The sequence below is a fragment of the Helicoverpa armigera genome, chromosome 25 (assembly GCF_030705265.1).
Source record: "Helicoverpa armigera isolate CAAS_96S chromosome 25, ASM3070526v1, whole genome shotgun sequence".
NCBI classification, from domain to species: Eukaryota; Metazoa; Arthropoda; class Insecta; order Lepidoptera; family Noctuidae; genus Helicoverpa; species Helicoverpa armigera.
Genome location: NC_087144.1, coordinates 8,585,989 through 9,527,143, shown reverse-complemented (window position 1 = coordinate 9,527,143; position 941,155 = coordinate 8,585,989). Strand labels below are relative to the sequence as shown.

Here is a 941,155-nt window from a genome sequence, read left to right as displayed (position 1 = left end):
AACCCTGGCCTGGCCTGGCCTGGCCTGGCCTGGCTGGCCTGGCCTGGCCTGGCCTGGCCTGGCCTGGCCTGGCCTGGCCTGGCCTGGCCTGGCCTGGCCTGGCCTGGCCTGGCCTGGCCTGGCCTGGCCTGGCCTGGCCTGGCTGGCCTGGCCTGGCCTGGCCTGGCCTGGCCTGGCCTGGCCTGGCCTGGCCTGGCCTGGCCTGGCCTGGCCTGGCCAGGCCTGGCCTGGCCTGGCCTGGCCTGGCCTGGCCTGGCCTGGCCTGGCCTGGCCTGGCCTGGCCTGGCCTGGCCTGGCCTGGCCTGGCCTGGCCTGGCCTGGCCTGGCCTGGCCTGGCTGGCCTGGCCTGGCCTGGCCTGGCCTGGCCTGGCCTGGCCTGGCCTGGCCTGGCCTGGCCTGGCCTGGCCTGGCCTGGCCTGGCCTGGCCTGGCCTGGCCTGGCCTGGCCTGACCCTGGCCTGGCCTGGCCTGGCCTGGCCTGGCCTGGCCTGGCCTGGCCTGGCCTGGCCTGGCCTGGCCTGGCCTGGCCTGGCCTGGCCTGGCCTGGCCTGGCCTGGCCTGGCCTGTGGCCTGGCCTGGCCTGGCCTGGCCTGGCCTGGCCTGGCCTGGCCTGACCTGGCCTGGCCTGGCCTGGCCTGGCCTGGCCTGGCCTGGCCTGGCCTGGCCTGGCCTGGCCTGGCCTGGCCTGGCCTGGCCTGGCCTGGCCTGGCCTGACCTGGCCTGGCCTGGCCTGGCCTGGCCTGGCCTGGCCTGGCCTGGCCTGGCCTGGCCTGGCCTGGCCTGGCCTGGCCTGGCCTGGCCTGACTGGCCTGGCCTGGCCTGGCCTGGCCTGGCCTGGCCTGGCCTGGCCTGGCCTGGCCTGGCCTGGCCTGACCAACCTGGCCTGGCCTGACCTGGCCTGGCCTGGCCTGGCCTGGCCTGGCCTGGCCTGGCCTGGCCTGGCCTGGCCTGGCCTGACCAACCTGGCCTGGCCTGGCCTGGCCTGGGCCTGGCCTGGCCTGGCCTGGCCTGGCCTGGCCTGGCCTGGCCTGGCCTGGCCTGGCCTACAGCCTGGCCTGGCCTGGCCTGGCCTGGCCTGGCCTGGCCTGGCCTGGCCTGGACCAACCTAACCTAACCTAACCTGGCCTAACCTAACCTGTAACCTAACCTAACCCTGGCCTGGCAACCTGGCCTAACCTGGCCTAACCTAACCTGGCCTAACCTGGCCTTCACCCCTAACCTAACCTAACCTAACCTAACCTAGCCTAACCAACCTAACCTAACCCTAACCTAACCTAACCTAACCTAACCTAACCTAACCTAACCTAACCTAACCTAACCTAACCTAACCTAACCTAACCTAACCTAACCTAACCTAACCTAACCTAACCTAACCTAACCTAACCTAACCTAACCAACCAACCTAACCTAACCTGCTAACCTAACCTAACCTAACCTAACCAACCTAACCCGAGTCTGCTGGCAGCCCACCGCGAGCGCCACGTTTTTCCACGCTCCGCGACTAAAATCCGAAAATAGGTTTTCGCGCAAACATATAAGTGCTATATATCAGCGTACGCGTCTCAGGTGAGAACACGACTGTTAAAACCGCCCGGTGGAGAAAGTGAGAGAAAGTTGTGCTCAAAAACGTGATTTTCGAAGTTTTTGTGAAACGCTGCACGAACGCGATCGACGACCCCCAACTTTTTTGGAGTCAAAATACTCGTCTCAGCGGGTTCTATCTCCTGGATTCTTTCCCGGATTTTTCCGGTGAAAATTTGCCGAGATAATCTCGGAAAACTCGTCAACACGTGCCACCTGCTTCAACTTCCAGCACACCTGGAAAGGTGTGCTATACACCAAAAGAAGCGCCTTGACAAGACGAGTCTCCTGACACCTCGACCAGGAAGATCGGACAACCCTGGATGGAGCTGCAGCCCTTCAAAGGTCGGCAAAATTGTGGTTTTCTTTGGTGACATTTTTCCAAAAAAGTAAATCGACAACCCTCCATTTTTTAAATTTGCCTAGATAAAACAACACCTTCACTTTATTATTCCACATTTTTAGATTTTTTCGCGAAGTAGTCTTTTCAAAATTTTCTTTTTAAAATACAGTGTAGAACCAAAACTTATCAATTGTTCAATTAACCCCCAAAATTATTAAAAATCTTATAATTTCTTGTACATTTATCATAGCCTGATAGTGACCTTATCGTTCACGATCGTCAAAACCCACCTTAATTTAAATTTAATATTAAAACAAGGACCTTTGCGGTCAGACTGGGAAAGTGTCACCAAGAAAACCCCTCAGAAGAGGGTGAAAACATCCCTGCGCGCAGACGAAACTTAGACAAATAGTTAGCTTAGGCCTTAGCAAATAAGTAAGTGTTTGAATCATAATTTTCCAAGCAAAATTCGGGTCGTGGTGCTTGTTAACGTGTTTGTAAACAAACGGTCTAAACCGCATAACAACGTTAAGAACGAGATCGCGATCCGAAAATCGACTTTGTTAATATCAAAAAATTTGCAATTTTGACACCGGGATACGATAGGACGTGGTTAAAAACCACCCCCTACGTTTTCAAACACTCAAAAATCCCCGGAACAGGGAATAAAATTAACAAAAACTTTTGTAAATAACAAAAAATTAACTTCGCCCTAGGGGTAGAAATTTAAAAACTAACTAGTTAATATTGAATGGGGCACCTTTATAGGTTATTTTAGTACCCTTGAACCGACCTCACCACACGCCAGCCTAATCCACACCCAAAAAACCCAAATTCTTATAACTAATCTAAGGGTAGTTATTAAGGGGTGAAAAATTTTGGGCGCATTCAAGGTGTACCATAAGCGTCTCGACGAGAGCTTTAAAACAAGCCCACCCACGTCAAAATCGGTCCAGGAGAAATCGAGCTATTTTTGTTTACACATTTTTAAATTTACCCGACATATCAGGTGGTGACTAAAAGGGAGGTTATGCTTTTTATAATAGCATATCTCATAAACCAGGGGAGATAGACGATTTTTGACTTCAAATCCGGCCTTTGTGGTGTCGAAGACACCACGGTTAAAGTTGGCTATAAAACGTCCATCCCCCCTTGTTTGGACCCCCTCCCCCGCACACCCTGAAATAACATCTTACAAAATCCGATATCTCGGAAACTAAGGAGATAGCTCGATTTCGACCTCAAATCCTGCCTTTGTGGTCGAAGACACCACGGCAAAGATCTATAAGAGGAACCCCATATATTTGGACCCCCGTAAATTTACTTATCATATTTTATTTTACTTTTGTTATTATCTTGTTGTTAAACCCTAGAACCGAGCTAAGACCTAAGAAAGTCCTAAAATTGTTGATAAAGTAGAAATCTACATTTATTAACATTACACTGACTTTATATTTTTACATATATACATATTGACTCTGACCCTCTATACAGGGTCAGACCAAACATATTGACAACGTTCCCCGTCTCACTCGCTAGGCCTACCGCACACATACACTATACATACACACAATCATAACAACAAATACACATTACACGCAACACTATGTACCGCACCCGACGACCTCCGGCGCCGCCACAAAACCAGCTACCCCAGCCCTCTGCAACTACCACTGCGTCAGTACCAGCACAGGATGCCGCCAGAACCTTCATCCGGAGACCAGACCGGAAGCGGAGATCACTGGATAATATGGCGGTATACCAGACGCAAACAGAGGATTACGCAACAAAAAGCACGAACACACTCCTTCAGGAAGTCATGAAAACCTTTGAGGACATTCCCTCAAAGGTGAAAGAATATCCTCAAATGAGGAAAGATATCAAGACCTTCCTGGAGGTACAGTCTGACAGGGGCCTCCGCGTCCTGTTTGAGCTGAGCAAGCGGGTAACAAGCCTGGAAACAGCGGCAACCAGGACGCGGGCGCCTAGTACAGCCGGACTGCAAGATAAAGACGTTCGCATCATTGAAAGGCTGGAGGATGTCGAGACTGAGCTGCAAACGCGGCTGAATAAGCTCGAAGAGAAGATGGTGCTGCTTCGACCAACAGACAGCTCTTCGAGACGACGGCGGATCCGACATCATCGACAAGATCGTCGATAAAATCGACGAGGCTAAGGCGGCCATCAACCAGACGACGCAAGGCGTCATGGTAGTGAGCCGCACTCAGATAACCCTCGACGAGAAGCTCGACGGTATTGCCGGTGATCGCGGCTGCCAAAGCAACGCTGTCTGAAGTCGCGAAGCAAACCATCCGAGCCTAGGTCGTACGCGAGCGTCGCAGCAGCAAACCCGGGTACCGGCCGGCACTTCGATGGCCGTCACTCTCGAAGGCAATCAGGAGACTGCCGACGAGGTGCTCGAGCGAGTGAAGAGGCGGTCGATGCCCGGGTACGGGCCTAAAATTAATAAGGTGAAAAAGCAAAAATCAAACCGTCATCTTAGGGTGCGACACAAGAAAGAATTAAACAAGGTGAAACAAAGAATTGAAAGTCAGGGTGAAGGTTTGATTGTATCTAATATGAAAAAAAAACCGCTCGTCATTCTAAAGGACGTCTTCCTGCCCAGCGACGACGAGGACATAATCAGGGCGCTTCATATCCAGAATGAAGAGATATTCAGAGATCTCTCTCAAGAAGACAGAAACAACGATTAAATTTAAAAACGGACAAGAAACCTAAAACCGCGCACGTCATTATCCAGGTTGGTCCCGTGGTATGGCGGAGGATGACGGAGGCTGGAGCCCTCTACCTGGACCTGCAAGGGTCAGAGTGGAGGACCAGTCTCCTCATCAATGCACGAAATGCTTGGCATTCGGGCACGGCCGGAAATTTTGCACGGAAGGTGCGGACAGGTGCAGTCGCGGCGGCCCGCATCTGCGCGAGAAACCGATTTTTATGGCAGGCAACGAACCGCGGTGCTGCAACTGCTCGCACTCTAGGCTGCAGAACACTGAGCACAATGCCTTCAGTGCTGATTGCCCCGTTCGCAAAAAATGGGACTACCTGGCTCGTGCAACAACAATGTACGTTTGACTCACCACACATCACCCACACAATTACACACATAAACACACAAACCACATACAATTACACAAACCGGGAGTACAAAAAACACTGGAACAAAATAGTGGTTAAAACAGAGACATGGAAACCGGACAAACAAAAAACAATTAAAACACGATATGAAAAATATATAGTGAATATATACACACATATCAAAACACACAGAAACACCTAACACATACCCCAACAAAGATAAAAAAGCTTCAAAAAATAATAACAGCTAAAGAAAAGTGAATAAATATATATAAAATGAGTTTATATATATATTATTAATACAAATAAACAGAGCAAGTAAACATATAAGTAAATACATATTATGTGAGCAAACTACAAAAGAATACAAGTCCATAACTTAGGGTTGCATCCAATTATAGCTACGTATGAAAAATTATAACTATTATATGAAATATTAGGTAACGAAACTTAAAAGAAATGCAAAATTAAAACTTTTTCTACGAAAAATTTAAAATTAAAATTGTAAGTAGAATAAGAAAGAAATAAGAATACCATCATATAACTAGAGTATACTAATGAATAAAAAATTAAGTACCCACCCACCTACTAAAACATAAAGCGCCCAAAACCACCTCCTTGTCACTGCGACAGGAAGCGCGCCCAGGAATACCTAATTTTTGTAACAGCAATGTAAAAGTTGTCATGTCATCACACGCTAGAAATTATATTTCAAATGTGTAAATAAGATAACAAGTAAAGTGTCAAATAGCTTAATGTAACCAAGTAGTACCTAGATTGTAAGAACGAAAATGTTAAATTAAGAAAAATAGAAAGTAAGTATCCAAACTATTGTTATGTTATCATAAGCTAAAAGTACAGTGTAAAACCATCTGTAAGCAATATAAAAATACAAAATAAGTTGCAAATGTCGTATAATTAAGATAACTAGTAATACTAAGAACATAAGGATGTGAAATGACAAACTGTTGTCAAGAGATAAAAATTAGAGCAAAAGTTTATGTAAGAAAAAATAGATGTTAAGATGCAATTGTAAAAAAGTTTCATAAAATACTGTTGAAAGTAAATAGAATAAGGATAAAAAATGTAAAATTAGAAAACTGTAAGAACATAATAATATAGTGTCAATATCTTTATTTGAAATAAAAGCCAGAACAAATATTAATCCCCGAAAAAATAAATAGTAGAGATTAGAATCCCACCCGGCAAGGAATAAAAGATGACAGAATGAGTAAAGTATGCGGCTTGAAAGTGCAGAGGAATATATGCGAGAACTGGTATGCATGAGACTCTAGAATAATAAGATCCTGCTGTTCTTATGAGCGGGAAAAGCAAAAAAAACCTAACCTAACAACCTAACCTTTTTTTTTTTCTCGAGAAATCCTCATGGACTTCCTCCGCCTGGGGAGAGGCGGAGGGTGTGCCGGACTCTTACCGGCTAAAACCCCCTGTGTCCTCCTTACACGTGGGCGCGGGGCCGCGGGAATCCAAATTCTTCCGCAGCCCCGCACTGGTGCTGTGCGCGGCCTCGCCTCAGGGGGGGTGAGGTGTTAAACTCCCCGTGCAACGCCTCAGAGGCGCGCGTCGACACCCGCGCGCGCCTCCGCCTCGGGTCCGTTGAATAGGGGCGGGGACTTCAAGTCCTTCGCCCTGGACCCGTTCATGGGGGCGGAAGGGTTGTCTGCCCTCCTCCGGCGCCCGGGCGCCTGCTGCGGGCGGGATCGGCAGTTGAAATCTCCCTCTCCCGTTCCGCAGCTTCCTTCTGCGACATCACGTCCTCGCAGAAGGACACCACTGCGTCCCACGACTCTGCGCTGCCGACCATCTTTCGTACCACGGCCGGCAGCGACAGATCGCCTCCTACTTCATTTGTGAGGACACGGCGCTGCTCCTCCCAAGCAACACACTGAACGAACGTGTGTTGCGCCGTGTCCTCCATGGACGCAGTGGTGGCACCGAGCGTCCGGCTCCTGCCTATGCGACACAGGTACTTGCCGAAGCAGCCGTGCCCCGACAGCACCTGCGTCACCCTGAACGACAGGGAGCCGTGCCTTCTCCCGAGCCAGTCGTCGAGCACTGGCCGGATCGCCTCGACGGTGGCGAGGCCGGTAGGGCAGAAGCCTCTGCCGCCATTCCGCCACCAAGACCTGACGGACTCTGCTCGGCGCTGCGCTATCTGCCGCTGCACCGGCCCTCGAGTCCCGTGCCCGCTCTTCCTCGCGCCACCGATACAGCGACGCGAGTACTTTAGCCTCTAGGTCCCAGGGCGGGGATCCGGCCAGGACGCAAGCCGCCTCGTGTGAAATCGTGCGATACCCGCGGACGACTCTGACGGCCATCGCCCTCTGCGGTCTGCGCAGAATGGCTAGAGTGCTGGCCGCCAGGTCCATCGCCCACACAGGGGCCCCATATGGGCCATGGACCGCACGATTCCCACGTACAACCGCCTACAGGCGGCGCTCGAGCCCATGTTGGAAGCAACGTTGACAGCGCGCCCGCTGCACCCATCAGCTTGGGCACCAGCCGCCGGAAGTGGGGCCGAATTCCCATCGGCTGTCGAGCACCAATCCCAGATACTTCATGGTGGACTCGACAGCTATCCGGCTCCACCGACCACGATGTGTGATCCCGACGGCGGCGCGCGTCGGGGCCATGAAACACCATGGCCTCCGACTTGTTGAGGCCACCTCAGGCCCAGGCGCCGGATGCGGTTCACCACCTGTGACACCGCAGCCGTGGCTATCAACGCTGCTTCCCTGCGAGCTCCCGGGCAGTGACAAGCGTGTCGTCCGCATAACACGTCAAGTCGGCGCCCGAGGGAGTTCGCCTCTCAGCACCCAATCGTAACCGATGTTCCACAGGAGCGGCCCCAGCACCGATCCCTGTGGAACACCGCGTCATGAGGTGCCGACCGGCACCGTCATGTCCCCGATATGTGACGCATCTACCTTCTAGGTAGGCCCCTACTGTGCGACAGGTAGGGAGGCACGCGGTGATATCTCAGTGCCTCCCGAACAGGCTCCAGGGCAGGGTGTTGAACGCGTTGGAGATGTCTAAAGACACCGCCAACACCACCCTGGGACACCGTCTCCTCCGCCAGGGCTCTCACGCGCATTATGGCGTCTACGGTGGAGCGCCCGCGACGAAAACCAAACTGGTTGTCGTCCAGGTCCGGCCTCTCTGCACAAGTGGCTGACGAGGCGATCTGCGATGACACGCTCAAAGAGTTTGCCCGCCTCGTCGAGCAGCACTATGGGCCGGTACGCGGACGGCGAGTCCGCGGGCGCCCTCTTCCTGAGCAGGACCAGCCTCCCTCCTTCCACACACTGGGAAACTGACCCTGCTCGAGACATGCCGTGAAGAGCCCTCAGCTGGGGCTCTAGCTCCTTCAGAGCCAGGACGAGAGCTCGGCCAGGAACTCCGTCGGGTCCGGGCGCCGTGTTCTTAGCCCGGAGCCGCGACACGGCCGCTCGTCTCTGCTTGCGTCACCTCGGGGACATCGGTGCTCTCCTCTTCGGGAGAGTCTGTGGCCGAGGTGAAGCCATCGTCGGGGAACGTGTCCCGCTCGCTCAGGGAAGAGCGCCAATACGACCGTAGCAGCTGGGGCTGCATGCTCTGCACCAGTGGAGGCGCCCATGCGCAGCTTGCCCCGTACCCAACGGTAGGGGCGGCCCCGGATCCCGATCCAGGGACCCCAGCAGCTCCTCCCTGGCACGCGACTTAGAATCGCCGATGGCCAGCCACAGAGTCTCCTTGGACGCGCTGTACACCTCATACAGCGCGTCCTCCTCGGCTGAAACCCGTCGACGTCGTCTCCGGTATCGTGTGTACTGGCGGCGAGCCGCAACGCACGCGATGCGCAACTGCGCAATCTCGGCGGTCCACCAGTACACCTGGCGCCTTGCGGACTGTTGGCGGACGCGGGGCATGGACGCGTCGCAGATCTGCGTCATCGCCCCGCGAAACCGCAGCGCCACCGCTTCGACGTCGACGGGGCCGTCCGTCGCCGACTCCCAAATCCAGGACTGGACTAAGGCAGCTTCCTCGAGCAGTTCCTTGTCGATGCACTTAAGCGCCCAGCGCGGGCCGTCGTTGATCGGGGCTGTTGGATGGCGGCCGCTCGCGGTCTGGGCAGAGACGTCGAACCGGATATGTGGTCCGACAGCGTCTCCACCTCCACGGCGACACGCCAGTCGCGGACTCGGCTGGCGACAGAGGGCTAGCGAACGAGACGTCCACTATCGACCCGCCCCGCTGCCGCACGCACGTGTATTCCGAGCCCCGATTCAGGACGACCAGACCGGTCGTCACCGCCCTCTTCCAGCACCTCGCCCGAGGTCAGTGACCGGAGATCCCCACGCCGATGACTTGGCGTTGAGATCTGAGCACCAGAACGGGGCGAGGGTGATGGCGGCAACCTGACGGCGCCCAACTCGACAAGGAAACCTTCGAAGTCGGCGAGACTCTTGTTGGGAGAAAACGCCCCCACAATGACGATGCCGCCCGAGACCGCAGCAACCCAGCCACGGCCCCGAGACGGGTCGGTCAGAGTCCCGCCAATAATGGCCACCAAACCGTCAGCGCACCCCAGCCAGTTGTCACGGGCGGGGATGAAGTACGGCTCGGCGACCACAGCCACGTCAATCGACCACTCTGCCATGCTCTGGAGGAGAGATCCTGAGCTCTGGCACAGTGGTTGATGTTGCCCTGGAGAAATGGAGGTGCCCTATTATTGACACTCCATTCCCTCGGCAACGGTCCTGGGCCGGGAGTCGGCCGCGGGCTACTGGCCTGCGGGGGTGGCGAGTTTCCGGCAGGCTTAGAGCTCCTCTTTTTCTTGGCCTTGCTGGCAGGCGCGCCACAGGCCCTCCGCCCACTTTGTGTCCCGCTGGCTTCCCACAGCCGAACACAAGCAGCAGTTTGGCGCCGCGGAACACTGGGCCGCCTTGTGGCGGGCTGACCGCAACGATAACAGAGGTCGCTGCGGTCAATCTCGGCGGTGCATTTTGCCCGGACGTGCCCCTCCCAGGCACCGGAAGCACCGCAAAGCCGGGGCTGCAGGAGTTTCACCCTCGCTGCAACCCAGCCAACCAGCAATCTGCCACTATCGGCGATCTTTTTCGCCGACGCTACAGAGCACCGAACCCAGACTACGCCGAGTCCGGTAGCGTCAACGCGTATGTCGCCGGCCCGCACCTTGTCCGGCGGACACTCTCCGCCACGAGCAACGGCCGCCGCCACCTCCTCAGAGGTCACGGAGTCGTCCAGGCCAGCAATCCGCACTTCTGCGGTTTCATTGGCCTGGAGACCCGGACGTCCTCTGGGTTGAGGACCTCCTTCATTTTGGCGGCCAGAGCGTCCGCCTTCTCGACGCTGTCGCTCGCAGCACCAGCCACCTCAAACAGCCGCGCACCCGTGGCAGCCTGCCTGTGACGGACTGGAGGCCAAGATCTGCCAATTTTATCTTGGCCTTGCCTCGGCAATCACCGACTGGTACGTAACGCCGCTCCGCAGCTCCGGGCTGGAGCGTTAGCGTAACAGCCTCAGAACGAGGCGCACGTATCGCCGGCGCATTGCGACCGCCGGTCTTTGGCAGTCCGTCGCGCAGGCTGCGCAACTGCGGCGCGCGCTGCTGCTGGTGCCGCGGCCTTTTGGCGGCTTTGCGGGCCTTCTACGACTTTCGCCCAGGTCTCACCCTTGGACCCGGCAGTCGTGGGCTGAACACTCGACGGGGTTCCCTCCACGGGCTTTTCAACACCCTCCGCGGGCTTCCCCTTTTGAGGCGCAGGTCTCGGCGGCTCCTCCGTCCTCCGTTTGTCCGCCGCTAATGGGCCGGAGGATTGGCTCCTGCGGAAGGCGCCGAGATGGCCTCGATGCGAGCGTTCATCATGCTCCCGCACTGGAGCATGCAGAGCCAATGCGCTCGACCTCATCGTCGGTGTGCGCGCTTGTCGGTCCCGGTGCGGGAGTGGGAGTCGCCATGGGCGGAGTGGCGACGGCGGCAGATTGTGGCTGCTGCTGCTCGCTCAGCGCAGCCACTTGCCGCCGGAGATCCTCCAGATCTCTTCGGAGGCGGCTGTTCTCCTCCTGCAACTTAGTGACCTCGTCTGAGGCCGTTCGGTTGAGGTCTCCAACCGCCTCCTTGATGTCGGCGGCTGCCTCCTTGAGGGCGCGGGTGAATGTGCCCTTCAGGTTGCCGGACTGCGTGGCAACCTTCAGGACGACATCCACGCCGCCCAACACTTGTTGGCTTAACGCCACCGCCGACATCTCCCCTGAAGCCGCCAAAGCGGCACGTCGCTCGCGGGCGCGTCGGGCCATCTGTCACCTCATCGACCGCGACCGCCCTCCGCTGCTCTCTTTGGCGGCGTTGAGCTCTGCTTTCGTGCTTCCTGAAACACAGCTCACGCCGCCAGGGTCCTCGCTCCTGACCCCAACATCACTCTCTTCGCTGGCCGCCGGGTAGCGGAGCGCAGAAACCGCCCGCAGAATCCCTCGGCGGCCGCAAGGGCCCCTCCTGTTGGTGCCGGTTTTCGGCCCCGCCGAGCTGTCGGCACTTTATAGGTCCTCCTCGCTGAGGATAGGCCTATCGACCCATCTCGGTCCGGACTTCATCGCGCGGACGCTTCCTCCAAAATCTGGAGGCAGTTCCGCGCGACTCCTCGGACAGGACCACACTGCACGGTCTGCAGCCCCCTGGCTCAAGACCGTGCCAAGATGCTTCCAGTAGCACTATCAGCAGCAGGGGCCTGGTCGCCTACCCTGCGCGTCCGTCGGTCGCCAATTTCACACTCACAGGCCCGGATACCTGTGAGCGCCGGTTCAGCCGGGTCACATGACATAGAATCGGTGCTTCCAGTAGCCACATCCGCTACAGGGGCCTGGTCGCCTACCCTGCGCGTCCTTCGGTAACCAATTTAACACTCGCAGGCCCGGATACCTGCGAGCGCCGGGCGTCAGCCGGATCGCAAGACAAGACACACTCTATATCTGACATTTCCATTTACGATATGGGTGGTACACCATCGCTTCCCCAAGCGATGCGGCCACTCTTTTGGGAGGGTATTTAGTCCCCGAGGCCAGCGGATGCCTCCGGTGCAGGATACACCGCCCGCTGCTCGGTATCTACAACTAGGACACTAACCTAAGACTAAACCTAATATATTTTTGTATTTTTGTTATTTTGTAATTTTCTCTTTGGTTTAACTTACGGCTAACTTAAAACTAACAACCTGCTTGGCACCGTGGCTCAGCACCTCGCCACGGATGCTAATACCGCAGGTTGAGGAGCAACCTGCGGCCTTCCACCTCGGTCACCACGACAGCACGCCGCGGAGACCCGTAGACCGCGGACTGTACAACGGCCCGCGATCTACCCTCGCTCTAGTCGTGCACTCTGCTGCTGGAGTGCAGATAAAGCCTCAGACTCCTCCGCTCCTGTCGAAATTAGCCACGGACAACAATCTCCTCTATCCCACCCCGCGAAGAGATTATTGTCCGTGCCCATCGGCCCGGTGACTGCTCTTCCTTAGGACGTGTCCACAGGGACCAGCAGTTGCCGAGCACGAGGAGGTTTTCTGACAGACCCAACCTAACCTTTTTTTTTTTTTTTTTTTCTTTTTTTTTTTCTCGGGGAAATCCTCATGGACTTCCTCCGCCTGAGGCGGAGGGGTGTGCCGGTCTTGGCTAAAACCCCCTGTGTCCTCCTTACACGTGGGCGCGGGGCCGCGGGAATCAAATTCTTCCGCAGCCCCGCACTGGTGCTGGCCCGCCTTGCGGGCCTCGCCTCAGGCACGGGGGTGAGGTGTTAAACTCCCCGTGCAACGCCTCAGAGGCGCGCGTCGACACCGCGCGCGCCTCCGCCTCGGGTCCGTTGAATAGGGGCGGGGACTTCCCCAGTCCTTCGCCCCTGGACCCGTTCATGGGGGCGGAAGAGGGCGTTGTCTGCCCTCCTCCGGCGCCCGGAGCGCCTGCTGCGGGCGGGATCGGCAGGAAATCTCCCTCTCCCGTTCCGCAGCTTCCTTCTGCGACATCACGTCCTCGCAGAAGGACACCACTGCGTCCCGACTCTGCGCTGCCGACCATCTTCCGTACCACGGCCGGCAGCGACAGATCGCCTCCTACCATTTGTGAGGACACGGCGCTGCTCCTCCCAAGCAACACACTGAACGAACGTGTGTTGCGCCGTGTCCGCCATGGACGCAGTGGTGGCACCGAGCGTCCGGCTCCTGCCATGCGACACGGGTACTTGCCGAAGCAGCCGTGCCCCGACAGCACCTGCGTCACCCTGAACGACAGGGCCGTGCCTTCTCCCGAGCCAGTCGTCGAGCACTGGCCGGATCGCCTCGACGGTGGCGAGGCCGGCGGTAGGGCGCAGAAGCCTCTGCCGCCATTCCGCCACCAAGACCTGACGGAGCTCTGCTCGGCGCTGCGCTATCTGCCGCTGCACCGGCCTCGAGTCCCGTGCCCTCTTCCTCGCGCCACCGATACAGCGACGACGCGAGTACTGGCCTCTAGGTCCCAGGGCGGGGATCCGGCCAGGACGCAAGCCGCCTCGTAGGAAATCGTGCGATACCCGCGGACGACTCTGACGGCCATCGCCCTCTGCGGTCTGCGCAGAATGGCTGAAGTGCTGGCCGCCAGGTCCATCGCCCACAGGCCCATATAGGGCCATGGACCGCACGATTCCCACGTACAACCGCCTACAGGCGGCGCTCGGAGCCCCATGTTGGAAGCAACGTTGACAGCGCGCCCGCTGCACATCAGCGGGCACCAGCCGCCGGAAGTGGGGGCCGAATTCCCATCGGCTGTCGAGCACCAATCCCAGATACTTCATGGTGGACTCGACAGCTATCCGGGCTCCACCGACCACGATGTGTGATCCCGACGGCGGCGCGCGTCGGGGGCCATGAAACACCATGGCCTCCGACTTGAACCTAACCTAACCTAACCTAACCGGCAAATTGGAGGCAGTTTCATGAGAAACTGTCTCAAATTATGCTTGAGAGAAATCTTACAACATTGGAAATAACATACATACAAAACACAGACCAAATAGAAACAATTATTATCAACAGGCAAACTAGGATATTTAACACCAAAAAAGCTTTAGCTTTGAAATAAACAAAATTAATAACACAAAATCATTAGATCAAACAATTCAAAAATATATCAACATAATAACTGAAACAAGTCAGGAAACCATTCCTAAAATTAAAAATAATAGCCTAGTTAACTTACCGTGGTGGTCAACCGAGCTCGTCGAGATGAAGAACGAGGTCAACACTAGGAGACGCCGCATACGTTGTGCTGCAAAGATCCGGAGACAAAAGGTCGTTGATGAGTACCTGCAAGCAAAAGAAAAATATGAACACGAAGCAATGAAAGCACAAGTGCAAAGTTGGAAGGGGTTCTGCGAGAAACAGGATAGGGAGGGGGTATGGGAGGGGATTTATAGGGTTATCGGTCGCACCGCAAAAAGATGTGAGGATGTGCCCCTGGTCAAGGACGGACTGCCATTGAGCCCAGAAAACTCAGCGCGGCTCCTGGCGGAGACCTTCGTGGACTCGGAAGAGGGCAAACCGAGGACCACCGCCGTACTCGTGAAGATGCCGATCGTTCGAACGTGTGGTCATGATGAGCACCATGACCCACCGTTCACGCTACTGGAACTGAAAACGGCGGTGGATAGCTTCAACCCAAAAAAGGCACCCGGGGCGGATGGTCTCACCGCCGATATCTGCGCTCAAGCCATCTTCCGCGATCCGGGATCTTCCTCGCCCTGGCCAATAAATGTCTGGAGCAGGGACACTTCCCGGAGCCTGGAAGGAGGCCACAGTGGTGATCCTCCGGAAGCCAGGGAAAGACACCTACACCGCCCTAAGTCTTACCGACCCATCGGCCTATTACCTGTCCTGGGCAAAATCCTGGAAAAGTTGATGGTAGCTCGTCTCAAATGGCACCTAATCCCGCGGCTTAGTACTCGCCAGTTTGGCTTCATGCCACAAAAAGCACCGAAGACTCCCTCTACACCATGATGCAACACATCAAAGAAAAATTAAACGACAAAAGCTGATCACTGTTGTCTCTCTTGATATAGAGAGGAGCCTTCGACAGCGCATGGTGGCCGGCCATCAGGACCAGACTGGCTGAGGAAAAGTGCCCGGTGAACATAAGAAGAATGATAGACAGCTACCTCAACGACAGGTGTGTTCGGGTCAGGTACGCCGGAGCGGGTGCCGCCGGGATACGAACAAGGGATGTGCAGGGGTTGTGGAGGCCCAATCCTTTGGAACCTGGTGCTGGATCCCCAGCTAAAGGTCTTGAACAGCGAGGCGACTACTGTCAGGCTTTCGCTGACGACGTCGTCCTCATTTTCAGCGGGGATACAGCACTCGAAAGACGTGCCAATGCCGCCCTCGAGTATGTTCGGAGGTGGGGCATCAGAAATAAGCTAAAGTTTGCGCCACACAAAACATGCGCCATGGTCGTAACCAGGAAGCTAAAGTACGATGTCCCCCTCCTGAGCATGGGCGGGGTCGCCATTGGCATGTCAGAGGGAATAAAGATACTGGGGCTCACTGTGGATCACAAGCTCACGTTCAACACGCACGTCGCAAATGTTTGTAAGAAGGCCATTAATATCTACAAACAGTTGGCCAGGGCGGCAAAAGTGAGCTGGGGTCCTGAGGTGATCCGCAGCATCTACGGCGGCGGTGGAACCGGTGATTCTGTACGCGGCTAGCGCCTGGGCGCCAGCAGCCAAGAGAAGTCGGTGTGCAGAAACTCCTTAATTCGGTCCAGCGAGGGTTCGCTCAGAAGCTGTGCGGAGCGTACCGCACCGTCTCACTACATTCGGCACTTGTGCTGGCGGGGTTGCTCCCGCTCGACCTCAGGATTCAGGAAGCAGCCGCGCTGTATGAAAAGAAAAAGGGAGTAACTTCGCTGGCCGGTCGTGAGGTGGAACGGGTGGTAGCGTTCGCAGACACGCCACACCCGGCGAAACATACGGCCATGGGGTTCGTGAGCTTGGTAGATCAGTCCCATGTGGAGTCCCACAACAGCCAGGACATACGGTTCTTTACAGACGGCAGCAAGATCGAGGGCAAGGTCGGAGCAGCACTCTCCCTTTGGGATAGAGAGGCCGAGATCAAGTCCTCGAAACTCAGTCTGCCGTCCTGCTGTACTGTCTACCAGGCAGAACTCCTGGCCATATGCGTAGCCACTAGGCAAATACTGCGGCGCCGGGAAGGCACTTTTGGCATATACAGTGACTCGAAGGCAGCCCTGCAAACGGTCACCAACCAGTGCCCTCCACGCCCTGGCAGTGGAAGCAAGGGCGAACCTCAGTGTGGCTTTATCCCAGGGCAAAGCTACATCCTTGTTCTGGATAAAGGCACACGCTGGACTGGAGGGAAATGAGCGCGCCGACCACCTGGCCAAGGAAGCGGCCTTAAAGAACAAAACCAGGCCAGATTACGACCTCTGCCCGGTTTCATTCGTCAAGCGGCAGATCCGATTGGAGTCGCTGGGCGAATGGAATCGGAGATACGGAAACGGAGCGACAGCGGGGGTCACAAAGATCTTTCTGCCCGACGCTGCGGACGCGTACAGGATCGTCAGAAAAATTCTACCACGTGGGGTAATAACACAAGTGCTGACGGGGCACGGCGGGTTCTCCGAATACTTGCACCGCTTTAAGTGTAAGGAGAACCCATCGTGCATCTGCGACCCCAGTGCGATCGAGTCTGTCCCCCACATTTTTTATTTATTATTATTATCAACTTACGACTATTATTACAGGAACTTATCCTAATGCAATAGCGTAGACAAATTATATCTAACCTTCTAAAACTAATCAAAATATAATCATACCATAAAACTAATCATAGTCACCTAGTACACATAACGTAGCCCTTGTGAATTCAGTCAGTGAGCAGGAAAAAAGATCAATTTGTCTAGCCACCGTGTTGAGCGTGCGCAGCGCCCGCGTGAGCGGCGCGAGTTGCAGCAGGTTGGTGCGCGCGCGCGGCACCGAGAATTGAGGTGGCCTCCGCCTCCTGCCTACGTATTCCTCAGGAACACACAATTGTATCTCCTCTAGAATTGCAGGGTTATGTATATGACCGCGAATAATTTTCAACAAGTAGGCAGATAGTGCTAATTCCCGTCTCACTTCCAGAATCCACATTGTAGCTGCAATACATACATGCGCGCGCCGCAACAGCGGGCGCCCCACTGAAGTCTCGCGCGCCAAGCTACCCATATTTATAACGTTTCGTTCGAGCGCTCTCATTGGCCAGCGCGGATCGCGATAGATTCGCGCCCTACACTACGAAATCATTGTGATAGCATTTAAATAGGCAGGCATTTTAGTAAAATATATTCATTCTTACCTCGACTGTGGAGTTTGATTAATCTTACACCTATCAGCGCTACAACATCATCCTAGAATGCCCTATCTTCGCACGGGAACGGTGGACACTGGAACAGGAATTAGATATAGAGCTGAGCCTGCAAAACATTAGCCACATAATGCACAAACGAAAAGCAAGAGAAAAATTCCTAGAGTATGCCGAAACAGTTGCAAATAAAATAATACGTAGGAATAAAGCCTGACCCATGCTTCCACCTTATTAGAAATAATATGGTCCGGTAAGCATGGGGTATACACAAAAGATCGTCAAATTATTACATATATATATAAACAAAAATATTTAACATTTATTTTATACAATTATACACAAATATTTATAATTTAAATTTTTACAACTATACACAAATATTTATAATTCAAATTTTACAATTATACACAAATATTAAATTTTTACAATTATACACAAACACCTATAATTTAATTTATACAACCATATACAAATATTTATAATTAAATATATACAAATAATAATACTGTACCATATACAACTATACACAAAAATGACAATGTATTACATACAAAACAGATCTTATTAGGTACAAATACTGAGATTATATGATATAGAAAACACATGAACTACTTTGTAAAATATAAAATATATACAACCATTTAAATATATACGAATATTTATTATATACAAATATATATTTAAAACGATCTAAGATTCCACGTATCATCAAAAAATTAATCAAGTTATAACAAAAGAAACAAGTCTAAACAGGTCTCTGACCACGTCAGGGGAACAAGGGACGGCAGGAGTGGGTTTTAGCCGGTAAGAGTCCGGCACTACCCCTCGGGGTGTCCATGAGGATTTCCCACTCCTGCCACAAAAAAAAAAAACCTAACCTAACCTAACAGGAAATGCCTGCAGTTCGGTTACATTAAAACAAAATGTACCGCAACACAGGCACCCTGCAAAAATATACGTTTTACCGAAAATCCACCCCCAGGGGCAACCACCTCCAGGGTGGTTGCGGAGTTCAAATCATTTTTACTTTTGAAGTTAAGGGTAAGATAAACCTTATTCCAAAATTTCATGCAAATCGGTTCACAGTAAAAAAAAATTTGGTAAAAAGGCTTTAATGGCAGCCCCCGACGGATATTCCTCGGTTATGTATTATGGTAAAATTATTATTATTACATCTAAGTATATCTTCGACAAACAAACTCGTTAGGAAAAGCTGTAAACATCGATATTCATTGTAGAGTAGTTAAGTATATCTATTACCGATTTCTCGAGATATCAACTCTTTTAAAAAGTATTTTTACGTCTATTCTAATACAATAACCATTATTTAAATGAAAAATCTGAATTTTTATTTTAAAATTGTTTAATTTACTCATTTTCCGAAAGAAAATGACTAACAAACAACAGAATTGTGAGGATTTTCTTTAAGTTTCATTGAGTTAAAAAACAGAGTCCTTTACAGCAATAATCACCATAAACTTTTTAAATTCAACATTTTTAACAAAACAGAAAGTTATCGAATTTTAATAATGGGTGTTTCTTCCTCTTGATCTGATGACTGCCTGCATACCTACTATCTGGCATGCTCTGGATGATGTTTTTTATCTCCACCTGAGAGATCTCTCAGGCAGCTACCAGCGCGGTTTTCAGTTCACTAAGAGTCCATGGTGAGTTATGACTTGCTTGGACCTGTCTTTTAAGCATGTTCCAGACATGTTCTACAGGATTCATGGCTGGGTTTCTTGCAGGCCAGTCCAATTTTTTAATACCGACCTCAAACAAGTAATCGGTTACGCAAAGAGCTGCGTGAGGTCGAGCATTGTTCTGCATTATACTAAATTATTCACTTCCTATGAATCCCTGACAGGGTAAAACATGATTTTGAAGGATCTCTTCAATATATCGCACTGTTGTCAAACGACTTTCGAAAACCAATAATTCAGTACGGGCTTCTCACGTTATGCCTCGCCAAACCAAGATGGACCCACCATGAAAACCGACTGTTTGCTTGGTAGTGGTGAGAAGAAACCACTCTCCGCGCTTTCTCCATTCATATTCACGGCCGTCTGGAGCTCTTAAGACGACTCTGCATTCATCGGTCCATAAAATTTTACTCCATTGGTCATGCGTCTAATTTGCATGTTCTCTTGCAAACCTAAGTCTGGCTATGCGATAGTGCGGGAGAAGTTCCAGGCCTCAAATTGGTCTTCGAGCACGCAGATCCCGTTCCTCCATCCTTCTTCTTATTGTGCGCTTACGGACGTTGACTTCTCTTGCTGTTTGCAATGGCTGGCGTATGTCTAACGCAGTGAGAAACCGATTTTACATTACATTATTGCAAGTACGATAAATCGGTCGTCGTGCGCCGACGAACACCTTACACGACTCCACTTTCTGGTCTTCTTGTGTAAAGGCCAGTCTGGTCATACATTTTCTATGCATATCTTTAACTTGTACGCAGTGCACTTAAAGGTTCAACCATCTTCCGCTGCTTCCGCCCTTGACGTCATAGCAACACTACTTGAGCAACTTGAACTGCAGTAAGGGTAATTTTCAGATCAAATTGTGAAAAAAAGAGAAATTAAAAACGATCATAATCATATTTTTTTTTGGAACGTGCTTAGTACTTCGGCAATTTCTATCTGAATTTAAATTTAACTGTCTGCTTTGTGTTCCAACAACGGAATCTGTTTCTAGTGTTACAAAAGTTAAACAGACACACATTTTTCTGTATTTTAATTAACAATTACGAAAGGACTGACCATATGTCATATGAAATTAGAATTTACAACAGCTATCTGGGCTGATATCTACTTGTATTTGTTTGGGCCAAATTCCGTGCTGCTGAGTGTATTTAGTTACATAATAATTGGGTTAAGTCGGGGGTTTTGAGTTATTTTATTATTTTTCAATAAGTTTTTACCGTCGTGGGTTTAAAAAAAAAAAAAAATTTGCTTAATTTTTTCCCCATACCTATGTGCTCCCCTTATGTACCTATTTACTTCCCTTTCGTATTCCCTTTATAATATAATGCAGCCTCTTTCAAGTCACGGGTGAACGCGACTTTCAGGCAGCCAGATTTGTTGGCAACCTTCAGGAGCAAGTCCACCCCGTCCAAGGTCAGTTGACTCGGTGCGCGTCGGGACATTAGCGAAACTTCGTCGGCTGCGACGACCTTCCGCTGCTCCCTCTTGGCGACGTTAAGCTTCGCCTCGGACTTACCAAGCCCAAACATAACGCCAACGACCAACTCAATGGTCAGCTGCAGTGTTCTTGAACGCACGGTACACCTCACATTCACACAATACATGCTCCTCAGCGAAACCACCCCTGTCTCTCAGAACGCTGTTCTACCAGAACTCAAAAGATGATGTTGGTTAGGTTTCAGGGTGAGATAATAGTCAAACAAGTTTAAGTATTATTTGTTTATACAACAATTTATTTACATAGGCAATGAAACTATACAACAAGACAGTTTAATGAAAGTTTTAATGTACAAAAACTCTCAAGTACCTACCTAGGTTGTTATAATGTTTTTCACCATTTATATAATTTCTGTAATAGATATGGGTACAACAACAAGTCTCTTAAGTTTAAAAAAGTTTTTAAAATCTTTCCTTCAATTCTTTGCAGTCAAAAGACAACAAGCTTATAGCGAGTGCTGCGACTGTTAGCGAGAAATTCTAAAATAGATACATAGCTACAATTAATATTGAATATGTTTCATTAACTCCAGAAGTTATTACAATTCATAGGTATTATACATCATTATAACTCCAAATAATAAGATCACACCTCTGTTAATCCAGGTAAAATATGAAAATAGTTATTTGTTATACTTACAAGAGTGCAAAGTTGCTTTTAAACCGCGGGCTCAATTTTGATGACCGAGTAAGCGAAACACTCGCTACGCTCGTGTTTCAATTTTAGGATCCTGAGCGATAGCGAGGGAATTAAAAGAGCACAAGGTGAAACATCCTTTGCACATGAGTGCAACACTTAACTTTTCATCCCACCTCATCGAGGAAATTTTTAAACTCAAAAAAAGAAAATAGCACGCCACGTCACACATGGCAAATTAAAAAGATGTACCTATTAAAATTTATTTATGCAAGAACTCAGTTTAAAAATGTAATCAGGTTTAAAATCGAGCTCAAAACAATAAAAAATAATAATTTCATCCCACTTCATCAAGGAAATTACTAAATGCAAAAAAAAACAAAATGGCGCGCACATATGAGTATCAAATTAAAAAGAAGTACTTACCGATTAAAGTTCATTTATTTGAAAACTCAATTTAAAAATGAAACGAGGTTAAAAATCTATGTAAAAACAATAGGTAATGAAAATTACTTAATTAATTGAATAATTATTTTAAGCAGTATTTTGTTTAATATGTATTTGTTTGAAAAGTCTTATCAAGATTGTCACAAATGGTACTCCAGTGTGATTTGAATTTAGAACATAGTGTGCAAAGTATTGCACACGATGACGATACTTTGCACACGATGTTCTAAATTTAAATCACTTTGCCGCTCTAGACTAGAGAATAAAAACGGCTTTTGCGCTCAGATATCAAAGGGTAAAACTACTCTTTCCGAGATGGTGGGATGAAAAACCATTTTATTTTGAATCCCTCTCTACCAATCAAAGCATTTACTACTACAAATATATACATGTACATATCAAATAATATAATTAAAGTTCGCTGTAGAAAAGTCAAAGAAATTATCATGGTAGGAGTAATAGTTCAGTGTTATTAAACAGTACAATAAATTATTGGCTTCCAAAGGTTTCACCATGTCCAGGAGAAACTACTCTGTGCACCCAGTAGAGTTCCATAAAATTTATTGTACATACCAACATGGTGTTAACAGAATTATGGAATAATGAAACCAAGCATTTTAGAAATATAAAAAAAACCACTAGTATTTTGTAATTCAGAATAAGTAAAATGTTCTGGTTAGAGAAAATTATTTTACTGGCACACATTAATATCACTTTGGACAACATAGAGCAAGTTTACCAACTGAAACCAATTCTGTAAGTCAAACATTTAAGTACACTTGCAACCCACGGAGTAGTTAAGATTGTCAAATAATAACGACATGACACACGAGTGGCAACAACAAGCAGTGCCGTTACCTCCTGCTCTGTGCACCCGGAGCTATTAGCCTAGCTGACAATAATCATTACTCAATAGCTAGTATGTCATAACAAAATATGAACTTCTAGTCACATTATGCTATTTCTTAAATTTACATGATCATTGATTATGGCTTTACATCAAAGAATTTAGAGAGAGTGTAGGCATCAAAAAAGTTAAGTCTACAAAACATAAAAATAACATTTTGTATATGAGTAGGTTAAACGTTATGCATTTACTGAGTTTTAACAGAGTATGAGTTGAGGCGTCACGTCAGGCAAATAGTCTGGTTATTAACACACTAAGCCACAATGAATGCCCCATTGTCTTGGAAGGCACTGAAGGAAGGCAGGTGCGGGTGCTACCTCCGATTGCCGCGCTGGTGGCCGCGGCCGCGCACGTACGTCTTGTGCGCGTGCTTGCCGGACAGGTCGGCGGGCGGCGCGAAGCGGTCCGGCTTGGCGGCGTGCGCCGGCGCGGCGGCCGGCGGCGCCTGCAGTGCCCGCAGCGGCGCGTGTGCCCCGTTCGAGCGGTCCCCCGCTGCGGCAGGGGCGCCAGCGGCGGCGGCCGGGGGAGCCGGCTGTGGTTCGCTCATGTTCACTTGCTCGTTGAACAGCATACAGAACTCTCCCACTTTCTGTATATCTCCCGACTTGCCCGAGTATAGAGTGAGTGCTGCGCGCCACAGAGACGCGTAGCCGCGCGTCAGACGCACGATGTCTCCGGGCTGCAGCAGCGCGCCGGGCTCGTCCCACACGGACAGGTTTACAGAAGCAGTGGCATCGGCAACGCGCAGCGTACGCACCTCACGCGCCTCTTTCGTCAGAGTCGGTGGACCCACTTCTAGCACTATAAACTCAGCATTTATATTTTTCATACCAGGTTTTAAGTCCTTTATTTGAACAAACTGTATGTTGCTCATTGCACTTATTGGTTTAAGCTAAATCCACAGCGAATATTGTTAATCACCCACGTCGGTGACGGCTGAGCGCTACTTATTTATACTCATTTGGTTCTTACCTGTAAAGAAATAGCTTAGTACTAGCATTAATTTGTAATATACTAATAACGACTCTATTATTTTGTATATTTACTTTGATTTACTTGCAAAACTGCATTGCATTATTTTTATCCCGTCATGTGTCAATTGGTGTGCTGTCTCCTGTCTTGTCTCCTTTACTCTTTGCTTGTCTCATAAAGTGACTGTGACAATGCTGTGACATACCGACTGTCAATCACCGACTAACTAGGGCAGCGTTTCCCATTTGGTGGGTCGCGACCCGGTACCGGGTCGCGAAAAAAAAATACCGGGTCGCAGCATTGCCTCCATATTTTAAATAAGTACCTCTAGTGAGTATCTAGCATCACACACACTCTTAATAACGACAACAATTAAGTATAAAAAGTTAAGTACCTTTTAAGTTGCCGAAATTAGTAAAATCTGCGCAGCTGTGTACGTTTTCTATTGCATTATTGTCCTAGCCCGTAATAAACTCGACCGTTGGCATGAAGCTAATCAAGCAATACAATTTTTAATGCCTTTTGTCACAACCTATAAATGTGAAGCAGGGTTTTCAACACGGGCGCCGCGGGCTTCGGGGGCGCCGAAGCAAATTTGTGTTTAATTCCGCGTTAAATTTGAGAAATTCTCGAACAAACACTACTTTTATGTCCCAAAACTCAAACATTTTCGCGCTCGCTACGCTCGCGGTTTCTTTACACTTAAATTTTTTATCACATACAGCTACTTTTAATGTCCCAATACTCAAAAAAATTCGCGCTCCCTTCGCTCGCGGCTTCTTCACTTCACAGTCACCTTTTATTATATATGTTTAGGACTTTTAGTGATCCAGAACTCAAAAATTTTCGGGCTTGCTTCACTTTACAGTTGTTTTTATTTTTCAACAATTTTTTAGTCTACCCAAAAGTCTGGCAAAAAGGTAGCGTCGTTTTTAAGTTCTTTTATTAATTAGAAAGTAACTTCTAGTTTCCATATGAACTTTCTTATTTACGGTACTACTTTAAGTCCCAAAATTTTAATACATAGGCGCCAGCACCAACAAAGAGTTATGTACATTTGGGCTACATTTTAAGTAATTTTGTTTTGAGTTCTAAAATACATATAACAAAAAATTTCGCGCTCGCTTCGCTGGCGCAATCAGAAGCTATGTCCCCGTGTTTTTGCATTCACCAACCAGCAATAACTTATGTACGATTGGGCTACACTTTAAAAATAAAATATTGTCGTATGGGTTTAAATTGTAGTTGGAGGGCGCCGTAGAAATCTCTCCTAGGGAGCTGGTAGAGTTAAAATCGTCACTGCTAATACCTATTTCAGTGGGTCCAAAATCTTAAGTGGGTCACGAAGGAGGAGTCATGAAATTTACCGGGTCACAGTAGAACAAAGTTTGGGAAACGCTGAACTAGGGCATGCAATTTTTTTTTATTATTTTTTTTTATTTATTCTTGGCCATAGATACAAGTCTTTCAGCCGGGCATGCAATTACCGGTAAAAATGTTACTATATTTTAGAAAAAAATAAAAAAACCGGTAGATATTAAGTGTAAGATATTATTTTTACCGGTATTTTAAATGGTATTTTATGTGGTATTGCATGCCCTAATACCGAGCGACGCGACATAGGTTAAGAAGTATACTCAAAGACTTGAGTATACTACATATTATACTTGTGTAGCGTCAGGGTGGTAGACCATTTTGCCGCCCTCGTGTTTACGTATATATAATTAAAAGGAGTTTTTTTTTAGCAAAGTTTCATATTAAAACGTACAGGTAATGTCTTATTGAGCGTAGAGTAAATTAATATTAAAGATTCTGAATACAGTGGTTTTTAGGGTTCCGTACCCAAAGGGTAAAACGGAACCCTATTGTTTTCGCTCCTCTGTCCGTCCGTCCGTCCGTCCGTCTGTCACCAGGCTGTATCTCATGAACCGTGATAGTTAGAGAGTTGAAATTTTCACAGATGATGTATTTCCGTTGCCGCTATAACAACAAATACTGAAAACTAGAATCAAATAAACATTTTATACAATAAACGTGATTTTTTGCTCGATTTCGATAAATACATATTTATGTACCTATAAAATATTAATTTGGATGGTACGGAACCCTTCGTGCGCGAGTCCGACTCGCACTTGGCAGGTTTTTTAAGTATTTAAATGGTTATTAGATTTTGATTAAAATTATTGCCAATTGCTATTGTCTCTTTTTTTGTAGATGTATAATAATCTCTTTCTTAGAGGTATTTATTTTTATAATCTATTTCTACAATGTACACACTATACATATATACAAACTTAAACTACTTATCTTTATACAAAACTAAAAATAAAATACTATATACAATATATATATAAACATAAAATATAAAAAAGAGCATCGATCAGGCGTCGAAGTATTCCTCCGCATCTCTTTCTTTAATTATGGGTAATTGAAATTACTCGCCTGGTAACATTGACTGACAGCAACTGTCAACTGAGTTTAATCAATCAATAGTATTGCAGTTGTTAACCTAAAACTTGTGTAAAACCAAAACAAACGGAAAACTTGTGGCTCAAACGGACAGAAAGTACATAACGTATTGTGAATTTACTCGTTCGTCTTGCTTCTGACGCTTCCTTACCACATTGGCCAGCTGCTGCGTGTACCCTGCCTGCAGGCCTGCTATTGTTACGATCCATATCTGATCTGTTGGTAAACACAAAGGCCGTTAAGATGTTTAACCAGCTGGGCGGAGGCCCTAGCAACCCCAACAAGGACCTGGAGGTGACGTCTCCGCCGGACGACACGGTGTCGGCGCTGGAGTTCTCGCCGCCCTCGCTGCCGCAGACGTTCCTTGTGTCCGGCAGTTGGGACTGTCGTGTGAGTCATCTCGTGATAAAACCACCATTCATGCTTTTGTAATATTTTAAATATAGGTTCTTATCGTTGTTATCACTAATCATAGTGCAGCTAGTAGACCCATACAGCGCAGCATTTAAAACTGGTTGAACCTGTTTATGTTAAATTTAAGTATTAGTACATAACTACTTATTCTCCTTCAGGGGAGGCAACACTGTTTGCTTACCAACAAAGTGATTTATGAATATTATTGTCAGGAATGTATTTGTGATGGCAAATTGATGGGTGACGTTGAGTCATTATGTATTGGTTGTTGCAGGTGCGCTGCTGGGAGGTGGAGGCCTCGGGCAAAACAGTGCCCAAGGCAGTGCAGACCATGGATGGCCCCATATTAGATGTAGCATGGCATGATGTCAGTACAGGCATTACTTGCATGTTATGTTAATGAAACTAGAACTAGTTCATGTGTTTGTTCTGTGCTTTATTTCAATGTTTTGATTTTCAGGATGGAAGTAAAATCTTCATGGCATCAACTGATAAGAGTGTCAAGTGCTGGGACCTGGCTTCTAATCAGTCAATGCAGGTAACTTATGCTAAATATGTAACAATTATTGGGGGACTGAAGATTACTGCTATGTTGAGAACAAATATTTGGAAGTGAGAGGTTAAGTAGGAAGGTGGGGAAAATAGAATAGAGTAGTTAGTGCCCTCGTCATATGTCATTGTATTATCTTATAACTTGCGCTAGATAGTCTTGTGAAGATTAAAAATGAATCTAATGCAATAGTTGAGTCGCAAGTCAAGTCAGTTTATTGAGCAGATCTGCATTCAGGTCATGCTAGCAAACACCACAATAATCAAATATGACCTAAACATTTTTTGGATTGGTGAGACCATTCTTGAGTTATAAAATTGCAAGTAAAAGTGGCAATATTTTTTAATATATAAATAGAAGATAGGTATAGATTTCATACGAACTAATAGAATTCTCGCAGAACTGGAAAGCAGTTATCAATTAAATTCTGAGTACAAGTACGGCAATGTGGCACGTAGCTAGTCGTGCACCTGCTGCTTCTTGCGCAGCCGGGAGCGCAATGTTACATGATGACAAAATGTTTAAGGATAACTATGTATAACTATGTACTACTGAAAGCTGGACGTTTGAAAGGACGGATGGGGTCTAAGTAGTTCACTCGGGATGCGAAACCGTGAGCGAAAACTAGTGTATGTATAAAAATGTATGTTTTTGCGTTTGTGCAGGTGGCTGCGCACGAAGCGCCCGTCAAGACGTGCCACTGGATCAAGGCGCCCAACTACACCTGCCTCATGACGGCCTCGTGGGACAAGACGCTCAAGGTATACGCTCCACTCTGTATCTTAGCTTGCAGAAGGAGCGACGACGTATGATATTCGCCTGCTAATAATATGATGATCAATCACACAAGTGTAAAGTGTTTGTTTAATTTCAGTTTTGGGACACCAGAAGCGCCGTGCCCATAATGAATATGAACTTGTCGGAACGCTGCTACTGCGCGGACGTGGTAAGTAGGCGGCGGCAGGAGGCGAGCCCGCCCCGCGCCGCCGCTACAGCTCGCTTGCCCGCAGGACTACCCCATGGCCGTGGTGGGCACGGCGGACCGCGGCATCTGCCTCTACACGCTGGAGGGCAAGCCGGGCGAGTTCAAGCGCGTCGAGTCGCCGCTCAAGCACCAGCACCGCTGCATCGCCATCTTCCGCGACAAGAAGACCAAGCAGCCGACGGGCTTCGCGCTGGGCAGCGTGGAGGGCCGCGTGGCCATCCAGTACGTGAACCCCACCAACCCCAAGGACAACTTCACGTTCAAGTGCCACCGGCCGCCCGCCAACACGTCGGGCTACCAGGACATCTACGCCGTGAACGACATCGCGTTCCACCCGGCGCACGGCACGCTGGCCACGGTGGGCTCGGACGGCTCCTTCTCCTTCTGGGACAAGGACGCGCGCACACGGCTCAAGTCCTCCGAGATGCTGGACCAGCCGCTCACCAAGTGCGCCTTCAACCACAACGGCCAGATCTTCGCCTACGCCGTCGGCTACGACTGGTCCAAGGTTACTCCTTCACCTCACTATCTCAGCTTTTCACACTACGCTTACTCTTGTCGAATCAACCGACTTCCGATAAAGGAGGAGGTTTTCAATTTCACCGATTAATCGGAGATTTTTGGATCAATTTTACGAAATTAGCTATGTTTGATAGGATATACTTCCCAAATGGTCACCAGGTCAGGATAAAAAAGGGTATGAAATATTACTGCCAAGTTTCATCACAATCTGTTAAGCCGTTTACGCAAGAAGAAGTAACAAACATACTCACATAGCAAGTTGCGTTTTTATAATATTGTTAGGTGTGATGTAAGTGAGATTGTCTGACCGTGGCATTCGGCAGGGGCACGAGCACTTCAACCCGGCCAAGAAGAACTACATCTACCTGCGCGCCTGCTACGAGGACCTCAAGCCGCGCTCCACGTGAGCACACCGCGCACACCGCTCACACCGCGCACTGCACCCCGCGCCCTTTATAAATTTAAATACACACATTTTCGTGTCTAACTGACACGAAAATATGTGACACAGAATTTATAAATATTATGTTAGTTTATGAAGATTTTATATTTATCTGGTTGTCTTTTATTACTTGATTTGTTTGCCTTTGTGTTGATTGTGAATAAAGAAATTTTAATCTATTTGTGACTTTGATTTTTATAAAGTATGCACTCTCCCTAAAAAAATAAGACGTGAATAACGAAAATTTCGAATATGTGAAAATGCATGGACACCCTACTCTCATACAGTTTCATACCACTGTGTTTTTGTAAATATCTCCTAAAATACGAATGCTGCAGTTAAATTCGCTATATTTATTCAAACTAGGTTACGTTACCCATCGACTAGTACTTTAATTAAGCTAAAACCTACTTTTAATAACGAGAAAAACGAAATTGTATTTTAGGCATATTGCCGTCCGCGCGGCCAACTAAAATCGACTCTAACATATTATTGAACCTGCTTTCTAGTATTTTTTTGTCTTTTTTCGCTGTAACAAATTAAAGACTAATTTTCTATACACATTAGCCTCTATTAATTTGGTGCCTACGGTGATATACTTACCTACTCATAACCTGAAAACTTAACATTGCATAACTTTTTGTATACCTATCTACGTTTTGACCTTTATTATTTTTGTAACAAATTTAACAAATTAAGACCTTTCTTTTGATGTATCATTCGTCTATCTGCATTGTATAGTTTCTGAGTAATCACGGGCGATGACTACGGCAAGTGGCGGTTCTAGCGGCCAACTGTTCTTTGTCATAGCGGCTTGGTTTTTTTTGTAACAAATTCAGGAAAAGAGGAGTGAAAAGTAACAAATTACTACTAATTCCTGGCAAAGTTTCATCAAAAATTATGAGGTGGCCGCGCGGTCGAAATGGACACGTTTATTAATCTTGCTGAAGCAAACAATCGGTCTTATTAAAATGGTTAGTATTCAAATAATTTCCCTGCGGTTTCACCCTATACCAATCAACATCATGATTTATTTTATATTTATCTGGGAAACTTTTAGAAGTAAAAGCTTTAGCGGCATTGTGCATTTTTTTTTATTTGGAAAACGATTAACCCTCAACAGGTCAATGACCGAGAGACCGAAAACGTTTCTAGAGAAGACGGCATGCGAACGTGGCTTCCGTGAGAGATACACAAGTTTCTAATCTATACCTACTTATATAATAAAAAGTAAACTTGTTTATTTGTACCCTAAAGCATGGACGTATATAGGCGTCACAATAACCGACTGACCTGGGGCCCGATTCTCCTAAGTTAATAATGTCAAAATCGAATAGAAATCGAATCGCAATATGATCGCAATTAGCAGTTTTAACCATATCGGGCATTCTGCTACTAATAAAAGACCAATCGTATTCGATTGACATTTGATTGGTGTGCGATTGGTCTGCTATTTTGGTGATTTTGGTCCATACGGTAGTTTGCTGTACCTACAATCATTTTGCAATCGTAAATCATTTGCAGACAAAATGATTCATTACTGAATGACGGAAAAGGATAAAAACGTTTATTTCAAAGAAAAAATAGCGGAATGCCACATACGCTTCAATCGTAATCGAGTCGGGATCGGATCTCAGTCGAATCGAGTCGAACGTCAATCGTATGTCGCTTAAGTAAAATTAGGAGAATCGGGGCCCTGCATCTTACCGTCAACAATAATCGGGAGTCATGCGATATCCGACGACTTCTTTAATTTAGAGAAAAATGTACAAACGTGCATATTATTTCTATTTTATCCCTCTTAGGTATGTACAAAGTGAGGAGATATTTTTTATTAGGGTTCCGTACCTAAAGGGTAAAACGGGACCCTATTGTTTTCGCTCCTCTGTCCGTCCGTCCGTCTGTCACCAGGCTGTATCTCATGAACCGTGATAGAGAGTTGAAATTTTTACAGATGATGTATTTCTGTTCCACTTTAATAACAAATAATGAAAACTAGAATAAAATAAATATATTGGGGGGCTCCCAGGGTGTGTATATATTGGAAGTGGCTGTGTTAAATCGAACCCGAGCTGTTTTAAACGACTTGCCGATACTGTTCCACGAAACAGACGCGACAATAGCCGACTATGTCTCCAGACCGCTAAGACTACTTTAATGCGCAAAAGTGTCTTCTGCATGGCTCCGATCATTTACAATTGATATTATAATAATATACCTAAGTCAAGGAAAGAATTGCCTACTAAAATATTTAAAAATAAGTTAAAGGAATATTTAATTACCAAAGCATACTATAATATAGGTGAATTCCTGTCTGACAAAGACATTAAATTAGTCGCTAATTACTCTAAGTACCTATTAATTGTATACTATTAAGCATTGTTTTAATTTATTTATATTATGTTAATTAATGACTTAATCCTCCTCCGACATAGCCTGCTTTACTAATGGCAGTTGTTTGTATGTAGTAACTATGTATGTAGAAATGATAACAAGGTTCACTAACAATATGAAATATATTAAACAAAAACACTAGCATAGGGCGCAACAGGTCAGTGCTCGTCGTGCGCGTGCGCGTGGTCGCCGCCGCCCAACATCTTGCTCACGCCCACCGTGATCACCGCCAGGGCGAGGCCTAGCGGCAGCCCACGGAAGAACGTCTTGTTGGCACGAGCCCAGCGAGTGCCAAATCCAGGGTGGTACCTCCAGGCTTCATTTCTGAAATATGTATAAGTACATTGTTTATAAAATCACTTCCAGAACATATGCATCCCTGAAATACGAGACAACATTGGTTTATATAACCAAATGAAAATATTATGAGGAATGAATTTTAACCAGAGCACAAAAAAAAACTGGTGGTCCAGAATAATTAACAGAACATATCTGCATCATCAGTAAAAAAAGTTTTTTCATTCTTTTGTCCGTCCTAAAATCAGCAAAATATGGATACCAACTATTCTTAGGCCTCTGCCTCGAATTTTGCGGGCAGCGGGGCGGCAGCGGCGGCGCCGAGTAGCGCTCACGTCAGTAAACCGGTTTCGCGTTCCCACCGTGCCTACTATGGCGACCGTACAATCGGTTACAAAATAAACATCTTTAGATATCAATAATTTTTCTTTTTTGTACTACACGACAAAATAAAAATATACGTATCTATAAAACTTATTTAACTATAAGTTGACAAAGTTTGCGCACTGGATAAAATTCATTCCTGTATGTCCAGTGGTGGACATTTGGAAGTTTAATAATGAAAACCTCAGTTTCTTCGCAATACAGGTTTAATAATCTGAATTCTTGACATTTTACAAAATGAAATTATAGATTTTCTGGCGACGCAACCGTGTACAATATAGAAGTGAGTAATATAAAAAGTTTGCGGGTGAACGTAAAACAAAAAAATAATTATTTGATAGTATCACATCAAAGTGTAACTTGTTGCTATTAAAAATCACTAGGCGTAGGTATGGCGCAGACATCTTCCCCCCCGTTGAAAGACTCCTTTCAACTACATCAGTCTTCATCCGGTAAAGATGTAGGCAAGGGACAGATCCGAGTGAGAGGTCTCCTGAAGCAACCTCTGGTAGTTTGCACATCTGCGACTCGCGTGACTCCGTCGGTCCCCGGGAACAGGCGGCTGACTCGTCCCATTCGCCAACTGAGTGGTGGGACATTATCCTCATGGAGAAGAACTAAGTCGCCGACCTTTAGGGATGCTGATTTAGTACGCCATTTTGAGCGCTGCTGTAGCTCTGCTACATATTCCCTTTGCCAGCGCTGCCAAAAATGTTGATGTATTTGTTCAAGCTTCATGTAGCGTTGAAGGTTGTTCTGGTTCTCGTGCTCGAGCGATGGACCAGGCAATGCATTTAAGGCACGCCCTATCAGAAAGTGACCGGGAGTTAGGAAATGGTAATCGTTAGGGGAAGGGGAGAGTGGGCATAAAGGTCTACTGTTGAGTACAGCTTCCACTTGTGTGAAAAGGGTACATATCTCCTCAAATGTTAAATGATTGTTTCCTATAACGCGTTTTAAGTGGTATTTCGCGGATTTAACGCCAGCCTCCCAGATGCCGCCGAAATGTGGAGCATACGTGGGAGAACACAAACTTCACACCTTCATTGGTAGCAAAATCGACTACAGGCTCATGATTGGTTTTAAGAAAATTGCCTATTTCCTTAGCAGCTGCAACAAAGTTGCGGCCGTTATCGCAAAATATCTCCGCTGGTTTGCCCGTCGCGATATAAATCTGCGTAATGTCATAATAAAAGCGTCTTTGGACAAATCACTGACGGCTTCCAGGTGCACACATTTATAGCGAAAACATACAAACAAACATAAATAGGTTTTAGTTAATCGTGCACCTCGATCCTTTCTATTTAGCGTGAGGAACGGACCAGCGAAGTCAACGCCAACAGTACGAAATGGAAAATCAGGTGTGATGCGCTGTGCAGGTAAGTTTCCCATCATGGGAGTTAATGTTTTACCTTGAATACGTCTACATCTGACACAGGCATGTACTGTGCGGCGGGCCAAGTGCCTACCGTTTATAGGCCACACAGTTTCTCTTACACAGGCCAGCAACAGTTGAGGCCCGGCATGCATGTTCCGTAAGTGTTCATGTTTGAAATATAATTTGGTGAGTGGATGAGAGGCGTGTAAAAGTATGGGATGTTTTTTAGTATAATTATAATTTGATAATTCTATTCTACCACCGACTCTCATCACCTTGTCATCATCCAAAAAGGGTGAAAGTGACAAGAGAGATGATTTGCTACTTAAATTTTTATTTTTTAACAAAATATTGTACTCTACAGCAAATGAAGTTTGCTGAGCAATTTTACATAGGCTAGTAAAGGATGATTCTAATTCAGTAACACTAAATTTACCAAATAATTTATCTTTAGGATTTTTATGTCTAATATTATGTATAAATCTATTTACATACGCAAATATGCGTCTTAATTTTAAAAACGATGAAAATTTATCTATTTTAGAATTTCTGTTACAGGTTCCTGGACAACAGCGGAAGTGGATTTCATCTCAGGTAAGTCTGTTTCATTTATTAATTTATTTAAATAGGGCCAATCAGATTCAGGCTGTATTAGAAATTTTGGACCTGACCACCACAAATTAAGATTGGTAATTTGATCTGGACTTACGCCTCTTGAGATCAGGTCAGCTGGATTCTGATCAGTCGGCACATAACGCCACGACGAACTATCGGTAAGTTCATTAATCTCGGCAACCCTATTTGCTACAAATGTTTTTAGCTTTGCAGAATTACCATTCAACCAGCTGAGGACAACGCTAGAATCGCACCAATAAATGATACGATCAACCTCACATCGTAGAGAACTGGTAACTGTCTTGCACAATTTTGCAGCCAACAGAGCAGCACAAAGCTCCAGACGCGGTATTGTCGTCGGCTTCAACGGCGCCACCTTAGACTTAGCACACAGTAAGTTAACCTTTACATCACCAGCTAAGTTGTGTGACCGCAGGTACACACATGCACCGTAAGCGACTTGGGAAGCATCACTAAAGGTATGTATTTCTATATAACTAGGAGCTTCGCATAGCGTTAATCGCGGGATCTGTAGATCTGATAAAAAACTTAAATTGTTAATAAACTTGTTCCAGGATTCCAAAATATCAGAGCTAACCGGTTCATCCCAGCCCTTTTTATTGAGCCATAAGGACTGAAGTAACATTTTAGGTATAATCACGCATGGACTGAGAATACCGAGAGGATCAAAATCTTGAATGATGTAGACAGTATAGATCGCTTGGTAACTACATCACCTTTGTTGGGAATTACAATTGATATTTGAAGAGTATCGGTTTTAGGATTCCAATTTAATCCTAAAGTATTAGTGGATCCGCTTAAACTAACCTTGTCATTTTGATCAATGACCGATGATGACAAAATACTTGGTAAATTCGACCTGAATTTACGTAGTTTAAACCCTGCAGATTTTAGAGTGTCCGACACCTTGCGCTGAATGTATAACAGCTCGGACTCACAGTTGGATCCAGTGACCAAATCATCGACATAATGATCGTGTTTAATAATATTACCTATAAATTGATCATCGCAATCCTCTGCCAATACTGACAAACACTTGGTGCTTAAATATGTAGCACTTGCGAGACCATAAGTGACGGTTTTTAGACGTAAAGTTTTGATAGGATTTGACTCATCACTTCTCCAAAGTATTAATTGTAAATTACGATCCTTTTCATCTAGTTCAACCATCCTAAAGAATTTTTCAATATCGGCTGTCAAAATGTATTTGTACTGACGAGCTCGAATCAAAATAGAAAAGATTGAGTCTTGAACATTGGGACCGACCATCTGTAGGTCGTTCAGAGAGAAACCTGAGGAAGTTCGTGCCGATCCATCAAAGACAACACGTGTCTTTGTCGTTTCACTGTTTTGTTTAAACACTGCATGATGGCAAAGATAATAGGATGGAACGGGATTTATAATCGGACATTCCTCTAAATGGCCTAGCTCTAAATATTCTTGAATGAAATTTGAATATTGTAACTTTAATTCTGGATTCTTACGGAAACGTTTTTCTAAATACAATAATCGTTTCTTGGCCATTGCGTAAGAATCTCCTAAACAATCTGGACTATCAATTAGAGGCAGCCTAACACAAAATCTGCCAGATTCTAAACGGTAAGTATTACGATAAAAGTGGTCTTCACAAGCCTGCTCAATTTTACTAAAATATTGCTTATCTGGAACTTGCTCCAGTTCCCAAAACTTTGTTAATTGAGAATTAATATCGGAATTATTGCATTCGTCACTATCACTGATTGAAACATGACACGGAATACTCTTTGGTAACGAACGATTCCTTAAACTTGGAAAAATAGGGCCGGCGACTAGCCAACCTAGCTTTGAGCTACGTAGCTTGGGCATGTTATGACCTAATGCTAGCTGATCACATCCTAATAGGTCCCAAAATAGGTCCGCACCTATCAAGATGTCTATTGCCGAAGGCTGATTAAAATTGGGATCAGCTAACTGTATGTCTCGTGGGATATTAAGTTGACTAATATCTATAGATTGTTTAGGAATAGCACCTGTTAACTGGTTCAACACATAAAATGATTGTACAACACTGTAGTCGTTGCTAAATGAATTTAATCGGGCAATGCAACTTTTATTTACATGTTCCGCTAAGTTGTTGCCTATACCAATAACGTTTATAGTATTTATAGTACATACCTGTAATGATAACTTGTTCATGAGTGACTGGCTAATAAATGAGGACTGACTTCCACAGTCTAATAAAGCACGCACTCGAAATTGCTTGTTTGTTTGAGGATTGATAACGTTTACCATGGCTGTTGACAAAAGAATATGATTTTCTACGAAATTATCACTAATCGAATTATTAACTGATATTTCACTTGAACCGCGATCTGTGTTAGTGCTATTGCTGCTGACTGTACTAGTATTACCTGTGCTAGCATTGTTAGAATTAGGTAAATGCAAGAGTGAGTTGTGTCTACGCTTGCACTCACGACAGGGACCCAACTTGCAATCACGTGCACGATGCCCAGTTCGTAAACAATTGGAGCATAAGTGCAACTTAAATGCTTCGTCTCGTCGTTCTTGAACACTCTTCGCTAGGAATGTAGGGCAGTCGTAAATCCAGTGGTCACCTTTACAGACAACGCACTGCTTAGTGACAGAGCCGGTGTTCTGAACTGTAGATGAAAACGACTTAGTGCTACGAGAATTATTATTATTATTTTGGCGTGATTGTGTAGCCTTGGGTGTGTCAGACTTGTTTTGGAACATAGTTGCTAACACATCAGCGCGATCAGTTAGGAACTTATTGAAGTCCTTTAGAGTGGGGAGATCGGACAAACTATTACGGTGTTCTTCCCACTTCATAGCAGTACGATTATCTAACTTAGGTATAAGAATTTTGATAATTATCATATCAAGCAGCTCATCTTGTTTAGCTAAGCTTGATAATGCTCGCAAGTTTTTTGTTACGTGGTCAACTAGAAACCTCAGTGATTTGTCTGATTCACGTTTGTGTTGTTGCTGTGTCGATTCAAAATATAACAATGAATTGAGGTGTTGATTTATAAGCTGGCGCTTGTTATCGTAACGATCGCACAAAGCTGCCATGCAGTTTCATAATTAGTTTCGCAAATCTCTAAATTAGAAATAATTCGCGCAGCTTCATTTTCGAGATACGATACCAAATAATGGAACTTATGAATAGGCTTGATACGCTCATTGTTATGAATAAGCGACAAATAGGTATCTCGGAACTCAAGCCAGCGGAAATAAGCGCCATCGAACTTTGCAATTTGTATTTGTGGTAATTTAAAATCAACATGATGACAATGAGTTGACTGATCGTGATGACATTGTGATGAATTGTGCGAATCAGAATAGTGAGAAGTAGTCTTATACTTGTCAAGTTGCTCTTCAGCAATTGCCAGATGTGAGGTGAAGATCTGCTCAATTCCATCACGTTCATCAATCTCAGAGTCCATATTATCGCAATTAATAACCTCAATCTGAGCCTGTAGTTCATCGAATTTGCTAGACATAGCTCGTATTTTATCAATATTAATTTCTAACTCTTTAATTTGGGTTTTTGATAATTTTAAAGAGCATACTACATCTAAATACTTTTTAAATTTCGTTAAACGACCTTTGACCGAGCTACGTTTAGCAAATAGCTCCTTCAATTGTTTTGCATTACTGTCTTTATCTTCGCTTAAAGACATTTTGTTTATTAATTAATAGTATGTAACAACAACAAACGACAAACTAGTACTTAAGAAAGTATTATAGGTGATTGAGTAATCTAAACAGTAACACACTAATGCAAAATGAAGGAATAAAGTTATATGTTCAACTCTTATCTGATACTCCCTCGGCGACACCTGGGGCCTGAACGCAGCCACGCGGCAGCAGCGCGGTAACAGCGCGGCAGCAGCGCGGCGGCGGCTCGGCGGCGCGTGGCGAAGCGCAGACGCTTCGTCACCCGAACGCGGCTAGCGGTAGTCAACGTCGGGCGGCGCCGAATTCCCTGGAATAGTCGGCCAAAATATTTGAAATAATGTGAACTAGAATAATGACACGCACTATTGGGAGGGTGGCTAAGTTTAGGCCTTCAGATTACCTAGCAGAATGAAAATATCGGGAATGTAATTACTAATAGGTGTTTAGATACTCAAGTATTATTTATTTATGAACTTATTTTCATGAAATTACTGTTATTTTAATGAATTTATGATTTTACAAATGATTACGTAGGTAGTTGACAATAAATTATGGATTTTAATTGTACTATTTTAGGAGATTTACTGATTGTTTACTTGAAATAAGCCTTAAAATTGCTAGATATTTTGTTAAACTAATGAAATACACAAGTGGAGTGTACCAAACAGCGACCCTTTCGATAGGAAAAATGGGTTCAGGTATTAGGGTAAATCGTAGGAATGGCACTTAACTGATAGGCGAGACGGCTGCTTCTGGCTGCACTGGTCCTCGCTGGTGGCTGTGGTACTGATAGGTACACGAGCTGCTCGCAGATGTTGACGAAATTCTCGGACTGACGTGGCAGGCTGACGGTGAACCTCGACGGAGTAGAAGCTAAGGCTGGGCGCGGCGAGTTCTTCTGACCGACCTGGCTGGCTTAGTTGTCTTCTATTATAGTGTTCTTGCGTCTGTAGTCCTCCACGATGAATCTTTGGTAGATTTCCTTTTAGTGAGAATTCCTTTGTCTTCGTAGTCGATCCGAATTTTTGCAAATCCGTCCTGTCACGGTCGCCATTTAATGTCCAGTGGTGGACATTTGGAAGTTTAATAATGAAAACCTCAGTTTCTTCGCAATACAGGTTTAATAATCTGAATTCTTGACATTTTACAAAATGAAATTATAGATTTTCTGGCGACGCAACCGTGTACAATATAGAAGTGAGTAATATAAAAAGTTTGCGGGTGAACGTAAAACAAAAAAATAATTATTTGATAGTATCACATCAAAGTGTAACTTGTTGCTATTAAAAATCACTAGGCGTAGGTATGGCGCAGACACTGTATATCAATATTATAAAGAGGAAAACTTGTTTATTTGGTTGTAATGAATAGGCTCAAAAACTACTGGACCATTTTTAAAAATTCTTTCACCTTTCGAAAGCTACATTATCCACAAGTAACATAGGCTATATTTTATCCCAGTACGGGCAGTAGTTACCACGGGACATGGATAAAACCGCAGGAAAACGGCTAGTTTTGTAATAAGTAGGTAAAGCCCAATATTCATGGTAAACTTTTGTTGAACAACAATTGACTAACGTTATTAATAGCAACAAGAAAGTTGTTTAAAACAAGTACTTAGTGCTTAACAAACATGCAGGCTGCCAGTAATATGTAACTAAAGCAACTTGGCAACATGTCTGTTTATAAATAAAAATTTTACCACAAATATGAAGCATCAGATGAATACATATAACCAAATACAAGTAACGAATCTATGAGCGGGTGTTAGTGTCATTTTTACCTGTGACTAAATGTTCACCATTTGTTTTGGAAAATTTCTTCTCTCTGTGGCATGGACAATATGTTTATGTTCCATTGTATAAAACATGATTAAAATGGAAACAGTTGTGCCACCTAGCGAGGTAAAACATTATAAAGCATCTTTCATTACAACAGAACCAGCTCATTTAGAAAAAACATAGCATGACATGTCTAAGGATTTGTTTAACCAGTGTAAAAAAACAGTAATTCTTTTGATTGTAGCGACTCATCATTGGTCTGAATGAAAAGTAAAATTGTTCTGTATCATCATGTATTGTTCTCACCTGATCCAAGGGTCACAGAGACCTTTCTTTGCAAGAGCTTTTTCAAGCTCTTCCAGCTGAGGGATGCCTTTGATGTTGAACTGTTTGTAGTTCGGCACAGTGTACGGAGGTCCGTGTCCGTGACCGTGTCCTCCCATCTTTAACAACAAATTACAACTTAAATAGCATTACATAATTGTCTAGCTAGCTTGTTGTGGCATAACCTTAACAATTTAATAATTAAGAAGCTTTTAGGCATTTCGCAAAAGAATTATTTGCTCAAAATTAATATGAGAAACTATTATTATTGAAGTTGTTTTCATTACAGTAAGCTGAGTACCTTTAAATCCTGTGAAATACTCTCTATTTATTCAATACGATATTTTATCGACAGCAGATCGACATGACACTAACAAAATGTCATTGTCATATGTGTGTCAAAGAACTTTTTTTTACTCGCCAGGACCTACGAAAACTCTAGGCAGCCAGTAATATAATAACGAAATAACAGTAATCAGTGACAGTAGTGCGACCACCAATGATGAGCGAGAAACAAATGATATGACAACAAGAAGCGAGTGAGTCGTTTCGATAGTTTTGTTACTAGGCTAAGCGAATGTGCAACTAAAGGCGAAGCGCGATTACTCAGTCAGAACCGTGACAAATGGGCGATCATCATTAAGCTTTTCAAAGTTTTTGTCGTTTAATGATGACAAAACTGGTAAAGCCTGCGGGCGAGTCGATAATCACGCAATGATGGATGACTGATGAACTGGCAACACTGGATCATATACTATTTTTTATCTGTTGTTGCGTTGGTTAACCCCTTTGGTTAACCCGGGTTGACCATTGGTTGACGGTTTTGTGTTTGTTTGTTATTATTATCTATAGTAGTCTGTGCGTGCGGTGAATGGAATTGCCTGCGGCATCGCGGCGCTGCTAAGTGTTATCGAATATTATTGTTTCTAATAAAAAATACATAATCACTAAACTTCACCGTGGATTAGACCGGTTTCATAGGACAAAAGTTATGATTTAAATCAAGGACTTCAGACGAAAAAGTGAAAAGTTTATGTAATTTCTATAATGCATTGATATGTAAATGCATATAGCGTCGAGAGTAAACAGATAGATCTCTTAATAGTTTCCCATAATCCAGTGGTAATAATTAGCTTGTAGGCGGTAGGTTTATAAGGTATGGTCGTGTTATCGATACTGCATATGCGCGCCTGAACACAAAGGATGGCGGCCGGGACCGGCTGGCCGGCGGCGCTGCTGCTGGCGCTGCTCGGCTCGGCGACCTCCGCCTCGAGCGCAGGTACGTGCTGCCACGGCCATCAACTGCAAGTCTAAAACTAGCCCTCGCCCCCGTTACGTACTGTAGACCAATTAAAAACTTCTTAGTCCATAGGTTTTATTTATTATATTTTGTTCCTAGCTGGACAACTATTTAAATGTGTTCTATGCAAAGAAAAGGATTAGGTTTTTACACTGAAATTGTCACTTAGTTTTCCAATCGACAAAAATAAACAAAGTTAAATGTTTTTATGATTTTTAATTAAAATATCCCGAATATCCCGGTACTGAGCGCGCTACGCGCTACCGTACCTACTGGCTTCGCTTTTATGAATAGTCTTCGTTAGTCTTGATTTGAAAGACAATAAATCCTAATCACTGAAATAATTTGGGATATCGCGGGCTTAACGATTCTGGCGGTTTTGATCCCGGACTCTACTGAAACGTGCATTAGTTATTCATTTTGGCAATCGTCGTGCTTACAAGTAGTTGAACCAATGCAACACTTAGATTTCATTTATGGGCTGCAGATTTACTCACCAGAAGACAGAATTTGTGTCAGTTTTATAAAGGCTCGAGCAGACCGGATGCGTATGCGTAACCACGCGCGTAGTCACGCGCGTAGTTACGGCGTAACCATGAGTTGTAATGTATGGAAATGTATGAGACAGGCCACACCGCTTGCGTAACGACGCGCGTGTCTACGTTACGCAAGCGGTGTGGCCTGTCTTATACATTTCCATACATTACAACTCATGGTTACGCCGTAACTACGCGCGTGACTACGCGCGTGGTTACGCATACGCATCCGGTCTGCTCGAGCCTTAAAGTTCGACCAGATTGCCAGTGTCGTGAAAATGTGACAACCAGAAGTTGTTGTATTCTATCCTAGCAGCAGTTGAGGAGGATAGCGTAAAGGGCCCCGCGTCCCAAGTACGGAGGTGTATGTGTTACGCCGCCGATTTCCAGACCCCTTAGCCAACATGGTCTTTAAACCCGCTATTAGGCGACAACGACCGATGTTCGGTTCGATTGCTGACGGAACATCGGGAGTAGACAGCGGTGGCAGGCTAGCATATAAGCGCCTGCGCCTACCTCACGCGCACCTCTCTAAGATTGTTATATTATTGTGGAGTGTGTTGGATCGTAGGATAGAAGAATTTTGGTAGATAATTTCGGTTACAGAATTTGTGCTGCCGTCTCTTAAGGGACGGTAGAACGATGAGCCACCCGAAACTCACCGCCCATAGACCCACGCCTACGGTAACCGGGACTACCGGGAGGCGTCCCTCGATACCCGGTGCCTGTGGTGTCTCACGTCCACTGGCTGGGATGAGAGGAACGAATTCTGTATCGCTCAGCCGCCTCCTTCTCTTAGCATGACTGATGCGCAGAAGTAACCGACGGCATCCCATTTCCTCTCGTTTCGGACCAAGGCTTGAACCACAAGCCGCAAGAGGTCACAGCCTATTGGCAGGCATGCGAATGGCGAATGATAAAAATTAATTAGTCCGTCTTTTAGATAACCCTAAATGCCCTAAAATAATGGACACGTATATTGTATTTCTATATGTCTCTCACAAACAAATTACAACGAAGATACAACACGATTGACCACGAGGACACGGCGGTGCTGTTCCCAGGCTCACCTCGACTGTGTGCTTCACGGAGACCTCTGGGCCGCCCGCGCATTGGTGACACAAACTATGTTTGGAAGGAGACTTCTCAGATCATGTCAAAGGACATAAACAAATGTATTAAGATATATCTATTTAATGTAGTTGACGCGAGGCGTGCGAGAGGCGACGTAACACAAAAAATTGGCGAACCGGTCTGGCCGGCGCGGCGCGGAGCCGCGTCCGTTGTAATTACCTGCCAACTCGCGCCGCTCCCTCTGCCTACAACAACATTTGTGTACCAGTCAGCCAATCGCTTCTTTCCTAGACTTCAGCTGCAAAACTGATGTTTGGAAGCTCGCATGGATAAAAGTTTGACGTACACTATTACGCTTTACTTCCAGCACACAGTCTAGTTTATTATGTGTATGTAAGGCAACTGGCAAAGGCAAGATAGTCGCGTTACCATTTCGCGATGTGTGTGATTTTTGAACCTTCCTAAGGATTCCGGATTCCTTCCTAAGGTTTTTGCAGATTGTTGTAACACTCTCATAACCCGACTCGACCGAAGACGGCGCAGGACCGACATTTACTTGCTCTCCGATGCACGGGTGCATCATTCACCAACTTCCAGGCTCCGGGCTGCTTTGTGAAAGTCTTCTAAAACTCACAAAGCGATTTCGGGAATCTAAGCTGAGACCTCGTGCTCAGCAGCCGCACTTGCGACAGCTAGACCAACGAGGCAGTTTGAGACAACGATATTTGTATGTATCCCTCAGACCACAGGACTATAGAAATTTTCGGATTTTCGGTAGGCGATTGTGGGGCCGAAGCCAACACGAAGCCCTTTTGAGACAATTTTAATTGTCATTGAACATCCTTGGCAGTCGTTAAGGGCAGTCAGAAGCCAGTAATTCTGACACCAGTCTAACCAAAGGCTATTGGATTGCCCGCGTAACTGGATTGAGGTCAGATAGGTAGTCGCTCCTTGTAAAACACTGGTACTCAGCCGCATCCGGTTGGACTGGAAGCCGACCCCAACAAAGTTGGGAAAAGGCTCGGGACATAATGACATTACTCGACTTTAAACCGCGGCTTCGCTCGCATTTTTTATTATTAAACTAGCTTCTGCCAGCGGTTTCACCCGCATCCCGTGGGAACTACTTCCCGTACCGGGATAAAAAGTAGCCTATACCTAGCCTTCCTCGATAAATGGGCTACCTAACACTGAAAGAAATTTTCAAATCTGACCAGTAGTTCCTGAGATTAGCGCGTTCAAACAAACAAACAAACAAACTCTTCAGCTTTATAATATTAGTATAGATAAAAGTAGGTATCCTATGTTCTTTCTATTACTACCAAGAATTTGTGTACAATGTTTCATACCGATCGGCAAACAAACGAACTTTCGCATTTATAATGTTAGTAGGATAGAAATGTTCCCAAGGACAATACACTCTACTCTCCCTGGAGCACTCGCTATACCCGCGAGGTCGCTCCCCGTCATCCGTCGTCTGCAAAAACACAACCCCTAAAAATCTTCCATCTTTTCTCCGGACTTTTGGAATTCTTTCATGGTTACCCTAGGCGCGACGAACCTCTCGTATCGTGTTGTATACCGCATCTTCTCTGGTTACACCGACTCAAGTATCTCATGTGTGACTCGCCAACCAATTGCATTTCATTAAATAGGTAACATTGGTTTGATTATTATTTATGTAGGCATTGTGGAAGAGTCTAGCCGTGGCCCATTCTTGCATGCGACTCGTACTTGGGCTGGCTCAAGCCGGGAAGCACCAGGTTCGCACAGAACAACTGAAGGGGCCTCTAACAATGCCGACTGCCAAAAGACGTAACAAAATTGGTTTCCCGACTGTCATTAAATGACAGGAACTTTAATTTTTTTTGATCGTCGTCTTTTAGTCACACGTCCTAAGTACATAGGAGTGAAATAAAAGTGAAGCATTAATTGAAGTGAACGTTCACTTGAGTAAAGCGGTCTAGAAGTCGGTGGCGAAATAAACGTATTTGCATCCAAGTACTAGACTCAGACTTCGAGGCCGATGCACCTGTTACAGCCTTTTTTTTATCGTCCCACTGCTGGGCACAGGCCTCCTCTCACACGGAGAAGAATAGTTTTTTTTTATGTGTTTTTTAGTGTTTTTACGTAACGTATGGAACATTACGCGTCGGCCTGACATCGCTCGTTATAAGAATGGGACCGTTGTCCAGAGCCTAGGTAAGATTCTTTATCCTTGGTGTTTTAATACGGATTCGCTCTTCTCACTCTATTGTGACTTTTCTGTTAATTGTGAGATACGGTGTTCTGATTAAGTGAGGATGTTATTGTCTGTGATGAGCAGTAAGCCGGTCAGTGCGGCACGATGCGGGCTGGGGCGCGCGTGCGCTCTCACGTGTCACTCTTCATTCACCGCACCAATGAGCGTCGCGAGTGCGCAGGGGCTCCCGCTCTACTCCCCTTGCAGACCACGTATTACTTATTATTTATGGTTTCTGCTGCCTCGTTGGTGTAGTGGTCGCAAGCGCGGCTGCTGTGCTCGAGGTCTCGGGTTCGATTCCCGGGTCGGGCCGAAATCGCTTTGTGGGTTTTCTTGAACTTTCACAAAGCAGCCCGTAGTCTGGAAGTTGGTGCTTGATTCACCCGTGCATCGGAGAGCACTTAAATGTCGGTCCTGCGCCTGATCTCTTTCCGGTCGTGTCGGATTGCCGTCCCATCGGGTTATGAGAGTGAAGGAATAGGGAGTGCACCTGTGTCTGCGCAAATGCTCGTGCACTATAATATGTCCTGCGCAGCTGGCTGATCTCCTTAAATGACAACAGCCGCCGTGGCCGAAATCGGCCGTAGACGCCATTATGGTTTCTAACCAATCCACCAAATGAAACCTAAGAACGCGATTTTAAAGTTATGATCAAAAGGACATAAGAGTAGCAACTGGCAGCAGATGAGCAGAGCGAGAGCGGCTCGTGCACCGCGCAGCCGGCGACCGCGGACCGATAACCTTTTCTTGTTTGTGACAGCAGGCGTTAACGCCGCTGTTCCATTATAATACTCATTTTATTTCACTATCAAATAGATAACACTTCATTTAAGTGCCTTACGGACCTATGTTTATCACCACAATTAATTGCAGAATGTGTAAATAGTCTCCACAATGATTCCAACAACAATTATATACAATTCTTTTACTCTTGATTATGTTCCATATGGTATTAACTAATGAAAACATTCAAGTTCGATAGAGCCTGACAATATTCCGGGTGTTATGGTTTTCGAAGAACTTTCTGCTCCTTTACGTGGCGTCTGTAAACTGACTTACCGTCTGCTGCAAGATTCACAGAATATCTTCACTACGCAGATGACTTCACTCTTCATTCCCAATCGAGTTGTTAAATGCCATGCATGTAAAGCCAGTTCTTAATAAATTACAGTTTTATTTATCCAAACGCGTAGTAATGAAAACTGTTCACTTGCCTTGCGACAGGGTAAACTCCTGTAGGGAGGAAAGATAGGGTGCCGAAATTCTTAATGAATATTTTATAGCTATATTGAAATAATAAATTGTAGTCAAGGATGAGTGTTTGAAAACGGTGAAATTTTTTGTTTTTTTTTTTGAAAAATAGCCTAAAATATGTTACCAATGAAGGCTTCCATCTCGAATTTCGCCAAACCCGGACAAACATTAAAAACCCGGACATTTGGCGTAAATCGCATTTTTTCCCCGAACGAGTACGATTTTGTTTAAAATAATACCTATTTTGTAATCCATTTACTATTAACATATACTTAATTCAATGAGGTACTTTCTTACATGAAAAGTGTCCGGGTTTTCCCCGGACGCTTCTAGAAAACCCGCCCGGACGTCCCTCGGACGGGGTCAAAACGAGGACAAATCCGGGGAAACCCGGACGGATGGCAGCCCTACTCGTGAAGAGTGTAAGAGTATAGCTTTCCAACATTGAAAAATATGTAACATTATATATTAAATCGGTCGAGTGGTTTTTGGGTTTATACATTTTAGACTTTTTCTTTATAATATAAGTATAGTTAATCGCAACATTATCGAAACATTAAAACCGGCCAAGTGCGAGTCGGACTCGTGCACGAAGGGTTCCGTAAATTACAGTTAAATCAACCTATCTCAAAAACTATAAGAGATACTTTGATCAAACCAAAAATCGTTGAAAGAGTTAATTAGCATGCATCACCTGTATTTTTTTTAGAATTTTATACCCCGTAGTTATAAAAATAGAGGGGGGGGGACATACTTTTTACGACTTTGAGAGCTGATATCTCAAAAACCGTTCACTTTAAGAAAAATGTTTTTTAGAAAACTTTATATCATTTTAAAAGACCTTTCCATTGATACCCCACACGGGTATGTACATCGAAAAAAAAAATTTCATCCCTCAGTTACATGTATGGGGGGCCCCACCCCCAATTCTTTTTTTTACTATTTAGTGTCATATTTTTGTAGCGGTTCATACAACACATATTCCCATCAAATTTCATCACTGTAGTACTTATAGTTTCCGAGTAAATCGGCTGTGACAGACGGACAGACGGACAGACGGACAGACGGACATGACGAAACTATAAGGGTTCCGTTTTTGCCATTTTGGCTACGGAACCCTAAAAACGGTATGTCCAGAGTGACATGCTGCGAGCGCGTGGGAGCATTTGATTAAGGAGGCAGTGTGTGCGCAGGGCCGGAGGCGGACGAGGAGAGCGGCTCGCCCGCGCCCTGCGCCGCGCCGCAGTTCGCGTGCGCCGACCAGCTGCGCTGCCTGCCGCCGGCGTGGCGCTGCGACGGCCGCGCGCACTGCGCCGACGCCTCCGACGAGCTCAACTGCACCAACCCCAACCGTAACCTTTCGGACGATCCTTCTTTTTGTTCATTTCATTCCATCATTCCTATGTACCTACATGAGTGCTGCCTCTTGCAGCTTCATGTCGCGGCGACGAGTTCCGCTGCGCCGTCAGCAACTTCTGCCTGGCGCCGAGCTGGCGCTGTGACGGCGAGCCGGACTGCGGCGCCCACGACGCCTCCGACGAGGACCCCTACATGTGTACGTGAGCGAGCAGTGGTGGCGCCCGCGCCCGCAGCTGCCTATTGACGGACATGTTCGCCGGTGCGCAGGTCAGAAGGACTTCAAGTGCCGCGGCAACAGCGCGCGCTGCGTCACGCCCGTGGAGGGGCAGTTCACGTGCGTGCCCGTCAGCCAGTTCTGCGACGGCGAGCGGCAGTGCCCCGACGCCAGCGACGAGTGGGACATCTGTGACAACTTCACGGCGGCGGACTGCGGCGCGCTGCGCTGCGAGCTGGGCTGCCGGCCCACGCACGCCGGCCTCGCCTGCTACTGCCAGCCGGGCTTCGAGCCAGACGCCGCTGGACGCTGTGTTGGTGAGCTAAATATTCAAAGTGGACTCACAACGCATCGGTGTGGGAGGAATAGGGCTAGCTCTTGTGCTCATTATAGGAAGAATGATTGTCTTTGATACTCCGAGCCGTGAGGTGATACAATATTGAACTCTAAATTGGCATAAAGCTAAATAAACTTGGTAATAATCCGGTATTTAAGTGGATTTGGCTTACTTAGTCTCGCGTGTTGCAGACACGGACGAGTGCGCGTGGGAGGACGCGTGCGCGCAGCGCTGCAGCAACACGCGCGGCTCGTACGAGTGCGCCTGCGCGGCCGGCTACCGCCTGCACGCCGACCGCCGCGACTGCCTGCCCATCAACGGTGAGTGTGCGCCCGTCGCCCCGCGCGCCCGCGGCCCGCTCTCACCTGCCTCCCACTGCGCAGAGCCCGAGGACGAGCCGCTGTCGCTGATCGTGGTGACGACGGAGGGCGTGCGGCGCGAGTGGCCGGACGGCGGCGCGCGCTCGCGCAACCACTCGCTGGCGGCGCTGAACGTGCGCGCGCTGGACTTCGTGCACGCCGAGCGCAGCGTGTGCTACGTGCACCACAACCTGAGCAAGTCGGGCATCGTGTGCGTGGACGCGGACGACTTCGCGCGGCGCCGCTCGCTGGGCGCGCCGCCGCTGTTCCCCGACGTGGCGGGCGCCAGCCACCTGGCGCGCGACTGGGTGGCGGGCAACTGGTACGTGGTGGACGGCGCGCGCGAGGCGCTGTACGTGTGCTCGCGCGCGCTGGCGCACTGCCGGCTGCTGCTGGACGCGGCGCTGGGCAAGGTGCACGGCTTCGCGCTGGACCCGGGCGCGGGGCTCATGTTCTGGACGGTGTGGGGCGCGGCGCCGCCGGCGGTGGAGCGCGCGGCGCTGACGGGCGCGGCGCGGGCGGCGGTGGCGCGGCTCAAGCTGGTGTACCCGTCGGCGCTGGCGCTGGACCCGGCGGCGCGGGCGCTGTACTGGGTGGACGCCTACCTGGACTGCGTGGAGCGCGCCGACTACAGCGGCGCCGCTCGACGCACGCTGCGCCGCGGCTACGCGGTGAGTGCCGGGGACTCTCCACTTGGGAAATACTCCTGTGCTCAGAAGCGTCAGGAGACAAAAAAAACTTTTGGAACGAAGTTCCTTATCGCGCGTTGCGAAAGAGGGCTACACGAAAAAAAATTAGAGGTTATAACGACACTTTGTTAAAGTTGTAGGGCGTGTACGGGTTTCTGTTTCTGTCTCTTACTCTCATAGAAAGCAAACCAGTTATTTGCGTTTTGTCTTTCTATTTCGTATGGAACAGAGTGTTGTCGCGTGCGACGATTATATTATTTTTGTGGAGTGTATACTGTGTGTGTGTGTACTGGAGGTAAATTTGTTTTTTGTACATAATAAAATTTAATTACGATTCCTTCGATGAATTCCTGAATCGAAAAGAACTGCGTTCCGTCCGAGTGTCCCTTGACACCTCTCAAGTTGTTTATTACTTTTCCTAAGCAGTTCAAGTGCTCCTTGGAATCGTCTTATGTTTTTGAACAAAAGGAAGTATCATTGTAAGTGAAGAATAAGTACACAATATTAGGAAGCCACATATTATGTGTTCGGCAGACGCAAGAACTGCAACACATTTCGGTGCTGGGCTCGACGCTGTTCCTGCCGGTGTGGCGCAACAGCTCGGTGGCGCTGGTGTCGCGGCTGGCGGGCGGCGGCGCGGCGCGGGCGCTGGCGCTGCCGGCGCGGCCCACGGGCGCGCTGGCCTTCCACGCGGCGCGCCAGCCGCCACACCCGCACCCCTGCGCGCGCGACAACGGCGGCTGCCAGCACCTGTGCCTCACCGCCTACGCGCGCGGCGCCCCGCTCGCGCACTGCGCCTGCCGCCACGGCCACCGCGCCGCCGGCCTGCCAGCGCGTGCGCCTGCCCGCCTACCTGCTGCTGGCGCGCGGCGCGCCGCCGCTCGTGCAGGCGCTGGCGCCCGAGCCGCGCGGCGAGGAGGCGGCCGCGCCCGTCACCGACGCCGCGCGCCCCACCGCCGCCGACGTCGACGTGCCCGCCGACTACCTCTACTACTGCGACGTGCACCGGTGAGCCCCGCCCCGCGCCCCGCACCCCGCCCTCCGCACCGCCGCTCACCGCGCTCTGTGTGCAGGTACGAGATCGTGCGCCAGAAGCTGGACGGCAGCGGGCGCGAGGTGTTCGCCGGCCGCGACGTCGACAACTGCGAGGGCTTGGCGGTGGACTGGATGGGTGAGCACAGCACTCCACACGCGTGGAGCGAGCGGCACGTGTGTGTGGATGAGACAGTAACGCGGCGGCTCGGCAGGACGCAACCTGTACTGGACGGACGAGGCGCTGGGCACGCTGAGCGTGGCGCGGCTGGACGCGCCGGCGCAGCGCCGCGTGCTGGTGCGCGACGACGACTACCAGCACTACCACCCGCGCGCCATCGCGCTGCACCCCGCCAACGGGTAACTATTATCACTTCATACGTATAGTCTTACTACAGACTACTCGAAAAAGGGCCATCGTTGACATCTGCCTCGCCTTTTCTTAACCATGTTGGGGTCAGCTTCCAGTCTAGCCGGATGCAGCTGATGTGCCATATGTAGCGACAGCCTATCTGACCTACTCGACCAAATTACCCGGGCCACCTACCCTTTGTACATAAAAGTATTCTAAAAGCAGTAGTCAACTAGGAACTCAGTGATCACTTACTAGAGAGATGAAAGGAGATGTTTCAAATCAGGCCCACGATATTAATAGTATCTACCGATTAAAAATGAAGTAGAAATCTAATCGATTATTATCGAAAAACAAGTGAACTTATTCGACTACCCTCTGAAATCGAGTGATCGTCGTCTAAAATGTGCCGACCGTAAGCCTATCGGCAATTATACCGCGCCCAGCTTTACACGTCAAAGTAAAATATTGTTATACAAAGTGAGGTGGCGGAGTTGATAACACCGCGTCATAAATGTGAGCAAGTGTTTCTTTTTGATTTGGCTAATATTTGCTCGAGTGTTGAAGCAGACAGTGTCGGTGTGGTGTGTGTGGCGTGGCTGAGCGCATGCGGTGTTGCAGCACGATGTACTGGTCGGTGTGGGCGGGGCGCGGCGCGGGCGGGCGCATCGAGGCGGCGCACATGGACGGCAGCGCGCGCCGCACGCTGGTGGCGGCCGCGCTGCACTGGCCCGCCGGCCTGGCGCTGTCGGAGCGCGGCGAGCTCTACTGGTGCGACACCTACCTCAACAAGATCGAGCGCCTGGCGCTGGCCTCGGGCGAGCGCTCGCTGGTGGCGGCCGACGCGCCCGACGCGCCGCTGCTCAAGCCGTACGGGCTGGCGCTGCACGAGGGCGCCGTGCTGTGGAGCGAGCACGGGTCGGGCGCGGTGCGGCGGCGCGGCGCGGACGGCGCGGTGGCGGAGCTGTACCGCGTGCCGCCGCCGCTGTACGGGCTGACGCTGGTGGCGGCGGCGGCGCGGCGCGGACACAACGCGTGCTCGCGCGACAACGGCGGCTGCGCGGAGCTGTGCCTGGCGCGGCCGGGCGGGCGCGATGCGCGTGCGGGAGAACCGCGCCGGGCGCCGCCGCGCGTGCGCGAGGAGCGGCCGCGGCGCCGCGCCCGCCGCCCTGCCCGCCCGGCACCCACGCCTGCTTGAACGGGTCGCCTATTTTTCTAACCTTTATTTTTTTTTCTTTTAACCTTTCGATATACTGAGTAAGATCGATTACTCGACTGTTTTTTTTTTATAAGACAAATACGTGTGGTGAGAGCATGTACTACTCTTTTTACAAGCTTTATTTAACTTGCAAAGTATGTATGAATGTATGTAACTATGTGTGTTCGGGTGGAATTTTAAATTTTAAGGCACTTACCCTCAACCGATTGAGCTGAAAATTTTGCATACATGTTTAGTTTGGATGACAATGTGACGTCATCCTAAATCCAATATGGCTAAATATACAAGATGGCGGACTAGTTATTATTAAGGTACCTATATAATATGGGTATTGCACATTGCACTTTACGAAATAAAAATCCAAGATGGCCGCCGCTACAAAATGGTGAACAACCTATTTTTTTCAATCCCATCCATATGGGTATCCAATGACAGGGCTTGACAAGTAGAATAAAGTGCACTTTACCAAATCAAAATCTACCCTATACTTACCAGGTGAAAACAAAAAAGTAAAAAAAAAATTGAGGTAAAAAAATCATTAAATCAAGCTTTAACTTAAATGCCCTAAAAAGAAAAAAATAAACTTTTACTGAACCAGAATAAGATATTTAAGTCGACCGAAATATATGGTTCTTTCAATATAATTGTGTCAAATATGTTTAGTTTATTTAGCAGAAACATATTTACAAAATATTTACATCAATTTAAAAAAGTTAAAATAAACTTATACATATATACAACTTTTTATTCATTTATTTATTCACATCTCAAAGTTACTATGCCTTTACAGACTTAATCTAATTCGACATAGTACCTACTTACAATTAATATTTCCTTAACTATAACTTAAATATATAACACAGTACAAAACAACTACTGATCCATACAAACTACACAGTAAGTGGCCCTTGTGAACTCACTCAGTGTACAGTTAAATAAGTCGATGTGCTCAGCCACCGTGTTGAGAATGCGCAGCGCAGTGAGCGGCGCGCGCTGCAGCAAGTTGGTGCACCACCAGCAGCCACCGCCCCACATACTCGTCCGGTACACAAAAACCGATCTCTGATAGAAGACCCGAGTTATAAATGACACCTCTCAGCACTTTCAGAAGATAAGTGGCTAATGCCACTTCACGCCTAACTTCCAATTTATAGTACCTACCCCACCATACCGAGGCAGAATAAGGTGGGGTACAATAACGGGTGTCCCGGATATATTCCATAAATTTTCAGATACATAAATCGTATATATTTATTTTGTATCCTCTCGAGCATTGTCTTGTACCTTATTTCGCTCGGACTCCAGACGGCCGCATTGTATTCCAGATGACTTTTCACAAGAGCCTCGTACAAAGCCCTTAATGTTAAGCCCTTAACTTAAAACTAATACAGTGCATCAAAAAATTGCCCCTCATCGCTGTCACTGGGTAATGTACCAAAAAGGCTGGCAGCATTGCCACGGGTTATTCCCGCTCGGTAACACCCGTGTGTTACCGTTTATAATGTAATATAAACGTATGTTTATTTATGTAATGTTTCATTCGTTCGCAGTGTCCATGAATGCTGGTCATGGATTAAGTTACTATGACATCTGACATTGTTCTTTGAAATGTCGTTATAAGTTGACAGTAAAGTTACAGTAAAAGTTTATTTTTTTCTTTTTAGCGCATTTAAATAAAAGCTACATGCTCCCTCTTCACCTTGTTAATAATTAAGGCTTCCCACGGCTAACATACATACAGACAAACTTAAAATTTCACAAACAATAGCAAATGTATACTCTTCAAGGTAGGCTCACCATTAACTTTACGATGAAAATATACAAATGAAACATCAGGGGCCCGATTCTCCTAATTTTACTTAAGCGCCCTTCGATTGACGTTCGACTCGATTCGACTGAGATCCAATCCCGACTCGATTACGATTGAAGCGTATGTGGCATTCCGCTATTTTTTCTTTGAAATAAACGTTTTTATCCTTGTCTGTCATTCAATAATGAATCATTTTGTCTGCAAATGATTTACGATTGCAAAATGATTGTACAGCAAACTACCGTATAGACCAAAATCATCAAAATAGCAGACCAATCGCACAACAATCAAATGTCAATCGAATACGATTGGTCTTTTATTAGTAGCAGAATGCCCGATATGGTTAAAACTGCTATTACGATCATATTGCGATTCGATTTCTATTCGATTTTGACATTATTAACTTAGGAGAATCGGGCCCCTGAACGTCACGTCACACAAGGGTGGTACTTCACACCATTCATTATTAACTCGCTTCCATGCTTCGTATCATTTTACAATGTTCAAGTCAAAAATAAAGTTAAGAAGTTCGATCGACATTAAAAACAATGAAAAAAGATATATGCAGTACAAACATAATGAAAACTATAATTTTAAAAAATTACACAAACAATAAATAGCTTTTTTAAATGTAATGTTGATTATAAATGTCATTACTTATTAATGTCAGCAAAAATCTTCGCTTGCCAAATAATGGCAACCTCTCCCCCCTCCCCCCCTTTTTTTAAACGACGTCAAAAATCATCAAATGAACCCTGCCGCTGTGGGTTAGCAGCGGCGAGAGTGTCAGACTCTTACTGACTAAAAACCGTCGTGTTCCGTCGCCTTTTATGTACCAGAGCCGCGGTATCTCTTTCGAACAATCTGCAGCCCCGGCAGGCCTTGGCCCTACTGGGCCCCGCTGTCCCGCTCCCCCTGATTGCTGTGTTTTGTTCCTGGATGGCTGGTCCCGCGGTGATGGATGCGAGGCTTGAGTGTCTGGTGTTTGTGTGTCAGTGTCCGAGTGTTGTTCTTCTACTGTCCGTACGAATACCGTGTCTCCTAGTACTTTGCTGAGCATGCTTGATGAATGTACGGCTGCCTGTTTTTATAGTTTGGCCATGTCTGCCCGTCCGTCCGTGCTTAATCTCAGTGACTGTTAGCACTAGAAAGCTGTTTGCTACCAATAGGTTTATAAATGACGACGACAAAATGCAAAAAATATTTTTAAAATGTATAGAGGTTTACATGATCACTTTTTTTTATAATAATAATATTTTCGGAAATAATCGCTCCGAAATTTTAAAACTTCCGAGATTTGCCCCCCCTCCCCCTCAACTTTTGAACCATAAGTTTAAAAAACTGTGTACTGGGATATCATATGTATGTATATTACCTATGTGTATGTTGGCCACTGTACAAACTGTGCAAAAAGTATTTTCATCCCACCATCTCGGAAAGAGTAGTTTTACCCTTTGATATCTGAGCGCAAAAGCCGTTTTTATCCTCTAGAGCGGCAAAGTGATTTAAATTTAGAACATCGTGTGCAATACTCCATTTATGACAATCTCGATAAGACTTCTCAAACAAATACATATTAAACAAATAAAATACTGCTTAATATAATTAAGTCATTTTTATTATTGTTTTTACATAGATTTTTAACCAATTTTCATTTTTAAACTGAGTTTACAAATAAATGAACTAGGTACTTCTTTTTAATTTGATACTCATTATGTGCGCGCCATTTTGTTTTTTTTGCATTTAGTAATTTCCTCGATGAGGTGGGATGAAAAGTTACGTGTTGCACTCGAGTGCAAAGATATTCCCTCGCTCAGGATTCTCATTATTGAGCCCGCGGTTAAAAAGCAACTTTGCACTCTTGTATAACAAATAACTATTAATAAAAAATGATGAGTTGAGAATTGAATTGATTGTAATTGGTTTGAGCGTGAGATGTGTGAGCGCGCAGTAACGCGGGTGTCGTGCGCAGGTCGACGCGCTGCCTCGAGCCGCAGTACGTGTGCGACGGCGACCGCGACTGCGCCGACGGCTCCGACGAGGACTCCGCGCCCGGCGGGCCCTGCGGTCAGTGCCTCGCCGCCCCGTGCCGCCCCGTGCCTCCGCCCCCCACCAGTGTACTGACGCGCCGCTCCGTCCGCAGCTAACGTGACGTGCGCGGCCGACCAGTTCATGCGCTGCGACACCAACCGCTGCATCCCCAACTCGTGGGTGTGCGACGGACAGAAGGACTGCAACGACGGCGCGGACGAGGCCGCGGCCGCGTGCTCGCGCGCCGCCTGCCGCCCGCAGCAGTTCCAGTGCGCCGCCAGCCGGCGCTGCATCCCGCTGTGGTGGCGCTGCGACGGCGCGCCCGACTGCGGCCGCGGCGACGCCAGCGACGAGCTCGCCTGCGCCGCGCGGCCCTGCAGCGCCGCCATGTTCCCCTGCGACAACGGCGCCTGCCTGCCCTGGGACTACCACTGCGACGGCCACGCCGACTGCGCCGACGCCAGCGACGAGCGCGCCTGCGCCGCCGCGCCGCCCGCGCCCGCGCCCGCGCCCGCGCCCGCCTGCGAGGAGCACGAGTTCCAGTGCAACAACTCGGAGTGCATCCGGCGCGAGTTCCGCTGCGACGCGCACGTGGACTGCCGCGACGGCTCGGACGAGGCGGGCTGCGCGGCGCCGGGGCCCGCCTGCGCCGCGCCCGCGCTGCGCTGCGACAACGCGACGCGCTGCGTGCCGCTGCACCAGCTGTGCGACGGCGCGCCCGACTGCGCCGACGGCGCCGACGAAGCCGACCGCTGCGGTATTTATACACGACCATTACTTCTCTAAACGCCTATCACTATATAGAACGAAGTCGCTTTTTCTGTCTCAATGTCCCTTTGTAGTCTTAAATCTTCAAACCGGCAGGCGAGCCCATGTGCGCGGTGTCGGCGTGCTCGCACGCGTGCCACGCGGCGCCGGGCGGGCCCGTGTGCGCGTGCCCGGCGGGGCTGGCGCTGGGCGCGGACGGCGCCACGTGCGAGGCGCGCGCCGCGTGCGAGGCGTGGGGCGCGTGCGCGCACGTGTGCGTGCCCACGCGCGCCGGACACAAGTGCGCCTGCGACGCCGGCTACCGCCTGGCCGACGACGGCCGCAACTGCAAGAGCACGGACGGCACCACGCCGCTGCTGGTGTTCAGCAACCGGCACGAGGTGCGCGGCGTGGAGCTGCCGGCGCTGACGGCGCGCGCGCTCATCTCCTCGCTGAAGAACACCATCGCGCTGGACTGGCGCCGCGACCCCGCCTCGGGCCTGCTGCAGCTGTACTGGACGGACGTGGTGGACGACAACATCTACCGCGGCACCATCGTGGGCGGCGCGCTCAGCGGCATCGAGCCCGTGGTGCGCCAGGGGCTGTCCACGGCCGAGGGGCTGGCGGTGGACTGGGTGGCCGGCAACCTGTACTGGGTGGAGAGCAGCCTGCACCAGATCGAGGTGGCGCGGCTGGACGGGCGCTACCGGCGCACGCTGCTGGCGGGCGACATGGACAGCCCGCGCGCCGTGGCGGCCGACCCGCGCCTGGGCTACCTGTTCTGGAGCGACTGGGAGCAGGCGGCGCCGCGCATCGAGCGCGCGTCGCTGGCGGGGCGGGCGCGGCGCGTGCTGCTGCGCGTGGACGCGCTGGCGGGCGGCGCGTGGCCCAACGGGCTGGCGCTGGACTACCGCGCGCGCCGCCTCTACTGGGTGGACGCGCGCTCCGACTCCATCCACACCAGCACGTACGACGGCGCCGACGCGCGGCAGGTGCTGCGCGGCCACGCGGCGCTGTCGCACCCCTTCGCCATCACGGTGTTCGAGGCGCACGTGTACTGGACGGACTGGCGCTCCAACAGCGTGGTGCGCGCCTCCAAGTGGGACGGCAGCGACGTCACCGTGGTGCAGCGCACGCTCACGCAGCCCTTCGACCTCAAGGTGCTGCACCCCAGCCGCCAGCCGCCCGCCGCGCGCAACCCCTGCGCCGGCGGCGGCGGCTGCTCGCACCTGTGCCTCATCCACTCGCCCGCCGAGCGCGACTGCGCCTGCCCGCACCTCATGCGCCTGGCCGCCGACAACGTCACCTGCGAGCGTACGTACCGCGCCCGAGTCGCCTCGCTCGCCTCCACCCCACACCCGCCTCACCGGACGCTCTGTGTGTGTGCAGCGCACGAGAAGGTGCTGCTGATCGCGCGCGCCGGCGAGATCCGCGGCGTGGACCTGGAGGCGCCGCAGGTGCACATGATCCCCACGGTGTCGGGCCCGCACGTGACGCAGCCCGCCGGCCTGCAGTTCGCGGCGGCGGCGCGCGAGCTGTACTGGGCCGACTCGGAGAGCAGCGAGCTGCGCGCGGCGCCGCTGGCGGGCGGGCCGGCGCGCGTGCTGGCCGACAGCGGCGTGGAGCAGCCGCGCGGCTTCGCGCTGGACTGGGCGGCCGGCGTGCTGTACTACACGTCGCGCGGCGCGCTGCTGGCGGCGCGGCTGGCGGGCACGCACACGGCGCAGCTGCGGCGCCTGCACAACGCGTCGGCGCTGGCCGTGGACCCGCGCCGCGGCCGCCTGTACTGGGCGGCGCGCGAGCCCGACGCCGAGCGCCTCACGGCCGCCACGGGCGCCGCCACCCGCCCCCGCGCGCTGCTGGACTCGCGCGCCGACCCGCGCCTCGCCGGCGTCACCAGTGCGTACTGCTCCCCACCCCCGCCCCGCCCCGCACCCCGCCCTCACGCCGCTCTGTTGCAGGCCTGTGCGTGGACGTGGACGCCGACCGGCTGTACTGGGTCAACAGCGGCTCCTCCACCATACAGTACATCGACGTCGCTACCGGTAAAGTCACCACGGTGAGTCACCATTCCCTTTATGTAGAAAATCGCCCCTGCTCGTGAAGAAGGAAATTTTTTTTTTCAATCCAATCCTAATGTGTGATACATTATTGAATAGGAATTTATAAATCATAGGGGCTTACGAGGCGACCCTATAAGCCGATTCCCGTCGGCTTCCCTTTCGAATTTCGAAGCATAGGTATAATTAATATAATCATTTAAACCACCCAATTTAAATATGTAGGTATAACAAAACGCCTACCACCGTAAAATTTTTTGTCTATAAATTATATAAAACATTTTGCTCCTAAACAAGCCGGTAAGCGTCTCGGCTTCATCCTCCATACAAAACTACGCTTGCGTGACGTCATCGGCACCGCGCGATATTCGCAAAATATGATTAGCTAGGATAGCATTGATCGCATTAGACTGTTTTCTGACAGATTATTTACTTTAGGAAGAAACTTGTTTTTCAAGTTTAAGTTTTGAGAATAAAAACGTGTTACTTATAAAACTCGGGCACGCCGCTCGGGTGAATTACCTACCAATATTGCGTCAATATTAAAATTACTAACGTCGTGACAGATTTATGAAACATAAAATGTATTCCTATAAGATAAATATCAATGGCTAACAGGCCGTTGTAAATTAAATAAAATGTATTGTTTCTAGTGCCAACTTTTCTCAGATTATGTAGGTAGTTTATGGAGTAAAGTTTTATAGATATAATCTGCCAAATTCCTCGAGAAAACATGTTCAAACTATCAGTCTCTCATTCAGTGCCCAAAAGGAATGGTCTGAAAAATTACCTCCATTACCTCTCCTCCCCCATCCCTGAGTACTCCCCCCCCCCAGTTTTTTTTGCTACGGCGTCCCTATTTCATTAAACCAGCCTTCGCCACTGTTGCATATTGATACCAAAGAGCTCTGTATTGCTATCGGTCACTGAGAATAGACGCGGACGGACGGACAAACATGGCGGAAATATAAGGGTTCCTTCCTGGTTTACTACAGAACAAAATTTATTTGAAATTGATTGGTTCAACAGTTATTTCAAAAAATTGCAAAATAATTTCTGATCTAAGTTTGTAGTTTAACCGTTATTGCGAGGAGCCACATTGACATATTTTATATCCTGATCCTAAACAGGTAAACTGGGAGTAAAGGTACACCATTGTACACAATGTGTATGATTTATTAATAAATAGGGTATAATTAGGGTAAATAGGGTATATAATTGAAGGGTGGGCGTTTTGGGGGCTGCCTTATGTAATTTTTTTTAACGTTCGAAAAGTGCTGTTTTGCAGCCAAGTTTGAATAAATGAGTTTTGATTTTGATTTTTGAAATAAACATTTTTTTTTCACTTTTTTTTATTGAAACCGGTTCACTGAATCTAAAATTACCACCGATAACCTAATATACATAACCCATCTTGTTTTTACAAATTAGTGACCTAATTTCTTGAGAGATGTCGTTGTACATTGAGATGAAAGTTGTTTGTAGTAGTTTTGTGTCGAGTCCAACACTACTTTCTAAATGTTCCCATTGTCATGTAGTGAAATAAGTAAAATGTATGATGGTAATGAGAATATAGCAACAAGCAGAGCATGCGAGTAGTAGTGAGCACGACAACATGTGCCGGCAGCTGGAGCTGGGGCGCGGCGCGCGGCCCACGGCGCTGGAGGTGTACGGCGACACGCTGGTGTGGGCCGACGCGGGCGAGGCGGCGCTGCGCGCGTGCGACAAGCTCGCCTGCGGGGCCGCGTCCGCGCGCGTGCTGCGCAACAACACGGAGGGCGTGGTGGCGCTGCGCGTGTACGACGCGGCGCTGCAGCGCGGCGCGCCGGGGCCCTGCGCGCGGCGCGCCCGGCCCTGCGCGCACCTGTGCCTGCCCGTCAGCGAGCACGACAGCGAGTGCCGCTGCGCCGCCGGCTACGACGCCCGCGACACGGCCTGCATCGGTGACCGCTCTCTCATACACACCATCTTACTTCATCCCTTCACAACAAATGTACATGTCGCTGTTACTGACATCAGTTTCTGCTTTAATCGTATCACATGAAGGCCAATCATTCATCTTCTATTCTATATCTATGAGAGGACATGAACACTCCAGATTTAACGTATTTTCGTGTAAATTTGCATCAGAAGCTGTATACCGAGTTTATGCTATATATTGCATCATTTGCTCATTGGACGAGAAGCACGGAGCATATTGTTATATTAAAAGAGTATGTACATAAAAATAATGTAAGGTTGTACATTATAGGAGTGAAGTATTGTTCTCAACTATCACGCTTGCGTACTAACCTTCTAAGGCTCAGGCATAGGCCGCTTATGCAGATTGCTTCTGTTTCTACTAAATATAAAAAAAATAGCTTTCTCTTGCGTGCAGCACATGCATTCAATAATATGCCTGAAGACTTGGATGTATGTAGATCTCTTTTACACAAAAGCTATCACGCAATAATATTTTTTTTATAGATTAACTCCTATCTATCACTGTCGATATTTATATCCATAATGCGTTGCCTAAAATTATATATTCTTTAATTTAGAAATAAATAAGTAACTATGTTCATATAGTACCTATTAGTACATAATAGACTTTCTACATAATATTTGTATCACTAAATAGTTAATGTTTACTCTTTTTCAAAATTGTTGTTATGTGTACGTTATTTATATGGCGGAAACTTGTTGTTAGCAAGTTAGAAATATAGTAAGTTATTAAAATGTACATTAGGCGTTGTCCTAATAGAACGCGAATGCGCGATGCGAGCGATGCGAGCGATGCGACCATCGCGTGTTCGCGCGACGTCAAAAACCTGTGTCCTAATAGAACGCGAATAAGCGATTACGCGAATCTTGCTCGCGCGATTTGACGACGGGAGCGAGCGCGACCGGGCAGTGGCACGGTTGATGTTTTCGCACGAATTTCAATTAGGACACCTATTCAAATTTAATATGTTTGATCGCGCGTTTCAAACATTTGAGTCGCGCGACCGCGTCGTGCGATTGTCAGTTAGGACACCTATTATAGAGTTCAATATGTTTGATCGCGCGTTCGTACGAGTAAAATTCTGTAAGCTTCCCTAAGAATAAATACATAATAAATTGTGTGTGTGTCTCAGCCGTGGACGAGGTGCTGGTGTACTCGCTGAGCTGGGAGCTGCGCGGCGCGGCGCTGCAGGAGCCGGAGCCGGAGCCGCGCGCGCTGCTGCCGCCCGTGCCGCAGCTGTCCGTCGCCTCCGCCATCGACTACGACGCGGGTGAGTGTGCTCACAGGAGCCGGAGCCGGAGCCGCGCGCGCTGCTGCCGCCCGTGCCGCAGCTGTCCGTCGCCTCCGCCATCGACTACGACGCGGGTGAGTGTGCTCACAGGAGCCGGAGCCGGAGCCGCGCGCTGCTGCCGCCCGTGCCGCAGCTGTCCGTCGCCTCCGCCATCGACTACGACGCGGGTGAGTGTGCTCACAGGAGCCGGAGCCGGAGCCGCGCGCTGCTGCCGCCCGTGCCGCAGCTGTCCGTCGCCTCCGCCATCGACTACGACGCGGGTGAGTGTGCTCACAGGAGCCGGAGCCGGAGCCGCGCGCTGCTGCCGCCCGTGCCGCAGCTGTCCGTCGCCTCCGCCATCGACTACGACGCGGGTGAGTGTGCTCACAGGAGCCGGAGCCGGAGCCGCGCGCGCTGCTGCCGCCCGTGCCGCAGCTGTCCGTCGCCTCCGCCATCGACTACGACGCGGGTGAGTGTGCTCACAGGAGCCGGAGCCGGAGCCGCGCTGCTGCCGCCCGTGCCGCAGCTGTCCGTCGCCTCCGCCATCGACTACGACGCGGGTGAGTGTGCTCACAGGAGCCGGAGCCGGAGCCGCGCGCGCTGCCGCCCGTGCCGCAGCTGTCCGTCGCCTCCGCCATCGACTACGACGCGGGTGAGTGTGCTCACAGGAGCCGGAGCCGGAGCCGCGCGCGCTGCTGCCGCCCGTGCCGCAGCTGTCCGTCGCCTCCGCCATCGACTACGACGCGGGTGAGTGTGCTCACAGGAGCCGGAGCCGGAGCCGCGCGCTGCTGCCGCCCGTGCCGCAGCTGTCCGTCGCCTCCGCCATCGACTACGACGCGGGTGAGTGTGCTCACAGGAGCCGGAGCCGGAGCCGCGCGCTGCTGCCGCCCGTGCCGCAGCTGTCCGTCGCCTCCGCCATCGACTACGACGCGGGTGAGTGTGCTCACAGGAGCCGGAGCCGGAGCCGCGCGCTGCTGCCGCCCGTGCCGCAGCTGTCCGTCGCCTCCGCCATCGACTACGACGCGGGTGAGTGTGCTCACAGGAGCCGGAGCCGGAGCCGCGCGCGCTGCTGCCGCCCGTGCCGCAGCTGTCCGTCGCCTCCGCCATCGACTACGACGCGGGTGAGTGTGCTCACAGCTGCTGCACGCGGCGCTACAGGCCGGCGCTACTACAGCCTGCGTGTGTACCACAGCGGGCGAGTGGCTGTTCTGGGTGGACTCGGAGGCGGGCGCGGTGTGGCGCGTGCGGCGCGACGGCTCGGGGCGCGCGCGGCTGGCGGCGGGCGGCGCGGGCGACGCGGCCGACTGGCCGGCGGCGCTGGCGGCCGACTGGCGCGCGCGCAACCTGTACTGGTCCGACCCGCGGCGCCGCCTGCTGCTGGTGGCGCGCTACGACGGCGCGCACCGCTACGTGCTGCTGGACACCGAGCCGCTGGCCGTCACGGCGCTGGCGCTGGACCCGGCCGCCGGCTGGCTGTTCCTGGGCGGCGGGGCGGCGTGCAGCGCGCGGCCGACGGCTCCCGCGCGCTGCTGCACGCGGGCGCGGCGGCGGCGCTGGCGGCGGCGCCGGGCGCGCGGGAGCTGTACTGGCTGGAGCCGCGCGGCGCCGAGCTGTGGCGCGCGCCCTACGCGGGCCCGGCGCAGCTGCTGGCGCGGCTGCCGGCGCAGCGCCACCACCCCGTGGCGCTGACGCTGCACCGAGACACGCTCTACTGGCTGGACACGTGAGCGCACACACATACTGTTTAAAATTTAAAAGAACTATGCTATATTTATCATTATTTTCGATATCGATTCCTTAATGTAAATAATACCTCCTACTACTACTACCGCTGGAAGAGATTTCTTTAGAAATAAGCAGTACCCTTGTACAATTTTATGTTACTTCTTCTTTCGTATGTGTTTACTGGTGTACATGAATGGTTAAATAAATAACTAATTCAACTAAACAGTAATGAGTTGTGGCATCGAGATTCCACTGTCCGCAGTAAGCACCGCTGCTTGCGGTACGATGATCGCACATGTGTTGTCAGTTGTTAGTTGGTACATATGTAGTGCTATCACTGCATTCAATAATTTGAACTATGCAGATAACATTTATTTATTTACACTACGGAAGACTTACAGCTTTATAAAAACCGGCCAAGTGCGAGTCGGACTCGTGCACGAAGGGTTCCGTACCATTACTTATAAAACAAACAAAAAGTCACGTTTGTTGTACCTATGGGTACCCCCAAAATATTTATTATATAGTTTTCAGTATTTGTTGTTATAGCGGCAACAATAATACATCATCCTCATGGAACCCTAAAAACTTAACAATAGAAAAAAATCATAGGCGACAGAAAGCCAATTACAAGTCCTCGCTTAACATGGAAATGGTTGTATGTGTAGATGTTTTGGTCAGAGAAGCATATAAGGTGAGGGAATGCCTTGGTGTAGGTGTAGCTAACAGTGTAACGTTGTGTCAGCGCGGCGCACCGCGGCAGCGTGCTGGCGGCGCCGCGCGACAACGTGACGCAGTACCGCGTGCTGCGCGACAACCTCGGCGACTCGCTCAAGGACCTCAAGGTGTGGTCCCGCGCGGCCCAGACGCCGCCGCCGGGCGCCGCCTGCGCCGACCAGTGCGCCGCGCTGTGCCTGTGGGACGGCGCGCGCCCGCGCTGCGTGTGTCCGCACGGCCGCCTGGCGCCCGACCAGCGCACCTGCACGCGTACGTACCGCCCCCACCCCGCCCCACCCGCACCCAGCCCGCCTCACCCCGCGCTCTGTGTGCAGCGTACGAGTCGTTCCTGATGTACTCGCGCGTCACCGAGATCGACACCATCCACCTGCTGGACGAGAAGGACCTGAACTCGCCCTACGAGCCCATCCAGGACAAGTGAGTGCCGCCCGGTGGGGGGAGGGGTGGGGGACCTGCAGTATGAGTGACGCTCACACGTGTGCAGGGAGCTGATGCGGAACGCGATCAGCCTGGCGTACTGGTACGCGGAGTCGCGGCTCTTCTACTCGGACATCCAGCGCGGCTCCATCAACACCGTGCTCTTCAACGGCTCCGCGCACCACGTGCTGCTCGAGCGTGAGTCACACACACACACACACACACCTCGCGCATTCACTTTCATACTATTATTGTATTAACAAATTAATGATACGCAATACAATCATACAATATTTACCGTGCAAACAATGGTTATCTAACGCAGTTTATTTCTCTGGGATGATGACAGGGATCTCTGCCTCAAAATAACAGATATGGTATTTTTTGTACTTTTTCCGATGCGTTGACCTTAGTTGCTAGTTGCAGCTACTACTCTGGCTGAATTTAATTTGAACGTTTTGATTAAACATATATAAATTATGAACAACATGCAGTCAAACCCAAAGTACAGCGATTTCACACGAACAATAGGGTTACTCTACTTTGAATAGACTAGATAGAAAACTGTACCCTTAAAAAATTGGGCATACTCTATAACGTAATACTTTTACAACGTAATGATCACGGCATCGTTGAATACAGTGTTGCCGTTATAGCACAGATTACTACATATAATAGTTACGTTATAGGTTATGTATGTTGTGTTTTCGTACGCATTTGAAATTTTTTTTCATATTTTTTAAACTTCGGTTTATATGTTAGGGGGGGGGAGAACATTTTTTTATGGTTTCGGTGCGATTATTTCCGAAAATATTAACATGATTAATTACTGTACCGTATTCATTTTTAATTACTTATCCAGCAATATATCACAAGTTAGGGTTGGAGTAAAAAAAAGCCTTCCCACTTTACGTGTGGGGGGGTACCCTAATAAAAGTTTTATTTCCACTTTTTATTTTACCGGTTTGGTGAAACTACAAGGGTTGATTTCGGAACTTTAAAAAGATTTTCCTCACGCATCCAGTTATGCGTACTGTGTTCAATTATGTTTTCTTTTTGAGTCCTAAATAGAAAAATAATAATAAAGTCCCACTCGCTTACTAGAGTCTGTATTTAATAAAAAGTTCTTATAAATCAAGAAAAAGGTCGCTTCAGTGGCTTAATGTCGCTGTACTCATTGTCTGTACCATTAAGGGTAGGTACAGTCAACTTCAGGTCAGTGGTAACAGTTTTATAGGAAAATCGTACTTATTACTATTGAGTTAAGGTGCATGACAGTTACCACTGATGTGCGGTCTACTGTACATATAAAAAAACAAAAATGCTCTTCATTATAACAGTATAGATAATAATATACGTGTATATCGGGTGTGCCGTACCTAATCACATTAAATCCTATCACATATACTTTATGATATTCTACGGCGAATTGTAAAAAAAATTTACCTAATCCATTCAGTGGTTTAGCCACAAGAGTGATTTTTTCGTTTTCATAATTTACAACATGTGTAAAGCAGAAATAAAGTTAGGAGTATCGAATATTTTGACCAGTTGATAGCTGTCTGTTTTCAAGGGTGAATTTTCGTTGTTTGTGGCTATGACTGACTGTTATATGGTGTTCTAATTTTCGCACATTTTTATTATATTTATTTATTTTTTTAATACACTATGGAAGACTTACAGCTAAACAAAAATTAATCAATAGAAGGAAGTCATAGTCGACAGAGAACCAATTAGAAGTCCTCGCTTGGAAATCATTTAATCGACATCATAATATTGTATTAACCAGTATATTAACGTAATTAAATGGTTAATAAAATGTGATTGGGTACGACACACTCTGTATAAGGTGTCTCGGTAAGATTGCACTATACATTTTGTATCTTTTTTTTTAAATAAATACATACAAGGATTTTATGTATTTATAAATAAGATATGTTCCGATTAAGTGTGAAATAAAATAACCGGCAAATGACCCCGATGGTTCCGATGACAAGCCATGACTATTTCTATAACTTTTCTTCTTTACGATAGAATAAAAATATCACAAGTCTACCATAAGATACTTGTTTTAATTTTAAAATGAAAAAGTGCACTTTTACTGAGGCACCTTACACAAGGAACTAACGAGCTACGGAAATGTTAAAATCGTAAAAGAGTAGCGGTGAGGGCTGAAGCGGTGCGTGTGCGCAGAGACGGGCGCCGTGGAGGGCATGGTGTTCGCGGCCGACCACGCCACGCTGTACTGGACCAGCACGGGCGCCGCCGTGCGAGCAGCCCACGTGCCCGCGCTGCTGGCGGGCGAGCCCGGCGCCGGCGCGCGCACCGTGCTGCGCCTGGCGCGAGGCTCGCGGCCGCGCGGCGTGGACTACGAGCCCTGCGAGCGCCGCCTCTACTGGACCAACTGGAACGAGTCGCAGCCCTCCATCCAGCGCGCGCGCGCCAGCGGCCGCCAGCTGCAGACGCTGGTGGCCACGCACATCCTCATGCCCAACGGCCTGGCGCTCGACCACGACGCCAAGAAGCTGTACTGGGCCGACGCGCGCCTCGACAAGATCGAGCGCATGGACTACGACGGCTCCCGGCGCCGCGTGGTCACGCGCGCGCACACCGACCACCCCTTCGACCTGGCCGTGGCCGGGCCCTGGCTCTACTGGACCGACTGGCTGGCGCACGGCGTGTTCCGCGCCGACAAGCTGGCGGGCGGCGCCACCCCGCTGCGCCGCGACGTGCCGCGCCCCATGGCCATCGTGGCCGTGGCGCCGCAGCACCAGACCTGTGAGTGTGTGTGTGCCACGCCCGCCCGGCCAGCCCGCGCGCACCCTCTGCAACTGTGTGTCCGCAGGCTCGGCCGACCCCTGCGCCACGCTCAACGGCGGCTGCGCGGAGCTGTGCTCGCTGGACGCGGCGGGCGCGGCGCTGTGCAGCTGCGGCGCGGGGCGCGTGCTGCAGGCGGACGGGCGCGCGTGCGGCGCGGCGGCGGCCGCCTGCCCCGCCGGCCAGTGGGCCTGCGCGGACGGCGCCTGCATCCCCGAGGAGCTGGTGTGCGACGGCGTGCCGCACTGCGGCGACAGCGCCAGCGACGAGGACCTCTACTACTGCAGTGAGTAGCGGCGCGCTACGAGCACGAGCCCCGCTCGCTCGCGGCGCCGGCTCACTCCGCGTGTTGCAGCGTCGCGCGCCTGCGGGCCCGGCACGCTGCGCTGCGGGCTGGGCGGGCGCTGCGTGGCGGCGGCGCGCGCCTGCGACGGCCGCGCTGACTGCGACGACGGCGCCGACGAGGCGGGCTGCGACTGCCCGCCCGAGAACTACCGCTGTGACGACGGCGCCTGCGTGCTGGTCGCCGCCCGCTGCGACGGTGTGCAGAACTGCGCCGACGGCTCCGACGAGCGCGACTGCCCCGCCTGCATGGGCAGCGAGTGCGCTGCGCCCACCGGTGCGTATGGCGAGCGGGCGGCGGTGGCGGCGGCAGAGCCCGCGTCTAACCGTGTGTCTGCACAGAGTCGAACGCGATAAGCAGCAGCACCGAGGCGAGCAGCGAGGCCAGCACGGCGGCGGCGGCGACGTGCGGCGGCGCGCAGTTCACGTGCGGCAGCGGCGAGTGCGTGCCGCTGGCGTGGCGCTGCGACGGGCGCGCGGACTGCGGCGACGCGTCGGACGAGCGCGGCCCGTGCCGGCACGGCAACGCGTCGTGCTCGGCGGAGCAGTTCGCGTGCGGCGCGTGGCCGGTGTGCGTGCCGCGGGGCGCGCGCTGCGACGGCGCGGCGGACTGCCCGCGCGGGGAGGACGAGGCGGGCTGCGAGTGCGCGGCGGCGCGGCGCGCTGCGCGGACTCGGGGCGCTGCGTGGCGGCGGCGCAGGTCTGCGACGGCGCGGCGGACTGCGCGGACGCGTCGGACGAGGCGGGCTGCGCGGGCGCGGCGCAGTGCGGCGCGGGCGCGCTGGGCTGCGCGGGGCGCTGCGTGCCGCGCGAGCTGCAGTGCGACGGCCGCGACCACTGCCAGGACGGCGGCGGCGGCGGCGCCGGCTCCGACGAGGATCCGCTGCTGTGCGGTCAGTACCATCACGCCCCATATTTCTGTCGTTATTTACAAATAGCCTATAAAAGCAGCCCATTGAGCCTCAAAATGAAAGGACAAAATATAATGAACAAATAATGGATATTATAGGCATACATTAATATTAACTGGTTGTATGCCGAAAACGCGGATCCACTCGAACGCAATTGATTGGCAAACAAGAGGTTAAACTTATTAAAGAAACACTATTTCAGAGCTTGGTATCACCACTTCCTTATGTTCACATTCTTGTAAGAATTCATAGCTTTGAAAACTTTCTTTATTAAATTGTACAATATTTTTCTTATACGTCTTTTTTGCAAATTGACATGACAGTATTTTAAGTAATAAATAAAAACTAGAGGTGGAATGAATAACATAAATTACATACTCTACATTCATATTATTTATATCTGTTAGAACAGATGTTACAGAATAGCTTAGAGCCCCCGCAGACCACAGACTTTTTATCGGCCGATAGTTTAGTCGGGTTGGCCTGCTAGTACGCACACTGAGCCAACTAAACAGTTTAGTCGGTGATGAGAGCGCAAACTATCCAACAATCTGCCGACTATTTGCTAGTTTCTAACCAACTGGTGAAAAGAGTGGTCGCACCGCACAATGAAAATTAATAAAACATTGCATAGAAATGTTATTATTGCTCTCATACACCGGAGAAGGAAAAATAAAAAGAGATCCCGAGAGTATTGGGTGCATCCTATCTTTAGTGATAGATTATTAAATGGAAAATTTTGCACTAAAAATTTCGGCTTTTATCGAATGAGCATAACTAGCGCATAACATAAAAAGTTACGGTCGAAGATTCCGAAATAAATGACTTAGGCAGTGGTCCCACCAACGACGAGAAAACGACTAACTATCGGCTATTTCCTCGCTCAAGAAACGTACAATAGATATACTTTCCAAGTGAACAAAAGAGATGCATATACAAATAGTTGATCGCTGACTGTGCACACTGCCGGCGATCACTCGCTTCACTAGTTTGTCGCTGAGCGACAAAAGCTATGAAAGATAGCACTTGCTCGGCGACACTCGCCAAGCGTTTAGAACTCACGCCGAGAGAGCAACCATTGGGCATTTCTCTACAGTGCGTATCTAGCGAGCGAGTGATGCGAGTAATCGCCCGCCTCACTCGCACACTCGCTTATAGCCGAGCTACACAAATATCGGAACTACGCACTCGCTCCCCGCGTCTCGCTAACTCGTTTCTAGTTCTAGCTCTACTCGTTACTCGTTAATCGTTGCCGGTGAGACAAGTGCCTGAGAATTGGGCGACGCCATTTTACGCGGTGTCCTGCGTGAGCGACGAACGCGACGCGACGTAATGCGACGCGATGCTATACGCGACAGATGTCCTACGTGATTTTGGTCATTACTTCTCAAATCATGGAGAAGTTGTGTTACAATTTTGCTTGAAAGTTCATATTTAAAGTACAGACAGCAACAATCTTCCAACTTGTTTGTACTAATAAACGATTTCTTTAATATTTATGTTTTTTTTTGTCCCACAACAATCAACGCTTCTGAATAGTTCGCGGTGTCGCGTCTGGTCGCCCTCAAAACAAGTACGCGTTACGTCGCGTCTCGCCGCAGACTGTCACATAGGCCGCATGTAGGAGATTCCTTTGAGTTGATCGCGTTCGTCGCGTTCGCAGCGTCGCGTTGTGGCGGACTAAAACCTTTATAGTCGGAACTTTTTGTGTGTGTGTTTTATTTTATATTTTATTAATTTTTCTCCGTCAAAATAGTCTGACAGATTACAATCCTTTTACAATCTTGCTGAAGCATTTTTATTAAACACAGTCCTATTCAGGCCTGCGTAGTATGCTTATGAGCATCTCGCTTAGATGCTACAAGGTTATTAATAAATGTTTAGCTCTATTTGCATTGTATAATGTTCTCAGGAGTAGATCGAAAACTATTGAAATTTATTTTAATTTCTTTTAAAAAGAGTGTCCATAGAGTTTCTTGCCAGTTCTTCTCCACGAGACCAACTCTTTGGAACCGTGCAACTACATAGTTTGACGTTTTTGAAAGAGCTTTTATAGGCCTATTTGAAATAAATAAAAAAATACTTAAAGTTTGATAGTGTGGCATATGCTGTGATATCTGATGTTGCAATGGTCGGCAGCGGGCTGGGCGCGGTCGGTGGGCGGCGCGTGGGGCGGCGCGGCGTGCGCGCGGGGCTCGTGGGCGTGCCGCGGCGGCGCCTGCGTGCCGCGCGCCGCGCTGTGCGACGGCGCCGACGACTGCGGCGACTACTCCGACGAGACGCACTGCAGTCAGTCACACACACATACATACATTATTATCATCAGTTTATACTGCACACGTTTCTACTTCAGTGTTGGGGTAACTGGGTAGCGACTAGCGAAGCCTCATAGTTTCGCCTTGTCTGTCCGTCTCTCCGTCCGTCCTCGCTTAATCTCAGTGACGGATAGCACTGCAGAGCTGAAATTTGTATATCAATGTGTATATCAATTACCCCCCTCCCCTCCCCCCTACATGTAAAGTGGGGAGTGTTTTTTTTTTTCAAATATTTTTTTTGATAATAACAATATTTTCGGAAATAATTGCTCCGAAAGGTGAAAAAACTACGTCCTCACCCCTCTCACTTTTGAAACATTGTTTTAAAGAGTGTGAAAAATGTCTCAAATGTAGATTATTGTAAATACTATCTGAGAAAATTATTTTTAACTCATAAATTGAGCAGATGTTGTAAATTTTAAGAATATCATTTCTGAACTCAGTTATTTAACCGTTTATGAAATATGTATTAAGTATATTTTAGCTTAAATTATAATCCCTAATTTACTTATCTTCTTTCGATTAAAATAAGACTGATTAAAATCGGTTCATGCAATCCAAAATTATTGCCCAAAACCCAAAATATACAAAGCAACTACGTTTTTAAATATAGTTACGTAATTTTCCGAGAGATGTCGCTGTAGTTTTCGTTTCCGTCCGTGAGCTGTTAAAACTTTTTTTAAATTGATTGGTTAAGTATTTGCTATGTTCAGGAAACTACGGAACTCTACACTGAGCGTGGTCTGACAGCTCATGGCCGGCTTTTTTTCATTCCAAGTGCCTGATATGGTATTTAAATATCTGTGGTAAAAGTACAAATGATGAGCGTGCCCCCGCAGACGTGGCGGAGTGCTTGTTCGAGAACGGTCAGTGCGCGCACAACTGCTCGGAGCTGGCGGTGGGGCGCGCGTGCTGGTGCCGCGCGGGCTGGCGCCTGGCGGGCGACGCGCGCGCCTGCGCCGACGTGGACGAGTGCGCCGAGGACGCACCCTGCGACCACGCGTGCGCCAACACGCGCGGCTCCTACCGCTGCTCCTGCGCGCCCGGCTACAGGCTGATGCCCGACCGCGCCACCTGCACGCCCGACACCGGTCAGTAGCATACACCCTCCACAACGGCGCACGCCCCAACAACACATGTCGGTCTGTAGGTTACAAAAACCTTAAACATTGCTCAGTAATATCATATCTTCTTCTTCTTTTATATAAAAATGAATTGATGTTCGTTAGTCTCACTAAAACTCGAGAATGGCTGGACCGAATTGGGTTATTTTGGTTTTAAAATGTTCGTAGAGGTCCAGGGAAGGTTTAAACGATACGAAGTTTGTTGGGTCAGCTAGTAATATTATGAAATACGCACGCGGCAACTGACCGCCACGAGAAAAATCACTATAACCAAATGAATAGAATTTGCTTACATATTACTAAATAAGATGACAAAGAATTTCTATCTAAACTAGATGGTTAAGAAGCCACAAACACTTTACTTTCCAAAAAACAGCAACTTTACAAAAGCAATTTAAAATATGTTGTAAACTGCAATAGATATGTATAAATTGTAAACCGTCGTGAATGGCAACAAAAAAATTGTAGGTACAAAACTGTTAACGTATATGTTATCTAATCTAATTTACTATATTTTTGTTTTTGAATAATTTTATAACACCTTATTTTATGTACAATGGTTATCATATAATTGAAGACACATTAAGTTACCCGAGAATTTAGATATTTTATAACCGCAGTCGATAAGATTACAGCGTATATCCAATGTTAACTAGGTTTTGTTCTCTTCGCCTCCGATCATTACTGTGTCTCTATATACCCGCAGTCGGAAAAAAAGTAAAGGGCCGTGAATAAATAATGATTTGTAATGTAATGCAGAGGAGCGCGCGAGCTTGATCTTCACGAACCGCTACTACATCCGGCGCGTGGAGCTGCGCGAGCCGCCGGCGCCGGGCGCGCTGCTGGTGCACGAGCTCAGCAACGCCGTGGCGCTGGACATGCACTGGGCGGCCGGCTGCCTGTACTGGAGCGACGTGACGCGCCTGGGCTCGGCGCTGCGGCGCGCGTGCGGGGCGCCGCCCGGCCCGCCGCAGCTGCTGCACGGCGCCACGCTGCAGAACCCCGACGGGCTGGCCGTGGACTGGGTGGGCGGCAACCTGTACTGGTGCGACAAGGGCACGGACACGCTGGAGGCGTCGCGCCTGGACGGGCGGCACCGGCGCGTGCTGCTGCGCGGCGGCCTGAGCGAGCCGCGCGCGCTGGCGCTGCTGCCGGCGCGCGGCCTGCTGTACTGGTCGGACTGGGGCGCCGCGCCGCACATCGGCCGCGCCGGCATGGACGGCTCGGCGCGCACCGTGCTCATCGGCGCCGGCCTCTACTGGCCCAACGCGCTCACGCTGTCGCCCGCCTCCAACGAGCTGTACTTCGCGGACGCGCGCGAGGACTACATCGCCGTGGCCGACCTGGACGGCAACAACGTGCGCGTGCTGTTCTCGCGAGGTGAGTGTCGCGCCGCGTGCCGCGTGCCCGCCCCGCGCGTGCACGCGGCGTGCTCACCCCCGCGCCTGTCGCAGAGAGCATGCCGTGGCTGCGGCTGCACCACGTGTTCGCGCTGGCGGTGTGGGACGGGCGCGTGTACTGGTCGGACTGGGAGACGCGCGGCGTGGAGAGCTGCCTGCGCCGGCCGCGCTCAGTCAGCGGCGGCAACAGCTCGGCGGCGGGCGGCGCCTACGACTGCCGCACGCTGGTGCACACCATCCACAAGCCCATGGACCTGCGCGTGCACCACTCCGCGCGGCAGCCGCCCGTGCCCGGTACTCACACTTCTCTTATAATACACTCACAAGTTTATTCTGGCCCGAAACATATCACTAGGGCTCAGATAGTATAAAAAAATCTCAAATATGTACACAAAATATGGACGCAAAAATCTTACATATGAAAAAAATATTCAGTGTAAAATAATAATACTTTCCATAATTAAACATATCTTCTGCACAGAATTTTTATAGTTTAAGTGTATCAATGAATGCAATGAAAAAAAGCGTGAAGCACGAAATACACACAGCGTCAATTCTATGTATTTTTTGGAATATATGGATGATCCTGACACTTTCTTGTAAAATATGGACTTAGCCTTGAAATATGGAAAATAAAACTTCACAGTTTAAATATGATAATCGATGTAGAAAACTCATTCTAGGCCGAAAATCGCGTCAATTAAAAATATCTATTTACATATTAATCCGGGCCCTACTTATCAATATGCCATATATAATTTTGTGTTAGCATTTTGTATTGCCTTCACCGTATACGAGTAAATGGACATGGAATGAATGCGTGCCGGTGCAGAGCTGTCGGCGCTGTGCGCGTCGCTGAACTGCTCGGGGCTGTGCCTGCTGACGCCGGACGCGGGCGCGGGGCCGGGTGCACGCTGTGCTTGCCCCGAGCACTGGGTGCTGGGCGCGGACGGCCGCTCGTGCTCGCCCAACTGCACCTCCGCGCACTTCGTGTGCGCCGCCGCGCTCAAGTGCATCCCCTTCTGGTGGCGCTGCGACACGCAGGACGACTGCGGCGACGCCAGCGACGAGCCCGCCTCCTGCCCGCCCTTCCGCTGCGAGCCCGGCCAGTTCCAGTGCGACAGCGGGCGCTGCGTGCACCCCTCGCACATCTGCGACGGCACGCCGCACTGCGCCGACGCCAGCGACGAGCGCGACTGCGAGCACTTCACGTGCCTGGCGTCGCAGTGGAAGTGCCGCGGCAACAGCACCGCGCGCGTGGCGGCGCGCTGCGTGCCCGGCGCCGCGCGCTGCGACGGCCGCCGCGACTGCCACGACGCCGACGACGAGGCCGACTGCCCGCCGCGCACCTGCCCGCCGCACCACGTGAGTACCGCGCCCCCCGCGCCCCGCGCCCCGCGCCTCGCCCTAACCTCCCCCTGCGTGTGTGTGCAGTTCACGTGCGCTAACGGCGCGTGCGTGCCGCTGGTGTGGGTGTGCGACGCGGACTCGGACTGCGGCGACGGCTCGGACGAGGGCGCCGCCTGCGCCTCGCGCACGTGCGGCGCGGGCGAGTTCCGCTGCGGCTCGGGGCGCTGCGTGCCGCGCGAGTGGCTGTGCGACGCCGAGCCCGACTGCCCCGCGCGCGAGGACGAGGCGGCGTGCGGGGCCGCGCGCGCGCCGCCGCCCTGCGACCCCACCTACTTCCGCTGCCCCGACGGCCGCTGCGTGCCCGGCCGCTGGCGCTGCGACGGCGACGACGACTGCGGCGACGGCGCCGACGAGCTGGCGTGCGCGCCGCGCGCCTGCTCCGAGTCCGAGTGGCGCTGCGGCTCCGGCGAGTGCATCCGCGCCGCGCTGCGCTGCTCCGGCGCGCCGGACTGCGCCGACGCCAGCGACGAGCGCGCCTGCGCCGCGGCCTGCGCGCCGGGCGCTCGCGCCTGCGCGCGCGCGGCCGTGCGTGCGCGCCGCCTGGTGGTGCGACGGCTCGCCCGACTGCCCGGACGGCAGCGACGAGGCGGCGTGGCGGCCGGCGGCGCGCGGCGGCTGGCGTGGCGGCGCGCGGCGGCGTGGCGCTGCGACGGGCGGCGCGACTGCGGCGGCGGCGCGGACGAGGCTCAGTGCGCGGGCGCGGCGTGCGCGCCGGGCATGTTCCGCTGCGGCGACGACACGTGCCTGCCCGTGAACCTGGTGTGCGACGGCGTGGCGGACTGCGCGGGCGACGAGAGCCCCGCGCTGTGCGAGCGCCGGCGCTGGCTGGGCGAGGAGTCGGCGTGCCTGCCCGGCGAGAGCCTGTGCGACGACGGCCGCTGCGTGGCCGGCAACGCGTCGTGCTCGCTGGGTGGGTGTGGCGGGGCGGGTGGGGCGCGGGTGGGGTGCGGGTGGGGCGGGCTCGGCACTGACACTTGCGTGTTGCAGAGGGCGCGTGCGGCTGGGCGGCGTGCTCGCAGCTGTGCCTGGGCAAGCACGGCGCGCACACGTGCAAGTGCGTGCCCGGGTACCGACAGCGCCAGCTCGCGGACGGCTCGCTCACCTGTGAAGCGCTGGGTGAGTGCACACATTTCTCACACTATGTTAATCTCTCTCTCTAATAGGTGTAGTTCTCGTCAAGTAGGTATAGGTCTAATGGCGACTCGGAACATTACGTGTCGTGTCGCAGCGCTGAAACCAATTTTAGGTTAACTACTAATGTATTGAAATATCTGATACGTAGTAACTATATTATGTTAATAAGTAATCTGTGCCGTTAGCACTAGAAAGCTGTTTGACACCTTACCCAACTAACCTAACCTAAATATTTGCTTGGGTACTGCCCCCAGTGGCGAAGGCTGGCTTAATGAAATAGGGAAGCCGCACCAAAAAAATCTAGAGGGGGAGTACTCAGGGACGGGGGGGGAGTGTGGAGGGTAATTTCTCAGTCCACCTTTTAGCACTGACTGAGAGACTGGTACTTAGTTTGAACATGTTTTCTCGAGGAATTCGTCAGATTATTAATATCTATAAAACTTTATTCCATAAACTACTAGAATCTGAGAAAAGTTGGCACTAGAAACAATACATTTTATTTAATTTACAACGGCCTGTTAGCCATTGATATTTATCGTATAGGAATACATTTTATGTTTCATAAATCCGTCACCCGAGCGGCGTGCCCGAGTTTTATAACACGTTTTTATTCTCAAAACCTTAACCTTGACAAGTTTCTTCATAAAGTAAATAATCTGTCAGAAAACAGTCTAATGCGATCAATGCTATCCTAGTTAAGTTTTAAAAGTAGGTACACTAAAAAGAAACCTGATGCAAACTGTCTACTTACCAAAATAACTCATTTTAACGGAGGTCTCTCAATTTTCACAACACCATACACACACGAACTATGTTATTTCCAAATGATTCACACACTAATAAATTCAATTAATACAACGAACAAATTATATTATCTAAAACAAAATAAAAACAATGAGAGTGAATTTGTCTGATTTGTTTGTTTACATATTTGAGAGCTCTAAGCGCTGTCACTCGCGCGTAGACAGATATAGCTACTCTACTCTTGTCGCGTTCTTTCTCGTTCACTCGCGAGTTTTGATTGGTGGAAGCCGCTCCGTGAGCCGGGTTACCGCTCGCCCTTATTTTGCGAACATCGCGCGGCGCGGCGTGGATGATGTCACGCAAGCGTAGTTTTGTATGGAGGAGGAAGCCGAGACGCTTACCGGCTTGTTTAGGAGCAAAATGTTTCAAGTAATTTATAAACAAAAAAAATGACGGTGGTAGGCGTATTATTATACCTACATATTTAAATTGTTTGGTTTAACACGTTCGCGTAAGCAACGTCTTACAACGTCGTATTGATATAAGTATGAAAAGGCCCAACGTCGTACGACGGCCTCTAGATTGTCATATTTATTTTGACGGACCATGTCAGACCTATGTGGTGGCGACAACGTTTATAGACGTCGGACGTGAAATAACGTTGCGCCACATAACACATATTATAAGACTACGTATAACGGCGGGACGTCTTAAGACTTGGTTTAATTTTGTGTGCGAAAAAGGTGCGCCACAGTACCAACATTTAAAAATGAGATTGCTCACGCGAACGTGTTAAATTTAAAAAAAAAATCAAAATTATTTATTCATCAAAAAAGAATTACAATAAAGTTTGGCAATGATCCTCAAACTAAGCTACAGCTTGTGTCTTGAGGGTCCGAGTTGCGACATTCAGGTATTGACGAATATTTGAATTTATTACGAATTTATACGAATATTGGAATTTAAATGATTATATTAATTATACCTATACCTATATTATTAATTATACCTATGCTTCTAACTTGAAATTCGGAAGGAAAGCCGACGGGAATTACCTTATAGGGACTCCTCGCCACTGCTGCCCCCTCCCCCCACATGTAAAGTGGGGCGTGTTATTTTTTTCATTCCCATGCTAATGTGTGGTATATCGTTAAATACCAAATTTTTGAACCATAAATTTGTCGGAGACTGTCATTAGTACGGACACTAAACGTCACGCAAGCGCGCCATCTGGTGGCGTGTCCGGTGAAACAACATTTTGGCGCGCTTGGCAGAGTTGTGGTGGTCAGCGTGGCGTCGACGGAGCTCAGTCTTCGTTGAGCCGTCGAGTTGCACACATCTCGAAAATGCCTTACGTCACTTCTAGTGTACCTAGTGTCATTGCCTAGTGTTGTAGTGCCGTTGTAGATCCATATTGTAAAGTGTGTAAAGTGTCTTTTGAAATTAAAGTGTAACGGTTCTTCTAACCTAACAGACAGACATGTGTTGCTGGGGAGTTTGTTCCGCCACTTCTTCTCCCCAGGCAAAACACATAGGAAGTGGCGAAGGGCGGGCGTTTTGGGGGCTGTCTTTTGTTCTGACTAATTTGAATAAACGTTTGAGTTTTGAGTTTCTTTGAGTTATCTCTTTGTACGATTACCCTAACTGATGTCGGACAATAGTGCCATTCTGATTTGTGTTCGCCCATCCGACAAATTTAAAAAAAAGAAACAAATTTAGAACACTAGACTTCTATCTTCAGATCTTCTATCTAGAAAAAATATTTATATTTCGGTTGATTGAACAGTTTTGGCAAATTAAAAATAATAATTTCTGCGCTAAGTTTTTGCGAAAGGTTTTTAAAATTAGTTTACGTATTTTATAATGCTTAAAGTATTTTGTTTACTGGAATGAAAAATGTAATCTCCTCACTTAAAGTAGGTATAAGTGGAATAAAAATCCCAAAGTGGTAAATAAACCTTATTGAACAATAAATATGTTACATTGGTTACGCAGGCGACAAGCCACTAGTGGTGGTCGCGTGGGGCGGCGAGCTGCACGTGTGGGAGCCGCGCAAGCAGGGCGACGCGCCGGCCGACCCTCCCCCCGCGCCCCCCGCGTCCGCCCCCGCCCCCGCCGCGCCCGAGGTGACGTGCGCGGCGGGCGCGGCGGTGGGCGACGCGTGGTGGCTGGTGTGGGGCGACGCGGCGGGCCGCCTGCGCCGCGCCGACGTCACGCGCTACGTGCGCCCCGCCGACCCCGGCGCGCCGCCTGCGCTGCCGCTCTCCGCGCACCTGGAAGCCACCGCCGACGTGCTCGTACGTACTGCTCGCACGTGCTGCCGCTGTTAGCATATTGTCGGTATATTGGAGTCGGTGTGAGCGCAGGCGACGTCGGAGGGCGAGATCCGCGGCGTGGCGCTGGACGCGGCGGCGCGGCGCGTGTACTGGAGCGCGACAGACGCGACGGGCGGGGCACTGCTGGTGGCGGCGCCGGACGGGCGTCGCGCCACGCTGCTGCGGCGCGCGGGGCTGGAGCCGGGCGCGCTGGTGCTGGCGGCGCGCACGCTGTACTGGGCGGAGCGCGGCGCGCGGCCCGGCGTGCACGCGCTGGGCGCGGCGGGCGGCGCGGCGCGCTGGCTGGTGCGGCGGCGCGTGCGGCGCGTGTCGGCGCTGGCGCTGGACGCGGCGGCGGCGCGGCTGTACTTCGTGGACGCGTACTACGACACGCTGGACAGCGTGCGGCTGGACGGCTCGCAGCGCGTCACGCTGCTCGCCTTCCAGCGCCCCGACTCGCCGCCGCCGCAGCCCACGCTCTATGTGGACGGAGGTAAGCTCTCACTGTACCATTCTATACAATGTATCCAACAACTATATGGTTCTGTTTCATATAAGTACTGTATTTTCGATAAAAAATATTTTTATAAAGAACAAATAAAATAGCATACTATTTGGCGAAAACATTTGGCAGCATGCACTTGTATTTTGTACCATTTCAAACAAAAAGAGAATTGATCAAACTGGTTGAGAAATGATCTCGACTACATACCTTGTACAAACAATAATGTGAAAGACGGACAGATGAATAGACGGATACCGAGGTTCTAGTAAATAGTGTTCAGCAGTGTAGTACTAAGGGTCGGTTCATATCTAACGGAATATGCGTCGCGTATTATCGGTCGCGTAACGCCAGAACTGACAAATATACGGTAAAACATTCAATCATTCACACATAACCGATGATGCGTTAGTGCGTCGATCATACATTTACGATACGCTCGACGCATTTTCCGTCAGATATGAACCGACCCTTATTGTTGTTACATTTGTATTAATAATAATTTTATTTTATTAATTTTAAGAAAACTTACAGCTACATACATCGTTTCGTTATAAGAAAATAATGTAGAAGAAGGCCAATTATAAGTTTCCACTCATAACAATCAAAATGGGCATACAAAACGACGAAAAGTTTCAGTGTACATACTAAATTACAAGATTCTGCATACAGCTAAAATACAAATACAAACAGAACAAAAACCCTGATGACAATGTGTGAAATGCACAAAGATATTTAAGGAGATGAATTACACACGAAGATTTTGTGTCGACTTATTTATTTTAACGGGCGGCGCCCTATTTATATGTGCACGCCTGCGACAACGAAAATCGGCTTTTGAAAATATCAAATTTTGAATTTGACATTTGTATTTTTCTTCATGACGATTGAAGGTTGCGAGTCGAAAAGGTTGTATGCGTTTCATGTCGCTACATCACTCCCCCCTAAGCGAAGCGAACGTTTGGTTTAACTGTGCGGCCGGAACGAGTGACGATTGTGTCACGCTGTGGTTTTGCCGCTGCTGCTGGTTGTGGCACTATGCTCGGGAAGCGTGATGGCGACGCTTGTTGCTTATTCTGCGTGCTTGAGGAAGTGGGAGTGATTTCCTCTTCGTTAAATAAGTATGCCGGTTTCAATCTGTCGATAGATACGACTGCTGTACGCAAAGGCATCTGGATGGTAAATTGTTTTTCTCCTCGATGTATGACTTCGCATGGACGGTCGGTGAATATTGTGAGGAGATTGCCCTCTATCAATCTTCGAAGATGTTGAACAGCGGTGTACATGGCTAATAATTCGCGATCGTAGGGTAAACTGGGTACGGTTGTGCCAGGGTACGGTAGTGACAGTCGCGATTGTAACGAAACTATGCGTAATAGGGGGGAGTGGTGTATGGGAGAAAGACGTGGCTTACAAGCCTAAACACGGTCCCCAGTATTGCGATAGCCGGCGCATGACGTTGACGTAAGCAGGAGCCCACATTGCTTTTCAACCATCAAGAGTAAGTATTTTTGATCGATTTCTTTTCCTAATTACTGTTATTTTTATACAGATAGATTATCTTGTTATTTTTTTCTTTAAAAGTTGAACATTAATATTTAATTACAAGTGATTTCTTTTTACGTAAAGTATTTGACAAAATCATAGCGATTTTTTGTTTTCAAAATGATGCGTTGGGTACGGTTGTGATAATTTTTTTGGGTACGGTTGTGACGAATATCTTAGATATAAAAAATCTCATATTATTATTTCTTGCTTTTAGATGTCCAGAATACGTTTGCGGAAGGCCGAATGAGTGCAGTGTGATATCAAAAAATATAAAGATGCCGATGAAGAAGTGAAACAAGGGATTTCGTAAGTGTAGCTCAAGCTACAAGCCTTTCTACAGCTACAAGTTTTAACAGAGAAAATGTTGTTTTGTTGATTGTTAAAACTATGTTTGTAAGCTTATTATGTTAAACATTTCTACAATAAAACATATTATATAGACCATTTTGATATATGTTTATGCATGTCACAATCGCCCTTGGTATGTGGCCGGTTGTGACACTTTCCCATTTTTTTTTAAATTGATCTTATGAGTAATACATTGTATTAAGAAACAATATATTAGTGTTTTTACCTACACAAATGTATAAATTGCGATACAAGTTCCTTTTCTGCGAGCTAGTTAGTCAAATATCAAAATTATTGGTGATCAAACGAAAATTGGCACAACTGTACCCAGTCTACCCTACACGCAGTATCTTCGTTGAGTTTCGCTCATGAATTTTGAGAAAAATGCCAGTGGTTTCCAACGTTGTCGACCTTTTGTTGAAGGACGGCGCCGATGCTAGTATTCGATGCGTCAGTGTATAAACTTAGCGGCGCGTTGGGAATCGGGTGCGTTAGCGTTGTTGCTTCGAGTGAGCTTTGTCGGCATTTCTCAAATGCTTGATCTGCCCCTCGTGACCATGTTGTTTCAAGCCAGTCTTGTTGCCAATATGTTGCCGCGAGGTTCTCGGTGAGTCGGAACTGGCTGCTACGGCGGTGCTGCGAATCCCAGTGAGTCGGGACCGGTGCTGCGAGAGTTGCACAGCGCCGCGATATTGGCTAGCGACTGCTTCGGCGAGGGAGATACTCGACCGGCCGAAGTGCAGTGAGCTGGAGCCAAGGTCGCTGGATGTGGCTGAGGGTGCTGACCAGGAATGTGCGTCCGCACATGCTGGTGGTCAGGGATACTCGTTGGAAGCTGGCTGGCTTGAGGTTTGTCTTGCTGTTGACGCGACGATGAGCGATAGTGAGAACGGGAGGGAGGGTGGCGGCGGTATGTCGCGCGCCGATGGCTTGTACGTGGTTATAACATTTTGTTGCGCACCGTCGACTGTCGTGGATGAGTTTGATGCCTGTAGCACACCTCCGCTGCGAAACCTAAAGGGCGAAACCGCCATAGTTTCGCTGTGAGTTGTGAGTTGTTGGCCGGCAAATTAAAAGCGAAATTCCCTGCTCTAACGTACAAAACTGACTATGACGTTGTCTCTTTCTAACATGATTTCGCTCATTTGCTTAGGCGCCGTCTACATCTCCGCCCGTTGTCCGCCATTTTGGAGCGGTTCCGCGTGTATCTCGGACGCGTCTGTAGCAATCGACAATTTTTATGAGCGAAATAGGAATCAACTGTTCTAGTTTTAGGTTTCGCTCTGTTTCGCTATTATAGTTTCGCGTAAGTGTAGTACTGTTGCACAGCGAAACTCACGCAGTTGTTTCGCAGTTGTTGTTTCGCAGCGGAGGTGTGCTACAGGCATGAAGCGACGGCGGCGATCGAAGCAGATTCACATTTTGTTTTCACATCACGTCGGGGTCACCAATTAAGGAGATGAATTACACACGAAGATTTTGTGTCGACTTATTTATTTTAACGGGCGGCGCCCTATTTATATGTGCACGCCTGCGACAACGAAAATCGGCTTTTGAAAATATCAAATTTTGAATTTGACATTTGTATTTTTCTTCATGACGATTGAAGGTTGCGAGTCGAAAAGGTTGTATGCGTTTCATGTCGCTACAATATAATTGTAAAAAGTTCCTATTTAAAGAAACAGCGACACAAACGTTTCTTTAAATGACGGATACTGGTTGTAAACAAATCCAGCTCTGTATTCCGACACGCTGCATTAAAAGTTCTGCAAGCTCGTAACATAAGAGTTCTGTTTTTATAGTGCAGTCATTGAAGCATTATTGCTACGATTTTTTTTTACTGTGAACCGATTTGCATGAAATTTTGGAATTAGGTTCATCTTACCCTTAAATTCAAAAGTGAATATGATTTGAACTCCGCCACCCCCACTGAGGGTCGTTGACACCCCTTCTTTGGGGTGAATATTTTTTTTGCAAAATAGCCTCGGATATCGATAGAAGACCTAATTTTAAGCAAAAGTTGTCTTTAAAGTTTAAAAAAAAATCCAATACTTTTCAAGTTATTGGCAATTGAAAATTCGCAATTTTTTCACGTTTTTCATCGGTTTTTTGCAAATATCTTCAAAAATATACGTTTTATCGAAAATTTATGAAGAACAAAATTGTAGCAGGTAAAACAACGAACAATTAGTTTTTTTATAAAAGGTCCTAAGTGCAATTTAAGATAGATATTAAAGATCAAAGCCGTTTTTTACTTTGTCTGAAATTTAATCGTTGTGGTCAATGCCATGTAGCGGCGAGCAGATGCATTTTATACATTCTAATACAAATGGGTTTTGTAGTGCTTGAAATAAGCTTTAAGATGAGCACTATTAAAAGTCTTTTGCACGTAAAATAAGTGAGCTGTATTGCAAATAAGGGGAGCATCTTATATTTTTTCTTTTAAATCAATGGGTTTCATAAGTGCCATTTCCACCAAATTTAAAATTAATCGTATTCCGCCTAGGATTAACTTTATTATGAAGAGTTTGATAGATAGTATCAGTTTGGCTGATTCAGAACAGATATTTTTCAAAAAAGTCACGATTAACGAAAAGAACAAAATTTCAAATTAAAGAAAAACCCACTTGTTTTTCATAATATCTCAAAAATTACGACAGATACGTATAAAAGTGTACGATAAAAAAATTATGTATTTTTCTGACAAACAATTTGGTTTGTTTGTTTTTTCTGTCGAACAAAAATTGACGGAGATATGATTGTTTAAAGAGCGCGTGGCAGCGCAATCACAGCCTCTCTGAAGCCCTTTAACCCTTCACCGTTTTAAAAAAAAGTTCTTCACTATATATTGCAATGATGGATGTTGTAGCTCTCTTAATTACTTTTACAGTGTTTTTTTATAAATTGTGATAGCATGAAAATTGAAGGAGTTACGGTCCAAAAACTTGTCATATTTTTTTCTACTTAGTAACTGAAAACTTCGGAGTGTCAATATTTGGAGCAATGAGAAAGTAGGCAGTATAATAAAGAGTCACAACTATTGTAATGTGTATACAATGTGTCCCGGGGATAAGTGACCGCCCGAAATTTTTTGAATATTTGTACAAAATTAAGGATAATTTCCTTTATATTTGGGACTTACCGCCTTTGGTTTTTTTTTAATGATTTTTTTAATTTTCTTAGTAAATACTGTGACGTGCTGCAGTTTTTTTAAGATATTTCCTAAGTTTTTACATCTTTTTAAATTCTTTTTTCTTTATTGACTAGCCGACATCATAGTTTATCAATTAAAATTATCAAACATAACAAAATGTAATAAAACATTTATTAGAAAAAAGAAAATAAAAATTCAAAGAAAATAACGCCTTTTTTTTCAGTTTTTTCAAAATAAGTCCAATAAATGCCCCCTTAATATCACTTTCTTTTAATTTATTAATAAACTACATGATATTTCCTACAATAGCTCAGAACAATGTTTGCTGCTATATCAAACAAATGCAAAAATACAGTCAGTTGAAATTTGAAAAAAAAGAGCAAAGCCTGTTATTAACAGGCCTGACAATAATTTTTTTAATGTTTTTTTTCAAAAATATTATAGAAATTATCCTTAATTTTGTACAAATATTCAAGAAATTTCGGGCGGTCACTTATCCCCGGGACACATTGTATATGTCACCGGAAAATAATAAAACGGGTAAATTGATCAACTTACTAAAATAATAGATGGCATAAACTATGTCGATTAAATTTCAGACAAAATAAAGAACAGCTTTGATCTTTAATATCTAGCTAAATATTGCACTTAGAACACTTTATAAAAAAACAAATTGTTCGTTGTTTTACCTGCTACAATTTTGTTCTTCATAAATTTTCGATAAAACGTATATTTTTGGAGATATTTGCAAAAAACCGATGAAAAACGTGAAAAAATTGCGAATTTTCAATTGCCAATAACTTGAAAAGTATTGGATTTTTTTTTAACTTTAGAGACAACTTTTGCTTAAAATTAGGTCTTCTATCGATATCTGTTCATTATCCTCATCCTCCGAGCCTTTTCCCAATCATGTTGGGGTCGGCTTCCAGTCTAACCGGATTCAGCTGAGTACCAGTGCTTTACAAGAAGCGACTGCCTATCTGACCTCCTCAACCCAGTTGCCCAGGCAACCCGATACCCCTTGGTTAGACTGGTGTCAGACTTACTGGCTTCTGACTACCCGTAACGACTGCCAAGGATGTTCAATGACAGCCGGGACCTACAGTTTAACGTGCCATCCGAAACACAGCCAATGGTGTCTAAGATATACTTAGAAAGTACATACAAACTTAGAAAAGTTGCATTGGTACTTGCCTGACCTGGGATCGAACCCGCGCCCTCATACTTGAGAGGTTGGTCCTTTACCCACTAGGCCACCACGACTTTTTATTTTGCAAATTAATTATTTATATATTAATTTAATCTGTTATTTTGCAAAAAAAATATTCACCCCAAAGAAGGGGTGTCAATCACCCCCAGGGGGGGTGGCGGAGTTCAAATCATATTCACTTTTGAAGTTAAGGGTAAGATGAACCTAATTCCAAAATTTCATGCAAATCGGTTCACAGTAAAAAAATTCGGAGGTTAGACCGTATTTTTCGCTTTAATGACTGCACTATTAGGTAGGCCTTTTTCTCAATCTGTACATTAAGGAGGATAATATATAAATAAAAGTGATTATTAAGTGATGCTCAGTACGCAGCAATTCGACCCCTTCCGGGTTGAGTATGGATATTGTATTAGAATAGAGAGGGATCGGTGAGCACAGGCGCTAACAACAGTGTCGTGACAGAGATGCGCGCCACGGGAGCTACGCGCGCGGTGGCGGAGGTGTCGGCGCGCGCGTGCGTGGCGCTCGGCGTGTGGGAGGACAGCCTGCTGTGCGCCTCGCCGCGCGCGCTGCTGCGCCTGCACAAGCGCGCGCCCCGCCCCGCGCGCCCCGCCCGCCCCGCGCCCCGTCTGCTCACCGCGCTGGCGCTGCTGCCCCGCGCGCCCGCGCCGCCCGACGCCTGCGCCGCCGCCTGCCGCGCCAGCGCGCTCTGCGTCAGCAGCCCCGAGCCGCGCGGCCTCGCCTGCCTGTGCCCCGACGGCCTGCTGCCCGCCGACCCCGCCGCGCCGCCCGTCAGTACTACAACTATTCATTTATGTCATCTACCATGCACGAGAACAATACTAACAAATATATGTTCCTGTTGCGATTGACTCCAATAGGATGCGCAGCTCCCGTGTGCTCACTGTTCAGTGCGCGCGTGCAGTCACAGCAATGGTTTGCGTGCACATGCGCAGTTCACGAGCAACCCGCACGCAGCTGACCGCGAGCTGCACATTCACCAAATGTGGACGCAGCTTTATTAATATCATCCATAGGAGGAGCGCGAGTGCGTCCCGGCGCACGGAGTGGGCGCGAACACGAGTGCGGCGGGTGGGGCGACTGGGGTGGCAGGCTCATGCACGCTGCAGTGCGGCGCGGGCGCGTGCGAGGAGCGCGCGGGGGCGGCGCGGTGCCGCTGTCCGCCGCAGTTCGCGGGCGAGCGCTGCCAGCACTACCGCTGCGCGCAGCACTGCCACCGCCGCGGCCGCTGCGAGCTGGCGGAGCCGACGCAGCCTGCCACCGCGGACGCACTGCCGCCACTTAAAGTATGTTTATTCATGTTACGCCATTCTCCAGTAAATGTTCGCGTGATTTTACTCGTCTACCGAGAGGGCTCATAACCGGCGTGCGTGCAGTGCGTGTGCCAGGCGGGCTACACCGGCGAGCGCTGCGAGCGGCCCGCGGCGCCGGGCGCGTGCGCGACGCTGGCGTGCCTGCACAACGCCACGTGCGCGCTGCGCGACGGCCGCGCCGCGTGCGAGTGTGCGCCGCACTACGCCGGCGAGCGCTGCGAGCGCTGCCTGCCCGGCGCCGACTGCGCCCCCGACGACATCTGCCGCTTCTTCTGCCTCAACCAGGTGAGTACAGCGCCGCCCCCCTGCCTCGGGGCGGCGGGCGCGCGGGCTGACGCTGCTGTGTGCGCAGGGCACGTGCAGCGTGTCGGCGGTGGGCGCGGTGTCGTGCGCGTGCCCGCCCGCCTGGAGCGGCGAGCGCTGCCAGCGCCCCGCCTGCGTGGACGCCGCCTGCGCCTCGCCCCCCGCGCCCCACCCGGCGCCCCACCCCGCGCCCCACCCCACGCCGACGCACAACCACACCGACGACCGTGAGTATCACTCTCTCGTCTCGTTATTCTTGCATGTGATTGCTTACTTGCATTCAAATCAAATCATTCATTATGTGATTAACAGGTGATATAATAGCTCTTTAATAAAAAGGTTGTTTATTTACCTCAAAATCTATGTATATATTCTAAAATAAACTAAATCTATATTTATTTATGTTTGTAAATTCAACTCTCGGGCCGTGAAGTCCGAGTGCTCACGCGCTCGCCAAGGAAACTTCTAAGCGCCTTGTTGACACTTCTTGTGACCCAATCACTGGCTATTATATCGCCCAACGTGTAAGGTACCTTTGGGGTACACTGCCGGGTGACAGCGATGACGATCAATTTTTCGACGCCCTTTATTAGTTTTAAGTTTTCCTTTTTTTATTTAAATAAAATATGTTTATGCTCATGAACGGCATACAAATGAAAAAAAAGAACACAACTAGTATTGCACAATAACTAGTATTGAATAATAAGGCACGGTGGAGTGATGACTTGCGCAAGACGGCTGGCAGGAGCTGGATGCGAGAAGCTGAAAATCGATCTCAGTGGCGTGCACTTGAAGAGGCCTATGTCCAGCAGTGGACTGTGATAGGCTGATGATGATGATGAAACAATAACAAACCAAAACAGATAAGGACTGAGCATATAATGCTTAATATTAAAAATTATTGCCCAGTTTCAGAAAGTAATAACAATTTCAAAACAAAAATCAGTAAATAATAACAATTTCCCATAAAATAGTACACAATTTATGTTCAAAAATGTTTATATTCTTAATGTCTTTTATATTTTTTGGAATTTTGTTATAAAAGTGGCCATGTTGAATACACTTTTCTCATACCATCCATCCTCCATCCTCCGAGCCTTTTGCCCAAACTACGTTGGGGTCGGCGTCCAGTCTAACCTAATTCAGCTGAGTACATACAAACTTAGAAAAGTTGCATTGGTACTTGCCTGACCTGGAATCGAACCCGCGCCCTCATACTCGAGAGGTTGGTTCTTTGCCCACTAGGCCACCACGACTAATACACTTTTTTATACAATGTGGTTTTAAATCTCCTGCGGTTTTAAATAATATATTCTACTTCTATTGCGAGATCCAAATTCTAATGTAAATAATAGAATAGAGCCGATTCTACATAGTATATAAATTGATGGAACTGTAAGGAAACTTTTTTGAAGTATTCTTTGCAAGTGTCAGTTTTTTTCAGAGCACACATGGCACGTATGCATTTCTTTTGGCATTTAATAAAATCCTGACCCAATTAATATCATTGCCCCAAAAGATTATTATTACATATCGGAATCTGGAAACTACATAACCATGGCATGCGACATGTAGTGAGGGGCTTACTTGTTTGGTGAGGAAGTAAAGGCTGTAAGATGATTCTCATATTTTTCTTTTTTCTTTGGGTACGGATCCCTAAAAACCGGCCAAGAGCGTGTTGGGCCACGTTCAGTGTAGGGTTCCGTAGTTTCCCGACTATAGCCCACACCTATCCCGTACCCATTAATAAGTCGTGGTGGCCTAGTGGGTAAAAGGACCAACCTCAAGTATGAGGGCACGGGTTCGATCCCAGGTCAGGCAAGTACCAATGCAACTTTTCTAAGTTTGTATGTACTTTCTAAGTATATCGTAGACACCATTGACTGTGTTTCGGATGGCACGTTAAACTGTAGGTCCCGGCTGTCAGTGAACATCCTTGGCAGTCGTTACGGGTAGTCAGAAGCCAGAAAGTCTGACACCAGTCTAACTAAGGGGTATCGGGTTGCCCGGGTTACTGGGTTGAGGAGGTCAGATAGGCAGTCGCTTCTTGTAAAGCACTGGTACTCAGCTGAATCCGGTTAGACTGGAAGCCGACCCCAACATGATTGGGAAAAGGCTCGGAGCATGATATCCCGTACCCATTAACTCGGAAACATCGTAACAGCTCGAAGTAGCGCAATGTACAGCGACATCTCTCGGGAAATTAGGTCACTAACTTGAAAAAACTAGAGGACACATTGTTTTCAACTTTCGGAGCGATCATTTACGTTCATTTACGAAAATATTAATAATTAAAAAAAAATGTTGTAAACAGCCAAGTATTCATTTTTAAATACCTATTTAACGATATGTCACGCGTTAGGGTTAGAATGAAGAATAATCACGCCCCACTTTACATGGCAAGGAGATAGGTACCCCAATAAATAACATTTTTATATTCGCCTATTCAAGACGTCTAATGATTTACTAGGTAGTGAACAATTTAATAGTTTCGAGTCCGTCGCTGCGCAGCGCTCGCTTACCTTGGTCGGAATCTAATCCATGGATTATACCTTGCTTAACAATGGGATATTTAATGCCTTGCTCAGAGATAGATAGCATCGAATGTTAGGAAAAATATATAGCGTTAATTCCGTAGCGTGCTAAATAGCATCTCCGCAGCTAAAGTATATCCCAGACTGGTGTGCGCGACACGCATGCGCAGTGCGGCGCGTGTGGGGAACTCCTCCCGGCGGCGGCGGCGTCCCCAGCAGCGTGTTCTGGAAGCCTCGTGCGAGTGCGAGCGCGGCCTCGGGGCTTCCCTGCGCGCGTGTGAGTGTCGCCGGTGACGTCACGCGCAGCCCGCGCTCTGCTGAGGCCGCTCCGTGAAGGTCAAGCGATCAGGAAAACGAGTTTCTTGGAAAATATTTATTATTACTTTCGTAATCGACGCCTCACTAACCGCATCCGACATACAAGTTTTACGCGGACTTGACAACTACTTGTTATAACGCTGCCACTACTTACTTTTGTAATACAAATCGACAAACCGGCTAGGCTTCTCGATGTCGTCACACTCGCTAAGTGCTCGTACCAACTATGTAGTTACGAGAACCGCGCCGCCACGAGGCGATAGCAGCCATGTCGTGTGTGCCCTGCAAAACTCTAAGATAAGATATTCCAGATTTTGGTTGCTCCATATCACAATAGAATCGATTTGGATGGGTACACGCTGAGAGTGGTGGAGTCAGCCGGCGCGCAGGTTGCAACACCTCGCGCTCAGCTAATGACATCATTAGTGAGGTCGCGTCGCGTCACACGCGCCCCGCCGTCACGCGCTGCTAGCTCAAACATTGCATCAGGCTAACTGGCTCGGAGCGCTCACACTTCACTTAACCTAATGATGTGTTACCAACAAATATGTGTGCGCTTCAACGGACTAAGTTCAGGGTGAAGCTATGTCAGTGTGCGAGTGGCGCGGTTAGTGGGCTCGCTCGCGAGTGCTGCACATGCAGTGCCGTGCTGAGCCGACACACATATAGTCGGCCGGACAGCCTTGGGCGCCAGTGAGCAGAGCGCGGCCGTCCGCGCCGGTACACTACACGCGAGCTGCGCGAGTGTCACGTGCGAGTGCGAGTGCGAGTGCAGCATGTCGCGCGCGCGCCGCAGGATGGCGCGGGAAGGTGAGCATACGCGGCATTCTCTTGCTGTGCGCGAAGTCTGTCGCGGACTGGCTTCTCTCGCGCAAACTGTACGTGTCTGTGTCTACTTCAGACTTGACTTTGATTTGAAACCACAGGCGGCACTATCATACAAAAAAATTGACGCTTGTGAAAAAGAAGTAATAGTAGCACGTATAAGAGAATATTGCACGACCGACGCCAGTGGGCGCAGTAGAAGCTGTGTGCAAGCGCTGCGCTGCACATGCTATAGCTTGTACTAGAAGGCGGGTGTTCTCGCCGGACGTCAGGCAGGGCGCGGTGCTGCTCTTGTGTGCAATGTCAAGTGGAAGTGCAGCCGCTGTCACCGGCCGGGGCGATGCAGGCCGCTTTTGCTTATGATTGTATTCGTTTGAGTGATTGTTTATAGTAAAATCCGCTGCGAATGAAGATGGGACCAAATCTAGTCATTCATTATTCAATAAGATAAGCGGCTCTATAGCTGTATTTGGCCAAAACAAATACTTCCTGTACGGTGAATGCCGAATTTCGACTATATTGTATTTGAGTGTCTCTCCGGAAACTTGTCTACGGAGGGGTTCATACATGTCATTGATTGATATCTACTAGGTACCACTATTTACTTCCTTATGTACAGACGCAATAAACAACAATTATTTAAGTTTGTACTAAATTAGGTTTAATCTAGACACACGGCAGTGTGTCCGCCAAGTTCGAGCAAAAAAAGCGACACACCGGCCGTGGGTTATATTACACGAACCATTTCGGGCCAAATTCGACCCCCCTATAACTCAAAATCTATTTTATTTACGCATATCAAATTTCTAGTATCTGTTGAGACCCCCTCACTTATCTAAAATACAAAATTTCATTAATATACCTATTGTAGGTCTTGAGATATTGACGTCAGAAAATCGCTATTTTTACCATACACTCACTGACTGACTCACTCACTCATCAAAAACCTAGACCACTTCCAACGGTCGTATTGACTTGAAATTTGGCATGGAGGTAGGTCTTTATGTCAAGGTAAAGGGAAAAATCTGAAAATGGCCAAGTGTGAGTCGGTTTCAAAATAATGAAGGTGTTTTATACCCGGTGTAAATTTATACCCCTAAGGAACTAAAACGAACTAAATTTATCTATTATATCTTCGAAAAGTCGTACCAATCTGAAATTCATTACAAAGGTTTGTATTTAGTCAAAGTAAAGTAAAAATCTGAAAACGGCCAGGTGTGAATCACTTTCGAAAATAACGAATTTGTAACTTTGATCCACGAACATAATTTATGATAACATGTAATGTCAGTCAGTTGGTAAATCTAGTTTATTTAGTTAATCTAGTTCATTTCTTTGTAAGAAGCATAGTGCATATTCAAAAATCTGAAAGATAGTATAAATGAGACATTTCTTTAACTAACTAAATCATAAGAAAAAAAAACAACCTTACAAAAATAATGAAATCCCACCAAAACAAAATGTGAAAGACTGCCAAGTTCGATAATACGGAATGCTTGGCCTATAAAGTGAGATCTGAATAAGTACCAAGTTCCATACACACACCTCAGTTAAAAATAGTTACTTTTTAATGATGTTACTTGGCAAGTTTTCACACACCTTGTTATAAAACTACTAAACGCAATGAATCAAGTATTTAATTTTCTATTAAAACTTGCCAAGTAACATCATTAAAAAGTAACTATTTTTAACTGAGGTGTGTGTATGGAACTTGGTACTTATTCAGATCTCACTTCTTTTATAGGCCAAGCATTCCCGTATTATCGAACTTGGCAGTCTTTCACATTTTTGTTTTGGGTGGGATACACCTCTTCTTCACGTCTTAATCTGCAATGTGTAAGCGAATTCTGAACATTTGTTTATTATCAGTTTGCCTTGCCGCCTTCGCTTCATATTAAGTAAAAGAATGACTGAGCGAGGGCTTGCACATGAACGAAATATTCCATATAACTTATTAAAAAAAAAACAACTTAACAACAGAAACTGTTCAACTGGTAAGTAGGTACTATACATATTATCAGGATTAGGTAAAATGCAAATTGTACAATTTAGGTACATAACTAATAATATTTGTGTGACTTCTTAACTATGAGTAGATATGTACTTTTAATGACATGACGTATTGGAAGGGTTGGCGATGTCATTGACCAGATTAATAATCATATTTTTTTACCTTGTATGTATTTGTTATTTACGGTGTTATCACCGTGTATAAAATCACTGCATGTACCCTCCCTATATGTACTACCTCTACATATAATGAATTTAATAATTAATGTGCATTTTCCGGCACGTCGGATGGATGTGCCTACAATCTTGTTAAGGGCTGGATTCGCCCCGGGCAGGGCAAGGGTGAAGGCGTTGGCCTCGCGGTCGAGCAGTCGTGGGTTCCGCCATGGATGGGCCATTGCCTTGCATTGCATATTCAGCGAGTAAGCGGAGGGGTTAGCAAGCCTACTAGTAATGAAGTACCCATCGTGTCCACTTTATAATATTGACTTTATTAAGAATGCCCTTGATTATGAAAAGTGGAGGAAACCGTAGTGAAGAAACTTGGCCTCTTAAATGAAATGTTTCCGAAAAGGCTAATACGCCTGTGCTGAATAATCCACATGCGTTCTTTGTCGGCGCTCAGTGCCCTGTGCCCAGTGCCCCGCGCAAACACTACGCGGCACACGACTCACCGGCCTAGGGTCTCGTTATCGCGGTTGTTGTACCAACAAGTAAAAGCAGATTCTAGGCTTAACCCAAAGTAAGGAAAATATTGAGGAAAATATCATCGAACATTCTGAGAACACCGGCCGCATTTCACTGTCTTATACTTGTACGGTGCAACCGCACATTCCGCACATCAGCATTTTACGCCACTTACATTTTAATTCATAATATATGTTCAGTTCGCGTTGAGCTACCAAGTTGGTCAAGCGTTCTCGTTACAGCCAACAAGGGCTGCGTCACTCATTTCATTCACTCATAGTCCATTAAGCTCATCGTTACCTTTAGTACGTTTCGGTTAATACAGTAGTGTTCAGTACTTAACAATCTTTTATTCCTTTCCACCATCATCTAAAGTATTGTAGGGTCCAGCAAGGGATCATACATATTTATGGTCCTTCGGTTGTGAACATTGCACGCTGCATAGTCCATATCGCGCGCGTGGACAGTGCAGCGGTTAGCTAACCAGTGACTCAAAACTTGTGTGAATTGTGTTGAGTGACTACAAAACTTTGGGACTAACAAGTGACCCAGGGTCATCAAGGACCCGCGAACTATAAGGAGTTCAGTGCAACAGACTCGAGACTAACAGGTGTCTCAAGAAGCGCTTCATCATCAAAATCTGAGGCTAACAGGTGTCTCAGCGGATCACCAAGGATTCGTAAGCAGTTATCAAAACAGTCAAGTAAGATCTTTCCATTTATTTCTTACTATAATTAAATCCTCGTCATGGAGGCCTTACATGCAAATCAGGACGAACTTTACACAGCCATCCTAAAGTTGGCTACAAATATCAAAAAAGACTCAGCGGATCGTAAGACTGCTGACTATTTCAAGCGACGTTTAGATACTTTAAATCAATATTGGTCGGATTACCAGTACCATCACGAACGTCTTCTCATGGAAGAAAGTAAGACTCATCCCTATTTCATTGGCCGTAAATACGAAAAAACAAAAGAGCTATATATCTCGACTAAGGAACTTATCAATCAACAATATCAAGTTTTGTTGATGAAGATGAAAGAAACTCAACAAGGAGATTCTACACAGGAAGAACAGGGTCCTGCATGGTCTGAGCAAGAAGATCCGGTGGGACAACAATCGCCGCCTGTCGAGACATGCTCCAGAGGTTCATCTAGCAAGCTTGATGAACTATTGAAGAAACAAGCAAGCAACTTCAGGGCGCTGCAGCGCACTGTGGCAGGGATAAATTTGGATTTTATGTCCGAAAAGTGGGAGTTGAAAGATGCCTTGCGTATTCTACAGTCTCGATGGTCTATTATAGATTCCTTACATTGGGAACTAGACAGCGAATTAGAGGGTACGAATCAAGAATATGAGGTGTCTTATACGAAGCAAGAAACTATTTACAATGAATTAAAAAATGCAATTAATAGAAAACTAGGGTCAGTAGTTCACAAAGAGAATTGGACGCCAAAATCGACATCCCGTTCTTCAGTGGCAATTATCAAAATTGGGTGTCTTTCAAGGACTTGTTTACTGAAGCTATCCACAGTAACATCTCCTTATCAAACGCCCACAAGATGCAGTTTCTTAAAAGCAAGGTGCGAGGAGAAGCTGAACGTTTGATACAGCATTTACAAATCAGTTCTGACAATTACAATGTCTGCTGGGAGATATTGAACAATAGGTACAACAACAAATGGTTGATTTTTACATCTCATCTAGATCTCGTACTGAATCTTCCAGTAGTTCAACAAGCAAATGTTTTTCAGATCAAGAAAATTCACGATACCACTCTAGAGTGTTTAAACTCAATAAGGAACCTAGGCGTTAACATAGACAGCTGGGATCCATTCATCGTGCGTATTTTATTGCTGAAATTGGATGCGGACACGCATGATCATTATTTGGAATCTCTGAAGAAACCCAGAGATCTACCAAAATTGACGGAGTTTCTAAGCTTCTTAGAGAGCAGATTCACCGCATTGGAATCTTCACGCAAGAAAAACGAAAATTCCAAACCATCAACAAGCAAGCAAAATAAAACATCGTCATCATTCTTCAAGAATAAATATTCAGCAAGTAAGACTTCGGTAAATAATATCGAATTAACATGTCCATTATGCAAAGAGTCACATGGAATATACTATTGTAATAAGTTTTAACTATGACGCCAAGTTCGAAGCGACAAGCTATAACACGATTACGTCTGTGCAAAATTGTCTTTATTCGCATGGGGATAAGGAATGTACGTCCGAAAACGGTGCCGCGAATGTAGCGGTAGACATAATACACTTTACATGAAGCGTTCAACAATAAGTCTTCATGTAACACAATTACTGAGAATAAAACACCAGTGGTCCTTGCAACGCAAAATCAAGAATCTCAAGAAAATCACGTTGCGCAACAAGGCAATAACATGATCGAAACATTATTAGCAACCGCAATGATCAAAGTTCAAGCAAGTGACGGATCATACCACAAAATGCGTGCGCTAATAGATCAAGGCTCTCAAGCCTCTCTTATCACAGCGAGAGCGACACAACAGCTAGCTTTATCAAGAAAGTATTGCAAGGCCGTCATCTGCGGGATAGGAGAAAAGGAGAGCAGTAGCAAGGGCGTTACGAACATAACATGTTGTTCGCATTTCAATGACTTTACATTTAAAACAGATGTAGTAATCATGGACACGCTGATTAATCAGTTACCAAGATGTACATTTACCAAGCCAACATGGGCACATCTAGCTGGCGTGCAACTAGCCGATCCAGAATACAATGTCAGCCGTCCTATCGACATCTTATTGGGAGCCGATGTGTATTCCCATATCATTTTAGAGGGCATTATCAGGGTGGATCTATCATTACCGGTCGCGCAACAGACACGACTGGGATGGATCTTATGCGGAAACTTAAACACTTTTCATTGTAGCGTAGTCCTGAATCAAGTGGACGAAGTACAAAGATTTTGGGAGATTGAAGACATCTCGGAATCATCCAATTTATCTGCAGAAGATCTACAATGCATTGAGTATTACAAGAAAACCACAAGAAGGCATGATAATGGCATGTATGAAGTAAGATTGCCTTTTCAAGAAAACTTTGAGGTACAGTTGGGATTGTCTAAAAATAAAGCAATGGCGCAATTTCAACAGTTGGAAAGGAAATTTCACAATAATGAAGAATTAGCAAAACAATATAAATTATTTATTCAAGAATATAAAACGTTAGGACATATGATACCGGCGTCCGGTAACATGCAACCGGATTATTATTTACCGCACCATTGTGTATTGCGAAACGATTCCACTACGACAGCACTTCGCGTAGTTTTCAACGCTTCATCAAAAACAACAACAGGAACTAGCTTAAATGACGTCATGTTAAAAGGCCCAAATCTACAGCAAGATCTCCAATCTTTACTATTAAGGTGGAGACAATATCGCGTTGCTTTTACGGCAGATATCGAAAAAATGTTCCGTTTTATTTGGCTAAATGAACAGGATCAAAAATTCCAAAAAATCATATGGAGGGATACTACTGACATGCGTCATCAGGTATACCAACTATGCACGGTTACATACGGCACCAAGGCCGCACCATTTTTAGCTATGATGACTTTAAAACAACTGGCTGAAGATGAGAGACAAAATTTCGACAGTGTTGCAATCAAGGCCTTGGAGCAGTCATTCTACATGGATGACGTCCTTCATGGGTCGCATTCTGTCGAGTTAGCAGTAAAACTAAAGCAAGATTTAATCACATTGCTAAAATCAGGGGGGTTTAATTTAAGAAAGTGGTCGTCCAACGTATCAGTCTTACAAGACGATGCAATCAGTGCGAATAGAGAGCAAGAAAATTTCGATTTTAAGGAAATGGAGACATCAAAACATTGGGATTACGTTGGAATTCAAAACAAGACTTATTTACATTTCAATCAAAAATGGAACCATCAAACAAAACACCAACTAAAAGATCCATGTTATCAGACATATCAAAGTTGTTTGACCCTCTTGGTTGGCTGTCACCGTTATCAACAAAGCTAAAACTACTATTTCAGCAAGTTTGGATGTCAAGTAGTCAATGGGATGACAAGTTACCCGATCAAATTAGCAAAGAATGGCTAAACATTAAAGATGACATGCACAAAATCAATCAATTCAAGTTGGAGCGTTGGCTGGGTACAGGAGAAAACAACACGCTAGAATTACATGGATTCTGCGATTCGTCTAATAAAGCCTACGCATGCGTTGTTTATTGCAAGACTGAAAACAACGGAGTAACAAAGATTTCTTTGGTGGCAGGAAAAGCAAGATTAGCTCCAGTAAACAAATCAATATCATTACCAAAATTAGAGTTGAGTGGTGCTTTATTATTGTCAAAATTGTTGGCTAAAATTAAACAATGCTTTATCAGTCATAATATCAAGATATATACTTGGACAGACTCAATGGTAGTCCTAGCCTGGTTACAAAAAGAGCCAGGACGTTGGAAGCCTTTTGTCGCCAACAGGGTGCGACAAATATCAAGCATAATACCGATAGATTGCTGGCGTTACGTCAAGTCAGCAGAAAATCCAGCGGACTGTGCAAGCCGCGGATTGAGTATCGATCAATTGAAAAATCATTCGCTGTGGTGGGAAGGACCGTCGTGGCTCCGAAAATACGACCCTGACCATGAAACTGAGCAAGCAGTGTTTACCACAGACGAAGAAGCACGAAAAGCCAAGAAACTTATTAATCACATATCGCAGCAAGAAAGCGATAATATTTTGGATGAATTATTAGTAAGATATAGTACACTCGCTAAACTAACAAGAGTTTTAGCATGGATATTAAGATTTATCAAGCAAGCGAGATACAAGAAAAATCGCATGCAAACTTATTTAACATTACATGAATTAAAAAATGCTAAGCATAAAATAATATTACATGTACAGCAGAGAGAATTTGCTCAGGAAGTACATTATTTAAAAGAAAATAAGCCGCTATCAGCAAAAAACAAGTTATTGCAATTAAATCCATTCCTTGACAACGAGGGACTTCTCAGAGTCAAAGGAAGACTAAGCAAGGCCAATATCAATCCAGACATGATGCATCCGATTATCATAGCTCACGAAGGACATTTAACAAACTTAATTATAGATCAAGCACATGAACTTACCTTCCATGGAGGAGCACGGGTGACATCAGCATTCATTCGCAAGAATTATTGGATCATAGGCGGTAATCGAGCCGTCAAAAAACGTATACGTACCTGCGTTACCTGTCGTAAACACAATCCAAGCAAGATGACACAGTTGATGGGTGATTTACCTACGCAGAGATGTAACATTGCAAAGCCTTTTGAACATACAGGCGTCGATTTTACCGGACACGTGCTCATAAAGGCCAACAAGGGCCGAGGAATTAAGACTACAAAGGGCTACGTAGTGGTATTTGTCTGTATGGCAACCAAGCTTGTTCATCTAGATTTAGTCTCGGACCTCACATCATCAGCATTCCTAGCTGCATTGCGACGAATGGCTGGAAGAAAAGGCTCGCCGAAACACTTGTATAGCGACAATGGTACAAACTTTGTTGGTGCTAACAAAATTTTACAGGAAGAATTGGAACAAATACAAAAAACATTTGATCAAGATTTCATCAAAGAAATTACTAGCCTGGAGATTGAATGGCATTTTAACGCACCCTCATGGCCCACAGCAGGAGGGCTGTGGGAGGCTGCAGTTAAAAGTTTAAAATATCATTTAAGAAGAGTCGTTGGAGAGCAAAGCTCACTTTTGAAGAGTTCAGCACAGTTCTGGCCCAGTTAGAAGCAGTACTTAACTCAAGGCCATTGTGTCCTCTTACTGAAGACCCCAACGATCTAGATTTCCTCTCCGTCAAGCTTTATCAATCTAAATCAAGATATGACTATATTAGAAACAGAAACTGATATGCGGACAAGATGGCATTTAACTCAAAAAATAGTACAAGATATTTGGAAACGTTGGCATGCAGAATATCTCACACAGCTGTCAGCAAGAAGCAAGTGGAGACATTCTCAACCAGACATTCAACTAAATGACATCGTCACAATTAACGATGCAAACTTACCTCCTGGGAAATGGGCAGTTGGTCGAGTCGTCCAGCTGCATCCCGGGGCCGATGGCCACATCAGGGTGGTCACATTGAAAACAAAGAATGGGCTGATCAAGAGGCCTATTATCAAACTGTCTATTCTCCCTGTGAACGATAGAATCAACAAACAAGAGTTGCGTTCCAAGGAAGTAAAGGATGGCAAGCCATATCAAATCAAAAGAGTAAACTACAGCTTTTTTTCGCTGGTAATGTTACTCTTGTCTTTCATGAGCATTTTGACCACAGCATACGGTTCATACAATGTAACACAATTAAAAGACAATCAAGGTTTTTATTTGGACAAAATTGCAAACATGCAACTAATCAGAGATGAATGGAAGATAGTCACATACTATGACATGAATTCACTTTGGCAAGGTACCGAAGCATGCAGTAAATACCTCGGCTACTTAGAACAGCTATGCAATAAGTTTAAAGAAACATCACATTGTGACGTAATTCAAGTTCAACTAAAGCATGAATTCTCAGAACTCGAGTACTATAACCACCTGCTGCTGAGTCAGCATACCGGCACGCGCCGCGCACGAGACCTGCGCCGCCGCAAGCGAGGCCTTATCAACGGTGTAGGGTATCTTGCAAACAATTTATTCGGTGTACTTGATGAGAGATTCGCAGAACAATATAAACAAGATATTCAATCCATACGTGACAATGAAGATCATTTAATCTCGCTGTTGAAACAACAAACAACGGTAATTGAAGCAGAATACAACATTTTGAAAAGAAACGGGCAAGCAATTAATAAGCAACACAAGATGCTTAATACATTATCAATCAAGCTAGATAGAATAGAAAACGTTTTATTGAACGAATCAGAGAGAAATCGAATCATGAACGATTTCAGTACGGGAGCAATCGCTACAAGCAATGTTCTCAGACAGCTAAAACAATCCAAACAAGTTTATTAGATACCGTAACAGATGTTTACCACGGAAGACTCAATATTCATTTATTGTCACCAGAACAACTGAAGAACACGCTGAATACAATATCGAGTCATCTTTCAAAAGATCTTACGTTACCGATCAATAACTTACAAATCAACTTTAAAACATTTATCATTTATTGACAGTCAAAGCAAGAATGACTGAAGAGTTTTAATCTTCGAATTGAAAGTACCTCTGGTGTCTAGAGATACATTTTCCATCATGAAAATTATCCCAATACCTCAATCTGTAGGTAATTCAAGGATGGCTACATTAACTCCGATTGCTGAACATGTTGCAATCAATTTAAAGAAGGACTCGTATTTACCAATGTCCATATCCGACGTTCAGGTATGTCTAAGTGACAATGTGGACAATTATCTATGTCATATAGAGAAGCCAATTTATCATCTCAAGAATAATGAAAAATTTTGTGAACTAGAACCAGACTCAAGCAAATGCAAGATCAGCATTACGACTTGTTCGAACCAATGGACAGCTCTTAGCAAAATAAACAATTACGCATTTTTCTGCTGTAGTCAGTGTGAAATAAGAGTTCTATGCGGCGATAATGTGTCGCCGGGGCAGATAATAAAAGCAGGCATATTGGGAGTCGAACACGACTGTCTAATTAAAACTGAAAGTTTTACCGTTTACTCACGCAATGAAGCTTTTAGCACTTTAAACATAAAACCATCGTTAAAGCTACCTGAGATAGAACCAATTAATCATATCATAAACGCAGGCATCTCGACACCACTGATACAAAACAATACACTACTCTCGAGTAACGAGGAGTTCGACGAAATCAAGAAACAACTCCGCATACTTAAAGCAAGTGAAAAGTTACCAAATCAACTTTCCTATCACGATATCCATCACTACACAGCATTTTATGTGATGATCGGAGTTGTGTTGGTGGTTGGAGCAGGCTTCATGGTACGGCGTCGGCTGCACAACAGGCGGACCGCTTCTCTCGAGGTGGCAAGGGCCGCATTGGCAAGTCTACAGGCAACGCAACACGTGACCCCGGCACGGGCAGAGGCTGGGGCCTCTCTGTCATCATCCACTGTGGAATATAGTGCTAGTGCGCGTAATCAGTGTGAAATTCCGTGTGTGTCAGATTACAGAGAAATTCCAAAGGTGCATAAGTTAGACAAGTGTACAGTGCCTATATCACGTAAAACGGAGTTCAAGTAGAGACTCTAAGCATTAAATAAGGACCAATTGGAATCACCTTGTTAATCATCAAGTATAAGGACCAATTGGCATCACCTTGTTACTCATCTTATCATGTTCATCTCATACTCATCTTCCCGCTCGGGAGCATGTACGGTGCAACCGCACATTCCGCACATCAGCATTTTACGCCACTTACATTTTAATTCATAATATATGTTCAGTTCGCGTTGAGCTACCAAGTTGGTCAAGCGTTCTCGTTACAGCCAACAAGGGCTGCGTCACTCATTTCATTCACTCATAGTCCATTAAGCTCATCGTTACCTTTAGTACGTTTCGGTTAATACAGTAGTGTTCAGTACTTAACAATCTTTTATTCCTTTCCACCATCATCTAAAGTATTGTAGGGTCCAGCAAGGGATCATACAATACTTGAGGAAGGTAAACTTTAAAAGATATCGTCAAGTTTCAAATGAAACATGAGCGGTTGTTGGCATGGTGGTAACCTTGTCCCGAGTCAAACAAGTATATGGATCGCATAAGGCGATTCTCGCTGCCCATGGACACCCACAGCATCAGGCACAGTGCGCGCCGCCTTCCCGAACAATGAGATTTTTCCAGCTGCAGAATTGGAATGGTGGTTAGTGAGGGAGGGGGTTAGGGCGACCCGTAACCGAGCTCACACAATGAAACGCAGCAATAGATACGAAAGACAATCAAGACAAAATAATGCAATATTGCTTTTGAGTTCCTTTTTTATTTTTGTTAAGGTTTAAACAAAATATATGAACAACTATAGATTTGTGAATATCGTGTACGTCGTAATAATAAAGCATGTGTTGTTGCAGCATGCGGCGCGGGCGCCTGCGCCAACGGCGGGCGCTGCGTGCGCAGTGCGGGCGCGTGGGGCGGCGCGGCGTGCGCGTGCGCGGGCGCGTGGGGCGGCGCGCGCTGCGGGCTGTACGTGGGGCACGACCACGCCTGCGCCGCGCGCGCCTGCGCCCCGCCCGCGCTCTGCGTGTGGGGGCCCGACCGTACGTAGCGCCTGTGAGTGTGCTCTGTGGCACCGCCCGCACCCCGCTCATTGCTCTGTGTTGCGCAGTGAGCCCCACCGAGCCCGGCGCCGTGTACTGCGCGTGCCTGGAGGGCGCCAGCTGCAGCACGCCGCACACGCCGGCGCCCCCGCTGGCGGGGCCCGCGGCCGCGGACAGCAGCGCGGGCGGCGCGTGGGCCGGCGCCGCGCTCGCCATGCTGTCGCTGCTGGCTGCCGTGCTCACGGCGCTCTACTTATTACACAGGAGGAGACGGTTTGTGCCATTATTTCAATCAATTGAACTCTCGTGCTCTAAGCAGCTAAAGCTTTCTACGTCAAATGTAGTGTAACTGATGAGCTGAATCAGACATTATTCTGTATTGTGTGTGCAGCGGCGCGTTCGTGCACGCGCGGCTGTCGGACAACGTGGAGATCAACAACCCCATGTACCTGGCGGGCGAGGACGAGCTGGAGCCGGCGCACGCGCACGCGGTGAGTGGCGGGGTAGGGCGGGGCGGGGTGGGACGGGGTGAGGGGGCACTGGGGGAGTGAGCGCGGCACTAACGAGCGGTGTGTTGCAGCAGAACGGCGGCAGCCACTTCGCGAACCCGGTGTACGACAGCATGTACGCGGCGCCGCAGCACGCCGAGGTACAGCCGCGAGCGCGAGCGCATGCGCAGTACCGCCCGCTGCACGCCTAGCGCCCGCACGCACACACACGTGCTGCCAGCAGCTCTCTACTCTAGCGTTATACAATATGTATTCTAATTAGCGTCCTCCCCGTAAGGATAATACAGGCTAGCTATTCACATGGCTCAATAAAATATCAAACTTTATCTATTCACCGTAGTAACAATAACCTTAAATTGAGTAAATTTTAACAAGTTACAACACTATTTTTGACGGTTTGACGGACGGCGGATTTTGTTCGACCGATATGGTCCGTTTTCAACCGTCGCCCGCGCTCCCCTGTTTTGCAATGTAAGTTAACCTTCCTTTCCAAAATATTTTTATTTATTTTAAACAGTTTTCTTTTTTAAAGTCTAGCCTGTATTTGTTGACACCAATGTACATAACAGTACCTTCATGGGGCGGACGGTAAATTTAATACATATTGTATATACAAACCGCATAATGGGAATGACTGCCACGATTCCTCACTTATAATTTGCAATATCGAAATTCACTAAATTACACTAGTTTACAGTACATTTGTTGCCGGGATTTTTTAAGCTGTTGTTCACTACTCATATTTAACCATATTTAAAACTATTAGTAGTTTTTTTTTATCAGCTCTAGTTTTTGAGATTCAGCTAAGTGCGGTTTAACGAGAAAAAACGTGTATTTACCTTAAAGAATATTTGTTTAAAAATTATATTAATTGTTAAGTTCCAAAAAACTTGGCTTTAAAGCTCTTCTCTTATGTGTAGACTTTGGGAAATGGCGTATCAGAGACCAGCAATAGTCAGACATCATATTTACATCCCAGAAACCCAGATAACGTTCTTCCATGACACGTTAATCTTGATGCATACGTTCTCCCTGCTCTTCGCTCATATCTCCTAAATTTTCCGGAAATCTGTCCAGATGACTGAAGAGGAAGTGAGGAAGTGCTCAAATTGCATCCCATATCTCTTAATTGTAAGAGCAGGTCTTCGACAAGTTCAACATAATTTTCATTATAATTTTTCAAAATTCAATATAATTTTTACTCTCTGAAAGTTCAGGTGAATGCTGCACTGGACGCTGAACACATGTACTACTCTGGTTTTGCCATTTAGCTCGATGTTTAGTGTTTAAGCTGTTTATGTTCACGCTACAAAAGTAAGAGTCGTCGAGATGATTTTTCGATTCTTTCCAAATAGTTGGTGTTTTAAGTTTAAAAGTACTTCTTTTACCACTTTTCCATAATCTTAAGTATTCAACGCACGATTTACAAACACAATCAGGAGCCCAAGATTTGTCATTTTTATCTAACAACATTCCAAAATATAAAAAATAAGTATTTTTAAGCGTCTCTGATGACATTTCTACACTTCTCAGACACATGTTCTCCACATAAGTAACAAACATGGTTTGGATTGTTCAAACAACGCCTCCTTGAACTACTCGTGTTGTAAAAACTTCACATATTTGTATAATTACAATAAAATACGTACTTTAGCGACTGAAAAAGGTTTAGAAAAGAGAAAGTCAATAACAAGTAAAGTCGAGCTACAAAAAAATTTTTGCGGGTAGAATTAATAAAAACTAAACATAAGTGAATGTTACCAGCCATTAAATCCACGGCAACAGGCAAAAAGTTTGATTTTGTAAACTAGTGTTATCATAACTTATTGCACACAAAAATGTACTCGAGAGACTGTTACTATAAATGATACTGAGTGCTGTTTGATTGAAATCATAACTGATCTAAAACATATAAAAATATCAAAAGTGATTTCATACGTAATTGGCAACCTTTCGAGACACACTGGCATGTCTGTGTGTCTAGGTCGTCAGTATAATACAGGTATAGGAGGAAGGTCACCGCTGCGGTTTGTACGTCCGCGTCGGTATCACTTATCAAAAAAAAACAAATGTCATCTTGAAAACGAAGTACGGAAAGTACATCGTTTCGTAATCACAGAGATGAAAAACATGTACTTTCCCGGAAACGGAGCGTCGCCGAGCGCAGCTCACCGGCGCTGACTCATGCAGAGGGAAGTTGTCCACTCTGCCGTGAGTGGCGTGTGTGTGTGTGCGGTGCGGGCGACGCGTCAGTGAGTGCGGCCTCTGTGCAGGAGCACGCCAACCTGCTGGGCGCGCGCGCCGCCGACGCCGCGCTGCTGTGAGCGCCGCCGAGCGCAGCCCGCGCCGCCGCGCCGGGGACTGCACGCGATAACGACGCTACACTCACATACTAAATGACATTGAGCAGTGCGAGCGAACCTGGCATTTGAACGAGACTCCATCAAGTAGCGAGCAGCGCGAAAGCGTCGCATTCAATTCTGGTTTTGACAAAAAGAAAAAAATAACTAATTAAGTGACCGGTGTCCGCTAGACGGACCACACCTTTTTTGCTGTCGTAGCAATTGGTGACTCGCCATGTGTACAATGACACTAATTAGAATCTCATTAAATAAATATAGTTTGTAAGTATAATTATGATAACGTGAGTGGCGCCGTGTGCACCCGGTGCACGACGACACGTCGCGTACTATGAGGATCAGTTACGTTGTAAATTGCTGATATGCTGTATCTACTCTTGCCTCTTGACAAGTACATCTATGTCAAACTTTCTACTGATAAACTTTTGCTGAACAATTCATTATAATATGTACCTACGTGTAAATAAGTTAGTAACTCGCTACAAAAATAAATAACTTGTGCCATATAGATGTTGTATCCACGAGACAAACAGCAGCACAGATCATAATATTACACCCCAACATAAAGGTTCATCTTAACAATGTATCTAGTACAAGCCTACTGTGTAGTGTTGAAACATTGTTGCTTCATGTTTTAGCATTATCATGTTTAGATTATTCATTTGAGTTGTTTGCTCCTGAAGTGTTAAAGCTCTAAAGTCCAAATGTGTATTATGTTTCAACTATTTGCTTGAATATAATCATCAAGTGACGCAACGAGGTCACTCGGCTGTACACGATCAAATTAATTGTCTAACGAACAATGTACCTACTCGACATTTTGAAGTGCATCATTGTATTTATTTACTGCGAATATACATATTTACTTACTTATAGTTAAGAGTACAAGTAACATGGCCAGTTTAGTTTGTAAGTGAAATAAATGAGCAGCAGTTTGGCGTTGAACTTGAGCAACTATTATATCATCGGCAGCTTCTTGACCTTGCGTTGTGCAACTAATGTGATGTTTCTGTATTTTTTTACTTTTATGATTATTTTAAGTTACAAATGACGGTCAGCCATCAGGCAGCTAATAAGCGGTTTGAATATACATTCATAAACAATAACGTTTGCTAAGTGAAGTTCAGTTTGACATAAGCTTAGGGACCTTGTGCCAAATTATGTGTACACCGCAGTGTGCGGCTATTATTGCTTTATATTGATTTGCTCAAATTAAATGCGCATTTTTGTGTGTTGGTTGCGCGATATTATTCAAACAAACGGAAAACATATCAAAAGAGATTATCTATCAAGTACAATTATAATGTTTAGTTTTAGTATAAACAATGTATTCGTTATTGTTCATCATCACAATACTACGATGTCTGCTATCTGTTTTGTAGAAGTAGATAATAGTTGTAATTTTATTAGTTTTAAGTAAATAACGTGAAAATAAATAATAATGTGACTCAATCTTGTTTTTTTATTCCTCTACCTACATAAATTGTAAAGTAGGTGCGAGCCTTCATCAGTATCCGTTCGCGCAATGTCGAGCACTACTCTGTCGCATGAAGCTCAACAGCTGGGCAGTAGCACTAGCGCCGTGAACAAAGGCGCCGAAACACTCGTCGGACCGCAAGTGGATATACGGGGAGTACATAGTTATACGTAGAGTAGATATCAACAGACATCTATTTGAGCAATTCCTCGCTCATACTCTAATCAGCCGTAATTTATTAATTTAATATTCGCTGATGAACATGGTCGGATTTGTAATTGAGTAAAAATGGGAACGTAATTTATTGTGTGCGCCATGGCATGGGCATCAGCATCAATTAAAACATGGAACATTACGGTGTGTAAGGGACAGGGATAATAATAGAAAATGAGTAGTATAATGAAATGAGCCGTATAATGAAATGAGTAAATTGTAAATAAATGATAATATAATAGTTTATTGTATTTGCTAGGCAGGCTTGTGTCGGTCAGTAGAACTCGTCGGAGTCGTGCAGGGGCGCGGCGCTGTTCCGCACCTGGTCCTGCGCGAGGTACATCTGCGCCACCTGCTGCGCCGACGTCGCCTGCTCCGGCGTCTTGTCGTCGCGCTCGCGCACGAACCTAACACACACCATACTCATTATATACCACGCATGTGACATTTTATATCTGAAAGGTTCAATTTTGTAACGAAGCGTATGTAAGGGGAAGTCAAATGTAGGCAGACCACTTCTTTGACCAAGTGTAATAAATGATGACGATGATGTTCTCCTAGCTGATTATCGGCTACGGCGGCTGTTTTCATGTAAGAAGATTAGCACAAGCATTTGCGCAGACACAAGTGCACTCACTATTCCTTGACTCTCATAGCCCGATGGGATGGCAATTCGACACGACCAGAGAGAGATCAGGCGCAGGACCGACATTGACGTGCTCTCCGGTGCAAGGGTGTATCAATCACCAACTACCAGGCTCCGGGCTGCTTTGTGAGTCTTCAAAAACCCTCAAGCGATTTCGGCCCGACTCGGGAATCGAACCTGAGACCTCGTGGTCAGCAGCCGCGCTTGCGACATCTAGACTAATGAGACAGTAAATGATTGAATAAGTGTCATGAGGAGGGCTGGCATGAGCCGGCTCGTACCTGGGGAAGCGCAGCGAGATGCCCTTGTCGGGCGCCACGAGCCCGCGCGCGGCGCGGTGCGCGGGCGACAGCGACAGGTCGGCGGCGCGCAGCTCCCACACCAGCGCCGCCGACACCCACACGTCCGGCACGTGCGCCTCGTCGTACCTGCGCAAAAAGCGAGCCGAGTGAAGTAGGTAGTTATAATTTAAGAATAAATGCCAATAAATATGAATGCGATTGTTATTAATGTGTCGACTTACAATTGTTAAATGCGATATAAGTAACTAGCTTCCGCCCGCAGCTTCGGCCGCGTAGAGTTCGGTTATATCGCGTTTCCAAGAGAAATCTTCAAAAGTCCGGGATAAAAACTATCTTATGTTCTTTCTCATACGCTCAATACCGTCATACGCTGTAAAACCGGAATTTTCTATGTGGGCCGAAAAGCAGTTGAATTAAAATGGAACTGGGCTGGGCACGTCAGCCGAATGCATCCTGACAGATGGGAAAATATCGTCACCCAGTGGCTACCACAGGATGACAATTGCAGGCGGGGTAGGCTCCGAAAGAGATGGCGGGATGAGCTGGATGCCTACAACCCTGATTAGTGGAAGAATTCAAAAGATCGAGAGGTGTGGAAGCAAAATGGGGAGGCCTTTGCCCAGCAGTGGGACAGTACAGGCTCAAGGCCAACTCTATCTCAGTACCAAATTTTATAAAATCAGTTCAGTGGTTTAGACGTGAAAGCGTAACACACAGACAGACAGAGTTATTTCCATCCCTCTCAGCTCGGATTTCTCTGTGTCCAACCAATTTAGTATCTTATTGCGTTGGAATAAAGTTTATTTTCGTAAATGTATAACTTGATAGTTATCGTCTTGTTTGGGTACTACATGTATGGGGTGACGTACCTGTAGTAGGGTCTGGGCGCGGGGATGACGTGCTGCTGCAGGCGGGCGGTGAGGCTGCGCAGCTGCTCGTCGCTGAAGCCGGTGCCGAGCTTGCACAGCGACTGGAACTCGTCGGCGGCGGCGTCGCGGCAGGCCAGCAGGAAGCCGCCGAAGTGCGCGGCTCGCTTGCCGCGGCCGTGGTACGCGCCGATCACCACGGCGTCCACCGTGTCGCCCACGCCGTCCAGGTAGTCCTTCTTGAGCTGCGGACACAGCGCGGGTGAGAGGCTGGCGGGGAGGGGCAGCGGGCCGGCGGGCGGCGCGGGACAGACCTTGAGCCAGTTGTGCGAGCGTCGCGCGATGTCGTAGCGCGAGTGCGGGCCGCGCAGCGCCTTCACCATGAGCCCCTCGCACGAGCCGCGCACCGCCTCCTCCATGAACTGCTGCACCTCCTCTATGCTGCTGCAGTCACGCGACGTCGCGAACTGCCACTGGCCTGCCGGACAAGCGCATAGTAGCGTTAGTCATCTGTACTCGTAATGTATATGTTGTGAGGAAAGCAGCGCTGCCGAGTACCTTCGACTTGGTTGAAGTGTTCCCTGAGCGCGTCGCGGCGCTGCTGCAGTGGCTGGTGCACGAGGGACTGGCCGTTGAGGAACAGCAGGTCGAACACGAACACGCACACCTGCACCTTGATGTCCGCCTCGCTGGCGTCCTTGCGCTTGCGCGTCGACAGCACCTGCACACACGAGCGTCAGTAACGTGCACGAGGCACGGCCGCGGCCGGGTGCTGAGCTCTCGTCACCTGGAAGGGCAGGATCTGCTTGGTGTCGGTGTCGAAGGCGACGGCCTCGCAGTCCAGCACGCAGCTCCACACTGACGGCTTCAGCAGCGCCGGCAGCCGCCGCAGGATGTCCGGGTACTTGCTGCAAAAACATTTGTAAATGTTAATACAATGTAGATCTTTTTTTTATTAAACGGTTTTATTTAGCTCACCCAGTTTGTTTTATTCATTCTTGGGTCAGATTTAGTCATTCAAATTTCACCCTCTTCCTGTCAACCGATTAATCTGAAATTTTGTATACACCTTTAATTCCGATGACAATACAATATAGTAATATCAATAACATTGTAAATCCAATATGGCCGCCGGCACAAAATGGCGGATAACGTAGATTTTATCAATCCCATCAATATGGGTATCAAATGAAGGGGCTCAACAAGCAGAATACAATATACTATAAAAAATTGAAATCCAAGATGGCGGCCGCTACAAAATGGCGGATAACGTAGGTTTTATCAATCCCATCAATATGGATATCAAATGAAAGTTCTCAACCAGTAGAATACAATGTACTATATAAAATTAAAATCCAAGATGGCAGCCTCTACAAAATGGCGGATAACTTAGGTTTTATAAATCCCATAAACATGGGTATCAAATGAAAGGTCTCAACAAGTAGAATACAATTTACTATGCAAAATTGAAATCTAAGATGGCGGGTAACGTAGGTTTTATCAATCCCATCAATATGGGTATCAAATGAAAGTTCTCAACCAGTAGAATACAATGTACTATATAAAATAAAAAATCGGTAAAAAAAACTTTTAAGTTAAACGGTTTTATCTTATGTGCACTGAAAACTAGAAAATAAAAAAAATCGGTAAAAAAAACTTTTAAGTTAAACGGTTTTATCTTATGTGCACTGAAAACTAGAAAATAAAAAAATAGTTACTTACCTGTCAACCTACGTAGGTGGTCCCGGTCATATTAGACTAAAATAAAAACGTGGGGCCCATTAACTATTGCTGTAGTACTTTCTTCTAGAGGTATAATAGGTGTGGATTGCATCGACTTACTATAATCGTAACTGGAGATTTTGACAATCAATAATCAGCCGTAGCTCATGATCTACCAAAGTATAAAGATATGCTTTGCCATAGGTAGGATTTCACAGGGGCCCCACGTTTTTATTTTAGTCTAATATGACCGGGACCACCTACGTAGGTTGACAGGTAAGTAACTATTTTTTTATTTTCTAGTTTTTTTATTATTAATTTATTACACAGTACAACATGTGGATATAAGAGTGTGACCTGGTGTTGTTCTCCTGGTTGCGGCTGAAGACGGCGGCGCGGGCGTAGTCGGGCAGCTCGGCGGCGCCGGGCACGTGGATCTGCGCTCGCTCGCCGTCGTACTTCCACTCGCACGTGAACTGCTCGCTCTCGAACCTGACACACGCACACGGCGATCATTTAGCGATTAGCTCACTATTACTTATACATCGACATATTAAATATGATATAGATTTGACGTAATAAGCTTTTTATTAAAACTACAAATGATAGTGATGACGACAATGCCTTGAATAAGTTGAGAGTGTAGCGGTGTAGTACCTGTCGAAGATGTGCGAGAGCTGCTTGGTGGGGTGCGCCAGCATGGGCTTGAGCGGCAGGCCGGGCGCCAGGCGGCAGTGCGCCGGCAGCGCCGCCAGCCCGTGCGCCAGCAGCGCCGGCACCAGCTGGCCCAGGTCGGGACACTCGCAGTATGTCGTCTTCAGCACCAGCGCCGCCTCGTCCACCCGTGCCTGTGCATGCACTCACATGAGTCTCTTGTAGTGTTACCAGCGGCAGATATTTTCACGAGAAAAGTAACATTGCCTTTTATATATTTTTTTAAATATTGTATTAAAGTATTAACCAAATAATCGACTGACAATGTAGAAAAGACCAACTAATTTTGTAATCAGTAGGTAAAGTCTTTCAATTCTGCAACTTTGTCATTGTTTTTCATAATCGTTATATGAAAAAAAGTTATATAGGTAATGTATTAGTAGTAATAATTATATTGAGTCGTGTAACATGGAGGAAACATGAGAGGCGATGTGCACTCACCTTGAACTGTTCGGCGGAGAGCCCGCGCGCGGCGTCGAGCTGCGTGACTCCGCCGGGACCGGGCGGAGTGCGCGTCGCCGCCGCCGCCAGCGCCTGCAGCACCGACTGCTCCGCCAGCCCGATGCGCAGCTTGCCCTCCAGCGACCTGCCACAACACTCATATTATATGTGGGATGGGTTCGTCATCAGGTGCTCGATATATCATTGAGGACACAACATAATAGTCAAAAAACTTTGATTAACACTTGTCATAAACCAAGTCACAAATCACAAGACAATCTACCGCGACTCAATGCGAACTGTCTGATTGTGCCGACGGCGTGCACCACTAACACTCGGCGTTGCGTCAGAGTGCTCGGAACTACCGACAATCTTACCTATTAGCGCCGTCTACTTAACACGACTGCAGCTAGGACGGACATGAAGACACACACTAGACTAGTAGCGTTTTCTACTGCATCAAAGCTTGACCACTGCAGCGCCGTCATACATGTGTGCTTCTGATGCTATTACTCCGTCACACAATATGAAGACTGAACAACTGTGTTTATACAATTGATATAGTTTATGTGGTACTTACCTTATGAGAAATTTAGCTTCAGAGTGTCTACAGGCGACGTACAGCGACTGGATCTTGTTGATTTTCTTGGAGACAGATGCGTGGCCTGCAGGCAAATGAGAACATCAATGTATACTGAGACAGTTTGTTTGTATATTTTTTTAATGTTATGTATGTATTAAGCTCTCAGGTCAAATATTGTTACTGAGACAACCTTTTTGAATAATTTAGCAAACACAGTAATATGATGAGGTGAGGTACCGGTCATGTGCGCGATCTCCTTGAGCGCGGCGAAGACCTTCCGCAGCGTGAGCGGCGGCGGCGGGAACATGGTGCGCTGCTGCAGCCGCGCCGCCTGCGCCGCCGCGCCCAGGTCGGCGCGCTGCCCGCGCAGCTGCGCCAGCGTGCGCCCCGTGCACTGCCCGATGGCCTTCATCAGGTACGTCTCCGCGATACCCAGCTCCAGGCTCTCGTAGGCGGGCGCCAGCCTGTTGAAGCACAGGTACACGCTGGGCAGCAGGTCCTCCGGCGTCAGCGCGATGACGGAGCGCAGGTAGTTGCTGAGGATGTCGACGATCTTGAGCCGCGCGGAGGTGGCCTCGATGAGCTCCAGCGTCCGCGCCAGTGCCAGGTAGGGCACGGCCTGCCCCGCCCGCCAGCACGCGTCCCGCACCGGGTGGTACTTGCTGGACGCGGGATTGTATTCCGTCTCTAACACAATACAGACCAGCGTTCACATCACATCTATTTGCTGACTATTAACACAAATTAACACAAATATATAAAGAAGCAGTGTGCAATAACAAGTGTTAACTCACCCGGCACTATGTCCTGTACGTCAGTGTTGACAGGTTCATCCTGCTGGTTAGTCTCGTCCTCACTCTTGACTTCTTTCTGCTCTTGCTTTATTTCTTTCTTTGGAGTGATTCTTTTGAACATATCTGTAGCTGCTTTCTTCTGAGAAGGGCTGTTAGTACTATTGTCTACAACTAGCGATTTCCTCTTTTTACTCTTGGGCGATGCATATGTCTTAGGTGATGTGGATTTTTCTATTTTAACTTGAATTTGTTTCTTTGGTGACGGAGTGGGTGACGCTGCAGGCTCCTCATCAGAAGAAGCAACTGCTGCTGCCTTAACGGACGCATCTGACTCACTGCCAGAGCTTTCAATGCGCTGACGTTTAACCTTCTTTTTCTAAGGGAATTCAAATATGTACTTAAAACATTATTCTACATAAAATATTTTAGTTTAGCAATAAGATCAAAAGTACCTTGTTTGAGCCTGGTGGTGGATTGATGTTTTCTTTCTTTGGAGAGGCGTCACTGTCACTGCTCTCTAACCTGGGCCTCTTTGATATCTACAACATGCACAATAAATAGTTTATTACCAACCATGTTGGGTATATGTGTAAACATCATTGCTACTCAATAAATAAGCAATGGCATGGGTGCCATGGAACTTACCTTAGCTTTTCCATTAGTGATTGGTACATCAACTTGGGCATCACCATTCGCCTCTTCCTGCTCATCAGTGGTCTCCACCTTCATAGCGGCTCTGGGCGGAGACACCTTGAAGAATGATGTAATGCTTCTCTGTGCCATGTCGGTGCTTGCAACAGCTGCACGTGCAATTCTCACAGGAACAGCTGGCATTAGTGCGGGTGCTCGTGTGACAACACGTGCCGGCTTCACTACTCTACTCACAACCAGTCTGAGTGCCCAGTTCATACGTCACCTACGCCACAACTGTAATTTTGATGCTATCAGCAGATTCACAATACTACACACTGCACCTATTATCTAAAAGTATCGAAATATATCAACACTGGCTCTTAAAACTAGTTCAACTATTGAAATACTTCACAATACGTGCAACATTGCAGGGAATTGTAAACCAAGCCATGTATTAGTGTATGCTATGTAATGTACGTGTCATCGACGTGAGCCCGTGCGTGACCCCAAAGAGTTGTTGAAGATTATAATACGCCAGTACACTATACGGCAACTCACTCACTAAGTCTGTTTATTTCAAACATAATATAAAAACTGGTTGCAAAAGTATTTCAAGAGTCGATAGAAGTGTCGGTCTTTAGTAGGAGACACCAATTATTTAACACTCTGAGAAAGGAATGTGATAAAGACGAAAAGAATTGGGATCTTCGTGGTTCCTACAGCGGCTGATGATTGTAGTTTATTTAATTTATATAAAATGGGATTTTATTAAATTACTTACAAAGGTCCCGAAATAAAAAAGGCGCGAAGAACAATAACTATTCTATCTAAACAAGATGTCATGTCATGTCATTGTCAAATAGAATAAACATTTATTCGTTTCGTTCTAAAACTATAAAAACCATTGAGAATGATAAAAACTCCGATGAGATCCGGTATTCCGGTTAGACTGGAAGCCGACCCCAACATAGTTGGGAAAAAGGCTCGGAGGATGATGATGATATGATAAAAACTCAACACTTCATCGTTAAATACATAAATACCAATGTGTGCCAATTTTGATGATTCAATTTAATAAGATGATGATAATACGTAAGTATATGCTGCCGTCTTGGTTCCATGGGCACCTCGTTGTACTACTAATCTCAGAAGCTACTGGCCCAATCCGAAAAATCCATTCTAAATTAGACAGCCTATTTATTATGCCATGTCGTTTCTTTTGCAAAGTAAATATCTTCAATAAGTAGTTACGCAGTGATTTTATCAACCCTTGGAATCTATTTTTTTTTTTTCAAATTAATATTTATATTTTAAATGACATAAAATGATAAATATCAATGTGGGTTTTATTAAAATAGAAATGTTGAAAGAAGTATTTCGGATACATGAAGTATTTATTTAGTTAATTTTGAACGCGACAAATAAAACATTCGAGTCGTGTATTCGAACTTTTTTTTTCATATCCTTTTTAGCCATTGTCAAAATAGCCATGCTTTTCGCCTAGACTCAGTAATAATTCTATTCGCAGTGTACGAAAACCATAAAAAAAGATACATGTGAATCCTTAATATTGTTTGTGCAAATGTTATAATAAAAAGCCTATGCTGGTAGTTTAAGAGTCTGGTTTGAGTAAAAATCTAGAACTTATTTTGCTAAGATGGCTCCCTCTAGTTGTTGAAGTGTCAACTATACGCGTGTCGTCCATGTTCCGAATGTGGTGTGACTTATTTTTGTTTTGTGTTAATTTTCAATATTATATTATAAATGTGAAATGCAACAGTATGTGTCATCCGATATAGTGGAACCTTGCTCCGGCTGAATGGATCCCGCCGTCGCGTGGTATCAGCCCGAGCAGGAAGGACCCGCGAAGCGCCTGTGGCTTCGTATCTGGGAAACCCAAAGTGATATAGACAAAATGAACTTGAAAAACTTAGAGAACGCTAACCCTAATGTGAATAAAGCGCAAGACTTTATACCAATAAATGATGTGAACGGTGAAAGTAGGAATAACAATTATTTTAACCCCGCGCGGAGGAAAATGAACGATAACCGCGCATCGACGTTTAACCTGAACAAAAACCACGATGCTCTCATAGGTGAATACGGGGGCTGTCCGTGGCGGATACCCAACTATAATTATAAGCCGGGCATTTTGGGGTGAGTGACAATTGCATTTAGTATTTTGGTGTTGGCGAGCGATGTCAACGTGTTTGACGTGTTGGTTATGAGGCAGTCGGCGCGGCGTGACACCGCGGAGCCGCCGCTGCTGCCCCGTGCCCGTGTCACCGGCTCACACCATCTCCTCACTATATTCTAAGCCTCACATTACAAATGGCTTATTTTGCCTTCAGTTTTTAAAAGCTTGGTATGAGTAACAATGATGGACTTGACATAGTATGCACTCTTATACATCAAGACATAGTAATAAGTAAATCATACCATTTATCACCATGGTCATAAATGAAAGTATCTTCCAAAGTCAGATAATGAACACCATGGTCTTACTAACAAAAAGTTAAACAGACATTTAATGCGTGTTTTAGAAAAAGGTGTATCAAGAGAGTTTGTTTAATACTGTGTGTGTATTCATCCGTATTTTTTCTTAAGTAAGACCAGTTTTGAGTTGATCATGTGTTTATTATTAAACAGCTGGTTTCCTTGCCTCAGTGGAGTTTTCAGCACTCAAAAATAAATTAAAAGCAGGCAATTCCACTATTTATTATTGAATTGAAAAACAGAAACTTCGTTTTGCCAGCATTGCAGGCTTTTTAATTCACCTAAACTCAATTAAAATACTTAATTCATGTTTATTTAAGTATTGGATGATTAACTGATGAGATCCTATCACCATAATAATATTACCCACAATTTAAGTTACTTATAACAATCATTAGTTTATTATATGTAGGTAAAATAACACTTGTTAAATATTACAATTATTGTAAGTAAGGAACTTTCATTGAAATTGTCAATTTAAATGCGTGAATAATTGACAGTGTGTACACTTAACATGGACATTTTGGAATTAATAATACTGGAATTTGTTATATTATAACTAGCGTGGTCACAAATATAACATAACATTACAGCTGTGAGCTACCCTCATGTTCTAAACATTCTCTGTGTGTAGTTGTGAAGCAGGAAGTGCTCTTATCATTGATGATTAATGTTTTTCTAGAACTAAGTGCCAATAAACCATGTCAACAGTATTATCAAAACAATAATTATGTCATGTCAGTCTTCATTATGTTATTAATTAATACATGATATCTCACTGCTTTCTGAAGGGTATGAAAGCAGGTCACCCGTGTACCAGTTATAATATTGAAGTGTTGTTCCTGCCCAACAACAGATTATGACGGTCTGTGCAAGCAATAAGGCTCACAATTACTCTTGACAACGTCTGCATAGGGTCATATTCGAAAATGTAATAGTGCTGCCTGGTCAGGTAGTACTGCAGTAACTTTGCTTACAACTACAACACTCATGCCCATTTTCACCAACAAATACCTAAATTAAGGGATCCCCTAAGAGCATTTATGGAACACTTAATAAGAATTTCGTTTTCACCAAAGTTTAGGTATCCCTTATCCATAGTTATTTATGTCAAATTTGGGAGAGCCCTTATTCTAAGTGGCACTTAGATTAAGAGATTGTTGGTGAAAATGGGCATTAGTGACTTAAGGGCTTATTACACTTGACTAAATTCAGTCGTCTAAATCATTCAGTCACTAAATTCAGTCAAATGTAATCAAATGTAATGGCATTTAGGAAGGTAGTTTTCATTTAATCATTTAGAAACCTAATTAGACAAACCTATTTAGACAACTGAATTTAGTCAAATGTAATAAGCCCTATATATAAAAAAGTTTACTATATCTAGAAGACTTGATATGTATGATGTGTGGGTAAATAGTTCACCTTTAATGACAGTAAGTAGGTACTTGCAATTTAATTTTCTTTGTACAAATGTGTTTGTTTCAACATGGATCTTAAAGCCTAGCTTAGGAATTGTTTTAAAGTCCCCTGATCATTAATTTGCCGCATACCGGAAGCCCAGAAAGCCTTTGCTTGTAATAACAGCATGAACATTAAAATTAAAACATACAAAAATCATTAAAACATATGTACAAGCAACATGAAATGGCTAAATAAAAAAGTTCAGAAACCGTGAACTCGGTGCGATAAGTTAGTTGAGCCACTCGGGATAGACAGTAGTAGTCAACAACAACAATACGAAGCGCGGTGGTGGCGAGCGTCGCACTGCACGGCGGCCGCGCGCCCGCGCCTCCTCGCCGCGTCCGCGCCCGCGCACCGGAAAGATAAGCAGCTGATACGCGCACCGTGTTATGATTTCGCTATAAGATTGCCATGCAATCACATGGATCGCTCTTTCCTTATACTTCCATGTAAATCCTCTCCTTTAATGGAATATCCAATTTTATTAATTTAGTTCTTAACTATTATCTTCATAGACCCAGAAAGACAATCTCGAATATTTAGGCTTGTATTAAAAAGATTCCTTTTGTATTAGTCTGTATTTTTTTTCTATTTCGAATGTCATCATCATCATGTGCTTCTGAACACATACGGACAGTACTGCATTTACGTGCATTCACTAGCAAGATATGTCGACGAACAACATACATTAGTAGCTTGTTGGAATGCCCAGAGACATGTGTGACAGCATAATTTACATTTTATTTGGCGAATTCCGTCATTTACATATCTATCTAGTTAGGTATACGGTATTCGTGAGGTACGACAGCACGTACTGGCAGTGATTACAGTGACGTATGTACGTCTGCAGCGAGTGGCGCACGTGCTGCAGCTCCGAGAGTGCACGATGTCGGAGCACAAACATTGAGCGCAGGCGCCTGCGTGTATCGGCGTCACGATCTGCCCTATTGTAGAGCGTTGTGCGCGCACTACAATACACACGAAAGCGTAACACGCGACACTATGTTGCCTTACAAAGATATATCGGCTGCCCATACAGAAATTGGCGCCACCCACATGTGACACTTACAAGTGCGTCATCGAGTTCCCTGACGTGAAAGTCGCAATGAAGACGTACTGCGATCCTGAGGACGCACGCAATCTATGTTTTGGGAAGCGAGATGATGTGTTTTGTAGTAAATCAGTGGGGGTGTCGACTGGCAACCGCGGTCATCGTACCAAGCTGACGTAGTGGCCGCACAGAGTACGTGTGCTATGTCCTGACCGGGTGCCAGCGCTCACCAGTAGGTACTATTACTAACATGGTTCGGAAGCAAGCATTACCTACCACTTTGTGAAATCAATAGGGTGCACCAGAGTATTCCCCAGTACACACAAATAATTAGTCCATTGTAGTTATTACTCAAATGCTTACAGAGATGTGATACTTCAAGTTATCAGTTCCTCAGTAATCTCGTACGATGCTCCAGCTATGTGCAATATCAGTCGGATACAATAACTTCTGAGGACTTGCCCGGATGGCTGTCATGCTGTGGTCTGCCTGCCCCTTGTTTCCCTTCCTACATTCACTACTTACAAGAATGTTTAATTTAATTTAAATTTCTTAAATTAATTGCGGTGGAGGTGCCGGGGTCCCTATATGCTGATATGATAGCACTTTTCGGGCTGAGCCTACCATACGAAACGAGCTCCAGCTCATGTAAAAAATAATGAATGTAGTCATTACGTTACGCGTACACATACGCCTCAGCGATTGTTTTAATGTGCCATATGGTGCATAATCACATTCTGAGATTAAAGGATCCATATCAGGATGGAAGTGCTGGTTCAAAGACAAGTGTTTGTTAATGATAGCACAAGCCTGTACTCAGCAGTTAAAGTCAAAGTCTAATCATTTATTTCATTTAGGCCTTTACAAGCAGTTATGAACGTCAAAAATTATAAATAGGTTCGATTCTAGTTGCCCATTCCAAAAGTGGCTGCCTATGGAGATGAACGGGCAAGAAACTCCATGGTTACTCTTTTTACACGCTTTTTATTAGCTTCACCTGTATGTTTGTATGTTTGTTTGTAACCGACTTCTTTGGGCGCGATTTTGACCCACTTTAAACGGCCAGATTTCGTTCAAACTTTGGAGATTTATTGAGGACCGATGACAATACACTAATTTGATAAAATTATTCCATTTTAACCGACTTCCCAAAAAGGAGGAGGTTACACATACACATCGATTACTCCGAGGTTTATAGACCGATTTACGTGATTCTTTTTTTGTTCGACTTGGAATAGCTGCCAGTTGGTCCCATATTCATCAGGTCAGGATCTGATGATGGAAACCCTGAGAAATCGAGGGCAACCTTCAAAACTTGTAGGCATACATAGGGTAAAAACTTGACACTTAGGTGTACGCCTAAAAGCACTATTCAACTGTGAAGATTTGGAGCTGACCTGATGATGGAGACCAGAGAGGGTCGAGGGAACTCGACAACTGAATATGTAAACTACCTTGTGTTTGGGCTTAAATTATTTGTATTGACAAGACATTTGCAACAGTGAAGGTTTGGAGCTGACCTGATGATGGAGACCAGAGAAAGTGGAGGGAACTCGACAACTGAATATGTAAACTACCTCGTGTTTGGGCTTAAATTATTTGTATTGACAAGACCTTTGCAACAGTGAAGGTTTGGAGCTGACCTGATGATGGAGACCAGAGAAAGTGGAGGGAACTCGACAACTGAATATGTAAACTACCTCGTGTTTGGGCTTAAATTATTCGTATTGAAAAGACCTATGCAACAGTGAAGGTTTGAAGCTGACCTGATGATAGAGACCAGAGAAAGTCAAGGGAACTCGACAACTGAATATGTAAAATACCTCGTTTGGACTTATATTCTTTGTATTGATGAGAACTTCCCACTTGTATGGATAGTGACAACTATTCGTATCACTGAAAAGCTTTAAATAAATAACCTTTTTACAAAAAAATTAAACCGAGTTCCCAAAACATTAAAAAGCAAAAAAAAAACTAATTTTAGGTGCATCGGCCTAGAAGTCGGTGGCAAAATTAACTTAGTAACATCCATTAGACACCGACTTCTAGGCTTTTCAATTTGCAAAATATGATCTTTGTTAATTTATATAATTTTCATCTATAGTCGATAAGGTAAGAACATTAATTAAAATTTTCTAGAATTTTTCTCTACAGTCGATAAGGCAGGACTCGATGTTAATTTTTATTTCCAATAATTATCTTTAGCCGTTTTCTCTAATATTGACAAATTTTTGTATACTAAAGAGAATTTTAATTCTACAAAACAAATAATAGTTTGAAAACAAACTAAAAAGTAGAAAATAAATAATAGTTTAAAAAAACTAAAAAACACGCTTTTTATAGAAAAACGAACTAAAAAATAGGAAATAAATTTTAATGAATTTAAATTAAGAAAACAGTGTTAAAAATTTCAATGAATATAAATTAATAAAAGTGTGAATACAAAAAAAAAATATTTAAAAAAAGCGTGGGGTGCTTTTTAAGATATTATCGAAATGAAAATCACTGTACTCATATCTGTCAATAAAATATTTATAACTATTGACACCATGCACCCCACGCTTTTTTTTAAATATTTTTTTTTGTATTCACACTATTATTAATTTATATTCATTGAAATTTTTAACACTGTTTTCTTAATTTAAATTCATTAAAATTTATTTCCTATTTTTTAGTTCGTTTTTCTATAAAAAGCGTGTTTTTTAGTTTTTTAAACTATTATTTATTAAACTTCGCATCAGATGTGCGAAGGCTACGGAAGCGTGGCGGTGCTGCTATTTGTCTGCGAAGGCCTGCGATAAACTTAAAACAAACGTTACGAGTTGTTTCCAACGATGAGTAATGTCCACGCGTAATGTTTGTTTACTCGACGAAAATAATACTCCGACGCGATCACATGGCCTCACTGTAAAATCTGACATTTCCAATCCTTGATTGGAAAGGTTTACAGCTGAGGAATCTCAACGATACCTACTAATTGTTTTAATTTATTCCTCGCTGTCCAGTTAAGTGCCATCAACACTGTACACATGTTATACCTACAACAGTGACGTCACTTGACTGTGTAATCTGAATGAACGCTGTTATTGAATGGTTTTCGTGACATCCAGGCTGTAATGAATGACAGTTAACCGTAGCATTCACAACTGGTACAGTGTTGTCCTCACTAAACATCATTAGCGCGTGTTTGTTTGTTTGGTCACCACTCTGGAACTACTCGACAACATGCTGCCAATATTTCGTGCCTATTAGACACAGAGAGGCATTGTCGTGGAAAATACCTGTGTTGTTCGTTAGCTCAGCCAAGTATCTCAATGCTGTGCGCCTCAGATACAGTCCAGTTCATTCACCTACATCATTTGTCGGCAATTATTTTATCTAGAGTAAACCATCGTAATAATAAATCGAGATGAAGACAAATAAATCAAGTAATTTTGTGACGAAACTCTTTAATGTCAAAAGCACGATTCACTAGAGGTTATTAACATTGCGAACGGATAGCAACAGACTTTCACATTTACAACATCAGCTTGTCATAAACATTGTTCCGTGCCAACATTTGTACAGTAAATACTTCAGGATATGTTCCTTCTCAAGCCGGGAGTACGGAGGAGAGTGAACTTTATAACGCAGCCCCATGAATATAATTCACCCGTCCTGCTAAGGCATTAAAAAGGCGATGCTTGGACTTTTATACAATTTCAATGTAATCAAATCCTTAATACATGTAGTAAAAACTACATGAAAATTATACAACTAAAATATAGACATTCTTATCTGCCATTGCTACATAAAATATACAATGTCCATGGAATATGTTAGCCGCAGTCATTCGTATAAGAATCTTTATTTGCAGAGACACGGTATTAGGTACAGGTGTTTTGGTTAAGTTACATAAAGTACTTGCATATGTATTTCACCGCTCTATCGGCATGCAAATTTTGAGTCCGTACGTGCCCTGTGCATCAATATGACTATCCAATCATCCTAAAGTTTTTATTTCGACTATTTTCGTATGAAAGTACCTAAAGCTGCCTTTTGTTACAAATATACGTTCATTCAATTATGAAGCTTTTGCTTTTTTTAAACTTTGGTGAACTGAGCGTAGAAGCTGTGGTAAACTTCTAGCATGGGCTCGGAAAATCGAAGAGGAAACGGGATCTTTTTATTATTATTGGATAAAGAATCTTATGCATGATACTCGTTTGAGCGACTCGGTCACTATCAAATATCTCGGTACCACTAGATATTATTACCGTGAGTCGGCGCTGTAAGTCTTTCAATAGAGCGATTAGTGTAGAAAGCTGTGTCCCGTTGCACTCGGAGTGTGGCAGCGTTGCAGCATGCAGGCGGGTACCGGCGCGGCAACTAATTGTGTTGTCCTGGATCGCTAACATTCACTCGACCATTCCAGTAGTTAGCTGAAAAACTAATGAGCGATAAGATCGGATTCTTTTTAACAACATGCACGGCGGTGTTCTGTTCATTAGACGTTGCTGGACGATGCGCAATGTGCTGCTTTCTTGACTTCTTGATGTACGTAGCCAAGTCTAGGGGATAACAATTGGCTGCCGTGTTGTTTAAATGTAAATATACATGTTTTTGGGCCTTAAACTGAATGCTTAAGGCACTATTATGATGAACTGTTTTTGTCTGTGGTATGCTGGCCTTGCTTGCGCATATTGCATTCGATTACGTTGGCTGGATACTCAATTAACCTTGTCTTATTGAGCGGCCCGAGTGACTGGAATGAGATTAAGTCGTATTGATTGTCAAAAACTTATAGAAAGAATGTGGTGCAAGCGAGTGCAGTGCGGTGAAAGGTTTGTGTGCTGAGGTCGGCTGGAGGCAGGCGGGTGTCCGACCCTGCGGTGCTCACGTGTCGCGTGTCACTGCGCGTTCTTGCCGTCTCACTAGCATGCTAATGTGCAGTCTGGCAGCTATGCCTCATGATGTTTATTAGCCAGATTGTATGGTCTCTCCAATATTAGCAATTATACTATAATGAGGGAGGCAGACTAATATGTCTGAATAAAAGTATTGCATCTACCGAGCATATTTTCCAACTATGTTGGGGTCGGCTGGGCCGGCTTTCAGTCTAACCGGTAGCAGCTGAGGACCAGTGTTTTTTCAAGGAGCACATGACTATTTGACTTCCTGCACCCAGTTACCCGGGCAAACCAAAAACCCTTGGTAAGACTGGTTGTCTGACTAATCGTAACTACTGCCAAGGATGTTCAATGACAGCCGGGACCTACAGTTTAACGTGCCATCCGAAACACAGCCAATGGTGTCTTAAGATATACTTAGAAAGTACATACAAACTTAGAAAAGTTGCATTGGTACTTGCCTGACCTGGGATCGAACCCGCGCCCTCGTACTTGAGGTTGGTCCTTTACCCACTAGGCCACCACGGCTTCTACACACACCACAAAACATATTTTTAAATTAGTCTCTTATGTTGTTTGTGTATTTTTAATGAATAGGATTTGCTAAACATCAGCGGTACTTGGCAGGTTGCACGAGGAGATCGAGCACTTCTACCTGTACATGTCTCCGACGGAGACGGAGCACCTGGTGCGCTCGACGGTGGTGAACCGCATCCGCGGCGCCATCCTCGCGCTGTGGCCGCAGGCGCGCGTCGAGGTGTTCGGCTCGTTCCGCACCGGCCTCTACCTGCCCACCAGCGACATCGACCTCGTTGTTATTGGTGAGTCTCTAACCTAACATGTCTGCCCCCTTTCTGTAGCTGTGCTCCGGCATTGTGGATGGGTGTGCGATGCTGACAGTAACGCGGTGTGTCCACATGGGTGCCAAGCGTGGCACCGCTGCGCTCGCTCGTCACTGTCGAGCGTTATGTAACCGCGCTCGGTGCATCTGATTCGACGCGCGTTCATAATAGATTGTTTGTTTACATGCGCCTTGTACACGCCGATGTGTTCGCATCTACAATGTGACCTAGTTATGAGGAAACATCTTCAACTGTGAATGCTCCTCAAGCCGGACTTAATAGACATAATTCGCACAGGTTAACCGCTGCAATGAATGACGGCTCCCCGAGGGACAATAAAGCATTAAACGCAATTCTGCTGAATGTTTTGATAGATTTAATTCTGGCTAAGGATGAGTCATGACATTAAATTGCTGGCTCAAGGTTGTAAATTGGGATTTGATAATAACGTCATTTTATGGACCTACAAAAATAGCCATGCCTTCGTTCCACATGACTGACATGACGGTTTTGTTGGTTTTGATTTAGAAACAAGGCAATAGTAATTTTTAACATTTGACTATGATCTAAATATAGGCATCAATATGTGTGTTAGTCAGTAGCATATCGCATAATATGCATGTTATCTAATCGCCGATATGTTGATATGTCAAAGCTGTTTATTGTGGTGTTTGTCCGCACTTCGCGTGTCGTTACGCGGCGCGGTGTTCAGGCGACCTGCAAACTGTGCTGACAAGATGTCATTACTACTCTATAAAGCAATTCTTAATTCAGTTGGTGTACTAAAAACAACGACTATCTGTAAACTTTGGAAAAAGTACAGTTATAAATGGAGTTGTAAAAAGTGTTTATCAATGAAAGACGTGATCTCATTCAAATTATAATGTATAATAGATATCGGCGTTCCCGCTTAGCAACAGCGGCCAATAAACTGGAGCCGCGAGTTCCGATCAATTCATAACGGTAGTTGCGGAACTGAGGCGGTCGCTACATAGCATCGCACTACTACTCGGACCTAGTAGACACCGCTTACATTGGGCAGCGGCTCAAAGAGCACTATCTGTACCTGCAGCCTTTGTATTTGACAGGCATGTAGGAAAACACAAATAGCACCAACAGGAATTTTACACAAGGAGTACCGCAGTACGTGTGATCATTTCCGTGGAAATCGTTGCTGCAGAGTGCTAATGACTACGGCAATGGCGCAGTACCGCGGCTTCATACGTTCCAGGTTATTGTCTGTTCGGCTTAGTGTGTCGTCCTGCATGAGGCAGTCCTGGTTGATCGTCGGGAGGGTTCCTCGTGGACGCATACATTAGGCCGGCTAGACGCGCCCGACTATCGTAAAGCCGGCTCAAGGCCGCGGCCGAGCGACGCCCTCCCTCCTCCCTCCTCGGGGGTTGTACGACTTTATGCTTAGGCTCGTGTTTGTCGAAAACATTATCTTATATCCTTACATTGATCCCCTCGCGCTAGCTCACTACGATATTCCACTTTTCTAAATTGTGTTATTTACTGGCTATGAGATTTTTCCCGGAAAATCGTGCCGCATTGCATTCTGATTGCAGTTTGAGCAATGCATGCAATCTGTCGGCGACGCGGTATCTGTCGTGAAGTAGTTCACTAGGTGTAGCGCTTATCTGTTACGTTCACCTGCCGTATCTGCTCATTAAGCAGAGCTTATCTTGCTAAGTAATGCCGCCACGTGTTTTTATTACGACTTGATAATAGGAACAGTTAATTAGTACATTGTATCATTTGTATCACAATTTGGAAGATAAGGAATTATAATGAGCCTAACCGCCAAGTGCAACGGTCGAGATGGTTTTTTGCGACAGTGCGCCCCATCGTATTCATTGAAAAGATCGTCAACGGCTTTCTGATACAACATCCGTGGTATTGTGGCTCCCCTACCCGCGAGCTGAGGTGCTGAGGGACAACGACGGCTGCACATTTAGAGCACAATCAAACGCGAACATCTGAAGAATTCGCACGATACAACTCACTGATCTACATTACCGAATAATTTCGCCAAGACGAGCTTAGCAAAGCGCAGGGGCACTGTGTGTGTACCCTTACGAAGCGCTTCGTCGTATTTTTACAATCTGACAAAACAATGACTATCTTGAGCCTACAATATTTTTAATATTACAATAGGTAGCGAGGATTACTACGGAAAGCCTGCAAACAGTATTCAAACTGATGACATCAGTGGTGATCATAACGTGGAATGTTCTAGAGTCGCGGTGCACATGTCCCAACAATAGAAGTAACGTCAAACATTAGTCACGCTGTCCTTGCCAAGGATCCGCCGTGTTTGGATAACTTACATTTTATTGTCTCTGTAATCCTACATAAGTATTGGTTCCTGCCTAGACGACCCTCGGACGTCCCACGGTTAATGCCATTCGCGCTGACAACTAAAATGTATTGTTTGGACTTCTCCAAATACGAGTAGGGGTGGACGCACTTATAATCTCGGTATTATACAGAAACACCCTTTCCTGACAAATTATCATCTATCACTGTTATTTCTTATTCTTTTACTGTCGTAGCCTCAGCATAATATCCAATTGCTTATTATTCTACCAAAAACAATGCTCGTAGGAGTCGTAGGCCTCTTTCAGATAACGTTTTTCGAACACTTACGGAAATACTTTCAATGTGTGACGTTATGAGCGATGCGTCATGGTTGTGACGGAATGTGTGAGAGGTGTGAGGCTGATTGGGTAAGTGCGAACAATCTGCGCTGGCGTGTTGTCTGCGAGCTGAGCGCGGTCGCCCGGTGCGCCGGCACTCGCACATTGCGTGCAAACAATTGTGCCCCTCACTGGTTTCCAGACGTCTAAACACTGCTATAAAACTTCACGACAATTTTGATGTGTTTAAGTTTGTGTTCTTTTATATGTATAGTATGTTAAAAAGTTAACAAACAAGCGGCCTTTTGTGAAGCAGTTATGAATTAATGTGATTAGTACGATTTGGCTTAATGCATTTGATGTCATTAATTCCACTTTTAATGACAAGCGCGTATCGCTAATTGCTCTGTATGTTTGGTGTGCAGACACGAGCTCCTGCCGTGCGCAGCTGACTGCGCCGACGATGCCTGTAGTAGATAATTGTAATAGCTTTATCTATAGCTCGTTAGGCCTATTCGAAGAAGGCGTATCAATGCGCTAGGCTTAGCTACTGATTAAACAAAGCGTGGTATTAATCATTGTAGCATCGATTTTATCAATGTCTGAGTCTAAACGTGAATTGTAACAACATAGCGACCAGTAATACATACTTTGTTAATTGTTTATAGGCGAATCGAAGTTGGAGTGTACAGAGCGGCAATACGCTGCTGACCTCCACACGCACGGGTCACACATCTTGACATTGATACTGGCCGCCTTATCAGTGCCGCTGAAACTTCCAGCGCCTTGCTTCTACTGAACTAAACGAATACATACATACACATGTCTTTTGTGTACATACACATACATGTGGAAACACCACATAGCACCTACTTGTGCCTGCACGGACGTTTCTGTGTAACTCTCTGTGTCCCAACTACCAAGACAGATGAACATAGACGAGGTTACTTCTTCTTACAAGTTAGTATAATGTGGAAGAATCGCGCAGTCGTCATAGAAATAGTTATCAGCGCGATAACACGTCACGATACTCTGCTAAGTGCGACTAGTGGGAGTCACTACGATCGCAGTAGCGACCTAATGCTGTTATGTAAGGGAAGCTGAAGTTTTCACTGCGTGTCCAATTGAAGCATAACTTTATGGCATACAATCAAGGCGTCATTGTTTGTTCGCGTTTCAGATCGGATCGAACTAATGAGCTGCCTGAAGCCATGAACATTTGCGTAGTAAGTAAGACCTACGCCTAATTTTTTGATCAGGCTTTACCTCTCAACTGATTTACGCGTTTATAATAAGGCTGGACGTAGGATCCCGGGTATCAGGGTAAGGGGGCAGCGTGACACTTGGATGTCAGCTGACTGATGGCCTAACCAATGGCACAGTTCGTTGAACTCCGCCCACGTGCGCCCGAACACGGATTGTGCTACACGTAAACGAAGTCGTCCTACCTAGTCAGGTACAATTAAAAATGTAACGAGATACTTGTTAGATAGATGTGCAATTGATAGAAAACAATATGAGTTAGACAGGCTAGACTGATCTGCTTGACGTAGTGTTAGCAGTGCGTAGATGAGAGGCGGCGGCTATTTATACGCGCCGGCCTCGGACCATTGCTCGGACGCATGCACCGCGCGCACTGTCTCAGTCAACTGGCCCCGATGCTATCGAGCTCGCATACCTCCGGTGCACTGGACTAAACGCCTCATTACACATACGCAATATTCGACAAATACAATTGACCTAATTTGGTTATCATTCCCTATTTAAATATTGTTGCTAAAAGGGGGCAATTAAGCGTCATCTGGTTTTGGTGAGGAAGTGACCATAGTCATGTGCTGAGTAAAATAAAGTTAGAAAACAAAAATAATCTATTAGATCATGTCTTACTGTATTTTTTGATCAAATGATAAAATTGAGGAAGCGATGTCCGTGTTGTCTGTGAGATTGAATGAATTGACGCCAGAGCCGCGAGGCAAGTCAGTATGTTTGGCAGCCGGACCACCAGTGCACCTTCCGAGCGAGCGGTGCAGTCACATGGCAGTCTTCCAACCACTGACAACAGTTTACCTAACACGAACCAGTTTAACGTCTTACTTATGCCCTTTGCTTATGGATGCTAGTACAACTATTATTGCGAGCTAATGCGATCATTTTCAGTTCTAAATTCTCAAAACTTCAGTCAGTCTTGGATGGGAAAGCTCTAAGGAGGCGTAGATATAGCTGGCCCGTCGCCGTCGGAGCCTCGCGACTTAGATATTACGCTTTCCCGCACCGAGTGCAAGAGTGAGTCACTCGCGTGCCCCTGTTGATGACATCCATTCATAACATTTGTGTCGACACGTCATTGTCATCATCACCTATGCGACCTATCGGAGACATCAGTTTCAAACCTGAACATAAATCATTCTTGTATACTGAGCTATGTTATACATACACTAGCAACAAATTGTAACTGAAATTATTCTTGGCATGCGATGAGCGAAATATGGATGCAGCCGACTGATGTGTTTAGTGATAGGCTCGAAGAGATTCAGTGATCTGTCGAGTTGTTTACATGATTATGTAAGGCGCACATCTGGACGATGGTCGGGCGGATTTCCTGATACGTCACGCGGAGGTACAGACGCGCGCGTGACGGGCTCGGGGCGCCGTCACGCGCTGCGCAATATATTGGAAGCTATTATCGCATCAGAGAGCCGCGGGTGTGACTCATCACGTTTTTGCGCGAACATCGTCCATCTGTTGTCTTGTTGCTTAGGAACCGTTACTGAAGTGTAGCGGTACTGCTTTTTGTCTGGCATTACGGGTTCCATACTCTTTTTGTTTTGATGTGCCCTATAAGCGTTGCACGATGTCGGATCGTGTCTGTACTCCGGTGAGTAGTGAGTGCTGATGCTTATGTTTGTTGGATATATTGTCCCAGGTCAGTGGGAGAAGCTGCCGCTGCGCACGCTGGAGCGCGAGCTGGTGGTGCAGGACATCGCGGAGAAGGAGACCATCAAGGTGCTGGAGAAGGCCACCGTGCCCATCGTCAAGATGACCGACAAGTACTCCGACGTCAAGGTAACCTCACCACTCACATACAACTAAATATACATTATTTCATAAGAGTCTATTTGTTTGTTTTCTTGATTGCGCTAATCTCAGGAACTAGTGGTCCCATTTGAAGAAATATTTCAGTGTAACAGTTCAGTGACTGTTTTATCCGGTGAATCGCAAAATCGTGTGAAACCGTTGGAAAAAGATATAAAAGTTTATGAGAAAATCTGATATATCGTATAAGAAAAGATGTACTTGTTCGCAGGTGGATATATCGTTCAACATGAGCAGCGGAGTGAAGAGCGCAGAGCTCATCAAGCAGTTTAAGGTGAGTGCTCACTGTCACCACTGTGTAGCTAGAGTATCTAAATTATAAGTATTAGGGAGTGACAGGTAGAAGACAGCTGTGTTTACAAAGTGAGAACACGGTGACCTTGACCTCACACGGGTGACACAACAACCAGTCATACATCACTTGTTGTTTTGCATCTACACAATACTTTGTTAACTGTCTCTGCTAATGAGAAACTTCGCTTTAAATAATAGCTACATGCAAAATTTATGACATAATTTTGGCTAAAACATGTTATGAAAATTGTATTATAGTTTGCAGAAAATATACTGTGGTTTAGTTACCTCACTGGGTAGGACATTCTATACTTACAATAAGTATGATATTATAGTAGGGGAGGCGAGAGTGCTAAATCGGGAGTGACTCGAGCGTCAATGAGACCTATTAGATTGCGAAGCTTAGATGATAAGAAGAAAAAAATGTCCTGACATACACACACTTTCATCGGTGGGTGGAGCAGCTATAAACTTTCAAAAATGTAAAAAAAAACAGTTATATGGACATACTCGAGCGCGTCAGATATTAATAGCATGCACGTCCTACGTCATTTTGACTGTTTCCATGGTGGGGGTGGTAGTAGGTAAGGGTTAAAAATGGGAAAAAAAATAATTTTATCGAGCGCGTCAGATTATCAAAAGGGGTGTTAAGTGAACCAAAACGAAGGCTCTTATGCAATAATCTGACGATTTAGACGTGACCTAAACTCGTGGCCATTACTTGAAATTGCAAAAAAAAATCGCCATTTTGAAATACTCGAGCGCGTCAGATTAAGATATATATGGTTCATTTATGTACCCTTAACGTAATCATCTTATAATCTGACGATTATCTGGAGGAATTCGCTTAATCTGACAATGGAAAGTTTTTTTGCAAACCTTTTAACAAATTGAAGACCTGAAAAAATTGCAAGTAAATAAACCAGTATATACCTATTCTTTGAAGTACAAAACTTTTATTTATAAGCAAATAAGTATGAAAAACATAAAGGACAATGGACACAAATATACGGAACCTCGTACACTCCACCAATAGCAATGTCATACATATCATTGTATAGGCCTTTTTATCTAGAACAACCTTTAATATGACAGCTTTGTTGACGTTTGCCCGTCCTGAGATATAGATCAAAAGTGTGTAAAAGTTAAAACTAAATAATCCATTGATATCTCAAGTTTTAAAGGAATATCTAAGTGCTACTACGAGTATGTCTTCTAAGTACTATCAACTTTTACACACTTTTTGATCTATATCTCAGAACGGACAAACATTTCAACAAAGCTGTTATAATAAAGGTTGTTCTCGATAAGAAGGCACATACAATGATATATATGACATTGCTATTAGCGGAGTGTATCAATCTGCTCATACATTACATACATTTCTATAATTTAATAAATTACATTTAATTATAATGACATGTGTCATAAACAATACAATAGAATCTATAATAACATGGCTTGACGGAAATAATCTACGCGTAAATCTTACAAAAACTAATTTTATTCAATTTAATACCCATAGATAAATCTAATATCTAAATAATCTGCCCAGCCTTTTTCCCAGCTATTTTCATACAAAAAAAAATACGTATTTTGACTTAATTTATTAGTTTAAAACCATCCAGTAGAGTTGCGCGTTGCCACTCTTGCAGAACAGATAGAAAGAGATAGAAACGGCATTTCTCGGTATCACGATAGGCAAACAATGCAACTGGAAGGCACACGTATTTAACAAAAGTATCCAATAAAATGAATCGTCTTCGTTAAAAACAATATATCTGCATACCATGACCAGTAACTTCCTGAGATTAGCGAGTTCAAACAAAAAATCTCTTCAGCTTTATAATATTAGTGTAGATTATTTAAGACCCAAAATGTACTAACACTTACTGCAAATGAATTGAATTGAAAAAAGAGAGAGAGGAATAGAAACTTGGGAGGAGAATACCGGCATCACGTAGCTGCACGCTTTAAACTTTATCGATTAATTTTCCTTACTTCGGCTTACGGGAATCGTCAGATTTTATATTTTTCGTGAACGTTGAATTACTCCCTTCAAAATAAAAAAAAAAATAGCCGCGCTCGAGAAAGTCAAGATGACGTTTTTTTTTTACAAGTTTGTAACCTTCCTACTTCTTATCGTCAATCGCAAATTGTCAGATTAGTGGAATATACACTTTTTAGCATATAACTAACTTACCCTATCTTAATCTGACGCGCTGGAGAATGTCAGATGATAATTTTTTTTTTACTAATCTGATCCTTTATTCTAGACGCGCGGCTGCATATACAGGGCTTATATTTGGTGGAGGTGTTAAATGGGGTAATAGGTACCTCCCTATATACTAATCTGCCGCGCTTGAGTAAATCCCGAAATCCCTTCTAGGCCTCCCCTACTATTAGAACGTGAATGATTACGTAGTACTTAGTCTGTGTTATTAACATTCCAGCCTACCGAATGTAATTATCGCAGTTAGCATGTCTGCCCCCGTTTAGCGAGCCGGCGTGAATCATACGCGAAGGTATCTCGATAGTAATCCGTAGCACATTCACTTACCTTATAAAAGCTTTATGATAACAATGAGCCTTCTCTGTGCATATTCTACAAACATGTAATGTAATGTGAATGCGATGGTGTGTTGTAGGAGAAGTACCCGGTGCTGACGCGGCTGGTGATGGTGCTGAAGCAATTCCTGCTGCAGCGCGACCTGAACGAGGTGTTCACGGGCGGCATCTCGTCGTACTCGCTGATCCTCATGTGCATCAGCTTCCTGCAGCTGCACCCGCGGCCCGAGCGCCTGCGCCAGCCGCACAACCTGGGCGTGCTGCTCATCGAGTTCTTCGAGCTGTACGGCCGCAAGTTCAACTACGTCAAGACCGCCATCCGCGTCAAGAACGGCGGCTCCTACGTGTCCAAGGACGAGATCCAGAAGGAGATGAACGACGGGCACCGGCCGTCGCTGCTGTGCATCGAGGACCCGCTGACGCCCGGCAACGACATCGGCCGCTCCAGCTACGGCGCCATCCAAGTCAAGCAGGCCTTCGACTACGGCTACATCATCCTGCAGCAGGCCATGGGCGCGGGCTCGGCGCTGCTGGCGCGGCACAGCGCGCTGGGCCGCATCGTGCGCGTGACGGACCACGTGCTGCAGTACCGGCGCTGGGTGCGCGACACCTTCCAGCCCTACTTCTTCCCGCAGCGCCGGCCCTGCTCGCGCGAGCCCTCGCCCGACGTGTCCGACTCCGACCCGGTCAGTACCCAGCCCTACTGCTTCCCGCAGCGCCGGCCCTGCTCGCGCGAGCCCTCGCCCGACGTGTCCGACTCCGACCCGGTCAGTACCCAGCCCTACTGCTTCCCGCAGCGCCGGCCTGCTCGCGCGAGCCCTCGCCCGACGTGTCCGACTCCGACCCGGTCAGTACCCAGCCCTACTGCTTCCCGCAGCGCCGGCCCTGCTCGCGCGAGCCCTCGCCCGACGTGTCCGACTCCGACCCGGTCAGTACCCAGCCCTACTGCTTCCCGCAGCGCCGGCTCTGCTCGCGCGAGCCCTCGCCCGACGTGTCCGACTCCGACCCGGTCAGTACCCAGCCCTACTGCTTCCCGCAGCGCCGGCCTGCTCGCGCGAGCCCTCGCCCGACGTGTCCGACTCCGACCCGGTCAGTACCCAGCCCTACTGCTTCCCGCAGCGCCGGCCTGCTCGCGCGAGCCCTCGCCCGACGTGTCCGACTCCGACCCGGTCAGTACCCAGCCCTACTGCTTCCCGCAGCGCCGGCCCTGCTCGCGCGAGCCGTCGCCCGACGTGTCCGACTCCGACCCGGTCAGTACCCAGCCATACAGGCAAACTGCCTTCCCTGGGCCTCGGCAAAATTGTCAGCTGTATATAGTTTTGATGACCAAAAAAATATGGTGGTATGGAGCCTGAAGATATGAGTACGAATCAATGGGCAGACAAGTAGGATAAAAATAATTTCTGCAAACGTGTACTAATGAAAGTATTATTTGTTATAGGAGTGGTCAGACAGCGGGTCGCGCGCGGCCGGCTCGCCGCCCATCGTGGGCGCCACCGCGCCCGTCATGCTGAGCGGCGCGGGGCCCGCGGGCGCGGCGCCGGGGCCCGGCGCGGGCCGCACGTCGCCGCCGCCGCTGTCGGCGCTGCAGTGCTCGTCGCCCACGCCGCGCCGCGTGTCGGCGCACCAGAGCCTCATCATCCACCACATCACCAGCAACTCCGACTTCAACAACATCCCGTCGGGCGCCTACTCGCGCGCCGGCCGGCCCGACGCCAAGCGCCAGGCGCGCGCCTTCAGCGCCAAGCAGCGGCGCTACGCCTCCCCGCCCGCCCCACCCCGCCGCGCCCCGCCCGAGCGCCGCAAGCGCCGCCCCGCCGCGCCGCAGCCGCACCCCATGCGATGATACCCGCGACACTACGCTGCCTAGTCGCCGCCACCACCCGGCGCCGCCCAGCCAGTGCCTCCCGCGGTGTCGCGGCGTGCAGCGAGTGATACTGTCGAGTGCTGTGTGTCGTCAGTGCGCGGGACTGCTGTAAACTGCGGGACGCGAGTGTCCGACTGTGTATAGCGTTACACTGAACTGTTGTACTATAGCATATTCATATAACTAAATACAGCCAGTAACACACTCTGCCTTACGAAACGCCTCGACATCACGTGTATGTCTTCAGCTATAAGTTTTATTGTCGATGGCGTTTCGTACGGCGCGAGTGTGTCCACATTCTGTCTTCCCTGAAGCATATTCTGTTCAGAAAACATTGTGAACCCGCGTGAGTGTGTGGGTGACGAGCTCTGATGTTCCGTGGAGACGCCTGGCTGCGGGGACGGCTCGGGACAAATAACAACATTCATTTACGTACGCTAGTCATGATGTTATTCGTAAATAGTCCCGACGCCCCAGCCAGGCGAGTGACGCGTGCTAAATGTACGGAAATATACATAATTCCCTATATCTTATGATGGAATCTTATGATAATTAATATATGACGTCGGCTTATACACAATAAGACGTGAAGCCCCGAGCCCCCGTATCGATGGTTTAGTTCGACTAGTTATAATGTTGCTAGTACCTAATTACATTGGAGAAACCGTATCAACGGGTCACTATAGTAAACGGATCATTGGTATAAGTCGCATATCTGTCATTTCGTTTGTTATAATATCATGAAAGTTTTACAATATATTAACTTAGAATCTATGCAATTTAACTTGCCATGTATCCAACTCGTGTACTAGCAATATTATACGCATTCGCTCGGTTTCAGTTTGTCGGTTATAGTTCGTTAAAGCGTAACGCGACAACTTCCAGCTAGTTATTCTTACATAGGACCCATGTCTATCCAGAAATTATTTCTGAAAATTGGAAATTTAGGATAATTTATGAAAAAAATGAATATAATCTGAAAAGTTGTAGTTATGTCTGACGGTGACGATGGTCAGGCTATTAAATATGAAAATTGTTGAAATCTTTTAGTTTAGCTTTGACAACGTCGGTTATACGTGTCGTGAGATAACCTGAGGAGCGGATACAGATGGCACATGCTATGCAGTAATACTTCTATTGAGACTCGATCACCAGTGTTGTAAACAAGGCGGCACTGCATAGTGTAACTAGTTCATATCATTCGGTGATGAACTCGACAGTTGCCTTATGAAGAACACCACGCTAGCTGTTAAGTTATCAGTCGTTTGTACATTTGTGATTACTTCTGCTCAACAATGCAATATACAAGAATTGGTTGCTTCTCAAATATGATCAATTCAAATATTATGAATTCACAAGGCGTATCAATATACATGTACATATTAGTACTCTTCTCAAATCAAACAAAAAGAAAAAGTAAACAAAAAAAAAAACTATTATTCCTTGCGATAAAATGAATGCTATAATTGGGGTGAATTTCTAAATTCTAGAATATATGACAGACCTCAGAAGTACATAGTTGCTAAATAGAGGGTTCGTCAGTAGCAACTAATTACGCTAGTGTTTACTGAAGCAAATATCAGCCAAACAATAACATCGATAACGTTGTTGTGTGTGAATTATAACAATTATGAAATTGCACAACTTGTTTGGACCTAAAGTGAACTTGTTGTGTGTTGTATAGCGTTTAACTAAATGAAATAACATTAATAATATTAAATGCTATCGACACTATTTGAGGCGCCGTGACAGATGTAGCTGACAGACTCGCGACTGTTTCATAGAGATGTAACTTTTATCGACAATAGTTTCGTAAAACATGGAACATTTAGAAGTTATCAGAGTAATCTGTGTATGTTATCGATAAGTAAAGTTAAATACAAGACGTACTCTGCTATAAGAAGCACGGAGTATGTTGTACAGGTTGAACAACTTGTGACTCTTGGCTGATTTGATATTTAAATTTATTTATTTAGCGGCAGCTCGTGATTTAATTTGTTAGTCGAACTTATAGAATCATGTGAACTTAATTATTACAGTGATCCTCGTATTACAAACCTTAGTCGATTTAATATAATTATAGGAATACAACAATTAAATGCAACAGCCTTTATACAATAACATGGTTGTTCAGAGGCAGCGCGTTTGGTTTCGTCGGCGCTTCCGACAGCGTGTTATTATAATCTGTGATGAACAGGGACTCGTAGCGGAATATAGCTCATGTAGTAAATGTACCGATAGTTAACTTTCTGTGATTCAACAATACTAGGGTTATGAATGATTCCGGCAAGCTTCGAGCTCACCAGCCACTGCCGGCTCCGAGAGTATTGCTCAGACGAGTAGCGGAGTATTGTTTGTATGGATACTGTTCGCGTTATACTATATACTAAGTTCCCTCACTAATTATTTAAGTCGTTACGTTAGTCGGATATTGAAAGAGTTGCGATTTGTCTAATTCAGTAAACAGGCTTTGATTGCTGCAATTACAGGCGATAGTAGCTTGCTGTGATTACAATCATTTCCACCTCTATTAGAAAATTTTATGTTGATTTATTTGTATGATGTTGGTGACCTAGCTAATTGTACAATAATATAAGTTCCTACAGGTGATTGCTATAGCTGATCGTTATCTTCTGTTCGTTGATCGAATCACTCGTCATTATTAAAACGTCTTGTTACTCATCACAGCTAGTTTAATGACAGGGCCACTTCTATCTTTTGATACACAATATCAGTGTCTTGGAGACTTGTGCAGGCTTCGGGAGTTTGTTATGTAGTGTAATGAGTACTTTACTTAGCAATAATTTGTTGATGTCAGCGTATTCAGTTGGTGCGGCCCTATTGTAACGCAGAAATGTACGCAGTGGGAACTTACCCCCATGGATTGGTTATTATTGTTAATCCTCTTATTGATGTTGATCAATTTCGACTCAAGTATGTCGCGAAAATTTTATAGAGTATAAATAACATAGTCTAAATAAGCCCGTATCAAGATGAAATGAATTGATAATAGCTATAAATAGACTAACCCATAAAACCTTGTTAGTGATAAATGCGAGTTGAAAAATGTAGGGCACCGCGCAGAATAGCGCAATGATTCAGCTAATACTATGTAATGGTTGTGCACATTGACGGTGTTCGGGAAATAAAATGGAAGGTAGACAAGCGGTGATTAACGACCCTCCCTCCGCGACGTCGCGTAACCATTACTTGCGAGTTGTGCAGCGATACAGCTGTGCTGATGTAGCTCGGGTTCAGCACCAATCTCAGCTAATAGTTTCATTGAGTTAGGGTATTTCGGATGCCTACTTTCAAACTTTGAAAAATAAAAATAAAGTAAAAAATGAAATAAACTCAAAAAACTAGTAAAAAGCCAAAGCATAACGTGTTTGTAGCGCCATGACGTAAGGTCTGTAACTAGGGCGCCGGGTGCCGCGCCCTGTAGTTAGAAGTCAATGTGCAGCTACTGCTGACTAGTGCAGTATGTGTGTGTCATACTGCGCTATTTGTGTACGCGAACACTTATCCAGTTAGCCTGTTCACTTCGACAGGACTACAGGCAGACAAGCGATATTAACAACTCTTACAAATGAACATCTTACTTATGACACTCACGGATCCATGTCGCAGTTTATACTACTTACCTCATAGAAACATTTGTTATGTACTTTTTAGTTGTCTTTATACTATCTTGTAGTTTGATTTTGTTGTATTATTTATTATGTCAAATATTTAGTCATTTTGCCATTTATTTATTTGTTGTATTTAAAAAGTTTAAAACTGAAATCTGTTTAGAGTATCTGAGTAGAGCAGTGCACCAGTAGTGTAGTGTGGCGTGCGCTGACTTCTGTAGCGACTTTGTTCTTATACGAGCTGTGTTGGGTCATCTCGCAAGTGTCGGCTGAGACAGCTTTGGGCCGGCGCGTCTCACTGCGTGTCCGTGTCAGCCGCCACCGAATAGTGTTGCAGTGCCTTGCAGGCCGGTGCACACCCGCCTGCCGAAAACAAATGTTTCTCCACTATTCTTGCCAGGGTGACGAGTGCAGAAACTGACTGTGTTGTCGGCCTCTTTGCCTGTTTTATAGGCAATCTCTAGTGAAGGGCCGCAGACGAGTACATAACTGCAGTACTCGAACTCTGATAATTTCTCAATATAATGTGTGCGTGGAGCTCAGTAGACGTGATCCTTGTGTTAGTTGGGCTCCACGAGCACTCCGTATATGACTCGTGTGTACGGGCTCTTCACTTGTTTCATTCTGATACATATGTATGTAATCTCTTATGCAATTAGTTTAAGAGTTTGGCCGCCATCTTGTAAACAAGTATGTACCTTAAAAATAATGCCAGTGTTTTGCAAAAAAAAAAACAAAATAAATAAATAAAAGTAAAAATTTAAAAAATGGTATTACATAACGAGTGCAACTAAAATAATGTACGAAATTAGATGTAAGGTAGTCGCAGCGGCGAGTCGCTCACATTAATTAGTCGTTTAAAGTGTAAGGCGATAGCGCCGCCCTCACTACGCGTGAGTACAAACATGCATTTATCCAGTAGGTTGTCGCGCAGTGCGGGCGACTCGCTGCTGCGCTGTAGATTAGCGTTTTTGTATATCTGTGTATGTAAGGTACCTAGCATAATGTTAGCATATGAACTTTGTACATAGCGCCCTCGGCCGATACACATGTACATACACACCTGTATATATCATGTAAATACACTCAAGATATATATTATATATTTAATATTAATATAAATTTGATTTAAAGAATGTTTTGAAAATAAATTGATTAAAAAAATACAAAAAAATAAATAAAGACATACAGTGAGTATGAAGTGGAAAAAGCGATATTGTGTTTCATTTCCATATTACCCTCGACTCGAATGCACGTCATTAAATATTGCAGTACAACAGGGAGCGGAACATTGAAAGTTGAAATACAATGAACTGTAAACGGTTCAGTGTTAACTTGTTTCAATATGCAGCGGTCAGACCGAGCAGCCGTGAACTTCAACACGTACCCTAGCCCATGTAATGCACTGATAGTGATTTGTTTGTTGTTTGTAGTCAAAATAATTGATTGATTATTATCACAAACAAGTGAGGGGTGATATTGAACCACCGGTATCGTGTACTTTCTCGACGTGCACCAATTTGCAAATATGCATCGCAATAGCAGACTACATCACGTCTTTATGAATTAAGTTTCTGAAATGTAGACACGAGTGAAGTTGGAAATATGTAGGGTTTATGGGAGGAAACTTAGCCTGCATTCGTCAAGGTTTGTTACGAGCTGGTAGAGTTGAGCTTAACTAAAAGTTGGTGTGCGTTCGCGCAGCGGAATGTTGTTGAATTTAAAGATTTTAATTATGCAGATAATTAGTGTAAGACGTCCTATAATTGTGTATGGTAAATAAAAATTTGTGTATGCCAGCCATTGTGGAGAAATTCACCAAAAACAGATTCCGCTGGGCGAACGTTGGCGAACGTTGTCCTGGCGGAACTTTTTTTAATCCGTAGACTTTAAAGAAAAGAGATGTGTCCAAAAATTAGTGTGTATTTGTGTATAATTATTTATGTATGAATGAAATCAGTGCATGCATAAACTTCGGAGAAATTCGAGTTTCCGCTACGCGAACGTTTGGTCATTAGCTAGTTTTCATTTAAAGCGCTTACATAGAGAGCTGTAGATTTTTACATACGTTGTTTTGAATTTGTTTAAAAAACAGATTTAGAAAAAGTCATAGGGTTTAAAAGATAAAAATATAAACGTAAAATACACTTATTAGGTCTTAGTTCTTAAAGTATGCGATAGATTTTCACGTTTAAACAAACCTTGTGTTTGCATGCATTCCTTGTTCCTTCCATTTCCCTCTCCTAGTTCCAAAAACTGCCACTCACCAAGCGAGACGTGGCGCCACCGTCAATGCAAAAAACTTTCGCGCGAGTGTCAAAAAACACGACGCCGGCCGCCATAACGCGCCGCAAAATAAATTCAAAAACTATGTATAAACTTCAATAAACTTCTTGAACTAATCAAAAACCCCTGCAGGGAGTTACTGGGCGCCCATCATACTATAAATAATATGTGTACAAGTGATCTGTGTACTGTGTGAGTGGATCAAGTTGCAGCAACCGGCGGAACTTTGTAAGTACCTACTGATTCCTATTTCCCATCGGTCCTGTGTGCAGCTTTCCATAAACCTCTCACAGAAAATCTCGTCCAGACTTACAACCTGGATAGATCTGTAAAAACCTATTGGTCTAGGGCTTACGGTCAACGAAGCGCCGTTCAAGTCACACCATTTTTAGTGTTCCTTCTGAGCCGCATAATATACCTAATTGTTGAGTGTGCTTGGTTTAAATCGTGTAACCTACGACTCAATTATTACGTTAAAGTACTTAGTTGTCCATTTTTAGTCATTGAATTCTAAACAATACAAAATGGATAGCAAAGAAACTAAACTCAAACTTCTCGTCACTCAACGTGAGTACGTAGGTACCTATTTCGTGAAATTCAAATTTTATTCGATTTATCTCGTCAAATAACATCCGATAAGTCCAAGTTAGGCCCTTTTAAGAGTAGGTATAGACGTATTGACGACTTGCGACATGAATACATAAATTTCACGAACAAAATAAACTCGTTAAAACTAGCTTTGAATCCTCAAGACAGTATAAACATGAAAACGGTTGATGCCTTTGACGACATGTACTACGCAGTCAACGAAGTCGCAGAAATCTACCTACAGTGTGATAAAAGTGAAGCCGTATTGCCGTTCCGCGACGCCATCTCATCGGAGGCAACCGGAATGCGGAAACCATTTGCGCAACCACGTTTACCTAAAATTGAACTTATTTTTGACGGAAATATAGAATATTGGCAAACATTCTATGACACATTTGCATCTCTCGTGCACAATAACGAAAACATTTCTAATATCGAAAAGTTTCATTATTTACTTTCTTGCCTCACGGGTTCCGCTTTGTCAATCGCCAAGGGCATTCCGGTCACATCAGACAATTATCAAATTGTTTTCGATGCGCTAATAGATCGGTATCAAAATAAGCGAATCTTAGCAGTAAATTATTTGGAAAAAATCTGTAGTCATCCTACATTAAAATCTAGTAATCTTAACGATCTACGTAAAATCACTAGTTTATTACAGGAATCCGTAAACGCTTTAAAATCCATTAAAATCGAAAACCTTGGGATATTTATTTTGTTTTATTTATCTTCTCGCAAATTAGACTCTGATACACGAAAACGATTTGAAAGTCAAAACAAAAGTCAGATACCTACTTTTATCGAATTATTAACATTCTTACAAAGTTACTTAAAAATATTAGAAGCTAGTGAGCCTTATAAACGTAATTCGAGCAATAGTTTGCCACCGGTGGCACGTAGAAATAACAATAATTATTGTTATAACCTAACCTAACCTTTTTTTTTTTCTCGGGGGGAAATCCTCATGGACTTCCTCCGCCTGGGGAGAGGCGGAGGGGTGTGCCGGACTCTTACCGGCTAAAACCCCCCTGTGTCCTCCTTACACGTGGGCGCGGGGCCGCGGGAATCCAAATTCTTCCGCAGCCCCGCACTGGTGCTGGCCCGCCTTGCGGGCCTCGCCTCGGGCACGGGGGGGTGAGGTGTTAAACTCCCCCGTGCAACGCCTCAGAGGCGCGCGTCGACACCCGCGCGCGCCTCCGCCTCGGGTCCGTTGAATAGGGGGCGGGGACTTCCCCAAGTCCTTCGCCCCTGGACCCGTTCATGGGGGGCGGAAGAGGGCGTTGTCTGCCCTCCTCCGGCGCCCGGAGCGCCTGCTGCGGGCGGGATCGGCAGTTGAAATCTCCCTCTCCCGTTCCGCAGCTTCCTTCTGCGACATCACGTCCTCGCAGAAGGACACCACTGCGTCCCACGACTCTGCGCTGCCGACCATCTTCCGTACCACGGCCGGCAGCGACAGATCGCCTCCTACTTCATTTGTGAGGACACGGCGCTGCTCCTCCCAAGCAACACACTGAACGAACGTGTGTTGCGCCGTGTCCTCCCCGCCATGGACGCAGTGGTGGCACCGAGCGTCCGGCTCCTGCCTATGCGACACAGGTACTTGCCGAAGCAGCCGTGCCCCGACAGCACCTGCGTCACCCTGAACGACAGGGAGCCGTGCCTTCTCCCGAGCCAGTCGTCGAGCACTGGCCGGATCGCCTCGACGGTGGCGAGGCCGGCGGTAGGGCGCAGAAGCCTCTGCCGCCATTCCGCCACCAAGACCTGACGGAGCTCTGCTCGGCGCTGCGCTATCTGCCGCTGCACCGGCCTCGAGTCCCGTGCCCGCTCTTCCTCGCGCCACCGATACAGCGACGCGAGTACTTTAGCCTCTAGGTCCCAGGGCGGGGATCCGGCCAGGACGCAAGCCGCCTCGTAGGAAATCGTGCGATACCCGCGGACGACTCTGACGGCCATCGCCCTCTGCGGTCTGCGCAGAATGGCTAGAGTGCTGGCCGCCAGGTCCATCGCCCACACAGGGCCCCATAGGGCCATGGACCGCACGATTCCCACGTACAACCGCCTACAGGCGGCGCTCGGCCCCATGTTAGGAAGCAACGTTGACAGCGCGCCCGCTGCACCCATCAGCTTGGGCACCAGCCGCCGGAAGTGGGGCCGAATTCCCATCGGCTGTCGAGCACCAATCCCAGATACTTCATGGTGGACTCGACAGCTATCCGGGCTCCACCGACCACGATGTGTGATCCCGACGGCGGCGCGCGTCGGGGGCCATGAAACACCATGGCCTCCGACTTGTTGAGGGCCACCTCCAGGCCCAGGCGCCGGATGCGGTTCACCACCTGTGACACCGCAGCCGTGGCTATCAACGCTGCTTCCCTGTGCGAGCTCCCCCGGGCAGTGACAAGCGTGTCGTCCGCATAACACGTCAAGTCGGCGCCCGACGGGAGTTCGCCTCTCAGCACCAATCGTAACCGATGTTCCACAGGAGCGGCCCCAGCACCGATCCCTGTGGAACACCGCACGTCATGAGGTGCCGACCGGCACCGTCATGTCCCCGATATGTGACGCATCTACCTTCTAGGTAGGCCCCTACTGTGCGACGGAGGTAGGGAGGCACGCGGTGATATCTCAGTGCCTCCCGAATACAGCTCCAGGGCAGGGTGTTGAACGCGTTGGAGATGTCTAAAGACACCGCCAACACCACCCCACCCTGGGACACCGTCTCCTCCGCCAGGGCTCTCACGCGCATTATGGCGTCTACGGTGGAGCGCCCGCGACGAAAACCAAACTGGTTGTCGTCCAGGTCCGGCCCCTCTCTGCACAAGTGGCCGACGAGGCGATCTGCGATGACACGCTCAAAGAGTTTGCCCGCCTCGTCGAGCAGCACTATGGGCCGGTACGCGGACGGCGAGTCCGCGGGGCGCCCCTCCTTCCTGAGCAGGACCAGCCTCCCCTCCTTCCACACACTGGGAAACTGACCCTGCTCGAGACATGCCGTGAAGAGCCCTCTCAGCTGGGGCTCTAGCAAACCTAACCTAACCTAACCTAACTTTGACTTCGTAAAATTATAATTTTACGAAGTCAAAGTTAGGATCTCGCATCCAGCTCCTGCCAGCCGTCTTGCGCAAGTCATCACTCCACCGTGCCTGAGGACGTCCTACACTACGTTTGCCGAGGCGCGGTCTCCACTCTAGAACTCGTTTACCCCAACGGTTATCGGTTCTTGGGCTGGATGCGAGAAGCCGAAAATCGATCTCAGTGGCGTGCACTTGGAGAGGCCTATGTCCAGCAGTGGACTGCGATAGGCTGATGATGGATGATGATGGAAAGTTAGGATCATTTCCCGCGCATTTTTACGATAACGCGGCATCGATGTCGTTCGATGAGTGCACAGGGCCGTACTCAGATGCAGGGCCGCACTCAGGCGCGAGTTCTAACTTTAATAATACATCGAATGTTAATCTTGAGTCAATTTTAAATCAATGTAATTTGAATACAGGGTCGCATTCTATTGACAACAATTTGATGCAAAATAATAATTTAAATAATCCTGATGTTCATGCATACTCAGTGTCTGATAAAAAATTTGGGTGTGTATGCTGTGGATATTTTCACCACACTATTTATAAGTGTCCGGTGTTTAATTCAAAAAATGTAAATGAACGTGAATCTTTAGCCAAATCAAAGCGCTTATGTTTCAATTGCTTAAAGCCCAATCATGCGGCTGATATGTGTCTGTCTAAAGCTTGCTGTACCAAATGCAAAGCGCGTCATCACACGCTACTTCATCGCGACCAGGGCCCCACGTCAGCGTGTCCTGTGACTTCTTGTGCTACTCCCGCGGTTCCAGCTTCTTCTGCTGACCCAGTAGTTACTCTCAACTCCATGCATACTAGTTGCAACATGCAGCAACATCGCTCATTAGTTTTATTAGGAACATGTGTGGTTAGGGCGTATGGTCCTTGTGGTGTTACACATCTTCGAGCACTTATTGATAGCGGTGTAGTATCAAGACTTACATCACATGCATCAAATTGAACCGTCTGACACAGATTTTAGATATTTGATTCCGCATCACTGCGTCATCAGACCTGACAGCACGTCAACGAGACTGCGTGTAGTTTTTGACGCCAGCGCGAAGACATCTAGCGGCATGTCTCTTAACGATATTGTCTACACAGGTCCAAAACTTCAAAACGATATCGTTGATATTATTACAAAATTTCGTTTACACAAAGTAGTCTTCACAGCCGACGTTTCCAAAATGTATAGAAATATCGAACTTCGTCCAGAGGACCGCAAGTATCAACATATCCTGTGGCGTAGCTCCACTTGTGATGAAGTCCGTGAATATGTGTCGGATAGGCGAAACATCAGGATGGCACTATCGTCCGACATCAGTTAGGGTAATCAAGCAAAGAGATAACTCAAAGAAACTCAAAACTCAAACATACTCAAAACTCAAACGTTTATTCAAATTAGTCAGAACAAAAGACAGCCCCCAAAACGCCCGCCCTTCGCCACTTCCTATGTGTTTTGGCTGTGGAGAAGAAGTGGCGGAACAAACTCCCCAGCAACACATGTCTGTCTGTTAGGTTAGAAGAACCATTACAATCAAACAAAAACCACAAGACACTTGGTTTAGGTACTACAACGCTAGGCAATAACACTAGGTACACTACACGTAACGATAGGCAGTTTCGAGATGTGTGCAACACGACGACTCAACGAAGACTGAGCTCCGCGGACGCCACGCCGACCACCACGACTCTGCCAAGCGCGCCAAAATGTTGTTTCACCGGAAACGCCACCAGAGGGCGCGCTTGCGTGACGTTTAGTGTCCGTACTAATGACAGTCTCCGACATATGAACTTAAAACTGTGACCTACGGCGTGAGCAGTTCACCATTTTTAGCCATCCGTACGCTACACCAGCTAGCAAACGATCACGGTGCATCATGGCCTGAAGCTGCTTCCATTCTGCGTCATGACACGTTCATGGATGACGTCACCGCTGGCGCTCCTTCAGTTGAAGCTGCCTTAAATCTGAAAGTCGGAATTATTAATTTGCTGAATTGTGGTAAATTCGAACTACGTAAATGGAGTAGTAACTCACCTGAGTTCCTTGCACAACTTCCTTCTGAACATTGTCAAGTTCCAAAATCATTTTGTGATGATCAAAACATACAGGGCCTTACTACAAAAGCTTTAAACCCTGTTTTACACTTGTCTAATAAAATTTTGGCTGCAAAATGAACCATATGTCAACGTCATAATTTGACATTTTTTTAGACAAGGCATAAACTGACGTTTAAAAGTTTTTGTGGTAAGAAGGACAAACTTTAAAAATATTAGGTCTGCAATGGGACCCGAATCTAGATCTTTTTACTTATTCTCAATCTGAATTTTATTTATTTTATTTTTTTTATTTATTCTTTTAATTCAGGCAACTAGGGCCCATAGAACATACAATACACAAATAACAATTAACATTAAAATAAAATTATAAACTAATACATACAATAATAAAAAACAATCGTCAAGTCTATTTGTTGACACGAATAGGCGGTGTCGTGTTGCACTGTGTGGTGTCGCGTAGCCTCCCGCGGAATCGCCGGAAAACGACACCTTTCGGCCAAAACTGTTCTTGGAACATGTCGAGATGCTGAGTCGGCACACGTACCACAAACGATTTGAAATTTGTATTGTGTCTCGGCTCCAACTTCTCGACTCTTAAGGTCCAGTTCGTCTTGACTCGTATATACTCCACGATCTCCTCGACCTTCGTGGAGTGATGTAAACGCGAAACATACAGCTGCGTCGTCGGTATTGCGGGGCGCAGCAGCATGTTCGGACCAGTCAACGCAGTTCCGCATTGATTTCGGCTAGATGGCTTCTTCTTCCTTCTCTCCACCTTGACGAAACCATCTGCATCAGCTTTCCCTTTACATAGTACAGATTGTACCGTGACTCGGGTTACTTCGGGCTGATTTTGTATCGCCACAGTAGCTTGGGGTGGCCGTTGGACGGGATCTTGCTTTACGGCATCCGAGTAAACACGTCCAAGCCTAGACGTGCTTACATTCATCGGCGTCCCGAAGGCAGGGGACGCGGGGAGGGCGGGGCACGGTGACGCATCACTAGTAGTGGCGGCGGCAGGCGACGAGTGCAATTTTGCTGACTCGGCGCGCTGCGGCGATGCGTTGACCTGTCCGTGGCGTGTGTTGTCGCTGTTGGCATGCGCGTGTGACCTACATACTGAGTTTCGCAATTCTGCTACCTCGCTACGTAGATCACAGATGGTGGATTGTGATGCCTCCAGCTTCAATTGCAGCTCGACCAGGCTAGACCTCATACTCGTGATGTCCTTTAACAGCCTGGTGACGTCGACGTGATCGAAAGTGACCGGGGGCAGCTTCCGCAAGTCCTTTGCCACGAACGTTGGCACGTCGTCCGGGTCGGTCTCCTTCAACAGCCTTATAGCGTCTTGGAGACTCCTCTCTCCCTTTTCATCTCGCCTGCGGGTCGGCATTCGGTCTGCCATTTGCAGCTACTCGTACAACAGCTTCTTTGCGCTGCGTATCTCCTCCTCGGTGAAGTTCGAGGTGCAAATCTGGGTCACACTGACCTCATCCATGACGTCCAGCTGGTACAGCAGGAACGCCAGGACCTCGTTCGCCACGAGTTCTTCCGAACGCATGGTATCGACTTAGCGGCGGCTGACGCCGCGCTCGGCACGAAATTAAAATAATTTCTGCGAACAGTGCAAACGCGTCCGATGTCAACGAATGAACGCGATACACTGTTACACGAATTCACACCAAAGTTTACAAAGCGTTCCATTCTTTCTAATGTTGCTCGCATTTATGACCCATTGGGTTGGTTAACTCCCATGGTGCTTAAAGCTAAATTGATTCTTCGAGCCTTGTGGAAACTTCAATTAAATTGGGACGATCCTGTGCCAGACAGTATTGCTCATCAATGGACTGAGTTTGTCTCTGAGCTCAGTTACCTCAAACAAGTACAAATTCCTCGTCATATTCTGCCCTCAGACGTAGTAGAATGCCAGCTCGTTGGTTTTTGTGATGGTTCATCCAAAGGTAACGGTTGTTGTATTTATTTAAGATCTGTCTATAGAGGTAAAATTTCAGTTAAATTATTAATCGCGAAGTCGAGAGTAGCTCCCATAAAACCAGTTACGTTTAATCGCCTCGAACTTCTTGGTGCAGTACTTCTTGCTCGGGTCTTGCAACATATGGCTGACTTGTTAAATCCACACCTGAAGCTCTCGCGTGTGATTGCTTTCACTGACAGTAGTACAGTTTTATCTTGGCTTAATACTGAACCTTATAAATTAAAAACCTTTGTTTTGCATCGTGTAGTTAAAATTACCGATCTCGTACACATTCGAAATTGGTATCACATATCGACCTCCGATAATCCAGCTGATCATAGCAGTCGTGGGTTGTCATATTCACAGCTGATCGCTTCTGATACCTGGTGGTCAGGTCCATCTTGGCTTTCTCTAGAGACGTCAGAATGGCCAGTTTCACAGGACGTATACGTGCCACCTGGAGGTGTGCCTGAGGTGAAGAGCTTGCCTGTGATAACTCATGCCGCGGACTTAGTGCCTATATGAGGATCCGATTAAAAAATTATTAAGTCATTATTCTTCATTTTCACGTGTCCAAAGAGCATTAGCTTGGTTGTTGCGATTTAGTAAAGTCTTAAGAAAACTTACTTTCAATTGTAAAACTTTGACTGTGGACGAATTAGAAAATTCATTATCCCTGCTTGTTCAACACGAGCAGAAGGAATACTTGCTAATGAGATAGAGTCAGTAAAATGTGAAAGGACTTGTTCACGTCCTATTCAAAAACTTAATCCCTTTCTCGATCACCGAGGACTCTTGCGTGTGGGGGGGCGTTTAGTAAATTCAAAACTTCCACTCTCTGCAATTGACCCTTTGTTGTTACCAAAAATTTCACGACTGTCTGCACTTATAGTTGACTGTTTTCATAAACTTCATCTTCATTGTGGACCTAGAATGTTGCAGTCTATCTATTATAAGTCGTAAATTTTGGATTTTGGGCATTCGCAATTAATACGATCGCGGCTTTCCAAGTGTGTAACGTGCTTCAGAGTAAATTCCACATCAGTTTCACCTATAATGGGAAATCTACCGGCACCCCGAGTACAACCTTCACGATGTTTTTCAAAGATAGGGATAGATTTCGCAGGACCCTTCATCGTGAAAGAGAGTAAAAGGCGTAAGGCGCCTGTTTACAAGGTGTACGTCTGTGTGATGGTATGTCTCGCAGTAAAAGCGATCCATCTTGAGCTAGTTACAGACTTGTCGACAAGTGCGTTTATCGCAGCTTTGGACAGATTCGTATCACGCCGTGGTCTTTGTCAACTTATTATCTCTGATTGTGGTACAAATTTTGTCGGGGCCAAGCGCTACTTAAGCGAGGTCCACCAGTTTCTTTCCACTCAGGAGTCAGAACTTAATACTGAGTGTACAAAGCGTAATATCGTGTGGCAACATAATCCACCAACTGCTAGCCACTTTGGCGGTATTTTTGAAAGTGGTGTTAAGTCGATGAAGTACCACCTTAAACGAGTTGTTGGCTTAAAAGTGCTAACGTTCGAAGAGATGTTGACTATGCTGAATAAAGTAAAAGCCGTCCTCAACTCTCGGCCGTTATGCGCTTTGTCTAGCGATCCCACTGAGGTAGATGTCTTGACACCGGGTCATTTCATCACTGGTGGTCCTTTAGTATCATTACCGGAGATCCCGCTTACGGATACGTATTTACCGTCTTAAGAGCGATGGCAATTGTTGCAGAAAATGACACAGAGTTTTTGGAAAATTTGGCAAAGAGATCTTCATACACTGCAGCAGAGATGCAAATGGTTCAAAGACCAAGTCAATGTGCAAGTGGGTGATATAGTTACAATTGTGGAACAAAATCTTCCCCCGTTGGAGTGGCGTTTCGGTCGTGTTGTCGAGCTTCATCTAGGCTCTGATGGTGTAGTGCGTGTCGTCACGCTACGTACGGCCAAAGGACTACTTCGACGGCCTGTAGTCAAGATTTGCCCTTTGCCTACTTCTAACTAAACTTTAACCTTTCCATTGTATTTTTTTTTTAACCATAATTATTGTTAATGTAGCTTAAAATCAACTTACTTTTAACTTAAAATTATAAACTTAGAATCGTAATCACGTAACTTACTAGGTAATTCAGCACGATTTGAACTCAAGCACACATAACACACATCTTTTAGTCTTTTCGACTCTTATTTTGTGAAATCCCTGGACTGATTTCAAGTGGGGGGGAATGTTTGAGCTTGCATGCATTCCTTGTTCCTTCCATTTCCCAAAAACTGCCACTCACCAAGCGAGACGTGGCGCCACCGTCAATGCAAAAAACTTTCGCGCGAGTGCCAAAAAACACGACGCCGGCCGCCATAACGCGCCGCAAAATAAATTCAAAAACTATGTATAAACTTCAATAAACTTCTTGAACTAATCAAAAACCCCTGCAGGGAGTTACTGGGCGCCCATCATACTATAAATAATATGTGTACAAGTGATCTGTGTACTGTGTGAGTGGATCAAGTTGCAGCAACCGGCGGAACTTTGTAAGTACCTACTGATTCCTATTTCCCATCGGTCCTGTGTGCAGCTTTCCATAAACCTCTCACAGAAAATCTCGTCCAGACTTACAACCTGGATAGATCTGTAAAAACCTATTGGTCTAGGGCTTACGGTCAACGAAGCGCCGTTCAAGTCACACCACCTTGTAAGTGTCTGCAACCTGTTGCCAAGTATCAATGATGTTCCGTTAGTAATTAAAAAGTTATAGGATAATTTACCATGAATAGATCACTGTTTACAAAGCAGTCGAATATCACGAATTCTAAAGGAATTGCATGGTAAAATGTATGCCAATAATTAGTTTAATCATTCAACTATTCACTTGCAAAATTTCATGTCATTAAATTCAGTAATTAAAGAAAGACAATTATAATACTGACGAAGCATCGAAAACCTACATAATCCGACCAAGTTCGGATAGCTATAAAAAAGCGGTTGTGCCATTATCTTAGAAACGTTCTTAACTTGGAAGGTTAGTATTTATTAATATATATTTAGGTAACATCCCAAAATTTACATTATAATACCGGTATTGAATTGGTACAGGTGATAACACAATTGTTGTTTCGATATGATTTATAGGTTTTCTACACCTACTTTTTTAATGTATTTGACTATGACAGAAAGAAGGTACTAATACGTAGGTACTTTACTTAAGTATGCGCTTGAGACTTGAGATATAATCTAGAAATATTATTAATTTAAGACAAATAATATTCATACGGCTAATTTCTATTGAAGATTTCACGGATCAGGATTCTAACTATAGACCCCTTAGGGAAATGAAATAATTACCACATGTAAGTGTGTACTACCTACTGTTAAGGTAAATATTTATCATATTGTAGCTTATTAGACTATTTAACCAATGGACTAGGCATGCACAAGCGTTCCACTTTGCAACTTTAGTGGATCAAACAATGTGTACGCGACTGTACCATAATAATAAATACTAACCTTCCAAGTTAAGAACAAGTTTCTAAGATAATGGCACGGCCGCTTTTTTATAGCTATCCGAACTTGGTCGGATTATGTAGGTTTTCGATGCTTCGTCAGTATTATAATTGTCTTTCTTTAATTACTGAATTTAATGACATGAAATTTTGCAAGTGAATAGTTGAATGATTAAACTAATTATTGGCATACATTTTACCATGCAATTCCTTTAGAATTCGTGATATTCGACTGCTTTGTAAACAGTGATCTATTCATGGTAAATTATCCTATAACTTTTTAATTACTAACGGAACATCATTGATACTTGGCAACAGGTTGCAGACACTTACAAGGTTTGTTTAAACGTGAAAATCTAGACTCCAAACTGCATACTTTAAGAACTAAGACCTAATAAGTGTATTTTACGTTTATATTTTTATCTTTTAAACCCTATGACTTTTTCTAAATCTGTTTTTTAAACAAATATAAACAAATTCAAAACAACGTATGTAAAAATCTACAGCTCTCTATGTAAGCGCTTTATATGAAAACTAGCTAATGACCAAACGTTCGCGTAGCGGAAACTTGAATTTCTCCGAAGTTTATGAATGCACTGATTTTATTCATACATAAATAATTATACACAAATACACACTAATTTTTGGACACATCTCTTTTCTTTAAAGTCTACGGATTAAAAAAAGTTCCGCCAGGACAACGTTCGCCAACGTTCGCCCAGCGGAATCTGTTTTTGGTGAATTTCTCCACAATGGCTGCATACACAAATTTTTATTTACCATACACAATTATAGGACGTCTTACACTAATAGGGTAGTGTCCAGGGTCGAAATAATGAAATAATATTTAGTCCGCTTTTTAGATAATCAAAAAATATTGGATACGTATTTTTTTCTTTTTTTAATTAAACATAAAATGACAAAGATAATACACTTCAAAAATTAGGAGTGGGGGCCTTTTACGTCACAGTGTCCTGAAAATTGTAGCAACTTGTGACGTCACACTCAACTTTAACACGCTATATCTTAACAAGTTCTGATCCAATTTAAAAAAGAAAAAATACGTATCGCTTAATTTTGGACAATCTACAAGACGGACTAATTATTATTTTTTAGGAAACTAGCCTATTATCTGCATAATTAAAATCTTTAAATTCAACAACATTCCGCTGCGCGAACGCACACTAAAAGTTGAGCGTGCAAACGAGCAGTTTAGTTGTCGGCGAGAGCGACTGTCGTGAGAGACATTTTGTAGACGAGCGGAGACACGGCGCGGTGCCTGCACTAATTAGGCGCTCTAGGCGCTCAGCTAATTGTTAACAGTTAATTTTAATGTTAAAGTAAAATAAATCAGTAATTTTATATTTATCACAAAGAAGAACAATGTTCATTTTGATGATTCAGGAGATTTTATGTAAACTATTCGTTTTGTTTCGTTCGGCGTATGGTGAAGGTGATCGCTCATTTCGAATCGAAAGCGCTGTAGATAGTTTAATTATACTTCACAGCTATTGTTGTGGTCAGTTGACATTTCCGACCAAGCGTTTAATTTACCTGTTTGTACATGCAGTGCACCACATGATGGCGTTGACAGCCAGTGGGTAGTAACAATGAGCTTCAGATTAATTGGAGCGCGTGTCGCTGACACGCTGTTAAAAGTTGTGCGGCACGCGCCTCACGCCGACACTGACACGTCGACACTGACACGCCGACAGTGACCGACAGTGACACGCCGACAGCTACCCGCTGACCACTTGGGAGGATGACGTCGGCATTGCAAAATGCGTTGAATTTTTGTTCAGTTTCGCTCTTTATGTTTGGTGGCTAAGAATTGTGCAATGCAATGCACATTTTGTGTCGTAGGCAGTGTGCATATTATACTTTTACCCAGGAATCAGAGGGGAAATATTGTAAAAAAAGACAGACTTAGGTAGTTTTTATTACAAATTGACTGCAATTAATAATAATTAACAATAATTCAGGAACCGAGAATAATTCAAAATGTAAAAAAATAACTACTTAAATAGTTCAACACAACCGTTAATTCTTCAGCATAAAATCAGCGCAATAATTCATGGGAGCTCCCAGCTCAGTTATATCCGATAATAGCGTACTATGAGAATGGCTGGAATAATAGTTATTTGTTATACAAGAGTGCAAAGTTGCTTTTTAACCGCTGTCTCAATTTTGATGACCGAGCAAGCGAAGGATTCTAAAATAAACACGAAACACGAGCGTAGCGAGTGTTTCAATAATTAGAATCCTGAGCGATAGCGAGGGAATCAAAAGAGCACAAGGTGAAAAATCTTTGCACTCGAGTGCAACACGTAACTTTTCATCCCACCTCATCGAGGAAATTACTAAATGCAAAAAAACTAAATGGCGCGCACATACGAGTATCAAATTAAAAAGAAGTTCCTATTAAAGTTCATTTATTTGAAAACTCAGTTTAAAAATGAAACGAGGTTGAAAATCTATGTAAAAACAAAAATAAAAATTACTTAATTAATTGAATAATTAATTTAAGCAGTATTCTATTTGTTTAATATGTATTTGTTTGAAAAGTCTTATCAAAATTGTCACAAATGGAGTATTGCACACGATATTCTAAATTCAAATCACTTTGACGCTCTAGAGGATAAAAACGGCTTTTGCGCTCAGATATCAAAATAAAACTACTCTTTCCGAGATGGTGGGATGAAAAATACTTTTCGGTAAAAAAGGCTAACAAATAGGAATCCGATTCAGAAACAATATTGTTCATTTGTCAATAACGCATATCGGTCGGAGCGCGCTACGCGGGCGAGGGACAATCGTCACGGACGCACGTCGTAGCCGCATCACTCGTAGCGCTCGTTTTGTCTACGCCGTAGCGCCGTAGCGCTGTAGCCGACTATTGTTTATTTTTTTGTAGTTCGAGCGCGCTTACCGTTTTTATTTCTTTTTCCCGTTATTATCGAATATTTTAATGAAAGGAGATTTGTATTATTGTAAAAGAATATAAAGTTATCTTTATATTGTAAACTTATTTATTTACACTTCAGGAACAATGTTTATTGTGTTAGTTGTACTTACATAATTACAATATTTTCTTTTTATGTCCTAAATCACATGACGATGTATGAAGCCTTATAAATAGTAATATATCCAAGAGAGTTTTGATAACAAGGCCAGTCGTAAGTGATCTCATAAATTGTCAACAAATACCTATCTCTCAGCGTCGTAGATACGTATTTCACGACAACCCTTTCCCTTTGTGAAGTCTAAACGATAACAAATCAAGTACCGTCGGCAGCACAACACATCTGGCTCGGATTTATTCCCACTTGACCGAGAAATATGTACCGACAGCACCGTCAGCCGAACGGATGCTGCGAGCGTCACCCGGGATAACCATCTCTGACAAGGCTACAGATAGCACAGACTCCATCCAGATAACAAGATCCAAACTACGGTTTAATGTATGACTTTAAATAATTTATGTTACGATATTAATAAGTAAATCAGCAGGTAGATGTTTCAGAGCTTACAGAGCTGCGCGTTTCTAATGTACAGCATTACCACTGTAGCGTGACTACTCAGGTAATTTATTAGCAATGCACTATAAATAACGAGCGCAGACGTTACAATGCATTACTCCATTATGCGTATTAATGGCAATAACATAAATTACGTAAGTAGTAAGTATTACAGGGTGAAGGTGCATCGACCCCGCGTCGGTGTCACCGCGAGTGATCCACTCGAGAGGCGCTCACTCCGCACTCATCATTCACTCACGGATGGAATGGAATATGCATTCACGTGAAATGTAACGTATCGCTCACAAAACGTCACTAATGACCCTCTCACGGCATTATAATGGATTGGATGTATTACTTACTTTCAAACAGCCTTTGCATTAAATAATGCTGTTGTTTTCAACTAATGAATTACCTAGAAATATGTTAATTAAGTAGATGATCGAGCTTGTGTTCATAATATTATATAACTCATTGCTCATAAATTATTATGGTCTCGCTGGACTATGTACATATGTAGCAAGGTGGGTCATTTAATCCACTTGCATGCAGTAAGGTGCTACTTGCACTGAGTAAGTAGTACTACACTAGCACATAATGATTACAGTAGACTCATATTGAAATCAATTTATAGAATTATGTTTGTCACCTGCTGAAGGTACAGCAGCTGTGAATAATTTCCGTTCCATGCAGATGTCATGTTATATAAACCGTGGAGTATATTCACATTTCCATCAATTTCCCGCCTGTCAGGGAGACGCCCCGGGCTGCCCCGAGCCGGCTCTGCACCGTGCCAGTCGGTGGTCGTAACAACGTCACGTCAAATCATCATTTGTATAAATCCTTTGTTTCTACTGAAAATGGTGTTGAAGGCCTTTGCGTTTCTGAATAATTCCACGATTAAAGATGTTATACCTTCATTAATGCTGAATGAAAAGAAGAATTTATAGAAGAGGGCGATATGCTGCGCTGGCTCCAAATAAGATTGTGACAAGGGCTGAGGAATGATGATGATTAAAACAGTTTGTTACAGTTTTACGCAGGGTCACCAACAAAACGATTCACCTACTTGCGTGAGAATCTTGATCCTATCAGGGCTACGGCCTTTAGATCTGTAACCCGAACCAGCAGTAGTAATAACAAACCGCGGGAAATAATCACTGAACTGATCTAACTGATGAGTCAAAAGAAAGCCTTTCGCAGTAACGCACACTGAAAGCGAACAGCGGGAAAAAAGTGAACGAGATACGAGCCATACTCAACGTGACCACACTACAGCACTTCATGTCTCCACAACCCGTGAACCTTATTCCTGAGCAATATGGCACAAAATCGATCGCAGTACGAGTCGAAGCTAGCGTCGAAATAAGCGGGTAGTTGAAGACGCATGCGCGAGACGGCGTAAACAGTGCCGTGTCATCAGTCGCACGGCAGCCGTCGGCGCGCACGGTCGATGCGCGCGCTTTTCACTAGTGAGAGCCGCGTCGCGAGTGTTATGGTGAATTGTTTCAATCAAATAAATTAAAACGTTCGTGTACAAATAAGGAAAGAACTTGGGAGTGATTTGTACGGTAAGTGTCGCTTGAATGTTGTATAATATCGCTGAAACGTCGGCGCTGCGTCGGTAGGCAGTGAGGTTGTGACCCGGTTTTCGAAATAAAAATAAATTTCCATATTTTTCTCGCGTCACCACGTGTGAAGGGAGTCGTCGAACCCTCTCCCAGCGTTGCGGTGCACCCGGCATCACCCGCCATGGTGGTGGCAGGTGATTTACGTAACAAAAGAACTGACACATCGATGGTGTCTGCGTACCAGCGACCCCATGCCTATACGTAGGGTACACACGTATATTCGCGACTCGGACAAAGGGTTTAATAACTGAAAAGCAATTTTCTTAATGTTACATTAAGATAATGACATGGTGTATTGGGAATAGTTATTAGTTGTATTAGCGATGGATGATGTTATGATCGTGTACGTTGTTATTGATACATAATGGAGCGCTTTGTGTCGGGGCCAGCTCACTAGTAAGAAGTAAATTAGTCTAGATAAAAGATGTAGGACACGGCAATACTCTGAGATAAGTTCATGGCAGATCTTCGTTTTTTTTTTTAAATATAATTTATATTAAATAGTTTAATATAAATATAAAATATTCTTATAACACTATTAAATGAAGATCAATTTCTCTTAATCGAAACAGGAATTTGTACTATACGACTGAAGGTACTCTTTCCCGAAATAAAGGAGACAGATCCACAGCGATGTGACTCATCATAGCTTTAATATGAACCTGTCACTTAATTCTATTCACAGTACATACACAATTATAGTATCTCTGAAACTATATATACGCATATATAATTCTTCATGACCCGTCAGAATCACTGTCACTCCTCATAGATCCCCTCGAAATAAATATAGAGAGTTGTTACCTAATTGCTACTAGCTCCATTAGTTGCTACTAATTGCTACCCTCGTGGTTTTGAAGATAATCAGCATCTAAAGGTGACAGCCATTCTGATTATCAGGATGATGTCACTTTTTCCAGTGTGAAGAAACTGCTCAAAAGTATTGTTTTTTTTATTAAGAGTTGCTACCTAATTGCTACCTTCTGATGCTCACTCGACAAGAAGGACACCGTCTACAATTTTTTCATCGTCAAAATTATAAAAATCATTAAAATTACAAAATTCAACCTATTGTCACTATTGCTGGCTTCATTTGCTATAGTGGTAAAGCAATATCGTTGTAAATAAAACCTTATGAAAGCATCTTGAAGAAATGCAGAGATTTGTATGTAAAGCACGTTGTGATGTCAACATTGTTTGAACCGACTGCGTTACCTGAACCACGGTACCTATTCCCATTCAGTTTTATGAAGCACATTGTCAGCTGAACTCCGTGCAAACAGATGCTGCTAACGTTCTGAATATAACTTGTATGTAGATAAAGTGCAATGATATGAAAACTAATTCTTGAGTTCATCCCGAGGCGATACCATCTGGTGACTGCGACAGACTCGAGTCAACTATATCTGTGACTGCACCGCAGTCTTCGTTTAGTTTTCCTAAATCTCACCCTTCTATTGACACAGAATAAACGTAAGAAGAGGTCTTTAATGAAGCTTAAATTTTCTACAGTTCAATTTCTTGCTGTTGCATATTTTATTACCACTGCGACTGAGAAAATTCTCATCAATGTTTAAAATACCACTTTCTAAGTAAGCGTTTCGCGATATCAAATAAACAGCACATTTTGCATTCTTATCATAAAAATGTTACAATGTTCTCCTTTCTTACTTCGTTTCTCATTCATCTAATCTGCCTAGCCTTTTCTTACCCACGTCTAATCGAACACAGCTGACTGCTGATTGCCACATGGAGCATCTGACTTCCAACATTCTCACAACAGTTAGAAAATAATCTTGAAGAAGAGTACGTGTGTAGGTAATAAGTCATCAAGCGAGCTCAGTTAGCAAGTAATATTAATTTAGTTGGCAGCGTTAATTGCTTGCTACATGTATGTTACACACAAAGCATCGCAGCTGTATTGTAGCAGTCAACACGAGTTTGTAACAGCGTGTCACTTGCAGCTAGACTTCACTGTGCGGTAACCACGAGTCGTGCACTGCTCGGAATTACAATTTAATTTACTTGAAGACGGATCATACATTGTATTCCTCAATAACAACATAATATGTTATATGGGGTATACTTGTGTAACAAAACTCGACTCAACACAAAAAGTATAAAAAGCTTAAAAACTTATGTTATTTTAACTGCAACGCGATTCGCAAATGAACACAAGGGCGGCGCGATATTATGATAAATCGATTTATTTACACTCGCTATCGCTTTCGCAAGTCGAGTTAAGCCTCGCTCAAGCCTCATTAGGCACACACAAGTTACGAACATCGCACTGACGACGTTATTACATTTCACAATAAGTTCGGCAAGTCGTTATAGCTGAACCTCGCGATACCACCGCGAATAACTTGCGCGTATCTTAAGTATAACTTACTTATAACTTGGATGATTTAATTAAATAAATGCGGTCGCTTGTCGTGGCTTACGAGCGCTGGCTCAGTGGGCTCGTGGCTCGAGGCTCAGCGGCTTAGGGTTACAACTATTTAGCAGCGATAGTGCAAGATGAATGTCGCTGCCCGACGACTTACGCGCAGGGTTGAACGGACCTAAAAATTTCATTTTATTTCTTATAATGTATACCAAATGTATGACTTGTGGTGCTGGAGAAAGTTGAATGCACCAGAGATGGCAGATCACCGATGCAAAAATCAAGTGGAGACTGCAGTCTGTGGTCCACTTGACGAGTGCTCACTAAGAGCTTCAACACGAGAGCAATGGCGACTAACAATGGCGAATTGACAGAGTGGTCGTCACTCGATCAAGAAGATTCAAAATATATCGTCATTGAATATAAACATATTGAACGTGAACTCCGATCACCTAAGCTCTTGCAAACAGAATGTATCCGATACACAAACGTGTTACAGTAATTACTTCGCAGAAGCTCTCTCTGTGCGACGATCTCACAAGTGATTGATGCGACGTTAGCGCTTCCTAATTGAAGTAACTGAATACATTACTGATCAATTAAATATTTGAAACGAATTTCGTTTCGTTTCGTTACGTGGGTAAATAAATAGGTACCATAGTCAGATTCTGTTATATTTACCTACGTGCTTACGTGACGTATTGCCTCAAAATTACAATTTGTTTCGGTTGTTTAAGTTATAAAAATAATCAATTTTGTCCCCGATTTATATTTCACTTCTAATGTAATGGTGTACAGTTTAAATATGGGTTCATTGTCAGTAGCATCCCTGCGTTTGTAATCCGTCCGCCGGGCGAGCTTCGGCGGCGGGCGAGCGGGCGACTTAAAACTATCATTAGTGCTAATTAGCCGCGTATCTGCCGCCAATTAACAGCAATACTTACTGTAATGCCCGCGGCTTAAACCTTGCATTTATTTGCACAAATCTGCATTATCTGAATTATCTTCAGTTTATATAAATTAGGTATACATAACATAACAGCTGAAAATCATCTTAAGTTTTACATAAATGATATATATAACAGCTAAATAAAATAAATCTGTAATGATTTTCATAAGAAGTTTTTACAAAATTCAGCATAACTGAACAGCATTAGGTACTTACCTAACACGTGTGTGCGCTGGCTAAGCAGTGCTTAGTTCTGCAACCGTTCCTACTAAAAACTGCAGTTATTGTGATGGCACGTATCATGAGAGCCAAACTTACGTATTACAGGTTTTTGAACTTAAACAGCGATTTGCACATATATTTTTAAACAATCGGGATTTAAACGCGATACTTATATGTATAAACACTTCAAGATAGTCACCAGTCATATTTTTCTACGATTCTTATTACAAGGAAAACTCGAAACATATTTTACGAGAAGGTACTACAATTCAGATAAACATTATGTTGGGTACAATACAATTTGTCAGATTTGTACTTCAATAACCTTTATTTGATATTCATGCTACCCTTACAGAATATATTTTATTCGCTCTCGTAAATCACTTCTCAGAATTCAAACCTAATTCTTTACATATGGTTGACTTCTCTAGTGCTGTCTGTCTTCACGCTATCGTAAAGCAATATAATGAGTACCCTTATGAAAGGAGCTCCGTTTTAACGTACGAAAACCATTTAAAAAGTCGAAATACATAGCTCTAATAAAATAACTGTGCTTTCGCGTCGGGGTAAATAAAGCTTTAGTTTTCAGCTACATATACCCCGACATGAAACTACAGTGCATCGTATTTTGTTGTTGTTTAATCCGATTTTGGGACACATTTCATGAAAATTTTAAAATATAAAATAAATTTTATTCGGCCACACTGCAGGGAGTATCTATCTAACACTTCATTGATCTCACGACTCCCCTGGGCATCTTAATCTTGCTGCAAATTACCGACTGAAGTTATAAAGACCGCCGTCCATACGAATTACCGTCTTTGCATTTTCAACCAAAGACAAGCAGAGTTGAAGCAACGACAATGTAATCAGAACTAATCTAAAGTTGCTTTGAACAGTTCAGAGTAACAAAGTTGATACAAACAGACAGAGTTGTCTGTATGTTTGTGATCAGGTGAGAGGCGTGTGCAGTGGTGCAGTGTTGCAGTTTGTCGATACAGGAGAGCGAGGCGTGGGTGCAGCCGGGTCAGTGACCCCGCGACTCCGGCGTCATCCGCGTCCCTGCACCGCAGGATGTAAACAACTTGCTGTTGTTTATGTCGTACATAACACAATGGTTGTAGTTGGTTTTTGTATGGCAATTGAGCGCAGTTTAGTGATCTTTCTTGGTGAATTAATTGGGTATTGGGAAATTTCTTTTAGTAGAATCAAGTTTATGTATTAACTTGATCAAGGATGATACTTTTAAATAAGTTTAAAATCGTCGATTTTTATTTTCATTCGTAAAACGATTGCTGGAAATGTTTTCTTTGATTTGCTCCAACCTTCACATTACGCATAGAAACCGCTCTAGTTCAATATCGACCGTGAGCGTGACAGCATGTGACCAGTGCAGCTGGCAGCAGCTGCAAGGTCAGTCGTCATTCTCAGGCGCGGAGGCCGCTCATTCAGCCAGGGCCATTCAAACCTGTGGCCTGCAAGGTATTCACGCTCACACTACGCTGCTGTATTGTACTCACGGCTTTTAGATTGCGGAGCCACTGGCACGACGTTTAATTATAATCTTAAATAGTGTGGGATATGTAGAGGTGCTAAACTAAAGCGTTCTCATGCATAAATAGGTGTGAGATGTTATCAGACAAGTCAACATATCTTTGAATTTTTAAACTTTCTGAATCTTGCAGATATCGGTAGAGAAACAAAGCGTAGAGATTAGATTATACTTTAAAAGAGCTTTTGAAAGACCCTCAGTTATGACAAATTGGTAATACACTTCTGCTTACATATTGAAATCGTGACTATAGTCTGAGACATAGGTATATCTACCATTCAGTCGCCACAATCAATCAAGTCCTCTATCATAAAAAGAAACTTATTCTTTTTATGACCAGTGGCACGTGGTCGCTCCACGAGGCGCGAGGTGCTAACAACATCTGCCGTCCATTGTGTGAGGAGACTCCGTCCACAATGGCCCATTCACTACACTTTGATTAAGCCTTCCACCAGGCCTCAATCTATTGAAGGTGCCAATATTATATACCTACATGTAGGTATGTATATGTATAGTAGTGCTAGTAGATATACATCAAAAGTAATTGGAGTCCAAACACAAGTAATTGCTGAACTTTTTAATTAACAAGATAACAGGGTGTTGGAATTTTTCGCGTTATTTGATGACGATTAACGAACTTTGTGTAGTGGAATATTATGTTACTGTAGGTCTGTATATCTACGTGTCAACACTGGTAGATTTTAATAAATATTTCAGTGACAGTTTCTAGTAAAGCAATTAACATTTTGAGGGCAACAAATGCTATATTATTTGCAAGCCATTATTATCGCGTTCACAGTGAGTGACACGCTGTCATCAATCAACTACAAAACGAGGTACTTAACTATATCGATATAAATTCAATTAATTGATTGAAGTTTGATATTAAAGCCCATATTTATCATTTATAATAGGTACCTCTCTATTTCCCATGAAAATAAACGATCAAGTCTTATATGCTAATAAAAGAAAATGACATTGTACATATGTAGATTGCCTTGTGTAGCTAAATGTGATACTACTAACTAGGATCTTACTAACTTAAACAATTAAATAAAGTAAAACTGAAGTGTGTAAGCTTTCTGTGGGCGGCGTGTGATCGCGGCGCGTGGCCGTGTCGTGGCGGTGGCGTGGGCGCACACAGCTCTCCATTTGTTTTACTTGTTACTTCGCCGCTGTGTGCTTTTCATTATCACAATCCTTGTTATAGCTGCCTACTGAAACTTAACACACAAAACCTTAATACAGTCGTTGACAGGTATTACAAAATCGCAAGCGTTTCATTGAAGCTGAACTTTGATTACTAAAGCGAATGAAAAATACAGGTGCTATTTATACAATTTCTATAGTAATTGTGTTACCAGAAAAGCTTTAACGCGTTATAAAATGTTATTACACGTACAAAAGAACACGTTATTAAAGTTTGGTTCTTGGAACGAGCCACGGGGAGTGTGGTCGCCACTTCACCGCGCACTGTATTCAAATAGCGTTTTAACAAGAATGGTTTAACGCGTGCACTGCCGGGCGAGCGAGGGTGTGAGGGGTGCAGGGGAGGGGGTGGTAGACAAAGAGCTCGTCATTCTCGGGGAAATAAAATGGAATTAGTAGAAGTCGGGCGGCGGGCGTGTGAGTACCTACGTGATGAGGTGTCAATGAAATTCTTGTATGTAATTACTTTACTAGTACATACACGGTTTGTTACACGAGAAATTACGTTTTTGTTAAACGAAATTAAATTGATGAAGTTTGGGCGTAGTAACTATTATATAATGTGGTTTGGGCTTCATTTTGAAATATTGTACATTTATCCGAATTTCAATTAAAAACCTTGCAAAAAATGTTGTCATAACTTGATTATTTTGTCACTAAATCAAATTGATTCCTGGATTGAATAAAACTACTGTTGCGTACACTCTAAATTCAAATACGTAGCCGAAAAATTCATCGTACATGAAAATTAAATAAAGCTTCACATTTCCTAGAACACACTATGAATGGGCATCAAAATATAAATTCCAGCTTCCCAGAAAGTAGAAAAACAAATTTATTTTTCGTTCGCCGCGCAAACGTACGGTGAAATGGTTCGTGGGGCTTTGAACTTTGAGCCTTCATTAAAAATATTAAATTGTTTTCGTATATATTTGGTCGTTCATCTCCGGTTATGTAACGACCTCAAATTGCCGAAACCAGTTGAAAAACAGGTTTAAAACTGGGTCAAGTTTTGTGCATCATCGTCAGGCCGAGTTTAACGATATCGAGTTCATGTTGACACATATATTAATTAATAGGGAGTACTTATCGAGAGCTCTTAATTGATATTTTATTTTCCAAGCTTTATTTTTAAAACATTTATATACTTAATATATATCTGTAATATCAATATAAACTGAAACGCCGTGACAGCACAATTAGGCGAAGTAACTTGATTGATGTTTGTTAGAAAGTTTTCTTTGATCTGTCAAATGTTTCGCAGAATTATTAGACGGTGACTTTAACAGCCATTTAATTTCAACACTGTTACACAGATATATACCTCGTTATATAATGCTCTAATATCTAAAAGGAGCTTTATCTGTTTGTAAGTAAGAAGCACAGATACTCGTAACATGGTACATCGGCAATAATATCGAGAGCTTGCAGTAACAAGTGAGCCGTTTCCGATGTAACGAGACCCCGCATATGTTTGAGTGCTTCTGAGAACCGCTCAGAACGAACTGATGCTCAAATACTATATACACACATACATAGGTATATAGGTAGGTAGGATTGCGAGCAAAAACCTCACGTCCATTATTGAGTTCTAGGAATATCAAATGTTTTTGGGAAGCTTGCATTTTATACACGAGAAGGGTTTTCATTTTAATAAAAACATCATCAGTCTACCTAAATTTATAATGCGTTAAGATACCGTTACTCCAATCATATAGTCACAATAATCATTCGCCATCTGGACATGATATACCTGTCTAATATAGAAGTTATATGTTAAAACCTAAATAATTCCTAATTATGTCTTAAATGACATCAATGGATCGCCGATAGCTTTCTATTCATAGCCTGTAAGCTACGCGAACGTGGCAGGTTATTTATTTATTGAAAATATTATCATTGCCCGGACGAGCTGTAGATGACGTTTCACCAATTACATTACCTTTCTGAAAATTACGCCTACAAAGAGGAAAATTGTTTTGGAAAAAAACCTTATTTAAAGCTCAGTTTTTATTCAAATTATTAAAATCTGATTTATGATTCAAATATAATCCAAAGTTGTTCAGCGAACAGTTGAACTCTCTCGTTTGAACTGAAAAAATGGTCAGATAGTCACAAAGTTAGCTGCAGTTTAAAACTTGAGCAGTTCTGCAGTTAAGTTAAAAAGTTAATTACTAACGGAACCACTGAACTTCAGAGAAACGATGTTACCTCAATGTTTAATCGTCGTTTTTAGCTTTTTGACCCCACATTATTTTAAAACTTTAAAAAAGTGCATATTACAGAAAGTAGATATGTATACTTCACTTAACGTCTTATTAAATAGAAAACCAGCTTTAAACAGTATCCTATTCCATTCCATTTAAACCCTAACTTTCCTGAACTTATTTCCTTTTCAAACGAATTTATTTAATCTACTCATCCTCGAGACTCTAAACTGTGAGGCAGGAATCAATACTGTTAGTTTATCTTACATCTCTGTGGACAGATCGCTGCTGCCAGGGATACACAAACAATTTGCCCATCTCTCGGGTCTCACAACTTGCTCAACACAACTAAGTTGGTGCTCGTATCAATAGATTGCTCCTGAATAGTGTATTAGTGAGCCTGTACCCTGTAGTGTGTCGCGTTTAGTTAGAGAGTTTACCGCAGCCTAAAAGTGTTGGATATGAAAGCATACGCGAATTTGTGTACGACCTTAGTGTACGGGAGAATTCACAAAATGTTAAGGGGAATGGAATAGTATTTTTTTAAGTTCTTCGCGCTATAACTTAGCTACAGATTTTTTAATAATCTCGTTTTAAATCTGGTTTCTTTACCTCAACAAAAACTTCGGAAGCCAAAAAGATAACAAAACACGATCAAAGTTCAAACAGCCAAGATATAAACATAAACATACAAAATTAATTTTCATTCGTAAATTAATAAAAACAAACTAATCTTCCTTACGTAGCAGTCGAATGGTGATGACCTTGAACAGTTATAGTGTATTGATTACCTACCGTGATCAAGGTCAAGGTCACTACGGGTTCAAGTACATAGTTGGCCGCCATGTTGGTTCGGTCACTTTGAGGTAAACGCTGGTATTCTTTGGTCAGCAAAAATGTAGAAATACCTTATCGGATAAAACACATGACATTTATTTTGGACGTATAAAAGAAACACAGGTATTTAAGCAAAGGTAAAATGTCTAGGTTTTATTTAAGCACTTCTATTAATCTGATAGTTTAGCATAAACGTATTTTTTTGTATTCTAATTCAATCATACAAAGGTTGAAAAGATTTGTACCGAACTCACACATACCTATTATGATTCATGATCCTCCGAACCTTTTTCCCAACTATGTTGGGGTCGGCTTCCAGTCTAACCGGATGTAGCTGTACTCACACATATCTAGACACACGGCAGTGTGTCCGCCAAGTTCGAGCAAAAAAAGCGACACACCGGCCGTGGGTTATATTACACGAACCATTTCAGGCCAAATTCGACCCCCCTGTAACTCAAAATCTATTTTATTTACGCATATCAAATTTCTAGTATCTGTTGAGACCCCCTCACTTATCTAAAATACAAAATTTCATTAATATACCTATTATAGGTCTTGATATATTGACGTCAGAAAATCGCTATTTTTACTATACACTCACTGATTGACTGACTGACTCACTCACTCATCAAAAACCTAGACCACTTCCAATGGTCGTATTGACTTGAAATTTGGCATGGAGGTAGGTCTTTATGTCAAGGTAAAGGGAAAAATCTGAAAATGGCCAAGTGTGAGTCGGTTTCAAAATAATGAAGGTGTAAAATACCCGGTGTAAATTTATACCCCTAAGGAACTAAAACGAACTAAATTTATCTATATTTATATAATATATCTTCGAATGGTACAAAGGTTTGTATTTCGTCAAAGTAAAGTAAAAATCTGAAAACGGCCAAGTGTGAATCACTTTCGAAAATAACGAATGTGTAACTTTGATCCACGAACATAATATATGATAACATGACATGTCAGTCAGTTGGTAAATCTAGTCCATTTAGTTAATCTAGTTCATTTCTTTGTAAGAAACATAGTGCATATTAAAAAATCTAAAAAATAGTATAAATGAGACATTTCTTTAACTAACTTCATCATAAGAAAAAAATAAAATAAACAACCTTACAAAAATAAATGAAATCCCACCCAAAACAAAAATGTGAAAGACTGCCAAGTTCGATAATATGGGAATGCTTCGCCTATAAAAGAAGTGAGATCTGAATAAGTACCAAGTTCCATACACATACCTCAGCTAAAAATAGTTACTTTTTAATGATGATTACTTGGCAAGTTTTAATAGAAAATTAAATACTTGATTCATTGCGTTTAGTAGGTTTATAACAAGGTGTATGAAAACTTGCCAAGTAACATCATTAAAAAGTAACTATTTTTAACTGAGGTATGTGTATGGAACTTGGTACTTATTCAGATCTCACTTCTTTTATAGGCGAAGCATTCCCATATTATCGAACTTGGCAGTCTTTCACATTTTTGTTTTGGGTGGGTTATGATTACAAGGATCAAAACATTTGATAGTTTAAACCCTTATCCGGTCACTATTGTTAGTTTTCGGGAAAAGTTAGATAAGTACAAAGAGATTTCCATTGTAAAAAATGATGGGACATTAAAAATCATGAGCAAGCGCAGTTTTTATATCGATCACGATCGGTAGCATCTTCTCGGAACACATTAATACAGCAAAAAAATAGTAATGTGATTTAAATTATTTCAACGGTAAAAAACTAGATGCTATGTTTATATCTGCTCTTCTTATATCTTATATCTACTATGTATAGAATACTTGCCGCGGTTTCACCCGCGTCCCGTGGAAACTACTGCCGTACTGGGATAAAATATAGCCTATGTTACTTGCAGATAATGTATCTTTCTAATGATGAAAGAATTTTTTAAATCGATCCAGTAGTTTTTGAGTTTATCCATTCCAAACAAAAAAAAGTTACGGATGACGATACGGTAAAGGGTGAAGATACACTCAATACACATTATTTGTAGGTAAATAGTTGTAGATAAGTAGGAACATGTTGAGCAGGAAGCGAATTACTTACCATTAGTGCGCGGAAATACGCGAGGAAATTGTGTTAGCGAGTGTACCTGAGCCTGAGTGTCGCGTACAGTCGGCAATATCCGGCGCAGCGCTGTCACCGACTGTACCAACCAGACGATACATCATTATTGATACTCTTTTCGTAACTTTGATCTTGGATTCTACAGTCGCTTTGTGACAGAAATCACTGATATTTCTGACTACTTGCTTAGCTTGTATTGTATGTACAGTGATTTTGAAAATCTGCATGTGGTCATCGACTTTTGATCCTGATTGTACCAGGCTCAAATAAAACGATGTTATAATAAAATGTTATCTGTCTACCAACTTTAAACTCTGGCTGTCTTAAATATCTTGTCGTTGAAAGTACAAACATGGATTACATACAAGCCAACTGTAAAGTCCTCTCAAGTAAGTAAAATAATATTCTTCTGTACTGTAACATTGCACTTTGTTTGTATTGAAAAGGCTTCGAAACTTGAACTAAATCAAAAATTCTTTGATTGTAGAGAAGATATATTATACCGGGATGATAAAGATAGCCTTTATCCCGGTAAGGGACTTAGTTTCCACGGGACGCGGATGAAACAGAAGGAAACACCTGGTATATAGATATTTTCGGTACAAATACAGTATGTTACGGGAGAGCGGGTTCAGGAAGCGATCGGCTTCCTACAAGTGAACACAAAGACTCTCACTTCCTCGCGCTCAAGGCGACGCGCCTTTGTTCGAGCTCAGCGCTTTTACCCAATTATTGTAGCCTTATTACATCTGACAATTACGAGGTATGACGTTGATGATGATTTTAAATTGGCATCATGTGGAAAAGATCAAAAAGTTTATAAAAGATTGCCAGCAGATGCGGAATTTAAAATACGTTATCGTCATGCTATAATTACAACCACGTTTTAAGTTTTCTTTGATTTTAATACATGTGCGTACTTTTTTAAGCTGAAGTTGCCATAAAGCAATTATTACCTATTGGGGGAGACTATCCTTTTTTCGACTTACATTATAAATAACATTATCATCATAACTTACATCATAAACTTAAAACTAGTAACCTTTAACCCCCCACAAAAGGAAATCTGCTCGAGCCGAGCGTGAGGCAGATTGTATCCGACACGTTCCTCATATGTGCGGGAATACGACAGCCATCGCTATTGATACGGCAAGGCTGGCTGCACACCCGCGACTTTCGGAGTTGAACTGACTCGTCGGTCTAGTAGTCGCAATGTTCATGGTTTTGGTTTTGATTCTTACCCCTCGTAAAAACATTGCCTAATGATGGTCACGATCCCCAATCTATGGGGACGACTTTGAAGAGAAAAACATTGCATCTTTCAAAATGTAAACGACAGGCCAGGATTTGCGTGCCAGGATTGAGTCATTCTTACATTCTACATATATCAGAGAGGTGGATTAAAGAAATCATTGACACCACATAATTTGTCCAGGTAAATTATTAGGAATGTATATTATATTTTATATTTTTATTTATGGGTATATACGCATATCTCACCTGATGGTAAGAGACGATGTGTTTGAAGATGAAGTACGCTTCTCTAGAGGTAATCTCTCTCTCAAAATCACATTTGACTGCTGTCTTCTATTATGAGCGGCTAATAGTCGCCGGTTTACTTATAAGTCAATGTCTCCGAGAAAGCCCGTAGCGCGAGGCGGGAGGTAAGCTCAGGTTATATTTATTGGACGCGACAGTGTAACCACGCCACGCTAGCTTTTGTCGAACTTATGTGTTCCACTCGCGAGGTTGTGTCTATGCAGCCTCGTATTGTCTTAGACGTTAGGTAAACTTATGAGATTTCTGATTCGATGACGATATACATATTCGTATAGGAACAAACTAAGTAAACGATAGTAGCGATATAATGCTTTACGGAAGTCTTTCTTATACCTAATGGTCTGTAATGCGATATAGTGAAACTGAATAGTGAATAGAGTCTGATCAAATTATTTTATAGACGATAGCGAAACAAACAACAGGAATTAAATCATCACTCATTACTGAAACTCACACTAGGATCAGAGGTCAATAGCCACCACGCTACCACTAGTGTAGGCACGTGTCTGCACTCGTGTCACCACATGTGACTGGTCCCTCAAGGACAATGTATGATATAAGTTATTACTCCGCGAACAGTTAACGTTATGATCATCCGCGACTTGAATACTGATGACCACGTTATGGTAATTTGTGCTAAGACCTATTATTGCGTGGCCGTTGGGTAGTAGGTTCTATTCCTCGAAGATTCAATTCCTCCTAGATGTAATTAAATTCTGATAACGAAAAATCTCAGAATCTTATAAAGAGTCTGATGATTAGTTTTCATTGTACTGTAATCATAATAATTACTTTTCATTGTGTCACTATACAATGAACACTTATTATTTTGATTAACTGAAGTAATTTAAATGCTTTTAACATTCGAAGTATGAAATAAATCGTCCTAATGTGAAATAAACCTAGTAATAAAAAACAAAAGTAAAATCCCATCCCCAACACAAAAAACCCGACCAAGCAGTTCTAGCGAGAAAATATAGTTTACACGACCATCAGTTGGCAACAAGCAGGTTTACTTACCCCATTATTGCCTAGGAGCTAATTACTAAGACTCGTCACAGACCACAAACTGGCACATGACCGCACTTTCCACGTACTCTTCACAATATAGGCCAACAGTTAATGAATTGAATGACAAATGACAATAGTTTACTGTGACAGTAACTACGGGTATTTTTCTATGAAGGAACTTCCTTGAGGAAAGTATAACATCAATTCTAAAATACTTTTAAACCTGTGCAGTGATATTTCTATGTATTTTTCATGATGATACGTGTATCAAAAACAATTCATCGTTATTTAACTGACATCTATTTTGCATTTTAATGGCAATTTATAATAATTTTGTAAAATTATTATCATATCACCATCATCGCCACGAATAGTATCTCATATTTTCGTGGTCGATGCAGCATGTTTTCTCCTTGCATACTCTTTAATCTGCCGCTATTTCACAAGTAACATTCTGTCGAACAAGATCGACTATACCTACTTAACGTGCAAAAGCAAAAAAAATACAAAACGCAGAATAAATCATGTCTCCGATTTCCCTCCACACATAATGTGTTGTATGCAAACATTTAGTTTGAGCTAATTGCTCGTATGGCGAGCAAACAATAAGTAATAGTCAAACATAGGCAGGCCTCGTTCGTGCTCATCACTACGCACGGGGAATACCTATCTATCATTAGTATTTTAAACTTCTATATAAAATGAGCAAAAAATATCATTGGAAAAAATGACAGAATTCCCACAACATGAATATTTATGATTTCCATTATTTCATAATCTGAGATTGTCACAGCTGCTGCCAAAATGTTTTAGAATATCTCAATATTATACTTATCTAACAGTGTTTCAAGATTGTTCAAATTATAATCGTCTACTGTCATTTAGTATCAGTTTAAGTAAGATTGTTATATTTTTTGGTGTTTAATGGCATAATTTCTCAGTTTTCACATAGCTAAGGCAGCTTCATATAAACATGTTTGAAATAGCAACGGTACGGTAAAGTCAGCCAATAGGTAAATATAACATGTTAAGTTATATCCAATCCAAGTTAATGTTGAGCACATAATATCTGATGGAGGAAAACGACTCAACTCGCGAGTAACTACGCGATAATCACATACTACATGTTTACTTAATGATTTATCTGTACAATGAGGAAAATTATTGTATCTATTTATAAGTACCTACCTACCTACTAATTTCCATTTTTGTATAAGATACATGATATTTTATATTCTTAAAAACATGAGAACTCTTGTAATCATATCTTTGAGTATAGGTATTTTTTTATATTATTTAGCTGTTACTACTTGTATGTAGTTTTGTCTAACTTAACCTACAGATCTTTTATGGTATCGTTTCAATAGTTTGAGATATTATCCTACACAAATTCCCTAACAATTATAAAATCTGTAAGAAAAATAAAGCTCACAATGATATCTTCATAAAAAGCTCTATAAAGCTGGCAGTACAAAGTGGGCAAAAATTAAAAAAAAAAAGCTCAAAATTTGTTGCCAAATAATCGATTTTTTTGCTTTTGCCGATTTCGAGAAATCGTCAACAATGCTAGCTTCACCATAAGCTGGCATGGATTATAAGATAAAAGTAAAGGTAAAATAAACAAAATCACTACAAATTTGTTGCTAATTTGTTGCTGTATAACCAAAATAAATTTGAGGTGCAAAAAATTTTTTTTTTCAAATAGAAAATTTTTATTTGCTTTGCGCGCTTGAATGTCAATTGTTTCATGAAAAAAATATGAAATAAATTTATTGCTCGTCACAGAACTGTTCCTTGTCACTTAGAGAACCAGCAACTAAATAGACACCCGACGATCGGGTGTCTTGAACTTCGGTGACTAACAAACCGGCCATGCTAGCTTCAATGTCGATTTTTCCGGTGAAAAACGTTGAAATGAATTTGTTGCTCTTCGCAGAACTGTTAGGCATCGATCGGAGAACCAGCAACTAAATAGACACCCGATGATCGGGTGTCTTGAACTTCGGTGACTAACAAACCGGCCATGCTAGCTTGAATGTCGATTTTTCCGGTGAAAAACGTTGAAATGAATTTGTTGCTCGTCACAGAGGTGATTAATGTCTCTCAGAGAACCAGCAACTAAATAGACACCCGACGATCGGGTGTCTTGAACTCGGTGACTAACAAACCGGCCATGCTGGCTTGAATGTCGATTTTCCGGTGAAAAACGTGGAAATAAATTTGTTGCTCTTCGCAGAACTGTTAGGCATCGATCGGAGAACCAGCAACTAAATAGACACCCGTTGATCGGGTGTCTTGAACTTCGGTGACTAACAAACCGGCCATGCTGGCTTGAATGTCGATTTTTCCGGTGAAAAACGTTGAAATGAATTTGTTGCTCGTCACAGAGGTGATTAATGTCACTTAGAGAACCAGCAACTAAATAAATAGGAGAGCTCAAAATAACACACAAGTCAAATTGTTGAGCTCTCATAAATTGACGAGCTCAAAAACATCGCAACAAACGGCAACATTCGAACGCTTAATGTATCTAGCGGGAAGTTACAGGAATGGCCTTTTAGGGTCATCCGATTTCTATAATTTTTTTTTTTTTTGCTTATTAGCGCTCAAGGATGGCTTAGAAAAATAGAATTCAAAAAACAAACATTAAAAATTAAAGCAGAAACAAACATTCAAGGAAACATAGCCTGTTTGATAATCATCAGCTTAAAGGAGACTTGGTGATTGGATGTTTATTTAGTTGCTGGTTCTCCGATCGATGCCTAACAGTTCTACGGAGAGCAACAAATTTATTTCCACGTTTTTCACCGGAAAAATCGACATTCAAGCCAGCATGGCCGGTTTGTTAGTCACCGAAGTTCAAGACACCCGATCGTCGGGTGTCTATTTAGTTGCTGGTTCTCCGATCGATGCCTAACAGTTCTGCGAAGAGCAACAAATTTATTTCCACGTTTTTCACCGGAAAAATCGACATTCAAGCCAGCATGGCCGGTTTGTTAGTCACCGAAGTTCAAGACACCCGATCGTCGGGTGTCTATTTAGTTGCTGGTTCTCTGAGAGACATTAATCACCTCTGTGACGAGCAACAAATTCATTTCAACGTTTTTCACCGGAAAAATCGACATTCAAGCTAGCATGGCCGGTTTGTTAGTCACCGAAGTTCAAGACACCCGATCATCGGGTGTCTATTTAGTTGCTGGTTCTCCGATCGATGCCTAACAGTTCTGCGAAGAGCAACAAATTCATTTCATATTTTTTTCATGAAACAATTGACATTCAAGCGCGCAAAGCAAATAAAAATTTTCTATTTGAAAAAAAAAAATTTTTGCACCTCAAATTTATTTTGGTTATACAGCAACAAATTAGCAACAAATTTGTAGTGATTTTGTTTATTTTACCTTTACTTTTATCTTATAATCCATGCCAGCTTATGGTGAAGCTAGCATTGTTGACGATTTCTCGAAATCGGCAAAAGCAAAAAAATCGATTATTTGGCAACTAATTAGCAACAAATTAGCAACAAATTTTGAGCTTTTTTTTTTAATTTTTGCCCACTTTGTACTGCCAGCTTTATAGAGCTTTCATAAAATCGAAAGAACAAGCCAAAGACGGGATGTCTTATTTTCAAATTGAAAAGCAAAACAAAGTTACTCAAATATGCACGAGTCAGCACAAAAAATAAGAATTCTCCGTTTTTTCTTAACATTTGAAATTATTCTGCGGGATTTTCATTTAAATGAAAATGTCTGGCGTGGAATACGGAGGTGATGTCAAGCTTTATTACGGAGAATGGCCCGAGGAAGTGTTGAGGTGGAAACAGGTACCTATAGTCTGTTTTTTAATTTCGTAGACTAAATTGACACTTGCAAAATGTCAAACTTATAAATAATGTTGCTAGCTCTTCTTGTGCAGTGTTGTACTTACGATACCGGTTTGTTGAATCGTAACTTTTTATATATGATAGACGAATTTCAAAGTTTTGTATTTAAAATTCACGTACGTACACACAGCTGCACGACGTGCTACAAACTGCCAGCGATATCTGACGACGCAACGCCATGCGTAATCATCAAATATAAGTACATTATTTGAAAATAACTTATTGTAAAAAAACGATACTTGATTTTATTAACGCTAAGTTTTGGTTGTGCCACATCACTATTTAAGAATTGCAATAAACTGACATCACTCGTAATGTCAGTTTAGTCTACGAGATTAAAAAACAGACTATAGGTACCTACATAGTGAGGGGGCGAGGAGTGAGCACTCTCCCTGGAAGGAGTATAATACATAATGCATCGCGACAGCTGACTGGTGCACTATCGGTGATGCACTTGCACTCACGACGCGAGACACGTTTTGCACACGTGGCAATTCAATGTGTTTGTGATTGTAGCTGAAAGCTCATAGGTACGGATAATTTCAGAAGCATTTATACTGAAATATAGTGAAAGTGTTTATTTGAACGCGCAGATCTCAGGAACTAGAGGACCGATTTGAAAAATTATTTCAGAATTATTTAGCTCGTTTGTAGCTCTAAAAAGCTGGCAGTACAAAGTGGGCAAAAATTAAAAAAAAAAGCTCAAAATTTGTTGCTAATTAGTTGCCAAATAATCGATTTTTTTGCTTTTTCTGCTGTATAACCAATTTAACCAAAATTTTTGTTGCTGTAAAACCAGCTGTTGTTATACAGCAACAAATTTGTAGTGATTTTGTTTATTTTACCTTTACTTTTATCTTATAATCCATGCCAGCTTATGGTGAAGCTAGCATTATTGACGATTTCTCGAAATCGGCAAAAGCAAAAAAATCGATTATTTGGCAACTAATTAGCAACAAATGTTGAGCTTTTTTTTTTAATTTTTGCCCACTTTGTACTGCCAGCTTTTTAGAGCTCTCGTTTGTCGAGGAGGACTATGTGCTACTTTTTATCTGTTTTGTTTTTTACGCCCATGTATCACGCGTTGTTTTGATTCGCTTGTAGTGTGTGCTTGAACTAAATGATATCTCCTGATATGTAAGCAAGTTACACGCGAAAAACTTGCAATAGGTATCCATTATAAACACCATTTTTTGAGAGTCACGAGTAAGGCGATAACCGACGACGGGGTTACTGCGTCACTTCCAAAATACAAACATTAAAAAATAAGATATATTCTAAATATTCACATTAAGATTTGACATCAGTCACCTTGAAATCAAGTACCTACTTAATGGTAATGGTAACTATTAATGTTAGTAATTCATTTTAATTTAGGATCAATTTATTGAACCTTTACCTTTACCTTTACCTTTACTAATGTTTAATTTGTATTTCTTCAAAATATTGAGTGATCTAAACAAAATGTATATTTACCTATACATTGTAGTTATATGTATTACATATGCTAAACTTTGTAAAGTTCTCGCTAAACTGCTGACTAGATTTTGAAGTAACTTGGCAGTGATATTGCGCATACATTAGATTAAAATATGGGGTTTTCATGTACCTGCGGGAAGTTCGTTCAGGAAGCTGGTAAAACCGATGGTTTAAGCTAGCTACGAATTAGTTATGTTTCCCAAGAAAATTAAGCTTAACCAAATCGCTTCCAATAAAACTTAGGTACTGATCATTCCTACGGTTTGTGATAAATGACAAAATAGGAATGCGTGAACGAACGTAGTATTGCACACTTATTATACAGTCCACTATTTTTACCTTTCATTACGTTATATAATATGTAGACCTATATTTATGAAGAAGAAAAATATTAATTAAAAAACCAAAATGCGTCATAAAATATTTAAAAGTTTTTAATTTAAAAACACATTGCAGTAGACATAATTGTAATTAATCTGAAAAATCCAGTAAAACAACAAACATAAGAGTCCAAACACGGATCCAAGTAAATCTTATGAAAGTACAATAAGCTACAAAAACGATTGACCTAAATATTTCACTTCTCGGCGGATTCGTACAATAATGTTAAAGCGATAACTGACTGAAGGCCAGCACGAACAGGATCTCAAATAATCTACAAAAAGGTTACATTTATATAGTTTTTATTTAACTGTTAGACCCAACGCACACTCGGTTCTGTCGGCTGATAGCTGTCCGACTGTTGGCTGACCGATTATTTTGAAAGAAAGAAAGAAACATTTATTTGCTTAAAACATAGTTGGCACCAGTTCATACAATGGTTAAAAGAAGGTACATAAGAAGGTAGGATTCTTAATTTAAGTATATAGTCAAATTATATGTATTAAGAAGTTTTTACAGTAATTAAACGATATTGATTAATGCTCAATCCTTCTCTGAATGAGAGGAGGCCTGAGAAATGAAACGATTAAAAGGCTTATGATGATGATGATTTCAATAAAAATTTACAGTCGGTCTGATTCCGGCCGGATAGGTACCCGATCGTTGTAATGAAGGCACTACCATTCATCTCCATACTGATGTAAGCCCAATCAAACTATCGGGCGACTAAAGGTTGCAGTGTGCGTGGGTATTAAACTAAATTGCTTTTCGTAATGATATTGCTTGTGTTAGACTAATATTATCCTGTGTTGTTCTGTATGTTATATTCTCTTTTCATACATTAAGGAACTATACTATATTTACCGAAGTATACTAAATCATTTTAGTTTTATACGGACAACACTACCTCTACTGTGAGGACAACACTAAAAAGAGATGTTGACAGTTAGAGCGCGCGCTGCCATGCGCTTCCTTCGTGGACTGATAAACTATGTTTTCTTACGATTGATATTAAATTGTGTTTTAAAAGTGAATACAAGAAGTTATTGTGATACGAATTGACGTTTTATTTCTGATTAAGGCTAGGAGATCATACCCTAGCTTATATCAGAAGCGGGAAGAACAGAAAACGCCTAATTACCAATGGGGCGCGAATGCTCCGAATACAATAAAATTAATGATCACGCCACACTATGCGAAACACTTAAACGAAGACGAGATGACCACAGCACTGATTGCTCAACCGCAATAATGTATCAAGGACTTATCTACTCAAGGAAAACAAAGCGACATGGTCAACAACTTGTGGAGCCTATAATGACGACGACCAGACAAGATTCTTGTGTGTAGATTACTGCTTGACACACACTACGCCTGATGGCGATTAGACACCTTCTCCGCCGCGATGCAACAGGTACCCGAGACATTGGACAATCAGGTATAAGCATTAATATTTTTTTTTCTCATTCCAATTAATCCATGGAATAGAAAACAATCATTTAATTGCCCAAACATGTGTATACATGCATACACACGCAGGTGCATGCATGTAGGATAATACAATTATTAAAGGTATGTGCTTAAAACATGTTTGCCACTTGTCATGGCATACAAATATAAAACCAGAAACATTTAGCTCTATATACTAAAACTATTTGAGCTGACATTTCAGAGCTTCGGTACTGAGTTTTCTCTAGGTTATAGATATTTTGTTGTACATAATGGGTGCCATTCAAAATATAATTTAGCACATAAGTGCAGTTTTACATGGATGTGAACAGAGTTTGCTATTGATCCATTTGATGCATACATTTTTAAGGTGAGTAAATGTACGACAATATATTTCATTAGACATCCATAAACCAGCTGGGAACATGACAGATACTCTGAGGTAAACATTTATATCCTGAGTAATTATGTATGGTGTTATTTTTGCTACACATTGAATACATAAAATATTCATGAGAAAAGAGTAAATAAAGCAAGTAAAGCTAATTGCATAGTTCATGGGGATGATGGCCAAACGATTTGGTGTTAATGCATTATTTACATACATTACTGAAATAGACAAAGGAAGTACCTATAAAAATAAGTAAATAGGATATAACAATAGGATATTCATGATATAAAGCCAATATTACAATAATTAAAATTGAAATAATCATAATCACTTACAAATAGAGGTAGAAAATTAAGTGGTTAATTGACAACCAACAAAAACCGTGCAACACAGCTCTTGACTATTCTATGTACATCCAAAGCGGTGATAACAGGTATTAATAATGGATAATCAAATACTTTAAAGTACTATAAACACTAAACTGGTGTTTATTAATAAAGTAACTATGAAACTAAATGCTTCAAGCCAGTATGTTTCAGACAGTAAGTATGTTTTACCAATATCTTGGTACTGCCAATAGCATACATCATTGTTAAGTAAAACTTCATTCCAAGCAAATATCATTGCTTGTTATTATTTTAAAGAGTATCTAAAGTGAAAATTATAAAAATGGTAATCTTTTTAAATGATCTTTTCCATATTATTAACTGTAAATTGCCTCACCTAGAAAAAGTTAAACTGCTTATTCTATCTGAATGTTGGATGATATTACAGCTAACAGGTACATTATAGGACTGTAACACATTAAGGATAGTTTAATCACAGTAAAGATGCAGCAATTGTAGTAAATATTATTTACTTAAAGGATTTTACAGACTGAAGCATAATAAATAAATATAAATCAGTAGTGTCAATTAATCAGAAGAAAATATAACTCAGTAGTGTCAGTAATCTGAGTAGCCAGATCAGATATGTTCTTTTTGAAAGATTTCATTTTAATTTGGAATCTACCACTTGATGCTGAGACCAGTTTTCTCAACCATTAAAAATAACCCGAAGTGCTTAAAGATATGTATACTAGAATCAAATAAATACAAAATAAAGAAATTTCGGCTTTGAAATCTGAATCGAAAGCAGTCTATATATTATTAACTTAATAAATGAATATGGCAATTGGGTCAATAAGAGATAGGTTTGAGTTGGAACAAAACAACATTAGTTATACATAAAATTGTCTGATACTACACAGGAGCTATACCATCAGAATACATTATACCATACTGAAAAAGAAGTATGTGAGACAGTTAAAGAATAAAAGACTAGGCAATTAATAAGTAATTTGTCCTAGCCCATTAAAAAGTTGAATGCATACCAGGGCACTCAGTAAAACATATAGATTATTATAAATAAACTGAACCTGAACTTTTATGGATGGTAACGATACAAGTTAACAGTTCCCTCTATACTCTCTTTATGACAGGAAATCTTGTAATTTCCTGGGAGGTAAGACATTTTATTCTGAGACTAAATTTCAGCACATATTGTATGTTAGACCTTCTCTCACAAAAAATTACATGTACAGTTTATGATGATTTTCTTGATTGATGTTGTGAGTCTATTCTGACCACTTATAAAATAGGAACCAAGATTGTGGAGGATCAGAGGAGTGAATTCAGTGGGGTGTCAACAACATCTTTAACAAGTCAGTAAGTACAACCACAAGTGTTTTACAGTCAACAACTAAGAAAGAGCATTGCTTAGTATTTATTAGTTTTGAACCATTAATTGAATAAACTGACTGATAAAGAACAATTTATATGGTGATTGGAACTTATATTTAAAGATGATGACATCTGGTTATGTTTATATTCATATATATTTATTTGCATTCCATAATGTTACAATAGATGTTGAAGAGGCTTAAAACTAAGTAGGTACCATTATAGGCCCTGTTAGGGCACAACTAAAGAAGGCGATACTTTAAGGCACCATAAATAAAGAACCATGAGTTAAACTAGGCTCAGGGGTACTTTGTTGTCACTTTGTTTGTATTAAAATTGTTTCTACGGCACCACCTTCAATTCTGCTTTCGTATCCCTCATCAAGGATATAGTTCCGAAGGAGCAGAAAGCTTTTCCACTCACGCTTTACAACTTGTAGAGTTATAATTTGATTAAATGGTATTAACTAAAAAGAAAAGCTTAAATTGAGAAGTGTAGTGATTTTAATGAATTGTTAATTAATAAAACAATACCAGACGAAGAAAATTGAATGAATAAATTAAAGATTTGTACAATTTTTACCTCGATTATCTGTTATTAATTCTTACGAGCCTCTGTATTGAGATGTGAAATGGATTGAAAGATTCATACTAATTCAGTTTGGTTGTATTGTTGAATTATTGAAATAAGACTACATAAATAAACTTTTGATGAGTTCATAGGTTGGAAGGTATGCACTATGTACTGTTTTAGCTGGTTCTATTGTTTGTTGCTGAAAACAAACGACTCGAGGAAGAAAATGGATATTATGTATTTATATATTTTAACCACTACAATAAGGGATTAACAGAAACAATTGTAATGTTGTAACAATTGTAACTTGTAGTGGTCTGATTGAGTTTGATTGTGTTGTTAAATAATAAAAATAGAAGACATGTATTGATTTAGTTCAACCATAGGCATTGCTCTAATACAAATAAGAGATGGACAGAGAAAAATGTAATTACTTGTACATTTCTCATTTTATTATGTTGTTAATTATTAAAAACTAGCGACTGGAATGCTAATAAAGAATTGAGTATTGAATAGACAAGATATATTGTACTAGTTGTGAGATAACGAATATAAATTAGAGAGGGGCAGAGAAACTGACTAAAGAATTTGTATTAGCTACTTTGATCATATTGATTATTAATGGATACTAAACGAGATAAAATATGTATACATATATATTGTAGTCAGAGATAGAAGATGTAATAAATTGAGAGATTTGTATATTGTCCAGTTTGAGGATATTGATAATTACGAGTCATTTATGATTCTGAATTTAATACACGGAAGGAATTGTGTAAGGACGGTTTTGTGTAAGGAGCCACTCGTGATAATATTATTAATCAATATTTATAGAGATCTTCATTGACACATACTTACTTAAAAAGCTGTGTATATTTCTCATAGCTCTCAATTCTTCGAAACTAAGTCCTTAAAAAATAAATTGTATATATTGTGCCAATAAAGTGTAATTGTGAAGTATATAAAATAAGACAGGATATTAAGCAATTGTATATTGTATTGAAGATCAATACAAGTGTAGTGACGCAGTTTATGAATCTAAGGCTGGATATTAAGAAAGTGTATATTGTATTGTTAATGTACAGTAGTCCAGGTACTGGATAGAAAGAAGTTGTTTACTGTAATGAGAATTATATAAGCAGAAGCAATGTGTAAATACTGATTTGCACTTTGAATTATGATAGTGATAAATTTTAATGTGTTAATAAGGAACATAAGTTCAGAGACTTTGTATAATAGAAGTTTTCTATTGAAATGAGAAATGATATAAGTATTTTGATGCCAATATGGTGATGTTGACTTGTACTGCTTGAATTTGAATGAGGTACACAAATCCAGAGACTGGATACATAGGATTCTTTATTTAATGATTGATGATATAAGTATGTTGTCGTCGATATGTTCATATTGACTTGTAATATTGAAATTTGAATGTAGGTATTGATAAAGTATGTGTAAGATAAGAACCGAGACTGGATATAAGGAATTGTTTATTTGATGGGGAACTATATAAATGAATTCATGTCAATATGTTGATTTTGACTTGTATTGCTTGAATTTGAATGTATTGGTAAGGTACCTACACAAGTCCGGAGACTGGATATAGAGAATTGTTTATTTAACGAGGAATGATAAAAGTATATGTTCATATTGACTTGTAATATTGAAATTTGAATGTATTGATAAAGTATGTGTAAGATAAGAACCGAGACTGGATATAAGGAATTGTTTATTTGATGGGGAACTATATAAATGAATTCATGTCAATATGTTGATTTTGACTTGTATTGCTTGAATTTGAATGTATTGGTAAGGTACCTACACAAGTCCGGAGACTGGATATAGAGAATTGTTTATTTAATGAGGAATGATAAAAGTATATTGATGTCAAAATGTTGATGTTGACTTGTAATCGTTGAATTTGAATGTATTTATAAAGAAATAAATCCAGAGACTGGATATAAAACATGTCGATTATTGAAATAGGAAATGACATAAGTATATAGATGCCAATATGTTGATGTTGACTTGAAATGGTTGAATTTGAATGTATTTATAAAGAATATAGATCCAGAGACTGGATATAAATAAAGTTGAATATTGAAATAGGATATGATATAAGTATATAGATGCCAATATGTTGATGTTTACTTGTAATGGTTGAATTTGAATGTATTTATAAAGAAATAAATCCAAAGACTGGATATAAAAGAAGTCGATTATTGAAATAGGAAATTATATAAGTATATAGATATCAATATGTTGATGTTGGCTTGAAATGGTTGAATTGGAATGTATTTATAAAGAATATAAATCCAGAGACTGGATATAAAACAAGTCGATTATTTAAATAGGAAAATATATAAGTATATAGATGCCAATATGTTGATGTTGACTTGTCATGGTTAAATTTGAATGTATTGATAAGGTACATAAGTCGAGAGACTTGATAGAAGAATCTTGATGTCAATTTGTTAACATGACTAGAAGGCGTAGATAGCTCCAAATAGGAGTGAATTCCTCGTTGCAGTCACAGTGATAGTAAGATTAACTTACTCTGTTAAACTTGAATATTTTGATAAAGTATACAAGTCCAAATACTAGACGTGAAATTGTTTACCGTAGTAAGAATTTGTACAAGTATATGGTTGCCAATTTGTTAAAATGGCAATGTACACAAGTCACAGTTTGGATTCAAAATGAAATGAAAATATTCGCAGAAATTGTTTATCGTAGTGAGAGTTTATGCAATTATATTGTTGACGATTTGTTAGCATGGCTGGAAGGCGTGGATGGCTCCAGTTGGAGTGAAGGCCACGATGCAGTCATAGTTAGAGTTGGCTGGAAGGCGTGGATGGCTCCAGTTGGAGTGAAGGCCACGATGCAGTCATAGTTAGAGATGGCTGGAAGGCGTGGATGGCTCCAGTTGGAGTGAAGGCCACGATGCAGTCATAGTTAGAGTTGGCTGGAAGGCGTGGATGGCTCCAGTTGGAGTGAAGGCCACGATGCAGTCATAGTTAGAGATGGCTGGAAGGCGTGGATGGCTCCAGTTGGAGTGAAGGCCACGATGCAGTCATAGTTAGAGATGGCTGGAAGGCGTGGATGGCTCCAGTTGGAGTGAAGGCCACGATGCAGTCATAGTTAGAGTTGGCTGGAAGGCGTGGATGGCTCCAGTTGGAGTGAAGGCCACGATGCAGTCATAGTTAGAGATGGCTGGAAGGCGTGGATGGCTCCAGTTGGAGTGAAGGCCACGATGCAGTCATAGTTAGAGTTGGCTGGAAGGCGTGGATGGCTCCAGTTGGAGTGAAGGCCACGATGCAGTCATAGTTAGAGTTGGCTGGAAGGCGTGGATGGCTCCAGTTGGAGTGAAGGCCACGATGCAGTCATAGTTAGAGTTGGCTGGAAGGCGTGGATGGCTCCAGTTGGAGTGAAGGCCACGATGCAGTCATAGTTAGAGATGGCTGGAAGGCGTGGATGGCTCCAGTTGGAGTGAAGGCCACGATGCAGTCATAGTTAGAGATGGCTGGAAGGCGTGGATGGCTCCAGTTGGAGTGAAGGCCACGATGCAGTCCTAGTTAAAGATACGACTCTGGAAGGTTGGCACGATCGTGAAGCCTTGTTGGTGGACATCCTCTTGGCTTTGCGGTGAGGGGTCAAATGCAGATGTCGTAAGTTGAGATTGGCTGGAAGGCGTGGATGGCTCCAGTTGGAGTGAAGGCCACGATGCAGTCCTAGTTAAAGATACGACTCTGGAAGGTTGGCACGATCGTGAAGCCTTGTTGGTGGACATCCTCTTGGCTTTGCGGTGAGGGGTCAAATGCAGATGTCGTGAGTTGAGATTGGCTGGAAGGCGTGGATGGCTCCAGTTGGAGTGAAGGCCACGATGCAGTCCTAGTTAAAGATACGACTCTGGAAGGTTGGCACGATCGTGAAGCCTTGTTGGTGGACATCCTCTTGGCTTTGCGGTGAGGGGTCAAATGCAGATGTCGTGAGTTGAGATTGGCTGGAAGGCGTGGATGGCTCCAGTTGGAGTGAAGGCCACGATGCAGTCCGTCCTAGTTAAAGATACGACTCTGGAAGGTTGGCACGATCGTGAAGCCTTGTTGGTGGACATCCTCTTGGCTTTGCGGTGAGGGGTCAAATGCAGATGTCGTGAGTTGAGATTGGCTGGAAGGCGTGGATGGCTCCAGTTGGAGTGAAGGCCACGATGCAGTCCGTCCTAGTTAAAGATACGACTCTGGAAGGTTGGCACGATCGTGAAGCCTTGTTGGTGGACATCCTCTTGGCTTTGCGGTGAGGGGTCAAATGCAGATGTCGTGAGTTGAGATTGGCTGGAAGGCGTGGATGGCTCCAGTTGGAGTGAAGGCCACGATGCAGTCCGTCCTAGTTAAAGATACGACTCTGGAAGGTTGGCACGATCGTGAAGCCTTGTTGGTGGACATCCTCTTGGCTTTGCGGTGAGGGGTCAAATGCAGATGTCGTGAGTTTAGATTGGCTGGAAGGCGTGGATGGCTCCAGTAAGAGTGAAGGCCTCGAGGCAGTCCTAGGAACGCAGCTCTGTAAAGGTGGCACAGTCATGAATTCTTGCTGGCGAATAACCTCTTGACTTTGACCTTTAACTTTGTACCAAAATATAAACCAATTTGTAAATGTGAACACCATGTAGCATTTTAATTGTCACTTTACTCTCATTTGTCTTTGCGATTCTACATGATCTTCGCATGCTTTTACTGTATGTATCAATACATACAAATTGTAATACTATATTATTTTTAAAAAGAGTAACCATGGAGTTTCTTGCCCGTTCTTCTCCATAGGAAGCTACTTTTGGAATGGGCAACTAGAATCAAACTTAGTTATAATTTTGACGTCCATAAGTGCTTGTAAAGGCCTAAATGAAATAAATTATTTGACTTTGACTTTGAGAAGTTTGAGGACAAACTTAGTGGTCAGAATGGCCGAATGTTAGACTAATATTATCCTGTGTTGTTCTGTATGTTATATTCTCTTTTCATACATTAAGGAACTATACTATATTTACCGAAGTATACTAAATCATTTTAGTTTTATACGGACAACACTACCTCTACTGTGAGGACAACACTAAAAAGAGATGTTGACAGTTAGAGCGCGCGCTGCCATGCGCTTCCTTCGTGGACTGATAAACTATGTTTTCTTACGATTGATATTAAATTGTGTTTTAAAAGTGAATACAAGAAGTTATTGTGATACGAATTGACGTTTTATTTCTGATTAAGGCTAGGAGATCATACCCTAGCTTATACTTGCGTATGTGTAATATAATAATGTGTGCCTACTGAATACGCATGTTGACGCAATTGTATCTGAGAGCAGAGTCTTGTTTACACTAGGTAGTAATTATATGTCTATCGAGTCTTATGTGTTACTATGTACATAGTAATTAACGCAGGTTATTGCAAAATAAATAAATAACAAATTATTACTTTACTTTGAGATTACATAGCTTGCTAGCTTTGTAAGTGATTATAATTCGTAATCCATCATTTTGGGATTTTCTGAAACTAAATAGGTACTCTATTTCTTAAGTTTTTAAAGAAAATAAAGTTAGTACTTTTCTTCTAATGTGTATAAAATAACCTATCTATGTTAGCGCATCTCATCTACGAGCTACAAATCATCGCTCAATTTGTCAAAGATGAGTAACGAGAGACAGGCACATTGTTTGATAACGAACAACTAATTAGCCTCTGAATTCCAAATGAAATAGCTCCATTTTAATTATTCTCTTAATTAAACTCATTGTTTATATCTTCATCAACTTGTAAAAACGTATATACTTATGTTATTTTACATTCAGAGCACGTTTTTGTTAAAAACCACTATAATTAATCGCCTTTCTTTATCACAGTCAAAAATTTAATGAGAGTTCACTTTGCACCACATTCTCGTTAAGCCTCATAGCAAGGCTTCACTCACTATATGGTCAACATACACCATTTCCCGAGCGTCACTATTTACACTCTCTTTGCACACTTGTTCCCAGCCCTGACTCCGTCCACGCAGACCTCTGCGCCCAGCGCCATGCGGTCATCCCAGTTACCCTTCGGCGCATCACCAGACTTCACTTTATCACCATCGACCGTCGAGTTCACCTTCTTATCCAGCTTATCACTCATCACCTTTTGCTTATCACTGTCGTTCACATTGGTCCTCTTGTTCACATCCACCTTCTCAGGAGTTTTGTCTTTTGTTTTACTGTTAGCTTCAGTGTCGGCTGCTGGGAAGGTCCAAGAGAGCAGGTTCGGGTCAGACACTGCGGCCGGGCTCCCTAGCGCAGGTGATTTTGTTGCTGATATCCCAAAGATTAGATCCAGCTGGTCCTTAGTGGGTATGTAGCCATTGCTGGGCACATTCCTGCAGCTAACGCCGACCAGCAATATTATAAATAACAGTAATACAGCCATCTTTCAAGGTTGTTGTTTTTTATGCGCAGTGTAGCGCGCGCGGTCACGGACACTCTCCGACTGATTGCTTCCAACGACGTACATTTTATATAAGCTTTGTTTTTTATAAGAACATCGTTTATCTTACGGCATATTGCATATTGACGCGAACATCGGTGCAAAAGATAACAGTTATGAGATACTTTTCCTTTTTATGATTAAAGTTGTGTTTGTAAACATTTTGGCAGTAATGCAACAGAAAATTACCCCCGTGCTAATCATTATCAAGTTGATTGCCCACTTTTTTTTAGCTGTAGGTATTTAATTTACGAAAGCATTCTTGGCCACAAGCATATTCAAATGTAGAATGAAATGTTTAGCAGCTGAGCTTACTACCAGTTGTGAATAGATTGCAAGAACTTCAGATACACGCTATTTGAAAAAGGTAGATCCAAACCTATAAAAAAATCTAACAAAATTATTGTTAGGAGCCATAATTTTAATTTTTGAGTAACTATTTGCCGCGGTTTCAATCGGTAATGGAAATGGCTTTGTTTACATTACGAGGTAACTGTAAACATGAGTGTGACCTGTCAGGGTGGCGTGTAAACTCAGGTCGGATGACGTGTAACCCGCCGAGCTATATGCACGCGATGTCACCACAGGGTGTAACCCTATAATGTAAGTACATAAATAGGTAACATTTCCCTATAGTACGCGCCAAATAAACTTGCAATAAAGGTCATTCAACCGCCCTGCCGTCAGGGGCGCATCACCTGTCCGCCATTTTGTAACAATGTCCTTCCGTCATTCCGAACTTGGAATGCGCTTGTCTGCCCATATTTGAACTAAAAACGACTGATCATAATTTTGACCAAAGGTTTGTAATCCTTTGCGACAAGGACGCCTCTTACCACGATACACTTGTATTGATCGTGTTAGCGACACTGCCCATACATTTATTTCGTATCGTTTTGAAATATTGGGATACATTAGTAGAAGGAGGTGAATAAACTTTATTGCACGCTTATTTGGCGCGTACTATAGTCAGACCACATTGGAACGAAAGAAAAACGTTGAAGCAGGAACCTTAGAAATATTATGTTATAACCAGTTTGTTATTTCTATTACGATGTACTTTGGTATGTGTACTGTAGCGTAGTTAGAAACTTTTTCATTTGTGAGGTTTTATTCATCATAATTGATACTGTCCGGACAATCATTTTAAATATATTCGATTTGTTCTGTAGATTAGAATTTCTATATTGAAGTATGTGACTTCACCTCTCGAGCCCAAACAATAAACGTCGTGATATCGAACCAGTTTTTCATTTTGAGCAAGATAATTGTCTCCCGGTCCTACAGTACCATACCTTAATGTCATCATTGAATTTCGAAAAAGACTTAAACGACTTCGAAGATATTTTTTTTAGTTAGGATTTCTTGTGTTTTGCATACGTTTAGGTTTTTCCCGGAAAATAGAAGATCATTATCGAGATACCGGTATTACCGTGATGACTTCTTTTCTGAATAAATAACCAGTAACATAAAGGTCGTGGCACATTTTTACCCGATGACGTAAAATTAAAAACGATAAATAAAATCGTGACGTCTGTTAGGGAAGGACACGTCGTGGCTCCAAATATTTCAAGTATGCGTGTGCGCAGTATCGCCGGCGCCTCCCGGCTGGTCTGCGGAACCAGTCAGATCAGGTTGTGATGAGGTAGCGGACCTGTTAGCCTGATGCTAAATATAGCTGGGGTTAGATGCGTATCATAATATATTGAACTCGGTGTGCCCTTATAATGCTTGCGTCAATAGCCCTTATGCCGTATAATATTAATTGCAAAAACAAATTGAACGTAGTCTTTTTTCTAGCGATAATTCATCTTTGATATAATATCTAAACATGAATTGGTTCTATCGTAAAATAATAAGCAAGTAACTCAACTTTCATAGTCATAAACATGATCCGCATTGTATGTATGTCAACAACATGAGACAGACAGCCAAGCAATTCGTACTTAAGTAGATGACCCGCGATATACCTCTACACTTGGGACGTGATCTTCAACAATATCTTATATGAATGACTTATTAACTCATGGAGCCTGTGGTTCCCGCGTATCATGCTGTGCCCATCTGCCATTACTGCGAGTGGCTTTCAACCTGTGGGTTCCCTCTTTGAGTGAGCAGCGTTTAAGTTGTCACGAAAACAATTATGTATTTCGATTGTCAAAGTCAAAGTGATTTTTTTATTTCATATAGGACTAGCCGTTTTCCCGCGGTTTCACCCGCGTCCCGTGGGAACTACTGCCCGCACTGGGATAAAATATGGTGAAAGAATATTTAAAATCAGTCCAGTAGTTTTTGAGTTTATCCATTACAACCAAACAAACAAACAACCAAAGTTTTCCTCTTTATAATATTAGTATAGATTACGAATGCTCTTTTATAATGTCAAACTACATATTTGCACGGTTCCAAAGAGTGAGTCTTACGGAGAAGAACCGGCAAGAATATCCACAGTCACTCTTTAAAAAAAGTTTTTTTACAATAGTATTCAAGAAGATGAATGAAGAGGCAAAGGTAGATCAAAACAGGAAAAGGTGGATTGCTTGCCAGAAAGGGACGTGAATAAGAACGGAGATATGTTAGTAGGTATAACGGCTGACGGAAACAATTGGAAGTCGTTTTCCTTCTCGGGAACAGGGCGGAAAGGTTACTAAATAAAATACATAAAAATCAAAGGGTTATTCCGAAGGGTTCATAAAAAAGGTTGAGAAACACTGACGCAGGCAATGGGCATAACCTACACGGTGTATACGTAGTGTGTGTTAATCATTACGTCTGTAGGAAAACACGACGAGATGTATATCACTTCTTAGGGATTCCTGAGCGAATTCAGTTGTTTTGTTCATTCACAACATGGTGCAACTTGAGTTGAGGCCCTTTGAGTTGTAGCTATCGTCAATAGGTTGAGTTCGTTGTTTGATTGTTTTTGGTATAAAAAAGGATAGGTATTGTGTTGGGAAAAATAGGTGAATCGTGGATGCTAATTAATTTTTTGGTAAACGTTACACGAAGGAAGAAAGGAGTCAGGAAATCTGCAGCTGGTCTTATTAAAACGTGTCGTGTTGCCCGTTGACGAGGTCAGATAAACAGTACTCTATGAAAAACACTGATACACCTAGTTAGTCAGTAAGCCGACTCCAACATAGTTGGGAAGAGGCAGATGATGAGGTTCTAAGAATACCTAAACACAGCTTACTAAATCTGAAAGTAAGAAAATAACTTGAAGTATATTCTTGTTTATACTTACGTTATGTTATTTATACATACAAACTTAGAAAAGTTGCATTGGTACTTGCCTGACCTGGATTCGAACCCGCGCCCTCATACTCGAGAGGTTGGTTCTTTGCCCACTAGGCCACCACGACTTTCTAAGTATATCTTAGACACCAATGGCTGATAAAAAGGTGAAGGAAAACATCTTGAGGAAACCTGGACTATATAGTCTGAAATCACCAACCCGCATTGAGCAAGCGTGGTGATTAATGCTCAATCCTTCTCCGTGTGAGAGGAGGCCCGTGCCCAGCAGTGGGACGATAAAAATAGGTTGTAACTATATATGTTATTTATATTTCTGTGGGTCGAAACGAAGCAATTACTGGGTTCCGGAACTTTATGTTTCGTCAATAATAACTTTTGCTAAAGGAAATAAAACCAATCGTGGCTGTTTCCAAGTGCAAAATTCATAACATAATATATTTGAGAGTAATCTTGAGGTAAATAATTTAAACTTAGGTATGTAATGCAGATAAGTGAAAAGAAACTTGTGAAAACAAACTTTTTTTACGATAAGCCTTATCACTGAGCTGTGGGATAACCATAGTGCATTTTTTATTTATGTAGATTTCATTGCTTTTATCATTCAGTTTATATAATTAATTTAGTGAAATAGTGATCTAAATATAGTTTCGAGCTTATGTTTCCTTTCTCTGTGGCCCTGAAATAAATGCTTCATTGACCGACAAGAAATATTAAATATGTTAAACACACAAAATATAAAAAAATAATAACCTGTTCGCAACTGTAACTTAATTAAGTCTAATAATTGTTGTTTCAGCTCCTATTTTATATTTGATACAAAATTGTTTAGTGAGCGTCCTTTTCCTCATAGTTTAAGTTAACAACAATACGAGGGTCACACTGAAAGTTTTTAGAACTGGCCACTTATAAACAATATAATAAAAAAATAATTCTAAAATTCGAAAATAGAACTCTTTACCAATATTACTGAGTATATATTTAATTCATTTGTCATTTGTTTTACGATTTGGCGGCAAATTGAAAATTGTCTGTGTCACGTCAACATGAATTTAACACGAGAAAATTTTCGTGCAATAATTTTTTATGACTTTCGATGTCATTTAAGTCAACAAGAAAGTTATGATAGACTACGATTGGCCTTTCACGATGAAGCCCCATCTCGTGCGACTGTTTACAACTGGTTTAATGAGTTTAAACGTGGTTGCACTAATCTCACTGATGATTTACCTGAGGGACGGCCTTCTACGGCGACGACTGAAGATAACATCTGTGTTGTGCGGCGTATGATAGAGACTGATAGAAGAGTGACCTATCAACAGATTCGGACAAGCTTAGGCATCGTTATGAGTCAAGTGCACAAAATCCTCCACGAACATTAAGCGGTCAGGAAGCTTTGCGCCTGGTGGATACCTCATAATTTGACTGAGGCTCAAAAACTCCATAGTGTGGATTGGTGCCGTAAAATGATTAAAAGATTTAACGGAGGTGACTCAAATGCTGTGTTCGACGTACTAACACTACAATAAAACATATAATAAAACGAATAACTGGCTAATGTAACCAGTTTCTGATTTTCTAAGAACTTTCAGTTTGACCCTCGTAAGCGTATAGTAAGTTCAACTCAGTCGTGCGCGCGGCCTTATGTGTGGGTAACCCTTGTACATATACAGTGACTTTGTGTGCGTGACAAGAGGTACAGTCGGGTACAATACAGTTATTTAGGGGTTATATGGGAGTGTGTGGTGTTTAAAGAAAAACAGTTATTACGTAATTTAATGTTTATTCATTTATAATGATTATGAATCGCTACCTGAAAAATCAAATGATGAATTTTCGGATTCGCTACTCTCCAAGATGAATTATAAATTCTGACTCCATGTCAAAATGTCTATAGTATTCTTCTTTTTTCTTTTGTACATGTCGACAAGTATTACCCCACATTCCTTGCATCAATTTGACTTAACGTTAATTTATGAGTTTCATTATTTCCGTCTTATTTTGGTCGACATTATGCGAAGCAAATTAAATTATTTTAATTCCCCACACATTTTGTTTACATTATTACCTATACTAGATTATACCTCTTTTTACATTCTTAGTCCACTTTTATTTATTGCCCGCGTACCCCCAGCCTGAAAATATGTAAGGAGTATTTAATTCATCTTAGATATTTCACCTTATTTATTTCTTAGATACTGTCAATGTCAATTTGAAAAGACGTATGAGAAAATAATGAAATCTATATTTAATAATAAAAAGCTTTGAGTCGTGAATAACTAGTATTTTCGTAAACGACTGTACCCATAACAAAAAGCGATAAGAACACGTCATGCTCGGACGACGTCACTGTCACACAAATGAAAGTAGTATATTTACAAGCCGACGCACACATAGGGCCGCGCGCAAATCTGAGTTGAACTATCTATACCCGCACATTACCGACTAAACAGTCGGGCGACAGTTGGTTGGCAATTTTTTTTTAAAGAAAATCTGAATTTCAATCAAAGTTTTTTTTTCAAAGAATATCTTAATTCCAATGAAAGCTATCAGTCGATCTCATACCGGCTAAATAATATATTTTTTTTATGATTTGTTTTCATCTTCATAATGATCCACGAGCCCAAACAAACTATCGGCCAACTAAAAGTAGCTAGTGTGCGGGAGCTCTAAACATTAAACTCGTATTTACCATGAGTATATAAATAGGTAGTTAATGGGTAAATAATTGGAATTCCATTATATTTTCATTAATGGGACAAAAGCCATTGTCATTTGATTTAAGTTTCGGAAATCCTAGAAACAGATTTATACGTGAGACTATTTTACCTTGTGTTAGCTCCAATTATTATGTGGTTATTTTTAGTTATAATTTAGTTCAGTAAATGTTAATAATAATTGATAATTTGAGTGATTTAGTCTAATTATAATTAAACTGGGTTTAGTTTATGCAGGATAAGTAATGTTGGTCGTTAGCTGTTCACATAATTACTGAATATCATTATTTATTTCATTTATAGTCTCAGATAATTTTGTTAACTCCATGTTAGAATGATACGTGTAGGTTACTGGAGTGGTGGGAATGGTCTATCAAAGTTTACCTTATAAAGAAGAAGAAAGAGGAGAAAAAATCTTATTAAGAGAAAAAAATCTTCAAAACTCGCATGTTTTTTACGTTAATAGTTCAAAGAAGCGGCGATTTAATATAAAAATATTTTCTTTTTTATTGGAAATTGTTTCCAAAAATATGCAGTAACAGTAAACTCTTTCCCTTATAAAGTCAGCACTAGAAGCTACTGCTAATAGCTAGCTATAACTAAATTAAGCTATTACCTAAGGTACTATTAATGCAATGGGCGGCACTTTGATGTATGTACCGGTTAACACGTGACGGCTGTCGGCGACATCAGTCATGCGGCCTGCATTGAACAAGGGTGGTTTTACACTTAACAAATAAAGTTCCAAGTTAGTTTTTTTTTACTTTCTTGAACTACACAGCATTAAACATAATCTTTAGAAGTGTCCATTGGTAACTCGGTTGAGGAGGTCAGATAGGCTGTAGGCAGTCGTTCCTTGTAAAGCACTGGTACCTAGCTGCATCCGGTTAGACTGGAAGCCGACCCTAATATTTCTGGGAAAAGGCTCGGGCCATGGCAGATGGATTACAAGTGTCCACGATATTATTATATTGCTTGCAGACATATTGATTTGAATGTCATTCACGTTTGATTTAATCGTTTGACAAAGTTATAAAGCTATCAAATGTATGTACATGTATTAAACCAAGATATATGTCGAATGTAATACCTCTTTAACCGCTTTGTGTTACGACGCAGTTACCACCAGTGTGGTGATTAATGTTTCAATTTATCATCTAGGTAGCAATACAAAGAATTGCCTTTTCACACATTCAGGGTCAGAAGATGGGAGACATTACAGTTTAAATAACAAATCTAAAGTCTGTTATTAGCTGAATAATAACACTTTTAGAAATGATAACGGGAAATATGGTCCCACATGCCCTTTATGACTTTGTTTTGGTAAATATTGGGGAAGACTCGGGATAATTGTGGTTTTTACAATCAGCACATAATGCGGTTTGTGGATGTTGATACTGTAATATTTAAGGACTTATTCGTTAATTAAGTAGTTAATTATCCTCGTAGTTGCACTTATCAGTTTAGTACTTTTGGTGCACCAGGAATATTCCACGAGATAACGCTGAAACTAACTTTTCAAGTTGTAACAAGGCCACTTTATCATTAACTATGTACTTGTTTGAAATGACATAATTATTTATTGTTTATTGTATTATGAAGATATCAAACTCAAAAAGTATGTAAAGTATAAACTCAAATAACATACAAATAGTAGATTATTAGCTGTTTCACATAAAGAAGACTTTTCTTTCTATCCTAACGGATTAAATAGCGTTTAACTTTTAAATGGCTTATGTTTAACTGATCACCAGACATAGTAACAAATAGCAGACAAAAATAGTAAATGATCACCAAAATGAAACTCGCATTTTAATGTAAAAACCAAAGTTTTTACACTTTGCTATCCTATTTAAGTGAAATTACTCCAAAATAAATCATGCGTAAGCCAAAACATAGTAAATGATCACCAAAATTAAACCACCATTTTAAAGTAAGATTATAACCAAAGTTTTTAAATTCTGCTATCCTATTTAAGCAAAATGAGTCCAAATAAATCATTGTTATCCCAAAAGTAGTAAATGATCACCAAAAGTAGTAAATGATCTTCAAAATTATACCAGCGTTTTAATATAAAATGATAATCAAAGTTTTTACATCTTGCTATCCTGTTTAAGTAAACTGACTCCAAAAAAATAAGTTCGGCCTTATACAATAAATGTAATAACATTATGGGGACCCTTTTCCTGCACTAGGGTGGAAAATTGTCTATTGCATGCCTCTAAACAGTGCGATAAGAGTGTGTTTTCGAGGGAGTGTATTGAGAAACACATTCTTCTTCTTCTTTCTCCTGCCCTGTTCCCAATTTTACTTGGGGTCGGCGCAATATGTCATTTTCTTCCATTTTCGCTTCTCACTCGTCATACTGACACTCACGCATGCATTGCAAGCCGGACACATAACTTAAGAGCGTGTACGTCAACCGCGCGCCATTTGGCCTAAAATGGTACTTTTCAAACCACTGTTTCTCAGTAACTACTTATCCTATAACTATGTTATTTTTCAATAACGCAAGGTAATTTCACTGTCTATATAGTTAATTGAACATAAATTTCAATTTGTGTAGTTTAAATACTTAAAACCCCTATAACGTAACAGATGTTTTATAAAATTCCCGTTCAGCGTCTATTTCGAAGCTTAAATTCATGTGAAAATAGTGGCAAATCTAATCATATTTATTTTTTTACTCATAGACGAAATCCCCATGCCTATAGTTAGTTGAAAACATTTTTTGATTTAGGTCTCTATCTTTCAGAAAAAAATATTTTAACAATGTGAAAAATTGTGAATTTCAAATGCTTTTTTTACCTATCTATCTTACTTAATTTAATATAACAATTATTTACTATAGTAATATAACTCTTTCTTTAAAACATAAACTTTATATTATAATTTAATCTCTTTTTTATTTTTTATAAATTATTTAAAACTACTATAAAACGCTGCACGCGAGTCAACTCAAACCAGACCGCCGCAAGGCTTCACAGAGAGGACGTGTCGCTCCGTCACATCGCGTAGGGTGAATAACCTCTGCCGTGGATACCGAGAATAGAGTACATTTCAAGCGCGACCAACAAATCTTGATACATTACTATTTTATTTAAAGCTCAATTTTGAAGCATATTTTTTTATCGATTGAGTTGAAATTTTGTTTGAATGTTCAGTTTTAATGACAATGTATGATTCTATATCCAATATGGCGGTATACCCAAGATGGAGAAAAAATGTTTTAATGCATTCCTACGATATGGGTATCAAATGAAAGGGCTTGCTATGAATAACTCGAAAAAAAATGTGTCGCGAGTCTAAATCCAATATGGCGGACTCCTTAGGCTAGAAATCACTTATTGCAGATGTCTGTTACCAATCGAGCTATAATTTTTTTTCATTTTGGATGTACCCAAATTTTGACTTTTGATCTCGAATAACTTTTGAAGCATATAGGATAGATAACTTAAAACTTTATTTGCAATGGTAAACCCAAGCTCTTCACCAATACTTGGCTTTCCGGCAATTGTTGTTATTTGACCACAATTTTTCGGTCTGGATGGACTGGACCATTCATATAAACAATCAATTTTTCAAATCGGTCCAGGCGTCTTTGAGAAATCGAGAACAATCACAAAACAATCTAATTGAAACCTCCTCCTTTCTTTTTTTGAAATCGGTTAAAATACAGAAACTCTTAACATTGTCATCAATCATCAGTCGACTATTTAGTACTGTTGAAAATTGTATGTAATATACAGAAAGTCCTCAAAACCAAGGTTTTCATAGGTGCCCGATTTTTTTGCAAAAGAGTGTAAGTATTAACGACTTATTTTCATGCTTTTATATTTTAGACATCCATAGACTTACACTATTTTCCCGCTATTAACTATTTACTAAATAATATATTTTTTGTTCTACCAATTTCACTCGAAAGGATCAAAATGGTTTGTGTGACTATACGTGAAGTATGATAGGCACGCACACAGCCGCGACGCTAGTCTGCGCGGTTTTTTGCGTTGAATTACCTAAAGTTGACATCGCGCGCCGAGCGTACACGCTCTTAATGTGGCATCATAATACTTTATTTGGTAATAAGCCTACATTTTATGGCAATCACAGTGACTTATTTAGGCAAAAATAATACATTAATTTGGTCGTCAAGAGTTGGTGATAATTTACTTGGTGGTCGAATACAATTTAAAGTGAAGTCGTGACTAAAATAGCTGGTACTATTACATTTTTAGACTTTATTTTTCTGGTGTTCAGTAGATATTTCTGGTTACAAAACTAAGGGTATCAAAGCATTTTATGGTGGTCATTATATTTGTTCCCCTTTTAAATTGTCGAGCGCGGTCACACGCCTAGACTCAGCACTCTTAACCAACGTTAGCAAATTGCTTTTAAATTGAAGCTCGGCCGAGCTAAGTGAATCCTTATATTGTACCTGCAGGTGCATTGTTACGTAACAGAGAGGAATGTAGCCTTTTTCCAGCGGTTACACTCGCATTCCGTGGGAACTACTGCCCGTACCGGGATAAAATGAAGTCTAAGTTACTCGGGAGGAGTGTAGCTTTCCAACAGTGAAATAATGTTTCTTGTCATTTTAGTAGTTTTTTAAGACTTTAGGGTACAAACAGACAACAAACGTTTTTTCTCTTTATTGTATTAGTATTGATTTACGCCATGCAGTTTTTAGAATATGGGCTACGTAAGTAGAAATCAATTACCTCAGCATAAAAGGAAAATTTGATTTCTATGGTATTTAAAACATGGTTAATTGGAATGCCCTTAAGTGAGATCATCAGGTCAATGCCCACTGATAGTAAATTAGCAGTTCACTTAAAAAAAGACAATTGCTAAACTGCAAAGGACCGAAAATGGTGCCTTGGGGAACTCAATAATTTAAAGGGATCGTGTATTACTTTAATTTTAAACTTATATATTTTTATCATAAAATAAACATTTTGCATGATATAGTTTGCTTAATAAACGTTTTTAGTTTAGTATCTAAAATCAAAGTTTTCATTTGGCCATGTGAATAAATCTAAATAATTTCTTTATCAAACTGTTTCCTTAGACTGAACAAATCCGGAGCTAAATACAAACCAAAACCCATAGGAATAGGAAAAGATGTGAACTTCTCAGGTTAAACCACTATTGTTAAATTCTACGAAAGGTAATCCAGGGTTAAACCTAAACCACATGTAATCGGTCAAACTATTTGTGGTATTATGTAAATGACATACACATGTGAACAAATAGAGTTATCCTGTAAGAGCAGCAGTATATATAGTCATGGGTTCAGCTGCGAGACACACAGTGTCGGCTGGCAGCGAGCGCGATCACTTCCCTCACCATCAGTTACTGCGACTACATATTCAGCTCACTGATAACCAGTCTCTTAACTATGGAGGTGATCACTCTTCTCGTCCTGATAGCCCTCGGAGCCGCCGGAGCCAGGAACATTCCCAGCACTGCTGATCAGATTGTGTTTATTGATGACGAACACACGGACGTTGTTCTTATTAATATACTATTCAGCAAAGACTTCTTCAAACAAATAAAAAAAGAAAAGACAGTTGTACAAGGTTCTGACAAAAGCACCTATGAGGATTCTGAAGACCAAACTGACGCAGTTGTGACTACTGGAAGTCGTGAAGACTTGGCTAACGAAAGTCGTGAAGTTGCTTTAGATGAAAATAGAATAGTGTTCAGGGATGACGAGGAAGACAAAGCACTCGTTCCAGTACCTACGGCAGTGGCCTCTGACACACCGACCAAAGTGGAAATAGGAACCAGGAACTCTATGAAAGGCGACTATTGTCTTCCAGGATATGTAAGAATGGGCAGTTTATGTGCTATCAAACTTTGAACAGGAAAGACTATATAGTAAGTTCAACTCAGTCGTGCGCGCGGCCCTATGTGTGGGTAACCCTTGTACATATACAGTGACTTTGTGTGCGTGACAAGAGGTACAGTCGGGTACAAATACAGTTATTTAGGGGTTGTATACGGCTGTTTAAAGTACAGTTATTACGTAATTTAGTTTATTTATTTATAATGATTCTGTATCGCTACTTGAAAAATCAAATGACGAATTTTCGGATTCGCTACTTTCACCAATGTTAATTATAAATTCTGACTCCATGTCACAATGTCTATAGTATTCTTCTTTTTCTTTTGTACATGTCGACAAGTATTACCCAACATCCCTTCACCAATTTGACTTAAACGTTCATTTATGAGTTTCATTATTTCCGTCTTATTTTGGTCGACATTATGCGAAGCAATATATTTTTTTTTAATTCGCCCCCCCCATTTTGTTTCCATTATTATACTAAATTATAGGTCTTTTTACATTCTTAGTCCACACATTTATTTATTGTCCGCGTACCCCGAGCTAGAAAATATGTAAGGAGTATTTAATTCATCTTAGATATTTCACTTCATTTATTTCTTAGATACTGTCAATGTCAATTTGAAAAGCCGTATGAGAAAATAATGATAAACTGTAAAATGTAATAATAAAAAGCTTTGAATGTTGTTTCATTTTTTTGAAACGCTACCTGACTCCTTAAAACATTTTCTCCGTGAAGAACTAGACATTTTCGTAAACGACTGTACCCATAACAAAAAGCGATGAGAACACGTCATGCTCGGACGACGTCACTGTCACACGAATGAAAGTTGTATATTTACAAGCCGACGCACACATAGGGCCGCGCGCAAATCTGAGTTGAACTATCTATAACTGGTTAGAATTCTAAGCAAATTGTGATCGTGTATATTACGAGTATATCAAATGAGATTGTCACTTCAGGTGTGTTGGTTAAGAAATCGTTATCCTTGTACGCTTATTAGGTTATATTGTCGTTACTTATGTATTTAGGTTCAATTGTTATCTAGTTTGTATTTTACTGTAGAATTATTAACTAGTTCATCTGACTCATAGTAGCCTGTTAGTTTATTATACAATTGTACACAAGTATGTAATATAAGTAAAAAAACAATCAAATTTTATTGTTTTCCCTTTAACAGTCCATTTTTAGTAATGTATTGTTACTTTGCGTATTTACAATATTATCAGCAATTTCCTCATAAAATCCCTGAGTTTGTGTATTAATAGCGGTAAACTAAATAAATGACATAATTATTTAAACACCTGTTTATAATATTAATGGTTATCCTTATAAACACAAAAGTTAGTTTTTACAAAACACTTTTATATTCCATTGTAAATGGATACAATTAAAAAAAGAAATTTTAATATAGAATATTGCAAACAAACAAACACAAATATGATATTATCAGATTTCTCTTAAGTACAGATTTAAGATGAAACCTAAAAGTTAGACTAGTGGTTTCATCTCCTCTATCTACTGAGAATCTACTGCTCTATACTTGCAGCTTTTTTTCTAAATAAGACACTCAATCATGATAATAGCCACGCTGCCAGGACACTCCAAAGTGTTTCATAAAACGACAAACGATAAAGCACATGGTAAAATTAAGGAAAATATGTACGAAAAAAATGGGTGACTAAGAGTGTGACATACTTAAAGGCAGGAGCGGATCCAGTCGAAATGGATGGTAGAGGCAGCAGATATGGCAAAAAATTCCGAATCTCTTGTTTTTGGGCCAACGATTTTTGAGTGAGATTTATCAAACATTTACAGCCTTACTTATAAAAATCAACAAATCATCTTCTAAGCATTGTTTTAAGTAATTACTACTTAAAGCCTTAAGTAGTGATTAAATTATTTTGACCTATAAACGTTGCTTAAGCATGTCTTAAGTAATGAACAGATAATGACATAAAAACATACTAATTTCTCAACACTACCGGAATGTTGGTAGCTTAAAAAAATATTTGTCATCAAAACGTTGTGTAATGGCAACAATGGCATCCGTAAAATATAAAATTAAAAAGTTGAGCTGTCAATAAACCGGAAATGAAAAATCAGCTGGTAAGAATCCAGCCATTTTGATAATTAGCGGGTTAAACAAGGGTGTGAGGCTACTTAATTTGACAGCTCATTTACGACATTGCTAAGAAAATGATTTATTTCAGCCACGTTTATAAGTAAGATTTTTTCTTAAACATCTCTTAAGTATAACTTATTATTTTATAAGTAAGGCTGTTAATTTTAATTTAATTTAAGCATTTATATAACAGTAAACACCTAAAAGAAGTAGAGGTAGCATAAAATAGTACAAAGGTGCTGCTTATTTCTAATGAAATCTCTTCCATCTCTTCCAAATGCATTAATTTGTATCAAGCAATATTTAAGTATTGAGGCTAAGAATACCACCACAACGACGAACTGCACAGATTTTGATATAGGTAAACTTTAGTGCATTTGGTGTGACTGGCTGATCTTGCGCCCCCGATTAGGTCGGTTTTACAGTAACGCTGACCATCGCATCGGCGTTGACAGCTACGCCTAAACATCATCTGCGCTGAGAGATACGTATCAAAACGAAGTCTTCGCGTCTAACAGTATGTTCGCGATAAACAAAAAACTACTGCACCCATTTTCAACCAGTTTTTACCACTCGATATCGTGATCATCGAGGAAGGTGTTAAAATATAATTTGTTAGATTTTGGAATTATTTCTGTGTAGGCACAATAACGATATACGGAGCTCACGCCTTAAAGTACATAAGTAAATTATACATAGGGGAGTACACTATTACTAAACTTAAATATAACATGAATTTTACTTTGGAATGTGCGGTACACCAATGTTTGAGATTTTGTTTGGAGCCTGAATGGAACGTTAAATAAACGAATATTTATTTTTCAGTCATTTTCCTTATTACTGTAATTAAGTAAACTCAACATTATGAAGGTTTTAATTGTATGTAATGACTTGTGGGTGGGGTTCATATTTTGTTAGTATTAATTTCTGTCCGCTTAGAAATGAATAAGGAGCGGAACTGAGGAAGACACCTACTGACTAAACCTGAACAGGTTTAGTCAGTAGGTGTCAGTAGGTGGTAGGTAGGTGTAGGTCAGTAGGCGGCTCCGCCGGCCAGCCTCAGCCGCGTCGGCAAGCGTTAAAACTACCTGCGCCTCAGCTCGCAGGCCGCCTCGCCCCTCCGCGCCTACGCGGTTTTGAATTGCACTCTAGGGGTAGGGCAGACAAGACTACGTGGAGTCGGTTTTGCAGCGATTCGTTTTCGTCACTAACTTCAATTTTTAATACAATGTTTTTTAATTGAACGAGCATTATTAATATTTAAATTAACATCTAGGTCGTGTTTTAATCAAAATGGCGAGCATGCAACTGCTCGCGAATAGATTGGAATCGTAAAGTTTTTCGCGCCTATTCCAATGAATACACGATTAGTATGCATGCGGACTAGCACTGTATATTATGGAACAAAGCAAGATACTTTGGCCACTACAAAATACACTCTTTTGCAAAAAAAGCGGGCACCTATGCGAAATCTTAGTTTTAACGACTTTACGTGTATTTCAAAGGGTTTTAATGATTGTAATATGTTTCTAGCATCAAAAGAGTTAGCCAAGCATGCGTGAGAGTGTATTCTAAATTTGAATTTTGTACAATTGCTAAGAAATTGGTTAAACCTTGTTTTGGACTAATTGCTGGCAGAAAGTTCGTCGGTGTTTTGAAAAGTTTTTGAATTGATTTTCAGGAAAATGATAATGCAGTTTTAATTAATGATTAATGTACTTTTTTGTTATATCAAAACATTTTTGAAAAACAATGCGAATTTGATAAAATTTTCACCTGCTCTAAATAGGCTATACTGATGATTGATAGCAATGTTAAATGTTTCGGTAGTTTTGTGTAAAGTGTTCTATTGTTTAGATATTGTATCCACATGGTTTAAAATATCCCTTTCTCGTAAATAAACACAATTTAGGGGGATATCAATACTTTGGGCTGCGACAAAACCAATTTAAAGTTAACAGTTCCGATCACAACTCGTCTCCTATCAGACTTTGACATTTTTAAAAGTCTTGAAATTCTACAAAATACAGAAAATAGCGCATAGACTGTGAGCACGAGGCCTTAAGGTCTCGTTATCACTGATTTTTAAACAACCTCGTCTCTTGGGAAACTCCGTAGACCTCTAAAGATCTATGAGTCTGAGCGTTCAAATGGCGTGTTTTCATCCCACGGACATTTTATTAAATAAACTTGCCTGTACCGAGATTTTCTGGCATCTACAGCACTTTCCTCCTTAAATCATAACAATAATTGGCTATCTGCTCATTTCTTAAGAAACGTACGTTTGGCCAATAATTTTGAATTCTCGACTCCCTTTCAGCTAAATTGTCGTTTAGTAACCCGATACCTATGGAGTTATCGAGAGCTTCAACGCGGCAATAATTTGACTTTTTAGATAGCTTTAACCTTCCTCATCTTTTTTCATGTGGTTAATTTTAACATTAATCACAAAATTTGGTATTTTTTTTAATGTCAAAGTCCGATAGGAGACGAGTTGTGATCGGCACTGCTTACTTCAAATTGGTTTTGTCGCAGCTCAAAGTACTGATACTCCTCTAGATAGTGTTTATTTATGAAAAAGCGATATTTTAAAACACGTGGGTACAATATCTAAACAAAAAAACGCTTTACACTAAAATACCGAAACTTTTAACATTGCCATCAATCATCAGTATAGCCCATTTAGAGCAGGTGAAAATTTTATCAAATACGCATAGTTTTTCAAAAATGTGTTTATCTAACAAAAAAGTACATTAATCATTAATTAAAACTGCATTATCATTTTCCTGAAAATCAATTCAAAAACTTTTCAAAACACCGACGAACTTTCTGCCAGCAATTAGTCCAAAACAAGGTTTAACCAATTTCTTAGCAATTGTACAAAATTCAAATTTAGAATACACTCTCACGCATGCTCGGCTAACTCTTTTGATGCTAAAAACATATCACAATCATTAAAACCCTTTGAAATACACGTAAAGTCCTTAAAACTAAGATTTCGCATAGGTGCCCGCTTTTTTTGCAAAAGAGTTTATATGCGAGTATTTGCGTACTGCTGCTGTATACATCGGAAGACTTTGTATAAAAAGTGAATTCCAATCTATTCGCGACTAGTTTCACACGCTTGCGTACTAGCCATGTATATACTGTAAATACGCAGCAGTTACAGTTAGTCAGAAAACCGGTGGACCTATGTAGGTCAGATAGGCAGTCGCTCCATGTAAAATCACGGTAATCGGCTGAATCCTAACGCATTTAACGTAGGGGAAAAGGCTAGGCAGATGATGATCTTAGACTCAGTAAACAAAATGAATATACCAGTATTTTTAATTTCATATTTATTTCATTTCAAACATTGTGTCATACATAAAATGTAGCTCCAGTAGGTAAATAACAATAGAACTTCTATTTTCAGTTAATAATTATGTTATTCTCTAATTGAAAACATTACGTGATCCTAACGCATACTGGAGCATAATTAAATAAATAATAATTTATAATATGTAAGGATATATGCCGAATTATTCTTATGCTTAACAATTATAAAGTTTCACTAGGTTACAACAAAAAATCAACAAAATTGAACTAAATACACAAATAACAATAATAAATAAAAACAAAACGAAATAAGCATAAGATGATAATGTTGGTCTTACAGAGACGTCTGATGGCTGAAGACTGTCGGCTGGTAATGGTTACGCCTTCGTTGGGGTTGTATCTATTATCATACACAAACTCCCCATTCTCGCCTTACCTGGAGGGCAATTTTTGACCTCAAACGACGTTCTATTTTCTAGTGTCAGTTTGTTTCGATTGCTTTCATTCACCGTCGTAGGTTCTGGAACGAGTACTACATCTTCTTCTTCATCTTTGAACACTATTCTGTTTTCATCCGAAGCGGCTTCACGGTTATCGTCATCGACGACTTCATTGATTCCTTGAGGCACAACTTCATCACTTCGATCTTCATTATCTTCATCAGAAATGTTTTCAAAAGCTTCTTCACCTTTTTCTTCCTTTTCTAAATGTTTCAACTGATCTCTGTTGAACAGTATTTTGCTGAGAACAGTTTCTGTTTGCTGGTCGTCAATAAACAGGATACTATCAGTGCGACTGGGAATGTTCCTGGCTCCGGCGGCTCCGAGGGCTATCAGGACGAGAAGAGTGATCACCTCCATAGTTAAGAGACTGGTTATCAGTGAGCTGAATATGTAGTCGCAGTAACTGATGGTGAGGGAAGTGATCGCGCTCGCTGCCAGCCGACACTGTGTGTCTCGCAGCTGCACACAACACTATATATACTGGTGCTTTACAGGATAGGTTGACCTAATTGACGTAATATTACACGTGCTATAAGCCTATTGCATAATTGTTTGTATTTATCCGCTGAAACATAGATTCCTGGAATTGCAATGGCAATGTTGGATTGCTGTGCGTGTCGGGTTGGTTTCTGTTAAGCTTATTTGAGTGTCTTTAAGTAAAATTTTTGATTAAAAAATATTCTCCACGTCCCATTTCATATTTTTCTTTTTAGCAATGGATCTATGCACTCATTCGTAGGTAAAACGCCTTTAAAGGAGATTAGTTCTTTCTTTTGATATTGCCGATTATATTCGCATCATTAGGAAAACCAAGTCAAATATTGAACCAGTGAGATTACTTACTAATTAATAGGTAACATCTATTTGTAGGTAAGACAGTAGGTCTTCATTTTATGAAGAGGATAAATAGTTTTTGTTTTGCAGGTTGGTACTCAAAGTTGACATATTATTGTATCGATTTCAAAGACTTTTACATTATTTTTATCCTCTGCCTAGCCTTTTTCTATACTGTGTTTACCTTGTTTCAAAGTTTGTACTTACTTTCTAAATATAGATATCTTGGGTACCAATGACTGTTTCGGAGGGACCGCAAACTGTATGTCCCGGCTGTAGTTTAACATATTTGGCAGTTGTTACAGTCATAAGTCAGACAGAACTGCGACACCGAAATGAGTAAAATTGGAAATTTTGGAAGGACAGCCGTAATCCAGCAATTTTCCTTTCAAAACACGTGGGAACTCGTTATGACATGACATGGTCACCTATGCATGGCTTTTTGCAGCTTATGATCGATTGTCCCGTACAGCTTAAGGAGAGTTTTTGGAGGATCTCGTGGCTAAGTAAGCCATTTTACAATCCTTCATTATTCCTCATCAGTGTTCGCCAAACATTCGTTGCTTGGGCTTTCGGTTGCGGGTTCGGGTAAAGGACTTGATTATACATTGCTACGTGGCACACAAGTAAATTTGGGGGGTAGATGTCTACACCCCAATTTACTTGTGAGTCACATTTATTTCTTCTTTTTATGTTCTCCATCAATGTGCTTTTTTCTCTTATGTACTCCCCCTTTAAAATCCTTTACGTATTACCCTCATGTATTTTATAATGCACAAACCCTACGTGCTGCCTAATATACTTTCTTATGGACTCCCTTATAAATACTCGTATATGCTATCCCTATAAAGTCCCATATGTACTACCCCTATGAACACTAGGTATATACTCCCTAAAATCCTTTTTTATGAAATCTTCTTACCTATATATTCTATTATGTAGTCCCGTTATATTTATCTTGTCTATGTAAGTACTTCCCCATTGCACTCTTAGGTTAAACGATGGACATAATGAGGGAGTGTGTTTAGTATTCGATCCTTGTCCCAAATATGTATAAAACCCATAGTTAATTAAGTTTTGCGGCGTAATTGTCCAGCAGATCAGCACGCTCTCGGAGTGAGTTTTAAACAGAAAAGTATGAAGGGAAAAGGGCGTATATCTGAAAAGTATTGACACATGCACATAATCTGCGACCATTGTTAAATCGCCGAGGCTTTAACATAATTTTTGTTTTCATGTATTCTTTATTTGTGTTTTTGTACTTATCATGTAAGCATACTATTGTAGGTATATGTCCTTCGTTCAAACAAACCCACAGTATATTTCCATATGTATATCCTCTTTTATGTATTTGTCCTATATATGTTATGGACCATGTGATTAATTCGGGCATTATAAATAATGCCCGAGCATTATGAATAATGTCTAGCTTTATCGGGCCAAGTGATTAATCACTATCTTAACTTCATTATTCATCACATTGCACGGGCATTATTATATTGCTACATGGTAATTGGGCAATTTGATAATAAAGCTATATTTTACGCGGTGGGAGGGCGGGGAGGGAAGTACGCATGCTTTAATAATTTGCAAAAACAAGCAAATAAAATGTTGGATGTATAAAGCGCTAAATATCCCATGGCTGCAATTTGTGACATGTATGGGTCCGAATTCCCGTTTTTACCGTCGGTGTTTTTTTCAAAATTTTTAATTTTGCTTAATTTTATAAATCAACTATATTCAAGAAACCAATTAACTGTCTGCAAGGAAAGATTTATGTCATCTGATGATGTTCCAGAGACAGAGATTTCGCTGAGCGAGTGAAATTTTTGTTTTAAATTTAATTATATTTTATGTTATATTTTTAATATCACTTTCCTTAACTTTTAAATGCAAAAACTAGTGGATTTTTAAGGCAGAAGTCCTTCATAATTAATCCAATTCATGAGGCTAACTATTTAAGTGGTTTAATATTTAGTTTATTTTAAGTAAAATGGCAATAACAATAAAAAAATTGAACTTAAATATGTTTGTATTACTTTGCCCAAAAGGTCACGGGCAATATGTATAGTGCCCGGTCAATTTGATTATTTGAATAATTATTATCAAATTGCACTCTCATATTGGGCATTTTTCATAATGACCGGGCATTATGTATACTGCCCAATTTATCACTTGGTCCATAACATATATACTGAAGCCTGAAGTCGGAAATTGTATAAAATATTGTTATGTCTATCTAAATTGTATCTTTCATTTTAAATTAATGTTGTTAGTGTATCTAAAATTTTTCATTTATTTACTGATTTGATGTTGTACTGGTCATGCTGGGAATAAAAATACTTTTACTGCTATTCATATATTTTATTATCTGTGTTTCTACGTTGCAATACAATAGTTGTGTTTTAATAATGTTTTGAATAGTTTTGGCAAACACCCGATGAAGCATGAGTTTTCTTCAAAACTGCTAAACTATGCACTTTTATCCACAATAAAGCACAAAGATCCAACTCTGACGGTTCCATTGATACAGTGAGAGCCATCGAACACTCGATCCTCTAACTTGGTAGTTATGTCCACTCTCTTGTCATCTCCAACTGCTGCCTTCGACGACTCATCTTCTCTGCTTCCTGCGTTACTTTTCACATGATCTTTATCATTTTCTTCAAACACAATGCGATCGTCGTTATTGAATCGCGATTCTAAAGTGTTCAGATCAGGATTTCTGCCAAAAGTGAATTTTGATTGTAGTTCGGTGAAGTCGTCGACCGCGCTTTCTGATTGTTTAGTTGTCAGCGTGACACCAGTTGTTGGGCTGGCATGACTGGGAGGGGGGCCGAAGATTCGCAGCAGCTCCTGTGTGTCAGGCAGCTGGATGACGCGTCCTGTGACAGCTGTGAGGAGTGCAAGCACGAACACGGCGGTGGTCTGCATGGTAGATGCTGCGGAGGCTTCGGACCTGGGAGCACGTAAGCGCGGCCACGCTCTCCTTTCACAATGATCCTCACTCAAATCTCTCTTGTTAATATACTGCGCTTTAGTTACCTTATTTTAGGTTAGTTTCCCTATGACGTTGCTAGATCATTTGTTAGGCTATGTTAACATAATGGGTTTACCTTCTGATTCAACCGCCTGCAATGTCAGATGAAATACGAGTACCTACATGTAATTATGTATGAATATTAAATAATATTTTATTAAATTACCAACCATGCGTAACAGGCTAGGATTGCGAAAATTGCTATCTCTCTTGGAAATTGTAATCCCACCCAAAACAAAAATGTGAAAGACTGCCAAGTTCGATAATATGGGAATGCTTCGCCTATAAAAGAAATGAGATCTGAATAAGTACCAAGTTCCATACACATACCTCAGTTAAAAATAGTTACATTTTAATGATGTCACTTGACAAGTTTTCACACTCCTTGTTATAAACCTACTAAAGGCAATGAATCAAGTATTTAATTTTCTATTAAAACTTGCCAAGTAACATCATTAAAAAGTGACTATTTTCAACTGAGGTATGTGTATGGAACTTGGTACTTATTCAGATCTCATTTCTTTTATAGGCGAAGCATTCCCATATTATCGAACTTGGCAGTCTTTCACATTTTTGTTTTGGGTGGGATTTCATTTATTTTTGTAAGGTTGTTTATTTTATTTTTTTCTTATGATGAAGTTAGTTAAAGAAATGTCTCATTTATACTATCTTTCAGATTTTTTTATATGCACTATGTTTCTTACAAAGAAATGAACTAGATTAACTAAATGGACTAGATTTACCAACTGACTGACATGACATGTTATCATATATTATGTTCGTGGATCAAAGTTACACATTTGTTATTTTCGAAAGTGATTCACACTTGGCCGTTTTCAGATTTTTACTTTACTTTGACTAAATACAATCCTTTGTAACGAATTTCAGATCGGTACGACCATTCGAAGATATATTATATAAATATAGATAAATTTAGTTCGTTTTAGTTCCTTAGGGGTATACATTTACACCGGGTATAAAACACCTTCATTATTTTGAAACCGACTCACACTTGGCCATTTTCAGATTTTTCCCTTTACCTTGACATAAAGACCTACCTCCATGCCAAATTTCAAGTCAATACGACCATTGGAAGTGGTCTAGGTTTTTGATGAGTGAGTGAGTCAGTCAGTCAGTCAGTCAGTGAGTGTATAGTAAAAATAGCGATTTTCTGACGTCAATATCTCAAGACCTACAATAGGTATATTAATGAAATTTTGTATTTTAGATAAGTGAGGGGGTCTCAACAGATACTAGAAATTTGATATGCGTAAATAAAATAGATTTTGAGTTACAGGGGGGTCGAATTTGGCCCGAAATGGTTCGTGTAATATAACCCACGGCCAGTGTGTCGCTTTTTTTGCTCGAACTTGGCGGACACACTGCCGTGTGTCTAGATTGTACAACTCATATGTAAATTACCCAGAGATTTTACGAAATATTTGTATAATGATGTCCCTTTGAAGTTATAGCATATAAGAATTATGATCCATCTGCCTAATTTTATTATGAATACTTCAGCTCGCGATCTGTTTGCACTAAGGGCGCTCGATTCAATTGGTATTGATGCAAATGCATACAGCCTTCGACCCCACGGTTTAGGGGTTTAGAGAGTTTAAGTATGGTGGTGGTTATTTTTACTTCAAGACATTATTATTCATCCTATTTTTGTTACTGCCAGAGAGCCAGCCGCTTAAAAACTTAACGGTTTGCGTTGATGATATGAGATACCAGAAATGGGAAATTCCATGGAAGATTTAAGGTTTGGTTTGGATATTATATTTTTGATACCTTTGCCCCATCTGTACCTATATGGGTTTTCAAGATAATTCAGTAATATTTATTTTTAAACATTATTTTTTTTTCGAAATCCCACAAGACTCGCTGTTGTTCGCTTACGATTAAAACTCAGATTGTACGAAATGACGGCATAATGGTGCACATGGGCTGCACGTGCAGTGCATGATTAATATCCTTGGCACTAGTTACGTGCCCTGGCTTTACACGGGTATATTTTCAAAAGCGATTTTCTCATTCATTTTTTAAACAACATAATTGTTTAATGTCGTGAATGATTGCTGAAATCAGCATAAAAAACGTTACATAGTTCTTAAGTTTTCCTAGAACATACAGACAGGATTTTCTTAGGATTTTGTTCTATGCAGATTATATCTAAGTTCGAACGAAACAATAGAAGATCTAGGGTTCCCCACATGTTCCGCGCACGTCATGTGTTACCCCTGAACTTGTGTTTTTAGGGAAAACTAGTCGTTTTGCAGCACGTGTACATCAACATAACAAAGATGAATGTGCTGCAATGACGCATTAAGTTTAGGCACCACACATTCCTGTGTTTCCTGGACACCTATATCCGCAGGAGGATAATAGGTTCGGCACGCGCCAATTTTCCCGGTTGTGTCATCAGTAAGTAGAGCAAGATGTCACTGTTAGGCAACGGGCTATTGCTTTCTTGTTCCATTACATCGAAGAAGTAATTTCGGCTCGATTTATCAATTGAATACCCCGAGCTCTAATAATGCTATCCAGACCAACTACCGACGGCTGCTCTTTCTGATCATGCGTGCGTAAATACAGGTGCACTCTCTTTTTTAATTTTTCCGGAGACTGTTTTAAAATGCTTATAATGACTGGTCTATAGATTATTGCTAACCGAAACTCTTGACTGCAAAAACTTTGATTATTAAAACTCGTACTTAATACTCAGCAGTCGTAAAGCATGCGATAGCCTCATGTAAGCACAGTAAATTCCGGATTTCGATACATAAAGGATTCGGATACATTTCTAGAGACATAAAGTCTGCTGCAACCAGTGTGTAGGTGATTCATCATTGAAAATTAAAGTGGAATCTATAGCGCAGAGGCACTACTAGTGGCTTCACTAAACTCAATACAGGTATCAACATACATTACAGCTCTCTTCTTATATCTTTGCCATTCTGAAGGCAGCCATTTGATGCCCTGCGCACGATAGCACACAGTACATAACAATAATGCTTATAGTTTGTTGTCTTTCCCCATACAATATTAGTGAACTTCAGTGGCAAAGTTATTGCCTGCCGGGGCTGCGGGATTGTTCGAAAGAGTTACCGCGGCCCTGGTACATAAAGGGCTAAAGGAGGAACATGGTGGGTTTTAGTCAGTAAGAGTCTGTCACAGTGGAAGCTGTCATTTGATGATTTTCCATTAAAAAAAGTGGTAAACTTATTTGATGAGTGGTACATGTGAGCAGTCCCGGTTAACGTGATGCTTATCAAATGAGTGCAATTTATCTGTAATAACAAACAAAGGTGTGTACACAGTAATGATCTTTGACTTTTTCAAAATGCAGATTATAATAATGACTAGTAAGTATTCTTCTGATAACCTCAGAATAATTATAAAACGCATAACAACTGTTGTTTTAATGACAGTTATAGCTCTTTTAAAATTTGTTTGAGAAATTAGATAGGATAAAAATTGAGTTAAAAAAATCTTTAAAAACAAGCTTTTATTTAAATGCGCTAAAAAGAAAAAAATAAACTTTTACTGTAACTTATAACGACATTTCATATTTAACATATTTGACACAATTTATATGTTTTAAAAGCTTGTCGCGATTTTACTAAGAAAGTAAATACGAGTACTTAAATCTCGCGACAAGCTTTTAAAACGTATAAATTGTGTCAAATATGTTAAATGAAAAAAGCTTGTTTTTAAAGATTTTTTTAACTCAATTTATTTTATACTTTTTAGTTTTCACCTGGTAAGTTCCTAAGTCTAAATTCTGTAGCGGCGGTCATCTTAGATTTTGATTTAGTAAAGTGTACTTTATTCTACTTGTTAAGCCCTGTCATTGGATACCCATATGGATGGGATTGAAAAAAATAGGTTATTCAGCATTTTGTAGCGGCGGCCATCTTGGATTTTTATTTCGTAAAGTGCAATGTGTTCTACTTGTCAATCCCTTTCATTTGATACCCATATTGTATAGGTACCTTAAAAATAACTAGTCCGCCATCTTGTATAGTTAGCCATGTTGGATTTAGGATGACGTCACATAGCTTAACATGCATTGTCATCCAAACTAAACATGTATGCAAAATTACAGCTCAATCGGTTGAGGGCAAGTGCCTTAAAATTGAGTTGTAAGATTTCACCCGAACACACATAGTTACATACATACATACATACATACATACATACATACATACATACATACATTGCAAGTTAAATAAAAATAAAAGCTTGTAAAAAGCTTGTAATAAAAATGACATAATTATCAGCTTTTTCATTGTCCCACTACTTTGCACAGGCCAATCACCACGTGCGCGGGAAGCGGAAGTTTCCTCAAGAGGTTTTCCTTCGTTCATGGTGTCCAAGATGTTTTTTAAAAGTTTGTAGTTTGACCAATACGTCACCACAACTGTTAAAAAATATTTCAGTTCAAATTCCTTAAAAAAAAAGAAATGATAATGTTGTTCTGAAAACAAGAAACAGAGAAAATAATTATCCAACTTATGCATTTGTTACGAAATTATGACAAGATAGAGTCAGATAATGAGTTATCCTTGTGGTCGTTAATTATGACGCGATCGCCATTTTTGGCAGTGCATATGTTTTGATGTTTCTTGTGACTCAGCGAAATAATAAAATTAAATTAATTTTGAGTCATAAACAACTATCATCGTCCATATACAATAAACAAAATTATAAAATAAATTACTATATGTTATCGAGAAACGGGTTTATGCTAATCAGAAATCATTTTATTGCGAATAACTTTTAGAAAGTGGTTCATAGACTATTTTATGTTATAAATTACTAAGTCTCATGTTATATGTAGACATCAGCAAGTTCTCATCAACTATGGAATTTCTTAGGAATTTCCTAATTTATAGAAAAACCCTGTAACAATTTTCTAGTGCCGAGAATAGAACTTGTGACCTCATATATGTAGTTCGCGACTTGCGAGCCATTTACGCTCTTTGTTATACATAAGTAATACTTAGTTTTAATGTAATAAAAATATTGACATACTAAATACCAAGAGGTGAAGAAATAAATCGATTGTAAAATAAGCTGATATGCTTCTGCCAGTAGTTTCACGCGCTTTCAGAGTTAATTCCTTCCGATACCCAGATGAAAAGCTGGCTCTAGTATTTCATGTACTAGTTATATTACCGATTCATTGGATATCGTTCGAATGCATCCGTATGATGAAGGGACAAACACACAAACTGTCTGTATCCTGTTTAACTTGCGTAATAAATAATTTTCTTTGTCTTAAAACTGTTTTATAATAACTCATTGGCAATTAATACATACATTAATGCACAATATTAATATGTGCATAATTCTCGCACGAGCTTAAGTTACAGTAATTACAATAGTGGTTCAATGTCGACTGTGACGTTAGTACTTTTACCGACTGCCGACAAGTAGTACCAGGAAAGTTGCTAGTGATCCATCATATGACACGTCACGGTGACTGCGAGCTGTAGATTAAAAAACTATCGCTCATATAATTTTAATTACATCATTATAGTTACGTCAGCTTTTATATTATCCTGTATTTTATATTGTTTAATTATATTATTTATGTCATTTATTTATCATCTAGGTAAGTTGACTTACCATCGCTATTTTATGTTAATTATTTTACATTTGCTTGGAAAATATTTACTTTTAGAAATTATGGTATGTTGTGGTAAATCATCATGTAAGTTCAATCTTGACATTACCTATATTCACAGAATTGTATGCAAGTCAATTTCAACAAGTTCTTGCGATGCGTCTTGCGATCTCATATATCTTACCAAAAATCATCCCTTTAATATGTCACTAACATACATTTTTCATGATGATTATCATAACGTCACTATTTAAAAAACGTTAAAACGTGCAGCTAATCGTTACGTCACTTACGTACATTCCTCGTTGCAGCGCTACGTGAGTGACGCAAAATGCACTCTCCGTATAAGGCAATATTTACTTTGAGGACAATCAACTGTTTCTGCGGAAAACAATTAATGTATTTTATTTACTTACATTGTTGTATAAATTACCTCTTTTAAAGAATATGCCGTCGTAATATTACTACAATGTTACTTCATGTCATATTCTTGATGTCTTCCCAATATTTTATCTATATTTGTTTGGGTTACCAGAGATTTAATTTCGATTTTATCTCTCTAGTATCCAAATGAATAGATATTGGTAACGACTGTTAAATGTCTGTCATGTTATTATAATATCCCGTCAGGTATAAAAGCCGTATAGAGGTACCAAATTCCAACGCAGTACTGGGAAAATATTTGTGACAAAATACAGTGCATATCTTCATAGTTCACAGAACCCTTTTACGATTGCAACCCGAGGATAAAGTTAGAGGAAAACCCATCAAAGAGATTTGAGTTGACTCATCGTGACATCCAAGAGACATCTCACTGACTCACTAGTTATTAGATGTGACAGGTCGGCGAAGCGTGATCATTGTCGACTATTTTGTGCAAGCCCTGCCAAAAGTTTTCAATCGAATGATTTTAGAAGCTCAGATGAAAAAATAGTACTTTTCTACATAATATTATAGGATTACGAATTCAGTCAAGTCAATCCTGACTGATGGAATCGATCATCACCTCCTAAATTCACTTGTTTATTGTTTTTCTTATCGATCCGTTTCAAATAAACAAATATGTAGGCCTTGTTTACCCAACTGGCCTAAAAAACAATTAACGATTACTGTGGAAAAAAACATAATTGCTAATCTTTATAAATAATTGTTTGATGAACTTTTAGTACAATATTGGTACTTGTTTTCAAACAAACTAGTAATACTTAGGGATGTGCCACATACGTTAGCAGCCATAGTAATATTTTTTAGATATCGATAAAAAGCGATGCAAATATATCTCGGTCACTGTTGTGGGCGTTTTGGGGGCTGTCTTTTGTTTTTTCTTGACGTTCGAAAAGTGCTGTTTTGCAGCCAAGTTTCATTAAATGAGTTATGATTTAGATTTTTAATTAACAATTACGAAGCATAATTAATACATTTTAGCATTGCTTGTTTTCCTGTTCCTTAAGTATAGTATCCTTAAGCAATTACATAATTTTCCTCAATGCATTTACCTACATATAATTAAATTGCAACAGGAAATGAGTTGGCTATACTTGGTTGATATTTTTATAACAACACAATCCTAATTAAACCTTATCTCGTAATTTATCGACGTTTCCCATCTCTACGTCACTAGGATCAACTACTAGATGTCGGAAATATTTGAGAAGAGCGTTAAGTAAACAGCGTCCTTCACAGTGAATAGCGAGACACCGGCGCGCACGCACGTCTTGTAACAACCGCGCGTGACGCACCGCGAACCGTGATTCGAATTACGAAACAGACAATAATCAAATTATCAGTGAGAATGTTGCCAGTGGTACTGTTATCGGTGTTCACAACAAGTTTAGCGTTCACGACGCATCGGTACGATGTTTACGAGAGCTATGGAGAATATCTCCCCATCGCTCCCCTCACGGACAGTATTTATTCGACCGGGAACAGCAATGGACGGCGACCTGTGCAAACTTACGTATTACCGAGGAAATCTGACGGTGTTGTGTCAAGTGATGTGTTGAACCAAGGACCTGTAATTAACGGCAATGAGTGGCGTTGGACCGACGTGCAGTACAGTTATCAGTTCCCAAACCAAAGGAATTACAGACCGCTCCCATTGAACAGAGTGGCCGTCACTCAACCAACGAAGAACTTCATATTTTTCCAAAATTCCGATCAAAATAGAAAATATGATACAGGTACTGTAAGTCGGCCAGTGTCGAAGAACGATGAAGCTGTCAATAAAATTAATGAAACTAATAAATCAAATAAAACAGAAGGGAATGGGCATGTTTCAGACATTAGCACACAATCGCATGACGTCAACCGTACATTTGTCATTAATGAACAAATTACCTGGAATTATGACCAGCACGGTTTTAACCAAGACAATGCTAATGTTACTACTAGAAGCATCGACTCTAACAGTAATTTCAACTATTTAACTCCAAAACAAGGTGCTGATAAGATTTATCTCCCAACGAAAACAAACAACACATCCGTTTATAATAACAAAACAAACCAAATTGATGTAAACACGAATTATAGCAGTGACAATAACAAGGTTAGGAGCGAACCCAATGCCACTGTGGATCGTTTTAATAATGAAACCAACGAGCCTAGATACGGAACCAAAACTACACAAGACAACGAAGTCACTCCTAAAATAGAAGTGAAACCAGAAAAGGCTGTGGATGACGACAGATGGGTTTGGGGGAATGCTGATGACAAGATTGTGGAGACCACGACCCTGGTTAACCTTGATGATAGAGCTGCTTTTACAGGTAACGCCTGTCCTCAAGGGAAGGTCAAGGTTGGAGACAGATGCGTCACCCGTGACTCGTGAAGACCTGTAATTGATATGTGACTTTAAGTTCAGTGATATGGCAAAGGGAGATAGATCAGTTCTGCTGACTCCTGTGGACAGATAGATTGAAGGTGTCTGAGTTGAAATGTTTTCGCAGTATTATGAAAGTGCTCGGAATAGCAATTGTGTGAGGTCATTGTGCCGAGACAGATTTTAGTGGAAATATAAGAGTTTAGATATTTACTAAATCAAATTCTCGGAAGTGTGTAGATAAAGAATGTTATAGTAGTGGTTCGTTGGATTCTTTAGATAAATTGTGATTGTATAGTTCCTAAATAATAAGAAGCTAAAATTAAACATTGGTTCTAGAATTCTTAGGTAACAAACGCTTAATATTTATAAGGCGACCCAAAATGAGTACAAAAACACAATAACTATTAAAACCCTGTATATTTTAAGCCGTGTTTACAATCATTTATACAAGTCCTCGTGTTTATAAGTTGTATCACCATAATTAACATATTAAACGATATAAAATATGTATTTGTGGTAGCGTTTGGGTTTTTGTATAATAAAAGTTGTTTTCGTCAATGTCATATGTTTGTGACTGATATTGACGTTGATCCACTAACGAAGTGCCGTGCTATGACATCATACAGGCTTTCAATGTGAAAGATCGTTGCCTAACTTTTAACTTCTAATTTAATTTTCTCTCTAATGCACTATGATAACTTTTAATATTCAAGATAATGTTCTATTAATGTAAAAAAATATATCTGTTATCAAAAGTGGTCAACATTAGCTTATTTGTGTCAAGTTATCAAGCTAAAACCAAAATTGTAAAGATTTCAGTTTGATAAGGCAGTTATTATTACCTAAACAAACAAGTTTATGCAAGGAAGAATACCTATGTATGTAAAATAGTATGCAATGTTGTATTGTACAAATAATAAATACTTTGACTTTAAATTCAACGTTTCCAAGATCTTTAATGAGAAATCAGTATAATTAGCTTCGTAGTTTATTATCATTGTAAAATCGAATCACATTCAGAATGTTTGTTTGTATTTATCGTAATTGGTTGTTTTAATTAAGTTGTATTAATGGGGATCCACAAATATGAATTTTCAATTGGAATATGACTGTTAATGGTTGTTAACATTGTTCAAGCTTTAAATATGATTTTAAGTACTTTTAAGTTTCGAATTGGAATAAAGAAAATAAAATTCCTAAATTAAGCACGTGTTATTTTTTGTGTTAAAACCCAATTTAAACATAAGATTATATATAGCTAATAGCAAAAATCCCCGCTGCGAGGTATTCATGAATTATATTAATTTATTGTTTTGTTGTGAGAACACAGTAAATGAATAATTTATATAACACTCGACAAGATGATTACATAGTAGATAATAATTACTTTAAATTATACAGAATGCTTGAACACGTGGACAATAACGTACATATAACATTATATTATTATACTAGTTGGTTCCTGCGTTGTTTTGAGTATACTTCCCGCACCTGGATAAAAACATCTGACCCTTCTTGCTCCCTTCTCCTTCTTGTCAAAAACCTCGGTCAGTGTGACAGTTTTTATAACATTACTAGATTCCAGATTAATAGCCGGATGAATATCATATCTATAGACTTCTTGGAGCATACAGAAATGGGTTATTCAACACTGAAAAAAATATCCATATTGGTCCAATAGTTCCTGAGATCAACCTGTTCAAACATATTTGTCAGTTTTATACAATACGTCTAGTACCGGTAAATAATGTGACGAACATAAAAACTTAGCTTTGCGGTATAGCAAGATTTAAAATTATACTTAATACTTAGTAGGATAAATGGCTAGGGTATCTACATACATACATTGTATCTAGGTCTTGCCGCATATTTTAATATTCTAATTATAAAGCTGAGATGCGACATAAAAACAATGCAGGTGCGATTACCTACTTATGATTCTGTTCGCACTTTGAACTCAACGTGACTGACTACATAAAATATATTCAATGGTCAGACCTACCAGTACTAGTAGTCTGTGAACTGTTAGTAAGTACTGAAATAAATTAACTACAATGCTACAGGGTCATGGTTGAGCTGAACTTAACAAGTGACCTGATGATGGGTCACCATCAAATGCTAGCGAGTGCATCCTAGATAACGGCTGTCATTTCCTTGGTACATGAAGGGCTTAAGAAGGAATATGATGGGTTTTAGTCAGTAAGATTCTGACACTCCCTCACGCTGCTAACCGACAAAGAGAAGGATCATTTGAAAAAAAGTCTGTCGTCATGGGTAGACGGAAACCATAAAGTTGACAACCAGTGTCACCAAGAGGTATCAGTTTACTAGGGATAGCTGCGTTGAGAAGGTCAAGCAGGCAGTTGCTCCATGTGGCACACTGGTACTCATCTTCCTCAGTTTAGGCTGGAAGCCGACCCCAACACAGTTGTTAATAGGCTAGGCAGATGCCATAATACATTGGTTTAACATAATGATTAATAAATTATCCAAGCATAATCTTCAAGTGTACAATACATAGTAAAAACTATAATAGTATGAACAATAACTTGTTGAGAAGTCATTATCATCACGGAGCCATTGAGTCAGCTTTTTGTTGCTAAGAACCGAGAGTCATGGAGGTTTTATATAACAATGTTAATTATAGATGACTTACAGAAATAACTACAGGAAGAGTTTTTACGCATCGTCCAAAATACGTTGCTAAGTACGCAGTCTATTGTTTATACTCGAGTATACATTATTTTATCGAGCATTGAGACAGCTACTGAATATTTTCCTAGTTTTAATTCAACATATCGTATGATATAAAATCATTAGCAGTCACATGAACTTAGAAGTCGGTAGTCAGGGAAGACAGAAAGTCTGACAACCAGTCTAACCCAGGGGCTATTGAGTTGTCCGGGTAAATGGAACGAGAAAGTAAGATAAAAACATGGTGATGTCAATACAAATGTACCTATGTATGTACCTCGGAAGTTAAACAAAAACAACAAAACTTACATTGAGGCATATTATTGCTACCCAAATGATAAGATAATATCAGAGTTAACTTAATTAAAAATACTTATTATTTGTATTTCTCGTCAACAGCGGAATCATTCATATCACCTTAAAGAAAAATGACGCGCGTGAGACGTGCCTTACACAACGTTGCAACGTTTGTGATTCAACTTAGAAAATATTATGAAACTTCGCGTTTATTCGTCAGTTTATATTAAGTTCTGATTCTCAGTAGGGGCAGGTACTTTTCGTGAATAATATTTGTTTACATGCATGACTTTTGCGTTTTCTGTGATGAAGTTATGCAAAATAGTGTGATTTTCCAAAAGTCTGTTAAGAGCTTTCATACTAGTATTAGCGAAAGTTTAAGTATTTGTTACCCTGTCACGTAAAAACTTGAAAATGACATGGTATATCGCATAATCATGCTATTTTTATCGGGGTTGCGGGAAGTAGTTAGTCCCAAAAGAAGTAAAAGTAACTAGCCTTAGGAAAAAAGCTGACGGAATACGTTACATATTTTTAACACATCCAAGAATTTTTAAATACAATTTTAGACGACTGGTTGTTCCTACACTTGAGGTTCAAAGTCCAAAGACGGGGAGTTCTGAAAACTTGCATTACCTCAGCTCAATGATTCAGGTTTCAGGATAACATTACGCAACTTTATTTTTATTTCCATTTAGGTTTCTCATATTTATTACAGTTAGTAGCTACCTAATTATTTTTATAGAAATAAGGATTACGCGTAGGCAGGTATATCGTAGTTAGTTAGTTACAGTACCCGCATGGTGCAAACTTTTAGTCGCCCGATAGTTTTTTTCAGCTCTTAAATCTGTATGAAGATAAATGGCTGTACGCACTTTGCAAAGATCGGGATTGAAATCAAGATTTTCTTTAGAGAAAAAATTGACAACTATTGGGTCAACTGTTGGCCGACTGTTCAGTCTGCCGTGTGTTGTATCGGTCCAGAAGTCGGTGGTGAGATAAACATAGCTGCATTTTCCAGACACAGAATTTTATACATATTGTTTTGTTTTTTAGTGTGTTTGCAGTAGTTTGATCATTTCAAATTATGGCCCATATTAGACGCAAAGTTGGTGTCCAAGATGCCCCCTTTCATTTTCCTCTCTTTTGAACGTGTATCAAAGACAGTCGACGCAATGTCTAGACAGACATTGGGTCAAAGTATCGATGTGGCATAAGAAACAAACGTAGCGACTCCGAAAAACCCAACGATAAGTCCGCTGGTGTGTTCCTAACATTCCTTACCTCAAGTACACATACCTGCAGTGATAAGAGCGAACTTACAACTTGCGCGAATCATCACTTGACATTTTCTGTATGACTTCATAATGTACGTCAACGTACCAAAAATGCAGGTACTCACGGACTATATAATATATGGTTTGTAGTAATTACTTCAGTTCGAATTCACTCGCTCTAACCATCAGTGAAAGGAATTAAGTCAAGTCCAAATACTTAAAAATATAATAAAATGGAAGTGAAAACTGCGTTGATCCTGATATTCGTGAGTGCTGTCGCCGCGAGGTATAGACCAACTCATGAACATATCGAGGACACAATGTCGAGGAACACAATAACTGCTGTTGAAGACAACACAACTGAAGCCGTGCCAGAAACATTAAAGTATGAAGATGTGAGAAAACATGAAGCTACGGTTGGACTTACTACTCCATCGGTGGAATTGTTGGCAACTGAAGAAAATGAGGAAGCCAAGGATACTGAAGATAACGTGAATTTAGAGCAGGCACCAATTGATATGATAACAGAGAAAACACTTAAAGAGCTGGAAGACAGACAGGGCCTCGACGCCTCAAGCTGTCTGGGCAAAATAAGAGTACCAATTGGTAGTGTCAACCCCTGCGTTCCACAGCAATAAACAAACGAGTGAGCATGTCATGTTAAGAAGTCTTCAAAATAGTGCCATTACAAATTGTTGGATTATTATGTAGTCGACATAATTGTAACTAGGCTGTAAAGTTCATGTAATACATATATATTAACTTTGCTGATATTTTCTTAATGGCCTTATTTGGCTATAAATTAAGTCAAAATATTAGTTTGCTCAGGATTACTCAATCATTTTTATGTTTATGTTTAATAGAGTTTTAAGTTCCACTTAGTTTTTTAGATTGTTAACTAATACATTAGTAGTTTAAGTTTATTTATGCCTAATGTTATCGTAAATAAATTATTTTGTATTAAAAAATCCAGTTTTTATTTCATTTTTCGCAGAAGGGTAACCCGATAAGGGTATTTTATTATGATGCAGTCTATGTAATATTCAAATGTGTGCCGTCAGCGGTCAAGTCCGAGCCTGGCTGCATGGTGGCCACGCCTGAGGGAAATCCGTTGTTTTTCTGCGAGCTGTTTAGTATTGCCTCCGAGTGCCGGTGTGGTCACCCTGGCTACTTCCTGACCATTGTCAAGCTGATTGTCATTCGCAAAGGCGCTTCACTAACGAATGCCGAATATTTCGATAATAGTAGGCAAGACAAAACAAAAAAAAATGTCTGGTGGTCTAGTAGTTAATTAGAACCTGTGAGGCAAGAATCAGGGGTTTGATTCCAGGATAACTCTGATTCTTCCTAAGTATATAGACACTATACATTTAATGACGATGATTGCTGGTATTAAGTGCAAAAGTATTTCTATAAAGTTACCTTAAAATGTAAAGCAACAGAAAACTATGTTATAACTGTTACCGTTTTAATTACCTACTAAATATGCTGTACTGGGCCCCGATTCTCCTAAGTTAATAATGTCAAAATCTAATAGAAATCGAATCGCAATATGATCGCAATAGCCGTTTTGACCATATCGGGCATTCTGCTAGTAATGAAAGACCAATCGTATTCGATTGACATTTGATTGGTGTGCGATTGGTCTATTTTGGTGATTTTGGTCTATACGGTAGTTTGCTGTACAATCATTTTGCAATCGTAAATCATTTGCAGACAAAATGATCCATTATTGTATGACAGAAAAGGATAAAAACGTTTATTTCAAAGAAAAAATTGCGGAATGCCACATACGCTTCAATCGTAAACGAGTCGGGATCGGATCTCAGTCGAATCGAGTCGAACGTGAATCGCATGACGCTTAAGTAAAATTAGGAGAATCGGGGCCCTGTAGACGACAGATAGACAGTCGCTCTATGTAAAAACTAATCCAGCCGCAGCCGCGACACTGGAAGCCGACTTCAACATAGTTGGGAAAAGCCTGGTCCATGTATCTCACCTTTTGGAATCATTAGAGCGCGCGTGAGGTTGACTCACCCTATGTTGATATTTTTTATAAACATTTGTGTTATTTTTCTAACGAATCAAATCGTACTTGTCTGTTTTACGTCAACTTTGTACGTAATTATATCAAATACATTATCAGCTTGTACCAGCGTGATTATTTACTATTTCCGTGGTAAATAAAAAAATAAGCATAGGGTTCGTGAATAATCTATGGTAAACAATTATTATGTTTTTCGAATAGTAAACAAATGATCTTCCCACGTCGTCAATATGGCGTCAAATTTTATCAAAAATAAATTCTTATTTACAGAGAACCGGTTATTTTAATTTAGTAGGTATATCTGGGTTTCTGTGTTATCGAACTTAGTGATTTAATTAGAGGTTTTTGCCACTGTGACGTGAGTCAGAAAGATTCCTATTGATAGAAAGCCGATTGTGTGGCTGTCAAATTCGCATACACGACGGAATTGTTACTGTCAAACCTACAGAACCATATGGTCTGAAAACCCCAGCGGGACCCAGCAGGGTAAACGCTTGCCGGGGCTGTGGGATTGTTTGAAAGAGTTACCGCGACCCTGGTACATAAAAGGCTTACGGAGGACCACGATGGATTTTTAGTCAGTAAAATTCTGACACTCCGTCACCGCTTCTAACCCACGGTGGGAGGGGTTATTTTATGAATTTTGCCATGGGAAAAAAAAGAACCATATGGTCTAATCTTGCCTGACCTGTATACCGTAAACGAATATCTGCATATTTTGGCATAGGTACTTACCTGCAGCAGTCTATTATAAATTTTTGACAATTTCTGAGTGAACACCAACAACCTTTTTCGCTTCTATTGTCTATCAGATAGCTGCTAATATATTCTCAGTGACATCAAAAATCAAGAGAAACCTTAAAACTCAAATACGTGACCTTTTGGCTTTCTTGTGATCGGTAAAACCACAGATTACGGAACACTACGTGAAACAGTCATGGTGCAGTTATGTAGTGAAGACGTAATTGCATTAAATAAACACGACCAACTTCTAAGGAAAACATTACTCATAATTACGCACATATTTACGAAAATATTGTAACAGTAACAGTAAACCTCGATGGCGCAATGGTCACCATGCCGGACTGCCGAACCTGAGGTCCCGGGTTCGATTCCCGGTTCGGTCGACATGTGTGTGATGAGCATGTTTGTTGGCCGTGGTCTGGGTGTTACAATATGTATTTATAAATATGTATATATGTAGCTATATGTAGTTTATCAGTTGTGTTAGCTCCCATAACACAAGTTAATTTATTTATTTATTTAAACATTTATTTCGAGCAACATGACTCATAGTGTTAGTAACAATTATACTTATAAACTATGTTAGTATTACACAAATACACAAATACACAATATTTATACATATGGACAAACAAAACGAAACAAACAGGACTCATAGTGTTAGTAACAATTATTATACTTATAAACTATGTTAGTACTACACAAAACAAACTTTTTCGAGACGTCACTGCTGCAAGGTGACAGGCCCCGCTGAAACTCTACAGCAGTGATTTACGTACACACAATCGAGCCTACTTGCGATCATCAACAGGATACTGTTGGCGCTGCCCCGCACCCTACGGACCAGGGAAGCACACCGTTTCCGCATCACTGTGTAGAAACACTGTACGTGAGCGTCAGCAAACATCCCCGATGCGCTGCAGTACTGGGGCAACCCCATCAATATCCTGAATGCATTATTATATTGCACTCGCAGGGCGCTGTATGATTTTTGAGTGTAATGAACCCACAGACTGCAGGTGTAAAAGGACGTGCAGTAAGCAGTAAATATAGTGCTCTTGACCTGTTTAGAGGCACGTCTGAATCTGCGGGCAATCATGTTTGCTCTCACACACAACGCCCTCCGCTCCCTATCAATGTCGTCATCATCTTTGAGGCCAGTGGTCAATACATGCCCTAGATATTTGACTTTGTTTACCCTAGCTAATTAATTAATAACTTACCATGGGGCTAACCGACCGTGTGTGAAAATGTGTCCAGACATTATTATTATTATTATAATACACCTCCCGTTTCTTCCGCGTCCAGAGGAATTTTTTTACCGCAAAAGGGCAAAATGCATAAGTACTTTCTAAGGTAATAGATTATATTATCAGTAAATGTGTATCAAAAAGTTCAGTGTTTTGGCTTAAAAACGCGATGGACAAATACAAACAGACGGAAAGAGCTACTTTCTTATTTATTACTAGCTGTTGCCCGCAACTTCGTCTGCGTGGGCAAGTTTCATACAAACTTTCATCCCCTATTTTATCCCCTTGGGGGTAGAATTGATCAAAATCCTTTCTTAGCGGATGCCTACGTCATAACATCTACCTGCATGCCAAATTTCAGCCCGATCCGTTCAGTGGTTTCAGCTGTGCGTTGATAGATCACTATGTCAGTCAGTCAGTCACCTTTGAGTTTTATATATTTAGATTAAATAAGCAAGACTTGGTCACAAAATATCTCTTCGCTAAATAAAAGTATTGATAGCAAAATAGATTCACCTGAATAGACCATTTTGCGAAGGCACCTTGATATAAGTAAAACGGTCTAATAAAGACCTTACCCAACCCTAAATTATTCCTTCACTTCCGCAAAGGAATATATACCTTACCTATTTATGTATAAGGTTGAATTCAGATTGGTAGTTGTGATGAATAATTTACATATTTTGGGTGAAGCAGTTTGTTCGTCAGCGGAGGCTTGTGTGTGACGTCACAGCGGTTTGCCTTTTTTGGGTTCCTTTATTATTTTGGAACTGGTTGATATTGAATGGAGCCTTGACGTTTTTGGTATTGCTTTTGGAAAGGGGAAATTCGAAAAGTTTTTGCTGACTCGATCATTGTGCAAATATATCTGAAAACATAGGTCACGGAGCCCGTTAACAAGATGGATCGTTATCGATTTTTCGAGTTTTCAAGACAAATGTATGACCAACATATTCTCAAAAGTTTATGTTTTAGAAAACAGTTTGTAACTTTCTAATAAAGCCCGTCACATACATGAAAGTTTCTCAGAAAACTCAATGCAGCATGTTATTACCTTTCAAGTACACACAACTAAGCTGTACTCTATTGCAAAACCAACATTCACCTTATCAACTGTCTATTGCAGAAATTCATTTATCGCTGATTCGCCAACAGTTGCAACTCGCAACTGTGAAGTTTATTAGGTGAATAGCCCTCGGCGCTCGAACACGCGAGTTGCAACCGTTTGCCAACACGCCGGGTACTGCTAAACTAATTTGCTAGTTAATTGCATGTAGCTCTCATGTGTTTCTACAAGTTTTCTATTCAGTTTTCACAGAGCTAATTAGAGGAAAATGTAATGAGATTTCTGCTTCATCAAGGCTGTGGTGAGCAGTAGTTTATTCGCTTAAATCATATTTTAAACTACTTATTTAACTTCTGACACAAATAATGCGATTTCCTTCTCGAAAATCTTCAAATTCGGTACAGAAACCTCTGAGATTCCCCCATACAACGTACTTAACAAAGTTTACCATTACCATCACCTTTACTCAGTAAATGCATATAAGGTGCTATATGATCCCATGGGAAAATTTATTAAAATATCAAATCATTAATTTATTTTTATTAGTGCATTTCATTGGTTTTTACACTTACTAAACCGTGGATATTAATATTACCGAGAAGTATTTAAACTGAAATATTTTAGAGCTTTGATTGCGGTCATATTGGTGTTGGTCATCAATTCCTGAAAACTGAAATCTTTTCCTGTGACTACTGCTATCATTATCAAAGGCTTATTAATTAATAACGTCAAATGCCTACAAATTATGTCGTCACCTTTCCTAAGAACGACCTTTCATCAAGTCTAGTTTCCTTATGTGATTGAGTAACCAAAACTCGGGACTGTCCCGGTCCCGATTGACAATTATAGACTGTGTATGATATAACCTTTCTCAACAAATGGGCTATTTAGACACTGAAATTATTTCAGATCAGATAAATAGTTCTTATCGCGTGATTCCCCCGTTGTACGGCACCATGATGTGAAATATTTCTTCTGGACTACTGGCTACAAACAAAAAGTAACAAAGTGCAACAGTCAACACAACTATTTATTGGGCTTTAAAATATCAGTGTAGGTATTATTTTTATCGATTGCAGCTGTCCTGAACGAGATCACGTACGATCCAAGCGGTCAGACAGTGATATCAGTTATTTACAGGAATATTAGCTAAACTAACCGCAAATGCGTTGTTACCTCATGCATTTATCGTAATCGGCTTTAAGTTAAATTATTGTATAATAGAGAGGTAATTTATAATGTTATTTTACAGATTTATGAGTTATAATTTTATTGTTTAATATTTAATGGTAAATAATAGTTACTAACGCTACCTTTACCTATGTTTTTGTCTCCATATCATTTTTAGTTGAACGCTATCTATTTCGTCAGGCCTTCATATTTGAGGATCATGATCAGCATTTTAGTCGCATTAAGAGTGGATGGTATGCCTGCACCGATTCCGGGGTATATATGGGTCACAAGCGCGAAGTTAGTTGCAAGTTTGGAAAGAACTTGACTTAAATGGTTTTGCAGCGAAGAACCCCTAGGAAGTTAAGGTTTTTGGTTGATGTCTGTCTTATAATGTAACTAAATTTTGATGTTATGTGCTGTTTTTCGGCCTATTTTCAACACTGTCTTCCAAGATGGTAATTTATCTGCTTTCTTTGGTAATAGTAGCTAATTAATCCGGTGTACTCGTTGTTGCAGATGTCGGGACGGGCGGCGTGACCACGGACGGGCTGCTGAGCGCCCTGGCCCGCCTGCGCCGCGCCCCGCCCCCGCTCCACCCCGCACCTCACTCGCCCCGCTCCGTAAGTTCAGTAGACCAGTACAGCATAACCACTTATGATTACAAGAAGTAACCACCCAGAGTATAGGTAACTATACGTACATAAAGGGAAATGTACCAAATCATAAGCTGACCTACAGTTATTATTTGTTCAAGTTCAGATATGTTCTTAAATGCTAATAAAGGAGCAATAGATGCTATTAAGGAGAAAAATAAATTTACTTTCGCTAAGTGCTTGTAGGTAAATCAGATCGCTCTTCATGCCTTACTGCTACTTACTATATTTCTTTGAGTGGATTAAAAAGACTGACTGGTCTTGATAACCGACTTATAAACAGAAGATGAAAAAAAAAAACGATACAAAAAGTATCTACCGCAGTAATCGGAAGAATCTGTGTTCAATAGTGTTTTAGATGTTTTGAAGAAACTACATAATAAAAAGGTCCCACAGCATTGACGAATTATGCAAACCTTACGGAAAGTTACTGAACTCATTGTATATGTAATATTTATATTATTCCGATGTCGGGAGAAATTTTCAACTTACCAAGGGTCGTTAACTTGTTAGGTTACCTTTATGTTAATACCTTTGAAACAACCGCAAAATACATAAATCGCGAAAGTGCATAATTATTATAATTGAACAGGTAAGCGTTTCCACCACCGAGTGTCATCGATGACGAGAGTGCATTCATTATGTAAATTGCAAGATCATGCCAAATATACAAAATTCCTGAAAACTGAAGTTTCAGGAAAAACGCCATCGCAAGAAGCAAACATTAATATGATTAAAATTATACTTTTACTTTAAAAACCGATTAGAATATTGTTAGACTTGAATTAAACATGTCGGTGTGCCTACCCTACCACTACTAAAACTAACTTTCATGTATTAAAAATGCATCAATTAAGCCGTTTCATTAATAGGGCTACGATGCCTTAGAGAATAGCAGTCAAACTTATTATACCTCTTTTTTTAGGAAGGAAACTTAAAACTGCGAAATCGCATTCATTACGGTTCTGCAGTGCCGTCTAGATGCACAAGTTTCGCGTCCTAAAAATACGGTTCAACAATCGTGGAGTTCATCAATATTTACTGAGACTAAACTTAGTCTCTCACAGTAAGACAGCCTTCTCGCATTCCTTCCAACTGACAAGTTTGCTACATTCCTCCTCCACACTACTGAATGCCGTTTCGCGAGTCCACAAATACCTCCCGTCACCTGGCTCCGCCTAAACTTGTCCAAACGAATTTTGTTTTTAACGAGTCGTATCGTCGTACCTCCCGGGTGTTGCCTATCTCGGATCCAAAAAGTTAGTCAAGTGGCCCTGAGATAAAGTTTTCGTTTTCATTCCGTACATCTAAGTGTAAAAGAAAGGAAATTAGTTTTTGAAGGTATTGTTGAGAAGTTGTGCGAGTTAACTCACTGAGATGAGATGGTGAACTCTTCGCAGAAAGTCGCTGTAGGAATTATTGTAAGACGACGATTTTCGGACTTATTGTGACTTGACGGATTTGCATTGACTTGTTTCATAATTATATAGCAAGATCTATTTGTTGGTTAGTTTCTATAGAGTTAATTTTATGGTCACTGGATTAAGAGAAATTCACTTTGTGTCTATACAACTATCTAACTATGGAACACGAACATAAAGATGTAAATATGCCTATTTATTTACCTAAATACTCATAACATAACACTCATTATGGATTCTTTTCACGAGACAATAAGAAAACAAATTGTTTCTGCCGTCGAATTTCTCTACTCAAGAAAATTTGAGTTAAAAGTTCGTGAATTATTATTCTAGGCCAGAAGAGTACGTTGTTCTAGTTTTAACCGAGACAAACAAAGTCTCGCGAAGCTGTGGCCACGAAGCTCACCACATTTGTAATGCAAACAGCGTCAACAATACAACAGAATCCCATTGTACTGAAACCGACGTATTAATCACTGGCTTATTAATTACTCTAATTAAACTGCAATTGAATTGGAATGTATTGTGAAAGCTATTGGATGGCCACACAGTGCGCATTCCGCTACAGATCTGATATTATCATTGTCACGAGTGATTGAACACTGCAGTATTGTTTGACAATAATTCCCCTCAGCGGTGGTGCGTGGCTAATACAATAGTGTGGTGCATTGAGTCGATGCGATCGGCCACGTGACAACCCGCTCAGGTAATTATGTCACAGACAATAGTTATGTCATATCTATAGATATGCATTCACTATTAATTAGATCTTGATTGTTATGTTAGTTTTGTTCACTCAAATGATTGGAACTTCACTAGGTAGTTTTATCTTTACAATGAGATCACACCAATTACGTAATTTAACAATTAAATTATTGCGTTAGTTGTGATAAGGCTTATTTACCTATAATTTGTCCGGTGTTATAATTAATATATATGCGTTTGTCACGTAGCCACGAGTCTCGTCAGTGCAATATGTCTGATGTTGATATTTTTCAGCTTATTGCCCCAAGGTGCAGTTTACATGTATTCCTGACAATATATGTATGTATCTACTTAAATTAGTAATCGCTTATGATTGTGTACTGATTCTTTTTATAATATTTCACATTTATTGTAATTTCTGATCAATCTCAATAAACCTAATCGCCTGATAATGGGAATCACCAACTTTCGATCTCGTGGGAAATCTTTCACGTTGACAAAATAATATTCCATTCATAACTACAATGAACAGCTTGAAATATCGAACATTAACCATATAATAGGGTAGTGCACCATGCATCGCCCGCGGCATATGCCCAGCATTATCGGGCGCTCGCTACACATTGACAATGTCTGACTAGCTCACACCAGATACGACAGATAAACAACGTTTATTGGAAATTCAGACTCAATTACTGTAGCTGATTTCCCTACTAGTAAATAGGATTGCAAACGTGAGTTTGTTTTGTTTTTAAAACTACTGAAATGACGGTGATGTTGATGGACATTGGAGATATTAATAGGCTACTTTTTGAAAATGCACAGGAGGTAGGTCCCTCAAGACACAAAAGTTGAGAATTATGGCATAGATAAGATACATGTAGCAATCAGTAAGAGTTGTTGTGGAGCTAGAAAGGTTTAGGCTATAAGTACCCAAAAAATTGTTGCCAATATATTTTAAAACAAAGCCTATTTTCTTGTTATTTATCCCCTGTCCAATAAGAAATAGTTCAGCCTAAATAATTCCGACTAAAGTCCTAAACGTGCAATGCGCAAAGCTTCCAGAAGGTCTGAAGGCCAAGCAAACAGTATAAACGGTGGAAGCTGACTAAACTGTTGGAGTCGTGTCGTGAATGCTAATCAGATGTTCGATGTCTATACAGGCTTGGAGTCCAGACTTTGTGCAGTTTTGTGAAACAGGGATAATACCTAAAGAATGATTTGTGTTTAAAGTGAGAAGTTATTTGAAAGTTACCTTGATTGTGAACCACAACTTTGTGTGTGGAAAAAAATGGAGTCACATAATATTCAGGCCCAGTTTCAATGACAACCTAAACGTCTATTCTTTGAAAACAACTGTTTACTTACTATGAATGTCCCCTATTTTAAAGAAAAGATTTGTTTTATGAAAACCGGAATTGTATGTTGTTAGTGAAATTTTTGTAATATTGTAAGTTATAGTGCTGTCGTCCAATGGCAATAGATACTTTTATGTAAGCTTTTTAAGGGGGAAATTCACATGCTGAGCATATAAACAGCCAAAAGCTACATCATCACAACCGCGATTATATTTCAATCCAAGTAACAATAACAACACACCAAAAATGAGCAAATTCGACCAAACCACATACATGCACATATTATTATTTGCTGGATGTTAAAAAGCAGTTTGGCATATGTCTGGCAGTGGCGAGCCAAAGTACTGGCGAGTCCCGCCAAGCGACTGGCGTGCCAAGTCTCGTGGTCCTCACTATACTTTAAAAACTCCTTATAGAACTTCATATTATGTAGAAATCGATGGGTAACAAATATTTTTTCAAAGAAACTTTTAGTTCTAATCAAAGATTTCAGTGTGTCTGATGTAGGCTATTTACCTGATCTTTGTAACGTGCTTACTACTAGGTACCACTTATCTTCATACTGGTTTATGAGCCCAAACAACTAGCAGTCGACTAAAATTTTGCAGTATGTGGTACTTAGAGTCTGACACTCCCTCACGCTGCACCCATAGCGGGAGCCTTGCGGGAATATTTCCCGCAGAAATACCCAGTTTATTGAATCATTTGTAAAAATAAAAACTCATTTTGTAATGCGTGAAATTAGGTAGAATTTATTTAACAGGTTTACCGGTTCATTAATAAAATAATTATACTCTTAATTATACTAGCTACGGTTACAATGGAAAGTACAAAAAGTATTTTTATCCTTATAGTTAAATAAAAGCGTGAACTTTATAAATTAGGCAAAATTATATATCAGTGTTGCTGTGGTCAGATAGTAACTATTTCATAGGTCGACAACATTGTTTGTTTATTTTTGTACTGTAACTACAAAATGGGGAATATTCTAATGTAAACAATCACCTTTTGGAATTTACGTTTACATAATAATGTATTGCCCCCATTATTATTAAATTAAATGGTTTATATTTTAGGTATAACTAAACCGCAGAGACAATACCAATGTTCGGGATGCAACATTAATCATTATTTATGGATGCATTTTCGAAGCCCATTTTTTTTATAACATAATGTGTGAACATATCTTCTTGTAAAGCACTGATACTCAGCTGAATCCGGTTAGACTGGAAGCCGACATAGTTGGGGAAAAGGGTCGGAGGATGATGGAATGTGTGAACATATCCCAGTAAATGTATATCGTTCCTCAAATAATCCAGGTTTCCTTAACAATTTCTTCCTCGTCATTAATGTGAAATGTTGATATATTAAGAAAGTATCAGAGTTATCTTAGAATCAAACCCCCCTGAGACTTGCTTTACAGCCGTTCGAATTTACCTACTAGGCCACCACGACCATTGTAACTTCTTGAGTTGTGCGGTCTTACGTACTAATATCGAAATATTCGACATAATTCGCCACTGAAGCACCTTCGCAAATGACTTTCAGCTCGACAATAGTCAGGAAGTAGCCAGGGTGACCACACCAGCGCTCGGAGGCAATACTAAACAGCTCGCAGAAAAACAACGGGTTTCCTTCACGTGTGGCCACCATGCAGTCACGCTCGCACTTGACCACTGAGGGTACATATCTGAATATTGTTGTTCACATAATAAATCTGCATCATAAAAAATATCCTAGTGGGTTCCCCTTCTTTGAAAACGGGTGATGTAAAAACGGACTTTTTTACTCTACAATAATTTATTATGTTTCAATTGACGGTAACATTAGGGATATTATGTAACAAACTTAAAGTACTTAGGTATTAGTTAACAAACAAAAAACAAACTAAGTAAAACGTAAAACTCTATACAAACATAAAGACATTAAATGTATTACATGAGCGTTATAGCCTAGTTGCAATATATGTATTTTTTGTAAGTAAATAATGGTAACCTATGTCCACTAAGTATATGATAAACCAACAATTTGTAATGGTACTATTTTGAAGACTTTGTAACATGAGACGCTTACTCGTTTGTTTATTGCTCTTTAATGCAGGGGTAGCCACTACTCGTCGGTACTCGTATTGTGCCATTTGGACAGCCTGAGGCGCCCATGCTGTCTCTGTGTTCCAGCTCCATATGTGTTTTCTCTGTTATCATATCAATTGGTGCCTGTTTCAAATACGCGTTATCTTCAGTATCCTTGGCTTCATTATTTTCTTCATTTGCAGACAATTCCACCGATGGAGTAGTAAGTCCAACCGTAGCTTGATGTTCACTCACATCTTCATAGTTTAGTGTTTCTTCATCAACATTGGTCTCTGTTGGCACGGCTTCAGTTGTGTTGTCTTCAGCAGCAGTTATTGTGTTCCTCGACACTGTGTCCTCGATATGTTCATGAGTTGGTCTATACCTCGCGGCGACAGCACTCACGAATATCAGGATCAACGCAGTTTTCACTTCCATTTTATTATATTTTTAAGTATTTGGACTTAATTCCTTTCACTGATGGTTAGGGCGAGTGAATTCGAACTGATTTAATTACTACAAACCATATATTATATAGTCCGTGAGTACCTGCATTTTTGGTACGTTGACGTACATTATGAAGTCATACAGAATATGTCAAGTGATGATTCGTCACACACAAGTTGTAGGTTCGCTCTTATCAATACAGGTAAGCAAGGTACAGCGGAGTTATCGTTGGGGTTTTCAGGCGACATTCGCTTCGTAGCTTCGTGTTCCGCGAGACAGATTTAAGACGAAGTGTGAATACGCTGTAAAGAGGCAATTGTTCAACAGAATTCTCTGAAAGCGATGTGTCGTTTATGATACGAAATAAACTTTTTTAAAAAAGAAACCGACTTCTTTGGAAAGCAAAAAAAAAAATGTTAGGTGCATCGGTCCAGAAGCCGGTACCTAGAGTTACTAGATGTGATAAGGATAGTAAGGATACCCTTTAACAGATTATTTTTTCACTTAATTAGGTACGTAGTACAATGTAAATAAATAATTTACAATGTGTATTGTAAAAAAATAATAGTTTAACAACCCAAAAGACATGCTTTCACAATGGAAAACTACCTTCAAAGAAATCAAATTACGATAGATTACATTGGAATTTTTTTAAGTACTCGACTTCACACTTTTCCTTGTACGCATATAAGCAAATCGTGTCTTCCATAAACTTTTTTAACCTCGTAAACTTTACCTGTAGCCTGACCTACCGCACCACACAACATGAGTCACAGTCTACAGTCTACAGTACTGTGTGACATTATCATACGTCTACTTATCTAGCAACCACGGCGGTATGCTTGCAACTCATTCATATGCATCGTGCTGGCTTTAGGCTGCATAGTGGTTTTTACTGCACTTCTCAACTATGTGGTAGACTGACTTAGGGTTTGGTAGTTATTTTGTTTATATAAGTTGGGAAGATATATTGTAGTAGAAGGTTGTTTGTATTTCACATGTTTTATATTTGTTGCTGGGAAGTTTGTTCTTCACCGCTTCTTTCCAGCCATAACACTAGGAAGTAGTGAAAGGGGAGCGTTTTGTGGGTGCTGTCCTTTTGTAATTCTTGACTTAAAAAGGTGCTAAAATTCCTAGTTTTAATAAACGTTTTTGACATGGCTCTAAACAGTGGCGGATTTACAAATTTGCCGCTAGTAGGCCATTCAATTTTTGCCGCCTCTAATGATTGTGAACTTAATGATATTTCTGTCAGTTACTAGATTATTTTTGCAACGCGCTATGTAACGAAGAGTTTAATGTTGACCTAACAAGTTTATCTGACAGCGACTTTATAGCGTAAAACCTCTGTAACTTTTAAACGGCTCAATTGATTTTCATGAAACTCGCCCGTAAAACAACTGTTATACCAAAAAAAAAACTAAATTGAAATCGGTTCATTCGTTCGGGTACTAGGATCAGAGGCGTACGCACCCCCCAAAAAAAAACGACACAATATAATCACGGACTAAAATTGTAATTGGAGTACTAAAAATCATGTAGAAATCATTCATGGTGCTTTTTGCTAGGTTTAACATAAAGAAACCGGAGTCATACCTCACCTCTGCAAAGTTATAAAGCGCTAACTAGTTTTATAAAAACCAGTGTCAAGTAAAAAAGCCGCGAGCGCAAAATTTATAAGTTTTAGAACAGTAAAGTACCAAAACGAGTTTATAAAACCGGCCCAAAGTGAAAAAGTCGCGAGCGTAGCGAGCGCGAAAATTTTTAGTTTTGGGGCACAAAAGTACCCAAACAAGTGCGAAAAAAAAAACCAGCGCGAAACTTGTGTTTTTTGGGACTCAGTGATATCTAAAGAAATTAGAAAAAAGTAACTGTCAAGTGAAAGGCGAAATTTTTGAGTCTTGGAACACAAACATATTCAAACAAGTTTGAAAAAAAAAAAACAATTTAAAGTGAAAAAGTTGCGAGCGCAGCGAGCGCGAAATTTTTTGAGTTTTGGGACACAAAAGCGAAATTATTTGAGACACAAAAGTCCTCCACCTCCTGAACAGCTTAGAAATCATTAGCGTAGAGCTTCAGTTATTTTTGCTACTTCGGTGCCTTAACTTTTTGTTAGATTGGACTCAAAGAGCGCAGAATAAACCAGAAATGATGAAGAAACCGCGAGCGAAGCGAGCGGATTTTTCAATTTATTTTTATTGAAACGCTATTGGAATATTTTAAAATTCATGATCACATAAACCTAAGCATATATTACAGTGCGTTTATTAATCGTTTATTTATATATGGATTGTGTACTCGTATAATTATAAAAAAAAACTGAAAAAAAAACTCAAAATTTGCCGCCCCTCTAAATCTGCCGCTCTAGGCACTGGCCTACTTGGCCTATTGGTAAATCCGCCACTGGCTCTAAATCTTTTGAAAACAATTATTTTGGATGTTTTTTATGCTTAATCATGTGAGTGCAAGAGATTCAATATAGGTAGGTAGATCATCTAACGTAGGTAATAGTTAATAATAATTATTCATCATCGTATCAGCCTATTTTGGACGGGGCAACCCAGCACGATTATCACTTTCCTGTTTTTATGCAAAAAAGTTTCCCCAAAAAAATACCTAAGTTTGGACACTAGGTATGATACTTAATAAAAATTAACCGACGATCATTCGGCAAATCTGTCATTTAGTAACATCCAATCAGCTACACAGCATTAACTCCAAATGCATACAAATGCTTCAGGAATGCACGAACGCAATGCAGTAGTCCTCACATATGGCGGTATATTCATCGTGAGAGTGTGAAAGCTATAACTGAACCGTTTTGTTGCATCGCTGTTGATAAACTTACTTTTACTCTCTAGTTACTGTTACAATGCGAACTATGTATGTTAGTTTTTGTACCGTACAAAATGTTGCATATTTTGCACAGCTGTTTTCACGATTTTACCTGCATCCTGGGCGAACTTTTTCTCGTACCCGGATAAAATATAGCCTATCTCACCCGTGAATGGTGTACCTGTTGGAAAAATAGTGAAATAACTGTTTAAATCAGAGCAGATAAGTTCAAAGAAACAAAATAAAACCTATTTTAAATCACAGGTGTTTATATCAAGATATATGTTAGTAAAAACCCAATGAGTAACAAACTATTGAGATTTTGATTAATGCAATGTAGAAAAAGTAATATACTTAATAAATAAACCACCTAAACCTAAACTTTTTGAATCCTATAACCTAACTAAAAGAAGTACAATTAATTGTTGGTTGGAAAATATCCTTTGAATCTATTGACGTCATGATTTCGTCAATGGAAAAAATGGGTTAAGATGAAAATATTCCATTTTTTTCGTATGGTAAATTCTTGGCTTACGATAAAAAGTGGAATATTAATTATCTAGATCTACCTTGCATAATTTGCCTACATGTGTGACTCAGATCCCAATTCGCATATTACTTTACGTGGTTATAATAATTATTTAATAACTGAATCACCTAGGGGACTTTTCCGTTCACATTTCACGGTAAAGATTATTAGTGATTCAGGAGAGGTAGAAAGACTGGTGTCATTTTTGCGGTACATTAAATTTGAACGCCATTTTCATATTTAAAAAACCACCTACTACTATATTGCCTACATTATATCTGTGGAGGCTTGTCATTAGCAACTTAATTAAAAATTTTGTTACCTATTCTGTTATTAGTCTAAACTCAAACTCAAAAACGTTTATAAAACAAAACTAGCCGAGGTGACAATACAACTTAAACCAGTAAGCACACAATAGTCACGCTGTTGGCGCCCAGCTGGGCCCGCCGTAACGTGCCTTTCATTGCCGGCTGTGCGTAGTCGCTTTGTTAATCTTAACATTAACTGCTGGTTTATCTGCACGGCTTGTGTTTAAACACCACCCAAAAAAGTACCTATTTTACTACCAAAAAAATTCTAAACGGTTAAAACCAAAATGGATAAATGGTCACCAAATAACGTTTCCAAAAATATTATTACATAAAACCATTTTTTCGTATTATTGACTACTAAAAAAATATATGGACGCCTTTAAAATACACTTTAGACCAAATATTATATACAAGCTGTTGATTTGCATTCGTGCCATATTCAAGGAGGTAATTATGCTACTGATTCTCGACCCAAATCAATAAAAAAATTGGTACGTATTTTTTTTTCTTTAATTTTTTTTCGGAATTCCGTAAATCTCATCTAGCCTTATTTACACTTGACGCGTATGTTACTGGCGTTAAAACCGTGCTGCACCCTTACACAAACGCAAACACAAAGCATACGCAACGATCACTCATAAATTTCATTCATAAAATTGGATGACTTCGGAAATACCACGACATTACAATGACAAAAAAAGCAGTGCATATTAGTTATTTCCCATCTACTGTAATTCCAATCGATTATTCACGTACTGTATGTCCTCCTCCTGAACTATGGCACAAATGCAAATCAACACCTTGTATTTTCACTACTTAGATGTTACCAATTATGTAATACCATGACTCCTAATTTGGTCATTTTTGTTAGACTAAAAAAGCTAACGATCGCTAGAATATTTCCCAAATCACAATTAATATACTGGGGTTCCCAAACGTACGTCGCTTATTTATTGTTATATGATTTTGTGTGTAACTCAGTACGTTTAAAATGTAAGCACGCAACATGCAGCAAGCATGGCTTCTGTCACGGCTCCGGCGCTGCGGAGCTCCGGCGGTCCCATGCGAGCTTATCGTCGCAGATGGTTTTCATGCTCACCACCGCAGCCTCAGCTCGCAGGTCGCCTCGCCCCTCCGCGCCTACGCGGTTTTGAATTGCACTCTAGGGTTAGGGCAGACAAGACTACGTGGAGTCGGTTTTGCAGCGATTCGTTTTCGGCACTAACTTTTTGTTTGTAATATTAATCTTTTAGTTGGATATAATTTGGTGACCATTAATCCATTTTGGGAACCAAAAATAATATTTGTGAGAGATTTGCGATATTTCTGATGTTATTTTATTTTTTTTGGATCATAATATTATATACTTTAGTGCCCTTTTAATAAAGTCAATTTATTTTTTTTGGAGTTGTTTATTTTATTTGGTGCTTAGAGTCTTAAAAATATTTTTGGTGACCGCCTAAATTATACCCTATCTGCACTAATTAATGTTATAAAGACAGTGTTTTGTAAAGTGCTAGCTTCAGTAGCCCCTTACCCCTTAAAATAGACAAAATGAAGAATGCCCTTTATTAGTAAGTCCGATTAAGTAGCATGCAGTTGACAAACGTAAAATATAGACCTTAATTATTTGCTCAAATCTTGTAAAAAATCGACCTTTCATATAAGAGGGCAACTGAAAGAGTAAAACTTACTTAATTTCATTGAAAAACAATGTAAATAACTGTAGAGTTAAAGTTTTAAACGAGAACACATAACATATATTTCTGAATCCCTAACCCAATGTCGGAAAGTTAACTTCCCGGCAATGATAAAGGGCAGTCGGAAATAGAAGTTTTGTTAGAAGGGACTGCAATTTATTTGATCATGAGCCGGACAATGGCTCGCCAGTTTGTTGTCTGACCTCATGGTTTATAGGGTTTAGGTCATGGGGTCGCACCCACCCGTGGTGATCGAACTTAGAAAATATCCCCAGCTACCAATAACAAAAATACATTAAATTGTGGAGCTTTGAATTGAAAAATTATCAAAAATTGCTTTTAGCTTTTTCTAATATCATCGAATTCTTTCAGTGTGAAAAAAAGGAAGAATTTTTTGCATCTGTTTATTAAAAGCGAAAATACTGCCAAAAGATTTGCTCTAATTCCAGCTATAGTTTTTGTTCGTTTGATCTCAACCTATTGGTAAGAAGGGGATCCCAAAAAAATGCCTAAATACATTCTAAATCAAAGAACACCTCTTAACACAATCCTTTACCCCTTTAGCTTCCGATCCCTTCACCTCTCAAAGTCAAGGAGTCTCATTCAAGGTCAACATTAAACCGAAGCGGTAGAACTCTTCAGCCGGCAGACCAGCCTCGGTGGTCACCGGCGCGGACATAACCGCATCACCCGCCCGGCCGAACCGGATCGCGCCGGATCGAGCCGGATCGCGCCGGTCACACGGTCCGGTGCGCCGCAAACAATTTTACCGCGTCTAGGGCTGCCATTTCGAATTTCGCCAAACCCGGACAAATATTAAAAAAACCCGGACATTTGGCGTAAATAACATTTTTTCCCCGGACGAGTCCGATTTTTATTGTTTAACAAAACAAGACCTAATTTTTAATATTACCATATTACTTAAATTCAATGAGGTCCTTCGTTACATGAAAAGTCAGGGCCTCTCTAGCTCATGTAGTACCTAGTATTGAAAGATTGTGACTTAATGTATTTCGAAGGTCATAATTAAGAAAGCTCATATGGAAACTAGGAGTTACCTTCTTGATAGGTTAGACAAAAAATTTTTGAAAAATACAAACAACTGTAAAGTGAAGTCGCCGCGAGCGCAGCGAGCGCGAAAATTTTTGAGTTTTGGGTCACTAAAGCACCTAAACTTGTATAATAAAAAAATCCGCAAAGTGAAGAAGCCGCAAGCGAAGCGAGTGCAAAGTGTTTTGAATATTGGGATATTAAAGTAGCTAAACGTAAAAACAGATGTGTTAAGAAAAGAAGCCGCGAGCGAAGCGAGCGCGAAAATTTTGGAGTTTTGGGACACTTCGACTTCTGCATTATTAGGCGCCCGGGTAATTCGCATACCCAGGCACCATAGGTTAAGATGGCCCTATGAAAAATGTCCGGGTTTTCCCCGGACACTTCTTGAAACCCCGCCCGGACGTCCCCCGGACGGCCTCCAAACGAGGACAAATCCGGGGAAACCCGGACGGATGGCAGCCCTAACCGCGTCCTATAGCGTGCTATCGACGCCATATGCTGACTTTGTGGATTTTTTAAACCTTTTTTTTGTGGTTTGCTGTTGTTTTTGCTGAAGTGGGTTTGAAAGGTTGTGTAGGTTCACCTTTACACAATTTCTTTGTGGGCTAAATTCACGTGTTTATTTATTTTCTTCGTTGAGAAAACAGGCACACAAAAGTTGATAATTTGGACTTCCAACGATAGTAATTTTGTAAATAAAAGGTATGAATTTGAATATATAAAATATTTACTTCCAACAAGATGTTTGAATGATTATTTTAATGCAATTAGGTATATCAATTAACCATGCTAGGTAGGTAATGATATTTAAAGTGCAATACAATAACTACAAAAATAACAGACAAGCAATGGTCGTACCTACATGGAAAATATATTGACGTCAATCTCAGAACTAGGAAAATATAATTTTTTGCATTGTTTTAAAATATCTATCATAGGATACACGGTACTTAAATAATTATATACACAGTTAAGTCAGTTGAGAACTATTTATAGCAGTAGCCCACATAACTTTTCCATAAAACGATTAAAAATATTCCATACAAAATATGGTGTAAAAACTAGTGTGATACTCGATCCGTAACGCTAAAGTAATTAAAGGCAACATTTTTTGCGCGTCCCGTGGCGCGGGTTCAAATTCAAACTATTCGCGTATTTTACGCCATGCGTGTAAAGTTACAGCTAATAGATACAAAACATCTTAATTGCCAGAGATAAATCTTTTATATTAGGTACGAGTGTACTCGTGGGTTTTTATAATACCTATACCTAGTTAAAACGTCATGACAACCGACCTCATGATAATTGAAAAAATGCTACGAACTTTCAATATTTCAAATAAAACAACCAACTCATTTTAGTGTTGTTTTGTGTTCTGGTAAACTAGAAACATGCAAAAAAAATATGTAAGCGGGTGTGTATGTACTATGTAGCTATGTCCAGCTTACACATAGCCCCGTCTGCGCTAAAAGTCCCAAAATGCCGTAATCTCATCAACGGCACGGAATATTTCCAATGCCGTCGGCACAGAAGGCTGCAGGCTTTTATGAATCGCTAACAAACCAGCTTCCCGCCGATTGAACTCGAAAAAATCCAATTTTTCGGGAAAACTCTTTGAGAGAGAAAATGCTTTCCCGAGTTCACCCAGCTTTGATTATATACATCACATGTTGTTTCTCTTGCAGTGCTTTGAAAGCGGAAAATCGGTATTACATACGAAAAGGAAAAATACATCGAAGTATAGAAGGAAAAAGATGCATTCAACTGTTTCACAAGAAATAGGTATTACTTTTCAAACTTTAAGCAAACGAAATTGAGATTCCACTGGAGTGCGACGCTGCGACTCACATAATTGTTTTCTTTATTTACAAAAAAATACAAAAATAAATTTATTAATTAATTATTACTCGTTCTAGCCACTGACAATCTGATCTCTTCAACTCAGGCAAAAACAATAACTTTTACCGGGGCAACAAGAAGCACCTTCTTAAGACTATGGTTGTCTAACTTCGTGGCTTCCCCATAACGACTGCCAAAAGTGTTCAAATGATACCGTCACCCACTGATCTATCGTGCCTTCCGAATCTTTACTTAACTATAAAATAAGTTAAACTACATGACATTATAAATCATTAGTGGTCCGTGCCCTCTACTCTAAGAGCCCTCGGCGCAGCTCGCCGCAGAAGCAGCAATAAGTAGCCCTCACAGGTGTCGAGAGCTCTCTTGCTGCAGCCGGGCAAATCATTTATTTACACGCATATATTTTACAGAACAACCTCATTTTATACTGTGAAGGGCTCTTGGCCGACACTACTCTAGATAGTCTAGTAGTACTTACTTGGTTATGGTAACTAATGATTTTGAAAAATAATTGCAATATTTTGTTTAAGGTAACAAACTTAAGAAAACTATACGGAAAAACATTTGTATTGACAAATATCCAAGTGCATGCTTAGTACTTCTTTTTATGTTTTGTTCGTATTCATATCTTTCTCCATTGGCATAAATTGAATACTAATACTTATTTATATCAAAGAATTGAAGAGCCTATCAATGTTCAATATCATTCGGATTGACATGAGTTCACCAATTTGTATCGAGGGGGCCGTCTCAAGTACATGAAGCGAAGCAAGAAATATTTTATTGAATACTAACTTTTTTCTAAAAATTTTGTCTACATTCGAGACCTTATATGTATACCGGCCTAACGTACGCATGTATTGATAGTATCGTAACCATACCATGCTTGACCTTGGGATTAATTAAGCAAGTTGTTAAAAAGAACAAAACAAAAAAAAACTATGATAGAAATCTATTCATAAATCGCCTATTATGTATGGGGCCTGTTCAAGGCTATGGTGTTGTGGTGTAAAAAAGTTTAGCTACTGAGAAATAAGTGATTTGTCTATAATTAAGCACCGACTTGAACAAGTTTGTAAAAGAAGACATTATGAAGTTACAGTTCATTCTAAAATTAACTATGGTAAACAAACTGTTACGCTCGGGAAACCTATACTTAAAGTAATCAAAATAATAATGAACGGGCTAATAAATGAAGTCTATTTGGCCAGAAAGCGCAAACCGCATTGATGTTTCAAAATCAAATTATACAAACAGTAATTGATTCCCTTCAGGAAGCTACCGACCAGTTGCTGGCACAAAATCTATTTGAAAATGGAATCTCCAAACGGCTTTGCCAACGGATTATTTAGCTGTAATTCCATTTCTGAATGTTACAATTTTATTACGCGGTATTTTGAATCGGGCCCACTCGGAAGCACTCGGGAACTCTCGGGAACGATCGTAAAATAAAGGTTTGTTTTCATATCAGAGGTTTAGGGAGAATAAATAAGTCAGGGACCTGTGTTGTGGTTTTAAACGTTTAATACGAGCTTAGGAGAGGTCGCAATATTAAATGTAATAAATAACCTTGTTTCTCTGACTTCAGCCTTATTAAGAAGGGTTGGACCTCTGAAATTCGACTGTAGATTTAAATTAGGGCCACGACAGAACTATAAACTATGTATGTACCTAAAATTAAAAGAAACATGACAGTAATTTATATGTTATCTACGCATAAATTACTGTCATAGTTCTTTAATTGTTTTATGTCAAAACCGAATGAAAATGCAGACTGCAGAAATGGCTTGCTCTCATCCTAAAATATTTGTCTGGAAATCGTTCCTAAAATACATAAAGTGGATTTATTCTAAGATCGGGTAAGTTCGGAAGTGTTCGGGAGAGATCGTAAGTTCGTTTTATTTGATGTCTGTTTAGTAAAGCCTGTTGCGGATATTTTAGTTCCGACTCTTCACAATATATCGGGCAATTTTTGTGAATAGCAACCATACTTGAATTACATATAGATTTGGGTTTCATTGTTACGTATACTTACTTAGCTAATGAATTTATATTATCCGAGGAAGTAGATAGAGTTAACTATTGGGTTGGTTTCCCTCTATTATTATCAGAAAATAAACGTGGAAGCACGGGGTCTCGGGTTTGATTCTCGGCTCGGGCGGAAACTTAGAGAAAACCGCTCGCTGTGGCTGAGAATCGGCCGGGACGCCATGATTAATTTCTTGAAAAAGAAGCACTTGTTTAAAAAAAAATTATAACAACGCTACAAAACATAATAATTCAGTTTCCCCTTCCTAATGAAAACTGCAGACACGTTCACCCTGGCCTAAGCTAACACAAGAGGTAAACATTTGCCCAACGTTGGTCGAAGCAAGTATTGTGTTTGTTAGTAAAAGTTACCTTTTGTCCGGCTGTCCGTCCGGCTCGGTTCCGGCTTAAATCAGTTTCTCTTAGAACTGTGTGTTTGTTTGCCTGTTTCGTGGACAAACACTGTATTTTGAAGCGGTTTTTGTGAGGTGTTAGAATTTAAATCATGGAAGGGTTTTTGTATAGAAAATAATTAAACTTGCTTTAGTATAGTGTTCTCTAAAATATATATTTGTTATTTTATGAGTGTTAAAAACTTTCTTATTTGCTATAACAGTGGACAAATACAGTTTTTTTAAACTACCTACCACAAAATAAAAATAAAACTTCGTTTCCATCAAGTCCTCTTATTTCCTCGCAAAAAGAAATCAAATCACAAAACCGAACACAAAACCTCAACAATGTACGTACCTACAACACAAGGAAAACTCACACACACACATACACACTTTATTTAACAGCTCTTACTTTACATACATTACTTATACTTGAAATATTCGTAGTACTGTCAAATGTGGTATGTAAATGTTTAGACCACATGACTTGTTCACTTCTATGGGCGCCTGGTACTTCGCGTGCTGACCGACGCGAAATAAACCGACTTACACAAAGATGGAACCAAAGATAGTGTGCTGTCGACTGTCTACGAAAGGGGAAATGGAATTCATAATTATTTAAATGTTTGTATTTCTGGTTGGATTGTTATGTGGGTATTATGATGGAAATGGGCTAAGTAAGGGTGGGCTGTCGGAAAAACTAAGTAATAATTAAATTATTAGTCCTCTTCAGGCATAGAGTGTTATATTTACATTTTCCACTACTTTACTAGTAATATGAAATTCCTATTTCTAGTACGCAAACCACAGATGGATAGGTTATTAAAATCCGTCGTAAGTGAAGATTGCCATCTAGGCAAGCATACTCTATGTCTACCACAATATCTCAATTTTATCACAGGCATGAAAATTCGACTGCTGAATGAACAGATAAATAAATAAAAGCTGAGTCATTGAAATAAGTTATGTCAACTAGACCCATCCAAAACAAAAATGTGAAAGACTGCCAAGTTCGATAATATGGGAATGCTTCGCCTATAAAAGAAGTGAGATCTTAATAAGTACCAAGTTCCATACACATACCTCAGTTTAAAATAGTTACTTTTTAATGATGCTACTTGGCAAGTTTTCACACACCTTGATATAAACCTACTAAACGCAATGAATCAAGTATTTAATTTTCTATTAAAACTTGCCAAGTAACATCATTAAAAAGTAACAATTTTTAACTGAGATATGTGTATGGAACTTGGTACTTATTAAGATCTCACTTCTTTTATAGGCAAAGCATTCCCATATTATCGAACTTGGCAGTCTTTCACATTTTTGTTTTGGGTGGGATTTCATTTATTTTTGTGAGGTTGTTTATTTTATTTTTTTCTTATGATATATTAGTTAAGGAAATGTCTCATTTATACTATCTTTCAGATTTTTGCATAAGCACTATGCTTCTTACAAAGAAATGAACTAGATTAACTAAATGGACTAGATTTACCAACTGACACGACATGTTATCATTATATTATCTTCGTGGATCAAAGTTACACATTCGTTATTTTCGAAAGTGACTCACACTTGACCGTTTTCAGATTTTTACTTTACTTTGACTAAATACAAACCTTTGTAACGAATTTCAGATCGGTACGATCATTCGAAGATATATTATATAAATTAGTTCGTTTTAGTTCCTTAGAGGTATAAATTTACACCGGGTATAAATTTACACCTTCATTATTTTGAAACCGACTCACACTTGGCCATTTTCAGATTTTTCCCTTTACCTTGACATAAAGACCTACCTCCATGCCAAATTTCAAGTCAATACGACCATTGGAAGTGGTCTAGGTTTTTGATGAGTGAGTCAGTCAGTCAGTGAGTGTATAGTAAAAATAGCGATTTTCTGACGTCAATATCTCAAGACCTACAATGGGTATATTAATGAAATTTTGTATTTTAGACAAGTGAGGGGGTCTCAACAGATACTAGAAATTTGATGTGCGTAAATAAAATAGGTTTTGAGTTATAGGGGGGTCGAATTTGGCCCGAAATGGTTCGTGTAATATAACCCACGGCCGGTGTGTCGCTTTTTTTGCTCGAACTTGGCGGACACACTGCCGTGTGTCTAGATTTACCTCATAAATAGTCAAAGATACAAGTCTTGTAATTGGCTGAAACAGCAGAAGTTAGCACTAACTAGGTAATTAGCTGTTTACTTACGAATCTACTAAATGTTATGATTGAGTTATGTCAGTTGCGTATCATCAGATAGTTATACTAATCTTTGGATACAAATATTCTGTATAGGTAAAATGTTTCGAAATATCGTTTAGATTTTACATTAATCATATAGTTAATGCATTTAGTTAATTATGTTTTTACATCATACTTTTAAATAAACTATGTATGTATATCACAATTGGTAGGTATATGTCAATCAGTAGACCCTTTACTATACTCGTAAATGATGTGAAAAATGACACCGTTTTAACCACAAACTCACTCAGCTTTCTCAATTCTTAAACAAAGTCTTTGTGAAGTAAATCGATATTTATATAAATAATAATAAATTATGTTATGTGATCGACAGCTCGTAAATGTCGTGTAAACACACAGACGAAGTGTTTTCCTTTATCTCGTTACGAGTAATTGAGAACGCACTAATGGCTGAGATGACGGATTCTAAAGGGTAACGATATAAAATGCTTTTTAGATAAATGTTTACCGTTCCCCGTGTAATCGTGTCACACTGTAATCTATTTCTCTTCGCTGTTTTGGAAAATCTTTGTTTATGTTTTTAGTCGTTACGGAGCTGAAAGGTATTTTGTTTTTGTGCTGATTTTGTTATTATAAACATAGGGAAATCCAGTCAGCTGCGGAAGTACATGAGCAAGGCAATAAAAATATATTGTCTTATGAAACCTCTTTAAAACCCCCTAACTAAACGGACCAGGGAATTGAAGCCCCGACCCCATGTACAGCAGTCGCGTTCTAACTGCTAGTTTCACATGGTAGACCTATTAATTTGGCAATAATGTTTATAAACGTGCTTTTCTTCATTCACAATTCAGTATAAATTATGTACTAGTGCAACCCTGTCTGAAAAGCAGATGCAATCTCCAGTTCCTAACTCTTGAACTCCGATGGGAGTTCACTTCGACTTAGCCGGAGATACATAGATTAGTTACTGAATAAAACTTACGCTAGCTTTGTTTAACAGTGCAGGTATATTGATCGCAAGCTATACCTTTGAACCCTTCTGATATAGTACCTGAATAAACATCAACATATTACCTAGGTATGTAGGTACCTGGTCTGTCCGACCATCCCCTGACATCCTGCGCAGAAAGTTCAAAACAATTCTAATTGTAAAGTTGTAACTACGAGAGAACTAATTAAAAATTGTTAGTTTAGTGCATTTAATTACCTGCGACTGGCGAGCACTTGTCGAAATCACCCGCTTAGTCGTTCGCGGAGTTAGCTGTGAACTTTCCTTTCATTTATAAGTTAACTACTGAAGTCCGTAGCTGTCCTTTCAGTATTTTAATACTGAGAATTGTGTTAAGTGCTGAACTATTTAGTTGTACAGCACCTCTGGTTTTACTGCCTTTCCAGTCAACTTGGCAAAAACATACGATTCTTTTCAATTTAAATTATCATGCTTGTTCAAAACGCATAATTTTACTTCATCTCTTTATGAACCACTTGAAGTCTTTAATTACAAATGCAAATCTATTTGAAATTAAAGAACACTAGTGTTAAAATATTCACAGAAATATTTGCATTCAGTAATAAAATCCTCTCTGAGTGGAGTATTTAGCATCGGGTGTCCAAAGACGAGAGGACGTATATTCAGGCAAAGCCGGGTCGGTGCATAATACATGTAGAGCCTCTACAATCCACAGCTTAATTAAAATCTGTACCGCACACGTCGGGACCACTTATCTCAACTACAACACTACATATTTATGGAGAATATTTCAACACTTGAAATGTTTTTAAACGTTCATGAGAAAATTGGTTTAAAAAGAGATGATAGTCAATTTACGTTATAAAAGTTTAAGGTGTAATTATCTTATGTATCTTAGTATGTATTTACCTATTTGTATGTACAGTCGTCAGGCAAAATATGTGCTTATTTCAAAACAATTGCGTTTTATTTATGTACGAACTGAAAATGTTATAAAAAGACATCCTTTCTATTTAAACAAAACTACATTTCCTATAGTTGCCTACAAACAATTTATTGAGCAAGTAAAAAAAAGGTTTTTTTTTTCAGGGATTATAGCTAGATCTTTTTAAACGAAGTAGTTTTATAAGGCGTTTGAGTTTCTGTAAATGTCACATTAAAATCCAACTACGTAATTTAAATAATTGCATCTGTGTAATCCCTGCAAAAGGCAAAACAGCATCCTATAAAAAAACATGGCCGCTGAAAACTGCGCAAAAAAGACACGTTTGAATAAATACAGTTGAAAATATTGGCTGCATGTTGATTCTTAATTACAAGTTTATGCCAGCTGCGTGCGATCCGTGCGTGCGACGCGTGTCGTGCGTGCAGCGTGCACGTATCTGTCGGATTCATTTCAATTTACAACTTGAAAACTTTCAATATGTACGCTGCATGATTGTTCATATTTTATTTCGCTTTATTGCTGGCAGTAGTGGATTTTGTAGGCTTTTTCGGTGATTCAGTTTTTATTTATGACCTTTGAAGTTTTATTGAGCTTCAGTTCTGTAAATGTCGATGGGTGAAGGTTAATCAGCGATTGGCGCAGTCGATACGTAGTGAGTTGTGGTCAGTTATGTAATGGTGCCGCGATTCCATAGGGTAACATCGATCTTTAAAAATCGCTATCAGAGCCAAAAGCAAGAAAATACTAGCCATGAGAGTCCATCTTTTTAGAAGAACAAAAATAACGCACCTTGGGTACCAAACCAGCACGATACCCAAATTAATTTAATCGCACTGTAATACACCTACAATTTAAATAAGAAAGTTCTGAAAACAAGGACAAGCCTCCATGAGTCCGGGCGACATTAGGCAGGAACGGGTCTTGTTTCGCGGGTCATTTAACTAAGCAATATTAAAAGCAACATTAATCTTCGCTGATATATTGACTGCCGGCCGGTGTGCCATTGTTGTCTAAAAATGTTCAGGAAAATCCTGGAAAATACCTTTAAAACTTGTTAAGGTTTGATATTGTATATTTACACAAACGACAGACTGATATAAACTTATCAATTAAGTACTTACCTATCTAATAATTCATTTTTTCATCACTTTCAAGTCCTCTGTTTCTTTTTCGTATTTTATTATGGGATTGTTAAATATTTTTCCACCCGTCGTAGCGGTGTTTAAGTCATTTATATTTCCCGTATTTCAATAATAATCAAGAAAGTATTCTAAACTTTTAATGGCGATCGTCCATTTTACCTACTTTTGGCGTAAAACTTGGCCATCCGACAACGGCTCGTTTAAATTGAGTTAATTCATTAAAAGTTACGCCACTTACGCATACAATTTGAATAAGATTGTTTTTTCAACATTTCAGGTAATTATTGAAATATATTCATTTATAAAAATGTGATAAGTGATAGACCAATAAATAAAAATGACTTTTTATATCTATCTGCAAACATATCATGATATAAAAAATTACACCTTGTGATAATATTACCACTTAAACTTGATAGAAAAAACACCTTATTTATTAAACAGAAGATCATTGTATTATATAATAACGCCACAAGTTACAACACAGACGAATTAAATATGCTATCTCCGTCAACTCAATTAGTTAACAAACAGTGCCGACTCAGTCACACACATTGCTCACACGTTCCAATCAGGCGCTACACGCTGTAGTTACGTGTATTTACGATACGAAAGCTGTTTAGCAAGTTACCATATTAAGATAGAAGCGTTTTGATGTATTTGGTGTTAACATACCTAGTTAGTTTTATTAAAATTTGGCATAAAATGTATTAATTTAACGAGTTTCTTTCACGTTAAGTCAGTAGTGGATGGGTCTTGATGAGTCTAGGCGTTATATAGGCAGCGTAATATAGCTTTTATTAAATTAACATATAGATTATTTATTGTCCATATTCGGGAAGTAGTTCCCTCGGGCGGTGAAAACTCATAAAAAATTACGAAAATTGCGATGAACTACTTAGATGTTTCCTCAACGTCCCTCGTAACGTATGGGGCCAAAATATAGCCTATGTCACTCAGAGGTGTTGTAGCTTCCCAAGGTGACAAAGTGATTTAAAAATTTTGGAGTCTTTAGGTTACTAACCGAAAACAGTTTCCTCTTTATTATATTAGTGAAGATCAACATTGATTCAGCTGTCAACATTACTGTGAGAAATTGATCAGGCGCTCCGAAGCTACCTAACCGTTTCGTTCAATACAAACCCCTCGTGATTGTTCATTTAGTTGAGCTCAACAGCTCACAGCTGTGACGTCACAGTTTGTGAGCTCATTTCAATATTAATGGAAGTAATTCATGTATTAGAAGCTTTTGATCTTTGCTCACTGGGCGGAAAGACATTGTAAACGTTTTGTCGCTCGGCAGCCCGAGATATTGTTGCCAGCTTCATTTTCAACGAAAAACTGAGCTAAATATAGTTTTAGTTATAATTGGGTAAGTTCTATATAGAGCCTGTATTTCTAAGCAATTTGAATATTATTAGAAAATATTTGTGGCATAAAGAATTTAATGTAAAGCGGTTCGAATGAAATACAGTAATTCGTCAACTTGTCAAATTATTTAGAAAAGTAACGTAAAGCCAGAATATGATTTTATAATGGAAAGGTACTTTATTCATTATGTTTTCAGTAATGGACGAATGATTTAAGGGCTAAATATTTTTATTGGAAGTCGAAAGAAGAATTATGCTTAAAAGGATGTTTTAGTGACGGTTCTTGATTTCGTTTTATGGACTTAAAAAATCTGAATAAATAATCTTAACATAGAGGAATCTTACCTACTTATTTGTTTTTGTGAAAGAACTATGGCTCACCGAAGTTGACCCCAAGTGACTTCACAATAGTCAAAATCTAGGAACACAACACTTCAGCTCTGGTCAAATACCTTCTTCGCTTTGAAGTCATTTGATGTCAATAGTGTATTGTTACTACAAGTCAACTTCAGATAGTATGCTTTTTCTCAAAATGTCTTTGATACCAGACGTACCTAAATATCTTACCTACATCCATCCATTTCACCTTACCATAACGCACAAAATATGAAATATAAAGGCATCCGTTCCCAAACTAATATCTGAAATGACCAAGCCACGTGCAACCTACAGCACAACAACCCCACACTTCCTGAAACTTACTATTTCACGAGCCACGAGCCACCTATCCACTTCAAATGTCAGACCATCTTAGAGAGCCCAAACACGTGTATAGCACTTAGTATTATGTATTAACAGCTCATCTTCGCTCTGAGAACTGCTGAGAACCACTTGTGGCATACAAAAGGTCACAGTCTTGCATTTCTTATGAGGCTGTTTACTTGTTTGCCTTTATGTAAAACTGTTTCTGGGGGAACTACTTCCTGTATTAGGATGCAATATACATATAGCATAAGTATGTTATTCAACAGTAAAGTAGCTAATAGCTTACTCTTCTTCTTCTTTCTGCCTACTTGTTTTGTCGAGGAGTTTGTTGCGCCACTTCTTCTTCCTAGCAATAACACACAGGAAGTGGTGAGGGGGGGTTTTTGTCTCATGTCATATTGACGTTTTTCTGCCTACTTTGAATAAATGCTTTGTGATTTTGATTTTCTTAACATACCTGTCTGCTAGAACACTCGGTAGGTACTCGTTAGACTTTTGGATAAAATATAATAGACACTCACAAAAAAAAAGAAAGAAACTGACTTCGCTAGTTATGTTCTTCGAGGTTTATTCCTATTCTCCCGCTGTGAGTGAGACCGCGCCTCTCTTCGGATTGAATTCGATACGCTGCGCGGCGTAATAGTATAAAATGCTTTTAACTACGTCTGGTGACGAGCGCGGCCATTAGAACCGTGGGTGGTGAGTGTAACGCGAGCCTTGTTTCAAGTGAAGAGACTTATTTCATTAAGTTAGTCCATTTTCTACCATTTTCTTTATTTCCAAGATTTCCAAGTTAAATATTACAAGTTAAATTTATAGACCTGTGGGTAATAGAAGCTTTGTTTAGATGTTTCGGTATAGTTACTCCGAATTGATTGGGAAAAGCTGGGGCATAGTAATAATAGGTTCAAGAGTTATGATTATTAAGTACTTCATAATCAACTTGTGGTTGTATAATGATTCACTAAAAATATGAGATAATTTCTCTTTTTTATAGTAGTTTTTATTATGCTGTATAATCACGGCATCAAAGTTTGTAAGCTAAAAAAGTTTCAGCATTTTTTAAAATAACTTTCTTTAAATATATGCACCTAACGAATCGCTCACTTGCAGTGTGACCTCGCCGACAGCGGATTGAATTCTCCGCGACATAATAACATAAAGTGGTTTCAGTTAGAAGCCGTTACACGCGTGCGGCCACAAGGTGCGCGGGGATTTACATTGCTTAGCATGCTAAACATTCAAGAAAACCGGCCAAGTGCGAGACGGCCTCGCGCACATAGGGTTTCGTACTATTATTTTTATTTAAAACGGACAAAAAAATCACGTTTGTTGTATAGCGACAACAGAAATACAGAATCTGTGACAGCTCTCTAACTGTCACGGTTCATGAGATACAGCCTGGTGACAGACGGACGGACGGACGGACAGAGGAGCGAAAACAATAGGGTCCAGTTTTACCCTTTGGGTACGGAACCCTAAAAAAGGAAGAAAAAAACATTTATTGACGACACAAGATTTTTTCAGTAAAATCTGAATTATTCTAGATTTTAGTTGTGCGGGATTTTATTAATTGTTTTTCACTGTGGGATATTACCTTTTATTAATTGATATTACTTGTAAAAAATATTAAAAACTTGTAAAATTTACTTTGAAATTCCAAACTTTGATTTATCATTTACCTAGAGGTCTCCAAAGATAGCATTAACTTGGTTTATTGACTTCCAACGGTGGGAAATAAGGCCTTCAACATTATAATATGAACAGAAGCTGAAGCTCCAATTGTTTTCACAGTAATATCTCTATTCCTAATTCAATTAACACAAGACAATGATGATTATTCCAGTTACATTAGTTACGTTTGACATTAATTTACTAGAAATTAAGGACAACCGATATTTAATTATTACGCAGGGAAAACAAAAAATTTTTTTTTTAATTATAAAGCATTTTCCAAGCAGCATATTTTGCCGCGCGTATACATACGCTCTTGACTTAGATGAAGCACATTCATTTACACTTAATCCTAAGTAGTTGTCACTGGTTTAGACAATTTTTCTTCAGTTTCCCGACAACGCTACGGTCAGAAACGATGCAAATAAGCCGAAAACTACCGATGCCCACATAGCAGACGCACACTAAAGATAAGCAACTTAAATAACTTAAATAACTTAAACAACTTTGATAACCAAGTCCATATTGTAAACTAGACATGCAATCAATTTGACGTGATCCCTCGTCAAACTCGATGACAGTTTGACAAGCAAGTACTTAATATCAATATTGAGGAACTTCACGGGCAGGTAATGGCCGCCTTATTCCTTACTCGGGTAAACTTAGTTCTAGTTACGTTAACTTGAGAACAAGCCCGTGTGGGAAACAAGGAGATATTTTAATTGCAAATTATAATCTGTTAGTTTGCTGTTGTTTAGGTGAAGTTAGGTTTCTTGTGTTATGAGTTGGCTGTTTTGTTTGCCGGTAATATGATGTATAAGATAATTATGTTAAAGAGGAATGGTGTGGGAGTCGATTATTTTTGCAGTTTGGAGCTGATTTTCTGCAGAAAACTTATTCTTTTTCGTTTCGATCCTCAGTTTATATAAATCCCTCTTCCGTGAACTTTAAGTTCCCCCTTCTTATAGTAGAGAACGATTTTCCTTCACCAAGCGTGCTCTATTAAGATTGCAGGCTTCGCTTGCTTCAAGAAATCCCCTAAAACCAGGCTCCGAGGCTTCGAATTTTTCCCCAAAAACCCCTACATACACTGTACAATTTTCTTAGTACTTAATTATTAACAGAAAAACCAGGCTCTAAGGCACCGAATACCCCCTACATCAAAAATTCTTCTACTAATTTCTTGCTACTTATCGAGACAAATTCCTACCAATTACCGTCATCATAGTGATCTACCCTCAAATCTGCACCACGTACAAAGTACCCTCAAACAGCCTGAAGTACCGAAGTGGCACTACGTGTGATCATACAATAATTCGCGCCACTACAGAGAGGTACTTAATTTACGAGGCGCCCTTAAGAGGCCCTTAGACCCCTCACGAGAAGACTACGGGGTCCGTAATAAGCGAGTGTGATGTTATAGTAAAATTAAGTGAATAACTTGTGTCTGGGATGTTGATTGATGCATTTCTTTGGAAATTAATTGGAATTAAGTTACTTTTTAGGGTTCCGTACCTCAAAAGGAAAAAACGGAACCCTTATAGGATCACTTTGTTGTCCGTCTGTCTGTCTGTCTGTCTGTCTGTCTGTCAAGACCCTTTATCTCGAGAACGCGTAGACGTATCTAGCTTAAATTCACATGGAATACTCAGGTCTATTGTCCCTTTAAGCTGTAAAAATATCAATCTTCTAAGCCAAGCCAATCAAACGATACAGCCGATTATGTCGATATTTTCAACAAATTTTCGACACTCGCAAAGGAATCAAAACCTACAGGATACTTCCCGTAAACTCAGAGTCTTGAAATTTGGCATGAAGCATTATCATATAATGCAAATATAGGAAAAATTCCGAAAATCTCATTTTTTTAGTTGTATAATATAAAAAAAAATATTTTAATAAAATGAAACTTACTACCTTATTTCTCACGAACGAATAAAGGTATCAAATTGAAATTTATACCAAATACCTAAGTCTATTGTCCCTTTAGGCAGTGAAAAAATCAAACTTCTAAGTTAACGCGATCAAAAGATACAGCAGTTATACCGACACCTTAGACGAATTTCCGTCACACGCTAGGGAATCAAAACCTACAAGGTACTTCCCGTGAACTCAGAATCTTGAAATTCGCCACGAAGCAACATTATAGAGTACAGATAAAGGAAAAATTGCGAAAATGATAAATTTGAAGTTACATAAAATATTAAAATATTATTTTTGCTTACATGATGTAAAATATTTTTTTAATAATTATAAACTTACTACCTACCCTTTTTCACATGAACGCGTAGAGATATTAAAGTTGAAATTCATATCAAACACTTCTTAAATATAATTGCCCCTAAACTGTGAAAAATTTTAAATCATTCAAAGGTCATTGGGCACCTTAGTATGGAAACCATACCCACGGCGGATACGAACGATATATAGCACAGTATAATGCTAAAGGCTCTGATTTACTATGGCATTAGTCGCATCAATGTGAACCATGGGAATCTAGAGAAAATCAGGTGTAAACATCAAATATTTTCCTCATTTCAATGGGGAATTTAAACGACCAAGTGTGACGGATTTGAGAAATCATTTCTTTGTAGTGAAAGAGTATACTCGCCGTTTATTTCCAATGTCATCAGGTCAGGATCTGATGATGGAAATCCTGAGAAATCGAGGGCAACTATCAGAAATTGTAGGCATGCATAGGATTAAAACTTGATTCTCAGATGTATGTCTTTTGATACTATCAAATAGTGAAGGTTTAGAGCTTACCTGATGATGGAGACGTGAGAAAGTCGAGAGAACTCCTCAACGGTATGTTTTAGTTACGTCGTGTTTGGGCTTATATTATTCGTATTGAAGAGAACTTTTCACAAAAGTTAAAAATAAAAACTTTTTACAAAAAAAAAAAAATAACTTCTAAAAACAACAACAAAACTATTTATATGCATCGGTTTAGATCTCGGTGGTTAAATAAATATAGATGCATCCTCTAGACACCGACTTCTAAACCGATGCACCTAACATCTTTTTAATTTCTTTCTTGCTTTTGTTTTCTTGTTGTTTTGTTTTTTATATGTTTGAAGGTGGATTTGTTTGTAAAATGCTACAAAATAAAATAAAGCCGACTTTATAAAACAAAGAAAGGGACAGAATTACACTTTTGTCAAGACTCTAGAAACGTAAAGCCAGCAGCACCGAATTCTACTCTCTAGCAGTCGTTGTTACAATTCAACAGTTACAACTCGTCAGGCAGTTTCGAAAAAAACCTGAAGCTGTTGCTCGTTAGGTGATTAATCCCTCAAAAATAAAAGATCCCATTAGTAGTGACTCGATGCGTGCCTACAATATTCAAGAGTTGCCCTCGATTTCTCAGGGTTTCCAGATCCTGAACGGTTGGCGCGAGACTCACTTTTTATCCATACAGGATTTGTACGGAACCCTCGGTGCGCGAGTCCGACTCGCACTTGGCCGGTTTATTGTTTTTGATTAATCTATCAATTTAATTTGGTTGTTAGCTCCAATTGTTTTTGTGGCTTTGATTAATTTTGATTGAATAATGTTAGTGTGTGATGAAAACATAATGGAAATAGTTCAATTAGAAAAGTTTATATCGGTTCGTGTTTGTGACCTACTTTTAAACTAGAAACAAAAACAGTGCTATCAAGTTTCAGGTGAACAATTATAAAGTTAGTTAAAATGGAAAATTAATGCATTCGTATTTTTTGTCGCCTATGATCCCCGTAGCTGTTTATTCATATTTCTTTCTATTCTCTTTTATTTCGAATTGTGTCATTCGCTTTTCCAAAAAATACCGTTTAATTCCTCTAATTGGTCCTAAGAGCCATCAAATTACCTCAATTTGATTTATTAATAAAATAACACAAAAATATCTTCCGCCTCGCCGCTCTAAAGTAAAAGGTATCTCACTTTTTAACCGTCAACGCTAATTAGATTACCCAACACTACAGAAAGAGGAAAATGTTTCGTTCCCGGGGCAAAAAGTAAAAGGGTCCATTTAGAAAGTATGAAGGCACTTAGAGCTGCAATTCCTCAATTAGAGGCCCTTTGAGACCTCTGAGTGCTGTGCAGTCCCGACTGATTTTATTTCACTACAAAGGAGCAATCTCACAGTTTTTTGAAGAGATAAAAGGGCTGGAAATTGTTACTATTTCATGGTCGTTTTCACCGACAACATAAATGTCCGTTTTTTCTTTATAGAAGCGTTTATTTTGAAAATTGAACGTAAAAGTTCGTTGTTAACAGTTTTTTTTTAAAGACGTTTATGTTAATGTAATAGTCAAATGTTTACTCTGTAAATTTTAATTTGCACATTTACACAGCTGTAGCCTATATGTTTATGTAGGTAAATAAGAAGTAATTTGCAAGATAGGCAATCCAAGTAAAAAAATGTAGTCTTTTGTACGTTGTTTGTCACATGTTACTGTATACATATGTTACATTGTATTCAGTCCACTGAATTGAATCTTCACATGTAAGTAATTTGTATTAATTTTGCACAACTTACTGAAACAGCCTTTTGGAACGAATTGCAATAACAAAAGCCACGCAGATACCTACACTGGGTTCTATTAGCCTGTGGGATCTACTTTCTCGGAAGCAGTCCGAATCCCGGATTTGTTTGTGTTTGCTATGTGGGTTTTACGCAGAACTGACGTTTCTTGAGAAACGGACGCTTTGAAGTAAAGAAAATACACAGCTCACTACTTCTAAGAAAACAGAAATGTTTGCTAAAATGAATAAGCAGAGTAATGGGTAGATATTAGCAAAATAAATTCTTAGAAATGTAATTTACTTAGGTAATTCGTGCTTGTTCAGTACTTGTAAAACTAAATATTTTGTACGCTTAATTTAGCCATGTAGCACACGAATAAAAACCTTAAAAATATTATGAACTGTTTTCCACCCCGCGCGGCTTCTAAATTCTTCTAGCACAGACATAAAAATCCATTCAGCAATAAAAATACATACATCCATCTATTCACACAAAACATCAGTAATACTACAAGTAGAAAGTAATCAAACTTATCAAACCTTTTTGCTTTTTTCAAAGTGTAAATAGCAGATGAACATTTGCCTCTATTCAGTCACATATTTATTCTCTATACGACACACGAGTAATTTAATATATCCACACACATACATACATTTACCTATATTATACTAGAATATATTTGTCAAGCGCTGACAGTTTGGTCGTGTCCTCTGTAATGTGTGTCCCATACAAAGTCCCATAGAATCCCTCCAATGCTCGAGGCTTTTAAATCTGTGCGTCATTTGTCATCACTAATCGCTTTCGGAGCAAAGGGCGCTGGCGGTTGTATGATTTCTTATCTGTTTATTTTATTTTTAGGCCGATTATGAGTATTTTTGGTGGCGGAATCAAAAACGAATTATTTTGAAATATCAAATTATTTTATTTGTTGACTAACTGGCTAATTAATTCAAATCTATACCACAATACTAACAAGACAAAGAAGAATGTTTTGTTTGTTTATTTGTAAAGGCTCCAAAACTACAAAACTGACTTGATTTAAAAGATCCACATTTTTATATAGGTACCTATGTTTTATAAATAATAAATGACTTTGATTTGAAGATTCCCTTCAATGATGGAAAGTCACACTATCCCCGAGTAACGGAGCCTATATTTATCCTGGTACAGGAAAAAGTTCGCCCGAAAAGCGGTTGAAACCGCTGAAAAATAGCTAGTGTGAAATATACACGAAGCTCCATGTTTAAAGTCGGGAAAAACACTTCGTAGTAACAAAACTTGCTACGCTGCTACGAAACTACTACGCCGCTACGAACGTGCTACGCGATCCTGTCAGCCCGCTTTAATCCAATTTACCACGTGTAGTCTTCCTAATTAGTGTATTATAATGAACAATATAATTATGTTACATATAATATAATTTGAAGCACTAGAAATACACAGAAATTGTAACCACAGCTAATTAATCAGCTTACGTGAGCGTTATAATTTGTAACCGCGGTTGTACGTGAGTGTGCGTGTGTGTGTGAGTGAGTATGTGTGTGTGAGATATGTTTCACGTGTAAATGAGTTACGTAGAAGTAATTTAGCTGAGAAATATTGCGGTAGTTTGTTACGCAAATTGCGCGTTTTAAAGCTTTATGACTTGTTAAATGTGGAATGAAATATTTTTGTTAAATTCTAGAAAATGTATAACATACAAACTTGCTTCAAGTCGGCTAATTTAATTGATTAACTTTTAACATAACCTTATATTAAATAAATAATATTTACGTATTTCTACTATAGTCATTTGTTTCAAAATAATTAATTATAATAAAACTGTCCGTGTATGAAGGTAAACGTTTCCTTACAGTTCAATGATTAATGGCGGCCAGTAATTACTGAAACCATAAATAAAATATGTCACGTCTCGCGCTCCACATTCCTGTGATACCGACTTAGAGCGTTAAACCAACCGGACACGACAGTCTGTTACTAAGGTCTATTTGAACCGTAACTTCAAGAGTTTGCTAGTCATAGCCCCGCACGCTGCAAAGTGCAAAGTCGGCCGACTGTTGGCGGTTGACCGGCAATAAAAAAAAACTGACTTCCAATCAAAGTTTTTAGTTGGTCTAATCCCGGTCTTAATATCGCCATACTGATTTACAAGCCCGATGGAATTAAGGCTGACTAAAAGTTTGCAATTTTTGTCAATTTGTCTCGATGCGTGAGTAGCTATCGCAATTTGTTGCGTTTTTCGCAAAGAGATAAGTGTTGGTGAGTCCAAATTGTTTCGTGCTCTAAGGACACCAAGCAAAAACTATGGCGTGTTTCTGTATATAAATCTATGTCGTTCTCTATATATAAATCATTGTATTATATTGAAGATATTGTGTAGGCTAGTCTGATAGGCCACACGTGGCTTAGTGACAGAGCAGAGAAGTTCAGGAATAGTTACCATGGTCAATGGTCGATATTTGTTGTGTTAATAAATACCATAATACAGATTTTGGCTTCTCTCTGTCTTTATTTTGAATCTCCAAAATCGTGATAATATTCTTTTTACAAGCCCAAACTTCCTATATACATAATTTTATCAACTCTATTTATCCTTAACAAGAGCATAAAGAGTATAGTACCTAGAACTACAAAACATAACGCACTTGTATATCTAGGCGGGGTGTCGGTATAATACGACCGTTTACGAGAGTCATGTGTTTACGACCGGAGTGCAGTTACGACGCCACATATCACTGTCGTCAACATACATATATAATATAGCGTATGATTACTTATGTATTACCTACTCTATATATTTTTTATATGTAGGTGATTTTATATGACGAGATTACAGGAGGTTTGATTCTCAGTAAGATTATCTGGAACAAAATACTTATCGCAATTAAACTTCGCAATTTATCACTATAACAATGCAATCATGTTTTGACAAACTCTTTCAATGTTGAGAAGCTATTCTATCTCCGCATGATATAGGCTGAATTTTATCAAGAAATGGAGGAGGACGCGGGTGAAACCGTGAGAAACAGCTAACACCTAATCAAAATTAAATTGGAATTTCAAACCTTATAGCCAGCCCGAGACTGTGATGTGCATACAAACATACTCTTTATCATTTTATGTGAAGATAGACGAACACTTCCTTAAGATATTCCCCGCGTTAAAGGTAATAAAATACTTTATTGTCGATGTGAGTAAACATTATGATAATGCACCGATATAAGGAGTTTCACAGCTTAAGGTTGAATCAATACCTCCACATTATTATAAACTAGCGACTGCTAGCAGTTTCAACCGCGTGGGGACAAGTTAGGGCTCTTACATAAAAAGCCCATAATGCTCGATAGATGGGCTAACTAACACTGAATTAATTTTCAAATTGGATAAGTTACTCCTGAGACTGCCCATAAATCTTCTTTTTTTTATATACGATAACAATCAATGTCGGCAATGGATCCCAAACTGATCTATGATTTACTTTTGTATCGTTTTATCGTGATATTTCGACGTTAACCCTTATCTCGGCTAATATCGTCACTCTAGTAACAGATGCTGAACCTTTTTGTACCCTATTTATGATAGGAGTTGCTAAAGGTCAGCTTTTTATGAGTTACCAAATAGTTTGCTTGAACGTAAATGTATGAATATTTTGTCCAACCACACTTAAATTATTGTTATAAACGCAGTAGTTTAAATGGATAGGGGGATTAATAATATGGTGGGATTAAATTATATTGATATAACCCCGATAAAATCAGTAAAAGCGGTTTCATTTCTACCTATTTCACCTAAGGTTTTGGTAGTCTTTGATTCAATAACTACTCAAGGTTTTGATGGGAGCAGTAGTATACTTTACACGTGGCAAAAGGACGTAGATCTCTCGGGACGTTGATGAAAGCTCGTGCAGAAGCTTGCACAAAGTATTAAAATTTACCAAATTAATTTACTTAATCCTTACCATATGCACGTGGCTTCGATGTGATTGTACAGTATACGAAGTTTATAAGAAGGGCATACCACGGGCATATCTACATCAAAAAACAAACTCTTTTCGTCTCAAAATCGTTGCGATTAATCCCTTCACCACAATAACGTCGAACAAGCCATAGAACAAAGCAGCCAGGAGTGAGTGCTCTCACAGCGGCCGGTGAGGCATGTGATTCAGCTCACCTCGGTATAATGCCCCACTCAGAACTAACCCTATTTGGGTCAATCGCTGTCACACTGACCCAACAAATCTGACGCTAAATAGATTTGTTACAGAAGGTCAACTAGGGACGATAGAGAGTAGTAACGAAAGTACAGGCAAAAAGTCTAATGTCCGATTACTACTAACAAAGTAAAAGTTAAAGTCAAAGCATTTATTCGCGGTTATGACGCATAGGACACAAAACAGACAAGCAAATAAACACGATTCGTTTATATTACTCTAGTAGCTGTTTGATGTAGGTATGTATTATGTGAACCGAATTTATATGATTTAAGGCCGATTTTTCAACAGCGTAATAACTTTTATCTGAACCATACGATTGACGTTTTGACAGCTATTGTATAGAAAATATGTCAAGCTGTCATATTTACCCCAGACAGAACTTAATGATTGAAAAATGGGCTTTTAAGTGATACAAGACTTACAATTCAGAACCAGAGTGTCATTCCTAAAAATCTTAGAAACTGAGGTCACATGACAACCGCTCTGTAATCTGGCTTAAAACCCACCCTAAAAATATAGATAGCCATGGAAAATATCCCTTCATTTATTACCAATTACATTTTATGAATCAGTTACCTGAGTGGGTGTTAAAACACTGAGTCGAGTAAATTGCAGCGAGTTTCATTAGCGCGGAGCCGGCAGCGCTGAGGGGGTTAATGACCGCGCGTAATGTTATTACTTCAGGTATGGCCTGCTAAGTTAAATGCAAGGAATTGCTTGTTTTTTAGGACTATTTTTTTACGAGATCAAGGTCAGTTTTTATGCGGTTTTTATTGATTCTTTTAGGAAGGTTATCTATTGATATAATCAGCCTGAAAGCTTGTTAGAACCCTTTTCGATTACTTCTGAATCCGATTCCATAATAAGCAGTTTACTTTTATACATTCGACCACTTCAATTAATTTGTGAACCTTTTGACCTTCCCTGCTCACTGTATCGTCCCATTGGCCGATAATCAGGTTATCTTTTAAGAGGGCTCGTTTGGTCAGGGCTGACCCTGCGGTCGGTCGAGTAACGTATAGATTGGGAGCGGCCGATAAGATCGCGACAGCCCTACCACTGTTGATGTTTGACTTAATAGGGGATTACAGATCGAATGACCAAGGGATTTTGGCAACCCGAAAATTTATTATCAGATTAAAATTTCAACGGAATGATCAAAATAAATGGCCCTAATTTTGGCAATCAACGGAGAGGGTTCGTTGAATTTATTCTGATGTTTACGCAGTTAAATAGACGGCTATTGGCCAATTATACTTGTTGAAGTCATTATCGTTAGCTGTATACAGAACTCGCTCATGTAATTTTCTAGACTTGTTGACAAAGCATAATTTCTTCTGTGATTTATGGCAACTTGACGAGTCAAATGATTATTTAACAACCATACAATTTCATAACATTTAAGCTTTCTTACAAGATTATTCTAGCACTCTAGCCAGTCAGTCAGGTTTCATTCGATGACATAAATCACCACTATCGGTTTGTCAATATCGGTTCTCCCAGAGGCATCATGCCAATACTTCGTCAATATGAAGTGCGGTGACTGATTCCTATCCCGCACAGTTAGGACAGTTAGGACTACACCCTGTGTACAGGGTGATCTAATATTGTGTGTACAGGATGATGTAATATTGTGTGGTTTGTTTCAGGCGGATGGGCGTCACCAAGCAACCAAAATCCAGTCGTCTCGACCCTCCCCTGAAATCGCCGCAGGTTTACAAATCATCATCATAATTCCCTTCTGGATATATCGGGTGTTTCGTACCTAATCAAATTCAATTCTATCACATATATTCTTTATGATATTTTATGGTAAATTGTAAAAAAAATACCGAATCCATCCAGTGATTTAGCCACAGGAGTAATTTTTCGTTTACATATTTACAACATAATTTTTTTTGTGTATTTTTATTTTTTATTTGTGTTTAACGAAATGTTTTAACCAGTAAATTGACGTATTTAATTTAATGTGATTAGGTATGACACACTCGATATATCTTAGAAAATAACGTTTTGGTAATAGTAGTCTAAATAATATTTAAGTATTTACTTAACCTCCATTAAGTTATTAAACTGCTCGTATAAAGTGTATATTAATATGCATTTCAGTTAAAAGCCGTTTGATTACAATTTCAGCACAAATGCGTTCTCAAATAGTTGTCAACACAAATATAATTATTTCAGTGGCTTCCATTACAGTCTATCGTAAAGCTTTGATCTGACATTCAGCCGTCTGATTCACATCCACTGCAATGAGTATGCAAGCCGATATCAGAACTCCATTTAGAATTTCCAATTACAAAATTTTGGAAATTGAATTTATCAAATTACTCGAACCCGTTGTGGTTTAAATAGCGATACACGAGAATTATTAGATTTGGGTAGTTAATTTTAGACTATAAATCAAAATTTATTGCTTTATTTAACAATAGATTGTGTAAAGTGGCAATTTATCAAATATTCATAATTATTGAACTAAAAATCATTAATTATTTGTTAGTCCCAAATGGGCGCCAAAAATATTATGGCGCCCAAATGGGACCAATATTCAATAGTCCCATTTGGGCGCCATTACCATGGAGTCAATACATAGAGGCACTTCACTCTTGGATCGTAATTTGTCTTAGACGTTTCGTTAGAAATCAGAGCATCTTGTGTATAAAAATACTTTCTGGCATAATGGTCATGAGTCATGTTACAACTCGGGATTGCCTGAACCGATTGGGCTAACTTTTAACTCTTTTAACTAAACATTTTTTGCCCGTTACGGGGTCTTTTGCTAGGTCATTTGGTTAATGAAAGTATTATTGTGTACCAGGTGCAGACGGCAGCATGACAGTAGCTCGCGGCGAGGGCTCCCCGGAGCGGCTGGGCGGCGCGCTCCGTCGCCTGCACTACAAGGCGACGAGGCGCGCGCACTCCGCCGCCGCCAGGCATCACAACTCCAACAGCACTCCTCCTAAGGTAGGTGCTGATTGTCCTAGTGCTGCGGAAATGTCTACATACTGAAATGTTCTAAAGAAATGTTTAATTATTAAGACGTTGCCTGCGGCTGTGATTTTTCAAAAAAAATCATTCTTGCTAAGCCAAACGCTATACGTACACCTTTTTATTCTTTATTTATTTTTTTGACGCCGGGTAAAAAATGCTATTACGCATGCCCTTCCTGTAGGGGGACGGGAGAGGGGTATGTAGGCCCCCCGGTACAAACGTTCCCGGCATACGCACTAAAAAGGCCCAGCGGCACTCCGACCTCGCCTGAGTGGAGTGGGTCTGGGAATCTATAGCGTCCAGTCCCCCACCGGTACGCTGTACGTACTCCTGGCCATAAAATTAGATATCATTATAACTGCATCATATGTGCAAAGATCCTGTACCCATTTTCCGTCCGTTTGAAAGCTACGATGTCACAGACACACAGACACAAATAGCGGTCTTTTACCTGATATGAAGAAGAACGTTTATCATTTGCACATACCTGGCAAAACTTTGTCTTGAACAAGCGCAGATAGTTTACAGTAACCCGTGAACACAATGGCGCTGGCTTCTGGAACTTTCCGATGTTTTTTGTGCTTTTGAAGAGTCTCACAGTCGATTGAGTTTATTGTGAATAATATTATCTGTAGATGTTTACTGGAGCGAACGTAACTAACGTTTCGTCAAAGCTATGAAACAGGTCAAAGGAAAAAACCGGACAAGTTCGAGCCTGATACGCGGAGAAAGGGTTCCGTACCTAGGAAACAGCCAAAACAGGTTTGTTGTATGGGTGTCCCTTAAAATATTATTTAGTCTAGTTTTCAGTATATTTATGCTGTTTTAACGGCTGTAAGGATACTTGTAGCAACTGTCTAACTACCACGGTTCATAAGATACATATACATATGTAGGTGGACAGAGAAGTCATAGTAACAGAAGTCTGTTTTTTCTCTTGTCTACGGAACCCTAAAATGTGAGTTAATAATGATCTAAGGAGACTCGAAACACAATATCGCTGTAATAAAACATTTTTAGGAGATCACAGATGATTTTGAGAAATAACTAATAAGTAGAATTTTCCCGTATTGAGCAAACAAATAAGATTGTTTGAACTTTCTCATTAAGATGCTAATTAAAATAGTTGTATTTTGTACAAAGAAAGTATTTTGCGAACACGAGGTTATTTGTTTAGTTTTTATTTTTCTTCTTACTTGCAAACTAATTTCAACTTGCTTGTAACTTAGTACGTAAATCTTTTAATTCTAAATGTGTATTTGGAAAACCTTATTTTGGCGTAAGAGCTTAACATTACTTACATGACCGATTTAAAATTGATTAGGTATTTTGATCAATAATATAATAATCAAATAATATAACGTAAAACTCCAAACTCTGTATATATGTACTGTACATGTCGTCTTTAACCAGACATTAGTAGTAGGCAGGAAAAGTACTTCTACCACAGATTACTTAATAGTTATTTCTTTTACTTCTAGTACCTTTTCTAATAATACCAAAGAAAATAATACTTAGGTATCATAAGAATCGAAATTGAGACCAAATTACGTTTTAGGAAAAATGATAATTTTATTTCAAAGCAAGAGTGGATTTGCACTCTTGTTTATAACTTTTGACACCATTTACCACGACATACACTATGACAATTCACTACCTCATGTTTTCCTGCTGTGAACCCCTATTGAATAACGTATCGACATCGCACTAGGGTTGAGCGTGCATGTAACAGAGTGGAGCTGACCTCTCGTGATCGATGCTCACCTCTCACTGTGAGCCGGTAACTCGATACCCACTCCACTGTCTGATGTTAAGAGAATTTGTTTTATTGTTAGTAAAGTTACCTAGTTGATAAATCTCACGTCCCGTGAGAAATACTTAACTAGGTTACGTTACGATAAAGCCTTTTTATCGTCCCACTGCTGGGCACAGGCCTCCTCACACATGAAAAAGGATTGAGCGTTAATTACTTTGTTTAAGTAGTTTAATTATAATTTCAAATATACTTAACCAAACCAGATAAAAATCTACATCTAGACACACGGCAGTGTGTCCGCCAAGTTCGTATATATCTGTTATATATCTGTTCGTATATACCTTCTTCAATAATTGGGCTATAAAAAAAATCAAATCGGAATAGTCGATCCTGAGATAAGCACGTCTAAGTAAACAAGCCACGATTTTTGATAGAAGTTGTACTTATATATCAGAAGTTGTAGTATATAGGGCTAGAAATTAAATTATTTACTACGGAGGGGTACAGAGAGACTGCTTTATGAAGTAAGGATGGATTATGAGGTACTTAATGTAGAGCTAATGGTTCTAACAGATGTTAGATGATACAGTTCACATAAAATAATATTATTATGATAAAGTTTTTATTTACCGCCTTGTTCTCTCGACTTAATTACTCATAAAAGTAGCTAGTTGGTATCAAGAAAAAGTCCTCTTATCGTGCAACAAACATACAACCACATATAATTTTTCCTTAAAGGAAAACTATCGGCATAAATATGAAATAAATAATTTTTCAACCTCTATTTCGTTCGTTTCGTTTCGTTCGAATATTTTTTTTTATTATTCCCATCGGTGAACACAAAAAGCTTAAATAAATATTGAACTTTTGAATAAAAATAAATACGTTTCGAGTGATTCGATTACCTCAGTCACACGTGTATGTTGTCGGGAACACACGCTGTATCTCACAGAGTATTCCCAGTGCCTGCACTCGAGTGTACACAGTCAGAGTACCCACACACTACAGACTTAATAAAGATAAGATAAAAGATAACAATTGAAGATGACAATTCTCTTTACCTAATGTAACACCAGTAGGGCTCAATATCGTTCTGGACGATAATAAATTAGATGTTATTAGTCAAACCGTCTTCCTGGGCATCACCATTGACTCTAAATTGCAATGGGGTGCCCACATCTCAGCACTGTCAAAGAGGCTGAGTTCCGCAGCTTATGCAGTCAGAAAAATAAGACAGATTACTGACGTTGCTACTGCTAGGCTCGTGTATTTCGCTTACTTCCATTGTATTATGTCCTATGGTATTTTACTGTGGGGGGCAGCGGCTGACGTAAACTCAATCTTCGTTCTCCAGAAAAGGGCAGTTCGTGCAATTTATGGCCTCGGCCCTCGCGAGTCATTAAGAGAATTATTTAAAGAAATTGATATACTTACACTACCTTCTCTTTATATACTAGAAAATATCATGTTCGTACGCAAAAACTTAAATCAATTTATTGTTAAAAGTGATATACATTCCATTAATACAAGAAACAAGCACAAGCTAGTAGTTCCGAGATTCAGATTAACGAAATCAAATAAATCGTTTTAGGAATTGTGTCCGTTTTTACAACAAGCTGCCTAAGTGTGTAACCGATCTCACGGATATAAAATTTAAGAACACTTTAAAATCCACCCTAATTAAAAAAGCTTATTATAAAATTCAAGATTTTGTTGACGATAAAGATATTATATGGCGATAACTCATCTCTCCATGTGTGGCTTCCCTGGCAATTAAACGACTTTTTCTTCTCCCTTTGCATTGTATAGATTTACAGATAAACTTTCTTGCATTGTATAATTCTGTGAGCATACTATTGTTATGTAATAGACTGTTTGTACTGTGACTATATTACTTTTTAAAAAGAGTGTCTATGGAGTTTCTTGCCGGCTCTTCTCCATGAGACCAACTTTTTGGAACCGTGCAACTAATGTGACGTTTCATAGGTGCCTGCAAAGGCCTATGTGAAATAAAAAGATTTTGATTTTTGATTTTGATTTTGATAAAAAGTTATTTATTCAAAGTTAGAAAATCAGCACTTTTTGAAGGTCAAATTTAGAAAAGACAGCCCCCAAAGCGCCCGCCTTTCACCACTTCCTAAGTGTTTTTACTGGGAAGAAGAAGTGGTGGAACAGACTTCCCAGCAACACAATTCTGTCTGTATGGTTTGAAGAACCGTTGATATACAAAATATCAAAAAGGCAAACAGTCTGCCGACAGTGGACCCGATGACTAGCAATTTTTAAAAAAGAAAATCCTGATTGCAAATCAAAGTTTTCAGTCGGTCTGATACCGACTAACCTTTTTTTTGTAATGTGCGTACTACCATTCATCATTATACTGATTTATGAGCATACACAAACTGTCGGCCGACTAAAAGTTTGCAGTATACGTGTACTGTAGGAGTACGAATCTGTTTGAAGTGCCGTCTGCCTATTTATTTCTTTCGCTCAACTTGGCAAAGCTTTGATCAGTCGTGAGTCAGACAGGACGTTTTATTAACGTTAACGTTCAACAGTTCTGGCGTTTACCTTGATTTTTTATATAAAAATCAATGTGAAAGATTTAACAGGGTCCATTTAAAAGTTCTATGGTAACTCTGAAATGAATAGTAAGAAATTTTGACAACTAGTCAATCATTACCAAGAGGCGTCTGGTTATCCGGGTAACCGGGTTGAGGAGGTTAGATAGGCAGTCACTCCATGTAAAACACTGATACTTAGCTGCATCTAGTTAGACTGGAAACAGGCCCCAAAAGAGTGGGATAGGCCAGTCAGATCATATTGATGATGAAGTAGAGCAGAGGTTTTCAAATCACATTTTTCCAAATACGTACGTATTTTTAACCTTTTAAGAGTGAATCGAAAACTCATAGTAGTATATTCGACCTAATTAATAACCCAGTTCCGAGTGAGCGATTATGATCGATGCTCCCATAAATACCGGTACCATTTCGTTCAATCGGTAACGCACGTGCGATCAACTGGGAATTCCCAGATGGGAATATAGTTACCATTGCGTAGGAAGTTAAAGGATAGTTATTATTAGATATTAAGTTACAACGATTAATTGGTGATAGGAAAGTTTTTGTACGACTAAATGTAATTAAGGCGCCTGACTACAAAATTGTAGCAAAGTTTTTCTCATGAGATAAATAATTTTAGGTGTAGTAACTAATAAACGAGCTTATGTTGCTCGACGAATAAGCCTGAAATATTTCTACATTAAAAAATTTGCTTAAATTGAGAACTTCATCCTTTTGTAAAGTCGGTTGAAGCTAGTATTTTCTATTCTAGTAGAGTTATAGTTAGTAGGGGTATAATTTAAATATCTCTTTTTGACAACGAAAAACCAAATCATATTTAATTCAACTTAGAAAACAGCAGCTTGTTCATAAAAGCAGCGAGTTTATCAAGTTTGTTAATTTAGCTAGTTCCAACGAAATTAATGTCGTGCAATGTACACAAAGTGCTCGCCGACGATGTAAATGCATACTAATATAACCTGTAATATTATATACGTAAACACCACTTCAGTGTTTTATTAAAATTCCCGTGAAAACACCCCTTTGACGTGTAAGTAAACAACTATGGAGGTAAATAAGTTTTTGACCTCAACGAATTACATCATCTGTCTAGCCTTTTCTAAACTATGTTGGGATCGACTTCCAGTCTCAACGAATGCAGCTGAGTGACCAGTTTTACAAGGAGCGATTGCCTATCTGAACTCCTCAACCCAGTTACCCGGGCAATCTAATACCTGTTGGTAAGACTGGTTGTCAGACGTACTGGCTTCTGACTACCCGTAACGACTGTCGAAGATGTTCTAATGACAGCCGGGACCTACAGTTTATCGTGCCTTCCGAAACACAGTTCCTCAACGAAGTAAAAACTGAATGTAATGTGAACGATTGAATGAATGAATGAATGAACGGAGCTATGAATGTGGCAAGTTTAAAGTATGGTAAACACGAGGTGCGCTTTCAGTTGGGGAAAACAGTTATTGTATGGGAACATTGTTATTCTGTGAATGTGCGGGGAATAAATATTTGAGAATCTTTTCCCTGTGTGGTTATGTATCGAAATAACATAAAATATATCTTGATATTATTTGAAGCGGGCTAATCTATATGTACCTATGTATTTGTGATATAAAGCTGAAGTTTTTTGTTTATTTGCTTGAATGTTCTAATCTATGGTACTACTGCAGCAAAAATATTTCAGTGTGATACTGTACAAGACATGTATTAAAGGAATGCTTAGGGCTACCTTTTATCCCGGTGCGGGAAGGAGTTGCCACCGACGAGTGGATTCTACTGAACATGTTTGCTATTTCGGTTTCAATCGCGTTCCGTTTGAAATTTCCAGAACACAGTATCTTCTATTTAGAACTATTTCAGTAAAACTGATACCTATGTAAACAAAATAACAAGAAATACAATTTCTAGAACCAACTCAAGGATTTTCGCAGTTTCGCTTCAGAGAAGCGTTATTATTCACATTTCTGTGAAAAACATTGCTTATTCTTTAATCAGGTTTATATAATGAGGGTGAGAGCAAGCAGCATCCTTCAGAACTAATTATCGTTACTTCACTAAGGTGGATTAAAACTTTTAAACAACTACTTATGAATTTTTATACAGAGAACAATATCATGAGCTTATTATCCTTTTTAGAGTACCCACACACTGCACACTAAATAGTCGGCTGATAGTCGGCCCAATGCTTGTGGTTCTCTGTCTGTCTGTCTCTCTCATAGAAAGCAACCCAGTTATTTTCGTTTAGTCTTTTCGACGGTTATTTTTGTTGAGTGTATACAAGTTTATTTATTATATTTATCATAAAATGTTATTATAACTTCAGTAAGTAATCGGAAGTAATTTTGTTCCATCCGGGTGTCCCTTGACACTTAATAAGGTTTTTTTAAAGAAGATTGCGAATTTAATAAGTTTTTAGTCGGTCTGATGTCGACCAAATATCTGACCATTGTTTTGAGCTAAAGCTACTAATCAAGCGCTCGATCAAACTATCGGTCGACTAAAAAGTTTGCAGTGAGCTACTGTTACTGAATATTCTGATCTTCTTTTGTTTATATTTTATCCAGTAGGATTTTGTTTAAATTCTGGTGTAAACAAACAAGTATAATAGGATTAATCAATTCGCCAGGAATTACGGAAAAAGGTATACGGCAGGATTAGCACGTTGATGCTTTGTGGAAATTAATAAAATATATACTGTGGGTAGGTAATCCAGTGTGTTCTAGGAATGATGTATGTTACTGTTTTTGTTTGAAGCCTGTATAAACCTAGATTAATAGGCATAGGAATATTGTTCCAGAATAAACAATACACTGAATTTAAATCGCATATTTAACAAACATAATTAACACCTTTGTAATAGAAATACCCAAAAGCATATTTTATTATATCGTCGTAAAACGAGAATACAAAAAATAAAAAATCCTTTGAACTGAAAACCTCCTCCTTTTTTGGGACGACGGTTAAAAAGTAGGTAGTTAATCACCTAATAAGTATTAGACTGGACTAAAGTCTATTTACTTTATGTTCTGGATACATATACCTTCAAATCTGCACCGATATGAGTACTATGAGTATTTAACCGTAATTCAACCGTCTGCCTACTGATTGATGTTCCGGTAATGACGCGGCTCACCTCTGATACGAGCGACAAACTATGATAGATTACGATAAACGACAGCCTAGGCGTCACACTAGGTATATGTAGGTATTGGGTACGGGTATACGTACGTTTTAGTGCGGGATGAAATGGTAAGGTTATATGTTTGTAGATACAGAAATAGGTATGCTAAAACCCTGAAGTTTTTAGTAGTGTAACACTTAAGTATGTGCAGGTCCATAGATAAACTCAAAATATTTGTTTACTTGTTAAGGTATTTACAGGTGTGACAAGACTATTGTGATTTACCGGACTGTTCCATAGTTCTTAGTGGATGGAAATTATCATCATCACTCCCTACTGCAATATAAAACTAACTGATACTAAGTATAGAGTAGGAATGGTACAGTAGAGTGTAGTTCATACTATATGTAGAGTATCGGAAAACTAAAAGTTGGTTTAAAAATGCATTCATTTTATTTTCTGCCAATACTTTGTAGTCATGATTCACAGAAACATAAAAAGTTCTCCGAACTTCTGACGCGAGTTAAAAGGCACACCTCTTTATGCAAATCTAGCATATAGAACCTTTTACCTACATACTCACAATGTTTCATACTTTTTTTTAAACAAAAGCTCATCGTTTATGGGCGTGACCAGCTACATGATATTGGTTTTACACATAACTAGTAAACATGACTTTAGTGCAGTTTAAAAATATTATCAACCAATCTAATAAACAAAAGCGCATCCTTTGTAGGCATTGCCAGCTATTTGATATTGGTTTTACAAATAACTGGTAGGTAAACATGACAAGTGGAGTTTATTTGCGACTGGTGCAGTCCCTCACTTGCTTCGAGGTAATTTAATATGCTTAATGCAGTACCTAATATGCTATGTGAGTCATATAAAGTCACATATTTCATGTTTTCATAGCTGGTTGTGTCATGTAGTTTATTTTGTTATTGGGTGAGCGAGCGCGGTGACTAACGCTTAAGCCTTCTCCATGTAAGAGGAGCCTTCTATGTACCTAGCAGTGGGACGGTAAAAAGGCTGATATAACTACAAGATTATTTATTATACTTCGGACCGTAAAAAGTATTTGACAAAAACTTTACACTCCGTCTAACATTATTCAGAGCGAAAAAAATATTCACACTCCTTCTAAGGCTAAACCCACCTTTTAACTTAACTCCTGATCCCAATGTTCCCAAAGTTAACACACTCCAAATAGAACAGTCTCTTCGGTACAGCTACAAATGGAACGTCCTGGAAGCTTCCAGTCGTCTTGGCATCAATAATGCAAGCCTCGTGGACATCATTAACATTTCACCAGGTGATGATGCAGCTTCCAGGAACGGATGAATTTGGTCAACTGATGAGGGAGATTAGGAGTATAGGGATTATTAATTATTGACGTGGGGTAGTTAGTGCTGTTATTGCATATTGTAGACGTGTGAATATTTTATTCATGTTGTACATATTAGGTATATGCTTGATTGTTTAAATAATAATGTAATAATACATAGGAGCATGCATTGTAGTGCATGTATTTTGCCATTCAATTTGATTATATTTACTTTGTTCTTGTATCTTACTACTCAGATTGAAAGTAACTTATGGCCCTCGATAAATGGAGTTTCTTATACTGAAATATTTTTGGAAATCGGACCCTGATTGATTCCTGAGATTAGCCCGTTCAAGTAAACATACATATACACAAACAAACTCGTTAGCTTTGTTATATAAGTAGGTATATACACGCACACCTAAACCATTAACACGTTAACCAAAACTAAATATAACTTTTCAAAGAAATACAAAAAGCATTACTCATCATTTTAGCCACGCAATTAAGCTGACTCACAAATAAAGTTTCGCGCAGCTGACGAAATAATCTTCACAAACAAAAGTAAATAACTTTCTTCTTCATTAACAACAACAATACAAAAATAAAACAAAAGAAAAAATCCAAAAATACAGTCCCCCAATTGGTCAGACCCCGCAGCGTTAATACAGTTCCCTTTTGTCCCCCGATTCCCCCATTTCCGGTGACGTCAGTAATGAGCGTGACGTCACATCCGAGCCTCGCCGCCATTTTCCGGCGGATCCGGGGTATTTAGTGCTCGTGTAGTGTTTTATTTATGAAGAGAGCTCTCCAACAGATTATACTACTTCAATGTCTTTGTCTAGTTATTAGACACTACGTTTTGTGGGCGACTGTAAATACCTACATACCTATATGTATACTGTTTGTTTATAAAGGCTCAGAAACTACCAAACCGATGTGAAAAATTCGTTCAGTGTTGGAAAGCTACACTCTTCTCGAGTAACATAGGTATAATTTATTCCGGTTTGGGAAGTGGTTCCCCCAAGACGCGGGCAAAACCGCGGAAAATAACAATTTTAGATATTTAATTTTTGAGGGTGACTGTATCTACACAGTTTGTTTTGTGGGTACAGTGTACATGCTGCAAAGTTTTGTGAATTTGTGTTGTGTTGTTATATTTTCTTGAAGAGTGCATTAGCAAGGATGATTGATGAGCATATATTGTGTATACTGAAAAATGGAGTGCTTAAGGCAAAATGTAGTGAAGGTGTATTGCTTGTATTGACACTAGAAATAACAAAAAATATAAATAATGAACTTACCCACTTAGGTATCCATTTCAGCGCGGTTTTACTCGTATCTTGAAAGAAAACTATGCATAAAAAACTTGCCTGAAGTAAGTCACTTAAACCGTTGAGACAACCTTCACATTCTCTCCTTACACAAACAACCCACAATTAAAATATCTTCCCAAATTATAACAACGCAACTATTCAGCCAATAGGTACCGTTGACAGCAGGGTACCGTCGGCAGATAAGGCAGGGCCCCAATTACGATTATGAGGGTACCCTCGTCAAGAGCCCTTGCGGCTGGCTCTGCCCAAATGTATTTGAATATGGAATACACTTGAAATTTCTCTTTTTTTTTCTTTTTGAAAGTCCCTGGCTGGAATTGACGGTGAAATTCGAAATATTATTTTATTGTAGCTGTTTTTTTTCACGGTTTCTTGATTATTGGGTGCGTAAAAACGTCATTATCTTCATGATTGTCCATAATTTTTATGAAACCAGGCCTGAATTTTGACAATATCAAGAGAACGAATTTGTAGAAATAGGTCTCCGAAACTTACTGTTATAAACTTCTATATACTTAAACAAGTACATTATATTTGTAAATACATATGTAGTTAGTTTTCAAGTAATACATTACTCTTATTGGCTTCAAAATGTTTCAAAGTCATTAATTTATTACTTCAGCTCAAATATACCTTTGTACAAAAGTTCTTCAAGTCCCATTAATGTAAATAAATTAAAACCACACATACATTAAACTCCTAACCTCATTAAGCGTGACATAATTGAATGAAATTTCAGTAATATATAGATGCATTACAGTGACGTAATCTCCCTCGGAGTTCATTGGAGCGTCTACCGCCCTTGTGAGGTCAGACCAGCAGCGATAAATATTTCTATGTGTAGCTAAAAAAAGGCATTAATTTGAACATTTTCATCTAGACATGTTGAAGTCAGTCAGTTGTTAATTTATAATTTGATTTGGACTTACAGGTTAGGTAGTAAGTACCTATTTTTAGGGTTCCGTAGCCAAAATGGCAAAAACGGAACCCTTATAGTTTCGTCATGTCCGTCTGTCCGTCTGTCCGTCTGTCACAGCCGATTTACTCGGAAACTATAAGTACTACAGTGATGAAATTTGATGGGAATATGTGTTGTATGAACCGCTACAAAAATATGACACTAAATAGTAAAAAAAAGAATTGGGGGTGGGGCCCCCCATACATGTAACTGAGGGATGAAATTTTTTTTTTCGATGTACATACCCGTGTGGGGTATCAATGGAAAGGTCTTTTAAAATGATATAAAGTTTTCTAAAAAACATTTTTCTTAAAGTGAACGGTTTTTGAGATATCAGCTCTCAAAGTCGTAAAAAGTATGTCCCCCCCCCCTCTATTTTTATAACTACGGGGTATAAAATTCTAAAAAAAATAGAGGTGATGCATGCTAATTAACTCTTTCAACGATTTTTGGTTTGATCAAAGTATCTCTTATAGTTTTTGAGATAGGTTGATTTAACTGTAATTTACGGAACCCTTCGTGCACGAGTCCGACTCGCACTTGGCCGGTTTTTTGTAAAGTTAAAGTCACATTGATAAGTTAAATAAAATATTAAATATTGGTGACTGTTTTAGATCGTTTCAATTATGTAGAAAACCTATTTTAGTCATGTGTTCATAGTAAAATATTAAGTCTGTGATGACTACAAACAAAGATTTTTATAACATTGTGTACCTTTAAAAAGGAAATATAGTCATAATATTGAAAAAATCTCTACGTACCTTTCCTGGCAGACGCAGGGTAATCGGTATTTCCTTTATACCCAAACCTCAACACAAAGAAATGACAAGAGCCGAGCATATCCACTGAATACGATTGTTACAGCCACAGATAAGCCACGGTTAACCCTGCTGCCGCTACTGGGTAACCCTTTGCCTACCAAACCACTGAGAAGTTGTACATGGAGTGCTAACGTACAGGAAGGTTGTGGTTCTTTTAAAGTCCAATTCATAATTGTCATCATCCTATTGAATCCGAGTTCACTGAAGGATAGATACTAAATTTATTGTATCTAAATCGAGATATTGCATTAACTAAAGGTATAAATAGTACACAATTTAATTAAATAGTAAGGTACCTATGTAAAGGTGCAATCATTTGATCATTGATTTGGTGCAAGGTGTATTTTGTACAATCATGCGGCAAGATTGTACAAAATACGGCCGGCGGCTTGGGCCGCCGGGCTGTGCCGCCGGCATCAGCGGCTTTGGTGTGTAGACACCTTAAAAATGTCATTAGATGCTTAATGTTAAGATATGTGGTGCAATAATGATCATAAGAAACTAAATTACATGTTCTTTAAACTTAACAAAAAATACTCACAGGGTTCACTCAAACCGCATGTTGTTCATACATTACTATTCTAAACGCGTCTACAAAATTACAGCTTATATATTGCTACACATTTTTCCCAGCTAACCTTACAATAAGGAAAACCCACTGCATGTGTGTGCGTACTCCATTCGCTATCTTAGCAGTTAACAGCCGCGGACCCTTCGGTAAGGTACCATTTTGATAAGAGAATATACGCCCACGTACGGGACGTGACGCACAGATTTTTTTAGGGTTTTTTAACCCTTTTATGTTTTTGAAGTTTTGCACGTTCGTCGTGGTATAATCACACTGGGTTAAGGAGTGTATTTTTGGTACTTATTAAAAATAATTTGAGGTAGGTATGTACATGAAATTGCGAGTCGTTAATTTTGTTTATGGACCTATGTTATTTATTAGACGTGAGTTGAGCCGTATATCAGCATTAATTGTAGAACTTGTGACCACCAACTTGACCATACTAAACATTGTTACTTGTTACAAACTCACCACTTATTTTTTTAAGTGTCTGGTAAGAAATTATTACTTTAATTAAATGTCATTTAATTTTAGACAATACTAATTACTTTCTCTTGAAACCAAAATACTCATATATCTTTAAATAGACTTGCTATTTCTAGTCTGCGCAATATTAAATTAATACTATAGCAACCTTTGATGTTTCCCAGTATTTAAAGTCAAAAGCCATTTAACGTCCTAACGTTGTCCTGACAATAGCAATTCTGTCAGGACAATAGATTGTCAGGCAGTGTACCTTGTACTGAACACATCCAGGTGTTCTTGTTGCTGATCACTCAAGTGTACCTGCGTTGCTAGGCAATGGAGGCTTAAGCCTTTGAGATACAGTATTAGTCTGTATTAGTCCATGCTTCGATGAATTCCTAGTACAGTTTCAGATGGTTATATTATTTCAATTGTTTTGAGTTTTAAAATGGCAAGAGAGCTTGAATATAAGCTAAAGAGTTTGTTTGATTGATCGCAGTAATCTCAAGAACTATTGCTCCGAATTAAACATTGATTTCTCTGTTAGATTAGCCTATTTATCAAGGACTATAGTGTATAGTCTACTTTTGTATAGGAGCGTGAGGTAGTTTCTATGAGACCGGGAACTTTGGTACACTGACCAGTGAAACATTTACATATTTTATGAATAAAACAGTTTAATCCCCAAGCCATTTCAACTCCACAACATCCCGAAAACTGACCTTTTGCATTTAACTGACCCGTCACCTCTATGACCTCACTGATCTATGTGTGAGGTCGCGATAGGTCGAAACTGTCGCCATTACTCGAAGTGGGTCAAGAGACGCGTCTGCGCTTCTGTGAACCTATGGCTCGCGTTGGTGAGGGACACTGGGTATCAATACTTTGAGGGTAGGAAGTTTGGTGCTTGTGTTGGGTAAATAGATGCATTTGTCACGTTTGGTAGGCTCTCTTATCTATCCAGTCTATTAGAGATGCGGGAGCAATAATAATGGAGTTTAAGGCCGATTTCGGTCATGGCGGCTGTTCTAATATACCGAAATTATAGTGCACAAGCATTTGTGCAGACACAAGTGCACTCACTATTCCGTCACTCTCAGCTTGATGGGATGGCAATCCGACACCACCGAAGAGAGCTCAGGCGCAGGACCGACATTAACGTGGCTTTTGATTTAGAATATATTGTCTTGTTTGGAAAAACGAACTCACTTCCACTTCCGAATTGAGAACCTCGTTTTTGAACTCGGTAGTGCATTAAAATATTCACCCCAGACTTACATACAAATAGACAGTTTTGTCGCCATAATCGGTGGTAGACGGTACATTTGCACAAACCGCGTCTAAGCGCTCGTTAAAAGGATTTGGAGCACAATCTTGGCACTCGTTCAACTTACATACTATATATGTATTTACACTCAGCGGCACGGAATCTGGCCCAAGCACATTTGGGCCTTATAACCATTATTTAAATGAAAAATCGGAATTTTTATTTTAAAATTGTTTAATTTACTAATTTTCCAAAAGAAAATGACTAACAAACAACAGAATTGTGAGGATTTTCATTAAGTTTCATTGAGTTACAAAACAGAGTCCTTTACCGCAATAATCACCATAAACTTTTAAATTCAACATTTTTAACAAAACAGAAAGTTATCGAATTTTAAGAATGGGTGTTTCTTCCTCTTGATCTGATGACTGCCTGCATACGATCTGGCATGCTCTGGATGATGTTTTTTATCTCCACCTGAGAGATCTCCTCACGGGCAGCTACCAGCGCGGTTTTCAGTTCACTGAGAGTTCGTGGTGGGTTACGACTTGCTCGGACCTGTTTTTTAAGCATGTTCCAGACATGTCCAACAGGATTCATGGCTGGGTTTCTTGCAGGCCAGTCCAATTTTTGAATACCGACCTCGAACAAGTAATCGATTATGCAAAGAGCTGTGTGAGGTCGAGCATTGTCCTGCATTAAACGAAATTCTTCACTTACTATGAATCCCTGACAGGGTAAAACATGATTTGAAGGATCTCTTCAATATACCGCACTGTTGTCAGACGACTTTCGACAACCAATAATTCAGTACGGGCTTCTGAACTTATGCCTCGCCAAACCAAGATGGACCCACCATGAAAACCGACTGTTTGCTTGGTAGTGGTGGGAAGAAACCATTCTCCGCGCTTTCTCCATTCACATTCACGGCCGTCTGGAGCTCTTAAGACGACTCTGCATTCATCGGTCCATAAAATTTTACTCCATTGGTCATGCGTCCAATTTTCATGTTCTCTTGCAAACCTAAGTCTGGCTATGCGATGGTGCGGGAGAAGTTCCGGGCCTCGAGTTGGTCTTCGGGCACGCAGATCCCGTTCCTTCATCCTTCTTCTTATTGTGTGCTTACGGACGTTGACTGCTCTTGCTGTTTGTAAAGGCTGGCGTATCTCTAACGCAGTGAGAAACCGATTTTTCATTATTGCACGTACGATAAATCAGTCGTAGAGCGCCGACGAACACCTTACCTCCCCACTTTCTGGTCTTCTTGTGTAAAGGCCAGTCTGGTCATACATTTTCTATGCATATCTTTAACTTGTACGCGGTGCACTTAAAGTTTCAACCATCTTCCGCTGCGTACGCCCTTGACGTCTTAGCAACACTACTTGAGCAACTTGAGCTGCAGTAAGGGTAATTTTCAGATCAAATTGTGAATAAAAGAGAAACAAAAAACGATCATAATCATTATTTTTTTTTGGAACGTGCTTAGTACTTCGGCAATTTCTATCTGAATTTAAACTTAACTTTCTGCTCTGTGTTCCAACAACGAAATCTGTTTCTAGTGTTATAAAAGTTAAACAGACACACATTTTTCTGTATTTTAATTAACAATTACGAAATTACTGACAATATGTCATATGAAATTAGAATTTACAACGGCTATCTGGTCTGATATCTACTTGTGTTTGTTTGGGCCAAATTCCGTGCCGCTGAGTGTATATACTACGCTATGTGTAAGCCAGGTACTAGATATGTTATCTTTTGGCTTAGAATACAGCTTTGCATAATGCGCTTATCTTTTAAACTTAGCTTAGACCTTTCTACAATGAAAATGATACCTTTTTGTTCAGAAGCTATTATACTTATCTACTTAGTACGGGTCACCTAAAAAAGGTCATTGAAAAACTAAACATGATGAAAGGTTTAGACCGACAGTTAGAAGGACAGAGAATAGTCCTTTGAAACTATATTTATCCTCCTGCTCTTATGCCAGATTTATTTGGGGTCCGCACAGCATGTTTTCTCCTTCTATACTCTTCTATCTGTCGTCATCTCATGAGTAACATTCATAAATCCGACCATCAGTTCTTCGATCATCCTCTACCACTATATCCGTCCAAGTTTATGCCCAAACCCTCTTCACAATATGACTCTCATTACTCCGCATCACATGCCCGTACCATGACAGTTGGTTTCCACGCAGCTTTTCTGTTACCGTCTTTGTTGTTTCAAACCTCCTCTTATATAGTCATGGTTTTTTTTTATTATAGTCCACTATTTGTATTTCTTTTTCACCAATACAAGAGCTATTAAAGATTGTCTACACAATCTGAAACTAACTTGAATCCTACTAAAATATCACACGAGACTGTGCTACTAAACGTATTCCATCTCGTTCCGAAACCAATATAAATGATGATGAGTTGGTTGAAGTCGGCTAAACGCCGCCAGAATGAGGTATTACCGCGGCGAAGCGGTTCCGAACTGCGGTAGAATTAATTATAGTGACGTCATACTAACTCAGCCTTTACAACCTTCTTAACCTTTTTTAGTGTGCTTCTTCTTATATAGAGAAGGAATGAGCGTTGATTACCACGCTTGTTTTGCACGAACTCGGATAAAAAGTAGTCTTTCTCGATAAATGGGCTATCTAACACTGAAATATTGTTTCTAATCGGACCAGCAATTCCTGAGATTATCGCGTTCAGCAAACATACAAACTCTTTAGCTACATAATATAGGTAAAACTTGGTGTCTAAGGTACACTTAAAAAGTACAAACGTGTTCTTAAAGTTACATAGGTACTTGATCCTGGAATCGAACCCATACTTACGAGGCTGGTTTTAACCACTGAGCCATACAGTTATACCTCCATGATATCATTACCTTTTAATAGATGTTTTAATCATATTTATGGCTATTTCATTGGGTGCTGCCTTTCACAGGGGATTCATTTATTGCTTTTTGATGTAATAAAGATTATTTTCAGTAAATGTCAGCGGGAAAGGATGATGGGTAAAATTGGCCGGTATATCCAATAAAAACCATTCGCATATCAAATGATAGCTTATACCCTAAGCTTCATTTTTTATTATGGGCAAAACATTGTAAACCACCGGAGAACGAAGATACAACACCTGATAGCATAGGACAGCCCGTGGACTTGAACCACTTCATTGAGTATGGGAGGGATGTTTAAGTGCATTATTATTGTCAATAATTATCAGAACGAGTCACAGAAGGTGTCTGTACCCATATTTTCCAATTTTATTGAAAAAAAAAGATTATTTAGCAGGTAGTATTTACAACGTATGGTGTACGTATTTCGCCGTTCTGGTGAGTCTAACCGGCAAAACCAATAAAAACCGTTTATATATCAAATGATAGCTTATACCCTCAGCTTCATTTTTTATTATGGGCAAAACACTGTAAGCCACCGGAGAACGAAGATATGACACTTGATAGCATAGGACAGCCTATGGGCTTGAAACACTACATATTTTGTATGGGACGGATGTTTAAGTGCATTATTATTGTCAATAATTGTCAGAACGAGTCACAGAAGGTGTCTGTGCTCATATTTTCCAATTTTATTGAAAAAAAAAAAAATATTTAGCAGGTAGTATTTACAACGTATGGTGTACGTATTTCGCCGTTCTGGAGAGTCTAACCGGCATAACCAATGAAAACCGTTTGTATATCAAATGATAGCTTATATCCTAAGCTTCATTTTTTATTACGGGCAAAATATTGTAAACCACCGGAGAACGAAGATATGACACTTGATAGCGTAGGACAGCTATGGATTTTAAACACTACATTTAGTTTGGGAGCAGTGCATTATATTATTGTCAATATCAGTCAGGAAGTGTCACAGAAGGTGCATGTGTCCATATAAAAAAAATAACAGTTAGTATTCACAAAGTCAGGTGTACGTATTCCGCCGTTCCTTCAATTCATTAACTTCAATTTTTGTTATGGGTGGAACATTTTTAACCACTGGGGAAAAAAGATATCAGTCTACGACTGCCTACGACTGCCTATGGAATTAAACCACTTTGGCACGTATGTTATATAAAGAAACCCTATCTTCTTATTATAAATAACGTAAGTAGCTTTTCCACCACTGAAAGATTTTTCAAATCAGTTCAGTTAAGCAAGTGTGCCCAATTGCACAGACATCATCTAATGGCCAGGATAATACATCTTGCTTTGAAATACAATCCTGTGGAATTGGAGGTGTGCTGGCATCAATTTATCATCACCAATGACTGTCAACTGTCCTGGCTAACAAGCCTGATGTGCCATATGATGAGAACTCTGTGAAAGCTGACAAACAACTTAAATAACTTTATTCTACTGAGTGAACCCCTCATGTATCCTTGCGGTCCTGACCACCCGTTTGGTTATCTACTATTTGTGTATCACTTAATAGTATAAAACAAAGTCGCTTTTTCAGTCATTATATTCCTATGTCCCTTTGAAAGCTTAACTCTTCCAAACTACGCAACGGATTTTGATACGGTTTTTTAATATCTGGGGGCACAACAGTGCCCCAGTCAAGTCTGAGCCAAGCGGGCACGGCCGTACCATCCTTTTCTCGAAGCGTTTCGCGGCTATTTCGCCCCATTTGTATCATCCATGTGGACAAAGCTAGGAGTTTAGGTTAGGTTAGGTATAATATATTATTATATTCAAAGATGGAGTGACTGAAGAGGAAGGTTTGTATGTGTAATAACATCAGTTAAATAGTGAGGAAATACCGTTTTCCCGCGCGAAGCTGGGGTGGGTCGCTACTTTTCTAATAATTCGACAACCCAGGGCCGACTATCCTGGTGCCGCAGAACGAGGAAATGCTATCTCCAATAATGGAAATAGTATACGGTGGTAGAAGTAAAAGTTTTAATGTTTTGTTTTGCTATTAAAACAATTATGCCTAGTTAAGACCGATTTTTATTGATAGTGTACCCTAGGCTTATTTCAATAAGTGATAAGTTGACGAAAATACATCATACAATGAATTTTTCTACTATAGATTTTATTTTAACTAAAAAAAATAGGTGCAAAAAGTATAACTCTTTTCTGCCCGACTGTACTTATTTCCGGTCGATTCTTGACATGAACTGTTTGATTTCAGTAACTGTAGGGTATAAGCAATAATATAATATACATTAGAACTTTATTGGTTATCAGGCCAGGGTTCATACAAAATTGCCCATCATCCTTTATTTTTACACGGAGTTTGATATCTTTTTTTGGTTCAGCTGTGTCAGAGGCCGTGGTGCCTTTGATTTTGTATCTAGCTGTTGAATAGAGAATAAAATTGTGTATTTTTGTTGGAAGGTGTTTTTGTATCTGATTTTGGTAATTTGGGAGACGAGGAAGAGATGTTTTACGAAGAATGAGATTTCTTTTTTATATTCGTAGTTTATTTTATTTTGGGCAACTTAATAAACTTATTAGTTATCTAATAATATTGCCAGGCAGTTATGCTACTTACCCAACTATTTTTTCCATTAAAATGACTTCTCTTCTCGAAAACCCAGTCAAATAAGCGTCACCAAAAATACTATAGCTACTGAAAGCTAAATAAAGCCTTAAGCCATTATCCAAACACTTATTACTTAACAAAGCGACCACGTGTATCAAGAATCCTTGCTAGAGGTCACGCGAGGTCATGCCTCGTTCACTATCTGGGTCACTTGCCTGTCTGCGTCTGGACTTCAGCTGTGCTCCGTTTAGATCAATACTGATGGTGTTACTCATTGGTTGGTGGTTATATTGAGCTGTAAGGGTTTAATGGGTTAAGTCACAAAAGTGTACTGGTAATGGGGTTATTTTGGAATTTATAAATATGTAATATGAGTGTTTCTTTTTGTTGTTACGGTCCATTATAATAAAGCAGATAGATAAGTTTGTTTGTTTGAACGTGTTAATCGAAGGAACTACTGATCTTCGAAAAAATATTAATAGGTGTGAGACTTGTCCATTTATCAAGAAAGGCTATAAGCTATTTTTTATCCAAGTGCACAAAGTAGTCCCCACGTATTACTGGTTAAACCATGTGCTGAAGTTAGTCTCCATTTTAGGTAGGATTGTCTTCTGTGGTATAAACTTACAGTGGGTCTTACCATATGATTGTTAATCAGCCCCATCTCCTTCAGCTCATCTTCAACCTAGGGAGACATATTATTTATTTATTTATTTAAATTATGTGACGTGCTTACGATTATGCTTTAAAGCTTGTCAACAACTTAATACATTTAATTCAATCGTTGGTGCCAAATTAAGACTGTATGGCGCTTCTGCATACATACAGTTCCCTTATGTATTAAATCGAGGATCTCAGACAAAAAGGTCGACCATTCTATTAAAGAAATACATATTGTATTTCTTCAGTATCTCAGGTCACTTATTTCTTATTCACTCTGATATTCATTCAGTAAAACGTAAACTCAATAGCATGACTCAGTAATCAGAATGAGCCCGACTTTGCTACTAGTTTCCTGAAAGCAATTCACGAAGGTTTTCACGCAAATAAATGCTTTGAACTTAAACTACATAATTTACCCACATTATATAACTCACTTTCATTTGACCGACCTCGATGGCGCAATGGTCACCATGCCGGACTCCCGAACCTGAGGTCCCGTTCGATGCCTGGTCCATCCGGCATTTGTGTGATGAGCACGCTTGTTGGCCGTGGTCTGGCTGTTATAATATGTATATATGTAGCTATATGTAGATTATCAGTTGTGTTAGCACCCATAACACAAGTTAATTTATAACTTACCACAGGGCTAACTGGCCGTGTGTGAAAAAGGTGTCTTGACATGGACATTAAGTATTAGATATGTCGATATTTACGCAAACTGCAGGAGCAAGTGTACATATTGCCTAACTGCCTACCGTATAATCTTTTCCTTCTCGTCTCAATCCATCCTAAGGTTGTCTGGAAGAGATCGCTCTTAGCGATAAGACCGCCCATTACGTCACCTACTTTAACTAGATTAAGATCTAAAATGTAAAATTGGTGTACCTAATAAAGAATATCTATCTACCTCTTTGAACGTCGAGGTACCTGTTTAGTATCTAATATCAGGTATGTTTAAAGGCAGTGGATTATCCAGCAGTGCTGGCAGCTGTCCAACGTCACCCAAACTGGTGGTGAGTCAGCGAGATCGTTGACCCGCATCGATCGCGCTAACTGGGTCACTCGGCTGAGCGTCGCTCTTCTATAGTGGCAGTGTAAAGTTGTTGCAGAAAGACTAGTTTATGATGTGCTTGAAAATTTTTGATCTTGTCTCGTATATCGAACATAACCACAGCTTCATTCACTCAGACTTATTTCACACTCAATAACCGTATTAGGTACAGATGATATAACTTAGGTTGTATAACTTAGCAAGTTAATCAGAGATATTTAGTTGTCCTACACAGTCCACATTGTTACCTGCCAAACTGATGTATCGTAAATATGGGATGCAATGAAGAAATTGAGTATAGATATGCCCATGTTAGGCTGAAAAGCCTGTGTTATTTTTTTATAATACAAAGCAGCCAAGTTTGGCATTTCTCTCCAGCATATTTGAGAAAATACTGACACTAGAGCTTTTGAATAATGTCGTTATCCTAAATAATGCGTTAAGGTCCATATTACGAGACTTAAGTAGCGATTTAAAAGTAAAACGAATAATTATCTTTATCAAATTGAAACCGTCAGACCTTCAGCCATAGTGTCAGATTCATAACGATATTTGAGTACAAGTCCTTTTATTTTTTGCTGACATCTGCCAGTCAGTTGTTTTACTACGTATTCCTGCACTGTGTACCATTTATATGTGATCGTCGGCGCTAGGATATTACTTGTTGATATTGTCGAGATACATCTTAATTAAAACTCTTAATTGGACGCTTGTTATGAAAACTGAAAATACTTTTCCATATTTATTTAGATGTCAATAGTGCAGTAAGTGTCAACTACAGTTACACTTCAAAGTTGTTGGAAAAAATATGAAAAAGTTTTTACACTGTTTCTCTCGTTTGGGCGTGGATTGCGTTTTATGCCATATTTTTTTGATTGAAAATGAAAATTTCACGTTATTTTATCATCCATAGGGATCTGTTTTTACCTTTTTAATTTATATTAGAACACGTTTAATGACTAGATTAAAACAAGTTAAATGTTGCTCATCATTAACAATCCATAGGTTCAAGTTCATGGTAAGTCAATATAATGGCAATGTGACTCCAGCACGTTGAAACATCATGATTTATATTTGATTACCATGGTTTATAGCACCATAACCCACCGGTCACGCACAGGTGTTCAATTTTATGACGACCCTGTGATTTTCCATAAAAAACCTCTGTTTATAAAACATACTAGCTGTTACCCGGGGTTTCACCCGCGTCCCGTGGGAACTACTACCCTACTACCGTACCTGGATAAAAAACAGTCTATGTTACTCGGGGATAGTCCAGCTTCCCAACAATGAAAGACTTCTTCAAATCAGTTCAGTAATTTTCGAATCATAAGGGGTTGTTTGTCCCCTAAACAAAAATATTTCCTTTTTACCATAATAAGCGTTCGGTTTCTGAATCTACGAAGTTCAAAAGAAAAATTGGTTTATGTGGGCGTTGTTATTATAAAACAAAAAAGTTCTCGTTTATCCTGCTTCGAAAGGGCTGTTTATCTCGAAACAATAGATCTTTTCAAACTCTGCTACATTGCCTTGTTTATTATGAAAAGGTTTCCAAAGATGTGGATAAATACTTAATTCTGCATAAAATGTAACGCCATTGTTTTTCAGAAGAATAAAAAAGAATGGCAGTTTTCAGGTGGTTTTCCCCATTTTCGCATAGGAACTGCTGTCCGTAAACGGATAAAATATGGCATTGTTAATAGGGATGACTCAATTTTTTGATCACCAGTGTGAGCTTATAAATTTTCCGCAAACGACTCGTTTAACCGGTGTTTGAATGTCAAGGTAACTATTTGCCATAGGTTAACCACATGCACTGATCCTATTTATTCATAGCTTATAATATTGATAAAAGTCAATATCATTTCTAAAAAACCGGTTCTTACAATTTAGCATCGGTTTAAGGGCGGAAAAAAAACAATTCGTGGCTGCATTTGCATAAAACTGCATTATAATCAAGGTTTATTTTTTCTGAGCTAGAAGTTAAGTAACAGTCTGATAATTTGCCGGTTCTAAAACTAAGTAGGGGTTAGCACGGTCTGTCTGTGGATGGGTGGTAAAATATGTAACAACGAATTTTTGTGTGTGTCGGAAAAAACGGGAATTTGTGGGTTCCAGTAGCTTTTTGAACATTTTCACGATTATATTCCGGTATACTGACTACCCGTAACGAATTTAAGATGTGCAAATGACACAGGATTCACAATTTCATACGTCTCCGTAAACAAGCTAATTAACAAGGTACAAATTAAGACGAAAATAGCTTGGGTTGTAAAATATAATGAATTCTATGTCAACAAAAAAGTGATAATGAGACGAATTGCATGCGATCAAACTGAATGCGTATTTTTTTGTTGTTGTTAAATGTCATAATTTAAATACTTGTTTTTGTGATAAGAATTATGAAATAAAAAACTTGTTCGTACATGCGTATCAGTTTATATAAATTAATGTAACATGACATTGAATATGAACTACATATATTTGTTGAAGTGTTTAGCGGGCACGTTGCAAATAATATTCAATAAATAGAAAAATATCTCAAGATTTGCAGTTAAAAGTCTTCAATAACAATCCAATTAAATAGATAGTAAATAAATTACCTAATACTAAATACAACTAAATAGTTTTGTACTGAGCAAAATCAACTAATCGTATGAAAATTTCAATAAATATTCATTAATCTTAGGGAATACGGTATTCTTAGTGTACTGACTGTACGTGAAGTCCAAGTGGCTCCACTGAGGGTCCTCCACCTTCACCAGTTCCAGAACATTCGGCAGCTGAGCCATGAGCCACTCCACGTCTCTCGTGTCCACTAACCCATCGTTCTTGCCGTAGATACACATCACCGGCACAGTGGTCGCACTCAGATTATACTGCGGAGGCTCCTCGCTACCGTACAGCACCAGGTTCTGCTCCCGGCCGTAGTCGAACTTCTCGAACCTTCCACTGTTCATGCTCTGTCCGTACCGCGCCATGTTGTGCACGGAGGTCCCCGCCGGGAAGTGCCCGAACAGGACTCTTATAGTCTTACTGGCAATGGAGCCAAAGTGCAAGGAGTTCACGTGGTCAAACTCGTAGATGACCTCCTCACACAATCTCTCAGCCTCGCTTGACAAATGGCAGAAGAACGCAGCAAACTCTTGACCGGGACCACCTTTAGAAAATGCTTCGTATAAACCGGCCCTTGATAACGTATCTTCCATTCTATAAAAAAACTGCGTCACAGTCCTAAATATCTTGGACTGCGTGTGCATCTGCCTGCTCGCAGGCGCTAAACTAATCACTAGATTCACTTTATCACAGTATCCCGGCTTCTCGGAGCACATCACCAGGAATGTGCCGGTTCCCTGGGAGAAGCCGATGTAGTTCAGCTTCTCGAAGCCCGTGTAATCCAGCACATAGTCGATCATCGCTGGCACGTCGTAGATGCCAATCTCTTCGATGTAGAACTTCCAGTAAGCGGGATCCTTGTCAGGGTCGAGGCGGACATGCTCCCGGGAGTAATAGTTCCCCCTGACGTTGCCCAGCCAGAGGTCGTAGCAGGCGTCGGAGATGAGGTAGGCCAGGCCAGCGTCGGGCCCCGAGTCTATCCAGGAGTCGGAGCTCTGCAGCAGGCCGTGCATCAGCAGCACCGGGGGAGATCTCTTCGCTCGGTGACAGTTCCTGGCCTTCACTATCCGGAACATGGTGAGGATGTATCCGTCGTCTGTGAGCACTTTGTGTTCCTCGGAGAGGTATCCATACTCGGCGGTGAGCTCGGTGAAGTTGAGCAGGGAGTCCTTGGGGTAGCCGAGCGAGGACTTGGTCTCCCGGCGCAAGTGGAGGCTGGGGGAGCGCGGCACGTGGCCGAGGGTCACGACTGCCAGGGATGACAACAGGAAACTAAATGAATGTGTCGAAGCCATGTCATTAGCTAAACGCAGCATCTCCGCTTGCATACAAAACTTATATAATTGTGTTAATTAAGCACACGCCTTTGCTTGTGCGTCTGTGTGTGCAGAATATGTTAAAAAAACAGGCCAAGTGTGAGTCGGAGTCATGCAGGAAGGTTCCGTACTATTATCTGTAAAACGGCTAAGAAACATGTTTCTTGTATAGTATGTTTTGTTATAGCGGCAATAACACCTAATTCATTTTATTTATGAGAATTTTAACTGTCTTAGTATCAGGGTTCATGTGATACAGTCTGGTGACAGACGTACTGACAGACAGACGGACAGCAAAGTCTTAGTAATTGCGTACCGTTTTTTTCCTTTGAGTATGGAACCCCAAAAAAGCGTATTTTTAAAAGTGTCAAAGAGCTAATGGCTTATCAATAGATTCACGGAAATCGTACGCGCCTCTAGCGTTATGTATAAATATATTTTGCCATTTATACATATTGACAAAATTCTTGTTAAAAAAAACTTTTTATTAATTTATTGACAATTGACAACAAAACATTTTTATACGATTCCATCATTTCTAAAATAAAGCACCTAAGTCTCGAAGTGGCGGTTATACATATATACTAAACATTGTCGCAGTAAGTATATTGCATGTACATTGTACATAGTTTCAGATACATCAGGACTTCCTTCATGAAATAATCTGAACAAATCAAACTGCATATTCTTGCTAACTCTAATCCTTTCATCTTTGTTTGTTTTTATTTTTATAAAATTAACAGTCCACATTAGGTTGCAGGTACCTTTGTGGCGTTGTCAGGGCACTGGATTGTGCGTTGTTTTTATTTTATTTATAAATAACCTGTTATATATGTAGGTACCCAAAATCTTGAAACTTTAATGAAATGTACGTATTATACCTACGTAGTATGCATTTTATTAGAATTTTATTTGAACAAAACGCAAGGAAGCATACAGAGTGCGTTATTAAAATATATCATTAATAATTTTACGACTTTTTCAATGCTAGACATAATATAAACATAGTGAGGGTGCCTCTTACGTGAGCCATTTGCGAACTCGATGCGATCCGAAGCGATAGATCGCACAACGTCAACTTGGCTACTTCAAAGAACATCGCGCAGTGCCGCATCGCATGTTTTAAAAAGAGTAACCATGGAGTTTATTGTCCGTTATTCTCCATAGGAAGCTACTTTTAGAATGGGCAACTAGAATCAAACTAATTTATAAATGTTGACGTACATAACTGCTTGTAAAGAACTAAATAAAATAAATGATTTGACTTTGCATTCGAATCGAGATCACTCACTTAGGACGCACTGTCTTAGATGAACCTGATGAGAACCAAGGATGCATTATCTTAGTGCTAACTACGCTGCATTCCCATGTCAGTCCATTCGTTCATCTGTGTATACATACGATTTTCTCAGAAGTCCTTTGAAAAATTGCAAGATAGGTACTTCATGCACTCCGGCTTCATATTAACTACTTTAAAATTAACCCATGACGCTAACAAATAACCTGACTTTCTATTTCTAAAATTATTAAAGGCAAAGATAGCCTCAATAACCCCTCAAACTTTACCTTTGTATAAAACCAGTCGGTTTTCAGCTGCAGCACGAAGAATGTTGCTTTCCAACGCTGAAAGAATTTTTCAATTCGATTAGTAGTTTCAGAGCCTTTAGTATACAAACAAACCAAAAAAAAAATCCTGTTTATTATATTAATAAAGATTCATTCTTACAATGACGAAATGTAGTAATCCGAAGAACTGACATTTATTTGTGCATTCGAAATAAATGATAAAGCAATGTAACATGCAATAAAAATGATAATTGATGTAGGCATTGTAATGAATGACGCATTCACTGTTGAGGATAACTGCAGGTTTAATGGAAATTGCAACTCAGATCAGCACATTAGAATAAAAGAAAAGAAACAAAGCAGCGTAAATAATCTCGGATCTTCGCATAATGGAAGGTTTTCTTTTTGAGGATAAAAAAGTGGTTTCGAAGAACTCGTTAATAAATATTGCGCCGAACCCTTTATAATATAATCAGTCGCATAATTCAAAAAGGATACACATTTCTGCACAAATTCATTTTATCATTTCTCGAGACATCCGGGTATAAATTTGACCGACTTCTTTAGGTACTCCATTTTTATTCCCTATTTTAATTTTTTATTGTTGGGTACTCTAAATTATAATATGACATTAATTAAGTATAATAATGCTCCGTTCCTTGCAGTAACGTACCAAGATCAATGCCATCTTGGCTAGATGGCATTGATCTTGGTACGCAGCTGAAAAAAAAAACGCTGAGGTATTATTCAGGTTCCATGAAACCTGAATAATATAGGTAAAGTGGGCTATACGTATAAAGGGTGTGCTTTGGCAAAAGTCACCACAAATAAGTTATCATGATCTAATTAAAATCATTAACCCACCTAGAGCAGTAACAGGAATAGGTAAATGAGGAAGTAAACTGTTACCATTAATTAATATATAAATAACCTTGAACTTAAATCTACGAAATTAATTTAAATAAAATATCAGTCAGTTGCGCGTAATAATTAGACGCATATGCTAATAATGAGGAAAGGAATACGTCTGTGTGTCTGTTTGTCAACATGTTTATAAACATTACTTTGTTTAATTTATTATTTAACCTTCACGAGGAAATCAACAAAATCGTTAAAGAAAATGAGAAAAGTAAAAAAAATATTGGGCATGAACGTGGATGGATATAGTGGAAGAGTACGACCGAAGAAACGATGGATGGATTGTGTGAAAGTCGATATGGTCAGAAAGAATGTTACATGTGAGATGACGGCAGCTAGAAGAGTATGGAAGGAGAAAACGTGCTGCGCCGACCTCAAATAAAATTGGGATAAGCGCAGGAGGATGATGATGATGATTAAAATTATGGAAAATTTTACTCATTTGTTATCGATTTTTTCTTTTTAAATTCCGAGCAATTTGATTAAGTCAATATTTGTATCAATAGAGTAAAAATAAGGTCAATGCTTGACCTGGTTCAACTCGTAGTTAATACGTTAATAATCTGACAAATTAATGAAAATGATGACCCACAAAATTCTCTTTATAAATGTTACAATAATAGGCAAAACATGGCATATCATATTATAGTTCTTTTGAATAAATAGAAAATTCAAATTAAGTTGAGTAAACACACTTGGTACCTAGTTATAAAAAATGTATGAAATAATAATCATAGACTTGGAAATACCGCGACAGTTTTTGAATCATGTTTTTATAGCGACTAATTCAAAATACAAACAAGACCAAATGAAGGAACAAGTATTCACGCAATAGAACTAGTTTTTGGTTCGAGATCAAAGATCTAATTTAATTACTATTTTATATTTAACAAGTTCCGTTTTTGGCTAACCAAAAAGGTACATTGACTTTGTTTTTGACTTTGAAATATATGACTTTTTTAAATGTGTGTAACAAACACACATACACACCTTAAGATTTTCGTATATATGTATAGCAATCTACGATCAAGATTAGTTAATTATCAAAGGTGGCTCAGTTCGTAACATGACTTTGAAACGATTCTACGCACACGTCGTCATCGCCTCTCTGACAGCCGTCACTCTTGGCTACGTCGTACAAACTCCAAACATAAGGAGAGAAGTTAATAAAACCTCAAGATACACTAAAGAATCTCTTCTTAACTTCACGGAGCTTACCGCCAAATATGGATACCTCTCCGAGGAACACAAAGTGCTCACAGACGACGGATACATCCTCACCATGTTCCGGATAGTGAAGGCCAGGAACTGCCACCGAGCGAAGAGATCTCCCCCGGTGCTGCTGATGCACGGCCTGCTGCAGAGCTCCGACTCCTGGATAGACTCGGGGCCCGACGCTGGCCTGGCCTACCTCATCTCCGACGCCTGCTACGACCTCTGGCTGGGCAACGTCAGGGGGAACTATTACTCCCGGGGGCATGTCCGCCTCGACCCTGACAAGGATCCCGCTTACTGGAAGTTTTACATCGAAGAGATGGGAGTGTACGATGTTCCAGCAACCATCGACTACGTTCTAAAGCACACCAGGTCTGAGAAACTGAATTACATAGGTTTCTCTCAGGGAGCTGGGACTTTCTTTGTGATGTGTTCTGAAAGACCGGGTTACTGTGAAAAGACTCAGCTCATGATTGGTCTAGCCCCAGCTGCCAGACAGTTTCACACTCAGTCCAAGATATACAGAACTTTGGTGCAGACCCTAGAAAAAATGGAGAATGCGTTATCTGCGAACGGTGTGATGGAAATATTTCCAAAGGGGGGACTTGTTCAGGAGTCGTCATCATTGTTCTGTCAGGTGTCGAAGCTGACGCAGATGATTTGTGAAGTGTTCCTCAATCTGATCGATCACGTGGAGGCCCCTCACATGGGGTCCATTACTGACAAGACTAAGAAGGTGCTCTTCGGACACTTTCCTGCAGGAACGTCCTTGCATAACATGGCTCGCTACGGGCAGAGCATGCACAGTGATAGATTCGAGAAGTTCAACTATGGGAAGAAACGAAATGTGAAGTTATATGGAAGTGAGAAGCCTCCGGAGTATAACCTTAGTGCCACAACTGTGCCTGTGATGGTGCTCTATGGGAACAATGATGGATATGTGGATACCAAAGACGTGAAGTGGCTGATGGCTCGGCTGCCAAATGTTCTGGAATTTGTGAAGGTGGCCGACCCTCAGTGGAATCATATGGATGTGACTTACAGTCAGTATACCAAGAAGTTAATATTTCCTAAGATTAGTGAATATTTACTAAAATATTCGCGTGCGTAGCAAACAGAAAACGTATTTTATGGGGTTTTAAACATTAAAGTATTAAAAACGTATTAAATTTGTATACGGGACAGTTACAATAAACGCTTTTTTGTAGTGCCAATAATCATAATTAGGTCAAATATATTTGACATACGTAAGTAGGTATTTATTTTTATGTACTTTTTAATTGTTTTAAACCTACATTATACTTTCTAGACAAATAAAGTCGGAATAAACTTTATATATACCGATCCGCCTACCGAACGTAGTTTATTATTAGTTAATAAATGTTTTTGTTTAACAATAAAGTAATATTAAGTTTGTGTTTAGTTACTTTGTTTTATTTACTAGTACAGCCTAGACTTCTAGAATTTCCAAATTGCTGTAAGTTTCAATAGAACGACCCAATTAGTTTCAGTAATCATATGTAAACCAATATTGAATCTACTTTTTGTTTCATAACACTATATTTTTTAAGATTTTACAAAATTATAATTATTGTACAAATGCTAAAATAACGTTGCTTTATCTAAAAACAATTTTGATAGATTTTTTCATGCCTTGGAGAAAGTATATATTTTTTTCAGTTTCAAGAGATCTTTAAGGGTGCGATATACCTGAATTTCACTGAGTCATAACCATGAGCACTAGCTAATAAAAATAAAATTAATAAGTTTTTGTATACATACGTAGTTAAAGTAGAATTAATAAATAACTTGCAATAAACTGGTTAACTGATGTCATCTGACACCTTGTTGCTACTGCGTGATAACTCATATTTTTCTCACCATGTTTCCTAAACTTTACATTATATGCATATGCATGTACCTATATTTTTATATGCAGATGCGTTTAAATAATTGTAAGAGAAACACGTGTATTAAACAAACATGTAATTCAACGTTAATTAGGAGCTGATACACGGGCGCAAGAGCAACAAAGAACCAATCTTGTATATGGGCGAAGTTCGATGGTTTTCGAGATATTGTAAACTATAGCTTCCACCAGCTGTTTCGCCCGCTTCCTGAGGATTTTTTTCTCGCATCCGAAGAAAAGAGCCTGTAGAATATTCTGATGTAATCTGTCTAAAGAAAATGTCATAATATAACAACAAGTTTGACTGGAAGCCGACCTCTTTAAGGGCCGATGATGATACTAGTAAACAAATTAAACCACAGTGTTTACTAGAAATTATTTAAGAGACCCTAGAGTTCAAGGCCACATTGGTTGATGACCATTACACTAAACATTAGAATAAATAAGCAAGTTTTTTTTTGGAATGAGCAGACCGTGTCGCGGAATAAATACCTGTTTCTAAGATTTTTGAAAAAAATAAAACCGCTTCGGTCCGGTCCAAACTCAAGGCCTTCCTAGGAATTTTGTCAAATAAATAACGTATCTAATACTTATTATTAATAGTTCGTATAAATAATGATTTACGTACTTTGTGATTTTATTATGAGATTTATGTCATTACCAAAATAATGCATGAATATTTATGGACTGAAAAATAACAAATCGTCAAAAACTTAAAATAGTGAAAAATAAAAATGTGTTTTCTTTTGTTGAACTGCGCCATTGTTTCGATAAGTTAGTGACCTCGACAGTGCATTCTGAAAAAACAACAATTTCTCACCTATCTGTATAATGTGAAACTGTCACCACTTGCTTCCGTGTATGTTATTTACTTACTTATTATATTTTAGGATTATTTGTATTTTTTGAAGAAAAAAGTATTAGACAAAGTGTCTGCAGATTTTCTTAGGACCATAACCTCTTAATAATTATTATTTATTTTAATTTAAAGTTTTAACATATGATAGATCTTTGCAGACTGATAAGAAATAGTAATGACGAATATTTAAATTAGATTTAATGTTAGTTAGATGCGGATATAAAATTGCTAAGTAAATACTTTAAAGCGATATAATATTTGTATTCTTCTATCTGTCCATTGAAAATGTCATGAATTTAAAATCTGTATAAAATAATGACAAAACAAAACGTAATAAATATTTTATTAACTGTAAATGAACCGAGTAAAGTCACAATATATCGGTAGGGTTGAAACTCGACTTTATTAGCGAACAGCGCCGTGACGTGTATTGTAGTTTATTTCACTAGTGTATATCGCGGCGATGTCTGAAACTATAATAGTGCACAACTATTTACAAGCCTTTTCCAAAATGACCGTCAAAATTAAAAGTGATGAGGAAGTTAGAATATCTGATTGTATAAATAGGCAATATGTATTTTTATGCATAATTCACGCATTAAAAAGCGAAGTGCACCGATTTCCATTTTTTTATGAAACCTGTCTTACCTGACTTTATGACGTAGTTTTTTAAAAATAATGCATATCAATAATTACTTGAGCGCGGCCACAAACAGACGCACTGTAGCGTGTTCACTGTATACATATACAGTATACGTTTATGTTTGCACGCGAAGTGCTCCGGTCAGTTGATAACATGGCTTCGAAACGATCCAACACGTTTAAGGTCCTGCTGGCGTCCCTCGCGGTGGCGGCGCTCGGGTACGTGCTGCGCTCCCCCAGCCTCTACCTGCGCCGGGAGACCAAGTCCTCGCTCGGCTACCCCAAGGACTCCCTGCTCAACTTCACCGAGCTCACCGCCGAGTATGGATACCTCTCCGAGGAACACAAAGTGCTCACAGACGACGGATACATCCTCACCATGTTCCGGATAGTGAAGGCCAGGAACTGTCACCGAGCGAAGAGATCTCCCCCGGTGCTGCTGATGCACGGCCTGCTGCAGAGCTCCGACTCCTGGATAGACTCGGGGCCCGACGCTGGCCTGGCCTACCTCATCTCCGACGCCTGCTACGACCTCTGGCTGGGCAACGTCAGGGGGAACTATTACTCCCGGGGGCACGTCCGCCTCGACCCTGACAAGGATCCCGCTTACTGGAAGTTCTACATCGAGGAGATTGGCATCTACGACGTGCCAGCGATGATCGACTATGTGCTGAACTACACAGGGTTCGAGAAGCTGAACTACATCGGCTTCTCCCAGGGAACCGGCACATTCCTGGTGATGTGCTCCGAGAAGCCGGGATACTGTGATAAAGTGAAACTAGTGATTAGTTTAGCGCCTGCGAGCAGGCAGATGCACACGCAGTCCAAGATATTCAGGACTATGACGCAGACGTTTTATAGAATGGAAGGCTTGTTATCCATGTCAGGTTTACAGGAAGTGTTCTCTAAAGGTGGCTTTAGTCAGGAGTTTGTGGCGTTCTTCTGCCAGCTGTCAGGCGTGACTGAGAGACTGTGTGAGAAGGTGATCGATGCGTTCGACCATGTGGACTCCACGCACCTGGGGTCCATTACAAACCAGACCACGAGAGTCCTGTTCGGGCACTTCCCGGCGGGGACGTCCGTGCACAACATGGCGCGTTACGGACAGAGCATGAACAGTGGAAGGTTCGAGAAGTTCGACTACGGCCGGGAGCAGAACCTGGTGCTGTACGGCAGCGAGGAGCCTCCGCAGTATAATCTGAGTGCGACCACTGTGCCGGTGATGTGTATCTACGGCAAGAACGATGGCTTAGTGGACACGAGAGACGTGGAGTGGCTCATGGCTCAGCTGCCGAATGTTCTCGAAATGGTGAAAGTGGAGGACCCTCAGTGGAACCACATGGACGTGACGTATAGTCAGTATACTGGTGATACCATATTTCCTAAGATAAACGAGTATTTATTAAAATATACTAGTTCGTAACAGTGGTCTTGTGTTTGATTGGAATTGTTCCCGAGTAATTAAATATCGATATGTTTGAGAAGGTGCCGTGACTGCAAGTATTTACCTAGTTTATATTTTACGTGTTGGCCTTGGTTCTAAATGAGATTTTGAATGATTGGAATGATCTATGCATTTCCATTAAGGCATTGTTATAAAATATTGTGGCTAAGGTCAATGGCCGATCTTGAGAGAAACGAGAAATGGCAAGGTCTAGAAGGTTATCGACCGTTTTTTCGCAGGTGAACTCAAATTAACTTATACTCTTATGTCAGAATTCAAAACATGTTTTTTAAAGACGATAATAGATAATATAAACAAAGTGTGATACTAAGAAGACTGTTTTGTTAGGTAATCTAAAAATGTAATAAATAATTTCTGTTTGATTAAATAATTTCTGGTTTTTGATTTTGATGGCAAAAAATTTAATATTCTAAGGTTCACATTACAGTGTGAAAGGTAGGAAAAGTCCAGACTATTTTGCTTTGTTTGAAATTCAAGAAATGTCGTGTTTATTTTGGACAAACAAAGATACTAGTTACTAGTTCACTTCCTACTTGATTATTCATTTGTTTAATGTCTAAGTCGAATCATTTGTGTTTGCGTAATGCTGTTTGTCAGGTAATTAGTTATCAAAATTATGATTAACATACATATTATTTGTTTAATGGCTACAGGACTTTGGCGTTAGATATAAATATTTGTCTGATTATTTATATTCATTGAGTAATCGAAGATGATAGGAGAGGTATTGGTCTTAAAGTTCAATTAATCTATTGCAACTTAAAACCTGTTAGGTATTATTTGGAAATGATGAGAAAGATTGATTAGGAAAAAAGTACAAAAATATAGATTGAAAAATAAATTAAATATTGACTAACGTATAAATATAAGTGAGTAACAAATCATTCTTGCAAAAACTATACAAAAAACAAAGGGACATAATTTTTTCGATCTGATTGATTTTTACTGAAACTTGTTGACAAGAAAAAAATACAAATTGACGTAACAACCATTGTTTTTCCAATGTCTAGTAACGCCATTGTCTAGTAACCAGTTATAATAATATAACTTACATAAGTACTGTCAATTCATTGATATTCTAATGTTTATGTAATAAATAATAATTCTAGTTGTCTGCCTCGCCTTGCTTAGACTTACTTAGAGGTGACGGTCAAGATCTTATGTTATAACTAGATAACTGATAAAGGGAATGTATTTGTAGGTCAAACAGTACTTAGCAGATGGATTTAATAATTGTTTAAAGCTTGCCGCGGTCAGTGCGCGGATGGGTGACCGACCATATTGTTATGACGAGCTCCTCTGTGTTACGGAAGACACGAAGGTTCCAGCTATCATTTGAACATCTTTGGTTGTCTATGATTTGGGAAAAGGCTAGGCAGATTCGAGACAATTTTTTATATGCTATTTTTACTTCTTACACCAAAAATATAATACGGAATACAATTTTCAATGACTTTTACCAAACTCGGACTACTAATTCCAGATTTCCTGGTTTCCCTTCATTTTTGCTTTATTTTTACAACAAAGGTAAGTATATATAAATATAAAAGGCTTTAAGTACTTGGAATAACCTTCGCAACTAGTTATATGTCGACTTGATACTTGGTAATTGTATCACTTAAGATCAGGAAGTTGTGTAGCTATTCTAGGCTCTGCTCGCGACTTTGTCTGTGCAAAACAATAAAATGGCTTGAAAAATTGATAAGTTTGCAGGAATTCCAAAATATATGGGGAAGGTAGCGTAATAACAAAGACATACTAATAATGTATTTTATCTTGTTCATATTTTATCTACTTAATTATGTGTCATAAAAAATTGTGTTTATAATTTTCCAGTTTCTTCGCAATATTTTCTATAACAACCTACACGTGGTTTACTAGTCACCTAATCAATTATAAACAGCAACAAGGTGAAATGAACTCTATGCATACACAAACAAAGTTCATTGTCGTCTGCCGTGAGTTCAAGGCTATATCGTGTTTTTACCGATTAGTGGTAATTGACACAGAGTAGGTATTTAAAGGCCAAGTTCAAGATTGTAATAATGACGTACATAGATGCGTAATGTAATCCTTACTTGATGTGATAATGGGAAAGTAATTTTGTCTGTCTGTCACGTCTTTGCGGCAAAACTATTGAACCGCTTATATTGTTTGGCACATTTATAGTATAAGCCTAAGAAAAGACATTGGGACGGGAACTGCTAGTATGTATATAAATGCATACACATGTATTATGTAGTTATGTGTACATTGTGTAGACGAGACATTGATACCTAGTCAACTTTTTTGACGAAATACATGAATTTTTCATTGGTCCTGAAAAATATCTGTAGTCGGTATACCTACCTAAAAAGAAATAAAATTGAAAGTGACTGATGACATAATGACAGTTATTTTTATTTATTTTAAAAACAACTTTTGTTGAAAAAACCGGTCCTATATCTTTTTGTTTCTTTTCGAAGGGTTCTTTGTTATTAATAAAACGAACAAATAAGTGCATTAAATATAAGACATCGTGTTTGAGGTCATTCCGCGCTAACTCGATGCGTTTTCCATCCTTCCCGCTGCACGCAATCATTTATAATCAATTTCCTTTAATTAGTAGTTAACTATTGTTGGTTTTATGACGCCGGTTCGGTTCCTGGTTGGGACATTATTTCCTATTGACTACTGTGAAATAGGATGCTCTTTAAATTATTTTTTAAGTAATCTACATTATATGAATGAAATTGTATTCGTTTAACATGACTTAAATAAATAGATAACACGTAAATAAACTGCACATTATTTAAAAGTTAAACTAAATCTATATTTACACAAAAAATAAACTTAAAACTAATAAAGGGCGTCGAAAAATTGGTCGTCATCGCTTTCGCCCGGCAGTTTAAATATAAGTTTATTTGAATGAAATAACTTACAAAAAAACCAAAAAATAAAAAATTATTTGGTATACATTTTTGAACAATATAATTATTAGGTCACCTATCCACTGACCGACCGCGGTAACCGCAGCTTAACCTTGAACTAGCGTCTTGTGCAGCTGTTTATCAATGAGCTGCATAAATGCATTAATGTCGAAATATGCAGTTAGGTTAGTAGTGATATCATCGCATGCAGTTCAATGCACTGTATTTACTAATCTGACATATAATCATGTGCATTTTTATCAATGTTTTCCTTATAAGTAATAAGTTGTCGAATAAATAATATAATCAATTCAAAATCATATAATAATAAACTGTCCGCTAAGCCCACACCTTGTGACATTTTTTGTAAGTGTTGTATTATAATCTCTACGTATTAATATCTACTCTGATATAATAAAGAGAAAATATTTTTGTTTGTTTGTTTTTTTTTGTATAATGGCTCCGAAACTATTATCAAGCACGCAAGCAAGCATTTTTCACTGTTAGGAAGCTAGATTATCCCCGAGTAACATAAGCTATGTATATTTTATCTATCAGCAATCAGTTCCTCCAGGACGCGGGTGAAACCGCGAGAAAAAACTAGTTGAAGATAAAACAGTGGCTAGTGGCTCACCCATTAAAATCCAGACTGTACTTTATTTAAGTTTAATTAATGAGATGTGTGAATCACGTAGTTCTTGCGGTGCTGTTTGTTCTACAAATTAATTACTTTATTCGGCAGTAAGACCGGTTTAATGTTCTCGTTAAAAGTTACTCATTAACTAGTTTAGTTGGATCTAATCTATGATCTTGGGGAAGCAGTTTCTTGGTACTCTAAAATTAAATTGATGTAAACATAACTATGGTTCACTGATTTTGCGTTTATTATCATTTAATGAAAAGTATTAATTCAATTTATAATTAATAGTATTTGTTTAGAAGATTAGAAAAATAAATTATTTGCGTCAGGGTTTTATCTTAGTAGGTAAGTGAACTCCGATACGGTAGATAATGGTGGGTTCAAGAGGTATAATATAAGTTTTTTTGTTAACCAGCGTTGCTAAGGTATAAAGGTTTTTGTACTCAAACGAGTTACGTTTTGAAGACAAAGACAAATACTTTTTTTACTTTAACTTTTAAAGATTTATATTTCACAACCCATACACATATTTATACGCAATCCGGAATAAATTGGGCTATCATAATGTTAAAGTGAAGGTATGATACTATTTTCTTTTTAATGCAGCCGAAACGTCGGATAAAGAAAAATGTTTGTACGTATTATTACGTTGATATATGATGTAGGATTTAATATATTTTACTTTATATTTTCACTTTGATAATATTTTGAAATATAAAACTGTCATTACTCGTGTTATGTCCTGCTCAGTTCACACGATTAACCAGAAGAATGGACATACCGACAATAATAACGATATTTTATTTTTTATAATAAACTCAGTTCAGTAACAAAAAGGTTTTTTTTTTTCAAAAAATCAAAGGATGACTGTGAAATAAATTAATTATGTTTATTAGAATAGTTTTTATTTAAAGTGTAAATATGATTGAATTAATAAACATACAAAAAGGTGACGTTAAAAAAAACTGCGTAGGTACCTATCCATATATGAACATAATGTCACATCAATCTATATGCACAGTAATCTATACTAATATTATAAAGCTGAAGAGTTTGTTTGTTTGACCGCGCTAATCTCAGGAACTACTGGTCCGATTTGAAAAATTCTTTCAGTGTTAGATAGCCCATTTATCGAGGAAGGCTATAGGCTACTTTTTATCCGGGTTCGTGCAGAGGTTTCCACGGGATGCGGGTGAAACCGCTGGCAGAAGCTAGTCTTCTATCTATATAAATAAAAATGAATTGTTGTTAGTTAGTCTGATTAAAACTCGAGAACGGCTGGGCCGATTGAGCTGATTTTGGTTTTAAAATGTTTGTAGTCCAGGGTAGGTCTAAAAAGTGAGCAAATAAGGAAAAAAATAAAAAAGTACGGTGTCGTGTGTTTGTTACTTACTAAATATGCCTCCAATAATTAGGCGGTAAGAAGTTCACCGGGTCAGCTAGTAAAATATAAAAACAAGTGAGGATAAATCTATAGCAATATGTAATTTAATATACGACAATAATCCTGCGTCATAGAGTATATAGAAACATATAGACAGATATATTCCGACACCCAGTCATGCTTGTAATTAAAATGGCTGCCCATTACGCGACAGCCAACATTTTTTATTATTTATTCAAATGCCAATACTCGGATCGGACGAGCAAAAAAATTATGTTTTTTAATCGCTCTGAAATGTTTGCAGGGAAACTTTTCAATGAAATACGTGTTTATTGAATTTCTATTTATATTGTGAAATTGAATCACTGGCTGGAATGTTACGCGCAGTTGTTTTTATTTTTATTTTTAGGTAACTGCCTATAATTCATTTTCTTCGGCATTCTTGGGACTACTTCGAATTTATTACTTAGACCTCCAACGTATGTATGTAAATACTGAGGAAGAATATACAAAAACCCGCTTAAAACGAGGCATTCAAAACGCACCTTGATACGGCGGATCTACTTTCGAAGTTAAAATATCTAACTATTCAATATCTGTATCACAAAACAGGTATAGCATTAATTCTATTGGCACAAAGGTGAAGGTCTTTAAGTATTACCTACAAGTTTAGTTTTTATTCATTATGAAAAACACGCAAGTACCGTGTGATTATATTACCCATGCACAAAAAAACAGGCATAAGTAAGCAATTAAATGGTAGCCGTGGCCTCTCATAAAAGTTTTTCTACAATAGGTGTGGTTGTGCAGATCATGATATACCTCTACAAATATGTATCTAGTTTGACCAAAATCAGTTTACAGTAATTTCACACAAGCGGTTTTTCCGACCGGCTTCTTTACGCGTAAGCGCATTTTGAGCGACAAAAAGCCTGTCGCATGATTTCACGAGTCTTCGTTTGAAACTGTGGTCGGCAATTGTTTGCTTCACCATCGCCCGTACAATGTGCTCGGAAAAACCGTGCGGAAAAACTTTCTAGTCTAAACAATTGCAAGCATTGTGTAAAAAATAAGTTACACTTTTGAAAATATAATCAAACTATATAAATCTGCCGGTGACTATTTCTATGCTGGATAATAATAGGAGATGCATATAATATGCTTTTATCTTTCCTCAAATACCTGCTCAAAACCGTCCAGGTAGCAATATTTTCCGCTTTATAATATTACTAAGACCCTTAGCTCAGCAACAGGTCGTTATTAACGACGGATATTGTCGCACATAAAATAATATATTTTTCATCGCTTCTGGTTTTATATAAAATGCATCTGCACCAGCTTATTGACAATATAATATTGCAGTAGCTGCCGGTATTAAATGATAGCGGTATTTTTCTCAACGGTATTTTGTTCAGAGCGGTATTTTAGCCCTGGGTAGAACAATGCGGGGTGGCACAGTGGTCGATATATATATTTTTATGGGCATATATGTCTGTGTATTGAAGCTCGTGACAATGGGCCTAGGCATTACGGAATGAAGAATGTTTTGTGTAGTTTGCTGGGAATTCAATATCTAGCCTGACCTGTTTCAGGATTTAATTCCTGAATTTTGATTCTATTGAGAATCGCCATTTTTGTGAATGCCTTCGATATCACTCAAATATTTGCTAGGTAATAAATAATTATTTTATTTATCATCGGTGATTTAAAACTTTACTTCAACCAATAGCTTCAATTCGTAAAATAAATGAAGTAATTACTTATAATATGATAATGTAAGCGTGGAATATAATAATTAAGTGAAACATATAAAAACATTTGCAAAAACTAAGTTGTTTAATTTCAGTTAATTCTATTTAACACAAAAAAACATAGCTGGCTATTCATATTTTAAACATATATAAATGTTATGCTAAATTAGTTTTTTCTTATGATTACTACGTACTAATAATATTTGTGTTTTTGTTTCAGGTACGTAAGAAACTGCTACTGCAGAGGGCAGGTATAACATGTACTAAGTATGCCAATATTATTCCTTGAGCTGCTAGCGTTTATTTAAACCACGCACACGTTTCAAGTAATTTAATGTAGGGTTAAATGCTACGATTTATTGCAGAGATCAAAAGAAATCTTTTAAAAAAATGTGTGAAATGCAGACTAAGTATACTTCATTTTAAATGCATCTATAAATCAATGATGAATAGACAATTCTGAAGCCTCTATTTTCTGTGGTCATCATTTCTCTAAAATCTGGTTACGTCTCCATTTTGCAAATTCTTGTCTCCTTAAGCATTTTCGCCTCAAAATATATTCCAAAATAACTTAATCAAAAATATAGATCTATGTAAAGTCACGTAAATCTAACTGGAGTGAATATTATTTGCTAACTCAAAAGAAAAGAAAACCTCTCTCTTTTTATCTGCGTATTGAGAAATATTAGACAATTCTATATTGAAGTTGGTAAAATAACAATAATCTTATAAGCATATACAAAATAAGATTTGGACTGAATATATGGCGAATGTCGTGAAACTCGAGAAATATTAACTCACGTTTCGATATGTTATTTTATTATATGCTTTGTGAGCGTTACTGTAGATATATAAAAGTATTTTTTTGTTGTTTATTAATAACAATGAATTGTTCATGTTTTTTTAAATAAGTATGGTAGGTGTTACCTAGCGCTATATTCTCGATAATGAATCTATGAATTCCCAAATTTTATATTACATTTTTACTTAAATCCTTCCAAATATTTAAAAGTAACAGAAAATAAGTAGAGAAAAAACTTGCGAAAAAATTCCTGAACTTTGATTAAAATTTAATACAAATCGTTTTTCTTTTTTGTTTCGATTACTTAATTTTCTATAAACTTATTTAACTTTAAATAAGATAACAATACCGAACTACAGACCAGTTACATTACATAATACACGTATTCATATAATATTGGTAGTTTAATATCACAAACACACATAGGCAGACATATGCAGGGGTGCCAAACCTTCGCGACAATATTGTAAACTGTAGCTTAAAGCTTAGGGTTCCGTAGCTATCAATATAATCTGTTGTCTGTACGTCAGGTGACAGGCTGTTGTTATTTCGGTCAACAAATCAGAATAGATAATATGCTGAGTAAGGATTTACTGATCGGGAACTGGTAAAGACTAACTTAGGGAGACTGTTTACTAGATAATATTTTAGTTTGGTAAAATAATATGGTGGTGTGGATAAAGGTCAGATTAGGTTGTGGGTTTGGGGTATGAGATGACCTTTTTATTGTGTTTTTGTACCTCTGTTGAGAGAACAGTACATGCAAACTTTATTATAATACTACTTTTTATATATTAGCATTAGAAAGGGATTCCTCTATTAATATTACTTTTGTAACGTAATCCTAAAAGCGACGTATTGCTAAACTTGTCACGTATTCGTATTGGCAAAGTTAAATCGTAAAAAAAACTTGAAGGTTGACCACCCCTGCACCAGACGTGTCACTGAAAGAGACAGAGCTACTGTATACTGTTCTCTCGCTCTCGGAAAATTGTATCAAGCAATCATCATCATCTGCCTAGCCTTTTCCCAACTATGTTGGGATCGGCTTCCAGTCTAACCGGATGCAGACGAGAACCAGTGTGCCACATGGAATGACTAAATTGTATGATAATAATAATAATGGCGCATTTTAACATGTATTTAATACATTGTCATCGACAGGTGCCATAGTTCCCGTAGTTTCCCCATTCCTAGTCCATTAGCATCCCATCACAATAGCCCAAGTAGTTTTTATCCATAGTTAGCAATAGTTTAGCACAGAACCGGGGATTGTCCTTGGGTACATTTCTATAGTGTATACAGGGATAATCGTCGGTTTTGTGTCACCATTTCATTAAAGTTGTCTCAAAAGGGCTTCAGCGTGTTGGCTTCGGCCCCACGTTCGCCTCCCAAAAATCCGGGACTCTATAGTCCCGAGGTCTGGAAGAGATAATGGCGCCTTAGCTAGTTATGGGACACAGTGGCTGGTCTCATATTAGGAGAACATAGATACATATTACACCGCACAAGCATTTACGCAAACACAGTTGCACTCTCTATTCCTTCACTCTCAAAGCCCGATGGGACGGCAATCCGACACGACCGGAAAGAGATCAGGCGCAGGACCGACATTTACGTGCTCTCCGACGCACGGGTGTATCACCAACTTCCAGGCTCCGGGCTGCTTTGTGAACGTTTCCGAAACCCACAAAGCGATTTCAGGACCCGGGAATCAAACCTGTGTTATGTGATAACTGGACTAATTGGACAGCAGAAATGTATGAAAGCAATGCTCTAATGAAATATTTGTGTATGAGAGTGAATAGTCAGCATTATTGGTTAATAGTTAATAGATTCCTTTGTGTTGCCGCGGGCCAGTTATTTGAAATTAAACGGGCTAGTTAAATGATTCGCTTGCATGCAATAACGCGAATTATGCTCATTGAAGTACATAACGTTTATGTATGATCATTTATTGCTCATTTTGCTGTGTTCGGTAAATTGGAGAGCAATTTGGTAATAACGTTCATTCAACAATCCTAATCTGTTTTCAGTGGATATTTGTTCATAAAGTCAACATAGATTTGTATTTGATGTACCTTCAGTAAGTAAATGAAGGGTCTGTTTATTTGCTAATTTGTTATAAATGTGTTTTTATTATTGGCGGAAGGAAATATTTTTAGAATAAGCTGCTGTTCGAGGTTTTTGGTTTTTGAGATTTTTGGGGTGAAAACACCTGGAAAACTACTTTCCAACTCTTATAAAAAAGTATACATAAACTATGTTATTATTGCTAAGTTTCATTAAAATCTTGCAATGTAGATTCTGCGTGAAAGAGTCTATCACCCACACATACAAACATTCACATTTATTGGTGTGATATGATTAGTATCGACAGCAAATTAAACTAACAATCGTGATAGAATCTAAAATGATACGTACAAAGACTATGACGTCATTATGACGCTTTCACTAGCGGAATTTCCGTCGGGTTTTTCACGACATATTATGGGCAGTAAGAATGCAGTGATAAAGATGACATTTAAAACCGAGCGACATATTTTTTCCCCTAGGTATGTTTCGCGCGTATAATATATGGTAGGCTTTGCTACTCTACAAAAATCCGTGAGTGTGAAACTGCTGTTATTCTTTCTAGCTTTTAATACCCGATAATTTATCAAATGAAACGCCTGAAACATGAGTAGTTTCACCGCCATTTCAGTTCTGTGCGAGTTTTACGATCGTAGGTAATGTCCTAATAGCTAGTCATAGACAAATCATAGGCATAGACTATGACCTAGTTCGAACTACTTTCGTTATTATTGACGCTTTTGTATGCCTATAATATGGTTAATTCTATCTATACACTAACTGTTTCCTATAGTTTTGCCTGCGTATTGTAGGAATTACTTAGAGCCTTTATGGATAAATGGGCTATTTAGTGGTTTTTTGCTTCATATCGGAGCAGCACTTTTTCCGATAAGCACATTCAACCAAACAAACAAACTCTTCAGCTTAATAGTATGTATTTATAAAATTACGTTTCGAAAGTACATAAAAGTCAAATCTAAACATGAATTGATTTTCATTGAATTGTGGCTAAATATATTTCCAATTGGCTTATGTTTAACTGATCACCAGATATAGTAACAAATAGCAGACAAAAATAGTAAATGATCACCAAAATGAAACTCGCATTTTAATGTAAAACTATCACCAAAGTTTTAACACTTTGCTATCCTATTTAAGTAAAATGAGTCCAAATAAATCATTGTTATCCCAAAAGTAGTAAATGATCACCAAAAGTAGTAAATGATCATCAAAATTATACTAGCGTTTTAATATAAAATGATAATCAAAGTTTTTACATCTTGCTATCCTGTTTAAGTAAACTGACTCCAAAAAAATAAGTTCGGCCTGATACAATAAATGTAATAAGATTATGGGGACCCTTTTCCTGCACTAGGGTGGAAAATTGTCTATTGCATGCCTCTAAACAGTGCGATAAGAGTGTGTTTTCGAGGGAGTGTATTGAGAAACACATTCTTCTTCTTCTTTCTCCTGCCCTGTTCTCAGTTTTACTTGGGGTCGGCGCAATATGTCATTTTCTTCCATTTTCCCCTGTCACTCGTCATACTGACACTCACGCATGCATTGCAAGCCGGACACATAACTTAATATGGCATCATAATACTTTATTTGGTAATAAGCCTACATTTTATGGCAATCACAGTGACTTATTTAGGCAAAAATAATACATTAATTTGGTCGTCAAGAGTTGGTGATCATTTACTAAATTTGGTGGTCGAATACAATTTAAAGTGAAGTCGTGACTAAAATAGCTGGTACTATTACATTTTTAGACTTTATTTTCCTGGTGTTCAGTAGATATTTCTGGTTACAAATCTTAGGGTATCAAAGCATTTTATGGTGGTCATTATATTTGTTCCCTTTCCAATTTAACAAAATATCATCCTTCACCTTATTACCTTCAAAATTATCAACACAAACAACCTGTAACTACCGGCCTTGACCGCCAAAATCACCAAAGAAAACATAATTCCGTAATGAGAACAGTAACGTTCGCATCAAGTCGTCGCCATCAAGTGAATGACCAATGATTGCGCGGCGCGTGACGTCACAAGACGTTGACCGACCAATCAGCGTTATTGTTCTCACGACAAACAGATACACACGTCATCGAGTGTGCTTGTGACGCACGGCGGTGTGAGGCAGAAGATGTAGCGGGTTTTGACAAACTAGAATGAATTGGTAATGAAAATGATACAATTACGGAAAAAAGAGTCTTGAGTTGGCACAGGTCTGTTTTTATTTAAATAGTACTACTCTTCTTGCATATAGAAAACATACGATTCACATTTCTAATGCAGGCCATCTTCCTACCTAAATATTATGAAACATTTAGTAACAACGTTGAGACTTTTATAGTTTACGGTACTAAACAATGATTTATCGGGAGGGCACAATAGTACACCCCTTTTATAAGAATACAATAAATGTGACAACATGAATTACTCGTCTATAGGGCTAAAACCTATGTAGGTATATGCTCCTAACAAATACCTACTCGCTACCGCTCATCCCATACACCACAAGCGGCGCCCCAAAACGCAAGGGTGAAAAGTGGCCACCGGTCAGCCACTCGGAGCGACCGCCGCGTCCCGGCCGCACCTCCACACTGAACCGATGTCACTAATCGCCGCCAACCGCGGCCGCACAAACATTTCAATTTAGAATTTTCTTTTTTTTTCGTTCCATGTTCGAAAAGTTCTTGCCAGTTTTGAAAGGTTCATTTATTTTTTCGTCGAAAGAGGTTTTATATTTTTATTTTGTATAAATAATTTTGTTCGTGAGTGGACCAAAAAGTTTTTGCTTTGTGTGATTTGTCGATAAACGACCTTGCAGTTATCGATTATAACCAATCAAAGTTGTATAAACATTTAAATTGTGTAATTAAAAGTTTGTAAACTCAAGACTTTATAAAGACTAAACAATTATTGAAGTAATCCATTACATTCGTAAGCACTTAAACCATAACAAACATAATTCAATCAGTGTTTCAAAAAGTGAGTTGACCGACCAATTAGGGAGCCCAATTTGAAAACAGAACTCAACTTCGGTAACGCTCGGTGGTCTTCGGGACGATTTTGATTGGATAAGAGTTGTTTTAGTGAAAGTTTTAATGAATTTGAGTGGTTTTACGTTAAGTGAGATGAAACAAGCTGTGTTATGAGTGCGTTGTGAAGTTTCTGTAACGATGGATGCAACATGGACGCTCAAATTGTGAGTAGTTTTAGTTGTATATCTGTCCTTATGTTCCATATAAACATCTACTTTTTAACCTCCATATCCTATCCTGATATCATATCCTGATATGAATGCAAAAAAAGAGTTGTTATAAGTTTGACCACTATGTTTGTGTGTTGGTTCTGTGACGGCGGGCGGTAGCACTTAATATTACTAATTTGAACAGTTTTATAGTAAGTTTTTGGATGTGACAAAAGTTCTAAAACTTTTTTGGAATTATTTATGTCATTATTGATATGAAATGCCAATAGTTGTATCTTTAGTATTACACCTATAACATGATGACAAAGAACTCAGTTCTGAGACAATAATACTTAATGTATTCTTGTTTCATGTAAGTATGTCTTTCTGTACAATGTACATAATAAAGAGTATATCTATCTATCTAACTATCTATGTGTATAGCACCTAATAGCTACAATTGAATATATGGTGACCCAAAACTGGATGGACATATTGACATATCGAACCGCTGGTAATAATGTCACCCTGACGTAAAAATACACCCTCGGGAAACATCCCCATTAGTAATTAACAACCAATAACGACTGTGAAATGGGCCATCCTTGAACTTTTCGTTCCATACCTATCTATCGTAAATACTAGACTTTTAACTAGGTATAATATGTAACTAGAGTACCTTTTCAAAACAAAAGATAAACAGCTGAGACCCAATTCCACCGACAATCTATATATGTATATAAAAATGAAACCCGCTTTCCGTTGTCACGACATAACATGAAAACGGCTTGACCGATTTGGCTGAAAATTAGAGGGGAGTTAACTTAGACCCGGGAGAAGGTTTTAGGATAGTTTTTGTCACCATCCAGCTACGGGACGCGGGTGAAATCGCGGGCGAAAGCTAGTGTCCAATAAATGGTTTTCTTTCTTTCTTTTTTATTGAAAAAAAAAACAATCGTTCATATTGTTGCTTAATGCTGGACCCAACACTCGTAGATGCTACTTAAACACAGCTCTATACCTTTCTATAAAAGGTCGATATCTTAAAATATTCGTGCAGTCATTTAACTACTATATAATAAACTGTCTCTCATGCTGAAAACTTAATCAACTAAAATGATAAAACTTTCCATTGTAACCTGCATCGATTTTCAATTATAACTTATTAATATCATTACCTAATTTTAATTATATCGGTCCTTGTCACAGACATTCCTTAATTAATTCGTCAATTTTAATAGACTTTGTCTAGCGTTATTAAACTATTTAATAACCATTAAACTAAAATTAATTTAAAGTTATAAACTAGTTTTAAAACTGTGACCAAAAAGGTTAGGTCCAAATCTAACTTTATGACAATAGCTGTAAGGTTCTAAATAGAAAAAAAAACAATCGTACAATAACCTTTCTTAATTGTATCAGTTTGATAAAAAAATATAATTTTCTATAGAGTATAGATGTATATGAAATAGCAAACGTAACCCTGAATCTATGAGTCCACTACCAGTTCATTGACAAGCCCGATCGATGTGGCCAGCTGTTAAATCACATACAGGTTTGAAGGCTAGCAACACTTATGGCCAGTTTCATGACCTCTGAAGGGCCGTATAAGAAACCCATATTTTTTTAACTCGTCTAGTTATGAACCTATTTGGCACTTATTGATATTTGCACGATGCACATAGCAGATCTCAAATGACATGGATGAAACTGCTGATGAGTATCTATAGAAAAACCCAACATTCTTTCTTATAAATCCTCTTGAAAAATAATGAAGATACAAATAATGCTTTGATCCTTATACTTCCGCGAAGCGGGTGCACATTTGTTATATTTTTACAAAATCTCAGTTTCCTCACAGTATTTTCCTCGACTTTTCTTCACTGGCGTTCAAGAGTACTTGACTAGCTAACGATAGTGACTCGAACGTAACAAAGAACATTATTGTATATTTTTCAGACCAGGAAACTAAATACATAAATACTTCAACATGCTCAGAAAGCAATGATTTCACATTCATTCGGACAAGAATGATAAAAATATTTTCTTCATTTATTTTTGTTACACGCGGTTCCAACTGCATCTCAAGGGAACTTCTTCCTACATCGGGATAAAAAGTAGCCTCAGTCATTTCTGAAGCTCTCTGGATGACCTGTCTACCACATTTAAAACGATTCAGTAGTATTAAAATCAAACCCGACAGACAGAAAGATAGAGTTACTTTCCCATTTATAACAGTAAAATAAGGATATTGACAAACGAAGCCACATGTGATACCTATGTGAGTATAACTGCATAACGGTGTCACTTAGAATCCATTAGGTCTGACTGGGCTAGGGCGCGCCCGCCCGTGCAGAGCCATCTCACTGGACACACTATTAATATACCCCGGCTCCCCTTGTGATGATGCTATTTGTAGGCGTTAGCTGCCAAATTACGAAATATGTGTAATTTTAAGCTAATAGGTAAAGATTTTGAGATTTCTAGCAGAGTTACTAGGACGTATCGAGTCTCAATTATACTTCATTTTGACGGTTGAGTAACACCCACAATTAGGTACATTAGGACAGACAAAATTTATAATACTGATACTCGCTGGATAAGACTAAGCCGAATCTAACAGCTAATGAAGAGACTAGGCAGAAGATTATACCCCAAAAACCAAGCTTACATTTCATTTAATAAACAGGGTACATGCTCTTCTATAAAACCCAGACCATAGTTGACAATGAAGTACAAACGACTGGGTGAGACCTCACACTAATAGGTCGGTTGGTACTGAATGGCATACAATCTAGGTCACTGGTCAGCAAAGGGCAAGACTCCATCGCCTGTCCATTCATATCGACAGGTTTATATGGTATATACTCGTATATACATACTGGCTTTTCCTTCAGTTTCACCCGCTTACCGGGGGCACCTGAACAAAATATAGCCATATGTTGCACGAGGATAGTCTAGCTTTCTAAAAGTGAAAGAATTGTTCGAATCAGTCCAGGTTTGGAGCCTTGATGATACAAACAAACAAAAATAAAAGTTTCTTCTGTATTATATAGGTAATTATAGATTATAAAGTCGTGTTTATTCGTGCACAATCAATATGAGGGATGTATGCCTCCTTATTAATTCACAAAAGACTACAAGAGGACTTTAATGAGAACCTGCCTATTTTTAGTACATACAGTGGCTTGGGGGGTAATTTCTTCTTCTTTGGAATTATATAATTGGAATTCGTGTGAATTAGCTTCGTCTACCCACTCTAAAAGTATCTTATTATATCTTCGAAGAATAAAATAATGATTCATATCTTAGAATGATTAATATACCAATTTGCTAAAATATTTATTTTTTAGATAGAACTTTTAAAATAATGGTTCGGGATAAATTACGTACAAATCTCTTTTCGAATTCAGTGTATCATAAATAAAAATATCAAAGTTATCTATGACATATCTAAATACCTAGATACATATAACCCCCGATATCACTGACTTACTAATCTATAACATATTAATACTTAGCCAGCGAGAAACGTATTTAGTAAATAATTGATGACTAGTTGTAATACTCCGAGCATTGTATCGCAGTTATGGTAATGGCGGACTCACCAGCTGTCTGTATCAATAATATCTAGAGAAATCTCTGGATATTGTTGTTTTATTTATCAAAGCCTTTGATACTACAAGTCTGTGTTACAGAACCTAAGTTAAGATTTCAATACTATTTAAATAAGAGAAGAGCGGGAGAAGTACATAAGAACTCACAACTGAATAAAGATTAGCCTGTGTCCTTTCGCAGAATCTAGATTGTTTACCAAATTCATTAAATTGGTTCCTAAAAGCACGATAGGCAGAATTACTCTCACATTTCCAATATAGACATACCTAATGTAATGACTTTTATAGATGTTGCAGACAAAATGTAACTGTTAAGAGAATCTGATTCTCTTACTCATTTTAACCTACATCAAAATAATATCTAATTATTCCTAGGGCCTAGTCTAGATTTGCTTCTAGAGGTAGTTGGTATTGCTTTTGGAACTTGTGACAAAAACTAACATGAATACGCAAGTTTGTGTTTCATTGTATGTAAAACTTTCAGGCTAACACAGTTGAAACAATTCCGATTCAGGGCGCTTTGAAACAAAGCACTTATTACTAAATACAAACTACAAGTTTCTAATGAAATATCGATTTGCAGAAAGTTCCGAGTTCGATTCCACCTCAGTCGATTGTGGCTTCAAATCGAATGAGTTCAGGATAAACGATTAACTATTGTTGGCTGAAATTTCGAGTTTCCTTCAAATTAGTTGTCTTACAAAATGGAAAGTTTTCGCGAGATATTTATTGGTTTGCGTTCGGTTGTTTTGTTTTCAAATAAGAGGGATTTCACACTAGTGGATTTGACGCTCGGTTTCCGCGTCGTATCGCTTGGTTCATAGTGTTCATACGCGTGGTGTCGCATATGTAAAACAAAGCGTTCATATATGCGACAAAATACGCTAGTGTGAAGGAGCTCTAACTTTTTATTACATACAAAAGCTTATATATTATAGTCCATATTTTATCCAGGTGTGAAAATTAGTTCCCTCGGGATGCCGGTAATATTTTAAGGAATATCTAGTTATACAATGCGGATATCTCTCCACTAAATGAATAAAAATAACAAATCTAGCACAAATGCCAATTAGATCGAAGTTCAAGAGACTCGATTAAACTTATTGTTGATATTGAATTTCAATAGAACCGCGTCACGTCTCACGCCTGGCAACACTGCCGATAGATTTAATTGATTCTCTTCAATTATAATCTAAGATAGTTTCAAAGGAATTGCTTTTTGTCTATTTACATTTGTTTTAGAAGAGTTTGAAATTGTCATAAGTAGATAAGGTTAATTTCTAGGGTACCACTTATAACCGTGATTTTTATCACAATATTTGGATTATTTTAACGGGAAACAGTAACAAACAAACTGACTTTTGAATGTTTAAGTGCATGTGTAAAATACATGTATACTGTACAATATATTTTGAAAATTAGAAAAAAACTATTTGAAAAACCACGAAAACAAAGCATATCAATATCTTCGTAAATCCAATCTTACTAAAAACTATTTATACTTAAATCTATTAACACCCACACAACACCACGTCAGTGCGAGTGCAAAAACATCGTATGTTCGCGCAATAAAGGGCAGCACAGACATCAGACTGATAAACTGCACGGCGAGAGCTCTTCACAGCACGTCAGTAGTTGTGTTCACGATTGCACCTCTGGGGTTGTTGGGGTAAAAGTCGGTTGCAATGCAACGGTCATGTAGTGTAGGTGTAATTTTTATATGGCCGTCAGTTTTAAGTGATTATAATGTGCTTAACACCTAATTAAAATTTTGATTTTACTCTAAATAAAGGGAAGTTTTAAGATAAGGTTTAAAAAAGCTATTGTTAAACTGTTGTTATTGAACCGATTTCTAGTGATTGAATCTGCAGATCTTTTAACAAGAAAAAGTTTTGAAAACCTTCCTTCAGAATAACTCTAGCTATTGCTAAATGCACACTAGAACAACGTGTACAATTTTTTACATTTAAAGCGAAAAGACAAACTTAGTAAATCGCAATGATCATAAAATTTGTAAAGGGTTTTAATTGCTTGACGAATACACTACTGTTACTTTTAATTACAATAAAAATGTAACTGCTTTTGGTATATTATAACAGCTGCATATTTCGGATGATATACCTGAAATTGAGATTATATTCCTCTACCCAAAAGCTATCTCAAGCTAAGTGTATAGTAACTTTTAAGTAGTGTTTCTATCGTTTATTTTTATTGTGTAAACAGTAAAGTTTTAGTAACGGTGCTCTCAAGTGATTGCTTAAGTAAGTACTATGTTGAGCAATAAAACGAGTTTAGAGGTTTTTATTAGAGTGGGTATATTTTACGGATTTATTGGGGACCCATTGTACATATATCGAATAACGAACTTTATGGTAGTCACTACAAAATTCAAAAGTAAATAAAACACTTACACATTATAAATTATGATAATTTGTACGGAGTGTTTTAGATTTTAGTAATTGACCTCGAAGTAGTCAAACGTCACTTAACTTTCAAGCCCTACTGAAAAGTATTACTGTCGCAGAAATAATATAACAGATACCTATTGAATGACATTTGAGCCGTGCTTAAAATTGAGAACTGTTTCACTCTTTGAAAATCTATTGACAGTAGAACAATATACAACAAAAGATTAATAACACAAATAATTTAATAAATTCTACATCACACGGTATTAAGTACTATTGAAACAATAGTAACACACATAGCAATGTAATACCATTTACAATATGTAGAAACAAAAGCGCACGTCACGCCGTCCATTAATAGAGCTTGCATCGTCACGTCAGTGACAATGCACTATAATGCATCTGCAGTGTGCATCTAAAGCTATTAATACTGTAATTATAGAGCTCAATGAAGGCATTTATGTAGAGAAAATAGTGGAGAAGTGTGCAGAAAAGTACTACCTTTACATGTTTTGCGAAGAATTATAGCCGTAAATAATATGTGCGATCGCCCAATGTTTTCCCTAAAAATAAACGGTACTTAGGTATTTTTCTATCTTTATTTAGAAACTTCCAATTATATCTTTCGGTGATCTTGTTTATCTGTCTCTTTGCTTATAAACATCACCTGTAGTTATTCTATAACTAATAATAATTTGGTTGCTCCGAAGAAAAACAAAGATATTTATACACCTGTTTATTTATACAACAAAATACACAAGACCTACATTATTAACGATTATTTACCAAACGAGATAATTGTCGCTTATTCAACAGTAAATAATAAATATTTGTTTATTCGCATTAATTGATATATTAATGAGAAACGATGGAAGTTAATGAAGCAACAAATAACAAAGACAGTTGAAGTAAATATCATTACTGGACGCTGTTTACATATTGTCGCGTTTTATTATGAACGCAGCTTAATTAGGGATACTTTATTTAACTGTAAATATTAATATTTTACGTTTATAACATGTAGTTTTTATGCTCCGCCTATCCGGAATAAAATTGGAATAAGGCAGGAGTGTGATGATGATGATGTAAGTAGGTAGTTTTTAGTTAATATGTGTCATACCTATTGTGCTAGAGAGGAGACCACGGACTAGCAAGCTCAGCGTAGGACGTCCACCATCAAGATGAACAGACGACCTTATAAAGGTCGCCGGAAGACGCTGGATGCAGGTCGCCTCCAACAGGTATCTTGTGAGATCTAAGGGGGAGGCCTATGTTCAGCAGTGGACGTCCTATGGCTGAGATGATGATGATGATGATGATGATGATACCCATTGTTGTGATCCATTGGCAATGTTTTAAAGTTTTATTTTAAACGTTTTGATTTAATTATCATCATACATCATGGTGACCCGGGTAGCTGAGTAGAAGAGGTCAGATATATAAACGGACGCTCCATGTGGCACACTGGTACTCAGCTGCATCCAGTTAAAAGTCCAAGCCTAACATAGTTGGGAAAAGGCTAGGCAGATGATGAAATCTACTTAGCAGAATAATAAATTAAATACATAGGTATTATTATTTACTCCGGCATTTATATCGCTGTACCTACAAAACTCCGATTTGGGAATCAATTTGAAATAACCGTATTTCTGTAATAAGCCAATTACAGTACATACATACGAGTATGTCTTAGTCCAGCATTTCTATAGAAAATCGAGTTCGCATTGAAATATGTTTATGTTAGCATGTTGTATAGAAAATTACGAGTTTCTCCTATATTCGTATGATGCGATCAAGAGTTTATTACGTGACCTTATTTCTGCGATTCAGTTGAATTTCAATTCAATTTTATAAGGTCAATACTTTCCGTAATATTGGAGATCTGTTCTGCCTTAATAAATAGGAATTAGCCTTTAGAAAATTATGGTCATTTATATAGAATGATTGAAACATGATTGATTCGGGGCCGGGTTATAGATTTCGTTAAATGAAAGTACGATAAGTTAATGTCAATCACCAAGCCACCTTGAGCAAGAGCTGTGATAAACACTTATTCTTTCACTGTATAATAATAAATTATATTGGGCCAAAAAGGCCGATAATGATGATAAAACTAGTTGAACAGTACTCGCTGGAGAAGTTACTGCAATCTCCGTTGAAACCCCGTGACTCTCAGATGATTAGAAAAGACAAACTTACCTGGGAAACAGAGAAGTGGACGGGAAAGAATCTGCCAACGACGGGGCACTCGATGCCGGCCGGCCAGCGGGAAACTTCCTCCACACTCGCTTCAGTAAAGCATTTCTTCTAGTCTGGGTGATACGGGCACTAGCGGAAAGCACTTCTAGCGAGGGTTTTTTATAGCTTTTCTTATCGCGCGACAGACCGAGAGCGACACGAATATTTTGACAGACAGAGAGACAAAAAAACAAAAGCGAAACCCGTCCTGGCAGGAAAAATACAAAGAAAGAAATGAGGAATGACCACGAAGTTTGTATACTAGTATTAGTCGTGGTTTCCCAGAAATGTAGAAGTGTCAATGTCATCTATTTAGTTTTTATGCAATAATGTTACTATGCGGCTGTCAAAGGCATTCTTTTCATTGAGTAGTAATACTCGTTGTACTGAAAGCGTAACAATGTCCGCTCAGTTTGTCACCATTACAGCGCACAATACCGCGTGACGCCGCGCTGATCATTGTACGATGCAGTGTTAAGGTGCATGTCCACTGTGGTGTAATATTCGTGTCTTTTGGGACTTTTGTATTCTCTTCAGATTGTGTCATTTTTGCATGAATGGGTTTGATTCTGAAATGAATGGGTTATAGTAATTTGTCTTTTTCTTTAAAGTAGTCACGCTGGGTGTCTTATCTTGGTAATTTTTACACTGGTCAAGAAAATATGGTAAAAACCGACCACTCGAGCCGCATACGACTAGCATATAAGTCGATACCGACTCTATATAACCAATGCAAAAATCTAGCTAATTAGATAAACATACCAGAAGTCCACAAAATTAACAGAAGACATACGTCACTCCTTGTACATTAAGTATACAATCCGCGCTCCTCTAAACTTCGACACATTGCAGTGTAATGAAGCCCCTACAGTATTAAGTGAACAATGATACATGTGTCACGGTACGGTGTTACGGTGCGTCACGGTACGGTGCGCCACTGTATACGTGTTCGCTTTGTGTAGTGACTGTTTGTTGTAATTGATGTACAGGAGTGGGAATTCCAGTTAAATTGTGTGTTCATGTTTAAGGAATGCTTGAGTTATTAGAAACAGTAACATAATTATTTTTCTATTTCATTTAGGGCTGATTTTTCAATCGCCAGATAACTTTTATCTGAGGAATATGTTTGACGTTTTGACAGCTTTTGTATGGAAAATATGTCAAACCGCCATATTTATTCCTCAGATAGAAGTTAACTGATGATTGAACAATCAGCCCTTAATAGTCAAAATATTTATTCACTCGTTAAGGTATTTAAAGATGTTGATAATCATGTTCAATTGTAGCCTAAAGGTCTTTTTATTGTGTTGCAAATACTATATTCTACCTAATTTGTTGGCGTACTACTTTTAAAACTAAAAATAATTATAATGTAGAAATTAAATTGTATTAAACAGAAATTACCATTTTACTACGCTTACGATTAGTCTCTTGAAACGCGGGTAAAACCTTAGTAACATCTAGTATTATTATAAACTGCATTCCTTACTACGCTTCATAGCGCTACGAATGTAATTTCGTAGCGTCATGTTGCTACGCCGTAGCCCGTAGTATGCAAGTGCGTTGCAATCAGCTTTGCAGTATTGTATTGAGCTTACATTCGAAGTGCTGAGATGCACTTTGTGAAATCCAGTATTGTAGGTGAATTCTGATTCATGGAAGTGCATAACTGAAGCTTTCAATGTAAATCCTGAGAAAGGTGTGCTGCTTGAGAAAGCTCGCATTCATATTTCAGAGAAACACCTGGATACATTCATGGGGCTTTCACAAAACTATTTAGCACAGTTATTTTTCAATTAAAAGGGAGTTCAGATTTTTTTTACTAGCCTCTGGGCAAAGGCTTCCTCCAACTTATTGTATTAGAAAAAAACTTTGAAGTTTTAGTCTACAAGCTTTGTATCCAGATCCGCAAAGTAGTTCCCACAGAACGCAAGGCAGGCCAGTAGCGGAACCTATTATTTTAATATAACCATCATCTTCACTCTGACGACACTATACTCTGAAAATTTGAAATTGTAATTAAAGCAGGCACCATAATTGAAGCTTCAACACTCAAGTTATTACCTTCGAAACGCCGTAAACTGTCTTAATTGAACACGAAATCTACTTCCGTTTCCGCGTACATTCGTATATTACTTTCTATGTATATAAAAGTAATTAAACTTGTTATATCTGTCGTCAAGTCGAAGATATTTGTCCGTCTATCTGTTTATAAGCGGAGTAGCACACTGCAAACTTTTAGTCGGCCGATAGTTTGTTTGGGCTCATAAATCAGTATGAAAATGAATGGAAGTATGCACATTACAAAGATCAGGTATTTAGCCTGTATCAGACTGACTGAAAACTTTGATTGGAATCAAGATTTTCATTGTTGAAAGGTTCTTTTAACCTACAGACATGTGTTGCTGGTTAGTTTGATGCGCCACTTCTTCCAGGCAAAAATACATGGGAAGTGGTGAAGAGTGGGCGTTTCTGGGGATGTCTTTTGTAAAGGCGAATGGCAGGCTTGTATGGGACTTTCGTACCGCTAATAAAATTTCGTGTTTTGGGATATTTTTTGTTTTAATTGATGGGTAATATGATAGACAAGCCCTTTGTAAATTCTTAGATTTTTAGAACTTGGGAAGTAAAAGTTATAACCAGTTTTGTTTTTTAAGGTTATGTACCACAGTATACCCATATAAGTTGTTTTAGCTAGGTACATAAACATTGTTATGTTATAATTGGTGGGTAATATGATAGGCAAGCCCTTTGTAAATTCTTAGATTTTTAGAACTTGGGAAGTAAAAGTTATAACCAGTTTTGTTTTTTAAGGTTATGTACTACAGTGTACCCATGTAAGTTGTTTTAGCTAGGTACATAAACATTGTTATGGTAATGATAAAATAAATGTTCTACCTAGCTTGTCTCTTAATCTTGGGTGTGTTTTAGGTAGGTACGTACAATTAGGTAAATAGATAGATAGATAAGGATCGTACCCACTCAGTAGAGTGCATTTAGGAGATACCTGTCCAGCAGCGGACTGCAACAGTTTGATAATGGTCAAGTTCTCGGGTTTCGAGTGTGGTATAATAAAACAACTTTGTTTTTGTAGGAATACACATCTATTTTATTGTTCTTATAATTATTTAATCTATTCTTAGTATTATTTCATCAACATAGAAACTCATGTGCAGAAATACCCAGACCCAGAACAACTACTTGCAGATCATTCAAATATTTGTTCCGTGCGGCAAACATGGTCAGCAGGTGTTATCTGGAAAATATTTAAGTGATTTTGAGTATGATTCAACATTGCTTTAAATAACTATTTTAACAGTGTTACACAAACCAAGTTAGGCAAGTAATCAATACATGTAAGAGATCACTTATATGTTTGTTAATGTACAAACACAACAATGATCGTTTACAGGACAAACTGTAAATATTTTTTACAACCACAACAACGTTTGTTATTTTTTCAAATAATGTTAAGATTAGTTTTAGGTACATTCATATTATTTTAGTATGAAATCGTGTAGTTTATATGGTGAGTCTACTTTTAACACGTAAAAGTTCTCACTTCGTAACTGGCACACTCGTACGCAAAATGTTATTTGAAAACTACTTACATCTCTAGGATATGTCCACAGCCGAATAGTATTGACGATATCTTCACTCTCATCGGATAAAGCGTGCCTTCGTATTCGCGACAAGCGAACGTTGCAATTGATGCATTGCAAACTCGTCATTTTAAAGCACGTACACACACAACGCAAGTAATAAAGCGTCCTTTCGCGAAAGTACTATCAACAGATAGAGTACGGAGGAGCAGTTCCTCGACTCAACGTAAAAATGACCAGATAATTTGCTTAAATTGCTCAGATGCAGTAACAAACCACAATCCAAAACAACAGCAAAGAACTGAACAGACACTGACAGACAGAGACTAGACTCTGAAAGATATCCGTTACCTGTCAATAAAATAATTGCCAATACAAAATAAAAACATTGATGGTGAAAATAATTTATATAATTAAATTGTCAATTATTAAGATAGTATGCAATAATTATTCATTTTAAGGTATAATATGTAATTGGTTAATTATATTTACTGTTATTTCTATGTTTAAATAATTATTTATCATTTCGAGCCTCGTGATATTTTACAAATGGCAACTTCTAAAAACAGAACTACGTTTAGTTGCGTTTAGTTTAAGATTATATTACGTTTAATTACTTGAATCTTTTAATTGATATAATTAATTAATCCGGAGTTCTAAAAATACTACACTAACATTAAAATAAATGACTTAGTTGCCTTAATAATTGGTACAAATTCTATAACTGAACAACGACAAAAATATGCGGTACGAAATCTGCCATTCTCCTTTTTGACGTTCAAAAAGTAGGTACTGTTTTGTATAATAAACGATTTTGAATTTTTGATTAAAAAAAAATGCCTTCCAATATGTCAACTGTCAGCCGACAGTTTAGTCAACAGTGTGCTACTCAAAGTAATTAATTGTTACATCCGTCGTCAAGTCGAAGATATTTGTCTGTTCGTCTGTTTATTAGCGTGATGGTGTCGTCGTTAACTGAGATATTGCGAAGTTTTGTGGTTGCTTATTTTATTAGTGGTATTTATTGTGTTTTAGGTAATAGGTGTTTAATGTTCGTTGTCTTTTGTGTTATTAAATAGTAATAGGTATTTAATGTTATAGCAACCTTTTGTGGTGTACATAAAATACATCATGTTTGTCATAAAATACATCACCAGCAACCTGTGTTCGTTTTACAATGTTTTTTGTGATAAGTAACTCTGAAACAATGGCTAGTGTAGTATTAACAGGCTGTTTCTTGCGGATTAAATATAACCTGTAACCCTTACGAATAACGCCGTAATTTTCTTTTAGTAATAGAAGTATTAAAAATGGTCACAAACTATAGATCTTTATAACATCAGTATCTATAAGTATATAGATAACTGCTTAAATAGCCTTTTTCAATGAGAATACACTCGTCATCTTCAGTGGGCCATATTTAGGAGAATAATATCAAGAGTTACTGGAAGAGCAAATCCTTCACAATTGAAGTATACTTGTAAACATTGAGTGTCTGTTTGTCTTTTGTAAACTGTGACACTTATTGCGTATTGTTCTGCTGACGAAATTATGGAAACCCAGGCAATATTATTAGGTATTAAGCTGTTCAATTCAGTTCCATCCTAGTTCCGAACGAATCACTTCGCATATCTGAATAAAAATGCTATAGCCTTCCTCAATAAAAGGGTTATTTATCACTAAGGATTTTATTTCAAATCAGACAAAAAAAAATTTCAACTCTTAAGCTTTATCACAAAACTATACAATATACATACATCATAAGTGCTATTTACTACATGAAGCTTGAAATAAGATTCGTTGATAGCAAGCAATGCTTTACTACATAGCGATAAAACTAAATTAATAAAATGCCAGTTCACTTAAAGACAGAAAAGTAAATTAAAATTCTTCTCCGTCTTCAAAACAGTCCAAGCTTATAACATTACGTACTGAAGTTTACATCTAGAATTAAAAGTATTTCAGAAGTAATATTATCCAGTGCACTCTGCTGCACGCTTTGACACTAGAAAAGCACTTTAACTGCACTCTGCATCCTGAATATTTCAGTCATTCGAGATTTCAGCTGAAAAGAGTGTAGAGTGTACATAAATATGTAATGTAACCTTTACTGTGTAATGGGGGAAAAAGTATTATTGTTATGTAAGATTTTGAATACTGATATTCTAGTATATTTCATAGTTATTCTAGTTTTCATTTCTGACTTGAAGTATCTTTGAGAAACGTGATAATGTATTCCAACGTTGTACATATTTAATGCATTTTCACAATAAAATTGAGGTCCATTTATCATAAACTACAACATCCTTTACAAAAAATTGCTCTTTAAGACATTCAAATAATTTACCCACCCCTAAAACTACTACAAATTCTCCAACCACACAAACCCTCTCAAACTTTCCTCCATTAACAAAGCCTATCATCTCCCTTTCCTTGACCTTGAATCTCTAGTCCACGGCAAAAAACGTGTCGTTTGACCCTAACCCTAAAACGCTATCACCGACGAACCATCATAAACAACTAGCTCAAGGACAAAGGTACGTAACGAGACCCCCTCGCGCCGTAAATCTATCGAGGGGGTTAACTAACAATTAATTACCCCGCTAGTCCCGTCTAGTTTTATTAATAGGGGGCGAAGTGATATGTGCCGAGAATTTGTGTCAATTTTAAGGTATTGTCGTGATATTGGTCCCAGGTTGCTTATTTTTGCTGGGTGGCTGGAGTGTTGATTTTGTTTCAAATTTTCTTAGATATAGTGAAGAGGTTTTAATTCTAACACTTTTTTTATATCTACGTGTAATAAAATTATAAAGCTGAAGAGTTTGATTGTGGTCTCAAAAATTGACGGATAGCCAATTTTATAGGGTGTTGATAGAAGTTTTCAAGGGACGTAGATGAAATCGCGGGTGGAAGCTAACGACTAAATAATTAGTAAAAAAAGGTAAAGGCGACTATTAATAATCCCTCCAAGGATCACATTCTGATCCAACTTATCAAAGAAATCAGCACGCTCATTTAAATAACACTTAAATTAATTTACTTCCGAAGTAAAAACTTGTATTTATCGCTTAACACAAGATACTTTCCCATAAATCTCCCCGGCACCCCATGGAGATTGTAAACCCTTGAGCAGGCGTGTCGGACGGGCTATAACTCAGCTTGCCTAATTGAAAGAAGTACGTCTGATAGGGGAATTCTAAAAGTAATTTATGTTTTGAATATAAGTAGGTTCAGTATATTGTTGTAAAAGTGATCAAGTTTAAGTTTACTTGAAAAATAGTTCGGGTGCGTTTTAAGTTAGTACATTAAAACAGCAATAAATTAATTCATTGCATTCTTCAAGCCTTTCTAAATATAATTAATTTCCTTTGCCTTTTTGAAAGTTGTAATTTATATACCTCTTATTTTCTTGTAGGTGATGGTTAATACATATAATTGATTCGATTGATGGTTAATTGATTATAAGGGGACCTCTTAAAGCTTGCATCACATTTGTGGCATAAATAAATACATATAAAATGCGATCAATGTGATAAAATGCGAGCGAAAATAATTTTGATAAAAATCTTTTCTGAATTAGTTCAACTGCATCAATCAAGATACCGTTTATACATTAAGATACCGTTTTTAATATATAAGACTTTACCTAAAACTCAACGTGATTTCGTTTCATTACACACAATAATCTGTAAAGCATTTTTAATTCGATACTGGCTGTACTGTAGAGTCTGTGTAATAAATGGAGGTTCAAGCTGAATGCTGCTGAAGCTAGTGACGTCGCTATGTGCTGAAGTATTAACTCGTGTAAGCTGAGGGAAATGAGTGCTCTCGTGTTACTGTAGTTTTATTGGGCTTAAGTGCATTCAAAAATGCTTAAAAATATGGATGAAAAATGGGCAATATTGTAAATATGGTTGACATGGGGGTCGTGGTGGCCTAGTGGGCAAAGAACCAACCTCTCGAGTATGAGGGCGCGGGTTCGATTCCAGGTCAGGCAAGTACCAAGGTCAGGTTGCCCGGGTAGCCGGGTCGAGGGGGTCAGATAGGGCAGTCGTCAGTTCTTGTAAAGCACTGGTACTCAGCTATATGCGGTTAGACTGGAAACCGACCCCATATAGTTTGGAAAAAGGCTCGGAGGATGATGATGATGATGGTTGACATGGCAATTTATGTAAGTCGCCTTGTTATACCACTTAAGTGAGCTTAACATAAAAAAACATACCAACATTCGAATTGAGGATCTTCTACTTTTAGGGAAAATCACTGAAATATGGCTGAATGGTGAAACTCTTCCATTTTATTAGGTTAAAAATCGTAACCTACTCTATGTCTGCAAAACATACGTACATTGGATTTACCGGTTAACGTCCACATCCTTTTTGTAACAAAAAAAATTTTCGTTATCCTTAAAAACTCAATCATTATCTTACCTCTAATTAATAAGCTCTAAACAACTATAATTCTCTCTCTAATCTCTTCAACCACGCCTATTATCCTTATAAGGTGCGGGTGCAATTAAGGCCACAATGGCCGTATTACCATACTACACGGTCTATTAAGATGTAAGGGACAGGCCGGTGTGTACTCAGTCTTATAATTAAGACACCTGGATTACTGCGGGTTAAACTGGGCAAGTGTGTGTCCATTGTTTTAAACATGTAATTCAAAGGATTGGTGAGAAAGTAAATGAACGGATATTTGCAAAAAAAGACATTTTAATATTTTCTCATTTATTTACAAAAGGTTTGAAATGCCTTTCCGGAATCTCATACTGTTTTCCATTGACTATCAAACTAACTAAATATCAAAATCAAACCGCGTAAAAGGCGGCTCCTGTGCACGGGGTCTCGAGATAAATCACATAGGAAGTGGTGCGTTTTGGGGGCTATCTTTTGTAACGACGTTCAAAAAGTGCTAATTTTCACTTACTTTGAGTAAATGACTTTTGATTTGAATTGAATTGCTTTATGGGTTTTTAAGTAACTTTAATGAAACAGTCTGGAGTTTGAAACTTAGTGGTGATACACCCATGCATTGGAGACCGCAATAAATGAAGGTTCTCGTATCGTCATCAACAGTGGGCATATACCCAAGTTCAAACTTACCGTAACTTAAGAATATCGATTAAGTTCACACTCGCAACTAATCACAATTCATTGTTTGTTTAATTGCTTCTCAGAAATACTTTAAACTAGAACTGATTCGCGGCTTTTCAACTCTCAGATTAATTTATTTCTGAAACTATTTAAATGAAGATTGCGTATTAATTAACGTGCTAATAGGTTTTCTTATAAGCACTTTCTTGAGTATAATTTCTGTCTAGATTTAGTTCTAATTTCAGGATTAAATGGATTTAGTTTAGATTGAACTAGCTTAGAGTAATCTATGTCTTAGTTTGAGTGTTAAGTAGTTTTTTGTTTTTTCGTAGTATTTTTAATGCAATAAGATATTTTTGAAAAAGCTTCTTATCGAGTGAGCCGCAGGTTTAATCCCTTACCGAGATTTAGTGTCAGAGTTTTCTTACATCGGTCAGATACTTAGCCTTTTGACAGAAAATCTTACCTACCAGACGCGAGTCGTGGAATTGTAGTAAACAAATAAGATTTTTTGATACCGTAAATGTTTAAATATCAATTGACATTGAAAACTTTTTTTATCAAAGTGAGGCTACATATCTTTAGTTAGTAAAAAATATCTAGTCACATGTATCGTACCATTTCTCTCATAAATAGTTGACAATAAAAGTCCACTACATAACTTAAATAATAGTCAGTCAATATACAATATTTTACGTCACATCAGCATGGATTCTCCATCACGTTGTCATCCCTTTTATGTCAATATATCTCAAGCGATATTCTTTTGTTTTCGACATACAACCAGCACTTTGATTTTGCATACTTTACTACCGTTCGGAGTTCGAATAGAATTTACTTATTTTTTTGGACAAACAAAATTCATCTTATTTGGGGTAAATAAAGATTTATACTACAAAAAACGTTTTGTTGGAAACCAAATTGCATCTGAAAGGCTAGGATAATATTTATGCTAGAGAAGTAATATATAGTTACAACAAAAAACATTTTAGAATAGAAGGAAAGGAATAATAGAGGTTTCAATTACGTAGTAAAGTTCTCACAAAAGCAATAAAGTTATCTAACATTTACCAATGTCCCATAAAATTCGGAAAGTAGCTTTCAATGCGGCTTTCCTAAAAACCTGAGCTATAAAACAAAGTGTATTTCATTTTATTTGAAAAGCATTAGTATTAACAAGCATTTGTATAGTTTAATGTAGAAATGCCACAATACAAGTAAAGAGGACAGTTTAAATTGTTTGTAATTTATATAAACAGTAGATAGTTTACTTAGTTTTTTACAGGTACAATGAATTACATGGGTACAGTTTATACTGATATAATGAAGGTAAAGACTACCTTCCTGTGTTTATTAGTCTGAACGCCTAATCTGAGATACAATTGGATTGAGTCGAAATGATCTTTCAGGGTTACTTGGTCCATTTATCAAAACTGGCTATTGGTTTTATCTGGAAGCGCATAGTAGTCGTAAAACCGCTGGCAGAATTCCTGTTCTTACTGTATTAGATCACCGAAATACTTCATTGCTTTTTAAATCAGAAATTCTAGAACTGAAAATTACAAAAACTCCACTTTTATGACTGAATGAATATCTATAAAATCTAGCTTTATCTGTTACCTACTGACCTATCTGTTTACTGTCACCTCTGAATCAAATACCACAGAGTAATTGACATTACCGCACCGCTCGTAAAACTTTTACTACTAAAACCGGACGAAACCGGATGAATCCGGACAAGTCTGGACGACTCCGGTCCGGATGAATGCTCGTGAATTTGATTCTTAGAAATTAAGACTTTATATAACCGTCAGTCGGTTTGTAATATTCGTAATGTAAAAGGTTTTTTTGATTGAATGGGAAGTTTGACCACGATTTACCTTAAACGAAGAAAGATACTTTTATAGACGATTTCTCAATACAATAAATAACACAATAATATTGCTTTTTGATTCTATTCCAAAGTCAAAGGCTTTTGTTATCATATAGACTTGTTACCATTGGACTTGTTACCATTTGAAGTTGACCTAGGTCACGGTCATGCGTCATAGAGAAATAATATTTATTTTCCAAAAATATCATTTGAATATATAATGATGTTGATAACACCAACGCTGTTTGTATGACTGACAGCTGTCTGTTTGCCGTTTCTTATTTGTAGAAGTTTGTTTTAGTAGGTTTGTTTCGAGATAAAAACAACTTTATATATTCTTCTGAAGATCATAGTGAAGTATACATACCTACATATACAGACACATAGAAATATAATAATTATAATACCTATATACATGATACCCAAGATGCCTATATAATTATGGCTAGCAACTACCGTCTTGAAGCAATAGGACATTGGACTATGTCATCATCATGCATCACCACCAACTTTCAGGCTCTGAGTTGCTTTATGAAAGTTATTTTATAAAATCCACAAATCCGCCTAGGAATCGAACTCTTAACACCGTGCACAGCACCCAGACCACTAAGTACGAAAACAAGACAGTTTTTTCTACAAAAATATTGACCATTAACCTTTACAAACAGAAAATATCTCTCACATGTATTTACGCCATTATCAGTGTTCAAAAATCCGGATTACGTAAAAGATTTGAAGTGAACTTGAAGAAATCTCGAACAGGACCGGTTCACCCGGGTATAATGTGATCCGGGACTCAAAGCAATAAGCTCGGGGATCAGGAATAATATACTGCTTATTGCGAGTGGACGGGAGTTTGTAAATATTGTATTTATTGTTGTGTTAGAGGTTATTGAATAAAGTACGTCTTTTATAGGTCTTTTCTTATTTACAAATCTTAAAGTTAAATAAGGGTCACTCTATTTTAGCTGCAACAGAAAGACTTTTAAGTTAAAATTTTGTAACGTCTAATATTTTCGACATGAAAGACAATTAAGTGAGTGGGTTTTTACCTACAAACTAAGCTTATTTTCCTTGCTAAATGTAATATAAGGTGAAATAATGAAACAAAAAAGTATGCTATAAAAAATAATTGTTTTACAATCAGGTTGCCAAAGTATTGTATAATATAAACGTTAGAGACATACAATGCAGTAAAACATATCCTTATAAAAACTCCGTAGGAAGATATCAAATCAATGATTCCAATTTTACATGAAAGATCAAAAATAAATCAAGTTGGTCTAACCCAGTCGCTACTCACATTTTAGGCCTAATAAAACGCTTTTTACGTGTCATATATTGAATCATATAATGTCGTTTAGCTGCTGTTACGTTACGAAATATAGAAGCACACACCTGCCGACATTTTTGTCGTAAAATCGCAAATGCTATCGGAAATACTGACGCTGCATTCTAGTGGGGTATCGACGTATTGTGATGGTAAACGACATTTGGACTAGGAGAATATTTTTAAAATGTGCTGCTCAAAGTAATAGATTCACATAGAATCGATTCTGCAGCTTATGTAAGTTATTTAATTTTATATCTATCTTTCAAAAAGATGACTAGGTAGTAGGTACTGCACACTTCATTAAATGCGGCTCAACATCCCATCTAAGAATTATGTAATTTAACTTCTTTGTATCAATTCAATTCCAACCATCGCGATCTAGAGCAAGTTGCATTTATTTATTTTCTATTCCTTTCCTTAAATACATTTTGATCAAATCATCTCAATGAGCAACCAATTCTACTAATGTTACCATTAATGAATAGTAACTAACTACTAGAAACTCATTACTATCATTTAATCATCACTCAATATCATGTCAAACTATCCCATCCAATTAATGCTTACCACTAATCACCCGATCTCTATCAGCTACGCCCATAGTGCTCAATCTCCCCGCGTCCGATGGGATCAACTGATTGATTCTACAGGAACAGGACATTAGTCTTACTGATAAGCTCTAAGACCTGTCCGTATAGACAGACTTGATGTAGGTAGCCTAGATAAGTGGGTAATTGAATATGCTCCTATAATTGAGTTGATTAGGTGGTGGAAGTTTTGAAATATTACAAGAAATAACTATTAATGAAGATTAGTGTGAAGTCTTTTAATATTAAAAACAAAGGAAGCAAACAAAAATAATATTTACTTTTCGTTGGTTGGTTTTAGTGTGCTTTAGAAAGAAGATCCTGGCCAATATTTATCGATTAATTCAACTAAATATTATAAAAATGGGAATAAATTAAACTCTGCACGACGTGAGGATCTGCCCCAAAATTTGATGATGTATTGGATATACCATTCGAAAACACTGATTTCTGTGTTTTAACATATTTTGTGCTAGAAAGCAGAAACTTTACACGACTTTTGTAGCAAAACCCACAAAGTTGCATTAAAAGCCACAAATCTAAGCACAAAGTAACTCAAGGTAACTCAATAAGTTACTGCAGCGTAACAAAGTGGACTAAGTAAGGCATGGTGCACAAACGCGGAGAGGTGTTAACGTTGAGTACTAAGCCTTGTAATCGCCGGTGAGGGCGGAATATTTTACTCAAATTAACTGTAAAACTGTAAAAGTTTTTTTGTGGTTGGGTGCAATTTGTAGGTTTTTAACAGTTCCTAAGCTTATATTATTTTGTAGCCAGAAAGTGTGGTAAGACTAAGCAAAGGGGTGTTTTTGAGTAACTGAGCTATAGATGTCAAATAATACTGGTAAAGAAAGAAAAATATATATATATATATATATTTGCGCAGACGCACACGTATACACACAAAAACAAGACAAGAAAAATAACTATAACAAGATAAACAGAAATAATACTAAAATAACTTAATACTAAACAACAGTTTTAATCTATCGTCCACAGTGTCGCTCTCTACTCTCACAGTGGTACTCAACTGTACCCTGAAAAAAGCTTAGCAGATGAGTTTCATTTGATATTGAATCTTATTTTAGAACTACGCTGTCGCTAACCTATCAATTTTGAATCCTTTTGAAAGCAATTTATTGAATCCTTCAAATACACCAAAAACAAAACAACTGTCGGGAATGGAAACCGACACTCGTGGCGTGATAGTCAATTAACTTTATTGCTCTCACACGCTTCAATATCGTTCTGTTACTGTAGTACCTACCCAATATATTAACTATAGATACTCCTCCTACTATAGTACTTTTATATGCACTTGTGAACTGTGACTAAATAGAGGTATCGATTGGTAAATAAAAGAGGCAGAAACTTGATCAAAGCTTACTAAAATTCACCTGTTTTCAGCCATCTACTTGTCATTACCATTTGCCTAGGCTGACCTCAACTGTGTTAGGAATCGGTTTCCAGTACTGCAGGATGCAGCTGAGTAATAGTGTTTTACAAGGAGCGACTGCCTATCTGACCTCCTGAACCCACTTAACTGGGCAACCCAATACCCCTTGGCACTGTATCAGACTGAAAAACTCGTGCTTAATAATAAACTAAACCATGTAGGACCTATTATTTTCTCCTTTAATTGGGGTTTTTTTATTACATAGAAAGTGAATCACAGTTTTAACTATGTTATTATAATATAGCGTTAAATTAGGAGCTATAATAAAATATATCGTCTTTGGTTCTCTGCAAAATATATATAATTTAATGAAATTAAATACTGTTATTATAACAATAGCGTAATTAAAATATTACCATCGTAAAAGCTATTCGTGTTAATTATTTTCATAGCTTCATAAAACCGAAATAAATAACTACGTTTGTATAATTGTGTACAATTACGACATTCACATGATAAACTAACATAAATACTGAAACTGAAAGTTTTATAGAACTTGTCAACATGGCATGCTATATGAGCCTAACCTTTGTTAACAGCCTGAAATATTTTAGACTTTTTGTTTGTTAAACTGAGTCTTGTAAACAAAAGAGGTCAAAATTGCAGTCACAGGTAACTTGACATAAATTAGAAATAAGTTAGAAAGTCTAACTAAAATGTCTAAAATGGTCTAACCTCAGATTAGTCTAATAATGTGGTTTTGAATGGCAGAGTAAGTATATAAAGATCTATTATGTATTGATTTCTAACACTTACTCGTATAGACATTTCAATAAAACTACTTTTACAGAATTTATCACGGTTATATTAATATTATTTAAGAATGGAATATTTTTTAGCCATGCACTGTACGTACGCTTCATTAATCAATCTTTTGTACTAACATTTCAATTAGTTCCATTACCAACACCACCAAAATAATAACATTACTCTCTAAGTAGAGTTATAAACAATTTAACTACAGTTCTAAACTTCGCCATAACACTTAACAAGGAGCAGTTAAAATCACTGCTCTCTAAACCATTGTTTCGCCGTAATATTTTAACGTTATCGCGAAAGTAAACTCATAAAATTACCGTCAGACCGTGGCTGCTTAAAATTTAATATTTCTATAGAATTCCGTGAATTTTCCTTTACTTAGAATGTAGGCTGGAAGTGTCAAAAGATTATGATAGCTTCATAAAGAAAAAGTGGTGAGGTTTACCGTTTTATTTTATAGCATGATCACACTTGAAAAGGTAGAATAGAAATTAGGAATTTATTTTAATTCAGTGCTGACTTTGTAACTTTACAAGTGTAAGAACTCCACTCCAAGGTCTAGGACTCCTCTCCAAGAAAACGTCAACACTTTCAACAGACTATCAATCTTTATTCTTTTCAACACCATCTCGCTTGCACGACCGCACGGTACGGTGCTCCGCTCAGAATCCCGCCATTTGCCAAGTGTTGCTAGCTGCTACACTCAACCGGAAAATGTCATTTTTTAAATTATTTCGTTTGGTGAATCAATTGAACAAATTATTATACTATTCAAAATTATAACATATGAAATTAGATATCTAAAATATATCCAAACCTTACACTCGTCCATCCTGACCTCGTGTATGTCCCCATACACGTACTAGGTGGGCTAACCTTACACTTGGCCAATAGCGATATTTTACAAAATTCATAAAAGGACAGCACCCCCAAAACGCCCCCCTTTCACCACTTCCTAGTGTTATGGCTGGGAAGAAGAAGTGGTGAAGAACAAACTTCCCAGCAACACAGCTGTCTATTACAATTTAATTATAATTGAATTACAACTTATACAATTCAACATCGTTTCAAATTATATTCACAAAAATTAAAACAAAAAAAACAACACTGTATCTGTGAAATAATCATTAACATTAATAAGCCTTACATACATTATATTGGCATAAATATATTGATTGAGACACCACAGCCAGAACACTAATGCTAACTCCTTCAACCATTCATTTCTGAAGGAATTACAACATAAACTCATCATGTGCCTCGAACCAATCAATTCTCGAGGACTTCCTATCCCTCAACCATTCATTTCTGAGGGTTTCAACTAGACGAACTCCTTCAACCATTCATTTCTGAAGGAGAAACTAGAATGCCTTTAACCATTCATTTCTAAAGGACTTACACCAAAAACTCATCTGCATGTGCTTCAAACCAGTCAATTCTCGACGACTCGTGACGAATTTCTCTCTCGAATCTTTAAACCAATCACTTCTTAGAGTCGAGGAGCGATATCTGTAACAATACTAAATTCATACAATGAACAAGTATCCGATAAAAATAATCAAATCAAAATAATCTGTAAATAAGAATCATAAGAAAATAACTAATTTAATCTAATACATCTGTTTCGCAATAAATATTTATTATATCTTTTAAAACGCTCATCTACATTTCATCACCACTACCATCATTACTCGATTTATACACTCAATCAATGCCATCATCGTTCACCCCCAGTGACTCCGCATGAATCAAAAGACGCATTCAATCCACAGCCACGGCAGCGTTGCGCACACACTAGGCGTACGCGTACGCTCAAGTACTAGGACAGGAACCAGTCTCTACCTGTTGTTGCCTAAGATCTTCGTAACTCTTAACGTAAAAGCTTTAAACTTTTACCGTCATTCTGCAAATTCATTTTAGTAACTTGACCAAATCCTTTACTATAAATTCCAGCCTGCTTTCCACTCTTATCATAATACTAATTCAATATCATGATCAACATCATTAGCCCCGGCTACTTCGTTTAATATGGGATTCATTTCACCATTCATTCACCTCCTCGGACCTATGGTCTTCTGCAAGCTATCATTATGACCCCACTGGATTTTCCCCATCTTACTATCCCATTCTCTTTCGTTACTGCCCACGTTTTGCGCCTTTAATACCTCCAATTTGGCGCGACCATATCGCTCCACTCGTCCGTCTGAGCGCGGATAAGCCACCGCGTTCAAACATTTTTCACGCCCTTATCCAGATAAAGCCTTTTAAACGCATGTGAAGTAAAACAACTACGGCGATTACTTATTAAACGGATGGGCGTCCTAAAAGTATCAAATATATCGTTTAAGACCTTGATAACATTCTGTGTATTAGTGTTCCTAACGGCTCTAATAAATACGATATTGTTAAAACATCAGCTACCACCAGTATGTGAGTATACCCCAATGTTGACTTCACAGCAGGCCCCAAGTGGTCTAAATGGAGTCCGTGAAACGGTGACTCTACTTTAAAAGAGTTACTGACTGTAACCGTTTTATCATTATTGCTATCATCCGAACATTTCGGTGGTTTGAGAATTTAAGCTCATTAAAATCCTTCTAAATAACTAGAAGTGGCTGCTCGGTAAACGTCTGCCCGATAAGAATTGGTGTGTCTAACAAATTATCGTTAACGACCTTGCAAGAAACAACCGCGTTTACCTCAACTCATGTTAAACCTAGATCCACGGAACCCAGCGATCCCACCATACTATTTCTACATCTAATCTACGATTCACTACGATTAACTTTCACGTTAACTATCTGTGGAAATTAATAACGAGAGCCCCTGTACCCATACCACAAGTTAAATCTTACTTTGGGTACCAGTGTTCAACGAAATTATTGTACATGTGAAAATTGTAATCACTGATGTGTGTTTTCTCTTGTGTGTATCTTTTTTGAGACAATAAACTATTTACAGCCTTACTTAATAATTTATGCTCCCACTAAACTTTCGTTTCTCGCGAGAATATAAAATGTGAACCCTTCATTTCTCACATTTATATGACCAAAACGAGTCATTCATTTATCGCAAGGTCATATCCAACTGAAAATTGATTGTCATGTGAACCCTTCACCTCTCACAGACACTCAATCTAAATAGCGAACCATTCATTTCTCGCATAATTCAAAAGATCATCATTACTCAATCAATTACATGTGTCATCTTAATCTAAAGACTTCATTCGAATTCAAAGATATATATAGATATCATGGATAACTAACAATACTTAACAACACATAAAAGGAAGTAAGTAAACATAAATATTAACCTTTTGACATTTCTAAGGAATAAAATCTTGGTACCCACTTGATATTAAACAATCAATGACAAAAATCAATTTATGGACAATTCCTTATCTCGCATCAATAAAAGAAAACAAAATATCGATAATCATTTTATAAAAATATTAATAGGTTATTCGTCATCATTTAATAATATTCATCAATTCATTTGTAATATTCTGGCTTATTTACATAAAAACGTATAAAATTTTGATCCACCCTGAACATTCAGTATTGTGACCGCATTTTATAGTACTTTAAGCCACAATTTTTGGGTCCTAATACTTTGAAACAGGCAATACTTAAACATACTACTGCGTTTTACTTTACTTTACTATTAAAGTCAAAAGGACTTTGAGGAACGTAGACGTTTTGTTGTACAAGAACGGAATTTATGTTCAGATATGTGTTTGAATTTTACTACAGCGTAACCAAATATTAGGATTGCTGTTTATTTCTAGAAACCGCCATTTCTTTCGGTTACTTTTAAAATGACATCAAATGGAAAAGAACCACAAATAATTATTTATAATTTTCTTTTTAATCGGCAAGTATGAAAATGTGACTTCCGTTTTGTGACCAAATCTATGGTCACATACGGGCTGAGCTCAAAGTCACAACATGACTGATCCTATAAAGTTAAGTTTACATGGAAACAGTGATGTTGTTTCAGAAATTCAGAATAATAGTTTTCTGTGGGGATCAATTTTAGTTTATTCATGTTTACAATCTTTATGTAAACGAGGTACAATATTTTTGTAATTATTTGTTCCATTATTGAAAAGATATAGTATTTCTTGATTATTATTCAATGTTGATCTGGAATATTACATAATTATAATAATCGCGTCCATGTAGATGAAGCTTTATCCTTTTCAGGCGTTCAGTGGTATGACTGTCCCTGTTTTCTATTTTAAACAAAAAAAAATATTTAAAATTCTTTATAAAACACTGTTTTGTTCTGTTTTCGCTCGATGGGCAGGAATTTAATTTTGATTCATAACTAGGGATCACTGCAGAAATATATTTTTACTATAGCTTAATATTTAAAAAAATTATATCCGATGTGCATTAAAAGTCACATAACTAAAAGTTTGATTTTTGTTATTAAACGTTCAAAGAATTGTCGTGTTTTGTGTTTTTTTTTTTTTTCTTTTGACAAGATTGTTTTCTTTAATTAGTAGTAAAAATATTAATAATACTTTGTGTATTTTTTTGTTAATATCATTCTCAATAGAGTCACATTCTGGAAGTGATCACACAGCATTATTTTTTTATTCTAGTTATATTTTTGGCGTTCTAACTTAATTTTCGTTAATTTCAATCTATACACTATTTAAAAATAAACCATAGTTGCCATAAATTAGTATTTTTTTTTAAACGAAGTTACACACATGTTGACACAAATAAAAAAAAAAACTCAGATCTATCCTGTTTACTGAAACAGTTGTCGGTTTTGTGACCTACTTTTCCATTTATCGCATCGGATAAAAGGCTTAGGACACTGAAGGTAAGGATGTCCTTCTTCTGCTTACAATTAAAATTCTTTATTGTTAATCAAGGACTGAAGTAACTGGTCAGGCATCTCGCAAAGCAAGTGCATTAGATTTCACAGTCCGATCACTGATTCTGTGGGTAATGCTAATGTAATCTACAGCTCCCGTGATATCGCACTGATTCAGCAAGTTTTTCATAATAATAAATCATAAATAGGTTCCTTCGTAGCATCTACTTCTACGTTTAACCACTTCACTCTCCACCAAGCAGACACAATAGTAAGACAATCGGTGTGTATCACATATGACTCATGGGACAGGGAAGTTATTAAGCATGTCCTCCAGGGTTTGACCACAATTTGTTCACAAAGAATGCACTAAGTAATTTCTCCTGACACTCCCGCCACGTAAATAGTTTAGAGTTTAAACTCTCATATCAAGTTTGGCCAATCCCTGCAGCTCCTGCATAGCAAAAGTATCGTCATTTGTCGTCCCTACCATCGGCCGAGGCGCACTCGTTCACCTTTCTAAGCCAAACATCCATGCGTTGATTTTTAGTAGTCGGATTAAAATCATTTAATATGTTTTTAAAATCGAAATGTTTCGATGGTGCGCCTTGAGCCATGGGTTGAGACGGCGACGCGACGGTACACGTTTAACGGAATTTAGTAGCATTAAAAGATCGTTAGTAGTAAAAACTGGACTACATAACCTTCGTGATGGTTGCTGTTCCTGGTTGACATCCTGGTGCCCATCGTGGCAGTGCGGCGCTGATCTTTGCTGGCTCGCGCTCCTCTCTTGCTCTCCCAGACGTCGACTGCGACTTCCGCTTCGACTGCCAGTGTGGTTGCTTCGCGGCGACTCTCTTTCCGGCATCTCCAGCCTGTGCTGAGTCCAGCTGCCGGTGGCATCCATGCTCTGGTCTGGCAACTCACATAAAAATAACTCACGTTAGATCTATTCACAATAGCAAAATAATAGGATACTTGGATGAATAGACAAAATCGTAAATATCTTGGAAACGGTATCTCTGATCGTAAAAATAACTGAAAAATCACACCCTTTTATATACCCAGTTGTGCCAAATTAGCTATCTATTGAGATATATATATTTTGTTTTTTGGGTGGTTTTATAAAAACGAGGATAAAAAATTATTTGAGGGTACTTCCGTAAAAACGTGGTTTAACCCAAAAAAAATCATCTTAGAGAACGGCATGGTATCTGTATTTTTAACCACCAAATAAATAATAACTTAGACACAAAAACATTGAAATTAAATTAATTCTATGCCAACCTATTGGCTTAAGGGCTAGGCTTTTGGCAACCGACCACACTATTCTCTGTGAGCGTTGTGCACACCTGTAACTGACTTATTTACACAGGACTAACAATTGTAAAGTTGTTGGTGTGCCTTGAAATAAATAAACCTTTTCACGTCAATTTGCCCACCAAATTGGTATAAAAATAATTATTCATTTAAAATATCCAACACGTCAATTCCAAATTCAAATGGCTAACGCATAATCTAAACAAAAATAGAAGACGTGTACTTACGCAGTATTTGCGCTGTATCCCACTTCTGAAATGTAAGAACTCCACTCCAAGGTCTAGGACTCCTCTCCAAGAAAACGTCAACACTTTCAACAGACTATCAATCTTTATTCTTTTCAACACCATCTCGCTTGCACGACCGCACGGTACGGTGCTCCGCTCAGAATCCCGCCATTTGCCAAGTGTTGCTAGCTGCTACACTCAACCGGAAAATGTCATTTTTTAAATTATTTCGTTTGGTGAATCAATTGAACAAATTATTATACTATTCAAAATTATAACATATGAAATTAGATATCTAAAATATATCCAAACCTTACACAAGGAAAATAAATTGATTTCAGTTCAGTTCAGTTTCAGTTTATGCGGTTTCGCCCTCAAAGTCAGGGACCCCTTCTTGCACCGGTTTAAAAATATAAATAAGCTATAACCATCGAACATCAAATCCATTTAACAGCTTTTGCATGAAATAATAGATAAAAGTTAATAACCTAACCTAACCTTTTTTTTTTTTTTTGGGAGGGGGAAATCCTCATGGACTTCCTCCGCCTGGGGAAAGGCGGAGGGGTATGCCGGACTCCTACCGGCTAAAACCCCCTTGTGTCCTCCTTGCACGTGTGCGCGGGGCCGCGGGAATCCAGATTCTTCCGCAGCCCCACACTAGTGCTGGCCCTCGCACGGGCCTCGTCTCTTGCACGGGGTAGTGAGGTGTTCGCCTACCCCGTGCATCATCTCAGGGGCACGCGCCGACACACGCGCGTGCCACCGCCTCGGGTCCACTGAGTAGGGGCGGGAACTTCCCCAAGTCCCTCGCCCTTGAACCCATTCATGGGGGGCGGAAGAGGGCGTTGTCCGCCCTTCTCCTGCGCCCGGTGCGCCTTCTGCGACCGGGGAAGGGAGTCAAAATCTCCCTCTCCCGTTCCGCAGATTCCTTCTGCGACATCACGTCCTCGCAAAAGGAAACCACCGCGTCCCACGACTCTGCACTGCCGACCATCCTCTGCACCACAGCCGGCAGCGACAGATCGTCTCCGATTTCGTTTGTGAGGACACGGCGCTGCTCCTCCCAAGCTACACACTCAGCGAGCGTGTGTTGCGCCGTGTCCTCCCCGCAATGGACGCAGTGGTGACACCGAGCGTCCGGCTCCCTGTCTAAGCGACACAGAAACTTGCCGAAGCACCCATGCCCCGACAGTACCTGCGTCACCCTGAATGACAGGGAGCCGTGCCCTCTCTCGAGCCAGTCGTCGAGTACTGGCCGGATCGCCTCGGCGGTAGCAAGGCCGGCGGTAGGGCGCATCAGCCTTTGCCGCCATTCCGCCACAAGGACTTGACGGAGCTCCTCTCGGCGCAGCTCGATCTCCCGCTGCACCGGCATCGAGCCCCGTACCCGCTCTTCCTCGCGCCATCGGTATAATGACGCGAGTACTTTCGCCTCTAGGTCCCAGGGCGGGGATCCGGCCAGGACACAAGCCGCCTCGTAGGAAATCGTGCGGTACCCTCGGATGACTCTGACGGCCATCGCCCTCTGCGGTTTGCGCAGGATGGCGAGCGTGCCGGCCGTCATGTCCATCGCCCACACGGGGGCCCCATATAGGGCCATGGACCGCACGATTCCCACGTACAACCGCCTACAGGCGGCGCTCGGCCCCCCCAAGTTGGGAAGCAACGATGATAGCGCGCCCGCAGCGCCCATCAGCTTGGGCGTCAGCCGCCGGAAGTGAGGCCCGAATTCCCATCGGCTGTCGAGCACCAAGCCCAGGTACTTCATGGTGGGGCCGACAGCGATCCGGGCCCCGATGACCACGATGTGTGATCCCGGCGGCGGCGCACGTCGGGGACCATGGAACACGATGGCCTCCGACTTGTTTAGGGCCACCTCCAGGCCCAGGCGCCGGATGCGGTTCACCACCTGTGATACCGCAGCTGTGGCTATCAACGTCGCTTCCCTGTGCGAGCTCCCCCGGGCAGTGACAAGCGTGTCGTCCGCATAACACGTCATGTCGGCGCCCGGTGTGAGCTCACCCCTTAGCACCCAGTCGTAGCCGATGTTCCACAGGAGGGGTCCCAAGACCGATCCCTGCGGAACACCGCACGACATAAGGTGCCGACCGGCACCGTCACGTCCCCGAAAACTGACGCATCTGCCCTCCGGGTAGGCCCCTACTATACGGCGGAGGTAGGGAGGAACTCGATGGTATTTGAGAGCCTCCCGAATGCAACTCCAGGGAAGGGTGTTAAATGCGTTGGAGATGTCTAAGGACACCGCCAGCACCACCCCACCCCGGGACACAGTCTCTCCGCCAGGGCCCTCACGCGCATGATGGCGTCTATGGTGGAGCGCCCCCGACGAAAACCGAATTGGTTGTCGTCCAGATCCGGCCCCTCTCTGCACAAGTGGCTGACGAGGCGATCGGCTATGATGCGCTCAAAGAGTTTTCCCGCCTCGTCGAGCAGCACTATGGGCCGATACGCGGACGGCGAGTCCGCGGGGCGCCCCTCCTTCCTGAGCAGCACCAGCCTCCCCTCCTTCCACACATTGGGAAACTGACCCTGCTCGAGACAAGCCGTGAAGAGCCCCCTCAGCTGGGGCTCCAGCTCCTTCAGGGCCAGGACGAGAGCTCGACCAGGAACTCCATCGGGTCCCGGCGCTGTGTTTTTAGCCCGAAGTCGCGACACGGCCGCTCTCGTCTCTGCTTGCGTCACCTCGGGGACATCGGTGTTCTCCTCTTCTGAAGAACCTGTGGCTGGGGGCGACGCCATCGCCGGGGGAACGTGTTCCGCTCTCTCAGGGAAGAGGGCCGATACCCCCGCCTCTAGCAACTGGGGTTGCATACTTTGTACCAGTGGAGGCGCCCAGGGCCGTAGCTTGCCACGTACCCATCGGTAGGGGCGCCCCCACGGGTCCCGGTCTAGAGACCCCAGCAGCTCCTTCCTGGCACGCGACTTAGAGTCGCCGATGGCCAGCCACAGAGTCTCCTTGGACGCACGGTACACCTCATACAGCGCGTCTTCTTCGACGGGATTCCTTCGACGTCGTCTCCGGTATCGTGTGTACTCGCGGCGAGCCGCAACGCACTCAACACGCAGCCGTGCGATTTCATCAGTCCACCAGTACACCTGGCGCCTTGCGGACTGTTGGCGGGCACGGGGCATGGAAGCGTCGCAGATCTGCGTCATCGCCCGCGAAACCGCAGCGCCACCGCGTCGACGTCGATGGGGCCGTCCGTCGTCGACTCCCAAATCCAGGACTGGACTAAGGCAGCTTCCTCGAGTAGTTCCCTGTCAATGCGCTTAAGCGCCCAGCGCGGGCCGTCCCTAATCGGGGTTGTTGGATGGCGGCCGTTTACGGTCTGGGCAGAGACGTCGAACCGGATATACCGATGGTCCGACAGCGTCTCCACCTCCACAGCGACATGCCAGTCGCGGACTCGGCTGGCGATAGAGGGGCTCGCAAACGAGACATCCACTATCGACCCGCCGCGCTGCCGCACGCACGTGTATTCTGAACCCCGATTCAGGACGACTAGACCAGTCGTCACCGCCCACTCTTCTAGAACCTCGCCCCGAGGGTCAGTGACCGGAGATCCCCACGCCGATGACTTGGCGTTGAAATCCCCGAGCACCAGTGCGGGACGCGGGTGATAGCGGCCTACGACGGCGCCCAACTCGACAAGGAAACCCTCAAAGTCGGCGAGACTCTTGTTGGGGGAGAAATACACCCCCACAATGACGATGCCACCCGAGACCGCAGCAACCCAGCCGCGGCCCCGAGACGGGTCGCTCAGAGTCTCACCAATAATGGCCACCAAACCGTCAGCGCATCCCAGCCAGTTATCTCGAGCGGGGATGAAGTAAGGCTCGGCGACCACAGCCACGTGAATCGACCACTCTGCCATGCTCTGGAGGAGAAGATCCTGAGCTTTGGCACAGTGGTTAATGTTGCCCTGGAGGAAATGGAATTGAGCCATTATTGACATTCCATTCCCTCGGCAACGGTCCTGGGCCGGGAGTCGGCCGCGGAGCAACTAGCCTGCGGGGGCGGCGAGGTTTCCCCGGCAGGTTTAGAGCTCTTCTTTTTCTTCTTGGCCTTGCTGGCAGGTGCGCCGCAGGCTCCTCCACCCAATTTGTGTCCCGCTGGCTTCCCTGCAGCCGAACACACGCTGCAGTTGAGCGGCGCGGAACATTGGGCCGCCTTGTGGCCGGGCTGACCGCAGCGATAGCAAAGGTCACTACGGTCAACTTCAGCAGTGCACTTTGCTCGGACGTGCCCCTTCTCCAGGCACCGGAAGCACCGCAAAGCCCGGGGCTGCAGGAGTTTAACTCTCGCTGATACCCAGCCCACCAGCAATCTGCCGTTATCGGCTATCTTCTTTGCCGACGCAACAGGACACCGAACCCATACTACGCCGAGTCCAGTGGCGTCGGCGCGTATATCGCCGGCACGTACCTTTTCTGGCAGACACTCACCGCTTCGGGCAACGGCCGCCACCACCTCTTCAGAGGTCACGGAGTCGTCCAGACCAGCAATTCGCACCTCTGCGGTTTTGACTGGCCTGGAGACCCGAACGTCCTCAGGGTTGAGGACCTCCCTCATCTTGGCGGCAAGAGCGTCCGCCTTTTCGGCACTGTCGCTTCCAGCACCAGCCACCTCAAATAGCCGTGCACCCGTGGCAGCTTGCCTGAGGGTAACGGACTGCAGGCCAAGATCTGATAATTTGATCTTGGCCTTGGCCTCGGCAATAACCGACTGGTACGTCACGCCCCGTTCCACAGCTCCGGGCTGTAACGTGAGCGTCACAGCTTCGGATCGCGGAGCACGTACAGCCGGCACTTTGCGACCATCTTTGGTAGACCGTCGTGCAGATTGGGCCCCCTTTGCAGTTACGCTGGTGGCGCGCGCTACTGCTGACGCCTTCTTAGCGGCTTTGCGAGCCTTTTTACGGCCAACCACTTTCGCCCAAGTCTCACCCTTAGACCCAGAGGTTCCTGACTCGTCATTCGGGGGGGCTCCCTCCGCGGGCTTTCCAGTGTCCTCCACGGGCTTCCCCACAGGTCTCGGCGGCCCTTCAGCCCTTCGAGAGTCGGCTGCTAGGGGTGGACGGAGGATTTCCGCAGGAAGACGCTGGGAAATTGCCTCCAGTCGAGCATTGACCATGCTCCCGCACTGGAGCATGCAGAGTCGGACAATACGTTCGACTTCCTCAACCCTTTGAGGGCTTGCCGGTCGCGCTGGGGGAGACGGTGCTACTGCGTCTGTGCTTTCGACGGACTTGTGTCGCTGGTGCTGCTCGCTCAGCAAGGCGACTTGCTGTCGCAGGTCTTCTAGGTCTCTTCGGAGACGGCCGTTCTCCTCCTGTAATTTCGTGACTTCGTCAGAGGCCGTCCTATTGAGAAGGAGGCCAATAGCCTCCTTGATGTCACCTGCGGCCTCTTTCAAGCCACGGGTGAAAGTACCTTTCAGGCTGCCAGATTTGGTAGCAACCTTCAGTACTAAGTCCACCCCGTCCAAGGCCAGTTGGCTCAGAACTAACGCCGATGGCTCACCCCCTTCTGCTGCCAGAGCAGCACGTCGCTCACGTGCGCGACTAGACATTAGCGACACTTCGTCGGCTGCGACGACCTTCCGCTGCTCCCTTTTGACGGCGTTAAGTTCCGCTTTGGTGCTCCCTAGTGAGGTGCAACTCTCGACCCCGGGGTCCTCACTAGAGACCCCCATTTCGTATTCTGTCCCGCTGGCCACTGAGTTCTTGGAGCGCAGGAACCTTCCATGCGCATTCCTCTGCGGCTGCGAACCAGTTGCCTTTCTCGAGGCCGCCGTTGCCGACGTCCTTTTGGGGGCTGGCAGGCCTTCCTCATCGGAGGACAAGCCTGCTGACCCAGCCTCCAGAGCAGGGTCGCGTGGGCGTTTCTCACGCGTCCTCCCGCCTCCACTTTTCTTTTTACCGCTGCCAGTAACATTATCGGCATCAGGGGCCTGGTCGCCTACCCCTGCGCGTCCATCGGTAACCAATTTAACACTCGCAGGCCCGGATACCTGCGAGCGCCGGGCGTCAGCCGGGTCGCATGACAAAACACATTCTATATCGGACATTTTCATATTACGATTTGGGTGATTACGCACATCACTTCCCCAAGGTGATGCGGCCGTTCTTTTCGGGAGGGTATTTGGTCCTCCCGAGGCCAACGGGTGCCCCTGGTGCAGGATATACCGCCCGCTGTTCGGTGAAACTAAAAGCTACTTAAATCTTTTTTTTTTTGTTTTTTTTTTTTTTTTCCCTATCTACTATACTATATAATCTACCTTATGTCTACCTTATACCTAACTTAACCTATGCACCCCCTCGGGCACGACTGCCCCCATAGACAGCAAGTTGAGGAGCAACTTGCTGTCTTACCACCTCGGACTACGTGGCGTAGCAACACGCCACGACGTCCCCTAGACCGCGGATTGTAAGACGCTCCGCGGCCTACACCTCCTCGCTCCCTATGTGCACTCTGCAGCTGCAGAGCGTCTATAGGGAGCCCTCGGGAGCGACTCCTCCGCTCCTGCCGAAATTAGCCACGGACAACAATCTCCTCTATCCCACCCCCCGCGAAGAGATTATTGTCCGTGCCCAGGGTGCACCGGCCCGGTGACTGCTCTTCCCCTAGGACAACCTAACCTAACCTAACCAAACTTTTCGACATAACGAAATTCAGATTAGGTATCAGTCCTTATTTACCGTTATATTTTGCGCACATTCCAACTCCAAACGATAGGCACGTAATAAGCTGAAACTGAAACCAAAATCGCATTAATAACTCCTGAAAATCTAATTAAAAAACTGGGATATAAGGCGGCTAACTCAAAACCTCTTAAGACGCGATACTCTTCAACTAAGTTGTATAATATTTTGTAACAAATTCTCCCCTGCACCGTCATACCCCCCCCCCCTAGGAGCCCCGCATCAAGAGTCGTCTCCACGAGGCTTACTGTTCGCCAACTCATTTATGTCAACGTTTTTACCTGACACTAATGTGTTTTTTTGTAAGTTGTAAGCGAAAGCGATTTGTTTTGTTTTGATTGTCTTATGTTGTCAGGCTACCTAGGCTTTCTATTTGATAATTTTCGGTCTTAATTAGAGCCTATGGAGAGTCTTATATTAACTGAAGCCCATGTAAAATATGTTTCTTTCTTATTGTTTCAGTGTCTCATATTTGGGTCAAACTTGAATTTCTGGTATTTGACACTACCAGAGTCTATCATGCTGACATCTTATTGACTTACAAGTCACAATGCACTTTTATTATGAATTTTATTAGTAGGTATTATATTATATACATTATATATCCAACTATGAGTTAAAAAAAACAGCAGCTAGCTTAAATAAAGAACACAAAGCATACAAATATGTAGTAAAATAATATATAGTGATAAAATCGCTATCGCTCGTGACTTACTCCTCCGTCTAAACTCGAGACAAGTAAATCGCAGGCAATTTGCCGCATGATCCTAAGTACGGAACAACAATCTTCCGCGAGACACCCATTACGAATACTTGACTTTAACATACTTCTACATACATTACCCACCAAATTAGATGCTTATTTGTTACTAACTTACTCTCATGGGGTGAAGACATACGATAATATGCACTCATCTGCCGAGTCCTTATCCCAACTATGTTGGGGTCTGCCTAAAGTCTAGCCGAATGCAGCTTAGTACCACCGGTACTCATAAATATGCATTGAGTAAGAAATCACAAGATGGTTAGACAACCTGGCAAAGGTTGCTGGATGCCAGCCGTTTACAACTGCTCCTTTTGGAAATCAGTGGGAAAGGCCTATGTTCCACAGTTGACGTCCTAAAGCTGAGAAGATTATGATGATCAATAAATTATTTTCTTAATACGATTGCTTCTCAAAGTAAGGCTAGTAAGTTTAACTATGATTAGTTTTTTAATTGTTCCCAAACCACAATATATAGTTGGACAAATAAATAGAAGGACGGACAGCGTATTTTTTCAAGGTCTTGTTTACAAACCTTTGAGTACAGAATCCTAGAATTCGCAGAAAGCTATCAATTGGTCCTACCCGATTTCGAACAAATAGGTTCTCATTGAGCTATATGGGTCCTATATCAATTCATATTTCAATCTGCAGAGTGCGCCCTATTCGCTTGGGTACACTCCCATCTATGTTTTTTCATCCTTTTCTTTCACTTTTTTTAAATCATCAGAATTTTTAATGATTTTTAGCACTTTGATTTATTGTAGATGTAGGATATAAAGAGTTTTGCAGTTAACTTTAACTTATAATGCAAAAGATAGGACGTTGGGTATATCTTTTTGAAAATATTTAGTCTCTAACCAAGATACTAAAAGTTACTTCGTACGTTTAGCTTCTAGTTCATGACAATAAAATTCCTGAAGAATCCTTATCTCCAGAGACAGGCAACTTCGCAGAAAATATAACGTTGCAATCTTTATTCCTTGTTATTCCGATGGGATGGGATCTGACACAGATCAGGCTCAGAAACAATAGCTTTCAAGTTAAAGAAAGTTAACGGAGATGCTTTGTTTACTGCCACGACTAGATATAAATTATGCACCTTATTTATTTGTACAAAAAGTAGTGTTAGTGACCCTATTTAGTACACAAGTACCACTGATCCAATTTAGCTGAAAGTATCTGGGGAGTTAGATTAAAACCAGGAAAAGGGCATTTATAGCCTAACTTTTTATCCACAGTATGAGATTCCCTCGGAACGCAGATGAAACCGCGATCGAAACTAGTAGGTTAGTCAACATAACAAAGAAACATTCACTTATGATAAAACTAGCCCCTAAAACTTAGAAACATTGTTTCTTATCCAACATAAAAGATCTGACCTAAGCAAACATATAAAAAAAATACGTAAAAATAAAACAAAATCTTATTTCTATGATCGTCAACAAGAACATTACTGTAAATCTCGAGAACCTAGAGAAACCCTTTTATATAATATTTTACGATATCGGCCGAGCCCACAGTAAATACTCACTGTGTAATCTTAGTAACAGGGATTTTCTTACTACCTACTCGGTGGATGGATCTCACACTACCACGGTATACGCAACGTGTAACGTGAAGTATGTCAGGGAAAACATAGTGAGAAAATCCCCTTAAACAAATAGGTTGTTAATGTAAAAAATACTGACTTCAAGTGACTTTGCCGCATTGAATTTGGCTTCGAAATGTATGAACAAAAGTTGACAAACAATAAACAAATTGACTTTACATAGACCGGTAAAAACGTGAGCTGTAGTGTTTTGTTCGAACATTTTGACTATAGTGATGTAACTAGTAGCCAAAGTTACAGCGGGGCGTAGTTATTTGACGAGAAGTGTATATGTAGTGGTGTGGTAGTGTGTGATCCGCCTCAACAGTAATGCGTATTAAATATATTGCTTTACCTTATTTTGATCGAAAGCCGTTTGTTTAGACATTACAGGCTTTCTCCTAAATTGCGGTGTATTTAGTGTGGGCGGCACTCGGCTTAGTGAGACGAGAGGTTTTTTCCGCAAACTGTATCAAGTAGAAGCTTGAACGTTCATAAAAATGAATGGAAATATTCCTGTGTTGATTCCATTAAACAATTCTTAATAGAAGGACTTTGCGGGAAAAACCTCCCCTAATTAAATTTGGCGGTAACCAAGCGAAGAATGTTCGTAGCTACGGCGTAGCCCGCGTAGCAAGTTCGTAGCTACGGCGTAGTTTGCGTAGTAACTGCGTAGCCCCCGTAGCAACTGCGTAGTAGAACATTAACAATCTAAATTATTCACCGTCACATCAGTATCGCGAACAATCAGAAGCCTTTCAGACCACTATAACAGCCCTTATTGGACCCTTCAACATAATAATGTATTCCCTTTCCCACAATAGTATTGTAGACCTCTTGTAAGTAATTGTATGTAAAGCGTAGGACCCACTCGCGGTAACAATGTGTGACTGATATTGACCCGCCGGCCACAGCTAAATATATAGGGATCGATAGCTGTTACTCTTACATAAGGTTGAACCGATACTTGATTTGATTTACACCTGATAAGGTAAGGTTAACTTTTTGAAGGTTTTATTAAAAACAAAAAAGGTTTTAGAAAGACACAGATCTATAAACTTGATTGTTTATGATAAAGTTAGTCCCTCTGGTTAATCACAGTTTCTTGGACGATTTGCTTATAAGAATTGTTACTATTTTAATTCAGTATAGGTAACTTTATTCATTTTAGCTTGACAGTATATTTGTAGAGTTTTTCTAAGTACTACGATAAGGAAAGTTTTTTGTAAAAAAGAAACCACCATTTTGTATATTAACTAACGATAAACGAATGTTATTTTAGATAGGTACTTAAAAGCCGAAAGTTGACAGTGCAAAAAAGTGCACACTATATACCATTAAAATAACTTGAAAAACACGTCACATATTTAAACAAATGACTATACATACCCATATATTTTCATAACAAGGCTTTCAAAGTTTCGCAACGTTTTTTGAAACCGCTGAGTAAGACAAAGATGTATTATCTCAAAAAAATAAATGTCAAACAACAAAACAATTTAGTCGGAATGTCTGTTATCTCTGAAATTACTCAGAGATAATGTTTATGGGGCTTTTTTGTTTTGCAATAAAAATGTCCAAATGTATTTGAGTACTTTTTATTAATTGCTGACATTTTGATGTATTTTTCAAGTGTTTTTTTTTAATGTATTTGCAATTTTGTGATTAGTCTTGACTTTTAGAGGCAACACAGTCGAAACAATATACTTAATTATTTTTTTTTTGGTTCTCTATGAGTAAATTGACTACTTCAATTAATAATAAGGAAATTGGATCCAAAATGATAAGTCAAAACACCGTGGTTATTTAAACTAAATATAATTACGTAAAGCTAATATTGCTTTTGTAAATTAGATGCTTGTGACGGGAGCTCGTGTAGGTTCTTATCGTTCTTTTTTTCTGAAACTTTTCCTTTTCTGTCTTACTTAAAATAAATCGTTATAAATGATTAAGAAAACATTTTTTGGTAAATACTCCTAATTAGTTATTAAATTGAAATTACTGTTATCAACTGTTATGTAATAACAGTAATACATGATTGTTATATCAGTGCTATAAGGTTTTCATAAAGTATCTTAAAAGCATGTTATTAACTGCACTTTTTAAATGACTTCTCTCTTAAATAGGATTTACACTTAACTGGTCAAATATATGTACAGTACAAATATTCATACACTTGATTGAATTCATATTTTAAGTAAGCCGATTTCTCGCCCCCAAAATACCTAAAGAAGCAGGTAAAACCGTATGAAAATACACGTCTTACAAAATTCATTCATCTGTAACACATAATAAAATAATTTCTCAAACATACCAATTGAACCGAACATCGTCGTTCAAGTGAACGAATGATACATGGAGTGAACGATGTGACGTTGCGTTCATTCGTGAGCAATTCGAATGAGTTGAGCTGTCATTTCGCGCCATTTGTTCAGCGTTGACAGTTTTATTGCGGTGTTACCTTGCGAAAAATATAGCTGTCATTATGTTTAGTTTATGGATTTGAGCTTGTCAATATTATGAATAGGGATGTCTTGTCACAGAATATTCTAACATTGTTTTAATGGTTTGTCTTATGTAATTGCGGTTAGAGATTAAATTTTCCATTCTGACGTCGGACAGAGAGGAATGGAAGAAAAAGACATGTTGCGCCGACCCCAAATGACTCGGGAACAGGGCAGGAAGATGATGATGATGATGATGATTAAATCTTTCATTCACACGTGAGTGTGTTTTTATGGTTATTTTCGATTTCTCAATAACTGTGTGAAATCCAATATTGTGTCTGACTGATTACAAACTTAAAACAAATGCGAATCTTGTAGATGTAACAGAAAAATCCATTCATAACAAGAATTTTGTTAATAAAACTAATAGAATTAATAGGAAAACACAGACCTAAATCTAAATAAATATCCAAATAACAAGACACGTGTACTTATTAAGTTGTAATCGTCACGGGGCTGCGCGGTGGAAGGGCAGTGTGAAGATGTCGCAAGTTCCCGCCCCCGGGGGTTAATGTTCAAATAGTTTGTATCGAGTTTGTCCCAATTGTCAACTGTTGGGTAGCACGTGGGTACTATCGGTTTTAGCGTGACAATGTTATGACGCAGTGATTGAATTAGTTTCTGTACTAAGAGATCCAGGTTTGGAGGACATATTTTTCTTACCCCTTTTATAGTTAACTTCAAAGCACGTTATGCTTAAAAATAATATTTAAAGTACACGATAAGACTCAAACGTATGAATTTTAACTAGAAAGGATTTGGAACGCTTTCTTGCACTGCAGTTACAAATTCCTATAGTTAATTCTCAAAACTCTGTATATTGTGCGATGCGCGCTCGAGAACGGTCGCGTTTTCGCTGCACAGTACGAATATTATATTCGCGTTTTGCGCGGCAATAGCCGCTGCCCGTCTTAGTCGCGATGAGTTCTAAACCGCTCATCGCCAACGAAGTGTTGGCATTCATTAATCATGCCATCGATTACATGGATGAGGTCAGCATCGTGCAGATCTGCAGATCAGCCTACAAAGAGGAGGAGGTTTGCAGTGCAAAGCTGCTGCTCTACAAGTCGCTCGGACAACTCGAGCAGATGCCATCCCGCCGAAGGGACGGTGGCGACAAAAGCCTGCAGGACATCATCTCCCTGCTGAAGAGGACGGATCCTGACGACGTGCCTGAATTCGTGGCGAAGGACTTGCATAAGCTGCCTCCCGTCACGTTCGATCACGTCGACGTCACCAGGCTGCTGAAAGACATAACGTGTCTGAAGGCAAGCCTGGAGGATATGAAGTCGAAGATGGAAGCTTCACAGGTTACCATCAATGACCTGCGTGGTGAAGTGGCGTTGTTGCGCAACGCTGTTTCCATAAGTGGGTCATTAGATATAATCAATGTGAATACACGTCGCGGGGCGCAAAATGCGTCGGTCATCAGTTTCGAGTCGGCGAATTCGAGTGCGTCACCGATCGCCGATGTCGCTGACGATGCACCCCGCCCCGCCGCCGCCGCCGCTGCTGTATCAACACCTGCGGCCGAGACATGCGTAGGAACATCGACCCCCAAACGCGCCTACGCGGCAGTAGCAGCCACCAACAAGCCCGCTGTGACGCAAACAAAGCGGGCCAAAGCAAAAGGGGGTAAACAAACCCGTGGCACATCACAGCCACAGACTGGTCCTAAGAAGGACATGTGCGACAAGGATGGCTTCATAAAGGTTGAAAGGAGAAAGAAGAGGCCACCTTGCAGGAATCAGTGCGGTACCGCACAAACTGGACCCAATATCCTGCTGCGTCCTGCAGTACCAACGACGCAGTTGTACGTGTCCCGTCTACATCACACCACGACGGTGGAGCAGATCGTGGAGTATGTCCGGTCCAAGACCAACTGGACCTTGAGGGTGGCAAAGTTGGAGTCGCGTCACAATACGAACTTCAATTCGTTCATGGTGCGAGTTCCAACTCATCACATCGAGACATTCCTCAAGGAAGAGTTTTGGCCGAAAGGTGTCGTTTATCGGAGGTTCCGAGGATGGCTACGCGACACCTCGCAGCGTAACACGACGCCGACACTTCGTGTGCATTAGTTTTAAGTTACTTATATAAATAATATGTATTAGTGTATGTTTTTAATGTTATAATATTTGTGTATTGTATTTTTCTATGGGCCTTAGATGCCTGATTCAAATAAATAAATAAAAAATAAAAAATAAAATTATGCTTTGATAACCACTTCTCAGAATTTTTGTAAAAAGATCTCGACTTACCAACTCAATTATTTTGAAAATAGGCTGTAAATCTCTAGAATTTTAAAATTTTATTCGTTATTACATGTCTGAATATATTATATTACCTAAATAGTTCTCAGAAGGTTGAAAGATTATATTATAATTGAGATACTTCAAACAAGCTCATATGAAAAGATAATAGAATTGAAATAGAGTGTCAGATGCAACAAATAAGTTTCTTCACGACTTGTTCAAAGTTACTTTATTATAGACTAGCCATTTTCCCGTGATTTCACTCGCGCATCATGGCATCAACTGTGATTACCGAAATAAAATATAGCCTATGTTGCACGAAAAAAGCGAAGCTATCCAACAGTGAAATCGTTTTACAAATCGGTTCAGTAGTTTCGGAGCCTAGGGCAAACAAACAAAGAAACATAATGGCCATAAAATATGTTTTTACTAGCTATATAGAAAAGCAAATGGGTGTACATGCAAAGTTTGAAAGTGTAAGTTGCGCTATGTAATTGGCCAGCTTAGTGAACGTACAGCCTTGAAGTCGCAGAACTTTAGCGAATACAGTTTAGCATTATTAACGGTCGTGTTCCGATTCATAACTAGGATTACCTATCCGTAGTACTTTCAGGACACATTGAAATAGGTCATTTAAAGGTTTTTAACACGCTTTTTTAAGCCGCTAAACGGATAAATGGACTTTACTTATACTGCTTTCTAATAAAAGTATTGAATGTATAAATGTCCCACTCATTAAAACACATTTGACTCTCAACGCCAGGTTTCCAACGATCTCATTTTTTCCTCCATTTAGTTTTATCTATCTGTGGCTCTAAGCCCCGTGTACTAATGTTAATTTACTCGAATGCCTTCAGACCTTTCACGTCACTTCAGTGGAAAATTACTTCAGCAAAATTGACGTGAAATCATTTTTGGTACTCTTCAACGAGCATTTTTTGCTGAGTTAGTCTTTATCCTCAAAGTTGAGGACTATCGGAGCGAAAAACGCGTCTCTGGTTTTAATTTATTAACTTAGAACTGTTGACTTTAAAAATTTAAGGACCCTTTAGCGGGATTTTTAGGGTTCCGTAGCCAAAATGGCAAAAACGGAACCCTTATAGTTTCGTCATGTCCGTCTGTCCGTCTGTCCGTCTGTCCGTCTGTCACAGCCGATTTACTCGGAAACTATAAGTACTACAGTGATGAAATTTGATGGGAATATGTGTTGTATGAACCGCTACAAAAATATGACACTAAATAGTAAAAAAAAGAATTGGGGGTGGGGCCCCCCATACATGTAACTGAGGGATGAAAATTTTTTTTTCGATGTACATACCCGTGTGGGGTATCAATGGAAAGGTCTTTTAAAATGATATAAAGTTTTCTAAAAAACATTTTTCTTAAAGTGAACGGTTTTTGAGATATCAGCTCTCAAAGTCGTAAAAAGTATGTCCCCCCCCCTCTATTTTTATAACTACGGGGTATAAAATTCTAAAAAAAATAGAGGTGATGCATGCTAATTAACTCTTTCAACGATTTTTGGTTTGATCAAAGTATCTCTTATAGTTTTTGAGATAGGTTGATTTAACTGTAATTTACGGAACCCTTCGTGCACGAGTCCGACTCGCACTTGGCCGGTTTTTTTATAAATTGCTTCGCTTAGGCCTGGTTAGGGGCATTTGTTATATAAAAATTGAGATTAATTATTGTCGTTGCCCTCTTGCTAAAGCCGAAAGGAAAAAGTTCACTTTGTTTTTCTTTTACCTTGGTTTTGGTAAACAAAAACAATTTTTCCTTTAAATCATTATTATTGTAACAATATTTTTCGAAATATAAGCCAATGTAACCTTTTGTTTTGTGTGGGGCATCATCAAATGACCGCTCCCACCTGGTGTAGTCAATGTTTTACTGACTAAAACCCACCATGTTCCTTCTGAATCTCTTAAAGTACCAAGGTAACTATTTCGAACAAATTAGCACGCCAAATATAGAGAACCTACTTCTCAAACCACTGTGATCGAGACTCTTTTCGAAGCCCAATAAAAATAGACAACAGTTATTATTGAACTGTGCATAAATGTCGTAGAGTTCATTTAGAACAAAACCGCGGCGTGATTTAGTTTTATTTAACTAATTTCTAACGATGCGATAAAACTGTGTCTTGCTGATAATGAATATGAATGCATTTTATACATACTTAAATTGTTCTTGTATTTATTTATCAACTCAAGTGTGCAATGACAGATTTCTCTTATTTTTTGAAGTCTGCAGGCATTTAAATGAAAATAAAAATCAAGCCTCACGTATGTAATTGTACCAATCAATTGGATTGAGATTTTTTTTCTTGTAAAATATTTCATTGAAGCCGAATTCCCCAAATCCCCACCGACCCCAAGCCATGTCAGTATGGAGTATGGCTGTCGAATACATAATATATATTTTAATTTATTTTCCAAGCCCTTGTTCGAAAACCCCAGACAAAGAGCTTTGAACCTTATCTCAATGACCTTGAGTACATTTTCGCATTTTCGAAATCAGCATTCCATTTTATATTGTTTTTGAAATTAATGTAAGCGTCACGTAAGAGCTTACATAAGTAGTTGATGACAGAATTTCAATGCACCTTCGCCCTACTGTCTAGATTTATTAAAATTCCAAAAGCACTTGAGCCTGAATAATTTCGCTTGTTTGCCAATCTGGTGAAATTTCAATACTTGAAATTATGGTAAGCCTAATTCATTTTTTGAATTTTGTCTCTGCATTTGTAAAGGTGCGTCTACACGGTGCATGTAGCTGGAGCAAGTTAACATGCGCAAGTGACAAGAGCACGTATTTTGCTTTGGTTCATGCGCGGGTCTCTGGACCCGCATGTGCCTCAACATGCGCAAGCTACTTGCACCGTGTAGATGCACCCTTAAGGTGTCTACACACCAAAGCCGCTGATGCCGGCGGCACAGCCCGGCGGCTCAAGCCGCCGGCCGTATTTTGTACAATCATGCCGCATGATTGTACAAAATACGGCCGGCGGGTTGGGCCGCCGGGCTGTGCCGCCGGCCTCAGCGGCTTTGGTGTGTAGACACCATTACAGTAATAAATAGGTTTGGATTTTGGATATAGCAAGTCTAGTAGTTTCAGAAAGCTAGAATTTCGGTCAATGGCTCTAAAGTTAGACTGGCGGCATAGCGTAGCATTTCAGTATTGATGAATTTCAAGTTATTTCTGAAGCGACTGACTGCAGTATGGAGCTCGAATGCTTTTATTAATAGTTGCTTTCAATTGAATTCGAAGTCTATAGCTGAATTGGAAATTCCATTTTGGTGTTACACTACTTTGTTACACTACTTATATCTATTTCATCCTGTAACTAAAACCATGAATTAAATTACAAAGCTGGTTAAGACTTACCTTTAGAGTAGTGAGAGGGCCACAGCAAACTTTTAGACGGCCGATAGTTTGTTTGGGCTCATAAATCAATGAGTGTGAATGGCGTTACGCACATTACAAAGATCAGGTGCTTAGCCGGTATCAGACCGACTGAAAACATTGATTGGAATCAACATCGGGTCAACTGTGGGCTGTTTTGTCTTCAGTGTGAAATTCCAAAGCTGATTAAGTCTTGCAACCTCTATTCCTTGCCATCTGCAAGCTCACAACTCAAGGCTTAAATCCTTAACTTTACTGTACTATAAAGATAGCAAGTCATAAAGTTCAGCTGCTTTCATTTGTTTTCCTGCATTTTATGCGCCAACTTACTTTAACAGTCTGCTTAGGTTAGAAAATATAGCTTTAACAAAAAGTTTAAAGCAGGTTACCAGGTTTTGAAGTATGAATAAGAAACGTGTACAACGTGTTTTTTTTTATAGTTTATTCATGCAAGTTTATACTTTAGTAAACTAACAAAGTTTGGAAGTATCAAAGTATCAAAAGCTCTGTGCAGTATTTTATTTACATGGTGTATAGGTATATAATAACAATTACATAATATGAAAACTTATTGATTGCACGATAGCAGAGGGGTGCGCCATATTTAATGGTAGCGTAATTATTTTTGACATATAGGTCAGCGAATAATAAACGTATATCTTTACTGTTGTCTACAATCATATGATTCACTATACGGGTGTACCTACTAACATTCATCAAAATAACTTTACGTTTCGATACATATATTCGTGTTCTAAGGTCCCCCTTTTCTTGCAGGTGGTCGTCATGGGCAGCAGCACCACGTCTGACAAGACGATCAACACGAGCACCGACTCGGCAGCCACCGCGCTCACCTCCGTCACCGGCACCGACGACTCCATGGACGCGGAGCCCGACGCGCCCGAGCTGTCCGAGCCCAGCCTCATCGACGACCCTAACGTGCCCACACACCCCCCAAGCACAGCCCCCCCTCACTACCACAGGAACCAGAACAGCAGCGACATCGACTCCCCGGCTTACACCAAACCCCAATCAGCTACTGACGTCATAGACTCCCCCAGACCCGGTCCAGCAAGGTTCGTCTTCGACGTACCAATACCAGACCCGAAAAGACAAGAGAAACCGAGAAACAAAACACAAACGCAAGTCAGTCAGACCAGTGTCGCGTCCACGTCGATCCAAATCCCCTATGACCCTAAGATGGATACTCCAAAAAGTCCAAAGGCGAACCAGGCGAAGTATGAGACTCATTTTAAGTTTGAACCTGATCCTGTGAAGAGAAGAGGGAGTGAGCCGAGGGTTAAGAATAAGCAGAAGGTTGGAGAGAAGGAGTATTATAAGGATGAGGTGGCGAAGTTGAGGAGGCAGTTGGAAGGTACGGAGGTGTTCACGACGTCGAGAAGACGATCCTCAGCGCACCAGCATTCTGTGCCTCCTCCGTCTTCTAGAAGACAGTCTACAGGTATTAAACTTTTTATACTAACGTTTTTTACACGTGTTTTGTATGAGTAAGATCATTATTCTTCATCGCCGTCAGTGTTGAGGCCACCTGTGGCAGGACAAGGCTTTATTTTTTCATTTTATTGTTCTCGTTGACAGCTTTTCTGTTACCTTAGTAATTTTGTCGCTTTGTGCGAAATAGGACTATTTCATTTTAGTCCGTTACATTAGTTGAAAAGACCTGGTTTTTGCTTTCTAGGTATATAAACTTGTATAATTTCCTACAAATACTATCAGTTGTTCTAAATAGCCATAGTGCCAGACACCATGTCGTGATCACAGCTCATAAAGGGCTCGATTACCACAGACGTTAAATTAGATACGCCACAAGTTTTATCGAGTTCCACATCTATTTCTTGTTCAGTATTTTATGCTGCATGTTTATTTCCAAGTTTAATGTTTACACAGAACTTTCAGAATTTATAACAACTAGTAATTTGTAAATGTAAGGTGGCCAATCTATTTGAATTTATGAATAAGCAAGCTAAGCTATAATGGTAATCTAAATAACACATCACAATTAATTCGTCTGTAATGTGGTGTATTACACTTAGGATTATCGTAAATCTTGTGAAATAATCCCATTGGTCGAAATCCAATGCATGCATAACTAAGCAGCTTATCAAATCTCCACAGCCTAAAAGTCATTAATATTTAGTTTGAATACAATTAGCACACATATACGAAAAAATAATCTATATCACATCACCCTTCAGCAGATCCAAAGTCCAAACACAGCTAAGTTCTTTCTTTAAAGGAAATAAAACCTTTCAGAAAAGAGTCTTTATGAAGTTCCTTGTTTTAGTAGGCTTATATCACTATTTTTTATAAAGTTTTTATTTAACCACCCTTTTCATCCCCCAGCAGCGCAAGTCCACGTAACAGCGAACCCCCTAGACTCGGCAGCCACCACGATCCCAGCAGGACGCACCACCATAGTGGTTCAGCAACCATCCCTGTCCCTGGACTACGGGGGCTGCGCCACCATCCTCGTGAGGGATGAGGAGCGGCGCAAGAGCAGGGTCTGCAGCGATCACATACAGCAGTTACTGGATGTCACCAGCCAGTTCACGTCGGAAGATCTTCATGAGTTTGATAAGAGGTGAGGTTTTATGGACTGTTAATGTAAGTTTTCTGCTGGATAAAATGAGTACCTACGGTAATCGGTTGCCAAAAATGTGTTAATGTCTGAAAATACTTTTTTTTTACTCTGTATCTAAGATGGCGACCTCAGCAATTAGGTCTATTAAAGAAGAAATAGAGCACGGTTCATTTTTATTACTCAACAAAACGTGTGATTTAAGTTAAATAGAGGAAATACATATTATAATAACAGCAGTAAAGTACATATATCATGCATGTAACAATCTTTGACGTAAATAAAGACACTTTTCCAACATTCTAGTCACAACACTATTTTTAACCATTATTTCTGAAACTACGCCGTCAATAAAAACTAAAGCTTATTCCATTAAATTAACAACTATACGTAGTTAAAATAGACACTCATCGTCATCATCGTTCATTCGAAATGTAATGTTTTGACCTTTTCAAGCGAGTGCGTGGGCGTGAATTGATGAAATACGTAACAGTTAGAAATATGGAAACAATGAGGAAATGTCCCCATATCCTCAGTTACGAAGGGGGCAGTATTTATAGTGGCGTCCAGTTTACAGGGCCGTATGTATAGTGCAGCTCTAATGGACGGTAATGGAAATAGGTACGTTTACAAATGGACGTATGTTTGATATGTACTATGAAAATATTATTTTGCAATTTAGGTACAACCAACTTTCTAAAGTACCCAACAAATCAAAATTTTCAGAATTGCTATACGCCGTGTTATCGATAGCTTACTCGAGTATTCATCTACTTCTTTTATTGCAGGACATTAAGTATTTTTTAATTTGTGTTGTTAAGAAATTATGTCCACTATTAGGCACTTTTAAAAATGTTCATTTGTTCAACTACCTACAGGAAAATCACAAACTAACAAAGGAGAGATTTTTATTCTTTAACTTTGTGGCTGGCAGATAAATTCTAAGAAAGAAAAATTCTTAAAGTTAGTTTTATGCGGTATTCCTAGAAGCTGTAAAACGCAGATAGTCTATTCCAAGATCGTCTGTGGTTATCGTAGCTTTTATTATTTCATTTCTTCGAACAAATTTTCTCCGTTTTACTTCGCAAAAATCCTACAATTGCTTAAGGCAGTATTTTAAATAACTGCGGAAATGCACAACAAATATTAATTAGTGGCCTTACTACAAAAACTTAAACATCCGTTGAACACTTGTCTAAAAAATGTGACTGCAAAACGGACCTTATTTCAACGTCATATTCTGATTTTTTTAGACAAGTGTTCAACAGACGTTTAAAAGTTTTTGCGGTACGACGGTAGTTGTTTATGATAATAGTATCGTTTACAACGCTTAACTAATTGCCTACAAAATGTTTCGACTAAACAAAGAAGTTTGCGTGTCACAAACCAATAACGTTCCATAGACAATCAAATACACACTAATTTACAAACTAAACGTCTGAAATCACCTTAAATCGACTTCAAGTAGCGACTTCAAAAGACTTCAACTTTGCTTCGTAAACCAGTCCTTTGTGACACTTTCAAAGATGAAAGATAAAAGGCGTTTCTTTTATCTTTTGTGAAGGTAATTCGCTTTGCGCCTGCCTCGGGCCGACGGCAACTTTTTAAATGTTGCCATCTTTTTGCAAATGCGTCCGGACTGGTATATTCAATTGTTGGTGAGTGGGAATCTTAATCGAGTGTAGCCATGAGTGGGGAGTTTTATTGGCTTTTTTGTTTGGAAATTGCTTTGAATAAGATTATTAGCATTGTGTGTTTGATTTTTGAGTTTTTGCGCTAGCTAGTCTACATGAAAATGAAATAACTAAATATAGATTGGCCAGACTACACGAAGAACACTTGTTTATGCAGAAATATTTTAACATCTCTGGAGGAATGAATAGATTGGTATAAACTTATAGTTGTAGATTTGAAAGTTTCGTATTGTAATATTTATGCAAACTGGCGTCGACAAATAGGAAATAATGTACAAGATAAACATATTATTATTATCGAGTTATTTTCAAGTAAAATAAGCCAGCTAATCTTCTCTTTAAAAAGCGTTGGAATCCCCTCATAAATATAAAATGAAAGGAACGTAAATATTCAGCACGTTTGAGATGCCATTAAATCTCAAATACCGGGCTAACTCGTCCCCGGGGGAGTCAATATACAGGTATACCTTACAGAAGTTACACGAGTGTATTCTGGCTCTCAGCTTTTATCTATTTTACACATCGTCCGAGTATTTATGATACATAGAGAGCATTATTTTTTCTTCAGGATGCCTAATCCTGATACATGGCACTTCAAAGTAGGTATGCTACTTTACGAATTACCAAAAATGTCGTGACAACCCAAGCCGAATAACTTTGTCGCTTTAAGCCTGGCTACTATAACTGCGCAAAATGTAAACGTTTACGCAAGGACTTAAATAGCCGACTTCAGAGCGAAAAACTTATTTGACAATAGCCACAGTATTCACGCATTTTGACTATCATGTAGTGACTTTACCAACTTCGAACGTCTGAACTACTGTTCAAAATCCAACATGGCCGCTTTCTATCTTCCCATTACATCACCAACCCTTGAAGCACAGCACCGAGTGGTATTACTGCATCTTCCCTGCACTACACACGCGTGCACGCACGGCTGAGCAAGAATACTGGACTCCCGTGCACCGTGCGTGTTATTAAACATATTACTGCCGAGAGCTTACTCTGCAGTTACGAGGGAATTGCCTATTGTTTCGGTCATTTCACCAACTTTCGGAGCTACTGATTACCTCATCAAAATCCAACATGGCTCACCTCTGTCTCTATTGCCTACATCATCAAGCATTGAAACACAGTACAAAGTGGTACTTCTACATCTTCTCTCCACTGCACACGTGTGCACGCACGGCTGAGCAAGAATACTGGTCTGCCGTGCACCGCGCGTGTTATTAAACATATTACTGCCGAGAGCTTACTCCGCAGTTACGAGGGAATTGCCTATTGTTTCCTTGTGAAAGAGGAATTGTTTAAGTGGATGTAAGTTGTGGGGATGATTATTAATTTCGTTAAATGCATTATTTTAGTAAGGAGTAGGACACCTTTCCTTTTATGTTTATTAGTATTGTCACCCGATAGTCCCATTGCACCGGATCTTGGTCAAAAACCTGTGAATAAATGAAGGTAGTGCGTACATTATTACGATCTGGTATCTGGCCGGTATTAGACTGACTAATATGTTTGAAATCACGACGATTACGAGTCATCAAACCATCTGGCTATTAAGATATCAATGAACAAACAAGCTTTAACTATCCAGCCTAGGATAGGCCCCATAAACCTATGAACAATTGCCAAAATATTACCAAGCAGTTTTGGTAGGTCTAGCTAAATAAACCAAGACTAAAAGCTAACCTATCACCTACCCCACACAAAAGCAAAAAAACACACAATTTTTCCACCAAGCTAAACTTAAAAAATAAACCTCAATAATCCTATAACCCCAACAGGCTTAAACATCCTTTGCGCAGCACTTATACAGCAAGATCCGGTATAAAGCCGAGGGCACACCGGCGCATCCTCTCGCGCCGGGGAAAGGAAATTGTATCCTGTGTATAACCTGCACTACGCCTTATATCTGTGGCTTGTTGAGGAGTTCCGTCATCTGTATTAGGAATACTTTCTTGAAGAGTGAGGTAGTGTATTTGTGGCTGCATTTTTCAAAATATATAGGGGAGTTTGTGCAAAAGAAGTGTGTATTTTTGACTTTAAAAGACAAAAGTGATTTTGGCAATAAAAGTCAGTAAAATATTTGTTCTTTTGTGACATTTGGTGATGAATTAAAAGTGTAGTGAATAATTACTTAATGAAACTAGTCTTAAAGACAGAACATATATATAGCGATGTGCAAAATTAAGCCGTACGTACACATAATTCAATTTCGAAAATCTGAACAAAAATCCCGCCCTACGTGGTTTAGTTTCCCTGAAACAGGGGAAGTTTACAACACAATCCTTTTCTCTAGCAACCCAGAACAACAACAATAGTTTGAGAGTAATATAAACCAGTTCAGACGGAAGTTTTGCAACAAAATGCCGGCGATCCGGTTCAGTTTTACCGTGGAAGATGATTCGACAGTCTACATGACTCCTATACATAAGAATTCGTAAGTATTTTATTGCGAAAGAGTGCAGCTTTCAGTAAATAGGTTTTTCAGACACAATATCAGCTCCACTAACTGAAAATTTTGATTTGTTCACAATCGAAATTTTCAAAACTGCTAACGACCGTGTCGATAACTTACCTATTCATATATTTTTTTATGTCAAGTTGTGTTTTAAGAAATTGAACCTGTAAGTTGTAAAATTTTCAAAAGTGCCTACACTTTTGAAAATTTTGCTTTGTGTCCACGATATTAAAAAGACTTCATTCGACAACTAAATCTACACCTGAAACTACGCAGTATGATTTCTTTGTGTAATTATATACCGCCATTGTCACCTACAATCATCATCATCATCATCTCAGCCATAGGACGTCCACTGCTGAACATAGGCCTCCCCCTTTGATCTCCACAGATACCTGATACACCTACAATGATTTTACTAAATCACAAAAACAAGCAAAGCCGGTGTCTAAAATATTATCTAACTTCCAATCAGAATACCGACTCAACAGCGAATCGAATCTAAAATCAATAGTTATTAAAAATCTAACGACAGGGCTCAAGTGTTGGTATCAGCTATTAATTTCTCATTATCGGTCCCCGTTCCGGTTCGTTCCGGATCTTTGCGGACCGGTCCGGCGCCGGACCACTCATTTCCGGAGTTTTTCGAGCGGTATATTGACCTCTTTTCCCCGATACTTAATTACCGGTTTAAAAATTGAAAATGTTGCAGAAACTTGATGGCCTGTTTGATAAGAGATAAGTTAATATTGTGCTTGGTTTCGTGTAATGGATAAGTAGTGGTGTAATTTCAAGATTTGGGATTGGATGTTTTGTTATTATACAATTTAGCATTGCATACTTCTCTATTTCCGTACTTCGGGTAGTATATTATGACTTGTCCTGGTCTTGAAGATTAAATTAAAGCCTAAGTTCAGTTACTACATAGACGAGGGTTTTACTTGCACTTTGAATCATTATAAACAGCTGTTTCAAAAAAACTCGCGATTATGCTATCGCTGAATTAAAGCCTTACAATATCTTACGATAAATATTACAGCGTGGTCCTTTCAAAAGAGAGAATTCAAAAATTGACTAGAATCCTCTATTTTACCTAAAATAAAATTCTTTACAAAGTTTAAAACCTTAACCCATAAACTAGTGCAGCCATAGATAAAATCCCCATAACTCATGGCGTGGTTAGTGACGGCTCGCGATACTACTGATAAGCGGGTACATACATACATACATACATATACCATACGTTTGTATCGCTCGGTTACCGTAACCTGATTGATGACCTGATGCGGAAACTAGATTAATAAATTGAACTATGTAAAATATATGTTTAAACTTTTTCTATATTCCCAAGAAGATTATGTACGGTTAACACATAAGTATTAAGTCATATTATATCATTCGTCGTCATCAAAGCCTAAAAATGTCCACTGCTGGAGATGGACAAAGGCCTTCCCAATACTGGGGATATTTGGGAAATTTGCCTATATTTACCGCATTGCCTATGCATCCTACTAATATTATAAACGCGAAAGTTTGTATGTATGGATGTATGGATGTATGGATGTTTGTTACTCTTTCACGCAAAAACTACTGAATGGATTTTAATGAAACTTTACAATAATATAGCTTATACATCAGAATAACACATAGGCTACAATTTGTAAACATATTGTTCGAAATACTAAACCTGCGCAGACGAAGTCGCGGGCACCAGCTAGTGTTAAATCATTATATAACATTCACCAACATGCTTTCCCAATGACTTCACAATATTGAAGTAAATTAATTTCAATTGGATTTCACAATTCCTTACATGCATTTTTCTTAGAACATTAAAAAAAAAAATTGAAACCACTACGGACTTCAAAACTCAGAACTTACAGACACTTTCAACTAAAACCAAGATTAGATACTCCAGCTAAACTTGCAAACTGTCTTGACAGAACTTCCTAGTACTGCACCCTCGATGGGCACCAAGCAACCGCGTAATAATTAAAACTTCCATTGTTCGGGGAAGTAATCCCCCGGTAATTACCGCGGTACCCCGGGTAATTACCGCGGCACAACTGCTTATTGGGAGCTTATTGGAAAGGGGGCTTTCTTGGGGAAAATTGGAATTGTTTCTTGTAACTTGTAAATGATGAAATGTTGGGTTTGTGGGTGGCAGCTATGTTGGGTTGTAAAGTTCATCGAATAATTATAGATTGGCTAGCGGGTCCACTCACGTCCCGAAGAAACTTAACACCGATAAACAAAAAGGCCGATGTCCTTTCTCAAGCTCTATCTATCTGTGTTTGTACCAAACTTCATCGAAAGTTCAATAGTTTTAAAGTGAAAGATCGATGGGGCTCACCAAGCCAAAGCCTTCCGCGGCTGCGGGATTGTTCGCGCGAGCTACCGCGGGCCTTCTACATAAAGGGCTTAAGCAGAAACATGGTGGATTTTAGTCAGTAAGAGTCTTACACCCCTTTTTTTTAACGACGGCAAAAATCATCAAATGACCCCTCCCGCTGTGGGTTAGCAGCGGTGAGGGAGTGTCAGACTCTTACTGACTAAAAACCGTCGTGTTCTGTCATAGGCTTTTTTATGTGCCAGGGCCGCGGTATCTCTTTCGAACAACCCGCAGCCCCGGTAGATCTTACACTCCCTCAAACTGCAATCACAGCGGGAGTGATCATTTGAAGACTTCCTACAAAAAAGAACGCTATAGCTAATTCTATAGCTAATTCCAGTATCAGTATCGGTATTTTTCCTTCCTTACGTCTCACTAACAAGGATGGGCTTGTGATTACACTCGTGCATTCGAGAGCGATGTCCAATTCATTGCGTCAACGTCGTGGGAGTATTGAGAATTTGAGATCGACAGGTTGATTATTCATTCAATATAATCAAATAGATACCTCTATTTATTCACTCTATGTACTCCCTTATCTGCTGTCTTATGTATTATCTTATGTACTCTCTTAACAACTCCCTTATGTACTATCTAATGTACTCCCTTATGTACTCACTTATGTACTCCCTTATGTACTCACTTATGTGCTCCCTTATGTACTCTTATGTACTCCCTTATGTACTCTCTTATGTACTCCCTTATGTACTTCTCTATCTACTACCTTATGTACGCCATTATCTACTCCCTTATGTGCTCCTTTATGTACTCCGTTATGTACTCACCCTGTGTACTTATTACTACTACTTATACTTATGACGGTACTCCCTCTATCCTCCGTAATCTATAATCCGCTGTTGGAAGCTAGTTTTATTTATTGTGGTTAATCGGGAAGCTAGAGATACAATGACGTAGATATTTAATAATTTTCCCTTCTCCCATAGATACGGCAGTCCTCACCACTCGCGGTCGCAGTCGGTAAAAGCTGGGCGCTCGCGCACCGGCGAGAGACAACTCCTGGGTCTACCGCAGCAGAGAGCCAGGGTGGCTTCCATGCCCAACACCGGTGTAGAGGAGGAGTACTACCGGCTCAGGCATTTTAGCATTACTGGTGAGTTCACTTTCTTCTTTAGTGGGTATAGCGCGAGAGACAGCTGCTGGGTCTACCGCAGCAGAGAGCCAGGGTGGCTTCCATGCCCAACACCGGCGTAGAGGAGGAGTACTACCGGCTTTTAGCATTACTGGTGAGTTCACTTTCTTCTTTAGTGGGTATAGCGCGAGAGACAGCTGCTGGGTCTACCGCAGCAGAGAGCCAGGGTGGCTTCCATGCCCAACACCGGCGTAGAGGAGGAGTACTACCGGCTCAGGCATTTTAGCATTACTGGTGAGTTCACTTTCTTCTTTAGTGGGTATAGCGCGAGAGGCAGCTGCTGGGTCTACCGCAGCAGAGAGCCAGGGTGGCTTCCATGCCCAACACCGGCGTAGAGGAGGAGTACTACCGGCTCAGGCATTTTAGCATTACTGGTGAGTTCACTTTCTTCTTTAGTGGGTATAGCGCGAGAGACAGCTGCTGGGTCTACCGCAGCAGAGAGCCAGGGTGGCTTCCATGCCCAACACCGGCGTAGAGGAGGAGTACTACCGGCTCAGGCATTTTAGTATCACTGGTGAGTTCACTTTCTTCTTTAGTAGATACAGGGAGGAAGGCAGCTGCTGGCTAAAAGTATTTTTAACCGTACCTACTCAAAGGGAAAACGGAACCCTTGCCGTGCATCTGTCCTTGCGTCCGGCTAGCCACACTATCCCCGGGTAACGTAACACATATTTCATACGGATACGTAAAGAAGTTCTCCTAAGATGCGCATGAAACTGCGGTAATTAGCTAGAGTTTAATACGCCTATGCTTCAGTACATAAAGGAACAACTTGTCAGAAACCCAAACACTTCTAAATCCATTCAATATCTCCCACGAAGTGTTCCAAAGACGCAAATAATTCTCTTTCCCACTGGTAAACCGAACCGTTACCTCAAAGTATACCTAGACTCAGTTCTAACATAATGCTAACATTTGTTTAGGTCTCTAAACTGGGAAATTCGCAGATTATACGAGGGTCACACTGAAAGTTCTTAGAACTGGCCACTTATAAACAATATAATAAAAAAATAATTCTAAAATTTGAAAATAGAACTCTTTACCAATATTACTGAGTATATATTTAATTCATTTGTCATTTATTTTACGATTTGGCGGCAAATTGAAAATTGTCTGTGTCACGTCAACATGAATTTAACACGAGAAAATCGTGCAATGATTTTTTATGACTTTAAATGTCATTTAAGTCAACAAGAAAGTTATGATAGACTACGATTGGCCTTTCACGATGAAGCCCCATCTCGTGCGACTGTTTACAACTGGTTTAATGAGTTTAAACGTGGTCGCACTAATCTCACAGATAATTTACCTGAGGGACGGCCTTCTACGGCGACGACTGAAGATAACATCTGTGTTGTGCGGCGTATGATAGAGACTGATAGAAGAGTGACCTATCAGCAGATTCGGACAAGCTTAGGCATCGTTATGAGTCAAGTGCACAAAATCCTCCACGAACATTAAGCGGTCAGGAAGCTTTGCGCCTGGTGGATACCTCATAATTTGACTGAGGCTCAAAAACTCCATAGTGTGGATTGGTGCCGTAAAATGATGAAAAGATTTAACGGAGGTGACTCAAATGCTGTGTTCGACGTACTAACACTACAATAAAACATATAATAAAACGAATAACTGGCTAATGTAACCAGTTTCTGATTTTCTAAGAACTTTCAGTTTGACCCTCGTACAAACATTTCAGTTTACGTCATCTTTAGAACGATGTGAAATACAAACAATCTATTTTTGAATAGGTATATTGATTGTGTTCAATTGTACATCTACTGCGGATTTCAATAACTGGCCCGGGTTTTGCGATTGGAGATTGAATGTGACATCATATAAATTATATCTTCAACCGCAATATAACAGACGACGTTACGGTTATTAAAATCGGCAACCAGCTTATTTGTGTGTATAACCAGAGTGCTTATAATAAGAGTGAGTTAAGACCATACAAACACTGTAAAGAGAGTAATAAGCATTCTTTCACAGCATTTTAGCATCAAATTCTTTTAAATAGACGCAGAGCATTCTTTCGCTATTTTCTCTAAAGAATTTTATAATATCATAGTTCTTGGAATGTAATTATTACACTCACTCATGTAACTAGACAATTAAAGCACATTTTTGCCAACATCATAAACGTAATTATTTTTTAAAACAACCTTTTACTTTCAAAATCGAACTTGAAAATTCACATCAAACAGTTGGTTTAGGAAAACTGAGAATATCTTGAACTTTGGCATAAAAAACACAGCAAAACATACACATATACCAATACAGCCTAACTTGACCTACCATAGCTTAGGAAAGTAAATCCCCCCATTGCCGGCCGTATCTGCGCCGTGACGGTAATGAGCACCATTCTACCCTCTTTTCAATTAATTCGACGTGGAATTAATCGCTCGTGCTCAGCTCCAACATCTAGTTAATGTGCTCGCTTTGTTTGTTAAGCAGAATCGATGGAAATTGACGAACAGACAGAGATATATAAGTTGTTGTTATTCGTGACCCTAGGGACCTACTTTCCGTACAAAAATAGAAAATAGCCTATGTTGTTTCTCGTGCTCTAGAAGTCTAGGTTGTAGAACTTGAAAATGGAGATAGGCTACTTTAATTGAAAGGTAGACTCTAGTTAGACTATTGCCGTGAATGCGCGTTTTATAGAAAGAGTCACTTTTGCATTTAAAAAGTTCGTAACAATGACTTGTTTATTTGGATGGAATCGAGTACACATAAAGGCTCGAGCAGAACGGATGCGTACGCGTAACCACGTCGTAGTCACGACGTGCACGTCTACGTTACGCAAGCGGTGTGGCCTGTCTCATACATTTCCATACATTACAACTCATGGTTACGCCGTAACTACGCGCGTGACTACGCTTACGTCTACGCATACGCATCCGGTCTGCTGGAGCCTTAAACAACTGGTCCTGTAGCGTTTCCCATGGTTACCACTACCACTGACAATCCTCTTTTTGAGAAAGACACCTCTACAAAAATACTGTAGTATCAAACGTATAAAATATCCAATAAACTGCCTCTTCATTATTTCGCTATAAATAATGTGCTTAGCCCAGAAAATCGCGTAAGTATCTATATGTAATCAAACCGCTTCGTTTCTCAAGAGCATGTAACGTGAGGAAAACCTCAGTAAATAGATGTCTGCGTGTAAAGTAATCACCTCTGATTGGAACGCGTTTACTGGCTTCAGAGGAAACCTGTGTACTCTGTGTACTTTCCTGTGTACCCTGTGTACTGTGTGTACTCTGGAGCGTATCGGCAAACTGATTGATGTTGTCACACACTTGAGGAAAATGGGAAAACATCCTTTTTGGAAAGATACGTTTAAATTACGGTGTATCAAGGTTAAGGGTGTTACGATCTAGAAAATTACTTCGTGTAAAGAAGGTGAATAAGTGGATGAGTCTCAATCATTAACTTCTTCAATTTCAAGTTTCTATAAGTTCTGTTGTTTACTTAAGTATTTATAATATTCTTTCATACCACTACACAATTGCAAACAGCGACGAGCCATGTAGCCCCTACATGCATTAAATAGACGTCATATACCTCTACCTAGATCAATTTTACTACTTTATACCAAATTAAATGGTGCACTATTTTTTATGGATACTGGCAGTTTACCTGAAGGTATTAATAACCTTCTTCTTCCTTCTTGTCTCCCTTAGGTAAAGGCGTAGTGAACCGCGGAGACTCGCTGCGCTCGCGTCGGTCGCGCTCCAACACGTCCGTCGCATCCAGCGCATCCAGCACCGAGGCTGTCACCAGGGCATCCGCTCCTTGTTCACTTGCTTCCTCGAGGTAAAGACTTGGGACCTGGTACATACATTATACCAAACAATCAGGATTTTAAACTTGTCAGTTGATCAAAAAATATTGAGTAAAATCTACTACACTTATGCTTTGTTGTGATTACCTTAATGTAGGTATATCATCAAAAGTCCTTAACCGAATGAAAAAAATCGCATGCCAAAAAAGCTGCTAATAGGAATACTGGCATCATTTTCAAGGAGCACACTCCTGGCACGTAAGGCAGCAGTACTTTAATTACTGTTTTAGAGTATCATATCGCATACAGAGCTTAGTGAGGGCCCCTAAGGGCCGAAGCCTGACGGAGCTACAAGATTGTTCAAAAGAATTATAGCGGCCTTGATACTCAAAAGCTGAGCAAGATACATTATTTGAAAATCTTCATATCCTCTTATTACCCAGGGACTCATCAGCCGGCCTGAGCTCGTACCGAGTACTGGTGCTGGGCGCGCCAGGAGTGGGGAAGTCCAGCCTGGTGGGACAGTTCATGACGTCGGAGTACCTGCACGCGTATGATACTAGCATCGGTGAGTTCGACTGGATCCTATAGTGTTTGCCTATATAGCATCAAGCTAGACGTTGAAGGCTGTATAAATATCTTCGTCTAAGTATGAACAGTTAGTAAATAAACGTTTATCTCTCTAGATAAGTAAAATGAAGCATGAACGTATAAGTTGTTTTATTTCACGAAAGCGGACGAGCTTTATTTGTGTTGTGGCTCCCCGCTTCTTCCGAGACCATGTGTATGTACACTTACACGTACAAGTATGGCTCACCCGCTTCCGTGACATAAAATATTTAAAAAAGAGCAAATTCTTTCAAAAATGCTTTTGTACTTGTATCGATTTTAAGCGAATTCAAAAAAGGAGAAGGTTCTCAATTCTGCTGTTTTAACAGTAAAATTAATTTCACGAATAGCAAATGACGGTCTCTTATTAACTTTGCTGTCTATTTGCAAGGTAAGTCTTAGCACAGACTCTCATCAAAATGTCCTAGATAAGATGAAGTTCCCTCGTGACGGACATTCAGAGCACGATATTACAGATGACGAGTCTGGCGAGCGCTCCGTGTGCGTGCTGCTGGCCGGCGAGGAGTCGGAGATCACCTTCCTCGACGCGCCGCCTGATCATATCATTGTGAGTCATGTACATTACTTGCTTGTGCCAGCGGGGCCAAAAGTTCTTGTGGTCTTCGTTGATAAATGGACTGTCTAACACTAATGTTTTTTTTTTTCTAATCGGAGGAGTAGTTCCTAAACAAGAAAAGAAACAAATAAACTCTTCAGAGTTTGCTTATATCAAGCAAAAATTCGTGTAAAAATGAGTTAGTTTGATAGGCTTGAATTTAAATAAAACTTTCTTTAACCAAAATGAGCATTTTAGGCGTTTGAAGTACAATCCTAAGTTACAGCCACCTTTTTATTTTACTGTACTTAATGTAGCCATGTACGATACAACTGCTGACTAGCTCATACATACAAAAACACTGAAAGTGCCTGAGGTTTATTAGCTTGGCGAAAATTCCTTAATAAATGCATACAATTGGTGAAACTCTATACTCTTGTCCAGTGGCTTCCTAAGCCAAACTTTCATCACACGCTACCATTTACAACACTAATCTTCCAGACGGAGGGCTGTGCTCACGGCTACTGCGTGGTCTACTCGACGGCCGACAGAGCATCATTCATGGAGGCCGAGAGAAGACTGCAGATCCTGTGGGCAGCTGGCCACACCTCGCGGAGAGCTGTCATACTCGTGGGGAACAAGGCTGACCTGGCCAGGTCGAGGGCTGTTCCTACTGATGGTAAGGACTTTATGCAGATTTAGATACCTATTGCTCCATTATGTCTCAGAGGAATGTTGCAATTTTTACAATATAAATAGGTATCCTGTTGTGATCTAGGGCTAGGGGTAGGGGTAGGGATCTAGGGCTATGAAGTATGAACATAAGTGCGGATTTGTTACGGAGTGCAAGTCCTAAATCCTTAGTATAACTATTTCATGTCCTCTGAACCAGTAAGCATGCCCAAGCATTGTATGCGTGGGCATTTTCGCTCGACAAGAAAAATACTCCCTTTGTGATTGTATATATACCCATATTAAGGCACCGAAGATTGGATATGCAGAAAACAATAACAAACACCCATCGATCAAAACAAACTTTCGCAATCATAATATTATTATTAGGATTAAATATTATATCAGCAGAAACGCTGATCTTCAAACAAACATCGAAAGTACTTGACAATATAATTAACAAATTCCTCGGAGCTGCTGAAACCATAACATTTTTGTGAAATGGCCAAAACAAACCCGTCATGAAAGCCAGATCCCCCAATTATGTTCGTTAGCGAGAATTTTACGTTTTTAATTAAATTCTCAAAGATATTTGCAGTACATACCATTCCAATTAGCAGGGACCACGGAGTAGGGAAAGATGAGTGGAGATGCCGCAATGCAGGTAGGTCGGGAACTTCCAAATAGGTCAAACGTATGGTGGGCATGACCTACACGATCAGATACAAAAGGATACACGTTCAGGTTCTTTGAGACATCTGTCAACGATTTTTGGTATTGCATATAAAATGGGCGGTCCCAATGAAGGCGTACAAGGAAGAAGACAGTGTCGTCCCTCGTACCCCGCTCACCCGCTTTTTGGCGCGCAACTTCCAGGCGATTTTCCGTTGGCACCTTCAAATTATTTTGTTCTCCGTGGCAACGTTGGACGCCCGCTGTTTACAACGCTACGACACATTTTGCCGACAATATTTTACCAGGCGCTCGTACTGTTATTGAAAGGTCGATATTTTTTCCACGTGTGCACAAATTAAAATTCATTTTCGTGATTGTAACTTTTTAATTGATTTTAACTCGTTGGTAGAAAAGTTAAAATTCTGATTTAATGTTATATGTACGACCGCCTGCGAAATAAACAAAGCAAAAGTAGTGGTTGAATTTTAATTGCTTTTATAATTTTTGATAGGCCTTCAAAGTAAATTCAGTTGTCAAATTGCGTTTAGGGGGCCCGTTTGATGGTAAGTGGCTTCCTAACACAAAAGTGATTGGATCGATAGGCCCATTTTATGAAGTTCTTTAATCAAACTGTCAATGACGGTAATCTTTGACATGAATCTTTATTTGATAGCTACACAAAATGCTCCTAATCTGGGTCAAATCAAATTACCTTGTGGCTTAAATTATGACTGATGAGTTATTTTTAATAGGGAATTAGAGTAGATTTTATATGGATATTTCCGTAATGACATTTCACGTGACTTACATTGCTTTGATTCTAAAATTCTCTCGTCAAAACGAATCTTTCTCGACTTTGTCAATCATGAGTTTGTGTTAATTAAGCAACTCATTATCACGGCTCAATAATATTTAAAGTTGAGCCTGTTTTCCTGTGACAAATAATCCGCCATTTTGTTCAGTGACGCACGCCGTGTAATTTCCCTTTGAGCCCACTCTATTAACCGGCCCACTGGATGAAACGTCAATTTAAATCTGATTAAAACTTCTAATTATTGGAAACTGTATCATTCCGTGTAGTAGCGGGAATTACGGGAATTAGTTTTGTATGATGATTTGATGTTTGTTGTGTTCTGACGTTGTGTTTTTATTGTATTAATCGACTTCCCACAAGCAGGAGGTTTTCAATTCAGATAATGTTCAAGTATGTCAATTATTTATTATACAGTCATTGATTTCTTGTTATCGTGGGGGTTACAAGATACATAATTCGCAGATATTTCAATTATTATCCCAGTTAAATTAGTCCATGATTCTCCAGGTCTTAAAATCGATTCCTCTCGTGTGTTCCAGAGGGCAAGAACCTAGCGACATCGTACGAGTGCAAGTTCATCGAGACGTCGGTGGGCATCAACCACAACGTGGACGAGCTGCTCGTCGGCCTGCTCACGCAGATCCGGCTCAAGCAGCAGCATGCCGAGAGAGTCAGGTAAGTTCAGCGAGACGTCGGTGGGCATCAACCACAACGTGGACGAGCTGCTCGTCGGCCTGCTCACGCAGATCCGGCTCAAGCAGCAGCATGCCGAGAGAGTCAGGTAAGTTCAGCGAGACGTCGGTGGGCATCAACCACAACGTGGACGAGCTGCTCGTCGGCCTGCTCACGCAGATCCGGCTCAAGCAGCAGCATGCCGAGAGAGTCAGGTAAGTTCAGCGAGACGTCGGTGGGCATCAACCACAACGTGGACGAGCTGCTCGTCGGCCTGCTCACGCAGATCCGGCTCAAGCAGCAGCATGCCGAGAGTCAGGTAAGTTCAGCGAGACGTCGGTGGGCATCAACCACAACGTGGACGAGCTGCTCGTCGGCCTGCTCACGCAGATCCGGCTCAAGCAGCAGCATGCCGAGAGAGTCAGGTAAGTTCAGCGAGACGTCGGTGGGCATCAACCACAACGTGGACGAGCTGCTCGTCGGCCTGCTCACGCAGATCCGGCTCAAGCAGCAGCATGCCGAGAGAGTCAGGTAAGTTCATCGAGACGTCGGTGGGCATCAACCACAACGTGGACGAGCTGCTCGTCGGCCTGCTCACGCAGATCCGGCTCAAGCAGCAGCATGCCGAGAGAGTCAGGTAAGTTCATCGAGACGTCGGTGGGCATCAACCACAACGTGGACGAGCTGCTCGTCGGCCTGCTCACGCAGATCCGGCTCAAGCAGCAGCATGCCGAGAGTCAGGTAAGTTCATCGAGACGTCGGTGGGCATCAACCACAACGTGGACGAGCTGCTCGTCGGCCTGCTCACGCAGATCCGGCTCAAGCAGCAGCATGCCGAGAGAGTCAGGTAAGAACCACACTTCTTACAAAATCTTGTTGAAGAAATAACTTGTAAGGCAGGCAGCTGCAGGTCGTACATGTCATCAGTACCACTAGGTATAACACACTCTTTCGTGGAAGAAGATTTTGCTAACGACTTTTATGTCTGCAGTGGCAGTATTCGACGGTTCGTTGTCATCTTCCGAGCCTTTTCCCAACCATAAACCTGTTTTGTCTTCGTGTTCCAGAAAGCGCAGCAACTCCCGCAAGAACCGTGCGCGCGCGCGCTCCCCGCTGGAGAGCGCGCCCGCGCCCGCCGCGCCGCCGCCCTCCGCCTCCGCCAACACCACGCCGCGCAAGCGCACGCGCCTCTCCGCCAGCGTCAAGGTACATACACACTATAGCAGCTAATTAGATCCTTGGGTGGACCTACTATACGAGCACTAGGACTGGGATACGCTCGTTGATGTCTTTCAAAAGTCAATATTCTGTGTCTATTTCAGTGCACTCTTGAGTGGTTTTTATTGCTGTTTTGGATATTATTATATATGTACATAACAAGCACATGGTCTCTAAGATTGCTAGCAATCGACAGTTCTTTTAGATCTAGTCAGTTAGGTCTACGTCAGGTAGGTAGTTCTACGTCCACTCAACAGTAGTCACGGCAGGTGAAAGAATTTTAAACAATTATGATATCTAATCGCCAGCAACGGCTTGCGAAGCTGTCATCAATAATCGGGATGGTTGACTAAAGTCGCGAGCGGCTGCAGATGTAAATCTTTCGTCATGCACGCTGATAAAAAATATACCCTGATAAAAAATATACCCTGAAAACTTGTAGCAAACCAATTTCAGCATTTCAAATTACGAAAATCCGTTTTGTTATCGGTCAATCGTTTTGTCGCAAGTTACCATCCTGGACATTTCATAACGATAAGTCGAGTATGCTAGTTAATTACGTTGAAAATAATTAAATTACATAGGATATTGAGCAAGCCCGCGCCGTCGAGCGGTAAGCATTCACTTCCTAATTATTAAATAAGGAAGTACATTACAATAGTTTACTTAACTTAGCCACTAATAAATTAAGTAACTTTTGCTGCAATAAAACAACGAAAACCAAAACATTATTAAACGTATTTTGTCCTTCCCTTCTTGTTACAAGAAGACACATTTTTTATTTAGAAGATGTCGATCAATAAACCACTGATTGATATTGATTTGAAAACTATTAGGCCCAAGTTCACCGACACTATATACGTCTGTTCTTCTGTAAGCATTTGTTTACATACTTTGGAAATTAAACAAGAAAAATTAAATTAGAAAATTAAGAACATAGTAAATAGTTGTTCATGGTAAACTTCCGTTTACGTTATAGGTGAACTTGGGCTTAAGTAATGCTTGATTAAACCTTAAAGGTTCATCGCTGATGCGTCTTAAAAATAAGAGGAATAGCCATTAGTGTCAGCAGTCGCCCAACAATTTTATCCTAACCTATGTTGTCTTCATCTCCAGGTGCGAGGCCTCCTAGGCCGCGTATGGGCTCGCGACTCCAAGTCGAAGTCCTGCGAGAACCTGCACGTTCTCTAGCACTCGGCCGCCGACCCTGTCGCCTGCTTCCCGTTCTTCGACTGTGCTGCCACCTACACGTGAAGTGGCTTCCAGTAGGCTGCGTGAGATTTGGGTGAATTGACTTCTGGTTTTTTGGTGAAAATAATTTTGGGTTTTGTTTGGGGCGGGGTTGCACTTGTACAGTGCAGCTCTTATCCGTGTATAATGAATGGAATTTTAAGATATTATTTCTGTTTGAAAACTTTTGATAGATCAGACAATATTGGTTACAATCTTTTGCATCAATAGTTTTGTTCAATAATTAACGTTATTTTATATTTAAATCTATCAAATTCCAGTTCACACTCAAATCTTACGCAGTCAAACTTCAGCAAATTACTATTTCTGTAAAACTATTACCCCATAGCACCTCCTGTAGCAGCGATCCCTTCACGAGTATATTCTGTGAGCCCCATAGAAATATTGTAGTTCGTCTTCTCGCCAATAGATGGCGTTGTATTAAGTTGTACAACGCCATCTGTTCGCGTTAGGCTAAACTAATATTTATAATAGAATAATAAAACCAGTATTTAAGTAGAAATATTTTATTGGTTTAATTATTCTACAATTATAATTATTAAAAATATCAGTCTCCTAATACTTTTTGAGCTTGTGGATATTCTAAAGTAACTGAAACTGTCTTGCTATGCTATCAGAAAAACGGGTAAAAATAGTAACAATTTCCGGGAAATTGACGGATCGGCGGTAAACGAATATTTAATGCAAATAAAAATGAATTTGTAAACAAAATTATTGTTGGTGGACTGAATTTAAATAAATGGTAGTCGAAATAAACGTTTAATATTATAGTGCACGGCGGGAGTTGTTGCTTATGACTACGAGATGGCGTTGTTTTAAAAAAAGAACATTTATAACAATTTACTAGTCGCCAATGGTCGAATAACATCTTAAGTGACTTCCCGTCACATTGTAGATTTTCTGTTCAATAAAAGAAATGGGAAAGAATTTTATAATATCGTATAGATATTTGTAAACGATGGTATTATTCAAGTAGTTTAGAAGAGGCTTATTGAGTATTAGCTAACGAATGATTAGAAATAAAATATATAATTGTGATCCCATTGTGTCTCCTAACGTAATGTTTGTACTCCACATAGATTTACGTCATTTTATAACTACATTATTACGTGTGATTTTGAAATTATAAAATTATTATATTACATAAGAAAATTGATAAAGTTTTTTTATGCAAAATGTATGTAGCGTATAAAATATTTAATGTGTTTTTCGTTTTTTTGTCTAGTTTTAAACGTTTAATTTATAATGTATGTTTTATGTGATATCGTACGTTTAGTCATTAAATATAAGGTTGAATATTCGCTGTACATTTATTCAAAGAATCAGACATAATAGTGATCGTAATTAAAATGTAAAAATAATATTAAAATCCGAAAATCATTATATAATCTTCCACTAAGTGTAACCCATTCCACTATGAAATATTTAACTTATTATGTAACAAGAAAACAGTAACTTATTATAAGTAGCCAAACTATTTATTATCTATTCGTAACCCATGTAAAATAATGTATTGTCCAATCATCGGAATATGTATTTAGTTCTTGCATTTATAACCGTAAAATGACGTAAGTGCAGTTACGACTTTATACTGCTTCATAAAATTTTAGTTTATAAGACAAGTATCGTAACTTTTTTACAATTATCGTAACTAACATTTTCAGACATCACTCTCATGATACATTTAATATCTGCATAAATATATCAACAAAATATTTGGGTCCACCGCTGCAAAATTTGGCGTAACGAATTAATTAAGGCTATTCGTGGGGAGTACGTAGCTAGGCATAGCAGTAGTGTGGCGTCGCTAGACAGCTGACAAACAGGGCTAGTTCGTATCGCTTAGCGTAGCTTATACATAGTGGGACGATGGATGCTGGTTATTTTGCTCCAGGGGTCGTGTGCTCGAGGAACGAAATTGTCTTTAGACGATGACATCTTTCTGTTGTGGTCAGGTTTTTTTAATAAAAATAATTTAAAAAAGGGATGAAAGCATATGTATTAAGAAGTACTAATGAAATATGAAGCGGTGAGAATATCAAACATATTTATACCTTTTCAGACGGAAGTAATGATTGTCATGGGGAATGGTTGTGGCTTGGAACGAATAAGCAATCTGACCACAGACAAAGAGATAGGTTCGGTGAGTAATTCATTTGTCAAAAATAATGTGAAAATAAAAACAAAATTAACATTCGAAAAGATTGCAAACACAGATAAAAAGAAAAACAGTGAAAGAACTAAAACTTACGAGTCCATCCAAAAAATAGATTGCCAAAAAATATTATGAAAATGTAAAAGCAAAATGTTCCTCAAAATTTTAGGATGGTAGTTGTCAAGTTTTTAGCAAACCCGCATAGAGTTTTTTTTAACCTTAGAACTTAGAGCATTCAAACTGGGGACGATATTAACTTAACTATAGCATTGAACATTGCCCTAAAGACTTTCGTACAAACAAGTAAGTTGGACGCACCCAAGCACAAATTCCGTTTTACTATAAAATGGGTTATTTGTAATAATTTTATGGTCAATATAAAATGTATCGTCACCAGTTTAAATACTATATTAAGCCTTAGAGTTAGCGATGTTACGTTAATGGAAATGATTTCAATTTGAGTGCCTGATGTTCGGAATAACATAATTATTTGATCCCTCCGAAAATACCTGTTTGCCTTATTTTATTAGTGTCGTATTAATTTCATAGGTGGCGCGTGCTAGGTATGTTTATACATAAAGTTATATATAATATTAGTATTAATTATTGAATTATTAGTGGTTAAAGTAACTTAGATGTATTTTAACTTCTCTACTCGATGTTAAATTGTAATTCAGTATTGTAATAATTAGTACTTTTGGTTTTGGTTTTTTGATCGGCTGAAAATTCACACTCGAAGAAAATACTTGAGTCTCAATTGGGTAACAAGTTAAAAAACCACATGATAATCAGTCGATTAAAAAAACAAAACAGAAAAATAAGACGTGGAAGTATGGCTTCTCATCGTTTAATTTAAGACATATTTATAACCCCAGGGTCCAAAAAAACACCAATCTCGCCTCACACTTGGACTATCCTGGCCCATCCTAGACCTCTAGACCATCAGCAGTAGAGTTTAGTCGTTTAGGAGATAGGTTACGATAATATGGACTATAAACTAACGTATCTACATTTTTGTAAACTTCATCCATGGTAATTAACTTATCAATATGCTAATCATAGATTTTTTACGATGACAGACCTATGTTTTGCGTTCTTATTTATGTATCGTTTATACGAATTACACGTCTCTGGCTGCTAGAATACTATTAATCAAATGAAAACCAAAATCTTGCAGTAAAATAGAGATCAGAACTTTGAAAAAGTTACCTATTAAATAATTCTTAACTTCGTTTTTTTTCATTACTTACGCCATTGCGAGTTACGTGGGATTAGAGTCGAGACTAAGGGGATAGTAGACACAACGTTGTATCCAGGGAAACGACAATAAGGTATTGCGAATTAAAAGAATCGTACCATTTGACGTTTCTATAAAAATATTGATAAAGCATTTATTAGAAGATAAGCTTCTGTTTAGCTTACGAATGGGAAGAAAATTAACTATTTATTTAAAAAATGACAGCTGCGATCAAGATACGACATTTTACAGAGCAAATCATTTTGAGCAACCACAACGTATAACGTCGTAAGTTGACTTACGACAGTTTACACTTTTTTCGAAGTGAAGAAGAACGTATGTAAATGCTGTTAATTTGATGTTGAAGCTAAAGGAATGTGGAGCTAATTCTACTGCTGTGTCCTTTCTGTTTCCCTCGCTTACTTTGCGACTTTGTTCACGCTCACTGGTGAGAGAGTTAGTTTGTGACTTTCTTCACTTGAGTGCGTCGGGGCGATGTGGAACATGGAATTTGATATAATTATTTTAATAGACTGAATTCACCCCAGTTACCTTTTATGCAATAAAGTTACTAGAAAACCTGAAAAAAATAAAGGGACAAAATATTTTTTTTGACTCTCCTTAAACAAAGTTTCTTCAAAGTTTAAGTTTATTCCTAGATAAAGAAAATGTTTGATTCTAGGAAAAATAATTATTTCTATTAAATGGAAAATGTGCTAATTTTGTGTAAGCTAAGCAATCAAGCCAAGTTTTAAAGTTTTATACTGGTTTTGTCAAGATTCCATGTTCCAACCGTTCGTCATAGACCTTATTGACCTTAAATAGGTTCACGCCTAATTAAATGAATCCCATCGGACCACGTTAAGCAATATATCTATATATTTGATAGGCCCATAGATATTCATAGATTTAGTAGGCGTAGCTTACTCTAGAGTTTTATATTTAAATAGTAAAATATATTATAGTCGATGTCTCCATGTGAATACGTCATTTTGTGTGTTTTCGTATTATTATGAATTTTATGTGTGTTATTATCTAACATACTAGGTGTCATGACATCTGATATTGTAAAAAATAATAAAAAAATATTCAAGTGAAAAAAAATCTAAAACGATTTTATCGAAACACCAAAACTTTTTTGTATGTAAATCAGTGACTTGCTATATTTTTACAATATCAGGTAATATTTAACTGTCAGTGTATTATTAAAGACATTTTAGATAACACCATTTATCCATACCTACAGCAATTTAAATCTTTTAATGGTAGTAGACAAACCGTCATTTTATAAGATATAAACTTTTTGGAAAAAATGTACACGTTGTAAGAGAAAATTTGAAAATTTTGTCTATTTGCAAATAAATGATTACGACAATGGCAACTTACCACAAGAGAAAATAATTTTAAACCATTAGCTATTAATTATGTCATACACAAATATGCATGATAATATTATAATAAATATAAACGCTGTAATTGCAACAGTAACCCACTTTCCCCTATTTACTTGCAAATAGACTAACAAAATGCTTAAAAAAACAGTGTACCGCGCATTCTAGAACATTATACTTTAAATAATATACATTATTAATAAATATAATAAATAAATAAAAACGCCAATCGACTGTCTCATCGGAATATCATTTTGAACTAATAAATAAAATAATATTATTCATTATAACATATCTGATATACACAATTTTCTGATGACATTTTACGCACAAAATAATTAATATCAATTTAACAGTTTAAAAACGCTCAAAAGAGAGCAGAAAAATATTTCTTTTTTATTATTTTTTAAGTATTATTGTGCCGTAATTTAATTGTTTATCCGTTGTTAAATGTAATTTCGAAATATATTCTGATGTTTTATTATATAAATAATTGTTGTTTTATTTGAAAACCAAATTCTCACCTACAATCTATGTATACTAATAAAATAAAGAGGAAGCAAGTTGTAATTTTCGAATTATTTTCTTATTATCATAACGCAGCATGCATCGCTCAAGACACAACATACAGACCTATTAATTTAAAATATAATAATAAAGACCCATATTTCGTCCGGATGACGAGGATTAACACGCTAGATAATTAGGAACAAAAAATAAAACAAGACGTTGTACTTCCAAAATTGTTGTTATCTATTTTATTACAAAAATATTAAAAACTAGCATAATCTTCTGTCTTCATATCTCTACGGATGGGATACTTTCTCTTAGGCAATAAATAATTAAACACTAACTTATTATTATTTACATTAGTAAACTTAATTTTAAATGATTTTCTTTTGTTTACTTTTACGGTGACTTGCACTATTTAACTATAACGATAACCGAACCATTTTCAGTAATCAAATCACCAATTTGACCAATGGGCGGCAAGTATACGGCTGGTTATTATTTGGTTATCGTTAGAGTCAAATGGTGTAATTCACCCTTAAACAACATGTTAGTCTCTGTCACAATTCATATTTCTGTATTTATGACTGTTTATTAGATAAGGCAAGGCGTAAGGCAATATGTTCAGTGCCTCGTTGATCTTCCACTGTTACCGAGGCGTCTCAGAAGGTCTCGTTGTCAAACCACTGCCACATGCGAGGCTTGGTGTAGTCCAGCTCGTATTCTTCACATTTCTGACCAGTTATTCTGGAACATAAAATCAAAGATTAGGTAAGGCTAAGGCTAAGTTTCATACTAACTCTGTACCCCCGTCTGCTTAAGAGGGTAAACATAAAAAGAGTTAAATAGCATGAAACTTTGCCCTTTTTATGCACAGTTACCTACCTGATTGGCATTAAGTCCTAGAGATGATTTTCCAAAAATTCAACTCACATTGAGACAAAGTGACGAAGTATACAAGCAAATTAGAAGCAATGAAGTATGTAGGAAAATAAGTAACTGAGATGATGATAACACAAATGACAAAGTAAATATGTGTGATAAATAATAAGAATAAATGACGTATATCACGATAAAGATGGTGCCAATTGTGATGATGACGATGACAAACAAAGTTGATCTTCTATAAAGACCACTGTTTCCCTCACCTAGTCTTCCTAACACACTTGACAATAGGATGCGTGTTCCTGAAGCACTGCGGCCCGAGGATGTTGAAGTACGTGACGCCGATCTGCGCCGACACCAGCGAGTTGGTGCGCCGGAGACACTCGCGGAACTTCGCGTCGCAACTGCAGTGCGATCTGGAATCGAGAGGTATGTGGTTAGGGAGATATAAATCATGAATACATGAAAATATTTGATAATAAATCAAGAAAGAGCTCGGGGCTAAGTCAGCCACGGGTCGATCGATCATAAGGTTAAGCAACTCTTAGCGTGGTCCGTGGATGAGAAGACATCTTATCAGGACGAGTTGCTCCATGTTTCGGAAGGCACGTTAAAAACGTGTGTCCCGGCTGTCATTAAAAATCTTTGATAGTGGTTACGGGTAGCCAGAACCAAAAAATCTGACAAGCAGGTTTACCAAGGAGTATCTGGTGACCGTACAAGCAACTGGGTTGAGATGGTCAGAATTAAAATCGCTCTATGTAAAACATGGTCGCTTAGCTGTATTTGGTAAGATTGGAATCCGAATAATACCAATATTCAGCAGTAATAGAACCGTCATAATATTAATTGGTGACAAACAGCCAGCGATTATCTCCGGTCACCGTTACAAAATAGTTAGCACTTTCAACTTAAAGGCTGATCGTAATCAGTTGCTAAACATTGCTTCAGGGTCATGATGATGCAGCTCAGGCCTAGACTGTATTATCTAGTGCGTCATTTGAAGATCATTGCCACTACGTTTTATTTAACGAATAGTTACATAAGATCTGTTAATATGTGATACAGATAGGCATCTGGTAAAAAAGAGACACATCTTTAAGTATTGATTCCATATGTTATTTTGATACAAATTCACCTTCGAAATATTCAGAAACGAACCTCAATACTTGATTCCCACATTAAAAAAAACCAAAATCCAAAAAAGACATAAGTTTACCTAACAAACAAAATTAACCAAAAAATTATAAACCGACAGACTAAAATTAGCCAATTTTATCAAAACTATTTCAACTGACGCAAACGCAACAATTGTAATTCAATTGGAAGCTAATTAAATCAGGAGATAGTTCCTAGATTGACCTAGCGCAAACCCCAATTATTTTATTCCAGTTTTCCTGTTAAAATATAGCGTCATCTACAAAAACCCAAATCCCCATAACAAGTTACTTAGACAGCCTGTACTAACAAGCACAAACTTTCTCCTCGCGCCGATCACTTGCGCAAGCGCTTATCTAATGATGCACATATTTACTGCCGTTTTACTTCTCTACGGTAATTACAAACACATAGATCTGTTACTATTTAGGGTACATGCTAATTGGAGTTCGGTTTTATGAAGTGCAATTTGTATATGTGGAGGGAAGTGTGGTTTGAGTGACAGTGGTATGTAACCCGCATATTTTTTTGTTTTTGGAATTAGAAGTGTATGTAAATAGATGTCTAACGAGGAAAAAGAATAGGATTGATGGAATTTATTTATCTAAGCTCATAGTACAAAAAGGAAGAATTTTAATCTTTTTAATCTTTGTAAGGCCAAGGGATCCGAAACTGTTAAACCGATTTAAACAAATATTTCAACATTGGGAAACAACACTATTTTATCTGTGGGGATCACATCTATATTTATCCTGGTAAGGGAAGAATTTTAATCTGAACGCGGCTGAAACCAAGGGCAACCTAAAGCACTAATCTATTCTAAGGTTCTCTTTTCTATTTGACAATAGTTTTGTTAAAACTAGTATTACACAATCAGATACCAAAGAAAAGCCACATTGCCCTACAAAAATGTACAAACCACAATAAAACAAACAGTTAAGTTCTTACGCTTACAGTTCAAAAGTCACAGTTATCAGGTAACGGCGACAATTAACCGCAGTCGGTTGAATAACTTCCGTCTGGTTACACAAGATTGCGCAACGGTTATGTACTTAATGATACAGTTAACAGCTTCCGAAGCATTGTGTGAGATAATAGTTAAATGCTTGTATACGCTGGGGTTAGATGAGATGTAACTCGGTTTTCTTTGTAGAGTTATGTCTGTATTTTACCCGACTTTGAGGGAAAGAGGGTTATTAACTCGATAGTCTTAGTTTTTGGGAACTTAACTGAAATCGTTCGACCAAAGTCAAAATGAAAAGTTTTTAGTGTATTGTAGGTAAATGTATCTCTTGTAAAAGGAATGTAAAGGTTTAAGGTGGTATGTCAGACACTTCATGCACTGTTCCTAAAAGTAAATCCTGAGGAAAAGAACCGACAACAAATCCATGGACACTCTTTTTTAAAGAATATTTTTACTGTGTATTTTATTTTGCAAATAACTAAATTCCCTGTATATTATCTGTCAGCCTTCTACATGCAAACACGTAAATAGCTGGATATAATCCACTACGGCTTGGACACTAGTAGTAAACGATAATTACATAAACGTCACTTGTTCCGTCAGATTAACCACCAACTACTTTGTGGGCTCTGATTCACCTATGCATGTGCTAAGACAACTTTCTGTACATTTGTTTTATATCACTAGCTGTTTTATTCTGTTTTAGTAGTATATGGAGACAACTTTTTTATCCACTTGAATGAAAATTACCTCTCCTGGGATTTGTCTCTCATCTACTTAAATTGGTCCAAGTGACCTTAACATGAAGGTAAGACAAACAAACATTTTGATGTATTTAACATAAGCAACGGAGGACTTATGTATTATAAGTATTTCATCCTAATTGTAATTGTACCAAAATACTTACAGTTGTAGATATTTTCCCAAATACAACATGAGCAATGATTAGGTAAATTAAGCAGTTTTAAATGACCTTACAAAATAGCAAATTTAAATCTTCAACAACATATTACACATCTCTATATCATCTTACAATTTATCATCATAAGTAACGACGACAACCAGTCGTAACAATCAGATAGCAACCATAGGCTCGGCAACCGGTTGCAGGCGACCAACTGCTGAGCAACCTGATAATCTTGGCGAATTTAGCAATCAAGATAGTTTTGGGGTCAAATTGGGTACGCAATATTGAGCTTACGGATATAACAATACCTATGTACTAGATTGACCTAATATTTAGTCTTATCTGCATGTACATATTGATCAACAGTTAATACTGAGTTACTGATGGAAATTCTCAAATAAATAAATTCCTATGTAGCTCTTTACTAACTACATTTGATCGGCTTTCATTATAACTGGGTTTAGCAGAATACCAGAGTTTCAACCTACTTCCCAAAAGGTTCTCAATTTGGATGTTTACATTATGTATTTTTCAAGGAGTGATTGCCTCCTCAGGCCAGCAACAAAGTTACATGGCAGTCCCAAATCTTCCTATAAATTCACTGACATGTGAAAAACTAACCTTACTGCGAAAACTAGCAACAATTCATTCACCTTGTATGTCTTACGGTATTGGCAATATTCGAGCTCCTTCGATCCAATCAATCGATCTATTCAATATAATCATCTTTGTCGACACCACTGTTGGGCAATTTCGCCCACTCGAGCAGAACATTGCGAACAAACTTAGACAACACTGGCTCATTGTAATTTCAACCTTACGTGTACCACATAAGGTGGTAGGCATCTGCATGAATAAATTGGTATATTTTTTTGTCGTAGGATGTGCGTATTAACAGTGTCCGCAGCACTTACAGGGTTAAGGAAGTTTCTAGTGTTATGATTTGTGTCGTAATTAGTTCGATAGGCCATTTCCCAGGGCAGAAATAAGTGCTATAATGAGCGACATGATGTAAAAGTTACGAGGGTGCTCCCGGGAAACTTGGTAGAGGTCACTGACCTTCCAAATGCCAAGAACAAAAAGAAAATGATTGTGGCTTATGAAATAGACAATGGCTAGAGAAGAGACCTATCAGTAAATCTGAGTGAAACAAGTTGCCTGTTTGATCAACTATATCTCGAAAGTATATTAAGATGACTTACATATAATTAACATGAGTAACCTAAAAGAGTAAAGTAAAAAATCAATCAATCACTCGACACAATAGCTTTTTTATCCACACAAAATAGGGTAGTTTCCATGGTCGAAATAATGAAATAATATTTAGTCCGCTTTTTAGATAATCAAAAAATATTGGATACGTATTTTTTCTTTTTTTAATTAAACATAAAATGACAAAGATAAATACACTTCAAAAATTAGGAGTGGGGGCCTTTTACGTCACAGTGTCCTGAAAATTGTAGCAACTTGTGACGTCACACTCAACTTTAACACGCTATATCTTAACAAGTTTAGATCCAATTTAAAAAAGAAAAAATACGTATCGCTTAATTTTGGACAATCTACAAGACGGACTAATTATTATTTTTTAGGAAACTAGCCTATTGTACAATGTTTACACTACACATAGAGGTGTGTTTATGTATAGGAAAATCATAAGAAAACTTCAGTTCATTCACCTACCACACCTTCTTAACAGGCACGCGAACATGCGCGCACGCAACTCTTCTACTACGGTACAACCTACACGCGGCTATGCGCACGCGTCGCGCCCTTGAACACCGCGCAAGAGCAAGCCGAGCGTGGACGCGAATATCGTGACCCACTAACCAATTGTAATGTAGGTAGTAAACACAACAGACACACCACAATTAAAGTATCACATAGCCAATAATCAAGATACACTTACAGAGTTTCAGTAAATTTTTTCAGCAAAATGGTGGGACGGACGCCATCATGTCGCTAAAGGATGTGCTGAAAATCAGCGCTGTGGCACCAATTTCATGTGGTTGAGGTCGCAGCATATGCTGAGCACGTTCTTTTTTTTGCGCACGCACCATAACACTTGTTTTATATGATAGGAATTTGTGAAATTGTATTAATTATTTTTTTTTTTTTCTTCTTAATGTTTATCGTTATCAATGTGATAGTGACTTTTACAGGTATGGTCCACAGATAATAAAAATCTATGAGATAGGATAGAGAGCGACGCTGTGGACCATAGATTAAAACTGTTATTTAGTATTAAGTTTTTTAATGTTATTTCTGTTTATCTTGTAATAATTTTCCTTGTCTTGTTTTTGTGTGTATACGTGTGCGTCTGTGCAAAAATAAATTATTTTTCTTTCTTTCTTTCTAGGTATAATTATAGTTTTTTGCTTTTATCATAATATGTGTGGTATAATTATTTAAGTTAGGTATACAAAAACACAACTTGTACTGTTATATTGAAGTTCAATTAACAAGTTTTCAATACAAAATTTTGAGTTTTCAGGCTCAGTATTTTAATTTGAGTTAGTTATAAAAATAAAATCAAGTCAAACTAAACATGCTGAAAATGACTTTTCGAACGTCAAATAGAGCCAAAGAAGCGCTCGACCTTGACCAGTTCCTATGAAACATTGCTGGTAAGAAGAATAAACTCCCCAGGCAGTACGCAGAATGTAGTAAATAACTCACACATTGAAATAATCCATTACATTGACATTGCTTATTTAGAAATTGCTTAAGACAACCAATGCTTTTGACAAATCGACAACATAAAAATTACCACCATTCTCGTGGCACGCCTTCATCGCGAATTATTTTTAATGGCATGCCTTACAAAGATATTTCGACCTTCTAACTGTCTATCAATAGGCAGAGTTTCGAAAACTATATAAGTAATTACTATTGAAAATGGTGTTAATTCCGTTAATATCTTATAGGCTCGGCCAATTGACAAGTTTGCCAAACATAAATAAATAATGTAATACTGCTAAGGTCAGATTTCCTAATGTGTATGTGTGTTTACTGCATATTGTCAATATTTCTACATCGATTCTACTTGTATCTGCGGAGTCATGCATATAAGCACGATCTTAGTTCTTTCAAGAAGTTGTATGCTCTTCACTTGAATTCTCAAGCAATGCTTTCGAAAACGTGAATAGTATAAGTACATACTCCATCAATATATTATTACCCGAATGATTTTTAGATTACATATTTACAATAAATATCAAAAACTATCCTAGTAAAACAGGATTTTTAGATTTAGTAAGGAAATTATTTTTCAATAGGTAACGATACAATCAAAATAAGATGGATTGATTGCCTGAAAAAGGACGTGCAGAAGAAGAAGGGAGTGTCATTAGTATGACGGCTGATACATAAGAATGGTAGTGGAAAATATATATAAAATATATATATAAAATATATATATATATATATTGGCGACAGGACAGGAAGAAGAAGAGAAGACTTCTAAGCCATTAAAAGCCACAAATTACAACTTTATTAACGAGCTTAAGTAAACATATCCGTTAATATCCGAAACACAAGCAGAATAATGGAAAACGGACGAAGAGAAAAAACATACTTTCCGCTTCTTGACAACTGGTGACCTATTCACAGAAACCACTGAACCGAACTATGAACTTTCTATCATTGTACATTATCATTGCTCTAAGAAAATAAAACAACAATAAGTCGTCTGGTTGCTATAGGAACTCAATCATTGTTCTTACTCGACTGCACCAGGGTGGTGCAACTGAAGTTTTTATTAATCTTTAAAGATTTAGCTGCTGTAATTGGCGGTCATAATGCCTATCGCTTGGGTAATTAATTTTTATCAGTTTCTTAGGAGAATTTCAGATTCTGGCCTCTATTTAAATTATAAACTCTGAGACTGAGATTTCTTGTAGACAGTGAACAATTTGGATGGCTATTAAATCCGTTTAATGGCTAGCCGTCAATATTTAATGTTATTTATCATTAGACGTTACCAGCCAGCAAGCTATTTTCCACTGCCTATTTTGTACATAACTTTTTGGACATCACACCTGGCCTCAATAACTGCTATATAATTTCAACAAGCTAAAATATTTAGCAAGTGACCCTGATCTGTCTACAAAATGATGATCATGAGTTTAAAAAGCCGAGTATTCCGAAATACCATGATAATTTGCCGCCAAATGATGATTACATGACCAATAGGATATTTGACACAATGGGACAATAAGAGGTGTTATGTAAATTATACAAATTACTTTATGGTACCTACTTAACATCATAATAAGATCATCATCGAGAAAACCTCAAAATTTCGTGATGTGTCAGTTAAAGGAGATTCAAGCTTCAATGTCTCTGATATTGATTGGTTTATACCTATACCAAGACCCATAGTTGATGGTATAGAGATGAAAAACACAATTCAGACAGAAGAAATAAGAGCAAAAGTTTCTTCTGGTCAATAATCTAGGACTTCTAATGCCATACAACTCTCGTTCCTGGTTATAAGAGCAACTATCTCACCTGGTAAACAGTCCAGTATTAGTAAGACCATACTTGGTCTCCCCAGCCTTGATATACAGCTTGCAGGCATCATGCTGCCGGCAGCAGGTGTCCGTGAAGAAGAACAGCCCCAGGTCGCTGGAGCGCGCCGTGGCTGAGCGACCGTCTCCGCACCATACCGTGCCTGAGGATGTGATGAACTGGTTAGGATTTAGAAGACTTTGGAAGTTAACCATAAGATTAAGAGGTTTTCGCTATCATTTTGATGTTTAATTTTTGTACCTACTTTATCTCATTTCAAAGATGTTGATCTGTACCAATCCATGAGTCTTAGGAAAGTATTAGGCTTATGTTTTATATTTAAACTAATACCTTCTGTAATATACATACAGGATGTAAATGACAAAATTAAAATAAAATAACAAATTAAGCACCTTTAGGTCATGAAATAACCCCATCCGTGTAAAAAATGCATTCCAAACGCACCTGGATAAATAGCCTGCACCCGATCCTTAAACGAGTCCACCAAGGAGTTAGCAACATTAGCGACGCTGGTGACTCCCGAAGCCAGGCTGGAGACGAACCCTCGGTCGTTGTCCAGGGACCCGATGTCCCTTGCTCCTGCCATGAGCTGGCTGAGCGGCTTGCTGATACCCGAGGATATGGTCTTCAGGATGCCACGGCCGAATTGACCTGGGAAGTTGATAATAATAGAAATTACATTAATTTATAATAAAATAAATAGCCCATTGTCCTTTATACTATGTTCATCATACCTAAGTTTAAACTACGTTTAAAATTCTTTTAGAAAGAACAGCGAAAGAATGGTCCACGTCTTTTAATATTACTTTGGGGGGAGGAAGCCAGGCGGTACGTTGTAAAATTTTCATCATCACCACAACCATTATCATCGTCATCACCATCATGATAATGTATATAATGTACATAATAATGTCGGGACACATTAAGAGTGCAAGATCAGGTATAGTCGCAACGGGCGACGCACAAAATTACGCTACCTAAAAGAGTGCTAAGATACAACATTCTGGAGCTTAACTATACATCAGATGCAAATTACCACTGTTAAATAATACTCATAAGTATGTACTTTCACCTCAAATGTCACCTGACCAATAAACACAAGCAAATTATGCGACAGTTCAATTTCTGTACAAATAAGTTCGAATGTACCATTGTACAGTAATACAATGTTCTCAGAGAGTTTCGAAACCTCGAGTACTGTGTGTAATCGGTAGTATATCTTGTTACTCTATCGGTAGCGCATAGTAACTATTTCTGTTGACGCTGAACAATGATTTCGAAAGAGATTATTGACTCTAGCAGGTGCACTATTATGATCAAAGTGCTTGATTTAATTTAAGTTTGCATTCTCCCTTTCTTATTGTTGAAACCCTTTTTTCAAAAATCTGGCCTAAAACGATCAAATCCTCAAAATATTCATTTTCTTGCCATGTTATCAATATTTTTGCGTCTTTCTACACATTACAGCCTAAAATAGTATATTGCAAAAGGCTTACAAAAACCACAGTGTTTTATTAAAATGCGCGTGCGTTGTTGCAACACTTTTTGAACAAAAATGTCGAAAATTTCGCACCGTTGCTTGAAAAGAACAAGTTGCTATAGTTTCGTCATGTTTTTGATGGAGTCAATCAAAAGAACGAGTTATTTGAATTTTATGGTTTTGAATGTATCAAGCTAGTTTCGACAACAGAATTAAGAACTGTTACTGTTACAGCCTTTTTATCGTACCACTGCTGGGCACGGGCCTCCTCTCACACGGAGAAGGATTAAGAACATCAGAGATAATACCGAAAACCGAAGAAAGATATTCAAAATTGTACCTGAAATCTAAACTATATGGTTTAACATGGTAGGGAGAGAATGAGCATTCGAAATGCTTTTTAAGCTTCTCAATTCTAGTTACGTTAAACCGTGATGCAACGTTTATATCTCTCTCAGTTATCACACAACTCTATGGAAACCATAAAATGTTGCATATGACACTCGTGTCACAAACTTACATTAATGTTTCACGGTGGCGTTAAGTTGAATGTGTCATTATCACACAGCCGTAAATAATTTCTACATTCAGTTACAAATATTATGATCTATGTTTCTTCATCACATCATTTAACTATAGATTTGCAAAAGAGACTTAAGCACAAGTACCATCCAATTTGATTTTGATTTACATAAACGCCATAGAAAAATCAATTTATCTTACCAATCCCACCATTTTCCTCTCGACTCCTAAGCCTCTCTGCTTCTAACATCTCACTCTGCCTCTGCATCCTTCTAAACAAGTCCACTATACCCTTAGGCACTACTCTCTCAGCCACACTCTCCACCACGCTCTCCACTACACTGCCAGCAAGCCCAAAGATCACTGACAACGCATCTGTCTTAGGAGCAGTCGTTGGTACCACGTCCTTAGCATCATAATAATCTTCTGGCACCTCCGCCTGATCCTCTGTATCTAACTCCGTGAATATTGGCACGTCTGAATCTTCTCCGTCTGCACCTAAATCTACTCTGCTTACATTCTCCTTCTCAGTAGTATTTGGTATAACTGTGGTAGTTTCAAAGTTTGCTTCTGTAGCGTTGGTTAAAGGCAATGAAGTGCTTCGGTCGTTGAAGAAAACATCAGTTGATGTACCGTAAGTTGTATATGTATCTGCCTCGGTGGTTCCTATGTTATTTTCAGTAACTGTAACATCTGTTGTTGTCTCATTTTCAGTATAATAAGTCGAAGTATCAACTTCTTGCGTAGAAGTCGGTAAAGTTACAGTTTGCTTGATTTCTATATGTGTTGGTTTTCTAGTTGTTGATAACGGTATCACTGTTAAGTCTGGTTCTGCCGTACTTTCTATAATACTTAGAAGAGTATTTTCAGTTGTACTAATCAGTTCTAAAGGTATAACACTATAATCTATTGTAGATGTTGGTTCTAATTTGGCTTCAGTTTTATTTCTATTGTTATTTACTTTCTTATCGAAATCCTTAACTATGGTGTATCTATTTGTTTCTTTGTTGAAATATTCGTTGGAGTTCCATGGGATCATGCCATACTTCTTGTTATATTTGACAGTGTAGTCTTCATCAAAATCGATGATGCTATTGTCAAAGTTATCGTCGCCATATTTGTCAGGTTTCTCTGTGGATTTGATGGACTTGGAGTGAGAGTATGCTGGGTAGCTCAGCAGAAGAACTGCACTGATGATGAAGTGCTTCATTTTCTGCCTCCCACGGTGGTACATTCTTGTTTAGCCATCTGGAACAAGGCATAATATTATTATATTTCTTGCTGTTATCAGCATTCGCTTTGTGATTTTCTGTAGTACATACTAATTAATACCTCGGATTATTCTTTACAAATCTTAAGCATACAATTAAATAAGCATTATTTTTATTTACTTTTGTCCGGTACTTTAGAAGTTATGAGCTTACAGACGTACAAATTATTTATTTTTTGCATAGTGAAGTGATTTTAATGTGTTATTTTAAACTTCACAATGTGAGGTACATTGTAAAGAGAGTGCATAACATAACGACGTCTATTGTGAAGCGTTACATAACGTTCACACCGGGGTGCGCACGCGCCGCCGTGTCTAATATTCACTTTGTCTCGAGTTTATTAAAATATCTTGTTTTATTTTTGTAAAAGTTATTTTACGAAATTAAAAAATAGGTCAAGAATATAATATAGAACAAGTTTGTTAACTTATCGAGTCAGGTCTACCATTGACCGTTAAAAACCTTAAATGGGGTTTTATTTTATTTAATATTTATTTTTATATGACAGGAAGTCATAACTACACTATGAATATGAATGCTCACATATCCGTATTATACCAGTAAGTAAAAACAAGAATATTTATTTTTGTTCCGCATGGCTCTGTCTCTCTGACGTAATGGTTTCTTCAGAAATTAAATTCTCCTTGTTTAATTTACCTACTTAATTTTATATCACTTCATATTAACTCAAAAAGCCTCATTAAAAATCTATATCATCACCTTCATTCCTCCCCCATTAATTTCCAAGAAAAGGCTTGTTTCCAATAAAACTTTTTATCCGGTCTGATACGGTGTCCATTCTGATTCATGAGCCCAAACGATTGGCCGACTATCTTAATTTCGTTGTCCTGGTCACCAAGCAATATTGCTAAACAGCCAAAATCTGACGTATAAGCCTGTATCTACGATTAGATTAATATTGTTTTATTGAAATATACGCTAATGAGTGTAATAATTAATGTAATATGTATTTATTACTTAACTTTACGCGTTTCAATTAATGCTAGTAGGTCAAGTTCTAAAATGTATATAATAACATCCTTTATTCGGCAATAATTATATTTAGCTTTATGTTTGTAAGTGTGATATTTCTTTATGTACCTATGGTACCCATAGGGAAAGCTAATTAAATTAATTTCATGGAATGCTGAGATTATGTGGTCACTCCAAAAAACAAGTATTTCGATTTTTTTTCGAGACACAGGTGCATTTACTATTCCTTCACTCTCATAGCCCTATAGGACGGCAATCCGACACGACCGGAAAGAGATCAGGCGCAGGACCGACATTTATCATTTATATTTTATGAATCAATCACCAACTTCCAGGCTCCGGGCTGCTTTGTGTAAGTTTCTAAAACCCACAAAGTGATTTTGGCCCGAACCATGAATCGAACCCAAGATTTCGTGCTCAGTAGCCGCGCTTACGACAGCTAGACCAACGAGGCTTGTACTTAAAAACCTTATATATATCAACAGAATATCCATGGGAAAATCTTAATATCCACTAGGTATACCTACCTACGTAACAAAACAATTTAATAGCAACCTCGTTAAAACTTACGATCATGGAATCTAGAACGACAGTTAATATAAATGGTCCCTACTATAATGACTTACAGCGGTATTTTATTACCATGTTAAATAATACGATATACACAAATATAAGGTTTTATAATACTGGGTATCAATGTAAGACACCCTTCACTTTACGTTCACAAGAAACACAAGAGCGACCAAAGATTATCCAACCGAGAGATGGGACCACAGAGGAAGGAAAGATAGCGGAGATGGCATAAGGAAGGTAGGCCAGATGCCTTCTTGTAGGTAACGATAACGTACAGCAGGCGTGATCAAAACAATTTGTTACTAGGACTAAAGAAGCTTTCATTGATAGTGATTTTATTTTGGAAAAACTAGACTTGTTCTAAGGAAGGCTTATGAGGTCGGAGCTACTAACGTGCTCGTCCCTCAAACAGTCGCATTTTGGCGCGATACTTTTTTAGGAGATATTGCGTTATGACATCTCCGCTAGTCATTTTGTTCTTTATGTATTTGATACCTATAAAGTACCTTCGATCCTACTTAACGAATGAAATTCTTTTGTTAATATTTTTGCCCAAGCCTTGAGTGAGTATAGGTCAGACGCGTGATAGTGCAGACCTCGGGTTCAGACGTGAACTAGTGTATTAGTATGAAATATTGGGACATTTGAGCACGTTTGTATGATTATGAAATTCGTGGGAACTTTTTGCTTAAACGTTTTTTTAGAACAAGTCTATTGTACATGTAATTTTTAACGTGCTGTTATTATGGAGTGTAAGTAGGTTCTCGTAGAACATGCAGTATAGATTTATGTCGGACCGAATTTTAATGAATTTTGATAATTATGTCCATCCAATACCAGATGCATGAACTTTCTTCCCAAAGCACTTGGAAACAGCATTAAGGTAAAGAAAAGTCTGATGGTTCAAAGATTTGTCGCATCTGCATGTAACGACGGATCTTTATCCCTCTAGATAACCTTAGAGTAAATTGTGAACGGATTTAAAGGCTAGCAAATAGTCCTATGTTAAAACCTATACCAAGTATCTAGATATACATATACAGGTACAATGTAGGTACTAGTCCTTTATAGGCACAAGGTATGAGATATCTTTTTTAGCCTTAAAGCCTTAACAGACTGGCCCCTTTTAACCCAGGTAACATACCCCAGCAAATGTTTAAACTTATTTTCCTAGAGCAGTGCGGAGATGAAGTGTTTTCTTGGAGTCATCAATTTAGAAATTATCCATTGATTTTTTTGTGGCTAGGTAGGTACTTCATTTTCAATGAACCAGTCAACTTCAGTCTCAAAGAGTGCGTAGGTACAGATGTTGGAACAATCTTTTGTACTCTGAAAACGCTTTAGAAGTGAATATAAAGAGCCCTCAGTACCAGATGTACTCCTATTTAGTACAAAACCAATTAAAATGAACCAGTCCCACGTTCCTAAGGAGATCGGTTGCGAAACATTAATTCTTTGCCGCTCACCGGCATGGAAGCCCGCTCCATATTGTAAAGCCGGTACAATTGTTGCTCATTATCAGTTTATTGAATATTTACATATTAATGTACATGGAATAAGGTTTTATTGGTATGTTTGTAAAGGGCAAAGCTATCATTGTTTTTATTTTACTTTTTGATTTGTATTATTATGTTGTAAACTGCTGGTGCACTCTATTTCTGAAATTTTACGATATTTCCAAATAAGTTTATAAAGGTTAAGTCTCAGATAAAGTTTTTAGTTGTTCCTATAGTCAACCAAAATAATGGCACGAAAGTCATGTAACATTATTTTGTCAAGTACGTTATAATACAATATCATTAGGAAAAGGATAGATTATACCTATTTTTATTACATATCAAAGCAAAATACTAGATAATTTTTAAAAAAACATTAGAGCATCTCCGACTACTCAGAGACGCTTGTTGTAAATTAATATTTACAATAAACAGTTTCGAATCCAATTTTACGGCAAACGTTCACTCTTTAAGATTCCGTAACATCAATTGTTATGCAACTGTTTTAGTCATCAATTTCATAAAGTTTAATAAAATTATATTCCGTTTAAGATAAAATATACACTTCTGCTATATTATTACTTACTCTATGATTCACAGTTCTATTGGAAACTTGAAGTCAAAAGTTTACTATCTCAAATAAGCCTCTACAGGCTTCGAGTATAGATTGCAAAATCCATACAAAGATCGGTCTATTATTAAAAATACGAATTGCAACATAAAGACAGATATTGAAATCCATGGTCAATCTTCAATGTTAAATAACAATCAACAAAAAAGAAGGTTTACATACATACAAACATAACATTTGCATATAATGGTGGATTTGAAAATTACATAAAAACGCCTTGAATTTGTTTACTGATTGTTCAGCTATTTGTAAAAGTAAATAAAAGTTTTTGAGATTTCTGTAAACGGTTTATTTCGTAACTGACTAGTTTTGGAGCTCTTGACCTGACTGTGTATGTATGTTATGTTTATACAAGAAAAAAATATAAGTGTAGTGTATTAATATTAGTTAATTATGTTTGTGTCATTAACACAAATTCATTAGCCTTAGTTCATCATCCTCCGAGTCTTTTTCCCAAACTACGTTGAGGTCGGCTTCCAGTCTAACCGGATGTAGCTGAGTACCAGTGCTTTACAAGGAGCGACTGCCCTATCTGACCCCCTCAACCCAGTGGCCACTAGGCCACCACGACATTAGGTCATTAGCCTTAGTTCATGGATATGTTAATGAAGTTATACTAACTAAAATGTCCATTACAAACCTGAAGAGTTTGTGTTTGTTTGAACGCTCAATTCCCAACGACGGAACTATTGGACCGATATATAACCTTCTTTCAGTGCTGGAAAGCCCAGTAACCAGGGAAAGCCATAGGCTGGTTTTTATCCAGTTCGTGGAGTACTTAGTCCCGAAGGAACATGGGTGAAACAACTTGTGGAAGCTACTATTTTAATATGAAGATGAAACTTAATAACACAAAGCTACATCAGCTTTAAAAAGCCTTCTAATAAAGAGTCATCATATCAACAAACTTTATGATTAATTGACCATTCTTATAACTAACCGGTACCCGAGGTTCACAAAGAGATTTCAACAGTGCGGCTAGCCCTGACCTTTATCGATACTCAAATATCGACCACATGGCTAAACCACAACACTATTGAGATATAATCGACCACAAAACTAGCTGAACAAACTGATTGTTTTCATTTAATTTGTATTTTTGTGGTCAAGTTTATTTTACGCAGATTTTAGGGGTCCTTACAAGAATAATTTAGTTAAGCAGTTGTCATGTTTTTACTTTATATTTTTGGTCCCGTACCCGGGTATAATTTTGGGCACACACTCAGATATAAAACTCCCGTCAATTTCTAAAGAATTTTAAAAATATTCGTGCATGTGGTTTTCTGTTCGCTGAAACTTAAAAAAATACGAGACGCAACAACTTTGACAAGAACTTTATAGGAGTTACTAGCTTTTGCCCGCAACTTCGTTCGCGTGGAATAGTGACTACCAGCAGATTTTTGATTTGACCAATAGATGGCGCTATATGTCCGGAATAATTTTATTTTTATTTTTTTGTAATAAAAACTATCCTATGTCCTTTCTCAAGTTTCAAACTATGTTTGTACCAAATTTCACACAAATCGATTCAGTAGTTTAGGCGTGAAGAAAAGACAGACAGACAGACAGACAGACAGACAGACAGAGTTACTTTCGCATTTATAATATTAGTTTGGATTGCAACTTTAAAGCACAAGCATAATCTTAGCTCTAATACTCGTGAGCTGGAAACATATTTAACGATAAATTAGAATATTTACCCGACACCATAATAACAACCTGACCATAGCTCTGACTAAGTAACTCTAAATAAGTATTTCTATGGTGAATAATTATTTGATCGGCCATGATCTCAATACTGGTGAACGTGAATATTATTTATTATTTGCTATAGTTAATCCAATGGTGGGCTGTTTTGATAATGATGATGATGATGATTATGCATACGTTTGAAGAGAAATATTTTGAATAATGAATGCATCCGTATTTATGTTATTCTGAAGTGTAGGTCATAGTTTATGTGTCAATGATTATAATTATGTGAGTGATTTTCCGAAACTATTTATTGCTATTTACCTAAGTCATTTATTTCTCGCTGTTTTCCCGCGGTCTACCCAGATAAAATATAGCCTATCATAATCGGGACTAGTCCTATCCAATAACATTGAAATAATTTTTCAAATCGATTCAGTAGTTTAGGGTACAAACAAACAGAAAAATGTCCCTCTTTATTATTATCTACTATAGAAAACTATTAAAAAATAGTCTACTAATTGTATGTATTATTAAGTGTAAGTCATAGAAAATCCATCCCGACCGTCTTACAAAATTCGACGAAGATGCAAATGGTCATCATACTCAAGGACCATCCAAGTGCCCATCAGATGCAATTGCTAACATTTCTCAATAACTGCAAAAACAAACAGTACTACAAATATTTAGAAACGGCTTTACTTTGCGCATGCGTGCGAAACTCGGATAAATGCAAATATTCGCAAGAAACGCTACAATGACAGAAATCGTTGAAAACTTGCGCCATCTAGAAATCTTTACAGTTCTATAGGAAATAATGGATATTGTTGTGGTGGTCAAGTACACTTTTATCACGATTTTAGTTTAAAATAAATCAAGTTTGTATCTTACACGCGTACTTTGTATAGGTTGTCGAGAGTGTTTATTTGGTTAACTTAAAAAGAAGCGTTCATATGGAATCCAACTTCGAATACTTTGAGTATAATCAGGTGGTCATCTTCTTCGCCTTTTCGTATAAACAGGTACCTATGTAATGTCATGCTAATAACACAACCGCGGGTAGATCAGGCGTAAATCCAACGGATCTACGGACGGGAGCAGAAGAAAATTTACTGATTTATAAGATACTTTACCGGAATCTGTACCTACATCATCTACAGTTAATATAACGGAGTTGTGCAATTGTTTGTTTGTACCCTTGAGGCTTTCAAACGAGTGTATCAATTTGAAAAATTCATCCCCTGTTGGTGAGTTACACCATCCCCGGGTGAGATAGATTATATTGTATTCGGGTACTGGTAGTAGGTATATTCCGCGGGACGCGAGTGAAACCGCGGGAAACAGCTTATAATAATCATAAGCAGATCTTGATTCATAAGTAATGATCTTGAGAAACAACTTTTCCAAGCTATTTAAGTCATCAGCCATGAATCTCGGAGCAATGACAATTGACCCACAAAGCGACAATATACTTCGCGTTATCTCGATCAAAATTACTGCAGATTTTATGATAACCCAGTGTAGTATGTTAATTTGAGTCAATTGTGTATGTGATACCTAATCTTATTGTCTATTCAGGTTCATAATATATTTCTTGTGAGATCTTTAGAGCTCTTGCACATTAGCGGATTTTTCGCTCGATTTTTCGCGCGGGACGATCAGTATACGAACCGCAGCAAACGATGACGTATGTCGTGTGTAGAAAAACTTGTATATGCGCCACAGAATCCGCTAGTATGTATGTACTATTAGAAGATGTCTTTACAAAAAGCGATAGTTCTTATGACTTAAGACCTTAAAGTTAGGTCAAAGAAGTTTGTGTTTCCGTAATCTTGTATGACATAATAATTATATCTGGTTTAAAATGAACTTGAAACATAATAGTCATCACAAATTACGAGGTTATGTACTATAATCAAGTATAGCTATGCAAGGTAAACACCGGCAAGTTTTGATTTAACTGCTCTGTGTAATTTAGAAGAATATTTAAACGGGATAAAGAAAGCTTTTTTTAAATTGGTCCAGCCCTGAAATAAATGCGTTCAGGCAAACAAACCAACGAGCAAACTCTTCAGCTTAGGTAATAGTAGTACCTATAGATGAAGTAAGATTTCGGATGGCGCGTTAAACTGGTAGGTCCCGGCGGTCATTGAACATCCTTGGCAGTCGTTATGGGTAGTCAGAAGCCAGTAAGTCTGACACCAGTCTAACCAAAGGGTATCGGGTTGCCCGGGGAACTGGGTTGAGGAGGTCAGATAGGCAGTCGCTTCTTGTAAAGCACTGGTACTCAGCTGAATCCGGTTAGTTCAGTCTACGAGTTCCGTATCCGGTTAGACTGAAAACCGACCTCAACATAGTTGGGAAAAAGGCTCGGAGGATGATGAAATTACTCTAACCAACTTCACAAATGCATGCAGTATCTACTTAACAAGCATTTTTGTATGTCATTTAGCAGCAACCAGCATGTATGATGTTAATCAAAGAGCCCTTCAACGGCACATGGCAACTGGCAAATATTTTGACTGCCCACTGATAATGTTGCAATGTTAAATACAAGACATTGCCTCACACACTTGTGTTGGTGTTAAGCACAAGTGTAGCCTCTTAGAATGTAAGAAATTATCGCCTATGGGACTTGAAATGTTAGCACACATTGTTGATAAATTGTCCTTTTGATTTTAGAGAGTTTTGGCGCAATAGGTTAGCCGGTGGAATGTTAAATCAATTTCTGCCTTCCTAATTTTTTTAAACAATGCTCAGTTGGCTTACCAGATGCAGCAGAGTATCGGTGTGATAAATGATCATCTGTCTAGCTTTTGTGCCACCGTGTAATAGAGTCGACTTCCAGTCTAATCAGATGCAGCTGAGTACCGTTGTTCTCCTCAACTCAGTTAGATAGCGGAGAAACAATCACAGACTTAAAACACATAAATAAATAATAATGAAATATGCCAAATTGCCGATCCATTACATATAACTTTAAATTGTACAGTTACATATAAATGCTATTTCATTATTTCCTAATAGTCACGCTTGTTAACACTAATTTCTGGGCTTTTAAAAGACACAAGCTTATCGAAGCCAAAGTTAATAATTTATTGATTTAATGATCGATGATGAATGTAGGGACGATAAAGTTCGTATTAGGTTCGCTTTTAAAATATTTGGTTAACAAGCCAAGTTGGTACCTATACTTTTCTATTGATAACGATAAAATAAACAATTAACATAGGTTAATGAAATTTTAGCGCAGTGCCTATCGTACCTATATTTTTTTAAATCAAGCTGCGACACTAACCGAAAGAAGTTTCACAAAAAGGTTTGTAATGACGAAACAATCATTTTTAAACAGATGTTTCTCAACACTTGTTAACCTTACATAAAACAAATCAAGACAAATCATAAAATACTTAATTTATACGAAAAGGAAAGCAGTTCAATGTCTGCCTGTCGAGATAACGAAATATCAGAGAAACGTAAAAACGTAAGGTCAACCCACCTGAGAACAATCGGCGAAAAACATTTAATAAAAACACGACACTTTTGAAAAAAACTCTCACGTAACATTCATTTTTAGAGTCAAAAATATAAATCACAAAAAACAAATCGATATTTTTTATTTAAAAAGTCACAATCGATTCACAGTGAACGAATAAATAAATCGATTCGAATTTTAAAAGTAAGTTTGTCTTGTCTGTGCGTACCCGCGCGCGGTTGGCGCCAAAACGTGGGGAAATGTCAGTTGCAGCGCGCGAAAGGTCGCATTATGGCGGGGGGCGAAATATTGTTCATGTAATTTGTACAACCGGATCATATTATTAGGCTACGTTATGCCTCGTGACGTAGAATTGCTTTTTATGTAAGAGACTGTTAGTAAATGGTGTAAATATTACACAATACTTTTGACGGAACCCCGATTTATTCGGATTTTAAAGTAGAACGGACAAGTCTTAATTATACAAAAAAAATCGTTGCATTTATTATTCTCTGCTTGCAAGATTAATATTAGCTTACAGTTTAAACCAAAGAGCTTATAATGTCATATTAATTACACGGATTATAAAAATTACACACAAATTTTGGAAGTTACACAAACAAAATTATACTGAAATCATTGACGATATTTACCAAATATTTATAGAATATTCGTGTCACTATTTTTACAATATCTAGAAATAATATAGGGAGAAAAATGTCATGACTTGACAGATTTTGACATAACACAAGCTAAATATGTTTTAACATTAGTTTGACGAAGGCTACTAACTGCATACAGCCTTTGTGTAGGAAGAACTACTCATTGATAGAACTCATTACGAACAGGTTCTTGAAAGATTGATTACTTAATAATGATTCGGTGACCTTTTCAATTAAATTGCAATCAGTCTAACCCTGCACTCTGCATTGCAATTTGTTTGAATGTGATATTAATAAGTGTCCGGTATAATAAGATAACAAACATTTGGAATTTGTGTATATTTTTTTTTTTTATTGTTGATAGATGATTTTTTGCGAATATTAATAACGTGGAATAATCTAAGTTATTACGTGTAGGAATCGAACTTGCTATACGCAGCACAAGAATCAATTGTTTCTATAACTTTATCAATAACGATCAACAATCTTTCCTTTTTACACAATTTACAACAAAATATTCTTTACATGGTATTCGTACAGACACAGACAGAAACTACCAACATTTTCATGGCTAGACACATTATAATAGACGGAAGCATAACCAAGCGCCGTATTTCCCAGCCATTTTACACAAAAAACCGGTCAAGTGCGAGTCAGCCTCACACACGAAGAGTTCTACACCATTATGTATAGAAAATGCAAATAATCACGCTTTTGTCTAGTTTTCAGTACTGTGTATCATAGTTATATCGACAATAGTACATAATCTGTGAAAATGACAACTGTCAAAGTTTATGAGATACAAGCGGCCAGACGGACAGCGGAGTCTTAGTAATAATCCCTTCTTCCCTTTATGGTAGCAGACGAAAAGCGAAGCCTGAGTAACAGGGTCCCGTTTTTCTCCTTGGGATACGGAACGCTAAAAAGGATTTACTTAAGCCTTAAAATACAGGTAGCATTGCGACACAATATAAACACAAAATGTGGATGTTAGCAATTAGATATATTATCTAGTGTGAAGGAAACGTGTGGCAATGCGCGGGCGCAAGTGCATCGCGTCGGCTAGTAGATGCGTTGCGAATTAACCAAGATATCTAACATTGTAGTAATGGTGGTCATTTTTTGTAAAATATAACCCTCCTTGTGGCGAAGTTAGGTAAAAAGCACTCTCATTGTTGATACAATTTTCTAAAGTAAATAATTATGTGCCCATATTTTTGTCCTTTCTATTTTAAACACTAGCTTCCGTTAACTGCTGTACTCGCATCCCGTAGGCTAATTTCCTATCTTACACTGAAATGTTTTTTTTTAATTGGTCCGGTAGTTTCTGAATTACTTATGCGCGATCAAACAACCCAACGTTTCAGCCTTATAATATTAAAGTATAATCATAATATAAGGAAACTGGCCTTCGTTAAAATCAGTGCACCATATGCAACCGCCATATTCTGAAGTTAAACTGGTGTATAAAAGTTGTCAGCACTGCAATGATTCAATTATGCATCAATATCGGGTCAAAAATAGACTGAACAAAGGTTTCTTTTGTATCCAACAAATTATTGTTTTTCTGTTACTTATGGCTATTTTTTGTGTGTGTCATGCGTTTCGTAAATAATGTATTGTTAATTTTTCTAGAGGTATGTACACAATAAATTCATCACAATAGATCACAGAGATCAATCACATAAGATTTTGCATTACCATCTTGAGATCGGTTTTGTTGCACATAGCTGAATACCAGAGCTTTATTTAAACGTGCCTTTATAACTTTTAAAACAAACGACAACCAACTAAATGGGCTTTCCAATTACCCAAAAGCAAGGATGTTTTACACAACAATAACTAATAATCGAAAAATCATCAATCACTAAGTTCATATATCTATGATGTAACCTAATTACAACCACAGGGCAGATCGCTTACAAAACCCAGTTCTCACACAATATGATGTTTAACCGGCGCACACGCAGTAACCGAATATTCGACACACAGCGATGCAGACCGCAAACCACAGCTGAGACAATTTGTGCAAAGGTCTAACCAACTGACAGTGAATTACAGAGAATTGGATATTGTAGCAAAAGACATTCATTTGAACATACTTACTTTTTAGAAATTAGTCACTGCAATTTAACTTTAATATTTTTAAAATAGCTACCTAAACATGAAAAATGGATTACACACTTAAGGTTCAGGCGAAAGCTCATCAAGCTACTACAAACTGTCTTTCTTCAAAAAAATTCCAACTTTGTCTCCAAAGTATAGGTTCAATGTTGACTGGGAAAATTTTGCAGATTGGAATAACTTGATATCCTGTTGTCCGTGCGTGCCATTCCTATATCCGTCAACGGCGTGCCATGTCTACACGTTGTGCATAGACCTTAATACATGGATGGACCTCTGCACCCTGCCACGTTTGCCTACGTGAGCCTATTGGGCAGAATGCAACTTACAAAATAACTGCTACATGTTTTGACGATGACGCACCGTCATGGGAAAAAGTTTTTTTACTAGAGTTGCAGGTGAGGTGGCCTAGTGTGATAAGTTGGATTTTTCAAATTATTTTAGGTAGTTGGGGAGTGTTAAATCAGCACATTTATAACTACATTCTTACAAGACTACATAAACTTTCCTATACCCAACTGACATTTATTTTGGAAAACACCTAAGATACAAACGTCTTGTTGGAAAAGTTACAACAGTTTAACTCTCTGAAAGATTAACCAACTTCAAATACCATTTTTTTACAGATTCTACTTTTCAATCTTGATCCATTTTGTCCTCAGTATTTACGAAATATCTTAAAATCCAGTATCAGTATCAGCGGATGTTTCAGTTGCCGAGATAAGGCGAAGACGGACAATTAGCCACAGCGAGACGGAAGGTCAGAGCGCCGCCAGACCGAAACAGTTGCGACATGAGCCGCGCAGGCGCATGCCAGACCATTCTTACGTACTTACTTATTTTGGTGATGATTTTTATTAAGAGCAGGAAAATAATTGGAGTTGTTTGAAGATATTGTAAGTTGCATCATTTAACTATGATAAAAACTAAACCAACCAAAAGGCGAGCATGAGCGACAATTTCGCGACTGCAAATTTCTAGTCGACCGATAGTTTGTTTAGGCTCATAAATCAATATGGAGATGAACGGAATCTTATTTTTATTTTTTTTCATTTGCCAACAAATTATTTTTTTAAAGTCTTGCTTTTGTTTTGTTATATAGTTTAGAGATTCTGTTAAACCGAAACAGTATGACGTACATTTTGAATAAAAAGAGATTAGTATTTTTGATCATATAACTTACTTTCTACATTTTCCTCTATTTAGACATTAGGGAAAGGGAAAAATATAACTATGTTTATGCATAATGGCTTGAATAGGAACAAAATACTACAAGGTATTAAATGAAAGTATTTCAAAACAATGTTAATAATTTATTCAACTAGAGTAAAGTAGTTTAATCGAGCGTATGTACAATTAAAAACAAATTGCTATTTATATGGCGTTAATACAAGTTATTATAACTTAAGCTTGAGCGTTTAGCTGCAGAACTTGAACCAATTATTTATCTATATTCTCACAAATATTAGACTTCTCTTAACTAAAAGAGAAAAAAATCTTCGCATAACTTAAACTTTAAAACACTGACTATGCAAAATCTATTCTGTCTTAATTTGAGTGTTAATTTGCATTAATTTTTCATTTCTATACACAAGTCTTCATGTAATCCAAGAATCATTTATCGTTGTTTCTACTAAAAAACTTCGTATTAAGAATAGCTTGGTTGTAAGAGATGGACTACTAATGCCATCTAGTAACAGTATGACAAAAACCCTACGTGCATGCATTGATCATAAAAGATACATAACACACAAATAAATACATATTGGTAACTTCATAACAAATCGAAATATAACGTAACGCTTTACAATCGAAATCGAAAATGACATCATGATTATTTTGAAAATATTCTAAACAAAACAACTATGAAATTATTGAGTCAGTACGGACTAGACGATTAGGCATAGTGTGGAGTCAACTGTGAATGATAATCATAGGACTTAAATATTGTTTAGAAAAGGCTGGGTTGCACCATTTAACTATAACGATAACCAAACGTCGTACAGGCAATCTAACATTTTATTTTTAGTTGTTGTTCATGGTTCAGTTATCGTGATAGTTAAATGGTAAACCCCAAAAGACTCGGTTTGGTTACAATATTTTCAGACTCAGTTTTATCCTGAATATCTTAACTCCCACAAATTCTGCAGCTAAACGACCCATTACTACATTAACTAGACGAAATACGACGGAAAATTATCACTGGCATACCGTTCCTCATTGATTCCATCTTTAGAATCAGACCCAAACACTTCGCCCTTCTCAGTTCCATAGTCAAGAGAATTCAGAAGATCCATTTGTTTTCTCAACATCACTTCTTCAGCATTTATTTTATTCTTCTTACTGTTTTTATCATTGTCATCAAGTCTCTCTTCCCTAGTGAGACTACTGACATCTCCTTTGTCAGTGACTGGTGTTACTATAATTTTTGCAGTCGTAGTTGCAGCAGTTGTAGTGTGACGTTCCTCCGATTCTTTAGTTTTAACATACCCTTTACCAAAATTTTCTTCAATCCATTCTAGTTTTGATTTCTTGTCAATACTTTCGCTGTCGAATGAATCTAAATCCAAATGTCTCATTTTATTTTTAGGTTTAGGTTTAGATTGCATGTAAGATTCCGTGGTTGTTGTTGACAGAAGTACTTCTGCAACCGGAGTAGTGCTTGATGGTATCACTTCATCATCCATATCTCCAACAAACACTTCAAATTTCTTCTCATTATTTTCCACTTCTACAAGCGGTTTATCAAGAATATTATTCTCTATATTGTTTTCTATAGCCAGAGTTTTCTCTGCATTAACATCATCGTGACTATCCAATTTATCACCTAATTCTGAATTAACAGCCAAAGGTGTGGTGGTTTCATACAGGTTATCTTGATCTGGCCCCATATTTCCCTCAACTCTATTATAGTAAACTGCGTCAGTGATATCTTCTATTTTGTCAGGCTCCGCTCTTCGATCATAATGATATTTATCTTCCCGATGATATGGATATTTTTCGTCATCTGCAACCATTTCAACTATATCTTTCTGTGCTTCTAATTTCCCTTCGGTATCTTCTAACTTGATTCTACCGCTATCTTCGCTGGAAGACTTTTCACTCTCTGAAGGACTATCTTCCTCGGTTAAAAAACTCTCTGTGGTATAAGATCTGAAAGGAGGAGCAGTAGTGGTATCCACGTAAGGTGTAGGTGTGTATTCTAAAACCTTTTTCTTAATCGGTTTAATATCTGGTGCATTTTTGATAGCTTCTATGAGTAAATCTATTCCGTCGTTAACTGGAAAGTAGATTAAACATTGTTGATTAAAATGCTTGATTGAAAATTGCTTACAGTATTTTTTTTATGAGTCTCAAAACTGCAGATTATTTTTACATACTACTAAAACCTACGCAAGTTAAACCATCTTGCAAAGTATAAAAAAGCCTGCGGAAAGACTAATAAGCGTAAGATAGAACATTGTAGATTATAAGTTTTATAATGTCATTTATTTATGTATTGTATTTTCTATGGGCCCTAGTTGCCTGAAATAAAGGAACAAATAAATAAACAAATAAATTGCTGTTACCTGGTGCAGCATCCAGTGGATGGTTTTGTTTGATCAAGTACTCCATCAACATCAACAGATACTCTATAGCATCGTCATCTCTGGCCGTGGCCCTCTTGGCTCGGTAACTAGAGCTCACGGTTTGAGCGAAACGCTTCAGCTTCCTGAGATTTTGAATGATATCCCTTGAGAAATTTTCTATCGCTACACTATTATTCACATCCTTAAATTCACTCACCTTCGGCTTTTCAGTAACTTTATTCTCAAAATTGTTCAATTGTTCGTACATCCGTTTCATGAAAGTGTTTTGAATTAAGTTGTATCTTATAAGAAGGTCTTTCAAATTTTCAAACGGATCATCTTTTGTTGTGTTTTTGATATCGTTTCCTGTGCTAGCAATAATGGGTATGTTCACATCTTGTTTAGTTAGTATCATAATGATTTCATTAAGCAGTGATGCGAACTTACTGACAGATTTTATAAATTCCTGTGTGTTTTTCTTTATGTAATCAATTTGAATCTGTTGAGCTGTAGTTAAATCTGTTTGATCATTTTTATTGTAACCACCCTTAAGAATATGATTTAGTTTTTGTATATCGTTTCGGAAATTTTCCTGTTTCACAGTTTTGCTGCCAGCATTTTTAGGTAACTGCACCAACTTCAACAAACCTTTGATAATTCTGACTGTTTTCAGAATGTTGGTAGATTCTATATCTATGTCTGCAAGTTTTCCGTTCAAGATCATTTTGTCTCTCCTGCTTACTATGCAGGGTCCAAAGTTTTCACACAGTGTCTCTATTAGCTGGTGCTTGCTCAACCGATTGGGTGTTTTGTTTCGTTTAAATATTTTATTGAAGATCCTCTTCAAATATCTTAATATGCTGAATTTTCTTCTTCTATGAAGTGTTTGTGTTACGGTGGTGGTGTTTGTATCCATGCTTTTTAGTATTTGCGTTAGTATGCCATGTAAGTCACCAATGTTTTTACTTCCAGCTTGTGTACTGCTGCTGTTATCATTGAAACAGGCGTCCATTTTACATTTTGGATGCCTCAGTAGTTTAACTACATTAAACTTCTTACCATTTATTTTACGTGCCACATTCTTCCCATGGATCCTTTCTTTGCCTTTAGACTGGTTGAAATTTGTATGTGTTACTAATTTTCCGAAGTTCTTATGCTTATCGGAACTGGAGTTGTTTTTCTTATCTTTGAATCGTTTTAAATGAGACCATTTTGAAAACTTCAAATCGTGCAATTTTGTTATGTTAACAACTGTTTTGTTTACTTCATAGTGTAGTACTGGTGGTATGGTGTAAATAATTTCAGTAATTTCTGTGGGGACTATAGTAGTCGGCTGACCATCAATGAGGTCAAATACAGTTTCAGTCATGTTCACCTGTGTGGTTCCTGTTTCGCCTGCTGGTGTATCCATACCGACCTTCGAGTCTTCACCACCAACAACATATCTATAATACTCGTTTCCTGGAAGGGTGCTGTGTCTCGCAGGGCGTGTGTAGTTGGCTTCCTCGGTGACTATTAAATTGGTGGCCATTGGTATTATAGACAGCGCTGTTGTAGTGTTATCCCCGGCTAACTGCTCATCGCTGACTGTTGTAAGATAGCCTGGAACTAAAGGAATTTTAATCATTTTTTTGTTCTTTGTTTAAAATTCGAATTGGCAAATAGGCAACAAATTGGGGAACAAAGAAGCAAAATATAAAATTATATATCTAACTACAATTACCTTTAGGTTTAGTTAAAGTTAAAATATGACTTTCTCTACTGACATCTCGTTTCTGTCTGGAATATTGTGTAACGGTGGGTTTTCTGGTTGGCTTTGCCTTAGGATTGTATATTGGCTTTTTCATAGGTTTCTTAGGCTTAGGCTTTTTCTGAGGTGGTTTCTTATTCGGTTTCTTAATCTGCCTCTTATTTACCGTTTTTGGTTTCTCTTTCCCTTTGGGTACAGGCTTCTTTGCATTATTCATATTTTTCGCCTTATCAACATTTTCTTTTGCTATCTTAGACATATCCTTTACTTCAGACTTGATCGACCTCTTAAGGTTCTCCATGACCCTTCTCATCAATTTTTGAGCGATTTCCATTTCTAAGTTGACTTTCGTGGATTTGATTTCGATTGGTTTGTGTGTTGCTATATTCCTTTTAATTATTTTTTCCTTTGTTTGTTCGCTTTTGCTTGGGGGTATTCTCTTGTATCTGATAGGAGTTCTCCTCTTACCTCCTGGCTCTGGCGTCATATCCATTCTGATTGGTACAGATTTCTTCACGATACGCTTTGGTGGTGCAGTTTTGCTGCCTTCACGTTTAATAGGTATTGTTCTGTTCTTAGCTTTACTCATAGTTTTATTATTTTTAACTGGATTTGATATTGTCTTTTTTGGTGGGTTGGTTGATAGAGCTTTCTTGTGTTTCACTGGCTTTTTTCCTACCAATTTCCTCATGGATCCCTTACGTTTGGACTTCTGTTTGTCTTTCTCTGGAATTAACAGTTTTGTTGTTACTGTTCTTCAATTAGTTAACAAAAGAAATCATGAGACAAAGCTTATGTAATCACTTTAAACAATCTAAGAAAAAATATATTTATCTCTTGTTTTGTTGGGTGTCCATCTAACTATATTTATATTACCTAAATTGTACAGAAAATGTCACTGGACACAAACAACTGTGGCAATAAGCTTACCGTCTGGACAGAAGCTGAGGAGGTGACAGTCCCACCGACCGTTAGAGTCACAGTCACACACTGTGCAGCCAATGCACCAATCCGCTGAACATAGAAAATGTATTAATAAGAAATAAGGTGTAGGTACTAATAGAAAATACGTTCAGAAAGTGTTCGTTCGGATGTAGGTGAAACGGCGGGAAAAATCAGTCAGTCAACATTTATGCGGGTTACGTAGTATCTTGCTCCTGTGCTACGCGCCGGGCTACGGCGTAGCAAGCATGCTACGAACGCGTAGCACTCCCGCTTTCATTATTTTATTTCGGAACTACTGCTTTTTATCTCGGTCACTGCAATATCCTTTTAATAAATGGATTTAAAATAAACTTTTGGAGATATATTAGTACTTACTCGGAGGGCAGTCATCACTGAAACTTGATTCAAATGGCTTGCACTCTGGCTCCACATTTTTGCCAAAGACTGCAAAGAAGACATTTTTTGTAGTTATGACAAAGTTACACAACTATTATATGAAAGGTTTAAGAAATACTGGATGATCTACGTACTGTCCCTGGAAGCGTCTCGAAAAAATATATCTGCAAATGATGGACTCCGACGAATTCTTGTGTCCCTGTTGAAATAGCAAACAGATAAGTAATGTGATCAGCTCTTTTCTTGAATCAAAATAATGTATTTTTTGCATCTTCGATTGGATTTACAAGTGACGCTGACAACGTCTTTAAACACATAAAGAATCATCACATGATCCAATATAAGTTTACGAATATCCTGTGTCTGCTAACAAGCTAAACTTTACTAAACTGTAGGTAATGACGAACCATTCCAAAGCATCATTATCATAAGAGCACTTATATCATCATCATCATCATATCATCATATACTATCACATACAATATCATATATATAGATAAATCTATACAAGTTAACGCCTGAAATAAATAAATGGATTTCCAAACAAACCTCTTCCCAACTCCATGATAGTGGAAGCTCTCCTTATCACACCGCCTATTCTCTCGCTTCCAGCAGACAGCGGAGTGGTCTTCCTGACAGAAGCAGAGGAAGCAGTCGCCAGGGTCCAGGGAGTTGTGGCTCTGCTGCCGCCTGAAGGTGTAGCCCACGCTGGGGCAGGAGTCTACTCGCTGGACCTCGTACTGCGAGTCCTTGCGGGGAGCATCTAAAGGGGGTTTATCTGGTTTGGATTATAAGGGTATTGGTGGACTGGTGACGTCAGATTTGTTGTCAATGGGGTTTGCAAGTTTTTTTAAGTTTTTCAAGACTATCTGGCTAAGTAATGAAGGAGGTTTATACCGCAAAAGGCGGCCCCTACACGTAACAGTAAAAATACTAACGTAAATATAAAAAGATGTACTAACAAAATATTACCAATACATAAATACTATACACCTATGTAGAGAAACATAAGCTTAATAAATAAATGGAGGTTGCAAGTTTATAGGGTTAAGTTTTCAATAAAGAAAATAAAATGCGAAATACAGTTTTTCTCTTGGTTGACTTGTGTTGACTGTAGCGTAACGATAAAGCAGAAAAATCTCCAGTGCTGAACAAAATATTCCCTGAAACGGGGGGTAGTTGCCATGCTCACCGCAGTAGTCATGATGATGATGATAATTTTATTTTAGCATTGCCGATAATTGTCAAATTAATTTTGTTTTAAAAACGCGGTAGCCGAAACATTGGAGTATGTCATAATATTAAAGTAACATTATCTGTTGGCACGCAAGCATCTCAAATAACGGCCGGCTCAAGCAAAATATTCAACAACCGAACCAAACATAAACACCCTGAATGGGTCACATTACTTCTTAAATATTTAGTACAACATTTAATGTATTATCAAGTTGAAAAAGTACATTATGAAAAATGAGACGAGACCGAACGAAATGTGCTATTTTAGCAATTACAAGAAACTACCATTTTTAACTCGGAAGTTGATCCTTAATTTATCAAAAAGATCTTATATCTAACATTGAAACTGTATCATTCTTTATGGGTAGTTAGCTGAGTTTTTACCAGGCATTCCACAAACAAATATTTTACAAAATACATAGACAGTAAACAATAATAAATAACAGCACTAAATGCCTTATTTTGGGTAGCTGAAGGATTTTGGTACAAGAAACTGAATCCTAACGATAGTTTACTCTTTGAATATCTCACGTTACACAATATTATTTGTCAGGTTACACCAGGAATGTTTACAACATCCTACAACTGGCAACAAGACTGTTATTGTTTGAGATGCTATAGTTAAAACAAACTGTTGACATAATTATGACAATAACTATTATGTTACTATGCCGTTGTAGGATGTAACTACTATAATAATTGATGCTACTATAGCTGAGTAACACAATCATTTATTTATCCAAAATAGGATGAAAAACAACAGTCAAATATTACATGAGACAGCCTACAAAAACGACTGCCCTACACCACTTCCTATGTGTTTTTGCTGGGAAGGAAGAGTACATAAATTGGTAAAAAATAATATGTCTGCAATAAAGGAAATCAACACAAAAACAAAAGCCAATCTCAGCGGAACTGATTTTGAAAAAAAAATGACGAAATTTTGCTGAATTTATCTTGTTATATAGTCGTGAAGATTTGATATATGTCTGTCAATTTTATATCTTATGAATTTTACACATATGATGAGAGATACTGACTTATGGTTTTAATTGTCAAAGATAGTCAAAACAATAATCAGTCATCATAATAAGTCTAAAATCTTCGCCCAATTGTAGAACTGCCTACTGGTACGAGTATTCATCTATGGACCAAAAAGACATGCAGAAGAAAAGCAAAGCAACGTAAAAATTAACAATCTCTTAGATAGCTGTTAAGCTATTTGTAAGCTTGTTGACAGTACTGTCCTAGGGTACTTCTCACGAAACGGGTCAAACGTCAAAAAAATGGATCGAGCAACTTCAGTAATAATGACTACACAAAACCCAGTTACTCTACTATCAACAACTTCTAGCGTTATCAAACACCTCTATTACAGAACTGGATGTTTTCACTCAAATAGAAAAACTTTGTAAACCTTCCAGTAAAAAAAAACAACAAGATGTTAGTACAACAGGTAAAAAACACAAAATAAAATACAAGCCACAGTTCACAAATCCTCTAATATTTGGGCAGCAGCAATGATCAAAACTTCTTACGTATCACAGTAAAGGTTTTAGAAAAAAACCGCAAAAAAGAATTCCAAATATTGGAAATCACGTGACAATGTATGGCATCTTTGATCAAGAAACAGATCTGATTTAAATAAAACACCGCAAACACTTATTCGTCTTTTTTCCGGTAAAATATTATGATCCCAAAACGGGATCCCTTAAAATATAGACCAAAAATGGATTTTCCAAAAATTAGGATTCCTAAATCTGGGTCTATAAAAGGGTTCAATTCTCACCTCTAGCACTGAGCAGGTGAAATAATACCAAATGCAGCAAAAGCGCCAGCAGCATGGTCGCCGCCGCAAGCCCGAATATGCGCAGGAGTCGATACCGCTACCACGTCCGCGCACGCCCTGTGTTTGTAAACAGCGGAGAGAATTTCACGTTTCTCACGCAGGGACGGATTTGGGGGACCGTTTGTGGATGCGTGAATGGTGATCATCACACTATCACACTTTGCATCAGACTTATAATATTATATTGTGTGGATGGATGAATATTTATTTATCTTCCAGGGAAAAATAAATTCTAATTTAATCTGAATATAGCTCATACATGGGGATAAGATGTAGGCTACTCTTAACAAGCGCAGGTGTAGACTCAGAAAATGACTGTGAACTGCCACTGATTTCAACAAGAACATAAATGGGTTTTAAGGTAATTAAGGGTGTAGTTTCTTTCCATACACATCGATACACCACATTTTATCTGGCTTTCAGCCCAATCGTACGAAGTCACAGATTCATCCCCAAGTCCGTCCCTTAATATGGAAACAATAGAGGCAGTAAACAGTGTGCAATGTTACGAAACTGTAGCAATCACTGTTGACGGCGATGTTGGCGTGGGCGTGTGCGCTGGCGCTGCTCTTGTCCGGTGAGTACGTCACTGTTTGTTGCGTCACTGCCTGATACGTCATTGTTGTCTGCAGATGTCAACAGTGTCTTGTATGTTCTGTCAATATGATAGACAATAGCTTTGGGATTAAGCTTTTGCAAGTGTGTCAATGATGGTTCTCCTTCTTGAAGAGGAAACATTGTAGGTTCTGCTCTGAATTCGCAATTTTATTTTGGTTTTTAGTGTGTTCTTTACTCTTGACTTTGTAGAATTTATCTTCTTTCTTGTACGTTATATACTCATGTGTAGTAAATAGTAGATACTGAAAATAGCTAGGCTAGAAACTACGTACTGCGAATCGTCGTGTATGATTGCTTATAAAGCTTACTGAATTCACCCGGTTTTAACAACATTTATTTCATTGAGATAATTCAGTAAGAATATATAAACAATATTACTGATGATATTTTCTTCATTAAAAGTATTTTAAAATTGAAACACCCCCTGTGTTTCCATTTTCAGAACTACAGAATCACACGTTCGCAGTGTGTGCAAGTAGCACTTATCAATGTTTTCCATACAATGCCGACTGTTTTTCTTTACTTTTTTCATTGCCTCGACTTTGTTACACTGCCGTGTGTGTTAAACGTTCTAAATTATCGACAAAAACTTCAAATTTTTTGTCGTTAGTGTAGCTGCATCTGGTTGGTCTCCCCAACCCAAAGTGGGTGGGAAGCGTGAAACAGATGATGACACGAAACTCTCAGTGAGAGTCAAAACTGCAAGTGACTATCATAATACTAATTACTTCTAGCACCAACATCATGCACCTCCAAATTTTACTTCTCGGCGGGAGCCTACCGAAGGGCTGAAGAGTGTCACCTGTGCTTCGAGAAGGACTGCATGACCCTCGACCAGGCGCGCTGTGACTACTACGCAGAGGCTGAGGAGGTACTCAAGGAGGATGATGAGGATCCTGGTGGAGAAGCAGACCCTGCCATGAGGAAAGAAGTCGACGATCTGATGTTTGATTTGGTTGCTAAAGGTTGGTTTGTATCTGTGAGAGCTTTGTTAATATAGAAGATAATAAGCTCTTCTTCAATAGCACCTTAATTTATTACTTTAGTTACTAAATACCGTTACCGTATGTCCAGAAGAAAATTTTGTTTGTTATGTAAGTCCTACAGCTAAGTGGTTTGAAAAATACTAATTCGCATCATTATTTGCATCTCTCATGTATCTACCTCATTATCTTGCCTTAACTTGTTGTTAAGTTATTAACATATATTTCAGTTTCAGGTGTATCTAACAACATGGACTGCATTCCTTACGTCTCCCGGTATACCAACTGTAACAAAGGTACGTTGAAGATTTGCTTTCACAACATCTTTATCATCATCAACATCATCTTCCTGCCTTTATTCCAATTTTATTAGTGTACAATTATGTTCATACTCGTCATCATCAACCTTTTTTTTAAAGTCCCACTGCTGAGCGCTATTATACACTGTTACTGGCGGCTTTTCATACTTATGTATTTTTAGTATTTCCTGCTGGTCATATACAGTAGTCATGTTCAATTGGGCATCTTATGTAATGAATAGCGGTTTCCCGAATTTTTAATGTCGTCCCATGGAAAATTCTTAAACCCGGTGTATAGTGTCCCTACAATCATATAATTTTTCAAATAGATTTCGTAGATTCCTTCAGAATGAAAACAAACAAACAAAAAATGTTTCCCCGTTATTGTATTAGCAAATAAGAAGGTAAATAAGGAAATATTTGTTTGTTTGTTTTGAATTCTAAAGGCTCTGAATAGGGAAATCTGTAATTGTAATGATCCATTCAATATCTGTTTCAGTTGTTTACATAATCGACTAGTCTATGAAATTCATAACAATGCCTTTCCTAGCTAATGTTTATCATAAAACAGTATACCTCATAAAAGTCTAAATATTATTGTCGCTTCTCAAAATATTCCTAAAACAACAGCCTCAACTAGACACTGTGTTTAACCAGCTGCGGTTTGAGGTATTTCCTGTGTTTGTTATCTTTTATAAGACTAGGCCCGAATCGTACACATTTGTGTTTCTTTTTGGTGAGAAAGGATGTTTGGCGCCTAAGTTTTCGCATACTCACCACGTTATTGATAAATTAATGGAATCCATAACAAACTGAATATACTTCAACAGTACAAATTGACAAAAGAACTTCGTGTTGACAATTGACAATGATCTTTATTTGTCATGATGATATGGATAACCTTTTAAAAAACATAGTTCACTAGTTACCAAAATAAAGACAGTAAAGTAGGTACTTCCCTTTCGGGAACCGATCGCCAGTTCCTATAACCATCATTCTGTTAACATTTCAAAAAGGAAATAATTAATAAATTAAACGAAAATGCCATGCTATCGACATACCGCTGATTTTTCCTTAAGTGTCGTCCAATTGCAGTATGCAAAGAAAATTATTTTTTTGTTTCTCAGACATACCTTATCACAGATTTTTTCCCTCAACGGTCTTCTAACATATGTACTGTTAAATCTGATTCTTGTTACTCTAGAAAACGTGTGCCTCGGCTGCAAGACCTGCTCCTGTGACCCTGAAGGCCTGTGGAACTGCAGCATCGTGCAGCCATGCCACGGCCAGGACCCGCCCCCGAACATCGACCACCGAGTCCTCATTATAGCCATGGAGGCTCTTATTGACAGCGATTCGGTTATACAAGGTACCTATTGTCTTTCAGTAGGTTCTTTCAAGTATAGTTTTAATACTGATTTTGTTGCTTGAAATAAGAGGTAGTTTTTGGCATGACTAATATAGAAATTATAGCACTCCTTCGAAACCTCAAAAAATATTGATTTTTATAATAGTTATCAAGTGTAACTACTTTGGCAAATGCGTGAGTAATATGGTTAAACAGATCAATAAATAGGTACTTCTATATTTTTGTGAGCTGAGCTTTACTCGATGGGTCTTACTTTAGGCTGTAATAATCTTGCCTGTCCGTTTTCACGACCAACATAATGCGGAAAAAAATATTTTTGTGTCCCTCTATTTATTTCAAAAGGTCAGTCTCACAAGGTGAAGCGTTCCGTCACTGACAGCCCAGAGGATACCACATCCAGCACCATCACATTAGAACAACTGTCCGAATGGTTCTATGGAGTCAAGCCGTTGAGCAAGTTGAAGATTAGTACCACGCCAGCAAGTGACTCCAAAGTGTCTGCCATGGATAATGATAAAGCCATACTTACAACTACTGAACGTGGTAAGTTGGTTCATGAATAGATTTTTGTAAAATGGAAGCCAAAAATGGAGGTTTTCTGTAGGAGGTATCCTATGGATGCTTATTAGATACCAGAACTTTAAGTGTGTGTGAAATTAATAGAATCCACAGTTGTACTTAACCAACATATCGAAAGAAAAGGAAGACGAAGGAAACTAAGAAAGTGACATTATATTTTTTAAATAAAAACTGTATTTTTTCAGTATCTACAACGAAAACTTCAGAGGCCACAACCAAGGTTACGAATACCAAAACCACCGGAGACACAGATTACGTAGCTTTCGACGAAGTACTCCGAAGCATTGCAGTAGATACTAAGGCTTATAACAGAAGGAAACCTTTAACTGATAAATTCAATAACCAATCCTTTGACGTAGATTATATGGTCATGGATGATGATAATATCACTGGTTTCGTTAATGATGATCTGTCTTATTTGGTCAACTTTATGCACGAAGATGCTGCTGAAATAAGTACTGAATCGACTACGAAAGTTGTGATTGATTTGTTGGAATCTGCTGGGAAAGTCAACAAGGGCAATGTTACTGAAGGTATGAATGTACTTTTAATTTTATAAAAAATGCTTAATCATTAAATGTTCCAATTTCATGTTTCAGATGTTATCGGTTTAAACAAGGATGTAAATTTAAATGTTTTTGAAAACACCAATGATATAATAGACTACAGCGCTGTGAATATCATGAAAAGAGATGTTTCAGGACAGGAGAACATTACGTCGACCTTTGTCGCACCAACCATTACAATGATTTTAAACACAACTAATACTAGTAAAGCAGATACCAATAAAACTGAGGAGAGAATGGATTTAAAGGAGGATATACTAATACCATTGAATAAAATTATCAAAGATAAAATTAACGAATTAGAAAACTTAAAGAGAATTAAAGATAATCTAGCAAAAATAATAATGAGTGACGATGATCTACCTGAAGACAATAAGAAAGAAAATAATATAAGTGAATCACATTTTTCTATTTATAATCTAGCTTTGGATACTCCTTTAAATACAGACCTAAGAAGATCCAATCCAAATCTGTATGAACAAGTAATGGCAAAGTTTAAAAAGGATATTTTCGAAGTGATACGGGACATAATATTAATTACAAAACACAGAAAATCTGATCTACCTGAGGACTTAAAATTTCTTATGCACGCAATGAAGCGATATGTTTACAAAAATAAATTACTTGAAAAACCAAAATCTGGGAAAAAGTCGAAGCGATTCAAAAACTTTAGGAGGCAAATGAAACAGTACGGCCGATGTGACTTCGTATCGTTCAAAGATTGTTTAGTACAAGTCATAGAAGCTATTGACAACAGTATGGCAAAGTCCAATGCCCTGAGTCCTCTGTCACCCGCTTCTAGGAGAATTATGAAACACGTGATACTATCGTACTACTTTGACGAGAATGCAATGCCAGGATTGAGAGTACATGATCCTCAATATAATATGACGAATGACTTATCAAGCATTGGCAGTCAGTGGCAGGGCATGACGAATAGTTTGCTGAGCAGCTCTCCGTTTGCAACCCTCTACAGAATGAAACTATTACATTACGTTTTATCTTCTGATATTGGCAAAATGAACGATGCTCTAGGCCTAATAGACTTTGCTCACAGCAGGAGAATGCTTCCGTCTCTAGATAATGTTAGTGATGACGTATTAGAAAAAATAAACAATGGGTTGACAGCGATTCATAACAAAGTACAAATAATAATTCGATATTACTCGAATGAACCAACGACTTTTAGACCTCGAGCAATGAACGAAACTGAAACCAACACTACAACAGAACCCACAGACAATCGTCAAAAGCCAAACCGTTCATTCATAAAGCATATTCGTACTTTATTGCAAACTTCTAAGAAAGATATAGCTGAACTCCTTCACAGAAAAGTTCCAAAATCAGAAATAGTAAAACAACTAGCTAAAAAGAAGCTGGACGAAATATCCGAGAAAAGATATAATGAGTATGAGGAAACAATGAGAAGATGGCAGAAGAATATAGAAATGGCAAGATTCAAACGATCAGGTTTGGATAGTTTCAAGACGCGAATAAAGAGTATCATACCTAATTATCTAAGACATAAGGTCAATCCGAAGATCTCAGAGAGTAAGAGAAATGCTACAGCAACTGCAGTTCGTAAGGCCGATGAAAGAAAAAAGAAGCGGGACGCTTCAAAACGTGGTAAGGCAATCTAGTATAATGTATAATGAAGCTCAAGTCATCTGATCTTCTAACTACCCTATGAGGCTCTCTAATAATATACCTTGTAACTTATTCGTTTTTGTGTCAGAGCGCCAATCAAGAAGGTCTACTTCACCGACGTCGTCTACAAAGAAGGTGACGCCAAAATCTAAAGCAGTGAATTCAAAATATACAGCAGTAACTTCAAAAGCAAACACCGCCGTCACGAAACCCATCCCTTCGGCTAAACATTGATAGGATAAGTCATCAATATCCCTGAATTCTGTGATTAAGTTTATCTAAAGTACAAATAAAGTAACAATTTTAAGCTAATGGTGGTTTTTATTTTAATTTATTGGCTTTTTATGATTGTTTGAATTTAAACAATTTAAATGTTTAGTTGGTTACTTCTGTATGAAAACATAGTTGATGCTACTTGATCCCTAACGACTCGGTAATTGGGTTTTGGCAGTCTTTTCCATGGGACTACAGTTAATAGTAGGGAGAATAAAATAAACAGATCATTTTGTTGCCAGCAATGTTGTGTTATTAATGTTTCTGAGGTTTCAATTCTTCATTCTTTGCAACATAATATGTCTACAGATTTCACGGATTTCTGTATCTTGTACTTCTGTACATAAATGAATATATACATTGTCTATATGCTTCTGCGTAGCGATGAAGACCTTTTAAATATTGCCTCTATTAAAAACTCGTTTGTCTTCTTCAAAGTCTATAGAGTGTCTAAATCAAAATAGATGCATTTTTGACACAAAAATGTATGTACATTAATTTTATTGTAATAATGCTAGTTTACAAGGATATTCTTGTAGTAGTATATTTAAAGGGAGACTCAGCTGAATTTGACTGTGTAGAATAAATAATTGATGAAGTCCATCATCAAACGCATTTGTAATAAAAATACCAGGATCATTTAATACAAAACATTTATTGAAAATTATAAAAGTATCGAAAAATATTATTTCCCCTACAACCCCATGTTCTTCATGTTCAGTAGCTGTTTGATCAGATGGTCTTGGTTCACCCAGTTGATGTGCTTCTCATTTCTTCTGCTTGGTTCCTCGACTGGAAGTAGGGCCTCCCTGCCAAGTATTGACATCCGACGCAGTGACATCACACCTAACTTCGGAGTTGTCGTTACTAAAATCGGTAAAAATATGATTGTAGAATTTCCATCGAAATAATCGAGAGAATAATAAAAGGTGCTCTGTAGGTAAGGTAACTTTCAAACCCTGGTTGTAAATTAGCTACTACCTATTTCTTCAAATTGTTTTAGTTATATTATATAATTTATTCGAAGCTCTCATATAAAATAAATATGCCAGTGACTTTACATAGGTATTAAAATAATAAATAGCCTTACCTATCAACTTATCGTTTGCAGAATCACCATTCGGAAATACTCCAAAATCATTTGGCTTTTGCGACACAAGCACTTTGAATAATTCATTTGCGAGGTCAAAATTGCCAGTATCAAGGTAGTGGATTATTTTCCGAGCAACGTTGTAGCTCATATCAGATCGTACATCATCGTTGAGTTGTTCCTTCGTCTTTAGGAACACCTGCAAACGATTCTTGATCAACTGACTCACTATCTGCACCCTACTGATTCTCATTTTATCGCTCTCTACCCTCTGAGGCACATCGTTTCTAATGTACTGTGTCTCCTTCGGCTTACTTTTAGATATTTCGTTCTCTGTATTCATTTTCGACTTTTTCACGTCTGCTTTTAATTTTTCATCGACTTTCTCGGTCAGTTTAGTACTAGTTACCAAATTTGACACAAATTCATCTAGTTCTGCGAACTTCTCAGCCGGCAATTTTGCTAATTCTTTTAAAGATAGGGTTATTTCGTTTATTACATTTATTGTAGCCTGCACCTCTTGGTCTAAAGCTTTAAGTAATATCAGTTTACTCGTAGGTGGTGTTTTGACCACCAACGCGTAATGTTTGTATGTAGAACTCCCATTTTCAATTTTTTCCATCATTTTCTTAATTTGATCGTATGTTTTAGGTACTTTTGCATTCATTGTTCTTCGATTCTTGGAGTTTGCTTTGTTATTTAGGGTTTTAACTAATCGATCCCATACAACTGCCGACTTTGGCCTCTCTTTCGTAACATCAACGAAATTTCTTCGCGTTTGAGCCAGCTTATACTCTTTTTTAACATCTTCAAATATGGTCGCTATACTTTTGGCTGGTTGAACATCTTTTTTGGTATCAATTTCATTTTTGCCAGCATTCAAAACGTTATAAATACATGGTAGGGCATCAGCCAGTTTGACATTGCCTTTTAAGCTTCCGCCTTTAGCAGTTTGTAATTCCATTAAATCTTCTATGATAGTCTTTAAGTGTGCTTTCAGTTTCTCTTTAGTTGAATTCAATTTATTTGTGTCAACTGGTTTATTAATTGATGCAGCTTTACCTTTTTTATACTTCGTAGTCGTTTCAACAGTTTCCTTCTCCGATTCAATACTTCGATGGTTTTTAGATCTCTCGGGTTCCAAAAGTTGTATCAAGTCGGAAAAGGATTTCATTTTGAAAAATTCTGATAAATTCAGTAAAATATTTCCTTCAATGGTTGGGATTGATTCGGTGATTTCGTTGGAATTAGTTTTCAATAAGCAATCTTTATTTCGATCGACTTGAGTTAAGTAATCTAAAATTATTTTATCTTTAGCTGTGACAGTCATATTAGTTAAGTCAATATTGTACATTTTCTGAAATTTCTTTTTAAGGATATTTTCATTATTCAGAAGAACGCTTTGACTTCTGATAAGGTTGACAATTTTTTTGTTATTTTTCTTAGGCAGAATTAGTTTCGTTATTTTTTCCAAGATACCTCCAAATACATTAAGAGAACTTTCTTCTTCTTTAGATAATAAATTGTCGACTTCCTTCTTTCTGGTCTTGGGCAACGTGCGATTATAATCAAAATTAAGTTTCGGTCCGTGTTTCAACTCACTTAAGTTACTTTGCACCCTTTCAAACTTTTTAATCAGATCCAAAACGTTGTTAATTTTAGCTATAGCTTTAATGGCAGCCTTTTTATGTTTAATTTTTGGCTCTTCTACGGGTTTGTCCTTATCCTTGTTGCAAGGTGCTTTTGTGGTCACTTGTGCTTTGTCTTCCTCACTGGTGTCGTTGTTATGTACAACGTCAGTAATAGTCTGACATATGGAAATATTTTGAGCATTCTTGTTTTTATCTACAGCAGTTGACAACTGTTCTAAAGCATTTTTGAGAAACGTTTCTTGTCTTATATTAAGTGGTTCTTTGAAAAGGTCCAGTAAATCAGCAATTTTCTCATGTTTCATAACATCAGTTTCTGTTGAAGTCGTAGATGCATCTTTTTCCATGTCCCATAATTTGTTTAATAAATTACCAGCAATAAATGCCATTGCAGTCAAAGTGTCATTTTCTGGAGTGAATGTGATGTTTGACGTGACGGGAGCATTAGCATCACCAATTATTTCACTGCCTTTTTTTAATTCATTGACTACAATCTTTGAAAGATTACTGTTCTTGGACATTTGAGTGTAATTACCGAGCACCGTTTTTAAGTTCTCGTGGCTTGAATCAAATTTAGTTTCCTGCTCTACGGTTTCTATTTTATTGTCATTGATTTGGTTGTAAGCTTTAGGATGATTGAAGTCAATCTGAAGTGCCTTGCTGCTGTTGTCTACAAAACCTGCTCTTCTGGTACCAGCAATTAGTGGCAAGGGGTCAATTTTTTTAGCAACTAATGTTCCAGTTAGATTCAAGTCCTTGAGAGCAACTGTAAAGAGAAGAAATATTTTATAAAATCCACCGAGTTTATTGAAAGTATTATTTAAATGATTCGAACATGCAATTTTAAAATTAAATCCATTTACGACATTACCTTCGTTTATTTCTTCAACAGCTCTATGATGTTCAATAGTATTGTTGTGACTAGAGTCAGCCATCTTGCTAAGCTTGTGGGTTGCCTTGTCAATTGATCTTTTACGATGTTTGTTGTTTGTAGCTACAGACCTGCGCGAGCGCGTCAGAGATGCCACGATTTCATCAAGTTTCTGACTGCGCTCTAAAGCTGTAATAAATTAAAGAACTGTTAATGGCTGAATACGTTTAACATACATCAAATGCCACTTACCTCGATGATTCGATTGTTTGAAGCCGAAATAAAACTAAATACAATTGTGCAATAGTGCTATATTAAAAGTACGTGCGAATCAGTGCTCATTGACGAGGTATTGCTACCAAATAACCTGGAAATAGAATATAGCAATCAAAAATTAAGAAAAGGAAGCAAGTACATAAAGTACTTAAAACAATACAATATAAGATTGTGCAAAATTCAAATCCTTAAAACTAGAGAAGAAGATAGTACAGCAAAAAATAATGTAAATAATCCTTACCTAATAGATCGTCTTGTTCCTGGAGCACATTGGGAGCTGGAACTCTCGGGTGCTGCGAGTTCTTTATATTCAACAAACGCTTCTTGTTCATTTCTGTAACAATTTGTATTTTATATTAATTAACAAGTACTTGCTGCTGAAAGTCCAACGCCTGGCATCTTCAAATATAGCTTTAAAATACAAATTAAAGTCAAACTCACCAGTCTCTAGCGTCTTGAGAGCGTTATCAAAGATCCCGTCGTCAGGTTCCTCGATGTCCTCATCATCCTCACCTCCATCTTCCCGGCAGTCCTTGACTTCCTCACAGGACCATTCACCCTCACCTGTGCAAGTGCATCTACTGCAGCCCGAGCAAACGTTATCTAGAATGTTAACAGAACTTCGTAATATTTCAACAATTATGTAGGATGTTTTGTATGCCATGTTTGAATTGCTATTCTATTTCATTTCGGTTTTGGTCTCTGATGAATTTCTGTTTCACGTTCATGATTCTTAGTACCTTTAGTTAGAGGATACTTTATATTCACAAAATAAAATATCTTTATCTTTAAATTCTCTCAATTTACGAACTGAAGTGAGGAGCTCAGATAGTCATTTCCTATTGGATTTGATGCTGACCCCCAAAATAGTTGGGAGAAGGCTGGGCAGGTCATTATTTCGAAACCATGACATTTTGGCACTTTTTAATTACTTAGAAGTTAGAACTTTAATGTAGACGAGAAATAACTAAAAAGTGAAATTCTTACCTTCATTACAGTCGGTGTACTCCGAAACGAAAGGGACACATTTCGCAGTTGGTATGTTACCAGAGTTTACTGAAAACATTATGATTAATTTATAGTTTATCTAAATCTAACGAATATTTTGGCCTACGGGATGTCTTACCTCTTGAAACACTGAGCGCTAAGTTTTGATCTTTTTAATATACATATTTCTTCATTTCTGAGACTAGATTTCAATCGACAGCTAAATTACGCTTATGTCGCTCATGTACAGTCAACTTCAGGTCAGTGGTAACAGTTTTATAGGAAAATCGTACTTATTACTATTGAGTTAAGGTGCATGACAGTTACCACTGATGTGCAGTCTACCGTACATATGTTTCACTAAATAAATCATTAAGAAAGAAGACTCAAGCGTTTATCTCAAACATAAAAAAATATTCAGTGTGTAAGTGTCTAGCCAAAACTTGGATACCTTTAATATTCAGTTACTGTTATTGACGGGAGCTGAACATTATCTACATTAATCTTAATCATAATCATAAATAAGCTAAGCTTATAATCTTAATAAATAAATTAAAAATGTGCTCTCGGTGCAGATGGAAATAAAATAGAATAAATGGTGCAAAAAGGTGGTCTCCTAGTTTTTGAAACTTCGACTTTACAAAATAGTGTAAGAATTAGTGATTAAGATGTCAGTGTGCTCGAACAAACAGGTGCAAAAATTAAGGCTATAGAAATCATTGAAATCCTAAAACTTGTAATAAAATATTTAATTAAAAAACACAGTATTATAAAAGTGGAAATGTACACTAACACAAACACATCAACACACAAACTTCACTGAATCACTTTTCTTAGTAATCGGTTTGTTTTGCGATATTTCAGGTACAGTCATTGTTATAACCGCCGATAAATAATCTTGATTCTCATTTCGGTTATAATTTTCTTTTCTCTTTCTTTTTTCATTTTGCATATGTTGGACTTGTTTACTAATTTTTGGGTCATTTATTAGTCCATTACATTCAATTTTATACTTTACAACATTCAAAGTATCGGATTCTTGTTTTGTCATATCTGTAGTTAATTTATTCAAGTTTTGTTCAACATTGATTTCAGCGTGATCTTCTTCGTTATTCATTATCCACATTTACAAAATTTAAATTAACACACATTTCCCACGCTTCACAGTTTCACAGTCGATCGTTCGGGAGCTTCATGTTAGTCGTTATTGACGATGAAGTCGACGTAGTCTCCTCTCATCGAGCCTCCGAGCAGGTTCTCCTTGGGTATCCTCCTCTTCAAAGTCCTCAGCTTGTTCCTCACTTCATTGTGTATCTGCCGTCGGTGGCCGTCAGGGTGGTTGCAGCACAACGTGTCGCCTCCTGCAAGCATCAGTATTCATTTCATTAATTTAAATTAAACAGTCAAATCGTTACATGTGAATGTTTGCCGACAACGTCATAAGGGCAAAAAAGAGGCAATTTATCAAAATTGGCTTGCAAAAGGCGACGCTCAGTTGTACAATGAATATGGCCAATGGAAAAATAGCCACACAACTTTTATTTTACTCTAATTCAACTGTTTTTACACATTTTTCATCGATACGCGGATAACAATTTGAATGAACATCAGAATATTTCAACACAACAATAAATAGACACGTCACAATTCACTATTCGCATCATACCTCAACACCGCAATACATTACACAAATGGTTACTGAAATCACGACATTAGAAAAACAACAAGAACCTAGAAACAATAAGAGCCAAAAACCCAAAGAAGGACCAAATCAACGCAGAAGCGTACCGGAGTTGATTAAATCAAAGATTCCATTGTCCATAGTCCTCCTCATCCTCCAGGACAGCTGTCTGAAGTAGGTGGGCCGGTCCTGCTGCAGCAGCGTGGTGTATCTGTCTCTGACGCGCTTGTCAGACCTGATCTCACGGAAGAAGTTGCAGAAGGCAACGTCCCTGTGGATACAGTCGACGCCTTCTCCACTGACGGAGCAGATGCAGTAGAAGCAAGTGAACTCGTTCTCGTAGTCGAGGAGTGACTCGATCTCGCTGGCGATGTCTATGTCGGTGTTGTTGGCGCTGATGCTGTTGCTGTAGTAGGAGTGGCCGCGGAAGCACTTCGCTTTGGCCTGGTACGGGATCTCGTCGTTGTGCCACAAATAATCTGTGATGGAGGTCATTTGTGTTATACGATTGTCTTGGTTTGGACAACTTGGTTTTACAAAGTGAACATTGTATATAACAAGTTCGCCTACCTATCTACCTAATTATATAATTTAAATATTATCTACCGTATGTAAATACATCAAATACTACTATGAAAACTGACGAGGTTTAAAATCCGCACAATAAAAATGCAGTACCTATATGAGTTTGATGGAATGTTCACGGTAGACTGTGTTCATTGATTAAAATCGAACACATAACATTTCCGTTTTATTGCCACCTGCACCATACCACAAACCTCGTCTGATCCTGTACGCTAGAGCCCTGGAGTGCGAGTACGGTATACCGGCATTGTATTCTTCCGTCAGGGCTTTGATCCTGATACATTCGTTAACACTGTCAGCTGATCTTTTGCTGCAGTACTCTTTCTTTCCACTATCGTTGCACACGCACATCTGGCAGGACTGATCTTTCGTAGGTGTTGTCATGTGCCACCTTCTAGCTGACTTGCGCATATCGAACTCCTCTGAGTTGCTATCCGGCTCGGTATTTAATGTCACACGTTTCTCTGTTATCTTGATTATGGTTCGCCCAGGAACACATACCATTTTCTGGCCTACATCCTCTTGTTTTGGCAGCGGGTGGTTAAAAAAGAAGTCTAAAAAGTTACTTCCGAGTTAGGCGATTCTCTACTTGGATTTAGATTTTTAGATGTAGATACTTAAACTCATATTTATTAATTTCAGACTCAATCAATTTTTGCACAATATTTAGCTCTCTTATTTACATTATTTTCACCTAAACACTTGAAATTATTTCATCGAATTTACAATCACCACAATTCTTCACTTCATCATCATCATTACCTTTGAACATAGACCTTTCTACAAGTGTTCTGTGATGATCACCATCATCATTGTGTATCATGATATGAGTGCTATCACCACTGAGTGTACGAGTGACTCACCAGCTAAGACGAGGTCGTTGACCACGAGTGTCATCGTGACCAGCAGGACTACGATCAGCTTGACTTCCATGATGCACATAGTGAAATAACTACAATCTATGGGGTTTTATATGACGTTCCACATCAATGAACGCTTTGATTCTTTGTTTCGGTGTACAGGGATGGATTTGAGTGACAATTTTATGATTGGAATTCGTGTCGTCTTTTTGTTTTAATGCGATGGAAAATATTGGCAAAAATGACCGATTTTTTTATATTTTTATTTGTAGTCTTATCAGAGCTTTTTCTATAATTGACTTTACAGAAACAACTATTATCGGTGAGCTGTTTACTTGCATGTCTATTAAAAGACAATGGGCGATTCCGGTCCAAATGTCCACCACGAACGAGATCTATATGGCTAGATAGCCCGTTAAATATAGAACATTTTTTGTTATGAAAGTAAAAAAAAATATAATGCCAGAAAAAAGTTATAGCAAAATCAAATAAAACATTTTATAGAGTTTTTCAATTATTTTTCTGGATGTTCGATTTTCATACTTTCTGTTACTTCTGACGAAATAGAATTGTTCATTGTTAGAGAGAAGATACCACCAGTTACATCGAACTTTCTTAGATCCAGGAACCGCTGAGTATACTCAAGCACTTCTGGCGCCTCAATTGGTTAGTGATTCGTACATCCATAGGCAAAAAAATGGGCTGTTTATAAGCAATTGTGTCTTACTCATCTTAGTTTTAGATAAAGTGCGGAAATGGAAGTGGAATAAAATAAAAAATAATAATGATAACATACAAAAACTACTGAAAATTAAGAATACATTTTTGGCTGTAACTTTTTTTTGGCATTGTTTTTTTTTTACTTTCTTAGTAAAAGTTACTCTAAATTAAATGGACTATTTAATTATGTAGGTCTCGTTCGTGGTGGACATTTGGACCAAACTTCATACATTCTTGCCCAATCTCCTTTTGTAAATTCTTTCATTCCTGTCTTATTTTTTAATTGTGTGTGTACAATTTTTTTTTAAATAAATAAAACATTAAAATATCTAGACAAATCAAGGTTTAAAATATGCAAATTTGTGTTATATTTTTATTTGATACATCTTTATGGACTGGTATAAAGTACTAAAGTCACTTCTGCACTTATAAAAGTATTAACTTAGTGTAATACTGTATCAAATAAAATGAGTACCTATTCTTATCAATGCACTTTCTACTCCGTCCCTGGTTTATATGAATGCATTAAAAAACGATGCATTGGAGTGCAATCAATTCTTATCGGCACACCTGCGTGTGATGACAAACGCATGCATCTGGCTCTGCAGACATTATCTGCTGAGCTTTGCAGAGCTGCACAGCTGTGGAATAGGAACGTAGAATAGAATAGAATAGAATATTATTTATTGTACACCAAACATGGACAAAGGCATAACAAACAAATATGTGTGAGTATAATAGGCGGTCTTAACAACCTTTGGATGGAGTCAATTTGTAAAGATAGATTTCGGGTAGTAGGCATGCTAAATATATATGTAGAAATTAATGTAAGCCAATAAACAATACATACACATATTAAAGGAAATGTACGTAAGAGAACGTAGCTAATCATATGCCTTTTTATCGTCCCACTGATGGGCACAGGCCTCCTCTCAGACAGTCAAGATTTCAAAAAATCAGGGAGATAAATGTAGTAAAGGCTTGGGAGAGGAACCTCGTGGCTCAAAAATCTTAGAACGTGGTTCAGTTTGAGCGCCAGATACCTATTCAGTGTTGCTGTGTCCAAAGTTGAAACTGTCTTAATGATAGCCAAGGAAATGGGTTTCTATCATTCTATAGAAATTGAGACTTTAATTACTTTTAATGTTAACGTTAAAACAGTTGGGAAAATATTATTGGGTAACTATGAGTACGGTAGACCGCACGTCAGTGGTAACTGTCATGCACCTTAACACAATAGTAATAAGTACGATTTTCCTATAAAACTGTTACCACTGACCTGAAGTTGACTGTACATGTATATTCAAAGGAAGGAGGCGCAATTAATCATCGTCTTTGGTTAGAAATAGTGATTAGTTACTAGCGTTTTCACTACTATTTTTCCAACAGTGAACAAACAAACAAAATATTTCCTCTGTATTATATTAGCATAGGAATATAGATAATTTCTTACCTATAAAAGAAAAACAAAATATTTACTAGAAACGTTTATTTTTAAATCTTACAATAAAACATACACGTAATGACTGTTTATCGACACACAACATTGAAACTACACATTCATCTCCCGAGCCATTTCCCAACTATGTTGTGGTTGGCTTCCAGTCTAACCGGATGCAGCTGAGTACCAGTGCTTTACAAGGAGCGACTGCCTATCTGACCTCCTCAACCCAGTTTTCCGAGCAACCTAATACCCCTTGGTTAAACTGGTGTCAGACTTACTGGCTTCTGATTACCCGTAATGACTGCCAAATAATGTTCAAATGACAGCCGTTCCCGCAATATATTCTAAGCTCGATGAATATATGTAGAATCAGTATTTTTCCATGACAAATTAAAAACATTGTCTATTTAGTCCTATTTATCAGTTAAATAGCCTTCGTCGTAATACACTACACCTATTTACAGTTTTTCAGGTACATGAAGTAAGTAATACTTAAGGGTGCTTACATAAAGAAACAGGTTTCCGGTACAGACAAACCTGTACGGGTAGGTACCGATCAGTGCAGGTATAATATTTCAATACAATCCTATTGACTCACTTATAAAGAAACAGGTTACCTGTTTACCTGTTTCTTTAGAATATTATACCTGCACTGATCGGTACCTACCCGTACAGGTTTGTCCGTACCGGCAACCTGTTTCTTTATGTAAGCACCCTAAGTCTATAAGGCCTCAAAATTCAATTATAAATTCATTATTCTTACTAAGTATTAACTTTGTCTGTTTGTCTGTCACGCTTTCACAGATATTCTCGAGACTAAATAAGGACATGTTTGCTCTCTAGTTACTATACTATTTACAAAAATAATCACTTATGCGTTTATTACACAGAAATATAAATTATTATTATTTACATCTTATATCAATTCTTATATTAGGTCAAATAAAAATACCCGTCAAAATTAAATGCGTTATCTTATAACTAGACAATTATAAATTAATTCTTTTTCAACATAATTACAATGGATATTCCGTCTATCCTTTTTGCTCATCTTATACATTATGGCGGCAATTGTTTAGCACATAAATAATATTATACGTGAATTCAGGTTATTTAATAATTGTAGTAAATTATTTACCCAGTTCCAACAAATAATTGGCAATTTGTGGTTCAAATGACTGAAAAATACTCGGAACCAAACTATACGTTTGCTCGGTAGTGTAAAACCCCTCATTAATTTTATTTAAGGCACTTCTTCAATCAAACATTAATAATTCAGCCTTTTTAACCCACATTCACATCATTGCATATACCACAACTTTGATGCAAGACCATTAGCCTCTATGCCATCACGACAAATTCAAAACCACTCACAAAATAGACTATCAACATTTTTCAAAAGACCATCTTCAATACAACACCACATCACTATAATCTCCCAAGTACGACTCAAAGAACCAACACTCACTAGTTCCGTTACCCCGGTCTACTAGTCTTTTCAGTCTACTCCACGATGAGACCATCTCATCTGGGCTCAAACTGTGGATAGACGCGAACTCCCAGTAGAGGCAGCTGGTCTTCAGCCAGGGTTTGTAGGGAGACAGTCTCCTGTCGTGCGTGAGGACCAGCCCCAACTGCTTGTGGGCCACTAGGTACGTGAAGTAGACGTCTTCTAGATTCACTATTGGTATGTTGTAGGCTTTTTTTAGGATCGCTTCTATGTAGTCTCCTGGAAAGAATGAATATTTGTTTATCAGTATGAATAAATTAGGTTCATATTTAATTAGGTAGGAATATATTTGGTGTCGTTCTTTGGACTCGGAAGATCTATTCAGTTTCAGGAAACTCTTCTTGTAGCTGTAGACCCCAAACATATTATAGACAATCTCTATAGCAGGAATGTGAACGGATATAGGTAATGGAAGGAGATGACCAACGAAACGATGGATGGATTATATGAAAGTTGAAATGGCTGGTAAGAATATTACCTGTTAGATGACAGCAGTTAGAACAGTAAAGTAATAAAATTGGGACAAGATAAATGATTAAAGAACATAAATAAGGAGTATTAACCACTGATGAGGTATCCAGTGCCGCTGAGATATTTGGAGACACGGTCGTCACTGAGCAGCCAGCGCGGGATGAACCACTTGCTGTACTCGCTCCTGTTCAACTGAGTGCCGTTTATACTGTAGCCTGCAATACAGAAGTAATAACATTGAGACGTATGTGATAGGTTTTTGTTGAAAGCTTTGAAAATAGTAGACTCTATATTAAATGTCTCGTAAAAATATTAGATTGTATCAGTTTGGGTCCGTTAAATCTCGATGTATCCAATTTTTCCATGAGTAGATTGTTTGTCTTTAGAAAACAACAACTTGTGTTTAGAAAACTTTCTCAACTGCGATCACATCTTCTGTCAAAAAATATGAATAAACATTACTGCGTTAGCTTGAGGCGTCAAATTTTAATGACTAACTTTATAAAATGCAAAGTTATTTAGCCTTTGCTGTAAATCTTTTGTTAGTACAGACACACATGATTAATATCTTACCAAGTAAACTAGCATCACCATTCTCCTTAATCACCTTCTTCAGCATCCATGGGTTGACGAGCACGTCATCATCAGTCTTGAACATGAACTGCGCCTGAGGACAGCGGCGGAGGGTCCACTTCATCATCAGAGCTGTCTTCAGCGTCAGATTCTGGTAGTGGTCGTGGAAATCGAAGACGAGCAAGTCTCCGAACTGTTTTGCTTCTATGTATGAGTCTACCTGGAATTAAAGTGCTTTAGTTAGAAATATAAGACATTTTAGGTTAGTATGCTTTGAGTATAGTATGTTAGGTTTTGAGCAGATTTTCACATAGAAACTCTTACTCTTTTTATATCATCCGGGATATGTTGGTTCAGAGACTAGGTATTCAGAAATTACCTTCGATGTAATAAAATAAATCAATATACGTAGAAATTATGTATTTCCACAATATTTAGACGGGCGAATCATCATTTTAATTTTTAGTCTGTTAAAAAAGAGCATATTTCTAACGGCTTTGTATGAATTTCAGATTATTCATAGCTTCTTTTTTCTTTTTAAATGTATGAAGCAGGTAACACCACTATTAAAAGAAGGCCCCTCACCAGCTGATCATCCACATCGTTTCCTATCAATCCCATAACGAAGTACGTAGGCTGGTGCTTGGCCCAGGTCTCCCGCACGGCCTGGCGGTTGGCGAGGTTGTGGGGCGAACTGGTGACCAGCACCACGACTGGAACCTCGTCCAGGCTCTCGCAGGGTGTCCATGATGGCTCTATCAGGGTTTGGCTGGAAAACCAAGAGTTTGTTGAGTTATTTCGATTATTCTAGATTTTGGGGGAAGGTTAAACTATCCTGCTAATGGGGGTATATAACCTTTGTCACCCGGGAATAGTGTAGCTTACATACAGTGAAAGATTTTTTAAAAATTGGTTATTTAGGAACCTTTAAAGTACAAATACACGAACAATTTTTGAATAAAACAATCCCTAACAGTATTTTAAAACTGCGATTAGCAATCGCGTAGTCCGTTTGGGGGATACGTGGTCATAGTAAGATAGGGGACACGTTATGTTAACTTACTCAGAATTTTTTTTTATTGATGATAAAATATACGGAATAGCTTATCTAGCGTAGCGTCATCAGTAGATTGTTATGTACGAGTATCAATGAATAATTTGTTGAGATTACCATTTCGACAGTAACGTGAATCACACTTACCCCGAATTGTTAATTTTTTCCTCAAAATATTCGATTAGATAAATTAACAGAGGATAACGAAAGTACAGGTTTATCTGCCTACACATTTTATCGGAACTATTTCCCGTACCCGAAAAAAATATAACCTGAGTATAGTGTAGCTACAAATCGGTTATTTAGTTTCGGAGCCTTTAGGGTACAAACAAACTTATCCTCCTATAGATAAATAGGTGTAGACTACAACTAATAGATTAGATATCGGTGTATTTTCTTTCCCATGACTATTCGTGTAATTCAATTACCTACTTATGAAAATTAAAATATCGACAACGATTACTAATACATGATTCATTTTAACTATCGAATTAAACAACCACTTGAATTTGACGTTAACAGATAATATTGGATGGGTAAGTACCTATTCTTAACATTTTTCAGTTTACATTATAGCTGTATTGTGTTTACATTATACCTAACTAATATAACTAGTGTGGATGAGGCAAGAGAGAGGAGGTCAGATAGGCAGTCGCTCCTTGTAAAACACTGGTACTCAGCTACATCCAGTTAGACTTTACGCCGACCCCAATATAGTTGGGAAAAGGCTCGGAAGATGACGATGTTCTTTGAACGAGCTAAGAATCTCAGATATTAGTAAACATTTAGCAATCTGTGCTAGTGGTCCGTATTGTCATCTCGAGTCGTCGGCAATGTTTATCCGATCGAATCAAATGTTTATTATTATGCGTGCAGTACTTCCTCTTCCCGAAACTAAGGTACTTACATCATCATCATCTGCCGACCCCTTTTCCCAACTATGTTGGGGTCGGTTTCCAGTCTAACTGGGTGCGGCTGAGTATCAGTATTGTACAAGAAGCGACTGCCTATCTGACCTCCTCAACCCAATTACACGGGCAACCCGATACCCCTTGGTAAAACTGATTGTCAGACTTAGTGGCTTCTGAGTACTCGTAACGACATCTAAAGATGTTCAATGACAGCCGGGACCTGCACAGTTTAACGTGCAATCCGAAACCTGCCTGACCTGACCTGGAATTAACTCCACACACTCGTACTTGAGAACTTGGTTCTTTACCCACTAGGCCACCTCACGATACATTACTAGTATGGTAGTAGGTACTAAGCCACCACGAAACTAAGCAGTACTTACATATTGGATAAATAATGATGTAAGCTCCGGTTTCTCCTGTAGTGGTCGAGGGCGTGTTCTAGAGGAGGTGGCACCATCAGGGTCTGACTGGTCTGCTCCGCAAACCACCATATTGTGGGCCAGAGCACCAGCAATGACACCAGCAGTGGCAGAAATAGGAAAGGGCTTTTGCGACGACCTGGAAATGACGGTAAATGTGTTAAAGGCATATTGCAAACTTTTAGTCGGCCGACAGTTTGTAGAAGAGAAATAAAGAGTTATTATTATAGTTTTTTCGGGCTCATAAATCGATAGGGAGATGAATGGTGGGCACATAACAAAGATCAGGTATGTAGCCGGTATAACATCGACTAAAAACTATGATTGAATTCACTATTTTTATGGGTGCAGTGTATAGGCTCTTTAACGAAAATCAAACCATAACTAGCTAGCTGTAAATTGAATTTAGTTAGTAACTGCCACACTCAGAGTCAGTTAATGGTTACTTAAGTGGTTCCTTAGTATAGATTTAAAAAAGCTCACTCTCAGAGACAATTAATGATCCGTTAGCATCCCTTAATGACAATTAAAGTTAAGTAAAGCAAAACCTTTACTTAACTTTCTAATGATTGATTTTGACATTTTTGTTTAAGGTTATAAAAGTAAATAAAATATTTTAAAAAGTCTCAGGAATAGGAATGTATTAACAATAAAGTAAAAATGAGTGATTTGCTTGACTTTATTGATTTTGTAGACTATACCAGAAGGTTTAGAGTAGTGGGGCCAAATAAGAAGCCCAGGAGGAGTAACATTAGAAGTCTATAGGAATATAAAAGGGTATTTTTTCTATCAATGTTCAAGCAGTCACTGGGACAAACTTGGAATTTTATGATCTAGTAGCCCGGTGGCCTGGCAGTACCCATGATAGTTTTATTTATAACAGCAGTGCAAGTAAACAAAGACTGAATACTGGTGTGTTAAAAGGGATAATTTAAGGGGACAGCGGGTATGCAGTTAGCGATGTGCTACTGACACCGTTTTTATCACCAAATTCAACTGCACAAGAAAACTACAACAGAAGCCAAATAAAATATAATGTGGAATACTGTGGAAAGATGCTTTGGCATTTGGAAACGAAGGTTTCCTTGTCTCCAACTTGGCATGGGCATTAAGATGGATACAGTTGTGGCTGTTATATGTGCTTGTGCGACACTGCATAATATTTCTTTACAGGTTGATGATTTGGTTCCAATGAACTGGGAATCTCTTCATATTGAGAATGATGATGTTGTCCTGATGAGTGAAAGGCGTGAAAGCACAACCAACAGCAATGGATTTTTGGTGCGACAATCTACAGTTGATAGGTTTTTCTCATAATATAGTTTTTAATAAATAAAAATCCATAAAATAAGACGAATACTTTTTTAATTGTTGAACAATTATGTAGTACAAAGTTTATTTGACTGCCTTGTTGGTCTAGTGGTCGCAAGCACGGCTGCTGTGCTAGAGGTCTCTCGAGGGTTTTCTTAAACTTTCACAAAGCAGCCCGTAGTCTGGAAGCTGGTGATTGATTCCTGATTGAACTCCTGTGTTATACTATCCCATGCTGCTTGTTTCTTGGCGACTGACTTGCCATCTGTTATTTTAGATTCCACGCTTGGTCTCTTTTTATCTAATTGTGCTAACAAAGCTTTTTCGTCCGCCGTGAAATTAGCCACACGTTTGCGTGGGGCTCTTGTTCCTGAAGACTCCTAAAATGAAACAAGCACAAGTTAAATTCTTCAAATACATATGTGCAGCTACTAATGTACATATAAACGAAACTTACCATGATAATATGTTAAGATAAAGCTATTTATTTCAGAGTTTATCACACTTTTCTTTCCTGACGGTTAACGGAACAAGAATTTTAAACGTAACCTTGACACTGACAGTACAATATTGACAGTGATACCAGAAAAAAGTTTCCATGTACTTTATATCATTTACATGAAAATAGGTGTTTGTACGTAAAAACGATCCCGAAATTAACAAATTCTTATTTCTATTGTTGATACACAAGGTTTTAATGTATTTAAATAACAGTTTTTGCTACTTAATAATTTCACATTTTAAGGTGCGGCTACACCTTTCGTTTATCGATAAGCATTATCAAAGACAATTTGACGATACTCTGCCCTACGGATACTTACAGCTGTCATTAACTAATGAACCCTTAAATTTCGTCTCTGGGATGTATCGTTCATTAACAGATTTAATGATAATTAGTTAAGGACTCGTTAGGACTAATTTAAGTATCCATTCTGAGTGTGGCAGTAAAACACTTAAATGTAATGTCTCTTTTATTTAACGATATAATGTTAAATTGTTTTCATTTATTATTGAGAATTCATATATTAGAAACGACATAGTTTACATTTTCACCCTAAGTTTTACAAATAAACCTTTTTTAGTGCTGTGACCAAAGAAGCTTATCGATGACTATCTGTTATCACTGGCCATGTTCGCGCCCTTTTGTTCTGTTTGTTTTTTTTCTGGCCAGTAAGGCGGTCTCTTTGCTTTCGAACGCATTATTTATGGATAACGCACATCTACTTATAATATCTAGAATAGCGAAAAGAATCGACCTCTAGAAACACCTCTCACGCACAGATGAAAACTTCGAACGTTCGAAAAAGTTATTCCTTTAGGTTCACCTATCATACACAACTATTAGCGGTGTTTTCATCCAAAAATCTGTGATTTCTGTAATTCTTCCAGTCTTCCAGATTTCCGCGTGTAAAAACGAAGTTTCATACGATTTCATATAGAGCATTCTAAAATTCGTTTTGTTTTTTGTATGTAAAGAATTCATAATAAATTCATTGTGCATTGACCGTTCAGTGTTCTTGTCATGAATAAACAAAGGTTAGTCGACATCAGCCGATAAAACAAAGATTAATCACCAACAAATATGTGCGATACAACGCGTTATTGTTTCATTATCATCTGCCTAGCCTTTTCTCAAGTGAAATGTCTGGCTGGTAGCTTTTTTAGATGTAGTTATTAAAGGTATTTCTTAAATACATAGTTTCCACGAAAAGCGGCAATACTATTCTGACATTACCGAAATAAAATTACGATAGTCCTACCTTCTGAATACCAGCTTGAATCACTTTCATGTTACCACATTATTACCTATGATTCCACAAAATATAAATGCAAAATATTGGTCTTCTTGTACGTGACTATTTTTCCTGTTTGTGATACACTCGAAAACAACTGAACGATTTTTTATCACGAATAGAGAAACCGATTTATGAGGAAAATATACAAGTAAGAACGTATAATTTGTGAACTTCCGTAGTCGACCGCTCATGCATTACCTTAACAATTACTAAATCTTCGTAAAGATAGAATACCAGACATATACCAAAACAGTGTATCACATTTGAAAATTCTTCAAAAATATATATGACATTTTGAGTAAACGACATTCAATTTTACTAAACGTAATCAATTAGATAGTATGAACGATAATACAACTCTTAAATAGATTAAACTTAACCGTATTACGTTACGACAGACGAGCGGGTAAATAGATACAAGATACACAAAGATATGATAAAATTATAATCTGCTATCTATTATACATACAAATAATAGTAATCAACCGCAATATATGTATATAGGTACCTACCTACCTAATTACCGAACAACAGCAGAAAACTTTTATATTTCAGGAAAAAATCTCTCAAGTCAGCTTAGGTAAATAAAATTGCGTTTTCATGCATAGGGGGCTGGTTTAATTTCTTAAATACTATGTTGGGTATCTAATTCGTACAATTCTGGTCTTTAAATATTCACCGCACCAAAAATAATACATAGGTAATATATACATAGGTACTTTTACGAGAAAACCTGACGCACTGAACTTTTATCTAAGTATATGAGAAACTTTTTATCACCAAACTGTTTAGGTTATCACCAAATGTTATATCCTTTCAAAGACAGGTAATTTTTAGGTCTACTCCTCAACCCTAACTGAAAATTTAAATTATTTTCACACCTGTCCTTGCAATGAGCTTTTTAGGAAAACTCCAAACTGGGACAGCAAAGTTTTAAGAGATAGTAGCACAATTTTATTTTATTTTTGTTTTTAAAATAAAAAACTTAAAAAGAACTTACCGATCAACTTAATAAGGACCAGAAACTTCCGCACAATAATCCTGGTAGCCAGGTGGAACATAATAAGTCAATGAAACGCGCGAATTTATAACTGCGCCTGTCATGGCCGCCGCCGACGCGCTCCAATACCAAACACGGAGTGTACGGGGCCGATAAAATGTCGCGAGGGACGCCCGATATCTAAATATTAGTTTTATTTATCTATAGATAAAGATTTTATGAGAAGGTTTTTTTCCCTAAAATTCATCTGAATGGTATTAGGTAGCATAATGATAGTGCGCGACTATGTTCAAGAAAATTCTTACGTAATGCTGAAAGAAGTGAAAGTACTTATCATTTTCACATTTTAATAAAGCAAGAACCGAAAGAATAAGGCACTAAATATGGTTATGTACCTTAACTAATGTTTATTCCGGTGTCACACAAATGAAACCGTAGGAAATTACTGAACGTAAATAAATGGGATTTTTAGGGATACAAAAATAAGTATTTGGAATGGAAAAATAAGTGTTTCACGACTTTTGTGTCACAGTACTTAACAGAAGTGAATTTTCCATCTTATTCAAATTTTCAAACATTTCATTTCAATTAAGAAAGTAATATATCTAACAACTAGCAACTAAGAAATAATACTGGGAAGTTTGTTGACAATGTTAATGAATTCATTTACTTATAGCAGCTTTCGCATTATATTTCAACACCCATCAAGTCATCATGTACAGTATTTTGATAAGGACATACCTACATTTGAAACATTGTAGGGTAACGTTATTTGCTACAGTGGAGACAATATTTACTTAACACACACTTAACTGAATGATTTTTTATTTGAACTGAAGTGCGAAGTGATGGGTTTATCGACGTTTATTAATAATGTGATTACATTTTATTAATTTCTCATCTAAAGTGAACTTGCAAATGTTTATACTTATTTGACGTAATAATTTATTACTTTTTATTTCTATTCCGATTATGAAGCTAGCATATTGAGCTGATGTTAAATAATCTAGAAAAGTTAGTGTACCAGAATTAATGCCTTTCTCTTTGAGTAAGTCAGCTACGAGTACCTACGGTCAATTAAAGCCCAGCCAGTTATGAGCCATTTATTTTTCTTAGTAGGTATTTGACATTATATTAACGTGTAAATATTCAGTCTTTACATACTGATCTTTATATGAATCATGTTCATGGTGTAGTAATTTGATAATTAACAGTATGACTACCATTAACAGATCAATATTTTTGTACCGGAAATCGATTACTTAATGTGTATTGTTTGAGAGCTATTATAACTGTGTATTTTTTAGTTGCATTAAGACTTAAAGCCGACCCCATCATAGAAAGGAAAAGACTCGGTAGTTGATTTAAAGGCTGTTTTTGTAACCGTCACCATATCACCGGGTTTTGATGGTATTTTTCCGCATTATAGATAGTATATTTTTTTGGTGGTTTTTTATGGTTTTTTGTCACCTTTATTTACTAATCTACATTTATCTACACTCTTCACTATCTCAACTTCTATTCACTATAACAAAATTAGCTTATTGTTGTTTATCTTTTAACTAAAACGAATAATCTAATGGTTAATAAATTAACATTATATATATTTACTTACTAGCTCACCCGACGAACTTTGTACCGCCTTTTCCTTATTTGCTCACCGTTTAGACCTACCCTGGATTACGACAAACATTTTAAAACCAAAATCAGCTCAATCGGCCCAGCCGTTCTCGAGTTTTAATCAGACTAACGAACAACAATTCATTTTTATTTATATAGATGTTTCATTTAGACCTTACAAGTTTCTTGTTTTTGTAAATTTTATCCGAGGTGACACTTACAGAGTTATGCTTTGTGATATTATTGAATCATGGCGGAAAAAAAATCCCAATAAAACAAAATAATTACAAGGACCTACTTGTAAATTGTAGATCTTGTTCCTTTAATCCTAAACCGCCAGTTTACACAGTACAGTATAGTACGGTAGACCGCACATCAGTGGTAACTGTCTTAACTCAATAGTAATAAGTACGATTTTCCTATAAAACTGTTACCACTGACCCGAAGTTGACTGTACTCTACAAATAAAATATGCTTCATCGAACGCCTACGAAAAGCGCCGTCTTAGCGCTCCTGTACTGTTTTGGGCGCGAACTGCAATGTTATGAAAACACTGTTAGCTGAATTACAACGTTTAGCAAAATGAGCCTAGATTGTGTAGATAACATTGCCCCTCATGTTTCTAGGCGGACTGTCTCACCTCAACACTTTGTTTGATATTTAGGTAAAATATTACTTAAACATTATACCTGAGTCGTTGTTATGTGGTAAAAGTTGAAAGGTTGTTTGTATTAAGTAGCTTGATAGTTCCAATTTCTGTTCATAATAATAACTTAGTATTTTTGAAAACAATGCTCATTTTGTTTTTAGTTTTTACTTCACATTATAAGTAAGTAGCTACTTCTCCGTGGGACTTATTTTTTGAAACCGTCGGACTTTTCACAACTGCCTATAAAAGCCTGTTTGAAGTGAATCTTTCTTTTTTCGTAATTTGACCTACAAAGGCCAATGTGGTTGGCAGAAGTTATGGAATCAATAAACATAAACTAACGTAAACTTGGAAGAGTTAGTATGTTCTCAAAGACAAATATCTACAAAATTCTAGATGTAGATCCCTATTCAAACCTATTTGTTACCATAAAGATGAGACACATGAAAAAGTTAATGCTAAAGTCAACTTGTTGACATCTTTTGTGACGTTCTTTTAACAGACAGAATCTCAGTAAATAAAATAATAAGTAACTGTAGGATTTTCTCTTCAATTCCTTCAAAAGGGTAAATCATTATGTTTAATATGTAAAAGATTGCATAAACATTAATCACCACGTGTTTGCAGGGCGGATAGACTACTTCAGACTACTTAACTATAGTAAGTTCAACTCAGTTGTGCGCGCGGCCTTATGTGTGGGTAACCCTTGTACATATACAGTAACTTTGTGTGCGTGACAAGAGGTACAGTCGGGTACAATACAGTTATTTAGGGGTTGTATACGAGGGTTTAAAGAAAAACAGTTATTACGTAATTTAATGTTTATTTATTTATAATGATTATGAAAAATCAAATGATGAATTTTCGGATTCGCTACTCTCCAAGGAGAATTATAAATTCTGACTCCAATGTCAAAATGTCTATAGTATTCTTCTTTTTTCTTTTCTACATGTCGACAAGTATTACGCCACATCCCTTCATCAATTTGACTTAAACGTTCATTTATGAATGAAACTCATTTTTTTTTGTTTTTTTGGTCGACATAATGTCGAAATAACAAAATAATGAAACTAAGCTAAGCAATATAACTTTTTAAAATTCCCCACACATTTTGTTTACATTATTATACTAGATTATACCTCTTTTTACATTCTTAGTCCACACTTTTATTTATTGTCCACGTACCCCGAGCTAGAAAATATGTACTTAAGGAGTATTCAATTCTTAGATACTGTCAATGTCAATTTGAAAAGACGTATGAAAAAATAATGAAAAACTATATTTAATAATAAAAAGCTTTGAATGTCGTTTTATTTTTTGAAACGCTTTATCTGACTCCTTAATAATTTCTCCGCGAATAACTAGTATTTTCGTAAACGACTGTACCCATAAGAAAAAGCGATAAGAACACGTCATGCTCGGACGACGTCACTGTCACACGAATGAAAGTTGTATATTTACAAGCCGACGCACACATAGGGCCGCGCGCAAATCTGAGTTGAACTATCTATACCCAGGTTTCCCCAGTGTTTTTCTGGTTTTTCTTTTTTATCAGTCAGTGATACCTAAGATACAATTAGAATGTTCCTAAACTAACGCGACATTGTTATAGGTAGGTTACTTGGCAATATTTTACAGTAAGTCCGACTTTATGTGATAGAGCCAGGTATTATTACATGCCAAGTCCTGCAATTACCAATGTAACGTTGTTAAATTATAATGTACTTAGTGTTTGTGGACACCACTGACTGAGTAAAGGTAAAAGAAAACATCTTGAGGAAACCAATTTTAATACACCTGCACATTTTTATATACAAAAACGAATTTGGCTATGAAAACAGCGGGAATGAAAAAACGTAATGGAGTTTTTTTATAATAATAAATGCATAATAGTACTAATGTTATAAACACGAAAACTGGACTTTAACGTCAATCCGCCTTGAGCAACTGATGTGATTAACGCTCATTCCTTGTCTGTGAAAAAAGACCTTTGCCTTTGCAGTGGGACAGTAAAAAGAGTGATTTATATGTTATAGCTATCAACACTAATATTGAATATCAGAAAAATAACTGCGTTTAAATCCTACGAATGAAACGTAGCTGTGTGCCGCGGAGATTGTCAGTATTACTGAAAACTGTACTGAGGATCATCTTACAGAAATGGCTGGCTTACCTCAAGTTTGTCGACGACTATTCAAAGAGTTTAGTGGTTTTACATTTATTTATTAAGTAGTTTTGGGTATTTAGTATACTTACTAGATTTGAATGTGAATTATAAATACAGTACAGTACAATGTAAAAACCGCATGAAAATCCGTTTAGTGGTTTTTATTTTTGGCGTTAATAGATAAACATTTGTATTGTTTTACATAAATATTTTTATCGTTTATTAAATACGATTTACATACCTATTTAAGTAATAACAAAGAACAAGATAAGTTGGTAGCTGCTTACTGCGGTTCTGCCCAAAAAAAGTATCCTATAAAATACTTTCTCGACCTAAACCTGTTTTTTTTTTATTTATTTACACTAGAAGATCATATCTCATCATCATCATCATCTCAGCCATAGGACGTCCACTGCTGAACATAGGCCTCCCCCTTAGATCTCCACAGATACCTGTTGGAGGCGAACTGCATCCAGCGTCTTCCGGCGACCTTTGTAAGTAAAGTCTGTCCACCTTGTTGGTGGACGTCCTACGCTGCGCTTGCTAGTCCGTGGTCTCCACTCCAGCACTTTTCGAAGATCATATCTATCTAATCGTATCTATAAGTATAGATGTGTGTTATTATGTATTACTGCAACAGGCAGTCACTCAGCAGCGGTTCCAGGTCCACGCCGCTACGTGCTGCTACTGCCAACCCTGCTGCTTCTACTGCTGGTGCTGTGGCCTCCACTGTGGTGGTATGTGGTGAGGAGCGGGTACGCACTCTTGCCGCCGCCAGAGCTGTCCCGACATTACGTGGTCAATAGGAGCCTGCAGGACTATCTGGATAAAATGTGAGAAGTGTTACTAAAAGATAGAGATAAAAAGTCATCTATTCAGAGTCTGAAAATCAACACTTTTTGAAGGTCGAATTTAAAGGTACAAAAGACAGCCCCCAAAAGGCATGCTCTTCGCCACTTCTTATGTGTTTTTGCTGGGACGAAGTGATGGAACAAACTCCCCAGCAACAATTCTGTCAAACTTCTGGAGCCCTTCATGCACGAGGGCTTTTTTTCTAACAGACCGCATTAAAATTAAATTGAAGGAAACAAAATGTAATTATAGAATTCAGAACTGTTTGAATACTCATTACCTATTTATAATAGGCAGGCATCCCAGTTGATGATATTGTAACAACGTACACATGCATAACGTATGCATGCATTGCTGTTAGTGCACCGTAAATAAATAAATAATCCAACTCTGTATTATTTTCTCCTAACCTTCATATCTCCAGTGGCATCCTGCTGGAACCCAAGGAGTCGCCATGTGGCCCAGGCAAGGATGCTCCCATCATCATCATGGTATCGACCACGGCGCCGAGAACCGGCCAGCGGACCGCTGTTCGGGAGACGTGGGGCTTGTACCAGCCCACCCTGTTCGTTATGGGGATTTACGGGGATAGGGACAAACAATTGGTGAGATTTTTGAGGAATATCCAACTTATTGAGTGATCGAAAGTGAGTTTGAGGCAGCATCATCATCTCAGTCGTAGGACGTCCATTGCTGAACAAAGGCCTCCCCCTTTGATCGGCCTAATTTAGCTTTACATTGCAACAAAAAAAGCTGACTATCTAATATAATACCAAGCCCTTTCTTGCGTCCGTATGTTCGCGATAAACTCAAAACTGCACAGATGTGGTTTCCGCCACTAGAGAGATTAATGAGAAAGGTTTTATTACCGGATACATTCAAGGCAGGCCGTTATTACCTTTTTTTACACAAAACTGACAGGCGGAGAACATCAGAGAAGCTGAAGAGTACCACGACCTGTTGGTCTTCGATTTCCGAGATCAAAAAGAGAACCAGACCCTGAAGACTGCGCTGATGATGAAGTATACCCTGCTGAGGTGCCCGATAGCGCACTTTATGTTGAAGACTCAGGACAATGCGATGGTGAACCCTTGGATGCTCAACAAGGTCATATGGCAACATCTTGATCGACCTCTCGTTGGTTAGCTTTTGATATTTTAATTACATACCTATGTAGTTTATGAAAGATAGAAAGGAAAATCTATTTCTTTACATAGGCGTGGCACAGCCCTACCTATCAAAATGAATGTCGTAAAATGTTCTGCGTCTATTAGCATTACAAAATTTGACTGACTTGTCGAGCCCTTGAATAGTAGGTAAGCCTCCATTTAGAAACAATTGTTCTTTAAGTATTTACATATCTGGACAAAAATTAAAACGATCATGAGATTTGTCTTATCCCGTTCTTTTTCAGGTTACGCTCTGAATGACACACATCTGCTTAGAGATGAGTACAGGAAGGGGTACAATGCGGGAAAGCGTTATGATGATGAAATGCCCATGTATCTTAGTGGCGCTGGATATCTTATTAAAGGTAAACTATTTAGCAACGAAAACATTGATCAAATTGTGACATTATACTCTGAAATGTGTAGGACTGATAATGTGAGGACCATTTACTTACGTAGTTACAAAGGGATGACCAGAGAGACGAAAGATAGAGTAGGTTGTGATAGTCGATAAGAGTGTGGAAGAGCAAAATGGACATTGAGATCTTTCATTTTTATGGTTATATTTTTTATCAACAAGTCAACTAATAGATTTTTGCAAATAAATGACCTTTGTCTTTGTCTAATATGTATCCATAATTTCAGGGGAATACATCGAGCACATCTTACGGGGAGCGTTACACGTGCCCATAGTGCACCTAGAAGACATCTACTTCACGTACCTAGTAGCCCACAAGCATTTGGGGCTGGTCCTCACTCACGACAGTAGACTGTCTCCCTTCAAACCTTGGTGGAAAGCCGGCTGCGTCTACTGGAACTTCGCGTCCCTCCATGGCCTGACTCCTGCAGAGATCTACCACGCCTGGTCTTGCATCGAAACGTTAATATCGAAGTACAAGACGATTGCCGGTGTGTGCCAATATTTTAATTATTGTTTTGGTTGGTTCATGGCTCTTGCTGTGTACTAAGCGTTGTTTTGTCCAATGTTTGCTCCAGATTTTTCTTTGAAGGGTTACTGAGATTGAGAATGAGGAGCTTGTATTTAAAATACGCTTGTCTTGGAGAGAGATTAAACAATGGCACTTGAAGAAAGATAATTCTGGTTTTGAGTATGTATTTGGCTGAGGATCTGCAAAGAGTAGGCCTTTGGACTTCTTCCGAATGCACGATGCAAATTTCGAATACATTATTAGGGATTTTCTGAGCTCTTTTCGCCATCATAATATTAACCTTTTCGGAGTCCAATACAGGAAAGATAAAGCGTCGGCTGAACAAATTATTCCACTTTATTATGGAGAACTGAGTCATTGTAAACTTGAAAAGCTTTTTCTTTTAAGTCATAGTTTTAGATTATGATTGTTGTTTTCCTAGGTATCATTTTAATGAATAGTGAAATACATTTTATAAAATATCAGGCGTTGTTTCATTATCAATACATATAGGTTACTTATTTACTTACTATACTACTGTACCGAATTGAAAATTATTTCACTGTTAGGAAGCTAGGCTAACCTCGATTAGAAATTTCCCTCGAGACGTGGGTGACGAGAAAAATGCGAGCATTAGATAAATTGATTGGGGTTGAAAAGGTCACACAGCAAAACAAGTTAATTAATAACACTATCCTAGGATAAATAAACAAACGCTAGATACCTCCTTGTTAATTTATTAGAGGCATAGTAGGTATATTGTCTATTCCTATTTATTTTCCAGCTTTCAGGAAGGTTCTATCCAACAAAGCTGGAAAAAAACAATATTAATTGTTCGTTAAGTTAAAGAATTTGGGTAGGTAAGTACTTAAGTTTGTCACATATGTTGTTACCTCTTTCAAGGAAATAGGTTGGGCACACGCACGAGCCATTTATTACCTACTAGTCTCCTGATAAGAAAATTGACAATGCAATAACAGTAGGTAGGTTAATTATACTTACCCCAAAATTAATCAATAAAACTATCATTTATTTAGCTTAGCTATTTATCTATTACTTAATTAAAAATAACTTCCAATGAGAAAAACCATAGCTAACTAGTTAGTTTAACAAAATGAACAATAAAACAAAGTAACTAACAATAATATAATCTTTGGTTTTACAAACGAAAACAGTGGCGCCATCTCTTATTCGCTAACGATAAACTAAAACATTTTAATAATACAGTATTGTCTACGTAATTTCAGCTATATTATAAGCATTTTTAACAGAAAACTAAGCAGTTATTCGTCGTCCGAAGGTTGTTTCACCCAGAAACCCCAGGGGGCGTATCCATCATTTTTTGTTGGCCCTCTGTAAACTTTTATTTGCACGCGCGCCGGGTCGTCTGTGGAACAAATAAAAGCGGTTAGTTCCGGCATTTTGTTTAATAACAAACACATTTCATATTCTAAAACGTAGATAACTATTATGACCTTTTTTATTTTTGTATATGGACTAAGGAACTGTAAAAAACTGAGCCTAAATAAACACGTTAGGCAAACGCCACCCATGTCGGATATCTTATCTGAATTGTGTATGTGAACAAAGGATGTGTTCTATTATTTTAGCTTGCTATACAAATATCGAAGACTTTTACCAATTTAAGGAATTGTAAAAGTTGAGAACAATACACTTTAACACGCACGAATTTAACGCCTACGGATTTTGTCATAGCATGCATTCACATCCGCGCCATTTTTTTTAATGACAGAAACTTGATAGGCGCTCAAAGTACCTTACACAATTTCTTTAAGTTTGTTGGAGTTAAGACTTGCTATTTCTGTTTTCATTAAATATATACTCATTATATCAATCCCTCTATCAACGAGGTGTATTACCTTTTCTGTCGTCGGCACCGTCGTGTCGATCCTCATCATCGTCTTCGAACTCCTGAGGTCTGGCAGCCGCGATCACCAACAGTGACAGGAGCACTATTGCCGTCCAAATGTTTCTCTAAAAGATGCATTATTTTTACTTAATTAATTAGATGATAGCACACACTGAGTGATTAGGTATGGAAATGATTTAACCTCGAAATGATATTAATTTATAGGCATAGAAAACACTTTAAAACACGTAACTCAAATCAAATATCATTTATTCAAACTTGGCTCTGCAAGACAGCACTTTTTCGCCCACCCTTCACCACTTCCTATGTGTTTTTGTTACTAAACCAATTTGAATGAAATTCAGCAAGTCTATGGGATATATTGTTTATTTACTTTTATATTGCCTGGAATCATGTTCTTGTTTACTTATATTTTAAACATCTCTGTATTACCTTTTTGGGGAAAAAAATATCATGTTATTTATAAGAATAGAAACAAAATTAAACACAATTTACTTAAAATAGATTTTATTACCTACTTATTTAATACCTTAATTAACACAAAAAATTTATTGAGTACATATACATAAATTAAAATTACTTAATTTACCTGAAGTGATAAAATTCAGCCAAATGACCGAGGTCAGATTTAATAAAACAGAAACAACAAGACATGTTACATTATATAAAAAAAAAACAATGTATCCTGAATTTACTTTAGTTTAACCTTTTAACACATAAAATGCCAGTTTCATACAATTTACATGAAATATCTTAAAACATTCGCTAAATAAAATACTTCCAATATGAATACATTAAAATGCATAAAATATTGAGTCCATTAGAAACTATTGCCTAACATAATTTATATAACTTTTAAATCTCCTCAGAGTTAAACTGCTAAAGTTGAAAAGTTGAAAAGAGTTGAAAAGAGTTTATTGATTGGAATTAGAAACGATAATTTATTAATGATTATGTTGCAAGTGGATTACTGAAATCACAATCATACATAACTTATTCCAGTACCCATAAATTAGTCACATTAGCTATCAAAGCGACATCTCTCACTACATTATGATGTTCAAGGCATGGAGAACAAAATGACTAGCGGAGATGCCATAACCAATACCTGCCTAAGACAGTAGCGCGCCAAAATGCGAGTGACCAGCGGACGAGAAAAGTTAAGTAAAGTAATGTAAAGTAAAGTAAATGTAAAGTAAATGTAAAGTAGTTATTAAATAAAATTACAATAAAAGAATATTAAAATAATTAAAGTCTATCATTTAACACAGTATTTCCTTCTCATTTACTGCTAGCTGAGGCTCTGTCAGACTCATTTCCACTGTCTGTGGACACTTGCTGTCCCGGGCTCTTGGCGGGAACTTCCTCTTCATCATCATCACTCAATGATGAGCAGTCAGACAGCTCTGCATCAATCCACAGTTTAGCCTTCTTAGGCTTGGCTTTCTCATTGTCAGACTTCCGTTTCAAAGCATTTGATGACCCAGCAGCCTGCCAACCAGCTTCCACAGCCGAATTCACTCGCTCAGGCAGATCCTGACGCTCTTTCTCATATGCAGGGTTCAAATTGACCTCAATCTTGGGTTCTGCCACCAATCTCTCAAGTTTCTTCTGTTTTCTCTCAGCTGCCTCCTTTTCCCTGTCTTCTTGGCCTTCCAACCACTTCCTAAGTCTTTTCTCTTCATTGATGTCACGTAGACGACGACCTGATAGGTCTCGGCAAGCTTCACGGTTGGTGGTTTTCTCTATTTGTGCTCCAATGGCACGTAACATAGATCCAAATCCGCCTTTCCCTCCAACAAGCTTAGAGGCCAATCTAACAACATTGTTGTCTGATGTAACATCGTAACTGTCAGACACGGGCCTCCCGTTCAGCGTCGCAGACAAATCTTCTATCGGAACACCATATTTTTGTGAAATATCACGCTTTAGCGATGACACATCTTTACATTCCAGCCCCGTTATAAAGTTATTTTTGAATATGACTAGACAAGGCATGTTTAATCGTTCACTGTACTGTTAAAAAGATGTAAAAGATTAAAATAATCTGCACTTTTAGCAAGAAAAACACCACAAATCGACAAAATTGCACACCACAAGCGATAACTGCGCGATATTTTTGACACTGACAGTGACAACCAAGATAACGAGAAAACACGCGACCATAGACAGCTTACGAATCCTGTTTTTATTTACGGATTATAACTTCGATCAATAATATTCAGAAAATCCTTTTTACAAAAAACATCCTATTACTCTTATTAAAGTAATTGTAATTATGTATTAGTCATTTTATTGATCGAATATTATAAAATTAAATAATATGAACATGTACTTACTTTAAATGCCATTTCAATCACTTAACGCTTTTTACAAATGTTTCTTCTCAAACTTGTAATCTAAACTAAGCGTAATTAACGAATTCAGCATCTTAAATAGACTACGCAGCCAAACTTAGCTGCACTTTTCCTTTTCTATTAAATAATCCCGTCACTGATTTTTCAATTTCACGCTCAAATGAACAAAGAAAGTGAAAGTGACCAATCTTATTATTTGGAGCATTTAACTTAGAAAGCCGGTCGTTTCAAATTAAATATTATAATGGTTTGGATAGTAAAGACTTACAAATATTGTATAGCACATACCATGTTTATTGCTTTTTAGGCATTGCCTATAAAATCAAACTAGCTTCTGCTGACTGCCCGATGTTAACTTTTTTGGAATTCATTCAGCAGTGTCGGCCTATTCAAGGTACAGAGTATGGATGAGTTACGGCATGGATTTATGCAAGTAATATATGTATGTTGATGTTGCAGCGACGCGACGGTTCAAATTTTTAACTTCATGAATATTTGCCTCTTCTTTAGGGTTCTAAGTCGTACTGGCATGCTGGTTGATACTCGGTCGGTCATAACATGGGCAACTCTAGGTTCCAATTGTTATTACCCAGTAGGTACTGGATATCCTTTAAACAAGGAAAGCTGCAGGCTACTTTTTACCCAGGCGAGCATAGTTAGTAGTTCCCGTATTTCTCAACGTTACTTTTAACCCTCGACTTATTGGGTGCCCCTCATTGAACAATTATATATTTCTTCAGTCTTAAATATAAAGCACAAAATATATATAAAAAAAGATTATTTAATCGTAGATGAATTGAATTTGAATAGACAATATCGAATAGACCATAGACGTTACAATAAACAGTCGATAACGGATTGTCGAATTGTAGATGGCGCTAATTACAACGTAGATTGCCGCCATTACATACCGCTGTCAAATGTGTGTGAAAATATCCAATAAAAATTGAGCTTTTTGAAATTAAACAGGAAGTTGTCTTCGGATAACAGAAATTTGGTGGAATTGGAGGCATCTGATTCTGATTTTATTCGCTCCAATTATTATGGCTCAAAATATTAATCCACATTACGCGTCGTCGTCGTCGTCAAATCCAGCGAAACAAAATGAAGATACGATAAAACTAAAAGATAATCATGCCGTCAGCAAACGGTAAGTGAAACGACATTGTTACTACTTTGTTATTTCTCGAATCCCCAAAACCCTATCTGAACCGTGTGTAGCTTGCTATTAGACAAATAACATTTATTCCCAGTACTCAGTAGGTGGTCAAAATTGCAGTAACACATTGGAGGCCTAACGGTTTTGCTCCGAGGTACAATACTGACGTTGACTTTGTAAAATTGTCTCCTGTGTTCAGTGACGTGTATCATCACTAAAAAACAATCTTTTGACTGCGTTTCGACCTCTACATTATCAAGCACATAGTTACAATATTGTTTCTTTGTTCATAACGTAGACAATAGATGCAACAAGCTATCTGGTTTACTTAACAGGCAATGCTTGGATAGTTTTTGGTTACCCACATACTTAATCCATGTTTTTCTTTGTTGGCAGGCTTCAAAAAGAATTAATGGAGTTGATGCGCTGTGCTGACAAAGGTATATCTGCATTCCCTGAGAGTGAGAATCTGTTCAAATGGATTGGTACCATTAATGGCCCCCAGGAGACAGTATATGCCGGCCACAAGTACAAACTGTCACTAGAGTTCCCCAACTCGTACCCCTATGCCCCGCCTATGGTGAAATTCATCACACCTTGTTTTCACCCTAACGTAGACACTTGCGGGCTAATATGTTTAGATATCTTGAAGGACAAGTGGACGGCACTGTATGACGTGCGCACAGTGCTGCTGTCCATCCAGAGCCTGCTAGCCGAGCCCAACACACACAGTCCTTTAAATCAACAAGCATCATATCTTTGGCCAAACCAACCCGCCTATAAGAAATATGTAGATGAATTTTACAATAAGCACAGAGACTCATAGTGGACTTGTGTTTTGTTTGTCATCATTAAAGAAAACATATTTTTGATTTTGCGTTGTATTTTGTGTTGTGAATTGAATGTTTGAATGCATGATTGTAATGAGAGTTGCGCTGACGAGTTCTGTTACTACTCCCTTTCTGAAGCTCATTCTACTTGTTTCTAGTTTTTATATTTCCATATTTGACTAATCTCGGCTATTTGTAGATAGTAAATTGTAGGTGTATATGACTGTGATAGATTACCTGAAAGCATAATATCAAAATTTATATTGTAAAACTATGTATAGTTCTTAAGGTATAATCTGATCTCTGCTTTAACTCGACTTGATGTGTCAAGTAGAATTTGCTTTGCTCTTTCCAATCTTTGTTTTTTAATAGAAACACTATATAAACTATTTTGGAAGTTATTTATAGCCTGATAAAATTCCCAAATTGATGTCTGTCCAGTTTCTGAACTCGTCAGCTCAGTCTCAGCCGATGAGTTGTGTCTGTAAAATGAGATCACTGACAATTATAATTCTTTAGTGCAATTGAGTATTTTGTTTACTTTTATACCTTGTATTACCCAACACACAAAAACAACTTCTTTCGTCATATTTACCTATTGTTATTACAATATGTAGGTACTTGAGCCAAAGAAATCAAAGGCGATTGTTTATGCCTATTTCTTTGTTTCAAGAAAAGTGACACATTCTATATCTTTGAGGATACCTACATATTTCTGGCGCGAAGAGTAGCCTAAACATTGCATTTCGGTGGCAAATTTGAGGCAGTATACCGTCCAGTACCATATTGGACACTGCAAGTCATAGTCGTTAAAATATCGTGTAACTAGGTCAAATGGGGTGTCCGAATGCGTTTCTACGAGCATCTGTACACAGGACATTCCGCCTACGCGTGATATTTCTGGAACATCCTAGCATACCTAGATGAAATGCAATAAACTAATATGAATTAAAGTCAATCATTTGACGCAGTACCCAGCTAAAAGGATTGGCATCTAAACTGCATTTCGGGTTCACAGCAATGGAAACAAGGCTATGATTGACCTATTTTAAAACTCTTATTAATTCTTACGAGCGTTTGTTAATGAGCTATAGCTGAAATATTCCTTCCGTAGCGTAGGCCAATAAAAGTAATCCATGTTTGCTCTCTCATTGCATTGATTACCAAAAGTAGGTCAGTAGTTGAAATCAATTTTGCCGCCATGTCTGACCTACGCCCGGCGCTACCGGCCTCCCTCCCACGCAATGACGTCAGTAGCTATCCTCGCACGGTTGTCCGGCGCAGCCCGTGTCCGCAGGATGACCCGGTCAACCTTGTTTTGTTATTTTAAATTTTCGATTTGGGAAAAACCGATTGGGCGGTATATTCCAGCCACTGTTTTAAAATATGTTGATACGCAATACCCGCACTTGGATAAAATTAAGGATATATTAAAGCCTTCGAATTACACATGTGTCCAAATTTTTATTCTTAATAAATGGACCATTTTAAGTTCGTTAACCCACCTTCGCCCATAGGATACGCACCTCCACTCCTTTCAATAAATGGAGGTTTCCTTTTAGTCGAAATAAAAGTGGTAGAATTTAATGAACTAGGTACCCTAAGGTACATATAGGTATCTTCTATTGGGATTCTCAATAAAACATTGAAATGCTTTAAATATTTGTTTATATTATCACTTTGATGTCATTTATAAGAAAACAATATTTACACAACTTCGTAAATAAATACATTAGGTACATACAAAAGTTTACATCTTAGGGGTAGGCATAACCGCATCATTTCATTAACTTTTGCATAATCTTCACAATCACATACACATTAACGAAACATAATTTCAATGTCCTTTCTCCTCACACAACACTTATTTGTTCAAACGATTTAAAAATAACTGAGAAACATTTTGGAATAAATTATTAAGTAATTTTATAATACACATTTTAACCAAAACAATAATAACATAAGTAATTCGAATTTACAATATATTGGAATTTGTCTGTTTACTTGGCAACATTGGCACACACACTATCACGCATTTAACAACATTTAACGATATTACTTGAGCAGAAAAAAATACATTTTTTTGCAAAAACTTAAATAGGTTTCAGTAGGTACATTTAATACACACATTAGGGGGAAAACTGGCTGCCTTAAAAACTCTTCTACTACCAGAATACCAACAGAGTTTTCTCTTCTATACACAAACAAAAGAAGAATTGGTATATTTTATTCTGTTTTATATATTTCCTGCTCAAGAACAATCTACCACTCACACACTGTTTAACTTTTAATTGCAATAAATACGCCTTACTTACAATAAATAAATATCTTACAATATAGACATAGAGACTAGAATATGTGCATTAGTTTATACAACAAAGAAATTTAAGTAAGTTATTCCATTGGGCCAGGAAAACACCCGTCCAAGTGACGGAAAGTGGTGCCACAGTTTATATACTTGCAGATATAGTTCTCGCCAAACGCAATGGCGACTTGAAACTAAATTCTGAGCTAGTTCGCGCATGTTGCCTATACCACTCGCACTTCGATTATCCGCTGGTATTTAAATGGTTTTTGCACAGATACCGGTCCTATGTTCCGAGCCGCCATTACGTTTGGCGGTTCACACATACTTTCAGGATAGAAGAACTTAAAAGTTATCGTTTATACATACTTTAAGAATAGAAGTACAGAGTAGGTACTTGGCGCCAGTCAAGACAATCCAAGATAACAACAGAAGATGGGTCACGTTATAAATGGCGACTCTAGTTTAATTTCTTGGTTTAAATAAATCCAGACCCAATCAGATAACTATCAATGAAAATGTTACCCTAGCTTAAACAATGTGGTCGCTGGCCGTATATACAGATATTCGAATCTTTAATCATTACAATTAATTTCTCAATGAAAATTCACTTACAGCTTCATCAAAAACTGGTTTGGTTTATTCTATAGTTACTGTAGTATTATGATATAGGCACAAAACAAACACTAGACGTTAGTACTACTCATTTTTTAAGACAAATTGGATTTAGTATTTAATTTTTGTCTTATTCTCAGAGATGCCAGTTTCATGGTATCTAAAATCTCTTCATCATGTCTTCTTCAATCTTATACTATCACAGAGGAAGCCCGGTGATATTGTTCAAAATATTTCTTATATGTATTACAGAACCATTGTATCAACTAATTAGGTACTGTCGAGTCTCGAGTTGTGTCAATTTCAACGACGTATTCATATCGTAAATAATTTTGTCACTGTAGTACGTCAACTATAAATAACAAGTCAACATTTCACTATCTCTATAATTTGGAATATTAAACTATAATCTTGGAAAGGTTAAACTACTCCTTAGTTCGGTCCAGCCGTTCGGCTATCGACTACGAAAAATAAGGCAATTTCTGCTTATTGAACTGCGACTAACTCTTAACTATGATTAGTAATATTACTAACACTATGATAGTAACCCCTAACATGAGGATACAGTGCATTTTCCTATTAGATCTCTGATATCTTTCAGCTTTTTGCAGCTGTTTGTAGCCTTCGTGGACTTGGACTTGCGTCTGCTCTATATTATAATCTATCCTGTCTAATATCGTGCCCTGTTCGTTCACCATATGAGCTAGATCTTTGAATATATCGTTCAAATCAACTATAGACCGGACTATTTTGTTGACTTCCTCTTCCCTTTCAGCTACGTCTCTAGTATTTTCCTCCTGCATCAGCAGTAATTGTTTCTGACTCATCGCTGGTCGTGCGAAGTCATCATCATCAAATTTCTGCGTGCCTGAAGTACTGGGTAAGGAGAATAGTAGATCAGTTTGGTTGTTGGACAAACCTGGCAGTAGATCACTGTCGTCTAGACTCAGCTCTTCAAAGTTGGGTAACTCGAAGTAAGCGTTGGAGCGTTCCTCTCGAGAAGTGAGGGATTTCAGGTAGTTCGACTGGGCTGTGCGGAAGGTGATGCTCAGATCTTGGAGTATCGTGACTAATGCTAGGACCACGTTCGTCGCTAGCTTTTGCTCGGTTTTGTTACCTGGAATGTTGAGTTTTTAAGTTAGATTATATTACTATACATAATTGGGAAGAATAACTGTTTTCGATATCACAGCCAGATAAACCTTTTCATAATAACTGTAAACTTGTACGTTTGGGCTCTATTTTATCCCAGTGTGAGAAGTAATTCCCTTGGACCAACAAGACAAGTTAAGAGTACAAGTTAAATAAAAGCTTGTAATAATGAGTAATAGGAGCTGCTGATACTTGAAGATATATTTGGTCTTTAAAAATAATCCAAATATGTACCTAACCATTTAGAAGAATAATAAAATTATCGTAGTGATTGTTTTATTTTTGAGTAAGTATGTAGAAAATCTAAAGACTCACTTTAACCCCAAAAAACTAAATTGATTTAAAAGTTTATTATTATTTTTTTATACATACAATAGATTTTATAGAAAGCAAACATACCGTGTCGTATCTGCGCTTTAATAGCAGTGAGATGCGTGTGCGCATGCGTGAAGTGTCGGCCGATCTCCGCAGTCAGCCGCTGTATGTGTTGCTGCTCGGTCGTGTCGTCCAGCGCCGGACGACGGATCTGCTTCTCGTGGCGGGACTGTAGCTCTGATAGCTTTGTTTTTAGCCTGGAAAGGGTGTTGAAATTAAGGTTTTTTTTGTTAAGGTTTTTGTTGCCTTAGACTGGTAATTTTATCTCAGTGAGGCACAGGCGATCATCAACTGTATATCAACCACCAACTCTCAGATTTTTTTTAAAACTCCTGCATGAAAGTTTCATAAAACTCATTAGAGATTACCAGAGACCCCGTACACAGCAGTCACGGTTTGCAACTAGTTGCCCAACATATGTATGTACTAACATTCTTGTATAGAAAATGCATAATATATTTATGGCATTGAAAATTTAAGGAATTTGGTATTAAATAAGATATAATATACTGTTCCTAAGTGCAGCGCTTTACACTTCATCCTTTCACTAATATTAGCAAATACTTCAGATTAAAGGTAGGCTACAATCGGCTACATGACAATACACTTGCTATATTGATTAATGATCTAGATAATTAACTATAGCTTTCAGCACTACAAACTTAGATAAACATCAGCAACAATGTTGTTGAGTCATGTGCAAAGTAATCTGATAATAAGCACCACTTCATGAAGGCATTTTTTTTTTCAGATATTTTAGTTTACTTCTACCAGAAGGTTTCTATACTTCGTAAAGATGGCATCAGACATAACTAACTTTCGCTCGCGGTTACACCCGCGTCCTGCTAGAACTACTTTATACACGCCATTATATCACATTCATAAAACTCTATCCAATTGTTTTAGCATGAAAGACTGACAAACATACGACATACATTCAAATCATAATTTTTAATACGCTTATATTAGTTTCAGTATGTATGTAAGAGAATCATGGAATCTTAATTTGACCCACTTCCCGGTCTTTGATTAAGATGAAATTTTGCACACGCTCTGTGTTTTGATGTGTTTTTTAGTTTTTTAAACTATTAATGTATGTTTTTTGAAGTATACATAGGTACAAACCTAGTAATAACATAATGTGCCTCCTCCAGCGCATCAGTCCAGGGCGGCGGCGCGTGCGAGTCGCTCCGCATCTCCAGCCCCGCCTCCATGTCGTGACTGCTGCTGCGCATGAGACGCACGCGCTCCGAGTCATTGTGCTGAAGAAAAGAAAATGATATTTAGTACATTATGTGTATTGTATTATATTTTATATTACTAGCCTAAAATGTCCCACTGCTGGGCAAAAGCCTCCCCCTTATCTTCTCCCCCTAGCTTCTTCATCCCTTCTTCTCGATCCCTTGATTGAGTCCATCAGTCCTGACGGTAGAAGTCCAGTACATTTATTTTATTTTAAACACAATTTGGATGTGTTATTCATTTTTGGATCATCATCTCCTGAGGGAGGGGTCTACTTCCAGCCTAACTGGACATACCTGAGTACCAATGTTGTGAGTTTTCTTTAGTTCAACCATTTTAAAGTGCTTAGCTATTATGTCAACAGAGCAGTGGTATACTGCATAGGTTTGTATATTATGTCTGAAGGCAATATTTATGTAGTCATCTTTATGTCACCTTTTCCTATGCTAATATCCGTTTAAATTTGTTCAACCATTTTATAGAAAAAGCAAAACAAACAAATTCACATTTGTTGAAGTACAAACAATACATTACCAACAAAATGTGTTACTGTATTACTGCCCATCAGAATAATTATGTTAAAGGGTAAACCCTCTAGGAAAACATACCATAAATCAATTCAAATTATTTGTAAAGGGCATTATAAAAACATGTCTATTATTTGTTTTGATATATTGGGTAAAGTTAAAACCAAACTACATGGAGGCGCAGAATATTGTGTGAATCACTATTTATTGAGGTGGCAGATATGCAGAGAAATAAGTGCTATGAAATAAGTGTACTTGTGTCTAAAATTTGTATGCATCATTCCGTTTAGATCAATAGGAGGTAGACTAGTATCAATCAAGTGGATTGATTTGTTTAAAGATTTGGGCAATTAAACTAAGACAGAATTAACAACATAAAACACAGTACATGGCTTATGAAGATTATACTGAATTACTGAAAGTAAATAGGAAAGTCGTGTAATATACGCTATATTCAAAATGAAAATACATAACAGATATACCTATTTGAACACTGTCACTGTGTTAATGCTCTGACCTACAATTAAGTAGCTTCAAGTTCAAATTATTTTTAAGCACCACAATTATCGATTTACATGCTTTCATTTGTTGCTTTCTGCTTTTTTTAGTATTCTAGAAAACACGTTAAACCTTGAATTGGGACGTCTTATCATATGTACGGTAAATGAGTAAACAGTATCACGCGCAAAACCGAAGTTTATTTCGAGTATTAATGTAGACTCTGTACAAATAATATTTACTGTATTGCTGTCTACTTAATTGCTTAACGCTCGTAATTGCATCATTTAATATTTAAATGTTGTGACTAAAATATTAATCAATAAACAACTCGCCTGGTCCGCGAATATGTGCCGGCTGTGTATCGCATTGTTGCGCATCAACACAAACACTTCAGTTAAACTCCTCGACACCATTTTAACAGTCGTTCTTTATTACTTTTTAATAAATAAATCGGGAAAAGTGTTTATTTTCTCCGATTTCGTGACACGACGATGGATAGCGGATGACATTTGTTAATTTTTGACTTTTGTCTTTCAGCGGTTTTTTGACAGTTTCAATTTATCATTCGGTCTTTTGTTTCGGATACGTTAACAAATAGAATGTGCGTTATCGGTACTGCATGAATTATTATTAAATATTGTATTTATTTTTTTCCATTTCAAATAAAATCTAAGAAACAAAAGCAAAATATTCTATTCCTTCTTGAATTTTGGAATTATCTAATTTTATTTCTTAATTTCGTTCAAAAATGTTAAGTGTCAAATTCGCAACAAGAGGTTATGTTTACAGTAGGCCGAATTCGAAATAAATTAATTTAAACAAAAGTCGGAGGCGTTTATTACGGTCGTACGAATAATATTCTAAATAATTACAACTCAATGTAACTGTTAAATCTATCGAGAAGTTCCATAATAGCTTACAAATGAGTATGCCATCCTTTGAACCGGGCCCGGAGCATTTCCAGCAGTTCCCGTCTAATAGGATAATAGTTATCCACCCAGGATCACTTTACGTGCGCATAGGGAGAGCGTCAGATCTCCTGCCAGTCAAGCAACTGCACTGCATAGCAAGAAAACGTCGTCCTGGTGGTAAAATATACCGAGACTCCTTCATTCCGCCGAGTGTGCCAAAAACAAAGGAATTAATCGAGGAATTGGAAGAATGCCGGCTTCAAATATCCCACACATTACAGTCGTGTGTGCAATCGAACGGAGCCCGCAGGTACGCCACGCCACCGCAACAAATTGCAGCGTTTAATCGACGATCTCTGCCAGAATGCGTGAATGACGGCGACCCGTGGCCTCAGGTCGACTGTGACATTGTTATCGGAGATCTAGTGTTGGATATAGACCCAGAACTGCCATATAACATACACTTTCCATACCGCAGAGGTGATTTCAACATCCACACAGAAGTTGGTGGCTCTATCTCATCTGTACTCAATGACCTATATACTATTTGGAGTTCTATCATAGAGTATAAGTTAGGAATACCTCTCATAGAGCTAGTGAAATACAGATGTGTACTCCTTATACCAGATTTGTACTCCAGGAGTCATTTGAAGTATTTAATGTCATTATTACTGAAAGACTTGGGATTTGGCCACTGTTTCTTTGTCCAAGAGAGTGTGGGGGCTACATTTGGAGCTGGCATTGGTTCAGCATGTGTGGTTGACATTGGAGACCAGAAAACTGCAATATCTTGTGTTGAAGATGGAATATCACATAAAACTACAAGATTAAGAATGGACTATGGGGCAGGAGATGTTTGCCAAGCTTTGTCATGGATGTTCCATAAGAGTGCATTTCCTTATAAAAACTGGAATGAAAACATACCCAGAGATGTGATTTTAATGAGGAACTTGTATGAGAATTTCTGCCATGTAAACTTAGATGTGTGCGGGCCACAGGAGAAGTCATTCCTAGTTGACCATCCAGGTGATGTAGTAAACAAATATACTCTGCAAGTTGGTGATGAATGCATCATATCACCTTTGTCAATGTTCTACACAGATTTACTTAAAATCACTGGTTCCAAATCAACTAAAATCCAGAACAGACAACCAAGTGACCCTGAAGATCCTTTTGATGCAGAGTTTCTTAGAGAAACTGGTAGGAAGAGGGAGACAGCAGACCCCACTGCTAATGAAAGCCAACAGTTTGAGGCAACAAATGAGAATCAACCGGCAACAAACCCTGATGAAGACATAGTTGTGGATACTTTAGAAGGTGGACCTGGTGATGTGGTAGCTCTAGCTCCTGGACAAGTCCTGGCGTTAGATGCTGCAATATTACAAAGCATAGACCGCTGTCCCAACGAGGAGTTGAAGAGGAAAATGTACAGCAACATTCTAATTGTTGGCGGAGGTGTGAAAGTTCATGGCTTGAACTTATGGCTACAGAATAGACTAGCTTTACAGATTCCCTATACTTATAAGACTGAACAGTTGGAGATAGTAACATCACCGAAAGATATTGATCCTGCAAGCACAGTTTGGAAAGGGGCTGCGGTCATGTCCTGCTTGGAGTCAGCTATAGAGTTATGGATTAACCAGAGTGAATGGAATAGATTTGGTTTAAGGATACTGAGGGAACGCGCGCCGTTCATTTGGTGATTGTAATAAATAGATTTATTGTCATTTATGCAGTTTTAAATTTTGTACGTTTCCCAATTGTCTTCATAATTGATTGCACATTCTTCAGTAGGGTTATTGGTATTAAAAGACAAAGAAATTAATATAAAATAATTTATTAAAAATATATTATGTACTGGGAGTAAAACTGTAAACATTTGGCGAGTATTGTTCGAGATTCACTGAAAAAATTTCATAAGTATTAAGTACAAAAATATCTACTTGGTACCAAAATAGTTATAAACTTGGCTACTTATTATTTTTAAATGAAAAGTTCATAAAATTCTTAAAACTAGACAGTCTTTGGAGCACCCATATGGATTTTCATTGAGCATCCACAAAGATATGCATAAAAACTATTCTTTCTAGATCCAAAATCCTAAAGGTAACTCTTACAATCAGAATACGATTTAATACCTTATTTATCACCATCTTTATATAATTTAAATTAACCTAGTATGCAGTAAAAAGTTGTAAAAGTACGTAATATTGCTTAATAATAAAATATATTGTTCTAAATCAAGCACTAGTTGATCAAAAATAATAATTGTTCATAGATCTCATTTTGAGCATGGAGTAGATAGCAAATGGAGTGTTAACGCAATTTGCGACGATATATTTTTATTATGCGTTGGTATTATTAGCGCGTTACTCGAGTAATTTGAAATACTCTTTATTTTACTAGCAACATGGAACAACAAGGTTCCTAAAAAATACATAAATACGTTTTCTGAGGAAAACAAACAGGAATCAGAGCCCTATTATTAGGCATGAACCAAATTGATATGTAACATTACTGACAACAATCTCAAGGCAACAATTATTACATTTATAACTTCCCCCAACATTAACTAACATCAGCTGGAGCCCTATCGTTAACAAAAGTCACACTTAACCCACGCTTACTGATCTTAGGATGGAAAAACCTGTAATAAATAACCATTACTACCAAACCTACCACATAAGGAACTACAGTAAACGCTAAAATTGGGAAGAAATAAAAAGATCGTCTCATTTCATTAGTTACATATGTGTACCAGATGGCGCCACATACGACATTTTGTATGAAACATATGCTGTAGTATATAGCATATCTGTATCGCGTTTTACCTTCTACGGGAAGGATGTATGTGAAGAGGTAGACGCCGCCGAGTGCGAAAGAGAACGCTATATCTGCGAGGCGGTTGTGCGAGCAGAAGGGAGAACGGTCGAAGATCTGTATGAGTGTGGCGGTGACGAGGATGTGGATGGCGCAGGCCAGGATCGTCCAGTGAGGATACAGGTAGGCTATCACTGAGATTGAGATTATACGGCTCACTGGAAAGAACAAATAGATATCATCAGACACTAATATACATGTTATCAGCTTAGATTTACTATACAATTGTGGGGTAAAGCTTGTTTTTAATACGGAAAAGTAAACCGCAAATCAGACGACATGCGACGACATGAAGGAACGAGATGAAGCTCGTTCCTATAAGCGATTTAATTTTAAGTCAAGGTTTCCCCAATGTCTTTTTCTTCACCATAAGTAAATGTCGGTCCTGCGCCTGATATATCTCTGGTCGTGTCGGATTGCCATCCCATCGGACTATGAGAGTGAAGGAATAATGAGTGCACCTGTGTCCAAGCAAATGCTCGTGCACTATAATATGTCCTGCGCAGTTGGCTAAACTCCTTACATGAGAACAGGCGCCGTAGCCGATAATCAGCTAGGAGGACATCATCATCACTTACATGTAACAAGGAAGTGCCAGACAGTCTGCAGAGCGGTGCCAGTCCAGCTCATGTTGTACTTGTCCTGCTGGTAGAAGCGGACGGCTCGCTGGTACGCGGCCAGGCACCAGCCCATGCCTATGATAGATGATGCGATCGATAGGAGCTGGTGGACTGTGGGTTCAAATATAGGCGATTAGAGCTTGGAACATATCTCGAAATAAATATATATACAGGTCTCAATAGATTATATTTAAAGGTTCTATTTAGTAATTTACTCATTAGCACGAATGCTATGCATAGGGTGTCGGGCCGCAATCGCTTTTCTCCATACCGCCATTTCTCAACTGAGAAAAGGCTAGTCATCATAAAAGCAAGTACTTCACCAGTGAACTGAGGGTTGGCTCTGAGCAGCAGGCTGGTCTGCAGCACCTGCTGCGGCGCGGCCTCGAGGAAGCACTCGAAGATACGCAGCAGAGCGGCGTCCGAGTCCTCCTTCAGCATCAGGGAGTAGTACACTCGCTGGTTCACTGTGTCGTGCTTGCGTTCTGCACGACGAGACTTTATTGCGTAGCTGAAATATATTCAAGTAATTGTTAAACACTAAGGGCCTTACTACAAAAACTTTAAACCCTGTTTTACACTTGTCTAATAAAATTTTGGCTGCAAAATGAACCATATGTCAACGTCATAATTTGTCATTTTTTTAGACAAGGCAAAAACTGACGTTTAAAAGTTTTTGTGGTAAGACGGATAAAGTATACCTGTAAACTATATAAAAATTAATTGATAATTGTAAAGAAAAACTAGACTAACTACACTTCCAGTCAATTATCTGACTAACTCCATTTACTATCAACTCTGTGTTCATTAAAAGTAATTTAATGAACACAGCTTAACAATGTCAGTGCTGATTCATAGCATCAAATTTTGAGATCTCTCCCAAGAAAGACCACCATTCACAATTGCTTATGTATTTTCTCAGTAAAAAGAAAGTATTCTTACATAAGTGCATCAGTGAACCGTAGTATGGGCGCCATTTGTAAAACTAAGATGAAGATCCGCAGCCACTTGCGCTTTGTGAACTCATTTGTTAAGGAATCCTGCTTCTTATCCAGGGAATACCTGAAATTATAAATATTTTACTTGCAGGACTGCTTCAGACATATGTTCCTAATAACTTTTAGGTGCGTAATAGTAGTAGGATTTTGTTTCATTTTTAGATAAAGAAACATGAATAAGTTGAGTTCATTAGATAGCCAGTTAAGCCAGTAGTGAGATCCATTTTCTTATCCAAATTGATGCATACAACTTAGTATTTAATGGATAAAATTAAATTATGATATCAGTTGAAAGTTCAACAAACGTCAAAAGGAAATAACAAAAATAAACAGAGAATGAGGATAACAGATGAGCCTTGCTTACTAAAAATAACTCTCAACATAATGTTTTCAACATTACTATCGTATTATTTCAGGATTACTTTTAATCCTAAGACAAAGGAATACCAAATTAAAACTCTTATCAAAGTTTTGAGAGATAAAATGGTAAACAAAGGTACTCACATTCGAATAGAGACTGCTGTATTAATGAATGCAGGCACCAGGATGAACGCCAGCGTCCACCCAAACTCCGTCATCTTCCTGGCTATAGAATACCTTACAGCAACGTTTATATCCAGCCCCAAGTCCACAAAATGACCAATAATTGCTACCATGTACATGAAGAGATCCAAGTTTGTTATGGTTATTTTGTCCGGCATTCGATCCGTTTCATCATACGAAGCCCCATTTTGGAGCAGTTCACGCACTGTTTTAGTCATTTTGAGAGATTCTTTGCTTAATTTTTCGATTAAAATTCACGAAAACATGATTCCACAACAAACAATAAACGCGCGTTTTTGTGACAGATCCTGGCTGTCATTTAGTATTTTTTTCTAGTAAGCAACAAAGGCAACCACAAATCGTGACATACAGCCAATCATGTCATTCGTAATGATTCGTATCGTTAGTTTCGAATAAATGTTTTTTGTAATTACGTATTTCCTTTCCTTATCATCTTGCTATATGGATACATGTTTGTAATTAAAACAAAAGTTACACGAGCAAAACGTGCTTTATTTCCTAGGGATCAACGTGAGCCACCCACTTATTCGAATTCCATTCAATGATTATTATAATCTATTCCTATTTGAACGTACAAATTAACTTAACTATCATTTTCCAACATGCTGTTACCCGCTGTCCTGTGGGAACAACGTTAAGTTTTTTAAACACTCACGCTCTCATAACTTACCTACTCACATTTGAATTACCTATACTATTAAATAGGATGAGGATCATAGGGATAGATACAAGTAGGTACAACTGCAGAAATATACATATTTCATTTGTATAAAGTTCTAACAACATCCTGGGACGATAGGTTTGCCGCGAATAAAGTCAAATGTAACGGTTCTTCTAGCGCACTGATTGGTTGTTTGGTTCTGTAACAAACAAGAAGATCAATATTTATATTATTTCTGGATATACGAAGATTTTACATTATGAATAGGTTTCGTTCCAATAATCCCACAGGCCCAGTACAGTGGGTAAAAACTTACAATCAACTGATACAAAAACTTACTTCTCCTTCAGCAGTCTAACAAGAGGGCTCCACTTCTCAGGGAAGACAGTTTCATTGCCCCTCCACTTGTCCCTCACGAGGTCTGCTATAGACGCGTTCACGACCCTCAGGTAGCCACACCTGTCCGTATACGCGTCCAGCATCAGCTGCTCGAAGAACTTCGGCACAAAGTTGTTGATGCACGTCTGAACGTTGTATAGTGAGGAGTTCATGTCTTGTGCGTGTTGGCGTGTCTTTATTTCCACTATTGTTACTAGGCTTTCTTGCATTGTTTCGTTGAAGCTGGAAAATCGCATAGGGGTGTTGGATTTTTTGCTCGTGGGGCTGCGAATACCTATGTATTCCCATTATTTAGGATATGAGGTAAAGGATCCACCTACAAATGAATGATCCAGTACCTCAAAAACCAGTTGTAGTATATCCTTCAATACCTATTGTCAGCTCTTAGTCGCGCGTGCCCTCTCACTTCACCGTCCACAGCTGACTGAGCCGTGTACGGCCGCACGCGCGCCAGAGATGACATAATGCTTCCTTCTCTTTCACTCACATACACTACATCCCTTCCTTATTATTATTTTTTTTTAAATCAATGAAAGATCAATCAATAAAATAATTACTAGTTTTATTATACTCCTAATTACTGATTTAAATCAACATCAATCTCCTCATTGTATCTTTAATTCTGGTCTTGTTAGTAATTAGTCTCATCGTCTCTCACATCCTCTTCAGAACTCTCTTCTACTGCAATTTCTGAATGCTGTCCTTCGGTTTCTTTATTCATCGATTTCCATTCCCCCTCTACTTTCTTTAGATGCAGTATGTTTCGTCTAAACTGTTGTCCAGTTTCATCATTCTGTACTTCTACGTCTCCACCGGTTTTAGATTTTACAGTATAAGTAGTAGTATCAAAATTTAGACTCAATTTGTTAGATTTATTGGTATTCTTAACATACACTTTATCTCCTATCTCTAATTCAACTTCACGTGCTCTTCGTTTCTTATCAGCATATTCTCTCCCTTTTTCTTTTTGTTCTTTGTCTTTATCCCTTACGTCAAAATCTTCAACATTTTGTTCAGCATAATCTATCATGGGGATCTTGTCCTTAAACTTCCTTTGAAAAAATAGCTCTGCCGGTGATTTTCCAGTCACACTATGTGGGGTGCTATTGTACATCGTCAAGTACTCTACCAGTGCTTCTCTCCAGCTTTTTCTTTCCACTTGACATATTTTGAGACGCTTGAGGATATCCCGGTTCTGTCGCTCCACTTCCCCGTTCTGTTGTGGCCAGTAAGGTATTGAATTGAACAGTTTTATATCATTTTCAAGACAGTAAGTCTTGAACTCTGCACTAATGAATTGCTTTCCGTTATCAGAAGAAATGGAAACGGGATGTCCTAGACGGCTAAAAATCTCTTTTAGTAAGCGGATCATTTCCTTGCTGCTTATGTCTCGACAAGTTTTAATTTCCTTGTACCTGGAGTAGTAATCAATTACCACCAATAGGTGATCGCCACTTGATAATGGACCTAAAAGATCTATAGCGATATCAACCCAGGATTGGGTAGGTAATTCTCTCCTTTTGAGTGGGTGCGGAGGGTTTGGTGCCGATACTAGTGTACACCCTTTACAGGATCGTACTAATCTTTCCACGTCCTTATCATACTTGGGCCACCACACTTTCGCTCTAAGTCTCAGCTTCATTGCGACTACTCCAGGATGGCCCTCGTGGGCAGCGTCCAAAACAAGTCGTCGTAATTGTTCTGGTATAACTATTTTAGTGCCTCTTAGCAATATGTCCCCAAAGAAACAATACTCGTTCTCAAACAGTTTGTAGCTCTTCACTGAATCATCCCATTTCCTGTTATATATGCCTTGTTTTACTTTTTGTATGTCAATGTCGGTTTTCGAATGTTCTTCAATATCTTTTAACGATACGGCTATTGGTCTAGCATGGTCAATTATATCCTGAACGTAATCTTTTTGCTTAGTTTCGTCATGCTTAAATGTACACAATCTGGACAAGGGGTCGGCTATGTTATTTTTTCCTGGACGGTATATAACATTATATTTATAGGATTGAAGTCTCAGTATCCAACGTTCTATCCGTGCACAGGGTTTGGACTTTGGACCAAATATGACCTCAAGAGGCTTATGGTCAGTGATTAAGTCAAACTCCTTGCCGTACAGAAACATATGAAAGTGCTCCACCGCCCACACCAGTGCTAAAGCCTCTTTTTCGGTTTGGCAATACCGACGTTCGCAATCACTAAGTGTTTTGTTTCCAAACGCAATAATGCGTGGACCACTTTCATTTGTCTGTACCAGAATTGCTCCAAGTCCGACCGGACTAGCATCTGCAAATACCATGGTTTTATCGTCTACATTGTAGTACCCTAAATTTGGTATGTCACTCAAAGCAGCCTTTAAAGCACAAAAGGCTGTTTGCTGACTTTTCCCCCAACAATCCCTAATATCAGCGTTTCTGGCTGACCCTTGGCGAAGCAATTGCTTTAATGGCTCTGTGAGGGTAGCCATATTTGGAATCCATTTTCCAATATAGTTAATAAGCCCTAAAAAGCTTTGCAGTTCCGAAATATTGTTCGGGGTTCTAAAATCTTTTATAGCCGATAAATATTTATCTAGTGGCCGAACTCCTTCATCAGACAATTCGTGTCCTAGAAATTGGACTTTCGTTGTTGCGTAGATACATTTATCTTCCCTTAACATTATGTCATTTGCCTTTAATGTTTCTATTACTTTTTGTAATCGTCTGTCATGTTCTTGCTTGTCCTTTCCATAAACTAAAATGTCGTCGATGAAATTAACGACCCCTTCACATTCTATTAACACTCTTTCGAGTGTTTTTTGAAACATCTCCGGCGCACAGGTTATTCCAAACATTAATCTTTTAAAACGATATAATCCCTTGCCAGAAATAAATGTGGTAATGTGTCGTGAGTCGGGCATAAGCTCCAATTGATGAAAAGCATCTTTTATATCCAATTTGCTAAACATTTTAGCGTTTTGGATCTTCGGTAGCAGCTGTTCCATCGTTGGTAATGGGTGATTTTCTCGCTTAATTGCCAAATTTGCGCGTCTCATGTCGATACAGAGACGGACATCGCCATCTGCTTTTAAAATCGGCACTACCGGGGATATCCACTCTGACGGTCCTTCTACCTTTTCTATAATATCTTTTTGTAGTAGCTCGTCTATTTTGGTATTGATCTTCTCTTCTAAGGGAATTGGTATACGTCGGTAAGGTTGTATGACTGGCTTTATGTCCTTATCTATTGGTATTTGTATTTGAACATTTTTGAATTTTGGAAAGGGTGTCATCTCAACCTGGTTTATGTCCAATCCTAATTTTAGCACACCTAATGCAATAGCAGTTATTTTGCCTAGTAAATTACGTGTCCCTTTTTCTATTACATAGAAGGTAGCGTTTTGTGATTTTGTTCCAACACGGATATCCGCAGTAAAGGACGTCAATAGTTTGAGAGGGACTTCACATCCATATGCTACGAATGTCTTTCCTGGATTCTTTATTTCTTTTCCTGTCTTTAAAACATTTTCTTTTATTTCTTTCCAAGTTTTATCTGTTATTAAGTTATGTTGACATCCTGAATCAATGAGCATCTCTACTCGAGTTCCGCCCACATGACAAGCGAGCGTATCATTATGCAGAACATTAAAAACGTAATCGATTTTATCTTCTATCGCATTCGCCTGTTTTATATCTTCGACTTTGTGATTTGACTTCTTTCTTTTCGCCTCTGCGCTTCTATCTGTTTTGTTCGCTTCTTCATGACTTCGTTTTTGGCCCGTTCCTCTGCATTGAGCCTGGAAATGTCCCACTTTCTTGCATTTGATACAAATTTTACCTTTAGCTGGACACTTCGCATCATACGCTAGGTGATTCCAGCTACCACATCGGAAACACTCCTTTTTATTGTTCTTCATAAATGGCTTGTCCTTCTCTCGTATCTCAATTTTGCTTACAGTGTCCTTTCCTTTCTGGCTAAAATCACCCAATTGTCGTTCCACTACTTCTAAAGTATTTGCCTCGGTTATCACTTCAGTTAATGTAATTTTTTCTCCTGCACGAAGTACTTTCTTCCTCAGTTCTTCCGATGAACACTTCTCAATTATCTGATCAATTAAATTGTCATCCACATCCGTAAATTGGCATTTTAGCGCTTGTTGCCTCAGACGAACCAAATACTTCTCAAATTTCTCGTTTTCTTCTTGTTTCATTTGTCTGAAAAGATGTCTTTCATATCGTTTATTTTGCTTGGGTGCGAAGTATTCATCCAACTTTTTTATTGCTACTTCAAATACATCTTTGTCTTGACCAGCTTCATTCGACGTGATGTAGCCACCGGGTATATTAAACAGTACTTCTTGAAGTTCTTGTCCTCCCCAATGTAACAAACTTGCGCGTTTTTTAGAACTAGTAGTAACATCTGCAGCTTCCAGGTAAATATATAAACCCCTCTTCCAGCGTTCCCATCTAGCTCCAACAGAACCTGCTTCGCCATCGCACTCGAATTTTTCTAATGTAAGACTTGACATTATTTAATCTGTGAACAAGGAAAGGAATAAAGAATGTCTCATCTTGGTTACCAAATGGGCATCATCCTTTGAACAACCTGACACATTCATTATTCATTCCTTACAACCTCTCTTTTCAACACCATGTAAACTGTTATTAATCTTCAGTAAACGGGCGTCACCCGTAAAAACAATACGTCAAGGGCACCACCCGCACAAATATCACGGTAAGGGCTTCACCCTTATAGCTTCTACATCAACATTCTCATATACCTCAATTACATCGCATTTGGTACTTACAGGCACACAGCCCGTATATAATTAGTTTACAAAGTCCTTACAGGCATCACCTGTTTGCGGACTACCAGGCATCATCTGGTAACATCACTCGTACATTTTGAAGTTTAAAGAAATCACGTTCAAAACCCGTGTACTTCATAAAATAATAAATAATTAGACATCCGTAGGGTAGGTGAAATAAGATCATACCTACATCTTTATACATTTCAACAGTACCTATGCACACATTTTAAACCTGGAATCGAACCAGGCCTCGTGGTGCAAAACAAAGATTTTATTATTATGTTCATAATATGATAATCACCCATCACTTCACTATAACACATAATTTACCAGTATACAAAGCAAAAAACAAATTTTACGTGAACGTGAGTGTGTATGTTTGTTCCTTCTTGTTTCCGAACCCGCTTTACAGATTTGCATGAAAGTCAGAACATAATCGTTCCAATTTTAACTCCAATATACCTACTTCACACGAAAAAACCCACGGGCAATAACTAACGGCCCGTAAAACTCTACGGTAAAACTTACGACTACCAAGTAAGTACAAACCTATGAAAATCGTCCCAATAGTTTAAAAATCAGTCAATATCTACTTACCTACGCGCCGAGGAACAAAAATCATGCATAACAACTTTGAGTAGGTGGATATAAAATAACAACTGTTGATCGGCGCAGCTGCGATTCACTTAGTTAGTAAACAACATCGAATAAACATCAAAAACACAAATACGTGATGTAGTCGTTCTGAATTAAGATTACTAAATACCTACAATAATAAAACAAATGTCTACGGATTTTACTTTTAAACATTACACACCCATTTCCACAACCTTTTGCTTTTAAACACAGCACATACTTTTTCTTTTTTTTTTTTGTTTTTAATTACTCACAAGAATTAATTTTCCTCGTCGCCAAAATGTAGTATATCCTTCAATACCTATTGTCAGCTCTTAGTCGCGCGTGCCCTCTCACTTCACCGTCCACAGCTGACTGAGCCGTGTACGGCCGCACGCGCGCCAGAGATGACATAATGCTTCCTTCTCTTTCACTCACATACACTACACCAGTGATCCTACATCACAGGTTTTTGAGGTACTGGGATTCGGGTGCAGATTACTAAAACAAGCGACATGGTGGTGGTGCTCTCATCCTTGTGGCTGATACATAAAGTAAGCAGGGGTATATGTACATATGTACATTTCTTATATAGAATGAGTAAAGTAGTGAAAGGACCATATGGCTCTGTCATGTCCCCTACATACCTTCTAATAGCTGCCCACTATTTAGGCGAGAAGGCCTATCTGTTATTTCGCTTAAGATTGCCAGACTTCTGACTTACAGAACCGCTTGATGCAGCAAGCAGTGCGCCGCAGCGACCTCGTCAGGCAGTTCCTTATGGCACTTGTTGACCGACTCGAAGTTCCTCACGTCCTGGAAGTTCTTGATGACGTCGTGGAACTGCGTGCGGATCTGCTCCAGCTTCTCCATCGGGTCCATCAGGCAGTGCTCCACTATTTCTATCATCTGAGGGTGAACATCCGTCTTGTAACGAGTTCTTTGCCTTGGAAAGCACGTTGGACAGAGCGTCACGGGTTGAAAAGAAGGGGATCAAAGTCAAAATCTCTATCAAAAATGCTAGCATCACCAAAACGCCCCTTTCATGTTCGGTATTGAAGAACCGAGGTAGATACTTGGGTTAAGGATCTCAGATTGGGAGTTGCTCCTAGCTCAGCATCATCTGCTTCCAGTTAGACTGAAAGCGGACCCAACTTATTTGGGTAAAGATAAAGACTACGCAAAAGAAGCCGAAAATCGATCTCAGTGGCGTGCACTTGGAGAGGCCTATGTCCAGCAGTGGACTGCGATAGGCTGATGATGATGATGATGAACGCAAAAGACTGCAAATCTTTAACTGAATACGTACCTCTTCCATACTAATAATATAATTAGTGAAATCGTGCAAGTATTTCACTTTGTAAAACTTGAGGACCGCACTCCTCAACTCCTTGGACATTTCATCATTCATGATATACACCAGATCTAGGAAAGTATCGATGGTTTTCAAGGACTTGCTCTTCAAACTGATGTAGTTGTTCCGACCCTGGTTGAAGAGATTCTTCGCCATGTTGTAAGCTTCCGAGACGAGGTAGTATTTCTTATCCATTTTTAAGAATGCATTGCTATTGGTACACTGGGTGGGAGAAAAATTGTTGGGTGGTAGAAAACAGCCAATTATTTTTATATTCCATTATTCGCAGGAGAATCGTCTTAAACTTGTCTTAACCTATGCTAATAATACCTAGACCATCAAAAATTATGAATCGTGCGTGGTTAGTCCTACTTAGACCTAATTAATCAAGTCAGTTGTTGATCATCAAATATTTTTAAGATTACCTATGTTATTCGCTTACTCACCTGGTAAAGGCGTATTAACGCAAATAATACCACTAGGGACATACACAGTTTACTCATAAATCGCATCATCGTTTAACTTTTGATTTTTTAAGAAAATGAAATATGTTACTATTTAGTAACATTAATTAATAAATGTGATTGTTTCTTCGTTGAAATAATGTTTTGTGCCAACTAAGTTCACTTACAGGAAAAAAATCAAGAAGTTTACTATGTAGTCATAAAAGTTCGTTACTAAGATGTGCTAAAAGGAAAATACTTCTATTTTCCTAATCCATAAAGGCTAATTTGGCAAAGTTTCTACTACAGGCATATAAAAACTTGATAAGGCAAAGGTAACTGTTTTTCTTAATTAATTTCTGATACGCATCAATGTTAGGTGGAATATAAAAAGTATTTAATGTCATAAGCAAATGGTGTATTGGATAAGCTTAGAATTCCTACTGAAAACAGAAAAAAAAGGAAATGTATATAGGCTGATAATGTTTTTGGCTAAATAGAACTTGAAATAAAACAAAATATGGACGTGGAATATAAAATTTATTTGTAATAAATTCGCTTAAATATAACGACATCAAGTTGTCTATTCTATAACATCGTGACTTTGTTGAGTTCACAACAAATAACCGAGAATTTTCTTAACATAATACAGTTTTATTTGATCAAGAATAAAAGATCTACATTTTAGATATATTCAAAGTGCATTTATAATGATACCCAGTCAAATAAATAAACTCACAGATGACGCTTTTGAATTACTCTACTATGGGTCTTACGAAGAATATATTTTTAACCTAAATCTTCGTTTATTGCGTTGCTATGTTGTCATCAATATGTTGTTATATTTCTGTATAATGTGCCTAATTTTAAGTGTGTGTATGCGTCTATTGTTGCGCAATAAAATTTATTTCTTTCTTTCTATCAGAACTTTTTAAATATTTATTTTGATCTAAGTAGATAAAGGTAATGATGAGATATAATCACAATAATATGTATCTATAAAGTTAACCTCTTTTCTTTAACGGACTTCCAAAAAAGGAGGAAGTCCTCAATTCGGATATTTGTATTTTTTGTGTAACCGCGTTAAAAGCATGATATTTCAATTATCATGTGAATTAAAGTCAATATAGGACAGAAGTGCCAACGAACTATATTAAAAATATCGATATGCAAGACTTAAACATTACAATAATATAGTTGAGGCATAATTTAGGTATACATGATAAGTTTATATAAACACATAACAAGCTACAGTGAATATGCACAACGCTTTTGAGCCGGGTCACATCTGAAACGAGAAGGAAATATAAATGGCGCAAATATAAATATTACAGACGTGTTTTCTGAACGCCTGCTAAAAATACTGCTTTTCTGATTTTATAAAGCTGAAAAGTTTTTCTATTTGTTTGAGTAAATAAAAAATTTAGGTGTTTGATAAGCTCATTTATCAAGGAAGACTATAGTATAGGATAATTTTTATCCGGATGCGCGAAGTAGTTCTTAAGAGAAGCGGGTGATTGCACCTGTCATAAACTGCAATTTTGCTCAATTTTTTGTTTTATTTTCGTCTATTCCAAAATTAAGTTAATTTTTCAGCCACATAGTCTGTCTAGGCACATTCACAAAAACACACAAATTATTCAGCATCACATAAACACACATTGAACTGACGAGTCTTGGAGCTGCTTAGTGAAGGGCTGATTAAAGAAATATCCTTACCGTTGATATATCTCTCTAGTCCTTGTGCAGGAACTTGTTGAAGGCTCCGTACGAGGTCTCCAGGTCGAACAGCAGCTGTCGCACCTGGCTCTCTGACAGCTCGTCCGATGCCGACATCTCTGATAGCTTGTCTACCCACTCTTGTACCTGTGGGAAAGATAAAGAATGATAAAAAAAACTCATTGAATGAACATCTGATACTAATTGTACCTGTAGGACAATGTGATGCACATGTATGATTATGTCAATTAAGAAAATCTCAATTTTTTTTATTAATGTTGTTTTGAACCTAGCCATTAAAAGAAGAGCTGGTCAAGTAGTCGTCTAGCGTGACTGCTGTAAATGGAGTCTGGAAGTTGGTGATTGATACACACACATTATGTCTGGTAATGCTTGTATGTACATTATAATATTATATCCTGCACAGTTGGCTAATCCCCTCACATGAGAACAGCCGCCGTAGATAATCGGCTGGGAGAACATTATGTCCCGAGCAACTGATTGATCTCCTTAGAGAGAACAGATGCTGGGGCCAACAAGCTGTCTAAACTCGGATTATCAAAGAGAAGCTGTTCGTACCTTGACCTTTCCTTCAAAGTCCTCAGGCAGCATGATGAGGCGGTCCATGGTGTCGCGGAGGTCTCGCAGCTCCGGCTGTATCATGTCCATCGCGCGGAACTCCAGGCGGAGCTTGTCCATCAGGGTTATGAAAAGCTGGTAGTGAAAAATATATGTTAAGACTGTGATAACAGATTGCAGTAAGAAATAAATACCATTTTCACCTTTGGGAAAAATTCACAGTCAAGGTTCAAGGCAAAGGTCAGTGATTTCGGATATGATAGTCTAGGTCTCCTCAAGATGTGTTCCATGACCTTTAATTGGTCTTTGGCATCGAAGACATACTTACAAACTTAGAAAAGTTGTATAGGTACTCATACTTGAGTGGTATTATCACTAAGTGTATGAAATGTGGTGAAGCTTCTATCACAATGTATGTACTTACTGAAACAATCTCAGCAATGTATTTGTTAGTGTTGCCCTTGTCATCCTTGATCAGGTTTGGTTTGTTCTCTCTTATCCTCTCCAGAGCTGCCGGGCAGTCCAGCTGGAAATACATACATAAAATCAATATTAGGAATAATCTTTGCAGTTAATGCAATCTCTGCAATGCTGCTAGTATTTGGATAGAATTCTCAATCGTTTTTATTGTACAGTGGTATCACTTGTACAACTTCCTAGTATTGAATTTAATCAACGATTTATTTATTTAGAAACTAGCTTAACCCCTTGTATGCCAGTGCGCAGATCTATGCGAGACACAATGTTTTCACAATTCTCTATTGTTCTCTAATTGGCAGCATTCAAGAGGTTAATGTTACTGCTTCTTTCTATTAATTAATACCTATAAAACCACAGTCTAGTGTATTACTGTGCATTAGTGTAGACTTCTAACCAAAACAATCTCTAAATATCTAAATTTCTTACAACTCACCCTATACTTAGCCACAAAAGCCTCAATGTTAGGAAACTCATCAGCCTGCACTTGCTTGAAGGCCACCTTATACTGTACGAGGAGTCGGCTGCACGCCGCAGTGTACTCCTGAGCGCGCACACAGTCCCTCATGTACGCCTTCTCCAGGTGCTGTAATGTGCTGACTACGGCATACAACTCTGCCATATTGTCGTGCCTACGGGCATGAATAAAAGTCTTATTTATTTATATTATATTGAAAGGGGGAACCTCCAAAACCACTAAACCTTTTGAATAATTACTATATGTTGTGCTATATTTTTTTTCATTATAGAAAGAAGTTCCAATGGGAGATGGATGAAACCATGGGAAAACAGCTGGTGTATGATAATTAGCCATTAGGATTAGAAAGGTCAATTTTATTAAATAAAGCTCCAAACACACTGCCCTTCACCATTTCCTATGTGTTTAGCTGGGAACTGCCACCAGATGAATCATTGTTTATTCTATGGAGTGTTTTGTAAGGCAATTTAATTTAGTAATACTCTAATCTAATTTCTGTTAAACAGGATATCCTGTACCTTTTGCAATTGATTAAAGTATATTCTACCATATGTACATGACGCATTGGGCATGAACATTGAAATATGAAGTTAAAGCTATGTAAATATTGAAAAAGATAAAGTTTTGTTTAACCAGAGGATAAAAAATAATGTTATCTCAGTCACAAGGAAAAAATAAGAGTTACAAGTTGATAATTTTTACAAATAATGACGCAGGAGTTACACTTACTTTTCACGTTCCCTAGCATTTCTGTAGAGCTTCACCTCCTCGTATAACTCTGGTCTTGTGTCTGAAAATTAGTAATTACATTAGAAAACTAAAAACAAAGACATTTTTGGTCAAATATGACGAAAACAATTACCTTGCATTTTGTAGCCTAAGCTCCCAAGAAAATAATAAGCCCAGTAATGTTTTTTTCAAAACCTGTATCCAATTATTCGTAATGTAAGATTAACTTTGCAATTTATTTATAAAATTAAACAACAAAACGATGACACATAGTCCACAATCTTATCAATTTTGACACTTTAAAATAGAGATTGTCAGTCTTATGAATAAAATATCCCTACGACCAAAGTATATTTTTTTGGATCTAGCAAAAAAATTGATTTGTTCAGAAGAATCTGTTTCGTGTTTGAAGTAGGTTAAAAATTAAAAACGCTTTATCTCAACAAAATGTAACAATTTCAACATAAGTGTTTGTGTGTTCTCTCTCAGAACACAATATTCGACGAATACCTACTACGATAACCAAAATAAATATTTTTACCTCTTATTTGTAAGTAATTTTGTTAACTGGCAATACTCACTGAACGAATGAACTAAAAAGAATGATATAAAAGAACGAATGGAATAAAACGTATTCGGATACACTTACAGGAACAACCAATACGAAATGTAAAGAGCCGTTACCAACTTGGTAGAAAAACCAGTTTTCCAAGCTTACTCATGTAAAAAAGAAATAACGACAGAATGACGTAATCCTCCAATATGGCGGATGACGCGCGCGCTCCCTGCCGCCCGCGCTCGTAGTTTCTTCACCAACTGCCACTCGCCTCGAATGATTTCACCTTGCGATGAATGAAAATTGTTGTAGACAGTCCGAGTGCGAATTATTCACATAATAAACTCATCACCGGACACAAAAGGTGTATTGTGATACAGTGCGTCTAAAGGTGGATTCGTGGTTGTGTTATTACCAGTTCTTCCTTTTGTGAGACCGTTGTGTTTACGTGCTGAAAAATCATCGAGTGCAAAATCTACAGGTCTCTGGAGTCGCCGGTGCAGTGTTTAATGGGATCTTGTTGATCAACAGGTAATTTTTATGCAATTCTCATTGAAAACTTGTTTACCGTAATACCGTTTTGCAGCGGCATACGAACATACGAAGGTAGCAACGGCTTGTTTTTGCGTTTCCGTTGCTTTGTCGATGTCGCTAAGTTGTATAAACTGTTTTAGATGGAGTAAAAGACGTGTTGGATAAGATAATGTAGTTTTCGTGAAGAGTTTGTGTAGTAAAAAAGTTGTTTTTCTTATTGGAATGCGTTCGCGGTGAGCGGGCGGGGTTCCTGGGCGCGGTGCCGGTTGTCCCACTTTTGGCCAGTAGGCTGGTACTGAGACGCGAACTGTTTACAACTTTGGCACGTTTCACATCGCTGCACTTTTATACACAGTTAAAAGCTGTTTTAGACTGCTAGGAAATGTTTTGGGAGGCTGCAGATGGTTTTAAGAGTACTTATTTTGTCATAAACACCAGTAAAATGCTCTAAAAAGTTTCTAACACTATATATATTCCACTAAAATACTAAGAGACAAGTGTTACAATCTAGTATACAAAAGATAATGAAACACAATACCTGGTAAATTTATTAATCTCTTAAAATCATTATCTACTTACTAGAATCTGATCTGTTCTGTGTAATTTGTAATAAGTTCATTAGCAGAATACTTGCTAATTAGACTAACTTATTATGTAGGATATAAAGTCATTAGCATCAATTGTAGTCATATTGATGAAATAAAAATCGAAAGAACATTTCTTTGACATGAACTGTATATTATGTCTTTCGGTGATTGAGTTAAAAACATCGTACACATTACATTACAATTAATCTAAACATATATGAAACATATTATAGTTATTGAAATATTAAGTTTACAAACCAATTTATTTTTATCATGGCTATTTATAAATATCCTTTCCCGTTATAGTACACAAATGTGTATGAAAAATATATTTTAAGGATAATGTTGGTATTGTTACTCATTTCATACCTAATTATATTTACAATTAAACGCAAATCAGGCTTATTGTGTGCTTATCAAAGCATTATGTTTGAGGCCCTCATTTATTTTACACAATAATTTTAAAATGTCATTAATTTGTGAGATTGGGTGGAAAATTAATAAGCTCAATGTGGTAGTTACTGGTAGATTGCATTTTAAACTATGTTATGGTATAATTATTTACTGCAATTGGGATCGTAAGTTTAATAAAACTAGCTGCTTCCAGAGTTTTCACCTACATCCCATTTCAGGGATAGCTTCTTAACAATGTAAGATCTTTTCAAATAAGATAATCCAAAACGACAAAACAGTCGTTTTGGATGACAAAATGTAATGACTTCTATTATTTTTAACTTAGAGCACTTAAAGTGCTCGCTTTCTGCAATTGAGAGGTCTTTTCAGAGTGTAATAACTTTTTTAACAGATTGAACTCTAGTTTGCAAAATAAATAAACGTGCATACAGCTGTGTTTATGGATGTATATACACAACTCCACACAAGTACAATGTTAGTATTGTTACATAGTAGACACAATGATGCTTAATCATTGCAGTACAGCCTTCTATGGTGATACAACCTTGAAAATTTAATATTTACATACATTTTACTTTGTAAGCTATTTTTTTCTATCAGAAATAAAGATACCCATGAAAAGTATCAAGAATGCTAAGTATTTCAGTTAAAATAAAAACAAATTACTTAAACAGAATAATGTCATAATTAAGAAAGTATTTATCAGTTTATTTAAAATGCTGACATCAAACATTCCATTATTCAACCTTATCAATAAGGGTTCACATAACCTTTGAAAAAAAAAACCTTATCAGCCTTCCCAGTCAATAACCTTTTAGTTACAATCACTGGCTTGTATAAAGAAGAAATATAATAGTTTAGAAATCAAGTTCAAGCCAACCTCGACCTTTTTGCGGTGACATCATGCTGATAAGACATGGCCGCGGTTTCCTCATGACATCATGTCAGGTTTTGTGATTGCCTAATATAAAAATGCTCCATTTGTAAATGCATGATGGCCGCAGCGAATCACAACTGCTCGTGCGCTTGTTTTTTTAGCTTTTATTACAATGTGTAACGTTGTATCTCGATGTCGTATATTTTTATTGCTTTGTTCTCTTTTGTTGGACTTTTTGCTCGATTGCGGCGGATGGTATGTAGAATATTACATGCTGTAAAATCAGTGTATTTCCTCGTGCAGACACATGTAATAATCAGATGTCTATGAAGAAAACTGTATAATATCCGCACTTAGATGTCTTCGTAAACGCATTTACGTAAAATCACTTATAGGTACGATAGAATACATTTGAATACTCCGTGGATGCCTACATAATAATTGCCAAAGCTATATTTTATACTGAACGCACTGCCTTATCTTTTACTGGCCAAAAAATATTTCGTGGTTATAATTATGTAGATAGCACCAAACCAGCAATTCTTTAAAATTCGTATCGAAACCAAGAGAACCGGTTCAACATCATTTACACTACATGTCATATACATAAATAGAAATAATGTCATGATATCAGTTTTATAACACAGATTATATGATTTGTGAGTAATGGTAGGTACGTTGGTCTGACCTCCGGGCTTCCGAGCATGTTAGTTCATCTGTTCCGGTAAGTCGTCAGCTATACAGGACCGTGATTTAATTTTGTAATTAGTCATAACGAGATTAGTATCATGAGTGTTTCATTTACCGTTTTAGGTATATGAGCGACAGGAAACAATTGACAACTACCGGTACAAAAGATGCCACCTAAAACCACGCGACATTTTTTTTCCACAGGCAGAAATACGCTCTTATGAAAGCTTTGAAGGGTTCAAAACTGTCAAAACACTCGGTCAATGTGTAAAAAAATTCGTCAGAATTGAAGTTTTTATAGAAAGTTCGTCATGTATTAATGTCGGTCGTCACGATTTTACACTTATATTGATCCTTTAGCACAAAAAGTGTAAATGACTCACACGTATCTTATTTACGTTATTATGTATCGTACTTTAATTTTAATATAACGTGAGGCCTCAAGACTCAAGAGTCTCCAACATGCAAGTCAGAACTCCATCTCTGCAATAAAGTTGGATTTAAAATTCGTAAAATGACAGCGCATCGTTCTCATAAAAACCACTTGACTTGGCTGAGAGAATGTCGTCATACCTCTTGTATTTACTGAGTTTTATACTAAGATAAAGTTTTTTGTATAAAAAGCAGTACCTAGAACGAAGTAATTGTTTGAATGATTGCGTGTAGGTCAGTTCAATGACATGACGAATTTTGTCCACTACAGTTTATTACGTTAGATTAATGCCACAACCCTGTCAATTAGTTGAAATAACGTCATGTCGTAGGTATGCTCTGTCAATTTTCCTATCCAAAACAAAGACTAATTAGAGCTACAACGTAGTTTCATTTCGCTTTTCCAAAGCTTATTGACTAGAAACTGAATGAAGTCAAGCGCGGTCATGTATGAATGAACCGATGGATTTAGTTAGCTGGATATAGCCAACACCTGCATCATTTACGAGTAACACTTTCACAATCGGAAATGCTTTAAGTGTTTCTGAAACAAGTTTGTGCAGATGCAGTCTTCCTGTGATCCTCTAGTATACTTAGAAAGTCTTACAAAATTGCAATGGAATTTTGTACATAGTATTTACTGAAAGCAGTTTTTAATTCGATCATTATGATTAAGGTGGCCTTACTTCATGCGCAGCTAAAGCATCAAATTACAACAATTAAAATTTTTCCTCCTAATTTCCTATTGATTCGCCATTGTTTCGCAACAATCCATCAGTGGCCACCATTAGCGCTTCTAAAACAAAACTTCCGTGACGGCCAGTGCTTAGAATACTATATTAATTAACAGCTTGTTTATATGAAGCCGCTTGAGCGTGAGCTGGGCTGTTTATTTTGTTAATGGCGGCTAATGCGGTATGCGTAGCGCGAAGATGGAAATAGTATGAATGACTGGTGATAGTTTAGACGGCTTTGTAAACTAATCTGTCTTGTAATTCACACAATCGTTAGCGATCCTCGCTACACACGATACGAAGAAGTGCCGACAGCTTTTGGAACTGGTTTTCTTATTCCAATTATTAGAAGGAAACTGGTCCTTTTGCACACTTTTTTACACTCTCGCGTTTTAAAGTATTCATCAATCGAATTCCACTATTGGCAGATCTTGAACAACTCGTGGATCTAAAATTTAGAATTCATTTAAAGAATACCCTTTTTAAGGACCCCTCTTAATTCCCGCTGTGCCTATAACCACAAAGCAAGTTAAAGGCGTGAACACACACTGGTCGGCAGTCGTTCCACGTTGTGATTATGCCAGGTACTTGCTTTAAGCATGTCATTTAGATGCGCTCGATGTGCTCGGCGGTCGCAAGTCCCGCTCGTCTCCACCGAGGACCTTAACTAGGCAATTATGGCAAGTTATAGGTGTCCGCCTATACCATTTTGGTTCTTGTGTGTAGTAAATAGCAATACGATTATTCATTCATTAGGTACTTGAATTTGCTGTTGGCAAAATTACCGGTTACATATTCTTTTCTTTCCATTGGGAATAATTGGCTGTCATGAGACCAAGAAACTTCGTTAATTAAATAGCGCAGAACATAAAATTCGCTGGCGTGTGAAATAATTGTCAAAAGTCCACTGATTCGCAAATGGTCAACAAAGAGATCCTCATCAATCTAATTCCTTGGAGTCCTTGACACGGACGCAGCTCAATTCCAATTAACTCCAATATTTCTTCGCGAATGCACAACAATTTGTCCTCAAATAATTCACGTAGTTCAAAAGCTTTGACATAATTACTTGCTACCCAATTGTACCAATTAACAGCCGAGCTCATACTTATTTTTGCTCCGATAAAATCTTAGCAGTTACTGAATTACGGTCTGCGATGATTGTGCTGGCGTCTATGTGGCGTTATTGTATGCCATTGTGAATACATAGTACTCAATGAGATTGTAGCTGGATAAACAAACAACAAACGTGTGGGATTTCCTCTCAAGATCCGCACTTTCCATCCTCTACAATGAAATAGTTTCCTTGACAACAACTATTGCTTAGATTCTTCTCCTTTCTTTCTAACCACATAGACCGCAGATGTGTTTATAGCGACAAGCTGTGACCGCAGCCTCTTAACCGGGATCATTGCACTAACGATACCTTCACAAATGCGGCTCACGTGTATGTCCTCAAAGAAAACTCTTGTTGTAAACATCTGATGTGCCTTTTGTGGTCACATTTGGCCCCCCGTAAGGCCTGTAACTGTATTTTATGGGACACGTCGAAGCAGGGTGCGTGTAACACCGCAGGACGTGTACCAACTGCATTATAGCCCAGTTTTGGGGTCAAATATCCTTAAATATGGTCATAAAAATCCGTTTAGTAGTGAGCCATTACAGTTTATTAATATCCGCCAACAGACGTTATGTCTAGCTTTGTGAAACAGCGGTATATCAGAATAGATTATTACGTTATCAGTTATTTTGTTGGCCTATATCTTGGGAATTAGGATTATTGTTGTTTCACAATAAACATAACATTGGCCCGTTTGGCGCCTTTTCAATGTATATTACTGTAAGCGTATCGTCAATGGAGAAAGCGATCAATCAAGAGGGAATTGTAAATATGCCAACGGAAACTGTGGCGTTTTCTGGATAATCGTCTAGAAACACGCCCAACTTGAATTTACGCTGTTTGACTTTCTGGGGCTGTTGTCTTATGAAATTTTTGAACGATCGTTATTTTGTTGTGAAAAAGGATGTATTTTAAACGATAATTGTAGAAACTTCCGCCTCCAGAGCCAGAAAAAACAAGACAGTTGATTACTGCTGTCAGTAAAAACTATTGCCCATTTGTGTGGCAAAAAGTCTGGTAACAATTATTCCGTCCGCGTTCTCATTCACAGACATATCACAACATTTTACTAATAGTCCTCGTATATCCGTCACGTGCATGTGTGCGTTATCTGACACTCACACAGACACGCAGCTATTTCACACTGTGACTCATTTGACATTGTTTACACTAAGATATCTTTATCGCCGCTCATTATGTTAGTCTTTGCTTGTTTTTATAAATATTAACTCTTTATACACAAGAAGCTTTAAATAGATCAAAATGTTTTCATTGTATCCATTTTTGGGATAAAACTATGCTGAAAATCAACACTAATCATCTGAATTTACTTAGGTGACGTTTTCATCATCATCATCATCTCAACCTCCCCCTTAGATCTCCGCAGATACCTGTTGGATGCGACCTGGATACCTGTTGGATCGTCTTCCGGCGATCTTTATGGGATCGTCTGTCCACCTTGTTGGTGGACGTCCTACGCTGCGCTTGCTAGTCCGTGGTCTCCGCTCGAGCACTTTTCGACCCCATCGGTCATCTGCTCTGCGAGCAATATGCCCAGCCCATTGCCACTTCAACTTGCTAATCCGGTGACGTTTTATATTTTAGAATTCTGTATGCGTGTGACCTTTCTTTTATTTACTTGACTGCTAGCCATATGAACTTCAGAGTCGCGGTCCTAAGGCAAAGTGCAGTTCATTTTTATTTTCTTTACACATTAAATTTTTGAAGACCAATGATAACGTCTAGAAATATAATTATGCTTTGCGTAACATGTCAAGGAAACTGACTCCACTCTCCTAGTCAATATTTTTTATATGAGCGAACTGACAGTTGTTTTCATCTAGTTACTGACTGTAGAGACTGTCATATTTCGTAACCTAGTGATGTGCGTTATCTCGAATGGTTTGATCTTATCGATGATTATAGCGACGTATACACAGGATGAGCCAGTTAACTAACCGAAGACGATGATTCTAAAAAGCTGTTTATTAGTTTACACAATAAGTAGGTTAAAATATTCAGTTAAGATGATGTTCGCGTCCGGTTTTGCGTTAATGTATGTAGTTTATTTCGATGATGTGTTCTAGTTCCTGAAAGTATACGATTTTGTTTACTTCAGTTTTCGTCACTCTTTGACATCTCTAGGCAATTACTGTCCAATATAAACAACTTTCAGACTTGCGTTTCCGAAATGTTATAACCGTCTTACGTAAAGAAATCAGTTAACCACTTAGGTTAACTGTTTTTTTCTTCCCGTACCTGAGTAAAATACATATAGACTATGTCCCACGGGGTGCATAGTAGCTTCCCAACAGTGAAAGAATTTTTCAAATCAGTTCATTAGCTTCGGAGTTTTCAGGCACAAATAAAAAAATTCCCTCTATAATGTTAGTTTCTACTAGGTCAAGAATTCACTATATCTATTTACTATGTTGCGTAGTATCAGATTACCCCATCAGCTGTGCGTTATCGCTGGCACAGTTTTTCTCATCTATTTGCTCTCAGATAACGTTACATGTGATTGTGCACACAGATTCAGCTTAATTGATGCTAAAGATAAAGCAAACGCTTTGTTATTGTTTGTGCTTGTAGATTTTATCGCATTTTCTTGGGAATTGATCCTTTGTAATTTCTTTAGCCTTTATCTAACCCCGAAGAAATGCATGACTATCATTCGAAACATGAGTCAGTCGGTCATATGACATAGTACTAGTTGTGAAAATGTGTCCTACATTATAAACAAACACAAATTCTCAAACGTTTGTTATGATAACATCGCGCGTCTGAAAATAGCGGATGTCAGACGCCCAATGCTTATTTTCACACAGCCATACATTCCGATGCATGTCAATATTATTTATTCTCATTTTCACATCGTTACTATTAATTTATGTTATAGTTTCTATTTTATGGCTTCACTGAATGTAAATAAAATAATTGGAGCATTATTTTAGCGTTTGCGCTTTTTATGACAACGGCATGTACGGAGTCCCTGACACGCCTATTAATATCATCCCACATGGAGTCGGCTCCTCACTGATTACACCATAAGATGACGCCATACGTCATCCGACTCATGGAGACACTAGTACGTTTTTAAGTGGCTCCAAATTAATTGTGTTCTCAGAATGCATTTGGACTCATTCCAGAAATGAATGTGAATCCTGTGACAGCAAAAACTGAAGAACTGTAAAATAAATTCAGTCTGCACAAACATAAAATTGTGGGAATCATAAATAAAGTGTCGTAAACCAGTTGATGAATATTTGCTTGACCCCAAAAAGGATGCGTCAGTTTTTGTTTTGCGCGAAATTGCGCATCTGCGCTCTCCTTTATTGAATTAACTGATGCAACATGATCCCGCCAGCTTTACTGAACTTAATTAAAGCGGCAAAATACCATAGGGATTATTTCATTTGTTTCTGTGCTACATTATTTAGAAAAGTAATACTTAAAGAACTTCCAATTATATGGAATGACTTCTTCAAAGCAGAACCCTTTAATAGACCACCGTTACTCATTGGCACAGTCACAAATTAAGCCCTCATAACAAATTCCTGATAGTTACCTATAAAGTGGCCACATGGCTGTCATAACGGACAGACGTTTCCTCCTCGCAGCCAGTTAACCCGTCAGATCCAGTTAATTGAATATGGTTGAGCCTGCAATGGCGTTGTAAATGGAACTTGATTAACTGTGTATTGACGACTTCGTAAGGGGTTGTTTGTGGAGCCTTTGCAAGTATAATGTGGCCTTAGACAGGTTTATTTATTACATGTCTGGATGTCTTATAGATGGTTGTGGTTTGAACTGGAATGAGATGCATGGCTGGATTCCACACATATGATTAAAAGTTGCAGAAATAGTTTGCTGCACCGATAAAATGGTCGCGAAAGTTGCACCGGCAGTTTTTAAAACTAAAGTTTCACCACAGGGTCTATTCTAAAATAAACCTATTCATACGCAACGCATTGTATTATTTCTGTTATTGTGCAACATTATAATGGAGTTTCACGTAAATATCCGCTCGCTTCACGAATCATATCACGAAGACAGTTGCGTGGTTGTAGCTGCTGTCAGATTTGTTAACTTGCACATCCTGAGCTGTCAGGGGAATTGAAACAAACTAAGGTGTTCCGTGCCCAAACTGTTGGACAATGAGACCAGTTATGTAGTTACTGGCGTTTAGTATATTTGCCTGTAGGGCTGTCCAAGGAAAACATTTCGACGTTCATTTTGAAGGTTTCTGTTTATGAGGTCACACGTTTAGTAGGTTTCTATGAAGTATCATATCATCAATTGATTGGTATTAATGCAAAGATTTATTGTTATTTGCGCATGATCGCTATACAGTGAGGCAAAACTTTCACCGAAAATTGAATTATTGTTTAAAATTGAGTTTGAACGCTATAATAAATGAGCATGTTTATAAATTTCTCCTTGTCTGTCGTAGCTTCAATCAACAATACAAGTTAAACACACGGATACAGGCACTTCAACTTTGACCTTCGCAGTACGCAAATGTGGTTCTTGATCATGACTGACATCCATCGCAGTCGAATCTATCATCCCTAACAATTACCTATTCGCCTACGTTTGACTCGGCTCGGTGCGTGGGCGCCGGTCTAGCCCGCCTAGATTACAGCTCGCGTTGCCAACTCATACTTGGTACCGTTGCCATAGAAACGGTTGTTTACAAGAATGAAGCGATTTTGTGTGAGAATCGTGTTTTGTTATTCATGCATCGCATCGTAAAAACATCTTCGTCAAAATTGTTGGCACGGTGTGTGCCGCAAATTGTGAAATTGTTATGAAAATGTCTCGCTTTATGTCTGTGAGAATCTATGTAAAATAAATAGTACACTGAAGTGATGTTTTTGATTTGTAATTAAATTGGATGTACTAATGAGTAATCGTGATTGACTATCACGAATGTATCGTTAATAATGAAAAATCCTTCCGTCCCACGCATTTCACAGCAATATGCATGTTTTTTCCTGTACCGTATATAAATATAGCAATAATTTATCGCTAATTTCCTTTAAATATACTATTATTTTTAATTTCCTGCTGAGTTTATGAGTTTTAATAAATCATTAGCACTATAAGGAATTTCTTTGATCCTAAAATTAAAGCTAAATTAGAATGCAACATTAATTAAATAACCAGTTCTCATTAATGTGGCAAATAACGAATTGATTTCTTTTGTGACTTTAGGGACCAAATAAAATAAATATTCAGTTTACAAACGATTTTTGGGCGCTGGTAAGGCAAAATCTAGTAAACGTTATGCATTCTTTTGGGTTCTTTTGAAGGTTATTTATTTCTACGTAAAAATATCTATAAGAAATGAATATGTGTCATTCAATACGTCAGCAAATCACGATAGTTGCCTACGTGATCCTAATTGAGTAACTCGACACCAAACAAAACTAACTTGTTTACCATGTAGGATAATGTTATCATTTTCTATATTTAAACCATTGCCACAGTGAGCATGCTCGAACGAAGCCTTTGCTTACGTCACCATCCTATAATGTGAAGTTCTCTGTCTGACCACTAAGAATATTCGCAAGAATAACAAAGGTCAATGACGCTAAAATACTTTCAAATGATTAATGAATCCTGTCATTTAAAATGAATTAAGATTCAACGAGGAAGTGCATCTTGAGCTAAAGAGAAAAGACATCCTGTCTTCAAGTGTAGACTTTGATGAAAGTATCGGTAGTAACGATGTGACTTTTGAAAGCGGTTACCTCATGCATGAGTCAGTCTCTCCCTGCAACTTGTATTGGCCATCATTAGGTACAATATAATGCAAGTGGCCTTACTTATTTATACATAGCTTGGAGAGTTTCATCATTATCTTACTGTCCTTATCCCAATTCTATTTGCAGTCGGCGCAGCATGTTTTCTTCTTCCATACTCTTCTAGATGCCGTCATTTTACAAGCAAAATTCTTTCTAGCCATGTAGACTTTCACAACTTGCAAAGCTTACCAGCATGATTTCTTTGCAGGATTTAAGAAAATAGAAAGCTGAAGTTTGCTTCTATTAAAATGCAATTTTTATTTGTAATAGTACGGCATAGTCATTTTATGCCGTCGTTAACGACCCCACGTTTCGAAGCGGTTACCTCATAGATGAGGTCATTCCTGCAACGTGCAGTGATCATCATTAGTTGGTGAATGTTGTACCTATTTATTTAAATATAAAACTCTGTGCTGGGAGTTTAATTTTCCTTATTTTGTGCTATAAAATTCATGTCCCTAGCATGCCTGTACTAAATTAAATTTTACAGTCTTCGCTAATAATTTATTTAACATGCAAAGGCCATGTAAGTAAAATGTTATTTACGAGTACCAGGAGCGCAGAGCATGCAGGGACGTATGCGGTCGGTTTTACGACGGCTAACAGTTTTCTGTCTGGCTGGTCACGACCGAGGCTCCACTGCACTTAGTGTATGTAGATAAAAGTGCTTAGTGTCGCCTTGACATTGTTTAGCGTATAGTAAATTACAAGCTGTCTGTCTGCGATAATATATAAAGCAGGTATCGATGTTTGTTTTATATTAACCTCTTTAGTTATTTATGGTCTGAGTATTGCAGTTTTATCGTGAATGTGAGGTCGTTGGTATACATTTTTGTTGGATTTGTGCTTTCTTTAAGCTCTGCAATTTCTCTTACTGAAATTAAGGCCCTCAATTTCCAAGAAGATGTAAGAAAGCTGTCTCTTACCTACGAGACATAATAGTCTTTACTAAATACTCTAGTTTCCAAGACGTTCCAGAGTACAGCTAATGCGATGGTAATGCTAATGACCTATCAACGTTATTAGAGTCGTGTACTTCCTACTCGGTCGGCTATATCGCCAAGTAAGGACTCTACCGGTTCTCGCCGGATGCGGGCGTGATACGCCGCCAGGTTCGACGAACCGATCCTACATGTTAATTATGTCATAATCATCCACTACACTATGTCGTGAAGTTCTTCTAGCCAGCAAGAAAACTGATAGAACTGTTTATCGCCTATACCTGGAATAACAAGTTCTTGCTCCAAGCAATCAAAGTTTATTAGATCCTCTTTCCTTTTCGCTATAATTTATTATAGTAGCCGAAAATACCTGAGCTTTAATGCACATCACGAATATTACATTTCAAGCTTGCAGATTTATCTGTCCAAATAATCTCGGACCGCATACCGAATTAAGATCCTTTTCAAACATCAAGATCAAAAACTATCTAAGATATTTCATCAAGCACTTTAATTAACAAACAGCTATCAGATATCGATGTAATCGATAAAACAATCTCGGTATAAATCGTAAATCAATTTTTTCATCGATTCTAGACTTTCTAATATCGGCAATTGAGCGTTCGCGTTAAAAGCTGGCACCGTTAGAGATCGGCTCGTTGATAGCTAGATAGCTTCGAGTTAGGGAGCTTTCTGACTTGCTAGTTAATCTGATGCGTTTATATAGCCTCAGGGCATTGCCGTACAAGGATGAGGTGAGAACATTGCAATTCTTCGTACGCATACCTTAAAACTTCATCTTGATATGAGATGATTTTGATTATTGAATTGTTTTCGGTGAAAAAGCTTGATAAGTTGAAAATATCACATAGGTATTTTCTTTAATTTCGCAAAAATATACAGCATTTTTCGCTAGCTTTCAGTCCAATATGTGCCTAATCCATGTAACTTCCTCGTCTACCTTTTATCCTCGTTTCTCGATATCCTGGTACTTGTACCTCTCTAGAGGTGGCCTCATCAGCGCAGTCGGGACGTGGTAAGCTCTGCAAAACCGGTCTTACCTCAATACACGCGTTTGTCTTCAAACGGACTTTCTGCAACTTTGAAATTGTGCTTATGTTAAGATTTATCAATGGATGACACTATTAGTGGTGGCATTATTTTAAACAATTAAGAATGTAGTGGCATTTCCATGTACCTACTTACTGATTATTTTGAATGGCCACACCTTGTAGTTTTCCCTTGAATAAGTTTTCGCAGTATTGCTGGCTTTTGATGATATCATGACTGTAATGCCAAGTCTCTGAATGACATCAGGTATAGAATATAGCGCTGATACTGCATAAAATGTATGAAATGTTTCCTTGTTAATAGGTCAATTACTTGAATGATAAATTACTTTTAATCAGTGATTGAAAGAATCATATTTCTGAACAACTTTTATCCAATGACTAGACAACACTTGATCTGACTTTTCGTCTTCTTCATTAGTTACTTAATTCATAATAAGCATGTCTACATCATTTTAATCATGTTTTTAATTAGTCTATCTGATTCAAATTATACATAGAATTCAAAAGGAAACGTCTTCAGAATTTGTAAAAAACAAGATAATTGTAATTCCACACATACTCCTTTTGAAGGCAAAGTATGCGTTTATCTGCCGCCATCAAATCTCTGCCAAACGATGGCCCGCAAATGTTTGTACGTATTAGTCCCCAGGCCGGCGAACAAATTTTTTTTTGATACATATACATTTAAGACTTTGTGAGTGCCTTCCTTACGATGAGTCCGACAAACTTTTCGAATGCGCAAATTTTGATGCCGCTGCGTTTTTTAATGCTTGACTCCTGAAATTGTCGTTATGACGACACTATGGCTCTTCGTACATACACGTTTCATTTTTTGAGATTCGTTTAATAAAGCTAACTAGAGAATGGTGGTCAACTTGTCCGATAAAGATCGTGCTGCGTTTAGAGTGTCCACCATCCTGAAAATGTCGGTATGACGTCACTACGACTCTTCGTACATACACGTTTCATTTTTTGAGTTTTGTTTAATAAAGTTAACTAGAAAATTGTGGTCAACTTGTCCGATAAAGATCATGCTGCGTTTGGAGTGTCCACCATCCGAAACATGTCGATATGACGTCACTGTGTCTCCCCATACATACATGTCAGACAAATACAACAATGATAGATAAGACTATTCTTATTGCAAATATCGACTTGTCCGACAAATGTAGTGAGTCAAATAGTCAGTTCGACAAGAAAATGAGAAAAAAATATTACAATTGGAAGAAGTTTATTCTTTTTGTCAATTTCTGACTTAAATATTCACGTGCATTATTTAAGTATATTATTTGGCATACTACTTACCAATTTTAATTACTATTTTAGAAAAAGTAGCCTGACTAAGACGTATTGTTGATAGTTTATATTATGTTAAGGAATAATATCCCACATCTATTAATGAACTATATATCAATCAAAAGGTCTTTTTAAGCGCAACATTTTGTCTCAACATACCACTTATCAATTCTTAGTATTTTAGAAGATATAGCCCAAATAAGGCGTATTATCGATAGGTTTTACTATGTTAGGGAATAATGTCCCACCTCTAGGTATGAACCATATGTCAATCGAAAGATCTTTTTAAGCGCTATATTCCGTCTTAACATACCACTTACCGATTCTTAGTATTTTGGAAGACATAACTGACCGAAGGCATATTATTGATACTTTACATTGTGTTAAGGAATAACATCTCACTTGAAGTTATGAGCCATATTTCAATCAAAAGATGTTTTTAAGCGAAAGGTTGTATTAGCATAACTCCGACAAATTGTTAGTACTTTAAAAGCTAGAGCTTTTCTAAGAATATATTACCGGTAGGTTCTGTCAAGCTAATCCATTACTTCTTTAGTAACAAATTATATATTATTTGAAAAACCTTTCCAAATGAAACATTTCGTGTTAACATACTTCCGACAAATTGTTAGTAGTTTAGAAGCTAGAGCTTATTTAAAATTATAATTATTGATAGATGTTTTCAATTAAATAAATCCCATCTCTAGTAATGAGTTAAACATCATTCAAAAGACGTTTTTAAATGCAACATTTCATATTAAAAAAACTTCGGCGGATTGTTAGTATTTCAGAAGCTAGAGCTTATATAAGATTATTTTATCGATAGGTGTTTTCAAGTTAATAAATCCCTCCTGTAGTAATGATACATATATCATTCGAAACGACTTTCTAAATGCAACATTTACTATTAACATACTTCACACCAATTGTCAGTACTTTATACCAAATCTTAAAATATATCTATATTTTCCGGACGGTGGACACTCCATATGCAGCATGATCTTTGTCGGACAAGCTTACCACAATTTTCTAGTTAACTTTATTAAACAAATCTCAAAAAATGAAACAGGTATGTACGAAGAGTCGTAGTGACGTCATACCGACATTTTCAGGATGGTGGACACTCCAAACGCAGCACGATCTTTATCGGACAAGTTGACCACCATTTTCTAGTTAACTTTATTAAACGAATCTCAAAAAATGAAACAGGTATGTACGAAGAGTCATAGTGACGTCATATCGACATTTTCAGGATGGTGGACACTCCAAACGCAGCACGATCTTTATCGGACAAGTTGACCACCATTCTCTAGTTAACTTTATTAAACGAATCTCAAAAGATGAAACGTGTATGTACGAAGAGCCATAGTGACATCATATCGACAATTTCAGGAGTCAAGCATTAAAAAACGCAGCGGCACCAAAATTTGCGCATTCGAAAAGTTTGTCGGACTCATCGTAAGGAAGGCACTCACAAAGTTTTAAATGTATATGTATCAAAAAAAAATTTGTTCGCCGGCCTGGGGACTATATGTGTATCCATAAAAAAACTAAACCGGTCTCAGCCCGTCTGTATATTTAATGCCGTGATGTCACCGTTTTGGTCACAGGCGTATAACCCGACAGATTTCAAACATTCTTTGTATGGGACTTCTAAATGTAACCGAAATTATGGCGCTAGTCAAGGTATTAACCGTCAATGCTCGAAATGTTGCAACAGAGGATCCTCCTAAATATTGTTGGACTTCTAGTAATTTTTTCGAAGATGTATGTGGAGGAGAAAAGAATAAAACAGTATACAGCTTCTAAGGTCACAAAACAAGTTTTCAATTTGGTCGTGTATTAGCATTTTGAATGGCAACTTTAAAAAGGAATTTCTTAGTTTTTGCGTGTGGACATGTGGACGGTATAAATGTGCATGTTTGTCCATTTGAGGCGGTTTAATATAACGTATAAGTTGACGGCACTTTAATTACTGGTTTATTCTAGACGCATTCTAGGACTCCGGTGACTGTGTGTTCGTATTTTATCACATAATCATTGTAGATTCAATCTAGATTATAAGAAAGATAGGTATGAAGTTTTGCAGTTTTGGTGTCTTCCGCATCGATGGTACACTGTGACATATTTTTTGCAGTTCGATGAACCCTTTTGGCCTAAAAATATCCACCCCTTTCCCTTTTCGCGGTAAACGGAAGTCTGATTTGCCAGGTCATCCATCGTTTCCAAATATTTTTGCCGAAACATATTTGTTCGTAGTTTTATAGAAGCTTTATACTTACGAATTGACATTATTTAAGTCAATTCGTTGAATGAAAGCAAGATGCAGTCGAGTCGATTATGTATGTTGTGATATTTATTCTTGAGTTAGATATTATAAAAACTAGTAATTAATTATAACTACAATCAAAACTACCAGTGTCACATAAAATCTAAATAACAATGATGGACGGTCGTCACTATCACCAGCAGTTACTCAGTTACAATCAATTCATCCCGGCAGACAATAAAATAAACGACTATCGTAGTTCATATTCCACGCACCGTGCGTCCGATAAGCCGAACATGAGCATGCTATTGTTGCGGCTACAATCGCTTTGAATATCTCTGCCTGTTTGTCATTGTGGGAGCTTTACACCGCTGTGATGCCTGACAACTTTGCTAGCTAAAAAAGACTCCAAATCAAAGTGGATTAAAGTTCAACAAACTATGGTCCATAAAGGGATTTTCGTGATCTATAAATGGTCTCATTGGACTCATAAAAGTCTACAAAGATGTAGAGAATGCCATTTACAGAGCAAAGAGATATCTAAAGACCAATAGCAGTAAAATCTCTGCCAATATTGCATTCTTGATCGTATGAAATGGGATCCGCACTTGTAAGCGTGGGTGTTGAACAATCATGGACTGTTGGAGCTGAGAATAGCACCGGTTATGTAGTTCCATAACTTAATACTGCTAATGAAACGTTTAGATGTTATTAAACTAAACGAGCCGACCTTCGTAACCGCACCGAAATAACAATAAAATGAGTAATTCCGACCGCATGTTAAATATAACTTGTGATGTAATGCCTATTTCTAATTACTGTAGTTAGTTAATGTATGTATTTGAAAAGCTTTAAGCTGACCAAGACTAGTATCATTTAAGTTAAGGGACAGACCTTGTTGAATTTATTTTTGTACACGTGGTCTTCCAAACACGTCTTCCATCAAAAATGGGTGTCTGTCCTACAAGTAAAACAATGAATGATCCTTGACGATGCCTATATCTTTCTGTGACGGTTTCTATTGAATAATTATTCAATGTACCAGTTCATACCGGTTTTTCTTTTGATATATCAAATGTTTTATCTGATTCGGATCTTTGGCAGATATATGCTACTGCAAAGTTATGCTAGAAATAGTCTTGATATCGCCTTCGATTAGTGGGTTTCCAACTTAGCTGAACCTTTAATAAATCTTAACGACTTATAAACCGACTGTAGGGTTAAAATTAATAAAATGTTTATGGCCGCGTGTAACCACATTACGAAATATCCTCACGCCATGTCCTCGCATCATAAGCATAGCGTCATTTCCTGTACACACGCGAATGTTGGCATTCCTGCATAATAAACTTACGTGCAGTTGGTAATACTGTCGATTAAGGATACATTAAATAGATTCGTGTTTATAATTTCTTTGCGTCACGTCAAAATGGAAAGGACTATAAAATTTACAGCTGTGTGATGCTAAAAATTATCTTTATGTATACAGTGATTTGTAAATATGTTATTTTGCTAGAGCTTTCGAACAGGTTTTCTAATAGAGGATCTAAGTGTTGTTTCTAGAATCTGGCAAATTCCATTAAAGAGTTTGTTATAGCTTTTTATCCTATATCTACCATGCAGTTTCTACTTATATGTGGGTCATTTAGAATGCAAATAGTTGATCGGTTACAAGGCGATTGATAGTAATGTTTGCTTAACGACAAAGTGACCCAATAATGTTGGGAGTGCCACTATCTTATCTCTGACTTTCGTTTGTACTGTTTTGGTAGTGAGGAATTTGTCGATATCCACTGATAACGTGAATTCTATATTTGTTGAGTCAATGATAAGTGAATGATTCTGGAATTGTGCTACTATTTGATCAGAGTAAATCAAACCTGGGTTTACTTGTATAATCCAGTAGGTGTTCGTATCTGAAACAGGTGTAATATCCTCCTGCTCTTATAAATTAAATTTGGATCTAGCGTAAACAGGTTAATGTAGTTAGGCAATATAAAATTTTTATCTCATCCTACAGATTCGTCGGTTTCTCTTGCAATCGAACTAATATTGACCCTTTTCATGAATCGATGACGAACATAAGTTGAGTAGATTGCAAGACTGCAACCGTGTCTCAAGTTTCAGGTCAACAGGACAAGTATCCGATTCAAAGTTTCGATTTCATGGTGAGTTAGGCACCATTCAATGTAAAGTGTTTGCCCTACAAACAATCCGCACCAGATGGCACGCATTCCTCAGTAATAGCCGCAGGGCAGATATAAATACAGTGACCAGTAGGGATATGACGTCAGATGATTATGAAACTCTTTTATTGGCGATTACGTACCGAAATACCGGGATATTAGGAGCGGCCTGCTGTTGCTACCGACTGAAAATGTTCTTTTAAATGTACCCATGAATGTTCGGGTCCAATGAAAATGGTCTGTAGTTTAGTGAGACCTAGTTGGGTCTTTCGATAAGCTTAATGCGTGATAGTATCCTTCTAGCCAGTTCATTAGTATCATTAGTTTTTTCTTAGGTTTGGTCTTAGGATCAGGCCACCGGACATCGTGAGCAAAACCAATTTTCCAAATTGCTACTAACTTGAAGCGGGTCATTTACTTATAAATGGACTGTATTGGATGTTATCCATTCAACCATAAACGACTAGTGCCTACTGTGAATTACTTAAGTATAATTAATCATGTTGATTTATAGCCCTCCTTACGAAGATGGATATAAAAAAGATTTTCTTCGGCGAGCGCAAAAATTAAACTTATAAAGCTTTTTCATTGTACACAGTCCTTTATCACCGGTTGCCAAGACCCAGTGTCTTTGCTATGTAAACGATTGTACTCCGACCCTCGTATTCTTAGCTCGCATACTAGGCCAATTATTTGGACACCCTTTCTCTAAGCATACAATTAGACAGCACGTCTGTCCGTACGGCTTGTGTTGTAACTTTCATGTTTTTTTGCACGATTCGTTCCGTCGTTTACGAAGAATTGAGGTGATAGTTGTTTTGGTGAAACGTCAAAGAAACATTTCGTAAGAAATGGCTTTTTAAATATCTAAGTACACAGCTTGTAAAAGTTCTTTAAATAGTAGTTTGTATTAGGCAAGGTAATTTTGTTCCTTTCAGATGTTTTGGTCTTTTGATCTTAAGTCTTGAAGACAGTTGGTCCTCTTAATGTTGATATTATTTATCAGCATGACGTAGTCACTTCAACAAGTAAAGCTAATCACGGAGAGGAAATGACATGATAATATAGAAATAGCCGCGAATAATTTGCGCTGAGAATGGCGGTAATTAACGACACCTGTCAGCCACGGGATATTTAATTGAAAACAAGGTACATAACCATAGCAGTATGATTATTTTAGATAGCTCTAATATTATATAAAATATTTTAGATAGCTGCCGTGTAGCGACGGCTTAAGAATACATATGTCGCTACCCCTTCTTCCAGTGGGTGTCGTAAAAGTCGACTAATGGAGTATAAAATGCACCAAACACCAGTGCAAGAGAAGGAAAACTCGGAAAAAACCCTCTATCAACCCGTCTGGCCAGCGTGATAGCAGTAGGCTAAATACCTCTATGAGCAGCACAAAAAGCCACGGCCCCTAGTTCCCGGCAGTCCCGCTATTCCCGGTCACGGTGGCGACCGTGGTTACGGTGGGACAGGGGGTGCGAAGAATCTCCGGGTTACGGGAGGCCACCAAACACAACTGACTCTTGCGACGTACAATGGCCGCACGCTACGGCTTGACTCGCATCTGGCGCAACTCGAGGTGGAACTTGGGAAGATTAGGTGGCACATATTAGGGTTATGTGAAGTTCGAAGAGAGGGGGAGGACACCATAACCCTCGAATCAGGTCACCTAATGTACTTCCGAGAGGGAGACCAACAATCCCAAGGTGGCGTTGGGTTTCTGGTTAATAAGTCCCTAGCTGATAACGTTGTGGAGGTGTCTAGTGTGTCGAACAGGGTAGCGTACCTTATCTTAAAGCTCACCGACAGGTATAGCCTCAAGGTAGTGCAAGTGTACGCACCGACCTCGACACATTCAGACGATGAAGTGGAGGATATGTTTGATGATATATCAAGGGCCCTCCACTTCACTACAAAGACCCATTACACCGTTGTCATGGGGGACTTTAACGCTAAAGTGGGAGTACAGATTTGCGGCGAATCGGCAGTAGGATCCCATGGATTTGGAAGCAGGAATCATAGGGGGCAAATGCTCGTCAACTTCCTCGAACGTGAGGGGCTCTTTTTGATGAACTCTTTTTTCAAAAAGCAGCCCCAAAGGAAGTGGACGTGGCAAAGCCCCGACACTATGACTAAAAATGAGATTGACTTCATCATGACGAACAAGAAGCACATATTCAGAGACGTCTCCGTGATCAATAGGTTTAATACCGGTAGCGATCACCGACTTGTCCGAGGCTCTCTGAATATTAACTTCAAGGCTGAACGTTTCCGTCTGATGAAGGCCAGGCTCCGACTAACACTGCTCCAAACCATGACAGGATCTGAAACGTTCCAGTCAAATTTGGAGAACCGATTTGCCGCCGTGGAAACCACAACAGACGTTAACCAGAACCACGAATATGTGGTTCGGATCCTCAGGGAGGAAGGTTCGAGATTCTGTAACATGCAGCGTAAGGGCAAGAAATCAAAGCTTTCGGAAGAGACATTAGGGCTTATGAAGAGACGACGTGAAAACCCGCCTGTCACTTCGTCAGCTAAGCGGGCTCTAAACCAAGAGATCAACAAGCACGTACGACGCGACCTCCGGTGCTCCAATACTCTTGACATTGAAAGAGCAATTGAGCTGAATCGGGGGTCAAAGGTGTTTGTACAATCTCTTGGAAGAAGCCACTTGACGAAGCTGACCACAACAAGTGGAGAAGTCGTTTCTTCGGTGCCGGCAGTCCTTTCGGAAGTGGAAAATTTCTATGGCCGGTTATACGCATCGCATGCATCTCGACCTGATCCCGGAAATGAGGATTCTAGAGCCACATTAACGCGCCATTTCACCGAAGACCTGCCAGAAGTCAGCAGTGGCGAAATCGAGATCGCTCTGAGACAGCTCAAAAATGGAAAAGCCCTGGCGAGGATGGCATTACAACAGAGCTATTAAAAGCAGGAGGAAAGCCCGTACTGGGGGAGCTCCAGAAGCTTTTTAATGCCGTCCTGTTTGAAGGGAGAACTCCAGAGGCGTGGAGTAGGAGTGTTGTCGTCCTGTTCTTCAAAAAGGGAGACAAAACCCAGCTGAAGAACTATCGACCCATTTCCCTCCTAAGCCACGTATATAAGCTGTTCTCAAGAGTGATCACGAACCGACTTGCGCGAAGACTCGACGAATTCCAACCACCGGAGCAGGCTGGGTTTCGGAGCGGATACGGCACCATAGACCACATCCACACAGTGCGGCAGATTATACAGAAGACCGAAGAGTATAATCAGCCCCTGTGTCTAGCATTTGTGGACTATGAGAAGGCCTTTGACTCGGTTGAAATCTGGTCTGTTCTGGAGTCCCTGCAGCGTTGTCAAGTAGATTGGCGATACATCCAAGTGATGAGATGTCTCTACGAAGCCGCTACAATGTCCGTCCAAGTACAAAATCAGCAAACAAGGCCCATACCGTTGCATCGAGGAGTGAGACAAGGGGATATTTCCCCGAAACTGTTCACTAATGCAATGGAGGATATGTTCAAGACGCTGAACTGGAAAGGACGTGGCATCAACATCAATGGCGAACACATCTCTCACTTGCGATTTGCTGACGATATCGTCATCATGGCAGAAACGCTGCAGGACCTACAACAAATGCTGAACGACCTGGCTGAATCTTCTCGCATCGGCCTACGGATGAACTTGGACAAAACCAAGGTCATGTTCAATGAACATGTTCTACCGGAACCGATTGCGATACACGGCGCCGTTCTCGAAGTTGTTCGGAAATATGTATACCTCGGGCAGACATTGCAGTTAGGTAGAAACAACTTTGAGGACGAGGTGAATGGGAGAATTCAGTTGGGTTGGGCTGCATTTGGGAAGCTACGTCGAGTCCTAACATCGTCGATCCCACAGTGCCTAAAGACGAAAGTCTTCAATCAGTGCGTCCTACCTGTCATGACTTACGGAGCCGAAACGTGGACACTGACGGTACGGCTGGTCCACAAGTTTAAAGTCGCTCAGCGGGCTATGGAAAGGGCTATGCTTGGCATTTCTCTGAGGGATCGCATCAGAAATGAGGTAATCCGTCAGAGAACCAAGGTCATCGACATAGCCCACCGAATCAGCAAGCTGAAGTGGCAGTGGGCTGGCCATATTAGCCGAAGAACCGATAACCGTTGGGGTAAACGAGTTCTAGAGTGGAGACCACGCCTCGGCAAGCGTAGTGTAGGACGTCCTCAGGCACGGTGGAGTGATGACTTGCGCAAGACGGCTGGCAGGAGCTGGATGCGAGTAGCCGAAAATCGATCTCAGTGGCGTGCACTTGGAGAGGCCTATGTCCAGCAGTGGACTGCGATAGGCTGATGATGAGATAGCTCTAATGCACGTTCTTTGTAATGAACTTAAACTAGTGACAGGATACTCTACAAGCAAAAAATCTGCCCTTGTTGTGCCTTCAATGATTCATCTACATGTTCCTGAAGTGCCAACATCTATTTAAAAGCTAACTCATGCAGTTAAACATGAATGGATTATCAGACCGTGACTATTGAGTGTTCAACCTGAGCCTCTAATTACTACATCAATGAATGATCTACGACGTCAACTGAATGAAAGATTTGCATCACCATGTCCAAAGAATGCAGTTGAAGTAAGAGTCCTTAAAATGAAGGTCAGAAATTCAGACAGTAATTAGCTATTTTGTTGCAAACTTTTGACCGACTTCCCAAAAAGTAGGGGTTTCTTAATTTGTCGGAATCTGTTATTTTATCACCCGTCAACTATTGAAAAAGTACTTTGAACGGCATCCAATATTTTATTCCCAATTCTTGGTTCAGTATTCCTAATATTTAACCGAGCATCCTAAATAATTGTTTACGGTCCAACAGTTTTAAAGTTTACAGCCTCGTAGTCGCGTCACCGCTGAAACGAAAACCGGTCAAGCGTGAGCCAAGCGCTAATGTTTACACTAGCACACAAGATATTCTTAGAAATACTATTTACTACAGTTGTAGTAAATACTTTATGTGAGTACATTATTATGAATGCTAGTGACACCCACACACGGAACTATTTGTCCAATGGCGGATGAAGTAATGGATAAATAATGCCTATTATTCTTCAAGTATACTTCATTTTAGAATTGGTGATTCATAGCTGATGGGGTTTCAATTGGCACTTTGACTTTTTTTTTACAAATTATTAAAGCTACTTTGCACAGTTAAGTAAACAGCGTTAACGAAATCGTTTCACAATTTTGTGCTAAAAAAATCCTCTCGGCTGTCGAAACGAAATAAAAATGCGTGTCGTTCTGGTGTGCGCGTGCGTTTTGGCAACAATGCCGATTATTCTAGCTTCGTTCGCGTGTTTAGATCGCAAGCCAAGCTGTCCAATTCTTCTTTGGAAACAAGAAGTAATAGATGCATTTTCTTTTCCTCGATAAATACCTCATACATCTAAATTATACTGATTTAACCGAAATAAACTTGCTCCACATTTAGAGCCATAAAATCTATTTCAATGAGCATCTGTGACCTCTAAACCGTATACGGTCCATAGGTCCATACGGGCCCGGTACCAAGTCGTCACAAAGGACCAATTGCCACACAATACTTAGATGACTTCACGTGCAGTCGTCACCGGCATCGTGCAGCGAAGGTCGCACCATTGTGATGGTAAATGTAGCTGATAGCGATGGAGGAAAATGTGGCAGTAATACAGTAGTTTGTTTGGTCCTTAGTCATAACAGTATAGTAGCTAAATAATGTTACAATGGAGATAAAGCATGACCTAACGTAATATGTGTAGATGCGGAGAATATGCATGTAAATGAAAAACGAACGTGCTTTTGAAGTCGGTTACCATTTTTATGTATTGCTCTCTCATCAATGTGGTAGACTCCTTTCTTTCAAGTGAGTATTACTGAAATATACGTGGATTTTGACTTCTCTAATTGAAGTTCTCATTCCGAAACCATACTTTATATTTAATTTAGCAATTCAAATATGTAAAGAATGTGCTTCCTATCCACAACCGAAGGAACTACATAGATAAGACCATTACCTATCTTATCAATACGTAGATGCATTGAAGATCTTGCATTATCATTGAAAGCTGTACTTAGTAACGTAGATAGTGTTCCAAGTATTTATGAAAGTGGAGAAAGGCTTGGTGTCCACTTTATCATTGGGATTAGGAGATACCATCTGATAGGTACCCAGCAAATCGAAATTACTGGCTCTTATCTGCATTTAATAATAGATGTTGCAGTTTGGAATTTGTACAGCAAATTAGACCATTTGTTGTGTTACGGTACTTTCCTAATGAGAAAAATAAATCTACTGACTGTACAGATAATGTATTGGTGATTGATCTTCTACTGTTTGCAATTATTACCTTTATAAATAACAATGAATGGTAATGTTTCTCTTATCTACTATGTATATTATTCTGCAGTGAGATTGTAAACGAGTAATACGCATTGTTTTTCCTTTAATGGACACAAGGACCAGTGTTACAGATTGTGGTCCTAACAAACAAGTATTGCAATCACTATTATGTCATTCGCGTATTATAATTTTGTTATCAGCGTTTCTTCTTGGAACACGCACTGCTTATCGCTGAACTTTGTTAGCTACACAGGTTGTTATCATTCACTCTGTTATCAACTATTGAGAATGACCTGTTTCAATAAAACAACTTCTAAAAATGAAGTCTAGGTTATATCATTTAAGCACAGTCCTTGTAAACGCTTGAACCCTAACCCTCAATCGCTTGGTCTATCGTGGAGATGAGTCATGGCTTCGATAGAGGAGTGTTGACCCCAATTAGAGTCTGCGTGATCGCGCTAACGATATTATCTGTCGTCTTGATTAATGTACCGATGCTACAGACGCTTCAGTCTGTTATACGATCCTGAATCAATGTGATAATGGATGGAGTGGCTGTATTTAATGCCATTATAGAGAGTGCACGGTCTATATTAAGTCTAGCATTCAATTTTTGTAGGCAACTGCAGAATGTTTCTCTCAAAATAACAAAAACATTTTATAACAGGCATTAGGAATGAGGAAACATCATACAACATCTGACATAACAAAGCGATCTGTTTACGATGTATCACAAAAATATGCGTCTAAAAGTCATCAACCTGGATTTACATCCGACAAGCATAACATTTCTACGCGTACTATAAACTTTTACCAACAAACATATGTCGATATTACTCAAGTAAATCTTTGTGCTGTTTGTTGACTGTCTGTGTTTACGCTATTTTAGAGAGAAATGTAAGTGAAAGCGCACGTGGTATCTTGTAAGCTTAGGAACGGACTTATAAGCTGTAGATTAGGGAAAATTGCGCGAATTTGTAGCGAATATGGCAAGCCTATTCTTTGACCTGAAATGTAAAAGAGAAGCAAAACACTCGACTTTCTGAATGGGTGACCTAATTTACAATCAGGTCAATTCGCCCCGGGGTGAAAATTCTCTAATCATCTTACGATTTGATTGCAATTGAAAAGTAATCCTATAGAAAGCTTTCTCCTGATTGCAGAAAAAGTGTTAGTTGATTGAACCTGTTTGCTCACCCCTCTCTAAGAATTAGTATCAACACCCCTTCATATGTTTGCCCGATACGGGTAGTATTCCACTGGGGTGCAGAAATTTTCCGAGAGCATTTCTTAGAGACTTGGAGTAAACAGTGCCGGTTTCATGAGCTTGTGTGTTTAGTAGATTGCTTTTATTGTTGATGAAGAACCTACCTATAATCTTGTTATTTATTACATAGGTAATCTTAATGTAAGTGCTTATGTCAAGTTTTTGATAGACATGTTGTATGTTGTCTTAGTTCAAGTAAGACTGATGTCGGTCCTTATTTGTAAAAGTAGGTGTGTTTTTATTCCATCCCAGTAGGGTCGAAAGGGTCAACTGAATGGGTTAGAATTATATTAAGGTCGATAGTAGCTCATAAATATAAATTACTTTTGAAAGTGGTAAGTCGATATATTTCGGACTAGCCTTGTGAGATGACACCTATTTCATACCATTTATTTTTGCGATTTTGTCTAAAACTACTACTAACGATCCTTAAGAAATGGTTAGACTTATGGGACAGTCGCCAACATGTACATAAAACGATTAATGGAATTCCTCCCCTCACCAGCTCCTAAGTCTAGACGTTCAATATAAAATCTGTTATGTCCAGAAAGTGGAATATACGTATGTTATTGCCCATAAGTCTATTTTATTTGACCTATCACGATAACATAAATCACGTATCCAGTCTGAGAACTCAATATTTTAACCCTGAAAATAGCATTGAATGCAATCAAGTTATTTTAAAATGAAGTCATAGGCACAGCTTTTACTTCTGTTTTATTATTGCACTTGTAATCGTGGTGGTTCTTTACGATGAGATCATTTTTCCAGATTAATTCATGACAATTTCTTCTTAATCAAATTGCCTAATTATGCAAATAAGATACCTATTTATCAATTATCTAACTATAGCGTGTTTATTACTCATTAGCAATCACGATCATCGAAGTAATGGTTTTATTTCATTTGTTCCAGGTAAAGTGATGCTGTAGTTACATCTAGGCCGGCTGGCTCACCAGGTGACCTCATCATGACGATATAGTAGAACCTATTACTGGTAACTTTATAGTGTGGTGACACATCTCATAAGTGATTTAGAAAAATTAGGCACATTACATAGTGCACTTCTTTAGAAACTTGAAAAGTCACAAAAGAAAACGATCCTCCACGATATACCACTTTGCTTGGATCTAAACATATTTCTCGATCAATATAGTCAGACACAGCAATAAAATAGTATCATATCAATTAATTGATCAGTAAATACAAGAAAATAATATAAATCCGATCCTAAACTGGCTATTAGCTCGCTATAAAAACGGAATTACGATAATTTTACGACATACTATTTATGACGTCATTTATAACTATAACAGGAACATAAAGCTAGATGACGTAAAACCACCGTAAACTAAGCCCCTTTCCAATAGGAAATGCTCCCGCCATGGAAATTGCATGCGACGGTCCCCGTTGTGGTGTAATTTATACACGGCAACATTCCTGAACTAATTTTAACCTTATACGGCTCGTGTAAGGTTCTATTTTGGGTGTTGGTGTACGTGCGTGACTTTCGCGGGTTTTTATTGGGTCTCTTGGACTTGGTGATATGTGGAAGGCTTATTTCTGGTTTGCTCTATAATTGTGGTGGTGAACGACAATTTTTTCATACCTTGACTAAATTTTTACCCTCGGGTAAATTATGCTATCAGTTTTTACTCAGCGCTCAGTTTAGGCAGAAAACATTTATTCTACAAAAAATATTTGGGAAGACAAACATCACGTCTGCCAAACAATCATCGAAATAATTTGCCCAAAGACTGATCAGTTGCAAGACGAAGTTGGATCGATCGTGCGTAACGTCGCCCCCCATTAAATAAACAATCACGACTTTTGTTAATGTTGTAGGGATGTCGACTGTCACACCACTTCCGATTTAACAAGCAGCTCTTAACAGAATCAGGCAAAACAATCTATTTGTTTTGCTGTCATGTAGATGTTAATTTTGAATCTGAAAAGATATTTTACGTAGTCAAAAGTAGTTCTACAATTAGCATAGAACTAACTACTTAAGTTGCTCTGTATAATATGGTGTATACTAAGTTGAATTTACCAGCCATCCACTCTGCATAACACTCAGACTAAGTGCAGGTCCTTTGATTCATAATCCTAAAAGCTCGGAAACTTGCTAATAGGATCACGCCAAATCTGGCAGAATTAAAGCAGAAATTCCTGTTTTTAACCACGTCTATCACAACCCTATAACAATCGGGAGTGTTTGGGAAAGGCTGTGTATTCTATAGTCCCCTCCCTCAGTTAGGGGAGAGTTGCGCCTTTCATTTTTACCATAATACTATGCGTTGTCACGCTAAGCGACGCAGTTTCAAATTAGGCTGTTTTGTCAGGAATTGCGTGTTTTGTCATCTTTGGGGGACTGTTTACGGCATGATAGTGTAGGGCTGATTCAACGATTGATAAATGTGGGCCGTTTGAGATGACAGACAACCATTTGGGGTGATGTTATGAAAAGTTTGATTTGCTTTGTAAGTTTATTTTATTAAGGAAGCAAATACATTAGCATTGCAACTGTTAAGGAATAGATATCACGACTCTTGCAACATTAGTTTTCTCACAGTGCGACATTTCTAACTTAACTCATAAAATAAAGGTAGAGATATATACCGACGAATTGAGAACCTCCTCCTTTTTGGGAAGACGGTTAAAAAGTATGACCTTTTTATACTTATCAGCCAAATGGAACATTCCTGCATCATCTTTCTAAGAGGGGATCCCGACAAAATAAACAACTAATTTGATTATATCAAGCTGCCCAAACAATTTCGAGGTACAACGCATATTTTGCCAACGAAATACGCAACCAGTCCCTCGAGTAAACTAAAATCGTCCTGTACCGTAATAAATTTACCAGGGAAACAGGAAACGTGAGAGGTAATTCTGCTCTTCAAGAAATTTAGGTGTTCCGGTAATGTGCGGAATGTCGCCTGAAATAGTGGATATAATGAGGACGACTGTGGGTGGAAATAAAAGTCTTTTGATCTTGTTTCCATTCACATTTCTTGCTGCTTACATACAATTTTCAATGCAGCCAATTTTGTGAAAGCGGATATTGTGTTATGAAATATGGTTAGAGTTCTCTTGTAAGCCTTAAGCTCCAATATATATTCCAAAACTATTGAGCTTCGCGTTTTCTTGTCTAAGTGTTGATATGTTTTTCTTTCTTAGTTTACTATTGGTTGTTATAACTTTAGGAAGGCCAGATTCGCGGTCTGCCACATATTTGTGCACCGATCGAATGCTAGCACTCTCTGGTGTTTACATTGCGCCTCCCTGTTTTGGTAATGGCGACCAAAGCCACCCCTTGTGGCGCCGTGCCTCGGAATTTTTATTTGCAATTCCCTCGGTGCCGTCGGCACACCACCCTCACATTTATATATTGACAAGATATCATAAAATATAATTTTGAACGGTTACAAAATGTTGCGATTAGGCGTCAGTTGTTCACAGTCTTCCTTTGTGGTTTTAGTATGCCCGAATCAAATCCCCCGGTATCATGGTGATACTACGTAAATGTATTCGTAACCCTGATCAGTAATAAATAATGCTGTTGGTAAATCTGTACAGCCCTTGATTGGATTCCTAATTGACTTTTCAAGCGGGGAAATACAATTATACAACCCTTAACTCGATCCGACTAACAAATGAACCCACAATGATGGTCCGAAAGTTCGAACCATTCGCTGCCAAATTAACGTCGAAACCTAACGGAACGAATTATCGTGAAAAAGTGAATCAGTATCAGTTTCAATTAGTGCTTCGACGGCGGTTCCGGGGCTCGTGACCCGGAGGCTGTCGACCGGACGTAACCTGCATCACGCCGCCGAATCCCGGACGCACGCACGATCGATATTGCGTTGACTAGGCAGGTACTCAAACTTAGCATGCACTGAGGTGAAGCTGGACCGACTTGCGTGGGAAAACTGTCTTTGTGTGTTAACGATATAGATAAATTACGTGTTTACGACTCAAATTATATGATTTGTGACTCGAATGGTGTAAAATATTAATATTCAGATTTTAGTGCTGAAATATGTTCTATATTCATGGTTGATGCAAACATTTGTGTTTGGGACGCTGTCTCAGTGACACGCTGCGAAATTCGCTCCCGTTTGTGAGACTGTTTAGTGGATTCAAAGTTTGGAATACAAGACTGTGCTCTAATTTTAAGGGTAACAATGTTATTGTTTTTGAAGTGCAGTTTTCAAGTTCTAATGTAAAATCAGCTGGTATTGGAAGAAAGTATCAGTGCATTGAAACCCGTCTGGCTAACGGGTAAGTTGAACAGCTTCTATTATATGCCACAAGGGGATAGGACGATCATCTCCACCGTGAGGACATTCTTTGTCGACGGTGACAAAGGCGATCCGTGGCGTTCAACTTTGAATGTGTCCAGGAGATTGGAAAAGTTTGTCGAGATTGCGGCTACCATTTGTTATCCTGCATCTTGGAAAGCTCTTATGAAACTGCTTAGATATTCTTTGATTTTTTAAGAGGATACTCTGCTTTCGATTTTATTAAGTTAACAAAAGTCCCAATTCGATTTGTAAAAGTTGGCAGTATTTGATGAATGCGTGTAAATTATACACAGTAACGTTTCGGTGAAAGTTAAAAGCTCGAATGCAATGGCATATGGTCATAATTAGTGTATGTTCAGGTGTGTTATGGTGTATGTTTATAGTGGCGAAGTTATATGAAATTATCATGCTGGTCATATTTTGGAAACATGATGAATCTTGTTGGAATATGTTGTTAAAATATTGTCAACTACATACTTCATCATCTTTTGAATAACTCATAAGTAATACCACATTCGCAAAATGCTCTATCTATTCAATCTAGCGGACCGATTTGAGTGCAAGCCAAAGACAGTTGAGTTATCTCTTCTACTACGTGATATGTAAAATATGTTTGAGTACAACAGGTATATGATAAAGTGCCACTGAACTTTCGTAATTGATTCACAAAGAGTTGGCGTGCTGCCAGCGCCCCTACTATGGTGCGGTTTAAAATTGCTTTTTACCTATTTTGTGCGTTATTACTTTGTTGTTGTAGTTCGCGTGTTTTGAGCGTGGTTTTACCTCGATGACTTTTCGAAACATCTACCGTAGTAAAATCTGACTTCATTTTAACACGGGAACTTTCAAGAAATGCAAAATGTTTCTTTAAGAAACCACTCGCATCTAGTTTTAATCTGAAGCGAGTTCTAGACACCGCGAGGAGAATTTTTCTTCAAAAAAGAAAGAAAACTACAGCTCGGCTAGAAACTGGGGCAACAGTAATCTTGTTATGCGAAAAGTTAATCCACTTTATTGGACACGGAATTAAAACGCGGGGTTTGTTTTAGTATGGGCTTAATTTACTGTTACGGCTAGAGTTCTGCTAATTGTTCCTCGTGCAATAGGATTTAACTGTAATTCATGCGGATGGTTATGATTTTGAGATGGCGTCAAATGCCTTAAATGGAGTCATTATCTTGGCTTAGTTACCAAATCTGCGAGTTGGAGGATCGATGTAATTCGAATTCTAGTAGATTAATTACATCATTAATAAAAAATTGTGATGTGTAATTTTACAATTGGATACGGGTCCTTGTATCGAGATTGATAGCCTACATTTAAAGTAGTAGTGGTAAACAAAGGCAGCCGTTTGACCATACATTTTATCGTGTTTGTGGCGTACAAATTCGTTACCCTACACAAAACTGCTACGCTCTGCTGCCTCAGTGAATACAATGTATTTTTCCCTAGGTGGATGATTTACTAATTACAGAGGGCTTTAAAGCCAAAAGCATCTTCCTTCCTGTTTGAGGTATTTAATTATTATTTTGTTATCAAAGTCTTTTGGTGCGAGTTCACATAGTAAGGTGTCCATTGACCGAGATTTGGCTTCGCGTTTGTCATCGTTTAGAGGGTATGCCACAGTATATGGAGCAAGAATCTTGTCGTTATATCCTCATATTTGTGTGCTACTACGTTTGGCTTTCAGACGGAGCCATTATTTTGTGAAGTAAATGTTCCGAAAGTTTTTATTGTAGGGTTTTCAATTCGATTATGTAAAACGAAATGCTATTGTCAAGTAAACAAAGCTGAAGAAATGTTGCAGTTTGAATCAGTTATCGGAAACGATGTAGGTCTGGGTACTCAACCGTGAAGCACGACCATTGTGAGACAAATACGCAATTCTGTAGTAGCTGTGCAACGCAATTTTACTACTAAGAGTACTCGCCTTTTTTAGATAATAAATATTGTTACGTTGAACACCATGGACTTTTTACCGGAGTTATTTGTACAAATCCACCTAGTTTGAACACTTGTGCCAACACAACTAATTTCTCTCTCCAAATATTGAGCACACGACTACAAGACTTCTCCGTGTTTGATCGATTGGACGTAGAGTACGTTTATGTGGTTGTGTGCGTGACTAATGAACATTTACAGAATGATTTGTTTGTGTGTGTGAATGGGTACGGGCGGAGCGATAACAATGCAATGCTGCGACTCCTGCATTGATTATTCAAGAGTATTATTTAATAAACGGAATGCAGAAAATAAGAATTTGCAATTAAAACGGGTATTTACTATTGCTGTATTACAAATTCATGAAACTACCTAGTGTAGAAGGCACCAAATAAAAGTCTAAGGACCACACAAAAGTGAATTACTGCAATCAAAGTCATGATTAAAGAGATACTGCCAATACCAAACGAACCACAGACTAAAACAAAAAAGCCTTCGACAGTGCTAGCAACATCGATGAAAGCTACGCATTTGACAGATGAACAATGATCGCGCGACGTGGAAGGGTCCCATTGTGAGCCATTGTGTGGTAATGTGGGGAAACCTGGCGCTTGAGCACCAATCACCGTGTATTATACGCCATTGATGAACGTACGTGATTTTACGTGGGACATTTTGTATGTTGATGTCGGAATTTTTGGTCATGATTTAGTGTCTGCGGGAATATGCAAAAATATGTATTTTCATATTGTTATACATCGCAATGTTAACGTTGCTTTCGTGCTTAGTAGCTGCAGTAGTGCACAAAATTTCCAAATTATAAATTCTTTGTACTACCTGACCCTTCCTACCTATGTTGTTGTTGTCACATAATATGTGTAACGTGCATCCCCCTAAAGATTAAAGGGGTCAGCATTGCTTTCATATCCAAACAAAGAAGTTATTTGTGTGTTAACCCTGTCTGGCTCTTTGTCTGACCACTAATCTTCCTTCTTTTGCTCCCCTTTTATTTTCAAAATTGTTTAGTATAGGGTGTCACTACACTCACCGAATACAAGATGCATTCAAATGTTTGTTCCATTCGGATTCCGTGAAATCAATATTATCAAAAGTTTTGTCAGCAATAACTTCAATAGGAACCTCAAAAATATTTCGGACGTATTCTCACAGGTCTTATTGAAGACCTTTATCATTTCGATGGTCGAATGCACTAAAATTAATTTTACATCCATATGGTTGATGTAACATTTAGCACCATTCAAAGTATACCGGTCTTAAACAAATGTTCGCGTATCTCCAGTTAGATGTGTGTCTAACCTTAAGCCGGAAACCGGTTCAGTAAGTTTTGGGACAAGCTCGTATATAACCCGGTGTCTGGGACTTGCAACTTTGATGCTCAATTCTATGGCGCTCTTTCTTTATGGCCTTAATTGTGAAGATATATTTATTGCGATGCTGTGTGTGTACAATTTTCTGCTGTCTTGAGCTTTTTGGGAATTCATGGGTTCTTATTTGTAGAGTTATTTGTATCGTGTTTTGTTCGTTTTGGCAATTAGGGACAGGGGTTTGTAATATAAGGAGAGCCTGTTTGGTTTACCCTTCGAATTACTTCAGTTGATAAAGATGTGACATCATAATTTTAGCAAATCCCTTATTTATTTATTCGACTAAATAAATTCTTCGCCACCACTAATGAAACACCACATTAGTATCACAATAGTTGCACTAACTAGCAGACAGACACTACATCCTCCGCCCCCACCCGCCCCCGCTCAATTCAAAACCAGCTCAGGTGCACAAGTACCAAAACACTTCTCGCGTAATAGCCACTTTCTGGCACTTAATAACACCATAGCTCATGGTTTCATAGTTTTTCTACCACACAACCCGTTCCTGCAACGTAATTGCTGTGCGAGCGGTCGTTGACCCCATGACGTCATGGATAACTGTGCAGGCCCTGGCGAGTACCTTGATAATAGTACATGGTACTACATAGTTTGTTTCTCGTTTGTTCATGGAATAGCTGAATTAAAATGGCAGTGTGATTGCAATTACGTGATTGAATCATGGTTAGTTATAGCGGCAGATAGCCATAGAATTCGAGATAACTCGCTACTGTTTTATACCCGAATAATTAATTACAGAATTGTATAAATATTCATTTGAAAGGCGTGCCACAAGTCTTATCACAATAAGCTTCAATTTGGCAAACTAACATAGTTTTGGGTAGATATCCCGCCCCTCGTTTTAGTGGGCTTTGTCCGAATCTTGACGAAGTTTTGGACCTTTTATCTGGCTTACACATTATATAGTAAATGAGGATCTTCATTGTAATTCAAGTGTCGTTTGTTTGTGTGAGCGTGTAATTAGGTTATTACGTAAAATAACCAAGGGAGTGGTTTGACATTTTCTTTGATATGATATTTAACTTTCCCTTTTATTGGTCCTTTAGGCGTTTCATACAAAACCTGTATTTTTTCTCGAGCGTGACTGAATAGCTTTTGTTCTTATTTTCAACTTCGTTAGCGCAGTCCAAATTCTGTTTATTTAGCCTGAGTGAAAGGAATTGGGTCAAGTTTTTGAACCTCCGCCGTCAATAGACCTTCAGCCCTACTTAATAAATAACCTGGGCTTGTTTTATGTTATGCTGAAGTTATTTAACTTCCATTGCAAAAAAGTAGGAAAACCTATGCTGTGAGGATTATCAGGGCCCAGGAACTAAGTTTAAAATATTAAGTTTGCTACAGGTTGAAATCGTGCAAGTTTTTGACCATTAACTGGCAAGTGCCAATGATGAGTGGAACATAAAATGTAACAGTTCACATTCCTCAATTCGCTTCACATTTCCAAACAGCCTCAATTTTATTCTAATTCCTCACATACTTCACTAACAACAAGTCTAATAAGTTTTTACTACACCAAGAACTAGGTCAAAACTCCATAACGATAAAACTAATTTACAATTCCCCATTAATTCATATTTCCAGTACGTTTAAAAAAACTCATTTGGTCCTTTCCTACTTGTAATAAACACGCGAGTGCATTGTTTAAGTATATAATTAGTTTACATTGTCATGCAAAAGAGTGTGCCCAGCGATTGCGCGCGAAAATTCTTTGTCACAAACCCGTCATGTGTATGTAGCTTTATGAAAAGAGGGATTTGGGAAAGTTGTTCGTTTATCATTGGGGGACGATTTGGCAGTGTGTGATTTATAGCGACTATATGGTTTTCTCTAATCGGAAGTATACGCCATTAGTGGAATGACTGAAGAAAAGCTATTACCAAGACAATAAGGCAGTTTTTACATACAAGCCGTATGTTGTCGTCTCCTGTTCTTGCCTTTTCATATCTGTTTGTAGACCTATTGCTATAATTTATTCAGTATTTATTTTCAGAATTGTAATTACACTGCTCATTGTAATTACGTTATTACTATTAATAGCATACTTATTCTTCGGACCTAGTGTGCAGCAGATGTCTTTAAATTGTCAACGAGCACGAAGTCTATGTAGTTAGGAGTCATTTCTGTGAACTCCCATATTCTCACGCTCATAACAAAATCATAAGCATGTATTGTCCTGAGAACTGTGATAGTGACATCATTATTGTATGTAAGACATGAAATAACACACACTACTCTATTATTATTAAACTTATTAAGACCTTGACCATGTCTGGCTTTAAAAGAGACAGTCAAAGTGTATATAGGAAGTATTTTATAATTCTCAAATGTTCGATGTTACTTTCGTTTCGTGCCATAAAATATTCATGAGTGAAGACTACAATGAAGGACAAACAGGTGACACCGAAAACGCTATAGACTGCAGATAGACTTCTACAGAGCCTAATTATAGTAAAACAGGCAATCTGTATGCTGTGGATTTAACATTCATTATTATAATGAATGGCTACATAGAAGTGTCAACAGAACCTCTCTTGAATGCAATAATTAAAACATCAAGATTTTCAATTGAGATTCTCAGTATTGATTATGCTCGTGCCAGGGTTCCTATTACTGGAATGCCTGCATGCGAGTGATACTCTAGCGAATATTCAATATTGTTGTGAACTGTCGCGGAAAGGTCAACCCGCCCCGTATTCATTTGATCCTGTTTTCAGCCACATGGGAGGCTTTGATACGAGACCATTCTGTTTATATTTGAGGCTTTTACACATTTAATTTCGGGAGTTTCGAAATAACCTTTCTAAACAGCTTCAAATATTTGCAACGGACTTTATTAAACTTTTCCAATCTTCCAGAAGATAGACAAAAGTAGGTCAGTATTTCGCGGAAGTCTTCCGGTGGCACCAATATTCTTTTACTGTTGATATTGTACATGGCGGCTGAGGCGTGCCTACAAATAGTGGTAAATTGTGCCGCAGAGGGTAAACGGGCGATCCCAAACGTGAATGTCACGATTTCGAACCGCGCCCTCGTGGTTAGCCCATAACCATGGTTGCTCCCGACCAAAATTGATGTATTTATACTGTGGTTTGTGTTTTGCTTATTTTTCTATCCTAATTTATGACACGAGGATAGCCGATATTCATATATGCTAAAATTCACATTGGAATCATGATATTATTATTGAGAAGAGACTGTGCATATCTTACTTTTTTGCGTTCATATCGAGACCGAATTGTCTCTCTCCTAAAAGATGTTTAGTAAAATGATGTTAGGTATGATGTTATATGGATGATGTTAGGTAAAATATATTTTTATCGTCTTGGAGTAATACCTGAGACGCAAGAATAATAAATTCTGCACAATATTAGTAGCTGCCAGCCCTGACAGTGGTTAATTAATAAATGTAGGTCGTATAAGTCATTTTAAGTGAATTATTTGGGTGGAGTGGCCAAGGACGACAGCAAACTCGACGCACTCGCGATATTAAACGAAACGTTAATTGTATTACAGCATTATGTCATGTTAGTCACGGAATATGCCCGTTTGCATTATTCTCGGAACTGTCACGGATAGCGCGAAAATAGTGTCAAATTACTTTAGAAGATCCAGATTTGCGAAAGGACAGAAAAATACTACATAATCTTGGGAACTATGTAACAAACAATGTTCCCCAAACCCTAACTTTTCTTCGAAGCCTCTGGAAGTAAGCCCAAAAGCTTTGCAAGGATATTATGGCACCGAGACGTAATAAACATACCCCCGACAGGCGCTCCGTGTGTTGGCAACCTATGCTACTGTTCACAAGAACCTACGCCTTATAAATAACAAGTTTAATATCCATAACGCAGTTAACCTTTCAAACTTTAAAAGTCACGTCACTTTCCAATTTCCATGAAAATTCAATTTACTCCTGTGTAAAGTTTACTGTCAAAACATGCCTACAAATAGTGTTTTTATCGTTTACAACTGTTAAGTAGTCATTCAGATGCAGTGGAGACTCGTTATGAACATTCGAAGACATGTGGATAGCTCTTGGACTTAATTTAAATAATGTGCAATGCGTTGACGATATTAAAATATTAGCAGATACCTAATATGTGATACAGGAAAATTGTTTCGTTATTGTAAGTAAAAACGTTGGTTTCAAATAAAGTTTCAAGCAAAATCAATCAACAGAAGTAATAAAGAACAAACAGTTATCTCAAAGAACAGTCTACGGTTGTTCAGTGCCGTTTAGCAACATTCCTAGCGCTATTCGTGATCAGTACACATTGCGTGCAGCCACATCGCTTCACGGTAATGGTGGTAACTCCCGAAACTTTTATGGCGCCTCAAACAAAACGAACCAATAAAGTTCTGTTTTAAATTCCAACTTTGTTTCCCAGGAATCAATGATCGTGAGTTTTACGTGTTCACGGAATTCTCTGGCGCAGGGTTTGAATATATTTTGGACTTTCGTGAGGGATCGACGTCCGGGTAGGAGGTGAATTATAAAAGTTTTGTTATTGTCATCGGTAATAAAAGTAAGCTATCCTTGAACCAAGATAAAAATCTCATCCTTGTGTAGACAAATAAGCATCAATAAATTATTACTTCCGAGCTTTGTCCTGGCTTATTGCCATAATAAGTTTCTTTTGAGGATCCTGATTGTTAGGTCATGGCTGGCGCCCCTCGACTATTATTAGGCCCTGATTGTCCTATTGTTGGCCAATCGTCCCCTCACTATTAGAGACCGTTTCAGGTTTGTGACCCCAGCTTCTTTAACTTATCTCAATCAATAGTTAAAGATTCATAAATTCTTTAACATTGTTGATTCCGATGAAGAAAACAACGCTGCAATGAGTCCTAAAGTACTTGAAACATAAACAAAACAGCTCGATAGTCGTCATATCTATCGTCAACCCCTCTATTTGCCGACAGCTCTCAACACGTCTGCCTAGCAGTGTCAGACGCGTGAATAATGTATGCGAGACCGTCTGCTGATGTCCATCGATCCGTGAACGTGCGAACTTACGGATTACACTACAGTTATTTTTGGATCTATGTCTATTATTCTTAATGCATTTTCTTTGGTAAAAGTGTTTTTTCCTCTTGCAGTCTGTTAGTTGAAAATTTTAATTACTTACTAAGCCCAATAATGTCTTGTTATCTTCGTCTTGTGATTTTCTATCGTCTTGTTAACCAGTGAAGTTCGATCTTGTAGCTGCTTTTACACAAATTCCCTTCATTCGTATTATTAAATTCCCCGTTCCTGATGTCTCCCTTTTAAGCTTATTGCTTGGATATTAAATAGCCCAGAACTGAACTAAAATATAAGCTCTTTTAATAGAAATAGAACTGAGATCGTGAGATATGCTAAATGCAGCCATGAAAAGCGAATGATATTGCTTCTAACTTGGCCTGGCTGGCGCCGACGTGTTTTTCTGTAAAGCCTTCGTTTGTGCATGTTTTCAATTTGTTCTTGTGCTTGGTTATTTCCTCTTTTAGCTCAGAGAGTTTTGCTACAGAGATTTTAGGAACCATCCCAAAATATGTCCATTAATTCAGAAGCAAAACATGAATCATTTTTCGCAAGAGTAAATTACTACTGCGTATTATTTTATATTAGAACACAATGTGTATGAATGAGCCATTATTTCAGAGTACAATGTAGAATCGTGAGATATTGTGATTACATTCTGTTAACGATCTGATACGTCATTAACCACCTGATTTAAAGCTTCAAGATTTCAAACATTTGTCGTAGCCATAAATTACTTAGAACCCTTTAGGGACCAGCATGATTTGTTTGTAAGCACATCTTTCTTGAACATTTCTGAAACTCTTGACTTCTGAACAAACGTTCAAAGCTGTCGTAAATCACGACCAGTCGTAACCGTGCGTAACCGTCGGTTATAATTTACGGCTTGGACTATACGGCCAGTAAGCTGTGTCTGCTGGAAAATCATCTCAAGTGGAAAGATTTTCAGGAGTTGATAGAGCAGATATACTAAAACTTCTAAGGATGATACAGAAAGTTTGGGGCTACTAAAATCTTAGTTAGATATGATGCGTTTTCTGAAAGATTTACAAATCATTCTCAAATCCCTAATTTACCAGTAATGTACAATTATTAGACAAGAGTAGCAGTATTTTGGGCTTTAAATTATTTTCAATCACTTTTTGCAACATTACATTTTATTACTCATCAATAAATCAATTGAATCACACAAAGAAAATGTTGATCGAATAATATTTTTATCTACTGTTACGAGTACGATACCATAGCGCACGTGGTGGGTGATTCAATGCTAGTTGTTATATAAACATATGTATTTATAGCCTATATAAATAATCAGGGAGCTGTAACTATGGCTATGTATAGAACTGTAGGGATCGATCCACCGAGAAACTTAATTGTAGGGCTCCTTTTTGCCCTTCGCGTGGAGTCAAGTTCAATTTATAAAGAGTTTATTGAAACTACTGAGTCATCATCCCTTTTGGATTTGTTTATATTTCCGTGTAAAGGATCACATGCAACAATATTAATTAATTTATTTCCAGACTGACAAGCTTATTTATGCGAACTTATACTTTGCCATGTAGCATCTACTATGTGCTAAATGATGTCCTCATGGTGTCAAACACTAAATCAAATAGTAATCTGAACCCTTTTTAGCTGAAGGTCCAAAAACAAAATGTTTAACATTCCTTCCAAGTTCCCGATGTCAATATAGTTGTAGACTCGAATAGGCGACGGCTGACTAAATTAACTAATAAAACAGCTAAGTGGATGACGCCATGCGGTCGTCCCGGCGCCTCTCACATCCACCCTGAGGCACGGATTACAACACTGATTTGTACGTGAATGAAGTACTGGTATTATTTTGCCTTTCGGAATACCATATTTTACAGATAAATGAAGCTTCTGACTAAGCTCTTTGTATAAATTATACCCTTGAGTACCTTCTTAGAAAATATGATGTTCTCTCTGTGTAACACTTCAAGCAAAACAGGCGTAATATTAATATTTATTATCTCCTGTTGATATCAAACGAACTTATGAATCGTTAAACATAAGATTCATCGTCACGTTGACTCCTTTACACAAATATTTAAACCAGGATCATGAAAACCAAAATAACGATGCAGCTTCATAATATTTTACGCAATAACTTGCCTGTCATAGCAAGTACAATGAATATTCGCGCGTTTTGCGAAGTAGGTCTACGCAGTGGCTCGTGAGGTCGTCGCACTCCGCGTCTGGTTTTGGTACTTGAGTAAGTACGTTGATGTTACTATTACTATAAAGGAAGTTGTAAGTAGTAATCTTGTGGTCTCGTACATTACGGTCAAGTTCGAATTAAGTGAAGATTAAGAGAAAAAAAATCGGTCGGATTATACTGATTATGATCTTTGAGCAAGAACTGTGGTGATTGCCTGAGTGTTCTCTGTAAGAAACTAAAAACTCCAAGACCTACAAATTATGGGGTCGAAATATTTTTACCAATATTAAATAAGGACTCTCCCTTACCAGATTCACTTAAAACTATCCCAAATTTTGCAAACTTCACCCAATTTAACTCAGCTCTCGTACCAACAACTTCATCTAACTACATTACCAGTGCGGTAATAGAGTCTACGGAGCGAGGCAACGAGTTACCCGCACTATTGTCACTTTAATTAGGTGAAGCGCCGTCTGGTCTAGCTAAATCTATCTAGGAAGGGTAAACGAGATCGCTGTTTAGTTTTCAATGAGATCTAGATTGCGAGCTGTGGCTTTTATTGTTCATTAGAGGGTTTTGTTTTCTGTTTAAGTCTTTGCTTGTTGATTACTGGGGTGAGCTCTGATCAGTTAGGGAGGTTGGTTGTATTGTTTGCTGTCTGGACTGGTCTTGTTGGTTTATATTACATCTTTGCTGTTGTTTTAGATGTTATAAAGGTCATACTATTCTTGGTTTTGATCCTGTCTAATGTTTGAGGTCAGAGGTGTCTTTAAAAGAAGATAAGTTTGGGTCATTTTAAAGATGAAAATGGTCTCTACACGCGAGTACTTATCACTTGTTGATTCTAACTTCTTGACCTGACCAATAAACATTCCCACCGCCAAACTCTTATGTCACAATGCCTTCAACTCTTCAACAGCAATTGACCTTAACATAGAATATATTATGTAAATGTTCAACTGCCTGACTCATTCCGTAGGGCCATTTAGAGTTCTATGCTGAATTAGCATCGCCATGATGTCACACCTTCGTTGGTCAGGGTCTGTCATTGATTTATTTAAAATGATGAGTTTATTGTGTGATTGTGGGATGAAGGTCAGTGTTAGAGGCTGCTATTTGTGGTGGTTTATTGTTAACTTTGAGGGTTATTTCAAGTGCATGCTCTGGAGTACCTACTATGTTAGAAGTATGGACTGTAGTTTTGCTTGGAGGCTTAAGAATTCGTATAAACACTACTTACGAGGAATCTTGGTCCTTCCAAGGTTAGTTAAATAGAAGTTTTGAGAAGTAATTCTGGCTCTTGTGCTAGGTACTTTTCCTAGCCAAGTAGTTTTCTTTAGCTCGGTAATGAAGGTTGACGAAGTTTATCGTTTATTGGCTTATGCAAACTAGTCATTAAATAAACATAGTGCTCCATTTACCCATGCAAATTGACTGTATTAGCAATTTAAAACGGTTTTTCTTATCACCCGTTCTATTCAAACTGAAGGGTTCATTGAAAATATAAGTTTAGGACTTATTGGACTAGCGTAGGTATGTCCTACTATACCTGCACGAGCTTATGTTGAACATTGAAAAACTTTCATACTTTATCGAAAACTGTCTGCAAAAACCACCATTGACATAAGTTAAATAAAAAATTATCACTAAACTTCTGCAAGCACAATCTTTTCAAAAAGTATTTTAAAAATAAAAACGAAACCACAGCTTTTTCATTCCCACATCAAATGATACATTCTGAACTGAAAGTTTCGAGCGGCAGAGTAACACTTAATTAGCGAACTTTACAGACTTGACAGTTTTCAGCCTGCAGGCTATATCGGGAACTTCCACACAGACTAACTTATTGGCGTAAATTGAATGTTTTTTTCGCGACAACCGAGAGTTAGCCAGACATTTTGTTCAAAAAAGGAACAAGTATATTTTATGTCTGCTAATGGTAGAGGAATTTCATTAAAAAGTAATTTTCCTCAATCATACCTTTCACTTGAAAACAATCAGTGACTGATTCACTTTCTAACTAAAATTGAAATACTACGAATAATGCAACACGTACGTTATTGTAAATACGATTCATCACTGTTTACTCAGTAAATCGAAGCTGTCTAATAACCTTATCTATAGCCAAACAACTCGGTAAGACTGCAAGTCGCATTATGATCTTAGGCTGGGAGCACAAAGTTTGATACGAAGACAGCCAAACCAAGTTGCGACTCAAATTCAAAGGTAACTCAGTGCAGTGGAAACTTGAGATGGTTAATATAATAACAGTTTCAAACTGTACTGAAACTTTAGAATCCATTACCTTTTGAATTCGCGGAATATAACGACGACATATCCCGAGTAATTTGACAAGTTTCGATAACTCCAGGCAGTAGATATGAGTTCCTGCAGAAGTCAGTGTGTTCCCAGTCTTACTGAGTCACATTTGGCGGTCTGCCAGCGTATGCCATATTCCGACAAAATGTCTATTAAGCGTGTATCCGAACATTAAACAAATTACAGGGTTCTGGCTGTTAAGCCGGCGAAGTTTCTGCGAATAAAGATGTTTAGACGTCAAACGCTCGCGTTTTATGTACGGCACCATGCTTAGAATGGCATGCCAGTAATGTGCCACTTCTGTTATTAGTAAGTCGTTCGGCTTCTACAAATAGAGGAAACTTTCCAAGCTTCCTTATTATTTTTACTTACTAAAACCCGTTGTATGGCAGATGTCACAGCATTGCCATCAGTCTTCAAAATGTTATTCTATGAAGCTCGAAATGGCTTCCCGTTGGATTTCCATTGTAAGACAGCGGCTACAAATTCAATTGTAAGAATTAGCGTCGCAGACGGTCAGTTATGCCAACAAGGGGCCCGTAAAACACGAGTTGTGAGCCATATCCGAATAATAAACTAGACAAGACATTAAGTCTGGCATCAGGGTTTCAGAGAAAATATGCTCTTGGAAAATACTACTCAGAGAGATCTATTAACATAATGTATCATTTATGTCCATTAGTTTCGTATTCACCCCATAGAGACGAAAAACGAAAACACATTTTCAAACATAAATTCACAAGATAAAGTTTGGCTGAGTGGGGAGTAATTTTTCAATCTTCAAAAATTGTCCCAAGTATTTTGTGAGTCCAATCAAGTTCTTACAGAGAAATAAATTGGAGCTCACGATTGTAAGTTGACAATAATTGTTCTCGACGCGACGGCTCGGCAATAAAGGACTGCAATCAAACTGCTTCTCAAGTAGATAATCGCTGTAGCCGGACGGACTCGCTTTAATTGTATAATAACACGCTATAATACCGAACAGAAACACTGTATTGGAAATTGCGTGTGGAGTATATGAAGTTACTACAAATAGAGATATACCTCTTATTTTGACTGTAGTTTTCTACACACTCTAACTTTGGCTCTAACAATTGCAGAATTCTGTGGGGAGTAAAAGTTTACGCATTGTATTTGTTCTTAAAGTGCTCATGTTCTTCGTTTGCGTATCTCTCATGGCATGAAACTGAACTACGGAGTAATATAAACTTCATTTGACTTAAACACGTGGGCTTATGTGTCTATTCAATAATTTATGGACCCTTTCAGCGTTAGCAGTTTCATAGGGCCATCAAAGGCTGTATTTAGCAGCAAATGGATAGCAGTAATTCATTTAAGTTAGCCGGCTCAGGGTTAGATAATTTGGTTATCGCTCGAGATTGGCACTGTGCTCGATTAATGGCGATAGTTTCGGCTCCATTAGAGCTTAATAATGCCTGAGAACCCTGGAGTAATTTTGGATATCATAAATGGAAGTCATGGCAATCAGAGTCCAAATTAAGTGTGTAGGTATTAAGCCTACACCTATGGTTCGAAGATTCCAACTTCTTTTGTAGGATATTCCCTAACTTACGTAACTTTAGTAAATGAATCTTGTCCTCGCAATTCTAAGCACTATGTAATGTTATGTGGGCTGGTACACAATGGGTTCCCACGCCGCCTGTCGATCCGCGCCATTGTCTCGCACACGTCTCGTGATTTACTGTACATTTGTTGCTGTAAATGCAGTAAAGATATTTCCAGTAGCTTTAGATATTACATGACCCATTGTTATAGGAAATTAATTACACTCCATAGATGTTTAAGTTGCGATGTCCGAAATATCGTCTGCCACAAGTCGATCTACAATATTTTCTTCTGCTTGACTTTACCCAACACTGTGATCGAATACCATGTATTCTTAACTAATATCGTTACGTAGTTGCTTGATCCAGATCGTAATTTTCACAGTGCCCAGGACTTCTTGTATTAAACTCGGAACTTACGACACCATAAGAGATGGTAGTATTCACGGCGTGGACCACACGCCAGATACAGTTTAATGCATTGCTATTAACTGTTTCATGGGTTTTCTAGTTAATAGCGGCTATTCGCCTGTTTATTAGCTTAGTTCCTTCACTGACTATAAACTCGACGAATATGTTTTGGTTCTTGAGATGGATTAACAAACGGAGCTTTGGATGTCTCAGAAGATAAGATTGTTATGGACTAGATTCGTAAAGAATTTTGCTTTTATATTTCGTAGTATTCAGTGATGATTTTATTGACAAAGTGAATCTTAGTTTTAATTGTGTGGGTATCGTCAGTGCCAATGGAGTGACCTCCTAGTTAATTGCCTGATTGAGTCACTGATATTTAATTATTGAAAAATGTTTCTGTTTGTGAGTTGTGTCGATTATTATTATTGTGTTGTTGTTTACTTCGTCTCCCGCAGTTCTAGCCATTTGGTGTCATCGATATAATACAAGATTTAGTAGGTTCTAGGACAAGTTTTTACGTGTATGAAGACATATATTGAGATCTGATGAAATGACTGCCATCTCATGTTGAATCTTTTTATTACACTCCTACCAAAACAGACTCATAAAATGTCCCTTATCTAACGTAACCATTTCTTCCTTCCAGGTTGTGAAGGTCGCGCGGCAAGATGCCGGAGGGAGTGGCCAAGGAGGCCAAGGACGATGGCAAGGCGAAGGCCAAGGAGTCGCCGAGGCGCCGCCCCGCGGGGAACATCGCCAGGGTCAAGGTCGAGCTGCTGGATGGCTCCACCATGGATTTGGAGGTTGATGTAAGTAATCAGTATTGATTTGGAAGTTGCTGAGAATAATTTAGATTGCAGATTTTGGACTGTTGATAGCCTTATGTTCATCTTCATATAGAACTACAATAGTAAATACATATTGCAAAAAAATTGGAAATGATTTATCTTGTAAAAAAATCTTCACAAGACTAGAAAAACCAAAGCGTCAAAACGTTTTCGAGATGCGATGCGTATGTCGTCGTGCGGAAGATGATAGTTTGGCTCCATACATTGCCTCTCTTTTCTTCGGCCGATCTTTACCATGCGTGGCAGATGTAACGCTCGGAAATGGTAACATTTTAATGACACACATTATAAGTAAGTACGTTTGTTAATATTCTTCCTTTTTTCCACCTTACAGAGAAAGATCAGAGGACAGGAGCTCCTGGCGAAAGTATGCGACAAGCTGAACTTAGTGGAGAAGGACTACTTCGGACTGCTGTACGAGGACAGAGGCGACCCTCGCGTCTGGGTCGACCTCGAGAAGCGGCTCTCTAAGATGCTTAAACGTGAGTTCATATGTATACTAACATTTTTGAATGCGAATGTTATTTATTTACTACGCTAAAGAGATGGAGCCCTGATAACTATAAGCCGTTTTGTCTATGAAATTGAAGTAGTCCAATTTGAAACTAAAGAAGAAAGTTCCTGTTAGTTTATGATTCGAACTGTGATATTTCGAATGCCAAATTATATGTACTGTGCACGTGGTCAGTTAATAATCCTGTTTGCTGTTGCTGGGGAGTTTGTTGCGCCACTTCTTCTTCCCAGCAAAAACACATAGGAAGTGGTGAAGGGTGGGCGTTTTGGGGGCTGTCTTATGTAATTTTTTTCTGACGTTCGAAAAGTGCTGTTTTGCAGCCAAGTTTGAATAAATAAGTTTTGATTTTGATTTAACCTGGGCCGGTTTTCTGTTCGGGATTTCCTCGATATGCATGATCTTCTTGGGCTTGCTGTCTGTTATGTATTTCCATCAGGTGTCATATACTAACCTCTAGGTCAGTGGTTCCCAAACTTATTTTGCCTAATGCCCACTTCGAGAATAAATATTTTTTTAGCGCCCCCATATTTTAGGGTTCCGTACCCAAGGGGTAAAACGGGACCCTATTGTTTTCGCTCCTCTGTCCGTCTGTCACCAGGCGGTATCTCATGAACCATGATAGTTAGAGAGTTGAAATTTTCACAGATGATGTATTCAGTGCCGGTTTTAACTCTACCAGCGCCCTGGGCAAGATTTTTATGGCGCCCTTCAACTGCAATTCAAACCCATACGAAAAACAGAGACATATGTAGTTACCGAATGCGCGAGCGAAGCGAGCGCGAATTTTTTTTTATGTAGCCCAATCGTACATAAGTTATTGCTGGTTGGTGAATGCAAAAACACGGGAACATAGCTTCTCATTGCGCGAGCGAAGCGAGCGTGAAATTTTTTGTTATATTTTAGAACTCAAAACAAAAATTACTTAAAATGTAGCACAAACGTACATAACTCTTTGTTGGTGTTGGCGCCTATGTATTAAAATTTTGGGACTTAAAATAGTACCGTAAATAAGAAAGTTTATATGGAAACTAAAAGTTACTTTCTTATTAATAAAAAGACTTAAAAACGACGCTACCTTTTTGCTAAGGTAGACTAAAAATTTTTTTAAAATAAAAAAACTATAAAGTGAAGCAAACCCGAAAATTGTTGAGTTTTAGATCACTAAAAGTCCTAAATATATAAAATAAAAGGCAACTGTGAAATGAAGAAGCCGCCAGCGAAAGAAGCGCGTATTTTTTTAGTAATGGGACATTAAAAGTAGCTATATGTGATAAAAAAAAACAAGTGTCAAGTAAAGAAATCGCGAGCGAAGCGAGCGCGAAAATTTTTGAGTTTTGGGACATAAAAGTAGTGTTTGTTCGAGAATCTTTTAATCTTTTAATTCATATTAGTTGATGTTCACAAGTTGTTGTAGAGAGTAAATAAAATACAAATGACCCCCCAGGCCTCTACACAACGCCCCCATTTTCTTTCTGGGTCTCTTACCGCCCCCCTTGAGACCTGCAGCGCCCACAAGGGGGCGTTATCGCCCACTTTGGGAAAGACTGCTCTAGGTCTTTATGTACGTAATATTTGTTTGCAGATGAGCCATGGTACGTGCGGTTCTCAGTGAAATTCTATCCACCGGAGCCCGCGCAGCTGCAAGAGGAACTCACGCGGTATCAGCTCGTCTTGGCCGTCAGGAAAGACTTGCTAGAAGGTAAGACTTCCTTTGTTGAAAACTGAATCTCTTTTGAATTTAAAAATTATTGAATCTTAGATCTCTAGCTAGCTCTGTTCTCTTATAACTATTATTCTTGTCGCCCTTTTAGGTTTGAGTGATTTTTCGTTTATACTCTGAAAATAATCGTATTTATCGCAAAGGCTCGGGAGATGATTAAAGTCAAAGTCAAATCATTTATTTCATTTAGGCCTTTACAAGCACTTATGAATTTCAAAAATATAACTAAGTTTGATTCTAGCTGCCCATTCCAAAGTAGCTTCCTATGGAGAAGAACGGGCAAGAAACTCCATGGTTACTCTTTTTAAAAATAATATGGTATTACAGTTTGTATGTATTGATACATACAGTAACATCATGCGAAGATCATGTAGAATCGCAAAGACAAATGAGGATAAAATGACAATTAAAATGCTACATGGTGTTCACATTTACAAATTATGTTGACGCATTACCCATCTATCAAGTGGTAGTAGGATCGTAAATGTATCAATATGGGTGTCGCTCAGGTCATTGTCTCCCGTGCTCGCACGCGCTGCTGGCGAGCTATTTGTAAAATGGGAGTAGGATCCTTCTGAATCCTAGTATATGTATACGTATGTGTGTTGTGCAGGTCGTCTCCCGTGCTCGACGGTGACGCACGCGCTGCTGGCGAGCTACCTGCTGCAGTCGGAGCTGGGCGACCACGAGCCGGCGCAGGGCCCGCAGCTGTGCCGCACGCTGCGCCTCGTGCCCGCCGCCGCCGCCACGCCCGACCTCGAGGAGAAGGTGCTCGAGCTGCACAAGACGCACAGGTATCTATAGAAAACCAAAGCTTTACACGTCATGAAAGATTCTGTTACAGTCTTTTTATCGTCCCACTGCTGGGCACAGGCCTCCTCTCACACAGAGAAGGATTAAGCATTAATCACCACACTCGCTCAATGCGGGTTGGTAATTTCAGACTAAATAGTCCAGGTTTCCTCGAGATGTTTTCCTTCACCTTTTTATCAGCCATTAGTCAATCTTCCACATGGAAGATTGTTTGAGTCCAAGGCCTTAGGTAACAGCGGTAGCGGGGATAGGGGAGGATCATGGAAGAGAAAGAACGAGTCTACAGCACCCCAGCGGTTTCCAGCAGCAAGGCCTGCCCTGGCAGCGGTACCGAAAGAGTTACTGCGGCCCTGGTGCATAAAAGACCTACGAAGGAACATGATGAGTTTTAGTCAGTAAAAGTCTGACACTCCCTCACCACTGCTAACCCACAGCAGAAGGGGTCATTTGATGATTTCCCATCAGAAAAAAGGTGTCTACGTCGAATCACAAAACACACTCGGCGACGTAAAACAACCTTATCAAAAGCATAGAGACTTATTTTGCTCAACAATAAGTTGGCTTTTACGCTAAAATGAATTCAAACGTACAGCCATACTTTACAAAAATCCAATGTTACCTGTTAATAATTTCCCCTTGTTTCCACAGAGGTCAAACCCCAGCGGAGGCGGAACTGAACTACTTGGAGAACGCGAAGAAGCTGGCCATGTATGGAGTAGACTTGCACCCCGCTAAGGACTCGGAGAATGTCGACATCACGCTCGGCGTTTGCTCTTCTGGACTTCTGGTTCATCGGGAGAAGTAAGTATATTTTGTATAGTTACTATTGCTCAAATTGTTAGACCCGGTTTCACTAGTAACCTATAAAGTGTCAGTTAGTTATCTGATAGTTAATGCTATCTGCCAGACAAAGGCTGCTTATAATTTTAGCCGGATATTTCTATTCGAGACCTGTGAAATCAAGTCATACTTTATCTGTCAGATAAGTTTCTGATAGGTTATCAGAGACTTTATCAGTAACCGGTGAAATGGCCATAAATTTTGTCTTTGTCGAGCTACATTCTATGATATTATACATCACTAACATTGTCAAAATATCTTTCAACCAGACTCCGCATCAACCGTTTCGCGTGGCCCAAAATCCTGAAGATCAGCTACAAACGGCACAACTTCTACGTGAAGCTGCGGCCGGGCGAGTTCGAGCAGTTCGAGTCCACCGTCGGCTTCAAGCTCGCCAACCATCGCGCTGCCAAGAAGCTGTGGAAGACTTGCGTTGAACACCATACGTTCTTCAGGTGAGGATATGAGAGTGTGAATAGATTTTTTAGGACAACTAGCTACTTCCATTTTAGTACAACACAATACAACACAAGTTCCAACACAATATGGAAGGTTATCCGATATTGTGTTGTGTGTGTTTTGTTTTAATTGTTTAGTTAGACCGATCAATTTACATTGGTCTTTTAAGATAAAAGATTAATTTATTGCATAACTGAGTACATATTGATGTTAATTAAATATAATAGATTAGCTCAACAGTCTATCCAAGTCAGACATGCAATTTTATTTTTATATTACGATTTCTGAGTTCGGTGTTATGGGAAAAAGGTTTATGTAACGTTGACAGAAGCGTGTGCGGAGCGTAAGGCAACTGAAGAGGTCAGGTGTGTGCCTATATTGTGACGTACCGTTCTGCTCCACGTGTGGATCATAGGATAGTATCAGACTCTGGTTGACTAAAACTCACCATGTTTCTTTTGGAGTCTTTCATGTACTACGGCCGCCGTGACTTTGTCGAACAACACCGCATTAGAGTTTGCTGACTTTCTCTAAGGAGCTTGTGATTTTTTATAGACGGATTAGGGGTGATGCCCAAGCGTGTGCTCTTTTCTAGTGTGTAACTTTATGTTTGCCCACAGACTGATGTCCCCGGAGCCGGCGACGAAGAGCAGCCTGTTCCCGCGCCTCGGCTCGCGCTTCCGCTACTCCGGCCGCACGCACTACGAGTCGCGCGCCGCGCCGCCCGCGCGCCCGCCGCCGCACTTCGCCAGGACGCTGTCCAACCGCAAGCTGTCGTCGCGTAGTATGGATGGTGAGTTACTAACTATTACATATAGAGTGAACGCTGTCCAGTCGCAAGCACGCCCTTGCGAGGCCATCCCACTTTCCAGTTGAAAGTGCTCATCGCGTAGCATAGACTTACACGACTCGAAAGCGCAACATAGACGCACAGTAACACTCATTCTCAGTTGTAAATAAGTGGTCTTCGCACAGCATGGTTCAGTACATACTACTAGATAGGTACACGAATCCTGCCTCCGTCGCATGCGAACTTCGAATAATTCTACCCCGAAAAGGGGCGGGAGTTGCTAAAAACTACCATTCCCATCTGTACCACTCACAGCGGGAATTCCCGTTGACAATTTTCAACCAAATCTTCTAACTAGCCAGAAAATACGCAACCAAATAATCTTTTTTTTTCCCAGAACTATTATCATTAGATCAACAACAACATTGACTCATTTCACACATTGACACATCATTCCTCTCTCCATCAAAATCATCATTATTTTAGTTCCACAATCTCATTCACCTGCCAATATGAACGTTGAATTTACGCGAAAATACACTACGTCATCATAACACAAAATCATCTTCTGAGAAAAATCATCCGTCTTATTTATTTATATTTGCTTGCGACACGCGAATATTACTGCTAAGTGGTTGATAATACTTACAATTATAGATGTTACTTCACGGACGAAATGTATGAAGTTTTCATACGAGACGCTGTGACCTGTTGTTTGGTCATCGGCAGATAAAATGATGCGTTTTATTGCGATCTTAGTGACGTCATCGCGTATGTCGGTCAATGCGAGAATAAAAGAAATTCAACATTGTTTCACTCACTTTTTGATTTTTTAATAAATCAAGCCTATTTTTACTAGTTAATTAAAGTTGGAGGAGATGTTAAAAGGACCAGTCCTTGTATCAAAAGACCAACTCAAAAAATGATCACTAATTTATCATCAGTCATAAACAGTCACAAGAACTATTTAACTACCATGTAATAAAATTCATATCATGCCATCACTATATTACCATTCACGGCCGAAACAATAACACGCCTAAACTCAAGCGTCAATGTGCTTATAGAGAAATGGCCGTATATCAGCACAAATGGAACCATTCATACATACATACATATGACCTTGACTGTGATGGCAAATAGTTGAGTCACATTGATTGTCACCTCGCCAAATAGATGCAGCGGATGGTCTATGTAGGATGTGACAAGTTTTTGACTAGGGTTCAATTTTTGTGGCTTTTTTATGTTTTTTTTTACTGTAAAATATTTCGTAATTTTTATCGAAACCAAGGCTAATACTAGTAATAAATCTAAAACAATAAAATCACTTGCCTTCTACTACACTACATCTGCCGCATCTTACGATATTTCACAATACCTTCCATTATACACAATATAATCTATTCTGGCGAACCTGATTCATACAGTATACGAATCTATTTTTATACGCCTATCTGATCAAAACGGAGCACGGTGAATCAACTGGCTGTTCCCTGGAAAACAGATATTTACTGGTATTCCAATTATTCTATTTAGTCTTTTGGTCTGGTTTTCACAAGATGCTAGAGAGATGTATACTAGCTGTTTTCTGCAGATTCACCCGAGACTTGTTGAAAATACTTCCCATATCTGTATAAATTAGGCTATGCCACCCAGTATAGTTTCCTAAAGAGTAAAAGAAAAGAATCTTTCTAATCGGGTCAGTACTTTTTATGAATAGGTAGTATTAGGGCTTTAATTTGGACTATATGAACGTTTGTTTTAGTAAACCTAGACTAAGTCTTAAAACTGTCCACCTGCTCCAAGGCAAGATATGAATAATACTTATGCCTTCTCGTGTGCATAGATTGCCTGTGTCTAACAGTAAGAATTTTAAAATTTAATTTAAAAGTACAGGGTGTGTCGTTCACAATCACATTAAATCCTATCGCATATACTTTATGATATTCTATGGCGAATTGTAAAAAAAATAACCTAATCCATTCAGTGGTTTAACCACAGGAGTCATTTTTCGTTTTTTTTTTTTTATAATTAACAACATCGTGTGTAAAGCAGAGATAAAGTTAGGAGTTTTCAGAGGCGAATTTCAGTTTTTTGTAATAACAGAGTTTTATATGGTGTTCTATTTTTTTTTATTTTAATTAGGGGTTTTTATCCACACGGATACGTCAACCCCATTGTACCTTATACTCTATTTCCTCAAAACAAATATTTCTATTCTTACTATGAGTCTAAGTATCTATAAACTATGATATAGGAAAGGAAATTATTGTCTTTTATTCTATTTACTTTGTTTGAAAAATTCATTTTTTTGTTTTTACATATTTTTCTTTTTTCTTTGTGTTAATCGATATATAGTAACGCATTTCATTTAATGTGACTATGAACGACACACCCGATATAAATCTGCCTTGTTAACACATTGCCTTTATAATAATTCTAGAAAATTATTCTAAAAATTAACAGATGCTTCATGTAAACCCGTCATACACAGAAACAGACATACATATTACATACTGCTAAACAGTTTGGTTATGAACTATAATGGTTTGAGTGATGGCTGCTGGAGCCCCGCCAGATATCAAACATATGCATAATTACATATAGCACTATAAGCTATCAACACCTTTTACCATAAACTTTACTGTTGGAGTCTTACCTCATCTGTAAAATTGTAGCTGTGGTTATACAGAAGTGTCATAAGATAAAATTGATTTAAAATATGTGCCATAGTGTTTCACTGAAATGGAACTTGTAAAGTAAATTTTTACAAATAAAAGACAAGTCGAATCTATTCCACTGAAAAACCATGATTAAAAGTGGATTTATTTCTTGATACTCTTAAATATAATTATGTCAATATTAATTTTAATTAGCTAAAAAGTTTGCATGTTTGCTTAAACTCAATTTAATGTCAGGAACTACTACACTGATTTGAACAACTCTTTCAGTGCTAGATAGCCTATTTACCAAGGGAGGCTAAAAGCTACTTTATATCCAGGTGTGCAAAGTAGTTCTCACGGGTCGGGGAGAAATTACAGGTGGTAGCAAGTTATAGTATAAAATGTCTTAAAATTCGCCCACAAAGTCGTCCAAATTTTTCCTTAATAGCTCTTTTTCGCATAAGCCCATTCACTGCAAGCTCATAGTATGTAGTAGTCGATATTAATACCCATCGCCGGCGCTGCCGCTTGCAAACAAACGCAGTACTCGCTCAGTAACACTCGAGACAACATGGTTTTCGGAGACTGCTTCACCAATACTTGCGCGTCCGGCAAGTATAGTAAGTAGCTCCGAGAAACATACAAATATCCGAATTTCCTTCTTCGAAAGTTCGGTTAAAAATGTGAAATTATACGTGATGTGGTAATTTTGGTGAAAAGTTGGTTTTTTACTTAGGAAGTGGTGTGGTGATTCGTAGTGTGTACCAAAAAGATCAAATTGTGATTTGAGTGTGTTTTTTTTTGGTCCTCTTAGTGTTCTAGTATGTGGTGTTGGTGGTTGAGGATTTGCAGTTAAATTAAATTAGTTTTCGTAATTGTGACAGTGATATTAAAATACTGATTGACTAGCTTGCATCTCGCGGTTTCACTGGCGCCATGTGGAAACCGAACCGAAGTAGCCTCGAGCCTGCTTCCATGAATGGGCTTTCTATTCCAACACTGAAAGAATTTTCAAATCAGATCAGTGTTTTTTGAGATTAGCGCATTCAAGCTAACGAACTCCTCAGTTTCGTAAAATTTGTGTAAATGAACCGATTTTAGATATTTTTCTCCAGATATACACATTAATTATTTATTATTTCAATTTGTATGTAAATTAAAAGAAAGTATATTTCTATTTGATCGCCAATTCGTAATTACTGTATTTATTCGACACGAAGCAACTTTTACTGTCGCATGATTTATTTCAGTCTCGAAGATAGTAATAAAAATTGAAATCTCTATTTTCCATTCACTTGTTATAAGAATGTTCAATCCAGTCAATTAGCCAATCAGTGATGAATGTTCGGTATTCATGTTTGTTATTTTCAGCTGAAAGTGTAGTTACCCAGCTCCTCTCAGGTGTTTAATGTAAACATTGAGATTTATTACTGGCAAGCTCTGTTTACCATTTACTTGCTAACTAGTTAACTGCAAAAAATTTGCATAAAAATATTTCCTTGATCAAAACAGTGTTTTTGAGGTCATTAGCATATAAGTTCTCGTGAAATTATCATTAATGACCTTTGTTATATACAGGGGTGTGTTTGTATTATGATAAAAAATACACGATTCGCCAAAACTTTTGTCTCACTAATCACTTTCACTGAAAGCTAGGTCATTAAAATACTAGCTGTTTTTCCGCGGCTGCACCCGCGTCCCGTGGGAACTACTGCTCGTACCGGGATAAGATATAGCCTTTGTTACTCGGGAAGAGTAAAGCTTTAAATATTTCAAATCAGTTCAGTAGTTTCGGTGCCTTTAGGGTACATATAAACAAAAAAAAAAGTTTCCTTTCTATTATATTAGTAGGAATCAAGCCAAATTATTAAAAACAATCACAAATAATGTGTCTAATTGATTATATTTCACAACCTTATGATCAATTCGCAAGTGCCAAACAAAGCAAGGCTACATAAGCTTCTTCGCTAAAACTCAGTCTGTCTGATAGTGAAGTCTGACCGACTGATAACGTCATGGTCTAGAATTAGGCGCGAGTTTCATACATGTAAATAGATCGCCTGATAATTATATGATCAGATGTTTGCGGAGCGGGTTTTTGAGTCTTTTGAAGTTTAAATTGTGTATAAAGAGCGGTTTTTTGATGGAACCGCTTGTCGGGTCGGGTGGCTTTTTAATGTAATAGAATGATTTCTTGATAATGCGTTCTGCGATCGAACAAGAAATACTGTTTTGCAGCTACGTTTATAAGCCATGTTAGTTAGTGTTAACAAAAATAGCTCAGCAATATTTTCGGATAGGCAGCAATTAATCACATACCTGAGTAGCATACCTTTTTATTGTAATAGTTGTTGATACACAATTCCTCTTAATACGCCGAAAAGAAACTAAAGAATGGTGAATCAAAATTGTACCAAATCATCGTAGATTTATTCCATTATTTATAGAAGCTTTGCCATCAATCATTGTACTCCATAAACCGCGTCGATCTAATGGTAAACATTGAGCTGCCGAAGTATTGCATCCTGAGGAAATGCAATCATGAAATAATAACAACTTGCTATGATGCAAGCTTTCAGTTTTATGTAAGAGTTATAACCTTGAGCTTTAGTAAATTAGGCAGGGATATATTCGGATGTATTTTTGTTTTCATTGGTTTAACCGTGCTGATATGCTATATTTATCACAACTTATTACCGGTTTCTCGCGGTTTTACCCGCGTTCCGTGAAATGCCTGAACCTGGATAAAATATAGCCTTAGACGGGGATAGTGTAGAAACCATCTTCTTTTATCTGTAGCTCAGATAGAATATCCGCATTTCCATATGGGCTCATTACAAATCCAGGTCAGCGTAGTCTACTTATTAAAGTCGTAAAACTACTAGCTCTACAGAAAGTGAATAACCGAAAATTTACGAGAGAGGTAGACGGGGGTTATGGGAGAGGCCTTTGCCCAGCAGTGGGACTAATAAACAGAATTAATTCATCTTTCCTACATTTCAACCAGTTTCTAACTGTACTTATTAATGTTTTCAGCTCTTGCAGCCGGCGACAAAGATGAGTCCATGCCACCAGACGCGGCGAAACGCCACACCATGCCGCCCCAACCAGCGCCGCGACCCACCATCAAAGACAAGGTATTTTATATAGCTAAATATGGTAACCATGGTGATAGATATAGTTCTATACTTGTATATTAAGTACTAAGCATGTTTGTAAGTCATTTTAGGGTTGCCAATACTGATTTAGAAAACTTAAAAAACCTGATTTAATTTTATCGAAATTATGTCAGTTTACTGATAAATATTTTTGGTAACTTTTGGTATAGTCATTCGTGGGATTTGAGTTTGAGTGTTTTATCAAAAAGTGTGTGTTTGGCAGCCCTAGAGATGCGTTCAGTCGGATGTTTAGTCTCAAAAGAATATTAACTTGTACATGTTTTTTACATTTTATATTATTAAGAAAAATATTTATAAAATGGGCTGCTTTTCTATTCCACAGTCCTGAACGCATCTCAAGATAACATTGAGTTAATTCAACATTTAAAATGTGTTAGAAAAATAATATATTTCGTAAATGTTGAATAACTGAATGTGCAACTTAACTAGTATTTATACAATGTGATTAACATACAGACAGCGTGTACCTGACGATTAGGTAATACAACAAATTGAGTGATGATCTCAGTCTCACTGCATCTCAGAATACTTTATCAGTTTTATTACTAAAACATAAATATAACTAAGCATCTCAAACAGGAAATGAATTCATATTAGAATATGATTATGTGATTCAAGATGCAAAACATTGAGATAAAAAGTCAATTAAAATTATCTTAAATTGCAATGCTGATCTAGATATAAATCAGTTTGAAAATTTTAGACGAACATAATATGAAGATGTCGGTTGTTTTTTTATTACAATAACAATGTACATAATTGATGACTACAACGATATTTAAAGATGTATTACTAACATATTCAGTCACAATGAGACATTAACTGACTTCTAACAATCTCAGGGTGACTTTACAAATCCTCAAATAGTTCTATCGTCACGTACTCGCTGTAAGTACATATATATAATGTGTAAAACTTAGTTCTAACCACTACTTGTGACATCTAGAGGGCATGGAGACATATCTTCATAACACTGAATATCTTCATAATGGCTATTTTCAATAACTCCCGTAGATTTTGAAATTAGAGACTCTTCTCATAATAGAGAAAGAATGAGTATTAATTACCATACGAATTCAAAATCTGAATCTATCGTATTTTTCTTCCGCCTTCAAATATTTATCTCTATTGCATACCAGCACCAAGGGGTATCGGGTTGCCCGGGTAACTGGGTTGAGGAGGTCAGATAGACAGTCGCTTCTTGTAAAGCACTGGTACTCAACTGAATCCGGTTAGACTGGAAGCCGACCCCAACATGATTGAGAAAAGGCTCGGAGGATGATGATTGCAAACCAGCACATCAAGCCACTATAATATATTATGTGAAATTACTGTAATAGATTTTAAACTTTATCTCCAAAGTATAAGGTTCAATGTTGATCTGTTCATAAATCTACGGATGTATAAGTTATTGAAAATAGCCAACACTAAATATATCTGTCGTACTAACAACAACATAATATTCACTGAACAACTATTGGTACTGGTTTCATACTTAGATGTTGTTTTGTCATTTCTTTACTAATGTCATGTTTCATTATGACTTGTGTTGCCAGATATAACAGTTTTTTCTTGGGTTAGGTCATTTATAGAACTGATATATTCAACGATTTATAAGTTATAGTTTTATTTTTTTTACCCACTGTTCAGAAAGTAAAAGTAGATTTGGAAACCTATTTTTTTTGGAGCCTAAATTGAATGCAGAAAGCATTCAGTGTACCGAGAATTGGAGTCCTTGAAAAGATTTTTGAGTAGTGTAGGCACAGGGTGGCCAATTAAAACCGTTGGATTTTTTGGTACATTAAAGTTTCTGAGATATACAAATGGCCGCTGATGGTGAAGTTTAGTTTTTTTTTTGTCCTACTTTGATAGGTTTCAATAGCAGTTTAACTAGAAGGTCACCCTTAGTATAGGCTATGAATGTAGCTACTTATATCTGGCAAGACATGTCGGTGAGTAACGTTCCGCCCTTCACGCGGCCGGACAGCTGCGGCGGCGCTCGGGCGGCACGGCCAGCGCCTCGTCCGCCTCCTCGCTCGAGGGCGAGTACCTCGCCGACAAACACGACAAGGTGTGAGCACTACACCCGCATACAACTCGCCCTTGGAACCACCTCACCCGTCATCCGTCACCCTGGAACCTTGTCACTCGGCATCCTGTAATCTTGTCACTCGTCATCCAGAAACTTTGTTATCAAGAATCCTGTTACCTTGCCACCTGTCAACCTGTAACCTTGTAACCTGTCACCCTGGAACTTTGTCACCCAGAATCCTGTAACCTTGTTACCCGCTATCCTTTAATCTTGTCACCCGCTATCCTGCAACGTTGTCACTCGTCACCAAGGAACCTTGTCACCCCGTCACCTGTCACCTTGCAACCTCGTCACCCAACACTTTTGTCACCCTTGTCACCCCGACAGTCTGTGAAATTATTATTCAATCCTTTTTGTCACCTTGTCATACACCTGGTCATTCCTCAATCCCGTCAGCAAAGCGGTCGCTACGTACAGCTTAAACTATTGGACCTTATGTCGTCAGCTTGTAGAAAGTGTTGCCAACTGGGAAAATGCTTGAATTTCCTCTCATACCTTCTTTTGTACAAGTTATAGTTGTTTGGCACAAGTTTTTGGTGACCCTTGAGCTCAGGTTGATGACATCGGTTTATGCCAAATTGCGCACCTTTATGTAGGCTTTTGAGCTAAATGCTGAGACAAGAATAATTTTCGCATTAGCTGGCTAAAAAGTTTAGTTTAAGCCTTAGTAAGTGCTATATTTTGTTCATGCCAAAGTATAAAGCTTTCTAAAATAAATAAATAAACGTAGTTGTACATTCAATGATAATCCCGGAAAACCCTTCTCCGGTCCGCTCCGCTTCATTTTCTTTGGTAACCAATCCGTTCTTCATCTCCCAATAAAACTTTCACTTCTTCAATCAGTCCTATCTATTTCTTAGTATATTTGTGTGATGCACCGTATTTATGTAGTTATTTTTCTATATTTAGTTGTAATAATATGTATTTATTGCACACTGCTTACTAATAACTTGTAACAGCTTTCTAATCTTACTTCTCTTATGTAGATGTCCAATGCCAAATTAAGCCATATTTTAACATCAAAATAATCAGACTAATACAGTGTCATTTTTGTATTGTGTTCGATAGAAACCGCCACCTGGTGCCGTCAAGGTGATGCCAACAGCACCTCCCGACAAGAAGGAAGAAAAGAAAGTGGCTGAACAGAGGAAACCTGCTGAAAACGGTATGTAGTAGCTTTATCAAGTCTCGCATGAATTTATTAAATGACATAAATGTGGACAGAATCACCACAGGCTCAATCACTCGATTTGTAATATTTTAATAAGATCTAGTCTTTACATAATATTTACTAATCTTCAACTAGTATACACAAATGAAAAATGTATTATCTCTTTATTTCAGGCACAGACACGACGAGCGACCCGGGTATCACGAACAACGTCGAGACGACGCCCAAGAAGTCCAAGGTGAGTTCACTCAAATTATACTGCAATAATATTCCAAATGTTCATACAAGCAAGAATGGTAGACTCAAAGCATTTTATATCAATTTTGTGACGTCAGAAACAGTAGAATTTAGTGTATCATACAATATGCTCAATGTAAATATGAATGTTAGTCAGCGCAATTAGACATGCATGGTGCATAAAGCAATATGTCCTATTTTATTGGCGGTCGTATAAGTCTACTTATACAACGAGCACTGTTATATTTTGTTAATTTTTATTTTTTGTTTCACCCCTCCCTTTCCTTAAAGACCGGCGGATTCGGACTGTTCGGTGGCCGAAAGGAAAAATCGCCAAAAGAGGAGAAATCACCGAAAGAGAAATCTCCAAAAGAAAAGTCTCCCAAAACGAAAGATAAGAAAGATAAAGATCCGAAAATCAAAGTGGCCGCGCTTGACACGTCGAATGACAGTTCCAACCTCGATAGTTCACTTGACAAGAGTCCCGCTAAGGGTGGAGACAAGCCTTCATTCACCAAACCTTACGAATACACCGACACAGAGAAGAGTCCAACACGCACCAAGCCCTTCATTCAAGGCGCCTTCAGTTACGAGAAGGAACCTATCTCCGAGGAGAAACAGCGGGCGTTAGATGACAGCCAGAGCCCCACTACTAGGAAGGCTGGACTCGCATTTAACTACGCTCCCGGAGAAGATAGAAAGGTGGCCGAGAGTGCAGAGAAACGCAAAACCCCAGAAGACCCAAGCAAGCTGAAAACGCCTGGACTTGATTACGTCCAGTCGGCAGCTTTGAAAGAGCAAGCCAAGAACCTTATCGACCCAACTCTTGCTTTACTAGACTCTGAAAGGTCACATCATGAAGTACCTACAGCTGTTCCGGTACTTGCAGCGAAGCCTGAGAACGAAATCCAAGTGGTCATCATCACAGGCCGCTACAACCCCAAGTCTAAGAAACTTGATGACGCGAATGGTACCATCCTGGTCACCAAGGGCACGTTGAACAAAGCCAACGGAAAGATACAGACTGATAAGGAACTTATCAACACAAAGTCTGGACAAGTCAGTTACACAGACCCCGCGACCGGCAAGCAGGAGGTTAAAAACGGACACGTTGATAAGTCTGGACATATTCTATTTACGTCCGGCGTTATTGATCCCAAGACCGGCAAGATTGACCCAACATTGGCCCAACAGTACTGCTTCGTTGAAAGATCACCAGACAAGATTGGAGCCAAGCCTGGCCGCGATGTTGACTTGGTCGTCATTACTGGCAAATATGATGGCAAGAATAAGAAGTTGGATGCTTCTCATGGACACGTCGATGTGTCCAGAGCAGTCGTTGGACCAGACGGCTACGTCGCATCAAATTACGGAGTCATCGACCCAAGAACCGGCAAAATTGAATATATTGAACCCAAAACAGGCAAAGAAGAACCCAAACAAGCCTACGTTGACCAGAAAACAGGCAACATTTTGGTCACCACTGGTGTTTTGGATCCCAAATCTGGAAAGGTCGACTCTTCATTGGGTCAGCAATTCAGCATAGTCGAAAAGGACGCGACTAAAGCTAACCGTGAAGTCAGATTAGTAGTCGTTACAAGCAAATATGACTTGAAGTCTAAGAAGTTAGATCCTAATTTCGCTCACGTTGACTCTGTCAAGGGAGTCCTCAGCGGCACTGATGGCAAGATTTACACTGAGTACGGTATCATTGACCCCAGGACTGGAGAAATCCAAGTCACTGACTCCAAAACAGGCAAACAAGAGACCAAACAAGCGACAGTCGATCCCAAGACTGGAAATATTCTATTACTTTCTGGAGTTATCGACCCAAGAACTGGAGAGCTAGATACTTCGCTTGGACAACAATACAGCATTGTTGACAAACCTATCGACACCTTTGGAAGCTGTTCGGGTAAAGAAGTCCAAGTTGTCGCGATTACAGGCAAGTTCGACTCTAAGAGCAAGAAGTTAGATAATCCCAATGGATTCATTGAAACGTCTCACGCTATCATTAGCGACAAAGATGGCAAAGTACATTCAAACTTCGGTGTACTAGATCCTAACAATGGAAAAGTTTACTTCACGGATCCTAAGACAGGCAAGCGTGATTCCAAACAAGCTATTGTCGACGCCAAAACTGGAAGTTTCATCCTTACATCTGGAGTCATTGACCCTAAGACTGGCAAATCTGACTCATCATTGGCTCAGCAATTGACTGTAGTCGACAAGGACGCACCTAAGGGTATTCCTGAAAGATACGTCAACTTAGTGGTTGTTACATCTAAGTATGATCCCAAGAATAAGAAGTTAGACATTACCAACGCACATGTCGACAGCTTCCCGGGCAAATACAGCAATGATGATAAAGTTATTACTGACTTCGGTGTTGTCGATCCAGAGACTGGTGACATCGTCTTTACTGACCCTGTAACAGGCAAGCAGGAAGTCAAGAAAGCTGCCATTGATCCTAAGACCGGCAATTTGTTACTCACTTCAGGTGTTGTTGATCCTCAAACAGGCAAAGTTGATCCAACTTTGGGCCAACAGATTACTGTCGTAGACAAGCCTAAAGATACCTTCCCTTCGGTAGCGGGCAAAGAAGTCCAGCTCGTTGTGATTACAAGCAAATATGATTCCAAATACAAGAAGTTGGATAGCCCTAATGGACACATTGAGACATCTCGAGGCATCGTGACTGCTGACGGTAAAGTCCACACCAACTTCGGCGTAATTGACCCCAAGACTGGTAAGATTGACCATGTCGATCCTAAAACCGGTAAACAAGAGATCAAACAAGCCGTCGCCGATCCTAAGACCGGGCACTTGATCATTTCTTCCGGAGTCGTAGACCCGAAGACAGGAAAACAAGACTCTTCGCTGGCGCAACAATTCGCTATTGTTGACAAAGATAGAGTAGCACCCGAGAGATGGGTCAACCTTGTGATCGTTACGTCAAAATACGATCTGAAGAACAAGAAACTGGATCTTAACAACGCTCATGTAGATAGCATCCCTGGCAAAGTCGGCGCTGATAACAAAGTACACACGAAGTTCGGTGTCGTCGACCCCAACACTGGTGACATCATAGTAACCGACCCAGTCACTGGCAAGCAAGAGGTTAAAAAAGCTTCTGTCGACCCCAAAACTGGCAATCTGCTTCTTACGTCATCAGTTGTTGACCCAGTTACAGGTCACGTTGATCCTACGCTAGGACAACAGATCAGTGTAGTAGATAAACCAAAAGACCAGTTCGCCGCAGTTCCTGGCAAGGAAGTACAGTTGGTTGTTATTACGAGCAAGTATGACCCTAAGACCAAGAAACTCGATAACCCCAACGGCCATGTCGAAACATCTCGTGGTGTCATTGCCCCTGATGGTAAAGTACATACTAACTTCGGAGTTATTGACCCCAAGACGGGTAAGATCGAACATGTTGATCCTAAGACAGGTAAACAAGAGATCAAGCAAGCTATTGCTGATCCTCAGTCGGGGCATTTGATACTGACAGCAGGAGTTGTCGACCCTAAAACAGGCAAAACTGACTCCAGCCTTGCGCAGCAGTACGCCATTGTTGACAAAGATGCGCCTAAAGAAAGATACGTCAACCTCGTCATTGTTACGTCTAAGTATGATCCTAAGAATAAGAAACTGGATCTTACTAACGCCCATGTTGATTCTATTCCCGGTAAAATTGGCGCCGACGGTAAAGTGCACACTGAGTTCGGAGAAGTTGACCCGACAACGGGAGATATCATTATCAAAGACGCAGTCACTGGTAAACGCGAAACTAAAGTCGCTACTATTGATCCTAAGACCGGTAACCTGTTACTCACATCGGGAGTCGTCGATCCTCAGACAGGCCAAGTTGATCCTAACCTAGGACAACAGATCAGCGTAGTAGATAGACCGAAAGACACCTTCACACCAGTTCCTGGTAGGGAAGTTCAACTGGTCATTATCACATCTAAGTACGACCTTAAGAATAAGAAGCTTGACAACCCGAACGGACACATTGAGACCTCAAGAGGTATTGTAGCAGCTGACGGCAGGGTTCACACCAACTACGGCATTATTGACCCGAAGACTGGAAAGATCGAACATGTAGATCCCAAGACCGGTAAGCATGAGACGAAGCAAGCGGTTGCCGATCCCGGCGTAGGTTTCAAATCCGGCAACCTCATCCTAACCTCAGGCGTTGTGGACCCCAAAACTGGCAAACCAGACTCATCGCTCGCTCAACAATTCACGATTGTTGAGAAGGAGACGAAGCCTGTTGAAAGAGAGATTCATCTCGTTATCATTACCACGAAATACGACCCGAGGACAAAGAGGATTGATCCCAGCCAAGGTCACGTGGACACCATCAGCGGTGTTCTCGGAGCTGATGGAAGGATTCGTACTGCGGTTGGTATCGTTGACCCTGCGACTGGAGAGATTGTCGTCACTGACCCTAAGACCGGCAGACAAGAAGTCAAGCGAGCTGAAGTACATCCTGAAACTGGTCACATGGTATTTACAAGTAACGTCGTAGACCCCAAGACTGGCAGAGTCGATCCTACGCTGGTTCAGCAATACAGCATTGTTAACAAACCAGTTGTGCCTTTTACGAAGCCAGCTTCCAAGGGCGAAGTACGCTTGGTCATCGTCACCAGTAAATACGATCCTTACACGAAGTCTGTCGATGCCGCCGCCGGTAACGTCGAGGCTGCTAAAGGCTACGTCAGCGCTGAAGATGGAAAGATTCACACAGACTTTGGTATCATTGACCCGAGGTCCGGACAAATCTTGTACAAAGACCCGATAACTGGTAAACAAGAATTGAAACAAGCCGACATCGATCCTAAAACAGGAAACTTGATCATTACAACTGCAGTGATTGACCCCAAGACTGGAAAGGTTGAACCTTCGTATGCTCAGCAGTTGAGCATTGTTGATAAGCAGAATGTGTTGAAGGCAGCGCCAATTACTCAGAGATCTAGCGTGTCTCCCGCTAAGCAAGTACCGTCGCCAGTGAAGACGCCGACGCCTACACCTGTTCAGACTCCTCTACAATCTCCCGTGCGTACCTCTTCACCTATTACAAGCTACGCACAAAAGTCTTCTCCTCTCACGCCAACAATGAAGGCGCCAGTCAAACCAACGACAGCACCTCCAGAACCACCTAAGAGGAAGATTGTCAAAATCATGGTTATCTTTACTAAACTTGACCCTAAGACCAAGAAGCCTGATCTTAACACCGCTGAAGTAGAACATCTTACTGGCATTCTTGATCCAAATGGCTTGATTGAAACTAAATACGGAGTCATTGATTCCAATACCGGTAACATTGTCATCACAGATTCAGCTGGTCAAAAGCAAAGCCGCGATGGTTACGTTCTGACTGAAACCGGACAAATCTTCATCAACTCTGGTGCCATTGATCCGAAAACAGGAAAGCTTGATCCCAACTTAGGCATGATTCTTAGTGTTGCTAAACAAGAGGACCCAGTGGTTGAGATCACCACAATTACAGGTCCTATTGACCCTAAGACAGGTAAAGTTGATATTGAAAAGGGTACAGTGGAACACACTAAAGGCAAGGTTGATGCGGAAACTGGTCATATCTCTACTAAATACGGTGTTATCGATCCATCGAATGGTGTTATATTCGTAACAGATACATCTGACACTAAGCCCGTTCACATCGATGAAAATAACGGCCTAATCACCATTAGGGGTGTCGTAGATCCCAAGACTGGCAAACCTGATCCTAACGTTGGACAAGTCATCGTCGTTGGTACACACATTGACCCAGTAGTCGAAGTCACAACATTCGTTGGTAAATTGGACACCAAGAAGGGACTTATCGAACCCAAGCATTCCCTCGTGGAAAGCAGCACTGGTCAAATCAACCCTGACAACAACAAAATCGACACCAAATACGGACAGATTGATCTTGTTAAGGGCACCGTTACGTACAATGATCCCAAGACAGGTAAATTCGAGAGCAGAGAGCTCAAAGTGGACCCTGTCACTGGTCAGTTCTTACTGAAGACGGGACAGATCAACCCCAAATCTGGTAAGCCAGACAAGGATGTAGCTAGAATGATCTGCTTGAGAATCATCAAGAATAAGGTAGACCCCGTTTCAGGCAAACAAATCGTATCCAACGACCCCAAGAACGTCAAAGTGGATCCTAAGACCAACCAGATTTGGATTGCTGGACCTAAAGACCCAGTATCTGGAGAAGTTATCTACACAGCTGGTCAAGTCGACCCCATCACCGGTTACATCATCACGATATACGGTCGTCTGGACCCCAAGACTGGCACCATCGTCAGGACACACGATGTTGATAAGTCACTCATCAAGGTTGATCCAGTCAACGGACAGATCTACACAGCAACCGGAGAAGTTGACGAGGACAACCACCCACTGTACTCCGCGTCACAAGTCGATCCCAGCACAGGAGAGATTTACACCAAACTCGGCAAGATCGATCCCCAGACAGGCAGGTTAATCATCATTAAGATCTTCATCATCACACAGAAAGACGACAAAGGACGAGTTAAGGAAGTTGATCCTAAAGAATGTACCATCGATGAAACTACCGGCAGAATCATCACAACAAAGACAGTGTACTTGTACCAGATCATTGATCCCATCACTGGAGAAACTATCGATGTCGACCCTGATGACCCGAGGTTGAAGGGCGCGCGAACAACTGTCACACAGACTATGACGTTATCCGGCAAGATCGACCCCGTCACCGGCAGGATAAAGACTGAATACGGAGACATTGACCCCGATACTGGTGACATTGACCCCAGCACAGCCGTCAGAGACCCCGTCACCGGACAACTGATCCTACACTACTCACAAATCGATCCCTCACACTTTGAAGACAAGAGCGGCAACTACACGATAGAGAAAGAAACACAGGATCTTCCCGCGAACATTGATATTCAGACAGTCAACACGCATAAGTTCTCCACTTTCGGCAAGGACGAGAGTCCGCTGAGAGGAGACGAGCCCAAAACATTCACAGAGTACACGACGAGCGAGCACATACGGCATCAGGGCTACGTGTCGTCATCCACCCCTCTTTCCTCCAAGATCCCGGTTTCACAGCGCTCTAAGAAGACGCCGACCCCTCCCGTCGTGGTGAAGACCACGACCAAACAGCTCCTGACGAAAAATGACGAGGGCGTCACCCACAATGTGGAACAGGAGGTGGAGAACCTCGGCACCGGCGAGGTCACCTTCTCCACGCATACCAACAAGGTGCGTTACATCTAATCATTTTAATTTCCAATAACCGGCACACGACGCCACCCCGATTTTAATTTTTCATGTCGTTTTTCTTTTTTTTTTTACTTAATTTGTACAGCGTGTGGCCTAATTTTTTTCTCATCGTTTTCTAAGCTTCACGGCTTACGTAGCATCAATGTTAGTTTTTCGTGTACATAGTAAATGCATGGTAGTGTAACGTAACTAGGCGGAAAGTTTGGAGCCTGCGGAGGGCGGCAAGAGTCCGTATGTGCGGGCCAGGGCTGTCACCACGCGGACCGCGACCACGCACCACGACCTGGACACACAGGCGAGGACACAGCAGTTGGAGGAGAAGACCGTCGCACACACGCTCACATCGTCAGCCACCAGGCACGAACAGCGAGTGCTGACCCATGAGCTCAAGACCATGGTCACCACTGGCGACCAGGTACGCACACATACATACCAACTAAAGCAAAATGGAAGCCATTCTCATTGTTTTAATTCAATCATTAGCATGTAGATGGAGTTTTATTTCATTATTAGTTTGACTTGATTTATTTTCTCTTTGGTTTGTTTTATTTTATTTTTTCAACTTAATTTTTCATTGATGTTTTTTTTATTTTGCTTGACTATGGCAGCTTTTGAACACGCGACAAAATGTTTAATGTTTTTTCCAATGCTTGATACGCGCGAAGCTTACTTCTTTGCAATGCAATGAATACTCACGGATGCACGAAAGCATGATAAGTATCGTCGCTTAACCACAAAGAAACTAGGTACCTATAATCGAAATAAATATAAAGAATTTTGAAATTGTGAAAAAGCTGTCATACAAATTTTAATTGCATGTTGAACTTGGTTCTAATTACATTGTTTTTTCTTTCTCCCCATCCCATATGAACATCGAACGGACTTGACCCGGTAATGCATCTAAACCGAACTATAAACCGGCATGACATTACTAAACATCACGTGGATACACCACAAACCTCCAACATTCATAACACCTTGGTTCTTCCATGTGTTAACTTCGCCAACATTTGGCACACTCATTGGTAACCAACATTGGTTGACACTTAACCCTGGCCCACTCACGAACTTGGTCACCAACATTGGGTCACGCAGCTGACTCGCCGCGGCTCGGAATCTTCCCTCAGCAGTGGAGACTCGGGCACTCCAATAGATTTCGATGAGGGCGCCGGCGAAGGACATTACTACGTCACGGTGAGTTTAACGAAATAAGCGATTTTATCGCTTATTATGTGAACGTCAGCGCTTTTTTTTGTTCAAATTGGACTTTAATGGAGAGGTCTATGACAGCGGGCTTCGAAGTCCGTTTTTATTTAGAAATTGAATTATTGGCAAATAAAAAGTGTTTAAATTGGATTATAACCGTCTTACCACAAAAACTTTTAAACGTCAGTTTATGCCTTGTCTAAAAAAATGTCAAATTATGACGTTGACATATGGTTCATTTTGCAGCCAAAATTTTATTAGACAAGTGTAAAACAGGGTTTAAAGTTTTTGTAGTAAGGCCCTAAGCGTTTTTTAAAATAAGGTGCGAAAATACATAGTTGGTTAAATGTTTTCCTCACAAAAAAATCAGCTTTACACAGTTTTCAAGGAGCGGGAGCACTTTAAAAGCACAAGTCTTTTACCAAATAAAACATTTCAGCACTACACACCACTGATTACGAATATTATAATGAAATACTTATGTATAACTAACCTAATTATGTATAATGTTTATATACTTTTCAGGGTAGAGTAGAACGGTAGTAACGTGTGTGTGTGTGATTTTCAACCTTTCAGAATTTCCTTAATAGAAAAAACCCACTGTAGATTTACGGTACTTAATAAAGAACTTGTTTTTGTCGTTAAAAAATGGGTAATAAAGTAATAATACTGTGTGGCATGACGTTTGAAACTTGCATTATAAAGCATGTTGCATTCCAAACTGTGATTGTCCTGCATTTTAGATACGATTGTAATAATATATGATTTTTTATCTGTAAACTAACAATTTTATTCTACAAACGAGGTACAGTATTGATTACATTTTTTTATCAATCTTTTTAAAGGTCACCTGAATCTTTTTCTCCTCAATACTGGAACGAGGATATTTTTGTCTGCTATTTTAGCCAAATATAAATTTAATACAAGCCACCAATGTTTCTGTACATATTGAATATTTTACATGCCCTTATGTATGTTATTTAACAAATTACCGCTATGTCCAGGAGCCGGGCTCTTACAAGACGACGACAACTACGACGGTGATGGGTAACGCGCCGTTCGGCAGCATGGTGCACGGCGCCACCACTAGGGTAAGTTACCTCTATTTTTTAATCACCTTTAGGGATATTGTATGACGAGATCCCACCAAAATTATGAAAAAGGTTAACACGGCGCCTTGAGTCCGCTCTGGCCAGAATTGGTTGTAATTTCTAATGGTTAACTCATGGGAACTTTATATTCTTTTATTCTACTCAGTGGTTTATATTCTGTGAGGAACTTACGAAGCACTGTGGTCTATTTTATGTGTAGACACAAATGGCCCACATAGACGATCTCACCACTGTTCTATCAAATTCGTCATAATGACGTTTTAGACTGGCTTACACACAGGACATTGCGTGTGTATATACATTTTTTAGACCCTTTTCTTACAGTATAGACCCGCCTACACAGGCAAGAGTGAAATACTACTAAGCCACAAGATTCTTATAGCTTCTTCATATTTCTCAACAGACAAGCACAGGCCCCGTAGTGACAGAGCCCGAGGAGACGACGGAGACGCAGGAGAGCGTGTCGGCGGACGGCGAGGTGGTCTCCTCGCAGACCATCAGCTCCAAGACGCGCACTGTCGAGACCATCACCGTATGTATTCACTTTATCTATGTATTTGTTTGTTACTTCTATATACCTATTTCTCCTGGGTTAGATAGGCAGTCGCTTCTTGTAAAACACTGGTACTCAGCTGAATCCGGTTAGACTGGAAGCGGACCCCAACATAGATGGGAAAAGTCTTAGAAGATGATATAACTATTTCTCCTTATCACCCTGTCCCGCTGTCTGCTTGTTTCTTTTGACTTTACTATGTCCTAAGTTCCCTTCCACTCGCCGACTCGACTTCGATATTTAACGTTTCCACCTCTTCTTTTTATGAAACTTTAAAAAAAAACGACACACACGAACGAACAGACGAAGGCAGAAACAGCTCTTATCCCTGTTTCTTCATTACTTCACGGCACTGTCAAAAATACAGCTATTGTTCTTAAGTAATTAAGTATTTTCTATTTATGGTTTTTAAAGACAAAATTGTAAACTAGTCTAAATGACGCTACGTTATTTGTATTTATGTCATATTTGTATTGCAGTACAAGACGGAGCGTAACGGCGTGATCGAGACGCGCGTGGAGCAGAAGATCACCATCCAGTCCGACGGAGACCCCATCGACCACGACCGGGCGCTGGCTGAGGCCATACAGGTACTGTACTATGCATACACAAAAATATATTACTGCCAGGTTTCATCAAAGTATATTCAGTAGCTTTTGCGTAGAAAAGTAACACACATACATCTACACAAACTTTTGCATTTATAAATACCCTATATTATCTCTCAATAGAAACAGGTTATGTACAGTGTCGAGCCTAGCAGCAAACTTAAGAGCGATTGAGAGATTCGATATCTCTCACTTTCATAGATCAATAGGACAACACTCCACTTGGCTGGAAATGGCAGCTATCGTAGTAAAATTCGTTTAGACGACCTATGTAAAAGAAATGGTCAATCAACGTCTTTCAATAAAGTTACTGATGATATGTGTTTTTTGCAATCTGCAGGAAGCAACAGCGATGAACCCAGACATGACAGTGGAAAAAATCGAGATCCAGCAACAAAGCACGCAACCCTAAGCTCCGAGCAACTGTTGCGCCACAGTTGCTCCACCAGGCGACGCCGTGTACAGCCCGTACAGCTAGATGTAAGCGATAAAAATGCGAATATTAATCACTAAGTTATTTCAAACGAACATTTATATTGATTAATTAATAAAAAGTTAATTATATTTAATATTTGATGTTGTCACGTCGTGCACTTTACGAGTTTGGGCGGGGGCTGTGTTCGAGTCGATAGGATTGTAGTCACGTACATTGATATGTATAATTATATCGATAATTAAGTAAGTGTTCATGTATCGATATGTCGATATATTCATAAGATTTTTATGATCACAATTCCTTGAAACTTCCAGAAAGAATATTATTAAATAACTCGTTTTTATATTCTGTGTCGATGGAACCGCCTTCGCCCCGAGAAAATGCAATTTTATATTGTAAAATATTATCATAAGTATTGCAGCATTTTTCTTTTTTATAATAAGCTTAGGATATAAGGCATCCATACAATCCGGACGGCATAGGGCTTCGTAGAAATATAAATGTTGCCATAGTAAAAAAATATAAAGGTGTTTTTGTATTACTATATGGAAAAAAATCATTTTATGCCTTGTGTTTGACAAATCTGGCTGGATAATGTTTTAAAATAAATGTATAAACCTTGCTCAAATCATTAACGTATTTAGCTTCGGGTGAACGACACTGCCAGTATACCAGCCACTGAATCGTGAAAATGTAATACACATTGTAGATTTTATAAAATGTTTCATCAAGCTAGGCTTAGCCCAAAATATCTACTTTTTAATAAAAAGCATTTTTAAACGTAAAATATTAATCGTCTAGGTCTAAATTACTAATATCCAGCCAGGTTGGAACACGAGCTAATTTTCTATAACGGAATAGCTTTAAAATATTGTCACACGAGTTAGACCACCGTTTTTAGGTATAAAAGAATACAAATTATTAATTTTTCTCCTCCCTTCTATTTAAATCGTCGGTATACAATGTAGTGCGGGACTAATTGGTTATCTATCGATACTTTTGTGATGCTTTCACGAAATATCGACAAATCTAAAAATTATTATGTAACGTTGTTGAAAAGATCTAAAAATCATTGTTGATTTATTGTTGAAAGAATCACAAGGTATATCGAGAACTACAAAAGTATATGTTAAAAAGATATATTATTGACGTGTTGCTATGGACTATATTATATCTGCACGCTCGCTATATTAGGTACAGAGCTGTTGCTTTATCGATAAAAAAAACTGTTTTTTTTTTTTCAATCTTATTTTCGATAAAAAACAATTATGGTATGATTCAGTCTTTTGGAAGCTTATACGGCTTAACAATCGTCTATAATCTACAAAATCGCTAGCTTACAGTCGAGTATATAACATTAAGTTAATAAAGTGCTTTATTGTTGTGTTGGCCGGCTGTGTACGTAGTGTCGCGAGCGATATTCACCACTAGGTGCTACTACTTAGGGTCTAGAGTTAGGTGCGTGTTAGTGGCAGCTTGGTGTCGCTGAGCGAGGGCCAGCGAACATTCGTTGCATTCGACAGTTCTGCTAACCAACGACATTCCATACTTCACAAACTTAAGTCTAGGAGTAAACGCTACATCATGACACAGAGTGTTTGTTTCTTTATTATTATTATTTGTCTTAAGGCTTCGTCTGATTGCGATCACTTTGCGAGCTCGTCTACAATAGTCGACCTATATGAATATATTGTTTAATATCGATTCAAACCCTTTCCATACGAAATAAGGCAATTCCAGTCTTATTATGTACAGTGTGTAGTTATTTTCATAGTTTGACGATGATCGCACAAAACTATTGTAAGTGAACGGCTGCGAGCTCGCAAAGTCCACGCAATCCTAATAAATAAGTTGGAATGATACTGATATTGTACAATTTATTATTATTATACTATAATATTAATATATTTCATACACGCTAGACGTAAACATTATTTTGTATTAGAGTTTAAGTTTTAAACGCTGGTTTAAAATCAGATTTTATGTATCAGCGGATAACGTTTTGGTATGTTTATTTGTTTCATCTAGCTGTGACATCTGTGGCAACCAAAATGGCGGCTTGTGACGTCATCGGTAGCTGAGTGTCCTAGTAGCAATATGTGTGGAACAAATGAATAGGACAGAACGTTATCTCTTTTTATAAATTTGACATTTTATTGTAATTTTGTTCTTGGATATGCTGTCAAATATGGATTAAATGAAATTATTACACAATTATTTGTAATCTTTGTCTATATCACCTAACTATGACATTTACGTTGATATTTGAGGTACAGTCAGTAATAGATGTCGATAAAAAAATTCGCCATCCAAGTGAGTTTGACATTTATCGACATTTATTTCGTGAGTGTACGCGATATTCTGTCTTGTGTTAATTTGCGACTCTACTTGTATTCCTTGTTTTGAGGCAGACAACTATTTCAATACCTTACATTTTTGTACGGAGTCTGAAACTCGGTTAAATAGTACTTTAACTAAGTGATGTTAATGTCGAAAAAAAAAACTTCGTCTGTCTAATAACAATGTGTACAAGTGGGGTGTTATTATATTTATTGTAGATGTTTATTTTTGTATCGAGTGGCCCTGCTCCGTAAGCGGTATCGAGGAGAGTTAGGTATTACAAATAAACAATGCTTTGTTTTATCAACGACTTTTATTTACATAACCTGTTTCACAAGTTATATAGGAGAGTCTGAAAAAATATTTCAAGTCACAATATACTTGGAATTCATTATCCATTAATAGAACACTTCCTAATGCTATTCCGATTATTAGTCAAGGAAATTAAATTCTAAGTTCCTTCAATGTCATAACTAGGAAGTAAGAAATTCCCCTTACTTTTTGTCTTGTTGGTTAAACTAGTATCTATAGTTATTTTTGATTCACATTTAGGGATAAAAAATGATATGAAAAAGATTAGTCTTTAATAACCTATCAGGAACTTATCTGTCAAAAAATGGTTTCACAGGTTTCGGATAGCAATATCTAGCAGAAATTGTAAACAGCTTTTATCTGAGAGCTAGCATTGACTATCAGATAACGAACTGACACTATCAGTAACAAGTGAAACCGGGCCCACACAATAGGCTAAAGTTCAGACCATGCCGTCATAGTTCCGGAAAACCCTGAGCTGTTGCATGTAGCCTAAATAATAGGTTTGTTCCTCACTTGCTTGAGAACTTGTCTAATCATCTCATTTAATAAAGAATGACGCCACTGTACAACAAAAATAGAATCATTATGAGTATCAATATGATATAATACATACTATGTATTTATTATACGAACCGGTTTGTCAAGTTCAATGGGAATTCTAATTTATAACCGGAGGCTATCTCGGAAAGGTATTAATTTACCTACTTATCGATGTAAAATATCGCTTATGATTCTCGCTAAACTGTCGTCATGGGGGTTTGTCAAGGGACGCGTTGAGGGCGAAAATACGTGGTACTCAGCTCAGATAACAGACTCCAGGAAGATGGGAAGAGAAGAAAGGTGGGCGTTTTATTTAGGGGCTTACTTTTGTACATTTTTGACGTTAAAAAGTGGTGTATTGGTTGAATAAATATTTTTTTATTTTGATGTTACACATAAATGTTGGGAGGAGCTTATTTTCTTTGATAGGGTATAATTAAACCATCTAATTAATTGATATGAAGTATATCAATGATGTCCTTTATCGTCCATGGTGATCTTCATAATTTACATGTTATCATGGAAATGTTAGCTATGAATTTGCACATGATCTGTTAATAACATCCATTTAAAATCATCATAGAATAATTAAAAACCGGAATTGTGACTATCTGTGAGCACAAAAATACCCAAAAAAGTATTAAATAATATGTGATTGGAAATTCTACGGTTCCTTATCTATAAATAATGGAGTTCCCCCAACTTTTAACTTACCAGTCATTATATTATGTTAGTGTCTCCGATGTTCGAGTGTATCCATCACCAACTTCTAGACTCCGGGATGCTTTGTGGAAGTTTCTTACAACCCACAAAGCGATTACAGCCTGACTCGAGAATCGAACCCGAGACCTCGTGCCGTTGGCAGTTGGTCTAGCAGTCGCTTAACACGAGACGCGACTCAATTCCCAGGTAATGTCGGAGATGCCTATGAATGCCCACGTCAGAGGCCTTCAGGCGAATTCGAGAAAATTCTGACACTAGGGCCTATCCTTGAGATTAATTAAAACCTTCAGCTCACTCGATAAGAAGAACGCCAACTACCAACAATGCACTACAGGAGCCAGGAAGTAGAGGTACACGCACATTGTTTCAATAAAATTCCCATGAACTACTTTTGGGTTCTAGTTTTAAACTAACAAATAAAGATAATAAATACATTTGCATTTTTCTACTGCCAACTTTAGGTAAAGTAACTTTACGTAGATAAAAACATCAATTAAGATTCTCTTAAATAATATACTGCTGAAATAAATATGTCGGTATGGAATCTACCACTCGAGTTTCGTCTATTTTGTTCTAGATAGATAATGTTGCTAATATACATAGGTAGTGAGTAACTATTCGTAGTCATCTGTGCCATGGTACCTAAGAAATTAGTAACGTGAAAATTGTAACGACTGAACCAACACGCTGTAAGGTAAGGAATTTTCACTATTTTTTTTTGTCTTTATATGTTTTTCTTGAATAGCATCTATAATGCAAATGTCAGTAAATAAATTCTTAAATTAAATATAATTTAGCGTTAAATGAAATAGTTGTATAACTTACTACAGCAATTAGACAAGGTTGGTAATTAGGATCTCAGCTAGTTTCGACTTTGCCGTTTTCAAAATTGTGTGTGTTACAAGTTAATATTTACCTAAATGTATTTACTTACTTCTGTGAGTTGAATATCAAGATTTACCGACCAGGATGTCCTACAAAAGATAGAGAACGTCCGTTACGGGTCAAATGAATTGGATACCAGTAATTGAGTTAAGAGGTCTTGATAGTTAATAAAAAACTGTTAGGTGCGTACAAAAAGCTCATGTATTATATTAATATATTACCGTGCGAATATTAGCTAGGTAGGTACAAGGTATCGAGTTGGGCAGTATATCGAGAGTAGTTCAGTGGGTTTGTGTCGTCGGAGTGGCCGCGGATCAGATCACACGAACCAATACGTCGTAAGGTAATAGTTTTCTATTGTTTACATAAATTACTAGAATTTTGATGGGATCAAGAGAGATCATTGTAAATTGATCATTAATTTTACTTACTTTTTTATTTCAAATCCACAGGCCCCACCTGTGGATTTGAAATAAAAAAGTAACTAACTACTATCTGATATTTTCCTTACATTCTTAAGCAACAACTTTTTCGTGTTAATTTTATTATCTATATCTAAATATTTTTTTTCTGCAATCAATACAAATAGGTACTAGCTGCAGTCTGCATGCACTATAGTTACCGGGTAAATGAATTATTTTGTACACAATCTCCGACTATTTATGCTATTTTTAATCAGAATGAACGGTGAACGTACGAAGTATGGCATCGCGAGATTATCTTTTAATAGCAAATCTCAAGGATTTAAAATTAACATACACACAATATTTGTACTCTCGAGGCCCTTTTATTCACGAACAAAAAATGTGTGCAAGAGACCACCACTTTGCTAAAATGTTTTCTATAACGAGTAGACCAGAAGAATGTCATCCAACGTATTTACTTCAGACTGCTTTATAGCTAATTATTTCTATGTAGGTATGTATTTAATAAGTAACAAATCTTATTTGGAAAAAAATATACGACGACTACCTACACATTCACATTTACAGAATAGCAAGACCTCTCCAAATCTGGCTCCACCATGTCACGGCTGGTGATCATATCACTGGTCTGCCTGTGTACAGTAGCTGGTCTTCATGGAGTATCTGCAGAAGCTGAAGCTGACTCCTTCAAGGACCGGATAAGCAAGGCCTTCGCGAAGGAGGTGTCAGCCATCACTGACCCTCTCGCCAAGACCATTGTGGGCGTCGGCTTCAGTCAATGTAAGTAGGAGAAGAATCGAGCTAGAAATCCAGAACCATATACCTACCCATTATCTATCTGTACCTATACCTACATAAAAGAAAGTCGTGTTACTTACACATTTTATAACTCAAGAATGACCGAAACCGAAAGCTGAAAATTACAGGGGAGATAGCTTAGACCCGGAAAAGGAAAAAGAAAGGGGTTTTTGTCTGCATCCGGGACGCGGGTGAAACCTGTAGAAGCTAGAAGGAGATAAATAAAAGTTCCAAACTTTTATCAAGTTATCAAAGATTTGAAATTACTACTATAAAATTTTCCTGCAGGCAAGTTCGTGAAGAAGTTATTCGGAGTGGACTACGATTCGATTAGTAAAAGTGAGCCCAACTTGAGTGAACTCAAACTTACCTTTATCACCAGGTAAGCGATTTATATTAATAGTTAAGTTGTGAGCATATTATTTGTTCCAGAGTGAGCTACGTTTTGTTGGCATAAAAGAAGACAAAAGTACTTTGTTTAGATTCGAATGATGATCAGAAATAATTTCAAGTTCTTCTGCTAACCTATAACTTTATCCTGAAGGGTTACACATTTTTTTAAAGCGTGTAACAATGTAACAGGTAGAAATGTTCTTAATAATGTTATTCCGGTGTCGTCAGAGAGTTCAACGTGACGTATCTCCTGGGTGCGGCTCACTCACTGGTGCGCGCGTATTGGCTGAACCCTCGGCTCCCGCTCAAGATCTACATGCACGGCTTCACCGATGACCCCTCCAAGGGTAGCTTCTCCAGTCTCAGCCAGGCTTTCCTCAAAAAAGGTATCAACTATCAGCCGACTAAATCTAGGTACTGCGCGCGCTCTACGAAGAGTACAATAATTGCAGAGAGATGGAAAGTTGAGCTAGCGCATTATGCCACGGTGCCAATGAATTTTTCACTGGCATCTATCTGGACATAATCCGATGATTAATGATTAACGTTCAATCCTCCTCCGTGCTAGAGGAGGCCTGTGCCCAACAGTGGGACGATAAAAAGGCTGTAAACTATTCTATTCTATGGTGGCGTCTTCCTCAGGTGACTTCAACATCTTCGCTTTGGATGCGAGCTTCCATATCCGCTCGCTGTACCTTCGCTCCAGCACCATGGTGCGCTTCATAGGCGAGGAGCTGGGCAAGCTACTGGCGGCCCTGGTCCAAGGTGAGTTTTATACACAACACTGATGTTCGCACATACAAGAAGAAGGTAGATGCTCACAAGAATGTAAGAAACTTATTTAGACGTAAACCACCCTCTCAAAACACTCGATCTGATAAAAAAACCGCATGAAAACGGTTAATTTTGAAGATTTAAGCGTAGAAAGGGACATGGGGAGATAGAGACAGAAAAAGCGACTTTGTTTTATACTATAATGCAGTGATGAGTGATTCCAAGAATTTTGTTATCTCGTTTAGATCTAACACACGGCATACCTATCACTGTGGTGGCGTGACTTGATATCACCAATTCGCGCCACAACAAATTCATCAAAAAACCTAATGTCAAAAATGTCAAAAATTTCAGCCGGACTCAACCCCTCCGACATCCACTTGATCGGGCACAGCCTCGGGAGCCACATCTCAGGGTTTGCAGGCAAGTCGTTCACTGCGCTGACCGGCCACCGCGTCGGCAGGATCACCGGGCTGGACCCCGCGGGGCCCTGCTTCTCTGACGTCATCGAGACCTTCAGGCTGAACGCTAATGATGCTGACTTCGTCGATGTCATTCATAGTGATGCTGGCGTGTTTGGTGTTTCGGAGAATGTTGGTGAGTTCGATACGAGTATTTTTTGTAACTTGTAACTATGTACCTAAGTAAGAAAATCTTGGAATCTTAATTTGACCCACTTCCCGGTCTTCGATTAGTCTGAAACCACCAAACCGTATTGAGCGGGCCCGGTGACTAGAGCTCAATCCTTTTCTGAATAAAAGGAGACCTTTGCCCAACAGTGGGACGATAAAATGTGGCCGATAAAAATATTTTAAACGAATTTTATAAAAGAAATGTTGTTTCCTGCAGGTCACGTGGATTTCTACCCAAACGGTGGTTCTCAGCAGCCGAACTGCTCTCCCACGGACTTCTCATGCAGCCATAGCAGAGCCTGGCTGATGTTCGCGGAGTCGGTGGTCAGACCTCGCGCCTTCGTCGGCGTCAAGTGCGACAGCTGGAACGCATTCAGGGAAGGGCTGTGTGATTATCAGGATTTCAGGTAAGAGATCGAAGCTTGAGAGAGATCCTCTGTAGAATTGAAAAAGATTTTTTCCGAAGATCTAGGGAAATATAAATTTCGTACCCATTTCGTTTTATAAGGTGATCATTTCCATGTAAGTATGAATACGTAACTTTAAAATTTTAGACGACTTATCTGTTTTTTTTGGACCCTGGACGATGTTTAGGATAAAGTTTATCTGAGGACCACCTATTCTATGTAAGAAGAGAATCTTAGCTATAATTATACACAGCACAATCTTAAAACGAAGACATAGTAATCAAGCCTGTGTATTCCTTTAATTACAGTGTGATGGGTTACGGGGCACGCACCGGCGCGAGGGGCGCCTACTACCTGCAGACGAGTGACGAGGAGCCCTACGGCCGCGGCGACGAAGGCATGCGGTTCATCAACAATGACGGACTCGTCAAGAACTTGGCCAATGCCATAGGAAAAGCTGCGGGATAGTTCATAGAGAACCAAGTGCGTAATGAACAAGAAGAGTTCCTGAAATTGTACAAAATGATGAACAAAGAAAGAAGAAAGCAGAAGAAGGAAGAAAGAATGACCATTTATTCATACAAATATCGTTTTTGTAAAGAGCCCCTTAAAATATTTAGTTAATTCTTCTTTCAAGTATTTGCTTTAAAGCGTATATAGAAAGACATCTTCCGTGAACGTACGTAGGTACGTACACCTACGTACGATCATTGTCAACCTTACCTGATCGTTACCTTACCGAAGAAACCAGTGCTAGGCATTTCATTTTTTTAAGTTATGTTCTTAATTAGTAGCTGTAAGTAACGTTTTTATTAAACTTTGTAATAAAAAGTTATATGTACTTTATTTACCTACTGCCTTCCACTCTTTTTCCTATCGTTTGTCCTATTTCAAACTGCGATTACCCTAATTTTAAATCCTATGAAATTAGAAACAAGAAGTGCTATTACATTAGAAACAAAATGAAACAGACATAACATTATACAATTCTTTTATTAATAACAACAATACTTTAAGAGATGACTGACTTAAATTAAGAGTTTCATTACAAACTGGCTAAGACTAGGCAGACTTGTTCATTCCTTGACATTTACAATTAAGCACCAGCCTTAAAAACAAGCTTCTTCCAACAGTACTCCGTTTATCCCGTGAGCACGTATTTAATATTTCTGACAATACCCGCGTTGTTCACATACTTCAGACCTTCTGATCCTCGTCCGTATGGGATCTCGTCTGCCGTCTGTAGGTAGTACTTCCCCCTGGAGTCTGGGGGACAGAAGTATCCCATTACCCTGGAAATGGATAAATAGCTTTAGTTAATGACAGCTCACCTAGTCTTCCTGCAAAGAAGAATACTTTTGACAATCGCATTCAGAAATTTTATTAGAGATTCACCCCGTATCACAATCTCGATTATAATTTATCTCCTTATGATTAAATACGAAAGTTTCCACCAAGTAAATGAAAGTCCTAAGGAAGCGACCAAAGTTTTGTAAACAGCCCCTTCTCTATCACTTCAATCCCCCCAAATCTTTCATTGAAGAATGTCGAAGATTCAGCTGACTCTCTGGTCACATTACCTAGTATCATTGTAGTCGCACTGTCCCTTCCTGAAGTCCTCATAGTCCGCACACTTGGCTGCGAGGAAGGCATCGCGATTCAGCACCGACTCGGCGTACAGGAGCCACGCGCGACTGTGGCTGCAAGTCTGGAACAGGCAGTTCGGCTGCTCCGAACCGCTGTTCGGGTAGAAGTCCACGTGACCTGGTGGCGGAATGAGCGGTTTTTAGCAATTTAAAGTCAGATCGTTTGATATAAGCTTGTCCATCATTTTCTTCTTCGTATTGAATATATGCCGAAAAGCCGGTAAAGCTTCCCTGAAGGTATATATGGCTAGAAAGAGTGACCAGTGAGATGACGGCAGATAGAAGAGGGAAACACGCTGCGCAAACTCGAAATAAAATTGGTTTATTAAGGGCAGGAGGATTTGATGATAGTAAAGCATCAGTCCTGTCAGGAATAAAGAAAGTTGTTGCTATATTTTTATAAGTAGTGTCTAAGTTTTAACTCTAAACTTTTCCTAGTGTTGCTGAAAACACTTTTACGCAAATCTGCACTCACCAATCTCTTCATCAAGTCCATACACTCCTGCATCAGTATGAATAACATCCACGAACTCCGCGTCTTCCTTGCTCAGTCTCAAGGCCACCTCGAGGTCTGCGAAGCAGGGTCCCGCGGGGTCCAGGCCTGATATCCTGCCGATGAGGGTCCCCGTCAGGTTGCGGAACGTCTTGCCCGTGAACCCTGAGATGTGGCTGCCCAGACTGTGACCGATCAAGTGGATGTTGGAGGGATCGACACCCGCTGGAGGATAAAATATGATTTGGATTTTAATCTTTGCGATGTGCCTTATATCTTAGCAATAACTTGGTCCAAAGAGTGGTTTGCAATTGTTTTTATGAAGGCGCTCAAAAGGCATTTGTGTAAAGGCTGACTTTAAAGCACACAACAAGTATACTCATAATTTAGAGTTTAGAGTAAGTAACTAATTAGATAAATATTTTAACAAGAATAACAAAAACAAACTTAATATTCAACTTAGCTTTTCTCTAGGACAGTAATATATGCATTCATTCATGTAAGTAGACATAATCAAATAAATGAGTACAAAACTGCTACTACAAGTAAACAGATGCTACAAACAATGGTGTATGTAACACAATAGCTGTTTATCCCACGTGCATCTGCGTGATGATAGCAATCATTTCGTTCCGATGTCTGTGTCACAATAATATAAATAACTAAGCACTTGTCTTCCGCATTATAGGTAATGTCTTAGATGCACCTGCTCCTTTGTTACTGAATACTTTAGATTCTGTAAAGATATCATGCGTCATTCATGACATCTGTTTAGATACATATCTAACTTCATGCACTAGCTAAAAGCAGTTTAAAGTTTGGCCATTTGACGCTTCACGCTAAACTTCCCGCAAAATAGTGGTATGGTCCTATTATTTTGTTACAATTATGAAGTCAATAGTGGTAAAGCAAAACATCTAGAGAAGATCTGTATGAAAAATTACGCAATTAGTCAAATGACTTACAACATACTTCGCCATTGGAAAGATATTTGATACGAAATGCATTTGTTCTTTGAAGCCCTATCCTTCATCCTGCTAGATTTAGAATAGTAAGAGGTTCCTGAACTCACCGTTGACAAGGGCTGCGAGCATTCCCCCGAGTTTCTCTCCGATGAAGCGCGTCATGGTGGTGGAGCGCAGGTACAGCCAGCGGATCAGCGAGCTCGCGTCCAGCGCCAGGATGTTGCAGTCTCCTGGACAATAGGAGTTTAATTGGTTAAACTAGATCTTTCCAACATATCAGATCAAGATTCAAGACTATGTGTCAGGGTTTATTTGGTTTGGTTGTTTCTCGATTCTCTTTTCGATCGATGGAGAAAACATCATCGCATACTTGGACGAAATCAGGAGACTTCGAAATTTCTATTAATTTTCCACCCTTACAACGGTTCTAGAGAGGACATAGACTATGTAGTGTTTTCTTCCACTCTCAGAATTACGTGTTTTAATGTTTTTTTACCTTGAGCAAGGAAGGCATTGCTGATGTTCTTGTAGCTGTCCTTGGTGGGGTCATCGGTGAAGCCGTGCAGGAAGATCCTGAAGGGGTTGTTAGGGTTGAAGCCCCGGGACAGCGGGATCAGCCGCGCTGCGTCACTCAGGTTATATGTTACGGATATCGACCTGGAAGACAAGAGTTATGGTCAAATTACTTACAGTTTCCGCTAAATAACTTAGTTAATCCAATTGACTTCGCATTTCTGAAGTAAACCATTTGACGCTACACCTATCCTCAGTAATAGTAGCCACCTTCGGCCAAGCCAATCTACTTGACCAGATCTGTACCGACAAATGCGCAAGAATCTAATTAAATGGCTGACTTCAGAAATACAAAGTTAATTTATGTCTAGGTTTTCGTCTCTAGACATTTAAATATGAGTTTCTGTAACTATTTTATATTACTAACTATAATTATTATTCCTCTCACCTGCTAATAAAGACGAGTGCCAGCTTGCTCATGTCGGGCTCCTGCGAGTACGAGTCGTAGTCCACTCCTGTTAACTTCTTCACGTTGCCACCTGATAAATTGTTAACAAGGTTCTAACGTCTGTCTATGTGTGAAAATTAGGCTGGATAGCATCTGGATTACTAGAGTTACTATTAGCATCTGGACTAAAACAATCCGTCACTATGGAGTGACTTAAGTAATCATTAAAAATTTCTGTGTGCGGGAGTATAAGTACTGAATGTGTGTATTGTTTCAAACTATATTTTCGTGAAAGATTTTTAGAAGTCTTTGAAATCAAGGCCCAATTGCAGCCGTCCACAATTATGTAATTCCTTTAATTTCCTCACATTGACTATTTCCAACGAAAGCGATGCCTTTCCCCACGGGGTCCATGACAGCCTGCACCTCATTGGTGGCTCCCTTCTGGATGTTCTTCAAGATGCCGAGCTGCGCAGACGCCGCTGACAGCCACAGTGCCGTCAGGAACGTTGTTAGACGAGACATGTTCGATGGCACCTGGAACAGAAGATAATATAGATTCTAGGTCTTTCTTTTGAGAGGAATTTCTAAGTCTGATTATGATGGAGGGCCGTTGCCGCCATCTTGCTTGCTAACCAGATTGTCATGTCACGCAAGTCATCCCCCGAGCCCTTTTCCCAACTATGTTGGGGTTGGCTTCCAGTCTAACCGGATGCAGCTGAGTACCAGTGTTTTACAAGACTACCGTGAGTACCAGTGTTTTCTGACCTCCTCAACCCAGTTACCCGCGCAACCCAATACCCCTGGGTTAGACTGGTGTCAGACTTACTGGCTGTCATATCACGCAAGTGCGCGCGCGTATGCGGCAACCTAATGAATTCTACTTAAAAATTCAATAGATTCGACGTTGTTTCTATTAATTAATTGAAACAACTTTGAAGTGGAATAGGTCAATATTGTTTTTCTAGCTTGATTGTATTGTCTTTTTATAAAACAAGATAACTAAAAATAGTCTGCAACATTTAGGTAAACTTGTTTTATTTGAGTGCATTTTATTTTATTATTATAAAAATTATTTGTGGAAATCCTGACAAAGTTACATCCTCAAAGGTTGTTTGATCGCGTCATGGTATGTATTTGTGGGTCCTGGATATTAGCGAATATCTTTGACAGTCGTTACGATAGTTAATTAGGAGAACCACATAGGATTACTTTATCGATGTTTTGAATTTATATTTTTTTAATCGGTGTCTCCTCTTTTATTTCTAAGAAAAACACATAATTATCACTCACAAAATCACTAATCTCGTCGAAAAATACATCATATCCATTTGTAGTTGTTTCCACCACACTCATTTTAATAGAATTTCGTAAAACAATTAACTTTTCTTCCTCTCGCGACGAAATACAAAAACAAATGTTGTTTATCAATTTCAAATTAACCCAAAATTGTTGCAAAACAATTAAAATTGCAGTTAATTGTGAAAACGTAAACATTAAGGTGAATTTATCGCTAATTTTGAACGTAATTGTTAACCATGAGTTATGTAACGTTTGCTTAAGTTAACAAGCTCTTAATATGTTATCCGATGACATATTAAGAGACACTCTTATTTCATTTAGGTACGTTTTATAACTGTTTTTAAGGCTGGACAACAAAACCTTATAAACCTTTTTTTTGTAATAGATTTGGTTTAAAAGATTTACTTCCCCTTACTTCCTTAGTTCCTCTTTTATTGTTGTTTTCCTAGATCATTTATCTACGCAAACAAATTTAAAAAATAATCCCAGAACAATTTACACGGGTTATAAAAATACAAAAACAAACATTGTCGTTATCATATATAAATCTCATCTCATTCATAATATAAATCTACTCAGTTAATTAATTATAATAAAAAATACTACAACTGCGGAAGTTTTTAAGTTCAGTTAAGTACGTTCTTAAAAGCGGAAATATCATATTTATAAACTACGCAGGTATTATAACTGTGTTACGAAGATTCAACAGTCATTGAAATACATTTTTTTTATTATTTTGACTTGAATTTCAAACTGAATTTAAAATTCATTATTCGCATATTGAAATAAGTACTTCAACCATCCATATCCTACTACTAACTATTTAGTAATGTGTGCTATTATTTCTGACTATCCAGATCCTAATCTTTTACCACAGATACCTACATACATAGGTATGTTTATTTAATAATAAAAGAGGTCCACAGACTGATTCATTTATTATGTCATCTAGATTTTTGTATTCTAGACATAAACGATGATGCTCATGTAAACCACATCAAAGCCAGTTTAGAATACTTATGAGAGATCTCTGAAACTGCTTAGGTTAAAGATTCCCGAATTTTATTTTTGCTAAAAGTTCACGTAAAACACACGCGAGTCATGGACATCGTGTCATATTGACGATTACACTTACACAGTAAAACTTTAGTTTAATAAAAAAATAGTATGTAAAACCACTTGATTGATTTTGGTGAAATGGGAAATGGCTAAATCTTTACTCATACAAAGAAGATTTTTTTGTTTGCTTGTACCCTAAAGGCTCCGAAACTACTGAAACGATTTGAAAAATTCGTCGGGAAACCGCGGGAAAATGGCTAGTTTTTTCTTATTTTTCAAACCGATAACAGCAGATATTTAATAATATTAGCGTGCTCAATCAAACAAACTCTTCAGCTTTTGTTATTAAATAAGAATAGAATTCGTGGAAGCCACCAGAAGATTACGTACTACGTATTGATAAAGTGCAAAAATGGTAACTGCTATTTGTTTTTACGTATTTTTAGGGTTCCGTACCCAAAGGGTAAAACGGGACCCTATTGTTTTCGCTCCTCTGTCCGTCCGTCCGTCCGTCGAACCGTGATAGTTTTGAAATTTTCACAGATGATGTATTTTTGTTGCCGCGGCTATAACAACAAAAATACTGAAAACTAGAATCAAATAAATATTTTCGGAGATTCCCATAGACAACAAATGTGATTTTTTGCTAATTTCTGCTCGATTTCTATAAATATATATATATAGAATATTAGTTTGGATGGTACGGAACCCTTCGTGCGCGAGTCCGACTCGCACTCGGTCGGTTTTTTATTTAATTAATACGACCTTCAGCGTTAGATAATATTGAAGTTCATCATTGTTTTCTTAATTCACTAGCTATTATCGAAACGAAATAAAATAATAACGTATTATTATGATAACAAGATACACAAAAATAAATAATTTGATATACATAATTGCATTATTTTTTGTGCATTATGTCAAAATACGACGCAATTTGACCCGGTGTACTTAAATAACACAGGTCAACACGAATTTTGAGTCTGCGTTTTGTACCTCTGATTTTGATTACTTATGCTTAACTAATTAAAGAAAAAATATTATTATCTAGTGAAGTCGTGGTGGCCTAGTGGGTAAAGAACCCTTCGAGTATGAGGGTGTGGGTTCGATTCCAGGGTCAGGCAAGTACCAATGCAACTTTTCTAAGTTTGTATGTACTTTCTAAGTATACTTAGACACCAATGGCTGATAAAAAGGTGAAGGAAAAACATCTTGAGGAAACCTGGACTATAAAGTCTGAAATCACCAACCCGCATTGAGCAAGCGTGGTGATTAATGCTCAATCCTTCTCCATGTGAGAGGAGGCCTGTGCCCAGCAGTGGGACGATAAAAAGGCTGTAACAAAGTTTGCTTTTGTAGTTACAAAAATGAAATTTATTTTTCTATGAAATAGCTCTATTTTTTTATTTCAATTATATGTAAAAGGAAAACCGTTTTGAATTCATATATTATTATTGACTTTAATTATACAAGACAGCATATAGAAACCCACAAATACAAAAAATAATACAAAAAAGACTTTTAAATTGAACAGACTTGGTTTTTCTTCTGTGTAAGTTGGAACTTTTTCGTATGACCTACCAAATGCAGTTACCCATCATATTTTCATTATATTGTCCTTGATAACGCTTTTCAAAGGTCACTACAGCTTGGTGGAAACGTTCCCTTTGCTCTTCTGAATATGCACCTAAGTTGGCCTTAAAGTTATCCAAATGAGCATGTAGCGTGTGGACTTTCAAAGACATTCTGCAACCCATAATTTTGAAGTTGTGAAGCATATCAGTAATAAGCTCGGGTTAAATTAAAATAAGCTTCATAGGCTTCACAAAGGCTCGTATTTGACGACAAACAAATTTTTTTGGCCCTCACTTTAATGAATTCGCCACAAATATAACAAAAAGAGTCCATGGAATTTTTGCAATTTTTGGAAGATTTTTTAGGCCTTACGACACAAAATACGTTATTCTTTTGCAAAGCGCACGCGCACACTTCCGGTGACAGTTTGTAACTCCCGTTTCACACCCACAGCCCCCCCTACCCGTCTCCTGTATCTTATATGTAACGGCTCCTGAAAAAAACTGCTAAAAAACTATAATATTCGTTTTACATTGTTTAAAGGTACAAAAGCAAACTTTATTTATTATAAATAGAGTTACTGCTTTTTTTTCGATGTATACAATCAGAAAATAATCACTAAATAACAGACTCAAAGAAAAATATTTTTTTTGTTGACTTGTGTAATCTAAGATTTTGTTTTTATTGTAAAACAAGTTAATATCATGGAGGACTAATAGAAAATTATTAAAATCGGTTTTAATTGAGTATAATGCAAGCAACTTTATTTGGTATAGAAATCTTACGACGTGCAAAAATGTTTTTTTCTCGAAAAGCAGCCTACGTGACCATACGGAATAATCGTGATGATATCAAATATTATGCACTTTTTTAAAAAGCAAACAGAGGACTTTATACATTATCTGCTAAATAGCTGTGCGTGCGAATTTCTCTACGTGTTTATTTACGAATGATAAATGATAATTTCTCCTGAGCTAGGTGAGACCTGTGTTACAGGAGCGGATTCGTACCAAAATATGCCAATTGCCATTGAAAAGAAAAATAATACAATTTTTTTTATTATTTTTGGTAGCCTTTTAAAAAGCTGGTTTAATTATAGTGACTGATATTTTAATTATATTATCCGATAACGGTTAATGCTCTCTTGTAGTAAAACAAATAAAAAATCTTCGTCCTATTCCGGCTGACACACACGAATTTTATTTATTTTTCCAATTTGCTATGAATCTAGATCTGGGATTTATTGACATAAAGAATTAGCCCGTTAGCTACAATATTGCAAAAAATTAAGGCAATAAGTTAGTATCAGATGCAAAAATTATTTCACTTCTAAAAATTACAATCTCATTATACGTTTGTAAACCCCGGGATATAATTTTTTATAGAATTTTCTTATTAAAGAAAATTACTTACCTTATTATTTTTTTTTATTCTTAATTATTTTTTAATTTTAAATAAAATTAATAAAAAATATTGTCTTGTAGGTACTTACGTTACGGAATAAGGTCTCGATATGGTCACCGGCGAGATCTGACCTCGACCGTGGCGCTCCTCACACTGCAGAGGACAGACCCGCCCTCGTTTATATGTCAAACGATAGGTAAACCATGCCACAACTTATTATTACATACTACGTAAATATTTCTCGGTTAATTGTCATTTACTATACTAGGAATACGCGTGAATCTGCTTTGCTTTTGCCTCTATGCTGTAAAAGTAATTACCTATAAAATATGATTAACTAATTAGACATAGGTAATTTTGAGAGGCCAAAATGACGATTACCTATTGTAATTAACAATTAAAAAAAATTCAATGTAACTAACTAAAAGCGCGGACCCAAAAGTCTATGGTAGGTACAGTTTAACAAAAAAAAACATTAAAAAGGCCGGGCAGATGATAAAATATTATGTATTCTTAAGTTTCTGTATTTTTGTTGTAATCTAAGCTGAAATTGTACGTATATAAGTAGGCTGCACATTTTTCTAATTCTTGTCGTAGACTAACCCATGTTGAAGACTAACCCATGTTCCCCGATTTTCTAGAAAACCTTAGGGCCGAGGTATTTCCTTAGCTCTCTGATTGCCCCGACTTCAGCATTTTATAATGATGACGAACCTTCGGACACGAAAATGCACTTGACATAGCTGAAAAATATTTATGTTTTTTCAGCAGGATATTATAGTAAAGTAGGTACTTACATAATATATTATTACTTTAAAGGCAAATTATTAATATTTAATGTTTTAATTATTCATTTATACTGCATTTTCCTCGTTTGCACTTGCTTTTATTGGGAAAGGTGCAATTTATTTCTCTGTATTTGGCTTTGCATATTAATTAATTTATTTTTTCTTTTTTTTCAAATAGGTGTATGTACAATTGTTTTTTGGCAAAAATTAGGTACCTAGGTACATTGTTTTAACGATAAACTGTAAAAAAATATAAAATTGAGAGAAGCAATAATACCTATCCTATTAGAATGGTCTTCAATGATTATAATAATTACAAATAACTGTTCACGTGTAAGGTAGTTAGGTAATTAGCATGAAGTATGCGAGTGAAGCCGCAGGCACAGCCTAGCGAGGTAGCATTGAACTTGACAAACCGGTTTAATTAAATCGTTCTGATTGCGCTGTTTACCTTTAACTGAGAGGTTAAATATAGTCTTGTTTTCTTATTTTTATAGGAAATTTTGATGGCCCTCGTATAAATTCATGGAACTGTTGAATTACATTGCCGAAAAGTGGTAAGATTGATAAACTTCTTCCGTGTGTAATGAAAACAGGATTAAGCAACGTGAATGTGTTTTTTTGGCAATTTATGTGTTACAACCAAGGATTAACTGGTTGGTTTCAAATGCTATTTCTGGCCACGTGTAACCAGTCGCCGTCGGAAATATGAGTAGTCCGCTAGTTCATAAATAAAACAAGAAGTTTATTTAATAAAATGTATTAAAAACAACAGTATATTAGAAATGATTAAATGCACGTAGGAGAGTAGGTCGGGTTTTAATGAGAAAAGGCTCTAAGAATTTGCTCAGAAGTCCCTCGTTTTTGACGTACTTCAGACCTTCTGACCTGCGGCCGTAAGGCACCTTGTCTGACGTCTGCAGGAAGTACTGCCCTCGGGACTCGGGGGAACTAAAGTACCCCATTATTCTGGAAAATTGACAAATAATAGTTTTATTTTTTAGCATTTCGAGTGTTACTATTCGTTAAATGTACCTAATTGTATTACTGCAGGAAGATTCCAATACCGCCACAATATTTCGCCACATATCCACGACGATATCCGCATATACGACCAAAAAAAATGCGCTCGCTTCGCTCGGTTTTTTCTTTATTTCTATCTAGCTCGTGTAAGCGGTTTCACCGGCATCCCGTGGGAACCTCGGCACGAACCCGGATAAAAAGTAACCTATAGCCTTCCTCGATAATCGGCTATCTAATACTGAAAGAATTTTTCAAATCGGACCAGTAGTTCCTGAGATTAGCGCGTTCAAACAAACAAACAAACTCTTGAGCTTTATAATATTAGTATAGATTTATTCTGCGCTTACTTTTTGAGTCCTCGATCTAACAAAAAAATTAAGCTCCGAAGTAGCAAAAACAAGTTAACACCGACAATTTTAAAAAAGGTGGTTTTTTATAAGCTGTTTAGGAGGTACTTTTGTGTCCCAAAATTAAAAAAAAAAATGTCGTGCTCGCTACACTCGCGGCTTTTTTACTTTGCAGTGTTTTTTACTCATTTCTTTAGGTATTTTTGTGTCCCAAAACTTGTTTGGGTATTTTTGTTCCAAAACTCAAAAATTTTGAGCTCGCTATGCTCACAGCTTCTTCCCTTCGTAGTAGTTTTTTACTCATTTCTTTAGGTATTTTTGTATAAGTTTGCCATGATCTGACTCCGGTTTTTTTTATATTAAACCTAGCAAAAAGCACCATCAATGATTCCGACACATTTTTAATTTCAATTTTCGATTTTTTGGCGGCGTAGCATCGGGTGCCACCCGATGCTGCGCAGCAAATGCGTGTGAATCACATTACCTGGTATCATTGTAGTCGCATTTTCCGTTCTTGAAGTCATCGTAGTCAGCACACTTGACAGCGAGGAAGGCGTCGCGATTCAGTACCGACTCGGCATACAGGATCCACGCGCGGTTGTGGCTGCAAGTCTGCAACAGGCAGTTCGGCTGGTCCGAACCACCGTTCGGGTAGAAGTCCACGTGACCTGGTGGAAGGGGTATTATCTGTCAAAACTTTTCTAAGATACAACTGATTGGGTGCTCCGTGCTACTCTCCTCACCGCTGTCCCTGTGGTAAAGCTGTCAGCAGCCTTGGACACCACGGCTTGTCACGCGACCTGTGTCGATACTCTTGCACCATCTCACCTTCCTAGCTCGGCGCGATGTGCTGGTTCCGCTGCTGCGGCTGCAGAGGACCCCAAACGGCGCAAATATAGTACCCTGGTGGGTAACAATACCTTTGAGCCATTTGGGGTTGAGACCCTCGGGCCGTGTGGTCCAAGAGCTCATCTGCTTTTTAAAGATCTGGCAAAGCGACTTGCTGACACTTCAAGTGACCCAAAGGCTGGTTTTTATTTTGGTCAAAAATTAAGCATTGCCATTCAACGTGGCAACTTGGGTACTCCCGGTGGGCAGCGATGAGGAGGTTTTTGATGCCATTTTATAATTGTTTTTAGTTGTATATTATGTTTAAATAAGTTTATTTTTACGTCATGTACATAGATACAACTTGTTGAAGATACAACTGCAACATTGTCTAGCCATAGATAGAAACTACAACTTACCAAACTGTCCATCCAGCCCTAACACTCCATCACCAGTATGTATGACATCGACAAACTTAGCGTCTTCCTTGTTCAGCCTGCAAGAAGCCTCCAAGTCTGCGAAGCAGAGTCCGGCGGGGTCCAGGCCTGATATCCTACCGATGAGTTTCCCCGTCAGGTTGCGGAACGTCTTGCCCGTGAACCCTGAGATGTGGCTGCCCAGGCTGTGCCCGATCAAGTGGATGTTGGATGGGTCGAGACCGGCTGTGAAGGAAAAACATAGTCAACATAGCACAGATTTGAAAATGCTACGATAGTGAAGAGTTTGTAAAACATGAACAAACTATAGCAAGAAGAATAGTATTCTTGAAATTAACTCTGTTATCTGATTTAGTTTAGAGATCTTGGTCTGACCGTTGACGAGTGCTGCCAGCATGGCCCCGAGCTTCTCTCCGATGAAGCGCGTCATGGTGGTGGAGCGCAGGTACAGCCAGCGGATCAGCGAGCTCGCGTCCAGCGCCAGGATGTTGCAGTCTCCTGGATAATAGCAGTTATAATGTCACAAAGTTGGAACAAAAATTATCCCTAACCTTCGAGCATTACTTTTAGGAGTGTTAGAAAAAGCTCCAGCCCTAATTACCTTGATCAAGGAAAGCTTTGCTGATTTCCTTATAGCTGTTTCCAGTAGGATCTTGGGTGAAGCCGTGCAGGAAGATCGTGAATGGATTCTTGGGGTTGTACCATTTAGTCAAGGGGATGCGATGCGCTGCGTCACTCAGGCTATACGTCTCGGAATTTGACCTGAAAGAGTAGGTAGTAGCAATGTAATGTTAGTCATGTTACATACATTTTCTGTATTCGTGAAACCAGACCCTCACCTGGTCGTGAAGACGAGAGTCAGCTTGCTCATGTCAGGCTCTATATTGTCGTAGTTCAGCAGATCCTTAGTCATGGCACCTGATAATAACAAAATGTTTAAGGTTTGCTATTAACAAAGGGTGGTGTAGGTTCGATTACAGAATTTTACAGGGTTTAAAAGTCATGGTGGCCTTGTGGGTAAAGAACCAACCTCTCGAGTATGAGGGTGTGGGTTCGATTCCAGGTCAGGCAAGTACCAATGCAACTTCTCTAAATTTGAATGTACTTTCTAAGTATAACTTAGACACCGATGGCTGATAGAAGGGCGAAGGAAAATATCATGAGGAAACCTGGACTATAAAGTCTGAAATCACCAACCCGCATTAAGCAAGCGTGGTGACTAACGCTCAATCCTTCTCCGTGTGAGAGGAGGCCGCAGCCCAGCAGTGGGACGATAGAAATACATACAGTAAGGGCAGCGAAGTGCCCGATGGCTATGTGAAAAAGTTAGAAACTCTATAGAAGCTAATACGAAACGAGATCCGTTGGTTGGTTGGTCGGTTGGTTCCTCCTGTCGGGGTGCGAGATTGTTTGCACGCGTTACCGCGGCGTTAGCACGTTAAGGGCTCCAGAGGATATGATGGGTTCTACTAGTCAGTAAAAGTCTTACACTCTCTCACGCTGCACCCACAGTGGAAGGGGTCATTTGATGATTTCCCCCAAAAAAATAGATGCACTTCACTTTCTACCAACTGTGTGCCCATTTTTTTTTTCTCCGACCTCGCCTGAGTGGAGGGGGTCAGGGAATCTATGGCATCCAGCCCCCCACCGGCGATTGCCCGCCTCACGGCAGGCCCCTCATACCTCCCCCCAGTGGGGAGGGGTCCCTATGATGGCCGGAGCACAAGGGGCGATCCTTTCGTTCCGCTGCCTCTGGGGTCAATGTGACCACGACGGCTGCAGTTCTTGGAGGAGGAGCGATCTTCCTCCTATTGTCCGCTAGAGCTGCAGGCTTGGCTACAGGGGGCTCAGGGGCCGACTTTTTCCCTTTCTGCTTCCTTTTTACCACCTTAATCCAAAGCAGTACGTCTTCCGTCACCGGTTCGGGAGGGAACGTCTGAGTAGTCGGGGCCGGTGACGTCTTCTTGCCCTTGGTGGTCTTTAGCACCGAGTCGCGGGCTCGGCAACACGCGCGTGCAGCGCAGACACCTCTTTCTGCAGGCGATCCACCTTCGCCGCGGCATCTGCCTTCGGAGACGCGGCAACTGCAGGCGAAGGTGGATCGCCTGCAGTTGCCGCGTCTTCTCGGAGGTGGTGCGCTGCGCCAGTTCCTTAACAATGCCGAGCAAGCTCGCTGCCCGGCATTTCAGGGCCTTCTGTAAAGTCCCCTTCAAGTTGGACGACTTGGAGGCCACCTCCAGGATCTCCATCTGATCCTTCAGGGCCATGCGCTCCATTTCCTCCACTGTGTGGTCCGCGTAGAGGACACTAGAGGCGCCGTGGCTGGCCTTGGCTCTGCTTCTTCGCGCCGGCTGTTCCTCCAAGTCGGCTTGTAAAACCGCCCGCTTAGCCGGCTTCTCAGCTGCGTCTGAAGAGCCTACGGAGCCCCGCTTGAGGAAGGCCCTCTTCCTGGTCTGGCGGGTTGCAACGCCGCTCGTGCCACTCATTTGTGACTCCGTGTCGGACAAATCGGTGGACACGACGTCACTATCTCGCATGAGACTAGCCGCGAATGGTGCGCGGCTGGTCATTAGCTACCCACAATATCGAAACGCAAGACTGTTGAAGATGTTTCGACGCACAGCGTTCGTTAGCCGCCGGCCTGCCACTCCGTTACGGTGGTCAGGCGCGGCGTTGCCCAGGGGTCACTACGTGGAAGTCAACGCTGTGGGGGGACCCCCCCAACTGTGTGCCCTGCCGTATCAACTAATATTTTAACATTCTTTGTACAATTAATACTTACATACGGGGGTCATCACAGCCTGCAACTCACTGGTCAGTTTTCTTCGGATTTTGTTAGAGATGTCCGGATGCGCGCACGCAGTAGACAGCCAAAGTGCACTAAGTAACCACACTACACGAGACATGTTGGACAGTTCCTGCAGATGGAGTTATAAAATCAAAATCGAAATTTGGCTGCAAAACAGCACTTTTCGAACGTCAGTTTATAAAAGACAGCCCCGAAAACGCCCACTCTTCACCACTTCCTTTGTGTTTTTGCTGGGAAGAAGAAGTGTCTCCCCAGCATCACATATATTTAGTTTGTAGGCAGAGGTCAGTTTTATATTCGCATCCTGCGACAACTATTCCGCGCACTCGGATAAAAATTAACCTACTCACTCGTACCTACTTGTTATTTCATGTGCAAACTACTAATTCCATGTTTCAATAAAGTCCGGTCTGCCGTTTGCACGTACATGGAGAAGTAACAAAGATACATAATTAGGCACATTACAAATTTAATTTTTATGTTACTGAGATACTCAAGATATAACAACTAGTTAAGTAAATTAAATTTAGGAGTTATCTGACATCTTGGTATTTGAAATACCTACTTATAAAACACAAAATCTCACTCTATGAACTTCAAGGCTCGATAACAGTCACTCGCGAGATCAGACTTCGACTGTGGCTCTCATGTCACTGTCGGGATGAAAACAGCCCTCGTTTAAATATAGCTAAAGCAAAGGGAAACCAGACACATATTATCCATGCTGCTGACTAAAACTTAAAGCATGTAGGTACCATCTTGGTATTTTCCCGTATACGGCAGAGATAATTAATACCTACATTTTACCTCATTTTACTATTACTTTCAACTTTTTTTTTTAACGACGTCAAAAATCATCAAATGACCCCTCCCGCTGTGGGTTAGCAGCGGTGAGGGAGTGTCAGACTCTTACTGACCAAAGACCGTCGTGTTCCGTCATAGGCCTTTTATGTACGAGGGCCGCGGCATCTCTCTCGAACAACCCGCAGCCCCGGCAACTATTACTTTCAACTGAATTTAGTAACTGTAACACTTTGAACTTGAAGAGCTCGTGGTTCGGTCAAACAGTGGTGGGCATTCGACTATCTTGTCATGACAAACTACTTCCGTGTTTAGGAAGGCACGATTAATTGGTCCATTCCAGCTGTCATTAGAACATCTTTGGCAGTCATTGCGGGTAGTCAGAAGCCAGTTAGTCTGACAACCTGTCTTACTAAGGCATTGGATTGCCGGAGTAACTGGGTTGAAGAGGTCAGAGAGACAGTCGGTTCAATGGTAACCAGCAGCATTCGTATGGACTGAAAGCCGACCCCAAAATATTTAGTTGGGAAAAGGCTAGGCAGATTGTAACGCCTTAAAGGCGTTTGGTTGTTTGCTGAATATTTAGGGGAATTACGGACCTAAAATGTTATGTTGGTTATTTTTTTTTTAACGACCTCAAAAATCATCAAATGACCCCTCCCGCTGTGGGTTAGCAGCGGTGAGGGAGTGTCAGACTCTTACTGACTAAAAACCGTCGTGTTTCGTCGTAGGCCTTTTTATGTGCTAGGGCCGCGGTATCTCTTTCGAAAAACCCGCAGCCCATCTTGAGGAAACCTGGACTACAGTCTGAAATCACCAACCCGCTTTGAGCAAGCGTGGTGATTAATTTAATGCTCAATCCTTCTCCATGTGAGAGAGGCCTGTGCCCAGCAGAGGGACGATAAAAGGCTGTAACAGTAACAGACGAGTAAAAACTTTGAATTAATTTAAAAATGAATAATTATTTTTTAGAAAATCGTGAATTCAAACAAAGTTGCTAGTCGGTCTGATATGGAACAAATGACTAATCGTTGTTACGTATGTAGGTACTTTCATTACCTTTATGCAGGTTTTTGAGCCTAAATGAACTATCTACCGACTAAAAGTTTGTAGTGTGCGCTCTCTAACGAAAATAATAAAATAAAATAAATTTATTTTAGGTAATTATAACCCTTATTGTTATCTACATATACACATTATTGACATTTAAATTGACACATATGCCTACAAATTATTGCAATTTATTATAACAGAAACAATAAAATTACCAATGCAAATAAAACTTAGAAACGTAGGCTAAGATAATTAAATAAAAAACAAATTAAATAAATTCACTAATAGGTAGGTATCCATTTGCTTTCCTTGTTAGTCACCAGATTGCAATAGTGGGCCTTTTAGTGCATAATACCTATGGTTATTTCAATGAATTGAAATAGGAACCAATCAGTGGTAATTAATGAATTTCGTATTAGTGTTAATTGTTCGTCATATGCATATTGATAAGCTAATTGTAGATAATTTCGCATATTTCGTTATAAATGGGAAAGTGATTAAGCTAAACAATCAATGAATGAGGAAAAGGTGATGAATTTGATTACTTGGTGCAGAATGTTTTTTTCAAATTTTTTCTAAATTCTATGTAGGTAAATATTTTGAAGAAAATACTGCTTCTGCGCTTGACAGAGACTGCCTCGTTGATCTAGCTGTCGATAGCGCGAGTGCTTTAGGTACACTAAGGGGTTCGATGCCCGGGACGGGCCAAAATCGCTTTGTGGTTTTCAGAATTTTTCACAAAGAAGCCCGGAGCCTGGGTGGGCACGTGGCGCCGGGGTGGGTCCTAGAACGACAGTAGCAGTCGTTGCAATTCCACGTCAGAGGCCCTCAGGAGGATTTGAGAAAACTCTGACACTAGGGCTTGATAGGTGATTAAATCTGCAGCTCACTCGATAAGAAGAAGTATGACAAAAATCACCAATGAGTCAGGGATTATTCGCCCCGTGGCTATATATACTCGACTTTAGAAGGCTCTAACTAAGGATAAACAATCTTGGTACGAATTGTATTTAAAAACTCTGTTTAAAAGTAAATATCCATTTACCTAAATACAACAATAACAAAGTTTTCAGCACATATTCTAAATTGTTTACCTCTAGGTAAGTGCTTACAACGTGCCTATTTAACATAACCTATAAAATACATTTATTTCGGACAACAATGATCCATATTGTGTTAGTATTACATATAGTTTATATCCTAATGTTAGTAATAACAAGAAAAATAAAAAGCATAAAAATCTATACTATCAGATATTTGATAAGTTGGGAGGAGGGTAGGACGATAAGTTGCTATATAAGCAGCCGAGTACCGTTCGTTCATCGTCCGGCGTGCGTGTAAGACGTATTTTGAGGTTATTTACCTATAGAAAGATTGTTATTTTGTTAAGAGTTAGTGCGTGATTCATATTTATTGTTGTAAATTGTGATTTATTTTAACAATTGGTTTAAGAAATTGTAATGTTAGTTTTTAGGTTATAAAGTTGTACTTTTTTTTATTAAATCCGCTTCTGATTGCTAAAATCAGAAGTGGGATAGTCTCCCTCCCACTATAAAGTTTTTTTTTGTTTCAGTTTAGATTCATTGGCGTTTTCCGGACCAAGCCAAGCCCTTAAGTGTAACTGTCCGACATAAAACATTTGGAGCATTTTTTTCTTATGTCGCACTGTGTAACATAAGACATTTAAGAGGTTAAGTACGACGCCAACTGAAGTTTTACTGTTCTATTTTAATTTTGTAATGGATTCCGTAACGAATTTATTTTAATTTTTTATTTGTTTTTGGTTTTCATGTGCTTGAGCTTAGTACGCTGATGCTGTTGGGACTCTCACGTGCTTCGGGTGGAATGAGTTTCTGCCTATGTATTGCTGTGATGTCCGCGAACAACATGCCTCGCTCCTACAATGCTCGAGATGCAGCGGCGGCCCTAGCCATTGCGAGGCTAGGTGCGGCAGGTCTATGCGAGGCCCTTTGTCCTACGTGAAGTTATTTTCTTGTTAATAAAAGGATTTACAAGCGGCGATACCTTCTAGGTTCGGCTAAGTTAAAAAAAATGTTGAGCTTTGTTTCACTAAAGCACCTAAACTTGTATAGTAAACAATAGTGCAAGGTGTGGTAGCGAGCGCGAAAAATTTTGATTTTCGGGACATAAAAGTATCTACTGTAATCATGTTTGAATGAACGGTAACGACAAGTGAACAGCCGCGAGCGTAGCGAGCGCGAAATTTTTGAGTTTTGGGACATAAAAGTACTGTAATCATGTTAGTAAGATCGGTACCGACAAGTGAACAGCCGCGAGCGTAGCGAGCGCGAAAATTTTTGAGTTTTGGGACATAAAAGTACTCTAATCATGTTAGAATGAACTGTACTGACAAGTGAACAGTCGCGAGCGTAGCGAGCGCGATTTTTTTTTTAATTGTTTGTTTAAGGACTCTCAAATTAAACTCGGAATTAAGCACAAATAAAAAGAATCCGTGACTGGATCGAGAGCCAGTTTTTGTTACTTTGGTGTTCCAACTTTTTGTTAAATTGAGAACTCAAAAAGTAAACGCAGAATGAATTAGAAATAAAGAAAAAATGCATATTTTTTTTGGACCAGATATATATTTTATAATTATAATTTTTTATATTAGTGTGAGTTGTAGCGCGAGGCCCCCCCAAGCGCGAGGCCCTGTGCGAAGGCACAGTTCGCACACCCCTAGGGCCGCCACTGTCGAGATGTTACGGGAAGTATCCTGTAACGTATTTATCTCTACGTAAATGGTGAGATCAATCCGGTTTGTAATCCGTCTTGGTGGTTTATGGATTAAAAACATACTGAAAGTGTATGAGAACTTGAGTTAGATTCTCAGGTGCCATTGATAATGACCAACAGGTCGTTTCTCTGCGCAAAACGCAGAGTTGTACACGAGAATATGTTACGGCAAGGCGGCTGTGTCGTAAGCAAGCGCTGCTGGTTGCGGCACGAGCGCTGCTGAGTCGGTGCTGCTGGTTGCGGCACGAGCGCTGCTGAGCCGGTGCTGCTGGTTGCGGCACGAGCGCTGCTGAGCCGGTGCTGCTGGTTGCGGCACGAGCGCTGCTGAGCCGGTGCTGCTGGTTGCGGCACGAGCGCTGCTGAGCCGGTGCTGCTGGTTGCGGCACGAGCGCTGCTGAGCCGGTGCTGCTGGTTGCGGCACGAGCGCTGCTGAGCCGGTGCTGCTGGTTGCGGCACGAGCGCTGCTGAGCCGGTGCTGCTGGTTGCGGCACGAGCGCTGCTGAGCCGGTGCTGCTGGTTGCGGCACGAGCGCTGCTGAGCCGGTGCTGCTGGTTGCGGCACGAGCTCTGCTGAGCCGGTGCTCTCCTCGAAGAATTGTTGCTCTGGGGCAATGTTGCCTTTTGGGCCTTTTGTCGGTGTGGTGTACCTAGTTGGTGCACCCACGGCCTCTTGACCCTGTGGGTCCTCTTGTCAGTGTGGTGTACCTAGTTAGTGCACCCACGGCCTCTTGACCCTGTGGGTCCTCTTGTCGGTGTGGTGTACCTAGTTGGTGCACCCACGGCCTCTTGACCCTGTGGGTCCTCTTGTCGGTGTGGTGTACCTATCGGGTGCACCCACGGCCTCTGGAAGCTGGTCGGCTTTGCAAACTGACCAGTCGCTATGGGACGTGCGCTCATAGTGTTCTTTGTTAAGCATGGTAGTCAGTTACTTTAGTAATTAAATTGTTTGAACGTTTTTGTTTACGTTGACTGGAGCTGTTTATTGAAACTTGACTAAGTTATACTAAACTTTGAAGTTCAAACCTTATAATTTATTAGTTACTTTCACATTGATCTGCATGAGGATGGCATGTGTTGGTGCACATATTTTTCACCCGCAGATAATGACGATGATGATGAAGATATTTCGATTGAAGACCAGCCAGCCCAGCCACGGCCGGTGCTTGCATCAGAACCAGTACCGGGGCCCTCGTCAAGACCCGACCATCCGGAGCTAGAATCTCCCCGAGGACTTCACACGCCCGACCTAATTTGAAGCCAGATTACCTGCCGAGGACGTCAGGATGTCAGGAGAGGCCGTATTAGATATTTGATAAGTTGGGAGGAGGGTAGGACGATAAGTTGCTATATAAGCAGCCGAGTACCGGTGCCTCCCCCATTCGTTCATCGTCCGGCGTGCGTGTAAGACGTATTTTGAGGTTATTTACCTATAGAAAGATTGTTATTTTGTTAAGAGTTAGTGCGTGAATTATATTTATTGTTGTAAATTGTGATTTATTTTAACAATTGGTTTAAGAAATTGTAATGTTAGTTTTTAGGTTATAAAGTTGTACTTTTTTTTATTAAATACGCTTCTGATTGCTAAAAATACTTATAACAAATCTGTAGAGAGGTCAATTCTGTACATTGAATATATTTCCAAAATAACTATCAGGGGGTGATTAGTGATCGATACCGATGCCAAAAATGCAATCAGTAAAATTTTTGTCTGCCTGTCTGTATGTTCGTTATAGAAACAAAAACTACTTGACGGATTTCAATAAAACTTGGTACAATGATTCTTCATACTCCTGGGCAGGTTATAGGATACTTTTCAACACGCTACTATCAATAGGAGTAGAGCAGTGAAAGTAGATTTTAGGAAAACGGGAGAATTTACTCCATTTTTTATGCTTCCGTCGCGTGTGCCGCCTTAATGGTTAAAGATACACAGAAACCATGTAGGACGGAAATGTTCTCCTTAAAATTATTTAAAAAATATACCATGACAGTATACAAGGTGTTGATTTGCATGTGTGGCATACATCAGGAGGAGGACATAAAATACGTAAATATTCGATTGGAATTACAGTAGACGGGAAATAGCTAATATACACTGCTTTTTTTGTCATTGTAATGTCGTAGTATTACAGAAGTAATCCTATTTTATGAATGAAATTTATGAATAATCGTTGCGTATGCTTTGTGTGAGGGCGCAGCACGGTTTTAAGGCCAGTAACACACGCGCCAGGCTAGATGACATTGACGGAATTCGGATTTTTTTTAACGTATTTTTGTTGATTTGGGTCGAGAATCATTAGCATAATTACGTCCTTGAATATGGCACGGATGCAAATCAACAGCTTGTATGTCTATCTTTTATGGTTGGCTCACAAATTACAAATTATTAATAGTTTACATTTTATTTCTATTTAGGTAAAAGTAGTAGTAGTTACGCATAGATTTAGATAATTGGATATGCTGGTGTTTATTATTTCTTCCTCTCTTTGCACAAAGTCCGAATCTAACGCTAACGAAGTCGCTGGCAGAAGTTAGTTCATAAATAAAACAAGACGTTTCTTTAATAAAATGTATTTAAAAAGGTATATTAGAAATTACTTAAATTAAGTGTATTACGTAAAACAATATTATACTAGCCGTTTTCCCGCAGTTTCACCCGCGTCCCGTGGTAGCTACTGCCCGTACCGGGATAAAATGTAGCCTATGTTACTCGTGGATAATGTAGCTTTCGAATGGTGAAAGAATTTTAAATACGGTCCAGTAGTTTTTGAGCCTATTCATTACAACCAAACAAACAAACAAACAAAGTTTTCCTCTTTATAATATTAGTATAGATTAGAAATTATTAAATGCACGTAGGAGAGTAGGACATGTTTTAATGAGATAAGGCTGTTATCCTTTTAATTTATTAACGATCTTTCTGAGAAGACCCTCGTTCCCGACGTACTTCAGACCCTCTGACTTGCGTCCGTAAGGCTCCTCGTCTGACGTCTGCAGGAAATACGTCCCGCGGGACTCGGGGGAAGTGAAGTACCCCATTATTCTGGAAAATTGACAAATAAAGCTTTATTTTTTAGCATTTAGAATATTACTATTCGTGAAATGTACTTAATTGTATTACTGCAGGAAGATCCCAATAACCGCCAAAATATTTCGCCACATATCTGCACCACATTTCTTTATTTCTAATTTATTCTGTGTTACTTTTTAAGTCCTCAATCTAACTAAAAATGTAAGCTCCGAAGTAGCAAAAACAAGTTAAAACCAACCATTTAAAAATCTGTTTAGGAGGTACTTTTGCGTCGCAAAACTTGTTTGGATATTTTTGTGTTCCAAAACTCAAAAATTTCACGCTCGCTATGCTCGCAGCTTCTTTCCTTCATAGTAGTTTTTTACTCATTTCTTTAGATATTTTTGTGTCCCAAAAATTTTTCTCGCGCTTTATAAGTTTGCCATGATCTGACTCCGGTTTTTTTATGTTAAACCTAGCAAAAAGCACCATCAATGATTCCGACACATTTTTTAATTTAATTTTCGATTTTTTGGCGGCGTAGCATCGGGTGCCACCCGATGCTGCGCAGCAAATGCGTGTGAATCACATTACCTGGTATCATTGTAGTCGCATTGTCCCTTCCTGAAGTCCTCATAGCTTGCACACTTGGCCGCGAGGAAGGCGCCGCGATTCAGTACCGACTCGGCGAACAGGAGCCACACGCGGTTGTGGCTGCAAGTCTGCAACAGGCAGTTCGGCTGGTCGGAACCGCTGTTCGGGTAGAAATCCACGTGACCTGATGGAAGGGGCAATTTGTCAAAACTTTTCTAAGATACAACTTGTTGAAGTTACAACTGCAACATTGTCTAGCCATAGATACCTAGCCTCACTTAAAATCACTGACTACAACTTACCAATCTGTCCTTCCAGCCCATACACTCCATCATCAGTATGTATGACATCGACGAACTTAGCGTCATCCTTGTTGAGCCTGCAAGAAGCCTCCACGTCTGCGAAGCAGGGACCCGCGGGGTCCAGGCCTGATATCCTGCCGATGAGGGTCCCCGTCAGGTTGCGGAACGTCTTGCCCGTGAACCCTGAGATGTGGCTGCCCAGGCTGTGCCCGATCAAGTGGATGTTGGATGGGTCGAGACCGGCTGTGAAGAAAAAATGTAGTCAACATAGCACAGATTTTAAAATGCTACGATCGTGAAGAGTTTGTAATACTGACCGTTGACGAGTGCTGCCAACATAGCGCCGAGCTTCTCTCCGATGAAGCGCGTCATGGTGGTGGAGCGCAGGTACAGCCAGCGGATCAGCGAGCTCGCGTCCAGCGCCAGGATGTTACAGTCTCCTGGACAATATCATTTAAAATGTCTCAAAATAGAAACAAAAGTTGTCCTTAATCTTCAGGACTTCATTACATTACAAAGTATTAGGAAAAGCTTCAGCCCCAATTACCTTGATCAAGGAAAGCCTTGCTGATTTCCTTGTAACTGTTTTCAGTAGGATCTTGGGTGAAGCCGTGCAGGAAGATCCTGAATGGATTCTTGGGGTTGTACCCTGGAGTCAAGGGGATGAGCCGCGCTGCGTCACTCAGGTTATACGTCACGGACATCGACCTGAAAGTAGTAGGTAGTAGCAATGTAGTATTTAATGTCTTAAGTGACCTGTCTTAGTAAGTCAAGGGAATTTAAAAAAACACTTAGATACAATTTCTGTACCTGGTGGTGAAGACGAGTGTCAGCTTGCTCATGTCGGGCTCTTTATCGAAAGAGTCGTAGCTTACTCCCACCAGCTTCTTAATCTTGGCACCTGAAGATACATGTCAAAATGTTTAGTGTTTAGAGTACCGTTACGTTCCGTACGTCATTATGTTTGGGGTCCTTATGTACATATATAGTATTGGCAGCGAAGTGCACGATGGTCTTGTAAAACAATTTGGAATTTCAATAGCCAATGCGGAATGAGATCCTCTTTCCTGTCGGGGCTGTAGGATTGTTTGCGCGAGTTACCGCGGCGTTGGTACGCTAAAGGCTCCAGAAGGTGAACATGATGGCTTCTAGTCAGTAAAAGTCTTACACTCTCTCACGCTGCACCCACAGTGGAGGGGGTCATCAAATTTGCCCCCAAAAAATAGATGCGCTTCACTTTCTACCAACTGAGTGCCCTGCCGTATCCCCTAATATTCTTTCTACAATAAATACTTACATTGACTGAATCCTATGTTAGCTAAGCCTTTGGCCACGGGGGTCATCACAGCCTGCGCCTCACTGGTCAGTTCTCTTTGGATCTTGTTTAAGATGTCCAGTTGCGCGCACGCAGTAGACAGCAAAAGTGCACTTAGTAACCACACTACACGAGACATGTTGGACAGTTCCTGCAGATGGAGTTATAAAATCAAAATCAAATTTATTCAAAATTGGCTTCAAAACAGCACTTTTCGAACGTGTTTGACGTTCAAAAGTAATTTACAAAAGACAGCCTCGAAAACGCCCATCCTTCACCACTTCCTATGTGTTTTAGCTGGGAAGAAGTGGCGCAAAAAACTCTCCACTTAACAGGCCCGCCGCTAGCTGTTTGTTCGCCCGCGTGCAAAACTGATTATGCCGCCCTACGACTACATACGTTTTGACAAAAAATATATAAGGGGGGAAGCGGATGCAGGGGGTCCGGACCCCCCCCCCGCGCATTCGTATCCATTATCCATCTTACTTGTCCAACACAAAAAAAAATATGTACATGCACCGCTCTGATTGCAGAAAACCCACCTACTTTTGGATAAATAACTATTGCAATACATAACATACATACATACATTACACATAACTTTTTATTTACTTGCTTAGGGCATGAATGCAGTGCAATCATTACCCAAGTGGCCCCTATGTATTGAAAGATTGTGATTAACTTAAAGTAACGCACTTAAATATCTATAACAATGTTTAAAGTCAGTAAAATATGTTATTTGGTGGGTTTCCCGTTGAAAATATATAAGGCACAGTTCAAATGTAAGGAAGCGCGAGCGGAGCGAGCGCGAAAATTTTTTAGTCTAAGGACACAAAACAAATAAAAACCACTGTAAATTACAAAGCAAAGTCAAAAAGTAAGATATGCACAGAAGTGAAGTGCAAAAGCCGCGAACGAAGCGAGCGCGATTTTTTCCTTAGAGTTTTCATGAAGTAAATATATTATCATAAAAAGCCATAACGGACGTGCGCGAAAAATGTTTTTTCGGAATTGAATGCCTCAACAATTAAATAAAGATAAAATGCGATATCTGACATGGAGCCGCGAGCGCAGAGAGCGCGAATTTTTTTGGGGATGCAAAGGGTGAAACAGTCAAAATTGATAGGTGACGACCAAAGCTAGGGCGGCTTTTTCTGAAATTTTATTGGTTGAATTTTGCCGCCCCCTAAATAGCATTTGCCCCACGCTACGCCACTGGTTGATCTTAAATCGTTTTTAAGAACTGAAACCGGCAGTGTAAGTAATATTCTTAGCGCTATTGCTGTGTTCGGAAATATTGAAATCAAATCATTAGTAAAAAGATATTGTAATTTTTAAATATTATCGCTAGATTTGCCGCCCCCTAGGACGTGCCGCCCGCGTGCTGTGCACGCGCTGCACGCCCGCTTACGGCGGGCCTGCCACTTAACGTCCCACTGCTGGGCACAGGCCTCCTCTCACACGGAGAAGGATTGAGCATTTATAAATAGCAACTAGTTAAATTAATTAAAATTCAGGAGTTATCTGGCATCTTGGTATTTGAAGTACTTATAAAAACGTAAAAAAAACTCACTCTATGAACTTCAAAGGTCGATAATATTCACTCGCGAGATCAGACTTCGACTGTGGCGCTCCTGTCACTGGCTGGATGAAATCAGCCCTCGTTTAAATATAGCTAAAGTAAAGGGAAACCAGACACATATTATCTATATTGCTGACTAAAACTTAAAGCTGGGACGTCCCGTTCCCGTCATTATTGCAAACCGGACCAGATAGGATCACCTTGGTATTTTCCCGCACACGGCAGAGATAATTAATACCTACATTTTACCTCATTTTACTGTTACTTTCAAATGAAATTAGTAACTGTAAAACGCCTTAAACTAGCTCTGATTCAATCAAAGTGCAGGCGACTAACTTGGGATGACAAACTTCTTCCGTGTTTAGGAAGGCACGATTAATTGGTCGATCCGCGCTGGACCAGGTAGACACCACGGGAGCCGGGTGTCGCGAGATGACTCTCGTCCACCGTAGGCTTCGGTCTGTGGGCGGTGCGTTCTGGTGGCTCATCGTTCCTCCGTCTGTATAGACAACGGACCCGTGTCGGCGGCACGCGTTGTTCCACGCGCTCCTCAAAGATATGTCAGCAACCCCAGCGGGGCCCAGCAGGGCCAAGGCCTGCCGGGGCTGCGGGATTGTTCGAAAGAGTTACCGCGGCCCTGGTACATAAAAGGCCTACGAACAAGATGGTTTTTAGCCAGTAAGAGTCTGACACTCCCTCACTGCTGCTAACCCACTGCGGGAGGGGGTCATTTGATGATTTTTGACGTCGTTAAAAAAAAGCTGTCATTTGAACATGTTTGGCAGTCATTGCGGGTCAGAAGTCTAATTACCAGTCTTGGTAAAGAGGTCAGATAGACAGTCGGTCCTTGTAAAACACTGGAAAGCAGCTGCATTTAGACTGGAACGAGGCAGAATGTAACGCCTTGAATAATTTTTTTGTTGAATATTCGGGGGACTTACGGACCTAAAAAGTTATATTATGTTGGTATTAGTTTTACTAAGAATCAAGTCGAAGGCAAAACCCGGATATTAAAATTCAAATCACGCCCTTGTAATGTCTTTCACGGAATGTATTTCACGGAACTCCTCACCGTGACGTATTTTCGTTATTATTATGACTCTATAGAGTAAGAGCATAGTTGTCTCATTACTTCATTGTCGGAGTGACAAAAAAAAGATTTTCTGGTACAGCTGTGAGTAAGTTATAATAAGAAACGGAAATATTGTGAGCTGTCCTGATTTACATAGTATTAACTTTGATATAGGGAAAGTACCTAATACCTACTTGTCACCTAGGTCCCTTTCACAAACCTTATGTATCTACTCCCTTGTGTACTCTCTTATGTTTCCCTTATGTACTCTCTTATATACTCCCTTATGTCCTCTCTTATCTACTACCTTATATACTCTCTAATCTACTCACCTTATGTACTCCCTTATATACACCTTTATGTACTCTCTTATTTATTCCCTTATATACACCCTTATGTACTACCTTGTATACTCCCGTACGTACTCCCTTATATACTCCCGTATGTACTCCCTTGTGTACTCCCATATGTTCTCCCTTAAGTATGTATTCCCTTATGCACTTCCTTATGTACTAAGCTACCATCATGAGACTATTAGCGTTAATCGACGAACACAGACGTGCTCATCAAGCAACTTAAAAATAGCGTAATTAACATTTTTTTTATTGTGACCTAGTTTTAGAGTCATAGCGTTTTTGTTGTGAAATTATACAGTATTTATTACAAATATGGACAAAAAGTGATCTACAATTATGGATAGAAGCCCCTCCCACCATGGCGGACTGCCACATTGCTCATCGTCACCAGCAGCAACACCCAGAAGTCACGCACAGGATGAAACAGTTGAGGTTTTTTCTACTCCTGAAATTCAATCCTGGATGTCTAGTATTGAGCAGTGCCTGAATGAGGTTTCGATCACGGTTTCGGAAGGCAAGATGAATTCCGAACAAAAACTAAGAGTCACTAGCCTTTGTCGCAAAGTCGGATACGGAGTCTCTCAAATGGCTGTGCAATATCAGTCATTGAAACATAAAGCCCTTCAGAACTACGCCACCCTGCAAACGTTAAAGGAAAATCAAGACCTCGCTAGTAGTTTGACTGAGATCAAGCAGGAACTACAAGATACTCTCATCAAACATAAGCCGGAAAGCACATCCTTCGCAGACATGGTGAAGGGTACAAAAAGCCTTATTATGCCTCATGCAATCAGCTCTGTCGCTATATATCCTAGTGACCATACTAAGACCAGTGAAGAGACCAAAAATTTAGTCCAAAAAATTGTATGCCCTGAGGAAATGAAGCTAAAGGTACGTGGACTTCGGAAAACAAGAAACGGAGGTGTTATCATAAGCACAGAGACTAAGGATGACATGCTAAAAGTGAAAGAGACTGTCGAGCGTTCCACATCTGCACTTACTGTTGATGAACCTCAGAAGCGGAAGCCTCGCATTATAATAATTGGGGTACCCACTGATATGGCAGAGAAAGAAGTTTTCAAAAGTATTTATGACCAAAATATCGTAGACAAACTTCCAACATTGACCAAGGATACCTTTTTGACCTCAATTAAACTAAGCCATAAGTCAGGAAAAAGGGATGCTGACAGCTGCAACTATATTGTTGAAGTACCAGCCAGCATCCGGAAAGTCCTAGTAAATCAGAACAGGCTCTACATAAACTGGACGTCGTGCCCGGTACATGATTTCACCCTTGTGACTCGGTGCTTCAAGTGTCAGCAGTATGGTCATGCATCCAAGACTTGCAAATCTGCTACCTCTACTTATGGCCACTGTGGAGGAGAGGGACACGCGACTCAAGAGTGCTCTTCAAAGGAAGAACCGCCGAAATGTGCAACCTGTAAGCGCTTTAAAAAACCCTACAATCACAAAACGGGAGATTCCGAATGCCCTGCTAGAAAAGCCGCTGAATATAGGTACATCAACTCCGTAGACTATAAAGGCGTCTGATAGCGTCAAACTCTAGATAATATTTAGCTGTAATCATTTTTACACATTATATAATTTCATATTTTACTTAGGGATAGTGGATTACTGATTATTTTTAGGCCCGCATATTTACACTCAAATATTGTATGTAATATTGTAGGTACGCAATATGGATATTTTAATTAGTATGTAAGCATTATAACAAACATGTGTAATAACACTGTATTTGTCACATTAACCTAGTTTTTAGTAACTAGCAGCAATTTATTGTTAATTAGCTATAAATATTATAATAAGCACTTTTACGCCCGAGACACAGGTTTTTACCTAGTTCGGGCAAATTATACATCAGCACTTTTTAGAATTAGCAAAATATTGTAAAATGATGTTCAAAGAGAAGTAATAAATTTATTTATTTATTTATTATTATTTATTATTATCATCAACCTTTTTATCGTGAACTGCGGCCTCCTTTTACATAGAGCAGGATTAAGCGTTAATCACCAAACGTCTAGGAGGACATCATCATCATCATCATCATATCATAAACACAGACAGGCTTCAAACCTGAATACCTGTGGTCTAGAAGATTATTTTTAATCACCGTGCATACAACGTTATTAGTAATTATCCATAATTAATGTTGCATACTACTTTAAAATTCCCACGTTCACGTGAGTTCGTCATCGGCGCCGTTGAAGCGTTAGACAATAATTTATGGGAGTCACTTGGGCACTCGTTGTGCATGTCAATCGCTGGGTTAATCATCTTGATGATTACATTTCTATAAAAATAGCAAAAAATGGTTACCTTCATGTATATTGCGCAGTGTGTTTAATATGTAGGGGACAAGAGTAGTACATATAACATGGGCTATAAGAGAGTGAAGGAATAGGGAGTGCACCTTGTGTCTGCGCAAATGCTCGTGCACTATAATATGTCCTGCGCAGCTGGCTGATCTCCTTAAGTGAGAACAGCCGCCGTGGCTGAAATCGGCCGTGGACGCCATTATACTCGACTTTAGAAGGCTCTAACTAAGGATAAACAATCTTGGTACGAATTTTATTAAAAACTCGGGTTAAAAGTAAAATCCCATTTATCTAAATACAAGAATAACAAAGTTTTCAGCACATATTCCAAATTGTTTACCTTTAGTTAACGTAAGTAAAACGTCCATTTCTAATAGTTATTTTTCCCTTTTGCATTGTTTAGATTTATTTATTTATTTAATACTTCTGCACATTTTGTACAAGGGCGGACTTAACGCCTTAGGCGTTTTTTACCAGTCTAAGTTTGGGTTACAGTTAGTGGGATTTACAGTTTAACTTTCTTGCATTGTATAATTCTGTGAGCTTACTATTGTTATGTAATAGACTGTTTGTACTGTGACTATATTACTTTTTAAAAAGAGTGTCTATGGAGTTTCTTGCCGGCTCTTCTCCATGAGACCAACTTTTTGGAACCGTGCAACTAATGTGACGTTTCATAGGTGCCTGCAAAGGCCTATGTGAAATAAAAAGATTTTGATTTTGATTTATTACACATATAGGTGAAATGTGTTAAAAGGGTAAATAAAAGGTTTAAGTAATAAAATTGTCTTTTCAAAGAAATATTTTATTCAAAATACTTGTAGATTATTATTATTCTAAACAGTACTAAAATAGTTATATTTCATCTTTAACTATAGCTAATAAACTATTTAAGTTTATTATACAGTTCATTGCTTTAAGTCAATAGTAGGAAATACTATCAGTACAGACGCCAGCAGGTCAACCTACCCGAAACTGTAAAATTTTACTACTCGAATATTAACCTTCTGCAATAGTGATAAGGTTGAAAATCTACTGAAGTTGATAGGTTAAGGTAGGTTGCTGTGCTGTCTATATTTTACAACAAACATACAGGGTATCTAAAAAGTATCATGAGAAAGTCAAATTATAGCTTTTGAAGCTTTTTTGTAATTTAATTAAATTGGTGTTGTAAATCAATAAAATACAAAATAAATGAGAAATTGATATCCATAGCGTATTTTGGTATGTATGGAAAAGACAAAAGAGATAGCGGGTTTCGGTAATTTTGTAATTTTCATCTCTCTAGAATAGCTCTTGAGACTTTCTACAAACAAAAAACTAGGATGGAAAACAATTCTAATTTTCTATCATAAGTGGGTCCTAAATTACTTCATTACGGAACAGGAAATCTTACAAAAATCTTATTCAGGTAAAGACATTAAAAGTAAAATGCATAAAGTTAAGATAATAGTGACAAACTCATAACTTATAACCATTACTTTACTATAATAATTATAATTATTTATCTACACTTTACGATGTAATAATGGCACTTTATGTAACTTTTCTAGTTGTATATTATATTTATTTAGACCTATTTGTTTTGGATATACAAGTTTTTTACAGCACATTACCAAAAAAAAGACATGTAAAAATATGAAGGCGTGCAGATACAAAAAAACGTAAACGAAGAAAAGAGGTACGAGCGAATCGAGCGCGAATTTTTTAGTCAGTGTTCACAATGAAGAAGTGTGTAGATGAAATAGTTAGCGCGAGCGAAGTGACTGCAAGTTTTTTAAAGGCATTTTTCGGATTAAAAAATATACACAGACAAAATACTGAAAATATACTGAGCTCGCTTGCACATATGCGCTCCTCCCCTTAAGCCGGTATACCGAGTGTTGTATGGAGCACTGTAAAAAATGCGCCGTGAACAAAATTATAAGATCTCTTAGGACAAATTACAACTATCACGATAACCAATACACAATAAGCCGCGATATATCCGCCCATTCATCAAATTAGCAACTTACAGCCAGTTTCTTCATCAAAAGTAAAAGTCAAAGTAATGTCTAAAGTAAAAGTAACTGTCAAATTCGTTTTTTCAAGGCTAAAGTGGCAGAAAAACTAATAGAAAAAGCGAATTTGACCGTTACTTTTACTTTAGACATTACTTTGATTTTTACTTTGGATTTTACTTTTGATGAAGAAACTGGCAGTTAGAATGCTTCGGTTACAGTTTCAATTTAAGCAGTAAACAACTGAACAAGATCTTATATTCTATTTATAGAGTAAGTAGTCAAGCAGCAGTAGGCGCGGCGGCAGCTCGGAGCTGCTGCAGCGTGCGGCGACACGACAGGCGCCGCGAGCCCAGCCGGGACAGACCGGGGATACGGTGCACCGGGACTGGACACTCGCGACTGGAAACAATTAACATAATATTAAATATTATGTATGTTAACTTATTTATTAGTAAATGCTCATTTTATGTGGTACATTAAATACTGTTTGAGTATCGAGCGGAAGTGAAAAGACACTGGCACAGAAATGATTAGCCAACTATAATTTTGTTTGTTGATCTATATTTAAAAAAATTTTGGCAGTTGTTACGGGTAATCAGAAGACCAGAAAGTCCGATGACCAGTCTTACCAAGAGGTATCGGGTTTGCCTGGGAAGCTTGGTTGAGGAGATCAGATAGGCAATCGCTCCACGTAACATAAAATTGATACTCAGCTGCATCCGATTAAACTGGAAGCCGACTCCAACATAGTTCTTAAAAGACTAGGCAGATGATAGTAAGAAAATAGCCTGAGATAGAATGTTGGGAACGATCAAATCAACAGCTCACTCGATAAGAATAAAAAGAAGAAGAACATATTTTGACAAAAGGTGATTTATAAAGTCATCATCCTCCGAGCCTTTTTCCCAATTATGTTGGGGTCGGCTTCCAGTCTAACCGGATTCACAAGGCTTTACAAGAAGCGACTGCCTATCTGACCTCCTCAACCCAGTTACCCGGGCAACCCGATACCCTTTGGTTAGACTGGTGTCAGACTTACTGGCTTCTGACTACCCGTAACGACTGCCAAGGATGTTCAATGACAGCCGGGACCTACAGTTTAACGTGCCATCCGAAACACAGCCAATGGTGTCTAAGTTATACTTAGAAAGTACATACAAACTTAGAAAAGTTGCATTGGTACTTGCCTGACCTGACCCCGCGCCCTCATACTTGAGAGGTTGGTCCTTTACCTACTAGGCCACCACGACGATTAAAAGACTAGGCAGATGATAGTAAGAAAACAGCCTGAGATAGAATGTTGGGAACGATCAAATCAACAGCTATAAAGAAAAAGAAAAAGAACATTATTTTGACAAAAGGTGATTTTAAAACTATCACCAGTATAATACTAACCGGAAGAACATATGATGCTCCACACTGCAGCGCCACAGCTTCTTGCAGGCGCTGGTGCAGTGGACTCGGAAGGTGAGGCAGGTCTCGAACTCCTCGAACTGACCGGCTCGCAGCCGCAGCGTGAACAGGCGCTTGTTGTAGCAGATCTTCGTTATCTTGGCCCAGGGGAAGCGGTTCATTGGTAGTCTGGAAGATGAAGATGGTGATATAAATGACAAAGAGTTATCAAAGTCAAAGTAAATTTTTTTTTAATTTCAAATAGGCCTTTACCGGCTCATATGAAACGTTACAGAGGTAGAAGAACATTAATTATGACCCCTTTATTACGGGTTTCTTTTTAAACTTTTCTTCTATAACTTTTGTCTTGATATGTAAGGTAGGTATGTACGCATTTTTAGCTCTTTGTTCTCAACTCACCCATCCCTATAAACAGCAATACCACTGTGACACACAGCTAACACGATGGGCACATCTTGGCAGTCAGTAGCAGCATGTAGCTCTGCTCCATATAGAGACAGGCGTTTGGCTGTCTCTAGGTAGTTGAGTTCGGCCTCTGCTGGCGTCTGGCCTCTGGAAATTAGAGGAGAATTTATTAAGATTGAGGGAAAATTAGGTGACTCAAGGTTTAGATGATAAACAGGCAATGTGTAAGAATTCGATATTATAATCCCACGGTCCTGAAAAGCTGTTAGACCCATTGCTCTTGATATGTATGGATCCGTCAACTACATCATCATAATTTCAGTTACTGTAGCCCTAGTACATGAAGGGCACCAGAATCAATAAAAGTTTGACAATCCTTCCCGCTGCCATTTGTAATCTGACGAACGATCTCTTATTTTGAGGTCCCAGCACAAAAAGATCGGTTACGATCGAAGTCTCGAAAATCAGGGATCCTTCGCCGAAAAGTGGCTATGAAATTGGGGTCGACGCGACACGTCTTCTTCTTCTATACTTTAACGTCATCTTCGAAGTAACCATTCATCCATAAACCTCGCTCAATCTGCCTACCTATGTTTCCTATACAGCTCATCGACATTAGCCTCCAACTCGTGCGTGATGGCACTGAGCGGCAGTGCTCGGTACTGCTGCAGCGCGCGGGAGATGTCCTGGCTCGGCTCGTGGTCGCCCAGCTCCGACTGCAGCACGTATGACGAGAGCAGCGCGTAGGTTATCGGGGAACAGGTTAAACGACCTGGAAGAAGGTATGTTGTTAGAACGACAAGATTTGAAGGTAGGTAACAATGGTTAAGAGGGGTCCCAAAACGCTCATGCTACGGCCATACTCGAAGATTCGTGTTTGCGTTATCGCGATAGTATGGCCAAAGCATCAAAGTTTTCTTTGCCGTACCTACTTTATTATGTTGCATTTTTTTTATAAAAAATGATGCAGAAGCTCAGGCGCAATAAATTGGATGCCTCTTATCTTATGAAGAATAGAAGTGTGATTTCAGATTTGAGTAACTATCGAGTACTACCTATTTGCCTAAGATTAAAGAAAACTAATAATACTGTCAAAATCTTTCGCACTTGGCAAATAGTTTAATTTTCTATAATTCTTTTTAATGATCATTGACCAACTAACCTTCCATGAGATCTCTCCTGATGGCGAGTGCCATCTGGTAGCGCGTGACGTCATCGGCCAGCTCGCTTGGCTCCGGCGGGTAGAACTTCACAGCTAGACGCACGTCCCACGGCTCGTCTGGAAATTGTAGCATTATGTTTTAGAAAACCAGAGGCATTGCTAACTTAAGTTATTATCTCGAATCTGAACTTTGTAACCTCTAAAAATCAGGTGGTTGAAATTTTTAAGCCGCTGTCTAAGAGAAAGTGCAGATTAAAGACAGGATATATTTTTAAGCTTTTTGCAACTAAACATTACAACGGTGGACTTAATGCCACAGGCATTCTTTCCAGTCAACCTTAGGGATATATTGGGATGGATATAATGAGAACCGTCTGGATAATAAGCAAGAAAGTATATTATTTACTATTTCAGTTGGTTTTCGCGCACGTATAACAATCCGATCACTCTGTCTTTAACCAAAAGATCTAGGGACTAGAACATCCATCCATCCAGCAAAACTACACATCAGACAATACTTACTTCTGAAAGTCTTGGACAGTCTCCTGTTCAGGTCAACCCACACCCTGGGATCTCCTCGCTGCGTATACAGCAATCCGAAGTAGTCCTTCTCCAACAGGTCAAGTGACTCACAGATCTGATCCAGCAGGTCTGCTCCTGTGGCTTTACGCTGGAACAATATTATCGAATTTAAGTAATTTATCGCGGTTATATTAATATTATTTAATCCCGACGTTTCGGATCCTTTACAGCATCTATGGTCTCGGGTAGACTGAGGCGTTGGTCGTCTTGATATTAAAAAATGTCTAATATTCGCGTAAGTGTCAATCAATAAAAAGTCTTTATTTCGTTGCTTATTCTTGCTTGCAGAGGAAAATAATGTACAGGCTTTGATAAAAGAAACCGTGTAACTGTGACATGCTTCCTATTTACATCATTGTATGCCATTGTACTTTATGTAAGAAGCTATAAATAAATAAATAAATAACATGACTACAATAGTTTGCTAAAACTGTTTCAAAACAAGACCCAGGATATACAAAGGCTGTCGCGAAAATATCAATAGATGCATTAACGACTGAGTGTATTAATAGCACTGCCGTTCTATTATTCGGCCTTACAATAAACCGCAATAATATTAGTTTGTATGGATTAGTGAAAGGATTGTGGAAATCCGAGCATTAATAGTATTACCTAAATACGTAGTTTTGTTAACATACGATCTTCACTACATACTACTACATATACTACATATATAGTTCATTGTACGCTTAAATGTTCAAAACTACGCAACCGATTTTCATGCGGTTTTTTTAATAGATAGAAGGAAGTTATTACAAAGATAGAAGAGGAAAGTTTATATGTATAGTAACATCCATTAAATTGTGAGGAAGTACTGATATCCTATCCTGTAATTATAGTAAAGCTGGGGCGGGTCGGCTTTAAATATCTTCCCAATATCATCCATTAACCTTGCAGAAGCACTATAAATAATGTGCCTATCAAAAACAGGTAAGTACAATACTTAATAACCGCATTAGCGAATACCTATCACAGTCAACACACGTCCTTCACATACATTAAGGGCCAACTAACTGTAGTTAACGCATGTCAGTTAGACTGTCTAACTGAATTATTTATAACTCCTTAACTCCTTGATAATACAATCACGTTGGTTATATTTCTTTTAATTGAACTGTACCTGCATGGAAAGCTTTCCTTAGAAGGACAGGACTCATTTAAGTTCTAGTTTCTTTAGTTAACATATAGAAATAACAGATTTCTTATGTTAATATAATAAACGGGAAATATTTTTTTCTTTATTCCCCTAAAGGCTCCGAAATTACTGATCCGATTTGAAAAAAAAAAAAACACTATTGGGATGGTAGACTATCCCCGATAAACATTCTGTCCGGGTACGAGAAGAAGTGGCCTCTGGAAGCGAGTGAAAGTGCGCGAAATAGCGAGTACCAAATAATTATAAATTGGATCCTTTGAAACAATGGAATCCATCTGACCAACATAGGGACTTTTAATTACATTTAAGTGGCCTCTATTATTTCATTAAAAACAGTTTAACTTCAATTTAAAATTAACCGAAAGCCACTTGTTAACTGGTGATCACATTGCCAATATGCCCTAATTGAATGATGGACATGATTTTGTTTGTAGAGTTACATGGTATCTGCAAATCAATTAGTGTGGGTAGGTTGGGTACCTACAGGTTGTTTTTCGTGTTTTAGAAAGCATATATGGCAGATTTTCAAGGTCAGAAGCTATAAATTAGTAGTCAAGTTTTTCTACATCCCCTTTGGCTATGCATTTACGTTTTCTGCATCAGGATGATCTGGAAATCTATCTTGGAATCCGCTGAACGTTCTGCGAATTCTTTCATTTGGACATTATCATTTGTCTACCCTTTTCTTTTATTTTCGAAATCTATTCCTAATGATGCAGAGGATAATTTACTGGTCCACTACGTTCAACAAATAAACATTGAAGCACATGAAATAGTTACGGGAACCGTTAAAGTCAGTTTTACGAGTTGGCGCGAAATGTTTGTTTGTATGTATTCTTGTCGTTAAACTATGCTTGTGAACTCTTCAAAGAATGAAAGCCTTGGATTCGTTTTGATTATAATGTTTTTGGAATCTGCTCATGCGTCACTCTGGGTATCTGTTATTACGAGAAAATGTGAAGAGTTCTCAAAAATATTCCTCCTACGTAACTGATTAATAAATGTAGCTCATTCATCTTTTAAAGTCAGCAGAAAGACGAGAAAATTTCTAGGAAGGAATACTCACTCCAGCACATTGTAGAATTAATCAAACCCAAGTCCGTTTGCCTGCCTGCTCACGATGCGACGGAGACTCTCGCGCATACTGCAGCACTGGAAGTGTACTCACATCAACATCAACAGTGACATGGTCAGCCAGCATGAGCTCGACGCGCACGCGGCGGCTGCCCGCGCTGCGCCCGCGTCGCTCCGTGCCGTCCTCCGACGCCAGGCGACGGAGACTCTCGCGCATACTGCAGCACTGGAAGTGTACTCACATCAACATCAACAGTGACATGGTCAGCCAGCATGAGCTCGACGCGCACGCGGCGGCTGCCCGCTGCGCCCGCGTCGCTCCGTGCCGTCCTCCGACGCCAGGCGACGGAGACTCTCGCATACTGCAGCACTGGAAGTGTACTCACATCAACATCAACAGTGACATGGTCAGCCAGCATGAGCTCGACGCGCACGCGGCGGCTGCCCGCGCTGCGCCCGCGTCGCTCCGTGCCGTCCTCCGACGCCAGGCGACGGAGACTCTCGCGCATACTGCAGCACTGGAAGTGTACTCACATCAACATCAACAGTGACATGGTCAGCCAGCATGAGCTCGACGCGCACGCGGCTGCTGCTGCGCCCGCCCGCTCGCTCGTGCCGTCCTCCGACGCCAGGCGACGGAGACTCTCGCGCATACTGCAGCACTGGAGTGTACTCACATCAACATCAACAGTGACATGGTCAGCCAGCATGAGCTCGACGCGCACGCGGCGGCTGCCCGCGCTGCGCCCGCGTCGCTCCGTGCCGTCCTCCGACGCCAGGCGACGGAGACTCTCGCGCATACTGCAGCACTGGAAGTGTACTCACATCAACATCAACAGTGACATGGTCAGCCAGCATGAGCTCGACGCGCGCGGCGGCTGCCCGCGCTGCGCCCGCGTCGCTCCGTGCCGTCCTCCGACGCCAGGCGACGGAGACTCTCGCGCATACTGCAGCACTGGAAGTGTACTCACATCAACATCAACAGTGACATGGTCAGCCAGCATGAGCTCGACGCGCACGCGGCGGCTGCCCGCGCTGCGCCCGCGTCGCTCCGTGCCGTCCTCCGACGCCAGGCGACGGAGACTCTCGCGCATACTGCAGCACTGGAAGTGTACTCACATCAACATCAACAGTGACATGGTCAGCCAGCATGAGCTCGACGCGCACGCGGCGGCTGCCCGCGCTGCGCCCGCGTCGCTCCGTGCCGTCCTCCGACGCCAGGCGACGGAGACTCTCGCGCATACTGCAGCACTGGAATGTTAAGTAAATAAAGTTAGGTACAGGTAGATAAAATGACAGGTAGACACCACGGGCGCCGGGTGTCGCGACATGACTCCCGGCCACTGTAGGCGTGGGACCCGTGTCGGCGGCGCGCGTTGTTCCACGCGCTCCACAAAGAGATGTCAGCAACCCCAGCGCGGCCCAGTAGGGCCAAAGCTTGCCGGGGTTGCGGGTTGTTCGTAAGAGATATGCGATTACACGGGAGCTGAACATGAATATTTAGGGATACCGAATGCTTAGTGCAGGTTACAGCTTTCAGCTTTCAAGAATATAGCGTTGCTTGTACTGTACCGACAAAAACTATCAAATGCACAAAAAAGGTCTTGGTATAAATACCTAGATATTAGCTTGTCAATTTGGCAGCCATCACACATAAAACTAACCATGAATTGTAGAAACCTACATTTGAGCTAAATTGTTCTAAGAAACCCTCATTATATCACCTGCATCAAGAAACAATAAGGCGAACGTAAAGAGTCACACACTCAGAAAGTTCCAAGAAACTTCATATTATGATACCCTGCGAAGTGAGGTAGCTTTGTAACCATGGGAACTGTTATCACTATAAGACATGAGTGATTGTTATCTTAAATTGAGTTTCAATCTTGGTGTTTAACTTTTCACTTCACAGAGTAACCATAAGTGGCTATCGCTGCAGTTTTCCAAAGGAATAAAATCAGCGCTGAGGCTTTTGTCCCGTACAGGGTCTCATATGTAGTAGGTAGCATTATGCTGAGCGAGGGCCGTTTCACGTGGATGTGACATATATCCAGTTTTGTACCTTCAATTCAATTCAATGTATTTATTTGTGAACATAGGGGTATACAGAAAGGTCTTAAAATTAAACATGTCAGAGCTCTATGTTTTACCTTCTTTTGGTGTCGTATCTCTTATTGCAATTCGTCTTTTTTGTGTCTAATGCGTGAATAAAGTGTTTTTCTTTCTTTTCTAAAATCAATCTTATTTCTATGTCTTGATTTGTCTTCCGTAATACCTAATGATGTCTACACACCAAAGCCGCTGATGCCGGCGGCACAGCCCGGCGGCCCAACCCGCCGGCCGTATTTTGTACAATCATGCCGCCGGCTTTCATAGAGTATTTGACAATTACTAGAACACCACATGCCGCGGCAGTCGTGCCGCCGGGCTGTGCCGCCGGGTCAGCGGCTTTGGTGTGTAGACCCCTTAACAGTTGCATTAAATAAACAAGTATTGTGTGTTCTTTCCTCTCCACATTCACTAACATCTCCAGTAGGTGATTTCCGGATCTTTTTGAGACGGATTCTAGGCCCAGTCAGCCTTATTTTAAATAAAGACACCTATCCGCCCATTGTGCATTGTTATAAATTATCAAATCATTTCTCCATTCAAGCACGACGCCCTATTATTTCTAATCCAAAACAGTCCTAACTTCCGTAAATTAGCTTCCATTTCACAACTTCCTAGTCTAACAAAGTATATTTTTTTTATTTCAAATAGTCCTATGAAAGTTCTTTCGAAACGTCAAACTAGTTACTGGCTCCAAAGAGTTGGTCTCATGGAGAAGAACCGGGAAGAAACTCGAGAGTACGGTTATATCGCGTTTCCAAGAGAACTCTTCAAAAGTCCGGGATAAAAACTATCCTATGTTCTTGCTCAAGGTCAACTCTATCTCTGTATCAAATTTTATTAAAATCAGTTCAGTGGTTTAGACGTGAAAGCATAACAGACAGACAGACAGACAAAGTTACTTTCGCATTTATAATATTAGTAGGGATAATGTCTGTGACCAACGGCCATCGCTCAAGCCCTTTTACTTCTAAGACCAGCATCCAATCTATTGGTTCCTCTGTCATGCTCGACTGGTGACGGAGAAAGCTCATCTGATGCCATTGGACCGAGACGACCTCTTGGAGTGCTGGCTGATGAAGCGGAACTGAAGACGAAATGATCTAGGTGCAGGCGTTTACTTTCTTTGAGATTATTTTTATACTGTGTCTACTTACTTATAAAGTAACTATTAAGTATTCTATGCTTATACATTTTACGAACTTGGGATGAATTTTAACAACTAGCTTCCACCAAAGTCCCGATGGAACGATATCCTACACACGAAAAAAAGCATATCCAGAAGTATGAATGAGGAACAAACATCCAAGCATACATAGGTACAAAGTTTGATGTTTATTATGTAATAATATTATGTAATGTGGTAATAGGATAAGATCTAGAACTACCTAACATTTTTCAACTTAAAACCGTTCCCAAATAGATAGACTGTTTGAAAGCGCGCCAATCATTGTAAACCCAACAATATTGTGTGAAACAACATTTGTAAACGCAAACACATTTACAATAAGCGTTATGTTTACAAAGCATATCAGTTTACCTGCCACCAGTGAAATAAGATGAATAGTTTACTAGTTCACCAACAGTTTGACGTGAATTTGGCAGAGAGCCGACATAAACTTTGGAACTAGGCAGGTACCTATAATGGAAACTAGATCATGCGCTATTCCGCCTATGTTAGATAATACGTAGATGGTTATAGTTATAAAATAGCTTTCAGATGCGGTCTTGCTCGCGTCCCATAGGATCGGGGTACTCGATAGCGTTTCTAGATAAATTGGATAACACAAGAAGAATTTTTCAAATAAAAGTATGGACTCCTGGGATTAGAGTGTTCAAGTATAATAAACAAACTCTTCAGCTTTTAAACAAGCTATAGTTTTCAAAAGAAAACACTGCTTACCTAAAAGTTATACTAGTCTGTAGTTTTACGTCAAGAAGTAAAAGTTCTCCAAATTCTATAGTCTTTTTATGGTAGATCGGGTGAACTTATTAAAAAAAAATTGTGGAGAGACTAAAGATCTAGTTTAAACCTTAGGATAGAAAATACTTATTATTTGGAAGCCTCAAGTCAAGTATTTTTGCAGGCTCTGCGATGCCACCGAGTGTATTATAACGTCGAAGAAACTATCATGTTGCCGTTGACAGATAAAATTCTTTAGAGAAAAGATACAACTATAGAAAGCTCGAATCTACCATATTATTATTTCCACGTTATTTCAATAACTACAACATTTACGGTACAGTTTATGCGAGCTATATTGATCTTCCATTATGATGAGCATAAAATCGGCGAGGCGTAAGAGTGGCCATCAGAACTATCAATATACTCGTACTTTGGTATGCAATGTGCGTAAAGATTTTTATTAGGCAATCTCTTACGTATACAGAACACTATTATTGTAGCTTTGATTTAGTGAGTACCTCCGTGATAGTGGAAATATAGGGGTATGAGTAATTCTTTGATCTTTTTATGACATGAACTGGCTGTTGAGTAAAAGCTGGATAAAGAATTAGATCTAGGTACGTTTCAACAATATTTCAAGGTGTGTATCAGGCATGTTTTGTAACATATAGGTAAATAGGACGTTAGTTCTAAGAAGAATAAAGGAACATAAAAAAAATATAGAAATACGAAGGATAATTAATAAATAATACGTAAGTAGGTATTAGTAAATTTCAAAATAAAAACCATCACAATTTTTTAAGCGCACAAAAAAACAAAAATTGGCTTTAAAGTTTACCATGAAATTCCACACATTTTCATCACTTTTTTCAATTTTACTCATTGCGTAGAATTCACACCACAAACACCAAAAAAATAAATAAAACACTACACGGTTCTGCTGAACTGAAACAATATCACTAAACATCATGTAAATGTAAGTATTCAAAAAACACAGACAATAGAAAAACAAAAGATCTTAATAACGTCATTTATTAGGCAAATGTTTTACACACGCACTAGGCAGAAAACACGCGACTGTTTCAAAATTACAAGTTGAGTATTTTGACGGCCACTGGGGTTGAATGCTGGCTTTATATTTGATTGATTTATTGGCCTATGTGGTTTGGATTGCCAAATCCAGGTGAAGAAATATCTATAAGTTGAACTGCCAAAAACAACATTTTATTTCTAGTTAGTTAGACATAAGGTAGGTAGGTATTACTATGCCTACATGAAGATTTTATACATATAAGATGCAATAGATGCATTGTTGGTGCACCTCAAATAACATATTTATGTGTTTATTTCTTGCATACCTATTGATTTCCCTAATCCTTTATACTTATTATTTGTTGATTGCATTTTTTAATCTATTCAATTAAACTTTCTAACTAATCTTTATTAGCAGTGCCAGTAGGTAATCAATCTTTATTTATAAGGAAAATATTTGCGCTGACAAATTATACAATTAGTGTACCTACATGACAAGAAAAAGAAACAGACTTATGAAAGTCCTGTAACAAATTATTGATTGCCAACAGCGTTTTTACCGCCTAGTGCGTAATCCAAAACAAAGATGTAATCGTTAAACACGGTGAGAAAAGCCAAAATTAACTTTAATAGTTAGTATATTAGCAGTAGCAATTTAACGAATAATCTTTATGTTTCAGTGATTTACTTCTCAACACTTTGCTCAGAGACTAATGTATGTTTTGACATTGAATTTAAACGGGCGTTTTTACGATGTTAAATAGTTTTTATTTCGCGGATTTTCAGTGGATTTAATGTTTTCTTTATATTTGTTACAATGTAGCTAGCTGGGAAATTACTAGACTGTGTTAAAAGATACTTAGAGAAAAGTTTTAAATACAAAAAAGCCTGAGAGTTGGCAGACATTTTCGGAAAGGTATTTAAGAAGACTTGTCCCGTACTAATACAAACACCCATAAAAATATATCCTAAATCTTCCTGGTGAGAAATCAAACACATTCATTTGAATATGTACCTATTCAAAAATGTCTACCAGCTCTCCAGCTAAAAAATGCTACCTAACTTGTCACATTAGGATGCCTATATAACCTTCTCTATTATGGTCGAGGGCCAATCTACAATCTTACATTTGCATATCTAGGTAGCTAGTTTTGATGGCACTTAATATTTACATTATGTTTACCATACATGAAAATCATTACATGTCCTTGTCTAAATGCATTCCTCCATACTAGAACACAATGCCTAATTAAAAGCTATTTTGTAAGGAAGGCTAATTTTATCGTTCGCGCTGCGGTCAGCGAAGTGAAATAGGTCACTGCAGTGTCGATAGCTGATGAAGGCTAGATCTAGCTACTTGTCTATTGGTAGGTAGGCAGTACTGCCGCTTTTCTGCTTAAATAGGCAACTTGAGTAAGTATTTTTGGGCCTAGATCTTCTAACGCCACTGAAAGAAAACCCTAAGACTAAAAATACCGGTTTATTCTGAAAATTCAATGTAAAAATGTACATGTAATAGTAAAGATTTATGGCGTAGATCCTGAAGACGAGGTAACGCATTGAAGACCAACTAGACTGGGAGCCAGACGGGACTTTATTGCAGAATGAACATAGTGGTGGTAACTTGAGTTCTCGATAGTATCTCAAAAGATAGCCCTAATCTCCTATTTTGGAAATCTGTAGGTCACATCTGTCAATTTAGAAATGTTCCTAAACGATAGGAGTTTTGGATGGCGTGGACCTGATGTTTAAGGTTTCCTAAATGCCCAGTTCCTTACCTTACCTGCCTCTATGGCTAATATTAGGTTATATGCAGCTCTCATCTTTATTTTTTCCTAAGAATAAGGAAATGTCGCAACAATCTGCCATCCTTAACAGCAAAACTTTATCACGATAAGATAAAGCTAACAGCTAAGATTTAACCAACATACCAGGAATTAAGGCCACAGCTCCTTAATCCTTAATTAGGAAAGCAATCTGACACAATTAGCGGACGCTGCGGTCGCGCGGGTCACTTGCATCATGATATGATAGGGCTGGCCTGTAACGGGCTGCGGGATTGTTCGAAATAGTTACCGCGGCGCTGGTACATAAAGGGCTTAAGAAGGAACATGATCGGTTTTAATCAGTAAGAGTCTGACATTCATCATTTGATGACTTCTCATAAAAAATGCACGCAACGGGGTATTTTAAATACCGTTATGAGCGCTTTCTTTATTCGTTGCTTTTGTTGAAAATGCATTCTTATTTTAATTTATGGTGGGTCTTGATGGAATTTAAATTGTGCGTTTTGTAAGTTTTTATTTGACAGTAAAAAAGTGATCATCTTAGGCGCATTCCTCTTCTGGAATCATTTTCAATTCGGTGATTTGATCAATGGGCATCCATTTTACGGATAGTTGCGTTGCATTGCTTTACCTAGTCACTAACTTATTTTTTTTATGATGTCAGTTAAGTTAATCTTAATTTTATTATAAAGTTAATTGACACTTAAAGAAAACTATGTTACGTGTAAGATTTTAATGAATATTATTCTGTATGTGACGTAACTTTTGCTTTTACCTCGGTAGTTTGACATTAGAAAACGAACATATTAAAAAATATACTTATATAATAAACATCATAAAGTGCGTACTTAAGTTCGTATATAAAGATATACGTTACGGTTTAGGGAGGCTGGAGATGACGACTTGTTATCGATAGTCACGTGCCTAAGAAAACGTGAAATCTCAGATTCGTGAATACTTTCTCTGTAATATCACGTTTTCCGACACTTTTGTTACAAAAAACGAAGGCAACTCTACTTTTAGGCGTCGCTCGTCCTAATTGGCAGCGATCGTGCGATGGCGCGATGCGTTTTTCATCTAAGACGTCGTCCTAATTGACAGCGATCGTACGATGACACGATGCGTTCTCGTCGTTCGATGAGTTCAAACATACAGATTTCATCAGAGTGTCCTATTTGAACCTCGCAAGTGAGATAGCGAGATCGTGAGATGAAAAACGCATCGCGCCATCGTGCGATCGCTCCCAATTAGGACGACGCCTTAAGGGTTAAAATGCTAGAGTTTATAGGTAGGTAGAGGTCAACATTCTTTAAACGGACCTTTGACCGCTATAGATTCATAAACCTATTCAGGTTTTTCTTAATAAATTTTGTTGTTTATGGTGATAACAGTAACAGTTAAAGCCTATTAAAAATATATTTTTTCAATCCCCAAAACGTTAAATTTAAATTTCATTATCATTCTAGATGAACCGCTCATCCTATTCCTTACTTTTCCATACAAAAGATGATTAGGTTTACCGTAATGAAAAAAAAAACAATAGTTGGGAACTTAGAAACTCCTTAGACCTTTATAGGCTAGGTACGCACTATACAGGTCCAACATGAAGGTCCTTCACAAGCTGGAACCTGGATACCTTCCTTTGCCACTAATCACGAAGGTTCGTGGCATCCCTATCGGGCGCGGTGACGTCACATGCTCATATCGCTTACTTAGCTCTATCTATCAGGAACTGCCGCGAGCGACCGCTTGGGATTTATGAACACTTCCCAAGATAAAATAATGAAGTAGAACCCCTAGTGTAGTAAACTTAACATCACTATACCTATTGACTGCTTCGATGATGTGATGTAGGTGGTCACGTTTGCAAGAGTAACTTAAGAGGCCAAATAGCTAGGTCAAAAAAATCGGACTTTTACTTCGTGAACATTATCCCGTTCGGATTTAATCATTCTTTTCTTAGATTTATTAAGTCAAATCTAAATGTGTGTTCCCTAATATAGGTAGGTACTAGACTTAATGAACCTTACGTACATAGGTAGGCGTTAATTAAGTTTAAAATTATCATCATATCATTTTCGTCATTCAAAAGTTGAAGTCCCAAGAAATCGATGTGACGCACAATTTGTTGGGATTCGTTCCAGGTATCGAGTTCCTTGGCCACGGGCCTATTAAACGCGAGCCACGAGGCTTTTAATTAACATGAGACCTGAAGTTATTGACCCTTTTGATATAAAATGACTGTTAAAAAAATCCTTGATTTTTATATAAAAATATTGAAGTCCTAAAAGTGTGTAGCAACTAACTTTTTACACTTTGTAAGAGACCTTTCCAAAGGCTGGCATCTATTTGTTTACACATATGTAGGTAATTAATTGATTCTCTGTAATTAATACGCAAGTATCAACTTCATTGGTATTCCACAAAGTCAAAAGAGTAATCAAGCACAAAATCAAAGGAAATTAAACTTAAATGCCTTGAAATTAAGTTTAAAATTGAGGTAGCGTTCATTTGCGGCCCGAACCACATTCCAAGAAAAGGCGGGTTCTTACTTTTTTTTTAAATATGCAGATTTTTTTCATATAGGCACAAGCTCATGCCCATACAGTCTATACGGCCGTGCTAAATAAATCAGGTTTTGCCTTTTTTGTTAGCTATTCCCGCGCCTGACTTTGGGCGACTCTTTTTGTTATTTTCCTGTCTGAATATTTTAAACGTGACCTACCATTTTTTTGTTCATTTAAAGTTTGAGATAATGATTCTGTAAAACGCAGAAGTTAATTGATGTAAATATCTGATGTCTAATTAATTAATTAATTCTAATAAGAATCTGACTGTGCTGAGAATTATTGGATTTCATAATTTTGCCTTGGTTTTTAGTGGTTATTTCATCAGACTCGGTGCATAATTTAATGCAACAGTAGCGTGCATCTTCATGCAAGTGTAATTAGCTGGGCCGTGCCAGAAAGTAAGCAAGTAAATAATACGGCTCGTGACACAGCGTTGTGGATCGGTCAACGCCTTTACAAACTAGTCACACAACTTTTTGAACACTTAATTTTACCTTAAATTAAAATCCACAGGCAAAAAAAATAATTCACTTCCACTACTTGGCACCACAAACTTCGATTATAACTCTTGATATGCAAACTTTTTTCGCAAATAAAAAAAGAAATGCACTTTTTTTAGAGCGTTCCACGTTCTATCATTTTCAGATTTTTATTGATATCGAAATTATTTTCATTGAATTTTTAAAATTAAAATATCGACGAAAAGTAAAGGCTTTATTTACACAATCGCGCAGACGTTAATATCGAGCGCTCGCTCCCGCTAGCCGGCGGCAAACTAGTTTCGTTTGCTTGGTTTCCCACCGCTGCACCGCATTTCTCTGGCGCCAGACAGAATACTACTCTTCCCTCTCTTTCAGAAGCTTTTTTACGTCATTAGTCTCGGAAGCTTATCATTATGATATGAATTCTTTGAAGGAATACCTGGGGCCCGATTCTCCTAATTTTACTTAAGCGCCCTTCGATTGACGTTCGACTCGATTCGACTGAGATCCAATCCCGACTCGATTACGATTGAAGCGTATGTGGCATTCCGCTATTTTTTCTTTGAAATAAACGTTTTTATCCTTTTCTGTCATTCAATTATGAATCATTTTGTCTGCAAATGATTTACGATTGCAAAATGATTGTACAGCAAACTACCGTATATACCAAAATCATCAAAATAGCAGACCAATCGCACACCAATCAAATGTCAATCGAATACGATTGGTCTTTTATTAGTAGCAGAATGTCCGATATGGTTAAAACTGCTATTACGATCATATTGCGATTCGATTTGTATTCGATTTTGACATTATTAACTTAGGAGAATCGGGGCCCTGTTTGTATGCCGATCGAGCGTGAAGAACAATTGAACGGAGTCAATAACTTTATGATAATGATGTTAACAATGTGTAGTTGTGTAAGGAGGTGAATAATAATAGGTTTACTTGTTATTTGTGAACGCTTTTACGTTATGCTAAACGTAGGGCAATGCCCTAATGCACTTGACATTGCATTTGGTGAACGTATTTTTACTCAATGAACATGATGCTCCTACGTAGGTACCCGGTATTTCTTTGCTAATTAATGAGTAGATTAAACCTTAAATATTTTTTAAAGCTAAGTGCATAGTTTAATTTACGTATTTTTGGAGGATTTGATGTTAATTTTACATTGAAGATAAATAACGGCACGATTAGCGACTGGTTGGGCGATCTTGGTGCTAGATTTCGGGTCGAGGCTTCAAGTTCGCTCCTTGCAAAAGTTAGATATGTTTCTGTCGGTAACAATTCTTTTGTTTTTAGGTAGGTACTTAATTTTTTTCAGAATTTCATGTGATTCCATGATATTAAGAGTACCTATGCCCCTAGTTTACTGTATTCTTATGTGATGCTACGGAGGTGCAGCACTGGTATTGTTCAGGCATAGTGCGAGCAATCTGATGACGGTAAATGCCACAAAAAAAAAACAAATTCTTCATTAAAGATCTCGCATTGTTTTTTTTTTTGGAATTTTATGACCTGGTAACTGAGACCTTTAAGTCAAGTCATTTTTTACACATAAACTTTATCACTTCACTTCACGACACTTAAATTGTTTTGATAGTATTTTTAATGTATTTGTATATGGGTTTATAACTGTTCTTGTCTTTTAATAACTGATCAAGTGGCGGCGGGCGGGATGAAGAATCAAACTTAATTTTCAGTTCACACAGTTCACTAGCCAACACTAGTCTGTCAAGTAGGAAGGTTTGGCAGTCAAAAATAAGATGCTCCATGGTTCCTTCTTGTGATTCACAATGGGGGCACGTATTACTCGTAATAATCCCAAGTCTAGCAAGGTGTGACGGTGCAGTATTATGGCCAAAGCGCAATCTATTTAACGTAGTGATAAAGTCTCGGCTAGCTTCTTTCAGTCTATTGTACCAGGGTCTAACAGGTAATCTTTCTTGAATACTTCCATACCACTTCCCTTTGATGTTTTGGTCTTTCTTCCACATTTCTAACCATAAATTATGTACATTTTCATTAATACATTGCAGGAAATCAGTCATCGGAATTTCCATTGCATTTCTAACATCAACAGCATTATTACCATCATATGCGATTTTATCAGCTATTTCATTGCCAGAGATGCCTCGGTGAGATGGTACCCACAGGAGCGCAATTTCGATATGCTTAAGGTAATACTGATAAATTATTTCTTTGATAAAATACAAAATATAATTAGACTTAAATGAAATTGAAAGGTTAGCTAAAGATTTTATCAAGCTTAGTGAATCAGAAACAATCAAAAAGTATTTACAATGATCAAGCTGACGAATATATAATAATGCCCTATAAACCGCATATGCCTCTGCAGTGAATATATTACAAGTATTGTGCAGAACAAAGCTTCGAGAGAATTTTGAATGTGAATCGTATATAGCAGCATGCACATAATCGTTCCCCTTACTGCCATCAGTATAAATAACATAATAATTCTTATTTTCTGCCAAAAACTGCAACATTTCAAAATTATTATTAATTGAATTTTGCATTACTTTAATAGGATGTGTAATACTCTGATAAGAGAAGGAGTAACATGGCCATGGGCACTGTTTTCTAACACCAGTAAAACTATTCTCTGTTTCCAGCAATATTTTGGATAATGTTGGGGAATTGCCACTCAAGAGAGAATTAGTATTTACAAAAGGTACAATTTTATTTTTTATTTTCTTGTTATTTGCAGCAATTAGCTTTAGACAGAATCTCCCTGCAAGTAGAATACGTCTCAAAATTAAGGGCATCAATTTAGTCTCTACTTCCATGGCCCTTATGGGAGTAGAGCACATTGCACCAGAAATTGTTCTCAAAGCTCTGTTCTGCAAGAGATCTAATTTATTTACATGAGTACTATTTATATACACTAGAGAACTATAATCGAAATGACTCCTAACTATACTTTTGTACAAAATTGACAATATTTTCGGGTCTGCCCCCCATGAAACACCTGCGAGACATTTCATTATATTTAAGCCTTTTAGAGCATTCTTTGATATGTATTTAATATGTTCCTCGAAAGTTAATTTTCTGTCGATTACTATGCCTAAAAATTTCTTTGAATTTACTGTGTTTATAATTTCTCCATTATAAATTACTTTTGAATTTGTATTTTCATTTCCAAATATCATGACACTGCTTTTGGAGGGTTAATTTTTAAATGCAATACATCATTATAGTAGTGGAATAGTTCAGACAGGGCTTTGTTGATATTGTCAATCGCAATTTCTACATTATAATTACTAGTGTACAGAACAATATCATCTGCAAACTGCAGAATTTCTACATTACTATTTACAAATTTACATATTTCACTTGTGTATATATTATATAGCAAAGGAGACAGTGTAGCACCCTGCATAGTACCTCTAGATGTAGATTTTGGACCATACAATGTATTATTGTGCCTTACATAGACTGTTCTATTTTTAAGTTAAATATCCATTTACACAGCTGACCAGGCACGCCCAACCTAGACATAACTTCTACAAGTATAGTCGGATCTAAACTGTCAAATGCACCTTGAACATCTAGAAATACACAAACAGTGTTTAACTTTCTATCTTTTGCATGTTTCAGGTCAAAGATTAAAGAAGTGAAGCTGTCAGCACAACTTCGTCCTCGACGAAATCCATATTGAACATGTGGAATGATGCTGTTAGATTCCATATACCAATCTAAACGATTTTTGATCATGTTTTCAAATATTTTCCCTAGACATGAGGAGAGTGATATTGGTCTATAAGAGCTGGCCAACTTTGCAGGTTTATCTGGTTTGAGTATTGGAATGACACATTGTGTTTTCCATGACTGTGGAATACGTTTACAATGCCAAAGGAGATTAAGAACATTAAGAAATATTTTTTGCGCAGATTCATCTAAATTTTTAATAATACAATATGGAAAATCATCTAAACCAGGTGTAGTGTCTCTCCGAGATATCAAACTCATGTTAAATTCTGACCATGTAAAAGGATGTAATAAAATTTTGAATTTAGATTGTCATTGTTTAATTCAAAAATACTGCCTAAATTATCAGAATCTTTTAAATTACTATTATCTGATAATTTATCTAGAAATGGAGAAACAAACTCATCACTGTATGATTTGTTGCCAGTTCTTATACCTTTAAACATTTTAAGATGATTCCAAATCTTACTTATAGGTGTAGTTCTATTAAAAGTGTTACATAAGTTATCCCAACCTATTCCTCTTTGTTCCGATATAGTTCTTTTCTTAAGCGCATCTTTTCTTTTGTAATCTAAATAATTCTCCATAGTAGACTCACTTCTATAAAGTTTTAATGCATTATAAGAGGCAATTACACTTTTTTCAAATGTCATTCCACCAAGGAGCTGGAGGCCTGCTTTTAAAATTATTTAATTTAGTGAGTTTAGGAATTGTCATCTCTTTTAAAGTATCTAATCGAGAACAAAAATCATTATAGGTTGAAATAGGATCATACAATTTTAGGGCTAAATCATTGAATATTGTTTTGGAAATAGTTTTATACTTTATCCAATCTGCTTTTTTATATATAAATCTATCAACTGGGGGATTAATTTGATATTTATCTATTTGTAGAGTAATCTCTGTTATTGTTGGATAGTGATAACTACCCATGGCATCATCATGCACAGACCACTCGCATATTGATGCGAGGTTAGCACTAACAAAGCTAACATCAATTGCAGATGGATTTCGTCTCGGGTTATTAACAGTTGTAAAACTACCATCATTCAAAATACATAAATCCAAGTCATCAATGATATTAAATAAATCCTGACCTCTGCTCTTAGTGGATAGACAACCAAATGCAATGTGATGCGCATTAAAATCACCGCTGATAAAGATGGGCTTTGGAAGATCATTAATTATATTACGCAGTCTGTTGATTCGTAGGTGTCCACTAGAAGGAGGACAGTATACACAAAGAATAGTTAAGCTACCATGCACAGTAGATAAGGACAAAGCAACAGTTTGTATGTCTTCATAAAATCTAGTGTTTAAAACTGTGTACTTTAAGTATGGCTTAATTAGTATTGCTACACCATTATGAGCGTTATTGGAATTTTGATTATAAATATTATATCCAGGTATTCTAAAATTATGATCTTTAAACCATGTTTCGTTAAGTAAGCAAATGTCAATATTTTGTTTTTCTAAGAATTGAATTAATAAGGGTTTCTTACTATTGGCACTCTGTATGTTATACTGAGCAATACGTAGCTTAGATATTGTGTGACTTGGATCCATTACTTTAGATTTTTAAGTAAAGTTTCTTTAATACTGTTTATGGTAGTAGGCGTATTATCTCCCTTATTACCTAGTTCCACCAATGTTTGCACCAGGGCCATGAGTACATCATTGCTGGCAACTATTTGTGCTTTGATGTCCACCTTAGGGACTTCCTTGGGTTTATTTACATTATGTACAGTATTATTTACAACAGGCTTATTTACAGAAGTATGTACAGACTTATTTACAGATGTATGTACAGACTTATTTACAGTTTTATTTACATTATTATCAACTAGTTTCATTTTTGGAGGTGAAAGAGGTGGAAATTGTGAAATATCAGTCATTTGTTGTTTTGTCATTGTTGCACTTGCGTAAGTAATTTTATTTTTCTTTTCTAAAATTTTGTTTAATTTAATTGGACACAATCTAGATATTGCCAGATGAGGCCCACTGCAATTGACACAGCAGATCTCTGTTGGTTTGTCACATACTTTATATAAATGCTCACCTCCACAAATGGAACATCTTTGTTTACCATTGCATATTCTAGCAGAATGGTTAAATTTGAAGCAACGGAAACATTGCTGCAATGGGGGGACATATTCAAATACTCGGTATGAAAATAAATCATATTGTACATTGTCTGGAAGAATATTTGATAGAAAAGTTATGCTAACTGTTTGTAGTGGTACTCGCTCTTGTCCAACTTTCTTTGTGAATCTTCTTACAGCTATTATTTCATAGATTGAAGACAGTTTTGTATATAATTCTTTGTTAGAGATGTTTGCTGGTACAAATCTGATTATACCTGTTTTTTCTATTTGCGCAGCCGGAATAAATGCTTTCAAATCATGTTTGTTAAGAAAAGCAGTATTATTAATAAAATTATTAGCAGTATTATATTGCTTGAATATTACCGCTATTTTATTCGCATTAATGCGCTGTATGGCCGTCACCCCTTTTATTTCGCTAGAAAATATGTGGTTAAGGTAGATAGGGCTCTTATTTCCTATTCTATCCTTATTGTTGGTGGCTTCAATGAACACTTTAAAGTCCACATAAGGTGCATTTTCTGGATATAGTCTTTTGTAATCTGGTTTGAAATATGGTGAGTAGTCAGTACGCTCACCGCCGCCGCCATCACCACAGCAGTCCATCGCAGTCCCTTCGCCTCCGGCCTCAGACCGGGGACGTTTATGTGAGGTGGGCGGGTTATCCCCGCCCCCCTCATTTCCCACCATTTTCACAGTTTTCCACACCTAGCACTTTTGTTTTAATTACTTTTACATAAAAAAAAACTAGCAAATGTTTAATAAAAACAAATTTTGAAAAAATCCTGAACCGCGCTTATTTAAAGTTCCCGCCAGAATCATCTCGCATTGTGAATATACAATATTTAATCTTTCCCGCGTTTCCCCGTTTTGTGAAAGAGATGGAAGATATTTCAGTTTCATTAAAAAGAAAGAGTCAGCATTTTTATGCTACTGTTAGATATGAATCCTCCTTGCTACCAACCTGGCCTGACCGGGCTGGTATAGAAGAAGAAATTATGAAGGACGGAAGCATGACGGACGTTGAAGATGTCACATCGTGATCTTATAATTAATTATCAATATTGTATTTGCTATTCAAAGTTGGCTTCTGCTAAATCCTTTGTAAGAAATAAACCTTACCAGGTTAAATGTTTATAGACGTGTGTTATTCATTTTCAAGTACCACTTCTGATCTGACCTCTAAGATCAGAAGTGGGATCGCCACGCGTTCTTTACCCTTTGCCATCTGAATCCAATAATTATTTATTTTGTTCATGAAATTTCACGTCAACTGTAAGTAAGTCTTATTTCTTACATTCGAGGGCATTCTCGTGAAAAACGACGAAACAGTTATAATCTCACGAATCGCGCCGCGACAATGTGAATGCTCCTCATGCGCTGGGTGTCATATCCTACAACATACTAGTACGCAGAAGCCCAGGATATGCGGATGAATTGGTCACGCAATTCAAGTCTTGGATAAAAATTGCGAGAAGAAAAGTGACAGCCACTGTAGCTTGTTTGTAAAACAAAAAGCGATCGGATCCTGGAAACACTGAAGACTCTCCACCAGCTGGAACTCTATCAGAGCGATATTACGAAGATTTTTTAAATAGCAGATTAGTGCTTTAGTGTTAACCCCTTGGATTTCTTTTCAAACATTTCGATTTCTTACACAGAATATCGAATATCGAAGGAAGTGGCCATGAACAGCCATGTTGAAGTCACAAGTTACACATTTATGACCATCATCTGTCCGATGTTTAGATTATGAATGGTGCGGATAGTGCATCTACCTCTAAAACTCAGGAATATATCTTGTTGTAGTAAGAGGTATAAATAAGCCTAGCGTTGAGAAAGAAGTGCTGTACATCATGACGCTACTTTTCATCACGTCGGCAGACAACTATATAAAAATGAAGCCTTATGTAGATTACCAACTCTTAAAACTATTTGAATGTTCAGTCTGATATATGATTTGTTACACTAAAAATAATTTTGAAGAGTAATTGCACAATGAAGATTTTGTGTTCAGTTAGCTGAGAGAATAGTATCGACGTGGAGTTCTTCATTCTTCGATAAATCATAGAGAAATAGTGGAAATTGACATACATTTTAAAATAACAAGTCTTGAGCGGTTGCTATGGTGACATGTCATGTTGTATTTACATGATTGCATTATAATTAATTGACTTATTATTCTGTTTCATGTGATAATTCGTTTTGTGGCGAGAATAATACTACATGCTGGGAACACGCATCCTGTTTTTCGAATAAAACAGCTCTTCAAGCTATCGCGAGGCCGCTCATATGCTTCGTGTGGAAGGAGACTACTAGCAGTAGGGCCGACCACGGTCCTAGCAAATATCCACCTCATTCTCTTCGTGTCCACGAGCACTGCCAGCCGATAGCTAGCATATAGTGTGACTCTTTGCGGTTATTATACGCGCAAAGGCTTAGCGCGACCAAACATGAGTCATGCATGATGTTTGTTTGCAGAGATATTACAAGAAGCATGGAGTGATAATGCCTGGTGAGATCAATCCAGTTCTTATGTATCTTATCTGTTATAAATAATTAAGAAATTCAGTCATACGCAACTATGGTAAATCCTCGTATTGGTTTGCAGTGCGCGACGACTCGGGTTCGATTCTCGAAATGCGCCTGAAATACTCGATTTTAATACAAAACCTACATATGTTTTGAAGTTTGCAAAAGTGTTTGCATAACAATGAAAACTGAAATAATGATGGCTAAATAGTAGAAGCAAAGAAATACATCTTCTACCTATCTGCTTTTGAAATGTTTTGGCTTATCACATTTAACTAAATGTTCTTACTTGCTTACAAGCTAGACTAGACAGAGCTCAATGAATTTGCTTCATATACTACCCCATTAATGACACTTTCTACTAAAAACAGAAATATCAGTTTGCTGCTACCATGGTATAACTACGTTGTTTTAGCCAATTGCTTACCAGTTTTGAGCAATAGCTTACCTATTAGATATGACGTACACTGACTTATAGCTCAGGCATGGAAGGCAGCGTTAATGTAAGATATGTTTAGTGGAAGGTATTAATTGAAATGAGTACTCCTAGTAATGGCAATGATTCTTAACAATCTGGAAGCCTGACTAACAATTAGGTACAGCTTAGTTTTCGCTTTCTTATTAAAATGATTATGTTCACTTATATTCCTTGCTAATAATGCATGAAAGTTCGTCAAGTAAATGTTTAAACACTCAGATGCCTGAATCTAGCCCAAAGCCTACTTCCTTAACCTTCTAACTACAGATATCGGAGATAAACTGAAACCAGAAAACAACGAGATTTACTACGTGAGAAGCACATAATTTGACGACGTATGTGCTGAAGTTTCACACTTCTTGCGCTTGCTTTATTGCTGCATGCTGTGCGGAGTGCCGCCGGTCAGCACATCGCGCGACATTGCTCGAATGATGAGAGCGAGTGGACAGTATGCCTGGTATATCATGCATTCAGGCGATCAGGTGATCTGTTTTATTTTTCATGTGGTTCTCAAGTTGAGTGCGCATTCGCCTCATTGATCTGGCAGACGCATAGCACGACTGCTGTGCAGTTTCGGGTTTGATCCCCGGGTCGGCGAATTTGTTTTTTTGTTAAAGATTAATTGGATATAATTTATTTAAGAACATCGATTTTTAAATTTATGGTCAGAAGTGACCGAACGAAAAGATGTTCCTTGGTATTATTTCTGTTACAGTGCACTTACACGAGGACGTGTAAAGCGCAGGATGGCCGCGTTGGCGCGGCCCACAGCGCGGCCCAATATTGCTGGCTAGTTCCTTGTTTGTGGTCATCATGGTGTCGTAAGATGGCAACGTCAATTGAATCACCATCGTGACCTTTGCCATTTATAAAAGATGATTAACACTGCATACGTGTCAATTTCAACCGTTGATGACTTATGTTTGCTTAAAAGTATTGTACTGTAAAAAAAAAAGAAGTAGCATGAGCTAAACGTAACCATAACGTAATGTCTGTTGTATTATGAGCTTTGTTGGCACGTGATTAGTAATGATGATATTTCGGAGATTGACTTTATCACTATTTTGATTTTGTGTGTCAAAGTTATAATTTAGTCATGGATTTATTTCTTTCAAAACTTAGATCCTTCAAATGAATGGTCAGCAGTGGCCGAGCGAAATGTATACTGTGCTTGAATGTTTGTTCACAGAATTGTACACGAAGACGTGTAATGAGCAGGAGAGAGGCACACGAGGCTGCGTTGCAGTGAGCAATGTTTTTGTGCCAATGCAGCTGCTGATAGCAGAGTACCAGTGCTGCTGATAGCAACGTACCAGTGCTGCTGATAACAACGTCCCAGTGCTGCTGGCTGTGCTGCGGCGTGCTAATGTTGCTGCCTGTATCGGAGCGTGCCAATGTTGCTGCCTGCGTTCATCATCAGCCTATAGCAGTCCACTGCTGGACATAGGCCTCTCCAAGTGCACCGCACTGAGATCGATTTGCGGCTGCTCGCATCCAGCTCCTGCCAGCCGCCTTGCGCAAGTCATCACTCCACCGTGCCTGAGGACGTCCTACACTACGTTTGCCGAGGCGTGGTCTCCATTCTAGAACGCGTTTACCCCAACGGTTATCGGTTCTTCGGCTAATATGGCCAGCCCACTGCCACTTCAGCTTGCTGATTCGGTGGGCTATGTCGATGACCTTGGTTCTCTGACGGATTACCTCATTTCTGATGCGATCCCTCAGAGTAATGCCGAGCATAGCCCTTTCCATAGCTCGCTGAGCGACTTTAAACTTGTGGACCAGCCGTACCGACAGTGTCCACGTTTCGGCTCCGTAAGTCATGACAGGTAGGACGCACTGATTGAAGACTTTTGTCTTTAGGCACTGTGGGATCGACGATGTTAGGACTCGACGTAGCTTCCCAAATGCAGCCCAACCCAACTGAATTCTCTTATTCACCTCGTCCTCAAAGTTGTTTCTACCTAACTGCAATGTCTGCCCGAGGTATACATATTCCCGAACAACTTCGAGAACTGCTGCCTGCGTTGCAGTGTGCCAATGTTGCTGGCTGTTTGTGTCTTGGTGCCTCTTACAAAAGTTTATTAGAACGCCACTACGTCCGCTGTGGCGATGGAAGTGGACACCTCCTCAGCTTTCTTTGATAGCTGCGAGACAATTTGACAAAGATAAGGACTTTGAAGACGTTCGAATGTACATGAGTCTATGTGTGCGTGCCGTGAAAGGATGTATGAATATTGATGTGAAAAAGTGTTAATCTAATTGAAGGATGCATGAATATTGATGTGAAAAAGTGTTAATCTAATTGGCCTACTTTCAATGACTGATTTTGACCTTGACTGTTATTTTAACTTAAAAATGGACTTTTCTTTGATTTTGACCTTGAAATACCCTACTATACCGTACGAGATTACGGCTCTTTGGTTTTCTATACTGGTGGTGCTAGTTGTCTAGACCACTTTGAGAACGTATGAATGTACGGGTCTCTCTTTATACCGTGGCGGTGTTACTTTGGAGGCCGCTGAGAGAACATACGACGGTATGGGTCTCTGTTCCACGTCTTCATAGTATGCTACCTATAGCTTAAACGCGTGCCTATGCTATGAGCGTGTGTAATGACAAGCAAACTGGGAGCCTCTGTCATCGAGAACATGCGACGGCATGGGTCTCTGTTTCTGAGTGGGACTATTGTTTAGACCACTGGGAGAACATACGACGGTATGTGTCTCTGTTTCACGTTGTCATAGTAAGCAACCTAGAGCTTAAATGCGTGCCTATGCTATGAATGCGTAAAATGACATGCAAACTGGGAGCCTCTGTCACCTGGCGGTGTATGGCGAGTGATGGAAGTCCGGATTCTGTCATTCACGATGCACTTTTTTTTTATTCGTGTTTAGTCTGAAGCTGGTTACTACCATAACACCTTTCAATATGCCTTTGCCTGTGGGCGCTTGAGTGCACACTTGCGCCAGTAGAAGTAAATATGGAAACCTTTTTTTTGTTACCCTTCCTTTTCTCAACATATTACATACTTCAGACTTATACACAAAAACGACTACTACGAGTAAATTACTTATACCTTGCTTAACATGTTTCAGATCATGAGCAACATGTCGGTGACTAGCTTATGGGGAGTTGACCTGATGCTGAAGAGGCGAATAATACTGCTGGCGAGGACGCCGCAGGGTCAGGAACGGCCGTGTTAGATATGAATCCTCCTTGCTACCAACCTGGCCTGACCGGGCTGGTATAGAAGAAGAAATTATGAAGGACGGAAGCATGACGGACGTTGAAGATGTCACATCGTGATCTTATTGTTAGCTGCCAGTAGTTACAAAGAGGGCAGCAGAGACGAGCGACCATAGACACCTCGCCATTCAGCCGTTCATCTATGCTTGGAGGATTCTTTTTTCGAACGTCGTTATGACAAGACATGTTATAGTTTGACAGAATGCGATTTTGCCGCGTTCTTGACTAATCTTAGTTGATTTTCATGTTAAAACCATTTCTTGTAATTTCCTCGTTAAACAAACCTGCTTCTGGTTTTTAAGATCAGAAGTGGGATAGTCTCACTCCCACTATAAAGTTTTTGATTTCAGTTTCAGATTCATTGGCACTTTTATTAAGTACGACGCGGTGTAAGGATATCCGCCATTACCGAAGTTTTTGCCGTTCTATTTTATTTTGTAATGGATTGCAGTGCGTTACATAGATTGGTAGATTCAAAATGCTATGCAGGCGGCTCGAGAATTGCTCGAGCTTAGTACGCTGATGCTGCTCTCGTGTGTTTTGGGTGGAATGAGTTTCTGCCTATGTATTGCTGTGGTATCCGTGAACAACATGCCTTGCTCCTACTATGCTCCAGATGTTATGGGAAGAATTCTGTAATGTACCTACCTGTATGTGAATGGTGAGATCAATCCGATTTATAGCCTTTATGTAATACATGTCTTGTAATCCATCTTGGTGGTTTATTGGTTAAAGACATACTGAATGTGTATGAGAACTTGAGTTAGATAACTAACAGGCTTACTATGTAAATGAGCTCAATAATATTTATTTCTAAACTTTCTGCTCATGAGAGTTTCAACAAGTACCTACACAGAAATATAAGTTTACTGCTTTTGTGGTATAAATGCACACTGATTTGATATTGACTTACTCAAATTGTTTTCATTGAAATGAAATAGTTAAAATTGTGCATCAGGCTCTAGATTTTGGTGCCATTTTACAATTTACAAATTGAAAGTCTGTTTTCAGACCTTAGTTTTTATTTTCTTTTACTGATTATGTAATTCGGCATTAATTTTTGATGTTAACTAATGTTCAAATCTGTAACATGACAATGCTTGAGAGTCTGTCAATTGAACATTTGGTTACCTTAGCCAGATGCTTGCTTGCTTGTCTTTTGACTACAGGTATTGAGGATAAGCCTAAGCTGTGTGAGGTGATGGTGCAAGCGCTCCAGGTGCTGTGTCGTTTGACATAGTAAGAGTGCTGTGACACTTCATGCTCCCCGGGTGCTGTGCTGCTGCACAAGCTTTGGATGCTGTACGTAGTGCTGACGGCCAGTATCTCATTTGGCATACCCCGGTAATGAAAGCCAGTGGATAGCAGACCTGGCATATCATGCTTTGAGGTCAGGTGATCTGTTCTATTGTTTTGATTACACATCTGAAGTAATTATGCTCTTAGCTGTATTAAGTGGAAAAATGTGTAATAATGTACCAACCATTGGTATTGTCACCTATGAGTATTCTGTGTAGCAAAAGCTGAAGTGAAGTTAACTACACGTAACTTATCAAACCGTAATGGTAGTTGTGTTTTCAGCGTTGCTGATACATGATTAGTAATAATGATATTTCTGAGACATAGTTTCAAAGTTATGCCTTGAATTTATTTCTTTGAGAGCGAAAAGCTTTCCAGATTTTAATGGTCAGAAGTGGCCGAACGAAATGTATGTCGCAAGTGCTTGTTCGCAGACTTATACACGAGAATGTGTAACGGCCGTGTCGTGGCCCAAGCGCTTCTGTGCTGGTGCTGCTGATTGCGGCACGAGCACTGCTCTGCCGGTGCTCCTGGTCGTGGCACGAGCGCTGCTGTGCTGGTGCTCCTGCTGGTTCTGTTGGCTTATGCCTTCCGAATAGTCTGAGCCTCTGGCTTATGGCTTCCGAATAGTCTGAGCCTCTGGCTTATGGCTTCCGTATAGTCTGAGCCCCTGGCTTATGGCTTCCGAATAGTCTGAGCCTCTGGCTTATGGCTTCCGTATAGTCTGAGCCTCTGGCTTATGGCTTCCGTATAGTCTGAGCCCCTGGCTTATGGCTTCCGTATAGTCTGAGCCCCTGGCTTATGGCTTCCGTATAGTCTGAACAACTGGCTTGACTATGACTTGCCTTGACCATGACTTCCGTATATTTTGAGCCCCTGGCTTGACTATGACTTGATTTGACTATGACTTCCGTATAGTTCGAGTATTTGTTCTTGATAACATATTTCTTGCGCTTGAGTGCACGCTTGCACCCACGGTTTAACTAATAAGTAAAAGTAATCGTATTTCTTCTTACAACTAATATGTTTCAGCTTTACACTCCAAACCAGGTTAATAATTTACATGATTTCTTTGTATGTTGTGTGTTTATATGTGTACAACTAATATGTTTCAGCCTTACACTCGACACACTTACACTGGGTGGTATACCAGTGTTCTGTTATTAATTTTGTATCTGTTAATTGATTTAAAGTTGATGTTATTTATTTGCGAGTCACTGATTGGTATACCAGTATTCTGTTATTCATTTTGTACTTGTTATTTGATTTCAAGTTGATGTTATTTATTTTTCTTTCTTTAAATGGATTAGTACATTGTTTGAGGTTTGTAAGTCCTCGAATAATTTTTATTCTGAAAGTGTCATGTGTTCAGAAAAACCGATGATGACCACGATAACCAATCGAGATTTAAATATGACGAAATTGAGCCAGATCCAACTCGCTTGTTGAATGTGCAGGTGTTCCGAGACTCAACCAGGCTCACCCAGATCCTGCCGAGGACGTCAGGGTATCAGGAGAGGCCGTGTTAGCTGCCAGTAGTTACAAAGAGGGCAGCAGAGACGAGCGACCATAGACACCTCGCCATTCAGCCGTTCATCTATGCTTGGAGGATTCTTTTTTCGAACGTCGTTATGACAAGACATGTTATAGTTTGACAGAATGCGATTTTGCCGCGTTCTTGACTAATCTTAGTTGATTTTCATGTTAAAACCATTTCTTGTAATTTCCTCGTTAAACAAACCTGCTTCTGGTTTTTAAGATTATAATTAATTATCAATATTGTATTTGCTATTCAAAGTTGGCTTCTGCTAAATCCTTTGTAAGAAATAAACCTTACCAGGTTAAATGTTTATAGACGTGTGTTATTCATTTTCAAGTACCACTTCTGATCTGACCTCTAAGACTACTATTCCTGAAAACTTTGTCACGGAACGCTTCAAAAGTCAAAACCGCATGAGTTTGACTTTGACGTTATAATAACCTCAAAACATCCATGTTTTCGTTTGCAAAGTGCAGTTGAGTGCATAATTTCAGCAAAAATGAGTGAAGAAACCGCAAATAATGATCCAAATAAGAAAAGGACCAGGAAAAAGCGCAAGAATTTTCTTGCAAACGCCAAGAAATATGCAAAGAAAGGTCAAATGGGTCGCGGGACGAAGATTCCTGAAGAATTGTATCAATACTTCGTTGGTATCCTAGATGCCATGAAACAGGGCATTCAGGATAAGGAAGAAAGACGTAAGTTCAACAGCAATAGTTATTATATACCAAGATTTCTTAAAAATAAGTATTACTTGCTTCTACCAGTATTTCGGTCAGTGGGTCGTCTTAGGGGCGGGTATTTCGTGTGAATTTCTTTCCGCACATGGTACAAAAGTACCTTACATGTTATTCTGGTATATGAGCATTGTAGCGCGGACCTTGTCAATTGCCCCTCCGCGCCCCTCTAGGGTAAGACGCGCGCCGGCTCGCTACCGAAATAATTAAAAGTGGAACAGCCGCGCAGCTTTTGCGGCGCGCGCGGAGAGCCGACAGTGCACGAGCAACCGCGAAGCACGACGCATGCGCTCCGGTTGTTGACGGACGCCCGCGTCGCTCGCGTGCCGGTGCTTAAGCTCCCTAATATATATTGTATTGTGTTTTTGTGTACGGATTATACTATTTTACCACCAAACGTTTTTTCAATAAAAACTCGGAACGAAGCCCAACTATAGCATCAAGAATATAAGCTATATTTGTTAATTAACTAACATTACGAATTTTACATTTCAGATGCATTAGTAAACAATGTACTAGAGCGCACAAAAGGTGAAGAACACAACGTAGTAGGCAACCAGCTCGGTTGTCGAGTCATAGAACTGTTGCTACCCTTCGCCTCAGCCGAAGACCTGGAACGGTTCATCGAAGTACTCTCTCCGGACTTACGTAAACTTTGTGCGGATAACTTCACCAGCCATGTGGTGGAAACATTGTTAAGGGTAGCCTGTGAGAGAGCTACAGAACATTTACAGACAGCAGAAGAAAATAATGAAGTGGAAGAGGTCCCTAAGAAAAAACCCAAATTAGAACCAAAAACAGAATCTAAATTTACAGAAGAACATATACAAAAATGCCACGAATTTACTATAAAAATATCAAAATATGCTCTGAACAATTTAGAAGATTTTGTATGGGATCAATACGCAAATCATATTTTACGTAGCGCACTGAAATGTTTAAGCGGTATCACTTTACTGCCTGGGGAGAAGCCTAAAGTTAATATATTCAAACAAACAGTTGATGACGGGAAGGGAATACCACCACATACAACGAAAATGACTTACAAGAACGTTCCCGATGAATTTAAGGAGATAGTCAAAGAGTTTGTGAACCGTTTGTCAGCATGGCCTCAGTTTAAAGACTTACCATATCAGAATATTACATCAGGCTTGCTCCAAGTTATGCTATACGCTATAAAGAATGTTGATAAGAATGCTACGAAGGACTTGTTACGGAAACTGTTGGATGAAAGCTTTGCACCTGAAGATTGGGTGGCAAATGGTGATGATGATAAGAAAGATGTTAAGGATGCGGAAGGTGATGACAATGCGGTGAAGGCTGCTAATCTACCGCCTGTGTTTGAGTCTGAATCTGCTGTGAGGTGAGTTTCAAATTATAACATTCAATCTTATTTTAGATGTAGGTCCTGTTAAAATACCTTGCTTTACCGTTAAACATTTCCATTATAATTCACTAATCTTGTTGTTACTTTTTATTGTTAAAAAAACCTTTTCTTTAACTACCTTTGAATCACTTTTTGCAGACTACTAGAAGCAGCTCTGTTCGTATCTAAGAAGAAAACGTACACTCAGATCTATGCTCGCTGCTTCATCAACCGGCTGGGACAGCTGGCTGCGATGCCCATGCTCAACTACACGGTGCAGCGGCTCATAGACAACTGTGACGTCAAGGAGGAGGTGAGGAGATCATCATCATCAGCTCCTGAGCCTTTTACCATCTATCTTGGGGTCAGCTTCCAATCTAACCAGATGCAGCTGAGTACCAGTGTTTTATAAAGAGCGACTGCCCTATCTGACCTCTACAACCTAGGCTACCCCCTTGGTAAGACTGGTGTCAGACTTACTGGCTTCTGACTACCCTTAATGTCTGCCAAGGATGTTTATTGACAGCTGGGACCTACAGTTGAACGTGATATCCGAAACACAGTCTGTCTAAGATATACTTGCCTGACCTGGAATCGAACCCATGTCATCATGTAGACTGGATATTTTAACTGCTTATGATTCGGAATGTATTTATTTATTTCCAAAGTTCACTTAACAATAACTTTCTTATTGATTTAATACTCGCAGTTCGAGCCGATGTTCGAGGAGCTATCAGACCGCCTCGCGGCGCTGCTGTCATGCGGCAACACGGGGGTGCTGGTCGCGCTCGCCAAGGCCTGTCTCCGACTCAAGGCCAAGCAGGCGCAGTTTATTAATGTGAGTTGTTTTTTAGTATGTCATTTATTTGTTCGACAAAAAGTGTTAAATTAAAAAATAGAGATTCAATAAAATTAGGTTTCAACCAAGTCCCGCAGCTGGAAACTACTGCCTATACACAGAGAAAATATAGCCTGTTACTTGGATATAGTGTTGTATTTCTGGAGCCTTTGTGGTACAAAGAAATATCCAAATAAGAGAAGAAATACAATCAAAGCATTGATTACACAGAGCCATAAATTATACTATATTAAATGACTAAATTAAATTACTGATAGCATCTATCTTATAATCCACAGAGTCTTGAAGTAGCCCTAAAGTGTAACTCTCCGGACAATCAGAAGTACTTCTCTGTACTATGCTTGCGGTTGCTGCCACTTGACCGAGTTGACCTGAACGCTTTGGATAAGGAGTACTTCATCAATGTGCACGGCTCTGTTATACTGCAGTGTATACTGGACTTTCAGGTAAATATCATACCTAAATTTTTGTCTAAAATTTCATATTTAAAGATCGAAAATATAATGCTTTATACCTACATCTTCTCTCGTCGTCGTGTTATCGTGTTTGTTTGCAGTGCTAAAACTGTTAAATTAATTTTCGTGTGGTTCTCATGAATAGATAGCAGAATTTTGAGGTGAACGGAATGTTTGAGTATTTACTTTTATAAAAATCAGAAAACATTGTTTCATTGATTATTTTTATGATTTGACTATTTATTTCTAGAACTGCTATTTGAATTGCTTTTGAAAAACTATCCTATGATTAACTCTCTTTGAATCTCGTTTTAAATAAGTAAACAGAAAACTAGAAGCTGACTACAAAGTGAATACAAGACTTGATAAATAGGAAATAAAAAGAACGTAATGAAACCAACTACCAAACCTATTTTTTTATTTATAACCTTAATTTTTACTCAACCATCTTTTCTTACCAATATTCACTACTTACACCTTTTATTTCCCCAGCGTCCAGCAAAAGCAGTAACCGGTCTCCTCGACCTGACGGCTGAGCAATTGATGGTGATATTCTGTGACGCGAAGGGCTGCCACGTGGCTGACGCGCTGTGCAAGGGACAGTGCGTCGGAGTCAAGGCACGGGACAAGCTTGTGTGGAGGCTTAAGGTGGGTACTCGGCATGTAACTGTGCTGGTGCGAAGTTGGCTGCAAGTAGCTTCATGATAGTGGAAACTAGGAATAAAATACTGATGATGATGATGTCTTCCTATTCGATTGCCACGGCGGCTGTTCTCATGTAGAGATTAGCCAACTGCGCAGAACATATAGTGCACAAGCATTTGCACTCATTATCCCTTCACTCTCGTAGCCCGTTTTAGCGTAAAACCTCAACAAACAGTTAATTTCGTATTCGTAATTCAGTAAGGATAAGTGCAGTATCTATTCTGATATCATTAGAGTTGCTAATCTATGTGTTTTTGGCAGGTAATGTCAAACACAAAACCTAACTTGTATCATTCCCACAATTTCAGGGATATTACCAAAAGTTAGCGCTATCCCAGTACGGTTCCCGCGCTTTTGAACAGATCTTCAACGTCGCTTCTGTAGAACAGAAGGTGAAGTTAATGAACGAGCTCGCGGACAAGAGCAGTCTTCTGAACAGTACCCCTTACGGTCGGATATTGGCTGCGAAACTTCAGCTCGATGTATTTAAACTGTCGCAGAAGAAGTGGGAAGATACGTGGAAGAAGAAGGATGCTGTTAATAAATGATTTGCATAGAAATCTGTGTTTTTACTGCATTTTTCCACCTCATTCGTAATATGGTGGTCTGGAATTTAAATAAAGTTTTGATGATAGTTGATCTAATGCCCGGTTTACACTTTGTTAAGTTAACACTGCAGGTGATTAGTGCAGGTGTTTAGTAATCAAGGTGTGAACGGAAGCGTAAAGTGATTAGTGTTAAGTGATACGTGCGATTAGTACTTATTGATTAGTGCGAGTGAATAGAATCAAGGTCTATTTTTGTTGTTAAGTGACTACCCCCTCTCAACTTTTCTACTACCCTCTCTCGCAATTTGCCTGTACTAATCAGTGTGTAAATACGTGTGTGTTAAGTGCGCAGTGTCAAGTTCAAAGCGAAAATGAAGTGGACGGAACAACATACTTTATAATTCGTACAAGAATACATAAAGTTTGAATGCCTATACCTACAATGTTAAGTGCGCAGAATTTAAAAACAAACAGTTGATAGATGCGGCCCTATTGAAACTGAGTGAAGCGATGGGAATTCCCGATTTCAAAATTGAGTTCATTTTCTATATCAGATACCACAACAGATACAATCTCCTTAATTATTTGTCTCAATACTAGGCGCTGTTCATCTACCATTTCTAGACACACTATGCACAACGCACAGTACCACTATGAGCTTCTTCCTAAACACTGTGTAAACGGAGATGGAAAAGATTACTTAACACTTGAGACTTATCGCGTAAAGTTAACGCTTAACACTTATCACTTCACACTTCGCAAAGTGTAAACCGGCCTTAAGCTGTGGTATAAGCTTGCATCACAATTTAAAGTTTTCACCGAGAGAGGGCGCTGTTTTAAACAATGGATAGACCCTTTTCTAAGGGCAGATATATGAAATTAGCCACATGTAGGTAATAAAACCACGCAAATAAATATAAAATTTATTACAAAACTATTTATTTAAAGATTCTATACTGGCAATCTCCATTACATCCCTTAGGCACAACTCCTGGCTCCAGCTTGCAGATCTTGTTCCCGCAGACGTACTCGCCCTTACGGAGCTTCATTTCAAGGGGGATAGGTGGCGCTGTAATAAAAAATAATCTTCATTAGTTTTGACGAAATGAGGATGGGCAGAAATGTAAGGCGATTTATATATTTACGTGTTTACATTGTCAGAACTTATATGTTTGTGAAATCTGCTCGGAACTTTATGTCCCCCGTGTTTCGAAAGCCATGTTAAACTAGTGAGTGCGTCCCGACAGTCGTTACGGGTAGTCAAAAGCTAGGCAGTCCGACAATCCCATTTACCACTTTTACAAACGGGTAGGTAAATTGTTGCCCGTATAACTTTGTGGAGGAGGTCACATAGGCAGTTGCTCCTTGTAGAACACTGATACTGTGGTTAGGACTGGAAGCCAACCGACCCCAACATTGTTTGAGAGGGCTATACAAAATGACGACTAAGAACTTGTATAACTTGCTTTTTCTTTCCAGCTATAACACTAGAAAGTAGTGAAAGGGTTTTTTGAGGGTGCTGTCATCATCCTCCGAGCCTTTTTCCCAACTATGCTGGGGTCGGCTTCCAGTCTAACCGGATGTAGCTGAGTAAAAGTGCTTGTGGGGGTGGTGTAATTTTTTTAATTTTGACGTCAAAGTGCTAATCTAATTAGCCTTATTTAATAAATGATTTTGACTTTATACCTGTGGCAGGTCTCCGTCCCTTAACGCCATCTTGTGGTCTCGGCCAGGGCGCGCGCTTCTCCCGCGCTCCGAAGGCGTCGATCCTGGGCCGGTTGATGAGGATCTGCCGTCTGTCGGAGCGCTGGCGGATGGCTGAGCTGATGCAGGCCAGGCATAGTAGTACGAGGATCAGCTGGGAATACAGAAATCATCATCATCTTCCGAGCCTTTGTTTACCCAACTATGCTGGGGTCGGCTTCCAGTCTCACCGGATGCAGCGCGTACCTACCATTGTTTTACAAGGAGCGACTGCCTATCTGACCTTCTCAGCCCAGTTACCCGGCCAACCCAATACCCCTTGCTAAGACTGGTGTCGGACTTACTGTTAAAAAAAATCATTTTTGGACACATTCATGTTGGCCATCATATGGGCACTATAAGTACCTTCAGGGAATAAAAATATGATTAAATAAGATTAAATTATGTGTGATAGTCAGTTAGATACCTACCTACTTATTACAGATAAATAATGTCGGGACACCTTTTCACGCACGGTCGGTTAGCCCCATGGTAAGTTATTAATTAACTTGTGTCATGGGTGCTAACACAACTGATAAACTACACATAGCTACATGTATATATGTTACAGCCAAAGTGATTAAATATATATTATACATAATGACTGGTCATTGTAAATAATACCCAAATTGAGTAGACAGTGTGATAGATTAATCACTTTATCTGGATCTAATTCATAATAGCTGGTCAAAGTTAGCCAAAGTAATAAATACGGTATAATCGTCTGACTACTTACTAATTCTTAGAAACGGCTCAAGTTATTATCGACTCTTTATATGATAAATCATCAAATAATTCCTCCCACTGTGGGAGAGCAGCGTGAGGGACTCAGAGAGCGTGAGCGTGAGCGTGCAGCGTGAGGTCAGACTGTTAGTGGCTTAAACCCACGCGTTGAACAACGCGCACCGCCGAGTCGGGTCCGTGTCCCCCAGGAGACGGAAGGCCGATAAGGCACCCGAACTCATCGCACAGGCTCACGTCTACGGTGGTTGGGAGTCGTCTCTCGACCACACAGAAGGAGACGATGGCATCCCAGTACCTCTTGCCCCGGACCTTGGCTTGAACCAAGGTCGGGTGCGAGAGGTCGCCGCTGCCTCGACGTAGACACGGCAGTGCCCTTCCCGGGCAGGGCACACTCCGGACCGTCGGTACAGTGGCCCGAGCCACACTTCAAGGAGGGGACTTTTCGCTACTATTATGGGGTGCACTGTGCTAACTAGCCTTTTTCGAATTATATTAAGGTCAGCTACCAGGCCTTTAGTTAGTTAATATGAAATAATAATCTTTACCTACTTGTTTTATTACATTATCTAAGTCTATGGAGATATTATATAAAATTACTAGTTAATGTGATTAATTCTGTGTCAATTATCACTTTATCCAAATTGAGTAGATATTATAAATAATAGCTAGATAATATGTATAATATGCGGACTTATTACTTTGGCTGTAACATATACATATTTATAAATACATGTTGTAACACCCAGACCACGGCCAACAAGCATGCTCATCACTCAAATGTCGACCGAACCGAGAATCGAACCCGGGACCTCAGGTTCGGCAGTCCGGCATGGTGACCATTGCGCCATCGAGGTCGTCAAAATAAAACTCATCATGCGATAAAAATCGATTTAGATATTACGTGAATGGTAAATCTTCCGGAGCATGTAAAACCTGATTCAGAATGAGGCTTACGACTCTTTAGTACTTACTCGAGTCTTTAGCAGTCAAAATAAATTATATCGTTAGTGTACTAAATAGCCTATAAGAATATTTTGATCAACACTCAACACTCAGACTTCCACTAAAAACTATTTGAAGCTTGACTTCTCAACTTCTGGGAATTGAATTCATGACTTCATAGTCAGAAGCAGAGCTTACGATCACTAGAAAAACTAAAAACTTTATTCTTTTTTTTAAACTCATTCATTGCACAGTTTGTAAGAAATGAATTTAAATAATAAATAAGTAAACCACATTGAAATGAACCAAACTTCCTTGAACGAAAACATTTCAAACCAGTTTCCGCGTAAACAAAGCGCGCACATTGTCACAACACAGCTTAAATAAAAACATTAAAATAAAACAAAGAAAGAGAGAAAACTTACTTAAAACTTATAAAAAACCAATTAATTTTAATAAATAACTTACCGTGATCTTCATGATTTTAAATTTATGGGTATTAAATAGTAAAACACGTGTCTTGTCACAGAAGTGAAGTTCTAGACTGGTAGACTGGTCATATCACTTTGTGTTTACTAAGTGTTGGTCATAGAGTAGGTAAATGCGGTAGTCTAATGACTAATGCGTTTAATGATCAATCAAGTTTGTTGTGGTCGGAAATGTTTAATGAGGGCAATGTCCTAATATGTGTAGCTTATCAACTGTTTTTACTTATTTTTGCGTGTAGGTGCACTACATGCACGTATCAAAATTTTAGATGCAGAAACCAGGTGCAATTTAAATTAAAATGGTTTTTAGATAATTTAAACAAATTAAAATTAAGATATGAGAAGTAGTGTTATCCTTATCATTAGGGCTAGTTTCTTTAATGTCAATAGGTATGCATAACCCAAAGTGCTTTCTTTCAATTCAAAATGTTTCTCGATATATTATTACAGTTTTTTTGTATTTAAAACTAGGTAGGTACATTCTAGTAAGTACTTTTACTCTCGCGAGGACTTTTACTCGCCGAGAGTAGCAATGTACATCCTAAGCACACTTAGTTTTACTAAGCGTTTTCAACTGACTTTACATTAAAAAAAATGATTTTATCTAGATAGCAAAACAAAAGACAAATGTTATAAAAGTTCACGACAAATAAGTAAAATAATATCCTGGCACCACTACATATATCTACTCTGTGGCCGGGCCGAGGGGAACACAGAGTTCTGACTCATATTAATTTGAAAATGAATCACAGTTTAGCCGCACATGTTCTGTCACGCCGTCTGAGCGTTTGTTCAATTGTACTTATTAGACCGAATGTAAACACATTACTAAGTACCTGTAATATCATGGGAATACCAGGCCCTGATCTGTAAAATATGCTGAATGAAAGCTGCAGTTTCTGCGGTTCTGGAACACAAAGAGATCATTCGGGGGTTTAGTTAAAGAATCTTTGCAACTCCCCATAGCATGTGTGAGTCGCAATCACTTAATCTATACTAATGTTGTAAAGAGGAAAACTTTATGGATAAACGCAAAAACTACTGGACCGAATTTAAAAATTCTTTCACCATTTAAAAGCTACATTACCTACGTACGGGTACCACCTAACATAGGTTATATTTTACCCAGGTATGGGCAGTAGTTCCCACGGGATGCGGGAGAATCCGCGGGAATGATACAATAAAGGAAAACATCTAGGACAGTAGTTATCATTTTTGGTATTGACAAAGAAAACTTTGGGCTTATTGCTAGAGTTATAGATGCATAAGATATCATTTAACCGCCTTTAGGCATGACGCATCTACCTACCTAGAAAGTTTCTACAAAATAATGATGTTGTTCAAGTTAATAACACGGAATTAAGCAGTTCTTTGTCCGGAAGTCAGGAAATCCTCCTTGCGAGGCGATGATGTCAGACAAGCCTAAATATACTGCCTGCTTTTGTCGATGACGAAAACATTAAATTCATATGTATGTACAATAATATAAAGTAAATTAAAAGCTGACAGCTACTCGTAATTATACCTAACTCATTTGTTTACTGAATTGCTGTAAAAAGATAGGTACCCTTAGGATTAGTCATTTTATTAATGGTACCTATGCTTGCACTTTTGAATTTTAAAATACATACCTACCTAAGTGTTTAAATCAGGATAAAAGATGCACGATGTAGCCTTTACTTACAGAATCCTAAATTTCTTCTAAGTAGTACCTAAGTAGGTAAGTAAGAGTTTTCCTAACTGCGATTTATTTGGTATTTACAATTCTAAAAGATTCTATGAAATTAAAATACTGCTTAGACCTATGTTTTCCAGAATAAAGTATGCCTACTGACAGTTAGCTAGTTTTCCTGTTTCCGTTGCGTGATAGGAAATAACCTTCCTTGGGGAAATTAGTGGGAAATCTCTTGTAGACTGTTTAATAATTATGTTAGTAGTCACTCTTGTGGTCGGGAATATTTCCTGGTTTAAAAACTTTAGTGACTTGCTACCATATATTTTTATATCAACTGAGTACCTATGTATTAAGCGATTTCCTCAAACCGGAACTGCAGTTCTTGAGCTTTTAGAACATTAGTATATAGGAAGATCAAATAATTTATAAAAAAAAAATATCAAAGACAATATTTTTGTCAACAAGAAGAGATTATTTGTGAGAATAAAACAAATTGCATAGTTAGCATTGATATACTTAATAGTTGGAAAAAAATAAGCCTTTACGAAGAAGTTTCTGATAGTTCCTTATTCAATCGCTCTCGGATTCACTACCAGAATTATAATCAAGCAAACAACCAATTTCCTCGACACATCCTCTCGTAAAACTTGCACGAGCCGGCACGAGCACGCCATACATAATGACAGGTGACAAGTTGAAGAGTTAACAGCGACGCGACTGACGGCTGATGATTAAACCCCGAGTGGACACTGGACCCTGCTGGACACTGTGACGAGTAGGGCCACCAGGAATATGAGAGTACTAAGGAAGGAACATATGATAGAAAATGTTCCGTTATATTTTAAAATAAAACAATTAATTCTCCTTTATCAAGACGCCTATCCTGTCTTTGTTGGAAAATGAGTGTACAATAAAAAAATATGCTTTTAAAAATATGTTTATAAGAAACTCATGAAGACATAAGCACAATCTCAATCAGATTCATATTAAAGCAAGCTTCCCAATCAATTTCCTCTTGTAAAACTTGCACGAGCCCGCCATACGTAATGACAGGTGACAAGTTGAAGAGTTCACAGCGACGCGGCTGACGGCTGATGATTAAACCCCGAGTGGACACTGGACCCGGCCCGCTGGACACTGTGACGAGTAGGGCTACCAGGAATATGAGAGTACTATGGAAGAAGAAAATAATTGGAAATATTCAATGATATTTTAAAAGAAAACAGTTAATTCTCTTTCATCAAGACGCCTTTCTTGTCTTTCTTGAGAAAAGAGTGTTTTAAAAAAATTTAGGTTTTTAAAAATATGGAACAAATGTACACACAAAGACAATTGACGACAGGAGTATGAGAGTACTATGGAAGAAACATATATTTAAAAAAAATTATTCATTGAAATAAATAAATGTTTATTCACTTTTGTATCAGATTTGTATCAGACATCTAAGGAGCATATAAAATACTAGCCATTATCCCACAGTTTTACCCGCCTCCTGTGGAAACTACTGCCCGTACCGGTACAAAATATGCCTAGCCTGTGTTACTCGGGAAGAGTGTAGCTTTTCAACAGTAAAAGATTTTTTTAAATCACACCAGTAATTTTTGAGTTAATGAACAAATTTTTTTTTTCTCTTTATAATATTGTATCTTATTTCCATTCATAAATCGAGTCAAAATATTAGCTTAATTTTCTGTCCGCAAACTCCCCAAACGCATATCCACCGCAATCATAAATGGAACTCAATCGCAGTGAGGGGCTTGTCATACGCGTTGCCATGACAACGCGTAATTACCGTCCCACTTCATCCCGTGATGGGCAGACACTAAGAGCTGGTAGGATGAAGCATATGTAAAGGATTTGTACGGTACAGCCTGTTTTTTTGAGTCTGGTTTTCTTTTCAGTGTATTGGCGTTTCATTTAGCCTTCTTTTTAACTTTTTACTGTCTGTCCGGTACCTATTACCTACTTGTAGTACCTGTGAACGAGAGAAGGTTGGCTTTGGACGGTAAGTTTTTATGTTTGTTGTATAAAACTTGTGTCAACAAACTACTGTCCATTAATTATATGAATCGTCTGGATAAAATATAAGCCAATTGATGATTTTAAAATGTCTTGTCTTTTAACGTGCAAATGAATTTCAAAAAGTACACTCAACACCAAATTAAGATGGTCACAAAAAACAACTAATTATTAATGTAGCTAGGTAGTTTTAGAATCATTTTTATTTGATTTAATAAAACCTTCCCCCTCTGGATCTGCTACTTCTGTTACGTGACTTTCAAAACAGTTCGTTATCCAGTGAAATATTAATTTCGTATGATGTCTCATGTCTTCTCAAAAACAGTAACATTTCAAAAGAAACCACAGAAACAGTAATACCGTTCTCAAAGCGGATTGGTCGCCGGCGGCTGACGTATTTCAAATTCCGAACAAAACCGCCACAACGTTGTCAGCTGCCGTGACGAGCGGACGTCTCCGCAACAGCTCAAATTGCTTCTGGCCATCCCTTTGTACAATAACAACAAAGATGCGTCAAATGTCATAATACTGTACACTAAAGCTTTGTAATGTTGGTATCAAAGAGTTGTCAGTTTTCACGAATATTTAAGATGTGACAGTTCTTTGGTCGAGCGCTCGGAGCGGTGTCTGTTACGGTCGCTTTTTACCAAGATTTTGGATAAAAGTAATCTTGTGAGTTGTTTGTTTTCTGTAATTAATAAATTGTGTATGTTAGTTTAGGTCAAATAGTTGGCGGGGATGCGGGTTGCTGAAGATCGAGCAAAGGCCATCGTCGTAAGGACGTAAGTCAGTTTCGGTTAAAAATACTTTTAATCCATGCAACAGTCAACTTTTATAAAATAAATATAACAACGGCTTTTGCTGCCAAAGGTTTTTACTGTACGCGCCTGACGACCTCTGACATTAAATTGTGACTTGACAGCCCCTTTTATCAAAGCCTTACAGGCGAGAGTGACATTGCTTGCAATCAAACTCAGGACTGAGTGCTTTGTCATACATTTCGGACTCCTTGCGTGGAGTGAAATTCATCGCCTAAGTTTATTTTGCCCGGGAGTCTTCAAGTTAAAAGTGAATAGATTACATCTAGTCAAGCATGTTGTACCTTAGATCACATCGCCATCAGGTCAGATAGGTGTCAAACCAATAAAAGAAAGGATATTCCATTTGCGACAACTAAAATGATCAGCATGCATTCTAATTCTTTATTCTGTCGCGGGAATTCTGATTTGTAACACAATCAATTAAATAGACTAACAGATTGTAGAGCACGGAGCTATTATCCGATATTATAATTTAGTTACGTGGAACCAACAGTCGTGTTATTATTTCAACGATGACTGAAATTATGCATAAACGCTATCAACCACGCCTTTTAATTTTGCATAATTATTAACTATATACTTTGCACATGTTTTGTTTTATAAATAAGAACTTAGTAATAGAATTATGATGTCAGTATTCCAAGGAATAGATTTTAAAGAGACCAAAATAGGGGCAATGTTGTTGAAATTGAATTTGTCAACATGTTTTTTTTTTAAAGTAGTAAAATTAATACTTGTTATATACGGTGACAAATTCATTGTTATTAGACTTTGTTTGTGGCTATTTCTGTAAGCGTATTCACTATTTTTTTCCTCTTTTAGGGAAGGGGACTTTTTTTGTTTCGGTAAATCTTATTTATTGTTGCCAATAGGTACCTACTACGAAAATTTATTTATTCGTAGACCTAGCTAATAAGTTTGCTACTTCCATGCTGCTTTGTCTGCTAAGCGATACCTATTTGTTATTCTTACAGTGAGTTACAGACTTGTTATACTTACTGAACTTACTGCTCGCCATATTCGTATTTTTGAAAGACACTGAAAGTGTCGATCAGAATTTGATGAAATTTTGCATCATTCTGTTTGCCTCTGTTTACTTGGCAATGGTAAACAGATGACTTGATGATTTTTTAGGTGTCAACTAGGGCAGGAATGAAAACAACAGAAGTAATTTCTAACACTTTTTTATTTCATCAATAAAGACGCAAATACGCAATGATTCATTTTGAACTTAAAACAGTACTTCACTAAACCTTAATATTTATTAAATTCGAAATTTTATACACCGATTATTATTAATATTGCACTTTATTACACAAGGAAATAATTGTTATTTAATTATTAATAGGTACATAAACGTGTTTGTAGTAGATATGTATTGGCTAAGTATGGGGTCTAGATAAATTGATTAATGATTAATGGAACAAATCTACACGGTGACTTTCTCAGACATATTTCGTCGTACCACAAAACTTTTAAACGTCTGTTGAACACTTGTCTAAAAAATGACAGATTATGCCGTTGAAATAAGGTCCATTTTGCAGCCACACTTTTTTAGACAAGTGTTCAACAGATGTTTAAGTTTTTGTAGTAAGGCTGTAGGTCTTTAATTTTGACAGCTAGCCATTGCGTAGTTGTAACTCTTACATAGATATATTAGCCAAAGGAACAGAGCAATGAATTATCTGTCAAAATAAAAGACATGATTATTGTGTGACAAGGAAGGAGCATTAGAAGAGAATTGTGCTATTTAAATATTGATAAGTGCTGACAGTTTGATTCAAGTATTAAACATATGCCGTCTTACCACAAAAAACTTTTAAACGTCAATTTATGCCTTGTCTAAAAAAATGTCAAATTATGACGTTGACATATGGTTCATTTTGCAACCAACATTTTATTAGACAAGTGTAAAACAGGGTTTAAAGTTTTTGTGGTAAGGCCATTATTTTCTAATCATTATATTGTATTGTACAAAATTTTGATAATTATATATAGTCCATATTTTTTACCGCATAATAAATATATGATCACATTATCGTATACGTAACTTACATTATTTTTTAATTAAGATTTTAATATTTATTTTAATAATTTACAAGTGATCATGTATTTATGATGTCGATAGTACTTTTAACTTTGAAATTAGTAAGAATGTTACATCTCACTGAAAAAAATGTTTTTTATATAAATTTTTGCTTGAAGAAAATAACCACAGACAATTTATACAAAATTCAAATACATAATTATGTAATAATACCTAAACATTGATAATTCATCACAACTCTTTTCAAAATTAAATTGCATTTTATTACAGTGTTTTTTTTCGTATTGCAAACGCTATTTAAATATTTACAAGTAATGTGAATAATTAATAATCATTTCTTTAATATTTATACATACATGATAGGTTCATTTGGTACAAAGAATCTTTTTCAATTAATTCATTTTAGAAACTAAAGTACCTAAACAAAATCAAATTTACTTACTTATATTATAAATAATTTTCCTGTTCGACCAGCCAGATTCAAAGAATTGTTAAATTAAATTGTATAAAATGGATAGTTTTTGTAATTAGTGGCAAAGGTAGAGGGAAAAATAACAATTACATAGGACCTACTTACAATTTAATATTAATAAATAACTACACCTTACAAATTATTCTTTGGTATACCTTTCGTTTATTTACACATTCATTATTTGTTTAAACTAAATGATAAAATTTAAATTTATACAAAACTGAGGAACTTTCATTAACATAAAACATAGAAAAAATAATCTGCTATACAAAAAACAAAAGAGGTAATTCAACATTTTATTTACAATAAAAAAAAGAACTTCAAGCGGCAGAGCACGGCCAAGTCCGAAAAAAAATCAACAAAAATATATTTTTATTTTCAAATAAAGAATGTTTCTAAAAATGGCGGCACTAATTTACCGTCGGACCTTCCTAGGGAACCTTACACTGCTGACAAAGGGTTCCTTGTTCAGTCGTCATTTCTTTCCTATGCCGATCAACCCTTGCGCCGTCGACAATGACGCCAGGGTTATACGATCCGTCCTCTCTTGGTTGTTCAGCAACCGCTCCGCAGAGTTCAGGGTGGTTAGTGAGAGTCGCGCGTCAGGGGCTGGGGCTGTGCTCGTGGCTATTGGAGTCGTGGCTCGTGTGAGTGGCTTCGGTAAAGAGGGCTGAGTGGCTGGTGGGGATGTTCGTAGCCCTGTTGGTTTTTGGTCGCGGCCGCTGCATACCTGTTGGTTGGAGATTTTGTTAGTACCTACTCGTAGCGTAGTAATTACCTACAGATCTAGTTATAACATATTCGTTTTACGTCTTTACTGAAACGACCTGTGCGACTTTTAGTTGAGTTTAAAAGTGAGTGTGTAATTAGACTGAAGAAGAGACTGAAGTATTGCAATAATGTTACCTGGTGATGGTTCTCCCAGTCCTTATGCTGACAGAAGGCGCCGCAGTATCGCGCCGCGTTACAGCCCGAGCACGTCTCCTGCGCCTTGCGACCGCAGTTCCAGCAGCACTGGACAACACAATATAGAGATGTTTCAAGGTGTTTCATATATGTATGATAAAAACCACATAGGCACATCACGTTTTTGGGAGAAGTTTCATGTAATGTGAGACAGCGCGCACTGGTTACTTTTCTCAGCGTAACCATTTTGCTACTCTTGTCAATATGCGCGTATGTATATGTATGGAGATGACACTCAGTTGATACGTCGTAACATGCGCTCATCTCCATGGACCATCCATGGACTTGATAAGAGTGAAAAAATGGTCATGCTGACAAAAGTAACCAGTGCGCGATATGTCTAAGACTTATTAACAGTGATGTTTTCCTACTTTGTATAAATGCATTTTGATTCTGATGAAAGACAAGTTGTATAACTTTTGCTTACATTCTGCTGCGCGCTGGCGGTGGGCGAGAGGTCGCGGCCGGGCGGCGGCGAGTGTCGCGGCTTGCTGCGCTCGGCCGCCACCAGCTCCAGCGCCTTCGACTCGGCCGCGCCCACTGCGCGCTGCAGCTCTAGCAGCGCTTGACGTTTCACCTAGACGGACACATTCAAGTCATGTTAATCAGGAAAAGTTAGGAAACTTTTGACATAAAGGCAGCGGTCATTCATTCGGGAAGGTTTAACCGATCGACGGTTCATGGGATGTGAAATTATTCAAAATACTAGTTTGAGCCAGTGGTTTCACCTGCTTCCTAATGAAGCTATTTTCCGGACCCGGCTAAAAAGTAGCCTAAATGTTATTCTGATTTAAAAGTTACATTACCGCCAAGGTTCATCAAAATCAAAATGTCACGAACATTCACCTTAAATTAAGAAAAAGGTGTGATGTCGTAATGAAATAACCAATGAAATAGCTATAACCAATCTTGTTATTATAATCAATAGCATTATTATGGACTTTGTACCTGATTGACAGCATCCTCAGCTCGTCTCCGCACCTCTGCGACTCTTTCCTCGGTCTGGCGCACGGCAGTCGCCATGATCTCGCTCGCAGCGCGCTTTATGTCATTACTTTCTGTTGGTTCTACACCTAAAACAACAAAAGGATGCTTCGTAACGTACACTGAGAACTTCGTGTGAAAGTGATATGGTTAGAAAGATTGTTACTTGCAAGATGATAGCAGAAAGAAGAGTATGGAAGGAGAAAACATGCTGCGACCCCAAATAAAATTGGTAGGATGATGAGAACTTTGTAACAAAGAATAGTAAAACAGTACTCATTTTTTTCAAATTCTATAGCGCTTTTATCAAAAGCTACCTGCTACCCTCAACAGGCAATCAGATCTTCAGTGATCGGGATACAAAAACCATATTGTATTCACAGAAATTCTACAAAATAAATATATTTTGCAAATATTTTTTGAACCTGCCCCCACGTCCTTTAGAATACAAACCTCTCTGCTGCAGTATAGCCAACGCTCGCTTAGTCTTCTCCACCATGCTGAGGATGCAGTTCAGCATGGTGTTGATGTTCTTCCACTCGTCATCAGTCTTGAGAGGCCCGGGGGGCGCAGCACCCAGCACTCGGGGCTCCGCGAACCCGGCGTTCATTGAGGACACATCACGGACTGATATGCCACCTAGAGAATTTGAATAGATTAATAGAATTGGTATAATGAATATTGCATCGAAGAGCATGTAATGTCGGTCCTTTGCCTGATCTTGTCGGAATGATGATGATGTCCTCCCAGCCGATTATACAAATGAGGTCAGCATATAAAAGAGTACATAGGGGCAGTGCATAAGAGAATGTATAACAGTATATAAGACAGTACAAAACACGGTACATAAGACAGTACAAAAGACAGTCCATAAGACGGTAGGTACATAAGACGGTACATAAAACTTTTTTTGACTGCCTCGTTGGTGTAGCTGTCGCAAGCGCGGCTGCTGAGCACGAGGTCTCGGGTTCGATTCCAGGGACGGGCCGAAATCGCTTTGTGGATTTATAAAACTTACAAAAAGCAGCTCGGAGTCTGGAAGTTCGTAATTGATACACCTATGCATCGGAGAGCACGTAAATGTCAGTCCTGCCCCTGATCTCTATCCAGTCGTGTCAGATTGCCGTCCCATCGGACTATGAGAGTGTAGGAATAGTGAATGCACCTGTGTCCAAGCAAATTCACCTGCACTATAATATGTCCTGCGCAGCTGGCTGATCTCCATATATGAGAACAGCCGCTTTAGCCGAGAATCAGCTAGGAGGACATCACATAGGAGGATCAGACGGAAGGTACATAAGACAGTACATAAGTTAACTCACCATCTCTCCTCTCGTACCCCTCCTGTCCATGGTAATGATAGTGTCCGTAGTCAAACAAACTGGCGTTGCTAGGCAACGGGTAGAGGAATGGTGATGGGTTCAGAAGCAGGGAGCGCTTGGCTTGAGGAGGGTACTCTTCGTGGGTGCCGTTTGTGGTGCCTGGCTCGTAGAACCTGAGGGAAAAAGGGGGGGTTGTATATTTATGTAGTGTATGTGCACAGATGTGACAAAAGAGAAATAGAACATTACTGGTCTTAATACAAAAACTTTTAAACGTCAGTTTAAAACTTGTCAAAAAAAATGACAGATTATGACGTTGAAATAAGGTCCATTTTGCGGCCACACTTTTTTTAGACAAGTGTTTGACATATGTTTAAGTTTTTGTAGTAAGGCCATACAAGTTTAAAGGCACTGGTTTTTCTTCAAAATCTTTTCCAGAAGGATCGTTACGGGAGATTGTTGATCTTTAAAAAAATCGTTTAATTTTTAAGGTATCCGTTATCCACGTACAAGAAAAGTTGTTAGGAATATAGAGGTGAAGTTCAAGTCATCGACAGTATGTTTTACAATTAAAATACCATTTTCCACTGGCTAATCCAAATATTTTTTTTCCTATCTATTCCTAAGCATCATTAGCTAACAAACCTTTGTTTGAGATCTTCCTCAAACTATTAAAAAATAAATAAACAAATGAGAACCATTTCCAGGAAATTGAAGCTCAAAGTTTGTATATCCCGAATTAATTATAAAACAAATCAGAGCATTCGGTATCTGGCTGTTAGAAAGCGAACAATACTATTATCGCGGACTATTATTAATAATAAATTAATAATACGAGCGAATGAACTAGAAAATAAAGACAATACAAAACTTGGAACAAACGCGCTCCGTTCATAAATTAGTTGGTGGAGCAAAATATGAGCGGTAGCGATTAAATCATTACAAAAGCCCAAAAAAGTGGCGAAGTAAAACTAAATCTTACTCGTACTCTCTTATATTTTTCTTTTCATTTAACGACGCGATGTCATGTGTAAAAAAAGCTATTTCAACCAAAAATAATTAGCCACAGAAAAAAGTGGTTCTGAAGAACTGATAATGCTCTCGTACAAAATACTTCATCCTTTCTTCTGAAAGCTAATCTATTAACTAGAAGTAAACCAGGATAATATAGAATAACAGTCAAATTCACATTAGTCCTGATTTTCAAGTCAATTATAATTAAATCTATTATTAAATCAAATATTTTTTTTTAAACATTTGGTCCTGTTTCATTTCAATAATACAAACTCCAGCAATAAAACCAACATTTCGCTTACCCCGCCTCCATTGCGTCATAGCTTAGAGCGCGCGTGTTCGGGACGGCAAACAAGGCGAGCTAGGCACGCAATGCAATCGATGCTATAAATAATAATCGGAACAACAGACGCTGGTACACAAGCTGTGTGGAGCGGGAGCGGTTTATTCGTAGTTATAGTGAAATTAATATTTATTTATAAGGAATATTTTAATGTCAGGTAAGAATGAATTTTTAATTGATTTATAGTAACTGAAAAGCTATAAGGATAAGATCGACGACTATTAAAAAAAATAATCGTGAAGCAAAAAGAACAATACATCATACATCAAAGTCAAAAGGAACCTGTGTAAGTGTTATTAGGAATGCTAGTGCATTCATTTACATAATTGCACCTTTAAAAAATCTTATTTCACTGATATACATTTTTGAGACTTAACATAATAATATTATGCAGATCAATTATGAGATCATATTATGATCTCTTAATTGATCTGTCAATTACTATAAAACAAGCATAGCCTCACTAAGGCTTCAAGTTCAAAGACAAAGTCAGACTTCCTTAAAAACTGTTTACTACGAATTTTTCACGTCCAATTTTCATAGTAAACCGGAGGTTATTGCTGGATTTGGGCCTAAGAGGTACGCTTGTATCTCCACTACCGCTCATCCCTTACCCCACTCCCCCTGGGGTCGCGCCAGCGTTTGATTCGTACAGCCGTGTCGCGCGCTGTCGTGCCCACACTAAAGTGATCTATACGTTACGCCTACCAGTTTTTGGCTATTCATTATTGCACTTATAAGCGAATTGGCAGCCGCATTATTTTGGGAAAACCTCTCCGTTTGTTTGTGAGAAGGATTTTAATTAGTGGGAAGTTTGATTCCTCTAAGTGAGGAAATGACTCTGTAAGGTTTATATGTATGTTTACATTGGGGACCGTTTCGTAGGTAACGATCTAGGCTACAGATTTATCCATCATCATCCTCCGAGCCTTTTCACAACTATGTTGGGGTCGGCTTCCATTCTAACCGGATTCAGCTGAGTACCAGTGTTTTACAAGAAGCGACTGCCTATCTGACCTCCTCAACCCAGGGACCTGGGCAACCCCATACCCCTTGGTTAGACTGGTTATGGATTTATCCATTTACAGTATAAAGGCGTGTATATTTGTATCTTCAAGCGCAAACGTGTGAATGGATTTCAATGAAACTTGACAGCAATAAGCTAGCTTGCTTAAACCTCAGAATTAGATACAGGCTGCTTATTTATCCATCTGAGAGAAATAATCTCCTTAAGAAGCGGGTGAAACGCCGATACTCTCTTCCTAATTGAACAAAAGTACTTAAATTCTAAATTATACATCCACAAGTCTAGACACACTAATCCACGTACATCTTTCCAAACTACAATAACAAGCTGCCATATATCAGAAGTTAGCAAAGAGTAATTTTGTACGCAACATGTGTTTGGCGCCAACTAACGCCGACTGTTTACTGCGAGCAATTAGGCGACAATCAAACTTACCCAGCTGCGGCTAATGGTATGCCAGGCACCAGCTTGATCTTGAAAACTTTGTTTATACGACCTATTAATAAATATGGGAGAAATTTTATACTTTTACGGTGTTATTGGCAGCAGTGAGCTAGTGTTTTGTAGCTGGGACTGTTGTTTTTCGTTTTGCTGTAATTTTGTTGTAGCTTTATTTCGTAATGAAGTTATTTCAAAAGGAGGTTTATTTTACATGGTTTCTTTACTTGGCCTCCTACTTGGACATTCATTGGTATTAAAATGATTCTGATTTGTCAACATCATTGGTAATTGCAACTGCAAATGAGAATGCACTATGTTCCAGAGAATTAAATAAAACTTAGTGATGAATATCGACAGGTGAACTAAGAAGTTACTCTAACTCCCAAACCAACATTAAACCCTTTCCTTCTGAAATATCGTAACAAATATCGTTAGGTACCACACAACCTGTGATAATGAAACAGCCGATCAGGGACATCTGTGCGCGCTATTAACCGTCTCAGCGCCTGCTGGCAATGTTATGGCAACGCCTAATCACGCTAATTGCTTACACTAATCTGGCAGGCGCTTTACCTCGTTAATGAAATTATCATTTTTGTGTGTTAATGTGTTATTGAAACTTGATTATCTTTCTATACCAATGCAAGATAATGAAGGGAAAACATTTTTTGTTTACGATTTGTACCCTGAAGGCTTCGCTACTATTGAATCGATTTGAAAAATTCTTTCACTGTTGGAAAGCTACACTTTTCCTGAGTAACATAGGGTACGTTTTACGGGCAGTAGTGTCCCCGGGACGTGGGTAAAATCGCGTGAAAACGGCTTGTTACTAATGCTGGTGACTCCAATTAGTTTGTGTAATCGCTCTAAAATGTGAGCTAACATATATAAATTCTCGCCTATTAAACTAAACAGCGCCTAGCTTTAAATAACAACCCAGCTATCTAGCTCTAAGTTATGCCAGCTACAAGCTAAGCTACACGCTTCATAAACAGTGCCATATGCTAAAAATTTACTTTATAACTTGGCAAACGCAGGGCGCGGCTTGTTGTAATAAATAAAGCTCATACGTAGCTCTAACGAATTGGGGTAGGCAGTATTTAAAGCTGGCGGTCGCACTCCCTGCCAAATTGTCCAATAATAATAATTCAACGTTACCATGGCAACCGTGGTTGTCGTGGTTAGATGAGAGCGCTTTTCTGTTGTGCTTTTTTTTGTTTATGTTTTTTCTTGTTTGGTTGTTTTGTTTTAGGGCTTAAAATAACAGATGAAACTTATGCGATGGTAACGAATGTTTTGTGTTGACAGCTGTCAGTTATCAGGTGAAAATAGTAGAAAATAGCGTTTTTTGTAGGTACTGACTACGGCATTTGTTAACTGCACTTAAAACGGTTGCGATATAGCATGCTGTTACTATTCCATGTAAGTTTAAAAAAAATACAGCATTTTAATTAATTGGACGCAATAAATATTGCAACGACAAGTACATACGTAAGGACCACATATTGATTCAAAATAAACACAGGGTAAATTTTATTGTTTTTTACTCATATTTTTATACCATTTGATAAAAAATATACCAAAAACACAGCAAAAATCCCCCAAATCACAACTCATCGTAACGCCTATTTGTTTACACATAGCAACATTGCTGTTTGAAGCAACATCGTAGTTTCGCTGCAGGCGCTTCGAGCTACAAATTACCTGTCCAGCGCACTCACCTGATTCTGACGGACATATTGATAGTCCCATTCATATTGTTTCGGTTTTCACTAGTTAATCAATTTTTGGTCATGTCGGAATACTAGGTTGTATTGTGCGAGTAATTAAACTTTGAGTTTGATGGCTTGACGGCTGATGTTAGATTTAATTTGTATTTTGTAAATTATTTGTGTTTGTTGGTTCTGTGTGGTGGTAGGTAAATAGTAGTTCTGTACGTTGGTTTTAAAACCTTAAACGTGGTAGATAGGATACTTAAAAATATGAGTAATTTCTCTCTTCCCCCAACGAACAATTCTTAAGCTGTGACTTTTCTTTACTGATCTTCCTATTCGAATCGAAGATAGTCTTTACACGAAAATGTGATTACGAGAAAGCGTCATATATATTGAACCATTACACTAATTTGACGATAAGGGTGGGTTTGTCATCAAGATGCGCTGCGACTTTACTTTCCACCAAATTAATGGTCAAATCAGAAGTTATTAGAATCAGGCTGATCAAGAAAATTAGCTCTTCTATCATTATAAGGAGAAGTTTTAGGTAAATAACTCACGGGTCACTAGCTCGCCTCTTGACCCCGGTCTCGGCGGCTGCCCCGGGTGGATGTGGCGCGAAGATGTCGCTGCTGTCGCCTCCTGACTCCAGGATCAGGTGCTCGTGTGATCTGATGTGTTGCTAATATGAATAACTCACGGGTCACTAGCTCGCCTCTTGACCCCGGTCTCGGCGGCTGCCCCGGGTGGATGTGGCGCGAAGATGTCGCTGCTGTCGCCTCCTGACTCCAGGATCAGGTGCTCGTGTGATCTGATGTATTGCTAATATGAATAACTCACGGGTCACTAGCTCGCCTCTTGACCCCGGTCTCGGCGGCTGCCCCGGGTGGATGTGGCGCGAAGATGTCGCTGCTGTCGCCTCCTGACTCCAGGATCAGGTGCTCGTGTGATCTGATGTATTGCTAATATGAATAACTCACGGGTCACTAGCTCGCCTCTTGACCCCGGTCTCGGCGGCTGCCCCGGGTGGATGTGGCGCGAAGATGTCGCTGCTGTCGCCTCCTGACTCCAGGATCAGGTGCTCGTGTGATCTGATGTATTGCTAATATGAATAACTCACGGGTCACTAGCTCGCCTCTTGACCCCGGTCTCGGCGGCTGCCCCGGGTGGATGTGGCGCGAAGATGTCGCTGCTGTCGCCTCCTGACTCCAGGATCAGGTGCTCGTGTGATCTGATGTATTGCTAATATGAATAACTCACGGGTCACTAGCTCGCCTCTTGACCCCGGTCTCGGCGGCTGCCCCGGGTGGATGTGGCGCGAAGATGTCGCTGCTGTCGCCTCCTGACTCCAGGATCAGGTGCTCGTGTGATCTGATGTATTGCAGCGGAGTCTACGAGCAAATAGTAAAGGTATATTACTCAGATGTTGGGCCTACTTTTTAGGGTGCAACACTGAAAAGACGCAAAAAATATTTCCTACTTTTATGTTTTAAGAAGTTGGTTTTAAGTTCTAGGATTGGCTTTTTTTACTTATTCCTTTTAGTGTCTTTAATTTTCCAAAGTTATTGCCGATTTCTCAGAGTCGAATTCTCTAGGGTTTCTACCTCTTGGACCTGATGATAATGGGACTATTTGGGATGAAGACACTTAAAAAAAGTTTGGTACTTAAATGACTTAACCCAAATCAAAAACATATTCTATTCCGGAAAGTCTAAGCCAATAGTAATTGGAGTTCTTTACCTGTTTAGCTCTCCTAGCCCTGGCATGCAAGTCCCTCTGTGCCAGCGGGAGCAGTGCTCTGAGGAAGCCCGGCACGGACGCGCGCAGCGGGTAGTTGGTGCTCTCCTGCACGCCTGCTTGGAACTCCTCGATGTTCAGGGTGCCCGACTGCGGGGGAAAAAGGAGTTAGAAACAACTATGATTCTAACGTAGTTACGTGTCTAATACTAGCACTTTTATGATTCAAGAAAGTTAGAGAAATAACAGCTGAACAGTGCTTTTTCACAGAAAAGCAAGAATACTCTTGATCTCTGTCCTCTCTTTATTTAGATTGGAGCTTTTAACATGGTCACAAGTATTCGTCACACCAAATATGTTGGTGTATCTAGCAATACTCTTTGTGCAGTACATAATACGATGCACATTATGTTGGATTACTGTAAAGTGTATTTAACAGGTGACAATATTTTATTTTATATTTAACTGAACTTCTTTTCAGGACCCCGTTCATCACAACTATGTGTTAATGTTAAAGTAACAGATAGGTCTGCTGACGAAAACGTAGCTATTACAAATCAGACCATATCCCACTCACCACAAGGTTATGAATCAGCTGCCGCACTCTATCCCCTGTCTCCACACCCATATCCGTCGCGAACTGCTGCAGCGCTGACAGGAACTTGCGTAGACGCTGCAGCGCCGGCGCGGACCGCGAGCCTTCTGCCAGCGGGGGGGAGAGAGACTCCGTGGAGGATAGTGCTGCTGTGGGAAAAAGGGTTAGTTAGTCACTGTGAAGCTGGACTAGAAGTCACGTGAAGAATTATGTGATATGGTCTGGGGTCAGGTCATCCTTTGCTTTGTGCCTTGGAGTGCAAATTCAATATCCTTGGTATTTACTTAGTTATAGGAGTAGTAGCAGGATAACTGAGTTGAGGAGATTAGATAGGTAGTGTAACTTAAAACTTAGTAGTCAGCTGCATACGGCTACGTAGGAAGCCGACGCCTTTGTACACATTTATACGTTACGCATATGTGATATTGGAGGCTTGTGAGGCAGGTAAGCTTAAATTCTTATAGAGATAGTCAAATGGTCGAATTTCACCGCACCGCAAAAGTGGGTTGTTTTGTTAACTTGGAACGATTTTTAGACAAAGTGAGTCATAGAGGTAAATGTCATTGGTTGACAGTACAATAACAGAGTAGAGTGGTACAGTTACCTACCAGCGGTGCCGTTGTGCAGAGGGCTGGCGGGGCCAGGAGTGGGAGACGAGCGTGCTTCTTCCTGCTCTGGGGATCGATGCTCTTTTGATGTGGTGGTGGCTGAAACAATAGATTCAGTGATTTTTATTATTTATTATTTCAAATAGGTAAGCTCTTTCGAAACGTCAAAGTTAGGTGCACGTTAGTCTCATGGAGAAGAACCGGCAAGAAACTCCATAGACACTCTTTTTAGTTTTAAGTTATGATCCTGAGTAACAAACACTGTTATCGGATATGGAATATTGTTGAGTTGTTTTATCGCACATCTCCTATACTATACCTACAACAAACATTCATTTATTCACATTCATTTTTTCACAAACTAGGAGATGTTCCCAAAACGGGTAAGCTAAGGGAAGATGTTAAATAAAATAACCAAGAACATTACATGCGACTTGTGTTTGTACTCACATGGTTGTTTATATAATAAACTTTGGAAAACATAAGATAGTCTTAGTAATCTTCTTCAAAATTCAGAAAAAAAAACAAAAAGATAAACCCCTTCCAAATACCCGCTTTGCCCTCGGGGGGGTCCTAAAACGGGTAGCGCCTTTGGGCAAAGCAGGTAAGGAATGAAATGAATTAGAAAACGTATCTTAGCCTCCTGTTATCCAGGAAATCTTTATCGTTAATAAGTCTCCTTAATTATGTTAAGCAGTTTTCTTATTTTGATCAGTCTAGATCACATTTTTACTTTATTAAATGTTACATTTGAAATTATAATCCTACCAGCAGATAATTTTGTTAAAAATCAGAGAAAACATATTTTAATTTCTTTTTCACGCTGTTCCTGTACTTCTTCAGCTCTCTGTGGCTTCCTTTGTCTTCGATTAGCTTTCTGTGGGATCAATTGAGGAAGTGGCCCCTTATTTCAAATCGGGTAGTCACCCGTTATGCCCCTACCCGTTTTGCCCAAAAGCACGTTTTAAATTTCAACTACCTTAATCTTAAAATAGTAAACAAGGAGACCACTAAGTATTCACAATTAATAAGCATATAACATGCAAAATGATAATACAAAACTGCGAAAACCGTATCTTGCACCATATTTGAGTAGTCAGCACTAGCATAATCCGATTTTTTTTAGTAAACTCTGCAAAAAACTTTTTTTACATCTAATCTCGAAAACGCTCGTTCTAGGCGCGCGAGCCAACTGACCGTGATCGGCGGGGTGGTAGTGCACCGCTCTACACTCACAGGTTCACACTAAGACCTATAATATTCGAATGGCAAAGCCTACCCGTTTTAGGAGGGGTACCCGTTTTAGGAACATCTCCCCTAAATTGTTATTTTTCCTACAGCAGGTATGGTGGAATCTTGGTGGAATACGGTTAATGGCTAGGTAAGGTCTGTGTAAAATTCTAAATACCATGTGACTTCCATCATCTATTTACTGATAATACTGATTTTGGGACTTTTCAAATCTGCTTTCAAAGAGTTAGTTATTCGAAAATAGAAATAGAAAAGTTGAATGATTTTTTTGAATTTGGATTGCTTTGAAAATAATTTATATAAAAAAGGACTTTATCCATATCTACTGAACCTTAAGCTAGATAAAAAGGGGGGTTTTCCACACTAAACGACAATAAACCCACAAGCCTCACGCGCACGTCACATCATGTTACGCGACATAATAGTATGCGTGGTCACGATGACGCCACGTTTGTTCAGCGACCAGTTTATAGCCAGCCAGGGTGGGCTGATAGCCGACACTGACAGCCAGAACTTTTGGATGCAACCTCTGTGGTTATTAGGACTATACGTAGTTCTTCGACGCTTTCTTAGCTATGCCTAGCGATAGTAACAGCAGGCGGAATTTTTAGTTAAGGCTTGAGTGGAAATGATTACTAAGTAGCATTATGCTTGGGTCTCTGTAAATAACAATAATGCTCCGACTTTATGGTTTAGGGTAGTTTAGCAACTTTTTCAGAGTGAAAAGTACTGAAAAAGATTGTAGTAAAAGTCGAAAAATCGAAATTCTGTAGACAAAACAAATAAAGAAAAATGGATCTCATAATAAATTAGATATGAAAACTCTTTGGTAAGGATAGCAGATTGGTAACACCACTAACTAATTACCAAAAGAGGTTCTTAATTCAACTGTGTTACTCTAGTCTGTTTTTTATTTTACTTTACCTAATATTGAATCTCCTCAACTGTTTATTACTATTAAGCTTTTGTTATAAAAAATGGATATTGATAATATTGGCATAACTGCCAATTAACTTAAAGCGAAACTCAAAATATTGACAAAATAAAGCAGGTGCCACTGCGAGCCACTAACCTTATTCAATTTTACATCCAATATCGGAATAAACAGCTCTAGTCTATGCCCGCGCACGTAGCTCATCATGAAGTTTACACAGGCCCCAATACTCTATGGTAAGCGGCCATCATGGCGGTGCGCGCCAAAATGTGGCGCCAAATATTTTGCGGACATTTTATTTTATGTGCCACGTGATGGAAAATTGTTGATAGGGGAATCCATAATTTTGTGGTATTGCCAGGTTTAATATTGATTTTCATGAAAATAGAAAAAAAGACTTTTTAAAATACCATTTGGCACTTAATCCTTACATACGTAAAGATATACGATGGCAAAGTAAAATTGTGCATGTTACGTGCGATAGGGTCGTAGGCAAATATTTTTAACTCTTTTAGGACCAAAAAATGTTCTAGACTTTTAACACTTTAGGCTGCTCTTCAAAAAAAAAAATACATTAAACATACTTAGTTAAGTACGCTGAAATGCAAGCCCAAGGTCCTAAGATTTAATGGCCCCAAGCTATCGATGTTTTAAATGTAGTCACACTACATGGAACCCATTAGCCTATAGTCGAAGAGAGTTCTATAGGCTTAGCATAGCTTATACATATAGCGTTTATAGTATCGAGCAGCAGTTTAGTATATAATCCATTATTTTTAAAGTCCCGGTGAAATAAGGGTTTTATAATGGAAATGTGGAAACTACTTCCCTTCATCATCATCATCATCATCTCAGCCATAGAACGTCCACTGCTGAACATCGGCCTCCCCCTTCCCTCACTCTGATGCAATATAGCCTACATCGCCCAGTGTAGCTTCTCAACAGTAGAAAGATATTTTCTCTATGGAGGGAAACCTTTTTAATGTTAATTTAGATTGTACCACGACGGACTTCTTTCTACGGAGACTATCTTTCGAAGTTACTCTTACTGAAAAATCAAAGGGAATTTCGATTTCTAATTTTTAACACAACAAACAAAAATATTTCTCAATAAGCAAAACGTTTCTAACATTAAAAATAAATACAAAAAGTCGATATTATATAGAATAATCTGTGTGTAATATAGAAATATAAAAACGTCGGGTGTGTGCGGCTGACAGAATAAATAAAAGTTTAGTGAAAAGCTAGTGGTGTGCCAAGTGCGGCCCGCGTGCCACAGACACGCGCCCTCCGTGCACAAATAGGGAGGGGACACTGGTATTATCGATATCGATAAACGTGGCAACTGCTTAATATCTCAACTCCTATTGTATTCCTTTGCACTCCCAGTTATTTATTTTATGTAAATAAATGTTTAAATGTGGACATCAGACCATTAAGCCAAAAAACATTGATTTGAGGGATTTACTGTAACTATCCTTATTATTCCAATTGGCGCAACGTTTTTGTGTTTTTTTTAATGAGCGAAACTGCTAGAGAGCTCCAGTAAAACAATTTACTTATTATTTAAATTCTAGAATTCTTAAGAAATAATCAATATTGTAATATAATGTTATTTGATATTACGTGTTTCCTTCAGTATAAATAAATTAAAATTCACGTGCACGAATTTTTGCATCGATTGCAAATTATAATTGTATATATGTATAGTGTGTACATTGTATAAAATATAATTATAATTAATTGCAACGTAATATTGATGTATTATTGGTTTTGTATTAATAAGTTTGGATTACGACATGTAAGACATGTTTGATTTCAACCACATGAATCACCAACACATTACACCATAACCTCGAAATTCGACCACTTTCTTTGTCTACAAATAAATATTTAATATCTAAACACAATGATATCGACACTCATTTCATCGACAGTGCGCCACCCCTAGCGGCGAGTGTTGGCCGTGACAGGCGACACCTCGCCCCGGGCGCGGCTTTCATCTCGCCGCTGCCACGCAATTACAGCTAATATCAGATGCGACAATACCACTATTACTTACATTTGTGGATCGTTAGATAAACACACATTTTTAGAATATAGGATTTTGTACCTACGAAAAAACGTAAACATCATAAACGTGTGTTACTTACAATATTTGAAAACTTAACATTTACGCATCCTTTTCGCGAAAACAAGTGAAAAACGTGTTGAAGAAGTCATAATTGGCGCCCAACGTGGTACTCGTATTGTCAAACTTTTTGGTACTGTTGTTTGCAAGCGTTTTTGATTGGTTATCAAACTGTATCTGTTTATGTATATTAAGGTCTTTTTCATGGGATATCATCAAATGAACACTCCCGCTGTTGGTTAGCAGCGTGAGGGAGTGTCAGACTCTTACTGACTAAAACCCATCATGTTCCTTCCTTAGCCCTTTACAGCATAGCATATATGTATAATATGGTCTGAAGTTTTTTGAAAAACACCTTAACACATATGGATAGTAATCTCTCATGTCTGCAATACGAAGCTATGGAAGTAGTACACCTGGGACCTATATGATAGAAACTGTCTGAACGATATATTCTGATTAATGACAAAATACTCTAACATAGAACATACCTATCGTCGTGAGCTATTGGTGATAACACCTGCCCCTCATATCGAGTGTAGGAGGTTCAATTGCAGATCAGATAAGTACCTATCTAACTTATCTAAGTCATGCTTGCTAAGAACCTTAGTTATTATATTGTACACAATTCTTATTAATCATTACACATAATCAGAATCCTCACAACATATCAATAATTAAAAAGATATGTAGTTTAAGTTTGTACGTATAACGTGTACATATTTAATTGTAAATTAACAGATTAATCATCAATTAAAAGCATCAATAATCTATAATTTAACTCACTTTTCAATCAATTAGAAATATAACTCTATACAGGTACAGTTTATCCCATGACCCCTAATAAATCCAGCGTCCACACAAATCACATTGGCCCCGCGTCACTCGAGTGAAGGGCTCTCACGCTGAGGGCTACTCATCATGTTGAGGGTCAACCATCATGCTCGCAGAGGATCTGCCTACTAACACGAGTTGTATTTGTGTGAAGATAATATATTGGTTGTTAGGGTTAGGATTCAAATGCTTGCAAAGTTGAGGTTTCTGCAAGTGACTGTGCTAGTAGTCTTGGTAATTACATAGCAATCTATATTAATATTATAAATCTAAAGAGTTCGTTATGTAGTTTGTTTAAACGCGTTTTTCTCAAGAGCCGTCCGAAACACAAAAAAAAATTCAATGTTAGATAACCCATTTGTCGAAGAAAGGCTCATGCTACTTTTTATTCGAGTGCGCCGTGAAGTTCTCAAGGCAACCATAGTGCAAATTATGAAGAGATGCATTAGCCCAACTAATATCTACTACCGTATGTACTACTTCAGAAAATCAATATTTAAAAACCTAATACCCTTCTCTTCTAATATTCAGGTTAAACACACCCTCATTTCAAAATCACAACAGCTAAAATAATACCTATTAACATTTTTCTAATGCTCAACCAACAAAGTTAAACGGTACGCCATGAAAAATGTACGCAAATGACGGTGAGTACGCCTTGTACGCGATAATAATAGACATAGACAAGTAGACGCGCCATAGACAGTAGAAGGCAGGGCGGGGCGGGACGGACTCCTCATTATTTATGACCAATGCCTATTGTTAATGTGGACGGACTTTGAAATCTGTTTTTTAATACGAATTCATAGATCGGAAAAAATATAAAACGATTTTCATAAAAGAAAGAATAAGTGAAAGAATCTAGAATTAGTTTATGAAACAGGATAAACAATCAATAAAAAAGGTTTTCTTTTATATGATAATTTTATATCAAATTAAAAAAATATACTTTCTTATGTCAAATGGCAGTTGACAAAAGAAAATGTAATTTAAAAACAAGTTGTTCCCAGCGATTTCACCCGCGTTCTGCGGGAACAACTTAGCGCACCCTTGATTTTATATTGTTTATTAGGTTTTAGGTCCTTAGAGATTTTCTAATCAAGCGCAGTGGTTACTGAAATTAGCGCGTTCTAACAAAGTCTACAGCTTTTATAGTATTAAAGAGCTGCATACATACATACGTTAAAAGATGACAAAAATTCAAATCCAACTGCAGCTTTAAACAACAAAGATGTATTATAAATCAGCTTAATAAACAAATTCGTCCCTGCCCACAATTCTACGACAATCAGGCTTCAAGCTAACCGATGACCGCGCTGCAAACACCATGAATACTCCATGTGGGAGTACATCTATGGTGAGCCCCCACTTATCTATGAGCTGTGGGCTTTTTACAACGTGGGGACTGAGGTTTATGGAAGTATAGGTGAAATTATCGAAACCATAATACCTACTACTTATGATGATTTTGTTTGAAAATTGGACCCGAAAAATTCAATACTCAATACTCAATTCTTTATTAGCATTCGATATAACAGCTTATTAATAAATTTTTACCTTTACTACTAGCTTATTAATAAATTATAATTCAAAATTCAAAATTATTTCTTAGCCATCATAAAAACAGTATTCAAGACTTTCTACACAAGCAAATTAGCTTCGAAACGATATCAAATCCTACCAGCAAAATAGGTTATCACTCATTACTTATTCAATAACCGCCCAACCAATTAGATTGGAAAACAATTCAACGTACACAAAGCAACAGCAACATAGAGCAACATAAAGCAACATAGAGCAACATACAAAAACGCATTATACGGCACGTGGTGGGAAATAGCAACTGTTGCCGATCATAATCTAGCCTCGACGGTTCGGAGCACGAAGCGAGCTAGTGCTAGGATGTGGAGTGAATGGATGTGGTAGAGTGGGTCAGCGTGCTTGTTAGGGGTGGGTGAGCGTACTTGTACTTTTGTTTATTGGAAGATAAAGTATTGAAGTATGGTTTGGTAATGGTAGAGTTAAATTTTGGTAGTAATGTGTGAGATTTGATGATAGTTAAAGTTTGGTATTGGATGTGTAATATGAGTTATTGCGATCTCTGTCTTGCTTAGAGAATAAGTACTATTGAAATATATTACAAACTTTGTCCACGGATTTTATGTCAGAATTCTAGTTAACGAAGTCGATGTTCATTAAATATGTGCATTCAAACAATAGAAAAAAAATCAAAAATTACCAAATTGTGAACCTCCTTTCTCGGAAGTCGATTAACAAAATATTTTTCCTTTTAACGATGCATCAATTCCGTTGAAGCTCACTTTAAAAATGATTAAATCATACCAGTCTGTATTATATCAAGTCACCTTAAATCGATTACTACCTAAATAAAAACATTCATCACAAAAATTCAAATAAAAAATAGCCACCCACAAAACACAAACCTAAATATGAAAACTACAAAACTAATACGCGTCCATTACATTTAGAAACAATTGACACGAAGGAGAGCGTGGGAGCGCTCACCTGCGGATCGTAATCTAGCGACGGCGGCGCGAGGCACGAACGCTCACGGATAGTGGCGCTTCTAGAATATTGTGTTATATTGCTGTGTTTTTTTATTTAGAGTGGGTTTGATGAAAATGTCATTTTATTTGTGTGGGGGTTATAGTAAAAGATACTTTAAAAAGAACTATTAAAAAAATGATAATCCAACTCTTCATTAAACTCTATTTTACCCTTTTTCTGCTTTGCGTATATTTTTGTAACACTATGTACCTATGCATCGTAATTATCTTTTCCTTTAAAGGAATGTAATAGAATAATAATAGCTGGGACAAATTTAATATCCCGGTAATAATTTGTATTTACAATCATACATACCGGGTATGATTGTAAATACAAATTGTGTCCCTTCGTCTCCAATATTTTGTCCTTGCAAACCCCAAACATTCTTCATTTTTGCAATATCCTTCCTAAATCTAGTAGAGAAAACCTAATGTATAAGTACTATTTTCGTTAAGTTGCTAAATACATACGTTGAAACTAAATTATAATAAAAAAGTTCTAGTCCCTTCCAGTTCCTGCACATCGGTGGTCGGTAACGGCTGGTGTAAAAGCATTGTATTTGCCGAGTGCTATCGTTTAAATTTTAGCATTTGCAACACCGCGCGTGATTTCTAAGTATTTTTCATTGTAGTACCCTTTATATTTTACTGTTTGCTTGTTTATGGATTTAGTGTATTTTGAAAGCTTTTGTTGAAGAAATCAATAACAGCAAGGAAAATTATTTTCAGAATCTTTTTATAATTTATTATACAGAGCAAAATCACTGTATATGGATTTTACTCATCTATTACTACCTTTTTCTCGCAGTTATACACCCGCGACCCATGGACACAACTTCCCATACCCGAATAAAAATCATAATTTGTAACCTGGGGACAGTGTAGCTAATCTAACAGTGAAATAAATTTTCAAAACCGTTCACTAGTTTCAGAATGAAACACGGCGATAATTAAGCTTTTGAAAACTGAAACAATTCACGCACACGCATTCACATAAACGCACACACCCATTCACACCGACACTCACATGTACACGAATTAATATGTTTTTAAATATACCTAATTACTTTGAACCACCTTCTAAAACCTATGTTTACAAATAAAGATTTAATGTTCATTTTCAATTTAATTTGCCAATGTAGATAGTCTGTTTTTATGATGGCTAAGAAGCAGACTACTTATAGAGAGATGAAAATCACTAGGCAGTTTTATAGAAGCGTAGCCATCTCAGAAACAAACTAAATTATAAAGTGGTTGTACTGTACCTGACATCTTCTAAATATATAAAACTCAAAGGTGACTGACTGACTGACTGACATAGTGATCTATCAACGCACAGCTGAAACCACTGGACGGATCGGGCTGAAATTTGGCATGCAGGTAGATGTTATGACGTAGGCATCCGCTAAGAAAGGATTTTGATCAATTCTACCCCCAAGGGGATAAAATAGGGGATGAAAGTTTGTATGAAACTTTGTCAATTTTAAACCGATCGGACTGAGACTTTGCATGCATAAAGCTACTATGGCGTAGGCAACCCTTAAGAAAGGATTTTGATAAATTCCATCCCTAAGGGGATAAAATAGGGGATGAAAGTTTGTATACATCTTCTTAGATTTTATGAAGAAGTCCTGATGACGAATCAGAATTTTATGATGACGTTCGCATACGATTTTGATTAATTCAACCCCCATTCAACCCCCACGGGTGATAAATAATACTTCTTAACGCGAGCGAAGCCGCGGGCAAAAGCTAGTCCTACATATATTGCAGACTTATGTACAACTGATTTCTACCTCTTTCCCTATAGTAACACACACAAGCTTAACCAATGACCAAACCGCGCCCGGATAGAATCTAGCTATTAAATAATCCTGCAAATTTTCATCAAAATCTAGGTATTCAGTAATTTTTGCGTCAAAGAGAAGCTACGAACATCCATGTCCAAACTCTCACGTTTATAATATCAACTAGCGACCCGCTACGGCTTCGCACGGGATAACAGTATTTCCCCGCTAGTTAATGTATGTTATTATACATATAAACCTTCCTCTTCAATCACTCTATTAAAGAAAACCGCATCAAATCCTTGGCGTAGGTTTAAACATTTAAGCATACATATTGATATAGGGACAGAGAAACTGACTTTGTTTTATACTATGTAGTATTAATATGCTGTGTTGTACTCACATTTCCTCCTCTCTGTGGAAGTCGGCTGCGTGTAGTCCTTGTCAGGCACCTCCTCCTTTACCTTCGCCTCCATCTGTGACAATGGCATAAACAACTGTTAGTTAATTATTATGGTAAAACTTGCTTACTGGGTCACTAAGGGATTTGATAGGCAGCGAGAAGAAAACAGGCCGCACATACCAGAAGACTGCATTCAAATCAGTTCATCCTTTAAAATTGTATTACATTTTTTGAGCTGTACTCAAACTTTTAGTTGGCTTATAGTTAGTAGAAATTAATTAAATGTACATATGTAATAGTATTGTACCAAATATTATTGTGTGCATAATCAAGTTTGTAAATATATTTTTAATTTTAATGGTAAATATTCCAAAACCTTAAATAAAACAGAGCAAAAATAAATATAACATAATATCTCATCTGAATACATTAAAAACAGAAGACGTTTTGCTAACGTAGTTTTTGTTAGGTACGTATTCTCATATCAAATCATAAAGATAGATACTACTTTATGATTTCAATACCACCAACTATACCATATAATATGAGTGAACTATAAGATATAAATCTGGTGTCGCGCTCGCGTCTGGCTCTTGTCTGTCTGACGCGAACCATCTGGGCGATACACCTGCGCACGAAGAGTTACGAAACCTACACAATAGTTTATTAGCTCGTTGATAAGCAATCGCCGTAAGGATTGATATAGATTTATAGATTAATAATACGAAAAACATAGTTTTGCTATAAGAACACGAAAAATACACGAGCTCAGCCCCGCCATTTCACAGAAATTATTTTAATTTCAATAAAACTGTTAAATATAACAGCAGGCACCATAAACGCAGAACCACAAGCCATGAGTCTATAACCATATTAAAGTTCTGCCTGACTTCATCAAACATCAGATTAGGTAAAATATACTTCACTATTAATAGTAGATCTAGTTAGACTTATATTTCTTTAAGAATTAACATCGAGGCTTTTGAAGCTGTTATGACAATATACCACGTCTACATAATATTACTACAAATAATCTTGTACTCCCAGCCCACTGTATGGTTTGTCTAGCCCAGTGTGCAGGGTCTGCGCGTGCGGTCTGCACAGTGTTCGCGTCACACGTAACAACATCCGCCTGAAACTGCGCAGCGCCATCTAGCGCCAGTGTGAACTAGGCAGCAATAGAGTAGGTACAGAAGGTTCAGCTTAGATATAGCAGGTACTGAAATTAACTGAGAAGCGTGAAAAGACGCTTAATCATCCGACATAGCGACTCGCGCATGTAGGTACCAAAACAAAATACCCACCCGCGTGCTCTTGTCATTTGTCACTTATGCATGTTAACTTGCTCCAGATGCACCTTAGATTACAAAGTAACCAATCTAAACGACGATTGTCATTTTTGTCTGGTTATGCAGATAAAGGATAACCATATAATATATCTGACGACAGACGACATACTGACCTTTGGATGGCATGCTTATTCTTTAACTGCATTACCAGACCTTGGATCAGGTTTGTTTTTTTGCTAAACCCTTTTAATTCCCGGTTCACCTACTGCAGTATTTCTACCGTATGTCACTCGTATGGCGTGCCTGACGCGCGCGTGCGTCACGGCTGCGCGTCTGCGTTCTGCGCGCCATTGATATACAGCGAACATGCTTCCTCCAGTCTGCGTAACGCATACCTGGGATTTTGTCTAATCTATACATATAATAAATCTGTAGAAAAGTAATTTTTGTACATTGAAGAAATTGGCAAAAAAAATAGCCAGCATGTTAAAGGATAACTAACAGAACCCCTTTTCCATCATTTTTGTCATTTTTGTCTGTTTGTCTGTTTATCTGTTTATCTGTTTGTTCGTTCGGGATTCACGTAAAATCTACGAATTCAATGCAGACAATGCTTATATACAAAAATTCTACGTAATTTGGGGTATTACTTAGTTTTTGTTTCATCGAAATCGATTCACTCTATCAAAAGATATGATTAATTTTGTGAATTCAAGATGTAAAATATTACGACACGCAATCTGTTTGTCAAAACTGTACATTTGAATGTTGTACTTATATTAGTTGATCGGCCTATTATTAACCTTTACACAGAAAATCACACCTTCATAAGTAACTTCGGAAGAAAAAAAAAATGAAAATTGTGTTTAGCCAAGGTTAAAGTAGCTCCATCTGTGGTAATCTGTGTTAAATAAAATACATAAAATTTGTCAAAGGAGCGAGGTGGTAAATGACAATAAATTACCATACATTTTTTATAGAGGATTATTATTTCAACAGATGGAGTTGTGTATTTTCCGTAATTCACCATATTTTAACACGTAGTGTAATTTTTCGATAGACATTTCAATAGTGTTTGTCAGTTTGCCGTGCCACATCAAAATCCAATTATAATTATTACCTTGATGAAATAGTTCTCAGCCAAATTTAAAACGGTGCCATCTAAATTATTTTTTGAATATTATGTCAAAAATGATGACTTTAGTATAACAATTAATTATCATTTAAAGTTACAGATTAGATATTCATTTGTGGAAACATCCGAACCTATTAGATAAAGTTGACAAAATTATCAGGAACACCCTTTCTCTAATATTAAATGTGGCCCTGGACGACCGAGCCTGGCAACAGGCCTCACTGCCTATTCGCTTGGGAGGCCTCGGCGTCCGCAAAATTTCCAGTCTTAGTTTACCGGCATTCCTCTCCTCGGTCCACAGCACCGCAAGTCTCACTAGGAAAATTCTATCTTCCTCACTGGTGGACTTTGGGGTGCCGTGTTTGGCCGATGCGTTGAATGCTTGGAAAATGACTTGCCCAAATACGGTTATGCCCAGTGACCCCTCCTCTCAGAGACAGTGGGATGGGCCGCTCTGCAGCATCACACGGAATGATCTTCTTAATACGTGTAATGGTGCTGCCGAGCGTGCTCGCCTGCTGGCTGTGGGAGTATGGGAATCTGGACTATGGTTGCAGGTTATTCCGTCAACCAGCATAGGCACTATGCTGGATGACAACACCTTCCGGATAGCTACATGCCTTCGATTAGGCGCTCCCTGTGTTGCTCCGCATCGCTGCCATTGCGGTGAAGCTGTCGACAGCCTCGGGCACCATGGTCTGTCGTGCTGCAGAAGTGCTGGTCGTATTGCACGGCATGCCAGCATTAACGACATTATCCGTCGTGCTCTTTCCACCGCCGGCGTACCAGCCGTTTTAGAGCCTAATGGACTGGTACGTGACGATGGAAAGAGGCCAGATGGTATGACGTTGTTGCCATGGAAGATGGGTAGGCCCTTGGTGTGGGACGCAACATGCGTCGACACCCTGGCGCCATCACATCTTCCTAGCACGGCAGTCTGTGCTGGGGCGGCTGCAGCTTCTGCAGAGACCACCAAGCGGCGCAAATATGATAACCTTATTGGAAATTATACTTTTGAGCCGTTTGGGGTCGAAACGCTCGGACCGTGGGGCCCGAGTTCGCGGTTACTTTACAAGGACATCGCGAAAAGGCTTGTCGACGCTTCGCGTGACCAGAGGGCTGGCTTATTCTTTGGACAAAGAATTAGCATTGCCATTCAACGTGGCAATGCAGCCAGTCTTCTGGGCACGTTTCCGGAGGACAGTGATGCGGAGGAATACTTCGACGCCTATACATTTTGTATTTAGTATTTTATTTTTAGTTTTGTATAAAGATAAGTAGTTTAAGTTTGTATATATGTATAGTGTGTACATTAATAATTCAATAAAGTTACAGATGGAGTTTATATCAGGATTTTTTCATAAACATAGTTTAGCTTCTCTTCCACTAATGTGGTGGCCTTAAAACAAATTACTTTGAGTGAATAGCATTAAGTAGACCTTCATTATTTTTTCTGATGCAAAGTATGTAAACTTAATCCTAGAAGAAAGGAGGATCTGTCTCTCGCAAGTGCTGCTAAGCGTGAGGTGGGTAGGTAATGTAGGATTCTGTAGCTTTAAGAACAAACCCAGATACAAAGTGCAGATAAGAAATGGGAGCTTTCTCGATTTAATACCATACACACGTAAAATGCTTTATGCGTCTGAAAACGTACAAATTGCGCGTCGCATACCAGGGACATGCTTACTTTCAACTTCTGATCGCAAATACACTGGTCACGATTACGAACAGTCTCAGTAAGACCCGAGCCAAGTCTAAAAAAACACCTTTTATATAAAACTACGTTTGATGTCATTCAATCACAAAGACAGAATTGTTTTCTGTTGCAAATCCTATCCACCTGTATCCTATCCTAATCCAGCATGCATTGCAGGTGTGCATTGCACAAAAACCAATGGTATCCTATTCGAGAAGTCAAAAGAGTCGACCTGCCAACGTCAGCTTCTGCACTAAGCAAGTGTTCTTAATAGTACCATCAGAATTACATTAATCGTTGAATGAGGTGAATAAATTTTCAGAAACCACAATAACAGTAGAAGCCAAAGCATATGATCGCTTCATAGAGCTCTGATTGGCCCCAGTTGACCAAGTCAGGTCTGATTTGTTCGTTCATCAGATCTTTGAAAGTTTTTCGGTGGACTTTTTTTACTTACTGTCGTCCTGTTTACGTGTGACACAAAATATGGTATATAAACGCAAGAGCGAAATTTTCCTGGTGTGCGGTAGTGACGCCCAGTATACAACACTTCTGTTTCTTTTGATTTGCTGGCTCCACCAAGAAATGACAAATTGAGAGCGTACATTTTGAAAATCTTGGCAAAACTGCAGGTTTCAAGTACGAACACATGAAGTGGACTCTCAAAGATACGTACATTTTGCCTATTCGTGAACTAATGCAAACATTTCGGTGGAGTCCCGGCTTAGGCCTCCCCCACATTAGGCGTGCGCGATCCTCGGGCGTGTGAGTAGCGCGGGGGTCGCGAGCACGCTGCATGAACGTCGCGTTTTGCTGCTCTGCGGCATTTACCTACAGCGAGGTCGCGGCGCGCACGCGCCGCTCTCCTTGACGTTTAACTGCTAAGGCGTTTAGCGGGTGGCGGGGATAGCAGGCGAAGGGGTAAGAACGCAACTCGAGCGCCGCGTCGCTTGCACTCTTCACACATGCCGCAGGGCAGCAAAACTGCTCGCGACGCCCGCGCTACTCACACGCCCAAGGATCGCGCACGCCTAATGTGGGGTCAGCCTTACCATAGTGAGTAAGTGCACAGAAAATCCCCGTCATACAAGTGTTTCTCCCCAGTAGTGAAACTATCCTACCCTATGCGCCTGCTGATGATGATGACTCATTTTATCATCCATCCGGCTATTCCCCAACTATGTTGGTGTTGGCTTCCAGTCACCGAATCTGTTTGAGTACCAATATTTTGCTTGGAGCGACTACCTATCTACCTATCTTCAATCCAGTCAACTACACAAGCCGATATCCATGGTAAGACTGACAGACTTTCTGGCTTCTGATTAGTCGCAGCAGCTGCAGAAAATGTACAAATGACAGCTTTGTCAGACTCAAAGCATATCATCATCATCATCAGCCTATCGCAGTCCACTGCTGGACATAGGCCTCTCTAAGTGCACGCCGCTGAGATCAAAGCATATAGACATAGATTATAACTGTTTCCTGTGAAAATTACTTACGCACCATACGTAATAATTTTCCGAATTGGCTGACTAGATCCAGAGATATTCACAACGTCACAAACTTTACTTCTTTTGTTTAGATAAATGGTCACATCCACAACACAACCCTGATCAATGAATCTATGCGACTGCTAAGTGCTAATCCTAATTATACTGTCACGTGAAAGAATGCACCTACGGGATAAGTAGTATTTTGACTATTCTATATTGCCCACGCAGACGAAGTTGCGGGCAACAGCTAGTTATTAAATATGTTTCTAATTTTTGAGGTAGGAATTATCAAAATCTACTTGTCTGCATTGCCCAGGCATTTCAGTCCCAATTGTTCTTCATAAGGCAAAAAAATGCAGTTATATTATTTATTCATAACTAGCTTCTGCCAGCGGTTTCACCCGCATCCCGTGGGAACTACTTCCCGTAACGGGATAAAGTAGCCTATAGCCTTCCTCGATAAATGGGCTATCTAACACTGAAAGAAATTTTCAAATCGGACCAGTAGTCCTGAGATTAGCGCGTTCAACAAACAAACTCTTCAGCTTTATAATATTGTATAGATAACGTCTCACGGTCGTCAACACAAATTCCGAGTATTTTACCTAATCGAGCAGACTTGATGATACTACACTATGCTACCCTGTGACATGACGTCACGATCCCAATGTTGGAGTGTTCCAGTGAGTGCCAGTAGTGCCTGAGTCTTAATTATGTGCGAAATAATTCGTGATAGATAGATACACACCTGCCCCTATCTGTACCTGTGTGTGTGTGTAGGCGATAGGATAGTAACTTTAAATGGTTTCTCGATATTAATTTCCTGTCATCATCAACTGGATACATACATATTTTGCCTAATCGAGCACATTCGGTGAGACTGCACTATCCTAGCCTCTATAACGTCATGATCCCAATATGTGAGTGTACTACTGAGTGACTAGTGGCTGGGTTCCAATTATTCATTTAATAGTGGATCCTCAGTACTTAATTTCAGACTCTGAAACTATGAAACTCTCTCTCAGTTCTTAATATTATGACAAACTCTGAGTATTAGGCCTGCATTACTAGCCTGGTACTCAAGCATACTTAGTGACACTGCACTATTCCAGCCTATGACGTCATGATCCCAATATGTGAGTGTACGAGTGAGTGCCTAGTGGCTGGGTTCCAATTATGTGCGAAAGTAAAGATTGTATTGGATCCGGCGACACCTGCGGCGGAGCGCACCTGTGCCGGGGGGCGCCACCCCAGCGCCCTTACTATGAGGCAAGCGAAATTGAGGGATGATTTCGAAAAATAATAATTATAAAAATATGTTATTTTGATATGTATTTTGTACTTATTACACGCTTTTTATTAGCTTCACCTGTATGTTTGTTTGTAACCGACTTCTTTGGGCGCGATTTTGACCCACTTTAAACGGCCAGATTTCGTTCAAACTTTGTAGATTTATTGAGGACCGATGACAATACACTAATTTGATAAAATTATTCCATTTTAACCGACTTCCCAAAAAGGAGGAGGTTACACATACATCGATTACCCGAGGTTTATAGACCGATTTACGTGATTCTTTTTTTGTTCGACTTGGAATAGCTGCCAGTTGGTCCCATATTCATCAGGTCAGGATCTGATGATGGAAACCCTGAGAAATCGAGGGCAACCTTCAAAACTTGTAGGCATACATAGGGTAAAAACTTGACACTTAGGTGTACGCCTAAAAGCACTATTCAACTGTGAAGATTTGGAGCTGACCTGATGATGAAGACCAGAGAGGGTCGAGGGAACTCGACAACTGAATATGTAAACTACCTCGTGTTTGGGCTTAAATTATTTGTATTGACAAGACCTTTGCAACAGTGAAGGTTTGGAGCTGACCTGATGATGGAGACCAGAGAAAATGGAGGGAACTCGACAACTGAATATGTAAACTACCTCGTGTTTGGGCTTAAATTATTCGTATTGACAAGACCTATGCAACAGTGAAGGTTTGGAGCTGACCTGATGATGGAGACCAGAGAAAGTCAAGGGAACTCGACAACTGAATATGTAAAATACCTCGTTTGGACTTATATTCTTTGTATTGATGAGAACTTCCCACTTGTATGGATAGTGACAACTATTCGTATCCCTGAAAAGCTTTAAATAAATAACCTTTTTACAAAAAAATTAAACCGAGTTCCCAAAACACTAAAAAAAAAAAACTAATTTTAGGTGCATCGGCCTAGAAGTCGGTGGCAAAATTAACTTAGTAACATCCATTAGACACCGACTTCTAGGCTTTTCAATTTGCAAAATATGATCTTTGTTAATTTATATAATTTTCATCTGTAGTCGATAAGGTAAGAAAATTAATTAAAATTTTCTAGAATTTTTCTCTACAGTCGATAAGGCAGGACTCGATGTTAATTTTTATTTCCAATAATTATCTTTAGCCGTTTTCTCTAATATTGACAAATTTTTGTATACTAAAGAGAATTTTAATTCTACAAAACAAATAATAGTTTGAAAACAAACTAAAAGTAGAAAATAAATAATAGTTTAAAAACTAAAAACACGCTTTTTATAGAAAACGAACTAAAAATAGGAAATAAATTTTAATGAATTTAAATTAAGAAAACAGTGTTAAAAATTTCAATGAATATAAATTAATAATAGTGTGAATACAAAAAACAAAATATTAAAAAAAAGCGTGGGGTGCTTTTTAAGATATTATCGAAATGAAAATCACTGTACTCATATCTGTCAATAAAATATTTATAACTATTGACACCATGCACCCCACGCTTTTTTTAAAATATTTTTTTTTGTATTCACACTATTATTAATTTATATTCATTGAAATTTTTAACACTGTTTTCTTAATTTAAATTCATTAAAATTTATTTCCTATTTTTTAGTTCGTTTTTCTATAAAAAGCGTGTTTTTTAGTTTTTTTAAACTATTATTTATTTAGAATTTACACAAGTTTTGTCTGGTTAGAATCCTACTGATATTATAAACGCGAAAGTTTGTAAGATAAGATGTTTGGATGGTAAGCGTCTTTCACATAAAAACAACTGGATGTATTTTGATGAAACTTGACAGTAATGTAGCTCATATATCAGAATAACATATAGGCTATATTTATTCATGTGCAGGGTGCAGTTGATTTGGGACGCTGACGAAACCAGTAGTATGATAATATACTCGTAGGTTTCTTTATAAACTTCTTGTCTATTTATTTCTCTTTGGAACATTCGGTGCTTTGCAGTTTTACTGACCCTTCACCAGTACCAGCCAGTTTGTTCTCTCTGCATTTTAATAAACGTGTCTCCGAATATTTTTTTGGTAATAATTACGTCCATATCACATAAACTGATATACCTATACACAATTTTTGCAGAAAAGGCTAGACAATTGATGAACGCATAGCCTCATCATCGAATAAGCTGCTATTTCCTCCAAATACTATTTTACGTTACATCTCGTCAGTTTGCAAGTGGTAGGGGCAGTGGCCCAGGTGCGTCGTGTTGAAAAATATGATATTCGGGCTCGCTCACAACTGGCGCTTACACGTGATTTACACAAGTATTTATTAAATTATTGATTACCAACACGCTGCCCGGTATTTTGGGGAAATACTTGTACAAGAACGTGGATATTTTTTGCAGTATTTCGTCGCTTTTTACAGGATTTTATGAAGACTGAAGCTTTTTGTGCAGAATTGAATCGCAACATCTTTATAACGAGGTAGACATATCAATTCCTATAGTATAGTAGGTAGCTATGGAATTTCTTAAAACCTGCTAACCTATCTATGATCACTGTGACTTGACCCCATAACGATCGCACACAGTCAATATGCCGTTTTTCACTTCGTACCGTTTCCTAAAAGACAACTCGCTGTGTTTGCAGCGTCAGCGAGTATTAGACTCTTACTGACGAAAACTCGTCATGTTCCTTCCGGAGCCCTTTGTGTACCAAGGCCACAGTTGAAAAATCCCGCAGCCCCGAAAGACTCCGGTCTTAGTAGATATAGGGTTAAAATATATGACGAAAATACTCACCTAAAATCTAAGCAAAAACCAACAATGACTGGTAGAGAATGCCTTGTGGCATTAGGTCCGCCAATGCGCCTTTTTCTTGTACATTAAATATAAATAAACAATGTCATATCCAGTAAATACATACAGATCTTATGTGTCATGAAATTTCGTTTAACTATCACGACAGTTTATATCTAAAAGACACGGTGCAAGTATTCATCAAATGCATTTGTGTGATGCGGATATTTCACAAGATGTCGCCACATCTAGGCGCTATATATCTTTGTTATTCAGACTCTATTTAGGTATTTTAGAACAGATGTGATAATTCATACCTCTAAGCACTCTGTGAATGCATTTTACATTATTCTTTACTTCATTGAAAAAGTCTGGTCACCAATCTACAAAGGGATATCGGGTTGAGTAGGGCTCGGCTGAGGAGGTAGATAGACAGTCGTTTCACATAAAAACACTGGTATTTAGTTGCACCCAGTTAGACTAGATGTTGGGTAAAGTTTAGGCGGACGATTTTATTAATAAAGTATGTGTTTTTTTTCTCAGTTCATATGTAATGGAATTAAGTTCTATCTACTTTCACATAAGCCACGAACGTTTCGTAAAAAGGAGTACTACTCCTGAATAAATCTTGACTTCGGAAGTTCTATAACCGTCTATAAACAACAATACGTCACACGTTCACCACAGTGCCATTGACCTCTATAACATATTGGTCACACTGTACACAGTGGCCGGCCACTCGCCACACATCCGCCCTGGCCATCTGGCAGTACAGCGCGCCAGTTTTAGCTGGTACCAGCTGGTTAAACTGTTTGTAGTACCTGCTGGTACTGTGTTATGTAAATGCTGGTTGGTTTGTAGAAATTTAAAAGTAAAAAGAAACACAATTTTCACATTTTATAATTGCGAGCTGTTTCATACGTTTACATTTAATAAGTATCAGTATGTCCAGAAATCCCGAAGTTTAGTTATTACACCCTAAGCATATAATCATCGGCAAGGATATTGAACCCTGACCTTCACCTGCTCAAAAGCGATTTATTGGGTTATTGCCATAAGTGTACAGCTCGCAAAGCGATCCCCACTCTTCCGCAGAGAGCTCATTATCCGTGCCTATATCTATACAAAACATACCTTCACATTCACCAAATTATAATAACTTATTCTTTCAGAGAAACAAATGACAGTGCGTCTTTGTAGTTAGCCATTTCACGCCACGTAATGCTAGTATTTACTCCATACATACATACATATACATATGCACGTAATGTGAGTGTTCACTGTGTATATGTATTTTGACCATCGTGGCATCACTTCTAGCTAAATTCGAATTAACAAACGCTGAAAGCTGAAAGCAGCGCTCTTTTCCGTATAGAAGTGAGATGGAGCTCCCTAAATCTCATTAGTAATGGTTTAGCTTCACCCAGCTGTTGTGGCTGCGAGCGCGGACACGCGTGAGTGCGACGCACGTGCGCACTGTTCCTGCGAGATGCCGTGGAGCAGTGTCTGAACAGAGTGCTGTGATTCCATTTGACGTTACAGTCATCACTCTTTATCTATATATTATCTGCCTTTAGCAGTCTCTGCCCGCATTCCGTAGGAACTTCGTTAAGCTGTGCTGTGCGTGTTTAAGTAGAATTCATATGGTTCTGTCTTATAAAACTATCAACCACTGACAACTCGAACAATCGTTTTAAACTGTAAAAACAACAAATAGACCTAAGTCCTTTACAGTGCATGTGGAATTTCGACGTTATTGCATTTTATTGTCTCTACATACATGACATAGGTACATGTCATTGGTTGACATGTTTTGTAACATATGGAATGCAATTAAGAATTGAGTATCGTATCCTACTACTCAATGCGACCTCCGTTCCCTCTCTCCTCGGTGCCCCAGCTGCGCACCGCGGCGCCGCCTGTGTGGTGCACATTACGTTGGACAGCCCGCAATAACAGTTTGCGTTACGATCAATCTACTTTTATGTGACCTTAATACTGCCCAAGAGTTCTCGCGTTTGCTCTACAACTGTGGTTTTGAGTTTAGGATTGATTGAACATTTTTGTAGTACGTAGTTTAGGTATGACTTTATTTGTTTTTGCGTTTGATGTAAGTACACCGACAACTTAATTTCTTTTTACATTGTATTTTTTATAGATAGGCAGGTAATTTTCTGTTATAATGTAATCATTTTTGTGTAGGCTTAAGTAATTAATATAAATTGAAATACCTCTAGGATTAAGTACTTTTTGGTGTTTCGTAGTAATCAGCGTTATGAAAACCGAAGTTAAGAAAGGCATCCATAGTATCTTTGATAATATTGTTATAAGCATCAATCAAGAAATTGTTTTATTTATTACAAATTCTATATCGTACCTTACTAAAACCAAGTTCAAACACAACGTCACAGTCTGAAAAATTCTACACACATACACATACACTGAACTTCCTGCTATATGATATACAAATAATTCTGAGCCTATAAACATTCGTCTGACTAACAGACCAGCTACAGTTTCAGTCCGTCTACGTATTTACCTGAACTTCTAGATAAAAAACATGCAAACAGACAAAACACTCGATAAACGCAGTAGAGTTATTTTAATCTGTGTAAACATTAGTATTTTGAACTGCATGTGTGTATGTGTCTAATTTCTGGTGCTCTATGTCTGGTTGCACGCAGTGAGTAATCAGATAGAACGAACGAACTAGTGGACTGATTTGAAAAATGCTTCGTGTCATACAGCTACGAGACGCGGGTGAAACCTTTGGCAAATTCCAGTTCTGGCACTAAAGGTAATGTTTTTTTTTTTATTATTAGTATTTTGTCCAGCAAACTGCTGACCACTTATCACCGTTCACATAGAAACATCAGCTTTGTTCTCCATAATACTCATCATCCTCCGAGCCTTTTTACCAACTATGTTAGGGTCGGCTTCCAGTTGTCCACAATACTCATATAGAATATTAATATTTGCAACGCGGCAACAATTATCGTGTAGCACGTTAGTCGCCAGCCGGTGCACATTAATATAGAAAAGATTCGCCGCCAGATGTCGCCGCTTTCAATTTGCGCGGCAACCCGCCATGTTGGATCTGAGGGTAGGAATAGTGTAGAATGCTGAAGTTAGGTCTAGCCTTTATGCTGATGATTTAGACGTTTGTAAAGTTTGATTGGTGGAAATAAATCAAGGATGATGTGGAGCAGATTGTGTGATAGTTAAGGTTTATTTTACTTTATCAACACCATTATACATATATTTAAATCCAAACAAGCATTCAGCAAGCGTGATTTTTAATGCCCAATCCTTCTCTGTGTGAGATGAGGCCTGAGCTCAGCTATGGAACGTAATAAAGGGTGATGATTATGATGAACTACATCAATATGTAATTTATTTAATCGGCAGCTCTATTTTACGAAACTATATCTCGAATTCAGAAACTGTATGTAAATTAACGTGACGATTGCATACAAAAATTTAATTCCACCACACCATATATTTCCCAAATTCTTAACCAATTAAAACCAGAAAGCTTTTTCCCCTAAATCCAAAATCACATAGCCATTACGCTAATCCTTAAAGTATTAACGCAGCGTAACGCAGGCAACACGCCGGCAGAACGCTGCGATTGAAAACTGCAAACATATAAATTTGGCGGACCAGCTGCGCCAAGCCCGCTGTCCAAACAAACGAACGGACAAACAAACATTCATATATATGTGTATATGTATGTGTATGTATGTGTCAGGATAATTTTGGATTTTCAGTGCAATGTTGGCGCGGATTTAAGTGATCTATGCTGGGTTTAGGTGGCGTTTGTGTTTTGTTTTAATTGCGTTGTGAGTTTTTGTGTGTTTCTGGCTTTTGTTAATGGTACAGCAGAAATCTGCTTGATTTCTCTATTAACATCCAAACCTGAGTACTAAGTACTGGCCTAATAAGGCGGGGAATACTCCAAAAATAGGGTTCGGAAAATTCAAGTGCAGACCAATTTTCTAGTAAATGAAAGTACCTAATGCTTATGTGCTATAAGCGGCAAAATGTTAATAGGTTAGAAACATTTTAAATGATAGTGACAATTGAACGTTGTGTTAAAATTAAGTAATTAAAATGTTGGTCAAAAGATTCATTCAAAGTTAAGATTATGCTATTAGGTATACATTAGGTATTATGTAATATTTCTTTGGGTAAATTATGTAATAACAGTAAGTACATCATACATTTTATCAAAAGGACCAATAAAATATACAATAAATAAAATAAATATACTACGTAGGCATGCTACGCGCGTAGGGGCTCCGAGCGTAGCAATGTGCTACGGAATATTGCAGGCTACACCGCTACGCATTTGCTACGAATCTCGTAACTTATTAAACTATATTGTTTTGTTTTTTTAAACATTACTTTAAAAGGGCTCGTGGTTGGTTTGTGGAACGGTGACTATTTATGTCATAGTGAGTTTTCCAAGTTTCTGAAGGCACGTTTTTTCGTGGGTCTTGGTTGCTCTTGATATGCACTGAAGGCCGTTTCCAATTTCATAACTGTAATTTTACTGACTAGTTAGAGGTCAGAACTTATCTCTTACTTGTATCTCTAGTAGGCAAATCAGCAGATAGACAGAATATTCGGAACATCCGTAAGAGCGCCGTTGCAAATAGTTCTGACTTCTGACAGCCGGTCCGGAGGAGTACCTACCTCTTTCTTTCCCAACTATTTGCGGTGGCATTTTATATTCCTAGTAAAGCTCTAAATACAGCTTAACCTTCAATCAATCGACCTATACTTACCCACTTGCCTCACTCCAACCATGTAATTCCCCCAGTATTTGTGAGAATACTTTCCCTACAATGTAAGGAGTGTTGTAATCTGCTCGTCCTAAGACAACAGCCACAGGGCAGACATTAGCATGCGATGGGAACCAACGTCTGTCAGACCTTGTATTGTTATAGCGTGAGTGTATGAGTACGGAGGTAACTGTTAAAGTGGTCTGTTTTTTAATGCATTTGTTTTAGAGTGCTATGTAATTAAGATTCGGTATGGATATTATTTCAAATCTATGCTAATTAATATGATACATTATTTGTATTTTTAATACTTGTAACGGTATATTTACATTAAGTATTTAAAGTTTTTACATGCTATGTATCAAAAAATTCATCAGCATCGCTGTCAACGGGGATCGTGCCCAAAAGGCTGACTGCATTGCCACGCTGAATGGCAATGCATATTCGTTGACCGAAGTATAGGCATGAAAATTTACATGAATATACCCTCAAGGTGGCACCCAGACTAGAGTCGAAGACAGGCGAGGAAATACATATATCCAGATGAGAGTAGTAGCTTGACCTGTACAAAAGTTTAAAGATTTCTGTTTAAAAATAATTTCTAGTATCCAAAACATGGCTACCCAAGAGCAATCTATCAAAATAGCACATAATCCTTCGTCCTGGTCAGAGCAGTCTAAAACATTGTTCCCTATTGATAAAGGGGGCTGTTGGCACTAAGGCAGAGGGGAGGGGGTGGGGGGGATGAAAAATATCCTCCAGCTGTTCCCGTCACACGCACGCGGTGTGTACCGCGCCATTATATTTATACTGGCAAGAGTACGTTTTATTGCAAGCAAGTGTAATGTTTGATTGGAGATGGCGTTACGTGGTGCTTTTGTTTTGGGAAGTATTTTTTCAATTAGGTAAGCGTAATGGGGTCACTGTTAATTTTTTCCTACTTGTAACTTTTAGTTATACTCATAACTCAAGAATGGTAGAACCTATTTGGTTGAAAATTTGTGGGGCTCGGATACATTTTATCCCCAACCGGGTAATCGAAGTAGTTTCCTCAGCACGTGGATGGAACCGCGAGTATCAGCTAGTTTCAACAAATCTCCAGTCGCCAATTTTAGTCGAATTCAATTAGTTTTTTTTTTTTAATAATACCATAATATAGGACCTTTTTTAAAACTCTAGTCTATTTCAAATAAAATGTGCTACGTAAATAATAATACTAAAGGGTACAGAACCCTGTCCGTACCGTGGGAGAGCGGGCTAATGAAACATCAACAGACTCAGCTGCCGGTTCCCGGGGTAAGGAACCCTAATGTAAGGACCTTGTTAGTTGCTGTGTTGCTAATAGACTTGTGGTTATTGTATTTTAATTTGTCAATATTCCAAAACATTTAAGCTGGAGGATTAATAGATGTGATGGAAAAAAAATATTTTGTAAGGATACCTACGGCAAATAGCTCCCTCGGGACGCGGGTGGAACTGCGTGGACCAGTCAGTTAGTTTTTAATAAATCCGTCGCCATTTTCTTCATTGATTGAATTTCAACTAAGTACCTATTATTTCGAAATTTTATCATTATCGCTGCAAAAAAACCTCTTTTTAAACTCTAGTCTATTTCAAATAAAATGTGGTACGTAAATAATAACACTAAAAGGTACAGTACAGAACCCCGTGGGTACCGTGGGAGTGCGGGCTAATGAAACATCAACAGAATCAGCTGCCGGTTCCCGGAGTGCGGAACCCTAATGTACGGACCTTGTTAGTTGCTAATAGACTCGTTAGTTATTGTATTTTAATTTGTTAATATTCTAAAATATTACAAAAGTAAGGATATTTACGCAACTTTTTCAAATCGATTACCAAGACGAATCTATAGATACTTTATTCTTATTAACCATGTGAAAAGTCACAAGCTAAAGTTCTTAGAAGCCATTTTCGACTTCAATTAAATAAGGAATTTCAAAATCTTATTCAATTTGCTTTAGTGAGATCTTGGATTTTCATCAATTTTCTTATATCTAAACACCTTGACACTATTAATATACATACTTTAGTTGTAAGCCGTATTTCGAACAGTATAAGATCCTTACATTGCCATCTCTATACATTCTCGAAGTTGTCATGTTCCTCAAATGCAATCCTCATTTATTTCCGCGTCTTGAGGATGTAGCACATCGAAATAGACGTGATAATACCAAACTCTGTCTTCATCCGTGTAAAACTGCACTTATGCGCAGAAGTATATTTTGTATGGCACCTATCGTGTATAACAAATTGCCTAAGATCTGGAGAGAACTCAATACCGAAGCTCTGAAACGCCGGCTCAAATTATTTTTAGTACAAAGAGCATACTACAATATTAAAGAGTTTCTCGATTAAAAATTGTTAGATTTTAAGTAGAAAATGTTTATAGTATTAGTGTTTTAATGTTTTAGTTTATAGTTAATTTTGCAAATATTTGCATGCCATGGCAAATGGCAAACATGTTTTTAAGCACATATTTAATTGTACCTACCATCTTACATACATGCACCTGCGTGTGTATGTATGTATATGTCACCGTAAGATTACAAACATCGTTAGATTACAATCTATCTCGAGAGATTGTAAACTGTCGAATTATTGTGAACCGTAACATCTGATTGCAATTTAACGCATTATTTTTCGCTATATTATAATGTATCGATGAGAAATTGTCAAATTGTCAACTGTCCGAAAGCTCTCCCTGATTGGACAGTCTTTTTGTAAGATCGACCAATAATCCGTTCTGTTCTCATGGAGTTCCCGTAGAGTTAGGAATGAAATAGAGGTGTCAGTTAAATAAAATAAATGCTCTTCAAAAATTCTTCAAGTATTTATTATTTAGTACGAGTATGTAATTAATATTCCTGACATATGGAGAGAACAAATTGTAACGAAATATTTATTCTTCAAACACAAATTGAAATTGGAAACATATTGATTTCTGACACTTACGCGAATATTAGACATTTAAATAAAACTACTTTTACGGATTTTATCGCGGTTATATTATATTATTTAATCGACGTTTAAAACCGACCGCGATAAAATCCGTAAAAGTAGTTTTATTTAAATGAAATTGGAAAATTATAAGAAACTTTTATAAAAAAAAAAACAAAACAATTAGGTAGTTTACTCATCAGTTTGTCTTCAAACACAAATTAATTCCTAACTCTACGGGAACTCCATGGCAACAGAACGGCTGGTCGTGATTGGTCGATCTTACAAAAAGACTGTCCAATCAGGGAGAGCTTTCGGACAGTTGACAATTTGACAATTTCTCATCGATAGATTATAATATAGCGAAAAATAATGCGTTAAATTGCAATCAGATGTTACGGTTCACAATAATTCGACAGTTTACAATCTCTCGAGATAGATTGCAATCTAACGATGTTTGTAATCTTACGGTGACATATACACATGTTTATGGCAAATAAATTATTCTATTCTATTCTATTCTATTCTATTCAGTATCAGGACTTCAAACTTTCTTACTCCCAAAAACAACACAACTCCAAACTTAAGACCCCCCCCCAAAAAAAACCAAAACAACCAATGGTAATGTATCGAAATTCTTCCCATACATTTACCCAGCATTATCGCAATGCACATTATACATTGCTGGTTCGGTTCGTGCGTCAGTTGGCGCGTTGTTAGCAAAACCGTCGATGTATGGATTGCGAAATTAGTTTGAAGACCGTCTAAAAAATTTTTAATGTATCGAAAAATCCCCTTCCCATAATTTCCCAGCATTATCGCAGTGCACGTAATACATTGCTGGTTCGGTTCGTGCGTCATTTGGCGCATTGTTAGCAAAACCGTCGATGTATGGATTGCAGGGTTAGACCGTCCAAAAAAATTTAATGTATCGAAAAATCCCCTTCCCATACATTTCCCTAGCATTATCGCAGTGTACGTAATACACTGCTGGTTCAATTCCCGCGTCAGCTGACGCATTGTTAGCAAAACCGTCGATGTATGGATTGCGGGTAAGCGCGGTAGTGAACGTCAGGTGCGACCGACGCGCCGCGGGTTTGGCAAATTTTAATGAATGTTCACGTAGAGTTGGAGTGCTAGATGTGGCTGGGTTGTGATTGGTTTAGTTTGTAGTTTAGATGGGCTGTTGGTTACCTATTCCATTAGTAGGTATCTACTAAAATACTACATACTACTATTGTTTAAATAATGTTAGCTTTTCCTTAAGCAGTCAGACAGACAGTTTAGTATTACATAGCTGGTGACTGAGCAAGAGCGTTACATGAAAAGGAAAATTCGCAAAAAGTCTTCGATATATGTAATGAAAATTACAGCATTTTGATTCATTTGTTTTAATTTTATTTATTTCACACTAGTGGCCCACAGAACGACTTATGTTAAAGTCCACCATTTTGTTACAAAAAAGTGATAAATGAAGAATCGTTCACCAATTTCATGCAAAATTCACGTACATAGTAAACTATCTACTACATATGTATTTCTAACGAAGCTTATATAGGCATTTCGTTTGGATAGGTGTGATGAGACCGTTCTTGAGTTATAAAATTACAAAGAAAAGTGGCATTATTTTTTATATAAAGATACATACAGCAACTACGCTCACACCACGCACAAAACTCCACCACGCCATCCAGCATCACTCTACATCTGTGCAGGACGCCATGTGCTTCCGAGAGGCGTGTTATACGAGCTTTCATTTAGGAAAGCGTATAACATCGTGCGGATTAACGCTAATGCCAAGTTTTATGCGCGACTTTCAAAATATGTCGCTGCCCAATATAACATGTTGCTGGCTATTGAGGAAAACTTTTGGGTAATGAGTTTTCTTAAAGAAATTTTTTCTGGGACCAAAAGTCTTTGATTTTGTCATGAATCTTTGATACCCGTTTTTTTTAGTCTCAACATGCGGTTTCACAAGCTTTTCGAGGGAAATATTCGAGTGTTTCTGTGCTATGTATTTATCAGATATATTGGATAAAGGAATTTAAGCTGAAATATTTTTTTAAATGCTCTAGTTTATCTGAAACCTTTAAAATTCTGAACCACTAATTACTTCTACAATATCGAGTGAGAATCGGAACCAAGTTATTTTCAACGGTATTATTACAAAGCCATATTCTTGAGACACCCAACGACACCCACAGCATCCCAAAACCCTGAATCTCCAGTATTTTGTCCAGAACATACTCGTATCAAACGAATCAATTTAGGGGTCTTCAAATAAATAAACGGTTTGGCCCGCTGCGGTTGACAGCCCGTGAGGGCGGCACAGCTGTTGCCCCCTTTCCCCCGATCCCCCGACTCCCCCGGGGGAAAGGATTACAATTATCGATGTTACGGAAAAAATGGGGGCTTTTTTGATATTATGTATTTTATTTTTAATATCTTTTGTTTTAGTTGATTAGCTTGATGTGGGATTCGGTTGTGTTATCCAGTGATGCAGAGGGGGTTATGTTTTCTGTAGTTTAAAGGACTTGGTAGGTTCTGTTTTCTTTATAATAAGAAGGTGGTGTTGGTAGGATGTATGTATAGATACATAGTTACAAGAATAAGCTATTGTAGGTACTAATCACTAGAATTTCCCCGTGACTTTGTCTTCGTCCTGAACTACATCCTGCGCCCGGAAAAATTGCAATGGAACCACCGATAACCATGCTAATTTGTTTTCTCCATCGGTTCAGGAAATTTCAGTGTTAAGCGTTACAAATAAACGAACAAACTCACATGACTAAGGCTATAGTAACGATAGAAACTCAAGTTACACCTCGCATTAAAACTTTTTGCACCTACCACTAAACTGAAACATGAATTCAAATTGGTCAGTAACTTAGTTCTTATTAGCTATTGACGTTTGTAGAATCAAAGAAAAGCGGGATTTATTGCCCCTCGCCCGGGTGGTGTAGCAGCTGGGTGTGTTATTAAAATAACTTACTTATACAGTATAGTATATAGTATGGATATCGGAGTGCCATGATGAACTGAAATGAATAGACATTTTGGACATAGTTGTATTCAAAATGGTTTTTGTTTTTTTAAGAATTGATTGTGATTTTGAAAATAACACCCAAAACGATTGCACCTCCTTGTTTATTTTCAATGAAATACTAATAAATAAGTACTGCTGAATTTAAATGCTGCTGCGTTTAAGACTGGAAGCGTACACCTTAATGATGATGACAATTAAAAATGGCCATGTTTATGATCCTTGCATCCTTAGAAAGGCTTAAGTTTTCAGGCAATGATAAATCAAAGTAATGCATTTGTCAATGTTTCGTCAATTCTCTTGAGTATAATTAATATAAAGCTGAGGAGTATTTGCTTGAATACGCTAATCTCAGGAACTGATCGACCGATTTGCAAAAATCTTTTAGTTTCAGATAGCCCATTTATCTACCTACAAAGGCTTTTTACCCTTTTTCGTGAAGTCTTTTGACTTTTAAGTGTTAGTTCCACGGAATACAAATTGTAACATGTTTTAACAATCCTTACCCTAAACTCTTTTCAATTAGTATCGCATCTCAAGTGCCAATCCGTTTCGCATCACCGAATCTCCCAAGATATGAACTCGCGGCACGGCGGGTGTATGTAAAAGTTGAAGAGTGTGGCACCGGCTGCTCCTGACTGCGACAGCTGACGTCTACCTCCCCCCCCCCTACAGGGTCCCGCCTAATTTACTGCCGGCCCTATGTTTGATTAAGTACGACTGGAGATTTCAGGTGATTGGCTAGTTTTTTTTCGTGGTTGGTAGTGTCAATGAGATTTTTTAAACCTTTCGTGTGTTTTAGACGTGGACCCACGCGAGACACAATTAATATTCTATTGTTCTCTAATTAGCGGCATTGAAGAGGTTAATGGGAGTCGGCCGATCTGGTTAACGTGTTTTTTTTACTTTGGTTTAATTGAGGAATATTACTGAAATGTGCTGAAATTGAATTCATGATGAAGAGATTCAAGATGAGTTGAAATTACCTAAATTGGTAATTTGATGGCGAATTCTCGTGTACAAGATACATGAAATCGAAACTCTCATTATTTAACGCCTTTACCACATATTTAATCAACCTATTTTAGTACGTAAGTTATCAAAATGATTTTTCATAGAAAAACCACAAACCAAATCCTAGCTGACCTATTCCACCCCATATTTTTAGTTAGTTTTTTTTCATCCCAAAACAGAATGCAAACATTCCACCAGAACTTGCGAGCGGTGCGGTTGAGGGGTGAGGAGCGGGACGAGGGGGGGGGAGTAGCAGGAGTGAGGGGGGGGCGTAATCGAGCTGTCACCAACAGACCATCGGCTCAACACTTGGAGCGGCCTAAGCAAGGATTATAGTCTATACATCGTACCTGTTTGCTGTGTACCTCCTTGTGGTGCTGGCTGGTTGACTGATGTCTTTGAGTTGTTTGTTTTTTTTTGTAGTGACAGGCATGTGGTTTGCTTTTGTTTGGGTGTCCGATGTTTGAAAATTCATTGTTTTTTTTTACTGAATTTCTGGAAAATGTTGGTCATTATTTGGAGTGATTTCTTCGTAATCAATTGCCGTAGGTATGTTGTTAACAATACTGGGAATACTGGGTGTGCAAGTGCCTATTCAGTTGATTTCCCTTGAATTTTTACTTATACAAGAAACAATCTTAATCGCAAATTAAGTTCAAATAATAAATTCAACCACATTCTTGGTAGTAGTGTAAAGAGAAATTACCCCAATAAAGTCCAATTAAATAAGTTAGTATTATCAAAATATTCTAGCTCGAATTTATCCAGAATCTCACAAAACTAGATTAATTATCAAAGAAACTATTAAACAATAACTAAACGTTGATCCCGTTGCCATGGCAACGACTCCGAAGCGCGGGAAAACCTCCATCTGTCTGTTATTCTTCCATTTTCAAATCAACATCCACAGATATGCTAATTAGCGTAGAATAAAAATGATAATTTTGTAAAAGCATTTGATATCTGGTAACTATATAGGCTGTTGGAAATCTATGTACATATGTAAGTATCAACTGTACCTACATACTATTATATTGTAAAGCTGAAGCTTGTTTGTTTGTTCATACGCGCTATTCTCAAAACGATTAGAAAAAATATACTTACCTCATTTATCAACAAGGGTTATAATAGGCTACTTCTGATCTGACATAATATGCTGAAGCAATATAACTCAAATCAGATGCAGTAAAAGAAAACATTTTTAAAGCTGACAGTATTGGACCAAAGACAACGACAGAAACAGAGAAAACCTTAACAGCCTACAAAAAAAAACAATTAAAAACAAAAGCGATCCGCACAAAAATATCAACAGACACAAAGAAACTGAAATAAACCTACCAATTTTAAAGGTACGTTAAAAAACAGCTCGTAGCGAACAAAGAGCGCGTGCAAGCGACACCTACGACACAGTTTTTACTCATAATCGAGTATGTTAAGCGAATTCCCGCCATAATCGAGCTGTCAGCCGCAGCCGCGCGCGAAACTTTGATTAAAACCGAACCAATCAGCTAAACGGACGCCAGATAAACTCAGGTGTTTGTGATTTTGAATTTTGAAATTGGTTCGTTCGTTCGTTCTGTTTAAGTGGGGACCGTGTTTTGTTTTTTAGAGGACAAAGGCAATTGGACTTTTTGGTGCTCCTTGTCAGTTGTCAGGATTCCGAGAAAGATCCTGGTTCCCATTTTTTTCATTAAATAGAAAATTACATCGTTCATTGGAATTCTTGTGAGGTGAAGTTTCCCTAAGTTTTTTTTTTATTTCCTTTATGGCAATGGTATTGCATTCATCGCGCCGTCAGTTGTGGCAACTAAAGAGTATTTGCATCGCTTCATAGGGGTTGCATAACCTCGTATTAAATCGTAGAAGATGCATTTTTTACCTTTACTGTATTTGATACTTTTTAACCGACTTTCAAAAAGGGAGTTTTAAGTTCGACCTGTCCAGGTATGAACCGATTATTAATTCCTAATCCAAAAACTCAAACCTTATTTTGACCAATCCATACAACAAACAATCTTGTTTGTCAGTTGTGCAATTTTTCTCACCAGCGCGGAGACGTCCGCTCGTCAGGTGTGCCGCATGATTAATGTCAGCGAACGATTAATCGTGCCCCCCCTCTCCCCCCACTACGAGCCCGCTCCGTGAGGATTACTCTAGATATTGACAAACATGATTGTACCACTGTTTCACTGGTTCTAATTGGGTTAGTGACTGTATAGTGGTGGGTGCTGTTTATAACTCTTTCTTTATATCTTTGTCTAACATAGTCCTTAGTTTACTTTTATTTTCGTTTCTTCGGTCTCTACCATATTTTAAAATCATGCTAAAATTGCAAAATTATTGGAAATCCCATTTCTCGCCAAATCATATATCTTAACACTTATCTTTGTTTTTTTACACAATTTGCTTTGTTACATAATGTCTCCCTAACATAAGAACATTCAAAAGAGAAGCTCAGACATACCATAAGGGTTCTCTCCTCAGCTACTAATAGTCTGCAAACGAGGTAATTCGTAAGTATATACAACAAATCCGTACTCTAATTACGTCGATATACACATTGATAGTGTATTCGTCGGTTTTAACTACCAATGTCAAGTCAACTCAAAAAAACATACCACAAATCTTAACAAAGTTATCTACAACCTCTCCAAATGATACTCATAACCTCAGGTGCGACATGGCCCTACACATCAGATAGGGGTCCCGCATCGTGTCGAGGCGCAGATAAACCAAGCATGGGGGCTGCGGTTACACACTTTGTTACAATGTGTAGTGGGATTTTTGGGTTATTAGTACATTTTGTAGAGTCTAAATATGATGTTTGTGATTTGTGTAAAGCATACGATTGCTGGTTACATTCATAAAGGTGAGATTTCTACTAATAGTGCAGTTAGGATGCAACTGCATGTAAAATAATATGTATAGGTATGCTCGTATATTGTCAAAGAGAGTAAATAAAAGTTATCCTAAAGCGTTTTAAATTATTTATTTAACAATAGTTCGCATGGCTTATACTTAACTTAGGGCCACAACAAATTTTCAAAATTTACATCGTCACAAACAACACAGGTTTAAACCCTCCTGTTATCCGAAAATTGCAACTTTGAGCTGTAGAATAGAACAATCTCCCATTTGTGAGAAATCTTCAAGAACGTCATAAGTAGTAATCCAAATTATATTTATTCCATATTTATTCCATTTCAACTTTGACAGAATAATCAGCTACTGGCATAAATTCTTCCGTAGCATCGAGGAGTTGTTCACCAGACTTGGAAGGTGCACATTCTTGCTGAGCACCCTTATATTTCTGCCTAACAGCCTGCAACTGTATTCCCGCCAAAGTTTTCTGCAATTCCATTTTCGCAATAATTGACATTTCTTCTGTCATGGCGCGTAAACTTGACGCGATGTATTTACCGAAACTGTCAAATTCATCGTCCATGTTTGTTGTCTGTGGTTCATAGTGTTGTGTAGTCTGTGTTATGATTTTTGGAGCCTGTTCTAACGTTGGTAGTTTCGTTTCTGTGGATTTCTTTAATCGTTTGCTGCTTGTTTCTGGTTCTGATCCCTGAAATTAAGACAAGTTTATAAATACTTAAGAAATTGTGGAGACCCATAATTACAATATTAAATTATAACATATAATATTTATATTCTATCTGTAAAAGTGCAGGCGTAAATATGTTACTAAAATAACTTTAGCCACACATGGCTGGTTAAATCTAGCTATAACCGTTTAAACCTAGGTATAGCCGCACTTCGGGTTTAACTATAACATATACACACAAACATAAATTAGATACACAGTAAAAACATTAGCAATATTCAACTCACAGTTTCGGAACGCTCTCGATTACTCGGAATCGTTCGTAAAATTTCGTCGGCAATCGGAAACCAGGATACCTTCGGCGTATAAGTCGCCACTCCATCCTTCATACTGGCTTCAATCTTTCTGATCTCCTGGTAGTACGAGGTCCTCAAATTCTTTATCTTTTGCGGAACATCTCGGACTTTTAACTCGGGTATGTTTAATTTTTGTAAAATTTCTTTATAAGCGTTGTCTCTAGCCGTCCTGTTTTTGTATAATTCGTTAGTGATATCCCATAAACAGTCGTATTGTTTGTAAATGTTGACTAGTTGGTACATTTTAGCTTCGGTGAATCGCTCCATCATTTTTTCTTTCTTCATGACGCGGGTGGCGCGTGCGGGCGGTGGAAGGTGACTGGTTGGCGGCTGCGGGGAGACGCCTGCGGGGGCGGTAAGACAAGTCGGTCGATAACTTGTATGAGGTCGTTTGGAAACGACTCTTGCATGTGTAGTAGTGTTTTGCATGTGTGTGTGAAGTTGCGTGATAGCATGCAAGTCTAAATTGCTAACTATATTTAGATAGGTATGTTTAGTATACACTTATGTATGCAGGTATTTTAGATTTCGTGATGAATTTAATTCGTCACGATACTATATGAAGTTATCTAGATTTGTTGAACTATAAAATTATTATTTTTTACTAATATAAAATTATTATTTTTTACTGAGACGGCTTGATTACCTCCGTCTCAGCAAAAAACTATGTTAACTCGTTAAATCATTTTGATGCACCCAGTAGCCCCCAAAAGAAACAATTTCCTCATAACAAAAAAAAAATGCGCAAACATTATTGATTTTTTTAGAATCCATATCATATTATCTCACACTGATCTGACAAATACGGTTGCTGGGCTTATTAACTGCAGCCCAGCTAAAGAAAAAGCTAGTCTATAAATCAATGTTTAAAAATAATACAATATGATGACCCCACATCCCCCCATTCATCAGGACCACCACATACTCCAGCTTGAGCATCGAGGGTCACGCCTGCATCATCGTCAGCTATCTGCAAGTCCTCGCTGGTGACAGTTTATCGAGCAGCACTCGCAAGCAAACCTACTCAATGCGAGCCCGTATGCGGGCCCTCGCCTCGTAGCGACAGCAGACTTAAAGGTGGCAAGAATTTTATATTTTTTAAATAACAATGCATTTAAAAATATAGATTAGAAATATTGGATCGAAATTAATCTGACAATAATTATTCTATTTAAAATCCGAATGGTCTTCTCTTGGAATCCCTTCAATCGTTAACAAAGACCAGTCAAAAAAATGAGTTTATAGTTGTATGTTTGTAAACTTTTTATTTATTTATTTATATTTTTATTTATTATACCTAGCTAACTTTGAAAAAAAAATGATTCATGTAACCATTAGTTAAAAAAAAAAAAAAACAAGATAGGTAACACAATTAAAATTACACACATTTAAATACCATCAAAAAAAATTACAAAACCCATAATATAAACTTATTCAATTAAAATAACTTTAAAAGCTCATCTTTCATCATCATCCAATAATCTTTTCAAATATTAATACCGCTCTCAATTACTTTTATTGTTACACTTGCATATTGCGAAAAAGTTACACAAAAAATCTAAATCTTAAAAATGCGAGGCCTATTCGTTCCGTTGCTGTCGCTCCGGCCCGCATGGCGGTGATAGGCGCACAACTCGATCATGGGGGACAGTTTTATCTCGCGCCTGTATACTGTAATCTACATTTAATTGCTGTACATTTTGTCTACAAAGTACCATTGTTTATTACAAAGAAGTGTAGGTATTGATACTTGTTCGGAGAGGAAAAATGTGGGCTGGAGAATTTTTCATAGGGTTAATTATTTACATTTAATCTGAAAATTGCATACAAATCATGATCCATGACTCTGCCGACACATAACATAGATCAATCATATTAATTTAGTAGGGACACGAAATAAATACTTACCTGTTATGCAACATTTACCTTAAATGACGAAGAAGTGCTTTTTACATGAATTGAGAAATATATTTATTTGCTTTAGATCGAGCAGAAACGATAGTAAACTAGGAAGGAAGTGTAGTTGTTTGTCTTATTATCTCTACAATGATAAAAAAGTTAACAAGCGCACGAGACATAGAGCCAACTTTGATAATGGCACCTGCACCATTCTCTATCACCAACCAACCTCATTCATAACCTCCCATAGACAAACTACAAACAAGCAGGTAACACAAACTCATTGGAACACCTGGTTCTTTATTTAAAAAGCGTTTGTGGCGCGAAAGAGATGCATTTAGCTTCAGCGGCTGCGCGCAGCTGTGCTCTTAACGTTATTTATACAATGGCGGATTGCTGGCTGTTGCCGCCACGAGCAAGCCTAATGGATTATGACGAAGATATAATATGGTCTAGGTGGGCTTGGGACTTTAGGTGATGATGGATTGATTTATTTGACGCAAGAAATGTAAACTTCCACTTAGAATGCATGTTATATCAAACGAAGATATTACATATCATAAGTATATTCTTATTGATCTGAAAGTTAGAGCAAAGTCATTAACAACATTACATCTTAGTATCGACTGGAGATTACCAAACAATATAAGCCCACGTTGGGCGCCAACGACAAGAAAGTAACCATTTTAAAACTAAAAACGTCGTACCACAAAATCTTTTAAACGTTTGTTGAACACTTTAGCATCAAATTGACTCACACTTACATTACATACAAGTATGAGCAGCTCTCTCGTATCTCTGTCAAGGCTCGATTGGTTAAATTCACTAAAATCGTTTAGAATGCACTATTATAGGTATTATATTCTATACTAGATTCTTAAGACGAACTTCTAGCTAGAACGTTCTCCCTTGGTAGGTGTATCACAGCATCATTAGCTGGTCGCATCATGGCGGCGTAACGGTGCGATTAGGAGCACAGCTGAGCCACCACCTGGGGCACTAATTACACCATGATTTAAACGTTTACTGAGACGCATTTACCCTTTACTAAGTAGGTACTGAAATGATGAGGAAGCTACGAAAGGTAGGAAAACCAGTAGAGGTTATCCTACGTAATTCTTAAGGACGCTTGCTTGAAAGTAAACAATTCTTAGTGAGGTATGTGTAGCATTTTAATAAGTGTTCATAACATCTCTATATTTGATCAAAAGTGTAATAATAACAAGAACGGATTAGGGATTGAAAACGAAACTTATTTGTAATATTGACTAAGTAATGCTTCATTACTTGATGATTGGTGAACATCTGTAATATTAGTTGTAATACCTTATATTGAAACGTAAGTATAACCTTCTACTAGACAAGCTTGAGCCGTCACCATCAGTTGAAACATTCATAAAAAAGACCCTAATAAACGCCACAAATCAACTCAATCTTCCCCTTGACTTTGATAAATATATGAAAACAAAGCAAAGTAACAAAAGCGTCATGGCGTCACTTGGTGCGCCGGCGCCGACATCGCACGCGCCGATTGTTTGTACAGATGTCAAGTTATTGCCAAAAACAATAACTCAGACCGTCCAATGTCGGCTTGGATATATGTATTTTTTGTGATCATTCATCAAGGCAAATCACAGTACAAAATTATTCGGTATTATCCAAAGTTGGCTAATAATAACGTCATGTGGACAAAATATTAAATGGGTTGATAGAACCATACCTGATGATATGGAACTTCCAAAGAAACATAATCTACAGTGGCACGTAACGTTTATCTTACTGATTCTTTTGACGAATCACTATTATGTATAGATTTAAGCTGTAAGAATGAAAGTTGAGGCAAATATTACCGAATAGACGAATAAACAGCTAGCTTCTATCTATCCATTTGTCGTGACCAGTTTACAAATACACTCTACCAAATGTTCGCAGGCCTTTTGAAAGTATGACAAAATTCTTTAAAACAACCTTCCTTCCTTTCCTTACTGACACTATCACAACTCCATTTTACTCATAAAACATAACTAAAACTACAATTCAAGACTCCATAGACCACAAGTCCGGGGCCCAGTTCGGGCGCCACATCGCACGCGCCGCGCGTTGACACAGGTGCGCCGGCGCCAAAAACAATGTAACCCAACGCCTCGTGACGTCACTCAGTTGGTACTCAACAACACTGTTGCTGGGTCCTTTGTGAGTTATTTGTGGATCCTCGTAGCATGATGTGGTAGAATATTTTGATATTTTTAACAAGTTCTTTTTTGTCGGCTAACGGAAAAAAATTGAAGGAATTATTACCAAAATTGCAGGTCGCCTCCAAACAGGTATCTGTGAAGATCTAAGGGGGAGGCCTATGTTCAGCAGTGGACGTCCTATGACTGAGATGATGATGATGATTACCTAAATTAGCTGCTTTACGTTATCAATAGAAAATTATTGTGACTCATCATCTTGATCATGACATGTGTCAACCACTAAAGGAACTTCAGCATAAATCTGTTTCAATGTTTTCAGGCAAATCATAATCATAATTTCAATAAAGAGCTTTTCATTCAACTGTATCAGGTATTTCACGCCCTCTTTCTCTACCTTTTTGGGCCCATAATAAATAACACACTAGAAGGACAATAAAGAAGATAATATTAAATGATCAGTAGGGACAATTCAATAGACCTATATCAGTATAATTGAAGTGAAAAAATACGATCGCTATAAGTTTGTAGGAAAAAATCTAATAACTCGACAGTCTATTCACGAAACCTAACCCTTTATGTTATTGAGGATTTTTATAGTCCGACACGATCACGACACGACACTGAGAAATTGAGAATACAATAATAGATAATCGATACCTTCAATAGGTTTTTTAATGGTCGGTTTTGGAGATCTTTTTACATAACTTTTCATACCTACCTGGATAAGGATAAAGATAACTTTCTCCGGGGTTCCTGCTGTTTATTACCTCTAAATCTGTTCTGCCGCATTTTCCATAATTGTTAAAAATGCTAATATTGACTTACTTCTTATGTTTTGACGTTTCCTCCCTATCGCGGTCGACTAGGAGCGTTTCTTAGAGTATGGCTGGGCTGGCAGCATTGCCATGTGGAATTGCAATACTTATCCTTTAAAAGCATTTACGATTACAGAAAGGCTAATCTCACAGACTTTTGCTCAGTTACAGTTCTTTTTCTTTCACAAGATTTTGGAACACTACACTCCATAACCCAAGACCTACATTACTCCGTACTCACCTCCGATCGATCACGCCCCGTCCCCATATCGTGGCCACTAAAAGCTCCAAGGAACCCTCCGTTATTGGAATTTCCCTGTAACAATTTATACGTAAAGCGAGCGCACCTGCGTCCACAGATGCTGCCTTATTGTTGACACAGATGCGCTCTGCTGGATGTGCTAGCTTTACAACTTTTAGTGCTGAGCTACTGAAGCTCTTTTGTTTTTTTGAGGGAGTAAGTTGGAGTGTGTCTCTTCTTGATGTGGTTAGTTTTTAGTTCGATGGCATTAAGGTCTTAATATTTGATGATCGATGATGTCTAGAATTATGTTTCTACAGAAAACTGTTGAACAGATTCAGATGAAGAGTATTAAAAAATGGCAAATTATTATACCATGGTTATAAGTTTTTCTGTGTTCTCTCCTACTTGCTTTTTACCTATTATTCTTGTTATAGGTAGTTGTTTTAGTTTGTACTCTAATTTTGTTTACGTGTCATACCGGCGTGCATAAATGTATTTTCTTTCTTTCTATAAGACCGCATACAGTTACAAGCTTTTTCGGGAAACCTAAAAAAATAATGAAAAATGTTTTCATGGTCGAAGGCGTCCTAAAATGCTAGTTTGTGAAAAACCATACCTGCGAAAGTGCTTTCAAATAACTGCTTTAACCATAAAACTGAATAGATTTACCACTATAACCGGCATCGTGCGGGTCACGCATTGAAACAATATTTCATTCCACTGAATTACGTCACAACTTGCTATCCTATCAATAGCACCGGTTGCCATGGTTACCACCTCACCATGTGAAAGAAATTGTGCAGAAGTCGCAGTTTTCATATCGATTTAGTACTTAACTACTTAGTTTCGAAGCTTATTCAATTTCAGCAAACATACAAACCATCAAGTATTTACTCTTTATAACTATTAGTAGCATTTCCCTGCAGTTCCATGCACGTCCAGAACGAAATATATATCCCACAGCCAGATAAAAGCAGTCTATGTCCTTTTCAGGCTTTAGAACATCTGTATACCTTTTATTTACCTAAATCCTTTCAGTAGTTATATCACAGATTACTTAATAGTTACTTCGGTTGTATTGTTAAAGCGCTACAGTAAGACCAGAGATAGAGTGAGATAATTTTGTACAGAATTCATAAATTCACAAACAAAGACAATACGAGATCTTCTGTCTCCCCTGTAACATGACAAACACACACACTCACACACAGCTCATAGTAGAATTTGCGTCAGTTTTAGCGCGGGAACATCCCCAGCTGATGTGATGTTTATCTACCAATGCCGGCACACTGAATTAATACCTAAGCCCGAATTGTGCCGAAAAACTCTCCAGCCCCGGCGAAAACTGCACCGAAATACACTTAGCAGTTTAGGAGATTAGACCCCACTTATACACGGACTGTTTGCTCAACTTTTGGGATTTGGGTGTTTGCTAGTTTTGTATTTGTGGTCAGGAGTAGATGGAATACAGATACAGATACCTATCATCTAGCCTTTTGATAACTATGTTGGCTTTGAGTCTAACCATGTATAGCCGAGTACCGGTGTTTTACATGGAGCGAATCTTCAACCCAATTACTCAGGTAAACCAATACCCCTTGGTAAGACTGGTTGTCCGACTTTCTGGCTGGCAGACTATCAGTAACAACAGCCAAAGATGTGCCTTCTAAAACACGGTGTCCTAAAGGGTTTCTCCGTAGCTATGTCATAGATGTCATAGATGGTCATCTATTCACGTACCGACCGCGGTAAGCAGAGCTTAGATTATGTGAACTGATACTTAGACACGAGTCGAGTTTTGTATTGCTTATATGTATAAGGTTTTATTGATGATTTATTGATGTTATGCTAGATATATTCCGGTCCGTTTGGGGTGCATTAAATGCACTTGTGCGCGGTGACTCTTAAATATGTAAGTATCTAGTAGAGAGGTATCTACTAGCTTTTATGAAAAGGCATTCGTTCGAGCCATTTCCGAAAACACGATATGGGAAATCATAGTGATTTTCAGTATGAAACATAAACGGGGTGAGTTTACGTTTTTTTCTGATTACATAAAGCTTTTTATTTGATGTAATTTTCTTGTCGTTTCTAGAACAATTTTCATTGCTTTGCAATAATATACCTAAGTAAGTAGGCGCAGCGATACTCAGCTAAAAAATCCCAGTTTCAAACAAAATCCAAACACCCGCAGTTTCCAATTCACACTTTACAATAACTAGCAATAGCCCCGATACAGCTTGATTTACGAGTGAACAAAGTTAATTGAATAAATACGGGGCAGACATGCGGGCCTAAGGTGACCGAATGGGGCCGCCATTGAAGTGGTGTACGTCATACGGGTGGGATTGTATGAAGATGCACTTTGTATGATGGTCGGGGACAGATCTTGGAAAGGTGAAAAGATAGTTTGTTAATCATCATCTGCCTGGATTTTTTCCTATTATGTTGGAGTCGACTTCCAGTCTAACCGAATGCAGTCAGGTATCAGTGTTTTACATAGAGTGACTGCCGACTGCTGGAGGCCTGTTTGTAAGACAATCATATTTGTTTATCAATCAGTCATGTGTGTTCATGAGAGCATTTTGTTTAAGTATTTAGTGCGTTAAATTAATTGTAGGTTTAAATAATTATTGTAACAGTTAGCGGTTAGAAGCTACCGAATAGATTTGCGTTACAGTAGGCGAATGTACTGCATTTTGTTTTCAAAAGCATTTCCACAAGACCACGGTAGCAAAAAACTCAAAATGTAAAAAAAGCTCGCAGCCATGTGTTTATTCCATTAATTTAATGCCTACCTTCAAAGAATATTAATTAGAGTACACGCTTAGTGAGAAAATACAATTTCTTTAACGCTTTTCCTACGCGAAAAGCGAAATTTGGTCTTTTGAGTCGAAAAATATGAAACTTAAAAGCGAATATCTTTGGAAAATATAACCTTCATTACGTTAAATGGTAACATTTTCTTTAGTAAAGTTGCCATAGAGAAAATTATGTTTTTTTTTTTAACAGGAAGTAAGGGAGCTTGCGCGTGGCGTTAAGTAAACTTTGTGCCTATAAATAAACTTCTTGTTTACTTTGAGATATTAATAGACGGGAATTGGATGCAGTTCATTACCAAATATTTTTGAGGAATGTGGATGTGGTTAAGACGAGTTTTAGTTTGTAATTTCGGTTCTTTTCATTGGAAAGATAGATTTTCATCTCTTGTGGTTTGATATTCTATTCACTAGTGTTTAACTATAACTTAACATCGCCTAATACATTTTTTTTTCACAAACCTAAGCTGAAAAGAAATACTACGAATAGAAAAACGAAATCTTTTAAAGTCTTTTAAATATAAGCTTTTCACATACATATTTTTTTGTGATAACACAAGAGTAACCATTCAGATACATACACACAGAAGATACTGTATTTTTTACATAGGATTTTCATTCTTTAGGCAAAAAGCTACTGAAGTCAAAACTGAGAAAGATCTTTTATTTCAGTTTATTAAAGACCCTAAAACCTTTAAAAAATACTAACAACCACCACAAAAAGGAAACATACAATTTTTCTTTATCGAAACGTGGTTCGCATATGGCACGAACCTTGGAGCCAGGCTTAATGATCGCCATATTGGAGTCACCAGCTGATGCAGACACAGGTGGAGCTTTATGAAAACTAAAAACCTTAACATTGCTAATTACATATTATTTCACAAACCTAAACTGAAAAGAAATACTACGAATAGAAAGACGAAGCCAGTTAGCTTTCAATACACATTTTTTTGACAAGACAAGAGTAACCATCACATAGACACAAGAGAAACCGTATTTTTTACATAGGATTTTCATTCTGTAGGAAATCAGCTACTGAAATCAAAACCCTGAAGATCTTTCACTTCAGTTTATTAAAGATTTACAATTTTTCTTTATCGAAACGTGGTTCGCATATGGCACGAACCCTGGAGCCAGGCTTAATGATCGCCATATTGGTGTCACCAGCTGATGCAGACACAGGTGGAGCTTTATGAAAACTAATAACGTTTTATTTATTCCCCTACGACGTGAGCTAAGAGTAATGGCTACTTTTATGTGCACTGTTGCTTGTGTGATCGGATTGAGTTGGGTTTGTGGTCCTTTTGGATTGGAGGACCAGTTTCGTTTTGGATAGAAGGATCAGTTTTCTTTTGGTTAGATGGACCAGTCTTCTTTTGGATAGAAGGATCAGTTTTCTTTTAGATAGAAGGATCAGTTTTCTTTTGGATAGAAGGACCAGTTTAGAATTTGATTCTTAGATTGTTAGATGTTGGTGAAGAATATTTGTTGCTGTTATGGCCGTTTATAATTATATGGATGTGTTGTTTGGCTTGCTAGGGATAGGAAATTAACATAACTTATGGGACTAGAGACAAAATTATATTATCTAGTAAGCAAATCAAGAAATGGATAGATAATTGTTGCGGTGGTTAGTGGATCTGACTAGCCTTTTTCTAATAAGCCAGAATGTTAATACAACTTATGTGACTTGAAGAAAATGTGTACCTTACGGAATATATGAAATGTTAAGGTATTTAAATAAAAACGCGTATAAGACAAGGCTAAGGAGCTTTTAATGTTAGCAAAACGTTTCAAACATTAATCGTGACAAGACGACTGATGGCCTATCTTTTAGGGCTTTCTATTTTTTCTCTATTTTTGTGTTTTTGCTCGAGTTTCGAAGGCCTTCTTTATTCTTATTTACTCTATAATTGATCTGTAAGTTTATGTATTAAAAAATCAGGCCATAACTGAAAATTGCAATAGGTAATTTTCAGTTAAATTTTTAAATATTCTTAGTCCAAGGAGTTTTGAAAATTGATTAAGGAAAGCAGTGTAATATTATTTACTACGAAATGATCTAGAACTAGAGTAGGGTTACCTACAAACAGTTAACTAAATATCTATTCTCTAATTTCAAATTCATAACAAACGTGTTGCTTAATACATAGATTAGATACTTAAGCATAATGTTATACTTGACAAACGTTTCTTATACAATCATCATATTAGAATTTAGTGTTTGAAGTAAGACGCCAAGCTTTTAGGGCTTCAGAATATTCGTGTTTTGCAATGATACCTAAATAAATGTTCATTAATTTAAATACCGGATAACATCATACATACGGATAACGTCTTCTAGTTATATTATACGTTTCCTAAAGTAGTAAATATAAATATAAAAGTTTACAAGAAATATTGTAAGGTTTAAGAATAATTTATAACTAACAGCATAATAAATTAAATTTCATCGCTCACCTCAACCTTTTTGACAGATGACAGCAAACAGCTTTCCCCCGTTTTTTATTGCAATCTGCCACAGTTACACGCACTATTGTAATAAATCACTTTTCAAAAACCCAAATGTTCACGTTAATAAACAAGAAAATCAACTGGCTAAATAATTTTAAAATATTAATAAGATAGGATTTATAACTTTGATATTTTTTTGGTAATTTTTCTCGTCGCGATGTCCGTTCGGTATTCGCGCGGGAATCACGCGTGCGTTCCGTTTCGCGTCTGCTTAAGCACTGAGGGCGGGAACGCCTGCGTCTAAGCGCCATTCGTTCGGAAAATGCTTTTTTTTTCAAGTGTTCAGCTGTTGGGCGGCAAACGTTCTGCGTCTGTTTTCCACATTCAAATTGGGTATTGCTAATTCGCTCGGCGTTTGGTTGTTGCGTTTTTTTTTAATTTTATTTATATTAAAATTTGTATTAAATGCTGTTTTGTAGTATTGAATGATTGAATGTTGTATTCATTAAATCAGTGTTATGATATGTTTTAGCAGAAAATTTTGTTTTTTTCGTCTCTAATAGCTTCCGAGTTGCTATTGATAGTCTTGCCTCCCAAAGGTTTTGTACATTGCAAAGATAGCTACGTTTTTTATGTTACAAATACCATAGACCAAAAAAAACAAAATCAATGTAATCCTAATCTACAAAATCCATACTAATAATAAGTTAAGAGGTAATTTTTAGTGTCAGCCGTATAGTTGGCACAGGTGCAAAGTAGCCGAACGAACAGTTAACAGCTTCGGTTGTGCCTAACTCTCAGTTTATGTGCTCAGCTCGATCGCTTGCGTTTTATGGGCGCCTGGTAGCTTGGGACGCTGTGCTGAAAACTTTACACTTACTTCATTATTTATTGTTTCATTTAATAATGATATTATTATTAGGCTTTGACTAAATACTTATGTACGTAGTTAATAGAGCACATCCCATTCGTTTCCGTTTAACATAATTATATTTACATTGCTTTGACTTCTGTGACTGTGAAGAGTTGGTACAGATTAGTGAAACAAAAGCTTTTTTTGATCAACAAATATTATTGATAGAATTATAGAAGTCTCATGTAGAGCTTAAATTATAAGATAAGAGATAATATCTCACTTGCATTGCATCCCCTGAAAAATAAGACTTATAATGTATGAAAACATGGATCATGTAACGAAACATGGGCAATCCTTTGAACAAACGTGTCCCAATTTCATATTTCTGAAACACATTCCACGGATTCTAGAAAGAATTCTCAAACTTTTCAAACAATTTTAATTGAACAGTTTGTCTTAAAATCTTCTTCGAGCCCCACAATGTCTTAACCTCATCTGCATAACAATAGGCATAGACAACAGACAGCGTAGTTACCGAACACCTGTCCCGTCGCAAATCGAACGTTAATTCAAATTTCGAACAATATTTGTTCAGTTGTTCAACGGCCGCGGCCGAGAGCGCACGTGCCTGGCGATACCTCTGCTGTTTTAACAGTTGGCAACAAGAATTACGTGATATATGACATTATTACATTCATGAGGTCTGTTTTTGGATTTCTTGTGTAATTTGTCTGGTAGTTAGAACGAGACATACACCTATTTAGGCAATTGTTCTTCAAAGCAAGTATTATAAGTCAATACATTAGGTTCTTCATGAAATATTTCAATTGGTATTGATAAATCATTTTGAAAAAAGGTTTTTAAAATAAATGAAACTAAAGTACCATCATTTGTTTATCGTTTGAAAACTGAAGGTTGTTTTTTTAAGTAGGTATACCTCGAAGGGTGATTGGTTTCCCCCCTCGCCCACCTGATAGAAATCAGGCATATTCTTCATAAATAATTAATTCTATAAACATTGTTTACGATTGCCCACGACTCTTACCTTTTTTATGTAGGCGTCAATTATTCCGAAGCGTATAATTTTTCGGCGATAATCATGTAGATTTAAGCTTTAATATTTATAATCAAGAGTATTCAGGCTTCGTAATTTTGTTTTCAGGATTTTTTCATTAATTTTCTACAAGTTTACTTAAGGAGGAAAGCAGCTACTCCAAGCTGGGCATCCAACTTGTGTCTACAGCCTGGAGCATCATAGTACCAGTACATAAGTCCACATCAGAGGCCGTCGTGTGAACTTGTGAAAACTCTAGCACTAGGGCTTATCGATTAAACCTGCATCATCACAACGGCATGCTAAAAGATGTTCCAAGCTATCTCGAATCAAGACCGTTCATCCAACCTGCAGAAGCTGAAACATAACTGTAGTTATAAAAGAGGTTTCTTTATATCATTGAAACTACAACTTTATTTCACCGTTTACCTAATTTCAGTAAACATCAAAAGCACTATTTTCGCATCTAAATTTTTCTCTCTGAAATCAAGTTGGAAATCAGCAGCTCTGGCCAATAAAACACCAATGTCGTGTAATTAAAACGCCATCAAGCGAACACACGCGCCAGCCGGCTCCTACGTGACGTCACGGCGGCCATTTGCATTTTTTTTACCGCCAACCGCGAGTTTGTGGTACGTTAGTGTTAAGCGCTATGTTACATACGAATTGTATTATTCAAATACTGTTGTGATTATGATAATTATAAGTTTAAAGGATTAAATTATTTGTTAATTATGTTAGGTTTTATCTGCTCTCATTGGTTAGGAAGAACTACTACTTTTCATTTGTGCTTTATTCTGCTAAGTAGAGTAAAAAGTCATGGCGTCGGAGCACGTAGCGGTTTGTAAAGATTTTGTAATCCCTGTTAATTCCATTGAATGAGTTTGGATATACTTATTAGACTTTCGTGTGAGAACAGAATAGGCAAATGATTTAAATAAAACAATTATCAGGTATTCTATCAACTTTACTTTAAAACACATTAGTTTCAGAGCTTGTGTGAGATGATAGGTACGCAAAAGTTTGTATCTCAACTTGATTTCTATGTTGTCAAGTCCCATGTTATAGAGATTCTTTCTAAGCATTTATAAAAGTTGATAATTGGAAGATAATAAGACAACATTGGCATTGAAAATCAATTCGTTTGCGATTTTATCGGATTTCATGAAATCCTTTATAAGTACATTATGTACTTAGACGTAAGCAGAAAGTATTAGTAGTTAGTTATATGAAATAAGTAGGTATATATTAGATTTATTTATACACATATTGTCCATTCATTCATCATTATATTTTCCAATATTTTCGTTAAGACATAGACTTTCACGCACCGACCGCGGAAACCCGATCATGATCGATAGACCCATTCGGTTGTTGTTTAGCCACGAACTACACAAAGCACTAAAACATATAATTGTTTAAGAATTAATTGAAACTATAAGCGTAAAATTGAAATCATAAACCTGGTAGGCAAAAGCAAAAGGCATTTTCAGAAAATATGATTTGAAATTGAGAATAAACAAAATGGTAAGACATTATTTTTGATTTTGTTGCTACGATTATGTACTTTGAATATACGGGATATTTATTCGGGATTTAAATCAAACTAATCCGCCTTGAGCAAGCATATTGAAATCGCTCACTCCTTCTCCTGTTGAAATGAGAAGAGGCATTTGCAATGCACAATAAAAATAACGTTGAAGATTTAATAAAATGATTACTTTTCAAGGCTTAATTTAATGTTGATCTGATCTATGTTAAAGTGTACGTTTATTAAGTTTAGATTGTTAGCTGATACCAAACCACTCAGCAATGAATAACCAAACAAACTTTTTTTTACGACGTCAAAAATCATCAAATGATTCCTCCCCTTCCGCTGTGGGTTAGCAGCGGTGAGGGAGTGTCAGACTCTTACTGACTAAAAACCGTCGTGTTCCATCGTAGGCCTTTTATGTACCAGTGCAGGTAACTCTTTCAAACAATCCCGCACCCCGGCAGACCTTGGCCCTGCTGGGCCTCGCTGATAACAAAACAGCTGCACTCTAAATTCTAACCCAATTGCTTCCAGATCTGGCAACTCCTCAGCATTTGTCTACTATGTTCAGCATCAGTAGCCGAGAACTACTTGCAGGCAGACCTCAGCTTCACAGATACCAACAGCAGGTTTGACCTGACCGAAATGATGGGTGCTGTAGACAGGTCCTTCAGACACAGGACCCCACTAGTAGACGACAATGATTCCTTCAGACGTCAAGGAGTTAAAGTACCCTTAACTAGAAGAGCTGATGATGATGGTGATTTTGCTTACCATGATAGAATGGACAGCAAAGAAGGTGGGACCATGTCTGATTTTGAAGAGAATTTGAAGCATTTCCAGCGTATTAAAGGTCCGAGTAGAAGACTCGATGATGACGATTCAGAGCAAAGGGTTAGAAGTGCAGATGATAGTGAAGTTCTAATGAATCATGTTCTGCCTTTTATATTTAAAGTTGACGGGTATTTGAGACCTCCATTGTAAATGTTCTATGTTTAAAATAAAATTATGACTTATCACTTTATTTTCCTGAGGTTGGTTTTTGATCTTCTGGGCTAAAGGAAAATCAAACTTGTACCAATAATATAATAAATTAATCAAAAAGCAAGGAAAGGTACTTGGCCGCCATACTGCATCTAATAAGTATGTTTTAGATCTTACTTAATCATACTGTGTTGATGCTGCCGATATTGGAATTGTATTTAGACCTTAATTCATTCGTTTCTCTACAAAAGACAATAAATACAATTTAACGGTTCATTGAACGCAGCTTTTGCATTAAGTTAAGCCTTAAGTTTTTTTGGCATGTTGTAATTGTGTATGACACCATTCTTTAAAACGAAATATTATTCGTTTAGGTAATTATCAACGATTATATGTATTATCAACGATTTATTTATGTACCATGCTTTAAATCATTTAAAAAGGAGATCCAATAAGCAGCAGATTTTTTAAAAAATATAGCATAATTTTCATACTTTTTGAAATAAAAAAAAACAACATTCAGAATCGGTTAACTGTTGATTTTTATTAAATTAATGAACATCCATAAAATAATTAAGTATTTGGGACGAATACGGAACCTCCTCTTTTTTGGGAGTAGGTTAAAAATAAGTAGGTAAACATATAAAATACATGACATCCCCACGTGTCTTTCAAGATACCTATGACATCAATATAATAGAAAGCTGATCAGATATGAAAGGATAACTAATTAACTTCAAAACTCATCACAATACGTCGTGACAGGAGATGTCTAAATTACCAATCTCACGGCAAATTATACACAGATAGTTTCGCCTTTAAAACTAGTTTGTCAATCACGCACGCTTCCTTATAACCAAAAGTTTTGATCAAGTTATCTGACTTTGAGAAGAACAGTATGGTACCGAGCGCACTGTGAGTAATGGCGTCTATAATCTCATATTTTCTCCTCCTTGGACTGATATGCTGTATAAGTGGAAAGCCGACGCCTGAAGGTTCGTATGCATTCGAGAACCTGTTGAAGCTACTGACCAATCAGAAAGGGGAATACGATATAGCGCTAACTCATCATGAGGACGGACCTAAGACACACCACGAGGACACAGCTATAATTTCTTCTCAAAATAATAATTCACCCTTGAAGATCAACATTAACGAAAGATTCGGAGATCTGTCAGTCAAGCCTGTCATCATTCCAGCATCATCATTACCATCATCTGAAGAAGAAACCACAGTTGTGATAGGTCCTCCGCCAGGCAGACAAGAATATTTCGATAATGTCGAGGAAGTTTTAGATTTCCTAAAAGAGCTCGAACAGAAATTCGGAGAAGATAGTAACAACGCTGAGGAGTTGCGATGTGCAAGGAGAAGTTGCAGCAGGAGCAGAGATGATAGAAACGACAGAAACGATTTGCGTTGCCGGAGGTGCAGTAGAAGTAGAGACGACAGAAATGATAGAGACGACTTGCGATGCATGAGCTGCGGCAGAAGCAGAGATGATAGGAACGATAGAAACGACTTGCGTTGCATGAGCTGCGGAAGAAGCAGAGACGATAGGAACGACAGAAACGATTTGCGCTGCATGAGTTGCGGAAGAAGCAGAGACGATAGGAACGACAGAAACGATTTGCGTTGCATGAGCTGCGGCAGAAGCAGAGATGATAGGAACGATAGGAACGATTTGCGATGCATGAGCTGTGGTAGAAGCAGGGACGGTAGAAACGATTTGCGATGCATGAGCTGCGGCAGAAGCAGAGACGACAGAAACGATAGGAACGATTTACGCTGTATGAGCTGCGGAAGAAGCAGAGACGATAGAAACGACTTGCGATGCATGAGCTGTGGCAGAAGCAGAGATGATAGAAACGACGATAGAGATTATTCCAGCAGAAGTATAAAAGATTTACTGAGATGTATTGGAGCAAATGGAAACAGGTGTGGCTTAAACGCGGATAATAGAGACGACAGAGATAACCTCCGATGCTCTGGGACCAGATGTGGCAGATCGCGAGAAGACTTGCGGTGCATTGGAGAACGATGCAGTTTAACTAGGAGTGCTGACAATCACGAACTCTGTATTGGAGACAGATGTAATATTAGGGATGATCAATACAGAGATGATATTGATAACCTGAGATGCTCTTCAAACAAGTGCAGCGTTGACAGCGATAATTATAACGTGGTACGTGTAGGTAACTTGCGCTGCAGTGGACGGAGGTGTGCAGTCGCTAGATATGGCTATAATGATGACAATAAATCGCCAATACAGTCGAAACGTTATAGAGTGGCTGAAAACTTAGACGCTATCATTGTAGACCTGGCAGATTTAGAGAGAATGCAGTTGAATCAAAATGTTCAAAGTAATAAGCTACCGGGAGCTAAGATACTAGAAAATGTTGATCTAGATAACCTTCTGGTTAAGGCAAATGATAGAAACTCTAACGTGGAAGCTGCGGTGTATGATCTGGAGAACCGAAACGATAGGAATGCGTTAACAAGACAACTGAAGAGATTGCTGTCTCAAGGTATCGAAATAGCGAAGTAGTTTTAAGTTTGTTGTACTTTATAAGTTGGAGGATTGAAGATATATCAGCTTGTCAATCCATAAGTAATAAATCTTAATACTTAATGTTTTTTTTTTGTTATTTTTCCCTACCGATAAATGGTTTTTTGCCCTTGCAAATAGCTTACTGAAGTTGAAGTTAATAGTCATAAGGACAGGCTACATTGGAAAAAATGTTTAGTAGGTTTGAGTTGCTCAAATATCGCTAATTATTTGATGACCCATTCAGTCATGGTTGTCCCAATGATGCCCTTATCCAGTCTGGAAAAAGCTCTCCTATCTTAAAAGACCTTCTTGTAGTACCAACGGATAAATTGAACTAAATAAAAGTTGTGTAATCAGAGATTTCTAAGAAATATTAATCTGAAGACACGTGCAGGAAAATTTTCTGCCTACGCAAAGAGGTACATATTTGATTTTAATGGAAAACAGACTTTAGGATAATTTATATACATAGATGTAAAAATTTTCGTCAGATTTCCCGAAGTTTTCCTAAAAATATGTATTTCAATTGTACGAGCATTGAAATACATATTTACATATATGCTTATTTTAATTACTCCTAAATCCTAAAAGGATTTTAGCAACTAATAGTTGTTTTTCCGATGGATCTACTTTTCGCTGGATAATATGCTCATGCTCAAGACTGTTTGTGTACCAATCACTTAAATCGCTGAAGAATAGTGATGTCCGATTTTTCTGTGCCATTTTATTCTCTCAACCTGGATGCCTAGCACCAAATCGGGAAAATAAAAAGATCAGGAGGTATGGATGTCAGAAGAATGTCATGTCAAGCAGAGTGTCAGGTTGGTGTACTGCTGGACCTAGGATGTCGAAAGAATAATTTTACATAGCTCCAAGGATCCGTACAACATGTTCACAGACTTGGAACTCAAACAGGCACGTACCTAATCATAACCACAGTCCCATGTCTTGACCACATTAGTTTCAGTCACACCTTCTTGATTAACAAACATTTCTTAGATAAATACCAATTATCTTCATCGAGTATCTTTGAGAGAAAATTATAATTCCCAATCTCACGCTTAATTATCCTGTTCATCATTCATAATCAATTATTCTTCACTAAAACCAAGACATACAATCAAATAACTGCCATTATCATTTCGGTTAGGTGGCAGTATGATACCAGGAGTCTGAACAATGGTGTCTAAGAGCTCATACTTCGTTCTCTTCGGGTTAGTAATATTCACGAATGGGAATCCTGCTTACAGACAAGATGAATCTGCCCAAGCTGCAGAAGACCTTAGACATCTGTTGGACGGTTTCTACAAGCAAGGTAATTATGATATAGAGTTAAGTCATGATGAGAACAAGCGAGGGACACACCATGAAGACAGAGCCGCAATAGCCTACCACGGTGATAAACCAAAAAACCGCTATAACAATAATAAATTTCGCATTTCAGATCCTTATGAAGTCATCGCTGGAAATAACTTAAATGACTACAGCAAGTCAAGTCTTGACAACTTAGAAGGTTTAAATGAATTACTAAACAGGAATTCTCTCGCAAGTTCTGGGGCAAACAACGATGGATCGTACAATGAAATTCAAGAATTCCTAAATTATCTTGATAACGAATTGCGATCAGAACTTAATAATGAAGACAGAGAGGACTCTTCCAACAATAACAGAGAAGACAGCAACAGGTATAATAATGACGAGAGCAATAGAAATAATAATGACGATAACAACCGCAATAATAATTACGATAGCAACAGAAATAATAAGTATGATAGCAATAGGAATAATAATTATGATAGCGACAGGAGCAATAATTACAACAGCAACAGAAACAATAATTATAACAGCAATAGGAATACTAATTACGATAGCAACCGCAATAATAATTACGATAGCAACAGAAATAATAAATATGACAACAATAGGAATAATAATTATGATAGCGACAGGAGCAATAATTACAATAGCTACAGAAATAATAATTATGACAGCAACAGAAACAATAATTACGATACCAACAGGAATAATAATTATGATAGGGACAGGAGTAACAATTACAACAGCAACAGAAATTCTAACTACAATAACAACAGAAATAATAATTACGATAGCGACAGAAATAATAATTACGATAGCAACAGAGAAGATAATAACAATAATAACAGTGTAGAAGACAGCGACAGCATTAGTAACTATTTCAGCAATCTGTTGCGAGCTTATAGCGACGATCGGGATGACAGGGATGATTTGCGTTGTGTTGGAGAAAAGTGCAGTCGAAGAGATAATAACGTAATCAACATAAATAAAAATATTTTGCGTGGCGGCGATGATTCAAATAACATTGCATTGGACGATGATAGAAATGATGACGATGATGATGACAGGTATAATAGAAACCGTGTTGAAAACCTGCACTGCGTTGGAGAAATGTGCAGTTTAAACTTGAACAACGGTAACGCTAATTTACGTTGTGATGGAAACTACTGCGGAAGGGATCGCGATGATAACAATTACGATAGAGGTCGGGATAATTTGCGCTGTGATGGAGTTAGATGCAGTCAAAACAGAATCTTCGTGGATAAAACAGACAGAGATGATGATGACAATAATAATAATAGATATGGCAATAACGACTTACCCGAATTGCGTTGTAATGGCAACAGGTGTGAAAGAACTCGGAATGATGACAATCTCAATGATAGCCCGAATAACGATGAAATTGAAGAGATCAATCTCAAGGAAGATGTAGATAATCTTCTGAAAAAAGTTATAAAAAACAATTTGAGACAAAGCAAGTTACTTGATCATAAAGAGTTACAAAACCTTGTTAAAAGCAGGAATGAAATTATGCAAAGAGTTAGAAGTTTGCTGGCTTATTTGAAAAATGACAATTAGATTAAGATGTTTCTCAGTATATAATATTTGCTTTTGTTCATCGCAACGTTCTGAGTTTTAGGATCGTCATATTATCTTCTTTTTAATGTTTTATTGTGAATTGTAATGTAGGTCAACATTATTCAATAAAAGTTTGAGTACCTACCAAAACACTTGTATTTATTTAATCACAGTTTATTAACTAACAGCCTTACTTATAAAATAATAAGTTATACTTAAGAGATGTTTAAGAAAAAATCTTACTTATAAACGTGGCTGAAATAAATCATTTTCTTAGCAATGTCTTAAATGAGCTGTCAAATTAAGTAGCCTCACACCCTTGTTTAACCCGCTAATTATCAAAATGGCTGGATTCTTACCAGCTGATTTTTCATTTCCGGTTTATTGACAGCTCAACTTTTTAATTTTATATTTTACGGATGCCATTGTTGCCATTACACAACGTTTTGATGACAAATATTTTTTTAAGCTACCAACATTCCGGTAGTGTTGAGAAATTAGTATGTTTTTATGTCATTATCTGTTCATTACTTAAGACATGCTTAAGCAACGTTTATAGGTCAAAATAATTTAATCACTACTTAAGGCTTTAAGTAGTAATTACTTAAAACAATGCTTAGAAGATGATTTGTTGATTTTTATAAGTAAGGCTGTAAATCTATCATTTTATTGGAATTAGAATATTTGACTTCTTTCAAACATTGTAACAAGAAGTTTTATTATACTTGATTTATTTTGTTTATTATTCCCTATTCATCCTTAGATAATACTGATGCATAATATTTTTTTTATTTACATTGCTTTTTATTAATTTTAAATATTTCCAGAAATAATATTCCTATGTAACTTTAAACCGTAATTATATTTTTTGCAACACGTTGGGATTGTATGTTTCGTCATTCGGGATGCATTCAAAAACAGGGTTCTACATAGAGCAATTGTTTATCAAACCTCCAGCCCCCCACACACAGCCCAGATACTCGATAACCAGTAGAGACTGTTAATGATGAAGAAAGTTTAGCCAGGAACAAACGCTTACCGTACTTTCGACAAACTGACTATTAGCACATGTGACTATTACCTAGCCCTAGAAAATATAAAATCAATATGGTACACTGTTAAGGCTAGACATGATTCCAACCTAAATGTAACGTCCATATTGTAACTCAACAATACACTTTACGACAATAGTGCACTAAAAAGTTAACATCGCAGTAATTCTTACAACAAAGATAACAAGCCTTTCTCGTCCTATTTTAGACTTAATGTAACATTCTATCACCATAAATTAATAAATCATTATCGTCTACCCCTTTCATTTCCAGGGTCTGTACAGCATGTCTTGATCTTCCATGCTTATCTATCTAAAGTTATCTCACATGTAAGAAAAGAAAGAAAATGTGTTTTAATGCGTCACTGAATGTATCATTATATATCGTCTCTATCCACATTAATTCTCTAAAACTCTATTAACCATTATCTCAGTATGTCAAATCAATTTAATTCCTATAACAGCGACACCTTCAGCATCTGCTTTCCTAGATTAGTATCTACTAAGCAAGTATTGAATAATGACTTCAACCATCATCGCATTTGTCTGCACTCTCAGCATAATATTACTTACAAATGTAACAGCTGATGAATACAACGATAAACTGAAATCCTTGCTGCATACCCTGACAAATCAACGAGCGAAGTATGGTCTAAACTTCGACCATGTCGATGGAGGCCACAGAGACACCAAAGCCAATCAGATGTCCAGTCACACACATACTTCTGCCAGTGTTAAAGAAATCAAACCTATACAAGAAATAGACCCAAAAACTATGATCAGTAACGTGGAAACCTTAAATTTTTTAATGGGATTCAAACCAGCTGAAAGATCTAATGATGAAGAAATAAACGATGCGCACGAAAATCTTAGAATGTGTAAGAAGAAACCAAAAGTATATAATTGTTCACCAGAAGAAAATAGTGAGGAGGGTAGATGTAGTAGTAAGAAGAAAAAAAATAAGAAGAACAGTTATTACTACCAGAAGAGATCTGGTAGAGATGAAGAAGATAATGAAGTAGACTACATTGAAAGTAATGAAGCTGCTGAATTAATAAACGATCTCGTTAAAGTGCTAGAGGATGCGAAATATGAAGATGACAGAAGTTATAACCAGGAGGGAAATGTCGTAGAGATAATAATTTGAATAACTCTTCATGTGTTAGATGTAGATTATTTTGTTTCCTGACAACAGATTGTTAGTTAGTTTAAACGATACATAAGTTTAGATAGATTGAATCTCTTCAACCTGTTGATACGACAGAATAGATGAAGTAATAATGAATATAATTTAAACGTTATAATTGACTATGTTTACTAGATTTTATTTAGTTGTTAATTTATAGCACTATAAGTTTAGAAAGCGCATTATGCTTATGGGGGAGTCTCTATGGGACCATTACCAACTAAAAGGATAATTGTGTCAATATTTAAAAAAGGTAGATACAGTGCTACTTATAGTTTGTATAGCAGATAATTACAATGAAAGTTGCAATAAAGTTTTGTGCCAGTAAAGATTTTGGGGATATTTTACGAAATTCGAAAATGTGCATTAGATCCAAAAACTGTAACGAGGACCCCTTGTTTTACATACAATAGGTATTCTTATTAGTAGTTATAACAAATAAAATTTCTAATCTCGCGCTCAATTTGGCGCGGATAGCCTCACCTCCAACTGGTTACACAAGCAATTACAATTCCCCATTAAATAAACTCACAATATTCTTTTTGATAATCACTTGATTCAGTAAGTAACATAGTATGTTAGGAAACAATATTTAAAACAACTGCTATGAAGATCTCATATTTTATTATATTTGGAATAGTAACTATAACAAATGGAAAACCGGCAGCCGATACTAATTATTTAGTGAAAAACGAACATGAGCTCGAAAAGTTATTGCGTGTGCTAGCAAAAGAAGGTAAATATTCATCGGATTCAAATCAAGGCAACCAGCAGGAAGACTTGCAGCTCATTAACCAAATATTTGCAAACAACGTGGACAAATATCCAAAATTACAAAATGCGCACAATTTACTCGAAGACGTGATGATTTTTAGAGGGAACGACAACAATGATGATACTGATGACAGTGTGAATGGAGATATTGCTGATTTACTCAACGAGATACAGAGAAATTTAGCTGACGATGGCAGCTACGTCAGTGAGTTACGATGCGCGGGGAACAGGTGCCAGGATAAAAGAGTTAGTGCTGATGATAGAGATGGTTACAGAGATGAACATGACAGAAACCAACCCAATTTGGTGTGTATAGGAGATACATGTACCGTACCTGAGAGTGCCCAAAGCCAGTACGATGATAAGGAAGGAAATTTAAAAATCAATTCAAGGCAGTTAGCTAAAAAGGTCAAAATAAGCAATGATTTAGATGCAGTCGTGCTCGGTATGTCTGACGTTGACAATTTACTAACCAATTTTAATGCACACAAGGTACAAGGTGTACGAAAAGTCACAGGTTCGAAACTAGTTCAAAATATTGATTTAGACCGTCTTCTCAATAACCAAAATATTGAAAATAAAAACGCGAATGTAGAAGCTGTTGTGTTCGATCTAACAAATGTTGAAAATGGGGATGCAGTAGCAAATGAAATAAAAAAAGTGCTATCACACGACGAAAACACGCCCGAAGAAGATTATGACGGAAATTTAGTACAACAGCATCTTAAGAGTGGTGACTACCATATTCACAAATCAGTCACATCTCCAAAAGGAAATTATAAAATTATGCCACTCGCTGAAGAAAATAATTATGAATATCTCCCTCAATGGCTGCTACATGAAGTGGCACCAATCGATGTGAATCCATTGAAGTATAATCTCCCATTAACAAAACAACAAAAGAAAAGAAGGAATAAAAAAAACAAAAGGCGACGATCTAAACAACCTCGGAAAATATTTCGTCGCAGCTTCGATCAAGATGTTGGAGTTCCATTCCATCTTGAAATCCAGGGCTTAGGCCAAGTTAATCCCTAAATATTAACACATTCGAATTTTATTTTATTTAAAATCCTTTAGATCCTCATACGATTCCCTTATATAATACTGATATTGAAAGTGTGAAAGTACATACACAAATAATTATGTATGTTTGTTACTCTTTCACGCGAAAACTGGATCCAGTTATGGAAAACTTGATTGTGGAAAACTGGATTCAGTCATCAGAATAACTAATAGTAAGTAGTTCCTTCGGGATGCGGGCGCAGAGAACACAATACCCTAGAATTAGAATTTATTTAAAAAGAGGATAGGCTATAGCATCATTGATTTATAATTTATAATGATACAGGAGGCTTTCCATAGATACCACTGCAGACATCTGTTGCACGCCCCCGTTAAGTGGAAATCATTTTAGTCCTCAGTTAATTGTAGATGGCAGCAGTAAACTACCATTCGAACAAAAACTTACACATTAGCGTAGCTTACTACCGTTTCATTGGTTTTAACATTGAATTATGGGGTGTTAGTATAATTTATTTACTTACCTTCTTTATAATTAATAAATAAATAATAACTTGCTAAGCCACTCCGTGTTACTGAAATCACACGTTAATTTAACAATTTGAACACAACGCATTTCTTTCAATGTCAATCTGACATTGACATTTCTGCATTTTGTTTGATTTTTCGTCACAACAACGAGTCATTTACGAATATCGATTTATTTTCTTTTCCTGCCAGATCGCTGAAATAAAAGTGTTGTAAAATGGCTAACGATACTCCTGAGAGCGATTTCTCGATAGAATGTTTCCAGAATTACTCAGCCCCAGAAGTTTTTGTACAGGGTTTGGCGGGGATGGTGAATCAGAACGATGTCGAAACTATCATCCGTGCTCAGAAGAATATGTGAGTATTTAGTTAGTTAGTTACAGCCTATTTATCGTCCCACTGCTGGGCACAGGCCTCCTCTCACACGGAGAAGGATTGAGCATTAATCACCACGCTTGCTCAATGCGGGTTGGTGATTTCAGACTATATAGTCCAGGTTTCCTCAAGATGTTTCCCTTCACCTTTTTATCAGCCGTTGGTGTCTAAGATATACTTAGAAAGTACATACAAACTTAGAAAAGTTGCATTTGAGTATTTGAATTAAAAATTTTTAGAAGTATCTTGCAGATTATCAATATTGTGTGAAACGTCATGAAATGGTTGCATTGTTGGTCAGATTAGTGTTATTAGACACTTATCAACCTCTTTTTCCAAATACACTTAAAATTATAAACAGGTAAACAGTGCTGTTTTGTCGCTGTCTAATGCAGTGTTTTTATTAGTTAGTAGACAAACAATTACATACTCCATGAATTATATTGGTTCACCTTCCAGTTTTCATCTTAAAACTCAAAAAATTAAAATTCTTTTATTCAAACTTGGCTGCAAAACAGCACTTTTCGAACGTCAGAAATTTACAAAAGACCCCCATAACGCCCACCCTTCACCACTCCCTATATGTTTTTGCTGGGAAGAAGAAGTGGCACAACAAACTCCCCAGCAACACATGACCTGACAAAGCCATTAATTAAATGATCCTAAAGCCACAACTTTACAAATTCCAGGTTGCAGCGTTTTGAGAAGACTACAGAAATGTTGACAAACTGCAACCAGCTGTCTGCCAGCCGGCTGCGAGCTGCCTCCACCGAGTTCAAGAAGCACACGCAGCTGCTGCTGGAGATGAGGAAAGATCTGGAGTTTATATTCAAGAAGATTAGAGCTATTAAGACTAAATTAAGGTTAGTATTGTCATAAATATAGCTTATGTATGGTTGATTTCATAAGCAATGAGAAGTTATATACTCATCAATAGTAACTAGCCTATAATATTTGCAAGGGTTAGCCATAGAATATCAATACATTTGTTGTTTCTTTCTGAGTGTAACAAATTTGCATTCATAAGATTAGTAAGGAAGCATTCAAAAGTACAAAGAATTAACAATCCCCTGTGCATAGAAATAGCATTTGGTAAATATGTTGTGATTTACAGACACTAATTTCAAGTAAAAAGATGAAGACTAATCAAATTACTCAATAATTTCAGCACCCAGTACCCAGAAGCATACAAATCAGCAGTAGCTGCATCAATAGCCAACAGACGCCCTGCAGAAGAAGATGATGATGAAGACTTCAAACCATCAGACTCCAGGACGGAATCCAAAATGGTTGCCACAGTCTCCACAGAAACTCTAAAACCTACCACCAGTGAAACTACAAAGAAATCGAAGAAAAAGCCACTAACTACTGATGAAAGTAATAACAATAAAGAACCCAGTGCTGCCAGTGCAGAAAATCCAAAGAATCTTGGTAGAAAAGTAAAGAGGAACAGTAGTTCTTCTGAGACGGAAAGTGCGAGTTCTGGTGATGACAGCAGTACGGATACTGGCTGAAAAGGTTGAAATTAATGTTTTTTTTAGATCTTGCTTGCTGCATATGGGTAGCCTAAAATGTTTGGCTAAATCTGAGCATATTATCTAATGCCTTGTGCAAAAGGTTTAATTGTTTATGTAAAATTATATTAATAACTACCTTTGTCAATTAAGACATGCAAAGGACTTTTATCTGCCTAAGTAAAGGGTGCAACTGTGTTCCAAGAAATATTATGATATAGCTTAAGGTACTAGTCAGTAGATATATTAGTACCTCTATGGCATCATTCCTATGTATGCTTTGTTATACTCATTAACTCGATAAGATATTAGGTATATGTTTTATCATGTAAATATGTAAGTTGTAAAAAAAAAAGAATTATCAACACCTGTACCAAGAGGTGATTTGTCTTTTGAGGACAGTGTAATTTCCTACCTTGACGTTGACAAAGTCTTCAAATAATGAAGGAACCATAAATAAAAGTGAAAACTATTATGAGACAAGTTAATTGTCTATACTTGATAACAGTTTTGGTCTGGCTAGCTGTTGATTAAAGCTTTTTGTATATTTGCTTATAATCGGGAATGCGGGAAGTCGTGGTGGCCTAGTGGGCAAAGAACCAACCTCTCGAGTATGAGGGCGCGGGTTCGATTCCAGGTCAGGCAAGAACCAATGCAACTTTTCTAAGTTTGTATGTACTTTCTAAGTATATCTTAGACACCAATGACTGTGTTTCGGATGGCACGTTAAACTGTATGTCCCGGCTGTCATAGAACATCCTTGGCAGTCGTTACGGGTAGTCAGAAGCCAGTAAGTCAGACACCAGTCTAACCAAGGGGTATTGGGTTGCCCGGGTAACTGGGTTGAGGAGGTCAGGCAGGGCAGTCGCTCCTTGTAAAGCACTAGTACTCAGCTACATCCGGTTAGACTGGAAGCCGACCCCAACATAGTTTGGGAAAAAGGCTCGGAGGATGATGATGTATATTTGCTTATAATAGTTTCTTCTACATTTCCAGGCAAGTAAGTTTACCTCACTTAGAATAAGACCCATAACTCAATAACAAAATTGTCTCATATGTTCAGAACAAATACTCACCCTCAATTTTTTTTTGTCTTCCATATAAAAAATAACTGCATAAATATGTATAATTCTCAATATTCCATTTAACAATTTATTATTGACTACAATGCTAAAATTATTTATTTAAAAACCAATACTTATAATGGAATCATGTAAATAAAACGAAAATTATTAAAGATTATCAAAATATTATCGACCAGTCTCTTATTTAGTACATCTTTTCCTCGTTTTACTTAAAACATAACAAAATGTTCTACAGGCTATTTGAATATCTAAAAACTTGCAAAAATATACAAGCAGTGTTCAGAAGGAAATTAAGCTCAATGTACAGACTTTCAATGCTTTTAACTTAATCATAAATGCTTATCTTATAAATCTATATTTAGGTACATACTTAATAATGTTGTGACCAGATTGTTTTACAATTTTTTCCTTCATTAAAATACCCAGTTCACTGTAACTGTCATTAACAGAGTGCCTAGTGCGAGTTTTGCAAGTAATTTTTTTCGATGATCATACCATTGAATCACATAGCACTTATCGTAGAATTGTTTATTTAATAAGACTGTCATCGGTACTTGGTCGTATAACACTCCAGCTCACTTTTGCGAGTGTAAGCATTATTAACCGGCAAAATAAATGACCATGTAATATCTAAATCATATGACATAGCATACGACTCTTTATATACTACTACTCGATACGTAATTATAAGTCTATTGAAACTTATGTATCGAGTTGCGAACGGAATCACACAAAACTCGGAATCAGCACTCTGAAAACCAATTTCTTTAACAATATTATTTTCAAGTATTTCTGCAATTCAATATTCAACAATTACCTCATATTGTTTTTTGATAACCATTTTACTGTCATTGGACATTTTTGACAGTAAGCCAGTAAGTCTTAACAACCAGTCTTACCTAGGAGTATTTTTAGTACCCGGGTTAGGTACTGAGTTTAGAAGGTAAGATAGGCAGTAGCTTCTTGTAAATCAGTGGTGCTCAGCTGTATTTGGTTAGACTGGATGCCAACCCCAACATAGTTAGGAAAGGCTTTGCAGATGATGATTTTTGGTGAACAATCTCAATACAAACGTAATCATGCTTCTTTCAACAATAACTAGGCCTACCATAACTTATCCTTTAGCATATTTCTCAGTGTGTTTCCTAGCGTTAATAAGGAACTGGTCTATATTGTACTTATATTCATTAGCTACATCCATCATCAGAGGGTCATCGGGGTTGGGGTTGGCAAGCAGAGTCTGCAGGGACACGAGAAGAGTCTCCAGCGTGATGGTGGGCAGCCAGGCACCTTTGGGGGGCATTTTAAGCATGTCCATACATATCCTGCCTCCTGTAAACATAGGGAATGCTTTTGTAAGTTTTTTGAAGTAATAAGGTGGAAATATGACTTGCGCAAGACGGCTGGCAGGAGCTGGATGCGAGTAGCCGAAAATCGATCTCAGTGGCGTGCACTTGGAGAGGCCTATGTCCAGCAGTGGACTGCGATAGGCTGATGATGATGATGATGATGAAGGTGGAATGTCTAGTGTGAAAATACTGGGCCATATTGACCAAAGCAAGTGTTACAGTGGTAAATATTTTATGTAAATGCATTTAGTTAACGGTAAAACCGGTTATAAAAATCCTTATTTTTATCGACTTACCTTTATCAATGTTTGGATGATAAACCGGTGTTATAAACTTAACTAAGGGCGGCTCGAAGGGATACTTCTGTGGTATAGTAACAGTTAACTTAAATGATCCATTTTCGTAAGGAGAACCTTTCGGCCCTTGCAAAGTGAAGTTCAAAACATCGTAAATATCTTCTTCACGTGGATGGCAAACTATTCCCCAAGGAGGTTTAGTTTCAAAGTGCTTCACTTCTCTAGCTAATCGCGCTGTGCGAGCACTCATTTCTTTTTTATTACAGTAAACAATAAAGAAAAATAAATAAACAGTTCTTTTATTTTGGTAAGTACACAAGATTGGGCGCGGATTTTTAAGCTGTCAGCTGTCAGTGGCTGTCAAAGTTTGACGCAAACGTTTCATTTTGTTGTTTCAGTTTTGCTGAAACTGAATAAAACCTGGATGAAAAATGACTTGGGATAGATTTTACAGAATGTTTCTTTTTCCAGGATCATAATTAATTTCTTCCAGAACACAAGTAAATTCATGGAAAAATACACATTTTTTAAATGAAAGTAATTATTGTTCTGTCTTAAACTTAGCAAGGTAGCTACTACTTTTACTTAATGTGTATTATTATAAAACACGGTTACCTCAACAGTAAAAAATTAAGAATAGTTTCTACGATAGAAGAGAAAGCAAAATTATGCAAATAAAGTACACGTGTTAAATCAGAACGCATTCATAAATTAAATGTCAAAAGACTATGAGACAGGTGTGCCCTCTGGCGTACAAATATCGAACAATTCCGTAGAAAAAAATCGCTGAATTGAAACACTTTGCGGAAGGTTATTACACGTTTAAATAACAATTCTTGTAATTCTCGTAGTTAAAATTGTTTAATTACTAAAGTCCCTGATTTCCTAGCTGTTAAATTATATTTATCTGTAAGAATTTCATTACGTATATAGTGCAATATAAATAATTCAGTGCATTAGCCAGTCACCATTGCAGCACCTCATTCTTGGGTAAGTTATTCATTATTTCTGTATCGTTAGCGGGATATTAAGTGCCAAATTATAAATTAGACATATATTCACGCTCTAAATAAACGTATGTTTGCTGAAAATCGATTAATTTATGCGTACATGCGGCTCAAATCAATACGAGCAAGTGCGGTCCTAATGATTTATTTACGTTTGTGGTGCGGTGTTTTATCGATCTGCGATTGCACGTTGGCTTTTTATTCGAGTGTCGGAGTGTAAAACCGATGTGTTTTATGTAATACGATAGGATGTTAGCCGCGCGGAAAACAATTATCGTCAGTCTTGTTATGATTTGTCTGCAACCGAACGGCCGGTAAACGTCCCCGTTTCTCCGAATACATTGTGCCTTCACTACACGTGATGTGTGTTACTGGCCAGTTATTGTAGTATACAGTCTTATTCCTGCGAATCAACCTCTTTTCTTCACTAGTAATCAACCCAGAACCCTTGTAATGGCTTCCAAAGACTGGGGGTAAAGAACTGTCACAAGTATCAGTTAAATTATCATTATATCGTTGTATAAGTATCTCAGGCATATAAATAAAGCATTATAGGCAATAAATAGTAATTCTGAGTAATAAAGTTATATGATTATTGATACAAATTATTGGTAAATGATGTCAGAATGTTTTATTGGTGCACTAAAGGCTAACAAGATTCTTATCGGAATGTGATATATTTTAGATGAGTTTAGACTTTCTCAGCAATGTTACGAATATGTTTGTAGCTGATTCAAGTATAATTTATTCTGCATTTACAGAAGGTTATTCACTCAGCTTTATACTAGCATAGTGACCTGGTTTTAGCATTGATTTTAGCAGCGTTGTGCTATTCATGTTATTTTCCTGAATGTTTTACAGTTGCATCAGCAAACCGACGTAGGTACGCCAATTCAATAATATTTACCCATTGTTATAATTTTTTCTAAGGCCGACCGGTCAGCACAAGTGTCCAAAAATCTGATAAACTGTATAAGGATACCGAATCTTATGCGAAATTGACAGCAGTCAATTAAAAAAAAAAAATTTTTGTTCTAAATGACAGAACTCTTAACTGCACCATAAGGCCAGCGCAAGACTCATGTTCTAAATTCAAATCACAATTATATATTTTTTAATTTACAACAAAAAAGTTTGACTATCTAAAAATGGAACTCATCAGCACTTTTAATCAAACTTGTCAATACCGAAACTGTATTTATCCATTGAAATGTAATGCAAACAAAATTATTTACAATGTACACAATAAATGTAGGTGTGTCAACACATATTGTAAACTGGAACAATGATATTGTACTAGCGTGTTTTCAAAACATGATGGATAGGTTGTATAACAGCTTATTGTTACTTCCAAATCTATGGAGTTTTATTAGGCTTTGCATAATCAGTAGTTTAAGATTAGGGCCAGTAAACTCAGCTGCCGTACCAAGAACCACCAGCAACTAAATTCTGAGCACAAGAACCTAAATACCTGTTGCTCATATCCTGCCCCAACCTCCATTATATCCATAGCCATATAGCCTATGTTACTTGGGAAAAATGTAGCTATCCAACAGTGAAAGAATTTTTCAAATCGGTTCAACAGTTTCGGAACCTATAGGGTACAAAAAAACCGGCCAAGTGCGAGTCGGAATCGCGCACGAAAGGTTCCGTACCATTATTTAGCAAGTGAGCAAAAAATCACGTTTGTTGGAAGGGAGCCCCCCAAAATATTTATTGTATTCTAGTTTTCAGTATTTGTTGTTATATCGGCGACAGAAATACATCATATGTGAAAATTTCAACTCTCTAACTATCACGGTTCATGAGAATGCCTGGTGACAGACGGACGGACAGAGGAGCGAAAACAATAAGGTCCCGTTTTAGCCTTTGGGTACGGAACCCTAAAAGATTTCCTCTTTATTATATTAATATAGATTTTAGATATTGCAATAACTTTCTCTATTACAGTTTTATTGCTGCATAGATAAGTTCGTTGTACCTATTCGGAAAATTTACGTATCTTTGGTCTATTTAGGTTTGTTTATTCAACAGTTATCGTAAACTATATTCCAGACGATGAGACGATAAAATACCTTGTCAATAACAATATATTCCGTTGAAAACGTCTCGGGTTTCATACGACAGACCCGACTGGAACCTTGATATTTATCGCGAGAGATATCATTGTAATCTATGGATTTGGGGAAAATAACAAACGGTTTACTTACCTACTTTGTTTATTTACAGTCGACATGGAAAACTTACGGTGGGTTGCACCATTTAACTGTAACGGTAATCGAACGATTTTCAGTTGTCAAATCGCCGATAAAATTGACTAATGAAAGGCTGAGTATGGTTTTGTTATCGTTATAGTTAAATGGTGCCACTAGGACTTAATGTTCTTACGTTAGACTGGGATTTTTCGCGACTTTTTTAGGCCTTGACCTAAATTACGAGTATAAGTGATTTTCGTCGAATATCATGGCCCTCGGAAGTCAGCCAGTTCAATGCGAGAAAAGACGCACTGTTAGCAGGGTGCATACCCGTCAAAACATTTTATGAGTTCATTTACGTAAGTCTTCGAATGTTGTAAACTTTTTGCAGAACACCGGTTGTTCAGGACCCCTCTAAAACTAGATGCCTCTCTAATAAACCTAGATTCAGTTCCCTGGGCACCAGTAGACATAGTGCCCAAAACAATTGGTCCTCTAATGGTCCTCTTGCTTCATAGCACAGAGTTCTTACATCTTGCATGTAAAGTTTTCCATGATACTGCAGTGACATTGGCCTCGTTTCAGCCACAGTCACGCTGGCTCGCGCCATCAGGTGTAAGACAAGGACGTGTGTTAAATGATAAGTGATAATGTCATCTTAGATGATAGTTTGATAGAAGTAGAGTATCGAGGATATATGGTGCTGAAAAAATATTTTGTTATGATTGCGTTACTCAAAACAAACTTAGTAAAAAAAACCTAACTACTACAACGTAAATATCCACAAAATGAATCTAGTTCTTGATATAAATAAAAAGCGATATCATTATCTGCTACCTATGTGAATAAGCAATCCTTACCTAATATTGTAAGTTATTTTATAATCACCTGTTTTCCCTATTCATGCTATTCAGCAAAATATTTAGGTAGATAAATGAATTATTAGGTATCATAAATTCTGCAGCTTATTAAATAAGCAACATACCTACATAAGATATTATAGCTAAAAAGTAAAGAATGACCATATTATGACTCCGAGAAAAAACTTCAAAAACATAGGTAAATGGCTTGGGCCAATTATTAAACAATTAATAAGTACTTAGGTACTATTGTACATTTGTACAGTCTACTGAACAGTCATTTAATCAACGTGAAAGAAATTCCATACAAAATTATTACCGACAGAATAATAAATCTACTTATAATCAATTTGTTACGCTGAATATAAATAGAAACGCTGCAAATTGCGCTCTAAAGTTTTTCATGACTTTGACTTTATAAGGATAATACGGTCGAAAAACTAGCAGAAAAAAACGTGAATGAGGTCAAAATCCAAAGATTTGGGTATCTTCTGCGACCTAGAAAAATATGGGATTTCCGCAGTTAGTGCCAATGACGACGGATTAGATTTTTTTGAGCATAAATAAAAGCGATAAAATATTTCTCGTATGTATGACTAAACCCCGTGTTCTTAGGGATGTTCAGGTCTAAGGACCTGCAGTCCTGGTTGGCTCTCTCGAGGGATTTTCTGACAGAATTGTTGATGGGTTATATGGTCCACCATTGCTTCTCCATAGCTTTAGCATACAAAGGGGATGTCTTTTGAAGAACTGAACGTTCAAACAGTGCTCATTTTCAAGCTGCTTGGAATAAATTAATTGTTGTATCTTATGTTTATAAGCACAAAATACTATATCCAAGGATGAGCACCTAACGAGGTGTTATAACTCATAACCTTCTAGCAACCAACAACCCGACTTACCCCAGCACTCAAGCGTAATATTTATCAATGAAAGGGCACAGAAATGACGTCAGCACAAACAATGCAATTTGGCTTATTCACCGTTACTCTACTTGGCAACTATGACGTACTGACTCCGAACGGCTTTGGCAAGGTCACAGCATGATTTATAACATTACCGATCTGATGATAAATTATCCAATTAATTATAAGCACAATCTATTGGAAGTTAAGACGTAATAACCAGGTTTTTGATGATTAATTTATTGTTGTATGATATGTTGGATTATATAAAGCAAAAACTAATACCCCTAACTTTCGATAACATTGTTCTTTGTTCTATCTGAACAATCTACTGTTTATTTAACTCTACACACACTGCGTCACGGGATCTTGTTAGACGGACGTATTGCTTCCAAGTACCATTTAAAGTATAGAATAAATATTTCAATATCAAATTAGTATATTATTTCTTTTAATCCCATACCTCCTATAGGTTATGGGCCCAGTGCGAAAAAGGACATTTAGTAGTGAGAACATTCAGTAGTGCGTAGTGACAGTAAAGTGCATAGTTGTAAATAAAAATAAAGTTGTGACAATGGAAAAAGTGAAAAGAAACATTAAGCCTTTTAATGGAGAAAAGTACAGTGTATGGAAATTTAGAATTCGTACACTGCTTTCAGAGTTAAACTTGCTCAGTGTTATTGACGAAGAAATTCCTGGAACGCGATCCGCTGAGTGGGAAAAGAATAATAAGGCAGCCAAAAGTATTATAGTCGAATATTTGGCGGACTCATATCTTAATTATATTAATGAAAATGGGACTGCTCAAGCAGTTTTTAAACATTTTGACGCGATCTATGAAAGGAAAAGAGTAGCAACTCAATTAGCGCTGAGAAAACAATTATTGGGATTAAAATTAAAAGCCGATATACCCTTGATCAAACACTTCTCAACATTTGACGATCTGCTGACAGAATTATCAGCTGCTGGAGCTAAATTAGAGGAAACGGACAAAGTAGCTCATTTATTACTTACTCTCCCGAATACATATGATGGCGTTATCACTGCAATTGAGACACTATCTGAAGAAAATATCACTCTCGGTTTTGTAAAAACTAGACTATTAGATCACGAAGTAAAATTAAAAAACGAGAGTCGTGATACCAGTTTAAAGATACTCCATGTTGAAGAAAAATATAATAAAACAGATACAATCGCACAAAACAAAACTATTTGAAGAATACAACATTCAAGAAAACAAACAAACAAAAATTTGTGAAATGTCATTACTGTGGACGCAAAGGACACAAGAAACAGGATTGTTTCTATTTCAAAAGACAGACAAATATACAAAACAATGCCCCAGAAAGGACAAGACAAGTCCAAACTATTGCCCTGCAAGAGGGAACGACCTCGAATTCTTCTTTTTCAGGATTTGCGTTCATGACAAGCGCATACCATTATGAAAAAGACCACTCGACAATTAAATTCCTATTAGATTCAGGAGCGTCTGATCACATCACAAATAGAGATGATCTCTTCACATCGTTTGAATGTTTAAATCCTCCTTTAAAAATTTCAGTAGCTAAAAACAATACATTTATTTCAGCAACTAAAGGGGAAATAAATCTTATCAGTCAAACAGGAGTGCAAGGAATACTTACAAATGTATTGTTCTGTGCCGAAGTACCATATAATTTAATATCGGTATCAAAGATGCAGCAAGCAGGATTCACCATAATATTTGATGACAAAGGCACACAAATTACAAAGGAAGGTAAAATCATCATGAAAGGTAAGACATTGAATAATCTTATAGTTCTAGAGTTTAAAATACCAGTAATAAAAGGGGAATCCGCTTCCCAAGCATGTTATGTTAATGAAAATAAATATGAATTATGGCATCAACGCCTAGGACATATAAGTAAAACTAAATTCCTGCAGTTAAAATGTCATAATATGATTGATGACTTAGATGAAATAAATACCGTAACTCCAAATGATAAGTTGTGTGAAGCATGCATAAATGGGAAGCAGACTCGCCTGCCTTTTAATAAAGTTAAAGACAAAAGTTACATTAAACGCCCTCTGTTTATTGTGCATTCAGATGTTTGTGGTCCTATAACACCTCCAACAATAGATAACAGAAATTATTTTGTTTTATTTGTTGATGAATACACACATTATTGTGTGGTGTATATGTTAACTTACAAATCAGAAGTGTTTACAGCTTTTAAAGACTATGTCGCTAAAAGTGAGGCTAAATTCAATTTCAAAGTAGTAAATCTTTATAGTGATAACGGTGGTGAATACTTATCCACCGAAATGAAAAACTACTGTAGAGAAAGAGGCATAAATCATATTCGGACCCCACAGTTAAATGGTGTTGCAAACGTATGGTTCACAATAACAGAAAAAGCGTTTTTGGGAAATGCAGTTTTAACTGCAGTTTATTTAATAAATATTACGCCTACGAAAGCTTTAAGTCAATCAAAGACACCATACGAGATGTGGCATGATAGGAAACCAAGCGTTAAAAATCTCAGAGTTTTCGGTTCAACTGTATATGTTCATAATAAAACCAGTAAAACAAATTTGACAATAGGTCGTGGAAAGGAATACTGGTAGGTTATGAACCCAATGGTTATAAAGTTTGGAATACAGAATTCGAAAAATATGAAACTGTAAGGGACGTTGTAATTGATGAGACTAATTTTATCGAATCTAGGCCTTCATTACGACCTGAACGGAGTAATAATACATATTCCCAAGACGAAACTGATAATGACTCCGTAACAAAATCAGTGTCTTATAAGTCTCATAGTTCTGGCCCTAAATCAGATAGCTCTCAATCTGATGAATGCAGTACAAGTAAAATTCGAAAAATCGGTAGTCATGAAATACCGAATGAACCTGAAAATGAATCTGAGAGTAGTTTGAAACACAAAAATCAGGATAAACCTGATGAATTTTTAAATTTACGAAGAAGTGAAAGACTGAAAACATGTTCGCGTAAATCATATAATGAAAATGACTATGATGTCTATAGTGCGTTATCCATCACAAGTAATATACCAAAATCATTAAATGAAATTAAATCTCTGAACGATAGGAATCAGTGGGAAAAAGCAGTCAGAGAAGAACTCAATTCTCTTAAGAAAAATAATACATGGACATTAGTACCAAAACCATTAAATAAAAATATTGTAGACTGTAAATGGATATTCACTATTAAAATGACGTTTCAGGTCAACCTTCAAGATATAAGGCACGTCTTGTCGCTAGAGGTTTCAGTCAAGAATATCTTAGTGATTATAATGAAACATTTGCACCAGTTGCTAGAATAGCAAGCTTTAGATTCTTAATTAGCTACGCAAATCAATATAATTTACTGATTCATCATATGGATGTAAAAACAGCATTTCTAAATGGTACACTAAAGGAAGAAATCTACATGAAAGTTCCTGAAGGTGTAAAATGTAAAGATAATTACGTATGCAAATTAAACAAAGCTCTTTATGGCTTAAAACAATCAGCTAGATGTTGGTACGAAACATTTGAACAATGTCTCAAAGAAATAGGTTTTCAGAACTCCCCAGTAGATAGGTGTATATATATGAAAGGTAAAGGAGACATTTCTAAAAATATTTACGTAATCTTGTACGTCGATGATTTAGTTATAGCATGTGCAGATTTGCAAACAATGAATAATTTCAAAGCATATTTAATGACTAAATTCGAAATGACCGACTTACACGATATCAAATTATTTTTGGGCATTAAAATAGAGAGACACCATGATAAAATTACTTTAGACCAAAGTGCTTACATTAAAACCGTTTTGAATAAATTTAATATGAGTGATTGCAATCCTATAAACACACCGATGGAGCTTAAATTAAACTATGAAGCTCTTAACGCTGATAAGAAGTGTGACGCACCATGCCGTCACCTGATCGGTTGTTTAATGTACATTATGCTTTGTACGCGTCCGGACTTAAGTACATGCGTAAATATTTTAAGTCGGTACACAAATAAGAACAATAAAGAATTGTGGTTATGCTTAAAGCGAGTTTTAAGATATATCAAAGGCACAATTGATTTGAAGTTAACATATACAAGAAATAATTACAATAACATCCTAAGTGGATATGTCGACTCAGATTGGGGTGGCCACGATTGTAATGAAAGGAAAAGCACTACTGGATATGTGTTTAAATTATTTGATCAAAATACAATTACATGGTGTACAAAGAGACAAACATCAGTAGCGGTCTCGTCTACTGAATCCGAATATATGGCTTTATATGAAGCTGTTAAAGAAGCATTATGGCTTAAGTCTCTGGCAGAAAGCATAAACTTAAAATTAATAAGCCCATTATTTTATATGAAGATAATAACGGATGTATTAGCATAGCTAATAATCCAACAAGTCATAAAAGGTCCAAACACATAGATATAAAATATCATTTCTCTAGAGAACAAGTTGAGAAAAATGTAATAAAATTAAATTATATTTCCACAGGTAACCAGTTGGCAGACTTGTTGACAAAACCTTTACCAGTCGTGTCTTTTATAAGACTGAGAAAAGGATTGGGTATAGAATAAGTTTTAATTTAAGTACAATTTCATTATGAAATGGTCTGATCAGGTTTTCTGGGTTTCCCTGATCCTGTGCAGCAAATGTTGGACCATTATTGTACAGTTGTCCCAGACCTTACTTGGAAGTATAATATGTTACGTCGTATTTATAAGTTGGTATTCACTTTGTAATGTTGAATTGTAGACTAGATACTGTATAGTAAACTAACGAATGACTAAAAGTTAGGGATTAATTTTTGAGGGGGCGTGTTGGATTATATAAAGCAAAAACTAATACCCCTAACTTTCGATAACATTGTTCTTTGTTCTATCTGAACAATCTACTGTTTATTTAACTCTACACACACTGCGTCACGGGATCTTGTTAGACGGACGTATTGCTTCCAAGTACCATTTAAAGTATAGAATAAATATTTCAATATCAAATTAGTATATTATTTCTTTTAATCCCATACCTCCTATATGATAATGTATAAGTTTGATAAAGTGGTAAGATAAAAATGGTTCACTTAGTCTTGGGGTAGGTGGTCTATCTAGGCATGTTTCAATACGACAATCCATCCTTCTATCCCTTGGTCCAGTGCTGAGGATCCCGAAATCTAGAATTAACTCGTCGTGACAAGAATGAGGGAGACATCTTCCATCTGGGCAGCTAAATAAATAAAAGCTCCTGTTCCATTATTCATATTCCACTAAGAATTGACACACGTTATGTAAGGGTAAGAAGACCCAGTCACATAAGAAAATTACCATACCCCCAAGCCTAAAATAACTTCCTATCACATGCAAACTTACTTCAAATAAAATCAACAATCTAAAAGTTAAAAAAAAAAGTTGATACAAAAATTCACGATGAGTTACGATTTCATAAATATAAACAGGTGCTCCAAAGACTAGTGCATTACAATAAATATTTATGTTCGTAGCATTGCATAATATTTCGTAACCGCTTGTAATTCTGTTTGTAAGCGTCTTGGTCTTGAAACTTTCCTAAGGTGCCTATATGGTTACAGGCTATGTGTGATGAATTGCTAATTTCTACCACATAGGTAGTTGTATGGACAGGCTAACCAAGGGGTATTGGGTTGCCCGGGTAACTGAATTGCGGAGGTCAGATAGGGCAGTCTCTCCTTGTAAAACACTTGGGTTGGCTTCCAGTCTAACCGGAAGCCAACCCAAGTGTTTTAGAGATGATGAATTATATGGGCAGTATACCTAATACATTTTTGGTTGCTAAGTGATTGAAAATCGACCGTGTTTTGTTTATGAAGAACTGTCTTTTTGAAAGAGAAACTCGTGGGTAAATAACAGCTGCAGGAGTCAATTGATCTATGGGATTGTTCGAAAGAAGATTAAAGTCTCGGCTCTGGAACACGAAGGGAGAAGGAGCTTGGGTCTTTAATCAGTCCTGTCAGATGCACCCATATTTATGATTCTCCATCTACAGTAAAAAGGGCTCAATCCAAAGGGCAACCGGTTGGCGCTGTTTTTCAGTTACATCCACCTTTAAGTTATAAGTATGGCACTGTATGTCTACGACGAATAGAGGCCTATTCTTATACATACAACAGCCCCACGTTAATCCGGTCTATAGGTAAGTACCTACATGCTTTTTCAGCAAATCTTCTCTATACATGTTTGAACAAGTTATGACTCGCACGGATCCACACTTTTTGCTTTTTGCCTGTCGCGTGTCGTTCTCAGTTGGTACCAATTTAGTAGTAGTAGGAATTTGATACTATGTTTACACACGTAATACCAATATCTAACTGGAATAGCGCGCGTTCATCGTTTTTTGAAATGAAAATTAAACAATTTGGCGGAAATACATATAAGCTACCTACGTATTTTATTTAGGGGCTTGAGGCCGGACTCTCCATTCCGATAGTCCTATATATCCTCCAACGTTTTTGAACGACCGGGAACCCATAGCCATTTTTTTAACTAAGTGGAAAATAACAGCGACAATAAACTAAAAATACGCAAGTTTTCCGCTCTATTTCCACCTGAGTAACCCGAGCATCGAACTTACAATAGAATATTAGATTAAATTAGAAATACTACTGCGACATAACGCAACTAAGTTGACATACGATCCTCTGCAAAAACGAAGCTAAGTTGATCCTCAAGGCGATAGCAATACGGTCCAAAATTGCTTAGCAGGTCAGAAGCATATGGTGCATGTGCTCAGAGAATCAGACAAGCAAATTTCAACTGTAACTTCACAGTCCAAGGTCCAAAATTGATCGCAAATAACAGTCGTAGGTGAGCATATACGTGTTGAACTTGGCACTGATTCAATAGTTATGTAATAGCGATTGTAAATAATCCTCTATGTGAATTGCATCGATTTCCCACAGAAAGGATATTGAACTTTGCTGTTATGTAATACGGTTCAAAAACCTTTGGCTTTTGTAGAGAGTTCAATTCTTCTCACCATTACATCGTGACATTGTATATGAAATTCGGTAAGTACTGAAAAGATTTTCATGCTGTCTTCATAAAAAGTAGGCTGAAAATTATCACTTTTTCAAAGTTAATGTACAAAATTCGACCTCAGAGCCCCCATGTAGTGAAGAAGAATTGGTGAAACCAAGGCTTCATGCCCAACTTATAATTAAGCTGACATATAAGACTGAAATATGATACACCACCACAAAACGAGGACTGAGTAATCGCCAAAAATAAAATAACTGTACCTAAAACTAGAAACACATATGTACTAACATTAAAAAAATTAACTACCTAACTCAAACAATGACACAGCATTTTCAGCTACACACCCACACATGCAAACATTTCCTTGTACACAGCACACACACATGCAAACAGGAGGTGTGGTAGTGACGCACACACGCAAAGCTATGTACACAAATACTAGCAGTTATCAGAAGTGCTATTTATGTGCACAATCAATAAACTCGTATGTTTGTTTATAATTGGAGTTATTTTTACTGAGGAAGTGGAAGATAAGGTACCGATGACCGGCTAGGCTGTGATCCAGCTCTCGGCTTGTTGGAACTCGACTATAAAGACATATTTTACTAGGGTCAGTTGAAACAACTAACGCACTCCCTCATAAACTATTATAAATATTGGAGGCTATACAATTTTTTTTTTCACATCATATTTATTCAATGCTTGAGTTAGACAAGTTACGTAGGGTGAGTGCTAGCTAGCATGTGGTGGATTTTATAAATCATTTTTAAATGTAATTTTATTTTATGACAATATTGCGTATTGCATACTGCAATATACTCACTGTACTTTGTTGAAAGGTTCTTTTAACCTACAGACAGACATGTGTTGCTGGGGAGTTTGTTGCGCCACTTCTTCTTCCCAGCAAAAACACATAGGAAGTGGTGAAGGGTGGGCGTTTTGGGGGCTGTCTTATGTAATTTTTTTCTGACGTTCGAAAAGTGCTGTTTTGCAGCCAAGTTTGAATAAATAAGTTTTAATTTGGATTTTGATTTCGAAGGTCAGCATTGTGGGCATTTTCGTATGAAATTCCCTTCAGTGGGGACCAATTAGAATGAATCTTGTGGTACATTGGTAGACTAAAAATTATTTATACACACTTGCATTTGTTTTACGGACGTTTTCTTATTGAATAATGTAGTCATAATTTTCACCAGCGTCCCACACGGTCAAAAATCTTTCAACAAACACCTTCTGAAATTCCGCTAATGAGCGAGTATCGTCCAATCGTAATGAGATGTGAAACCAATTTTACCAAGGGGTATTGGGTTGCCCGGGTAACTGGGTTAAGGAGGTCGGATAGGCAGTCGCTCCTTGTAAAGCACTGGTACTCAACTGCATCAGGTTATACTGGAAGCCGACCCCAACATAGTTGGGAAAAGGCTCGGGGGGTGATGAGAGTTTTATCAAAAACTGTAGTGCATCAGCCAAATCCGAATGACTTTATTAAATTAGGAGACCACTTGTATTGTTATCAGGCGCCGATAGTATGTGGAATATTTTTCCGCGGCCCAATGTTTGATACGCCACAGAGACGGTCAACCAGCGGCCTTCCATCCATTAATAGTTTGTAACTGTTACAGCCTTTTTACTCGTCCCACTGCTGGGCTGCGGCCTCTTCTCACACGGAGAAGGATTGAGCATTAATCACCACGCTTGCTCAATGCGGGTTGATGATTTCAGACTTTGTAGTCCAGGTTTCCTCGAGATATTTTCCTTCACCCTTTTATTAGTCACTAATAGTTTAGTTTGATTCAATTATGCTCGTCGTAAGAATGAGAAAACTTTACTTTTTATAACACCAAAACCGATTTTTCCAACGGCTACATCTATGTGAAAGTATTTTTTTGCTTTTCAGTTGTAATAACAAGAAATAGCTTGTTTTTATGATTTTTGCCCAATAACTGCCGATGCTGTAGCAAAATTTGTTTTCAAAAAAATAAATTGGTTTCCTAAGTATATGGCATTCTCAAGTTTTACAAACCTTTGGTACTACATAGCCCAAAAAATATCGGTACCTACATAATTAATTCAACTTAAAAGATTTATTTAATCAGTGAGGATTTGTGCCAAGCTTTGAATCATAAAAATAACTTAGCTGTGATTAGAACTGATTAATTGTGTATCTTTAGATTGTGATGAACGTATTCACTTCATTAGAAAATCATCACCCAATCATTTATAAGAGAAGAGAGAGATCAGGCGCAGAGCGTGCTCTTAAGTATATCATCCTCTTTCTTACCTGTCTCATTGGATGAATTCGCTTAGAATTTACTTTTAAGTACATTCCATAAATAATAATTATTTGATTTAATCTAAACAATTATATTTACTTACCTAATCTTTTAAATAATCAGTACGATTAAACGCAGTTTCCCTGAGTCATCGCGCAAAATTTTCAATGATCCACGTACCTACGTATGTATGTATGGGTAAATGTAGATAAGTAGAACAAATAGCCGAATTTCATAACGTCGCATATAACAGCAGGTAATACAGGATTATCTGGCTGATAACAGTCGTATCTCATACTTATGAATTACACGTACTTTGTGATATTACTTGTTATCTTCCGTCTCGCCACTCGGCGCCGTGGGTCCACGGGTGAACGCCACGTATCATCAACAACATCATCCTCCGAGCCTTTTCCCAATCATGTTGGCGTCGGCTTCCAGTCTAACCGGATTCAGCTGAGCGCTTTACAAGAAGCGACTGCCTATCTGACCTCCTCAACCCAGTTACCCGGGCAACCCGATACCCCTTGGTTAGACTGGTGTCAGACTTACTGGCTTCTGACTACCCGTAACGACTGCCAAAGATGTTTAATGACAGCCGGGACCTACAGTTTAACGTGCCATCCGAAACACAGCCAATGGTGTCTAAGATATACTTAGAAAGTACATACAAACTTAGAAAAGTTGCATTGGTATTTGCCTGACCTGGGACCAATCAACAACCATCATCAACAACGTGTCTACTAATATTACAAAGCTGAAGAGTTTGTTTGCTTGAACGTGCTAATCTTAAGAACTTCTGGTCCGATTTGAAAAGTTCTTTCAGTGTTCCATAGCCCATTTAGCGAGGAAGGCTTTAGGCTACTTTTTATCCGGATCCCCACGGAATGCGGGTGAAATTGCTGAAAGAAGTTAGTCGTTAATGTAAAAGAACTGGCTTCTTACAGCGGTGTTTCCAGCGTCCCATAGCAACTACTACGTCAACATCAGCAACACAGTCTTCCTCGATATAAGGCCTACCTGAACAATTTTCTAACTAAAACTGATTTTTTTTTAACGGAATACTTTCTATGATAAGCGAAGTCAAGCAAACAATACTAGCATTAATTAAAGCCGAAGATTTGTTTGCTAAAACGTGCAAATCTTAGGAACTGCTGAATCGATTTGAAGATACCAATACCAAAGCCAGATTTGCAGCTCATTTCACATTACAATTACCTAGTTAAATTAAATATGTAAAACAATCACACTAAAACACACGTAACTTGTAATTATGTACAACGGCGTAGTAAAGTTTTTTGTAAATAATTTATTTATATAATGGCAGACTAATTGTATGGAATATGTACATATGTATGATTGGTACGTAGTAGCATGGCCTTCGACATCTACGCAGTCATGCTTCGCTATGGTAACAGATGCTATGTCCACATGGGTTGAATGCTATGTATTGTGTGTGTAGCTAAATTGTCATGGCATTTAGTTCAATATTTGTTAATGGGACTGTTGTAAATGGGGTTCAGCGTTTGTATACTTTTGTAAGCAGTTGTAACTATCGACAGGTAAGGTTGATGGAAACTATATTGAGTTTTAGATTAGCAATAAATAATAAGGCCCTAACGTGACTCTTGCAACCTTTTAAACTAACAATTATTTAATTACTTTTATATTTTACAATGATATTTACATTCCTACAACTACATACCTATATTACAAATTAAATCTACATACATGTTTACAAAAATAATAAAAAAGGGGAAAAATTAAAACTATGTTTCAAAATATTCATCCGCATCGCTGTCAGCGGGGATCGTGCCCAAAAGGCTGGCTGCATTGTCACGCTGGATGGCAATGCATGTCCTTTGGCCGAATTATAGGCCAGCCTTTTGGTCACGAGTGGACTCCACAATTATTTAATTAAACATTGACATCCAATAATGTGAAAAAAGTGGTTCGATTCGGGTTATATACCAATGTAACATTTTCTATTTGCTAAAAAGACGGTAAAAAGGCTGATGATTTGTAAAGGGCTAGTAAATCTTAATCAGCATAACAACGGCTTAATACAATTAGTTAATGTACCGTAAAATCTCACGTCTGGTCGTTGAACTTATCAAACTTATTTACTTTTGTTTTGTAATTGATAATGATTAATTACTTCTTTTGATGTTGTGTTGCTATCCGTCTGGGCCTTTAGATTGGGTACCTGCCAGGGCTGCGGGTTTGTTCGATACAAGGCCAAAAGGTTCCAGAAAGAAGCTGGATGGGTTTTAGTGAGTTAAACTCCGAAACTGCCTTTCATTTCACCCGTCTAGCCGACACGTTGATATTATACAAGAATAAACATACATTAGGAGCATTTTTTTTCCTAGAAAATTTCCCTAAAAGAAATATTGGTGTTATTTCGATGTTAGACGAATTTCGATAGTAGAAGTAATTTAAAAACTTAGAAAAGGCTCTTTTTGAGATCGGGAAAAATTTAACAAAAATCGACGATACATACTCTAAACTTTATAACTACACAATGATCAGTATACCAATGTATGTGTTTACCAGACTAGCCGTTTTCCCGCGGTTTCACCCGGGTCCCGTGGGAGCTACTGCCCGCACCAGGATAAAATGTAGCCTATGTTACTCGCAGATAGAATAGCTTTCTAATGGTGAAAGAATATTTAAAATCGGTCCAGTAGTTTTTGAGTTTATCCATTACAAACAAACAAAGTTTTCCTCTTTATAATATTAGTATAGAAGTGAACTCACACATAGCCAGACGCAATCCTACACTAACACAGATTCCAACACATGGCCCCGTTGCTACCCAGACATACTCAGTCTACAAAACATTAGGCAAAAGTTCAACGGCTAAGTCTGGCTACTAATTGACCCGAGCGGGTTAATTAGTAGAGTAACTCGATAAGATCAGAGGAGGATACAATGTTTTAGCTTTGTTTTGATATATGTATCTGTGGTAGGTATGTTCTAATAGGTATATGGTTCCAATATTTATATATGATACGAGGATAGTATATCTTAGACATCATTGGCTGTGTTTCGGATGGCACATTATTGAACATCCTTGGCAGTCGTTACGGGTAGTCAGAAGCCAGTAAGTCCGACACCAGTCTAGCCAGGGGTATCGGGTTGCCCGGGTAACTGGGTTGAGGAGGTCAGATAGGCAGTCGCTTCTTGTAAAGCACTGGTACTCAGCTGAATCCGGTTGAGACTGGAAGCCGACCCCAACATGATTGGGAAAAGGCTCGGAGGATGATGATACGAGGGTACGTATGTTGTAAGTACCTATATTGATAAGATTTCAGTTTTGTGCGTGATAACTGTGATAAGATTTGACTGGACATGTGAATCTTTGTGTAACACCGCGTGTTTTGATTTTTTGGGATCCGTAATCGTCTAGAGTAAATACTAAAAGCTTTATGTATGACACTTATATTTAATTTTCAAAATTAGTCCTGTGGATCCCGAGATTAACCCCGATCACAAAGTCACAATCGTTTGTATTATCTCTTCACTATTTGTATAGTTATCGGCCCAAATCTTGAGCTCTGACCGACATCTGTGCAGAATTAATTTATTAGCAAAGAACCAATCCCGAGTGACGGCTATGACGCGATGCGCTGCGGGCCAATCACCGCTTTAGCCCGCCCCCGCGCCTCACTTCATACCACAAAAGGAACCCAATAAATTACTTCTGCGCAGGTGAAGGTCAGAGCTCAAGATTCGTGCCGATAACTATAAAGCTTTGCTATAAAGGTAGATACTATGTACTTACTTTAATCTGGTCAAAGGTCGCGGGTGCACGCTCCCTTTAATTTTTTTAATAAAGTTTATATAAAGATAAAATCATAGTAGTAAACAACCTAATTAAAGCGTTCTTTTAGTTTATACTAATTCGAATAATCTTCAAGTTATCCGAGATAAAAATAATTAAATGTAAACAAATCGAAGTTAATCTTTTGGTACGCAATTAATGTTAAAATGTATTAAAATAAAAACTGTGGATAAGATATTGACTATGTATCCAAGCAATAAATAAAAAAAACCGTAAGCATCGTGAATTATGCGTATTATCAAGTGAGATAAACTCTCTAAATATATCATTATGTGACGAAATAAACCTCAAAGATTATAAAACTTAAAAGGTATAGCAAATATTTTAACTATTCCTCAGTAAGTTGTGTCGAAACTAGGAAAGATGTATCATGATGTATTTTATGTTCTTTTGAAGTTAAAGAACAACGTACATTATTAACAATAAATAATTAAATTAGAATACATACGTGCATGATTACGTGTAAAAGCAGTGAAATGATAGATACCATTACACGAGGGTCAAATCTTCCAATCACAGCTCGCTTGATAGCGAGCTGTGATTGGAAGATTTGCAACCCCGCCGGTACAGACTAATGACAATTATCATTTATTATTATAAGCCCTATCTAACTTATAGTAGAAAAAACTTTAATTGCCCCAGTCTTCAATGAACGTGAATTGTTTGTAATTAACGATAAACTTACGAGCACAATTAAACTTAATGATATTTGTGTTTGATTGAAGGGTGTGTCGTCATTCATTAAAATAGTTCTCTTTTTCTTTGCAGCAAAGTTTTGATCGCAATTAAAAGTTCTTCTTTTAATTAAAGAGAATCCTTCCCTTCAGGCGCGAATGAGATTCGCACTTGGCTTGTTTCTATTTAGTCCTTTTTAACGATCTCTATCGGTCTTCTATACTAATACGTTTGTATGTACCCCAAGGGCTCCGAAACTACAGAACCGATTAGAAAAATTCTTTCACTTTTGGAAAGCTACACTCTTCCCGAGTGACATAGGTTATATTTTATCCCGGTAAGGGTAATCACGTTCTACACAGTTTATATGACATTTTCCCCTTTGAAATCACCAATTTGCTGCCTTTCCCATGCGCAGTCACAAGTAAGTATCCGACGTCGGAAGGGAGTATCTGACGTGAGCCACACTGATTCTTTACTGTCTCCGTGTGTTTATAAAATACGATTGTTTCTGACATGAGAAATTACTTCAAAAAGAAATAATTTAAACAGTCTTCTTCCCGTTCCTGTTTTGTTACGCACGTGAGATGAGAATATCATATCAATTTCAATATTATTATACATGGCAACACCTGCCCTGTTATGTCTAAGTGAATAAAAAGGTTGATTTTATAAATATAATATCATAGCACGCTTGATAGGGCTATAATAACATCTTTGTATCTAATGCACTCATTGTTACAGTAGTTTTTATTAAATTATTTATAAAACATTGATTGGTTACTGTGTGTGTAACGCACGTTGTAAGCAAAACATTATTTCTTTATAAAATACTATGCGTCAAATAGTATAACGAATGACGAAATGTATAAACCAAACATTAGTGCGCATGCGCTACGCATCAAATAACTGACTGAGTAGCAAAATTATTTGACGAATGATGGCTTCTACGGCTGACTTCAATCACGAAGGCTGTTCTCTTGTAAGGAGATCAGCCTGCTGCGCAGGACATCTTATAGAGCACGAGCATTTTCGCAGACACAGGTGCACTCATTCCTTCCCTCTCAGAGCGCGATGGGACAGCTTCCGACACGACCGGAGAGAAATGAAGCCATACTGTATTGTGGACTTTTTCTGCATATCTAAGAGAGGAGAGAGATCTAAGAAGAGAGGCCAGTACCCCATAAAAAGGCCTACGACGGAACACGACGGTTTTTAGTCAGTAAGAGTCTGACACTCCCTCACCGCTGCTAACCCACGCGGGAGGGGTCATTTGATGATTTTTGACGCCGTTAAAAAAAAAATAGTGCTCTGCAATTGGTTAAAGAAAAGGCTAATGATATAAAAATGCCCAAACTAGCACTTAATTTAAGTTTACTTTCTTTCAATCATTATTATCTTTTACTTTTTTATATCAACACAAAAACTGACGTAATCCAATATTGTCAATATAAAACGTTCATGACTTCCAAGTTTTTTGTGATGTCCTCTAACCTTGTTGAAAACGCTAGTCATTCATACCGATCATGAGTTTTTTGTCACTCCTTGCGAACCTAATATAAATAAAAAGCTCTCAGTACAAATTGAAGACTGACCAGCATAATAATATTGCTTAGTCATATCATATGGGGATTGCACAATCATTTATTATACCTACCAATAGTTTTTTTTTTGAGTCCAAAAATTGACCGGAAAAATTGAAGAAAAAAAAATGATTTAGCGAAAACCACTAATATTATCTTGACAGGACTTAAAACGTAGACCCGATTAAAGTATTTTTTTTTTCCACTGATGAAGAACATGTACCAACTAGCTTCTGCTCGCAGTGTTATCGAAATCTACCCAATAATTTGTGCTTGAAAGAAGAACAAGCATCCATACATACAAACTTTTCCGTCTACAATATTCATAGGATACATTACCTAAAGGCCTCTATTTTAATTTTCATGAACTGTAAATGACTGTAATTACCCTATAATGACCAGCTGTTCTAACCTTGACAATTATTTATGTGTTCAAAATAAAACAAAACATAAAACAGTTGGAATGAAGGTCAGGCTTTAGGGAAAGGTAACTGTCACTATTTATTATTAGCCGACTTGTGAGAAAGCGGTAAAACGTCTGACTGTTAAAATGGTCGGTAGACAGTGAGGTCCGTGAAGACAATGCTCAAAAATTATATCTTTGCGAGATTATAAAAGATCTTTGATCTTCGAACCTAAGGAACTATTTGATTGGGGAACTCATGAAATAATTCTTACTTAGACGGAGCGTAGGGAAACGTCAGTCTCTTATTGACTAACACATTTTCCTCTCCCCGGAGGGAAAGAATATAGCCTGTACCTTCACCCCAAATAAGTAGCCCAATTGACGAGTCTTGACCTAGCTTCTTAAAGTAAAACCTTATCTGTTGAGTAGTTATCAGTGTCACATGAGCTTTGGAATGACTTGACAATTGCATATAATAGATAACGTACAAATACGCTTTAAAATAGCACAAACAGGAAATCAAGAAATTGCGCAATAATTCGCAAAAATATTCCACTTTTTGGATATTATCATTTAGATTACCTATCTAATAGATATTAGCATTGGAATGATGATTTTAAATAAATAAACCTATTAATAGAAACACCTATAAATATGCATTAACTTAGAACTAGATCTACCTGACTAGACTACATTTAGGTCTAAAAGTCGAAATTTTGGATTGAATTTCGCACGAAAAATGCGCAGGATTTAATAAAAGAAGACACGAAATATGTATCCCCACCTATCTTTACCAATATCAATAAGCTTGATAAAGAGACAAGAGTGAAACATGTCGATACTTGATTAGATACACCACCATATAGGTACCATAGGACTGACGTCATACAAGGAGTGACTAGGCGTTATAGAAACTTTCAATGGTCGCTTAGAGGGGGTTTACAGTGCTCTATCTAATGAGCGTACTTAACTTGGACTATTGTCTCTAGTCATACATTCAGTAGAGAAGATTAATGGTGATTATGTCACAACTGAATTTGGAAACAACACATGTCTAGTCATTTGTTTTCTAGGAGTTATTAATTCAACTTTGCCAGGTTTCTAGATAATGGTCTAAACGACTGGATTTGGAGACTCCACAGAAAGCTACTAATCATTCGTCTACCAGGAATCGTGCTATGCCAGCATTTAACATACAACAAACATTTCTGGATAATCGTCTTTACATTATTCTGCATCCCAGACACGACAATCATGTGTAGTTAGTTTTAATACCGTTGACATGCGTCACAGGCTATTTCAGTAGCCGTCTAGCGCCGTCGTCAGCTGTCTGTAGCAATTAGTTCAGCTTCGAAGACACCTCCTCAGATGTAACGATTACTATCATCAACAGTTTCATGAAAAGACATCGTGACAAAAAAGTCAGTGTAAAAAAATTGGCCGTTTAGAAGCGAAAATGGATGATATGATACTTTGGTAGTGGATTACTTGATGCTTTTTATAATAGCAGATTTGTGACAGTAATTTGGTGAAAACTTTACTCATAGTCCATTAGATTTTTCTATTACAACCCTTAGTTAACATAGATACTTATAACGGAAAAGAACATTGATAAAAATATCCGCATCCATCAGATACATCAAATGCTTAGATAGATAAACGAATGCTTCACTGTCTTAAAAGAATTTTACCGCACCACATTTTCGGGAGAAATCTTTATAAATGTCAGCCCTGAACATTGAAATATTAGTCTTGTCCAACTTAGTGTTCCCCTTGCCAAGTTTGTCAGTTTGCCGCAAATCCATTGTGGTCCAACCTCAGACCTCACATATATTATCAGGCCACGGCGCCGTAAAGGGCAAGTTATCTAACCTCTGATTACTACGGGTTATTGCGTTGTAAATTATCTCCATTCAAGAGAAGTTTCAAGAACTTTTACTGCATTGGAACGTAGTAGTGCAGCCTTGAACGTGTCGGGAGATACTTTCGAATTGTTCAAAGTACATTCATTAATGAATCGATTGTTGTTTACTGTTGCAGTTTCTCGAAGCATCGAAGACTGCAAATATATAAAACTTCATTTTTAGCTACTTAAGAAGCTACCTTAGCTCACTTTTTAAGTGTTTCATTTCCTTTTTTTGTTGTTGGTAAATCATCAGCAGACCCCTCCCTCGGAAGCAGCGTAAGGGAGTATCAGACTCTTACTGACTAAAACCCACCATGTTCCTTCTTCAGCCCTTTATGTACCAGAGCCGCGGTAACTCTTTCGAACAACCCCGCAGACTAAACAATAGCTTACTATGGAAAATGCCGTTCCGTCGTGCATAAGCCTTTGCCATTCGTGTTTACATCCGTGCTGCTAATGGAAGATTTAGGAAGGAAGCACGGCTTCCTGCCCACTCCGTCTATATAACAAGAGACATAATAGTATTGTCTAATGTCTACTGTTTATCAGCATGCTCTACAACACTGAGTGTGTTCCAGAAAATAATCAAAGCTACTCCCATTAAGTATTGAGGTTAATTTCTCCATCTATTTGGGAAGTAGAGATAAAGAAAGATAAATAGGAAGGTACATTGTAAGTGACAGGGCTTATGATATGTGATTTAAGAGTTTATGTAAGAGCTTTGGATAGCATCCAACTTTACCGAATTCAACTTATTGTTTAAAGAAATACTGACATTTCTGTTGTCGCCTTAATGGGCCAAGGAAACCTCTATCTTACTGGTGCAAAACTGTTTTATAACGGTGCTAGAAGATCTTTTTAACGACCTTTCGACACACCTAAGAATGATTTTAGGATGAAAACAAAAAATTCTCCCACACACCGCCATATCCAACGAACATATAAACAAAATATAACCAATAGCACTTACATACAAGCGGAAATCCAAAGTACCTAGATAAACAATAGCATGTATTAATGAGTAATTAATAAGCTCATTTACATATTAATTCTGCTGAAGTGCATTTATAGCACGTGCTTCTGAACGTGCTGTTCACACGTGCTATACAATGTGGTGCTGAAGTGGTTATTAAGATAATATGCTGTTACAGTAATCGGGGATGAGAGAGGAGAAATGTATGCTAAAGAAAAACTTGAAAGTTTATAGATGAACTAGCTGATGTCGCTATTCCACCAGCGTCTTAGGGGAATTTCTACCCGTATCAAGATGTAATGTAGCCTATGTCACCCCGGGATAGAGTAGCTTGTTTTTCAAATCGTTGCAGTAGTTTCGGAGTCTTTAGGATATAAACTGTTTCCTATGGGTATCTTGGGTGTTAGCAGTCCTGGAAGGCATAGTAGATCAGGTGGCTCCCCTAGAATTATTGTTATGGGTCAATTTGGATAAAGATTGAAAACCACCCTGTACATTTTTCCACAATTAGATACAGACACTATATCGCACTGCCCCCACACGATAGACGATAATAAATACTAGAACTACGAGTATATTGTAAACATGAGTATAATTTACTAACATAATAAATATGTACTCAATACTCCTATGTCAATAGTAGCGCTTAGATAAGTTCATTCAACCAAAGATCTCAAAAAGTCTAATTACATTTTAAGTACTTCCTACATATTTTGCTAATGAGGTGGTAACATCAGGTATAATGACTGCCAGGGCTGCAGGATTGTTCGAAAGAGTTGCCGCGGCTCTGGTGCATAAAGGGCTTAAGAAGGAACCTGATGGGTTTTAGTTAATAAGAGTCTGACACTCCCTTATGCAGCCACATCGGGAAAGGTCATCAGAAAAAAGGTAGGTATAATGACTATTCATTTAGTAGTGTTTTCCCACACCTGACGAGTCATGAAAGTGTGCAAAACACGTGTGTTCACTGTAAACCGGCTGTAGTATTGAATCAAATATCAATGTCAGTTGTCAGTATATTTTCAGTCGCCTTCGAACCGCGAGCGAGAGCGCACGTGTTGAACTGAATCGTTCTAGCGGTATTATCGCGATATATAAATTGTTGAAATTATCGTTCGATAAATTGTTCTAGTGTTGTGTGCGTGTTTTGTTTTGGTTTATTTGTGAGTTTTGGTATGTATATTTTTTATATTATATATTACAATTAAAATTATAGTGTAATCTCGTTGTGCAATCATTTATCGTAATTATGATGTGGCCAAAATTTTAAGTGTTCTGCTATTTATTTATTTTTTTGAAAATTATAATTTCCTATCCAAAAAAAAAAAAAAAAAAAAAGTCGTGGTGGCCTAGTGGGCAAAGAACCAACCTCTCGAGTATGAGGGCGCGGGTTCGATCCCAGATCAGGCAAGTACCAATGCAACTTTTCTAAGTTTGTATGTACTTTCTAAGTATATCTTAGACACCAATGACTGTGTTTCGGATGGCACGTTAAACTGTAGGTCCCGGCTGTCATTGAACATCCTTGGCAGTCGTTACGGGTAGTCAGAAGCCAGTAAGTCTGACACCAGTCTAATCAAGGGGTATTGGGTTGCCCGGGTAACTGGGTTGAGGAGGTCAGGCAGGGCAGTCGCTCCTTGTAAAGCACTGGTACTCAGCTACATCCGGTTAGACTGGAAGCCGACCCCAACATAGTTTGGGAAAAAGGCTCGGAGGATGATGATAATTTCCTATCCAAACTAAAACTTTCGGTTCGCTCACATGCTTATATTTCGTCGTGGTTTTTATGAAAAATAAAATACACTCAAAAGATTTTGTTTAAAATAGATTTAGTAAAGAATAAAATAAAAAGTAACGAAATAAATGCAGTTGAAAATAACCTTGTATTGTGTATTGCTGTTAAAATATTGACTTGGCAAATTATTTTAATTTGGTCAGTTTTTTTTTAATAATTTTACATATTTCGTCGAATATGTTAATAGTACTTATATTATGGGTATTCTAGATTTTTCTAAATAAAATGTCAAGCGTGATAATTTATTGGCGACATTGAGGCAATTAATTTATTTACATTGTTAATGCAATAGATATACCGTAGCATACATTAAAATAATTAAATTATGTATATTCAAGCCGGTTACGCGCCTGACGTAAGCAGAGTCAAAGACCTTTTGGATAAGAACATGCTGAAATAAAAAGTAAAAAAAAAAACTTTGTCACTATCCAAAAAAAATACTATACCGTACTATAAATATAAAAAACTTATTACATAGTGCTTTCCTCTTGTCCAATGAATAAAGAAAACCTTTTTTATGCACAAGGATTGTATAAATATTACTGTTAATTTATTAGGTACTAAAAAATACAAACTTTCTTTTAAAAACCGTAAATGCGTTCGAACTTGCGGACAGAAGTTTTTTAATTTCGGAAATGTCGGAATTATCACGATTAATAAACTAAAACTTTGATAAGTTCGAATAAATTATTGCATTCTTACTGTATTATTATGATAAATATCTATGAACCGAAAAAAATATTGGGTACCTACTTATGCGAAACAAGAAGCCTTTTAAAAAAGTGCGGCGTAGAAGAAAAAACTCCAAGTCATTCAGTTATGCAACAATACCGAACCTGGAGATAAATCATCAATGTAAATAAATCTAATTAGTATTCATACCAAAGTTACTTTGTGAGATTCATGCTAATAATTATAAGTAAGGTTTAAGATTGCTACTGCATTATTTACTCTATATTTTAAGCTAGATAATATGTAGCTTTGATCTCAATTGACTTTCCTATAAAATTCAATCTCAATTGACCTTTCAATAAAAAAATTCGGGGAAGAATGCTTCCTTCTAAAAGTTATTTCATCGCAACTTCAAAAATGTATAGGAAATTAGGCTTAGTTGTTATGTCAATATACATTTTAATGCAACGTCATTCACTGGGGTTTCCTCAAGTATTAGCCAAAGTTGTGCAATACCCACTTTCTTAACTGTTTGTTTACATTCTATATTTCCACCTTACCGGCTATACAGATAAAGATCCTCAGAAACTGGCTATTATTCATCCTCCATAATTAATAATTGTAGCAATATTGTTTATTACCGACTACACAAAACCTGTCTGGATCTGCACTAAAAATTCCAGTAAGAAACATATTATTCCCGACGACAATTTTCCAAAAAAACAGTGACTCATAGTGGAAATAACTGTTCCCAACGAATATTAAGCTGCAGATAAATAATAATAAGAGATGTAATCTCCTGGCTAAGTGCCAGAACCAGGCCATCCTTGAACCGAGTCTGAGCACTGTCTAAAGATTGCTGTATAACATCACACTAGATGGTTTCCCTGGTTTTGCCCGCGACTCGGAATTTTATTCCCATAGGTACCCGGACAAAATGTCCAGTCTTACCTAGGGGTACCGTGTTGTCCGGGTCCCTGGATTGAGCAGGTCAGATAGACCAGACGCTCCTTGTAAAACACTAGTACTCACCTGAATTCAGTAAGACTGGAAGCCGACCCAAACATAGTTGGGAAAAAGCAAGGCAGATGATGATGACCCGGATATAATATAGCCTATGTCACTTGGGGATAGTGTAGCTTCAAAACAGTGAAAGAATTTTTAAATTCGGTTCGGTAGGGTCGGAGATATTTGTGTACAGACAAACATAACACAACCTTAGACTATTTGTAGATATAATTAGATACCGAATTCTATATAAATTGTAAAGACGAAAGCTTGTGAAGATTGATGGAAGATCCCACAAAAACTAATGATTGCTCAGTTGGATTTGGAATGCTGATATGTTCTTGAAATCCTATCTTAAAACTGATATTGATAGAATTGGCTTTTTGAAGATTTGTGGATCTTTTTTCTCCGTTGATGGATTCTGAATTAAAATATGGGTTATCGTCTAACCAGAAAATACGCGAGAACTTGATGCTGGAGATGCTGTTGTAAAAATAAAGAGGCATATTAATTACACACTCTATCTTAGTGAATCTATATCCCACAATGCACAGAGGCCAAATATACTTACCAACTGCACGATGAATGCATTAGTTTTTAATACATTATACCAACTTTCATTTTCTACAAACTTAACGAAACCTACTAACCCATTTTCGTAGATAACTTTCTCGGAAATGCAGTTAAAATTAATTGATAACTTGATAGCGGTAAACCACCGGAAAACCAACGAGTTTGTCGCTTCGTTGATACAAGCATACATAATCTTGTGATATGAAATACGTATGTTCTGCCAGCGGTTTCACCCGCGTTCCGAGAGAACTACTTACCGCAAGAGGAGCAAAAATCAAAAATAAATAGAAACTTTCGCGTTTATTAGGTATACACTAGTGGTTTTCCCGCGGCTTCACTCGAGTTCGCGGAATTACTTCCCGTACCGAGAAAAAATTTAGCCTATGTTACTCGGGAAGAGTGTAGCTTTCCAACAGTGAAAGAATTTTCCAAATTGTTTTAGACGTTTTTGTAGTCTTTTAGGTACAAATAAACATACAAAAGTGTCCTCTTTATCAATACACAGTAAAGATATCAATATGATTCAATTATTCCAATGTCCAGAATATAAAGTGTTATATTATGTTGTAATCGGCGCGGGCGCATAAGTGGGTGCGACGTATCTTTCAGATTAACCCATTTATATTCTTTGTGTCAAATTGGAATTTCAAATGTTCCTGTGTAGCGGTAAATTGGGTACGTTTTTTGCTGAAAATTATATTCTGCGCTTTCTTAAAAAAATGTGGACGCACTGATTTCTCTATTAATACTTTTTTACCAATTAAGAAAGGTTGTAAGATACTCCTATGAATAGGTTATTGAATATGAGTAATAAGAAGGAAAGATAGAAACAGGAAAAAAACATTTGTGCCTCTATATAACTGCTAGTTAGCTCACTTTTAACTATAAGGATATTTCCACACGCGGTCTTAAATGTTACTAAAGAAATCCTAAGTTTCTAGAAAGGCGGGAAAGAGGAAAAAGTCATGTATGCAGAAGGGAAAACCACAGAAGATGGTCTCATAACCCTTTGATTTCCTTGAGGCTAACATCACTTATATTGTTATATACATTAATCATTTGCCTATTCTATTCATACATTTTACTAATACGATCAACTTATTTATTGTAACGCAAACATTTTTTTTTCTTCATTGTGGTTTATGGTTTAGGCAACCTACTTGGTAAGAGCAAGGCTGCTTTAAGGAAAATAAAAATTGTCTCTGGATATTTCCCGCGAAACTGAACTTGTTTATTTTTTGTAACATCTTGTTTATTTTATTATAATTAATTTTGGACACCTGTGCTAATTTACATTATTTATGTTCGTAAGTTTTCCGATGACGTAGGTACAAATTCGTGAATTAACTAAAATAGATCGATTCTCAAGGGCTTCTGCTTTAATTCATGTTCGCAATAATAGGCCATTATTACTCATTTCCTGGTTTAAAAAAAAAACATCTCGTCGAGTATATTTGTCTTCATAGTTGTAACGTCGCTGAGACAAGGAAGTATTTTCAGTAAAATTTTGGCATGGATACGTGCTTTAAATTGTGAGGTACGCTTCGCTGCACCTCCCACAACATGGGACTGAAGACCGCTCGCGCCGAACGCGTTATATTTACGTGTGTGCTATCTCGCTCGCGCGCGCATCTGTCTCGTTTCTTTTAGGTACTCACAGAGTCTTATCAGAACGTTCTTATTGGACGATCGCGCGACGCTCTCGCCTGAGCGTTAGCACTACTTCGGCCCCTGTGATTTTATACTTAAGCTCGTTCTGTATTTACATTTAATGAATATATACTATACTTTATACTTTACACCATCATCGCTGTTTCATTTCAACATTACCTGCATTGCTGCTACATTTTGGTGACCCCGAGAGAAAAATGATGGAACACAAGCAAGAAGTTAGCGAGCCTACAGACCTCGCTGTCATCTCTGTGCAGTCGCGTCTCCTTCCCTTCTGGCGTGAATATCCACGCATGTGGTTCATCCAATTCGAAGCCGTCGTCGAGCCGCAGAAGACCAGTGACGAAAACAAAGACCGTTACGTCCTGGGCCAACTACAACCGACCGACCTTCAACATGTTACAGACATCGTGATCAAGCCGCCAGAAACTAAGAAGTACGAGGCCATCAAACAACGCCTTCTCTCCGTGTACGAGCAGTCCGAGGTGAAAAACTTCAAGAACCTCATCAGCGGATTGGAGCTTGGCAATCAAAAACCGTCTCAGTTGCTACGACGTATGCGCGAACTCGGCGGCAACATGATCACCGAAGATGGCATCAAGATAGAGTGGATGAACCACCTTCCGGCGCAAATGCGAGTTGTGCTGTCTGTGAACACAGATTCATCACTCGATATGCTCGCGGCAATGGCAGACAAAATGATGGAGTATTCCGAGTCGGCAAATATCGCAGCTGTCTCTTCATCTCAACCAGATTCCGCGGCAGTCAACCAACAAATCATGTCCGCGCAGATACAAGTGCTCTCAAAACAACTTGAGAATCTGACGCTCGAAATCTCCGAACTACGCAGCCGTGGAAGACCAAGCCATCGCCGTCATCAGCGCTCCCGCTCAAGATCAAAGTCCACTGCAAGGCATCAACACGATCCCAATCGAGTATGCTACTACCACTACCGATTCGGAGATCAGGCAAGACGCTGCGTGTCACCGTGCGCTAGGCGAAACCAAAAGAAGTCGGAAAACTAGAAGAGGCACCGACCGTGGCGGACGTCGGTGTAACTACGGCAAGTAACCGCCTATGTGTCTTCGATCGCAACACGAATCACCGTTTCCTCGTTGACACCGGTGCGGATATCTCTGTCCTTGCCGCCACCCCGATACATAAGAAGAAATGTTCGCCAACTTCATACAAACTATACGCCGCGAACAGTTCACCAATCAATACCTACGGCGAGAAAGAACTACAAATCGACCTAGGCCTCAGAAGACGATTTCGATGGTCATTTGTAGTCGCAGATGTCAAAACATCAATACTCGGAGCTGACTTCCTTCGCCACTTCAAACTCCTCGTCGACTTGCATCAAAAGAAGCTAATCGACAAGGTGACACAACTCTCGATAAACGCCGTAGAAATCTCGTCGATGCAACAAGCCGTTTACGTACTTAGCAACAAGCAGACATATCAAAACATACTCAAGCAGTATCCAGATCTACTGCGACCTATGTCCTTGAAAACGCCCGCTAAACACAACGTCGTGCATCACATCGAGACTACGGGACAACCTGTCTTCGCCCGTGCTCGCCCCCTACCGCCCGACAAATACAAAGCGGCTAAGGACGAATTTGAGCGCATGATGGAAATGGGCATATGTCAACCTTCCAAGAGCCCATGGGCCAGCCCACTTCATGTGGTTAAGAAGAAAGATGGCAGTCTACGAGTGTGCGGCGACTACAGGCGTCTAAATTCAGTCACGCTACCCGATAAATACCCGATTCCGCGCATACAAGACTTCACCTATCAACTACACAATAAGAAGATCTTTTCAAAACTCGACATGAAAATGGCCTACTACAAAATACCAATAAACAAAGAAGACGCACAGAAAACGGCAATCATCACACCCTTCGGGTTATTTGAATTCACCTGCATGCCGTTTGGCCTACGTAACGCTAGTCAAACTTTCCAACGATTCATGCACGAGGTACTGCGCGGCATCGAAGGCTGTTTCTCATACATCGACGATATCTTGTTGTATTCAGACAACGAACAAGAACACAAGGAATTACTGCATCGAGTTCTTGACCGCCTGAACCAATACGGCGTATCACTCAACGTAAACAAATGTGAATTTGCACAGACAAAAATCAACTTTCTCGGCTATGAAGTAACAGCGGACGGCATAAAACCAACTGAAGAACGGATAAAAGTCATATCCAGTTATCCTCAACCTAAAACTATCATCGAGCTTCGTCGTTTCCTGGGCATGCTAAACTTCTACAGAGATTGTTTACCAAATCAAGCCGACATGCAAAGTGAACTCAACAAATATCTGCACAATGGGAAAAAAAATGACAAAACGCCTATCACGTGGACGCCGGCCGCCGAACAAGCATTTCAAAAATGCCGCCAAAGCATACTGGAATGTGCAACACTATCGCACCCTATCGCCGGCACCCCACTCTGCATCATGACGGACGCTTCTGACCACGGCATTGGAGCGGTGCTACAACAACGTGACAACGCAGCCTGGAAACCGCTAGCATTCTTTTCCAAATCATTGAGTGCTACGCAATCTCGATACAGCACGTATGATCGCGAACTACTAGCGATCTACGCGGCTGTGAAACATTTCCGAAGACTCATCGAGGGCTGTGACGTCACTGTCTACACTGATCACAAACCGCTGTCTTATGCGCTTTCAAGGCCGCAAAGTAGCAGCGACACTCAGCGACGTGAGCGACAACTCCACTTTATCAGTCAATTCGTCAAGAACATCGTATACGTAAAGGGAGAAGAAAACGCAGTCGCTGACGCCTTGTCTCGTATTGACGAAATACAATGCCCGTCAAACATCGACTACGACAAGTTATCACGTGATCAAGATCAAGACGACGAACTGAAACAACTGAAGCTGCAGCCGAACTTAAAATTCATCTCAGTTACTTTGCCTGGCACGCAACGACCAATCACGTGCGAGATGTCAACATCCACGCTTCGCCCATACTTACCACCGGCACATCGTTTTGCTGCATTCAAAGCGCAACATGATCTCTGCCACTCTGGTATCAAGGCGACTAGGAAGCAAGTGACATCAAAGTTCTTCTGGTCATCTATGAACAAAGATGTAACAACGTGGACAAGAAACTGCGTCGGCTGTCAGCGAGCAAAAGTACATCGACACGTCGTCACGCCGCTAGGAAGTTTCCCGCCATCGCAACGCTTCGAACACATACATATCGATATAGTCGGCCCACTTCGACTATCTTACGATTATCGATATTGTGTTACTATCATGGACAGATTCACAAAATGGCCAGAAGCTGTACCAGTGCGCGAAATAACAGCTGAGATCGTCGCAAAAGCGCTATATGAAAACTGGATTGCTAGATTCGGCTGCCCACTACGTATATCAACCGATCAAGGCAGGCAGTTTGAGTCGTCGTTGTTCAGCGCGCTAATGAAGAAACTCGGCATTACACGCATACGTACAACTGCATACCATCCGCAGTCAAATGGTCAAATAGAGCGCTGGCATCGTACGTTAAAAGCTGCGTTAATGGCTAGAGGCGCAACTACGAACTGGAGTGACGAACTTCCCACCGTACTACTTGGCCTCCGAACAGCGCTGCGTGAAGATAACAACCTAAGTCCCGCGCTAATGACCTACGGTTCGACGCTACGTGTGCCATCGGATTTCTTCGCGCCGACTATTACAACTAACATGTCGGACGAAGATTACGTACGCTGCCTCACACAAACGATGACGTCACTCTCACCTTCGTGCACTACCGCAAGAACAACAGCCAGTCCTTTCATACATAAGGACCTCGGTACGTGCACACACGTCTTTGTGAGAAACGATACCGTTCGAGCGCCGCTGACTCCACCATACGATGGACCGTATCCTGTGCTACAGAAACATGAAAAATTCTTCAAGATTCAGCTACCGAATCGAGAGACAGTTGTATCGCTGGATAGACTGAAACCGGCATACATCTGCAATGAAGAGCCAGACACTACGTGTCCTACGAATACAGCAAGTTGTACGCCGAGCATCGTGGATCCTGTACCTTCACAGCAACCCTACATCACCAGGACTGGCAGAGTATGCAAGCCAAACGTACGCTTCGCTAAGGGGGGAGTACTGTGAGGTACGCTTCGCTGCACCTCCCACAACATGGGACTGAAGACCGCTCGCGCCGAACGCGTTATATTTACGTGTGTGCTATCTCGCTCGCGCGCGCATCTGTCTCGTTTCTTTTAGGTACTCACAGAGTCTTATCAGAACGTTCTTATTGGACGATCGCGCGACGCTCTCGCCTGAGCGTTAGCACTACTTCGGCCCCTGTGATTTTATACTTAAGCTCGTTCTGTATTTACATTTAATGAATATATACTATACTTTATACTTTACACCATCATCGCTGTTTCATTTCAACATTACCTGCATTGCTGCTACAAAATAAAGTTGCGTAGGTTAAGTCACTTAACATCAATTAGTTTCTCAAATATGTTTAGTTTTTACCTTTCGTTAAATAGGTGTATATTTATGTCATATTTTTTTTCTAACTTACCTCGGGGTTTCGGATTGCCTAAATTGGGCTAATTTTTTGTAGAGACCAGATGGTAGTCGCTCAATAGAAAACACTAGTACTCTGGTTAGAATGTTGGCCAAACCCAAGAAAGTTGGAACCAGGCTGGGTAGATGAGTCTAAAGAAACAAGTCTAACATCGGTCTAGGCCGAAATGCAAGAAAAAGAATTAAGTCAAACATACTAATAATATCTTATTCGACTGAACACTTGCCAAGTAGTGGTGTATCCGCGTGTCCGTCCTAAATATACTGCCAACGCTAATAGCTTGCAGTTTTTTATTTTCATTCCTTACTGTGGCGCCAGTTACAAGACTAAGAACAGTTTGATTTCTCACCATCGTCATATACGACCTTTTTACCACTGCAGCAGTCCTGATAGGAACTGTTCCCAGCAATGGTAACCACGCTAGCTCAACATAGATTTTATGCTTGACATCTACAATTATCAATATGATACCTTCACTGAAAAAAATATTTCTAAGAAAATAAGGGACCTAAAAGTGGATAGACACGTTTTCCTTCAAACCACAATGCTTGGAGAAACCCGCGAGCCTGTCCGTACTTAGAAAGAGCTTCTAGCTTCAATCTGATGTAGCATGTATAGAAAGGGATCATGAATCATGTCATAGCTATTGTCCTAAAATGGCGAAAGGTACCTATTCGAATATGAGGTTCTTTAATATTGACTGCATTGGACGGTGTCTTTATTTTTACCCGTTTTTTTCTACCAATGGATTAAAAGCATCAATAATGGGTATACTCGACATCTTCTCATCATAAAATCACCTTGGCTCTGATGAATATCGACGATTGGTATTACAAACTAAGATTATTTTGATAGTAATGGACCACGTAACGATGAAGGTAGACGTGACACATTTGTTTGTTTATGTCATCTCCCGAGCCTATCCCGTTCGTTTGTTTGTGTGAGTGACATAATTGGGTGGATGACTAGGTCAAAAATAAATTACGTTGTCATATTCATTTAGTGAAGCATCTAAAAATAATGTCACTTCCATTTATCGTTTTGATGGAATAATTGATTAAATTTTTTTATTGATAATATAAGCTAAATAAGAATCCAGTTTGATGTGAAAAATCTGTGACGTCATATGTTGCGCTTACATACATATTGCAAAGAAAGTGACAGTTTTTGACAGTTAAATAAAAGTAATGAATTTGACTCGTTGGAAACTACCGTATTCTTTTATTTTGTTATGATTATGTCATGGGAATGATAATACTTACCGCCCTAGCGGTTTATTGGTGAGTGTTTTTCTTGATAAATGGTGGAGTTCAAAAATCGAAAAAGCCATCTATTTATTAAAATGTCGTAAATAAATAAAGGTGACTTATACTTACTATAGAATGTGGAAACCGTTTTTTTTTTTTATGAGCGCTACATGCATTTATGAGTATTTTAATCCTAATATCAGCTATTTATCTATTTTCTAGAACTACATCGAAATCTATTAGCATCATATCAAAAATATGACTGACATAATAAACCAAGTCTGATATCACAGTATGATAGTGACGAAAATAGTGATGTCACCATGATACAACCTTATTGTCTTAAGATAGTATATCACGTTATCATGTTATTTGATTACATTAACATTATCAAGATAAAAGTTTATCTTAACAGAAGTTAGCGGGACTTTGATAATAATGCTTATTTATTTACTTTTGAGTCATGTGGAGGTATTTAATTAGTGCTGTGTAATGCTTAGGTTTTGTGTTTACCAAATTCAGTATCTGATTTTATCTGCGATTATAATGATGAGAAAACCTACTTCATTATTTTGTACCTTCGGCACAAATCATTAAATAGTTACTACACCTTCAGTATGCCCAAAATTAATCTGGGAATCTTAATTTGTTATTGCCAAACAGCTAACTTTTACAGACTCGTTCATATTTTCTGGCGTTCTTCGTCTTCTAGTTAAGTACAACCTTTTTATCGTCCCACTGCTAGGCACAGGCCTCCTCTCACGCGGAGGAATGAGCGTTAATCAAGAAAAGGTCTTCTATCTTCCAAAAATGAGTTCCAACCTACTTTATCAATCTTAGCAAACGACGAATAAAACCTCAGACTCTTTACACATGCACAAGTAATTATTCTCTCTAGTCTGATAAGGAATCGAGGGGGGCCTCACCCCGTTATCAGGCTACACCGGCTTATCATTCACGACTGTAGCAATTAATCGTTAGATAATTTATGCGTGTACAAAGTTCCAACTTGAGTACGTACTCTGTGTGGTCCATGAATGGGTGTTGATTTAACAAGAGTTATTGAATATTTCCACATTATATCTAAACTCGTATAACAATGACGCACCGAATTACTGCACCGATTTGAACAAATCTTTCACTGTTGAAAGCAAATTCAAACTTTTTGCAGCACTTTTAAAACGTCAAAAAATACTCATAATTACATAAGACAGCCCCCAAAAGCGCCCACCCTTCACCACTTCCTATGTGTTTTTGCTGGGATGACGAAGCTACGCTATCAAAGGGTGATGCAGGCTATATTTTATGTCCGGATGCGGGAAGTTGTTCCACTAGGATACTGGTGAAACCGCGAAAATTTGCTAATAGTTAATAGAGATAATAGATATTTTTTTTTAAAAGTTAAGTATGCTCTCTACAGTTCAGTAAGATCAATGAAACTTGTCATTCGAAAATTCTAGGTTTTTTCCAGTACTCTAGTTGAGTTTTTTATTGTACCATTGTTCAATTTGTTTTATTATTTATTTATTAGAACAAACAAAAGCACATCATATTTTATAGGTCCACAAAACTAGACAATGATTTGCTTCGACTTACGTGTTGAGTCACATACTCAATACCATCGCGCCGGGTGGAGCCACCGGCGACTGCACGAGCGACGAGCGCCGGCTGCCCCGCGCGCCCTTCACATCAGTCAGCTGTTGCACCGCTTCGAGCACGGCTGCGCTTACGCACTTCTTATTTTCCGTCGCGTTAATATTGTAACATATTGTAACAGTCCCTTATTTTATTATACCATTTTATACAGTCCACCAAGTTTAATTTACCATCCGAATCGTCATCTAATACAACACATCACTGAGCTATCGTCGCGATCATTGGTCCTTCTCCCGTGAAGTTGAAACCAAAACGGAATTTTCCAAATTCAAAAAGCCAACGGTTCATCGGTTGGAGAACAAAGAACTTCGTCTTCGCCTTCAAGCTTCGCGGAAGATCATCATTTTTGCGTGTCATCGTCTGCATTTGGGTCTTCGTGAACGTCGATACGGCTACGGCAGCCGTCTTTATCAAGTTCCACCAACGGGCGGCGCAAAAGGAGGTCGTCGAGCGAGGGTCTTGAGGGTCTTCATACATCGTGCCAGCATCGCATAATTCATCGTGTGTGGTGCTACATATTCGTTCGCATTTTGGTACATTGAGATTACCGGCACGGTTTCATTTAAACCGTCTTAGCCGACGTCAAGTCAACGGACGAACAATAATTGGGACTGCATCAACTCAGCGTTTGCAAATTACTTCTCAAGATTGTCGTCGTGCATCGAGAAACGTGAAGAATCTCCTCGTCACAATCAACATAAGTGGTTTGCGTCAACAAAACCGTGAGATCGTTCCAATTTATTATTCCTTATTCACATTTTCATATTAATTATTATCATAGTAATCATACTTCCTTAATTTCATTCCCATATTGCTTTAATTTCTTCGCATTAGAATTAGTGCAAATCATCTTTCAAAACAATTTTTTTTTTTTTCTTCCACCCGCATTGAATTTAGACTGTTACATCTTGCGTCATCATTCCATATCTCATTAGTGCTTAGTTTGGATCACCTTTAGTGTTCATTGTATTCATTTACATTTATCATTTATGCAATTTAAATTATTTTTACTGTGTTTTAACATGTCAATTTGTGTTTAGAGTGACAAAGCAATTTAATGCACATTTAAGCTCCTTGAAAAATTTTCATAGCAAAACACGCCTCTGCAATTTAGTCAAATAATTATTTCCGCAGCGTATTGCTACTACTTTTTTGCTAGGCTTTTTGCATTAAGCAACATATTGCCTTTACTTTTTTAATAGGCTCTTTGCGACAGTTAAGCGCCTGGACATATTTTAATAGCAAATCTCGCTTTGAATGTTTGTTTAAAATTTTCATCAGGCATTTAAATAGAAGTTAGATTACTGTTGTAGCTTTATTAAATAGTAACTAAATATGTCTGACATTAAAACGCTTATTAAAAAGCGAGCTGCGCTTAAGGCTAAGCTTACGCAGTTCACAAATTATTTAAATGTAGTCAAGTCTTGCGAAAAGTTAAGTGAGACTCAGCTCATTGAACTTGAACAACGGTTAATTGCGTTCGAAAATTCATATGAGAAATATGACACGTTACAGATCAGCCTGGAAGAAGCAGTGGAGGAACCCAGTGAGCAATATGCGGAACGCGAGGAATTCGAGAACTTGTACTACGCGCTGCTTGCTTCTGCGCGTCAGCTGGTCGGCAACGCTCGCCGGGAGTTGTCGGCGGATTCCGCGTCTGAGGTTGTATCTGGTACTTCTCACACACAAACACACATCAGTTCGTCTACCCAAAATTGATTTACCTAAGTTTTCTGGCAGCTATCATGACTGGCTAGAATTTAGGGACACATTTATTTCCATCATACATAATAATGAGAGCATAGACAAAATAAACAAACTGCATTATCTTCGTGCTTCTTTAAAAGGCAGTGCCTCTCTCATTATTGACAATTTAGACTTTAGGTCAGATAATTATGACGCCGCTTGGAAGTTGCTCTGCTCAAGGTATGACAATAAGAGACTGCTTGTTAATAATCATGTTCAAGCCATTTTAATGTAAACAGCATCAGCAGAGAATCAAGTAAGGCATTACGTCATTTAGTTGATACAGTTAACAAAATTTAAGAGCTTTGTCCACTCTTGGTCAGCCTGTACAGTATTGGGACACTCTTATTATCTACATCATGACCAGTAGGCTTGATCAGGTGACGAATCGTGAATGGGAAGAGCACAGGAATTCGTTGTCTGACCCTCCAACGTTAGACATTTTCATTAATTTCATCAGCAATAGAGCTGACTTATTGGAGACACTAGAAGAGTCTAGACCTTTAAAATCTAGGTCTGAAGGCACTGCTGACAGTTATCATAGGTCAAAATCTTTTGCATTAACATGCGATTCTTCAAACTTAAAACTATTATCTTGTCCCATGTGTAAGGAAAAGCACTTCATTTTTCAGTGCGACCAATTTAGAGCTTTACCTGTTCAGGATAGGATCAAGAAAGCTCACGCTTCAAAAGTTTGTCTCAATTGTCTTCGACCAGGTCATCACGCACAAACATGCAAGTTAAGTCATTGTAAATATTGTCCTGAAAAACATAATACTTTGCTGCACACTGATAAAGAATCTCCTCGCACACAAAACATAGTTCTTTCTGCGAATCACCTAAATACTGCAAAGGTTGTATTACTGTCCACAGCGGTCGTGAAGGTGTCCGACGCTGAAGGCAACCTCCATGATGCCAGACTGTTGTTGGACAACGGAAGCACTGCGAACTTCGTAACTGAAGACTTCTGCCGCAAGCTACGTATCCATTCTTATCCCATTACATCTAATGTAAAAGGCATAAATGACCAGTCTTCGATATGCTCACGTGGCTGTATAATTTTAATTAAGGCAGGCCATAGTGAGTTTGAGATAGAGTTGGATTGCTATGTCATATCACAAGTTTCTTCTTCTGTACCTAATACTTTTATTCATACAGATAACATTTGTTTACCTAGCAATATAGTTCTTGCCGACCCTAACTTTTATACTCCGTCTTCCATCGACATCCTTGTCGGAGCGGAAGTATTTTGGGGTATCATAGGCATGAATCGCATTCCGCTAGGGAAAACATGCCTACCTTAGTAGACTCAAAATTAGGCTGGATAGTAACAGGCGTTGTACAGCAGCCTAATCATTCATTTCCTCACACTTCTTTACTCTTACAGACGATTTACGGCTGGGTTTGAATCGTTTTTGGGAGCTGGATTCAGTACATCCACAACACAAACAGACATGCGAGGAGCGATCCTGCGAAGACATTTTCGTAGAGACCACCTATCGCGATGCGGATGGACGGTTTGTTGTTACAATTCCTCTTAAAGAATCGCCTGACGTGTTAGGTGACTCATATTCAATGGCCAAGCGTCGCTTTCTTTCACTTGAACGTCGTCTGGCCAAAGACGCTTACTTAAAACAACTTTATGTCAGCTTCATGACCGAGTATATAGAGTTAGGCCATATGTCTGAATATAACAGTCACCTTAACACTACGTCTTCTTACTCTAATTACTTGCCTCATCATGGAGTATTGAACGAGTCAAAGTCTACAACCAAGCTTAGAGTTGTCTTTGATGCTTCAGCTCGTACTACATCAGGTAAGTCTTTTAATGACATTCAAATGGTTGGGTCTACTCTTCAAGATGACCTTCTATCCATATTGCTGAGGTTTCGCCAACATATGATAGTCGTAAGAGCAGACATCGAGAAGATGTATAGAGTTACTATCGTAAACGACATTCATAAACCTCTACAAAAGATATTATGGAGAGCAGAACCGACACATCCCTTAAAAACCTACACTCTAAATACAGTGACGTATGGCACTGCTTCTGCCCCATTCCTAGCAACTAGATGTCTCATGCAGCTTGCTCGAGAGTGTGATGATCCATCAACGCGCTCTACCATAGAGCATGACTTCTATGTTGACGATTACCTCTCTGGAAACTCATCTATTAAGGAAACGATAGACAAGTGTCGACATGTTATTGAAGTCCTTAAGTCTGGTAAGTATAACTTACGTAAATGGCAATCCAATTCACCTGATGTACTAAAGGCCATCTGTGAGGATAGAGTCGGTTCAGATTTCGTCACTCTTAGTGAAAATGAAACGTCGAAGACTCTAGGTCTACACTGGAGGTGCTCTACGGACACATTTTCTTTTTCTATTAGCGTCACTCCCAGTAATAGTACTACGAAACGTCAGATTTTGTCCACAATTTCCCAAATATTTGACCCGATCGGCTTAGTGGTTCCCTGCATAGTAGAGGCTAAGATTCTAATGCAGAATTTGTGGCTTACAGGTTGCTCTTGGGATGAACCCGTTCCTGAAGAGATTCAGCATGTTTGGAGTGACTTCCTACACACCCTTCCTCGTCTGAATGAACTGAACATACCCCGCTGGGTCACTTGTGAGTCAGTAGTATCATTACAGTTGCATGTCTTTACTGATGCCTCGGAAAAGGCATACGGCGTGTGTATATATGTACGCAGTGAACTCAATAACGGCAAGGTTCACGTCCATCTTCTCACAGCCAAAAGCAAGGTTGCCCCAGTTAAATCTACGACCATTCCCCGCCTCGAACTCTGTGCAGCATTATTGGGATCACGTCTCTACCTTAAGGTCCGTCAATCACTAACATTGGACTTTAACGAGGTATACTTCTGGTGCGACTCTACCATTGTGTTAGGCTGGTTGTCTGCATCACCAACACAGCTAAAGACCTTTGTTCGACATAGAGTTACCGAGATACAGGAAGCTACTGCGGGAAGGCCATGGCTCTACGTTCCTTCACTTTCAAACCCCGCAGACCTCGCTTCGCGTGGACTCAGAGCGGACAAACTAGTGTCGTCATCGTTGTGGTGGTCAGGACCTCAATATCTTCTTGAAGGTACATCTTGTTGGCCCAAATTTCCAACATCAAATAATCAGGACTTAAATCTTCCTGAAACAATTTCAACATACCATATCGACACTATTAATTCAACAGAAAATCTTATTAATTCTTTATTTCCTAAATATTCTTCAAATCTTAATAAATTACAACGCATGATTGCACATGTGTTACGATTTTGTAAAAAATGCAGAAAACAGGCATCAGCGTACGGTGCACTTACTTCTTCAGAGTTAACCACTTCTTTACATATTCTTTGCCGCTTATCTCAGCAGGACTCATTCCCTGAAGAGTACAATTTGCTCTCAGCAGGCAAAGAACTACCTGCTAAAAACAAACTGCTTTCCTTGTCTCCATTCTTTGACGCTAACTGTAATGTAGTTCGTGTCGGAGGCAGGTTGCATAACTCATTTTATGACTACAATGTCAAGCATCCCATCTTGTTGTCCAGCTCTAATGTTGTTTGCAAGTTGTTGTTCAATATGTTTCACTTACGTTTGTTACATCCAGGACCTCAGCTCTTACTTGCCACGATACGTCAACACTTCTACCCTATTGGGGGCAAGAACTTGGCTAAAAAGGTCACACATCAATGCGTGAGATGCTGTAGAATCAAGGCAAGCACTATCCAGCCCATGATGGGAAACCTTCCAGAGCAACGCTTGCACCTAGAGTTTCCGTTCTTGGATTCAGGCGTCGACTATGCTGGACCTGTCATGATAGCTGACCGTAAGGGACGAGGGTGTAGGCTCATTAAATGTTTCATCTGTGTTTTTGTGTGTCTAGCTACCAGAGCCGTACACCTCGAACTAGTGTCGGACCTTACAAAAGAGGCTTTCCTAGCTGCCTTAAACCGGTTTATTGCTCGCAGGGGGAAACCACGTAACATCTTCTCCGACAACGGTACAACGTTTGTTGGGGCTTTCAATGAGTTGGCTAACTTACTTTCACAGGACATGAACCTAAACTTAATTGATCCAGGCATTAACTTCTCATTTATACCTGCGTACACTCCTCACTTTGGCGGATTATGGGAGTCCGCAGTTAAATCTACAAAACACCACCTTAGGAGAGTTCTAGGTTTAACTAATTTAACCTTCGAAGAGATGGCAACATGTCTTATTCAAGTGGAGGCCATCCTGAACTCCAGGCCCTTAACTCCACTCTCCAACGACCCTTCAGACCTTACTCCGTTAACTCCAGCACATTTCCTGATTGGACGCTCACTCGTTATGTTGCCTCATCCACAGATCGAGAACACCAACATCTCCAATCTGCAACGGTTTCGACGCGTCGAATGTCTGAAGCAGCATTTTTGGAATCGTTTCTCTCAGGAATACATAGTGTGGCTGCAACAGAGAACGAAATGGCATCGGTCATCGGGAGAGCTGAAGGAAGGAACACTCGTCGTCATCAAAGACAAAAGCTTACCGCCTTTACTCTGGCTTCTAGGGCGCATCACTCGGGTGCTTCCTGGCAGAGACGGCATAGCAAGGGTCGCCGACATCCATACACGAAAGGGTGTCATACGGCGCGCCTTTAACACCATCTGCCCTCTACCTGTCGCTGTTGAAGACTCTTCAACGGGGGGAGGATGTTGAGTCACATACTCAATACCATCGCGCCGGGTGGAGCCACCGGCGACTGCACGAGCGACGAGCGCCGGCTGCCCCGCGCGCCCTTCACATCAGTCAGCTGTTGCACCGCTTCGAGCACGGCTGCGCTTACGCACTTCTTATTTTCCGTCGCGTTAATATTGTAACATATTGTAACAGTCCCTTATTTTATTATACCATTTTATACAGTCCACCAAGTTTAATTTACCATCCGAATCGTCATCTAATACAACACATCACTGAGCTATCGTCGCGATCATTACGTAAGAAAAAATAAATAAGTATAGAAATTGTATGAAAGGAAAGAATAGAGTCATTTGATAATATTTATAATGCATATTATGATCGATTTATTACGAGACCATGTCAATAATTTATATTTATAAGTCTTATTGTATAACGTTATACAAATCATTGTTTTTATTAAGTACTAGCTGTTGCCCGCAACTTCGTCCGCGTGGGCAATATAGAATAGTCAAAATACTACTTATCCCGTAGGTGCATTCTTTCACGTGACAGTATAATTAGGATTAGCACTTAACAGTCGCATATATTCATTGATCAAGGTTGTGTTGTGGATGTGGCCATTTATCTAAACAAAAGAAATAAAGTTTGTGACGTTGTGAATATCTCTGGATCTAGTCAGCCAATTTGGAAAATTATTACGTATGGTGCGTAAGTAATTTTCACAGGAAACAGTTATAATCTATGTCTATATGCTTTGAGTTTGTGCTGCTAGTGCTGTCATTTGTACATTTTCTGCAGCTGCTGCGACTAATCAGAAGCCAGAAAGTCTGTCAGTCTTACCATGGATATCGGCTTGTGTAGTTGACTGGATTGAAGATAGGTAGATAGTCGCTCCAAGCAAAATATTGGTACTCAAACAGATTCGGTGACTGGAAGCCAACACCAACATAGTTGGGGAATAGCTGGATGGATGATAAAATGAGTCATCATCATCAGCAGGCGCATAGGGTAGGATAGTTTCACTACTGGGGAGAAACACTTGTATGACGGGGATTTTCTGTGCACTTACTCACTATGGTAAGGCTGACCCACATTAGGCGTGCGCGATCCTCGGGCGTGTGAGTAGCGCGGGCGTCGCGAGCACGCTGCATGAACGTCGCGTTTTGCTGCCCTGCGGCATGTGTGAAGAGTGCAAGCGACGCGCTCGCGGCGAGCACGCGGCGCTCGAGTTGCGTTCTTACCAATTCGCCCGCTATCCCCGCCGCCCGCTAAACGCCTTAGCAGTTAAACGTCAAGGTGAGCGGCGCGTGCGCGCCGCGAGCGCGCTGTAGGTAAATGCCGCAGGGCAGCAAAACGCGACGCTCACGCAGCGCGCTCGCGACGCACGCGCGGCGCCCGCGCTACTCACACGCCCGAGGATCGCGCACGCCTAATGTGGGGGAGGCCTAAGCCGGGACTCCACCGAAATGTTTGCATTAGTACACGAATAGGCAAAATGTACGTATATGTGAGAGTCCACTTCATGTGTTCGTACTTGAAACCTGCAGTTTTGCCAAGATTTTCAAAATGTACGCTTGCAATTTGTCATTTCTTGGTGGAGCCAGCAAATCGAAAGAAACATAAGTATTGTATACTGTGCGTCACTACCGCACACCGGGAAAATTTCGCTCTTGCGGAGGTCGTTTATATACCATATTTTGTGTCACACAGGACGACAGTAAGTATCCACCGAGACGCTTTCAAAGATCTGATGAACGAACAAATCAGACCTGACTTGGTCACCTGGGGCCAATCAGAGCTCTATGAAGCGATCATATGCTTTGGCTCCTACTGTTATTGTGGTTTCTGAAAATTTATTCACCTCATTCAACGATGAATGTAATTCTGATGGTACTATTAAGAACACTTGCTTAGCGCAGAAGCTGACGTTGGCAGGTCCACTCTTTTGACTTCTCGAATAGGATACCATTGGTTTTTGTGCAATGAATCGTGGTGGCCTAGTGGGTAAAGGACCAACCTCTCAAGTATGAGGGCGCGGGTTCGATCCCAGGTCAGGCAAGTACAAATGCAACTTTTCTAAGTTTGTATGTACTTTCTAAGTATATCTTAGACACCATTGCCTGTGTTTCGGATGGCACGTTAAACTGTAGGTCCCGGCTGTCATAGAACATCCTTGGCAGTCGTTACGGGTAGTCAGAAGCCAGTAAGTCTGACACCAGTCTAACTAAGGGGGTTGCCCGGGCAACTGGGTTGAGGAGGTCAGATAGGCAGTCGCTTCTTGTAAAGCACTGGTACTCAGCTGAATCCGGTTAGACTGGAAGCCGACCCCAACATGATTGGGAAAAGGCTCGGAGGATGATGGTTTTTGTGCAATGCATGCTGGATTAGGATAGGATACAGGTGGATAGGATTTGCAACAGAAAACAATTCTGTCTTTGTGATTGAATGACATCAAACGTAGTTTTATATAAAAGGTGTTTTTTTAGACTTGGCTCGGGTCTTACTGAGACTGTTCGTAATCGTGACCAGTGTATTTGCGATCAGAAGTTGAAAGTAGGCATGTCTCTGGTATGCGACGCGCAATTTGTACGTTTTCAGACGCATAAAGCATTTTACGTGTGTATGGTATTAAATCGAGAAAGCTCCCATTTCTTATCTGCACTTTGTATCTGGGCTTGCTTTTAAAGCTACAGAATCCTACATTACCTACCTACCTCACGCTTAGCAGCGCTTGCGAGAGACAGATCCTCCTTTCTTCTAGGATTAAGTTTACATATTTTGCATCAGAAAAAATAATTAAGGTCTACTTAATACTACTCACTCAAAGTAATTTGTTTTAAGGCCACCACATTAGTGGAAGATAAGCTAAACTATGTTTATGAAAAAATCCTGATATGAACTCCATCTGTAACTTTAAATGATAATTAATTGTTCCACTAAAGTCATCATTTTTGACATAATGTTCAAAAAATAATTTAGATGGCACCGTTTTAAATTTGGCTGAGAACTATTAATTTTCCTTTCATCAAGGTAATAATTATAATTGGATTTTGATGTGGTACGGCAAACTGACAAACACTATTGAAATGTCTATCGAAAAATTACACTACGTGTTAAAATATGGTGAATTACGGAAAATACACAACTCCATCTGTTGAAATAATAATCCTCTATAAAGAATGTTTGGTAATTTATTGTCATTTACCACCTCGCTCCTTTGACAAATTTGATGTATTTTATTTACCACAGATTACCACAGATGGAGCTACTTTAACCTTGGCTAAACAAAATTTTCATATTTTTTTTTCTTCCGAAGTTACTTATGAAGGTGTGATTTTCTGTGTAAAGGTTAATAATAGGCCGATCAACTAATATAAGTACAACATTCAAATGTACAGTTTTGACAAACAGATTGCGTGTCGTAATATTTTACATCTTGAATTCACAAAATTAATCATATCTTTTGATAGAGTGTACAAAAATTACTTTTCTACAGATTTATTATATGTATAGATACTATCTTTTTTTGCGGTGTCACTCATCTCCTAAACTGTTTTACATAACTGGATGAAATACAAACCAGTAATAGCCAGTTATAGGGTCACTTTTATCTCTGAGGCAAAAGTTCACCAACAACATAAACGTAAGATTTCTTCAAACATTGGTTTACTATTATTTTTTAAGTACTGTTACATACTGCCTTTTTTATCGTCCCACTGCTGGGCACAGGCCTCCTCTCACACAGAGAATTTTCAAGTACAGTTTAAAAAAAAAACAGTTGTTTTAAAAACACTGAAGTTTATGTTGTTGGTATAAATCGGTTCCGCGGTAACAAATAAACAAACTTTCATTGCATTTATAATGTAACTTAAAATAAATTATATAATATTTGTTACTAGGTAATATCGAACTTTTCTTGCCTTATTACGCCATAATTTACATAATTATATAAAAACTTTGTTTTGATAAGCCCCTCAGTAATGGCGATTACAATTATTTCGAAATGAAAACAATATCAAATTATTATGGTAGTTACTGCTCATGACTTGCAGATTTAAAGCTACTGATAAATTGGAAAATGTCACATGTATTATGTCATTGTGTATGTCCTGTAATACAGGATTAAAATTATCATCATGTTACGTGTTAGGTGTTCTCCTCGGATAAACTACTACTCGCAGGATAATAAAAACTGGCCTATATTTTTTGTCAGGCTCTAGAAGTCTAGACTGTCTATGTACTAAACGTCAATCGGTTCTATAAATCACACAGAGTTACTTTTGTATTCGTAATATGTACCTATTAGTGAAAATACTGATAAATATATCAGTCCATAGGCAATTATGAATATGAGCTTATGTATAAAAAACTATCATTCATTGAGACTGGCAAATTACGTGGAACTTGTGCAATATACCTACATTTAATTGTACGACATCGTATAGTCATTTATCTGTGTGTATTGAGTCGCTAAGCAAAAATCCTATAAGATATTTTAAATGAGTGTTATCTAAATTATTATGGTATACAGTGACCTTATCATTAACCTATTTGCTCATTATTGTTTCAGATAGCAGAAATCACGACACCGCATAAAACAAGATAAAAACGCTGATTTTCAAAACCTACCACAGACACAAAAAATTACGACGAAGAAAAAATAGACTAAAAAAGTCCGTAAGACTCAAAACTGCGTGTGATATTAATTTAATTAAAAAAGTATTTATTCTGACTGCATTTAGAATTTAGAATTCGCTATTTAAAAAATCCGCCATTTAGAACTCGCCATAGACTAAGGGAACAGATAAGAAAAGAGGCAGGAAAAGAAAAAGGCTGGATCAAAGGAGGCTGTATGCGATAAAATCGGACAGTAAAATGAAAGACAGTATGAAATCCTGCGAACACACGATATCAGAGGATGTCGTGTACAAAGAAGTTGTTGTTATCGGTAAGTTTATTTATAGCTTTTATTCACAACTAGCTGTTTTATGCGGGTTTTCCCGTTCCCCGTGGGTATTAACCACATTTGTTTCATCGTAGGGAGTCATAGCCCAGACCTTGACCATATTTTTCAATTCTATAAAGCTGATATGTTTGTGTTTTGCTTAAACTCGCTAATCTCAGGAAACACTGGATAGATACGATTTAAAACTTATTTCATTGTTAGCTATCCCATTTATAAAGCAAGCCTATAAGCTTTTTAACCCGTTGTTGTTCTCACGGGACGCTTGCAGAAGCCAGCTTACAACATACTAAATATTTTCCACAAGAAGTGCATTAATTGATAGCTATCCAGGACAGTGACAGCTAAGTAGAGTATCAATCAGACTCATTACTGTACCTACGGAATATTCCCCGCGCGTCCATGCAGACGAATCAATTGACCCCTGTCACTTTGTACCCGTGTCACTGGTGACTGCGCTTATGTATTCCAATATTTAAAAGTAAATTAGTTCGCGTGGCGCCATCAGTTTTAATTATAAAACTTTTTTTGCGCGCAATGTACTTAAGAAGGATATTGTAGCCACTCAACCAGCATTACACATGATTGCTCGTAAAAATTGATAAATCTTGCATATGCAATGCAAACAAGAATTGCATGCAGAAATATATTATCAGACCATATAAAACTGGACTATGAAAAATAAAGAAAAGAGAGCGAACATTTCGTTTTGGAATCATAGAATATTTTATAACCAATATTAAGTGCCAAAGACATCTTTGCTTTCAATCTTTTTCTGTCTCACAATTGCTTATCAAGCAATAATATCAAAGCTATATAAATCGAGACAATAAACACAGATTATACTATTTAATGATCCATGGTGGCCATGACCGTCCTATCCACGGTACATTACTTATAGACACAGCAATATCAAATTGTTTATTTACTCGACTCACGCTTCTAGTCAGGGATACTCTAGCTTCCAGAGTTTTCCATGGCCATCACGTTAACTGGTCAAGGGGATTGACGCAGAACTTTTAGACGAAAATCTCTACTCAAATTATAAAGATGAATGGCTTGTTTGACCGCGAAAATGTTAAGAATTACTGGTGGATTTGAATAAGTATTTCTGTGTTAGATATGCTATTTATCAAGGACTGCTTCAGGCAAATTTTTATCCGGGTGCGTGCTGTAGTTCCTACGGAATGCGGTGAATCCGCTGGCAGAAGCTAGTGAGAGAAAAGCTTGCGTCTGTCTTTGTAGTCAAATAGTCTCTCTTGATAATAGTGAATATAGAAATGCATTTGTATCGGTATCGGTAATGGTTAAAGATTTTTACTAAAACAAATTAGAGTGCATCTCCTACTTTATTGTCCAATAAAATAGAGGAACTAAATTACTTCGAAATTAGTCTGGACGTGCGCCAACTTTTCTAAAACTTAGGCTAATCACAGTCTGGCCTTGAAGTCATTTTTGATCAATTGACCTACTTTTGTTTCCAAAACAATGTTTCCATTGAAAAAAACTAAATTTTATTAGTTCCTAAGATTAGCACGTTGAAGCAAACAAACTATTCAGCAGTATACTTTCTTTTTTTGTTTAAGATAAGTAGGTTAACTTTAGGTACTTAATAGGGAAAATCCTACTGGGCAATAATGATTTGAGTGACAAACAGATATTCAATTACGTAAACGGAAGCTTAATAAACAATTAATTCCTCAGGTTTTTCTGAACAGGAAAATCGTGCTGTCTGTTTCCTATTTATTTACGTAGAAACATTGTGTTACTAATAAATAGAGTAATATGCTATATACATATTGATAGTCATTCTTGTTGCAATTCAGAACGCAATAGGCTTTCGTTTCAGTTCTGACCAATAAAATAATGTGTTAAATAACTCCAATCATGGTTCCACTAATAAAAAGTTATAAAAAAATATTGGTTTGATGTAAAAGTATACATTTAAAAAAAATCAACTATTATTTTAATATGGTTACTGCGAACTATGAAAAACATTCGATGTACAAATTGTTCTGTCTCCCCAGGCAATGGCCCCAGCGGCATGGTGACGTCATTCATGCTGGCCGGCAACGTACCCTACCTGAAGGACATACCTGATGACCTGCCCATTGACGAAATGCTTAGAGCCAGGTAACTCTTACATAAAGATATAACATCTTAGAAAATAAATGTTATCAATCATCATCATCTCCCGAGCCTTTTCCCAACTATGTTGGGGTCGGCTTCCAGTCTAACCTGATGCAGTTGAGAACCAGTGCTTTACAAAGAGCGACTGCCTATCTGACCTCCGCAACCCAGTTACCCGGTTAAAATAAAATGATATCAAATCTTTTTCATACAGCGAGCAAAGAGTTTCAACCATCTTCAAGAAATAATTAAAGAAATCAAACTTTTTAAACCTATTTTCCATAACATTTTTAATTTATTTTTAAACAGCTGTTCCCTGTCTTTAACTCTCTTCCAGAGGAAGCTATTATCCTCAAATAAACTAGCTTATATGTTATTCTTTTGGCTAGCTTTATTGCTGTCAAGGTTCACCAAAATCCTTTCATTAGGATTCATGTGTGATATGGTAAATCCTTCTCCGTGTGAGAGGAGGCCTGTGCCCAGCAGTGGGACGATAAAAAGGCTGTAACAGTATGGTAAACGAACTTAACCTGGAGTTCCACCAAGCTTTTCTATCAGAAAAATATAACACCATAGCCAACTCTTCCACAGATTATCAAACGTGCCCAAAGGACAGAGTTTGTACGAGACAGACCTTATTGAACTCGCTGAGGGACTTGAAGGAAGAAGCCACAACCCCATACCTCTGCTGGTGAGTACCATTACATAGCCTAAAGCCAAAGTTTATGACTGTTAGGAAAATAGGGTGAATGGAAGCCTTTTCAAAATTTGCGCTGGTATGTGCGGCATATGAGCCCTGTCTTCGGAAATTAGTTGTATTCTATAGCAGAAAATTAATCCAGTTGAGGTTGGGGTCGGCTTAGCGAAAAAGAGGTCGTGACTATGTCGTGATTTTGTTCCCCACCCATTGCTGTGTTGTCGTGGCCCTACTGCAGATATAAGTATATTGTTTTGTTGGCGGAGTTAACAAGCCTATAAAGTCCTACCCAATTTGCTAATGAGCTGAAAAAAATACCTGTGTCAAACCGAAACAACACCTAAATTATAAACTTCTTAATTAAAATAGAAACAAACAGTTTATAGTGGTGGTCAATTTTATATTTAGCTAGTCATCGCCATACTTCATAGTACCTTAAACCTATAATTTACATTGTAATTATTTACAATGCAAAATACACCATAATCATGCTTGGAATGCATAAAAACTATCTAACTCTAGCTACTTTGATATAAGCATAGCCTAGACACATGGTAATCAACGTGACCCAACAATATAAAGTTTTTATACTAAATAGTACGTGTAATTTTACAAATTTTACAAACAGTAGTATTCTATCAAGATTCGTCAATGCAGGGCACAGGGTATACACACAGGAACGAGAGTTAAAAGAGATTCAGACAGATGAAAATGGAGCAGAAAAACTATGATTATGGTCAGCTTTATCATCTCATATTTAATGTAGTAAAAAAAGGCTCTAGACCTCTCGTCAAATAACTTTGCTACTCTGAAATTGGTTATTTGATACTTGGAGTCAATAGTCAGTAGCCAACTTCATTGTAATTTGACGAAAGCGTTTCGTTGAAAAGAAACTTCTGATTGATATTGCTCATATCTTGAAAATATTTAGCTAATTGTCTCATAGCGTTTATTCAACAATCCTCTATGTTTGATCAAATATATTCTCAACGAGTTTCAAATATTGTGAATGTTCGGTGTAATCTGATCGAGTATTTAATCCATTCCATCCATTAAGACGAAGTTCAAATATAAACAAAGTGTATCTGGTTTCAATCGACTTGTATGGCAGCAATAAGACTACTCTCTTTGCAATTTCTTGACTTACACTAACTTATTTTGCAGTCATTCTATCATCACACGTTACATCTCACTTATATATAAACTTGAAAGTGTAATCTAAGTCAAGCTAAAATTACTGACCAAATTTTTATGAAATGACATTCCTTAATAGTCTATGAGCTTTCATAGAATAGACAACTCTTATTCGGTTGCGGAAAACCATGACAACAGCAGTTTTTTTTTCATTAAGTACATCCATCATTCATCTATAGATTACTTATCAGCTAAAATCTTTCGCAATAGTCCCTACCCTAGGATTACCGGCTTACTATAGTGTTGTCAACACTATCGACACGATATATCGATGAACCGTACAATTTCGCAACACCCACGTGTTGCGTGTCTGCTGATACGAGTAATACGAGGCGTTGCCTTCCGGGTTGCTATTTATACGTACAGTTTATGTTTACGTATGTTGGTACTGGGAGGCCCTTTAGTTTGTAGTGTCTTGGTATTTGATTCGATAAGTTGCTATAATGTGACCTCACTTGTAATTCTAGTGTTCTTACATCAGGTCAAATAACTTTAACTCTCTTAGGTTGGCTTCTAGTGACTGCAAAACATTTGAAAAGTATATTTACTTACTGCTTTCCGACAGTGGTCCCATTAGGACCCTTAGGAACTATTTTCCGTACTTGGATAAAAAGATAATTTTTCAAATCGATACAATAGTTCCTGAGATTAGTGAGTCCATATAAACAAACAAACTCCTAACTTTTTAATATTAGAATGGATATTTTTATCAAGTTAAGCAATTCTGCCGTGATGTGGACACCAAAAAGAAAGAAAGTCACATTTAAGACTAAAATCCTAACCAGAAATGACCACAAAGATCAACGCCTCACAAACACAGTTGACCTAGGCAATGCTTCTAGAACGTACAAAAACGTCAAACTATTCAAAGTGGATGTCCATATAAGCCTACGACCCAGTTCTCCATTGAGCTGACTGAATGCTCCACCGCACAGACCTTGGTAGCTTCGGTTCAATAAATCGATCAAACAATCGAGTATTTATTATTAACTTACCAACTATTCGATTAAAAAATAAAAGTGGAATTTTGTCTTGTAGTGGCTGAAAATATTTACTTCTTTTTGACAGCTGTATCAATGGTGAACAACCTTGGTTCATAACGCACAGCCCACAGGGAATTGAAAATTCGCATAAAATAAATTATTTGAATGGTCCATTGATGTAGCTTTACGATCTTTGAAATGTATCAATTGTATAAATCTCTGAGAAAAAAAGCGTAAAATCAATAAATTGTATTTAGATCATAAAAAAACAGCTAACACAATATATTTGATTTATTAAGATCACCTTTGAACACGATTAATACACATAAGCAAAAACGTTTTAGAGTCCATCAATTAATTAAAAACCAGTTAATATTTGCATAAATAAAACATATAAAACAGTAATGATAAAATTGCCATTTTCGACCATTTACCTTGATACGAAGTTCATGGTGATAATATTATGCCAGTCTTATGTAATACCTATATAAAACCAGTTATATATGCAAAAATATTGCTATGTAGCTCTATATTTAGTACGACAAACTGTGCTGACATTTTGGAAAAAAAAAGAATATTTTAGATCATCCGTATGGGTCGTCTAAAATAGTCATTCGATGAAGGTTAAGCTACATTTTTAGCGGTCAGTACGTGGATGGGTGTCTTATGTCATAACGCGACTCTGGGTTGCAATTTGTAGAGTTTTAAAGAAGATATATTATTATTATTTTTAGCCCATAATATCCCACTGCTGGGCAAAGGCCTCCCCATCTTGCTTCCACACTTCTCGAAAGAAGAAATAAAAAAGCAAAATTGCAATCTCTTATCATTTTTGTAGCCATGCCGCTAAATATTACAGGATATCCAATAATAACTACCCGTTGTCCTTTTCCATAAGTCTTCCTAAACCTGTGCCAAGGAATATCAAAATAGATCCAGCTGTTTAACCGTGAAAACGTTAACACATAGATTTATGTCCGCACTAGTTAGCTTAGACTACACTGCAGACTAAACAGTCGACCGGCAGTTGACCGATGGTTGGTAATTTTTTTTAAGAAAATCTTAATTCATTCAATCTCAATCCTTCTATGTGTGAGAGGCATCCTCCTAACCTTTTCCCAAATATGTTGGAGTCGGCTTCCAGTCTAACTGAATGCAGCTGGTTTAATGTTTAACAAGGAGCGACTGCTTATCTGACCTCCTCAACAACCCAGTTACCCGGGCAACCCAATACCCCTTGGTAAGACTGTGGTTGTCAGGCTTACTGGCTTCTGACTACCCGTAACAACTGCCAAAGATGTTCAAATGACAACCAGACAGAATACTTCTACATACCCATAATTACTCTATTTTGTATATTGTACTCCAAAACATTGCATTTGCAATGTACACAAAATCATTAGGTAGTTTAACATTAATCACTCAACTGTCGCTTGTAATTTATCAAAAGGTTCGCGTACAAAGCGTACGATTTGTTAATGTCGGACCCGTAGTGTACGTTTTTAGGGTTCCGTAGCCAAAATGGCAAAAACGGAACCCTTATAGTTTCGTCATGTCCGTCTGTCCGTCTGTCCGTCTGTCACAGCCGATTTACTCGGAAACTATAAGTACTACAGTGATGAAATTTGATGGGAATATGTGTTGTATGAACCGCTACAAAAATATGACACTAAATAGTAAAAAAAAGAATTGGGGGTGGGGCCCCCCATACATGTAACTGAGGGATGAAATTTTTTTTTTCGATGTACATACCCGTGTGGGGTATCAATGGAAAGGTCTTTTAAAATGATATAAAGTTTTCTAAAAAACATTTTTCTTAAAGTGAACGGTTTTTGAGATATCAGCTCTCAAAGTCGTAAAAAGTATGTCCCCCCCCCTCTATTTTTATAACTACGGGGTATAAAATTCTAAAAAAAATAGAGGTGATGCATGCTAATTAACTCTTTCAACGATTTTTGGTTTGATCAAAGTATCTCTTATAGTTTTTGAGATAGGTTGATTTAACTGTAATTTACGGAACCCTTCGTGCACGAGTCCGACTCGCACTTGGCCGGTTTTTGTTAATGTTTTTATCGGTTTTATTTAGAGTACTAAATATAAACCTGTCTGGTAGTATATAAAGGCTTTTTCATAATGTCCCCATCAATTTATTTGTATGTAGTTTTTATTCCTATATGGGGCCTCCTTAGTGAGTTTTATGAAACAAAAGTTAACCATCATACAATGCCCTGTCAGATTTAATTATTACGTCTTTTGTTTTTCATTCTTCAGTTTTAACTAATCAGTGGACTGATGATAGGACTAACTTTTCTGAAGACTTAAGGCTTAGCAAATCTTCCCGCCCTTTGTAGATGTCGCCATCTTGTTTCCATAGTCAATGCTGTCATAGGCACTTAGCTACATTACATAACTATTAGTTCTTAAAACTGCCCTTATTCTATGACATAATTAAACTTTTTAACGTAATAAATAGTTATGAGTTTATTCCTCTTTTTATTTAATATTCGAGTCAATACCTTCATAATTTCCCATTTGGCATAACGCCAGGGTAGATATTGCTTTCAGACAATTCTATGAATTGTACTTTCAGTATGAAACAGTTGAAGGCATAAACCTAGATATAAACGTAGTGATGTCAATCGATTGTAGACTGTCGCGATTGTTGACTCGGATATCGATTTATACTTCCCTTCACTTACGCTGTCAGGGCGTGTCTGAAATGGCAAATTAATATTCGATTTTTATTGTGTCACTACAAACCTACCTATTGTGCTTTTTAATTTTGAATATCAATACTCGACTTCTCGAAACTTAAATTAGCTTCCTCCTGACCTTAAGCAGGCTTCTGTCACTCGACGTACTTGCGCGCGATAAATGCCTACCGCTCGCTGGGTTACCGGTAGCCCCACGCGGCACAGGGCTTTCGACAGCGTTTTATGTTTATTATTTTTATTTGTGCACATTATTGTTTATTTGGTTTTTACAATTATCTAATAAACTGAAGAAGTCATTTTAAAAATAAGCGACTTACTTTAGATACCTAAATTATAGATACTTATACCTTATACTTAGTTATACATGCAATGATTACCGAGTTTTGTAGCTAAAAACATTTCGAGTATAAGTAGGTATAGTTTTCGTCCAACTAAATGGTGGCTTGGAACATTGCATATATCGCTGAGCAGAAACCAATTTTGGGTAAGTAGGTATGTATCAGCGGTCAGCGGTGTTGTGCCAGGGGTAATAGGTAAGTATAGAATACTTGCGTGTTCTGTGCTCGAAAAGTAGTTGGGCACCTCCACTGATATTCTGGAAGACAGTTACAAATAAGCGTAACTTTGTTCCCTATTTAATTGCAAGAGGCAACCCTGCGCTCGCTGTCGGCACGGTCGCGGTCACTGAACTGTGCGCTATCGCATTGAAATAACAATCGAGCGCAGGAGTTTTTAAGGTTCATTTTCTAACGCAGCTGTGAATTTGTAGGTATTTTGGGAATTTGTAGGTGCTTATAACAGTAGGTATGGACTTTTTTGTATGGAGTGATTTATCTGTTACGTAGTAACTATTATATAATCTGTGCCTTAAGTATAGTAATACACTGTGTCCTAAGAGAACTACTTCCCGCACCCGGATAAAAACTAACCCATGTCCTTTCTCAGGCTCTAGCTAGACTAACTTTGTACCTTTAAATCGGTTCGGTAGTTTTTGCTTTACAGCTGGTCGGGCAAGTAAATCTGTCTGAATGTATCAGACAGATTTACTTGCCCATTATTTTATAATATTAAACTATACTACACTTATAATCTCTTCCAATATAAACCAGCCCTAACACGGTCTAATCTCGTAAATCAACGTCCGACCATACGGCACGTAATATAACCAGTTCCACAGCGCTGCGCGGGCGCTCGTGGCCTTCACCACTGAACTTGTGTCGATAAGGGGTCGATGTATCGATGTATTGCCAACGAGTTTACTTTATGTAAGTCGTAGACAGACTGATACAGAAAAAAGTCGTGGTAGGCTAGGGGGTAAAGAACCAACCTCTCAACTATAATAATTATATAAGTGTGTGGGTTCGATTCCATGTCGGGCAAGTACTTACCAATGCAAATTTTCTAAGTTCGTATGTACTTTCTATGTGTATCTTCGACACCAATGACTGTGTTTCGGAGGGCACGTTAAACTTTAGGTGCCAAGCTGTCATTTAACTTATCTTACTTATCTTTGGCAGTCTTTACGGGTAGTCAGAAGCTAGTAAGTCTGACATCCGGTCTTGGGGGTATGCCTTTTCCGGGTAACTAGGTTGAGGAGGTCAGAAAGGCAGTCGCTCCTTGGAAAACACATGTATTCAGCTGCATCCGATTAGACTGGAAACCGACCACTACATAGGAAACGGCTAGGCAAATGATGAATTTTCGTTTGCTTTAGGCCTTAAAACAAGCCAGTTAAATACTGTATTATCCACAAGTAAATTGGAATACTTTTAGCTGAATCACTTAATCAAACAAAATACCTTAGTCATAGCCTCGACAATTTCTTCACTATAGCAAAGCTGTCGTTAAATATCAATCAGCGTTCAGAGGCCATTATTATCGAAATTACTTCAATTTTGTTGCGAGTCACGAAATACTATCGTTAAGTACTAATAGCTGACTAGACTTGAATTTAGGCAAGTTTGGTGCCGAATTTTGTGATTTGCAAATTTTTCTTATATTAGTTGTTTTGCGTGTAGGGTTAGAGATGGTATGGTGAGCGTTAGATTTAGAGAAATATTGGGCACCGAAGTTGAATGGTACACGAGCTGTAATTCTGAAAACTTGTTGTACTTTCCTATATTTATGTCTGAGGAGGGCCTTTGCCTATAGGTGGGATATAGTCAAATGTTTTTCTGTGTATCAGAATTGACAATATACTACATAGTTTTTAATAAACCGTCAATGTAGAACTATAGCTGTCGTCTCTTGAAAAACAAGCGTGATGTAATGTTCATAAATCGATTGTATGGACTCAATCAATATACAACACTGGCGCCAACTTAGTTCAATGTCTAGTTCAGCCCTCAAACAAAACACTGTTGTTGAATGTACTGTACACATCACGACTGTACTTAGGATGCGTCTACACGGTGCCAGTAGCTTGCGCATGTTGAGGCACATGCGCAGGTTGCATGCATTTTAAATACTCGCCGGTCCAGCGACTCGCGCATGTATTGAAGCTAAATACCCACCCGCGGTTTTTTGTCACTTGCGCATGTTAACTTGCTCCAGCTACATGCACCGTGTAGAGGTACGCACCCTTAGTTCTCTAGTTCAGCCCTCGAACAAAACACTGTTGATGATTGTACAGGACTGTACTTAGTGACGCAGGTGAACTCGACTGTACTGACTGTACTTTGTCGTTAGGACAGATTATCCGTTTGGCTGATATGTGTATGTACGAACGAATTGAGATCGATGAACTTTCAATTTGAGACTTATTAGGTACATAGTAGGTACATTATGTATTTAGTTAGAATTTTTTGGGTTAGGAATAGGGATCAGTTTTTACTAAATTCCAGTGAAAACTAAAGCACGTGGTCCAAACATGCTGACAAGTAAAATTAACTATACCTAGATATCGATTTATACTTTTTGGACCCTGTAGTACTTACCTACATTAGAGACATACACTTGTGTAGCACAAATCGGATCTTCTATTAAAACTGTGACAAATGGGAATAATAACTATTCCTTCTCATCATCATTTATTCTGGTAGAATAAATGAAATAATTAATTTCAAGACCTCTTTAACCAATTGCAAGTCCCACAAAAACGTTCGATATTTTTCAGTAGGTACTGACCCTGTTGACATGGTATTGTATGAAAATGTAATACATTTGAATGAATCATTAGCAGCCACGCCCGCTCGATAAGTTTCACACCTACGTGTAAATTGACGAATTTAGTGTACCGCGAATAATTATTATTAACTCCGGTTTATCTGGTTAACTGTATTTGTGAGAATTGTTGTTACATAACAATATTTGGATATGAGATGCTGGGTTTGATTTAAGGCTCAGGCAGTATTTAAGAAATGTTGTCTTATGTGATTTTTCATTAAGGCTTTTTTGTGGCAAGTGGAAAATCATTAAATGACAGATGTCACCCTCTGTGAGTGCTGTGGGCAGAAAAGTCAGACTTACTGAACTTTTTTGTTTCTTCTGAGGCCCTTTGTGTATTATGGCCACGGTAACTCTTTCAAAGAATTCTGCAGCAACCTTCAAATTGCAGTCTGAAGTCTTCGTTTTTGTCAAACTTGAGTTTTCCTCTTTTGAGACGAAGATGACTTGCAAAAAGTTTAGTCTACGAATGACATCTATAAATTAATCATTATTAATTGAAATTGATCAGACTACATTGTAAAGTAGCGCATCCACGTGGAGAGAACAAAACGTGTGGGTTGTGTTGTTTAACGAAATCAGAAAGCTACATTGTTGATTGTTTGACATGACGTTTGAATATCGTAATATAAAGTTTAATCATGTTGCCAACTCTATCAATCTGAATCTAAACTAGAATCATACATTTAAAATAGGTTCGCGCCTTATGACTAGAATAAGGCATTTAAAGCTCCGTACATTTTCAATATTTATTATAAAAAAAAACTGTACATTATTTCAAAGTAAACTATCCTCCCCACCTCGATGGGTATTTAGGGACCCGTTATGCAACGTGTGTAAGCCCAAAACTGCTGAACACAAGACAGGCAAAAAATATCTTCTAAAAATCTTGCCAATTGTGAAAGAGTTGATACTTAGTCACAATAGAAGCTGTCTGTCATTGAAATGAGATATTTAACTTCCGTCCATACAGAATCAATTTCCTGAATCCGCAATTTGTTGCAGAACAGGAAGAAATTGCTCTTTTTGTGATAAAACAAGGAAATGCTGAACAACCTTCAGCTAGACTAAATTACTTCTGCTGAACAAAAAAAACGCAATGAAAAAATATTCACAACTGATTTATGAGAAATCATTACACATAGACAAAGAAATTTATTTTTGCAAATATGGGTACAATAATGTTATCGCCATATCTTACCGATTGACATGCAATATAATATTTAAAAAAATAAAAATGTTGAACATAGAATTAAAATTAAAATAAGGAAAATTAGGAAAAACTAAAATCTTTTTCATTAATAAAATCTAAAATATTATAATACACTTTACTAACTAAAAACTTATGTACTATTTTTTTAAAACGTGGTAATGGAAGCTCTCTCGAACTCTTACGTAGTGTATTAAAAATAATTGTCATACTTAATAACAGTCGTCAAAATTGTTCAAAGATAAAGCTCATTATAAAATTTCAAATAATACGTCAATGACTTTTGTCACGTTTCGTGCATTCAGTATGAAACTGCACTTTTATATCCTATACGTGAGGAAAATTTTTATATTGAATTATTTTTATGAGACACAATCACATTTATTGCAGAACTAAATTTTACGAGTTTTCAACCGACTTCCCAAAAGAGAGGACGCAAAAGAAACACCGAGTTCTAAAGTCATGTCAAAAACTTTTTTCCTACGTCAATTTCAAAAAGTTTTTTTTTTTGAAACGTCAAGCCAGATGCACGGTTCCATAGATTAGGTCTCATGTAGAAGAACCGGCAAGAAACTCCATAGACATTTATGCATATGTATTTTGGTCCTAATTCTTTCCACTGTTTGACCGGAGTTAGTCACATGGTTATGCAGGATTGTTTGTAAAACACTCTCGATTGCTTAACTGAAATCCTTATCAGTATTGCTCAATCCAAATATTTATGAATGCCTTTCCTGACCGTAATCATGTTTCTTATGGGGAGTATGTTCCACTACCTATTTCTTTTTACCAGTAAAGACATAAGAAGTGGTAAACGGCGGGCATTTTAAGGGCTGTTTTTTGTGTGGGATCTTTCAAATATGCTGATATTTTAAATGTCTTTTTTATATGTTATGCAACATTGTTACCTGTGAGATGACGGCAAATAGAATGTATGTATGTATGTAGTATGGAAGGTGAAGACATGCTGCGCCGATCCCATATGAAATTGGGATAAGGGCAGGAGGATGATGATGATGAAGAGAAAAACTAATGTTTGGTATTGTTGGTTACAGATGGACAATTTGCTAAGACCCTGCGCAGATATGGGAATACAGGCAGACTCATTAATTGAGTGGAAGTTTGACATAGAGAAACAGGTAATTATCATATATTTGTTCCCTTAATATAGTTCAAATAACTTTGCCACTGTGATGTTGCTGCTAGTTACTTTACAAACACTTCTGTGCATGAGCGCAAAATGATATTAATTCTTTGCAACACAAAATATCTGATCGTATCGTTTTGAAGAAATTTTATCTTTATCTTAAAAAAATGGGTTTCAAGATTGAGTGAAATATACATAGAATTATCGCAGTGTCATTTCCTGTAATAACAAAAATAAGGAAGTCTGGACAAATATTGGTCGAACAAATATGATGGTTATCAACGAAATCGTATGTTTCAATCAGTTTGCGAAACAGATAACATCGACATGATTTGCACGCACCCACTGTGTGTTATGTAAAAGATAATGTTTTGACTGATAAGTACTGATATATTATTTATATTTTTGCACCACTATAGGTATTTTTTTTTATCCCAACTTACATATCAATGGTCTTTTGAATCCAAAGTTTATCTTGATACTTATTTCACGACTTGTTTTGTCCTCATGAGAGCTTTTGAAAATCTATTTCAAGGGCTTTGCTTGCTATAGGTGCCAAATATCCAACTTTGGTCCTCAAGATACAGGCCATAGATTGAGGGTAACCGCCTAAACTGTAAAGTAACTTTTTGTTGTTCGTTTTTTTTTTAAGCGCTCCCAAATTAGCTACTATTTTTACGACACTTAAAACATGAGGAGACGCGCTTGGACGAAGCGTTGTAACTTTGGAGCGACAATCATTCATCAAGTTCAATCTCAAATCATGGATCAAGTTTTCATCAAGTTACTTGGTGAAAACTTGATATAGGACTTTTTTTTGAAATCTCTATATCATCCTTTCTTTGGTTACTTCCAGATATCGCACATAGTGCTAGGCCGCGGTCCGCCGGGCGGCGCGTGGGCGACGTTCCCGGCGGGCGTGCGCACCCTGTCCCCCGGCGCCTGGCTCGCGCTGCCGCCGCACGCGGGCGCCGGCGCCGCCCGCCTCACTGCGCGGGCGGTAGCTGCCTACTGCCGGCGGTATGTCGCCGCGTGTAAGCTGCAGGTGAGTGAGTACACATCGCACCCTGTCCCCCGGCGCCTGGCTCGCGCTGCCGCCGCACGCGGGCGCCGGCGCCGCCCGCCTCACTGCGCGGGCGGTAGCTGCCTACTGCCGGCGGTATGTCGCCGCGTAAGCTGCAGGTGAGTGAGTACACATCGCACCCTGTCCCCGGCGCCTGGCTCGCGCTGCCGCCGCACGCGGGCGCCGGCGCCGCCACTGCGCGGGCGGTAGCTGCCTACTGCCGGCGGTATGTCGCCGCGTGCTGCAGGTGAGTGAGTACACATCGCACCCTGTCCCCCGGCGCCTGGCTCGCGCTGCCGCCGCACGCGGGCGCCGGCGCCGCCCGCCTCACTGCGCGGGCGGTAGCTGCCTACTGCCGGCGGTATGTCGCCGCGTGTAAGCTGCAGGTGAGTGAGTACACATCGCACCCTGTCCCCCGGCGCCTGGCTCGCGCTGCCGCCGCACGCTATGTCTGTACCAAATTTCACACAAATTGGAGACAGAGTTACTTTCATTTATTAGGATAATATTTAAATTCATCACATGTTAATTTCCTAACATTCGGACAAAACGTTCCAGTCATTATAATCTTAGCTATGCATGTACAAAATCCTATAAAATATAAATAAAAAATTAGAATATTAACTGACCCCTGTATATTTATTTTCAGAAATTCTTCCGGTCGGGCGTGACAGTGACGAGCGTGACGCGACTGCCGCAGCCGGCGCCGCTATGTCACAACACTAACTGTGCACTCAACGCACAGTTCTGCGTCACTGGGTAAGCATACCTACTTATGTTTATATGTTTAAGTAACAAATATCGTAAAAAAAATGAATTTACAGCGTATATTTCAATAAAATGTCGAAATTCAGTCGAATTCATATCGTGTCCCGAAATGGCCATCGACTAAGAAATTATTGTGGACAAACTTGTCGCCGCTGCGACCAGTGCGCGCATACTGAGTAATTTCATACAAATCGGCGATCTCGTTAGCTGCAGCGGCCGCGTGTGTGTGCGATGTTTTTCTTTGGGCTCGTGGCCGCTGGCCGCGTAGTGCACGTACCTACTTACATATGTCATGGAAGAATTAGGTGGCCGCAGCGACGTGGCGGTCGAGTCCACTAATGCACGGGTGCACTAAAAGTCTTTATTGTAACTTGACTCTTTTACAAAATGTACTATATATGTCATTATCTCTCTCCCTTAGCTACGACACAGCGTCAGGCTCCCCGCTCCGCTACGTGTGCTCGCGCGTGGTAGTCGCGTGCGGCGGCGGCGACCGCCCCAACGCGCTCGCGCCGCGCCTCGCCGCGCACGCGCTGCACACGCTCTCACAACTAGAACGAGCTGTTACGCTGCTTACTACGCACGGTAATTATATACAAATATACTTTTTCCACGTCAGAGGCTATCATCTTCTTGCGGGATTGTTCAAAAGAGTTATCGCGGCCCCGGTACATAGATAGAAGGCCTACGACGGTACACGATGGTTTTTAGTTAGTAACAGACTGACACTCCCTTACCACTGCTGACTCATAAGCATTTGATGATTTTTGACGTTGTTAAAGAAAAGGCTATCATTTCCCGAATATGTTGGGGTCGGCTTTCAGTCTAACTGGATGTAGTTGAGTACCAGTGCTTTTCAGTGAGTACAAGGAGCGACTGTCCTATCTGACCCCCTCAACCCAGTTACCCGGGAAACTCAATACTCAATACCCCTTGGTTAGACTGGCGTCAAACTTACTGGCTTCTGACTATCCGTGATGACAGCCAAGGATGTTTAATGTCCGCTACGTCGGAAGCCGTCAGGTGATAAAAAAATCTACAACTCACTCGATAAAAGATCTCCTTACTATTAAAGTAGAATTTTGCATAATAAAGTAAAAATCAGTTACTAATCATACCCCTTTTCTCATTTAAATAACATTTTGCAATATTTCACTGTATAACTAGTTACTAATCACCCCCTCTCCCCCGCAGTACCGACAGCATCAGTCCTCATAGTAGGGTCCGGCGTGTCGGCGGCGGACGGCGTGTGGCTGTCGCTCAGAGCGCGCCTACACGTGCGTCACGTGCACCGCGCGCCTGCTGACGCGCTGGCGAGGCTCGACCCACTGGCTTACCCGGATTATTGTCAGGTAAATAGATCTTAAATACATATATCAATTCTGACAACAAGGTGGGATTGACCTCGGAGTAAGGCTAATTGTTGGAAGCACCAAGCGTCGAGAAATATGCAGACAAAATGGAGAGACCTAAGCGAAGCAGTGGGACTGTCCATGCTAAAAAATACAAATGAAAATAAAAATGCTGAAAAACCTAACACCTTCCAATGCAGCAACATGATGGACGTAAATAAAATATAAAAAGACATCATTAACAATGGTTGGTTAACCCTATATAATACTACAATATAAAACTTGTTCTTCTACAATTTCTAATGAACCTATATCTCATTCCAGGTTTATAAGATGATGTGTGACGGTCCCGCGGGCAACCACAACAACTACACGCCCTACCCCGAGCACAGCATCGTAGACATCACGCCCGAGCCTGACGACCCGCACAAACTCCACGCCGACCACGAGGACCTCTGCCTCTCACTCAAGAGGGTCAAACTCCTCAACGTCAACACCAACCAAATCACAGAGGTCAAGGTCCATCTAATCGGAGTCTACATCGGATCCAAACCAGACCTCTTCTTCCTACAAACTAACTACCTCGACTGCATCAACATCAAAATCGACTGCACAAAATGCATCGACCAAACAAAAATCTCACAAAGAAAAATCGAAGAAAAACAATGTTTCCTCAAAAACCACTGGCATTTCATCAAATCTATGCTCGGACAAAGCATTCAAAGCTGCAAATCCAGATATTTAAACTATTCAGAAATTAATGGCAACACTGACACAAAATGTGTGTTACCAGACTGTAACAAAAGGCCCAAAGACAAAGACAGTGAAATCATAGACAAATGTCAAATCATTCCATACTCGGATGAGGAGAAAGTAAAATGTACTTGTGATGAAATGAGTCCTTATTCTGCAGGTTTAGGTTTTGGTCTTGACCCTGAGAAACCTGTGGACGGTAGGAATAATCCTATAGCTATAGACAAATCTACGCATGAGATCTTGAATGGTCCGGAAGGCATGTACGCGCTGGGCCCGCTGACTGCAGACAACTTCATGCGGTTCATCCCGGGCGGAGCGCTAGCACTCGTCTCGCACATGCATCAGAACAAACACTGACTTGCCATAACCAGTAATGTGATTGCAATACTTAATTTGTTTTTTACACAATAAATTATTTTTTATACCCTGTCTTTTGAGGTTTTATTGCCTATGATAATTGTTGGTACACCTTATATCTTGATGTGGTACATTTAAAATGAAACAAGGTATTACATGAAACATTTATTTCACATGATTATTTCAGTCAAATAGCAACTGTTGTGGGTAAATATAATAACTTAGAGTAGGCGTTATTGAAAATAGCATAGTTTATACTATGCTATTATATACTATATAGTTTATATATTATATAATATAATGTACACTATGTACACTAATGGATGTATGGCAAAACATTCACCTAAGTAAGTACCTGTTATAAATAAAAGTTGAAAAAGACCTACTTTAGCAGGTGAATTTATCAATTATTTATTACCTAACATAATATTGTAAACCATTACTTAAGTAATTCGATTTTAATTTATTATTTGATCTATCTAAACTTCATTAACGTGAGCGCTTCCCAGAAATTGCCATCAAGTCATGGATCTGTTACACAATTTATTCAAGAAGTTCATGTTGGTTGTATAACATTCAAAACTTCATAGTTTCACACCAGTGAAAGGATAAATAGATAGGTACACCTAATGATATATAGAAGGTAGGCAGTACAGATAATATGAAATATAATTTTCCTGTTACCATTGTGTGAGGGAAAAACTAATTTATTGATTGTTTATCAAAAGATTATTCAAAGTAATGAAATACATATTACAATTATGAACAACAATCATGGTCTACGTTTCACTTTTGAACCATAGTGATGTCTAAAAACAAATTATAAAAAGAACTAATGTAGGTACTGTAATGATAGCATTGAGTGAAGCAACAATAATTTGAGTAGATACTAACATCATATGGCTTATCAATTAATTGAGAGCGAAACAACATTCAGTTACTCATATCTACTTGATGTATTGAAGAACTCTAATTACAAAACCATTTTGTCTATTAAAATTCTGAGAACTGCTGCATATATTTATGTTCTTATAGTTCATTAATATAATTACCTACCTACTTTTTAAAGTTATGTAACATAACTTCCATATTAAATAAACATAAAAATTTCAAATACAAAAGTATAGGAAATTTTCGCTGCTCAATCATAACGGGAATCTAACCTATGACCTCATCGTTACGGATGCTAAACATACAGTCATATAGGTCACTAACAACCAAAAGATATGAAAAGATTACACATAGCAACTGTGATGTTTATACTCTGAATATTAAAATTCATACATCTTAAAGTAGGCTAAGCATTATTGAATATGAATGGTCGTGTTTAATGCAGGTGAAAACTATTTGAAGGGGAAAAAATCTGTTTGCTTAGGTCATAATCAATGTATATTAGGTACACAAAAGCAGCCTGAATTAAGTATTATTAGCTCTTAGCATTGAATATTTAAGTAGATAATTTAACTGCATTGTTATATATAGACAGTAGGACTATCTTAAAATAAAGAACCTTATAAAAGGAAACAAACAAAATGAATAAATGCGAAAATAATATAATATAAAAATCATGATTATAAATGCTTGAATTACATAACAACAGATACGTTCTTAAAATAAACAATTAAGTAATACATCAATGTTATAACATCAATTTCATAATTTATATTACACTTAGTACATAATAAATGTTATATTTTTCATATTAGTCTGTTATCTCACTATTCTCACACTTTGCGTGTTTAGCACCGCTGTGCCGTCCATTTCTTAAAGAAACCAGCCGACTAGAGTATCACCACTCAAAAGAACTTCCTCATGACTGTATTGGAATTAGTACCGCCTGTCAGCATTGCTGATCCACTGCTCTCCAAAGAGCTCAACAGGTTCCATACACAGAAGAAGAGCACAATCAAGCCTATTTTATATGACCTCCTTACTAAGACACACCAAATGAACACAATGCCAGCGAGCGTGAGGAACACCACGGCTACTGGCATGTACAGCCATCATCATTCCGTGTCCGCGTTCTCCTCTACAGGAGTCAGACTTTGCATCCTTGTCACAAGCTCTGAAAGTTCCCGAGTCAGGACCATTGGTAAGTCAAGGCTCTCAGCAGCCTCTGGGTTGCGGAGTAATGAAGCCAGCGTCAGCATAGTGGTGGCTCTGAGACTCCGCACGGGTATAGTGATGTTCCAATTAGTTCTGTACAACATGTCCCCCACATGGTTGGGCGCTCTGAACACATATTTATTGTTGATCACATACTGCTCGCCGGTCGCCGCGTCAGTGAACTCCCAGGGGTGCGTCAGATAAGAATTGATATCATAAAACGCTCCCGGCTCCATGCGCTCGTAATGTCGTCTTCTGCCGCCGAAATCTCGCCACCACAAGTCCACCAGGCGCGATGTTCTATTTGTAAACCGCAGAAACGCTTGACGGTCAGAGTTTATTGATTTTACTACCACATTCTCACCTCTTTCGTTCAATTCGTATATTAAATCGTCCTGAATAGCCATTTCTTAATATATTTTGATTTTGTCTTAATTAGTACACGCACAGTATTTTGAATATTCCCGCTAAATGTACCCTAATGTCAATGCTCGCGATTCAATCCAGAACACTTCCGTCAAAATAATTGTCAACAATGGCAGTCTGCGTAGCAGTTATCGGCAAAGATGTAAGTTTATTGCACTATCCTTTACCAAATATGTGTTACACTTGATGCACCATCACCTAATATTCCGAGTGTTCCAACATTACACCCAGAAACAATTTAGTTGCACCATGTTTCGAAACAATTGTGGGAGTATTCGTTGTTTTGTATTCTTACTCACACGTCACTCGCTTCTTTACATGATGACGTCAATAGTTTTGACACACCGCACTTTAATTTCTTTCTATTTTGTTTTGTTCCGGAATTTCGTCGGATCCCTAATTTGATTAGGTTTTTTTGTTTCATGACCATAGACTAGAGCAAGTAATAAAATTGTATACTTCCTCTTTTTGTTTTATACTTGCCAGAATAAATAATCAAATTACCCCATATTTTCAGACATTCCTGATATTGGTACCAAATGAAATCTAAAAAATGACAACGTTATAAATGTTAACGTTTCCAGAACTCGCCCCTGTACATAGGCGGCGTGGGCAATGACACGAGCACGGACAACGAGCTCTCGCGCCAGTGGCTCGTGCACACCGCACTGGACGCACTCGAGGAGCGGCTGGCCACCACCAACACCAGCGCTACGGGAGCCAACGCTACTGCTGCTAGGACCGACCTCAGGGACTTGTATTTAGGCTTGTTGTATTCTACGGATACTCATAAAATGTAAGTTCATTCATAGGTACTATTTGATATTTAGATAACTTATAGGTGTAGTGAAACTGTAAAGTTATTTTATGTTTTATTATGATGCACAAGCAATTGTTATCATTCCAGCTATGGCTACGTGACGAACACTCGCATTAAGCTGGTTCTGGTGACGTCATCGACTTCGCCCAGTGGCTCCAACATCCGCGACGCTGAAGTAAGGACGGCGCTCCGTCGTTTGCACGCACTGTATGCTGATGCTATATGCAACCCATTCCATTTGCCGGGAGACCAGATCACTTCGCAGTAAGATATTTACTGAATAATAATATTATTTGGGTTTGAATGATAGTTTTAACTGTTGCTGGATAAATTCGTGTTCTTTCTTTTCAGGAAATTCGACAAACAAGTGCGCCATCTAATGCTTAACAACGTGTAATCATCGCAACGTGTTTCCTTATGATTTGTCGATGTTTAGTTCAATTCACCTGTGCAAAAAAAGTTCATACGAAATGATTTTCTCTCAATGAGGGTTTTTGAAATTTTTTCTGCCACCGGGTGGCGCCACGTATGCGTCTGGTCCAAACAGCTGTCAAATAGTATGGAATTGTAGGTGCCGAACTTATTGTTTATTGAAATTCTGTTATATTGGAAGTGTTATTGATTTTATTATGGACTACGGTCAGAATAAGGTTTCCGAACTAAAAATTGAGCTAAGAGAGAGGGTGCAAAAGTCACTGGTAGTTGAAAAATTTGTTAACACAATATGATTTAGTTTTTTTTATTTACTCAACCTCAATAGTAAAACAATAATGCAGTGCTTTAATTATAAAATAAAAAAACCACTAAAACCGTTCACTATTCATAGTAAAGATAAGCACTTTGACAGTTACCTGGACCTGACGACTCAGTGCGCCACCTGGTGGACGCCATTTTAGAAAACCCTCATTATAATGATTAAGTATTATAATTATAATATTAAGTTAATCAACATCTTGTGATGTTTGACTGTTTATATGCTTTACGAATAAACGTTTTTATTTACCGAATATAGTCCATCATATTGTTTAATTCACTCTCAGCCCTTCTACATAATCTTAAAGTGGTAAAAATTAGTAAAGAATAATTTAAGGGATGGACCATTGTTAAAATTAAAAAGACCTGTACATATTCAGATGGGTCCCGGTTGAAAAGAATATTTACCCATATTTTAGCAACCTTTTTGGATGCTTGCAACACTGTACGTGAAACCATAAACAATGTAGATACACTACGTTTTGTTCAATGACCAGCATTTCGAATTTTGCAATTGATAAATAATTTAAAAACGACATTTAATTGATACAACAGATGTGATGCTTTAAATTAAAGTGTCATATAAATGTTATAGAAATATTCGTGTACCTGAATAACTACAATTTCATTAATAAGTTTTTAGTATTAACCAAATACAAAACGCGTTGACATTTGAACAAGACCGACGACATTTCGTCTTCTTTCTCTTTCTCTTTTCAAGTGAAGTGAAGCTGTGCTCCGGTTCAGCGCTGTGCAATTTTCTCTGAAATTGTTTATCTCGACCGGAATATCGCATCAACATGGTAAGTACTGACTGTGTAATTAATAATTAACTGTGTTCTTATGAAAATTCATAAAGTTTACGACCTAATTTCCACATAATCATGTATAGTAGAATTTTGAGGTTATGTTTGCACGTGTCAAATATAATTCCCGCTCGTTTGTCTTTCCTTAGCTTAATATCTCATCAAGTAATTGTTTAGAAGTCCGTATTGCATTAAAATACGAATCAATAAAAGGTATATTCTATATTCAAACACGATCTTATCATGGCGTGAAACGTTTCTTGTTCGTCTATAAAGTTCGCTCCAAAACGGATAAAATAATGAGAAATTAACCATCAACCAAGTTAGTTCAACACCTCCTTAACTTACTCAGTCCAATTACCAACCCTAAATCACCCATTAACTCTATTTTCTCACCCTCAACTACAAAACTCCGCCCCTAAGACGACCCACTGACCCATTACTCATTGGTATGTCTCATCTTCCAGGCAGCCGCCGTCGTGTCAGGCAAGGACATCGAGAAGCCCCAGGCTGAGATCTCGCCCATCCACCGCATCCGTATCACGCTGACCTCCCGCAACGTGCGCTCGCTGGAGAAGGTGTGCGCCGACCTCATCAACGGAGCCAAGAAACAGAAGCTCCGTGTTAAGGTGACTATACTTGTGTATTGTTTGATAATACAGCAGAATGCCGATAGACGCTAAGTAAGTTACTAAGTAGGTAGGTACCTCAATAATTTGATTATCTTAACTTTTATCAAGATCGGGCCTGCAACTTACATATCAAAGCTTGATACATGTTGCATGTGCGTTACTTCTATCAGCCCCGAGTTTTTAAAGAGTGAATGTGGGCTGTCTAAGACCAGGATGGTTGGTACTTACAGAGGCAGGCCTATGTTCAGTAATGGACAGGAATTTGAATTTTTTATCTCAATATGGACACTAAAATGATCCTTAAAACGAAGTACTATTTTTAGTCAGTTATTTTCAAAGGACATTTCAATAGTTTTAACTACTTTTGACTTGCTATCAAGTTCTGTAACTAGTTATATTGGAAACCAGCGCTAGATGAAGACACAGCATGTTCCATACAGCTGTGTTCACCACAATAGCGCCAGAGCATCACTCTCAAAAGTGCTTTATGCTAGTCTCCACACAGCATATTGTTCATTAGAGAGTGACATTTTATTGCCAATATATAAATTACTAGCGACCTGCCCCGGCTTCGCACAGGATTGTCGCACAGTATTGCCCCACCATTTAATGTATGTTATTATATGAAACTTTAGGATACTTATGTTCTTAGGGTTAATGTGCTATCTATCTTTAAATGTAATAACTATGCCTCTCATTTTGACTATTAAAAACGTTGCAAAAATAAAAACTAACAAACCACCTCATTAATTCCAGGGACCCGTCCGCATGCCAACCAAGATCCTCCGCATCACCACCCGTAAGACTCCTTGTGGTGAGGGTTCCAAGACCTGGGACAGGTTCCAGATGAGGATCCACAAGCGTGTGATCGACCTCCACTCGCCCTCGGAGATCGTGAAGCAGATCACGTCTATCAACATCGAGCCTGGTGTAGAGGTTGAAGTTACCATCGCCGACGCGTAGGCACAACTGTCTTCTTAATATATTTTATTAAGGAATTTTGTGTTGTTTTATTTAGTGCTGCTGTTAGAGAAGTGGGAAATTTGGGGGAGATAGATGAATCTTAAAACTTAAGCTTAAGTACTGATCTCTATATCAGTCTACATGAATTTACAATAATTCTGGTACATTACCTTTTGTGCAATGAAACATTTCTAAGCTAGTCCTCTATAGGTGCTCTCTCTTTCTTTTGCAACAATATATAAGAATTTCTGTATTTTTAGTCTATTGCTAGAATACCATTTGATACATATTCTGCTTTGATGCCTATACCTGGCATACTTCGAATGTACTTACCTAAGATGTGGTACCATAATGCCACAAATCGGATTTTACAAATGGCGTTCTTGTTTCCAACTGCATCCTTCCAAAAGTAGACTGCAGTCTTCCAAGAAAGGAAGACATTAAGAATGCTATTGTCAGTCATCCTGTGATCTTGAACATGTCCTGCAGTCCCAGTAACAGACTGACACACTGACGAAAATAGCTCAATTAACAATTACAATGATTCCTAGTAGAGGTCGCCTGATGTTCATCGTTTGTCGCAATTTGGTGGCACGCAAGCGAGCCATCAGTTATAATAGAATGATGAACAGGAACATTACAGCTCAGGAGTTAGATTTATTTGCCAAAACAATTGTACTGAGACTGTCTGGGGTCAAATGATATACTACAAACAGGATCGTGTCTGGCATGGAAGCATATTTTGGCGCGTAAATGTGGACAAATTAAAGATTTATTCAAATGTTTGTTATGACATATGTAAGTGGTTTGATTTTATATGAATATTGTGAAGGCATGTATGTAGGTAATGAATTCACTAGGATTGATGGATGGATATGGATTACACAGATAACGAAATAAGTGGACCCGATGAGGGGTCAGAAAGACAGTTGTTTCAATTTAAAACATTGCTAGATAGTCAGCTGCATCCAGATGGCATTGAAGCCGACCCCAACTTATTGGGAAAAGGCTAGGGAGAGCATGAAGACAGCTGAAAGTACCTACTCGCTAAGCACGAACACCATGTGCGTAGATATAGTAGCATTTTTGCTATTAAGTAAGTTTTGGTAATTTCACATAACTATAAGAAAACATTTCGCACACCATGCCATACAAAACACGGTACGAAAAACAAAACTCAATCATGTAATTGATTACATTGCGTTCAACTTGGCAAATAAAAGTTAATAACTGAAAAATCACGCGACTTCTATTTATCTTTGTAAATCAACCCTTGATATCATGAAAATACGAATCATAGTCGTTTTGAGCCGCTGAATAATCGCGTGTAACGTCAATATTAGCGTTTTTATTCGATGCCCTTACTAATGGAGAGCTACGTTTAAATAACCTTTTGGTGACTGATCTGATTCAGAGAGTTTAGTTAATATTGTATGGTGATTCAGCTCCTCATTTTGTACATACGTTTACTTGATGTAAAGTATAATAATTGAAAAAGTTAATTTTAAATATTTTTTTTGTAAATAAATGGTTCCGATTACTCCCGAAGGGCGCTTCTATCGCATCGGGAAATCATGACCGACATCGCGATTCACAGATTTTTTATTAATATTTGTCGATAATACAGCGTGTACGTATCTATTGACGCTTTCTGCACTAAACATAAATACTTATTCAATTCTGGAATCGATCGTGAATGCGACAGACGTCACGGAAATCGATAATCCAATCTACCAGTGTCGCAAAATTATCAAGTTCATTGAAAATGCAGTTTTTTTCAGGCATCAACTACCTATAACTTAAGAATTTAATAAGTTCTGTCATGTGATGAACACATATCGTAAGAGAAGCTTAAAATACTATCTAAGTAAGATTGTCTTTGACATAAAGTCAATAACGCAGCCGATTATATATTTTTTTAACTTAATGTCTTGTCGGGAGATAGGCTGTATTCCGTTAGACTGGTAGCCGAACCCAACCAAGGGCGGATCCAGCTTCGGCGCCAGGGGGGGGTCACACAGTCGTGGTTAAGTCACAAAAATATTATATTGTAGCGTATACCTCTTTGAATATTAAAATTAAAAGTAAATACAATAAGCGCGATCGTAGCGAGCTCGAAATGTTTTCAGGAACATTAAGAAACAAAAAAGCGCGAGCGAAGCGAGCGCGAAAATTTTTTTTCAGGTCGAGGACTAAGGTAAAAAAAGTGTTTTTATGTAGAAAATGGTCCGAGCTGAGCTAACGCGACTTCCTGGATGAGAAATTGAAAAAAGCGCGAGCGAAGCGAGCGCGAATATTTTTTTTCAGTTCGAGAACTAAAAGTAGATGAAAACGCTATCTTGCTGTATAACAAATATACAGCATAAATACAAGAAAGCGCGATCATAGCAAGCGCGAGAATTTTTTCAGGTTGAAGACTAAACGTTTGAAAAGTATTGTGTACGCAGAAAAGGGCGCGTACGTTTTTTATTGCAGCAACATTAAAACATTTTCTGTGAAAACTTCAGTTGTCTTACTATCGGTAAGGGTTCATGAGATCAGGGCCGTCTCTAGCTCATGTAGCGCCTGGGTGCAATTATCACCCAAGCGCCACCTATGTATCCATTGAAAGATTTTAAGTAGTACATATTGATCGAAGTAGTTCACAAGGAATAGAAATAAGTTCGAACGAAATTCACTTTTTTGGTAGGTAATGGACTTAAAAAAATGTTTCCAAATCATTGTAGACTCAAACTGCTGGCCAGATTTAAGTTATGAATGTTGAGACTGGACAACGTAAAAATTAGCGCGAGCGAAGCGAGCGCGCAAATTTTTTAATTTTGGGATACAAAAAATTCATAAGTTTTAAAAACGCCCTGTAAAGTAACAATCAGTCGGAAGCGCAAACTGTTTTGTTTTTGAGGACTCCATTAATATATTTTTTTGCTATATTTGACTTATGAAGTTATCAAGGCAAGGTACATATAGTATTGCGCGAGCGTAGCGAGCGCGAAATTTTTTGTGCCTACGAAACAAAAGCACCTGATTAAATACATTGTAAAGCAACAAGTAGCCGCGAGCGCAGCGAGCGCGAACTTTTTAAATTATTTGTTTGATGACTCACAAATCAGACTGGGAATTACGTACAAATAAAAAGGAACCGTGAGGTGCGTCAATAAAAATAATAAACAATCAGAAATAGACAGTACAGACACAGTCATTTACTCGCGAGCGTAGCGAGCTAGAATTTTTTCACTTAGTTGGAGGTTGTTAAAAGTAAAAAATGATCAAAATGATCAATCCAAAAAAGCGAAGGCGACTTTTTTGTCAGTATCATGATACAATGTGGAACCTATCGAACGGGTGTAACTTCATCGAAATTTCCTGGTGGTGGGGCGTCCCGCGACGCCCCTGATATCGAGGCGCCCGGGTTATTCGCACACCCTGCACCATAGGTTAAGACGGCCCTGCATGAGATACAGCATGTAATGTAGACAACCCGGACAGCGGATTCTTAGTAACAGGGTCCCGTTTCCTCCTTTTGGGTACCGATAAAGAGTTAATAAAGAATAGAGAGCGAGCGTTGCGAGCACGAATTCTTCAGCAAAACTACTCTACCTGTAACTATGTAGGTATCTACCTATTCACTCGGAATAAAAATTATCTTATACTTATAACAAAAACATAAAACATCGTGTTTAACCATTTCAATTATTGGTCCTTTTAGGTCCTGAACCTGGCCCAGGGGGGGGTCATGACCTTGTGACCTACCCCCTGGATCCGCCGTTGAACCCAACATAGTTGGGGAAAGACTCTTGAGATGATGATGAGGTAGGTCGGGGTTGGGAATTAAGATTACCAACGAATAGAATATAAACTTTATAACTTAGGTACCTATCTTTCAATCATAAGATAGACCACTGCCAACTAAAGCTAAGGACACCTGCAATTTAGCCTCACATAAACGTCTTCCATAAAGCGGTCACCTTGCCATAATCTGGCCATCTTCAAGGAAGTGCTCGACCCTCGTCCGCGTCTGTCAACCTACATCAATGCTATCTATCTCATTGGACATCTTGACATGCCGCACGCGAGGCGGGCGGACAAGGAGACATATTTAGTTTCTTCAAGAACTAATATGGATATTGGATATTATGCTTTTAGGTAAATATTTGACTAGAGTAAGTGGGAAGGATTTGGGAACGTCTTTTAGGCTTATATGTTTTGAGAAGCTAGCATTTATGTATAATAGATCATTGCTTTAATCCGACCATAAACGGCCTAATTGACAATGGGTAATTAATACATATCTAATAGATTATCAATTAATTAAAATAGTAATGGTATACTTGATAGACTCATATTGACAGATTTCCTCCGAGCCTTTTTCCCAACTATGTTGGGGTCGGCTTCCATGACTCATATTGACAGATCTTCAGCATAACGCTTCCATGTTCGTAATGAAGTTTTTGAAGGATTTAATTGATAAACAGTACCGTTGATTATTACACAAAGTCGTGGAGGCCTAGTGGGTAAAGGACCAACCTCAAGTACGAGGGCGTGGGTTCGATCCCAGGTCAGGCAAGTACCAATGCAACTTTTCTAAGTTTGTATGTACTTTCTAAGTATATCTTAGACACCATTGGCTGTGTTTCGGATGGCACGTTAAACTGTAGGTCCCGGCTGTCATTGAACATCCTTGGCAGTCGTTACGGGTAGTCAGTAGCCAGTAAGTCTGACACCAGTCTAACCAAGGGGTATCGGGTTGCCCGGGTAACTGGGTTGAGGAGGTCAGATAGGCAGTCGCTTCTTGTAAAGCACTGGTACTCAGCTGAATCCGGTTAGACTGGAAGCCGACCCCAACATGATTGGGAAAAAGGCTCGGAGGATGACCGTTGATTGTTACAGCATAGACTTAGTACCTATTTATAAACTTTGGCCTCGATAAGATATCATTGTATCTGAACATCGGCCTATCTTATCCGTAAGTACCTATGAAGTAAACATATCAATAAGGTAATTCAAGTATAAAACAGTGCACTTATTGATAGGAATATTAATCATCCAAGGACATGTCAAGGTATCGTGCCGTTTATTATGAAATATGGTGCAGTCGCATGCATTTTGCTGATTATTAACGAAAGTATTTTACGTAGGTTTTATCATTGATTAAGATGTTATTTTGATTCTGCGAAATGTGAATTAAATATATTAGGTGGTAGGAATCTTCTGATAGGCCGTCCTTCTTGCCTACATACATACATACTTAGCAACAATTACTTAGACAATGGCTACCTACGTCTTATTCTTCCTATCGAATGAGGTACAGGTTTTAATCACTAGGCTATATAGTAAATAGTTCCCTCCGGAGGCGGGTGAAACAGCACGCAATGACACAACAACTACCTAGTAGGTAATTTTGTCTGAAAATAATTAAAATTCAATAACCAGCTGTTAATTTTCATTGAAAACAACAACATGAACAATAAGTAGGGCGAATAAAAACCTGATGACAACATTACCATAGAGAGCAACATGGCCATTTTGAAAATATTATTGTTAGTCATGTACCTGCCTACGTTCGTACGCATGCTGTTTCACAAGTAGCCACTATTGATGAGTAAGCTATTCTCAAGGTCTTTTGTATAATAAACGTGAAGGAAAATAAAACTATTATTTAATTTATCAAGCAAGTTCCAATGTCACCATTTTTCCAATTAAAAGACAGTCTGTTGATTAATTGGCGCCGAAATTCCTAGACGTTAGACTAGATTGACAAGTACTGTGTTTGCTCTTACAGCATGTGATTTAAATCTCTGTTAGCATAGAGATGTTCTCACTTCAGGCATATGCATTGGGTGCGTCCACATCTGGCGAATGTGCAGCTCGCGAGCCGTTTGCGACCTGCCCGCGAGCTGCGCGCGTGCATTTTTGTTCGTGCGCCGCTTCTGCGCCGCCCGTGCGTCGCGCGCGTCCCAAGTGCCGTACACGATCAGCGCGCAGGCGGCGCGCGACGCACTAGTTATTAAATAATTCATAACTTACTCGCTCAGTTCGTTTCTGATTACTGGAGGCTAAGTTAACGCCGTTGTCTCTTTTGTTTCCTTTTTATCGGTAATATAATAGCTAATGGTGCAGATATTATATTAAAAACACTAGTGTTGTCTGACATCTTCGATAGTACTGAGCCGGTAAACGGAACTGTAAGCGCGAGAACTGAGTGCGCGCAGATCGCGCGCCGCTCGCGCGCTCTATACGAGCCTTGCATGAGTTGCCTCTAAAGAGGCGCACAAAACTATTGCAGTGACTGCACGCGCGCAGCTCGCAAACAGCTCGCGAGCTGCACATTCGCGGCACATTCGCCAGATGTGGACGCACCCATAGTCCAAACTGTAGCAGAATCGTCGACACCTGCGTCGAGAATATCAAGCAAAGCCAGCGGGTCCTTAGGACCGAAGCCTGCTCACTTTCTCAGTGCTGCACGGTTGTTCGAAAGACCTACCGTGGCCCTGGTACAAACACTCCCTCACGCTGCACCCACAACGGGGTCATTTGAAGATTTCCCACCAAAAAAGAATATCGCTTTCCATAAACCAATTACCACAAATAGAATAGAATAAGGAGAAGTTTGAAATTTGAAATTCCGTAAATTCTGACATATATCATGTTTTACGAGATGCTGTCTACTAGAAATGCGTCTATTGATCGTTCTCGTTGGCTTCTTGCCAACTACTCCGTAAGGACTTCCTTGATATCCGATCTCTCATACTCAAGCTGACTTAAGCATGTTTAAGTTGAAGAATGTCGAGAACTTCCGATGGCGCGGAAATTACTGAATATCCTACCAACCTATTGAGCTGCAGCTAAAGCACCTAATCATTTAATGTTGGACGATTGGTTAGAAAAGTGGGTATCAAGTCTTCACTTACCTAACTATTATTTGATTGTTAAGAAGTTCTGGTAGGCCTAAGAGTATCGGAGACAACACGAATAGACAGACCTACCAAAGACATGAAACATCCTATTGTAGACGTGACAAAACTATACGTACCTAAGACATCAATTTGCACTGCTTACTTTAATCCATTAATTAATCAAATTGAGAAAGTAAACTTGGTAGTTCTACTAGGGCAAGGGAAAGCGTAGGACGATACAAACAGGATACAACTAAGCATTAACTATAGTAAGTAGGAAGGTGTTACATCTAAATGAAATACATCAATCATTATTACAGACGGCCTACATTAATTTGAACAATATTACGGAAGCATGACTCACGACACTCACTGTATTGGGGGCGTGCTATAAAATGTGCCTAGTTAAATATTTCTTGGTAATAGTTATTTACTAGGTGGGCAGAACTTCAAGGAACTACACATATTCAGTGCAATAGACAATACACTCGGAAGTTAGGACCTTTAAATCTGATCAATCTGCAATTTTTATTTGTTTATTGTAACGAAGATTTATGGTTTCATAAACATCCAGAAAAGTCGGTTAACCTTAGTGTGGTCTCAATCGTTGAAATAAATAAACCCTAATTTGAATGTAACAACGTCAGCTAAACAATAGTTAACAAAACAAAAGAAATAAATTCGATATTTAGTCCTCATAAACATTTTACGAGTCTAGTCGTCGCAGATTTTAAAATGCTCCTAATTTTTGTGCACGAACAATAAATCTAACAATGCCTTATGATGCAACGTTATAAAAATAAAAATGCCTTGTCTCTGGCCGGCACCACACTCGATTGCCCATAGACAATCGAATGAAATATGGCCGCGATTATATTTCGGCAGTTTGTCACGACCTTGTCGCATTTTTATTTAGATCATTACCTATGGATTGAGAATATCTTATTTAATTTGATAAAGGGATCTGTTTCCGTTTGTTTTAATTTATAAAACTCTTCCCTTTCCTTTCTCAGATTTATTTAGTTAGCGAATCCAAATTTTTTATCAGACTAATCTTTAAGCAAGCTATATACCTATTGCCAGGATTTATGCTTCCATAAATATCACCATAGCATAGTACCTACTCCATTTTGGAGGTATTAAATAACATATCTAGACCTCATTAATCAATGCCTTCCCAATAACTTTGAACCTAATATCAATCCTTGTGATCCTCAAATCTGCGTAAAAAATCATGAATGACAATCATAAAGCATGATGCAATCACACACTAGTATAAATAATTTACCTTTGCAACTAACTGGGTCGCCTACGTGTCTCGCCGCAGCTACCAATTTCCCTGGCGATAAACTTGCAGTAATATCAACTGATTAATATACTGAAGATAAGTCATAATCCTACGTTATGCAGTTGGTAAAGTGGGTGATACGCTAATGATGTCATTGTCTTGTAGTGTTGGTTACAAATGGACTAATGTGGTATTTGTAGTGTTCTAGGTAGGTATGTGCTGCCTGTGCTGTGCTGGTTAATTTATTGGCACTGATCTGAGTCGTTTGGTTATCTGCCATTCGTGGTAGGTACTTTTCAAAATAGACGAGCTATGTTTTAGACTTTTATTCTTCTAGAGCTAAAGCTTCTTGTCAATTGGGCCCAAGTACTGATACATAAACGTAAGTTTTCTTAAATAAAACAAGTTTATTGTATGAATCGCGTACAATTTTCAAAATAGTGTTTAAAAAAATAACGTTTATGTTGTCGATGAAACTGGGACTTTGTAATTTATGGTCGCAATACAGCAATTTACCACGGATTTTAAAATTCGTTTATTTAACATAAACAACTATAATACCAAAATTCCCCAGAACAGTTTGAAACATGCAATAAAATGCTTGTAAAATCACAAATAGGCTACTTGTGATGCTAAGTGCATGCGGAGACCGCGTCGCAATGCGCTGCATTCAAATATTATTATAATACTCGGTAATAGGCACGATGACCGCTAGCTTTTAGACTGCTGCAGAAATATAACAATATATCATAGGTAAATGTAGAATTTTATGTACCTGACTAGTGTTACATATTCGTCGCCATTTCGTCAAACCGAGATTCAAATTCAAGTCATACTTAGAAGCTAACATTTGATGAAAGAAGAAGAATGAACTTGAGAAGAGTACGTTTACGTCAAAGGTATTAGAGTAGTCGTAGCAAGCTATTGAATTGGGTTGAAGAGATCAGTCATCCGGTTAGGAAGCCACTCCATGTAAACCACTGGTACCTACCTACTCAGAAAAAAACGCTAAGCAGATGAGTGAAAATTGTTGTTAAGCTAAGCATATTTTTCTCTCTCTAAAGATAAAGATAGATTTATTTGCAACGCTTTTAGTTTAGGTACCTATCAGTGGCTCTGTATTATAGAAACTATCTACCTTTTGCATGTTTCTGTATGAATGATATACCACTATAGGGCACGCCCTACGTTATTTCCAGCGAATCTTATGGAACATTGCGAAAATAGAGGAGGTTTTATAATCAGTAGTAAGGGAATTTCTGTGGAGCTTAATTAAACTGTTTTGGTAAGTTATTTCTGTCATTCTCCATTTAAATTTGTCGCCTAAATATTTGGAGAAAGATTGTTTTAAAGTTAGACAAAATTCTCTTCTTTTTACGTACTAAGCTAAGAGTTATTCTTGTTCAGTTTTTAGCAAAACATGACCATAGAGGACCTAGAAAACAAACCTGATAATAGTCACGTACACCAAAGCACTTAGGCACCTACCTAATATATTATCACATAAAACCCTTCCCTCTTTTAATGCGTAAAAACTAGGCAGTCGAGAAAAATCAATACTCAGCGAACCTGCGTACAAGCCCGCTAAAAATATACCACCACAGATAAAATAGCCGACATAAAACCTATTTGCTGAAAATCCAGGGTTCTTATGCACCCTGACATAGCTATAACGACAGAGCAAGATTTGTCTGTGTGTGTGTTTGTGCTTGTGTGCGTCGGGTCGTTATACTAGGTACCGCGAAATCAATACAGTCTGGGCTGGCTCCAGGGCGGGTGGTACCATGCTAAACGTCGGTTAACAATAAACTGCTTGATTTCATGCGAATGGCATGTCACATGAAGAAAATTGCGGAAGTTCAGTGATAACGATCTGCATGAAAGGGAATATAAGTTACTGGCACACGCTAGTCGTAAAATGTTTTGTTTTGCTTAGAAAGTCTATTTTTATGTTTAGCTGTAGCTTCCGCATTGCGTAGTAGAGCTTGACAAGGCAGTTTAAGTAGATTTTTATTTAGCAAGCTTCCCATTTAAGATCTATTCTAAAAATCTTTTTGCTTTTACAAGCTAGGTAATCTAAAATTTGAAACCAATGAAGCATGGAGTCATAATCACTAAACTAGTTAACTAAGAACTCCTTTGACCATTACCTCGTACGTGGGACGATATAGCTAGTTCGTCAATTCCTTTCAAAATTGCTTAACTGTGTTTCTAAGACTAAAGGCCTATTATTAATTATTTCTTTGTCCAATTATCTAGTTTATTCTTCTACTAGACAGTTTTTACAGCGTGGGTGTCCCTCTTGAAATACTGACAAGGTACCTGAGGCCGTATATTAATTATTATGTAAAAGTTAAGTTGAGTTTGTGCATGATTCAACCGATCATAAGTTTTTGTTTCAATGCTTTACGTAAGTTATGAGAGAAATCTAGCTTTTATTAAGTGTCTGCACTTTCTAATTATGCTATAACTAACTTTATTGCAATTATATTATCATTTGAAGATTTGTCTTTACTAGCAGAGAAATACGGAATAAACACGTCTATAAAATTGAGCCTGTCATTAGACTCACGAGAAATTCTTGCAAAATTTACTTTGCACAAAAATGAACGCATTTTGAAGTCAAAATCACCACGAAAAGTATTGCAAATTATCTTTTATTATTGCCCGTTGAATGGTAGGTAATATGAATCTTTCAAAGGGATCTATTTAACCAGGTAGGTCATACAAATTTACACTATCATATTGACGTTGCAACTGCAACTATCCAGCTAAAGGTCCAAGGCCCTTAGAGGTAAAAACTGCAAACTCAATAGAGTAAAATGGAGTAACCCCATTGTAAGTTAGCTGTCAAGGTCACCTTCGATTAATGGAGGGTGAAAGAAAGCCAGGTGCGATAACATTAGGGGAACTTGTATGGGTCCCCTAGTACTTTGTTAAATTGATTTGTAAATGTAAAATAGGAACATGCATGTGTAGTAGGTTGTGTCTAGTATTTTATGATGACGAGCGACGGGGAATAATTTTTGCAATACCTAGGTACTAATGGCCGATTTCTGAGTTCTTTTGTCTGCTGTTAATCTTTTTTTTAAGGATATTGACCAGATAAACTGCGGAAAATAGTACTAGTGGCTGACCATTATGCAACTAGGTAACTACTATTGTTCAAGTCCAGGTTTAAGTATCTTAAACCTTCGATTAAACTCCCGTCAACATTCACAGTGCCACTCACCCTTTTCACCTACCTATCTAGACTATAACACAAGTTAGGCCCAATTCCCCGACCTAGCCTAGGCCGTGGGTGGGGTGCCTGCAATACGGAGCCCTAAGTTAGAGCAGGACATACATCATCGTTCTCCCTCGCACTTATGTACAGTCGGGTATGTCGGTTGCCATGACAACGGGAGATGTGGGCGATGTCACAATATTTTATACTGTTACGTAATATGTCTGATAGAGTGAGGATGAGGGAAATACTGAGCTCATCATTGTTAGTGGGGGAATATATATGATGGTTATCAGATAATCCTCAGATAGGATATTATAAACCGAGAATTATGTATCAAGGAAGGCATGGATGTTAAATACCTAATGCTCTTTCACGCAAACACTGGACATCATTTGGCCTTTTCTCAATTATGACTATGGCAACCAAGCCGTATGGTGTTGTCCATGATACTGGCATGAAGAGGTCAGATAGACAGTCGCTCTATGCCAGGCTGGAAGTCCTACCCAACATAATCAGGAAAATGGCGAGGCAGATGACTTATTCAACCGATTATGAGGCAATCAGGGCAAGTTCGTATTGTCACCAATTATATTTTAGCCCTTCGTTAAATAAAACCAGATTACAAATAAATAATTAATGCCCAATTAAGAAAGAACATTTACGTAAATAAACAGTTTCGTAAGCAATCCAATTAAAAATAATATTATTTTCAGAACAACAGTCTTATTTTTGGTAAAGTAAACCCTTTTCTCTGGGCTGTCGTAAAAACACGTTGTAGATGAAAATAGATGTCTTGTGATGTAAGAATTGGTTTACTTACTGCGGTTTCTTTATTTGGCAATTCTTCTGAAAATAGTACTTGGGTTTGGAAACTGTTGAAAATGTTTTCTTATTAAGGTTATATTTTTATTTTTGACATCTCAAAATGTGAACCATTTTTCTTGCACGTTGATTCTATTGAAAGATGCTGAGGGCAATAAATATGCTTTCTACTTTGCTATGAATTCTAAAGCAAAGTATCTATTTAATTAGTTTTTACTTCGCTAAATTCGCAATAACAATAAGATACTGGAATTTGTCACAAATGGCATAAGTAGGTAATGACATATCGTTGTATATAAACTAATGTCTCTTCTGCTTGATAAACCATTGTGATGTCTTTTTTATTCGTCAAAGCTTGGTCTAGATTAGATTTATACTTATGTTGTAAGAAATAGTTCCCCAAGGAAGCATACGAAACCGCAATGAACTGCTAGGTATATAAGTAAAACTTAATGGGAACGCAATGCGGTTGTCGATCTCCGCAACGTTAAAGAAATAACGCCAATGCTCAAGTTATAAGTCGTGGAGAAAAATTGCTCTAGAGCAGCGGTTCCCGAATTCTTTTGGCTTCGGAACCCTTTTCGTTTCACCATTTTTCGGCGGAACCTTAGCTTAAGTAAGCGTAAACTAAAGACGTAAATACACTTAGGTACAGCTCGTGGCGCGTGGTAGCGCACCAAATGGTTATAATATGGTTAGAGACATATTCAGTATACTCAGGCGTAGCATGGCTATCGGCCACACGGGCCAGAAAACAATTTAGCCATCCTTGACTTTGTGTATTATGTGAATAGATTTCAGTTTGAAGACTGACAAAGTAAACGCAAAAAGAAATAGATTGGGTTTGTACAGGTGCGAGCCGAGCGAGCGTGATTTTTTTTACCAAAAGAAGAAGTTCCAAGCACCCGCTAACATTGAAAGACATTCAGTGGTAGCCGGTATCGCGAGCGAAGCGAGCGCGAATTTTTTTTAGTTTAAGTACAAACACAAAATAAACAAAACCACTGTAGATTAATAAGGTCTCAAAAAGTACAATATCCACACAAAAAGCAAATGCAAATGAATAAGCAGCTAGCGAAGAAAGCGACGGCAGAGCGCGAAATTTTTTCGGTGTTGGATACTTGAGCAATTAAACGAACATAAAAGCATCACAACATGGAAATTTTCGGATTCGCGGAGGTGCAAAAATTGGAAATAATGTTACACTTTGATTCATGGTAAAAATAGCCACTGGAAATACTCGTATGCCGTGTCATTTCACGTCTTGTCAAATGTATGAAAACGTATAATCCTGGCGATGAAATAAGCCTAAAAAATGCAGTGATTTTTGGCCGACTCGCTACCTACTTTTGCCGATTGCCGAAGATCTGAAGGTATTAAGTCTACAGTTTGTAAAAAACGGAATTAAATTATCTGCTGCCGTGGCCTTCCCCCGCCACTTGTCGCGAAAGTACGAGACTTACGCTCCCGAGTGGTACCTACCTACATGGTGCCTAAATGGAATGAATGTTTTGGAATGCAATATTTAAAACAATTTAATTGAAAATGAATAATAATTAAATATTGTCAAAAGTGAAACGATTTACCGGAAATCTTGAATTTTCCACGGAACCCCTGAGGGCCTGTCACGGAACACCAGGGTTCCGCGGAACCCCATTTGGGAACGGCTGCTCTAGAGGGTGTGGTTCAAAGGTGGTCTTCTTATAATCTATGTCTATGGAATAAAGATGAAGTTTGGTTGAACTACTATACTATGGAATCGGACTAATCGGACCAATAATTAACTCTAATATCTCCCACAGATATTCGAAGGAAGACTGGGCCGATTTGAAATGTTTTTTCAATGTTAGACAGCAAAATCGAGGAAGGCTGTAGACTACTTTTTAATCTGCGTGCGTAAAGAATTTCTTAAGGGACTCAGGTGAAACCAGTGATAGAAGCTAGTCTTACAATAAGAGCATAAAATTAGCTTGTAAACATCATTAAATTCAATTCAATTGAACTCATGACCGACACACTGATAGTTTTCAACCACGTAAATTGAGACACATTGCTACCTCAACTGACTTTTATGGCCTCATTAAATTAGACCACCTTTCAAACGAAAACCACCCCTATACCTATCACACTACAGTTCACAAGAACCGCAGAGTTAAGTTGGTAGGAGGAATAGGAAAGAATCGCCTACGGAACACCTACGAGTCTTTGCTTAGCCTTGGTTCCATTTAGACAAGTTTTTGGTACTGTTCTGACGATTACACGCGGATTGGCGAGTGAGGGTAAACAGGGTTTAAGTACTAAGGCGATAAACGCCTACGGGTCGCTGTCATCGACTGTTTTGTATGCAACTGGATTGTGGGTAAGGCCATGCCCACTGCTTGGTAAATTATAATATCTCTGTCTAGTTGTTAACACCACTGAGCACTTAATGTCGTCGGAAAATAGGTGAACTACTAGAGGTATGGATAGATAGGGTCATAACATTAATATAAACGCAGGTCGATTGGTACTTTTTGGCGTCGAACCCGATCTATATTTTTGCAATCGACTGCAAAGATTGATAGGTTTTTCACAATACATTCTGTCCTATCATTCATATACTGCACAGAACATCTATATTTAATGTCTTGCCTATGTGCCAAATTAGCAGTTACTACAAACACCAATCCCTACCAGATGTTATCGAACCCCTAAACTTCTCTTATCTCAACTTCCAGACATAACCACTAATGTTAGGGACTTGTCACATCAAACAACCATCCCCTAACGATGACATAACCGTTATGGTGATTACGATCCGTCAAGGGCTTAGTTAGGGACTTGTAGTAGGCTCGCAATTTGAATATTGTGATGTTTTACATATTCAATTAGAGTGTATCATTCCGGGTTAACAGGGGGATGGGAAAGTAGTCTGGAAGTTGTCCCTATACATAGAAGCAAAATTAATAGTAAAATGTAGATTTATTTACATCAAGGATAATCAATATGAAATTAGAGACCTATTTGTATGGTCCAATAAAGTTGTAAACTGTGATTTATATTTTGGTTAGCAGTTTTATTCAATGCAATTTATTCTAAAGTTAAAACGCATAATACCTTTAAACAAAAACGAATCAACTTATAAAATCAACCTCTAAAACCTTTGCACTCCGTTCAATGCACCATAATGAGAATATTCAGTGACCATTATCAAAACCCCGATTGTATCAATCTGACTCAGATATTACACCAATACCTACCTCTCATCACCTTAAACCACACCCCTTAGTAAAAAAATAACCAATCATAGAAGAAATAGTAAAAAACAAAGAAAGTACATCCATATGGTACAGTACCGTAGGTGGATGACTCAGTAGCAGGTTCGAAGCCCGTTGAAGTCATCGCGCGCCTACACAAGGCAAAGTGAATGAAAACTTGAATCTTATGTAACGTGGGCTGTGCTGTGATCGTAAAATGTGTTCGTAAAGAAATGGTGCCTGCATTGTCAGTCTTATCTGTTAATTTGTTGTGGTTAAAAAAGTTTAGTACTTTCTAAGTATATCTTGGACACCATCATCATCATCCTCCGAGCCTTTTCCCAACTATGTTGGGGTCGGCTTCCAGTCTAACCGGATTCAGCTGAGTACCAGTGCGTATCTTGGACACCAATAGCTGATAAAAAGGTCAAGGAAAAACATCTTGAGGAAACCTGGACTATAAAGTCTGAAAATCACCAACCCGCATTGAGCAAGCGTGGTGATTAATGCTCAATCCTTCTCCGTGTTAGAGGAGACCTGTGCCCAGCAGTGGGACGATAAAAAAGGTTGTAACAGTAAAAAAGTTGAAAGTAAACGTGCCTTTGTATAACACCTACACAAGTTACTTAACGCAGCTAATCTGTAATTCAATTGACAAAATCTTTAGCCTGTTTACAAAGGTTGAGTCACTTCTACTTAGTTAAAACTATCGAATGGGAAATCTATGCAGGTATAGATTAAATTAAACTATGTACCCAAATCTTATTGTAGCTGGACGTACATAGTCCTGGTATAAGTCTTAAAAGCATCTGGTTCCAAATGAATCTGTCCTGTTGTTGGTAAATAAAGGTTTGGAAATAGAAGAAAGGAAGGGGGAAAGGAAGATATTGCAGTCGCTAGTCTGGAAGCCGACCCCAACATAGTTTGGGAAAAAGGATCAGTGGATGATGATGAAATAGAGGAAAGTAACGACCAAAGAAACGATTAATCATCTGTGCGAATGACAAATAAAATGAAATTGGTTATAATAACTACTACTTACATAAATATGTACAATCTAGCGATCAAAACAGATACTGTTGAAAACCATTAAAACATTTTTGCACATTTTTGCTTTCACTTTCCTTTTCCCGAACCTTCTATTCAATCACAAAGCAGTAAACAGCCCTATTTTTTGGACATCCGGTGACGTCATCCCTTGTCCAGTTAGGTACACTATAGTTACAACCCCAGTGAGTCACCCTCCAGCCACCCCTGGTGACGTGACGCCCCCAGTGACCTTGTGAGGGGTCCCAGTTACAAGGAATCACTTTCAGGGTTCATTGGTGCGGGTAGTTTGGGGATCCGCATTGTATGTTTAACTTGAAATTTTCTTGGGTTATAGAGGATTTTGGTGGAGTTTATATTTGTTTTGGGCCTCCTACATAAAATATCTTTAGAAATCAATCTTTTAATGCAAAAGCAACTTGGGTATATCTGTGTTTTATGACAGTCGCGCGGAAGGATTTTCACTAAGTAGATAAAAGCGTGAAAAATCAGCAGGAATCATGAAAAATGTGATGTAAATAAGCTTTTCATTCCGATTCATAGACTAATTCACTGAGGACCTCCTTGAAGATAAACGAAAACTGCGGAAAAAAGAAGTAGGGACATATTCCAAGCATATTAACACTCTTTACGTGTAGGTAAATTGAACAAAGTTGGAAATAATGAATTATATCTCCCGAAACAACAACAAATATAGACCTTTCTAGTCTTCAAATAAGGCCTAAATTAGCATAGCAAGCCAAACCACAAATATAGGACTGTTTGTTATGCCCTGCGCGTTTCGCCCACGCCGCCCGGCGATCGATCTCGCTCCCTATATGGCTACGCTCTGCTGGAGTTCGGCTCAATTGGGAGGTTCTAGACTTTTGTTCTAGCTAGATTGTAAAAATAAAATGGCCTCTATTGATTTTATTCTTGTTGAAAATATACATGGATAAGATGGTGCAGCCTGTGTTTCAATAAAAGCCTTGTATTAAGCCTTCCATGTAGACGAAATCGAAACGAAATATGGCTAGGTTATTACAGCAAAAATTTTAAATGTAAGAAAGGAATTTTCAGTACTTATAAAATTGATTGAGACTAAAGTTACAGGTTTTGACAAGAGCTGTATGGCAAAATGCTACTATGCAACAGTATTTTGCCCAATAGAAGGTCCTTAAATACTGTTGCATAGTAGCATTTTGCCATTACTGTTGCATAGAGGTTTAAGACTAAAAAAAAATTTTTCAGTCTCTGTGCTTGATGGTGCAATGCAAGCAAGATGAAAAGATTATCGTCCATTTTCTGTAAGGCTCCATAAAATTACTGTGTGTAAGCTGTAATTTAAGCTAAGAAGCAAGCTATACCTAATTGAATTTTGAAGTAAGAAGAGAGCCTTATTATAATTAATAACAATTATTCTTCTACATGGTCAAATAATTTCGGCTACCTCCAGAATCTAACATACGTGTGCGTTAGTATTTTGTTTTTGGTGTTTCAATGGCTAATAAAGGCGAGCCCACACCGCTAACGATGCCATAAAATCAGCTAATGTTAGCACCTTAACACGCAATAGATTGTCATCGCTTTCACTGTACTTTACAGGCCTTATCAATTAATTAGTTACGAATAGCATTATGGGTTTTTATTTAATACTTAGGTACTTATTGTTTTTTTTTCTCTTTTTCTAAGTAAGTATCAATAATAGTAGATTTAATCTAAGTCATCAGCATCTGCCTCCTGGCCTTTCCCAATTATGTTGGAGTCGGCTTCTGCTCTAACTAGATACAGCTTAGTACCAGTTTTTTAAATAGAGGAATATCCGAAATGACTGTAAAAGATGTAAATGCTATAATTATATTAAAAAATCTATACCTTAACAAAATTAGATAATGTCTCTCGGCTCCGTTTTTTGGCAATCCAAAATTGCTTCTTCAGTTCTGAATTCACAATGACGTTTACTTTTTGCCTTTTCGGTGCCTGAAATTATTTCGAAATGATCTTTTTTCTTTCTGGCTTGTAAATAAATTAGTGTTTCCATGTCTACGTCATAAATGCCATTTCATTTACTTCAATTTTTTTAAAAAAACCTTCTTCAAATTGTAATTTATGTCGATTTTCTATAACAGCCGTCTAGTTATGGCGTTCGTAGGCGAAAGTTCACTGAACTATTGATTCTTTGTATGGCGTTATGATTAATTCTGCTTTTATGGCAATCGACAGATAGCAGTATTACTTTAATTAGAAATCAGAGACATTCCAGAGCTTTACTGTATTAAATGAAGTAAGATTCGTTATAGAATCATGATACATAATTGAACCTAACATATTTTTAGTTCATGATTTAGTAAATGTATAGTTTACCTGTTAATAGATTTCGTAATATATTTAATACAAAAATAAACTGAAAACCATTGGGTATTGTGTAAATAAATTGTTTTTATAACACATCTATACCTACATACATTTGTAAATTACCTGTAGCTATGAGTATTCCCCCATACATGTATGTATTTTAATCTATGATGTCTATTTCAATTACATAAATAGGAAAATGGTTTCTACCCGGAAAATCAGTTGTGAACAATTTAAAGTGGCTAGTAACATAACGTAATATTCTGTGTGTGTACATAAACTACTAAATAAATAAATGGGTAACGATACATAAATTATTTTTGCCACCAGTTTCAGACGAGAGAGAGCCTAGGTATGTAGGTACTCAATTTTTTTTTTATATCTTGTAAAAGATTTTTCAGAGGTGTTTGAGGAATTACAGCTGAAATATTTGATGATGATTTCCCATCATCTCCCGAACATTTCCCATTCAAACAAAAATTTTTACGATAAAGCTTGCAAAAAGTAGATAAGAAATATTGCCTGAATTTGTCAACTTTAATTGAACTATTGCCTAAAATTAAGACTACCTATATTTATTTAGGCTACAAACCGCTAAGTTGGCGTAAAAAGAAACCTGGTTAAGGCAATCGATAGCAAGGTGGGACGGTGACTCAGACCTGACATCACGGCTTAGGGGTAACTTTATACCCTACTGCTTAGACTATTGAACGTACTGGAACCGTCAGGAGCAGGATGTCTATGCGAAAAACTTTGCCAATCTACGCACGGGGACAAGGCAATAAATAGGGAAACCTCACACAGTTTCGATCAATCGTTATGCACGCACGAATGGAAAATAGGCTGAAAATCAGGAATTTTTGGAAGAATTTTTAATCATTTCTTATGTTTCCGCTGAGAAGAAAATAATGTGGCGCCACATTTCAATTTAAATATAGTGGAAAATTGTGTAACCATTTCTTTTTGCATTTGCATGGCAGGGATGAGGAGTTTTTTGACGGCATCTTCTAATTATTTATTTAAATAAAGTCCGATAGACACACAGGCGCTTTCATACCTTCAACAGAAGGTACAGCAATACAAAGGCGTCTCCAGTTCGTCAATACTCTAAGCTGTAATGTTAATTTCAGTAATGCACGGAGGGGAAATAAATACGTTTTTTTGGCAAATAATGGGCAAAGGTGTGGTGTAAATACAGGTTATTTTTATGGCACGTTATTTTTGTTTTTATATAAAGTTTTGTCGATGTGTTTTTCTCATGCAATAAGTTAAAATGTATCGTGATGTCTAGACGTCTATAGGTATGTATGTATAGTAAAGGGACATATTTCAACAAGCATGAAATGTGTCTACTAACGAGAGCTTATATTTTCGCTAATCGCTGAGTAATTAGTGACATCAGTCACTGATCTAATTTTTACAAGATATAAGTCGGTAATTTTTGGAAAATTACCTCGACCAGGATTTCCAAAACTATTTTTCCAGATAGGGAGAGGTTATCAAGAACCATCATGTCACAAATTCGTGTACTTTAATCGCATTTATGTACCAATCTTATTTCTTCAGTAGGTATATTTAAACTGTGATGCAAAACTAAATCCAACTGCACTTTTAACCTTATCTTGCGATGCGATCAAACTTCACATATATCCAGGGTACCATCTTGATTTTAAACATTTTAACGTTCCTACCCAGTTTGTGAAGACCAAGATAATGGCTCCGTGTATATATGACCAAATGTAAGAAACCAGCTCCCCATGACCCGAGGGTTTTGGCTACAATATTTATTTTTATTGAGCAGGGTAAAAGGGGCTTTTGCGGTACAGCGCAGTCATTTGTTTTTGTTAGTTTTTTATGAATTGAAAGTTTTATATGTTTTTCTAAAGCAATATGATATATGAAGGAAAGAAGTGACGTCTAGGTTTTATCAAATAATATTAATGTTGTTTTACCTATACCTATGTAAAAAATAATGATGAAATGTTTTTTTTTCTTTGGCGATTTAAAAATTGATACATAATTACGATAGTCAGGCTTCAATTTCGCAAATAGCTTAGGAACCTCGGGTACCTACATTTCAGGTAGTAAGTAAACGTATAGAAACTATGTTTTAAAACGACATCATGATAAACATAAAACAATAATTATAATTACAAACAGCTGGCGTCCTTGTGCCACATCCGCCATCTTGATTTCCTAAATAATTATTAAATAATTCCAAGCTGACACAGTAGGTGTTCCTTTTCATTATACCATTGATATGCTTACAAAGGAAATTAAATGCAAAGCTGGTTTATAAAAGAAAATACAAATTCTTCCAACATTAATCTACTTTTAACAATGATTCTTGTTTAGTTTATTATTTTGTTTACATGTATAAAATGTTCAAGACACGAGGTAATACAGAATTGCTAATCGGATAAGTATTTAATATGTGTCATTTAATAAAAATAAAAATAATGTCTAAAAATCTAGAGATAATAGGCAGGTACGTCCGCCCAAACTACATACATATTTCTGTATAATATACCTATAATTAAGAATAAAAAGTACAAATAAAATTAACAGTATAAGCGAGGGACGATAACTGGTGCCATCACCTCACAAAGTATCACTTTCATTACAATGCAACTCTTGACTCAAAAGTTAAAACGGTATTTTAAATGCATCGTACAATAAGGCATTCGTTTGCAAAAAGTTTTAAAGGTAAACGATTTTCCTTTAGTGAATTCTTCAAAAGACTGACATGAGACCCACTAGGTGGTGAACGATTTGCTATCATTACCTATGTTATTTTACAAATCAATGTCAAGTAGGTAACTAATTGCGAGTTATAATGAAAGCTATTGCTAATTTATTTTCTTGTATCTGTTTTCTATCCAGCAAAAATAAACTCTTACCATGAAACTAAGGCCTGAGGCGCGGTTTTCAGTCTAAAAGTTCTATGACTGTAATTCTCTAGCCTGTCTTGTTGACCGTAGACAATAAGTGTCCAACCAAAGACAAATCACATTAATACCTCCTTATATTTTAAAATCAATCTGCAACCAATTTCGCCACTAACATATGTATAAATGATAAAGCGATTACACACTGGAATCAGCCGTCCCACTTACAGCGACAAGCTTCCATACTGGTCGGCTATTGGGCACGCGCCTTATAAAGCAGCTGAACACACGAGGAAAATCTGCACAGATGACATACATGCAAAAAATATGGTTAAGTGTGAGTCGAAGTCAGGCATAAAGAGTTCTGTACCCTTAACTATAAATGGACCAAAAATTACGTTTGTGGTATAAGATATCTCTAAAATAATATATAATTTTTTGTAATACTTAGTGTCAACAAAAATACGTACAGTTTCATCTGTAGGTATAGCTTTGCCTGTCTATGATATACAGCTAAGTGACAGACGGATAGTCAGACAGCAAAGTCTCAGAAGTAGGATCCGTTTTACTCTTTGGGTGCGGAACCCTAAAAACATGTTTATGGTGCATTTTGGAGATGCTGGTTCTGGTGAGAAAGTCGTACCTTTTATCGAGGAATTGTACGAAAAGTTTAAGTATTTTCCTCTTTACTTTGTACACATTGACACCAGTAACAGTAACACCAGCAACTCCTCTTAGTTCTAGTTGAAAACCAGCGTCAGGTACGCACATAATGATGAAGTGGATCTCATTTGGCATACGTTTTTCCTTTCTTCCTTTTTTACATGGAATCCCGTAAGTAATTTTGGTACATTAGTTCAGTTATAGGTTAAAGGTGCTCAGTTATACCGTAGTAACTATTATATAATCTGTGGTTATACTGAGCTGAGTAATAAATGAACTACTTGGTTAATGAAGGAACATAAATACCCCGAATAGCCTATATCATGGTGAAAATGAACCAATAAGCGAGATTTGTTTCAATACAAAGCCGATCAATCAACTCACTCCATCTCAGTCAGCTGTTACAAAGAATATGTTGTACAATACACGTCAAAACATATCAATCAAATATGAAGAGAAAACTTTTATACATAAGTACCTTTAGGTACTGTTACATGCGCCATAATAGTCTGTCTACATATATCAATACTTTTATATGAAATTACTAAATGATTCCTCCCGCTGTGTGTGCAGCGTGTGGGAGTGTCAGACTCTTACTGACTAAAACCCACCATGTTCCTTCTGGAGCCCTTTATGTATGTACCAAGACCACTGTAACTCTTTCGAACAATCCCGCAGCATCCATTGGATATCAATACTAACTTAATTAAGAACAAACATTATTTCAGAAACTACAGAACCGATATGAAAAACTCTTTCACAGTTGGGACGTTAAACTATCCTCGAGTAACATAGGCTATATTTTATCCAAGTACTTATGGAAAGAAGTTCCGTATTTTCCCAGCTTGTGATCAATAAGTCAAAACAAATACAGTTAAGTTCATATAAGGCGAGAATCGTCTGTGGGCGGTGTCAGTGATGATTTGGCACCGGCACATCAGGTATTACTACTTATGGCAACCGGTTCTGTATTACATTAGCTTGTCTGTCACTATGTTACTTCACTTGAATACTAACTTACTATTGTGTGATGTGGTCGGGTACGTCAAGTACATTACATTTTTTTAATATAAGGCGGGCTGAGGATTTGTTTGTCTATAATAAACTTTCTCTTAAGCCTCCCTAAAAAGGAGGAGGATCTAAATTCGGATGCTTTATGATGGAGACTGTTTTGCAGGTTAAAGAAAAGCTTTGGGGCAGCCTAACCTGACTAATACTGGTTCATCTTCCATTTGAAAAACATTTCTACCTCAGATCATTATTATCCCGGATTTATGCATTAAGTAGCTTAAAATTAATAAATAACTATTCTTAATCCTACAGTTTAGACTTTTTTTTACGAAAACCTATGATAAAAGTATTACGACTATCAACTACGTATTAAAATAGGCATCATTTATTAAAATTACGTCAACCAAAGCAGATACGAGGTCATACTTAATATCCAATTTCATGGTACAGAAAATATTATTTTCATAATACATTCTTATTGGTTGTATAAATATTGAACAGTCTGTGGTAAGACACGCCATGTTTTTGATTTGTCTATGACTCATTTTTCGCGCCAAACGTGTGAGACAATGGATGAATAATTATTTGTTATTTTAGTAGTTAGTAGACTGGTAATTTTAAGCGCTATTTTTATGGATTACTGAAGTTTTCAGTTATTACTCAGTTTGCTACTAGTTACTAAACAACTACAGGGCTGTTTAAGCTTTACATGAATCAGACTTCTTGTGAATACAGCTGGCGGTTTTATTGACTTTTAATATTACCTAATCTAAATGCCAAAAATAAGAGACGAATATTGATTTCGGATTATCCTAATGGGATCAATAGTTACCTTATTGAAAATAATTGGTAATGTAATCCTGTATTTACAAGACTTTAACTGTAGGTACTGATAACGCGCCTCAAAAAATTGGTCCTCATCGCTGCCACCCGGTAGTGTACCCAATGCCCAATAGGCTGGCAGCATTGCCACGTTGGATGGCAATGCTTAATCGATAGGAGAAATAAGTTATGTAAGTAGATAGTTACATCTTTACAGAATTCACATTTTGTTAATACCGTCTAGCACTAAAAATAAATCAAGGATAAAATTCACTGAGTTTATAAATTTGAATAAAATGAATATTTAATGTTCTGTTCGTGTTTTATTAAACATGTTTTTGTCAACAAAGTCATGTATTTAGCATAATTTGCCGGTACTTTGTTCATTCAGACGTAAATATAAACTGTATAGACCAGCGGTTCCCGAATTCTTTTGGCTTCGGAACCCTTTTCGTTTCACCATTTTTCGGCGGAACCTTAGCTTAAGTAAGAAGTAAACTAAAGACGTAAATACACTTAGGTACGGCTCGTGGCGCGTGGTAGCGCACCAAATGGTTATATGGTTAGAGACATATTCAGTATACTCAGGCGTAGCATGACTATCTGCCACACGGGCCAGAAAACAATTTAGCCGCCCTTGAGTTTGTGTATTATGTGAATAGTTTTCAGTTTGAAGACTGATAAAGTAAACGCAAAAAGAAATAGATTGGGCTTGTACAGGTGCGAGGCGAGCGAGCGCGATTTTTTTGAACTATAAGAAGAAGTTCCAAGCACCCGCTAGCATTGAAATACTTCAGTGGCAGCCGGAATCGCGAGCGAAGCGAGCGCGAATTTTTTTTTAGTTTAAGTACCTACACAAAATAAACAAAAACACTGTAAATTAATAAGGTCTCAAAAAGTATAATATCCACACAAAAAAGCAAATGCAAGTGAAAGCAGCTAGCGAAGAAAGCGCTATTGCTTTTTCTGAACCAGAGGAATAAAAAATAAACATAAAAGGAAACCTCGACGGAAGAGCGCGAAATTTTTTCGGTGTTGGATACTTGAGCAATTAAACGAATATATAAGCATCACCCGTAACATGGAGGCGCGAGCGAGGTGCAAAAGTTGGAAATATTGTCACACTTTGATTCATGGTAAAAATAGCCACTGGAAACACTTGTATGCCGTGTCATTTCACGTCCTGTCAAATGTATGAAAACGTATAATCCTGGCGATGAAATAAGCCCAAAAAATGCGGTGCTTTTTGGCCGACTCGCTACCTACTTTTGCCGATTGCCGAAGACCTGTAGGTATTAAGTTATTCTACAATTTGTAACAAACGGAATTAAATTATCTGCTGCCGTGGCCTTCCCCCGCTACTTGTCGCGAACTCGTACTTACACTCCCGAGTGGTACCCACCTACATGATGCCTAAATGGAATTTTGGAATGCAATATTTAAAACAATTTAATTGAAAATGAATAATAATTTAATATTGTCAAAAGTGAAACGATTTACCATATGGAAATCTTGAATTTTCCACGGAACCCCTGAGGGCCTGTCACGGAACCTCAGGGTTCCGCGGAACCCCATTTGGGAACCGCTGGTATAGACGATATTTTTTACTCCTGGCTAATATAGGTAATTAGTTAATTACTGTTGAAAGACAGTAATTTTCAACTGTAGCTTTCTATTATTGAAAGAAAAGTCACGTTTCTAGATCTAAACTAGTACCTACACATAATAAAGAGGAAGTCTTTTTTTGTTTATACCCTAAACGCTCTGAAACTACTGACCTGATTTGACAAAAATGTTCGTAGTTAGAAATCTGAACTTCCCGAGTAACAATTTAAAAGCTTTATTTTATCCCGATACGGGCAGTAGTTTCCATGGGATTCGGGTGAAACGCGAGAAAACGGCTAGTGCAAAATATACGGGTAACTTGGGTAAAACATCAAAAATTGACTCCTATGAATTTTCCGCTACTAGTCAATAATGACCTAATGTAAAACCTAAACTCTGATATACCTAAACCTCCTTACATAATAATTTTCCCGCATTTCCCTCACCGCTTGTCGCATTATGTTACCCTAGTACCCGGCGGGCTAGGTCTCACTCCCGTCTATCTAGACTGGCGCAGCTCAATCAATACCGCGTCTTGCTTGACCTGTTTCTATCTCAACTTAAGCTTAATAAAATACAGAGTGCTGATTCCGAGTTTTGACAGCTTTCGCAACTCGATACGTAATTATAAGTCTATTGAAATAAAGAGTCGTATGCTACGTCACATGATTTAGGTGTTACTTCTTCCTTTATTTTGCCGGTTAATAATGATTACACTCGCAAAAGTGAGCTCAAGTGTAATACGTAAGTACTGATGACAGTCTTTATCTATACTAATATTATAAAGAGGAAAACTTTGTTTGTTTGTTTGGTTGTAATGAATAGGCTCAAAAACTACTGTCCAGTTTTTAAAAATTCTTTCACCATTCGAAAGCTACATTATCCACGAGTAACATAGGCTATATTTTATCCCGGTACGGGCAGTAGTTTCCACGGGACGCGGGTGAAACCGCGGGAAAACGGCTAGTTAAATATACAATTCTAAGACAAGTGCTACGTGATTCAATGGTATGATAAATCTTCGCATCGAAAAAATTTACTTGCAAAACTCGCACTAGGCACTCCGGATAAATGAAGACTGAGGTTTTACTTGTGCACAATTTAGTGCGTATTTTTATAACCTATCCTATCAATCGGTTGACATAATAGCATTCTGAGAGCTTTTTCTGACCGATTTGACTGTCAGTACGTGAACCATTGCTGTATGGTTCATCTGCTGAATAATGTAGAAATATTATTTTAATAAATGTGAGAAATTTAATTTAATTTAATTTAATTTAATTTTACTTATTTAATTTAATTATTGTAATGTAACTGTATGTATTGTGATGAATTATTATTGATAAATGTATGTCTCTTTCAGACCTCGGGACTATAGAGTCCCGGATTTTTGGGAGGCGAACGTGGGGCCGAAGCCAACACGCTGAAGCCCTTTTGAGACAACTTTAATGAAATGGCGACACAAAACCGACGATTATCCCTGTATACACTATAGAAATGTACCCAAGGACAATCCCCGGTTCTGTGCTAAACTATTGCTAACTATGGATGAAAACTACTTGGGCTATTGTGATGGGATGCTAGTGGACTAGGAATGGGGAAACTACAGGAACTATGGCACCTGCCGATAACAATGTAATAAATACACGTAAAAATGGCAGGTGGAGACTCGCCAACTCACTTACTGGGCCCCCGGGAATCAGTCGCTAAATCGCAACAAGGGGGCAACAGGGACATGAGCGGCTGAGAAGGGTGAGGATACCTCGGCGGACTTTAAACGCAGATCACGCGCTCCCTGTGGGTCCAGCATCACCGGCCCACTCGCCACTTACCACGAGGCACCTACCCTCCGAGCAGGACTAACCTTGCTCTAGCGACTCCACTCTGACCGGCCGATGAAGGCAAGCCAAGAGGCGGGAGACCTATCCCCCGTCATGCTTCACTCCGGCAAGCCGGAGATGGGGGACAGTATACTCTCCCTGGAGCACTCGGATATATAGCCCCGCGGGGTCGCTACTCCCCGTCATCCGCCTCAGATGCCCTGCGGGGCTTATTATTGATTATTATTATGATAAGTTTAACTCATTCATTTGTGTTGTTTGTACTTTATATGGGTGTAAAGGCCTGAAATAAATGATTTATTATATTATATATTATTATAATTTATATGGAGCTAATGTAAAATTCAATCTCTAAATGCAAATGAACGGATAGATACATATGTAGGTATGTACATCATAGGAATCCATCGTAAAACAGCAAGCTTCATGTTCAACGACTTTCAAGACGCTTAAGCATGTTGTAGGTATTTAGCTGAAAAATAACGTAAAACTTTTATGAAATCATAACCTCAAATTTTGCAAGCCAAACTACGTGATAAAATACTGAAATTACAGGTCACCAACCCTTCAATGAATTGCAGTTTCCATGCGAAGTCGACATGCGCAAAACGCACTCACACACACATTCATACAGATCTGGCAACGCAGGCTAGCTTCCGCGCACTGCAACGAATCAATAAGCTAGATGAACTCACTGCACCGGACAATGACCTGAAAAGTTTATGTGGAAAACGCTGGAAAATGAACGGAGAATAGGTTATGTTTGAACTGGCAAATGCAGTATGTAATACTTACTTATTTAATTTTGCTAATATGAACGGAGGAACTCATACATAGGTACTACAGGCAAGTACCTAATTTCAATATTAGGGTTGGTTTTGAGTGAAACCAATACCTAAATAATTAATCAATTTTTATGTAATTAAGGACTAATGTGTTTTTGGAACACTCAAAAGTTTATGGTATCAATTTCAGTACATTCAACACTCGCAAGAACTTTTTCAGAAAAATCATAAAGCTGGCATTCTCTCTTTTCTTGTGCGTTTTGTTTTTAACTCTACATTGTGTGTACATTCTACATTCATAGCTACCTTGAGTAGTTTGTGGTTTTCCTCTACAGAAAACAAAACTGCAGCCTTTTTCTATGATACAGACAGAAAGCTACTCGTCTACGTGACTTCGAATCACATAAGGCAGACTAGGTAGGTAACCTACTTCTACTTATTAGATTTGTTCGAATAAACATCCTCCAAAACCAGTCACATTATTAAACAAAATACAATATTCTTAAAAGTTTCCTGTTATAATTAGTCCATCCAAAGCTATTTCTGCATCATCTGTTTTGACCCAAATAAGTTATTTTTTACTTAGGTACGTGTTCATTTGACCGCAAGATGGCGGACTGGTCCGATTTCTGCGAAAATGGCGGATGATGACCAATGCTGTCCTTGGCATCATAATTAGCATTCGCTAGAACGCTAACATTTAGTTGTAAATGCGTATTTTTCCTTTTACGGCTGTTTGTAGATGCTTAGCCCTTTAATGGTGCTCATTTGGATACTATTACATGTTTAAGTATCTTGTAAGTTGTACTAAGTATTTAGAAGACGAGTTACAAATGCTTCGGTGTAATATCAAGATTATCCTACCAACGCAAATTACACTATGATTAAGTATATACTTGAAATAACTTTAGTTCTAATGATACATCTTGCACAAAGCTTACTCGGGCTTTCACAGGAAACACCTACTAGACCTCTGATATTGTGTGATAGTGACAATAAGTAAAAACCTAGTTCGATAGGCTCGGTATTAGAAAATACTGATTTAAAAGTCAATTCTAGATTGTAAGAAATCCAGTGAAACTTCTTGCTCTGTTGAGGATTAGAAACCTAGAATTGCAGCATCGTTTTTGCCTTGCATTTAGGGCGGTTAAGACATTGCTGCTTCGATAGGTCCTGCCTTTAGTTTATCGACTACAAATAATTTCCTATAGAATCTTAAAAGATATACGTAAGCGATAATTTGAGAATTAACGGTCTCTTCATTGTGTATCGTTGCATATTTTCTATTATGCAGTTAAGTCTGTTTAAATAATTCAACTTTTACTTTCCCCTGATTGCTATCCTTGTCAAACAGATGCAAATAAAGCATCCTTATCACTTTTGTCTGACCTACATATAAGGAAACCACATTGGGTTTTCTACGTCCTGTTTTAGTCCGAAGTCACAGATTTACCTACCATTAACATCCGTATCTGCACGTAGGTACCTATTCTTTCAGGCATCAATCGGCATCATATAATCGAACTCCCAGGCTTTCAACAATAACCTTTGCATTCATTCACATTAACACTATAATCACAACACATATTTGGTAACTGAACTTCAAGCTCCAACGTGGGTTGCATTACAATATCATTTTGGACAACATAATATAGCTGTGCTCAATCAAATCTGTTCTTTCATCTTACATCTGGTTCAAACACCTACTTAGGGGGCATCGTTAATCATAATCCTGCCTTTTATAACCAACCTTCTTGGTTTCCGTTAGATAGTTTTAGAGTTCTATGCCCTGGCAACACCGTACTCTAGCAATGTGAATTGATGATCTATGAAAGACAGAATTTTGGCTGCTGACAGATTCGCAAGCAAGCATGGTGATTAACGCTCATTTCTTCTCTGTTTGAGAAGAAGCCTACGTAAAGTAGGGCAAAAAAACGGATGACAAGGTTTGAGATATGTGTATGGCAAAATTATAACTAAAGATTTTTGACACTGCTACCTGATATTTGAGGACATCCAAGATGATTATGGCCGTCCTTCACGGATCGAATTTAAACCTTTTGTCGTGCCCTCAGCACCTGGCACAGTGAACGTAAATACAAATAAAAGAAACCCTACAAAGAGTTGTGGTATTTTAGTCCTGGCGAAATGGGCCCCTAAAATATGTATTTGTCGGATTAATCCGACGAAAGGTTAGTTAGAGTACGGAACCTCTATCTCGGCCTAACTAGCTCTTTCTCGTTAATATCTACTAAACTATGTATAAAGTTGATTGCTATTATTTGATTTGCGGTATGTGTGTGGTGTAGCACTGTTTCTACTGAATCCTGCTGATTGCTTGCTTGTTATATTACAATTGTTTAAGGGTAGTAAGTGCTACTAAGTGTTTAGTTAAGAGCATTCTCTTGTTATGCTTTCTCAAGAGTATTGTTGTAAGCTGTTTTTAAAGGTGGTTTAAGAAAGACAGCTTTCTAGTTTCCTCTTTTAGACTCAGTATCGCTAGTTAAAGAAAAAGGTGAGGTAGATTTATCACCATATGGAAAGTCATTTGAATCAGCATAACGGAAAAATCTTCTAAAAAATCCTTATTGCTAGAGTAGTTAGTTATCATTTCAGCGTTACTTGCAAAAATCCTTCATAACCTGCCTTTTATAAAAGGCATTCCATAGGGCACTATCCTATTCCTATTACAATAAAATTATCAGTCATATTCATCAAAATACCATACTTATACATAGGTATACCTACTGAAAACGCAGTTTTCTGTAATTAAAGATACGTTAGATTAAGCTATTGGGTTAATTACTCACGCATTTCAATGGTATGTCGTAAATGGAGGAAAAAGTAGAAAAACAACAACATTCTCTAACTTGAGTCATAATGCCTTGAGCTAACTATTGGAATATCGTGAGGACACAGCTGTTTTATTATAAACAATTAAACATGCCTCGTTCCGCGGCGTCACACGCGTTCCGATTCAACTTTATGCTTCTCCGGAGCAGATACGCATCATCTGCGTAGCTTTTGCCCAACTACATTGAATTGTCAAAAATTTCTGACCTCTAGTCATCTAGGAATACTAAAATTGTCTCGAACTCAAACTGAAAATCGTTTATTCAAATTAGGCTGATAAATCAGCACTTTTCGAACGTCAAAAACAAAAGACAGCCCCCAAAACGCCCGCCCTTCACCACTTCCTATGTGTTTTCGCTGGTAAGAAGAAGCGGCGCAACAAACTGCCCAGCAACACATGTCTGTCGACCTAGGGATTATAGGCAAACCAAGACCTCACAACCACAGCAAGGAAAAGACAAATGATACTCAATTAATAGATAAAGATTTAATTAATTTGTCTAAGACATATAAACGAATAGACCGGAATTATGTCGTAAGTAACGGTGAGCTCATATCCCCGTGTTGAGGATATCTGTCTGACTGGTCTGAAGGTCAGGGTCTGACCTATTAGTTCGGAAACAGCGGATTATTACTTAATCTTGATGTCTGTATACTAAAATGAATGTTGTCAACACCTATTTGTGTTGTTGTTGTGTAAAAAAATGTTGTATTCCAATCCCTGTCCTCTTCTGCTTTCTCCTGCCCTGTTCCCAATTTTAATTGGGGTCGGCGCAATATGTCACTTTCTTCTATTTTTCCCTGTCACTCGTCATATTGATACTCACTCCCTTCCTATTCATGTCATCTTTCAGGCAATCCATCCAGCTTTTCTTAGGTCCAATCCCTGTCCTATTTCCCAAATTATTATGGGTCGGCGCAATGTTTTCCGCTTTCATTCCCCATAGCAATATCCACTTTTATTTTCTAATTCATGTCCTCTTTCAGATAAATCAATCCATCTCAAATAGATAAATCTACCAATCCATGCGCTCTTTGGTCTACCTCTGCCTCTCCATCCACATTCATACTTGACTCTTCGTAGTAATGGAATTTATTTATTTATCCAATGGTTGCACTGAAGACGCAGTATGATCTAAGTGTGTCGCTTGATCAATAATACCTTATTTAGCTAGTACCCTTTTGATTTTCCTTATCCGTATTCCCTGGCATAAATCCAAAAATACATATACCTACCTACTACATGGTATAAAGATATAACAATGTGGGTAAAGATTGACCCAGTAAACTAATGATGCGACATTCTATAAATATTCATAGATAAATTCAAATTAATTTACGGTCTCATAAGTAATTAAAAAAACTGAACCGATTTAATCTTCATTACGATTAACACACAAAATAGAATTTTGTGATTAACATCTAAATTGATTTGTTATTTCTCAGCAATCTATAAACAACATAATAAATACTTCTATAAAAAATGCCGCAGTTAGGTATCTATGCTTTATTCTGTATTTCTTTTTCGCACAAAAATATGACATGAACACGAAACACATTTCAGCAGAAACATTAAATTAATTATGTCTGGCAGGCTGGTTACATGACAGGCAACTATTATCGAACAAACAGACAAGCTACGTGCTCAGGGGCTGTAAACACGGCCCGACACGCCACGCAACCCGATGTTCCCAGGAAACTAGGTACTTATCCCTTTTACCCAAATACACGCATGATCACACCCAACACGCTGTCATGCCAAACAGAACCAATAAACTAAATTAAAATAATTAAAACTCCGACATTTCGACCGTCACGCCTTATCTCTAACAAAAAGCAGACATTAGTAACGAAGCGAGCATCAATACAAACGACAATATCCATGTATAGCAATGTACGATCATTCCATTTTCGAATTGATAAGCGTCTCGTTTGCCGTGAAGTTGCAGCGCGATCGTGCGGCGGCTATCGACCAATCACAGCCCTCGATCCGACCGCAGCGCGGAGGCGAAGCGTGCCTCAAAAATCCCCACCGGGCCGGCCGGCTGATCAAATCTGCGAGTTGTGTAGTGCGAGAGTCGCGTATAGTGTTAAGTTATTTATTACAAAATACAAAATAATTTTTAATAATCAAATATGAGGGAAATCGTGCACCTCCAGGCCGGCCAGTGCGGTAACCAGATTGGAGCTAAGGTATGTATTGAAATGTTTTCGTTTTAGTACGATAACGGTTAGTAACGGTCTCTGCTATGGAGTCCGCTAGAAATACAATTGGAATCGTACTCGGTGTAATGTAAGGTCGCTGTTAGCTGGTTCTTAGTTATAATGTGCTATGAAATGCTATTGTTAAGTGATCTTGCATAGATATAGGTAAAGTAGGTCGACCGGTACATTGCCGTGTTGCATAGCTGCGTTCATAATTCGGGAATAGACAATGACAGTTATATTTCGCGCACGCATGATCGCGTCCGTAAGGGGAGCAACTGTCATCCCCTAGCGCGCATGACCTACACCGATATCGCCCAGTTTATATTTAAATATTTGTACCTATTGTAGATTGGTATTCAATTTTTATCGGAAGGTCAATGACAATGAATGACAAGAGATAAAATTCTTAGGTACAGAAAACTCTCATCTTTACACGTAACTATAACATATTATTTTTCCTCGGCATTTATATTCCCAGCTCTTTTATTTTCTAGAAAATTCTAAGTTTCTAAGTACCTACGAATACATTTGAACAAATAACATTCTAAAATAGGCAATGACATTCACGTTGATGGCAGTATGTGGGACAATTCTATTGGCGGACACACACGTCAAACACTTATACGAAAAACCGGTTTAAAACCTAATGGTTTATGGATCAATCTAAATAGTATACCTGATCAGACTTGTTTTAGAATAATAAATCCATTTTAATCGCTATGCAAAAAAATGGCCGCCAATAAAGAAGGATTTCCATTAAAATTTGACAGATGGTCGATCAAATTGACGAGAAACCTCCTTTCTCTATGCTAGAATTGTTTTATGGTCAGCATAATTTGTATCTTGATTGAATCTTGAGAACTGGGTCTAAATTGACGTTGGAACCACAATCATGGGAGGTTTGCCCGGAGATTGCTCTGCAATTCATTCCAACAGCGGATGCAAAAATGCACGGGAACACTTGAGAATGACGATGACCTCAACTACAGTACTTATAAAAGGACAATTCATATGCATTTATAGCTAAAGATAAATAAACAAATATGGCCGTGTTGCCAAGAGAATTTGGCGCGATATGTCACAAATCTGACAGTCGATAACCGATAAGAAAGGCCACGTATTAAACCTACTTTGCAAATAAGCGGTAATTATGTACTTTCCTATCAAATAGAGAAACTACCGCTGTTCACCGTTGGTGCATGAATAACATGCTACTTATCTGACGGTCTGACGCCTTCACACCTACTAAACTTATATATTTTTTCCAATGATTTTGTTCAAACATTGTTTTTTTAATCACTGTCAGCATCAAGCTACTTCTAATCAACCGATTGGTACAAATTGAAGTCAATTATAAGTCATGAATCTTTCGTATTTATTTTTTCATTGAATCAAATGTAAGATGAAGCGATGTCGGATTGAATTTAACTGTATTTTTTATTGTCTACGCTCCAGTGAGTGTTCTCTGAGAGTTCGTGTCTGCTGGTGTCAGGCTATTAAAAATATTAATTATAAAGACAATTTACCCAATTTCTTTTGGAAAACAGATATTGTTTGTTCAACAGTCAGGCATTAAAATTCTCATGGGCGTAAAATGTATCAGGATTTAAATGTATCTGTATGTTAACACTTCACATATGTTGAAAACTCTCAAAGGCTCTAAATTCCAGAAGCATGCGTCCACGCAATCCTTTCGATCCAAAACGAGATCACATTAAATCTTCAACACCCTAAAATATCCAACATCAAAAACAAGCAGCTACCAACATGAAAAAACTTAAATTTAGCTCGCAAGATCCTTTCAGAATATACCACCAAAGAGTTCTCATCAATCTGATGCCTACTTTATTGTTATTGGCTCAGCCCAGTCAGTCCTCATGACTATTTACGTCTGAAAGTAATTTGTTAGTCAGAAACTCAGAACATGAATCATGCACTCTCTGAGTTGAATACGAGTCAGCTACACTTGTAAGAACACTTAAAACAGCTGTGTTAACAACTCCAGAAACGCCATTTTGAAAATTTATATCTATGGTTGAGGAAATATTGCAAACTTTATTATATTTAGATTTCTGTCTATACATGCGGCAAAACACGTTTTGTCCTTTAAAAATGACATCATATTAAACTATTATGCTGATATTTTTCTGATGTGTAATCAAACCTTGAAACTAGCTCACTATACAAAAACAAATGAGTACATATTAGTCATCAGTATAGTAAATCGACTGGATAGCAGCTCACTCGACGTTTTTCTAAAGTCAGACAATTTCATCCGTTCACTGCCCGCGAAAATTGTTTCGAAATAAGCCATGACGTCAGATTTCTTTATTAGGATCACTGTGCTGTGTGAAGCCTGTGAGTCATTTTAAGCAATTTATTGATATGACTTCATATTCAAAAGGTTAAAAGAATTTTATACCTACCGTTGCTGCAAAAGTTGGATAGGTACAGGAAAAGTTAGAGGATAAAACTAATGCCATTATTATAGCAAAAATAGTCACAAAGAGGCACTAAAACGAATAAAAAGTTTAGCAACGCAACCTAAAATTAAAATAAAAAGCGATTTCACGATCAATTTCCGATTCATCAGACTATGAACTCAAACGAACGGACCGATTAAATGCAATCAAAGACAACGCATTCGAGAGCAATTCATTTGAAGCGTTTAAGATGACCATTAAGATCTGACTTTTCTCATTGTTAATAATTGAGTTCATAAGTGTAGTTATCTTATCAAATGTTTGGCAATAGAAGCTAGATTATGGAGTTCAACGTCCTGCCTGCTGGCGGTCGATGCCCAGATATAAATAGCTCCCATAGCCGGCGAGGTTCGCCATCGAGTTGGTGCAAGCGCGCAGTACCGTTACCGTATAACTATAGAGCCCAGAATGCATATCTCTGATGGATTAACTGCAGGAAATGATGATCCCCACAATGCATTAAATTCTGGAGCAATGAACTCCGCAATTCGCGAGGCCTAAATTGATTCGTATCTGAAATGGGAAGCAAATTGAACTGACAGGCAGATTGGTTTTTGATAATGGCAGCATGTAGCTAACAGGTCCAAAAATAATTAAAGTCAAATTCGATTAGATGATAAATAATTTGTTTAGCTAGTCAACGCAAAAACCGAATGCCAATTCTCTTGGAGCATGTAGCCAACGTTGAAAGTAAGATACGCAGAGAACGGCCGGCGTACGGTGAAATCTAACACAATGGTAATAGTATTACGACCATGAAACCATTACACAGACGCCATAGTTTCCCTTCGTCTGTTCACACGATACTTTCAACTTGCCTGCTCTATCTAGTTACTAAGAAAGCAAGCCTTTCCAACAGACAGCCTTTCACTTTTGCTGTTATTAAAAATCATTACAATGTCATCTATGAAAGTCTTGATAAATTGACCTGCTCGGATTGGATTTTATCGTGATTTTTTTGCAATTATATACTGATGTTGTACTTGTAGTTCAAATTCTAATTTGTAGGATTACATTTTGCATTTTATGCTATTTAACTACGTGACAAGGTACAGATTTAAAGAATAGCTTATGGCATGACTAATATAACAATCAAAGAAGATCAAAATAATATGGCGTCCCAAGATGCCTTAAATGAAGATTCGATCAATTTTATTTATCTAGGTAAAACATAGATAGAGCTATTCACCGATCCATATTTAGCAACACCAAAAAACTCAATAGCTCTTAATTAAAGTCCAAAAGGAAAATCGATTCATTCTAAAAATATCGACCGCCTCATAAGGCCTGAAGTTAATTTAAACATCCACACAAAATAAACAAGAGTCGAAGTTAAACCCTGAACCAAAAAGGCGGCCATGTTAGTTATATTACCATATATGTACATGTCGACTTGTACCCACTCGCGGATGACATCACTAGGATCGGCGCGCGCGCCGCTGAATGCTAATGTTCGTCCAACACGACACGATCCACGCAGCTTGTGTTGCTAAGTATTTTCACCAGCAGTTTAACCAATTACGTAAGCGTTGAAAAATTGATTTACGATCCGCTAGGCTTTTAGTGAACGCTCATAAAATTCAACTTATTTTAAAAGATATAAGATACAATCGACGCATACCAAAATATGTTGGTTCCGACTACTGATCTCCAAATTGGTAGGCGTGGCGATTGCGTCAGGTAATTGCATACATCCGCGGCTACGAGTATGTTACGTACTTGGATTCTCGAAAAGAAACACTGTAATTGTTTCATTGCGAAATTTCGGCGACCATATGGCCGCCGGCCCTGAAATCATGTCGCCGATTTCAAGGGACATCGAAAAATTGAATGCTAATAAGTCGACTCGTTCGAGACATTCTCCGCTTATACGGCGAGATAAACCAAATACGGGAGGAGGTGGGCGTCGTCGAGCCAGCTATTGTGCCGTCGTCATAACTCAAGCCATTGTCTTGCGTAACCCTTCCCGAAGCTGAGCGTTCATTAATGATATATTATGTATCCTGTCTACCTTTTACGACGGTTCATTGAGCTTTATAACCTTTAGAAAATTACATTTGAATAGAATCATGAAAGTGTCCATTGAAACTCGAACGGAACTCGCTAGGGACGAGAGTCTCCCGTGATATTTTAACACGCCTTAGAACCGGTTGGAAAGTCGCGTCGGTCGGAGCACTTACAAATAGTGCGCCAAGAGCTTTCGTGTAGGCATCTTAATTGACTGCATTCTATACCGCGTTCACTACAGCTCTGCTTTCGTTCCGCTAACGGTAATACTTTTGTTCCAGTTCTGGGAGATCATCTCCGACGAGCACGGCATCGACCCCACCGGCGCCTACCATGGCGACTCGGACCTGCAGCTGGAGCGCATCAACGTGTACTACAATGAGGCCTCCGGCGGCAAGTACGTGCCGCGCGCCATCCTCGTCGACCTGGAGCCCGGCACCATGGACTCGGTGCGCTCGGGCCCCTTCGGACAGATCTTCCGGCCGGACAACTTCGTGTTCGGACAGTCCGGCGCCGGCAACAACTGGGCCAAGGGTCACTACACCGAGGGAGCCGAGCTAGTCGACTCTGTTCTTGATGTAGTACGCAAAGAATCCGAGTCCTGCGATTGCCTACAGGGCTTCCAGCTCACACACTCACTTGGCGGTGGTACCGGTTCAGGAATGGGAACACTTCTCATCTCAAAGATCCGTGAAGAATACCCCGACAGAATCATGAACACATACTCAGTCGTCCCCTCACCCAAAGTATCAGACACCGTAGTCGAACCCTACAATGCGACTCTCTCAGTCCACCAGCTCGTAGAAAACACAGACGAAACCTACTGCATCGACAACGAGGCCCTTTATGACATCTGCTTCCGCACACTCAAACTGTCCACACCCACCTATGGTGATCTCAACCACTTGGTCTCCCTCACAATGTCCGGTGTCACCACCTGCCTCAGGTTCCCCGGTCAGTTGAACGCTGATCTCCGTAAATTGGCCGTCAACATGGTTCCCTTCCCCCGTCTTCACTTCTTCATGCCCGGTTTCGCACCCCTCACATCCCGCGGAAGCAGACAATACCGTGCCCTCACCGTGCCCGAGCTCACGCAGCAGATGTTCGATGCCAAGAACATGATGGCGGCGTGCGACCCGCGCCACGGCCGCTACCTGACCGTGGCCGCCATCTTCCGAGGCCGCATGTCCATGAAGGAGGTGGACGAGCAGATGCTCAACATCCAGAACAAGAACTCGTCATACTTCGTGGAATGGATCCCCAACAACGTGAAGACCGCCGTGTGCGACATCCCACCTCGCGGCCTCAAGATGGCAGCCACGTTCATCGGCAACTCCACCGCCATCCAGGAGCTGTTCAAGCGCATCTCGGAGCAGTTCACCGCTATGTTCAGGCGCAAGGCTTTCTTGCACTGGTACACCGGCGAGGGCATGGACGAGATGGAGTTCACGGAGGCGGAGAGCAACATGAACGACCTGGTGTCCGAGTACCAGCAGTACCAGGAGGCCACCGCCGACGAGGACGCCGAGTTCGACGAGGAGCAGGAGCAGGAGCTGGACGAGCACCACTAGAGGGGAGGGGACGGTGCCGCACATAGTACATTGCCATGTATTTACTCGTTACTTTACGTTTAAGTAACATTAATGATTCCTACGATGTGTTTTGAATGAAAAGACATGCTTTCTAACTTTTAACAGAACGCACGACTAAAACCCCGGATATGACGTTACTTGCGACTCGTGGACATATTTATGTAATTGTATACATATACATTCCTAGTGATCCATGCCTGGCCTCGTTGAGACAAGATCTGAACATTTCTTTAAGGCTGATAGACACTCTTTATGTATTTATGATAAAGTCAGGATGTCTCCAAACATGGGCATACAAGAAAGATTATAGAGTGCTTCAATAACCGAAGTTTTATTACGATTAAAATTGTTTTTTCAAGATTAATTTAATGTATATAATAAAGATTTTTATTTAACATGTTTGTTTCCTTTACATTAACATCTAGACGGACAACACTTACGTCATTATTTAAATTGAAATATGATTCAAGTCATTGAATGAGTTCGTCGAAGGTAACTGCCGTAATCCGATGATATCAACAGCAAATAAACATAAAGGACGAACAAACAAGATTGGTAGCCATTATATAATCCATAGATAAAATATTCTATTATCTATGATAATTTGCCCTAAAATGTAACAGACCTACATGGACATTTTACAAGTAAAGCAATAACAAGCTATTAAATCCATTGTTTTCTTCGATTATCTTAAATACCTATTTAGGACAGTGATTCACATTATGAGTTGGTAACTGCAAAAACTGGGCTGTACGCACCTTACATCATCGCCTTGGGCTAAATTTAGAAATGCACTAAAAGTCGGCCATTTTGCGTGGTCTCTGTCAACTCCCGTTAGAGCCTCAATTTGTATTGGTAAATGAATAAGAGGTGGTGCGAGAGGTATCAATTTAAATTGGTCAGGTGATAACGGCATGATGTCATGTAGTTCGTCAGAAACAAACAACTTATGTCATTTAGGTTTGTGTGACATTCGGTATTATGATAACGTTGGTCTTGCATTCAAAGGTATTTGTTAATTTGTGGTAATGGTCTTGACTCACTGCAGTTACAATTATTATTAATAGCTTTATTAAAAACATGTTATTAATACTTTTCATAAGAATTTTGATAAGCAGAAAAATATCTATGACAATACTTATCTAGGCAGGTATAGTAAGTTCAACTCAATCTTGCGCGCGGCCTTATGTGTGGGTAACCCTTGTATATATACAGTAACTTTGTGTGCGTGACAAGAGGTACAGTCGGGTACAAATAAAGTTATTTAGGAGTTGTATACGGCTGTTTAAAGAAAAACAGTTATTACGTAATTTAATGTTTATTTATTTTTAATGATTCTGAATCGCTACTTGAAAAATAAATGATGAATTTTCAGATTCGCTACTCTCACCAAGGTCAGTTATAAATTTTGACTACATGTCAAAATGTCTATAGTATTCTTCTTTTTTCTTTTGTACATGTCGACAAGTATTACCCAACACGCCTTCATCAGTTTGACTTAAACGTTCATTTATGAGTTTCAGTTTATTTCCGTCTTATTTTGGTCGACATTATGCAAAGCAATATATTTTTTTTTTAATTCCCCACATTTTTTGTTTACATTATTATACTAGATTCTACGTCTTTTTACATTCTTAGTCCACATTTATTGTCCGCGTACCCCGAGCTAAAAAATAAGTAAGAAGTATTTAATTCATCTTAGATATTTCACATTATTTATTTCTTAGATACTGTCAATGTCAATTTGAAAAAAGGTATGAGAAAATAATGGATAACTGTAAAATACACCGTGACATTTTAGTCGTCTTACAACGGCAGCCCACTTCATGTATCCAATGACTAGAACACGTTCATTAAAAAAATATATATATTTATGACATTTGAATAATTCAAAAATAAAAATAAATTCATTATTATGACGCATGACATAGATTATAAAAACACCCTGTAGTGAGCGCGGCCCGAGTCTTGTATCAAACGGCGCGGCGTCTTTATCAAAGTTCATTCACCCTAGCGCAAAATAAGTTTCTTACTATTGCAATCTTAATGTTCTCATTATGTAGCAGTTTGTAAACTTGCACTCTTACTTAACTTGTAACACTTAATTCCAATTCCTCCTTCATACTTTTACGGGCTTAGGACCGTCAGAAACATTTTTCGTAATAAAACCAAAACAAAGTGATGTAAGTTGACAATGACGTACCTATTATCAGGCCTCTGTCACTCTCTGTACTCGCGCGCGATAAATGCCTACCGCTCGCTGGGTTACCGGTAGCCCCACGCGGCTCAGGGCGCACAACAGTCACACGCGCCGCGCGCGCTCCAATATTATTATTTTTATTTCGTGCGGGTTGATCACTCCTCGGTTCCGTAACATTATTAGATTGTTAGGCGCAGCGTACAATCTTCTTGCTTCCCTTAAATTGTCACCAGCTATTGCGTACACGCGTACCATTTGTAGGTACTCGATATTCGAGTAGCGACGGTTCCTATCACTCATCATGCAAGACGTATACCCTATACACTCGTAGCGATCGCGAACAACACTTGATTACGGAACGATCACTCGACTCGAGCGCTGGGAAGGTACCTACTTTCTACCGTTTGATACGTAAACATTATTAACAGGATGTTTCTTATTTCTAATGTATTATTTATTTTTCTTTGCACCTATTATCTTAATTAATGCTATAAAATTAATAATCATGTCTAGTGGTATTTTATGTCGGATACATTCAGTGGACCACCTTTGTAAGACGACTAAAAAGTCGCGGTGTATAATAATAAAAAGCTTTCAATGTTGTTTCATTTTTTGAAACGCTACCTGACTCCTTAAACATTTTCTCCGTGAAGAACTAGACATTTTCGTCAATGACTGTACCCATAACAAAAACCGATAAGAACACGTCATGCTCGGACGACGTCACTGTCACACGAATGAAAGTTGTATATTTACAAGCCGACGCACACATAGGGCCGCGCGCAAATCTGAGTTGAACTATCTATAATGGATGATCATAGATATAATACAAGTCTTACTTAGCTTTTGTATTGTTTTTATGGAAAACAGTCCTGTCTGCAATAAAATTAATGAATTGCTGCCAACATTTTGACAGCCCGAAAAGCACAGACAATCTTGAAAAAATCAGCGTACACAAAAGAGATTTAAGTCAAAAAGATTTAAATAAGTATTCCAAACTATAGAATAGTAGACGATTTCTCAAAGAATCATGTCTATTGTATGACACGTAAACGTAATATAATTAGTCCTGTATTTCTTTAGCTGACTCTAAGATTGGCAAACATCATCAATAGCTAGTCTCGGTTTTTTATGGACAGTAATAAAAACTAGGAAATTACTTCATTCATGTCTACTCAACACATTATTTAATGAGTCTAAGAATGTATTCTTTCAAGAAGACATAATATGTAGTTACCACGGACTATGATCAGGGGCCCGATTCTCCTAAGTTAATAATGTCAAAATCGAATAGAAATCGAATCGCAATATGATCGCAATAGCAGTTGTAACCATATCGGGCATTCTGCTACTAATAAAAGACCAATCGTATTCGATTGACATTTGATTGGTGTGCGATGGTCTGCTATTTTGGTGATTTTGGTCTACACGGTAGTTTGCTGTACAATCATTTTGCAATCGAAAATCATTTTCAGACAAAATAAATAAATAATAAATAAATAAATAAATAAAATTCTTTATTTGCATAACTGTTTTACAATATTTGTGAAGAAATGATTCATTATTGAATGACAGAAAAGGATAAAAACGTTTATTTCAAAGAAAAAATAGCGGAATGCCACATACGCTTCAATCGTAATCGAGTCGGGATTGGATCTCAGTCGAATCGAGTCGAACGTGAATCGTATGTCGCTTAAGTAAAATTAGGAGAATCGGGCCCCAGAGTTTATATCAAACTTGGATACAGCAAAATTGAGAAACATCTCATGAAATGCAGATGCAGTTTTTGTCAAACACCTTTAACAGTGCGAAATTTTCAAAACACAATATCCAAAAAAGATCAAAACACAGTGTGTTCAAAATAGACAATAACTACAGTGCCAAGAGGGTTCTTGAAGACTCAATTGCATCCATAAAAGCCAGACAGATTATCCTGTACCGTGCAATAATACATATAAACTGCGATTCCAAAAATAGAGATGCTATAATGTTTTCATAACAAATGGCTCACATTACTGAAGAGTGACCGCATCGCTGATAACGTGACATTCTGTCACAAATGGGTCATAGTTCTTGGACTTAAATGTAAAACATGCATTTATACGGTAAATATAGATGATTATCTATACTTAAATAAAAAAGAGAACACATTTTTTTGTTTGTCTGTTTATTTGGATCAAAAAGGCTACGAAACCACAGAGCCGATTTGAAAAATTCTTTCTCTGAAGAAAAGCTTGACTCTTCCCGGGTAACATGTGCTATATTTTATCCAAGTGCGGGCAGTAGTTGCCACGGGACGCAGGCGAAACCGCAGGAAAACGGCTAGTTTGAAATAATAGCCGGTCTTGACACTACCGATTAATATAAAAAATGTAGGTTTTCGCACGTACATAGGCGTTTGAGAAACGTGCCTACTTAAGTAATTTGTTTAATTAATATGTCAGCTGTTTTTTTCTTGGTATTTACTGCTTTGTATTCAGGTAATGCGTAAGTATATCAAAGTTCATCATACATTAGAAAAAACTTGAAGATATGTAAAAAGAAATGTTAATTAAGGGAAAGTGTATCCCAAGGGACGATTCCAGGTCCTACTCCATTAATAGAGTTTTATTTAGGTAATGCTCTCATTACCGAACATTAATTTTCATATGCGTTACATACAAAATACACAAACAATCCCAGTAGATATTCAAGTTGTATAAACTACATGTCTTTTCGTAAATTCCATTAAGACAGGATGTTGTATTCAATAAACAATAATGCATTATCTCACGGATAAGATTATCGCGACAAACATGTCAATAAAATCTTACGTATGTAGACTTTCACTTTATATTTATATTTACTAAGTAAGTACTTTATTTACAAGAATATATTTATTGCTGAATACTAATAATATGTTAACTTTCGCTACAACTTAATTGCTCGTTTTGTTTTTATGATAAATTCCGTCACCAAGTTTAATGTAGCTTGCTTTTACATCAGGAGACATCAGATCAAGATATAAAGTTTGTACAAGCCGAATAAATTAGTTTTTGTATCTAGACTTTACCAAACGAAGACAAAAACTATTTATGACTGTCTGTTTTAGTTAAATTGACAGCTCATAGTTTACGGGCAAGTGCAAAAAAAATACCAAAATTGGCATTTTACCTATCCGCATACTGCAGACTAAACAGTCGGCCGAGAGTTGGTCGGATGATAGGAAAACAATATTTTTTTAAGATTATTTTTCCGACCCAAATATCGACCAATAGAATTGCACCATTCGACGTCACGTGGTACAACCTACATGGTATTATACTGATAATTTTTTTTGAATATTTTCTCTGGTCGTTGCTACGTCAAACTGACAGGTTGTGGCCGACATTTGGGACGGAAAAATAATCCCCCGAATAACACGAGCTTCTTCTCTGGCATTTCCTCAGGTTCCTGCAAACAAATAAAGTCGTCAAGTTTTCCAGGAAAAATCACTCGCGCTTCGCTCTCGTGATTTTTTAACCTGAAAAACTTGACTCCTTCATTTGTTTGCAACGAACCTATCGGGAAATACCCGATAATTTTGAAGCTCTTGTGGTATTATAAGTGAAAATCGTGAATAAATCAAATATTTTTTCGGTCCGATACCGGCCGAATAGCTAATCGTTGTTGCTTACTAATATTCATTTTCATACTGATTATGAACCCAAACAAACTATCGGCAGACTAAAAGTTTGCACTTACGCGTACGGTACACCGCATACCGCATAACAGTGGTAACTGTCATGCACCTTAACTCAATAGTAATAAGTACGATTATCCTATAAAACTTTTACCTGAACGTGTTGACTGTACCTACTCTAGTTTCGTAACAGGAAAACGAATTAAGATGAATCTGCCTCTTAAAAATAGCAGTCAGTTTTTTGCATCTTGCAACAAGAACGCATTCATCGTTCTTGTTGCACATTTACCTGATTACTGGAGAACTTTGTCCGTCAGGTTATCTAGACATGACACTTCGTATAATTAATGCCTGAGCTACCTCTGCGTAGTAATTACGTATAAATCTGCTAATTTATACATTAGTCATGCTTTGTGCGTGGCGGACATCCTACTCTTTGATGCCATTGCATTGCATCCGTTCGATATTTAACTTTTCTTTTTTATTGAGAGAGCAAAAAGGATTTTAGGTATGCTTGGGTTTTTTTTTAATCAAGTCAATTCAAAGTAGGCTGACAATCAGCACTTTTTGAAGGCTTGACTTTTACAAAAGACAGCGTTAAAAATGCCCACTCTTCACCACTTCCTACCTATGTGATTTGCTGAAAAGAAGAAATGGGTGAAAAAAATCCTAAGCAACATAGTTTAATTCAATTTTGATTCTTAAGTTACATAGATGGTTAAAACGAATTTACTTCATAATTGTAAACAGATCGATAAAATTCACAGTTACAATTTGATGTGGTTAGATTAGCGAGACTGCAATGGAATTCCGATATTCTCAGGTCAAGAGCCTTCCAGCTTTGACCTTCAAAGATTAGATTGTATTCCTAAGAAATATGTAAGAATTTCATTCTATGACGGATTTAGTGTAAAATGTAGGAGATAAGGAGTAGTACCTTTTTGTAAAGCAACACAACAGTCTAAAGGTACGTTTCGGTAGCACCGACCGGTGCATCAACTGTATGAAATCGGTCCATAGCTGAGAGCACAAAATACAACAGAAGTCAATCCTTACTTATCCTTACTAATATCCTTACTAATATTATAAATCGGAAAGTGAGTTTGTTTGTTTGTTTGTTTGTTTGTTTGTTTGTTTGTTTGTTTGTTCCGCTTTCACGCCGTAACTACTGAACCGATTGCTTTGAAATTTTGCAGACGTAACGTTAGAAGTCCGGATTAAATAATAGGGTACTTTTTATCCCGAAAAAAATAGATATTCCCGAGGGAAAACAAAAATATTGTTTGCTTGATGGATGGATTGTAGATGGCGCTGTGTGTCGTTTAAAACAAGGTAATATATTGCAAACAAATATAAACATGTAAATTTAGAAGCTAAATGATACGATAATGAATCCCCGAAAATGAGGAATTCCCGAGGGATGATGTACAATTTGTTTAATCGTCTAAACTGTTTTTTTTTACATCTACTTATATATTGCAAACGAATATGAACATATAAATTTAGAAGCTAAATGATACGATAATGAATCCTCGAAAATGAGGAATTCCCGAGGGATGACGTACAATTTGTTTTATCGTCTTAACTGTTGGGGATGGCTGTATGGGATGCAATATAACCGAATTCCACGCGGGCGAAGCCGCGGGCGGAAAGCTAGTAATATTATAAATCGGAAAGTGAGTTTGTTTGTTTGTTTGTTTGTTCCGCTTTCACGCCGTAACTACTGAACCGATTGCTTTGAAATTTTGCAGACGTAAAGTTAGAAGTCCGGATTAAATAATAGGGTACTTTTTATCCCGAAAAAAATAGATATTCCCGAGGGAAATCAAAAATATTGTTTGCTTGATGGATGGATTGTAGATGGCGCTGTGTGTCGTTTAAAACAAGGTAATATATTGCAAACGAATAGAAACATGTAAATTTAGAAGCTAAATGATACGATAATGAATCCTCGAAAATGAGGAATTCCCGAGGGATGATGTACAATTTGTTTATCTGTAGACACAGTGATAGAAACAGAACATAGTGCCTCGTATCCTGTGGAGTTTTTAAATTCTTTGGAATTATCTGGGGTGCCTTCTCATAAATTAAAACTAAAAGTAGGTGTTCCGGTGATGCTCATGCGTAATCTCGATGCCCCTAGACTGTGTAATGGTACCAGGCTGCGTGTCACTCAGCTTGGGCGGCACATTATTACAGCCACTATTTTAACTGGCGCAGCAAAGGGTGAAAGTGTACTCATTCCTCGGATTCCGATTATTCCAACAGACCTCCCATTTCAATTTAAAAGACTACAATTTCCTATAAGGGTTTCATTTGCAATGACCATTAATAAAGCACAAGGCCAAACTCTAAGGGTTGCTGGAGTACACTTAGAAAAACATTGTTTTTCGCATGGTCAGCTCTATGTAGCGTGTTCCCGGGTTTCCAGTGCCCAAAATCTGCATGTTTTTGCTCCACAAGGGAAAACGTATAATATAGTGTACCATTCAGTTTTGGTTTAACAACTGATCGTATCCAGCGTTACATCGCGCTTCTTAGATTTTTCCGTGGGAATGAGAAGTTTTCTTATAGTTGTGATTTATACCGCAATATAACCGAATTCCACGCGGGCGAAGCCGCGGGCGGAAAGCTAGTCTACATATAAAGCGCGTTCGAGTCACGCAGACATAGGTGTCTATGTGTGCGTGTTCACAGACGCCTTGTCTCAAAACAACTCAAAACAGTGCGAGCGCGGCTGCTGCTTTCTTGAGATACGCGCGTCACTCACAAGGTAGATAAATGTGCACGCGTTATGATACCTACCTAACTGTAATTTGACTGTAATATTTTTAATTTTAATAACAAAAGAATAAGTACTAATAATTTAGCAACAAAAAAAAGTCGTATTATAATTGTTCAGTGGACGGTTGTTTTAATACAACAATAAACATTTTTTAGCCTGCCGTATATTACCTCAAGTATGTACCTACTTATTTTCTCATATTTCGATGGTTCGTTTAATAAACGCAGTAGGTAGGTACAGTTAGGTGGGTAGGTAAGCGCCCCGGCGGCCTCTGGCCCAACCTCCCAACCTACCCTCAAAGATAATTATTACTAGGAGGATTTGATAATTTTTGTGATCATGGCGAGAGTATGTTGTAAGGTAGACGAAATAAAACTCGCACATCAAGGTTTCTGTAGGTAGAAGCAAGCTTAGATCAGGGACTGTACCAACCCATTACATACAATTTTTTTTTTTGCAACTAAAGAGGTACTTTGTTTTATATTGTGTTTTATGGTATATATGTATGAATAACAAAATTATAAATTGCGGTTTCTGAAAAAGTTCGGTATCTCGTTCAAACGAATTTCCGTTGAAAGTGTTTATTAACCTCTTGTATGCCACATTAAATATTTTATTATTATTGGTTTATATTTCATTTTTCCTGTTTTACTCTCAACAATAAATCAAATAATTAGATACGAGTACCACTACCACGTTAGTTTTATGCGCATAAAAAAGTTGACAACCCTAGCGCGACCGCCGAGTTTAGGCATGAAAAGTGAAGTACATACATGAGATTGACTTCTGTTGTATTTTGTGCTGAGAGCCACTACGTACCTAGTGTTGCCACTTCGATACACTTAATTACTTATACGAAAAACCAATTACAAGTTTTCATTTCATTGTAGTGCAGCTGCGGTCAGCAGTTGCAGTCGGCAGCTCGCTTCCAAAAGTAGTACAGGAGCTTCATTTCTTTTATCTAATTTATCTTGATATGCAACTTCAGGTTGGTAACGTTTTTTACCACCTAAGAATACGCGAGGAAATACAATAAAAGTATTGAGTAGGTATGGAAGCACATACTTAGAAGAACAGTGTCAGTTCATAAGAAATCCCATCTTCACGTCGCCTTATGAGTCTTCCATCAGTAGTCGCTTTTTTATTAAAATGGGTCTGCCCTCGGCAAAACAGTTTTTTTGCAGCTACACATACAGAATTCGTGTTCCATTATTACTAGGCGGTGTACCGTGTAGGTGTCACCTCGTCGTGAGTGTGACAAAGGCGTCAAGTCAAGGCTGTTGTTAGGCTGAACTTACTGAAAACTGACGCCGTGAGAGGTGTTACTACTATTATTGTAATAAGTTCCTGTAATTTTAGTTAAACTAAGAAGTAAAATAATAGCAAATGATTAAATGTTAGTTCTATATGAACCTTCGATTGGATTAGCCTGGAATTTGCAAAATCTCCGAGATTCAAAAAGACATTTTCAAAATAATTATGAGTAACAAAAGATTAAAAGTGGTTTAGTTCTTGCCAGTTAAGTTGAAGTTAGGACTTTGTTAAGGCAAAAATATATTATCCAATATACTAAACAGCCTTACTCTTGCCTGACATTCTAAAACAACGTAACTGCAAGGCGCCACCTACGCGCGCCACAGACTCCCGCGCAGCTTTTTGTGCGCAATCACATTCGTTTTCACTTGTATTGTGTTACTTGCTGTCAAAATAAACACTTACATAAGACTGCTTCACTTTTACAAAACCTTTTTGGTCAAATGAATCATATTCTTACCATATTTGGATGTTTTGTGAAGAAATCTTGCATCTCTGTATTTATCCTCTGTTTCTCTGTCCGTCTGTATGCCTAGATGTCGGATAAATTAAGGTTTTATGGAAAAATATAGATGACGTCATGAGTTTATACATACAGTGTCATCTTCAGCTGCTTCCAAAGGTCGATTAGAAGAACCATTTAAATCTCTTTAGTACAAATGGCTAAGGCACATTATCTTGTGCCTATTTAAAGCGGGAGGTGACGAAAACTTAAAATATTGGCTTGAGATATCTTCGTGAGCCCTAAACATGAAGAATCTAGATTTGCGATTAACTTTTTGGATCACCGTGTATTATATCGACAAAAAGTCTTACCTAGGACAGGCAATCGGTTCTTGTAAAACATTGGTACTCAGCTGCATTCGGAACATAGTTGGAAAAGGGTAAGTCAGATGAGGCCTAACTGGAAATTGATATACCATAATAATATTCAGACAAACGTCAAAACAACGAATAACAAAGATACTAATAAACATGTCATTACACCTTCGCCAATAATAGACATAGTGTTATATGACGTCATCACGGCTGACTGCACGACACAACCTTAACTTGAGGTTATGCGACCTCGCCTGTCAGTCAAACTTGAGTGTAGGCTTGTAATGTCGTATGTATGTGAGTAGGTAAGTGGGACTAGATTTTTTGTTGGCAACTGAGATTTTAAAGATTTCGAAAAAAATGGATGCTGTAGTTGTGGTGGGTTGTTGTCGGAGAAAAGTCACTGCTACACGGCATAAACTTTAATAAAACTGTACATTATATGATAGTACGGTAGACCGTAGACTGCACATCAGTGGTAACTGTCATGCACCTTAACTCAATAGTAATAAGTACGATTTTCCTATAAAACTGTTACCACTGACCTGAAGTTGACTGTACCTATTTTGCAATATTTAAAAGTTACACAAAACCATAAGACGAAAGGCGAACAAAACCATCATCACTTGTGCATCAATTCATATATAGCCAATCAGCGGCCAGAATGATTATGTCACCCGGTGCGTCATCATAAGCTATCCTATTGGTGAACAGTGATGGGCCGGCTCGCCTCTATTGGACCGCTCTGCTCTGCCAATTTTAATTGAAATTTATAGTTCATATTTATGTTACTGTAAAAACCCGAACTATGGTAAATCCTAAGATTTACCAGGTAAATGTAAGAATTTATTATAAAGTTACGATTATTGCGGACTTCTACCATTTCAATTCAATAGGTAGGTACAAGCTAGGTTTTACCTCCACATCTACATCATATATTTTAATTAATTCAACTTCGAAATAAAAATCATTTAAATAGTTAGAATTTTGCCTAAGTTTTTGACTAATGGTTACTCAAAACAAATGACGATAAATTGATTTATCATTGTTTTATTCCTAAAACCAATATTTTACCAGTCCACATTGGTAAAACCTAGCATTTACTGAATTCGAATAGTAATAGTCCGAAAAAATCCTACCTTTATAGTAAATACTTACATATACCAACTCATGTCGGTAAATCTTAGGTTTTACTGGAAAAACTTAGGATTTACCATAGTTCGGATTTTTACAGTAACACATATGTACATACATAAATGTAATTGAGTGTATTACTCATAGATTTCGATCCCACTACAGTTTGATATTGATATTACTTAGGTAAGTATACCGAAACTAAGGAAAACAGTACATACTTACCTATTTTCTCACATGAAAAAGTCACTCGACTGTTATAAGTATTTCAGTTTTGGCTTTATTGAAATTACTCGAATGCTAACCAACTATTATTCTATATCCATAACAAGGGCGGATCCACCGTTGTGGGCACGATGGGCATGCCCACAACCTTAATAGACTTGTGACGTCACACTTTTACGGTTTTTTGAAATCGATAGGCTGATGATAACACAAGGGATAAAATAAGACTTTTTTTTGTTGCATTTAGATAATTTTATGACTGTTGTTTACTAATTCGAGGTCACCATATTTTTTTCTAACAGCTTTAGTTTTTGAGGTACTTTTGTATCCCAAAACTCAAAAAAAATCGCGCTCCCTACGCTCGCGGCTTCTTCACTTTGCGGTGACTTGAGTCCAATGTCGAAAACGTTCGATTAGTTAAGTTAAAATTGAAAGTAGAAAAGGATAGCACCCCCATAACGCCCTCTTTCACCACTTTCTGGTTAAGAAGAAGCGGTGAAGAACAAACTTTCCAGCAACACTAGGCACATTATTTACAATAGGCACTATTTTACATTTTTTTTGTTGTTTAGGTACTGTTTTGTTCCAAAACTCAACAAATTTCGCGCTCGCTACGCTCGCGGTCTTTTCACTTAGCACTGGTTTTTTTTACTTGTTTTGGTGATTTCGTGTCCCAAGACTCCAAAATTTTGTGCTCGCTACGCTCACAGCTTCTTAATTTCACAGTACTTTTTTAATAATTTCTTTAGGTAATTTGTGGCACAAAACTCAAAAATTTCGCGCTCGCTTCGCTCGCGCAACTTTATATGGTTATGTTCTACGTCTTCGCTTTTGGTTTTATAACTTGGTAACTACAACAAAATCTAAAAATTTACCGGCTTGCTACGAAAAAAAAATAACCACAATCTTTCCATACATAGTGGTGATTTAGCAATGATTGCACCCGGTACATAAGCTAAAGACGGAACTGATATGAGTGAGCATAATATGCGTTTAGATATATTCCTAAAAAAATAAAAAATAAATGAGTCATACATAAGGTAAAAGTTGAGAAGTGTACCAAATGCGTTGCGTCAAACCCATACATTAGCTTACTGGCTACTAGAAAACAAGAAAACAATATAAGGTATTGATTGAAATATTGAAGAAATATCGGATCGAAACTGACTATTTATTTTTTTAAATCGGGTCCGACTTCCTCCTAAGTTTATTTTCTTTCCTAATGCCAAAGTCCTGATGCTCAGAAAAAAGGAAATAGTTTAATTCAAAAGTTCATAAACGACTTGCATGATTGTTAATGAGCATGTACATGCTCCGACTTATACTTAGCCGATTTTCTAGTAGCTGTGACCACAACCTTTTTTGAGGGCTGGATCCGCGCTTGATCCATAATAACATAAATAGAATTATTCTCATTATATTTCCTTCCCACTACAACATAAATATGTAGCTTTAAATGATTAAATCCATGTTTTGTCATGGAAGGTGAGTGAATATGCAATATGCATGCAGCTGTGCTCGCCATGTTTGATCGATAGCTGTAGAAAGCGGTGACTCACCACGATTTACGAAATAGTACGAACTGTGAGATGTTACTGATGAGAAGGTAGTGTTAAGAGTACATTGCTGGCTGAATAAAGCAACTAGCTTGATTTCTTTTGGTTATAAACGAATGGTAAGTAAAACTGGTAATGAACTATCTATGGTAATAAAGAAATAAGGTATGCTTCATTAAATGTACTACCTCTGCCAGCCGTTTTACCCGTGTCTCATAGGAACTACTTAACGCACCCAGGAAAAAAAATGCCTCTCTCGACAAATGGGTAACTCTGTAAGTATAAATTTTTCGAATCGGACCAAATTATCCATGATTACTGAGTTCAAGCAAAAAACTCTTCACCTTTATGTACAAAACTTGATACCCTATAATTTAATAGTTACATAACAGTCAATGTACATTATCCAAGTTGTAAAGAACCGCCAGACAGGCGCCACAGAGCAGAGAAATTCGCCCATCCTCGAACCGAACAGATGGTCAGCATTGTACCTACTCGTACAGTGACGCACTGCGCTTGTCAATACTCGATACTAACCTATTTACTTGACAGACAGACAAACAAATACTTTGTTTAGCTGACAAAAGCATTAGCGAAGCAAATAGCGTCAAATTACAGACTGGCTGGAAGACTGTTTTGGCGTTTCTGCCGTGTTACATAATGTCTGTCAATTTTTGATGACCTATGTGTCCTATATTCAACAATAATTTGCATTGTTTATTATGATTAGGTAGGTAATGGTTTGCCTGCTAAAAGAATCAGATGACAGATCACACACCTGGGCAGGTAAGTTTCCACTTTCATGTAGGTAGTTAAGAAGAGGTAAGTAGCTAAGTAACATAACTAGGTACCTACCTACCGTTTTTTTTTTTTTTTTAGCGACGTAAAATCATCAAATGACCCCTCCCGCTGTGGGTTAGCAGCGGTGAGGGAGTGTCAGACTCTTACTGACTAAAATCGTCGTGTTCCGTCATAGGCCTTTTGTGTACCAGGGCCGCGGTATCTCTTTCGAACAACCCGCAGCCCCGGCAGGCCTTGGCCCTGCTGGGCCCCGCTGGGGTTGCTGACATCTCTTTGAGGAGCGCGTGGAACAACGCGCGCCGTCGACACTGGTCTGTCGTCTAGAAAGACAGAGGGACGATGAGCCACCCGAACTCACCGCCCACAGACCCACGCCTGGTACCTACCTACCTCAATTAGATTTGTACATTTAACGTTAAAAAGAGCATAGGTAGAACGTGGTTTATCAATTTTTGATATATTTTATCAAGTTAACGATTTTTTATTTTGAGTAGGAACCGCAAAGCAGCCTTTTAGCACATTTTAGCCATCTAGTATCCAAGTATTCAGGTAGGTACATAACCTATTGTAGTAAAAATGGCGGCCGGTTGGACACGCCCGGTTTCTCGGAACGTCTAGCTTGCCGTATCGACTTCCAGCCATTACTTACTAAAAAGGAAGTTAGCATATCATTATGCCTTTAGTTAGAAACTTTCCTATGACTCGTAGTTTACAACAAATGAGATGAGTATTGTTTCTTTGCGTTTAGTTAAAATCAGAGATGAAATTAGAGGCTGTGGAATAAATATGAAATTACTAAGGACTAAAAAGTAGTGGTCTCTGTATATTTAGGCACTTCTGTTAATAAATATTCAGTTTCCGCAGAACCGAAATACCTTTTTAAACATAGGTTACGTTTTATTCTAGTAAGGAAGAATCTACCAATAAGATAACAAAAATGGTTACTCGGTTGCATGTATTATAAGACTTTGATTTCGAAATAGAAACAACGATTTATCCAATTAGCCCTCTACTTAAAATGACATACCTACTGCAAGTTGCTCATGTTTTCTTATAAGAATAAATTCTAAACAGAAATTCTTAAACACAGGTGGCAAAAAAGCTTTTTACAAAAACATAAAACCGACTCCCAAAAACACTGAAAAGCGAAAAAAATACTATTCTTAGGTGCATCAGCCTAGAAGTCGGTGGCGTTTAAACTCAGAAACATCCGTTAGACACTGACACATTAGACACTAGTTTTTTTTGCTTTTCAGTGGTTTTGGGTGTCGGTTTTATTTTTTTGTAAAAAGCTATTATTTTTGGCTTTTCAGTGACAAGCATAGTTGTCACTATTCGCATTTGTGGAAACTTCACATCAATACCAATAATATAAGCCCAAATACGAGGCAGTTTACATATTCAGTTGTCGAGTTCCCTCGACCTTCTCCGGTTTCCATCATCAGGTCAGCTCCAAACCTTCACAGTTGCAAAGGTCTCGTCAATACAAATAAAATAAGCCCAAACACGAGGTAGTTTACATATTCAGTTGTCGAGTTCCCTCGACCTTCTCTCGTCTCCATCACCAGGTCAGCTCCAAACCTTCACAGTTGCAATGGTCTCGTCAATACAAATAAAATAAGCCCAAACACGAGGTAGTTTATATATTCTGTTGTCGAGTTCCCTCGACCTTCTCTCGTCTCCATCATCAGGTCAGCTCCAAACCTTCACTGTTGTATAATCGTACACCTCATTGTCAAGTTTTTAAAATTTTCGAAATTTGCCCTCGATTTCTCAGGGTTTCCATCATCAGATCCTGACCTGGTGATTATGGGACCACCTGGAAGGCAACCCTATATACCCTATCAAATAAAAAAAAGCAAATCGGTTCAGGCGACTTTGAGTCATCGGTGAACATACAAAAAAAAAGAAAAGATCCCGACGAATTGAGAACCTTCTTTTTTGGGAAGTCGATTATAAAATGTACCATCGACACATTCGTCACTTAACACATCCACATAAATTGATAACGTCACCTACTTCACAACTGCCAACTGCTGATCTAGAGTTCAGATTCAATTCCAGGCACAGAATGAGACAATGTTATTGAATCATCATTAATGGGCGTGGCCTCTAGCCATGTTCCACCTCTCCCGACCGTTCAAACGAAGATGACGACATTTTTTTTTTTAATTTTAAGTTTTTATTGAAGTAACAAAATTGACCTGAAATATTTTCTTTTAAATATTATAAAATTTAGACGGGTTTGCTTGTGAAAGTGTAATAAATACATCCATAATTATTGTTTTAAGCAATAAATCTCCAATAATAAATATTATTTTTGTTAAGGTTTCCTTCAATGGTTAGGTAGCTGTACAAGTGTACATTGTGTATTGACAATTGAGCGTATGGTTATTAAGCATCGATGATTTTATTATTATACTAGTTTCTGCCAGCGACTTCGTCGGCGTTAGATTCGGACTTTGTAGAAAGAAAGGAAGAAATAATAAACACCAGCCCATCAAATTATCTAAATCTATGCATAACTACTACTAATTCACCTAGAAAGAAATGAAATGAAAACTATTAATAATTGTTAATTTGAACGAATATTTAAACAATACCAAAAAAACTAATACTTACGTATTTTATAAAATAACGACCAAAAAAATACAAAAATAATATTTAAAGACTTAAAATCATCAAATCAATATTGTCAATAAGGTCGAACACTCTGAACGTCTATTCGCATCAACAGCCGTACCTCTATGTATGAAGATCGCGCAGTCGCCGCTTCGCGAGCCGCATGCCGAGCGCGACGATGGTACACAAAAATAATCCTTATAGCATGATTCAGTATTCACGCGCAATGGCTCATTATGGTATTTCATGTATAACTTTGGTATTTATTTATCGATTTATATGATTCTTTTTTTATTGAATAGGTAATAATGTTAACATTTTTATATTAGGGATAAGTGAGAGTGTTATGAACGCAAGAGTAGACAAATATAATCAAAAAGCTCCGAACGGCTAAGCTATCGAGACTTACATGTGTTATTGTGAGTCAACCATAAAAGATCGACATATGCTGTCGTGAGATATTTTTTAGATAATTTTAAGGAGAACATTTCCGTCATACATGGATTCTATGTAGCTTTAACCATTAGGGCTACACATGCGACGGAAGCTTAAAAAATAGAGTTTCTCCCGTTTTCCCAACATTTTCCTTCACTGCTCTGATCCTATTGATCATAGCGTGATGAAAAGTATCCTATAACCTGCCCAGGATTATGAAGAATAATTGTACCAAGTTTCGTTGAAATCCGTCGAGTATTTTTTGTTTCTATACGAACATACAGACAGACAGCTAAAAATTTTACTGATTGCATTTTTGGCATCAGTATCGATCACTAATCACCCCCTGATAGTTATTTTGGAAATATATTCAATGTACAGAATTGACCTCTCTTCAGATTTATTATAAGTATAGATAGACTAGCAGTTGCCCGCGGTTCCACTTGGGGAACTTACTTCTCGTACCCGCATAAAAGTAGCCATGTCTTTTCACAGGATCTAGACTAGACGATCTGTGTTGGCCGATGGGGCAGATAAAAAAAAAAACGGTCCAGCAGTTTTGAAATGAAAAGCGCAACAGAAGGACAGACAGACAATGATACTTTCGCATTTTATTTGTAAGGATTGTCAATCATACTAGAAATCTAAAACAAAAGACAACTGCTTGCCTAATGTGATTAATCTACAAACATTTAGCACCTACAATAACATTCTAGTTTAAAATCTCTAAAGTGCATGTCAACGACCGGGCGATCCGGGTGTGACGTCATACGGCATGGCGGCTCCCGGTCCCGATTGGCTGACACACCCGCCAAATTGCGGACACCTGGGATATGTCATACGGATACGTCAAATTCATGTCTTTTCAATTTGGTAATTAAAAAAGAGTTTAATTTTTCCTAGGCTGGCCTAAAATTATGCAACTACTTAGATGGATTAAAATAAATCTTTATAAATTATATTCTTATATTATTTTTAAAATGAATTTTAAAAATTCAATTAAATTTTGTCGTTTAGTTGAAGTTAAAAAAAAATATTCGTAAGTACTTAATTAATTTGATTAAATCAGACGGGTAGGTTTTTTATGTCATTATTACATTGACAAGTAATAAAAAAACACAACTCTGGCATTTAAACATTTATTAATGACAATCTACCGCTCGGGATTTAACCTTCTTCCTATGGGAATTACTTTCAGCTGCCGCATAAAAATTACCTGCCAAGTGCGAGTCGAATCTGCGCACGATGGCAAATAGGTACCTACTTATATCATCTATGACAATTTCAGCCGGACAGTAGTCTTAAAAATAGGGCCCTGTTTATCCCTTTAGGTATTTACGGAAACCAGAGTGCCTAGTGCGAGTTTTGCAAGTTAATTTTTTCGATGCGAAGATTATCATAGCATTGAATCACGTAGCAATTATCTTAGAATTGTACCTATATTTAATAAAGACTGTCATCAGTACTTGGTCGTATTACCCTTGAGCTCACTTTTGCGAGTGTAATCATTATTAACCGGCAAAATGAAAGAAGAAGTAATACCTAAATAATGTGACGTAGCATACGACTCTTTATTTCAATAGAGTTATAATTACGTATCGAGTTGCGAAAGCTGTCAAAACTCGGAATCAGCACTTTGAGAATGAAATAGCCCCTATTTAAAAGCTATTCTATTGCAAGGGTATTTCATGTATATATTAGGTACTTAGTGAAATAATTTTAAAAGTTTATTATTTTTGTTTTGACATACTGATGTCAAGTCATAAATAAGTAAGTAGGTGCTAAGCTAACATTACTAAAATTAACAGTTAATTTACAGGAAGGAAGTTATATCCTTACTTCTGAATAAAAAATAATAACAATGAAAATTCAAAATATCTGACTACGCTCCATTCACTCAAGTTCAAAGTAATAACGTTAGCATATAAATGTCATTTGTAAAATTATAAGTCTTAATTGACATAAGGTATTTGATTATTTTTTGTTGTACAGTTTTCGCCGGCCGGCCGGGGCGCCATCCATAGTGAACCAAGCCTCGACACTCATCGCATTCGCCTTCACCACAGGGTTGCCAGCTAAAAATATACTACTATTATACGGTTTAGGATCTGCAATTGTACAAAATTTGGTCGTATTATACAGAAATATTCTAGACGCGGACACTATAGACATGGGCATATACGACACTTAAATCTCCATTCCGTCTTTGTCATCTCAGCAATACTTTATCTCCATACTATTAGTCTAACAACGTATCTTGCATTTGTTTTTGTATATATACACCCATGTTTATAACAATTTAAATTATCGTCTATCACAAAGGGTTCAAATGTAAAAAAGCAACAAGCCAACCCAATTTACTCTATATGAAAATATCATGGATACATGGACGCCCGATTATACATATTTTGTATCCAATTTTACAGTCTGGCAGCCCCACTACTGCAGACAGAATACCAACCACACAAACATCTGTGTCTCTAAACGAAAATTATTGTATGGTAACATAGTCGAGAAACTGACTAAAAACGTAGAAATGATACATCAGCATACAATACATTAATCCCTTAATTTATTCCTGTAAATAACTTTGAAAAATAAAGAAATAAGATAGTACTAAAATGGGACGCCAATTATATTTTTTTTGTGAAGTTGGCAGCCATGTCGATATCATCCAACCACCAATAGGAGAGCAGCTGTAAATTGTTGGGCTGCTCGAGTATCGATATACGCATATCGATAGTTGTAAAAATAAATTACTTCTTTGCAATTATTATTGGTACATTTATGTTTATGTAATGGTGACAAAATCATAAGTGATTAATATAGTTTATTTGTACATAAACAGGCAGTACACTTAAAACGTATACTTTACATAACGTATTATAACTTAGATCCTTTTTATAGATCAACTCACAATATAAAACTAAAAATCTGAATAAAGACTATTTAAGAGAAATATTTGTTTGTTGATTGGTTTGTTACTTTTTAAATTAGTAATCTTACAGTGCTCATGGTTATGTCAAAGACGCGTGGATCTATCGATCATTAAGTTAATTATGTTTCAAAAAGCTTCATAAACTGAAGTGTGATTGTAATTATAACTGTACTGGCTCCATTGAACATCTTTGGCAGTCTTTACGGGTCGGGAGATATAAAGTCTGACAACCAGTCTTACCAAGGGGTATTGGTTTGCCCGGATAACTGGGTTGAGGAGGTCAGATAGGCAGTCGCTCCTTGTTAAACACTGGTACTCAGCTGCATCCGTTACACTGGAAGCCGACTCCAACAGCGTTGGCGTAAGGGCAGGCAGTTTATGACAGTGTGTCAGAAACACGAGAAGAAGAAAGTTAACCAATATTTAGGGTATTATATGAATCTTTAGCTGTTGGTCTACTACTTCTTAACCACCGAAGAGTGGAGTTATAAGTAGGTACGGTTTTAGGCATTTGTTTTCAAAACATTTTCTATCTTATCACTTCCATCCCATTTCATTCTATTTACTCCCTGGCGACTGGCAGGCTGTCTGGGAATATCTTTGTACTCCTTGATGATTTTGTTCTTATTTTTTTTTTGCTTTATATAACTTGGTTTGTTTAAGTTATTAACTTCGTAAAATTAGTTTGTATAATAATAAATAATAGTTCCTAATTTTAATATTAAAGCTAATATTGAAGCTAATTCCTAGTCCAACTTGCATTGTATAACTTTCTCAGAGTCAATCCTTAAAATATTGTAAACACTTCTTTTTTTTACGTTATTATCGTATGTATCAATACATTCCAAATGTATTACCCATTGTGTTGTAAAAAGAGTAACCATGGAGTTTCTTGCCCGTTCTTCTTCATAGGAAGCTACTTTTGGAATGGGCAACTAGAATCAACCTTATTTATAATTTCTGACGTTCATAAGTGCTTGTAAAGGACTAAATGAAATAAATGATTTGATTTGACTTACAAAGAAAATACAATACATGAAGTCGATTTTTAAGTAAGTTTTTAAAGTTTTATATTTGAGCGTGTTTTTTTCACTAGAAGCTGGTTTTCCAACTTTCGTTAGCGGCAGGTGAGGTGGGGGATCTTAGGCATAATGTGTTTAAAAAAAATAATATGTCTAAAATAATAAAGGCTATATGCTAAATATTGAATGGGTACCTAGGACTGAAAGAATAGTACTTTTTGATTTCCCCCTCCCTCTTCAAAAATGTTAACCTTAGCGTAAGGGTGTGTTTTGTTTAGTTACATTAAAAAAACGAATGAATTTTAAAGTAACTGTTTTAAAAATACACCTCACCCCGCAAAACACCCAATTTTCCCTCACACTCGAAAGTGTGTCGCAATGCGTCATATTTTATCGATATATAATACGACGGGTATAACTACAGCACTGGCGCATCCGTAGCCTAGGTCAATCGGACGAAACGGAACAAAATTATTCTTCAAGCGACCACGAGAGTACGTGGTGCGTGCGGAGCAGAAAACAATTTTTATAGTTACTAAGTAAACTAAGTTCATATTAAACAAAATGAGGGAAATCGTGCATATCCAGGCCGGTCAATGCGGTAACCAGATTGGAGCCAAGGTAATTCTTTTGTTTTTGTAATATCTAATTTCGAACGTGCGCTTAGCGGCCGGCATTTTGTGACGCCGGCCTCACGCCACGACTCGAAAAATGAAACAATTGACAACTGTTTCCTTTACTAATTCTCGCAAATAAGATCTAAATTGTGTTCAATTAACGGTGGTCGAGTGTTTGTCATATTTTAGAGTCAGTGGGTGTGGCCGCGGATTATGGACTTTGCGACTTTTTTCGTGCGTCGATGTAGTATCGTGTCAATTTTCTGATGACTTTCGCATTTATATAGTCACGTCATCATTTATCGTGTAAATACTATGTAAAAGACGAGTTGGTGAAAGCCGCACCCAGTGAATTCGGCTATCGATCGATACGTAGGCCTCTTCAAGTCGTCTGTCGCCGACTTCCACGTGTTATTTGCCGGTTGGCGGATGCACTACGGATTTGGATTATCGAGTTTCGCATGAATTTCGCGAATAGTTGTAATGTTTTTCTCGAATATACGGCTTTGTATCATGAACTTTACAAGATTTACTGGAACGTCAGTGTTCCGGTATGCCGCATACCTATTTTAGACAAAGGAATTCAATATTGTTTCCACATACCTAGGTAGTTGTTCGTCGCTTTTGCTATAACAATGAGTGTACTGTTAATACAATAGCATTTTAATCTTTTGTAGTCTAGTAGGTAAGTTCCCGCCATAAAAAAACCGTTATAAAGGGCGAGTATGTTTGGATCCCCGCTCAAGGTTGCCGGACCGCGTCCCATGATAAGGGCCAGCCAATCGTAGGCCTGCGTTTGTAACGTTCGAAATTTGAGTCCTTTCCGTTGGTACTACGGGATCGGGATCCGCCAAATGTTACGACAGCTGCCGCGGACGTTTTTTTTTGTATCCTGAACATGCTCAATTATTTAGAAGTCGTGTTCTTTTTCCAAATATTATTAATTCGATAGCTGATTACAGTAAACACATTTAAATAATTAGTAAACAAAACAACTGACAATATTGCCAAGAGTACCTACATCAATTTCCTTTACTTCATCACATTAAAACTAGTAGCTAATAAAAAGCTCGCACATAGTTAATTGCCGAGTTTTAATTTCATGCGCGTTCTGCAAAAAGTTAATTATGAAATTTAAATAGGCTGCGGCAGTTACCGTGGTAGAATAGTTCGTTGACCGTTGCTCTTCCGCAGTCGCCGAAATAGCACGGCTTAGCACATGTTTGTGGAGCAAGTTTACGACAAGATAACTATCCAGAGACGTTTGTTTCGAAATCAGGAACTCTTTTGATGTTAAGTCTCTTTGAAGTCTCGATTGGATATAAATGCACCTAGTTAACTTTACAGGCAAATCTTACCTTAATATTCTTAAGTACATGATAGGTATAGCTTGATAATAAACTTTTGTTGACAAAACATGAATGATCTTTGACAGAAGTCAAAATGTTGCATATCTACATAACTACAGTCGTTATAGTGGGTTCTGTATAACAAACAAGAACAATAAACCAATCTTCCTACGTTTCCTAACTCCTTCACAAATAGGTACTTAACTCAGGAAAAAGGAAATATTGATGACCTACTTCGAAGATAATCTTCTAACTAATAAATAAGTCTAATCCACGGCCAGTCAAAGATAGATAGCATTTAATTTAATAGGATTAATTGGCCTAAACACGTGGTTAAACCAATTGTTTAATGAATACACCTAATAGAATGATTGCTATTGTATTTGTAAACGTAATTCAGTTAAACTAAGTCAAATTGCATTAAGATCTACAGTAAACAATCAAGTAATTAAAAGATTAGAAGAATCGTAGAAGTTTCGAGATGTTTTTAACGTCAATTAGTGCACATTGCAATATCAATCATTAAGGTACCTACAACTCATACGTATTCCGCCTATCTTTATGTAACTGATACTAAAGTACAGTAGATACCTACCTATGATTCAAATAATGTATCATGTTTATTTTCAATGGGTTAGTAGTGTATTCCTGAAATTCACATTCTTTTCATATGACTGTAAGATGAAACATAGGTAGGTAGGTAGGTACACACGTAGACTTGCTAGGTACATAGTTACATGTTCTTGGTAAACTAAAAAAATAGTTTCCCAAACTGACTCGTTACCTCTTCCCAAAATGTCAACACGTTACCTAAGTAGGTATATCGCTATATTGAATGCGTGCGAGCTGTCGGGAAGCGATTTTTCCAGCTTCTGGCAAAATGCCCAAACTTCGAATAGACATCGTGCAGTAGGAATTAAATTCATTTCTTTCATTCAAGACGCGTGAACTGCTTTTGAGAAAGTGCAGCCAGTAATTTTTAAACAATTTCAATATACCAAAAATATTTTTTGTTTTATAAGTAGCTTACCTACAGAAAACTTATACGAAATACTGTAGCAAGCTTACAGAAAACGATCAAAGCTATTCATTGTTCTACCTAAATGCTAACAAGTCGTACTTTTCTAAACTTTCTTAGTTATTTGCATGTCACAGACGGTAATTGTTAGCGACACGCAACTGTCTCCGTGCCAGTCTGTGATTTTACAAGCTAAGCCAATCCCGCGGTGTCTTCCGCTGTGACCCGCTTTTTGTAGCGTGATCTACGTATCGATCGACAGACTTTCCGGCGATAAAAAAATCCGAATCGGTTTTTAACAGACCATATAACTTGTTACTGCCAAGCTTCGTCAGTTATGCGCTTCAATGAAGGTACATGATGTCTCCTACATATGTGCCCACCAACAAGGCGCTAGAATATATCGTTTTGATGAAGTCGTGGTGTGCACCATCGCATCACGTCCACCAATATGACGAACACTCGATTTTAAGACTTCCAAGAAAGTTCCTATGTAGATTTCCTATTATGTTGATATGATAACGATATAACACTGATAAAAGGTAATATTTACAACAAGATATCTCTTACATATAAAATTCTGCATTTAAAATACTCACAAAAGAAATAGGAATACAGGCTCGGTTTAGTTTCAAAAGATCGTCATCGCAATCTATCCTAAAAGGCGCGGCGGTGTCTTGCGTGTTTAGTAACCACTAAGGTCCTTTTTCAGACGAAAATACTGCCTATTGTTACCATTGGTGGCCTCTGAAAAGTAGCCATGACTAAAGCGTTACGTGACTGCACTGTTTAAAAATATTATTTCTTTCTACATTATAATCTCGCCACGAATGAGTCAACAACCGATCTTATCGGCCGTTCTCTATTCGCGCGAGTTTCATTTACCTAGAAAGCCTCTCAATTGATTCGCGATAAAATCTCGCGGCAATGTTAATGGATGACTTGTGTTTTATATCAAGAATTACATTTATTCGTGTTAGCCGAGCTGGGTGCGCGCACAGCAACCCCGACCCGCCTGATTTATAGTTCGACAAGCTGTCAGACCAAACGAGAAACTTGCTTCGCGCTCTCCTCTTTTAAGGCAACATGACATAAACACGAAAGTGGGCGGCCATAATGTTTTTGCTGCAATTATACTTATTCATCGGTTTAAGACGTGATTTAAATCGTTGATGTACCTTTATGGTAGTGGGCTGGATCGATATCGACCTCGTAAATATGTTAATGTCGAGGCGACGCCTCGGGAGCCGCAGTTTGTTGCGAACCCCGTCGCCTGGGCGACCGTGACTCATCCTACGCACACACCGCCGCGCCGACGCCTTGTGCTAATAGATTATTCACCTCGCACTTATACTTCATTGTAATGTTATTTCATCTTCATACTTTATCTCAGTGCTAATAAGTTTTTGATGGTTGTTTCAGTTCTGGGAGATCATCTCTGACGAGCACGGCATCGACCCCACCGGCGCCTACCATGGCGACTCGGACCTGCAGCTGGAGCGCATCAACGTGTACTACAATGAGGCCTCCGGCGGCAAGTACGTGCCGCGCGCCATCCTCGTCGACCTGGAGCCCGGCACCATGGACTCGGTGCGCTCGGGCCCCTTCGGACAGATCTTCCGGCCGGACAACTTCGTGTTCGGACAGTCCGGCGCCGGTAACAACTGGGCCAAGGGTCACTACACCGAGGGAGCCGAACTAGTCGATTCAGTATTAGACGTCGTACGCAAGGAAGCAGAGTCATGTGATTGCCTCCAAGGTTTCCAACTCACACACTCGCTCGGCGGCGGCACTGGTTCCGGAATGGGCACACTTCTTATCTCCAAAATCAGAGAGGAATATCCCGACAGAATTATGAACACATACTCAGTTGTACCTTCGCCCAAAGTGTCAGACACAGTAGTAGAACCTTACAACGCCACACTATCAGTCCACCAGTTAGTAGAAAACACCGACGAGACCTACTGTATCGACAATGAGGCATTATACGACATCTGCTTCCGCACGCTCAAACTATCCACACCCACGTACGGCGACCTGAACCACCTGGTGTCGCTGACCATGTCCGGCGTGACGACGTGTCTGCGGTTCCCTGGCCAGCTGAATGCGGATCTCCGCAAGCTGGCTGTCAACATGGTGCCGTTCCCACGTCTGCACTTCTTCATGCCCGGCTTCGCTCCCCTGACATCTCGCGGCAGCCAGCAGTACCGCGCCCTCACCGTGCCCGAGCTCACGCAGCAGATGTTCGACGCCAAGAACATGATGGCGGCGTGCGACCCGCGCCACGGCCGCTACCTGACCGTGGCCGCCATCTTCCGAGGCCGCATGTCCATGAAGGAGGTGGACGAGCAGATGCTCAACATCCAGAACAAGAACTCGTCATACTTCGTGGAATGGATCCCCAACAACGTGAAGACCGCCGTGTGCGACATCCCACCTCGCGGCCTCAAGATGGCAGCCACGTTCATCGGCAACTCCACCGCCATCCAGGAGCTGTTCAAGCGCATCTCGGAGCAGTTCACCGCTATGTTCAGGCGCAAGGCTTTCTTGCACTGGTACACCGGCGAGGGCATGGACGAGATGGAGTTCACGGAGGCGGAGAGCAACATGAACGACCTGGTGTCCGAGTACCAGCAGTACCAGGAGGCCACCGCCGACGAGGACGCCGAGTTCGACGAGGAGCAGGAGCAGGAGATCGAAGACAACTAAGCACTCACACCCAACTACCCCTCCCGCTCCCCCTAACACCTCCCCCCCGCTCCTTATCCGAGCGTCCGGCGTGTCGCACGGGACGTCTTTTGATTTGCATTAGTATTTCCGTGTAACTGTACCGTCGTTGACTTATTTATGTTACGTAGGACGTTCCTACACGTTGGTGACGTCGCGTCTACATTCCCGTGTGTGTGTTTTCCTTGACCGAAGGGCGACTCTCGGATGTTTATGGCTGTAAACAGGTTCCCCCAGCGACGTGGGCCCTTCGCCTGACCACCAGCGCAGTGCTGTCGACACACTGATGACACAAAGGAAAAGATCTTTTTTTTGATAAGGCTGAACTATTTTTTAATGCCTAAGTTTAATTTTAATACTTCGTTTGATACTGTTCAAATAATGTGTTATTCATTGGCTTTTTTACTAAGAAGCTAGTACAACATTTCGAAATCGATCAAAGGTTTTTAATTATTATATTCCAGTGAGTAATAAAACTACAATGATTTTAATGGCTTCGTTTTATTTTCTTACCTTTACCTGGACCAGTAATTCGAATTATCAGTACTGCTCTAGCACCCACATTCAGGAGTAACTAATCAGGTTCACTACCCCTGCTATAGGTACTAATTGAGACACCGCACACCACACATGTAACATACACACAATACATGATTTGAAACTGAACAGGCACACGATTATGCAAGTCCTATGGATTCTTTTAGAAGAGATTAAAGGATTTGGTTCGTATACCTTCGTGCGAGTTAGTTTTCCGTCGGTAGCTTTACTAGGAATTAGATCCTTGGTTGTTATCCTAACCAAATATAGTGACTTCACCTAACTTGTTAAATTGAAGAAAGAACCCTGGGATAGCAATTTGGCGAGCATTGTATTCAGAGACATGCTTGATAATAAATATAGTTACAATGCAATTACAATATGATAGAACTACCTAACTACAATTAAAATGCATTTGCATTCGCCGGATGTAGCTGCTTCCTCATCATGGCGTATAACGGTGCACTAGGGTAGGTAGCTACCTTCCTAAGCATTGTCATTTACTGCTCTTATCAAAGGGAACTAAATATAGGCCGTGTGCGTTCGCGCAGCGGAATGTTGTTGAATTTAAAGATTTTAATTATGCAGATAATTAGTGTAAACGTAAAATTGTGTATGGTAAATATTGTGGAGCCATTGTTCAGATTCACCAACGAAACCGGCGGAACTTTTAATCCATAGACTTTAGAAAAAAGAGTGTGTCCGAAAATTAGTGTGTATTTGTGTATAATTGATGTGAATGAAATGTGCATATAAACTTCGAGAAATTCAAGTTTCCGCTACGCGAACGCCATTAGCTAGTTTTCATATAAAGCGCTTACATAGAGAGCTGTAGATACATACGTTGTTTTGAATTTGTTTATATTTGTTTAAAAACAGATTTAGAAAAAGTCGTAGGTTTAAAAGATAAAAATATAAACGTAAAATACACTTATTAGGTCTTAGTTCTTAAAGTTTGCAGTTTGGATTTTCACGTTTACACAAACCTTGTAAGTCTCCAACATGTTGCCTAGTATCAATGATGTTCCGTTAGTAATTAAAAGTTATAGGATATTTTACCATGAACAGATCACTGTTTACAAAGCAGTCGAATATCACGACGTTCTAAAGGAATTGCATGGTAAAAATGTATGCCAATAATTAGTTTAATCATTCAACTATTCACTTGCAAAATTTCATGTCATTAAATTCAGTAATTAAAGAAAGACAATTATAATACTGACGGAGCATCGAAACCCTACATAATCCGACCAAGTTCGGATAGCTACAAAAAGGTGCCATATGTCTAAGCGTTCTTAACTTGAAGGTTAGTATATTTATTAATGTGGTACAGTTGCGTACACAAGCGTTAGGAAAAAAAAAAACAATTGCATTTCTTGAATGAAAAATATTTTTTTAATAATAATGCCACTATCTACGACATTTTACGACGTTTATTAACGTTAATTTTAATCACATAGTTAAGTAATTTATGTAAGTAAGTAATAATAAAAATATTTTTGTACACGGATATTTAAATAGAGAAGTACTTGTTAATTGAAGATTTATTTTTATCGTAGATAGTGGCATTATTATTAAAAATATTTTTCAATCAAGAAATACAATTGTTTTATTTCTTCCTAACGCTTGTGTACGCAACTGTACCAAATTAATAAATACTAACCTACCAAGTTAAGAACGTTGCTTAGACATATGGCACGGCCGCTTTTTTGTAGCTATCCGAACTTGGTCGGATTATGTAGGGTTTCGATGCTCCGTCAGTATTATAATTGTCTTTCTTTAATTACTGAATTTAATGACATGAAATTTTGCAAGTGAATAGTTGAATGATTAAACTAATTCTTGGCATACATTTTACCATGCAATTCCTTTAGAACGTCGTGATATTCGACTGTTTTGTAAACAGTGATCTGTTCATGGTAAAATATCCTATAACTTTTTAATTACTAACGGAACATCATTGATACTTGGCAACATGTTGGAGACACTTACAAGGTTTGTGTAAACGTGAAAATCTAGACCCCAAACTGCATACTTTAAGAACTAAGTCCTAATAAGTGTATTTTACGTTTATATTTTTATCTTTTAAACCCTACGACTTTTTCTAAATCTGTTTTTTAAACAAATATAAACAAATTCAAAACAACGTATGTAAAATCTACAGCTCTATGTAAGCGCTTTATATGAAAACTAGCTAATGGCCAAACGTTCGCGTAGCGGAAACTTGAATTTCTCCGAAGTTTATGCATGCACTGATTTCATTCATACATAATCAATTATACACAAATACACACTAATTTTCGGACACATCTCTTTTCTTCTAAAGTCTATGGATTAAAGTTCCAGGACAACGTTCGCCAACGTTCGCCCAGCGGAATCTGTTTTTGGTGAATTTCTCCACAATGGCTGCATACACAAATTTTTATTTACCATACACAATTATAGGACGTCTTACACTAATTATCTGCATAATTAAAATCTTTAAATTCAACAACATTCCGCTGCGCGAACGCACACATATAGGCCAATTAGAGGAATAATCAAAACAGGAAAATTGTACAGAAGCTCAGGAACTTCAAACACGTGTAGGTATTGTTATATTAAAATGCATTTATTCTTATATATACCTACATTATTATTCCATAAGTAAATACCTAATGGGTAATTTGATTGTTTACTAATTGGATTAGTCAATTCATCGGCATTATTAATTTATCCATACCTCGCCATATTGGTTACCTAGACGAGTCCTTATTTTAGTAGGCTTCTAAGAAATTGATAAATAGGTATCACCGAAATTAAAATGCTTGTTCTACGTATAAACCAATTTAATTGTTTTAACATATTTTGCAATCATATAAACTACATTCATAAATATGCCATATCTAGTACACTAACACTAGAACAATAACTACAGATAAAATAATACAATCATACAGAGATTAGAAGTAGGTATTTATAAGGCAGTGTTTATATATCTATGGGTTCAGTTGCTAATCAGAAGATTTAGCAGCTAAAATTATATCAAACGTGCTTAAATTATGTAATGAATTAAATCTAAAGTTTATACTATTATATTGCACGTTAGTGCAGTGGCCATATTATTGCAACCAAATGTTAAGTGTTATTAATACACTCGACATTAACGCTATCTGAACCACGAATCTCGTACCTAGGTATCATTCACTGATGATGATGATGATGTATGAATCATCAACCACCTTTTTATAATATTCCTTGATAGGTTGCAGAACTTAACATTCGTTGATTTCTAGTGTGGAAGAGGTTAGCTATACTTAACTTTAAGCAAAATTATTTAACTAGGATTTAACTTTCGATGGCATTGTAGCCTATTATAACTGTCTTGCACTTTTTCTGTGCTTTTTATATGATTAACAAAGATGGAACCATATGATAATTCTGCAAACTTAACATAAGTAGGTCTAATTAACTACCTACTTATCTCAATTACTCAATGCTAACCTCACATAATTTCCAAATTGTCTTTCATAAAATCCAAATTGCTAAATTGACATTCCTTAATATGTTCTAATATAATTTCAACCGTTTCATCTTTTATTTTGCCGGCTTCGTTCAATATTTTCAACAAGCCGGTTAATGTGAATATCGATTTTACGTGGATTCCGTTCTGTTTTAGTACACTAGCGCCACCTTGGTCTCGGTCGAGAACTATGACGGCGTGTGTGACGACCAAGCCTTCGGAACGTAACGTGCCAACTGTTTCCATAAGACTGCCGCCAGATGTCACTACGTCCTCTACGACTAAGCATTTCTGGTTTTTCTCGAAGATTCCTTCTAGGATCCTCTTGGTGGCATACATTTTGGTTTCCTTTCGCTTCATGATCATGGGAGTGTTGGTGTGGACTGACATGACGGCTGCGAGGGGGAGCGCGGCGTAGGGAACTCCGCAGAGCAAGTCGTGATCTATTTCTCTCGCTAACTTTTGTAGATGTTGCGCCACTGATAGCTGAAATGTGAAAATTACAAATTGAATCTTTTTCTTCATGATAATGCAGAGGGATATAGGTACTATAGGTAATGGAAGCAAGTTTAGAAATACTACATAACTATGACACGAAAATGTCAACGCAGGTATTTATTCAGCAAAATGTATTTTCCTACTTGTTTTTCATTTCATCACTCATCACAGCCTATTGCCGCACACTGCTAAACGTAGGCCTCCCCCGAAGAGCGTCCACTATCCCAATCTGTGGATGTGGATCAATCACACCTGGATCCACAAGTACCTACTGAGTTCTTACCATGATCTGTGGATGTGACACGACGACTCTCAAGTCGAAGTATATAGGGGTTCGCCTGCCGATCTTAGCCTCGATGTCTCCGAGGCGCACCGCCCCGGCGTCGAACAGCCGCACCGCCAGCTCCTCTAGACTCCACATAGTCTGGAAATGCGAGATAGTTTGAAGTCACCGAGGGCCTGGTATAAAGAGTGCTCCAAAAATAATAAGAAATAGGCTCCGAAGTCAATTGGTAGCAACTTAGCAAGCAACAGTGCTTTGTGAGGTCCCATAATTTTCCGAGATTGCACTTCAATCAACTATTCCCTAGCATGCTTATTAATTTTAATCGAGACTTCTTTCTTCTTCTTAGCGTTTATCCCGTCTTGTGACGGGGTCCGCTTTCCGTATCTTCTTCTTCCACTTCGCTCTATCCTGGACATCTTCCTCTTCGAGGAATTCGAATTTTAATCGAGACTAGACTAACAAATATAAAAAAATAATAAATAAGTAGGTATGACCGAAAAAAATGGCTTCCAAAGCTATCATAGTATCTCCACCACCGAATCTTACAACAATCCACTTTCTCAGAAGTGTCTCAATGGACACTCGATCATCAGGCAAAAATTAGAGAAAATACAATCTACAAACATCTGCCTACCTAATATCGCATGAGCTAAGAGCGTGATATTCATGCTACATTTATTTTTAGTTCCCTTTCATCACAAGGAACTATGCATAATAAATAAGTAATCTAAATCCTTGAATAAGGTTAAGATGGTAATAAAATCTATCGCTCTACACCAAAAAGTTCCGCGGTAAACCGGTTGATATCAATATCTGTCTTACAATGATTGTCTGTGTGTTTGGACAAGATCTCCATTGATTCGGAACTTATGTGGAACGTAGGGACATCTTATTAAATCTTGCGCAAGTTTTGACGTCATTATATGGTTAATTTTAACCATTTATATGTCCAAAATCTTGTACAAAGTTAAGCAAAGTTTATTCGGAAAACTATCTTTACGTGGTATCTTTAGACATCATCAGATAGGTACAGATTCTCGTTACATCTTGAACTTATTAATAATAGGTACCCTGTTACTGCATTAAATAGAAGTTTTGCAGTTTCAGACAGCATGGACCTCCAATCTATCATTCGTTCCTTGGTTATGCAAACTAACATGCGAGTTAACTTTTAGAAACAGAATTCCAGGAAATATAGAGGTCATTGCTCTGATACCGCCTCTCGAGGCAGACTAGAAGTCTACGCCCTGAGGCTGATTAACAAATAACGCAACAGCAACAGCATGGTTGTCATTTATAAAGGCAACATCGTTAATTTTGTCTTCCTCTGCACACAACTCATCTATTGTCCTCTAACCACCTCAAATGTAATACCGCTCGGGAGAGAGGCAATGACATACCATTAGTGGTATCCTCTCTCCTCATGTATATCCTAAGTAATCCTTGCTCTGTTTACCAGTACACCTAGGTTGGTATTTACTGATACCTATCAGTACCAAGATACATAGCAAATGGTCCAATTTAACACGAAGATTAGGATCTAACTGGAAGTGAACGCCCCATTGACAAGGAGTTTCCTCACAGTGAACTGTATTGCATAAGATTATTGTACTGGGCATCAGACATCGGACCCCAAACGTCGGCCTAACACCACGTGCCCTAAACGTGACTTGTGACTCAGCATACTAGCTCAATCTTGCGGTGCCACTTATGTTTGGTTCAAAATATATGAGCACCGAACTGGGCTGTAGAAATGGGCTCTATTTAATACTCTTCTAAAAGGCCATATACGACTTTAGAAAAAGCTTGTAGTTACTTATTTTAGACCTTCACACCCAGATTTCGCTGACGTCAGTAAATCAGTGAGCCCATTAATTATCCATTGAATGGAAACCGTAGTTCACTGTACATATCTTAGTAAACAAATATGTATGTTAAACCAGGAAAATGAGCTACATGCTAGTGTCTAACTAAGGTATATCTGGGAACACCATCGATCGCTGTATCGTGTGTTTTTTAGGATTGATTAAGTTCACATACCAGTGGCGGATTTACAAACTTGCCGCTAGTAGGCCATTCAATTTTTGCCGCCTCTAATGATTGTGAACTTAATGATATTTCTGTCAGTTACTAGATTATTTTTGCAAGCCTCTATGTATGTACCGAAGAGTTTAATGTTAACAAGTTTATATGACAGCGACTTTGAAGCGTAAAACCTCTGTAACTTTTAAACGGCTCAATCGATTTTCATCATACACTAAAAAAAAAAACTATACTAAGTATATACTGAAATCGGTTCATTCGTTCGGGTGCTATGATGCAGTGGCGACGTAGCATCGGGTGGCACCCGGGGCGGACTACCTATTGTGCAATGTGCAGCCCCCCAAAAAAAACGACAAATGTAAATACTTTTCTGTTCCAAAACTCAATAATTTTGTAAAGTGAAAAAGTCGCGAGCGAAGCGAGCGCGATTTTTTTTTTAGTTTTGGTACACAAAAATATCTACCCAAACAAGAGTGGAAAAAAGCACTGCAAAGAGAAGAAGTCGCGAGCGTAGCGAGCGCGAAATTGTTGAAGTTTGGGACGCAATAATACCTAAAGAAATCAGAAAATAGCCACTGTCAAGTAAAAGGCGCGAGCGCAGCGAGCGCGAAATTTTTTGAGTATTGGAACACAAAAATACTCAAACAAGTTTGAAAAAAACCAGTGTAAAGTGAAAAAGCTGAGAGCGCAGCGAGCGCGAAATTTTTCGAGTTTTGGACACAAAAGTCCTCCACGCGTCAGTTGTTTTTACTACTTCGGTGCTTTAACTTTTTGTTAAATTGAGGACTCAAAGAGCGCAGAACAAACCAGGTATGATGAAAAAAGCCGCGAAACTTTTATTTTATTTTTATTGAAACGCTATTAGAATATTTTAAAATTCATGATCACGTAAGTACCTAAGTATATGTATATTACAGTTTATTAATTTTGCGTTTATTAATCGTTTATTTATATATGGATTGTGTACTCATATACTCAATTATAAAAAAAACCTGTAAAAAAAATTGCTAATTTTGCCGCCCCTCTAAATCTGCCGCTCTAGGCACTGGCCTACTTGGCCTATTGGTAAATCCGCCACTGTCACATACAAATCGTATATTGACGGTACGGTACTTTAGTTTTAAACCATTTTTCACAGAATACGAATAATGTTTTTTAATATTGCAGATTTTGTCACGAGGCATCTTGATCAGCTGTCATGTAACTAGACCAGGAGGAAAATTCCAGAAGCTTTCGTTAGTATTGCGAAAGTGATGTTTGTTTTAACTAATCGGGTTTTATCATCTTTCCAAGATGTTCTGGTTTACCAAAGTTACCATAAAATTAAGAATGCTGTCACTATTCTAGATTGTACTAAACTTACTAAAGTTAAAATACGACTTGTTACAATTCGTGAAATATTAAAGTAGAGTAGACATGTTTTTGGACTTAAAATCCTAAAACCTGTGTGATATTAGATCACCTATCGCCTTTTATTTGCTGACATAGTAATTAATCTTTAGATTATCAGAACTATAATATCTCCGCATCTGCGCCTAATTACTTTGAGCCTTAAAGCCTTCGGAATTCTAATGAATTTAACTCTGTTCATGAGGAAGTAACGTGTTCATAGCAGTTAATAAGGTTCAAATAAATTAATGAACTCATTGATGGCAATGACATTGACATTCACCGTTAACTTTATCATAAGTTGGTGTCTTTGACATAATTAAGGTACCTGCTAATGATTTCCGCATAAATTACCTACCAAGTACTTATTCAATTTGTCTATAGGTACATAGCTGAAAGGCTTCGAAACTACTAAACTAATTTGAAAAATTCTTTCACTATTAGTAAGTAACAACAGCTATTATTAAAGTCAGATAGTCACTAATAAAAAGGAATATATGGATATCTTTGGAATTCCCTATAATGTAGATTGAGTGCTGAGTGGGCTTTTTGATTTAAATAGTATATCTAAATATCGAATTATTGGTACGTAGGTTTTCCTATGTATGTCACGTTATGTTATGTGAAGATCTACCTGTGTTAGGTATATTTACATAAATGTTATGTAGGTAATATTATAAGAAATAAATAAGAATATTTGTTAAACCTTAACGGAAAAGCGCTGAAAATACAAGGTAGTGTTGTTCTCTAATCGATCAGATACGATAAGCTTATTTTATAAAGTTTATCAATTTAATAGCAAAACCTTTTTTGTTTTTAGAGCACAAATAATTTTGAGTATACATCCCATTCCAGAAAAAAAATTGTTGTTCATACACGATCGATTATTTTAATCTTTATTTTGACTTCAAATATTATTTATTTACTTTGTAAGTTACTTCATGTATGTACAGATAGTTTAGTAAAAGATAACAAGGATACATGACATTTCATCAAGGCTGACCCTACCTACCTATAATACCTACTTTCTCTCAATCAATATAAACAAATTGCGTTCCAACTGCGATATGAACAATACACTCATTAACAGCTCAAAACTAGGTATATTTACTTACGTATTTTCGAAAAATTCCGTCCAAAATCTTGAGGGTTACGTCAACCTAGCTCGGGGTCCCACGATACAGTAACGAGGTTGTCACAAATCTGCATTGACGATCGAATTTTGGACCCCAAACACCTAACACCAATGCGTCATCCTATGGTTAAATTGGTTATGATTTCCGAAGAAGAAAAAAATCACTTTTACTGCGAAGAACACAATAAATAAATATCTAAATTAATGTTAAGTAATTTCTGGAATTATCCGGCAATTTAATATTTTTTTTACTTAAATGTCAATCATTTTTATCGATGTTTTTTTAATAGTTCCCAATTTATAAATCACATCACTATTTTTGTACTTTATATCCGAAATGGTATTTATTTGTTAATTTGGTAGACACATGTATCTTGTAAGACAGTTATTGTAGAAATAAACATGTCTGCTTATGTTTAATATAGTTTTTGCACGCGGTTTCTCTCGCTTGAATTTTTTGTTTGTTATGTTGTTAAGAATAATTGTTTGATGAGTAGTTTTTCTTGTGTCTGTCTATTAAGATTATAATAAAAAGGTTTGAAATAACGAGCTTGTAATAAAAAAGGATAGGTACTGTTTAATTTGCCTAGCGGCCATAGCCTGTCTGGTATGCAAGAAGGTTCGATTTCCGTGTATACTTCCATAGATTTTTATGTCACTTTCAGGAAATATACCAAAAATTCTGTTGCCAATAATGATGTATGGTAAGACAAAATGCTAAAGCTTATAATACCACAGCATAGATAAGTATAAGGATGACGGTAAAATAGGCAACTTATAATTAAAACCTATAACTGGTTTACTTTAAAAAAAAAAATAAGATCTTATCATAAATTCACTCGTTTGTCTTTGATTTTAATTTCAAAGTAACTTTATATCAAATAATATAAAAATACCTAATCAATCTATAATTAAATGGTTCTAGACAAACTTTCCACAACACTATTAGTGAAACTTGCCACATTTTAATGCTATTTACATTAAATAGGTAATAATTTACACGTTGATAAGCAAATGACTCAGTAATTATGTGATCTGGTCCATTCAATCGAAGGTCAGATTGTTCAATGCAGTTTTATTCAGTGCACTTTTGTCTCCGTTTATGTCTATACTAAATTGTGTTTCTGTTTGTTTGTAATGGATAAACTCAAAAACTACTGGACTGATTTTTCTGGTGCCACAGGCACGATAAACTGTAAGTCCCGGTTGTCATTGAACATCTTTGGCAGTTGTTACGGGTTGTCAGGGTCAGTAAGTCTGACAACCAGTCTTACCAAGGGGTATATCGGTTGACCGAGTAACTAGGTTGAAGAGGTCAGATAGGGCAGTTGATCCTCGTGGCACACTGATACTCAGCTACATCCGGTTAGACTGGAAGCCGACCACAACATAGTTGGGAAAAGGCTAGGCAGTTGATAAAAGGAGAGTCAGCTACAATATTGATGAAGGTCGTTAGAAAAAAGTTTCGATTCCATAAAGATATTCTGAGAAAATAAATCTGTTCATTAGTTATTTTATTTGTTTGTTTTGTTTCTGTCTATGAATAGTTCATGAGATGATTTTTTTCTGTTGATACAGTTAATGACGTTTAGGCCGTAGATTCTAGAAATATTTGGTGAATATAACTTACTTTATCTCGCGGTTTTATCTGTCCATTTCGATTTATTCATGGCAAAAAAAAAAAACAAATCTTTTTTAACTTAATAATTCGTTTTAAGAGATGTAATATTAAAATTGGGCTCATATTTCCGGAGATTATCACTCAAATAACAAAAAAAACTTCAAGTTTATTGCAGACTTGTTAAAGTCTACTAGTTTCTAGTATTTTCTTCAGAATCCAGCTGTTTATCTTGCTTAATCTCAACTTAATGATCCATCTCAACTTTACGATACGATAGTCCTTATCTCCCGATCACTAAGTAATTCTATGAGATAAGTGAGATATAAATTTCCGAAACTTGTTTTTTTTTTTTAATAAGGTGCTTCTTATAAAGAGCCTTGGTAACTTTTTTTTAAATACACTCAAAATCTGAGTAATACTTACATGCACATTTTGGAATCGATATACATAATACATCTTAATTACTTAGATATTATGGTAGGTCGTAAAATGCTTGACCTATGTGCTAAAAACTTTGATTCCTTAATAATAATATTGGGACACCTTTTCAAACACTTTTCACCATGGTAAGTTATTATTTAACTTCTAATCTTACAAAACCCCTTTTTATCTTCGGGAGTCGGGAGATAAAAAGTTTATCTTGAAATCTATGAACTAACTTTTAGATATTGAATTGTTGTCTATGACAGATCCCACGCCGTGATAAACAATATTAGGTACCTATCTACAAAAATATTTTTTAAAGATCATAACACTTTAAAATATGGACCAAGTGACCTATTACGAATGTATTATCTATACTTACTCATACAATAAAGAAGTTTTTGTTTGTTTGTTTGCATCCTCAAGACTCCGAAACTGTGTATTGAACTAATTAGAAAAATTCTTTCACTGTTGGTAATCAAAATAAAAATTGGCTCTTCCCGAGTAACATCCCTACTATCCGTAGACTAATATTATAAATGCGAAAGTAGGTAAGTACTGTTACACTTTGACGTCTAAACCACTGAACTAATTTTAATATTTGGTCCAGAGATAGAGTTGACCTTGAGAAAGAACATAGGATCGTTTTTATCCCGGACTTTTGAAGAATTCTCTTGGAAACGCGATATAACTTAACTCTACGCGGGCGAAACCGCGGACGGAAGCTATAGTAAGCTATATTTTCTCTCGGTACGGGCAGTAGAGGGACGCGGGTGAAACCGCTGGCATAAGCTAGTTTGCTTATAATTATAATTTGATATAGTGTCATAATCCGGCTTTACCTATAAATAACTTGAAGTGTGCTAGACAGATTTTATCGAATATAATGGAACCTGAATACATTAATCTTTAATTTTGGACACATCATTTTAATAAACTTAATAGGTAAGTAGCAATTTTATAAGTATTTGGAACTTAGGCAGGTTGCAGGTGTTCAATTAATTATTCATTTCTTTTTTCCAATTACTTAAGAATACAATTTATGATAGGGAAATATTAAAACTAAGACAGTATCAAAATATTCATCCGCATCGCTGTCAGCAGGGATCGTGCCCAAAACCTTGGGACCATGGGGCCCAAGTGCCCACAGACTCGAGAAATCAGCAAGCGATTAGTGGAGTCCACTCGTGACCAAAGGGCTGGCCTATACTTCGGCCACAGGATATGCATTGCCATCCAGCGTGGCAATGCAGCCAGACTTTTGGGCACGATCCCAGCTGACAGCGATGCGGATGAATATTTTGATACTTAGTTTTAATATTTGCTTATTATAAAATTGGGGAAAACGGCGATTTATTCAAATTATCTCATTCACAAAATTTGCCCTCTGAAAATACTTATCCAGACTTCACGTGTGGCAAACCTAAAAATAGACTTCAGATTGGACCACTAAACATTCACTTTTCATTTTGTCATCCGCCTCAAGAATAGACAGCACATTCCTAAGTTTTGAAGCAACGGCAAACATAGAAAATGCCTCTAAACCAAAATAACAAAATTCAATTTCAAACCTTATTTGCAAAGTTGTAAGGTGCATATTAGAAAAATTGGTAAGATTGAAACAACGTGATTTAATTTTTGCTTTTATTTGGTCTGCGTCGACGGAGATTCTAGCTATTTTAGGAAGTTCACGTTTTTTTGTTGTTTGTTGTGCCATAGTAACTGTCTCCGCATTTTCATTAATGCTGCAAAAGGAAATGGCTTAGTAATTATTGTTAAAATTAGAACTTTACACTGAAACGTAAAACAAGGATTGAAACTTGTAGTTTGACTGCAGTTTAGAGCTTTTCGCGCAATTATACATTTGGAACCTGTGTCTATAAATAAACTAGTCAATATTATTAATGAAAATCGTCCTTTATTATTTGTTAATTCGTTAACAATAAAACAAAGTAAAGTGACTAAGTCCATATAACAATATCATATTTTAAAACAACGCCACCTATGTTCCACCGACGGAACTACTGGGCAACTTATCTTTGCGCTCTGTTTAATTTCTAGGGTAAGTAGAATGGTTAGTCTCGTACTTACGTGTCAGGTTGAAGATCAAGTGCGTTTGTGGAGCACGAAACGTAACACTTTCGTATTGTTTGCTCTGATTTGAGTAGATTTTGAATGATAGTGGAAGGGCAATGCTGGGTTGCAAGCATTGTACTTTAAGTAGTACTTAATTTTCGTTAGTATTCAAACTTGGGACACTTATAGGCAATATATCTTCGTAATAATACCCATAATTCTTAGTAAGAGCCGGTAACGATATAATATCTGCGATATAAACTGCTTCATGAGTGGATATTACCTATGTTCCTATATCACCCACCGAGATGGTAATTGCTTCTCGAAAGCTATATAAATCCAATAAAAATCTAATCATAAATGAACCTAGCATCTACCATTTAACTCATTGACGCAAATAATTGCGAATAAACCCATAAAAATCTAAAATAAATGTACCAGCACATCGGCATACAGTTCCGGGCTTGGGTTAACAACCTACTTGACGTAAACATACCCGGATCGCGGCGATAGTTCACGATTTATAAACAAACAAACCGCCATACTTGCCATAGACACTGCGCAATGTCCGTCGACAATGGCGCAACTTTTTTTTGTTATGATTAGGCCTAGATCGGAACGTCCGGATTTTTACGCGGGCTTTGATACTGGCCGGTGAGAATAAAAATAGAAAGGCTGGCAAAAAGTGACTATAAAGTTTTATATTAAAACCGTCTGAAAAAAACTAACTTACGAAAAGCTAAGTAAGTAATTGGAAGCCGTCGCAAAAGGTATAAAATTGGAAGGACGAAGACACAATGCATTTAAGATGTTTTTACTGGTGGACAACGATGAAAGTGGCCCTAACTGCATCTGAACATCAAAACCTTCTTCCATTTTACAGCAGTCGAACGCCACTGAAAAATAACCATAAAGACTAAAGTTCCACTCTCAAAACATAAACAAACATTGACAGTGTTTATTCAAATCCCTTTGAAACAACAGCACGACACTCACCCCTTCTCACATAAAAATAACAAGCTTAACGTATCATAAGTAACCGTTTCAAAACCGATCGCTCTGAATATCCTATCTTTGCTTGCTAGAGATAGAGAACTTGACATTAGCTTCATACAAGTAATGTCAAATTTTCTATCTCTAGTAAGCAAACTAACAGATAGACTGAATATTGGAAACAGCCGTTAGCTAAACAATACTTAAACTAAAAATACTGGCCAATAAAAATAAAAAGTCAAAAAAAGGTGCGTTTAGTTTCCTGCGATCACTGGCGCCAGTAGCTCGCCAGTCGACTGCTGGCACGCTGCCAGGAGTAGCTTCCTTAAGAGTTCAAACTGTCTCACTTGTAGCTTTGTGCGTTTTGATTGTTTGGACTTGGATGTAAAAACTTTTGAGGTAATGTTAAAGGAACTATTCTGAAGAGTGATTTTAAACTCAGAATTTGAATGGGAAAATTACTAAACAACACATATTTGTTACTGTAATTCTTCACATTATTGTAAATGACAATATTAATCCCTTTGTTCCTTTATTCTTGTTATATTTAACTGCCCGTATGGGAAAATAATGGTACATTCTGAGTCTCAGAATGTTTTTTTTTTTTTTTTCTTAACTCAGATTCTGCGTTCCGAATGTGTATAGTTACCGGCACGGATATTGAGCTCTCGGCGGAAGAGTGGGGATCGCTTTGCGCACTGTACACATAAGGCAATAAACCAATTAATCGCTTCTGCGCAGGTGAAGGTCAGGGCTCAATATCCGTGCTGATAACTATACCTGTGGCTGTAAGCACTAGTTTCCCTGAATCAAGCATCTGCAAATCATAATGCAATGATTACCTACCACTACCTAGCTAGCACTAAGATACAACGTTTGCTTAACCCCTCGGGTTACAGTCAAAAGTAGTCCTAAATAACATGCCAAACTAACGTACATGGGAGTACACAGAAATCATAAAAGTGCCACAAGGAAAACCAGGGCAGTATGTTAAGCGCATCGTGCATCAGACTGCACAATGCTACCGCGGTGCCCGACGTACCTTATACGGAACAATGCTTGGCTGGACACAGGATGAAATTGTACGCACATTTTGTTTTGTGTAAATATGTGTGACTCTACATCCTTACTTGCGAAAGTCTGTGTTCCTTTAACCCTTAATTTGGCAAGCATAATCTTTATCAAATTTTATAAAAAAAATACTGTAGTCTAATTATTTGAGGTATAAGGAAATAGAGAAAAATATTCAAAAAATTTTTTTTTCAGTAATTGCGCTGAAATAATATGTATCTTATTTTACACATTGCCAAATACGGAGGAAGGTAAAGTTTTTCGATAATGTATCCAAAAAGATACATTACCAAATCGGGGTTATAAAATAAAATAGTTAATTGGTAAGAAAATTTATTTTTTTACATGAAAATCGTAAAAACAGTTCCGTTGTTTAGTTAGACATAATCTCACATTGTATTTTATCCGAATCCAGTGAAGGTGTTGAGGAACTACTATAAGAATCATGTTGTATTCCATAAACTGGCAATGTTGTGTCACTGGCTGTGTTATCTTCCTCATTGTCAGTTGTGTCACTGTCGTCCGATCGTGCATTTCCTGCAGGAATCAACGCTAGAATGCGCTTTGATCTTGCTCGTTTTAATACCTACGAACAAAAAAATTGCACATGCAACCAAACCAAACCCAAGCAAACTGAACACTGAACTGTTTATATGAAATTATGTCAAAAATTATGCAAAAAAAAATCTAAATAAAAATTAATTTTATCCTACGGAACCTTACATGCTGTAGGGTCTCACATGCGTGTAGTTAATATTTTTTTATATAAAAATTACGAGAATTTTAACGTGCGATAATAGGTTAACTTTTGGCAATGTGTCTTTAAAGATACAATGTTGTATAGTCGACATTTGAGCAAAGTATCTTTAAAGATACATTGAGGTTTGACACCTTGTCATGGCTCGATAAATACATTTCTATGCCATTATTTCAGCTAAATCGTTAGTATATTACGTTACACACATAAAATAGTAAGAACCTGACATCATCACATATAAAAAATAATAAAAATCAATAAAACTTACAGCTTTGTTGTTCTTCGCGACCGTCATTTTTTCAGGTTGACGTAAATCGGGATGTCCAGTTGTTGAAAATGCAATAGACTTACTTTTCCTAGTGATGTCATGAGTCAAACTTTATAATTAAATCGATCGATTCAAAAAAACACAATTATTTAATGTTACAGATTTTTTTAAAGTTGTTGTATCTTTAAAGATACATTTCCAAATTAAGGGTTAAACTGAGTCTGGGTGTTTCGAGTCTTCTTAGGACCGAGGATGGACTAGGTTGTGGGTAAAACGTAGGAAACTGCTATTTTTGTGATTGGAATTTGCTTCTCGCGTGTAGGTAGGTAAATGATTTTGATGAACGGCATCAATATATACCATTTTTCTTCTGAAAACCGAATCAAAATCGGTTCGGCCAAAACGTGCACAAATATGTATGACGCCTACAAAAAAAAAAAAACTTGTAGTGACTAAGATTCACAATGCCACTTTACTCATTATCTCAGTCTGTTTAAAACAAAAGTATTTCACCAATAACTTAACCACTATCTGAAGAAAAAGCAGACATTACCAAATAGTTACTTGGACAAAGGTTTTTAAGTGGTCGTATTACATGTTTGGTGCAGTTCGGCTGTCAGTGAGAACATCGTAAAGAACCTTTTAGCGATAAACGCGAGGTGCAATGCTTTAACTGCTTTTAGCTTTGCTCGCCACTGTTCATAAATATATAGGTTTTATAGTCTTTGCCACTGTTCTTAGAAATGTCCAGTGTACGTGATAGCTTTGTGCTGAGTAAACACTGGTTTTCCTTATGTATTTTCTGTTTCTTTTTTAATGAACTTGACTAGATTGCATTTGAATTTGGTTGTCGGTTTTCTTATATGGCTAGTTTGACTGGAGTCCATCTGGATAGAGATAAACCTATAGCCTTACAAGACTCCTATTTTATACTGTTTTTATAATTCGGAAAAAAGTGAACTTGGAAAAAAAGTAAAAATAAAATGATGATATAAGTTTTCTTGGGACCACATTAATTTTGGAAGAAACTGTAGCTCCCATACATGGATTTTTACATGGATATGTCTTATTTTCACCCAACATCACATAAGTACCCAAATAAGGTCAAACAATTGTATGTAAAGCAAAGTTTCGGCTCTCGCTACATGCTGTCGCGTGTCGCCAACTTTTTGCTCGCCCGAGCTCCGGCGAGACTGCTCGTAACGGTGTAGTGCGCGCATGTAGTAATGGCCGTATTTTGTGGCCGTTTTTGTTGCGAGTCGTGGTCGAAGGTAATAATGTATGTGTCTGTTTTGTGGTACCTAGGTAGTTTTCTTGTGTGTGCGGTGTTATGTACTGATTTGGGCAGTGGAGGAGGTAAATATGCTTTCCTTTGGAGTTTAAAACGCCTGGATAAGTTACAATCATCTTGTGAACCTACTCGGATCTTACCGTTATGAGCAAAGCTTTTTTACATACAGTAAAAAGTTGACAGGCTTCGATAATGTAAAATTGTAATGAAACCAATATCTATATTTTAACTAAATATTCTTCTTACAATATTCTTCTTCTTCTTCTTCTTCTTTCGAGTCGATGACATGTCATATATTGAGACTATACCTAATCGCATGTCCACTGTGCCCTGAAACCTGCTCGCGGGAGGACTTAATGAGCGCATCCGGCCGTGCTCGCTGTGGCGGCATATTGGGCTGACATAGTGTAGTCTCAATATAAATATTAAAAATGAAATATAAGTAGTTACTTAAAGAAAGTTATAATTTCTATCAAAGTGTTGATATGTCGTGACGAAAACACTATGCTGACCATAATTCAAAGAGAAACGATCCCCCTTGAGACTCACTTTCAACTTCAACGCATAAGATTATCGTCGCCAATTCTCCACGGACGCACTATATGCGAGTCGAATGCTACAGCTGTAAAAAGTATTTAGTTGAAAAACATCAATTGTCTGTGGTTCACATTGGAGATTGATAGAATATGAGTTTATTGGCCAAACTGTTATTCTCTATGAGACGTTCGGAATTTAAAATGAATTGTGACGTTTTGTCATCGTTTTGTGAAAAAGCGTAGCAAGAGCCTGGATCGTGAAGTAAGAAAACAGGATTAATTCATAGAAAAACTAACATTAACCAGTCACACCTAGGGGTATTAGGTTTGCCCGGGTAACTGGGTTGAGGAGTTCAGATAGGCAGTCGCTCCTTCAGCCCCGGATCTTCAATTTTTTTTAGGCGGGGCAAAAACTGAAAAATGCCGCCCTGCCTACCTACTTGTATTTATTTTCACCAACGAAAGTCACTTTTTTGGTAGGTAAAGGACTTAAAAAATGTGTCCAAATAATCAGTGCCGGTTTTAACTCTACCAGCGCCCTGGACGAGATTTCTACGGCGCCCTCCAACTGCAATTCAAACCCATACGAAAAACAGACACACATGTAGTTACCGGTAGCGCGAGCGAAGCGAGCGCGAATTTTATTTTTAGAGTTAACAAGTCAAAGCAAAAATTACGTAAAATGTAGCCCAATCGTACATAAGTTATTGCTGGTTGGTGAGTGCCAAAAACATGGAAACATGATTTCTGATTTAAAGTAGTACCGTAAATAAGAAAGTTCATATGGAAACTGGAAGTTACTTTCTTATTAATAAAAGAACTTAAAAACGACCCTACCTTTTTGATAGGGTAGACTAAAAAATTGTTGAAAAATAAAAACAACTGTAAGGTGAAGCAAGCCCGAAAATTTTTGAGTTTTGGATCACTAAAAGTCCTAAACATATATAATAAAAGGCGACTGTGAAGTGAAGAAGCCGCGAGCGAAGGGAGCGCGAAGTTTTGTGAGTATTGGGTCATTAAAAGTAGCTATATGTGACAAAAAATGTAAGTGTAAAGTAAAGAAACCGCGAGCGAAGCGAGCGCGAAAATTTTTGAGTTTTGGGACATAAAAGTAGTGTTTGTGTCGGGAATTTCTCAAATTTAACGCGGAATTAAACACAAATTCGCTTCGGCGCCCCTGAGCCCGCGGCGTGGGCGCCCGGGTTATTCGCACACCCTGCACCATAGGTTAAGACGGCCTTGATGCTATCCATACATTTGGATACAGTTCCTGTAAGTTGCGATCTTTGATGAAATTTAAAACAAAAATAGGAGTAACATTCTGATTAAGGATTGGTTGGGGCGCCTGTGGCGCCCCTTATATCCGGGACCCTGGGCCGTCGCCCAACCGCGCCCTACCCTAAAACCGCTACTGCAAATCATTGTAGGCTCAAACTGTTGGCCAGGTTTTAGTTATAAAAGTCGAGACAGATTAATGTACACAAAAAGTTAATAAGTTTTTAAAAGCGCTGTAAAGTAACGAGCAGTCGGAAGCGCAATTTTTTTTTTGTTTTTGAGGACTCCATAAATATTTTCACATTACATTTGGCTTTTATAAGGTAAGACAGCGTTAATTTGACTTTTGACGTGAACAAGGTAATGTATGTATAATATTGCGCGAGCGAAGCGAGCGCGAAATTTTTTAAGCCTATGACACAAAATTACCTGATTAAGTACCTACATTGTCAAGCAACAAGTAGTCGCGAGCGTAGCGAGCGCGAACTTTTTAAAGATATTTGTTTGAAAACTCACAAATTAAACTGGGAATTATGAACAAATAAAAATAAACCATGATTAGAGCGAATGCCATTTGTGTCCGTTGATCAGAAAAACTTTTATTTAGCCGCGAGCGTAGCGAGCGAGAATTATTTCACCTAGTTAGAGGATGTTAAAAATGAAAAATAACCTAAATGATCAATTAAACAAAGCGAAGGCAACTCTTTTAGAAACTTTGCTGGTCAGTATCATGCTACAATGGAACTTCCTTATCAAACGGGTGTAATTCATCGTTTCCTGGTGGTGGGGCGTCCCGCGGCGCCCCTGAGACCGGGGCGCCCGGGTTATTCGCACACCCTGCACCATAGGTTAAGACGGCTCTGTAGGTAACTATTATGGTAATCTGTGATGTAGGATTTAAAATCAGGCAGCCTCCTGATTTTGCCGCCCCCTGAATTTGCCGCCCGGGGCATGGGCCCCGGCTTGCCCCCCCCTAGATCCGGGGCTGCGCTCCTTGTAAAACACTGGTACTCAGCTGCATCCAGTTGGGAAAAGGCTCGGCAGATGATATACGACTTTAAAAAATGTTTTGTATAATATCAACCACTGTCTGGACGCTGGACATTTTGTTAGCTGTCTATTTATAGCCTAACCTAATAATTATCAAACAACCCGATTAGCTTAGAAAACAGCAACTTTCATGTCTCATATGTGTGGCGTATGCAAATTATCATGTTCCGGTCTGGTTTACTGGTTACTCGTACGTTATCTAGATTATCTGAGTGCTATCACAAACTTTACCTCTGTCATTTTAGTTGGCGGTTAATGGCTGACGTTTCACTCTGGGTTTGTGCTTTTTGTAGCTGAAATTGACTATTACAGAAGATCACCATTTTTTGTAGGATATAGCTAGATTTATTTTGATTGGAAATCAGCAAATGACCCCTCCCGCTGTGGATGCAGCGTGGAGTGTCAGATTCTCGTTACAGCTTTTTTTCATCGTCCCACTGCAGGGCACAGGCCTCCTCTCATATTTATGGAGAAGGACTGGATTGAAGGATTGAGTGGGTGGGTCAGATTCTTACTGACAAAAAACCCACCATGTTCGTTCTGGAGCCCCTATCTGGATATCTCTTCTTCTCTTCGCTGTGATTGGAACAGATTGGAGTGACAGATTCCAATCCACTATGTCCTCTTGATTCTAGGAGCGTCAAGGTGATTATGCAAACATTTCTGAGTGTCTAGAACTAGGTTTCAGTTTATTATGCAAATAAAGTATGCATTGCCTAGCTACTTTCCATTTTTATGATCCCTAAGCCTATGCGTCATACAGGCTTTGGCAGCTCGCCCGTCGGAATTTATAGCATTAGGTTATTAAGTCTCCCTACAGAAATATCTAGTGTTGGAGCTTTTTATTTCAGTCTGCAGTGCTTAGGGTTGCCAGGCTAAAATTAGATTTTACTGCATGTTACACTAAGAAGGAGATTGCTTAGAAGAAATTTGCTGTTGTCTTGTCAATTTAATATTTGTGATAAGGCCAGGGATAAGTGGACAGTAAAATATGGATAGATTTTGCTTGAAAGGAAAAATGGAGTAGCTGACATTCTCTCAACATGATCAAAAATGTACATATCTAAAGAGATAAATTGATAAATTACAATGTAAAATTTGACAAATCATACTGTTTTCATTATATTGACCCTTTTTGTAATAAACTAGTTTACTTCTAAAGTCGCAGGTTAGGTAGGTACTTGGAGTTCTAAGTTATTATTTTTACTTGAAGAAAAGGAATAAAAAACATCAAAACATCACCTCATGACTAACTTAATATAACAATAGGTTGTTCACATAACAAATGTTTCATAATTAGTTCTCGGGAATATGATTCAGATACGAGACGAGGCATCGCAACGTCAAAATGTCAAAATTCATGACTTCTCAGGGAAGAGACACTGTGGCTTAGTAGCCAATAATTTGGCCTTTTCGGAAGCTATTTTGCCTTAAGATGACTTTACAGAAGAGGCATATTTAACTAGATCAATTCTTCCTTGTTGTCTGCCGAATAAATATTAGTATACTGTATCTTAATACTGACATTAGTATAGAAAGTTACTTGCCTTGAAATAACCTAATCAATCCTGACTTGGAACACAACTTTTTTTTATAACTGTATAGATCTATACTATACTGGAATTAGGTAAGTACTCATTAACTGTCTTCAAATTGCAGAATCGTGTCTATTTCGTTTTAATTTTCTTTCTTTAGTTTTGAGTCCATATTAACTCTGAAATGTCTAACTCTTTTTTGTCTACATAATGCACTCGCTAGATACTCAGAGTATAATTTTTAATATCCAGACAAGACGATAGTTGTCTATGTAATTTTAATTGCTTTTAAAATTATCTTCACACAGCAAAAAGTCTACATTATCGATATCTATCATAAGCAAATAACATGTCATGACTTAGCTACCGACTTAATAATTTAGAAGCCGAACGTATTAATTATATAAAGATTCGCAATTAATTTGAAAGAAGACGTGTCTGTGATCTGACATGATTTATTTAAAAAACCAGTTACATCGATAACCGTTGCTTATTTAAATATGAAAATAAAATCACAATTTTTATTTAAAATCGCTGGTCAAATATTTACAGTTCAAATAGGGTAATGAAAAAATAACGGCTGGCATCCCTAATTGTACTCTAGCTGTCAAATTGACAGTAAAAATGGCGGGATTTCGCGCGGCCTATTGTTCGGCCATTTAATGGATCCGGGCGTATTAGCGAAAATGTACTGTTAGGCAAGCGGCGCAAATACTGTAAAATGAAGGGGAAAGTTAGCATTGCAATTGTGGATTTAGGCATTTATATTGTGAAGCACTTTGAATTGTCTGTAGTGCCCAAGATTTGCATAGGACTATGTAAATACCGTGATTGTCTGATGTGTGAGGAGATAGGATGGCCAAAGGTTGTAATCGAGGAAGGTTTATCAGTTTTCTTTCCTAATAAAATCTCACCAGTTCAATTGTTTCCTTACGTCGGAAACAATGGCAATTGAAAAATTCTGTCTTCCATTGATATCCAAAGGCATTTATTGTTTTATAATATAGCCTATGTTACTAGGGGATACTTAGTGTATTTAGTTTTCCAACAGTGAAAGAATTTTTCATTTCGATTCAGTAGTTTCTGTGCCTTTATTATATTAGTCGAGATGTAGAAAAACAAGGAAAACATAAAACTATTGAACTACAACCTAATGAAATTCCCAAAAATATGGAGCAACATAAAAATCTCGATAAAAAACTGTACTAAAGCTCTGAAATGGACGCCATTTTCCTTCCTCACGCTAGCAGTTACTAAAAGGAACTATTAATGATCGTTCTAATTACAAATGACCTAATTTCAGTGTTACCAGTAATGTACTTTCTTGTTTACCATTAATTTCACAAGGGCTTGTAAATGCTTTCCATTTAACGGGTCTTAAGTAGGAGGAAGTAGTGTGAATTATATTAAGAAGTTATTCAAATTGTGTAAATGATGGAAATTATGGCAATATTGAGTCAGAAGTATGTATATCGCGATAAATAATGTATAGGGCTTGTATCAAGTTGGTCATTCATCAGTTGTATTTAACCGATACCTAAGCCTGGGATGGTTAAAATTCTATTATCTTTCAGTACTTATAAGACTTTTACTACAACACAGAAAATTGCCTGGATACGTTGCCACTTACATCAGAGACTTTATTTTCTTCTTAATTAGCTTCCTTCAATACGGTACCTACTCATAAATTAATTAATGAACAAACAATACATTTGCAAATAGTCATGTTTACAATTTGTTCACTAGATATCAAAGGCTATAGTCTAAACCGCTAGTATTGCGAATACAGGCAGCCTTGATATCGATTGCTTTGATTAATTCAACGAGCTACATACGATTTTGCTACGAAGATGTCATGTCATAATACTGGTAAAACGGTAGATTGTTTAGTATTGCCATTTAAATGCATTTTAATTACCAATGTTTTAAGGTTTAAAAAATTTAATTTGTCTAGTTATTTTAAAGAGGAAAGTTGTGACTGTTAGTTTGTTTGTTGGAATCGAATATTCCGGAATTATTGAACCGATTTTAATAATTCTCGCTGTTAGGAAGCTACTGTATTTGTGCTGAATATGGGCTATGTTTGCAGGTGAGACCACATGGAACAGCATGTTTTGTTTATAAAGTAAGAAAAGCATGAAACAGAATTAATCTGAATCACGAAGACTTTGAGCTTTGAGTCATATTACAAAGCATGTAAAAACTGTTTTAATGATAACAAACTTGTGTCTAAATATTGAGCAATAGGTACGTATTAAACTACAATTACCGAATAGAACGTAGGTAATTTTAGTTGAAGTCTTTTTGTCTAAAATATAAGTTAAATTGTAAGAATTGCTGCCATTATCAAGAAAAAATGTCAGATCATCTTGAGATGTTAGAATGATAATACTTTACCTGTAAATATATCCATGTCAGGCTATTATTAAACACACCTATTGACAACCGATAAGTAAATAACAATTCTCTTTTCTTTCAAAACCAATAAAGATAAAATTTATAACTTAAAAGACTTTCTATACTCTTAGCATTCTTAGTACTAAAGATCTATTAACTGCACAAAGACTGCACTTACGAGAAAGTAATGTCCAGCAATAACGGAATTTATTATGACTCAGCGTTCACTCAAGATCTTCATAAAACTTCATACTTTATACAGCCGTTTCCAATAATCTAACTATCTATGGTTTTCCTTACTAGAGATAGGAATTCGACCTTACTTCTATGGGGCTTATGTCAAAATTATACCTGGGGCCCGATTCTCCTAAGCGAATAATGTCAAAATTGTACAGAAATTGAATCGCAATAGCAGTTTTAACCTTAGCGGGCATTCTGCTGCTCATATAAGACCAATCGTATTCCAATGACATTCTATTGATTTGCTATTTGGTCTATACGGTAGTTTGCTCTACAATCATATTGCAATCATAAATAATTTGCAGACAATCTGATTCATTATTGTATCACAGAAACGTTTATTTAATTAAAAAAAAACTAGCGGAATGACACATAAGCTTCAATCGTAATTGAATTGTCATTGAATCTCAGTCGGATGTGAATCATAGGTCGCTTAATTAAAATTAGAAGAATCGAGCCCCTGGTATTGTTGGTCAGTTAGGAACATTAAGCAGCAGTAATGAAAAATCTTGGGACTAAGTAATATTATAATAATACCGACCTCATCTAGTTTTAACACTTTCAACGCACCTGTTAGATTTTATTTGTAAAATGTGTACTTAACGCCTTAATTAATATCATTTAGAACTGCTTCATGTCAGCAAAATTAATTGACGTCATATTTTGATTAAGTCTGCAAAAAATTTAAATTAAGCCACAGTTTAAAAAAACTTAGGAAAAATTAATCTCAGGTATCTAAGTAGGTATGTGTTGTGTAGGTGCTTGATTTTCATTCCAATTACCTTTAACTGTGGATTACAAAAAAATATGTGAAGCTTATGTCAAATTTCAATATGTAATCGAAAAACGAAGGATGGATCGGTAGTTGAATCCGCAGTAAGTAATACAGTTTCGTTGTCTGAACCGCTATTGTTTTAGTTCTATATAATTATTTCATACCCGCAAAGTTCAAGGGCTAACGATGTTTCGGGTCAAACATTATAGATGGCGCTGCTTGTTATTTATTATTGCAATGGGTATTTTTAATATTGGTTTGTCACACTAACTTAAATGTTACTTTTTTTAACTTCACAGTTATATTTGTATTAAAAATTACATACCCATTTGTACATAATTGTACATAACAAGCAGCGAAAACCAACAATAATCTTCAAATTATAAAAACACGTCGAAAGTCCTTACTTTGTGCAACTACATGATGGGCCATTATTTTATAAACTGCATAAAAAGCGATTTATATAAAAAAAAATATCTCATCCCCAATTTAAATACTGGAAACCTCTTAAAAAATACTGAAAACCTCTTGAAAAAAATAACTGAAACACAAAAGTTACATAGGTAACATGTTTATTTCTAAGTACCTAATTGTTTAAAATATTTTCAAGTCGATCTTAATAAAGTCTTAAACCTCCTTGGTGTGAGCTGGAGGCCGGCAGCGGTCGTCGGCATAGAGAATGTAATTAGTGCTTGAATTAATTTATAATTTATGGTTTCATTGTCGACGTGAACTTGCGACGGCTCGGTGAATCATGGTTGAGGGTTGCTAGGTTTCAGCTGAAAAAATTGCATTAAAACGTTTATGTAAAATAATAATAGGTGTATTTATTTATGATGTAATAGGTAAGCTAAAAGTAGATCATTAGAATTATTGTAGAAAATACTATTTCTCTATAATTCTATTTTTTTACAGTGTCAACATCTTTGTTTTGGAATATGGGTACTGAAACTAACAAGACGCACTGTTTACATATTTGATTTGGCAATTCTGATCGTGTTACCCAGCATATTATTTTTTAACCATATCTTTACATCCATAAATGCAAAAATAATACTTTAAAAAATAACACACAAAAATCAAAATCCCCTTTATATCAAAAAGCTTCGACAATTCAATTTACCCCGAAATCGGGGAGAATTTTCTCCGCCAGCCACACACACACCCCGAGCAGAACCGATTCGCTCGCCGTTCACCGTTCCTTTTTCATTTCATTTCATACGGGCAGACCGTCCGTGCGTGCGACGGGTCCGCGCTAAACTCATATTACTTAGTTTTATATTAAATAGTCACTAACAGAACAAATATGAGGGAAATAGTGCACCTGCAAGCCGGACAATGCGGTAACCAGATTGGAGCCAAAGTGAGTACAAGTTCTTTATTTAAATGTTTAAATTCGCATCGTTCTTTTTGACAGTTCTGTTTCAGGATTTGTATTTTTTTTTTAAGTTGTGAGTGGTGCTCAAAGAGTTGCTTTAGATTTTTTTAAATGAAAAATGAAGTGAATAATTATTGTTTTGTGTATTTTGAATTAGAAAAATAGGGATGACTTGGCAATATTATAAATTAGACGTGTCACAATTATTCTATGTTCTAACAACAAGGAAACAGGAATGTGTAAACATTTTATTTTTATACTTTATTTTAACAAGTGGGTAACAAAAGATAAATATTCTTAACCAACTTCCTAATGAATGAGGGTTTTATCTGATTGGCGTAATTAATTAACGTGTACTTGTACCTACTTGTTTACATTTCGGCAAACATTTCAATAAATATTTTTTTCATCCATTTATAATTACAATGGAAAAGATATCTTCTTTGCAAAATACTTATGAATAAAACAATGAACTAAAGTATGCTGACTACGTTTATAAAAATATTTTTTCTATAGGCAGCACGTATTATAGAAATTTCTGTTGACTTCAGGAATTCTATTATGTTGCTGACAAGCTGTAAATAATAATACCTTCTTATATAAATAATATTTATTATGCATTTATTGCATTTTTATAACAATACCATAGTACATAAATGGCCTCATTACAGTATTAAAAGAATGCGGAATTTATTGAATCAGTATAAATGAAAACTTTTCTATTGATCATTTGTTTCTTGGAAAATGGAAATAAACTGCAGTCTATAGGCTATGGATGGTAGGTATAAATACCTACTTGGTTAATAATGTTCTTATGTTAACTGTAATATAACGTGAAACTTAACTTCTACTATTAAGGTAATCTGTGCTTTTACTTTTGGTTTTCAATATTTCGTTAAAAGCACGTCATCAATATCAATTAAGAAACATGACGTGTATTTTTCAGAAGTTTGGCCCAAAAATGACGCATTATTTTCAGAAAAATACAACATGGATTGAATAATTTTGAAAATACTCTTATCACAAACGATATTTACTAACATATGATTCAGTAATGAGTACACATATGTAGTTTATCGGCATAGGAAATCGCTGTTATCAGTATTGTCAAATTAGTTACCGAGAATTTATATTTGTTTAGTAATTAGACTTAGGTATATACTGTGTACACATAAGTCACTTTTATCTTAATTGTTGCACTTATTTTAGAAAATCGATTTTTAGATTTAAATACACTTTGACATATCGGGGTACCGAATTTTTTGTGCAATTGACAGCTGTCAGTTTCAAGGAAAAATGCTATTCTATTCTTCTTTATGGCCATGGCAAATTGTCGAAGGAAAAATACTATTTTTTGACTGACAGCAACTGTCAACTGCAGCAAAAAAACGGTCAGGGTATAAATGAAAGTTAAGTCAGAATCATCTCTAACCATAGACAGCTTTCTTTATGTAATTCTAGAGACAAAAAGAAATAAAATTGGCTTCGGTTAACGCTAACCGCACGTAAAATTAAGGTCATCATCTAATGGAAGTAAACCCCATAATAGAATACGTGGTTAATGATAAAACTCCGCTGTAGTGCATTGAACTTTGAATAAAATATATTTCCAGCAATTTCAACACTTATTGCCTGTTTCTTGCGGTTTCACCCGTGTCCCGTAGGAACTACTGCCCGTACCGGGATAAAATATACCCTATGTTACTCGGGAAGAGTGTAGCTTTCCAAAAGTGAAAAAAATTTTCAAATCCCTTCACTAGTTTATAAACAAGCAGAAAAATACTTTTCCTCATTATTGTTTAGACAGAATTCTTTCCTTGTAGTTATTTATGTCCGTGGTTATTGTGCTTTGTCCTTTGTAAGCCCAGGAATGACCGATTTATCGCAGACCAAACCATTGTTCTATAATATATATGTTATTCATAACTCGTTTACCCACACACTGTCTAGCATTTTCCCAACTAAGTATGTTGGGGTCGTTTTCCAGTCTAACTATGTAGATGCAGCTTAACACTACAGTAACCCTGGCCACCCATTACCCCTAAATAAGACTGGCTGTCAGACTTATTAGCTTTTGTCTACGCGTAACCACTGCCAATAAAAAAAAGTATATCTATTTAATAAGTGTAAAAATAACATAAAATTATTATTTGACAATAAAACAAGCGCATATCAGGTGTAAACATAGCCCGATAGGCACGCTCTTTCGAACACATGAGTAAACTCCTATAAAACTCGAAAACACCAAGGACGTGAAGATAAGCCATCGATTTATACAATGACATGAACAGTTTGATAAAACATTAATCATGTCTTATATCCTGAAAGGTTATATCATGGTCATCATCATCCTCCTACGCTTATTCCACCCATTTGGTGTCACGCATCTCTGCCTGATTAATTCCTATAGGCTTAGTTCAATAGTTTTTCTGTTTACCATGTAACTGAGACAAATCCGGAATGCCAGACTCCAAAAGTGTAATTTAGGAGCGCAAAAACCCTGACTTAGGTTTAATATTAGGTACCTAAGTGTTCCTCGCCCTGCTATATCCTCGTTGTGACGAACCATGTTTTGAGGAACAAATCGAAAATTATAGTGTAGTTTGCGCCATGTAACTTAGCAATTCTGCGTTTGGTTTTGTAGCTACAGTCAAAAGAAGTTGGACAATATTTCTACGAACAAATGCATGAAGAGTCAAATGACTGACTTCAAAATTTAAAAAATACGTGGCGCGAATAGTCAGGGACACCGAATCGTCGCTTAAATGACAAGCCAAGGAATACCTAACTGTCAATTCTAAGTGCAACTTAAACTCGCTTTGCGAAGACATGAATTAAATTGTTCATTCCTTTTGTTGGACGGAAATAGCTCTGTACAGTTAGGCACAATAATTATAGTGTTATCTACGGTCAATATCGCGTGTTACGGCTACCTGTGTCGAACGAAGACTTAACCAGTCTGACGGACATGAGAACTTATCATTTTTAGATGTAATCTTTCATATTTGTAAGATTCTTATATTGTTTAGGATTAGTTCGGTTTTAATTTAAATCACGTGTTTATCAAATGTGTGAGTATTACAGTCTACTGTGTACTGTAACACCAAAGTGACTGATAAAGGGCAAAGGAAAACATTTCGAGCAAACCTGGAAATCACTAACTCGTATCATTCTGTGTGAAAGGCCGTTTCCCAGCAGTGGGGGACGATAACACAAGGGAACAAAATAAGACTTTTTTTTTGTTGCATGAAATTTTATGACTTTTGTTTACTAATTCGAGGTCGCTAGTTTCAAATCTACCCACATTTTTTTTCTAACAGCTTTAGTTTTTGAGATACAGCTATGACCGTATTTTCGAACTAGTTACACTTAAATTTCATAAAACAGAGCATTTTATTTAAAAAGTATATCATTTTTACTATTTCTATTTTGCAGAATAACTATAAAAATTATACTAAATATTTCTGTAATATATGTGGTGAATTTACATTTAAAGATTGTCGACTGTGTGTGTCGGAGTTCTTGAAACGGGTATACTTTGAGTTCTTTGGATTTTCTTTGGACACCTGCGACAGGTACCTACTGGGTGTCTAAAATGGTATTTAAAATATGCGTCGAGTCTTTAAGGTTATGGAAAAATAAGAAAAGACCCGATTTCAAGTAACAAACACCGATGATCTGGCGCGAAGCCTCGAATCATTAGGTAGTTTTTCTGCGTGGTTGATATGAAGGGTATTAATAAAAAAAAAACGGTTCAAATTGATTTACCCTAACTTGTTATGTACCTCTTTACCTTAATACAGGTGCTACCACCTTTGCACATCAAACTTTGGCTCATGAAACAATTTGTAAAAGCTCTGAACAAAAATGCTCAATACATATCTAAAAAGTCCCATAATTTGAGTATAGAGAAACTAAAAGCCGGAATTTCTGATGGTCCACAAATAAGGTGGTGGATGTAAGTGTAAGTTTCATAATTACATGACCGATATTGAAAAAAATGCCTAAAACGAATTCGTTTGGATTGCACAAAATTTTCTATGAAACAAAAAGGATGAAAGCTTATTCAAAGCACTTTGAACAGATGTTGTCGCATTTAGAATAGCTTGGTTGTAATATGAGCATCAAGGTATACTTCCTCCTTAGCCATTTCGACCATTTCCCTGAAAATCTATGTGATCTCAGTGAAGAACAAGGCGAAAGGTTCCATCAAGATATTCGGACTATGGAAAAGCGGTCCCAGGGTCATTGGAATGCCAACATGATGGCGAACTACTGTTGCAGCATTAAAGACAGCCCTAGTGAACCAAATCAAGCTAGAAAATCTTATAAAAGATAGTTTTTTGATGCTTAGTTGTTGTTCTTCTGCTGTTTTTTGTTAATAAAATTGTGAAAATCACGTTTTGTCGATATCTCAAAAACTAAAACTGATACAGAAATTCTGACTTCAGATCTTAAATTAGCAGCCCAAAAATATATAATATTAGTCGTAATATTTCATGCAACCAAAATCTTGTTCCCTTGTGTAATTAAACTGATGATGTTATCATCATCTTCAGAATAATATAACATTCACTAGCTTTTGCTACCTACTTCTTTGCTTTATTTATTTTATAGTCAATCAAAATATACTTTCTTCATGTAAAATAATAGAACACGATATTTTTTCATTTCGCTGTAGATCTATTTTAAAGATGGCTTCCATTCTAAGCATGGCCGCCTAACGGTCGCTACGCTTTTACAACTTTTTACTGGAGCAAAGCAAAACGTACTTTCTAACGTAAAATGGCTACTTATTACAATTTTTTGGTCGCTATGACGTTAAATATCATCATATTCATCATCATCTTCCTAGAGTTTTTAAACTATGTTGGAGTTGGCTTCCATTCTAACCAAATGCAGCTGAGTAGGTACCAGTGTTTTATAAGGAGCGACTGCCTATCTGACCTCCTCAACCCAGTTACCCGGGCACCCCTTGGTAAGACTGGTTGTCAGACGCTCTGGCTTCTGTCTAGCTGTTTAAATAATATACCGAAATATAATTGTTTTAACTAGCGTTGTGCCAAGTTAATTAATGGGCGAACCTAATAAAAGTAACAGTAAGTTATCGCATCGCGCCGTTAAGTCTGTAGATTTAATTAAAAAACTAGGTAATAATTTTCAGTTGTGTTTTTGAATTTTATTTCACTTTTACTGTTTTTGCTTTATATAATTGTTTGTGGAGCATCATCCTCCGAGCCTTTTTCCCAAACTATGTTGGGGTCGGCTTCCAGTCTAACCGAATTCAGCTGAGTACCAGTGCTTTACAAGAAGCGACTGCCTATCTGAAAAATAATTTAGTTTTATGTTTGTGGAGCCTCAAACATAAAACTAAATTATTTTTTAAAGTTAAAAAAAAGCATAAAACAATGACAGTTTTCTAAGTAAATCACTCACAAACGGTAAAAAAGTGTGACTACCCAAGGAGGTATTAATGATAGTTAAAATACAACCTCTTTTGGTCAAACCAAGCCACAGGGCAGTAAATAAGTTAAGTGCGCTGGCAAGTTTAAAAGGTCCCACCTTTTAATGCAGCTGTGAAGAATATACAATTAAAGAAATCCTAATAAATAATAGTGTCCCTGATAAAGGACTAGATCATGGTCACCCTATTTTTTAACAAATATATCGGTGTTACCAAGTCACTTAAAAAAACTCCCGTAATTCTAAAGAAATAAATGTGCAAATTTGTTTTTAATTATTTCTCTCAAATATAAAATCGGAACCAAAGTAATCTACTTTTACATAAATAAAAAGAAATGCTGTTACCTGTTACTTATTCCGTTAAAAAAATGGCGGATTATATTTCTCTCACGAAACGTCAGTAGGTAATTTCGTATGATTGCCTCTCACCACGGGTTAGGCAAACGCTAATTCATATTGTCATTACAACTATTATTATTAGTCCAAAATGTACCTACAATAGTTATTTACAGTTAAAAACTTAAATAATTTGAGATGTTAGTTTGACGTGTGAAAACCATAGATATCAGGAGTTTGGCGCGAAAGAGTTGTCAATCAAAATGAGTTTTTAATACGTTCATGCTTTTAAGATTTTTATCATCATATCTGAAGTCTTAGAACATGTTTTGTGCAAATTACTTTCTAATCTGAAGTTAGATATTATCGTAGAAGGCTGTATTTCTTAGATCTTACAATTTATCCTTGAACAATACTGGCTGTCAGTCACAAAAAGTCTATCAAACAAACAGGAAGGAAAAATAGTTAGACTGACCACAGTCTGAATTGTATGTCGACTATTTTACGAATCATTTGAAAATCTTGATTGGATACGTATGATTAATCAAAATAATCTACGGACAATGTTCAGAAGTGTTAAATTGTTATGTTTGAATTTGGGATGCCTATTTTCGTATTAGTTCCTCTTTAGAACGTGAACTCTTTGGTCAATGTAAAAGAAAAAAATATCATAAACTTCTTTCGTTTAAACTACAATGGCCCTAAGATTGTCCCCATCGCAACATCTGTCTTTTTACACCTACATAATTATATACTTACGCTTTAACACTTAATGTTAAGAATACCTTAATTAAACTAATTAAACAATTAAGCTTTTATGTACAAAAGATTTAACCTGGATTTGCTCTGGACTATAACAGAGTTTGGCCTTATAAGGAAAATGTAATCGTAAATAACAATAAATCTTAGCACTGAGTTTCTAAGAGGCAACTACTGACAAAAAAACTAAGAAGTAACTAACTGCCTAACTAAATAGTTAATTGACTTTTTGCGCACTCAACTTTAGATTGCAAACAAAGATAATTCATAAACAATGATATTCTAAAATCACGTGTTCGACATTTATACTGTCTGGCTGGAATATTCCAAGGAAGCGTGATTAGAAACTCCTTGGTCGATAAACGGCCATGGAATTTGACATTACGTGTATGGGGCTAATGTCATTATATAAAAAAATCTATCTCTAATCAAAAAAACAGATAGATATAATATTGGGAATGGCCGTAAATTAAAGATGTCTTTCATTTAAAAGCAAAGGATATTGCCTAATCACGTGGTGATCATTTATAAAATACTACGGAACAAATATGGCGCGATTGTCCAAGCATTAGAAACAATAACGCATCATGTTCCGCATTATAATCTTCTATCCAATTACAAACGCATAAGTCATCATTTGAACATAATACGTGTTTATTTTGATAATTTCAACACAATTACGTTTGTCACGCCTGGTCCAAGAATGTGTGAATGAACATTTATTTTTCTTAAGAAAACGAGATATTTGTCACAGAATATTTGTCCTGAAGAAAACTATCAGTTTCAGGAAATCCATGTTAATCTGAATCACATTGCGTTTTTTGTTAAATTAGTCACGATTTTTTGTTTTAATCTAGGCATCGTTGGACACGTAAACTGCAGTAATCTGTACGTAGAAATAAATTCGTTTCAGTGGATGACTCATGCAAAAATTGCGACCAATGCACGAATCTCCCATTATCTCACCAAGTATTACAAACTTTTTGATTATATAATCGACTCATCCGTTGTTTTTCGAATAGATAGGTATTGAAATTTGACATATGTCATAAGAAGCTCATGTCAAATTTCAATCTCTAATCGAAAGACAACGGATGGTTATTGTAATCCGCAGTTAACCTTTAATCTAGGAAGTCAAAACTTTGCAAACGTTTATACAAAGTTTCCTATGCCAATAAGAGTCGTCAGACAATAAATAAAAACAATAAACCAAACAAGATCATTCGAAATTCAAAATTCGCTCCACAGCCGGCCGTGAATCACGATAGCGCTGGGAAGTTGCGCGCATGCGCTGAATATGTCATTAGCTGCTATAATGGCGGCAACGGGCGCCATATTGTCGCGCATTGTCCTGCAGTCCTCAGCTGACGAATATCCGGCCTGTTTTTGTCTTTCTTTTATGGAGCGCTGATCTTATTTGGAGGTCTGACGATTCATTTGCAAAATAAGGGATTTGTTCGCCCATATGTTGGACAATTAAGACTATTTGAACTAATGGCTACGTGACGTTAGTAAGCTTATCAAGTTCCATCACAATGGGTACTTTTGTTCTGAGGTTAAATTGAAAAAGTTTTATCTCGCTCTCAATGCATCGTGGATCGAGTTACCGACAGCTGGCTGTAACGTTTATTGCTGACGTCATGAATTGTCTCTGACGCTGAGTACACAAGGAGACTATTAACGGCTTCAAAAGTTCAAATGTCTTTTTAACTAGCTAGTCGTATGGTTACATCTTCAATTGAAGTGGTTGGTAAACAATGCACAATGAATCAATAAAGTAATCAAATCAAACGTAATAAATTAATTGTTTTTTTTTATTTAATAGACGAAGACATAAGAAATCCTATGATAGAAATCTGTCGAGATTGACAATGTCATCATCCTCCTGCCCTTATCTCAATATTATTTGGGATCAGCTTAGCATGTTTTCTCTTTCCATACTCTTCTATCTGCCGTCATCTCACAAGTACATTCTCACATAGGATTGACATATTAATGACGATTCACACTAACTTATGGATGAAGCTTTTTTCCTTTCAATCCGATCTCCATTTAGCCTTGTTACGTAAATAACTGTAAAAAGCTTTTATGCCAGTTTCAAATTTTGATTCCTAAGTGAAAAAAAATGCAAATGATTTCCATGCAGGCTTTAACTTCAAGACACGAATGCAACAGATACCTTTGCCTTTTCCTTATACGATGGGTGTGTGTTATTTACATCTGACGTCTCGTTCACACGTCATCGTATTTAAACGTGGAACGTGGATTTAATGCGCCTGAGTCTGTGTGTAACACCGTTATTGCAAGGGCTAGTTACGTAATGAGTAAACTTGGAATAGAGTCGGTTCTAATATTAGGTAAATTCTTTTGTCTTAAAAGTTATTATTGGCATGTTTGAGCAGTGTTTCTGGATATATCTTCTGACAAAGATGTGTCTGTATCTGCCAACCTTCCTCGGTCTTCTAAGGGCTATGGAATTATATCACCATATCCTATGTTTTTCTCCAAAATATAGTCCAAAAATCAGGAAATGCTTTCCCAAATCTTTCATCTGTGCATCTGAAGGTTGATCTTCAACGGAAACGATTTTTCAGTTAAGTGATAGGAATCCTTCTAACCTGACTAAGGCTCGATCCACCCTCTGACGACACACCTAAAACGTTATGCATCACTCTGACTGCCTACGTCAGAGCCAACTGGATTTCACTTACCAAGTAAAACCCAACAGTCATTTGCAGGATAAAACACCCTACGCCGCTATCTTAGCCCCATACCTCCTCAAACCTTACCGTATCGAGGACCCTTGGACACGTTCCGTTCCCAAAAGTATTTTGAAAATTTTCTCATGTTATCTCTATAAGTGGCCTTGAGAAGCGCGAATTAATTCTAAAGGAAGCTTGTCTGTGTGTGTGTTGGTGTGTTTACATACGTTTAGTTATAATTTTACCTGCTATCGAGTCAGACGTGCTGTGTTCATCCACGCTGGAAAATTGTGAGTAAAATTCATCTTCTGTTTAAAATTGAGGTGCTTTTTTGCAGTCATTTTCTGCTGCGATTTACTAGGAATTCAGCGGTTGAAAGTTAGATCATTTTTGCAAATTTTTTGGTGTTTTTATCGGAGAATTTATTGGTGTTTTATTTATAACGCATGCAACGGAGAGCAGGATAATTTAACAATAATAATTGTTCATGATAAATAACTGAGTCAACAGACCATCTGCCATTTTGTATTTTGTTACTTCGTCGTGCAAAAGCAACCATCATACAGCCGTAAAGTTAAACAAAAACATTAAAAACTGCAGCTGTTTTATGTCATTGCATAATTCCTATTTTAGATATACCATTCCATTTCACGGTAGTTTCTTACTAAATGAAAACCTCATTCTTCATCATCAATTTTCTTTTTTTTCAATTCGAATTTCGAACGTTTGTGTAGCCATGAATAATTTGGGAACACCAAAATGGGAACGTTTGTTAACACGACTTTAATGGCCGCCAAACTAGGCCAGTTCCGTAGATTTTTATTTAACGATCAACACAGTTATGTGTGTTATCCTTACAATATGGATTAGTTCAAGGCGTTACGGTGTGGTGTTGAATTTTAACGCTAAGAGAATTCTTAATACACCCATTTATGGTCTGACCGTTTTTTTGGGCAGTTGACAGTTCTGTCAGGCAGTACAAAAAAAACACTGTTGAAAATTGACAGCTGTCAACTACACAAAACATATCGTACCACTATAAAATGATAACTGAATTTGGAATGACACTGTTCGTTATTCGAAATCAAACTGATATTAGCAAATTGATCACTTGCTACGAACGTCTAAAAATAGACTTCATTCTTTTTTCAACCCAACCAATGTTAGTATGAGTATCTGGTTACAAACAGCTGTAAGCTATCTCAGATAAAGCATTATTATTCCATTTTCAAACACAACTGATCTACAGGAATTCTATAATAAAACCATGTTCTTTGTTTAAAAACAATGGAGCTTCCCGCTGCGTGGGCGTCGCTTGATCTATACAAATGATTGATGCAAAATATTTATACAAGCACTAGGTGCCAAGGCATACTCTGCGGTTTTACCACCCGTCTTACCAAGGGGTATTGGGTTGCCCGGGTAACTGGGTTGAGGAGGTCAGATAGGCAGTCGCTCCTTGTAAAGCACTGGTACTCAGCTGCATCTAGTTAGACTGGAAGCCGACCCCAACATAGTCGGGAAAAGGATCACATCACCCGCCCATTTGTTTGTCTTTGTTTGTCTCCTTAGCATAATAACCTTAAACTGCCTTATCGTCCTTATTGACTCAAAGACAGACAGGTTTTGTAACTAATCCAGATAAAAACCATTCTTGTTTTCCAAAGGTTAGCGCGTTCAAATAAAACTGTAGGTTTATTTAAATATAGATAGGTGACTTACTTGACTTAGAGTCCTATGTCCCCTAGATGGGGCAGAGGGCATCCACAGTGCTCCGCCATCGCGTTCGGTCTTGAGCTTCGCGCTTTATTTCGCTCCACGTTCTGCCTATAGCCGCCGCCTCTGCAATGATCGTCCGCCGCCAGGATTGTTTAGGGCGGCCACGTTTCCGCTTCCCTTGGGGATTCCAGTCTAGGGCTTGCCTCGGGATGTGATCGGGGTCCCTTCGGAGCGTGTGGCCAATCCAGTTCCACTTGCGGCGTTTGATCTGCTGGTCGATCGGTGTCTCCCCGCAGCGTTCCCACAGTTCTATGTTGGAGATTTTCTCGGGCCAGTATATACCGAGAATACGACGAAGGCAGCGATTGACGAAGACCTGGAGCTTACGCGAGATGTCTTTTGTGGCCTTCCATGTTTCGCATCCGTACAGCAATACGGTTTTGACATTGGACCGGAATATTTTGAGCTTAACTCTCCTGGTCAACTTCCGTGATTGCCACACAGGACGGAGCTGTGCGAAGGTTGCTCTCCCTTTGGCGATCCTCGACGTGATGTCCTCCTCGGTCCCTCCTGTTTCCGACACAACACTCCCGAGGTAGGTGAACTTGTGGACCCTCTCCACTCCCTCTGTGCCGATAAGCAACGGTAATGAGCACGTCACTCCGCACCTCATTTCCTGGGTCTTCCGGGTGTTAATTTTTAATCCCGACTCCATGGCCTCTCGTTGCAGGTCGTCCAGTTTGGCTTGCATGTCGGTTCGCGTGTGGCTCAATAGACATAGGTCGTCGGCATAGTCCAAATCTTCTAAGACGTTGGATAGTCCCCACTCTATGCCGCGGCGCTTGTTCTTGGTGGTATGGTGCATGATGCCATCAAGGACAACAAGGAAGAGGAGAGGCGAAAGGAGACACCCCTGGCGTACACCCGCTTGAACCGGTATGTCCTCCGAGACGAGGCCGTCGTGAGTTACCCTACAAGAATATTTCCCGTAGATGGCCTTAATTATGGTCGTGATCTTCTCGGGGACTCCAATTTCACGAAGCCGGTCCCAGATGCAATTCCATCGCAGCGTGTCGAAGGCTTTTTCGAAGTCCACAAAGGTCAAGTACATGTCCCTCTGCCATTCTGATGCCTGTTCGAGGATTATGCGCAAGGTGTTGATCTGGTCCGTGCACGATCGGTTGGGACGGAAGCCAGCCTGCTCTTTACGCAGAAGAGGCTCGACGGCCCCCGACAGCCTGTCCAGGATGATCTGGCAGAGCACCTTGGAAGGAGTCGAGAGCAAAGTGATGCCTCTCCAATTGCCACATTCACTGAGGTCTCCTTTCTTGGGTACGGTGATGAGAAGGCCTTTGTTCCAGTCATCAGGTAACTCCTCGGCTGACCAGATGTTCTGCAAAGGGGAGTCAGTGCGTTTGCTGCGGTGGTAATGTCGGCTTTGAGCATTTCCGCTGTGATGAGGTCGACTCCTGGGGCTTTCCCATTTTTTAGCCTACGGATAGCCTTCATTACCTCCTCCCCTGTAGGAGGAGACACATCGATATCCAGGTTTGATGTGGGCAAGCTGGCAGCAGGTACGGCCGTGGTTACGGGGTCACTTGGGACTCGGAAGATTTCCTCGAAGTGCTCCCGCCAGCGTTGAAGCTGTCCCTCCGATGTCACAATCAGCTGGCCTCCTTTATCTTTTAAGGGCTTCTTCTTCCTCTGGTTCCGATTCCCGGCCAAGGTCTTCGTCGCCTTGTACATCTCCCTGAGATTGCCGGAGTTAGCAGCGCGTTGTGCACAATCCGCAATAGAGTCAGCCCATACTCGTCGGTCATGACGAGTACTGCGGTAGATTTTCCTGCGTATCAGGGAGTATTGCAGCTTCAGGTCTTGACGCACTGCTACGTCGCTGGTTGTCAGAAGTTGAAGGTGGAGCTGGCGCCTTTCTTCAATGAGGTTCCAGGTTCGTTGTGACATCCAGTCCTCACGAGCGTATGTTTTGTGTCCAAGAACGACGGAGCTGGTCTCTGTATAGGCCATTTTGATGTGGTTCCACTCCGCGTTGACAGAAGTAGTGGAGTCTGGTTCGAGAACGGAGAAGCGATTTCGCAGCTCTAACCGAAAGGCTTCGGTTATGTCTGGGTCCCGCAGCTTGTTGACCTCAAATCTTTTTCCAACCCTGGACGTCGAGCTGGCAGCACGAGCTACCGCTACTTTGAGCCGCACCTCGGCTACGACTAGATGGTGGTCGCTGTCGATATCCGCGCCACGACGGTTGCGGACGTCGAGCAGTGATGAGCGCCATTTGGAGCTGATGGCAAGGTGGTCGATTTGGTTCTTAGTGATTCCATCGGGTGAGTTCCATGTATACTTATGGTGGTCTCCATGTATAAAAAGCGTGCCTCCGATGGTCAGGTCGTTGTCCTGGCAGAACTCCAGGAATCTCTCCCCGTTCCCGTTCCGTACTCCCATCCCGTGTGTACCCATGTGTCTTTGACAGCCGTCGTTGTCTGTGCCAACCTTGGCATTCAGGTCTCCCATGACGATTACTATGTCCTGTTTGCGGATGTTTTTCAAGGTCAGGTTGAGTGCACTATAGAAATCGTCTTTGTCTTCCTCTGATGCCGGGTTTGTAGGCGCATAGCACTGAACGACGGTTATCTTGCGGGCTTTGCTGTTAAACCGGGCTGTGATGATTCTCTCTGAGATGGGTTTCCAGTCCAGTAGGCTCTTCTTTGCAGCGTCAGAAAGGAGGAATCCCACGCCGTTTTCACGTACGTCCTCTTCATCTTCCTTCCCGGAGTAAAGAAATGTAAGGCCCCTGGACGTTCTCAGTTCACCGAATCCGTTTCTGCGCACTTCGCTGAGACCGAGTATCTGCAGTTTGTATCGCAACATTTCTGTTTCTGCTTGGGCTAGTCGGCTATCTTCGCTCAGTGTTCGCACGTTCCAACAAGCAATTCGTGTCCGTATTTTCATGCCAAAGGTCGTCGTAGTTTGATCGGTCCGGTTTTGCACTGTTTCAGTTTCTTTAATCTTTTGGTTTTAGGTAAGCGAGTGATTAGCCCACTGTACCCTAGCCCACTGGTGGGGCTGCCACCTTGGAGCCTGTGGGCGTGCTCGGGTTTTTTCTCGGGTTTCCTCCCTGATGAGTTGGTTCTGTTTTGAGGCGCAGAAGACTCGCCTTGCGCCCTGCACCTTCAGCTCAGCTGCACCTCGTGGTGGTGGCCACGCGATTGCGCGGTGCAGCAGTTCCCAGGAGGGACGGCGGGGACGTTGGTGACTCGGACTGGCCAGGGCTCTGCTCAAATTCGGTGTTCCACCACTAACACAGCAGATGGTTTCTTGGCATTTTATAGGTAATGCTGGTCTCACATCCAGCGATTCCCACCAAGACCATACCCTGGCTTCCCCCCCCAAATATAGATAGGTACTATAGATTATAGATTAGAACTGCATGGCATGATCGCACTGGTATGCACAACGCAGCCCACAGACAAGGATCTTCGCATACAGAATAGATGTAACCACGGATAAGCCATGGGTACTCTTTGCTCGTGTAAACTGAGCCGGCAAGGGCACGCACAGATTAAAAATAAATTCAAAGCAAGTGCACTGTTCAAGGATTGATTACTTGTTCTTAGCTCCTTGGTGATGATGCTTGCCTGGTACTTTTCACTTTTAGAAATGTTTTTCTTTGTATGAGAGAGCTTAGAGCTTATTTTTTTTTTCTTTGATTCGTTGCTTTCCTCATAGCACGCTAAAAGTCTCGAGCTTAAGCTCTCCTCCAATTTCTGCCGAATATCATACCTCCACTCTCACCTTAGTTGTACTAATATTTTTAAGCCTAAATAACCGCCAAAAGTACAAACAAAAATACACGTTGTACCTTATCATCTAACAAGACACGCCCTCTTTGACGTACTCACTAGATTGGAATGCCATTCTCCCGTCTCGGGAAACCCCCCTCGCAGATAAGTATCCATTAAGTACTATAAAGTACACCATAATAGGTGCTCGGACCTCATCGGTAATCGGACTTCCTTTACGGGCTGTCTAATCTCTCTATGCTATAGATTTTGACTTAATTATTGTTCTTGTATCAGTCTGTTACGAAAGATTGCCTTACCACAAGAGAAACCTAATCTTCGATCTTACAAAATACATATAGTGTGTATTTCAAACGTAACGTTTTTGGTCATTACATAATTTCCATAATATCAAGTAAAATCTTTCCATTGGATCTTGCCGATTTCTATATTTAGAATTTTTTTTTTCACTATCGCATTTAATACAGTATTTTTCCTTAATCGTTAAACTATTTTTAAATCTCAGAGAAACATGTATATCCATGCATTTTCTGCGAAACCTGCTTCGTATCTCCAAGCTACATTATATCCACAGTTTATTCTCCTGTCTTCCAGCCTCCTTTCAATATATTTCGTTATCTGTGTACAAGGAGTACTGACCACTTCAATGCCAAGGCAGTTCAATGCATATGTGTCGCATTGTTACTCAGATAAAAAGATCTTGCTCCAAATAGGTTTTATATCCTCAAGGTTGAAAGAGCCGCTGAAACAGATTTTTTGTGGCGGTCAAGTAGTTAGGCGGTTTGTTATAGTGGCTGATAAATTAGGTCTATAAATCACTAGCTAGATAGGTGAAGTTAATGATAAATTGGTTTTTAATTAGCTTTTTATGGGTCGTACCTACGGCACTGTGATTTTTTTCAAGTAAATCGATTTTTTTTAATACGAGATTAGGTACAGAATATCGATACTTAAGCAAAGAATATGTTATTTTAGGATCTTACAATTCCTTACTATCACTAAGCTAATTTGTTTTGTGAATGAATTGGTGACTCACGAATTATTTGAACAAAACCGATAAGAAGAGGTTATCTGTCGTTTTCAAATTGTCAGTAACGAACTTGTATTATTTTTAACTCGACCAATTATTTAATTAGGAAGATAACTATTATCTTGTGGTTGCACTACCTACCTATTATTATTGAGGTTTAAAGGTTCATTTAGAACTTGCAAAGTTTTTGTTGCTATTGTATTTTCCTTATTTATTTAGACGTGTTTGCATTTACATCTGAAAGGTATTAGCTATTTAATAATCTAATAGTTTTTCTGTTGCTTATTGAAACTCTTTTTTTCTTTCAATATGGTATATATGTAATCCTTCATTGTCATGATCTCATGATATTCTTTCGTATCAAAAACATTATTAAAACATTCTCTCATTTCTATGTTATCGTGATTTCAGTAGATTCAGTTCCATAACACACAAGCTGTTATAACTAATTTTCATGATTCTAAAAATATTGCTTTATGGAATTTGTACCATTTATAACCTTTTGACCTTCAAGCCAAATTCCTCTGAAGTGACGTTTTCAGTTTCATTGATTATACTGTAAACGTAGCTCGAAGGTACGTTTTAAGTTATTCATCACAATAAAGACGTTGAAAACTTCTATCGTCTAAATATGTATACCTTTACAAAATAGTTAATTTACTTTTTGGTTCATCAAACCATACATACCTAATTGTGTTGCTGGGGAGTTTGTTTCACTATTTCTTCTTCCCAGCAAAAATAGGTACATAGGAAGTGGTGAAGGGCGTTTTAGGAACTGTCTTTTGTAAAACTGACCTTCAAAAAGTGCTGATTGATTGTCAGCCTACTTTGAGTAAATGACTTTTTTATCTTAAATTACTACAAGAAGATTTATTTCTGTCCGGATGACACAAAAATAACTCAATTCCCAACACAACACTAAAGTCAACGGAATGATCTAGAACCGTCATGTGTAATCCTATAATTGAATGATTCGGCTAATTCACGGCCAGGCAGGCAAACTCCCTGGTTCCCATGCTATTGTGAGCTCAATGCTATTCAGCCTGTCTTCAATTAGATGGAGACTGGTGAAAGAACCTTCCGTATCTTCTCACAAGAATTTAGACGATAGGAATACTAGTTAGATCTGTTATTATTAAGTAAGAAATCTAAGTACCTATACTAAGGTATTTTTGCATCGTGAATGACAAATACTGGGTTATGGGTATAGTGGTATTCGTGGGAAACATAATTGCTAAAGCAGTCAAAACTATTATAGAAACTGATGAATTGTTAGCTTCAAGCAAATCTAAACTCCTTTTCATTTATATTACTTGGCTGTTGGCTTAATAAGATGGTCAAGACATTATATCCTCTGTTCTATGTTATATCTCTGTTACATAACACCGACATACATATCCTAAGTACAGAGGGGCTAAAATAGGTCCCTGTGTTTAGTCCAGATCCTTTTTCCGGCTATTTTCCTGTAGCGGTTAATCCAAAATGCCCTCAGATTCATGTGTACTTATGTCTAATTCTCTGTAAAGCACTTCCTCACACCTTGTGAAATGACTCATTTATAATTCGCGGTTTCCACGTCATCATAAATATATCACTTCCTTTTGCTTTCATCACACCATTTGTGACAGTTGTAATGTCAGTTTCTTTTTTAAACTTGGCTAGTCACTATATGCGCATTGCCACCGACAAAGATGTCAGGTTTCTTTACAGTTAGGTACCGATTGCGCCAGAATTAGGTTTGAAAATCTTGATTTGAAAAAAATATGTAAGACCAAATTAATCTCGGTGATTCTTTTTATTTAGTTACCTATCAAAAAAAATGTTTACACAGATACTTATTTAGTACAGATTTAGTACCAGGGTTGAGTACCACTTGAACCTTTACGGCCAGCCTAGGGTTCTTCAGCATTTTTTTCAACGGTCTTGCTAAAAAGGAAGTGTATTCGTGGATAACTTCCTCTTGTAAGTAAGAGGCGATTTTAATTAATCTTTTTTTGCTGTACTATGCAGTGGTTTTCCTTAACCATACATACTTACATATTATTACGATGTTGTATCTAGACTGTCAAAATTCGACTGTCCATGTTTTATTCATAAAGTCTGTTTGAAGCGAAGTGCGCAACTTGCATAAAATTAATCCAAAATGCATTGTGACACTATTATTATGTTACTAATGAATATAATTACGTTCAGTAATGTTGCTATCATTTGTGATACCTACGAGTTGATATGTACGTGCAGGGTGGATCAAATATTGATGACAGAGACTTTGGGTTCAGAATAACTATCTACTTGTACCATAGGAAAATTAAGACGTTATTCTAAGCTAGCTTATATCAATATTGTCACCGATCACCCGAACAAAAAGTAGCCTCTAACCTTCCTGGGTAAAAACGGTATTTAATCCAACCCAACTTTTATTAGTACGGATTTTCGTGCTTGTAGACAAAACTAAATCTAGCACATTAGCTTCAAAGCCTAGAGTATCCCATGCTAAAATTACCCGATCACCATTTTTCCTTCAGTCATTCCAGCCACAAAACTCCCACAAAACCCAGACAATTCTATGGCATAATTAATATCCCTGCAATTTGCCGTCAGTACTGCCAACCACAGAGCACTCACAGACATGATTCAATTCTTTTATACCGGGGTCGATGGCCTCGGCCGCTGACTAATCGCTAATCAGTCTGAATAGACTTAACGATGTGCACGAGACTTCATGCTTGGTATAGAAGGGTGAAATAAGATTTTATTTCTTTTATGTACTTTATTTTTGTAAAAAAAATTTGTATACAACTATAGTTTACAGCGTAGGTCTCCTAATTAATACATTTGCCTGGTAATTGTGTATAAAAAAATAGATGTCTACTTTTTTGTGCACTGGGAAATCCATTTTGTCCTGTTTTGCAATTAATGTAACTAAAAGCCAATTACAGTACGAAAAATATATTGTTTTCCTCGTCAAATATAATATAATAATTAATTAATTTGAATTCAGAGAATTAAATTATAATGTTTTCTATTTATAACTATCTATGTAATTAAAATAAACGTATATCTTTTCCCCCCATTTGTAATTCCAATATGGCGGCTTCGTTTTCTTTTTTTTTTCACTCAGAGCAAGTGGCAAATGAATGTTTACATTCAGCCTTGTTTCAACACTCCACCCGAGTTGTTTATGTTTGATATTTTTAAAATAACCTCACGTTGTTTTACTCTCATAAATGGTGTTGAGGAATCGGAATTTACGTAAAAGAACATTCAATATATATTGTTTTCTTGAAACCAAGAGAGAATGGCATTGCGATCGCCTAGTTTACTTTTCTTACCATAAAACTATGACCGATTTTAAGCCCCATTTTAGCTACGTACTGTAAAATGTTTGAAACTTCTTTTATGAACTTTTTCCTGTGTTAATTTTATCACAGGAAACACTTTAAGCTTTACACCACTTACAAAGGAATCATTCTTTTAACGATAATTTAATTAAGTTTCATTGCTTTTATTCCTCTTAAAATATTGTAACGGAAAGTAATAAAAGGTAACGTTTGTTTAAGTTTCCAATTAAAGTGTTTATGAATGTTTTCTCTCCGTCGGCAACATCTGCTGCCGACAGTTTAAGCAAAGGGTATTTTATGTGCTGGTAACACTGCACTTACTCGTGCTCTTGGCCTTTAAATTATAAAAACTTTATTCTTAAACAACTGCATAAAAGTAAGCAAGGAGTGCTTATTAATGATCAGCCAAAAAACTAGAAAATAAAAAAATAGTTACTTACCTGTCAACCTACGTAGGTGGTCCCGGTCATATTAGACTAAAATAAAAACGTGGGGCCCATTAACTATTGCTGTAGTACTCTGTTCTAGAGGTATAATAGGTGTGGATTGCATCGACTTACTATAATCGTAACTGGAGATTTTGACAATCAATAATCAGCCGTAGCTCATGATCTACCAAAGTATAAAGATATGCTTTGCCATAGGTAGGATTTCACAGGGGGCCCACGTTTTTATTTTAGTCTAATATGACCGGGACCACCTACGTAGGTTGACAGGTAAGTAACTATTTTTTTATTTTCTAGTTTTCAGTGCACATAAGATAAAACCGTTTAACTTAAAAGTTTTTTTACCGATTTTTTATTTTCTAGTTTTTAGTATTTAATGAAAATGCCTACCGAATATTCCTCATTCTATCTAATTCATTTAGTGCATCATTATTACACGGTCTCTTACCTGACAATTTATTACAATCTAATTCCTCAATACATAGCCCTTCCAGATACTTTTTTTTTTAACGACCCCAAAAATCATCACATGACCTCTCCTGCTGTGGGTCAGCAGCGGTGAGGGAGTGATAGACTCTTGACTAAGAACCGTTTTGTTCCGTCGTAGGCCTTTTATGTACCAGGGCCGCGGTAACTCTTTCGAACAATCTCGCAGCCCAGGCAGGCCTTGGCCCTGTTGGGCCCCGCTGGAGTTGCTGACAGTTTTCTACTTGTGAAGCCCTTTCATTTGATACCCATGTTGATGGGATTTATAAAACCTAAGTTATCCGCCATTTTGTAGAGGCCGCCATCTTGGATTTTAATTTTATATAGTACATTGTAATCTACTGGTTGAGAACTTTCATTTGATACCCATATTGATGGGATTGATAAAACCTACGTTATCCGCCATTTTGTAGCGGCCGCCATCTTGGATTTCAATTTTTTATAGTATATTGTATTCTGCTTGTTGAGCCCTTTCATTTGATACCCATATTGATGGGATTGATAAAATCTACGTTATCCGCCATTTTGTGCCGGCGGCCATATTGGATTTACAATGTTATTGATATTACTATATTGTATTGTCATCGGAATTAAAGGTGTATACAAAATTTCAGATTAATCGGTTGACAGGAAGAGGGTGAAATTTGAATTACTAAATTTGACCCAAGAAAGAATGAATAAATAATAAAACAAACTGGGTGAGCTAAATAAAACCGTTTAAAAAGACATTAATGGGTAGTGTAGAGTGAAAAATGCGTATCAGCTGCGTGCCATCCGGTTGCTCAAATAAAGGAAACTGGAATTAGGGTTTCCTGCTCGTTCTCAACCTGACATTCTGCTATTTTAACACATTTGTATCCTGCACGACGCAGTCCTCAGATGTCCGCCGTTTATATTCATTACCTACCCCACGATTAATATTTTAACGTCCAGACATGTAGATTTAAGTCTGCCCAGTGTCGTCTTACAACGTATATTTAGTTTTCCATTTATGGCAACACTCCCGGAGGCTGGCCGAAAATAAAATGCAGTCTGATGTCAACGGCCAACCCGCGATGCAATAAGAGAAAAAAATACAACGTTCTATTTTCAAATTGCAGTGGAGAGCGTCTCCAAGATGGCGAGCAACAAAAAAGGTTACAGTTTTGTGCGCCGGCGCTCAGAACGATTTAAATCAAGTAGTTTTAAGATTTGAGCATGTAAACTGTCAAAGCAGAGATTACGGACCATGATGGCAGCTATTAGACGAATGCCATTACAAATAAATGTCTAGGAAACGGTTCTAAATTATTCTATGCAGAGAACGTGATGCATCGAAAATAGGATTACTTGAAATCTTCGTGAGAAGGTGTCACTGACTTTAAATGGCTGGAATTTTAGTCTACAAGTTATTTATTTTCTTTTATATGGGTTACGTGCCTAGAAGAGATGATACGAAGGCTAAATTTACTACATTTTACGACAATCTTCTAGAGATTATAGAAATAGACGAGGAATGCTAATTCCAAAACTGTCTGCGCAGGGAATCAACGGATGTTGTAAATATGGAAATTCAAAGATAAGCTTCATCCGCAATCTTTGATCGTAAATCTTTGACGTTTCTTCTGCTTTTGGTCAAAACATTAACTTTATCGCATTTGCAATCTTCACTTTAATGCATTTCCTACGTCACGTCGCAAGTAACAATTAATTATAACTAAACTTTTTAGTATCCAAGTACAGTTATCTGTGGCTGCACGCTCCGAACGGTGTTGCCAGCCTTTCCACTCGCACATTTTATGGGAATTTTATATTTTCGTTGCGATCGTGTGACAGGTTGTACTTTCACTTTAATGTACTTCATTGATTTGTGATTCGACCTTTTTATTGTCACGACTTTGGTTCTGCCATGAAAAGGCACCGTTATTCTTACTTACTGATGTTTCGGTCAGATGTTCTGAGAATTGTCGTGGTCTGACTGACTTTAATTAGTTAGCTGTCACTTTTCTTTAATAATAATTGAAAAAGACAGTTGTTGACAGTGATGTTTCCTTGTTGTTTTGTTTCTTGTTAAATCTGTTGTGGCATGTAGTGCATCAGTTTCCAATTTATCTGGTTAAGGATTAATTTAGCTTTGTCCAAATCTTAATTAGGATCTGACAGCTGATATAAATAAGATAGTTATTATTCAAGCATCATTTCGTCTTGTTAATATGATCTTAATCTATTTGTTGACGAGTAGGTCACTTATTTGTTCGTTTTTCAGGTTTTTTGTTTATTATAAAGTTAGTAGGTGTATTTTTATGATAGCGAGCCTGAAATGACCTAGTATCAGACATATTAAATCTGAAATCAATAATGTCAGCGACATTACTGTATGTACGGGGACAGATAACTAGCATTATGGAGGTGACCTGAAAAACGATGGCTAACATTTCAGAATAATTTCGATAACATTCTGATATTTCATTGCTTTAACAAGATACGAGAAAAGATACTTTAATTCAAGAGTCAAATGCATAATAATTATATCTTAACATAAAATAACTCATTAAATAAAAGATCTTCATTCTTCAATTCAAACCACAACTTTATTCTAGAATTTAGTTCTATTCTAGTTCCATCATCCATGTAGGTTGTAATCAACCCTGTAGGTTGTCGCACCATAATGTTCTGATAGAGTAGCGCCCGCTCGCGTGTGTTCTTATTCCACTAATGTCTGACAAACGTTGACCTGTCGTACATAAATTATGATTTCAGTTCGGTAATCTCACAGGACGTTGACTTTAGATTGATTTTTATGGAATTTGGAACATGTGTTAAATGTTACAAGAATAATTTCGTGGCTACAATTCGTTTAAACTCAAGTAATTTCGGTATAAAGATATGCTAAAGGTTAGCAAGTTTTGTGAAAGTGATACGGACAGACAAATGTGAAATTATTCCTCGTTAAGAAGCTTTCAAATCTTGCTGAAGTTGTAAAGTAACAAGTAAACTACACAGGGTCCATATTTAAATCTCCACTTAAAAAAAATAACACTGTCTTTATTATCTTTGCCAGAATATCACTTACCACATTTATCCTGCATTCCCCAGTAAGTGGCCGGGTAGCTCGTAAAACGGGCGACACCGCGACACTCAATAAGTATGCAAATGCAAGTTCTAATCTAATCTAGTCTGGGCATCCACCCCTGGCAAGAATCTGGACACACAACGCCCTAACACCCATGTTCTATACTAGGTACCTATACTAATAATAGTTAGTATAGGTTTTTGAATGGGTTTTTCTATGTAATTTCAATTGGCCACTCCACCTAGTCGCACAAATTCACAAAGTATTATAGATCCCATCATGCGCTTGTGCTTGTTGCTGATTTCAGAGCGATAAAGTTATTTAGCGAGAGCTAGAACTTGATTCTTTCTTTGCTTTATTTTCTTGGCCTGCAATATTTCGCCTTAGCATCGCAAAGTTAACTAAATCCATATCTGCATGCAAAGCAAAGGAAGCAAAGAGAAAAGTTGAATGAATTCAGAAGTCCTAAATCGCTTCCCAAATTGGGAATCCCAAAATGGACTTGGTGAGAAGCGACACCTCAGAGTTACGATTCTAACTAGAACTTCGCTTCCTGAACTGAAAACTATTTCATTTGACTAAATTAGTAACTGAAGCATTTAGATCGTTTGGAATTTAGTCAAGTGGAATAATCCTTTTGGTATTTACTCAGCCAGTATATGATGGGTTCTGTTTACGACAAGTGGTGACGGCTAGTCTAGACTCTATCGATTTGTTTGTATAGACTAAAGAGGTAACGTTTGCTTGCTTACTGCTTTTCTCATTAGGTAAGATTTGTTTGTCGTTGGACACTACTTCAGCTTGGTGTATTTAGAAGACGTTTGATATTTTCTGCGAAAAATTATGGAATCAGGTCTTACTTTGCAGATCCATGACATTAAATGTTAGAAAAAATATTCAGCGTTAATTCCATGTTGAAAAGAAAGTCAATTATGTACTGTCATATTTATTTTAAACAAGTCTTTATTTCCTTGTTTTTATTCTGAACTCAGTTTTACTTATTCACAAAACCGTTGTGCTTAGATAAAAACTTGTCGTTTTCAATGCGTTACTTCTGTAAAGCTACCAATTTTGTCGCACCCTACTTTTCACCCGGGAAAACCCAATGAAAAATTGAATAAAATTTACTAGAAACAGCATTGCAGTATCGATTTAGTAATTAGCAACCCGTGGGTAGCAGCGGGTGTCCAGTGACTTCCCGGTATACCGAGTGAGTGTCGCACTGACCGGGCTTCCCTAATTACCGGTATTGACCACCGGTAGCGGCGGAAGGGTTAGGTCCGTTCCATTTGTGGTTTATTTGTTACTTTTATTGGTTAGGTGTTAAAAGGGAAAGGAAATTGTTTGTTGATGTTCTGCTAATAGGTATACAGATCTACCGAATGTACATTATTTGAATCTTTAAAGCTCTTTTACACATCCATATTGTTCAACATTTCTGGCCCTATTTTGAGTAATAACGTCCGTTCAGATATAAAAAGTCCCCATGTATCATCACTCTCCACTAAGATTTATTTTGAGAATATCTTCCCTTGATAGCTCCATATGATGTCATAAGTCCTATATAAAACTTATCTGGTTGTTAGTCATGGTAGGTACTTACCATTGTCAAGACATCTGTTATTTCCATTAGCAATCTTCAAAACTCTCTCTTTTATTAGGACCGTAACTATAGAATTTGATTGGCTCCCTAATACTATGCGTGCTTGAAGGAACATATCCATACGTAGAAATAAAGCTAGATTTGGCGTGCTGCCAGCTAATATGGCTGACAGCCAACTTACGTGTGTCTAACTAAATGAATTATTTACTTTTGTAAAGGTCTCTGTGTTATTAATGCCTCTTGGTGTTCACACGTAGTCTTGTACACCTTTACCTATGGGTATATACTTTGGTACTTAATTGCCTGAAAATAATTCTATTTAATTTTATGGTTCTCTTTCTAAACAATAGTTGACAGTCGTCTGTCGTCTATGCTATCCTCTGTCCGAGTTTAAAGCAATAAATATTTACAAAACTGCTTTTTTATTTACGGCCATTGTTTAGCCCTTATTTTTTACCAATTTATAGTAATCATCAATGTTTTCTTAGTTCATGTAGTCACAGAATTCAAAAAGCTTTCCGTGAAAAAGTCAGCTGCGAATAAGATCTAATATTTTCTCAGTCAAGGTTTTAAATTTTTTGCTGTTCAAGATGCAGACAAAAGTCGAGTCTCAGATGCTACAAGAATATTCTTAAAGCATCAATTCCCCTGTCATTACGAATGTAAGACAACAATGATTTAGTTGCGTTCTGCGGGCGCATTGTGTGTACGTAATGGAGTGTCAATATAGTTCATGATTGGATGCAATTGTCATACGGGTGACGTGGCAGTCCAGGACTGTGGTAATAGGACTCTGATGTTGAGTGTGACTCAAAAGGCTGGTCATTTTAGGGTTAAAAATCAAGATTTTTTTAAAGAAGAAATGGTCTATTCGCTATCGGTACTAGAATTTTGTTTAGCAAGCACAAATAGTAGGTACCTATGTTATGATTAATTATGGTGGTCAAATAATATTTTGACGTGTTTGGATTTTATATGTCTTTCTTCGTTCTTTCTCTTTCATCATACTCATACATACATACGTAGATGTGAGTATTTGTAAATTAATAAAAATGCGCGGTACCATGTCTTGCTCATTATTAGTTGCTTATCTAACATTTCCATCAATTTATCTTTGTCGTTACTATTTGTTTTAACATAGAAAACACACATACCTATTGCAAACAAATAAATTACAAGTGTTATCAGAAACTAGAACACGTCCATATGTTTTACTGCCTTATCAGCAGGTACCGTATCTCCCAATTTCCCCGTAGCTAGTTACTTTTAGGTATTTTATTTATGGTGTTTACCTGTCATGGTGTTTACTCTGATGCCATCGCTTTCCATGGAAATAAAAAAGCTGTTTTTCTATGAAAGAAACTTGTGTTGTAATTTGTAAATTATTTACCAAAACAATTTAGTTTCTAAGCATTTGAATGTCCAACTGTGGACTTTTATCGAAAGATACTGAATTTAGGAAAATATGAATGAAGTTTGCTCAGATTTACATAATTGAAATGCAAAAATAATCTGCACCGGTTTTTCTAATTAATTTTTTTCACGTAATGAGAAAGCTAAACTACCGTTGATATTTAAAAATAAAATCGCAATCACAGAATGTATAAAGGAACGCAGTAAATTATCGCGTGTTTTGACCTTTTTAGACAAATTATGACTAACATTCATAATATAAATAAATTAACAGTTACTTTTATCGACATTATTATTTTAGAGCAGAAATTAGACAAGTTCCGACATGTTTCATATTTTGTTGACAGATGTTCAGAGTTCAATAAAATCTGTGAACGAGGGAAGGGGGACCATATTGTCGTTATTTTTAATGGACGATAAACTGTTTTTTTTTACTGTTAAATCTCGATCTGAGTGTTCAATTATTTTATTTTACTTTATTTATAACGTTGACTTAGGACTATGAGTATTTTAGGAATATTATACCTAAATACCTATTGGAAAATTTAAGACATATAAAAGCATTATTTGCAATAAGATAATAAAAAACAACCAGATCAATTTAAATTATTCCACGTTCCATTTAACAATTTTATAATGTTGCCAAGTTATAACTATTTACTCCCCACTGCATTTTCCCCTCTTCCATTTCTTCAGCAATTTGTACCAATATTAACATACCGTTTGTCTGTTTGTCCTCAGTTCTGGGAGATCATATCGGAGGAGCACGGCATCGACCCGACTGGCGTGTACCGCGGCACCAGCGACCTTCAGCTCGAGAGAATCTCCGTATACTACAATGAGGCCTCTGGTTAGTATACTTTCCTAGCCCTTAAGAAATGTTACCCACTTTTAGGAGATTGAGGAACTCATGGCTGCGTGAAAACCAGTCTTTAGCAAAGGGTATCGGGTAAAAGCTATGGGTGAGTTGCTAAAACGCTAACCAAAACCATAACCAACCGTAAACTTGCCGCCCATTGGTCAAAGCAGCAACGATTTGAAAACTGAATATGGTTTAAAGTCAAATAATTTTATTTCATTAGGCCTTAAGTATAAGTATAAGTTACTTTGATTTAAATAGCACATTCCAAAAGTACTTCCTATTGAGAAGAACAGGCAAGACCTTAATTTTCAAGAAATTCTAGGTGTTGTTATAGTTAAATAGTGCAACTCACCGTTAGTCATGTTTTTTTTAATTAGCCAATTTAACAAAGGACAAGTCATACACCGGTCGGGCCATATGTTTACTCAGATATCTCAAGGTTACACTTAATAAACATCAGCTGTCTTTTCACATTATCATTAATAAGAAAAAATACAAAACGCTTGCACATTGATGCAAAAACCAACAGCTGTCTTATTAAGGTCAATTATCTTGCTAGTGTTGCCAGCAAATCTTTTTCTTGTAAGTTTAGTGAGTCACCCATCATCATCTGCCTTTGCATTGTGTTGCTCCCATTTCTTTATTCGAAGGTAAAACAAAATCAGATACATAGACCATCTTTATACGACTTTTTACAAAAAATCTTAGTTTAATAATAAAATAGGGCTAAAAATCTATGTAAATGCAATAAGAGAAATTTCATTATTTAATCAATTGAATCACTTTTTTAAGAGCTAAGAAAGCTAGTGAGCTTTGTTTAATGTGTATTTTTGTAAAAAGTACTGTCAAGATTGTATACCTTTAGTTAACTCAAATGGAGTAAGTGTAGTAAACTGTCGTTATACCTAAGCAAAAAGTAATAAGTCTAAGCACTGCACGTATATAAAAGAGCATGTTATTAGTAGCTCATTATTCGGTCTAGTAGGCTGAAACTCTACTTCTTTATAGACAGCTTAATTACAGTAGTTTCCAACTTTCAAGGTTCCTCGGTCCCTGGACAAGACTTTCGTTCGTTAATGGCATATTTTTTAAGGTATTTGAAAGATAAAAAAAACCTAAATTATATTGACTAGAATACTACCTATTAGAACACAAATCAGTTATCGTTTTTTAAAGATTTTTTATGAAAGCGATGAAAAAGTAAAATGAAAGGCTGAATAGATTGTCTAGAAATTAATAATAAACTAGCGTGAATTGCCAATTTACTTTCATAATCATTTCAAGCGTTAAAAACGAAATCTCTCAAAAAGACTATACCTACCTAATTTCTTTTTAGCTTCTATCAATTTCGTGTGATACAAAAAAGTATTATCTAAAAATCTTAATAAGTAAATTGGCGTGTTGTTTCGCTACAGATTAAAAATCTTTGATTAGATCTGTTCGCTCCAATTATAAAATAATAGAAGAGAAAGTTAACGTCAAGCGCATATGACAAAATGGCGACAGATTGTAATTTAATGTCGTTTAATTGTGAAACAATTTTTTGATTTGAAATAATCGTAATTTAGTGAATTGTGAGCAGTATGTCTTTAACGACGTCGTTTTTTAAATGAATTAGGTAATGTGATATCATTTATTTCTCAATTTATATCTACTGAACTGTCAAAACTTGAAATATCTATCTTCAGCGTTCATCTTTGCGGAGTGATGTACTTTGTAAAAATATCTAAAAAAATCCAAAGATATCTTGAAACTTGACACTTTAGTTATCCAGTCACACTCCTGGCTACAATGTTCTACCGTCCCTGCAGACACAGCGAACAATTACAAGTGATTCCCAACAATTAAACTCTCGCGCATATGATTGAGTGGAAGTGTCGGGAGCAATGACCTCGCGTTACACTAATCTGCATAGCGATTACATCAGGCGGTCGAACAATTGGACAGTTTTGTTTATGCTGAATTGCAGTTTTGTCAGCAAAATTAGGTTGTCTTTGATTGAGTTGATGATTACTTAATAGAAACTACAGTAGCAGAAAAAAACATGTACAAAATCTTTTTGTGAAAAAACTTAAATACTTACTTTTTTACGACTATTGGTCTAGTCCTTGTACCTATTTGTAATTACCCCATTTTCTGGGTAATTAATTAATTAAAGCTGACAACCCTCAAAAAAGTTTCGTGAAGCATGTCTTAACACAGAAACCTCTTCTGTAGCTTTTGAAGAAAACAGCTACCTACATGATGTTTTAACCAGCTAGCTTTTAAACTCTGTGTTAAATGATATATTCGATTCTCATCCCTTAAACTTTCAATCACCTAAAAAACCCTAATAATATCAAACATACATGTATATCTAAACACATCATAGCAAGCTCGGCATTTGATACGAATGTATCAGCTCCGACCGCACGCCTAACAGTGTCGGTACAGTTAGCGGTTATACTCCGCACTGGTAGACACGCCCCGCTGCGTCCGCGCACCAATGCAGCAGATATGATACTCATTTGAATGGAAGACGAAGAAATAAAAAAAATATGATGAATCTTCTGTGGTTGTTGACGAAATGTCCAATCTGCAAAGCTGAGGGCTTTTGTTTGTTTTGTTTTGAATCTAAGGAAATACTGATCCAATTTGAAAAAAATATTTCAAGTTAGATAGCAGTGGGTTACTCTTTATCCAGGTGCGCGAAGTAGTCCCCACGGGACACCGGGTGAATCCGCTGGCGGGAGCTAGTTATCTCTTCTTAGTAACAAATCTTTGTTTTTCATCTAAATTCAAAGACAACTTTCATGTCTTCATTAATCTTCTTCGAATGCAAACACATTCTAGGTTATTCGTGACAAAATGAAAGTACATAATTTTACTTCTGCATAATGAAAACATTTCATAAAAATCAGTTTCTAATTTAACAGTAAAACTGTAAGACCCACTTTCGGAACAGCAAAATTATCATTCATTAAAAAAGAACACTTTAAAACATTAATCTTACATTTGATTACACAGAAATTATTTCAATGTAATGTAGGCACAAGTAAGTTTAAGTTCAAGTTGAGATATCTGGGGTGAACGACCTCGGCCGCAGCCACCGTGACCATTGTCTAAGTTATTTTGCTTACAAGTGCAATTTATGTTGCTTATGTTGTAGTATCGTGCTATATTGTGTACCTATATGAGGGCAATCAAATGATTGTTTGATTGTGAGATGATTGGCTGCATCAGATATGCAGCTTTTGAAAACATGGTGTACTTAAGACTCAATATTTAGCATAGGACTTTATTTATTCGCATTCATCATTTACTTAGGTATTTTCCTTCTCAAGCTCAATATTTTGCTGTAACTGCTAGGTACCAATGTCAGCCGTCTAGCTTCCATTGTCAACTTAGGCCAGAAAAACTGATCTCAGACTGATCTTGATACGAATCGCCTTTCGATTCAGTCGCAAACACTTTATTCACAATGGACTTTCCTGTTTCGTCACTTGTCGCTTGATTTGATGCCTAGAACAAAGTCCTTGAATTTTTTCATGAACCTAATGATTTGGAAACGTAGATGAACTCGACTAGCTAGCAATCACGTCTGTCTGACTGATATAATAATGTGTATGTTTTGTCTACAGTTGCGACGGCGGAGAACGGGGGCAAGTACGTCCCCCGCGCCATCCTGCTCGACCTCGAGCCAGGCACCATGGACGCAGTCCGGTCCGGCGCATACGGGCAGCTCTTCCGGCCAGACAACTTCGTGTTCGGACAGTCCGGCGCCGGCAACAACTGGGCCAAGGGGCACTACACCGAGGGCGCCGAGCTCGTCGACGCAGTACTCGATGTAGTGCGCAAGGAGTGCGAGAACTGCGACTGCCTGCAGGGCTTCCAGCTGACGCACTCGCTCGGCGGCGGCACCGGCTCCGGCATGGGCACGCTGCTCATCTCTAAGATCCGCGAGGAGTACCCCGACCGCATCATGAACACCTACTCCGTCGTGCCCTCGCCCAAGGTGTCCGACACCGTCGTGGAGCCCTACAACGCAGTGCTCTCTATTCATCAACTAGTCGAAAACACAGATGAAACCTACTGCATAGACAACGAAGCTCTCTACGACATCTGCTACAGAACACTCAAAGTGCCCAACCCCACGTACGGCGACCTGAACCACCTGGTGTCGCTGACCATGTCCGGCGTGACGACGTGTCTGCGGTTCCCTGGCCAGCTGAATGCGGATCTCCGCAAGCTGGCTGTCAACATGGTGCCGTTCCCACGTCTGCACTTCTTCATGCCCGGCTTCGCTCCCCTGACATCTCGCGGCAGCCAGCAGTACCGCGCCCTCACCGTGCCCGAGCTCACGCAGCAGATGTTCGACGCCAAGAACATGATGGCGGCGTGCGACCCGCGCCACGGCCGCTACCTGACCGTGGCCGCCATCTTCCGAGGCCGCATGTCCATGAAGGAGGTGGACGAGCAGATGCTCTCTATTCAGAACAAGAACAGCAGCTTCTTCGTCGAATGGATCCCCAACAACGTTAAGACTGCCGTGTGTGACATCCCGCCCAAGGGTCTGAAGATGTCGTCCACATTCATCGGTAACACGACCGCCATCCAGGAGCTGTTCAAGAGAATATCAGAGCAGTTCACCGCTATGTTCAGGCGCAAGGCCTTCTTACATTGGTACACTGGTGAGGGCATGGACGAAATGGAGTTCAATGAAGCCGAGAGCAACGTGAACGACTTGGTGTCGGAGTACCAGCAGTACCAGGAGGCGACGGCGGAGGACGACACGGAGTTCGACCAGGAGGACATGGAGGAGCTGGCGCAGGACGAGCACCACGACTAGGCGCCGCGCGGACACGCGCCGGGTTACAGACTCACTTCACAGGGGCTAAGACTCAGCTAGGTATCCTCTATCTGTCGTGTCAGGCAGGGACAGGTACATAGCTGAACCGCAGCACTCGCTAAGTGACTCTTGTGCATCTCGGCATAAGTCTTAGGGTAACGTACTGTAAGGCTACCACCACACAGACCATTAGAACGTATTTTTGCAATATATTTTCCTTCGACTTAGTAAAAGTGTGCCCTACTCCTGTGTGGTGGTAGATTGTAAGTTATGTAAGGGCCAGACCCTCGCCGGACCAGTTTTATACAAGTTTTATATGTTTTCCATTGGTAGAGGCTAAGTGGAGTGCATTTATTACCAAAGTGTCCGCGTGGACCAACGAACTTTTTCCGAATTCTGTATAGCACTGACCCGTCAACGGCATTGACGTATCACGTGCAATATCTATGATCTTATATAAAATTTTATCAAATGATAGTATTATCCGAAGTCTGTTTTAATTGAATACTAATAAGATTAAGTGGAAACTGTAAGAAACCACAACGTACCAACTTGTGCATTTCTTAGCTTAAGTTATTTTCTTGTATGCTTTTTATTATAATAATTTATAATAAATGTTTTAAATTACTCTGATGTGTTTGAGTTGCACCTTTCAATTAGACAATGGAGCGAAGTTACTCCGTCCCACAGTAGTTGCATCGCCTACAGAATTTTGCGATTTTGCATGGCAATGAAGTTAATATTTTTCTTGAGTGCTTGTACGAAGACCTTCCCATCCAGGAGATGATATTTTTTTATGTACATAGGTCTTTACGAATTATACAGTAGATGGGTTATTTTAGATATTCACAAGCTAAACTTTATGTTTTAAAGTACCTAGGTAAGTAGGTATTCCATCTTAGCTGGGAAAATTAGTAGAATGATCTCATTTCCTGACTAGAGAGCTTAATTTCTGCCATGTGCAAACTAAGCCCAACGATATCTGATGACTACCGATGAGTCAGCCATCGGTATGTGTAATGAATGACACTAATCAACAGTGTTGTCTTTTTGTGCCCAAAATAAACATGATGAAAGTACCTTAGGAGTAGTTTAAATATTCCTTTTACTACAAAAGAATGCTTCAGTTTCCGTTCTCCCTGTAATTGCATCGTCTTGGAAGTTCTACAAGTCGTTGTCCGTAAATTGCCATGAACTTGCTCGTTACGTGACCGGCGCGAGCGCGGTGTTGATATTTTAGAACCAGTAGCGCCATCTATGTGCGATCATAGCAAATTAAGTCGACCGGCGGAATAATTCTGGAATCTTAACTGGGAAAAAGGGAACCAAGGAGTCATTCCACAAGATACAGACAGTTCAGTCTAATGCTACTGCTCCACCTGCGTCTTAAAGCGTTAAATTTTGGCATTACGCAGATGTGGCCAACGTTTTAATGTCAATTTATACTAATGGCAATATAAATAGCATTAAACGTTAAGCGATAACTCGGGTGTCGGTTTTTTGGACGCATCAAAGGGTTTTAGTGCGTAGCTTATAGCGCTAAGTGATGTTGGCTACATTAATGCCATCTCATTGCACGCATGCAAGGACGAGTGTAGATACTTTGTTTAAGTTGTAACTGCATTTTACGAGCACGATAATGGAATGGTCAAATGAGAAAGCTTTAGTTTTTAGAATTATTTTGTGTGTCTGAGTTTAATCTCTTTAATGTATGTTAACGCGTTACTTCATGAGGGATTAACTCTTTGCGTAAGTGTAGCCAACACGCATTTTTAATGCTATAAGTAACGTGTAGTTGGCCATTGACATTAACGTTAACGCTAACGCAGGTGGAGCAGGAGCATAAAGAAAATACAATTTCCTGCAGCTTTTTTAAACTTTCAGAAATTCAGGTTGACCGTCTATCTGAGTATGTATGAATGAGGAATCGGAAAATGAATTCCACATGCCAGCGCAATAGCAGTTATTATGAAATAACTGAAGTTATGAATGGTATGTATATGTCTAAGTCTAGGTATAATAAAACGCATCAATAATAGACAAATATGTATTTCTCTTCATAACTGTGACGCGTCGCGTCTATCTATCATAAGGCTTAGTTAACGCTACATATTTACAATAACTGAACACAATATTCGCACAGAACTCTCAACTGGTACAATCTACTTACTTCTGTAAAATAAACTTTTATCTAAATACAAATAAATATCTGTACGTTTTCTGAAATAAATCCTTGAGTTATATTACAGGTTTATTGAACAATTTCAGTAGATTGCAAGAGACAAATTTTATTATTTTTGACTTTATTTATGGCATATTTTAAAAACTGCAATTCTACTGAAATTATACAATTTGAAATAAAAAACTGAAAGTATTAAAGCCATCAATTTTCATATTTTTTGACCAAAACCATGGATAGCTCTAACACTGGATACTTATTGTCTTTTTGAGTATTTCGTAAAGGAACGGAATTAAATGCCTGTTTCTGTAAACCTTAACATACAAACCGCTCAGTTATAAGCATCGAAAGATAAAATGTATGAAGTAAACGTGGCTTTAAGATATCACGGTAAAAGTGGCACTTTTAATTGGACGCACTTTCTCCGCCGTCCGCAGTAAAATCTTATTTTATATGGCAATGTCTAAATCGTCAATTTTACTCTGAAAACGACAGGAATAGAATGTAAAAGCTTGTAATATTGTGTCTACTGTCTATTCACAATCAACTTGTTTCTCTTTTGACATTCATAAGTGCTGTTTTACCAGCACTAATGGCCTAAGTTATTTGAGTTTGAAGAAAAAATATATAGAAGGAAACATAAATTACACCTGCACTTTTTTAATCGTAAAGTAATAATATAATCGTACAGATTCCGCAATGTCTCAGTCACTTGTTAAACCACGCTTGTATTCACAGATGAATCATCCCATACTTATAACTGAGCGGTACAAACTTACAAACTAACTTCATTACAACTACAGTGTACGTCAACGAGTGAGTTATTGTTAACTTTCTTCTCTATCATACAAACAAGAGATTCTTAGAATTTTTCTTTTCATAAAGCTTTCTTTAGCTCGTAAATGTCGTTCAAATACTTTTGAAGTTTAAAATTTTCAACAAAATGCTAATTTTTTAAGTTTAAAAATAATTGTTTCCCTAAAACCACTAGTGTAAAGTTTATTTTCTTGAACAACATTTACAAGTGCAATAATTTTGTTATTTAACCAACAATTTATATAAAGTAGTCACACAATGAACTACAATAACTTATATATAGACAAATGCTAAATAACTCGGTGTTTACAATACATATATGATATGGCAACTCAATTTTGTTAAAGCCATCGTCGGCTCGAAGCGAACTATCGCCGAATTTTGCTAAACTTAGAATAAAATACGATTGACGTATCTTTGCGAGTGTGAAGTTGGCTGTTACGCTGCGCAGTGGACATTCTACGAACTAGTTTATCTACTGCGCAGGTCAACAGCTAACTTCAGACGCGCAAAACTACGTCGGATGTAGTGTAATGTTCTAATACTCCAAACTACAGTCAAATGTAATGTATGTTTGTCGTTTTGTCATGATTTTATGGCTAGAGAAAAACGTAAGTATTTAGAAGTGGCGTTTGGTATATTAGAACATTAGTAAAATCTGTGGATTTTGATATAATTTGTTTACTTAAATTGTGGTTGTAATAACATAACTTTATTATATTCAAATTGATATAAGTATTATAATCTAGACAGGTCTTTTAATATTATAAAACGGATGGAAAATTCAAAATTAAAATAATAAACGAGATTCAGAACAAACATATCAAAGTCCACAGCAATAAAATTAATTATTATGAGTAAAAAAAACTTACAAAATTATAATATTTACAGTATTATTATATATTTTTACATTTACATCTAATTACAAATACTATTCGGCACTTCAAGATTAAGTAACTAATTAGAGACTTGATATTGTATGAGGAATTATTTTATAAAGAGCATTCAAAATTAAGCAAGTTTTAGGTTTTAGGAGTGATTTTAAATTATTGCTATGTCATTAATGCAATTTATTATAAAGAAAAACATCCGAATTAAGGTTATGGTTTATCAACCAGGAGCCCACAGGTGCCGTGAGGAGATTAGTTTCTCACTTTTTGCCGGTCTGTGCATGCCTGAAGCACATTATCAATTACATAATTATAAGTACGTAGGTATATATTCTCATGTAGTTTTGACTTTTGAAAAGTGCTGTTTTTCAGTCTACCTGAATAAACTATTTTTGATTTTGTTTCCCCATATAATATCAAGTCCCTTGTATAAACCACTACGTTTTAGTATTCTATGACTGCCGACGCAGAAGTCTCATTAACTCGATACTATGCTATAAATAATAAGCATTATGTTTACCTTTAAGTAAAGCTATCGTGGACATACGCTTCAACTGTCTGTGTGTTCATTACTTTGAAACTGCTGAATCATATCTGTTGTGGTTTGAACATAAGATAAGACAACAAAATGTTGTTATTTCCAAAGCATAATTCTTGATAACAGAATTAACAAATATAACAATAATCCAAAATTCAATCAAGATTTGACAAGCCGAATGACACTAATCAAAAATTTTATGAAGATTTGTCAAGCCAAAACAGCAAATTAAGTCTAAGAAAATAGTCTTTCCTATCACACAGAGTTTCACCAAACTAATTACCAAGGCTTTGTTGTTCCAGAAAGTTCCTGTTTCACATTTAGGCTGTTTCATAAATTATTAGATTTTTATTATTACACCACATTCTATATTTTGAAATAGGTATCGAGAAGTTAGTTATAACAGCGCGAGCTTGCCTGTCTGTATTTCACGGACATTTTGAAAATGTTTGCACACAATTTCTTACCGTTTACATTTGTGTCACACAAAATAAGAATCTAGTGCAAAGACCATCTTGGCGTTTCATTCTTATTCTGAAACTTTCTGGATTCTTTCTAGAAGTTCCTGAAACATGGCAGGAGTTAGACGGAGACCTCGTTGTCCTCGTTGAGGCGTATGCTGTTGTCGTTGGCGGCGAGCTTGAGCAGCGTCTTCTTGATGCGCAGCGCCGGCAGACGCACCGACGGGTTCTGGTGCCAGCACTCGCGCATCAGTGCTGCCATGCCTACCATCGTCTGTGGGAGAAAAGGAGCATTTAGTTTGTGAGGTTCACGGAAATATAGACAAAATTGTCTTTTTATGGATAATAATATGTTTTAAAGAAAGGCCAATGAAGTCTGTTTATTGCTTGGTAATTATATTGTAAGTCTGAAAGCTACTGCGACTGACTTTCATAGAATAACTAATATGAATTTAAAACTATCGCTAGAGAAAATAATTACCGTACTTTCTTGTTTTTAGCAGACAAAAAAACGGTAGTAAACAATTTGGAGTATGGCCTAATGTTTATATATAACTCTAGAACAGGTTACAATATACCACTTACAGTGATATGCACCATTTGACTTCACCGAAAACCAAACCATTTTCAGCTGTCAAATCGCCGATAGGAGACAATATCACGCATGTTTCTTTTTTTTTTGTTTATCGGTAAAACTCACGGGATGCGGATCATCAGGCGGCTCGGGCCTAGCAGCATCAACACAGACGATCTTCCTCATATCGTCGAAGCTGGGATCAGGTGCAGCGAGCTCGTAGTAGGGCGGGCGGTACTCGGGCGCGGGCGCCACGCGGCGGCAGCACTCCCACAGCACGAGCCCGAGCGCGTAGATGTCGCACTTCAGGAACGACTCGAAGCATTGCGTGTTTATGCTGGGGAGATGGGGTGGTTGATAAGTTATGTGAATACGGGAAGATTATTGATGTAAGAAGAATGTAGGAAGAAAATTTTAATGGGATGTGTAGGAAATACTGGTAATGTTGGTGTTGATAGATATACAGATAAAATTGAGATTAAACAAGTTGTACTTCATAATGAAGGTAACTGAACTTCAATTTTGGTTTAAAATATGACCTGGATAACATTTTAACTTACTTATGGGACCATAGAAAACGTAAAAAAGTTATTTTCAGAGATTTTAAATTGTGATGCACTTATTTACCATTCCCTTATTTACACATGTGATTCCCAGTTTTATTTAAGGTACTGTTACAACAAAAACCTCAACTTGGGTTGAACCCATTGTCCAGCAGTGGACGAATTTAGACTGTGACAACGACGACGATGACCCATCACCCTGTGACCCACTAAATTTAATTTCTAACCCCATTTACCCCATGTTCAGTCCATTACCTCTGGTCCAGCATCTCTGGGCTCATGTACCGCTTGGTGCCCTGCCGCGGGTTGTGCGAGACGCCGGCCGCCACGTGTGCCCGGGTCACGGCCAGCCCCAGGTCTGCTATACACACGTCGCCGTTCACTTTCACTAGGATGTTCTTGCTTTTGATGTCCCGGTGAGCTATGGCCGGCTTGCCCTGGGGATGGTGGAATAGTGATTAGTTTTGGTGGTAAAAAAATGCAGTAGATATGTTAAAATCGGAACAGATTTTTAAGCAACGTAATTCCAAGGAGTGGGGCAACTACATAAACAATCTTTAAAATATAGAAGCATTGTCAATTTTGCTCTTAAAACTGTGAAATAAGTTTATGAGGACATTGCATATTATGTTGTTACAGGAATTGAAACTGAGCTACTTATTACAGCTCTCAATACATACAAGTCCTGCAGATTATTATCTCTAAATCTCATGATCAGTTAGAGAAACAACCTACTAATCCTTATATGGTTCCAATTATATTAATGGTTTCTTGGTGGCACAAGATTTTCTGTGTATAATTAATTCAAATCTTTTCTGTACCAATTGCATTTAATCAATTTTCAAGTATTGTAAGAAACACCCTCATACCTGTGTGCCATGTATCTCAGTGTGCAGATGCAGTAGCCCGTTGACGGCCGACAGACAGATGGCCATCATCTGATTACGTGTTAACGTCGTCCTGTTCAAGTGCTCGTACAGAGAGCCCAGTGGATGGAAGTGGGTGATCAGCCATAACTGTGGAAATAAGGAAGGTTTATAATATAATCTGCATTACTTGGTTATCATTGGACGTGGTGATTAACGCTCAATCCTTCTCTGTGTGAGAGGAGGCTTGTAACTAGCAGTGGGACGATAAAAAAGGCTGATCATGATGATTTGGGTTAACATTTTGTAGTTTATGTTGGGATTAATTTACAGTCGATCCTGATGCAGTTGAGCACTAGTGTTTTACATGGATTGAGTACCTTACTGGTCGCCTTATCTCAAGCATCTTAAGTAACACTGGTTGTCTGCCAGAATTACTAATTATTGAATACAGTTAACAACTGCCATAGATGTTAAAATAACAGGATAGGTGTTTTCTGCAACTCGTTATAACATACGACATGATGAAGGCCGAATCAAAGGTTTTTTTTTTGCTTTTCAGTTTTGTTTTACGACTTTGCTTTTATTATTTAGCAAAAAAGTATATATTGTTGATGAAATTTCACCCACCTGCGTACAACTACCCCGACTGGTCATATCGCTGCCAATATAAGCCAGTATATTATCATGTCTGAGCAGCACGGTGGAGTATATCTCGGTCTCGCGGCGCCAGCTGGCCTCGTCGCGCGAGAAGAAGATCTTCACCGCCACGCTGTCCGCGTACCACGACCCGCGCCACACCTCGCCGTAACGACCCTGGGAGAGAAAGAAATAAAAACTAAATTCTTTATTGTACACCAAGACAATTAAAACACAGAAAGAACAGTATAATTGGCGGTCTTATCGCTAAACAGCGATTCAGCGTCGATATAATCAACTTCTAGAGGTACTACAGAGCTTTCAGAGTAGCAAATTTTCTACTTGGTTTATAAGAGGGGTTCAAAAGGAGACACGTGAAACACGTGCTACTGATTTTTTGTCGTGCGTAAAAAAACACCCTAAGACTCGCCAATATATGTTTACTATGGTTGGTGTGATATCTTTCCGATCGTGTAGACTTCTTTTCCATCGGGCTATGAGAGTGAGAGAATAGTGAATGCACCTATGTCTGCATACATGCTTGAGCATTATAGTCTGCTATGGTTGGTTTAATTCTGTCCGATGTTGTCGAATTGCCGTCCCATCGGGCTTCGAGTGAAGGAACAGTGAGTGCACTATACTGATCTCTTTATATGAGAACAGCCGCCGTAGCCGACAATCGGCTGGATCATAGTTAGTTTACGTAGTACGTACCTTCCCAACACAGTGGCACAGCGAGACCTGCTTGGCGAGGGTCCTCTGCACCATGAGCGGCAAGCCGGAGCCCGAGCCGCTCGTCACCGAGCACTCCAGGTACTCCCGCAGCGTCGAGTCCCCGGCCGCTGTCGCTCGCACTCCTACTCCGGTTTGGGAGCCTTCCATACCTGGTAACAATGGTAATGTGTTATCAATTTAGGAAGATAGGTATTTTATAAATGGGTTAATAAACTAGTGATTACAGTACGGACGCACGGCACGGCACGGATAATGAGCTCTCGGCGGAAGAGTGGGGATCGCTTTGGGCACTGTACACTTTGGCAATAAACCAATAAATCACTTCTGCGCAGGTGAAGGTCAGGGCTCAATAACCTTGCCGATGATTATACAAATGGGTCAAAAAACAAGATTTAGATTATGTGAGCTAAGGAAAATCTCTAGAGATAACTTGCAGAAGGCGAAAACCATGCCAAAATATCTTGCATAAAATTGCAAGATATCTTCATATTGTGGATAGCCACATTGGAATGTTGTATATTGAATAGTTTTATGCTGACATAACTAGAGAGACAATGGGTTCTTCAGTTATAATTATTTAACTGTTTTATTTATACAAAGCTTACAGTAACGAGAAAAAAATATAGAACAATCAAGTACCAAATCGCTGCTGAAATAAGCAGCGATTTTGTACTTAAGAAATATCTACCAGCAGGCATGCTACGGCAGTTTTAATTTTTATACTAAAAAAATACATTGGTTTTTCGACTTTATATCTTGGCTGTGGTTTTGGAAATAAATATAGAAACTCATACCTTCATAGTAGGCACTGGTGACATGTGGACTGTACATATTGGACGAGAAGTAGTTGGAGTCGGCGCCCAACTTGTGCAGCGCCGCGCGAGATACACGTAACCTGTCAAAACAAAGAAAAATTTTACGAAAAACTTGATAACAGAATCCTTTTATTTTATTTTTGTGAAGATTATTAGTAGAAATAGATGAAATTATCGACAGCATGGCAAGCTAGTCAAGGTCGTCGCAGGTCCATGCGGTGAGGGGAGCGTTGGCAGCTGACACGGACGACAGTGGGCTATTACCAAGAGCTTAATTTCTAAAATTTCATTCTGCCTCTTAAAAAAATATTTATTTTCTACCTGTGACTCCTTCGCAGCACAAATATAGCCATGGCGCCGATAGCGCTGACGATGAGCACGGAGGCGGCCACGCTGGCCCACAGCTTCCAGGCGTTGCTGGGCAGCGGCTCGATGGCGGTGTCGGGCAGCGGCGGCAGCTCGGGGAACTTGCCCGCGTTGCACAGGTCGCCCTGGCAGCACGTCACGTTGTGGAAGCCCGCGTGACGCTTGCGGAGGCTGCGGGAGACATGGTGATTAGTTTATTGTGCTATAATGATCATCAGTCTATTGTCGTCCCACTGCTGGGCACAGGCTTCCTCTCGCAAAGAAGGATTGAGCAGTAATAACGAGTTATGATTTGTTTTAAATGCGAAAGAACGAAATATTGCACTTAACTTTACTTATTGCAGTATTTTTTTTTTTTAAATCAATCATAATTATAGCAGTTTTTTGAGTTGTAAAACTTTATGAAAAGAATAGAATGATGATGAGAACAAGGATGACCTTACATTAAATTTTAACATCTCAAATACGGCATAAATAGGCCACTGGTACATTTTCATAAGATCATGGTCAGTCTTACCTCTGCTGCGGCGTATTAGTCCTACAAGTGAACTGGTAGTGCGCGGTCTGCGTGGAGCACCCCCTGGTGTACCGCAGCTCCCCGTCCGAGTCCCGCACCGACGACTTGAAGCAGTACAGCGCCTCGTGGCACACCTCGTGCGGGCCCGAGCCGCACTCCGGCTCCTCGCATTGATGGCACTTATATCTAAAAAAATAATAGTTTAAAAAACTAAGAAAACACGTTAGTCATGTATTGTCATCAGAACTCAGAGCGTGTGCAAAATTTCATCCTAATCGAAGATGGGGAAGTGGGTCAAATTAAGATTCTAAGATTTTCTTACAATGCTAAGCAACGTTCAATAATGTCAAAGTCAATAACGTTATTAAACTAGGCTAGTCTACACTTCAAAAATTACAAAAGGACAGCACCCCCAAAACGCCCCCCTTTCACCACTTCCTAGTGTTATGGCTGGGAAGAAGAAGCAGTGAAGAACAAACTTTAAGTAATTAACACATACACAGCTATGCAATACAAAATCAATCATCATTATCCTGCTCTTTTCCAATTTTTTATTTGTGGTTGGTGTAGCATGTTTCCTTCAGCCATACTCTTCTGTCTGCCGTCATCTCACAAGTAACGTTCTTTCTAGCCATGTCGACTTTTACACAATCTATCCATCATTTCCTTGGTTGTCCCCTTCCACTATATCCATCCACATTCATGGAAGCAATAACTCAAAGCAAAGTGGATAATTTTTGAATAAATACTGTTTTTATTTTAACTGTGGTCACTCACTTCTGTGACATGTTATATCAGTTATATGCTAGAAGATATAGCTTCTATAGTTTATTGTACACTGGCTGGTAAATGATTGCTAAACACATTTATATTATATTTATGATGTTAGGAAATGTGTATAATTGTATGAATATGATGGCATATCATTATGTGTTTTATAAAGAAGATAATGATGAATAAAAGAAATAAAAGCATTACACTGCATAAATGAGAGCTGGACATTCTTACTGGAACAATAAACAATCATTATTTTCATAATGATTTATGTCCAGTTTCTATAAACAAGAAAAAATTGTTTTACTTATTGATGTGTAAGCTATGAGATTTATGTCAAAAATGTACCATTGACAAATAAAACAAATGGTTTCTTTTCATAGGAGACAGGCCTGAATGTAATGTTATCCTAAAATAGTGTAGTAGTCATCTACTCTATTAAGAATACTGCAAAATCAACACAATAATATTCCAATCATAAAACACAACAGACACACTCGTACTGATAATGCGCAGATAAATCATCTGGACCGCCCCGATAAGGCCCATTCATGCTGTGAATCACACTATATGCCTGATAATATTATCTACATGCTTTATGAATGGGCCAGACATAGCATTTGAATATTACCTTTTTTGAAACTTCTTCCTCCTTTCGTAAGCGGTGCAAATTGAAAGAGTATTTATTAAAAATAGTTTAGATATCATTTTTATACAAAACTGCAGATTTTAATAATTTGTCCGTTGTTTTGGAATTAGGGATTGAAAATTGTCATAATTTATATGAAGCTTATATCAAGATTCTATTTCCAATCTAAAAACAGCAGATAGTTTGATTGGATATTGAAATCCACAGTTAATAATAATTCCTACAAGGATGTGTTTAATATATTCATAGGATAAGTGAGACAGATTATGTATGAGAATCTAAATATAATTAAAGGTCAGCCACAATTTGCTCAGATATTTGTTTCTTTTGAATTAATTTAATTAAAATTCATTAGAGTATAGTTTTACATACACTAATTTGTTACATAAATGTCACATATTTTTGTAAAAATAGATGTGAAGAGATTGCAATGGAATTTTTTGGGACTGTTACATTCTAAATTTGATACAAGAGTAAACTAAGACTAGGTCATTGCTAAATTCATTTTAATATTTTGTCCTACTCAAGTCTTTTAAACCCACTATAGTTCAACCTTAAAATACATTAATTTCAGGCTAATATTTATGATATGAATGTTAAAACATAACAAATGTACCTGGGTTGCTGTACCATCATCTTTTGTATGGAGATAGGGTCATCCAGTAGCTGATTGTCAGGCCCCTGAGTGCTGCCCGACACTCCATCCTCTTCCAAACCGGGTAGACCCGCTGAAATGGAGTAACAATGTTAGAATGTTTGATAAATAAGTATGTTGGACTTAAAGACTGATCATATTGGTGAGCCTGTGGTGTTTTGTGGGAGAAAGAGGATACAAAAATAAAAAAAATTAAGAAAATATATCATCCTAAAGGAATTATAACAAGAACATGTAAAATATTGTATTAAGAAGCAGTGAACTGTGTAAGGGATGCAAGGATATGTTTACAAATAGTGTTATGTTTATCTGCAGTGGAAATGTCTTGTATTACAATTTGCACTAAGTTTAAACCCTCGTATGATGAAGGAACTCTTTGTAGCATTGATGCTCCAGTTTTATAAGTTCATTTAGCCCTTCCATCATCCTAAATAGACAACTCAGTAAACTATAACCCGTTTCCACTATCCAAGCTCATGTCACAAAGGATAAAACGCCTAATATCGAAGGATGTTACAAATAAAACAGATCCAAAGCCACATTTGTGATTCCTGTTGAAAAACAATAATAGAAAAACTGGAATACGGAAGCCACTATGAAATTCACTTTTTGAGAAGTCTATGCAATTCTGTATTTTTATGAATCACATGTCACACTTAGGCACATAATTGGTCACACAAATAAATGGAAAAACTTACCGTAACAAGCATTTATCAATAGAAATGTGAACAAATATCGTAAAATGACAACGTCCGCCATTCTTCATTCATCATAACAATGCACTACTGAGGTCATGCTACAAACTTATATGTGAACAAGTGGAAATAAGTATTGTAAGGTAACAATATCTTTAATACTTAAAAATATTATATAATTATTATCTCCTGTTTTTAATACTCTTTATAACTTTTTAAATCTCTTTACATTAAATAATATTAAAATGTCGAGACTCTCACTTCCTATACAGCAAGCTGATTTCCGGTTACCTTGAACTAAATTTTGTTTCTGAACGCGCATGGTGTCCCAAGAAAGATTTAGGTTTCCGAACGAAAAAAACGTTCGGATACGTGCCTAAAATTGCAAATGCATTACGTGTGGTCTGTATACAAAATTAAGTTCTACATAAAAGTATGTTCGAAAAATAGATTTTGATTTTTTATAATTACTGTTTAAAATTATTCTTAAAAGGGAAGAAACGAAAGGAGTTTGGAAGGGCAATGATGAGATGAGATGGAATAATAGGGAATGTGTATCCGAACGGTTGATTTAAAAATGGCCGTTTCTGTTTTGTTTTGTTACGATTTCACGTTTGAATATTCTTTTAAGTTTTTATTTTAAAATAAGTAGTTCAGTTTTATTATAACACGCCCAATACAATATTAAAGTTCTGTGAAATCATTTCAACCATTACAATAGTTGTAGAAGCACTTGATTATCAAAAATGCCGAGAACGAAACGGCCCGGAAGAAAGCAGGAAAAGACGGCAGAATACGATGATGAGTTGAAAAAGCTAAATAAATTTGGTACGTACTCATTCAATTTACCTAATTAAATCAATCAACTTCTCAAAAATCAAGCTTAAAATCTTTTGTTTACAAAAGTGGTATGTTAGGTAGAGGTTTACTTCTATACCTCCTACAAAAGTTTTACCAATCCATCGTTCTTCATAAAAACAACGAACTTTTATAAAACTTTACACCTCATTTCTCTGTGTTAAAGAGTGTTTAACTTTAGAACTTGAATTACTGTTTTTCAGTGACTGATCAAAAAAATAAAATAGACTCCCGTGCTCATATGGAAATTCGGAACTTGGAGCTCGCGTACAAGATACTGCTCGGATCTATCAGCAATACTTACTTGCAAAAGACTGTCGGAGAACTGGTAAGGACCATCCTACTCATATTATTAACATGCAACTTTATAGAAATATAGCTTAAACATCAGAATAACATTAAGCTTCTTATCATCTGGGTTTGCAAAATAATTCCCACAGGAAGTGAGTGAATCTGCAGGTAGCTAGCAAGACAAAGAAACAATTTCATAATTTCTAGATAATTTAAAAAGTTAAATAGAAATATACACAATTATCTCAAAATAATATTACAAATAGGCGAGTAGATTGTAACATCAGCACTATATTTTCTATTGGTGACTGTTATTTCCAGAAAACAGAGCTACATCTCAAAGAAGTCACAAATTCAAGAAGAACTCGTCACTCCAGCCGTTCAGCATCTCATGATGACGGTAATGTAACCCTTACCATATATATACATATATTGTACATATATACGTATATTGTCTTCTATAACATCATGGGGTATTTAATCATCACTACTGTCTCTCACCATGTGCTGTCTTTTTGTGGTAGATTTAATATAGTCTGTAGCATTAATTCATTGTAAAATATAATTACTAGTGGTAAATTAAGTAAAATTGTAGTGCAATAATACAGTAACTTCTGTAGATACTAGCAAACAATACATAAACATGTTTAGAACAGCATACACAAAATAATAATTTCGTAACAGGTGAGTTCCTAATCATAATTTGTCTCTCAAAGGCATACTCTGATATAACACATATTTTTTTCTTTTTGTTTACTCACTTCAGCATAATTTCAAAGTTGGCATAATGCCATAACTTGGTAAAATTCGTTGTTCTAGAAACTCATAATTGAAACATTTAAATGCCCTCCTTTTCATTACATATTTATTTCTCAGCATATGCACATCACTTAAAAGTTTAAACAATACTATTTCACTCAAAACTTCAACACTTACAAATATTCTGAACACCCATCATCGGTCTGTAGCCATGTACTAACTCCTCTACCATGTTTCCACTAACGGGGCGCTTCCTTGGGCCAGGCTATCTCACGGAGAACTCGTCGCAGGGCTCCGGCGGCGGCGGGAAGAGGCAGATTGGTGAGTACATGCTTTACACTGCTGATTGTAACTCTTGTATTCCACTATGACAGTGCTTTTTTTAAGCTAAGGGTCTAATTCTGCGTACTTTAATTAAATTTGGCTGCTGTTGTTCACTTGGTATGCAAAACTTAGCAGTATTAGATCTGGTTTTCGCATTTCATTAACTTGTAGGTAATTCTATCTTTTTCTTACATCATTATCATTTTTTTTCCTATTAATCATCAAGTAGTTGGACAACATCAGGATATTTTATTTTTGTTTTTTCATTAATAACCAGAAAATGGGAATTTCCCATTTCGTAATGTACTGGGAAACAGTACATAATCACATCACACTATAACCTTATAAATTTAACACCAACAGTGCCCCCGTCAGTGGGTCGGCCTACAACGGCCAGTCGTCCGACGACAGCGAGCCGCCGGTCCCGCTCAGCCGACGCGTCGTGCCGCAAGCTGCCGCCGCCCACCGCCAGCAAGACCCAGCGGCGCCGCTCGCGATCCGTCTACCGCACCCCCGCGTACAACAAGAACTGCGCTGTCAACTATCCTGCTATCACGCCTAAGGTGAGACGAGTAGACGAAGACCTCAGATATAGTTATGTATCGCCAAATTCAATGGTGCTCTCAACTACTGAGAACGTATTCAACGTATTACATATTACCCAGCCCATTGGCCCAGCCACGGAGGCAGGAAACAGCGGAGATGCCGTAAGGCAGGTAGATCAGGGCGTAGCCGGTAACGTTAGTCGTTCCTCGAGCCCGGCGTTACCTTCTTTCTACTTTCTCTGCTCGAAATTTGCGCGTAGTTATCTGCAGAAGAGTAAATGATTATTATTTATTTCCTAACGAAATGTTTGTTTCCAGGTGACTCCACAAACGCCACTGACAGTGCTGCGTCAGCCGCGGCAGGGCGAGATGGTGGTCTCCATGTCCGGCTCGCCGGTTATGGTGCCTTCCTGTTACACGTAAGTGCCGTTTTATTTAAGTTTCAAGCCTTTTATGCCAGCTCTTCTAAACCAGCTGCTGCCGGCTAAAATTAACAACTAAGAATGTTCAGAGAAAGTATCACTGACTGAAAACTTGACTGACGTCATACATGCACGCAAGGTTAGTAATCTAAATTCCTTCATTACAGAATGAAACCAGACGAGATGGCGAACTGCAACATCTTACTCCAAGACGGCACCATGCTGTCACTCCAGCCCAAACAGCTGCGCCAGTCGCAGGCATTCATTCCCTTCTCTCTCATGGACTCCAATGTGCTCTCACAGCTCAAGACGCTCAAAGATAACCTCGACAAAGTCGTCAAACTAGGAGAAAAAGCCATGAAGTGACGCTAGTAACATTATCTAATTTGCTGGGAAAAATTCCAGCTATTGGGAATTTTTTCCCAAAAACATTTCCAGCATATGGGAAATTCCCATTTGGTAGAAATTACTGGTTTGTTGTATTCTAAAGTGGATTTTAAACTGTTTACCAGTATTGACTAGTGTAATCCAGTGACTGGGAAATTTCCCATTGCTTGGTAACTTATAGGTAATATTAGTTTTATGAGTGTGAATGTTTTATTGTTTATGAATTAATTCTTAATGTTATGGCTGACTTGTGTATAATTGTGTACCTTTTTATTGATAGTTATAGTATTAAAATCTTGACTTTTACATTACATTTATTTAAATTCGACGTTTATAGTTGCACTTTATAATAATAAAAAAGTAGGAATAAATAACTCAATTTAATATCATTTTAATCACACCACACAAATTATTATATCTTTGTTTCCAAAGTATTTCCACAAATAAGATTTTATCAAACCACTAACCTAAGCTTACAACTGGTGAACACATTAGTTACTTTAAAATAAATCATGATTGATATAAAATATATTCTAAAGGGCTTATTACACTTGACTAAATTCAGTCGTCTAAATGATTCAGTCACTAAATTCAGTCAAATGTAATCGCATTTAGGAAGGTAGGTTTCATTAAATCATTTAGAAACCTAATTAGACAAACCTATTTAGACGACTGAATTTAGTCAAATGTAATAAGCCCTTTAGCTTTTTGGAAACCGTGCACCTAGCTTTGTATAACAGAAAAAAAAACTTTTTGAAAATAGTAGAACAAAAACTAGTTTTCTTTTCAATTAAATCAATACCCTGCTCAAATTCTGTAAAGAAAATGCTATAGTTTTACGAGCGGCACATAGTATAGGTACTGTTTTCATATGGCACTCGATGAATATTTTACATTTTCAATACGCATGTAAGCAGGAAATTTCATATACATATGTTACGCTTTTTAAAACCTGTCACATCTCACAAGAAAAAAAATAATGAAAAAGTTTGATTTCTCAGGTGCGTGAAACAATTGTCTCACGATTTGGGGGAAACTTGACACAAAACCCCCGCAAAATCTCAATCTTAATCCAGAATAAGTTTAAAAAATACATTCATCACACACATTGACCTACATGACCCTACGTTACTGGTTATACCCGTGCTTGGTGAGTGTCTGTTCCACTTCCTTCACATACTTCTCCGCTACCTTCTGGGTCCTCATCTCGGCCACCTAAGAAGATTTGAAAGCAAACGATTACAATTCATTTGAATGGATTTTATGAGAGGCAAATTATAGGCCGAAGAGAGAAGAATAAGTGTCATGTACAAAATGGCAGTGGGCCGAGTATGTAACCCTGTGGGACACCGCACTAGGTAAGGCAGTTGTCCCACCAACGACGAGAAAACGACTAACTATCGGCTATTTCCTCGCTCAAGAAACGTACAATAGATATACTTTCCAAGTGAACAAAAGAGATGCATATACAAATAGTTGATCGCTGACTGTTCACACTGCCGGCGAGCACTCGCTTCACTAGTTTGTCGCTGAGCGACAAAAGCTATGAAAGGTAACACTCGCTCGGCGACACTCGCCAAGCGATTAGAACTCACGCCGAGTGAGCAACCAATGGTCATTTCTCTACAGTGCGTATCTAGCGAGCGAGTGATGCGAGTAATCGCCCGCCTCTCGTACACTCGCTTATAGCCGAGCTACACAAATATCGGAACTACGCGCTCGCTCCCCGCGTCTTGCTAACTCGTTTCTAGTTCTAGCTCTACTCGTTACTCGTTAATCGTTAAACGTTGCCGGTGAGACAAGTGCCTTTAAGGCACTCACTAGGCGACAAACTAGTGAAGCGAGTGCTCGCCGGCAGTGTGAACAGTCAGCGATCAACTATTTGTATATGCATCTCTTTTGTTCACTTGGAAAGTATATCTATTGTACGTTTCTTGAGCGAGGAAATAGCCGACAGTTAGTCGTTTTCTCGTCGTTGGTGGGACAACTGCCTAAGTTCGTTGTGTCTTGCTAATGGAGTATATTACCTTCTCCTTGATGACAGCTTTCTCGTATTTCTCCTGTTGTTCCTGCTCCATGCGCAGTGCTACGCCTTCGTTGTGGATCTTCTCGCGGAGATCAGCTCTGAAGAAGTCAAAGGCATAAGTCAACTCAATTGACAAATTATAGAAGTAAAAATTTTTGTGTAGGTACTGCGTATAAGAAAATACATTGTAGTCCCGACTTCCATAAATATCTTTTGCCAGCGGCTTCCCCCGAGTAATTCCCGATGAAACTAATTAGTGTATCTGAAAATTAGTAGCCTTCTTCAATAAAACTCTGAAACATTTTTGAAATGATGATGAGTAGTCGTTCCTGAGATTAACCTGTTCAAGCTAATTCTTCTGCTTTAACACCATCTACCGGCCACAACCTTCTAACCTCAACAAAACCTGGAAGGCCTCAACTAAAGCAGTTCTTCACATACCTGGCGCGTTCCTTGTCATTGATCTGCTTCATGATAGCCTGACGATGTTGCTCGATGCGTGCCTTTCGTTTGTCGTCCAACTAAAAGCACAAACAATGATGTTAAAGAACTTTTTTCGTGTCAAAGGTTCTGGAAGTTGAATTGAATTCATGAAACATGACCATAGCCTATTTATCAAGTGCCTCGATGATCAGCATAAAATATCCGGCTCTCTTTCTTGGTAGGTTTAGTACAGACAATATGTAGATCAATTCAGTGTTAGATCCAGTTGAAAGTTTGCGTCAGGCGGCAGCTATCTTGCAATAATGCTGAACTTGACCTATTTGGCACATGTCTATAATTTTATGTACTTTTCCCCCCTTATTTCATGTGTTTTCCGAATTACTGTATTCTACCTTTATTTAAAATAGTAAAAGTAGTGTTACCTCCTTCTCCTTGCGTATGTACTCCTCGTTCTGTCTTGCCGCGTTGTTGAAGCTCTGCTCGTCCTTCGCGATCTCGCGAGCTATCAGACGATGGATGTCGTTGATCTGGAACAAAACGATCATCCTCACATCATTGTTAACTTCTTTTAGTTATCATCATTTGGCTGTTAAATTAGTATAAAAAAAATTGGTAGGTATTCTGTGTCTCGAAAATCTGATGTTGTAAGTTTAACGTCTACCCGCAACGTAGCCGAACGTATGTAGCCGATAATTTTGATTTAGTTTTATTTTTAGATGCGAGGACAACGCCCAATAAGACCATAAGACCCCAACATAGTTGCCAGATTATAAAGTTCCTGCTACTCTCTCTTAAACTCTCTCTCTTCTTATCTCCGTCGTACCTGCTGCACCCTGGCCTCGTGCAGCTGCTTCATCTCGCGGTTGCGCTTGATGGCGGCGTCTCGCTCGCGGCGCCGGTACTCGCGCTCCACGTCCTCCTGGATCTTCAGGTTGCGGATGCGTTCTAGTTCCTCTTTCAGCTCTTGTTCAGCCTGGGTAACAGAGTACAATATCATTTGTCATTCTTGGGACAGGCCAATATCGCGTTTAAGAAACTTTCACAAAGCAGCCCGGAATCTGGAAGTTGGCGGTTACACCCCCATGCCTGGGTGGGCACGTAAAGCCGATGTCACCAAATGCTACTCAGTACCAGTCGTTGTTACAATTCCACGTCAGAGGCCGTCAGACGTATTTGAGAAAACTCTGTCGCCAGGGCTTGCTGCGTCATTAAATCTGCAGCGCACTCAATGAGATGAAGAAGCTAGGTATATTTTTATGAACAGTATTGCTACTATCTACTGAAGCGACGAAAATGCAATACTGAATCATAATGTACATGTGAAACATTACCTTCTGAGCCTTAGAGATGTGATCGATCCCCTTCTGTTTAGCAGCCTTAACTGCCTCCGCCTCCTCTCTGTTCTTGCTCTCTCTCTCCTGCTTCTGTCGGAGGAAGTTGGCGATGCGGAGGTCCATGATGCGCTCCTCCTCGTTTTGTAGCTGTTTGTAGTACAGGAGCTCCGCGTTACCTTATTTCAATAAGAAGATATGAATTGATTGTGTTAATTTTAACAGTCAAAGTGTTTTAATATGTATTTAGCACTTGAATATTTATTTTGCGGAGTGTTGCGGATGCTTCTTTAAATAAACACCCTATCATCATCGTCATCATCATCTTTCGGGCCTTTTCCTAACTATGTTTGTGTCGGCTTCCAGTGTCACCAGATGCAGTTTAGTACCAATGTTTTCCATGGAGCTACTCCCAATCTAACCTCTTCAAGCCAGTTTCCTGGCCAACCCGAAACCTATTATTGTGGCCTGCATAATTTCATATAAACTGAAATATCACCATCATTTTCTTTTTTTTTGATTGTAGACTATCATTATATTGTCCACATACCCTGATCCAGCATCTCCTTAAGCTTGTGCTGTCTCTGGTGTTTCTCCTTGAGTTTCTGCGCCTCGTCGATCTGCATGGCGATGTTGGCCTGGTTTACGCGGATACTCTCTTCCTCTATGCGCTCTGCTTCCATTATCTGTTGGAAGAATGTGCTTTATATGGACAGTACATAAATGTTTGAAGGAGCTTAAAAAATAGTGTCTGAATTAACAACAGAAGAAGTCCGTCAGTGGTTATTAAGTCAGCAGTTTCGCAGAGAAGGTAGACTAGGGGTTATTAAGTCAGCAGTTTCGCGGAGCAGCTAGTTTAGGATCGCAAATATACCTACCCCTTCCAGAGCTGCTACATAAAGTGGGCAATCAGTAGACGAGATATCAATGGTACCTATGTATAGTACCAAAATTAAAAAAATAACCAGTAATTCCGTAATAAGCTCATGTACAAAGAATGTGTGGACCTACAGGAACAGGAACTGCTTTTTTTTACTTTTCGCAATTATTTGACGGTTTCAAGGGATCCCGCAAAATTTTAAGATCCAATGCATGCCACCTGAAGGTAGGAATCTACAGGTACCTTGGCAGTCTCATGCGCCTGTATCTGCTCCTTGAGCGCGGCGAGGTTCTGCAGGCGCAGGCGCTGGCGCCGCTCCTCCTCCTCCTCGCCGCGAGTCACCGCGCGGGTGCGGTTCTCCTCCATTATGGCGTCCAGTCTGATGGGATCGTAGGAGGGAGGTTTTAATGCGTGACACAGAAATAAAAAAGTGTGTAGGTAAAATGTGTGTGTTTAAATACGAAGATGCTGACAAAGTCCTATATTTTTTTCGTGTTGTTATAAATCTGCGAAAACTAGAAAAAAAGCAAGTTTACATTTGCAAGCTAAATAGAAATGAAAACTATCGTTATGTCCCGAAAAACTCATGAGCAAGGCATTCATTTACCCTCGTAAACAGAACATCACATAAGACCCTGAAAAGCCTAATTAACTTTAGTAGAAATATCTATTCAAACCTCCTCTGCTCCTCATCGAGTTCCTTCTTGATGAGCTCCTTCTCCGTGATCTGCGCGTCTCTGATGGCGTGGCACTTGGATGCCAGGATGATGCGGTTGCACAGCCGCGGACCCTGCATGTCGTCCGCGCGGAGCACTGGTGAGGAAACAAGACAGCATTTATATGACACATTGACTTCAAGAACTTCGATACTACTCTGGAAATTAGGCGTCCTTCATCAGGTTGGACAAAATAACTCAATCATCATCATCATCAACATCATCATCAGCCTATCGCAGTCCACTGCTGGACTAATTAAATTACTCAATATTTTTTTCAATTTTGCGTGGAGTGCAGATGACTACGAACGAAAAAAGGAGAGAAAGCTGTTGATGGCAACAGGTAGATGTGAACAGCATATTGTCATCTATCGTGAAAAGGATGGGTCTATTCCACATTAGTTGCATAGTTTAGGTTAACTAGAAGTTGACCTAATTATGCTGATGCTGCCTACATTATGCTGATGATCAGGTACAGAAATCTTGTCGTCTTTCTGTCTCCTTCTTTTACTTACTCTCAGCCCTCGACAGAGTATGCGCGGCCTGGTCGGGTCCCTCAAGCTCAGGGTCGGCAGTGCCAGTGGCAGTCTCAGCTCCTGGCTGCGGCTTGAGGTTCTTCTTGAGCTGCTGCTTCCTGGCTTCGGAAGCTTTGGCAGCCTTCTGTATGGCCGTCTCTTGGGCGTGCATGGCTGCTAGCTGCTCTTCTTGGGAGACTATCTAGAAGGGAGGGAGATATGCCCAGATTGTAGAGAAGCAAATGGGCAGGTGGTGATCAATGAATTATACGTGTTCGGAGGGTACTTGTAATTTGTATAAAGCGAGATTATTTTTGCAACAATATTTATTAGTCAAGTGGGACAATAGCATCGAGCGTTGTCGTTTGTAAGCGAGAGTTGCATTCCATAGAAAAAATATTTTACATTGCGTTAAAATAGGTACTTAGTATATCTAAAGGACGGATTTTGAGTGATATATACTTACCAAAATTCAGAATTTTTACCATCATTGAGCTTTTCTGAATAGCATAAGAAAGAAGTAGACCGTTCCTCACTCAAGTACAATCAATGAACTTCCAAGTTCATTTTAGGCAAAATGAAGTTTCAAAATCCTATAAGTCCCCATATCTTTACCATATTTTCCTTCAGCTTCTACCACGAAAGAAACCTCACCTTGGCCTGTTTCTTCAGCCTATCAAACTCCGACTTGTGCATGATCGCGGGGTAGTAGTTGGGCCTTCTCTTGGGGATGAGCAGTTTCCTGAAGCTGCCTGTCTGCGGGATCATCACCGTCTCCTTTGGTTCTGGCTCGCATTTGTGAATTGGTTTCTTGGTGATGGGAAACTTGAGGCGGCATTGCGATGGTCTGGGGACGAATGGTGGTTGGTTTGGTTATGGTGGTGGTGATTTTAATGTGGGCCAGTTCTAGCGAAGTTTAGGATACCAAAATCTATAGAACTAATATACCTAATAAAGAGGATTTTTGTTTGTTTGTTCGAAACTACCCTAAAGTCTCCGAAACAACAGAACCGATTTGAAAAATTATTCCACCGTTGGGAAGCTACACTATTTCCGAGTAGTATAGGCTATATGGCTATGTTACATCGGGGTATCTACGGAAAGAAGTTACCCCCGAGCGCGGATGGAAATGCGGGAATACGGTTAGTGGGTAATTCCATGTCACCTAGGATATATTAGCCTCAGGAGCATAGCAACTGACTACTTTACCTATGTAACTGGTAGCAGCCCGGCTCGTCACCAAAATGCAAGGTGTGGTATGGTATGCCCTCATGAGGGTTCTTGTTGATAACTTTCGGCATTGTAAAACTTGTAGAAAATTAAATAAACACGTAAATTAAAATGTCGTGCGAATTCTGCACGTATATCGTTGCTGTTGCTAGGTAACTGTTGATTGTTTATTTGTAGCTATGAGTGGTTTGCTTAAGGAATATTTAACCTTTTTGGTTGAAATATTTATGATAAATTATTTGATTGTTTAAAATGACTGCTTTCAACACGTTCAATTTTATAATAATGTAGGTACCTACGTGAAACGGTAAATGCCTCATTTTTTTAAAACCCCGCGATATAAATATGGCACAAAAATATTTAGCGACATCTATGATCTTTAACTAGGAACTAGTAAGTTTTTCGTTGCTAGGCAACGGATTTTTTCTTTACATTGATAAAGGCTTTATAAATTTTTTTTGAAGCGGAGTTGCCTGTACGTGAGCGTAATCTCAGTAAATAATATTTTTCGCTTATAATTCCATGCAAGCATAAAAATATTTCGTAAAGCCACTTTGTAATTTATGAATTATCCCTGCACATTAAAATTTCATCTTTACAAACTGCGTTGAACCGCTGATGATTGATAAATGCAAATGCAAAAACAAAACGAATACCAATGTCAGTCAT

General features: G+C 38.9%; 56 protein-coding genes and 6 long non-coding RNA genes across 78 annotated transcripts; 31 read left to right on the top strand and 31 right to left on the bottom strand.

Moving 5' to 3' along the window:
• Positions 1-9,238: 9,238 nt before the first annotated feature.
• Positions 9,239-9,679, bottom strand: LOC135118702 (uncharacterized). The gene has a single exon (XM_064041331.1). The coding sequence runs from the start codon at positions 9,677-9,679 to the stop codon at positions 9,239-9,241; it is 441 nt and encodes a 146-aa protein (XP_063897401.1).
• A 4,606-nt stretch (positions 9,680-14,285) lies between these two features.
• LOC126055310 (uncharacterized) lies at positions 14,286-16,440 on the top strand. The gene is made up of 3 exons (XM_064041330.1): positions 14,286-14,960; positions 15,119-15,751; positions 15,823-16,440. The coding sequence occupies exons 1-3, from the start codon at positions 14,286-14,288 to the stop codon at positions 16,438-16,440; spliced, it is 1,926 nt and encodes a 641-aa protein (XP_063897400.1).
• A 4,399-nt stretch (positions 16,441-20,839) lies between these two features.
• LOC126055672 (SOSS complex subunit B homolog) lies at positions 20,840-23,797 on the bottom strand. Of its 4 annotated transcripts, none has more exons than XM_049845925.2 (2): positions 23,664-23,797; positions 20,840-23,589 (listed from the first exon to the last, which is right to left on the bottom strand). In XM_049845925.2, the coding sequence occupies exon 2, from the start codon at positions 23,489-23,491 to the stop codon at positions 22,931-22,933; it is 561 nt and encodes a 186-aa protein (XP_049701882.1). In that variant the 5' UTR covers positions 23,492-23,589; positions 23,664-23,797; the 3' UTR covers positions 20,840-22,930. The 4 variants fall into 4 exon arrangements, with proteins under 4 accessions (XP_049701882.1, XP_049701884.1, XP_049701883.1 ...); XM_049845927.2 differs by having other exon boundaries at positions 23,674-23,754; XM_049845926.2 differs by having other exon boundaries at positions 20,840-23,610; positions 23,664-23,750.
• Positions 23,798-26,126: 2,329 nt separating this feature from the next.
• LOC110382886 (protein Rae1) lies at positions 26,127-29,150 on the top strand. Its single transcript, XM_021343589.3, has 7 exons — positions 26,127-26,448; positions 26,747-26,839; positions 26,933-27,010; positions 27,688-27,783; positions 27,897-27,968; positions 28,033-28,515; positions 28,853-29,150. The coding sequence occupies exons 1-7, from the start codon at positions 26,302-26,304 to the stop codon at positions 28,934-28,936; spliced, it is 1,053 nt and encodes a 350-aa protein (XP_021199264.1). The 5' UTR covers positions 26,127-26,301; the 3' UTR covers positions 28,937-29,150.
• A 2,318-nt stretch (positions 29,151-31,468) lies between these two features.
• On the bottom strand, positions 31,469-40,290 carry LOC110382887 (NADH dehydrogenase [ubiquinone] 1 beta subcomplex subunit 3). Its single transcript, XM_021343590.3, has 3 exons — positions 40,148-40,290; positions 39,829-39,965; positions 31,469-31,689 (listed from the first exon to the last, which is right to left on the bottom strand). The coding sequence occupies exons 2-3, from the start codon at positions 39,963-39,965 to the stop codon at positions 31,524-31,526; spliced, it is 303 nt and encodes a 100-aa protein (XP_021199265.3). The 5' UTR covers positions 40,148-40,290; the 3' UTR covers positions 31,469-31,523.
• Positions 40,291-40,641: 351 nt separating this feature from the next.
• LOC110376654 (prolow-density lipoprotein receptor-related protein 1) lies at positions 40,642-63,239 on the top strand (the record flags this gene model as incomplete). The annotated part of the gene is made up of 18 exons (XM_064041329.1): positions 40,642-41,125; positions 47,446-47,604; positions 47,685-47,807; positions 47,879-48,142; positions 48,354-48,482; positions 48,546-49,192; positions 49,745-50,218; positions 50,284-50,381; positions 50,458-50,602; positions 51,216-51,796; positions 55,596-55,690; positions 55,767-56,411; positions 56,519-57,715; positions 57,791-58,300; positions 58,363-58,460; positions 60,089-60,404; positions 61,578-61,715; positions 62,908-63,239. Coding segments are annotated over exons 1-18 (6,027 nt in total), but the record flags the coding sequence as incomplete, so codon positions are not given.
• Positions 63,240-63,241: 2 nt separating this feature from the next.
• Positions 63,242-73,004, top strand: LOC135118722 (prolow-density lipoprotein receptor-related protein 1-like). The gene is made up of 11 exons (XM_064041393.1): positions 63,242-63,438; positions 64,186-64,427; positions 64,493-64,595; positions 64,663-64,793; positions 66,789-67,373; positions 67,441-67,698; positions 67,768-68,031; positions 68,097-68,647; positions 70,805-70,954; positions 71,820-72,071; positions 72,864-73,004. Exons 3-10 carry the CDS (start codon positions 64,510-64,512, stop codon positions 72,036-72,038), a joined length of 2,244 nt encoding a protein of 747 aa, XP_063897463.1. The 5' UTR covers positions 63,242-63,438; positions 64,186-64,427; positions 64,493-64,509; the 3' UTR covers positions 72,039-72,071; positions 72,864-73,004.
• LOC135118701 (prolow-density lipoprotein receptor-related protein 1-like) lies at positions 72,983-107,464 on the top strand. The gene is made up of 16 exons (XM_064041328.1): positions 72,983-73,484; positions 73,559-73,798; positions 74,337-74,869; positions 74,939-75,824; positions 75,902-76,030; positions 78,788-79,089; positions 79,159-79,600; positions 86,332-86,660; positions 86,907-87,176; positions 87,267-87,488; positions 87,556-87,733; positions 102,958-103,143; positions 103,212-103,416; positions 103,535-103,634; positions 103,724-103,792; positions 105,926-107,464. The coding sequence occupies exons 1-16, from the start codon at positions 72,983-72,985 to the stop codon at positions 105,974-105,976; spliced, it is 4,644 nt and encodes a 1,547-aa protein (XP_063897398.1). The 3' UTR covers positions 105,977-107,464.
• Positions 80,919-81,601, top strand: LOC126055242 (uncharacterized). Its single transcript, XR_007511340.2, has 2 exons — positions 80,919-81,110; positions 81,372-81,601. It is a non-coding gene; the product is annotated as an uncharacterized LOC126055242 (long non-coding RNA).
• Positions 107,465-107,881: 417 nt separating the features above from the next.
• On the bottom strand, positions 107,882-470,614 carry Dnalig1 (DNA ligase 1). The gene is made up of 15 exons (XM_064041392.1): positions 470,601-470,614; positions 114,416-114,703; positions 114,223-114,309; positions 113,771-114,146; positions 113,214-113,663; positions 112,974-113,058; positions 112,394-112,538; positions 111,896-112,086; positions 111,596-111,730; positions 110,304-110,424; positions 110,075-110,237; positions 109,831-109,994; positions 109,520-109,761; positions 108,630-108,776; positions 107,882-108,109 (listed from the first exon to the last, which is right to left on the bottom strand). The coding sequence occupies exons 2-15, from the start codon at positions 114,677-114,679 to the stop codon at positions 107,977-107,979; spliced, it is 2,703 nt and encodes a 900-aa protein (XP_063897462.1). The 5' UTR covers positions 114,680-114,703; positions 470,601-470,614; the 3' UTR covers positions 107,882-107,976.
• LOC110376652 (terminal nucleotidyltransferase 4A) lies at positions 115,835-140,452 on the top strand. Its single transcript, XM_049845921.2, has 6 exons — positions 115,835-116,560; positions 124,931-125,124; positions 130,708-130,847; positions 131,089-131,151; positions 133,820-134,425; positions 135,181-140,452. The coding sequence occupies exons 1-6, from the start codon at positions 116,223-116,225 to the stop codon at positions 135,583-135,585; spliced, it is 1,746 nt and encodes a 581-aa protein (XP_049701878.1). The 5' UTR covers positions 115,835-116,222; the 3' UTR covers positions 135,586-140,452.
• LOC110376650 (uncharacterized) lies at positions 157,668-380,852 on the top strand. Of its 3 annotated transcripts, XM_064041620.1 has the most exons (14): positions 157,668-157,811; positions 229,418-229,521; positions 265,665-265,728; positions 266,834-266,979; positions 361,037-361,721; positions 362,624-362,861; positions 370,353-370,519; positions 374,248-374,380; positions 374,792-374,916; positions 375,434-375,525; positions 376,015-376,192; positions 378,214-378,349; positions 379,414-379,552; positions 380,681-380,852. In XM_064041620.1, the coding sequence occupies exons 4-14, from the start codon at positions 266,848-266,850 to the stop codon at positions 380,753-380,755; spliced, it is 2,100 nt and encodes a 699-aa protein (XP_063897690.1). In that variant the 5' UTR covers positions 157,668-157,811; positions 229,418-229,521; positions 265,665-265,728; positions 266,834-266,847; the 3' UTR covers positions 380,756-380,852. The 3 variants fall into 3 exon arrangements, with proteins under 3 accessions (XP_063897690.1, XP_063897688.1, XP_063897689.1); XM_064041618.1 differs by lacking the exons at positions 379,414-379,552; positions 380,681-380,852 and having other exon boundaries at positions 375,419-375,525; positions 378,214-378,368; XM_064041619.1 differs by lacking the exons at positions 157,668-157,811; positions 229,418-229,521; positions 265,665-265,728; ... (1 more) ...; positions 379,414-379,552; positions 380,681-380,852 and adding an exon at positions 313,407-313,682 and having other exon boundaries at positions 375,419-375,525; positions 378,214-378,368.
• On the top strand, positions 217,184-219,559 carry LOC110376659 (probable basic-leucine zipper transcription factor F). The gene has a single exon (XM_021335221.3). It carries the CDS (start codon positions 217,325-217,327, stop codon positions 218,357-218,359), a length of 1,035 nt encoding a protein of 344 aa, XP_021190896.3. The 5' UTR covers positions 217,184-217,324; the 3' UTR covers positions 218,360-219,559.
• On the bottom strand, positions 290,848-292,330 carry LOC110376657 (lipase 1). Its single transcript, XM_021335219.3, has one exon. The coding sequence runs from the start codon at positions 292,313-292,315 to the stop codon at positions 291,053-291,055; it is 1,263 nt and encodes a 420-aa protein (XP_021190894.3). The 5' UTR covers positions 292,316-292,330; the 3' UTR covers positions 290,848-291,052.
• Positions 295,876-297,146, top strand: LOC126055670 (lipase 1-like). The gene has a single exon (XM_049845923.2). It carries the CDS (start codon positions 295,887-295,889, stop codon positions 297,144-297,146), a length of 1,260 nt encoding a protein of 419 aa, XP_049701880.2. The 5' UTR covers positions 295,876-295,886.
• LOC110376658 (lipase 1) lies at positions 299,526-300,873 on the top strand. The gene has a single exon (XM_021335220.3). It carries the CDS (start codon positions 299,564-299,566, stop codon positions 300,866-300,868), a length of 1,305 nt encoding a protein of 434 aa, XP_021190895.3. The 5' UTR covers positions 299,526-299,563; the 3' UTR covers positions 300,869-300,873.
• On the bottom strand, positions 325,012-326,258 carry LOC135118769 (uncharacterized). Its single transcript, XR_010277777.1, has 2 exons — positions 325,542-326,258; positions 325,012-325,186 (listed from the first exon to the last, which is right to left on the bottom strand). It is a non-coding gene; the product is annotated as an uncharacterized LOC135118769 (long non-coding RNA).
• Positions 386,328-406,946, bottom strand: LOC110376678 (uncharacterized). Its single transcript, XM_021335244.3, has 6 exons — positions 406,713-406,946; positions 396,759-397,805; positions 395,000-395,206; positions 394,535-394,697; positions 387,257-387,409; positions 386,328-386,855 (listed from the first exon to the last, which is right to left on the bottom strand). Exons 2-6 carry the CDS (start codon positions 397,789-397,791, stop codon positions 386,771-386,773), a joined length of 1,641 nt encoding a protein of 546 aa, XP_021190919.3. The 5' UTR covers positions 397,792-397,805; positions 406,713-406,946; the 3' UTR covers positions 386,328-386,770.
• On the bottom strand, positions 410,820-419,244 carry LOC110376649 (uncharacterized). Of its 2 annotated transcripts, none has more exons than XM_064041334.1 (8): positions 419,160-419,244; positions 416,684-416,897; positions 416,269-416,333; positions 416,114-416,182; positions 415,724-415,807; positions 414,767-415,519; positions 413,044-414,651; positions 410,820-412,754 (listed from the first exon to the last, which is right to left on the bottom strand). In XM_064041334.1, exons 1-8 carry the CDS (start codon positions 419,212-419,214, stop codon positions 411,649-411,651), a joined length of 3,954 nt encoding a protein of 1,317 aa, XP_063897404.1. In that variant the 5' UTR covers positions 419,215-419,244; the 3' UTR covers positions 410,820-411,648. The 2 variants fall into 2 exon arrangements, with proteins under 2 accessions (XP_063897404.1, XP_049701709.2); XM_049845752.2 differs by having other exon boundaries at positions 416,684-416,912; positions 419,160-419,220.
• On the top strand, positions 419,743-425,582 carry LOC110376637 (uncharacterized). Its single transcript, XM_049845751.2, has 8 exons — positions 419,743-419,796; positions 420,572-420,802; positions 421,051-421,116; positions 422,324-422,488; positions 422,831-423,031; positions 423,253-423,600; positions 423,667-425,259; positions 425,369-425,582. Exons 1-8 carry the CDS (start codon positions 419,757-419,759, stop codon positions 425,512-425,514), a joined length of 2,790 nt encoding a protein of 929 aa, XP_049701708.2. The 5' UTR covers positions 419,743-419,756; the 3' UTR covers positions 425,515-425,582.
• LOC110376682 (uncharacterized) lies at positions 426,248-429,257 on the bottom strand. The gene is made up of 3 exons (XM_021335247.3): positions 429,164-429,257; positions 426,644-429,058; positions 426,248-426,420 (listed from the first exon to the last, which is right to left on the bottom strand). Exons 1-3 carry the CDS (start codon positions 429,225-429,227, stop codon positions 426,248-426,250), a joined length of 2,652 nt encoding a protein of 883 aa, XP_021190922.3. The 5' UTR covers positions 429,228-429,257.
• Positions 429,408-433,694, bottom strand: LOC110376683 (uncharacterized). The gene is made up of 6 exons (XM_021335249.3): positions 433,556-433,694; positions 432,887-433,246; positions 430,427-430,495; positions 429,881-430,042; positions 429,681-429,773; positions 429,408-429,530 (listed from the first exon to the last, which is right to left on the bottom strand). The coding sequence occupies exons 1-6, from the start codon at positions 433,632-433,634 to the stop codon at positions 429,502-429,504; spliced, it is 792 nt and encodes a 263-aa protein (XP_021190924.3). The 5' UTR covers positions 433,635-433,694; the 3' UTR covers positions 429,408-429,501.
• Positions 436,954-444,917, bottom strand: LOC110376677 (beta-1,3-galactosyltransferase 5). The gene is made up of 6 exons (XM_021335243.3): positions 444,765-444,917; positions 440,619-440,796; positions 438,856-439,039; positions 438,271-438,490; positions 437,790-437,912; positions 436,954-437,445 (listed from the first exon to the last, which is right to left on the bottom strand). Exons 1-6 carry the CDS (start codon positions 444,823-444,825, stop codon positions 437,126-437,128), a joined length of 1,086 nt encoding a protein of 361 aa, XP_021190918.3. The 5' UTR covers positions 444,826-444,917; the 3' UTR covers positions 436,954-437,125.
• LOC135118755 (uncharacterized) lies at positions 442,006-442,529 on the bottom strand. Its single transcript, XR_010277768.1, has 2 exons — positions 442,426-442,529; positions 442,006-442,348 (listed from the first exon to the last, which is right to left on the bottom strand). It is a non-coding gene; the product is annotated as an uncharacterized LOC135118755 (long non-coding RNA).
• Positions 447,511-452,532, top strand: LOC110376648 (beta-1,3-galactosyltransferase 1). Of its 2 annotated transcripts, XM_064041336.1 has the most exons (8): positions 447,511-447,599; positions 449,070-449,234; positions 449,865-450,033; positions 450,477-450,657; positions 450,974-451,193; positions 451,467-451,586; positions 451,867-452,130; positions 452,218-452,532. In XM_064041336.1, exons 2-8 carry the CDS (start codon positions 449,123-449,125, stop codon positions 452,238-452,240), a joined length of 1,089 nt encoding a protein of 362 aa, XP_063897406.1. In that variant the 5' UTR covers positions 447,511-447,599; positions 449,070-449,122; the 3' UTR covers positions 452,241-452,532. The 2 variants fall into 2 exon arrangements, with proteins under 2 accessions (XP_063897406.1, XP_063897405.1); XM_064041335.1 differs by having other exon boundaries at positions 451,867-452,531.
• On the bottom strand, positions 454,532-456,180 carry LOC110376669 (splicing regulator SDE2). Its single transcript, XM_021335232.3, has one exon. It carries the CDS (start codon positions 456,037-456,039, stop codon positions 455,323-455,325), a length of 717 nt encoding a protein of 238 aa, XP_021190907.3. The 5' UTR covers positions 456,040-456,180; the 3' UTR covers positions 454,532-455,322.
• On the top strand, positions 457,290-458,915 carry Vih (vihar). Its single transcript, XM_021335223.3, has 2 exons — positions 457,290-457,548; positions 457,954-458,915. Exons 1-2 carry the CDS (start codon positions 457,442-457,444, stop codon positions 458,381-458,383), a joined length of 537 nt encoding a protein of 178 aa, XP_021190898.2. The 5' UTR covers positions 457,290-457,441; the 3' UTR covers positions 458,384-458,915.
• On the bottom strand, positions 460,039-465,644 carry LOC110376674 (syntaxin-16). Its single transcript, XM_021335240.3, has 4 exons — positions 465,437-465,644; positions 463,960-464,096; positions 462,859-463,031; positions 460,039-462,424 (listed from the first exon to the last, which is right to left on the bottom strand). The coding sequence occupies exons 1-4, from the start codon at positions 465,515-465,517 to the stop codon at positions 461,808-461,810; spliced, it is 1,008 nt and encodes a 335-aa protein (XP_021190915.1). The 5' UTR covers positions 465,518-465,644; the 3' UTR covers positions 460,039-461,807.
• LOC110376675 (actin-related protein 8) lies at positions 465,847-467,742 on the top strand. Its single transcript, XM_021335241.3, has one exon. It carries the CDS (start codon positions 466,027-466,029, stop codon positions 467,716-467,718), a length of 1,692 nt encoding a protein of 563 aa, XP_021190916.2. The 5' UTR covers positions 465,847-466,026; the 3' UTR covers positions 467,719-467,742.
• On the bottom strand, positions 467,837-471,395 carry LOC110376676 (XK-related protein 6). The gene is made up of 5 exons (XM_064041394.1): positions 471,018-471,395; positions 470,458-470,577; positions 469,839-470,026; positions 469,474-469,626; positions 467,837-469,053 (listed from the first exon to the last, which is right to left on the bottom strand). Exons 1-5 carry the CDS (start codon positions 471,272-471,274, stop codon positions 468,584-468,586), a joined length of 1,188 nt encoding a protein of 395 aa, XP_063897464.1. The 5' UTR covers positions 471,275-471,395; the 3' UTR covers positions 467,837-468,583.
• A 187-nt stretch (positions 471,396-471,582) lies between these two features.
• On the bottom strand, positions 471,583-479,520 carry LOC110376663 (uncharacterized). Its single transcript, XM_021335224.3, has 5 exons — positions 479,351-479,520; positions 478,860-479,126; positions 478,275-478,459; positions 472,078-472,359; positions 471,583-471,937 (listed from the first exon to the last, which is right to left on the bottom strand). The coding sequence occupies exons 1-5, from the start codon at positions 479,417-479,419 to the stop codon at positions 471,838-471,840; spliced, it is 903 nt and encodes a 300-aa protein (XP_021190899.3). The 5' UTR covers positions 479,420-479,520; the 3' UTR covers positions 471,583-471,837.
• LOC110376634 (uncharacterized) lies at positions 472,683-478,023 on the bottom strand. The gene is made up of 2 exons (XM_049843546.2): positions 477,826-478,023; positions 472,683-476,661 (listed from the first exon to the last, which is right to left on the bottom strand). Exon 2 carries the CDS (start codon positions 476,651-476,653, stop codon positions 472,769-472,771), a length of 3,885 nt encoding a protein of 1,294 aa, XP_049699503.2. The 5' UTR covers positions 476,654-476,661; positions 477,826-478,023; the 3' UTR covers positions 472,683-472,768.
• Positions 479,521-479,870: 350 nt separating the features above from the next.
• LOC110376673 (vacuolar protein sorting-associated protein 28 homolog) lies at positions 479,871-483,636 on the bottom strand. Its single transcript, XM_064041491.1, has 7 exons — positions 483,463-483,636; positions 483,330-483,390; positions 482,559-482,754; positions 482,070-482,171; positions 481,646-481,780; positions 481,067-481,213; positions 479,871-480,635 (listed from the first exon to the last, which is right to left on the bottom strand). Exons 1-6 carry the CDS (start codon positions 483,467-483,469, stop codon positions 481,082-481,084), a joined length of 633 nt encoding a protein of 210 aa, XP_063897561.1. The 5' UTR covers positions 483,470-483,636; the 3' UTR covers positions 479,871-480,635; positions 481,067-481,081.
• A 368-nt stretch (positions 483,637-484,004) lies between these two features.
• Positions 484,005-558,823, top strand: LOC110376672 (protein 4.1 homolog). 6 transcript variants are annotated; one of them, XM_064041487.1, is made up of 19 exons: positions 484,007-484,416; positions 530,299-530,461; positions 530,835-530,982; positions 532,597-532,713; positions 533,348-533,528; positions 534,196-534,348; positions 534,657-534,842; positions 535,467-535,639; positions 541,336-541,436; positions 543,466-543,549; positions 544,639-544,735; positions 544,915-544,979; positions 545,270-552,244; positions 552,459-552,680; positions 553,361-553,459; positions 554,476-554,562; positions 554,987-555,115; positions 555,616-555,726; positions 556,085-558,823. In XM_064041487.1, the coding sequence occupies exons 2-19, from the start codon at positions 530,321-530,323 to the stop codon at positions 556,154-556,156; spliced, it is 9,141 nt and encodes a 3,046-aa protein (XP_063897557.1). In that variant the 5' UTR covers positions 484,007-484,416; positions 530,299-530,320; the 3' UTR covers positions 556,157-558,823. The 6 variants fall into 6 exon arrangements, with proteins under 6 accessions (XP_063897560.1, XP_063897559.1, XP_063897557.1 ...); XM_064041489.1 differs by lacking the exon at positions 553,361-553,459 and having other exon boundaries at positions 484,006-484,416; XM_064041488.1 differs by lacking the exon at positions 543,466-543,549.
• Positions 558,824-560,661: 1,838 nt separating this feature from the next.
• Positions 560,662-565,253, top strand: LOC110376640 (pancreatic triacylglycerol lipase). Of its 2 annotated transcripts, none has more exons than XM_064041507.1 (8): positions 560,662-560,792; positions 561,976-562,188; positions 562,495-562,588; positions 562,828-562,985; positions 563,242-563,364; positions 563,728-563,970; positions 564,223-564,412; positions 564,721-565,253. In XM_064041507.1, the coding sequence occupies exons 2-8, from the start codon at positions 562,008-562,010 to the stop codon at positions 564,878-564,880; spliced, it is 1,149 nt and encodes a 382-aa protein (XP_063897577.1). In that variant the 5' UTR covers positions 560,662-560,792; positions 561,976-562,007; the 3' UTR covers positions 564,881-565,253. The 2 variants fall into 2 exon arrangements, with proteins under 2 accessions (XP_063897577.1, XP_063897576.1); XM_064041506.1 differs by lacking the exon at positions 560,662-560,792 and adding an exon at positions 561,174-561,326.
• A 135-nt stretch (positions 565,254-565,388) lies between these two features.
• On the bottom strand, positions 565,389-574,052 carry LOC110376664 (phospholipase A1). Its single transcript, XM_021335225.3, has 8 exons — positions 573,906-574,052; positions 568,846-569,014; positions 568,478-568,568; positions 568,013-568,173; positions 567,624-567,746; positions 566,534-566,776; positions 565,993-566,176; positions 565,389-565,704 (listed from the first exon to the last, which is right to left on the bottom strand). The coding sequence occupies exons 2-8, from the start codon at positions 569,000-569,002 to the stop codon at positions 565,554-565,556; spliced, it is 1,110 nt and encodes a 369-aa protein (XP_021190900.3). The 5' UTR covers positions 569,003-569,014; positions 573,906-574,052; the 3' UTR covers positions 565,389-565,553.
• Positions 572,118-577,954, bottom strand: LOC126055638 (pancreatic lipase-related protein 2-like). Its single transcript, XM_064041327.1, has 7 exons — positions 577,842-577,954; positions 577,616-577,738; positions 577,223-577,465; positions 576,460-576,643; positions 575,479-575,574; positions 572,433-572,584; positions 572,118-572,173 (listed from the first exon to the last, which is right to left on the bottom strand). Exons 2-7 carry the CDS (start codon positions 577,668-577,670, stop codon positions 572,118-572,120), a joined length of 786 nt encoding a protein of 261 aa, XP_063897397.1. The 5' UTR covers positions 577,671-577,738; positions 577,842-577,954.
• Positions 577,955-587,533: 9,579 nt separating this feature from the next.
• LOC110376656 (pancreatic lipase-related protein 2) lies at positions 587,534-590,056 on the bottom strand. The gene is made up of 7 exons (XM_064041508.1): positions 589,860-590,056; positions 589,373-589,463; positions 589,110-589,270; positions 588,880-589,002; positions 588,563-588,805; positions 588,261-588,444; positions 587,534-587,699 (listed from the first exon to the last, which is right to left on the bottom strand). Exons 1-7 carry the CDS (start codon positions 590,014-590,016, stop codon positions 587,549-587,551), a joined length of 1,110 nt encoding a protein of 369 aa, XP_063897578.1. The 5' UTR covers positions 590,017-590,056; the 3' UTR covers positions 587,534-587,548.
• A 3,019-nt stretch (positions 590,057-593,075) lies between these two features.
• LOC126056783 (uncharacterized) lies at positions 593,076-594,816 on the top strand. The gene has a single exon (XM_049850857.2). It carries the CDS (start codon positions 593,224-593,226, stop codon positions 594,436-594,438), a length of 1,215 nt encoding a protein of 404 aa, XP_049706814.2. The 5' UTR covers positions 593,076-593,223; the 3' UTR covers positions 594,439-594,816.
• A 1,213-nt stretch (positions 594,817-596,029) lies between these two features.
• Positions 596,030-603,290, bottom strand: LOC110376647 (protein 4.1 homolog). Its single transcript, XM_064041601.1, has 7 exons — positions 603,116-603,290; positions 600,732-600,879; positions 600,210-600,326; positions 599,636-599,819; positions 599,042-599,194; positions 598,625-598,810; positions 596,030-597,628 (listed from the first exon to the last, which is right to left on the bottom strand). The coding sequence occupies exons 1-7, from the start codon at positions 603,236-603,238 to the stop codon at positions 597,508-597,510; spliced, it is 1,032 nt and encodes a 343-aa protein (XP_063897671.1). The 5' UTR covers positions 603,239-603,290; the 3' UTR covers positions 596,030-597,507.
• An 11,146-nt stretch (positions 603,291-614,436) lies between these two features.
• Positions 614,437-619,103, top strand: LOC135118705 (uncharacterized). Its single transcript, XR_010277720.1, has 3 exons — positions 614,437-614,846; positions 614,950-615,090; positions 616,529-619,103. It is a non-coding gene; the product is annotated as an uncharacterized LOC135118705 (long non-coding RNA).
• Positions 619,104-628,266: 9,163 nt separating this feature from the next.
• LOC110376668 (nucleolar protein 9) lies at positions 628,267-632,521 on the top strand. Its single transcript, XM_064041344.1, has 7 exons — positions 628,267-628,537; positions 629,072-629,939; positions 630,102-630,255; positions 630,652-630,780; positions 631,080-631,247; positions 631,749-631,904; positions 632,270-632,521. Exons 1-7 carry the CDS (start codon positions 628,339-628,341, stop codon positions 632,507-632,509), a joined length of 1,914 nt encoding a protein of 637 aa, XP_063897414.1. The 5' UTR covers positions 628,267-628,338; the 3' UTR covers positions 632,510-632,521.
• An 899-nt stretch (positions 632,522-633,420) lies between these two features.
• LOC110376643 (uncharacterized) lies at positions 633,421-636,532 on the bottom strand. The gene is made up of 3 exons (XM_064041342.1): positions 636,407-636,532; positions 634,196-634,367; positions 633,421-633,578 (listed from the first exon to the last, which is right to left on the bottom strand). The coding sequence occupies exons 1-3, from the start codon at positions 636,416-636,418 to the stop codon at positions 633,448-633,450; spliced, it is 315 nt and encodes a 104-aa protein (XP_063897412.1). The 5' UTR covers positions 636,419-636,532; the 3' UTR covers positions 633,421-633,447.
• Positions 636,533-643,784: 7,252 nt separating this feature from the next.
• LOC110376646 (protein CBFA2T3) lies at positions 643,785-700,282 on the bottom strand. The gene is made up of 12 exons (XM_064041509.1): positions 699,925-700,282; positions 664,120-664,192; positions 654,213-654,311; positions 653,587-653,753; positions 653,013-653,159; positions 652,533-652,663; positions 646,733-646,905; positions 645,864-646,049; positions 645,375-645,499; positions 644,854-645,003; positions 644,367-644,474; positions 643,785-644,190 (listed from the first exon to the last, which is right to left on the bottom strand). The coding sequence occupies exons 2-12, from the start codon at positions 664,190-664,192 to the stop codon at positions 643,936-643,938; spliced, it is 1,614 nt and encodes a 537-aa protein (XP_063897579.1). The 5' UTR covers positions 699,925-700,282; the 3' UTR covers positions 643,785-643,935.
• Positions 688,777-689,791, bottom strand: LOC110376641 (uncharacterized). Its single transcript, XM_021335203.3, has 2 exons — positions 689,421-689,791; positions 688,777-689,154 (listed from the first exon to the last, which is right to left on the bottom strand). Exons 1-2 carry the CDS (start codon positions 689,772-689,774, stop codon positions 688,777-688,779), a joined length of 732 nt encoding a protein of 243 aa, XP_021190878.3. The 5' UTR covers positions 689,775-689,791.
• A 7,736-nt stretch (positions 700,283-708,018) lies between the features above and the next one.
• Positions 708,019-709,931, top strand: LOC110376644 (probable serine/threonine-protein kinase clkA). The gene is made up of 2 exons (XM_049845879.2): positions 708,019-708,209; positions 708,339-709,931. Exons 1-2 carry the CDS (start codon positions 708,074-708,076, stop codon positions 709,787-709,789), a joined length of 1,587 nt encoding a protein of 528 aa, XP_049701836.2. The 5' UTR covers positions 708,019-708,073; the 3' UTR covers positions 709,790-709,931.
• A 4,517-nt stretch (positions 709,932-714,448) lies between these two features.
• LOC110376666 (kxDL motif-containing protein CG10681) lies at positions 714,449-717,490 on the top strand. The gene is made up of 3 exons (XM_021335229.3): positions 714,449-714,705; positions 715,413-715,586; positions 715,892-717,490. Exons 1-3 carry the CDS (start codon positions 714,566-714,568, stop codon positions 716,235-716,237), a joined length of 660 nt encoding a protein of 219 aa, XP_021190904.1. The 5' UTR covers positions 714,449-714,565; the 3' UTR covers positions 716,238-717,490.
• LOC110376667 (ubiquitin-conjugating enzyme E2 T) lies at positions 717,467-719,317 on the bottom strand. The gene is made up of 2 exons (XM_021335230.3): positions 718,968-719,317; positions 717,467-718,654 (listed from the first exon to the last, which is right to left on the bottom strand). The coding sequence occupies exons 1-2, from the start codon at positions 719,215-719,217 to the stop codon at positions 718,437-718,439; spliced, it is 468 nt and encodes a 155-aa protein (XP_021190905.3). The 5' UTR covers positions 719,218-719,317; the 3' UTR covers positions 717,467-718,436.
• Positions 719,318-743,519: 24,202 nt separating this feature from the next.
• LOC135116578 (uncharacterized) lies at positions 743,520-762,484 on the top strand. Of its 2 annotated transcripts, XM_064041594.1 has the most exons (3): positions 743,520-743,790; positions 755,724-757,481; positions 761,928-762,484. In XM_064041594.1, the coding sequence occupies exons 2-3, from the start codon at positions 757,155-757,157 to the stop codon at positions 762,276-762,278; spliced, it is 678 nt and encodes a 225-aa protein (XP_063897664.1). In that variant the 5' UTR covers positions 743,520-743,790; positions 755,724-757,154; the 3' UTR covers positions 762,279-762,484. The 2 variants fall into 2 exon arrangements, with proteins under 2 accessions (XP_063897664.1, XP_063897663.1); XM_064041593.1 differs by lacking the exons at positions 743,520-743,790; positions 755,724-757,481 and adding an exon at positions 759,089-760,194 and having other exon boundaries at positions 762,130-762,484.
• LOC110379511 (oxidative stress-induced growth inhibitor 1) lies at positions 758,942-784,833 on the top strand. Its single transcript, XM_064041326.1, has 11 exons — positions 758,942-759,082; positions 766,831-767,208; positions 769,251-769,356; positions 769,945-770,044; positions 780,372-780,455; positions 781,320-781,645; positions 781,783-781,912; positions 782,176-782,285; positions 782,716-782,879; positions 783,489-783,646; positions 783,971-784,833. Exons 2-11 carry the CDS (start codon positions 767,136-767,138, stop codon positions 784,757-784,759), a joined length of 2,040 nt encoding a protein of 679 aa, XP_063897396.1. The 5' UTR covers positions 758,942-759,082; positions 766,831-767,135; the 3' UTR covers positions 784,760-784,833.
• A 1,932-nt stretch (positions 784,834-786,765) lies between these two features.
• Positions 786,766-787,272, bottom strand: LOC110379515 (von Hippel-Lindau disease tumor suppressor). The gene has a single exon (XM_021339214.3). It carries the CDS (start codon positions 787,270-787,272, stop codon positions 786,766-786,768), a length of 507 nt encoding a protein of 168 aa, XP_021194889.3.
• LOC110379516 (trafficking protein particle complex subunit 2-like protein) lies at positions 787,035-789,127 on the top strand. Its single transcript, XM_021339215.3, has 4 exons — positions 787,035-787,433; positions 787,876-788,087; positions 788,199-788,375; positions 788,463-789,127. Exons 1-4 carry the CDS (start codon positions 787,401-787,403, stop codon positions 788,506-788,508), a joined length of 468 nt encoding a protein of 155 aa, XP_021194890.2. The 5' UTR covers positions 787,035-787,400; the 3' UTR covers positions 788,509-789,127.
• Positions 789,128-789,526: 399 nt separating this feature from the next.
• Positions 789,527-791,300, top strand: LOC110379519 (small ribosomal subunit protein uS10). Its single transcript, XM_021339219.3, has 3 exons — positions 789,527-789,667; positions 790,138-790,299; positions 791,059-791,300. Exons 1-3 carry the CDS (start codon positions 789,665-789,667, stop codon positions 791,263-791,265), a joined length of 372 nt encoding a protein of 123 aa, XP_021194894.1. The 5' UTR covers positions 789,527-789,664; the 3' UTR covers positions 791,266-791,300.
• A 3,191-nt stretch (positions 791,301-794,491) lies between these two features.
• On the top strand, positions 794,492-795,036 carry LOC135118700 (uncharacterized). The gene is made up of 2 exons (XR_010277717.1): positions 794,492-794,872; positions 794,972-795,036. It is a non-coding gene; the product is annotated as an uncharacterized LOC135118700 (long non-coding RNA).
• Positions 795,037-824,613: 29,577 nt separating this feature from the next.
• Positions 824,614-831,267, top strand: LOC110379520 (tubulin beta-1 chain). Its single transcript, XM_021339220.3, has 2 exons — positions 824,614-824,775; positions 829,562-831,267. Exons 1-2 carry the CDS (start codon positions 824,719-824,721, stop codon positions 830,849-830,851), a joined length of 1,347 nt encoding a protein of 448 aa, XP_021194895.1. The 5' UTR covers positions 824,614-824,718; the 3' UTR covers positions 830,852-831,267.
• Positions 831,268-852,840: 21,573 nt separating this feature from the next.
• Positions 852,841-858,586, top strand: LOC110379521 (tubulin beta-1 chain). The gene is made up of 2 exons (XM_021339221.3): positions 852,841-853,005; positions 856,791-858,586. Exons 1-2 carry the CDS (start codon positions 852,949-852,951, stop codon positions 858,075-858,077), a joined length of 1,344 nt encoding a protein of 447 aa, XP_021194896.1. The 5' UTR covers positions 852,841-852,948; the 3' UTR covers positions 858,078-858,586.
• A 2,853-nt stretch (positions 858,587-861,439) lies between these two features.
• Positions 861,440-867,836, bottom strand: LOC110379522 (uridine 5'-monophosphate synthase). The gene is made up of 3 exons (XM_021339222.3): positions 867,466-867,836; positions 862,916-863,056; positions 861,440-862,620 (listed from the first exon to the last, which is right to left on the bottom strand). The coding sequence occupies exons 2-3, from the start codon at positions 863,051-863,053 to the stop codon at positions 862,117-862,119; spliced, it is 642 nt and encodes a 213-aa protein (XP_021194897.3). The 5' UTR covers positions 863,054-863,056; positions 867,466-867,836; the 3' UTR covers positions 861,440-862,116.
• A 6,153-nt stretch (positions 867,837-873,989) lies between these two features.
• On the bottom strand, positions 873,990-874,906 carry LOC126054340 (uncharacterized). The gene is made up of 2 exons (XR_007510862.2): positions 874,695-874,906; positions 873,990-874,255 (listed from the first exon to the last, which is right to left on the bottom strand). It is a non-coding gene; the product is annotated as an uncharacterized LOC126054340 (long non-coding RNA).
• Positions 874,907-884,992: 10,086 nt separating this feature from the next.
• LOC110379509 (tubulin beta chain) lies at positions 884,993-917,654 on the top strand. Its single transcript, XM_021339204.3, has 3 exons — positions 884,993-885,156; positions 912,078-912,186; positions 915,819-917,654. The coding sequence occupies exons 1-3, from the start codon at positions 885,100-885,102 to the stop codon at positions 917,024-917,026; spliced, it is 1,374 nt and encodes a 457-aa protein (XP_021194879.1). The 5' UTR covers positions 884,993-885,099; the 3' UTR covers positions 917,027-917,654.
• A 1,405-nt stretch (positions 917,655-919,059) lies between these two features.
• LOC110379513 (activin receptor type-1) lies at positions 919,060-929,956 on the bottom strand. Of its 2 annotated transcripts, XM_064041472.1 has the most exons (12): positions 929,762-929,956; positions 929,025-929,136; positions 928,391-928,411; positions 926,986-927,171; positions 926,424-926,639; positions 926,082-926,182; positions 925,267-925,436; positions 924,544-924,729; positions 923,917-924,063; positions 923,303-923,484; positions 922,611-922,821; positions 919,060-922,184 (listed from the first exon to the last, which is right to left on the bottom strand). In XM_064041472.1, the coding sequence occupies exons 1-12, from the start codon at positions 929,820-929,822 to the stop codon at positions 922,032-922,034; spliced, it is 1,746 nt and encodes a 581-aa protein (XP_063897542.1). In that variant the 5' UTR covers positions 929,823-929,956; the 3' UTR covers positions 919,060-922,031. The 2 variants fall into 2 exon arrangements, with proteins under 2 accessions (XP_063897542.1, XP_063897543.1); XM_064041473.1 differs by lacking the exon at positions 928,391-928,411 and having other exon boundaries at positions 929,762-929,951.
• A 365-nt stretch (positions 929,957-930,321) lies between these two features.
• On the top strand, positions 930,322-933,650 carry LOC110379517 (uncharacterized). Of its 2 annotated transcripts, XM_021339216.3 has the most exons (7): positions 930,322-930,586; positions 930,820-930,944; positions 931,229-931,307; positions 931,931-931,987; positions 932,354-932,553; positions 932,854-932,954; positions 933,125-933,650. In XM_021339216.3, the coding sequence occupies exons 1-7, from the start codon at positions 930,505-930,507 to the stop codon at positions 933,321-933,323; spliced, it is 843 nt and encodes a 280-aa protein (XP_021194891.2). In that variant the 5' UTR covers positions 930,322-930,504; the 3' UTR covers positions 933,324-933,650. The 2 variants fall into 2 exon arrangements, with proteins under 2 accessions (XP_021194891.2, XP_021194892.2); XM_021339217.3 differs by lacking the exon at positions 931,931-931,987.
• A 98-nt stretch (positions 933,651-933,748) lies between these two features.
• Positions 933,749-940,639, bottom strand: LOC110379518 (cilia- and flagella-associated protein 45). The gene is made up of 12 exons (XM_049845878.2): positions 940,466-940,639; positions 939,911-940,103; positions 939,257-939,458; positions 938,703-938,838; positions 938,269-938,404; positions 937,696-937,831; positions 937,146-937,324; positions 936,638-936,787; positions 936,237-936,341; positions 935,812-935,891; positions 935,372-935,468; positions 933,749-934,559 (listed from the first exon to the last, which is right to left on the bottom strand). The coding sequence occupies exons 1-12, from the start codon at positions 940,555-940,557 to the stop codon at positions 934,473-934,475; spliced, it is 1,593 nt and encodes a 530-aa protein (XP_049701835.1). The 5' UTR covers positions 940,558-940,639; the 3' UTR covers positions 933,749-934,472.
• Positions 940,640-941,155: the final 516 nt, after the last annotated feature.

Bases quoted from the DNA above. Each gene is read 5' to 3' on its own strand.
- LOC110376675 (XM_021335241.3), top strand. From the start codon at position 466,027: ATGAGTATGCCATCCTTTGAACCGGGCCCGGAGCATTTCCAGCAGTTC.
- LOC110376652 (XM_049845921.2), top strand. From the start codon at position 116,223: ATGGATCCCGCCGTCGCGTGGTATCAGCCCGAGCAGGAAGGACCCGCG. The intron at 125,125-130,707 runs GTGAGTCTCTAA...ATATTGTCCCAG, and splicing joins CATCGACCTCGTTGTTATTG to GTCAGTGGGAGAAGCTGCCG. The intron at 134,426-135,180 runs GTCAGTACCCAG...TATTTGTTATAG, and splicing joins ACGTGTCCGACTCCGACCCG to GAGTGGTCAGACAGCGGGTC.
- LOC135118701 (XM_064041328.1), top strand. From the start codon at position 72,983: ATGCACTGGGCGGCCGGCTGCCTGTACTGGAGCGACGTGACGCGCCTG. The intron at 79,601-86,331 runs GTAAGCTCTCAC...GTGTCGTGACAG, and splicing joins CACGCTCTATGTGGACGGAG to AGATGCGCGCCACGGGAGCT. The intron at 103,417-103,534 runs GTTTGTGCCATT...TTGTGTGTGCAG, and splicing joins TTATTACACAGGAGGAGACG to CGGCGCGTTCGTGCACGCGC.
- LOC110376650 (XM_064041620.1), top strand. From the start codon at position 266,848: ATGACAGTAGCTCGCGGCGAGGGCTCCCCGGAGCGGCTGGGCGGCGCG. The intron at 374,917-375,433 runs GTGAGTTCGACT...ACGATATTACAG, and splicing joins CGCGTATGATACTAGCATCG to ATGACGAGTCTGGCGAGCGC. The intron at 378,350-379,413 runs GTAAGTTCAGCG...TTCGTGTTCCAG, and splicing joins CAGCATGCCGAGAGAGTCAG to AAAGCGCAGCAACTCCCGCA.
- LOC110379519 (XM_021339219.3), top strand. The intron at 790,300-791,058 runs GTGACTATACTT...CATTAATTCCAG, and splicing joins AACAGAAGCTCCGTGTTAAG to GGACCCGTCCGCATGCCAAC.
- LOC126055310 (XM_064041330.1), top strand. From the start codon at position 14,286: ATGAAGAACGAGGTCAACACTAGGAGACGCCGCATACGTTGTGCTGCA. The intron at 14,961-15,118 runs GTAGCTCGTCTC...CTCTTGATATAG, and splicing joins AAATCCTGGAAAAGTTGATG to AGAGGAGCCTTCGACAGCGC. The intron at 15,752-15,822 runs GTACGCGGCTAG...AATTCGGTCCAG, and splicing joins GCGGTGGAACCGGTGATTCT to CGAGGGTTCGCTCAGAAGCT.
- LOC135118722 (XM_064041393.1), top strand. From the start codon at position 64,510: ATGTACTCGCGCGTCACCGAGATCGACACCATCCACCTGCTGGACGAG. The intron at 64,596-64,662 runs GTGAGTGCCGCC...ACACGTGTGCAG, and splicing joins TACGAGCCCATCCAGGACAA to GGAGCTGATGCGGAACGCGA. The intron at 68,648-70,804 runs GTCAGTACCATC...AATGGTCGGCAG, and splicing joins CGAGGATCCGCTGCTGTGCG to CGGGCTGGGCGCGGTCGGTG.
- LOC110382887 (XM_021343590.3), bottom strand. From the start codon at position 39,965: ATGGGAGGACACGGTCACGGACACGGACCTCCGTACACTGTGCCGAAC. The intron at 31,690-39,828 runs GTGAGAACAATA...TACATATTTCAG, and splicing joins CTCTGTGACCCTTGGATCAG to AAATGAAGCCTGGAGGTACC.
- LOC110379516 (XM_021339215.3), top strand. From the start codon at position 787,401: ATGGCAGTCTGCGTAGCAGTTATCGGCAAAGAT. The intron at 787,434-787,875 runs GTAAGTTTATTG...TAACGTTTCCAG, and splicing joins TAGCAGTTATCGGCAAAGAT to AACTCGCCCCTGTACATAGG. The intron at 788,088-788,198 runs GTAAGTTCATTC...TTATCATTCCAG, and splicing joins TCTACGGATACTCATAAAAT to CTATGGCTACGTGACGAACA.
- LOC110376637 (XM_049845751.2), top strand. From the start codon at position 419,757: ATGTTGGCGTGGGCGTGTGCGCTGGCGCTGCTCTTGTCCG. The intron at 419,797-420,571 runs GTGAGTACGTCA...AATTACTTCTAG, and splicing joins GCTGGCGCTGCTCTTGTCCG to CACCAACATCATGCACCTCC. The intron at 425,260-425,368 runs GTAAGGCAATCT...TTTTTGTGTCAG, and splicing joins GCGGGACGCTTCAAAACGTG to AGCGCCAATCAAGAAGGTCT.
- LOC110376658 (XM_021335220.3), top strand. From the start codon at position 299,564: ATGTTTGCACGCGAAGTGCTCCGGTCAGTTGATAACATGGCTTCGAAA.
- LOC110376647 (XM_064041601.1), bottom strand. From the start codon at position 603,238: ATGCGCGAGAGTCTCCGTCGCCTGGCGTCGGAGGACGGCACGGAGCGA. The intron at 600,880-603,115 runs GTGAGTACACTT...ATATTGTTCCAG, and splicing joins ATGTCACTGTTGATGTTGAT to CGTAAAGCCACAGGAGCAGA. The intron at 599,195-599,635 runs GTAGGCAGATTG...TCTAATTTCCAG, and splicing joins GAGCTGTATAGGAAACATAG to AGGCCAGACGCCAGCAGAGG.
- LOC110376634 (XM_049843546.2), bottom strand. From the start codon at position 476,653: ATGTCAAGTCTTACATTAGAAAAATTCGAGTGCGATGGCGAAGCAGGT.
- LOC110376657 (XM_021335219.3), bottom strand. From the start codon at position 292,315: ATGGCTTCGACACATTCATTTAGTTTCCTGTTGTCATCCCTGGCAGTC.
- LOC110379513 (XM_064041472.1), bottom strand. From the start codon at position 929,822: ATGGCGGACGTTGTCATTTTACGATATTTGTTCACATTTCTATTGATA. The intron at 928,412-929,024 runs GTACATTTGTTA...CGCTTACGAAAG, and splicing joins ATGATGGTACAGCAACCCAG to GAGGAAGAAGTTTCAAAAAA. The intron at 922,822-923,302 runs GTAATGGACTGA...CCATCTCCCCAG, and splicing joins CCAGAGATGCTGGACCAGAG to CATAAACACGCAATGCTTCG.
- LOC110379509 (XM_021339204.3), top strand. From the start codon at position 885,100: ATGAGGGAAATAGTGCACCTGCAAGCCGGACAATGCGGTAACCAGATT. The intron at 885,157-912,077 runs GTGAGTACAAGT...GTTTGTCCTCAG, and splicing joins GTAACCAGATTGGAGCCAAA to TTCTGGGAGATCATATCGGA. The intron at 912,187-915,818 runs GTTAGTATACTT...TTTTGTCTACAG, and splicing joins ATACTACAATGAGGCCTCTG to TTGCGACGGCGGAGAACGGG.
- LOC110379517 (XM_021339216.3), top strand. From the start codon at position 930,505: ATGCCGAGAACGAAACGGCCCGGAAGAAAGCAGGAAAAGACGGCAGAA. The intron at 930,587-930,819 runs GTACGTACTCAT...ACTGTTTTTCAG, and splicing joins GAAAAAGCTAAATAAATTTG to TGACTGATCAAAAAAATAAA. The intron at 931,988-932,353 runs GTGAGTACATGC...TAACACCAACAG, and splicing joins CGGCGGGAAGAGGCAGATTG to TGCCCCCGTCAGTGGGTCGG.
- Dnalig1 (XM_064041392.1), bottom strand. From the start codon at position 114,679: ATGAACTGGGCACTCAGACTGGTTGTGAGTAGAGTAGTGAAGCCGGCA. The intron at 110,425-111,595 runs GTCACACTCTTA...ATGTTTTTGCAG, and splicing joins AACCAGGAGAACAACACCAG to CAAGTACCCGGACATCCTGC. The intron at 109,995-110,074 runs GTACTCGGCAGC...CTTGTCCGGCAG, and splicing joins ACACTTCAACCAAGTCGAAG to GCCAGTGGCAGTTCGCGACG.
- LOC110376668 (XM_064041344.1), top strand. From the start codon at position 628,339: ATGAGTGAAGAAACCGCAAATAATGATCCAAATAAGAAAAGGACCAGG. The intron at 629,940-630,101 runs GTGAGTTTCAAA...CACTTTTTGCAG, and splicing joins GAGTCTGAATCTGCTGTGAG to ACTACTAGAAGCAGCTCTGT. The intron at 631,905-632,269 runs GTGGGTACTCGG...CCACAATTTCAG, and splicing joins AGCTTGTGTGGAGGCTTAAG to GGATATTACCAAAAGTTAGC.
- LOC110376641 (XM_021335203.3), bottom strand. From the start codon at position 689,774: ATGAAGAAAGAAAAAATGATGGAGCGATTCACCGAAGCTAAAATGTAC. The intron at 689,155-689,420 runs GTGAGTTGAATA...TCTTAATTTCAG, and splicing joins ATCGAGAGCGTTCCGAAACT to GGATCAGAACCAGAAACAAG.
- LOC110376644 (XM_049845879.2), top strand. From the start codon at position 708,074: ATGGTGTCTAAGAGCTCATACTTCGTTCTCTTCGGGTTAGTAATATTC. The intron at 708,210-708,338 runs GTAATTATGATA...TTCGCATTTCAG, and splicing joins GGACGGTTTCTACAAGCAAG to ATCCTTATGAAGTCATCGCT.
- LOC110376666 (XM_021335229.3), top strand. From the start codon at position 714,566: ATGGCTAACGATACTCCTGAGAGCGATTTCTCGATAGAATGTTTCCAG. The intron at 714,706-715,412 runs GTGAGTATTTAG...TACAAATTCCAG, and splicing joins ATCCGTGCTCAGAAGAATAT to GTTGCAGCGTTTTGAGAAGA. The intron at 715,587-715,891 runs GTTAGTATTGTC...CAATAATTTCAG, and splicing joins GCTATTAAGACTAAATTAAG to CACCCAGTACCCAGAAGCAT.
- LOC110376673 (XM_064041491.1), bottom strand. The intron at 482,172-482,558 runs GTGAGTTGTAAG...ATGTATTTCCAG, and splicing joins CTTTTGTGGCTAAGTATAGG to CTGGACTGCCCGGCAGCTCT. The intron at 481,214-481,645 runs GTACGAACAGCT...TCTTTCCCACAG, and splicing joins ACTTTGAAGGAAAGGTCAAG to GTACAAGAGTGGGTAGACAA.
- LOC110382886 (XM_021343589.3), top strand. From the start codon at position 26,302: ATGTTTAACCAGCTGGGCGGAGGCCCTAGCAACCCCAACAAGGACCTG. The intron at 26,449-26,746 runs GTGAGTCATCTC...TGGTTGTTGCAG, and splicing joins CCGGCAGTTGGGACTGTCGT to GTGCGCTGCTGGGAGGTGGA. The intron at 28,516-28,852 runs GTTACTCCTTCA...GGCATTCGGCAG, and splicing joins TCGGCTACGACTGGTCCAAG to GGGCACGAGCACTTCAACCC.
- LOC110376667 (XM_021335230.3), bottom strand. From the start codon at position 719,217: ATGAGTGCTCGCACAGCGCGATTAGCTAGAGAAGTGAAGCACTTTGAA. The intron at 718,655-718,967 runs GTAAGTCGATAA...CTATGTTTACAG, and splicing joins TCATCCAAACATTGATAAAG to GAGGCAGGATATGTATGGAC.
- LOC110376676 (XM_064041394.1), bottom strand. From the start codon at position 471,274: ATGACTAAAACAGTGCGTGAACTGCTCCAAAATGGGGCTTCGTATGAT. The intron at 470,578-471,017 runs GTGAGTACCTTT...TTATAATTTCAG, and splicing joins ACAGCAGTCTCTATTCGAAT to GTATTCCCTGGATAAGAAGC. The intron at 469,627-469,838 runs GTGAAGTACTTG...TTGAACCCACAG, and splicing joins AGCCAACCCTCAGTTCACTG to TCCACCAGCTCCTATCGATC.
- LOC126055672 (XM_049845925.2), bottom strand. From the start codon at position 23,491: ATGAGCAACATACAGTTTGTTCAAATAAAGGACTTAAAACCTGGTATG.
- LOC110376646 (XM_064041509.1), bottom strand. From the start codon at position 664,192: ATGGAGGCGAAGGTAAAGGAGGAGGTGCCTGACAAGGACTACACGCAG. The intron at 653,754-654,212 runs GTAGGTAACTGT...TTTTTCCCACAG, and splicing joins TCTGCACAACGGCACCGCTG to CAGCACTATCCTCCACGGAG. The intron at 644,475-644,853 runs GTAAGCAAAAGT...TGTGTTGTCCAG, and splicing joins CCGCCAGCGCGCAGCAGAAT to TGCTGCTGGAACTGCGGTCG.
- LOC110376682 (XM_021335247.3), bottom strand. From the start codon at position 429,227: ATGGCTGACTCTAGTCACAACAATACTATTGAACATCATAGAGCTGTT. The intron at 429,059-429,163 runs GTAATGTCGTAA...TTCTCTTTACAG, and splicing joins TGTTGAAGAAATAAACGAAG to TTGCTCTCAAGGACTTGAAT. The intron at 426,421-426,643 runs GTAAGGCTATTT...TACCGATTTTAG, and splicing joins TGCAAACGATAAGTTGATAG to TAACGACAACTCCGAAGTTA.
- LOC110379518 (XM_049845878.2), bottom strand. From the start codon at position 940,557: ATGCCGAAAGTTATCAACAAGAACCCTCATGAGGGCATACCATACCAC. The intron at 938,839-939,256 runs GTAAGTAAAAGA...TTTCCTCACCAG, and splicing joins TACTCTGTCGAGGGCTGAGA to TGCTCCGCGCGGACGACATG. The intron at 937,325-937,695 runs GTATGTGGACAA...TATTGAAATAAG, and splicing joins TAAGGAGATGCTGGATCAGG to GTAACGCGGAGCTCCTGTAC.
- LOC110376663 (XM_021335224.3), bottom strand. From the start codon at position 479,419: ATGATGCGATTTATGAGTAAACTGTGTATGTCCCTAGTGGTATTATTT. The intron at 479,127-479,350 runs GTGAGTAAGCGA...TCTCCCACCCAG, and splicing joins CGTTAATACGCCTTTACCAG to TGTACCAATAGCAATGCATT. The intron at 478,460-478,859 runs GTACGTATTCAG...GTTCACCCTCAG, and splicing joins ATATTATTAGTATGGAAGAG to ATGATAGAAATAGTGGAGCA.
- LOC110376656 (XM_064041508.1), bottom strand. From the start codon at position 590,016: ATGTCTCGTGTAGTGTGGTTACTAAGTGCACTTTTGCTGTCTACTGCG. The intron at 589,271-589,372 runs GTACAGAAATTG...TACTACTTTCAG, and splicing joins ACACTCGTCTTCACCACCAG to GTCGATGTCCGTGACGTATA. The intron at 588,806-588,879 runs GTCAGTATTACA...TTTTCTTCACAG, and splicing joins GTTGGCAGCACTCGTCAACG to CCGGTCTCGACCCATCCAAC.
- LOC110379515 (XM_021339214.3), bottom strand. From the start codon at position 787,272: ATGGCTATTCAGGACGATTTAATATACGAATTGAACGAAAGAGGTGAG.
- LOC110376672 (XM_064041487.1), top strand. From the start codon at position 530,321: ATGCCGGAGGGAGTGGCCAAGGAGGCCAAGGACGATGGCAAGGCGAAG. The intron at 534,349-534,656 runs GTAAGTATATTT...TCTTTCAACCAG, and splicing joins CTTCTGGTTCATCGGGAGAA to ACTCCGCATCAACCGTTTCG. The intron at 543,550-544,638 runs GTGTGAGCACTA...TGTGTTCGATAG, and splicing joins TCGCCGACAAACACGACAAG to AAACCGCCACCTGGTGCCGT.
- LOC110376669 (XM_021335232.3), bottom strand. From the start codon at position 456,039: ATGCCTTGTCTAGTCATATTCAAAAATAACTTTATAACGGGGCTGGAA.
- LOC110376664 (XM_021335225.3), bottom strand. From the start codon at position 569,002: ATGTCTCGTCTAACAACGTTCCTGACGGCACTGTGGCTGTCAGCGGCG. The intron at 567,747-568,012 runs GTAAAAAAACAT...CCTATTGTCCAG, and splicing joins CAATGCCTTCCTTGCTCAAG to GAGACTGCAACATCCTGGCG. The intron at 566,777-567,623 runs GTGAGTTCAGGA...TTTATCCTCCAG, and splicing joins GCTCGCAGCCCTTGTCAACG to CGGGTGTCGATCCCTCCAAC.
- LOC110379511 (XM_064041326.1), top strand. From the start codon at position 767,136: ATGAAAGACAGTATGAAATCCTGCGAACACACGATATCAGAGGATGTC. The intron at 767,209-769,250 runs GTAAGTTTATTT...CTGTCTCCCCAG, and splicing joins CAAAGAAGTTGTTGTTATCG to GCAATGGCCCCAGCGGCATG. The intron at 769,357-769,944 runs GTAACTCTTACA...ACTCTTCCACAG, and splicing joins GACGAAATGCTTAGAGCCAG to ATTATCAAACGTGCCCAAAG.
- LOC110376678 (XM_021335244.3), bottom strand. From the start codon at position 397,791: ATGTACCACCGTGGGAGGCAGAAAATGAAGCACTTCATCATCAGTGCA. The intron at 395,207-396,758 runs GTAAGATAAATT...TCAACTTCCCAG, and splicing joins AGAGGAAAATGGTGGGATTG to GTCAATTCGGCCGTGGCATC. The intron at 386,856-387,256 runs GTGAGGGAAACA...TTTATGTTCCAG, and splicing joins AAGTGTGTTAGGAAGACTAG to AATAACTGGTCAGAAATGTG.
- LOC135116578 (XM_064041593.1), top strand. From the start codon at position 759,141: ATGGCCAAGCGTCGCTTTCTTTCACTTGAACGTCGTCTGGCCAAAGAC. The intron at 760,195-762,129 runs GTGAGTCAGTAG...TCTGGCTTCTAG, and splicing joins CATACCCCGCTGGGTCACTT to GGCGCATCACTCGGGTGCTT.
- LOC110376640 (XM_064041507.1), top strand. From the start codon at position 562,008: ATGTCACGGCTGGTGATCATATCACTGGTCTGCCTGTGTACAGTAGCT. The intron at 563,365-563,727 runs GTGAGTTTTATA...CAAAAATTTCAG, and splicing joins ACTGGCGGCCCTGGTCCAAG to CCGGACTCAACCCCTCCGAC. The intron at 563,971-564,222 runs GTGAGTTCGATA...TGTTTCCTGCAG, and splicing joins TGGTGTTTCGGAGAATGTTG to GTCACGTGGATTTCTACCCA.
- LOC110376643 (XM_064041342.1), bottom strand. The intron at 633,579-634,195 runs GTATAAAGTCAA...TTTTTATTACAG, and splicing joins GGGACGGAGACCTGCCACAG to CGCCACCTATCCCCCTTGAA.
- LOC110379520 (XM_021339220.3), top strand. From the start codon at position 824,719: ATGAGGGAAATCGTGCACCTCCAGGCCGGCCAGTGCGGTAACCAGATT. The intron at 824,776-829,561 runs GTATGTATTGAA...CTTTTGTTCCAG, and splicing joins GTAACCAGATTGGAGCTAAG to TTCTGGGAGATCATCTCCGA.
- LOC110376659 (XM_021335221.3), top strand. From the start codon at position 217,325: ATGTTGCCAGTGGTACTGTTATCGGTGTTCACAACAAGTTTAGCGTTC.
- LOC126055638 (XM_064041327.1), bottom strand. From the start codon at position 577,670: ATGACGCGCTTCATCGGAGAGAAGCTCGGGGCCATGCTGGCAGCACTC. The intron at 577,466-577,615 runs GTCAGACCAAGA...TTTCCTTCACAG, and splicing joins GCTGGCAGCACTCGTCAACG to CCGGTCTCGACCCATCCAAC. The intron at 572,174-572,432 runs GTAACTGCATTT...ACTTTGTTACAG, and splicing joins ATATAATGAAAATATGATGG to CCTTTTTATCGTCCCACTGC.
- LOC110376649 (XM_049845752.2), bottom strand. From the start codon at position 419,214: ATGCTGCTGGCGCTTTTGCTGCATTTGGTATTATTTCACCTGCTCAGT. The intron at 416,334-416,683 runs GTTTGTTTGGAA...CTATTTCAACAG, and splicing joins TATCATGGAGTTGGGAAGAG to GGACACAAGAATTCGTCGGA. The intron at 415,520-415,723 runs GTAAGCTTATTG...TGTTAATTCCAG, and splicing joins CCTCAGCTTCTGTCCAGACG to AGAAAGACAAACAGAAGTCC.
- LOC110376683 (XM_021335249.3), bottom strand. From the start codon at position 433,634: ATGTGCATCATGGAAGTCAAGCTGATCGTAGTCCTGCTGGTCACGATG. The intron at 429,774-429,880 runs GTGAGTTTGACT...AAATTGTTACAG, and splicing joins TCTCAAGACGCTAGAGACTG to AAATGAACAAGAAGCGTTTG. The intron at 429,531-429,680 runs GTAAGGATTATT...TTCTATTTCCAG, and splicing joins GGAACAAGACGATCTATTAG to GTTATTTGGTAGCAATACCT.
- LOC110376677 (XM_021335243.3), bottom strand. From the start codon at position 444,825: ATGTTCCACCTGGCTACCAGGATTATTGTGCGGAAGTTTCTGGTCCTT. The intron at 439,040-440,618 runs GTAAGTACTGCT...TTGGTTTTCCAG, and splicing joins CATCATTATTTATCCAATAT to CCAAACCCTGATAGAGCCAT. The intron at 437,913-438,270 runs GTAAGATATTAA...TCTGTATTGCAG, and splicing joins TGGTGATGCTAGTTTACTTG to GCTACAGTATAAACGGCACT.
- LOC110376674 (XM_021335240.3), bottom strand. From the start codon at position 465,517: ATGGTGTCGAGGAGTTTAACTGAAGTGTTTGTGTTGATGCGCAACAAT. The intron at 463,032-463,959 runs GTTTGTACCTAT...CACCCTTTCCAG, and splicing joins GCACATTATGTTATTACTAG to GCTAAAAACAAAGCTATCAG. The intron at 462,425-462,858 runs GTATGTTTGCTT...TCAACATTCCAG, and splicing joins TAAAGCGCAGATACGACACG to GTAACAAAACCGAGCAAAAG.
- LOC126055670 (XM_049845923.2), top strand. From the start codon at position 295,887: ATGACTTTGAAACGATTCTACGCACACGTCGTCATCGCCTCTCTGACA.
- Vih (XM_021335223.3), top strand. From the start codon at position 457,442: ATGGCTCAAAATATTAATCCACATTACGCGTCGTCGTCGTCGTCAAAT. The intron at 457,549-457,953 runs GTAAGTGAAACG...CTTTGTTGGCAG, and splicing joins AATCATGCCGTCAGCAAACG to GCTTCAAAAAGAATTAATGG.
- LOC126056783 (XM_049850857.2), top strand. From the start codon at position 593,224: ATGGATAGAAGCCCCTCCCACCATGGCGGACTGCCACATTGCTCATCG.
- LOC110379521 (XM_021339221.3), top strand. From the start codon at position 852,949: ATGAGGGAAATCGTGCATATCCAGGCCGGTCAATGCGGTAACCAGATT. The intron at 853,006-856,790 runs GTAATTCTTTTG...TGGTTGTTTCAG, and splicing joins GTAACCAGATTGGAGCCAAG to TTCTGGGAGATCATCTCTGA.
- LOC110379522 (XM_021339222.3), bottom strand. From the start codon at position 863,053: ATGTGGAGTCTAGAGGAGCTGGCGGTGCGGCTGTTCGACGCCGGGGCG. The intron at 862,621-862,915 runs GTAAGAACTCAG...TTCACATTTCAG, and splicing joins TGTCACATCCACAGATCATG to CTATCAGTGGCGCAACATCT.
- LOC135118702 (XM_064041331.1), bottom strand. From the start codon at position 9,679: ATGGCAGAGTGGTCGATTGACGTGGCTGTGGTCGCCGAGCCGTACTTC.
- LOC110376648 (XM_064041335.1), top strand. From the start codon at position 449,123: ATGAAACGTAGCTGTGTGCCGCGGAGATTGTCAGTATTACTGAAAACT. The intron at 450,034-450,476 runs GTGAGAAGTGTT...TCATATCTCCAG, and splicing joins CAGGACTATCTGGATAAAAT to TGGCATCCTGCTGGAACCCA. The intron at 451,194-451,466 runs GTTAGCTTTTGA...GTTCTTTTTCAG, and splicing joins TCTTGATCGACCTCTCGTTG to GTTACGCTCTGAATGACACA.